Source organism: Delphinus delphis, chromosome 5 (genome assembly GCF_949987515.2).
Source record: "Delphinus delphis chromosome 5, mDelDel1.2, whole genome shotgun sequence".
In the NCBI taxonomy this organism is placed as follows: domain Eukaryota; kingdom Metazoa; phylum Chordata; class Mammalia; order Artiodactyla; family Delphinidae; genus Delphinus; species Delphinus delphis.
The window spans coordinates 137144343-138267931 of NC_082687.1; the positions used below are offsets into that span (position 1 = coordinate 137144343).

A 1123589-nucleotide genomic window follows, 5' to 3' on the forward strand; every position below is an offset into this window, starting at 1 on the left:
CCCGTAGCTGTGCCCCCGGGTGCGGACGACCACCCAGGCTCGGGCCGTCCCTGCGGTCCCCCTCTCCTCACTCTGCAGGCAGGTGGGCTGCACCCCAGCCTCCCCACCTGTGACGGGCCAGGCCCTCCCACGTCCCCCAGATGATCCACAGCGGGAGGCAGGAGGGCCCCAGCAGGGGAGGAAGGAAGCCTGGAAGAAGTCAGAATGTAAACAGGACGTGGGAATAAAGGTGATTCCTATTTTCTTTACGCTCTCCTGTGTTTTTTACGATGAGCACGTATTCCTTTTCCACGATTAGTAACCTCTTTATGAGCAGGTAGCGTGGACCAAACCCTGCTGCCTGTGCTCCCAGCCCCCAGGAGGTGGGAACTCCTGCCACCTTCCCTCTAGAGGCAGGATGAGGTGGGGGAGAGGCCGAGCCACTTCCCTCCCGCCAAAATCAAGGCCCCAGACCCCAGATAGCTCCCCCTTCCCCTCACCTGGTCTGTGGTACGTCGCCTGGGAGGGACTCTGCTCTAGACACAGGCCTCCAGGCAACTGGGCTCCCCACTGCAGCCAGCATGCGGCATACAGCTTCATCAGTGCAGATGCAAACCACACCTTGGAACGCGCTGGGTGGGGCAGATGACCCTTGGGGAGAGCGACGCGGGACCAGGCCCTGGCGGTGGCTTTCCGGGTGTCACAGCATCGGGACCAAATCCCTGCTGTTTGGTTACAGTCTCCGAGGCCCGGCCCCTGGATCCCACACGGCAGGTGGCAAGGGCTCCCCAGCAAGCCAAGGGACAGTGACCTTGACCTCAGCCCACCGCGGAGGCAGGGCAGCCAGCGGGGTCGCAGGACACAGGAGGCTTCTCGGCTCTTCCCTCCACCAGCTGTCACCTTGCCAAAGGCCGCTCTGGCCCCAGAAGGCCCTGCCGAGGCCCGTGCACCCCGGGGGCCTCCTCGCCCCGACGCCAGGGCCCCTCCCGCACGTCTGGCTCCGGGATCCCAGCCCCGGAGACTCACAGGCCACGGCCACAGAAACCCGTCCGACACCGCAGGGGTAGGGAGAGCGGCCCCCGACAGCCAAGCCCTGACCTCAGGGTCCTGGCAACACCCTCCTTCAGAGGATGGACAGGAGCGCTGCGGAGACGCCCGAGGGCGGGTGGGGGGAATCTCGATGAGAGGCACGGGGCGGTGAACACGAAGGGAAAGGGGCCAAGAGCTTCCAACCGACGCCCATCCACAGGAGGAGCGCGGGAGGAGCCTCGGGCGAGGAGCAGGGCCTTCGGTGCAGACGCCGCAGGGCTGGCACCCAGGCCTCTCCCCTCCTCCCCGCGGGGACACGCGGAGTCCCTGCCACAGGCGTCTGCAGCTGGGGCTTTCTGGGCGTCACGAGTCCTCAAGAGGCCTTTTCCTCAATCCAGCTTTAGTGAAAAGACAACTCAGGTATGAAAGTAGAGAAATGGACAGACTCATCAGGCACGTTTCAGGGTGTGTCACGCGTGGTTATTGCAGTTCACGGGCAGGATGCAGCCCAGGGCACGGGCTCCGTGGCGCCAGCCGGCTGTGCAGCAAGCGCTCGCCGTCTGGAGGGCAGCCCCTCCTTCTCGCTGGGGCTGGCATTGATGCAGCCCGCAAGACCGGCACAAGGCCTGTCAGGCGCCTTTCTGATGCAAGTCGCTGACCTGCCTTAAGTGGACGTGAAAACATGGCGCAGGGTGCTGACTTCAAGGCAGGGAAACCCTTAAATTCGCTCCCGTGTGCTTCACGTCCTGCGGGCTGCTTGGTTCACACAGAGACGGCGTCGCCCATGCGTCCTGCACTCACACTGCGTACCTCACCCCGCGCTCACCACCCAGCTCAGCAGCGCGGGGTGCACGCCTCCTTCCTTCCAGAACGACCGTATGGATTCCACCGGCCACAGGTTCACTGAAGGCCCCCACGGTGTGGACCGGAGATGACTCGCACCGAGACACACTCGGCCCCAGAGAAGGACGGGGTTAACTCCCGCCCAGCCCCCAGTTTGCAGAGGAAACGTGGTCACACACTCTGGGTCTATACTGAAAAACCATGGATGTTAGTGGACAACCTCGGCATAAATCCCTCGGGAACAGACGGGGTTCACGGCAGGATAATCCACTGGTCCAAGGAGACCTGGGAAAAATTCCTAAATTTAATGCTACCACAGAAAGTCTCTCCAAACCACTCTTCCATGTTCAAAAGAAAATCATCTTTCCCTGTGATCGTGGCGAATGATGTGACAGCTCTAAGGATCAGAACACGGGGACGTCCCTGGTGATCCAGCGGTTAAGATGACACCTTCCAATGCAGGGGACGCAGGTGTGATCCCTGGTCAGGGAACTAGATCCCATACGCCACGGGGGAACTGAGCCTGCGTGCTGCAACTACTGAGCCACAACTAGAGAGAAGCCTGTGTGCCCCAACAAAAGATCCCGCGTGCCGCAGCTAAGACCCAATGCAGCCAAAAAAAAAAAGAAGAATCAGAACACGTAAGGCAGAAATTGAAATGATGTGCACTGTTTTATGGTTGTTCTACAAGATGCTGATTTCTGAGTCTAGTGTGAAATGCTTTGCCGTGGACAGACGATCTCCTTTCGAGTGTTGTAAGCCATTTCTTCTTTTTGCATCAGAACAGTTTTCACAGCAATGACAAACATCACCGTGAGGATGCTTCTCGCTGGGCTCAAACTGTACCTTATGGCTGGCTTTCAAACTATGTAAATTATCTTACGTAAGAGGCACTGAAAAAAGAAAGCTGAACAAAGAAAGTTTTACCTTGGTGAAATATTCCTTTTAACACATCACATTATAATGTGATAATAATAATAACAGAACGTGTGTCACCCTTACCCCTCGAGTGAAGAGTCTGTGGAAGAAGCCTCTCTTCTGTCTGGGAGCTGGCTGATATGTCTTCTCTTCTGGATCTAATGCCACATTTCCCCTTTCGTTGATGTCCTTGGAACATTCAGACTCGGTCATCTGCACCCACAGAAGGGCAGGACAGAGGAGTGGTGGAGGCCCCGTGCGGCCGGCCGGCACCGCCCACCCGGCCCCCAGCCCAGTGCTCGGCAGCCACTCTGGCCCCCGTCCTCGGCTCCTACTTCCCCTGCTTCCTGACCTCCTCTTGGGGGAGGTCACGTGGCCGCCAACGTGGCCCCCAAAGCAGTGAACTCCCGTCCAGCCAGCCCCGCTCAGGGAGCAGGGCTCAGGGCGGCAGAAGCCCAGCAGACCCGAGAGGGCCACCTCTGTCCACCCCCCGTGAAGGGACCAGGGGCAGCTGCCACATATAATTTTACCTCCGAACATGCACACGTGCGCGCACACACAAATGGATGTGTATGTAAAATAGCTAAAAAGATATCTTAAAGAGGAAACTTCATTCTACACACATAAGGTTCTTCTTGGTCGTTGTAACTAGCTAGGTGGGCCGTGCTGCAACGGGCAGTACCTTGCTCTGCCAGGGGATGGAGACACAGCCCGTGATGAACTGGCTGTGGAAGGTGCAGTCAGTGCTGTCCAGGCGGATGCCCTTCACCGTGGAGAACTGCTCGATGTCCAGGACGTCCCTGCAGTAAACCACCTGCGGCTGTCACAGAGCACAGAGAGGCGCGGCTGAGACGGCCGCCGCTGCGTTTGCTTCCCTCAGCGGCGCTCAGGACACCTGGGAAGCCGCCGCACGCACACCTGCACCCTCCTTTCCTCGCCATCCCTCCCGGCGTGGAGTACGTCCAGTCCTTGCTCTAGCAACCTCCAGAGCCACAGGCCCCGCGGCCCGTCTGCTCCAGCTCCCCACTCTCTCGCCCACAAGCCCCCCGAGGCCCCCTCTTCTCTTTCCTGCACGGAAACGGGCCACGGCAGAGGCTGCAGGTGGAGAGGGCGGATGGGGTGCCCCTGCTGGGACACGGCAGAGGAAGCCTCCAGCCCTCGGCCTCCCTCGCGCACGTGCTGTCCACCTGCTTGGCCCCCATCTGCGCTGGGCAGGCCCCCAGGCCCCCAGCCCCACCGGGCACTGGCATCCTCGGGCGCAGAGTCAGGCCAGCAGGCAGGGCGTGTGGAGCCCGGGCCGCCGCCTCTGGAGCAGGGAAGCCAGGGCTCAGGGATGCGTGCTCTGCTCTCCCCGCTCAGGGAGCCAGGGCTCAGGGATGCGTGCACGACAAGGAAGGAGCGTGCCGATCCCGGGCCCCTGGTCAGAACTTCTGAGAGCAGTGGAGAGGGGGGAGCCGCCAGTGGGGGGCCGGCCCTCAGGAGACGGTGCAGGGGACGCCCGAGCCCAGGCCAGAACCCCATCCTGCGCCCTTGCCAGGCTGCCTGACGCCCTCAGACGCTGCTGACAGCGGGCCCCCGGACCGTCTGGTTAAATGCAGGAGAGCCTCCGGAGCAGCCCCAGCGCCTCTGCCCCTCACTCCCCAGCCGGCGCCCTCCTCAGGGAAGGCTGCGGCCCGCGGCGCACAGGGCCTGGTGGAAAGAAGGCTCTGAGCAGCCCCGGCTGGGTTTTCCTCGTCTTGGAGCTGGTCCTCCCCGTGACTGTAGTGCCTGGAGCAGGTGGGAGGGCGCTGCGAGAACGAGCTCAAAGGGAGAAGCTGCTGCCACAACACGTTCCACGTAAACATAATGCATCCTGACTGTACAACCAAAACTATTTTAACCGCACGTCTCAGCCCCATCACATCCTGCGGAATGATCGAATCTCCACGTTTCCATCACAGGCCTGCAGCAGCTCAAGGCCAAAGAGGGGTCTGCTCCGGCCCAGCTCCGACGTGCGCGGGGCCTGCTGGGCCCTGGGGACGTGGCCCCGTGTGGCCCCGCCACGCGCTCACCAGGAGGCTCGAGCGGCCACTCCAGGGCCCTCAGTGTGCAGCCAGGACCTTGCGAGACCCGGCGTGGGGAAGCGCATTCCGGGCGGGGGAAGGGGCCGCGGGAACGTGGGGACCCTGGCGGGGCACCCCGGGGAGGGTGTCGGGTGCTGCTGAGGTTTTTGAGCAGGGCAGTGACCTGGGTGGGCTCCACCAGCCAGGGCGGCAGCGGGCCGGGAGGGCCTGTGCGGACGGGCCAGGGGGCACCGGGGGCGGGACGGGTGGTCCTGAACCTACCTGGAAAACATCCGTTTTCTCAGACACCCCAACACCCCGCTGCTCTCTGGCAACACACTTACGTCAGGACGGAAAGGGGGGTCTGACACGTGGGTCTCCAGCCTCTTGAAGTTAACGTCCCTGAACACAGGGTGTCCCTTGACTTCAGCCACTCCTTCGCCCCTGCAGCCCAGGCGCTGCTTGGGATCCTTGGTGAGTAGCTGTGGACGAGTGAAAATGGAGTCAATGGAAGCTCCAAGGATAAAAGAGAAAACCCAGAAAAGCTCCATAACAAAAATGGCCAAAGAATCGGGGTGGCAAAGAGCACCTCCATCTAAACAAAGTCACTAAATTTCAAAGTATCAACCAAACCCCGTTACTTCAGATTTTACTGATTTAGAATACGCAATGCTTCAAAAAGGAGTTGAAACTGAAGTTTTGCCTTTGAGCTATCAATAAATAAAGAGGTGGCTAAGAGGGCTTCCCTGGTGGCGCAGTGGTTGAGACTCCGCCTGCCGATGCAGGGGACACGGGTTCGTGCCCCGGTCCGGGAAGATCCCACATGCCGCGGAGCGGCTGGGCCCGTGAGCCATGGCCGCTGAGCCTGCGCGTGAGAGGCCCATGTACCGCAAAAAAAAAAAAAAAAAAAAAAAGAGGTGGCTAAGTAAATCCTTAAGAAAAGTTTACCCACGTAAAAATTAGGGGATTTTTTTCAAGAAATAGAAGCTCTTGGGAACTTCGCAGACACCACTTTCATGCCAAGTTATGTTGATTATTAGAAACTATTTTAATCTATTAATTAAACAGATCACTAAGGACCTCAGATGAGGCAAAAATTTAGCAAACCTAGCTCTAAAAGTTGTATATTCTTAAAATTAATAGAAAGTGTTTCTTTCAAAAGTATTCCTTACTTATACATTTAAACGGGCAGACCTCGGAGATACCGCGGGTTCGAGTCTAGACCATCAGAGTTAAGTGATTATTGCAGTAAAGCAAGTCACACGAATTTTTTGGTTTCCCAGTGCATATAAAAGTTACGTTTATACTCTACTGTAGTCTGTTAAGTATGCAATAGCATTATGTCTAAAAAAATTGTACCTAATTAAAGAATAAAGCTGCTAGGAAAATAGTGGCAATAGACTTGCTCAACACAGGGCTGTCACAAACCTTCAATCTGTCAAAAACACACTATTTGTGAAGCACAATAAAGATGAGGTATGCCCCTTATTGCCAAAAGTTCAGATAGGCCTTCTTCCACAATTAGCAGTCAAAGAGGTCTGCCTCTGCTCAGAGCGACACAGGAAAGGTCTGGGCCTCCAAAACCTAGCCTAGGCCAGGGGCTGGGAAGCTGCAGCCCAGGGCTGTACCGCACCGGTGCCTGCTTCTGTAAATAAGGCTCTGTGGGAGCAGAGCTGGCTGTTAGCTCAGGGGTCTGTGGCTGTTTGCGCTGCAATGGTGAACTGAACGATGCGAGAGAGACCTGCAAAGCCCTAGTGACACCACCTGGTGCGTCACAGGAACGCTGGCTGACCCGTGGCCTCGACTCCCAGCCAGCACCCACGTGTGGCTCCCGGCTCGTGTGCGACGCCCCTGGGCCGGGCCCCGCCCGCTCGGCCATGCCCCGCGCACACACACCGAGGCCGTCTGGTCTCTCGGCCGAGCTGACTCCTACCAGACACCACCGATGGGAATACACCTGCGTAGTTGGCGCGGTGCCGGGCTTTCCCGCGGGACTCAAGCTTCTGCAGGCAGCTGCCGTGGGAACTCCAGCACGGAGCCAGGGCGGGGCTCAGTAACACAGGCTTCCTTAATTAAGACCAGACCTGAACATTGTGTCAGGCCAGATGCAATGACCGCACCGCAGGGACTCCATGCCTCTGTCAAGCCTGCTGCCAACTCACGCGGTCCAGGGGCCTGACCGGGCAGCGCCGGGCAGCGGAAAGCACCTTGTGCCCGTGCTGCCTGCTGCCACTGACTATGGGACACCACGGAAATCAACTTTTAATTTTTCCACCGTGCAGCTCTGAGAATATCCTAGAAAGCCACCGTGGGGTTGAAATGAAAACAGAGAGCTCTGAAAATGACCCAGCGGTACCCGACACCAGGTGTCACGGCGGGGGCCCGGCAGGGACGGGCAGAGGTGGGCTGTCCCCTTCGCGTGCAGTCAGCGCTGGGCCACATCCTGGACCCTGCAGCTGCCCACGCTCCCCCCTCTGTGCCCTGTTCACATCGACCTTGCATCTGAGGTGGCCCCTCCTCCAGGCCGTCTGTTGGAATTTCACAGACTCTCTAAGAACTAGCTGTTGCTCTGCTCAGCAGTTACCGAGGATTCACGTGGGACTAAACACTTCACACGCACGCTTTCATTTTATCCTGCTGGCAATTCTATAAGGTAGAAGTTATCCACCGTCTGTATCTTCTAGATGAGAAACCCGAGACCCGGAGGGGTGAGCGCGTGGTGGTGGGAGGCTGGGCCTCGACCCCGGGCCCTGAGTCACAGGCTGGGCTTCACGCAGACACCACCATCTTTCCCACGAACAGCACCCCTTCATCCTGAAAACCCTTTAGGCTTCGCTTCTATCTTGTACCCGTCAAGCTCTGCTTTTGACCCTAGCTTCTTTCGTGTTACTTTAGGCTTGCCATTCAACTGTGTGCTCCCGAGGGGCCGGCCCCACTTCGCACATCTGTATGCTCCTGCAGCCCCATCGGACCATCGCGTGCCAGCAGACACTGGGTCAACATCTACCAGCTGAACAGCAACAGCAGGGTGGCCAGGAGGCGGTTACGGAGGAGCTGACTGAACGCCGTCAGCTCCAAGCAGGGTGAGCAGCCCGAGAAAGGCCACCAGCACACGTCCCTTCACATGTGGACACAAGAGGAGACGGACCCCTAGGTACTTCATCCCCAGCCAGTGTCAACTCCCGCAAGACACACCGGCTGACCCCAGCACCCACTGGGGGACCACGCCCCGCGCTCTGTGGCCGCAGTCCAGTGGCCTGGTCCTCCGTCCTCCATCCTGCCACTCCCCCCCCCCCCCGTCAGCCCTCCCCCCGCAGCGCGCGCCCCCGTGTGTCTAACTCCGGCAAGGAGCCCGCCTCCACCTGCCCCGTGTCCGCACTCTCCTCTGCGACCCGCTCACACCCACAGTCGCTCCTCCAACCGCCCCTCTGCACCCACCCAGCCCCGCGGCCTCTCTCCTGCTTCTTCAGACCCGCTTAAGCAAGCCCGACTCCGCGCCTGCTGCGAGCTTCGCGCGTCCTGCCTGCACACAACCAGCCACCGACCTCCCTGGACGCCCACGCGGCCCTTGGCGCGCCGGAAGCCCCTCACTTCTCCGCACACCTCCAGCGGCTCCCTCCCACCCTCGCGCGCCACAGGAGGACGGGACAAGCTGCCCGGCGCGCACCGAGTCGCCGCCTCCGCGCCGAGGCTTTGCTGCAGCCCCTCCCCGCTCCTGCACGGTCTCAAATCCTAGGGGCGCGGCCTTGCCGTCCACCCGGAGTCCGACGGCTTCTTACTCGCTCTGCCACCACCCAGGGCTCAGACTCCCACCTGAATCTCCACAAAACCCGGGCCGGCCCCCCTCCTTCTGTCCCGTGGATCTCTTCCCGGGAGTCCCAGCGCATCAGCCCCCGGCCTCCTGCCCCGGTGCGGCCCCTCCTCCCCACCCCGCCCCGCGGCCAGCCCCTCCCACCTCCCTGCCGAAGATGCCCGTCTCCCAGGCCGCCTCCCCTGAGTGGGTGAGAGCACCGGGCTTGGGGGCAGAAGGGCTGGGATTACTGCCTGTTTTACTCAGTGCCGGGGAAGGTCCCATGGGGGACGCGCAATACATTCTCGCTGGCTGCAGATGAAGTTTAAAATGTGCTCAGAAAATCCTGAGTATTGGCTTAAGAGAAGTTAAGCGACAAGGAGAGCTTCTCTCATCCCCTTACATCCAGGATGGCCTGGGACTGACAGTGCCAGGCGCATGGCAGGCCATCGGGGCAGGGTGTCGATAGGACCACAGTCCCTGGCGACCAGTTAAAGGGAGTTCTGAGGAACGTGGGCAGAGAGAAGAACCTTACCGCTGCAAAGCACCCCGAAGATTCTGTTTCATGTTTAGCGTCCTGTGAAGTTGGCCAGCTGTGCTCTAAACAGTGACCCGACACCACCCTTCCCTCTCAGCTGCACCTCTGGGGAAAGCAAACGATGAACTCTGTTCTGCGTGATCAGAACCCCCGAGGAAGGCCCTGTCCCTGGCACCGCGGAGCACCAGGTGGCCCCTCCTGAGCCTGAACGGCGGTCGGTCGGAAGACTAGGCCCACTCCCGCCCTCCCCGAGCGCGACTTCTCGGAGAAGACTTCTCCGAGTACCGCTCTGCCTCCTCCTTCACTCTCCGCTCCACCTCCGCCCTATCGACCTTCTCTCGGAATTTTCTGAACGGAGACTGTCCCTGAACCATTTCGTATATCAGACAGCCACGTCCCCACCAATCAGGACTGAATGTGTACCTTTCATGATTGAGAACTTCGGGAGCTACATAACAAACACAGGAAATGTAAATTAAATCAAATTAAATGCCCTCATACTTAATTGCAAACAACACACTGTAAATTTAATGTCTGTCACCACGTGGATGACCCTCGCCAACATGTTAAGCCAAAGAAGGCAGACACAAAAGGCCACAGAGCGCGTGAGTCCACCCGTACGAAACAGCCAGAAGAGACGAGTCCACGGAGACAGGAAGCAGATGAGGGGCTGCAGGGCTGGGGGCGGACGTGAGGAGTGGGGAGTGACTGCTGACGGGCGCGGGCCTTCTCTGAGGTGATGAGAAAGTTCTGGAATCAGACAGTGGTGAGAGCTGCACACCTCCGTGAACAAACCGGAATCCACTGACCTACACACTTCGGCTTGGTGGGTTTAATGGCACATGAACTGCATCTCAGTAAAGCTGTCATTACAAACCATTCCTGCTGCTCGTGGAGTAACTACCGTGGGGAAACCCCGCCTCCAAACAGGCAGCGCCAGGCCCCCGGGCGCCCCTTTTCCCTCAGAGTAAGACCCCAGCAGCAGGTGACAGCAGCCACAGTGGAATGGGGGGAGGGTAAGTGCGGGACTCAGCAGAGGCCCTCAGGGTCCCTCATGTCAGAGGCCCCCCTGCGTCAGGCTGGGTCACTGCCCTGGAGCTGCGCGCATAACTCTGACAACCTTGTGGGGGTGTGCGGGGCCAGTGAGCACAGCGGAGAGGCCCACTGCCCTGTCCCTACTCTGGCCCGTCAGCAGAGAGGAGCGCAGGCCGGGGGGCCAGGTATGCTCCCCAGCAGCGGGCCAGGGCGGACCCCAGGTCCCTTCCCGTGTTCAGTTCTCTGTGTCCTGAGGGCAGGGGCGCGAGCACCCCGGGGTGGTACATTACGTACCCATGTAGCTGAGCGTTCCGACTCTTCCTTGGATGGTCTCCCCTTCCGGGATCTCCACGGCTAAACCAAGATCTGAAATCCGGATGTGTCCTGCATGTGGCCAAATACATGAGACAAACCACAGGGGGTGAGCTGACACTTTACCAATAAAGAATGGGAAAAAATCTAAAAGACACGGATGGAAATTATAGCAATTCATACTTGGAAACACTTAGATATAAAATTACATTTAGGGAGTTCCCTGGCAGTCCAGTGGTTAGGACTCCATGCTCTCACTGTCAAGGGCACGGGTTCAATCATAAATAAATAAATAAAAATAAAAAATACAAAAAATGAAATTACATTTAATTTTTGCGTTCAGTTCCACTACCCGCAGGAAATTAGATTTATGCCTGGATATTGATCAGGAAGCCCTTTAACCATAGACAACTACAGGATAAAACAGGAGCATTAAGTTTGCTATTTTATTTCCACATAACTACCAGACACATAAATAAAACTATAATGGAGGGCTTCCCTGGTGGCCCAGTGGTTAAGAGTCCACCTGCCAATGCAGGGGACACGGGTTCGAGCCCTGGTCCGGGAAGATCCCACATGCCACGGAGCAACTAAGCCCGTGCGCCACAACTACTGAGCCAGCGCTCTAGAGGCCACGAGCCACAACTACTGAGCCCGCATGCCACAACTACTGAAGTCCGTGTGCCTAGAGCCTGTGCACAACTACTGAAGCCACCGCAATGAGAAGCCCGCGCACTGCAACGAAGGGTAACCCCCCCTCACCGCAACTAGAGAAAGCCCATGCGCAGCAATGAAGACCCAACACAGCCAAAAATAAATTAATTAATTAATTTAAAAAAAAACTATAATGGATACTATATCAACTATGAAACAGCAAATAAACACTCCCTGTCGGAATACCAAGAGGCTTATACACAGGGACAACAACAGACAAATAATACGGAGTTTTTCTCTAAAGAACAAATGGTAATAGGGTCAAGGAAATAATAAAAAACTATGTTATGGGGCTTCCCCGGTGGTGCAGTGGTTGAGAGTCTGCCTGCCGATGCAGGGGACACGGGTTCGTGTCTGTGAGTCTGTTTCTGTTTTGTAGATAGGTTCATTTGTGCCAGATTTTTTTTTTAATTAATTAATTTTTTTTTGTGGTATGCGGGCCTCTCACTGTTGTAGCCTCTCCCGTTGCGGAGCACAGGCTCCGGACGCGCGGGCTCAACGGCCATGGCTCACGGGTCCAGCCGCTCCGCGGCATGTGGGATCTTCCCGGACCGGGGCACGAACCCATGTCTCCTGCATCGGCAGGCGGACTGGCAACCACTGCGCCACCAGGGAAGCCCGAGTTGAGAGTTTTTAACTCTTTCCTCCCGAACTCAAAGGTTCAGAAATGTTCCTGGTTTCCACTGAGGTAGCAGATGGAGCATAGGTCTGCCAACCTTCTTACCCAGCTTCCTACTGAAAGGAACAAAGACAAAATCACAACAAAAAGAATGAAACGTGATCTGGAAAAAGAATACAGGGCACCCTCAAGAGTGAGAAATTTGAGGATTACCTGGAAGAGAGAAAGCCTATGGGGCTGGATTGTTAAAGGAACCTCTGCAGCTGAATCTGCAGAGATAAGCAGGTTGCCCGGGTGTCTGGGTCCCAGAAGCCCCTCCCAGGCCTGGACACAACTGCCGACCAAGGGACTTCTTCAGGCTGAAGCCACTTGGCAGAAAGTTGGGACCCCAGGGGGGAGGCAGAGCACAACTGAAGAACTACACACTCTACTGGCAAAGCGGAGCCATGCTGTCTGTGGCCACTGGAACGCAGGCCCTGTCTGGACGGCACCCCGCTGACGCACCCGCCTTCCAGAACGCCATTCAAGAGAGGGGTACAACCACAGAGGAAGCCAGGCTGCCACCGCACAAAGAAACACAGCCCTTAACATAAACCTGAATAAATAATCGCATTCTCTAGATACAGGGGGAAAGCAGCAGGTAAAAACTAAAACCAAAACCAACTAACCAAATAAACAAACAAAAAAAGCCAGCAGAAAAACTGACCCAGGAGAAAAGGTAATTCAGGCAACAGAAGACTTACCTTTTAAAACCCTAATTAGTATCCTCTAGACTAGAGACTGAAGGGACTGCTAGAACATAAAGCATGAAAGCAGCAGTCACAGAACAAGAGTGCGGGCTTAGAAATTAAATACAAATATGATTAATGACAAAACACTGTGGGATGGGCTGGATAGTGCTTTGCATGTGCATAAAAGCATGGACGTTTATCTGCATAATAAGGAAATCTCCTAAAATGAATGGCAGGGACTTCCCTGGTGGCGCCGTGGTTAAGAATCCGCCTGCCAATGCAGGGGACACGGGTTCGAGCCCTGGTCCAGGAAGATCCTACATGCTGAGGAGCAGCTAAGCCCGTGCGCCACAACTACGGAGCATGCACTCTAGAGCCCGCGAGCCACAACTCCTGAGCCCACGTGCCACAACTACTGAAGCCCGCATGCCTAGAGCCCATGCTCTGCAACAAGAGAAACTACTGCAATGAGAAGCCCGCAAACCACAATGAAGAGCAGCCCCCGCTCGCCACAACTAGAGAAAGCCCGCACACAGCAACGAAGACCCAACGCAGCCAAAAATAAATAAATTTTTTAAAATAAATAAATTAAATTAAAATTTAAAAAGACTGATCAGATTTTCAAAAAGCCTTGGTGCCAGACTAAGGAGTTACTCTCTCTCCTAGAAGGAACAGATAAAAATAATAACTACACGTAATATTTTTCACCTCTTACTGCGTGCCACTATGATTTAAGTCCTTTCTGTGTATTATTTCATTTGAACTTCACAATAATACAAGTTGGGCATTGTGAGGACGGCAGAGACCTTATGGGACCTGCTCACTTCTGAGGGCCGTCTGGATCTGGGGCCGTGGAGGAGACGGGGGCAGTGGGGCTGGGACAGGGGGACGGGGCAGGGGACCAGCCAGCGGACGAGCAGCTGCTGCCAGAGGGAGGTGGTGAGTGTCGGACGGAGAGGCCAGCTTCCGGTGACAAGTGCATCTCAGAAGGCGACTCACCCCAACTCTGAGCCCCCTCGTGGTGAGGAGACGGCAGCAGGAGGGGGTCTACATCCTCAAAATGGTCATTTTGGTTATGTGTATTTTACCACAATTTGAAAAACATTTGTACGTGAATCACTGTAGTCACTTTACTCACAACAGACCAAAAACGAAAACAACTCAACGTCTATGAAATGGTGAATGGATAAATAAATTGTGCTATGTCTATACAATGGAATATTATTTGCCAACAAAAAGGAATTAAGTCCTGATTCATGCTACAGCATGCGTGAACTGTGAGAAGATTACGTTAAGTGAAAAGAAGCCAGTCACAAGGGATCACATAGTATATGTTTCCCATTTATATGAAATGTCCAGAATAGGCAAGTCCACAGAGACAGAAGTAAATTAGTGGTTGCCTGTAGCTAGAGGTGGGGGAGGGAACGGGGAGTGGCTACCAACGGGTATGGGGTTTCTTTTGGGTGATGAGAATGCTGTAAATTGAAAAACTGATTGTGATAATGGTCACACAACTCTGAGAATGTATTAAAAACTATTGAATTGTACACTTTAAATAGGTGAATTGTATGGCATGTTAATTATATCTCAATAAAACTGCTATTTTTAAAACATAATGAGGAAAAAAATGTAATGACATTAAAATGGCTGGATAGGTCTTTGGGGAAAAAATACTCCCACTTTATACTATCTGAAATTAATTTTGATAGATAAAATATTTAAACTTTCTTAAAAAGGAACTATAACAGTACTAAAGAAAAGATAGATTTTTAAAAAAATTATCTTAGGGAGTAAAGGTGTCCTCCCTAAGTACAACATAAAGCTCAGAGACTAAGAAGAAAAACACTGATATAGTTGTCTATATAAAAAATTAAAACTGCCATATTGAAAAATACTGCAAGCCAAGAGGCAAAAAGCATAAATACAAAATGTATTCACAATGAATATAAAAGGACAACACCTTTCATACATAAAGAACTTTCAAAAATGAATTAGAAAAAAGCAAATTGAAAAAACCCAATGAAAATGCTCAACCCCATCCACAGTTACGACGAGAGACCATTCTGCAAATCACAGTTTAGTGAAGGTTAAAAACATTGATAACGACCAGCGTTCGCCAGGCCATAGGCAAGGGTAAAGCGGTACAACCTTTTTGAAGGGTAATTTGGGAACATCAAAATTTTGAATGCACATACCCTTTGAACTGGAAATCATGCCTCTAAACAACTACAGTTACAATTGCCCTTAGACATGACTCTACTCGTGACTTCTTGTGCTCGTGTCAGGACCTGTAGCTGACTCTCTCCTTCTTTACATTGCAGAGTATCCCATGACCCCGCCATACCTTATTTTTTATCTGACTATTCCTTTCCTGAAGTTCTCACCAGTAATTCCTGTCCATACGCACAGAGAACTGTCTGGAAGGAGACCGAGAAACGGTTACCAGTGTTCACTTCTAGAGAGGATGATTGCTGCATTTCTCTTCTGTTCTACCTAGAACAATGGGTATATATCACTCTTTTTTTTGGCCGTGCTCCACAGTATGTGGGATCTTAGTTCCCCAACCAGGAATCGAACCTGCAGCCCCTACATTGGAAGCGCGGAGTCTTAACCACTGGACCACCGGGGAAGTCCCAGTTCTTAAAAAAGGTTTTTAATGAAAAAGTCAATAGCCATACTTTATAACTGCACATTAGAAAATCTACAGGGTTTTTTCCTGGGAAGAATCGTGACGATATATGGAGAATCTATTAAATAGCATTTGAAGCAAATAAGGGACTAAGGAAAGACCAACATCTAACAAACGAAACAGCACAACGCCAGCCATGCCCTCCGGACTCGAGCAGGTGCGGCTTCCTCACTCACCAATCGAACGTCGAAGCTTGCTGCACTGGGTGCCGGGGGGCAGCTTCAGCATCTCCCTCCAATTTCTACTACGACCGACTTTTTTCCCATATCCTCCTAAATTTGAAAAAAGCAAGGCATTTTTGTAACAATCAGAAACATCCATTTTTTAAAAAATTATTTATTCATTTTTGGCTGCCTTGGGTCTTCGTTGCTGCGCACGGGCTTTCTCTAGTTGTGGCGAGCGGGGGCTACTCTTTGCTGCGGTGCGCAGGCTTCTTATTGCGGTGACTTCTCTTGTTGTGGGGCACCGGCTCTAGGCGGGTGGGCTACGGCACGTGAGCTCAGTAGTTGTGGCTCACGGGCTCTAGAGCTCAGGCTCAATAGCTGTGGCACACGGGCTCAGTTGCTCCGCGGCATGTGGGATCTTCTGGACCAGGACACGAACCCGTCTCCCCTGCATTGGCAGGCGGATTCCTAACCACTGCGCCACCAAGAAAGTCCCAGAAACCTCCATTTCTGACAACTTCTTCCATTCATGTATTCTGTTGGAGTAGCTTGGGTACCTACGATGAGGGATCTGGAAGGCACCCTGATGAAGTGTGAAAATCCCACCGAGGCAATCAGTCACTGGCTCTGTCCTTTAGAAATCAGGTGACCTGGACCTTCGTAAGCAGCTCTGCTAAGCCTATATCCAAGTTTGTAAACCGGACCTAATATCATAAAGGGCTGCTTATAAATATTCGTTCAACAATTATTTATGAAGCACCCACTATATACCAAACACCTTCCAAGTGCAGGAAATACAGTGGGAAAAAAAGACCATTCTAGTGAGGGAGAGAGATTAAAAATCACTTAATGACAAGTGATAAGAAAAAAATTAGCCAATCATATCGTGATAAACGGTGTGAAACAAAATCAAGCAAGGCACAGGCGCAGGCTGCTCTTTGGGCCGAGGCAGGACCAGGAGAGACCCCTCTGGAGGGTCACGCTTAGGCAGAGACCTGGGATGTGAGTCTCGGGAAGGTCTGGGAGAAGAAGACTGTCCCTAGCGAGACAAGAATGGTGGGAAAAGCAATTACATGATATTTTAGAAAGAGGTTTTTAAACAACTGACCTTTAAAAAATGTTTAACTCCGAGAAATTAGAACCTTCGATTTTAAGCATTCTGAGGAACTGAAGTTTTACTGAATTTTATCCAAGAGAAAACATACAGTTTTCTTGTTTTGGTTTGGTTTGGTTTGGTTTTGTGGTTATTTTTTTAATTAATTTTTATTGGAGTGTAGTTGCTTTACAATGTTGTGTTAGTTTCTGCTGCACAGAAAAGTGAGTCAGCTATGTGTATACGGGTACCCCCTCTTTTTTGGATTTCCTTCCTGAACCCTACTCAGAGCACAGAGTAGAGTTCCTTGTGCTATACAGTAGGTTCTCATTGGTTATCTAAAAACATCACAGTTTGGGCCGGTGACTAAAGCCTCCAGGACTATTGGGAGGAACAGGGAAATCAGGAGGAAGGTCCTGTTTCTCGGGGAAGTGACGCGCTCCCAGTTTGGAGAGGAAGACACCAGAAGACGGGGGGCTGTTTTAGGCTCAGGAGGGAAGGCCTGGCTGCAGACAGAGATTTGACAGTGGCTGCCTAGTGGGTGCAGGTGGGAGACACGGGGCCTTCCTCCTCAGCCTTCCTTTCTGCTCCACTACTCCCCCCATTTCAACTGAGATCGTGAGCCCTGGACTTGCACCCACTCTCCGGACGTCCCAGAGCACCTCAAGGTCAGCTTCAAATTAGACTCATCACCCCCTGCAATCCAGTCCTCTTTCCACACTGAGATTCCTGCCAACAGCTACCGTCTACCAGGCCAAGGAAGCAGGAAACTGGGGCACCATCTAACTCTGTCTGCTAAGCACCGCAATCAGTCACTCAGGAGGGGTGCGCTGCTGCGGTCCTGCGTGCAGGGCCCTGTCAGGCACCAGGCACACCGTGCAGAATCACGGAGGCCAGCCCGGCCTTCAGAGGCGCTCCTGCCCGCCCCCCAACCCCCACCCCCACCGCCCTCTCTACTGTCCTTTCACGCCAGGGCCACCACTCTCCTCCACCTCCCTTCTAACTGGCCTTCCGACCTCTTCCTCCCTTCCAGACCCTCCCCACTGCTTCTCAGGGTCACCTTCCTAACATGCATATACAAGCTCACTTCTCCACCGCCTACAGACCCTGAAGGTGTCGCGGAGTCTGAGGATGAAGTGAGAACAGAGCGCAGCCCTGCCTGACACCATCCCCAGGCACACCGTGCTCAGGCCACGCCACTTACAAAACCTCCACTCGGCTCAAGCAGGACCCCCTCCAGGAAGCCCACCCTGAGGGCTGAAAGGAGGAGGAGAGTTAGGACAGGTCCACAATACCCTCACCTCTCTAGGACCTTCCCACCTATGGACTCGTTCAATCGCCCCCTCGGATGTAGGTACTGCTACTAGTTAGTCCCTTTTCTCACATAAGGGACCCAAGCTAAGAGTAAATAACTTGCCACTGTCACACAGCTGGCGAGAGAAGAACCGAGACACACTCGGGCCTGCCTGACTCCAGGAATCCCGCTTAAACAGTCCTGTCTATTAAGAAGCAGTAAGCTTCAACCAAAGCGGTTTGGTTTTGTTCTTTTCTCTTGAAGTGCAAAAGCATCGAAACTAAAGATTTGCCATGAACACGTTTAGAAGTTAAGGTATGTTGGGACTTCCCTGGTGGTCCAGTGGTAAAGAATCTGCCTTCCAATGCAGGCGACGCGGGTTCGATCCCTGGTCAGGGAACTAAGATTCCACATACAGTGGGGCAACTAAGCCCACACGCCACAACTACTGAGCTCGCGCGCGCCTCGACTAGAGAGCGAAAACCCACGCGCCAACTCAACTAGAGAGAAGCCCGTGCGCTGCAACGGAAGATCCCGCGTGCCGCAACTAAGACCCAATGCAGCCAAATAAATAAATAAATATTAAAAAACGAAAAAGAAATTAAGGTATGTGTGAAATGAAAATAAGAGTAAACCAAAACTCCCAAGATGTCAGAAATGGTTATGGTGATGGCCATAATAATGAGTAGCCCTTATTAGCATTTACTAAAAGCCAGATACTTTTCTAGAAGTTTCACAAGTCTACTCTCACTAAATCTTCCCATTAGCCCTACAAGGCGAGTACTGTTGCTGAGCGCTTGTTATAATCCTCATTTTACAGGTGTGGAAACGAGGGCACAGATGTGTGGAATAATCGGCCCAAAGCTTTACAGCCAGTAAGCAGGGACGCTGGGATTTGAACCCAAGTAACCGCCCTGGACAGATGGGGACGCCACCTTTGTCACAGCAGCTGTTTTTCCATCAAGAACCAGGACTGCCAAGATAAATGCGCAATGTGAGGAAGAGCCGGCCCCAGTGGGTCCTGGATATTGAGGGGCTTGTGACGCGGTTTTATACCTTGAATGCCATGATTATTTTTATAACATATTTTGTGACGTTACACACCATCCAACTACAATCATGAATTTAGTGTGTATTATTCCAATCCATTTGTAGATATCTGCGTGTGTGTGTGTGTGTGTAGCCATGAACAATATCGTATTGTTTTAAAACAAGATTCTTAAACTGGGATCCACAGCAGATATCGGGGTGTCCCTGAATTCAAACTGGAAAAAGAAATCATCTTTATTTTCACAAACTTCCAAGCAAAATTCATCACTTCCTTCGGCTATAAATATAGACAAAAGTACAATCACATTAGCAGTGCCTGCGACTTTATCACCAGAATTCAGATTTTCATGTCACATCATCGTTATTAGAGGTAACTCAAGATATCTCGTATCTCAAACGACTTTGAAATTACAGTATAGGTGCCAGGCCAGCAGCCAGACTGTCTACAAGCACTCATGCGACACGGCCAACCGACTCGTAGGCAGCTCTGTGCCGGGCAGTTAATCGTTCAGACTGCGAGTGGCCAGGTCCCAAGTTCTCACATGGGTGGTCTAGCTATGTACTTTACTCTCTACAATTCCCTACAACTGTATTGATCAACACACGGAAGGAGGTTAAGGCCATCCCTCAGTTTACAATCCCCATTTGAGCTGATCAACAAGAGCCCTCACGCTGACAGATCTTTAAGAGACGACACCTTAACTTGCCTATGTTTTACATGTATTGCCTTGTCACTTAATGCTCGAATAAGAGAGCACATATTGTAACATGAATCCATTAAAAATTTTATAATTATTTTAATATAACTGGCTTCCTTTACAACTGTAAGTAATTAATTTTATTTAGATTAAGAAGCCCTATTCTAGAGGTTGTTAGATTAACAGGAATGGTGTGTTACTGCATACATCACTCTACAATTTAATATTTTTTCAAGCAACTCGGTCCATTTTGACACAACTGGCTTACTCCATCCCAGTCTGTTCCTCCTCGACCCCCAGCCTCAGGCCTTTATTCCTGGTCACCCCACCTAAACCGTCATGCCCCACCTCATGTCCAACCCTTAGCATCTCCCTTCTCTGCTTCACTATTTCTTCTTAGCCCTTAACACTATCTACTCCACAATCTGTTTTACGTACCTTGCTGAGGACCTGTCTCCCCACTAGATTATAAACTGCTTGAAGAGAGGCGTTTTACCTGTGTTATTCGTAACTGTATCCCCGACATCTAGATGAGTATCTGGCATAAAATAACCACTCAGTAAACATTTGTTGAATGAGTAAATGAATTCGTTTTCATGACTGTACAGCAATTTACTGTATGAACATCCACCCAATGTGAGAAAACAGCCACAAACCATATATCTGGTAAGGGATTATTATCCAGAATATATAGAGAACTAAAATTCTACAACAACAAAAGGCAACCAACTCAAAAATGTGCAAAGGAGTTGAACAGACATTTATTCAAAGAAGATATACAAATGGCCAATAGGCACATGAGGAGATGCTTAACATCCATAATCATTACAGAAACGCGTATCAAACGTTGTACGACTTCATACCCATGGAGAGGCTAAATCAAAAGAAACAGAAAATAGCAAGTGTTGATGAGTGTGTGCAGAAAGCTGAACCCTTATGCACTGTTGGCGGGAGTGGAAAACAGCACGGAGGTTCCTCAAAAAAATTAAAAATAGAACTACCATAAGATCCAGCAACTCCGCTTCTGGGTACATACCCCAAAGAACTGAAAGCGGGACCTCGAAGAGATATTTGTACACTCACGTCCACTGCAGCACATTCATAATAGCTAAGATGTGGAAGCAACCCAAATGTCCATCAGCAGACAAATGGATAAGCAAAAGAAGTACATACTTAGAATTATTCATCCTTAAAAAGGAAGGAAATTCTGACACATGCTACAATGTGGATGAACCTTAAGGGCATTATACTAAGTAAAATAAGCCAGTCAGAAAAAGACAAATATTGTACAATTCCACTCATAGGAGGTATTTAGAATAGTCAGCATCATAAGAGATGGAAACCAGAATGGTGGCTTCCAGGGGCTGGAAGGAGGGGAGCATGGGGAGTTATTACTAATAACGGGGACAGTTTCAGTTGTATAAGATGAAAAGGGTTCTGTGGACGGATGGTGGTGATGGTTGCACAACAATGTGAATGCACTTAATACCACTGAACTGTACACTTAAAATGGTTAAGATGATACATTTTGTGTGTATTTTACCACAATAAAATTTTTTTTGAAAAAAAAAAGAGAGATCTAGTCAAACAACATAAAGTCATTTGCGGTTTAAGTACTGAAAAGGTATCACCCAGCTCTCCACTTCATACGCCACCAGAAGTGAAGATGATGTGCAGATGCAGCAGCCTTGGTGAGGGAGGTGTTGGCTGTGACGACTAATGCCGTAGAAAACTCTCCAAGCACAGGGCAGAACGTAACCAGAACTGCTGAAACGGCAGACCAGGCCCCAGCTTCTTCCTGGACGCCGCTCCGGGGTTATCTCTCTTCCCTTCCTGCATCCAGTGTCAGTGTTTACCTTAGCACACTCACTGCAAAGACGCAGGAAAAAATGCCTCTCAGTCCTTCCTCATCCCGTGAGAAAATCCCAGGGGGGATGAGAGAAGATACATCAGATTTCCCTCTAAGTACCTTACCTGGCCAAGTGAGGGGAAAAGAACACCTCGCCTCCGGCCCATTCGTTATCACAGTACTTCCTGAGAAAGGCGATTCTGATGCAAAAGAATCGCTGTACAATCTCAGAAGAAAGGGTGGGCTTCTTACTTGCACCCACTACACCGTTTGTGCCCTGGCACTTCTGTCCCAGGGGAAATGGAGCTGACAGACCCTCTGCTCCTTTTGCTTGTCTACCTTTATTTGCTTGTCCATACGGGGCTTCCCTTGTTTGAGCGCTTTCACCATCTTCTGGCTCTGAAACAGCCCCTTCCCCTCATACCGCCCAACAGTAATCCTTTTCCTTAGTGTTTCTCTAAAACGCCTGCAAAGAGGAAGGAAGAGACCAGCAAAGTCACAGCCCCGGTGCTCCTGATGCATAAAAGCCAGTGAAGTGGACAGGCTCCTCCCAGGGAGGGTCACAGGCCAGAGGTGCAGGTGCTGCAGAGCGGTGGCCAGGACTCAAGGCTCTGCTTGGCCTCTGACTTCTGGGCCAGAGCACAGGGTGACAGTAGGTCATTTCCAGCTCCACATACTGACGAGGAGGCAGCCTATACCCGCCAGGCCGGGTCCTCCCTTTGCACCTGAGAAACCTTGATCACAGGATATCCGCTGACTAGTAGCAGCAGGGCTCTGACAGAAACGGAGCTGGCACAGAAGGTAAGCATCTTATTTGTCATTTTCTTAGGAAAGGCCCCTAATTCAGACTTTCACTGAGTCATACTGGCTTGATAATTCACGTGAACTCAAGTTAGTGAAATTCTGATGTACTTGATTTAATGCTGATGTACGTAAAGTCTTCGGAGAAAACATAAAGTTGTGTTTCAGTAAAAAGCTATACGTTGTATTCACCTGGCACCTCCGGCTAGGTTATCCAATTCTAGGCTTCCTTGTCTCTGAGCTGTCGTGCAGCTGTCTGTAAATCACAGGTGATGACGGGCAGACATTCGAGCCATCTTATCTGGTAGTTTCCATGGTCTTCTATAGAAAAATCATTTTGCCTCCATTTGCAATTCAATTCCTTTACTCCATAGAAACTTTAGCCTTTTTTTTTTAATATAAACTTGGTTTTTATTGATTTTTTTTTTTTCCCAGCCACGTGCAGCATGCGGGATCTTAGTTCCTCGACCAGGGATCAAACCTGTGCCCCCTGCAGTGGAAGTGCAGAGTCTTAACAACTGGACCTCCAGGAAAGTCCCAAATTTTAGCCTTCTGACTTTTTCCTTTGAACGGATCATAATATCTGCTTGGTTCACTCACATATGAGGAAAATAAAACGCATGTTCATTTTATTTTTTTAAATTTTTTAATTTTACTTTCCTTATTTTTTTATACAGCAGGTCCTTATTAGTCATCCATTTTATACACATCAGTGTATACATGTTAATCCCAATCGCCCAATTCATCACACCACCACCCTCATCCCCCACTGCTTTCCCCCCTTGGTGTCCATACCTTTGTTCTCTACATCTGTGTCTCAATTTCTGCCCTGCAAACCGGTTCATCTGTACCATTTTTCTAGGTTCCACATATATGCGTTAATATACGATATTTGTTTTTCTCTTTCTGACTTACTTCACTCTGTATGACAGTCTCTAGATCCATCCACGTCTCTACAAATGACCCAATTTCATTCCTTTTTATGGCTGAGTAATATTTCATTGTATATATGTACCACATCTTCTTTATCCGTTCGTCTGTCGACGGGCATTTAGGTTGCTTCCATGACCTGGCTATTGTAAATAGCACTGCAGTGAACATAGGGGTGCATGTGTCTTTTTGAATTATGGTATATACCATAATTCTCTGGGTATATGCCCAGTAGTGGGATTGCTGGGTCATATGGTAACTCTATTTTTAGTTTTTTAAGGAACCTCCATACTGTTCTCCATAGTGGCTGTACCAGTTTACATTCCCACCAACAGTGCAGGAGGGTTCCCTTTTCTCCACACCCTCTCCAGCATTTGTTGTTTGCACATTTTCTGATGATGCCCATTCTAATTGGTGTGAGGCGATACCTCATGGTAGTTTTGATTTGCATTTTTCTAATAATTAGTGATGTTGAGCAGCTTTTCATGTGCTTCTTGGCCGTCTGTATGTCTTCTTTGGAGAAATGTCTATTTAGATCTTCTGCCCGTTTTTGGATTGGGTTGTTTGTTTTTTTAATATTGAGCTGCATGAGCTGTTTATATATTTTGGAGATTAATCCTTAGTCCGTTGATTTGTTTGCAAATATTTTCTCCCATTCTGAGGGTTGTCTTTTCATCTTGTTTATGGTTTCCTTTGCTGTGCAAAAGCTTTGAAGTTTCATTACGTCCCATTTGTTTATTTTTGTTTTTATTTCCATTACTCTAGGAGGTGGATCAAAAAAGATCTTGCTGTGACTTATGTCAAAGAGTGTTCTTCCTATGTCTTCCTCTAAGAGTTTTAGTGTCCGGTCTTACATTTAGGTCTCTAATCCTTTTTGTGTATGGTGTTAGGGAGTGTTCTCATTTCATTCTTTTACACGTAGCTGTCCAGTTTTCCCAGCACCACCTACTGAAGAGACGGTCTTTTCTCCATTGTATATCCTTGCCTCCTTTGTCAAGGATTAGTTGACCATAGGTGCATGGGTTTACATCTGGGCTTTCTATCCTGTTCCATTGAGCTATATTTCTGTTTTTGTGCCAATACCGTATTGTCTTGATTACTGTAGCTTTGTAGCATAGTCTGAAGTCAGGGAGTCTGATTCCTCCAGCTCCGTTTTCTTCCCTCAAGATTGCTTTGGCTATTAGGGGTCTTTTGTGTCTCCATACAAATTTTAAGATTTTTTGTTCTAGTTCTGTAAAAAATGCCATTGGTAATTTGATAGGGATTGCATTGAATCTGTAGATTGCTTTGGGTAGTATAGTCATTTTCACAATATTGATTCTTCCAATCCAAGAACATGGTATATCTCTCCATCTGTTGGTATCATCTTTAATTTCTTTCATCAGTGTCTTATAGTTTTCTGCATACAGGTCTTTTGTCTCCCTAGGTAGGTTTATTCCTAGGTATTTTATTCTTTTTGTTGCAATGGTAAGTGGGAGTGTTTCCTTAATTTCTCTTTCAGATTTTTCATCATTAGTGTATAGGAATGCAAGAGATTTCTGTGCATTAATTTTGTATCCTGCAACTTTACCAAATTCATTGATTAGCTCTAGTAGTTTTCTGGTGGCATCTTTAGGATTCTCTGTGTAGAGTATCATGTCATCTGCAAACAGTGACAGATTTTCTTCTTTTCCCATTTGTATTCCTTTCATTTCTTTTTCTCCTCTGATTGCCGTGGCTAGGACTTCCAAAACTATGTTGAATAATAGTGGTGAGAGTGGACATCCTTGTCTTGTTCCTGAGCTTAGAGGAAATGCTTTCAGTGTTTCACCATTGAGAGTGATGTTTGCTGTGGGTTTCTGACATATGGCCTTTATTATGTTGAGGTAAGTTCCCTCTATGCCCACTTTCTAGAGAGTTTTTATCATAAATGGGTGTTGAAATTTGTCAAAAGCATTTCCTGCCTCTATTGAGATGATCATATGGTTTTTATTCTTCAGTTTGTTAATATGGTGTATCATATTGATTGGTTTGCATATATTGAAGAATCCTTTCATCCCTGGAATAAATCCCGCTTGATCATGGTGTATGATCCTTTTAATGTGTTGTTGGATTCTGTTTGCTAGTATTTTGTTGAGGATTTTTGCATCTATATTCATCAGTGATATTGGTCTGTAATTTTCTTTCTTTGTAGTATCTTTGTCTGGTTTTGGTATCAGCATGATGGTGGTCTCATAGAATGAGTTTGGGAGTGTTCCTTCCTCTGCAATTTTTTGGAAGAGTTTGAGAGGACGGGTATTAGCTCTTCTCTAAATGTTTGATATAATTCACCTGTGAAGCCATCTGGTCCTGGACTTTTGTTTGTTGGAAGATTTTTTCATCACAGTTTCAATTTCATTACTTGTGACTGGTCTGTTCATATTTTCTATTTCTTCCTGGTTCAGTCTTGGAAGGTTATACATTTCTAAAACTTTGTTCATTTCTTCCAGGTTGTCCATTGTATTGGCATAGAGTTGTTTGTAGGAGTCTCTTAGGATGCTTTGTATTTCTGCGGTGTCTGTTGTAACTTCTCCTTTTTCATTTCTAATTTTATTGATTTGAGTCCTCTCCCTCTTTTTCTTGAAGAGTCTGGCTAATGGTTTATCAATTTTGTTTATCTTCTCAAAGAACCAGCTTTTAGTTTTGTTGAACTTTGCTATTGTTTTCTTTGTTTCTATTTCATTTATTTCTGCTCTGATCTTTATGATTTGTTTGTTCTTCTTTCTCTAATTGCTTCAGGTGTAAGGTTAGGTTGTTTATTTGAGATTTTTCTTGTTTCTTGAGGTAGGCTTGTATTGCTATAAACTTCCCTCTTAGAACTGCTTTTGCTGCATCCCATAGGTTTTGGATCATCGTGTTTTCATTGTCATTTGTCTCTAGGTATTTTTTGATTTCTTCAGTGATCTCTTGGCTATTTAGTAACGTACTGTTTAGCCTTCATGTGTTTGTGCTTTTTACGTTTTTTTCCCTGTAATTGATTTCTAATCTCATGGCGTTGTGGTCAGAAAAGACGCTTGATATGATTTCAATTTCCTTAAATTTACTGTGACCCAGGATGTGATCTATCCTGGAGAACGTTCCGTGCGCACTTGAGAAGAAAGTGTAATCTGCTGTTTTGGGATGGAATGTCCTATAAATATGAATTAAATCTATCTGGTCTATTATGTCATTTAAAGCTTGTGTTTCCTTATCAATTTTCTGTTTGGATGATCTGTCCATGGGTGTAAGTGAGGTGTTAAAGTCCCCACTATTATTGTGTTACTGTCGATTTCCTCTTTTATAGCTGTTAGCAGATGCCTTATGTATTGAGGTGCTCCTATGTTGGGTGAATATATATTTATATTTATAATTGTTATATCTTCTTCTTGGATTGATCCCTTGATCATTATGTAGTGTCCTTCCTTGTCTCTTGTAACATTCTTTACTTTAAAGTCTATTTTATCTGATATGAGTATTGCTACTCCGGCTTTCTCTTGATTTCCATTTGCCTGGAATATCTTTTTCCATCCCCTCACTTTCAGTCTGAATGTGTCCCTAGGTCTGAAGTGGGTCTCTTGTATACAGCATATATATGGGTCTTGTTTTTATATCCATTCAGCAAGCCTCTGTCTTTTGGTTGGAGCATTTAATCCATTCACGTTTAAGGTAATTATTGATATGTATGTTCCTATTACCATTTTCTTAATTGTTTTGGGTTTGTTTTTGTAGGTCCTTTTCTTCTCTTGTGTTTCCCACTTAGAGAAGTTCCTTTAGCATTTGTTGTAGAGCTGGTTTGGTGGTGCTGAATTCTCTTAGCTTTTGCTTGTCTGTAAAGCTTTTGATTTCTCCATCAAAACTGAATGAGATCCTTGCCGGGTAGAGTAATCTTGGTTGTAGGTTCTTCCCCTTCCTCACTTTAAGTATATCATGCCCCTCCCTTCTTGCTGTGGAGTTTCTGCTGAGAAATCGGCTGTTAACCTTATGGGAGTTCCCTTGTATGTTATTTGTCGTTTTTCCCTTGCTGCTTTCAATACTTTTTCTTTGTCTTTAATTTTTGCCAATTTGATTACTATGTGTTTCTGTGTTTCTCCTTGGGTTTATCCTGTATGAGACTCGCTGCACTTCCTGGACTTGGGTGGCTATTTCCTTTCCCATGTTAGGGAAGTTTTCGACTACAGTCTCTTCAAATATATTCTCGGGTCGTTCTCTCTCTCTCTTCTCCTTCTGGAACCCCTATAATGCGAATGTTGTTGCGTTTAATGTTGTCCCAGAGGTCTCTTAGGCTGTCTTCATTTCATTCTTTTTTCTTTATTCTGTTCTGCAGCAGTGAATTCCACCATTCAGTCTTCCCGGTCACTTACCCATTCTTCTGCCTTAGTTATTCTGCTATTGATTCCTTCTAGTGTATTTTTCATTTCAGTTATTGTGTTGTTCATCTCTGTTTGTTTGTTCTTTAATTCTTCTAGGTCTTTGTTAAACATTTCTTGCATCTTCTCAATCTTGCCTCCATTGTTTTTCCGAGGTCCTGGATCATCTTCACTGTCATTATTCTGAATTCTTTTTCTGGAAGGTTGCCTATCTCCACTTCATTTAGTTGTTTTCCTGGGGTTTTATCTTGTTCCTTCATGTGGTACATAGCCCTCTGCCTTTTCATCTTGTCTTTCTGTGAGTGTGATTTTTGTTCCACAGGCTGCAGGACTGTAGTTCTTCTTGCTTCTGCTGTGTGCCCTCTGGTGGATGAGGCTATCTAAGAGGCTTGTGCAAATTTCCTGATGGGAGGGACTGGTGGTGGGTAGAGCTGGGCATTGCTGTGGTGGGCAGAGCTCAGTAAAAGTTTAATCCGCTTGTCTGCTGATGGGTGGGGTTGGGTTCCCTCCCTGTTGGTTGTTTGGCCTGAGGTGATGCAACACTGGAGCCTACTGGGGCTCTTTGGTGGGGCTAAAATGGTGGACTCTGGGAGGGCTCACGCCAAGGAGTACTTCCCAGAACTTCTGCTGCCAGTGTCCTTGTCCTCACAGTGAGACACAGCCATCCCCCGCCTCTGCAGGAGACCCTCCAACACTAGCAGGTAGGTCTGGTTCAGTCTCCTATGGGGTCACTGCTCCTTCCCCTGGGTCCCAATGTGCACACTACTTTGTGTGTGCCCTCCAAGAGTGGAGTCTCTGTTTCCCCCTTGCCACCAGGGAAGCCTAAGACTCCTCAGCATCTTAAGTCCTGATGACTACAGCCAAATAATCAATGCTTTATGCCAGAGAAAAGCCAAATATGTGTATTTTCCCTTGTCAGAAATTAGCAGAGGGACTTCCCTGGTGGCACAGTGGTTAAGAATCTGCCTGCCAATGCAGGAGACAGGGGTTCGAGCCCTGGTCCGGGAAGATCCCACATGCCGTGGAACAACTAAGCCTGTGCACCACAACTACTGAGCCTGTGTGCTGCAACTACTGAAGCCCGTGCACCTAGAACCCGTGCTCTACAACAAGAGAAGCCACCTCAACGAGAAGCCCGTGCACCACAACGAAGAGTAGCCCCCGCTCACAGCAACTAGAGAAAGCCCACACGCAGCAACGGAGACCCAACGCAGCCAAAAAGAAATAAATAAAATACATTAAAATAAAAAGGATTAGGGGAAATGGCACACTAATGTGAATATAGGCTGTATTGGTTTTAGGGTAATTATAAGATACCTAACATGAAACCATTTTAAAAAATCAATTGCGGTATGAGTAATAGAACATTAATTAAAATGGAGGCTATCACCATATGATTTTCAGATTAACTTCCTGGTATTAATGTCCCAGGTTGATCTTTCTGCTTTGCAGTTTAAGTTAAATATTTATGAGGCACTAGGCTCCAACTCAGAGTGTGAGGGCAAAGTAAACTCATGGGGAGTGGACGCCTTCATTAAGTCCTGTCATGGGCCTGGGTCAGTCTGGCAGGCATATGGAGACTCAGCAATTATTAAATGACTTGTTGGTGTTTGCTTTGCATACAAAGTTCCCCAAGAATATTACACCCTTTCATCATGGCTTCACTTACTTAACCTGAAATTTTATGTCTGACACTTTATATTGGGTTTGCCAAAAAGTTCCTTCAGTTTTTGTGTAAAAATAAAAGACACATTTTTCATTTTCACCAAGAACTTTATTGAACAATGTATTCATCATTTTGTTCCACTACCTTCTGCCAATTTTCAGGCAACTTCGTTAAGTCCATCTTTCCAAAACTTTTTATCTTTTTGAGCAAAGAACTGATCCAGGTGCCTTTTACAGTCTTCCAGGTAATTGAAATTTTTTCCATTATGAGAACTTTGTAAAGACCAAAATAAACAGAAATCTGAAGGTACAATGTCTGGTGAATAAGGCGGATGAATCAGAACTTCCCAGCCAAGCTGTAACAGTTTTTGCCTGGTGATGAAAGAAACATGTGGTCGTGCGTTATCCTGAGGGAAGATTATGCGTTCTCTGTTGACTAATTCTGGACGCTTTTCATCGAGTGCTGCTTTCAGCTGGTCTAACTGGGAGCAGTACTTGTTGGAATTAAGAGTTTGGTTTTCCAGAAGGACCTCATCATAGAGGACTCCCTTCCAATTCCACCATATACACAACATCAACCTCTTTGGATGAAGACCCGCCTTTGGTGTGGTTGGTGGTGGTTCATTTCCATCGCCCCACAATCTCTTCCGTTCCACATTACTGTACGGTGACCACTTTTCATCACCCATCACAATGTTTTAAAAATGAAACGTTTTCATTACGTTTCAGTAAAGAATCGCATGCACAAATACGCTCAAGAAGGTTTTTTTTCATTTAACTTACATGGAACCCAAACATCAAAGCGATGAACATAACCAAGCTGGTGCAGATGATTTTCAACGCTTGATTTGGATATTTCGAGTATGTCGGCTATCACCCACATGGTATAACGTTGATTGTTCTCAATTAATGTCTCGATTTGATCGCTAACAACTTCAACTGGTCTACCCAACCATGGACCATCGTCCAGCGAGAAATCTCCAGCACGAAACTTCACAAACCACTTTTGACACGTTTGATCAGTCACAGCACCTTCTCCATACACTGCACAAATCTTTTTCTGCCTTTCAGTTGCATTTTTACCTTTCTTGAAATAATAAAGCATAATATGCTGAAAATATTGCTTTTTTTCTTCCATCTTCAATATTAAAATGGTTACACAAAAATTCACCAATTTTGGTAAGTTTTTTTTCATGCACGCTGATATGATAACTGTCACAATACAATCTAACAAAATTGGTTTTTTTGTTTTTTGGGGGTTTTTTTGCAGTACGTGGGCCTCTCACTGTTGTGGCCTCTCCCATTGCGGAGCACAGGCTCTGGACGCGCAGGCTCAGTGGCCATGGCTCACAGGCCCAGCTGCTCCGCAGCGTGTGGGATCTTCCCGGACCAGGGCACGAACCCGTGTTCCCTGCATCGGCAGGCGGACTCTCAACCACTGTGCCACCAGGGAAGCCCACAAAATTGTTTTGAATGAAGTTAAAGACAACTAAGCACTACTAGAGCCATCTTATGGAAAAACACGAATGAACTTTTTGATCAACCCAAATAGCTTTTGATGGTTAATGGCCTGAAACCTTTTATGATTTAAATATTTTAATTTGACTGATTTGTTCCCATCTCTGCTGTTCTGTGTGTCAGTCACTTGTAAGTTTAGGATCTGATATCCTGTAAGTTAGAAATTATTTCTGTTTATGGGTGGATCTGCTTTGGAAATGCAATTTGGGTTGAAGGTTAGAAGATGGCATCACAGCCAGGGAACGGGAATTTTGTGGGGGGGAGATCTGTTATAACCAGAGACCCAGGAGGCTTCCTGGGTCCTGCTTTCTCACTCACACCACATCCCATCTGTCACCAGGTCCTGTTGATTCTGCCTCCAAAATCTTCTTGCATCTGTTCCCTCCCCTCCTCATCCCGTCGTTCCTTTTGTCCATACTCTCAGCAACTCTAAGCTGAACCGGGCAAGAGCCTCAGCCCTGGTTTCCTTGCCTTCAGTCTGGTCCTCTTCATTTCATTTCTCAAACTACAGTCAAAGTGACCTTATCAAGCATGAACCTGATGATGAAGCACCCCTACTTGTCTCTGTCTCGCCTCTCCTCTCCCTGTATTCTCCTTCTGTACCACTTATGCAAACGTCCACAGTCCCCTGAGCGCTGCCAGCATCCTCCACCCTTTGTGCTTTGTAAGCATACTTTTCTTCTGGCCACAGTGCTCTTTCCTCTTCTGTTCATCCAGAAAACTCCTGTTTATCCTCTAAGACGCAGCTCCAGTGTCTCCTCTCATGTGAAGTCTTCTTCCGTGTTCCCTTCACTTGTTGAAGCAGCCCTGGCCATTGTCCTCCTTATCACGTTGTCCTGCATGTCAACTATTCATTGTCAGGTCTACTCCTTCACCAGACTGTGAGCGCCAAAGAACAGGGATAATCTTTACACTTCCCACACTCAGACAAACAGTGGGTGTTAGAGAATTTTTCTAAAAATCTAGGGTACTAGAATTTATTAGATTGCTAATTGTAATTTATATTGACATAAAATAATTTAGCTTAGAAATTAATACTTACTCGTTTGGAGGAAAGACTTTACTTCTTCGGCATTTTTATTGCCTCTAGAAAAATATTTTCTAGTTTGTGAAGGAAACAATTTATTTAATGACCTGTGTTTCTCCTCATCTGATAAGCTCGTCAACATGAACAAATCGGTTTTCTAGAATTGTGCTGTCCAGCATAAGCACTACATGTGGCCGTTGAGCTCTGGATGTGTGGCCAATCTGAATGGAGAAGTGCTGATTCAGATTCTGACTAACTAGTATGACAATGAGAATTTTTGTTTTGTTTTGAATGAGTTAGTTGAATACATTCAGATGTGTTTCATTTGAAACATGGATCCCTATTCTCTGGATAACAGAATATGATTTGATGGGGTTTTTTTGTTTGTTTTTTAAAATATTTATTTATTTATTTATTTTATTTATTTAGGCCGCACAGGGTCTTAGTTGCAGCATGCGTGATCTTTAGTTGCGGCATGCAGACTCTTTAGTTGCAGCAGTCAGGCTTCTTAGTTGCGGCATGCAACTCTTAGCTGTGGCATGCATGCAGGATCTAGTTCCCCAACCAGGGATCGAACCTGGGCCCCCTGCATTGGGAGCACAGAGTCTTACCCACTGGACCACCAGGGAAGTCCCTGATTTGATGTTTTATGCACAAAAGTAAAAACACTTAAAAATGTCAATTGGGCTAAAAGTGAATGTTCACAATATAATATATACAGTGAGAAATGGAAGGGAAACAGAATTTCCACAAGCTGTGAAACCACATTACTGTACTGGTGAGAAATCTTAAGGGTTACTTCAACCATAAGGTTAAGGTGAATGTTAACATAGCTGACATGGCTGTTGGTCTGAAGAGGTCAAACAGTAAAATGACCTGAACAGCTGCAGGTCTGGAAACTTTAGCACTTTAACACTTTAGCACTCAATCTCTGTTGTTATTCTGTCAAAGGAGAGCATTTAAAAGCCACTCCCCAGCTCGTCAAGTGCAGACAGAACACAGAAGACCCAGGGTGCTGAGATTCAGGGAAGTCCGAGGGCTGCAGGGTCCCTCGCCTGGAAAGAGGACCATTCCCTAGTGACCAGTGGTGGGCAGTGGAAATTGTGCAGAGGGTACTGGAAAGGGGAAAAAGCCCTGACGATGCAGGTGATGATGACACAAGCAGAGGCGGAGGACAAAGCCTGGAACCCAGGAAAAGAGCCAACATGAAACAAGAATGATGACCGTCTCCAGTGAGGGGTCAGTCCAGGCAGAAGAGAAATAGCAACTAGATCTGAACAGGAGCTGGAAATATATGTACGTCTATGATTGCTGCCTAGTCTATAGAACTGTGTTTAATTTAACCAGAAAGTAAACTGTATTAAGTCTTAGTTCATCTAACAGTTATCAGTAAGAACAGTACACTACTCACAAAGTTCTACTAAGTAAGAGACTGACAAATACGTCTAGGCATGGGTGACCTGATGCAGAAGCTTATTAGTTTCTGGTCTCAGTTCTTTTTTTTTCTTTCAGAGATCATTGAAATTTAGTTAATCACATTGCATTTAGTCATAAGATACTTGTTTCCTCCACTTGCCTGTCACCTCATCAAAGGCAAATTTTCTGCCGAGTTCATGGTTCACTCCAGTACCTCCCACAGTTCCTAGCACAAAATAAATGGCCAATAAATTCTTGATGAAGGAATGGAAAAAAAGAAAAAGAGATATGGATTAAGCATTCAACTCAAGAAGGCAGAAGCCAATCAAAATAGAATAATAATGTAAGCAGAAATTAATAAAACAGAAGGCAAGCATACAATAGCATATGAAACCAAAAGCTGGTTCATTGAAAAGACTAATAAAATAGAAACATCTTTTGCACGTCTAATAAAAATGACAGGCACACACAAATAATACTCCAAATGAAAAAGATCACAATTGTAATTGTAAAATAGTAAGAAAACGTTACAAATAACGTTTATGCCAAATAAATTTGAACACTTAGAGGAAAATATTTTTCTCAGCAACCACACATTACCAAACATAGCTCAAGAAGAAACAGGAATCTTGAATATCACGATAACTATTAAAGAAACTAGACAGATAATAAAAAGAACCGTTCCCATCCCTTCTTCCAGAGACGAAAAGGCACCAAACCTAGGCATTTCACAAGCAAGTTTCACCAATCCTTTAAGGTACAGAGAGTCACTATCTAATGAATTTTTTTTTCCTTTAAAAACAAAACTTTTACCAGATATAATCTGCACAATGATATGCACTAATCTTAAGGCTATTTCTTGATGAACTTTTACAAATGTATGTATGCACACAGTTACCACCTGGATCAATAAATAGAACATCCTCGCTGTTCCCCAAAGCTCCCTCCTGCCTCCTTTGTGTCACACCCCCCTTCCTGGAAGCAATCATGACTCCCATTCAGATGGCCGCGGGTTAATTTCACTTCATGCTCATGAAATCACTGAGGATTGTACTGAATAGTTTCTTCTGATTTTCCCCTCAACATAAGGCTCTTCAGATTTGCCCAGGCTGTTGCATGTGTCAGTAGCCAACGCTTTCCTATTGCAGTGTAGTATTATACTGTTTCATTATGTGTTGATCCATTCTCTTACTGAGAACACTTGGGCTGTTTCCAGTTTGAGACTATTAGGAATAAAGCTGGTACAAACCAGACTTTTTGTAGACGTCTGTATGAATTTCACCTGGGTATATCCTGAAGGGGAATCACTGGGCCATAGCATAGGTGTGTGTGTAACTTTATTAGAAAGTGCTATTTTCCTGTACTGGTCCGACCATTTTACACTCCAACAAGCAACGTGTGTGAGCTCTAGTTGCCGCTACTCGGCATCTTTGCTAACACCTGATATATTGTCAAGGAACGCAAGCAGCCTCTAGAAGCTGGAAGAGGCAAGAAAATGGATGGATTCTCCCCCAGAATTGCCAGAAAGGAACGCAACCCTGCTGACACCTTGACTTTAACCTGGTGAGACCCTTTTCAGACTTCTGACCTGTTAGATAATAAAGTTTTGTGGTAATTTGTTACAGCAGCAACAGGAAAACTAATACGGCAAGTCAGAAAATGGGAGACTTGTGCAAGCATATTTAGTATCCAGATTATATAAAGAGCTGCTACAAATCAATGAGACACTCTCCCCTCACTGGGCAGAAGATGCGAAGAAACAATTCACAAAGAGGAAAGCTGAATCACCAGTCAATGTGAAAAGATGTTCAATCCCCCTGGTAATTAGGAAAACACAAATTGAAACAGTGTTACATGGACTGACCTGTATCCGCCCCCTCCCATTCACATGTTGAAATGCTGATCTCCAATGTGATTGTATTTGGAGATGGGGCCTTTAGGGTAGTAATTAAGGTTAAATGAGGCCAGAGGGTTAGGACCCTAATCCCATAGGTGTCCCTGTAAGAGTAAGTTACCAGATCTCCCCCTCTCTCAGCCAACACACAGGAAAGGCCATGTGAGCACACAGGAAGAGAGCCCTCACCAGAACTCAACCATGATGGCACCTTGGTCTTGGACTCCTGGCCTCCAGAGTTGTGGGAAAATAAATTTCTGTCATTTAAGCCACCCAGTCTGCGGTATTTTGTCATGGCAGCCCAAGCAGACTAATATACATGTAAGATAACATTTCATGCCCTTCAGGAACAAAAGTTTGAGAGTCTGATAACTCCACGTGCTAGCAAGAGTGGAAAGGAAGGAAGATGAGGGAGGGAAAAGAGGAGGAAGGGGACTTATACATCAACAAGGATAACAAAACCACACACACACACAGAGCAACAGCACCGACCTGAGGTTTAAATCATGTAAAACAATACACTCCATATTGTCACCTACAAACCTAAACAGCCAAAGTGCAGAGAGACCTTGGTTATCTCCGGGGAATGCGGGAAGGGCCTGGGACCTTGGAAAGATACACAAAGTGTCTCCAGTATATCTGCATGTTTTTTTCTTAAAGAAATGAAATGCAGCAAAATGTTAAGGTCTGTTGGCAGTGGGCACTGGGGTGCTTGTTATACTATCTTCTACACTTTGAACTCTTACACAATTAAAGAAACCACATTCACATTAAATTAGGAACGTTTCTCAAAACAGAAACAGATTCATAGACACCGAGAACAAACTGGTGGTTGCCAGGGCAGAGGGGGTGCTGGGGGGATGAGTGAAATAGGTGGGGGAGATTAAGAGGTACACATTTCCAGGTATAAAGTAAATAAATTACAGGGATGTAATGTACAGCATAAGGAATATAGCCAAGAATATTTTAATATCCTTGTATGGTGACAAATGGTAACTAGGTCTATCATGGTGATCATTTTGTAATGTACAGAAATACCAAAGCACTATGTTGTACACCTAAAATTAATATAATACTGTAAGTCAATTATACTTCAAAAAAAAATTAGAAATGCTCTCTCCGCTATCTTTCCGCGCCACCATAACAGTGGGCACGAATGCCCCGGCCGATGCTCTCAAGAGCATCAACAATGCCGAAAATAGACGCCAAAGCCAGGTTCTTACTAGGCTGTCCTCCAAACTCACTGTCCACTTTCCAATTGTGATGATGAAGCATGGCTCCACTGGAGAATCTGATCACCTGTGATCCCATGATCACAGAGCTGGGAAAATTGTCGTGAAGCTCTCAGGCAGGCTAAACAAGTGTGGAGTGATCAGCCCAGATTTGATGTGCAACTCAAAGATCTAGAAAAACGGCAGAGTAACCTGCTCCCGTCCCGTCAGTCTGGTCCCTTTGGACTGACAACCTCAGCTAGCAACATGGTCCATGAAGCAAGATGAAAACACACAGGGGGGAAAATCCTGGGATTCTTTTTCTAGGGATGAAACACATTCATGCAAATAAAATGCCTCAATGGAAAAAAATCAGAAATGTTTATCAATGTTTCAATTGTCAAAAATGAAAATACTTTTTCCCTTTTTTTTTTTTTTTTTTGGCCATGCCGCATGACTTGTGGGATCTTAGTTCCCCGACCAGGGATCGAACCCGTGCCCTCGGCAGTGAAAGTGCGGAGTCCTAACCACTGGACCGCCAGGGAATTCCCATACTTTTTCTTTTTTATTGGAAAACATTTTGGCTACAATTATCATTACCAGAAGAAATCAAAAATGAAAAATCTAAGCTTATTATTTTTTAAATTTAGTTAGTTAGTTAGTTTTGGCTGCATTGGGTCTTTGTTGCTGCGCGGGCTTTCTCTAGTTGCAGTGACCAGGGGCTACTCTTCGTTGCAGTGCATGGGCTTCTCATTGCGGTGGCTTCTCTTGTTGCGTAGCATGGGCTCTAGGTGCGCGGGCTTCAGTAGTTGTAGCACGTGAGCTCAGTAGTTGTGGCTCGCGGGCTCTAGAGTGCAGGCTCAGTAGTTGTGGCGCACGGGTTTAGTTGCTCCGCGGCATGTGGGATCTTCCCGGACCAGGGCTCAAACCCGTGTGCCCTGCATTGGCAGGCGGATTCTTAACCACTGCTCCACCAGGGAAGCCCTAAGCTTAATTTTATTTATTTATTTATTCATTTATTTTTGGCTGCTTTGGGTCTTCATTGCTGCGCACTGGCCTTCTATAGCTGCAGCGAGCCGGGGGCTACACTTCGTTGCTCGGCAGCATGTGGGATCCTCCCGGACCAGAGCCCGAACCCGTGTCCCCTGCATTGGCAGGCAGACTCTCAACCACCGCGCCACCAGGGAAGCCCCTAAGCTTAATTTTTTAAGTTATAAAGATAACCAATACAAGAATTAAAAACAGTGATATAATTATATTGATAAGGGAAAACAAGATGGGGTTGGTTTAAGTGAGCTATCTCCTCATGAGGCTCAGAAAAGTCTGAATTTGATCAACACTATACTTTAGAAACGCAACAGTAATCAGGAAGATAACTAAAATAGAACCCAAGAAAAGAATCAATGTGGCTGCACCTGGGGAGGTGTCTTTGTTTGGGCCACTGTAATGGAATACCACAGACTGGGTGGCTTATAAGCAACAGAAATTTATTTATCAAGGCACTGGCAGCTTTGGTGTCTGGTGAGGACCTGCTTCCTGGCTCATAGACGGTGTCTTCTGTGTCTTCACGTGGCACGAGGGGCAAGGGAGCTCCCTGGGGTCTTGTTTAAAAGGGACTTGTAGCATTCCGAGGGCTCCACCCTCATGACTTAATCATCTCCTAATACAATCACACTAGGGATTATGCTTCAACATATGCATTCTGCAGGGACACAAACATTCAGTCTATAGTAGAAGGAGTAGAATGGAGAAGGTTAGGGCTCTTTATTAAAAGTCCTTCTATTCTCTGATTTTCAAAAATCATTGGTTATTTGGAAATGTGTTTTTAAACACATAGAACAGAAGCGGTGGAGCTGATTTTGTCCTTGGCTCTATGAGAGGCACTCCTACAAGACTGCACCATGTTTAGCCCACGTGAATGTGGGAGCATTGTTTTTCAAAACAACACTCAGAAAAAGAGATGTAGGTTTACAATGCAAAAGCTCAAGCACAGTGTCTCTGCCAGGAGGTGAGACTAGTTAGCACAGCAGTAAGGGGGCAGCAAAGGTAACACTGGCCTGTGTCCTTTGAACGAGGACTCTCTTTCAATTCGGTAGAGACAAAGATTTACATTCTGAAAGAAACGCACGCGTGCCTGGCCTTTGGCTAACCTCATAACTAGTGCTGGCTGGCCCTGCTGTCTTTGCTAGTGATGAACATGTAAACATGGAGAGGGAACCTACCGGCTGCACTGCAGATACAATTAAACACTTAATCCTGACTTAATAAGAAATTAACACAACACTAAATCATCCATACTTCAATAAAATTTTAAAAAAATGAATAATAAAATACTGATTTAATAAAAACAATAAAAACGTTCATTCAAAACAAAATAAAAAGCACTTGGCATTTACAAGTATGGAGCCAACTGACATCCCAAAGTTGAATAAAATCTCAGGTTTTGCTCCCTATTTCCAGACTGCTAGTCTAAAAAGATAGCTTATTTTGAAACTTCAATTTCTGGTTATCACCAGTACTGAGAGACTTCCTAAGATGTGCTCTTTTGTCCTTCAGCCAGCATTTGGAATTTGCAGAGAACAGACTGAGTGCCATTACAGCGCTGGGTGCCAGTGACACAGAAGGGGAGACCCAAAGCTGCCCCGGGGGATGCCCAGTGCAGCAAGAGCTCCTCCTGGGCACAGCAGTGGCTCAAGGGACGGAGCTCAAGGGACGGAGTGACCAGGCCTCTTGCAGGAATGTGGACGTTCCCCAGAAAAGACTCTGGAGCTGGAACAGGAAGGAAGAAGACGACTGCAGGCAGAAAAGAAAAGCCTGGAGGCGTGAAGTGGTGTGACACGCTCAGCTGCTGTGGACAAGGAGAGGAGAGCAGGCCAGTGGTCAGACAGGACCCTGTGGGCCATGATGAACTAAGGCGTTTGTTCTTGACCTGGAATGAAGCTCCAGGGCCAAATTTTAAACAGAGAACAAATCTGGGTTTTAGAAAGTGTTCTAGCAGCATTGGGGATGATAAAAGAGAAGCAGCTCTGGAAGTAGAGAGCATCTAGGAAACCACTGCCCTCAGTCAACTTACGAGGTGTCGAGAACCATCTAAGGGGGTACTGGGTGAAGACAGAGACAAAGAAATGGATAACAGAAATAATGAAGCTTAAGGATAAACAAGATTCAAGGACCTCCTGCATGTGGGAATTCAGGAAGAGAAAAGCTATGCTTTTGGAAAGTCTAAGAATGAGACAAGGAATCAGGTTCAAGGTCAATTAAATGATCACAACTGCAATGTTAAAATGCCAGCTTTTCATCATGACTCTGGACATAATAAAATCTACAACCACAGCTACTATGCTTATTTACTGAGCACTTTCTAAGCGCCAAGCACTGTACCACGTTATTCCATGCAGTCCCCTCGTCAACACCATGAAGCAGGATGGTTGTAAGTCCAGCTTTACAGAACAGGAGAATTAGGCCTAGGAACTAGCTGGGATAACGTCCATGAAGAACTGAGCACGATGCCTGGACAAAGCAATCCCTCATTAACGGTAGCTATTCTTAGCTATCAATCATGAGGCTCTGCAGCCATACTTGAACATGCTTTATTCCCTCCGTATCAAGCCAATCCTAATCAACACCTTTCCTCTTGAAAGGCACTTGGGATACAAACGGGAAGGGGGGGAGCTTAAAAAGAAAACAAACCCCCCAAATCTGAAATAGCTGTGTTCCAGGTTAATTTCTCTCACAGAACGTTATACACTATTCTAAGCACAAGATGAACTTATTGATGCTTCTCAACAGCATCCAAGTCACCAGGAGCACCACTTGGTCGACATCTGCGCCCAGGAATCCTGAAGCCCTGGGAGATGGAGCATAAAACACTTCTTCCAGGTTGTCTTAAATATACATCCTTCGGTGGGCACTTACGCTGTTCCCAGCACAAACATGAAGCAGCTGCTCCCACCCAGACTCCCTAAGAGGGAAGCTGCGGAAGAACTATGGGTGGTCCCTGCCGCCCGCTCTCCCATCTCTCGGGGGGCCGGAGAGGGGACGCTCGGTATTCCACAGAGAACTCTACTCCTGGGGTCTCTGAGCAGAAGGGCTGCGCCAACTGCTGCTTCTACGTTGCTATCAGGGTGAATTGTAACTAACGTGCTCAATCTATCTCTAAGTCGGGCTAAAACCCACTCCACACACCGTAAAGTCTCGGACACCACTAAACCTCAAAACCAAGAATCGATGTTAAAGTAACACTCTAAAAACACTAACGGAAGGGTCTCCCGGGTTAGTTTACAGGATTTTCTTCTTGGTCCTTTAAAGAGCACAAAGGCGCGGTTCTTGTTTGCTGGCTTCGCTCGCCGGTCCGGCTTCCTCCCTCGGGGACAGAACACGGCTCGCCTGGTGCTGAAGCCACACTGCGACCCGAGGTTCCGGAGGAAGTGCAGGACAGGGAACAAGCTCACACTAACAAGAGCAGAGCGCAGGCCACCTTCACCTGCGTCCGGAGGCGCCGAAAGGGGACGGGGCGGCTTAAGCTTTACGTGCCCAAGCTGACCACTCGCCGACTGACCACTGCTGAGAGTGAGGCTGCGCGGACCCCGGGTCCGGATTCCACAGAAAATCTGGGGTCCGCAGCAGGGTCGGGGTTCTGCTTGGGACCAGGGTTCAGGTCCCAAGGGGATCAGGACTCCAGCGGGGGTCGGGGCGCCGCTGTGCACCCACCTTGGCGCGCTTTCAGCAGCATCGAGTTGGCCAAGAGGTTCTCGAGCTCCATGGACGACCGCCGCCGCCGCGACCAAGCTTTGTGGACTCGAGGAGGCGAGGTGGCGACCGGGGGCGGCGGTGGGGCAGCCTCCGCGCATCGCTCGCCCAACGCCGGGTCCGGTCCCGCACTGGGCCGCCGCTTCTCCTCGTCCTCCTGCTGCTGTTGCTGCTTCTGCCGCTGCCGCCGCCGCCGCTGCGTCGGACGCTGCCGGCGCCGCGACGCCTCGCCCTCGGGACCCGGGACTGCGGCCCAGGAGGGGTCGGGCCGAGCCCCCGCGGTCACCCCCGCCGCGCCGTGGCCCGGGCTGTCGGCCCCATCGCCCGGGGAGGCGCTCACTGGCCGGGGAACCACCCCCCGGCGACGACGGCTCCGGCCAACGGTTCCCCAGACGAGGGAGCCAGAGCGCTGCGCTCCACGGACCCCGAAGCTGGGGCGCTACCGCGCGGGCCGGGACCGCTCCCAGAAGGCCCCGCACGGGGCGGAGGCGGTGGGGCGCGAGCGCGGCCTGCTGGGAGTTGTAGTTGCTCAGCCTATGGGCGGGTAAGCTGAGCGGGGGCTTGTCAGTATTTTACCCAACGTTCCTACGTCTCGCTGGCTCAGTTATCGCGAGACGGGGGCGGCACTCCTAGGCGGCTGGGCCGCGCGGTAGCTCCGGACGGAGCGCGAGCTGTAGCTGCCACCTCCTCGTCAGCGCCCCGAGGTGCAGCGCGTGTTGCCATGGGGAAGACCAGGTCTGCCGGAGCGCGCGGGAAGGCCCCCGGGGCCCCGGCGGGCGCGCGGGGCTGCCGGGCGAGGCCCAGCGCCAACCCGTTCGAGGTGAAAGTCAACCGGCAGAAGTTCCAGGTCCTGGGCAGGAAGACGCGCCACGACGTGGGGCTGCCCGGGGTGTCGCGCGCGCGGGCCCTCCAGAAGGTGAGCGGGGCGCCGGGCCCTCCGGGGTGGGTCCCCCCGGCCCCACCTGCCGGCCGGGACCACCCACGGCCCTGCTCCTCGAACCCCTGCGGCACCGAGGGGCCGCCGGCAGGCTTGGGCGAGCTACGGACTTACTTTCCGGTGCCCTTTTTCTCTTCTGTAAATCGGCCATGATGGTGGTACGTACATCCTAGGGCCGCCGGGAGAATGGGAAGCGTCCACTTAGAGTCCTCGGGACAGCGCCTGGAGTAGTGAGACGTCGTGTATCGTGTATGCCATGCGTCAGCTGGACTGTTTTCATCTTCGTGCCTCTGCCTCTGCGTGGGCGGGGACGACATTTCCCCGCAAAACCGCCGTCCCTCCCTGGAGACCCACACACAAGTCCAGCTCAGGCAGAGTTCATCACTTCCGCGCTGCCGCGGCCCCTGTGCGAACCTCTTAAAACCTGCCCTCGTTGAGACTTTGAGCTCCGCTGGTTAGGGACAGGATAGGGGATTACATGCTCAGTAGATGTTTGAAGAAGGAATGTATCGGTCCTTTGAAGCGCACAACCTTGTCCCTTGCAGGGTAACTGAAATGCTGCCTTCTTGGAAAGTCTCGTAGCCTCCAGCTTTCCTGTGCTTACGGTTCCAGAGTATTCTGTACTTTGAAATTCAGTTCGGGTGGCATTCTCTCTGCAGCTTCTGAGACATGCTCATTGGTTTGTTTAACGATATTTATTGTTACTCTGAGGAGGAGACATTAGTAAGTTAGTGAACAAATTAAAGCACAGAAAGGTCAAGTAAATTTCCCAGGGTCACACAGCTGGTAAAGGCTGGGGTTTGCACTGGGTTTGGACACCTGTGAAGCCTTTATGTGCCACTGAGCACTTAACGTTTAAGCTGTGTTCTAGCAGGTGGAGAGGTAAAGGTAAAGTAACACCTGGCCCTGCCTTCATGGGCTCATAATCTGTGTTCTGTCCCACAGCATGTAATCCAGTTGATCTTTTTTTATATATAAATTTATTTATTTTATTATTTATTTATTTTGGCTGCCTTGGGTCTGTTGCTGCACGCGGGCTTTTTCTTGTTGCGGTGAGAGGGGGCTACTCTTCTTTGCGGTACGCGGGCTTCTCATTGCGGTGGCTTCTCTTGTTATAGACCACACGGGCTCTAGGTGCGCGGGCTTCAGTAGCTGTGGCATGTGAGCTCAGTAATTGTGGCTCATGGGCTCTAGAGCGCAGGCTTAGTAGTTGTGGCACACTGGCTTCGTTGCTCCACGGCATGTGGGATTTTCCCGGACCAGGGCTCGAACCTGTGTCCCCTGCATTGGCAGGCGGATTCTTAACCATTTCACCACCAGGGAAACCCCAACTGATCTTTTCTTTTTTTTTTTTTTTAATAAATTTATTTATTTATTTATGGCTGCATTGGGTCTTCGTTGCTGTGCACAGGCTTTCTCTAGTTGTGGTGAATAGGGGCTGCTCTTCGCTGCAGTGCATGGGCTTCTCATTGCGGTGGCCTGTCTTGCTGTGGAGCACAGGCTCTAGACACACGGGCTTCAGTAGTTGTGGAACACAGGCTCAGTAGTTGTGGCGCACGGGCTTAGTTGCTCCACAGCATGTGGGATCTTCCCGGACCAGGGCTCAAACATATGTCCCCTGCATTGGCAGGCGGATTCTTAACCACTGCGCCACCAGGGAAGTCCCCCCAATTGATCTTTGAATTGAATCAAACATCGTCCTTATTGCAAGGAGCTGGCAGTAATAGTAGACAAGACAAACTTATAGCCGACTCCGATGCACCCCTGCATTAGACACCCCAGGGCAGGCTTGTGGGGGCAGATGTGGGGATGGGCATTGCATGGGCTCCAGACTAGACATGTTTTCCTTTATCATGTAAGCCTCAGTTTTCTCATTTCTCCTTAAGAGCCTGAGGTAGGAACTGCCATTCTCTCCTTTTTACAGGTGAGGCTGTAGGCGCTTCCCAAAGTCCTCGCTGGGAAGTGGTGCAGCTGGTGGGGTTCTGAGTCCTCACTCTCGACTGCACCTCCTGGGCATCACATGCATGTCCATGAATGACCCAGAAAGTGCTGAGAGTATTGGTTTGGGGCTACACGTAAATTTTACCAAGAGACAAATACATAAATACGGAATCTGCAAATAGCAAAGACTGACTGCATATACACATAATGACACGTATGTAACAAGCAAAGAGCAGATAGGCAGTGCTGCTGCAGTCTGTGTCTGTAATTGATCGTGACGTCGTCATTGACATACATGGCCTCTCAGATCATTGTTCCCTGCTCCCCTTACTCGGCTAGAACCTGAACTCCTCTGGCTTCTTCACCTGGGTGGAGTGACCTCTGCTCGATTGTCTGCTTTTTTTTGGTTGCCATCATTTTACCTTAACCTTTGATATTAGGCATGGAAGTACTAACACACACTCTAGAGAATCCCCTGGGTTCCAGACATCATCCTCTTTGCTGCCGTTGTATGGCAGCGACCCAGTTTCTCCTTGGTAATTGAGATCAGTCTTTCCAGCCAGTAGATTGGCCTTTTTTGGACTGTTTGTCTCAGGGGCCTGAGGCATAGAAAATGGCATTTTCCAGTTCCTTAGAGCCAGCGTTGTGTCCCCTTGTGGAAGCACCTCCCCTTTGGTGACTAAGACTGCCAGGCCGTCAGAGCTCAGAGTTGCCAGGACCGGTGAGAGATTGTTCTATGATCTGTTTTTCAGCGCACCCAGACTTTGCTAAAGGAATACAAAGAAAGGGATAAGTCCAACGTATTTAGAGATAAACGCTTTGGAGAATACAATAGCAACATAAGCCCGGAGGAGAAGATGATGAAGAGGTTTGCTCTGGAACAACAGGTATGGAAAACAGTCTTTTGCTGTAGTTTTACACAGAAGTCAAATACAAAGAGAAGGCCGTTTCCCCCTTGTTTGTTTATACTTTTGTGAGTGCACAGTGGATGGGTCTTCAGTTGTGTATCTTGCCTGTCTAGACCAAGGGGGAAGCAGCCTCTTGCACATACCAGTTAGGTGGATAAATATCTTAACCAGAGTGCCCGGCAGTGATGCGTCCTGGGGTTCTGGACTAAACTGCTGCCTTCAGCTGGGTCGAGTGGATTGTGGAGCATTCCTGGTGGGTAGAGCTGCACGATTTCCCAGTGCCTTAGGGTGGCCCATTGATTTATTTACCTTCTGTGGGTTCTGTTTATATCCGAATCATTGCTCAAATGACCCAGAATAATCTTAAAGCTACACTGTCACATTGCACAAAAATGGGGGAAAAAATCATTCTTTTTTTGATGTTAAATGGATGTGGAAATTTTAGGAGACTGATTTTCATTTTTTCTATTCTGTCAGCGACAACACGAAAAGAAAAGCATCTACAACCTAAATGAAGATGAAGAACTGACTCATTACGGCCAGTCTTTGGCAGACATTGAAAAGCATAATGACATTGTCGATAGCGACAGCGATGCCGAGGACCGAGGAGTGCTGTCGGGTGAGGCCTGGGATCAGGGGCAGTCTGCTTAGCACTGACGTTCTTTCTGCCCTGCTTGCACACCTAGAAAATGCAGGTGTAGATCTCTAAGAATGTGTATATGTAGATAAGATAGACAGCCTGCTGTCTGTCTGTCACAGAAAGCACCTCAGTGTCCCTCCTCTTGTTTGAACTTCACCCCAGCTTATTTTACCCGGTGAGCTCAGAGAAACAATATGATTTGACCAACCCGTGAGTCAGAGTTGTGGGTAAAACCCACCTCGCTAACCCCTAGGACAGCTCCTCTGTACTAACCCACAGTGCTTTGCTACCACTGTTACCAGTTCTGACCCAATGTGTGCACTAACAGTGTTTACTTAGTTCTTTTAGTCTTTGTTTTCTCTGGAACCGCTTATGACAGTTTTGTGGGGGAAGTAACATTGAGCTGCTTCTTTTTAATTTCTTTTTTAAAATTTATTTATTTACTTATTTCATTTTTGGCTGCGTTGGGTCTTCGTTGCTGCGCACAGGCTTTCTCTAGTTGCAGCAAGCCAGGGCTACTCTTCGTTGCGGTGCGCAGGCTTCTCATTGCGGTGGCTTCTCTTGTTGCAGAGCACGGGCTCTAGGCGTGTGGGCTCAGTAGTTGTGGCTCACGGGCTTAGTTGCTCCTCGGCATGTGGAATCTTCCCAGATCAGGGCTCGAACCTGTGTCCCCTGCATTGGCAGGCGGATTCTTAACCACTGGGCCACCAGGGAAGTCCTGAGCTTCTTATTTATAGATAATAACAAAGCAGGTTAAACCGTGGCATTAGTTAACACTGATACACAACTGAACTGAGTTAGGACTCGGTTCAGGTCTGATCATCTTGGGCCCTTTTGTAAAGTTGCGGTCATGTCGTAAGTTCGCATCCTTATGATTTAGAATATCCTCTAGTCAGCATCTTCAGAACAAAGCTGCACAAAACTGAAACTGACTCAGCGGTTTTTCTGGTGTGTGGAAAGCCAAGCCGTTAAGCCCATGACTGCTTTTTGGTATTTGGGTGATGCGGGGGCAGAAGGCCTAGGAATTAGGGCAGCCCGTGGTTCTGTCCACAGCACCGGGAGGCGGACCTCAACTCTGCTGAGGCTTCGTGGTTGAGGAGGGGACATAGTTCACCTTGAGGGCCTTTCTCTGCGCACTTTCCATTGTTCAGGACTTTTTATGCACGCCTCGCTTTAAACACGTTCACCTTCACTGTCACCGAAGGGGACTGCCGTGGCACCTTAACGTTTGGCGGCCTGGTCATTCATCACAAGGTGTCGGCCTCGGCCTCGTTGGTATGATAGGCTGTGACGGTTGGCTGACTAGAGGAGAAGTTGGATTCCCATTCTGCCAGGTGTTGGGTCCTGGGGACTCAACTGTTTATTTGAGGTTTCCTATCCTCCTCTGATGTTTAGTATGAGCTCATGAGAATCCAGGGGACTTGCACATTTCCAGGTAACCTCTTATATTTGAAAATAAATATATTTGCCGTACCTTTTAAAATGAATCATTAGGAAACATTCTGTTTTGTTCAACTACATAGTTTATATGTTCTCCTAGATTAGGAGAATTTCATCTTAAAAATCAACCCTAGTTTTCTAATTAAATCCTATCATCAGTATAAACACACTGATGGATTTTTTTTTTTTCTTTTCTCCGAGAATCCTTTTTGGAATCTTTTATATACTACCACCTTAGTTAATGTTTTGTAAATTTTATTTTCAGAAAATATTGTAAACAATCTTGAATTAGTAGAATGCTAAATGATAGTGTTTTCTAATATGCTGAACTTTGCAGGAAGCAGAGGAGTCACTCATTCACTGATTCATTTATTCAGCATGTGCCAGGCAGTGCTCTTGGTTCTGGGGAAATAGCAGTGAGTAAAACCTACCTGCAGCTCAGTTTTCTGGGGAGACCCAGACAGTAAACTAAATAATCACTAAATCCCGCAGGCCGGTCGGAAGTAGAAGTGCTGTGGGGGAAATGAAGTTGGAGCGGTCTGGGACACGCCAGGCAGTCCTGATTAGGGTCACGAAGGAGGTGGCTGTCGTGCAGGCCTCTGGTGGTGTCACAGTCTGGGACCAGCCAGGAGCCTGGCAACTGGAGGGGGCGATGGTACAGACAGGTGGGCTGGGCCCCCGGGGCCACGGGAACAATTTTGGCTTTTACTCAGGAACGGGAGCCGGAGGGACTTGAGTGGGGAAGGACAGAGTTGGCTAGGGCAGGCCAAGAGGTCTTCCTGAAATTCTCTTGTAGGCGAGGGTGGTAGAGAGGAAGCAGGATGCGCAGGGGTGTTTGGGGTACCTGTTAGCCCAGGGGAGGCATCAGGAGGGCAGTGGGGGCCCAAGTCCGCAGACAGCCTTGCCTGGAGGAGGGAGCTGCTGCCCAGAGGAGTGAGCGTTGGCCTTTAAATCGGGCCAGAGTCTACTGCAGGGAGAGCGAGAGCAGCTTCCAGAAGGAGGCATGATGGGGATGGCGGAGCGCAGGCGCAGACGGCGGGTTGTGGGCCTGACGGGGTTAGAGGGCCACAGGCAGGAGCTGTTTCTCTTACTGGATGAGATCTGAAGTCAGTTGCTTAGCATCTAAGCCTCTGTTTTCTCTTCCAAGAAATTGGATTTTTTTAAAGTTTCTTTCTCTTCCAAAATCGACGATTCCCAATGTTGTCTTTCTCTCTTCTTCCCTGGTAGCTCAGGCAGCCTAGGAATCGGTGACTCCAGTAGCTGGCTCCGCCCCCTGCCCCCCGGGACTTTCTGTGAGACACAGGGAGGGTGTGAAGTGGCTCTGGTCCTGGGCACGCCCGCTTAGGACTCAGGCACGAGCTAGTTTGCGTTTGCCCATCTTCTGTGAGACGCTAACACATTGGAAAACAGGTTCTTGGTGTTTCCAGTCACTTGGATCACAGCTGTTTGGTCTTTTTATGCCTCTGGGTTTTCTCGGAGGGGCTCATCTTGGGGGTTTGTGTCGCTGTGCCTGTAGTCTCACCTGCCGTGGGTGAGAGTTTTCTCTTAAACGTGGAGTCTGCTCTTAGGACCGTGCTTGGAGAAACGTTGGCAGAGCGACTGCAAAACCCACTTCGCAGCCGGGCCTGGCTTCACAGAGGGGTTTTCTGCTCTCTGTCTGCAGCTGAGTTGACGGCGGCCCATTTTGGAGGAGGTGGTGGGCCGCTTCACAAGAAGACCTCTCAACAGCATGGCGAGGAGGGGCAACAGCCGAAGTCACGCAAAGAGCTGATCGAGGAGCTCATCGCCAAATCAAGGCAGGAGAAGGTGCGTCCGCTGCCGTTCTCGCTGTGGAGCAGCACCGCCCGCAGGCTCGCTGCTGAACACTTTCAAGTCTTTCCTCCCTGTGCGGTTTAGGCTGTGTCTAATATTTTCTATGAATTCAATAAAAGCATTCACTTTGAATAGGAATACAAAATGCATTTTAAGTTTCATCAAGCATGTACTTCCTCTTTTTTTTTAAATTTTATTTATTTATTTATTTATTTTTGGCTGTGTCGGGTCTTTTCTGCTGCGCGCGGGCTTTTCTCTAGTTGTGGCGAGTGGGGCCTACTCTTCGTTGCAGTTTGCGGGCTTCTCATCGCGGTGGCTTCTCTTGTTGCGGAGCACGGGCTCTAGGCACACGGGCTTCAGTAGTTGTGGCACGCAGGCTCTAGAGTGCAGGCTCAGTAGTTTTGGCGCAGGGGCTTAGTTGCTCCGTGGCATGTGGGATCTTCCTGGACCAAGGCTCGAACCCGTATCCCCTGCATTGGCAGGGGGATTCTTAACCACTGCACTACCACGGAAGCCCCAAGCATGTACTTCTGATGGTTTCTTGGGGTTTTGGTTTTGGTTTGGGGGGAGGGTTGGTTTTAGTGTTGTGGCACGTATCAAGAGTCGCAAAACATCACTGCTTTTGCTAAAGGCAAACTGCTCAGAGCATCTAGAAGAGCAGTTTTACAGCAGGAAGTTCGTTCTGCGTGATGGGATCCTGAGATGCTGATTTCTCGTGGTCTCTTTCCCCGTCGGCATGTTGGGCTGAGCGGTTGTCCAGTGGGGCCTGGACATCTGCTGGAGGCCGGCAGTAATGGGGTGCCTTCTGTTCTTTTTCCCCAGAGGGAGAGACAGGCTCAACGAGAAGACGCCCTTGAACTCACAGAGAAGCTAGACCAAGACTGGAAAGAAATCCAGACTCTCCTGGCCCGTAAAACACCCACATCCGAGAGCAGAGGTGGAAAGGAGAAACCCAAGGTGGGGTCAGCACCTCACAGGCAGCCTGGGCTCACGACCATTGACCCAGCCTTTCTCTGCAGAAGAGGGGGAGCCAGACATCTGTTCTCCCTTTTAGGACTTAAGTTTTCTGTTAAACTTTTATATTGAGGTATCTGACGTGTATTACATCAGGGTGGAAATAGACTAAAAGTTACTTCACTATCTACTCCAGAATAATGAAAGTAAAGAAAATGGTTGTTTCTTGGTATGAGAAGACTTGGTATGTGTATTGATATATACATTTATTTATTTTTCCCCCTGGACAATATTTGGTTCCTACCACATTGCTTTTAGTCTAAATTGTCAGAGAAGGTGCATTCGTTTGAGTTGCTGGTTTCTAGAAAATACTTGGATTTCACCAGATTACCTTGCCGTGTGGCCATCTGCACATCTGTGAGTCGACCTTACTGTTGCTTCCCCCAAAATCCCATTTGGGGGCTTAATGCCTAGATGAGCAAAGTTTAGTTTTCTTTTTTTTTTTTTTGCGGTACGCGGGCCTCTCACTGTTGTGGCTTCTCCCGTTGTGGAGCACAGGCTCCGGACGCACAGGCTCAGCGGCCATGGCTCACGGGCCCAGCCGCTCCACAGCATGTGGGATCTTCCCGGACCAGGGCACGAACCTGTGTCCCCTGCATCAGCAGGCGGACTCCCAACCACTGCGCCAGCAGGGAAGCCCAAGTTTTAGTTTTCTTAAAGCAGACATACTTTAAGAATTTTCGAGGAGCAAATAGTTGTATATGACCTAAAGGCGTCCTCGAGACTGATTAGAACAGGCCTCTGTCACACAAGAAGAAAAGACTTAGGCCGTGGTTTAGCTTCTTCCGTAAAGATGTCCAGCCACAATTGGGATGTGCAGGAAGCTCATTATGCAGGTCTTTTCTTTAAAAAAACAATTTCTTCTTTCTGCCCTAGCCTGACGCATACGACATGATGGTTCGTGAGCTCGGCTTTGAAATGAAAGCGCCGCCCTCTAACAGGATGAAGACGGAGGAGGAGCTGGCCCAGGAGGAGCGGGAGCGGCTCAAGTGCCTGGAGGTGTCTAGGGGGCGGGGCAGGGGGCGGGGCAGGGGGCGGGGCGAGGCAGGGGCAGGGGCAGGGCTGCTCTGGGAAGCTGCTACTACCGGAAAGGCGCTTTCCACCTTGTTGTGTTCAATGGGCTGCAGGTGTGCTGTGTTTTGCCAGTGAAATCTTTTTAGTCTCTAAACAAGTTTGTTTTATTTTTTTTAACTATAAAAGGAAAAATAAATGCAGATAATACCCAATATAACAAATTAAAAATGACTTTCTTTCTAATCCCTTTACCTCAGAACAGCTGCTAGCGATATAGTGCACTACCTTTTCACCTCTTTTCTCTTAAAGGTTTTTTAAATTTCCTTACGTTACAAAACAAAAATGAAGTGGAGGCATACTGTCGTGCATCTGGCCTTTTCAGTACCCCCCTCGTGGGCCATCTCCTGTGGCCATTGCATGGTTCAGAGGGACAGAGTAGCTGAGCTGCTTGTTAAATGGATGCAGACCTCAGTGTAAGGTGTCCTGTTCCTCTTCTGGGGCCTGGTGGTGAGTGAAGCCGATGGTTGGCCACCATCATTTGGCCAGAAAGCCCCCAGGGTGACAGCTTTTCCTTCCTTGTGACGGGAACATGTTTCTGCCGCAGTATTTTTATTTTTGTTAAAATAAGTCTTCCACACGATGCTTGCCAAGGGTTTGCGTGTCTGGTTGAAGAAAGCAGAAGGCAGGCCTGAAGCAGCTGTGATGGCCGAGGGAGCCTGGAGCGTGCGTCCCTGCCACGTGCTCACAGCACGGCAGACAGCTTTTCTGTCTTTCCTGCTCAGGCTGAAAGACTCCGGAGGATGCTTGGAAAGGAGGAGGACGAACGTATTAAGAGACCGAAACACATGTCGGCGGATGACTTAAGTGATGGCTTCGTACTAGACAAAGATGACAGGCGTTTGCTTTCTTACAAAGTAAGATGTTTGCCTTCGTTTCCTTTTTTTTTTTTTTAATTTAAAGCAACACATTTCCTGGTTTTTCACTTCATAGGTTTACCACAGGTGGAAATTGTGAGTCTTTTTAGAAGCAGTTTCTCTGGGGCTCTTTCTAAAGTTGGTGAGGTTTTTCATCCGCGAGCCCCATTAGCTCTATACTCCTCTCCCCTTTCAGAGCGTCGGCCCCACTCGGGGCAGGAAGATAGGAGAAGGCCAGGGGTCTCGAGCAGAAAGGGTTCCAAGACGGGAAACCGGGTGCTCGCAAAACACTGGGTTATCTGGGGGAGTCGTCAGGGGTCACCCTCCGATGTTGAGGTCCCACCACCTCCGTGTGCAGCCCACATGCCAGGAAGCCCCAGCTTCCTGGGGCTGCCAGACACTCATAGCAGCCGGAGCCTGTCCGCTGGGGCGCCTTCCGCATCCTGGACCCCCGCCGCTCCCCAGCAGAGACAAGCCCTGCCCAGAGTCCTGGCGGCAGGGTGTGGGGACTGCGGTTCCCAGGCCTTTAGCCCCGTGACGTGTAGCAGCCCCGAAGGAGGTGGGAGAGAGGCCCCACGCCCGTGTACGGTGCAGCACCGGGCCGCGTGTTCCTGGCAGACAAGTAGCATAAAGCGTCTGCACGTGCACGGCCCTCAGACACGGTCACAGGCTGTGCCAGCTGCTGTCCCCTGAGGAGTGATGCCACTGGTTCCCACACTCTGTTCCCAGGATGGAAGGATGAACGTCGAGGAAGAGCCAAGCGGGGAAGCCAGTAGCAGTGAGAGCGAAGGGGAAGAGGGCAAAGGCTCGAGCGAGGGGGACCCAGAGGAGAGCGATGGCCCGGACGGCCCCTCAGGCCTGGAGTCTGACGTGCAGAGCAAGGACGGGAGCGAGAGGACCCAGGAGGAGCAGCGTCCGAATCCCGGGGAGCGATCGGCAGCCGACGACCGGGAGGCTGCCAGGGCCGAGCTGCCCTATATGTTCGCAGGTAGACAGACAACTGGGGAGTGACCGCAGTGACCTGGTGGCGTCTGCCTCACGGGATGCGTCATGGAGTGGGACAGGGTACGGGCCTGGACACACGGGCACAGCCCGTCTGTGCTGTCCTGGCTGGCAGACAGGCACGGTCATCCTTCTCCGCGACGCCCCTGGGATCTGACCCGAGTGCTCTGGGCAGCACGTCAGCCTCTGCTATGTGGCTGCAGCAGTTCTGCAGGCCGCCGGCGGAGGTCCCTGCCACTTGACAAGTCAGCCCTTTGTGGGCAAGGGTGGCCGCGGAGTCGGGCTCAGGCCTCGTGACATGGCATGTAGCACACGGTGGGCTGCTCTGTCCCACGTGCAGACACCCCATCCGGTTCCAGTCCGCAGGCCTAAGCTGTCCTGCGACTTAAGGGCGTTTCCAGAGCGGTTGAACTGGCGGGTGGAGCTGGCTGCCGGGGGCATCTCAGGCGTGACGCTGCACTGCTCGCGGGGCTCCTTCCAGCTTCCAGCCTGTTCTGAACGGTCCTGGCGGCCACCCCGCCCACGCACTGTCCCCTCCTCCCTCCCCGTGTCGGGCATTGGCGGGATTCCTCCTGGAGGGGAGCTTGGGGTCATTTCTTCGTCGAGGCTTGTTGCAGGCAGCCCAGTTTCCTCGAGCCTCACCCTTGGCGGGCACGCGGGCACACGTTAGAAGCAGTGTGGTAATTACACAAAATGAGTGGTTCTATAAAACAGGCGGAAGTATTTCTTTGGATGAAGTAAAAGAAGTTGTATTATTTAATTTGTGTTCAGTTTTTATCTCTGTTACCAGAAACGTAATTCTCATTTGACAAGTTAAGCGTGGAGTGTGTTTTGTGTTTATTTTGATAGCTCCCAAATCCTACGAGGAACTGAAGTCTTTATTATCGGGAAGATCGACGGAAGAGCAGCTTTTGGTTGTGGAGAGAATTCAGAAATGCAACCATCCAAGTCTCGCAGTGGGAAACAAAGCAAAACTAGAAGTACGCTGAGTCGTTTGTCTGCAGTGTTGGGAGTGTCAGGGAAGAGCCCTGGTCTGTGTGGGCATCGTAACCGTGAAGCTGGTGGTCCTGAAGTGCACCCCGTGCTTACGGCCGCGAGATTTCACGGTGGGGTGTGGGTCAGGGGGCAGAGAGCCAGGCCTGGGTGTGCGTCAGCTCCAGGGCCACGGCAGGCCCAGGAGGAGGCCGAGCTGTTGACCTCAGTTTACACTGAGTCCACCGCGCACACCGTCACGCAGCAAAGCCAGGCTTTGGGGAAGTAGATAGCTAGGAACGTGCCTCGTCCTCTTTGGCGCCCGGCCGGCGCGCTCCTGGTCTAGGACTGAGGCGTTGCCCGCCAGCCAAGGCAGCACCCAGACCCTGTGCTCTTCGCCCGTGTGCCTGCCTTGGGTCACATGCCCCCTTCGCTGGCCCTGAGGCCCTCGCCCCACCCGGTGCGGGGGCACAGGGGGCAGGGCGTGCTGTGCCGCAGCTCCGTTCTGGGCTCAGCCCTGAGCTCTGGCCCCAACCCTGTTCCTGCAGAAACTGTTTGGCTTCCTTTTGGAATACGTCGGAGATTTGGCTACAAGTGATCCTCCAGACCTTGGCGGAATCAACAAGTTGGTTGTGTAAGTGAAAACGGGGTGCCTTATCTGGAACGTGGGGCTGAGTTGAACAAATTTTGTGCCCTTTAGTAAAGTTGTAGAATAACTTCGGAGTTATTAAGGCAGCCTTGCCAGTGGACCCACAGCTCGCACAGCTGCGGTGATTTCCGTACGCCATCCTGCTCCTAAGTCGTGTTGACGCGCTGCTCCCATTGCCCTAGAGATGGGACCTGCTTTTAACTGCAAACGAATCGACTTTAAGACAGTAGGGCCCCTTCAGTTTATTAATATTTGACGGCAAATTTTCTGTTTCATTCGCCCGCCTGCTGCTGTCCTGCGCGGGGTCCCCGGGCCGGGCTCTGCACCAGGCCCCGTGAGAGCAGAGCAGCATGGTGGCTCCTGGCCCCGTGGTGGCTGGAGCAGGGCGCAGCGGGCAGGGTGCTCAGTTGGGAGGGTCCGTGAGAGCAGGTGCCTGGTGGTACCCTCGGGCTGGCCACCTGCACACGCCTCCACCCCGTGCCAGCCTCTGCCCCCAGGAGTGCTTGTGAGGTACCACTGGGTTCAGGACTGTCAGCCACGTCTGGCCCTTAGAATATGCCTTCCGTGCTGTTACTTGCATAAACAGAGCTACTTCTGCCACCAGTACTGAGAAGTTACGACCAGGTTCTTAGCAAATAGCAAAAATGAGTATAGGTTATTATAAAACACTATTAGAAAAACTACCTGGATCACCGAGACGGCCAGCCAGGTGTCAGTAAGGAAAAGTGCATTCATCCAGGGGCTTCCAGCTCCAGCTCAGCCGGCAGGTGACTCCAGAGGAAGATGATAGACGTGGGTGGTCTGAGGGGTCCTATGTTTTGTTGCCTGCGGACACTCTCCCCGACACGTCTCTGATGAACAGGCAGCTGTATAACCTTTGCCAGATGTTTCCTGAAGCCGCAAGCAGCGCCGTGAGATTTGTCCTCCGAGATGCCATGCACGACATGGAAGGAATGGTTGAGACCACAGGCCGGGCGGCCTTCCCGGGCCTGGACGTGGTAAGCCAGGGGCGTGTCTCATCTGGCCGTTGACCCGCGGCTGCCATCTGTCCAGTGTGCTGCCGTGGCACGGAGGGGCTGGGGGCTTCAAGAGGGTGGTCTGCCCCAGAGCCTCCGCAGCCATCTGGAGGGCACGCTGGGCCAGCCCTGGAAGGACTGCTGACCTGTTAACCACTAGCTAATGTGGGCTCAGGAGCAGAGTTCCTGGTTTGACTTCTCCGTGAACGGTGCCGTGTTTAGTCTTGATGGCAGACCCGGGGTGTGTTTTCCTGAGCACCTGAACCTGTGGGCTGGTTGCTCCACCTGCTTGTGCACAGCGACCTCTAACCTCTCTGAGGTTTCTGACCGTTTCACGACAGCCGTGGGCTGTGTCGTCAGCTCTGGTCACTGAAGAAGTACTGCTCAGTCCGTTCCATTTTCTGGTCTTCGTGTTGAAATGAACTAACGGCGACGGGCAGGAACTTAAAAGTTCGGCTTTAGGGCTTCCCTGGTGGCGCAGTGGTTGAGAGTCCGCCTGCCGATGCAGGGGACGCGGGTTCGTGCCCCGGTCTGGGAAGATCCCACATGCCGCGGAGCAGCTGGGCCTGTGAGCCATGGCCGCTGAGCCTGCGCGTCCGGAGCCTGTGCTCCACAGCGGGAGGGGCCACAACAGTGAGAGGCCTGCGTACCACAAAAAAAAAAAAAAAAGTTCGGCTTTATGTCAGTGGGTCAGTAGACTCCTTGGGAAGGCATCTGAGCCAGTGTCTGTGGCCTCGGCCCCTTTCTCTGTGTGACCTGGGGTAGGTGGGTGCCCGAGCTGTGGCCGAGGGTATCCAGCCTTGCCTCCCCGGAGCCTGTCCCTGGCGAGGAGTAGTGGGGAGGCCAGGGGGGTTGGCAGGCTGCCCGGGCTTCCATCCTGGGCTGCGCGGGCCTGGCCTCTCCCGGCTGTAGGCGGTAGTGATGGCTCAGTGGTACCTGTCCCGTAGGCTGGCGTGAGGATTCATGAGTTGATGTTGTTACTGAACCAAATTGGGGCCCACCCTCGCCCGGCGCACAGCAAAGCCAGCCGACTGCTGCCAGGTTGTGGGGAAGAAACGTGCAGCGTTTACTGCAGGCAGCTCGTGCCCAAGAGACACGGACCCCCTGAGGGCCTCAGGGGAGGGGTTTTAAAGGCAACATCGAGGGTGAGGGTCCCAGGGTGTGTGACCAGCTGGTGGGCTTTCCTCTGAGTGGCTGGTGGTGAGCTGACAGGGTGATGTTCGGCCACTTGGCTCCCAGCGTCTGGGGCCTGGTGCTCGCGGGCAGCCTGCAGTCCCCGCCCCCGGCGGGTGGTGGTCTTGGTCTCCGCAGAACAGCCCAGAGGTGCGCGTCAGGCTGTCTCCCTTCTTTAGCCCTTGTGGTGGCGCTTTCTTTCCAGCTCGTTTACTTGAAAATTGCTGGGATGTTGTTTCCAACCTCTGACTTCCGGCACCCGGTGGTCACGCCTGCGCTGCTGTGTCTGAGCCAGCTGCTAACCAAGGTACGTCAGGGCCTCCCCATCAGAGCCAGCCCTCCCAGGGGCTGAGCGGGGCCGCGGAGACTGGCGCTCCTTGGGGCAGGAGTAGGAAAGGCTCGTCAGCGAGGCCTGCGTAGCAGCTCCTTCCCAGAGCTCCCGGGCGAGGTGGCAGAGGGTGTGACCCCAGAAAGCGCATGAGGGCATCGTGTCTGATCTGGGGTTCTGTTCCCCTCTTGGCTTTAAAAGTCCAAATAGCTCCGTTTTCCTTGAGGGGGCGTGTGATCGGTACCCACTTGCTGTGGCAGTTACCAGCGTTCCGCTCCGAAAGGGTGGGACCTTACGGTCACAGGGCTCTGCGCCTGATTGCATGCCACGCGCCTCGATCCTGCCGTGGGGGCGGTGCTCCCCTCCGTGCAGAGGAAGGTCGGGGCCTGCGGCTTCCCGCGGAAGCCAGGCTGTCTGCCTGGCGCAGTGTTGTGAATGTTGTTCCCAAGTGGACACTGTGCCCTGTGTTCCTTTGCCAGTGTCCCATCCAGTCCCTCCAAGACGTGGTGAAGGGGCTCTTCGTGTGCTGCGTGTTCCTGGACTATGTGTCTCTGTCCCAGAGGTTCATACCTGAGCTCATCAATTTTCTTGTTGGGATTCTTTACATCGCAACTCCCAACAAGCAGAGCCAAGGTGAGTTGATTGGAGGCAGCGTTTGCAAATATACTGTACTTTAGACTTTTAATAGGAATCGGTATTCATTGTAGAAAGCTTAGGATGTGGGGAAGTTAGAAAGAAGACAAAAGAGTCTCAAGTCTCATCCTCCAGAGTAGCATCCTTTTTTCCCTCTGTGTGGATGTGTGTAAACCCACATTTTGAAAACAATCAGGATCCCACTTTATCTGTCCAGCACAGTAGCCCATTTCCACGTGTGGGGAGTCTGAGCTTAGTGTAAAGTACCCCCCAGGTGGCAAGACTACCTACCAGAAATATATAAAATACTGAGGTTTACTGTATTGACTGTGTGTTGAAACAGTATTTGGGGGGGAGGGTAAATAAAATACATCCATTAAGATTTACCTTTTTGGGGGCTTCCCTGGTGGCGCAGTGGTTGAGAGTCCGCCTGCCGATGCAGGGGACGCGGGTTCGTGCCCCGGCCCGGGAAGATCCCACGTGCCGCGGAGCGGCTGGGCCCGTGAGCCATGGCCGCTGAGCCTGCGCGTCCGGAGCCTGTGCTCCGCAACGGGAGAGGCCACAGCAGTGAGAGGCCCGCGTACCGCAAAAAAAAAAAAAAGATTTACCTTTTTGTTTTTACTCATTTTATGTGGCAACAAGAACACTTTAACTGGCGTAGCTCACGGTCTATCTCTAGTCAGCAGCACCGCTCCTGTAGTTTCTACAATGTTCTGAATGTTGGAAGGAGATCGTGGACAGCAGTATTCTGACAGGGTTTCAGCAGTTGTTGCTCTTCTGAACTATCACACCCTCCCCTCCCCTCCCCCACACAGGATGCTGACACTCTTCCCCACGCTTCTGCCCACTCACGGCTCCCTCGCCCTCCAGGAGCTGCCCACCTTTGTCCCCTCGCTCCTCCGTGTCTAGAGGGGCTGCTTTCCCGGCCTCCTTTTCCCTTCCCTGCCCTTCCACTTTCTCCTCGTAACCTCACATGGACACTTGCCTGATTTCTCTGAGCCCCACGCTGTGGGCTCCTCTCTGCCAGCTGTGGGGATGGGCACGGGGGGGACAGCCACACCCCAGGGAGACGTCAGGGTGGCTGCAGTGCTGGAGGAGGGGCCCCGGTGGAGGGCACTGGACGCTGGAGTCGGGACTGGTCAGCAGACTGGCTGTCACCCGTATGCCCCCCACCCTCTGCCCAGCCACCGCCCACTCTGCCGTGCCTGGACCGCACCCGGCCTGGCACCCTCCCCGGCAGTCCCTTCCGTCTGCTTCGACTGCTCCTCTGAGTAACGGTGGGCTTAAGTCCTGCTCGCTCCCCGGGTCTCTGGAGCAGGCCTTCTCTGGCCTGGTGAGCTCTGCACCCTGCCCCACCGCCCCAGCTCTCCTGACAAACCCGCCTCACCCTCCTCTGCTTTTCCTTTGTCCGTCGTTTCTTACGGATACTCAGTCTAGTCTGCCCACGAGGGCAGGGGCCTAGTCTGAGCTTGGACTTGGCCCACACACCCCTGTCAAAGCTGTCGCTCGTCTCTGGTGGTAAGCACAGCACATGTTTGTTAGAATGAACTTCCAAAGGCTTCACCCTGCAGAGCCTGCCCTGCGAGCCCGGTAGCCTCAGAGGCCGACTCTGTCCCTGTCCCACTTGGAATCCAGGTTACACTCTGGTGCACCCTTTCAGAGCACTTGGGAAGAACTCGGAGTTGCTCGTGGTTTCTGACGAGGAGGCCATGACCACGTGGCACAGGAGAAGCCTCCCCCTCCAGTGGGCAGGAAGACTGAAAGCCCAGACTGAGACAGAGGCCAACCACACCAGGTACGTGCGGGCCTGGGGCTCCGGGCCGTGGTGCCAGCTTAGACCTCCGAGGGGCCAGGCTGCAAGCCAGACGTGACCCAGCACCCAGCCTTGAAGATGCACCCGGGTTATCTCTGTTCGCAGATGAAATGATTTTATATGTGGAAAATCCTAAAGGTTCCACGGAAGAGCTATCAGATCTGATAAGTGAATTCAGCAAAGTAGCTGGATACAGAGCCAACGTACAAAAGTCAGTTGTATTTCTACACACAAACAATGAACAGTCTGAAAGGAAATTGCAAAAACGATCCCATCTACAATAGCATCAAAAGGAATAAAATTACTTAAGAATTAGCTTATGCAGGGAGGTGGAAGACTAGTACGATGGAAACTACAAAACATTTGTTGAAAGTACTTAACAAAGACATGAATGAATGGAAACACGTCTGTGTTCCTGGACTGGTAGACATAATCACCTCCAAATACCACCACGATAGGGGTTCGGTTTCAACAGGGGGATTTTGTGGGGTCACATCCTTCAGTCTGTAGAAGTAGAATGAGGAGGGGACTAGGACTTTTTCTCCTAAGTCCTCTGATTTTTAAAAAAATTATGGTTATTTGAATTTTTTTGTTGACATTTATTTGTTGTGTTAAAATGCAGATAACATTTACCATCTTAACCATTTTTAAATGTATGGTTCGGTGGCATCTTAAGTACATTTACACTGTTAAGGAACCGTCACCACCCTCCATCTCCAGAACTTACTCATCTTCCCAAACTGAAACTCTGTCCCCATTAAAGACTAATCCCACGCCACACCCCAAGCCCCACCATCCTCCTTTCTGTCTGTGGATTTGACTCCTCTGCTGCATCTCATATAGGTGGAATCGCAGGATTTGTCCTTTTGTGACTTATTTTATTTCACTGAGTGTAATGTCCTCAATGTTCATCCATCTTTAGCAGGTATCAGAATTTCCTTCCTTTTTAAGGCTGAATCATACTCCGTTGTGTGGATGGACCACATTTTGTTTATTCATTCATCCATCAGTGGACACTTGAGTTGCTCCCACTTTTTGGTTATTCTGAATAAGGCTGCTGTGGACATGGGGGTACAAGTATCTATTCCAGTTTCTGCTTTCAGTTCTTTTGGGTTTATACCCAGAGATGGAATTGCTGGGTCAGATGATAGTTTTATTTCTAATTTTTTGAGGAACCTCCATGCTGTTTTCCACCACAGCTGTACCATTTTACATTCCCACCAACAGCGTATGAGGGTTCCAATTTCTTCACATCCTTGTCAACACTTAGTAATTTCTGGATTTTTGATGGTAGCCATCCTCATGGGTATGAGGCGGTGTCTCATTACGATTCTGCCTTGATTTTTCTAATGATTAGTAATGAGCATCTTTCCACGTGCTTGTTGCACGTTCATAATCTTTGGAGAAATGTCTGTTCACATCCTGATGGCCGTTTTTTTCCATGAAAACCTAACTTTCCCAGAATGTGTGTGATTTTCAAAGTATATCTGCTTGATACTGGAAATAGTTTTAGTAATTTAAAAACTACAACGGGGTTTATTTAAGATGAGGGCTCCAGCCATTGTAGCGAGTGAGTCAGTTTTCTTGGGTCTCTCCCAAGAAATGTATATGTGTTACTAAACTTTTTCTTCTGTTTAAAAAACAAAAAACACCGAGTACTCTTTCCAAGTTGTTGCTGCATTTCCCGCAACGTTCTTTCCTATTCAGGGAAGCAGGATGTTTTCTTTAACTCCTGATCCCATCAGCCATCGGGCTGCAGCCGTTGCCCAGGGCAGATGTTTGACCTCAGGGTCCTGCGGCCCAGGCCCACGAGTGGAAGGTTTTCATCTTTGCCAAGATGATGGGCTTTGTTGGTGACGGGGAGGGGCCCTTCCTTCCTGTTTGCCTGAGGCCGGGTGTCACCCATGCAGGCTGTCCTGCCTGGCCGTGTGTCTGGCTCTGGTGCAGCGCTGTGTGACCGTCTATGGCACCCTGCCCTCCTTCCACGACATCGTGCAGCCCCTGCGAGCCCTCCTGATGGAGCACCTGGCAGCCCGCAGCTGCCCGCCCGAGCTCCAGGTGAGGCCTCCCATGGCGCGGCCGTGTCCCGGAGTTGGGGCAGGCTGGCGGGCGTTTCTGTCACCGGGGTTCTGGCGCTAGGAATCAAGGCCAGCCGCCCCCCTCAGCCTGGGCAGCGGCTCCAGGCCCCGCGCCCCTCCCAGGTCACTCGGGTTCTGAGGATGGTCCCACTGCCCTGCACCAGGCGACAGGAAGCCATGAGGGGCACCTGCCTTTTGGCCTGGGGGCTCCCCTCTGTACGAATGGGCTGGTCCCCATCGTGTGCTCCCCACATTCCTCTGGGAGAGACCGTTCTGTTGCTCGATGGGTCTGTGGGTCTGAAGTCCCACCAGGCCAGATGCCACGAGGACGCTGCAGGAAGGTGGAAGCTTCGTGAGAGCTGGGCCGTCTGGGCACAGTGGCTCTGCACCTGCAGCCGCCGGGCCCAGGGGAAGGGGCGGCCCGGAGGGAGGAGCTCCGGAGGCCACGGTGGGCAGGCCCGGCGGTGTCAGCTTTCCTCACGTGTCAGGAGCTGAGTCGGAGCATTTTGACGGAAATGGAAAAGCAGCCGAAGCACTATCGGCCGCTGGTCTGTGAGAAGAGCAAGCCGGTGCCGCTGAAGCTGTTCACCCCCCGGCTGGTCAAAGTGTGAGTACGGAGGCCCCCCAGCACCCCAGCCCCAGAGGGGCTTGGGGAGTCCGGGGCTGTGGCTGGGGGCGGCCCTGACCGGGGCCTGGCAGGCTCTGGGTGCGCAGACCCTGCGCCCTCAAGGCCGGCTTTGCACCTTCAGCCTCGAGTTTGGGAAGAAGCAGGGCTGCACAAAGGAGGAGCAGGAGAGGAAGAGACTGATCCACAAGCACAGGCGAGAGTTTAAAGGCGCCGTCCGGGAGATCCGCAAGGACAACCAGTTCCTGGCCCGGATGCAGCTCTCGGAGATCATGGAACGGTGAGGGGCGATGGGGTCTGGCAGGGGCTGGTGTGGGTGCTGGGCCGGGGTGAGGGCGGGCCACGCGGATGTGAACTGCTATTGGGTCAGATAGGAAAAAGGGCAAGATGTCCTCCAAAATGTATCCAAAAATGGGCTTTTTTTTTTTTTTTTTTTTTTTTAAAGGGACGCGGAAAGAAAACGAAAAGTGAAGCAGCTTTTTAACAGCCTGGCCACACAGGAAGGTGAATGGAAGGCTCTGAAGAGGAAGAAGTTCAAAAAATAAATTATGTTTTATGAATCAGACAAGGAGATGCTATGTAATGAATGCCGTAACGGGTGCTGTAACGTCAAGTTATTTTCCTGTACTTCGCTTCATGTTAAAACGCCTCTCCTGACATATTGCACTTTGGGAACACGGCCAAGCCTCTGTGGGAGCTACATGCGGATAAACTGAGAATCACCTCTATTCCTCACTTCCAGACAGTCCTCAGTTAATCACGAGGCTTGGGACTGATGGGATTCAGGCTAATGTTTTTGGTCAACCAAGCGTATTTGCCTTGAGGTGTAGAATTCAGTGTTACTTAATGTTACATGAATTTTCAGTCATCAGTGAAACAAGTTTGCACATAGTTTAGAAATCACCCGTAATCCCGGCACCCCAGCAGCCATGATCGGCTTTGCCCCAATCCATACCCAGTCTTGATTAATGCTTTGGAGTGCCAGGCCGCTGTGAAGGCAGGAGGGGTTGGGCTGCATCTGCATTGACCCAGGAGGCTTCATAAAGACACAGGAGCCACCTGCCCGCCCTCGCGGCGCTGGGGGCTACGGCCTTGCACAGAACGCTGCCTCCCTGCGGGGGTGCAGAGGTGGGCAAGTCCCCCAGCCCCTGTGCCCTGCCCCCAGTCTCTGAGAGTGAGGCACTGGTCCTCACACCCCAGGTGACCATGCGGCACGTGGCAGAGGCCTCACCCTCAGCTGGCAGCCCTGCCGGGTGGCCCTAACACTCACATCAAGAAACCCATCCTTGGGACTTCGCTGGTGACACAGTGGTTAAGAATCCGCCTGCCAATGCAGGGGACACGGGCTCAAGCCCTGGTGCGGGAGGATCCCACATGCCACGGAGCAACTAAGCCCGTGCGCCATAACTACTGAGGCTGCGCTCTAGAGCCCACGAGCCACAACTACTGAAGCCTGCGCGCCTAGAGCCCGTGCTCTGCAACAAGAGAAGCCACGGCAATGAGAAGCGCATGCACTGCAACAAGGAGTAGCCTCCGCTCGCCGCAACTAGAGAAAGCCCGCGCAGCAACGAAGAGCCAACAGAGCCAGAAATAAATTTTAGAAAATGAAGCCCATCCCTGAGGTCACAGCCACAGAAGTGACCGCGGAGAGATTGAAAGATTAGCGAGACTAGACATGTGGGAAGAGGGTAACTGATTCTGGCTCCCCCAACAGGGAGGCTGGTGGGGAGAATCGGGAGTTTGATTTGGGGCGCTGTTAGGCCGTGTTGGGGCTCAGAAGGGCAGAGGGACAGGGCCAGAGCGCCCCCTGGTGGCAGGCGGAAGGGACAGATGAGACCACGTTGGATGAGATTTCTGCATCTTTACCTTTTTTCTAGGATTGTTCAGAGATAGGTGTTTGCCAGGTGCGTGGCTCCACAGATCTCGAAGGCCCTGGCAGGTGTCGGGGCCACAAACGGGGCTGGCTTCACCTCGCTGTGTAGGCCTGGCCTGCTGTTAACATCGTGCAGACTCAAGACTCCACCCTCACGTAAACCCTCCTGCAGCTGTTGCTACTTAAATTCGCCAAGCCGCTGATCCCGGGTGGCGGTGGAACGTGCCAGCAACAAGCTGATAAAGCCCCAGCTTTGGGTCCTGGGTCGCCCGAGCACACCCACCTCTGCCCACCCTGGCCTCTCCACTCCACTGCAGGGACAGTCCTTGGAAATGTCAGTATCCATGTGGATGGCCCGTCCCAACCCTGCCTCCTACTCCTTGCCAAGGGGCGTGTGTAGAAGGGGTCGTGGAAGAAGGTGGTTATGAAGCCAGAGTGTTTCCATGTGAGTACATCTGCCGACATATTGCCCAGCTCTTCCTCCCCTCTGCCGCGCGCCCACCAGCTCTTACCTCCGCTGTGTCACGTGCAGGCTTCTAAGGGGGGGTAGCACGGCTCAGGTGGAAGAGGCGAGCATCCCCTGAGCCTCCATAAAGGAACGCGTGTCCTCAGGGAGAGCTAACACGTGTTCTCTTTGGTCGTAGGTGGAACAATTATATGTTAGGCAAAGTGTGACTGCTTGGATGTTTGAAATTTAGTGTCGTTTTCGGAGAGGTGCATGAGTGCTGAGCTGACGGGGTGGACTGTCCTTCCGGATAGTTCGGCCACAGACGCCTGAATTTCAAGGCACGGAAGGGAAGCAGGAGGTGCTGGCAGGTCCAGAAGTCCAGAACCTCCAGCTGCCGTGGGGTCTCCCCCGGCGCGGCCCCAGGACCGAGCGCGCCCTGGGGGCACCTGCTCCTCCCCGCTGACCCCGGGGCAGGCGGGGCACCGGAAAGTCCTGACCTCACGCCCCCTCCTCCTCGCCGGCCCCGCCGAGGCCCCAGGGTGGGCGAACCCGCGCCCCCGCGCCCCCGCGCATCTGCGGGCGTATTTTGGACGGGAGTGGACGATGTGAGGAGGGTCCGGTCAGGGTGGACCCCGCCCAACGGCCCTCCAGACGGAGCGCCCAAAACCCCGAGGTCCTCAGCGGGCGGGTCGTCACTCGGGCGCAGTGTCCGGGGGCAAATGGAGCTGTGGCCTGTCAGGCGCCTCCGGTTGGATCCCTTCCCACCGGTAAGCCGCTGCCGGACCCGTTATAGGGCCAAGTCGCGCGGCCTTGGAGGACCGGCCGAGGCCCCGCCCAGCGGCCGGAAGAGGGCGCGCAGGGCCGCCCACTTCCGACTGGGAGACACGCCCACTTCCGGGCGGGCGTGGCGTGGTCGGCGTGCGCTGTCCGCCCGCCGGTCCATTCCGCTTCCTTCCGTCCGTCCGTTTGTGCGGAGCGCGGAACCCGCAGGTGCAGGACGGGACGGGGCGCGCGACCAGGGATGGGCGGGTGTCTTGTTCTCCGGCTCGCGAGGCCGCCCCCGCCGCCCGCCCGGGCCTCAGTTTCCCCAGCCGCTTCGCCCGGGACCGTGGGGTGGCGGCGGGGGCGGGGAGGTACCGGAGCCGCGATGCCCCACCCCGGCCCCTGGGACGGTTGGCCTCCGGGGCTGCGGCTTCTTTGCGTAACGCCCGCAGCCTGCGTTTCCTGCTGCCCAGGGTCGGGGGAAGGGTGCACAGAGGGACTCCTGTGTTGGGTCACGGGGCAGGCAGACCCTTTAGGCGCTCGCTAGCTCTTCGCGGGTTTGGGGCACGGCGGGAGCTGGGGTCTGTTTCCCCCCCAGGTAGGTGGGTGTGGGGCTGGGGTACCCAAACGTGCCCTCGTGCGACGTGCCGTCTTGCAGAGCCGCCACACGCTCAGCCAGGCCGGATCGGAGCGGCCCCCATCATGGGCTGGGGAGCCGGCGGGAGTTGCACCCCGCGCCCGCCCATCCACCAGCAGCCGGCACCCGAAACCCGGGTGATCGCTGTGGTGTTCCTCGGCCTCCTGCTGGACCTCCTGGCCTTCACCTTGCTGCTGCCCCTGCTGCCTGCGCTGCTGGAGAGCCACGGCCGTGCGCAGGTGAGCACCCCCGGTCCCGATGCCGCTTCACCCCCGATGGCTGTCCATTGCTCCAAGCCCCTCAGGGACTCCCCAGCCTGTCACACTTCCTTGTGCCCTAGGATCCTCTTTATGGCTCGTGGCAGCGCGGGGTGGACTGGTTTGCTTCAGCCATTGGGATGCCAGCCGAGAAGAGGTACAACAGCGTCCTGTTCGGAGGTATGGTTGTTGAGCTGGGGCTGGGGGCCCATTCGGGTCCTGCCTTCCTGGTCCCTCCCTTCTCAGTCCCAGGTCTTGGTTCTCATATTCTCGCTCCTGGGTACTGTCTGTTCTTTCTCCAGGTGGGCGGTTTTGGGGCCGTCTCAGCTCAAGGTCCACGGCCTGGGGGTGCAGGGCCCAGCATGGTCCGACTCTTGGGGACTGGGCAGTGTGGTGACTGTGATCTCTGTGTCTTCCAGGTCTGATTGGCTCCATCTTCTGCTTCCTGCAGTTCCTGTCAGCGCCCCTCACGGGGGCCATCTCTGACTGCCTGGGGAGGCGCCCGGTGATGCTGCTGTCCCTGGTACGGGTGCCCACAGACGGGAGCTTCTTCCCGCCCACCAGCAGGGCCCCTCGTTGGCCCTCGTTGCCCCCTGGGGGTGGTGTTTGGGGGGGCAGTGGCTTCTGTGGCTAAGCGAGGCTGTGCCAGAGCTGCTCCTGCCACGGGGACGTTGGGAACACAAGTGGCCCTTGGATGCTGCAGAACAGGGCAGGGTCCCAGGGCACTGCTTGGGCTCGCTGGCCCCGCTGTGGGCTCCTCCTGGCCTCCAGTGACCATGCCTGCCCTTGGTCCCCGCCCTGAGGCAGGCAGGCCTGGCCACCTCGTATGCCGTGTGGGCCACTTCGAAGAGCTTTGCGGCCTTCCTGGCCTCCAGGATGATTGGGGGCATCAGCAAGGGGAACGTCAGCCTCTCCACCGCCATTGTCGCCGACCTGGGCTCGTCTCCTGCCCGCAGCAGGGGCATGGTGAGTGCACTCTGGGGGGCTTAGCGGGTGGAGGGGCTCCGGGGCCTGGGTCTCCCTGCTTGGCTCAGGCAGTCTTCTCCCCAGGCAGTCATCGGGGTGGCCTTCTCTTTGGCCTTCACGCTGGGCCCCATGCTCGGCGCCTCCCTGCCCGTGGAGACGGCGCCCTGGTTGGCCCTGCTCTTCGCGGTCTCCGATCTGCTGTTCATGTGCTGCTTCTTGCCAGAGACGCTGCCCCCGGAGAAGCGGGTAAGGTGGGAGCCAGACAGGCACAGGGGCTCGCTTCCGGGGCCTGCGGGGAGGCCCGTCGCGGGCCCAGGTGCTGGGGAGGCCAAGCTGCCCGCTTCTGGTGTCCAGACGCTCTTGGGACCACAGTGCCTCCTGGGGCCCCTGCGTTCCCCAGACCCCCTACACCTCCAAAGCCTGGCAGGTAGACTGGGGGCCGGGCCTGCCAGGGCCTTGCAGGGGGCAGGGGCCAAGCAGGTTCGGGTCAAGCCCCCTCCCCCCAGGCTGCGAGGCCTGGGGACGCCACCAGCCTCGTCACAGGCTCCTCAATCCTGTCCCCTCCAGGCACCGTCCATCACGCTGGGCTTCCGAGCTGCTGTTGACCTGCTCAGCCCTCTGGCCCTGCTCTGCTTCTCAGCCGTGGCACGTGGCCCGGACCCGCCCACCGGAGTCAGTAAGGAGCAGGCCCCCCTCGTGAGGGTGGGGCTGTGGCTCCCTCGGGCTGCCCAGCGTCCCCCCGCCAGCTGCTCGGGGCCCCCTTTCCGCTGACGTGCCTTTCCGCTGCTCCGCAGGGCTGGGCAGCCTGCGCCTGCTGGGCCTGGTCTACTTCCTCTATCTTTTCCTGTTCTCGGGCCTGGAGTTCACGCTGAGCTTCCTCGTGCACCAGCGCTTCCAGTTCAGCAGGTGGGAGTGTGGGGCCCCTGCCAGGACCCTGCCTGGGCACGCCCTGCCCTCTCCCCATCCCGAGGCCCCGCAGCCCCGCTGCTTCAGGGCTGACTCCCACCTTGGCCTGTCCCCCGGGGCCCAGCCCGGGATCCCGGGGCGGGCGGTGCCTCGCGCCGAGGATGGGTGACGCACGGGCCGTCACCCAGGCTGCCTGGCTCTCCGTGTGAGCAGCACGGGCGCAGCAGGGAAGGGGTGCTGACAGCTCGCCCCTCCCAGCCTAGAGCAGGGAAAGATGTTTTTCTTCATCGGCCTCACGATGGCCACCATCCAGGGCGCCTACGCCCGGCGGATCAGCCCTGGCGGGGAGATCGCAGCTGTGAAGCGGGTACGGGGGCTCCCCTGGGCGTGGGGGCAGGTGGCGCCCCGAGCTCTGCAGAGGCAGCGGGGTGGTCCTGAGACCAGCTGTGCCGCCCGCAGGCCATCCTGCTGCTCGTCCCCGCCTTCCTTCTCATCGGTTGGGGGCACACGCTGCCCGTGCTGGGCCTGGGGCTGCTGCTCTACTCCTTCGGTGAGTGGCCCTGCCCAGGCTGGCGGGGGTGCGGTCAGGGGCCGGCGGCCGGGAATCCTGGAGGGTCGCACCCCTGTCGGCCCCTCCTCCAGGCTGACGGGCGCCTCCCTGATGTCCCCTACCAGCCGCTGCCATCGTGGTGCCCTGCCTGTCCTCTGTGGTCGCCAGCTACGGTGAGAGGCCCTTCCCTTGCCTGAGGTCACCCTGGGTGGCCCACAAGCACCTGACGGCTTCTCCCCTTTCCCCCACAGGCTCTCCCGGGCAGAAGGGTGTGGTCATGGGCACGCTGCGAAGCTTGGGCGCCCTGGCCAGGGCTCTGGGGCCCATGGTGGCCGCCTCAGGTGAGGGCCACGCGACAGCACTCAGGGCGTGCTAGGCGCTTGGAGAGGCCCCGCCAGGCCAGGGGGCTGCTGGCCCGAGCTGGAGGCCACACAGCCCCTGCTGGCGGCCTTGGTCCCAGCTACTGAACCCCTGGCTCAGCCCCACTGTCCTGTGGGCAGGGACCTGGGCGGGGACCGTCGCCATCACCCCCTGCTGTCTCCACAGCGTACTGGCTGGCCGGGGCGCAGGGCTGCTACACCGTGTGCGCGGGGCTCTTCCTGCTCCCCTTCTCCCTCCTGCGGAAGCTGAGACCGGCAGCAACGCTCAAGGCCGAGTAGCTGAGCCACGCCTACCCCAGAGCGGGGCAGCCAACGCAGGGAGTGGGAGGCCTGGGCCAGGACGGCTCCCCACTGCCCGCCTGACCCCTCCCTCCCCGCCCCCCAGCCTGGGGCGGCCCAGGACTCGCACTTGTGCCTGTGACACTCCTGTGTGGACCTGCCTGCTGGGATCAGACTCCGAAACCTTGCAGGCTTTCTGTTCACTTGTCTCTTATACTTAGTGACACACAGCGTTCAGCCAGGCCTCTGAATGACCAAATAAAGCAGCTGTTTTATACCCAGTGCCTTCCTCCAGTGCACAGCTCTGCCTCGACACACCCACTGCCCAGGGAGACCCCCCCAGGCACCAGGAGAAGCAGCTTGAGCTGAACACACATTACAGCTCCACGGTCCGGAAGAGCACGAGGCTTTGCCCAGGCCCGTTTCTCTCCCTTCTGCACTGTAGGGAGGGGTGGACAGGCAGATGAAGGGCTGCCCCTGCCCCCGCCGCGGGGTCAGCGCTTACCAGGTGGTACATGGGGGGTGTCCTGCACCCTGGCAGACTGGGGAGGAGCGACCCTTCCGCTTGCCCCCCCCCCCCAACCTCGCCTGGACCCTGCCCTCCGCGCCCTGTGGAAGAACAAGCGGGCACTGGGGCAGGGCACTTCCAGGTAGAGAGTCCTCTGTGGTCCAAAGTGACAAACTGCGCGGGATCTTTTTTTAGAACATAAGATAAACTTCTGAAGTCCTATTTTAAAGGAACAAAGAAAAGGAATTAAGATGCAAGACTGCTTCCCAAGTTTAGACAAGGAAACTGCTTAAAGAATTTTATTTGTGAGTAAAACATGTTACAGTGAAGAAAGGCTGTAGAAGTTGTCCTCCCGAGCCTGTGTCTGTATATGCAACTAAACTTCATGTTGTAATACAAAGAGTTAAACTACAAAAATGAAATTAAAGTCATTGCATACCTGGGGTCAGAAGAAGGGATGAAAGGAAGAGCCCATGGTTAACTGAGGTGCAGGGTGAGGGTGGAGAGCTCTGCCACCATCTTGGCAATGGAACGATACACAGGAGAGAAGTGGCTTGCCTGCCAGTAAGCTCAAAGCAGAGGTCAGCGCCATGCAGCCGCTTCAGGTCCTGCCTGGGTGTCGAGTGTGTGGGACCTGAGCCCACGTCGGGCACTGGGTCCCCCGAGGGCCCCTCCCCCCTCCTGGGGACCTGTCTGGGAGACAGGCTGGCACTGGAGCTCCTGGGACAGGTCACTGTCGAAGAGACGCCTGGCCACCCACTAGTTCCCACTAAGCAGCTAGCCGCTATCTTCCAGGGATGTGAGTGCAGTGAAATTCACCGTGGCGCTGGAGGGCAGGAGGTGGGCTCCACGAGTGACTGCACAGGGCGTCAGGTGGGACCCCTGGGGCCAACTCCTACCCCGAACTGCCTTCTGTCAAAGTGAGGGTACCCTCCAGGCCGAGCCGAGCCGCGGTTAAGAGCAGACCCCCCAGGACAGCGCGTGGAGCCCTGCTGCGCTCTGCCACAGGCCCTGGGGAGAAAACGAAGCACAACGCAGACCGTTCGCTCACAGTGTGTAGGGTGAACTGCAGACTTTCTGAAAGAACATCTAGAAAGCACTCTTCCCCTCCTGATGCACCTTCCCTATGACAGGGAATCGAGAGCCCCCAGTGAGTAAGGAACGGAGCCCCAAGTCTGGCTTTGGCCGCGGGGGGCCGGTGAGACCATGCATAGGTTACCTGGGTGTACACAGGCCTGTCCGCTGCTGGGACTGCCGGCTCAGCCCAAACCCACCTCTCAAAAAGTCCGCCACGGTGGCCTGGGCCATTGGCGGGGACACGAGTGTTCTCACAGGACCAAGGCTTTGTGTATCCGAACAAATGAGATCACTGAGCAGCAGTGATAATGCCAGCAAGAAGCTACAGGTGTGATGCAGTCACCCGAGACCTCGGGCTGAAGGGAGCCTAGCAGAGGTGGGCCGCGGATTACTTCACAAGAGAAGGACAGCAAGAGCGGTGGAGGCCAGAGCTGGCAGGGCCACCCCCGACCCAGCCAGAACCCGGACTTAGCTAAGCCCCTGGGGACAGCGTGTCCCCGAAGGGCTCATGAGATGGGCCGAGATGCTGGTCCCTGCAGGGCAGGGCTCGGAGGTGGACGCAGAGACCAAGTCTCCCCCAGCACCTGAGGCTGCCGGCTGGGCCGCTGCGCGCGCACAAGCTTAGCACCGGTCTCCGTGGGGATTCGGTCACGCCGCGAGGGGAGCGCTAGCTATGCAGGGGTGGGCCTTTTGCATTCCATTACACAAGAAGACAGGGCACAAGACACAATCGGGGACAGCCTGGTGGCATCGGTTTGTGCAGGAAGGGCCTTCAGGAGTCACTCCTTTTCTTGCTCTTCTTCAGGAAGGAGGGAGTGCGGAATTTCTTCTTCTTTTTGGAGGGGGACTTGCCCGGAGACCCATCACTGCCAGGGTCCACAGCAGCCCCCTCCTCGGCAGCCGGGGCGGCGGCCTCGTCAGCCGCCTGGGCTGTGACTGGCTCAGGGATGGCCGCTGAAGGGGACCTGGTGGGGCCTGCAGGGCCCCCGGCTTCACAAAGCCCCTCTTCCTCCTCCTCCTCCTCCAGTGTCGGGAAGCAGAGCGCTTCTGAAGGCTCCTCAGGGGACAGGTCAGGGAGAGTCTGCGTGAAGGTGGCGGCATCGCTGTTGTCTCCCGAAGCCGGCTCCTGCGGCAGGTCTGGGGGAGGGGTGGGAGAGGCGGGGTTAGAGGGCGACTGCCTGGACCTCCCAGGGGGATGGCCAGCGCCCTGCACCAAACAAGAGTGAGAAGCTGTCAGCAGGATCTACTCTGCTTCCGGCTGGCTGCAGCTTACAGTGCAAAACGGGGGCTCAACCTCAGGGTGGTTTTTAGCTCCTTCTCATGGACAACGTGCTGACAAAGCCAGACACCGTCCCAGGGCTTCGGTCCCCGGTCACAGAGACGGTGACGAAGGCAAGTGGAAACACTTTCAGTATTGCAACGTCTGCGCTAAACACCTGAACGCTTTTAAAGGACATGTGTTAGTAATCCTGAAATCAAGCCTAAATTTGTATCCACACCTGGTCTCCCCCAAGGAGACAACTATGTAAAGCTGCGGCAGCTGGTAGAAAACTACGAGCTGATTCCCAGACCAACATCAACAGCAAACAAAGGCCATTTTAGGCTGGAGAGTTAAAAAAGAGATGAACGCTAAGGGAAGGGACAAAAAATTCAAGCCCCCTTAACAATTTGAACATGGAAACATAAAAGAACCAAATGGAACTTACTTTAAAGAAACAGCCTGAGGACTGGTTTCTAACTGACCCTGGGGGAAACCAGTTTTGTAGATTTTTTAAAATAGTCCACCAAGGTACCAGCCACTGGCAGCTTAGGCAACAGCAAACCTTCAGTGCCTGGAAATCTAGCCAAACGCCCGGAGGTGACCAGAGGCTGGGCTGAGCTGCGGAGGCGCGGCTGCACGGGACTGGGCGGGAGCAGTTAGGACTCGCTCCGCGAAGCATGCAGAGGTGGCCTGTGGGTGCTCAGGGGAACTCTGACCATCTGACAAATGTCACATTGGGAAAACAGCACTAAATGTCACTCTTCCACCCCCTCAAATTAAGCTTAAGCACCCAGTTTAAGCAGAGATCCAAACACATGCGACCCCCGTGCAGCAGGTGGCAAAATCCCAGCCTGAGTCTAGTTTAGACTTGTCTCGAAGGCTCAGCAGGACCACGTGGTCCTTCTGAAACTTCTGAGACCCAGAGTGCTTGGAGCAGTGCCACCTCGGCCCTGGGGGGACTCGAGGACAGGCTGCCCACCGCACAGCTCAGGGGGACCCAGCCCCTTCCAGGAAGGCCACTGCCCAGAATGGAGGAACTGGGTAGAAGAAGGGCCTTTGTTTTTATTTTGAATAAACAAAAAACAAAAATTAATAAGCAACAAAGAAGCAGAGGAATGAGGCAAAGCACAGGGAAATTCCAATTAAACAGCAGAGGGCCAGGCAGCAGGCGGTACTTACTATGGTAACAGGTACTCTTTAGCACATCCACCTCCTGTTTGTAACGCAGCCACAGGAAGAGAAAAGCACAGGTAGAGAATCTATGCATTCAGTCACAGCCATCGGGTTACAGAAGGAGAATGGCCAGGCCATTCTTGTGGACACAGAAAAGGGCAGGAGGTGGGCCACAGGCTCCCGACAGGCACGGGAAGCACAACGTACAAGACCGAGGGACAGACACGCAGGCCACACGTCACAGAAACACGGTGGGTGGTCTGGGAGGCCAGGGGAGGCGGGCACTCTCCACGGACTGGGAAATATGGCCAAAGAATGCAGCCCTGTGGCCCAGACACAACAGAGGACGTTTCCGGGGCTGATCCGAGCACAGGAAGGTTTAGGAAACGTGCAAGCAGTGGGCAAAACTGACATCGAGAATGAAGGCAGGTTCCGATCCCCAACGACTGTCCTCCCACCTGTGACGTCACGCTAACGAATCTGTGTGGCCTCAAGTTACCCCGGACAGAACCAACACGGGAGCGGAGGCGGCTGGGCAAGCTCAGCGCGGATGATGTACTGGTTTCCATGCAAACGCACTCGGCTGTTACGTGTCGGTTCAACTGCCACACTCAGCTGCTTTTCTCACACAAAGCCACGAAGTTCGGCCCCTCCTGGCGATGCGCCCCAGGCGGCCGTGCACCACCCTCCCACACGGGGCAGCCGCACACCCACCTCCACCCCAGGGCTCACCTTCCTCCAGCTTGATGGGGGCGCTCGGGGGAGCGTGGGGGGCAGCAGGGGGCTCTGGAGGGCTCTCTTCTTTGTCTTCTCTAGTCTCGTCCAGATTCTCTGCAGGTGCACAGAGGGCGGAAAGAGCACGGTGAAGGCCTTTGGACACGGCGGGCCTCCCCTCGCCCCCTCCTGGGCGGACGGGCCCTCCCGCCCTGCCCATCGGGCTGCCTCGGGGAGGGCGGGGGGGCGGGGGCGCTGCTCAGGCCGCAAGCAAGAGCCCAAGAAGGGAAGGGCTCGCAGCCGCTGGCCTCAACCTTTTCCCCATCCCTACCCAAGAGGACAAAGGAAGCCACTCCTGACTGGGCTGTGGATCTCGGTTTGAGAATCTGCCAGAGCTGCCTCTGTGACGGGCTGTGACCTGTGACCCCCCGCCTGTCCTCTCCTGTCCTCTAGTGAGGGGCCCCTCCCCATGTCCTCACCATCCTGCCTCTCCCACTGCTGGGCAAGAGCCCAGGGTCCCAAGCACCCTCGCCCTACTTGCCACCTCAGGCAACATTACAGGAGTGTGACCTTGGTTTTAATTTGTTATTTAGAGCATTTTCTACCAATAATTTCAACTTGGCAGTTGTAACACGTACTTCTATTTTCTATAGTGAAGTATGCTAAGGACCAGAGGAAAAATTACAAGAACTAGGTAGGACTCAGGACCCAGAAGATTCCAAGTCCACCTCTCATTTAGGGAAAAATATATACCAGTATTATCTTAATGCCTTAAATCTCCTTCTCTCATTGAAACTTTTCATGTTAATAGCTTCGGACCAACTTGCCTCCCCAAGTCCCCCAAGCCTGCAGCTCCCTTCCTGAAGCCAGGTGTCTCTAAACAGAGGCATTCACACCTCCTGCCTGAGGGAACAAATTCCTTCAGCCGGAAAAGCAGCCAAAGGCCAGGGGCTTTCTTCCTCGTGCCTGAGGTGCTGCCTCGCAGACAGCCTGCGATCACTGCGGCACACACTGCCCGCCCCCCATGCCGTGCCCAGAGCCAGCACCAGTGCTGGGCAGGGCTTTCCTGGCAGTGGCCCCTGGCTGCCACTCCCACTGCTGACAGCTCTGTGATCGCACAGCATGATCACAGCTGTCCCCATGCACATCCACTCACTTGCTGTGACATCACTCCTCACGGAGCCTCACATATAGAGGAAATATTTGTATCTTGTGGTTTAACTCAAACAAACAAAAAAAAAATCCGGGTTTCCCAGACACTGGAAGGGTCTGAGTCCAAAGGGAAGACACACATATATGTGCCCAGGAACTGGGATTAGGCTACAGGACCAATAGCTCAGGCCCACACACCAGTTCTTACTCTAAGGCAAGTAATTATGGCCACAGCTCAGACAGAGCTTTCTGCAGGGCTGCATGCACCGCTCAGGAGATGATCAGAATCAGTGCTGTGACCAGAAGATCAGGCTCACTCTGAATCTATGTGCAGCAAGCCTTAATTTTAATGTATATATAACCAAGCGACAGGCAGTGATGGTGTAACACACTGAAAAACAATTCAGCAGCAGTTTTTTTGCACAACTCAAATTCCAATAGCAGCTATGTGATGCATTATGTAATCGGTCTAAAACAAGACTAAAAAAAAAGTTAAATTGGGGCAAATCAGAGGTTGCGTTTGAAGCAGGAATAGTTCCCAGGATGGTCCCCCATCGACCTGGAGGGTAACTGTGGGATTTCCATTCCAGGAGGGCTGCTCCCAAGAGGAAGAAGCGTGGTCCATACTAAGGTCCCGGGGACAGCAGCATGAACTTCCTGGAGGGGACATCATGCCCCAGGGTCTTCGTGGTAACCAACCCAGGGCACTCAGGGACAGTGATTCAGACCCATGAGCCTTCGTGTCAGAGGCAGTGGGAGGCTGGCTTCTCTCTTAGTTCTCAAAATGTCTGGATGTGCTTTTAAAAACCTGAAGTATACACCACTGTAAAGCAATTATACCCCAAGAAAGATGTTAAAAAAAAACCCTGAAGTTTGAAACAAGCTGCTCCCAGAGGTTCTGGCTCTCAGAGCCGTTTACTTTCCTTTGTTGTAAAACAGTCCCAACATGTTTTGCAAAAATATGACCTCCTATGTCAGTGAGCTACCGAGAGAAACAAAGGCTGCACCAGCATTGGCCACACCCTTCACAGGGTTTCGCTCGTCCCTGGGCCTGTGACCACGCCCAGCCAGGGAGCTCTCGGGCTTATCGAGGAAAGGAGTCCGTCAGAAAACTCCAAGCCGTGACTTCAGCTGAGATGAAGGTGGGAGGAGACTGCGTGCAGGGGCGCAGGTCACAGACCCGGGCCGGCCTCCGCCACACGCGGCCTTGTTCTTGGGAACAGACTGCTCTATTCCGCTCTCTCCGGGAGCAGAGCAGAATGCACACGGAATGGCATGCTGCGCTTATCTTCCATGGCCACCTACAGTCGGCCCAGGACAGAGGAGCCCGCGGAGCACGTCCTCCTGCCTCCTCCTGCACCCAGGACCCACGGGGCTGCTCACCTTCGGGGCCCCTGTGCTTGCGCTCCACCGCTCTGCGGTAGTCGTCCAGCTCGCGGTCGGTGAGCGTGCTGAAGGGGTTGGGGCCTGTGGTGCTCACAATGACGTGGGGCTGGTACTCCTTCTCAATGATGGCCTTGGAGGCTGTCACCAGCTCGCCCTGCGGACAGAAAGGGAGGCTGGTCTACAAGAGCCCTGCCGCTCCAGGACTGTCCCTCCTCCCGGGCAAGGGTGGGGCAGGGCGCACACACATCCCTGAGAGGCCCTGAGGCTCAGGCTGAGCGGCAGCCTTCAGCAGTAGAAGACTGAGCAACACATGCAGCTGGGGAGAGACTCCTAGGAAAGTCCTTCAGATTTCAGAAGCAAAGGCACCAACGTGCAGATCTAGTGGGTAGAGCACCCCAGGGAGAGGCCCATCCCCTCACAGACAGACAGGGATGGATGGAAAAGGGGACTTTTAAAGTCGACTACCCTCCTCCCAAATGAGAAAACGTCATGACCACAACACTCAGATGGGTGTGCTCGGAAATGTGCTCATGCTCTAAGAGCACAGAAAAGTTCTGTCCTTTTGACTGTGCATTTGATTTGTAGCTAGATCCTGTTAACTTACCGCAAAACATTAAGAGGTAACAGAATGTCACAAAACACCAGCACTTGTCTGAGGAATTTGGAAAAGTGTAAGAATTTATACAAAAGAAACAAGAAAGCTTAAGCAAAGCGAAGCACACAGGTGGCCCGGCCCTCGAGGAGGAGGCCAACGCAGCCAGGCCGCACAGGCAGGGAGCAGCGGGCAGCCCTCGGGCGCTACGCCCGCCCACCCTCGCCTGCCCAGCACAGCTCGGTGCCCCGCAGCCCGCCAGCTTGGCCCCCACACCCTCTGGGGCTCAGTTTTGAGAAAGTTAACCAGAACCCAAGCACGTGCCCGTTACTTAATGAGAACTCCTGAAAGCCAGTGAAAACGGGAGAACCCACAATCATTTCGATGCCAGGCCTGGCCCGGCAGCGCGCTCCTCGGTGGGCGAACCCCAGAGGGAGAGGGCGTGCCAGCGACGTGCACGAGAGACAGGGCCAGGCCGAGTCCCAGGAAATTCAGCCCACCGGCCAACTGCTCCCCTGGGAACCTGGGCTGAGCAGTCACTGTCCAGCGACACGGACCCCAGGGGAGAGAAGGAAAAGGCTGAAATCCGCAGCCTGTGCTCAGAGAGCCTCGAGATCGGAAGTCAGCTGCCTAGATGGGGAGGGGGCTCCTTCTGAGCGGGCCCGACCCCAGGTTGACCGGCTTTTCCTTCAGAAGTAGCCCAGCCTCCCCGGACAGGCATCGGATCCTCGTCTGCCACGAGTTAGCTCTGTGGCCTAAGACAAGTGCCTTCCTGTCCATGGGCCTGTTTTACAGGCCTCAGGAGGGGCCTGCCTGGCTGACCATAGCTAAGACGTGCTGAGCACTAACATTCTAGGATCTACGGCAACTAGGGAACTGCGTTTGCATCCTGGTATCACCGCCAGTAAAATGAGATGGAGATTCGAGCTTTCAGAGAAATGTTTACATCACTTAAATCAAATGTTCAGTCAACTGCCACGGAGATGCCCTGTGGTCAAGCAAGGTCCTTTCTGTCTGGAACACCTGGCCCTCGAGGTGCAGCATGGCCGGCTCCTGCCCCCACCAGCAGGGAGCTCCCTCCTCCAGATTCCTCAGCCGAGGGCCGAGCTGCCTTCCAGACCAGCTCTTAACAGATACAGGGACACAGGGACCCTGCTATTTGGAGGGAAGGAGACACAGATACGCTTGAGATGAAGAGGGACGCAGGCCCGCTGTGGAGCAATCGAGGCCGAGAAACCAGGACGCGCAGCAGCTGCTCCCGCCAGCAGGCCCCGCGGAGACTCTCGCTGCTGCCGTCACTTGGAGCCACCACCACGGGCTCTCAGCAGGACAAACGCCCAGCAACTACGTCTGCCCCGACTGACACCACCTGTGTCGGATAACAGCTCCAGCTCCGAAGCTGTGCAAACCTGGTCTAGTGCCCTGACCTCTCTGAGCATCAGGTTTTCACCTGTAAAACCTACTCAGGTTTGAATTTACACTCCAGGTGCCGGGCCACACACACACTAGATGCTCAACACCAAGTGCACCGGGCGAGTCCACAAGCTGGGCCGCAGGCCTCCTTGCATTTCTACCATGCGGCAGGCGGCTGCAGGCACACGCACCAACAGGGACGCTTACGCTACTCAAATCGCACAAGAGTTCTCCCCCGCGCTGGACAACTTTCGGCGTAGACTTTCCCACCCTGGTCTCTAACGACTCGATGCAGTCGTGATGAGGTCCAGAGGGCTGCATGCTGGCTTGTGCGGCACTGGAGCCAAGCGCGCCTGCAGCAGGGCTCAGCGTTCCTTTCAGAACCGGAGTGTCGGGGTGTGGCTGGCGACGCACTGCCCCTCCTCCGTCAGAAGACACCCCCTGCCCTGTGTGAACAGCTATCACCATGAGGGAGAGATGGAGGCAAAGCAAAGTCCTTCCAGAAAAGCCCCAACTTCCCGAGTCCCAAACACCTGTTCCTCAAGTTCTCAAACGGGCAGCAAGTATCCATACACTTGCCTTACCGGGAAGAGGACGCGTTTAGGACATTAACAAGCCCAGTGCTTCCCTGGTCGAGTTAGAACTCAACTCGCCAGCAAGCAGTGCCATCTTCCAGGAGTAACGCCATCTGCACTTGAGGTCCACACGAAAGGACGTGGACACAGACCCAGCCCAGGACGCTGGTGGAGTCAAAGCACACTCTCACCGCTGGAGGGAGACACCCGCCGCGGGAAGAAGACCAAGGCTGCGAACGCGAGCGCCAGGAGGATGGGGGAGGAAAACCAGGGACAGAAGCCTGTGTCTGGGGATGTCGACATCCCCCCAGCTGGGAGCAGTCTCCTCGGCTAACCTCACCGGACACGGCACTCACAGCGGCACGCCGCTCAGATCTGCTGTGGGGAGGACGCCGCAATCTCCACGAGTCTCACTCCCACAGACTCTCAACTTCCCAGCCAGGCGTGAGGGGGGCCCTACGTACACCTCTTCGGGAAGCGGTCGCAGGTGACTGTGACGTGCCCCCAAATCCGAACACCACTCGGCAGAGCGAGAGCCAGACTGTAACTGGAGCCACGAGAGCTCCCTCCAGTGCAGCTCCCCGGCCCACCCTGCATACAGCCCTCACAGCAGCACGCAGAAACCACCACGTGCAGTGTAATGCCGGAGAGACTGCACAGCAATGGCTAGGAATTCGGCTCGAGCCCACAAAGCTGGAGGTGGCTTGGGGCTTTCACAGCAAGCACCCTGGGGTCGTGGACTCAACACACTTGGACGCATCTGAGAGAAAGAATTATGAACTAACAAGATCACAACAGCTTCTGGTCCAAAGGAGCGACATGAGAAACAAGCACCAGGGGTAAGAAGCCATCTTTCTCCCCTGCTCTGAGCAGTTCCTCTAAGAATGGCAGCTGGAAGTACTCTCTAAGGACGAGGAAAAATGGGGCCCACTGAATTAATATATAAATGTGCAAGAAAATTTTATCAGCAGGGCTTCCAGACAGGCATATAGGATCATTAGTGCAAATCTGATTTCTCTGGCAATGGGAACATTGATAAAATCATATTTGCCTCTCACTGGGGGTGTATTAATCGAAAGAGACCCTGAAAATTCCCTTTGAACACAGGGTACACACCACTAAGACACTCAGCCACGTGGGCAGCCACTCTGGCTCTGCACATCAGCAGCCTGAGTGTGTAGAGGGTTTCCTTCCACCTGGGCAAGTTACACCAGATACATTTTCCACCTACTGTACATGTCAGGCACCCACGTACACAGAGAAATTACAATTCTGGGTTTCAAATTTTCATAAGTATTTCTTCCCCCTTGCAACATTTAAAACAATCTAGGTTTTTTTTATTTTCTATTTTTTTAAGGTAAAAATACATTTCCTCAACCAGGGCTGGCAAAGACTGTCCTGTTTCATTTCCCAGCCCTCTGAAACGACGTCTTTCAATCCTACAACCTCTGACTGCCACGCTCATTTCACCCGCGGTCACAGCTGAGAAGCGAAGGCGGTAGGTCTCGCGGGGGAGCTGACACGCTCGTGGCCCACCCGTGAGCCTTCTGCAGTTGGCACCTTGGAAAAGGCAAGCTCCTCAATCCCCAAAGCATGCACCAGCCAAAGTCACATGCAGAACTTCAGAAACATCCCTAAGGTCAGCCATTTCTCAGCACAACATAAAAATGCTAAAAATTGTAAAAATAACCTCATACAAAATGCTGTATTTAAAGAAGCAGAACACAACCTTTTGGACGATCTCACAAATAACTGAGAGATCCGTTTAAAGCTCCTGCGGTACCTAAGACAATACCTAGCGAGAGCAACGGGTGGGGGCGGGGGGGGGAGGGTAAAGAGCAGGGTGTGCCGACAGGTAGCTGAGGACGGGGCGGTGAGTACCTTTCTAAAAGAGACAGACTTAGCGGGACTAAAGGTCTGCTCTGTACGCTCGAGCCCTTCGATTGTTTCCGTACAGTCAGAGAGGGGCGCGTCCTGCAACAGTAAACTGAGTCGTCAGAGCCCACCAGGCCCGGCTGTGGAACATCAACGAGAGCACAGGATGGAGCCAGCTGAGAGCATGCAGCGGGACAGCCGTCCACAGCGATGCAGCGGTGATGGCGGTGCAACGTGCAAACACGGGCCACAGAACCAGGACCACAGCTGGCCAACGTCAGAAAATGCAACAACAATCACCAACCCCGGTGAGTCATGTTTAAAACATTCGGTGGCAACTTCATTTTCAGAGATAACTACTTACACAATTATCTTCAATGTGCCATGAGGTACAATCCTTTTACAGAAATGCGTGTAAATGTGGACCACATTTACAGGAACCCTCTGCACTTTTCCCCAAGCAGCACTTTGTTGTGGACAGCAATCTATACAAGAACCAAAGTCCACGACACCCACCCTCTTCCAGCGTTGTACACAGTTCACCGCTAACACCGGGCGGACCCAGGCCCTGAGCCAGGCATGCACGATGCGGAGCTGGGCTGGGGGGGGACACGGCCCTGGGCATGCTTATGCTTGGTCTGCCACTCAAGGAAAAGTGGCTGGGTCACTTCTTATCATGACGACTTTGAACAAAGAAAACTGGCTGCCTAGGACACTTACCTCATAGTCATTCTCTCCCAACTTAAGAATAATTTTGGAGCAGGCAGTCATTAGAGCCACCACCCACTACCGTCAGAGACATTCTGAGCTCTCACCTGGACGAGGCTCCTGTCCATCACTACACCACACAACACCTGGGACTGGGGGCCCGCGGTCTTAATGTCCTGTAGGTTCTGCTCTCGAATCTGAGGATGGCAAGAAGGGAAACACACATCAACAGTACAGAGAAACCTCGCTGTGGCTGAAAGTCACCGTTTGTGCTCTTGGGCCCCCAGCACAAGCTGCTATTCTGTTCTGCCCTGCACCCCAGTGGGTCCTGCGTGACCACCGTGCCCGCTTAACGGTGCTGGTCCAGCCCGATTAGTAATTCATGGGTCTGAGGAGATGGAGGGCCCCTTCCAGATGACTTCGGCAGGCACAGACCTCACTGAACTCACTAACTTGAGGGGAGGCACCCCCTGTGTGCCCATCTTTTAGTGACACTGTGAACACTGGTGGATCTCATGTTCCAATATACCAAACGTTCTAACTCTTCAAATGAACCCTGCAAGGCAGGGGGGCAAAGGCTGTTCTTGCCAGGAACAGGCTCTGCACCTTCAATTCTGCCCTGCTATGTGAGCAGGTGCTGGTTCAACAACGAGGGCCAAAGCGTCTGCTGCTCACGCACTGCCACTGCACTTCGTCAGCACGGCAGCAAAGCAGTGTGAAGGGAGGACCTCGGCAGTCACGTGGTGGCAGCAGAGGTCCTCCTGGAGCTACACCCTCTCCCCCTGCAGCCGCAGGCCTCCTGCCCCACCCAGGGCTGCCTCCTCCCGCACACATGTCAGCTTCCACCGATTGCTGGTGGCAGTCAGTGCACACCTTGTTCCTCATCTCCTGGACCTCTTTTGGGTTGGTGTTCAGTGGGACGAACAGGTTGGGGACGGCAGAGGCGGGAGTCCTGTGTCCATCCTCTTTAGTCCACTGTAATAGCAAGGACAGTTGAAAAGTCAGAATCGTGACAACAGTAAGTGACACCACAGCATCCAGTCTGTCCAACTCCTCTCACATCTGGTCATGCACCGAACTTCACAGAGAGTGAACCAATGACCACACCGCCTGGGTCACTGCAGTGGCTGGAAACCAGTAATGCTGGAAGCCAGAGCTGTGACTGACTGGCAAGTGCCAGCCAGAGTGCCCAGCTGACATCTAGGGTGCGACACGGGCTGACGACAGAGCTATGCCCCATGACTCCCTCGGACAAGCCGTGGGGGACCCTTCAGAGCACACTGGTTCACCACTCTGAGAGTCCTCAACACCAAAGCCAGCTGGAAGCATGAGATGACAGGGTCATGAGAAGCGGTGTGATGCTGCTGTCCAGGTGAGGGGAGACTCTGTGCGGTGAGGCAAGAGTGGGCATCACCAAAGTTTTGCATTAAAATAAACTACCGCACCAGAATGTACTGTTTGCGTAGCTATTTCAACCCAAGAAGATTACTGCGTGAAGACTTATACAGTAGCTACCTGCGGAGGAGTTTGGTGATGTCAAACACTTTATATAATTAATACTTTTGAGTGTTACAAAAATGTCCCAAACGAACTTAAAGCGCTCATGAACCCTTCCTGGAAGGCTGTTTTAGACACCAGTGCGTGTTATATCAGCATGCTGCACCTTTCATGCGTACTTTTTTTTCGGACCTCCAATCAAGTATGAGATTTTTAATCAAATTCTAATTCTTAGGCATGAGTAGGCACTGAACACTAAAACAAGCCCATCGTAGAGAGCACATGTTATGCCTTTCAGAGTATTTTCAAGAGGCAATAAGATAGCCAAAACCGAGACTTTAAAGAAAGCAGCAAAACCGTCCAATGCTGGGCCGCTGTGAAGGCAGCGTGGGATGGGCATGAGCTGCGAGATACTCACTGACGCTTTATCTCCTCAGATAGAAATAACTCCAGCTTCTTATTAAAAATAATTTTTAGTTCAAACATTAAAACAACAACCTCAGAAACTTGAACAAGTTTGAAAACTTAAGAATAATTATTATAAATTAATATACCAACCTGAATACAGCGCATGGAATTCGTATTACTCCAGAACAGTAAGAAACAAATTTAGAAGTTGAACAAAGTCTCCCCTTCAATGTACACAGTGACTAAAATACCTAAAGCAATTTAATATTTTTTTCAAGCTAATAGTAAATAAGGCTCAAAGCTGCTGCTACACATACACTTTGGAAAAATTCATCACAGCAATTCAGCACTACATATGTATGTGGTCAGCAGAAGTTGTTTTTAGGCCCACTCCCTTTAACAAGTGAAATAAGTTACAAACTAAACAAATAAAATGAAAAAAGAAAATAAGGGACAGAGGGAGAGAGAGAGGAAGTGGGTGAGAGGGAGCAGGAAAGGGGAGACGGGCTCAAACACCGACCGACCCCGGCCATATTCACGCAGAGTCTCTGCCACGTGACACATTTCCTTAGGAGCACAGAGGCTGTCTCAACAACTGTGCATCAGGAAAACACCAGAACCACCTGGGGAAGACAGAACTTATTTCTTTTAAATAAATCTATAAAGCAAAAGCACTGTTACAAGGGAAACAGGAAGGCCCGCTTTGCTTACTTGGTGTCCTGTTTCAGCACAACTAGGCTGATCTCTCCTCAACTCCTATGGAACTAATCATGCAGAGACACGTGCGTCCCAGCCTCCGTCTCTTCACAAGAGGCTCCACTGAGGGCCTCTCCTACTCTGATGCAGGGGCCAGTGGCCTGTCCAGGTCTAGCGCTGCCCAGGGACGTCTGAGCACCAGACGGCAAAGTAGCGTTCAGGGCAGCGTTACTCCTGACATGAAGCTCGCCTCAGCGCCTGTCGCTGGTGCCTGCGGATAGCCTGGCTGCACTTGGGTCATGCCACACCCAGCAGGAGTCAGAAGACTCTCCACTATGGCCGTCTACTCACATGCAACAGTCCATGCAGAAAGTAGCTGGCTGAGAGCGTTCGGAGGCTTTGGGACAGCGAACAGGGGAGGAGGCTAACGAGAAAGGACGAGGGTCAGCTGAGAAGATGCCCACGAGCCACGAGGGAAAACTGCTTAAGAAAACACTAAGACTTTAAAGAACAGACTTAAGTTAGTGACTTAATGAAACAGCTGAGTTTACGACATTAAAGTAAGAGGTTATGCTTCACCCATCTTTTTGTCCTGAAGTATTAAAGAGTCTTCAAATACAATTTGAACTGAATGACAGCTCCTACTTTTAGGTTAATCCATGTAAGTTATGTAGCATTTTTGCTGTGTACGGAGTTAGGTAATGCTGGAATGACTGCAGAGGAACAACATATCTTAAGCAGTTTCAAGCAGACAGTATTACTTGAGTTATATCTGATGCGAAAGTGGGTCTGGGTTCAGGCTAAGGAAGGTTACTGGGGAAGGCTCGCCCAGCCCCGGGTCAGAGGGCCAGGTTCCCAAAGCCTCCGAAGCCCCAGCTGCCAGACGTGCTCTACATCATCTAACTATGAACAGTAAGTAGGCACAGACCAAGCAGTTGGTAATACAGCTTGGCACGCAGACACCGGACGAGAGAGACTGCAGCAAGGGTTTCACGTGATCGTGTGTAATGTTCGTCCACACCTTAGTCTTCGACTTGGGACTGCTTCCGTTCTGCCCTTCCTCAGAAGCATCGTCACCCCGGCCAGAGTTCAGCCATCTTGTCTTCTCTCGTTGCTGCTTCTGAAAACTGTGTCTGAGAGGAGAGCAAGTGCCCGAATCACCGTCACTCGCAAAGGGGTAACCTGTGACACTGGCAGGAACCTCCACGTCGCTGTATTTTTTAGATTTCTCTCTCAGAGCAGGGTATCGATAAGGGTAGCCAGTTCTGTAACCCTAGGGGCCAGAGAGAGAGACACAGTCAATATTTCAGATCTGAAAACAAGAGTTTCACTTTGGAAAATCGTGTGGAAATATCTACAAAAGCTGACTATATGCACACCCTATGTACATGCACGCCCAGGAGAAACGCAAGTATGTTCACCAAAAGACAGGTATGACGATGCTAGCAGCGGCACTATTCCCAAAGCCCAAGTAGAAAAACCCGAAGTCCATCAACAGTAGAATGGATGAACGGCGGTTCACATAGCAGAGCATGACACGGCAATGAGAATAGTACTAGGACAAAATGTGGTGAATCGTCACAAACACGGTATTGAGTGAAAGAAACCAAATGTGAGAGAATATACTGTATGATTCCATTTATAAAAAGTAAAAAAGAGGCAAAACCAATCTTTGCTGTTAGAAGGATGCATAGCAGTCACCCTTGGGATGGGGTAAGAGACTCAAAGGGGGATACGAGGTTCTGAGGTGCTGGTATTGTTTTCTGATATGGGTGCTGGTTACACAGTGTATTCAGTTTTTAAAAATAAACTGAACACTTAAACAGGTACTCTCTCCTATTCATATACATATACATATATATATATATGTATATGTGTATATATATATATCTCAACAAAAAGTTAAAATTTAAAAGACCAGGGTTTACTTGCTGCTGGTTATAGTATAAGTTATATTAATCAGCCTACTTAACATTTTTTTTTAATCTGTTAAGTCACAGTGAAAATCTTTCAGGAAGACCAAACAAGTACACCTCATGACAACTGGTACCTGGAGAAATTACTTTACTTCTGAACATAACAATATCTGCATTAACCTTCAACCCTGTTTCACGACCATTTGCTGTGCTTTAAAACACCTGCCCGACTAATTCCTGCCTCTGTAACGGCACTGAGCCCACCGTGCTGACCCACCTGCGTGCTAATAGCCCACAGACAGCATCTCCAAGGCAAGGATGATGTCTCACTCATCCTTCCTCTCCAGAGCTTAGCATTCAGAAGCTGTGACGGACAGACATTACAGTGGCCCCCCCAAAGGCCCCCACCTCCTGTAAAGCCCTTCCCCTGCAGTGTGAGGGGAACCAGCGACCTGCTTCAAACCAGCAGAACTGGGCAAAGGTGATGGGATATGTTACATAAGAGTGTAGCACCCGTCTTGAGAAAGTCTCTCTGCCCATCGCTGGCTCTGAAGAAGTAAGCTGCCATGACTCCTGAGCTGTAAGGACATGAATTCTGCCCATGATGTGAGGAGTTTGGAATTGGATCCTCCACCAGTAGAGCCTTCTGATGAGAACCCAGCCCAGGCCAACACCCTGACTGCAGCCTTGTGAGACCCTAAGCCAAGGACCGAGCTCAGCTGTGCCTGGACTCCTGACCCGTAGTTTCATACCTCGACCAGGTCACTTATGGCAGCTTCACAATGAATGACAAGAGAATGAAGATTTGAAAGGATTACACAGGGCTAGTCACGTAGGATGAGTCAGTGGCGGCGCTCTACTTGCCAAGTACTGTAGAAGCATTCCTCTCAGTTCGGGAGTTCTCCCCCTCTGGGTGATTGCCCTCTATGGGGGGTCACCACCTTTATTACCAATCATTCCCTTAATACATTCAAAAAAGGGTGGTAATAACCCCTGAATGGAGTTGGTTGTTGTTTTGTTTACTCTTGTTTCGTAACTACCCTCAGGAAGACAGGTAAATGTCTGCACTGGCAACTTCTCCATTTATGAACATGCTTTGCTGAAGAAAAATAAAAGATAACCACTCAGCTATAAAGACTATCTTCAGAAAAATACAGTTCTTATTAACTGAAGTGTCCTCTTGCTGAGAGAGCTGGGACTCTTGAGTAATCTTCATGACTTCAGAATAAACCATCCAGGACATCACAAAATTTTATTCTGAGGGGGGATGGGCTTTTTCTTTATTCTTCTCCTTTAAATGCCAAACCAAAATCAGAAGCAATACTCAGCCCTCAGACCTCCTACATGGCTTATAGTTAAAAATATGGATTCATCCCTTCTTTGAGAAGCTGGAATGATATCCTGATCGGGAAACAAACTAGCATTTCTTCTGACTTTCTATGTCAGAAATGTTCATGGACTTTATATGACCTACTCCTTATAGTGTGAGAACCCTCAACTATTCTCTACCCTACTCAATTATTAGCAAACACATACAGTTGATCAGAATGTTAAATTAAAACAGGGACTAGCATCAGTGACCGCCATCCAACTTTACTTCTTATAAACCACACAGCCTTCTAATGTCAGAAATAACCTGTGCATGTTAAGCGCACTGAATAAAACACCCTTCCTGTCATCTCGCTTATTAATCTTTTATCCTTTATATTCCTCCCCTATCAAACTGGAGTTACTAATTTTAATTCTCTCTCTCTCCACCTTCCAGAATGTACTGAGTGCACAAGATGTGGCAGGCTGGTGTTCCTGATTTTTATTCCTCCCTCCCGCTCCCCGCCTTTTAGGTATAAGCGCAGTGAACGTCAAAGTATTTGCTAAGAGGACAGAAGAAGGGCCAGTAAGCCTGGGTCACCCCAGCGTTCCTCACCTTGCCGGGCCCCTTGGGGTATCGGACTCCGGATGCAGATGCCTGAGCGATCACCACCCACTCTCAAACCTTCTCCGGGTGTGACCTCCCTGAGACTGCACTGTCCTGGCCTGCCTCTTTCAGCGTCTCGGTGGGCTTTCTTCCTCTTGGCTGCTTCCCTGGAAGCAGTCCCGGCTCACGCGCCCCCTCCGCCCTGCAGCTGCCTTCGTGCTCCGTCAGTGCACACGTCACAGGTGCCGGACTGCATCCGGGACTTGTTTGTCCATTTCCCTGACTAGGCCATGAACTCCCTGAGGGCAGGAACTGTGTCCTGGTCACGGCTACAGGCTCAAGACTAGGTGGTCAGTTAATGCAACCCACTTACTGAGCAAATGAATGCAGAAGTTATGGGAGGTTCACCCCTCCCCCACTGATCAAATCTACTCCTGTGACCATCACTTCTAGGCAGTTAACTCCCAGCTCTCCCTTTCCAGCAATGAACATTCTCCTAAGTCCAAAGAATTTCAGTGAGAAGAACCCTCTGAAGACACTTAGCATACCCTGAATCAGATCCATGAATTCTTTTTCTTCCAAGATCTTCCTGAAGCCACCCATCCCACCCGTGACCTGGTCCAATTGTGGCGACTTTCTTAATGTGAAGCTGGCAACATGCCCTTCCAGTGTCTTCTCTGTCCCACATGCCCACGACAGGTCTTTTTTTCCTCCAGCACCTAACATCATGTGGCAGTAGGAGACTCTCTTGAATCCTACTGAAGAGGTATGACACTGCAGCAGGAAAAGGGCCCCATCACAGAGTCATTTGTCTTTTAATGTGATTGCTTCGACCCTAAGTGCCTTGTTGTGAATATTTAGAGAACTTGGCGAGATCAGAGATGGACCTAAAAGACATGACCCTGTCGTGCTGCCATGTCTCCAGCCGCGCCCTCACCTCTGCTACGGATGCTTTCCTTCCCCCAACTCAGCCTGCCACGCTTCTACCTCTTCTTTGAGGTCCTTCTCAAGTGCCACCCTCTACATAAATTTCCTCCCTGATCCTTGCAAAAGGATGACATCCCTCACTGCAGCCACCTAACAGACCACATCCTGCCATGTACTATTAGAACGTTCTTATTATGCTAAAAGCCCCGCAGCCATGCTCCTGTACCACGTTGGGCTCCACGTCCCCGCAGGAAGCAGCAGAGGGTCTCCCACGCAATAAATTGGCAGCAAAGTGTGTGGAACACAGCAGTCAGGCCCCGAATAGCTAGAATTTACTGTTAAAACAAAAACAAGACACTCGGCTGACTGCTTTAGAAAGTCCCCTCGACAGCGTGCTTGCGGGATGACGGGTACAGGGCTGACCCTGCTATCGAGGAGTTGCTCATCCAGCAGAGCAGAGCATTCTCTGCGCTCCTGACCCCACACGGTCCAAACAAGATTACCTTTAAAAACAAAAGGAGACAAGAAACCCTCACCTGTATATTCCATCGTAGTTTAGCTTAGAAGTTAAATTGCCCTGGTGCTTCTTCATGACTTGAGGGTGAAAGCATTCTGATGAATGAATGCATGAAGACAGCAATTTCACAATACTATTTCACTCACTATGAAAACACTAACATTTGTGCTGCTGGGATGAGCGCTGTATCATCAAGTGGTGGCAACATTCTTACCAGATTATCCAGCATCCGCATGAGCGCTTCAAACTCCTGCTCACCAATCTGCCACTTGGGAGGCGATCCGCTGCCCTCCCCTGCCGGGGACCCGGGGGAACGGGATTTGGCCTTGTACTTCCCAGGATCCAGGAGGACTAAATTGTCTGGCCCTCCCGCACTGGCCAGAGTTCGAACCTTTTCCAAAACAAGCAAACACTACAGTTGGAGTTCCTTGCTGATCAACGGGGTCAGATGCCCATGAGAGATCACTTCAACAGAAATGTAGGTTTCAAAAGAAACCAAATCATTATAAGAATAAAAAATGTGAGACAGACACTGATAGACAAATCACAAGGTAATCTTCAGAAGGTTTTCTTTAGCATGAAAAAATATTGGGCACTCATACTAGAAGGACAAAAGGGAAGACAAAGCCCTCCCAAGGCCATATGAAGGGGACTGGGGGCTGCATCACCACACAGACACAAGCCAGAGTGACAGTGAGGAACGCACATAGGGGCCGAGCAGACTCAGCATAAGCAGAGCCCACTGCTGTGAGACTGTGGGCACATCTCTACTCCCTGCACCCACTTTTTCAAAAAGAGTGTGTGGAGTTCAAATGAAATGACATGTAGTAACATAAATAAAGCACCTGATAGCAGGGCTGGCATATGCTAGTACTCCATCAATGGCAGTGACTTATGTATTTGAAAAATTAAAAGTTAGAAATGAAAAGCCCAATAATCGTTTGCCAACTTAAATCAGTGAAATGGCATTTTCCCTGGTCATCTTCCAAATCCATGAGCTCATCTTTAGCAAAGAAATCGCTCACAGACTCACTGCTGGAAACAAGTATCAAAAATCTATGGGAGGGCTTCCCTGGTGGCGCAGTGGTTGAGAGTCCGCCTGCCGATGCAGGGGACACGGGTTCGTGCCCCGGTCCGGGAGGATCCCGCATGCCGCAGAGCGGCTGGGCCTGTGAGCCATGGCCGCTGAGCCTGCGCGTCCGGAGCCTGTGCTCCGCAACGGGAGAGGCCACAGCAGTGAGAGGCCCGCGTACCGCAAAAAAAAAAAAAAAAGAAAATCTATGGGAACCCCACAAACACCTAAGTATACTATAGACCAAACGGAACGGCCACCACCTACCTGGATCTCACATGCAACCACAAGGTTATGGATGTAATAGAAGGCCTCCTCAACACTCTCTCCAACGGATACAAGCCCGTGATTCCGGAGAATAAGAACCTAAAGGGAGGAAACAGGAAAGCTCTATGGACCTAGGCAAGAAGACAGATAACGTTTTTCTTCTTTCCTCTGTAATTTAAATACCAGATTAGATGCCTACTGACCTTGCTTTTAGGGCCCAAATTTTTCTGAATTAAAACTTTTTCTTCCTCATCAACCAGAATCCCGTGATAATCATGATAAGCCACTTCTCCAAGGGAAAGTGCCTCTGGGGAGATTGGCAAGAGGCCACATTTCATCGCAGAGACCTAGAGAACAAGCAGCACCATCAACGAAGACGAATCAGGAGCTCCACTGACGACACGGCAAATGCTTTCCTCAAAAACGTAATGGGGGGAACATATTTTACTCTGTTCTCCTTTCAGAAATGAATGAACCCATGAATTTAAGATAAACCTTACTTCTGGGGCTCACCACCAATCTATTTTTAAAAATCAAAGCTACCACTGTCAAGGAAGGCCTCAAAAGAAATTCCACATATTTCTGGATTTCTCCCACACTGACTGTAAACACCAAGTGAGCTCAGATTTAATAAGATGAGTCCTGGATCTACTGCAAGGAGAGACAATGGCTTCCTCTGAATGAGTCACAACATTGCAAAGAGGGGTTTCTGAAGAGCTTTAAGGTTTTGTGTACTTTTCATCTTAGGTTGTAGGTGAGATAGGAACACCTGAAAGTCAGATAAAAGGAGATTTATAAAGATTTAGGATATTATACTGTATAAATTCTCTACATTTATTTAAGTGAAAAATCAAAGTGTCCATATAGCCCTTTAATTTCCTTAACTTTCCCAAACTGACTTTAGAATATGCTAATTTTAAAGGTCTTCTACCTAGACTAACAGGCCCCAAAGATTTAAATAATACATATGTAAGTGTAACAATTTCTTACAGAAAAGTTCATCTAAAAAGACAATACCACAAAAAAGGCAGTACCATATTTAATTCCTTTCACAATATCAGCCTTTCTATAAGAAGTTATTTCCTTACAAAGTAAAGTTACTTTGATAATTTTTAAAACAAATCACATGCTATTTGTGATAACCACAGTCTCAAAGGTACCTCTAATGGTTCTTTAAAATGCATGGATTTTTCCTTTTTTTTTTGGCATGGATTTTTTGGGGTTGGAAGAGCATGCATTCTTTTAAGAAAAAATTACATCATTTGGAGAATGATATAACTAATAAAACTGATGCTGACATCAAGAACCATATCTTCAAAGTAAAACAAACAAACCAGATCCAACATTCATCCCAACAACCCAAGATCTATGATATTAAAACATCAAGACAGAGTGAAATTCAGTATTACTTAATCAATGAGGTCATCTGTCAAACAAATAAGCCCAGGAAGTCATTAAAGTATAAAACTGGTGATAAAAAAGACAATTCTAGACAGTTCTTGAGTGCTTCGCTTTCACATGACGGTGCCAACAACCAGAAAGCACACTTCCATACATACTGAGGGGTCCGAGGCTTGGTCAGGTGGCCTCTGTGCACCAGCAGGGTCCAGGCTTGGTGATCAGAATGGGGCAGGCTCGGGGCTCAACGGCCAAGCCTCCTAAGAGTCTGCAGCGTCTGTGCCCTCTTCCCCCTTCTTTTTTTATTTTTTGGCTGCGCCACACGGCTTGAGGGGACCTTAGTTCCCCAACCAGGGACTGAACCCGGGCCAGGGCAGTGAAAGCGCCAAGCCCTAACCACTGGACCACCAGGGAACTCCCTTCCCCGGTATTACTCTCCCCAGTCACAATCCAGCCTGGGTTTCGCTAAATCCAGGCGCATCATCTGTGGAGGCTGGCCAGTGTGTCTCTCAGCCTCAACCTCTCCAGCACAGGCCTGGCGCCTTCCCCTCAGACCGTCAAGCAGGTTCAAGTCTCCTGCATCCCACAAACCCTTGCCTGAGCCCAGCGTCCCCCACTTACCACCTCACTTCACCCTCCCTCCTCTTCCCACTTCTCTTCTCAACCAAGGAGTCTCAATTCACTGTTGTCATTCTGCACTTCCCAGTCTCCCATACGCTGAAATCTCACTCCCCTCTTCAACACTGATTTTTCTAATCGTTGAGTCTTACAACATTTTCAGACTTATTACATGTTTTTCAAAATCAGATAGTAAATGGACCCCTTAAAATATATTCTTTTAAGAAAGTCAAATGTAGTGAGGAAAAAAGATTTTTCTAATCCAACAAAATGAGGTTTGTTGACTTGGTGCAACAAGAGAGGGCAATTTGGAGGAAATGTGAAGTGCCGCTCACTGAACGGCTTCAAACTTGAAGTCTCTACCAGGGCAGCGCACTCACCGCAGCCCCTGCTGGTGTGTGAACGTGCACAACGCACTTTGCGTCTGGGCGTGCAGCGTAAATGGCAGAATGTAACGTGAAGCCAGCCTGATTTACCCCTAGATTAGTACTTCCACGGTCCACTGCCTCTCCTTGTAGACTGACTTTAACCTGAAATAAGAAAGCAAAATCTTAAATATCAAGAGGATTTCATGTTATCCTAACTAGAAATTACTTAAACCAAAGTTTAAAGTGTTTATAACTAATTATAAAAGTTTTTCCCTGAGTTAATCACACAAAACATAGAGTTTTTCCTCTTTCTTGGGTTTTACATGTCTAACGCGATTAGACAGTATTTAATTACCTAACATGACCTACATATACTTGATGCCCAAGAAGAGAAGGACATTCTTACCAAACTGGATGCAGTCACTTCGCTGTAGAGAAGTCCAAAAGGTACAACGAGGAAGTGTTCCTGCTCGGAGCTCACTCTGGTCTGTGCGGAGAATTACTGAGTTAGCTCAAAAATCCTATTGAAATTATTTGCATCTCTTTCAGTCCACAGACTCACGGTTTTTTTGTGAGCATTAACTGAGCTACATAGGGTCTCACTTAAATACAGTGCCTATCACAAAGCTAAGGGGTACTGAAAGCTTTCTGTTATTATGTTGTAGTAACTTACTGGGTACATGAAGTACATCTTGGTCACATTCATGATAATTAACTTTATAAAGAAAAAACCTTCTGGTGGCTACCAAGCCAGTATCACGTGCAAAAAGGTGACACTCCTCAAGGGTGTAATAATGAAAACCAAACCTTACTTTTTAAAAATCAAAAAATTTTTTTTTTTTTTAAGTACTCAAAACCTATAGGATAGTGAACAATCATAAAAATCACAAATAAGAGAGCGTTCTTCCTTTCTGCCTGACCAAAAGTCTCTACACATCACATCCTTACTCCCCTGGTATCTTTCTTCCTTCCACAATATAGTTTTCTTTCAACAATACAGATTTGTCACATATGATGGATATGTGCTAGATGCTAGTCATGTAGTGCGGGGTCGGGGGGGAGTCCTGCCCTCACAAAAATTTAGTCTAATTTTTATCAATGTAATGATTTGGGGATAGACTCAAAAGACTTCCCAAAGCTATTAGGACGGAACACATTTACTACTGGGCTAAGAATTCTAACTAGGGTCAGGTAGGTGGAATTCAATGTTTGTTGAAAAGGCCTTATGCTGTTTAGTCCAACTTCCTAACCAGCACAGTGACTTCTATAGTGGCCCAAAAGAAACACACACGGGGCGGAGGGGTGTCTGCTTGGACAGTGCAGTGATGCCCTCACACGGCCGGCCTCGTTCCTTCATTCAGCAAATAGTCCCGGAGGCCTTCTGCACCTGGAGGCTAGGGTACAGCAGTAAACAAACAGAAGCTGGAGAGGCCTAATCATTAAACACTCTCTCTTACACTGAACAGAAATCTGTCTGTGGTGTGCAACACAGAACGAGGTCTACCTCTGCCCTAAACTGTAGTTTAGTCCTGGGACATCTGAAACTATCCCATCTCCTCCATGTCACCTTCACGCGAAACTCACTGCATTTCCTCAGCACACTAGAATGCGGACCCACAGTCATATAAGACCTGAGTTAGAACCCAGAACTGTCTATGTTGCTCTGGGGACCCTGGGCTCCTGGCCTCCTCACCCATGAAGTGGGGATGAAAGGGGCTTGTGCTCACAATAAAGCTTTCAATAAATGGCATCTCTTAACTATTACACTACTGCAGTATTATTAATGGTGGTAGGAAAGCCATCTCTACAATATCCATTCTCTATAAATCTCTACTACTAGGTCTCTACTCCTTTTTAGTTGTTTCAAAAATGCTGGGAATTCCCTGGCAGTCCAGTGGTTAGGACTCCACACTTTCACTACCGAGGGGCCAGAAATATTTGGGCCTTTCCATAATTTTGGGCCTTTCCCCCAAATATTTTCCCATTAATTTTAAGTTAGCCAGGTTTTTTAACGCTGAAGTCAGTTCTTTTATTTTATAAAAGATGTTGATCTTTCTAACTATCTAAATCAAAACTATGCAAATTCCCCAATTCCCAAACTGGGTCAAAACAAAACTTAAACAAGGAATTACTGTGTATTTATTGGCTGGGATGAAGAAAAATAAGGTTGGAAACAGGGAAAAATTAAACGTCAGATATTTTTAATTTTATTTATTTATTTTTTTGGCTGCGCTGGGTCTTCGTTGCAGCGCGTGGGCTTTCTCTAGTTGCGGCGAGCGGGAGCTACTCTTTGTTGTGGTGCGCGGGCTTCTCATTGCAGTGGCTTCTCTTTTTGCAGAGCATGGGCTCTAGGTGCGCGGATTTCAGCTACTGCAGCACGCAGGCTCAGTAGTTGCGGCATATGGGTCCTAGAGTGCACGGGCCTCAGTAGTTGCGGCGCATAGGCTCGTAGAGCGCAGGCTCAGTAGCTGTGGCACGCGGGCTCAATAGCTGTGGCTCACAGGCTCTTAGAGCACAGGCTCAGTAGTTGTGGTGCATGGGCTTAGCTGCTCTGTGGCATGTGGGATCTTCCCAGACCAGGGATCGAACCAGTGTTCCCTGCACCGGCAGGCAGATTCTTAACCACTGTGCCACAAGGGAAGTCCCAAGTCAGATATTTTTGCTTATTTTAAAAGGTTTTATTTTGAAACATGCATGTAAAAAAGTATTTAGCAGGTATACGTACAACTTAAGTAAAATAATAAATCAAATGTCCATGTACCTTTCAACCAGCTTCAGAAACAAAATAAATCTAATATTTCTGAAGCTGTTTCTTTCTCCCCATATCCCATAAGTAATCACTATCCTGAGTTATGTGTTAAGCATTTTCTTTCCTTTCCTTACAGTTTTACTTTATATATATTCATCCCTAAGCAATACATTGCTTAATTTTTATCTGTTTGTGAACTTCATGTAATTGTAATCATACTGTATTTTTCGGTGACTTTTTTTCCTCAACACTGTTTCTGAGATTCCTGCAGATGATATACAACATGGCAATAATTTATTCATCCTCATTGCTGTATAGTGCCTATTGGATGAATATACAATTTATGTATCCACCTTCTGTCAATGGACGTGGTTTTCATTTTGCCATTAAAAACAATGCTATGAACATTCTTATACCTGTCTCCTAGTGTACATGGTACAAGTTTCTCCAGGGTAACAAAGTAGGAGGTGAAGCCAATTATTTTCCAAAGGGCCTAATTAAATGTACACTCCTGCTAGTAGTATATGATAGTTCTGTGCTTCTACAACCATCTTTCCTAAAAATTAAAATCTGATGTCTGTGAAATGGTATTCCATCGTGACTTTATAATTTCCCAGTTACAATTGAGTTGAGCAACATTTCATATTTTTATAAGCCAGTCTCATTTCCCCTTCTGTGAAATTCCTGTAAATTGCCTTGTCTTTTGTCCATTTTATACTGGTTGCTTACTGATAGTTCTTCATCTATTCTGGATATTAATTTCTTGTTGGCTAACCGTGAGGCAAAATCTTCTAGGTTGTAAGCTTTTATTTTCACTCTCTTTATGGTGTCTTTTAATGATGAGAAATTTGTTTACTTTAATGTAGTCAAATGATTTATTCATCTTTTCTTTTATGATAAGTGCTTTTGTGTCTTAAGACAACTTTCCTTAAGTCAGAGGTTAAAGGTAAGTGATTTTCACTTATACAGATCCTAAAATTTTTTAAGTATTATCTTTCACACTCAATGCTTAATTCATTGGAATTGCTTTGTGACTCTATACAGTATAAGGTAAGAATCCAATACAATTTTCCAATTCTGATTTTTCAATCTAATTGTGCCAGCACCAATTACAGCCTGGTCCATCATTCTTCCCTTGATGATCTGCAATGCAGACTCTTTTGTATATCTGATTTCTTTTTTTTTTTTAAATATTTATTTATTTATTTATTTGGGTGCACCGGGTCTTAGTTGAGGCATGCAGGATCTCCACTGCAGCATGCGGGATCTAGTTCCCTGACCAGAAACTGAACTCAGGCCCCCTGAACTGGAACCGTGGAGTCTTAACCACTGGACCACCAGTGAAGTCCCTGTATATCTGATTTCAGTACATAAAGATCTAGTTCTGGGCTCTGTCCCACTGGTTTATCTGTTTCTGCCTTTCCCCAAAGCACACTATTTTAGTTACCATCACTTTATAAGTTTGACACTTGATAGGAAAAAATATCTCCTTACCTAGTTCTTCAGGAGTTATCTATTCTAGGCCTTTTTTCCTCCACATAAGTTTTAGAAGCACGCTCATGCTATGAGGTCCCACATTAAAAAAATACTACATAGCCAGTTTTACTCACTTTTTTCTTTGTCTATGTATATATATATATATATATATATATATATATATATATATATATATACACACACACACATAATTCATATAGCTATAAACAGTATACATTTTATATTTTCTCTTTTATAATAATTATTTTCCATGGTTTCAGATGGTCTTTATCAATTATTTTTCATAATATGTAACATTCCCTCAAGCTGATTCCCTCAAGTTGAATAACTGAGCCATTTCCCACCTACTGATGGATATTAAGACTCAAATTTTTTTATTATTACAGATAATGCTATAATAAATATATTTATACATCATGTTTTCTTCTTTGACTTCTTTCTTTAACATATATTTCCAAGAGTGAGCTTAACAGATCTACATATTATAATGGAAAAGCTTAAAATATACAATCTTCAGAATCTGAAACAAAAAGGAGAAAGTGCTAAATACTGATGTAGACTGAAAAAAGAGAGGACATTTCAAAGTAAGTTTTCTAGTCCCTGATGGCGTAGCACTGGTCTAACTGCGAGTCTTCCCACATGTAATGCCCCTTCTCTGTGCACAAGGAATGAGCGCTAACGTCATTCACCGAAAACACAATACACCCGACTCGCTATCTCTGGCAGAGATCCCTATCATGTCCTCAGAACACAGTCACTGTGGACCCGCTGCCACCTCTGGAGCCCACCACCTCGGAGGGTTAGCATTCCTTGGAATCCAGAATGGAGGTGAACCTAGCATTCCACTGACACCCAGAGGCATTTAGGGACGGAAAGACCCTGCCATTGGCTAAGAGCCACCAAGAGAGGAAGCCCACCTCATGTGCCAACTGGGCTATCCTGTCTTTTGACACCCCCGCTCAAAAGCTTCTCTAAATCCAATGCAATCTTAAGACAGAGATTAATTCAGACAATCATCTCCAATCCTCTAACACCTGTTAGCACTTTTAAATCCCTTTAGCAGAAAATCCCTATTGCCCTCCTTCAAAGAAAGGGCACGATGACCTGTTGGCACTTTTTGGCTGCACCGATACTATTAATATTTCTTTTCTGTTAAATCTATATATGATAACGCCTAGACTGTGAAACCAAAATATGGATGCTATAAATAGTGAAAAAAACAAAAACTTTCTTCCTCAAAGATTCTCTAGTTCACAAGATGTAAGAAATATGTTTTGTAACTTGAATTTCTTTTTTATTCAGTGTTAAGTCCCAAAGAGATCACTTACAGAAAAGTAAACACCTAACTAATGTTTTTTTAATTTTTTTTTTGCAGAACACAGGCCTCTCACTGTTGTGGCCTCCCCCGTTGCAGAGCACAGGCTCCGGACGCGCAGGCTCAGCGGCCATGGCTCACGGGCCCAGCCGTTCCGCAGCATGTGGGATCTTCCCGAACCAGGGTACGAACCCGTGTCCCCTGCATCGGCAGGCGGACTCTCAACCACTGCGCCACCAGGGAAGCCCCTAACTAATGTTTTAATTCTGCCAAGTCCTAAATAATTAAAGGGGGAAAAAAATGATCAATTTAAGCAATTCAAACTTATTTAAATAGCATTCATAATAGGACTAGTAGTAAACAGCTTTTAAAATCTCCAGAGAATGTAAGGCTGGCATTAAGCCAAGGATTACATTTCCTCTTAGCGATGTAATGTTTTCATGGAACTAATTTTTAGGCAACCATTTAGCATTAAATCTCTACACAGGGGCTTCCCTGGTGGCGCAGTGGTTGAGAATCTGCCTGCCAATGCACGGGACATGGGTTCGAGCCCTGGTCTGGGAAGATCCCACATGCCGCGGAGCAACTGGGTCCATGAGCCACAACTACTGAGCCTGCGCATCTGGAGCCTGTGCTTCGCAACAAGAGAGGCCGAGATAGTGAGAGGCCCGCGCACCGCGATAAAGAGTGGCCCCCGCTCGCCGCAACTAGAGAAAGCCCTCACACAGAAACGAAGACCCAATGCAGCCAAAAATAAATAAATAAACTTATTAAAAAAAAAAAATCTACATAGACGTTCTGTCAAGTATAATTAGCCACAGAGGCCAGCAATTTCCACGCAGGCACAAGGAAGAGAGCCAGCTCTTGTGGGAGGCTAACTGGATCCACTGACCAAATATCAAAAGGCGCCTCCTCTGTGCCCAGCACAGGAATTCTTCCCAGGACACAGCCGGAGGCTCCTTTCATGGAGCTGATGTGGACGACGAACAAACGTACAGTATGGATGATGGTAACTGCTGTGGGGGAAATAAAGCAGGTGTTCTAGGGTGGAAGTGACATTCCACAGGCAAGACAGCGTAGATACAACAGGGTCAGGTCTGCGTTTTGAAAGGTTCACTTTAGCGGCAATGTGGAGAACAGAGGGGAGGGTAACTCGGTATATCTGGCAAAGATCCCTACCACGTCCCAGAAGCACAGTGCACTAGTCACAAGGGTGGGCTTCAGACTACCATCAAAGAGCATTCCTTGGAGTCAAGAATGGAGCTGGGAACCTCCCTGGTGGTCCACTGGGTAAGACTCCATGCGCCCAATGCAGGGGGCCCGTGTTCAATCCCTGGTCAGGGAACTAGATCCTGCATGCATGCCACAACTAAAAGCATGCCTGCCGCAACTAAGAAGCCCACATCCAGCAACTAAGATCCTTTCACAGCCAAAACAAATAAATAAATACTTTAAAAAAAAAATGAATGAAGCTGAACTAAGCACTGCTGGTTATGAGTCCACAAGTAAAAAACACCTACACATGTGTATTAAGTACTGTGTGTACTGAGTGTGTGGAGTATGGAGAAAAGGGTAAAATGATTTAAACGTCTGTTAATGCTGGTTATCTCAAGGGGGACAAGAGTATTCACAGGATTATGATTTCTTCTTTCAACGTCTGTGTAAGGGACGCTTGCCACAATAAGCACACACTATATTAATAATTTAAAATATCCAATAAGGGGCTTCCCTGGTGGCGCAGTGGTTAAGAATCCTCCTTCCAATGCAGGGGACACAGGTTTGAGCCCTGGTCCGGGAATATCCCACATGCTGCAGAGCAACTAAACCCGTGTGCCACGACTAATGAGCCTGTGCTCTAGAGCCCACGAGCCACAACTACTGAGCCTGCGCTCTAGAGCCCTTGAGCCACAACTACTGAGCCTGTGCGCCACAACTACTGAAGCCCACGTGCCCTAGAGCCTGTGCTCCTCAACAAGGGAAGCCACCGCAATGAGAAGCATGCACACTGCAACCAAGAGTAGCCCCTGCTCGCTGCAACTAGGGAAACCCTGAGCGCAGCAACGAAGACCCAATGCAGCCAAAAACAAATTAAAAAAAAAAAGAGAATGAATTGAAGAAACTAGAGGTCCTGATAATGTTGAAAAATGGCTAAAACTGGAATATCTGAAGAAATAAATATGAGAGATAGAAGGCTTTGGTCCAAGTAGGAAAGAAAACATCTTCATTCTTGATTTTTTAGGCATAAAAAGAACTTTAGGAACTGCCTATAATTTGGTAAACACTCATTTATTAGGTGAGCAAGCAAGAAAGGAGTTTTAAAGAACTACTGTTCTCATAATTTTTAATTCAAACTGGCTAATTCTCAGATTATTATACTCTGCAGTCAGCAATCAGAAGGAAGGTGTTCCAAGATTTACTTCAGCTCAGCCAGATTCCCTCTCCCCCTAAATGAAAACAGGTGGTGCCAGACACATACTACTCCACTTATCATTCAGTTACTACCCCATTTAATACTCACTGTGATGTGATTGTAGATAAGCTGAGACCATCCAAAGAGATCTGCTAGTCGGTAAAACGCTGCCAGTTTACACCGCAATAACTTCTCCCCTTTGTCATAGGCAATAGAATCAGATCCTCTAAGGTCATTCACAGGAGTCACCATACCAAGACCTGAAATGAAAAAAGAAACAAGACTCAAAGATTTAATATTTCTTGTCAAATGTAAATCAAATAATAGTTGAGATATTAATCGTCCCACAATGGGCCATAAGGTAAGTCTTGAAAACGTCAAAGACTATTTCATAAAGACCAAGTTCCCCAACATTAATACAATTAAGGTAGAAATCAATAACAGAAAGGTAATAAAATTTGTAGCATGCAGTAAAGCAAAACTTAGAAGGACATTTACAGTATTAAACATATACATTATGGGGCTTCCCTGGTGGCGCAGTGGTTAAGAATCCACCTGCCAATGCAGGGGACACGAGTTCAAGCCCTGGTCTGGGAAGATCCCACATGCAGCGGAGCAACTAAGCCCGTGCGCCACAACCACTGAGCCTGCCCTCTAGAGCCCACGAGCCACAACTACTGAAGCCTCCGTGCCTAGAGCCTGTGCTCTGCAACAAGAGAAGCCACCATAATGAGAAGCCCACGCACCACAACGAAGAGTAGCCCCCGCTCACCGCAACTAGAGAAAACCTGCATGCAGCAACAAAGACCCAACGCAGCCAAAAATAATAAATAAGTAAGTAAGTAAATAAATTTATTACAAAAAAAAAGAGGGGAGGGGAGGGGAGGGGAATATGGGGCTGGGAACGAGAGAAAAGAAAAGAAGAAAAGAGAAAAGACCCAGATAAAAGCAAGGGAGGAGAATTAAATAAGCTGCCATATTTTTTAGCACTTCACAAAAACAACAGAAGAGGGAGCTCTAGAGTCAGGATTCCTGAACTGGACTCCTCCAGGAAAACTAATTTCATGTAAAAATGAACAGAAAAATATCATGATCAAATACCACACAAAAATTATTCAAAGAGGGCTTCCGTGGTGGTATAGGGGTTAAGAATCCGCCTGCCGATGCAGGGGACACGGGTCCAAGCCCTAGTCTGGGAAGATCCCACATTCTGTGGAGCAATTAGGCCCATGTGCCACAACTACTGAGCCTAGGCTCTAAAGCCCACGAGCCACAACTACTGGGCCCACGCACCGCAACTACTGAAGCCCATGCGCCTAGAGCCCGTGCTCCGCAACAAGAGAAGCCACGGGGGCTTCCCTGGTGGCACAGTGGTTAAGAGTCCGCCTGCTAATGCAGGGGACATGGGTTCGTGCCCCGGTCTGGGAAGATCCCACATGACGCGGAGTGGCTGGGCCCGTGAGCCATGGCCGCTGAGCCTGCGCGTCCGGAGCTTGTGCTCCGCAACGGGAGAGGCCACAACAGTGAGAGGCCCGTGTACAGCAAAAAAAAAAAAAAGAGAAGCCACGGCAATGAGAAGACCACGCACCACAATGAAGAGTAGCCTCCACTCTCCACAACTAGAGAAAGCCTGCACGCAGCAACGAAGACCCTATGCAGCCAAAAATAAATTAATTAAATAAATTTTAAAAATAAATTATTAAAAGAAAAAAGAGCAAAATCACATTCCTACACATAACAAAAGCACAAAAAACATATCCACAAAACAAATGAAAACTATAACCTATTATTTCATAAAAGATAAAGAAAGGCATTAATAATAAAAGATAAGAAAAATGTTTAATATAATTAGAAAAATTCAGAAATGAGGGCTAGAATATAAAAGGAATTATATATAAATGAAAAATAATTTTAAAAATAAATATTAAAAACAGCGTAAAGGTGAAAGAGGAGAAAAACTTTTTAAATCATAAAGAAATGAAGAAAGTGATAAAAAGAACTTGAGAAAACGTTGACAGTTAAAGAAGTCAGACAAGGAAAATCCATCATGTGCATACCAGGAAACAAAAGCAAGGGAACAGAATGAATATTAGAAACCAATTCAAGAAAACACTCTGAAAATAAAAAAGGTTTGGAAGGGCACATCATCTGAGAAAACTGCCCAGAAAGACAAACACCAAGACATATTCTGGTAAAATTTCTGGACTCTAAAGAAAAAGGAAAATAGATTATGAGCATCAAGGAAAAGAAACCAAGTAACTTATATGGAAAGATTGTCTTCAAATTCTAAGAAAATGAATTATGCATTTAAGATACACAAAATAGGAAAATGTGAGCCAATGATTTTATACCCAAACTAACTAAACCAAATTAACATTGACATATAAAGGCCACAACGCAAGAATGAAGAAATCCTTTCCACAAGTGTTTTCTGGGAAATCTACTATAAAAGCAACTTCAGACAACCAAATTGACTAAAGGGGCACTGATACAAGGACTGGTGGTGAGCATTAAATATATATTTATTACAGAATTAAGTTATTAATTGTAACACAAAATGAATGTAAAAACAAGACCATAACATATAATGGTTATATGCTCTGACAACAGAGAATGTAACTATCTTAAAACATGAAGAGAGAACATATTATTGGTATAGGATTGATACTGTGTGGGGTATGTGAGAGAAAGCAAATGAGTTATTAATACTCTAGTTTTGTTATTCCTGGTGTCCTGCAGAACCAGAATTCTTGTTGTAGAAGAAAGAAAAACAAATGTTAGATAGAAGAGGTTAAGTAAAAACCCCTTAGACCTGAATTTTAATTGGAATTATAATTCCAATATATTTATAATTATACTTACAATTCCAATTTATCAATATAGTATACAAATCACAAGGTAATTTTTAAAAATAAATTTATTTGTTTATTTTTGGCTGCATTGGGTCTTCGTTGCTGTGCGCGGGCTTTCTCTAGTTGCAGTGAGCAGGGGCTACTCTTTGTTGCAGTGCGCGGGCTTCTCACTGTGGTGGCTTCTCTTGCTGGGGAGCACAGGCTCTAGTTGCGCGGGCTTCAGTAGTCGTGGCTCGCGGGCTATAGAGCGCAGGCTCAGTAGTTGTGGTGCACAGGCTTAGCTGCTCCGCGGCATGTGGGATCTTCCCAGACCAGGGCTCGAACCCATGTCCCCTGCATTGGCAGGCGGATTCTTAGGAAATCTCCAAAAGGTAATTTATATTTCCTAGCTCTATCCACTAAAAAGGTCTAAAAAGAATAACTAACCAGTCAGTAGCAAAGAGCATTTCTAGCACCCAGACTAAAATTTCATTTCTCACAAAAAGAAATCAAGGTTTCTTAGAGAAATGGCTGACTCCAGATCTGGGGCAGGAAATGTACAAGATGAGCCTAGAACATCTCCTACAGGAGGTGGCCTGGAAGCTGTCAAAGACTACTAGGCTCAGGAGTCAACTTGGAGAGGTTCTCTTTAGTCAAAGGTGGGACAATGTGAGTAGTATCAAAAAGGATAACTGCAATGTTTTGAAACACATTAAATATATTTAAATCTCTGCAGGGACTTCCCTGGTGGCGCAGTGGTTAAGACTTTGTGCTCCCAATGCAGGGGGCCCGGGTTCGATCCCTGGTCCGGGAACTAGATCCCACATGCATGCTGCAACTAAGAGTTCTCATGCCACAAAACTAAGGAAGCCAGCGAGCCGCAACTAAGGAGCCCACAAGCTGCAATTAAGGAGCTCGCATGCCACAACTATGGAGCCCATGTGCCGCAACTAAGGAGCCGGCGAGCCACAGGAGCCCTCGAGCCTCAACTATGGAGCCTGTGAGCTGCAACTAAGGAGCCTGCCTGCCACAACTAAGACCCGACACAACCAAATAAATACATTTTTTTAAAAACCTATGCATTCAAAATAATATTAAAGCAATAGTAATTGGTCACTTTAGAAGATGACAGGAAACCAACTTCTCGTTTTGAACGGTTACCTTTATACAAACCGTACCACGGGGTAAGCAAAAGAGCTGAGAGGAAGTTTCTCTTTGTGCATGTGGGTTGAGGGCTGACTTCCAATAGATCTCAGCAAGGAAGCTGCTCTGCTCCGTATGAAACCCTGACCAACAAGCAGGTCATCTATGAATGGTTTAGCACCAGCCTCCCTGCAATCATGCGCTGAGTGACAGAGAATGAGGCGGCCCCCTTTCTGGTCATGCCCCATTTCCCAGAGAAGTTTCTCTTTACAGAAATGTTCTAACTAGTAAATACAGAAGAAGGAATGACAAAATTAAAATATCACCGTCTTGGAACCTTTGTTAATTAACGGATCCAGGCACTGAGCAATGATGGCTGCTACAGCACAAATGGCAACAAGCAGGCTTATGTGCCTGCGGGTAGAACACAGTGCCACCTATGCAGTGAGCTTGCCAAAGAACAAAATCCAAACACAGCCAAGCTTCTAGACCCAGCTACCAAGTTACTGTAAATACAAAAGAAAAAAGAACATAATGGGCACCATGGAGATGGCATCAGTAAAATTCAAGACTGTAGCAAACTCTACAGGTCAACAAAACCCATTTCCTTTAAAGTGCGAGGAGAAAAAGAGAGATGGAGGGGCAACTTGTAGCTTTAAAAATGCTGAAGAGACAGTAAGTAAAAAAAGACAAATACTAAACCATAATATATTTAAGTATAACCATTTGGATGATAAAACTATAAAGAAAAGCAAGGCAGTGATACCATTCAAGTCAAGACGGTGATTCCTTTTAAGAGGGCAAGCAACTGATAAAACTTTATTTCTTAACCAGGGTGCTGGTTATAAAGGCGTTCACCTTAAACCATTCATACGTTATATATCTTTTTGTTCTATGCCATCTACATACATTATATTCCACAACAAAGGTTAAAATTCACATTAAAATTTTTTATATGTGAGAAGTAAACTATTAGATACAATTAAAACTAGATTTTTTTCTTCCTTCTTTTTTTGGTGTGGCACTATTAAAATTTCCTTTATCTCTGACTAGAAAACAATATGTGAGTAAATATATTACATTGTCCTTTATTATCTAATTCATATAAATATCACTAGAATCCATTAAGAATCCATGTGAGGACTTCCCTGGTGGTGCAGTGGTTAAGAATTCACCTGCCAATGCAGGGGACACGGGTTCGACCCCTGGTCCAGGAAGATCCCACATGCCGTGGAGCTACTAAGCCATGCGCCACAACTACTGAGCCTGCGCTCTAGAGCCCGTGGGCCACAACTACTGAACCCACGCAACACAACTACTGAAGCCCATGCGCCTAGAGCCTGTGCTCTGCAACAAGAGAAGCCACTGCAATGAGAAGCCTGTGCACCACAACAAAGAGTAGCCCCCGCTCGCCGCAACTAGAGAAAGCCCGTGTGCAGCAACAAAGACCCACCGCAGCCAAAAATAAAATTAAATAAATAAATAAATAAATAAAAAAGAATCCATGTGAAAACATGAAAACCTAGTGACTACCATTCAACTTCAGGATGGAAGTGTGAGCTAGTAAATTACAGGTGATTTTTAACACTCTCTGGACATTAATGATATTATCACTCAGGTGAATGTCAATCAACTTCTAAGAATACCAGAGAACAGACAGGTAAATAGCACATCGCAGGTGATCTAACGCAAACCAATACCTTAAGTTGGTAGTCAGAAGCTGATTATCCAACTAGAAACATCAGAGACTGATCCAGGGCACAGTACACAGCAGGTCACATTAGCTGATGCTCAAGGTACCCTGGGCTCCACCTTGTCATGTTAACGTTTACAAATTCAACAGCCACGGCAAAGCGCCATCTCTGCACAACTATCTTTGCTAACTAACTTTGCTCACATTCACCCACCCAACAGTTTTCTTCTAGCTTTCTTTTGGAATTTTTCTGTTTCTCATTCATTTGCGAAGAGCAGTGAGGAATGGTGGATAAGAAATGTTGGCTTGGGGCTTCCCCGGTGGCGCAGTGGTTAAGAATCCGCCTGCCAATGCAGGGGACACGGGTTTGAGCCCTGGTCCGGGAAGATCCCACATGCCGCGGAGCAACTAAGCCCATGCACCACAACTACTGAGCCTGCGCTCTAGAGACCATGAGCCACAACTACTGAACCCCGTGCGCCTAGAGCCCGTGCTCCACAACAAGAGAAACCACCGTAATGAGAAGCCCACGCACCGCAACCAAGAGTAGCCCCTGCTCGTCACAACTAGAGAAAGCCCGCGTGCAGCAACGAAGACCCAACACAGCCAAAAATTTAAAATGAAATAAATAAATTTATTTAAAAAAAAAAAAGAAATGTTGGCTTGACTGAAATAAGTTCAGGCAAAATCAAAATCAATGTGCTACTCCCCAAGCATTATTTCTAATTAGTTTTTTTTTTTTAATTCATAAAGGGTCTGAGAAGCCACATAAAAAGTTACCTGCCTGAGAAATAACAGTCCCACTGGCTCATAAAAAAGGAGCCCTCTATAGTCAAGACATTTTTAGGCCTATCTTTTACTACAACTAAAACTCAATTTTTAAAAAAACCTCAATTCTATGTATTACATAGTGTGTGCTCATCTGTTTCACATTGGAAAATATTAGGAAATTTTACCCGGAAAATGACAAAGAATGTATACCAAGTCAGGAACTACTCACTCATGTTTAAGGCAGCCATCCCTCCCTGCGGAGCTGCCGGGTAGACATTCGGTACATTCGTGGTCATAAAATCTGCAATCTGCTGTAATGCCAATAGGCCTGTGGGATTCTTCCCCTTCTTAAATTGTTCCTGTATCATTGATTCCAATTCTTCACAGAAAGCCTAATAAAAGGCAAATTAAAACAATGAGATATCGTTTCTTTTCCGCTCCTTGGGAAGGCAAGGGTAACTGCCGCATAGGCTAGTTTTCTGTTTGCTCTCACCCAGTGCTGGGAGGCGGGTGGGTAGTCCCAACATATCACCACCTGGAGCATAAACAAGTACATTCTTTCTGGACAGTAATTTAACAAGACAAAAGCTTAAAAGTTTGAACAGGCATCCTATTCCTAGGAATCTTTTCTAAGGAACTCATCACAGATGTGCTCAAAGGATGCTCATTCCAGCATTATTACCAATAAAAGGGAAAACAGGTAACAGCCTACATTTTAAACAGTAGGGGACTGATTAAATACCCTGAGTCACCTTACAACACCTGACACTGTTCTAGGCACTGAGGACACATAGGAAGAAAATGGCTTTGCCATCAGGAACTTAAAACTTAGTAAGGAAAACACAAAAAGAAAAAATCCACAGTACGAAGGACCCTCTGTATCAACAGCATTCCAGATGACCTATATGTGCACAGTATGGAGCTGCGCTTAGCAACTACCAGTGAGTGAGGCCTGGAGCCACCCATCTGGACCCCAGACTCTTTCCTCAACCAGCAGTCACCAGCCAATGACCTTGCCTGCTTGCTTGCTTGGTCCTAACTCCGGATGGTTAAATATCCGCACACTCCCCTCTCAGCTCCCCGATCGCCTCTCCTCCGACGACTGTGTCATCCAATTCACCCCGGCCTCCTATTTCCATGGTCATGCCCTAGAGACCTGCTCATTTCTAGTAACTGGGCCCCTCTTCAGTCTCGGAGCCAAGCACATGCTCTCCAAACACCCTCTCCTAGTGTCCGTCTTGATCCTAAGACCTTATCACCATCCCGTACCTTCCCTGTGTCCTGACCTCTCTCACTCAGCTTAGGCCCTTGGTTTAAAACTATAGCCATTCCCTTGCTTACAACTTCAACTCTCTACCATTTCATCTGGCAAAATCCCAACCCCATGTTAAGTTCAACTCTTCACACCCTTTCTATTCACGCTGCTGAAAGTGGCTGGGGGGCAAAAACGAAGACCGTACCGCAGTGTCTCACTGTAAATCCATGACCACTGACCTGAGTGCACCCTTGACATTAACCCAGGGATCATTCCTGACCTTTCTTGCCCATTCTCTCGCCTACTCTCCATGCCTTCTCTACACCACTCCCCGTGCCCATTCTAAGCAGATGCCTCCACTTGTTATTCCACTGAGAACAGAGAATCAGTCTGAAGGAAACGTCCACAGGTTCCCTCGCACATCTCCCAACTGTCAGCATCTGTACACACAGGGTGGGCCTTCCCACTCCTTACTGCAGTTGAACGATCCACGCTCCTAAAACCAAAAAACCAACACCGGGTACATTCTACTCAGTAAAGCCCAGGCCTTACCAGTCTTTCCTCTAGGGTTCTTTCTCTGTTCCCAGACCCCACAGTGCATGTGGGTCAGTAACATTTTGATGCTGACTGTGTTCTTGACCCCTGTGGGTAGGGACTTGGCATCCCCAGTGCCCCCAGCACAGTGCCTGGCACATACTCGGTACTGAAAGTTTAGCTTCTTCACTCTATCCTTAGTGATTTTCACTTGGTTTCTTGTTGCTTTTACACAGGAAAACTGCTCAAGCCAAGTCTAGATGTTATCCTGATTCTTTTTTTTTTCCCTCACCTCTTCCTCCCCATCCATCAGCAAGTCCTATTTATTCCACCTTCAAAACAGAACACAAATGAGTTTACCTCTCTCCACCTCTACCACCACCACTCTGGCCCAAGCTACCACTACCTCTTGCTTGGAAAGACACCTTATTCTCTTGCCCTTTACGGTGCTCTCTGTATACCAACCCAGAATGAGTTACTCAAAGACTGAAGCGTGCCGTTCCCATCTGCACCGTACCCTGAGCTGGGCTGACACAGCCTCTGAGGCAACTGCCCCTTCCTCCCTCTCCAATCTCACACACCCCGCACTCCCGCTTCCTATGCCCAGACCACACTGGCTGCCCTTGGACTCTTCAAGCTCATTCCTGTCCTGGGAATTTCATGTCTGCTTCTCCCCCATCCCTGCATGGCCGGCTCCTTCCTGTCATTCAGAGTTCAGGTCAAATCTTCCTCACTCAGAGAGGTTTGTTCTACCCAGTCACACTCAATCTAATCATCCAGTTGTTTCCTGCACTGTGCTTCTATTTGTTGCTCCTTGGTTATCTCCTTCGACTACAATGTAAAGTCTGAGACTTGATCTGGGCGTTTACACAGGTGTTATACATATGTCAAAATTCATCAAGCTGTACACTTAAGACTTGTGTACTTTACTGTAAGTTATATTATTGAGGAATAATATATGAATAATAATAACAACCAAACAAATAAGCTTTGTATGCTAAGTACCCAGTTCCTTGCAGACAGAGATGATCAACATTTAAAAAAATAACTCAAATGAATTATCTGCCAAGTGATACCCCAAAATATTAAGGAAATAAAACAAGAACAGATTAAAAGGATAAAAAGAATGAAGCACACATAAAGACAGCAGCATCAACATGAAAAAACTATGAAAACAGCACTACTTTACCTAAAGATGCAAACAGAAGACAGTTGGGCGTGACTGTGGTTCAAATGCCGACCATAACTAAAGGTAAAATCAATCAACAATCAGGTGTTGCTGAGACCTACTAAGTGCCCAGCACCAAGCTAGGTGTTTTGGAGGAAAGAGTAATTTTCAAATGGTCGTTATAAAGACTCTCTGGCGAAGCAGTGAGAGAGTGAAAAGGAGAAATGAACACCTCCTATCCTTTACGATAATGAAGATTTTTCATTTGTGTGTCTGATAACTTGAACTAAACTGAACTCTTTAACAGCCATACATATATACGAGGCACTGATTTCCTGTGTTAAGGTAAACGGACTATGACACATACAACAGAGCATAAGAGCTGAAGTAGTGGAAGAAGGAAGAGGACACTTGGTCAGAGACAAAGCTTCTCTTACGGGACTTTGCAGAATCATGGACACCCTCTTTTTTTGCTCCATCATATTGAAGTCCTGGCGAAGGTCTGGTGCCATGTTCCTCTCTCGCAAGTATTCTGGATTGTTCTCATCCACTCTGTCGAAATACCTCTCTTTGTGAGGGGCTGTGGTCGGGGGTGGTGAGGTCACCACTGCAGCCCGGGTATCACCATTCATTGCACAATCTTTCTAGGTTCCTACAGAATCAAAACAAAAGACAGTATTGTTTTTGAATCAATGTCCAGTAGCATTTCATAATGAGAACATCAGCCTGATAAATACAGTCTCCAGCATGAGGATGCCCTGACTGACTGACCAGTCAGAGCCATGACGTGTGATGCTTCTTTGTGGCTTCTGAGGCACGTGGCTGGTCAGCCATCGCCCACCTGTCCACCAACAACGGCAGTTTTTGTCCTTGCCACTGTTCTTCAGCAGACAACAAGAAAACAATAACAAAGCTAGTATATCCTCTGACAAACTGAAAAAATATAATTAGATATGAAAATTTTGACCACAAGATAGTTTCAAGTCAACATATTGTCCCAAACAGACAGGATCTTCTAAAAGCAGCACAGTTCATTTCTGGAGAAATGTGATTCATGATATTGTCCCCAAAAAGTACTGGTGGCAACTCTGCAAAGGATTTGCCACACAGGTCAAAGGAGAGAAGCCGCTCACACATCTGTATTCATGCAAATGGAAAATGCTCTTCATCAACATCACCTTCTTGGTTCAAAGAACAATAATAGTAGGCTCAGAAAATGTCAGCATGTCCTTGAGTTTGTGAATAACCTGAAAAGATGCCCAAATGGCTCAAATTTAAACATCTGCTAATATGGCTACTTACTTTACAGTCTTTTTTTTTTTTAAAAAAAAACGTATTTATTTATTTGGCTGCGCCAGGTCTTGGTTGCAACATGCGGCATCTTTGTTGCAGCGTGCGGGATCTTTAGTTGCAGCATGGGGGAATCTTTTAATTGCGGCATGGGGGATCTTTTAGTTGCGGCATGCAGGATGTAGTTCCCTGACCAGGGATTGAACCCAGGCCCCCTGCCTGGGGAGCTCAGAGTCTTAACCACTGGACCACCAGGGAAGTCCCACTTTACACTCTTTTTAATCCCAATCTTTTATTTGAAATGCTGTTTTGAACACACTAGATTATATTCATCTTTTAACTATAAATCTCTAAATAGCACCTTTACTAATCATACAAATAGTTCATTCTGCTTTTATAACCCACTGAATGACAGCTTTAACAATATATATATGCAATGTTTACTGAGCATCTTTTACGTCCACTGTGCTGGCCACAAAATTAATCAGATGTAGTCCTCACTCTAAGGAAGCTGGACTCACAGTCCAGAAGTGGAGACAGACTCACTGAGAAAGGCGGAGGTGCTGATGTGGAAGTCATCAGCACAGAGGTGGGGCCAGGAGAGGAGAGGAAACTGGCCAGCAGAAGCATGTAAGTTGAGAAGATGGAGCAGAACCAGCACCCAGAACCGATTTTGCCATATAGCTGGTATGTAACTAAAAAGTCTTGAATAAATTAAGAACAAGAAAGAAAGGATAAAGACACAAGGTGAGAAATAGTCTCAGAACCCACAGGCAGAGAGTTTTAATGGCGAGTGAGTGAACAACAGTTCCTCAAGCCACAGAGGATAAGCAACGTGGGGATTTAAAAGAGGTGATTAAATTAGCAACTAAAAAAGTAAATGGTGCTCCTTCTTACACCGTGTACAAAAATTCAGTCCAAACCGAACACAGACCTAAATGTAACAGCAAAAACTACAGAATACTTACAAGAAAGTAAAGGAGTGAATCCAAGAGACCCTGGTTTAGGCAAAGTCTTATGTGACACCAAAAAGATAGCAACAAAAGAAAAAAGATAATCTGGACTTCCTAAAAATTAAAAACATTTGTGCTTCAAAGGATACATAAAAAAGTGAAAAGACAACCCATAAAATGGAAAAAAATTTACAAATCATATATCTGAGAAAAGGTTTACATCCAGAATATACAACTTAATTAAAATAACAATTAAAAAACTTGAAAGTCATCAAGTGACCTCAGTAGATGCCACATAGAACAGAACTGCCCAGTTGTGCCTTGCCTAAATTCCTGACCCACAAAATCATGAAATATGAATAATAAAATAATTATTTTAAGCTGCAAAGTCCTGGGATGGTTTGTTATGCTGCAATAGATATCTAAAATAATGTTTGTGATAAGGGGAAGGAGAATGAAAGCAGCCAGAACTGTACGCTAGACTTTGTTCTTTACCTGTATTTGATCCTCTCATCTCCCCTATTTGTCAATATACTACTGTTTTTCTCACTTTACAGATAAGGGAACTTAGGTCACCCAGCTAGGAAGTTAACATGTCTGGGATTCTAATGCAGCCCTCCTGGATGCAGAACTCCTGTTCCTAACCTCTAAGCTATGTTGTAAATGATGATGATGGTGACAGTGAGAGGAAACAATGTTCCCAAAGTGATGGAATTGAGGGCATAGATGCCTTGAACAGGAGGATCCAACCAGGAATCTGGGGCTGGCATTATTAGCTTTTTAATGTGCATATGAATCGCCTAAGAATCATGTTAAGATACAAATTCATATCCAGTAGGTCTGAGATGGGGCCTGAGATCCTGCATGTCTCGTGAGCTCCCAAGTGATACCAATGCCACTGGACTCAGACAGCAATTTGAATAGTAAGGCTTTAAAGAATAGTTTATTAAAAATATATATTTTGTGGTACCAAAAGCCAAAGAATCAGTTGAACATTTTTTTAAAGAAAAAGATCGATTTGGATATTGCTTTTCTGAAATCTAAAGATATGATAGAAGAGCATACTTGAAGTGACACTATTTCAAGGACTTAAAGTATGAAAACAATCAGTGACTAAAAGGCAATAAAACAGAATAAGTGAACCAATGACCTAAAACATAGTCTTTAAAACTTACCCTTCTCTGAACATATCCTTTAAAATGTTTAGTGTCATCTGTTTACTTTAACCTAGTTTGTTCTAAAAGAAGGACCCAAAGAACAAAAACATTATTAATGGTTATCTGACATTTCTTCATTAGATATAAAAGAAGCTGACCATTCTGAGCCCATGATAAAAATGTTCCACTTCAGCATTTCAAAAAAACAAAAAAGGGACTCCCTGACGGTTCAGTGGTTAAGACTCCACTCTTCCACTGCAGGGGGCTCAGGTTCGATACCTGGTTGGGGACCCGCATGCCATGCGGTGTGGCCAAAAATTAAAAAAAAAAAAAGACAATAGGATATACAGTATTATGAGTTCTCTATTATCAAATGAGTCCTAATTTTAAGCTATTTTCATCAGTAAATAAGGACACAGGGGAACATTTTAGAGGCAACTATAGCTTCTTCCTGGTTCCCAGAGCTGACTGAAAGAAAAGAATCTTTGTAAAACCAACATGCTGATGATAAGGCAGAGATTTCTCTCATTTTATTACAAATTGCCATATGAATGGGAGAAGATAAAGACTGAAGACCAAATATGCATGTGGTCTCCCTTCAATAAGGAAGTCTATAAACTTAAATCAAAGTATACATATTCTGAGCCCAATAACCAAGAATAAACATAATTCCAACTTTTAACGTACAAAACCTGTACTTGGGGACTTCCTTGGTGGCGCAGCGGCTAGGACTCTGCCCTCCCAATGCAGGGGGCCCAGGTTCGATCCTTGCCCAGGGAACTAGATCCCACATGCATGCCACAACTAAGAATTTGCATGCCACGGCTAAGGAGCCCGTGTGCCACAACTAAGGAACCTGCCTGCCGTAACTAAGAGACCCAGCTCAACCAAATAAATAAAGAGAGAGAGAGAGAGAGAGAGAGACACTCTTAAAAAAAATAAAAGCCTGTACTTGGTTTTCGTCAATTACGGCTTCAGGTTTCATTGATGTCATTTCTAAGTGTGTGTTAAGACAGCAAATTTTTCTAGGAAGATCTCTACAAAGAAGTCATTACTTAATCCAGATTTTTAAAAAAGAAATGGAAAAAATACAGATGCAAAAAAAACTTCCTGCAACATTATTTAGAATAATTTTAAAAGATCAACATCCAATAATACATGAATGGCTATAACATAATCTGCTCAATACAGTATTATGAAACTATGAATATTCTTTAGCAGAATACACATGAGACTGTAACATGTTTAAGTGAAAAACTATAAATTTCCTATTATATAAAGTTATCAATATTATCACTGTAGTCACATACAAACAAGATGATAATAATGGCAAATAAGCTGTATTAAAGTTGAATAAATTGATTCAAGAGAAGTAGGGATTAATGTTCCTCTATCTCAGCATTCCATAAAGTTGCTGTAATTTAACCTGTGTAAAAATGTTAAGATTTCACTAAACTTAAAATGTTGATACTGAAATCAATGAAATCTCTGGGAACAATACTTTCAAATAAACAAACATACACACCCAGCAGAACCCAAAAGTCTGGCTGAGCCATGACAAACAAGCTCGGCCTGCCCGGGTTACATCTCACATTCACCCACTTTTCTCCATCTCCACCACATCACTCTAATCTAGATAATTACGACTCACCTCCTGGACACACAGTAGCCTCCTAATTAGTTTCTCCACTTCCAGTCTCCTAGCAACCCCCACACCGATCCATTTTTCACAGTGAGGCCAGAGAGAGTTTCAAAATATAAGTCAGATCATGTCATTCATTCCCCTGCTTAAAACCCAACAGGTAATAGGAGGATCTCTGCCAGATCCTGATTCAAGTAAACTGTAAAATAAAAATCTAAAAATGACATTCGAGACAATTAGAAATTTGAACACCAAGTGGACTTGGATGGCATTAAGGAATTACTGTTAAAAATTTTAGGTGTGATATTATTATGGTTGTATTAGATACATACAGAAATATTTATGGATGAAATAATAGGACATCTGGAATTTGCCTAAAACTTATATGGGGTCGAGGGAGAGTAAGGGTTACACAAAATAAACAAGACCAGCCATGAGTTAATAACTGCTGAAGCTGGATGAAGGATAAAGCAGGGCTCATTATACCATTCTATTTCGTATGTGTCTGAAATGCTCCATAATTTTCCTTGCTCATAGAATAAAGTACCTCCAGACCTTTCATAAGCTGGTCTCTGTCTGCCTTCAGATGAACAAATTTCAGCATGTTCTTTCAGACAGATATGACTGATACGGGATGAAACGATATTTTAAGATTAACCTCCCCTTTCTACTAACACCACAGAAAATACCACTCTGCCTAGAATGTTATTTATTCTGGAAATAACAAAAAGCGTGCCCTGGAATATTCTTTCTTAGCAAAGGTATTCCAGTCCCAGGACAATGCACCCTCACTAACATGTAACTAAACCTCAGATCAGAACCCAGACAAATTTCTTTTCTCTAACCTATCTAATGAGCTAATTCTAAAGCTCTGGGAGCAGATTCAATTATTTCTTGGCATCTCCCTTCTGGCACAGACATTCCGCTAACTATTCCAACCATTCACATGATTTACTTTTGAATCCCTAAAAACAGAACACTCAAACCAAAGGCTGAAGCAAGAAGGTGGCCGTTAACAAAATTCTCTGGGTCAGGCGAATGCTGAAGACCTAGAGGGTCTTCTCCGTTTCTAAATGTTCTTCAAACAATCTCAGAGAGCATAAAGACTGCCAGGTGACATTGAGCTATCACGCCATGGAAAATAAGCCAGGAGGTATCAAACATGCTCATACGGTAACAGAAGTGGCAGCCTCTGCTGGTGTCCCTGGCCACCTCACAGCCAACTCCAGAGAGCCTTTGGTACCGTCAATAGGAAAACAAGATAAGAGGTGACCTCTGCAGTATCTTCCTCTATTTCTGTCACTCCAGGTACTTAATATATCTCCACCAGAGCTACTTTCCACATCATGTACAAGGCAGCAGAGATAAAAAGTTACAAAATGAGTAGGAGACCACAGATAAATAAATGTAATCAAATACTCTTGGTGCCATGAGAGAAATCTACTTACATATCAGCAGGCCAAAAGTGTCCAGGGGGAGGTAGAAAAAGCAGAGAGAGGGTATTATGGGTTGAACTGTACGCCCCCAAATTCATGTTAAAGCCTTAACTCCCAGCACCTCAGAATGTGACCTTATCTGGAAACAGGGTCACTGCAGAGGTAATTAGTTAAGATGATGTCATACTGGAGAAGGGTGGGCCCCTAACCCAATATGACTGGTGTCCTCATGCAAACAGGGCATCTGGACACAGACAAGACTACAGGGAGAGGCCATGTGAAGATGAAGGTAGAGATGAGCTGAGGTGAAGCATCTACAAGCCAAGGAACACCAAAGATTGCGAGCAAACCAGCAGCCAGGGGAGCGGCCTGGAACAGAGGCTCCCTCACAGCCTCAGAAGGAACTGGCCCTGCTGACACCCTGATCTTGCACTTCTGGTCTCCAGAACTGAGATGATAAACTTTTGCTGTTCAAGCCGCCCAGTCATGGCAGCCCTGGGACACTGATGGAGCGGGCTGCCCCAGGACAGGGGCGCTGGGCAGACGCTGATGGAAAGCTTCACGGAAGTGACGCTTAGAGCTAAGCAGGTGCTTCCAGGTTGGCTTGGGGCAGGTGGCAGTCACCTGGTGAATGAACATCTCTGGGAGGGCTCCATAAGGTTTGCACCCAGAATGAAAGGGCAACATCAGGCCACACTTAATTAAACAGAAGGTGGTCTCATCAGAAAAAATAAAAATAAAAAAGCGCAGCTAGGTGAGGTGATAGATATGTTAAATAACTGGATTGTGGGAATCATTTCACAATATATACACATATCAAATCATCACGTTGTGTGCTTTAAACATATTACAATTTTATTTTTCAATTATACCTCAATAAAGCCAGAAAAAAGCTTAAAAAATAGAGTGGCGCCTTTGCTGGGAAGAGTGACAAGATTTTCTACAAGCTTGGCAGAGCTAACAGTGATGGCCAAGCCTAGGCAAAGGGCTGGGAACAGTGCTGCAGAGACAGTCCACACCCCGTCCAGCGCCTCAGGTAGGAAAGTGGAAGAGACAAGGAAGTCCCCGCCAGAAATCCATTACGAATTCTCAGAAACCTTCCATTGTGGAAGGGGTGCCCAGCTAGTCAATGAAAGGGGAGTCTCTAAATCTCCTGACAAAGGAGCCCAACACTGAGCCCTCTCCCAAATAAAACAGAATATAACCATAACGTGTTACAACCCTCACTGCCAACATTACTAGCCTAGTTCTCCAGTTCCCCTAAAGGACAAACACCTACCTTATGTTTAAGACTCCTCTTCACAGCTTCAAGCTGAGTGTGCCCTGCTCAGGACTCACAGCTCAGTAAAAGCCTTTAATTACTCTGATCGGATCATTTCTATTCCTGTGTCTCCAGATGTTCTCTTGCAGATGAAACTGCTCAAAAGTTCCCTTTAAGATAAGCACTGCTTACTAAGTGGTAATTACTGATCTAAAGCTCATCTTTTACATGTATTAACTCATTTTTCCGAAGGATAAGGAAACTGAGGCACAACGCAGTTAAGAGCCTGTAGCGGGGTTGCTAGGATCTGAACCCAGGCTGCCCAGCTCCAGAGCACCTGCTCTTAACTCTGCCACACACTACCTCTCACCATCATATGTCCAGGAAGCTCAAATTAGAAAAGAAAGAAACAAACAAAAAAGGTAAAATTGAATCAAAGCAGTGCTTCCTAGCCTTGTCGCCTGCTCTTATGCTCCTTTCATTGAGGAATTATCTGGGTGGGTCCTCTTGCTTCCTCTCCCCTTTAGGATAAATGATTTGTTAACAGATTCCCAGCCTAAATCTTCCACATTTTATTACGTTTTTATATAGTTATATAGCAGCTGTTGTTTTTCTTTTACTATAGCACTTAATCAATCTTCTGGTGTATTATTACAGAGATTCCAGTTACTTGCTTAAGGTTACACAGCCATAGTGGAGAAGCAAGAATCTGAAATTAAGACTGGTTTAGACACAGGGAACTCTACTCAATGCTCTGTGGTGACCTAAATGGGAAGGAAATCAAAAAAAGAGGGGACATATGTATACATACAGCTGACTCACTTTGCTGTGCAGCAGAAACTAACGCAACATTGTAAAGCAACTACACTCCAATAAAAATTATTTTAAAAAAAAAAAGATTATGGTTTAGAGACTGCACTCTTAATTGCTTCTCACCAAATGGTCTTCCTGTGCTGATGAGAGGATTCTCCAGCCCAAGGGTCAGTACTGGGTAGTGGACAGGCCCTTGGGCTAGGTATCAGTGGTTAGTCCCACTTGTTCCACTGTATAATGTCATCACTTATGAAGTCCTCATCTATAAATTAAAAATATCGGGCTTCCCTGGTGGCGCAGTGGTTGAGAGTCCGCCTGCCAATGCAGGGGACACGGGTTCGTGCCCCGATCCGGGAAGATCCTACATGCCGTGGAGCGGCTGGGCCCGTGAGCCATGGCCGCTGAGCCTGCGCGTCTGGATCCTGTGCTCCGCAGCGGGAGAGGCCACAACAGTGAGAGGCCCGCGTACCGCAAAAAAAAAAAAAAAAAAATCTCCCTAACCTAAGCATTAAATGAGACAATGTATCTGAAAGCACCTTAGGGAAAAAATGATAAAACAGGATAGAGGTATAGTCATCATCTCCATGACTCACAAACTCCAAACCAAATATTCCCCAAATCCAGTTGAGGAGAATGCAACTAGCAAATGCAAAGGATCAGAAGAGTGACCAACACGTGAATTTTATGAGGACAGTACCACAGGCCACTGTAGAGTACACGCTTCCACACAGACTCGTTCACTCAAACAACCCGGAGAGTTCCCAACCTGCAGAGGAAGAGCTGACTCTGAGTTTCAAGTTCCTGAGGCCACAAGATAAATAAAAGGCCGAATCAGGACCTGAACCCAAGACCGCCTAAACGCCACGCTCATCCATCAACTGCCACACAGGAAGTCAAAATGTGGATACTGGCCGAGAGCAGGTAGCACACCGGGGTCTACTGTCTAACTCAGCACCATCTCCCCACTAATTAGCACATTAACAGGCCTCAATAAACATCGGGTAATGGGTGAATGGTGGAAAGGAATACACAATCATTCTCCATTACTAATTTCACAAAATTCTGCTTTCATCCAAAAAAAATGTATCTGAAGTAACATCCACTACTTTCAGATAGCATGTGAGCAAATACTGATCAGTATACTCTTAAGTGCTTTCAAGAAGAAATTCCACAAAGGAAACTACAATTCAGATTTCAGGAGAGGAATCTGGGAGAAGTAATTTTATACATGGTGTCTCACAATTTAACAAATAACCACCACACCACAGGACGGTCTCCACTATAGTTACTATACTGATGCACATATTGAGTTACCCACGCCCAGAACAGCTACATGTAGAAAAAAAGTAGAATTCAACTTTATCCTCTGACAGCATCAACCACTTTCTCTATTTTAGATCCTTCATGATACTGTTACTGTCCTTCAATTACTTTACTATTTTTATTTTTTTAACTATATTTTTGCTGAAGTAATGAAGACTTTCAAAATTTACGGTTTTATTGAAACAAAACTTTTCCTGAATTTCATTCCATGAGGGTGCTTACAATGTAAGGGTTTGAGTTGGATTTTTGCTTATTTTTCTGGGAAGGAGGAAGGGGGGAAACCTTGGCAGGGCTGTAAGTAAGGAAGATTAAAACACCACAAAAACAGACTTCCCTGGTGGTGCAGTGGTTGGTTAAGAATCTGCCTACCAATGCAGGGAACACAGGTTCGAGTCCTGGTCCAGGAAGATTCCACATGCTGTGGAGCAACTAAGCCCGTGCACCACAACTACTGAGCCTGCGCTCTAGAGCCTGTGAGCCACAACTACTGAGCCTGCGCTCTAGAGGCCACGAGCCACAACTACTGAGCCTGCACTCTACAGCCCGCAAACCACAACTACTGAGCCTGCGCTCTAGAGCCCGTGAGCCACAACTACTGAGCCTGTGCTCTAGAGCCCATGACCCACAGCTACTGAGCCTACGTGCCACAACTACTGCCCGCACGCCTAGAGCCTGTGCTCCGCAACAAGAGAAACCACTGCAATGAGAAGCCCGCGCGCCACAACTAAGAGTAGCCCCCGCTCGCCACAACTAGAGAAAAGCCTGCATGCAGCAACGAAGACCCAATGCAGCCAAAAATAAATAAATAAATAATAAAATAAAATGAGATCACAACAATTAGTCTAAGTAAAAATCTGCCAAAGGTAAATTTCTCTGAAAAGTAATCAGGTCAGCTGATGGAGACTGAAAACCCTTTATGCTATGAAATAATTATGAGCACACAAATTCTTAGATGGTCTCATTTTCACAAAAATAAAGACATACTATCAAGTGAAAAAAAGCGAGATACAGAGAATGATGTATTTATAGTACCACTTGGTGGGGAAAGGAGGGATAAGAAAAATACTCACATTTCCTTGTATTTGCATAAAGAAATGTAGGAAGAATGTACAAGAAACTTAAAATGGTGGTTTATACTTGTAAGGAATGGGATCTGGGTGAATGGAGGACAGAGATGGCCAGGAGAGTCTTTACTGTTCATATATACTTTTTAAAAGTTAAATTTATAAAAAAAGAAAAATTTAAAAATAAAACACCATTAAGAATATAAATAAAATCATAAGCATCCTTGAAGGTATAAATGAACAGAGTACACAGTACCTTGTACTTCCAGCAGCATGATGATATCGAACATTTGTTTAAAGTTTAATATATATTCTGTTAAGTACTTTACTAGAGTGGCCCTATCCTGATTTTACAGGTGAGAAAATGTAGGCTCTAAGAGACTGTTTTACCCTAAGGCAGAGATAGTAAGTTAACCAAACTCTCAAGTTGAGTTAAGAATGTATAGGGTTAATGAGCCCCTCATAGTCAGTCCTCCAAAATGATTCTGTTCGTATCAGAAGCATTTACGGCTGAATATTTCCATAAATCAGTACCGGCTTTACTGTGCAGCCGCTACGTACTTCCATCTTACAAAAAGCAGTGGCGTTCCTGGCCTCTAAGCACAACAGAGCACTTCATCCTATAAGGAATCAAGGGGATTTGATGCACTTCCCTTTGCACGTGAGGGTACGACAGGCAAGGTTTACTACTGAAGAACAGGGCACTTAGCACACTGGTCTCAAAGTCTGAAGCTATTAGGGGAACACACCATCCTGCTAATTCCAAGAGGCAGACCAGGTCTTCTGCCCTTCGTCGTCTGAGCATCTTACACTGCTGTCTGGTGCACAGGAGGTGCTCAATAAAAGTGTGATGAACTAAAAGCTGCCAGCAGCAGAGCAGCCATGAGGACCCTTAGAGCCCTTCTGCGTCAGTGCTGTAAACATCTCCATCGTAGTTTAAATCTAACCCCTTCATTTGAAAAGTAGGAAAACTGATGGGACTTCCCTGGCATTCCAGTGGGTAAGACTCCGCGCTTCCAATGCAGGGGGCGGGGGGGGGTTCGATCCTTGGTCAGGGAACTAGGATCCCACATGCCGCGTGGTGCAGCCAAAAATTAATTAATTAATTAATTAATTAAATTTAATTAAATAAAATTAGGAAAACTGAGGTTTGGAGAAGGGAGAAGATGGCCCTGGGCACACAGGGAGTAACAGGCAGAAAGCAGCAGCCTGGTGTGTCTGGAGTCAGGCTGAGGCCAAGTCTGATGTCCACTGCGCTGCCTACTACTGTGATCCTGAACTTCTGAAGTTGTTTAACTTCTCTCTGGACCGCAGTTTCCTCACCTATGAACGGGTGTTGTCATGGCAACCTTGAGGGTTATCATAAGAATCAGAAATGCCATTTGGAGAGCATTCAGCTGAGTATCTGGTAGACAGTGGACACACATTAAAGGGTGGCTATGATTCCTGGGCAAGGCTAGGGCCAAAGTGTCCTGGCCAGGCTTATGGACATTCCACAACACCAAATTGCTTCTTGCTAACATGATTTTTATTGTTGGTGACAAATAATTAAAAATTTCTGATCTCTGTCACAACGGCAACTGGTTTCAAAAATATATTAAAAAATATTTTCTAGGGCTTCCCTGGTGGCTCAGTGGTTGAGAGTCCGCCTGCCGATGCAGGGGACGCGGGTTCGTGCCCCGGTCCGGGAAGATCCCACATGCCATGGAGCAGCTGGGCCTGTGAGCTATGGCCGCTGAGCCTATGCGTCCGGAGCCTGTGCTCCACAACGGGGGAGGCCACAGCGGTGAGAGGCCCGCGTATTGCAAAAAAAAAAAAAAATTTCTAGTATATATAATTTATTTCTCATTATCACTACCACCATAGAAATTTCCTATGTTAATATCGAAATAACTTCTGAAGCCTTTAAAAATTCCAAATGATATTTGAAGCGGAAAATTATGAAAGTCTTAAACCATACGAAAAAAAGTGGCCCAAAACAAATTGAGACAAAGGAAAATCATGCCTCAAATTGCATATATTAGTTTTTACTTAATCAAAATGGCACCATTTCAACAAACATGACACTACTGAGGTAGAGGGGAGAATTCAAACTCTAAAAGGCTCCACCCGCACTTGGGCCACAGACAGAGCGACAGATCCCACATAATTTTTCAAATGTAACTGAAGTAGAAGCCAAAGGATAACGTCATCAAATGCCTACTGCGCTCCTACCATGAAGCTAACACAGGCCAGGCACTGTGCTTCAATCTGGATGCTTGGGAGACGCAACGCACAGAACAAAGATTTCTGCCTTCAGGAAATGTATATGCTGGCAGAGGGGGCCAGGCAATAAACGTGCCACATAAGTAAATCACATAGTGCCATGGAAGGGGACTGGGAAGACGTGAGGGGGGGGGGTCAGTGGCAACATTAAGAAGGAAAGGCTCCCAGAGGTGACATCACAGGTGGCAAGGGCGAGAGGCACTCCAGCAGAGGGACAGCTAGAGCCAAGCCAGGAGTGAGGACTGGCTTCTGTTTGGAGTGGGAGAGGGGGACAAAACTAAATCCGTTTATCATCATTTTCTTTAAGCACTGAGATATTTCAGTTATATTTTGGTAAATAAGCAAACAAAGATACAAGGAGGGCCACTCATACCTTACGTCCAAAACAGAACTCTTAATCTTCCCCCAGCCTAGTCTCCCTGCTTGGACTCAAACCCTTATAACTCATTCTGCATAAAAATGTAATCAAATCAGGTCCTGCCCCTGCTTAATTCTTATCAAGGACTTGCCATAGTCCCCAGAGTAAAATCTGAAATCTTGATCACAGCCAGCAGGGACCTTCCCAGTTTGGCCTCCAGACACCTTTCTGCCTTGTTGTCCCAGATACACTAGCCTTCCTTTGGTCTGCAAACACACCCAGCTCCTTCCTGCCTCAGAGCCTTTAGACCATTCTCTGCCCAGAACAAACTTATTCCAGCTCCTTTGAGCGCACTACTCCTTATCGGTCAAGTTTCAGGTCAAATTTCACCTCCAAATTCTGAGACCAAATTCTGAGATTAGTTTCCCTTACTCCCCTATTTAGAGTAGCCCCCACTCCCAGCCCTCTCAAATCACCCTGGGTTTTCTTTCCCTTCAAGGATTTATCCCTACTTTCAGAGCACAGACTCTGGAGCCACACTGTTTGAGTTCAAATTCCAGCTCAGCCATTTACTGGCTCTGTAAGCTTGGGAAAATGTCTTAACTCCCCTGGTCTCAGTTTCCACATCTGAAATCATGAGGCTAACAAATGTACCCCCTCAAACAGTTAATGAATGTAAAATGCTTAGAACCAGTGTCTGACACACTAACTACACACACTAAGTGTTAGTTATTAGTACTACCTTCAGAAATTCACCGTCTGTCTCCCCTAGTAGACTGTAACCCCCCAGAGGGCAGCAGACTCACCTGTCTCAGTCACTACTGTTTTCACAAGGCTAACCCCTAGAAGGCCCTCAATAAATACACACTAAGGACCAAATACACATCCAGGTCTCACATCTTGGACTGGCAATGCTAATCCAAGTTTGGATTCCAGAGGCATCTGACTAAGAAAAGCCATCACTTTGCCTCTTTCAATCACAACTGACGTACAACTGAAGAGACTCTGGGGGTACAAGCAGCTACTGAACAGACTCCAAATCCCAGTCTACCACTCACAAGGTGGTTCCAGACTGCACACCAACAATCTGTATATCAAATTGGGTTTTGTGTTTTGAGTTACCTGGGTATTATGTTTCCAAGAATTACGTCAATTCCCAAAGTCGGTACACAAAGCTAGAGGTGTATCTGTGTCTAGCTGACTGCTTTTGGAGACTCAAGCAAGTATAACTCCCAAAGGTCAGGAAGTAAGAAAAGGAGAATTCTAGACTTAACGGTACTAGAGTCAGGCCCAGAAAGACTGCAGAGACCCAGCTGAGCAAGTAGGAAGCACAGGTTGACCAGCCACATGTGAGTACAGAGAATTCTACGCAGATTTGATAAGGAAGAAAAAAGCCACTCTGCAATCTAGTTAAACACATCAGGAGGGACTAACAATATTAGCCTAAGATGAGAATGTTTTTACCTTGAATTCATACTTAGCTAAGCAATACTATCACGTCTAACCAGAACTTGATCCAGTTTTGAAATGAACAAATAATTCATTCTTTCCCAAGTATAGTACACTGTGTGTCTAGGAAAATCTTGGCGCTTTGGCCTTGCAGCCTGACCTTCTGGGGTTAATACAGGAAAGAAATGGTCCATCTAGTCAAGTGTCCAACCCCAAGCCTCAAATGAATAATAATGCTTCATTTACTTAGGGGAGGTAATTCTCCTCTGGTGCCAAAGCCATGACATACTTCAAAATGATTTCCACACAGTTCAGAACACTTCTGAAAAACTACAGCATATCTTATCAAGCCAATAAAAATGCAAAGCACACTCTCAAATAACTGCAACAGCACGAATAAAATAAATATCCCCCAAAATGTGACCCTTTTAGAAAATCCTAGTTGCAGGACCTTGCCTAGAGTGGGAGCTCAAACAGCAGTTGCTAAACGAAACAGTGGAACATTGGAAAGGAAAGTTTACAGTATAAGAAACCCTCCAAATGGGTTAGGATTAAATATAAAGTTTCACTTCCTTTTTGGCTCACATACTCTGAAAAGGAAGCAGAGGTATTAGAAAAATTTCCCTTCTTTGATGGATCGGAAGTGGCTGCTTTATTTGGTATTTCTCTGATTAGTAGGTAAGAATGAATGTTTTTTATATGTTTATTTACATCTGAAATTTCCATTAGGGTCTATTAATTTCTCTACCTATCTATCTATTGAAATCTTGATGTATTTATTCCTACAAATGTGAAAAAAATAGTATACCTACACTGACCTTTTATCATATTTGACATTCCCAGACTATTACCTTCTATAATTTTATTTTTCAATTAACAAATATTTTAACATTTTACATATTTAGGTCTGCAGACCTTTTCCTTTGAATTCTTCTGCTTTTGAAGAGAAAGTTATCATTGCTTCCTAGGCACATGTCTAATAAAATGTTCCAAGAAAGTTTTAGGCATTATCTCTGAAAAACATTTTACTTTGCTTTTTCTCTACAGTCTCTATAATTTTAAACATTTCTCCTGAATCCATCTGGAATTTATTTTGATGAATGTCTTCCAGTTATCTCATTGCCAATAATCCCTTTTCCCTGGAAACCTAGAGGTGTGTTTCTTCACCCCCCACCAGGCCCCACTGATGAACCTTCCAACTCTGCACCGGCAGCACCCCACTACTGCCTCGTCATCTACCCTATCACCTTTTCCACCTCAGTTTCCTCATTTGTAATAAAATACACTCAAGTCATGTTCCACGGTTGTTGGGGCAATCAGAAATAATAAGTGTAAAATATCTAGCGCAATGTCTGGCACATAGTGGGTACCCTATAAACAGGAAATATTTTAATTATCTAGTGTCTGATGAGGATGTAAAAGTAACATGCTAAAAAAAGTTCATTTTAAAAACTTCAAGAACATTAAGTTTAACCAACTAAAAGTTAAAAAACATCATTTTAATTAAAAATAACATTTTATAAACACTATCGTGTTCTATCAACACATGGAGCACAAATTAATAAGTGAAGTTTCTCACTCTAACTCAATCCCTAAACCACTACTGCACTGTAACTTACTGAAAGAGATTTGGGTGTGGTTTTGAAAACAACTCTGGGTGAGGCAACTAAAGATAAGTCAACCAAACATCTGTTCAACTGAACAAATTTAAGTGAACTTTAATGCACCCTATCCTGTTTATATTTCCAAAATATGTGAGATAACACTGGTACAGAAAGAATCTGGCTTGGGTCTTCATCAAAATTCCATTAGCCTCTCAATGCTAACTGATTAATAAATGTGCTCAATTCATATCTAGAGTTTAGACCCTAAAGCCAAGCTACCTGGGTTCTGATCCCAGTTTACCATTTACTAGCTATGTAACCTTAGGCACATGTTACCTCTCTCTATGCTTCAGTTTCTTCATCTGTCAATGGGAATGATATTATTAGCTACTTCCTTGGTTTAAGACTAAATGAGTTGGGACTTCCCTGGTGGTCCAGGGGCTAAGACTCCACACTCCCAATGGAGGGGGCCTGGGTTCGAGCCCTGGTCAGGGAACTAGATCCCACATGCCACAACTAAGAGCCTACATGCCGCAACAAAGATCCTGCATGCTGCAACGAAGACACGGCACAGCCAAATAAATATTTTTAATAAATAAATAAAGTTTAAAAAAAGACTAAATGAGTTAATTTATGTCAAAAGTTTCATACAATGCTTGGCACACAGTAAACAATAGAATAAATGGTAGTCATTATTATTATAAGCAGCAGCAGCATCTTTAAAGACTGACTGAAGCTCTTTCAAAAGGACACTGGAAGAACATTCTATGATGGGCACTAATTAACTGTCTTCCTCGATGTGCACAGGGAACACACAGCCGCACCACTTTTTAGAGTTCCCTCTCACAGACTATATCACTGCTCTTTATTGTCAGTTTTTAATACAATTCCTAGACTGCAAGTTTACTGAGGCAGCAGCTATTACAATGCTTTACCTTCCAAAATTCCTAACACAATGCTCTGAACACAGATCTTAAATAATGCTTTTTAAATTAATATAATAGAAATAAAAAGCAGTAAGAAGAAACCTTGGCAGTATACATTTTTAGCACCAGAAAGAACTTGAGAAGCCACCTGATCATTTTACAGATGACAAAACTGAGCAGATGACTTTAGCCAAGTCTTATATGCTGGCCAACCTGTAGCCAGCTCCTTCCTGTACCAAGAACATCAACACCTCACTCACTCCACTGAACTCTAACTGTGCATTTTAGAATCACCTCATACTAAACATGCTTTTCTTAAGTTTTAAACCAGTGCACAACCACTATTTCCATTACTAATAAATACCACTTGGAGATCTCAAGTAAGAAATATGTGAGGCCCTACCACTCAAATAAGATTTGCAAGTACGAAATACATAAAACCTCCAAGGGCTAAACAACAACTACAACAACAACAGTCAAAACCTTGAGACTAAAACTAGAACTCTGAATTGGAATCACTCACAGAAAGTGACATTACCAGAGGTCAAACAACAAAAATCTGCATTGGTAGAGGCAAAAAAGGAGGAGCTGACGAGCTGAACTCTGCAAGGGGATGGAAATGGTCTCAGGCTGAATAACCTTGGCTCACAGTAGAAGTAAATACAAGCTTCTCAGGAAAAAACATCCTCAGTGTTGACTCCCCAGGTTTTTCCACAGGTTAAGATCAACCAAATAGAGGTCCAAGTCAAAAATTCAGTAAACCCAAAAACAATCTCCATGAGTGACAGGCACTGAAAAAAATAAATTATACGTCCAAGCCCTCAAAGACTTCAAATACTAGAATTATAACACAGAACACAGAATAACTATGTACGAAATGTTTAAAAAACAAATTAGTCATAAATACGACAAGTCACAGAGACTACCAAAAATGAGCAGGCAGAGCTGAAAAAGAAACCACAGAGAACTTTTAGAAATGAAATAATTTGAAAAAAAAAGTTTAATCAACTAATGAATTAGTAACAGCTTTGAGAGAGATTCCTGTTTACATACAGGAATCAATGAATTAAAAGACAGGTTTGAAAAAAATTATCCAGAAACCAGCACAGAGAGACAAGGAGATGCAAATTATGACAGAAAAGATATGAAGGACAGAATAAGAAAATCTACTACACATTTACTGAGTTATAAGCAGAGATAATAAAGATTAGAAAAGAGTCAGTATCCAGAGAGAATGGCTGACAATTTTACATAGCTGAAAGACACGAATCCACAAATACCAAGCAAAATAAATAGCAATCCATGCCTCATAAATACTGTAACAAGTCTTCAGAATAGCTAAGGCAAAAAATTTTTTTCTAAAAGCAGAGTAAGAGTGGCATGGACATATATACACTACCAAACGTAAAACAGTTAGCCAGTGGGAAGTAGCCACATAGCACAGGGAGATCAGCTAGGTTGTTTGTGACCACCTAGAGGGGTGGGATAGGGAGGGTGGGAGGGAGGGAGACGCAAGAAGGAAGAGATATGGGAACATATGTATATGTATAACTGATTTACTTTGTTATAAAGCAGAAACTAACACACCATTGTAAAGCAATTATACTCCAATAAAGATGTTAATAAATAAATAAAAGCAGAGGAAAAAAAGACATCACCTACAAAGGAATCACAATTAGACTGTTGGCAAACCTGTAACAGAAACAACAAAAGTAGAGAAACTACTGAAACGGAAATAACTGTCAATCTAGATTTCTATACCAAGCAAGCCTATCTTTCGAGAATGTATGTGAAATAAGGTCATTCCAGATAAACAAAAACAGAGGTACCTCCTACAGACCTATAGTAAAGGAGCTTTTTTTTTTTGCGGTACACGGGCCTCTCACTGTTGTGGCCTCTCCCGTTGCGGAGCACAGGCTCCGGACGCTCAGGCTCAGCGGCCATGGCTCACGGGCCCAGCCGCTCCGCGGCATGTGGGATCCTCCCAGACTGGGGCACGAACCCACGTCCCCTGCATCGGCAGGCGGACTCTCAACCACTGCGCCACCAGGGAAGCCCAGGAGCTTTTAAAGAAGAAAAAATGATCCCAGGAAGAAAATCAGAAATGCAATAAGCATTGTGAGTAAAGAAAACGGGAAAGTAAATCTAAAAATGTTTTTGAAAAACATAGTGATGATGCTGTCCAATTTATGAGGCTAAAAAAAAAAAGCTAGACTAAAATACTGGATCAGAGTAGCATGTAACTTGATCATTGAGTTTAACTGGAATTAAAGTATTTTAACATCTTTGTTTTCTCTTGTAGTGGAATATGAAATTAATTTCACTTTGTTAAATATGCATGGTAAAACTTCAAGGGCAACCACTAAAAGAACATAATAGAGTATGTAATTTCCAAACCAAACAAAGGGAGTACATAATGAAAAACAAACAAAACTACTTGGTTGTTCAAAAAGGCAAGAGTGCAGGGAAAAAAATTACAAATAGAAGACAAATTGTAAGATGACAGAAGAAGTACAAATTTATCAGAATCACAATAAATGTAAATGTATTATGCCAGTTAAAAGCCAGACATAATACCCATTGTAGTAGGCTGAAGGATAGTCACCAAAGAAATCAGTCCTAATCCCTGGAACCTGTAAATGTTACTTTACATTGCAAAGATTGTGGAAATGTGATTAAGGTATTGGGAATGGTGAGATTATCCTGGATTATCTGGGTGGACCCTAAATGCAATCACCAGTATCCTTACAAAAAGGAGGCAGAGGGAGATTTGGCTACACAGACATAAAAGAGGGACAATTTGATCAGGGACACAAAGATTGGAGTGATGCAGCTATAGCCAAAGAATACTGGCAGCCGTAGGAGTCAAGGAACAAATTCTCTCCTCTAGAAGGTCTAGAGGAAGTATGTTCCCTCCAACACAGATTTTGGCTCAGTGATTCTGATTTTGGACTTCTGGCCTCCAGAACTGTGAGAGAATAATTTCTCTTGTTTTAAGGCACCAAGTTTGTGGTAATTTGTTATAGCAGCCACAAAAAAGCTAACATCCCCATAAAACGTAAGAACAGAACATAGAAAGTTTGAAAGCTAATGGATGAAAATAGGTATACTACGCAAACAACAACCAAAAAAAGCTGGAGCATCTATATTAATGTGAGACAATAAAGACCATGGAAAATAAAAGCATTACTTTAGAATGGAAGTGCTATCCTAAGTAACGAAAAAATATTTCAATTCAACAGGAAGATACATATATATGCCTATTAAAATGGTGTCAACACATATGAAGCAAAAACTATAAAAACTCAGAGAAAAATTGACAAATCTACCATCACAATGGATAGATTAACCCATAATGGGTAGATTAACACCAAAACATTGCTCAATTATTAAAACAGGCAAAGCAGTCAAAAAATTAGCAAACAGTAAATAGAAAAAAAAAGAATAATGTAATCAAAAGATCATTATAAGTATAGAGAACCTTGCACCTCCCTGCTTTCCAAAACAATTAAATTTTATGGGAGTTCCCTAGTGGTCTAGTGGTTAGGATTCAGCACCTTCACGGCTGTGGCCCAGAAATGAATGGGGAACTGAGACCCTGCAAGCTGTGAGGCATGGCCAAAAAATAAAAAATAAAAGCACAAACCACATGCTCCTTCACGGGAAAAAAAACATACATCACATACGATGTAACTCATGTTTATCTATTCTTGCAACTATCATTCAGCCTTGATTTTTACTGAGAATAAAGATGATGTCATGGGGGACTTCCCTGGTGGTCCAGTGGTTAAGAATCCCTCTTGCAATGCAGGGGACGCCAGTTCAATCCCTGGTTGGGGAACTAAGATCCCACATGCTGCGGGGCGACTAAGCCCACGTGCCACAACTACTGAGCTCACGTGCCACAACAAGAGAGCCCACACGCTGCAATGAAAGATCCTGTGTGCCGTGACTAAGACCCAATGCAGCCAAAAAATAAATACTAAAAAAAAAGAAAGGCAATATACCAAAAAATGGATTTTTCCTTTTTGCCTTTAAAAAAAAAAAAAAAGATGATGTCATGGCTGTTTTCACAGCGCAATAAATCTGGGGTCAAGAGCTGAAATAACGTACAAGTAACTCATTTTATGAAAAAGGTACTGGCAACCTTCCATAGTTGTAGTCAGCAAAATCCGCACTATTTTCATGAGGATTCTACTTCACCCTAGTGCATCACAAAGCAATCAAAATGAAAACTATCCACCAAGAAAAAGTAAAATATACTTTAAAACTGCTAGTTTGATTTTTATAAAATAGAAATGGTAAAAATAACTGTGAGTGAGAGATATGAAACATCTCAGTGATCTGGACACCTCTAACAGAGATCTACCTCGTGTCCCTACAGAGAAGGCCCCAGCAGGAGTTCCTGTGTACTCATCCTCACGGGCTTCCTCTCTGTCTGACCTGAAGAGCCAAGAGCCCTTGAAGTGGGACCTGTGTTCTTGTTATGTTTGATTCCCAATGCCCAGTGCAATGCCTGGCACACTAAAGGCCTTTTAAAAGTTCAGTGAATTAATAAATCTCCTAAATGTGACTACTGTCATTTACAAACTAGAGACAAAGAAAATTCATACTATTATCGCTTGATGAAATGCTGGAAAAGAAATGTTTCCCTGAAGAAATTCCCTGCTTTCCAAAACAATTAGTCAAACACCCTATGCAGAAAACGGAGCACATTCAATATTCCAGACATCCTGGGTCAGAGACATTCCCAATGGTTACACTGTCAATGTACGTTGTGCTTCAGTTCCTGAGGACGATTCTCAGAATAAACTGAGATAGAGAGTATCTGGATGGAGGGGTCATCTAGTTCCCCTAAAGATGGACGGACTACCTTCACATCTCTCCTACTGAAGTAGACACTCAGTCTTAAAAGGAGTTCATTCTATGAGACTCAAGAATCATTTCTAGGGCTTCCCTGGTGGCGCAGTGGTTGAGAGTCCGCCTGCCGATGCAGGGGACACAGGTTCATGCCCCGGTCCGGGAAGATCCCACATGCCGCGGAGCGGCTGGGCCCGCGAGCCATGGCTGCTGAGCCTGCGCGTCCGGAGCCTGTGCTCCACAGCGGGAGAGGCCACAGCAGTGAGAGGCCCGCGTACCGCAAAAAAGAAAAAAAAAAAAAAGAATCATTTCTACCCTCCCTTCTTGCCTGAAGCTCTATACAATAATAACCTGATTAATGGTATCACCTGGGAACAAGGTTGGCCTATTAACTAAAACATTTTCTAATCTTGGAAAGCATGGCTTAACCACAAAGTTCTTGCTAAGCTGCAAATACATACAGCTGTAACAAAACAAAAATATCTCTGCACATAGCTTTATTAAAAAAAAAAGAGTGGGAGTAGCTAGTAAACAGGACTCTTTATTGCCTTTCTGTGCCTTTCCCACTTAACATCTGCTTCTCCCTGGTCTATACACTGGAAAAGGAGGAAAGGAGAGGAAATGCACACTGACAGCATACCTGTGTACCACATGCATTCAGAAGTTCTCTCACTGTGGCCTCACAACACTTCTAGTTAGACAAGACTGTTACTATTACTACTTCTGTTTCAACCAAAGAAAAAAATGAGTTCAGAGAATTTCACCAGCTTGATCCAGGGCTACACAGTTTGAGTGGCAAATTGCATCCAGACACTATATCCCTAATACCCAGCACTATACCAATAGTTGACAACTAACTTACTTCAGTGAGAATAAAATGCCTAATGCAGCATTCGCATTTTTACAGCTTTACTGATATATATTCACATATCATAAAATTCACCGACTTAAAGTGTACAGTTCAGTGGGTTTTAGTATATACAGAGAGATGTGCACCATCATCACGATCTAATTTTATAACATTTTCAACACCCAAAAAGAAACCCCACACACATCATCAGTCAGTCCCCAATCCTATTCCTCCCCTCCCCTACCACCTCTGATCCTCTGGCTTCTTTCATTTAGCAAAACCTTTTCCAAGTTCATCCATTTGCAGCATGTATCAGTATTTCATTCTTTATTACCGGGTTTGTTTCCACTTTTCAGCTATTAAGAGTAATACTGCTACGGACATTCACATACCAATTTTTGTGTGAACATATATGTTCTTCAGCATTTGCATTTTCAAAGGGTTTTCGCAACATTCTCTCCTTTGCATCTTATAACTGCTTCATTTTGTGAGAGAGAACTGAGGCTGGGAGCAGTTAAGTGACTTTGCCACCCACTGCTGGGTAACCCTCAGTGAACCTGCAGTAAACTCGCACCTTCTGGCTGAAGACCTGCTCATTCCTTACCACCACACTGCTTTGTCTCCTCCACAAGACATTTCAAGCAACAGCATGCGGATGAGAAAAACAGCCTGCTTTGCTGAGGAGCTCCCTGAATCATTCTCCGTAAGTCAGTGCAAAAGGCAAATTTAAACTAAGCCTTATCAGATGAAGAGAAGGGGAGAACAAAGTGTTTGAGACACGGTATTCTACAGGTGCCTCCCAGCGCTGGCCTCCTCCCCCCCATGGAAACACTGAAGGTTGCTACTGCAGGGTGCTGCGGAGGCACACGTGGAGTCAACACCCACTGTGCGCTGCCTCTGAGGGCACCCCGGTCCTGTCTGCATGTGCCTGCGGGCTCGATTCCCACATCAGCCTGAAGCTCCCAGGTCCCCACAGCTCCCAAGGCCTTGACGCAGAGCTAAGCTGTTCTGAAACGGGGACAGTATTTGGGGAGCATATACGGTCAGTCGTATAAACCCCCTTTTCCAACCTCCTCAAACAGTTCCTAGGCTTATAATATTTTTGGTAATAAGGTTCAGAAACATGGTTAATAATTATATTAATAATATATAACAGCCACTTACTAGGTAGCTTTTATGCATTTAATCTTCACAATAACTGTGTAAAATAAGTACTGTGATTCCCTCTATGTTACACGTCAACACTTTCTTATGTGGGGAATACATGTAGTTGGTGGGAATATAAACTGGCATAACTCCTTAGGAGGGTAATTTGGAAACAGCTATGGAAACTAAAAGTACAAATATCCTTGAACCAGGCAATTTCACTTCTGAGACTATATCTACAGATATACTTCAGAGTGCTCAAAGACAAAGAATATTAACTGAAAAAGTTTACAACAGTAAAAATCTGGAAACTAATACCTATCAATACAGCAGTGATTAAACAAATTGTATTGTTACGACGAAATACCTGAGACTATTAAAGAGAACGAAATAGATTTATCTGTGCTGCTACGGAGTATTCGCCAAGATGTATTAAGGAGGAGCAAAATCAATATCATTATGCGTAACAATTTATTTTTTAAAGGAGGTATAGGTACACACCACCACTCTGGCTGTGTGCTCTTGGACAAGTTATAATACTTAACCTGTCTCACAGCTCCCTCGTCTGCAAAATGGGACAACAACAATACTTCCCATGGAGTGCTCAATAAAAATTAACTGTGGCTATTATTAAACTTCATGATTTAATTATGACACTACTAATAATAACAATAATTTTGTCATTATTACATGGGCTCCACCAAAACAATCAATGTCATATCTACACTACCCAGCGCCAGGCCTTACCCAAGTATAGGGAAACGGGCAAACAGCACATGCTCTGCTTCCCCATCGAGTTCACAGCCCACGAGGGTTTTCTTTTCCAGATGTCTAGCCTACATGGCCTGCCCCCACCAACAGGCAACAAGAAACCATGTACAGTGAGACGGGTCTCCGCTGCCCAGATGCCTTCCCCCAAATGCACACAGATTCGATCTCTGATCAAACATCATCTCCTTAGAGAAGCCTACCTCCCTCCCCAATCTGGAACAGATCCTTGCTGCCACCATTCTCCATTCCCTTATCCTGTTCCCTTAACCAGTTACATGGTCTTCACAGCAGTTGTTACTATCTGACATTACAGTATTTCTTCATTATCTAACCTCTCTTTCTAGAATATAAGTTCCCAAGAAAGGAAAATGTGTCTCATTCCCTGCTCTGTTCAGTGCCCAGAATAGTACCCAGAGTACAGTAGGTGCTCAATAACTATAGGTGAAGAGATGGGACTGCAAGTTAATGAAAGCTACAGAATGGAAAATATGCTTGCAAAATAACATTTTAAAAATTACTGTCATTTTATCCTGGCAGACTACGTTCTCAAGACACTATTCAGTTAAAAGTTAAGTGACTTCCCTGGTGGCGCAGTGGTTAAGAATCCGCCTGCCAATGCAGGGGACACGGGTTCAATCCCTGGCCCAGGAAGATCCCACATTCTGCGGAGCAACTAAGCCCATGCACCACAACTACTGAGCCCGTGCTCTAGAGCCCATGCTCTGCAACTAGAGAAGCCACGACAATGAGAAGCCCACGCACTGCAACAAAGAGTAGCCCCTGCTTGCCTCAACTCGAGAAAGCCCATGAGCAGCAACGAAGACCCAATACAGCCAAAAATAAAAACAAATTAATTAATTTAAAAATAAGTGTCCTCCACACTCCAGTCCTACTGTATTTAAAAATGCTATTCTTCTCCTATGTAGCTTAAATTCATACAAAATCATGTCAAAATATGCTCAACACTTTGAAGCTAACAGATATCAAAGACAATATTATACATTAGTCATAACACTTGTTTAAAAAGGTACTTCTGGAATAAATAAAGCTCAAAGGGCAAAACTGAGTTAAACTTGCTTCCCTTCATTCCTTCCAACTCAAGTTTCCTGCATGTAGGTCAGAACAAGCATTAACTATTAAACAGTTTTGTTAAAGTTTAACATTATGCTATGTTAAGATAACCTAAATATTTTAAGGAGCCATGTGTTAACCAGCAAGCACTGAACAAACTAAGCAAGTATTAGCATGTTTAATCTGTCTGCTACTTAACCAAATCTTAGATTCAATTTTTAAAACCTCAGACAATAGAAAATTCAAAAAAAGACATCCCTTCTACTTGCCAAAATAACTTGCCAAAGCATGGGGGAAAATAAAAAACAAAAGGATATATATGATTCAAGGTAAAGTGCTGTTGTTGTTGTTTCACTAACTTTAGATTCTCAAGGAAGCTAGGAATTTAATATATTAAAAAGAAAAAGAAAATGTTGCCATTCACCATCTCCAACGCAGGAAAAATTCTAAAGTCCTACTGCTAACGTAACAGAACAAAGCTTAAGAACGTTTATAGGAAGAAATAATGATTCAGAACCCAACAATGTAAAATTTACGATGTCTGAAATCCAATAAAAACTTACCCAACAAGCAGAGAAGCAGGAAAATATGACCCATATTGAAGAGATAAATCAATCAAACCAACCCAGGACTGAAAGAGGAGTTAAAATTAGTGGACAAGGCCACTGAAACAGTTAGTACAACTGTATTACATATGTTCAAAATCTCAAGTAGAGAGATGAAAACTATAAATATGATATGAATTGGACTTCTGAAGATGAAAGCTACACCATGTAAGATGAAAAATTACATTGAACAAGATCAATGATAGATTAAACATTGTAGAAGAGAGAGTAGTGAATATAAAGACAGAGCAACAAAAAACAACCAGAACAAAACATAAATAGAAAAGACAAATAAATGAACAGAGCATCCGTGAGCTGTGGGGCAACTTTAAATGGTCTAACATGAATGGGACTGGAGTCCTCAAAGGCAACATGGAGAAGGAAACGTGAAAAAATAATGGCCAAAATTTTCTCAAGTTTGACAAACACTATAAACCCACAGATCCAAGAAAGCAGCTCAATGAACCCCAAGCACAAGAAACACGAAAAAAACTACTGAATACAAAAGCACATCAAAATACTATAAAATTGCTCAAAATCAGTGATAGGGAAAATCTTAAAAGCAGCCAAAGAAAAACACATGTTATGTAGAAGAACAAACATAAGGATGACAGCAGACTGCTTGTAGGAGGTGATGCAAGCAAGAAGACAGTGAAGGGCTTCCCTGATGGTGCAGTGGTTAAGAATCCACCTGCCAATGCAGGGGACATGGGGTCGAGCCCTGGTCCACGAAGATACTACATGCCGCGGAGCAACTAAGCCTGTGCGCCACAACTACTGAGCCTGTGCTCTAGAGCCCGCGAGCCACAACTACTGAGCTCATGTGCCACAACTACTGAAGCCCACGTGCCTAGAGCCCGTGCTCTGCAGCAAGAGAAGCCACCACAATGAAAAGCCCACACACTGCAGCGAAGAGTAGCCCCCCGCTTGCCGCAACTAGAGAAAGCCCACGCACAGCAACGAAGACCCCAACGCAGCCAAAAAATAAATAAATTTATTAAAAAAACAAAAAACAGACAGTGAAGCAACATCTTTAAAGTAAAACTAAAAGATTTTACCCCAAGGTTTTGAGCTTCCAGACCTTTGGCTCAAATCTACAATTTTGTGTAGTAAGCTTCTGTGGCAACGGCACCTCTGAATTACAAGCATTACATTTTCTCAAACAGTATCATCTCATTTGGCAAGATGAGCTACAATATGCATAGCATCTGCTTTTTCAGTACAATGTTTCACACGCAAAAGGCATGAGATAAATAATTGTTGGGGGTGAATTTAAGAGAAGTTACTGCACCATCAGCAATGGTTCCTCTCTCCTTTTTGCCCCCAAGTATATTCTAAATATGTGATAATAAATCACACACTTGAGCAGCACCTATCACTTACAAAGTACTTTTTCATTTACTCATCATACAAATTCTTTGAAGTAGTTAAGGAAGGTATTATCATCACTGCACAAATGGGGAAACTGAAGTTCAGAAAAAGGGAAGTGATGTGCCCAAGGATAAGAGGTGGAGGAAGCGATGGAGGTAAGGGTAGGAAAGGGGCTTTGCCATTTCTTGGGTTCTTCCTCTGGGCCAGGCTTAATGCTAGCTTAAGATTAATTTGGCAAAATTTACAGCAATATGGATGGACCTAGAGATTATCATACTAAGTGAAGTAAGTCAGACAAAGACAAATATATGATATCACTTATATGTGGAATCTAAAAAGATGATACAAATGAACTTATTTACAAAACAGAAACAGACTCACAGACTTCAAAAACAAACTTAGGGTTACCAAAAGGGAAAGGTCGGGGGAGGGATAAATTAGGAGTTTGGAATTAACATATACACACTACCATATATAAAATAGATAATCAACAAGGACCTACTGTATGGCACAAGGAACTCTACTCAATATTCTGTAATAACCTATATGGGAAAAGAATCCGAAAAAAAAGGATATATGTACATGTGTAACTGAATCACTTTGCTGTACACCTGATACTAACACAATATTGTAAATCAACTATACTCCAAAATAAAATAAAAATTAAATTAAAAAATATTAATTTGGCAAAGAAAGTTATACAGCTAGGTGTAACCAGGTGTTTCTAACTCCAAGTAGCTCTTACTATGGAACCACAGCTGAAATACATTAAACTAAAGGACAAACATGAAATATAAAAATTCATTCTGGGATAGAACTAGAATAATGAAGTTGAAAATTCTACTCAAAGAAGAGTAAAGAAGATTTCTTGAAGAATGAACAGTCTTTATTTCATTTATTATAATGGACAAAGCCCCCAGTGATAGCCCTGCAACCAATACCATGTGGCATCTCAGGACAGTATTTCTCCTACATAGTTCCTTACTGTAGACCAAAGCAGGATGCAACGAAAGAAAGTCCACTGGCAGACAAAACAATTAAGTCCAGGAGGCAGATGTCTAGTTTGATCTAATGATAAAATTTAAACTCCGGGCAGAAATCAGCAAATGATGCCCCGCCTGAAGCCAAATCCAGCCCACTGCCTGTTCTTAAAAGGGTCACAAGCTTTGATTTTTAAAGGCTAAAAAAAATTGTATGAAACATAAATATATGATAGACATGAAAATCAATTCAAATTTCAGCAAACATATATAAGGTTTTATGGGACAGTCATGCTCATTCACTTACATATCATCTATGGCTGCTTTCATGCAACAACAGCAGAGCTGAGTAGTTGCAACAGAGATCATACAGCCCTCAAAGCCTAAAATATTTATTATCTGGCCCTTTACAGAAAGCCTGTTAACCCCTGCTTTAAGGGAACAGATGAACCTTTAATAATTTGCCATGAACATTATTTCTCACAAATAAGCTCTTAAAAAATTAGGGCTTCCCTGGTGGCGCAGTGGTTAAGAATCCGCCTGCCAATGCAGGGTACACGGGTTCAAACCCTCGTCTGGGAAGATCCCACATGCCACAGAGCAACTAAGCCCGTGCGCCACAACTACTGAACCCACGCTCTAAAGCCCGTGAACCGCAACTACTGAGACCAGGAGCCACAACTACTGAAGCCCATGCACCCAGAGCCTGTGCTCCGCCACAAGACAAGCCATCGCAATGAGAAGTCCGCGCACTACGACGAAGAGTAGCCCCTGCCTGCTGCGACTAGAGAAAGCCCACGTGCAGCATCAAAGACCCAATGCAGCCAAAAATAAATAAATAAATTTATAAAAAAGAAAAAAATGCCATTATCAGACAAGATATTTGTGTTGAATGTTCATTAAAAAGCAGTCATATCTTCTTGAATAAAGTATGGTACAACCACATAAAGGAGCACAATGCAACTGGAAGAAGGAATAAGAAATATGTCTATGTTATAGTCTGGCATGGATGCCAAATGGTAAGTGAAAAAAGCCTGCTGGGATTAGGGAAATGCACATCAAAACTACGTCAAGATACCACCTCATACCCATTAGGATGACTATTATGGCTACAATCAATAAAAAGAAAACAAATGTTGGCAAGGATGTGAAAAAACTGGAGCCCTTCTGCTCTACTAGTGGGAATGTAAAATGGTACAGCCACTGTGGAAATCAGTACAGTGGTTCTCCCAAATTTTTTAAGCAGAATTACCATATGATCCAGCAATTCCACTCCGGGGTATATATTCCAAAGAACTGAAAGTAGGGTTTCAAAGAGATATCTGTACATCCATGTTTACAGCAGCAGTATTCACAATAGCTGACATGTGGAAGCAACCCAACTGTCTACTGAGGGATGAATGAATAAACAAAATGTGGTATTTACATACAATGGAATGTTATTCAGCCTTAAAAAGGAAGAAAATCCTGATACATTCTATAACATGGATGAACCTCGAGAACATTATGATAAATGAAATAAGTCAGACAGAGAAAGACAAATACCGTATGGTCCCACTTATACATGGAATCTAAAAACAAAACAAGACAAAAAGCAATTCCTTAGTCGGTATTTTATAATAACTATAAATGGAGTATAACCTTTAAAAATTATTTATCACTATCTATAACTTATATAATATTGTACATCAAATTACTTCAATTAAAAAAAAAGAAAAAAGATCAAAAAAAAAGCAATTCCTAAACACTGAAAGCAAAATAAAAAACGAACACTATGCATCCAGTGGTGGCAAAATCATGGAGTAACTATTCAAAGTGACTTTAAAACACGGTAATTTGACTACATATTCCAAATAAGGATGCAAAAAAACCTCTTAAATACTTTATATCAGTTGGTGGTAGTGTTCACATTACTCTTCTGATACTGAAATATGTACAGTGTGGGATAAAACAATGAGTAATTAGAATCAAGATGTTTGTCTTAGAAGAAAAAAAGGTACAGGTGCAAGATTAAGAAGGTTAAATAGAATTCTGTCCTCTTGCTTTACAACTAGAAGTATCAGTAATCCATGATGTGTGCACTGAAAAGACCTAGAAACAATGATCAACTTAGTAGCAATGAACAACTCCAGGGCACAGATTGTGATTACTAAATACTATTTTTTCATTAAAAGAAACCAAGGCCCATTGGAGAAATGATGATTCCAGGGATGGGACAGAAAATGTACAAGGTGAGCCTGGTGCAGTTTGTCATACCAGAAAGAAGAGCAATCAAAGACCATTAAGAGTTGTGTCTAAAGGATTTAGGAGCCGATTTGAACAGATTCCTATTGGACAACGACGGAACAAGTTGAGCCTCAATAAGGATCTACAATGAATTGAACCATATCAAATACGTTTAAATCCATGAGTTCACAAGAACACAAATACATATACACAATTCACTGGCTATTTTGGGGGGACACCAACTCATTATTTTGAAAACTAATAAAAAATGGAGCAGAATTAAGCATTTATCTTGCCTTTCCTTAAAGAGTTATAATTCAAGATAACCAAATTACGAAGGAGGGGAAATTACTCTTTATAGAAATATTCAGCTAATCAATGATGAAGTTATATAATTAAATCATCAACATTTTTTAATGCCTCATGAAATAATGACTCTAAACATTGAGCATCAAGGGCTCCTAACAAGAAGAAAGACTACTTGCAGCAACATGGATGTACCTAGAGATTATAATACTAAGTGAAATAAGCCAGACAGAGAAAGACGTATGATATCATATATCACACATATTACAGCATATGATATCACTTTAGTGAAATCTAAAAAAATGATACAAATTTATTTACAAAACAGAAATAGACTCACAGACTGAGAAAACAAACTTATGGTTACCCAAGGGGAAAGGGGGATGGGGTAAGATAAATTAGGAATTTGGGATTTACAGATACTACTATGCATAAAGTAGATAAACAAGTGCCTACTGGATAGCACAGGGATCTATATTCAGTATCTTGTAATAACCTATATTGGAAAAGAATCTGAAAAGTATATGTGAATCACTTTGATGTACACCTGAAACACTGTAAATCAACTATATTCAATTTTAAAAAAAGACTACTAATCCTTACCTGCCTACTAACCTATGAAGTCTTCTTGCCAAAAATAAATCAAACCTGAATCTGACTACTCCTTCAGCTCTAACTAAATTAGATTACATTTACAGCAAATTCTGTGTAAACTACAGAAGAATAAAATCCAGACTGTGTGTAATTCCACAGGACAAACCACCAATTTCAGCAACAAATAAATTACAAGGGATAACAAAAGATGGAGGAGCCTATGGATTAAAATAAGCCACAATGTATGAATAGCATTTGGATCCTGATTCAGACTGTTAAAATCAAGAAAATTTCAACACTAGTTGGATATTTGAAGGTAATAAGGAATTCTGTGATAGTGGTATCTGTATTTGTCTTTTTAAAATGTATATAGGGCTTCCCTGGTGCCACAGTGGTTGAGAGTCCACCTGCCGATGCAGGGGACACGGGTTCGTGCCCCGGTCTGGGAAGATCCCACATGCCACGGAGCGGCTGGGCCCGTGAGCCATGGCCGCTGAGCCTGCGTGTCCGGAGCCCGTGCTCCGCAACAGAAGAGGCCACAACAGTGAGAAGCCCGCGTACCGCAAAAAAAAAAAAAAAGTATATAGATATACATACAGAAATACTTAACGGCTAAAATGATATGACATCTGGGTTTGGGGGTACAGATAAAGCAAAACTGGCCATGAGTTAATAACTGCTGAAGTTGGATGAGGATAAAGAGACGTTTACTATACTAGTTTCTCTACATGTGTGGGAAGAATTAAACATGTAAAAATAAATAAACAAGTCCACATACTCAGCAATAAAAAGGAACAAAATTGGGTCATTTGTAAAGACACAGATGGATCCAGAGACAGTCATACAGAGTGAAGTCAGAAAAAGAAAAACAAATATCGTATATTAACGCATATATATGGAACCTAGAAAAATAGTACAGATGAACCGGTTTGCAGGGCAGAAACAGAAACACAGAAGTAGAGAACAAACGTATGGACACCAAGGGGGGAAAGTGGTGGGGCTGGTGTGATGAATTGGGAGATTGGGATTGACATGTATACACTAATAAGTATAAAACAGATAACTAGTAAGAACCTGCTGTATAAAAAAATAAATACAATAAAACTCAAAAATTCAAAATAAATAAATAAATAAACAAGTCCAGTTAAACTCTAAGTTTCACATAATAAAAATGTATTTTTTATATTAACTGTCAAACTGCTAAAAAATTATGATGATCAATAAAATTTTAACACTGGCTGGATATTTGATTATTTTTAATTTTTTTAAAGTATCTTTTAAAGCATTTCAGTATTTTCTGATTCAATACAAGGACTACTTGAAAGAACTAACTAAAAACTAATAACCGATCTAAAGAAACAGTTTTTATAGTAAAATCAATAACAAAAAACTGAATACCAAACAAAACCTTACCAATATCGGATAGCATCAAAGAGTTAAAGGAGAAACGGTGAGGTGTATAAATTATATTTTAGAAAGGAAACTATCCCACCTTTTGGAGACTGGGTGTAATTTAGATTCCTGTCATTCAGTGAGCCTCTGTAACTAAAACCACACAAGCAGTAAAACAAATCATACCATTTGTCCTGCTGTAACCCACGTCAAAACTCTGAAAAGGGCTTCCCTGGTGGCGCAGTGGTTGAGAGTCCGCCTGCCAATGCAGGGGACACGGGTTCGTGCCCCAGTCCGGGAATATCCCACGTGCCGCGGAGCGGCTGGGCCCGTGAGCCACGGCCGCTGAGCCCGCGCATCCGGAGCCTGTGCTCCGCAATGGGAGAGGCCCGCGTACCGCAAAAACAAAAACAAAACAAAACAAAACTCTGAAAAGCAGTTGGGACTGCCAAAACCATCCACTTCTCTAAATAACAACTTTACTATGGAATATTACTCAGCCATAAAAAGAAACGAAACTGAGTTATTTGTAGTGAGGTGGATGGACCTAGAGTCTGTCATACAGAGTGAAGTAAGTCAGAAGAGAAAAACAAATACCATATGCTGACACATATATATGGAATCTAAAAAAAAAAAAAATGGTCATGAAGAACCTAGGGGCAAGACGGGAAGACACAGACCTACTGCGTCTTCTGCGAATGGACTGGAACAAATCTGCGAATGGACTGGGAACAAAGTGAGAGAGTGGCACGTACATATATACACTCCCAAATGTAAGACAGCTAGTGGGAAGCAGCCGCATAGCACAGGGAGATCAGCTCGGTGCTTTGTGACCACCTAGAGGGGTGGGATAGGGAGGGTGGGAGGGAGACGCAAGAGGGAGGGGATATGGGGATATATGTATACATATAGCTGATTATACAGCAGAAACTAAAACACCATTGTAAAGTAATTATACTTCAATAAAGATGCTAAAAAGAAAAACCAACTTTACTATTCTAGTTTAACCCACAGTCAGAATACTAAGATTCTGGATTTTAAAAAGTAATTTACACGTGGGCTGGCACCTGCCCATTAACTAAAGACTGCAGTTATTACAATCCCACCCTCATACAATTCACCCTCTTTGCCTGGGATGCCCTCCCCTCTTTGCTGCCTGCTGAACCCCAGCTCACTGACTCCGACTCGTTTTCACTGGGGGCTTCTACTGATGTGTTCAGCAAAGAGGACAGCAGCCTACTTCCTATCCCCATTAAGATTTAACCAATTTTTCACCCGCAAAAAAACCTTTCTGTAACAACTTATCAGCACTGCACACCGCTCTCAGCTATGTTTTTGGTTCTTGGGGATAGGACAAATTGCTTTATGTCATTTAGGCATAAAATCATATGGTCACACCACCAGCCGTTGGAGGTTAACCAAAATACTTACTTTAAGGTAAGACTGCATGAAGTGAACACAAAGACCTGGTAAATATCTTGAGCCATGAATTACAAGAGCAAAAATAAAAGTAATTGCTAAAGGCAGAGACCCTCTGACACCCCCCCCCCCCGCCCCACTAAAAGAAACGAAAAAGAAAGGAAGGAAGGAGAGGGCGAGATGACCAACAGCTCCTTCTCTAATAAAGTTGCAGGACAACCCTATTACCATCCGTAGGCAGATATGGCTTTTGTTTGGGCAGAAGCTGTCGTTTTTTCAACAACACGAGAGCAGACGGGCAGAACCCGGATGCCCGCGTCTATCTGCGTCTGTGCTCGAACCCTGGAGCCGTCAGCCCTGCGGGCCACTGACCCGGCGGCCGCGAGCACCGCGCTGACCCAACGTCCGGCCCGGATCCTCCTTTCCCACACGGGCGCCCGAAGCCCACCACCCAGTCCACCGACGAGCTGCCCAGGCGCTCTCACAGACTAGCCCGTGCGACGAAGGGTCTGCAGGGCGTCGGCCCCTCTGCGCCAGTCAAGGCCGACGGCCGAACGACGGGGACCCCACCCCCGCCCGCCCAGGACAGACCCCCGGGGCCGCCTCCACCCTCCGCGCCGCCGCCACAGGCCCCGCCGCCCGGCCTGGAGCCCCGGGCCTCACCTCAAAGTCGAATCGCGGGCAGCGGACAGGCTACCAGCTCTGAGCGCGGCCGCCGCCCGTCGCTCCGGCTCCGCCCCCTGTCCGCCGCGCGTACCCTGCCGGCTGCCCCCACCGGCCTGCCCGGCCTCCCGCCCCCTCAGCCCTCCGCTCAGCCCCAGAAGCCCGAGCTGGGTGCGGCCTGAGGCGCCGCAGCCCAACAACACACCACCCCATAGGCCCAGCCCTTGCTGCACCTCCCAGCAACGCGTGCTGCTATTGGCTGAGAGAGGGCGGGAGAGGTGGGGTGGGGCCCGGGCGGGAGGGGTTACAGCCTCTGGCCGCCGCTTTTCCGGGGACGGACTTCGGGGGCCGCGCCCTCCCCCTGCGGACGAAGCAGGATCCAAAGAGTGGGGACGGCCAGTTGCAGCCCCTCATGCCTCGTCGCTGAAGCAGGCCGGGCCGTCGTGCCAGCGGCGCCCGCTCACCCAGAGCCGCTCCGTCACTCATTCATTGTTGCTGGTCAGGCTCGTGGAGGTCTCCTGCGGGCCAAATTCGTGCGATGCGCAGGAGAGCTTACCAAAGGGTAGTTTGCAGGCCCTGCTCAGCCTGAGGCTGGGGGCCTCTCCCTGCCCTCCTCGCCCACTCCTCCAGCGGACGGACCCTGCCCCCTGCCCCCTGTGCCCAGCCCTGTGCTGGTCTGCATCCAGAAGCCCTTGCCAGGGTGCCCGGGACCACGGGCAAAGTTTGGGGTCGGGCTGGCAGCCAGGCGGGGCCCGAAGAGCGGGGCCTGTGGATCCCGATAAGGCTCCATCGACGCGGCCGCTGCCTGATGCCTGGAGCCTGGCCTGCTGATGCTGCTTGAAAGAGCACAGTCACTGCTGCAGAACCAGGGCATTGGTGAGACCAGGCCACCTGCCAGTGACCTGAAGGCAAGACTAGAGATCACATCAGCACCTGCCCCAAAACTGCCCCTCCTTGTCTCATACGAGTCCCCAAAAGACCCGGGAGACATACGGGCTAGCTCCCTTTATACCCATAGAAAGTTGAGGCCCAGAGCTGAGCAATGGAAGAATAGTGTGGAATCCAGACCTTCCCTCCCAGCAGGGTCCCCTTTGGCCTTGTCCACAGAGGGTCGGGGATACTGTCTATGGATAATAGACAGTAACCTCTGATCTCCTGGACACTGGCTTTTCTCAGAAGACTTTTCTGATAAGACTCCACAATTCTGCATCTATCACTTCTGTTTCCCTTGCACCCAGCAACAAGGCCTGGCCCACAAGAGGTGTCAGTGGGGGCTTGCTGGAAGGAGGAAGGGAGGAGTAGAAGACGACTGAGCATGTTAAGTAGAGACATAGAAGATACAAAAAAGACCCAAGTCAAACATAAAGGTGAAAAACAATGTCAGAAATGAAGAATACACTGGGTGAGATCAACAGCAGATTAGACCCAGGGACTTCCCTGGTGGTACAGTGGTAAAGAATCCGCTTTCCAATGCAGACTCCGTGCTTCCACTGCAGGGGGTGTGGGTTCAATCCCTGGTCAAGGAACTAAGATCCCACATGGCCACGGGGCAACTAAGCCTGCGCACCACAACTACTGAACTTGCATGCCTCAACGAGAGAGCCTGCATGCTGCAAACTGTAGAGCCCATGCACTCTGGAGCCCATGCACCGCAACTACAGAGCCCACATGCCCTGGAGCCCACAGGCCACAACTAGAGAGAGAAAACCACGCCACAACTAAAGAGAAGCCCACACGCCACAACTAGAGAGAAGACCATGCGCCACAACCAGAGAGAAGCCCACGCACCACAAGGAAAGATCCTGCGTGCTGCAACTAAGACCCAACGCAGCCAAAAAAAAAAAAAAAAACCAGAAAAAAAACCCCAAAACAAAACAAACAACAGATTAGACCCAGCAGAAGAAAATCTTAGTGAACTTGAAGACATGAAAAAAGAAACTAAATGAAACAGAGAGAAAAGAGCTTGGAAAAGAATGAACAGAGTACCAATGAGCTGTAGGACAACTTCAAGAGGGCTAGTATAGATGTTAATTGGAGTCCCTGAACATAGAGGTGAGTGTTGGGAGGACAGAAATACTGTTTGAAGATATAATGGCTGAATTCTTTTAATTTCATGAAAACTACAAACCCACCCAGATCCAAGCAGCTCAAGAAGTAACTGGGGACTTCCCTGGTGGTCCAGTGGTTAAAACTCTGTGCTTCCACTGCAGGGGGTTTGGGTTCAATCCCTGGTCGGGGTATAAGATCCCACATGACATGCAACATGGCTTCCCCCATGCTGTAACTTCTGGCTTGCTACTGAGCTCCGGTAGAAATGCAGTGTTTCTATGGGACATCTGAGGCCAGAACTGCCCATCACTTGGTTCTGTCAGACCACCAAGGCATAAAGCCAGGTAGATAGATCATCATCTGAAAGCATCTGATCCAGGATGTACTTACTCTTATAGCTGTGATACCTCTCCCTTAGCTCTCACCTGTGGTCTCAGGGGATTCCCTGTGACACAGTGACAGAGGAGGAAAACGTATATGCTTGGTCCATGGGAAGGTTGGCTAAATATGTTGGTGTGGCCTGAAAATGGCCTAATGCTGCACTGTATCCCCATTCAGTGGTCACCCTGAAAGAAGGTGGCAAAGGGAAATCATCCCGATAGGCAAAGCTTGCAGTAGTGAACTTGGCCACTCACTTTGTGGGAGGGAGACATGGCCTGAACTCATGGGCAGTGAGAAATGATTTAGCTGGACGGAGCCTGGACGGAGAAACATGGAAGTTCAGGGACAAGAGGTATGGGGAAGAAGCATTTGGATGGACCTGTGAGAACTGGCACAAAGGATGGAGATCTTTGTATGGCATATTAATGTCTACCAGTGAGCATCCACCACAGAGGCTCTAAACACCAAGCAGATGGAATGGCTCAGCCAATGGGGATCAGCTGGGATCTGTCCTCTGCCACCACAATTGTCTCATCAATGAAGTAGCCATGGTGGCAGGGTAGAGGCTATGCATGAGCCCAACAGCACAAGCTCCTCATAACCAAGGCTGATCCAGCTACTGCCACTGCCAGTGTCTAACCTGTCAGCATCAGAAACCAAGGCTGAGGCCCCTGGAGGAGCCAACCGGCCACTTGGTGGCAAGTTGATTACACTGGATCCCTTCTACCCGAGAAAAAGCAAGAACCCATACTCACCAAGATAGATTGCCATGTATCTGGGTGTGGATTTGCCTTTTCTGCCTGCAGTAATTAAGCCAGCACCATTATCAAGAGCTCACAATGTATCTGGTTTGCTGACCTGAAATCCCACATAACTGCCTAGCACTAAAGGACCTGCTTTATGGCAAAGTAGGTATGGCAATGGGCACATGACCTGGGACCCACCATTTCTACCACAAACTGTACCATCTAGAAGTTGCTGATCTACTAGAGATGGACTAGGCACATGAAGGCTCAAATGAGGCTCCAACCTGGAGATGGCATCCTGGGAGGACAGAGCACTGTCCTCCAGGAAGTGGTACATACTCTGTACCAATAAGTAACCACTTGGGACTTCCCTGGCGGTCCAGTGGTTAAGACTTCGCCTCCCAATGCAGGGGGTGCGGGTTCGATCACTGATCAGGGAGCTAAGATCCCACATGCCTCGCAGCCAAAAATACAAAACATAGGGCTTCCCTGGTAGCGCAGTGGTTGAGAGTCCGCCTGCTGATGCAGGGGACACGGGTTCGTGCCCCGGTCTGGGAAGATCCCACATGCCGCCGCTGCGGCTGGGCCTGTGAGCCATGGCCGCTGAGCCTGCGCGTCCGGAGCCTGTGCTCCGCAACGGGAGAGGCCACAACAGTGAGAGGCCCGCGAACCCAAAAAAAAAAACATAAAACAGAAGCAATATTGTAACAAATTCAGTAAAGACTAAAAATGGTCCACATCAAAAAAAAAATCTTAAAAAAAAAAAGAAGTAACCACTTCACGAGGCTCCGTCCCTAACAGGTGGACTACCCAGTCACCGCCTTGAGGAACTTGCACTTCCTGCTCTGCGACATTAGGTACTGAGCCTAGAGGTTTGGATTACCAAAGAGGATATTTCTACCCATGGACCTAGTAAAGCTGAAGCTATGGCTGCCACCTGGTCACGTGGGACAACTTATGTTAGTAGATCAGTAGGCACAGAAAGAAGTGGCCACGTTGGCAGGGGTAACCGACCCTCGTTGTTGTATGTAGGGCTGCCAGCCTCATGATGGGGGCAGGCAGGAGTGCCTTTGGCACTCAGGCATTCCGAGGGGCAGGGTAGCTCTTGGTTCTCCCATACCCAGTGACTGTAAACAGGCAAGCATGGCAACATGGCCCAGTGAGCACAGGCTCCCAGGGACTCGAAGAGCCAAAAGCCTAGCCGTCAAGAAGAGAAATCTAGAAAGGGTGGTGGAAAAGGGAGGTGTTGGGTATCATTTGTGGTTTTGAGTCCAACTGCAGCAGTGGGGGCCACACAGTTCATCCCTCTACCCATCTCTCGGAAGTTCTCCCAGATACTGGGACCAGTGAGAATACTGAAGAGTCTGTGTCTGAATGGACTGAACTTAATATGAGAAACAAGTGGATCTCAGCACTTCAAGGGGTGGACTTGGTAATTGCCATTGATGCCCGGTCCAGATCCCCATTCCACGTTGGTGCTAAAAGTGGTCCCCTCTCCAGGTGCTGTGAATGTTAGCTACTAATTGCCCAGAGAGCCCCTTTTGCCAGAGTGCTGCCCTTGCCCAGGAGATTATCTCCCTACCCAGACAACCCCTGGCCAATAATGCTGATCCAGGGTCACACAAGTCTGGTCCCCTCAAAGCAAAACCAACTCTCTAGGACAAGGCGCATTCCAAAGCTTCCTGTAGAACCAGGCTAAAGCTAGTCTCCAGCTGAGACCACCTCTTTCCCGTGTTTTTTCCTTTGCACTATCCTGATTCCTCCATTCAGCTTATCCTGAGACTACTTGCACAAGAGCAATAAATCACTTGCACAAGATCCCTGTTTCAGGTTTTCCTTCTAAAGAACCCAATCTAAGAAAACTGTATATAAGAAATACTGTCGGGACTTCCCCGGTGGTCCAGTTGTTAAGACTCCGCGCTCCCAATGCAGGAGGCACAGGGTCAACCCCTGGTCGGGGAACTAGATCCTTCATGCTGCAACTAAAGATCCCGCATGCCACAAGGAAGATCCCACATGCCACAACTAAGACCCGGGGCAGCCAAAAATAAATAAATATCTAAAAAGCAACAACAAAAAAGAAATACTGTCTACAAGTCAACACCAAAAAAGCAAACAACCCAATTAAGAACTGGGCAGGGCTTCCCTGGTGGTGCAGTGGTTGAGAGTCCGCCTGCCAATGCAGGGGACACGGGTTCGTGCCCCGGTCCGGAAGATCCTACATGCCGCGGAGCGGCTGGGCCCGTGAGCCATGGCCGCTGAGCCTGCGCGTCCGGAGCCTGTGCGCCACAACGGGAGAGGCCACAACAGTGAGAGGCCCACATACTGAAAAAAAAAAAAAAAAGAAATGGGCAAAGTGGAGTTCCCCAGTGGTCCAGTTGGTAAGACTCCATGCTCCCAATGCAGGGGACCAGGATTTGATCCCTGGTCAGGGAACTAGATCCCACATGCCACAACTAAGAGCCAGCGTGCTGCAACTAAAAGATCCTGCATGCCATAACTAAAGATCTCGCACGCTGCAATGAAGATCTGGCACAGCCAAATAAATAAACATTACAAAAAAAGAAAAGAAAAGAAATGGGCAAAGGACTTGAATAGACATTGCTCCAAAGATATACAGATGGTCAATAAGCACAAGAAAGGATGCTCAACATCACTAAGCCTTAAAGTGCAAATCAAAATCACCATGAGATACCACTTAACATCCATTAGGATTGCTATTATCTTTTAAAAAGAAAAGAAAAAATAAGTGTTGACAGGGATGTGGAGAAATTAGAACCCTTGTGCATTGCTGGTGGGAACATAAAATGGTGCAGCCACTGGGGAAAATGATATGGTGGTTCCTCAAAAAGTTAAAGAATTACCATATGACGTAGCAATTCCAATTCCTGGTATATACCCAAAAGAACTGAAAAGAGACTCTTAACACTTATTTGTACATCCATGTTCATAGCAGTGTTATTAACAATAAACAAAAGATGGAAGCAACTCAAGTGTCGTTGACAGATGGATAACAAAATGTCCATCCATACAATGGAATATTATTTCTTTCCTTAAAAAGGAAATTCTGGGGCTTCCCTGGTGGCGCAGTGGTTAAGAATCCTCCTGTCAGTGCAGGGGACACAGGTTCGAGCCCTGGTCTGGGAAGATCCCACATGCCGCAGAGCAACTAAGCCCATGCGCCACAACTACTGAGCCTGTGCTCTAGAGCCCGTGAGCCACAACTACTGAAGCCCACATGCCTAGAGCCCGAGCTCCACAACAAGAGAAGCCACCGCAATGAGAAGCCCGCGCACCACAACAAGAGTAGCCCCTGCTCACCCCAACTAGAGAAAGCTCTCACGCAGCAACAAAGACCCAATGCAGCCAAAACATAAATAAATAAATATTTTTTTTAAAAAAGAAGAAATTCTGACACATGCTACAACATGGATGAATCTTAAAGACATTATGCTAAGTGAAATAAGCCAGTCACAAAAGGACAAATGATGATTCCACTTGTATGAGGGAACTAGAATAGTCAAATTCATAAGACGGAAAGTAGAATGGCGGTTGTCTGGGCTGGAGGAGGGGGAATGGGGAGTTACTATTTAATGGATACAGAGTTTCAGTTTTACAGGATGAGAAGAGTTATGGGGATGGATGGTGGTGATGGTTCACAACAACGTGAATGTACTTAATGCCACAGAACTGTATGCTTAAAATGGTTAATTTATATTATCTATATTTTATCATCATAAAAAAGTTTAAATGCTATTAAAGTACACCTTCCTTTTCCAAGAAAAAAAAGAAAAAAGAAATACTGTCTTATGTAGGAGTTTAAAAAAAACCCCAGAAAACTAGGCACATACAACAATAAATATCAAGTAATGAGGAGCTCAATGAAGTTAAAAGTCACCTGAAGGGAATTCCCTTGCGGTCCAGTGGTTAGCACTCTGTAATTCCACTGCAGGGGGCACGAGTTCCATCCCTGGTCAGGGAACTAGATCCCACATGCATGGCACAACTGAGAGTTTGCATGCTACAACTAAGGCACCCACATGCCGCAATTAAGACCCGGCACAACCAAATAAATAAATTAATTTAAAAAAAATAGTGGGCATGGTGTTATTTGGGTGGTGTCATCCAATAAACTAAATTTGAAAAGAAAAAAAAAGACATAATTAAGCAACAGTAAGTAAGAGAGCTTGGCACTGGTATAGAAACAGACAGACAAATAGAACAGAACAAAGAGTCCAGCCACAAACCTACACATATATGGATATATGGCAAGTGGCGTTGCAGATGGTTGGGGAAGAGACAGGTTATAAATAAATGATGCAGGGGTAGGTGGGGTAACCCTATGGGGGGAAGATGAAAGTGAATCTTTATCTCTTGCTATGTGCAAAAAACAATTATACAGTTGGAGAAGATATATATGATACATTTCGCTGACAATATTGAGGCCAGATAAAGAATTCTTATAGACTAATAAGAAAACAACAGGAAAATAGGCAAAAGATTTGAATAGACACTTCACAGGAGAGAAAATCAAAGTGGTTAGTAAATACATGAAAATGTGCCCAACCTCATTAGTAATTAGCTAAATGCAAATTAAAGCCATAATTAAACACCCACCAGACTGGCAAAGATGAAGAAAAGTCTGACAATACCAAGTGTTAGCAAGGATGTGGAACCAAGGGAAGTCTCTTTTACTGCAAAATTCTTGGAAAACAGTGAAAGGCCCTAGAACTCAGGAGTGAGACTCCTAGGTACATACCCTAGAGAAACTTGTGCACACATGCATCACAAACACAGATAAGACTGTTCCTAGTAGCACTGTCTGTGATTGTCCCAAACTACAAACAAACTAAACGTCCATCCACAGTAAAATGGATCCATGAACTACAATACAGTCAATGGAACAGTTTTCAGCGATGAATCTGAACAAACTACAGCTACGCACAGCAACCTGGACAAATCTCAAAGATGTAACGAGCAGAAGCCAGACGCCAAAGGTTGCATCTGTATGATTCCATTCACATAACGTCCGAAAACAGGAAAGCACTGTGATGGATGAAGCCTTCATAGCAAAACAGGAATGTGAGCCTCCCCAAAGCGAGGGCAGGGGTTGTGAGAGAGGAAGGGGGTGGCGCTGAGCTGGGGAGGGCACACGGGGCCTGGTTCACTTCATAGCAATTTGCTACGCTGTACATTTGTGTTCTGTTCACTTTTCTGGATGTGTTTCATTCCACCGGAAATGAAAGGAGAAAGGAGGTGCCTCAGCTCTGAGTAGCTCAGAGCGTGACCAGGGATGTAGCTGGAGGGCGACGCAGGGGCAGCTGTCAGGCAGCCTCTGCAGTTTCTGAGGAGCAGTCTGAGGGAGGCAGATGGGTCAGGTCTGCTTTGCATCCCACAACTCTCCCTCCCGAGAGAGTGCTGGTGGCTTGATGCGGGATGGCCACTAGCAACCATCTCCGGGGCACAGACAGGGGGGCCCGATGTGTGTGCAGGTTGCCCAGCCAGGGGCTCCCTGCTTCTGAGTCACAGGCAGAGACAGGCTGCGGCCTGCCCCTCACTGCCTCTCTAGAGACACACAGATTTGGTTCAAGGGCCAGCTCTGCCTGATATTCCCCGGGTGGCCTTGCTGTCCTCTATGCCATGCCCTGCAGAGGCCAGCCCAGTGCAGCCCAGCGGGACGAGAAGCCCCTTGGGCCCAGGCCTCTGGTGCTCAGCCTGGGGTGCCAGAAGTTCCCCCTCGGACCAGCAGGGGGCGCCCATGCAATGGGACCCAGAATTGGCGTGGGGACTGGAGCAACCCTGGCTTGTTTTGTGAGGTCTCTTCTGGTTCTAAAAACATCTTTTGACAATAAAACTCTCTATGAACAGAAGGTACAGAGGCTCACTGCACTCCTTCCGATGAACTGCAGGAAAAGTACAACCATGTTCAGGGCTCAGCTTGGAGAAGCTTCCCAAAGCGTCCAGGGCCCTCTTCCCTGGCACAGGAATTGAACCATCTCTGGACTCACCATCAGGATGGGCAGGTCAGCAAAGCCTCTCTGAGCCTCAGTTTCCCTATCTGTAAGGTGAGGGAGCAGCACAGCACCTCGGGTGGGGCCCCCATCAGTTTACCCACAGACTGCGGCTGGGAGGACAGAACAGTGAGGCAGGTCAGCCTTGTCGCCCCCACCCCGAGCTGTGGCCCCCTCGCTGGGTGAAGGCATGCCCAGAACCCCGGGAGGCAGGCTAACCAGACACCCTAAAATGACTGTCCGAGGCCACGCGGGTGGCAGGGAGCTAGGCGGGGGCCAGGGTCTGGGCTCAGCAGCGAAGGACAGATCGCAGGGCTGCGTCTGGAATCCAGGCCTCCCTGAGCCTGGGTTTTCTCACCTGTAAAACGGTTCGCCTGGAGGGCAGCTGCTATTAGACCTAAGTCAAGTGTGCAGCTCAGCACCTTGAGTACAGGAAGTGCTCAGCCAGTGGTAACCACCCTCCAGCCCTACGTGAGGAATAGAACATTCATGGCAAGTCTCGGGGGAGTGGGACCCCTTCCAGCCCCTCCTGTGTGCTGCAGGACCGTGCCTGGGGCCCCATCCACTACCCTCCACACACACACTCTAGCAACCGAGGCCCTGGGCCTGGGGTGTGAACTCAGAGGAGGGCAGCTGTCCCGTCAGGCCCTGGGCTGGGCTCTGGGGTGGGCCTCTAGTAGCGACAGGTCTCATCTGTCCAGGTGGCCAGAAGGACCTATCACCTGGCTCTGGACACCAGAACCCCCCCAACCTTCCAGCTCAGGGGTCTTCAAGTACGAGCTGGCTGCCAAGTGGCTGCGTGTCAGCTAAAAGCATTAGTGTCACGTGTCCTACAGCAATGAGCAGCACAGCAGACCCCAGAAACGGCTGGAAATGCTTCTCTGATTTCACAGAAAGGGAAACTGCAAGCCACAGTGGGGACTGGTGTGCATCACTTGGGCTCAGGGCAGTGGACTGCAACTGCAGGAAGGAGGAACTGCTGGCTTCCCACAGATGCTGCGGAAGGAACACCAGGGGCTCCGGTTTCCCCAACTCCACCGGGTGGCTGAAGAAGAAACATCTGTAGAGGTGGTGCTGGACACTCGGTTCCTGGGAGGAGACGGCTGCTGTCTTCCCTGCTGCACCTCCAGGAGCCTCCCACCTGACTGGACTTCTCTCTCCTCCTCCAACGACCTCACCCCGGGACATGCCCAGGGCAGAGGAGGGGACGTCCAAAGGGCCTTCCTCTGGGACCATTAATCAATGGCTAGTGGGCACATAGGCTCTTGTGGCTTGGCTTTTACATCGCAAATTCCTCATTCCCAACACAAAGTGCAGTGAGGAGCAAATGACCCTGGGTTCCCTGGCAGCCCTGACACCCAGTTGAGTCTGTTTTTATGAGGAAAAGAAAACATTCCAGCCTGGATGGCCACGCCAGGGAGAGCAGGCTGCTGGGATTCCGTGACAGGAAGCAAGGGGATGATCGGTGCTGGGCCTGCACCAGGCATGAACCAGACGACTTGGGCATCTGGGTACCACTGTCCCCACCCACCCCTGGCCGACACAGGGCCTACTCTTCCTGCAGCACTGTAACCATCACTTTCTCCAGGAAGTCTTCCTGGAGCCCCCAGCTGCGTTGCAAGCTCCCAGCCCCTGCACACCCCGCTGCCACAGACGGTGGGCGCTGTGCGTAACTTCTGCCCGGTTGTCTCCCAGTAACCACTGGTTAAGCCAACGAATGACCCGGTTACTGATGTGAGGGGCCTCTTAGCTCTGTAGCCTCACTGCCCTGGACCTGACTTCTGGCAGCAGAACCTGGCATTCTGGATACAGGCTCTGGGCCCAGATTGTCCAACTTTTTGGATCCTGTTCTGTTACCAGCTGTGGACCCAAGGGTAAGTCATTTAGCGCCCTGTGGCCTAGAAACAAGACCACCTCCTAGAGGTCCCGTGAGCTGACCTGCGACAGTCAACACTTGGAGGCTGACGTGCCCCCTTCCCAGGGCAGCCCTGGCCACCGGGGCAAAGGTCATCTGTGCTTTATTGTGAGGCACCGGCCCCTCTCGGAGCCTGTGTTGTAGCGTTCCTGGGGGTCCAGCCCCTGCCCAACCCCAAATACCTCAGCCCTGCCCAGCTCCCAGCCCAGTGCCGGGGGGGCGTGCCGGGGGGTACCAGAATTTCTGTAAATCAAGTCCAGACTGGGCTCAGTCCTAGGCTCCCGGGAGGTGGGCGGGGTGAGACAGGAGAGCCCCACGCAATTCCCTGGAGCCCAGGGCCTGGCCGAGCCCCGGGGGACCCAGCCTGCTGGGCGGGGCCTGGCCTGGCAATCTCTGTGAGGTGTCCACCGGGGAGGCCCCGGGTCAGAGCACGGTGCTGGCTCCCGCGTGTTCTCCCGTGCAGGCCGGTCTCCTTCTGCGTGGCCCAGGGCTGTGGCCCCGTGGCCGTCTCTGCCCAGTAGCGTGCAAGCACAGGCGTCACCTGGGCCTGGCGTAACCGTAGGGGTGCCGCAGCAGCAGGCTCTGGTGGCCAGGCAGCACGTGAGTGTGGTAATGCTCCACCAGGCTGCCCACGCTCACAAACAGGACCTCGCCCTCCAGGTAGAACTTCGCCCCCTGGGTGGGGAGTGGGGCAGGGTCAGAGGGGCCGGCCAGCCCCCTGAGCTGTAAGACAGGGCGGTCGGCAGTAACGCTCTGCCCAGGGGACGCAGGCCAGGTCTGTAAATAAGCCTAGGGCCGAGGGCTGATCACCCCATCTCCTCTAGGGTCAGTGGAGGACACAGAGAAGCCAGGAGCGGGGGGAGGTGGGGCCACGGAGAGAGGGGACGGCGGAGGAGGAGTGTTTGGGGGTGCTGGCCTCAGACCACCACTACCTATGCTCTCCCAGGGAGACTCTGCCCCGACCCCAGCCGAGCCCCGGACCAGGGCTCCCCTCCTGCCCAGGGCCCTCGGGTAGGCCAGCCCGCTCACCTTCTCAAAGATGCGGTAGTTCCTCACTTTGCTGGAGGTTTCGTCCCACACGACCAGAACCTGCGGGGAGAGGAGCGGGCAGAGGACGGCTCACTCCCCTCAGGAAAGACACAGACTCGGGGTGCGGGGGCAGCAGCGTCGAGGCTGGGTCCCTGGGAGAGGGTCCCCCTGCCCATGGACAGCAGGGTCAGGATGGGCGGCCCCTTGCCCCGGGACTCCTGCCCTCAGAGCGTCTGCTAAGACGCGAATGACAGTAGCGGGTGCCTGGTCCACACTAGGACCATCTCCGACACTCAAGGGGAAACAGGCTCAGTGAGGTCACACGAGTCACCCTTGGAGGGGCCCAGGCAGAGCCAGCAGACCTCCTAACGTTCCCACGGCCCCAGGCAGCCTCCCCTTCAAAGAGCAGGAAGGGGAACCCCCTACCCCGTCAGAGCCCCGGGCCCCCCAACCCTTCCTGTGCCTCACGCCCGTGCTGGGGAGTGGGCACCACTGCAGACGGTGCTGAGTTCCTGAAAACGGATGGGGAGAAGGGGCTGTAGACCTCAAGGATGAAACCTGGTTGAGAAGCCAAGTAAGAGGCTGCGTGGGGAAATGAGCTACGAACTGTAGAGTTCTGTGCTCGCCTGTCAGCCCGGGTTATGTAGAGGGCGGCAGACCCCACCACGCAGCCGTCTTGGGGGGCCTTTGCACAGCAGGGTGGCGGCTGAGCACCCTCCCTGGGTGCCTACCTTCCCCGCCTTGGTGGAGGAGTTCCGGATGCAGTAGAGGCCGTCCAGGGGCTCTCCCCGGGGGCTCGTGGCTTTGAACAGCCTACAAGAACACAGCCGTGTGAACAGGTGAGCCCCCCTCGGACAGCTCTCTCAAGGACCCTCCAGCCCCCACCACCACGTGGCTTTCTGTCGTCCCAGATTCTGCAGCTCAGGTTCCGAGAGCACTGGGGACCACGAGGGCCGGCCGCACAGAGCCCAGGGCGAGGCCAGAGCAGGGGCTGAACTGGCAGGAGTCATTCTTTCGCCGGGTTTCTCGTGGCACTCAGCTGTGTTCTCGTGCCAGTAACTGCCCAGCACCGAGGCTGGAGAGGGGGACCAAAGAGCAGGAAGACCAGAGGGCGTGCACTCATGCGTGTGTGTGTGTAGGTATGTGTGTGTGTGTGTGTGTATGTGCGCGCGCGCGCGCAGGTGTGTGTGAGGGGGGCGGCAGAGAACCTCAGGTCTGCCAAGACAAGGCCTTGGAGAAAGAAGGGCTTCACACTGACCTTTCCACTTCACAAGATTCCGTGGTGTTGATGAAAACGGAGCTGGGCAGTGGCACCTGGAGGGAGGCCGGCATGGTCAGCGTCAAGGCCCGGGTGGGGCTCTCCCCGCTGGCTGCCAGCCTGTGCCGGGAGCCGAGGCTGCGCACCGTGTCCCGCGCCCCCAGCTCCCCCGCGGCCGCCCATCCCGTCGGACATCTGGGCGCCCCACCCGGCCTTGCCTTCTCGTAGTCCTCATCAGAGTCCTCCCCGCCAGCGTCCGCCTGCGGCGTGTCAGCCTGCGCGGGTTTCCGGGGTTTTTCAAAGGAGAAGCTCCTGAAGCTCTGCCCGTCGGGGGGTGATCTCCTGGACGGGAAGCAAACGGAGGAAGGCCGTGTCGCTGCCAGACGTGGGACAGGCCCCCTCTGCTCCCCCCAGACGCTGCTCCCCGCGCCTCCAAGTGACCACACCAAGCCTGGGGACCCATGAGGTCTGGCGCCTGCGGCCCTGGCGGCTGTCAAAGGCCCAGGACCACAGAACTCTGGGGGGCTCCACGCTGACCGCCCTGGGGTGGCAGCAGTCGCCTGAAGCCTGGCCGCCTGAGCCAGCATCACCGGCAAGGGGGGTCCTGGGCTCCAGACGCTGTGGGCAAAGGGCCCAGTGCTGCCATGGACCAGCTCTGTGACCTCAGCCACGTGGCACTCCTCCCAGAGCCACGGGACGGATGTGAATGGGTCGAGCCAAAGGGACACGCCCCTCACTGTGGCCACATGGTCCGAGCCTCCAGGGCTTCAGGGAGAGTTAAAGGAGGCCACCCTGGGATGGGCTGCCAGGCTGTGGGTGAGGCTGTGCTGTGGACGATCAGCTCTGCCACACGCAGCCCCGTGGCACTCAGGTCCAGACCCAGAGCACGAACACATGAGCCAGCCTACAACTCTGTGGCCCCTCAACAAAACAGAACCATGAGTGTGCCAAGGGGTTCTCCCAGGCACTCCCGCACGGGTGGCAGTGCTAACAGAGCCCTAGGGAGAAGGGTGCCGTGGTCAAGAGTACTCAGGAGGAACCGTACTAGTGCGCCCACTCAGGCTCCCCGCTGGGGCTCCCGGAGCCTTCCCTGCTGAGGGCCCTGCGGGCTGTGGGTGTGAGGACACACCAGGCTCCCGGCACTGCCCAGCAATAAAGCGGAAAGTGTTTCGAGCAGGCCTCGAGGTGAGTCACACACACGTCCCACATTCCACTGGGAACTGGCAGGTTCCCAGTCGGGAAGGGCACAAAGGCAGCCTAGGTGGCGTCAGAGCCAGGGTGGCATCTGGAGCCCCAGACAGGGCCAGGAAGGGCACTTCTGGCTCAGGAGGGCTCAGTCCCACACCTCCCCAGAGCGCCCGTCCCTGGGCAGGCTGGCAGCGCCCGGAGGGCCCTCACTGCACGGCAGGGGCTCTGGGAGGCTGGGGTGCCCAGAGCCCCGCCTCGCCCACTGCTCCCCAAGGCAGCCACGGGCTCCAGGCTCACCACCCACAGGGCTGGACCTCAAAGGCCAGGCGGGACACCCCTGGGAACCCCCGCGTCAGGTGTAGGGGAGGCCATTCAGCCTAGGCAGCCCAGGGCCATCAAGGTGCCTTCCTCCCCCCACCCAGGCCAGGGCCGCCTGGTGCCTGTCACGGGCTGTGTGCCAGAGGCAGGGAGGCTGGGTCACCGGTGGGAAGACAGGCTGGGGGGGGGGTCCCAGTGGCACCAGTGCGGCACAGACTCACTGGAGGTGGGGGAGGGGCGGCTTTTCTGGCCTGGGCAGGATCGCGGGCCGGGCTGTGGCCTCGGGCGTGGGCAGCTTCAGTGCGGGAGGCCGGGGGGCCACGGCGGGCACGAAGAGTCCGGGCTTGGCTGCCTCCCTCGGGGGGGCCACTTCAGCCACCTTCAGGAACTTGGGCTTGTTGGCCGGCACGGGAGGGGGCTCAGGTGTGGGTGGCCCCCGAGGGGACAGGTGGAAGGACTTGAGCTTGTCACAGTTCCTGGAGGTGGTAGCAGCTGCGCTGGCAGAGCTAGAGGAAGAGCTGGCGCCGTGGCCAGGGACCCGGGGCTCTGGGCCGGAGCTGGCGTCCTCGCGGAAGCAAGGTGGCTTCCGGCTGGGCACGGCGGGCAGGCCGCCCGGTGGGGGTTCACTCACCCTCCGGGAGGGGGCGGGCACCCTGGGGCCGGGCTCGAGCCACCTCGGGCCCAGCAGCTCCCTCCTGGAGTCCTCGGGGGCCGGGCCGGCATCGGGGAGGCTGCGCTTAGGGGGTGCAGGTGGCAGCAGAGGGCCTGGACCCTTGGAGGAAAAGGAGTGGGCCCGGGGCACATCAGAGAAGACGGGCTTCCTGGGCATGGGCACCGGAGGTGGGGGGTAGGCCGGTGGGTGGATCAGGGCATCTGCAGAGCGAGGAGACCCATCTGGTGAGCAAGTGTCCCCTGCTGGAGGCCAGAGCAGCAGCACCTCTGCCGGCAAGGGCCAGCCAGGGCCAAGCAGGCGTGCAACCCCCCAGCGCCCAGCCCCCCAGCCCGGCCACGCGGCCTACAGCCCCGATGCAGCCTTCCTTCTGGGACGCTGGCCCACCCCAGGCCACCCGGCCCTCCCGATCTGTCCCCCATACGGCAGCCTGTGCAAACTTCCTGAAGCCCAGGTGTCACATCAGGAGCCTTCAGCTTCCGGGGGAGCGGGTCGGGGCGAGAAGGACAAAGGGGCAAGGAAGTCTCCCAGGACCGGGCCTCAGCTGGGGCGGCTGGGAGTCCCAGTAACAGAGGTGAGGAGGAAAGGCGGGAGCAGGCTGGGGGAAGCTGGGGGTTGGGTTTGCTCCTAACAAGTTGACAGTGCCCCGAGACACCTAAGGGACGTCGAGTGGACTCCAGGGGCCCAGGCCCAGTTCAGAGGAGGGGCCCCGGCTGGAAATGTCAGGAGTCAACAGCCTGTCGATGACACTGGCCGTGGCCCAGGAGTGACGGGAGAGGAGCGGGCCAGGCCTGAACCCCGGGGTCGTGCGCGTGGGCACCCCGGGCAGCACAGGGCTGGGCGGGAGGGGACCTGGAGCACGAGGTGTCTGGGGCTGGCGAGGCAGGTGGGGGCAGGGAGGGGGCCCCGGGCCAAGTGCCACCCTCGGGCGCTGGGGTGGGAACCCTGACGAGAGGCGTTCTGGGTGAGGAGCTGGGAATGCGCAAGCAGGTGTGCAGGGGCACTGGGCCCCTGGAGGTCCAAGGTGGGGATGAGGGTGAGGCCTCCGTGGGCTCTCTCCAGCCAGGGGTGGGGCAGACGAGGCAGGGCTTCACCAGGGCTGTGGTCACAGGCCCGAGAGATGAGAGCCCGAAGCGAGCGAGCGAGGGCGCAAAGACCAGAGAACGGATGAGGGTCTGATGTGGGCTCGGTGCTGGCCTGCAGGTCCTGGTGGGCTGAAGGCCCGTGGGAGCTGGGGCCCCAGAGGGAGGGAGCCAGTAGGAGGGAAGAGGGCTGGCACCGGGCGCACTTGAGGGAGGCAGAGCTAAGAGGAGGCCACGAGGAGTTGAGGGGGGCAGAAGACAAGGTGGCTGGAGAGGAGGCCAGGGAACAGGGAGTCCCGGACCATGATGAAATCAACGAGAACAAGAGGAGCTGGGGGAGGAGAGCTGGGGGCGGAAGGAACAGTGAGTGATGCGACAGACGCAGGACAGAGGCGTGGCCCTCCCCCACCCGTCCCTGCGCTTCCCTGGGATGCCTGGTACAAGCCTGTCCCCTTGCCTGGCCGAGGGCTCTGGGGGGTGGGGGCAGGGTGGGGCAGTTGAGTGACCATCTGGCCGCAGGTGCTCACGGCGAGCTATCCTCCTTCCCTGTTCTCAGCCCCCAGGGCCAGCCCTGGCTCAGCGTCCCACGTGTGGGGCTCCCCCTCACCTACCTCTGCACCGCCCCTCCCCCATCCCAGGCGAACTGGAGGAGGTCAGAGGAGCAGGTGAGCAGAGCCAGCCTCTTCTGCTCCGTTCCTCCCAATATTTGGGTTGAAGGAGGAAAACTGAGGCCCGAGGTGGAGACGGTCAGGCCTCAGGCCACCCGGAGCCATACCCAGGCTGACAGCCCCAGCCCAGGGTGGGGGAGCCTCTGCTCCAGGCCCCAGCCCCTGTTCTCTACTCCCAGCGCTCCCCAGGCCCACCGGGTGCCCCACCCACCCTCGGGCTTCCCGGACTCGGGGCAGTCGGGTTCCATGTAAGAGTCGTCCTCATCGTCGTGCTCGTAGTCTGTGGGGCAGATGGAGGGTCGGACTCAGGGCCACCCAGGCCAGCTGCACCCAGGCCGGGGAGGCCGGGCGGGGCTCTCAGGACCTCGCTCCCTCAGGGGGGTCCAGGGCCAGGATGAGGTGGGCAGGATGGGAACCCAAGACCCAGGCTGCCTGGGGAAGCCGAAGGGACGGAGCAGGGAGGCCAGCCAGCTACGTCTCCCTCCGGGGCAGCAGCCAGGCATGGAGAGGCGGCGGGCAGAGGATGGGGACGCGCCTCACCTTCATTGTCCGTGGGGTACGGAGAGAGGCTGATGTCCACGGGCCGCTCAATGGCACCGTAGAAGCTGTCTGTGTCCGAGCTGGAGTCGCTGAGCGCAGGGCGGGCAGGGCCGTGAGTACCGGGCAAGGGGTCTCCTGCACTCACACCCTCGGACACGCAGACAGACACACACACAGACAGACAAGGACGCAGCCACACGCACGTGCACACTCAGACACGCGGATGCAGACACACACACAGATAAACACGAGAACACGCACGGAGACGTGCGGACACAGAAAGATCTAGACACACGTCTACACACAAAACAAGGGCAGACAAGGCGACTGGAGGCTGTGGTGTCTCCCTCCTCAGCCCCACCGTGGTTCTCGCCACAAGTACACCCCGACCGCCCAGACGGTGCCAGGCCTCAAGGCTGGGCCCACGTCCCCACCTGCTCCTGCCCTGGGGGCTGAGGCAGGGGCCTGCGGGACCGCCTAGGTGTGCCCAGCCCTACCTGGGCCTCCCTATTCTCACGTCTGAAAGGCCCGGATGGAGCAGCTCCTGCCCAGAGAGCCCCCGCTGCTTGTTGAGCCACCTTCACCGTGCAGTCATCAACGCCCAGACAGGCTGGGCCACTGCCCCGGGCGCTCAGCCTGCTCTCACTCCCTAGTGAGGGGCGCTGGGAACCCGAAGGCCTGAGCTGCTAGAAACGCCGGGCTTCCTGGGCGCGCAAGTAGAAGCACGTGTAATCCCCAAATAGGAACTACCAGCGGGGTGCACGCACACACATGCTTACACACTCGGGTGCACACACACAGGTGCACGCCCCGCACACACGCGGCCCAGCTGGCACCTTCAGAAAAGCCTTCAAGGAGGGGATTCTGGGCCAAGCCCCCAGGGGTCAGGAGGCAGGCACACGTGTCAAGTCCAGGGCCCTAGTGACACCCACCCACCATCACACCCCCAGGCCCACCTGGCATCCAGAGGCAGCTCCTTCTTCTCATGGAAGTGGCCAATCTCCCTGCGCAGCAAGGTCATCCAGCTCTGCGGGTCAGTCAGGCCCTCAGCGGGCATGATGCTGCCCAGGGGAGGAACCCACCCTCATCCCTCCTCCCCTGCCTGCACTGGCTGGTCTGTGTCGACCACCAAGGTTGGGGAAGACGACCCTGGCTGGCCCTTCTGGGGCCGCGGCCCCCCTTCAGCCAACTCAGAGACAGCGTGCTCTGAGTGTGAGGGGGCTGGCGCCAGGCCCTGGGCGTGAGGACTGGAGACCGGGGGGCGGCACCCACCCAGCTGCCCATGCCCCAGCCACGGCCCCTCAGGGCCTGGACGGGGGCCCTGACAGTTCCCCGTCCCCACAAGGCAGGTCCAATCCGGCCCCCCATCACCTTGCGCTCGTCCTCAGAGGAGGCAGAGAAGAACCACGTGCGGTGCTTCTTGCTGATGTGGACGATCTTGAAGGGGAAGACGTTGCTGGACGTCGTCTCCTCAGCTGCCCGCATCACCCTGAGGGCAGTGCCAGTGGTCACCATGCAGCCCATGCCCGCAGGGACGGCCCAAGCACAGCCCCGCCCCTGGACAGGTCTTGGCACCCAGCACCACGCCCCGAGGGACATGGGAAGATCTGGACAGTTGGCCCATCGATGCTGCTGGCTGAAGGCCTGGATGCGTCAGGCAGAAGGAAGCGTGTGGGCAAGGGTGGGCAGTGAGCGGAGGGCACAGGGGTCCAGGAGGGCTTCCAGGGAGCAGCGCATGCAGGGCTCTGAGACGAGGACATGCCACCCTCGCTGCCCACCAATGCTACTTTACTTGGATGCCTCGGGCCCCGCCTGGTCCCTGGCCTACCTCCTGGGGACCCTCATGGGGCTCGTGTCACCCTCAGCCCTGCCCCTGCTGCCAGGTGGCTGGCCTGAGAACATTTCAGGGAAGTGACTCACTGCGGCCGCTCCTGCAGCCAGGACATGGAGTTTGCGTAGAGATCACAAACTCTACCATGGGGGGCGCTGTCAGGCTGGGCGCCTGGGGCAGGTGTGTCCCTCCGGCCCATCAGACGGCCTGGACCATCCCCTGCTGCAAGGCTGCACTCCCACCAGGCCAGGGGTGGTGTGTTTGGGGGAAGGAAATGTCCCTCCCCAGGGGACCCCAGAGTCTGACCCACCAGTGCCTGCTGGCAGCCACAGGGCCCTGGAGCCTCCCCTGACCTCCACCTGGGGGATGGGCACTGGGCTGGGTGCTTGGGGGAAGTTTCCCTACAGAGCTTGCGGCCAGCATGTGAGTGCAGGCCTAGAGTCACCCCCCCCACGGGCGCCAGTCCTGCCACTGACACCACGGGACCCTCAGGTTCTCAGAGGCAGGAAGGGCTGGGCCCTCCCGGGGTGGGCAGGGGCACAGACTAACGCCATTGGGTGCAGGGCCTGGGTGGTGTGACACCAAGACCTAGAGTCAGGAATCACACTTGACCCCCCCCCCGCCCCCCCGTGCGTGCAGGCGAGGCCGTGGGTGGGCCCACACGTGCCAACGTGCCCCATTCCCCGGGGAGGGGGGGAGGGGGAGGCCCAGTGCCCATGAGTCAGAGAGCTCCTTGAGGGCAGGCTCCTGGCCAAATGATAGACTGGCAGCCCGCAGCAGGGAACTGGCCCCAGCCTGGGAGGCCCCGGGAACCAGGGGGCCTGGGGCAGGGCCTGGGCTCTTGGCCAAAAGGAGGCGGAGATGGTTGAGGAGGAAAAGGTGGAGAGGAAGGAGGGACGCAGAAGTCACTGGGCTGAGACCGAATGGGGACTCTGCAGAGCAGGCTGTTGCAACCCTTGAGGCTGATAAAGCGGCAGGAAGCCCCGGCCTCGACCCCAGGCCCTCGGCAACGGCCTGAGGCTAGGATGGAGCAGCAGAGGCTGGACCCATCCGAAGGGCTGGGGGTGTGAACCATCTCAGGAAAGCCTGGACTCGCCCCGGGTGGGAACCGGGCGTGGGGCTGGGGGTCAGTGGGGCACTTACCGGTTGTAGCCGCTCAGCGAGAAGGCGCCCTGCGGGGAGGCGGACGTGCTGCTCTTGAAGTAGTAGATGCAGCGCTTGTGGATGATGACGAAGCGCAGGGGCCCTGGGAGCGGGCGAGGGCAGGGGCTGAGCCTCCGGGCAGGCCCCGCTCCAGGGACCACGCCTGGAGGCCCGGGGCGACGCCAGGCCAGGCCTCCTGCCCCCTCCCCAGGAGTCTACCACGGGGCCAAATGCTGACAGATGCATGGGCATGCTGGCCCCTCCAGGGCAGGGGAGATTCAGGGGGCTGCGTGGCGCTACCGCAGGCCCTAGGGACAAGGGACTAAAGTGGCTCAAGGAAGGGCAGAGCCAGGGCCAGAGGCCCAGGGAGGCCACAGAGCCGCCTTGCTGGGTGGAGCGAGGCTGGGGGCAAAGATGCCCAGAGATCTTGCCAACAAGAGCCACTGGTGTGGAGCCAGTTAAGGTGAGAACCCCTGGGGCTACTGCCCCATCCCCGAGCAGCCCCTCCCAGGCCTGGAGGCGGCTCACTTACAGCCCCTCCTTGGAGGCTCCCTGTTCAAAGAGGAGGGCAGACCAATCGGAGCCCACAGAGAAACCAAACCAGTCAGCCTGGGGCACCTCGACCAGGCAGCACAGGGCCAGGGACTCCCTGGCAAAGGGCACAGCTTGAGCAAAGGCACGGGACGCTCGTGGCTGGTCAGAGGGGTGGGCGAGGCCCTGATGCTCTTGGGCTTCAGCATCTCCTAGGCCTGGGGGCTCTCTCCCTCTCCCAGCCTGCTGTCCTAGGCACCAGAGCCCCGGTCTCGTGAAGCTCTGGAGGTCCAGCACCCAGATGGCTGTTGGCCTGGTACGTGGGTTCATTGCAGACAGAGTGACTGCCTGACTCACTGAACACACACCTGATAAGGCGAGGGCACCACCCAGGGGCCAGACCTACCAGGCCAACGAGGGCTCCCGCCCCTGGCCACAGGCTGAAGCTCCCTTGTCCAGCTGGTCAGCACTGTGCACCAAATGCCCTCCTATCTCCACCCGCTGCACCACCCCAGACCCTTCCACAGTCCTGGGGGCTGGGGAGGCCAACCTCAGGGCCCCGAGGGGGTGCCGGCAGGGAGAGAAGGGAAACTCTGGAGGGCCCACCAGGTAAGGAAGGAAAAAGAGGCTCAGAAAGGAAGGGTGCTTGGCCAAGAAGGTCCAGTGGGGCTCAGCCCCGTCCCCACGTCCTCCCATTATGTTCCCCACCACTCAGGGGACTCACACTTGAGCAGCTGCAGCTGGGTGCCGCCCTTCTTGTGCAGGTAGCCAGCCTTGGCCACACCCCCAGGCATGGTCAGCAAGTTCTGAGCACCAATGGCCTTCATGGGGACGGGCCAGTGCATCTCCTCGGCCGCCATGAAGCTACAATAAAAAGGGAAGGGGACATGTCTCAGCCAGGGTTGGGGGCCACACCCTCGCCAAACAATCGTTTGGTGGGTTGGCTGGGATCCACAGTGTCCCAGTCAGCCTGGGGCATCGTTCGGGCAGGGGCCACCCAGTGCACGGTCTCCAGGGGCAGGCTGCCTGCCTCAGGGTTAACCCAGGCCCTCAGGGCCCTACATTCCAGGCCCGGCTGTAAGGCCCCGCTGCTCAACAGCCTCGTACTCATGTTCCAGCTGCTCTCCCAGAAACCTGGCAGGCTCTTTCAGTTTCACACTTCCGGCCTCTGCCTGGAATGACTGCCACCCCTTCTCACATAGAGAACTCCTACTCGCCCTTCAAGACCCAGATTCAGACTCCCCTCTTCTGTGACGCACCTCAATGCCCAGTCACATTCGGGGCCTCCCGCACCGCACCCCTGGTCCCTCTGAACAGCACCCACCCACCCCGCACTGTTTTATCCAGTGCCTGCCCCCACCCCACCCGGGGTATGGTCCGTCCGGGGGCCCCAGTGGAGTTGGAGGAGCAGTTCGGGTCAGACCCAGAGGCCCAGCCTTGCTGGAACTCCTGTCCCATCCCCAAACACACACACACACAAAAACCCACTCCGCTTTCAGCAAACTGGCAGGCTCCAACAGATGTTTACCGCCTCCCGCCTCCCGCCTCCCCGCACGCCTGCTCCTCGGCCCCTGCCCAGGTCGCTCGGGCTGCCCGCTCCAGCTCCACCTAAGCACAAAGCCACCCCTCTGGCCTGCGCCCCAACCAACAGTGGAGCCTCCGACAAAGCGCGCCACCCCCGCGCCCGCCCGGCGGCCCGCACCGGACAGAACCCCGCGGGCGTAGGGAGGAGGGGGCCCCGCGCCCGCCCGCCCCGGGAGGTGCTGACAGACGGACAGGCTCCCGCCCCGTCCGAAGCCCCCAGACCCGCCGGAGCCGGCCCCCGCCCGCCTTTGTTCCCGCCGGAAGCGCCGGCTCGGTCCTCACAGCGTCCACGCGATGGGCACGGCCGGCTTCGGGGGGTCGGCCCGCGCCCGCCTCCCCTGCGCGCACCGACAGGGCATCGGGCCGCGCGCCCGGGCCGCCGCCTCGCCTGCGGCGCCCTCCTCCCGCCAGCCCCTGGCCCGCGTCCGCGGCCCCTCGCCCGCCATGCCGCCGCGCCCCCCGCCCCCGCCCCGCCCCGCCCCCTGCCCGGCCGCCGGCTCCGCCCCTCGCAGGTGAGGCGCCGCCCCGCCCGTCAGCCCGCGGGGCCTCAGTTTCCCCGCCGGCCGCTGCGAGGGTGGGGCTGCGGGGGCGCGGGAACGCGGGGGCGCGGGGCGGACGCCTGAGGGGCCGCCCGAAGTCGGGAAGCCACGGAGGTGAACGGGCAGCCGGCCTCACGACCCCGCGCGGCTGGAGGGCTCCCGACCGCCCCCACACCCGGGCCCCAGCCCCTCCGGCTCCTGGCGGCCGAGACCTTGGGAAAGTGCCTCCTCCTCCTCCTCCCGGAGCCCCGGCCCGCAGCTCTGTCAAGGGTGGTGCGGGCCGCCCCGCCTCCCGGGGCTGAGCTGGAGTTGAAGCGGGGCTGGCTGGCGAGTTTCCCCTCCCCCCGGCCCCCCGGGGCGCGAGCACTCAGGCTCCCGGTCGGGGCTGCCGGTCCTCCCTCGTTCCTCCCTCGTTCCTCCCCCGTGGCCCACTCTGGGCGGGCTGCGTCGCCTCTCTGACCCGGGATTCCTTGCAGGGGTCAGGGCTCCGGTCCTTGGCAGCTCCTTCTGCCTGGAAGGATGTGGGCACCTCTCCCAGGAGCCCCCTAGGCTGGCTACAGGCTGGCCTCCCAAGCGTGCTGCCTTCTCTACCTCCACTTGCATACAGGCTGCCACCGAGATGGGCCACCTGCAGCAGAGGGTGGGTCTAACAGCTTCCGCCCTGCTCCCACCCAGCGGGAGGTCCCTGGTTTCCAGGCCTCTGCCTCAGGCCAGGGCTCTGGCCCCTTCCCGCTGCAACCAGCCCCTGCCTCTCACGCCTCTACAGCAGCCTCCCTACACTGAGGCTCCAGCCAGCCTCTGTGCCTGTTCCCAGTGCCCTTGCCAGCCCCACGCCCCCAGCATTCCCAGCCCTCTAGGCTGCCTCCTCGCAGCCCCCTGCCTGTGCCCCCCTCCACCACCTCCGGGCAGCCCCACCCCACCTCCTCAAGTCCCTCCCTGGCCTCCAGTCTCTTTCCTCCATCACCCTCCCCTCAGCACAGGCTCCAGCACACACGCCATGCCCATCACTGCTCTGTTCTAAAGCTCCAGGACCTGCTCATGTCCAGCTGGCCCTTCTGGATCCAGCCCCTGTGGACCTTTCTCACGGGCTGTCCTCCAGCCCTCCACCTCCCGTGTGTGTGCCTGCACCAGCCAGGCCCGTGGCTCCTGTTACTCAAATCCACTGCGCTCCCCCCTTCAGGCCTCTGTCCACACTGTTCCCACTGCCTGCTGTTACAACTGAACTAACTCACCCTCAAGAGGTGGTTCAAATGAACACCAGTCCTTCACAAACTCTTCCCCAAACCGAAGAGCAAGGCACTCATTCTAAGAGGTCGGCGTGGGCTTCCCTGGTGGCGCAGTGGTTGAGAGTCCGCCTGCTGATCCAGGGGACACGGGTTCGTGCCCCGGTCTGGGAAGATCCCACATGCCGCGGAGTGGCTGGGCCTGTGAGCCATGGCCGCTGAGCCTGCGCGTCTGGAGCCTGTGCTCCACAGCGGGAGGGGCCACAACAGTGAGAGGCCCACGTACCGCAAAAAAAGAAAAAAAAAAGAAAAAAAAAAGAGGTCGGCGTTACCTTGATACCAAAACCAAAGACCTCGCAAGAAAAGAAAACTACAGACCAATATCCCTATGAATGTCGGCGTAAAGTTCCTCACCAAAATACTAGCAAACTGAATCCAGCATCATATAAAAAGGATTCTACGCCACGTGGGATTTATTCTAGGAATGCAAGTTTGATCTAACATTCAAAATTCAAAAAATGTAGGAAATTGCGTGGTGGTCCAGTGGTTAGGACTCAGCGCTTTCACTGCCAGGGCCTGGGTTCAATCCCTGGTGTGGGAACGAAGATCCAAAAGCCTCACGGCACAGCCAAAACAACAACAAAAAACCCAAAAAACAAAACTCAAAGCAGGTAATACATTATGTCAATCTAATAAAGAAAAAAAAAAGAACATGCTTATGCTGACAGATGCAGAAAAAGCGTTTGACAAAATTTGACAATCCTTCATAATGAGAACACCCAACCAACTAGGAGTGGGAGGAACTGCCTCAACCTGGTAAAGGACATCTACGAAGAACCGAGAGCTAACGTCATAAACAATGGTGAGTGACTGAAAGCTTTCCCCTACAAGCAGGGACAAGGCAAGGACATCAGCTCTTGCCACTTCTATTCAACATTGTACCAGAGGTTCTAGTCAGGACAATTATGCAAGAAGAAGCAATAAAAGCTATGCATGGGCTTCCCTGGTGGCGCAGTGGTTGAGAGTCTGCCTGCCGACGCAGGGGACGCAGGTTCGTGCTCCGGTTTGGGAAGATCCCACATGCCGCGGAGCGGCTGGGCCCGTGAGCCATGGCCGCTAAGCCTGCGTGTCCGGAGCCTGTGCTCCGCAACGGGAGAGGCCACAGCGGTGAGGGGCCCGCGTACCGCAAAAAAAAAAAAAAAAAAAAGCTATGCAGGTTGGGAAGGAAAAAGTAAAACTATTCAAAGATGAGATGATTAGAAAATCCAAGGGATCCACTAAAGAAAGAATGATTAGAACTGCTAAACAAGCTCAGCAAGGTGGCAGGATACCAGATGGATACACCAAAATCAGTCCTATTTCTCTACACTAGCAACGAACAATCCAAAAATGGAAGAGGGTTAACTCAAGTGCCCCTTCTTTCAGGTGGTCCCACCAGCTCAGGCCCAGCACACAGGGGGCACCCAGGCAGTCCCAAAGGAGGTGTAGAATGCTGACCCCGCTGGGTGCGGGAGACTGCACGTTGCCTGGAAGGCGCAGGAAGCTGGAACAGCCCCACCCTGCTCCATCGCCTCCTCCCCCATCTGTAAGGAGACCTGGCATCTGTGTGGGGCAGGGGGTGCCAGAGGCAGAGCTGAGGATGATGGGGCCCACCCCTCGTCCTGGCTCCACACCTGAGCGAGCATGGGGAAGGAGCCGGGGTGGCGCACGGTCCCACCCTGGTCAGCTCGGTGGCCAGGCAGGTGCAGGCCTGTGAGGGGCTCAGTCTCACCTAGCCTCCGTCCCTCTGCGGGCAGGAGGAGGGCTCTTGGGTGTCCACGGGCTGACCTTGGGTGGGGAAGGTGGGTTGTAGCAGGCCTGGTCGTGTTCCACCTTCACCTCCCCTGGGAATGTCCCTGCTTCAGGAACAGACATCCACCGCCCTTCTCCAGAAAATGGACCATCGAAGGGGAAGCTCATCCTGATGGCCGGATATCCTCTGGCCGCCCGGCCCTGCCCTGCACCACTGGGTGAGCTGGGTTGGGACCTGCCCAGGAACACAGTGCTAGGCACGCTCCCCAGTCTCTGCTCCGTGCCCACCCCCACCTTCTCTCCCAGCTGCGATTGGTCTGTGTGACCCAAGGCCCGAGGCTGTAGGGGTGAGGGCAGAACAGGCCGGAGAAAGCTGCTCTTTCCCACAGAGAGAGACAGCTCCGTTGGTCTCCAGGAAGCGCAGGCTCTGTGGCTTCCATCTGCCTTGGAGCTGCGAGCCTCTGGGGCGTGTGGTCACATCCCCTGCACAGGCCCACACAGGAGCCGTGGCTCCGCACACTCGGTCATTGTCACACACGGTGCACCCAGACAGGATGTGTGTATGAGCCGCACGGCCCGAAGGCAGAAGGTTCTGTGTGTGCACACGCGTGTGTACCGGTGTGAGCCTGTGCACCAGGTTGCCTGGAAGGTGCATGAGGAAGGCGCTGGAGGGCAGGGTTCCCTCGGCTCTCCTCTCCTGCACCCGCAGGTGCGGTCTCGGCTGTGGTGAGGGAGCTGGCACCTCGTGGGACCACAGGGTCGGGGTTCCGTCAGTGGTGACCAGGCCGCCCATGTGTGGGAGCTGCAGGGTGAGGAGGGTCTGGGGGGTCCCAGCCCCGAGGGAGAAGAGACCAGGTCCCCCAGTGCACTCACTCACACCTATGCACACACTTATTCGTCACAGGCCTGCATGCACGCTTATACACTCACGCCCGAAGACACACTCTCACATACCCACCTGCATATAATCATACGTGCACACGTACACACATGCACTCGCACATACCCATGTACTCGCTCACACAGGCTCACACGCATACGTATGCACACACTCATCGCACATGTACACGCTCACATTCATTCTTATACATGCACTCATTTTCACACATGCCTGCTTGCACTCAAATGTACTCATACACACACACTGACTCACGTGTATATTCACACACACACACACACACACACACACACACACAGCCTCCAGGGGCTAGCAGGACCTTTCATGGGTGGCCCCAGTGCCCTGGGCAGGCAGCTTGGGCACAGGTCAGAGTAATCATCACTACCCCGCAGCCCTGCACTGGTGCAGAGCCAAGTCTGACTCGACAGCTCATTAAACCCCACAGGCGTTGCTTTACCTCCATCTCACAGACTAGGACAGTAATGAACAAGCTCAGCAAGTCGTCAACTCGCATGGAGCGCACCGGGCACTCACCGTGGGGACCAGACTCTGTGCTTCTCGAGGACCACCCCACGTCACCATCCTAACACCCCCTGACGTGTGAACCTGTGTCACCCCCACGACACTGATGAACACACCAAGGCTCGGAGAAGCTGAATAACTCAGAAGTCACACAGCCAGTGAAGAGTGGAGCGCTCAGCCTGTCCCGCCCGGCACAGAGCGGGCGCTAGGTGGCGCTGGAGGGGCGGGGCCGCAGCGCCTCTTGGTTCCGTCTCTCCTTTCAGTTTCTCCTCCCCCTTCCTCTTCCCAGAATCTTTCTCCATAAAAGAATGAAAACCAAAAATCTCCAGTGAAGGCCAGTGACGAGCCATGCCAGAGGGAGGGAGGGAGGCACGACCTGGGCTGGGGTCCCTGAGACCCTGAGGCTCTTCGGCTCCCTGCCAGGCCCCCCAGCACTGCGCTCCCAGGGCAGGCAGGCAGTGGGAGCTCACACAGCTCTCCGTGTCCCCGCAGTGCAGGCACGGTCACGCTGACACATCATCACACTCACACACGCACACACACAATGTGTGCACCCAGGACCCAAACGCCAAGGCCACCCAGGCAGGGCAGCACATGACCAGGGGGCGGGGTTGTCCTCTCTGGGCTCCCACTTGCCCCGTCCAGCTGAGGGCTCTCCTCTCCGCGGCCCAGGGCCAGCGTCCTGTGCGCCCCACCGCGGGCCCCGTTGAGGGGGGTTCTGACTCGTCACGGGGACTCCCTGAGCGGCTCTACAGGTGCTGGGCCGGCACCACCTCCCGAGCCCCCCAGCCCCAGGACCGCCCTGCTGACCTGGTGGCACTGACCCAGCACATGACTGTCTTCCTGCCTGGCGACGGCTTGGGGGCAGGTGTCCTGGGGCCCAGGAAGGCCATGTGGCTCAGGGGCCACGAGGCGGGGCTTCAGCCGGCCTCCCCTAGGCAGGCGCGGTGCCCCGCGCAGCCCAGAGTGCTGGGCCGGCTACGCCCGCGGAGCCTCCTGCTGACAGCCGCCTGCTGCATCTGGGGCCCGTGGCCTCCAGGGCTTCCTCCCCGCCCAGGGCTTCCTGTTGCCGGGCCCCTGGGCAGCCCCGGGTAGCCAGAACTTCCTGCCTTCCACCCTTTGAGGTCCTGAGGCCCAGCGCTGTGCCCAGTCAGTGCCGTGTGGCCTGCTGGCTTTGGGCCACGCCCACTGTGGCCAGAGACCACAGCTCGCCAGGCCCCGGGATGAGGCCAGCTATGCCCCCGGGAGGCAGCTCCCTGCCGGTCCCCCCCAGGGCCACCTCTGTACGTTTGACTTCTTCCCAGCAAATCGCTGAAGCCCCAAAGCCCAGGGCGCCAGGCCTGGCCTCCCTGACCCCAGAGACAGCCACACAAGAAGTCGGTGCTTATGCCCCACACGGGGAGCTCACTACTACCCGGGCGTGCTCCCACCACCACCACGGGCGCCGCTGCCCAGTTCTGCCTTCCGAGGCTACACGGCGCAGCTGTGCCTCTGGCACCAGAGCCTTCTGCGTTTCAAGGTGGCCACCTCTCTGCCCTTTGACACCAAGGGACCAAGGGATGGGTTCCGAGCCCGGGCCCAGGCGTCGGCCCGTCACCTTCCCTCAGTCCCCCAAGCCTTCTGCCCCACCCCATCCCCCCATGCCAGGCACAGCCTCTGTGACACAGCTGCTGTGACAGAGCAGTGATCGCCACTCTCTGCTGCCTCTGTGAACACCTGGCTGGCTAGAAAGCACTTACAGCCCCAGTGGCAAAGCACAGTCCTGTCACTCCCTGGTCCCTGACCGGGTCCCTCCCAAGCCTGCTCTGCCCCACCAAGCCGGGCTTCCTCCCCCGCCCGGGTCCACAGCCAGGAAGCTGGGAGCAGGGATTCAAGCCCAGGCTGCTCGGTGCTGAGCCCCCAGGCCCCCTGCCTCTCCTCCCCCGAGCTTGGGTCTCAAGGTCACACCTCGCCCAGGGAGGACAAGACCAGCTGGAGGAAGGAGTGCTTTGGGGCCACGCCACGGCAGGATTTGAGGGTGACACAGGCCGCAGACTACGGGCGTTGCAAAGGCCTCGTCCTGCCCGCCAGGTTTACCAGGGCATAGCCCCACAGCCAGCTGTGCCAGTGCCTAGTCAGCCTGCATCCCTGTGTGTCGGGGCCTGAGGGAGGCCGGCCCTGGCTGGGGGGCCTCCATCTCCCAATGTGTGCACAGCCCCAGACCCCTGCCAAGGTCCCCGCACCACCCGGGGGCCAGTCTGGGGTGTGAGACTACCTGCTATCTCCTGGAGGATGGGGCTGTTGTGTATGAGCTGTCCTCAGGGCGGGACCCTGGCCTCCGCAGCCTCAGTGCCCTCGGTGGCAGTGGGCAGGCCATGCCTTCAGGAGAAAGCTGACCACAACAGATGGACGGGTGGTGGCAATGGGGAGGTTCAGTGGGTCCCCCTGCCCTTCCCCTTCGCAGCCTGCCCAGAGTGGGGAGAGGGCTCCCAGTCAGACTCAGCTGGGCACCCCGCCCACCTCTATCCTCTGCCAACTGTGGGCCTCAAGCTACTGACTTAGCCTCTCTGAGCCTTAGTTTCTTCATCAGTGCTGAGGGTTGAGGTAAAATAGCAGGTTAGGAGCCCCTGGGGCTTGGGCAGCCAGGACAAGCCAGTGGAGCAGTTCTGGGACGGGGCAGGGGCTTCAAGGGGCCGTGAAGTCCAGAGGAGGTGCCCAGCAGGCACTGGATCAGGGGAGGCCTCCAGACGAGGGGCCAGGTTTGACTGAGAAGGAGTTTGCTGGGGCAGGGGTGGCCTGAGGAAGTCAAAGTCCGGGCAGCAAGTGGCCAGAGCCGGGGGAGGCTGGGGGGGCCGGCGGCAGGGGGGGAAGTGGAGGGTGTGGGCACAGGCCTGCAGATGAGAACTGCCCGAAATGGGAGGCCGCCAGGCTCTCACTGGGACATCCCATCCCTCACTGGAGAGACAGAAGGATGGATCAGGAGGCCTGGGGTCTAGGAGCCACAGCCTCCCCTTGCCCCTGCCCCAGGAGGGCCACCAAGTACTATCCACAGCAGAGGCAGAGTAGGCAGAGGGCCACACCCGCTGGAGCCCCGGCTCAGCACTAAGAGGCCTAGGGGCAGTCACGCCCGAGCAGAGGAACAGGGGTCTCCGTGGAAGTCAGACCTGCGTCGACTCCTTCCCCAGCCCTACTCCCTCTGGGAGTCTGAGGTCAGGATTCCCCTGGTTGCTTTGCGACCTCTGAAGGCCCCGCCACTCCAGGCCTCTGTTCCTCCCTGTGCCCTCCCATCTCCCGAGGCAGCATTTCATCCCTGCAACAAATAACGCAGCGATTCACATTCCTCAAACAGAGGACATTCAGGGTCCCTCCTTCAATAGTGGGAGCTCCACGACCTTTCACACTGTGCTGAGAATAACCAGCCCCCAAGCAGCAAGATGTGTGGGGCTGGGGCCCCTGCCCTCAGCAGCTCTGGTCTTCCACCCAACCCTCCCCAACTTGCAGCTCCTCCCCCAGCTCCCAGGGCGGCTGCCTCTAAGTTCCAGGCTTGCGGACCACCCACCATGCCGGACGCAGCACACTTAGCAGGGTGGGTGGGACTAGACAGCGGCGGGGCAGGGGCCAAGAGTCGGCCTGAAAAAGTGGAAGGGAGAGCCTTCTGGGTTCCAGGGGTCCTCAGCCTGCCCTGGAGCCAGGCAAAAGCCCAGGCAAATGCCCACCACCTCTGCAGCAGGCCATGGAGCCTGCCCCACCCTGATGCTCACAGCCCACTCACCTGCGGTGACCCTGGGGATGCTAGGGTTCAAAGAGCATGGCACTGGCCGGGCCAATGGTCAGGGAACAGAGGTGTGGGGACTGGAACCACGTCCCTGAGAACCCCAGCCCGGTGTCTCCCGCAGTCTCCCAGAGCCCTGTGCCCAGTCCGGTGCCCACCTGTCACCTTCATGCCAAGGAGGGCCTGCCAGGCTCAGGGAGGGCCCTGGGGCCGGGGAAGGGTGGCTGGCACCTCCATTCGTGTGAAAACCTCAAGCTCTCAAAATAAGACGCTTTGCATCAGTCCCTCACAAAGGAAGGGCCCAAGGCCACCCACAGCCACCCACCTACTTAGTCCCCACCCTCCGGGGCCAGGGCCACCAGCCTTTCCCCTGTCTGAGCCTCACTCCTCTCTGCACAGGTGCTGTAAGCTGCCTTCCTGCGCAGGGCTGCAAGGATTCCCGGGTATTTGGTCCTGGGTGCCATCCAGCTGGGCAGAGGGAGCGGGTGGCATAGAGGGCAGGGTCCTGGTCACGCCACCCAGTGTAGTGGGCTGAGTGGGGGCCCCCAGAGACATATGTCCAAGTCCTAGACCCTGGGAACTATGACCATGACCTTATTCGGAAAAAGGATCTTTGCATATGTAATTAAGGATCTTACCATGGGCCCTAAATCCAACAACAAGCATCCTTATAACACACAAAAGAGAAGGGGGAAAAAAAACCCGGAAAAAGAGATCAGACTTGCGGTTACCAGAGGCGGAGGGTGGAATTGCAGGAAGGTGGTCAAAAGGTACAAGCTTCCAGTTATAAATAGGTCCTGGGGCTGGAATTGCAACACGGTGACTGTAGCCAACAGTGCTGTATGATGTGCAGGAAAGTTGTAAAGAAAGTAAATCCTAAGAGTTCTCATCACAAGGAAACATTTTTTTCCCTTTTTTCTTTTCTTTTTATTGTCTCTGTATAAGAAGGTGGATGGTAGCTCAACCCTATTGTGGGAATCATCTCACAGTATATGCAAATCAACCATCATGCTGTGTGCCTTAAACTTAAAAATAAAAAGCAGGGCTTCCCTGGTGGCGCAGTGATTGAGAGTCCGCCTGCCGACGCAGGGGACGCGGGTTCGCGCCCCGGTCCGGGAAGATCCCACGTGCCGCGGAGCGGCTGGGCCCGTGAGCCGTGGCCGCTGAGCCTGCGCGTCCGGAGCCTGTGCTCCGCAGCGGGAGAGGCCACAGCAGTGAGAGGCCCGCATACCGCAAAAAAAAAAAAATTATAAAATAAAAAAAATTAAAAGAGAGAGAGAAAAGACACAGAGGAGAAGGTGATGTGAAGACAGAAGCAGAGATTGGAGTGATGTGGCCATAAACCAAGGAAGCTGAGGGCTGCAGGCAGCCACTAGAGGCTGGAAGACAAGGGAGGAAGGAAGGATTCTCCCCTGGAGCCTCCCGTGGGAGCGTGGCCCTGCTGACACCTTGATTTTGGAGTCTGGCCCCAGGACTGTGAGAATAAATTGCTGTTTTTTTCAGCCCGCAGCTTGTGGTACTTTGTTAGGGCAGCGTGGGAAACTATTTTACACGGGGACTGGCTGAAGTTCTTCCCCTGGATGAAGTTCTTCCCCTGGATGAATTCACAGTCAGTTTGAAGTCCTGGGCGTGCCAGCAGGGCGAGGCTCGCTCTGTGTGAGGCATCCAGCTGGAGAGGGTAAATCTGAGCGGGTTTCCACAGCCTCACCACCTCCCACCCTTCCCGTGCACGGGGTCGGAGGCCACACCCAGCCTACACCCACCAGACTTGCTGGGCCCACCTCCGGACCCTGGTTCCCACCCCTGGCCAGCCCTTCCTTGGCTCTGTCCAGCCATTTCCACCACGAAGCAGAGGCCAGGCTGGTTCCCTGGCTGAGTGTATGGGGTCTGGCCCCTGCTTGCTGCCCTGAGCCCTCGACTCTGGGCCTGTCACACAGGACCACCGTGCCCCACCCTGAGTACGCACAATCGTCTCCACCTGGAAACTATATCCTCTCCAACAAATGCTCCCTCATCCTCTGAAAACAGAACCATCTAGAACCTCACCCCCTCCTCTGCAATCTCCAAGTCAGTGGCACAGCCTTGCCCACCAGGGTGTCACATGTGTTTGCATCCCTAGCACTCCCCATGGGCCTGGGTCCCACTGAAGCCCCGGAGCCCGGTGCCTGGCCCACAGAAGGGGCCAAGAGCCCGATGGATGGGTAGACAGATGGGTCCAGCGTCACATCTACACACACAGCCATACCCCTGACGTGGCTATGCAAGCACATGCCTGGCCCTCAGAGCCAGAGTGAAGCACTAATCTGACCCCCACCAAGAACTGACGCCCAGTGGCTGTGGCAAAGTCCCATGGCCCAGGACCCCCCCACCGCCTAGTGAGGTAAGCCGCCAGCCAGCACTGGGTGAGCACTGGAGTCTGCTCATTGCAAAACAGAGAACAGGCCAGCATCCCCCGAAGACAGCAGTGTGCTGGGGTCTAGGAGGCCCCCAGGGGCTTCTCAGGGCTACCCAGGGTGGAGGCGAGAGGCAGTCCAGCCACTCCCGTGTCGGCGGCAAAGGGAATTAGGGGAAGTGCAGAAAGAGGCCCACATGCACAGCTGCCCACATGGAGCCTGGGCTTCAGAGGGTGGTGGCCAAATGGGGTTTCTACTCTGGGGCCCTCGGCCCTCGAGCTCTGTCCCCATAGAGGACTCGTAGAGCCCACGTATCCCTGGATGCCCCCCACCCCGCCCCGTAGCAAGTTGGGGCCCTCCTCTCCAGGCCTGGCGTCTCTGCCTCTAGCAAACATTCCCAAACTGAGCAGCATCTCTCAAGGGCTGGGGTCGAGGGCTGGATTAGCCTGGGGAGCAGAGCTGGGGCCCCTCAAAGAGTCGGGGCTGCTGCGCACCGCACACCAGGTGCGGGACACACTCAGCAGAGCCCTGGGGAGGAGGGAGCTCGGGGCCTGGCCAGGAAGGAGCAGCACGTGGGTGGGAGGGAGGATGGCTGGGCAGGGGCTCCAGGCCCAGGGTCCCTGTCCTTGGATATGGCCATGGTGGGCAGAGGTCGGTCCGGGGGAAGCATAGGTTAGCATCGTCACTCTCTTGTCTCAAACCACAAGCCAGCAGAGGCGTTTCAGGATTCACACTTCAGTTCATCATGACACTGACAAGTTTCCACTTTTTAATTGCTTGAGGAAAAAGCTCTCCAGAGTGCTGACGTGTGGGCCAGGTCCGCCCCCGTGTTCCTGGCCCCTCGCCTGCCCGCGGAGGCTCACTGCTGCGCATCACAGCCAGCAGGCACCACAGGTTCCCAGCCCCGCCCGCCAGGACGGGGCTGCTCCACCATGGGACCTCGCTAGGCAGGACGGCGCGGTGGTGATGGCTCAGGCTTCCTTGGGGACAGGATGGGCTCAGTCCTAACCTTGAGGCCCACAGCTCCTGTGCGGGGCTGTCCTGAGGGCCACCGGGCATGGCTGGGGGTCAGGGTGACTCCAGGGATTCCGTGGGCCACGCCGTCACCACCGTCGCGTCAGGAAGGGAGAGCGCTCTCCTGAACCTCCCCTGCACAAAGCCAGGCGACACCTTCCTATCCTGCCCCCGTGGGTCTGGAGCCCCGAGTATTCCCGCCTCCTTGCTCACCACTGGCCCCATCTGAGCCAGGCTTGCAGGGTTGAAAATTCCACCTGAAGGTGACGGATACCTTTGCCCAGTGCTGTGCTCAGCCTGGAGCGACATCTCCCTTCCCCTTGGTCCCACCCCTGCCACCTCCGCCCCACGTCCAGACCCACTACCTGCACACACAGCCCCTGCCCTTCTCCTGCGTAGGCTCCGCCCACGTGCAGGGCCACACTGACTGCGGCATTTTCAGCCTGTCTGTTGACTTTCTGACCCTTCTTCGATACAGCTCGATGGGGGGTGACATGACAGCCACTCCTTGTGTCTGTCCCCTGCAGTGTCCCCAGCATGAACAGATCCCACCTCCTTAGCTGGACACTCCCGACTCCACATGGGGTCCCATCACGGAGCTCGTTCACTGAATGAAACTGTTCATCTCTCCCTAAGACCCCCACTGCTCTGTCCCTGGGGGGGCCTCTGGCTGCAGTGACAATGCCTAGTGCGGGGGCTCTGCCACCCACGAGCAAGGCCTGCACACCCCGGGAGTGACCTCGGCCAGGCGCTTGACCTCTCCCAGTCTCACTGTCCTTGTCCACAAAGCGACCAGCAGGCACCGGCAAGGCAGGTGTAGGGCCTGGACAACGCACCCTCACACCCCGAGCGCCCGGTGGGCTGAGCCCCAGGCAGACCAGGCTGCCCGACACTGCTGCCCACCCTCCAGGGGCCAAGGGGGTGTGGCTGGGCTGGAATCTGCAGAGCCCCGTTGTCAGGTCGCCCAGAAGGGGACAGACCGTCTCCTCTGAGGTCACTCCTGGCAGACGAGGAACACGCAGACGGCAGGACTTCCCCAAACCCAGCCCGCTCCACCGTCTTCCCAGCGGCCACCGTGCGTGCTCCTTGGGTCACGTCACCGTGCCTCCCTCAGCACTCCAGAGCCTGGCCCTCAGTGGAGGGTCTGGGCCCCGACAGCAGCCCCAGGCCTCAGGAGCACAGGCTACCACCAGCCAGACCCTCCTGGGGACACATGTACATGTCACATCCTGTGGGGCCACGTCCCCACTTGCTGAAGCCAAGGCAGGGGGGTCACAAAGGCTGGGGGTACTTTCCTGTCTACGGTCCACCTCTCGTGACAGGAGGGCCAAGTCAGTGCGCCAGGGCCGGGGGCACCCTCCAGGAATGTCCGCCCAGTGCCGAGCCGTCAGCCCCCATGGCCCACTCAGTCCCCGGCGGCCCGTCTCCTGCTCTCCCGATGAGGAAGCTGAGGCTGAGCGGGCTGCAGCAGTGGCCACACAGCCAGCACCACCCATGTGGCCCAGAGCCAGGGCCACTTCACCCGCCACATGCAGCCTGACACTTCCCACCAAGTCTGGGTCTCAGGGGCATGAGGAGGAGCCCCAGGGCCTACTGTCAGGAAGGATGCCAGCTCCCACCCGGCAGAGAACCCAGCAGCCCAGAGGAGGGCTCCAGGCTCCGGCCAGAAGGCTGGGGCACACGGGGCTGGGGATGCGGCACATGCCAGCCTGTCCTCGTGAATTCAGAGTCTGCTTCTGTTTTACACGTATCTCCGGAGCCCAGGGGGAGCTCGTCAGGAGACTGTCCCGGCCACAAGCCCCCACCCTGAGCCCTGTTCACCGCTGTCCCCGGTGCTGGGACAGAGGGAGGCCATCAGGGCATCGCCACCTGTCAGCAAACGCCGCACCCTTCACCCCCGGATCCAAGCTGGGCTCCCGATCTGCTGGGGAGGCAGCCACCTCTGACTCACATGCTTGTGACAACGCTTCCACCCAGATGGGGTGACACATCAGGCAGCGTCCGCACGCCATAGCCAAGCAAGAAGGTTACACGGAAAGTGTCTTGAGTAGCAAAGAGCTTGTGCAAAGGGCCTGGGGTTGGGGAGAGAGGAGGTATCCAGAGAGACCTGGCCCCACTGCTCCTTGCAGGAGCCGAGGGTGGAGGCCAGAGGCTGGCCCTGACAGGCACGCTGCAGGGACACTTGCTGTCCGCCGGTGCCAGGCCAGGGCAGCTGTACGAGCCCTCCACACTGGCAACCACCAGCTGGGGCGTCCCAGCGTAGGCCACCAGGGGCACTGACCTTGACACCAGTAGCATCTGTTCTTTTACTCATCTCTTTAGGATCTTTCGTGCCATGGTGGCCTCCCTCAGACCACAGGAACCAGAAAATTCCTGAGTACCTTACAGCATTTCACCAAGTCAGGGCTCCCGGGTCAGGACAGGACAAAGGGCATCAGGACCCAGGGGCATGAGGTGTGGCCCCGCATCTCAGCTGCTCCATATACCTCTGGGGGTCCCTGGACCACTCACTCACCTAGGAACCTGGTTCACCAATTGTCCAGCAGTATTTTGGTCTCCTGCCCACCCTGCCACAGGCTGGAGCCCGTCAAGTCCAAGTCCATACCACAAGGTCCCTTCCTTCCTTCTTCTCACTTCAGCAATTTAGGGTTTGGTGTCTCTTCAGTTTTAATCCGTTTATTTTTATCCTTTTATCACTAATGTTCATTTTTTTCTTGGCCGCACGGCCTGCAGGATCTTAGCTCCCGGACCAGGGAGTGAACCCCGCACCCCCTGCGGTGGAAGCGCAGAGTCTTAACCACTGAACCACCAGGGAAGTCCCCCTAATGTTAATATTTTTAGGCTGTTTTCAAACATTTTTTTCTTTGACGCTGTAGATTAACCTTCACTCTCTGAGTTTTCTATTTTTATATATATATATTTTTTTAATTAATTTTTTTTTGCGGTACACGGGCCTCTCACTGTTGTGGCCTCTCCCGTTGCGGAACACAGGCTCCGGACGCGCAGGCTCAGCGGCCATGGCTCACAGGCCCAGCCGCTCCACGGCATGTGGGATCTTCCCGGACCAGGGCACGAACCCGTGTCCCCTGCATCAGCAGGCGGACTCTCTACCACTGCGCCACCAGGGAAGCCCCTGAGTTTTTTATTTTATTGCATTGTTTCTGCTTTTGCTCACCTTTTATTCCTCGGTCAATTTTAAGTTGGCCTCAGGAGGGTCTTGCCCTCTCACTGGCTACTTCCTGGGGTTCCCCGCAGGCTTGGGGGGGGCGCCCTGTGACGGGGCAGCCCCTCCGCCGGGCTGCCGTGGATGGGGGCTGGGGGAGCAGGCCGCAGCCACTCCCAGGCCTGGGTCTCTGGCTGGACAGAGGCAGGGGGACAGAGACACACCCAGAAGGGAGGGAGCCAGAGAGAGGCCACGGGAAGAGGCACGGACTTGGGGGGGGGGCAAAAGATGGAAGGAGGAGCAAGCCGGCTCCCCATGCGGTGTGGGGACCCGAGAACGCTGTTCCTCCTCAGCCTGGGAGCCCTGGGCCGGGCGCTGGATGGATGACTCACAGCCCTGGCTCCCCTCCGAGCCCCTCAGCTGGGCCCACAGGGGGCCTGGCTGGCCTGACTGTTCCCAGGCACCCTCACACTGCCCCATTGTTCAGAGGCCCAGTGAGGAGAAGGGTCTGGCGGTGGGCCCAGGATGGCGGGAAAGGGGCCCAGCCCCAGCTCTCCTGCCCCTCTTGGGCAGCCTTGACAGACAGGACAGGGGACAGGAGGGGGTGGGGGAGGGCTGTCTCCATCCAGCCACGCTGCCATCCTCCCAAGGCCGGTGGTCCTGCAGGATGCTGCGCCCCGGCCCCTCTCTCTGAGCCGCTGTCCCAGCCACAGCTGGGAGGCAACTCTCAAAGGCAACTGGGCTCAGTCTCAGGTTCAAGGCCGTCACCCCGTTGGTGCTCAGCCACGATGACGGACGGCTCGCACGCCTTCCCTGACCGCCTTCCCTGACCGCCTCGTGCTGTCCCCACCCTGCAAACTGAGGTCACCCCGGGACACCCTGATGCCCCACAGTCAGGCTGGGGAGTGGTGCCCTCAGGGACCTCAGAGCCCAGTGCAGGGCTGGAGGAGAGGGCCCCTGCTGAGGCCCATCCCCCCGCTCCCTTCCTCCAGGCCCACCCCTTCCACTGGCACAGCAGCCTTAGAAAGCGTCCCCAGATCCCACAGGCAAAGCGCCCGCGGGGCCCCTGTGGACAAGGCAAACGCTCTCATCTAACCCTCAGCCTAACTAAGCCTCCCAGAGGCAAGGTGGCTTCTGACGGTCAGCAGAGCCAGGGGTCAAGCTCCCGAGTGCCAGCCCTTAAGGCCTCCTCCTGGCTGGGGACCTGCCACCGGGTGGGGGACGCCTGCACCGGGTGGGGGAGGGGCACGGCTCGGTGGTGCTATAGGGACACCCTCCCCTCCCCAGGGAGACAGCCATGGGGTCACACCACTCTCGCCAGAAAAGCCAGCAATGAGGACTGGGTGTGCGGGGGACGGAGGGCAGAGGCAGTACGACCAGAGCCGTACTGGGGCATCAACACGGAGGCCACTGGGGTGGGGCCATCCCCTCCTGCTTCCCAAGGCCTCACTCTGGAACAACTTCCTGTTGGTGCCCGGCTGGCAGGAACCTTGGGCTTGGGGCCTCCTAGGTCCTGCGTGTGTGCGGGGGATCTCGTTCTCAACGCTCTTCCTTCCCCCGCGACTTCCTGCCCCAGAGCAGGCACGGCCACCACTGACCACAGAACTTCACCCTCCTAGTCACATTCTCGAGAGAACGGAAGGCTGATCTCAGAGAGCTCCCGTCCCAGGTGGCAAACCTTCCAAGGCTGGTGCCCAGGAACCCCAGGATGTCTGGGCAACTCAGGGATGGGCTCCATGCCTCACTCCATTTTATAACAAGTGGACACCAGGGCCACCGGCGCTGAGGCCCAGCTGGGCCAGAACCCGGGCCCTGAGCGCAGCCTGGGGCTCCCCCTTACCCCACCCTCAGGCCCGGCACACCTCCTCTGACAGAAGGACCCGGCATCGGCCTCCTCTGGCAGCTGCAGCCCAAGGTCTGGAACCAAATTAGGCTGGGTCCTGGTGAGGCCCCGAAGGGAAGTGGTTCCAGAGTCTCCTGCCCCCGTGGCCCACCCCTGAGCAGCTCCCCTGTGTGGCAAGGAGCCGGCACTGGGGGCCCCAGCCCTGGTGCAGCAAAGTGCCAGGGTGGGGTCCCCTGGAGCAGCATATCCTTCCCCTTGGGTGAGCTTCCAGAGAAGTCAGGAGGTGGGGGTTTGGGGGAGGACTTCGTAGGGTCCGGCTGCTTAGTGGGGCTGCAGCACAGCATCGACAAGCTCCCGAGGTGGGGGCTGTAGGGGTACGTGGTGGTGATACCTCCTGTGGGAGGCTGAGGCTCTATCCCCAAGTGCCTTCGGCCCCGCCCAGATCTGGGTGGGTCAGCAGGGAGGCTGTAGTGGCCTGGCGCTGACCCTGGGGGCTCTGAGGCCCTCTCGTGCATCCAGCTCACAGCCGGGCACCACCATGGATCCCGCCCAGCACCCGACGGCCACCCTGCGCTCCTAGAGGTCTCGGGCCAGATGGCGATGGCAATGGGAAGCCGCCTCTCGTCCTGTGCTGAAGGGCAGGGGGCGCGGTCACTCCGTCCTCTGCCTACCGTGGTCAAACCCACCAGCTGATCACTGACCTGCCTGCCAGGGCCCGGCCCCCAGCACTGTGTCTGCCTGGCCATCAGGGGACCCAGCGGCTCTGTGCCAGCTGCCCCTTGAGAAAGGGTCTTCCTTTTCTGGCCTCAAATAGGAGGAGAGGAAGCAGCTGGGGTTACGGAGGACATTCCTCAGGAGACAAGGTGAGTTTCCTGGCAGGCCTCCCTCCCCCTCCCACCTGTCCACGCAGGGCTCCCGGCCCGCTTTTCTGGCTCCTTCCCCACCACTCTCCTACTGGTGGCAGATCTAATCTTGCCAGGCCCCATCTGGGGCACGGGGTCTCTGGGACCCACAGACCAGGTCTCCGCAGTGGCCGGTGGGTCAGGGGAGTTCAGGCTGACCCCAATCTTGGCCCCAACATGTGTCTCTAGGAAAGAACAGCCACGGAGAAAGGAACGGCTTCCACTTAGGGTGGAGCGCCCCAGACTCCCCGCCTGTCTCCCCGTCTGAACCACTGCTGGGGCCCCTGAGACCAGGTGACCTCAGTGGTGACTATTAAGGGCTGTGGCTGCTGCAGCCCACGGCCTAGGGCCGTGATAGAAACCTGGAGGGGTTCACACAAGGCCAGAGCACAACTACCCACTGTGATCTGGAAACGTCACCAGCCGGGCGGCGGACTCCTTCCAGGATAACGGGGCACCTGTGTCTCTGATGTGGAAGCAGGAGGTAAACACGCCGGGCTTCAGGTCTCTGGGAGCTCCTGGGATGCTCTACAGGGGGTCGTCCCTCTTCTGGGCCAGACCCACATGGGCACCGCTGGGCAAGGGCACTCAATTGTGTCCCTGTCCTTCATAAGTCCCCGGTTGGGCAGGGAGAAGCAGATAGGTACACAAGGTGACCAGGGAACGGGCTGGGGCTTGTAGAAGGCACCTAGCTCCGGGAAGCAGGGGCAGGGGCCAGGGAGGGTCCCTGAGCACCAAGCAGGACAGACACTTATGCCTTTTATTAAACTGCTTCCGAGGGAGAGAGTGGCAGGGTGGGCCAGACAGGCTGAGCTGCTCCCTATCCACGCCTGGCCCTGGGCTTGGTACACAGGGCACCCAGCATGAACGAGAGGAGCAGAGGTCTGGGGGCAGCAGCTTTCTGAAGGGCACAGGGGCCTAGGCAGGGAGAGCTGCCCCAGGAGTGGAGCTCGGAGTGGGGTGGCACGGGCCCAGGCGCCCAGCCAGGGCCCTAAGTGGACTGTGGGTGCTGCCCCTGGCTCCCAAGGCTTTGGGGTCAAGCCAAGGCCTACCCTGGTATTCCAGGCCCCTAGGTCGACCCCTGACCCCACATCACCTTGCAGGGGGCATCCAGCAGTGAGGGCTGGGGCCACAGGGGCAGCCGGGGTATGAGGACACAGAGCTCTCTAATGCCACAGAGCAATGTTGCCAGATTACAACATCCCCTTGGGCAAGGCTAGAGGAAATCCCCCAAATGGAGCTGCAGGGTCAAGGGCAGGGAGGCCCCAGCCTGGGACAGGGCTCCAGATCCCACAGTGGGGGCTCCTCTGCAGCATCTCATTTAACTTTTCCGAGGACACCATGACTTGTAACTGTTTTTAACCCCATTTCACAAGGAGGGACGTGAAGTCCAGAGAGTCACTGAGACTTGAAGGGGACAGGCTGCTCCAGTGCTGGGAATGAGGCCCCCGACTACTTCCTGGGAGGAGCTGTGCTGGCTCCAAGAAGCCCCTGGGAAGCCTTCCCTGGGCCGGCCCAGCCCCCAGCCGTGGGGCAGCCCACCCTCCTCCCAGCAGGCACGGAGCCAACTCGGAGCGCTCACCCGTCAGCCTGGCAGCTCCTGGGGACAGGGACCTCCCCTGCCTCTGCAGGTTCCAGCAGGCAGACGCCCCACACCCCAACCAGCGGCCTGGAATATGGTTGGCAGTGGGCCGCCCCTACCCTGTTTACTGCAGCCAGCATGCAATAAACATCTGATTCACAAGGAAGCAGAGAGCACTTCTCGGAATTGCAGCACAGCTGCAGGGGAAGGAGTACGGATACCAGGAGGGTGCCCTGCCAACCCCTCAGGCCCCGCCGACCTCCCCAAGCCAGTGTCTCGGCCACTGAGCCCACACCCTTCCCAGAGGCCGGCAGGCAAGGATCAGTGACTGGGACCCGCTGTGCCTAGCCCACGGGGGCCAAGGATCAGTCGCCTCTGGACCTGGAGACTGGGTGAAAGAAGCCCAGTCCTGCCAGCAAGTTCCAGCATGGTTCATGACCTGGGACGGGGACGGGCAGGGGCTAAACTGCAGGTGGCCCCAAAGCTGGAACCTCAGGGCTTCCCTGATGGCGCAGTGGTTGAGAGTCCGCCTGCTGATGCAGGGGACACGGGTTCGTGCCCCGGTCTGGGAAGATCCCACATGCCGCGGAGCGGCTGGGCCCGTGAGCCATGGCCGCTGAGCCTGCGCGTCCGGAGCCTGTGCTCCGCAACGGGAGAGGCCACAACAGTGAGAGGCCTGCATACCGCAAAAAAAAAAAAAAGCTGGAACCTCAGAAGTTCTGCTGCCCAGGGAGAAGCTGGGCAGTGGGGGGACCTCAAGCACCGTGAGGCCCTCTCCCTGATGAGGGCCCAGCCTTGTTTCGCACTTCACTGGGATGGCGCCTGGAGTTCAAGGGCAGCTCAGGAGCCTGGCTCCCGAGCCCAAATCCTTCAGTGTGGCCCAGAGCCAGGGGCTTGTATCACTAAGGAGGCTCAGGTCTCCTGGCCGTGGCTGAGAGGCAGCTCCATTTCTCTCGGCATCATCCTGGCTGCCCTCCGGTGCCTAGGCCCAGGGGTGGTAAGGAGGCACCACGAGAGTGCCCTGCCAACCCCTCAGGCCCGGCCGACCTCCCCAGGCCCCCGCCTCAGCTACCGAGCCCACACCCTTCCCCCTTCCCGGAGGCCAGCAGGCAAGGACCAGGAGGTGGGCGCTGCTGAGCCTGCCTGCCTGAGGCTACAAAGAGCCCAGAATGCTCCCCCTCCCCACCTCTGGGACTTAAGTGGCCCACATGTGGGACTGTCCCCAGCCCTTGGATGACTGGTCAGGGCCACTGGAGAGATCCAGAGGCCTTTTGGAGACAGGCCACCTACCTGTGGGTAAGATTCCAGCGTCCTGACAGCCCCCTCTCCCTGCCTAGGCCCCTGTGCACTTTCATCCATGCCCCCATCCACACTCTCACCACATCCGGTGCACACCAGGCCACTCTGGTCAAACTGGTCTGCCACTCTCCCCGCTGCCAGCCTCTGGCTCAGTCTCTTCCTACCTTCATGGTTGTCTGCCTGGCTCAGACAGCCCTCCTTCTGATTGCAAACCCTACTTTCACTGGCCACCTGCCGCCCACCTCCCTCAGCCAGGCTGCCGACTGCTGACCATGCTACCTGGGATTATTAGAGAACCACATATGTGCATGCCCAGGCCTTACTGAGGCCATCTATTAGCCAGCCAATGAGGGGAGAGTGGGGCCTGCCAGTCACTGACCCTTGGTGTCCCATGATAGAGCTTCAAGGACAGAAACCAGGAGGACCCAGGTGGTTCCCTGAGCATGGCCACTCCTAAGACACTCTAGCCTTTGCCATGAGACCCAAGCGGGCAGGGACCTAGGAGCCTGCCCTTTGCCCCAGATCTCTCCAGGCCCAGTCCCACCCCCACTCCCAAGCAGAGGTGGCCCAGCTATCCCTGCTCTCCAGCCCTGAGGGCCAGGGAAATCACCCCCAGTGGCTCACAGTTACTGAACACCAATCATGTGCCACCACCAGCCCCTGGACATTCAAAACCACCTATAAGGCAGAAAGTGGTTCACTACCCCCATTTTACAGATGAGGAAACTGAGGCTCAGCAGTGTGAAGCCCCCTGGCCAAGATCACACAGCTAGTAAATGGTGGCAGCCGGATTCAAAGCCAGGACCCAGCCACTCTGTGTGTCTCCCTGTGCTCCCTCAGGCTTCCCCCATGTAGGCCTGCAAGCTTGCAGGCAACCATGGAAGGGGAGGGATGGTGGTGGCTGACTCAGCATCTCACTTTCCTCTGTCCATGTGAACAGGAAGGGCCAAGGGAGGTTTGGAGCCGCCCACCCTCCTATCTCTCCCAGGCTGGCCTCCTTGTTGGGCTCCTCCCTGACTCTGCAGGCCTGAGGGACTCTCCAGAAAGGCCAGGCCCTCTGTCAGCACCCCTCTTTCCTGATGGCCAACAGGGACTAGCCTGGGCCATCTACCCATCTGTCCTTCTGCCTGCTGCCTCTGGCCAGGGTGTGCCCCAACACGGGGAACAGAGCCAAGTAATGGAGTGGTGGCTGGGGTGGGGGGGGCGGGGAGGGAGGGGGAATTTGACAGAATTCTCACCTTGGAGCCCCCATCCTGGCCTCCTGGTCTACCTGGAGTGGAGCCCTGACTCCCAGAGGGCCCTCTGCGTGGGTGCCCTGGATATCGGACACAGTGGGAGGAGAGCCAGGAGATAATGGAGCCCAGCCCCCTCCTCTGGTCTCGCAGAGCCTGGGCCAGAGAGGGCAGAGGGCCGACCCAGGGTTACACTGAAGTCAATGCTGGGCTAGACTTAAACCTGGAAATCTGCGCTGACTCCAGGACTTGCCATGCTCCCTTGGCTGTCAAACTGTCGTGAAAAAATTCTACACATCATCATCACGGCAAGTAACGTTTCCTGAGCCCCTCTGTGCTAGGGCCTGGTTACCTGCCTCGTCAGCAAGAGCACATGCGTGTCCTCGACTCGGCAATCCCGGGGGTCCCACACGGAACCCCGCCCCAGGCCAGGGTCACTTGGAGGGGCCCTTTACTCCGCATGACCTGACCAGCAGGCACGGACGTCATCAGTGTTGACAGATGGGCAAACCGCGGCACAGAGAGAGGATGTGAGGCGCTCAGGGTGCAGCGGGGCGGCAGGGGGAGTGAGCTCCAGACTCTGCAGCGGGGCTCAGGCCCCCTCAACACTCCCAGTGGGAACACTGTCTGCACTTCACCAGGGGAAGCGGAGGCCCAGAGCAGCAGGAAAGAGCCGGGCTGCTGGGAGGGGCCGGCCCACATGTGGAAGGACAGCTGTCCCTGACCCCCAACTCTCTGACACTCGCTGTCCCCCAGAATAAGAGTCGCAGACACCCCCAGAGCCACTGGGCTATCAGTCACTCACACTTCAGTGTGAGTCAGCTCCAACAGGCAGCTTTTCTCCACCCTTCGTTGCGCGGCTTGAGGGAAGGAAAGTTTGGATTACCGGGAGGAGGTGGAAGCAAATTCCCCGCCCGGGGCCTTCGGAGGCCGGGATGTGTGGGTCGTGTAATGCGGGCCTGCGGCGGTCTGCGAGCCCCAGGGGCCTGGGAAAGCGGAGGCCAGAGGGACGAGGGGGACGCGGGACAGACGCGACGCCTTCGCCCCCGCCCCTAGGCCTCCAGGGTGCACCCCGCGCACCCTCGAGCCCGTGCGCTTCCTCGGGCAGTGGCGCCGCCAGGCCTGGCGCGAGCTGGAGCTGACCGCCCCCCGCCCGCCCTACGTAGATGACCCCGGCCCCGGGGACTCCGGCCAGCCCGGAAGACTCGATCGCGCCCCGCCCGTCCGCGCCCCGCTGCCGTGCCTTACCTGCCGAGGCTCTGCTCCCAGCCCGCGGGTCCTGCGTCCCGGCAGCGGCTCCCGGCTGGGCCGCCAGGCTCCCGCCCTCCCGGCGGGTAGCCAGGAGCCAGGTCCCGCCCGGAGCTGTGCCCGCCCCTTCTGCCTGGCCCCGCCCCGGCCCCGTGCCCCGCCCCGTCCTCCCGGCCCCGCCCCTTCGACCTGGCCCCGCCCGAGGCTCTGGGCCGCGCCCCTTCTATCCTACCCCGCCCTTTGACTCCCCTCCCAAAGAACCTGGCCCCGCCTCCTCGGGCTCCCTGGGCCCATCCCACCAACTCCTTTTGCAATGCGGAGGTCGCAGACGCAGCCTGCCGTCCTCGGAGTTCGAGGTTGGGTGCGGGGTGGGGGGTCAAGACGTCGGAGTCCGGGGGATCCCCACCTTTCCCCACTCCTGGTCCCGTGGAGAAGGCGGGAGTTGGCTGCGGGTGTGGACACGCCATCCCTGCACGGCACACGATAGATGCGCCGTAAATAAATGCAAGTGGCACCTGGTGGCCCCACTGGAGAAGGCGCTGCCCCCCCAACCCACTGATCCTGATCCTGCAGCAGGAGGCGGCCTCTGACTCAGGTCAGGAGGCCAGCGGCAGGGGCAGCGGATGACCCCTCCCCCGCCCCCGGCAGAAGAGGGCTCGCTGGGAACCGAACCTCTGGAACCTCGCCCTTGTTTCAGAAGGGTCTCTAGGGCACTTTTCAGCCACTTCCAAACGGGGACACAGCCCTTGTACCAGGTCTGGACTCCCAGGGCCCAGGGTTCTGGTTCCTAGAGTGCGAGGCCCAGAAAACAGGGTACTTTAAACTTTACCTCCTGGGAGGTGCCCATCCAAGGCCCTTCCCCACAGCCATGGGGGGAGGGGGGACACAAGTCCAGCTTTAGACCCAGGTTACCCTGTTTAAGGGGCAGGGGCCTAGGGAAAAGGGGGCTTATCAGATCCTATAGGGGAAAGGGCTTTCTGGGAGGAAATGGCTTCCTGAGGGGAGCCCCAAGGGGTGGGGTAAGTGGTGGAGATAGAGTGAAGGTATTCTTGGGAGAGGAAACAAGGCCAGCAAGCTTGCAGGGGACTGGAGCCTTCCAGGGCAGGGGTCAATGGCTTGCGGCATGGTGCGGTGGAGGGGATGGGATCCCTGGTCCCAGAGCCTAGGAAACTGTGAGCAGGGGAAGGACAGGATCTGGCTGGGGCCTGAAGGGGCTGGGAGGGAGAGCAGAAGGCCAGCCCAGCAGAGGCTGAGCCTTGTCCGGGTGGGAGGCCAAGGTCTGCCCCTCTGTGCTGCACTGGGTACAAAGGGCCAGAGTCCGGCAGGGCAGCAACGGCAGGGGCTGGACCAGCTACTCCAAACCAGGCAGGGTGGGGGGCATCCAGGGGCTGGACTTGGGTTATGCTGAGGCTGAGGTCCCTGAGGGGTGCTCAGAGTTGCAGCTGGACAGAACTTGGGCCATGTCACTGTCCACCTGTCCCAGAGCTGCCCAGCAACGGGTCCCACACCCCAGAAAGAGGAAACCTGGCTGCAGCAGGACACTCGGGGTCAGAGAAGTTAACTGAGGGTGGGGGGAGGTGGGAAAGGCCAGAACCAAGTGGCTGTGTCCCCTGGGAAAAGACACCACTGTACCCTCTGGCAGCTTGCCCGCTTGGCTGGGGACGGCGGGAAGCGAGTTCCCACCCACCCCAGACCCTCCAAGGGGAGGCCACTGGGAGTTGCCCTGGGCTGGGGCTCTGGCTCCACAGCCCAGCTGGTGAGGGAGGGGAGTGAGTGAGGCTGAGGCGCTCTGCCTGCTGCGCTGTGGGGAGGCCAGAAAGGCTGCTGCGGTGGCTGTGAGGCCGGGGCCCGGGGCTGGGACCCGCTCCAGGGGACTCGCTGCCAGTTTGTGCCCTGGCAGGGAGGACAGGCTGGGCAGGGGCCGTCCACCTTGGGCTCCAGGCCATTCCCACATCCCAGCCCGGCCCTGGTGCTCTCTTGCACCGCCTTGCCCTGTGCGGGAGGTGGATGTGTTTTGCCTTTGCTGGAACCAAAGGGGAGGGCAGCAGAGTGGGCGCCAGGGCCAGAGAGTGGGCAGCGGAGGATGGCTCACAGGATGACCGTGCGCTGGGCTAGATATGGGGCGTGTCGTCCAGCCTCCGTCCGAGCCATAGCTCCTGCTGCTGGTTTCCCCTCTGCCCCCCGGCCTCCTCCCTCTTGCATCGCTCCTGGGCGCACCTGTCAGCCGTCTCTGGGTCCCAGCACAGGGTCCTCCTTCCTGCTCGGAGGCTGCCCTCAGCGGGTGGTGGCCCAGTCCGTGGGCTTGTAGCCGGTGGCCCGCTGTGAGCACCCGGAGGGCAGGGCCTGCACCCACCTGCCTGCTGCACCTCCTGCCCAGTTCCGGCCCGGCCTGAGTGCGTGGGTCAGCACCTCCTCGCCATCGGCCAGCGGGCCTGAGCTGGCCCTGGTGACCTGGAAGGGCTCCCCCGGCCGGGGCCCAGCCTCTGCAAAGCCCCAGGGCAGGAGAAAAATGGAGTCATGGGGCTGTAAGGCCAGCTCAAGGGCCGGCCAGTGCCCCCCCCCTTTCCCCACAGGCTGCACCCTGACTGCGGGCCTCCATCAGCACCCCCAAGCCCGGATCAGCTGCTGCTTTTACTCTCTGAGAGGTTTGTTTGGGTGAATTTTCTACCTACCAGGCGTCAGGCAGGCCCCACTAGGAAGATCTATTTTAAAACACCAGCCCCGCAGGTGGAGGATGCGGGGCCCACGCAGACACTCGTGTTTCTATTTTTACTGCCTCCGGAGCCCAGTTTGGAGCTTGAAAGCAACCCATTCTATTTTAGGTGGCTTCCGCCCTCGTGGCGGGGAGGTGGGTGTTTTGTACACAGAAGCCTTCTCTGCCCTCCTCCCTCCCAAACGCTCACGTCCTGGCAGCCCCTGCCCCCCCACCCCGTGGACCATGTGACTTCCAGGAAGGCGCTGGGGTCGGGAAGGGGAAGCCCATGTGGGGCTTGGGAAGGGGAAGTGTGGCCCTCAGGATGCAAAGGCCTGACGTCACCCTCAGGGGGCCCCAGTGGCCTCCCCAGCCCGGGGTCAGGGGCAGCCAGCCCTTCCCTGGACAGTGCTGGACACTGGGATGAGGTGCCTGAGGTGAGAGGGGGTGAGGTAGCCTCTGCAGATGTGAAGCCCCCCTGGACCAGAGGTGGGAGGAACAAGGGTAAGCCTGGGCGGCTCCCAGGAACACGGACCCCCAGGAGGGACTCAGCTCCCCAAGGCCTGCCCTGCAGGCGACATCAGGCTGCCTGGCAGGAGCCCACCAGGCTCCCGGAACCCACTACCTGGCTGGCCCCCTCTCTGGTTCTGGGTGGGTGTCCCCAGACTTTCAGCCAGTGGCTCAGCCCAGGGCCCCAGGGGGCCACCCCCTTCCCACTTTCCCTCGTCCAGCCTCAAGAGTGGATTTTGGCCTCCATTTCCACTCCTGTGTGTCCCTCAAACCACGGTAGGCCGCTTGAAGGCCCCCAGCTGCCGCCCTAGGTCACTGCCCTATTAAACATGCCACCATCTGGCCCATCAGCCCAACTTGTGAAAGGCAGCCTGACACCACAATGCCCGCCTGTGCTTCCATCACCACCCGGACTGAGCTGGGGGTCCCCTGTGCCCCAGCTTAGTACCCGGGCCGGCACCCGGCCCAGTAGCTGAGGATGGCTCGGTCCAGCCTGCCCTGCTTCTGAGCCCCTGCCCACAGCCCGCCTCCTCCTGTCCTCTGACGGTGGGATGAACAGGGTCCACCCCCAGAGAACTTGTGAGCAGTGCCCAGCCCGGGACCGGCCTGGCGGGGGGAAGGAGGTGCAGCCCTAGGGTGTCAGGGGAAGTGGGCAGAGTCTGCCTGACAATGAAGACTCGGGAGCAGAGAGGTTTCCGTCACAGGGAAGCTGGGATCAGCCTGTGAGGAAGGCCCGGAGGGGAGTGAGGTGGGGCTGAACTGGGCCCAGTCTGGGGGGCGTACCCATGTCCTTCCCTGGGACTCCCGTGGGGGAGTGAGGTGGGGCTGAACTGGGCCCAGTCTGGGGGGCGTACCCATGTCCTTCCCTGGGACTCCCGTGGGGGAGTGAGGTGGGGCTGAACTGGGCCCAGTCTGGGGGGCGTACCCATGTCCTTCCCTGGGACTCCCGTGGGGGAGTGGGGCTTTAGCCCAGCAAGTCTGTCTAGCCTGTGTGCAGCTCCCACAGAACCACTCAGAAACACATGGTCGCCTTTTTTTTTCTGTTACGTGTTTCAAAAAATTCAGAGCCTGCTTATCTCAAGTTGTGCCTGCTTAACTCATCTGTAAATAGTGTTGGAACGCCTGTTGATCATTAGGTAGAGAAAGAGACCTACCTCACATCTTATGCCAACATAAACGTCAGCCACACCAGAGACTTAAAATGCGAAGGGAAAAAACCCCAAAAACCTATTAAAAGAAAATGTAGATGATTCTATGCTATGGAGATGAGGCAGGATTTCTAGGTACCAAAGATAAAGTAACTAACATTTGAGTGTATAAAGGAAAGAACCAGTAGGTATGGCAGCATAAAAGTGACCCCAAAAAGGTGAATGTCAAAAACACCACAAACAAAATTGAAGGGAAAACTGTAAACTGGGAAGGAATACGTGCGAAGTGCGTGCGTTAACCAGGGGTAAATACACAAAGCATTTTTATAAGTTACTTACAAGTTTCTACCTTGACTTGAAAATGGGCACAAGTAGCAATTCATAAAAAAGAGCTGTATGTGACCAGTAAGACGCGTTTAAACAGGTTCTACCTCACTAGTAATTAAATAAATCCAGTGGGAAACATGAGATAGCATTTTTTGCTTTTTGAAGATAAAACTCTCACGTGGCACCTCAATAGCCCACAGCAGCATGAATATACATTCACGTATTCCGCTATTATAAGGAGAATCTTATTCACTCTTTCCAGGGCTGCCCCAGAATGAGTCCACCCTGAAGCACAAGTTCACATCCTGCTGATTTACCAACAAGGTAGAATTGAGCGCGTAACTCATGAGAGTGTGTGTGTGTGTTTGTTTGTTTGCTTGTTTTTGCCCTGCAGTTTGCAGGATAGTTATCGAACCTGGGTCCCCAGCAGTGGAAGCACGGAGCCCTAACCACTGGACCGCCAGGGCGGTCCCTAGGGGGTGTGTTTTAAATTTAGTTTCTACTCATTATCCGAGTTATACATGCATGCAATTTAAAGAGCGAGTTTTACAAGCCTTCTTACAAAACACAGCAGTCCCCCAACCCTCATCTTCCAGTGCAACTTTTAACTCACTCTTTTGGTTTCACCTTTGTATCCCCAGACCACACGCTTACATTGCGACTTCCTGACCTCCAAAATCATCATACCTTCATTTTGTTCAGATCAACGGCCATGGCTGACATCTTCCTGATACTACATAAACACTGTTCATGTCTGAGCCACATAATGTACTGTGATAACTTTTCCTTCCTTGCTCAACTTCTCGTTTCCCTGGAGTTAATGTCATCTTTTTTATTTTGCTTAATTCTCAGTACTAATTCAACTCCAAATTCTGCCAAAAGTTCAAATCTCCCCAGAGGCATCCCGGTGTATCAGGTATTCTATCACCTGGAAGTAGACTCTGCTTTCTCAGCGGGGGCACAGCCTGCAGTCTGGGACCACCACACCAGCACCCTGAAGTCCCCTTCATCCTTTGCTCCCCGGCAGGATCCCCTGCTTCCTGCTTCCTACGACTTCCTCTTTCTTGCTTTCCTCCCCCTGTTTGGTGGAACACACCAAGTAGCTTCCTGAGAAAGGGTGCAGGGCTGTAAATTTTTTGAGACCTTATCGTTCTGAAAATATCTTTCTTCTACCCTCACTCTTAATGGTTTGGCTGACTATAGCATTTTGGCTTAGAAAGCATTTAATTTCAGAGTTGAGAGATTTTATCCGTCGCCTTCCAGCTGTGAGAAGTCTGAACATTCTGATCTTAGTCATTTGTACGTCATCTGTCATTTCTCTCTGGACGCTTGTACAGTCTTTTCTTTTCTCTTTGTGTCCAGTGTTCTGAAATTCCCCTTTGCTGTGCCTTTACTGTGCATCTATTTTCGTGTTTGGATCTGAGCATTCAGTGGCTCCTTTCAATCTGGAAACTCAGGTTTAATTTCTGTGAAATCTTTTTTTTTTTTTTGGCCACATGGCTTGTGGTATCTTAGTTCCCTGACCAGGGATCGATTCCGGGCCCTCGGTGGTGAAAGCATGGAGTCTAACCACTGGACTGCCAGGGAAGTCCCAAATTTCTGTGAAATCTTTCCCACTGTTTCTTTGATTGTTTTCTTCCCTCCAGTTCTCTTTCTAGAACTCCTATTGTAGAGATGTCAGATCTCCTAGACCAGTTCTCTAATACTTCCCTCTCCTGTTTTTCTCTTATTTTCAACTTTTTTCCCCCAGCTTTTTGCTCTACTTTCTTCAAGACTTCCTTAACCTCATCTTCCGACTCTTCTACTGAGTTTTCAATTTCCATGATTGTATTTTTTTTTTTTTTTTTGGCCGCGTTGGGTCTTCGTTGCTGCTCACGGGCTTTCTCTAGCTGCGATGAGCAGGGCCTACTCTTCGTTGCGGTGCGCGGGCTTCTCATTATGGTGGATTTTCTTGTTGCGGAGCACGGGCTCTAGGCATGCGGGCTTCAGTAGTTGTGGCGCGCGGGCTCAGTAGTTGTGGCTAGCGGGCTGTAGAGCGCAGGCTCAGTAGTTGTGGTGCACAGGCTTAGTTGCTCCGCGACATGTGGGATCTTCCTGGACCAGGGCTCAATCCCGTGTCCCCTGCACTGGTAGGCGGATTCTTAACCACTGCACCACCAGGGAAGCCCTCCATGATTGTATTTTTAATTTCCAAAAGTTCTTTATATTCCGTAATGTTCCTTCTTTATAGCACCTGGTTTTTGTTTCATGAGTACAACATTTTCTCTTTTCTTCCTGGGGATGTTAACGACGGATTTTCTAAGTCGTCTTCTCCCAGCCATCTCTGTTTCCTCCCAGTTCCCATTTTCCTTGTTTTATCCCGATCTTCCATGTCACAGAGGTCCCTCAGACGTCTGCTCAAACTGTCTGGCTGCTCAGGCTGGAGGGTTGGGCCCGCTGACTGTGAGCTTTAGCAAGCGGTGACCTGGTAGGACCTCCTGGATGATCAGATTCCCCCAAGAAAACCCCTCTGACATCCCGTCTCGAGGCGAGACCCGGTTTCCAGGGTTCTGGACACTGAGGGTGGGTGGCTGGGACACAGCTGGTGTCTCAGCGTTATGTAAATGTGCACTGATGTCCGCCAGTCCAGGGACCCTCTGTTGGCCCACCCAGGGAAGGAGCCTTCAGTGCGTGGCCTGGGGGTGGGGGTGGTCCAGAGGTCTGGCTGTGGATGAGGGCTGTGGGAGCATCTGGCTCTCTGCCCTATTTCCAACCAGCCCTGCTCATTTCGTGTCCGTTTCACTCAACTTACAGAGGCTCCCAGGGCCATCAGTTCTGAGCCTTTTCCAGGGGAGTGTGAGGCGCTGGGGTCATGGGGACATGGGGAGCCCTGCCTCTACCCTGGCGTCACCAAGGCTAGAGTTAGTCTCTCCCTCTGAGCCCCAGCTCCCCAGGTGCTCACGAGGATGGTATTTTCCTGGGCTGTTCCCTCCAGAAGGGACTTTACACCCAGGGAGGAGCTTCCCCAGGAGCCTCAGCGAGCACTGCGGAGCCCAGCCTGCTGTGACCTGACTCACCACCCTAAGAGCTTCCCTCCCTGGGTTTGCCTGCCCTCGTCAGACTGTCTTCAAAAATCTCTTTGTTATCGATAACTCCAATCAGCGTTAAGCTTTAACATCAAACATCTTAACTCAAAGGTAACACTTTGCTGTCACTCAACACCAGAGTTAACAGGTAACAGCTTGGTTATTAGTTGACACCTCAAATATTAGCCAATACCCTTGCTGATAACCAAGAAAGAGGCTCTGTCTGGGAATGAAATACAGACATTCCCCTGTGTGGGTGGGTGGCTCCTGGGAGGAGGAAAATGGCTCTAACAAGGAACAGAGGCAACAAAGACCTAAGAGGCGGGCTTCCCTGGTGGCGCAGTGGTTAAGAATCCGCCTGCCAATGCAGGAGACACGGGTTCGAGCCCTGGTCCGGGGAGATCCCACATACCACGGAGCAACTAAGCCCGTGCGCCACAACTACTGAGCCTGTGCTCTAGAGCCCGCGAGCCACAGCTACTGAGCCCACGTGCCACAACTATCGACGCCTGCGCGCCTGGAGCCCGTGCTCCGCAACAAGAGAAGCCACCGCGATGAGAAGCCCACGCATAGCAACGAAGAGTAGCCCCCACTTGCCACAACCAGAGAAAGCCCACGCACAGCCACGAAGACACAGTGCAGCCAAAAATAAACAAATTTAATTAATTAATTAAAATAAAAAAAGAAGGTTTGTTTAAAAAAAAAAACACCTAAGAGCCACCATCACCATGTAGCCCAGGGACCATGGCACTGGGAGCTCTGGTGGGCATCACCCTCGCAGGTGAGGTCACCTCCAGTGTATAGGCACATTACTCTCATCCAGATGGGACGGCCTCTTTGGGAGCAGGGGCCACGAGCCACACTGTAGGCCCTCGATACCAGTGTGTTTAATAAATTATAAAAGCAGGCTGCACACAGCTTCTCTCCATTGAACAGATGCAAACAATGAGGCAGAGAGGGGAGAGATGTGTCAAGGCTGCCTGCTCCAGGGCTGCGATGGTTTCCCGCCCTGCCCATCCTCAGTTGCCACGTCCCGTACCCACCCACCCCTGGAGGCTGCCAAGGTGCCCAGCCTGCAAGTTCCCCGCTGGGGTCCTCACTTCTCCTGGCCCTGGGGACCCTGACGGGGAGATCCCTGCCTTGCTAACCCCTTGAGAAGACTCCTACTGCCCAGGGCTGGAAGGGCAGACTGAGGGTCCCAAGAGTGGGCTTCTTGGCCCAAGGTGGGGCTGTGCAGGCCCCTCTGCTCCCATAGGAAGGCTTAGAACCTTCCTGAATCCTCTCTCCAGGGCCAGAGGGTCCGGGAAGATGTCCCAGCACTAAACGTGTCTGGAAAATGGAGCAAGATAGAGACAAGTGATGTTCCCAGGAGGACTCTCAGGGATACAGTACGTGTGCTGGGCAGGGCGGGGCCTGCAGGACCGGGCTAGGAGGCTGCCTGCGGGGGAAGGCAGCAGGAGGGGGCAGGCCACACCTTCACTGGGCCTAACCCGAACCCTGCGGTCCAGCCCGGGGATGCCTATCATGCTGGCTGGACAGGACAAAACGGAGGGAGCCCCAATCCTACAGGGGCCACTAGAGCTTGCTTGAGCTCCAGAGACTGGCAAGACCCTCTCCCGTCCCCCCACCCCCAGCTACCCCTTGAGACTGGGGGTCCCAGGTCAGCCTCATCAAATCATTACTCAACCATGCATAAATACGTATTTACTGAGCACCTAAACATTCATTCATTTTGCAACCGAGAGCTGGCAAGGTGGCTACCCCCCACCCCACTCCCCCGCCCCAGGCGAGGGCAGCGCTACCCTCCTCGCTCAGGCCCGTGAACCCAGGTCCTCCTCCAATTTCCCTCTCACCCCACCCTAGTCTGTATGTGTTTCCTCTGGCTGCTGTAAAAATTACGTCAAACCCAGTGGCTTAAAACAACACAAATTTATTATCTTACAGTTCTGGAGGGCAGAAGTCTGACACGGGTTGAAATCAAGGTGTCTGCAGGGCTGCATTCCTTCCGGAGGCTCTGACTTTCCCAGATCCTAGAGGCTGCCACATCCTTCTGCCCTTCCTGCATCCGGGAGACCAGCAACAGCGGGCTGAGTCCGGGCCTCTCCACAGCCGTTCCCTCTGCCTAGAGCGCTCTTACCCCAGAAGCTGCATTCCTCGCGCCTTCGCGTCCTACAAGTCCTTGCTCAAAGGTCCTCCTTCATGTTACCACCAGCCTCTGTTCCAGCACCACTATCCCTCTTAGCCTGCTGAGGAGGGAGCAAGTGCTGCAACACCAGGGCGTGCTGCAAGGCAGCAGCCCCGGGCCTGCCAAGGCCTGGGGAGTAACTGTTCACGCCCCTTTCTCGCCCCCTTTGGTGAAGCCATAGCTGAGCCAGGGCAGAACGAAGCCTTCTCCCGTGGTGTGGCCGGGATGCTCTCAGTAGCAGAGCATCAGGAAAACAAGAGGTCACGGGTTGTGGGGGGAGAGAGGACAGCTGAGGGGAGGGAAGTACCAGAGGCGTGGCCCACCGGGCTGCCCAGGGAGAGCCACAGTCCACGTGTTTAAGTATTTCAGAGCGACACGTCAAGCTCTAAGCCATGAACTAGACATACTCTCTCCTTGCTTAACAGCAAATCCAGTTTGCAGCACCCTGCAAGGCCAGGTCTGTGTTCAGTCTTGGGCTCCCTGAGTTCTTTGCACGAACCTCCAACAGAGCAGGAGAGTGGGCCCTGTTCCGTGACCTTCAGGCTCCCCACTCTACACCCCCAAAGTGTCCACCCCAGCTCCCTGCTGAGCTCTGCCTACAGCTCACCAGGGCCACACAACCAGCGGTGTAATCCGCCTTCAGTGTGACAGAGCTGGGGACGAGGCCTGCCCAGGGCCATTTGCCCAGGGAATTCCACGTCCTGGCCCCCAGAGGGTGGTCTAGTAGTGAAAAGCAGGCTCTGAATGACCATATGGACCCCTCGCATAGAGGGAGGGCATGGGCAGGGGAAGGCAGAGTGGGGTTCAGGGCAGAGGACGCCTGCAATCGGGAGGACAAGTGTCATCACCATGGAGACCAGTCAACGCAAACCAGCTCACCCAAGGTCTGCGCCACGGCAGGGGCCGCCTTCCCCAAAGCCTTGGGACCCGTGAGTTCCCCTCCCAATCCTCCTAGACACCATCCTGGAGGGAGGAGTGGGGGGGGGGGCAGTGTGCCAGGGCCTGTTTCTTTCTTTTTTTAAAAAAAATTAATTAATTTATTCATTTATTTAATTTTTGGCTGCACTGGGTCTTCGCTGCTGCACGCGGGTTTCTCTAGTTGCTGAGAGCGGGGGCTACTCTTTGTTGCAGTGCGCGGGCTTCTCATTGCGGTGGTTTCTCTTGTTGCGGAGCACATGCTCTAGGTGCACGGGCTTCAGTAGTTGTGGCACGTGGGCTCAGTAGTTGTGGCTCGCGAGCTCTAGAGTGCAGGCTCCGTAGTTGTGGCGCACCGGCTTAGTTTCATGTGGGATCTTCCCGGACCAGGGCTCAAACCCGTGTCCCCTGCAGTAGCAGGCGGATTCTTTTTTTAATGAAAACTGATATGTGAAAGCCTTTATCTTTTTAAATTTTATTCAATTAATTAATTAATTTTTATTTTTGGCTGCGTTGGGTCTTCATTGCTGTGCGCAGGCTCTCTCTAGTTGTGGCGAGCAGGGGCTACTCTTCGTTGCGGTGTGCGGGCTTCCTTTTTTTTTTTTTAACATCTTTATTGGAGTATAATTGCTTTACAATGGTGTGTTAGTTTCTGCTTTATAACAAAGTGAATCAGTTATACATATACATATGTTCCCATATCTCTTCCCTCTTGTGTCTCCCTCCCTCCCACCCTCCCTATCCCACCCCTCTTGGTGGTCACAAACCACCGAGCTGATCTCCCTGTGCTATGCAGCTACTTCTCACTAGCTATCTATTTTACGTTTGGTAGTGTATATATGTCCATGCCACTCTCTCACTTTGTCCCAGCTTACCCTTCCCCCTCCCCATATCCTCAAGTCCATGCTCTAGTAGGTCTGTGTCTTTATTCCCGTCTTACCCCTAGGTTCTTCATGACCTTTTTTTTTTTTTCCTTAGATTCCATATATATGTGTTAGCATACTACAAAGCTACAGTAATCAAGACAGTATGGTACTGGCACAAAAACAGAAATATAGATCAATGGAACAGGAGAGAAAGCCCAGAGATAAACCCATGCACATATGGTCACCTTATCTTTGACAAAGGAGGCAAGAATATACAGTGGAGAAAAGACAGCCTCTTCAATAAGTGGTGCTGGGAAAACTGGACAGGTACATGTAAAAGTATGAAATTAGAACACTCCCTAACACCATACACAAAAATAAACTCAAAATGGATTAAAGACCTAAATGTAAGGCCAGACACTATCAAAGTCTTAGAGGAAAACATAGGCAGAACACTCTATGACATAAATCACAGCAAGATCCTTTTTGAACCACCTCCTAGAGAAATGGAAATAAAAACAAAAATAAACAAATGGGACCTAATGAAACTTAAAAGCTTTTGCACAGCAAAGGAAACCATAAACAAGACCAAAAGACAACCCTCAGAATGGGAGAAAATATTTGCAAATGAAGCAACTGACAAAGGATGAATCTCCAAAATTTACAAGCAGCTCATGCAGCTCAATAACAAAAAAACAAACAACCCAATCCAAAAATGGGCAGAACACCTAAATAGACATTTCTCCAAAGAAGACATACAGATGGCCAACAAACACATGAAAGAATGCTCAACATCATTAATCATTAGAGAAATGCAAATCAAAACTACAATGAGATATCATCTCACACCGGTCAGAATGGCCATCATCAAAAAATCTAGAAACAATAAATGCTGGAGAGGGTGTGGAGAAAAGGGAACCCTCTGGCACTGTTGGTGGGAATGAAAATTGATACAGCCACTGTGGAGAACAGTATGGAGGTTCCTTAAAAAACTACAAATAGAACTACCATACGACCCAGCAATCCCACTACTGGGCATATACCCTGAGAAAACCAAAATTCAAAGAGTCATGTACCAAAATATTCATTGCAGCTCTATTTACAATAGCCAGGACATGGAAGCAACCTAAATGCCCATCGACAGGTGAATGGATAAAGAAGATGTGGCACATATATACAATGGAATATTACTCAGCCATAAAAAGAAACAAAGTTGAGTTATTTGTAGTGAGGTGGATGGACCTAGAGTCTGTCATACAGAGTGAAGTAAGTCAGAAAGAAAATAACCGTAAGTTCTGAACCACACTTTAGATCAACAGGACCGAGGTCAAATTCTCCCCCTAGTGTACCTGGGCCCACGAGGGAGAGCAGGTTGGTGTCTCTACCTCTGAGGTGAGCTTGGAGATGAACAAGATTGTTGAGTGGCATGAGGAGAGGTTCGGGGCCAGCAGGGGTGGATTCCGAGTGCCCAGCCGCAGCCAGGAGTTGGGGTGCGGGCCCCAGTGCTCAGGCGTGGGGGAGGGGTGTTCACACACACTCTGGTTCTGTCTAAAGCTCAGGTCCCCAGTCCGCTGGCCCCTGGAAGTGCTGGGCCACATCACCCCCTTGTGGACACTCGCGGGAGGGCCCCTTCCCGCCCCCAGGGCTGAGGGTGCCGCCCCAGGCCTCCTGGGGCCCAGAGAGTGGTCTCAGGAAGGAGGTGGCCCAGAGGACAGCGGCCCCGGGTCTCCTCCACTGCGCCTGGCCCCTTCCTTGGTGTCAGATGGCCCTGAGCTCTGCCCAGGAGCCGGGTTGCCCTGAGGCACCTGTGCCCACCGGAACCGAACCGGAATCCCTCAGAATTTGCATTCTGATCACTCAGTCGAGAAACGACTGTGGGCACCCGGTCAGGGGTCGTTCCTCCAGGTGGGCCGTTGGTGGGCCCCTGGGAAGTGTGGCCAGAGGTCAGGTGGCCGGAGGGCCCTCCCAGGGCCTGTACCCACCCTGAGGGTCCTGTGCTCTCAGGGCTCCGGCTCTCCCTGCTGAGTCTCCACTGCCCACTGCCCATACCCACTGATGGGGAGAGGGGGTGAGGTCAGAGAGGTCACGTGCACAGAGGGGGCCAAGGGGACAGAAGCAAGAGGCCGCCTCCGGCTCACCGATGGTGCTTCACCCAGCTCAGCTTCAGGGGCCTAGACTCTTTAAGCGGCTGGCATTTCCTCTCTCTTGCCGGCCTCTCAGGGGCAAATGAGACGGTCACTGCAAGCTGTTCAGACACGGCACTGGGGTGACCTCCGTGTCCTTCCCCTGCTGTCCTGGTTCCATCGGCAGGACAAGGAGAAGAAGCTTCCCTCTGGAGCCAGGGGCGGGACAGCGGGAATTAGACGACGGAGCCCTGTGTGCACACGGCTTGCGGAGGGCTTTGGGGAAGACCCAGGCCCGGAGCCTAATGCCCACCCTGTCTGGTCCCTCCCACGCCCCTCCCGCTTGCTCCCCGCCAGCCGGCCCTTGATCAGGCCCAGCACTGGCCGCTGAGGCCTTGCCCTGGCCGTCCCCTTGCCTAGAAGTTTCCATCCCCAGATCCTGCACGGCTCCCTCCTCCCTTTTGGTGTCCAGTGACAGGTCACCTGCCTGTCCTGACCTCTCTGGACAAAGGCCGGGAAGAGTGGTAGGGGTAGAGCTGGGAGTCCTGGCGGGGGTCAGAGAAGGAGGGGCGAGGGACGTGAAAGGGTGGGTGCGGTGGGGACCCCGCCTGCCCCTAGTGCAGTCTCCCTGCTGAGCGGGACCTGGGGAGCCCTGGGGTGCTGTGGGGATTGTGGACGGGGGCGGGGACGCTGGGCCTGGAAGGGCCTTTCTTCTGGGAGCTGACCCAGCACGGTCAGTTCTGTGAGGCCCACCCCCTGGGAGCGCCACCCCTCCTTCTGCGCCCCCAATCCCAGTGTGACACACGTGCCAACCCCACGGTCTGCCACCACTTTCCGATGCGCGAAGATCCCACGCATCAGGGCAAAACAATACAAAACGGTGAACAAAGCCAGTAGCGCGGAGGCCGAGGCCCCGCCCCCTTTCAGGGTCACACCCTGTGACATGGGCACAGGGCACCTGGGATCCAGGGGCGCGTGGGGAGCTGTGGGCGGAGGAAGGATGGCGTCCTCTGGGACGCTGGGTGACGGAGGGGGGGGCTCTTGAGCTGTCATTCTCAGCAGGGGTCTTGACAGAGTGGGGAGGGGTGCCACGCCCAGGCGGTGGGGCTCACGAGTGGGCCCGAGGCGGGCAGCGCGGACTGTGCCGGTTGAGCTGCTGGTGTCTGCCCGCTTCCGCGGTTTGTGGCCGCATCACTCCATGACGCTGTCTTCTCGCGGCCTTCTCCTCCGTGTCTGGGCTTCTCTTCTCTGTTCCCTTATGAGGACACACGTCATTGGATTTAGGGCCCATCCAGAAAATCCAGGATGATCTCATTTTGGGATCCTCAAATTAAATCCCATCTGCAAGACTCTTTCCACACAAGGTCCCATTCGCGGGTTCTGGGGGTCATAGGACGCAGACCTGCCTTTTGGGGGGCCACTCCCACCCACTGCAGAGAGGACCCACGTTGCTGCTCAGAGGACGCATCGTGTCATAGAATGCCTGCTGCTGGCCAGGAAAGCTGGACGAAGGGGGATCCACGACCTCATGGGAGAAACATTTCAAGCTGCAAGAGGGCAGGGGGACCAGGGTAGAGGTGGCAAGAAGCATACTCGGTCACCAACCAAACACGGAGGGCCCGGGCCAGCCTGGTGCAGGCTGGGTGCAGCTGCCTGGCCCACCCCTAGGTTTTCAGCCGTATCACCCAGCTGCCAGCCCGGGGAAATCACCCGGTCTCAATGCCGGTGGGCAGCGCTGATGTGACTGGCCCTGGCTACTCAACCTCCAGCCCCTCCGGAGGTCAAGATGATACATCATGGCCCACAGCCCCTGCCATACATCACACTGCTAGCACAGACTATCTGATGTGACCCGAGGCCTCCAGGTGAGCAAACATACTCTTGCCAGGCAGGATATTCCCGGGGCTTAGGGGCTGTCTCCCAGGAGCTGGTCCAGGGCCAGTCCTGAGAGCACTTGCCCCCCAGATGGCTCTGCTTGGTGGATAGGGTGTCTTGATGGGAACCCTGTTTCCTGCTCCCCACGAGGCTCTGGTACCCCAGAAGCTGGAAGGCGGTGTTACACACTAAGAAGTCCTTCTATAAAATTACATCCAGGGGCTTCCCTGGTGGTCCAGTGGTTAAGAATCTGCCTTCCAGTGCAGGGAACTTGGTTCAATCCCTGGTGGGGGAACTAAGCCCGCGCACTGCGACTACTGAGCCTGCGCCCTCTGGAGCCCACGTGCCACAACTAGAGAGAAGCCCGACCACCGCAACTAAGAACCAATGCAGCCAAAAGTTAAAAAAAAAAAAAATTACATCCAAATCACCCAGTTTTTGTGTGGATTTTGAACTTGCTAAAAACAAGTGGACTTCACCTATTTGTGATTTGGGCTAATGGAAATCATGTAACAGTCTGCTAAATGTAATGGATATGGGGAAGCTGATGGTGAAAGTCTTTTTTTTTAAATCTTGTAAGGCTGTCAAAGAGGGAACCCAAGTAGAAAATCAGCAAACGAGAGAGATGAATTGGATTTCTAAGGAGGTAGTGTGAAAATTGATAAAGGGAAACCTCACTAAACTGGAGTCAGAAGGCCAGAAGGGGGAGCTCTCAAATGCAAACCACTGGACGTCCATACAGATCACAAGGGAGGAGAGGAATCCTGAGTCTCCTGCAGGAAGGGACACTACTTTACCCCCAGCAGGAGGAAGAAAGATTTTCTCCTTGCCCTGCAACACAGCCAGTGAGAGGCTGTCACAACCCAGCCAATGAAAAGCAACCATGCTTTGATCTCCCAGTTTCCTCCAATGGACTCTTTGTTTAGAACAGCCCCTCCCAGCTTCCCCTTTTCCTCTATAAAAGAGTTTCCTCTTTGCTTTATTGCACCTGCATGTAGTTTGCCAGGTTACATGTCCTGAGTTGCAATTCCCTGTTGCTCCCAAATAAACTGGTTTTGCTGGTAAAAATAACTGGCGGTTTCATGTTTTGGGTTAACATGATATGGAGGTCCCAGGGCAACTCAGAGGCGGATGAGCAAACAGGTGCGGTACCCACAGAGCCCAAGGAGCTCACAGCTTTCTCGCCGACCCCCGAGTTGGAGGGTAAGTTTCTCTTTTGGATTTGAGTCCGTTCTTGCTGTGTTTTGAAGCTCTCCAGGTGTTGTTCGGGATCTGTTTAAAGGCTTTGTCTTTTCTGTTAAGGCCTTGCTTTGTCCGTAGCTACTCGTTTGGTACCTTGGCCTCTTTTTTGTTTTTTTTTTTAAATACATGTATGTATGTATGTATGTATTTATTTATTTATTTTTAGCTGCATTGGGTCTTCGTTGCTGCACGTGGGCTTTCTCTAGTTGCGGTGAGAGGGGGCTACTCTTTGTTGTGGTTTGCGGGCTTCTCATTGCGGTGGCTTCTCTTGGTGCGGAGCACAGGCTCTAGGCACACGCCTTCAGTAGTTATGGCACTTAGGCTCAGTAGTTGTGGTGCACGGGCTTAGTTGCTCCTTGGCATGTGGGATCTTCCCAGACCGGGGATTGAACCTGTGTCCCCTGCATTGGCAGGCAGATTTTTAAACACTGTGCCACCAAGGAAGTCCCTGGCCTGACTCTTGAAATCAGGCTGTTTTTACTGGAACTGTGACAGCCTTCGATCCGACTCCTTTTGGAACTGGGTGGTTCCTATTGGAACTGTGCTGGTATTCATCCTGCAGGCTAAGAACTATTATTATTATTTTATGCTCTAGAGAAAAACCTCTGAAAAATGGGATTCCAGTTATTTAAATGTTTTGAGAGCACCCCTCATTCAGGGACCACAGCAAGTTTTGTTTTCTTTTTTGGCTGCACTGTACAGCTTGTGGGATCTTAGTTCCCTGACCAGGGATCGAACCCATGCCCCCTGCAGTGGAAGCGTGGAATCCTAACCACTGGACCGCCAATTCCTCCAGCCAATTTTATCTTCAGAAAATGCGGTCCCTCCTGTGTGCATTTCTAACTAAATTGACTGATTTAACCAAAAGTAATTTAAAATATCTGTGACCGAATCAAACTTGGGTTCGCTTGCCCAGGCAGTAAAGCCAATCTCCTCACACCGGGTCATGGTGAAGGAAACTGCGGCGTTTATTGCAGGGCCAAGCAAGGAGTCTAGGGCAGCTGGTGCTTAAAAGACCTGAACTCCCCAAAGGTTTTCAGGGAAAGGTTTTTGAAGACAGAGTGAGGGAGGCAGGTCGCAGGAGTTTGTGATCAGCTGGTGGACATTCTTCTGATTGGTTGGCGGTGAGGTAACTAGGAGTCAACATTGTCAACCTTCCTGTTTCAACTGCTCTGGGGTCTACGTGATTATGAGAAGCATACAGTTAACTTCTTCCACCTGGTGGGGGTTCTGTATCTGCAAAACAGCTCAAAGGACATGGCTCAGAATATTATCTATAGCCCTTGAGGAGGGACTAAAGGTCCTTGACTTTGTTTAATGGCTAAACTATTATTATTTTGTCTTGCTTGACTGATTTCCTTTCTCTACATTTCTCACTTCTGTGATTAAATTTATTCTTTGGAACGGGGTCGGGGGGAAGGCCTACGAGGCTAAAGTTTTTCTACAAACAAGAGGCAGGTTGAGGACACGGGGGCGGGTGTGTCCCAGGAAGGCCCCACAGGATCTACTCGGTTACACATCAATGGCTCTTATGAGGAACTTTTGAACTCCCCAAACTTAACTTTCTTAAAACTGTGTTAGATAGCCATGGCTCGGAAGGAGTCAAAACTGAATTGGATGCCTATTTTGATTGGTATTTTGAGGCTTTCAGACGTTATCAAGAGTTTAAAATGGACTTTCTATAAAATGCCGTAAATAAATTCACTGAGGCAAAGAAAGAATTAAAGAAAGACAAGGGCTTCCCTGGTGGCGCAGTGGTTGAGAGTCCGCCTGCCGATGCAGGGGACACGGGTTCGTGCCCCGGTCCGGGAAGATCCCACATGCCGCGGAGCGGCTGGACCCGTGAGCCATGGCTGCTGAGCCTGCGCGTCCGGAGCCTGTGCTCCGCAACAGGAGAGGCCACGGCAGTGAGAGGCCCGCGGACCGCAAAAAAGAAAAAAAAAAAGACAAAATGGCTTTTCATGTTCAGCTCTCCAATTTCTTTGCCTCAGTCTCCACTCTGGTGCCGTCTTCCTCCTCAGAACCTATCAGAACCTGCCTTTAAAGTTAAATCTTCTTAGGATCCAAATAAACCCGAGATTACTTACATCCCCCGGCCTAAGGCTGAATTGCAAACCATAATTAAAGTTTCCTAAAGTAACGGAGGACCGTATAGGTTTGCTGAAGATTTTAACATGGTTATTCAAATCTACCAACCTGGTTTCTCAGATCTATATCGGGCAGTCCACGTGCTTTTTGGTGAAGGTCAAGTCAAATATTGGGTGAAAATAGCCCAAAGGAAACACTCTGGAGGGGATTTAGAAGAGCAAACCCCTAACTTCTGGCAAGAGGCTGGAACCCTTGCTGGAGAACTCCACCAGCACTTACAGTAACTATTCCCAAGGCGGTTGATCGGAACCAAATTCAGGCTTGCACACAAAAATCTGATGAACCTTCCCATGACTATTATAATCAACTTCAGATTACTTTTAAAGAAAATTCTGATCTTCCTTCAGATGTTGAGTCCCTTAGGATAGCCTTTAACGCCATGTTTATTAACGGGCTGAACTGGGATCATTTCTAATAAAAAAAGACCAGGGTGGAATGGGAAACTAAGTACACTCCAGATTTAGTTAATTTGGCAAATCAGCTCATTCCAACACTGGATGAGTCACCAAAAGGAAAGACCGCCAAAATTCTTAGTGTTCAACACCAGCAAATGAAGGCTCCTAAATGAAACCAAAATTCTAGTTTCTGCTGTAATTGCAAAGAACCAGGACATTAAAAAAAAAAAAAAGATTACTGGGGCTTCCCTGGTGGCACAGTGGTTAAGAATCCGCCTGCCATGCAGGGGACATGGGTTCGAGCCCTGGTCCGGGAAGATCCCACATGCCGCGGAGCAACTGAGCCCGTGCGCCACAACTACTGAAGCCTGCGCGCCTAGAGCCCGTGCTCTGCAACAAGAGAAGCCACCACAATGAGAAGCCCGCGCACCGCAACGAAGAGTATCCCCCGCTCGCCACAACTAGAGGAAGCCCACGCACAGCAGCGAAGACCCAATGCAGCCCAAAATAAATAAATAAATAATTTTTATGTATAAAAAAGATTATTGTTATAAATTAAAGCATTTCAGGCATCTTCAGCCCTTTAACCAGCCTTTCCAGTGGCCTCCTAATGAAGGGGGTTTTTGAGGAAATACAGGGGCTCTTCTCACCCCTCCCTCTTAATCAGCTCAGAAAAACAACTCTCCAGATTGGGGAGGAATGTCTCTGTGTCCTTAGTGACACCAGAGCCACACTCTTGGTGCTCAACCCCCCTGCTATAAAACAGTCCCTGCCTTGAAGTACTGAAATGACCCAAATCGTGGGAGGTCTCCAATACGCATCAACAGGTTCCTGCGTGTGAACCTATTCCCTTTCGTTTAGGCCCTTTGAGAGAGACACACCTTTTCCTCCTTAGCTCCTCTGCCCCTATTCATTATGTTGGCTGAGACTTCTTGGAAAAATATCATGCTAGAGCTTCTTTCTCCCAAAAGGGGAAAACAATTGTAGAGTATGACAATAGCCATCCAAATAGCCCACCAGGTGAATTCAATGACCCTTCTACCTCTTTTACTTGCTCTGTCTCTGATGGCCCCGGAGCCGATGGGAAACACCGATCATTTATCCCCATGGAATCAGTTACCACCCTCCTTATGGGCAAAATCCACAGTGCACCTCCCATTTAGGCTCGAATAGATCTCTCAAAACTAGAATTAATCAATACCCTATAAGAAGTCCTTCAAGGTATAAAGTCTGTAACAGAAGATTCCAAGGCTCAAGGTCTCATTATCCCTGTACGAGTCCCTGCAACACTCGTACTTTATGTGCAAGAAAACCCAAGGGCCAAGGGTGGAGGTTTGTCCAGGACCTCCAAGCAATAAACAACATTGTTTTCCCTCAACAACCTGTTTTTACCAACTCCGACACACTACTGACGTCCATTCTCACTGGAAGCAAATTTTTCACTCTAATTGATCTAGGCAGTGATTTTTTTCTGTGTTCCAGTGGATAAGGCCAGCCAGTATCCTTTCACCTTCACCTGGAAAGGATAACAATACACATGTACAGTAATGCCCCAGGGTTTCACAGAAAGCCCTTCCTACTTTCCACAGGTCTTGAAAGCTGATTTGGATGATATAAAGTTTTCTTCAGGTTCTATGTTCTTACAATATACAGATGATTTGCATCTATGTTCACCTTCTCAAACCTCCTTGCAGGAAGACGGCATCCACCTGCTAAAACTTTTGGCTTTAAAGGGACATAAAGTCTCCAAAGAGAATTGCAGTTTGCTCAAACTCAGCATGGATATTCAGGGCACTTGATCTTGGAACAAGGACGACATCTGGATCTGGACAGGCCTCATGACATCCTGAACTTCCCCAAACCTAAAACTAAGTGCCGATTACAAGGTTTTCTCGGGCTAGCTGGCTACTACTGACGGCTTTGCCCCTGTGTGCCTTATTAAGACCCAGCAAACCTGACCCTAATTAAGGGATCAAGATGACACAGCTTTTGAAGCCTTAAAGAAAAGCTTAATGAGACCACCTGCCCTTGGGTATCCTAATTACCAGCTTTGCTTTTTCCTTTTTGCATGGGAGAGGGAAGGCCATGCCCGTGGAATATTCACCCCAAAACATGGGCAAGGTCACCCACCCATCCATTTCTGATTAAGGCAGAAAGACAGTGACAGGAATTAGGCCTTAATCAGAAAGGCCACCGAATAGTTAATCATGGGATCCCCTTTCGCCATCTTCACACCCCATGCAGTAGAAACCCTCGTGAATTCTCATCACATCTAACACTTGCCGGTCAATTGCCCCAGCTCCTATGAAGTCCTGCTGCTAACAGCTCCTCACATGACTCTTTCACGTCGTAACAACCTCAACCCTGCTATTCTTCTCCCCCCCTTCTCTGACAAAACACCTCAGGACCGTCTAACACTGACAGGTCGCCTTCTGACTCCCCGTAGTAATTTACAGGGGACTCTTCTAACCAGTGCAGATTCTTCACGATTCACTGATGCCTCCTATTGAAGATGACGAAGGTAAACACCAAGCTGGGTGTCCCTTGGCTACTTCAACCCAGCAAGCTGAACTATACGCTCTCATTTGGGCTTGTACTTTAGCCAAGGGCAAAGCCGCCAACGTTTATACCATTAGTCAGTATGCCTTTGGGGTAGACCGTGAGCTTGGGATGCTGTGGAAACAATGAGGTTTCCTTACCTCTAACGGGGAAAAGATTAAAAATGGCTCTTATATCCAAAATCTATTAGATGCCACGCTCTTGCCGGCAACCTTGGCTGTTATTAAGATCCCTGGCGTATCAGCTTGACATAGAGGATAAAAACCTACGTCACTGATAATCCTACCAAAATACTACTCTCAGGAATTCCCTGGCAGTACAGTGGTTAGAACTCAGCACTTTCACTGCCGGGGTCCGGGTTCAACCCCTGGTCAGGGAACTGAGATCCCACAAGCTGTGCATTGTGGCAAAAACACACACACAAACAAAAAACAACAAAAATGCTACTCTCAAAGGAAGTAGCCAAACTCTGTCATCCAAAGAGATGCTCCCCAAGATAACAGACTAGGAATGCCCAAAAATTGGCCCCAGAAATGGAAAAATGATATTGGAGCTCTAGTAACTGTTGGTTTGATAAAAAAAAAGAGAACTCTGGTTCGGGCCAAATAACAAACTGGTCCTACCAGAAATTCTAAGACTCCCACTCCTTGGCACTGTTCATGCATTGAACTGTTGGTCCACTGACGAATGATGGCGTGCATGAACTAATATTGGTGGGAAATATGTATATTTTTTAATATTATTTAGTTTTGGCTGCGCCCGGTCTTAGTTGCGGCACGTGGGATCTTCGATTTGGCATGCGGGATCCTTTAGTTGCGGCATGCACGCAGGATCTAGTTTGCAACCAGGGATCGAACCTGGGCCCCCTGCACTGGGAGCACAGAGCCTTATGCACCGGACTGCCAGGGAAGTCGCTGGTGGGAAATATTAACAAGGTCAAAATGAGTGCCGGTCTCACCTGCCCAAGTACAGTCCAGGGCAACCTGCTCTCATTTTGAATTGCCTTATGGGTCATTCGAGATTTGGCAGATGGAATCCATTGCAGCTGCCCCGTCTCATGGATGCACAGTCGTACCTTGTTTTATCACGCTTGCTTTATTGCACGTCACAGATACCGCATGTTTTGCACATTGAAGGTTTGCGGCCACCCTGTGTCAGGCAAGTCTATCAGCGCCATTTTCCCAACAACATTATTTTTTAAATTAAGGTATGTACATTTTTTTAGACATAGTGCTATTGCACACTTAATAGATTATAGTATAGTGTAAACGTAACTTTTATACGCACTGGGAAGCCAGAAAAATTCATGTGACTTGCTTTATTGTGATATTTGCTTTAATTGTGGGGGTCTGGAACCAAACCCAAAATATCTCCAAGGTATGCATGCAAATATTTCAGTCATAGTCTGTATATTTTCTGATTGGACTAAAGCTTTCCGTTGTAGACAGGCCACTGCTTCTCTGTGGTTAAATTTTTGTTAGAAAAGATTATCCCTACCTGGGGAAACTCTTTTGAATTTCGTAGTGATCAAGGAACCCATTTTACTGGTCAAGTACTTTGGCAAGTTTGCGATGTTTGGCCGGTTTTATAATACTTTCATTGTGCTTACAATCAGCAATCCTCAGGGTTAGTTGAACGTGCTAACAGTGCTATTAAGACCCAACTGGTGGGACCTCCCTGGTGGTTCAGTGGGTAAGACTCTGCGCTCCCAATGCAGGGAGCCCGGGTTCGATCCCTGGTGGGGGAACTAGATCCCCTATGCACGCCGCAATTATGAGCCCGCATGCCGCAACCAAAAGATCCTGCATGACACAACGAAGATCCCGAGTACCGCAAGTAAGACCCGGCGCCGCCAAAATAACTAACTAACTAACTAACTAACCCAATTGGCAAAATTTGTAGATACCCTCCAAAGACTCTGGCCAAAGCCATTGCTGTTGGTCCTTCTAAATCTCAGAGCCACCCGTTTCGGAGCTCGTAAACTCTCACCCTTTGAGATAGTCAAAGGATGCCCAAAGTACCAGGCCCCTCCCTCTTTTGACCTGCAGCTGATAAAAGGAGATATGCTTCAGTATTGTAAAGGCATAATTGCTTCTTCTGAGAGTAGCCATGCTCTTGTCGAGCAATCTTTCCAGTCTCAGGAGACGAATACCTTCAGCATCACACCGTGCAACCTGGAAATTTCTTCTATTGGAAAAGGCATCTCCAGAAGGACTCTCCTCAGTCTCACTGGAGAGGCCCTTAGCAAGTACTGCTAACCCACCCTTGTGCCACCAAACTCCAGGGAATAGACTCCTGGATTCATGCGACACATCGAAAGAAAGTATCAAGCCCTGACTGGACCCATACACTATTTGGTGACCTGAAGGTAAAGAGTTCCTGGAAGTGAAGCAGATGATATCTGATGAGACAGCTTTCCCAAGGTGTCGAGATCAAGCCTGTTAGAAAGTTCAGAATTCACAGAAGTCTCTCTCTTTCATCTGAACTATAAACTGACTCTGGATTTTTATCCCAACTTATAGTCTTTGAATTTGCAAACTACAGGCTATATTCTCTGATAGAACATTTAGTTCCAAACAGTGTCTTTTGAGATAACAATACTGTTTACTCACTCCATGTTTATTCCGGCATTGTCTTCCCAAAGTGCTTGTTTAATTCCTGCAGTTTTGGTGTGCCCTTGCTGTATTCACTATTCTAAGGTACAGACTTTAGATGAGAAATGCCCGAGAGATCTCTGTCCTACCCATCCTTGTTACTAAAATGTAACCACAATAGGTTTCCAATCTGTGCACTTTCACTCCTACATGGGACACAACACCAGGAAAGGTCCTTCCTGGTATCAATGGACAAAAGGCCACTGAATGTTGGTAAAAAACAAACAAAACCCCTGATTCTTTTTTTTTAATTTAATTAATTAATTTATTTTTGGCTGTGTTGGGTCTTTGTTGCTGTGCGCCGACAGGGCTTTCTCTAGTTGTGGCGAGTGGGGGCTACTCTTTGTTGCGGTGCGCGTGGTTCTCATTGCGGTGGCTTTTCTTGTTGTGGAGCACGGGCTCTAGGCGCGCGAGCTTCAGTAGTTGTGGTGCACGGGCTCAGTAGTTGTGGCTCGCAGGCTCTAGAGCGCAGGCTCAGTAGTTGTGGCACACAGGCTTAGTTGCTCTGCGACATGTGGGATCTTCCCAGACTGGGGCACGAACCCGCGTCCCCTGCATTGGCAGGCGGACTCCCAACCACCGCGCCACAAGGGAAGCCCCTCAGAGAAAGATCTTGATCAAAGGGGGGAAGTGGTGAAAATTAATAAAATGAAACTTACTAAAAATGGAGTCAGGAAGACAGAAGGGGAAGCTCTCACACACGTAACACTTAACATCAATACAGGCAGACCTAGGAGATATTGTGGGTTTGGTTCCAGACCACTGCAATAAAGCATATGGCACAATAAAGTGAGTAACATGAATGTTTTGGTTTCCCAGTGCATATAAAATTCCGTTTACACTAATTATAGTCTATTAAGTGTGCCATAGCATTCTATCTAAAAAAATAATGTTGGAAAAGTGGTGCTGATAGACTTGTTCAATACAGGGTTGCCACAAACCTTCAACGTGTAAAAAGGGCAACATCTGCAAAGTGAAGTAAAGCAAAGCATAACAGAACAAGCTATGAATGTACAGAACCCAACAGAAAGAGGCTTAGCTTGCGTCTCTGGCAGGAAGTGACACTGTTTTTCTACTGCAGGCAGGAGGAAGAAAGATTTTCTCCTCACCTGGCAACACCTCAGCTACTGAGAGGCTGTCACAGTTCAGCCAATGAAAAGTCACTTTACTTTGAACTCCCAGTTCCCTCCAATGGACTGCTTGTTTAGAACAGCCCCTCCCAACTTCCCCTTCACCTCTATAAAATAGTGTCCTTTCCTTTGTTTTACTAGACTCGCATGTGGTTTGCCATAGTTGCGTATCCTGAATTGCAATTCTTTGCTGCTCATGAGTAAACCCATTTTACTGGTAAGAATAACTTACTTTTATTGTTTTAGGTTAACAGTAATTAATCCATTACTTCTGATGTACAAAAGAAAGTTTATTGGTGGGTAATTTTTAAGTAAAATATATTTTGTTGTTTAAAAACAGGGGGGGCCAGTTTTTTCTTTGGAGTGAACAGGATTTGAACACAACAAACCTGCAGAGTTGACTCTTTACTGCACAAATCCAAACACCACAGAGGTGTAGGATGTGGAAATCCAATGCTCCCTGTATCAGCTCCCACCCAGCTTCACTCTGGGTCCCTTTGTGGAGCAGGCTTCTCATATCTTTGTCTCAGGTTATCTGAGGAAGGACAGTGGATTTGGTTCTGGACGTAGGAGAACCTGGGTAGCAGGTGAGGAGTTGGAGAGGGTCGGAGAAAGTGGCTGGACTGGGAGGCCAACTCACAGAGAGGGTAAGAATGGTGGGCAGTGGCCAAGCTGCCCCTAGAACTGAGGACTCTTTCCTCAACCTGGTGCTCTTTCTAACGCTCCAGTGCACCAGAAGCAAGGACATCACACACAAAAAGCAAACGGTAAAAAGAGTACCCAGTGGAACAGCTCATCACTTGTGCCGTCTTGGCTGGGAAGGCGTGGAGACACTTGGGAGACTGAGGTTTGCTTGTTCTTCCATTTGCCATGGCAGGTATGTCAGTTCCATACAGGAGCTGGAATGGGCTCCACCCAGGCTCTCCAGGACCACCCTCTGTCCCCTAGTCCTTCTCTGTGTTCCACCTCTTCCAAGGGCAGAGGGGACATACCTTCATATGTCAGAGACCTTACTAAAAAAATCTTTGTGCTACTCAGCAGCAACCTCTCTGTTAGGGACTGAATTGTGTCCCCCACCCCCACCCCAAATTCATATGTTGAAGCCCTAACCCCCACTGTGACTGTATTTTGATGTATGGCCTTTACAGAGGTAATTAAGGTTAAATGACATCATAAGGGTGGGTCCTAATCCCATAGGACTGGTGTCCTTGTAAGAAGAGAGACACTGGGGATGTGCACAGAGAAGAGGCCCTGTGAGGACACAGCAAGAAGGCAACTGTCTGCAAGCCAAGGAGAGAGGCCTCAGGAGAGACCAAACCTGCTGGCACCTTGAACTTCCAACTTCCAGACTGAGAAAATGAATGCCTGTTGTTTAAGTCTCCTTGTCTGTGGCATTTTGTTATGGCAGCCTGAATTGACTAATCCATTCACTTTCCTACAACTGGGAACTTTGCATTGTGAATACCTTGGGACCCATAGAAGGGAAGAGCTGGGTAGGGGAACATGACAGCAGGTACATGCATGTGTGAGGGTGGTTGCCGGCATAGGTGTGCCAGGGGTCAACCTCACTGGCTACTATTCAGTGGATGGGCTTGGCTCCTGGGGAGGCCCCTGGCCCCTCCACCACCTGCTTCTTGGCACAGCTGCTTCCAGAGGCTGATCACAGCAAGGGCTGAAGTCCCAATATCCAGACAAAGTGGGGGAAGGAGGCCAGGAAAAGGCCGCAGGCCCCGATAGGACCCAAAGTAAGACGCCAGGGGAGGGAGAATTTTGGAGGAATTTATATTTAGTAGTTTTCCATCAGGGGAGGAACCAGAGTTGAAGAAGCAACCCATCCCCAGTCTCTTCCTGTACTTTTCACCCCTCTCCCTCCTTCCTGGTCACCTCTGCAGGAAACCCCGTGGTTCTCACTGTTCTTAGAATAAGACCCAACCTCTGTGTAGGGCCTGACCCCTCCAGATCTGGCCCCTACCCCCTCCCTGCCCACCCTAGGCCACAGTCTAGGGCATCAGCACCAGCACTCCCCGCCAGGGTGACTTACGTGTCCTCCCTCTGCTCAGGACCCACTGACTCAATTCTGTGTGGGCTCCTTCTCATCATTCTGGTTGCAGCTGAGAGTCCCCTCCTCTCTGTTTCTGTCCCATCGTCCTGTTTCTCCTCCTAAGCCTCTTATATGCTTACTTAAAAAAAAAAATTATTTATTTATTTTTGGCTGTGTTGGGTCTTTGTAGCTGTGCATGGGCTTTCTCTAGTTGTGGCGAGCAGGGGGCTGCTCTTTGTTGCGGTGCACAGGCTTCTCATTGCAGTGGCTTCTCTTGTTGCAGAGCACAGGCTCTAGGTGCGCGGGCTTCAGTAGTTGTGGCATGCGGGCTCAGTAGTTGTCGGGCATGGGCTTCGTTGCTCCGCGGCATGTGGGATCTTCCCGGACCAGGGCTCGAAACTGTGTCCCCTGTATTGGCAGGCGGGTTCTTAACCACTGAGCCACCAGGGAAGCCCCTTTGCTTACTTTAGAAAAATATTTATTGATTGATTGATTTGGCTGCAATGGGTCTTAGTTGAGGCATGTGGGCTCTTTGTTGCGGAGTGCAGGCTTCTCTCTAGTTGTGGTGCACAGGCTCCAGAGCACAGGGGCTCAGTAGCTGCAGCACGCAGGCTTAGTTTCCCCAAGGCATGTGGGATCTTAGTTCCCCGACCAGGGATTGAGCCTGCGTCCCCTGCATTGGAAGGCGGATTCTTAACCACTGGACCACCAGGGAAGTCCCAAGATTCATTTATTTCTTTTCTTAAAGAATTTTTACCCCCTTTCTTTCCTATACAAAGTTTCCTTATCGTGTAATTTTTTTTTTTTGAAGGGAGGTCTGTCTCTGCCCCTAGAATGTTTGTTTGCCCATTAACCCCGTGCTTGATTCAGTCCCTGGATATTAGTTGAAGGCACAGGCATGTTGGGTACTTCCTACCTTAACTTACCGAATCCTCACAATGTCCTGTAAGGCAGATGTTGTTTGAATTCTGCCATCTCTCATCCATAATTCTGAAATCCAAAAAGCTCAGAAACCCAAAATGTTTTTCTCAAACTGGGTCGACATCTGACTTGAACAGCTGTAAGGCTTTTCATGGTCTTTATCGCACTTAGTTTGAATGGTCATCCTGTCTTTGCAGCAATGTTAATGTATCTGGTTTTGGGGTGCTGTCCAATGCCCCAGTGGGAGCACTGAGCAATATACTATTTGCTGGTTGCCTATTGCTGTGTAAAAAACGACTCCAAATGTTAGCAGCTTAAAACAATAAACATTTATTATGTCAGACAGCTTCTGTGGGCCAGGAGTGTGGAAGTAGCTTAGCTGGGTGCTTCTGGCCCAGGGTTTCCCATGAGGTCGCGGTTAAGATGCGTGCTGGGGGTGGTCCCAAGGTAGCTCAATTACTATGGTGGGGAAGTTGATGCCGGCTACCGGCATGAAGTCTCACGTCCTCATCACATGGACCTCTTCACAGGGCTACTTGAGTGTCTTCACGATACGACGGGTGGCTTCCCCCCAGAGGGGACGATCTAAGAGAGGGCGAGGCAATGTCTTTTGGGACCCAGCTGCAGAAATCACTCCATCATTTCTGCAGTATCCTCTTGCTTACACGGGTCAGCCCTATTCACTGTGTCAGAGGGTGAGATCACAAGAGCACGAATCCCAGGAGTGGGATCCTTTCTGGATGTTGGCGACCCCAATTATATGTACCTATCTCAAATCCAAAGATTCTGAATTTCGAAGTACGTGTGACCCCCAGAATGTTAGAGGAGAGACTGGGATGCCCATTTTACGGGTGAGAACCAGGTTCAAGGGCAGTTGAGTGACATGTGGGAGGTTACACTTACATCAATAGCAATGACAACTCACCTATCTCTAACAGCTCTGGGGCCAGTGCTACTTGGTTTTCTCCATCACTGCTCCAGCCAACAAGAGTGTGTCATTCCTAACCTTAGTCACGTGGACTGTGGGCTCGCAGGGGCAGGAACTCTGCACTCCATCCTCTAATCCCTACAGCACACCTATGGGGTAAGCAGGGCAACTGCCTTTGACCTTCCCTCTGCAGCGGAGGAAGTGTGAGCTGTCTTCGCTTATACTTGTCTGATTCTACCAGCCTGCGGGTGTCTCCCCGGGCTCAGCCCAAGCTTGGTATGGGTTACAAAAATGGGAAAAAACGCCATGCTGCTCTCAGGGGATCTGGCGAGGAGGGCAGCTCTGGGTAGGGGCCGGCAGAGGAGTCTGTGGGAGGGAACCTTTGAAAGATCACAGGTGTGCTTGGGCATCATTGCCGAGGACACTCAGACTTTGAAAAAGAAAATAGCCGTGGAGCCACGGAAGAACCCTCGGAGTTGGTCTGGGGAGCTGGGGGGAAGGAAAGGGATGCAGAAACGAGGACGGGAAAGGGCCAGCTCCCTCCTGCCTTCCGCCCTAAGAATAGTTCTTGCGACCTTAGAGAGGGGATGCGGGGTCTGAACATGCTCAGCACCTCGCTGGGCTCAGCTCGTGGAAGGTCGCCGTTTTCCTGGTGCTCGGCGTGGCCAGCCGGCCTGCAGCCCGGGGATTCGGACCTACGCTCGGGACTAACACTTGGGGTCGTCTTTGGCCCCTTCTTTCCCTTCCATCAGTAACTACATCGCAGGCCGTTTGACCCCTCTCCTCGCCCGGGCCCGAGTCTCCGAAAGCTCCCCGACTCGAGGCGATGGGGCCGGTGGGACACGCCATTCACCCGCGGGCGGAGAGGCCGCGGGCCCCGGGCGGGATAGGACTGGGGCGGGGCCCCGTTCCCGGCGGCGGGCAGGGCCTGGCATCTCAGCGGGGGGCGGGGCTTGGCCTTTCGGCGGAGGGGCGGGGCCTGGCCTTTCGGCGGGGCGGGCGGGCCCGGGATCTCCGCGGGGGGCGGGGCGCGCCGGGAAAAGTTCCGGGAAGGTGGGCCTCCCGCCCAGGCCCGGCGCGGAAGTTGCCGGTGGTCAGTACCCTGTCGGCCAGGCCCGTAGCCATGTCGTCTGGGAACGCGGGGTCTGGCGGGCGGGAGGGCGCCCCGCGCGCCGCTGCCGCGCTCTGCGGCCTGTACCACGAGGCGGGGCAGAGGCTGAGGCGCCTGCAGGACCAGCTGGCCGCCCGGGACGTCCTCATAGCGCGCCTCCGCGCCCGTCTGGCCGCGCTCGAGGGGGACACGGCGCCGTCGCTCGTGGACGCGCTGCTGGAGCAGGTGGCGCGCTTCCGGGAGCAGCTGCGGCAGCGGGACGGCGGCGCCGCGGAGGCCGCGCTGCGCCAGGTGCGGAGCGGAGAGGGCGCAGGCGGCCGAGGGGCCGCAGGCGGCGGAGAGGCCGCAAGGGGGCCGCGCGAGCCACGCTTCCTCGGCGCGCGGGCCGCGTGCCCGCCGTGTCCCCGGAGTGCGTGCGCCCGTCGGGCGTGAGGGCTGTGTGGTCTGGTTGGGTCTGAGCGGTTTGTGTCTGGGGGGTTCTGAGCGGGTGCGCGCCGCGTTAGGCCTGAGTGTGTCGTGTCGGGTTCTGAGGGTGTGTGTCTGGGTTGTGTTCCGAGCGGTCTGCTCCCGCGTTGGGTCTGAGGGCTGTCTGCCTGTTTGAATTCTGAGGGGGTTGTGCGCTTGTGTTGGGTGTGAGGAGTGTGTGCCTGTTGGGTTTTGAGGGGTCTGACCGTTGTGGCGTTTGAAGGGGTGAGTATTGCTGAGAGGTGTGTGTGCCAGTGTTCAGTCCGAGGGTTGTGTGTCCTTTCCGGCTGTAAGGGAGGTGTGTCGAGTTGAATCTGAGGGGCGTGTGCGCGTGTTCGTGTGTGTGCGGTGTTACCATGTTGGGTCTGAGGGGTGTGTGTCCATATTGGTTCTGAAGGGTGTGTTTCCTCAGTCGTGTTGAGGGGCGTGTGTATGTGTTGATTCTGAGGGTTACGTGCTCACTTTGGTTCTGAGGGCTGTGTGCCTGTGTTGTGTTTGAGGGTTACGTGTGTCCATGTTAGTTCTAAGGCGTATGTGTTTGTGTTGGTTCTGAGGCATGTTTGTGTGTGTTGGAGTCTGAGGAGTGGAGTCCTTGTCGGTTCTCAGGGGTGTGTGTGTTCATGTTGTGTCTGCGGGTTATGTGTCTGAGTGGTTCTCAGTGGTGTGTCTGTGTTGGGTGTTGAGGGTGTGTGTCTGCTCTGAAGGGCGTCTCTGCATGTGTTGGGTTCTGCGCAGTGTGTTCCCGTATGAGTCTGAGGAGCGTGTACCCCGCTGGTTTCTGAAGGGTGTATGCCTCCGTGTTGGGTGCTGAGTGGTGTGTGTGTGTGTGCGCGCACGTGCACGCCTGTCTTGAGTTCTGAGGGTATGTGTGCCTGTTTGGACTCTGAGAGGTGTGTATGTGTGTTGGGTTCTGAAGGTTGTCTGTCTCTGGTGGTTTTGAGGGTTGTGTGTGTGCTGGTGTTAAAACTGATGGTTGTGTACCAGGTGAGTTCAGAGGGGTCTGCTCCCGTGTTGGGTAGGAGGGGAACGTGTACCTTTCTTGGGTCTGAGGGTGGTGTGTCTGTGTTGGGTTGTGGCGTGTGTACCTGTGTGGTATATGAGGTGTGCAAGCACTTGAATTGGGTTCTGAGGGGTGTGCTCACCTGTGCTGGGTCTTCAGTTTGTGCCCATTTTGGGTTCTGAAGGATGTGTGTGCACGATCAGTTCTGAGGGGTCTGTTGCCGTGCTGGGTTTTGAAGAGTGTGAGTGCCTGCATTGGGCTCTCAGGGGTGTGTGTGTGTCCATGCTGGGTCTGAAAGGTGTGTGTACCTTTCTGAGGGGTGTGCGCCTGTGTGGGTCTTAGGGATGAGTGTGCATGCTATTTGTATTTGGGGCGTGTGTGCACCTGGAAGGTTCTGTGTACGTGTGTGTTCATGTTGAGTTCTGCATTGTGTGCGCAGACATTGGGGCTGGGTGTGTGTGTAGGACATGCGTATAGGCTCCTGGTGTGTGTGTCTGAGTTGGGTTCTTGGGTGTGTTTGTGTTGTGTTGGGTTCAGGGCCACATGAGCCACAGTTATGTTCTGGATCTCCTTTAGCCCCAGCTGTGAATGTATCTTTCAGTAGTAACACTCCTGCTCTGCTGGGAGTGGTGACAGAGTGGGAGCCTGCCAGAGTGTCTGATAATAGACTTAAATCCTTACTTTTCCTCCTTCATATCCTTGTCAGCGATATTATGTCTATCTGTGTGAAATATTAAACACCCAGATCAGGAGCGAGAGTAACAGTATTTTTCTACAACAGTTTGGAAGTGCCCCAAACATTTTGGTGAACTCTGGTCTGTTATCCCATTCGGTGCATAGCTATTATCTGGGTTTTCCCAGGAAGGGAATTAGGCCTGCAAAAGACAATTTTCACTTCCAGGCTTGACCCTGCAGCCGGATTTTAGAGTGAAAAAGAGGCACGCCTTTTTTTCTTTTAATAAAAGTAATTTTGAATATCTGAAAAATAGAGGAAAGAATAAAGAATAAGATAACCACCACCATCCCACCACAGAGAGATGACCACAGAGCATAATCTCGTGGCCTCTTCCCTGCCTTTCATTTAACCGTAGGGTATGTATCTACTTGGCGTGTTTGAGTTCAAGCTGTCTATACAGTTTTACTTAATACCATGTCAATATTTTCTCATCTGCATCATTTTAAATGCCTTTAGAAGCCAGATGTCTTCCTCGCTCCAGCTGTCTCCCTTTTCCTGGGCAAGGTGGATTATTACTCATCAGGGCAGAAGGAAGTCACCTGGTCTGCACCACTGATCTTAGTGTCATGGACATCGGGAGCCATAGATGAGTGTAGATTGGGGACCAGAGCACATCCTACCCAGAACAGGACTCCGCTTGCAGTCTGGTGGCCATTGGTGCTCAGTTGACATGTGTCCCCAGCATCCTGTGGCCCCAGAGCCTCTAACCAAAACCCAGACAGAGCCAGGTCTGTAATCCTAGTACTACTGGTCCTTTCAGCGTAGGTTTTTTTTTTTTTTCTGTCTGCGTTGGGTCTTTGTTGCTGCGCGCGGGCTTTTTCTGGTTGCGGTGCGCGGGCTTCTCGTTGCAGTGGCCTCTCTTGTTGCAGAGCATGGGGTCTAGGAGTGTGGGCCTCAGTAGTTGCAGCATGCGGGTTTAGTAGTTGCGGCATGCGGGCTCTAGAGCGTGCAGGCTTCAGTAGTTGTGGCTCATGGGCTCCAGAGCGCTGGCTCAGTAGTTGTGGCGCACGGGCTTAGTTGCTCCGCGGCATTTGGGATGTTCCCGGACTAGGACTCGAACCAGTGTCCCCTGCATTGGCAGGCAGATTCCTGACCACTGCACCACCGGGGAAGTCCCTCAATGTAAGTTTTGTTTTAGGATTTTAAATTATTTCAGGAGCAATTTAATATCTGATGTCTTATGCAATTAAATATTTGTTGCTTACCCCTACATCTTTCTGGGGTTGGTCAGAGAACCTGGGGAGGAATGGAGATGTTTATCACCTCCCAGAGGCCCTGGATTCACTGAAGTAGCTGTGCAGAGTGAAAACAGTGAGAGGAATTGGTCAACAGGTTGGTCTCATCAGTGGCCATGTCAGCCAGCTGGTTAGGAGCAGGGACCCTGGATTGGTGAGGGCTGAGGGCTCCCAAAGAGGATGCTGAGGCTCACAGGTGTGGATGGACTGCCAGGTGACCAGTGCATCTGTGGCCAAGGTGTAGCCAGTGTGTGATGGGACCAGATCAGTCTTGAGAATTCTGGTCTTTTTTGCCACCACAGTGGGACTCAAGACGTTGCCTTATTTGTACCATGAGGCCTGGATGGATGACTCTGCAAAGCTTTTCCAGTTAAGATTTTCTGGAATGGTGGCACTGATTCGTTGTGCAGGCTGTAACTGCTCAACCCCGTCTCACCACTGCCTTGGGGACTAGCCTCGTGGACCCTGCTTGGTCCTGATGTAGCAACCTGTGGCTTTTCTTTCCCTGTGCTGCCGTGCTCTCTGTAAGTGGAACAGCGTACACTCTGTACAGTAGGTTATATTAGGTTTTGCGTGTGTGTGTGTGTGTGTGTGTGTATTGTGTGTTTATTGTGTGTTTGTTTTTACCATCTATCGTCATACCTCTTTTGATCTTGTACAACTGAAACTCTATACCATTAAACATAATTCCTCACCTCCCTACTTTGTCCCCTACCGACCCCTCCCCTCCCCACCCCCCACTGGCAACCACCATTTTACTCTCTGTCTCTATGATTTTGACTACTGTAGATACCTCCTGTAAGTAGAATCATGCAGTATTTGTCTTTTTGTGACTGGTTTATTTCACTTAGCGTGATGTCCTCAAGGTTCATCCATATTGTAACATGTGTCAGAATCTCCTTCCTTTTTAAGACTGAATACTCCATTATAGGCATATACCACATTTTGCTTATCTACTCATCTGTTGATGGACACTTGGGTTGCTTCCATGTTTTAGCTCTTATGACTATCACTGCTGCTATGAACATAGGTGTGCAAATATCTCTTCGAGATCCTGCTTTCAATTCTTTTGGGTGTATACCCAGAAGTGGAATTGCTGGATTATATAATAATTCTATTTTTAATTTTTTGAGGGACTTCCATTCTGTTTTTCCACAATGGCTGTACCACTTTACATTCCCACCGACAGTGCACAAGGGTTCAAATTTCTCCACATCCTCACCAATATTGTTATTTTCTGTGTTTTTGATAGAAGGCATCCTAATAGGTGCATGCTAATTTAGTACAAAATGATTGTAGTTTTGATTTGCAATTCCCTATAATGATTAGTGATGTTGAGCATCAATTCATGTGCTTACTGGCCATTTGTATATCTTCTTTGAAGAAATGTCAAGTCCTTTGCCCATTTTTGAATTGGGTTATTTTGTTGTTGAATTTTATGAGTACTCTACATTCTGGATACTAATTCTTATCAGATATATGATTTGTAAATATTTTATCTCATTCTGTAGGTTGCCTTTTTGCTTTTACTTGTCTTTTGATGTGCAAAATTTTCATTTTTATTTTCATTAAAAAACTTTCCAATTTGTCTGCTTTTTCTTTTGTTACCTGTGCCTTGGGTGCCATATCCAAGAAATCACTGCCAAATCCTGTGTTATGAAGCTTTCGCCCTGTGTTTCTTCTAGGAGTTTTGTAGTTTTAGGTCTTACATTTAAGTCTTGGATCCATTTTGAGGTAATTTTCATGTATGGTTTAGATAAGGGTCCAACTTCATTCTTTTGCATGTGGACATCCAGTTTTCCCAGCACCATTTTTAAAAAAGACTGTCCTTTCCCCACTGAATCGTCTTGGTACCCTTGTCAAAACCATTTGACTATCTATGCAAGGGTTTATTTCTGGGCTCTCTATTCTGTCTCTCTGGTCTGTATGTTTGTCTTTATGTCAGTGCCACAGTGTTTTGATGTGTGTGGCTTTGTAGAAGTTTTGAAATTAGGAAATGTGAGTCTTTCAGCTTTGTTCTTTTTTTTGTTTTTTTTCCTTCTAAGATTGTTTTGGCTATTTGGGGTCCCTTGAGATTCCATATGAATTTTAGGATGAGTTCTTCTATTTCTGCAAAAAAATTGAGCTTTTGTTTTGTTTTTGTTTTGGGGGGGTTTTTTTGGCTGCACTGCACAGCTTGTGGGATCTTAGTTCCCCCACCAGGAATTGAACCTGGGCCACGGCAGTGAAAAACACCAAGTCCTAACCACTGGACCACCAGAGAATTCCCTGGGATTTTGATAGGGATTGCATTGACTTTGTAGATCACTTTGAATAATATTGACATCTTAACAATATTAAGTTTTCCAATCTGTGAACATGGGATATGTTTCTATTTCTTTATGTTTTCTTTAACTTCTTTTAGTAGTATTTCATAGTTTTCATTGTACGTGTCTTTCACCTCCTTGATTAAATTAATTCCTAAGTATTTTATTCTTTTTGATGCTATTGTAAGTAGAATTGTTTTTGTGATTTCTTTTGCAGATTCTTCATTGTCACTGTATAGAAATACAACTGTTTTTCATGTGTTGGTTTGTATTCTGCTCAATTGCTGAATTCATTTATTCTCTCCAACAGGTGTGTGTGTGTCTGTGTCTGTGTGTGTGTGTGTGTGTGTGTGTGTAATCTTAAGAGTTTTCTACATGTAAGAGCATATCATCTGAAAACAGATACTGTTTTACTTCCTTTCTTATTTGGATGTGTTTTATTTCTTTTTCTTGCCTAATTGCTCTGGCTAGAACTTCCAGGGCTATGTTGAATAGAAGTGATGAAAGCCAATATCCTTTTCTTGTTCTTTTTTTTCCCCAGCTGCACCATGCAGGATCTTAGTTCCTTGACCAGGGATTGAACCCATGCCCCCTCCAGTGGAAGTCCTCCTTGTCTTGTTCTTGATCTTAGAGGAAAAGCTTTCAGTCTTTTACCACGGGGTATGATATTTGCTATGGGTTTTTCTTATGGCTTTTGTTATGTAGAGGTAGTTTACTTCTGTTCCTAGTTTGTTGTGTGTTTTTATTATGAAAAAGTGTTGAATTTTGTCAAATGCCTTTCTGCATCAATTGATATGATCATGTGTTTTTCCCCCGTCATTCTGTTAATGTAGTGTATTACACTGAACAATCCCTTCCTTTTTTTCTTTTTGATGAAATATGTTTGTGAACTTAACCACAGCACAGTAGTATATTACCTAAATCTATGTGGAACAAATCTGGTGAAAAATTTTCTGATTAGAAAAGTCTAATAATATCATTTTCATTTCATTCCAAGGGATTGATGCTGAGTCATAGAAAACAAACATCAAACACATAATTGTGCTTCATGTCCCTCAGAAGGCCTCATTCTCCTATCATTATTGTTTACTAGATATTTATCAACAATTATCTAATTGTCTTCAGATATTATAAGTGAGACTCTAATGATAAAGTTAGGAATGTCAAGAACATGATCAATTTGCAACATCTAGAAAGTAGAACCAAAGTACAGATGGAACTAATTCAAGGCCTGTCATACATAATGAAACTGATGCTCAAGAACGGCCTAGTCACTTTGCTAAAACTGGTCTCTGAACCTTCTATACAGCTGCCCAGAAGATGAATATGCTGCACCTCTTATTCTTTCAAACAGCCACGGATAACCTTAGTCACGTATTTATTACCTTTTCACTGTCTTTAAGAAGAAACCATGATGAAGCTTGCTAAAATTTTCTTGTGAGAAGTTCACAGGGGTTTGTAGAACTACTTTGGGCAACAAAACTGGCTCTTTATTAGGCACCAATGAAAAGCAAACATTACACTGAATGTTGAAAAGCTGTGCACTGAAATCTGGTCCTGCCACTTTCTTAGCCATGTTAATTTGGGCAAGTCATTTAGTATTCTAGTTTTGTCACCAGTAAAACTGAAGTAATAATACATAGCTCATAGGGTTATTTATTCATTCATTCAGCCAATAGTTATTTGTTGAATGCCTGTTGTATGCCAGATGTTTTGGTAGGCCCTGGAAATGCAGAAAGGATTGAGAAAGGCAGATTCCTATCTTTATGAAGCTTACATCTTAGTTGAGAAAATAGACATTGGAGAAATAATCCATTGCCTTTGTGGAAAATAGGACATAGAACACATGTATGGGATATTGTGAGGAACACATGATTTAACAGGTATATATGTATATATATAATAATCTCATGCACATAATGGGAACTCAGAAGATGTGAATGTCACCTACCATAGCCACTCAGGTGTTTATTTACTGAGCTTGCGTTTATTGGGCGTGTTCCGTATGTAAGGGGAATATGTATAAGCAGGCATCGTGGGTTGTATTTTTCCATTTCTCCCAATAAGTATAGTACATTCATTTCACAACGATGTGTACACTGTCAGGGTTGCACCAGTAGCAGTGTTAATCTATAGCAGTGTTAATTCAGTGTCATTAGAGTGAAGGGTGCGTAGAGAATAACACAGGAAGTGGCTATAAAATTAGATTGGGGGCAAATTATGATGGCCTTTACTACCTTATAAAGTTGTTAATTGCACGTTCTATTAACCACTAGGCTAGGGGAATGCAAAGATGATCAGTATCCAATTCTTGCCCTCAAATTGTGGAATCATACATGGACATACATGATCACTGCTTGAAGCAGGTTGTAAAAGTGCTGGAGGGATGTGTAGTGGGGAAATACTGAACGTAATGTAAGTATGGAACTAAGCCAACTTAAGTCTCCAAATCAGAACACCGGTATCATAGCGTCAACTGCTATTTTTTTCCTTTAGCTATAATTGACATATAACATTATATTAGTTTTAAGTGTACAGCACATTGATTCAATATTTGTATATATTGTGAAATGACTACCACAATAAGTCTAGTTAACATCCATTGATCATGTTTTGTATGTTTAACCACCCTTGCAGTCTGTGAAAAAAATGCCACTTGTTCATGGTGTATAATCTTTTTAATATGCCATTGAATTTGCCCGCTAGTATTTCATTGAGAATTTTTGCACCAACATTCATAAGGGATATTGGTCTGTAGTTTTGTTGTAGTGTCTTTGTCTGGCTTTGGTCTCAGGGTAATGCTGGCCTCATAGAATGAGTTAGGAAGTGTTCCTTCCTCTTCATTTTTTTTGGAACAGCTTAGGAAGAATTGGTATTAATTCTTCTTTAAATGTTTGATAGAATTCACCGGTGAAGCCGTCAGTTCCAGGACTTGTTGTTGTTGGGAGATTTTTAATTACTGATTCAATTTCCTTACTAGTTAGAGGTCTTTTCAGTTTTTATATTTCTCTGTGATTTGGTCTTGGTAGGTGTTATGTTTCTATGAATTTGTTTCATCCAGGTTATCCAATTTGCTGGTGTACAGTTGTTCATAGTACTCATTTTATAATCATTTTTATTTTTGTAGAATTGTCAGTAATGTCTCTACTTGCATTTCTTTTTCTTTTTCTTTTTTTTTTTGGCCATGCCACGTGGCTTGTGGGATCTTAGTTCCCTGACCAGGGATTGAACCTGGGCCCTGGGCAGTGAAAGCGTGGAGCCCTAACTGCTGGACCGCCAGGGAATTCCCTCTACTTGCATTTCTGATTTTAGGAATTTGAATCTTCTGTATTTCTTTTTGTAGTCTGTCTAGCTAAAGGTTTATCCATTTTGCTGATCTTTTTGAAGAACCAACTTTTGGTTTCATCGATTTCTCTAGTAGTTTTTCTGTTCTCTATTTCATTTGTCTCTGCTCAAATCTTTATTCTTCCTCCCTTTTGCTAGCTTTGAGTTTAGTTTTTTCTTCTTTTTCTAGTTCCTTAAGTTGTAAAGTTAGTTGTTGATTGGAGATTTTTCTTGTTTTTAAATGTAAGTTATATATATATATATATATATATATATATATATATATATATATATATATATATATATATATATAAAAATTTTTTTTTTTTTTTTCGCGGTACGCGGGCCTCTCACTGCTGTGGCCTCTCCCGCCGTGGAGCACAGGCTCCGGACGTGCAGGCTCAGCGGCCATGGCTCACAGGCCCAGCCGCTCTGCGGCATGTGGGATCCTCCTGGACTGGGACACGAACTCACGTCCCCCGCATCAGCAGGTGGACTCTCAACCACTGCGCCACCAGGGAAGCCCGTAAGTTTTATATCTTTAGATTTCCCCCTTAACACTGCTTTCACTGGATCCTGCAAGTATTGGTATGCTGTGTTTTCACTTTAAGTATTTGCCTTTACGTATTTTCTAATTTCCTTGTGATTTCTTCTTTGATCCATTGGTTTAAGAGTGTGTTTTCTAATTTCCACAGTTTTGTGAATCTTCATTTTACTTCTGTTGTTGATTTCTGACTTCATTCTGTTGTGGTTGGGGAGGATATACTTTGTATGATGTCAGTCTTTTAAAATCTTTTGAGACTTAATATGTAACCTAACACATGGTCTGTCCTGGAAAATGTCCCATGTGCATTTGAGAAGAATGTGTATGTTGTTGGGTAGAGCGTTCTGTAGATGTCTGTTAGATCTAATTGATTTATTGTGTTAAGTTCTCTATTTCCTTACGTATATTCTGTTTGGTTGTTCTATCATTGAGAGTAGGGTTTTGAGGTCTCCAGCTGTTATTGTAGGATTGTCTATTTCTCCCTTCAGTTCTGTCAGTTTTTCCTTCATATATTTTGCCTGTCTGTTATTAGGTACGTCAGTGTATATAATTGTTATATTTTCTTGCTGTATTAAAACTTTTATTAATGTATAACATCCTTTTTTGTCTCTTGTAGCGTTTTTTGAAAAAAAGTCTATTTTGTCTGATATTAGTATAGCTACTCCTGTTCGCTTTTAGTTACTAATTGCATGGAATGTAAATATTTTTCCATCCTTCTACTTTCTTTTTTATTTTTAAAATTTTTAAAATTTTATTTTTGGCTGCGTTGGGTCTTCATTGCTGCACGTGGGCTTTTCTCTAGTTGTGGTGAGCAGGGGCTACTCTTTGTTGCAGTGCATGGCCTTCTCATTGTGGTGGCTTCTCTTGTTGTGGAGCATGGGCTCTAGGTGCATGGGCTTCAGTAGTTGTAGCTTGCAGGCTTCAGAGCTCAGGCTCAATAGTCGTGGCGCATGGGCTTAGTTGCTCCACGGCATGTGGGATCTTCCCAGACCAGGGATCAAACCCACGTCCCCGGCATTGGCAGGAGGATTCTTAACCACTGTGCCACCAGGGAAGTCCCCATCCTTTTACTTTCAATTTATATATGTCTTTGGATCTAAAGTGAGTCTCTTGTATATAGCATGTAGTTGGATCATATGCTTTTATCCATACTGCCAATCTCTGTCTTTTAATTGGAGATTTTAATCCACTTACATTTAATTAGTGATATGGATGAAATACTTGTTATTTTGCTATTTGTTTTCTGTATACCTTATAGCTTTTTTTGTTTCTCATTTTCTGCATTACTATGTCTTATGTTTTGGTTTTTTTTTTCTGGTATGCGGGCCTCTCACTGTTGTGGCCTCTCCTGTTGCGGAGCACAGGCTCCAGACGCGCAGGCTCAGCGGCCATGGCTCATGGGCCCAGCTGCTCCGCGGCATGTGGGAACTTCCCAGACCGGGGCACGAACCCGTGTCCCCTGCATCGGCAGGCGGACTCTCAACCACTGCGCCACCAGGGAAGCCCCACTATGTCTTAGGTTTGATTTTTTAAATTGTGAAATATTTAAATTCCTTTCTCATTTTTTTGTGGGTATATTCTGTAACTATTTTCTTTGTGTTTACCATGCAAATTACGTTTAACATCCGAAAGTTGTAACACTCTAATTTGAATTTATACCAGCTTAACTTCAATAACATACAAAACCCCTGCTCCCTTATAGCTAAACCCCACCCCTTTTGGTTGTTGATGTCACAGAATTAAATCTTCATACATTGTGTGCCCTCAAACATAAATTAATCTTTTAAATGCATTAGTCTTCTAAATTATGTAGGAAATAACGTGTGGAGTTACAAATCAAAATTACAGTAATACTAACTTGTAGACTAAAAATTTAAAAAATATATATTTATATTAGTCTCTTAAATCATGTGGAAAACAAAAAAGAAGAGTTATAAACTGTTGTTACAATAATACTAGCTTTTATAATTGCCCAAGTCTTTACCTTTATTGACATCTTTATTTCTTCATATAGCTTTGAGTTACTGTGCTTGGAGTTAGTGTCATTTCATTTCACTCTACAGGACTCCCTTGAGCATTTTTTGCAGGGTAGGTCTAGTGGTAACAAACTCCCTCAGCTTTGGTTTATGTGGGAATGTCTTAATTTCTCCCTTGCTTTTGAAAGACAGTTTTGCTGGATATAGGATTCTTTCTTTCTTTCTTTCTGGCTGTGTTGGGTCTTTGTTCCTGTGCGATGGCTTTCTCTAGTTGTGGCAAGCAGGGGCCACTCTTCATCGCGGTGCGCGGGCCTCTCACTGTCGCGGCCTCTCTTGTTGCGGAGCACAGGCTCCAGACGTGCAGGCTCAGTAGTTGTGGCTCACGGGCCCAGTTGCTCTGTGGCATGTGGGATCTTCCCAGACCAGGGCTCGAACCCGTATCCCCAGCATTGGCAGGTAGATTCTCAACCACTGCGCCACCAGGGAAGCCCTGGATATAGGATTCTTGGTTGACAGTATTTTTTCTTTTTTAAAGTATTTATTTATTTATTTATTTATTTTATTTGGCTGCATCAGGTCTTAGTTGGAGCACGTGGGATCTTTGTTGCAGCATGCAGGATCTTTTGTTGCAGTGCATGGGCTTCTCTAGTTGTGACGTGCAGGCTTCTCTAGTTGCGACGTGCGGGTTTCTCTAGTTGCAGCACATGGACTTCTCCCTAGTTGTGGTGCACGGGCTCCAGAGTGCGTGGGCTCAGTAGTTGTGGCACGTGGGCTCTCCAGTTGTGGCACACAGGCTCTAGAGTACATGGGCTCAGTAGTTGCCGCGCATGGGCTTAGTTGCCCCACGGCATGTGGGTTCTTAGTCCCCTGACCAGGTATCGAACCTGCGTCCCCTGCATTGGAAGGCAGATTCTTAACCACTGGACCACTAGGGCAGTCCCCAGCTGTTTTTTTTTCTTTTAGCACTTGAATATATAGGCCCACTGCCTCTGGCTTCCAAAGTGTCTGATGAGAAATCTGCTAATCATATTAAGGATTTCTTCTATGTGACATGTTGCTTCTCTCTTCTTTCAAGATTCCTCTTTTTATCTTTTGCTTTCTAAAGTTTGATTATAATGTGTCTTGGTCTTTTTGACTTCATCATACTTAGAGTTTATTGAGCTTCTTGGATGTTTAGATTCATGTCTTTCATCACATTTGGGAAGTTTTCAACCATTATTTCTTACTTATTTATTTATATGTATTTATTTCTGTGTTGTGTCTTCATTGCAGTGCACAGGCTTCTCATTGCTGTGGCTTCTTGTTGTGGAGCACAGGCTCTAAGTGCATGGGCTCAGTAGTTGTGGCTCACAGGCTCTAGAGTGCAGGCTCAGTAGTTGTGGCGCATGGGCTTAGTTGCTCTGTGGCATGTGGGATCTTCCCGGACCAGGGCTTGAACCCATGTCCCCTGCATTGGCAGACGGATTCTTAACCACTGCGCCACCAGGGAAGCCCCAGCCATTATTTCTTCAAGTATTCTTTCTACCCCTCTCTCTCTCGCTTCTCCTTCTGGGACTCCCACAATGTGTATGTTGGTCTGTTTAATGGTGTCCCACAGGACCCTTAGGCTCTGTTTACTTTCCTTGAATCTTGATAATTTTCATTGTCCTGTTTTCAAGTTTGCTGATTCTTCTACTGATCAAATCTGCCTTTGAGTACCTCCAGTGAATTTTAAAATTTCAGTTAATGTACTTTTTAGCTCCACAATTTTTTTGGTTTCTTTTTAGGTTTTCTATTTCTTTACTTGTATTTCCATTTTATTCCTACCTTGCTTTCTTGACTTTCTCCATATCTTCTTTTAGTTTTCTGAGCGTCTTTAACATGGTTGTTTTAGAGTCCTTGTCTAGAAGATCCACCATCAGGTCTTTTTCAGGGACAGCTTCTGTTTTATTTTTTCCTTTGAATGGGCCATATTTTCCTGTGTCTTTGAGTGCCTTGTGCTTTTTTTGTTGTTGTTTGTTTAAAACTGGACATTTGGGTGCTTCCCTGGTGGCACAGTGGTTGAGAACCTGCCTGCTAATGCAGGGGACATGGGTTCGAGCCCTGGTCTGGGAGGATCCCACATGCCGCAGAGCAACTAGGCCCGAGAGCCACAACTACTGAGCCTGCACGTCTGGAGCCTGTGCTCCGCAACAAGAGAGGCCGCGATAGTGAGAGGCCCGCGCACCGCGATGGAGAGTGGCCCCCGCTTGCCACAACTAGAGAAAGCCCTCGCACAGAAACGAAGACCCAACACAGCAAAAATAAATAAATTAATTAATAAACTCCTACCCCCAACATCTAAAATAAATAAATAAAACTGGACGTTTGGATCTAGTAATGTGGTATCTCTGGAAATCAGATTACTCTCCTTGCCTAGGATTTGCTGTTTTTGTTTTTCTTTGGTTGTTGTAGATCGTCTCTGTACCAAGGATCAGCCTGAGGCATAAATTAAGGTTTTCTCAGCCTGTAACTGGGAATGTGTGGTCACTTTCAAGTTTTCCCCTTTTATGTAGTTGCTTTTGAATATCATAATCTTTAATGTCTGGCTCCCTGAAGCAGAAAAAGAAAAATTAGAAGGGGAAGGAAAGGGCACTGGCCCTTTAAATCCAGTAGCACTTCAGCTGGAGGGGGAGGGTCCTATAGCAATGGGGGAGGTGCAACAATGGCCGCCTGCCTGTTTGGCCACACCTCTGTGATCGGAAGTGGGCCGCAGAGGTCAGAGCAGATACCCAGTATTTGGAGGACAGGGTCTTTTTTGCCCACCTTGGCTCCTGCAAGCTGTGTGTAGGCTGTTCCAGAAACAGGTGTATGGCCTCCAGTGGCATGGCTAGGGGTGGGATGGGTAGCTGCTACTGTAGGAAGAGCTGAAATTGACTGAAATTAACCTCAATTTACTGTCCAAGTGCTCAGATGGAAGTTGCAAGTCTTTAGGACTTGAGATCCAAAACAGTCACACTAGACAGATTTCTGCCAGTGCACTGTTTTTCAGGTGAGGAGAAGATTCCCGGTGCTCCCTCCTCTGCCGTGTTCCCAGAACCTTCCAGGCCGTGCTCGTTTTTGTCCTACCTGTTTGCCTGCTCCCCCCTGCACTCTTCCAGTGGGGAGGAGGTGTGCTGCGTCCTCATCAGTGCCTCCCCTGCTACACCTTCAGCGCATGGCACTTGCGGTGAAGGCCCAGTGAATTGACTTTTCTTAAATTCCCTGCTTGCCCCTGTTATCTCACTCCCCCTTCAGCTGCTGCTGCAGTCTGCACATGGCCAGCCACTGAGAGCTGCCCAGGGAGGAGAGAGGAGAGGACTGTGCTGGGCTGGAGAGTGTCTCCCCCAGATTCCTTTCCATCTGGAGCCTGTGATTATGACCTTATTTGGAAGTAGGGTCTTTGCAGGGGTAATAAATTTAAATGAAGTCCTACTGGCCTGGGGTGGACCCTAATCCAGTGACTGGTGTCCTTATAAGACAGCCATGTGAAGTTGGGGGCAGAGATTGGAGGGAGGCATCTATAAGCCCAGGGTTACCAGCAACCAGCAGAAGCTGGAAGAGACGAGGAAGCATTCTTCCCTAGAGTCCCGGAAGGCACATGGCCTGCTGACACCTGGATTTTGGACGTCTAGCCTGTGAGAGGATACATGTCTGTTGTTTTAAGTTACCTAGGTTGTGGACTTTGTTACGGCAGCCCGAGCAGACTAATAAAGGGATGAAGTCCAAGACGCTATGCGCCCCTTTTTTTTTTTTTTTTTTTGCGGTACGCGGACCTCTCACTGTTGTGGCCTCTCCCGTTGCGGAGCACAGGCTCCGGACACGCAGGCTCAGCAGCCATGGCTCACGGGCCCAGCCGCTCCACGGCATGTGGGATCTTCCCAGACCGGAGCACGAACCTGTGTCCCCTGCATCGGCAGGCGGACTCTCAACCACTGCGCCACCAGGGAAGCCCTGAAATCACAGCTTTTGATTTGAATAACTCTAAAATGTAGTGAAAGTCCACTCTCAGGGCAGGTCTCTCTTTACCATCCGTGTCTACTCCAGGTACACTTCTGAGCCACTGTGGAGGGCGACTAGGTCCAGCTCGGGGGAGTGTGGCGTGTCTATCCCACCAGTAGTGACAAGGCCACCCCAGAGCTGTGATGCTGGCAGGGGGAGACAAGTCCAGGCGAAGGGTGGGCCGTGGCGGGCCTGGCATCTGTGACACTGGAGGGAGGGGCTCCTGCTGCGTTTTCCATGGTAAGGACGTGGGACAGGGGCCTTGACCAGCTGGCACTGCCTTCAGAAGCGGCCAGTTTTTAAAGAGAACAAATAAATCCAAGGCCAGGAAACAATCAGCAGTGAGAGCCTGAGCTTTCGTTGGGGTTTGGTGTTCTTTTTCCTGTTTACGGTATTTTATGCTAAGAAGGCTGTAGTTGGTTCTCAGCTCTGTGAATGCCCCATCGCACTGTGTGGATGTGGCTTCACCCAGACCAAGTGACTTTGCACCAGCCGGCAGCCCCAGCTATGTGGACAGGCTCAGAAGGCCACGCGTGGTGGCCCCCAGCGCCCCCTTCCCAGTCCTGCAGGTGCAGCCTGGTGCCGAAGGGCCGTCTGCTGGGAGGAGGTATGGATGCCGACCGGCCAGCTTGCAGAGAGACGCCTCTTCTCCTCCTTTGGTTCAGGGGTGAGGTCGTCGGGGCCAAAAGGTGGAAAAATGAAAGTAATGACCTTCCAAGAGTGGGTCTCACCTGGCTTGACTGGTACCCCTGAGATTGTGACATCTGTGAGCCGAGGGCAGGGAGGTGTGATGGCGTGATGGAGTGCCAGCGCCACACGCCTTGGAGCGGAAGTCCCAGGTGACAGGCTCATTCCCAGTGATGTGTCACACCCGTCATCACCAGTCCTGCTGCTTCTTCCGCACTTGGTGGTGGACATTTCCCACTTGCCGGGGCCTGACCTCCTCATCTCCCCCGCCGCCCTCACGGTCTGCCTCGCCATCTGCCAGGCCTCTGCTCTTTCCTGTTTTGAGTCCCTGTTGTGAAGTGCAGATCTAGAACAGCCTCTTCCTCTAGGCCTTTGCTAAGAGAGCCAAACCGGTCATTCTTACTGCAGTTTTTCTTCTTTCCTCTCTTTCTGTTCATTTCTAGAGCGAAGTCCAAGGAAAATGGGAAGGAGAGGAATCTTAAACATTCCCTGAGGGAATTCCCTGGGGGGCGTCCACTGGTTAGGACCCGGCGCTTTCACTGCCAAGTGCCTGGGTTCGATCCCTGGTTGGGGAACTAAGATCCCGCAAGCTATGCAGTGCGGCCAAAAAAAAAAAAAATTTCCTGAGAGAGGGAGAGGTTTCCAGAATGTTTTCTGGGTCACCTGGCTGGAGTGGTTCGGTCACACGCTGGGCTTATCCATGGACTGGTTATCACAGGTGCACGGGGTGTCTGGGTGCAGGAGCGCGGGGAGCGGCCCTTGCCTCGTGGATGCGCGCGGGCCCAGGGAGCCAGGCTGGGACCCGGAGACTGGCTGTGTTCCTGAGATCCACCACTTATTGTTTTATTAATTTATTTTGTTGAGGTATAGTTAATTTACAATGTTGCATTAATTTCCACTATACAGCAAAGTGATTCAGTGACACACACACACATGCATCTATACATTCTTTTTTGTATTCTCTTTCATTACGGTTTGTCACAGGATATTGAATATAGTTCCCTGTGCTATACAGTAGGACCTGGTTCTTTACCCATTGTCTATATAATAATGTGCACCTGCTAATCCCAAACTCCCAATCCATCCCTCCCCCTTGGCCACCACAAGTCTGCTCTCTACGTCTGTGGGTCTGTTTCTGTTTCGTAGATAAGTTCATTTGTGCCATATTTTAGATTCCACATGTAAAGTGGTATGATATGGTATTTGTCTTTCTCTTTCTGACTTTATTTAGTATGATCATCTCTAGGTCCACCCCACCAGTTATTTCTTAACCCCAGTCTTAACCCAGCCATGTGACCTCTGGGCATTTATCCCATGGCTGTATTTGCATAAGGGCACAAGGAAGCAGCCACATGTCTGCCAGCTGGAGGTGTGTGTTCAGTAAATCTGGAATCTGTCGTGAAGCTCCAGGCTGTGGTTGAAAAGAACAAGGCAGGTTCTGTGCTGCTGTGGAATAAGGTATATTGCTGAGGAGGAGAAAAGCGTGTTGTAGCATCCGTTTGTGTAAAAGTACATGTGTTATAGATGCTTATAAACACTCTGGAAAGGTCCGTGCCCAAATAGTGAGTAGTTGCCTCTGGCGAGTGAAGCTGGGGGCAGAGGAGCTGCTGGGAGAAAGGAATTGAAGTTTTCATTTGCTTTCCTTCTGTATGTTTGAATTTTTTATAACCATGCACATGTTTTCATTTTAAAGCAGGTAAGAGAGTAGTAATTCAGGGTTCCGTTAGTAATGTTGGCCCTGTATTCCATTCCACTGTGCTAAGAAGCTTCTCGGTTCCTGGGGTCCATCCCTCCTCGTGAGCACGCAGGAGGTGAGCTTGAGCGCCTCCCTGAGTGGAGCCCAGATCCTTCTCCTGCCACTTCCTCACGTGGAGCTCAGGCTCAACCCTGACTTTTCTGAAGCTGTTTTTTCATTTGTAGGATGGACTGGTTCATCCTGCTTCACCCGTCTTATGTACTGTTTATGCTGGTGATTACTTTGAAAATGGGAAAGCACAAAACTAAGGCTGGGTTTAAAGTAAATTGTAATTTTAAGGACTTTTTAAAAAAAATTAATTGGGGTTGGGTATCTTCGTTTCCTAGAACTGCTGTAACAAAGTACCATAAACTGGGTGGTTTACAACAACAGATGCTTCATCTTTCGGTGTTCTAGAGGCCGGAAGCCCCAAATCGGGGTGTCGCTGGCAGAGATGTGTTCCCTCCGAGGCTCTGGAGGAGGGGCCTTCTTTTTGTCTTTCGGCTTCCGGTGGCTGTCGGCATCCCTGGTTTTCTTTGGCTTGCGGACACATCACTCCAGTCTCTGCCTCTGTCGACATGTGGCCGTCTTCTGTATCTGTGTCCATGTTTCCTTCTTCTTATGAGGACACCAGTCATTGGATTAGGGTCTATTCTAATCCAGTATGACTTCATTTTAGCTCAGTGCATCTTCACAGACCCTAATTCTAAGTAAAGTCACATTCCCAAGTATCGGGGGTTAGGGCGTGGGCATATCTTTTGGGGGGCTACCCACTGCCGTGGAGTTTCTACCCTTCTCATCAAGAAGTATTTGGAATTGCCGCACTTAGTAATTTGATGATGTAAGATCTAACATTATGAATTTGCTCATGAAAATAGAATTTAGGTGAAGTTTCAGTTAGAACTTTATGGGCTGAAAACTCCAAAGTTAATTATTCGTTCAGAAGCCAACCTCCAAATGAGCGCGTTTATCACCTCCTGATGGGTGTCCGTGCTGGACTTCTGCTCTAGGAATGTTTGTTCCTGATATTGCTTCTTATAGTCAAATCAACTGTGCTTTTAAATCTGCCCCTTAGGAAATCGAGAGACTTTCCGAGCAACTAGAAGAAAAAGAGAGGGAGACGAAGCAGCTGATGAGCCAGCCGGAGCGGGAGCAGAAGGAAGTGGCCCTGCTGAGGAGAGGCGCGGCCCAGAAGGGGCGGGCCCCGGCCGCCAGCGACATCCTGTGCCGCTCCCTGGCCGACGAGACGCATCAGCTGCGCAGGACGCTGGCCGCCACCGCCCACATGTGCCAGCACCTGGCCGAGTGTCTGGATGCACGCCAGCGCGCAAAGGGGGACGCGGGGGAGAGGAGCCCCGAGGTAGGCTGCGGTGTCAGCACGCCACGGTGCGGACCGAGGTGCAGCAGGAGGCCTCGTCTCGCGCTCAGGATCCCTCAGCCGTCATGGAGGTCGAGGGGCACCCAGGGCCCCCCCTGCTCTCCATAGTGAGGGTTGCAGCAAAGCCCGCCCATCCGGGGATTTCTTCTAGCACGGTGGGAGGTGCAGAACGTGACAGGGAAGCAGGTGGCCTGCGTCACCAGCTGCCACCCCCAGACCTGCAGGTGACCCTGGTCCTCGTGGGGAGATGGCACTGTGGTCTCATCAGCCTTCGCTGAGGACGAAGCAGTCAGAGCAGGGGCGGGAGGGGTGTCCTGAGCAGGTGCTGGCACGCGTGCAGGCGGGCGAGGGGCAGCGCCTCCAAAGGCCGCAGGTGGTGAGGAATCTGCTGGGCGGGCCGGGGCGCGGGAGGGCTCCATGTGTCTCAGCAGGGCTGGCCTCGCCGGGGCCCTCCTGCAGTGAAGGGAGGACACGGAGCCCTTCTGTGTACCTGGCGCTGTGACCCCTGGCCAGGCCGTAGGCAGGGTGGGGCCAGCAGGGAGGGAGCCGGGCAGGGGGCGGGGCCGGGGGCCGGGGTCAGGGGCAGGCGGCCTACAGGACTGCGTGGAGCTGGGCTGTGGCTGTGTGTGCGGTCTGGTCGGGGAGGGGACAGTGTGGTTTCAGCATCAGGAATTCCCTACCTGGGAGATCAGGGGGCTCCTGGCTGGGGGTGTTGGGAGCACGGGGCGAGGCTGCCTTCCCTGCCTGTCTGATTCCACGCAGTGCACACCCTGCCCCGCCCAGCCCAGATTACTCTTTTCTAGGCAGTTCTTTGATCCTCAGGGGCTGCAACCAGGCTGACTCAGAAACGCGGGGGAGGCGGGGACAGGCCCTCCAGCCCCTTAGCAGCAGCTCCACTGGGAAGCCCGCTGGGGAGAACCTTGGTCTGAGAACCGGTCTGAGAACTGCCCGTCTCCGCGGGTGGATTCCACGAAAAGGGAACCTCAGAAAGCACACAGGCACATTTCAGATACCACAGTGCTCTCTGGGGGCAGGCTGTGACTCTGGGATTTTGAGTCACTGTGTCATTTCCCTCTGGGGATTTGAACACAGCCGCACGTTGTGTTTGGCCCGGGCAGGGGTGGGGCCGGAGCTCTTAACAGGCTCTACATCCGCATCACTTCTCAGCCCTGGACTCGGCTGAGTCACCGGGGTTTCCCGGTGCCCGCTGGGTTAGGACGTGTAGTTCCCTTGTCATTCGAGGGGAATTCTCAAAAGTACCGGCACCAGCATACAGCCCACCGTACTGTTAAATGCACTGGATTCCTAGGATTCAGATGGACTTTTCGGCTAGCTCTGCCCACCGCCGTTAGGGCTGGTTTGGCACGTGGGTTTCCAGGCATGAGTCCCAAGACCCCGAGTGAGGCACGGGTGGACTGCCGTGTACAGAATCACTGAGGTCAACCCTGCTTGCGTGACGTGACACGACAGTGTGGTGGGCCCAGAGGGAGGGAGCCAGGTCCCTGGCCGGGCCTGCTCCTGGCGGCCCTGTGGCCCTGGGCTGGAAGGTTCTCTGGTGGACGGTGAGATTAAGCTTCCTGCCCTCCCGACTCCCGTGATGATGGAAAGTCTCAGGCATGAGAAGATTGAGCAAGGCTTGGCCCCAGCGTGGGGTGGGCTCGGGCGGGGCGAGGACCACCCCTCCCCCACCCTCGGGAAGGGGCACGTCCCACCTGCCGCAGTGCGGGCTGCAGTGACCATCTGCACCCTCAGTCTCCAGGTGTGGCTTCCTACCCTCTTGCCGCACACGACAGTCACATTCGGTGACACGGTGTCTGCTCTCCGTCCCTTTCTTATGCAGCCAGCGTGTGCAGATGGGGACGGCTCTGTCCACGCGGTTGTTGCGAAGTTACAGGAGGAGAATCGACTGTTGAAGCAGAAGGTGACTCACGTGAGTGTCTGTTAGATGCCCCTCGGGAAGAACTTTCCCTCACGGCCCGCAGATGAGGGTCCTCTCCTCGGCTGTGCCCAGGGGTTGCCCCTGCCCTCAGGCCACTCCGGCTGATATGCGCAGTCCCTGTAGGCCCGACATATTTGCCTGAAAGGACATGTAGAACACGCTTGTCATTCTCCGGCCCCCAAGTTAATTCACATGTGGATAAATGAGGTACAAGAATTACTATCAAGTACAGCTTTTACGGTGGGAAATTGTAGCAAGTCTGCTTCTGTCTACGGCAGTTGTTTGTGGCCATTGTTGCCACGTCCTAGTGTCCCCTCTGCACAGAGCAAACTGAGACTTTTTTTTTGGCCTTCATTCCTTTTATTTTTTTAAAATTAATTAATTAATGTATTTAGTTTTGGCTGCGTTGGGTCTTCGTTGCAGTGCGCGGGCTTCTCGTTGCTGTGGCTTCTCTTGTTGCGGAGCACGGGCTCTAGGCGCGCAGGCTTCAGTAGTTGTGGTTCATGGGCTTAGTTGCTCCGCGGCACGTGGGATCTTCCCGGACCAGGGCTCGAACCCGTGTCCCCTGCGTTGGCAGGCGGATCCTTAACCACTGTGCCACCAGGGAGGTCTCCTGAGGCAACTTTCATTTAAGGGGAGACTCACTCTGCTCCTTGTTGCTAGTGAATAGCTTCACAGTTCAGGTTGGCTTGAGAGCAGGTTCTCAGCCGCTGCCACCGTGAGCGTTCCGGCCTCCTCAGGTGGAAGACCTCAACGCCAAGTGGCAGCGCTACGACGCCAGCAGGGATGAGTACGTGAGGGGACTCCACGCACAGCTGAGAGGGCTGCAGGCCCCCCTCGAGCCTGAGAGGCCCTCCCCGCCCGAGCTGATGAGGAAGGAGATCTCCCGGCTCAACACACAGTTGGAGGAGAAAATCAACGACTGTGCAGAAGCGAGGCGGGAGCTGGAGGCCGTGAGGAGGGCCCGGGACGCCGCGCTGGAGCGGGTGCAGATGTTGGAGCAGCAGGTGCCCCCCACCCCGGGGCCGGGTGCTGGGGGGCGCTGGGGGCCTTTCTCTGAGCAGAAACGGCGCTGCCGTCTGACGGTTGAGTGTCTGTCTCCTCACAGATCCTCGCGTACAAGGATGACTTCACGTCGGAGAGGGTTGACCGGGAGCGGGCTCAGAGTAGGATCCAGGAGTTGGAGGAACGGGTGGCCTTGCTGCAGCGCCAGGTACCCTGCAAACAGGTAGAACGGAGGCCCATCTCCCCCGGTCCAGGCTGGGCGTTTTCTTCGTGTTTCCTTCATCGGTTTCAATCCCTTTCTGCGTCTGCCGAGACCCTGATTCTGTGCTCCGGGCAGAGCCGTGGTGCCCGGTGCCTGGGGCCTGGTGGCAGAAAACCTCCCTGTCGTACCGTGTGTGTCTGTAGAGGATGTTGGCGTGGTGGCGTGTGACCTCAGGGGTGGCTGTCGGGCCTGTCCTGCACCCAGAGGGCGCGTCCTGGGCCTCGGGCTCCCTACTGGGAGCTTCGTGCACGTGTGTCCCCTCCTCGCTGTGCTGCAGGGACCCTGGTCGCCCTGTCACACACACGCAGCCCCTGAGGCTCCAGGCGTCTCCTGGCGCCCCCCAGCTCACAGCCCCCGTGCACGGAGATGGGCCGTGCAGGTGGGCAGGCCCCGCAGCTCACTCTGGGCTCCGTGCCGCCCCGCCACAGGGGGTGCTTCTTGGGAGGCCGGGCCTGGGTGGGAACGGACGGCTTCTCACTGCAGGACCCGGGCGCCCACACGCCTCTTCCCTGCTCCTCCCTGGTTCCGCCCAGAGCACCCGATGCACATCCCCCTGAGGGCCTAGCACCCTGGCGGGGCGGGGATGCCGAGCTTACCCCGGAACCACCCTTCGTGGTTGGTGGGCGCCATCCTCAGTGCCCCATCCTGCGTGGCTGTGGACCCCACTGGTGGACAGAAGGGTGGCCCGGCCTGCCGAGGCCCGGGGCCTGTGCACCGAGTGGCCTCTGAGCCCCTTTCAGCTGCGGCCTGTGGCCGTCGAGCTTTGGGAGCACTGCTCGGCCCCTGGGCGACACCCCGGGGCGGGCGGTGGTGAAGCTGTGGGCCAGGAGCCAGGGTCCCGCCGCCTGGGCTGCGGCTCCCACACGAGGCGTGATGAGCACTGGGGGTCACGGCACTTCGGGGCTGACGTCGGGGGCGATCATGTCGGCCATGCCACGGGCACCCCTGCTGCCTCCAGAGACCCCCCCCCCCCGCCCACCCAGGAGGGACGCAGTTTGCCAGGCTCCCTCTCTGCACGGCGGCGTGTGGGGTGAGTCTGCTGGGGCCGCGGCGGGGGTCGGGGTTGGGGGGAGTGCCGCCCCCCCCCCCCCCCAGCTCGGGCCTGTTCCTCTGTGAGCACAGGCAGGAGGCTGTTCACGGAGCACGTCCTCATTTGGGCCCCAGCACCAGGCAGAGCGAAGGTGCACGTCTCACCGTGCAGCGGGTGTATCTCTAGTTGCTGGAGCCCGAGGCCAGCCTCGTAAGCTGACCCTTTGTCTTTTTTCCAGGATCCTCGAGAGCCAGGCTCTTGCCGGGTTCATACTGGGGGCAAAACTCCCGGGTACTTAGAGACTGACGCTTCGGAGCTCGTGGCACCCGGTGGCTGGAGGCCTGGGACGGGATCCCAGCGGCCAGAACTCCCCGCAGAGGCCGGGAGCCCCGGAGCGACCCAGAGAGGCCAGGGGGACCTGCAGTGCCCTCACTGCCTGCAGTGCTTCAGCGACGAGCAGGGGGAGGAGCTCTTCCGGCACGTGGCCGACTGCTGCCAGTGAGCCCTGCTGGTGGCGGCCCGGGGCCCGGGGGTGCTCCCAGCACGCAGCAGCGAGACGCGGGGCCCCCAGAACAGGCTGGGGGTGCTTCTGAGCCTTCCCCTTGGTCCCTTTTGGGTCAGGGGGCACTTCCGGTGGGGCTGGAGGGAGAGGTGGGGTTGGGAGCATTCGTGCCCAGGAGGGCTCAGCCTCGCCTCTGGTGTGGAGTTTGACGTCCGAAGCTGTCAGTCAGGCTGAGGCCGTGCGAGACATGGCGCGGGGTTCTCCCGGGCCCGCAGGACAGACCTGTCCCAGCCGCACCTGGGGATGCTGCAGGTCACTGGGACAAGGTGGCTGCCCGTGGGAAGTGCGCCCACGCCCACCAGGAGGCGTGCACAGCTGAGCACTGTGCCTGCGCTGAAATAAGGCTGCACTGCAAGAGTGGGTGCTGCATATCCGGAACTTAAACGTGTTTATGTCACATTACTTATTTTTGTAATAAATGCACTTGCTACAGCGACTGCTGCGAGTGTGCGCTGGGGGCTGGGGTGCAGGGACCCGGCACCATTTCCATCTGGGCCTGAGTTACACCAGCCGGGGAGGAGAAACACACTTTCTTACTGTTTGTCACCTGTTTGTTTGTTAGGGCATCCCGAGGTGGGGGGTCAGCGGGAGGCCAGCCTGCCCAGCACTCTGCCGTCGGCCTGTTTTAGCTCCAGCCAGGATGTGAAGCGCTGGGGGTGAGGCGGGAGGAACCAGGCGCCTGGCGAAGGCAAGAGAGAGGCTTGCAGGGCAAGGACTGCGTGCATAGTCCTGGTGGGGTCAGGGCTGTGTGACTCAAGTTAACCTTCAGAACGGTCGCAGGAGGTAAGTACTTCTAGCGATCATCCTCAGCACAGGTGTGGAACATGAGGCACAGAGGGGTAAGGTCACTTGCCCAAGATCACAGTAGCAGGGGACAAAGCTAGGATGTAAGCCCAGGCCATCTGGCTCCTGAGCCCACGTTCTGCTTCCCAACGTGCAGGAGCTGCCGGCACGGTGAAGGGCCAGCACTGGGTGCATGTGCTGTCCCTCCTGCCTGGAACGCTTGCTCACCTTCTCCGCTGGCTAGGTAGGTCCTCCTCCAGTTGTAGTTCAGGCGCCAACTCCTCTGTAGGATCCCCGCGCACCCCTCTTTCCAGGAGCCCGACTGGAAGGGATCAGTCGCTGCGGCGTGGGTGCTGGAACGTCACAGGAAGCCTCCGTCTCACTGTCCGGAGGAGTTGGAGGAGTTTGGAAATAGATGGGGACCTCCCGGAGAGAAGGGAGCTGCAGAAGGGGGAGCCCTCAAATCCTTGGCTGACCCCTGAACTGTGCGAGCTTAGCGTAAGACTCCAAGAATCCTGGGGCAGGAACAGCGGCTGGAAGGCAGGATGTGCTGAGGAGAGCTCCCAGCGGCTGTCCACCATAGGGTGGCAGTTCCGAAGTTGAGTCCCTTGGGGTTAGAGGGGCTGGAAAACCTTGGTTTTCCTTTGAAACCCTCAAAGGGCCACGTTTTAGGAGTAAAGTTGACATCTTAGGGCCAAATCAAAACAGCCCTGCTCTTCCAGGCAGCCAACCAGTAATTCACTGGCCTGTTGGAACAAAATCCGGCTTTCTTCAGAGCCAGGACCTTGTACTATATTAACCACAGTCCAATACACAGTAAAAAATACTAGACATATGGAAAAAAAGGCATAATGAAGATATATTCACACAAATACAAGCTAACAAAAATTTATATCCAGCAGATTGTACGACAAGAAAAAAGTATACTATGGAAATTACTCAGGCTAGAGGGAAATGATTCTGGATAAAAACAAACATAGAAAGGAATGAAGAGCATGGGAATGGGGACTTCCCTGCTGGCATAGTGGTTAAGACTCCATGCTTCCAATGTAGGGGGCCCGGGTTTGATCCCTGGTCAGGGAACTAGATCCCGCATGCATGCTGAAACTAAGAGTTCGCATGCCACAACTAAGGAGCCCACGTGCCGCAACTAAGGAGCTGGCAAGCTACAACTAAGGAGCCTGCGACTAAGACCTGGCACAACCAAATAAATAAATAAATATTTTTTTTAAAAAAGAGCATGGGAATGAGTAGATATGCATGAATATTGACTGTTTAAAACAATAATGTTGGGACTTCCCTGGTGGCGCAGTGGTTAAGAATCTGCCTGCCAATGCAGGGGACACGGGTTCGAGCCCTGGTCCGGGAAGATCCCACATGCCGTGGAGCAACTAAGCCCGTGCGCCACAACTACTGAGCCTGCGCTCTAGAGCCCGCGAGCCACAATTACTGAGCCTGCGTGCCACAACTACTAAAGCCCGCACGCCTAGAGCCCGAGCTCTGCAACAAGAGAAGACACTGCAATGAGGAGCCCGCGCACTGCAACCAAGAGCGGCCCCCGCTCGCCGCAACTAGAGAAAGGCCATGTGCAGCAACAAAGACCCAACGCAGCAAAAGAACAACAACAACAAAAACCCCCAATAATGTCTTGAGGGTTTTAAAACATGCAAACGTGACCACAAGAACTTTCTAGGTGAGGGACGGGAGTGTTTAATGAACTTATACAAGTGTAGGGTTTTTGCATTGATTTGTGGTGGACTAATGAACTAAGGAAGCATAATCTCTAGGGTAACCACTAAAGAAGTAATGAAAATATCTAATTAGAAGGTTAATAGAACAGAAAAATGTTTTTATTAATCCAAAGCAAGACAAGTTAGGAGAACCAAAGGGATAAAGGAGAGACGAGACAAAGAGCACCTGGAAGATGGTAGACTTAACCAACTGTATCAGTAATTACATTAAAATAAATGGACGGTGGGATAGGGAGGGTGGGAGACGCAAGAGGGAGGAGATAGAAATATGGGGATATATGTGTAGCTGATTCACTTTGTTATATGGCAGAGACTAACACGCCATTGTAGAACAATTATACTCCATAAAGATGTTAATAAAAATAAACAGACCAAACACTCTGACTGAAAGGCAGTGACTGTCTTACTGGATGGAAGTCTCACCTGTGTGCTCATTAGAAAAGATACACTTATGCCAACATTAACCAAGAAAATGAGAGTGATAATCAGACACAGTGGACTTCTAAGACAAAAAATATTACCAGAAATATAGAGCAACAGTGCATAATAAAAGGGTGAATTTATCAGGAATATACAATATACCTAAATTTGTGTAGAGCTAATAATATAAAGCAAAAGAACTAGACAAATGCATAATCATCGTTGGAGATTTTAGCATACCTTTCTCAGTAACTGATAGAAGCAGGGAAAAAAGTCAGTAAGGATACAGAAGATTAAACCTATCTACTTGGCCTAATTTCATATGTAGAACCTAAATTACACCCAAGGAAAGTTAACTATAATTCTTTTCAGGTGTACATGGAATGCTTCCAAAAGAGACAAATCTGTGGACCATAAATCAAGTCACAACATACTCCAAAGAACCTAATCATTGAATTCATGATCACTGACCACAGTGAAGTTAAACCACAACTCAATAACAGAAGGATAACTACTAAATTCCCAACACAGTTCTAAATGACCCATGGGAAAAATAAACGCAATGGAGATTAGAAAGTATTCTGAACTGAGTTAAAAATGAAAATACAACTTGCTAAAAATTATGGAATGCAGCTAAAGCAGTGATTGGGGGAATGTATTAGCTGCAAAGGCATATATTGGAAATGAAGAGAGGTTAAACCTCAGTGATCCAAGTGTTCATCACAAGAAGCTAGGAAAAGAACCACAAATTAGGGACTTCCGTGGTGGTCCAGTGGTTAAGAATTCACCTTCTAATGCAGGGGATGCAGGTTCGATCCCTGGTCAGGGAGCTGACGCCAGCCACATGCTGTGGGGCAACTAAGTCCCTGCGCCACAACTACTGAGCCCACGTGCTCCGGAGCCTGCGCGCCACAACAAAGACCCGACGCAGCCAAGTAATAAAATTTAAAAAATAAAAAGTGCAAATTAAACCCAAAGAAAATGGAAGGAAATAATAAAAGAGCAGAATCAATGAAATGGAAAGCAGACAAAAATCAACAATGCCAAGAGTTAGTTCTTTTAAATAGTAATGAAACTGATAAACCCACAGCATGACTGATGAAGAATAGAAAACAAATTGCTAATTATCAGGAATGAAAGGTGGGCATCACTGTAGATCTCTCAGATCTTGAAAAGAGTATATACTATGAACAATTTATAAAACTGATAAATTTGACAACTTAGATGAAATGGATAAAATCCTTGAAACACACCACTTACTAAAATTGACATAATTAATAGAAAACCCGAATAGCTCTATGTCCATTAAATTGAATCTGTAATTAAAAATCTTTTCACAAAGAAAATCACAGTCTCAGATGACTTCACTGGTGAATTCTTCCAAACATCTAAGAAAGATATACCAATCTTACACTCAGGAAACAGAAAGTGGGAATGTCTCCCCATCTCATTTTATGACACCAAAACCCAAGGACAAGGCAAGAAGGAAAATGACAGGCCACTCTCTCTCCTGAACATAGAGGCGAAAGTCCTAAACAAAATATTAACAAATTGAACCCAGCAATATAAAATGGATAATACGTTACAACCAAGTGGAATTTTTATTACAGGAATACAGGATTGGTTGACATAAAACAAAAACAAACAAAACCCACAAAACTAATTTGCCAGAGGAGAAACCATAGGATCATCTCAACAGAAGCAGAAAAAGCTTATGACACGATTTAATACCCACTCATGAGAACACTGAGCAAACTAGGAATAGAAGGGATTTCCTCGATCTGATCAAGGTATGTGTCCAAAAGACCTATGGCCAGCTTTCTATGTGACGATGAAATACTGAGTGCTGCCCCTGCTGAATCCCATCAAGGCAAGGTGTTCACTTTTTAAAATTTTTATTTATTTACTTTTTGGCTGCGTCGAGTCTTCGTTGCTGCGTGCGGGCTTTGTCCAGTTGTGGTGAGCGGGGGCTACTCTTCGCTGCGGAGCTCAGGCTCTAGGCATGTGGGCTTCAGTAGCTGTGGCTCGCGGGCTCTAGAGCACAGGCTCAGTAGTTGTGGCACACGGGCTTCATTGCTCCGCGGCACGTGGGATCTTCCCGGACCAGGGCTCGAACCCGTGTGCCCTGCATTGGCAGGCGGATTCTTAACCACTGTGCTGCCAGGGACGCCCCAAGGTGTTCACTCTTATTGCTGCAATTACACATTGTACAGGAGATACCCAGTGCAATCAGGCAATAAAAGGGAAAAAAGGACAGAAAAATTGGAAGAGAAAAAGATCAAACTATCGCTATTCACAGATGACAGACTGTGGATATAGAAAATCCCTAGGGGATCTTAAGAAAAAAGTTTAGAATTAGTCAAGTTGACCATCTCAAGATACAAAGACAATGTATGAAACATCTACTGTATTCCTGTATATCTGCAACAATTGGAAAAGCAAACTTATAAACCTGTTGTGGGTTGAATTGTGTCTCCCCCAAAAGATATGTTTACCAAAACGATGCTGAAGTCCTAATCCCCAGAATGTGTGAATGTGACCTCATCTGGAAATAGGGTCTTTGCAGGTATAATCTCAGGTGATGTCCTGCTGGATTAGAGTGGGCCCCAAATCCAATGACTGGTGTTCTTACAAGAAAAGGACAAGAGACAGACACAGGTGAGAACATACCGTATGAAAACAGAGGCAGAGATTGCAGTGATGCCTGTATAAACCAAGGACTGCCAGCGACCACCAGAAGCCAGTAGTGAGGCACGAAGAAATGTTTCCTCACAACCTCTAGAAGGAACCAGTTCTACTGACACCTGGATCTTGGATTATATCCTCCAGAACTGAGAGAATAAATTCCTGAGCCACCTAGTTTGGGGTGCTTTTTTATGGGAGCCCCAGGAAACTAATGCATAACTCTACTTAGGTAATGTCAAGAACATAAAATGCTTAGGAGAAAATTATCAGAAGTGTGCAAAACCTTTACAATAAAAGCTGTAAAATATTGCTTAGAGAAATTCAAGAGCACACAAATAAAAGATACCATGTTCATAGACTGGGAACTCAGTAGTCCTTAAGATGCCAGTTCTTCCCAAGTTGATCTATAGACTCAGTACAATCTCAGTCACAATCCCAATAGGCCTCTATGACAAACTGATTTTAAAATGAGTACCCCCCATTTCTTGGACTCCAGTTACACGTGTGTTAGAATGCCTGATATGGTCCCACAGGCCTTTATTTTTTGGCTGCGCCGCACGGCACGCGAGATCTTAGTTCCCCGACCAGGGATCGAACCCGTGCCCCTGCAGTGGAAACTTGGAGTCCTAACCACTGGACTGCCAGGGGATTCCCTCCCACAGGTCATTTTTTCCCCCAGTCTCTTTTCTCTCAGTACTTCATTTCTGGTCGTTTCTGTTTATATGCCATCAAGGTCACAGGTATTTTCTTCCAGCGTTTCTCATCTGCTGTTGTAGTGTTTTTCATTTCAGATATTGTTATCTTTTGTCCTTTGGATTTGGATCTTTTTTACATCTTCCAGTTCTCCTTCTTGTTCATGTTTTCCTTTATATCCTTCAGCGCAGTCGTAAGATTTGTAATGGTCATTTTAAAGTCCTTGCCTGCAAATTCACCATCTTTGGTTCTGTTTCTATTGCTTGTTCGATATTTCTTCCGATTTATGGTTTATATTTTCCTTCTTCTTGGGATGGCCTGCTAATTTTTTGCCTGGATTCCAGCATTTTGAATTTTACTTTAGTGTGGGATGGTTTCGTATTTCTTCTAAAAGAATGTTGGACTCTGTTCCAGCAGGCAGTTAAGTTACTTAGGACCAGTTTGATCCTTCTTAGGCTTGCTTTTAGCTTTAGATTCCATACTAGGGTAAGAGAAGCCCACTGCCGAGCTGAGACCCTTCTGAGGGCTCCACGCCAATACCCGTGTACAACCAGGTCTCGCCACCCTGGTTGGTGGAAACTTTCCCCCTGGATTTATGGAACTTTATGCCACACGTGCACAGATGAGTAGATTCGAGGGGGTTCTCTGCAGACCCGTGGAGCGCTCTAAGTGCAGCCCCTCCTGCCTGCATCTCTGCCCCACACACTCCAGCCACCCCACATGCTGGTCTCTGCTTCCTCTGCTCAGCAACCCTGCTGGGCTCCTCCCAGTGCTGGGGCCTGCAGGCTGCCTCCAGGCCAGAAGCTGGGGCCCTCAGAGGCTCACCTTGTTCCCTGCCCTTCACTCAGGAAACACTGCCACGTGCTGCCTCTGCTCCAACATCCAAGAACACCGTTAAAAAAACTTCCTTGGCTTCACAGTTAACAGCAGGAGGACGGTTTCTGTAGCCACTCTTCCTCCACAGACGCTGCTGCTGCTGAGTTTAACAGTCCAGGCACATGGTTCTCACTCTCCAGACGACACCGCATTCTCCACCGAAGACAAGCCGGGGCTCCCAGGACCCAGCTGGCTCCACACTCAGCTACGTGAGTGGTCCTGACAATTAAGTTCTTCACAGTCCAGAGGTGTCTGAAATCTCCTTCCGTGCTGCGTGTCTCCACCCCGCAGTGCTGTTTACTCTTAACACTTAGTAGTGGATCCAAAACCTGTGACTGTCAAGGTGAAGCAGCAGAACGTCACTTGCATTCTGTCATTCTCTGTGATGACTTGGAGGTTTTATTTTTGTTTAAAACAGTATGAACTGTGGGTTAAGTTTTTTCTTCTCCTTTTAAAAAATATAGTAATGAAATGGAGAAGTATCAATCCTTTCTGGTACCGTAACATTTTGATTTTTTAATGGCATGAGTATGTGGGCAAACTTCAATAAAAGAACATTTTGCTGTTTTTTTAGCTACTGTTACTTCATCATAAGATTACTTATCAACGTGATCTGAAGAGGCTCCCCCAGAGGCTGACCCCAGGTCGGGGAGTGACCTCATCGGGAACCTGAGGGGCTTGCCTGGGGCTTTGGTGTCCCCATCTGTCAATGTACGGACTGGGGCGAGGGCCTGGCTCACACCTAGACCACAGTAACAAGTCGCCAGAACCCTTGACCAGGGCCTGAGCCTCCCGGGGCCTGAATCCATCCTCTCTTCTGTTCCCGAGATGCCCCCTTGAGGAGTGATCCAAAGGAACATCAGGGTTGGTCTTGCAGGTTGGGTGGAATTTCCAGGGAACTCGGGAAGTGCGTCCCGGCAAGGAGAGAGGCCGGGTGGTCCTAGGGGCCAAGCGTGCAGACTCGGAACCAGGTGTAGACGGCACGCCCACGTGCTGGGCGGAGCGGGGTGTGGAGGCGGCAGGGGCCCCTCAGGAGCCGTGTGGTGGGGCGGGTGGTGCTCAGTGCTGGGGCACACAGGGCTCCCCTCACCACGGCTCACCTCACAGCAGGGAACCTGTAGCTCTCAGCAGCCAACGCGGCCCACAGGGCAGACGAAGCGGAGGCTTACCTACGGGTGGCTCTGCCCCCGACGGCCTCAAGACTGTTCCCCGGGAGAACAGGGGTGGGCACAGGCGGGTCTCGGGGCCCGAGCGGGCAGCTCCCCCTAAGGGGTCCAGCCTGGACTCGTCCCAGGGTTTGCTCCCTGGCCCTGCCTGTGCTCTCACCAAGTGCCCGGCCTCAGCAAGGCGGGGATGAGCCCAGCCCTGGGCTTGGGGTCCCGGGGGAACGTGGGGGGGTCTCTGCCCCTCCCGAGAACACCCTCTGGCGTGGTCACAGCCCGGCCTCAGTTTCTTCCTTTGCTGGATCACCCCATCACCCAGAAAAACGAACCGGCCTCTTGACCCCAAAGCCCCTCTGCCTCCTGCCCCTCCCCCACTCTCCTGTAAACCAGCTTCCACTGGGCGCCGGCCAAGGTCACCTCAGCATCAGAGCCACGTGGCCAGTCTCTCCCTGCCCCACGGCCTCCAGGCTGCCCTCATCCTCACCTGCTCTTGAAGCCTGGTTCTGGGGCTCGAACCCTGGTCCCGTCCACACAGGTTCATGAACATTTCACCAGGTGCCTGATGGGCACTGCAGACGGGGCCCCTCCAGGGACCGCAGCCCCTCCTTCCCAGAGCTCAGACCACAGCCTTGGGGTCCTCCTTGCCCCCTCTCATCCTCCTACCTGCATCCCGTCTGTCAGGAAGCCCTGTGGGTCCAGCCGTCAGAGTAATTCCGCAGGCCAGTCCCACTCACCCTCTCTCAGGCTAAGAGCCAGGCCGGGCACGGTCTCCACACAGAAGCGGGGCCCTCGCCGCTCCCCCTTCACTCAGGGACGAGCCATATCCTTGTATGTGCACAGAAGCAGCTTCACCAAGAGGCCGGGAGCAGCGGGAGCTATGGACTGTTCTAGGGGGTGAGTGGAAGCCAGGCTGCAACCAGGCGGCAGCTCCACGCCAGCTTTCTGCACACTGATGACAGAGCTCAGAAGAAAGGGACCATGCTGGGATTCCTTTTGTTCACTCTAAATGCTGTTAGCACGTTGTTGCCAGCTTATACCCGATTAAATACTTGTAGTTCTTCATTGCTGTCTCAGAGGTCACCCTCCCTGCGCCCCCGAGACTGGGTGGGGGCACCCGCCTCCAAGGCCATATGGAAGCCCAGCCCACTCCCCACTCCCCTCTGCTGGGCCCCCCAGCCCCTGCTCCACACCCCTGCTGTCCTCTTGGCACTTACCACTGTGGCCCACCGACAGCGCTGAGTCCCTGGCTGGGCTGTGTCCTGGGCACGCGAAGGCCCGGGTGACCTGCTAGATGGAGGAGGGTGAGGGCACCAGGAATCGAGAGCTGCCGCCGCCGGCGACCCTAGAGGTGCTCCAGGGCCAGGGCCCGGGGTCCCCTCGGGGGCACAGCCATCAGCTTGCCCGCCCCCTCCCCGCCGCAGCCCATCACAAAGCAACCAGACGAGGCCTCCTGCTGTACTAATGTATTCCATCTTTCAAAAAGAAAGACATGATTTTAATATTACTTAACAATATGTTAAAAAAGTAGCCAGGCAGGCCTCCGTGTTAATACAGCCGAACACTCTAACAGACTTGATGGTGTGAGTACTGGGTGGGTGCTTTGTGTTTGAACTTTCTCATTCTGCAAGGGATCTTACACAAGCTGGCTACAAGTCAGGGGGATCAGACACGGACAGCGCGACGTGTACACTCTTAAACAGTAGATTGTGGAGGAGAACGGAGAGCCCTGCCCTGCCCGGCCGCCTCGGGTGGGACGCAGGGCACAGAGAGCTGAGCGCAGCGACACCCCGGCAGGACAGGTGGCGGGACAGGGCGAGACACAGAGGCAACGGGCCACGTGGGGATGCGAACCCGTCCGGCCGCAGCCCAGGCCTCCGAGGCCGCGGCGGTGGAGAAGGTGGCAGAGCTACTGTTCCGATCCGACGGCAGAGCTACGGTCAAGGCGGCTCACTCACAGACTACACGCACACGAGCTAACAATGCGGGTCGAGCAGCAAGTTCTCGGTCGGGAGGGGGCTCGGGTGCGGCGGCCCACCCGCACAGCCCGGGGCAGGCACGGCAGCTCCGGGCCCGGCCCACCGCCCGCGTGTCCCTCTCCAGGCGGTCCTCGTTCAGTGGGCAGCAAAGGTGGCTTTTTTCAAGCTGAAATTGGACCAGTTGATGGACAGTCTCTGTCGGGTCTGCCTAGCGGAATCCAAACAGAACCTGTGAAGAAAAGAAGCCCAGCGGTCACGGGAGGAAGAGTCCCACACCCGGGATGCAGCCGGAGAAGCCCAGCACCCAACAAGGCTCAGCGTGCGGGACCCCGCTGGCGTCCACCGTCTCCCCACGCCTTGCTGCCGGAGGAACAGGGTCCCACCTTCAGGACACTGGCCAGCACCCTGGACATCTCTGGGGCTTTATGTCCTTTTCTCTCGTTCTTTAGGAAGCTGCCCGTCCCAGCCAAGCTCTGCCCACGGCCACCAGCCTGCCCTCATTTATCCACGAGGTCACAGTGAGTGTGATGTGAAACAAGCATTTGTATGAGACACAGTTACAACACTGGCCGGCCCCCCCCCCGGCCCCGCCCCGCCCTCAGGGGCAGGTCGAATGCCCACAGGCCTCCAAGGCCAGCGCGGCCTCGCCGTCGTGCTGCCCCCTGCTTCCCAGGCAATGATGGCCGAGTTCCGTACTAGATGAAGCAAAGAACATTTTCTTTCAAAAGCCTCTACTTTTGCCTAATTTCTGAAATTCTCACCCTTCCAGCACTAACGTGGGTAGCAGGAATTTGGATTAAACTAGAAAATGGTGTTGTTGTCACTCGTGCAGCAGGTGAAATGAAGTGTTTTTGCTTCAGCTGTGGTTAAATCGCTGAGCCAGTCATGGGTGCTGTGTGCCTGGAGGACTGTGTCCAGGTAGATGAAGCCCCCGGCCACCCTGCCCCTCGGCGAAGGGCTGCACCGTCTCCCAGGATCCAAACTCTCTTTCCCTGGACACGGCTGGTCAACCCCAAGTCCTAGTGGTGTCACCTTTTAAACCTTCTGGAAGCTTCCACCTCCTCCTCCACTGTCTCTGCATCAGCACGTGTGTGTCCCCACCCTTCACGCTGCAGCCAGAACGCTCGGAAGCACCAACCACGTCCCTCTCCAAGCCGCTCAGAGAGGACCTGCAGCCCGAACCAAAGCAGGGTCTCCACGGGGCCCAGGCCGCCTGGTCTGCGTCCTCCCCACACCCTGGCTCCACTCTGGACACCACCTCCCGTCAGGCCTCCGTACTGCCAACCGTGGACTGGGTCACGCACACTTACATACACGTGTACAGAGCACGCGAGTACAGGTAACTATAAGGCAAAAAAAGCCTGGGTACCCGCCCCCCGGGTCAGGAAAACCAACACTGCCAACCCTGGGGCGCCATGCTGTGCCCTCCCAAGCAGGGAGCCACCACCCCAGCCTTTGCAACCAGCAACCCTCATGGTTCTTTGTAGTTTCACGACTCGACGGTGGCTCGTGCTGATTCCTTTCTTTCTTTTTTTAACATTTAATTAATTAGTTACTTAAGGCTGTGTCAGGTCTTTGTTGCGGCACGCAGGATCTTCGTTGAGGCACGTGGGATCTTTTGTTGTGGCGCACGGGTTCCAGGGCACGTGGGCTCTGTAGCTGCACCACACGGGCTCTCTAGTTGAGGCGTGCGAGCTCAGTAGTTGTGGCACGTGGGCTTAGCTGCCCCGCGGCATGTGGGATCTCAGTTCCCCGACCAGGGATCGAACCCGCGTCCCCTGCATTGGAAGGCGGATTCTTTATCACTGGACCTCCAGGTAAGTCTCTCATGTTGATTTCTAAACACACAGGAACAGAACCGTACTGTATGTTTTCATGTCGCTCCTTTCATTCAACAGTACGTTCATGCGATTCCGCCGCAAGGCCACAGGCACGGTGGGACTGTTTGCTGGAGTATGTGGGACGCACAACTTGGCCGCTGCAACTTCACACGAGCTCTTCTCCAAGGTGGTCTGACCTGCCCTGCTGCTCCTCGCCCGCGGAGGGAGTCGGGCCCAGCTGCTCCCCAGTGCCAGTCGGGCTGAGGCCGCCACAGTTAACTGGTCACAGGTTTTCTGCGACACCGTTTCATTTGCCCACTTGTCCACAGGTCTGTCTTTCCTTAATGGTCTGTAATGTTTACACATCGTGACACTAATCCTCTGTGATGTGCTGCAAATATTGTTTTCTCACTTTCTTTAAAGCAAACTGTTGATTTTAATGTAGCTCAATTTATCAATCTTTTGTTTTATGGTTGGTGTTTCTAAGAAATCTTTCCCTATGCTCAAAATTAAAAGGTTTGCATATGACACTTAAAATCTTAACCCATCTGAAGTCGACCCTGAGTGTGGTGTGATGCAGGGACAACACACCTGCACAGCTCCATTTATGCACACCTTCTTCCCACAGTGATCAGCCGACCCATCTTCTGTCACACACCAAAGCTCAGTGTTCGTACAGGCCTGTTTCTGGGCACCAATGTCACCACATTTTAATAACCAGGACTTTCCAAGTCCTTACAATGGGTAGGAAAAGGAGCCTTCCTTATTCTCCCTATTCTTCTAGGAGGATACTAGCGATCCTTGACAATTTTTTTCCTTTGTGGGTCAATGTAACACATTATAGCAGGGTGAATAAAACAAATGTATGACATGAAGAATCATTATAAAGCAAATAGTGTGGATCACCAGAGTCAAGCTGGGGACCCCCTGCCTGGTGTTTCCTCTCCTCCGAAGTAATCACCATTCTGGCTTTTTACGTTGATCACTTCCGTGTCTTTCTTTCAAGTTTTAATGCCTACGTACGCATCCCTGAACACAGTTCACTTCTAAAAACATACTTTATTTAGGTATAATTTATGTACAGCAAATTGCAGTTAGTGTAGAGCCCACAGTGCTGACAAACATATACGTCTGGGAAACCATCACCTCAACCAGGACACAGAACGTTTCTGCGAAACCCCCAAGTCTCCTTGCCGCTCTAGCCCCAGGCAGGCAAACAGGGACCTCTTGGCCTGTGACCACAGATGAGCGTGTGTGTTCTGGGATTTCGCGTCAGTGGAGCCTCCGCACGCATTCTGTCTGGCTTCTTGCACTAAGCAGGCGCCTCTGAGGACTGGCCGTGTGCTGCGGCGGCAGCCTTTTACTGCTGAGTGGCATCCACTGGAGGGACAGAGCACCGTTTTGTTTATCTGCTCATCTGTGTGGACCTCTGGGTTGATCCCAGTTTTGGGCTACAAATAAGACTTCCAGGAACATTCAGGAACAAGTCGTCGTGCAGGCATCCACTCTGCCTTCTCTTGGGCTTTTGGGCAGCCCCCAGCAGTAGAGCTGCTGGACTGAACAGCAGGCATATTAAACAATGTACTTTAGTTCTGCCCAATTTTTAGTTTATGTAAACTGGATATCGCGTCCATTCTTGAGCACCGGCTCTTGTCTAACGTCCAGTCTGTAAGATGCATCTGTGCTGCGGACTGCTCTGGTTTGTTCCTTTCTGTTGCTGTAACACTTCTCCTTTGACTGTACCACAATGTGTCCAACCCAACCAGTTTTAGAAACACTGTGTTAAGTTCCACAAAACCCTTCTTGGGTTTTAAATCCACAGATAAACTTGCGGAAGCTGGAGAGCTTAAAGGTACTTTTTTTTTTGCTATGTAGTTCCATTTATATGAAGTTCAAAAATACGCAAAACTAATGTATGGTGAAAGATCACCTTTACTTTGGGGGCGCTGGTGATGACTGGGGACGTGTGAAGCAGGCTTCTGGGTGCTGGTAACGCACACCTTGGCCAGGTGGTGGTTACCTGGATGTGCTCACCTTGTTAAAGTTCACTGAGCTCGAAGGCACTAATCTTCTACGCATGAACACGAAGAACCTGTGTGACCCGGGTCCCTCAATGCTCTCCTGTGAAGTCTCATCGCCTTCTGTGCACGAGTCTTGTGCAACTCCTACTAGCTTTATTCATGGACGCTGCACAGATCTTGCTGCTGTGATAAACGCTGTCTTCACGTAAACTACATTTCTGAATTATTGGTGGCGTAGAGGAAAATAACTTCCGTACACTTATCCTACAGCCAGGCTCTTGCTAAACCGTCCTGTTTTCTTCCGTCGTTTCCTATGTAGACAATGAGATCATCTGTAAAATGAAATTCTACTTCCTCCTGTCCGTGCCTCATGCCTTTAATGTCTTGTCTGTCTTACCGTGCTCGCCAGGAACCACGATTTAGGGTTGACCAGAAGAGGACATAAGAGGGCGGCAGGGCGGCTTTGTTTTTGCACATGCTTCCACATCTTTCCCGTTTTGGAAAACGTTTCATGTAGCTTTCTTTTCTCTTCTTTCTCTCCCTCTTTTGGTAAATTCCTTTTTTAAGGTTAAAGATATTTTCTTCTATTGCTTACTATTTAAAAAAGTAGTTATAAATGGGTGCTAAGATTTTAGCAAAGGTTTTCTTCTGAACTCACTGAGATGATCACATGACTCTTCTTTACTATGTTAATGTACCAGATAACACTGCAGATTTCCTAACGTCAGAAACTCCTCGCATTCAGTCCTGGGGCAAGCCGGTTTGGTAATATGCTGCTCTTTGAAAATACCGTACACTGTTGGATTTAGCATGTGAATATTTTCGTGACGATTTTTGCACCTAATACTCATGAGAGAAACCAATGTCTAATTTCCCATTTTCTTCTGGTGCTGTTTTTGGCAGATTTTGGTATCCACATTTTACTTCTCTCATAAAACAAAGAGGGGAGCACGCTCCTGTGCTGTCTCATTTCAGTTCTCCGGTAGAATCTACAAGACCGAATAATCTTTCTTTGAAAGTCTTGGACAATTCTCTGTGAAACTGTCAGAGTGTAGTTTTCTCACTGGGAAGACTCAGAACTGCTGCTTTAATCTAATAGTTACTGGACCATTCACGCTATTTTTCTATTGGGTTAATTTTGTGTCTTATTTAAGTTTTAAAGTTAATTGTTGTGAAGGTGCTTCCAGTCTCTGGAGTTACGTCCTCCTTTTCACTTACGTACTCACAAAATCAAAGAAACCTTTTATATTACAGAGAATTTCAAACACACCCAAAAGCAGAGAATGGTAAAATGAACAGAGCCACCATCCAACTTTGATAATTATCAACATTCTGTTTCTCCTTCCACCTAATTATGGTATTTTGGGTGTCTTTTTTCTACTTTTCTTGACTAGTCTCTCAAAGGTTTATTTATTTAATGTTTTCAAAGAATCAAATTTTGGCTTTGATGATCTTCTCTTTGTTTCCTATTTCATTATTGCTCTTATGTATTATCTCCTTTGTTTCACTTTCTTTGAGTTTATTCTATTGCTGTTTTCCTAATTTCTCAAATTAAATCCTAAACTCGTTAATTTTCAGGTTTTTAATACTTAACTCCAGCATTTAAGGCTTCAGTGGAAGTGCTCCCAAGGGCAAACCTTTTCTTTTTTTTAAAATTTTCTTGAAGTGCAGTTGATTTATAATGTGTTAATTTCTGCTGTACAGCAAAGTAACTCAGTTTTATATACATATGTATGTGTGTGTGTGTGTGTCTGTGTGTGTGTGTGTGTATCTGTGTGTGTATATATGTGTGTGTGTGTGTGTATATATATATATATATATATATATGTATGTATATCCCTTTCCACTGTGGTTTATCATAGGGTATTGAATCTAGTTAGTTCCCTGTGCTCTACAGTAGGACCTTAGTTGTTTATCCATTCTCTATATAATAGCTTACATCTGCTAACCCCAAACTCCCACTCCATCCCTCCCCCAACTCCTCCCCCTTGGCAACTACAAGACTGTTCTCTATGTCTGTTTCTGTTTCATAGATAAGTTCATTTGTGTCATATTTTAGATTCCACATATAAGTGATATCATATGATATTTGTCTTTCTCTGACTTACTTGACTTAGTATGATAATCTCCAGTTGCATCCATGTTGCTACAAATGGCATTATTTCGTTCTCTTTTATGGCTGAGTAATATTCCATCGTGTATATGTACCACATCTTCTTCATCCATTCATCTGTCGACGGACATTTAGGTTGTTTCCATGTTTTGGCTATTGTAAACAGTGCCATTACGAACATACGGGTGCATGTATCTTTTTGAATTATAGTTTTTTCTGGCTATATGCCCAGTAGTGGGATTGCTGGGTCATATGGTTGCTCTATTTTTAGTTTTTTGAGGAACCTCCATACTGCTCTCCATAGTTGCTGTACCAATTTACATTCCCACCAACAGTGTAGGAGGGGTCCCTTTTCTCCACACCCATGAGCAAAACCTTTTCTGCATTCCACAGGTTTTCACATGCAATATTTTCCTTATCTTTTAGTTCTATATATTTTTAAATGTCCACTGTGGTTTCTTACTTGACCCATGAGTTATTTAAACTTACATACTTCCAGATTTCCAAATATTTAGGGACATAAAATCTATCTATTGTAAATATGCAACTTCAACATGCTGCTGTGGTCAGAGAACACAAATTATACATCCTTCTTTGACATGTTTGAGCCTTGCTTTCTGTGGCCCAGCACATATCCCGTTTCTGTGGATGGCCCCGTGTGTGTAAGAACTCAGCTCTCTGTGTCTTGGATGCAGGGTTTCACCTACATCCATTAGACTAAGCTTGCCGGTCAAGTTCACAGGGGGGCCTGGGCTGCTCACGCCAATCAGGACGCGGAGAGATGGTCTGAGACCTCGCACCAGGATGGTGGATTTGTTTGATTCTCTGTGAAGCCCAAATTGCTTTTTGTATCTTGAGGCTATTTCATTAAGTACTTGTGTTTAAAATTCCTATTTCTTCCTGACAAACTGAACATTTTATCATTATGTAGCAAACTTCATCTATCCCTTGTGTTAAAATATACTTTGTCTGAGAAGAACAACTGTAACAGTTTCCTTTTTCCTTTCTCTTTATTTCCACCTTTCTTTTCATTATAGTTTAGGTATGTTCTTGTAAACAGTATATATACATATGTGTGTGTGTGTGTGTGTGTGTGTGTGTGTGTGTGTATTTATTTATTTATTTAAAAAATTTAACACAACCTGACAAACTACTTTTAATTTTGTCTGCTTACTGCCTATCATGGTTACTGACACGACTGGACTTGTGTCTATCATCTTTTTAAAATTTGTTTGTTGTACTTTCTCTACATTTATTTTTTTTCTCTTTTTGTTTTGATTTTTTTCCCTTCTACTGATTAGCAATTTATACACCCTATTTCTATTCTTTCAATGCTTGCTCTTGAAACTGTGTCCTGCCCGTTTAGCTTAAAGTCTGAATGTTAACTACCTGAACAACAGAAGGACTTCAGGATGCTCAGTTCTGACGATTTCACACCTAACTGACATACTACTGCTGTTCAGTACTGGGGTTCTTTCAAACATAATGTCAGTTAGATATTTACCTAGATTTATCAGGCTGTTTCTCATTCCTTCCTGTGTATGTTACAGTGATCTTCTGAGATCAATTTCCTTTTTCTTTTCTTTCTTCTTTTTATTTTTTTTGGGTCACGCTGCGCAGCTTGCAAGATCTTAATCCCCTGACCAGGGATTGAGCCCATGTCTCCTGCAGTGGAAGCATGGAATCCTAACCACTGGACCACCAGGGAATTCCCGATTTCCTTTTTCTTAAAGTATACTTGTAGATGTTTCCTTTTAAAACAGGTCTCTTTGTAGCAAGCTCCTACACTTTTTCTTTATTATGGGAAAGAACAGTTTTGTGGGATACATAATTATAGACTGACAATCTTCTTTCAACACTGTAAAGATCACTCCATGGTCTCTGGTTTCATATGCTATGTCTAGAAACGGATTTTTGTTTATCCTACTGGTATATGTTGTGCTTTTGAATTTGTAGATTCAAATTTCCCATTAGTTCTGCAAAATCCTCAGGCATCTTATCTCTTTAAATCCTGCTTTTCTGTGGTCTCCATTCTCTCTCAGAGGGGCTTCCGTTAGGTGTATGTCAGACTTAGCCACTCCTCCATGTCTCTTAAGCCCTCTTTCACATTTTCTATTTTCCTTATAATCTTGGTGCATTCTGGGTACACTTTCCAGTTATATCTTCCAGTTCATTAATTCCCTCTTCAGCAGTGTCTAATCTGTTTATCAGGTATCTATCTACTGAGGTCTTGACTTTAATAATTCTATTTTTCATTTCTAGATTTTTATTGTTGGTCTTGGGTGCTTGATAATCTTTGTTTATAAGGTCATGCATGATTTTAAGGTGTGTGAATCCTGCAGGTCTACCTTGGGAAAATATTCCTCCAAAGCTTTGCCTACATCCAAGAAATGCCCCTGTTCCATCCCCTGCTCCCCAGAATCCAGCTTCAGAGCAAACTGTGTTAATAATTCAAGTAATTTAGGGACCTCCCTGGTGGTCCAGGGGTTAAGAATCCTCCTTCCAATGCAGGGGATGCGGGTTTGATCCCTGGTTGGGGAGCTAGATCCCACATGCCGCGGGGCAACTAAGCCCACGCGCTCTAGAGCCTATGCACCGCAACTAGAGAGACCGCGTGCGACAGCTACTGAGCCTGTGCGCCAAAACTAGAGAGCCTGCGCACTGCAACGATAGATCCTGCATGCCACAACGAAGATCCTGAGTGCCACAACTAAGCCCCGACACAGCCAAATAAAAAAATAAATAAGTCAATAAATAAATATTAAAAAAAAAATTGGGGACTTCCTTGGGCGTCCGGTGGTTAAGAATCCACCTTCCAATGCAGGAGATGCGGGTTCAGTCCCTGGCTGGGGAACTAAGATCCTACATGCCGCAGGGCAACTAAGCCCCCATGCCACAACTACTGAGCCCGCACATACCACAACTAGAGAGAAGCCCGCGCTCCACAATGAAGAGCCCACTCGCCACAACAAAGATCCCGCAGGCCGCAACTAAGACCCAATGCAGCCAAATCAATCAATCAATCGATTTAAAAAAATAATTCAAGTAATTTAGCTACAGATTCTTTTGGACTTTGTACAAACGTATTCACATCATCTGAGAATGACAATGCCACTTCTTCATCTGAATCCTTATCCCTTTGTTTCTTTTTATTTCTTTAGAAATAGAAGTTGTGATAAGGGGCATCGCTGTCATCACTTCTTTAATCTCGAGGAATGGCTTGTAACGTTTCACCGTGACGTATATAACACCTACTGATTTTATGGACGCCCTTCGCCACGTTTAGGAGAGGCCCTCCTCATCCTAGTTAGGGTTTACTATGAATGCTTAACTTCAGCAAATGCTGTACCATCTGCTAAGATTTAAACACACACACACACACACACACACACATTATAAACGTATTTAATTTTAAGAAACATTTAGAATTTTACAATACTTCATTTATGAATTAATGACTTTTTGTACTGCAAACTGCTTTTTGAGTGTGTGTGTATGTGTGCGTGCTTTCTGAAACCAAGAGATTAACGTACTTCCAAAGAGAGAACAAGGCACTTTAAAGAAAAATTTTCTTGTCATGACTCACATAGTAGATATTATTGAACATATTATGACAAATATTATTAAACACGTACTAATAGAGTCTGCATATCAGGAAAGCTGACTAAATTAACCGAAGTGTTACTTTTCTCCTCTAAAGCATGCCACATCACTGTGTCCCAATGCCAGCGCATATAAAGCTCAGCTGGGAGGCTTGTGAGAACACGGATGTCGGGTCCCAAGTTCCTAGGCGGTGCTGCTGGTCCAGGACCACTCTGAGATACGCTGCTAGAAACCAGTCTTTACACACACGGGCAGGGACAAGTGAATGAGGTGTGAGAGTGTGGGCGAGGAGGCTAGTACGTGTGTGCCCGGGCTGTGGGTGGGATGTGCACGGCAGGCCTTCACATGCTAGAATGCTACAAGGCAGCCAGGCTGCTGGGCTAGCTGACACAACTCCTGTCCCAGACAAGCAGCCATGCCATGCGGGAGGGTCACGCGTGGTAACCACGAAACCATCCCTCATTCGGACCACACTCCTGACAATTACCTTTTGAAATATTCCACTTCCCTCTCTGTCTCGTCCATGTCCACACTGTCTAGGTCGATATCTTTAGGCAGAAAGACATCATCTGTAAGATGAAAGAAAAGAGGTAAGTCAGCTGAACAGCAGGCCATCTTAGCGGGACACAGCAAAGCATTTGGTTTTACTTAATTTCAACAAGTTCACAAACTAAAGATCTTTTCTAAAATGAGATCTTGCATGGGACTTCCCAGGCGCTCCACTGGGTAAAACTCCGCGCTTCCAACGCAGGGGACGTGGTTCCATCCCTGCTCGGGGAACTAAGATCCCGCATGCCGCGGGGTGCGGCCAAAAACAAAAAAAAAAAGAAAAAAAGAAAGTGAGAACTTGTCTAATAAAATTTTTTAAAAAATTTAAAAAATGAGAATTTGCAAATGGCCACAGGTGGGCAGACCTCTCTCATGCACTTGGGAACATCCAGGTCACGTGGAATTAGCGAACTCCTGTGCTGAGTGAAGGAACCACTGCTTCAGGTCCAAGAGAAGAGACATACCTGCTGCCGCCACCGGGAGAGCCCTTGAGAAGACAGAGGCTGTCTGCCCCAAGGCCCCGCTGGAGGGAGGGCAGGGGGGTGGGGGGAGCAGGGGCACGGCTGTCAACAGACGCCGCGGACGTGTCTGTACCCAGGACCCAGATGTCAGCCTCTGGAGGAAGACGGCTCTTCTAGGCATTCAGTTTATCCAAGCAACATCCAGAGACTTCACCAAAAAGCTTTTCCGGTTGTCCCTACCAAACGCAAGGCTGTATTTCATTTTGCAGTTGAGCAACCCTCTTTGAAAATAGGCTACAGCAGGGAGACGACTGATGAGGGAGCCTTGGCACCTCTGAGGGTTTTAATTCCCTCCTCTGCTCTGCCCACCCTGTTTGGTACCTGCCCGGCGCTCAGAGGCTCCATCCGTGCACACCTAGGTGCTGGGGGGCACTGGCGGTGTACGCACAGCACCCGGCTCCACTCACGGATGAGTGCAGACCACCGACAGTGCTCTGTTAAAGCCAGTCTCCATTCCCTGTCCCCACCTTAGCAAGGGACAATTTTTTGGAATCCTCAGTAAAGGACCCCCGTTCCTCCCATCACTGGGCATTTGCACAGCGGTAATGAAGGTGTGGTTTACCTGCATACCAGCGGCTAACACTGCTGAAGACTCCCAGCGCCATGCGGAGTGCCTTCACATCCACCAGCTCAAGGCAACGCCGCGGGCACCGAGGAGCCCCCGCACGGCCCCCTGCACGACCACAGCCCCTCCCGCACAGACAGCTCGGGGCCTGGGTCTTCCTCGACTCCGCCCCTTGCCGCTGTATCCCTGTGGTTTCAGCCACACCTGGATACCAACACCACCAAACCAACCCCGCCCCAGACCTCCTTCATGAGCGGCTCGTCCATAAAGCCACCTCCTCTGTACATCCACCCTTCAGGCAGCCGACCCCCAAGGCAGGCAAAGCCGCTGTGATCTGCTGCGGCCGCTCCCTTTCTGACAGTGATCTAGAAATGATCCTCCCCCCACCCCCTTCCTCACACTCACGTCCCACCTGTCGCTCCGTCACCATGCTGGGCACATTCCTCGTCAACAGTTGCAGATGCCTGTCTCCATCCCGCTGCTTCTGGGATGCCCCCCCAGCCCCCGCCCAGGCTCCCTGGTCCAGGCCGCCAGCCCGCACAAGTCACCCTCACAACACGCTCCTTCCCAGCCACTGAGACCGTTCGTTCATCAGGCCTCCGCTGCACACCTACCGCAGGCATCTCCTGGAGGCCCACCGGCTGACCCTGATCAAGGAAACAGTGATGCACGAGGAGAGGAGAGGTGAGGGGGGCCAAGAGTGTTTACAGGTGTAAAGAAGGTAAAGTCTTAGAAAGGCCAAACTCAAGTTATTCCATAAACAAGTTCTAGAAGCGGAGTTGGTTCAACCACAGAAGCAAACACAGAGCAGACACGTCTGCTGGGAGTGCTCTCGTTATAAAGCGATTTCTAATACTCTTCTCAGTAGAGCTGATGACCGGTATGAAAAAAATGGGACAGAACTATAACCAGATTCAGTATCAGACAGACATTTTTCACAACAAAACTGTTATTAACCAGGGTGGAAAGAAAGAGCGACCTAAAGAATTTCGTACCCGCCGGGCTGTCTGTTCACTGTTCAGACCACAGGAAACAGTTTGCTTCGCCAGAGCTTGGAGGACTCTGCGCCCCTGACCCCTACTTGAGGACACGCGCCTGGGAACACCGCTACACGAGGACCAACACGGGCACCTAATGTATTCACGCGCAAACCTACAAATACTATGCGCTCTGACAAAGCAGAAACAAACGCAGCTGAAAAATGGGAAGAGAAAGGCCAGCACAAGCGGGCAGAGGAGAGAAAACAGGGTCCGTGCACGGCTGTCCCCCAGGCAGTAGGTGGTGCCACAGGCCCCCATCTGGAGCAGGGATGGGGCACTAAAGGTATAAGTGCAGGGGCAGCACCGGTACAGAGTCGCAAACGTTCCTAAACACCAAGGATATACAGAAAGAAAGGCAAACATCTCACACAGAGAGAGAATCAGCGAATATAAAATATAAAACAGAGGACTTCCCTGGTGGCACAGTGGCTAAGATTCCACGCTCCCAATACAGGGGGCCCGGGTTTGATCCCCGGTCAGGGAACTAGACCCTGCATGCATGCCACAACTAAGAGTGCTCATGCCACAACTAAGGAGCCCACAGGCCACAACTAAGACCCAGCAGGCCAAAAAATACACACACACACACATAATATATGTATGTATTAAAAAACTGATCTAATAATTACAAAATAATGTCAGGGCTGTCCTGTCAATACATGGAAACAGGCTCACCTCACCTGTAGATAAGACTGTCAACGTGGCTCACACAGCAGGACTGAGGTGTCTCGGCTGTATGCAAGGGAATGACCTAAAACCAAGTGACTCAGATAGACCAGCAATGAAGGAATGAGGACAAAGGTGCCCCACCAGGCAAACAGAAACAGAGAGAAGGGGTAGCGATCACCATCTCAGACAAAGGAGAATTCGAGCCAAAAGTGTGAAACACAACAGAAAGGACATTTTTAAACAATAAAAACCAAATTCAATATAAGAAATTAGTTAGGAATATGTACCAAGTAACAAAGAGACCACCTTTTCAAAGCAAAACTACAGGAAATGCAAGAAAACGCAGAAACTCAATAATAAATAACAACATATGTCAAGAGGACAAAAAACAAGTAAGGATACAGAAGACCTAAACCTAAACCTAAATCAAAGCTATACCATGGATATAAATATATATTTAGTTTAATACCATGATAGCAGAGAAAATACACTTGTATCTCAAGTGAACACAGAGCAGTCACAAAAACTAGTCACAAAGAAAATACCAGTAAGTTTCATGAAGCAGAAATATTACAAACAATACTCTCGGATCACAGTGTACAAAACGTAGAAATTATTAACATAAACGAGGCTCTCCCACCTGGAAACCTAAAAGCCACCTATTAAACTACTGGGTGAAAGAGGAAAAGAAAACCACATGGAAACTGCTGAATTTCTAAAAAAGAAACCAAACGGAAACATTATCATACACTGTGGGATATACTTAAAGGAATGATCAGAGAAAATTCAAGGTGCTAAATACTTTGATCAGTAAAAATGAAGGAATGAAAAGAAACGAACTCAATTCCCAAATCAAAAAGTTAGAAAGAACAATGAAGTAAAACAAAGGGAAGCACAGGATAAAAAGATAAAAGTAGAGATTAATGAGGCAGAGAGACAAACAACAGTATACACCCAACTGATAAATCAAGAGCCTGGCTTTTGAAAACATTATATAGATAAACTATTAACTTTAACTGAGTCAAACAGAACAGGGAGAAAGAAAGCACAAACATACAAAATAAGAAATGACAAGAGGAAAATAACCGCTGAAAGAAATTTTTTAAAAAGTACATACTCGGGCTTCCCTGGTGGCGCAATGGTTAAGAATCTGCCTGCCAATGCAGGGGACACGGGTTCGAGCCCTGGTCTGGGAAGATCCCACATGCCGCGGAGCAACTAAGCCCGTGAGCCACAACTACTGAACCTGCGCGTCTGGAGCCTGTGCTCCGCAACGGGAGAGGCCGAGACAGTGAGAGGCCCGCGCACCGCAATGAAGAGGGGCCCCCGCTTGCTGCAACTGGAGAAAGCCCTCGCACAGAAACGAAGACCCAACACAGCCATAAATAAATAAATTAAAAAAAAAAAAAGTACGTACTTCGCAGACATCTATGTGAACAAGCTGGAAAACTGGCTGAAAAGATAATTTACTACGGAAATACAGTTTAGCAAAATTAACCTCAGTGAAGAAAGAAATACTTAAATAGACCAATTACCATAGAGGACAGAGAGAATACCATCAGGCAACTTCCCCACAAAAAGCACCGGCCTGGGGGGCTGCACAGGAGATTCCTGTCAAATCATTAAAGCCTAAGTAGTCCCAATGGAAGGTGAATTGCTCTAGAATACTGAAAATGAAAAACAAGCAAAAAAAGCCTCCTAATTCTTTACGAAGTATAACAGGTCTAAGAAGAAAAATTATGTTTAATCTCCGTAGATACTAGAAAACCTTTGACAAAATTCAACACTCATTCCTGATAAAATACTCAAGAAAAATAGGAATTGCTGGATATTTTCTTAACATGATAAAATATATAAACCTTACCCTAAAGCCAGAATCTTAATGTAGAAACACCAGACGTTTCCATTAAGTTCAAGAATGATGCAATTAAACAAGAGAAAACAAGAAGCATAAGAATTGGAAAAGAAGTAAAGCTTTCTCTATTTGCAAATAGATGATAGAGTAGCTGGAAAACCCCAGAGAATCAACAATAAGACTCAAACAATGAAATAATCTGCTAAGGTAGGAGATATAAAGTTAACATACAGAAAGCAACAGCTGTCATACACACAAATGACCAGTTAGAGGAGCACCATCCAGTAGAAACACAACATGAGCCACATACATAACTTAAGATTTCGTAGTAGCCAGCTGAAAAAATTAAACAACTGAAATTAATTTTAGTAATGTACACTTTAATTAAATATGTCCAAAAGATTATCATTTCTATATGTAATCGATGTAAAAAATTATACTGGGACTTCCCTGGTGGCACAATGGTTAAGAATCCACCTGCCACGGAAGACCTAAACAGACATTTCTCCAAAGTAGACATACAGATTGCCAACACACACATGAAGAGATGGTCAACGTCACTAATCATTAGAGAAATGCAAATCAAAACCACAATGAGGTACCACCTCACACCGGTCAGAATGGCCATCATCAAAACATCTACAAACAGTAAATGCTGGAGAGGGTGTGGAGAAAAGGGAACCCTCTTGCACTGCTGGTGAGAATATAAACTGATACAGCCACTACAGAGAACAGTATGGAGACTCCTTAAAACAACTAAAAATAGAGCTACTATACAACCCAGCAGTCCAGTCCCACTACTGGGCATATACCCAGAGAAAACCATAATTCAAAAAGATACATGTACCACAATGTTCACTGCAGCACTATTTACAATAACCAGGACATGGAAGCAACCTAAGTGTCCATTGACAGACGAATGGATAAAGAAGATGTGGCACATATATACAATGGAATATTAGCCATAAAAAGGAACGAAACTGAATTATTTATAATGAGGTGGATGGACCTAGAGTCTGTCATACAGAGTGAAGTAAGTCAGAAAGAGAAAAACAAATTCCATGTGCTAACACATATATATGGAATCTAAAAAAAAAAAAATGGTTCTGAAGAACCTAGCGGGCAGGGCAACAATAAAGACACAGACGTAGAGAACGGACTTGAGGACACGGGGGGCGGGGGGGCGGGGGGAAGCTGGGATGAAATGAGAGAGTAGCGCTGACATATATAAACTACCAAATGTAAAATAGACAGCTAGTGGGAAGCTGCTGCATAGCACAGGGAGATCAGCTCGGTGCTTTGTGACCACCTAGAGGGGTGGGATAGGGAGGGTGGGAGGGAGGGAGATGCAAGAGGGAGGAGATATATGGATACGTATAGCTGATTCACTTTGTTGTACAGCAGAAACTAACACAGCATTGCAAAGCAATTATACTCCAATAAAGATATTAAAAAAAAAAAAAAAAGGAATCCAATGCAGGGGACACGGGTTCAATCCCTGGTCCAGGAAGATCCCACATGCCGTGGAGCAACTAAGCCTGTGTGCCACAACTACTGAGCCCGTGCGCTGTAACTATTGAAGCCCGCACACCTAGAGCCCGTGCTCCGCAACAAGAGAAGCCACCGCAATGAGAAGCCCGCGCACTGCAATGAAGAGTAGCCCCCGCTTGCCTGAACTAGAGAAAGCCCGCGTGCAGCAACGAAGACCCAGTGCAGCCACGCCCCCCCAAATATATATACATATATATACTGAGTTATTTTACATTCCTTTTTTTTTCATACTAGGTTTTCAAAATCTGGTTATGGTTTTACACTCACAACCCGCACAATTTGGACCTTCCACACTTCGGTGCTCAGGGGTGACATGTGACTGGCTACTGCACCAGACGGAGTTGGAAGGTATGATTGTAGAAAACACCCCGTTAAAATTAAAAGCAAGGAAGATTAAATACTTAGGAATAAGCTCAATAAGAAATGTGAAAAACCTATAAGAGAAAATTTAAAACATTCCTAAAAGACATAAAGTAGACTTGAACAAATGGAAAAACTCCCCTTGTTCTTGGGAAGGACGAACAACATCACAGACACCAATTCTCCCTAAATTATCTTATAAATTTAATGCAATACCAATAAAGATACCAAAAAGGTTGTTTTTTTCTTTTTTTTAAGGGAGCTACGCACACTGACACCAAAGTTCTTATGGGAATACAAACATGAAAGAACAGCCAGGAAAACTGAAAAAGGCTGTGAGGAGAGAAGAGCCCTTAAGTCATTAACATGTACAGAACCCCTGAAGCAGCAACTCAATGCAATAATGGCGAGTGAATGAACACAGAGGGAAAGAAAAGAAATTCCAGAACAGACCTGAGGACACACGGTGTAGCACATGGTGGCATCCTGAGTCGCTGAGGCAAGATGAGCTTTTTAATAACTGGTGTTGGGACAACTGGTTAACTATTTGTAAAAGATAAAGCTGGATTCATGCATCACACGATACAAAAGAATAAACTCCAAATAAAGGTATCGGGGAGCTAAGTGAAAAAAGTGGAACCACGCTAATACTAGAAAAAAACTTGGCACATTCCTCCTTAACCTTCGTGTTAGTATAAACAATCACACCTAACAACTACTTAAAATCCAGAGTGAACTATGTATAAAGTAAAAGAGAAAACTTGTGCTTGGCTAAAAAGCACTGGAAAGAGTCAAAGACAACTTAAGGACCTGGGGCAATATCCCCGATTCATAAGGAACTCTTAAAAAATGGAAGGAAAAGAGCAAAAACCCAATTAAAAAATGAGAAAAAGTTACGAATAGAAAATTCACAAAAGAGATATAGAAACAGCCCTTAAAAATATGACCTCACTATAATTAGAGAAAAATGCATATGACCACTTCAGGAATAAGTGCGCCTAACAGATGGGCTCAAGTTACAAAGCCTGACAACACACTCTCCCGGTGAGGCTGTGGCCAAACAGGGGCTCGACAGGGTGGGAGCAATGCAGGCTTCAGAGGAGCAGGCCACATCAACCAGCCCTGTCTGCACTGACCTCTGTGACCCAGCGCTCCCGCAGAAACACCCACGCACAGCACCTGCGCTCCGCCCCGCTGTGTGTCATTACAAACCCCAAGAGCGGGGCAGTGTCCAGCGGAGCCCACTCAGCACCTGAAAGCACAAGGAAGAGCTGCGGACGCACACGGAGGGCCTTTGGAATACAGGATGTGGGGAAAAAGCCACGGGGAAAGGCGTCTCTAATATGCCAACCTTCTGTGTAAAGAACAGAAAAGCAAATAAGAAACTAAGTAGGAATGGGATAGGGAAAAAGAAATCAGGATTAAGGAGGGGAAACAAAACAAAATAGATACAATCAGAAACAAAGGAAGCCAGCTGCACTTCCTAGGAGTCCCCGTGGCTGTACTAAACGTGCCGCACTAGGTCCTGTGGGGGGAAGAGACCTACCAACCCTCAGGCTAGAGAAGGAACCCTGAACAGACACGGAGGGCAGGTGCGCCGGCCGGTCTCCCACCGCGGTGGGAGCAGGCAATTCTGAAGCCACCCGTGTGTCCCCCCAGGACCGCAAGGCAGGAGACACACTGTGGACCGCGGGGAGGGGGCTGCAGGGAGCGCAGTGGCACCGGAGCCGGACTGCAGTTGTCAGGGTGAACGGGTGGTTTTTACTGCAGAGATTAGATACCGAAAGACACAGATGTGTGTGGGGGGGGGGGGCACGAGGAGTGCACACGTGCCTGCGTACACACACTCGCTCCCCCTCCTAGGCCCTGCCAACCACACACCAGCTCTGGGTCTCAGAGCCGGGACATCTAACTGTGCACAGAAGTGCTCAAAGCACAACGGGGTGCAGAGGCCATGCAGAGGGGGCTCCCACCGACTGAATCTGGGGGCATCGAAATAGTGTTAGTAAAGGATTATAACCTATAGCATAAAGAAAGCATCTACTAACCCGCCCTTGTATAAATAATGAAGTAAATGAAAAAAATACGTGGGGAAGAAGAGCTCTTCCTACAGAACGTTGAGTAAGAAAGGGAGAAGGAATGGCATCAGAAAAGTCACCATTATGTAGGCAAAGAGCACAGTAATAATCCCCCTGGGCAACACTGTCGTCCACGGATGCTACAAGTAGTGCATGAATGTCTGATACGGCGTAAGGGACTCGTCTCCCCATGAGACACTCCGGGTGAGCACAGGTCAGGTGTCAGCCTGGCAGAGGAGAGACAGGCCGACCGCACGCACCACGGTCCAGGAGGAGAGTTACCAACACCGGGCAGTGTGCCTCCCGACGGCAGGGCACCCACCAACACAGACCCGTCACCCCCAAGGCGCTGCCGCCAACGCTGCGTAACCTGAACCTGGCTGTGAAGGAACAGCACCAAACTGAAATTACTCTAGATAGCCATTTACTCTAAAAAATGGGTGGGTCATACTCTAGAGATGTCAGGTTGTGAGAAAGTGAGGAACTGACCCATTAAAGGAAATTAAAGAGATATGACGGTGACCCTGGGTTGGATCCTGTGTCAGGAGAAAACTTTGTTTCCTAGGACGTTAAAGGGATGAACGGAGAAACACGCATAAGCCTACAGCTAGGTAACAGTCTTGCGTCAGTGTTAATTTCTTGATTTTAACAACCACACTGCGCTCCCTGCAGCCCCCTCCCCGCGGTCCACAGTGTGTCTCCTGCCTTGCGGTCCTGGGGGGACACACGGGTGGCTTCAGAATTGCCTGCTCCCACTGCGGTGGGAGACCGGCCGGCGCACCTGCCCTCCGTGTCTGTTCAGGGTTCCTTCTCTAGCCTGAGGGTTGGTAGGTCTCTTCCCCCCACAGGACCTAGTGCGGCACGTTTAGTACAGCCACGGGGACTCCTAGGAAATGCAGCCGGCTTCCTTTGTTTCCGACTGTAACCATTCTGTTTTGTTTAGTTGTTAAAATCAACAACGACATCGTGCCCCCCCCCATCTGTATCTTGCTGTATCTAATCTCTTGTTTTGAGGAAATACACACAGCAGTATTTCAGGGTAAAAGGGCACTCTCATTTGGTTCAGAAAAGTAACCAAGAGGGAGAGACAGGACACAGCAAGTGTGGTGACACGCTGAGCTGACGGGAGTATGTGGGAATCCTTCGTGCTCTTCCCTGTAGTTTGCGGGAAGTCTGAAATTATTTCAAGGTAACCGAATACAACCACAATGCCTACGCGTCCCTCACGGCTGGTGCAGAGGTCACACAAGGCACGAAGCCACGACATGGACGGCAGCACCCCCCTCCAGGAGGGGTGGACCCTGAGAGGCACCCGACCCAGCGCCCTCCTCGCCCCACGATGCCCCAGCTACACAGGCGCCCCCTTCTGCTCTGTGTTTATTTACCGATTGAGCCGCTGCCTCTGTCTCCCTTCTTCTTCTTGCTTTTCTTGCTCTTGCCCTTGGGCTGCGGAGAGTCTGCTGGCACCGGCTTGCCACTCTGCGGGTGCTCGCTGGGCGCGGCGGGCTCTGCGGGGCCCGGGCTCGGCTTCTCCTCCCGGACGTGGTTCAGCTGCTTTCTGTTGTTGTTGTTGCTGTTGACTTTCCTCTCCTCCCTTCTGTGCTCCGCCAGGGGCGTGAGGTCAAGCACTCTGGCCTTTGACTCAGCCTGGGGCCGGGGCCGGGGCTGGGCCTCTGAGGCTCTGGGGGGCTCCAAGGGCTTCCTCGCCGGCTCGCCGCCCGCTTTACTGCTGTGCTTCAGCTTCTGTTTGCTGTTTCCCTCCTTGTGCTGATGCATCATGTCCAGGAGGAAGGACAGCGGCTGCTGCTGCTTCCCGTTGACCCCCTTCGGCAGAAGGAGCTTGGAGTCTCTGGCGGCCACGGGGTCGGGGGTGTCCGCGTCGGCCCCCGGCCCCGGCCCCGTGTCTCTATGGTCCACGTGTCTGGAGGGGGAGCGAGAGGAGGTTTCCGGGTCTTCGCTCGGCTCCAGCGAGCCGTTGTGCATGCTCTCAGAGCCGGGCACAGCCTCCGCGGCCGCCTGCAGACTCCGAGCGAGCATGTCCAGCTCGGGACAGGCCTTCCTTGGCCTCTCCTTCTTCTTCTTCTTCACGGCCCTCAGCTTCTGAAGCTCCTGCAGCCTCTGGAGCTCCTCCTGCAGCCGCTGCTGCTCCTCCTCCCGCCGCCGCTCCTCCGCTCGCAGGTGCAGGTGCTCCCGGGCCCGGGCCTCCGCTTCCAGGCGTGCTTTCTCCTCCAGCTGCCGATGTGAAAGGAAAAGGCAACTTAGGACAACAGTAAGTGCTCTAAAAAAAGTAAGACACGCACACAAAAGTGAGATAAAACTGAATCGCACGATAAGAATAGAAACACTGAAAGGGGCTGTGACAGGTCAAAAGCTTAAAACACACCTCCATCAAAGCAGGGGGTGGCAGTCAACAGAACATCCCTTGTAGCCTCCGACCTAGCCCCGGGCACAGAGGACGAGGTCAGAGCAGCCGCCGTGCTCCTGCCCTGCGTGGGCTCTCCCGTCTGTGCGCGGCGGCAGGTGGGGGATGAACTGGACAAGAACAAGACTGATCGCGAGGCAGCAGTTACACAGCCGCACAGGTGCCGCCAGAACCTTTCCAGGTGGGGAATGCCGCTGATGCGTTCATGTGGGTCAAAGCGACATTCAAGAAAATGTGTACTGAAAAGCTCGGAATTTCTTTTTCCCACCCTAGCAGGTAAAATTCCCAATATATTTTCACTAGTGTGACAGAGCAAATGACTTCCTAAAATATTCAACATGACGTGGCAAATAGACAAAGGTTATTTCTGCTGTCCAACTGGCAGGAAATTAATTTTCAACTCAAGCGAAGATTGTATTTTTTTAGTGACACACATTGCAGGAGCACAAATGGAAAAGATTCCTTCTGATTAGAAAACAAACGAGGGACTTCCCTGGTGGTCCAGTGGTTAAGACTCCGCACTCCCAATGCAGGGGGCCGGAGTTCGATCCCTGGTCAGGGAACTAGATCCTGCGTGCCGCAACTAAGAGCCGGGGCAGCCAGATAAATAAATAAATATTTTTTAGAAAAAGAAAACAAACAAAAACCCAGTGAGAATAAGGAGAACGGCTCCTCCATCACTGGGCTCCAGTAAGGCTCACGATCGTGAGAATCTCTGAAAAAAACATTTTGCGTGGGAAAATGTAAAGGTCCTTCCGAATTTAAATATTCTTCATTATGTTTCAGAAGGCAATATTTTTTAAGAGACAACTTGCTTGTTTTGCTAAATAACTTAAACATAAAATTAGGTTAAAAATTCAATGACAGGTTTCAGAAAAATGTAACTTGCCAATTCAAGTAAAGATCATTTAAAATTCCTGCTCCATCTGTTAAAGGAAAGCTTTGCTGGAGGCAGCGCCTGACAGACAAACTCCCACCGTGTCTCCCGCAGTGGCCCCTGCAGGCACTCCAGGGCCTCCAGTCTGCAGGCCTGACCTGCCTCAGGACAGACTCTACAGCGAATCCAACCCCGGTGTGTGCTGCCTTCATTTCAACAAGAGACAAGGCAGCTTTGTGGGTCCCCCTGCAAACCAGGTGCTCGGCAGAGAGCACGAAGGGTGAGAGCGGGTGCCGAGGGCGACCCGGGATGCACCTGCAGCGTGGTCCGGATCCAGGCCGCCTGCAAGGACAGAGGATAGGAGTCCGGGTGGGGGCAGCCCTGAAAGCACCTGAGCCAGTCCAGAGGCTTCCGATGAAGCCCAGTGGCGACGGTCTCCAGGGCCTCGGACCACCTGGGACCCCGGGTGCTGAAGCACCCCTGGGTGGAGAACACACCTTCTCCCCACACCAGGTCTGGGGCAGAAGCAGGCCGCCCCCTCCAAGCCCCCTAATTAGACCTGTGGCCAATCCAGACCTATCTCAGGACCGGGGGTGGGTACAACAGCGGCAGTGAATCCACTCAGTTCAATCCCAGCTACCTTAAGAGTCACGGCAACTAAGTTGGAAGCAACACCACACGACAAGTGGCCCGACCCTGGGTCCACTGTGGGCATGTCTCCTCCTTCACAGGGGCCTCACGCCCTCCCAAAGCAACCCATCCTACAGTCAGAGCCCTGTGGTCCTGACGAGTCCCCTCTGGGCACAGCCCACACCTGCCTGCTGAGGCGGGCTCGTGGAGCCTGACACCTTCAGGGAGCTGAAACCGGGAAGAACCTCCAAAAGAACTGGCGGGGGTGGGGAGGAAACCCCAGAGGAGATGCTGTTCCCATCACTTTCAGCGTCACAGGAAGTAACGGATACAATTTCTCGCCTAGCGGCACAGTCTGCACACCACGCTCCCGCGTTGAGACCCGCTCAGTCTGGCCGCAGCTCCCCACTGGGCCAGCCTGGCCAGTCTCAGCAGCTACTTGCCTTTGTGGCAGCCCCTGCCCTAACGGTGTGGGGGCCTCCTTACTCTCGACGTCACTGCCACGTGCAGGCCCTCCTTCGAGCGGTACTCCCTGATCCTCCTCTGCCTGTGGGGCCGCTCGGGGCCCTGCACCAGCCTCGGGTCAAAGGCGCTCCTTCAGCCCCAGTCTCCAGAAGCCCACAGTGCCCCGCCCTCGACAACCAGGGCTGCTTCCCCTGCTTTCCTGGGAAAGAAGTTCCTTCGACAGACAAGAGGCGGAGGGGCTGCTGCCGCCCCGACGCTGGCCAGCACAAGAACCGCAGGCCTGTTTTAGAGCCATTAACAAACCCCTGGCACAGGAGGGGGCTCCACGGCCTGAAAACACAACCTGGGTCTTGAAGCAGCGTCCAGTTCAGGCTGGCAGGCGGTCAGGGGCTCCTGAAGCAACACTGGGAGGCTGTCGCCCAGCCCCGACCTCAGAGGCCCCCCGGAGGCCGCCTGGCGCAGACCCTCTGTTTACCTTTCTCTGCTTATGCCGTGCACGCTTGGCGGCCCGCGTGCTGCTCACGGGCTTGGTCTCCGAGCTGTTTATGAACTGGAGCAGGTCCTCCACCCTGCGATGGTCAACCACACTCTCCCTTTCTGAGAGCTGATCCGTTTTCTTAGGCTGCTCTTCCTTCCTCTTGGTCAGCCGTAAACGAAGCTTTTCCCTCATTTCTGCATAATTTCTACTTGTTGGCGCAGCGGGAGGCTAAGACCAACGGAAACATGACGAAATGCAAGTTTTCATGATTTTGAGTATACCAAATTTCAGACCATAGCATTAAAAGTGAAATTTTTATTGCTCAAGTGACACATGCTCATCCGGAAAAGTAACTGAACAGAAGAAACAAATGGCGAGAAAAAGAAAACCTTTCATCACCAATTACCCAAAGGTAGTATTTTGGCATTGACCTGGCAAGCTTTACATAGTCACAAAAACATCTGGCAGAGGATGTACAACTACGTACACAAATGGTTATTTTTAAACTAAAAAGAAACTATTATACATGCTGTAACTGATCTACTTTTTATGTAATACGGTGTGACTATCTTCTCGCATCAATAGATGTGTTTATAGCATTTTTCCATCCCCTCGCAGGTTTCCTCTTCAGAGCCGAAAAGCCTTCTCACTGACTACTAAAAACACCTGCATGAGCTGAGGAAGCACGGAGAGACTAAAGCAGAAAAAGAACAGCTCCCGGCCCTGCTCTTCCCGCCGCCCAGCCCCAGACACCACGGCTGACACCTGCTTGTACGGATGGAATGACTGTCCTGGCACACCACACAGTGCGGATGTGTCTCAATGCACTGTGCAGTCGAGCAAGAGGAATCCGCCTGTACAGGCCGTCCACTGTGTGGACTCAACAATTCCCACGCCTGGGGAGTTGGTAGGTCCTATCTAATCAAATGCAAAAATGCAGAGATGAAATACTCAAAACTACGTGTCATTATTTCTTTACGACAACTACAACCTAGAAGTGGAACCACTGCTTTAGACGGTATCTTGATTTTAATTATGCTCGCAACTAGCGCTTTACACACAGTGTAACCATACCCTGAATTCAACCTGGTACATTATTCTTGCAAAGGAGTTTGCACATTTTACAATCCGAATTTAAACACGCAATTTACAAACACCCATGGCGAAACACTAATTTTACGCACTTAAGTGCGCGCTCCGGCACCTGCCCCTCCCCCGAGGAGGCCCTCGGCAGAGGAGAGGCCAAGGCACTTACCCCGCCATGCCCGAAGAACTCACAGTAGCAGCAGTCACAGTACTTGCCCTCCTTCTGGTTGGTGGAGGTGGAGGTGCTGGAGCTGTGCTCGGAGCAGCTGTCCTCATCCGCAGTCTCGTCTCCGTCGTCCTGCTGCGGGTCATAGACGCCGTTCTCGCAGCGATGCCCTTCACAGTCGGGGTCGCTGCAAAACCGCGCAGGGCCCGTCAGCAAGCAGCCTGCCCCTCAAGGGGTGCGAGCATGGCGAGCGGTGGCCGAGGTGGTTCTTTCCGACCAGCCTGCCCTCACCAACGAGGCGCAGGGCCTGCACGACCCAGGGGCCGCGCAGGCAGGACAGGTGCAGGCCGGCGGGCACACCCAGAGGGGCTTCTCAGGTGCACACACACGGCCTCCCCACTGTCCCTCCCACCACCATTTCATCCTGGGGGATGTAGGGCAGGGGAGTGGCGGCAAATTCAAAGGTAACGAACACTGACTTTTTAAAGAAAGCTGTTGAGAGCACAGACCCACAGTGGCCCTGTGCTCTGCACCGGCCGAGACCGGAGCCCGCCCCTCCCCGCTGCCGTCCGCCGTGGTGAGCTGCGAGGCCCTGGGCGCCGGAGCCCGCCCCTCCCCGCTGCCGTCCCCGCTGGTGAGCTGCGAGGCCCTGGGCGCCGGAGCCCGCCCCTCCCCGCTGCCGTCCCCGCTGGTGGGCTGCGAGGCCCTGGGCGCCGGAGCCCGCCCCTCCCCGCTGCCGTCCGCCGTGGTGAGCTGCGAGGCCCCGGGCGCCGGAGCCCGCCCCTCCCCGCTGCCGTCCCCGTGGTGAGCTGCGAGGCCCTGGGCGCCGGAGCCCGCCCCTCCCCGCTGCCGTCCCCGCTGGTGGGCTGCGAGGCCCTGGGCGCCGGAGCCCGCCCCTCCCCGCTGCCGTCCCCGCTGGTGGGCTGCGAGGCCCTGGGCGCCGGGGCGTCTCCGGCAGTCCTGCAGGGCTAGGTCGCACAGCACCCATTCTGAAGCGCGCCGGCCTCCCCCCCCCCCGCAACCCGCCCCGCCCCGGGCTCACCTGCAGACGCTGGGAGGCGCGCTGACGGAGCCGTCTGTGGTGGGGGCCACGGGAGCAGGACAGAAGCTCTTGCGTGAATCCGCAAACCCGGGAGAGGTGGCGGCCGTTTTGGGGAAGGACGGGGCTGCGAGACTGGCAAGGTGAGGCGCGGAAGCTGGAGAGAGGGCGGCGGGAGGGAGGGCAGGAAGCGGCACCAGACCTGTGGGGCTGTTCCTCGGGGCCGCCGGCACCCCGTGCCTGTGATCCTCCTTGTTGATGCCGTGAAAGACGTCACCTGCGTTCAGAGATGCCAGAGTCACTGCCAGTGGCCAAGGTCAGGCAGACGTTCAGGCTTCTCTAAGTTAAAACTTTTTTTTTTTTAAACCAACTTTTGGTCTGAAAATGTTCAAATCTATAGAAAACTTGAAGGAATAGTACAAAGAATACCCATACACCCTTCACCTAGACTCAAGAGTATTTATTATTTTGTTATATTTACTTTGTCTGTCTGTCTCACACACACACACACACACACACACACACTTTATTGGTGGCTTAACATGTGGAAGCAAAGCTGCACTCACTCCTAAACATTCCAGCCTGGACTCCTGAGAACATGCACGCTTTGCCGTAAAACCTCGACACCAGCACCAACTACAGACAATTAACCTCATGGTGACATTCTCATCTCACGTACAACCCCATCCAGACTTCTGGCCTCTCCCACAGTCCTTTGCGGCTTTTCCCCGAACCCAGCATCTTTTAAACTTTCTTTTTTTCCTTCCACAATACTGACATTTTTTGAGTTGAGGCCAGCTGTCCACAATTCTGGATTTACAGTCTCATGTCCGATTTAGCTGAAAATATTCTACGCATGAATCCTGCAAAGGTTACGTTGGATCTTCCCATCTGATTGCACAGGAAGCACCTAACGTGTTTGCTGCCGTCGGTGAGGCTACATCTGATCAGGTGTGCAGGGGGGGCAGTCGGCACCTTATCTTCCCTTTGCAATCTGCCAGTCACCTGTGGGTGCTGCTCCCAGACACCGGCACTACTGCATTCCCCAAACTGAGATCCAACGTCCTGACGCCCATGAGGATGCTTACCGGGCCCCCTGTCACCGGCTGGCTGCAGAGTGGCCTTCTATCTGTACCGGTCTTGCACACGTAGTCAGCAGCGAGCTTCCACCCAGACAGCTTCCCACCCGACTCCCTCTTTTGAGCGTCCCGACGGATTCCCGACTTTAGTTGCGTGCTACAATCCGTTCCTTCATTCTTTCTGATGCTCAGACAGTCCTAACTTTGGCTAGTGAGGCCTCTCTGATCCGGCTCCCGTGTCCCTTTGACATTTGCCCCTGGTCTCTGACTGCCCCCCTTGCTTTCAAGCCCCCTCTTCGCTGTGCTCAGGGCAGAGTGTGACAGCGACACCACCTCCACACCAGTGACCTGCACGGCAGCAGGGGCTGCATCTCAGGCTGGTCAGCAGCCCCATCAGCTGACTCTCCGTGAGGCTTCTACTTTCAGATGCCTAAAAATTACTCCACGTGTTCAGGAAGCAAAGACCTCTCCCCACCACAGAACAAGAAGCGCAGAGAGGAAAGGCAGGACACAGTGTGGCAAAGCCCTGGAGGGTGTCAGTGTGACAGTGAAGTTCTCATCAGAGCCCTGGAGGACACGCTCTTTGTGCACGAGCGTTCTTAGGTGTTAATTACACTGACATCCCTGGCCAGGCCGAGTGAAAGGGAATTACAGAGCTGCTGAGGAAGAAGGAGCGAATACGCAGCGCCCACCCCGAGGGCTCCTGCGGGCTGGTGGGCCTTACCGAGGGAGGGCGGTCTCTTGGACGACACTCTGAACTGGCTGTTGCTCGACTGCACCGTGGTGGCCGTGCAGGACACGGAGGAGGTGGCTGACGACGTGGCCATCACAACTTTGTTTGCTTCCATAAAAGCATCTTGGAAATTGTACAAACATTTCTTTTTCGCAGCGTTTTTTTTCTCTTTGCTATCCGGAACTGCAGGCGTTTCATTGCTAGATGGAGGTGGAAGAGCTTCAGGTCTTGTTTCTGAGAGTGTTGGCCCTAATATGTCATTCCCTTCAGAGAAGAATGGGAAAATTAAGGCTTCTAAAAGAAAGAGCATTTAGCTAAAACCTAAAGGACATCTGCTGAATAAACTATTAACACTGGGGCTGCTACTTAAGTTAGGATTCCAATGGGATGACACTAGTCAACTAGTTTTCATCTCAGAAGAAAAATTTATTGAGCACCTACTATGTGCCAATTCCTGTGCTAGGTGCTTTCCAAAAGTTATTTAATGTCTTAAAATACTTTCTGAGCTTAGTACTATCATTCCTATCCTGAAGATGAAGAAACTGAGGCTCAGAGAGGCTAAGCAACTTGCCCAAGGTCACACAGTTAGAAACCCTTTCTAAGCACAGACCAGATGTCAAGTCTAGCTTGCTGTTCTGAGCACATGCAGGGGCGGGGGTGTGGGACCACCAGGGGCTCTGACCACGTGAAGACAGAGATGAGGCAGAGGTACCAACCCCTCCTCAGGCATGCCCTGCCCTGCCACTGAAGAAACAGCTGCACCTCAGCAGTTGAGGCCGCAAGGAGGAAGGTGCTTGTTAGAGGGGACAGGTCCCATGTAGGGTCAGTGCAGAAAGAGAGAAAAGGAACGTAAGTCATAGCATTCAAGCCACACTACCCTGCTGCACCGGGTCGAGGTCTGCTGGTCACCAATGCTCAAGAACCAAAGGCCCAACACTGCACCCTGGAGCCAAGACGCTCAGCAGCCCTGGGGCGGGAAAGACCCAGTGTCCGAGGCCCGTCCGGCTCCTGTGCCGGCAACGGGCCGCCAAGCCCAGAGCCTTGCTCCGCTCCTGGCGGCAGACATGGGTGGCTGGAGCAGCCTGAAGGGGCCAAGGGGCCTCCTGCTAGAGGTGGAGGTGAGGGGAAGCAGCAGCCCGGGCCCCTACTGGGGAACTGCAGCAACAGAGAGGGCAATCCACTCAGCACAGATCATTTTAAACTTTAAGAAAGTTTTAATGAGTTCCTTACCAGAAATTGTATCTGGCAAGAAAGTGCCAGGATTCCAGTTCTTATCATTCATCACTTCTGATCCCCAAAGACTTATAAATTTAGAACTATTCCACTCTGGAGTATTCCCAAAACAGCTCGGATAAATATGGTCTTGAAGAGATGCATTGAATACCTGATGTTTATTTGTGTGATTCTGAACAGGTGCTGGCGGTAAAGCCTACAAAAAAAAATGTTCTAATCATATATCAAATTAATATCCTATTTACCTAAGCAGTTAAACTACAAACAGACAAGTCATTACCGAAACCCTGCGGGACGCGCCTGCCGTGAGCAGGTGTCCCGGGAGCACGTCTTGCAGAGGCTTACTTGAGTATTTATGAGGCTGTACGTGACGGGGCAAATCTGAACCAGAGGTAGATTTTAAAAGCAACTGATGCTCAAGGAATGTATCAGACAAACTTTAGACAACTCGGTGACTTCTCACATTCCTCCCTAGTCACATTTTATTTTATTTTTTTAAATAAATTTATTTATTTGTTTTTATTTTTGGCTGTCTTGGGTCTTCCTTGCTGCACGCGGGCTTTCTCTAGTTGCGGCGAGCAGGGGCTACTCTTCGTTGCAGTGCACGGGCTTCTCATCGCAGTGGCTTCTCTTGTTGCAGAGCACGGGCTCTAGGCGTGTGTGCTCAGTAGTTGTGGCTCGTGGGCTCTAGAGTGGGCTCAGTAGTTGTGGCGCACGGGCTTAGTTGCTCCGCAGCATGTGGGATCTTCCCGGGCCAGGGATGGAACCCGTGTCCCCTGCATTGGTAGGCGGATTCCCAACCACTGCACCACCAGGGAAGCCCCCTAGTCTCATTTTAAATGAGGCCCATTTGCATGAGATCTGTTCCCGTGGCTTCTTCTCATCTGACATTTTAAAAATCACCGTGCACCGCAAGGAGGAGTAGCCCCTGCTGGCCGCAAAGTCAACTTTGGAATCACTCATAAAAATGGTCAGCTCTTACGCTGTTCCCTCACACTTGGACAAAGTGCAGTGTAAGTGTGAAGAAAAGATGGATTCTACATTGAGCTCTAAACCACCCTCCCCGGGGCGGGGAGGGCAAGACCCTTGTCTGAAGGTGCCAAGGGAGGGCGCTGGGTCCACACATTTATGGGGTGACTGGCCGTCAGCTGCTCCCTGCACACGTCCTGGGCCGTCCCTCCCCTTGGTCCCCCTGCCCCCGCCCCCCATACCCGCAACAGTCTTCCCCACCGCAGCCAGAGTGGGCTCATGGAATGTGAGTAGGAGGGCGTCACTCCCACACTCCGGCTGTGCCACTGGTCTCCCACTGCTCTGACGTAAAACCCAAAGTCCTGAACGTGGCCGGCCGCCCCCGTCCTTCCTGATCACGAAGCCCCTGGACACACGGGTCTTTCCTTGGTCCTCAAACTCCAAGCTACTTCTTGACCCACAACTTGGCCCACACTGTGTCCACTTTCTAGGAGGTCCTAATCTCAGCTCAGACCTTGCTGACTTGCATTTATCCTACTGGCCACAGCCTAGATGTCACGTCCTTGGAGAAGTCATCACTGCCTTTGCTCTCACCACCCAGCACCCAGACCACGGGGGGCCTTCCCATCAAACACACTAAAGTCCATCAGTTTTCCCTCTCAGCACTTACCACAGTCATAATTCAAGACTTATCTTTAACGTATTGGTTTAACGTCTGCCTTGCCTCGAGTTACATAAACTGCAAGGGGATGGGGCCGCCTGGATCCTGGCCCTGCCGCCCCCAGCATCTCGCTGATGCAGCACACGGCCTTCCCTCTGCAGGTGTGTGCCCAGGCCCACCCAGACGAGCTACAGGTCTGTGCTGGGAGCGTCCCTGAGGACACAGGAATGAGCAGTGAGTGCTGTGAGCTCAAGTGGGAGGGTTTGGGGATGATTCCCAGGGCGGTGATGGTCTGGCAGAACCCTGAGGGCCTGGCTGGGCAGAGGGTCGAAGGGAAGGGTCAGAGCACGGGGATGGCCAATGTCCAGGGACAAGTGCGCCACAACCTGACGGGCTGCAGGGGCCACAGCAGAGACAACCCCGTGTGACTTCCGTCCTGAAGGGGCTGGGAAGCCACAGAGGTTTCTACGCAGCAGGGTGAGACGGTCTGGTCAGCTGATTAGAAACACGGATCTGTGGCAACCTGGTGAAGGAGCCAGAGGGGCAAGGATGACGCAGAGAGCAGTTAGTAAGGGGCCGGGGAGGGCTGGAGCGCTGGCGGGGCAGGTGGGGAGGAAGGGGAGGGTTTGGGAGCTCCAGGCCGGCCACGTCTGAGCTGAGACTGTGCTCAGGTCAGAGCTGCTGCCTCTGGCTCCACCCCTGGGAGGCGTGGCCAGTGACGGAGCTGGACTTCCGGGCTGCCCAGTCTGAGGGGTTCAGGGCCAGCCCGCCCTTTACTAGCTGTGTGACCTCAGGCAAATTACTCAATCTTTTTGTGCTTTAGTTTTCTCATCTGTAATTTGGAAATACCTACCTCCAGGGGACGCGGTAAGAATTAAACCAGACAGTGCATGTCAAGGGTTTAGCATATGGCCGGGCCCAAAGGAGGCATTTCCCAAGTGCTAAGGTGGGTCTCCCTAGACACGAGCCAGGCCCCCACCCCACCCCCGCCCCCGCTTCCCTCCCTCAGCTCGGGCCGCTGAGCAGCTTAGCGCACCTGCTGAACGGGCTCAGAGAGACGAAGGTGGAGGGTGAGGCTGGAGCGGATTCAGGATTTGAAAGTGGGAAGAAACAGGGCTAGACTGGACGCCCAGGACCAAAGCAGAAGCCTGGACCAGCTGTTCTGGCGGAGCAGCCCCAGGGGCAAAGGGCGAGGACAAGAAACCTGTATTTCAACAGATGTCAGTTTCCACAAAGAAGTGACAAACTAAGAGCTGCTTTGCTGAGAAGGGACGGATGAAAACTAACGATCAAATGGAAGAAGGTTTCTTAGTCTTGAAGACCTTCTGCTAAGGGCAGACATACCTGACAGGTGGGAAGCAGCCGCTTGCTCACCACGTCAGCTCTGAGAAGCAGCTCGGAACAGCAGAAGCACGTTGAGGGCTCGGAAGCTACTCAAGAACTTCGGAGACCCTCTGGGCACGGCCAAGCGTTGCTGGCTCCTTCCTCCCGGAGAAAGCCTGGCTGACTGCCGGGAGCCGCCGCCTGCGTCTTTCCAGAGAGCCTTTGCTCACCCTTCAGCACTCTGGATACCCGAGCATGACCTCTCTGCAAACCCACCCCACAGGCTCGGGGAGTTCTCCTTCAGTGTTACTTTCCTACTCCGCATCTACAATTCCTATTAAGGTACGTCATAGTATTTTGAGTTTTCAAATTTGACTGACTGTGTTTTTGTCTTCTCTTTAGACCGCGAGGTCTCTGAAAACAAGCACAAGGACTAACCAGTTTTATTTTTCTAGCATGTAGCACAGGGCCTGGCACATACCGGATGTTCAATAAATGGGCAGAATTTAACTTGGCGGAATAAGGGGATGTAGCCATGGAACTGTTATGCTGGAGACATAAGTCAGCGATTCTATACATCTGACTCACACACTTCTTCAGAAGCCTGTCTACTCAAAACAGGAGGCCCAGCTGTAGAGAGCAAAGGGAGCAGGGGTCTGTAACAAGCAAGCTGTATTTGTACGAATGCTTCTGCACAAGACGCCTACTGACTTCCATAGCTACGGGTTTCCTTCAGGGAGAGAACAGGCACCTGTCACCCAGACCATTCTGGGGCCACGCCTCCATAAAAAACACTAATGACTTAAGCACCAAATCAGCCTCTCAACATGTGGCTAACGCTATTAAGTTGGAACACTGCTTTCAATCTTTACACAAATCCACATGGCTTCAATTAACAGAAGTTCTCAATTGTTCTCCTCTTTGAGACAAAACTGACTCACGGGAAAGCAAAATTTTGCTTTCAGTGGAAGCTCCGACACACACACTAACTGATGCCCTCACCACGCATGCCTCTGCGTTTATGCAGGAACCTAAGACCCAGCCCGTCTCACACCCAGATGTCATCCCAGATGCCACGAGCACAGAGCCGAGAGAGCACAAGGCTGAGCCACTGAGCACGGGCGGGAGAGGCCGCTGACGCCCAGCGTGCAAACAAAAGGGTCCACTTATATCCCAGCGAACAAGAGAGTGACGACCCCTCTACCCTGCACTTCTTCTCAGAGGCTCTTCAGTACTCCTGCCAGAGGAGAAGAGGCAAGAGCCCCACCTCTGTTTCGCTGTTTCTTAGCGTCAGAAGAACTGAACTCTGCCTCTGAAATAAAACGCAGATCACAGGTCACAACATGACCCCCAGATGGCAATCTATTTATGTCCCTATTTTCCACACAGCATTTTTCTCCGTCGAATTCCAATTGATCTGACACTTGTACCACGTTTAACTTTATGAGATACTTCTGCAGTGGTTGTACACAAGTAACCCGGTGAGGAGGTGACAGGTTCACAGGCCCACAGCCACGTGGGAGTCACGTCACCAGGCTCCACTCAATGCACTGAACTCACTGACCATTTCCAAATAACCCTTATGCTCCCGTGGAGACTTCAAGACATGTGTCCACCTTCAGCTCCAGGCCCTCCCTAATGGGGCAACTGCTTCACAACACATTCTCCAGATGGAAAAGACACAGGACTTAAAGCTGGAAGCCTCGAGCACCGCTCCCGGGCCACGCGCAGCAGGGGAGCCTGCTCTGCTGGGGAGCAGGAGGCGTGGCCCATGCGCTCGTCTCCAAGGCCGCAAGTTCTCCCTCCCAGGCGGGCGTGGTCCAGTGAGGGGGGACGCTTCGCTTGACGTCCCAGATAACTGGCACCAAGCACTTTTGTAACAAAGGGCTGAGCTACGGAGAAAGCAAGGGAAACGGTCCACAAAGAACTGACAAGAACATGGCAAGAAAAACAGGACCCAGTGGAGGTGCGGGAAGGGATGGCTGCCCTGGGGACGTGTGCGCCATCGTCACCGTGAGGAGGGGATGGGTCTGTGGTCCCATGGGAGGAAGGAGAGCTGGAGACAAGGGGAGCTGGAGGGTCCCAGAGGGTCAGCTCCCTGCTGGCACCTTTGCACCAGCAAATGCGAACCCTCTCTTGAGGAAGCGTCCCCTATTCAGCACCTGCTCAACAAAACATGATCTCATGATAAAAACAGATTTAGGTCCTCAAGGTTTCATTCAAACACAGAATAACTGTGTGTAAAATGCTTAAAGAGAGGAAAGATGAAAGAAAAAGTGATCAAGGAACAAGAGAATATAAAAAGTTTCTAACACATTTGAAAAATAAATAAATTAAAGCTTAGAAATAAGAATTACAGGTGGGATTAAAAACTCAAACTTAAGGGGCACGTTAGACCCAATTATAGAGAACCACTTAACTGGAAGACTGATCCAAAAGAAGTTCCCAGAACAGACTGAGAGACGCATTTCAGGTACAGAGAGACCATCAGGTGTGACGTGCAGGATGAGAAGGTCTAACCAGAGGTGCAGGGAGAGACAGCAGAGCGGTTAAGAGGGAATACAAACAAGATAAAATGGCTGAGAATCATCAGACGGGGGATTTAAAATTACTCACACGCTGAGGGCTCTGACGGGAAAGGTACACAACATGCACGAACAAATGGGTAATGTGGGCAGAGAGATTCTAAGAAAGAATCAAAAAGAAATGCCAGAAATAAAAAACACTGTAAGAGAAACTAAGAATTGGTAGACTGGACACAGCCAAGAAAAGAATCAATGAGCTTCAAGATAGGTCAGGAGAAACTTTTCAAACTGAAATGCAAAGAGAAACAAGAACTTAAACAAACAAACAGAACCCCCCAAAAAACCACCACCAACAATGACCAAAAAAGTAGAACAAAATGTCCAAGAGCTGTGGGGCCATTTCAGCAGCCATTTCAGTGTGGTGCCTGGAGTCTGGAAGGAGGCGGAACAGGCAGGAGGGACATCCGAAGGACGAACAGCCAAGCACGTCCCAAACTCACAACAGGCACCAAACCACAGACCCAGGAAGCGCGGAGGACACCAAACAGAACAGATGCCTGCAAAACCCACACCAGGGCATATCACATTCAAGCTGCAGAAAACCAAAGACAACGAGAAAAGCTTGAAAGCAGCCTAAGGGGGTGGGGTTGGGCGGGGGGAGAAACCCCTGTACCTACAGAACGAGGAACACAATCACAGAGGACATCTCATTTAAAACCATGCAAGCAAGAAGCGTGGAGTTAACTGTGTTTTAAGTGTTCAAAGAAGAAAAAAACCCACCAACCTAAAATTCTGTATCCAGCGAAATTATCCTTCAAAAGTGAAGGAGAAATAATGACTTCCTCAGACAAACAAAAACTGAGGGAACTCATCTCCAGCAGACCTGCCCTGCGAGAAATGTTAAAAGATTCTCTTCAGGCAGAAGGAAAATAATATAGCTCAGAAATTTGGATCTACATAAAGAAAGGGAGAGCAATGGAGAAGGAATAAATACAAGTAAAATAAAATCTCTTATTTTTCTTATTATTAATTGATCTAAAAAATAACTTTGTTTGAAGTAATAATAACAGTGTACTAGGTGGTTAATATATGGATAAATGAAAATAATGACAGCAATGTCACAAGGGATGGGAGGGAGGAATTGGGAATCATCTGTTAACAAGTACCTATGCTACACAGAAAGCACAATGGTGGTCTCTGAACAGGGACTTAGATGAGTTAAAACATATGTTCTAATACAACTGCTAAAGTTGAAAGAAAGGCATAATTAATATCTAAGAGAAGAGATAAAATGGAATCAGAAAATGCTCAATTACAAGTGGAGAAGGCAGGGCTTCCCTGGTGGCGCAGTGGTTGAGAGTCCGCCTGCCGATGCAGGGGACACGGGTTCGTGCCCCGGTCCAGGAAGATCCCACATGCCGCGGAGCGGCTGCGCCCGTGAGCCATGGCCGCTGAGCCTGCGCGTCCGGAGCCTGTGCTCCGCAACGGGAGAGGCCACAACAGTGAGAGGCCCGCGTACCGCCAGAGGAAAAAAAAAAAAAAAAAGTGGAGAAGGCAGAAAAAGAAGCCTCTGATAACAAATAGAAAACAGTTACAAACATGGTTGTTATTAATCCAAACACGTAAAAGAATCACTTTAAAAGTGAATGGTCTAAATACACCAATGAAAATACAGAGATTATCAGAGTATATTAAACAACAAGAACCTTCCCCCCTCCCAAAAACCCCAAGATCCAAGGATACCTGTCTACAAGAAACCTACTGTAAGTGGTGGGTGGGGAGAGATACACCATGGAACACTAATCGAAAGATGGTGGAATGGCCATCATCAAACACTCTAGAAACAATAAATGCTGGAGAGGGTGTGGAGAGAAGGGAATCCTCTTGCACTGCTGGTGGGAATGTGAATTGGTTCAGCCACTATGGAGAACAGTATGGAGGTTCCTTAAAAAACTACAAATAGAACTACCATATGACCCAGCAATCCCACTACTGGGCATATACCCTGAGAAAAGCAAAATTCAAAAAGAGTCATGTACCAAAATGTTCATTGCAGCTCTATTTACAATAGCCCGGTGATGGAAACAACCTAAGTGCCCATCATCGGATGAATGGATAAAGAAGATGTGGCACATATATACAATGGAATATTACTCAGCCATAAAAAGAAACGAAGTTGAGCTATTTGTAATGAGGTGGACAGACCTAGAGTCTGTCATACAGAGTGAAGTAAGTCAGAAAGAGAGAGACAAATACCGTATGCTAACACATATATATATGGAATTTAAGAAAAAAATGTCATGAAGAACGTAAGACAGGAATAAAGACACAGACCTACTGGAGAACGGACTTGAGGATATGGGGAGGGGGAAGGGTGAGCTGTGACAGGGCGAGAGAGAGTCATGGACATATACACACTAACAAACGTAAGGTAGATAGCTAGTGGGAAGCAGTCGCATAGCACAGGGAGATCAGCTTGGTGCTTTGTGACCGCCTGGAGGGGTGGGATAGGGAGGGTGGGTGGGAGGGAGGGAGACGCAAGAGGGAAGAGATATGGGAACATATGTATAACTGATTCACTTTGTTATAAAGCAGAAACTAACACACCATTGTAAAGCAATTATACCCCAATAAAGATGTTAAAAAAAAAAAAAAGAAAGCTGGTGGAGCTACACTAACTGCAGACGGAGCCGACTGCAGAGCGAGGAAAGTTATCTGGGATAAAGAGGGCCATTACTTAATAATAAGGGGTCAGCTCTGCATGAACACGTAACAATCCTAAACATGTGAGCACCTAACAGAAGAGCATCAAACTACACGAGGCAAAGCCCGACAGAGCTGCCAGGAGAAACAGGTGGATCCACTATTACAGCTGCAGACCTCAACCTTCCCCCATCAGAAATGGGGAGATCCAGCAGGGAGGGATCAGTAAGGACACACCCGAGCTCAACAGCACCATCAATCAACTGCTACTTCCTCCAAAACCAGCAGATTACACGTTCCTCTGAAGGAACATGGAGCATTCACCAAGGAGACCACATTCTGGGCCACAAAGCGCACTAACAAATTTGGAAGAACAGAAGTACAGTGTCTGCTCTCAGACCAGAATGTAATTAAAGTAGAAATCAGTAACAGAAAGATAGCTAGAGAATTCCCAAATATTTGGAAATTAAATTCCCTATCACTTACAATTTTAATTTTTTCTCTAGTATTTCATCACTATATTTACCTCCTGCAACTACTTTTAACTTTCAAATAACACAAGTGAACACACAAATGAAATGTATCATTGGTATGAAGACATCTGAAAACAGAAATAGTCTTCAAGTTTTTCTAATTTCAGGAAAATAAAATTTTAACACTGCTCATTCCAAGCATTTTAGGTCTTAAATATATTTGCCCACGATGGCAGAAGTATGAATTAAAAGAATTACAACTACAGTGACATAAAGTCTTCAAGGCGACAGCTGTCATTTCACCAGACCAGAAATTTCTAAAGGCCCTGACAACACAGAAACACCAGCAGGTCAGAAGAGCCTCAATGGGGACGGTGCCCGCCACACTCAGCAACACCTCCCTCCTCCCAACTGTGCGTGGACCATCGCGCTGAACCGTGCTGGCCTCTCTGAGAAACCTGCTCTGACGGAGCTGAGGATGAGTCTGTGTCCTTCTAATACAGCGCATTTCTTCTCTACCATCTCCTACGGGGCTGGGAACACACGATGCATTTAGGTATAGACGCAGCCACAGTACTCAAGTTAGTCAAACTAACTCCAATAACACAAACCAACTTTGCAAAACCTGGTTAAGTGACAACGTAAGATTGTTTAGAAAAGCAAACATTTTTTTTTTTTTTCTTTTTTGCGGTACGTGGGCCTCTCACTGTTGTGGCCTCTCCCGTTGCGGAGCTCAGGCTCCGGACGCGCAGGCTCAGCGGCCATGGCTCACGGGCGCAGCCGCTCCGCGGCATGTGGGATCTTCCCGGACCGGGGCACGAACCCGCGTCCCCTGCATCGGCAGGTGGACTCTCAACCACTGCGCCACCAGGGAAGCCCAAAGCAAACATTTTTATACCAGGTACAAATGAAGTATTCTGTCAAATGCATCTCAGTTTTCCAAATAAAAATGGCATCCAACTAGTGTATTTTAAATGTATTTGAATAATCTTGACATTAATACTAAACTGGCTGAAATATAGCTTAACAGCTTGTCCTCCATATTTGCCTTTCCAGCCACGAATCTTTCACATCTATCTACTGGATTACAGTTTAATGGGTATCAAATAAATAGATCTCGATACAGATGATGCTCCCCCGAAATGTTCTCCTTCCCCTTTACCTTCTATAGACTACTTACAACATCCTGAGAAAAGGCCAAAATTCGGGGCGGGGCGGAAATCAGTTTTAACTAGAGGTCCCAATAGCCTTTGGGGATAATCAATTTCACTACTTTACTTGAAGATTTTTAAGAACTAATTCTTGAACAGCTTCCACCAGCAAGAAAGTATGAGAGACCATTCTATACTCTTTTCTCTGGGTGGTTCCCTAGGGACTAGAAACTGGAGCTCTATTCAGGTAAGAACAGGGAGCCAACAGCTTCCCGAACTCATACGTTCTCCCAGAGGGCAAGGGCTGTGGATCAGGGAGACCATGAAAATAGCCTGGCCTTGAATACATACCTGAATAATGCTACTTAAAATCACCCGATTAACAAAGGTATCATTAAGTGTTCAAATTGAGCAATTCAATCTAATAAAATTTAAGCATAAATGTGAGTGGTCACCAAGCACCTATCATAAGAGAACATGACAAGCTGATTACACTCTGTTATAAACCAGTGGTTATAATCTCTCGCCTGTGCCCCTCCCCAGCTATGGCAACGTGTGGCCTTCTTGAGAAAGCCCCTTTCAGGCCACGTCCTCCCTTTCTCTCCCAGTGGAGAATCACTGCTTTAAGTAATGTTATCAGTAAAGCTTGGGGGAAATTCTACTTTTGACTGACTAGAACTAATAACACGAGGCAGAGTAAGTGACCAAAAAATAAAAATTCGTGATAAGAGTCAATAAAGGTAAGTTCAAAATAGCTACTAGAGAGGCACAAAGAACGAAACTAACCTGAAAATCTCACTGCAAAGTCTAAGATACTGAACATAAACCTGAGGTTCTCGGAGAAGAAATGCACGCAAATCACACTTTCCCAGACCCTCACTACTCTCCTGGCCAGGCCTCCCAGTCTGCCCCCAGCCCCTCCCACTCATCACCTGCCCGGCACACGGGCTCGCACCGCATGGCACCCAGGGTCCCGCCTTCAAGCTTGTTCCTTTCTACATAAAAGTCCTCAGTCTCGTGCTTAGAGGACACTCATTTTAGACCCTGTAGAGCCCAGCCAGTGTTAGAGGACTCATGTCACATTCAAATTATTTTACCCACCACACTGAGAAAAAGAGCCAGGCCTCCAAAAGCTGCGGGTAGAGAACTGACCTGCTCTCTGGGTGGGGAGAAGCCCTGTGTGGAAGGTCCCCGAGCACAACCCGTCACCCCGGCACCATCTGAAAAACTCTTCACGTACTAGTTAATTCTGGAGGAATAAAGCATGACTTTCATGATTGTTTTTACAAGTGTAAAGGTTGAAAATTCTGAGTTTAAGGTATTACGGTAAAAGGAAACATTTACAGACCCCCCAATCAAGCGCGGATGCTGTCCTACACAAGCTGCCAACTTACGGGTTTCCGTTTGTTTCAACATGTACCCCTCAAGGTCTGAGTGACGGGTGAGCTTTCCAGCCCTTTCTGCCCTGACTTACCTTACTGTGTGTGAAGGGGGGCGCTGTGTACAAGGTGGGGTGGATGAGAGGGCGAGGCAGGTGTGGGACGGCGTGCAAGGGCACATGTCCATGGATGTGGGGGTAAAGATGCAGAGCGGGGTGTGTGGGCTTCTCGGGGCTCAGGAACTGGTGGCCGGGAGGAAGGGCTCCAGCGGTCACTGCCGACGGCGTCAATCCAGACGCCTCTTGTTTACAGACGTGACATTCACAAGTGTTTGGAGCTTGCTCTGCCTGAAGGGAAAGGAAAAAGAAGTATTTAGTAAATGAGTATTTAGGGAAACAAAGAATGGTACGGACTGAATTAGAGCCAGCCACATGGCAGACACAAAGGCAGCAGGGCCCGTCCTGACACCCCAGGTTGACGGGTCCCTCCTTGTGAGGTAAACGAGGGCCCCCAGGACTGGGACTGAAGAGACCTGAAAAGAGAAGGGGGTGCGCACCTCCCCCCAGCTGGGTGTCTGCTGAGGCAGCAGCCACATCCATCTGCATCCCGCGCCTGTCTGAGCAGGGGCAAGGGGACTGGCAAGACAGCAGAGCGGAGAGAGGGAGCTGGGACCAAGGACAACAAGACCACCAGTGAGTGCCATGCTCCGCCGGGCTCACACTGCTTAACGGACGGTTACACAGAGATTCTTCAAAATGCACCAGAGATGGGACTTCCGGCTAAGGTGGAATGAAGCAGTCGGTGACCCTTCTCCCTCAAAACAAGTGTAAAACTGAACACAATTGTCAAAGGCAATCGTTTTGAGGCTCTGGAAATCAACCAAAGGAAAATAACAAATTGAGAAGCGTTTATTCATGCAAATCTGCTAGAACTTTCAGGTGAGAACAGAAGGGGTCTAGCCTTCTTGCCCAGGGCTCTTCCTGTTCCCAACTCCCCACACTCCTTAAAAAATTAAACTTTAAAACAAACAAACAAAAAAACGTAACTCAAGAATAAATAGCAGAATTAAAGTGGTACACTAAAATTTTCTTTGATATGAAAAAAGGAAGTAAAGGAGGGACAGAGGTACAAAAAACATGAGACCTACAGAAATAACCAGCAAAACGGCAAATGTAAATATTGTCAATAATTACATTAAATGTAAATGACTCATTTCAAACAAAAGGCAAGGACTGATGGACAGGATAAAAATATGAGACCAAACTAAAAGACTGGAAGGCAAATTTTAGACTCAAAGACACAAAGAAGCTGAAATTAAGAGCTGAAAAAATATATAATATAACAGTACTCCGAAGACAGGTGGAGTATTAATATTAGACAAAATAGTCTAAGATAAGAAGTATTAGCAGGGAAACAGTTCATAATGACAAAAGGGCCAATACGTTAGGGAGATAGAACAATAATTACGTGGATACACATTCAACAACACTGCCCCAAAATGCACGAAACAAAAACTGGCAGATTTGAAAAAGGAATAGACAACCTAAAAGGCATACTTGAAGACTTCAATATGTCTCTCTCAAAAATTTTCAGAACTAGATAGAAAATCAGGAAGGATATAGAAGACTTGACTAACGCTATCAATCAACTTGACCCAACTTTCATTTACAGGCCGCTCCACCTAATAGGGGCAGAATACAAGTGCACCTCTAGGACAGACCACATGTTAGGCCATAAAACAAGTCTCAATAAATTTGGAAGCTCTAAAATCAGTAATCTAAGCTTTAGATTCAACAAGCTAGAAACAGAACAAACCAAACCCAAAGAATATAGAAAGAAATAATGGAGATCAGAACAGAAATCAATGAAAGAGAAAAGAGACAAACAGAGAAAAGTAACAAAACCAAAAACTGGTTATTTACAAAAATGGACAAACCTATAGCCAGACTGACTGAGGGGGTTAAAAAGGAGTAAACAAAATTACCCAAATCAGGAATTAACATCACTACAGACTCTACAGAATTAAAAGAGAGTATAATAAACAACCATATGATATCAAATTAGACAATTTAGATGAAATGGATAAATTCCTAAAAAGACACAAATTATTAAACTCATCCCAAGAAGAAACAGAAAATCTGAATAGACCTGTAGTAAGTAAACAAAATTTGAATTAGTAATTACAAAATTTCCCACAAAAAGAGACCAGGCTCATGGGATTTCACTTGTGAATTCTATCAAATATTTAAGAAATCTCAATCTTAGACAAATTCCTTCAGAAAATATATGCAGAACAAACAATTCCCAACTCATTCTATGAGGCAGGTATCACCCTGATACCAAAGCCAGACAAAGACATCATAAGGATGGACAACTATAGACCAGTATCTTTTATTAGCACAGATGCAAAAACCCTAACAAAATAACCAATCGAGCAACATATGAAAAAGGGACTATGCCATGAGCAAGTGGAATTTATCCCAGGAACACAAGGTTGGTTTAATATATGAAAATCACTTGATGAGATACACCATGGTAACAGAATAAAGGATGAAAACCACAGGGTCTCAACAGATGCAGAGAAGGCATATGAAAAACCCAAAGCATGTTCATGATAAAACTCCCAAAAAACTAGGAGTAGAACAGAATTTCCTCAACTTGACAAAGGACATCTATGAAAAACCTACGGCTAGCATCATACTTTACTGGTCAAAGACTGAATGCTTTCCCCCTAAGACTGGGAATAAACAAAGACATCTACTTGCACCACTTCTACTCAACACTGTACTGGAGGTTCTAGCTAGCTCAATAAGGCAAGAGTAGGGAATTAAAAGAATTCAGATTGGAAAGGAAGAAGTAAAACTGTTTATTCACAGACAACATGATCTTGCATGTATAAAGTCCAAAGTAATCTACCAAAAAAAAAAAAAAACCAACCCCAAAAACAACACCACAAAACTTCAACCCTTCTAAAACAAGTTTATTAGCAAAGCTGCAGAATTCAAGATCAATATATGAGAATCTATTGTATTTCTATATATTGCCAACAGTCAATTGAAAATCGAAATTAGAAAACACCTTTACTATAGAATCAAAAGACATCTAATACTTAAGAATAAACTTAAGAAACATGTTCGAGAACCACAGACTAGCAATTTTTAAAAACCGCTGAGAGAAATTAAAGATGACCTAAATAAATGGAAGCAGCATGGTCACTGACTGACAGATTCAATTTTGTTAAGACTGTATTTTCCCAAAATTGATCCTTATCATCCCACAAATAAAAGATTAGGCCCAGAGAAGTTTGCTGATGAATTCTATCAAATATTCAAGAATTCAATGCAACCTCTATCAAAATCCAAGCAGGTCTTTTTGGAGAAGGTAACAAATTGTTCCTAAAATGTATACGGGGAATTCCCTGGTGGTTCAGTGGTTAGGACTCGGTGCTTTCACTGTGGTGGCCCAGGTTCAATCCCTGGTCGGGGAACTAAGATCCCACAAAGCCATGCAGTATGGCAAAAAAATAAATAAAACAAAAAATAAAATGTATATGGAAATGCACATAGATTTTGAATGCATTTAGACTTTGAAAAGCCTAAACAATTTTGAAAAAGGCCCACCAAGCTGCAGGGCGGATCCTACCCGATTTCCAAGCTTACGGTAAAGCAACAGTCAGGTAGAGTATGGCTTTAAGGACACAGAGATCAAATGAACAGGACCCTGAGTACAGACATTAACCCATACATTTATAGTCAATTGATTTGCAATACATAGCCAATGCAATTCAACAGGGGAAAGGATGGCCCTTTCAACAAATGGTACTGGGACAACTGGATACCCAAATATGCAAAAGGTGAATTTGGACCCTAACCTCAGACCATAAGCAAAACTGAGTCAAATGGACCACAGACCTAAGTAAGAGCTAAAATTATAAATATTATAGAGGAAACGAGAGTTTTGTATTAGGTAAAATTTTCTTGGATATGACTTCAAAAGCATGATTCATAAAAGAAAAAATTTATAAACTGGAATGCATCAAAATTAATAACTTCTGCTTTTCAAAAAACACCATAAAAATACTAAGACATACCACAGACCAAAAGAAAATATTTGTAGATCACATACTTGATAAATGACTTGTACCAATATATACCAATATATACAGAACTCTTTTTTTTTAAAATATTTATTTATTTGGAGGTGCTGGGTCTTGGTTGTGGCACGCAGGATCTTCGTTTCAGTATGCGGGATCTTTAGTTGCAATGTGTGGACACTTCGTTGAGGCATGCAGGATCTAGTTCCCTGACCAGGGATCGAACCCGGGCCCCCTGCATCGGGAGTGTGGAGTCTTAGCCAATGGACCACCAGGGAAGTCCCCACAAAGAATTATTAAACTCAAAAACAAGACAGAGAAGGAAATGCAACCCAAACGGCCCCTCAATATATGACAGAATGAGCTCAACTTTGCCCATAAAAAATGGAATGAAAACTGAAACCTCACGGGGTTACCACTTCTCATCTACCAGACTGGCAAGAGCTCAAAACTCTTCCAGGGGGAGGGGAAGGCATCACGCTGACCCGGTAAAGCCACTCCTGGTGACCGCTCCTAGGGACAGAACTGCCTACGTATAAAATGTCAGATATGTAAGGTTACTCACTGAATAGTTTATGATGGGGAAACAAACGGAAGCAAACACAAGTGTCCGTCAGCAGGGACTAAAAAGAAAAACAAAACGAAACTATGACACGTCCACACGATGGAATACAAAGAGACCAGCAGCGGAGCAAGAGGAAGTGCGCTCTGTACAGGTGAAGCTGGTCAGGACACACTGCTAGGCAGGGAAGAGAACAGAGTGTGCATTAGTATAAGCCTTTTTCATGAAAAGGCGAAGAATATTTGTATTTGCATAAATAAACACTGGAAGGACCTAGTTTTAAATAGGTAAAACTGGTTACGTATTGGGACTAGGGGCTGGGGGTGAGCAGGCGCTGCAGCCGGTAGATGAGGAAGGAGGTGGGAGCGAGACTTCTCAGGGTAGTAACACCTTCTGGTGTCCTTTCCTGCAGATTTACACCACCTACTGAAATGGTTTTAATCAGCCTGGACCTTCATCTGTTCTTCCTTTCATTTAAAAACTGCTTGAGCGCCTATTATAAAACTCTGAGTCTCTAAGAAAAAATAACAGTCTGGTAAGGTACCCGCACCTCTGGCTAACAGAAAAACAGACACTATCAGGAAAGAAAACCTCCCTTACAAAACCAACCTCTTCTGAAATTTTAACATTCCACTCTTTCACTTTATTAAAAAAAAGCCCTTCCCTTGCTTCCCAGACAAGAAAACCTCCCCAACACTTAAATATCTGGAGCCACTCTGCGGTGCCGCAGAGTCAAGATGACACTGATCACAGATTCAGGAAAGAGGAACAGGACTGAAGGGAGGGAGCGAGTCACGTCTGCTTATTTGCAAGGATGCCTCGACTCTCTCCAGGCCTAATCTTCAGAAGTTTTTCGAAATAAAATAATTCTGTGTTCAATAACGCTCATGTTTAGAGAAACCAGAGGCAGAAAAGAGACCTCTGGCAAAACAAAGTTCGAAAAAATAAAATCATACCTGCTGAGTTGAGTAAGACGGGGGTGGACTGTCCACTTTACTTTCCTCCTTCCCAGGGCTCCCGTCTCCTAGAGCTGTGTCTTCCTTCGGGGCTCCCGGGGGCTCCCCACTACTTTCGCCGTCTGCCTCCTCGTCATCAGCCTCTGAAGAACTACTGCTGGTACTGCTTACCTGAGGGGACTTTAAGAACAACCCTTTGTAATTTACACTTTTTGAAACAGAAGAATGGAGGCAACTGACACACCAGACACCGTCTGATGTCACTTACTGTCACTATGAAGACGCATGCCCATACCTCGTCCTTCAGGGCCATGTTTTCCCCGCCACCGTTCAGTTCACCGTGGATTCCATTCATGCTGGCCACCACCTCGGCATCATCATAGTTACTCAGCGGATAAATATCAGCAAACTTAGCTGACAACGGCGCAACATCTTCATCGTCACTACAACTGAGAGAGCAGAGACGTCACCAGGGGGCCGCTCTCCGCGAGCACAGCGAACGCACCACCCGCCAAGCAGACACCGCGCTCGTTCACAGGAGTGCTGCACTGAGTGCCACGCATGCCCCTCAGCATCTCCTCGTAACCTGAACGCACGAGGAAACGCCTGGAAGATTACCATTTGTGCTATTTGGAAGAACGGAAAACAAGACTCCAGAAGGAGAAACATTAAGGAAACCACAAAATTTAATCAGATTAATTGATGTTGCACATCTATTCAAGTTGAAGTGCCCTGGTGTACAACTGTTCTCTCCGCCATTTCCAAGCAGACACAATTTTTGATTCTAATTAAAGGGGTACGGAGAACAACCGTAGGTCTTTACCGTTTGTTTTTGTAACCGCCAAAATTTCAGACACAGCCAGCTGAACAAAACATTAAAGGCACTTATGTGACAAAATACTACAAGATTTTTCACTACAAGGCCAGCTGTGGCCAAGTCCAGTCATAATCTTAATTACCAGCTTTAGCAAGACATCCAAGCGATGGGCAAATGGAATATCTACCAAAAAAAAGTAAGAAGACTTCAAGGCTAGAGCCTATGGAGACCACTTAAAATGTATGACTTTCTGGTACATGGAAAGAGCTGGCGCAGAGCTCCTGGCTCAGTGTGCACGGTTCAAGACACGACTGTAAACGGACACCCCACGGGTCCACGTAAACATGCCACCGCGCCCACCTGGAGCCTCAACACTCAATGGCCTCCAGAAGGAACAAGCCTAAGAACTGGAGACCTTTTGGCTTTAGGGAAGAGTGTCCAGAATTGCCAAACTCAGGTTCTTTTCCACTTTTAGGAAGACAAGAGTCAATAGACTACAATGTGCTATCATCCGGAGCTCATCACAGCAAGCACGGACAGTGCCCAGCAGGCCTCCTGGGGTCCCACTGCACCTGAGGTAACAGCAGGCTTTGCCCTGGGCTGCACCCACACCTGCTCCTGAGGTGTTAGCATCACCACGACCCAGAGGAGGAAGCCAAGGTGCGGAGATGAAGGAACTAAACCATGTGCTCCATGCAATGGAGGCGACCCCAGAACCCGTGATGTCCAGACAGCACTGCAGCCCAGCGACTAAGCCGCCACGCTTCTATTTCACCAACTTAGAAGCGGCACCACGAGAGACACCACGAACCAGCGGCCACACGGAGCTCCTTGGATCACAGAGTGTCTACCGGGAAGACACGGATCACAAGGTGCTGGCGGCCAGATGCCCAGAGCATCCGCACATGGCCCCGGCTCCGCCACTCAACGCAGCATGGGAGACCACGGCTGGCGCCAGCCGCCAGGACACAGGAACGGGGCAAACTCTTCCAATGTAAGTTCTTATTCGACTGCACACGCTGAACTGCGGGATGCTCCTGTGATGAGCTAGCTGGCAGCTAGCTGTGAAGCCCTCAACACTGCACCGGCTCCGAGAGCACAGGGCTTCTACAGCTATGAAGCACCTTGAGTTCAGTGAAAGGAGTCACGGGGTGCTCAGGCCAATCCCTTTACTATTATTCTGTGTTTGAGACCAAATCCATATTGAGAATTGAAAGACTCCGAAGGAAAGCCTCAGAGTCACCGTGCGAAATCCAGACGGGGGAAGCGAGAAGTCTGAGAAATGCGGGGCACCACCCGTCCACTGGGAGCCATGGCGGGGGGCCGGCCACCTCCACAGGGTTCCCGGCACCCACACACACTGTGACATGCAGAAGGCACGTTTTATTTCTTCAAACATATACCCGCGTGCAGCCTGTCCAGAAGCTAGAGCAGGTAGCCTCAACACGAGACACGGCCACAAGTCCGAAGAAACATGGGCCCACTCCCCTCCCTGTGAACTGGCGACAGCTGCACAGCCACCTCGCTTGTACAAAACATCCTTCTAGGTAATGTGGGAACACGGAGAACAGAGCCTTTCAGTCACGTGCTAAAGTGATCATCTGAGTTCTTAGCAAGACATGGAACAAGCATGGATGCTGGGCTGATGATGAGGCGGAATGAGCAGCGGGCTGGCCCCCCGTGATTCAGTGAGCGCGGGCCAGGCCGGCGCTGGGAAACACTTCCCTGCAGACCAGCATGTGTTTGTTTGCCTTACTGCAGTTATTCATTCACCTTCTTTTAGGCAGGTCATGAAACAGTGTCAAAGTTTGGGCTTACTGATTCCATGTTTTAAAATCTATTTAAAAGAATGAAGGGTCCTTTTTCCTGAAAAGCACTATAATGCTATGCATACTTCTGCAGACATTACTGTCTCTATTTCTCATCATTGGATTAGTTAAATTTCTGAAACCTTATGACAAAGTCACGACTTACAAAGTTGGTGCAGAGCCATTGTCTGTGAGGATGAGTCTGGGATGTTGCTGAACTGTAATGGGAGAGCTGGAACCTGACCCTGAGCTTGCTGATGACACGCTAGGTGGGCGCATCTCAGAGAGATAGTCGGGAGCAGAGTCCACCTGGAGTGGTAGCTGGTGAATGTGGATGTCGCCAGTGACGGGGGGGTCCATGATACCACAAGTGAGGATGTGTGAGAGGCTGCAGTCATCGCAAGCACATCTGATTGGGAATTAAGGACAGTTACCGAGACAGCCAACAGAGAAGGGCAGACCGTGCTCTTTAGAGGTTGGTGCCGGCCCTCTGTGGGGTCAGCGAGGGTCCCGCAGGCCCGCTGCACGCACACGCAGGCTCACCTCCTCCTGTAGTTGCAGTTGGGGCAGTCGGGCATGCTCAGTCGCGACGACAGCACGTGCCTCATGGTGTCCGTGAAGCTGTTCTCGCCAGCGACGGCCTTCTTGTTCGTCAACTGGAGGAAATCACGAGACAACGGGTTAGTTTTGCAAGACGCGCCGCCCCGTGACACAGCTTATATTTTCCAGCAATTGTGGTAGTGTGTGTCACACTCAGAACCAATGACCACAGCTTCCTAAGGTGGGGCAGGGCCAGGAAAAGGGGCCGCAGATGTGTGAGGCACACAGCCGTGGGGCTGGGAGAGGCCCTGACACAGGCCAGGGACCAGTAACCCCTAACAGGCTTCCTCACCAGCAAACACGCCGCAGCGTCCCTCACAGCAGACACCCAGCCTTTACCCTGACTCTGCCGTGGGCTTGGTACTTGCTAGGTACCGGGAACATAGAGATAATCACTGCCCTCAAGGAGCTTAGATTCTGGAAGAGGGGACAGGCAAGAAACCAAACTTGAAGACCGTGACGTAGAAGGTGCCCTGGGAGACCTGCTCAGCATGCTGGAGGGGTGGGGGAGCTGCTCGGCAGGTGCCAAGCCTCAGCAAGGCCCAGGTGCAGTCTGGTGATCCCATCAGAGGCAAGGAGGGCGTGCGGGCCAGCGAAGAGCACTGAGCCGGGCATCCCCTCACGAGACCCTTGGCCGCTGCTGAGCCTGGGCTGAGCAGGGGTGCGTCTCGGGAACAGCCTCCCCGCCATCGGGCCTGTGCACACAGAGCTGTAGCACCCAGCGCCCACGAGTTACACAGACGCTTATGAGGCACGATGGAAGCTGGACAGTCAGCACGAAGGCGGCAGTGGGCGGGTGGGAAGGAACGCAGCAGTGAGGAAGGCCAGCTGGAGAGGACGCCAGTGGAGCATGGAGGAGGGGGGGACCCGGGAACCACCTAGGAAGCGGCCCCTCAACCTCCACTCGAGCGGGCGAGCCTCTGGATTTTAGAGAAGGAGCCTGTGGACTGGCTTGGGCAATGGGATGGGTGGTGGCCAGAAGAGCCATGGGACAGGACAGAAGCCACACAGGTAAGCGAGCGGAGCACGGCTGCCCTCTGTCTACCTGTGGAGCCCAGAGAAGACCACGGGTGCGGGCGAGGCTGGGGCCACCGACACCTAGGGAAGGCCAAGGGAGCACGCCCGGCAAGGGAGACTAACTGGGAGAGAAGCCAGCACATGCACGGGAAGCAAGTTTCCCAGTGAAGTCCAATGCCCTGAGACCACCACACCGCAGCCCCCGCGAGTTCTGCCAAAGCGGCAGGCAGAGGGGTGGGGGGAAGAGCCGCTGGAGGAAGGGGTGCGCTGGGGCTGCCAGCAGCCACGGCGAAGGCATGGCCCCTGGCACACGTGGCGCGCACCAAGTTTCAGCCCTGCGACTTCACTGTATGCACCCTGGCGAGTAAACTGGGGACACGCCACCCGCCTAGGAGGAGTCCGTGGGGACTCAGGGGTGGCTGTGGCCCGAGCGGGTGGCTCTGTAAACGCGGGTGTCCCCTGAGGGATACAGGAGAGAAGGAAGTCGGAAGGAAAACCAGTTTACACCACTGCCACGCACAGTGAGCAGAACATGCGTGTGGTGCTGAAGCGCCGGTCTTTTGGAGCCGTCCACCCGCAGGGAGCAATTCCCATTCCTGTGAACCGCCCCTCCGGCCCACAGCCTCACCTGCTCTTCCATGAATCGCCTTTGTTTAAAAAGCTCCCAGTCTTCTGTTAGCATGCGCTGTTTGGTTTTCATTGTCATCTAATTCATGGGGGATGTAAAAAACAAAAAGTCTTAGTACCAGCAAGAGCTACCCCGGACATTTTCAAGGGGAGACTTTTAAAACGATACATACAAGAGACCGCGTCTGCGGACAGAAGCCACAGCACTACAGAAACGCTACCTTATACTCGATCTCAGCGCCTCACGTGACTCGCTCAAAATCATCGCAAATACTTTTCTTGCATGAAAAACACAGCGAGGAGTTCAGATTTTAAAGAGAAATTAACGTATCAGAGGTGGATCTGTCAATACGGTGAGTGGACGGTCACAGTTCACTGAACAACCGCGAGGGGCCCTGCACGTGAAGCGTGAGCCCTGGGGAGGTCGCCCTGAGCGCCACAGCAGGCACCAGGGGCTGCGCAGGGAGGGGCGGGGGCCGCTGTTTAAGCACGAGCTTCAGCTTGTGAAGATGAGAGAGCTCTGGAGCTGAACAGCGGTGACGGTCACAGCAATGTGAGCGCACTCAGTATGAATGAACTGCAGACTTAGAAACGGTTAAGGTAGTAAATTTTGAGTAACGTAGATTTTCCCACAACTAAAAAGAAATTGAGGGGAATAGGGAATTAAGAATGGGCTCAAGGCACTGCCTTATTTGAAGGAGGAGGCTACGAAATGATTAAATCTTGGTGTTTATATAAATGTATTCTTGTAAATTAACCACTGAAAGGATATGGGATACGTATCTTTAAAATTATTAGAAGAAAAAAAAAACGGAAAAGGGCGTATATTCAGTCCTACAGGGAAGGACATACTACAACCAGCAGCGCTCCCAGCTGCTGGACGGAATGCTGCTCGACTCACAGACCACCTAATAAATAGCCTATTACATCTTCAAATTAAAACAAACAAACAAACAAAAAACTGCCCGTTAAACCCTCCAAAATAAAACAAGAGTAACTTAATAAAATCAAATTCATGCACTTAAAATTTTTTAATAGTTTAAAAGTATCAGAGAAGAAACCAAAGTTGAAATTACAGTCTGTTTAGAAATAACTGACAAGGAAAGCCCCACAAATCAAATTTTATAAGATGAGCCCAAGATGCAGAAGAAAATGTACAGTTTAGTGGCGTTTATGAGAGAACAGAACAACAAAAAAAGCCGGAAAAGTATGCGTTCAATGTAAGAAGCCCAAACAAAATGAAACAAGAAATCAACTGATAAGCAATTAAAGGTAAAAGCTGAAATTTGGAAAACCAAGAAGTAAATGTGATCAATAAACCCAAAAGTTGGTTCTCTGAACTTCCTCCCAGGCCGAACAAGGGAAGAAAAGGAACAACAAAAATAGCGGGAGTGAGAAGGGACACGGACACATACAAAGATTTTCTAAAACCACAAGAGAAAACCCCTGTGCAATTCACGCCTTCCACATATAAGAGCAGCTGCCAACAGGTGGCTCGCGGCTATCTTGTTGGCCCTGCACAACGTGTTTTACAAGCTGAGCCAACGTGAAAAAGCCTTTGAGATTTCACCTAACAGTCTAGACTCCTGGCCTCTCTCGACGCTGGACAGCTCAGAGGGCAGGCTGTGGGCACAGCTGGGACGCCAGGGGCACTCCTTTTAGGGGAGCAAGTGCTCTCATTACAGTGCGAAGTTAGAGGCAGGGGAATTCTCCTGTAGCCATCACGCACCCATTTTCATCAGCTGCCCTGTAAGCACAAGCTTAAGCCCACCCCTTTATATGAATGATGTGGATAATTTCCCAGGCAAATATCAATTTGTAAAACTCACTTAAGAAGTAGGTTCATGAACACAATGTGTACTGAAAAGGCAGTAAAAGATACTGAGTCCTTGTTCCTTCCCCTGCAAAAATGAACCAGGCCCCAGAGTTTCATGGTAGGGTCTATGCAAACCCTTTGTAGATTAGGAAAGTTGAACTATTCCTAAAAACTGGAAAAACATGGAAAGTTCTCAATTCATTCTATGAGATTAGCATAATTATCCTTTATACAAAACAAACAAGACCTCAAAGATGAAAACTCAGTAATACCTCAGAATACAGATATAAAAATCCTAAATAAAATGCCTAATAATGGATTAAAGAATAATATATTATAATCTAGTAGGGTTTAATTCCAGGAATGCAAGGATGTTTCAAAATTAGGAAGCCTAATCTAATTCATACAAAAACACATAAAAAGAGAAAAAACATACAAACTTAATGTCTATTCCTGCTTTAAAAAAATTTTTTTTAATTAATTAATTTATTTTTAGCTGCATTGGGACTTCACTGCTGCACAAAGGCTTTCCTAGTTACAGCGAGCAGGGGCTACTCTTCGTTTCGGTGCGCAGACTTCTCATTGCGGCGGCTTCTCGTTGCACAGCACGGGCTCTAGACGCACGGGCTTCAGTAGTTGTGGCACGCGGGCTCAGCAGTTGTGGCGCGTGGGCTCTAGAACGCAGGCTCAGTAGTTGTGGCGCACGGGCTTAGTTACTCCGCGGCATGTGGGATCTTCCCAGACTGGGGCTCGAACCTGTGTCCCCTGCATTGGCAGGCAGATACTTAACTACTGCGCCGCCAGGGAAGGGCTCTTTAATTTGCTAAAAAGTATCAAAAATTTGTATGGCAAGCATCAGACTTAATGTGAAACCTCCAAAGCGTTCCACAAAAGCCAGGAACTGAACAAGGATGCTGCTGCTAGTAACACTCTTACTCATGACGCTTTGAAGATTCTAGCTGAAGTGAAAAAACAAAACACAAAGTTCAAATGCTAATAAAGAGGATAAGACAAAACTATTATTATTTGTAAACGATGTCATGGTCTCCTAGAAAACTCAAAGCAATCAATTCCAGAACTATTTGAGAGATGATGACACGGTGGGATGACTGGACACAAAGCAGAACTCAGCTCGCCTATAAGGACCAGCAATAACTCCTTAGAAAATGTATTCCACCATCTAAGATGCCACTCGTGATAGTCCCTAAAACTGTGAAACACCTACATATAAATTCAGTAAGAAATGTACAAACTATAAGACCATAATATAGGCTATAAAAGACAACCTAAAAAAGGAGATATATACCATAGTTTTGAATGGGAAGATTCAATATTGGTGCTAATTCTCCCTTTACGTAACGTGGGTCTGCAGTTTTCAGGAGAAACATTTTTCTTTCGTGAGTAACTATTACTGTTGCAAATTTTAAAAATGATTTAAAATGAGCTAAACATTAGAAAAAGTAATCGTTTCTTTATCTTATTACAGAGCTCAGTACAGAGTTGTTTGATAAATATAATCAATAGAAACCTCCTCTTTGACCTTCTCTTCGCAGCCTCTGGGATTAATTTTGTGGAACATTTGGGTACCTGTAGGCTTATACATGCGTCACACAACAAACAAAGGATACATCTTTAAAAGCAAACAAGAACAACGGACTTCAAAGCTGTCAACTGTCTCCCCATGGCCATACTTATTGGTGAATGCTAATTATTTTACAGATGTGCAACATTTTGCAGTCTTGAATTACTATGTGGTTTCTAAAATGCTACTTGATTAGAAGAGACTGATATCCATTCCAAGGATTCTAGAATGACTGGTACCCTCTGGATGCAACTAAAATTGCTCGATTTCCCTAACTGGTATTAATGGCATCGTAGTTCCTTGACAGGTGAATGAAAATAAGAATGCACCTTTGGGTTGCTTTAATGAAAGAGGATGGCTTTCCACTGTGAAAAGACAGAGAATGCTTTCTTTTTTTTCCTTGTAAAATACGTGTAACCTAAAATAAACCATCTGAACCATTTCAGTGGTATCCCCTCTCTCTTCATCTTGCAAAAGTGAAACGCGGTCCCCGTTAAACAATAACCGCCCGCCTCCCCTGGCCCCCGGCACCCACCCTCCTACTCTCTGTCTCTATGGATTTGCCTACTCTAGGGACCTCAGGTGAGTGGGATCAGACAGGATGTCTTTTTGTGTGTCTGGCTTATTTCACTTAGAGTAATGTGTTTAAGGTTCTTCCACGTTTTTAGGTCTTCCACGCAGGTCCCTGATTCACTTTGAGTTCCCTTTTCCATATGGTATTAGATAAGGGTACAACTTCATTCTTTTGCAGGTGGATACCCAATTTTCCCAGCACCATTTGTTGAAAAGACTGTCTTTTCCCCATCGAAGGGTCTTGGCACCCTTGTCAAAAATCACCTGACCATATACGCAAGGGTTTGTTTCTGGGCTTTCTACTGTTATCCACTGGTCTGTATGCCTGTCTTTATGCCAATACCACGCCGCTTTGATCACTGTGGCTTTGTAGTAAGCTTTCAAATCAAAAGTGTGAGCCTCCAGTTTTGCGCTTTTTTTCCCCAAGACTGTTCTGGCAATTCTGAGTTCCTTGAGATGCCATATGAATTTTAGGGTGGGCTTCTCTATTCTTCAAAAAACATCGCTGGGGTTCTGACAGAGACTGCACTGAATGTGTAGGCCACTTTGGGTGCTGCTGGCGTTTCCACAGTGTTAAGGTGTCCAATCCCGGAACACAGGAGTGTGCCTCCATTTATTGGTGCCCTCTTTATTTTCTTTCAGCAACGTTTTGTAGTTCTCACTGTACAAGTCCTCCACCTCCTTGAGTAAGTTAATTCCTAAGTATTTTACTCTTTTCAATGCCACTGTAAATAAAACTGTTTTCATAATTTCCTTTTCAGATTGTTCACTGTTTTTGTTTGTACAAATGCAACTAATTTTTGTGTGTGCACTCTGTATCCTGCTACTTTGCTGAATTCACTTACAGTTTTTAAATTCTAACAGTTTTTTTTTTTTGCAGAGTCGTTAGGATTTTCTACATATAAGATCACATCATTTGCAGAGACCGTTTTACTCTTCCTTTCCAATTTAAATGCCTTTTATATCTTTTTCTTGCCTAACTGCTGTGGCTAGATTTTCTAGTACTATGTTGAATAGAAGTGGGGAAAGCAAGCATCCTTGCCTTGTTCCGGATCTCAGAGGATTAAAGGCTTTCTTTTAATCTTTCACTTCTTTTAAAATTAATTTTTATTGGAGTATGGTTGCTTTACAATGTTGTGTTAGCCTCCACTGCACAACAAAACGAATCAGCCATACATATACAGACATCCCCTCCCTTTTGGACTTTAATCTTTCATTATTGAGGATGATGTTTGCTATAGGTTTTTTATATTTGTGGCTTTTATTATATGGAGGTAGTTTCCTTCTATTCCCATTTTGTTGAGTGTTTTTAATCATGAACGATGGTGAATTTTGTCAAATGCTTTTTGCTGCATCAACTAAGATGATCATGTGGTTTTTCCTTGTTGATGTGGTATGTTATATTAATCAATTTTCATACCTTGAAACACCTTTGCATTCCAGGAATAAGTCCTACTTGATCATGGTGTATAATCCTTTAAATATGCTGAATTCTGTTTGCTAGTATTTTGTTAAGGATTTCTGCATCAATATTCATAAAGGACACTCACTGGTCCGTCGTTTTCTTTTCTTGTAGTGTCTTTGGCTTTGGTATCAGACTTAGGCTGGCCTCATAGAATGAGTTAGGAAGTGTTCCCTCCCCTTCAGTTTTCTGGAAAAGTCTGAGAAGGATGGGTATTAATTCTTCTTTAAATGTTTGCTAGAATTCACCTTTGAAGCCATTGGGTCCTGAACTTTTCTTTGTTGGGAGATTTTTGATTACCGATTCAATCTCCTTACTAGTTATAAGTTACTAGTTACTAGTAACTATTCAGATCCTCTATTTCTTCATAATTTAGTCTTGGTTGGTTCTTTGTTTCTAGGAATTTGTCCATTTCATCTAGGTTATCCAATTTGTTGGTGTACAATGGTTCATAGTACTCTCTGGTAATTCTTTTCATTTCTGTAGGACTGGTAGTAATGTCCCTACTTCATTTCCGATTTTAGTAATTTGTCTTTTTTCTTTTTCTCTTAGTCCATAATCTAAAGGTCTGCCAATTTTGCTGTTCTTCTTGAAGAACCAACTTCTGGTTTCACTGATCCTCTCTTCTGTTTTTCTATTCTCTGTCTTTGTTTACCTCTGCTCTAATCTTTATTATTTCCTTCCTCCTGCTAGCTTTGGATTTAGTTTATCTTTTTTTTCTTTCTGCAAGTTGCAAAGTTAGGTTGTTGATTTGAGATCTTTCTTTTTTAATGTAAACATTTATAGCTATAAGAACAAGTATTTTTAAAGAAACGAATTCGCTTTCAGTCTTACTTTTTAAGACCGTATTTTCCTTTTAGAAACAACATGTATGTTGCTATTTTTACACCCCCCCATTTTATCACAATAGCAGTGATAACACGGTGCATTATATTCCTGATTATTATATTCCTCGCAGCAAGGAGGTTACTGCTTAGCACAGTGCTTAGCACACTGCACAGCAAGCCACCATTTATCTTCTTTCTCTTCACCTGAATTATCATTTTAGTTACACCGTTTTTCTGAAATCATCTAAATAAGATCACAAGTTATTGATTGTCATCAGAAGCTTACACTGACACAGCATGATGGAAAAGTCAGGGATAAATCAGACCCCCACTCTAGCGCATGGCACCAATCTCTGCAGAAGGAACCACCAGCGGCAGTGGAAGCCCCTTCAGATCAACTCCAGACTGAAGGCTCCTCTGCGACAGACGGCGAGCCCCTGCTCGACACAAGGACCAGCGCTGCTTACATGCCCGCAGGCCTTCGTTTGCACTTGTACTCACGAATGAGCGTCTCCCCACTGCCACTATGGAACTCTGCAAACTCCCCGAGTAGTGCTCAGCATCAAACACAAAGTTCAACAAGCCCCACTGTCAGGGCCAGAGATGCAGGGGACCTCACAGGTCACCTACTCCAGCCACATCTAAGATTCCGATGTCAGGACTCCCCTGGTGGTGCAGTGGTTAAGACTCCACGCTCCCAATGCAGGGGGCCCGGGTTCGACCCCTGATCAGGGAACTAGATGATCCCACATGCGTGCCGCAACTAAGAGTTTACATGCCACAACTAAGGAGCCCACATACCACAACTGAGGAGCCAGAGAGCCGCAACTAAGGAGCCCGCCTGCTGCAACTAAGACCCAGTGCAGCCAAATAAATAAATATTAAAATAAATAATTAAAAAAAAAAGACTGCTGTCAATTCACTTCTGCACGTCTCCTCTCACAGGGAGGGGGCAGCTCTGTCTTCCTGTGTTTCTCCCTGGGGTCAGACTTCAATCGCTGGGCTGGAGGCCTCTCTCTCCAGACCTCCTCACAGCACTGAGGACAGGGGCGCCCCAAGTTCCTGAGGCTGCACTGCCATTTCCTGTTGGGGTCTGGCCTGTTCGTAGATGCCTTGAGGACAGACAGCGCAGCCCTCACATCTGGACTCCAGAACTCTGTCTAGGACCCTCCCCAGCACAGGCTTCCAAGTGACAGTCTGTTTACTGCTGCCCATCAACGTTTCAGCATCTGATCCGCCCTCCAGTTGATTCGCCAGGACCCAGCTTCTCTCTACACGTCTGTTACTACTGTAGATACTAACGGGGTGGCAGAGGGGCCCAAGGCAGAGCTGCCAATGTCACTGTCCAGGCCCACAGCAAACACTGATGGGGGTGCCGTCTGGACGGACTGTCTGCTGTTGTCCTTGCAGCAGTTTATTGCCCACATGGACCCAGAAGGTTCTCAGGGGACGTGGCACATGGCTTGTGAGGTTCTAGGGTGTCCTCCCTCCTCTCCTAGTCCAGGGACCCTGAAGACAAACTGAGGCCAGTGTAAGCAGCAACCCTTGGTGAGGACAGACTCATCCTCAGTCTGCTGGACAGGGGGTATTTTCTTCAGCCTGATGTTGGGGACAGGGGTTCCGTGACCTGATGCAATCCACCCTTCCTGTAAGCCGAGACGGCAGGACAGAGACTTAGCAGGTGGCGTAACCTCGTGGGTTCCCACAAAGCAGCCCAGACCAGCTCCTGTTTCTCACACGTCTCTCTCCCTGAGAAGCCTTCGCACATCACTCGTTCTTTTAAAGCAAGAATGGCTCATCAAATTTCTTCTATCGTCAGCTTGGACCCCGACGACGAGAGTTCAGCCAGGGAGAGGCTGGCGTCTAGTCTTTGACTTTTTTCTGAAGGTCCCTCCTGCACAGAGAACTGATGCCCCAACGTCCCGGGAAACCAGGGCTCCCAATTCTCCCCTCTCCTCTGTACTCTGGATAAACCACCGCACTTAACTGATGTGGGGTTTCCTCTAAAGGTAACCCAGTAACCGGCTCGGTGCAGCTCAATTCAGAACACAAGGGACTGTTTACTGCGGTCCTGCTTTTTAGTAACCACACACACACAAAACTGATTCAGAATTATATAATACAAAGGCTCAAACAGAACCAAAATGTCATCTAATCTGATTCTGTCATTTCACAAGTGGGAGACTAAGTAAGGCCCAGGGAGGGGAAAGGCTTGAATGAGGCTCACAACCAATCTGGGGCAGGGCCTGGCGCCAAATGCCCCTCAGGGTCCTCCGCAGGACCTGAGTCCAGAACACCCCGAGGAACAGGCAACAGCCCCCGTCCCCTGCAGCAGTCTCCCCTCCGGGCGCCTGTGCCCTCTGCTGCCCGGACAGCAAACTCCTGCAAACGGGCTGGTGCACGCGCAGGCGGCAGGGGGGAGGGAGCTGTCTGCTCCCCTGCCTCGGAGTGACTCAGCTGCCGGCCGCCTGGCTGCACAGGCCTCAGGGGCCGAGCTGGCTGCAGGTCCAGGTGGAGGATGCACAGGTGGAGGATGCACGGCTCCCTGACCCCGTGCCTACATTTGCCAGCCTCAGGCGAGTCACGCAACCTGGGGCCAGCCCTGCCCCCACAGCGGCCGAAGCTGAGGCGTCAGTGGTCAGCAACGAGCCACAGCTGGAGAATTCGAGTGCCCCGGGGGCCCCAGGACAGCGGGGAGCGTGGGCCAGGCACAGAGTGGCTCCCGAGGCCACGTGCTACACATGCAGCAACTGTGGAAGAGGCCAAGCGCATGGCGCCGGCGGAGCCACCTGCCCAAGACAAGCTCAGCTCAACAGCGCCGAGCTGTCGCGTTGCCAAGGCGCACCTGACAGAGGGGAAGGCCAGGATCACGCGGGAGAATATGGTCGGAACCGCTCCCCTAGCTTCTGAATGAGAGACTACTTAGAGTAACGGTCCCTGAGGCTGCAGAGGGAGAACTGCCACACGAAACACGGAGTGAGGCTGGAACGAACAGTGACGTGGGCACACGCCAGTCCCTTCCTTCTTCCCAATCCCTCACCACGCTCGGGTGGCAACGCCGAGACGAAGCGTCACAGCCAGCGGCCAGGCGGCACCCAGGATCCCAGGCAGACTCTGCACCAGCATCCGCCTTACGCCAGAACCAAGGTTCTGTTTTCCTACAGCCTCAAAAGTACAACACGGAGCTGTCACTGTTCCCTTATTACTCCTCACACCCTGCAGTACCCTGGAAAAGACCCATGCTGAACGCCTCCCCTGCCCAACCCTCCTGGGGGTTTTAGAAAAGCGGGCTGGCCGGCCGGGATGCCGGCTGGAAGCCCTGCCCGTGGGCCCCATCCCCACAGCAGCGCCTGCCTTCCACCCTCCTCCACCCCTGCAGACCACCTGCCCAGCACAGCCGTGTGTGTTTGTGTCTGCGCTCCCGCTCGACACGCTTAGGGACGGGGGGAGAATGGGCTCTGAAGCTCACGTGTGGCCAGTGTTCAGGAAACGGGTCCTGACACGGCAAGGTTCAGCCGTTTCCAAAGGCCTCAGAGGCCCCCGCCGGCAGCACCGAGTCTGGGCAGCAGCCTGTGCCCGTGACCGTGGCTGTACCCAGGCCAGCAGGGACCTGACCAGCAGCTGACCCTGCGGGCATGGCTGGGCGTCCCCTCCGGAGCAACAGCAGCTGGGAGCCCCCGCTCGCACCCCTCCCCTGGGCACGTGGCGCCTCGCGGCGGGCTCCTTGCGGCCGTCCCAGTGGTGCACACCCACCTGCTCGTCCACGTAGGCGTCGATCCTCTTCTGGCACTCCAGCCACTCCTCGGCCACCCCGCGCAGCTCCTCCTCGGAGCGCTGGTACCGCTGCAGCAGGGTGCTGTACGTGTCCTCGTTGCAGGTGTCGTGCGTCGTGGTCCCCAGCCTGGGGAGAGAGGCCTTTCAGCACCCTGGCCATCATCTCCCCTCCCGAGGTGGCAAGTGGGGCACCACCACACACCCCACGAGGCTGCTGTGCGGGATGAGTTAAGCACACAGCCCAGGCACCCACGACAGAGTCTGGCCTAGAGAAGACGCTCCAGGAAGCAACAGCTCCTAAGAAAAAAATGAGTGGTGAGTCACGCTGTTCTACAAAGACTAAGGGCCAGAGATTCAGTTCACTGGATGTGGGGTCGTAAACTGTTTTTCCCTACTGAGATTCACTGACACAGAGAGAACAAAACATTTAATGAGAAATACAAAATTTGGACCTGGTTTTCAAATCAAGTAAAACAGGAAATTCAGTTCAATAAAAAATATAATCATAGTTTCATTTACTCTGTGTATCTTGCTAAGAAAGATGGTAAGATGGCAGACGAGAAACTAAACAGAAAACAAAAGTCACAAATAGAGGTAAACACCTAGGCTTCTCAAGAGGAGGGTGGCAGGGGAGAGAAGGAGAGTGGGGGAGGGGTGCAGGCTCACAGGCAGGTTATCTTCAGACACCGTTCCTTTTCCTAATACCTAAACGTGTCAACATTTGAACCAAAGCAATGGTGATAAAGACCTCATAACACAGAATTTCAAAATCAAAGGCCACGTTTATAATCGCTGACGAGCACAAAGATGACGCGCGGGCTTAATAATCGCTGCTGTTCACACGAAAGAACTGGAAGTGACCCGCTGGGATCAGTGATACCACACCAGACACGCCTTCTAACCACACACTAAGTTACACCTATGCGCTCACACTCAGACTCAGACACACATGCACTTACAGACACATGTTCTGAAATGGAGATGCTCCCATGTTAAGTGAGGAAAGGACTACGTCACCACGTGTAAAGATGCACATGTGTGGGAGGCGTGGACACTGGAAAAAATCTGGAAGCAGCACCCAGTTGTTTATGGTACCTACCTTACCTACCTCTTCAGGGTTTCCTTTGCTTTCAGAATTGTATTGCAATGACAATCTAATAATTTTATAATGAAAATAAACAACAGCGATTTAAAAACAAGAACTTTTCCATGGGTGCAGACACCTTCCTTTCCACCCTGGTGACCACTGCACAACGACGCACGTCGTGCGAATGGACTCATTCTTGCCGAAGCCGTCTACACCGGCTCCATCACTTCAAGGAGGGAGCACGCGGAAAACAAGGTCACTGAAAAGCTGTGCAGGAAAGCCCAGAGCCAGGAAAGGGCATGACGCGACCCACGTGGTGATGGGGCTGGCTCAGACACCGAGGTTGTCCCCAGGAAACAGAAGTCCTCAAGACCCAGAATCCAGGGCCTCTCGAGGCCCCCCTGGCTCCACCCAGCACGTGGGTGCCTCCAGGCCTGAGAGCACGGCAGCCCACGAGGCAGCAGTCTTCTCCTCAACCCCTGCCTCTGCAACCCTGCTTGTCACAAGCTGATTTCCACTCTTCGTGCAAACCCCACCTTGCCCGTTAGGCCACCCAGAAGACTGGGGTGGAGGCGGAGGGGACTCATGCTCTCCCCCGCTCCTGCCTGAGGTGAGAACCGCTCCCCTCCTGTCCTACGCGCAGACTCTACTTAGAGCCAGTGGAGGGCAAAGCAGCCGGGGGTCCTGGGACTTCTGTGGTGGGGCACTCAGAGCACAAGCTGTAGGCACAGGGCTGGAGTCCAGAGAGGAAACAGGGAGCTGCTAGACTGCAGAAAGTGTCCTCAGGGTCAACAGCATCAATGGGTCAGCAGACAGGTTACTACCTACATATTCACTCTGCAAACACATGACAGTTAACAGCTGGTAATATCTATTATGAATATTGTCTATGTGAAACAATAAGTGATAAGGAAAATGAGATAAAATCAGTTCAGGTATGTTTACTTACAAGCCTAATTAAACATTCCCCTAACAATGAATATATCAATATACTTAAAATAAAGACCAAATTGGGCAATAGCTACTAAAACCACCACAACAAATAAGGAGAGACAACGGGGCTCCTGGTCTTGCCAGAGGGATGGAAGCAGACTCGGACAGAGCTTCTGGTTTCACACGAACTCTCAGGCAGCACAGACAGTGAGTGGCCTGCTGGAGGACCCAGACCCTGGCATCGCTACACGACAAACGGAGCTGGTTCCTTAATGGGTAAGTTGTGAGGGAAAGTGGATAGGGGTGGGGCCTGCATGTTAAAGCATCTCAAAAGGCAGGGAGAAAAAGGGGCCAGGAGTGGGGGTCAGTGTTTAACGGTGACACAGTCTCCATCTGGGGTGACATCCAAGTTTTGGAAATAGTGGTGACAGTTGCCCAACGTTATAAATGTAATTAATGCTACTGAATTGTACACTTTAAACTAGTGAACTATATGGTGTGTGAATTCTATCTCAATAAAGCTGTTAAAAAGCAGAGAGACATAACTTTCCTAAATTAAGTCAGTTCCTTGAATGAAGTCAACCTTTGGGTAGATCATTTGTATTTAAAAAAAGAGAAAAAAAAAACGACAGCAAATAAAAATCAGGCAAGACTATGGAAATGCACATGAGTAATAAGAGAATAAAGAACGGGGGACTTCCCTGGCGGTCCAGTGGTCTAAGACTCCACGCTTCCACTGCAGGGAGCACACGTTTGATCCCTGGTCGGGAAGCTAAGATCCCGCATACCGGACAGTGTGGCCAAAAAAAACAAAAAGAGAGAGAATAAAGAAAGGGAATCACAGGATCGCTGTGCAAGACAACTGAGTGACAGCTCTGGGCGAGGCTCCTGGGCCCGGTGGGGCATGCAGACGGACTTGCTTCTAGGTGAGCACGCTGGGTTGGGGCTAAGGGATGTTCACCTGCTATCAATCCATTCAGCTTACATTTACTTTGTGTAGTTTTCTGTATCTGTATTTTACTTTATAATAAAGTTAAACAAAATGCAGGCCCAGAGACCAAGCGTCAGTGTTACGATACTCACAGCTATGGATTCTGTGTGCCACAGACACAGTTATCACTTTAGGGGTAGTGTTTGTATATAAGTTGTCACAAAATTTTTAGGAGTTGTTAACTAGGTATCTGTAAACTAGAAGTTCACATCTGAATTGTTCTTGGGTCCAACAAAGGTGTCCCCTGGGGAACTTGAAGGAATGGCTCCTTCTGGCGCCCCAGACTCCTGGGGAACGCCCTGCTTGCCTTCTCCCCAGCTTCCATCCCCATCTCTATGCACCCTGTCCCTCACCCGCTCCTGGGAGCAACTCTGCAGCTTGGCCCCAGGATTAACACTGAAGACTCTAAACCACTGCTGATCTTTGGAGACTGACCACCATTCACAACGAACAAGATGAGAAATCCAGAGCCAGGGCACAGGAAAAAGTGGGGTTCTACAACACGTTTCAGGTTTCTGCCACCCACCCATGGTTTGATGAGAGGCCCATCAAACTCCCTGGCTCACCAGAAAAAGAAAAAACAAGGCTAAATACCCTGGAATGCTGCTATAAGGACCCCCACCCCCCCCCGCCCACGCACACACAAGATGCACGTCTTTTTATAAGAAGTGCTCTTGCTGGATTTGAGCATCGTAACTGGGCACAATCTCCATGAGGGTCGCTCACGTCTCATGGAGACATGGACACTCGTACAGGACACGCATGTCTCTGTGCACCCACCATGGAACGTAACGGCGCTGTCGGAGTGGTGCGGGAGCTGCTGGAAGCAGGGTGCGGGCCACACCAGTAACTCTTTGTCCTGACCACCTTGGCCCCAGTCCTCCTTCCCCAGCTGCTTTTAAGGTTATTCTTGCTCTGGAGGTAAGGGTGAGAAGTGGGAATAGCTAGGACCCCTCAAATAGGACTTAGGAATACAGGAAACAAAGACTGGATTGAAACATGGATTTCAAAAGAAAAAAAAAATAGGTGACTATTGTGTAAGTTAACTACAACAATAATATATTGACGTAAAAATAATTCCCCTTCTTTGCGAATCTGGCCCAACCATATTTTGGTGTGGACCTTTAAATCAAGATGACTACAGTCTGTGCTGTTCTATGATGCGTCTACAGCCTGGGAATCTGTTCACAGGTGGTAAGCAGATGAGGAACAAAATGACCCGCTGCAGGGCTGAGGTAGCTCACACCTGGCTCTCTAGCACAGGGACAGCAGATCCAAGGAGGGGCCCAATTTGTCAAGCCACCTCGGAGCAAACACCCCCAGCTGCACTTTCCCCTTCCCCCTCACCAGGGCAAGCGACCTGAGGCTATACTTGGGACTCCGGGCTTGGCACACCTGATGAAGCCCCACGGAAGCTCTACAGCAGTAAGAAGAGCCCAAGCCATGAGCCACGATGTGGAGCGAATGCTTGAGAGACCTGACAGCGTGTCTAATACCTCCCCTAGCGCCCCAGAGCCCCTTAACACCACCAGCCCTCCCCCGGCCCCCCAAGTGCCCCAGCACAGACCACACCACAGCCACCTGGCAAAGCCTGGGACTTGTCAAGTGAACTGCTATGTTTACCGCAGCTTTTCCTTATTCAGGAGAAATCTGTGATGCTAAACCTTAGTAGCAATGATACTGGGTTTATTATTTTAAAGTTCAATCGTATTACTCTTTGGGTTTTGAGCTTTCAACCAAACTGTATTTTCCCCTAAGCCCGGTAATTTTCTGGCAAGAACTGCCCCTGCAGTGGCATTCAGGTGCGCACCTGCTGCACCCCAGGGACAGGAGCACGCCGTCACGCCAGCAGGACACATGCAGGTGAAGACCGAGTACCTGATCTGCGACACCAGTGCCGGCAGGCTGCTCTGGAGAAGTGGCTCCGAAAAGACCAGATCTTCAAAGAGGTGCTTATTGTGCAGCTCCCACGTAACCTGGAACTTTTTCAAGTGTTCATTTTCCTAGTGAGATAGATACACAGAAGATACATCCAATCAAAGACTGAAAAATTCCCAGAAGGGTTTCTCCCCCCGCCCCCAAACCCACATCCTCTGTCCAGGCCCAGAACATTCTGCTCATGAGGGGCTGCTACTCCCTGTGCATCCAGCCTCCCTTCCAAATGACTCGACACAAAACAAAGGGGTGGCGAGATGCACACAATGAGGGGACAGAAGAGAGAAACCAGCGTACACGGCCGGCAGCCACTTCTCATAGCCATGCCTCCCAAACGTACTGCAAGCCCTACCTCTCAAACAACTTGAGTAAACGCACACAAATCCTCTGATGCCGAAGGACAAGCACTTCCGCGCCTGTCTCGAGAAGTCTCCCGTTCTGACAGACACAGTAACTTCCCTGCTAGTGACAATGCGGGGAAGGTCAGCTCTTTCTTTCCCTGCTAAACATGGGCAACCTCATCAGTTACTTTCGACAACAACTTTTGAACATTTGGAAGCATTCTGGCCATCACAGCGAGTGACCTCCAGAGAGGACAGGGTGACCGGGGCAGACAGCGCCACGACCTCCCCACGTGCAGCGTTCATATTCAACAGCTCTGGCCGCAACCACGCGTGTGTGAACCCACACGTCCATCTGTCAGTCACACGTACACTACTCGTGGCGCATCACCTCGCACCTGGGGAAACATTCCTCACCTGAGTGACGGACGGTCTGGAGAGGCTTCACTGGGCATCACACTCCAGTCCCCTCTGAACAGGTGACGCATGCCGCCCCATGTACTGGTCTGTTCCTATTTACTGTGTAGCCCAACTGAGCTGAAATTATGACACCTGGAGACGTCAGGACACGATCTACACGTGGAGATCCCATTGCTCTGTGCCCTGATCACCAGTGGACGGAGGGGCTGAACGAGCAACTCAGGGTGAGCACACACCTGCAAGACGCTGCTGAGCACGTGTGCTCCTGCCCTACCATGCACGCACACCTGCTCTCGAGTTGTACGCAGCCCCCTGCCTGTACTCGAGACCCGCACAGAGACTCGGCAGGGCACCTATGGCATCTGCAGGAGGGCATCTATGGCACCTGCAGGAGGGCATCTATGGCAACTGCAGGAGGGCATCTATGGTACCTGCAGGAGGGCACCTATGGCATCTGCAGGAGGGCATCTATGGCATCTTCAGGAGGGCATCTATGGCACCTGCAGGAGGGCGTCTATGGCACCTGCAGGAGGGCGTCTATGGCACCTGCAGGAGGGCATCTATGGCACCTGCAGGAGGGCATCTGTGGCACCTGCAGGGAGCCTCAAGCCCTTGACTCTGGCAACGTTCCCAGTGCCTGTCCTCACTGCACGTTTAACCGAAACACCAGTGCCTCCCAGGTCTAAGTTTTATCATTCTTGTTTCACACGCAGCATCTCTCGGAGCAATTACGATACAGGAAAGCTGGGTGGGGCAGAAGACCAGGGCCTGGGAACCGAAAAACTAGGCCCAAGGCCTGGAATGAGGCCTGATTACAAGCACATAATTTTAAGAACGTGCTTGTAATGATGACATAGCCACCGAGGCAGTGAGGAAAGGACATGTGTCACACACTTCAGCAGAGGCCACTCTGCACAGGCGCTGTGCCAGCACGAGGACACAGAGACTAGCGCAGCAGGTCCCTGACTGCCGCGAGTCCCCAGGGGACAGAGGATTGGCGACGGTCTGATTTATGATTTGTCTCCATGACAAAGGAGCTAAGGCAGCAGCCAGACTAGGCCCTCAGCCAGATGACAGAGGGTCCAGGGAAGGCGTCCAGGAGAGCCGAGGGCCTGCCTGGTCTCCCCTGTCAATCTCTGGGACAGAGTCAACAGTCCCTGCCCGCCAGCCTGTGAGCAACCCTGGGCACTGAGTTACAATACTTGCAAGGGTGGGACCACAGCTCTGGATGTGGGCTCACATTAACTAAAGGTAATAAAGGTAAAGACCGATTTATGAGGAAGATGTTTGACATTTTTTATGAAATCTGAAAGTATACTTCCAGGTGAGTCATGCAAGAGAAACAGCAGACCCCAAGCTCGTTTCACAACCTCAGATCAACTTGGGACGACAACACATGCTAGTAGTGCGAGTACTTCCCGTGGGCCACCCTGAACTTGGTGCTGCCGTGCCCCATTCACAGGCCAGAAACAGTGTGCAGAGGCTGAGCAACATGCCCTGGGCCTGGGGGCACAGGGTGTGCGGGGGGGGGGGTGCTGCCACAGCTGCTACGAGAGACGAGACCCGGGGGTCGGCGGAGACTTGGTGCTGCCCCAGCCGCAGGCCAAAGAAAAAGCTCCCGGATGGCCTGAGCCTAGGCACGTCCACCCAAACCACTCTCACTTCTCACTTCACCTGCAGGGAGGTGCTTGGGGGTTGGAAGAAGAAAGAGGAAGTGTGTACAGTCAAGTCCTACAGCAGAGCTTGAGAAACAGCTGGAGAGCCAAGATTCTTCTGGCCTTGTAAATGGAAATTCAGATTTCACAATTCTTACAGCCTGGGAAGGCATTTCCTAGGTGAATGGAGGCCTAACTTTGGTCCCAGCTTTATTTCAGTGTGTACAACATTAGAAAACCTGTGGCTGGTTTGATGCCCAGGACACGAGCACATTTCCCAGGAAAGGCATGTGTTTGAAGACACCTCTCTACGCCCTGACATGGTCCGTGGCCCTGCGGCGGCAGGAGGGCCGGAGGGGCTGTCTCCAGAGAGGCTAAGGGAGTGAGCACAGCGTGAGCCGGCAAGTGTGCACGGCGAGGGGGCTTGCCGCTTCAGGGACAACTGACCCCACTTGTGGCCAAGCCCAAAATCCGAGCTCTCAAGCAAACATCAGAACTTTGGAAAACTTACATCTGCCACTGTGGCCTTGAAGCTTCTCCACATTTAAAGATCTTTCTGAGGAGGGTCACAGGGATGGTGACAAAGGCCATTTTTTATATTGAATATCGTGTTGCCTAACATGACACTGAATATCTTCAGCAAGATCTGTGCAGCTCACTCGGTGAACCAGTGTTTTCAAAATGACCGACGTCTGATGCTAGAAAACGACCTGAAGCGTGAGCCACACCAGTGGACTGTGACGGAACAGAGCCGGCTCAGCTCAGTGACCCGGTTTCAGGTTCTACACTGCAGCTAACCATTAAGAAGCACTGGGACTCCGGTGTATTCTCTCAAAGAAGAATTTCCACAACAAACTGAAAAGTCTATTAGACTATTCTTCCAAATACATATCTGTGGGAGGCCCAATTTTCTTCAAAAACTTCAACCAAAACAACCTATGAAGATACACGGAGCACAGAAGCAGATGTAAGAACACATATGTCCTCCGTTAAGCCACACTAAAGAGATGTGCAAACATGTAAACGGTGCCCCTCTTCTTACTAAACGTTTTGTTTTGGAAAACAGTTTTTTTATTTAGAGATATGCTGTCTATGTTATGCAATGAGCTGTTATTTTAAAAGTGATTTAATGAATATCTTTAAATTTCTCCGTTTTAATTTCACCACAGTAAATATTGATAGATAATATCTGCACAAACAAATGCTATTTGGGGCTCTCCGTTTTTAAACGGAAAGGCGTCCAAGTCCAAAAATGCTGAGACTCTGAGACACGGACTTGGAAGTTAAGCTCACCTCGGCTCTGTCAACTCCTACCCTGCTCAGATCACGGGGTAGACCCGGAAAGACGCTGTTATAAATCTGTGAACTGTTCTCAATCCGGTTTGAACACCCCAAACACAAAAAGAGATTTTTGAGATAACTGGGACATTTTTCTGAGCGCACAGAAATCACCATCAGTTTTCTCAGGTGTGACAACGGTACAGTGGTTACATGGGATGAAGTGAGCTCGCAGAGGGGATCTGCGTGTTGCCCAACTCACTGACTTCTAGGTTTGGGGGTTTTCACATCACATCAACAGCCCCCCACCCCTGCCAAGGTCACCCTAGGCACAGGCCCTTGCTGTCCCTCCTGTGGGCAGGGTCTCTCCTGCCCCCTCACAGAAGCTGTGATCATCTGTGGTCCCAGCATTATGTGCTGGACCTAGGCTGTACCTCCTTTCTCCCAGGACGAGAAGAAATCTTTGGAGGGAATGCTGGCTTCTGAGCACATGACTTTCTCAGGATTCCACCAGCTTTCGATTTGTTTTTCCCTCCAAGGCTTCTTGCCTTTCATGCCAACTCAGCAATGCGTTTTAAAAGGTTCTACCTTGATTTAGCCTGTGTTATCCAGAGTTCAGCTGTCTCCCCTGGAGGAAGGAAGGGTCCAGGTTACTGGTGTGGTGTCTCACTGGAAACCAAAGTGAGTATCTCCACGTGCAAAGCCAAGTGAAATAGATCACTGACCAAACAGCTGTATTCTGAGCTTAGAGCTTATGCTCAATAAGCACGGTTCAAATTATTTTCCGGTAGCTGAGTAAGATGGCGTGCACTCTAACCGGCCGAGGAGGGTGAGGCTGAGCTGGCCCTGGCTGGCTGGGGGGCAGCAGCAGCTCTCCGCACCGCTCTGTGCACCAGGCTCAGGCCAGTGATGGCACAGGGGAAGCGGCAGGGGAGCTGGACTTCTGGAGGACGGGGAGACATTCAGTGAGCCAGGGGCGGGTGCTGCTTGGGACGCCCGGGGGTCAGCCCCTCAGGCTCGGTGCTGAAGAGGGTAACCGCCCGCCCATGCATTCACCCGCTCATTTTCTCACGGTGGGTGCTTCCCTCGAGGTTTTCGGGACTCACTTGCAGGAACGGCAATGCTCTACTGAAGTGATGCCGCTTGAGGAGCTCTGTGAACCCCCCGAAACTACCTGCAAAATGGTTAATTTTTCTATCGAGGTCTATCAACTTTAGAGTCACATAAAGACCTTATGCTTAAAACCTTCGGAACCACTGGTTACTGCATTTGTTTCAAAATGCAGTTTTACCACTAAGAAAGCACCCAAAACCAGCCCAATGAACTCTCACTTAACAGTAAAATTTGAGTGATGATGAGAAACTCCACAGACTATTAGTAAGTCGAGAAAGCAAAGACGGCTTGTCCCTCTGTCCAGCCGGCAGGTGCGCCTGAGGCTGTCGAGGACCAGGCCCAGGAACTGAGTTTCTACCAGAGGCCTCCTTCCACCCCGCTGTGGTCATCTCCCTTCTGAGGCAGTCAGAGACCGCCCACAGGGGGTCAGCGTCTCACGTGGTTCTATGACCCTATCCTCAGTCCAGTGCTGGGCTGGTGAGTAGATCAGTAATGGTGAGCCGGGGGGCCGGACACAGGTGCCCTGCCGTCCCCCATGCTCTGCACTCCACCTGAGAACACAGCCCCCATCTGCAGAATTCACAGCACAGCCACTCCTCTGTCTCCTTCCTACTGTCACCCACTCCGGCCCTCACCTCACACGGTCCCCACACCGTGCCCCCAGGACCCAAGGTCCCCGAGCAGTATTTCCGCTTTCATCCAGCAGCCAAGTCCAGAGGGGAGAGAAAGAGGAGAGGAATCAGGCCCCCAGCCCCGCCTGCACATCTCGGAGGAGGGGAGGGGCGTGACGGGCCTCCAGACCCCCCGCTCCTGCCCCCCGTCCCGGGCAGGGGACATAGCCGACTCACCAGGGTGCCGAGGAAGGTGCTGATGGTGCGCGCCGCCTGGCACAGGGCACCGTACTCCTCGAGGAGCAGGGAGATGAACTGGTGCGCTTGCGGGGGGCCCTGCAGGGCGGACGGCGACTTCACCCTGGACGTGGCCGACAGCTGCCGCAGGAGCCGGACCTTCATCTCTAGCACGTACTCTCTGGCCTGCTGCTCCAGCCGCTGGTACAGCTGGTAGGGGTCCCGCTCGCAGAGCCTGCACAGGAGAGAGAGTCACCACTCGCCCGCAGGGGGACCCTGGGAGCCTGGGGGTGCCCACCTAACAACGACCGCCATCTTCTCGCAGTCAGCCTGCTTGACAGAGGGGGAACCCCCAGAGTCACTGGCCAAACAGCAGTGACCGGCGTCCACTGAGAGCTCGCTGTCAACCCCCAAGGCGACGCCGGGTCAGACGCGAAGCCACATGGCTGGGCGAGTCCCCGGACTCAGGCAGCCAGCAGGTAGCAGAGTGGACACAGCGGAGCCGCGCGGGGGCCACAGAACTGCCAAGCCCGGGAGACCCCAGCACTCATCTCTGACCGCTTATATGCGGACAGCGGAAAAGCCACGGCCCCCAGAGGTGACACCTGGCTGCAGCACGGGAGCGGGCTGCTCTTCCTTCTTCCTAGGAATTCAGTATCTGATCCAAATGGGCTGCTTCTACTATTTTCATAATCAGAAGAAACTTTACAGACAGTGTATCTCCTTTTAAATCATCCCACCAAAAGATACTAAAGGCGGTAAGAGAAAATGTGTAAGCTGAAGGTCAGAGACAACAAGTCAATACACGCCCCATCAGGCCACACAGCAACGATCATCTTCACGAATTTCTTCCCTAACTTGGAGAGCATCAACTTTTACAAACTTGTTCTATAGTAACTGGCATGACTATGTTTCAAGTGACCACTCGTTTCAGCTGTGCACTTCTGAGGAGCCTCCAGATGGAAACCTACATCCGATGAAGCGACAACCACAGCACCCGCCTGGAGCCCGTCACCAGGAGGAGCCGCTGTGACTTCCGCACCCACGCTGTACAATACATTAAGCTGTAGCTCCTGGATTTGGGTAGTGGATCCTTTCACCTCTGGGCACCACGCTGGGTCAAAAGAGAAGACTGTAAGTTGTCACCTATTCCACTTTTAAGTGACCACACTACCTAGGTTGTAAAAGACAAGAGCCGAGTGAAAATGGAACTTGTGTAGCCTTACAAAAAACGTGGCCAGAGAAACAGTAAGAACCGATGGGACTCCCACTGTGGTGAGTCTACTTCACACAGATATATTGACTTTCTAGCTTAGCATGACAATCATAATTTTAATTACCAGTACAGCAACTGTTCTCTGAAACAGAAGGTATTTCATCTCTTAAAGGAAAGTCACAGAAGACTCAAAATGACACAGGGACAATCGAACTTACAAGGAGACTGGATGCCTCCTTCTTGGTTCTCTTCGCCTGCTGGAATTAGACATGCGTTGCATTTTATTTCTTTGTCCATTTCTGTATCTTATAAATTTAATGACTTGACCACATGGTACTTTTGCAAGTAGACTTGTAAAAAGCGCTATGGCCGAGGGGCAGGAAGATGAAGATGCTGTGGAAGCTCACCCAGCTGTGCGTCCAACAAGCACTGGGCCCAGGCGGCTGTGTCAAAGCCACAGCAGGAAGACGCCAGGAGGACAAACTCTCAGGCCGCTGGGTGCTCGGAGCACACACATACAGAGCGTAATTCCAGGCAGTGGCGGCAGTAACACGATCAAAAAGAAGGGAAGGGTTGAGAAAGAATGATGCGGGAGGCCCCTCGGAGTTTAGGTCAGGTGGTCTCTTTGAGATGGTGACTCTGAAGTCTAAAGTGAAGGATGGAAGGGAGGAAAAAGAACCCTGAGCAAGGAAGAACATTCCAGACCGAGCGAAGAGAAGAAACCAGCAGGTCTGTGGAGGACGGCACGAGAGCCAGTGTGGCTGAACGCAGTGATGATGTGCGGAAATGGGGGGCGGTGGGAGGGGGAGGCAGAGCGGCAGGATGCCAAGGGCCACGGAAAGGGGCAAAGGAGAATCGCCGCCAGCTGTCAGGTCCTAGACACGGCCTTTACAGACGGCCCTTCCCGGTGTGTGCTGGCGTTCAGACAAGAGAAGGGTCCTTAGACATGGAGACGAGGAAAAGCGTAGGACGTGGAAAACATGTGGAAAACACGCGACATATATATACCTGGACCTCAAATGGCGGCGTGGAATGTTTCCATTCTTAACGGTGTGTTTCGTTACTAGAATACTGCTGTTTCCCAAACCTCTCTGCCGTAACGTCCCATCTGAACAATCGTTTACTGAGCATTTCCTTCCAACCGTCTCTGATTTTACTCTGGCCTCTTCCGAAGCATTCACAAGCTGTGAAGCTCCGAGTGTGACATGCAGGTTATATGTGCGTTCCTAATATTCACTAGGAAAGCTAACTTCTAAAAAAGGCACACACCACCCAGAGCCGTTTCACGTAGTCAAACCCTAGACACACCGGCCGAATCACTAACTAGTTAATACAGCCCATAGCCAGTCACCACCCCCATCTCCAGGAGGAACTCTACAGTACAGCGAACAAGAGGTTACAGAACCCCAAAGGGGCTGCATTCAAAACATGAAAAAAGGACCAAAATGAGAATCAGTTCATGGAACGTCTCGCTCAAATTTACTGCTTTTATTGGGAACATCTCCAAACAGAGGAAACAAATGGTACAAACTCTAAGGAAGAATAAAAATTACACCCACTTCAAACTCTGTGCTGTCACTGAGCACAAGGTCCCCGCCTGCGCGAGCGCCCTGCCGGGAGTCCCGCCCAGTGAGGAGCACCTGTGTGAACCGGCCTGTGACAAATGGCTCTCCATCCGCCACCGGACCTCACGGGGCCTGGGTTTCCTCATCTCCTAAGCGGCATAACTGCCTCTCCTCCGCGGGGCAATAGAGCAGGAGTGCCTGAGAAAGTGCTCAGCGCCATCGCGGGCACAGCAAGTGCCCAGAAGGAGTCTTACTGTCAGCCTCAACACTAAGGAAGGAGACAAGTACGTTCGCTTTCATTACACAGGTAATAAGCCTTCCATCAGAATGAGAATCTGAGAGTTCACCCAGCCCGTCTGCTGCAGGCCTGCCACGTGCCCGGGGCCGAGCTCGCGGGACAAGCTCTCCCAACCCCGAGAAGGGAGTCCCCCCGAGCAGAGGGGAAGCCCGGGTGGGCGGCTGGTGGGGGAGGGCCGCGCCTGGGCAACACGCACCTGTCCACGAGCTCCTTCACCCCCTCCTTGTCGGGCACCAGAGACTGGTCCTGGTCGTCCGCCAGCGGGGTGCCCGCCTGCCGGTAGATGCAGCGGACTGTGTAGCGCACTTCCGACCAGTAGTTCTGCAGCTGCTGAGGTTCCCGCTCCGCCTCTGCCGAAATCTCCCTGAGGACAAACGCCCACAGGACCGGCGCCATCAGCCCCGGCACAGCCCCCAGGGCCCTTGGCTGTAAAGGCTCCCGTGGGCCCTGGTCCGCCTCGGCCGAGCCGGGACCCGAGACCAGTCAGGACCCGCGCGTCTGGCTCCTCTTCCCAGGCCTCTGGCAGCGGCAGTGACGGCCTCCCCAGCCTCCAAGTCGGAGGCATCCATCGACCTGAGACCCTAACTGTTTCGGGGAGGCTCCCGCCCTCTGTGAGGACGTGCCTCCTCCCACCAGTCGTCAAGGGCAGCAATGAAGGAGGACCCCACCCCCCGCAGGCGGAGGGCCCCCCCATACCCGTACCTGCGCTCGCTGCAGGCCTCGCAGGCGCACGCGGTGTCCGAGGGGGCGGCTGTGGGTAACGGCTGAGCGCCCAGGGTGAGCCTCCCGCCACCAGCCTCGGGCTGCGAGCTGCCGAGCGGGGAGTGAAGAAGGAAGTCTTGACCCTGCTTTAGAGAAAAGAGAACAGACTCATTATGAGTAATGCTCACGGCCCAAATTCGTTACTAAGTATTCAGGACAATGCCTTTTAGAAAAAATGGAAAACCTACACATCAAAAAGAAAATATTTCAGCCGACACTACATAGGAAACTTTCTCTCTGACACCCAAGAATTTTGTCTGGAACCGATTATTTTTCTACCTTCTGATAGTCACATCATAACCCCACGAGGACGGTCCATGAATCTCCTTCACACATTAAAAAAGAGCGATTCTACTCCCAGTGCCCTAACTGGTACCTGCAACCACCATCCCGGGGGACGCCGCTCGGCAGAAACCTGAGCCTCTGCCCCACAACGTCCAAGAGGAGGTGGGCTCAGACCCTGCCACCCCGCGGCCGCCATGGAGATCACGACCCCTCACCTCCCCCTGCCTAAGAACATGGTCCCACGACCCGCACAGCCGCCACCTGGTCCCTCGGGGACGCAGGCTCCAGGTTTAGGGCTGAGGACCCACACACAGTGCAGGAAGGTGCTTGCACGTCCCCCCAGGGCTCGTGAGCAGGGCAGCCAGCTCCGGCCAGCGCCCCAGTGGCCTGAAGAGAAGGGCCAAGTCACAGGAAAGGCTCCTGAAGGGAGGACAGCATCGCTCCTCCTCCCGTCACCGTCAGGTCAAGTGCAAAGGCTCTGAGACAAGCCCGGCTCAGCCCTCAGCTGGGTGCCAACGCCCCCGCCTGCGGCCCCACCCCATCCACTGCTGGATGAAGCGCAAGAAAGTCCTCCAGTGGAGGGGCTGGGAGCAGGGGAGCCACTCCCAAGCTGCGGGTAGGGCTTGCGCCATCATTAAAGAACACCCCCAGCCCGAAAACGTTCCTGCTGGGTGAGCGGACCCCGGAGTTACACCGGGGGCAGAGCGGGGACGGGGGTGTCACACAGTCCCCAGCAGGCAGTCAGTGCAAGGGCTCGACTGAGGCCTAGGAAAACCTCGACAGGGCCTCCTATGGGCAAGAGCCACCTGCCATGGACGACCTGTGAGGACCGCAGGGCCTGGGCACCAGAGGGGACCACAGGGAGACCAGCAAAGAACGGAAGAGTGGGGGGCGGGGGTGGCAAGGGGAAGGCCGCAGGACAGGCACCGCTGCCCTCCAGCCCCGCAACATGCCCTTGGGTGACGCCGACGTCACTCATGGAAGCTGGGGGAGAAGCTCTGAACCAGATGAGACACTTGTGTTTTCTGCAGATGGGACATGCATTCCTGACAATGAGACAATGCGGATTCTAACTGTGCCTGGAGAGGCCACGGGTCTGACGGACAAGTCAGCGAGGGGCAGGAACGGGCGGTCAGACGAGACGGGTCTGAGGCGGTGGTGGAGGAAGCAGGCTGCTCCCCGAGAGCAGCGAGGCCGCGCGCCCTACCTCCACCCCCCACGCACCCACACTCCACCCCACCCACGTGTCCAGCCCAGCCGAGGCCACTGTCACCCACCCCAGGCCTGGATACCACAGTGCTACAGCCGCCTTGCACACCGAGGGTCCGTTCTCCAAGCAGCGGCCAGAGTGGTGTTTAACGCACGAATGAGACCACACAGATCCCTGCAAAGACCCGCCCACACCATCTGAACAGACTCTCATGTCTTCCCGCTGTCTTCAAGGTTGGCCAGGACCAACGTCTGCTTTTATTTCACTGCACTTGCTCCCTTCACCCAGAGGGCTAATCTACTAAGCCTTTGAATGGCTTCCGACAAAAGAAGAATTCTCTCCATCAATCACGCCTCAGCTAAAAGATACCTACTCAGGGGGGCTGGCTGAACCAGTTCTCAATTCTTGCGTCTCAGCTCCAAACCCACCACCTTCTGCCCTGCAAACACTGCTCCTCTGCTGTGGTCGGCACCTGGCCTCTTCGGCAGAGGCCTCCCTCCTGGTCCCCGGCTGCAGTGGCCCACTCCTACCACTCGGAGGCCGAGGGACCAGGTGCAGCCCCTGCTCCGGCGAGCCCGCCGGCCGCTGCTCCAGCCTCCCAGCAGCCCCTCTGCTCCAAGCGTGTCCTCGAGCCCTCCCCTGACCCCGAGTGGCTGCTCCCTGGATGCACCACGACTGTATCCTTAGAGCTCCCTTCTCGGGTCTGGGCATGGGTCTCCCGTCACTAGCTCACCACCCTCCACATTCAAGTGACCCTGTTCACATCCGTGGTGTGCTGCCGCCTCCTGACCTTGGTCACCCTGGCTAATGTCTGACATCACAAACTGCTATCTGAATTCCTGGGGTTTTCCTGTTTTAGACCTGTCTTCACCACAAGAAGATCAGTTCCGTGAGAGCAGGACCCGTTCTGACCCTCCTGCCACTGCACACGAGCACCAGCGACGCTGCCTGGTACCCTGGGCAGACTCGGAGCAGCGGCCAAGAACCTGAAAAACCTTTCCTACTGACATGGGAGGAAGCTTCAGACCTTTCAAAACAGGGCGCGTGGCTACCATATGGTAAATCCTTAAACGTGTCACCTCACGGTGCACATCTTACATTTAACTTCAGTTACTGTGTTATGCCCAAGTCCAACACAGTTTAAAAGAATACAACACAAAATCCAACACTTCAACAATGTGAAATATACAACGTCCAGCATCGAATAACAAAGCCAAGAGGCAGGAAAGTACAACACATAACCAGGAGGGGAACCAATCCACAGAAACAGACCCCAAATGACAGAGACGATGCGACCAACAGACAAGGACCTGGAACTGGAGACTATGAATAAACTCCATATGCTCATGAAAGCAGAGGAAAACAAACATGGTGAGCTGAGAGACCAAAGATGCAAAAATACGCAAATGGAACTTCTGGAGATGAAAAATAAAAAGTATCTTGAAAGAAAAAATACATGAGATAGACTTAAGAGCAGATTACACCCAGCGGAATATCAATAAACCTGAAGACAAGTAATACAAATAAATATCCAAAATGAAGCACAGCGAGAAACAGGATTGAGAAAAACAAAGCATTTGTAAGACAAAATCAAGATGTCTAACACACAGGTAATTGTGTCCCAGGAAAAAAGGGGCTAAATCATTGAGGATTTCCCAAATTTGATGAAACTGTAAGCTAACATATCTTAAAAGCTCCTGCAATCCCAAGCACAGTAAACCAAAGCTAACAACCAAGTCACACAGAGCAAAACTGTTAAACACCAGTGAGAAGTACACAGCTGAGAAGCAGGCAGAGGAAATCACCCCTTCGGTCTACAGGAGCAAAGAGAAGAACAACAACGCCACTTCGCATTAGAAACAGGTTGGGCAGCAAAGACTTGACCTACAGCCTAGAATTCTGAACGAAAGTAACAGTTAAAAATGAGGGCAAAATAAAAGCTCTCAGTCAGACAAACAGAGGCTTCCCTGCAGGACAAGAAATGTTAAAGGCAGTTCCAGTTAAATGGCCCCAAGTGGAGATGTGGGGCTACACATGATGAAGATGTGGGCCAAAGACCCCTCTCATTTGTAAACTCTTTTAAAAAGATAACTAACCTGGGGGGGTGGGGTGGGTGGGGAGAGGGATAAATTAGGAGTTTGGGATTAGTGGATACAAACTACTATATATAAAATAGATAAAAAACAAGGTCCTACTGCATAGCACAGGGAACTATATTCAATATCCTGCAATAAACCATAATGGAAAAGAATATGAAAAAAGAATATGTATGTATAACTGACTCACCTTTGCTGTACACGAGAAACTAACACAACACTGTAAATCAACTCTACCTCAAAAATAAGAGAGAGACTAAGCAAACTATGATCAGAATGATGGAATACTCTGCAGCCATTAAAATATGTATAGAGTCTATACAGAGATATGAAAAAAGCAAGTTAACTATTTAAAGCAAAAATAATAAAAATCTATGGTAAAGTTTACAAGAGATATGCAAAAAATATATGACTACACTAACACAAAAAACGGTGGTGCTCTGAGTACAATATTGAAAGGTTCTTACACTACATATTAAGTACATAATATTCTTTGAAAGTAGAGGCTGAAAAATTGAAGATATATACTGTAAACTCTAGAACCATTAAAAATTATGAAACAAGGTGATATAGGTAATAAGCCAAGAGGAGGTAAAACAGGGTCATAAAAATATTTGGGGACTTTCCTGGTGGTCCAGGGGTAAAGAATGCATCTCAAAATGCAGGGGACGCGGGTTCGACCCCTGGTCAGGGAACTAAGATCTCACATGCCACGGGGCAACTAAGCCCACGTGCCATAACTACTGAGGCCACGCACCTCCACTAGAGAACCCATGTGCCGCAACTATAGAGCCCACACGCCCTAGAGCCTGCACGCCACAACTAGAGAAGAGAAAACCTGCACACTACAACTAGAGAGAAGCCCATGTGCCTCAACGAAGATCCTGCATGCTGCAACTAAGACCCGATGCAGCTAAAAATAAATAAATAACAAATCTTAAAAAGAAAGAAAGAAAGAAAGAAAAATATTCAATTAATCCAAAAGAAAAGACGGAAAAGAAGAACAGCAAACAACAGATGGGAAAAATAGGGGGGAAAAAAAAGCAAGATGGTATATTTAAATCCAAACTATCAATAATTACATTAAATGGAAATAAATATTCCAATTGTTAGCAGAGATGGTCAGACTGGATTAGAAAGCAAGAGCCACTATGTTTTCTACAGGAGATTACAAAGACACAAATAGGTTGAAAATAAAGGTTAGGAGACAAATTCCATGCAAGCACTAACCAAAAAAAGCTGGGTGGTATTAGCATCAGCAAAAGTTGGCTTCAGAACAAGGAATACTGGCACCAGTGAAGGGGACGATGAATATGATGATGATAAAATAATAATGACAACGAGACTGATTCAACAAGAAGCAATAACAATGCTAAACGGGTAAGCACTCTAATAACAGAGCTCAAAATACGTGAGGCAGGAATTAAAAGGATAAATGTAAAAGTCCACAATTACGTCTGGAAATTTCAACACTCCTTTCAATTACTGGACTAGACGGAAACATCAGAAAGGGTGTCAACGTGACCACCACCGTCAACCAATCTGATCTAACACTCACAGTACACTCTTCCCAACAACAGCAGAACACAAATTCTTTCAAGTGCACATGGAACATTAACCAAGACTGAACACAAAACAAATGTCAACACGTTAAAAAAAATTCAATCATATTAAGTACGTTCTCTGCTTACAATGATAATAGTAATAAAAAGGTCAAAAGGTACAAACTTCCATTTATAAAATAAATTATGTCAAGAGGATCTAATGTACAGCATGGTAACTGTGTTAATAATGCTCTACTGCATATCTGAAAGGTGTTAAGAGAGTGTATCTTAAAAGTCCTCATCACACACAAAAAAACTGTTTTTGTAACTATGTATGATGACGGACGTTAAGTAGACTTACTGCAGTGATCATTTTGCAATCTATACAAATACTGAATCATTATGTTGTACACCTGCAACTAATAGAATGTTGTATGTCAATTATACCTTAATTCTGGGAACTCCCTAGTGATCCAGTGGTTAGGACTCAGCACTTTCACTGCCAGGGCCCAGGTTTGATCCCTGGTCGGGAAACTAAGATCCCGCAAGCTGTGTGGCACAGCCAAATTAAAAAATACATATATATACATATACCTTAATTTAAAAAGATATCTAGAAAACACACCAAATTATAAGGAAGTTTAAAAACACACTTCTAAATAACCCATGGGTCAAAGGATAAATCATGCTAAGAGTAAGTATAAAATATTTTGAACAGAATGAAAAACACAACATATCGAAATTTGTGGGATGCAGCTAAAGGAATGCTTAGATAGAATTGTCGGGAATAAAACACATATCAGAAAAGAAGAAAGATCTCAAATCAATGATGTAAACTTCTACCTTAAGAAACCAAGAGGGCTTCCCTGGTGGTGCAGTGGTTGAGAGTCCGCCTGCCGATGCAGGGGACATGGGTTTGTGCCCTGGTCCGGGAAGATCCCACATGCCGCGGAGCGGCTGCGCCCGTGAGCCATGGCCTGCGCGTCCGGAGCCTGTGCTCCGCAACGGGAGAGGCCACAGCAGTGAGAGGCCCGTGTACCGCAAAAAAAACCAACAAACAAACAAACAAACAAACAAAAAAACAAAAGAATAAATTAAGTATAAAGTAGAAAGAAAGAAAGAATAAACCTAAGAGCAGAAATTAACAAAATAGAAAATGGAAAATCAAACCAAAATGTGGTTCTTTTCCCTTTTATTGAAAAGATCAATGAAAATGATAAACCTCTAGCCAGGCTATCAGGGAGAAAAAGAGACAAAAACAAAACCCAAACAACCGATATCAGGAATGAAAGGGAGGGCACACAATCACTACAGATCCTGTGATAAATTTAAAAATAACAAGGGAATATTCTGAACAACTTCACACCAATATATTTGACATAAAAAGGGCGAATTTCTTTCTCTCCCCAGTTTTACTGAGATACAACTGACATGTATCACTGTATATGTTTAAAATGTACAGCAAAACGACTTGACTTGCATATACTGTGAAATGATTATGCAAATTTCTTTAAAGACAAAAATTAACAAAGCTCACTCATGAAGAAAGACAATCTTTACTAACTAAACTGGACTCACAGTTCAAAACCTTCCCAATAATGCCAATTCTAGGTCAAGAGAGCTTCACTGGTGAATTCTACCAAACATTTAAGGCAGAAATAATACCAATTCTATGCAAACTTTTCCAGAAAATTAAAGAAGAGAGAATACTTCCCAGCTCATTCTAAAAGGCAAATATTACCCTGACACCAAAACCACACAAAGATATTGTCAGACAAGAAACTTAGAGACTAATATCCTTCATGAACACAGATGCAATAATCTTTAGCAAAACAGTAGCAAATCCAATACAGCAATCTATAAAAAAGATAATACACCATAACCAAGCGTGGATTATCCCAGGAATGCAAGGTTCATTCAACATTTCAAAATTCACCATGATTAATTTTGTTAACAAACTAAAAAAGAAAAGCTCTATGATCATCTTAATAGATGTAGGAAGAGAATTTGTCAAAATTAAATATCCATTCATGATAACTCTCAGCAAACTAAAAACAGAAGTAAACTTTTTCAACCTGATCTATACTTAATGGTGAAAAACTAAATGCTTTCCCCTTAACACTGGGAACAGGGAAGGATGTCTGCTCACACCACTTCTATTCAACATCATACTGATGGCTCCAGCCAACGGAATAACGAAGAAGAAAAAAAAAGACATGCAGATTGGAAATGAAAAAACACATTATTTTTAGATGATGTGATCAACTACGTAGAAAACCCTACAGAGTCTACCAAAAGACCACTAGAATTAATAAATGAATCTTGGGACTTCCCTGGTGGTCCAGTGGTTAAGAATCTGCCTTCCAATGCAGGGGACACAAGTTCAATCCCTGGTTGGAGAACTAAGATCCCACATGCCGCGGGGCAATGAAGCCCAGGCGCCACCAACTACTGAGCCCACGCACCACAACTAGACAGCCCGCATGCCACAAACTACAACTCTGCAACTAAGCCCGTGCGCCATGACTACAGAGCCCACGCGCTCTGGAGCCCGCGTGCCACAACTAGAGAGAAGCCCACGTGCCGCAACAAAAGATCCCGTGTGCCGCAACTAAGACCCAATGCCGTCAACAAATAAATAAATAAATAAATGATTTTAAAAATAAATGAATCTTCACAGGATATAAGGTCAATATACAAAAAACAGTTACACTTCTATAGACTAGCAATAAATGATTGGACACTGAAATTTTTTTACAAGTACTATTTAAAATAGCAAGAAAAAGATGAAATGCTTTGGAAATGTTTCAATACGCTGTTTGTAAAGCCTACATATTGAAGACTACAAAACTACTCTAAGAATAAACTTAAAAACTAAATAAATGAAAAGTCATATCATGTTCATGGACTGGGAGACTCAATATTACTTTGATGTCATTTCTCCCCAAATTGGTCTACAGACTCAACACAGTGCCAGTTAAAATCTCAGTGGGTTTTTCTGTAGAAACTGGCAAGATGATTTTAAACTTTATATGGGAATGCAAAGGACCTAGAACAGCCAAACACTTTTTAAGAAGAACAAAGCTTGAGGATCTTTACTACCTAATTTCATAACTTACTATAAAAAGCTTCAGGAATCAGGACAGTATGGTACTGGCAAAAGCATGGGTACACACGTAGAGTGGAAGTCCAGAAGTAGACCCATACATACAGCATCAACTGATTTTTGACAGAGATGCCAAGGTATTTCAATGAGGAAAAACAGCATTTTCAACAATAGTTCTTGAACAACTTCATGCCCATATACAAGGATGAACCTCAACCCTTACTTCACAAAAGATACAAAACTTCACTCAAAATGGATCAAGAATCAAACGCAGAAGCTCAAACTGTAAGACATCTAGAAAAAAACACAAGGCAAAAAAATCTTTATAAACTTTGGGTAGCAAAGATTTCTTATACAGAACACAAAAAGCCCAAATCATTTAAAAATTGATGAACTGGACTTGACCAAAATTAAAATTTTTTGATGTTCAAAACACAGTGTTATTGGGACTTCCCTGGTAGTTCAGTGGGTAAGACTCCACGCTCACAATGCAGGGGGTCTGGGTTCGATCCCTGGTCAGGGAACTAGAGCCCGCATGCATGCAGCAACTAAGAAGCCCGCATGCCGCAACTAAAGGATCCCGCATGCCGCAACAAAGATCCCACGTGCCACAAGACCCAGCACACCCAAAACAAATGAATAAATAAATATTAAAAACAACAACAACAACAGTGTTAATGTAATGAAAAGGCAAACCACACTGGGAGAAAATGTCTGAGAAACATACCTGATAAAAGGCTTGTATTCAGAATATATAAAGATTTCTGGCAACTCAACAGTAAGACAAACCACCCAATTAAAAATATGCAAAAGGTTTGAACAGTCACTTCACTAAAGAGACAGAAAATAAGCACATGAAAAGATGCTCAACAAGTCATTAAGAAAATGCAATTTAAAACCATAATGAGATAACACTACGAGCCATTATCAGACTGGCCATAATTAAAGGCTATCAATATCCAACCTTGGTGAGGATGGAAATACAAAGGAGAAGTCTCATACGCGGCTGGGAAACAGTATAAGCGTTTTGGAAAACAGCATGAGAGGTCCTTATAATGTTAGTCACACACTTACCCACAACCTAGCAATTCCACTCCTAGGTATTTACCAAAGAGAAATGAACTCTGTCCAAACAAAGACTTGTACTCACATGTCACCAGCAGCTTTATTCATGATAGCCCAAACGAGGAAACACCACTGTCCCTCTATTGGTGAGTGGATAAACTGTGGTTCATCCGTACAGCGGAATACTGCTCAGAAATCATTAACTACTGATACATGCAAGAACATGATAAGACTTACAAGCATTACATTAAGCTAAAAAAGGCAAAGACTACCATTCAGATTATCTTTCTGTGAGGCTGACTCAAGTTCTGCCCTCTTGATCTGACAATTCGTGGTAGCAGTGACCCATTTTATTAGCACAACCACTTTCATGAGGTTCATTACAAAGGAATTTTATATGTTTGCATTATGAACCAAGACTCAACAGAGCAAACATTCGAGATAAGGACGACTGTTAACAAACTCTTAAATGGTTGGTTTCAATTGGAACTACATGCCTTTGATTAGAACTGTGGTCATGGTAACTATTAAGAGAACCTGGCTACTTAGTGTAAAACGCAAGACTTACATTTTAACAATATATAGGTGAACACAGACACAAATGCTAATGTCCACAACCAAAAGCCTTTATACATCAGTCAACCCTGAAAACAGGAAAGTAGAATATTAATTTGTTAAGTAGTCATCCTTGTGGCAGGATGCCTGAGGGCTACACAGGCCCCTTTAAAGAAAAAACAGGGACTTCCCTGGTGGAGCAGTGGTTAATAATCCACCTCCCAATGCAGGGGACACGGGTTTGATCCCTGGTCCGGGAAGATCCCACATGCCGCGGAGCAACTAAGCCCGTGCGCCACAACTACTGAGCCTGCGCTCTAGAGTCCACGAGCCACAACTACTGAGCCCGCGTGCCTAGAGCCCGTGCTCCGCAACAAGAGAAGCCACCCCAATGGGAAGCCCACGCACCACAACAAAGAGTAGACCCCGCTCGCCGCAACTAGAGAAAGCCCGCGCACAGCAACAAAGACCCAACGCAGCCATAAATAAATAAACAAATAAATAAATAAAATAATAAATAAATAAAAGAAAAAATAATTCTCCAGAGTACCATCTCCCACTCCCCCACACCAGACTTAAAACTATTTTCGTTGCTTAAACAAACACAAATGTAAAATGCAACATAATTTATGTTTTTAAGGCCTTTTTATAACTATAAAAAACCAAGCTGGTCTACAACTTAAATACAAAACCCCCTGAAAATCATTAAAATTCAAATTAACGTTATTTTAAAGACACAGATGGGGGAATTCCCTGGCGGTGGTCCAATGGTTAGCGCTCGGCACGCTCACTGCTGAGAGCTGGTTCAATCCCTGGTCAGGGAAATTAAGATCCCACAAGCCTCACAGCAGGGCCAAAAAAGAAAGAAAGAAAAAAAAGGATGATTCGTTGAAACCAAATTGCTAAATTCAACACAGCCTGGTTCTGACAACTAAGTGCAGGCAGGCTCTCCTGAGTGGGTCTCTGCACAATGTCTCCACCATCCCACCTCTTTGCCTGTCTGAATTTCTCCTGCACAGAGCGGGTCACACCTTTGATGGGTCTTTGCTTGGCTTCAGCAGAGAATGTGAATATCAAGACAACTGCTGCTGCTGCCTCAGTAAGCCTGAAAAGCAGTGCACCCAGGCCCACGGAAGTCAGGGGCAGAGCCTGCCACACGATCTGAGCATGCCTGCCCCATTTTCAGAATACAAGCCGTCGGAGAACTCACAGATCAGGAACACACGTCCACAGCCCCAACAAGGTGTGAACTCTACTGTACAGGAAGCATACTGTAAACATTCTTAAGTCCTGAAACATTACCTGTGGATACAAATCAAAGGAAGGCTCGGTCCTTCATTCAAAAATCATTCCCAGGTACCTGCTCTGTGCCAGGCCTGTGTAGACACCCCGAGATGGGTGAGACAGGAACCAGGGCAAAGGAGCTGCAGTAGAAACTCGGCGTGGGGTTAGGGGGTGCCAGCAGGTCGGAAGGGCTGAGGCGCATGCCGGCGGTAAAGGGTAAGTGACTCTGCTCTCAGTTACCCTGGGGCCAGGCCTCTGCTGAGCCTGTTCAGCCGAGCCGCCCTGCCTGGCTCTCTCTCCAACACCGGACGCTGCTGAGGGGGAAGGTCCTTGCCGATGGGCAGTGATGTCTCCACCTTCAACAAGCACCTCAGGCTGTCCAGCAACCCGGATGCCCCGCCAGCTCACTGTTCTCACTGAAACCTTACCCACTCCCTTGCTCCTTCCCAGTCCCCTCAATCCACTCTCGCTCTCAAAAACAAGTTTATAAAAAAATTCTGGCAGCAATTTTCTCAACTTCTACACTCCTCACCCGACCTTACTTGCATCCTCTACAGGCTTGCCTGCAAATCTGTCTCTTCCAGAATCAGGCTCTCCTGTCTTAGTGGGACCTCATGAGGGCACCATCTGTCTACCTTACTGCTCCCCCACCCCAGCCTCAAGCTCTGCCTCTCTGATGCCAAGCCGAGGTGAGAACACAGGCGACCGGGGCTCAAGTGCTGCTGGCGCTCACTCCAGAGGCTGGGGCTGCCTTACGAATGTGTCTGAAGTACCTGTAACCCAGCAACTCCACTCCACAGATAAACACTCTGTGATGCCTGGGCTCAGGGATGCCCGGAGAGCTGGTAAAACATCCCTTCTGGGGGTGTCTGTGAGGTGTCTCCGGAGAGACCAGCACTGGAATGGGCAGGCTGAATACCGAAGCCAGCCCTCCGCAGTGAAGATGGATATCGTCCACTCCTCCGAGGGTCTGAACGGAGTAGAAAGGCAGAGAGATGTCCACCTTCTGCCCTCGGACACCAGCGCTTCCGGTCCTCCGGCTTTGCAGAATGTGCACAGTGAGACTTCTGGCCTCCATAACCACTTGAGCCAGTCCCTACGATAAACCTCTTCTTTTCTTTTCCCTATCTATCTAACTATCCATCCATCCATCATCCACCCATCCATCTCCTGTTGGTTCTGTTTCTCTGGAAAATCCCGACCAAAACACACCCTAACAAAACTCTTACCAACGAGTACCAAGAGATGGATATATAGATGCCCGACGGCACTTTTTTTTAAAATAACTGCAAAACCCAGAAAACAACTCTGTATCTTCCAACAAAATTTGTTTAAGTAGTATTTTTTAATGGGCATTTTGTTTTCGATACTGGGCTTCAATATTTTCCCCCAGTTTTATGGAAAAATAATTGATGTACATCACTGTAAACTTTAAGGCATACAGCATGATGGTTTGATTTACCTATATTGTGAAACGATCATCACAATGGGTTCAGCTAACACCCATCTTCTCACACAGATAGAGGACAACCTTTTTCCTTGTGATGAGAGCTGTTAGCATTCACTCTCTCAGCAGCCTGCCTATGAGTCATACAGCACCGTCGGCTACAGTCACCATGTTGTACATCACATCCCGGGGACATGCTTATCTTGTAACTGGAAGTTTGCACCTGTTGACCACCTTCTTCAATTCCCCATTCTGTCACCCTCTGCCTTTGGTAACCACAAGTCCGATTTCTTTTTCTCCAAGTCTGGCTTTGGGTTTGTTTTTTGTGTTTTTAGATTTCACATGTAAGTGAGATCATACAGTATTTGTCTTCCTCTGTCTGACTTACCTCACTAAGCAGAATGCCTTCGAAGTCCATGTCTATCCATGTTGTCCTAATGGGAAGGCTTCCTCATTTTTTATGGCCAAATAACATCCCGTTGTTTTTATATGTATGTGTGTACACACCCCCCCACATCTTCTTTATCCATTCATCCAACAATGAACACTTAGGTTGTCTCCATGACTCGGCTACTGTACATAATGCTGTTATGAACATGGTGCTGCAGGTACCTTTTCAAGTTAGTATTTCACTTCCTTTGTATATATTCCCAGAAGTGGACCTGCTGATGCGTATGGTAATTCTATTTTTAACTCTTTGAGGATCCTCCATACTGTTCTCCACCGTGGCTCCACCATTTTACAATCCCACCAACAGCGCACAAGGGTTGCTTTTCTCCACATTCATGCCAGCATTTGTCATCTCCTGTCTTGCTGATGATACGGCCCTTCTAACAGGCCTGGTTCTGATTTGCATTTTCCTAATGACAAGTGATGTTGAGCATCTTTTCATGTACCTGTTGGCCTTTTACATATATTATTTAGAGAAATGTCTATGGGTCCTTTGCCCATTTTTTCCCTGGCTTATTTGGTTTTTTGCTGCTGAGTTGTATAGAGCTCTTGAAATATTTTGGATGTTATCCTCTTATCAGATGTATGGTTTGCAAATATTTTTTCCCATTCTGTAGATTTTCTTCTTTTTTTCTTTCTTTCTTTTTTTTTTTTTTTTTTTGCGATACGCGGGCCTTTCACTGCTGTGGCCTCTCCCGTTGCGGAGCACAGGCTCCGGACGTGCAGGCTCAGCAGCCATGGCCCACGGGCCCAGCCGCTCCGCGGCACGTGGGATCTTCCCGGACCGGGGCACGAACCCGTGTCCCCTGCATCGGCAGGCGGACTCTCAACCGCTGAGCCACCAGGGAAGCCCTGGGGTTTTTTTTTTTGCGGTACGCGGGCCTTTCACTGCTGTGGCCTCTCCCGTTGCGGAGCACAGGCTCTGGACGCGCAGGCTCAGCGGCCATGGCTCACGGGCCCAGCCGCTCCGCGGCATGTGGGATCTTCCCGGACCGGGGCACGAACCTGCGTCCCCCTTATCGGCAGGCGGACTCTCAACCACTGCGCCACCAGGGAAGCCCTGTAGATTTTCTTTTTCACTTTGTTGATGGTTTCTTTTGCTGTCAGAAGCTTTTTAATTTGATGTAGTCCCAGTTGTTTATTTTTTATTTTGTTGCTTGTGCTTTAGGTGTCAAATCCAAAAAGTCACTACTAAGACCCATGTCAAGGAGCTTTATTCCTATATTAAGTCTGTAATCCATTTTGAGTTAATGTTTTTGAGTGGTCTAAGATATGGGTCAAGTTTCATTCTTTCACACGCGAATATCCAATTATCTCAGAACAATTTATTGAAAAGATTGTCTTTTCTCCACTATTCAACAAAATTATTGATGAATAAATTACAGTATAGCAACATATTGGATTATATGTGAATTGTATTATGTGAAAAATGAATGAATTATATTAGGGAAAATGCACAAACTGCAGCTACCCAGACAGCATGAGGAATCATAAACAGAGAAGACAGCATAAGCACACACTTTCATAAAGGTCAAAAACAAACAAAAATAAATAATTTATTATTTAGAGATACACATATAGGCAGTGTAACTTTTTTTTAAAGGGTTTAATAAAGTAAGGGAATGAGCAATACAAAAGGACAGCATTTACCTTGGAAGGGGAGAAACAAAAGATGGAGAAGGGAAGAGCACACAGGCACACAGGTGTTAGGGAGGGCCTGATTTTTAATGCTGACTGGTGTTCATTTTATCATCCCTCATAACATGTATACTGTAGACATAATTCATATATATATCAAATATCACATAGTAAAAAAATAAAATTTAAATGGGAGGAAAAACCTCTCCCCACTACCAGCTCTTTTCTTCATTATTTCAACATTTCCAAGTCCCTCCTCCAGCTGTGTCTGTCCTCTCCTCCCCTCACAGTCAAGCATCTGAAAGATCAGCCCCTTAACTGGACTTGCTCAGCTTCCTCTCCACTGAGTTATTGTTCACACAGTTCAGCCGGGCTTGTGCTCCAACTGAACACAGACCTATCTAAGGTCAGATACCACTTCTCTGCTGCCACACCAACACTCTGTGTCCTCTCGCAGCTAACTTTTCTCAGTGTCTGTCAGGACTGCTGGCAGAGTGTCCTCCAGGGACCTCCCAGGCTCTCCTCGTCCTGCTGATGTACCAAAGCTACAAGGCTCTGTCTCCCCTGCCCACTCCCCACGGGCCACTTCTCAGGGCTGTTTATGCAGCTGAGGACCCTGAGACAAAAGGCAGGCTTGCTTACTGCTTACAATAAAAGGGCCAGATCCCCACCCGCACCACCACCCCCAGCCCGTGCTCCTGAACTGGGACACAAACCCCCTGTACCCCCTGCACCGATGTGGGCCTTGGGGAGCGGAGGGGGTGAGGAGAACGGGATGTTTCTGCTGTGCCGAGTAACAAAGTCCTTCGTCTCTGACTCAGGATTCTCAAGTCTTCTGCCAGCACCCATGCAACAGGAACAAGCCAGCTTATTACCTTCAGGTAGGGTCAAAAAAAACTAACCCCAGACCCAACGACGACGACCTTGTGCTTGTCACACTCCCTTGCTTTTCGTTCTACTTCTCCGCCGTCTGCTGCTCAGTCATCCCTACCTCCACTGTCAGGTGTTCTCTAGAACTCCTCCTCAGGACTCCACTGCTCCCTCCACCCACTGACTTGGGTATCGTGCCAGGGACCAAGGTTGAGAAGAGGAGTAAAAGCCATCTGTTTGCTTGTTTTTTAAACTGAAGTATATAGTTTTGATTTACAATGTTATGTTAGTTTCAGGTGTACAGCAAAGTGATTCAGTTACACACACACACACACACACACACACACACACACACACATATATTCCTTTTCAGATTCTTTTCCATTATAGCTTATTACAAGATATTGAATGTAGTTCCCTGTGCTATACAGTAGTTCCCAAAAGCCGCCTGTTTTAACGACTGTTGCATGAACGACCAGCAAAGGACATCTGAGACAAACAGCCTGTAACCTAAAATTGCAGATCTTGAAAAAAATTTGGGATTCCACTGACAGAAGTAAAGTCAAAAGGCCTGTTTAACGTATATTCAGATGGGGGGTGTCTAGCAACGTCCCATTAACAACTTAAAAAGAGAAGTCAATTACACCTATACCAATAAAGTTAGAGGAAGAAAAATGAAAAGATATCATTTAAATAGTATAAATAAGGGACTTCCCTGGTGGCGCAGTGGTTAAGAATCCGCCTGCTAATGCAGGAGACATGGGTTCGAGCCCTGGTCCAGGAAGATCCCACATGTCGCGTAGCAACAAAGCCCATGAGCCACAGCTACTGAGCCTGCGCTCTAGAGCCCGTGGGCCACAACTACTGAGCCTGTGTGCCACAACTACTGAAGCCCGCGTGCCTAGAGCCCATGCTCTGCAACAAGAGAAGCCACTGCAATGAGAAGCCTGCGCACCGCAACGAAGAGTTGCCCCCACTCACCGCAGCTAGAGAAAGCCCACACACAGCAATGAAGACCCAACGCAACCAAAAATGAATATAAGCTAATAAATAAATTTTAAATAAATAAATAAATAGTATAAATAAAAGTATGTATAGGTAAATGATTTTTTTAAAAAGGTGCAATGGGGGACCTCCCTGGTGGTCCAGTAGGTAGGACTCCGTGCTCCCAATGCAGGGGGCCTGGGTTTGATCCCTGGTCAGGGAACTAGATCCCACATGCCGCAAAGAAGATCCTGCAGGTGGCAACTAAGACCTGGTATAGCCAAATAAACAAATAAATAAAAGGTGCAATGGCATAATACAGAAAAATATGAAACACTTATAAATGGAGAAAGACCCCATACTTACGGGATTAGAAAACTCAGTATTCATAAGAAGTTAATTCTTCTCCTACTGACTTACAGTCAGTGCAATCCTGGTCAAATCTTAACAGGGTTTTTTTTTGGGGGGGGGAGGAATTGAGAAGACAATTATCATTTATACAGAAATGTAAGGAACCAAGAATAACCAAGACATTTTTGATGAGTACAAGGTAAGAGGGCTTTCTCTCTGAATACATTTGTTACAGAGCTACAGTAATTACCACAATATACACAGCAAAGTAGACTTAGTAGCCACTGTGTTCTTCACCACCACGTGCTTAGTTAAAAAAAGGCCAGTGCCACTTAAGAGTGTCCGAGATGCTGCAAAATCATGAACTGTATTAAATCTCAACCTTTAAGCACATGGCTTTTGAATATTCAATGTGATGAAACGGGAAGTCTGCATAAAGCATTTCTGCAATATTCCAGAGAAAAGCACTGTGCGCTGTGAGCTGAATGAGCCACTCCGTCCATGAAACATCAATTTTACTTGAAAGAATGCCTGACAGACCAATCTATGTTTATTCAGACTTGGATACTGTCAGACATCTTCTCAAAAATGAATGAAATAAGCCTGTCCCTTCAAGGAAAACAGCTGATGCTACTTGTGGCCAATCATAAAATCTGAGCTTTCAAGCAAAAATTGGAAGTTTGGAAAACTTGTATCCATCACTGTGGACTTGAACACTTATCCACATTTAGAGACCTTTCTGATGAGATCGGTGGTGGCAGTGACAAATGTGACTTTAATAAAACAACAACCTGAATAATGTAAGGTGTCACTATCTCAAAGACCTCCCTTACTCAGTAAACAGCTATTTTACAAATGACCAATGTGTGGTGCAGAATCATGTGTGGGTAAGAGGTTCATTGAGAGTGCAAGATAGACAATGGATTTCAGTTTAACAGTGTAGGAAAAATTCTCTGATATCATTTCAGATTCTACATTACAGCTAACCATTAGGAAACTATTACCTGTCATGGTTTGGTGTGGTATCAAAGAATATCCAGTTATCTGAAGAAGCCATTAAAATATTTTCTTCATATAACTTCAGTCAAAACAACCTATCACCCAGAATGAACACAGAAGCAGGTATGAGAATTCAGCTGTCTTCTATTACCCAAACATTAAGAAGATTTGCAAAACAGTGCTATTCTACTTACTATTTTTGTTTTGGAAAATAGTTTTCATTAAAAAATATGCTATTAATCTTAACCCCATGACTCTGCAATTCCTTTCCTACATGTATATACAACAGAATGTGTGAACGTGTGCTCCAAGAGCATCGTTCGTGATAGGAAAATTTGGAAAACAACCAAAATGTAGTATAAGTTCACAAAGGTGAAGAGTATATAGTAATGAAAATGAAAAAACTACAACATTTATGAATCTCAAACATAATGCCGAACAAAATAAATCAGACACAAAATAATGCATACTGCATGATACCTGTAAAAAGTTCAGAACACCAGAAGAACAGAACAACACTGCTTAGGGACGGAGGTGTGGGTGCTGTAACTAAGAAAGAGGAGCTGGAAAGACTGCGAACTCTGCGGAGAGGTGGGGGGGGCGGGAGAGACACAGAGAGGATCTAGGTGAAGGGCAGTGCTTGACTTGTGACCTGCACCGTAGCAGAAATAAACCCAAACAGATCAGCAATCACAGGAAGTGACAAAGATTAATTTCACCATTAAGAAGTAGCTTCTCGGGGCTTCCCTGGTGGCGCAGTGGTTGAGAGTCCGCCTGCCGATGCAGGGGACGCGGGTTCGTGCCCCGGTTCGGGAAGATCCCACATGCCGCGGAGCGGCTGGGCCCGTGAGCCATGGCCGCTGAGCCTGTGTGTCCGGAGCCTGTGCTCCGCAACGGGAGAGGCCACAGCAGTGAGAGGCCCGCGTACTGCAAAAAAAAAAAAAAAAAAAAAAAAAGTAGCTTCGTGCCGCACACTAAAGACTAAAGACACCATACACAGCAACGAAGACCCAGCACAGCCAAATAAGTCAATGAATAACTTAAATTAAAAAAAAAGAATCAGAAGAAGAAGTAGCTTCTCAAATGCAAATCAAAACCACAATGAGGTATCACGTCACACCTGTCAGAATGGCTATTCTCAAAAAGGCCACAAATAACAACCACTGGTGAGGTTGTGGAGAAAAGGGCAGTCTTGTGCACTGCTGGTGCGAATGCAAACTGGTGCAGTCTCTGTGGGAAACAACGTGGAGGTTCCTCAAAAAACAAAAAATAGAACTACATACAATCTGGGTAGACAGCTGAAGAAAATGAAAACACTAATTTGAAAAGACACATGCACCCCAATGTTCACTGCAGCACTGTTTACAACAGCCAAGACAAGGAAGCAGCCTAAGTGTCCATCGACAGATACTGGATAAAGAGCGTGCGGTACATAGATATACACGTATACAATGGAATGCTACCCAGCCATTAAAAAAAAGAAATTTTGCATTTGCAACAACATGGATGGACTTGGAGGGCATTACGCTGAGGGAAATAAGTCAGAGAATGACAAATGCTGCATGTTATCACTTACACGTGGAACTGAAAAATAAAACTACCGAATATAACAGAACAGAGAAACAGACGCGCATATAGAGAACAAACTAGTAGCTGTCAGTGTGGAGAGGGAAGGGGGAGGGGCAAGGTAGGGGCAGGGATTTAAAAGATACAAACTACTATGTATAAAATAGATAAGCAACAGGGATATAAGGATATATTGTATAGCACAGGGAATACAGCCAATATTTTATACTAACTATAAATGGAGTATAAACTTTAGGAATTGTGAGTCACTATGTTGTACACCTGAAACTTACTGTGTATCAACTTTACCTCAATAAAAAAATAAATAAATGGCTTCTCAAAGGAGACCAAATTGAGTATACTTCTATGCTGACTGCACAAGGACACTTACAAGATGCAACACAGAGCAAATGAGAACAAGAGGCTACGAAAAGGAGAGGAAGGGAGGGAGGGAGAGAGCTCAGCGACCTGCACAAACAGTAAACAAAAAGCCCTGAGGAGGGGCCGCCACAACCAAAGGAACAATGTACTGAGATTTAATCAATCAACCTGTATTCATCCAGCACAGCCTTAAAACCTAGAGACCAAAAATGGAAACATTTACAAGAAAAAGGGACAAGTACACACGCACAGTGGGAGGTGTTAACTGACCTTACTCAGAAATCAGCGGATTAAGCACAACAAAATTAGTTAAGAACACAAAAGGATCTAAGAACACAATTAACAAGGGGTTGATCTAATGGGAGTACACAGAGTCCTCTATCTAAACGCTGAGAAAACATTTTCAAGCACACATGGAACTTTTATAAAAACCTAACCACATACTAGTGTAACTGACTGATAAGGGGTCACTGTAATACATGCCATGATCTCCAACTGTAACAGCATTAAATTAAAAGTCAATATGATTAAAGGTGATCCGAGAGATATATGTTTGGATATTTACAGATACTTCAAAACAATTTATGGTTAAAAACAGAAATAATCAAAATTGGATAACACTTAAAATTGAGCCAATACAACTAGCAATTCAAAATCTAGAGCAGTAATTAGAGGTTTCCAGCACACATCAGGGCAGAGTAAGAAAAACTGATGAGAAGAACTGCAGGTAGAGAGACAGAAGAGTGGCCACAGAGAAAGAAGAGACGAGACCTGTGGTGGCCTCAGCAGGGCTGTGTGGTGAAGGTCACCTGGCAATCAGTGAGTGGCACTGGGCTGTCTCCCATCCGCCCCCCAGCAGGCGGGCTGAGCAAGGCCAGGTTCCCGCCAGGTCTCTGGGGTGAGATAAGTACAAGAATGCAGCTCCCAAGGCAGCTGGTACCAAGCTCAGGCTCCCCAGACACTTGTCAGCAGCCCTGAGAAGAGGCCTAGAAAATGGAGAGCCCCCCACACTGACACGCACCCCACCTTGTCACGGCATCTGTACCCTGCTCCCAAGAACAAGAAACTGGGAGAACCACATGTCTCAACTTACTGACAGCGTCTGTCTGTAATTCGGGACCCTGTGGTGCTTGCCATCACTACCTTTCAGCACACTGAACAGAACAGAACATCTGTGGAGGGATAAACAAGAATCTGCCCACAAGCGAGCCTCTGGGAAGACAGAGAGAATGGTGAGGAGACAAGGTAGAGGGATGGACTCTGCACCACTCTCTCTGTGCCCCGGAACTTCTATCAGAGGCACCACAGCGTTAACCAAATACTGCCGTGTGCGCGCACGCACACGCGCACGCACGCACACACACAGAGTAGTAATTAATGAAATAGACAAAGTGAAAGAGATTCTAAAAATTAAAAAAAAGTTCTTTGAAAAGACGAAATCAACACACTTCTAGAAAGAGTGGTTAAAAAAAGAGAAAGAAAAAGCACAGCTATGAGGAATGGAAAGCGCTGTACCTACAGGTGCGGCAGGAGCTGAGAACAGGCCACCCACACACCGCTTCACGCCCCAAACGACAATTGCTAAGGATGTAACTTACCACGACTAACTCGAAGAGCAATGGAAAATCTCTTATCACTTAAAGAAACTGAACCAAAAGTTTAAAAGTTACCCAGAGACATGCCTGTCTGTGAAGGGAACAGGAGGAGGCTGACAGCAGGAGGCGCGAGGCCACAGGCAGACGACGCTAGAGCATCTGCACTCTGCTGGGCGCGAGCCGGACGGGAGCAAAGAGAGGGAATGAACAGCAAAAGCAACAGAGGATGGACAGGGGTGGGCACCTGGGAGGCAACTTCCCTCGGCCACAGGGGTGATCAGCCCAGCAGGGCCAAGTGGGTGGGGGTTGTTTGGGAAGAGAGGAGAAGGAAGGGAGTGCTCCATCTCTGCATCTGAAGATCAGAGACAGCGGGACACACACAAACTCGTAACTCTGGGCCCACCAGAGAGCACAAAGGACCGGCTGAACGGGACAAGTGTGACAGGCCACCTGGGGACAAGGCGAGGAAGGCAGGCAGCCATGAGTGGGTCGGAGGCCACAGCGCAGCATGTGACAAGTCCTTAAAGGTTGGGTGTGGCCGGTGGGACTTGCCAGGCCGGGCCCTTCTCTGGGAGCCAGCAGAAGCCTTCACTGCTGAGGTGGTGGGCGGTCTGCACCCGAGGCCCAGGCTGATCCTCCGAGAAGAGGGGACCGAGCCCTCCAGGAGACAGGCCCAGGACCCACATGGACACGAGCACAGGCCACACCCCGAGGCCCCTACAGATGCAGGCAGAGTCTGGCTGCCACGCGGCAGGGGCAGCATCACCAGGAAAGCTGCACCCCGAAGCCCGGGCACAGGACTGCCCAAGGCTCAGGCCGGACAGGGGAACCGAGGAAGCACCAGGCAGGAGGCTCTCGCCGCCGGCACACGGCGCGGGCAGAGTGTGGAGAGAGACCCCGCGGCCCGCACAAGCACAGGGGGCAGCAGCCGCCAGGGAGACGAGCCACAGCAGCCCCAGGGCCCGTCAGACTGGCCGAGCGGGCCCCCTGCGTCTGCACGTGCTGCCTGGCACTGCCCCCAGCGAGAGCGAGGAGCAACAACACTGAAGGGAGAAGCAACACCAACACTACACAAACTCTTCCAGAAAAGAGGAGCAGGAACACATCTCAACTCACTTTACGAGGCCCTGAAAGACACAAAAGACAAGAAGACTTTAATGAGCCTCCATGGGCAGACCCTCTTCACAAGCACAGACGCGCAGTTCTCAACCAAACGTGACACGGACAAAGCATGTCCACGGAAAGACATGTGCAAGGACGTTCACAACAGCTTGACGCAAAGAACAGCCCAAATCTGGAAACAACAGAAACGTCCATCAACAGTGAACAGGTAAACAAACTGTGGTATATCTCTGCAAGTTATTCAGCAATAAAAAGGAACAAACGACTGATGCACAACTCTCAAAGCACAACACCAAGAAGTCTACGGGACACCCCAGAAAAAGCAAATCCACGGGGACAAAAATCACGTCCGTGGTTATTACGAGGGGTTGGGAGGAGGGGAAGGGCTGCCTACCGAGGTGAACAAGGGAACACCTGGGGGTTCTGTATCTTAGCCGTGGTAGTGGTGTTTACACAACTGTATAAATCTGTCAAAACTCAGTGAACTATATACACTTAAAATGAGTGAGTTTTACTAGGTGTAAATTACATCTCATTAGTTTAAAAAGTTCAGCAATTTTAACCAGCTTGAGCAAAGAGGCCAACTGTACAATAGCAACAGAAGGTTTACGTCTACAAACATAGGTCAACATTATACCTCTGTGGTCCCTGGTGTCACTTTTTTGATGAGGAGAGAAAGCCTCGTGTGTTGATCCATTATCCAGGACAAACTGGGAAGTCAGGAAATGAGACTCCCCTCGTGGCAAGACTAGTTATGGGAAATGACAGGCAATTTCGCTTCTGCCTCCAAAACCAGGATGAGCAACAGCAACCCTTCTCCCAAAGGCACAGTCAGGCCAAAACACAAGAGCAGGACTGGAAACAGGAAGAAGAGACGGCAAACTTCAAGAAGCAAAGAAAATGCGCTAGCCGGGGGAGACTCAAGAATGCTGACTGGAAGTGAGCAGGGAACAAAATGGGTATCAGTAAGCTAAACAGCCTTCCATTAGAAAATGGAAAACAGACCAAATACTTTAAGTGGACACAGGAAGAAAACAAAAGTAAAATAAAATGATAAAAGCACAAAGATCTGAGGGTGAAAAAACTTCAGACCGACTATGCCATCTTTTTAATCCTTAATTCCGGATTTATCCATTGCTTTGTTCATTCATTTATTTATTCATCAATTCAAATATTTTGGGTACCTAAAATATGCCAGGCTAGCACTGTTCTTGGTAAGAAAATACGCAAAAAGAGCTACCCTCTTGGAGTGTACAGTCCAATGAAGGAAAAAGACAAACAAAATGAATAAGTAAAATGCACAGTGTATTAGAAAGAAGTGCTGAGGGGAGAACAGAGCAGGAAAAGGGGTGTGTGGGAGGGGCTGAGTGAGAAGTAAATTTCTATTTTGATAAACAACAGATTTTGAGTTTTAGCTACTAAAGCACTACTATAGAAACTGGCACGTGAGCTGGGGTGCTGCCTTCAAGGAAACCCTAAAACAGAAGCCACTGGCTCAGTGGCGGGCAGCAAGGGGGCTCAGGCGAAGGGGCAGCAAACTGTCGGCGACCAGTGTGGAAAGCAGTCCCAGGTCAGGAAACAGAATGTGGTGCTGGGTGCTGCTGTCATCGGCCACGTGCAGAGTGGCATTAGCAGAAAGACAACAGCTCAGAAAACAATCATCAAGCAGAAATCAAAGGAACGGAAGAGCCCTAGAATGCGGGGCCTCAAATGGCTGCAAAAGCCAACTCCTTCCAGAACCCAAAGAGCAGGTTTGCAAGCCCTTTCAGAACCAGGGCCCATGCAGACACCGTCTGGGCTAAAGATCCTGATGTTCTCAAGAAGGTCTCATTTAGCCGAGGCAGGAAATCAATGGAAAAGGGGTGGGGGGGAGTCCAACTTGAGAATTGCATCTGGGAAAGAATTTCAGGCGAGTTACCAGCGCATGGAATTGTCTAGCACTAATAAGCACACGAACGCCTCTAGCTTTTCACCAAGCTACACTGCCAAAGACATCCTGAGAGCAGACTTAAAAAGCCAAAACCCACCCTGCGGGCCCCCCAGGCTTGCTGACGGGGCTGTCTGACCGAAGAGGGCAGGGCCCTTCCTACTGACTGCAGGTGTCATCAGGAAGAGGGGCGGGGACCCCAGCCGCTGGAGCCAGGGACGAGGAGATGGCGCGGGAGGGAGTTCCTCCAGAAAGCAGACCCAAATGAGCCATCTCGCGCGCCGTTCCGCTCCGCCGGGCCGGGCACTCACCGCCGGCGGGTCGAGGCTGCCGCGCCGCTCCTCGTTCTCCACGGTGCGCCGGCAGTCCGGGCACACCCACAGAGGCAGGTGCAGCACGCTGTTGCCCTTGGGCGCCATGGACAGGGCCAGCTTGCTTGCAGTCTTTACTCCACTCTCTAAGAACGAAGAGTCTTTCCGCTCGCTTCTGCACAGAAGACAGTAATCCCCAGCGGGGTAGGGTGGTGTTCTATGATTCATGCCAAAATTAAAAGGAGTCTGGAACAGAAAAAAAATTTGTATTTTCAAAACATGAGCCCGAGAAGGGTCGTCTGCACCGTAGAGAAATCATCCTGAAAATCCTGAAGATAGGTTCGAGAGAGGGACACCTGGGCAACAGGTGAGCAGGGAAGCCAGAGTACACATGGGATGGAGCTGTCAGGACCCCCAGGCCTCTCTCCCATCTGGAGTGCCCCTACCGTGAACCCATCAGGTGGGAAAGTGCACCAGGACCCATGCCAAGCCTATTCTGGCTGGAACGTTGCCCAGATGCTCCCCCAGCCCTGCCCAGCCAGCAGCCCAGCTCTTCCCTCAGCCCATGGCTCTCTCCCTGTCTTCCTGTACCCAGGCTCGCACAGGCCATTGGCTGTACTCGTTACCTGGACTACGTATAAGCATGTACACGACTGGTGCCACAGCTGACAGAGTGCTCTCAAATGGGCCCCAGGCTCCATTATCAAAGCCTGGAATGACCAGGTATCAGGTGCTTAAACAAGGGGGCTGAATGGATAAATGAACAAATGAGTGATTCAAAGAATGAAAAACGGGACTTCCCTGGTGGCGCAGTGCTTAGAAATCCGCCTGCCAGTGCAGGGGACACAGGTTTGAACCCTGCTCCAGGAAGACCCCACATGCCACGGAGCAACTGAGCCCGTGCATGCCACAACTACTGAGCCTGAGCTCTACAGCCCACAAGCCACAACTACTGAAGCCTGCATGCCCTACAGCCCACGTGCCGCAACTACTGAACCCATGTGCTGCAACTATTGAGGCCTGCGCGCCTGGAGCCCGTGCTCCGCAACAAGAGAAGCCACTGCAATGAGAAGCCCGCGCACTGCAATGAGGAGTAGCCCCTGCTTACTGCAACTAGAGAGAGCCCACGCATAGCAATGAAGACCCAACACAGCCAAAAATAAATAAAATTAAAAAAAAAAGAATGAGTGACAGTACCATTAAGACGCCAAAGACTTGCACGTATATTCTTACCTGCTTTCATAAACCAGTGATCAAAACTGCTTACACCTGTCACATCTACAGGGTTCCCTGGATTTAACCAAACCCAGCTCAGCAGCCATCTGAATGTCTGGGGTGCAAGGGGAGAGAACTGAGTACTATCTCCCATGGAAGTAGCTGTCTTTCTCTGTCCCAACAAATCCAAGCAGCCTGTCACCGACAGAACAGCCACAGCCTTCAAACCTCTCTAGGCCGCCTTGCTTACCCAGAGCAGAAGATGATGGGCCCCAAGGTTAGAAAGGTCCCCGAGCAGAAATCATAATGCTAAGAGCCAGAACTGTCTTGCGAGCACCCAGTTCATTATCCACTCATCTGTCTGTCTGTCCATCGTCCATCCATCCAGTGTTTACCGGAAGCCCACCGTGTGCCAAGGCACAGGCCCAGGCACTGGAGACACAGTGGTGAATAAAACAAAAATCTCTGCCGTTAGGGAGGTAATTCTTGTCAAACACAAAGACAAAGTAAAAAATACAGAACATTAGATAGTGGTAACTGAGAAGGAGAGAAGAGCAAGAGAAAGTGTCTGGGGCCGGGGACGATGCCCTTCATTCACCGTGGCCATCAGGGCCTCCCTGAGGAGACATCTGAAGTGTGGGGCTGCTGGAAGCCGCACGGACACCTGAGAGCAAGCGCACAGGCCCCGGGGCAGAGATGGAGGGGAAAGGGAGCAGGGAGCCCGGCACGGCCTGGCCCCACTCGTGTCCTAACGGGGAGACAGGATGTGCGTGGAGAAGAGATGTGATGGCAGAAAGGAAGGGGCCCAGGAGACCGGGGTGAAGCCGCTGTGAAGGCAGAGCCCATAGGACGACCGAGGAGCCCGACGTCAGGGGAGAGGAGAGAGGCCAGACAGCCCCCCCGACTGTGGACTGCGCGTGTGGAACAGCTCCGAGGTGAGGAGGACCTCGGCCGTAGGCATCTGGAACACACTGCATGTCAGGCATCCTTACAGGTCAGGTGACTGGGTCCTGCTGGTCCCAGAGGGACACCAGACAAGCACAGACAGAACTAGCCAGCGCCCCATGGCAGTAAGCGCTCCTCCACCAAGAGGAAGAAATGAAGTCTCCAAGGGTGCAGAGTGGGACCAGCAGGAGAGCACGGCTTCAGCGAGAGCAAAGCTAAGCTGAGACCCAAGTGCTAAGGAAAAACAAACGGAAAAGAGCCGTGTGAAGATCCTGGAGAGGAGCGCTGGCGCAGGGAACTGCTGCGAACGCGGGCCTGTCCGGGGCAGGATGAAGGCCGGAGGCTGAAGCTCGTGCCCCGTGAGGGGCTGGAGATTGCTCAGAAGGGGGTGGCGTGACCCAATTTTCATCTTACAGGGAAACCTGTTGTGTGAACAATGGACTCTGAGGAGGTGACCACACGTGAGGCAGTTCCAGGTGCAGGCGGCCCTGGAGGAGCAGAGCGGTCAGGCTCGGGGGCTCGCCCGCCCGGGCAGTGGACCCACCAGCAACGGGGGACAGGCTGCAGCGGTGGAAGGAGCAAGGGTTGGTTTTGGCCGCTGTGCGGTCAAAGTGTGCGTCAGCCACCCAGACAACGTGGAGCACGGCACCTGCTGGAGCAGCGACCGGAGGGGTGCAGCCGGATATGCAATTTGGGGTCTGTAAAGCCAGAGCCAGATGGGATGATCTGCGGAGGGCATGCAGCCAGTGTCCTGAACGGAGGTCAAACTTCTCGAGGCTTGACCACTATGCTCAAGAAGGAAGCGAGTCCTCTCGGGAGGTGAAGCTCTACTCTGCGAACCTCTTTCAGACAAAGCAAGTGACACTCACACAACAGCAAAGCCTGACTAAACCTCAAGCTAACCACATACTAGTGCTTGCCACATGGTCACCCTCCCGTGACTAAACGTGAGGGACAAATATAAGTCCCACTGGTTCTCGTAAAAACATTTTACAGGTGCACTGAAGTATAACTGAGGAACAATAAGCTGAAAAGATCTAAAGTATGGGACGTGAATAGTTCGGACACGTGAACACGCGCGTGAAACCATGTGACAACCAAGATAATAGACATCGTCCTAACCCCGAAGGTTCCAGGAGGCCCTCTGCTCCCTCTTTCTCCCCGCTGCCTCTTCCCTCCACCCTTCAGAGGCCACCGCTGGACTGAGTTCTGTCTCTGCAGATCACTGGGCAACTTCTAGAACTGTTTATAAATGACGTCACATAACATATTCTCTTGTGTCTGGCTTCTTTCACTGAGTGTCCTTACCTGGAGACGATTCCATTCACAAGTCTGTTCTAGCCCTGAGAGTAGTCCACTGTGTGGGCGAGCCACAACTTGCTCATCCACTCTTTTCTTCTGCCCTTAATTTTTATTTATTTATTTTGCTCACCCATTCTGCTGCTTGAAACCATTCAGGTTATTTCCAGTTTTCAGCTGTTACAAATAATAGTGGCTATGAACATTCATGTATAAATCTTGCTGTGAACACATGTTTTTGTTTCTCTTGCATAAATACCAAGGAATAGAATGACTGGGTTGTCTAACTTTTAAGAAAATGCCAGGACTTCCCTGGCGGTTCAGTGGTTAGGACTCCATGCTTTCACTGCCAAGGGCCTGGGTTCAATCCCTGGTCGGAGAATTGAGATCCCACATGCCACGTGGCACCGCCAAAAAAAAAAAAAAAAAAGAAGAAGAAATTGCCAAACCTCTCCCAAAGAGCAGTGTTAAAGAGTCCCAGCTAGCCTATATCCTCATCAGTAAGTTTTTAAATTGCAGCCACTGTAATGTGTATAGTATTGTCTCAATGTGGTTTCCCTAATAATACGTTAAATATCTTTTCACAGGCTTATGCAGTATCTATTCAAACTTTTGGCCTGGCTCAAGGTCTATCAATTTTATTATTCTTAAAATAATCAGCTTTTGGTTTCATGGGTTTTTCCTTATTAAAAATCTTTCTTTCACTGACTTTTGCTTTTATGTTATTATTTCATTTCTTTGAGTTACTTTGGGTATAAGCGGCTTCTTCATCTTCTATTTTCTTAAGGTGGAAGCATAGGTCATCAAGCCCTTTCTCTTGCATAAAAAGGTGGTTAATGCTGTAAATTTCCCTAGTAAGCACTGCTTTGGCAGCATTTTACAAGTTCTGATGTGTTGTGTTCTCATTCTCATTCAGTTCAAAATACTTTCTAACTTCCGTCTTGATTTCTTCTTTGACTCATGAGTTGTTTAAAGTGTGGTTTAGTTTCCAAATATTCGTAGTTTTCTAAATATCATTCGGTTACTGATTTTTTATTTTTTTATTATTTTTTTTGTGGTACGCGGGCCTCTCCCGTTGCGGAGCTCAGGCTCCGGACGCGCAGGCTCAGCGGCCATGGCTCACGGGCCCAGCCGCTCTGCGGCATGTGGGATCTTCCTGGACCCGGGCATGAACCCGCGTCCCCTGCATCGGCAGGCAGACTCTCAACCACTGTGCCACCAGGGAAGCCCTCTGTTACTGATTTTTTAAAATATAATTCCACTGCAGTCAGAGAGGATATTCTGTACTATTTTAATTATACCAAATTTATCAATACTTTTTTATGGCCCAGAATATGGTCTATTTTAGTAAATGTTCAATGTTTACTTAAAAGAATGTGTATGTATGCTGCTGTTGTTGGGTAGCGTGTACTATAAATGTCTGTTCAGTCACGTTGGCCAATGGTGTCATTCAAGTCTTCTTTAACTTCACTGATTTTCTATTTACCTTTTCTATCAATTATTGAGAGAGATATTAAAATCTCCAAACACAACTATGATTTGTCTATTTTTCCTTGAAGTTCTATCAATTTTTCCTCCATATATTGTGAAGCTTCATTATTAGGTTCAAAAATGTTCAGGACTGTTATGTCCTCTTGATGAACTGAGCCCTGTACCAGTATGACGTGACTGTTTTTACCCTGGTAACATTCTTTATTCTTTGCTCCTGTATTGATTTGTCTGACACTAGTACAGCCACTCCAGCTTTCTTTTCACATAAGCAATGCATATCTTTCTTTATAACTTTTTTTTTTTTTTTTTTGGCTGCACCACAGGGCATGTGGGATCTTAGTTCCCCGACCAGGGATCAAACCCGTGTCCCCTGCAATGGAAGCCTGGAGTCTTAACCACTGGACCGCCAGGGAAGTCTATCTATGACTTAACTTTTAGCTTACCTGAGTCTTTATATTTAAAGCAAGTTACCTGCAGAAAGCATACAGTTATGTCTTGTTTTTTGTTCCAACCTCACAATCTTTTAAAACTGGGATACTCAAACCATTTACATTAAATACAATTACTGATATGATTGGGTTTTTTAAATCTACCATCTTATTCTTTATTTTCCTACTGATTCATATTTTGTTTCCTTTTTCTTCTTTTTTAGCCTTAAACAGTTGAGTAATTTTTGTGGTGCTGTGTTCTCTCTTCTGCTGGCTTGTGAGCTGCTCCTCTTTTCTTTTTGAATTGGCTGCTTTAGTGTGTACCGTATACATTTTGCCTTGTCACAATCAGCGATCAAATAAAACTTTATCACCTTACGTTTCCCATCTCCTGGTCTTCTTTATGCTATTGTTGTCATACCTTTTACCTCTACCTAAAACCCCCATAACTCATTGTTATTTTTGCTCCAGACAGGAAATTATATTTTAAAGTAATTTAAAAAAACACATTTACCCATATATTTACAATTTCCAGTGCTCTTCATTTGTTTGTAAAGATTCAGATTTCCATCTGGTGTCATTTTTCTTCTGCCTGAGGACTTCCTTTAACATTTCCTGTGATGAAGAACCCCTGGTCATGAATTCTTTCAGCTATTTATGTATGAAAAATCTTGATCTCATTTTCTTTTTTTTTTTTTCATTTTCATTTTTGAAACATTTTTACTGGTTTAGAATTCTAGGTTACGTTCTTCTTCCTTTTACTATGTTAAAGCTGTCCTCCTTCTATCCTCTGGCTTGCACTATTTGCCGTGAGAAGTCTGCTATTAGTCTTATCGCTGAAGTTTTCTTTTAATCACTATTTTCAGCATTATAAAATTATGATGTGACTGGGTGCAGTTTTCTTCATGTTTCTTGTGCCTGAGGCTTTTTGAACTTCTTGGATTTGTGGCTTAGAGTTTTCATCAAACTTGAAAATTTTTCAGCCATTATTCCTTTAAATATATAAATTTTTATTCCTCATCCCCACTCTTTCTTTCTTTCTTTCAACATACATATAGTGTGCTGTTTGAAGTTGTTTCACAACTCATTGATGCTCTGTTCTTTTTATTTTGTCTTTTTATTTTTATTGTGGTACGCGGGCCTCTCACTGTTGTGGCCTCTCCCGCTGTGGAGCACAGGCTCCAGACGCGCAGGCTCAGCGGCCATGGCTCACGGGCCCAGCTGCTCCGCGGCATGTGGGATCCTCCCGGACCGGGGCACGAACCCGTGTCCCCTGCATCGGCAGGCAGACTCTCAACCACTGCGCCACCAGGGAAGCCCTGTTCTTTTTAATTTTTTTAAAATTTCAATCTTCAACTCTCTCATGGTTCTTTTTGGGTAGTTTCTATTCCTAGCTCTTCAAATTCACTAATCTTTTCTTCTACAGTGTCTAATCTGTTGCTAATCTTCACATAATGTATTTTTTTATCACAGACTGTAGTTTGCAACTCAAGATGTTCATCTGGGTTTTCTTATATTCTGTTTCTTCTGAACACACTCATGCTTTCCTCTATCTTCCTGAATGTGGAGAACATCCAATAGCAATAACAACTGTCCTTATCTAGTAATTCTATCATATGTGTCATTTCTGAGTCTGTTTCTATTCATTGATTTTGCTCCTCATTGTGGACGGTATTTGCTTGCTTCTTTCTCTGCCTGGTAATTTTTGACTAGATTACAGTTTTATCCTGTTAGGTACTATTTCATTCCTTCAAATATTTCTGAGCTTTGTTGGGGGCCATGGTTAGGTTATTTGGGAAGAGTCTGGTTCTTTGAAGGCTCACTTGTAAGCTTTGGGAGGCAGGATCAGAGCACCTTTAATCTTCCCCACTACTGAGGCAATACCATTGGGAGCACACACTGACTGCTGGGAACACTAACTACTTGGGGCCCTATATGAGCTCCAAGGATTGTTCTACTACTCACTTCCAGGGTTCTTTTCCTGTGCTCAGAGTTTCCACATGTGCACGTGCTCATCAGTACCCACATGAAGATTTGAGGGGAACGCCGTGTGTCTCCAGAGCTCTATTTTTCTCTTTGCAGCTCTCTCTCTTCTCTGGTATTCTGCCCTGCAGATTCACTTTGGCCTGCCCAAATTCTCAGCTCGGTCTCCTCAACTCTGTTTGGGCTACTCCTCCTTCCTCCTCGAACCATGGCCTGCAAATTCTTTCCAGGTAGTAAGTTTGGCCAATCCTAGGGCTCATCTAGCTTATCTTCACTCAGGGATCATGGTCCTGCACTGTCTACTGTCCAATGTTGGAAAACTGGGATGTTTGTGTCCTTCATTTAGTTAAGGTAGAAGGATAAATCCAATCCAATTACACTGATCAAAATATCAATTTTAAAAAATGTACCAGAATGAACATAACCAAACAAGCACTTTCTCCCAAATCCTATACAGAGAAAAGATATTTATACAAATATATAAAATGTATATATATTAAAGTAAGGGACTAAGGTAACCAAGAAATTTTTCCCTAAGAGCATGTACATATTCCTAAAATGGTCATACTGCTGAAAAAACTTGAAAATGCACTACAACTGAGTCCCTACACCTACGGGGTAAAATATTTTACCCTTTCTGAGTACACGGATTTTCTACTCTGAGGTAAAAGCTACCGTTTGTGGCCAGCATTTGTGTGTACCAAATCACAAGTATTCACTTTCTTACTAAGCTTATACTCTAGCTCTGAAAGTAATTTCCAAAAGAAATTCCAAATTCAACATGAAAAACTCAGCTTTACTCTTTAAAGACCTTACAGGTGAACTTCTTATAGACAAAAAGGAAACACGGCATTTTAGGGCATTAAAGACACTAAAAAGCCACAGCTTCGCGGGTGATAATGGCACATCTCAGATCACACAGCCAGTGAGCGCTAAAGCCAGGACTCTACTGTACACAACACACAAATGTGTCTGTTTTCACTGCATTATCATCTCCTGCCTAGAACACGACACGATTATCTCCTCCTGACTGGTCCCCAGCCTGCAGGTCTGTAGTGTCTGCCTTCCACACATCCTTTGCCCCTTGCAGAGTGACCTTACACACTGCACATGTGACCAGAACACTCCTCTGCTTTGAACCCTCCAGCAGCTCCTACCGCCGAAAAGGATCAAGTATGATCACTGAGTCTCTGCCTCATTACCCAGATGAAATTCCTTCCAATTCCACTGGGTGGGCCAAACGGTTCCTTCAGTTTTTTCCATAAGATGTGGCTCTAGTAGCCCTTAGTTGTCTTTAACTTCATTCGAAACGTTGTTAGACTCTACGTGACAGCTGTCATATCAGCGTGCATTTAAAAAAAAGACCTATCAAAACTGGTGAATTTTTGTGTAGCTATTTTAATACTGAAGATGAAAGAAAATAGCAACATTTTCGGCATATTATGCTTTATTATTTCAAGAAAGGTAAAAACGCAACTGAAACGCAAAAAAAGAGTTGTGCGGTGTATGGAGGTGCCGTGACTGATCAAACGTGTCAAAAGTGGTCTGTGAAGTTTCGTGCTGGAGATTTCTCGCTGGACGATGCTCCACAGTCAGGTGGACCAGCTGAAGTTGATAGCGATCAAATCGAAACATTAACTGAGAACAATCAACATTATACCATGTGGGTGACAGCCGACATACTCAAAATATCCAAATAAAGCACCGAAAATCATCTGCACCAGGTTGGTTATGTTCATCGCTTTGATGTTTGGGTTCCATGTAAGTTAAGCAAAAAAAAACCCTTCTTGACAGTATTTCCACATGCGATTCTCTACTTAAACATAATGAAAATGTTCCATTTTTAAAACAAATTGTGACAAGTGATGAAAAGTGGATACTGTACAATAATGTGGAATGGAAGAGATCGTGGGGCAAGCGAAATGAATCACCACCAACCACACCAAAGGCCGATCTTCATCCAAAGATGGTGATGTTGTGTATATGGTGGGATCGCAAGGGAGTCCTCTATTATGAGCTCCGTCTGGAAAACCAAACGATTAATTCCAAGGAGTTCTGCTCCCAACTGAAAACAGCACTCGACGAAAAGCATCCAGAATTAGTCAGCAGAAACGCGTAATCTTCCATCAGGGTAACGCACGACCACGTGTTCCTTTGATGACCAGGCAAAAACTGTTATAGCCCGGCTGGGAAGTTCTGATTCATCCGCCTTATTCACCAGAGATTGCACCTTCAGATTTCCATTTATTTTGGTCTCTACAAAATTCTCTTAATGGAAAAAATTTCAATTCCCTGGAAGACCGTAAAAGGTACCTGGAACAGTTCTTTGCTCAAAATGATAAAAAGTTTTGGGAAGACGGAATTATGAAGTTGCCTGAAAAATGGCAGAAGGTAGTGGAACAAAAGGGTGAATACGTTGTTCAATAAAGTTCTTGGTGAAAATGAAAAATGTGTCTCTTGTGTTTACTAAAAAACCAAAGGCACTTTTTGGCCCACCCAATACACCCCTGCCCCGTTCAGCTATGGGGCCTTAGTACATGCCATTTCCCGCCCCAAAACACCAATCCCCCTCCTTTAACCAGGCAACTGTTAGGCATCCTTTCGAACCCCACTGTGGTATCCCTTCTTTTTCTGTGAATCCCAGTCTCCTCCAACATGCTCTCCTCAGCCAATACAAGCCACCACATAGCTAATCACTCCAACTCCTGTGAACCTTTATGCTTACACAGGTTTTCTTATACTTTCACATGTCCATCTTCTCATTAAGTCCCATAAAGCACCCAGAATACAGAAGGCATCTAATAGATACTCACTGAAGGAACTGAAACTACTCCAAATCAGTAATCCACATTTTGTCTTCCCTATTTCAACTACAATTTTTCTTTCCTTATTTCACACACAATCTTTTATTAGCTGCCTGTGCTGAAGTCCAGGGATGACTCCATGTGTGGTCAATCCTTTCTGCTGCTTTCCTGAACTCTGCTCTCCCAAAGCACATGCAAATGCCTTGAGCAAGTGGCACTGCTTGGGAATAATTACTAACATTAAGACTTAAGTTCCCTCCTAACTGGTTACAAAAAAACTGTTAACAGAATCATACCATGAGTTAGGTGCAAAATTACCTTAAGTGTTTAATGCTTCGTAATTTATGCAATCTTACAGAGTAAATATTTAGCAATTTATAGATTTCAAAGTTGTTCCATTTAAATTCAATAAAATTCAATAAACATTAATTATTGATTCCATATTATTACATTATTATAGCATCCTTCTTATAGTTAATGTAAAAATGAGTTTTCTTTAGGATTTTTCATTTCAGTTTTTATGTTAAAAAAAAAATACAGAAAGCCTACAGAAAACTGCAACCATTTTTTCTTACAATTCATGCAAGTTAACTTCCTGAATTGGCCCAGCTCTTAACCACTAGTGGGCGTACAGAAGTAAATAGGGTGGTTCTGTGAACTAATGAGGCAAAGTGGTATTTGCTATCTGCCACAACCATGGTTATAGAAAATGATTTTATGCATGTAACTGTTATTAACATGGCTTTCCTTTACAAATGTAGTTATGTTTAAAGTCTAGTAAACAATGTAATTACTGTTGCTTTTTTTTTTTTTTAAAGAATGGATCATTTTTATTTTATTTTTTGGCTGCGGGGCACGTGGGATCTTAGTTCCCTGACCTGCATCCCCTGCATTGGAAGCACAGAGTTTTAACCACTGGACCACCAGGGAAGTCCCTACTGTATGTTTTGATGCTACTTATCTGGAAGAAAATAAATGTCTGAGTAAGCCTCAGGATGCCAGGACAAGTTTAGTATCACTCACTGCTCCTTCATCTGACGGCGCAGCAATTCACCCATTCAAATATTTACAAAATACTTCAGGTCTCTGCATTCAAGTTCCACATGGCAAAAGAGAAACATAACTTGAATTTATTAATAGCAGCAAATCAGACAGTTAAAAGACTTACAGCTCTGGAAATATGTATTTCTTACACTTCTCTTTACCAATCTTTAAAATACAACTAATCTACTACAGTTAAATGAAAAATTGATTATCAGAGTACTACTAACTTCTCAGACTGCAGTCTGCATCCCCTTATAAATCTGAAGGTACCTGAAAATCACAGCAGCCAGTCATTTTGTATAGGATGTTAACAGTGTTTACAACAATACATCAGAAGGGAGGGGAAAAAAACCACATAAATAGAACAGAGACTGGGGAAGGCTTTTGGTCAGTCCCTAAACGAGTCATCCACGTTTGAAAACTGAGTGACCTGGAGTAATTCCAAAGGTAGCCACTCACATGTTGGTGAACCCCAAGTCATCAACATGGCCCTGCTGACATGAGCAGAGAGGCCAGGGCCGGAACCCTTCATCCACCCCTCCCCCCCACCATCACCACCACTCACTTGGCCACAGGGAGGCAGCTGGCTCAAGGACAACCAGAGGCTGGCCAGGGACCTTAAGTACTGATGCCCACAGATGGTGCCTGCAGGAATTATGGTCCAGGGACTTTCCTGGTGGCACAGTGGTTAAGACTCTGCACTCCCAATGCAGGGGGCCCGGGTTCAATCCCTAGTCAGGGAACTAGATCCCACGTGCCGCAACTAAAGATCCCGCATACTACAACAAAGATCCCGAGCGCCACAACTAAGACCCAGAGCAGCCAAATAAATAAATAAATTCAAAAAACTGTTATGGTCCCAAAAATTCACAAGGCTGGGAGATGAGTTAGGGCGAGGGGCACAGGAACTGCCATCAGAGGGTTAAGAGTGTTAAGGGAACAGGGAGGGGTGCCTTTGGGCAGGAGCTGGAGAGAATGGGGAGCAAAGATGCAGACACCCAGCTCCGGGAAGGTGGAGCAGAGACGTACACATGAACCACGGGCAGGGCACACACGTGGGCAGCAAGAGTAGGTGGGCTGGGCTCTGGGCCCCTATACAGACTGGGTGTGTCTGCTTCAACAGGGGATCCTGGCCAGGTGAGTAGGCGCCCGCCAAAACATTTGGTCTCCTCCAGTTTCGGAACAAGGGGAAACTCTGAAAACATTTACTGAAGATTACAAGGGCTCTTCGTGCTAGAGAGGGTGAAGGAAGATGGGTGTACTCCATACAGCTGATGGTGGCATGAAGGTGCAACAACCTTTCTGGAAAAATCACTTGGCAGTATGTTTCCACAGGCTCCCAGCCGTCTACCTGCACCTGTGCCCTCGGGCATGCCTACGCTACACGTGCCTCCTCACTTAGGTGAAGCCTTCTGCTCAGGCACCAGACCCTGCCAGCTGCCTGAGGACTCTGTTCCACTAATCGTCCCCTCTCTTTTTTAAATCATTGATTTTTCCTTCTTTCCTGCATCGTTTCCATTAGGATAAACAAAACACCCTCCTCTTAACCTCACTTCCACCTCCAGCTACTAAGTGCCTATCTTTTCCTTCCTTTTCAGGAACACTCCTTCAAAGCTCTCCACCCCAGCTCTGTCTAAAAGAAGTATGATGCAAGTCACAAACACGAGCCATGTAGTAAGTTAAAAAGAACAACAAAGGTAAAAACAACAAGATGATAACACTCCACACTGGTCAGTATGGCCAAAATCCAGGACACTGACAACACCGAATGCTGGCTGCCGAGGGTGTGGAGCAGCAGGGACCCTCGTCACTGATGGTGGGAACCAGAATGGTGCAGCCACGCTGGAGGACAGGTTGGTGGTTTCTTACAAAATTCAACATACTCTCACCATACAACCCTGCAATGTGCTCCTCAGAATTTACCCAAATGAAATGAAAACTTGCATCCACACAAAAACCTACACACAGATGTTTATAACAGTTTTACTCATAGTCGCCAGAACTTGGAAGCCACCAAGCTGTCCTTCAGAAGGTGAATGGATACATAAACTATGGTACCTCCACGTAACGGAATAGAACTCAGTGCTAAAGAGAAATGAGCGATCAAGCCATGAAAAGACATGGAGGGACCTTCAATGCATAGCACGAAGTGAAAGAAGCCAGTCTGAAAAGGCTACAGACAGTATGATTCCAACTATACGACATTCTGGAAAAGGCAAAACTATGGAGACTGTGAAAAGATAAGCGGTCGGCAGGGATTGCGAGGGAGAGAGGGTGCATAGGCAGAACACAGAGGATTTTTAGGGCAGTGAAACAACTCTGTGCGATACTACAAAGATGGACACACAGAAAACCCGGACTCTGGGTGATGATGATGTGCCGGTGTAGGTTCACTGACTGTGACAAACCATGGTGGGGACACTGACACTGAGAGGCTGTGCACATGTGAGGATATATGGGAACTTTCTGTACTTCCTGCTCAATTTTTCTGTGAACCTGAAACTGCTCTAAAAAAAAAAAAGTCTATTAAACGCCCCCCCAAGAACACAGGTGAATTCTAGTAAGATTTTATTTAACTCAATATACGCACAACATTATCACATCGAAGGTAACCACGCCCTCTCTCCAGCCGCCTACCTCCAGTAGGGCTCTCGCTCCCCACCAATCTTCCAGCATCACACTGCTCTCCATGGACACACGACACACAGCTCACCTCCTCCTATCTGCTATTCTTTCTTCGACTGGCCTCCCAGCTGTCACACCCTCTTGGTTTTTCTGAGAACCCACTCCAGCCCCAGAGGCTGTGCCCTAAGCAGAGACAGCAGATGTGCTTCTCCGACGGGATTCCTAACTGCAGGGTCAGTCCCAGCCCAGCTCCTCGCTCTCTCTTCAGAGTTTGCGCCTCGTTTCCCTTCCCTCCCTGGTAACTTTCAAGGGAGAAGAGAGAAGAGAAGCCTTCCCCTCAAGTCCTCGGGGGTCTACAAATGGTGCCGTGGATCGGGAGGCGCAGGACGGGGGCCCACAGAACGCCCGCTTCAAGTCCCAGCTACATCTCAATGAGCGTCAGACAAAAAGCAAACTATCCTCAAAAGGGGAGTTCTAGAAGCTGAAAGGGCTAGCCAGCTGGTGACCTGACGAGTCCTGAGCTCGATGCCCTCCTGCCAGGAGGCGGCCACCTCCCCCGTTCAGTCAGGATCAAGATACCAGCTCCTGTGAGGAGGCGCCGGAGGGGACGGGGGGCCAGGGGCAGGTCTCCAGAGGACAGCGTCGCGCGGACAGCAACACACCTGCACCCGGCAGGCCCTGACCTCGGCCCGCGAGTCCCCCCCGCGTGGACCCCAAGCCCACAGAGAACGACGTCTCCCCTTGCCGACAGGGCACACAGGCCACCTGCACCTGTGGCTCCCAGGCTCAGGGAACAAACTCCATGGATTGACAAGCAGTGACAACCAGTAAGGGCCATCAAATGAGGAATGCGAAACCAACCTTCCCACAGGCAAGAAGGGTCACCACACCCTTACTTGAAGCCTGAGGCACAGACATTGTTGCAGGTAGAGTGAAAAGCTAGTATATCAGAATTTCTAGAAATGTACTGTATTTCATTTTCAGTATTTTCCTAACTATAATCTCATATTTTGATTGAAAAGCACAGACTGTATTTCCTGTAACTATATGCTTAAGCATTTTTTCTGGCATTAACTATGAGATACACGAGGTTATACATAAAATTGTACCTACGACATACAATGCTCACTATTATATATAAACCAATAAAAAGTTTAACAAAAATCTACTCCAAAGAACTTCTGAAATCTGTTTTTAACCCTAATGATCTCATCTCAGTTACCAGTAATAGCTTATTTCGAAAAGAGCAGAGTTATCATCTCACACCCGTTAGAATGGTCATCACCAAAAGACAAGAAATAGCCAGTGCTGGCGAGGCTGTGGAGGAAGGGGAGCCCTCCCTCCTGCACCGTTGGTGGGAATGTAAACTGGTGCCGCCACTACAGAAAACAGTACGGAAGGTCCTCAGAAAACTAAAAATACAGCTACCATATGATCCAGCAATCCCATTTCTGGGTATTCATCAGAAGAAAATGAAAACGCTAACTCAAAAAGATATATGCATCCCCATGTTCACTGCGCTATTATTTACAATAGCCAAGAAAGTTATGGAACAACCTAAGTGTCCACCAATAGATGAATAAAAAAGATGTGTATATACATACATATCTGTATCCACACAAACAATGAAATATTACTCAGCCATAAAAAAGAATGAAACCTTTGCCATTAGAGACAACATGGATGGACCCTGAGGGCATTATGCTAAATGAAGATTGTATCAGACAGAGAAGGACCAATAGTGTATGATCTCATTCATATGTGGAATCTAAAACAAACAGACAAAATCGAGCTCACTCATACAGAGAACATATTGGTGGTTGCCAGAGGTGGGGGGGTTAGAGGATGGACAAAAGGAGTGAAGGGAATACAAACTTCCAGTTGTAAACTAAGCAAGTCACGGGGATGTAATGCACAGCACAGCAGCTAGTTAATACTACCTGCATATTCAAAAGTTACTAGAGTACCCAGGAAAAGTGCTCATCACAGGAAAAACATTCGGTAACTGTGTGAGGTGATGGGTGTCAACCAGACTTACTGTGGTGATCGCTTTGCAACACACACAAATATCCAGTCGTTACACTGTACACATGAAACTAACAATGTTGTGTCATTATACCTCAAAAAAAATTTTAAGAGCAAAATCAAAAGAAATATTAGATAGCTTTAAGATAATCGTCAAACTAACACAAGACTAGAGGTGCGCATCCAACTTAGTAGCCACCGGCCACAGCTGGCTACGGAGCACTTGAAACGTGACAAGTTCAAACTGAGACGTGCCGGAGTATAAAGTGCACGCCAGATTTCACAGACTTAGCATGAAGAAAGGAATCAATTCTTTAGTAATCATTTTTATACTGATTCCATGCTGAAATAATCTTGAGGCTACTTGGGCCACAAGTAATAGATACTAATAAAATTGATTATACCCGTTTCTTTTTACTTTTGTAATATGGTTACTGACAAATTTCCAATTACATACGTGGCTTACGTTCCATTTCTATCGGGCAGTACTGGGTTGGAGTGTCACTACTCCTCTCTTTTCCCATCTTCTGTGAGTGCTATCCAACACTGGGCACAGAAGGGAAGGAAGCCACAAGGAATAATTAATTTACAAACAGGAAGAACAGCTAGAAAATCAGGAGTTGACTACAGTCGACAATAACTCTATACACCATGTTGGTTTAAACCCCGAAGTCTTTTAACACAGGACCGTAAAACTTCTGTAAAACGAAGTTTTTTTTGTAAATACCAAACTTAGACAAAATATCTGCAACACAGAGGCAACAGGCCAATTTCCTAAATATGTACAGCAGCTTCCAATCACCCCAACAGCCCTACACTGTTAGTGTAATTATTATCCTCATTTCACTGAGAAGGAAACTAAGGCATGGAGTTTATGAGACTTGTTCAAGCTAGTAAGTATCAGAGCAAGGATTCAAACCCAGGCAAACAGGCTCCAGACCACTGGAGGGTGTGCTGGGGTCACTTCCTGGGCGAGGCAGCTTACTGGATGAAGGTCACCTTCCCAGAGAGAATGCAGCTGTGAACCCTAAAGCTCATCTTAGCTGGGACACAGGCACCGCAACCAGGTAAAGGAGGCTGAGCCTAAGCAGGCACCAAAGTCAAACACACGTACATTAGAGAAGATGAACAAAGCCAAAAGCTGCTTCTCTGAAAAGACCAATAAAATGGACAAATACTGGTAAGAATCATTAGGGAGAAAGTACAAAACACCAAAGTCAAAAATGAAAAAGACATCATTACAGACCAAACGAACACTTAAAATAATAATAAGGATATTACCAGCATCTTTAGGTCAAACTTTAGGTGAGAGTTTGATGAAGTGCTCAAAGAATTCCTAGAAAATATAACTTTCCAAAATAAATAAATAGAAACTAGAGCGATATTATAATTATTAAATAAATTCAAACATATGTAACTCCAAGCCTAGATGGCTTACACAAAAAATTAAGTAAGAAAGCAATCTAATTTTAGACAAACTATTGCAGATAATAGAAAAGAGTACACACTAAAAACTAACCATAATCTGTATACCAGAATCTGACAAAGAGAAAGGAAAATCCCAGCTTACTCTCACTCATGAAAATAGATGAAAAATTCTAAAGGAATTTATGAGCAAACCAAATCTAGTAATATGCAGAAAAGGATATTACTATTACCAAATGGGTTTACCCAAGAATGCAAAGTTAGTTTAACACTGAGCTGATTTTCTAATTACTCTGTCATACTACAGAATAAAAGACAAGTTATCATGTAATTAAAACAGATGCAAAAAAGGCTTTTGATAATATCGAACATCCATTCATTAGTAAAGAGCATTCTAGGAAATCAGGAATATAAGGTAACTTTCTTAAACTGATAAAGGCTGTCTTAAAAAAAAAGACCCTATTAACACTAAACACAGTTAAAGATGAAACAATGAAAGTTTTCCTTTTGAGATCAGGAATGAGATGACGGTACCTACAATCGTCATTTCTATTCAGCATTATAACAGAGATCCCAGCCAGTAGAGTAAGGTAAGAAAAAAAATAAAAGGACTAATGATTAGAAAGGGAGAAAAGAAGTGCCATTATTTGTAGATGATGCTATTGTACACACAGAAAATCCAAAAAGATGTAAAGATAAATAAGGAGAAGTAATAGTTTTCAAACGCTGACTTTTAAAAAATTTCAGATACCACTTAATTATAACATCTAAAAGAGAAAACTCAAGCACTGCCCTCTCCCCCTTGGAAGCTTTGGCCATCTTAGTTGGTGTGAATGAGTGGTGCTGAGGGGGAAGGACAGTCCTGGGTAGGATGCACCTGTCTGAGGTGCACCAGGGCTGGGAATGTGGCTGGCAGTTGGAGACTGGTACACACAACAGGATTGAGTAAATAAGTAAACATGTTGAAGACAATGTAGCCAGGTTTTCCCTGTAGGAGAAGAGAGGTACAAATACAGAAAGGAGGAAGACAAATAATAAACTCCAAATGTTGGACTGGAATTGAAAAGATTCAGTGTGAACTCCTGGTTTCAATAGATTAAAAAACCTGATGAGGAGTGTGGGTGTCCACACACACACACACACACACACGCCCACCTACTTCCTAGCTCTTATACCTGTGAGGACATTTAGCACCCAAATTTTTTTTTTTTTTTTTTGTGGTGCGCGGGCCTCTCACCGTTGTGGCCTCTCCTGTTGCGGAGCACAGGCTCTGGACGCGCAGGCTCAGCAGCCATGGCTCACGGGCCCAGCCGCTCCGCGGCATGTAGGATCTTCCCAGACCGGGGCACGAACCCGTGTCCCCTGCATCGGCAGGCGGACTCTCAACCACTGCGCCACCAGGGAAGCCCAGCACCCAAATTTTTACTTGTAAATACTACTGTCCATTAAAAGGAACCGGGGCTCCTTGATTGCATGGCTGATTTCAGGACTTGAGAAAACTCAAGATGAGAATGCAACATCTGGTACCATAAAGTAAGGAAATATTCAAAGAACGATGAAGACATGTCAAAAGGATTCGGCAGCCAGCCTGAAGGGGCTCCCACTGACTAAATCTGATATACACTGCATAAAACAGGAAACCACACCAAAAAAAAAAACACCAAACAGGAAGCCATAAGTCCATACTTACACAGGGGATATACAAATAACAAGGAAGAAAGGAAAGTTCTAGCTCACTACAGAATTTCAATAAACGTAGAAGGAATAATGAAATTAGAAGATCACCATTTGGCTACCACTGAACTAATGGATTCAACCAAGAATTATCGATGGATGCTAAATTAGAGGTAGGAAGTTTGATGAGAAACAGGATATTTATGATAAAGTACTTCTCTACAAAAGACATATTAATTACTTATTATTAGTAAGTACAAAATATTACTAATTAACTTTACAGTGAAAAACCTGGTCAGACACCACCTTAACCACGTGATAAGAGTTACCACCACCTGTAACGGAACAAATCAATGTCACAAACTCCTAAGATGATGTGCTGCAAAGAATACAGCATGACTTGTGTGGAATTCCCATCAAAATGCAAAATTTCAGTCCAATCATGAGGAAACATCAAATATACCCAAATCGAGGGTCATTTACAAAGTGCGTGGCCTGTTCTCATAAAAAATGTCAAGGTCATAAAGGACAAGAAAAGACGGAAAAACTCTTCCAGATTCAAAGGAGACTAAAAAATATGGCAACTAAATGCAATGAGTGACCTTGGAACTTATTCTGGACTATAAAGCAAAGGGTTGAAGCAAAGGTCTTTTGTTTGTTTTTGCTTTTAAGGACGTATTTCGGACAAATGGCAAAATCTGAATAGAAACTTCGGGTGAGATGCTAACACTGTAATAAAGCTAACCGTCTGATTTTGACAGGTATACAATATATATAGAAAAGAGTGTCCTTGTTTTTAGGAAATACATACTGAGGGGTAATAGGCATTATGTTTGCCATTTTTCTTCAAGTAGTTCAGAAAAAAATTAAAAGATATATGTGGGGGAGGAAGGAGAGAAAGAAAAGAAGTGGGAGAGAGGAGAGAAAGAAACAGAGACAGAATAATAAAGCAAATGTGATAAAATGTCAAAAAACTGGGGAACTGGGGTCAAGGGTATATAAAAGTTTTGTACTATTTTTGTACTTTTCTATAAGTTTGAAATTATTTCTAAGTTAAATCATTTAAAAAGTTATCAAGCACCAAAGGATAAATCTAAAGCAAGAGAGAAACCATACATACAGAGAAGATTATAAACCTTTATTGAGAAGCGATGTTCCAAATAAATGGAGAAAAATACACAGACTAAAAAAACTCAAGGTGACAAAGTCAACATTCCTCAGAATGATCTATATATGCAATGCAATCTGAATCAAAATCCAAACAAATTTTCATGTGGTAACTGAGAAAGAATCTAAAGTTTATATGGAAATACAAAGGGCCAAGAGTAAGGCAGCCCTCTAGAAGTGTAAGGAGGACTACTGAGACTTACCAAGAAGCTGCAGTAACTGAGAGAGTGTGGTGCTGGCCCAAGGACAGACAGAGGAAGGAACAATACAGAACCAAGGTACATATGGACTCTAAAACTATAACAGAGACTGCATTCCACAGCACTGGAAACAGTCTTTTTAAATCATGATGCTGGTTCAACTAGATATCTAAATGGGGGAAAAAATTAAATCGAACCCCCATCTCACACCATACACAAAACTCAATTTCAGAATTATAGATCTGAATGTGGAAGATAATACTGGTATCCTCATGACCTCAGGGGAAGAAAAACATTTTTAAGCAAGATATCGAAAGCACTAAGACATAAAGGAAAAGATCAACAGATTCAACTCCTTAAAATTAAAACTTCTATTCAAAAGACAACATTAAGAAAGTAAAGGACTTCCCTGGTGGCGCAGCGGTTAAGAATCCGCCTGCCAACACAGGGTACACAGGCTCGATCCCTGGTCCAGCAAGACCCCACATGCCACAGAGCAACTAAGCCTGTGTGTCACAACTACTGAAGCCCGTGCACCTAGAGCCCGTGCTCCACAACAAGAGAAGCCACCACAATGAGAAGCCCGTGCACGGCAACGAAGAGTAGCTCCTGCTCGCCACCACTATAGAAAGCCTGTGCGCAGCAACGAAGACCCAACGCAGCCAAAAATAAATAAATTTAAAAAATAAATTTAAAAAAAGTGAAAAAGCAAGAAAAATATATACAACCCAATAGAAAAAAATAGGCAAAAGACCCAAACATCACAAAAAAGGAAACCCACATAGTCAATTAACATATGAAAAGGTAGGGCTTCCTTGGTGGCGCAGTGGTTAAGAATCCACCTGCCAGTGCAGGGGACATGGGTTCAAGCCCTGGTCCGGGAAGATCCCACATGCCGCAGAGCAACTAAGCCCATGCGCCACAATTACTGAGCCTGCGCTCTAGAGCCCGCGAGCCACAACTACTGAGTCTGAGAGCCACAACTACTGAAGCCTGCGTGCCTAGAGACTGTGCTCCACAACAAGAGAAGCCACCACGATGAGAAGCCCGCACACCACAGCAAAGAGTAGCCCCCACTAGCCGCAACTAGAGAAAGCCCGCGCTCAACAACAAAGACCCAATGCAGCCAAAAATAAATAAATAAATAAAGTTATTTAAAAAACCAAAAACCTTGTTTAAACACATGGAAAGGTAATATTTACAGTGAATCACCACCATAAACCGAGCAGAGTGGCTAAAATGAGAAACTGTGACAAAACCATATTTAGTCAAAAATATGAAACAATGGGAGCTTACAAACTGCTGGTGGGGTGGAGATATGCATAACCATGCTAGCAAATAAGCATTATATTAAGACTGAAAACACACATACACTATGACCCAGTAATTTCTCTTCTAAATATATATCCTTCCTGATATGAAGTCTTACATGAGCCAAAATACATGTACAAGATTATTCATACGAGCTCCGAACTGGAAAGAACCCAGATAAATTGTGGTCTATTCATACAGTGAAATACTATTCAGCAATTAAAATGGACAAACTGTAGATCTGTTCAAAACAAATGTTAAAAATACTGAGTAAAAGGAGCTATACGCCAAAGACTACATGTAGTAAGCTTCCATTTATGTAAAGTTCAAAAACAAAGACAAAAAATCCCTATAGTGCTTGGGAATGTATGTTTAGCAGCTATCCACGAAAGGAAAGAAAGGGAACTGTGATCAGGATGTAGCCTTCGTGGGCTTTTGGAGTCCCCAAAATGTTCTATTTCTTTATCTGAATGGTGCTTATACCACAGATCAAATTAACATGACCTGCAGAGCTGTAAATTTTGTATGCACTTTTATGATATTTAACAATAAAAAAGTTCTGAAAAAAGAGAAATAAATATTTGACAAAGGAACAAGGTAATCCCATGGGGAAAGGAGAGGCTTCCCAATAACTGATACACAACTGGATATCCATCTGGGGGGGACACCTCCAACCTTACCACACACACCATACATAACAACTAACTTGAAATGGATAACAGACTTACACATGAAAGCTAAAATTATAAAACTTCAATAAGAAAACAAAGAATAAAATCTTCCTAATCTCAGAGTAGACAAACATTTTTTCTACTTAAATTAGACAAGATTTCAACCTTGGGGTAGAGAAATTTTGGGGGACCCCTAAAGCACTAAGCATACTTGATAAACTGGACTTCATCAAACTTAAAGATATCTGTTTCTCAAGACATGGTTCCTTTGGCTTCAACTCCAGGATGGAGACGGCCGGGAGGAGCACTGCTCCCACCTGTACAATAAAAACCAACCAGCCATGCAAATCCATGACTTTTTTGGGAACCTATCAGGAAACTAATGTCACAGAGCAAACTGCCCAAAACCTAAGTGCCTGCAAGAAAAGAGAACACACACTCAGCCAAGGTAGATGCAACCACACACTGGTAAGAAGAGTTCATTGAGAACAGATGACATACTGGTGAAGGCTGAGTGCAGGCTGGCAGGACAATGTCTGGGGTAACAGAAGTTGGGGGAGTCTGTACCCTTCTGCAACCCCCCTATGAAACCCCCCGGATGGTCGCTGGGAAGATCTGCAAGAGCCCTAAGAAGCATCGAGGGCGGTGCAGAACTGGGGAGGGGAGCAGCAGCCATGTGTGAAGGGCAAGCAATGCCACCCCATCCTTCTCCATATCCACTAAACCCACAAAGGAAAAAGCCCTTCCCTGTACAGATCATACAGGGAAAGGCGTTGGTGAACACTCACTGCAAGCTGGGAAAGGAAAAAGGGGACTGGGGGAAGTACTCGTGGAGAATGGGCAAGATTACACAGTGAGCCCACAACTACCGCCAAGGAAGGGCAGGAGAGCTGAGAGGGCTGTACCCCAAGACTCAGGGGCCCCATACACACCTAGGACTCAGCCTTACTCAGAATAAGGAGCCAGCACCACACCACTACCACACATGTCCAAGTCAAAAGCTTCAAGTAGGGAGTTCCCTGGTGGTCCACTGGTTAGGACTCCGTGCTCCCACTGCCAAGGGCACGGGTTCAATCCCTGGTCGGCGAACTAAGATCCCACAAGCCACAAGGCATGGCCAAAAAAAAAAAAAAAAAAAACTTACAAAAAGCTTCAAGTGGGACTTCCCTGGTGATGCAGTGGTTAAGTTGCATGCCAATGCAAGGGATACAGGTTTGAGCCCTGGTCCAGGAAGATCCCACATGCCACAGAGCAACTAAGCCCGTGTGCCACAACTACTGAGCCTGTGCTCTAGAGCCCGAGAGCCAAAACTACTGAGCCCGCACACCTAGAGCCCGTGCTCTGCGACAAGAAAAGCCACTGCAATGAGAAGCCTGCGCACCCCAATGAAGAGGAGCCCCCGCTCGCCGCAACCAGAGAAAGCCTGCGCACAGCAACGAAGGCCCAACGCAGCCAAAAATAAAAATAAATAAATTTATTAAAAAAAAAAAAAGAATGCCCGCTCTAAGGCCAGACTGCCCGGTTTCACTTACTAGCACGTCAACATGGGTGTTACTTAACCTTTTGTCTCAGCTTCCTCATCTTCAAATACCTGCCTCACAGGCCTGCCATGAGGAGTGAGTGAGTGAACACAGGTAAGGTGCTCAGAGCCCCTACCTGGCACATAGTGAAGGAACACCACGTGTTAGCTAGCGTCACACAGGAGCACAGAGGTCTGCTCCTCGAGGGGGAGGTCACTGTCATCTGACCAAAGACTATCAGACTGAATTCTGAAAAATCACTGTGAACCAGGGAACTCCCTGTCACTTCAGCTCCAGGATGGAGACGGCTGTCACTACTGAGGGCCTGGGTTCAATACCTGGTCAGGGAACTGAGATGCCACAAGCCGCACAGTGTGGCCAATTAAAAAAAAAAAAAATCATTGTGAACCAGAGAGCTCAAAAACATTCCACCTAGGCACTGTATTCATATTCTCTCAAGATACATACATTTTTAATTACTCTGTTTTGGGAGTTAAGATACAATTAACTTTTAAAAATATTCACTGCGTTTACGTTTCTCTAAGTGAAAAGAAACTAGATGATCATGAGCTGAGAGCCCTGGAAGCACCCCCTCAGAGAGGCTGGCTCTTCTGGAAGCAGAAGAGGGGCTGGGGCTCTAGGACTGAGCACTACCCACTCAAACCCGTGCCTGAAAGGTCCGGGCCACGTCCCGTTGAAGAGCAATCATAATGGTGCAAAACGGGCGGCCAAGCAATCACCCAGTGTCTGTTCGCACCTAATGGTCTGTGGTGAATGCAAGAAAAGGTAAATGCAAACAAAGCACATCACCAGAAATACACTCACAGAAATAAACCTCAGGGTTAGAAAATAACCCCCTTCTCCTACACTCCTACTTCTTCTGTGCAGTACAGGCAGTATTTACTGAAGATGTACAAGGTGCTGGAGACGGCTCCAAAGACCAATCTATCCTCTGGCCCTTGGGAAAATGGCATGGGAATGAACTGTTCCAGGAAAATGAAAGCCAGAAGAGGAGATGACTCATCAGGCCACACAGCTAAGTGCCGGGCACTGTGCTAAACGCACTCAGCTGCTTCCTCCCCTGTTACAAGGACTCCAAAGGGAGGCACTATTACCTCACTCTAAAGTCCTTAAAGCTTAGTAACAGGACCATAAAGTAACCGCACCTAACATCACAGAGCTAGGATTCAAATCCAGGCAGTCCAGGGGCTTCCCTGGTGGCACAGTGGTTGAGAATCTGCCTGCCGATGCAGGGGACACGGGTTCGTGCCGCGGAGCAGCTGGAGCACAGGCTCCGCGGCGGGAGAGGCCACGGCGGTGAGGGGACCGTGTACCACAAAAAAAAAAAAAGAGTGGCCCCCGCTTGCCGCAACTGGAGAAAGCCCTTGCACAGAAACGAAGACACAACACAGCCATCCATCCGTCCATCCATCAATAAATAAATAAAAATTAAAAATGAATATCTGCCTTAAAAAAAAAAAAATCCAGGCAGTCTGAATCCAGGACCTGAATTCACAACATTGTGATTAACTGCCTCTGCTGGTCTACTTCCTGGGAGGGTCAGGGAGGGCTTCCTCCTCTCATGACCCACCTGGATAATGGCTCTCATCTTTCAATATAATTCATGCATCATCTTCTCTTTAAAACCTGACTCATTTGACTCCCATTCTCTCCCAGTCTTATCAATTAGTAATATCCTCTGTCTGCTCACACAACTTTCTCACTAGGTGGGCCTGCCTGCCTCTCCCCCAGTGAATTGACGGCACACTCCTTGAGACCAGAGAGTTTGTCCCGATCACATTCCTTCTACTAACACCTTCCATGACATCGCTCACAGGGCAGGCAATGTCCACGGAATGAACAAGCAGAAGAAGACCCTTCGGTCTTCTTGGGCTTATCATCCATCACACCCAATGGTTTTCAAAGTGATGGCAGCAGATAGGAAAAGGCTGACTGCCTGACATGAGAGTTACCTGAACTTCCCATCAGGATAACTTGTGCAAGAAGATCCTGACATCACATGTATACTGCACAATCGAGTTGCTACACTGCAACTTCTTTAAAAACTACGCCTAGGGCTTCCCTGGTGGCGCAGGGGTTAAGAATCCGCCCTGCCAGTGCAGGAGACATGGGCTCGAGCCCTGGTCCGGGAAGATCCCACATGCCGCGGAGCAACTAAGCCCATGTGCCACAACTACTGAGCCGGCACTCTAGAGGCCGCAAGCCACAACTACTGAGCCTGCGTGCCACAACTACTGAAGCCCATTGCCTAGAGCCCAAGCTCCGCAACAAGAGAAGCCACTGCAATGAGAAGCCCGCGCACCGCAACGAAGAGTAGCCCCCGCCTGCCGCAACTGCAGAAAAGCCTGTGCGCAGCAATGAAGACCCAATGCAGCCAAAAATAAATAAATAAATAAACCAATTAAAACAAACAAACAAACTACACCTATGGCCTCCTGGTGAGTTCCTTATGATCAGTAACGAAGGAAGAAAAATTTAAGTCCGTGTACAGAGAGTGGTAAATGATGTCCTGGCACTAGTCAGCAGTGGATGGCTGCAGCAAGATGCTGCACTCAGAGATGGTCCTGAAGGCTCCGATGAGGAGGTGAGATCCAGCCAGTGGGCAGACATTCAATTAGTATGCGTGGTTGTACCCCTGGTCAGGAAGGAGAAATGGCCAGAGAGGCAAATCCACACCGACTCACTTACAGCAGTTAATGTTTGGCTGGAGGGTCAGGAATCTGGAAAGAACAAGGAGGGATAATCAGTGACAAAGAGATCTAGAGAAGGCTCTGAGAATGGGCAGGGAGTGCAAGGATAGCTGTGTCCTACACGAGTGCCCACAATGACAGCCACTGCAGAAGCAGGTGGACAAGATGACCTGCCCTGTGTGTCTCTCTCAGCCTCTCTCACCAACTCTCAGTGAGCTCACGAACAAAGAGACATGGCAGCAGGGACTGGAGTGATGAATCTGCTCAACGACATGAACTTCCACCAAGGATGACCTGGATTTTCCAGTGTTAGGTGTCTATCTGCAGGGCATAGCTTCTCGGGTATCTGGCATTATGTGCTTTCTCCAGCTCTGGACTTGGGAAGCAGCAACGTAGCTGGGAGCCCCAGAGAGCTGGGACCTGTGCCCCAGCCTCAGTTACTGCTTGCTGCACCCTCTCCTCGGTGCCATGCCTCCACACACCAGGGGTCCTTCAGGGCTGGCTGTCTAGTGAGCCTGCTACCCAACCTTTGTCCCACACAGAGCCCTAGAGCTGCCCTGGCCCAAGCGGTACACAGAAGTGTAGGAGTTCCTGTAGAAGGGGGCTACTGCACCAGCAAGCAGCTCCAGCAGTGCTACCCTGACCCTTTCCGTGTGCCTGCCCACCAGCCTTGGCTCACGTGAGCCCTAGAGGTGCATTTCCTGTGGCCCATCCAACACAGAAAACACACACCCCAGGACTCACTGAAAGGGTATCCTAGCTGCCTCTGTAGGCCCACCCACCAGTCTCAGCTCACCTGAGCCCCAGATTGCTTCTGTGTGCCCAGTAACTGCGAACTAGCCGTGGCCCAGGCCATCCAGATGCAACCATACCTGCTCCAACAAGGTATGACCTCCAACCCTGGGAAGCAGTCCCCTTCCCAATGTGTCCTTCTTTAGGTACTATCCCTGAGCTCGAGAGTATAGAGTTCTCTTTCCAGTTTACAGTTATTCTGGGACTTCCTTGGAGGCGCAGTGGTTAAGAATATGCCTGCCAATGCAGGGGACACGGGTTCGAGCCCTGGTCTGGGAAGATCCCACATGCCGCAGAGCAACTAAGCCCGTGCACCACAACTCCTGAGCCTGCGCTCTAGAGCCTGCAAGCCACAACTACTGAGCCCATGCACCACAACTACTGAAGCCTGTGCACCTAGAGCCTGTGCTCCTCAACAAGAGAAGCCCGTGCACCGCAACAAAGAGTAGACCTCGCTCACCGCAACTAGAGAAAGCCTGCGTGCAGCAATGAAGACCCAACGCAGCCATAAGTTAATAAATAAATAAATTTACAGTTTTCTCCTATCACAGCTTAGTAATTCCTTAATATATTAAATTTGCCTTGTTTAAATTACTAGTATACGGTTTTGTCTCCTCGTTGGGCCCAGACTGACACACTGTGTCTGCTCCCCAACGTCGCCATCTATGGACTCGCTGCATACGCCTTATTCACTGTCATGACACCACAATGACCAAGGAGTTTGCTTCAGGGTAAAAGTGAGGTGATGAGCCCATGATCACTGGATTCACTCATCCATCACATACCTCACCATTCAGAAGCAACTGGCTCCAGAGTATGGTGGAATGGCCTACTGGGAACTCACCGCACCAAAGAGGGGACCTTGGGGTTAAAGAGCTGCCCCACAAGCTGCAGCTGTATACACTCTGCACAGATGGCCAACAGACGCTGCTACATCTCCTACTGTCCAGGAAAGAGGGGTCCTAATGAGAGCAGCGTCTCACTGATACCTAATGACCAATCCAGGAAGTTTTCCTTCCGGCCCACTCAACTCTGGTTCTGACAGGTTAGAAGTCTTAGCACCCAGAAGCTGAGTGCTCACCCAGGGTGACACAGTCTCAGGACACCAGAAGCCTGCCCGAGCAGCTGGACTCCTAATGCCTTTGAACCACCAGACTAAAAAAAAATGAACAAACAAAAAAACAGTGACTAAGTACAGTGATGGTCAAGGATAAAGAGCACGTGAAACAAGCAGTGAATCCCAAAAAATATGTCTTTAAAAAGTATATGTATTTCTAGGGCTTCCCTGGTGGCGCAGCGGTTGGGAGTCCGCCTGCCGATGCAGGGGATGAGGGTTCGTGCCCTGGTCCAGGAAGATCCCACGTGCCGTGGAGCGGCTGGGCCCGTGAGCCATGGCCGCTGAGCCTGCGCGTCCGGAGACTGTGCTCCACAACGGGAGAGGCCACAGCAGTGACAGGCCCGCGTACCGCAAAAAAAAAAAATAAAAATAAAAATAAAAATAAAATATATATATATATATATATATGTATTTCTAAACTAAGCTTCCTTCTAAAATGTTAACATGTCTTCCAAGAATAGTAACATTAATGCTGATAAATTTTTTCCAACCCTCTGAATTCCTCATGAAACAGAATGAAGAAAAATTAATAAAACATCACCCCAGAACTCCCCCCAAAAAATTCAGTCAGCTATGTTTTTGTTTTTCTACATACACATGCTTCTAAATAAAATATACCTAAAAACCTATGAAGAATGTAATGGAATAAATCAATGGGGGCAGACTAACAGAATGCCTTCAGTGTCTCCCTCAGCACCATCCACTGACAAGGGCCGACCAGCACAAACGGATGAAGCATCGGTGTCAACTAAAGAAGAAATGGCAGGAAGACAGTCTTTTGGTATGAAGAGCCTGGGACTCTGGAGTCAGAATGCCTGGATTTGAATCCCAACTCTATCTCCTAACAAGCTACCTAACTTTGAGAAGTCACTCAACCTTTGTAGAACTCCTTTTTTTTTCTTCTGAGAAACTGACACCCCATAGGTGTTAAAAAATATTAAGTTTATTTTTTAAAACAACACTGAACTCTAAAGCTGCTTAGAAAATATACATGCAAAATAAAATATAGTACAACAGTGATTGAAGGCTACTCACTGTTTACCCTTAAGCAAGTCATTAAGGCCTCCAAGCCTCAGTCTCCTTATCTGTAACTGGAGGATTTTTAAAAAATCCACTCAGAGGGTTGCCATAGAATCAAATGAGATATTACAAGTAAAGTACTTAATAGAGAATCTAGCACATAGTAATCATTAAGTCAAATAGCAGCTATGTGTTACCATAAAATGACAAAAATTTTAAATGGGCAAAATAAAGCAGGTAACTGCAAATAAAATAAATGCATGGGTAGCAATATTAAAATCAGAAAAAATATAAGTAACAAAGATTACTCTGTTAATAGGAGGTAAAGTTTTAATGAAGACATGTTTATTTTCTGTATCAATATAAACATGTTGAAATACATAATGCAAAAACCATTAAAGTCTCCAGATAAAAATTAACAGAATTTACCAACAGTCATACAGGGTACCTATCAATATGTAACAAACCAAGTAAACAAAAACATAAATGACAAATTTAAATAAGGCTTAACGGTTGGATTTATGTCAAGATTTAAACTCCACTGAATACTTCTTTTGTTAAGCTCCAGAAATACAAACCAATCAAACAATATTCTACCAAAAAAACAAACAAACAAAAACCTACATTTCAAAAGGCACAAGCTGTAGAGGCCATATTCACTTAAAAACAAAAAAAACGATGAAATATAAAATTCATAAAGTTGAAACCATATACTTCAAAATCCAATTCACTTCAATATTCAAAGCTCTCTCAGATAAATACTGTAACAAAGAATAAAATCTGTAATTACAGTCCCACCAATAATTAATACTAGAGAACAGAGATCATCATTGAATTCTCAGTAACAGCTGTAGTAACTAGCAAACAGTAAGTACTAAATGAACATTTGCTGAGTGAACAGATTTCGAGTAACAACAAAACTGAGAACAGTGTATCTCAACACTTTAGTTGTTAAGTTCACGGCTTTAACCACCAGTATTATTTTGAAGGAAGGGAAAGAAAAAAAAAACTTTGGCTAAAGATTAGAACCAATTCAGAAAGGCCCAAAAGAAAACAAGGACAAGTTACTTTAAAATATGAAAAAGTTAATGACATATAAAAGAGAATTGTTAAACAGTAAAGAGTAGTTAAAACCTGGCAGTTCTCACTGAATTCTATACTTAAAAATGGTTAAAAAGGCAAATTTTACATTACATATATATTTTACCACAATTAAAAAAATAATTTTTATACCTGAAACTAACACAGCATTGTACATCAACTGTATTTCAATAAAATTTTAAAATAAGGACTTCCTTGGAGGGCCAGTGGTTAGGACGCCACGCTTCCAATGTAAGGGGTGTGGGTTCAATCCCTGGTTGGGGAGCTAAGATCCCACGTGCCGTGTAGCACAGCCCCCCAAAATTTTTTTTTAATTAAAAAAAAAAAAATCTAAAAAAATTAAAAAAGAGGGAATTCCCCTGCTGGCCAGTGGTTAGGACTCTGTGCTCTCACTCCCGCGGGCATGGGTTCAATCCCTGGTCGGGGACCAAGATCCTGCAAGTGCAGTGTGGCCAAAAAATAAAAAAATAAAAATAAAAATCTCACGATAAAACGAAAAAATATAAATAAAATTAAAAAAATATTTTTTTAAAAAGGGCAAGTCTAAAGGGGGGGGAGGTTATTGAAAATAAAATAATATTAAAAAACAAAGAGCACAAACATTAACTAAGCACCAAGTCCAGAAATAAGTCCCATTATATCAAGTCAATATATTTAAAAGGAAAATGAAAGGAATAAAGATTTTTAAATTTTAATTAAACGAAGGATCAAAATTGACTCAGCCAGAAACATTAAACCTAGACCAATGACCATGAAGAAACTGAAAAATTTGCAGAGAATCACCTCCTTTAAAAGTTCCAGACCTGGAAAGTTTAACAAGTGATTATCCTTTAAGAAACAGAATATTCCTGGGGACTTCCCTGGTGTCCAGTGGTTAAGAATCTGCCTTCCAATGCAGGGGACGCAGGTTCAATCCCAGGTTGGGGAACTAAGATCCCCCATGCCGCAGAGCAACTAAGCCAGCGTGCCACAACTACTGAGCCCACACGCTCTAGACTCTGTGCGCCACAACTAGAGAGAAGCCCGCACTCCCAATGAAAGATCCTGCGTGCTGCAACTAAGACCCAACGCAGCCAAATAAATAAATGAAACAGAATATTCCTGAGCACAAACAACATGCTTACTTAATGGAGTTAAAGGTTAAATACTCTTAAAAACGTCTTCAAGTTATGAACGGCACAAGATAATTAACATTTACTGAGTCCTTCTAAGATTATCACTCTCTCATCTACCTCAAACTACCAGAGCCATGGTTTTAAATAAATTTCTACCACTGTTCCACTATTTATGGATGTTCTGAAGTCAGTTTATCTTGTACAAGAGACTCCTGACATTCTCAATGGACACATCAGGACCTTCAAGAACACATGATAGGGCTTCCCTGGTGGCGCAGTGGTTGAGAGTCCGCCTGCTGATACAGGGGACTCGGGTTCGTGCCCCGGTCCGGGAAGATCCCACATGCTGTGGAGCAGCTGGGCCCGTGAGCCATGGCCGCTGAGCCTGTGCGTCCGGAGCCTGTCCTCCGCAACGGGAGAGGCCACAACAGTGAGAGGCCCGCGTACCGGAAAAAAAAAAAAAAAGAACACATGATATGACAAATAACTAAAACATTTAAATGACCTCATCAGACCTTTTAAGAAATATATAAGATTAAACCACGCACTGCTCTTTTTGACTACTTATTAATCTCATAAGATGGTCACTGTTCACAGGGCAGAAGAATCACAAAAAAGCTTAAATGAAATAGGTGTGGGGGGATGAGCAGTCCCCAGATAAGTGAGTTTCAGGAAAACCTAGGAACTTCAAGGTCTTCTCCATTCAAATTCATGCCTTTGTAAAATTAAGAACAGAATGGTACCAATTAGTTACACCCAAAATAATGAACATCTCTAAGAAATATTACATGGACTCCTTATATCCTCAATATTTTGAGGTATTTTAGTCTTCACATTAACTAAAAACCTTAGGTAATGTAACAGTGAGATGAATCCCTATACAAAGAAGTCTAATAACACTCAAGCAACCACATCAAGAAAGCTGTACGGAAATGACCCTCCAAACTACAGAGACTGCTCAGAGAACAGCGCATCTCCAGCCTAGGTTGCCCACACCTGTTACAGTACCTCCCCCAGGTACTGGACAGGTACAGGTACAGAGTCAGCTCCCAAAGCTCAGGTACTGCCTGGCTCTGGCCCCTCACCCCTAGCTGTGCAGCTGGCCTTGAACTAACCCTTAGGCTTTCCATGCCTATTTCGTCAACATAAAACGGGGATAACAGCACCTCCACTTCAGACTACTGAGGGCAAAAAAACATACAACCTAAACGGTTAGAACTTTGCCTGACACAGAGCAGGTGCCATATGAATGCCAGCTCATGTTTCCGCTGCCGTTGTTCTGCTTTCGGCTGTGCCACACAGCATGCGGGGCCTTCACTACTTGACCAGGGATCAGACCCGTGCCCCCTGCAGTGGAAGCTCAGTCTTAACCACTGGACTGCCAGGGGAGTTCCTAAATGCCAACTAATGTTAATATATACTAATAATTGGGTTTGTGGCAGAGCTACTCAGCGATTACTAGATACACTGTAAATTAATGCCAACAGACCATATAAACTAATTTCTGATCTGTCTTCCATTATAATCCTGGACAGCTGCTACTTCTACCTCTCACTGCTGTCCCAACTCACCTAAAACATAAGCCTCCTGGGAGTTCCCTGGCGGTCCAGTGGTTAGGACTCAGCATTTCACTACTGAGGGCCCGGGTTCAATCCCTGTTCGGGAACTAAAATCCCACAGCCAAAAAAAAAGCGTCCTGAGAGCAGAAACGGCTCCACGTGACACTTGCTTGCAACCTCACCACGCCCAGCAACACCCAAGATTTATACATGTTCCTCCAATGTTACAATCCCAGGATCTAGCATGTACCCAACACATCAAAAAGCCTCAACAAATGTTTGCCCAGTGAGTAAATTTGCATTCTTTAAACTACGCCAACTCGCAATCCAAGCTCCTGACTTGGCGAGTCTGGCCCTTGTTGCCACTGACCAGATTCTACTCATTTGTTGGGCATCAACCCTGACTTTGCTCACTCGGTACACTCACTCCAAAGCTGGCTCCCAGATGGTTGCTGTGGTTCGCTGCTCCCACAATGATGCGCTGTCCTTGCTCCCTCCCCTCCCGACAGGTCAGCCATCTCTAACCCAGGGCTCGAGCAAGAGACAATGCAAGTGTTTGGGGTTGGGGCGAGGAGCATGACCCAGCAGACGGAGGGGGTGGGTCATGAGGCCTCCTTTCCCACAGGTGGGTCATGAACCCAAAAGGCTAGAAAGCTTTTATTCCCCATATTTTTAAAAAAGTTTAGTTCAGGGCTTCCCTGGTGGCACAGTGGTTGAGAGTCCACCTGCTGATGCAGGGGACACGGGTTCATGCCCCGGTACGGGAAGATCCCACATGCCGCGGAGCGGCTGGGCCCATGAGCCATGGCCGCTGAGCCTGCGCGTCCGGAGCCTGTGCTCCGCAACAGGGGAGGCCGCAACAGTGACAGGCCCGCGTACCGCAAAAAAAAAAAAAGAAAAAAAAGTTTAGTTCAGCTTCTCAATGCTTCCAATAGGGCAAAAGGCCTACTTCCTACCCAAGTAACTAACTGTTCGGTAGCCAGACTTAAATGATGAGTTAATATTGCTTCTGGTTTTAATGTTTGTTTCTAAATTAGTGCAAAATAATTTATATAGTAAAAGATGCCGTGCAAGTAGTATTTTTTTAATATAAATTTTATGTATTTATTTATTTATTTTTGGCTCCGTTGGGTCTTCATTGCTGCACACAGGCTTTCTCTAGTTGTGGCGAGCGGGGGCTACTCTATTTTGTGGTGCGCGGACTTCTCATTGCAGTGGCTTCTCTTGTTGCGGAGCACGGGCTCTAGGCACACGGGCTTCAGTAGTTGTGGCACGTGGGTTCAGTAGTTGTGGCTCGTGGGCTCTAGAGTGCAGGCTCAGTAGTTGTGGTGCACAGGCTTAGTTGCTCCGCAGCATGTGGGATCTTCCTGGACCAGGGCTCGAACCCGTGTCCCCTGCATTGGTAGGCGGAGTCTTAACCACTGCGCCACCAGGGAAGTCCCTGTGCCTGTAATATTGAAAACTCCCGTGTTCAAATTTATTATGGCAGTTTAGATGTAAGCATTAATACTAGGAAAGAGGTCTCAGCTTCTGAACGTTAGAGAACCCTGAGGCCCTGGTCTTGGCCTCTGCTCACTCTATGCTGTCCCTCCGCCAGCCACATCCACTACCATCAATACACACACAATTCCCAAAAGTTGGTTTGCGGGGGACTTCCCTGGTGGTCCACTGTTTAAGCACCCAGCTTAAACGCAGGGGATGCCAGTTAAATCCCCGATCAAGGAACTAAAATCCACATGCCGCCGGGCAACTAAGCCCATGCACTGCAACTACCGAGCCCACGCACCACAACTAGAGAGCCCATGTAACACAACTACAGAGCCCACACGCTCTGGAGCCCGTGTGCCACAACTAGAGAGAAGCCCACGCACCACAATGAAGAGCCCACGTGCTGCAATGAAAGATCCCGCGTGCCACAACTAAGACCTGGTGCAGCCAAAAACTAAATTAATTAATTTATGAAAAAAGAAAAAGAAGTTGGTTTGGGGGCTCAAATGTCTATGGTACAACTGTCTAATCTGCACCGCCCCCGCCTGGATGTCTCAGGGCACTTTGAGCTCAACATGTCCAAACCCAAATCTACATGGCTCGGCCTCTGTGGCAATGGTGAGCCAGAGCCCCGGCAGCGCCCACCGCAAAGGAAACAGCAAGAGGGCAAAGGGACAGCCCTGCCCAGTACAAGGAAGACCTGTGCCCTGATGAGACACCCACAGCCCGTTCTCCACATCCATCCCCCCATTTTCCACATCCCATAAGCAAAATTCAAGTAGGCACACCACATGCCCTGTCAAACGCCCACCCATGCCTGACACCAGGCCACTAACTAGTCTTCCTGCTTCAGCCTCTGCCCTTACATCCATGATGCATCTGCAATCACTCTTTTAGAACCTAAGTCACAGCACTTCTCTCTTCTGCTCAAAACCCTCCCATGCTCCCATCTTAACAAGATAAAAACCGATGTTGTCAGAGAGACAGACAAGACCCTCTGTCCAGAACAGAGCCTGACAAGCAGGCACTCAGCAGACACTGGTGGGACGGAGGGACAAGCGTGATGTACACATGGCACATCGGAACCCCAAAACGAAGCTGCGGGCCAAAGTAAGAGTAGGACCCGCACCCTACACCATTCGGTAATAAACACACAAATACATACAAGAGAATGAAGACCTGTCCCCCAGACATAGCCCTTCTGCAGTATCTCCTATCAGGAGAAATCCTTTCTGAAGTCAGACTCCTAAGAATTCGCTTTGGCCCTCCCACATTCAATGCACCTCATTCGCCATCTCCACTGCCACCGCCACCTCTCACGTGGGTTACTGAAGTGCCTTCCACCCGTCTCCCTGTAGCCACTGTCACCAAGCAAACAAACCATTATCCTCACTGCAGCCAGAGAGCTCTTCTCTGCTTTTCAAAGCCCACCAAGTGTCTCCAGGTGCTCTTAACCAAAAGAGCAAAACCCTCTGGCCCAGCCCTGCAGGCCCCACCCAGAGCTTCCCAGTCTCCCCCTCCAGGCCCCTTGCTCCAGCACACCTGGAGGTGAAGCTGGGCATGGCACAAGGCTTCCCTCCTACCTGGCCTAATGATAGTTCTAACCCACAGGCAGCCGCGAGGCCCAGCCTGAAACCTTTCATCCCACCTAAATGTCTCATTTTACATCCAGAGGAGGACAAGAGACTCTGGGTCACACCGTGAATTCCTAGCAAGGCTAGAAAAATGCCCAGGTCCCCGGTCCAGCCAGTGCTTGGAGGCTACATCCTCAGACTATCTGGTTTCCAGTAGGTGCCGTACAGGACCTCATTCGGGGGAAAAGGTATTAGAAAGAAAGCTTGAAATGTTACTTTCAGCTTAACTTTTAGCTGAAACTCAGTCTTCATACTCTGTTTTGCTGTCCTGACCAAGATTTTAGAAAGTGGCAAATAAACAGTTCTGCTCTAGAATTTTACTTCTAGAGATAAATTTTACTAAAGTTTACCTCAAAACTTTCTTCCGCCAAGACACCTTTAAATAAAATTAGGTTTTCTGCCTCGAGACCACTAACTTCCAAACTCATATTGCACATGTGAATTTTTTACAAATAACTCAACACAAGCGCACTGTCCTATCAGATGTGCATCTCCAAGCTTGCCTGCAAGGTGGCCCTCATCAGGGAAAGTGTCCCCACAGTCCCCCTGCCCTGTACTTCAGGCCCTGCCCTCTCCTTCATGCCTCAGAATGGATAATAAACCCACGGGGGAACAGGCAGCCCATCACAGCACGGCCGGGGACCCACAATGAAGCCTAGCATAAAAATATGATCTGGTCCACTTCTGAGAAACGTGAACCAAAATACAAAGCACAATCAGCCAGTAGTCATCGAAGGCTACCAGGAGGAAGAGCTGGGGCCATGGCAAGCAGAATGGTCCAAGAGCAGACTCTATGGGTAAGGTGGGCCAGGCCAGAAGAGGGAGGGGCTCAGGGAAGCTGCCCCACAGCAAGAAGGACCTACAGGACAGGCAGGGTGCCCGTGCGTGGCAATTCTTATCTTAAATTAAGCTGAGCGGAGCAACTTTCTGTTTCATGCAATCTAAAGATCCCTAAATACAACAGAGAGTGGGGGGAGGAGGGAAGGATCAAGGTGAGGAAGAGGCACTGACGTGGTAGCACTTAGAGCACTCGACTTCCATCTGGGAAACACGACCAAAGGCAGCCCACCTGAGACTGAAGCCTAACAGAAACAATTATCCTCCTAAACCGGCAGCACAAAAGCTCCCAGCCCTCAGAGTGAGGGCTGAAAAGTAGCCTGGGCTCCTCTAGCCAAGCCCTGCTCTAAGCAGGAGCTCTCCAAGTGCTGCACCCATGGGGTAATTTGCACACCTTCTTCTAAATGGCACACAGCCTTACATCTAGATGTGGGAAGGTTTATTTCCTGTGTCACCATGGTATTTCAGCGATGAAGGGGAGAAAAGAGTTTCAATTATTCCAGTCACGAGAGAGGGCTGGAAGGCCCTTTAGTGCTGTGTGATACACCAAAGGACTGTGTGGTGACCCCTGCAAGAAGGAACAACAGGAGGTGACCAAGAGTATTACTGTTCTTCCCCAGTACATGAAATACTTAGGAAAAGTTTAAAATGTACTGAGAAAAAACATAGAGATTTCGTTTATTCTGATACCTCCTAAGCATATCATCTAAGTTGTTTAAAAGAGATTTACAGAGATGCTTCTTCAGCTCAGAATGACCCTCTCAACTTAATAAAATGCCTTAAGAAATCCAGATGACCAAATCCACGATGGCTCCCAGAATGTACTACCTTCTTACAAATGGAAGATCTGAACACACTGAATCCAACCCTGCAGGCAGAAATAAGGCTAAGGTGATTTATCCAAGGGAGCACAGACCCAGACTGGTCCCAGGCCGAGCAGATGGCAACCAGAGACTCCACTCAGTGCTGCCTAAACGCCCAGAACTAATTCTGAAGAACTCCTGGGCTATTTCGTGGAAGAGGGTCACAAATACAGAAGATATTCCAAAGTGAACATTAGAAGTCATGCTTTAAGTTTCTGTTGCTTAAATATTAGTTGTGAAAACCTCCAGATGTATGTGAATTATCCAGCATCTGACTCTAAGAGTACGGCTCCACTTTCAAGGGCATCTGAATGAGATGAAATCAAATTATGACAATATACCAGTCCTAAAATTTCAAGGATGAATGTATGAATCCCAAGACCATCCAGAAATTTCTGTCATCTTTAACTTCTTTTATCAGTGCCTTATAGTTTTTTTTTAAATAAACCTCTTATTTTTTTTATTTTTTAAATTAATTTATTTATTTATTTATTTTTGGCCGTGTTGGGTCTTCATTGTTGTGTGCGGGCTTCTCATTGTGGCTTCTCTTGTTGCAGAGCATGGGCTCTAGGCACGTGGGCTTCAGTAGTTGTGGCACATGGGCTCAGTGGCTGTGGCTTGTGGGCTGTAGAGCTCAGGCTCAGTAGTTGTGGTGCACGGGCTTAGTTTCTCCGCAGCATGTGGGATCTTCCCGGGCCAGGGCTGGAACCTGTGACCCCTGCATTGGCAGGCGGATTCTTAACCACTGCGTCACCAGGGAAGCCCAGTGCCTTATAGTTTTTGAAGTACAGGTCTTTTGCCTCCTTAGGTAGGTTTATTCCTAGGTATTTTAGGATACCTTTTTGATGTGATGATAAATGTAATTGTTTCCTTAATTTCTCTTTCTGATCTTTTGTTATTAGTGTATAGAAATGCAAGCGATTGCTGTGTATTAACTTTTTTTTTTTTAATAGGAACTTTTTTGTTTTTTGGCTACATTGGGTCTTTGCTGCTGGGCAACGACTTTCTCTCGTTGAGGTGAGCAGGGGCTACTCTTCGTTGTGGTGCACGGGCTTCTCAATGCAGTGGCTTCTCTTGTTGCGGAGCATGGGCTCTAGGTGCACGGGCTTCAGTAGTTGCTGCACGTGGGCTCAGTAGTTGCGGCACGTGGGCCCTAGAGCGCGTGAGCTTCAGTAGTTGCAGTGTGTGGGCTCAGTAGTTGTGGCTCACAGGCTCTAGAGTACAGGCTCAGTATTTGTGGTGCACGGGCTTAGTTGCTCTGCAGCATGTGGGATCTTCCCAGACCAGGAATCACACCCATGTCCCCTGCACTGGCAGGTGAATTCTTAACCACTGAGCCACCAGGGAAGTCCCTGTGTATAAACTTTGTATCCTGCCACTTTACCAAATTCATTGATGAACTCTAGTAGTTTTCTGGTAGTGTCTTTAGGATTTTCTATGTATAGCATCATGTCATCTGCAAACAGTGACAGTTTTACTTCTTTTCCAATTTGGATTCCTTTAATTTCTTTTTCTTCTCTGATTGCCGTGGCCAGGATTTCCAAAGCTACATTGAATAAAAGTGACAAGAGTGGACATCCTGGTCTTGTTCCAGATCTTAGAGGAAATGCTTTCAGCTTTTCACCCTTGGGTATGACGTTATCTGTGGGTTTGTCATACGTGGCCTTTATTATGTTGAGGTAGATTCCCTCTATGCCCACTTTCTGGAGAGGTTTTTTTTTTTTTTTTGCGGTATGCGGGCCTCTCACCGCTGTGGCCTCTCCTGCTGCAGGGCACAGGCTCCAGATGCACAGGCCCAGTGGCCATGGCTCACGGGCCCAGCCGCTCCACGGCATGTGGGATCTTCCCAGACCGGGACACGAACCCGTGTCCCCTGCATCGGCAGGCGGACTCTCAACCATTGCACCACCAGGGAAGCCCAGGAGAGCTTTTTTTTAAATCATAAATGGATAAAATACCTAGGAATAAATCTACCTAAGGATGCAAAAGAACTGTACTCCGAAAACTATAAGATGCTGATGAAAGAAAATGAAGATGACACAAACAGATGGAAAGATACACCATGTTCTTGGATTGCAAAAATCATTACTGTCAATACTGACCCAAGGCAGTCTACAGATTCAATGTGATCCCTATCAACTTACCAATGGCATTTTTCACAGAACTAGAACAAAAAGATTTTAAACTTGTATTTTTATGGAAACACAGAAGACAATGATAGCCAAAGCAATCTTGAGAAAGAAAAATGGAGCTGAAGGAATCAGGCTCCCTGACTTCAAACTATACTACAAAGCTACAGTAATCAAAACAGTATGCTACTGGCACAAGAACAGAAATATAGATCAATGGAATAGGTAAGAAAATCTAGAAATAAACCCACGCACCTAAGGTCACCTAATCTATGACAAAGGAGGCAAGAATGTACAAAGGAGAAAAGACAGTCTCTTCAATAAGTGGTGCTGTGAACACTGGGCACCTACAGGTAAAAGAATAGAATTAGAACATTCTCTAACACCACACATAAAACATAAAAATAAATTCAAAATGGATTAAAGACCTAAACGTAAGATACTACAAAACTCCTAGAGGAAAACACAGGCAGAACACTCTTTGACATAAATCACAGCAATATATTTTTGGATCTGTCTCCTACAGTACTAGGAAAAAACCAAAAATAAACAAATGGGACTTAATTATACTTAAAAGCTTTTGCACAGCAAAGGAAACCATAAACAAAATGAAAACGCAACCTACAGAATGGGAGAAAATATTTCCGAATGATGTGACCGACAAGGGACTGATCTACAAAATACACAAACAGCTCTTACAGCTCAATATCGAAAAAGCAAACAACCCAATTAAAAAATGGGCAGAAGATCTAAATAGACATTTCTCCAAAGAAGACATACAGATGGCCAACAGGCACATGAAAAGATGCTCAACATCACTAATTAATAGAGAAATGCAAATCAAAACTACAATGAGGTATTCACCTCACACCAGTCACAATGGCCATCATCAAAAAGTCTACAAGGACTTCCCTGGTAGCACAGTGGTTAAAAATCCACCTGCCAATGCAGGGGACACGGGTTTGAGCCCTGGTCCGGGAAGATCCCACATGCCGTGGAGCAACTAAGCCCACACGCCACAACTACTGAGCCTGCACTCTAGAGCCCATGAGTCACAACTACTGAGCCTGCGCACCGCAACTACTGAAGCCCACGTGCCTAGAGCCCATACCCCACAAGGAGTAGCCACTGCAATGAGAAGCCCATTCACCACAACGAAGAGTAACCCTGCTCACCGCAACTAGAGAAAGCCCGTGCACAGCAACGAAGACCCAACGCAGCCAAAAATAAATAAATACATTTATAAAAACCAAAAATCTATAAATAATAAATGCTGGAGAGGGTTTGGAGAAAACGGAAACACTGTTGGTGGGACTATGAATTAGTACAGCCACTATGGAAAGCAGTAGGGGGATTCCTTAAAAAACTAAAACAGAGCTATTATATGATCCTACAATCTCACTCCTGGGCATCTATCCAGAGAAAACCATAATTTGAAAAAATACATGCACCTCTATGTTCACTGCAGCACTATTTACAATTGCCAAGATATGGAAGCAACCTAAATGCCCATCGGCAGATGAATGGATGAAGAAGATATGGTGTCTTTATGAAATGGAATATTACTCAGCCATAAAAAAGAATGAAATAATGCCATTTGCAGCAACATGAGTGGACCTAGAGATTATCATACTAAATGAAGTAAGCCAGACATAGAAAGACACAAATATCACAAAATGTCGCTTATATAAAGGATCTAAAAAAAAAAGGATACAAATGAATTTATATACAAAACAGACCCACAGACATAGAAAACAAACTTATGGTTATCAAAGGTGAAGGGGAGAGATACATTAGAAGTTTGGGATTAACATATATACACTGTTAATATAAAACAGATAACCAACAAGGACCTACTGTATAGCACAGGGAATGATACTCAATATTTGGTAATAACCTATAAGGCAAAAACATCTGAAAAAAATAGATATATATGTATGTATAACTGAATCACTTTGCTGTACATCTGAAACTAACACAACATTCTAAATCAACTACACTTCAATTAAAAAAAAAATTAGTGGGACTTCCCTGGTGGTCCAGTGGTTAAGACTCTGCACTTCCACTGCAGTGGGCTTGGGTTTGATCCTTGGTTGGGGAACTAAGATCCCACATGCCACGTGGTACAGCCAAACAAACAAACAAAAATTTGTGATTTTGTGAGCAGATAATATTTGAGTCTAACTGATTATGAAAGCATATTCATTTTAATTTTAATGGAATTAGCTAAAATAAAAACTGGGAGTCACAGGGCCTTGATTGACACTTGCTGTTCCCTCGGCCTCTTACCCAGATGTCTGCACAGCTTTGCTCTCTCACTGTCGTTGGGTGTCTGCTCATTGTTACCTTCTCAGGGGGGCCTTCACTGACCCCGCCCCCCACCACTTAACACTGCAGGCATCATGCGCACATGCCCCACCCCATCACCCACCACCCCACCCCACTCTACCCTAACTTACTGTCTCTTCCCATGCAAGGGGGCAGGGGGATCTTCAACTGCTTCGTCCACTAATGTATTCTCAGTGTGAAGAACAATCCCTGACACATAACAGATGCTATAAATATACGGTGAATGAACCAGTGATTCAATGACGCTAGATCTCAGGTGTGCCTCTCAAGCTCCCAAGAGTATTTCAGGATGGTAAACACCAAAATTTGCACTATTAACACTGACAAAGACCAGTAACCTCACACCTGCACAGTTATGTTTAAATATGATGGAATAAACTACCTCTGGACTGGTTTTGTTTTACTGTTAAATAAAACCTAGTTTTTAGAAAATTATGTTCCACCACTCTTAGCAACAGAATTTCCATTACAATTTCTCAAGCCCACACATGGATTTCTAATCAACCTGGCTTTTTACAAGAGTCTGGATGAGTAAGCCCATGAGTGTTTCAATAAATAACTAGGATGATATTGAAACAAACTGTGTTTAACTTCCTGAACAAGCTAAAGACTTAATCCTACCAATCATGAGCTTCCATGCAACAGGAAAGGGAAGAAAATGATCTTAAGATTCTCCTATATTCCAGAATCAGAATTAACTAAATCTGGAATCAACTTTGCACACAAGGAAACATATTCGAGGCATTATCTCCTAAGACCTAAGTTCTAACTCTCCAAATAACCAACCCCCCCCTTTTTATTCCCCCCTCCTGTTTTGCCCCTTACCCTGTAGTCGATATACCTGGTAGTAACACACACTCCTTACTGCAGCAAACGCTGGCCTAGAATGCTTTCCTGTATCTTTCTCTTTAGCACTTTTGAACGTCTGGACTAAATTGGCTATACTGTCTAAACTCACATCATGGAAAATTTCTGCACTTCAAATGTGATGCTGAAATTTTCAGATATCTTTCTAAAAATTCCTAATTCTACATTTCATTTGATCCGTTCAACAAACACCTATTGGGGGGGCGGAGTCAAGATGGCGTACTAGGAGGACGTGTAATTCGCATCTCCTCACAACTAGGGCATCTACCAGGCACTGGTGGGGAACCACAGACACTTAAGGGGCCGGGAGGAACCCCCAGCGACAGGCTTGCGGGATCATGGTTCCCAGGCTGGAGGTCAAGCCCGAGCTCTGAGTGGGAGCTCCAAGTACAAACCGCTGTACTAATAGAGAACCTCAGACCCCAGGGAATATCAATCGGAGTGAAGTTTGAACAGGTCCTCATCTCAGCGCCAAGACCCAGCTCTATCCAACTTCCTGAAAATGCCAGTGCTGGACGTCTCAGGACAAACAACCACTAAGACAAGAATACAGCACCACCCGTCAAAAAAAAAAAAAAATGAAACGACAAAAAATAAATGTTACAGATGAAGGAGCAAGGTAAAAACCCACAAGACCAAATAAATGAAGACGAAATAGGCAACCTAACTGAAAAAGAATTCAGAGTAATGATAAGAAAGATGATCCAAAATCTCAGAAACAGAATGGAGAAAATACAAGAAACATTTAACATGGATCTAGAAGAACTAAAGAGCAAACAATGATGAACACCACAATAACTGAAGTTAAAAATACTCCAGAAGGAATCAATAACAGAATAACTGAGGCAGAAAAACAGGTAAGTGAGCTGAAAGATAAAATGGTGGAAATAACTGCCAAGGAACAGAATAAAGAAAAAAGAATGAAAAGAATTGAGGACAGGGCTTCCCTGGAGGCGCAGTGGTTGAGAGTCCGCCTGCCGATGCAGGGGACGTGGGTTTGTGCCCCGGTCCAGGAAGATCCCACATACTGTGGAGCAGCTGGGCCCGTGAGCCATGGCCGCTGAGCCTGCACTCCGCAACGGGAGAGGCCACAACAGTGAGAGGCCCGCGTACGGCCAAAAAAAAAAAAAAAAAAATCCTAGGGGTCCTGAAAGAAGAAGAGAAAAAGAAAGGGTCTAAGAAAATATGAAGAGATTATAGTCGAAAACTTCCCTAACATGGGAAAGGAAATAGTCAATCAAGTCCAGGAAGCACAGAAAGTACCATACAGCATAAACCCAAAGAGAAACACGCCAAGACACATATTAATCAAACTATCAAAAGTTAAACACAAAGAGTGATTATTAAAATTTATTAAAAAATACACACTTCCTGAGTTTGCCTGAAGATGGCGGAGTAGAAGGACATGCTCTCACTCCCTCTTGCGACAGCACCGGAATCACAACTCACTGCTGAACAATCATTGATGGGAAAACACTGGAACTCACCAAAAGAGATACCCCCACATCCAAAGACAAAGGAGAAGCCACAATGAGACGGTAGGAGGGGCACGATCACAATAAAATCAAATCCCATAACTGCTAGGTGGGTGACTCACAAACTGGAGAACACTTATAATACAGAAGTCCACGCACTGGTGTGAAGGTTCTGAGCCCCATGTCAGGTTTCAGTCTCTGGCAACAGGAGGAGGAATTCCTAGAGAATCAGACTTTGAAGGCTAGCAGGATTTGCTTGCAGGACTTCGACAGGACTAGGGGAAACAGAGACTCCACTCTTGGAGGGCACACACAAAGTAGTATGCGCGTCGGGACCCAAGGGAAGGAGCAGTGATCCCATAGGAGGCTGAACCAGACCTACCTGCTAGTGTTGGAATGTTTCCTGCAGAGGCGGGGGATGGCTGTGTCTCACCATGAGGACAAGGACATTGGCAGCAGAAGTTCTGGGAAGCACTCCTTGAGGTGAGCTTTCCCAGAGTCCACCACTAGCCCCAACAAACAGCCCAGCTAGACTCCAGTGTTGGGTCGCAACAGGCCAAACAAACAACAGGGAGGGAACCCAGCCCCACCGGATCAGGAGACTAGTGGATTAAAGTTTTACGGAGCTCTGCCCACCAGAGGAACAGCCAGCTCTACCCAGCACCAGTCCCTCCCATCAGGAAACTTGCTCAAGCCTCTTAGATAACCTCATCCACCAGAGAGCAGACAGAAGATTCAAGAAGAACTACAATCCTGCAGCCTGTGGAACAAAAACCACATTCACAGAAAGACAGGCCAGATGAAAAGGCAGATGAAGGAACAAGATAAAACCCGAGGAAAACAACTAAATGAAGTGGAGATAGGCAACCTTCCAGAAAAAGAATTCAGAATAATGATAGTGAAGATGATCCAGGGCCTCGGAAAAAGAATGAGGCAAAGATCGAGAAGATGCAAGAAATGCTTAACGAAGATGTAGAAGACTTAAAAAACAAACAAACAGGGCTTCCCTGGTGGCGCAGTGGTTGAGAGTCTGCCTGCCGATGCAGGGGACACGGGTTCGTGCCCTGGTCCGGGAGGATCCCACATGCCACAGAGCGGCTGGGCCCGTGAGCCATGGCCGCTGAGCCTGCGCGTCCGGAGCCTGTGCTCCGCAACAGCAGAGGCCACAACAGTGAGAGGCCCGCGTACCTCAAAAAAATATATATATATAAAAAAAACACAAACAAACAGAAATGAACAATACAATAACTGAAATGAAAAATACACTAGAAGGAATCAACAGCAGAATAAATGATGCAGGAAAATGGGTAAGTGACCTGGAAGACAGAATGTGGTGGAATTCACTGCTGCGGAACAGAATAAAGAAAAAAGAATGAAAAGAAATGAAGACGGCCTAAGAGCTCTGGGACAACATTAAACAGAACAACATTCACATTACAGGGGTTCCAGAAGGAGAAGAGAGAGAGAAAGGACCCGAGAAAATACTTCAAGAGATTATAGCTGCAAACTTCCCTAACATGGGAAAGGAAGTAGCCACCCCAATCCAGGAAGCACAGAGAGTCCCATACAGGATAAACCCAAGGAGAAACACGCCAAGACACACAGTAATGAAATTGGCAAAAATTAAAGGCAAAGAAAAATTATTGAAAGCAGGAAGGAAAAAACGACAAATAACATACAAGAGAACTCCCATAAGGTTAACAGCCGATTTCTCAGCAGAAACTCTACAAGCCAGAAGGGAGGGGCATGACATATTTAAAGTGATGAAAGGGAAGAACCTACAACCAAGATTACTCTACCCGGCAAGGATCTCATTCAGATTCGATGGAGAAATCAAAAGCTTTACAGACAAGCAAAAGCTAAGAGAATTCAGCACCACCAAACCAGCTCTACAACAAATGCTAAAGGAACTTCTCTAACTGGGAAACACAAGAGAAGAAAAGGACCTACACAAGCAAACCCATAACAATTAAGAATATGGTAACAGGAACATACCTAGCAATAATTACCCTAAACGTGAATGGATTAAATGCTCCAACCAAAGGACACAGGCTCGCTGAATGGATACAAAAACAAGACCCAAATATATGCTGTCTACAAGAGACCCACTTCAGACCTAGGGACACAGACAGACTGAAAGCGAGGGAATGGAAAAAGATATTCCATGCAAACGGAAATCAAAACGAAGCTGGAGTAACAAAACTCTTATCAGATAAAATAGACTTTAAAGTAAAGATTATTACAGGAAACAAGATATGACACTACATAATGATCACGGGGTCAATTCAAGAAGAAGATATAACAATTATAAATATATATACACCCAACACAGGAGCACCTCAATACATAAGGCAACTGCTAACAGCTATAAAAGAGGAAATCAACAGCAACACAAAAATACTGGGGGACTTTTAACACCTCACTTACACCAATGGACAGATCATCCAAACAGAAAATTGATAAGGAAACACAAGCTTTAAATGACACAACAGACCAGACAGATTTAATTGATATTTATCAGACGTTCCATCCCAAAACAGCAGATTACACTTTCTTCTCAAGTGCGCACGGAACATTCTCCAGGATAGATCACATCTTGGGTTGCAAATCAAGCCTCAGTAAATTTAAGAAAATTTAAACCATACCAAGCATCTTTTCTGACCCCAATGCTATGAGATTAGAAATCAATTACAGGGGAAAAAAACATAAAAAACACACATACATGGAAGCTAAACAATACGTTACTAAATAACCAAAAGATCACTGAGGAAATCAAAGGGGAAATAAAAAAATACCTAGAGACAAATGACAATGAAAACACGATGATCCAAAACCTACAGGATGCAGCAAAAGCAGTTCTAAGAAGTAAGGTTATAGCAATACAAGCCTACCTCAAGAAACAAGCAAAATCTCAAATAAACAATCTAACCTTACACCTAAAGGAACAAGAGAAAGAAGAACAAACAAAACTCAAAGTTAGCAGAATGAAAGAAATCATAAGGATCAGAGCAGAAAAAAATGAAATTGAAACAAAGAAAACAATAGCAACGATCAACAAAAATAAAAGCTGGTTCTTTGAGAAGATAAACAAAACTGATAAACTATTAGCCAGACTCATCAGGAAAAAGACGAAGAGGACTCAAATCAATAAAAGTAGAAATGAAAAAGGAGAAGTTACAACAGACACTGCAAAAATACAAAGCATCCTAAGAGACTCCTACAAACAACTCTATGCCAATAAAATGGACAACCTGGAAGAAATGGACAAATTCTTAGAAAGATATAACCTTCCAAGACTGAACCAGGAAGAAACAGAAAATATGAACAGACCAACCAATCACAAGTAATAAAATTGAAACTGTGATTAAAAATCTTCCAACAAAGAAAAGCCCAGGACCAGATGGCTTCACAGCTGAATTCTATCAAACATTTAAGAGCTAACACCCATCCTTCTCAAACTCTTCCAAAAAATTGCAGAGGAAGGAACACTCCCAAACTCATTCTATGAGGCCACGATCACCCTGATACCAAAACCAGACAAAGATACTACAAAAAAAGGAAATTACAGAGCAACATCACTGATAAACATAGATGCAAAAACCCTCAACAAAATACTAGCAAACAAAATCCAACAAAACATTAAAAGGATCATACACCATGATCAAGTGGGATTTATTCGAGGGATGAGAGGATTCTTCAATATACACAAATCAATATGATACACCATATTATTAAACTGAAGAATAAAAACCATATGATCAGCTCAATAGATGCAGGAAAAGCTTTTGACAAATTTCAACACTCATTTATGATAAAAAGTCTCCAGAAAGTGGGTATAGAGGGAAACTACCTCAATATAATAAAAACCACATACTACAAACCCACAGCAAACATCATTCTCAATGGTGAAAAACTGAAAGCATTTCCTCTAAGATCAGGAACAAGACAAGGATGTCCACTCTCACCACTATTATTCAACATAGTTTTGGAAGTCCTAGCCACGGCAATCAGAGAACAAAAAAATAAAAGGAATCCAAATTGGAAAAGAAGAAGTAAAACCGTCACTGTTTGCAGATGACATGATACTATATACATAGAGAATCCTAAAGTTGCCACCAGAAAACTACTAGAACTAATCAATGAATTTGGTAAAGTTGCAGGATACAAAATTAATGCAGAGAAACCTCTTGCATTCCTAAATACTAATGATGAAAAATCTGAAAGAGAAATTAAGGAAACACTCCCATTTACCATTGCAACAAAAAGAATAAAATACCTAGGAATAAACGTACCTAAGGAGACAAAAGACCTATATGCAAAAAACTATAAGACACTGATGAGAGAAATTAAAGATGATACAAAGAGAAATACACCACGTTCTTGGATTGGAAGAATCAATACTGTGAAAATGACTCTACTACACAAAGCAATCTACAGATTCAATGCAATCCCTATCAAATTACCAATGGCATTTTTCACAGAACTAGAACAAAAAATCTTAAAATTCGTATGGAGACACAAAAGACCCCAAATAGCCAAAGCAGTCTTGAGGGAAAAAAACGGAGCTGGAGGAATCAGACTCCCTGACGTCAGACTATAGTACAAAGCCACAGTAATCAAGACAATATGGTACTGGCACAAAAACAGAAATATAGATCAATGGAATAGGAGACAAAGCCCAGAGATAAAACCACGCACCTATGGTCAACTAATCTATGACAAAGGTGGCAAGGATATACAATAGAGAAAAGACAATCTTTTCAGTAAATGGTGCTGGGAAAACTGGAGACCTACATGTAAAAGAATGAAATTAGAATACTCCCTAACACTATCCACAAAAATAAACTCAAAATGGATTAGAGACCTAAATGTAAGGCCAGACACTATAAAACTCTTAGAGGAAAACATAGGAAGAACACTCTTTGACATAAATCACAGCAAGATCTTTTTTGATCCACCTCCTAGAGTAATGGAAATAAAAACAAAATAAAACAAATCAGACCTATGAAACTTAAAATCTTGTGCAAAGCAAAGGAAACTACAAACAAGACGAAAAGACAACCCTCAGAATGAGAGAAAATATTTGCAAATGAATCAATGGACAAAGGATTAATCTCCAAAATATATAAACAGCTCATGCAGTTCAATATTGAAAACACAAACAACCCAATCCAAAAATGGGCAGAAGACCTAAATAGACATTTCTCTAAAGAAGACATATAGATGGCCAACAAGCACATGGAAAGCTGCTCAAAATCACTAATTATTACAGAAACGCAAATCAAAACTACAATGAGGTATCACCTCACACCAGTTAGAATGGTATCATCAGAAAATCACAAACAACAAATGCTGGAAAGGGTGTGGAGAAAAGGCAACCCTCTTGCACTGTTGGTGGGAATGTAAATTGATACAGCCACTATGGACAACAGTATGGAGGTTCCTTAAAAAACTAAAAATAGAATTACCATATGACCCAGCAATCCCACTACTGGGCATATACCCAGAGAAAACCATAATTCAAAAAGACATATGCACCCCAATGTTCACTGCAGCACTCTTTACAATAGCCAGGTCATGGAAGCAACTTAAATGCCCATCGACAGACAAATGGATAAAGATGTGGTACACACATACAATGGAATATTACTCAACCATAAATAGGAATGAAACTGGGTCATTTGTAGAGACGTGAATGAATCCAGAGACTGTCAGAGTGAAGTCAAAAAGAGAAAAACAAATATCGTATGTTAACAAATATATGTGGAACCAAAAAAAATGGTGCAGATGAACCGGTTTGCAGGGCAGAAATTGAGACACAGATGTAGAGAACAAACATATGGACACCAAGGGGGGAAAGCAGTGGAGGGGTGGGGTGGGGTGGGGTGGGGTGGGGTCATGAACTGGGAAATTGGGATTGACATATATACCATATGTATAAAATGGATAACTAATAAGAATCTGTTGTATAAAAAATTAAATAAAATAAAGCTCAAAAATTCAAAATAAAATTAAATACAAAGAGAAAATTTTAAAAGCAGCAAAGGAAAAGCAACAAATAACATAGAAAGGAACTGCCATAACGTTAACAGCTTATTTTTCAGCAGAAACTGCAAGCCAGAAGGCACTGGCAGGACGTGTTTAAAGTGATGAAAGGGGAAAACCTACAACCAAGATTACTGTACCCAGCAAGGATCTCATTCAGATTCGATGGAGAAACCAAAACCTTTACAGATAAGCAAAAATTAAAAGAATTCAGCACCACCAAATCACCTTTACAGCAAATGCTAAAGGAACTTCTCTAGGCAGGAAACACAAGAGAAGGAAAAGATCCACAAAAACAAAGCCGAAACAGTTAAGAAAATGGTAATAGGAACATACATATCGATAATTACCTTAATTGTGGATGGATTAAATGCTCCAACCAAAAGACACAGGCTGGCTGAATGGATACAAAAACAAGATCCATATATATGCTGTCTACAAGAGACCCACTTCAGACCTAGGGACACATACAGACTGAAAGCGAGGGGATGGAAAAAGATATTCCATGCAAATGGAAACCAAAAGAAAGCTGGCACAGCATTTCTCATATCAGACAAAACAGACTTTAAAATAAAGACTATTACAAGAAAGAAAGAAGGACACTATAAAATGATCAAGGGATCAATCCAAGAAAAAGATATAACAATTGTAAATATTTATGCACCCAACATAGGAGCATCTCAACACATAAGGCAAATACTAACAGCCATTAAAGGGGAAATGAACAGTAACACAGTAATAGTAGGGAACTTTAACACCCCACTTTCACCAATGGTGAAATCATCCAAAATGAAAATAAATGAGGAAACACAAGCTTTAAGTGACACAGTAAACAAGGTAGACTTAATTGATATTCATAGGACATTCCATCCAACAACAACAGAATACACTTTCTTCTCAAGTGCTCATGGAACATTCTCCAGGATAGACCGTATCTTGGGTCACAACTCAAGCCTTGGTAAATTTAAGAAAACTGAAATCGTATCAAGTATCTTTTCCGACTACAACGCTATGGGACTAGACATCAATTACAGAAAAAAAACTGTATAAATACAAACACATGGAGGCTAAACAATACATTACTAAATAACCAAGAGATCACTGAAGAAATCAAAGAGAAAATAAAAAAATACCTAGAAACAAATGACAGTGAAAACACGATGACCCAAAACCTACGGGAGGCAGCAAAAGCCATTCTAAGAAGAAAATTTATAGCAATCCAATCCTACCTTAAGAAACAAGAAAAATCTCAAACAACCTAACCTTTCAGCTAAGGCAATTAGATAAAAAAAGAACAAAAAGACCCCGAAGTTAGCATAAGGAAATAAATCATAAAGATAAGATCAGAAATAAATGAAAAAGAAATTTAGGAAACAAGAATAAAGATAAATAAAACTAAAAGCTGGTTCTTTCAGAACATAAACAAAATTGGTAAACCATTAGCCAAACTCATCAAGAAAAAAAGGGAGAAGACTCAAATCAACAGAATTAGAAATAAAAAGAAGGAACAACTGACACTGCAGAAATACAAAGGATTATGAGAGATTACTACGTGCAACTATATGCCGATAAAATGGACAACCTGGAAGAAATGGACAAATTCTTAGAAAAGCACAACCTTGCAAAACTGAACCAGGAAGAAACAGAAAATATAAACAGACCAATCACAAGCACTGAAATTGAAACTGTGAATAAAAATCTTCCAACAAGGACTTCCCTGGTGGCGCAGTGGTTTAGAGTCTGCCTGCCGATGCAGGGGACAGAGGTTTGCGCCCTGGTCTGGGAGGATCCCACATGCCGCGGAGCGGCTGGGCCCGTGAGCCATGACCGCTGAGCCTGCACGTCCAAAGCCTGTGCTCCACAACAGGAGAGGCCACAGTAGTGAGAGGCCCGCGTACTGCAGGGAAAAAAAAAAAAATCTTCCAACGAAGAAAAGTCCAGGACAAGACGGATTCACAGGCGAATTCTATCAAACATTTACAGAAGAACTAATAACACCTACCCTTTTCAAACTCTTCCAAAAAATAGCAGAGGGAGGAACACTGACCAACTTGTTCAACAAGGCCACCATCACCCCGGTACCAAAACCAGACAAAGAGATCACACATACACGCAAAACCACAGGCCAATATCTCTGATGAACATAGATGCAAAAATCCTCAACAAAATAGTAGCAAACAGAATCCAACAGCACACTAAAAGTGTCATACACCATGATCGAGTGGGGTTCATCCAAGGAATGCAAGGATTCTTCAATATACACAAGACAATCAATGTGATACACCACATTAACAAATTGAAGAATAAAAACCATATGATAATCTCAATAGATACAGAAAAAGCTTTTCACAAAATTCAACACCCATTTATGATAAAAACTCTCCAGAACGTAGGCATAGAGGGAACCTACCTCAACACAATAAACGCCATATATGACAAACCCACAGTTAACATTGTTCTCAATGGTGAAAAGCTGAAAGCATTTCTTCTAAGATCGCGAACAAGACAAGGTTGCACACTCTCACCACTATTATTCAACAGTTTTGGAAGTTTTAGCCACAGCAATCAGAGAAGAAAAAGAAAAGTAATCCAAATCAGAAAACAAAAAGTAAAACTGTCACTGTTTGCAGATGACATGATACCATACATAGAGAATCCTAAAGATGCTACCAAAAAACTACTAGAACTAATCAATGAATTTGGTAAAGTAGATACAAAATTAATGCACAGAAATATCTTGCATTCCTATACACTAATGGTGAAAAATGTGAAAGAGAAATTAAGGAAACATTCCCACTGACCACTGTAACAAAAAGAATAAAATACCTAAGAATAAACCTACCTAAGGAAACAAAAGACCTGTATGCAAAAAACTGTAAGACACTGATGAAAAAAATTAAAGATGATACAAACAGATAGAAAGATACACTATGTTCTTGGCTTGCAAGAATCAACACTCTGAAAATGACTATACTAACCAAAGCAATCTACAGATTCAGTGCAATCCCTATCAAACTCCCAATGGCATTTTTCACAGAAGTAGAACAAAAAAATTGCACAATTTGTATGGAAACACAAAAGACCCTGAATAGCCAAAGCAATCTTGAGAAAGAGAAACGGAGCTGGAGGAAGCAGGCTCCTGGACTTCAGACTATACCACAAAGCCACAGTAATCAAGACAGTATGGTACTGGCACAAAAACAGAAATATAGATTAATGGAACAGGATAGAAAGCCCAGAGATAAACCCATGCACATAAAGTCACCTTATCTTTGATAAAGAAGGCAAGGAAATACAATGGAGAAAAGACAGCCTCTTCAATAAGTGGTGCTGGGAAAACTGGACAGCTACATGTAAAAGAATGAAATTAGAACACTCCCTAATACCATACACAAAAATAAACTCCAAATGGATTAAAGACCTAAATGTAAAGCCAGACACTATAAAACTCTTAGAGGAAAACATAGGTAGAACACTCTATGACATAAATCACAGCAAGATCCTTTTTGACCCATCTCCTAGTGTAATGGAAATAAAAACAAAAGTAAACAAATGAGACCTAATGAAACTTTAAAGCTTTTACACAGCAAAGGAAACCATAAAAAACACGAAAAGACAACCCTCAGAATGGGAGAAAATATTTGCAAACGAAGCAACTGACAAAGGATTAATCTCCAAAATATACAAGCAGCTCATGCAGCTCAATATCAAAAATACAAACACCCAAACCAAAAATGGGCAGAAGACCTAAATAGACATTTCTCCAAAGAAGATATACAGACTGCCAACAAACACATGAAAGAATGCTCAACATTACTAATCATTAGAGAAATGCAAATCAAAACTACAATGAGGTATCACTTCACATCAGTCAGAATAGCCATTATCAAAAAATCTACTAACAATAAATGCTGGAGAGGGTGTGAAGAAAAGGGAACCCTCTTGCAATGTTGGTGGGAATGTAAATTGATACAGCCACTATGGAGAACAGTATGGAGGTTCCTTAAAAAACCAGTATGACCCAGCAATCCCACTACTGGGCATATACCCTGAGAAAGTGATACTTCAAAAAGCGATACCCATATACTGTGCATATGCCCAGTATATACTCAGGGTATATACTGAGCATATACCCTGAGAGAGCGATACTTCAGAATATATATGCTCTAGGCAATCCCACTACTGGGCATATACCCTGCGAAAGCGATACTTCAGAAAGAGTCATGTACCACAGTGTTCACTGCAGCACTATTTACAATAGCCAGGACATGGAAGCAACCTAAGTGTCCATCGACAGAAGAATGGATAAAGAAGATGTGACAGGGCTTCCCTGGTGGCGCAGTGGTTGGGGGTCCACCTGCCGATGCAGGGGGCGCGGGTTCGTGCCCCGGTCTGGGAGGATCCCACATGCCGCGGAGCGGCTGGTCCCGTGAGCCATGGCCGCTGAGCCTGCGCGTCCGGAGCCTGTGCTCCACAACGGGAGAGGCCACAACAGTGAGAGGCCCACGTACCGCAAAAAAAAAAGAAGATGTGACACATACATAGAATGGAATATCACTCGGCCATAAAAAGAGACGAAATTGAGTTATTTGTAGTCAGGTGGATGGACCTAGAGTCTGTCATACAGAGTGAGGTAAGTCAGAAAGAGAAAAACAAACACCGTATGCTAACACATATATATGGAATTAAAAAAAAAAAAGGTTCTGAAGAACCTAGGGGCAGGACAGGAATACAGACATAGACGTAGAGAAGGGACTTGAGGACACGGGGAGGGGGGAAGGGTAAGCTGGGATGAAGTGAGAGTGGCATGGACGTATACACACTACCAAATGTAAAATAGATAGCTAGTGGGAAGCAGCCACTTAGCACAGGACATCAGCTCGGTGCTCTGCGACCACTTAGAGGGGTGGGATAGGGAGGGTGGGAAGGAGACACAAGAGGGAGGGGATATGGGGATACACGTATGCATAAAGCTGATTCACTTTGTTATACAGCAAAAACTAACCATCACTGTAAAGCAATTATACTCCCATGAAGATGTTAAACAAAACAAAACAAAACACTTATTGGTCTATGAACAAGGTTACAATGCCCTTAAAACTTTTCTGCATTTAATAAACTTCCAATCTAGTAAAAGACAATAAATGTGCAGGTACATACAAATGTGTTACATGTCATAGAGCTAACGGCTGTAGCTGAGAGAGGATCAGGGTACGCAGAATGGAGAAGGAAGCATCAGGTTCACCCTGAAGGACCATAGGAGTCTTCGGAGGCAGAACTGGAAGGAAGGGTGAGGGTGAGAAAAGAGAGGAAGTGAAAGAAAAGCTTTCCTGGAGAGCAAAAGTGGGGAGCCAAGATCCAAATGAGGTGTGAGAAAGCACAGGATGATGGGAGAAAGGAAGAAGGGACCCAGCTGGCGAAAGGTCCTGCCTGGTCACCAGCACGTGGCACTCCTGTGGAAGGAGTCCAGTCAGGAAGACCTGAGCAGCCACATAACAGACTGTATGTCCAGGAAGGGCACAGGGTATGGCTTTGAGGTCATCCTGCATCTATTACCAGAAGCAAAGAAGGCACTCAGACTCAGTTGATGAATGTAATTTACATGTAATAAAAAATACACTCAAACCTACAAAGATACAATAACATAAAAACAAAATTGTATTTTTGCAAATTTGTCTTTCTTATTAATACTGAAAACATTTTATATCACAAAAACTCATGAGAAAAAATTTTAAGAAAACCAGTGTGACTGAATGTACTTTATTATTTTTTAAAATCTTGGTATGTTTGTGTTAAAACCAGATTTCTGGAGCACTATAAATTCAATTATTTAGAAAGCTAGCTTTACTGCCAGTCTTCACTGAAAACGGTGCTTCTCCTTTATTGACACACAGATCTAAAGGGAAGAAATACACTGCTGGCTGTATTTACTAAATCATGTTAGTCAATTTTCAATCCTATCAATCAATTGCACAAGGATTTTTGTTGAAATTCAGCTAGTCAATTTCCATCTTAATCATTGGAGTTCTTTGTTCTTAGAATCAGGAAGCAAAACATTCTTGTATTTTTAAAAAATAAGGTTAAAATTAAGTGTTAACAGGAAATTTTAAAACAGGCTAAAAGTTCATTTCCAAGTTTGAGGGTGCAGTAAAATGACTATTTACGTTATTCTTAGCAAAACAAATAACGAAGACAACTCTATATATCCAATTTCAAAATGCTCTCTAAAGCAAGAGTTTCTTTCAAAAAGCAATTTTCTACTCATTGTTAAAATGTCACCTTTACTTTGAGAAAGCAGATTAAGTATTTATTTTCTCAAAAATACTAAATTTGCTAGGTAGCTTTCTACTGACAGCCGCTCATTACAGAAGAGGTCCGCAAATCTGGACCACTTGTCCTTAAGTAAAAGAAAAACACTCAGTTCACCTCAGAATAGGCAATGCTTTCAATTTTGCCACAAGATAACCAGCAAAGCTCTGTGTCTTGCCAAGTATTTTCATAGTTACTCCCCATCTCATCATAAACATTGTAAAGATTTACTACTTTGTAAAGGTCTCAGGCTGATCCCTTCTGTGCTTCTGGCTTCAATTCGTTGCTTTAAGAACTTCTCTATGCATCATGCGCTGAATAACTTTCACGTGTGCTGTTCTTGCTGCAGTCCTACCCTATCCAAGAATTTTTTTTAAATTACAGTGGCTGCTCCATCACTGGTTATAGCTAGTTTTCGCACAAAACCCTGTTTATTAAAGAAGTCGTTTCAGAATATATATGCTCTAGGCTATTCAGCAGCTCACACACACACAAAAGTACTCAATCTGAATCTACCAAAAAGCATAAGCTGAAAACTGTTAAGAAACAACGGTGTTTGCATCATCCCAGGGCAAACCCTCCACACATCATTTATTCTAATAATTTACTTCTTGCAAATCTTCTGCAATATATTCTGTGAATACCCCAAAAGTATTTGCTGTCAAAGGAATGTGTTTATTTTGTTGCCATTTTGCTTCCCGGGAATTTTTCAACCCTTCTGCCTACTTCCTCACTCCCAGCTAGAAGAGCTGGATTTCCCAGTGCGTGCCTGTGGCCCTTTTGTCTGTTAGTATTAGACAAGTACAGAAGATGCTGTGGATTAGCTTGACCAGCTCCATGGCTGAGTAAGGTACTTTTGTTCTGCAAATCATTCTCAGCAGCGCAGCCTAGAGACCCTGTCCCACCAGCCCTTTCCAAAATGTTGTATGTTCCTGATTCTCCATATTAAATGCCTGTCTGTGCAAAACTGGCTGCAGTTGCTCCTGCAAATGAACCTTATAGAAATGTAAGTTGCCTCAGAAGGAGTTTATCCTTAAGCTTAATGAAATTTTATAAAGTACTCGATGGAACATTATATGACTTTAAACACTGCTGCAAAATGCATAGGTGCTGTTTCTCTTCCGGATGCTTAGTCTGTACATATTCTGCTGACTGTGAAGGCTATATACTTTCCTTCTCTAAATCTCAAGACAAGATAACCACTTTGGGGCTTCCCTGGTGGCGCAGTGGTTAAGAACCCGCCTGCCAATGCGGGGGACACGGGTTCGAGCCCTGGTCCGGGAAGATCCCACATGCTGCGGAGCAACTAAGCCCGTGCGCCACAACCACTGAGCCTGCGCTCTAGAGCCTGCGAGCCACAACTACTGAAGCCCGCGCGCCTAGAGCCCATGCTCCGCAACAAGAGAAGCCACCGCAATGAGAAGCCCGCGCACCGCAACTAGAGGAAGCCAGCGCGCAGCAGCAATGAAGACCCAACGCAGCAAAAAATAAATGAAATAAATAAATTTTTAAAAAAGATAACCACTTTGGACATGATTAGTCATTAATAAAAGTGGATATAGGGCTTCCCTGGTGGGGCAGTGGTTGAGAGTCCGCCTGCTGATGCAGGGGACACAGGTTCATGCCCCGGTCCGGGAAGATCCCACATGCCGCGGAGCGGCTGGGCCCGTGAGCCATGGACGCTGGGCCTGTGCATCCGGAGCCTGTGCTCCGCAGCAGGAGAGGCCACGGTGGTGAGAGGCTCGCATACCGCAAAAAAAAAAAAAAAAAGTGGATATAACTCCACACTTCTAATAATCTTTGAGAGTTAATTATCAGTTCTGCTGAGATCATTTTCTCAACCTCATTACATGGTTAATAGTTTGTGCAGGAAGTAGTAGCGGTGGCTCTGCCATCAATTTCCTTGTGGTTTCATATGCTTTCGTTATGGGCAGTATCTCCAATCCAGGGTTTCTTTTAAGACTGCCTGTTTTGTGAGGACCAGTTTAATTAAAACTAGACAGCAGAAGTCATGAACGTACTTAATGAACACTCATTAACTGCCATGGGCGGCAACACTCTGTTAAGTGAACAAACATCCTCTATTGACTCAAGGTACCTCAGAAACCACACAAGACTCATGATTCTGAAGTACAGATCAAGTGAGGGTGTCAGTCTCGACCCACATACTAAGTATCTGTGAAGTGTAATGTCTTACTTGAAAACATAAGGACTAATATGCTCTTCCTGCAGCACCAAGGAGCACCTTACTTACTCCGCGTGGGCCTCTGACGTATACCACACGTTAGAGACCCTTGCAGGGGGCAATGCGTGGTCTCTCAAAGCGTGTGACCAAAGGAGTGACAACCAGAGAATCATAAAGTTGTAAAGAACGTCAAGATTATCTAGCACAATCTTCTTACCTGAGAGATGTGTCCAATGTACAACCACATACAACTGGCCTGAGATCTTTAGAAAAAAGCTTCTCTTGATAAACTTTCTAGCAAACAAACCAGTAATACCTAACCACTACTTTGTAATGTGGAAAGAAGAGTTTAGTCTAAACGTGGACAAGCTGAGTTCACTTGGCACAGACGAGGGGAACACAGGCCTCCGCCATCATTCTAGTGAGCACAACCATAGTGGCAGACTTAATCAACCGTGTGAGTTTCTAACTATGATCAGAAATCTCTACCAACACATGGTAAAAATATCAAGTATAAGTCTGAACTTGAGAGGAAGAATGGGACATAGACTCACCTGTAACAAGGTGAGTGCTGTTAAGTGTGGGGGGAGAAGAACCAGGACACGGCCATACAAAGAAAGGCAAAAGAGAGTTCCAGAAAGGCATGTATGATCAAGGTCAGATGCAACAAGCTCAAAGGGTATCAGAATTTAAAAACAACTACAGGATTTTTTAAGTATGATCACTTAATGACCTCTGGGAAGGCTGATTCAAGTGGTAGATGAAAGAGCTAGATCAGGGAGGAAAACAGGAGTTGAGGGTGAAGGAAGTAGAAGCAGTGTTAACCAGTATCATTATCCATTATTTCAAGTGATTTGACAGCAATGGGTAGGACAACGCCAGACAGAAATGTGCCTAAAATGGTTAAGCAAGGTCAAGAGACAGACTGAGGGGAAAGGGAAGATGGTAAACTCAAAATCTGAATGGAAAACAACCCAGTAGAGGAGGAAAGATTCAAGACCCAGGAGAGAAAGGACAAAGAGCTTTGGAAAAGACCCTCAAGTAACATATTCACACACAAATTTTGCCCTGAGTTCCCATGGGTTAATAGACTCACTCAAATCTATCAGTTAAGAACCTCTGGAGTATAGGATTAACTTTGAAAAAAAGGACAAATGCTTTCTTCCAAATTAGAAGACAAGGACAACACATTTCAGAAAAAAGGGAAAGAGGGAGAAATCGCAGGAGCTCACATCAGCTGGCCTGGATCCCAGAGCAGCGTTTTCTGAGTATGTACTATATACCGAGTAAGCCACAGAGCACGGTTTACAGAAAACATTCCAATAACCCAGGGAGTGCAATCCAGCCTAACCCAGGGCTGTGGCCAAGCTAAGGACAGGTACCAAGGGAACCCAGAGGGAGGCAACAGCCTGGCCTAGGGTGCTGAAGGCAACACTTCCCACACGGACGGACGGCACATGACCTCCTCCTGGAGAGACGGCAGTTAACTGGGCAGTGAAGGCAGAGAAACACTGCGCGGAAGCAGCACCGGGAAAGGCACAGCAGACACGGCCCGTTCATGCTATGCAGGCCGCACCGTACAGGCAGAGCAACATGGCTACTGTGGTGCCAGACAAAGGTGGTGGCAGCAGCGGAACAACAAGGCAGAAGGAAGCTAGCTAAGAGCAAGAAGGATGAGAACCTGTCCGTCAGCCAGTCTGGCAGACAAGGTGCCGTAGGAAGAACAAGTGAAGGTGTCATCAAAGAAAAGTGAAGGCTTCCAGCTACTCAGGCCAGCGGCAGGTTTATGTGTAGAAAAGGTGAAGAAAGTAGTAGCAAAGCCTGACTTAGAGACAGACAAGACGTACAGACTGGGATGAGAATAAGCAAGACTAGAATAACAGGAGGATTTTATATCTTGGGTGACTACTGGTAAGTAATGAACGCCACCAGGAGCTGAAAGGTACAAGAGAGGACCCTCGCTAGGACAATGAAAAGAAATTTTCAAAGTCAACTCTTTGGGCCTCACTTTCCTCAGCTAGCAAATACTGTCTCAGCAATAAATGTGTGTTCTGCTGTTGTCCCGCCCAGTTCTAAAGTTCTATGAGTCTATGATTTGCCAATCCCAGCATTCCAACCAGAACACTGGTGCGGGCACCAGTAAATGTGCAAACGCATAAAGGAGTATCAAATCATGGTTTGCAGAGAGGCATGTAATTGGAATGACTGGTTGACAGATCCAACCTTGCTATTTTTCTTTTTAAAAGTGAGATACAATTGTTCTTTTAAAGGAAAGGAGTATGTTGGGGAGTTCTCTGGTGGTCTAGCAGTTAGGATTCGGCACTTTCCCTGCTGTGGCCCGGGTTCAGCCCCTGGTCGGGGAACTGAGATCCTGCAAGCCACCCAGCGCAGCCAAACGAAAAAAAATAACAACAGAGAATATTGACAGTAACTACAATTTGAACCACTTAATGAGTAATGCTGCTTTTTATGCTTTTAAAAACAGAAACCAACAACAATATTATAAAGTCAAGAATTCACTTATGGAATGTCTTTATCCAAGGCAACCAAACAGCTTTGGCAAAGGGCTAGTAACTCCCTTCTCTAAGCTGTCCTGAGCATCAACTAGGGATGTACCTGCACTGACAGGTCACCCCCTTCAGTAATCTCTAAAGAGGGGGCTAAGCTCTCAGCAGGAACTTGTAGACAGTGTTTCCCTTGCTGGGCTACTTTCACCACAGTGGAATAACAGCCAAGCACCTCTAGAGAAAAAAATTAGCTTGTCGCAAACTATTAAATAGTTAACGATCTCACTGAATTTTAAAATAAATATATAGGGACTTCCCTGGTGGCACAGTGGTTAAGAATCCGCCTGCCAATGCAGGGGACAGGGGTTCGAGCCCTGGTCTGGGAAGATCCCACATGCCATGGAGCAACTAAGCCCGTGTACCACAACCACTGAGCCTGCGTTCTAGAGCCCGCAAACCACAACTACGGAGCCCGTGCTCCACAACAAAGAGAAGCCACCGCAATGAGAAGTCCGCGCACCGCAATGAGGAGTAGCCCCCGCTCACTGCAACTAGAGAAAGCCCGCGTGCAGCAACCAAGACCCAATGGAGCCAAAAATAAATACAATTTAAAAATAAATAAAATTAATATAATATTACTACTATATTTTAAACATAAGTACTAATTAGCTTTTGTAGAACATTCTTGAGGAAAATAAAAATCAATATTCCCATTTCATAGATGAGGCAGCTAAAAATAATTAAAATTCTAAATCACTAAATGCAATGTGGTGTCCTGAATTCAATCCAGGAACAGAAATAGGTAATTTGTGGAAAAATCAGTGAAACCCAAATAAAGCCTGTAGTTAACAATATTGTACCAATTTTAATTCCTTAGTTTTGACAAATATACAAAGGTTAAGGGAGACGTCAACATTAGGGAAAGTTGGTTGAAGGGGCTATGAGAACTCTCTATACTAACTTGGAAACTTTTCTGTAAGTCTAAAATTACTCCAAAATAAAAAGGTTGTTAAAAAAATCCTGGGTCATCGGAAGTTAAATTCCTTAACTTCTCATTCAGTTTCAAGATGTAACTAATAATGTACTCAAATCAAGAGAAAAATGTTCTCTGTGTTCTATGAATGAGAAAAAGTTAATTTCCACAGGAGGTGTGATAGATAATTCAATGCCACAAATATTACTGGAATTACTCTAAGATAACCTAGAAACTAACATTGATTTGAACTGTTAAAAAAAAAAAAGTCTCGTAGGCTCATGAAATACAAATTATTCAATTTCAGCTCATTCTGGTTATATGGTCTCTAAAATAAAGTCACCTTGTGTCTCCATCTGTATTCAGAAAGCCTATAGAGTCAAAAAAAGTCCAACAGAGAGTCATACAATGCAGAGAAGCACCCCACACTAGCACCAAATAGATATTCAATTAGTAATCAAGCCAGGAAAAAAGGCCTCAAGTTAATAAACATATTCCAAGTAAATGAAATACAAGTAAAGGTGAAAATATGAATATGAATGATTAATGAAAATCAAGCAGCTGTCTATAAGAAACCCACTTCAAATAAAAGTATATAGGTAGGTAAAAAGGAAAAGAAGAACATATACCATGCAAATACCAATTAAAAGAAAGCTGGAATGGCTATGCTAGTATCAGACAAAGCAGTCTTCAGAGCCAAGAAAACTACCAGGGACAAGAGGAACATAAATGAAAAATAGGGTCAAGTCACCAAGAAGACACAACAAACATAAATGTATATGCACCAAACATGAGATCTTCAAAGTACATGAAGCAAAAACTAAACAAACTGTAAGGAGAAATGAAGACATCCACAATTTTAGCCAGACTTCAACACTCCTCTCTCAGCAATTGACAGAACTAGTAAACAAAAAATCATCAAGAATATACAATTAATGTATAACTGATCACTCTGCTGTACACCTGAAATTAACACAACATTGTAAATCAACTATACACCAATACAAATTTTTAAAAGGAAGGAATATAGCATTAAACAAAAAAATCTAGCTGACATTTGAGAGATCACTCCACTCAATAATAGCAGAATAGGGACTTCCCTGATGGTGCAGTGGTTAAGAATCCACCTTCCAATTCAGAGTACACAGGTTCGAGCCCTGGTCCAGGAAGATCCCACATGCCGTAGAGAAACTAAGCCCGTGTGCCACAACTACTAAGCCTGCGAGCTGCAACTGCTGAGCCCGCGTGTCACAATTACTGAAGCCCGTGCTCCGCAACAAGAGAAGCCACCACAATGAGACGTCTGCGCACCACAACGAAGAGTAGCCCCCACTCACCGCGACCACGGAAAGCCCACGTGCAGCAATGAAGACCCAATGTAGACATAAATAAATAAATAAATAATTTAAAATAGTAATAGCAGAATACACATGTTTTAAGTGCATAAGTAATACCAAGATAGACCATAAAAACCTTCAAATAATTCTTCAAATAATTCTTCAAATTCTTCAAATAATTAAAATCATAAAAGCATGTTCTCTGGCCATACTGGAATTAGACTAGAACACAGAAACATGATAACAGGAAATTCAAGAACATACTTTTAAATAACCCGTGAAACAGAAAGATTCAAGGGAAATTAGAAAATGTTTTAAACTGAATGAAAATGAAAGTACAACATACCAAAATTTATGGGATGAAGCTAAATTATGGCTAAGAGGGAAATTTATAGCATGTGTATATATACATATATATATATGTATACACACACACACACACATATATATATATAAAGATATGTATATTGAGAATATGTATATTAGGAAAGAAAAATAGCTTCAAATCAATAATCTAAGCTTCTACTTTAAGGAATTAGAAAAGAAAAATCAAAATAAACCCAAAGAAAGAAATAAGGCAAAGAATAAAATATAAAATTAAAATTAAAAAAAAATTTTTTTTTTTAATAGTGAAATCAGGGCTTCCCAGGCGGCGCAGTGGTTGAGAGTCCACCTGCTGATGCAGGGGACACGGGTTCGTGCCCCGGTCTGGGAGGATCCCACATGCCGCGGAGCAGCCAGGCCTGTGAGCCATGGTTGCTGAGCCTGCGCGTCTGGAGCCTGTGCTCCGCAGCGGGCGAGGCCACAACGGTGAGAGGCCCGCATACCGCAAAAAAAAAAAAAGAAATCAAAAAAGAAAGATAATAGAAAAAAATCAACAAAACTAAAAGTTGGTTCTTTAAAAAGATTATAAACTTGAGGAACTTCTACAAGACTGGCAGAAAAGAGAGAAGACAAATTGCCAATATCAGGAATCAAAGAGAGGACACAGACCTCCACAGACATTAAAAGGATAAAAGGAACACTACCGACAATTCTGCACACATAAACTCAGCAACTAAGTTGAAATGGACCAATTCTTTGAAAAGCACAAACTACTAAAATAGAAGGGAACGATTCTTAATTTGCTTTATGAGGCCAGCATTATACTAACACCAAAGCCAGGCAAGGACAATATAAGGAAACTACTTACGTATATCTTATAAAAAATAGATACAACAAAGCACAACAAAATATTAGTAAAGTGAATCCAGCAATTAATTTAAAACGAGTAATATACCACACTCAAGCAGGGTTTATTCCAGGAATGCAAAGCTGGCTCAATATCCAATAATCAAAAATGTGATCTACCACATTAACAGACTAAAAAAGAAAAAACACACGGTTATATCAATAGATTCAAAAACCACTTGGCAAATTTTAACACCTATTGAGAAAATTCTCAGCAAACTAGAAATAGAAACTTCCTCAACATAATAATGGGCATCTACAAAAAAACTACAATAGACATCACACTTTATTGTGAAAGACTGAATGCTTTCCCCCTAAAGTCAGAAACAAGGAAATTGTACTAAAAGCCCTATCCAGTGCAATAAAGAAAGAAAAAGAAATAAAAGGCATACAGAATAGGAAACAAAAAAATTCACTATTCACAGACACAATTACCTACACAGAAAACCTAAACAAATCCACAAAAAAACTCTCAGAATACATGATTTTAGCAAGATCAACAGACAGAAGTTGAACACAAAAATTAATCACATCTTTATATACCAGCAATGAATAAAAAGAAACTGAAATTCTTAAAAACACCATTTACAAAAGTTGAAAAAAAAAATGAAATAATTTATGAATCTAAAAGACATGTACAGGATATGTATGCTGAAAACTATGAAACACTGATGAAAGAAATCAAAGATGTGCTATACATAAATTCTATCTCAATTTAAAAAAGAATCAAAGATAATCAAATAAATAGAAACACACACAATGTTCACAGACTGGAAGATTCAACACTGTTAACATGTCAATTCTCCATCAAATTGATCTACAGATTTAAGGCTACTCCTATCAAAGCCCAGCAGAATTATTTGTAGACCCAGACAAGCTGATTCTAAAATACATGCAAAAGCAAAATGACTAAATAGCAAAAACAATTTTTTTTTAAGTTGGAGGAATCACCTTGTTAATTTTTTAAGGCTCACAGTAATTAAGACAATGTGACATAGGCAATGGGATAAACCCACAGATCAAAGGAACAGAATACAGTCCAGAAATAACCCACACAAATAAGGTTAACTGATTTCTGACACAAGTGAAAAGTCAATTCTATGGACAAAGGGTATCCTTTCAACAAATGGGTTTGGAACAAACCTGACAACTATATGGGGGGAGAAAAAAAAGAACCCCTACCCAAATCTGATACCTTATACAAAATTAACTCAAAATAAATAATAGATCTAAATGTACAACTATGGCATTTTTAGAATATAGGAATAAAATCTTTATGAGGTTTTATAAAAGAAAGCGTTCTTAGACGTGATACCAAAAAGTATGACCCAAAAAAATAACTAGGAAGCCGAACTTCATCAAAATTTAATTTTTTTTCTTTGCAAAAAAAACAAACAAACCCAAAAAACAGTTAATAAAGTATAAAAACTAGCTACAGGGACTTCCCTAGTGGCCCAGTGGTTGGAACTCTCTGCTCCCAATGCAGGGGGCCTGGATTCTATCCCTGGTCGGGGAACTAGACCCCACATGCATGCCGCAACTAAGACCTGGTGCAGCCAAATAAATAATACATATTAAAAAAAAAAAAAAAGACTAGCTACAGACTGAAAGGAAATGTTTGCAAATCACAAATCTGACACAGGACTCATAACCAGAATTATAAAGAACTCTCAAAACTCAAAACTAAGAAAATAAAACAACTCAATTAAAAATAAGCAAAGTCCTAAAATATATAAATAAATAAAAATAAGCAAAGTCTTAAACACTTCACCCAAGAGTATACAAGAATGGCAAATAAACAAGTGAAAAGTGTTCAATAACGGTAGTCACTAGGGAGGGACTTCCCTGGTGGTGCAGTAGTTAAGAATCCACCTGCCAATGCAGGGGACATGGTTCGATCCCTGGTCCAGGAAAATCCCACATGCTGCGGAGCAACTAAGCCCATGCGCCACAACTTCTTAGCCTGCACTCTAGAGCACGAGAGCCACAACTACTGAGCCTGCGCACCTAGAGCCTGTGCTCCGCAACGAGAAGCCACCGCAATGAGAAGCTCACTCACCACAACAAAGAGCAGTCCCCGGTTGCCACAACTAGAGAAAGCCCGCGCAAAGCAATGAAGACCCAACGCAGCCAAAAATTAATTTTTTAAAAATAATTGGCACTAGGGAAATGTAAATTAAAACCACAACACCACTACACACCTATTTATTAATGGTTAAAATAATATCTACTGACAATAACAAGTGCTAGCACAGATGCAGAGCAACTGAACTCTCATCATTGCTGGTGGGAAGTCGAAATGGTGCAGCCACTCTGGAAAACAGTCTGGCAGTTTCTTACAATGTTACCACATGACCCTGCTCCCACTCCTTGGTATCTACCCTAGAGAAATGAAAATTTACTGTCACACAAAAACCTGTACACATATGTTTTACAGCAGCTCTATTTATTATCATCAAAAACTAACAGAAGCCCAATGTCCACCAATAGGAGAATGGATAACTGTGGAACATCCATACAACAGAATACTACTTGACAGTAAAAAGGAACAAACTACTCATACCTGCAACAACCTGGATGAATCTCAAAGTGACTAAGCTTAGTGAAAGGAACCAGCCTCAGGAAGTTACATACTAGGGACTTCCCTGGTGGTCCAGTGGTTAAGACTTCGGGTGGGGGTTGATCCCTGGTCGGGGACCTAAGATCCCACATGACTTGTGGCCAAAAAACCAAAACATAAAACAGAAGCAATACTGTAACAAATTCAATAAAGACTTTAAAAATGGTCCACATCAAAAAAAAAAAAACTTTAAAAAAAAGTTACATACTGTATGATTCCATTTATATGACCTCCCCAGAAGACAAAAGCACAGTAAGTGGCTGTCCAGAGTTTAGGGGTGGGGGAAGAGTGTGACTGCACAGGAACAGCAGGAGGGAGCCTTTCTGGGTAATGAAATTGCTCTGTATCCTGACAGTGGTACATGAATCCACGTGTGTTAAAGTCCAAACAACTGCACATCAAAAAATATAAATTCGGGAGAGTTCCCTGGTGGCCTAGTGGTTAGGATTCCAGGCTTTCACTACTGTGGCCCAGGTTCAATCCCTGGTCAGGGAACTGAGATCCCACATGCCACAAGCCCAATATACATACATACAAAATATATTTTACTACACGTTAATTTTTTTGATTAGCGTACAGTAAAACCCCTTAGAAAACCTCTCTGGCAGTATCTACTAGAGTCAAACCACATGTATACCTAGCAAATCCACTTAGGGCATATGCTCAACAAAAAGGAACACTCTTATCCACCAAAAACATGTACAGGAATGTGCATATCAGCTTGATTCATATCAGCCATAAAATAAAATAAGCCAAACGTCCATCAACATCAGAATGGATAAATTGTGGAATATTCACACAACGGAAAACTGCACGCCACGGAAGAGAATGACGACTTGCTACATCAACAACACGGATGCATCTCAAATATAATGTTCAGCCAAACAGCACCAGCACAGAGTACCTTTAAGTGAAATTCAAAAACAGGCAAAACACGTGAGGAAGTGGTAGGGATGACGAGGAAGAGAACAAGGGCACATTCTAGCATACTGGGAATATTCTTTATCTATATTCTGTATGTTGAAATATTGGTCCCATGTGTGTACACATACATAGAATATTGTATCACAGAGATGCTCTCTGCAGCTTTACCCACTGTCAAACTTAGCTAAATCACATAAGGTTCTAGATCTTTACTTCCTCAGGTCACTAAGGCAAATGTGCACTAGATAGTAATGACTAAACCTCATTTCGTCACGGCAGCTATTTCTACAACACAGGGAAGGCCTCTAAGTGCGTCCCAGTATACCCCAAGATATATAATCATACCATTTGACCACAGGATACACTGTATGGTGGCCTTTAAACATTAATAACATTATCTCCTTCTTGCCACCTTTTCAGCAATGAAAGAGGATTTACGTTATTACAAATGCTCCCTACACTACATGTTTCTCTGACTTTAAAACTGTAATATCACTGTTCGAAATGTACTTTGATCCCTACCCCAAACAGTTTCCTTTTATAAACCTCTAACAGCGTTACAAAAATAGCCCTAAATTCCCATTTGAGCTCTCCAAAAGTGTAAATTTTATGTAATTTGATATCCCAACAGCTAATAACACGGATCAATTTCCACAATACAAAAATTTTGGTAAATAATATGTGTATGACTTAATTTTGCACACCGATTCAACTACAGAATTCTGATGGTATACATATTTTTATTGTGTGTAAATTCCTAAATGTTTAACTGTTAAAGAGTGGGAAAAGCCAAAATCAGTTTTATTTGAAAAAGCAAAATTATTGGTAATATAAGGTTGTAAAAGTATCATTCACCTTTTTGTCCATAAGTAATATTCATTGTAGAAAAGTCTTAAAGCTTGAGGCATGTGCCAAAAGGAAAAAAGAAAGCCATCAGAACTTCCACCACAAAATATTTTGATGTGTATACCCTATCAGACCTTCCTATGCAAATATATATACACACAGACACTTTACAAAAATGGCCATGCCATGCCGCCTGCAGGATTCAGTTTTTTTTTTTTGGCCATGCCATGCGGCTTGCAGGATTTAGTTCCCGGACCAGAGATTGAACCTGGGCCCTCAGCAGTGAAAGCGTGGATTCCTAACCACTGGACCCCCAGGAAATTCCCACAAACACTGTTTTCTATTTTGTAAGCTTTTCTCTTTCTTAATACATCATGAACACTATGCAAATTACATTTTAAAACAGAAATGCAAAAAAGTAAGATATTTTCATGATATCCTTTCACCTACCAAGTTTTTCCTCAGGGCTAACCCTTTATTGTCACATTAGAGCAGACCAGCACACTAGGCTGTTAAGAGCGGGACTTGTCCAAGACGCATATCATCATTTTTACATCATCATTTCACAAGTGGGAACGCTTCATCAATAACATCCTGCAGCAGAGTCCTATAAAGCAAGCCAGGCCAGCCTCCTGAAAACAGCCATCAAGCACATGCACAGCACTGAGTGCCACGAGGCACTGTGTAAGCACCTTCCAGCCTCCACGCGTTTAATTCTTCCAACAACCCTAGGAGCCGGAAGCCACACCACCTAGAAAACACGGCCTGTGAGGCTCTGCCTGAGGGCACAGAACCTAACAAATTTGTGTCCCCTGAGCTTTGCACACCAGAGTTTTGTTGTGGGCCAAGAACTCTATAAGCTAAGTTATGTTTTCCTACTTATCCTACAGCCCTCATTTCTTTGTAGAAGCCACCTACATGCAAAAATGCCCTCTTTGCCTCAGAAGCCGCCTCTGATGAAGGTGGTCCTGGGTCTAACGCTCAGTGCTGTCCCCAGCACACTGGGCAGTGGGCCTAAGACCCCTCCTGAGAATCAAGACAGTCCTTACACTCTTACTTCTCTTAGACACCTTCTGCCCCGGTGACCCAATATGAAATGGAAACATGCACCCCAAGAATCATAAGCCTCTCTGGGAAACGCAGGGCCAGTACCCATTCACCATTACTTGTTGACAAACGCTGTCTTGGGTGCCTGTTCTGCCCTAGATAAGGTGTCCCAAAAAGCTCACCATCTGTAGGGAAACAATTCAGAGGTTTCAGAATTACATGAAGAATGTTTGTGATTGGCATCACCCTGTTACCATAAAAAGTATCTTTGATGCACTATTATTAAAACACTTGTGAAGAAATTTTAAAACTAAAGACATAGCTTTAAAACTTTAAAATATAGTAAAAAAGAATGTTTTTAAAGGTTCAGGTCACAACTCAACAGTACATAAGTAAAATAATATTAATAATTCATTAATAAAATACAACCAGCATTTTATTAATGAAATTGAACGAAAAAGAAAAGATCAAAAAGTATCAGAGTATTGTTTTGTAAAACCTGCTGTGTGAGTGTGTGTGTGGTATATTTTATTGCTGATAGTGGGTCATGGTCAAAACTCTGGATTCATAAGTTTAATAGAAAACAGTCTTGTCAAACAAAAATAATACTAGGTTTATGGTTGTGTGAGTTCAAAAGTGTGATTAGAATAATAACTGAGGGCTTCCCTGGTGGCGCAGTGGTTGAGAATCCGCCTGCCAATGCAGGGGACACGGGTTCGAGCCCTGGTCCGGGAAGATCTCACATGCCATGGAGCAACTCAACCCGTGCACCACAACTACTGAGCCTGCACTCTGGAGCCCGTGAGCCACAACTACTGAGCCTGTGCTCTAGAGCCCATGAACCACAACTACTGAGCCCGTGTGCCGCAACTACTGAAGCCGCGCACCTAGAGCCCGTGCTCCACAACGAGAGAAGCCACCGCAGTGAGAAGCCCGCGCGCTGCAACGAAGAGTAGCCCCCGCTCTCAGCAACTAGAGAAAGCCCGCACACGGAAATGAAGACCCAACACAGCCAAAAATAAATAAATAAAAGGAATTATGAAAAAAAATTAGAAAAAAGAATAACTGAACGGTTATTTTAGCCAAATATTGCAAAGTAATGGAGAATTATTAAACCTGAAATAACGGTATGAAAGGCTAGCATAAGAATTTTTACTAAATCAATAAAAATGGGTGTATTTTACACCCAACTACAGCCAATATTATAAACACTTTTGTAAAGCATTTGTTTGGGCAGACCTCCCAGCCTCCCCTCCCCAGCAGCAACAAACACTGCCCTTAATTTACACTCCATCGATGCAAATGCATAAGTCTCACCCTGGATCCCAAGAACTACACCTGTTTCACTCTCCAGTGTACTGGAAAATGGCAACCTCCAGGGCTACAACCCAGCACCCAAAACAAATCTGACAACATAATCTAAAGGAAGCTCCAACTGCAGAGAACACTGTGTATTCGTATAATAGTATAAGCATCAGAGAGCCATGCCATATGCAATGATTTCTTATCTGCTCTCACTACATATCGTTTCCAACACAACATTTAGAATCCCGCATAAAACAATTTCTGTCTCGGAATTTGGTACACAAATAAATACTCCTGATGAGGCTTTTGTTGTTACTGTTGCAAATGTCTTTAAAACAACTTAATTTAACAGTCCTAACAACATAACTTTTGAAAAAACCCATTATCTTTCAGGAGACAACTGAATGAGTGGAAATGACTGCCAACTGCATACCCACGTACCAGTACCGTGTCTTGTAAAGTGTTGTGACCAAGAGCGGAATAAAAGTGGCAACAATCCACAACTGGCAGAGGCAGTGTGTGCTAGCTGCCTTCAAAAGCAAAACAGAAAAAATTACTACTCAAATTCCTTAAGTTCAAACCCTAAATATATACCTGGGTAACCAGACGACCAATTACCTCTAAAAACTTTTTAAAAGCAGAGGTGAAGAGCCAGGGCCGCCACCTCCAAAGACTGTCAGGTATGTTTCAAATGACCGTTTTGGAGAAGAACAAGAAAACTTCTAGGAGGCACTTCCCGATGATCATTCGCCAGGCGTGGAGGAGGTGGGCACCGCAAGGGAAGCCCCGCTCGTCACCTGACTCACAATTATTCTGGAATTGCACCCGAGTAACCTCAAGGACGACCTCGGCGCGGGGCGACACAGCACCAGCCCGGATCCGTGACAGCGCCGTGCAGGTGGGCAGGCGGCGCCGCGCTCCCGGGAGATGCGGCACCTGGCGCGCTGCAGCCTGGCCCGAGGCTCGGGGCGCGGGTCGGCGGCGCCTCCCACCCCGGCCCGCGGTCCCCGCCGGCCCCGCAGGAGGCTGTCAGGGCGCCACCCGCCCGTGGCCCCCGCCCCCGCCCCACCGCCGCTTACCTCGAAGTAGCCTCCGGGGGCGGCGCCGCCCGCGCCCGCGCCGAGGGGCCCGTTGGCCGCCGCCGCGCCGCCCGGGGCTGCCAGGCCCGTGGCCTGGGAGCCGCGCAGCGCCGCCGCCGGGCTGGCCTTGCCGCCGCCCGCGCCGCCGTTGCCACCGCCCGAGCCGCCGCCGCCGCCCCGCTTGTTCTTCCGGCGCTTGGCCCCGCGCTTGGCGTCGGCCGGGCTCATGGCGGGCGGGCTGGCGGGCGGGGAGGGCGCGGAGCGGGCGCGGGGCCGCGGGCGGCGGCGGAGGGCGGGGAAGGCGGGGAGGCTGAGGCAGCGGCGGGGCGCTCCGGCCGGCCGCGGGCGGGGGGCGCTGCGCGGGGTCGCCTCCGGGCGGGGAGGGCCGGGCGGGTGGGAATTGCGGGGCGGCCGCTGGGCGGGAGCAACGGCGAGTCCACCGGGCCCGGCGCCGCCGCTGACCAGAGTTAGAGTCCAATATGGCGGACACAAGGGGAAAGGGATCCCAGTTTACGTCGGGGGAGGGGGAAGGAGCGGCGGGGAGGGGGAGGGGTGTGGGCGCCCTCCCCCCCCGCCTTACTCCGCCCTCCCGAGCGCCGCTCCCCCTCTGCCGCGCCCTCCCCTCCCGCCGTTAACTTGCGCCGGCACGCAGGCACGCCGGGAGCTGGAGTCCGCGCGCCCGCTCTGCTGCTGGGGCGTCCGGCGCGGGGACCACGATTCCCGTCAGGACGCGCGCGACCGAGCGCCCGGACGGCGCGAGGGGCTGCGGCAGGGGAGCTGGATGCGGCGGTGACGTCACCCCGCGCTCGCGCCGCTCGGCCCCACCCGAACCGCGCGGCCTTCTGGGACCTGTAGTTGCGCGGAGTGGTCTGGCCAGCTCAGGGCCGCGTCGCCCGCGGTGGATGAACTACAAGGCTGGCGGCGAGGAGTTCCGCCTCTTTGACAGCCTCCCAGACGCCCCAGCGCCCCGCGTCCCCGCCACCGGGTCTGCAGGCCGGTCCTGTCCCTGGGATGCGCTGGGCGGGCAGCTTCGGCTCTGGCCCGCCAGGAAAGGCCCGGTGACCTTGGCCCTGATCTGGGTTCGAATCCGCCTCCTCCACTGGCTGGCTCTGTGATCTTGGGCCGGGCCCCTCGCCCGTGTCCAGGTGACTCATTGGGACGAGAATGACCCTCCTCGTGGGTTAGGCTGTTCCGGAGGGCGCCTGGAAAGCGCTGGCCCGGGCCGCCGTCGGGTCGGGGACCGCCCTGGGCGCTGGGGCTGCCGCGAACCGGCAGACCTTGCCGTTAGCTTAGAACCCCTGGCCCGGAGGCACCCTTCTGAGCTCGCCCTCTCCCTGAGGTCCCGTGCAGCCGTCGCCCGGCCTCCCGGTGCCTTCCGACCCTGCACGGTCCCAGGGTGGTCCAGCCATGTCTTACGACCTCGCAATCACCCCACCGCAGAGGCCACGAACCCCGTCAGACCCTCCCGGGCCTCCCAGTGGGGCCGCTCCGTCTGGACCCTCCTCCTCCCCGGGCCCCTTGCCCATCATCAGCAAGCCCCAGGTACAGTTTTGCCCTTAGACCCGGACCACAGGAGTCCCTCGCCTGGGTCCCACCCATCGCAAACACCGAGACACAAAAAACATGGTTTGGTTCCTCTTTGGTTCCATGGCTGGTTACGGGACCGAGATGCAGAGAAACTTGGTGCTAGGATGTGTAGTACGAGGGCCTCCATTTGCACTGTTTCCTGGGCCCCGCACCGTTAGCTCTGGGCCTGCCAGGTGCCACTGCCTGGCCGTTACCCTTGCCCCAGCTGCAGCCGCGGCCTTCTAATCTCCTGACCCATTCTTCGTTCCACAACCGGAATGAGTCAATGTGATCAAATTAATCCTCTCTTTAAAGCCTTTCAGAGATTCCATGTTATGTAGGCAGAATAAGACCCCTCACCCCTCCTGGAGTGTCTTGAATGACCCTGCTGCTGAAGGTAGAGTTTGAGAAGGTGGGTGGGGTGCCTGCCTTAGCACCCCACTGGGTGGGCAGTGTTTTGGGCTGCCCCCTTCCCCATACAGGCTGCGTCAGACACTCCCCACTCGCACAGCCCCTGTGACTTCGCCTGTCAGAGCACATTGCGTTGGATTGGGGTTCTTGGTGCTCACCAGTATCCCCAGAGAAGTCAAGTCTTGGGCCGGGGGGAGCATGGGAGTGTCTGCATCCTGCGCCTCTGAACCCCAGCTCCTGCCAGGCAAGGGCTGGGCACACATCAATCCAGTATTTGCTGGATGAATGAATGACATAATAATGACCATTTGTCAAGCAATTATGCACCAGCCACTCTGCCTCCTGCTATATCATCTCATCTAATCCACACAACCGTTCTCGAGATAGGCACCATTAGCCCTATATTATGGATGAGAAACTAAAGTTCAAAGATGGTGAGGGATTTGCCCAAAGTCACCCAGATAGTCAGAGGCAGGGCCCAGATTCCAATTCAGATGTGGCTCAGGTGTGACTTTTGTGTTCCAGCAGAGCACAGGGTGATACAGTGAAGAGTCCTTCTGGCGCCTGGGGACAGGAGCAGCCTCTCTGAGGAGGTGAGCTGAACCAGAGCCAATCACCGTCAGAGCAAAGAACTTTGAGCAGTGCGAGACTCAAGCAGGGGGAAGCTCAGCATGTCCCAGGAACCAACAAAAGCAAGGTTGGGTTTTATTCTAAGTACAGCTGAGAGCCATGCAGCGTTTTGAGCAGGGACTGTCATGGTAGGATGTATGTTTCTGAGAAAACTCTGGCTGTTATGTTGAGAATGGATGTCAGGGTAGCAAGATTGGAGGCTGGCGCAGCAGGTGGAGGGGGTGCTCCTGGCGGACAGAAGTTACGAAGCAAAGGCATAAAGCAGCGGTTCTCAACCTTTGTTTTTCATTATCTCCCCCCTAAGGAAAAATTAAGATACTAAGGAGAAAATACTAAGGAATAAGATTTTGTCTGGTAGAGTTGAGCTTTGGGAGGGCCACAAACCACTGTAATATCTACGATTTGTTTCTCCTCTTAAGAATCAGTTTTCACCCCCTTGAGAACCAATAGGAGATATATATATATACACACACACACATATACATACCTATATATACACACATATATACATACATATACATACCTATATATACACACATATATACATACATATATACACACATACATGTATTTATACACACATATACATACATATAAATACACACATATATAATACACACATATATAAATGTATAAATATATATATATATATTTAAAATAAGGAATTGGCTCACACAGTGATGGAGGCTGACAAGTCCCAAGACCTTCAGTCAGCAAGCTGGAAGCCCAGGAGACCCAATCGTGTAGTCCAAGTCCAAGTTCAAACGCCTGAGAGCCAGGAGGGCCAATGGAGTTGTTCTAGTCCAAAACCCAGCAGGTCTGAGACCCAAGAAGAGCTGATGTTTCAGTTTGAGTCCAAAAGGTAGGGGAAAAAATGACCCAGCTCGGAGGCACTCAGGCACCAGGAGCTGGCTTTTTGTTCTATCCAGGCCTTCAGCTGATGGTATGAGTCCCACCCACAGATTTGTTTTTGTTTTTGTGTTTTTTAATTTATTTACTTTTGGCTGTGTTGGGTCTTTTGCTGCGCGTGGGCTTTCTCTAGTTGCAGCGAGTGGAGGCTACTCTTCCTTGTGGTGGATTCTCTTGTTGCAGAGCACAGGCTCCAGGCGTGGCCTTCAGTAGTTGCAGCACGTGGGCTCAGTAGTTGCAGCACACGGGCTTTGTTGCTCCTCAGCATGTGGGATCTTCCCGGACTAGGGCTTGAACCCGTGTCCCCTGCACTGGCAGGCAGATTCTTAACCACTGCGCCACCAGGGAAGTCCCCACAGTTTTTTTCTGTTGTTGCTGTTTTTTGTGGGGTTTTTTGGCTGCCTGGCATGTGGGATCTTAGCTCCCCAACCAGGGTTTGAACCCATGCCCCCTGCATTGGAAGCATGGCATCTTAACCTCTGGACCACCAGGGAAGTCCCCCACCCACATTGAGAAGGGCAATCTGCTTTACTCAGTCTACCAATGCAAATGTTAATCTCATCGAGAAACACTCTCAACAGACACATCCAGAATTATGTTTAACCAAATGTCTGGGCACCCTAAGGCCCAGTCATGTTGACCTAAACTAACCATCACAAGGGAGAATGCAGGACATAGGGCCAGAAAGGTCTATGTATACTGTTAAAAATAAAAGCAGCTCAGTCTGGCAGGAGCACAAGTGGTCACGGACTTGTGGGCAGTGACCTTGGAGAGGATTTAGGCATGGAGATGGCCACTCAAAGCACCCTCATGCTCTGGAAGGCTCTTAGAACCACTTACAGGAAAAGGCGGCATGTGTTGGATATTTTTGTAAAAGTCAAGTTTTATTACTTTCATGTGCAGTAAATATTAACCAAGATATGAATATGTACTAGTAACACCAAACAATTTTATAAGAAAAATTAGATATGTTCATTATCTCACAATTTATAACCAGGGAGCATTACATAATAATGAATCATTACCTAGAAAGCCTTTTCTAATTTCTGGCTTTATTAAGTCTGCAGAAAGAACAGTTGAGCACCTTTGCTCAAGCCATTTCCTTGCCCCAGGCAGAACTACGGCAGCAGGCTTCCACCCCCAAGCAGAGCACAGGGAATTCTCTGTAGAAACTATACGATGCAAGAGCAGCAATGGGCATATTAATGTTTGGGGATCCCAAAGAATCAGGCAGTCCTTGATGCTCACCCAGAATTGAAGCCCACAGGTCAAAAGCTCTGCCCACCTGGAGCTTCTAATCAGCTTTTAAAACATGGCACTTGTAAACATGAAGGGACAGTGAAAGATCACCAGTCATTTAAGAAATGGCTCAAGTGTGGATAGAAAAAATGTGTGTGCGGGGGGGGGGGGCAGGCCAAGAAACGGTTAATGGAAGGAATCAAAAACTTTTTCAAAAACTGCTAATAGCCTCAGAGATGTTTAAGAAAGGAGGCTTGAAAATTAAAAATACAGCCAAAATTGTGAAAGAAATTCAATAGAAGGGCTGCAAGATAAAGGAAATTATTCAGAAAGCAGAACAAAAGACACAGAAAATCAGAGAGAAATGAGACTTAAAATCTCAATCAAGGCGGTCCAGCAACTTTCCAATAAGAATTCTAGGGGAAAAAATGGAGGTAAATAACTTTTGAAAGAAATAATACAGGGACTCCCTTGGTGGCTCAGAGGTTAAGAATCCGCCTGTCAATGCAGGGGACACGGGTTCGAGCCCTGGTCCGGGAAGATCCCACATGCCGCAGAGCAACTAAGCCCGTGCGGCACAACTACTGAGCCTGTGCTCTAGAGCCCGTGAGCCACAACTACTGAGCCCACGTGCCACAACTACTGAAGCCCATGGCCTAGAGATCATGCTCCGCAACAAGAGAAGCCAACGCAATGAGAAGCCTGCACACCGCAACGAAGAGTAGCCCCCGCTCGCCACAACTAGAGAAAGCCCGCGCGCAGCAGCGAAGACCCAATGCAGTGAAAAATAAATGAATAAAAATGTTTAAAAAGAAGTAATACAGTTTACCAGAAGTAAGGAGTTGAATGTCCAGATTGAAAGAGCCCACCAAGGAAGATGGTTAACTGTAGAAAACCAGAGATGAAAAAAAAAAAAACCAGCCTAAAATGCTCAGGAAGAAAAACAGAAGTCACATTAAAAAAAAAAAAAAAAAGGCAGGAAAAAAGAACCTCACTAAATGTTTTAACAGTAACATTTGAAGCTAAATAGTGGAGCAGGGCCTTCAAAATTCTGAAAGAAAATCAAATATACAATAGAATTGTATAGCCAGCCAAACTGTCAATTGTGTATGGAGACAAAAAACAATTTTGGACAAACTATATTTTTCAGGTAAACAGACTGCACCATAGTAAAAAACCCTAAAATACCAGTAGGTCTGTTTCTCACATACGGCCTAAGGCTGTTAAGTAGCTCTCCTCCACCTTTTAACCAAGATGAGGACTAACCAGGGACAGGTGCTCCAGTGCTCAGTGGGAAGCCCTAATGGTATCCTAAAGGTGGAAGTGAGCCAGTGGTGAACAGAACCTTACCAAACCACAATACCGCCCTGACGTAGCTTGGTGCACAGCCAGATGAAGGTGGGGAGCACCTGCTCCATTTGCCTAGCAGAGGAAAAGAGCACCTGCAGCCTCTATGATTTTTTTTTTTTAGCTGCACTGGGTCTTCATTGCTGCGTGTGGGCTTTCTCTAGTTGTGGCGAGTGGGGGCTGCTCTTCTTTGCCGTGCACGGCTTCTCATTGCAGTGGTTTTTCTTTTTGCAGACCACGGGCTCTAGGTGCGTGGGATTAGTAGTTGTGGCTCATGGGCTCTAGAGTGCAGGCTCAGTAGTTGTGGCACACGGGCTTAGTTGCTCTGCGGCATGTAGGATCTTCCTGGACAAGGGCTGGAACCCATGTCCCGCCTGCATTGGCAGGCGGATTCTTAACCACTGGACCACCAGGGAAATCCCTGATTTTTTTTTTTCTTATGCACAAGTTCAGCTTTCAATTAAAAATTTCTAGGCATATCAAGGCACATGGCCATTTTACTGAAAATAAAAAGACAAAAGGCTACAAAAACTCATAGGTGAGTCACATATTGGAGTTGGTAGGCAAAGACTATACAATATAATTAATATGTTCAAGAAAATAGAGGAAAAGGTGTAAAAAAAGACGAAAAAATTGATAATTGTAATCTATCAGGAAATTAACTAGAACTGAAAAAGTAACTGAAATTGACTTCAATAGATTAATAGCCAACTAGACACAGTACAAGAGAAGATTAATGAGTTAGAATTTAATATAAAACAGCACAGAGAGAAACAAAACAACTGATAAAACAGAAAAGAGAATAAAAAGTACATGAGACACAGTTGAAAGTTTAACATATGTGTAACTGGTGTCCCAAAAGGCAAGAAGAGAGAATGCCACAGACAGAAGCAGATTCTCCAAAATTGGTGAGATATTCACCCAGTTTCAAAAATCTCTGTGAACACAAAGCAGAATAAAAACAAGCAAAACCACACCTGAGCACATCATTACTAAACTGCTGAAGACAAAGAAAAAACTCAGCCAAAGAAAATATTCACGTATCTTCAAAGGTATGTGACAGCTGACTGCAAGAGAAATGAAGCTAGGAAAAAATAGGATGACAAAGAGTAACTGGGGAAGAAAACTGTCAACTTATAATTTTTAAAAATTGTAACGTATTTAACACAATATATTCAAAATATCATGACTAACACATGTAACCAATATAAAATTACTAACAACATATCTTAATACTCTTTTTTTATACTAAGTCTTCGGAACCCTGTGTGTTTTATACTTGCGGTCTCTCTACATTTGGATTCATCGTGACTCAAGTACTCAGCTGCCACGTGTGGCTCGTGGCGACCATATTAGACAGCGACCTGTAATTTTTTACTCAGAAACAAAAATATCATGCAAGAATGAAGGTAAAATAATGGCATTTTCAGATTAACAAAAATAGAATTTATTGCCAGCAGGAATTCACTAAAAGAAATACTAAAGGAGGGCTTCCCTGGTGGCGCAGTGGTTGAGAGTCCACCTGCCGATGCAGGGGACACGGGTTCGTGCCCTGGTCCGGGAGGATCCCATGTGCCGTGGAGCGGCTGGGCCCGTGAGCCATGGCCGCTGAGCCTGTGCGTCCGGAGCCTGTGCTCCGCAACGGGAGAGGCCGCAACAGTGAGAGGCCCACGTACCGCCAAAAAAACAAAACTAACAAACAAACAAAAACAAACAGAAAAAAAGAAATACTAAAGGAAATTCTATGGGCAGTAGGAAAATTATTCCAGATTGAAATGGAGGAATAAAGACCAAAGACATACAAATGGTGTGTGTGTGTGTGTGTGTGTATATATATATATATATGCATATATATGACTTTATATATAGATATATGAATGATAATAGTATGCTAGTATTTTTTTCATTTAAAAAACTTTGGTAAAATAATACAAAATTTACCATTGTAATCCCTTTCAAGTGTACACTTCAGTGGCATACCTACATTCACAATGCTGTACAACCATCACCTTTATCCACTTCCAGAATGTTCCACCATCCCAAGCAGAAACTCTGTACCCATTAAATAACAACCCCAGGCCCCGGTAACCCCTACTCTACTGTCTCTATGAATCTGCCTATTCTAGATACATCATGTAAGTAGAATCATACAGTATTTGTACTTTTGTGTCTAGCTTATTTCACTTAGCATGATGTTATCATGGTTCATCCATGTTGTAAGTATGTATCAGAATTTCATTCTTCAGGCTGAGTAATATTCCATTGTACGGGTATAGCACACTGTATCCATTCATGTGTTGATGGACATTTGGGTTGCTTCTACCTCTTGGCTGTTGTGAATAATGTTGCTATGAACATTGCTATACAAGTACCAGAGTCCCAAGTGTCTGAGTCAATTCTTTTGGGTGTCTACCTGGGAGAGAAATTGTTGGAACACATGGTAATCCTATGTTTAACTTTTTGAGGAGCCACCAAACTGTTTTCTAGATCAGCTTCATCATTTTATATTTCTACCAGTAATGCACAAGGGTTCTAATTTCTGCGCATCCTCACCAACACTTATTTTCTGTGTTTCTGATAATAGCCAGTGCGTGTAAAGTGGTATCTGTGGTTTTAATATACATTTCACTCATGACTAATGATGCCGAGTTCCTTTCATGTGCTTATTGGTTATTTGTATGTCTTCTTTGGAGAAATATCTATTTCAGTCCTTTGCCGATTTTTAAATTGGGCTGATTTTTTGTGCTTGTTGAGTTGGAGAAGCACTTTATATATTCTGGTTATTAGGCCCTTATTAAATAGATGACATGCAAATATTTTCTCCCATTCTGTGGGTTGTCTTTTCACTCTCCTAATAGTATCCTTTGATGCACAAAAATTTTTAATTTTAATGAAGTCAAATTAATTTTTCCTTTTGTTGCCTGTGTTTTTGGTGTCATATATAAGAAAACTTTGCCAAATCCAAAGTCATGAATATTTGCCTTCATGTTTTTTTCTAAGAATTTTATAGTTTTAGCTTTTAAATCTAGGTCTGTGATCCATTTCTTCATTAATTTTTATATACTGTTTAAAGACCCAACTTAATTTTTTTAAATTAATTTATTTTTATATTCATTTTTGGCTGTGTTGGGTCTTCGTTTCTGTGCGAGGGCTCTCTCTAGTTGCGGCGAGCGGGGGCCACCCTTCATCGTGGTGTGCGGGCCTCTATCGCGGCCTCTCTTGTTGCGGAGCACAGGCTCCAGCTGCGCAGGCTCAGTAGTTGTGGCTCACGGGCCTAGTTGCTCTGCGGCATGTGGGATCCTCCCGGACCAGGGCTCGAACCCATGTCCCCTGCATTGTCAGGCAGATTCTCAACCACTGCGCCACCAGGGAAGCTCCACCAACTTAATTCTTATGCACGTGAATATCCAGTTTTCCAAGCACCATTTGTTGGAGAGACCTTTCTTCATTGAATGGTCTTGAAACCCTTGTGAAAATCATTTGGCCATAGAAGTGAGGATTCATTTCTGTGCTCTCAATCCTACTCCATTGGTCTGTATGTCTGTCCCTAAGTCAGCACCACATTGTTTTGATTCCTGTACCTCTATAATGTTCTCAAGTTGGGAAGTGAGTCTCCCAACTTCTTTTTCAAGATTGTTTTAGCTATCCTGGGTCCTTTAAAATTCCATACAAATTTCTATTAAAATTGCCATTGGGCTTTGGTGGGGACTGCATTGATTCTATACTATATTGCCTTGGGTACTATTGCGATCTTAATACTGTCTTCCAACCCACAAGCATGGGATGCCTATTTATTTAGGTTTGCTTCCTTCAGCAATGTTTTGTAGGGATGTATATGTCTCAGTGTACAAATTATGCACCTACTTGGTTAAATTTACTCCTTTTATTTTTTTTGATGCTATTGAAAATGGAATTTTATTTCCCTTTCAGATCGTTGACAGTGTATAGAAATACAACTGATTTGTGAATTTATACCCCAGAACTTTGCTGAATTTGTACTGTAACTGTGCGCTAACTTTGGGTTTAGTTTGTTTTTTTTTCAGTTCCTTAAGGCATACAGTTATTGATTTGATCTTCTAATGTAGACATTTATAGCTATGACTATCCCCCTGAGCACTGGTTTCACTGCATCCCATGTTTTGGTATGCTGTGTTCTCATTTTCATTCTTCTCAAAGTATTTTCTAATTTCCCTTGTGATTTCTTCTTTGAACCATTGGTCATTTAAAAGTGTGTTGTTTGGGCTTCCCTGGTGGCGCAGTGGTTGAGAGTCCGCCTGCCGATGCAGAGGACACGGGTTCGTGCCCTGGTCCGGGAAGATCCCACATGCTGCAGAGCGGCTAAGCCCGTGAGCCATGGCCGCTGAGCCTGCGCGTCCGGAGCCTGTGCTCCGCAACGGGAGAGGCCACAACAGTGAGAGGCCCGCGTACCGCAAAAAAAAAAAAAAAAAGTGTGTTGTTTAATGTCCACGTATTTGTGGGTTCTCCTAAATGTTCATTCCCTATAACCCAGTAATTTCACACTTAAGTATATGTCCAACAGGTATGTGAGCAAAACTGCACCAAAAGATATACAGAATGTTCACATTTGGCTACTAATAGCAAAAAACATAAATTAATGAAAGAATGGATAAACTGAAGCATATTCATCTAATGAAATACTATACAGTACGGAAAATGAACAAACTACACAACATGAATCTCACAAATACAATATTGAGCAACAGAAGCCACCCCCCTCCTCCACAAAATACACATTGAGTGATTCCATCTATTTATTTTTTAATTTGGCCATGCCGTGCTGTATGCAGGATCTCAGTTCCCTGACCAGGGATTAAACCTTTGCCCCCTGCAGTGGAAGCACAGAGTCTTAACCACTGGACCACCAGGAAGTCCCCAATTCCATCTGTTTAAAGTGCAAAGAAAAGGCAAAAGTAAAGTACATGAGTAGGATTGTGTTTTGGTAATTAAACTATAATTATAGTTAAAGGAGTGATTTTCATAAAAGTCAGAATAGCGATTACCTTGGAGGAAAAGGCAGACTGTACTGACCAGGAGGGAGGACAAGAAGGGGCTTCTAAGGTGTTGGTAATAGTTTCTTGTTGCAGTTGGTTGTTTCACAGGCTTTTGCTTTATGGTAATTCACTGAACTGTACTTTTGAAGTAATTCAGTGAGGTGTGCTTTTTGTGTGGTATATTTCACAGTATAAAAGATAAATAAATACAGTGGCCTTGAGTTCGTAACTAAGCCTTAAACACCTCATAAAAGCAAGGGTAAAAAATTAAAAAGCAAGGGTAAATACTTTCTGGAGGAACCCACCTTCAATTCAGGTCTCAAAGAATTTTCAGATAGTTACCAAGTTACCTGGGTTCAAAGTAAGGGAGAAAAAAGTTTACAAAACACACAAAGAAGGAAGTCATCATTAGTGAGAGCCAGCTGGAATAAAAGGCCTCAGAATTAGACCCACAAAGACTTTGGGTACTGGAATTAACATAAATAGAATATGAAACAGACAAATCTCTAAAACTGATTAAAACAGAAAGCATAAATTAGTATTAATGATAAAAAGATGCTGCAGAGACTAATTAGCTTACAAGAGAATATTTTGAACTTTATACCAAAGACTTGTAACGAGATGAAATACACAAATTCCCAGAAACCTGTAACTTAACTGACTTAAATGTGAATAATTTGCAAACATTAAAAAATCAAATCAGTATTTTAAAATCTTTCCTTAATAAAAATAATAGCCCAGAAATTTTATTGCTGAGTTCTACTAAACATTCAGGGAACAAATAATTCGAATCCAGGGTATAGAGACAATTCTCCTTAGTCTCACTGTAGGGAACTTACTTTGAAACCAAAACCTGACAAAGAGTAAGAAAATGATAGGTCAATATAACTCATGAACATGGATATTTAGAAACCCTAAACCAAATATTGGCAAAACAAAGTAAGAAATGTGTAAGATAAAACATCATGAACAAAGTAGATTTACCCATGAAATATGCTGGTGAGCACTGAAAAAAAATCACTGTGATACACTACATTAACTGATCCAAAGGGGGAACATCCTATGTCTCAGTAGAAGTAGAAAAAGAACCAATAAGGTGATACATCCCTTGTGACAAAATAAAACAGAAATAAAATACAAACTCCTATCTCGTGGTTGGAAAAGGAACCTCTGTTACCTGTTATCTAACAAGTTCATAAAGAAGAAGAAAGTTCCAAGAATTAGAACATTCCATTGCAGATGATATGGTTGTGAACGTACAAAATTTTAACAGAATCCAGATTCTTAATTAGAATGAGACTTTGGCAAGAATGCTTACACAATTTACAAAACCAATTAAATTTCCATATGGCAACAACAAAAAAAGGTAGTTAAGATGCCACTTAAGTTTCAAAACTAAGAAACCTAGAAACAAGCCCCTTCTGTAGCCAGCTTTGGGGGACATCCTCTGCTAGTACACACCTGTGGTACACACTCCCCGCCCTTTCATGGGACTCTGCTCTCCTCCCTGGGCTTGCCGAGGGTGGAGGCCTCACCTGGCTCCTGGCTTCAGACACTGCTGGTCTAGGGGGGCCACCAAGGAAGTGTCTGGTCAATCACACCCTCAGGTCTCAGGAGGCCTGTACACCGCGAGGGCGCCAGGCCTGGGATCTGCACTCAACAACCCTTTCCTCTTCTCTTTACCTAGACAAGTTTCAGACCTTGCGGAGCACAGCTGAGCATCTCTTCCTGTTCTCTTGGACTCCCGTACCTCACCTTTGCCAGTTTTATTTCCCATTGGCCTGGGGAACTGTCTCCCTCGATGATGTACGGCCTAGCAGGGCACGGGAGCTGGGTTTCTCAATACCCACCAAGCCAAGTGTGGCACCAGGAGCATGGCAAATGTGCAACGAGCATTTGAATAACTGTATTTTTTGTCTCTGGTGGTCTCCAACAGAAGGCAGGCAGGCGTCTGAAGTTTAGCACCTCTGTGCCCCCGAGCACCCAGCACATTAGCCTGTTCTGTCTCTGGGGACCACTTGACAGGAATGGAGAAGAGCAGGCAGGCAAAGGCCAACTCTGCCATCACTTACTCTCTGGGAAGTAAGCCAAGCCCATGCTGTCTTTTCAGCTTTCCCCGCACAGCTTGCTTGGGGCTCCAACGGGCCCGCCATGCACTCCTGGGCCCCCACTCCCACGCAGAGGGCAAACTGTATACAGTGGTTGGGGCAGGTGCACTGCACTGCCAGGACCCCAGGTCAGTCCGAGTCCACACTGCTCGGAGCTCCTCTCCTGAGCTGGCACTGGCCAGACTGAGCAGACAGCCCACAGCCAACCTTGCTCCTTCAGGCCTGAGGTTAAGGTTCTGCTCGTTTAGGGATTCCAGGGCCTGGACTTGGGGTTCTGCTCCAAGGATGACCTCTTACTTGCTGACTTCTGGGTCAGCAGATGACCAAGCAACTTTCTTGCACACATACTGTCACAAAATACACCAAGCACGAGGCAGACAGGATCACACACCTTGGGCAAGGGTGGGGGGTGATACTGATCCAAAAGAGCAAATGAATGCACACACGAGATACCTGGTTCAAACTGGTTTATTTCCGCCTGTAACACTAGCAGAGGAGAGTCCAAAACAGACTGACATACATGGATATAGTTTAAGTGTAACAAAGAAGATCTGAACTATGTACACGGAGGGAGGGAAAGGATTTTTCTTATCAAGCTTTTCCTGTTTTGCAACTTCTGAACAGTAGAAACTAAACATTTTTTCCCAACTTAAGTTAGTATGAAGGAATACAACTTTTACGATCAACCATTTGTCCTTAAGCATAAAACGTGAGAAATTTTGGCTGCGGTTGTCTTGGCTCCTGAAGTCCGGGTATTGTCAGAACATAAGAAAAGAGATTCCATGAAGCCCAGAAGGAACTTAATGGCAACGATGTCCAATCGAAGGGCAGACACGCTGCACACCACGCAGATGACAACTGATGTCGGCCCTCCTCGACTCCAAGTAGAAAGCAGTACTTTCATCAAACGAACCGGAAGTGAGCCAAACAGTTAAAAAGTCAGAATGAAGAATGAAACAATTCTTTTCACATAGAGGAGGGATACTCCTTCAGCCCCATTTAAAGTGAATTCTGTGCTGAGTCCCTGCTCCTCCAGAAGGAGAAACTGAAGGTCAGTTATTGCTAGCAAAGCCAGAGGTGGCCCCTTTTCCACCTCGAAGATGTTTCACACGAAAAGGCTGTTGGTTTGGCTTGAAGGCCTCGGAGGAAGGAGGGGTACAGAGGTGGAGGCAAGCCCTGTGCAGCGGGGGGCAGTTCAGGTCAGCTCGGGCCACCTTCTGCCTCCTTCAGACCAGAGGCTTTTACCCACGTGGAGTCGAGCAGAGGGTGTTACCTGGGCCCCTGGGGAGGAGAGGCCACCGTACTTTGCCAACCAAAACCTAAGGAGCAATCAAAGCCCAAAGGATCAAAGCCCAGTGGCCAGAAGAGCAGCTTCGGAAATGAATGTCAATTGCAGGGGTGGGGGGTGCCCAGCTCAAGTCTGGAGAGCCGAGGTCTTTGAAACGCAGGTCAGCTGTGACTTGGGCAACAGCATGGACACGGGCGGCTAATAAGGCCACAATTACTGCCACCACCGCCCAGGGTCTATGCTTGAGTAGACATGAGGCAGTGGGAACTGAGGACCGGAGGGCATGTGGTAAACAAAGGATGGATTTTTATCAGAAAAGAGAGGATACTCGACGACGTGCCTGCCCCACTGACCTTGCACAGCCTGCACCAGGTGAACTCGGGCATGGGTAAGGTTCCTGAGAACAGGTGGTGAACCAGACGGGGCGAGACAGGCACTGCTCTGTAGGCAACATGAGGCCTCTGAAGGACACTAATAGTGCTACATCTCCTGGGCTGCTGAAAAGTAGGCAAAGAACAGGCTTTATTGCACATTTCGTTCTTAGAAAACTGGGGATTGCCCTGCAGAGGTCCTTGTGATCTGCAGGAACCCGACATCAATGCAGATGGAATCACGGGTGACCTCTGAAACTCAAGGGAAGAAAAAAAAGTCCAGTGGTTGGTCTTTCCGGGGCCATGCTTGCACCTGGGATCCTCAGGCCAGACGGACCCTTGTCTGGCTTGGTCACTGTGGTGGGCAGATGCCTGGGAGGAGGTAGCGTGCCCAGGAGAGCTGGGTGGACCTGTTTGCTCTCCGACCGGGGCCAGCCCTCGACACACTGCCAGCAGGAAGCTGGGGCAAACTTTCCAAATGGGGAAAACTTCTTGGCAACGTGCAGGTTCCGGAAAGAGGCTGGAACCACGATTCTCAATTCCAACGGGCCTGACTCCCTCTCTCCTTCCCTGGAACCAGACCACCCAGAGGAGCAGATGTAGACCCTGGGCTGGGAGGGCCCTGGGCCCAGCTCCACAGCATCAGACTAGAGGTAACAAAAGGATCAAAGACGGGGTGGGAAACGAGAGCAGTTTACATTACAGATGCTGATTCTGAAATAGTCTTTCTGAGCTCAAGAAACTGGCGGCAGATAGCCCACGTAAGGCCGTAGAGAACCCAGCCAGGCTCTGTCTGTCCATCCGTCTCCCGAGCAGCCCAGCACTTCATATATAAATGGGGTGGTACCGCTTGTGGCTGATCTTTTTCCTGCAAGTTGGGCAAGTGTTAGCATTCTTAAGGGAATCACGGAGGCACTGGCTACAGAAGACGTGGCCACATTCTGTAGAAACAATGAGACGTCCATTCTGCACAATCTAGAAAACATAAAAAAGAACAGGCTTCATGTCTGGCCTTGTTCCAGAGCAGCGGGAGCCCCCAGAGAATCCACTCCCGCCCGTCTCTAAGATGCCGAATGAGAGGAGGGGGCCAAGGGCTGCAGCAGGAAAAGCAGGGAGATGGTCTGAAGAACTAAAGATGCTGCTCTGTAGGCTCAGGCAAGTATGAGCGGTGTCTCTGAAGCCGAGAGCAGAGGCAGCAGCCAGTCTCTGGCAGCGACAGCGCAAAGGGGTTTGACGAACCTCCAGGCACCCAGTGGGGCAGTGCCCTAGGGCCTGGGGCCACAGTGAACACTAGCAGCTTCCAATTAGGCCAGGTAGGGAATACACAGGACTGATGCACAGGGCAGCCCAGAGTTCAAGACTGTAGGGCCCAAGAAGATGGTACCCTCCCCCTTCACAGAGGTGTGCCAAGCCATGTGCCAACCCAAGTGTGACTGCAAAACAGAGGCATCAAAAGCCCACCCAGTGAGGAGTGCTCTCTCATCTAATTCTTTCACTGAAGCAGTTTGAGAACCAGAATCAGGGAAGACACAGCTAAGTTTGCTTACCTCCGAGTACCCGTCCATGCAGATGGGACAACTGACAGTACCAGAGGGCCTAAAATCACAGTGCTCATGTCAGTTCCTCAGCAAACGCAAACATCAATTACTCTTAAGTGGCTTCATGTAAGCAGCCCACATCCCCTCACAAAAGCCTCCTCTGACCCTGCCTTAGCACAGGCACCCGGGACACTTACAAGATGGCCGGCTGTCCCGATGGGGGGTGGGGGAGGCTATGAGAAAGGGGAGGAAAGAGATGGGGGCAAGAGAAGGCACAAGCAACTGGAGTCGCCCTGTCCCCGCCCCGCACCTCTGGCCTATGCTCCCTCAGAGCCCCCTTCCAGCCTCCCTGTCTGGGGCAGGGGCTGCGCCTAGCACCCCCTTCCTCCAAGGAGTCCTGCTGCAGAAGGCCGGGGGCCGCTGGGTCTGTTCTCCACCCAGGTGGCGGGGCTTTGCCTTCAGCCTGGAGCTATTCACACCCGCCCAGCCAGTGCCTGGCATGCCCTGGTCACAGTGGGAACAGCTGAGCCCAGCTCCAGATCCACCTGCCACCCAGATGCTACAACAAGCCCTTCTTGAGCCCAGGGCTGAAGGTCAGTGTCTCTAATACCCTGCTTCCTGCCCCAACCTCTCCACTGAAATATGGAGAGGAAGGAAGAGGATCCTCACTCCAGGGACGATGGGGTCCCACGGATCCAGAAGCTTCCCGGCAGAGAGCCTGTCCCCAGCACGGCAGCAGCAGAGCAGCGGGCACGCTGGTACCTGAGTCCGGTAGTGGCCTCCTCCCGGGCATTTCTGGGGGTGTGGGTGGTCACATACACGTCCTTGTCCCTGGGCAGCTCCTCGTCATCACTGCTCAGCACACAGCTGTCGGCGTGCTCCTGGCGCAGCCTCCTGCCATTCCTCCTTGGCCGCCTCCTTTCTGAGATGTGAGCCCACGTTCAGAGCAGGGCCTCCCAGTCCTACCACCCTCACCACCCACCCTCCTTTCTGACTGGGAAAAGGCCAGTCCCAGCTGCACGGAGACCACCCTCCCATCTTCCCAAGAGAAGAAGCCCCCACCCCTGCTGCGTGCAGATGCCCAGGGGGACGTCTCCTCAGCAGGAAGGGGACTGACTGCAGGCGTGAGCAGCAGCATCCCGGGAGTGTTCCCACACCTACAGAGCTGGCAAGGCCCGAGGCCCTGCCACCGCACCCTCGTCAGTCCTCTACCCAAACCCAAGGAAGGAGAGGAAACCACTCACCTTCAACAATCTTTGAAAAAGGAGAAAAACAAAAGAGAAATACACAATTAATTTGACGTAAAATATTCTGTATTCTTTTAAACTCTTAAAACAATAAAATTGAAGCATTTGTTTCAAATGCAAAATCCTCGGGAGCAGCAAAGCCTCCCAACAGCTGACACACTGCGCCCCAGCCTGCAGGTGTTTAGTGAGTCTCTGGGAGCTGCGTGACCTGGGGAAGTTCCATACCCTCAGGAACTGCCAACTTCCTCTTCTGAAAAACAGCGCCCCCTCGCTGCTGTGAGAACTAAGTGAGATCACAACGATGCCACAGGGCACCAGTGGCCTGAAGCTCCCAACCAGCTCCACCCGTTCTCCTTGTCTTCACTCCACGTGGGCTACTGCCGGAGACGGAGCCTTTACTGGCAGAAGGGTTTGCAGTGCTTAATACTTTATTAAAAATAATTAAACAGCTGAAGTAGGCCATGCAGGGACTACGGAGAGTAGCATACACCAAGGACTGAGATCAATCCAATCCTGTGTTCGAGGCCTACAGAAAGAGCTAGTGAGAACCTGACAAGCCCATCGCCTGACTACAGGCACACCTGTGCTTTGCTTTACTGCGCTTCACAGATACCGCGTTTCGTACAAATTAAAGGTTTGTGGCAACCCTGTGTCAATCAAGTCTATTGGTACCATTTTTCCAACATCATTTGCTCACTTCGTGTCTGTGTCACTTTTCAGTAATTCTCACAATATGTCAAACTTGTTCATCATTATTATATTCGCTATGGCTATATGTGATCGGTGATTTCTGATGTTACTACTGTAATTGTTTTGGGCACCGTGAACCTCACCCATACAAGGCGATAAACTTAATTGATAAATGTGTGTTCTGACTGCTCCACAGAACAACTCTTTCATGACTCCCTCCCTCTTTTTGAGCCTCCCTACTCCCTACACACAATATTGAAATTAGGCCAATTAATAATCCTACAATAGGGACTTCCCTGGTGGTCTAGTGGTTGGGACTCTGCCCTCCCAAAGCAGGGGGCCCGGGTTCGATCCCTGGTCAGGGAACTAAAGCCTGCATGCTGCAACTAAAACAACCCACATGCCGCAACTAAGACCCAGCACAGCCAAATAAATAAATGAATAAATAAATATTAAAAAATATATATCCTACAATAACCTCTAAGTCTTCAAATGAAAGGAAGAGCTGCACATGTCTCACTTTAAATCAAAACCTAGAAATGATTAAGGTTACTGAGGAAGGCATGTCAAGCTGAGACAGGCCTAGAGCCAGGCCTCTTGCGCCAGTTAGCCCAGTCGTGAATGCAAAGGAAAAGCTCTTGAAGGAAATTAAAGTGCTACTCCAGTGCACACACAATGATAAGAAAGTGGAACCGCCTTGTTGCTGATGTGTAGAAAGTTCGAGTGGTCTGGATAGAAGATCAAACCAGCCACAACATTCTCTTAAGCTGAAGCCTAATCAGAGAAAGGCCCTAACTCTCTTCAATTCTATGAAGGCTGAGAGAGGTGAGGAAGCTGCAGAAGAAAAGTCTGAAGCCAGCAGAGGTTGGCTCATGAGGCTGAAGGAAAAAAACCCATCTCCATAACACCATATTGCAAAGGTAAGGCAGCAAGTGCTGGTGTAGAAGCTGCAGCAAGTTATCCAAAATATCCAGCTAAGATCATTAATGAAGGTGGCTACACTGAACAACAGATTTTCAATGTAGACAACAGCCGCTATTGGAAGAAGATACCATCTAGGACCTTCATAGCTAGAGAGGAGAAGTCAGTGCTTGGCTTCAAAGCTTCAAAGGACAGGCTGACTCTCTCCTTAGCTGGTGACTTTAAGTTGAGGCCTTTTAAGTGCTCATTTACCATTCCAAAAGTCCTAGAGCCCTTAAGAATGGTGCTAAATCTACTCTGCCTGTGCTCTACAAATGAAACAACAAAGCCTGAATGACAGCACATCTGTTTACAAAATCGTTTACTGAATATTTTAAACTACTGAGACATACTGCTCAGAAAAAAAGATTTCTTTCACAATATTAGTGCTCACTGACAGTGCACCTGGTCAGCCAAGCGCTCTGATGGAGACGGACAATGAGATCAGTGATGTTTCCAGGCCTGCTAACACAGCATCCATCCTGCAGCCCCATGGATCAAGGAGTCATTTCAACTTTCAAGTCTTATAATTTAAGAAATATATTTTGTAAGGATAGCTGCCATAGACAGTAATTTCTCTCATGCATCCAGGCAAAGTAAACTAAAAACCTTCTGGAAGGGGTTCACCATTCTAGATGCCATTAAGAACATTTGTGATTTCACGGGTGAGGAATTTGGAAGAAGTTGATTCCAACCCTATCAGATGACTTTGAGGGATTCAAGACTTCAGTGGAGGAAGAAACTGCATATGTGGTGGAAAAAGCAAGAGAACTAGAATTAGAAGTGGAGCCTGAAGATGTGACTGAACTGCTGTAATCTCAAAGTAAAACGTGAACAGATGAGGAGTTGCTCCATACGGATGAGAAAGTGGTTTCTTGAGATGGAAGCTACTCCTGGTGAAGATGCTGTGAAGATTGTTGAAATAACAGAAAAGAATTAGAATACCACATAAACTTAGTTGATAAAGCAGCAGCAGGGTTTGAAAGAAATTCTGCTATGGGTAAAATGCTGTCAAACAGCATTGCTGCTACAGAGAAACTGTTCATGAAAGGAAGAGTTGATTAATACAGCAAACTTCATCGCTGTCTTCTTTGAAGAAATTCTCACAGGGCCCCCGGCCTTCAGCAGCCACCGCCCTGATCAGGCAGCAGCATCAACATCGAGGCCAGACCCTCCACCTGCAAAGAGATTACAACCTGCTGAAGGCTCAGATGATGGTTAGCACTTAGCAATAAAGTACTCTTAAATTAAGGAAGGCAAGGGCTTCCCTGCTGGCACAGTGGTTGGGAGTCCGCCTGCCGATGCGGGGGACGCGGGTTCGTGCCCTGGTCTGGGAGGATCCCACATGCTGCGGAGCGGCTGGGCCCATGAGCCACAGCCGCTGAGCTTGCGCGCCCGGAGCCTCTGCTCCGCGACGGGAGAGGCCACAGCAGTGAGAGGCCCGCGTACCGCAAAAAAAAAAAAAAAAAAATTAAGGAAGGCAAATTGTCATAATGTGCGATTGCACACTTAATAGACTGCAGTATAGCACAAACAACTTTTTTACATGCACTGAGAAACGCAAAGGTTTGTTGTGTCTTGCTTTACTCACTTTACTATGGTGGTCTGGAACTAAGCCCACCATCTCCAAGGTGTGCCTGTACTCAGAACTTGTTAAGATTCTTTTCTGCAACAGTTTCAAACCTGTCAAGTCAGCTCTCTCACTGAGCTACTACCTGTCTGTCTACACCATCACCAGTAGCACCCCTTTTCCCTCTCGCTTGTGTGTGTGATCAGCTACTTCAGGAGAGCTCTCAGGATTGCTGTTGAAAGCCCTGCTGCCACCTCTCCTTGGCTGCCCCCGTGTTAGGGGCACAGAGGCTGACCCTTTTTGGCACGCCATCCTGCCCCGCAGAGACGGGAAGCTCAACTCTATTCCAACTCCCTTGCAGTGGGGATTCTAGACACGAACTAAATTCCCTCAGTGAGATACACTCATGCTATTTGGAGGGCAGAAGGGTAGAGGACAATTTCAGCTGCTGTAGGTGGACACAGATGCGGGGATCAAGAGGCAGTCGTGGCCGAGGCTGCAATGTCCAAAGCCCAGGTCTGTCCTCCCAAGCAAGAAGACACAGTAGCATTTCCTTGAGCCCAAAGAGATTAGTACAGGTGGTAGCTGCCCCCTCCCATCCTTCTGCTTGGAGCAGAGGTAGCAGATCCCATGGTGCGTCAAGGCTGAGATGTCCGGAGTTATTCCTAGACACCTGCTCCTCCAGCCTTTACAACACCACGAAGCAACTCCTCCCGTGTATTTTTTTTAATTAATAAATTAATTAATTTATTTTTGGCCGTGTTGGGTCTTCATTGCTGTGTGCGGGCTTTCTCCAGTTGCGGCGAGCAGGGGCTACTCTCCGTTGCCGTGCACGGGCTTCTCATTGCGGCGGCTTCTCTTGTCGCGGAACACGGGCTCTAAGCACGCAGGCTTCAGTAGTTGTGGCACACAGTCTCAGTAGTTGTGGCTCACGGGCTCAGCAGTTGTGGCTCGCGGGCTCTACAGCGCAGGATCAGAAGTTGTGGCGCACGGGCTTAGTTGTTCCCGCGACATGTGGCATTCTTTGCGGACCAGGGATCAAACCCGTGTCCCTTGCACTGGCAGGTGGATTTTTAACCACTGCCCACTGCCACCAGGGAAGTCCCCCTCCCATGTATTAAAATCCATTTCTGCTCCAGAATAAGTAGAGCGGATTTCGGTTTCTCCAGCCTCAACCCTGCCAAATACAAATGGCCATCACAGGAAGGAAGAAGGTCTGAGCATAAAGATCTTCATTTTGCAGATGAGAAGCCACTGAAGACACTTCCCCTTCCCCCCAGAAGAAGCTGGAAAGTGTGACTATGAAACTGGCGACAGTCAACTTCATCACCAGGACCATGAACTGGAAGACAAGCTTGGGCTGGCAGAAGGTGCTGTTCATATGAAGTCTATAAGGGGAGCTCTGAAGTTAGCCAAGAGCAGAAGGAAATTCTGCTGTGGGCAGGGAAGACCCCAGTTTTCCTCCACTCCAACACTGCTTTTACTGCCCTTTGCCAAGAAGGACCACTGACCAGGTGTGGATGCACCTGGAAGGAATGTGACGCCCCTGGGTCCCAGGCCACCAGAATGTGGCAACCAGGTCTCCACAGGCTCTTGTGAGCCAGACCCAGCTCGCCTCTTGGCAGTGCCAAGCTGAGGCCGGACCTGAACACTGAGCCCCCAGGAAAGTCCCAAGGCCCAGGATGCTGCTGGCACAACGGCAGGTGCTCCATACTTAACTACTAGGTAAATGAATACACGGTGGCCAGAGAGCCTCCTTCACTGGTGATGACTCTGTCCCTATCCATGTTCAATGGAAGAACAGCTCAGAGATGAGGCTTCTTGCCCAAAGGGCAGAAAAGAATGGCACCACAGCCTGGCCTCCAAGTTCCATGACTTCCGGTGAGCCGGAGCCACCTCCTAGCTGATGGAGGTGAGATACTATCACTGGTATTCCCTCCACCCAGCAGCCAAGTCGCAACGAATCGAGAACTCTGGACTTCCCTGGTGGCGCAGTGGTTAAGAATCCACCTGCCAATGCAGGGGACACGGGTTTGAGCCCTGGTCCAGGAAGATTCCACATGCCACAGAGCAACGAAGCCCGTGTGCCACACTACTGAGCCTGCGCTCTAGAGCCCGCAAGCCACAACTACTGAGCCCACGTGCTCTAGAGCCCGCAGGCCCAACTACTGAAGCTTGCGCGCCTCGAGCCCGTGCTCTCCAACAAAAGAAGCCACTGCAATGAGAAGCCCGCACACCGCAACAAAGAGTATAGCCCCTGCTCGCCGCAACTAGAGAAAGCCCGTGCACAGCAGCGAAGACCCAACACAGCCAAAACAAAAACAAACAAACAAACAAAAAAAAATCAAGAACTCTGCAGGTGCTCTGGAATGTCCCTTCCCCGTGGTCATAGCCCTGCAGGTAACAAAGTGCTTACCTAGCACAAGAGACAGAGGTGGGGAAAAGCACTGGGGCTTCAGAAATGTTGACTCCAGGAGTAAACAGATGCAAATAGGAATAATACCAGCCCTTGGACCTCTCATCTGGCTGAGAGGCCTTTCAAAGAAACAAAATACCAAACGGAAACAATTCCCCAGTCCCCTAGTATGTACAGCCAAATCAACACTGTGAAAAACTGGCTCAAGCTCAGACCACACATTCCACCCCACCTTCAGCCTGGCTTCTCTTTCCTGACTCTAGAATAAACTACAGGCAGTGTGTCGGAGACAAACACGTGGAGACACGTGGAGCATGAACAACCCACAGCAGCACTGGCGCCGCCTGCCTCCACACCCGGGCACACTGACTCCATGTCAGGCACCCAGAACCCCGGTGGGCTTCTGAAGCACAAGTGAGCCTCAGAACCCCTGCAAACAGCGACACCCGTGTCACAGACTCCTGGTCAGTGGGGCAGGATAAGCCTTTCTTCTTCTACTAGTGGACAAAACGCTTGGCATTCTTAGGGCTACAGCAACATGCTGGGGTTAAACAACAGAATGGAACCAAGTAGCAGGGTCCCTGGGGTCCTCTGCAGGCAAGCTGACCGCTGGCATTCCCAAGAAAGCTCACCCAGCTGGGAGCTCAGAGAGCCGCTTGCTCTAAGTGACCTTCCTAGGCAGCACAGCACATCATTCCACTGGAAGGAACAGCCACATGCAACCACCGTGCCCACGAAGGATACGCCTCACATCCAACAGGTGCTCGCATCACACAATTACAGAGTACTTTTACTGTAGCACCGCCACGAGCACCAGGAAGACTGTGCTGACGTGAACATCCCAGTCGAGTGAGCAATCATGTCAGATTCCATGGACAACTGTTTCACTTCCCCAATTCTGGGATGTATGTCTGGGCTCTTCTTCCTTCATATATAATTACACTGGTTCATTCACTCATTCTAGCAGTCACTGTGTACCTCTCATGCCCTTTACTATTCCCAGCCAGAGACGGACCAGGCTCTGTCCCTGCCTGTAAGGCTTCACCAAGCAGACCCTTTCAACAGTCTCATAAATCATAAACCAGGTGAGGTACAGAGTATAACACAAATAGCTCTATACATTAGTACACTATGGGAACAGAACAAAAAAAGATTCCAGGAAAACCAACCTGACTTTAAAAGAAACAATCTTTTGAAATTTGATGAAGGAAAATAGTCCAAGCAAGTCCCATTTTTAATAACCTTCCCCTGGAAGACTCAGTTTCTTAACGAGAGGAGTGAGTCTCTTTTCCATCACTGCATGACTTCCAGCTGGAACAGAGACTGGCATACTGCAAATGCTCATGAAAAGTGGTCTGAAAATTTTAATTCATCTATCAAACCAGATAAGAAAGCAGAAGGATGGGACTTCCCTGGTGGCACAGTGGTTAAGAATCCGCCTGCTAATGCAGGGGATACGGGTTCGAGCCCCGGTCCAGGAAGATCCCACATGCCGCGGAGCAACTAAGCCCGTGTGCCACACGTGCTGGAGTCCACGTGCTGGAACTACTGAAGCCTGCACACCTATAGCCTGTGCTCTGCAACAAGAGAAGCCACCACAATAAGAAGCCCATGCACCGCAAAAAAGAGTAGCCCCCGCTCGCCACAACTAGAGAATGCCCATGCACAGCAACGAAGACCCAACACAGCCAAAATTAAATAAATAAATTAATTAAAATAATGAAAAAAGAAAGAGAGCAGAAGGATGGAAAACAAGCAGAGACTTCCAATAAATGGCAGGCTGGTATTTCCATCCATTTTTCCACTGAAAACAACCAAAAACAAGATAAAACATACATATTTTTAAATAAAGAGGTATCAAAAAAAGAGAAGAATTCGGCCAACAGTATAGGGAATACAGTAACCCAGAGGGAAAAAAAGCACAGAGAATTCTTAAAAAATTGAAGCCTACTTTTGAAAGCCCCACAGAGAAACCAAAGCCCAGGCAGGAACCATGGGGGCAGGTTATCTAGTGAAGGCCAGCCATCGGGGGCAAGCCAGGCTTAAAGCAAGACCCAGTAAGTATCAAAGAAGTGACATACAGAATGTTATTTTCTGACCAATACTGCAAGCAATCAATAACAAAAAGAAAATACCCATATATTTGGAAGTTAAAAAATAGAAATTTGATAAATATGTTGAATTAAATGTAAAGTACCAGTAACATAATTTGTAAGATATAGCTAAAGACAGTATAATCTTTAATGCATTTATTGGAAAAGAAATGATGAAAATTAGAAAAACAGCAAAATAAACTCAAACAAAGAAAGGAATAATCAATGAATGAAAAACTTACAAGAGAAAGGATCCACAAAGCTAAAAGTTGGTTCTTTGAAAGATCTAATAAAGCTCTGGTGATACTAATCTAAAAAAATAGAAAACACAAATAACCAGTATCAGAAATGAAAAAGGAGACATCACTATAGATTCCACAGAACACAAGACATTATGAACAAATTTATGCAAATAAAAGTGAAAACTTTAGATGACATCAACAAATGCCTAAAAAATGTAATTACCAAACCCTATTAAAACTCTAGGTTATGTACTTCACTGTCAAGTTCTAACAAACATTCATGGAAGAAATAGTCCAATCTTACAAAATCTTCTGTGGAACGGAAAAAAAGGTGTCCAACTCACTTTGTAAAGATACCAATATGCTGATACCAGAACTCTATAAGGAAAAATTACAGACCACCAATCTTACTCATAAAAACAGAGGCAAAATTATATATGAAACATTAGCAAACCAAATCTAGCAACATAAAAAGATAATGCCATGACCACAATGCTTAAGTGGTTTAACACTAGAAGCAGGGGAAAAAGCAACATTAGATGAAATTGTTAAATTTCGACATTGATTCAAGATGAAACTTATAGCCAAACAGGAAATAGAGAAACTTTTCCACTCTGGTAAAGGATATAAACAAATCGAAAAAACTTACAGCAGAAGTCTTATTTAATGGTGGAACTCTGAAAAGACTCTTTCAGATTTAGAATGAAACAAGAATGTCAATGACTGTCACCATTTTTATTCAGCCAGTGTTGAATTTTCTAGCCAGTGTGTTAAGGCCAAGGAAAAAAAAAAGGAAAATAGAGAAGAACCAAAACTTGTTCTGTGTACACAGAAATTCAAAGATTTACAGATTAAAGGCTTCCCTGGTGGCGCAGCAGTTAAAAATCCACCTGCCAGTGCAGGAGACATGGGTTCGAGCCCTGGTCTGGGAAGATCCCACATGCTGCGGAGCAACTAAGCCCATGTGCCACAACTACTGAGCCTGCACTCTAGAGGCCGCAAGCCACAACTACTGAAGCCTGCACACCTATAGCCTGTGCTCTGCAACAAGAGAAGCCGCCTCAATGAGAAGCCCGCGCACCGCAACAAAAGAGTAGCCCCCGCTTACCGCAGAGAAAGCCCGCACACAGCAACAAAGACCCAATGCAGCCAAAAATAAATAAATAAAAATAAATTTAAAAAAAAGATTTACAGATTAAGAACTGTTGTACTAAAAAAAAGAAAAACCAATTGCATTTCTTTATATTAGCAAATAATAAAAACAAAAAAGTGGAAATTTTAAACACCATTTTTTTTATAGCATCCTAAAATACTATGTACCTAGAAATAAATCTTCTAACAAAAGACTTGCAAAATCACTCCAGGGAATATTATAAATCCATACACAAAGGGCTTTCCTGGTGGCGCAGTGGTTAAGAATCCGCCTGCCAATGCAGGGGACACGGGTTCCAGCCCCGGTCTGGGAAGATCCCACATGCCGCAGAGCAACTAAGCCCACGTGCCACGACTACTGAGCCTGCGCTCTAGAGCCCGCGAGCCACAACTACTGAAGCCCGCGTGCCTACAGCCCGTGCTCTGCAACAAGAGAAGTCACTGCAATGAGAAGCCCGCGCACCGCAACGAAGATCCAATGCAGCCAAAAATAAATAAAAATAATTAAAAAAAAAAACATACACAAAACTCATATAGATTATAGACCTAAATGTGAAACGCAAAACAGTAAAACTTTTGGAGTAGAGGAACATATTTTTATGGTATGGGATTTTCATCAACAAATTGATAAGTTGAACTGTATTAAAATTAAGAACCTCTGTACATAAACCAAAAAGAGAAAAGACAAGCCTCTGAGTAGCAGATTCAAAACACAACTAATGGCAGGCTCATATTTAGAACTTATAAAGAATTCCTAAAAAATGAGACAAGGTCGACAATCACACAGAAAAATGAGTAGAAAAAAAGACTCAAGTGTTTAAAAAAAAAAGATTGCAACAGGCAATTCGCCAAAGAGGAAAATGAAACACCACTAAACATGAAAAGATGTTCAACCCCACCACTGATGGGAAAACACACATTCAAACCATGTGGGATACTCTAGACAACACCAGACTGGCTAAAGGTTACAGTGGCAGTGAGATGTGGAAGAACCTCCAACACTGGTGGGAGCGTAAACTGGTACATCCTCTCTGGAAAACAGCTTGTCACTATCTAGTGACAATCAAAGATATACATACCCTAGGACCCAGCAGTGACGGCCTTTTTTGGGTACGCAATGCCAAAAATAAGTTAAATTTTGAGGGAAAATATTAAAGCAGAGATGTACAAGGTCTCACTGCACCTTACAGCTTTTAAGACTTCTCCTAATTCATCAGGGGTTTAGGATTCCTTAGAGTTAGAATAACACAGCCTGTGTAGTTTCTCATCCAGTCTTAAGAGGGTTCACAAGAGTTCTAACGTTGTCCCTGGATCCTGGGATGTAAAGGATGCAGAGCTACTCCCAGGTGATATTCAGGTGGTACACTTAAGCCTGTCCCCCTGCATTCTGGCCGAACTGGTAAGATCACCCCAATTTGGGAAACGATATATCTATTCATTTCATACTCTCCTGTAGGCAGGGCCGGAGGTAGCCCTCAACTTGTAATTCCTCTAGTAGATGCTCCTTGATAAGCTAATAACGCTGTTAGGTTTTCCAAGTAGATCTGCTTGGGAGTGAGAATTTCAGCCTCGGGTGAGCTTCTCACTGTAAAGTTTACAACTGGCATTTGGATTTATTAAACACCAATAGAGAATGAAGGGTGATTAGAATAAGGGGTGCTATTAAGTCCGAAACAATTATTCCATGTCTGGGGCCACTGAGGCCATGGGAAGGTAAGTCCTCCGACCAAACTGGCCAGTGCCTCTGGGACAAGAAGCGAGGACTCCTTCTCAAGTCAGCCTCCCCTTCACCTATCCACCTGCCCCTGGCTATCCACCCACTCCCAGGGCAGCTCCCCCAACTCTAGCATTCCCATCCTGGTGTCTCTCAATGACTCTCCACACCCAGAGAAACAGGAAGAAGGCTGGAAAGCTCAGAAAGGAAGCCCATGTAGGGAGGGCAGACTGGCCATCAAAACAAAACCAAGGCGTAAAAGGGGACATGATGACATGGGTCTGGCACCCAACAGAAGCCAATCCTTGTCTCCTTGAGGGCAGAAAATGCGGTCTTGTGAGCAGAATCCCGGCCATCTCCCAGGGCCTGGCACACTGCAGGTGGACACTGAATACTGGAGAAATTAAGGACTAGCAGCAGCACTTTGAAGTGTTAATCAGCAACTGGGCTGAGGCTCCAGCCACGGTACCAAATCAAGCTACCTTTCCAGAACCTGCGGGAGCCCGCAGGGAGCAGCAGCAAAGCTGTATGTGTGGGCTTGGCTAAAAAGTTCATTCGGGTACTTTCCCATTAGATGTCACGGAAAATACGGAACGCACTTTTCAGCCAACCCAATATGTGTGTACCTTAGAACAGCGGTCCCAGCCTTTTTGGAACCAGGGACCGGTTTTGTGGAAGACAATTTTTCTGCACACCAGTGGCGGGGTGGTGGGTGGCAGGTGGCAGGTTCAGGCGGTGATGCGAGCGATGGGGAGCGATGGGGAGCCCCAGATGAAGCTTTGCTCACTGGCTGCTCACCTCCAGCTCTGCGGTCTGGTTCCTAACAGGCCGCGGCCCAGTACCGGTCTGCGGCCCAGGGGTTGGGGACCCCTGCCCTAGCAATCACACTAATCAGGCCCTAAACCTGCTCAGGCTTATCTCAGAAAGTTCCGACTGGTCTCCAGGGAAATTACTGCCTCCTGTTTGGGGGCCACGGTCTCCCCGAGCATTCATCCAAAATCTGCTGGGGACGGTCTGATGACGCAGCAAGGGCAGCTGCCTCGCCTTTGGGATGGGGGGAGGGGAGGAATGAGAGGGAAGGACACACCACAGGACAGCCCAGCAGTTTCAGACTGACCAGAGTCTAAATCTCTTAATTTGTCAAGACGTGCCCTGTCCTCGCTCTTTTCTCCTTTTAAAGTCTTGAAGCTTCTCAGTGCAACCCTAGTCTACGGTTCTAAGCACAGCCAGGACAGCCCCAAGGCCAAGGGGAAGACTCAGCTCCTAGCAACCCCACTCGCCCCACCAAACCGCAGCCCTCAGCAGCACCTGCCCCCTACTGGCCCAAGACCGTCCAGGGTGTCACCACCTCCACTCCACACAACTGCACACTGCATCAAAAGGCACTGCAGAAGCATCCCAAGAGGCCAGTATGTCCTCAGGATGTGGGTCTGTGGGCTGACCAGACTCTCAGACCCACACACAGCTATGTGCCCCTGACCTGTGGAGCCAGGCTGCCAGAACCACTTCTCCACATGTCCCCTGACCAGACCAGGTCTCCTTCCTGAGGGCCGCACAGGGGCAGGCATGCTCCCTGTGGGAGGGGGCACAAGCAGCCTCCCAGGTGCCACCCTCCCTGGAGGCACGACACAACCAAGGCATCAGGTGGCAATGCAGGGGGCCTGCATCCTCCGAGGCAGCTGCTTCTGGGACTCGAGAGATTTCCCACTGGCAGTGCTGAGCAAATATCCCCATTCCCACCAGCCGCGAGGGTGTAAACTCACATTTACTCAGCTTTACTGGGCACCACGTTAGGTGCCAGGCACTCACATACAGGATCTCTTTTAATCCTCACAACACTCTATTGACATGGATGGCATTATCCCCATCTTATGGACAAAGTGAATGAGGCTAAGTAACTTGCCCAAGGTCACACAGCTGGTGTTAAGCGTAGAATCGGGGACCAAAGAGAGATCGGGCCTCAGAGTTCTCCCCAAAAGCCTTTATGGCCAGCTATGTAAAGGACAGGATCGCACAGATTTACTAATGTGATTAATTTAAGCAATAATGTCGCAACAAATGACTTTCCTGAAACATTTTCCATCTTGAGCACCAGTCACTGAAAGCATGCCTTCTTTAGCCCAAGCTGTAGCCTGTGACCAAGGCCTTCAGACGTGCAGGCCAGGGGCCCACAGCCAAGAAAGGGCAATCCTCACGCTCCAGCACTTACCACGACTGAGTCGCTGTGAGTCAGGTCGACGACCACAGGCTCTAAAGATTCACAGGTGAGGTCCACTATTTCATCTCCAGCTTCAAAATAAAGCATTTGAACAAGCTTTAGGAGGAAAGTAAAGGACTACTGCTCTAAGTTTCATTATTAGTATGATTACAAACAGAGCACAGTCTTATACCAAACTAAAGTCCCTGAAGTACAGAAGTAACGGGGTGACAGGCAATGAATACTCTTCCAGAATTCTGCTGTGAGTAACAGGGTATGGGCTTTACAAATACACCATCCTGTGTGTGTCTGTGCACACGCACACCTCTCCCCGTGTCCTCACACTGCCACACAGCTAGGCCTCCGTGCCCCGCACCTGCTCAGCTCATTCACAGGGGAGAGGCAGCAACTTACCTGAGGTGGGATGGGGGGTGCACATCTGGGGAAGGGACCAAGCACGCTCAGCTTGGGCTTTGGGATGGATCTGTCTGAAACCTCTGCTCCCCTCAGACCTCCGGTCATGCTTAGCTCTACACCTTCATCAGTTACGTTTTAAACTCCATTTGGCTCTAGCTTCCCACTTGGGTGGACAACAAGCGTTTATTACTGGTCCCCTAGAACCCCAACCCATGCAGATGGGTTGAGCCTGTTCTGCAACTTGCCTTTGAGCCCTAGAGGACAGCGCACTGTCTACCTGAGCACAGGACAAGGGGGGGAAAGGCACGTGCCAAACGGTCACCAGCGCTTACATCCAGCAGGCAGAAAAGAGGGGCAGAGTACAACTTCCATTTATATAAACTGAAACAAGACTTACAACCATGTTTGTTTCTATTATTATTAACATTAAAAAGTAAGAGGGAAGAACTTTTAGAAATAATGTTTGTTTAATACTCAGGGAAAGTGACTTGTAATACATTTAACATATTCAAACTTGTTTTGTTCTCATGTATTAAAAAGTTTCACAGGAATAAAAACCACAATACATCAAAGCCGTCCAACGTAATTTATACAAAATGACTTCATTCTTTTTAAAGAACAGTCCATATATGGACATACCATAATTTACAGAACCGCTCTCTTTCTGATGGACACAATTTTTGGCTCCTACAAATAAAAACGGTATTCCAACGGGCAGCTTGTGCATACAGCCCTGCACATGGGTGTAAGACTGACTGAGGATGAGCAGTGCTGCAGTGGAAAGCAGTAGATCTTGGCCAGGTTGGAGATTCCACTTGTGGGTTCAGGGTCCCAAATGAGGAGCCTCCTGCACCTGCCTCTCCTGCAGGGTGGCAGAATTCAGACACCAGGGCATCAGCTTTGGGGTGGAGGGGAGGACGGCCCAGGGCTGTGAATTTATGTTAGAAGTGAAGCTCAGAGACCACAGAGACAATACAGAGAACTTCACTCCCCTGAAGGGCCCATGAAATCTACAGACAAGCTGCTTGCTTCTCTTCTAATGTCAGTTTTCAGGCATCGTAATTATAAAAACAACCTTACTACCTGCAGAGCTGAGGCACTTGATTCAGGCCATCTGCCACTCCCGAGGCAGGAAGAAGGGGGAAAAGCCAATCTGGCCTCTGCCTGCACCAAACTCCCAACACACCCAGCTCTGCCAACAAGTCTGCCTGCTGGGGCAATTTTTTGTCTTAATGAAGGAGAGAGGAAGAAAGCGGAGTACTTCCCGAGGCCAAGTAAGTTGAGGCACAGTTTCAAAGAGAAAAGGTGGACCCACGGCAGTCTCCACTCCATGCTGCACACCCCTGAAAGGCTGGACGGTGAGCCCAGCTGAGTGGCCGTTTCTAAACCTGTGGAGTCTCAGGGCAACCAAGGAGGCAGCTCTTGCTCACCTTAGCTTTTTTAAGTTGCGAACGGTAGGCGAGTCTGAGACTGTAGGTCTTATAAATACACTGATATAAGCTAAGCCTCGTATAGTGTTACGTGACAAGCACTGTTCTACGTGTCCTGTGTCACTGACTCATTCCAGTGCTATGATAACTCTGCACAGCAGCTGCTGCATATATACGCACAGCATTACCCCCCGTTTCAGATGAGGAAACTTAAGCCTGAGTTACGGGTTGTGTAACTTGCGCAAGGCCCGTGGCTGGTAGGTGGCATGTTGGGCATATGTGCTCACTCATGCCCAGTGTCACTGGCAATCTTACCGCTTTCCACAAGTTCTATGGGTTCTGCCTCCAGGGCCATCTCAGGGGGGGAGGATGCTTCTCGAGTTCGCTTCTGGGCTTGTCTAGAATTTACTGTTCCTCCACGACGCTTTCTCTGAGGGTATCGGGGGAAAAAGAAACAGTTACATAAGCTCCTGACCAGTAAGATTTCAGCCAAAAGAATAAAAAGATCAACTCATTAAGAAGAACAGGGGCTTCCCTGGTGGCGCAGTGGCTGAGAGTCCGCCTGCCGATGCAGGGGACACGGGTTCGTGCCCCGGTCCGGGAAGATCCCATGTGCCGTGGAACGGCTGAGCCTGCGCGTCTGGAGCCTGTGCTCCGCAACGGGAGAGGCCACGACAGTGAGAGGCCCGCGTACCGCAAAAAAAAATTAAAAAAATAAAAAAAAGAAGAAGAAGAATAGGAGGCCAGTGAGCAGACCTGAGGTCAAGGTCCTTTCAAAACTTGAGATTCTAGAACACTGAATGTTTATAGAGAGAAATCATCCAGAACATATAGTGAATACAAATTCTATAAAGTAAAATTTCTGTTATAAAGACTATTGGTCTGTCTAAAGTACATGACACATAACTCTATGGAAGCCTCTGGTCCAGGTTGGGATTTGGCCAGAAACCCCTTCTTTTAACCAAAAGTTACAGACCTATTTTCCTTGGATTTGTATTTGGCCTTACTGAACCCCTTCTGTTTTTCAGCCCAAAGCCCTTCAGTTTCCCAAGTTTCTATTCACTGTGAAAAGTGGGTCTTTCTTTGGGAAAGGTTTCTGGCCTCTAACCTTTTAGGATACTATCAAGTTGTAGTTTACACCCTAATAATCACCCGCCACAGCTCCAAGAACCAAAGTTTTATTTTTTTTTCTTGTGATGAGAACTTTTAAAAAAATTTTTTCATTGTAGTTAATTTACAATGTTGTGCAGTTTCTGCTATACAGCAAAGTGAATTAGTTACACACATACATATATCCACAGAGACCATTACAAAGTGCTGAGCAGAGTTCCCTGTGCTGTACAGTAGGTACTCTAAGAACCAAAGTCTTTAAAAGGCTGTTCCCAGGGGCTGCCCGAGAGACATGCCTCTGGAAGGTCTGAGCTGTTAACCAGCCTATCTGCAGCCCAGACCCCCTGACCAGCCTTTCTTCCATGTCCTTGAGCTGGTTTACCAATACGCTCCAGCATTTCTGGCCTGGCTGGGGCCTGGCTGGGGCCTGGCTGGGGCCTGGCTGGTCCTGAAAGACAAGTTGAGAACCCGCCCCCTGCCATCTTCCTCAAGAGACAGAACCTCCCAAGTGACCCGCAGCCTCATCACTCCCACCCTGTACGGCCCCACCCAAACCTAGCTCCCTGTGTTTCGGTGCTTCTTCTCTCCCCTGGCCTGTCCCACTCCTCACTGGCACCGGGCCTGCTCTGCTTCACACTGGGCGATGTGGGGCAGTTACTTCACTACTAAGTCTGAACTTCCTCACCAGTACCAGACTCGCAGAGCTCTCCTAAGGACGAGGCGACATACCATATGTACAGTACTGAGTGCTGTTAGAAGACAGCATTACTACCCTAGTTCCTTATACGCCTTACCAGGCATCCTATCCCTGGAAATGCTGGAGGACAGGCAAGTGTCCATGAGATGTGCACAGACTCAGGAACATCCATCACCCAGCCCAACTCTCTGGCAACAGAGAGAAGCCTGATTCCTTTTGTGTTCTGACTCTCTTATCAAATGGCAGCTTGAGAAGTTTCGGAAATGTAGCTGGGTTGAGCAACTCCCACGGATCTAAGGAACAGGGAAGCATCCCCAGGAAGTCCCAGAGGCAAGCGACAGCAGCTGTTCCAAACGGTCCAGTGAGGAGCTGCTCTGTCCCTCCAGGGAGCTGGCATGAGTCCATTACCTGGTGTTTATATGAGTTTCCCCAGCAGCTACCAGGTTACTTAGGGCTCCTTAACTTTTACCCCATTCTCTTTGAAGTTGCCCTTGTATCTTCCATCCTCTGAAAAGGACCAAATCTGTCTTAGCAGACAATGCTAAACAGAACCTTCATGCCCCAACCTGTGCAGCTTTTCCAATGAGGGAGGTTAAGAAGTAGTCACAGGTCCTGGCCAAAGTCCAGGTGCTGAAGCCTAAAAGCCCCGTCGTGGTCACTGTAGTAATGTGTCCTGCCAGCACTCACCCCCGCCCCCACCAACAGCAGTCCTTTCCTGGCTGCTCTTTCAGCCGCTCCCTGCCCTTCACCTGGCACCCTTCCCAGCCTGGATGACCCATCCCTTCCCTTCTTCACTCAGCCAGTTCTTACACAGCTTTCAGGAACCTACTCACTGTGAGCTCCACCATGAGGACGTTCCTCATGCCCTCCGGCTGACCATCTCATGACCCCCCACCCCAAGCCTCCAGAACCCCCACTCCGCCTCCTCTTCCACCTGCACTCCCCGAGGGCCGGGAGGAGGTGGCTGTTAGCACAGGGCCAGGCTCAAGAAACCCTAGAATATGGGAAAAGACTTCGCCCCCTCTGCCTTCCTATTACTCTTGTCACGCTCTCCTGCTTTTTAATAGCAGAGCCCTCACAGCTTCCAGTTAAAACCGACCATCCAATCACCACCACACAAGTTATTCACACCACTCTGAGGAAATTTTAACCAAATTCTTCACACACTCTTATAAGAGGCTACACTGCTCAGTCTGTTCAGGTCCTGCCTGGGCAGAGCGTGGGCTTCAGAGGTGAGGTGCCCAGGCTTAGGAGGTTTCCTTAAGGTGAACTGTGGTGGCAACCTGCAGATACGGGACCAAGATGGGAGGTCACCTGCCCTTTAAAAAGATAGCTCCAGCGAAACAAAGGCCCTTTTGTGTATGAACGTCAACGGTGGGTCTGGAACACAGTGGGGGCCAGGAGTGGTCAGAAGGGATGGGCCAAGGGGAGGGGGTGGGGGTCGGTGAACAGAGTCTACAGGATTTCTACCACTGTTTCTATCACCCTGGGAACCGTTTTTTCAGCCTTATCCTGCACCCCCCACCCAACACCATTCACAGCACTTCTGGAACCTGGAAAAAGAGTATGAGTTTCACATCTGGTCCACCTGATGTGAATGCACTATCTCAGAAAACAGCTGTTTTGAGTTTAGATCATATGAGCAGCCCTGTTAGTAGGGAGTAAAGTGGGGAGGGGGACCTTCAGGCACTCTCCGGACTCAAGGGGCTCCAGGTGACATCTGGGTTACACCAAACCAGAGCTGCCCCTGCAGTCTGATAAAAGCTCTAAACAGGAGTTACAATGACTTACCAACTTTGGTCACTGACCCTAAGAAAACTCACCAAGGATTATTACCGCTACCGATGCTCACATCGGACCAAGAACTACACAGGGAAAAGAAATAGAAGGAAAAACGGAAGATTGGGCTGTAAATAATTAAATAAACCAGAGCCCTAATATTTCTGGGACACTGACAGCTGCTCCGGAGGTATAAAACTTCAAAACCCTCAACCATCCTCAGCCTTCTGTCTTTAGGGCACCACCCAAAACACTGGACTCTGACCTAAGACAAGCAGGTTGGTGTAACTCCCAGAAGGTCCCGTGCACACTCCTGTAAGAACCAGGGTTACTCAGAAACACCTTTATGGTGCTCTCATTAGGGTACACAAGGGATGAAGTAATTGTTTAGCCTGAAAAAATAAAATTCATGAACTTACAAAACTCACCGTACTCATTGTGCTCTGTGGTTCCAACCTATAGAGGAGAAGGTGATCTATACCAGGATTTGCAGAGAAGCTGAATGCCTCAACCTCTCATGCCTGCTCATTACTCATCCTCTGGCTAGCATAGGAATTTGTAGCCAAACAGACTTCCAGTATCTTCAAGCCCTGAAAAACAAAGATTATCAAGTTGATAAATGCTGCCCCCTGCATCATCGACAGCAAAGCTCAGTTCAATCATTTACTGGTCTTTTCTGTCAGCTGCGTGCTTTGCCGAACACTTAATGCAATTTATGTCCTTAATCCATGTTCTTCTTAGGAAGTAAGCATTCTTGTAAAATACAGGACTACCTGACCCCAACGCCTGCAGTTGGAAACATTATGCCACCTCTTGCCCTCCTTTCTGGCCGTTGAAACCCCCACAGATTCTCCTCAGCCCATGGCACCCTCCCTGCCTGTCTGGACTTGCCCCTGTGAGGCCCAGTTGAAAGATAGGCTCTGGCCTTTGTCCAAGCTTGTGCCCACCCCCGCCCCACCAGGCTGTGCTAGGAGACAGTGCAAATGGCAGGGCCCCAGCCAGCTGCTGGTCATTGCATGATTCGCTCTGGTTAAACCCAGGCAGCCAGCATGGTGATGTTCTGTGACCCGCTGAGGGAGCAGGCAGAGGGGACAGAGCCCTGGTGTCTCAGTTAGAAAGGAGAAATCCTGAGCCCTCTCGCGCAATCTGCGCAGATGCGGCTTGCCTCACTCAGGCTTAGCAAAGCGGGTACTGTGCCATTACTTTGACCGTGCGAGGCTAGGGACCCAGAGCTCACAGCCTTCAGTTCCTAGCTTCCCAGGATACAGTGACCGTGCCTCACTGCACATGCTCTGGGGATCCCTGCCGACTGGGAGGGTGGGTGATGCTGAAGCCCCCTCCCATCTTGAATCCTCTCTGGAGTAATGAGGAGAAGATCAATAAACAAATGGAAACCCCTCCACCCCACAAAACAAACAAACAAACAAACAAAACCAAAACAAAAGAACACCCTCCTGCACACTCCTGTACTAGCTTCTGGGAAAAGACAAGAGAATCAGAACTGCTTACACGTGACCTCACCAACACCTAGCAACCAGGAAGGAACAGAGCTTCCCAGGCCAGTCCAGAGCCCAGAGCCTCGGCCTCTTCCCAATGACTGGGAACTGTTGCTCTCTGGAGGAGCTGATAATTTAGGGGAGCAGATGAGAGCCACCAACCCTGATCCACCCTGTGTGCCCAGCTGAGACTTCTGTCACTGGCAACACGAGTAGACAAAAACCTAGAAACTGTGAATTGGGAAGCCAAGCAGGTTCCAGGAAGAGCAGAGAAGGCAGCAGATGCGGAGGCTACTGGAGAATGAGAGGCCCTTGCATTCACTCAGGGCCCACTGGAAGGTGACAACTAACCACGATATATCAGTGTTCAGGGATGTAGTGGATAAAGCAGCAAATGAGAAGCAAAAACGTGAAGCCAGGAGTCAGGGTGTAACCCGTGTAGAAGGGCTTCTAGTGGGGGAGGGCCTGAGCTCAGGGCAAGGCTGAGGGACCAGAGCAGAGTCAAAGCAAGGAGAAGGCTCTGGTCACCTGGTCCTGGGTGATAGTGGCTTGGACGTCAGGCTCACCTGGAGGGCTTGTTAAACTAGATTCTGATTCAGCAGGTCTGGGATGGGGCTCAAAACTCTGCACTCCTAGGCAATTCTGACGGTTCTGCTCCAGAGGCTACAACATGGGAACCCAATGGCCTAGGACAATGGCCTCGGAGCTGGGGAGAACTAGTCGTATCTGAGCGAAATTAATGCAGGACCACTCTCAAACCCATCTTTCTTCTCATCTCCAGTGCCGCTACCTCCTCCAAACGACTGCCCATCTCCTGGTATCCTTCTACCCTACTGCCAACGCGTCTCTCTAAAACATACAGCCGACCCCCACAGCCTTTCCCTGGTTCCCCATCACGTCCTAACTCCTAAGCATTGCCTGTGGAGGCAAGCTGGCCTTACAGTTAGAGCACTTCTCCAGAGCCAGACAGCTTGGACAGGGGTCAGGCTTCCATAACCCCTACTTGTGACCTCGGGCGAAACACTGAACTTCTCTGTGCCTTACTTCCTTATCTATAGAACAAGATAGCACCCACCTCAATGGTTGTGTGAGGATTACAGGAGTTAATGCAAAGAGCACTTGGACCGGTGTGCACAGTTTTAAAGGCTCAAGGACTGTGGGTGGGTATCACTGACTTGCTCTGCCAGCACCAGCCTTGCAGTCTCTCCAAATGTACCGCCCACTGAACAGCTCCACCCCTTGCTCAAGCCCGAAAGTGCTGTGCAACACTGCACCCAATCCAGCTTTAAAACAGAACCCAGGACTGCACATCTCCCCACCTCATTCACTTATCAGTATGGCTCCTTCCCCGGAATACAGCGATGAATAAATCCAGCCACCAGCTCCTATCTGGGGGTGGCTGCTGGCAGGCAGCTCAGCTGTGGTAACTGGGGCATATGAGCCAGGTGCAAAAGAAACCAGGAGGACAAGGAGAGGCCGGAGGAGGTTTGCCAGGAGAAGACACATTAATGGGACTGCCCAGATAGCCTCATCCAGCAGAGAGCAGACATCAGAAGCAACAAAAACTACAATCCTGCAGCCTGTGGAACAAAAACCTCATTCACAGGAAGACAGACAAGATGAAAAGGCAGAGGGCTATGTACCAGATTAAGGAACAAGATAAAACCCCACAAAAACAACTAAATGAAGTGGAGATACGCAACCTTCCAGAAAAAGAATTCAGTATAATGATAGTGAAAATGATCCAGGATCTCAGAAAAAGCATGGAGGCAAAGATTGAGAAGATGCAAGAAATGTTTAACAAAGACCTATAAGAATTAAAGACCAAACAAACAAGAGATGGACAATACAATAACTAAAATGAAAAATACACTACAAGGAATCAATCACAGAATAACTGAGGCAGAAGAACGGATAAGTGACCTGGAAAACAGAATGGTGGAATTCACTGCTGTGGAACAGTATAAAGAAAAAAGAATGAAAAGAAATCAAGACAGCCTAAGAGACCTCTGGGACACCATTAAACACAACAACATTCGCAGTATAGGGGTCCCAGAAGGAGAAGAGAGAGAAAGGACCTGGGAAATATTTGAAGAGATTATAGTTGAAAACTTCCCTGACATGGGAAAGGAAGTAGCCACCCAAGTCCAGGAAGCTCAGAGAGTCCCAGGCAGCATAAACCCAAGGAAAAACATGCCAAGACACATAGCAATCAAACTGACAAAAATTAAAGACAAAGGAAAATTACTGAAAGCAACAAAGCAAAAACAACAAGTAACATACAAGGGAACTCCCATAAGGTTAAGAGCTGATTTCTCAGCAGAAACTCTACAAGCCAGAAGGGAGGGGCATGACATATTTAAAGTGATAAAAGGGAAGAATCTACAACCAAGATTACTCTACCAGGCAAGGATCTCATTCAGATTCGATGGAGAAATCAAAGCTTTACAGACAAGTAAAAGCTAAGAGAGGGCTTCCCTGGCGGTGCAGTGGTTAAGAATCCGCCTGCCAATGCAGGGGACACGGGTTCGTGCCCTGGTCCGGGAAGATCCCACATGCCACGGAGCGGCTAGGCCCGTGAGCCATGGCCGCTGAGCCTGCGCATCCGGAGCCTGTGCTCCGCAACGGGAGAGGCCACAACAGTGAGAGGCCTGTGTACCGCAAAAAAAAAAAAAAAAGCTAAGAGAATTCAGTACCACCAAACCAGCTCTACAACAAATGCTAAAGGAACTTCTCTAACTGGGAAACACAAGAGAAGAAAAGGACCTACACAAGCAAACCCATAACAATTAAGAAAATGGTAACAGGAACATACCTAGCAATAATTACCCTAAACGTGAACGGATTAAATGCTCCAACCAAAGGACACAGGCTCGCTGAATGGATACAAAAACAAGACCCAAATATATGCTGTCTACAAGAGACCCACTTCAGACCTAGGGACACAGACAGACTGAAAGTTGAGGGGATGGAAAAAGATATTCCATGCAAATGGAAATCACAACAAAGCTGGAATAGCAATACTCATATCAGATAAAACAGACTTTAAAATAAAGAATGTTACAAGAAACAAGGAAAGACACTACATAATGATGAAGGAATCAATCCAAGAAGACATATCAATTATAAACACATATGCACCCAACACAGGAGCACCTCAATACATAAGGCAACTGCTAACAGCCATAAAAGAGGAAATTGACAGTAACACAATAATAGTGGGGGACTTCAACACCTCACTTACACCAATGGACAGATCATCCAAACAGAAAATTAATAAGGAAACAGAAGCTTTAAATGACACAACAGACCAGATAGATTTAATTGATATTTACAGCACATTCCATCCGAAAATAGCAGATTACACTTTCTGCTCAAGTGCACACGGAACAATCTCCAGGATAGATCACGTCTTGGGTCACAAATCAAGTCTCAGTAAAGAAAACTGAAATCATATCAAGCATCATTTCTGACCACACCATGAGATTAGAAATCAATTACAGGGAAAAAAATGTAAAAAACACAAACACATGAAGGCTAAACAGTACGTTACTAAATAACCAAGAGATCACTGAAGAAATCAAAGAGGAAGTCAAAAAATACCTAGAGACAAATGACAACGCAAATACGATGATCCAAAACCTATGGGATGCAGCAAAAGCAGTTCTAAGAGGTAAGTTTATAGCAATACAAGCCTACCTGAGGAAACAAGAAAAATCTCAAATAAACAATCTAACTTTACACCTAAAGAAACTAAATAAAGAACAAACAAAACCCGAAGTTAGTAGAAGGAAAAAAATCATAAAGATCAGAGCAGAAATAAATGAAATAGAAACAAAGAAAACAACAGCAAAGTTCAATAAAACTAAAAGCTGATTCTTTGAGAAGATAAACAAAACTGATAAACCATTAGCCAGACTCATCAAGAAAAAGAGAGAGAGGACTCAAATCAATAAAGTTAGAAATGAAAAAGGAGAAGTTACAACAGACACCACAGAAATACAAAGCATCCTAAGAGACTACTACAAGTAACTCTATGCCAATAAGATGGACAACCTGGAAGAAAGGGACAAATTCTTAGAAAGGTATAAACGTTCAAGATCGAACCAGGGGGCTTCCCTGTTGGCGCAGTGGTTGAGAGTCCGCCTGCCGATGCAGGGGACTCGGGTTCGTGCCCCGGTCCGGGAAGATCCCACATGCTGCGGAGCGGTTAGGCCCTTGAACCATGGCCACTGAGCCTGCGGGTCTGGAGCCTGTGCTCCGCAACAGGAGAGGCCACAACAGTGAGAGGCCCGCGTACCGCAAAAAAAAAAAAACAAAAGAAATGTTGAAACAGGAAGAATTAGAAAATATGAACAGACTAATCACAACTAATGAAATTGAAACTGTGATTAAAAATCTTCCAACAAACAAAAGTCCAGGACCAGATGGCTTCACAGGTGAATTCTATCAAACATTTAGAGAAGAGCTAACACCCATCCTTCTCAAACTCTTCCCAAAAATTGCAGAGGAAGGAACACTCCCAAACTCATTCTATGAGGCCACCATCACCCTGATACCGAAACCAGACAAAGACGCTACAAAAAAAGGAAATTACAGACCAATATCACTGACAAATATACATGCAAAAATCCTCAACAAAATACTAGCAAACAGAATCCAACAACACATTAAAAGGATCATACACCATGATCAAGTGGGATTTATCCTAAGGATGCAAGGATTCTTCAATATATGCAAATCAATCAATGGGATACACCATATTAACAAATTGAAGGGTAAAAACCATATGATCATCTCAATAGATGCAGAAAAAGCTTTTGACAAAATTCAACACCCATTTATGATAAAAACTCTCCAGAAAGTGGGCATAAAGGGAACCTACCTCAACATAGTAAAGGCCATATACGACAAACCCAGAGCAAACATCATTCTCAATGGTGAAAAACAGAAAGCATTTCCTCTAAGATCAGGAACAAGAGAAGGATGTCCACTCTCACCACTGTTATGCAACATAGTTTTGGAAGTCCAAGCCACGGCAATCACAGAAGAAAAAGAAATAAAAGGAATACAAATTGGAAAAGAAAAAGTAAAACTGTCACTGTATGCAGATGACATGATACTATACATAAAGAATCCTAAAGATGCCACTAGAAAACTACTAGAGCTAATCAATGAATTTGGTAAAGTAGCAGGATACAAAATTAATACACAGAAATCTCCTGCATTCCTATACACTAATGATGAAAAATCTGAAAGAGAAATTAAGAAAACACCCCCACTTACCACTGCAACAAAAAGAATAAAACACCTAGGAATAAACCTACCTAGGGAGAAAAAAGACCTGTATGCAGAAAAGTATAAGACAACGATGAAAGAAATCAAAGATGATACAAACAGATGGAGAAATATACCATGTTCTTGGATTGGAAGAATCAATACTGTGAAAATGACTATACTACACAAAGCAATTTACAGATTCAATGCCATCCCTAACAAATTACCAATGGCATTTTTTACAGAATTAGAACAAAAAATCTTAAAATTTGTATGGAGACACAAAAGACCCCGAATAGCCAAAGCAGTCTTGAGGGGAAAAAATGGAGCTGGAGGAATCAGACTCCCTAACTTCAGACTATACTACAAAGCTACAGTAATCAAGACAGTATGGTACTGGCACAAAAACAGAAATGTAGATCAATGGAACAGGAGAGAAAGCCCAGAGATAAACCCACACACGTATGGTCACCTTATCTTTGATAAAGGAGGCAAGAATATACAATGGAGAAAAGGCGACCTCTTCAATAAGTGGTTTCCTTCAATAAGGAAAACTGGACAGCTAAATGTAAAAGAATGAAATTAGAACACTCCCTAACACCATACACACACAAAAAACTCAAAATGGATTAAAGACCTAAATGTAAGGCCAGACACCATAAAACTCTTAGAGGAAAACATAGGAAGAATACTCTGACATAAATCACAGCAAGATGTTTTTTGATCCACCTCCTCGAGTAATGGAAATAAAAACAAAAATAAACAAATGGGACCTAATGAAACTTAAAACCTTTTGCAAAGCAAAGGAAACTACAAACAAGAAGAAAAGACAACCTCAGAATGGGAGAAAATATTTGCAAATGAATCAACGGACAAAGGATTAATCTCCAAAATATATAAACAGCTTAAGCAGCTCATTATCAAAAAAACAAACAACCCAATCCAAAAATGGGCAGAAGGACTAAATAGACATTTATCCAAAGAGGACATACAGATGATCAAGAAGCACATGAAAAGCTACTCAACATCACTAATTATTAGAGAAATGCAAATCAAAACTACACCTCACACCGGTTAGAATGGGCATCATCAGAAAATCCACAAACAACAAATGCTGGAGAGGGTGTGGAGAAAAGGGAACCCTCTTGCACTGTTGGTGGGAATGTAAATTGATACAGCCACTATGGAGGTTCCTTAAAAAACTAAAAACAGAATTACCATATGACCCAGCAATCCCACTACTGGGCATATACCCAGAGAAAACCATAATTTAAAAAGACACATACACCCCAATGTTCACTGCAGCACTATTTACAATAGCCAGGTCATGGAAGCAAACTAAATGCCCACTGACAGACAAATGGATAAAGATGTGGTACATACATACGATGGAATATTACTCAGCCATAAAAAGGAATGAAATTGGGTCATTTGTAGAGACATGGATGAATCCAGAGACTGTCAAACAGAGTGGAGTAAGTCAGAAAGAGAAAAACAAATACCGTATATTAATGCATATATGTGGAACCTAGAAAACTGGTACAGATCCAGTTTGCAGGGCAGAAATTGAGACACAGAAGTAGAGAAAAAAACGTATCAACACCAAGGGGGAAAAGTGGCGGCGGGGGTGGTGGTAGCGTCATGAATTGTGAGATTAGGATTGACATATACACACTAATACGTATAAAATGGATAACTAATAAGAATCTGCTATATAAAAAAATAGATTAAATAAAATTCGAAAAAGATTAAAAAAATAAAGATAAAAGGACTGCCCAGCCAGCTGAGCCTCTTTCTCCAGCATATAGTGGTCTGCATCCGTGCATGCCCCCCATCTCCCATTATCCACTCAGTGGTTTAGAGAGTTATCTCTTCACCGTGTCACTCTCTCCAGGGAGACTCGCGGGTGGCCTACAGCACAACACACAACAGGTGCTCTCACTCGAGAATGGCACAAATGCTTCCCAATGCAACACCACCCGAGATGAGGACAGGACACCTGGCTTGAACAGAAGGTGTTCAAGCCAGGTGTTCTGAACACCTCAACAGGCACTTAGGACTCACAAGACCAGATCACACATAGTCCCAGATCCGCCGTACTTCCTGTTGCTAACCACAAGAAGTATCTTATGTTTGAGTATACAGCCATGATGCAGCTTTTGGGGGAAACCTTATCTATCTCAGTGGTGTCTCTTAGAATTGAGAAAAATCTGATAAAAATGTCACTGACAGAGGAGGGAGAGATAGGTCCGCTGAGCAAAGGGAAATAATTTAATGCACATACCTTGGTTGCTCCATAAGCCTCTTGCCTCCTACTTGTTTAATTTTTAGGTTTTCAAATATGATCATTAAAGACATGTCCTGCAACCATCTGGAGGGGCCCCCATTCCTCAGCTTGCACACCCTCCCTGCTCTCTGAAACCAGCCTCCTGAGCCCCAGCGGCTGCTTCCCAGAGCTTCCTCATTCTCCAGATTCTGCCACGCCCTCCCATGCCCAACGCCAACTAGCAATTTGTTCCATATCTGTGTTTTTCTTTAGGGGATAATAAAGGTCAGTGGTCAGACGACATAAAAAGTTGGAAGGCTGGCCGCCTTAGGGAAATCTGCCAAGGGGCTGGATTTCACCAGAGAATGGAGGTGGGAAGATAGGAAGATGCGGGGGGGGGTTTGGGGGGGATGGGCACGGCATTTCCAGCAGACCAGTTTGGGGACATGGAAGTGCAGTGTGTGAACAGAGAGGCTAGGGGTCATGGGAAAAGTGGCTCTCGCCAACTGCAAAGGGTTCTGGATCATGCAGGCTAATAGAGGTCATCAGAACAATAAAACTAACGATAGCTAAAACTCAGAGGCCACTTCTACGTTCAAGACACTAAGCACTTTCCAAGCACCATCTCCTGTAATCCTCCTCTCACCAAACAAGGAGGCACGTACTGTTATGATCACCATTTCACACACAAGGGAGCTAAGGATGACCAGGGGTTAAGTAACTTGCCCGAAGTCCACACCGAGTAAACACCAGAGCCTAGATTTAAACCAGGGCAGTCTGATGCCAGAAGCCCCCCAGCCTTAAACAAAGTTAAGCCAGAATCTGATGTATTAATTCCAGAAACAATATGGAACACAGATGTTTTCCAGGTTCCTCAAATTTAGTGTGTCCAGAAAGAAACTCCTTCTAACATGCCAGCACTCCATCTTAGCAAATGGCCCCACCACCCCTTGGTTTCCAAAGCAAACTGCAGTCATTCAGCAAGATCTCACTTTTTTTTCTTTTAATTTATTTTTGGCTGCATTGGGTCTCCGTTTCTGCACGCAGGCTTTCTCTAGTTCCAGCAAGCGGGCGCTACTCTTTGTTGCAGTGTGTGGCTTCTCACTGTGGTGGCTTCCCTGTTGTGGAGCACGGGCTCTAGGCGTGCAGGCTTCAGTAGTTGTGGCTTGAGGGCTCTAGAGCACAGGCTCAGTAGTTGTGGTGCACGGGCTTAGTTGCTCCACAGCATGTGGGATCTTCTGGGAGCAAGGATCGAAACTGTGTCCCGTGCATTGGCAGGTGGATTCTTAACCACTGTGCCACCAGGGAAGTCCCAGCATGCCCTCACTTGATGGAAGTGCCACAGAGGATACTTTGTACCTAGCTCACCTCTTGCCCAAAGCAGATGCTCATGTTTACTGAAGGCTTGGAGGTGAGAGAGGAGTGGTAAATGTTGTCCCTGCCACTAAGAAAAGACCTGGGGTAGAGCTTGGCACTGGGAATGGTCAAGAAGGCCAGATGTCAGGAATCCCGAAAGCTCTGACAGGAGGGTGAGGGGAGACCAACCCATGCCAAGGTGTCTAACTGGTTATTCCATGGTAGTAATGCCATGAAACCGGGCTAGAGAAGGGATAAAAAGAAACAGGTGTCAAGGGTAGCCAGCTTTAGTTTTAGAAATGCTGCATGTGGGGTATCCAAGTAGAAAGGTCCAAAGGTAGCTGAAAAACTCAGAGGAGAGATAACTAGGGTAGAGGTAGAGGTTTTAGAATCTGTGTTAAAATCTGGGGAGTCAGGTAGAGAAAAAAGAAGCCTGTAAAGAGAATAAAAAGCCAGAAACAAAGCTTGGAGAACTTGGAGGTATCGGTTAGACAAAAGCTGGCATTTCAAGGAGAAAGCAGCAGTAAACAGGCAGGGGAACCAGAACGAGGCCAGTGAGCCGGCCACAGGGAGCTGGACACTGTCTACCAAGCAAGCGGAGGCCCAAACTGTTACTGAGGGCCAAGCTGGGCTGCGCGGAGGAAGTGACACTGAAGATGAGGCCAGAAAGTAACCGGACTTATTTAACAAACAAATCGGGTGGGCAGCAGGGCATCGAAGGGGAGAGGAATTATCTGCCCTAGACAAGTAGTGTGTCAGCAGTGAGAACTGAGGGCCACACAGTGGCGTGACGCAACCCCACAGGCCTCCTAACCCACACCCCAGGGGCAGGGCCATCAAGGGTTTCAGACAGAGATGCATCTGGAGACTGCGGCACCTGGGCGCTGAGGACCAAAGGGAAACTGGACATGTCAGAATGTAGACCTGCGTGGAGACTTAGAGGAACCCAAGCAAGAAGAAAGCCGTGTGGCTTGGAGGTAGTGGAAAGACGTGAGGCCCCTGACTAGATGGGAGGGGGGTTGGTGAGGTTAGTCCTTCAGTGTTCTTACAGATTTAATGGTCTACTCAATTGTGACGTTACTGTTAGAGGTTGATTTTTCTTCCCAGGAAGCTATTATGGACACTAAAGATGATACCCCCCAACTCTAGTTAGGAGTGTGACACACGTAATCATATATATGTGACGCCTATGTGGATGTGATTATATGTGTACGTCTACACACATGATGGTTAGAAACAGACTGGCAGTGTTAGACTAGAGCCGGATTCTGTCACCGTATCTCCCACCAGTTTTCCCACAAGCCAAGAAAGGAAGAGTCAGCAGAAAAGGGGAGGGGAGGGGTGCACCAGAGACAGAAGGAAGCAGCAACTATGCAGCGAGGCCAAGGGAGATGTCTGGGTGAGCAGCTCTGTCCAGCCCAGCCCACAGCAGGCACACAGAGCCCTCACACAAGCCAGGGCAGCCAAGGCTGATATAATCACTCACTGAAAATCTGAGACCAAACTCCCCAGCACTGCTTCCACAAGTCCCAGGCAATCTGGATTCTAAGGTGGCTCCTTGTGCGTTTTCCTTCCGGGAGAGGATACTCAGACACACTGGGTCACTCACTCATTCTGTGGGGCAACTGTAAAGCAGATCTCACTGTAAACTCATAAATGGCCATTCTGAGACACAAGCAGAGTGAGTCCGACTGAAGTGGCCGGGGCAACCCCTTCATGTTGTCATGGTAAAGGCAGAGAAAAGCCTAAATCCTACAGAATCTCATCAGGGTGATGCCAATTTACCAGCAACTGATTAGGCACTGGCTAGTACCAACAGTCTAGGTCACGTCTCTCCTTTTTATTATTTTGGCTGCACCTCGCGGCTTGTGGGATCTTAGTTCTCCAACCAGGGATCGAACCCGAGCCCTAGGCAGTGAAAGTGCGGAGTTCTAACAACTGGACTGCCAGGGAATTCCCTTCAAAGCTTCTTAAATGAACTTTGATGCCACTGTCACATCAACATCCAGACCTTAGTACTTAAGAAAAATATGAACGTCTTGCTTGTTATACAGAGGAGGGTGCATGGTATAGAGAGCAATGATGAGACTGGCCAAATGAGCTCCAGAGCCCCGCACAAATACCTGATCTCCATGTCTCAGTTTTATCATCTTCAATGTCAGAAAAATATCCCTTACCTTGCAGCCGTGATGATGAATCAAAGGGCCCAGTAGGTTCCCAGCACCCTGGAGGCACCCTATCATCTGAGTAATTCAGCAACTATGTACAGGTGCCTACTCTGGTCAGACACTACTTCAGGGGCTAGAAATATAATGGCGAACAAGAGACATTCCTGGGGCTTCCCTGGTGCCGCAGTGGTTAAGAATTGGCCTGCCAATGGAGGGGACACGGGTTCAAGCCCTGGTCCAGGAAGATCTCACATGCTGCGGAGCAACTAAGCCCGTGAGCCACAACTACTGAGCCCACGTGTCACAACTACTGAGGCCCGTGCACCTAGAGCCCATGCTCCACAAGAGAAGCCACTGCAATGAGAAGCCCGCGCACCGCAACGAAGAGTAGCCCCCACTCACTGCAACTAGAGAAAGCCCGTGCGTAGCAACAAAGACCCAACACAGCCAAATATATAAATAAATAAATAAATTTATTTATTTATTTATTTTTTAAAAGAGAGAGACACTCCTGGAGCATATACTCTAAGTGGAAAGACAATCAATAAATCAAGTAATAAATATGGATTACATCAGAAAAGCCAGAAACCATAGCTCTTCTTACAAGCGTGAGTGCTACTAGATGAGAGCAAAGCAAACTTTCAGCCCCAGGAAGAAGTGGAACAAATGTTTCCGGCTCTCAGCAAGGCTTAATTCATTTCCAGAAAAGACTTGGCAGGATGTGGCTAATCACTCCTGCTTAGGCTTAAAGGAAGTTGACGAGCCAGCACTGAGGCAGTGGGGCAACCCTCTCCCAGTTATTTATTCCTAAAGCAGGCTCAGCAGCCTCGACCACCGATCTCTCGAGGTTTTTGCAGGGACTAGACTAGATCTGGCAAAAACAGAAAGCAGCTAACTAAGCTGAGAGACAGTAACTGGGTCTTTCACACATTAACCTTATGACCCTGATGAAGCAGTCAGTCTCAGAAGCCTGAAAGGGGCACCAGAGCCAAGGAGACTTCACACCTGCTCAGTGATTTGTCACTCAGGGAAGTTCTTTCCTTTACTCCAAACAAAGGACCCATCAAGGATTGCCTTTTGCTTCTACTAGAGAAAAAGAACAGCTCTTTGGGCATAGCGATGTTCTACTTTTGTTTGCGATTCAGGTCTTGAGGTACAAGGCTCCAGAATTAAGAATGAACCTCAGCTTTTTTAAAATGATGAGAAAAAAAAATCCACAGTAAAAAGAATATTATTCAGCCTTAAAAAGAAAATTCTGATACCTGCTGCAACATGGATGAACCCTGAAGACATTATGCTCAGTGAAATAAGAAACAAAAGGGCAAACATTGCATAATTCCTCTTATGTGAGGTCCCAAGACATCAAATTCAGAGAGAGAAGTAGAATGGTGATTGCCAGGGACTAGGGGAAGGGTGAACAGGGAGTTATCCTTTAATGAATACAGAGTTTCTGTCTGGGAAGATGAAAAAAGTTCTGGAGATAGATGGTGATGGTTGCACAACAATGTGAATTTACTTAATGCCACTGAACACCTAAAAGTGGTTATAAATCGTCTATTTTACGTTATGTATATTTTACCACAACAAAAAAATTAAAAAATAAACTTCACCTAATGCTTTTTTCCTAGATAGTTTAAATAGGATTTAGTCGAGTATTCAGAAACACTCTGCAGTAGGTACAGCCCCAGAAACACCTGTAAAGAGCTCACCTGTATTGGGACCCTCAGTCTCCCCCATGTCCTGGGATCTGCAGGACACACCTACGACTCTAACACAGCCAAAGAGGACCTTGGCTCATTCTCTACTCAGCGACACTGTTCTTAGAAATTTCTCCACAGCTTCACATGCAGGTTTATGATCAATTTCCCCCAAATACTAGGTTGACCCTTTTGTCAATGAAACCCCTGGAGCCTGGGGGCGGGGGGGTGGAGGGGTGCAGGCGGGAAGGACACCTTACTTCTCTCACGGCCACGTCTGATGAGGCTGTATCAGTGATTGATTTGGAGGATTTTCACAACTGGGAGGGATATTAATAGACACCAAATTCAACCAACTAATTTTGGCAGCTCAGAAGCTGCCTACTTGGTCCTATAACTACTCCTTTGCAGAAGGGTTTCTCTGGCATAGCACAGAAGCAAAGCCGAGTGGCCTCTCCACCTCTCTGACCCCTAACTTCTGATTTTCTTTCAGTCACAGTGGTCTGGGCTCTGGAGCGGGCCAGTGATACAAACAAGGCAATTGCTGGGGGCCAGAAGCAAGGGTAATATAATGAAGGAAACCTAAGCTTTCCACCAGAGGTTGAAAAGATACCAGAGGCCAAGGGGACAAATTGACCTCAGGTGCTGAGGCCATTAACAACCTCCAACTCTAGAACTCACAGGAGGCAGGCATGCTGGGCCTGTGTGGATGGCACCCAAGCACAAAGCTAGGAATCTTAGCTGCTTCTACTGAATCATGAACCTGGGCTGGGCTGGGCTGGGGTGTATGTGTGTGGAGTAAACCAAGAGCCACTAAACAGAGCCGACGTGCAGACTGTAGTGGCGGTGGCAGCGGGGAGGCAGAAGCTTATAAATGCTGGTATACCTACAGCAAAGGGCAGCCCAGCAGCGCCCCACAGAGGGAATTCCCTCATCTGCATAAGAGGGGAGCTGGTCTCAAATAGCACTGCCCCCAGAGCTCCGTAGCACAAGGCACAGCCTTCCATTCAGGCAGTTGCACAAGCGCGCTGGCTAATGAATGGATGCATGCAGTCACCAAATGGCTAGCCAAACCCAATTCTCTAAAGACATTAACCTTGGCAGTGAAATCCAGATCCTCTTCTCTTCAACTCTCTCCCTAGAAAGTAAAATATTAAGTCAATGGTCTTTGGCTCCCAGGACAGCAAGCACCTATTATAAAGGGAATGTTGGGAATGTTCTAAGAGAAAAAGCAGGAAAGCCGTAGGAAGAACATTAAGTGGGCCAGAGGAAGTTAAAAGCTTCACGTGGTAGCTCAAAAAAATCGGCCAGACTCCAAGAGGCCCAAGAATATTGCAAATGCTCCAAAATGATCGAACCCATTGCCTTCACGTGTATAGCCAACAACTCACCGGTCCGGCCTCATTTGTAGTTACAGACGTATGTTTTCCTAAAAATCACCATACGACACAAAAAGTCCACAGGGTTTATGGGAAAAAGTGGAATTAAGGGTATAACACCCAAAAACTTAAGATGGTAAACTTACACACACACGGTAAGAAGCTAACAAAAACCTAACAAAAATGACAGCACAGTTTGACAAATTAAATGGTTAAGAAATGCATACATACTACAACTATGGCACTTAACCAGGTCTGCAGCTCATGAGTTATTGGGAAATAGGGTGAGTGTTGTAACAAGAGACGTGCACAGGGTGTGGCTCATGGCACACACAGTCAACTGAGATAGCTGGTGGATGTCTGAAGGGTATATAGTCTACATGGCTTGGTTCAGCTGAGTTCAATTTTCTGTTTACCTATTACCAATGATGAAATTATGCACACTAAACTCAATATTCCCGTTATATTCAACTTGTTTCCTAAAGTATCAATCCCACTGGAACAAATCCATGCTTCCAAACAAGTGTTCAAAGCAGAACTGACTGTACCTTACTTTTCAGGTACCCTGGATGTCAGTATCAACTCCATGCTCTTTCCTATCACAGCACCATAATTTGATACATGCTGTTGCCTTGCCTGCAAAGGTTCCCCTACCCCCATTCCACTTTGGGGAATTCCTCATTGTTCAAGGCCTACCTCAAAGAAATGTTACTTACATTTCTCTCACTCCTGACCCTAAATTTCTTCTACTGTACAAGTATGCTAAACATAACTCTATGTCAAATACTGATCAGGGCATGCCCTCTTCTTTGCACACCACTTGGGACAAACAGGGTGAAAAATGATGATTTTTCCCATTGAAATTAAATTACCAAGCTCATTAGATGCTTGAAAGAGATAGCAGATACTTAGAAAAGATAGCATAAAGTGTTTTTGAGAGGGGGGAAAAAAGGATGACTTTCAGAGATGAGAAAACTGGAGCCTGACATTGCAAGTAAAAATATAGTCACCTTGGGCTTCCCTGGTGGCGCAGTGGTTGAGAGTCCACCTGCCGATGTAGGGGACACGGGTTCGTGCCCCGGTGCGGGAAGATCCCACATGCCACGGAGAGGCTGGGCCCGTGAGCCATGGCCGCTGAGCCTGCGCGTCCGGAGCCTGTGCTCCGCAACGGGAGAGGCCACAACGGTGAGAGGCCCGCGTACCGCAAAAAATATATATATATATAGATATATAGATATAGATATAGATATAGATATATATAGAGAGAGAGGGGGGGAGGGGGGGGAGAGAGAGAGAGAGAGAGAGAGAGAGAGAGAGAGAGAGAGAGAGAGAGAGAGAGAGTGAGTCACCATAAGGAAACAAAGGAAGACTTAAAAACAGATGATCATCATGGCATTTTCAACTTGGAAAAAGAGGCCAGAGCAAAAAGTTCTTAAATATTAGTTAAGAACTGAAAAATAGCAAGAAGGTGCTTAGAAAGAAAGCAAATTTTATACCGGTCTGCTATAGCAAGCAGGAGAATTTAGCAACAGTTTGGCTGAAGTAAGAAGGGAGGTGCAGCAGACAGACAAATGTCCGGGTCCTAAGACCACCTCCTTGGGTTGGGGGTTGGGGGGACTCACGAAAAATAACTAGAGTCCTCAGGAATACAATGCAGTCACTGAAAATTCAGCTTCTTGAGAATATTTATAATCAGACCCTTCCTGGGTAAACGTTACTTGAAAAAGAAACATAAAAATAAAGACAATATCCCCCACTTTTAAGTTTTATTTTCACTATTTAAAGCTACTAGAAACACCAGCCCTGTGCTTTCCCACCACAGAAAAATATGAATGACATAACAAAGTCCAGCAAAAGGAACAAAGGCAACGGAACGTGAGGTCCAGATGCTAGGTCTCTTCTTACTAACTGTGTGACCCTGGGCAAGTGACTCTGCCCTTCCTGTGCTTCAGGACACACAATATGGAACTAACCACAACTACCTGGCAGGGTGGATTTGTAAGTGGTAGAGACTACTAAACAGTAGACGTGGTATCACAAACCTAGAGTAACCCTTACAGACAACTGAGTTGCATTCCTAAAACCAGAAATTATGATTCCAAAACAAAAAGGCATTAGCAGATAATAATGCCATTTAGCAGGCATTCTTTCATTTTAAATTTGTGTATGCCCGGTAAGTCTAAATATATATAGCAAGCTAATTTACTCAGCTATCTGGAGGTACATTCTACAGTTAATGTACCCTACAGGATACACCAGGAAGGCATGATGGTCACAATTTCTCTTTTGCACCGGCAGGCTACTGATAATACTCATTTTGAAATGTTTCCGGGCCTCTCCTACTCTGCATGATGTGGTATTCAACAAACCTGCCAATTCTTATTTATGCCGGGGGAAAAAAAATGCTTCCAAAGTAGATTCCATAACCCTATAGTGGCACCCTCCAACTTAACCTCAGATGTTTTTCTCACACTGGAACTGTGACCTCAGAGTAAGTCGGTATCTGTGCTCTGGGCCTTCCTCCTCAGAGAGGAAACCTCGAAATGCCTGGCTCTAAAATTCCCAAAGTCCTGCTGGGAAACAAGCTACTTAGAAGGATAAGTTAGAAGAGCGCATACGTGAATTATATCTCATAACAGAGTCAGCCCTGTAATATGCTATGGGAGCCACCTCATCCCTCAAAAATGCCTGATTTGGGGACGGTGAGAGATGCACGTAAATCATTCCAAAATGAGACACGGATAACATATACACAAGAACATACAAAGCCACTTTTATACAGCATACAAACCAATTACCTTGTGCACATATTTTCGAAAACGTTTCCAAAAATTGGCAGGGGTATAAACTACCGGACATGGACCTTGCTAAGAGCTTTTAAGTAAACAGCCAGTGAAGAACTGCCATGACTGGCAATCGCCATTACCAAATTCAGTGACTAGTCACTACCCTGGTCCAGGCTATCCTTTTCTCTCTTCCTAACTGGTCCTGAAGCCACTAGTTTTGTCCACCTTTCTAACCATCCTTCTCATAGCACAGTGATTTTTCTAAAACGCAAACCTAACCCTGTTAATTTCCCCGCTTAGAACTCAATTTAGTGATTTCCCACCTGGCCTTAAGATAATTTCTGAACTCCTTATTGTGGAGGAATACCGGAGACCTTTTGTGATCTAGTTCCTGCTTACCTCTCCAGTCCCACCTTTCTACCATTTATATTTCAACCTCAGGGAATGTCTCTCACTCTCTCCACTCTGGCTCCTGGGCCTGTACCATGCCTATTTTTGTGCAAGCAGAAAGCTTGACATGCAGAAGACCTCAAAATATGATGACTTAAAAAATTAACGTACGCATTCTCAAAGGGGGCGAAAAAAAGCCCCCTCTTTTTATGTACAAAGCATAAACATGCATATAGCAAATAAAAAGGGCATACAGTGTGAAAGCAGCATTAAAATTTCCTGGAGTGGGCAATCAAGAAAACAACGTGTAAAAAAGCTCGGGTGTGCGGGGGGCGGGGAGCGCGGAGTCGTCGTTGTAAAAAGGTTTATAAATACTGGATTACAGCAAGATGTGAGTCAAAGTTGGAAACTCAAGTTCACGCAATACAGAAGCCAGCTACACATCTTTCTACTTGAATATTCCCATTTCACCTCAAACTCATACACAAAACTACCCAATGTGTCCCCCCATCCATCAAAAAACAAACCACCAGAAAGACAGCAAAACGATTCCCTTCAACGTTTCTGCCTCTCATTAGCAAACTCCTGGTCACTGAATTCAAAGGGCTACCTAGCTCCGCAGTCAGGGAACCGAGGCTGTGACCTTGGGGAGACCACCTCGGTCTCCCCGGCCACTCAGGCAGCCTCAGCGAATGCAGGACCGCAGAGCTGAGACCCCCAGGTCTGGCTCCGAGAACGTGGCGCAGAAGCACAAGGAAGGTATGGCCGTGACCGTCGATGGGAAGGGACTGGAGTTACACAAAAGCCAAAACCTCACAAAAACCCCTACCAAGGATCTGAACTCTCCCCTTCTCCCTCGACGGGTCAAAGGGTGTTAAGTGGCGTCCACTGAGTTCTGTGCTTCAGGCACCTGTCTCCAGGCGCCCGCGGGGGTCTCGGCCGCAGGCCTCGGCGGCCACGCGCCCGGCCAACGCCCGGAAGCTGAGGACCTGCTGAGATCTGCCCCCGGCGGGTGCCCCAGCCCCGTCCTAGCCCGGAGGAGACTCCGCCCGGCCGCCCGAGGCGACTCGCAGGCCCGCGATGGCGGAGCGGCTGCGCGAGCACACAAAGGCGGCGGTCTCGGTGGGGACCAAACCGTCGCCCGGTGTTCCCGAACGCCGGCGCAGGCCCGCGCCCCGCGTCCCGCCCGGCCCTCCGAGTGACCTTGGGCGCGTCCCTCCCCGCCCAGCCTCAGTTTCCCCGGCGACGCTAAGACGAGGCGCCGTGGCCTGCCAGGGCGGCCGGCACCCGCGGCGGGGCCTCCCCACTTCCGTCCCCGCGCCGAGCTAGGCTTGCGCGGAGAGCGGGGCGGGCGGGCAGGCGAACAGGCCCGCGGGCCCGGGGAGGCCCGGTCGGAGGTCGGGGCCCGAGCGTGGTCGGCCGCGCCACGGCGGCTCCTTGGGCCGCGGCGCCGAGGCCTCCGCAGGCCGCGAAGCCGCCCGAACCCCGAATCCGCCCGGCCCTGCCTTGCCGCCCACTCCCCGCAAAGTCTGGCCCTGCCTGGCGCTGGTGAGGCTCGGCAGGCGCGGCGGTCGACGCACCCAAGCGAGGAAGGACCTTTGGAAGCCGCTGAGAAGCCCTCAACAAGACACCGCCGCCTCAACAGAGACCCACTTCCGCTCCGGAGACCTCGGCTCCGCCCTCCGCGCGTCCCTATTGGCCACCGCTGTCCCTACTCCCGTGGTCGGCCGGTTGAGGAGGTATATTTTCAATCTTATTGGATAAGAAACCATCTATTACCACTTTGAAATGGGCCTCCTTCCGGCTCCGCCCACGCTCGTGAGCTCAAGCTTTTGCCTTCCCGCGAGAGAGCGGTAGGCGCCCCTCGGCCCGCAAGGCCTCCCGGGAGTCGTGGTCTGGGCTCCGGCTGCCCGGCTCGCGGCGCGGAGCCCGACGCGCCTCTCCCAGCCAGTTTCCTGGGGTCTCTACTATCGGCCTGGATCTGCAGGTCCTCCGGGCGCCCGCGCCCCACGACGTGCCAGGCCCTGGGCCTGCGCCTGGTCCCTGCGATCCCGGGCTCTGCCAGGCTGTTCGTGGAGACGCGAGGGAAGTACAGCCCGGCCCATCTCCGGGATCCCGGAGGAGGCACTCAACCAGGACGTCTGGGAGGGCTCCCCGGAGGAAACGACCTGCGAACTGAAAGGACTAGAATGGAGGAGAGAGTTCCAGGAAGAGGGAGCCTGGATGGGGAAAGGTGGGCTAGCATGTCCAGAAAACTGGAGGCTGCCCAGTGCGCCACGGGTTCAGAGGTTGGGAGAGGTTGGGGTCGGGGAAGGCACGAGTCAGACCTTGGAGGGCCCACATGCCAGGCTAAGAGTTTGGATTATCCCGAAGACAATAGGTGTCGGGAAGGGAAGGACTGAACCCGTGGAGTACTCTTCTCACCCAGGTCCGGTCCAGCCCCGTCCTGGGAAAGGGGCCATGGCCCAGGCAAAAGCCTGGAGGTCTCTGGGGCATCTGGTGCAACTCCCAGAATCAAGAAGAGAGTGTGGGCCCTGGATCCCTCCTGCCTGAGATTGAATCCCAGCTCCATGGTTCAGGCAAGTCTCACGTTTCCCTGGCCTGTAGCATGGAGATGATAGCAGTACTTATCTCAGGGAAGGTGGGAGTCGGGAGGACTCAACACTGTGAACACAGGTGCATGCCAGCCCTGGGTGGGGCTGCATATCAGAATTGGGATTAGAGAATCTGGTGGTAGGTTCCTTGAGTTCAGCTCCCAGAACTGGACTTGGACATGAATTTGGCAACCAGAAAAGAGAGCCCAGCTTGTCTCTCTTGTTCTGAGAATAACCAGGTCATCCCAGCAAGGCCACCCTGGACATGCCCACACTGCGGCCAGGTAGAGAACAAGAGGGACCTCCAAGGCCACCTAGGTCCAGGCTCTAAACTGGTGCACAGCCAGCCCTGTTGAACCTTATTGGCCAAAGCAAGTCAGCCCAGATTCAAGGACTGGGCGAAATAGACTCTGCCTATTTCCTACTCTGTTCCTTGCCTTGGCAGGGGTCACAAGGCAAGGAGCATGGATACCGGGAGACATTGTTGCCATCAGTTTACCACACAAGGCTGGCCCTCAGCCCATAAACTCGGGGGATGGCCCAAGACCTGACCCTACGGGGGTTTGTATGGAGCCGAAGCCCCAGGTGCTCTCAAGGCAGCTCTGAGCAGCTGCCCAGTCCAGGAGGGCAGGTGGGGACCCTGTGGATTGCCAACCAGCATTACTCCTAATAGCACCCTGAGTCTGTTGGGCCACCACCTCTCCCCTCTGCTCCAGAGGCCAGTCTGATAGGTGAAGGGTAATTCTCTTCTTCTGCCACAGTGCTTGCTTCGGCCCCCATGTGCTGCAAGAGCCCCCATGCAGACCTTCTCCCACTACAGGAACTGGTTCAGCAGAGCATGTTCAATCCAGGCCAGTGAGACTGGAGCACAAGGCTTGGAGGACAGAGAGGTTTCCCTCCTATGAGAACTACCAGGGAGAGATGGTCCTTCTTCCTCCAGACATGTGAGGTTGGAACTGCTACCAGCTTGGAGACAGAGCTCCTGGATCAGGCATGTCCTGAAGTCTACCCTATTTTGGATTGCCAGTTATAGAAGCTAATAATTCCCCTTTTGAAGCCCTCAGAGCTCCTGAGAGCCTCTCTTGGGACAGGTCATCATCAACGTATTCCCTCGATATCAAATGAAATGGGTTTGAATAACAACACAGGAAGTAAGAAATGCCATGTTTATTTTTTTTAATGAAATTTAATCTGCTCCCAGCTCTAATTTGACGGGGGTGGGAAATTCCTCTTTCTACCAACCTCAGTTGTGGGGAAGTCCTGGGGTTCTGACACAGTTCAGAGTATTGGGGGAAAACGCTGGTCTTTAGTCTGTTCTCGTCCCTTTGAGATGTCCACCCTCTTAGTCTGAATGTGCCCTGGGGTGCAGCCTCCCCCCTCTGCAGACCCAAGGAGGATGTAGGGTGTGGAAGGTCTCTCCTAGACATCTATCCGCCTGGCAGTTTCCAGCCCCTCTCTTACTGCCTTGCACCCCATGGGCTTGCTCATTCTCTCTCCTGAGAGCTGCAGCATACTGTGCTTTATTCACCAGCAGGCTTTCACTCAGCCAGGCTGTCCTCACAGCCACGCACCTCCAGTCCAGTGATGGGTCTGAGGACCCAGGGGAATCACTCCATTCCTGTCCAGGCCCTGGGCCAGCTCCTGCCCAGTGGCTCTAACCTTGTTCCTTCAGTGATGCTGGAGAAGGCTGGGCAGTGCTCTAAAGGCATCCAGGCTTAGCTTTGGGTCCAGCTCTCCCAGCAGGTCACTTCACCTCTCAGCACCCGTGGCCTCATCAGCAGACGGGGAGTGGGAGGCAGATCCTACATCCCCGGCCAGCTCCCCCCCATCGCCGTGAGGTTTGGGAGATAAGGCCGAGAAGGGCCAGTTCCCAGCGGCTCAAGATCCTGGCGACTTCTACTCATCGCACAAGAACAATCACATTCTCAGTCTTGGGGGTTCCTGGATTAAGCCACCCGACTCCGGGCAGAGAATGGGGATTCCAGCTTTCCACAAGTAGAGCAGGCTCTGGGAACTCCGATGGGGGGCGGGGGGGGCATGGGCAGGAATGCCTAGCACAAGGCCGTAGGAAGGGCTAGAATCTGGGCTAGGGTGGCCATGTTTAGCACATAAGATACAAGACGCCCAAATAAATTTGAATTCCAGCGGATCCTTCTGTTAGCATTAGCTTGTCCCACGCAATAACTGGCATTTTATTTGGCAACCCTGCTCTGGGCGGGAGGAGACTGGGGCGGAGTGGGGCGGGGGGCGCGGCCAAGGAAGGGGAGGTGCACACCGCCGCCCAGGCTTTATTCGGGCGGGGGTCTCGGGGTCCCGCGGCGGGCCCCCGCCCAGCTCAGACGGCCCCCAGGCAGCGAGCGGGCCCGCGTGCCGAGCCTCCCCGCTGCAGCGCCCGCAGCCTGCGCTCCCGGCTCTGCTCCAGCTCCAGCTCCAGCCTGCGCTGCGCCTCCAGCTGCGCCTGCGGGCGGGCGGTGGAGGTCGACGCGGGGCGGGGCCGTCCCCCACCGCGGCTTCCCCGTCCCCCCACACCGCGCCCGGACCCCCGCTACCTCCCACGCCCGCGCTGCGCACCCTAGCGCCCGCCCCCGGGGCTCACCTGCTGCTTGGGGCGAGCTGCCCGCGGCGCCGGCACGTGCAGCAGTGCCTCCTGCCCGCGGCGCTGGGCCGCCTTCTCCCGGATCCTGCGCTGCAGCTCCAGCACCCGCTCGTCCCGGGAGGGCGCTCCCGCGGCCGCCGACTGCGCCTTCTTCTCCTCCCACCTGGGCGGGCGGCGGGGCTGGCTTAGGAGAACCCCACCGCGGGTTGACTCAAGGGATTTAGGTGCAGGTGGAGACGCCCCACGAGGACCGCTCGGGGCGGGGTTCCCCCCAGCGCCTCTTCCTTTTTGCTCCTTGTATTTCACAGTTTAAAAAGTATTCCATAGGTATTAACTATCTTGGTATTGGGGATAAAATGCGAACGCCCTTTCATCTTGCCCTCCCCTTGCCACTCTTGCCTAGAGATAGCCGCGGCTAATATTCTGCTATCTTTGCAGATCTCTTCCATACTTGGCCACAAGGGGCCGGAAAAGTCACCACAGTGTTCCTAACAAAGAGGGGTGCGTGTGTCCACGTGCTTTCCGTTAAAAGAGAGGAGAGATGTTTGACAACCAAATTTGATGTGTGAACCCCAACTAAGTCCTGGTTTAAAAGGGAAAAAAAGGGACTTCCCTGGTGGCACAGTGGTTAAGAATCTGCCTGCCAATGCAGGGCACACGGGTTCGAGCCCTGGTCCCGGAAGATCCCACATGCCACGGAGCAACTAGGCCTGTGCGCCACAACTACTGAGCCTACACTCTAGAGCCTGCGAGCCACAACTACTGAAGCCCGTGCGCCTAGAGCCCGTGCTCCGCAACAAGAGAAGCTCCCGCACCACAGTGAAGAGTAGCCCCCGTTTGCCGCAACTAGAGAAAGCCCGTGTGCAGTGACAAAGACCCAACGCAGCCAGAAGTAAATAAACAAATAAATAAATGTTTTGTTTTTTTTTTAAAGAAAATAGTTGGGGGCAAGTGATTGCAAGGGAACTGCCTGGGCGGGAGGGTGGTGGGTTGCTGCGAGGAGAAGCCACCCAGGAGGGTGCAAAAGCAGGCTGCCTGCTCCTTGCCCACCCAAGGCGTCCACCCCGGGCCACGGGCACTAACCTTAAGGCTGCAGACCTCCCCATGGCTGCGCGACACAGCGAGATCTGCTCCACCGCGTTCTGCAGCGCCCGGCTCTTGGCGCGCTTGCCCTGGATGATCTGGTCTCGCTTCTCCTCCTCCTTGCACCTCTGGGTCTCCTTGAGCAGGGCCAGCCGCTCACGCAGCTCCACGACCGACATCTCCCCTTCCAGGCCATAGCCAGGGATCTGCAGGGTGGGCAGGGGAGGCCCCAGGCTGGGAACCAGGCCCAGGCCCAGCCTGCCTGGCCATCTCCAGGGCGCTGGCACCAGTACCAGCAGCCCTCTTGAGTGCCGTAGGCCTGGCCTGGTGCCCAGGAGACCTCCTCCTGTCTACTCAGTGGTGCCTGTGTGACGTGTCCACCATCCGGCTTCTCCAGCCTGGGCCTGCTCTGCAGCCCTCGACCTCTGTGGGGACATCTCAGCTGGGTGCCCTGCAGGCCCCTCCGCTGTGGCAGGGCCCAAATGGAGCTCAGCACTGTCTCCCCAGCCAGGACCTGGGGGCCTGGGTAGACAGCCCTTTGGACTCTGCCCACCCCCCAGGACCAGGCCTTCCCGCACGTCACCGCGCGCCAGCCTGGCCTCTCGTGGTGTTTCTCACACAGGCTTCCAGGCTCGGCTGCCCTTCTCTTAGCCTCCTGCTTGCCCAGCCTTGGGTCTTCATGCACCTGTGCTCTCCCTGCACTGCCCTTTCCACCCAGGCCTAGTGAATTCCGGGAGCTCCCTCAACGCGCAGCTCCACGAAGCCTACCTTGCCCACCCCCAGGGGATGGAGGCCTCCCTGGCAGGACTGAGCATCTGGACCAGACCCAGGCCTCCAGCATGGCGGGCACGGGGGAGCTGGGCATGAGCGGATAGGTGGATCTCGTCCTGGGTCCAGACTGCCTTTGGCCTTGGTGGGAATTCTGCACACATCCTTCATGGCAATGCCAGGCCCAGTAAGACCTGGGGAAGCTCCCCGAGGTCGTCACATGGGCATGGGCTCCGGGGGCCACGTCCTCACCTGGGTCAGGTCCACCAGCTTGCCCTTGCGTGTGGGCTGAGTCTCCAGGGCTCGCAACTGGGAGATGAGCTCACAGCGCCGCCTCTGCTCCTCCTTGGCCGCCTCTGCACTGCGCTGTAGCAGCTCCCGGCTCTCCTCCATCACCTCCTGAACTAAGGGCCAACCAGAGGGTGCTGAGGGGGTCAGAGAGCAGCAGGGCCGGCGCTGGGCCCAGGTAGCTCCCATGGGAGGGTACCGAGCGCCCCCCCCTCCTCCGCCTGCTGTACCCATCTGCTGTCGGCCCTTCAGGAGTTTTGTCTGCGCCACCTTGATGTTCTTCTGCGTCTCCATCACCTGCTCCACCAGCTCCTTCATGGACCTTTCCTCTTGGAGGCGCCTCTCGGCACATTGCTGCATCAGCTCAGCTGTCTGGACAACCGGCCGGCCACAGTCAGAGCTGCTGCCTGCGACCCTAGGCCCGCCCCAGCCCCGGGAGCAGCCTGAGGTCTGGACGGCGGACCCAGTCCCTGACCCTGAATCACCCTGGAACCTGGGTCTAAGCTCATCAGCGTCTGGAGGTGGGGCCTGCTGGGGAAGTCCCGCCTCACGTCCTCCCTTCCTCCACTGTGGTCCTGGGGGTGTGAGCCCAGAACCACGCAGCCACCCCCCCAGACCTGACAATAAGCTGAGGAGTGCAGCCAACAGTGTCCTGGGGAAACCAAGTCAGAGCCACTGGGTTTGCCCTGAAGCCCACCCACCGCTGACTCCACTCCAGAGAGCAGGGCACTGCTTACTTTGCAGCCACGTGGAGCTGGCTGCCCAGATTCTGCCCAGGCCTGTGCGTAGGACACGCCAGCCCCCGGGAAGCCCCAGGCTCCCCATCACACGCGCCCCCGGGCACGCCCTGACGGTCACCCCACACCCTTCTTTCTGGGAGGAGCCTGAGAAACGCGCAGCTCTAAACCGCGGGGCGTGGTGTTGCCACTTTGAACCGCGCACAAACAGGACGCGCCCCGTGTCCTGGCTGCGGCTTCCCTCTTCTGCTCAGTATCCGGGGGTACTATCCTCATCCACGTTTTCACCGGGATTGCAGTTGGCTTATTCTCGTGGCTGTTTCGGGGAATATATAGCAACTCTTTGATACATTCTACCATTGACAGACATTCAGGTTGTTTCCAGGGTGGAGCTATTGTGAACAATTGAGAATATTATTTTCAGTCTTCAAGATACTACAAAGGACAGGGTGGGATGTATACCTCCTGTCACTGCCCAGCGCTGCCAGGGAGCCCCTGGACTCCCAGTCCTGGAGGTCTTGGCACCTGGGGGCTCATCTCCCACCGCATGGTATGTGCAGGGTCCATGTGTGGCAGCGTGGACGGCAGGCGCGCTGGGCAGGAAGGAAGCCTTTCTTAAAGCACTTTGCCAGCACGTATAAAAATGGCTTTTGACCATCCCTTTCTGTGCAAGTTCATTCCAGGTTCTAAGAAAAGGAACCACGGTTCTTGGAGAAACGGCCATTTGAGGTCTGGGGCAGGGAAGATACAAGCTGAGCCTGGAGCATTTTATGGCATCATAAAGTAAGGAAGTGCTCAAAAAACAAAAGGATGGCGGGGGGCATGGGGGCAGGTCGAAGGGACACAGGAGCCAGCCTGAAAGGGGTCCCAGTGGCCAAAGCTGGCAACAAAATACCTCACGTCGTATTGGATTACAAGACAAAGTATAAAATAAATATGCATGAGTCCACACTGATATAAATGAGTGGACTGATATATATGGATATATAAGTGAGTAAATGGGGGAGAAGAGACAAGCCTTCTGTGCTGAAGAATCCACATAACCTACCCACCTCCTTCAGCGTGGGCCCCGCTTAGAGACCCCTTCCAAGGAGTGCAACGTGGAAAGGGGGAATGACCGCAGTGAGAAGCCAGGTGATCAAGTCCAACCTCCTCAGTGATAAGTCTGCTGACGGCGGGCACCCTTGAAGGGATGGGATGAAAAGGCACGTGGCCCCTGTGGTCTTCCTCCTACACCCAGTCTGAGCATCTCAACAGACAGACATTCTACAGCACACCTGACCAGCATGCCTCACCACTGCCAAGGGCGCCAAGGACAAGGAAAGCCTGAGACAATGTCATGGCCAAGACGAGTCTGGGACATCCTTGGATGGGATTTTGGACAGAAAAAGGACATAAGTAGGAAAAAAAATGCTGAAATCGAAATAGAGTGTGGAGTTTAGTTAAGTTACGTGCCCATATTGGTTTCTTGATTGTGACAAATATACCCTGGTGTAGTGGGTTGGTGTCCCCCCAGAATTCATGTCCACCTGGAACCTCAGAATGTGATCTTATTTCCAACTAGTTAAGGATCCAATAAGTAATGAGTTAAGGATCTTGGGATGAAACCATCCTGGATTTAGGGTGGGTCCTAAATCCAATGACAAGTGTCAATATAAGAAGAGGAGAAGACCCAGAGAAACATGGAGAAGATGGCCATGTGAAGGTGGAGACAGAGATAGGGTGAGGCTGCCACAGACCAAGGAATTCCTGGGGTCACCAGGAGCCAGAAGAGGCTTAGAGCAAGCACGGCCCACCCAACACCTTGACCTCGGACTTCCGGCCTCCAGAACGGCAGCTAAAGCCCTCCAGTTTTCCATGCTTTGTTGTGACAGTGCAAGAAACCCCACAGGCACGTGCTGATGTAAGATGTGACCCACAGGGGAGGCTGGGTGACAACAGGGGAGCCCTCCGTACTAGTTGCAACTTTTCTGTCACTGCTTTAAAAAAGTCCCAAAGTAAAACGTTTTTTTTTTTTTTTTTTTTGTGGTACGCGGGCCTCTCACGGTTGTGGCCTCTCCCGTTGTGGGAGCACAGGTTCCAGACGCGCAGGCTCAGCGGCCATGGGTCACGGGCCCAGCCGCTCCGCAGCACGTGGGATCTTCCCGGACTGGGGCATGAACCCACGTCCCCTGCATCGGCAGGCGGACTCTCAACCACTGCGCCACCAGGGAAGCCCTAAAATGTTTATTTTAAAAAGTACTTTCGAAAACGTTGTAATAAGTTCGAGAAATGCTTGTGTGGAAATATGAGGTGCGAAAAAGTAGGCTACCGAAACTTGGAGGAGTCGTACCCCAAGTAAGTAAATTACGTGCAAGGAAAGACACCTGGGTTCGGAGGAGAGGCAGCTGAGCCGAGTCCCCGGACCCCCGGCTGGTTGTGGAGGCACAGAGACAGCTGGCAGCCTGGTCCGGGGAGTGAGGAAGGGGGGCGACATCTCCTGGCTCGGAGCGAACCCCGCGGAGCCCAGGAGACGGCGCAGGCCGTGGAGGAGGCCCCAGGATTCTAGCTCTGCCTCCGCCCCGACCAGCTGTGTGACCTCGGGCAAACCACCCCCTCCCTGGCTCCAGTGTGTCTGCTGGTGAGTGGGGACGGCGGTGCCACCTCCCAAGTCACGCCCGCAACGGCGTCCCCGTCAGGCGTGGCATCGGTGTCAGCACAGCATCAGGATTTGGCGGAGAGGAGGACGGAGCACTCAGAGACTGAAAGGAGGTGATAGAGCTGAATCTGTGAGCAGGCAGAGGTGTTGGCGAGCTAGCGGTGTGGTCCCCTGGAGAGGCCACCAGGGTGGTGAGCGGCTCGCGGGGCAGCTGGCCGGCTGGAGTTCTGGGCTGACTCTTGGTTCTGTCTGCTCTGACATAAACCTCGGACCCGTGGTCCGGCCCAGGGGCCAGGCTGGCCTAATGCATCCTTGGGCCCTATGTTGGAAGCCCAGCTAGGTTTTCCGCACATCTCTCCACCCCTCCCGCAACTAACACCACCCGAACGAGGGCTGCTGGCTGACCTTGCCCCAAGCAAGGGCTTTCAGCTACCAGCACGGGGACACCTTTAAAGTCAAGTGAACACAGAACACACCAGACAGCATTGACGTAACAAAGCCAAATAGACAAATGTTCCAAGGGCCTCCAAACTAAATCCATCGAATACTTCGGTAAAATATACTCTAAGAATGGTCACTCATGACAACCGGAGTGTGAAATGTTACTCACCCAGGGGATTTTGTGCTAATGTTGGTACTGCTACTCCGGATTAACTTCACTGTAATGATGGATTAAAAAAAAAAAAAAAGCGGGCTTCCCTGGCGGCAGTGGTTGAGAGTTCGCCTGCCGATGCAGGGGACACGGGTTCGTGCCCCGGTCCGGGAGGATCCCACATGCCGCGGAGCGGCTGCGCCCGTGAGCCATGGCCGCTGAGCTTGCGCGTCCGGAGCCTGTGCTCCGCAACGGGAGAGGCCACAGCAGTGAGAGGCCCACATACTGCAAAAAAAAAAAAAAAAAAAAAAGCAAGAATTACGTGAACTTTACCCATTTTTTTCCAATATAGCTACTTATTTCTATGGTTCATCAAATTATTTTAAAAGGGGGATAAAATTGGGAATTCCCTGGGGGTCCAGTGGTTAGGACTCGGCGCTTTCACGGCTGAGGGCCCAGGTTCAATCCCTGGTTGAGGAACTGAGATCCAGCAAGCCACGCAGCACAGCCAAAAAAATAAATAAATAAAGGGAGATAAAATTAAGTGAAGAAAATATATTCACACTGTTTATGAGGAAACAATGTCAGAGCTACACTCATGACTTTACAAATATATCCTTTTCAGCCCCTGTTGCTAGAGCACCTTAATACTGGTCACCACGGAAGAACCAGGAAAGCTTCCCCTACCCAGCCCTCAGCTATGGAAATCAACACTGGGTTCTGTGGTGAGGGCCAGGGCCTCGGGGTGGGGGGGCGGGGGAATTACTGAATCTACGTCTCAAGAAGAGAAAATTCAGGTGGGCCCAAAACATCCTACCTCTCAAAAGAAAGGATGCCTCCTCGGGCTTCCTTGGTGGCACAGTGGTTGAGAGTCCGCCTGCCGATGCAGGGAACATGGGTTCGCACCCTGGTCTGGGAAGATCCCACATGCCGCAGAGCGGCTGGGCCCGTGAGCCATGGCCGCTGAGCCTGCGCATCCGGAGCCTGTGCTCCGCGACAGGAGAGGCCGCAACAGTGAGAGGCCCGTGTACCAGTAAAAAAAAAAAAAAAAAAAAAAAAAGAAAGGATGCCTCCAGGCTCTAGAGGGATGCTGAGAGCACAGAGGCGAGGAAGGGGCTCCCTCTGTGGGCCAGGCTGTGGCAACGGAACCTCCCATGGAGACAAAGTCCCATTAAGACACGGAGGCTGGGGACCTCCCTGTGGTCCAGTGGCTAAGACTCCATGCTCCCAGAGCAGGGGGCCCGGGTTCAATCTCTGGTCTGGGAACTAGGTCCCACATGCACGCCACCGCAACTAAAGATCCCGCATGCCGCAAGGAAGACCTGGTGCAGCTAAATAAATACTAAAAACAAAAAAAACGACACGGAGGCTGTGAAAGTCACCAGTTCAGCATGAACGGCGCACGAAAACAGTACAATTCCTTTTGTCTTCAAATGTTTAGCGCCGTCTACTCAGGTTACTTTGTTCACAAAACACTCTCATCATCTACATGCATGTACCTGGACGTTCCAGGTCAGCAAGAGAAGCCTCTGGACCTGTGCCGGATGGTCCAGCCAGAGTTGGCCGGGCTTTGGGGAACACGGCTCGGGGCTCGGGGAGCTGCCCTAATTATGACGCGAGGCCGAGGGTGCCTGGGTGTCGTGGCTGGGCCGTCAGCCCCCACAGGGTGCCCTCTCCCAAGCTGTTCCCCGGAGGCCCACGACTCCTGTGCTTCTGACTGGAGGCCTCTGGCTCACGAGACCCCCAGGGTTGGGAGGGACGGAACTGGACCTCACCAAGCCGCCATCGAGCCACGGGAGGGGCCTGTGCGGGCTGGAGCCCCTCCTGCTGACCTGGCGTCAGGACAGGCCGATGAGGGGAGGGGCCGTGGGGGCAGGCTGTTCTGTCCTTGCTGTCAGAAGAACAGCCCCATGCCAGGAATACTGAGAGAGCCCTAAGGAGTAGAAGGTAGCGGCTCCAAATGCCTTCCCGCCCCCGGGGCAAAGCCTGCGGGAGGGGCCTCCCTCCCTCCCAGCATCTCTCCTCCCTGGTGGAGCTGCTGCTTCTGCACCGCAGGCGGGTCGCCTGAACACAGTCCCTCTGCCCAGCAAGCCCGCTTGTCAGGCCGCAGCTTCTAGTCCAAGCCCTGGCTTCCAGCACCCACCCCTCTGATGGGGTCTTTGCCCCTCCAGGTGGACCTCTGAAGGTGACTCCGGGTGGCTTCTTCCGGGATCCTCTCAGGGTCTCTGGTCAAGGGAAGTGCATGGCTGCTCGCGACTACAGCCCACCTTTGTTCTCCACCCACTGCCTCCTGCCTCTGGACTTTCCCATGTGAGTCCGAGGACTTTCAAATTCCAGGGAAGCCGCACGGGATTTGTCGCAGGAAGGCAAGGATGGGTCAACATTAAGAAATCATTAATAGGAATGTTACTCAGCCATAAAAAGAAACAAAATTGAGTTATTTGTAGTGAGGTGGATGGACCTAGAGTCTGTCATACACAGTGAAGTAAGTCAGAAAGAGAAAAACAAATACCGTATGCCAACACATATATATGGAATCTAAAAAAAAAAAAAAATGTTTCTGAAGAACCTAGGGGCAGGACAGGAATAAAGACACAGACGTAGAGAATGGACTTGAGGACACGGGGAGGGGGAAGGGTAAGGTGGGATGAAGTGAGAGAGTGGCGTGGACATATATACACTACCAAATGTAAAACAGACAGCTAGTGGGAAGCAGCCGCATAGCACAGGGAGATCAGCTCCATGCTTTGTGACCACCTAGAGGGGTGGGATAGGGAGGGTGGGAGGGAGACGCAAGAGGGCGGGGATATGGGGATATATGTATATGTATGGCTGATTCACTTTGTTATAAAGCAGAACCTAACACACCATTGTAAAGCAATTATACTCCAATAAAGATGTTTAAAAAAAAAGAAATCATTAATATAATTCACCGTATTAACAGAGTTAAGGAGAAAAATAATATGATTATCTCCACAGATGCTGCAAAAGCCTTTATCAGAATCGACGCCTGGGACTTCCACTTCTGGGAAGATGAGTAGGGGTGCTTTTCCCTATTCCTCCCACCAGGCACAACTAAAACCCCTGAATATAAATTACTAAACACACAGAAGGCTATGAAAGGCGGAGGGAAGAAGGCTGGCTGGCTGGGACCGTGGGACTTGAAGGATGGCACGGGGCAGCGGGGGGTCCCTGGGTCTTCTGTTACCTCATGTGCCCCAGGCTGGGTGCTGGAGGACCCAGAAATGCCATAGGTGCAGACAAAAAAGCCCAACCAAAGCCTCCCAAGGGACCAGGAAAGGAGCCGCCTACAGACACAGAAAACTGTGTGGCACAACCTGTGCTCCAACCAGACATCACAGGCAAAACCTGAGCAAAGGCTGAGTGAGCGCAAGACTTCTGCCCTCCCCAGATCACGGCGAGGTGGCACGGAGGAGCCTGAGCTGGGACCTGCCCCAGGCTGTCGGTGGTGTCAGAGGAGAGCTCGTGGCAACCTGGTGTCCACCCCCACCCGCGGGAACAAGGGCCCCTCCCCATTCCCACTAAGGTGGTGTCAGAGGAGGCTTAGTGCAGAGTGAGGACTCTCACCTCCATGCTTGCCACGTGACAGTGGAGGCCACGTGGGGGGCAGTTATAAGGTACTCCTCCCTCTCCCAGTCAGGGGGGGTATTTATTGATGGAGGTCTAGCTGGAGCCCTTACCCACAAATCATCAGGGGCCCCCCTCTCAGGGGTCAACAGAGGCCACGTGGGGACGGTGGGTTGCTAAGCCCACCTGGCAGTAATGTGGCGGTGTCCCCCTTCCCCTGCCAGAGCGGGGTCAGAGAGAGGCTGCTCAGACAGAAGGCTTAAGTAACATCCACAGTCCTGTAACATAATACCTAGAATGTCCAGGTTTCAATCGAAAATCACTCACCATACCGAAAGCCAGGATGATCTCCAACTGAAAGAAGACACAATCAGTAGAGCACTGAGCTCTGATCTTAGCACTGAGATCACAGATGCTAGATTTGACAATGATTTGTAAAGAAGCCCTCATAAAAGTGCAACAAGCAATTACGAAAAAATCTCAACCAATTTAAAATAAATAGAGCAGAGTATGTTCAACAACCACAATGGAATCAACTAGAAATCAATGATCAAAGATAACAGGAAAATCTCCAAATGCTTGGAAACTAAACAACATACTTCTAAATAATCCATGGGTCAAAGAGAAAATCTCAAGTGAAATGAAAAAGTACATTGAACTGCGTGAAAATGAAATACAACATATCAAAATTTGTGGACACAGCTAAAGCAACAAATAAAGGGAAATGTGTAACACTGAGTGTTTACAATAGAAAAGCAGAAACGTCTCATGTCAGTAATATAAATCCCATCTCAAGAACCTAGAAAAAGAAGAACGAAATAAACTCAAAGCAAGCAGAAGGGAGGAAATAATAAAGAGCAGAAGTCAGTAACATTGAAAAACAGTAGAGAAAAATCAATGAAACAAGAAGCTGGTTTTTTGAAAAGATCAATGAAATTGACAAATCTCTAGCAATTCTAACAGAAAAAAAAGAAAAAACATAAATCACCAATATTCAAGAATGAAACACTTCAGACCCTACAGACATAAAAAAGGATGGTAGGGCTTCCCTGGTGGTGCAGTGTTTAAGAATCCGCCTGCCAATGCAGGGTACACGGGTTCGAGCCCTGGTCCGGGAAGATCCCACATGCTGTGTTGCAACTAAGCCCACGAGCCACAACTACTGAAGCCTGCACGCCTAGAGCCCGTGATCCGCAACAAGAGAAGCCACCACAATGAGAAGCCCGTGCACCGCAACGAAGAGTAGCCCCCGCTCATCACAACTAGAGAAAACCCACATGCAGCAACTAAGACCCAACGCAGATAAAAATAAATAAAAAATAAATGATTAATTTTTAAAAATTAAAAAAATAAAAAAGAATGGTAATAGAATATTACAAACAACTCTACATACATGAATTTGGAAACTTAGTGAAATGGACCAATTCCTCAAAAAATACGAACTACAACTTACCCAATATGAAACAGATCATTTGAATAACCCTATAACTTGTAAGGAAGTTGAATTTCTAATTTAGAAAAGTCAGAAAAGAAACCTCCAAGCCTAGACGATTTCACTAGAGAATCCTACCAAATGTTCAAAGAATTAATACCAATTCTACACAATCTTTCCTAGAAAATAAGAGGAGGAAATGTTTCCAAATTCATTTTATGAAGCTAGAATTACCTGATACCAAAACCAGACAAAAGACATTACAAAAAAGAAAACTACGGACTAACACCCCTTATGAAACTATGTGCAAGAACAACTTTAAGAAAATCAAAATAGTAGCAAATAGAATTCAACATATATAAAAGGAATTATACACCGTAATCAAGTGGGGTTTATTCTAGGGATGCAAAGCTGATTCAGTATGTGAAATTCAGTCAGTGTAATCCACCATATTAACAGGCTAAAGAAGAAAAATCACATGACCGTATCAGCTGATGCAGAGAAGCATCTGGCAGAATTTCCTGATAAAAACGTTCAGAATAATAGGAATGGGGGGAACTTCATCAACTTAATAAAGAGCACATCTACAGAAAAACCTCCATCTAACATTACACTTAATGGTGAAAGGCTGATTTCCGCCAAGATGGTGAACTAGGCACAAATGTTCTAGCCAGTGCAATAGGCAGAAGAGGAAATAAACAGGCAGATCAGAAAGGAAGAGATAAAACTGTTCTTATTTACAGATTACATGATTGTCTACGGAGAAAACCCCAAGGAATCTACAACTAAATTCCTTGTTTGTCCTAGAAAACTAATAAGGGAGTTCAGCAAGGTCACAGGACACAAAAACAACACACAAAACCAATCGCATTTTTACCTACTAGGATTGAACACATGGCCACCAAAATTAAAAATACAGCACCATTTACAACCCCTCGAAAACAATAAAAGAAATACTTCGGTGCAAATCTCACAAAACTTGTAAAGGACTTACATACGGAAACCTAAATAACCAGATGAAGGAAATAAAAGATTTAAATAAATGGAGAGACGTAGCGCGTTCATGGATTGGAAGACCCAACCGGCTGGCCATCTGGAAACGATAAAAGTGGATCCAGACCTCGCACCGTGTACAAGAATAAACTTCAAGTGGATAGAGATCCAGATGTAAAAACGAAACCACAGAAATACTAGAAGAAAACATGCGTGAACTCTTGTATAACATGGGTATGGGAAAAACCTTCCTAATTATTCAAAATCCAGATACAATGAAAGAAAAGACTGATAAGTTTGATGACATGAAAATTACATTTACATGGCAAAAATACATCATTTAAGCACAGCCAAATGAGTACCTGGAACAAAATATCTGTAACAACATACTATAGTTAAAGGGTTACTTTCCTTAATATATAAAGAACTCTAAGCTCAAAAGAAAATGGAGATGGTCAACTAATCTTTGACCAAGGCACCAAGAAAACTCAATGGGGAAAGGATAGTCTCTTCAATACATGTTGTTGGAAGAGCCAGATATACAGACCCAAAAGAATGAAACTGAGCCCCTATCTTACACCACACACAAGAATCAACTCAAAATGGGTCAAAGGCTTAAATGTAAGACCTGAGACCGTAAGACTCCTAGAAGAAAACATAGGGGAAGAGCTTCTTGGCCTTGGTCTTGGTGATTATTTATTTACTTTTGATTTGATACCAGAAGCACAAGTGGGACTACACAAATGAAAAAGTTTCTGCATAGCAAAGGAAACAGTCAACAAAATAAAAAGGCGACCTACGGAGTGGGAGAAAATATTTGTAAATCCCATATCCAATAAGGGGTTAATGTCCAAAATATATAAGGTACTCGCACAACTCGATGGCAAAATAAAATAAAATAACGTAACCTAATTTTAAAAATGGGCAAAGGACATGAACAAACACTTTTCCAAAGAAGACATACAAAGAGCCAACAGGTATACGAAAAGATGGTCCACATCCCTCATCATCAGGGAAATGCAAATCAAAGTGACGACGAGCTATCACCTCACACCTGTTAGGACGGCCAGCATAAAACATCAAAAGATAGCAAAGGTTGGCAAAGATATGGAGAAAAGGGACCCTGTGCACTGTTGGTGGGAATGTAAATTGGGGCAGCCACTATGGAAACCAGTATGGAGGTCCCTCAAAACATAAAAAATGGAACTTCCGTATGACCCAGTAATCCCACTTCTGGAGGTACATCTGAAGGAAATGAAATCACTATGTTGAAGAGACATCTGCATTCCTATGTTCATTGCCGTATTATTCATGGTAGCCAAGATACGGAAACAACCTAAGTGTCCATCGATAGATGAATGGATCAAGAAAATGTGCTATACGTACATAATGGAATATCATTCCGCCTTAAAAAAGGAGGAAATCCTGCCATTTGTGGCAACACGTATGAACCCGGAGGACGTTATGCTGGGTGAAATAAGCCAGCTGCAAAGCGACAAATACTGTCTCATCTCACTTCTGCAGGAATCTAAAAACGTTGAACTCATAGTGACAAAGAGTAGAATGGTAGTTACCAGGGGCTTGGGGGGTGAGGGGGATGGGGAGATGTTGGTCAAAAGGTCAAAGCTTTTAGTTAGAAGATGAATAAGCTTTAGGGACCTAACGTACAGCATGGTGACTAGAGTTAACGATAATGTTTTGTACACTTTAAATTTGCTAAGACAGTAGATCTCAGTGTTCTCACCACATGCACAAAAAAGTAACTATGTGTTAATTAGCTTGATTGTGGCGATCACCCCACGATGTATCTGTATATCAAAATATCATATTATACACATTAAATATATACAAATTTTACTTGTCTATGATACCCCAATAAAACTGGGGAAAAAAAAGAAAAGAAAATGACAAAAGACATGAACAGACAGTTCACAGAAAAAGACACAGAAGTGGCTCTGATATGGAAACATCCTCAAATTCACGTTTCATAGATGCAATGCAAATCAGAGCTATACTGAGATATTATTTCTCACCTCTGAGACTGGCAAAAATTCCTGAACTCAGTACAGTAACCTCTGTGGGTGGGTCAGGGGGGTTGGGCCCCTTCCCCCGGTGCTGGGGCCTTGAAGTTCCTGCCCAGGGAAGGTGATGTGGCATCTCTGGTAAGACCTCAAAACCCCCAACAACAACAGCCACAAGAACAAGACAGAACCTCCACAGCAGCTACTCTGACGGAGCAGTCCCTCCTCTAGCAGTGGGCCTCGAAAAGCCACCTCCACAAAGAGGAAGAACTTGCACAACATTATCCATTGCCGGTAAAGCAGGCTGGGACAGTTTATGTTAAGGAAAGGGGAAACAAGAAGTGTGTATACTTGCTTGGAAGGAAAGACAGAAATTCATGAAAATAAGGACTTGGGGTGGAGGTGGAAATGGGCTGTAAGTTACAGACTTACAAGAAGTAAGACTTCTCTGAGGCTACGTGTCATATTGTTTTGACTTTGTATTTTTAAGAAGTGAGCTAAAAAGGAAGGACAACCAACCCTAACACGAAGAGCAGATACAGACGCGTCTGCCGGGAGAAGTAATTCTCGGGGACCTGGGGCACATCTGCCGACGGGCGGCCCTCAGTGGCACACGGCTAAGGAGAGGGGGCTACGGCTGGGCCTCTGGGCCCTGCAGGCTCCCGCCTCATCTGGGCCGCCGCCAGGCCCACTGGAAGGGACACAGGCAGGGAGGCCCCGGCCAGGACGTCCGTCCTAGGAGGAGGAAGGGCAGGACTGACGTCCAGAGCATCTGAAGTGGAAACGTGGGTGTCCACAGACCCTCTCGCATCTTATGCAAACATGCTGGCCTTCTGGAAGTTTCTGCCAGACCTCAGGTCCTCCCTCACACGTGGATGTGCGGACCAACTGACCGTGCTAGTGGGGGCGGGGGGGCAGTCTGGACCAGAAGTGCTGGCCAGACAGTCCACGCAGGCCAGCTGACCCCAGATGCTTCCAGAAGCCCCACCTGGTGAGATGGGGCCAGAGGAAGCACCTCGACTCTGTGGGTTTTAGGAGGAAATGCCTGGGGGCGGCAACCACAGGAACAGCCGGCCCAGGCCCCAGCCACCCCGGCTCGCCCGTCACCTCCTCCTTCTTCTGGTCGGCCTTCTGCTTCTTCTCCTGCACCACCTGCTGCCGTGCCAGGACGGCCTCCTCGTGGCTGAGCTTCCCCTGCAGCCGCCGGCACTCGCCTGCGGCCAGCTGTTCCTCCAGGTCCTTCGCCTGTATCTTCCTCTGCCACTTGAGGAACTCGGAGAGGTCCCCGGCCCCGTCCATGAGCTTATCCACCCTGGGGAGAGAAGGCGAGAGGCGGGGCTGGGGGTCTCCTGTGGTGGGGCTGCATGGGCCACCAGGAGGCCACAGTTCCCCTGGGGGCAGTGGCCTTCACAGGCGTGGGCCGCCCTCTACCAACACCAGCCACCCGCTCCACGCACTGTCCACCCGTCCCGGTCCTGTGCGTCCGCCCTCCAGCCACATCTCCAGCACCCATCCACTCGTGTGTGACCCACTTGTCTGTCCATCCGCCACCCCTGCCCACCTGTCCGTCCATCCGCCACCCTCTTGTCCACCTGTGCGTCTGTCCATCCTCTCATCCATCTGGTCAGCCACCCAAGCTCCCACCCGCAGCCCAACTCTTGGGGTAAGTGCAGGGGTCTGCAGCCCTGCTGGTAGGGGAGGGAGCATCAGAAAGGGATCCCAGGAGAAGGTGACCCCTCAGGGGACTTTGGGGTGGGCCAGGCTTCTGCTAAGCCTCCTCCTACCCAGTCCATCTCCCTCACTGAGTGCAGATTGTCTTCCTACGATGCAGCTGTGACCCTGACACTGGCCTGCTTGGGTGCCCCCCACCCAAAGCCGCCTCTGCAGGACTGCAGCTGCCAGGCGCCGGCCCCTCTTGCGCTCCCGGAGAGGAGGGGAGGCCAAGGAGCTGCCACCCCACCTCTGCAGCTCTCTCTCCACCTGCCGCTGGTATAAGGCCCCTTCTCGCAGGATGGCAGCAGTGTTCAGCTTGACCGGGGAGTCATCGTTGGGCTGCAGGAGAGAGTAGAGGCCGGCTGTGATGGGGGAGGGGAGCCTCGGAGCAGCAAGTGCCCCTCTGCCCTCCCGCCCCCTCCCCAGCGCTTCTTTCTGCCTCAAGGGCGGGGCTGTCCTCAGGGGAACAGGCCCGCAGGTGGGCCCCAGGGGGCGGGGCGGGGCCTGGAGCCAAGGCCCCGAGCCGACAGTCAGGGGCACCACTCACCCTGTAGAAGGTCAGTTTCGGAGCCTTGAGGATTCGAGGTGGAAATCGGAGCCGCAGCTTCGTCTTGGAGTCCTATGGGGGTCAGGACTTGGCACCTGTGCCCACAAGGTGCCCCCAAACACACCCCGGCTGAGCGGGGGGCCCTGCAGCCCTGGGAGGCCTGGCCCACTCCCCTCTGTCCTAACTCCAGCCGCCCACCCACGCGTTCCAGCCCAGCCCGCCCCCTGCACTGGGTCCCCCGCAGCACCTTTGTCCTCCAAGGCCGTCCAGCCACCCAGGCAGGGGCAGGGAAGGTGCAGAGCCTGCCGGGCTGGGGACCGCAGCTCCTAGTCGGGGGGCTGGAGCCTCTGGGCTCAGGGGCTTCTCCTCCACTGCCCCCGGGGCTGGCCCCCAGTACCTTCCCTGGGCTGCTCCCTGCCCAGGCCGCTGCTGCTCTGCAGACACCCTCAGGGTGGGCACCACATCCACGGTGGGCGAGCAGCGGGTAGAGCTCCCCACCGCAGCACCTCAGCCATCAGTCCCTGGGGCCTGCTGCTCCTATGTGGGGTGCCCACTCTCCTGGGCTGCCCCAACTGCTTGGGGGGCTCACCTCGCCCCGTCCGCCGCCGCCCAGATGGGGCCAGGGCGGGGAGGTGGGGCCAGGGCGGGGGGGCGGGGCCGGGCGGCTCCTCCTGCGTGAGCCTCGCTCAGCATCCACCCAGAATGGGCCCTCCCTATCCTGCTCCCTGACTTTCCTTATTGACAAACACACCCTGGGGTTTTCCTCACAGAAACACTAAGTGCTCAGGATGGAAAATCTGGAGACACCCAGGGAAGGAGACGATGCACCTGCCCGCTCGGCCGCACTCAGCCTGGCGGCGCTGGGCCCCGCCCCTCCGTGGCCCTCGAAGTGTGGCCGCGGCCGTGGCACGGGGAGGGACGTGTCTATGATGTGAGAGGAGGCCGCCGGGAAGACCGGCCAGGCTGTGGGTGTACTGGCCTTACCTCCACCGGGGGCTCCCCGCGGGGGCTGGGCCGCGCGCACCGCATCTCCTCGACGCTGGCCCGCAGAAGCAGCTCCTGCGCACAGAGACAGGCCGCCAGTCCGCCGGCCCCCGCGGGAGCCCCGGGCCGCAAAGGCACGGGCCAGCCCCGCCCCCGCCTCTCACCTCCTCCCCAGCTGCCTTTCGCCCCTGACGCCCGCACAGGGGTCTCCGCGTACAGGGGGCCCACCTCAGCCTTGCGGCGATTGTATCTCTTGGTCGTCTCCAGGAGCCGCTGCTCCTTGGGCGGCCGGTAGGTGCTCCTGGGGACCTGGCGGCGCGGTGGAAGGAAGAGCCCGTGGTGATCCGCGGCACTTTGGAGGGGTGAGTAGAAGTGCCCGCTAGATGTGGGTGAAGGAAGGTGCCAGGGCCAGGAGGGCGGACGGTGGTGCCCCCGCCAGGAGGGCGGACGGTGGTCACCCGCGGAGGAGAGGCGGCGACGCCACGCCAGCAGCAGGAAGGAAGGTGGCCAAGCACAGGGCCCAGGCCCAGCAGACGCTGGAGGGACAGGTAGGGCTGGGAGAGTGTCACGGACCCCAGAAAAGTGAGCTGCTCGTGAGGGGGAGGGGCTGCAGCAGTAACACTGAGACAGCAGGGTGGCTCCTGGAGGGAAGCAGTGTCCACAGCGTGGGTGGGGCAGAGCCCGGCTGGAAACCCCTGAACTCCAGACTCCTAACTCCGTGTCCCCTCCCCTGCACGTCTAATGTTCGTAGGAAACTCATCATCTCCAAACCTGAAACCCTCTCTGCCCCAAAACCCTCCCCTCCCCCAGCCTTGCTGACCCTGACTGCTGTCCATCCCTGGCCCACATCGAGGCCTTGGGGTCCTCCTCGGTGCCCTCCTCAACCCCTCTTGGTCTCTCACAGCCACGTCCACCTCAAAAACTGCCCACCTGCTTCACCCCTCACCTCCCTCCTTGGCCACCACAGCCAGAGGGACCCTGTGAGCCCATATCCTGTCTCTCTGCCCCCTGAACACCTCCCCTCCCATCCCCTCCTTCCCTTCCTGGCTGCCCCCTGACCCTTGGGGGAGGGATGGCACTGCCCCAGGGCCTTTGCACAGGCTTTGCTCTGTCTGGTATGTTCTTCCCCCAGACAAATCCATGACTCATTTGCTCCCTTCTCGTTCTTTACCCCACGGTGCTTCTCAGGAGGGCTTTCCTGGCCGTGCCGTCCAGAACTCCATGCAGCCCCTCCGACACTTCTCATCTCCTTTCCCTGAAGTATTTTTTCTCCTCGGCATTTTTCACCAGCTAACACACCTTACATTTTACTTATCCTTTTTTTCACTGGAACACATGCTCCATGAAGGCACAGTGCCTGGCACACACTGGGCATCCAGACACGTTTGTTGAATGAGTGACCTGGAGTGAGCCCTCAACCCAGGAGGCGAAGAGGGTCCTGGGCACGGAGCAGGGCAGGGAGTGTGGAGGGAACGAGCTTATGGTTCCAGCACAGCCATCTGTGGACCCCACGGAAGGAGACGGTCCACCAATATCTCACAGCTCACGCAGTTAAGGAGCAGGGCAGGGGATGGGAAGGGGCCAGGCAGAGAGGGAGAGAGATGCAGGTGGTAAAATGACATGAGATAAACACACTTAGACCAGAGGACCTGGGGTCAGAAACGCTGAGGCTCCCACAGATTGGGTAACTGTGGGGTTGCTCAGCAACAAGGCGCATCCGTCATCCTTCTGTCCATCTGCCCATCCGTCCATCCATGTGATCACCCATCCACTCACCTACCCACCATCCCTCCATCATCCACCCACCTACTCACCCAACCACCCACCCATCCACCGTCCATCCATAAACCCATCTACACACCCATCTATTCATCCATCCATCATCCACTCATCCATCCATTTGTCCACCCACCCACTCATCCATTCTCCCACCTACCCACACATCCACACATCCATCCATCCATCCATCCGACAGATATTTTCCAAGGGTCTGCTCTGAGCCAGGACTGTGCTAGGCACTGGGGATATGGGAAAAATAAGATGGATGAGGTCTGATAAAAGAGACAGATAATAAATAGACCCACAAATTACTAAACAACTCTAAAATCTAATTGATGCCGTGAAGAAAAGGATCTGGGTCAATGAGAAGGAAATTAAGAGATACCTGATAGGCGAGGGGTTCATGGAAGGCCTCTCTGGGCAGAGACTGTAACGAGACCTGACAGGTGGTGGGAGTGGTCTGGGACCTTGGCACCTCCCAGCACTATCCCCTTACCCTCCATGTAGTGCTTAGTTCTTTTGGGGAACCAGATTGGTTCTGGGAAGCTGAGTCCATCACAGATGTTCAGCATAGAGCCCACGGCCGGTCAGAACGTTACACTCCCAGTCACGGTGAGGAGTTCAAGGGTAGACATGCAACCTAAATTGGTCTAATCACACTTTCACAGGCTTCTGGACCCCAGATGTGCTCTCACGCCCTGGATGATGTAGTGTGGGTGTGAGGTCTGGATGTTTTGCTACAATGAGGGAAGTTAGCCCAAAGATGAAGTTGACCCTTGGAGGGGACTAGGCGAAGACAGTCACAGAGAAGCAGCTCTGGAACCCTGATCAAACTATGCCTGAAGCCTATCCTACTTCAGCCCTGAGAGTCAGCTGGTTCTCTGTTGTCTAAGCCAGACTGAGCTGCTTTTTTCTATTACTTGTAATACAAAGCATTCTGACCAACAGAAGTCAGCGAGGCAGGGGAAGGAGAGGTAGAGGAAGAGGCCCTAGGCAGATGGGATAGACAGGCAGAGGCCCTGAGGCGCGGATAAGGTCACCCCCGCAGCCAGAGGAGCAGAGACCGCGACCTACACACGCACATACACAGTGGGGAGGGAGCGGTACACTGCCACAGGGTTAAAAGCGGGCTCCGGGTGCCAAGTGCAGACGGGCCTGCGCCCCGCAGCCAACAGCTCCACTCCACGCCTACTGACCAGACCTCAGTAGGTGGGGCGCAGGAACCCACTCCACTGGGCAGGCTCTGGGTCAGCTGGGCTTCCCTCTCTGTGGGGTGAGATGGGGCTGGGGAGGGTGATCAAATGCTCCTGCTCTGGTCCGGGCACCCTCAGCCCTGGAAGAGCCCAGCCCCACTGGCCCACACGATCCACTCTCCTTGCCTGGACACCCTGAGCCCACGGCGATCAGCCACACTTACTGGTCTGGCCTTGGCCACCACGGGGACTGGCTCAGGCACTGGGATGGCGCAGGGCCTGGGGGCAGTCAGGTTGAACTCCTTGGGCTCTGTGACCTTGGCCTTGGCCTTTGGAAGAGGGGGCTGATTGGTCAACGCCCCCTGCAGCTGGTTGAGCAGCTCCTGGACCTCCGGCTGCCACCTTGAAGGCAAAGGTGGGAGCGGCCACGTAGGGTGACTTCCTAAGCACGCCAACAAGGGAACAGCCCCTCGGGACCTGAAGGACCCCCAGGAGCTTGGGTCTGCCTGGGGGCGGGTAGCGGTGGGACCAACAGCCGCCCTTCACTCACGGGTGCCGGCTCCCCACACCCCAGAGCCACACGCACCAGCGCTCCCCTAGCACGGAGGAGGAGACGGAGGCCCAGAGGCATCCTCATCCTGGGGGGGGGGGGCGGGAGGATAGGGACAGGGTGGGTCCCCGCTGCAGGAATCCGGGGGCTCCGAGGACCCATGGAGCTAATCTGGTCCCCAGCAGGTGGCACAGGGGGAGGAAGCCAGGAGCAGGGAGCAGGCTGGTGATTCAAAAGGAAGGTCCGTGGAGCTGTGTCAGCGACAGGGGGAGCTGGGCTTCGAGAGGGGGACGGGGCGGGGGGAGAGTCTCAGAGTCTCGAGGTGGGGGGCCCCGGGGCAGGGGCTTCAGAAAGGGCCCTACTGGGCTGCCACAAAGTCTGGGCCCCCTCCATGCCTCCACTCCAGCCCACCACTGCCCACCTGGCCGGTGACCCTCCTGCAGGGCTCCCCTGGGGAGACAGCTTGGTTTGAACTGCTCCTGCCCCAGCCTGAGGACCAAGGTCACCAGGGGGAGGAAGGGCATGTCTGAGGGCCAACAGGGAGTGGGGTCTCGGGAGGGGCAGTGGGGGAAGGGACAGGTCTGTGATGGGGCTGGTCACAGAGCGAGCGGGGAAGGCTGCATATGGGGTGGTGGACAGGGACGCAGGGCCCCGCAGGCCCAGCCCTGCGGACGGGCAGCAAGTCCAGCCTGGCGGGGACAAGGACGTCCCCCTGGTGAAGGGGCAGCTTTGGGGGACACCCCGCTGCCCAGGGCCGGGGTCTCCTCTCCCACACGAGGGGCTCCCACCTTCCCGGGGCCCCGGGCCTCCCACACATAGCTGGTACCTCAGGGGTCTGTTTGTGCCAGAGCCCTCTGCCTGCCTGTCCCAGCGAGACGAGGTGACTCCCCCGGCCCCGTCAGAAGGGAAACAGCTGGAGGGGGCAGCTGCACCCTGGCCCTAGCAGGCCTCTCCCCAGAGACCACTGAGCCGGCCCTCTGCCTGGGGGTCCTGGCCTGTGCCAGCAAAACCAGCGCGGGCCGGAGCCCGCCACGGGAGAGGCAGGGCAAGGCAGAGGGCAGCTCTGGGGTGCCAGGCCAGGAGTGGCACCCTGGGGGCAGTTGGGGAAGAGATGTGGGCCGGAGCCCATCGGAGGCTGTTGCTGCCTCAGCTCCCCGCCCCACGTCCGCCCCTGCATCCCCGGACCAGCAGGGTCCCTGCAGGGTCCCTGCAGCAAGGTGGCACCGGCACAGCGCCCTCCTCAGCCAGTGGGTTCCAGGGCAGAAGGGGCCAGCGCCGCCCCCCTGATCCGGCTGGTCCTAAAGCCACTGGCCGTCAGGCCCTGCTGGCCTTTGGCTGGCTGCCCGCGTGGACGCCCCACACCCCTGCACCGGGTCAGGGCCCTGCACTGCCCACCTCATCAGGGGGTCGATCCATTGCTCCTTCACGTGGGTGGTCTCGTAGATGAGGCTCCACTCATCCTTGATCCACGAGCCCAGGTTCAAGGGGTTGAAGAGGAACCCCAGGAACTGAGGGAAGAGGGAGCCGTGGGGGTCAGGTGCCTCCACAGGGAGAGTCAGGGCCGAGGGGACGGGTGTGGCCATCGCCCCCCAGGGGAGCGCAGCCCACAGCAGGCAGGGGGCCCCACCCCGCTCGCCCCCTCCTGCTGGGCTGGGGGAGCTGCCCCTCACTCGCCGGGGCTCCCGCCTGAGCCAGTGGGTCCCTGCCTGCCGTGGGCCCCCGGGCTCCAACCCCTCGCACCCTCTGTGGACCTGGGCCGACTCCCGCTGGAGAAGCCTGTCCGCCCCTCTCTGGCTGAGTGGCTGTTGGGGCAGTAAAGGCCACACGTGGGGCCTGGTGGGCTGAGCAGGCGTCCCTGCAGCCGTGGTGAACTCAAGTGGCTGAGCCAGGGGGTAGCGGTGGGCAAGGGCAGGGTCTCTGGTCCCCACGGCTGCCTCCCCAGGGGGGCCGCTGCCCCGCAGCCACGTGCTCACCTCCCACCTCCCCTCAGGCCTCCCCGCCCTTCTTCACGGAGCAGCAGCCAGGTGTCCTTCTAGAGTCTTCCACAGCTTCCCACCTGGCAGCCTGGCCCCTGCTCACCCCACCCCACCCCAGGGGCCTCCTCCTCAGCTTCCCCGCCCTACCCCGCTCAGTGCCCCCACCTCTCTCCCACCCACTCTTTCAGCCCTGCTCCCCCTTCCTGTCAGAAGGAGGCAGTCAGCCCCGGTAGCTGGGCCCTGGGGTCACTGCACGCCCCCTCCCAGCGCCCCCTGTAGCTGGGCCCTGGGGTCACTGCACTCCCCGTCCCAGCCCCCAGTAGCTGGGCCCTGGGGTCTCTGCAATCCCCCTCCCAGCCCCGCCCCCCCGTAGCTGGGCCCTGGGGTCTCTGCACTCCCTGTCCCAGCCCACCCCTCCATCCCCAAGCCCCCTCCTCCCACGCAGTGCAGCTGGTCTGTTGACCCCCACCTGGGGACATACTGCCCCCCGCCCTGGGGCTAGGGCCCTCCTAAAGGGGGCCTCCTTCTCTCTGCGGGTGTGGTGGAGGCAGCCCCCCCAGGGAACGGGCTGGAATGGGGGTGGGCTTCCGGGTGGGTTCCCTGCCGTCCAGAGGATTCCAGCATGTGAGTGTGAGCGTCCTTGGAGGGAACAGGATTGCCAGCACCCCTCCAGGTGCTGTCCCAGGGCCCCCTAGACTGGCCCACATACAGCACTGTCTCCCAAGGGGACCGCAGCCAAGGCTGCCCAAGCACCAGCTCATCTGACCACAGTGGTGACAGCACGCGGGTGTGGTCTGAGGGGTTCCCTGGGCAGCCGTCCTGTCCTCAACAGCTTGCTCCCTGTCTTCGAACCCGAGGCGGGCGGACCCTAATGGGACTGGCATTGTGGGGATTAGGGCATGAGGTGTGGGCTGAGGAAGGAGGGCCCTGGTGGGGTGCCGCACCACCTCCTGCAGCTCCCAGCTCCTTTGGGAGTGTGAATGGGCCGTTTCCATGAATCTTCTCCCAGAAACTCTTCAGGGAGATAAATGCCCAGGAACCTGCACTGGAGGCGCCGTGCTGGCCAAGAGCTGCTCTCCATGGGTTCTGCGGGCTCTGCAGGCCAAGGCGGGGCAGGGCTGGCTCCACCACTGCAAGCTGACACGTGGGCCCCTTGCTCAACAGTTATTAAGAATTTCAAGACTCGGACAGCACAGCGTGAACCAAGTGCAGGCTCTCCAGCCGGGAAGCTGGCCCTGGGCAGTCTCCAAAGATCTCTCAGAAAATGCTGTCATAAAATTAAAGCCCTTGGGACTTCCCTGGTGGTGCAGTGGTTAAGAATCCGCCTGCCAATTCAGGGGACATGGGTTCGAGCCCTGGTCCGGAAAGATCCCACATGCCACGGAGCAGCTAAGCCCATGCGCCACAACTACTGAGCCTGCGCTCTAGAGCCCACGTGCCACAACTATTGAGCCCAAGTGCCACAACTACTGAAGCCCGCACGCCTAGAGCCCGTGCTCCACAACAAGAGAAGCCACCGCAATGAGAAGCCCGCGCACCGCAACGAAGAGTAGCTCCCACTCGCAGCAACTAGAGAAAGCCCGCGTGCAGGAAAGACCCAAGGCAGCCAAAAATAAATAAATAAATACATAAATAAATAAATTTATATTAAAAAAGTGAAGCCCTTGCTTAAGATAACTATGCGAATATTTACCCATTGTGAGTTGCTTACATTTATATGTAGACAGAAAAACGAGTCATTAAAAATAACATGCTGGGGCTTCCCTGGTGGCGCAGTGGTTGAGAGTCCGCCTGCCGATGCAGGGCACAAGGGTTCGTGCCCCAGTCCGGGAGGATCCCACATGTCGCGGAGCGGCTGGGCCCGTGAGCCATGGCCGCTGAGCCTGCGCGTCCGGAGCCTGTGCTCCGCAGCGGGAGAGGCCACAACAGTGAGAGGCCTGTGTACCGCAAAAAAAAAAAAAAAAAAAAAAAAAAAAATAACATGCTGCCTCAGGTTGCCTGCTGGGGGAGGGTACAGATCTCTGGGGCCTGTGGTCCTGGCAAGTGTCACTGCTCCAGGTCTCCCCTTCCCCAGGCGGGGGCAGTGGGAAGGCTCCTACCCTACCCTTCCTGAGCTGCCTCTGCAGAGCTTGCAGCCTCCTTCCAGAGAGGCCCCAAAGCACTCCTGGGGCCTGAGCTCTCCCCGCTCTTCTCCAGGGAGTCCCTGTCCTGGTCTGGTGACTGTGTGTGTGTCCATCACCCCCCCGCCAAGCCAAGTAAGGAGGAGCGAGCCAACAGTTGAAAGCCTGGTCCAAGAACTGGCTCTGCCACTCATGTGCTGTGTGACGTTGGGCAAGTTACCGAACCTCTCTGTGCCTCAGTTTCTTCAACTGTGGGATGAGTGCCCGTAGGAGTGACCTTACCCGGTCATTGTGAGGGTGAAGCAAGAGCTGCTTGCGGAGGAAGCCGGGCCCACAGCAAATGCCTTGTGGGAGTAGCCGGCAGAGGGCAGGACCCTCAGGTTCATTCGTGGTCCTGCGGGCCCCAAGGCCCAGGAGTCCTGGGCTTTCTGCACAGGAAACAGACAGCCACAGGAGTGGTCCCGGGCAGGGCAGGGGGGTGGGCTCCTGCAGGCTCTCTCTCGAAGGGTACCAATCCTCAGACCCACTCAGAAATGCTCCCTCGGCCCCGCAAAGCCACACAGCCCCTCTTGGAGGAAGGAGAGGCTGCCCTGGGCCTGGAGCTTGGTCACGAGTCAGAGGAGCCCAAGAAGGTTCCAGAGGCCCGGACTGCACAGGCAAGGACTCCGTGTCATGACTAACAGCTAGCATCCAGCAGCTACCACCCACCGGACCATGAGGAACGGAAAACAAATTCCCCAGGCACAAAAAGAGCACGTTTGCAGCAAAGAGAGGGTATGGGTTCGTTTTAAACACAGAACAAACCCAGCAGTTTCTTTCATTAAAGTGAGCCAGAAAGGTAAGAGGTCAGTGCCAGATGGGGCAGACCTTTGACCTTGGGTTTAAGAATAGAACTTGGGGCAGGTGGGGCTCACCTTGCACACCTTGTGGACGGGTTGGGACTTCACGATGCTACAGAAGAGCTGAAAGCCGAGCTCCTCCAGCTGGAAAGTGGCCAGGTAGCAGATCACTAAGGAGAGAGGGTGCAAGAGTGGGGAGGAGGACATGGGGGTCCCCGCCCTGGGCCCCCGGCATTTGACCCTGGGGGAGTCAGCCAGAGGCTAAGGGCCTGACAGGTGCACTGCAGGTGCAGCGAACTGAGCTGAAGCCGCCCGCCTCCAGCAGGGCGTGTGACCAGAGGCAAGCGCTCCATCTGGGCCCACGTGAAAACGATAACCTGATACAACAGTACAAATGACGTCGTCTCATACGGGGTGGGGGTGGGGGGCGCCATCGCTGTCGAGGGCCTGCGGCTGACGAGGAGGCCAGGGCCTGACCCGCAGGGCCCCACACCGTGCCTGGCCACAGGCACCTACCCTCAAAGAGGCTGTAATCGGCCCACAGGCAGAGCCGGCCGTCCCGCACATAGAAGGCGTCCACCACGATGGTCAGCAGCTTCCGGTACTCGAGGCACCCGGACAGAACTTCCATGACGAACGCCTGCTCCTGGGGGCTCAGGGTCTGGAGGAGAAACAGCTCGGGAGGGGGCCGCCGGCCAAGCCAGGGGAGAGGGCAGCCACCTCCCGATGTGGGGGTCCCCAGTGCCCCCCGGAGCAGTGGGCAGCACCCCAGCCCCCAGGAGCACTGACCCTCGGACCCTGCAGGTCCTCCCCCAGGAATCGGTCCCACCGGCTCTCCTGGGCGGTGACAGTGCGGTGGGGCAAAGACGGAAATAAACACGGAAAATGACCCCGAAGGAAAAGTCCCGTGTGACTCTGGTCATATGAGGCCCCTAGAGGATTCAAATTCCCAGGAGAGAAAGTAGAAGGGGGGGCGCGGGGGGTAGGGGGAGAGAGTGGGGAGCTGTTGTTTAATGTGGACAGAGTTTCAGTTTGTGAAGGTGAGAAGGTTCTGGAGACGGACAGTGGTGATGGTCACACGTGAATGTGGTCACACTTAATGCCATTGAATTGTACACTTAAGAACAGTTAAGATGGGAAATTTTATGTCATGTGTATTTTACCACAATAAAAAAAAACCAAGCAAGGAAAATCTCTGGGGGAGGGAATTAGTGTTTGCGGAGACCGACTTTTTTCTACTTACTCTTTGGAATATTGTGGGGTTTGTGACCTGTGTGTGTCACATGTTACCTATTCAAAAAACCAGTTAAGTTTTTGACAATAAGAAAAAAAGAATGTCTAATGTTGCCAATGCAGCAATGAGAAGGGCTGGTGGGACGGTGCTGGTGAGTGTTTCTGGAAAGCAATCTGGAAATATGTTTTAAGAGACTTGTATTTTCCATACACTTTAATCCAGTAACCACCCTTCTGGGAATCTAAGGAAACCGGACAAAAAGCAGAAAATACCCATGTACAAGCAGCTCAGGGCAACGGTACATGCAGTGGTTGAAAGTATTAACAGCCTGAATGTCAACACAGGGAATCAGATACGATCTCTCCGTGTTGTGGGTGAGTAGGACACAGCCATTACAATGAAGTTTCTGGAAAACTTATAGTAAGATGACAAAATACTTAATACCGTGTAAAACTGAAAATGTAGAACGGGATCCCAACAGATGTAAAACACATCAAAATAAACTCTTGCTAGCAGTATCATTCCCCTCCTCCCCCCAAATTTTTTTGGACAACCTATTAGATAAATTTTGGCATTCCCTTGCTTTATTTTGAATTTTTTATTATCAATGAAATTTTCATACATTTACTGGACATTTATTTGTATTTCTCTTCTGTGAATTATCAATTTATATCCTTGGCTAACCTTTTTTATTTGGATAATATTTTTAGGAGCTCTTTGCATATTGAGGGAATTAACATGGTCATTAGTGTGATAGTTATCTGTCGTAAGCTTGTAATTTTCCTTTTAACTTTGCATAAAACATTTTTTAGCATGTAGAGCGTAGAGGTTTTTACTTTGTTTTCTTTTTTTGGGGCTGTGCCATGTGGCATGTGGGATTTTAGTTCCCCAACCAGGGGTCAAACCTGTGCCCTCGGTATTGGGAGCACAGAGTCTTAACCATTGGACCACCAGGGAAGTCCCGTTTTTACTTTGTTTTGAGGTCAAATCTACCTTTTCCTCTGTGATTTCTTCCCTTGTCTTTACTCTAAGAAAACAACAGAGTAATGAGATCATCTGAGGGGTCTTGGACGAGCTCAGGACCTCGGAGAGCCCCGGACCCCACGCGTGTGAGCGGGGTGGCTGGATGCCGGCGGGCAGACGGCATCATTCTCACTCCCTCCCAGTCTCTGCACCTCAGGGGCTGAAGGCCTGAGAGCCTCCTTCTCCAGCCACTTCTGGGGGGGTTCTGGGCACAGTTGGGTTCTGCTGGTGAGACATACTTGCAGGAGTGACGGGAGGCGAGTGGGGTGACGTTCCCCTCCTCCCTCGGCAGGGGCCGGGCCCGACATTAACTCAGCTGCCCTTCCAGTGCCCCGAGTGGCTTCTGGGCTCCTGCGGGGACCCCATCTGATCCGGGGTAATGACGTCCTCCTCCGACCTGACCTCCGACCTCTGACCTCCGCTCCCGGGCTCCTCTTCCTCTCCTCCACTATCTGCACTTGTCCCCTGGGTGAACTCACCGGCTGCCAAGGCTGACACGTGCTGATTTCAAACGTGCGCCAGCGCGGGCGGCTCTCCCTGGACTGCGGGAAGCGCTCTCTGCCCCTGTTCTACCTCCCTGCTTGGGTGTCTGACTCCATGGGCTTTGCCCAGACCTGCCCTCCCCCGCCTGCCCGGCTCCGTAAACACAATGCCCTGCTCCACCGTTCAGACCAAGCCCTTGATGCCCACCCCACCGTCCCAGGCATCGGCTCCGGCTATGGGGTCCCAGCTGCTCTCCCGCTTCTCCTCCTCAGTGTATTTTCAACCCGCCAGCCGCCAAGCAATTCTTTGTAAAATGAAAGTCAGATCGTGTCTGTCCTTCCTGAGAACCCTCCACAAAGGGTCCTTAAAAGGGCCGGCAATGGGCTTCCCTGGTGGCGCAGTGGTTGAGAGTCCGCCTGCCGATGCAGGGAACATGGGTTCGTGCCCCGGTGCGGGAGGATCCCACATGCCGCGGAACGGCTGGGCCCGTGAGCCATGGCCGCTGAGCCTGCGCGTCCGGAGCCTGTGCTCCGCAACGGGAGAGGCCACAACAGTGAGAGGCCCGCGTACCGCAAAAAAAAAAAACCTCCGGCCAGGCCCAGCTCCCTCTGAGTCCCCCGCACGCCCCCCCCCCCCCCGGCCTCCGCCCCATCCTGGCTCCACTCCAGCCACACTGGCTGCCCTCTTTTTCTCCAATATGCGGGATGTGTCCTCAGGGCCTCGGCGCTGGCTGTTCCCTCTGCCTGCAGTGCTCTTCCCTGCACACTTGCTCCACGACTCCCATCAGGTCTTTGCTCAGATGTCACCTGACCTGGGAGGCATCCCTAACCACCACCCCTCAGGGTCAGACACAGCCTGGCCCCCTCAGCGGGCAGCGCACACCGGGTTTATTGCCCCTTCCCTGCTGGAATGTCATCTGGGCGCTCAAGAGGGAGGGATTGGAGCATCCTACCTCCGTGGGAGGCCATGGGGACCCCGTGATGTCCCGGTGCAGGCGGGGCACAGAGTGGAGGCTCCTCCCTACGGAGCACAGCCAGGAGGGGAGGTGGGGGGCTCTTGCCTCGGGGTCAGCTCTGGTCTCAGCAACCAGGATCCTGCCTCCTGCCTCCTGCCTGAGAGGAGCCCCCTCAGGCTCCTCTAACCCCTGGGCTGTGCCCACACCAGAGGGCACGAGCTCCAGCTGGGCCCCAGTCCCTGCTTTTAACTTACTGCACTGGTCAGAGAAAGCCCGGGGGGCCCAGAACAGGCAGCTCGGAAAGCAGTGCGTCAGCAGGGCTGGCACGGAGGATGCCCTGAGTCAGCGCTGCCCGTGCTGAGGCTGCATGACACCGTGGGATGCCTGCCTACAGCCTCCCCAGCCTCCCAGGCTCAGACAACAGCAGCTCCACTTCTCGTTCACTTGAACGTCTGTGTTTGGGGGGGTGAATGTGTATTTTTAATAAGGCCAGAGCCTTGAGCCTGCGGCTACAGGATGCCACCTGCCCGCGGTGAGGGGGTCAGGCAGGGCTGCATCGGCCCAGGGGTCTGGGAAGGGGAGGAGCCAGGCAGGACCTGACACTCTGGCCCACATGCCAGGTCTTCACCGCCGGGAAGGTCAGGCCAGCAGGTCACAGAGAGGAGACCGAGGCCCAGAGGTGACACGCAGGTCAGAGGGCACTGAGCCCTAGACCAGGTCCTCCTGGTCAGGCTAGCACAGAAGGCAGGGTGAGGCCTGGACCCCACTGAGGAGGCCCCAGCACGGAGCCGACCCCGAGTCCTGGGCCAGCCTTAGTCACTGAGGCCAGAGGGCTACACCCAAGGGCATCTGAGCTCCTGATACACTCTTGGGCCTTGGTCAAGTTCAGCACTCCTGAGTCCGGGGACCAGGGCAGGTTCCGGGGAGAGCGGCAAGTGCTCCGACAAGGGTCTCATGGGCAGTCCTGGGGAGGGGCTGGGCTGTGGGCAGGGGAAGCAGAGGCCCACAGCCTGCCAGCTCTTCACGACCTGTAGTGCCTCCCACAAGAGGTCCTCAGAGTTCACAGGCCCAGCTTGTCTGCTGGAGCCACAGGGAAAGGACAGAGCTAGACCAGGGGCCGGGGCCGGGACGCCGCTCTTACTGCAACCCAGGGTTTGAAATTCATGTCACCAATACACAGGGCCTCATGCTAATCAGTGACGCAAAGACCGAAGTCAGAAAAGTAGGCAGAGGAAATTGAGGCTGCCGGATGCCCACACTGGCCCCTCTCCCTTTCTTCCTGCCTAACAAGAGAAAGCTGTCTCGTTGGGAGAGGCAACGTGCCCAGCTAAAACTTTTCCAGGCCCCTAGTTGATGTGGCACATGGCTCCAATCAATGAGATCTGATGGCAAATTGCTAGGTGTGGCCCCCAAGAAAGCGCCTTGAAAGTTAGGGAGATTCAGCTGGTGCCTGCCTTATACTGTTTGTCCTTCTCCTCTTCTCTCTGGGATATGGACGCAATGCTGGAGTAGGGCAGCCATTTTGTGACTACAAGGCAAAGGGTACATTCTAAGGCTGGATAAGCAGACAGGAAGGAGAATGAGTTCCTAATGGCACCACAGAGCTGCTGAACCCACCCTGGACTGCCTATGTGCAGACTGCTTATGTGAGCAAAGATACCTCTAATTTCTTTAAGCCACTGCTTTCCTGGTGTTCTTATAGCCAAATACTGTTTCCTAACAGACACAGGTCCAAGCAATAGTTCAGAAAAAGAAATACTCATGAAAATATAACAGGAGAGGGACTACCCTCGTGGCGCAGTGGTTAAGAATCCGCCTGCCAATGCAGGGGACACGGGTTCGAGCCCTGGTCCGGGAAGATCCCATGTGCCGCGGAGCAGCTAAGCCCATGAGCCACAACTACTGAGCCTGCGCTCTAGAGCCCGTGAGCCACAACTACTGAGCCCGCAAGCCACAGCTACTGAAGCCCACGTGCCTAGAGCCCATGCTCCACAACAAGAGAAGCCACCGCAATGAGAAGCCCATGCACCGCAACAAAGAGTAGCCCCTGCTCGCCCCAACTAGAGAAAACCTGCATGCAGCAATGAAGACACAATGCAGCCAAAAATAAATAAATTAAATAAATAAACTGCAATAAAAGTATGGGTTTTGTCTTAAAAAAAAAAAAGAAGGTATTATAACTACACCAACTGCCTTTTCCCACCTATTTGGTTGGCAAAGATAACATTTGCTAGCACGCTACGTAAGCAAGCCATAGGGGAACAAGCACTCCCCACCTGCCAGACAGAGTGTCAACGTGGAGGTCTCTGTGGAGGGTCAACTGGAAAGATCTTTTGAAATCATGAGGGCCAATGCTCTCGCACTTGTGTTTTCTGGGACTTGACCCTGGGCGCATCTGGCCAGGTGCAGCGGGACAAGTGGGCCAGTCAGTCCCACGGTGATTTGCAACAGTTAAGGACTGGAAACAGCCGTGATCCCGTCCATGGGGGTGGCTGCGATGGCTCCGGCACAGCCAGACAGAAGGATGCTTATGGCTTCACGATAAGAACGTGGAACACTCGCCGGGATATCTCGTTAAGTGAAAAAAGCAAAGGCAGGACTGTGTTACAATGCGCTACCGTTTTGAAATAGATTTTAAAAATACATATATAATTATATATAACTTTTAAACGTAAAATTGAGAGCTTAAACAAACTTTTTCCAGATCTATTATCTATGCAAGACAGGCCTGTACCGTCTCTGGAAGGAACCACAGGCCGCTGGTCTCCTGGGAGGGCCGGTGTGGGAGCGAGACCCCCGCTGGTACCATTTGGAACCTTTTGGGTTTTGGATCTTTGATGTCAACATATCAGGTATTTAAAAATATATATTAAAATAAAAAATATTTCCTGAGCCCAGGTTTTCTCTGACACTACGGACTAGAAAGTGAAACAAGGCTTTCTGGGACTTGGCCGCTGCCACCCTGCCACCCTGCCACCCTGGGCCTTCCCGCAGGGACCTGGGCTGGTGTTTCCAGGCTCCACCCACTCCTGCTTTTCCCCCAGCCTCTTGCACAAGCCCATTCCGGTTTCCCTGCCCACCCTCCCCCCCACCCCTTTCACTCGGGCTGGGGAGCCGGCCTTTCCCCACCCCTGCCTCACCCCCAGACTGTCTGACTGACCAGCTGCCGGGCACCTCTCCTGCCAGCCCAGGGCTGAGCCTTTCGTTCCCCTGCTCAGAGCTCACCTGCCCTCCTGCCCACTGTTTTCTGAGTGGCTGGATCTCCTTCTCTCCCCTCCTCCCACCCCCAGGGAATCTCTCTCAAAGCCAGACACTTCTGCAAGGGCTACTCAGACCTCATGGGCTTTCTGGGTACCCCAAGCTGCCTGCTGTGCCCATCACACCCCACCTCTGTCCTGCAGGCCCGGGCAGTTCTCTGGACGTTCCTACACCCAACCTGGTGGTCCTGGTGCCTGAGCCGTGGTGCTGGGTAGCCAGGAGGAGTGACGCCCCCAGGCTCCATCCCCCTTATAGGTGGTGAACTAATGAAATGACGCTTGTTCCAAAGAGATATTAACCAGTGAGGGTGGGCAAAGCCTGGCGCAGGAGGGAGGCAGGGTGGGAAGCACCTCCTCCCTCCTGCTCCCCCCTGAGGGCCAGGCGCTGGCTGGCAGCAGTGCCTTGTCGCTGGTGCCGCCCCCTCCCGCCCTCTGTCCTTTCTCCAGCTCCAGGCCCCCAGCCGGGTCCTCAGTGCTGTTCCCAGACGTCAGGCCACTTCTGTTTCTACAACCACTCCGCAGACTGGCGTCTGGAGAGGCTGCTCCCCACACCTTAGCCCCCCTCGCGCACCGTGCTGCTGAGGGAGAACTTTCTCTCAACGGTAAATGGATCCCTTTCTGATCTTAGACCAAATCCTCTCCCACTGACATATGTTCTCTGTGCAGAAATGCCATCGGGACCATGCCCGAGGGAACCCCTGTCAGAGGGCTGGGAGGCTGCTGTGTGTGTGTGTGTGTGTGTGTGTGTGTGTGTGTGTGAGGCGAGGGGTTCCCAGGCTTCCGTCTAGAGAGGGAGAGTCACCACACCCTGCCCCCAATCCGCAAATCCTTGGACTTTTCCCTATCTTGAGATTATTAATTATATCTGCAAAGATGGTATCTCAGAATAAAGTCACATTCACAGGTAACCGGGGTGAGGACGTCAACATTTCTTTTTGGGGGACCCAGCTGAATCCACAGCCCCGCCCTTCCCCGGACTCTCTGCCAGTGGGTCTATGTGCTGTGTAATCCTCTGCCAGGTGGCAGTCTTGAGCCCTGGCCTAACGAGATCGGTGCACTGCACCGATTTCCTGACAGCTGGAAGTAAGGTACGTTGTCCAAGCTGTGTCAGCTTCCAGTGTACCATTCCACTTGGACTGAGGATGGCTTTCTGAAGGGATGGAAAAGACAGGTGCATCTGTAAAAGAAGCTGCTTCTCCGTCCGTCCAGCATAGGCACATCTCAAAGACGCAGATGGCCCCGTTGGAAGACTCAGGGCGCCGCTGGGTTGGGGGCCGAGCTGGCATGGTGCCTCCCTCCCCACGGCCTTGCACATGTCTGTCATCATGCCATGGCTCACCGGTGACAGCTAGGGCTCATTTACTATTAATAATCCATCGGATGTGGGAAAAAAATCCCCAAACTACTTTGTTTTTTTTTTTGGCTGTGCCGCGCGGCTTGTGGGATCCTAGTTCTCTGACCGGGGATCAAACCTGTGCCCCCTGCAGTGGAAGCTCAGAGTCCTAACCACTGGACCACCAGGGAATTCCCATCCCAAACTATTCGTTGTAACAAACCCACTTTCAATAATTATTCTGGAGAAATAAGGACATTACCACTTTTGCTGAGCGGTAAGGGATGCCTGGCAGGGCCTGGGGGGCCGGGGCTGGGGACAGAGAGAAGGACACCAAGGCGTCCCATTGGAAATGGAGGGTGAGAAACGTGGGTGACACAGGGAATTGGAGTAGAGAGGTCTTTTTTTTTAGGCTGAGGGAATGCATAGCAGCTGTGGGTGATGGGAAAGACCCACTGAGGGGAGTGAGGCCGGACAGACAGAAGGAGTAGACAAAGGGGCCGGGCCTGCAGGTGGGGAGGGGCAGGCCGGCCGGGATGGGGCTGCGCTGAGCTGTGCAAGGCCAGCTCAGACTGGGAAAGAGAAGGATTGTGGATGGGCCTGGCCTTGGCTGTTTTCATCATTCCCCCCCAGTGCTTAGGGTCTCAGGGGAGGGTTTGAGGAGGTGCAGCCCATGCCCCAGTCCATGCTGACTGCCAGGCTCCAGTTGGCAGAGACATCATTTTCTGAATGACACAGGGGAACAGGGATTGGGGCAGCGGTCCCAAGCTTTCTCTGTGAGAGAGGCTTTGGTTTCCAGACTCCTCAGCTCTGCGTGCACTGCCGGGGCCCTGCCCCCCATCCTCCCAACCAGGTTTTCCAGCTGCTGCACCACAAGCCGGCTGATGGAGAAAGGGAAGGTGGGTCTGTCTTCGGCACAGCACAGGCCACACCCCTGCAGGTGTATGGGGGTGGGGCCTGGCCACAGTCACATCCCAGGGCCAGCAAAGCCGCTCACGGGCCTCGTTAAGCAGAGTAAGGGAAGGCTGCAGCTGTCGATTCATGGTGAACATCCCCTAAGACCCCATTTGCTCCTCCTTCCGGGGGGCGCAGGCGAGGGGGACGGGGGCAGCAGGCCGAGTGGCAATCCCCGAGTGCTTGCCTGGGTGGACTTAGTCTCCTCTGGATGCCCCGTCCAACGGAGTCCACGGCCCGGAGTCATGAAGGTGGCACCCCGGCAACGCGTACCCCTGTTCCTGGCACCTGTCCTTGATGGACGGACGGATGCGGGGTCAAGTCACAGGGAGGCTTCCGAGGTGCTAGAGCGAGGTCAGACCTGGGCCCAGAGACTTCAGCCCAGGGTCTCTCTGCATGTGCTTGAAGTGGGGCGGGCTGTGGTAGGACAGGGACCCCCGGGGCACGGGACCAAGGGCCGAGTAGCTCTTCCAGGTGCGGCCCCTCTGCCCCACGCACATCCCTGCCCTGGGGGACGAAGACGTGCCCCAGTGGAGGGTGCTGAGCTGAGGTGCCTGTGAGGCTGACTCCCGTCCACCTTCGCCTGAGGGTGAGAAGACCCCACAGACGCAACCCGAGTGACGGCGCCCATGTTCCCTTGTCACGAGAGTAGTCTGATGTACATTCTGGGAGGTAGGAGTGCCTCCTGAAGCAAAGAGGGGGTCCCATCCCTGAAGGGCATCCGAGATTCAGAGTGAGCGCTGATGTAAGCCTTTGGCTAGCTGGGAATCTCGCCTTGGGCCTCTCCTCGTGAAGGAAGGAAAGCAGCTGTTAGGAATGAAACTAAAAAGGTCCTGACAGGGCTCCCCTGGTGGTGCAGTGGTTAAGAAGCCTCCTGACAATGCAGGGGACACGGGTTCGTGTCCTGGTCCGGGAAGATCCCACATGCCGCGGAGCAACTAAGCCCATGCGCCACAACTACTGAGCCTGCGCTCTAGAGCCCGCGAGCCACAACTGCTGAGCCTGCGTGCCACGACTACTGAAGCCCACGCGCCTAGAGCCCGTGCTCCACAACAAGAGAAGCCACCGCAGTGAGAAGCCCGCGCACAGCAACAAAGAGTAGCCCCCGCTCGCTGCAACTAGAGAAAGCCCGTGCGCAGCAGCAATGAAGACCCAACGCAGCCAAAAATAAATAAGTAAAATAAATAAGTAAAATAAATAAATTAAAAAAAAACCCAAAAAACCTGACAGGTGTCACTGCTACGGCCTCCCCGTGAGCCCTGAGCCACCACTCGGAACTTACCTGCAGGGAGGTGGCCGCAGCCTCCAGGAACTGCTCGGGACTGTCCTTCTCAGGTTTAAATTGGTCCAGTAGCTTAATCACAGTTTCAATGCTTTTTCCATAGTAGGCCATCTTCCCAGGTGGGACCCTAAAAGCAAACCGTGACAGGTCACACCCTCCATGCGCCCTGGGCTGTCAGCTCGGCAGGTGGCGAAGGACCTTCACCAAACTGACAGGAGGTCCACCAGGGAGCCTGGGACCTTGTGGGACAAGGAGTGTTGGAGGGAAGTGGGGACCCCGGCGGGGGAACCCCAGGCCCACTTCCTGGACTGTGTCCCTGCAGGCCTTGGGGAGCCCGCCCCCAGGCTCCCACTCGCCCATAGCCCCAGCAGCCCTCTCTGCCGTGCCCCTGGAGGCTCCCTGGCCGCCCCACGTGCCCCCAAGCCCTCCAGCCGTGCACGGGTGGGGATGACCCCGGGGAGAGGCCAGGCCAGAGAGTGGAGGCATCTCGTGAGTCAGCCTGAGTGGCCCTCAGCCCAGCTGGGGTTTGGTGGTGGATGACTCAGCAGGCCCTGCTCGGAGGGAGAGGGGGACCTAAACACAAAAGTTTGGGGCAAGAAGAATCCTCGGGTCACCACGTTCAATACCCCCATTTTAAAGGTGAGGTAAGCAGCACCCAGAGGGGATGCATAGCTGGTAAATGGCCAGGCCTGAGCATTCCAGAAACAGACAAGCTCCAGGAGACTGGTTTGCTCAGACCCCTTCTTTGGCTGACCCTGGAGAAGCCGCTTGGGGTAGGAATGGGACCCCAGGAAGAGGTTCTAACAGGTGGCCCCCAAATTGTCCTCAGGGCAGGGTGGCCAAGCCCCCCAGGAGCTCCTCTCTCATCCCCCCGCCTTGTTCCACACTGATTGAGCAGCTTCCCTGGGTCACCACGCTGCTGGCTTCTTGCGCCCCAACTATTGGCAAAGCCAGGCTGCTAGTGCCCTGGGGACAACAGGGGCACCTCTTCTCCACCCAACAAGCTGGAATGGCTCTGGATGGCAGCACCCAGACCGAGGCCCTCCAGGATGGAGACTGAGTGAAAAAACAAAAGCCACATACACTGACACTGGGGGTCACCAATGAGATGGCCAATCCCAGCCAATCACGGTCCACTGGGTGAGTCCCCCCCCACCATCACTTGAAAGAGAACGAAGGCCAAATGCCACCAGACACTGCAGAGAGCCTCTGACACCAAACATGGAAACAGAAACTAGCAAAAAAGGAAGTAGGAGAAAGCAGACAACATACACAGCAGGAAAAACCTGGAAACAAACAACTATACCACCTCTGAGAGATGGAGAAAGATACGGTATCCAAGAAACATCTGCAGGAAAAGAAAGAGTTCTTGGAAATTAAAATATGACAGCAGAAGTAAAGATATAAATAGAAGAGGCAGAAGATAAAGCTGAGGAAATCTCCCAGAGAGCAGAAAAAGATGAAGATGTAGGAAGTAGGAGAAACACACCAAGAAAATCGGGAACCACTCCAGAGATCTGAATTCCAACTAACAGGAGTTCCAGAAAATGCGAGAGACACAATGCAAGGGAATATCCCAGAATCGATGGACAGGGTTCCTGAGGCGCCCTGAAGCAGGTCGCGTAGGAAGGGACAGGAGGGGTGCAGGGTAGCCTCGGGCTCCCCAGTGGTAGCTCTGGGCACCAGGGTTCAGGGAACCCATCTCCAACCAGGAAGAATGATGGCTCTGTGGATGGGTGGGCCCTGCACCCGGCCCGGGGAGGGAGCCCAGAAAGGGGCAGGCTTGGGACTGGGAAGCTGGAGATTTTCCAGGAAGGTGACAGCAGGTGGCAGGCCAAGGGCCCCAGAGCACAGGGTGGGGGTGGGGGGACGACAGCCTTCCTGGCATCTAGGTATGCCAAGAAGTGGAAGAGTTTGAGACTTCCAGAAAGTCTCCTGGAAAGGGAGGAGCATATACTTCTTCTCTTTTCCACCCTGCTGCCTGGACTCCAGAGGTGATGGGAGGAACTTAGGCAGCAATTCTGGACCACAAGGAAACAAGCAAAGATGGCAGAAGAGCAAGCTAGAGGAGCCCAGATCCCTGATGACTTTTGGGGGTGCCTCCCCATGGACCTATTTTATGGACACACTGATAATCTTGTTTGGGTCACTATGATGCTGAAATTTTTCGTTGCATAAAGCTGAATCTAATCCTAACTATACACCCATTTCCCTGAGGTCAGCCTCCATCCTGAGCACAATTTCAAACTGGGAAGCATAGGAAGGGAGGCTCTGAGCAGCAACAATAGTCCCAGGCTTGGAGTAGGCCAAGGGCACACCCACAGAGAGTCTACCCAAGTTCTCAGACTGGAAACAGTGGCTGGGGGAAGAGCAGGATTTATGGGGGATGAATGGGAGTACAGTCGGACACGTTTTGTTTGGGGGAATCTGGTAGACATCCAACCGGCAAAGAACAGGGAAAGGGGTCTAGAGTCCCGGGGCAAGGTTCAGGCTGGAGATGCAGGTTTGGGAAGGTCAGGAGAAAACGGTTGTTTATTGAACCATGTGACCGCAGGAAGTCATCCAGGGAGAGGGTGGATAGAGGGACTTCCAAGGACCGAGTCCCGGGGTTCTAGAGTCAGGATGTTGAGGAGCAAGGAGATGCCAGCCAAGGAGACTCAAGAGGAGCAGCCACAGCAGGAGAGGCAGAGAGTGAGACCTGTTCCAGCCAAGTAAGGACAGTGTGTCCAGGAGGGGAGTACTCAGCTGGGACACTTGTTCCTGGAAGAGGCGGGGCTGAGCTCTCATAGTTGGATTTAGCAACATGGAGGTCAAGTATGACTTAGTTAAAGAGCCTGGGAGGAGGGGCTGGGTGAAAATCTGATTGGAGCAGGCTCAAGAGAGAAAAGGTGGAAATGAATTGGAGATAAGAGGCAACTCCGGAGGGGTTTTGCTCTTTAGGGGAGCAGTGACTGGGTGGTAGCTGGAGGGGAGTGGGGAGGATCAATCAGGTACTCAAAAACGAACCCGGAGGACTGCCAACACTCAGGGAAATCTCAGACGGCTGCCGGTGCCTAGACTCACGTTGACTCTAATGGAATAGAGGGGCCAGGGAGTCCAGCCCAGCTGAGCACCTGGACGCTGGGCCAGTGATAACATGAGCAGCAGAGAATAAATTCTCTATCAAGAGAGAGTTACCTCCCTCTTGTGCACCCTAAATCTGCACGTACCCGAAGTGCTGCTGGGTGGGGGCAGGGGAAAGCGCAAGGCGGTTGGGGGAGGGTCCCCTCCCACAGCCAGAGCGCAGCAGCCTCTTTGTCCCTGATTCTTCAGGCACCAGAGGGAGTTTCAAGTGAGACCACACACTTGTTTTTAGCTTTCTGCTTAGCACTTAATAGATTCTCAGATTTTGTTGATTGTTTTTATGGGTCCAAATTAGGGCATGGCTAGGGGAAGTAGTGAATACGGGAGAATATCTTTTTAAAAAGCATCGTTTATTGTGGCGATTAAAAAAAAAAAAAGCACCGTTAACTTTAGTCAAGGAGCTGGGAAGAAGACCAAAACGGTGGTGAGCGAAAGCAAGAAGATGGGAAACAGAAAGACGAGAACTGGCCCGCAGAGCTAGGGAAGTTGCACGTGGGTGATGCTGGTGCTGAGGGGACGCGTCTCGGCCCCCTTTCGGGTCTCGCCTGCTTCCCTTCCCCCCGTACCTGTCAGCGGGCTCCGCAGGCGCTCCGGAACCTCCCTTCTCGCCACCGCCCGCCGCACAGACATTGCAGGGCTACCGGGCGCGAGGGGATTGGGGAATAGCAGTGGATCTCCCCTTCCACTTCTGCTCGGCCGGAACCCCGGCAACCCTCAGGGCAGGGGCGGTGCTGGGGCGCAGTTTGGGCGTTGTCACCTAGCAACCACTGTACGCTCCGGAGCCGTCCGAGGGGAGACTACAACCCCCAGAATGCACAGCGCCCGCAGCCCAGGAAGGTCGCCACATCCAGGGCCCCTTCTTCCCCGCAATGCCCATCGGGACTTGTAGTTCTCGGCCCCTCCGGGCGCGCCGGGTCGCCTGCGGGGGAGCGCGCCTCGGGCGGGGCGCGGCGCGGCGCAGCGACCGGATTGGGCAGCCTCGGTGGCTTGCGGCTGGCCTGGGGCTCGCGGCGCGTCGGCGCATGTGTGGCTCGGGCGGCGGTGGCCGGCCGAGGCACCTGGTGTCAGTGAGCCGCGAGGAGCCGGCGCCCCCGTGCCTGGTCAGTCAGCGCGTCCACCTGCCCACCGCGGTCTGCGGGTCAGTGCCGCGCGCAGCTCTCCGAGCATCTCCCGGCGGCGCACCTGCTCCGCGCACCTGACGCCGCCCGCCCGGCGCCCCGGGTCCGCGCGGGACCCCGGCCCGGCCCGGCCCTGCCCCGCGTCCGCCCGCCCCGCGCCGCAGCCGGGCCCAGGCGCAGCGCTGCGGAGGTGAGGGCCGCCGGGGCCGGGCCGGGCCGGCGCGGCGATGATGAACAGGTTCCGAAAGTGGCTGTACAAACCCAAGGTGAGCGGACCCGTCCCTCGTTGCCGAGGCAGACCCCCTTTCCCGGTCGGGACCGGCCTCTCCGTGGTGCCGCCGACACCCTACCCTGCACTCCGCGACTTGCTCACACCGTCGCCCTCCCCCTTACACGGGTCCCCCCACCCCGCCCGGTCCCAAACCTCCCCTGCTGCTCTTACCCTCGGGCCGGGGTGCACTCCCTCCCCACGCCTGCCCGCTGCCAGATGGGCCCCTCTCCCTTCTCATTCCGGTCCTGCGTGGTGCCCTGCTCACACCTCGTGTGGTCGCCCGAGCAGACCCCCTCCTACTTCTCCTGGGTCACGGAAAAACCTTTCCATTCCCCCTCCTTACACCAGGGATGACTCTCCCGTTCCTCTTCTGCCTCCCCCCCCCCACATTATCCTGGACCCGGAATGTACCTCTTAACCTCCCTCCGCAATCCGGAACAGACCCTCTCCCCACTTACCCCAGGTTCTGGAGGGGACCCCCATGTCCCTCTCCCGGGTCCCGGACGGACCCCTCCTTCCTTGTGTGCAGAGCGGGTCCCCATCCCACTGTCCCGGCCCTGCCTTCCCGACCCAGGACCGATCCGCGCCTCGGCCCAGTTCGCGTCCCCATCCTTGTCCCGTGCCCATTCTTCTCCCGTGCCCACCCGCGTGCTGTCAAATGCAGGGCAGTCCCCTGCCCGGCGGTGGCGGGGTGAGTGCGCCCGGGGCCGCAGGCTCAGCGGGGTCGGAGGTGCGGTCCTCCCGGCGCTGCGCCCCTCCCCGGCCGTGGGGTCGGGGTCTGGGCAGCGCGCCCTGCTCCTCGGCAGCTGCGCCAGTCGCACTGCGGGCGCTGCGTCCCTGCCGCCTGCTCAGGGCTCGTGTCCGCTGCGGCCAGAGCTAGTCCTAGTCTGGGTGCGGCGGTGCCCAGGAGCCGGGCGCAGAGTCCTGGGAGCACCCTAGGCGTCCGGGGGTCGGACCCTGGCGGCTGGCACCGCGGTAGGGCTGGGGCGCTGGGGTCTTGGCTGGGGGGGCGTCTTAGCCGGGGTGGGGCCAGTGGTCACGTCTAGGCGCCTCGGACATCCACAGTGTGCCTGAGCGACCCAAGGAACACTGACCCCGCTCCGCCCCCTGCCCAGGGCTGACCACTTCTCTGGGTCTGGCTTTTCTGCTCCCCTCCCCCACCGTGGGTGATCTCCCAGGGTGGGCTGGGGGGGGGAGGTGTTCCTGAAATCTCTGCTCTCCTGCAGCGGGTCCGTTGGAGGATGGGCACCCGAGGTGCTGGGGCGAGTTCAGGGACCGGAAGGGCTCGTACTTCATCGCCTTTGGGGTCGGAGAGTTCTCCCAGTGTTGGGTCGAGGGCTTTGGGTGCCTGGGACCGCCCCTTGCTCGGCCTTGGCCTGGCCCAGAGGGGATACGGGTTCTTACTTGCTCGGTGCAGCTGTGCAGCCCTGCTCCCCCTTCGCACCTCCCTGTCTTTGTAGCAGCTGCTTATTAGTGGTGTTTTGGTGTGACCCTGGTGCTTCCCGGAGCTGACTGTGGTTTGGGGCCTCCCTGCCCTTGGCAGCCTCCTGCCCAGCCCTCTCCTTGCTGCAGTCCCCCCAGGCGGCTCTGATCCTACCTGCTGGTGCTGGGTAGGGTGCCAGGGGAGGGCGGCAGCCTGTGCACACGATGTGTGTACGAGGAGTGGCTTTTTGTTTGCGTGACTTCTGTCACCAGTTAAAGACCAAGGGGACTTGTCAGAAGGCTGTTGTGAGGGTTATAGCAGCAGCAGCAGTTCTTCAGTGATAAACGGCAGGGCCAGCAGAGAAATGTATCATAGTAATGTTCTGGTGTCTCTGAAAACACATTTGCCAAGGGTACTAGGGCTCCGCATGCCTTTTTCCAGACGTGGCTGTGGAAGAGGACTTGCTTTTAGGATTGCCTAACTGTAATACGTTGTTGGAAGGGACGGAAAAGCAACGTGGAATCTGTTTCATCTGCCGCTGAATGATTTCAGTGGCCCTGCCTGTTTCAGTTTAGGGAAAAGTCTTTAAAAGTGGAAAATGATACTACCCATGAGACTGTGCCCCAGAATTGAGAGTCGTGTTCCTAATTTTCCCTCTCAGCAGGCAGTTGCCCTTCCAAAGCCAGCCCCCGGGCTGACCAGGGCAAGGTGGAGAGCTGGTGAGTCAGCCAATCCCAGCGACTCAGCCCAGAGCTGTGCGCCTTAGGAGAAGGGAAGGGATAGCGTTTCATCTGGTCCTCTCCTTTCCTTCACTGTGGTGTCTTGGCCTGCTGTCTGACCCCTGGACTCAAGACACATCTCTGTGTGTTTGCCCAGCGGTCAGTCTGAGCATGGTAGTTCCTTGTTGGACATCTATCTTTGGGGTTAAATGTCTTAATTATTTGAAGGGTTGGAGTGGGTTAGGTCACCCCAGCAGCTTTTCGTTTTTCAAACCAGAGCTCATGTCTTGGCCTCAGGTTGTAAACTGAATTTCACGCTTCCCCTTCCTGTCTGATGTAACACATTTGGCACAAGTGAGAGCAGGAGTCAGTTCTGGGAGGTTTCCGGGCCTGGAAGAGTTGAAGTGTTACATGTTAGCTGTGGGAGGGCGTGTCTGAGGGAGATCTTCGCCTGTAGTTACGATGTTTTCCACTGTTGTATTTAGATGGATACACAATTCAAACTGAATTCTTGATTTAATCCCTGCTTTGGTTTAAAACTGAACACTGAGCTTCTTGTTCATTACAGTGCAGTGGAAAACATTCTGAAACCAAAAATATTCATTGTTCTTGTAGTTCTAAAAAGCATTTGGAAATGCTTTAAAACATTCTTATATGACACTTAGAATTTTTGATATCTGAATCATTAACAGCTACCGAAGTTGAGTAACAAACAGACCAACCTGATGTGTACAGTAGTTATTTGCAGACTCTCGTATTTCCATTTATTTTCTTTAAGGCAGTCTTTTAAACAGCATTATGATTTTTTTCCATGGAAAGTGTTCAGGATTTCTAAGTGTCTTTGCTTTTGTTTAGGGAAAAGCTTTCCAAAAAAGAGTTAACGTTCAGAGGGGAAACATTTTGGAATACCGGGGTCTTCATTTGAAACAAAAGTCTCAATACGTGTGTTTCATGCTGGGTTATAATTTTCTGGTTGATCCCTGCTGACTGTGCTAAGGGGTGAAATGCTGGTGCGGGGGTTGGAGGACCCAGACCGGACCCCACCAGGTCTTCTTGGCCACCATCAAAGAGCATGTTAGTAATGGTACAGGACGAACTTGTGTTTTCCATCTTTGAGGAAGAATTGACTGGCGGGTGGGTGGCATTGTCCAGATGGATGGCGATTACCACGCTCATGGTGATTACCATGGTAATTACCACGCTTCATGTGCACCTCATGAAGAACTCCCTTGTCTGCACCCCCAAACCACTTCTGGGAGGTGGGTCATGGATCTTCCTTGTCCCCCTTCTTTGTGGGGAAGCATTCCTTGTAAGTACGGGGCTTTACCAAGGGATGTTTATCTGGAAACTTTGTCAGCATCCTGGGCTCCGATTAGGGATGAAATGACCTTCTCAGAGAGAAGCCGCGTAACCTGCTGGGTGTGTGCGCTTCTTGACCGAAGAGCCCTTTGATCTTTGCAGAGTTCAGTTCTGCCTGCTGTGGGCTGGGGGCGGGGGGATGTGTGTGGAGCTTCCCACGTGGCTGTTGATTGAACCCAGCCTCAGTCAGCAGCTGGGCCTCCAGAGCCGTGCCCAGGGCCCCTCCCTCTCTCCAGAGCCCTGGTACACCCGGCCGTGGGCAGTGGGCATGGAGCTGCCCGTTGGTGGCTGGCACTCTGCACGTTGACCACCGGGTGGAGGGGGCCACAGCCTGGAAGTGCAGCGGCCGTTGGGAGCCCTTCAGGTGTTAAATGAGCGGCCCCCGGGGCTGGGGAGAGGCCTGGGCTTGTGTCTGCACGGCCCCCGGCACACACAGACGATGAACAGCCCACTTGTCCTTACAGGGCTCCCCCGCGGGGGCCGAGGGTGAGCGGTGACGACACGGATGACGGGGACCCAGAGAAACTCAGCCACACGGTCAGCAGAGCCCCCGGTTCGGAGCATGGCGGCAGGGGTCGTGGTGGAGGCGAGTGAGACGGTGGTCTTCCCACGACCTGGTCCTGCTGCCCTGGGCTCTGCACGGGAGCCTGAGCGTGACCGTGACCGGGACGCGACAGCAGCAGCACGGGCCTCGCTCTCCCCGCTCGCTCGAGCGGGAAACGAGCTGCTGTCCTCAGAGCACTGAGTGCAGCCCTCGCTGGGCACAGACACGGCTCCAGGGTCTCGGGATTTTAGTGTTAACTTCTAGCCAGGCTGCTAACTAGTTCTTTCTCGGCCGATAAATTCTGAGTGCCCAGCTGCGGCTGAGGCTGTCCTTGGAGTTGCACGTTTGTCTCCGAGGTGAGCTGCAGGAAAGCCAGTGGTGCGGACGCCTACTGCACAGGCTGTGCCAGCGCCGAGCTCCCTCTGCCAGCGGGTGCCTGGCCCAGAGCGGGGCTCGGAAGCCCCGGGAAGGATGCTCCGCTGTGCTGAGTCAGAGTGGGCTTGGCTGGCCTAGTGCACCTGTTTTTCGTCCCTGAATTCAGAAAGCGCTGGGCCCCGCTCCCTGCTGGCGGGTCTGGCCGCCCCACTTCCCCCAGAGAGCCTTCCTTACGACACACAAGCATCGTCAGGCCTGGGCAGATGGGAGGGCCCGAGAGTCCACTTGTCAAGGAGGCTTGTAGCGCCCATGCCGGGTCTGCTTGGTAGACTCAGGGGCAGCTCTCGCCTCCTTTCCCAGGCTTTGCTGTACTTCTGTCTGGGGCTGCGGGAGCTTGTGGGGCTGCACACGCCCAGCCTGTGCCGCCGGCACTGGCCGGGAGGGGAGAGGCTGAGCTGCAGACAGGCTGCGAGCATCAATTTCTGTGCCAGCTCTGTGCCAACTCTGATGTCATCACTTAGGGGTCTGTGCTTTACCATCAGTGCATTGTATTTATGGGAAGTGTATGATACGGTTTCTGTTAAATGGGTGAGTCATAGGCAGGGAGGCTTAAGCGTCGCCTAATTGATATCTGGCCTTGGCGTCCAGCAGGCGGTGGCATGGCGGGGAAGGAACCCTCGGTGTACTGCCCCCCTCTGAACGGGAAGTGTGTTGGGCGACTTCATTTGACCCTTCATTCTGAGGTGGTGATGTCAGGAGGCTTTAGGGCCTCTCCATAAGGCTGCCAGACATTCCCAGAACACCAGATACACTTGTTTTATAAGTGTGAAAATTCACATCTGAGAGCCCATAAGTGACTGAACGGTCATCTGCTGGTTTTGCAGGCAGAGTCTTGTTGGAGTTGATAGCATCGAGTAGCCACAGCCCTGAAGTGTGTGCCGTGTGCCCACACAAAGGTGGACAGAGGGGAGCTGATTCCAGTTCAAAGACAAATAAGTGTCTAGAATGTTGTGGGCTGTCAGCATTTCTCCTGTGTTTATTGCCCTCAGTCTTTGCGGCCCACATGGCTTATGTGTTTTGATGGTGTTGAAGCCACAGACAGGGCAGCAGGGCCTGGGTGGGAACCCTGACCGCCCCTCCCACAGCCCCGTCTGCCAGGCGGGGGTGAGGGGACCCGTTGCCTGGAATTTGAGGGGACCACGTCTGTCAAAGACTCACAGTGATGGCTCAAGAAATGCCCTCTGTCACTATCAGCGGAACTTGCAGTTGGGCCGGAGGTGTGGGGTTGAAACAGAACCGTGCGTGGAGGACTTTTTGAAGTCCCAGAGGCCATCGTGGCTGCCGGCTACTCCTACTGGGTCATTTTGAGAATGAAATGTCTCGACAGGTGCCCCCCCACCGACTTCTTTTCGTGCTCATTTGCTGGGAACAGACCCTGACTCAGGGCACTCCGGCGTCCCGGGGGTCCTTTTACCTGCGCCTTCCCCCGTGGCAGAGACGCTGCCTACCATCTGGTTACCCTGTCCCAAGTGAAAGTCCTGGGACTGAGTTTTAGCCAGTGTGGGCAACAGTGGGTTCCACCATGTCAGGCCCAACACCAGACCTCTTGAGCTGTCCTCCTGTGGATGTGGTCTGCGTCCCTGGTTCCTTGGCAGGAGGCTCCGGATCCAGTAGAGGACCCCAGGGCCATGGGGGAGTGAAGGAGCTGGGGAAGGGGCTGGGAGTGAGTGACAGCTTAGGAGAGATCTCTGTTGCTTAAGGCACTGAGGCTTTGGGGGTGCTTGTTAACATTTGGATTATCCGAATGCACCCCGTCTTACAAATGAGGTGAACTTGCTGGAGCCTTCACAGGCAGGGGGAGGCAGGACTGGGATTGAACTCAGGTCTGTCTGACCCCAGAGCTGGAATCCGTAAGCAGCCCGTCCTGAGCTGTGCACGTCCTGTGGGAATGAGCTGTCGCTGCCATCAGGTTTTACATGAGTTCCATTTGGTGAAACAATTACTTTTGTACCTTTTACAGTTGGATTGCAAAGAAACTTAGATATTGATGGGCAATTCAAGTGTTTGAAGGAGGAAGACAAAAATGAATGGATTTTTTCCCACTGATCTGAATAGATTAAGCAAAAGTAGAACAGAACATTTCATGTTATGGTAATTTATGTAGAGTAGTTGCTTAAGATGAATGGAATGTTTTTTTCCTTCTTACAGTAAGTATTTTGAAGCCCTTCCATTTTCTCATAGTTTTCGTGCTGGACGGGGACAGGGGAATGTTGGGGGCACTCCACATGGGGCTCCCTTCATGGCTGAGGGGGTCCTTTGAGCTCTGCATGAGGGGCTCTGTAAGTCTCTGCCGTGGTGGGGTTTACTCCAGCTAATGCCTTCCCCTTGACAAACCACCCTCCAACCACGGGGGTACACTGGCTGGGTTCTTGGGGAAAATGGGTTAGCATACCTATTGTAGGGATGATGTCTTTAGAACAGTAATTCTTTTCTTGCATTTTCAATGTTTGGAAATGTTTCCGATTGTTTTTAGGGATATTGTAGTTATAAAAAAGTCTAAAAGCAGACTCAACCACCTAGATGTTAGATGCATTGAAGAATTGTACACCCATGCGCACAGTAACATGAATAGCCAGGTGAAAACAGCCCCGATGTCCATCAACAGTGAACAGGGAAATACCGATAAAATGGGGTATATACACACAACGGAATACTGTTCGGCCGCGAAAAGGAGTGAAGTACCCAGTGCAATGTGGGTGAGCCTTGACAACCTGATGCTCCGTGTAAAGAAGCGAGACACAGAAGGACAAAGAGCATGTGATTCCGCTTATGTGAGATGTCCAGGAAAGGCGAATCCACAGGGACAGGAAGTGGATCAGTGGTTGCCGCGGGGGTGGGGGGGATGAGGAACGATAGCAAAAACGTATGGGGTTTCTTTCGGCGAGGGCAATGAGAAAGCTTTAAACTGGAGAGTGGACGACATTGCAAATGCACTAAACGGGGCTGGATTGCAGCTTTGAAATGGTTACTTGTAGGTTATGTGAATTTCACTTCAATTGAAAAAAAAGAATTTCAGCATTTTTGGAGAGATTTTTTTTTTTTTTTTTTGCGAATTGTAGTGTTTTTTTGAGATAAACAAGGGAAAAGATGTTTTGCAGCTGAGTGAAAAGATGCTCGGGGCCACATCTCTTGAGGGACTTGGCGTTCAGAGGCCCAGCTGCTTCCTGGTCCCCACGGGGCCAGCGCCCCATCGGGGGAGGGGCTGCCAACTCTCCCTCCTGGTGGTGTAGGCGTGGGGATGCTGCAGCCTGGCGAGCGCTCCCCGAAGAGGGGTGAGTGGACAGAGTCCTGCTGGGTCAGACGTTGAGTGCCGGCTGGGTGGGTTGGAGGGATTCACACGTGGAGCCCCGCCCTCAGTGGCAGGGAGCTTGGGAAAGTCTCCCCACCCCCCCACCTTTGGTGCTAAGAGTCACCTGGGTGCCTGGCGGAATAAAATGCAAAACCACCCCAGAAGGGCACCCCCCCCCCACCCCCAGGCAGCACCTCTGTGGTGGAATTCACAGTAAAAAGTTACAAAAGTCCCGAGAAAGTGGTTCTCCCTCAGCAAGAATCAGAAACAGCAAAGGCTAAGGGGACTGCCGTTTACAACAGTCCGAGACGTGGGGGAAAGGAGACCACAAGGCAACACCCAGGCTCTTTTAAACAAAGGCCAAATGGAGCTCCCAGAATGAAAAAGACAGTCACTGGGTTTAAAAACTCAAAGCTGGAACCCAGCCCGAGGAATGGGTTAAACGTTGGAAGGGGTTGCTGACCTGGAAGGTGGTTGCAGAGATTACCCAGCAGGTGGCCAGGGTGGTGAAAGGCAACCTGAGGGGGGATGGGACACGGAGGACAAGATGAGGGGTTCAAGGTGCATCTGACAGGGCTTCCAGGATGAGAGGCCAGAGAGAAGGGGACGCTTTTGTCAGTTGTGTTGATGGATGTTCAGGTTCAGTGAAGGCCAAGTCCTCAACGGAGTAAACGGGACTAAGTAGACAGGCACGTTGGATGCACGGCGTGTCGGGACTTCGAGGGAGGACAGTGGGCCGGAGACTCTGGGGGCCGAGGGATCTTGCCGGGAGGAGGCACCTGGCTCCACGCAGAGTCCCCGCGGGGCTGGGCTGCCATCCGCAGAGGAGAGTCAGATGAAGACAGTTTTACACGAAGACAAAAAAGTAACCGCCCCCAAATCCTTGCTGAAGGGAACTGGGGAATGTTCTCCAAAAGCCAAGTCAAAGTCAGGAGGAGGGAGTGGGAGGCGAGAAGCAGTCAGAAGTGAGCGTGGGGGCAGATCCCGGGAGCGGAGATGCTGGCGACAAGGAGCCTCAAGAGCCAGCCGGGATGGAAGCCCTGGACGGTAACGCCTGTAACGCCCTGGACGGTAATGCCCGGAACGCCCGGGACACCCGGGACGGCCTCGCTGGTTCAGGATGAGGCCGGAGGTGTTGGCCGGCTTCAGACCCTGAGCTGAGAGTGTGAGTTAACTCAGGCGAACCCTAGGAAAATAGCTACAGAAGGGTGAGTTCCAGACCAGGAGAGGGAAAAAAGAATAAAGAAGATGTAACCAATGCAGTCGAAGAAGGAGAGGAGGGCGAGAAGGCAGCAAAGCCAAGCACAGTAGATAAAAAGCAAGGAATAAAGCTTTAGGAGTCGTGGCAAATGCACTGCTATTCTCAGATATGCAGGTGGAGCAAGCCTGCCAGCTGGTGCCTCAGGGCAGCTTGAAGGAGGGGCAACCCCGGGGAGGGGTCTCTATCCCGCGCTGTAAGCTGGGCCAAGGTAACCCACCCACCCCACCGAGAAGTGGGTTGGCGGGAGCCGGGAAGCACGCTCCCGGGGATTTGCCTGCAGGTGGGGTGTTGCGGCTGCCCGGGGAGGGCCCTTCTCAGCCAGGGGCCGTCCTGGGGGCTGGGGGTGGGCCCCTCAGTCCTGGGGTGCGTCTGGGCCAGGGACGCGGCATCCCCTCTCCTCACTTCCATCCCTTACCTCTTCCGGGTCAGGCCGAGAGCCTCGTGCAGAAGGGCTGTGTCTGTTGGGTTGACTGGCCAGCACTGTGTAACTGGAGGTCCGTGCAGGGCCATCTTCTCCCCGCATTTGAGGTCGTGCACAGGTGTCCCTGACTGTCAGAGGAGGAGGTGGTCACACGTGGTCCTGCAGGCCGCTGCCCCCGGACAGGACCCTTGAACGTGGAGGACGTCTCAGCCCGGGACCTTCCACCCCGTTGGGTGTCTCTTGCGTCCTTGTGTGTCTTGCTGGTTTAGGCTCTTGTCTCCGTGTGGAGAGGGGTGATGAGTAGCCCGCGTCCCCTGCGCCAGGAGCCCGCAGGCTGCTAGGAGGCGTCTGTCCCCTACCCCACACCCAGGCCCAGCGGTGGCTTTGCTCACAAGCCCAGGACGTGGGCTCAGGACCCCGGGTCAGCTCTGGTCTCCTCACCCGAGCGGGTGACCGATGTGCTCCCTGTGTTGACGGGCTCTGTTCTTTGGCCGAACGGGAGGCCCTCGGAAGCCCCCAGGGCTGGCTGCCCACCCCCGCGGCCCCGTGACCTGGCTCCCGGGGACCCGGTCATGCGGGGCTGGCAGAGAGGACCCCGCCCAGACGCCCGCCGCTCATGTCGCTGATCAGGGACACTCGAGGTGCCGGACAAGGCGCTCATGGTGGGCCGTTTCCCCGCATCAGCCACGCTGGTGCCCCGGGCATCGTCCACCTGAGCGCCCGCAGCGCGCTCGTGTCTGGCCAGCGCTGGGCCAGCTGGGCGAGCAGGCTGGGGCTCTCTGGGACCGTGAGCACACCTACCAGCCCTTCACAGTCGGGGACACCCAGAAGGGACGGTGCGGGGGCAGCCGAGTGTCCGAGGCCTCCCCGGCGCCCCGTCCCACCGCGCGGGCCCCATCGCGGCAGAACCCTAGATCACTGGCAGCCTGTCTTGTGGGTATTTGGAAACTGCTTTGAGAGAACCAAGGGGCCCCCTTGAGTGACGGTGACTCGAATGCGCGATGCTGGGCTCCGTTGTCACGTGGCGGCACCGCCTGGTTGCCCCTCCTTACCCTCCCGGCACCGACGGCACTGGGACCACCCCCCTGCCCACCGGCACCTTCCCTCTGACCAAGACCACAGCCTCGGGCCTGGCCCGCTCCCCACCTCTGCCCCCAGTGCCCCACTGTGCGCTGAGGGACGTGGTCGGCGTGCGGCCTCTGACGGGCGCTGGGGCCCTGGGGAGGTCTGACTGGTCTATGCAGACGTGCTCCAGATTATCGTAGAGTCAAGGACTGTTGAGTGGACGCCCTGCCTCCCCATGGGGACAAAACCGGAAGGCAAATGGCAGTGTCACGTGTGACACGTCACCTGTTTTCCCTGTGCAGCATGGCCTGTGGGGGGCTGGGGAATCGTGGCTTCTGCTCCAAAGACTCGGACCCGGTGCGGGTGGGCCGGTGCCCGTGCCCCGCTGTCTGGGGCTCCCCTCAGCGCTTTCCCGAGGATGTGCTTTGGGGCACACATCCGGCTTGTTGCTGAGGCCTGTTGGCGTTTTCTGGTTTTTTGTTATATATCTTGTTTTTTAGAAGAACTAGGTGACATTCACACGACACACAGTGAACCACGTCAGAGTGCGCGTTCAGCGCAGTCTCCCCCGGTTTGCAAACTTTTCCAGCAGCCGCAGAAGCGCCCTGTATCCCTGATGTAATCTCTCCCCGCTCTCCCCTCCCCTAGCCCCCGGTAACCTCCAGTCTGCTTTCTGTCTCTGTGGATTTGCCTCTCCCGGACGTTTTGTATAAAAGGAGCCCCACAGTATGGGGCCTTTCGTGTCTGACTTTCTTCACGTTGTTTCATCCACGCTGTAGCACGTGTAGGACTTTCCTTTCTAAGGATGAGTCATATTCCACTGTACGGATAGGCTGCCCTTTATCTGTCCACTCATCCATCCACGGACATTGGGCTGTTTCCATCTTCCGGCCCTTGTGAATAAGGCTGCTGTGAACCTTCATGTACACGTTTTCGTGTAGACATATGTTTTCATTCTCCTGGGCAGGTACCCAGGAGCAGAGTCTGTGCCTAACATCGTGAGGAACTTCTAGACTCTTTCCCTGTTGTGGTTCTTGACAAATGCAGGGTGAGCGGTGGAGGAGGGGGGCAGGGCCTGTGAGAGCCACAAGGCGTCCAGACGGGGGACTGATGGCTGCCAGGCCTGTGTGCTCTGGCCTTTGGGCTGCCCCAACCCTGGTGAGCAGGTGTCCCGATGGGATCCCCACTTCTCGGTGCTCATCAACCAGGACAGACTCCTTGAGATCGCAGGCCTGGCGGTCCTCCGAAACGGGCTGTGCCCTCTCCTCCGACGCCCCCAGGCTCATGGGGAGGCGTGCCCATGCTCCAGGAGTCCTCCGAGGACTAGTGTAGCGTGTGCCAACACTCCTCTGCATGACTGGGCCTTTCTCACACGGCATCCCCACACCCCCCGCCGGTCGCAGTGGCGAGGTCCCCTGGATGGGGATGGTGGCGTTCTTTGTCTGCCTTGGGTCCCAGGAGCTGGTCGCAGCTGAGCAGAGAGTGGGGCTGCCCCTGAGCTGTTGCTGAGGGCAGTGACTGTCTCTGGTGGTTCTCGGACACTGGGACACTTTGGGCCCTGGTGAGGGACAGAGTCCTTGCTCTGCATCTGGGTTCCAGCCAGAACGGACTGTCCACTCAGGCAGAGGCTTTGGCCCTGCAGCAGGTCCGGGTACCGGGGCTGCAGGTGGGTGACGTACCTCTTAGAAGAGAGCTCTGCGCCGTCACAAGCGCCCGTGCAAACCAGGTGTGGGGGGCTCTGAAGAGGAGCCAGACGTGGTGACGTGTCCTCAGGAGGGCGGAGAATGGGGCCACTGTCACTACTGCTCAAACACCTGTGCTCTAACAGCCAAGAGATTCGCTTTGTGTGCGCGCTTTATGTAAACGGAAGTCATCCCCTGTCATTTGATGTTGCCAGATGTTCTGTGATGAACCAACAACACATAAAAACAGTAGCCACAAAAAAAAAAAAAAAAACACTAGCCACAAAAAAACAAAACAAAACACTAGCCACAAGGCCCTTCACGTAGATGAATGAAGTGCAGTCAAGTTAAAAAAAACACGTGTCCCCCCTACCTGTGGTTGTCTGAGGCCTTTGGGAGGTTCTTGATGTCACTGAAACTCTGGAACCAGGGAGGGTCAGGGCTGTGTGCCCGTCCGGAGGAGCCGGCAAGCTTGTGTGGAGTGGCCGAAAAACCCGAAGGCTCCGGCCACCTCCGCGGGGAAGGGCCCTGTGTAGAGAGCTAGCACGGAAGCGGAGCCCTGTGCGCTGCAGGGCGTGCCTGCCCAGCTGTGCGTGGTGAGCGTGTCCCTCGGGCTCCTTCTGGGGAGGATGTAGGTGATGGTGCGTCTCAGTGGGCGCAGGCCTGGCCTGCTTCCCTCCGTCCTGTGCTGAGGAAGCTTTGATATGCGTGATGGAGAACCCAGCTCCATGTGGCCCGGTGACTGTGGGCACCAGCTGGCGTGGCTCACGTCCAGCTGGGTTGGGCTCCAGACAACTGCCTGGCCCTGCTCTGAGATCTCCTCCGGGTAAGGGGACAGTGCCAGGGACGGGGGAGAGGACCCTACGCAGATGTGCACGTGGGGTGGAGTCTCGCTGTGGAGAGAGAGGGAAGGAGGGGGGCGGTTTCCTTGTGGCTGTTCCCCGTAAGCCGTCTGGTGTGATGAAAGGAAGCCTTGAGCCCCTCCTACCCATCTCAGGACTGGCAGTTAAGGTAATCGTTTATTCATTCAACAGGCAGCGCTTGGGTAGGTACTTTGCTCCAGGCACTGGGCTGGGACTTTGGCAGAGACCAAGGCAGCAGAGGCCCTGGCCTCACATGGGACTTTCTCATGGGGGATAAAGCTGGGTGCCCGGAGCGAGTGGCAGCATGGTCACGGGTGTGGTGGGGGGAGAGTTGAGTGACCCGAAAGCCGCAGGGACACCTCCCTGTGAGCCTGTGGGATCCTGGCTTGCCCACACGATAGCTTCATCTCCCAGGAGGTTGGAAATCACCAAGAGCGTCCCCCAGGCATGTTCTCTGGCTCCCAGGCCTGCAGGACGCACAGAACAAGGCTGTCCAGTCTGGGAGATGGGCTTCCTGAAGCCGCCCCGCATTGGCTTGGGGCTGAGGGCCTTCATGGAACAAATGGGTCTGCGTGTGGAACTCGGCGTGTCTGAGACGCCGGGACCTCTCGCCCCCTCTGCACGTGACCCTGTGCAGTCACCCTGCAGGTGTGACAGCCCAGGGTCTTTCTTCAGGGGACACTGACCCTGGGAAGCTGCCTCTCTGGACGGGATGCTGACCAGCAGGGGGTCTTGGGGGTGACAGTCATCGACACAGAAGGGACTAAGGGCACAGCAGATGGGAGCCAGCTGGAGTCTCCTCCATCCCGTGGGGCTGGAAAAGGGGCAGTGACTCAGGACCTGCGAGACGGAGCCTGCTCACCAAGTCCAGGTGTTTGAAAACTTTCGTCTTTAAAAAAACCCAGCCTTTTAAATGGCGTTATTGAGGCATAAAGCACTTAATGCCGATTAACTCTACTCCTAAGAAAGGTTAGGATGGTAAATTTTATGTTATGTGCCTTTTACCACAATTAGTTTTTTTAAACGCCGGTGGGGTGATGGAGCAGTTCTGGATCCAGGGACCTGCCCGTGGGATACGGTTGCACGGCACTCATCACATGCACAGCGCAGTGCACGGAGCAGACGGGACGTTGGCTGAGGTGGGCAGCTCCTGTCGCTGTCAATGTCCCGGTTACGATACGGTCCTGCAGTTTTGCCAGATGTCACCGTCGAGGGGAACGAGCGGGCGAAGGTGCACGGGACCCCTCTGTGCTGTTTCTTATGACTGCGTGTAAATCTACAACTACCTAAAAGTAAAACATTTAATAAGAATAACCTTTAAACAAGTTCATTGAGGTATAATTAACGTACAGTAAACGGCACATATTTCAAGTGGACAGGTTAGGGTTTGACACTTGTGAAAGCGTCACCACAATGAAGACAGTGAGCATAAGTGTCCCCCCAGATGTGCCCTGGCCCCTCCGCATCCCCCCCGCCTCCCCCCCGCCTCCACCCCCAGGCTAATGCTGGTCTGCTTGCCGTCGTTATAGATCAGTTTATACTTTCTATAAAAAAAAAAAAGGGTGTTTAACTAAGGACGACCACGAGGGCCCCTGACCCTGCCACGGGGGTTTGTGGGGACTTACAAAGCGGAACAAAACAAGCTTCTAGCAAGTCCGTTCAGCGGGGGGCCATGGTCGGGGGTGCCGTGGACTGAATGTGTCCCCCGAACTCACATGAAGCCCTGACCCCAGCGTGACTGTGTTTGGAGATTAGGAGGCAATGAAGGATAAATGTGGTCGTAGGGAGGGGCCCTGATCCCGTCAGGCTACTGCCTGAGGAGCACCGTCTCTGCGCGAAGCACACGGTGACGGGGAGGCCTCGCGGGAACGGCCACCCGGGCACCTTGACCCTGGACGTCCAGCTTCCAGACTGTGAGAAATAAATGTCTGTATTTAAACCGCCAGGTCTGTGGTCTTCTCTCTTGGCGGGGGGGCGGGGGTTGACGTTACAGTTGTTGAGTGATTTCACTCCCCCCGTAAGGGAGGCAGGCTCATCTGGGGACGGTCTCCGAGTTCCCTGTGCTGGGACCGCCAGGCCTCTGTCTCCATGGGGCCACCTACCTTTCAGCACCGGCGCTGGGCTTCTGTCTACGGAGGGGCCAGTGGTCCAAGAGAGGGACATGGTGCAGGAGAGCCCTGAGTGCTCACAAGGAGCGCTGGCTGCGTTCCTTCAGATTAGGCAGGTCACGGACCAGCCCAGGTCCAAGGAGAGAAAGAGACCCCACTTCAGTGGGAGGAGAGGCCTGGCCACAGGGGAGGTGGGGCTCCATGTGCATCTGTGTAGGCAGTCTGCCTCCCCCCCCACTGGATCTCACCCCCCCATACACTGGATCTCACGTCCCCATACACTGGATCTCACCCCCCCCATACATTAGATCTCTCTCCCCCCTTATACACTGGATCTCACGCCCACCCCTTGTACACTGATTCTCGCCCCCCCTTGTACACTGGATCTCACACCCTCCCTTGTAGAGTGGATCTCACCCCTCCTTGTACACTGGATCTCACCCCCCCCTTTTATTTGGATCTCACCCCCCTTGTACATTGGATCTCATCCCCCCTTGTACACTGGATCTCACCCCCCCTTGTACACTGGATCTCAACCCCCACATTGTACACTGGATCTTGCCCCCCCCTTGTACACTGGATCTCACACCCTCCTTTGTACACTGGATCTCACCCCCCCATACATTAGATCTCTCTCCCCCCTTATACACTGGATCTCACGCCCACCCCTTGTACACTGATTCTCGCCCCCCCTTGTACACTGGATCTCACACCCTCCCTTGTAGAGTGGATCTCACCCCTCCTTGTACACTGGATCTCACCCCCCTTGTACATTGGATCTCATCCCCCCTTGTACACTGGATCTCACCCCCCCTTGTACACTGGATCTCAACCCCCCCATACACTGGACCTCACCCCACTTTGTACACTGGATCTCACCCCGCCTTGTACACTGGATCTCACCCCACTTTGTACACTGGATCTCACCCCCCCCCTTGTACAGTGGATCTCACACACCACCTTGTACAATGGGTCTCACCCCCTGTTGTACAACTGGATCTCACCCCCACCTTGTACAGTGGATCTCACACACCCCTTGTACACTGGATCTCACCTCACCCCCTGTACACTGGGTCTCACCTCACCCCCTGTACACTAGATCTCACCCCCCAACTTGTACACTGGATCTCACACACACCCTTGTACACTGGATCTCACCCCCCCTTGTACACTGGATCTCACCCCACCTGTACATTGGATCTCACCCCCCCCCCCTTGTACAATGGATCTCACACACCCCTTTGTACAATGGGTCTCACCCCACCTTGTACACTGGGTCTCACCCGCCTTGTACACTGGGTCTCACCCCACCTTGTACACTGGGTCTCACCCCCCATACGCTAGATCTCCCCCTTATACACTGGATCTCACGCCCTGCCCCGTACACTGGATCTCGCCCCCCCTTGTACAGTGGATCTCACACACCCCCTTGTACAATGGGTCTCACCCCACCTTGTACACTGGATCTCACCCCACCTTGTGCACTGGGTCTCACCCCCCATACGCTAGATCTCCCCCTTATACACTGGATCTCACCCCCCCCTTGTACACTGGATCTCACCACCCCACCACTGGATCTCCCCCGCACCTTGTGCACTGGATCTCGCCCCCCCTTGTACACTGGATCTCGCCCCCCCCCTTGTACACTGGATCTCACGCCCTGCCCCGTACACTGGATCTCGCCCCCCCTTGTACACTGGATCTCACCACCCCACCACTGGATCTCCCCCGCACCTTGTGCACTGGATGGTCACCCCCTTTGCCTGTTCAGGGTTGTGGCCTGTCCTGGTCTCCCCCAGTCTTCTAGGTCACCCCTTAGAGGTGACCCCTGCCGTGACCTCTCCTGTGTCTGAACACCAGTTGGGTCACCGCCCTTCCTGCATAATCTCCAGCAGAAGACCTGACTCCGAGTACTGAGAACCTGTAGACCGCTGCTGTCCTCACCTCCCCAGCACTTCTCCCCCGGCGTGTAGGACCCTGCTCTCTTGGTTTGTGTCCTGTCTCACGGGCTGCTCCTCCCCTTGCGTGTCAGGCAACCCGTGAAGAGTCCAGCTGTGAGCCCTCAGTGCCCGACCTCACTCACACGTATATCTCCAGCCCTGATCTCTGCTGGATGTTGGCCTCCCTGACTCCGCTGCCCACTCAGCACCTCCGTCGCACCTCCTGGAGATGAGGCTGCTCCCTGCCTGTCCGTCCTCCCCACATCCTTCCCATCTCTGCTCACATGGAGCTCAGGCCTGACTCTCCTGGTTTCTCGCCGTCTGTCCCCGCCAGCAGCAGACCCGGTAGGCACGCCCTGCAGCATTTCACAGCAGCGTTATTCCAAGTGGCCATCACTGGACGGATGGATGGCAAGATGTGGTAGGTACACGTATGACTCAGCCTTAACCAGGAAGGGAATTCTGACACCGGCTACAGCATGGGTGAACCTCGAGGACGTTATGCTAAGTGACATCAGCCCAACACAAAAGGACAAATACTGTATGATTCCACTTACGTGAGGTACAGAGAGCAGCCTAATTCCTTGAGACAGAAAGGATAATGGTGGTTGCCAGGGGTAGGGAGGAAAGGGGATGGAGACTTACTGTGTGATGGGGACAGAGTTGCAGTGTTGCAAGAAAAGAGTTCTGGAGATGGATGGTGGTGACGGCTGTATAAAGTTGTGAATGTACTTGATGCCCCAGAACTGTACGCTTAAAAGTGGTTAAGGGCTTCCCTGGTGGCAGTGGCTGAGAGTCCGCCTGCCGATGCAGGGGACGCGGGTTCGTGCCCCGGTCTGGGAAGATCCCACATGCCGCGGAGCGGCTGGGCCCGTGAGCCATGGCCGCTGAGCCTGCGCGTCCGGAGCCTGTGCTCCGCAATGGGAGAGGCCACAACAGTGAGAGGCCCGCGTAGTGCAAAAAAAAAAAAAGTGGTTAAAATACAGATTTTATCTTATTGTGTACGTTACTGCAATTTAATTTTTTTTTTTTCTTTTTGGCCATGCCGTGCAGCATGTGGGATCTTAATTCCCCAATCAGGGATCGAACCTATGCCCCCTGTAGTGGAAGCGTGAAGTCTTAACCACTGGACTGCCATGGAAGTCCCTGTTACTGCAGTTTAAAATAATAAGTAATAAAAAAGCATTCTGGGAGATGACCCTTTCTGATGCTTCCCACGTTCCCAGGCACCATCATCTCCCTGGGTTATTGCAGGAGCCCCCTAACTGGTCTCCCACCTTCTGCCCTTGCCCCGCACTCACCCCAGGCTGGTCTCAACACAGCAGCTGGAATCACCTTTTAAATTCTGATCTTGTCGCTCTGCCCAGAACCCCTGTGACCCCCACCCAGAGTCAGGCGCCCCCTCTGACCTCCGCCCTCCCCGCCCTGCTGCAGCCGCCCTGCGCTCTGTGCTGCTCCCTAGTCACGCCCCTCCTCGGGGTCCCCTCTGCCAGGACGGCCCCTCCCCATCAGGTTGCCCTTTCAATTCCACCTTATTGGAGATGCCTGTTTTCTGTCTAATCTGGTGGTTCTCGGCCGGGGGTGATTTTGACTCTTAGGGGACATTTGGTGATGTTTGGAAACATGTCTGGTTGTCACACCTGGGAGGGGGACGTCCTGCTGGCTTCCAGTGGGTGGCAGCCGGGGATGCCACTCAGCATCCGGCAGGCCCCAGAGGTGACTAGTTCATCACTTCATTGACTAGTGCCCGCACGCTGGCACCTCGGCTGATGTCAGAGCTGGGACACCCAACGTGTGACTGTCCCCATGACTGCAGATCCCATGTGCCACCGTCCAGACACCGGGCCCCTCTGCGTGTGGACCGCGGGCTGGAAAGACTCGCCTTTGTTAGAAAGACGGTGTTGGTACGTTGAGAACCCCAGGTGTACCAGCTGGAGCCCCCGTGACCTGCGCGCAGGTCTGACCTGCTCAGACGGTCAACCACTCTGTGAGGGGAAGCTCAGCACCGAGGGGTCCTGGGGCCGTAAGTTACGTCCACAGCGAGATGCCACTCACCCCATTCAGCTGCCCCGCGAAGCCATCCTCCGCCCGGGGGGTTGGACAAGGTGGTCCTGGGATCTGAGACTCGGCTGCTGGGCGTGAAGTGGGGCGACCCAGAAATGCCACAGAGAAAGCGGGGTCTCTAGAAACTGGAAAAGGCAAGGAGACATTCTCTCCTAGACCCTCCAGAAGGAACAGCCCTTCTGACCCCTTGACTTGAGCACCGGCGCTGGGCTTCTGTCTACGCTTGGGCGCCGCTGAGCCCCAAGCTGGGTGCTGCCTTCCAGAATTATCCGTAAGATACTACGCTTTGTTGTTCTTAGCCACTGAGTTTGTGGACTGGTTAGAGCAGCTGCAGGACACCCATCCCTGTGTCCCGGGGCTGTGCCCACCCGGCCCGGGGCACTCTGCTTACCAAGCGGAACCCAGAGGAATCCGTGTGGCTGAGGACCCTGGGGGCAGACTCCACACATGGGGCCGTGGTGGGACCGTCCACGGAAGGGCAGAGCGCACAGGATGTGACAAATCAAAAGCCGGTCCCCAAATATCACATACGCGTGACGTCCTTTTTATAGAGTTAAGAACAGCCAAAAATACATTTTAGGACAACGTATGGCAACAACAAGCTATGTTAAAGCGGCCCTGTGAGTCAGCAGCCGGGTGCAGGTAGCTTTGTGGGGAGGCGGGGCGATGGGGCTGCGGAACTGGCGGGGTTCTACCTGCGTGTCGGGTGTCGGGCTCCTGGGTGCCTCCTGCACGATTCAAAGTAACTACTGCACTGCTTACCTCTTGTGCGTGGTTGAGAAACAGCCCATCTCTGGGGCCTGTGTGGCCTGTGGCTTGCCTCCTTCTGGAGCATCCAGCCCAGGAGTGTCCCATAGCATTGCCAGTAGCATTCTGTGTGGGACAGTGCGGGCTTGGTCAGATGGTCTGTGCCAACAAGGGGAGGGTGTGTTCTGGGTGCAGAGGACAAGGTGAACCAGGGGCCCGTTTCTGCAGCAGGGCTATGAGACTTGAGTGCCCGCCCTCAGCCTCCGGAGCTGCGCGGTCTCCCCGGACTCTGTGAGCGATAACCCATCCACTCCTGTGGTCGGGAAGACGCCTTTGGTGGCGAGAAGGACACAGACTTTGGTCCTTGTAGTGCAAGGCTTGCAAGTTTGCTTCCTTCCAGGATAGGAGCAAAAGACCCCATCTGTTTTGCCTGGATCTGGAAAGGGATAAAGCCTTGTCTTTTCCGGGAACAGCAGGGTCGATTCTTTGCTGCGTTTCTGGAAATTCCTCATGGCTGAGGTGTGTGCCAGGCGGTTCTCATTACACTCATGGCCAAAGCCTTCTCCGTGGTGTCGGCTCAGCGGTGGGTAGGGAGGAGAGGGTGGGAGGGTGACAGAGGAATTAGGAGAGCGTGATGTTCCCTTTGATAACGTTTGCTTTGAGTTACTGAGGAGTTAAGTGAAGGGAAGAAAGGCTATAAAGGATGCATTGTGTGCGGCAAAATGGAGTTGTATTTAAGTGACCCTGTAAGGCGAAGGGTCAGTAAGACGCCCAGTGTGGTCCTCTTAGCAGCCCTAATTTACCTTCATTCACCGGAAAGGATAAGTCTATCCAGACTGGCTTGTAAACACTGGCTTTGAACAACCTCTTGCCCAAATTACACACACGATAAGCCTGATGAAGAAAAAAAATAATATGAACTTAATGCACTTTTTTTGAGAGTCCTGCCTATTTTATACATTTCAGCCATTTTTAACGGTCATTTGTTTCCAGTGTAGGAGATACTTAGGCATTAGATTCTAGGTCTGGCCAGAAAGCAGTCGCTGGGTCCCGGTTACTTAGGGGAGAAGCTAGAGGTCTGCAGCGTTCGAGTTGGCGCGTGCGGTGCCAGGCCAGCCTGGCCAGCCTGGCTGCGGGAGAGGGCTTCTCCCAGGATGCACTGTGCTGAGGGGCTGCTTTTTTCCCTCAGGGTGGTCCTTTTTTTTTTTTTATAACTTAAGGTGAAATACAGGTAAAATCACCCATTTTAAAATAATTTTTTATTTTAAAAATATTTAAAAATATTTTTTAAAATTTAAAAATATTTAAATATTTTTAAATTAAATATTTTAAATATTTATTAATTTTAAATATTTAAATATTAAATATTTTAAAATTTATTTTAAAATATTTTAAAATATTTTTAAAATTTTAAAATATTTAAATATTTTAAAATTTTAAAAATTTTTAAAAAATTTTAAAAATATTATTTATTTTAAAAATAAAATCACCCATTTTAAAGCAAACGCTTCAGTGGCACTTGTTCCTTCACGGTGTCATGCAGCCACCACCTCTGTCTCGTTCTGGAACCTTGCCGTCCTCCCAAGGAGACCCTGTGCCCACGCCCCTCCCCTCTGCACTCCTGCCCCCGCAGACGCCCGTCTGCTGGGGAGCTGCCGTGGAAGGTGCACAGGCGCTGCTTTCCGTGGTTCAGTTCGGTTTTGTGATGACTCATCGCTAGCAGCATATTTAAGACGGTGAAGGTGCACGGCGCTGGGCGCTGGGGCCTGCAGCATCACGTGCTGCTCTGTGACCTGGACCTGGCCTCTCTGTGCCTCAGCTTCCTGTCCTCCGGACGACGCAGGCTGGCCTGGTGTTCAGGGCTGTGGAGAGAGGAGGGGGGATGGTGCTTGCGGAGCAGGATGGAGCCCTACCCACGGCAGCGGCAGGGAGCTCAGCACGAGGACTGTGGCTGAGATGTGGATAAACCTACACTGTTGGGTGCCCAGCCCAACAGCGTAAAGACTGAGAACCTGCAGCCAGGCCTCTTCTTGGCTGGAGAGCTGAGTCACAGGGGGTTGGCAGCCTGGTTCGAAGCATGGCCCCCTAAGCTTCCCGGTCCCAGACCCCCAGGATATGGTGGGTTTCACGGCCTCGATCGTGTGTATGGCTGTGAGTGTGGCTCAGAGACCTCAAGGAGGGGGGTATCCGGGCAGGCCTGGGCTGGTCTCGGCAGCCCTCGAAGTAGGACTTTCTCTGGCTGGTGGCAGGACAAAAGCACTCAGGTGGGGCTCCGCGCGCTGTTGCCGCCTTCGTGATGGAGGGGCCGGGGGCCACACGCCAAGGATGTGCACGCCCAGGAGCGGGGAGGCAGCCATCAGGGATACGGGGCCTGGATCTGCCAGACCCCAAGGAGCTGGGGCGCCTCTTCTTCCCAAGGCAGAGGCTTAGCCAGGCCGACGTCGGGGTTCCAGCCTGGAGAGGCCCTGGGTAGAGCGCCTTGCTGGGCTAGATGTCTGATCACATAGCTGGAGGCTGTGGTTCTGAGCTGCTAAGCTTGGGCTAACTTGTTTGCAGCCCGGAAAACTGACACTGGGGCCACAGGGGACCTGAGCTCCCGAGGAGACCAGCCCCCAGGGAGAGGCAGGCCTCTCTCCTAAGCTCCTGGGCGGCGGCAGCCTTCCTGGGCTCGTGGCTGCATCGCGCCAACCTCTGCCTCTGTCATCGCGTGGCCTCCTCTGCTGCCTCTCTCGGGACGCTTGTCACTGGATTTAGCCCCCCCCCGGGGGGGGGGCCTGATAATGCAGGAGCTCATCACTGGATCCTTGACCTAATTACATCTGCAAGGACCCTTTCGCCAATAAGGTCACATTTGTAGGTTCCGGGTGGACCCGTCCGGGGGGCCACCATTCAGCCCATTACAACACCACGGTGGGGCGGGGAGAGAGGGGTCTGCTGTGGACGGCAGGGTGCACATCTGAGGCTGGAGGGGCAGAGGGGCTGGGTGTCCCAGTGCATGGCCTGCAGTGCTCAATGCGGGTGTCTCAGTGCCACGTCTCCATGCGGACTCCGGCTGCTTTGTCACTCTGGTTCAGTTGCTGGGGTCCCCTGCAGAACAGAGGTTTCCTGAGGGGGCTCCCAGCTGCAGCCACACCCTGAGAAGGATGGAGGATCCAGATGGGGAAGGTGTGTCTGCGCCAGGGCTGCCGGTGGCCAGCATCCCCTGTGAGTGTTGCAGGGAGCAGCCTGCAGCTCCTTCTGGGTCGTGGGAGACCGTGGGAATCTCGCGGGCTGAGGCTCCCCGTGGGGCTGGACGCCGAGGCCAGGGAAAGGTCAGGCAGTGAGTCTGCAGGTACACAGCACAGGGAGCCTCAGGTGGGCTGGCCACGCACTGCACGATGCTGCCCCCTGACCTGGCAGCCTGGCGTGAGACCCAGTGGACCCTGGGTGCTCCAGAGCCGTGCAGGCCAGAACGCCCTCTGGTAGGCGTGTGGGCAGCCCCTGGCCCGATGGCCCGGCTGGGCGTGGATGAGAGTGGGGGCTGGCTCTGGCCACCGGGACTGTGGGGCACGGGAGCCATGCTCTGCGGGAGGGGACAGTGCTGGTGGCGGGAGATAATGGGGATCCCCAAGGAGGGATTCGTGGGCTCCCGGGTCCTCCCTGCAAGAGCGAGACTGTAGAAAGAGAAGCAGCACAGCTCCCTGAGGGGGCCTGGGGCCTGCCTGCCCCCACTCTTCGCTCTGTGGCCCCTTCCTTTGTTCTCCGCGCATCTTTTCCCAGGATAAGTCCCCTTCCTAAGTTGCAAATTGAAAACCCTAAGCTCCCTGCTCCCACCGGGGTGAATCCTCTGGCCGGGCAGGGCCCCAGGAAGCCGAGCCCTGAGACCTGCGCTGCAATGCGTCAGCATCCCGGCACATCTCAGCCGCAGCGGCACTTGGTTTCCTAAGTGTGTTCCTTCCTCCAAAGCCTTCCTCTCAATAAACTCCAGCGGTCCCATGAGCAGAGGGCCAGCTCTGGCGTGACGCCTCCCAGGGATGCTCTGGGCTGTCCCTCCTGCCTCTTCTGTTCCGTGTGGCGACATGGCGGGGATTGGGAAGGAGGTGTCCAAGCAGCCGTGGGAGCCGCCCGTCGGCAGGCGAGTCCGTGGCGCTTCCTTTGCCTCTAGGATTGGTTCCCGTGGGGTGATTGCGCTTGGGGTCAGTGTTACGAGGAGTGACCTTGAGAAGCGAATCGGGAAATGGACGTTTTGAAAGCCTTTAGTTTGCCTCTCCCAATGGGCTCCATGTCTAATATGGTCGTAATTGCCAGTTTATATGTGTCTCGATGACTTAACTTTATGCTCAGGCTTTGGAGAGAATTTACGGGAGCAGCAGTTTCAGATAAATTGCGGGAGGCCTGCAGTGAGGACGGGGGCCCCCAGGCGGGTCGCTGGGTGCTGTGTCCTCCAGGGGTCCCATCCTTGCTGTGCCCGGGGCGGCCTCGCGCCCGTCAGCTCACACTGCAGCAGAGCTGCGTCCAGGCGGTGGGTGTCCAAGGGGCCTCTCTCCTGTGGGCACGTCGGTTCTGCTGACGCCAACACCCCAGTTCTGTTCCTGGGCAGCTCTGAGGCCGAGGTGAGTGGGGAGCCAGGTGGCCCCGACATGACAGCCTGTCATGAGGGACACTCACAGAGCTGTTCCTATTGTAGCAGATGTGGGAACTGTCAGCCCAAGGGGGGGTCCTGGCCCCCGTGCTTTGCTGTGTGGGGTTCTTTGAGGACGGCCGGCCTACCCTGACCAAGACCCTGACGGGTGCTCCCACGATGCTAGCAGACCCCTCCCCAGTGGGCCTGGGGTAGACCCGGGGGCAAGCAGAGGGGGGGCCAGAGAAGGGCTCATCCCAGGGTGGGTTGGACCCAAAGGGGGAGGGGGAAGGGGAAGGGGAGGGGGAATGACTCAGGGGGCAGAAGGGGGAAGAGCCATAGGGGACGGGACGAGGGGAGAGCAGAATGGAGGCTGAGGGGCAGACTCGGAGGAGGCCAAGCCAGGAAGACCCGGGGAAAGAACTGGGGGCAGCCCTGGGGGTAGAGGGGGAGGGGAGGTGTATGCTGAGGTGGGGCACAGCGCTGTGGGGAGCCTTCAGAGAGGTGAGCCCTGCCCCCAGCAAGGATGTACAGATGCTGGGCTGCTGCTGCTTCATCCTGGCTTGGTTCTTCCTCTGCCCGGTTGCCAGTAGCTGTCCAGCCCTCCCGGCTCTGCGCCGCAGGTCCCAGGGGACGGCTGGTGGCCTCAGCTCTGCTGTGTCTGTTCCAAGGCTCTGAAGCTCCCTCTGGCTCGTGGTCCCCACAGTTTCTATTGAGACGAGACTGGACTCTGGGGGCTGCTTGGGAAGGTGAGATGGGTCCCTGCCAAGCTCCTTAAAGGAAAATAAATTCGAGGAAGGTTAAACATTTTATTGTATGAAAGAGACCATAAAGATGCGGAGTGTAGACAGATGTGTCTGTATCCTGCAATAAGGAAGGCCTTGGAAGGTGTGGCATCAGGGGCAGGAGGCAGAGGCGGCTGCAGAAGTGAGATTCAGCGACTTAAGAACTAACACATTTCCCCGTGGAGAGGACTACCATCGAGTCAAGAGACAGGTGCCAAAGAGGGGAGTGTCGGTGATGATACGGCAGGCAGCTTGTTGGCTTTGGTAACATACAAAAGCTATCACAGCACCTCCCACCCACGGGGACGGCCGCTACCAAAAAACAAGACAACAAGTGTTGGCGAGGATGCAGAGAAAGTGGAGCCCCGTGTGCTGTGGGTGGGAACGTGAAATGGTGCAGCGTCTGTGGAAAACAGTAGGGAGGTTCCTTAGAAAACTAAAAATAGAGCTACCATATGATCCAGCAATTGGATTTCTGGCATATATTCTAAAGAATTGAAAGCAGGGTCTTAAAGAGACATTTGTAGATCCATGTTCACAGCAGCCCTGTTCACAGCAGCGAAGACGTGGAAGCAACCTGGGTGTCCCTGGATGGATGAATGTGGTCCATCCACGTGATGCGGTATTTTATTCAGACTTAAAAGGAAGGAAATTCTAACACCTGCTACAACGTGGATGAACTTTGAAGGTATTATTAGTCTGAGTGAAATGAGCCAGTCGTGAAAGGACACATTCTGTATGATTCCACTCATATGAGGTACTTAGTTAAATTCATAGAGACAGAAAGCAGACTGGTGGTTGCAGGAGGCTGAGGGGAGGGGGAATGGGGAGTTAACTGTTTAATAGGTATAGAGTTTCCATTTTATAGGATGAAAAGAGTTATGGGGATGGATGGATGGTGGCGATCACTGCATAAAACGTGAATGTACTTCATACCACTGAACTGTACACTTAAAATGGTCAAGATGGTAAATTTTGTTGTATGTGTTTTAACACAATAAAATGCATACTGAATGATGAAACAAAACAAAACAAAAACAAAATCTGACCACACATCACTTAGAGGAAGAGAATTGCTCCAGGGACATATGGACAAGGGACACAGCACCCATTAGGGTTGGTGTGAGGGGCACACCACACTGGAATGTAACCCAGGGGCAGTCGGGCAGTGAGGCCCACGTGGTGGCCCGGTTCAGCCATCCTCAGTCTGTGGCTTACACTTCCTGAACCACGATGACTGCTGAGGGCCAGCCATCACATCTGCACTCCAGCCTACAGGGAGGAGGAGAGAGGAAGGCAGGCTTGCTCTCCCTGCTTATAGCCCATTGGCCAGAGCCTACATCTCAAGGTGGGAGATGCTGTGTTTCTTCCAGGGCACCACGTGAGCCTCTGAAGATTGGAGGGCTTTGCTCCCACAGGAAGAAGCGTGGAAGAAAGGTTATGGGGCGAGTGTGGCCTCTATCATAGACACAAACAGGCAGGTAGTACACGGTGACGACCGTCAACCTCACCAGCACTCGGGGGATCACAGAGGCACAGCAGCCTTTCCGCCTGTCGGTGACTGTGTGGGTCCCGGGCCGTGTCCTCTGAGCCCTTCTCAGCCTGCCCCCTGCCCAGCTGTGCGTCTGGGTGGGGATGCTGACCACCCAGCATCAACTGTGTTTCTCAGGCTCCTGGGTTGGTGGGCTCCCACCCGGCTTCAGCCAGCAGGAGGCTCTGGCGGGACACGGGCTGGTGGGGAAGGTACGTGTGGCCCTGTCTGGGTTCCGCCTCCGCCGAAGCTGCTGTGGTTCCTGCCACCGCTCCAGCCCCCATCCCCTCCCCCGGCTTCCTCTAGTGACCGCCCCACCCCCACCCCCTGAGCTGTCCCTCCAGCCTGGCCAGTGGCCGGTCCCCACTGACTTCTCAGCTCTGTCACTCCCTCTAGTTCCCTGCACCAAAGCCCCTCTGTTCCAGGTCCTCACGGGACCCTGCCTGACACAAGCGCTAACACCAGGGCTACCTGCCCTGGGGAGATGGGCCCTGCTCAGTCCTGCAAACCCCACGTTTGGAAATTAAAATGCATCCCCTTTTGTCTCATAACTCTGTACCAGAACGTACTCTTGTGCCTGAGTGGGAGGACACGTACCAGGTTGCTTAATGCAGTTTTGTTCACGAGGATGAAACACCAGCACAGCCTTCCCTTGGAAAGCCCGTTAGTAGTGAGGTTGGAAGCTCAATTCAGCTGCTTCCACTGCAGGGGGCCCAGGTTTGATCCCTAGTTGGGGAGCTAAGGTCCTGCAAGACACACGGCACAGGCAAAAAAAAAAAAAAAAAAAAAAAAAAAAAAGAGAAATGCATTTCTAATACAACTTTACCGTGAAACGATCGTTCACCAGGCTTTGTCTCATGTTTATGTTATTTTCTCAGTTGTATGCTAATACTTATCACAATGATGACTCCGTCTGGAAGAAACTTTTAACACTCAGAGCCTCGCAGGCACAGGAGATTCTTTAAAAAGTTTTAAATCCAATTCACATAATACCGATCAATTGAGATCAAATTTTAAAATATTGATGGGTGGAGCTTCCCTGGTGGCTCAGTGGTTAGGAATCTGCCTGCCAATTCAGGGGACACGGGTTCGAGCCCTGGTCCGGGAAGATCCCACATGCCACAGAGCAACTAAGCCTGCGCGCTGCAACTACTGAGCCTGCGCTCTAGAGCCCGTGAGCCACAACTACTGAGCCCAAGTGCCACAGCTGCTGAAGCCCATGCACCTAGAGCCCGTGCTCCACAACAAGAGAAGCCACCGCAATGAGAAGCCCGTGCACCACAACGAAGAGTAGCCCCTGCTCGCCGCAACTAGAGAAAGCCCGTGTGCAGCAACGAAGACCCAACGCAGCCAAAAATAAAATAAATTTTATAAATAAATAAATATTGATGGGTGATCAATAAAAGACTTTGAAGCATAAAAATATAGTCCCTGAGGATACATCACACGAGGAAGTGGCGTGGAAATGGGAACTCAGGAAGGCAGAGGAGCCGTTCCTTGTGCAGTGGTCTGTCTGTCTGCTGACCCGGGGCAGTCAAGGCAGAGCTGTTTGGAGGCCACGAGTGATGGGCTCGTTTTATTGCTAAATGTCCACAGTTACACTGTGCTGGCAATCCCAACCTCTGGACTCCTGTAAACTGTAGCTGCAGTTTTAGCTGTCAGCTTGGTTTTTCCTGATTCTCTTGAGAGGAGAGATCTTCAAGTTTGAGGCCCTGGGATGGGGGGCACCTGCCCCTCATAGCTCCCCCTGTCTGGACAGAACCTGGGGTTCTGAGATTATCTTTATTTGGTAGGCGAGGAAACGATAGTCCCATTGTGGCCGTTCTATGATTTTGAGGGTCCTGCCTCTCCCTGGAATTCTCCCCCACCTGCACAGCTGCCCACTCTCCGCGTAGATCTCCAGTGGGACTGTGCGTTTCTGGGTCTCAGCCACCCTGAGGTGTTCTCTACCCATATCGCCAGCCCTCATCCAGCCCCTTGTCCTTGTGGGACAGCTCCGCAGCCTCCCGACATGGGCCAGATCTTGCCAAGCCAGTGGGGCAGGCGGGCAGGCCATCTTGCCAGTGGCTCACCAGGACATCCCCTGCCCCCAGAGGAAAAGCCCTGTGCTCAGAGCACCCCTGCACCGGCTCCCTCCCTCGTGGGGGCCCGGGATGGGGTGGGCAGGGGCAGGTGGGCCAGGCCATCTTGCCAGTGGCTCACCAGGACATCACCTGCCCCCAGAGGAAAAGCCCTCTGCTCAGAGCACCCCTGCACCCCTCCCTCGTGGGGGCCCGGGATGGGGTGGGCAGGGGCAGGTGGGCCAGGCGATCTGACTTGATACAGCTTGTTGAACACTCGGGATTGATGGCGCTCTCGCGGGACTGAAAGGCTGGGTGTAGAGTCTGCGGCTCCAAAAGGCAATTGTCTGGCTGGTCCCAGGATGCAGGGCTGAGTGAAGGGACGGAGGAGGGGTGGGGAGGGGCTGAGGGAGCTTTGCCGGGCCTTGGCTGGACCTGCTCTTCAGCAAACGTTTCCTGAGCTCCTGCCACGTGCCCAGCCTCGAGACAGGGCGGCCCGGCCCTCTTGGACCTTGCCATCGGCTGGGCAGAGACCCGTGCTGCGGTCAGTCCTGGGGAGAGCACAGAGGAACGCGGGGGAGGGGGGGCGCCTTCCTGAGGACGTACACGGGCCTGGGGTCGGCGACTGCCCTAAGGTGGACACGGAGAGATGGAGCCTCAGGTGAACAGAGAGGCTCCAGGGAGTGTCTCAGAGGAATCGGGACAGGAAGGGGGACCACAGTCCTCAGACCTCAGTCCTAGACTGTGAGTTCCAGTTGGGATGAATAAAAATAGATCCAACTGAGATGTGTGGGAAAACTGCAGAACATCGAGGTAGAGAGGAAATCTTAGCAGTTAAGAGAAAAGACGGTGTAGCTCCAGAGACAGGGAGAGTCGGGTGGACTCTCTCAACGACCCCAAGTGCCACAGGACATAGGGAGGAAGAGCCTCAGTGCAGTGACGGTGACTGCAGCCCGGCTTTCATGCTGATGAACTCCTGCGAAGGGTGGGTTTCACCGTCTGTGGACCCTCCTTATAAGACTTATCATCATCAGATGTGTGTCGGCAAGAGGAAAAGAGAACTCAGGGTTCTCCCTCAGCGGAAGGGACAGCAGAAGCGGCCACGAGGATGGAAACTGGCAAAGTGTTGACAAGTGTCATCAGGTGTTCATGGTTTGAGAACGTGTGTGTCTAAAACAGGTGACAGTGAAGCTGTAGATGCAGTGTGAGCTCCGGGCACGAGCACGTATGAATTGTAAATTTTCTAGTATCCACGTTAAAATAAATAGTAAAAAGGAACAGGAGAGGAGGACTTCGCCTTCCAGCGCAGGGGGTGTGGGTTTGATCCCTGGCGGGGGAGCTGGGATCCCGGGTGCCTCCCCGCCAAGAACCAAAACTTGAACAACAGAAGCAATACGGTAACAACTTCAATAAAAACTTCAAAAATGGTCCACATGAAAAAAAATCTTTAAAGAAAACAGGTGAGATTAACTGCAATAATATATTGTATTTAATCAGCTAGATTTAAAATACTGTGCTTTCAGCATATGATCAACATGCAGACCACGGGACCCAGTACCTTCACGCCACAGGCTTCGATGTCAGAGTGTTTTTCGCGCTGAAACCTCTCAATTCCGGCCGCCCCTTTGCAGAGGGGTCGCCAGCCCCTGGGGTGGTGGCTGCCGCTGTGGAAGGGGAGCCTGGACGGCAGGACTAGAGGGAGGGGTCCGGGCTGTCCGCGGGCTGCCGTTGAGCCTGGGGATGTGCTGGCCTCGGCCTGTGACAGCAGGTGATGGGGGCACAGGTGTTATTCATACCTCGTGGATTTCCAGGCAGAGCTGAAGGTCTAGTGTTGGGGCGGCCGCCGTGCCCCGCCTGGGGTGGCGTCTCAACCCACGGGGGGGTTCGTTCCGCACGGCCTCCAAGCCGTGACCATCTGGGGCCCGGGGGTTGGGCATTGGCTCTCCAGCTCCGGGGAGAGTCGGGCGGGTCCCTTGGGAGGTGGCCCTGGGGTGCTCCCTCAAGGTCAGCCAGGGTGACCGGGCCTTGTGGGAACTTAACCCTCCGTTTGATGCCAGGTTGCTTGAAATGAGTAGGAACGACTTGATTCTAACATTTTCCTGTAAAATCAGTGCTTGGGGATGAGAAGAGAAAGCCGCCTTCCTGGAGGCTTTGGAAAAAGGCCGGGACAAACCCCTCCTCCTGCTTTGCCACCGCGGCAGCGAGGGCAGGGGCTGCGTGCCAGGGGCCTGGCGCGGACGGCAGTGCCAGGGAGAGGCCACCCGGCAGACAGCTCGGGACAGATGCGCTTTGTGGATGAATACTGGTCGTCTGAACTCATGTTCATGTCGTTTGAATGAGCGTTTTCATAAGCAATAGAGAAAGACAAAGGTTCTCGAGGAGAATTCCGTTCTGGAAGCCCAGAATCTCCTGTGGGAAGAGTTGGGCCCCGTCCTCGGCCACCCTCCCACCTGAAGCCTGTCCGGCTCAGCAGACGCTTCAGAGCCCCACGTGTTCGGTGCACGTGGCCGTCCGCTCCCGACTGTTCCCGAGACCCTTGACAGAAAGGGGGTCAAGTGCCTGCCGGGATGTGAGTACAGCCGCTGCGTCTGCCGTCTGGGTTTATGTGGGTATATTTAAATTTCAGGTCTCTGCATAGATACTTTGGGCGTCTTTCCTCCTGAGCATACAAAGAGTTACTTTAAAACATAGGTTTCTGACAGATGTCTGTTCCTGTCTTAGCAGCTCTCAGCTCCTAAAAAATTAGAAGGCTTTTCTTTTTTGACAGATCTTTGCATCAGTTCTGGCTCTTTCTGTGTAATTGTACTCCGGTTATCCCCGTGGCTTTTTCTAAACTGAAGGGGCTGAACTACGAACAAGATGGGCTACGTGTGACTGCATATATCGTAATTGTAGGGTGAAAACACTGCCTTCGCTCTGAAGACATAGCCCCTCGGGTTTGCTTGGGGAGGGGCAGCTGTGTGGGCACGAGAGGAGGTCACAGGGCAGTGGGCCTTCCTCTGCCAGTCCTGCTTCTTCTTTTTACTTGAAGTATAGTTGATGTACAATATTATATGTTACAGGGGCACAGCACAGTGATTCACATGTTTTCTAGGTTATCCTCCATTTATAGTTATTATAAAATATTGGCTGTATCCCCTGTGATGTACAATGTATCCTTGTAGTTTATTTGGTACGTAATAGTTTGTGCCTCTTAATCCCCTACCCTTATCTTGCCCCTCCCCACTTCCCTCTCCTCCCTGGTGACCAGTAGTTTGTTCTCTGTATCTGTGAGTCTGCTTCGTTTTTGTTATATTCACTAGTTTGTTTTTATTTTTTTGATTCCACCTATAAGCGATATCATGCAGTATTTGTCTTTCTCTGTCTGACTTATTTCACTTAGCATAATACCCTGCAAGTCCATCCATGTTGCTGCAAATGGCAAGATTTCATTCTTTTTTGTGGCTGAATAATATTCCATTTTATATCTATTTCACATCTTCTTTATCTATTCCTCTGTCCATGGTTGCTTCCAAATCTTGGCTATGGTAAATAGTGCTGCTGTGAACATTGGGGTGCAGGTATCTTTTCAAATTAGTGTGTTTTCATTTTCTTTGGGTATATACCCAGGAGTGGAATTGCTGGATCATAGGATAGTTCTATTTTTAGTTTTTTGAGGACCTTCCATACTGTTTTCCACAGTGATTGTACCCATTTACACTCCCACCAACAGTGTACGAGGGTTCCCTTTTCTCCACACCCTCTCCAGCATTTGTTATTTGTGTTCTTTTTGGTGATAGTCATTCTGACAGGTGTGAGGTGGTATTTCACTGTGGTTTTGATTTGCATTTCCCTGATGGTTAGTGATGTTGAGCATCTTTTCACGTGCCTCTTGGCCATCTGCATTTCCTCTTTGGAAAAGTGTCTATTCAGGTCTTCGGCCCATTTTTTGATTGGGTTGTTTGTTTTTTGGTGTTGAGTTGTATGAGCTGTTTATATATTTTGTATATTAACCGCTCATCTGTCATGTCATTTGCAAATATTTTCTCCCATTGAGTAGGTTGTCTTTTCATTGTGTTGACGGCTTCCTTTGCTGTGCAACAGCTTCTAAGTTTAATTAGGTCCCAATGTTTCCTGTTGCCTTTTGCCAGCTCCTGTTCTAACCAGACGCACCACCAGGCTGTCCTTCCCGTTCTAACCAGACACACCACCAGGCTGTCCTTCCCGTTCTAACCAGACACACCACCAGGCTGTCCTTCCCAGTCTGAGGTCGCTGTGCTTTGGAGAGCTCTTTTGTTTCCTCTTGGTCACAAGAACACACGACAGCAAATGAAACGGTCACGTCATGTTCTGACAGGACACGTGGCCTTTTTCCTGGGCTTCCTTCTCTGCATAGGCAGTGTCCCGCCAAGGACAGGCCTCACCTCAGAGCCTCCCCCCCGTCCTCCTTAGGCCCCCCCAGGCTTCTGCTGCAGGTGACCAAAGGGTTGTGTGTGGTTTTGTACCCTGCTGTCCCCCTGCCCCAGTGGGCTAAGGGCTGGGGTCTGTGGTCGCTGGGTTCCCGTGCGGCTGCCCAGTCCTGGGCAGCCTCCTGCTCTGGACCATGCCAGGACATCCTCAGCCGCTGGCCCGGAAGCCCCACCTGTGGCCCTGTCACTGAGCAGGCCTGGCTCCTGGCTCCTCATCCTGGGGGACGGGCAGGGGCTGACAGCTGCTGGGTCGAGGACCAGCCTCCTGGCACGGCCTTCCCGAGTGACCGTCAGCAGCTCGAGGGCAGCCTCATCCCATTTCCCCGTGGGCCCTGAAAGGCGGTGACAGCTGCCTGTCTCCCTGCCCAGTCCTGCCCCCTGTGCCTTGGTGGTCAGCCCGTGGTGGGCTTGGGCCATGGCCAGGGACCTGCCAGTGCACCCCCAGGGGCGTTCCAGGCATAACTGCCACAGGGGTTGGCCCTCTTCCTCCCAGAGCTGGGGGCGTCCCCGGCAGAGGGGGAAGTGGGTGGGTGACCTCTGGCCACATCGTCACGTCCTCTCCCTGGGCCTCCTGGGTTCACCCCGACTCTGCCCCTGGGCATCCTCGCTGACCCCAGGCTGGACACCCAGCCCCTCACTGAGATGGTGCCCTGGCCCGTCACCTCTGTCCCCAGGCAACCCCTGATCTGTATTCTGTCATTACGTACAGATTGCATTTTCCAGAATTGTGTATAAGTGGAATCAGTCTACCTGGGTCGGCTTCCAGTCACCCTACATGTTTTGAGGCTCACCCACGTTGGAGGGTGTCAGCAGCTCCCTCCCTTTTATTGCTGAGGTGGGTCCCGCCGTGTGGACGGACTGCAGCTTGTTTGTCCATCGCATGTAACAGACGTGTGGGTTGTTCCCAGGTTCTGACTGTTACAAATAAACCTGCTCCGAACGTGTGCGCAAGTCTCTGTGTGGACGGCGGCTTTCACTTCTCTCGGGACAGCTGGGTGTAGAACGGCGGGTTCATACGGTCGGTGAATGTTTAACTTTTTGAGAAAACTGCCAAACCGTTTTCCAAAGGTTGGACCACTTAGCATCGCCACCAGCTGTACGAGGTTCTAGTCGCCCTGCACCCTTGCCAGCACTTGGTGTGCTCAGGTTCTAAACTTTAGCCATCCTGGCGGGTGTGAGGTGGTAGGTCACCGTGGCCTGAATTTGCACTTGCCTGATGACCACGTGTTGAGCATCTTTTTGTGTAGTTCTCCTTTTTTTTTAAACATCTTTATTGGAGTATAATTGCTTTACAATGGTGTGTTAGTTTCTGCTTTACAACAAAATGAATCATTTATATATATACATATGTTCCCATATCTCTTCCCTCTTGCGTCTCCCTCCCTCCCACCTAGGTCTTCTTTAGTTGTGTCTGTTCAAATCTTTTGCCCATTTTAAAATCCAGTTGTCTTCTGACTGAGGTGTAACAGCTCTTCTGTATCTCAGGTGTAAGTCCTCTGAAATAGACATGTTTGACAAATATCGTCTCCAAGTCTGTGGCTTGACTTTTCATTTTCTTAACAGAGCAAACTTCTGAATGTTGGTGAAGTCCAGTTTATTTATTTGTTTGTTTGACTAGTTCATGCTCTTTGTGAGCTATTTAAGAAAACTTTGCCAAGCCCAGGGTCACTGAGGTTTTTCTGTTTGGGGGTTGACGGTTGTGTGTGTGATGAGCGAGGCTTGAAGATCATTTTTTTGCACATGGCTGTCCGATTTTTCCAGCACTTTTTGTTGAAAGGATTCTTCTTCTCCATCGCATTTCTTCGGTGCTCTTGTCAAAAATCAGCTGGCCGTGTGTGTGTGGGTTTATTTCTGGACTCTCCATCCTGTGGCATCCCCAGGCACGGTAACAGCCAAGACCATCCCTCTCTATGCCCAAACGCCCACCTGGCCGGGCACTGACTGTAGGCTGGTTCTAAACACGGGAGCCCAACATGCAGCATTCACCCCGTTGGGAGGATGTAACCAGGTAGTGAGAAGAGGAAACACCGCCTTGTGACACTAAGTCTGTGCCCTTGAGGAAGAATATTCCAAGCATCCAAAGAGAAAAGGACTCTCCTTTGGGTAACCGTTCTGGTCTGGATGGCCCTGTTTGCCCTTCCTCCCCGACTCGGGCCACCTTCTCACCTGAGCCCTCAGGTGGCCCCCTTGTGGACACAGGCTGAGGGCTTGCCTCCCTGCCTGCCTCCCAGATGGCCTGCCTCCCAGATGGCCCAGCACTTAGGACCTGCCCTGCCCGGGCCCCCACTTCAGCCCAAACCTTCAGGAGGTGGCCGCTGACTGGCGCGTGGGCCAGCCTGTCTGCAGGAGCTGCCCAGGCTCCCGCCTCTCCCCACCTCGAGGGAGTCGGGGTGGGCACACGGCAGGGGTGGGGCGTCCAGAGCGGGAGCCCACGGGCTGTTCAGCTTTTGCCACTGTTGCGGATTCACGTGAAAAGTTTTAATTATCTGTCCACTATTGCTGAAGGGAGTCTTTTTATTTTGTGTGGCGTGTGGTTTTGCCCTGACCTGAGAGCCTGCATCTGAATTATTTCGCCGCAGACCCTGTCCTTGTTCTCTGAGCAGACACCCAGTTGTTTCTCTTCTGCCGTATGTCAGAACATCCGCCTGTAGTTTTTCCTCTAAAAATGCATAAAAACCAAATACAGGCTCTTGCTGGACTGTATTGCAGGTAATTTTTATCCTCTGGGGAAACGGCACATTGGTGAGAACAGGTGTTCTGTTAGGATGGCTGTCTTTAAATGGTGAGAGCTCATTGTCTCTGATCCGTGCTTTTAGTGACGAGCAACCTGTGAGTCAAGTGCTTCTAAGTTTTATTTGATAAACTCAGCAGCAAGTGTAAATAAAAGGAGAATTTGCCAAGGGAGCTCGGTGTGGGCCCCAGCGAATCTGCAAGCCGACTGGACGGCCTGGAGCCGGATGGGCCCACGGGTCCAAGGGCCCCTCTGCCCTCTCCCTGCCACCACCCCATTCCCCGCTCCCTTCTCCCCACTCAACACCCCAGCCCAGGCCCCTCCCCCTTCTCTCTGCTCCAAGTCGCCCCCCTACTTCTCCCATGAGGAGCAGAATCCCAAACCTAACAGGTTTGAACACGAAGACCCAGACTCCGAATCCGTGTTGCGAACTCTTCCCCCCGTGTCGTGTTCCACGTCAAGACCCTGTCGCCTTTCCTGTGCAGCACTTGGGTGGAGTGGGCACCGTGTCCTCTTGTGGAACCATCCGGAACCCTCCGCATCACACAGAAAGGTCGGCGGTACTGACACCAGCCCTGCACGGACACAGGCCAGGGCGCGGCGCCCATCCTGCTTCCGTGGGGCCGTCAGAGGGAGGCCATCAGAGTCAAGGGCGGGGCAGGGGGACAGCCTCCAAGGGATGCGAGCTGGTGCCCTGGGCAGCACACCACGGGGGGCCCACGGCAGCACCACCGTGACGAACAGAGGCAGGATCCGGACCGTGCCCTCCCTCTGGGCGAGCCGTTCACCAGGCCCCTCCCGCATCCCTGCGGCCTCGGCCAGCAGCATTCGGGTCCGGGACCGCCTCCGTCCTGCAGGTGTGTCCCCTGCATTGACGGAAGGCTTGTGGGAAGAGAGTGTCCAGAACACGGGGTGAGGCTTGTTCTCGGAAGCACAGGAGGCGAGTGGGGAAACCCGCGGCCCCCTCGTGTGACCCAGGGCGCGTGAACCTGCCTCCCTGTCTGCGGCCTGGGGCGTCCGGGCATGCGCTGGAGGACCCAGAGTTGTGGGCATTTTCACCTCCGTGTGTCCGTAGGGCCTTGGGCGGAGCTGCTGCCCAGGGCAAGTTCACACAGTAAGTGGAAAGAAGCTGGAAAAAGACACGGTGGTCCCCTCTCCTGCCTGCTTGTGCTGTGGTGCACCTGGTCGTCAGGGTGGGGAGCAGGGAGGGTGCGTTCCTTTCTCGTGGCTCCTGGGACCACAAAGTAGGTGGCTGAGAACAACAGGAATGTATTCTTTCACAGCTCAGGAGACCACGGTCTGAAAGCGAGGTGTTGGCAGGGCTGGTTTCTTCTGGAAGCTCTGAGAGAGAGTCTGGCCCTTGTCTCCTCCAGGTTCTGGGGGCTCCAGGCGTTCCTCGGCCTGTAGACGCATCACTCGGATCTCTGCCTGTTTCTCCCATGGCCTCTCCTCTGTGTGTATGTCCCCTTCCCTGGTAAGGACACTTGTCATAGGAGGTGGGGCCACCCAGGTAATCCAGGAGGGTCTCATGCCAAGACCCTTACCTTCCTTCCATTGGCAAAGACCCGTTTTCCAAAGAAGGTCACATTCACAGGTTCCACGTGGACTTTTGAGGGCCACCTATCCCACCTGCTACAGGTGAGTAGGGAACACCTCGGGGGTCCCAGCGCAGGGGATGGGGAGCCCCTTCGCCTTGTCCCAAGGAGTCTCTGTACAGCAAGTTGGGTCCTGATCCTGGCGACGCTGCCGCACTGCACAGTCCACACCTGCCCACGGCTTTGGTGAGGTCATATGGCGGTTGCAGAGATGACCCTCATCGCTGCAGACAGAAGGCCCAGTGTAGACCGTGCGTCTGTCTACGGGGCTGTGGACGAGTAGATCTGGTCAGACCCGAGAGCGCCTCGGCAACTTCACGCGCGTGTGGAAAGATGGCGGGAGCAAAGGAGACTGACAGACGAACGGCAGCACACGGAAGGAGGCTCTACGGCGTCGGTCACCAGGGAAACGCAAGTCCAGATGACACAGCACTTCACGCCCACCGGGACGGCTAGCATCAGAAAGCCAGACGGCAACAAGTGGTGGGGAGGACATGGAGAAATTGGACCTTCAGCGCTGTTGTTACGTGATCAGTTTTATTGAGATGTAATTGACATGCAGCGCTGCACGAGTTAACGTGTGCGGCATGAGGAATTGACTTACACACATCCCGAAATGGGCATCACAGTAAGTTTAGTGAACATCCATCTTCTCATATAGATACAACGTTAAAGAAATTGACGACATTTTTTCCCGGTGATGAGAACTCCTAGGACTTTCTTAACTTTCACATATAACACACAGCAGTGTTAACTATATTTATCATGTTGTACATCACATCCCTAGTACTTCTTTATCTTACAACGGGAAGCTTGTACCTTTTGACCCCCTTCGTCCAATTCCCCCTCCCCACGCTGTCCTGCTTCTGTAACCACGAATCTGATCTTTTTTTCTATGAGTTTGTTTGTTTTTGAAGCATAATTGACCTACAACACTATGTTAGTTCCTGTTACACAACACGGTGATTTGATGTTTCAAAATGATCCCCAGGCTACGTCTAGTTATGATCTGTCACCACACAAAGCTATCACGTAGTTCTTGGCTGTATTCCCCACACTGTACATTTCATACCCGTGGCTCATTTATTTTGCAGCTGGAAGTTTGTCCCTCTTAATCTCCCTCACCTATTTCTATCCTCCCCTCATCCCCCTCCCCTCTGGAAACCACCTGTTTGTTTTCTGTATCTATAACTCTGTTTCTGTTTTGTTATGTTAGTTCATTTGTTCTGTTTTTTAGATCCCACATATAAGTGAAATCATACAGCATTTGTCTTTCTCTGTCTGACTTACTTCACAAAGCATTATACCCTCTAGGCCCATCCATGTTGTCTCAAAAGGCAACGTTTCATTCTTTTTTCTGGCTGAGTAATATTCCATCGTGTATATGTACCACATCTTCTTTATCATTCATCTATGGATGGGCTCTTAGGTGGGTTCCATATCTTGGCTGTTGTCAATAATGATGCAATGAACACGGAGGTGCAGATATCTTTTTAGATTAGCGTTTGCATATTCTTCAGATAAATACCTAGAGGTGGGATTGCTGCATCATATGGTAGTTTTATTCTTAAGTTTTTGAGGAACCTCCATACTGTTCTCCACAGTGGCTGCACCAATTTACATTCCCACCAACAGGGCACAAAGGTTCCCTTTTTTCCACACCCTCGCCAACTCTCGTTATCTGTGTTCTTTTTGATGATGGCCATTCTGACAGGTGTGAGGTGATATCTCATTGAGGTTTTGATTTGCATTTCCCTGATGACTAGCAATGTTGAGCATCTTTTCATGTGCCTGTTGGCCATCTGCATGTCTTCTTTGGAAAAATGTCTATTCAGATCCTCTGCCCATTTTCTGAGTTGTTTGTTTTTTGATGTTGAGTCGTATGAGTCCTTTGTACACTTTGGATATTAACCCCTTATCAGATATATCGCTTGCAAATACCTTCCCTCATTCAGTAAGTAGCCTTTTCATTTTTTTAATAATTTCCTTCACTGTACAGACACATTTTAGTTTGATATAGTCCCATTTGTTTATATTTACTTTTCTTCCCCTTGCCTGAGGAGACAAATCCAAAAAAATATTACTATGACCAATGCCAAAGAGCATACTGCCTAGGTTTTCTTTTAGAAGTTTTATGGTTTCAGGCCTTACATTTAAGTCTTTAATCCATTTTGAATTTATTTCTGTAGATGGTATGAGAGAGTAGTCCAGTTTGACTCTTTTGCACGTAGCTATCCAGTTTTTCCCAACACCATTTATTGAAGAGGCTGTCTTTCCCCCACTGTATATTCTTGCCTCCCTTGTCGTAGATTTATTGCCCATATAAGTGTAGGTTCATTTCTGGGTTCTCTATTATGTTCCATTGAGCTGTGTGCCTGTTTTTGTGCCAATATCATACTTTTTTGATTACTGTAACTTTGCAGTATAGTTTGAAATCAGGGAGTGTGATACCTCCAGCTTTGTTCTTCTTCCTCAAGATTGTTTTGGCTCTTCAGGGTCTTTTGTGTTCACATACAAATTTTCGAATTATTTGTTCTAGTTCTGTGAAAAATGCCATTGGTATTTTGATAGCGACTGCATTGAATCTGTAGATTGCCTTGGGTAGTATGGTCACTTTAACAGTACTAATTCTTTCAGTGTATGAACACGGTATATCTTTCCATCTGTTTGTGTCATCTTCAGTTTCTTTCATCAGTGTCTTATAGATTTCTGAGTACAGGTCTTTTACCTTCTTAGTTAAATTTATTCCAAGTTATTTTATTCTTTTTGATGTGATTGTAAATGGGATTGTTTTCTTAGTTTCTCTTTCTGATAGTTCCTTGTTAGTGTATAGAAATGCAATAGGCTTCTGTATATTAATTTTGTATATGGCAGCTTTGCTGTTATATGATTGTTAAGTGGTGCAGCCACTTTGGAACACAATCAGTTCCTCGAAAAGTTTAACGCAGTTACCACGTGACCAGGAATTCCACTTCCAGGTTTATGCCCAAGAGAAAACATATCCACACAAAAACCTGTTCATAGCAGCATTATTCATAATAACCAGGGTAGAAACAAATGCCCACCACCTGATGAACGGATCAACAAAATGCGGTCCATCCACATGGTGGAATAGTATTCAGCTATAAGAAGGCGTGAAGTACGGACACAGGCTACTGCGTGGATTGACCTTGAAAACACGCTATGTGAAAGAAGCCAGACATGAAAGGTCGCATCTTGTACGATTCCGTTTACTTGAAACACCCAGACAGGCAAACCCGTAGAGACGGCAGATGAGGAGCTGGGGGAGGGATGACTGGAGATGGGTGTGAGGCTTCTTTTGGGGGCAATGGAAAGCCTCTAATGTTAGATCCCGGTGACGGTGCAGACTCTGTGAATATACTAAACCCTCTGCACTGCATACTTTAACCGGGAGGATCTTACGGGATGTAAGTCACATCTCAATAAAACTGTTTCTAGAAGCCAGGATTACACTCTTTGGAGACAGGGTGGCTGGGCTCATCCCAACCCGTTGGAGCCGCCTGTCCACAGGTCAGCACCACCCAGGTGGCCCCGGGTGAGCTGCTGTCAGAGGGTCTGGGCCCGAGGTGGCAGCAGCCACTCTGGGTGTCTAAGTCCTTGGGTCCCTCAGGGGTCTGGAACTGTGCATCACCCGCTCTCGCTCACCAGGGGCCTCCCTCATGGTGGCTTCCAGTGACGTCCGATCTCTTAGGTCCTCCCAGCGGGACATCCCTTGGGATTCCATGTTCCTCCCCAACCGGCGTGTCCCTAGGACCCAGGAGTGGCCTCTGCCAGTCCACTTCATCCCAGCCCGGTGGGGGGATGTGCCCAGGAGTGGGGGGGACCCTCATGGGCCCCAGGCTGGGTCGGCAAAGCAGAGATCAGGGTGACCACCTGCAGTGATCAACGTGGCCCGGAACCCGGGACCCCTGTTTGGGTCTTTTGATTGCTCCTCTGATTAAACAAATAAGTTCAGTTCGCATGCGTTCTGATTAAGTCACTCAAATCCTTTTTGAAGGAGAGGAATAATTCACCATAAGCAATTTAAATTTCCACTTCCCACGAGCGGACTTCCATCCGTCCTCGAAGCTGAGAGGATTGCGACCTCCCCTGGGCTGTTTCCTGGGCTGCCGTCCGCCAGGCCGGGCCAAGCCCAGGACTTGTCCCCGCAACGGGGCATGGCCAGTGGCACCCCAAAGGCCCAGGGCCCCTGGGACAGTGTCCTGTGGCTGTTAGCAGAATGTGAACAGAATTGATTGGCATCCTAACAGGTTTACTATGTAATAGTCTTAAAAATAACATGCTTTTTAAAGAATCTTAAGCCTATTGAAATTCAAAGACAAGATCTCCTGCAGTATGAAAGCCCAACTGTCAGATACCATTTGTTCCCTTGGTGCTGCGGTGACACTCCCCCTCGAGGTCTGTTGCCACCCTGGGCTCTTTTCCTCTGCAGTTACGGAAGAGCTTCTTTCTGACCCACTGCAGCTGCTGCGGTTGAATATCTTGCAATCAGTGTTCTTGGCGTGTCATTACACAGCACTTGATTGAGAGTTTTATCTGAGAATCCACTCTCCTTCTGAAAACCCTTCGCTAGATGCTCAGTTACCTCCAGGCATCGTGTCTGCAAATACTGTGGCCAAGGCAAGTGTGGTCACCTGGGATGTTGCAGGGCCCCGAGCCCAGGTGCTCCCCTGGAAGGGGGGGTGTCCAGCCCGATAGGGGATACCTCATCCTCACAGGGCCAGTCCAGCCTCCTCCCAGGGCTGGGGGCTTGATATTCCAGAGAACTTCCTCCCAGGGTGGGGATCCGTCTCCAGATGAGACTACAGCAGAATTATAAAGGGGCCCCTCGCTGTGCCCCACGGGCAGGGACCCTCTGCAGTCAGAGGGTTTTCTCCTGAGCCGTTGCTGGGCTGCTCTCCAGAGTGGCCGGCAGTGAGGAAGCTGCCCCCTCGGAGCTGGCTGTGGATTTCACTACAAATGAGACCAAGTCAGCTGGGAGGAGCACCGCTCAGTGAGACAGCAGGTGCAGGGAACTGACTTACTGGATGTCTCAACTGGTCCCAGAATCTAAAGCTTTCAGGGTACTAATTTAGCAGACCATCTGGGAAGCTGCAGAAGCCTGGGCTTGCCTCAGGGCAATCCACGGTCAGCTCTGCATAACAAGGTTCTTATAAAACATCATTTTGGACAACACTGGTTATAGAGATAAAAGTATTTGAAACAAAAATTTAGTGAGGTTTAAAACTGTCTCAGGGCTTCCCTGGTGGCGCAGTGGTTAAGAATCCGCCTGCCAATGCAGGGGACACGGGTTCCAGCCCTGGTCCGGGAAGATCCCACATGCCGCGGAGCAACTAAGCCCGTGCGCCACAACTACTGAAGCCTGTGCACCTAGAGCCTGTGCTCCTCAACAAGAGAAGCCCGTGCACCGCAACAAAGAGTAGACCCCGCTCACCGCAACTAGAGAAAGCCTGCGTGCAGCAATGAACACCCAACACAGCCAAACATAAATAAAATTAATTAATTAAAATAAAATGAAACTCTGTCTCAGAATTTAGGTGAATCTCTTAGGTGTGGATAAGATTTCAGGACTATTTTTTGCTGGAGTAACTGGACCCTAGGTGTAATTACATTTTGCATCTCCCCTGTCCCCCCAGATTTCTCTGGGATGTGGTGCCTTGTTTTTGGGTGTCCACGTTCAGCCCCAGGCTGTGTTGGGGGAGTGGCCTCGGGCAGTGTCTGAGCTCCCTGTGAGGTTGGGTTACCTCCCCTCACTTGGGCTTCCTGAGTACCACTCGACTGGTGTGGTGTTTCAGTCCTTGCCTTGCTGTGCTAAGGAGGAGGTGCCCCTCCCACCAGAGAGGGACTTGCCCTCTCACAGGCACCCCTCCTGTGGAGTAGGGGGCAGCATTCCATTCTGTGTCTGGACCATGTGTGTCCACTTTTCCTCCCAGAATTCATTCCACAGCTGGCTCAGTGGAGGTTTTCTGGAGTGGAGGTGCCTCTCCAAGCCCCCTAACCCAGACTCCAGCCCAGGCCCCGAGCTGGAGGGCTTGGGGAGGGCCTCCCCTGGCCCACTGGGAACCAAGCCCATAGCCAGCGCTGCACCATTTTTGAGCCTGAGTCTGGAGAAGTGCTTCCCACCAGCCAGGCCTGGCGCTGGCCGCGTGTCCTCAGGTCGGGGCCAGGGTTCGGGGCTCTGAAGGGTCAGCGACTAGGGCTGGGCCTGCTCTGGGTGCTGGACTGCGGGCCAGGGCTGGCAGGCCGAGGGGCCAGGTCCACTTCTGCAGGCGGGCGGTTGAGCGGCCCAGACCCCCAAGTCCGCGCCGGCGCGCGCGCGCGCACACACACACACACACACACACACACACACAGACACACACACCCCGCAGGTGCACACACGGGCAGTGGGTGGTTCAGCGCCCCCTGGCGAGCCCTGGAGAGGCGCCGGCGTCCTTACCCTCGTGCTCGCCTGCGTTTCTGGGGCTGCTGGTCCTCGGCCGAACACTGCGACCTCCCCGCCTTCAGGGGCAGCGGCCCCGAGGCCCAGCCTCGCTGCGCCCTCCTGGCCGTCGCGACTTGGTCCTGCCCTGTGAGATGTGGGGGACCCCGCGTTTGGGGCCCCAGTGTCTTCCTCCTTCCCCTCCGCACGCTCGCTCTTCCGGGCTCGCCTGGACACCTGCGCCCCAGGGCCCCTCCGCGTGCCCTGCCCTCTACCCCTTTCCGGTTCTCTGCACCCCGGCCCTTGCGCCCTTGCCCACCTCCCCGCCCTTCTCTGGGCGCCCCCTTCTGCCTGACTCGAAGGACCCAGGGGCCCGTGGGCAGTGGGCATGCGCGGTGGCTGCGCCTGTCCCCGACCTGGGACTCCGGGTGGAGGGGTTGCTCGCACCCTCGCTGTGGGTCACGCCTCCTCCTGGGGTTGAGGCCCCCGTGGGGCTCTGCCAGCAGGACGTCGGGGCGTGTTCAGCCGAGTTCCGGGACAGGGCGCTGGGGGTGGCAGCGATGCTGGCAGGAATGACGCGGTTCCTTAGCGTCTCATTTCTCACTTATCACGGTCAGTTGACTCCACCGCCGCGATGACCGTACCAGGTGCAGACCCCCCGGGCGCCGTGCGGGGTACCCCGTGTGCTTTAAGCCCACTTTGCAGGTGATAAACTGAGGCTGGGATAAGGTCACGGCCGGTAAGGTAGGAGCGGGACTTGAACCTGGAGCCCACCCTGGACCCGTGTCCAGCACGCATCCTCTACATTCGGTGCCCGCCTGGTTCCTCTTGCCCCCTGAGCCTCAGACTCTGCTCCCATGCTCTGGAGGGCCCTTGATTCCTCTAACCGAAATGGCTTGTTTTGTTATTATTACCATAGGGGTAAAATAGTTATTGATGCAACTCGAACGTAAAGCCTTCAGCCTTTCCTGGGCAAGCACTTGGCAGTGTTTTGCGGCAAAGGGCTGCACCCTTGAGGCAGCAGGGTTCACAGTGGCCTGGCTGGCCTCCGCACAGCTAAGGACAGGCCACCTGTGGTGCCAGCTCAGGCTGTAGGCCCGTGTGGGGCCAGCTGACTGTCTGCTGGCACCTGCCCAGGGTGGGTGGGTCCCGGGGTTCGGCAGTGATCTGGTCTGCAGCCCAGGACAGGGCCAGCCTCCCCGGGGGAGGGATGCTCCCTGGGCATACAGACTCGACACGTGGTGTCTGTGCAAGCTGACCCCCTGTGGGCCCGCGAGCCTGGACCCTGAGCCACAGAGCCTGAGACCTGGTGGGACCTGCTGGCTCACCCTCTGGGCCACATGGTACCAGCCGGGATGATGGCTCTGTGCTCTCTTGTCCCCATCACCCAGCAGGAGCCAGTAGGGAAACTGAGTCACGGGAAAAGGCCTTCCTCTGTCGGGGGGCCAAGTGACAGGTGAGACTGCTTACTGGGTATGGGATACTGGGTGGATTTGTGGATCTCGCTCTCTGAGCCTGAGTTTTTCCTTCTGTAAATTGTTGGATTAGGGGAGTTAGATGACACACATTCAGCGCTGGGTGGTTATCTTTGTGATTAAACTGCACCCAAACCCTGCCCACCCATTCCTACAACCGCCAGGGATGGCCCCCCTCTAGTCTCGGTAGGAAGCAGCTGGCTGCCCCAGCGGCTCCCTGATGGGTGCTGGGCAGACTGAGCGAACCACGGGCGTGGTGATGTGCCTCTGGTCGGTCCTGTACCTAGGCCTGAAGGCCACAGGGAGGGCAGGTACCCGAGTCCTGAGAGACAGCAGGGGCCGGAGGGGCACCCACTGGGAGCCCTGGTGGAGAAGCCTGGAGGGGGGAGGGGGCAGTTGAGTGGGAGTGGGGCAGGAGTCACCAGCCACCCGCCATCCACGGGCCAGCTGGCAGGGCTGCCACCATGTGACTACAGGAGTGTGTGCCTATCTGGGGCGCCAGATCCGCTGATGGTGGCTGGCGGTGCCGCCAGGTCAGCACTGGTGTGCTGATGCACTCCTGTGGATAAGGCCGACCTTGGGGATATGGGTCATGGCCAGCCGGGCCCTGCAGAACTCAGAGGGGACAGAAGCGTGGTGGAGAGTCGCAGGAGGGTCTGGGTGAGTGTTTGGAGGAAGTGAGGGGTCCCAGCCCTGGTGACCAGTGGTCAGTGGGTTTCCTTGGCAGTCCAGCGTGGCCTGGTCAGCTTCTCCCGCGCCCAGGGCCTGAGGATCAGCGGGTGGTCGGACGCACAGCGCGGGGAGCAGCCAGGTTCGGAGTGTGTGTGACCTGAGGCTTTTCGCTGGTTTCTCTGCGATGCTCTTGGATTTGGGTGTGGAGTGGGGAGTCCGAGGCTTTACTGGAAAACTGGTCCAAGCGAGGCCCAGGGCCTGGGCTGGGCTCTTAGGCACCCAGCCCTCACGCCTGAGCTCCCTGCGCTCTGTCCAGCTGAAAGGCCCACCTGGGGGTCCAGCGAGATCCGCAGGGCTGTCTTTTGCTGAGTGTCAGGGTGGTGGGGGTCCCGTGGGGTAGTACGTCTCGGGAACCAGCGTTCGGAGCCCAGGTCGTGTCCTGGGACAGCTGCTGGGGGACTGCTGGCGGGGCAGGGGGCCGGGACTCTGCGCAACCGGGGCTGCACTCCATTGCTGAGCTTGCGAGGCGGGTGTGAGGGGGCTGGTCCTTTCTGACCTGGCCGTGCTGCCTGTCCTGCCATCTGTCCCGCCCACCTGTCCCACCATCTGCCTTCTCTTCTTGTTCCCTTCCTGGAGCTTGGCTGTGACTGCGCTGCTGCCCTGCAGTGACAAGGCATCCTTCTAAGGTTGTTCCGCTGCAGTGTTTACTTCCTATTTGGGAAGCAAGAGGCGTGAGAGGGATCCTGCCCTGGTCACTCTCACCTCCTCCTCTCTCCCACATGGGCTCCTGAGTATCCTTAGAGTGAGACCTGGGCTGGCTGCCAGCCCTGCCGTGTCCACTGATGTGACCTTGGCCATTAGTCGTCTTCATCTGGGTCAACACTGGGCCACCTCACAGAGGGGTCTGGGTGGCACCCGCTGAGGCACAAGCAGTGCTCCGCACCGGGCTAGGGACACTCGTGGTTCATGCCACATCCTGCCGCAGCCCAGCTGGCCAGCCTCACAAAGGCTGGGTCCCTCCAGCATCGTCACACGCCTGGCTCAGACGGGCTCCTGAGGGCGGGGCCTGAGCTCACACCCACCTGCATCCTGTATCCCACATCTGCATTCACATCTGCATCCCGCATCCCCATCCTGCATCGCAGAACAGGTGTGTGAATGAATGGATAATTTCATCAGCTTAACAAAATTAGTTCCGAATTAGTCAGCTTTTGCACTTTGGACTGATTCAGTACTGCTGTGTTTTGGGGTGTTTGAGGCTTCTTTGGGGCTGCTTGTTCACTACTCTTCTAACCTCCTAAGCTAAATGCTACCTTCATTAATTTTATTTTTGTCTTGTAACACTGGAATCTGTCATTGCTATGAATTTATTGTGAGAAAATATTGACGTCGTTTGCCAAAAAAGACATTCCTACTGGGCTCTATTTTATTCTCTTATAGTTTTTATTTCAAAATCGGGTGAGTACTTCTTCGTATTTATATCAATTGATTTTCTTTGCTGTGGACATTTTACTTAGGGACATTTAAAAGTCTAATTTAGGGGCTTCCCTAGTGGTCCAGTGGTTAAGACTCTGCGCTCCCAGTGCAGGGGGCCCGGGTTTGATCCCTGGTCAGGGAACTAGATCCCACATGCCGCAACTAAGAGCCCGCACATCGCCACGAAGATCCTGCATGCCGCAGCTAAGACCTGGTGCTGCCAAATAAATAAATAAATATAAAATAAATAAATAAAAGTCTAATTTATAATTTGATTTTAAATGTTGTTGAACGAGGCTTCCTGATTCAAACCAAAGAGAGAGAGTTCCTGTTCCGAATCTTTACCTTCCTCCAGTCGGCAGGCCTTCGAGTTGGCCTGAGGGTGACCCTGCCCTGCTGGACCGATTTGGTCCTGAGTGATGAGCCGGCTGGAGACTGCTGTGTTTGCTTCATTCTCTGCATACTTAGAAATGCAAATGTAGCACCAAAATTTTCTTTTGGATTCTGTTAATCAGCACAGATTGAGTTTTGTAAGTTGTGTTCATTCGTTTCCTGGACTTCTGCCCGGAGGTTCTGTCTCCCTAGCGTCTGGGGTGTCCGGGTGAGGATGGCGGCCGCACTCGGTTAAGATTCTCCTGCTGCTCCTTGGCATCCCCGGGAGACACAGGGAACTTTGGATTCTTCTTTGGAAATGCCAGTCCTGAGGGGGCTGGAAAGCTGTCTCAGAATATCACTTAAAATTTAAAAATCAAAAAAAAAAATCAAAAAAAAATTTAAAAATCACACAGATCTTTTGTGTCTCAACAAAATAAAGATAATTGTTAGGTTAAAAAAATTTTTTTTATTCTCTAGCCTCTGCTGTGTGTGTGTGTGTGCTCAGCTCTCTTTTTGCTAATGGTCGACACATTCGTAGGTGTGCTGTTAAGGTCTTTGATTTACTGAAAACAAAGCAAGGTGAGCCCAAAGGGTTTGTCTCTGTGCATCGATTCCAAGGTGGCAGATTCCACCACGCCCACCCCGTGCCCTTCGCAGGGAGAGCGGGAGGCTGTTCATGGTCACGGAGACGTTTAGCCCACGCAAGGCTTGTGGGGGTTGGCTGGGGTCCTCCAGGACTGGGTGCTGTTGTCTTCTTCCCTGGCCTCTCCCCGGGCAGGCAGGCCCTTTCCAGTTCTCCACAAGCCCCACTGCTCCCTTTTGTCTTCTCCCCCATGTAGGTGTCTGCCAGGCCCTGAAGACACGAGATTGAACCCTGGTTGGGGGGTCAGAGGGCAAGGGTGTCTCTCCCTCCTCCCAGCTTCTGAAACTAAGAGGAGGCTCCAGGGTGGGAAGTGGGTCCAAATGGGCCTTAATGGAGGGATGTGGGTCGGGGTGGGGGGAGCTTGACTCAGGGTGGCAGGGACAGTGGGTGAGGGCACCATTCAGAGAGTCAGCCGGCTCCCTACCTCCCAGACCCTCTCCTTCCGTCTTTCCTTCCGGTCAGCACAACAGGAAAGGGGCAAAAATGTACTGCCAGCCCCTGACCCCAACCTGGTTCCTGTCTCATCACAGAGGGGTCACTGGTGGCCCTCCTGGGCGTGAGTCAGCTGAGCCCATGGCGGGGGCCAGGGTCTGGACCTGCCCCATTCCTGGCCATGCCCCCAGCCCTGCATCCTTGGCAGTGGGTGCGCAGGTGCCTTTGCTGGGTGTGTGCAAGGATCGGTGAATCCCCGCCACTCTCCTGTGGAAAAGTCCCAGGGAGGTCTCCCATTGGCCCTGCCTGGGTCACATGTCCGCCTCCTGGGCCAATCACTGAAGCCCCCCTCCCCCCTGCCTGAGGTCGGCTCAGCCTACCGGAGGGGCTTACTCACCACCCCAGGGGTTTGGGCCAGCATCCCGAGTGACCCAGAGTCAGGCACTGATGAATGACCAAGTCCCCTGAGCGGAGGAAAGAACCACCCTGGGACGGGCCACGTAGGGGAAGGGGGCGGAATACGGGCTCCATCGAGCAGAGAGCTGAGAGAAATTACAAAAATAAGTTACCTTATGCTCAACAAAAAAATGTAGGGTGTAAAGACAGCCATGTGCTGATTCTTAGGTAAAGAAGGAGGGAACCGAGGGTTGATTGGGTGTCTTTCCTTCTCTTCTGTCTTTCTCTGCCCCATCCTGAAGGGCACCTTTTATAAAAACATGTTTGAGGGCTTTGCAACCCTTCCCGTGGGCTTGTCCTAATCCTGGAGACTCAGATCCAAGGGGACAGCCCTTGGCACCTCGGCTGGAGGGAGCACAGCGCCGAGGCCTGGGGTGGGCGTGAGCGTGTGGACAGGACAGCACGTGGCCGGCGGGGCTGGAGCTGGGGACAGACCTGGGCGGTCACGTGGCCGGCAGGACGGGCGGAGGCGCACGGAGCTGGGCCTTCGCTCCAAGGGTGGGGTTACGCCTGAAGACCCAGAATCAGAAGAACGCCCCGTGCCTTTCGTGGGAGGTGAGCCTCTGAGAGAAGCGTTTCCCGCCACAAAGCCCCGCACCTCCTGGGTCGTGGAAACTGGGCTGAGCGCTGGGAGGAGGCTGGGGAGCGGGCCGCGCCCTTCCTTCAGCGGCCGCCTTCATCACTTCAGTTTAGTTTAGGACTAAAACTCCTTTCTGAGCGCTGATTCCACCGTCCCGCGCCCCGGCCCTCCCCAGCCCTCGTCTGGGGTGCTTCTCCCCGCCTCCGGGGCCTCAGGGGAGCCGGCGGGGTGGCGGGCCCCGCCCACGGTGGGGACAAGGCCACGCCCCCCCGGGCGGCGCTCACCCCCTCTCTCCCCGCAGCGGTCGGACCCGCAGCTGCTGGCGCAGTTCTACCACGCGGACGAGGAGCTGAGCCAGGTGGCCGCCGAGCTGGACAGTCTGGACGGGCGGAAGGACCCCCAGCGCTGCACGCTGCTCGTCAGCCAGTTCCGCTCCTGCCAGGTGAGCGGCGGGACGGAGGGGAAGGAGGGCGCGGGCCAGGGGAGCCGTCTCAGGGAGGGAAACCGGACCGGAGTGGGGCGGGGGGGACATCCCGGGGACAAGAGCAGGTTGGAAGGGGCGGGTTCGCGGGACACCCTCGGAGAGGAACATGGGAGGACGAGGAGCCGGCACGGGGAAGGGGACGACGGCCCGCGGGGCCGCCGCAGAGCTGGCAGGGTGGCGACCTCCTGCTGTAGGGTTCAGCTGGTCCTGGACACCATGCTGGGAATTCCTCTCGGTTCCCTGAACCCGGGAGGCTTCACCAGCACAAGAGCACGTGGATGAAGCAAGTTTTGTCAAGTGACCGTCTGGGTCGTTCACCAAGTTCCAGAACCTTCTCCGTGTATTCAGCCCACCAGTCTGAGTCTCCACCAGGGAGGTGAGGGCTGTGCGTCCTAGATCACAGGGGTGGGTCTGGGGAAGCAAATGTCCCATCGTGTGTTTCAAGCATCAAGGGTTCTTACAGAATCCTTGAGGGGGCGGGAAGAGTACACCCCATCCCATTCCCATCTCTCAGGAGGGTCCAGGGACCAAGGGGACAGGAGCGTCTCCCGACTGGCTGGTTTGTCGATGCCCTGCTTCCCCACCGGAGGATGTCCTTCCTGTGCCCTCAGCTTGCCCACCGCTGACAGCGAGGAGGCGTCTCTCTGCCCCCTCCCCCCACCACAGGGTGGGGCTCCCTGCAGGGGACTGTGTTTACTCCCAAGGCCGCTTATGCCCCTCACTGGCTATTGTAACTGCATGTTGCACAGAGTGACCGCGTGGGGTGAAACTCGGCTTGTGCCTTGCAGAGCCTCGTTAGGGAAAATCAGAGGCGGGGACGGCCCTGGGAGTGGATGCGTGTGAGGCAGCTCTAAAAAGGTCGAGAAACGAAGCATAAAAATCAGCCAAAGTAGTTCACGCTCACATAGTGACACAAGCATCTTTCACTTCTCACTGCTCTCTGAAGACCCGTGTCGGGGTCCCCAAAGCCACGCTGGGCTTCCAGCAGGAGGACACGCAGGGCTCACATATACTCAAGGCTCTGATCCATCGCAGTGAAGGGCTGTGCAGCAGAACCACCGAAGGGAGAGGGCCTGGGGGCGAGGTCCAGAGGAAACAGGCGCTAGCTTCCAGAACCCCGTCCCGTGGAGTCACGCGGGCCGCGTTCCACCCCCAGCGACACGCTGTCCCCAGGGAAGCTCGTCAGAGACGCAGAACCGGGGCTCTCGTTGCGGGCCCGCAGGCTCCGCAGGCCCCTCTGCCGGGCACACACCGAACTCCAGCCCCGGGGAGGGGGGAAGGGTGTCAGCACAGACACAGCAGGGGAGGCCCAGGGAGCCCCCCATCCCGACACCCCAGCTCCCGGATGCCAGCCCCGCACGCAGGCCTCGCAGAGGGCGGCAGCCAGGCCCGCCGGGAGGACTCCTCTCCCCACAAACGCGTGGCTGAAAGTTATGGCTGAGGCATCCTGGGTGCTGGCTCTGTACTCAGCTGCCCGCCCCAGGAAAACGGACTTAGAAGAGGCGCCAAAGTGAGCCTCCCTGTGTGTACCATGACTTTATAAAGGCTTGTCACTGTCACATTTGTTTCACTGGCCAGTTACTGGGGCTCCTTGTCTTGTCAGGGGCTCGCACTACAGTGAATTTCTACAAAGCTCAGCTATTTAGGTTGGAAAGTCACTTTTATTTCTAATATCTCTCTTGAAACAGGTACTTTTTTTTTTTTTTTTTTTGGCTGTGCCGATCGGCTTGTGGGATCTCAGTTCCCCAACCAGGGATTGAATCAGGGTCATGGCAGTGAAAGCCCGGAATCCTAACCACTAGACCACCAGGGAACTCCCCGAAACAGGCATTTTGCCATTTCTAATTTTCATTGACCTTCATGATGCTGCCAGTTCATTTGTTCATTCATTCCTTCATTCCTTCATTCAACAGCACTCACTTGCAGAGGTGCCCCTGGGCAGAGGGTGGATGATGTCATAGGAGGTGACATCCTATGTGACATAGGATGATGTCACAGGCAGGCGCAGGGGAGGTGGGCATTTGGCAGGCCGTTGCGGTCAGGGAGGGGCTTCGACAAAGGCCGAGAGCATGGGGTGATGTGTGTGATCCCAGCACGAGAACCGAGATAACATGCAGGTCTGACGGACGCGGCTGGCTGCAGCCCACTCTGCCGGGTCACTTGCTGGCCTTGATTTTAGAGCACGGTTGCCCTGGGGAGGTCACCCAACTCCAGATTTAGCTGGTCCCCCATCCCCTGAAGTTCCCAGCACCTGTGAGTCAGTTCTAGAGGATGTGGACGCCCCTGCCAAGTACCCAGAGGTCATGAATTTCTCGGCCCTGGGTAGTGGCTCAGCCCCCTGTCGGGGGCACCTCAGGCCTCCCAGGTCCCATCAGACCAGGTGGACCCTCAGCTGAGCAGGGGGCATCTGTGCAGAGCACGCCTGGCAACGCCAGCCTGGCCCGGCTCTGCTTCCCGGGGGCCCCTGCGGGTCCTCACGTTGGTCTCGGTGCCGCTCAGGTCATACCTTCTGTCTGGGGTCAGCCGGACAGGCTGGTTGGGTGTGGTGTTTTGAACCTTCTGACCCGAAATGGAGTCTTCTAGCTAAGTCTCCAGCCTGACCAGGCACGCAGCAGAGGCCCAGTGAACCGCAGCTTCTCCCGTGTGGCACTGTGGAGGGTGAGGCAGGTGCACTGCGGTTCAGCCTCGCTGGGCTGACTCTCATCCCAGTTAGAAGGAATCTAAGTAATGCGCCTTTGCGTAAACTGAACTTCCTTCAGGAAAATTGTGGGCTAGGGCACACATGAGTATGCAGGTGGTTTCTGATGACGTTTGCACGGGTTTTCGTTTTCCTTCTTGCTTCAGAAAACCATAGAGGATTTAAGAAATCATGCTGATGGCGCAGTAGGATGAAATGAATTCCACATTGTTGTTATGCACTGAAGTGCGTCCCCCGCCCCGCCCCCAATTCATGTGTTGAAGCCCTAACTCATAGCGCCTCAGGTGTGACTGCATTTGGAGGTGGAGCCCTTAAAGAGCTGATTAAGGTAGAATGAGGTCACTGGGGTGGGCCCTGATCCAATCTGAGTGATGTCCTTACAAGAAGAGGCAGTTAGGACACAGACAGGCACAGAGGGACGACCACAAGAGGACACTAAATCCCTTATCAGACGATGACTTGCGAACATTTTCTCCCAGTCTGTGGAGTAGCTTGTCATTCTCCTAGCAGTTTTGCAAAGAGCCTAAGTTTCAAATTTTGGTGCAGCCCAATTTACCTATTTTTTCCTTATATAGATCATCCTTTTGGTGTCATATCTAAGAAATCTTGGTCTAACCCAAGGTCATCAAATTTTCTCATTTTCTTTCAGAAAGAAAGAAAGGTTTTATATTTATTTATTTGGCTGCGTTGGGTCTGTTGCTGCGCGTGGGCTTTCTCTCGTTGCGGCGAGCAGTGGCTACTCTTCCTCGTGGTGCGCGGGCTTCTCACTGCGGTGGCTTCTCTTGTCGCGGAGCGCGGGCTCTAGGCACGCGGGCTTCAGTAGTTGTGAAGTTTTATATTTAGGTCTCCCATCCATGTTGACCTAACTTGAGTATATGGTGTGAGCTTTCAACCAACATTCATATTTTTTTTTGTAAATGAATTTTCAATTGTTCCAGCATCATTTGTTGAAAGACCATCCTTTCTCACTGAAAAGACTGTCCTTTTTGTACTAAATTGTTCTTGCACCTTTGTTGAAAATCATTTGTCCATATCTGTGTGGGTCTATTTCTGGGTCCTCTAGTCTGTTCCGCTGATCTGTCTTAAGGCCAGTATCACACTGTCATAATTTTGGTAGATTTAAAGTAAGTTGTAAAATCAGAGGGCGTCACATCTCCAACTTTGTTCTTCTATTTCAAAGTTGTTGTGGCTGTTCTAGGTTCTTTGCATTTCCATATAAAACTTAAAAACAGCTTGTAGATGTCTACAAAAAAGTCTGAGTTTTTGATTGGGGTCACATTTAATCTATAGATCAATTTTGGGAAAAGCATTGTGTTTTTCACCGTTCAGTGTGATGTTAGCTATCGTAGGTTTGTTTTTTTTTTTTTTTTTTGCGGTACGCGGGCCTCTCACTGTTGTGGCCTCTCCCGTTGCGGAGCACAGGCTCCAGACGCTCAGGCTCAGCAGCCATGGCTCACGGGCCTAGCCGCTCCGCGGCATGTGGGATCTTCCCGGACCGGGGCACGAACCCATGTCCCCTGCATCGGCAGGCGGACTCTCAACCACTGCGCCACCGGAGAAGCCCTATCGTAGGGTTTTCATAGATGCTCTTTTTCAAGCTGAGGAAGTTGCCATCTATTCATAGCTTGCTGAGAGTTTTATCAGGAATGGATGGATGTTGGATTTTTTTCAAATGCTCTGTGTCTGTTGAGGTTATCGTGTGTTTTCCTTTCCTCTTAGTTTGTTGATATGGTAAATTACATTTAGATTTTATTAACTATTTTTATTACTGTCCACCCCATCACCCACAGCAACAGCAGCAGTAACAGCAGCTGATCCAGGAGGGACAGATGGGATCAGCCCCTGTAAGATTCCTACTGTATGTGTGAGGTGGTCTCGAACTCTTTGAAAGTAGTCTTATGTCTTTATGTCATACGTGTTCGTCTTACATGTGTTTAGACTCACACTATATTGTCAGTGTTTTTGTTTAAACAGTCAAATGTTTTGCAAAGAAAATTAAACAATAATAAAGGCTCTTGCATTTTTCCCGTGCGGTCGCCCTTTCTGGTCTCTCTGTTCCTTCGTGTAGATCTCAATTTCCATCTGGTGTCTTTTCCCTGTTGCATGAAAGACTTTCTTTAGCATTTTTTGTAGTGCGAGTCTGCTGGTCATGAATTCTTATCTTGCCATCAGTTTGGAAAGCTATTTTTGCTGGGTTTAGAATCCTAAGTTATCATTTTCCCCTCAATACTTGAAAGATGGTCTTCCACTCTTCTCACTTGCATTGTTTCCAGTGAGAACGCTAATGTCATCTTACCTTTGTTCCTTGTATGTACAATTTTTTCTCTTGCTACTTGTGAGATTTTCTCTTTTTATTAGTTTTCATCAATTTGATTATGCTGTGACTTTGTATCGCTTTCTTTGTGTTTCCTGTGCTTAGGGTTCATTGAACTTCTTGGATCTGTGAGTTTATAGTTGTCATTAAATTTGGGGAAAAAGTTAGTCACTGTTCCTTCACATATTTTTTTGTTTCAGTTCTCCTCCTCTTGGGTCTTGAATTATACATATTTTGACATATTGAGGTTGTCCTAGAACTCACTGATGGTCTCTTCTATTATTATTATTGGTATTTTCTCTCTGATAAATTTGGGAAGTTTCAATTGCTATGTCTCCAAGTTTATTGTTCTTTTTTTCTGACCTGTCTAATCTGAGGTTAATCCCATCCGGTGTATTTTTGTTTTCACCTCAGATACTGTAAGTTTTGTCTCTGGATCAGTTTGAGACCTTTTTGTTTCTTCATTGATTCTACGTAACTTTCTGAACACACACAAGTCAGTTATGACAGCTACCTTCATCCCCTGTTCTATCGCCTCTGTCAGGTCTGGGTTGGTTTCGATGGGTTGCTTTTTCTTTTCATCGTGTGTCATATTTTCCTAATTCTTTGCAAGCCTGGTAATTTTTTAAATAATTTTAAAAAAATTATTTATTTATTTTTGGCTGCGTTGGGTCTTTGTTGCTGCACACGGGCTTTCTCTAGTTGCAGCGAGCAGGGGCTACTCTTTGTTGCGGTGCGCAGGCTTCTCGTCGTGGTGGCTTCTCTTTGTTGCGGAGCACGGGCTCTAGGAGCACGGGCTTCAGTAGTTGCAGTGCACAGGCTTCAGTCGTTGTGGCTTGCGGGCTCTAGAGCGCAGGCTCAGTAGTTGTGGTGCATGGGCTTAGTTGCTGTGTGGCATATGGGATCTTCCCGGACCAGGGCTCAAACCCGTGTCCCCTGCATTGGCAGGCGGATTCTTAACCACGTGCCACCAGGGAAGCCCAAGCCTGGTAATTTTTTAATTGGATGCCCAACCTTGGGAATTTTACCTTGCTGAGAGCTGAATATTTTTTTCCATAAACTTTTTTGAGCTTTGTTCTGTGATACAGTTTGGTTACTTAGAAATGGTTTGATCCTTTTGCATCCTGTTTCTTTAAGGTGTTAGGCAGGATCAGAGCTGTGTTTAGTCTGGGGCTAAGAATAGTCCGCTACTGAGGCAAGACACTTTCGGTATCTACCCAACGCCCTGTGAACCGTGAACTTCTCTACTCTTCGGCCCTGTGCCCAGCTGAATGAATACTCAGGGGCCTCCCCAGAGGCTGTCTCCCTGGGCAGCTCACTCATGTCTGCTACACTGTCCTCTGGATTCTGGCTGCCTTGGTCTCCCCGGGCTCTCAGCTCTGTCTCTTCAACTAGGGAGTTTGCTGGGTCCCACGTGGGTACCTTCTGTCTGTGCCATGACCTGAAAATTCCCTCCAGGCAGTGAGCTGGGCAGTCATAGCTCCCACCTCATTTGTTTCTCTTCTCTCTGGGATCACTTATTGCCTGACTTCCAGTGTCTGGACAACCGCTGTCTCATTTGCTTCCATTATTGTTGTTTGAAGAGGTAAATTTCATGCATGTTGCTCCACCTTGGGTGGAATCAGATGCCCCAGTAAACGTCGTTGAGGGACACTGTGTGTTCAGCACTGCTCTATCACTGGGGACCCATCAGTGCAGGGAAAAAGCCCTCACCCTCAGGCAGCTGCCATCCTGGGGCTGGGCAGGGTGGGATCACTGCCACTAAAAGGCCACACAACTTTGGGTAAGCCCTGCCGCCTTGCTGGGCTAAGATTCCTGGCTCTCAATACCAGCTGACGTTTTCTGAGCCCTTGCTGTTATTTTTGCCACTGTTTGTTCATTACTTCGTTGAATCGTGAGAAAGAGACCTGCCCACCCAGAAAACCTTTTAAACAGAGCTGACAGTAGGACCACGTGATGTTGGTTGGATTTATTTTTATGTTTTGTGCGATTTCCTTATGGTGCAGAATTTCCTTCAGAGTTTAGTGCATCAGTTGTTTGCATTAGAAAGTCATGCTTCCCGCTCACATCTACTGCCTAAGAAAAATGAAACTCAAGCCTCAGAGGGTGGAGAGGAGGACTGTTGAGATACGAAACTGCTGAGGGTGAGGGTGTGCTGTCTTTTTTTGGAAAGCAGCTTGGTGGAATGTAATTAGGGCCTATAAATGCACTTCACACTCTGACTTTGTAATGGTGCTTCTAGGGATGAGTGGATTCTGAGGGACTAACCCAGAATTCAGTGTCAGGTCCGCCGTGGTGATTGCCTTACTCACGGTAAATTAGAAACGACGTAAATGTCCAGCAGAAGAGGAAGCAGGGAGTTCAAAGGATGGTCCGTGTGCTGGAATCTTACGTGGCTCCCCGTCACAAGCTGGATTTGTGGAAAGTGATAATAACACGTCCCAACAGTAAATGACAGCAGCAGAGTACAAAATTACGTCCACAGATGATCCCAACCATGCTGCTGATGGGAAGCAGCCCACGGGGACAAGAACCGGAAGGAAGCGTGCCACCTGCAGTCACTGTCCCAAGGACAGTCCCTGCCCCTCCACTTTCCCATGTTTCCAGTTTCTCTGGGATGAATGGGTATTAATCTTACCTTTAACAAATTAAAGAAACAAACTAAACTTTCAACATTCTTACAATTCTACTGAATGGATGGTAGACGTTTAAAGAACAGGACAATTTTGAGAAAAGAATGGGATGTAATTTAAGATGCAGTAAAAACAGGTTTGAGAAGACCAGTCTTACACGTGGTCTCCTAGTGATGTCTGTCCCGACAGCAGGTCTTGCCTGTGTCGCGATCATGCCCAGGGTGACACAGGCTTATATGTTAATCAAAGCAGCACAGCAAGTGGGCGGTGAAAATCCACTTTTTGTGTGTCTGTCCACCTAGCAATTCCATTCCTCCAGCTCTCTCCTAAGAAATTTGTGTACAGGAGTTCAGAGAGATGCTCGGGGCGGTCATCGTGGCTGAGGCTGCAGGGAGCCCAGGTGCGCGGCTCCGCAGGGAAAGGTACAGCCGTCACAAAGGGCGATGCACCATGAACTTGGTGACTGACGTGGGACGCGCCCTCAGCCCTCGTGGCGGGTGCTCTAGACACCTGGACGTGGGGAAGGGTGTGTTCTTCACTCTGGATACTTCTGGAAAGTTTGAGCTCCTTGTAGCAGTTGCAGAGCAGGCCCACGTGTGCTACCACATCACCTCGTCACCCTAACCTGCACTGGGCTTGCTTCTCCGACTTTCCAAGCAGTCCTGTCAGCCGCCAGCTGGAGCTGCGTCTTAGCGCACGTCCTGTTTCTGTTTCAGGACAACGTGTTAAACATCATTAACCAGATCATGGATGTGTGCATCCCCCAGGACCGCGCCCCACGGGATTTCTGTGTCAAGTTCCCCGAGGAGATCCGGCACGACAACCTGGCCGGCCAGCTCTGGTTTGGCGCCGAGGTAGTGGGTGGCTGCCGGGGTCCGGGGTCACGGTGCTGCAGGGCCCGGCGTCTCCTCCTCCAAGGGTTACAGATGGTGCTGAGCCTGTAGGGTGGCGGGGAGGCGAGAACATGCTCCCTGGAGACTATACACAAGCAAATATAGACACGAGGCCTCACATGTGATTTCTATGAGGTTCTCAGGCCCCCAGACACGTAGGGCCTAAAAGCGGTTCTTATTACAATAATGCTGGTATTCGGAACAGCACTGCCCGTCCTGCACCCGCAGGACTGTTTCTTCTTGCGGGGCGGGGCGAGTATGCCCTGGCCCACACTCCAGCTGCCACTCACAGAGCCCCTCCGATCTTGGTCTTCACCTCCCGAGGAGGAGCCTGAGGCACGGGAGGGAGGTGTCCGCCCGGGGAGGCAGGACCAGCCTCACCCCAGCCAGTGGTGACCCATGGGACACCCAGACGACCCCTTGGCCTTGCTCTCGGGACCCTAGGGGTGTGCGCTGCCCCGTCCTCCCTGCCTCAGCTCTGCAGGACTCCTGGAATGCCCCCCTCCCCCACGCTGCCGGGCCCTCGTGCCCACCGGCTCCCCCCTTTCAGCCCACTCCACCCGGCTCCTCTGAGCCGCACCTGGTTGGGCGTCCCTGCTGGGGCCCTGGGTAGGCCGTCTCTCCCCCCAGCCTCAGTGCTCAGCTCTGCAAAGCGGGTCCCAGGGTCAGGGGCAGCTGTGCAAGCCATGAGGTGATGCAGGGAGCCTTTATGGACACGAGGCGTCTGCTTCCTAGAACACCTGGATTTCCTGGGGAGCCGCAGTCAGTCCCGGTGCGGTGGACCTGGAGTAGGGCCGGAACCTGGCGTCTGTGGACCGGGTGGGGAGGGGACAGGAGTCACATGGCCCGGAGGCCCCTGCATGGAGCCCCCAAACCCGAGGGCACTTGTTCTCACCGCCGTGATGGCACTGCACCTAAGAGAAACCAGGAGGGAGCAGGCGCCCCAGAGCGGAGGGGGGAGGGGGGCAGGAATATGAGGGAGGGGCTCCCGGAAGGGAGGCCCGGGAGGCATCTCCGGGATGAGGCGCCCCAGCCCCGCCGTTGCTCTGCCGTCCGGTCCCACTTCTGGCTGTACAGTCTTCTCGGGCGCTGTGGGTGGGGGGGGGGGGGCCTTGCTCCGCGCCCGCTGTCGTGGGTTCCGGAAGCCCGCACGCTCCGGGCGCCGAGGACACGCGGGTGGGGCCTCCCTGACGCCCTCTGCCGCCCGCAGTGCCTGGCCGCTGGCTCCATCATCATGAACCGCGAGCTGGAGAGCATGGCCATGCGGCCGCTGGCCAAGGAGCTGACCCGCAGCCTGGAGGACGTGCGCGGCGCCCTCCGCGACCAGGCGCTGCGGGACCTCAACACCTACACGGAGAAGATGCGGGAGGCGCTGAGGCACTTCGACGTGCTGTTCGCCGAGTTCGAGCTGAGGTGACCGAGGAACCCTAACCCTTTGCCCCGTGGGGGGGGCTGGGGGTGGGCAGCTCCGCTGGCTCTGCGTCTGCAGCAGGAAAACTCCGCGGAGGGAGGCGCGGGCTGGTTCCGGGCCGTCGCGGGGGTCGGGGGCACGGCGTACGGGGAGGGGCGGAGGCGGGCAGAGGCGACCCAGGGACGCAAGGGACACCGGGTCCCGCCCAGCACCTCTGCCGCTGGTGGTCCTGCGGGTGAAGATCACGGTCAGCACAACGCCCCGCCCCCAGCACATCTCTGTGCCCAGACGTGGGACGCGGCAGGAGCCAGGAGGAAGTGGAGGTCGCTCGGGGGCCTGCTGGGGCCCCCAGCTCCGTGGGGTGAGGGGGGCGCCTCTCCAGCTCAGCGGGTCTGCCCTTCGCACCCCCACTAGCTCCCTGGGGCGTTCCCGCCCGCCCGCGGCAAAGGACATGGCGTGGTCCCTGGGGCCCTCACAGGACAGGCTGTGGAGGACCCGGGACTGCGGGGAGGGGCCTGCGCGGTGTCCACAGACACGGAGACGCTGGAGGTAGGTGAGAACAGGACCGCAGAGCCCGTCCACGGTGGCCCGGTTAATGAAAACTGTCTGTCCTGTGCCGTGTGGGCCCCAGAAGGAAGTCAGGCATTCCAGCCGGTTCTCTAGGGAGTGGGCGCCACAAATGAGCTTAAATAGCTTCGGCCGGCTCTGTCTGCTCCACATCTTTCCAACTGAGCTTTCATAACAAGAAAAAATAGTGACAGAAAAATGTTCTCACCTGGGGAGTGGGTGGACCCCCTGGCCCTGCCCTGCGTGGGGGCCCAGGGGTTGTCCGCCCGCCCTGCACAGGGTCATTCACTACCTCGAGGCTGGGGACCGTCGGGGCAGTGGGCAGTGGCGGTTCCGGGGTGGGCAGGGCTGTGGGATCCAAGGAGGTGCTACTTGAGGCCTGACCCTGGGAGGAGCTTTGGCTCAAAATATAAACGGTGATGCTGGGGGTGTGTGTTTATGAAGCTGCTGAGATGCAGCTGGGCTCCAGTTGGAGGGACCTCATTTGGTTGTCAGTTAAGACAACCTTGGTTCCGGGAGGTACCAGATGGCCCTCACTCCCTTCTCTCTGTTTGCAGCTACGTGTCGGCCATGGTGCCCGTGAAGTCCCCGCGGGAGTACTACGTGCAGCAGGAGGTCATCGTGCTGTTCTGTGAGACGGTGGAGAGGTGAGGCCACCCGGGAATGGCGGGGCTCCTGCTGCCCCGGGCCTGGGTGAGGGCTGCACCGGGACAGGGGCACCATGTGCATATGCCACGGGGCCTCCACTCACACGACTGTTCCTCAGCCCCAGTGTCCCCTTTCTCTGGGCCCAGACCCTGCAGGAAGAGCTGACGTGGTTGAGAAGGGCTCCATGCTCACCTCCTGACCTCCCTCACCTCCTCACCTCCAAACCTGCCTCACCTCGCACACCTCCGTCACATCCTCACCTCCTCACCTACCTCACCTCCCTCACCTCCTCACCTCCCTCACCTCCTCACCTCCTCACCTCCCTCACCTCCTCACTTCCTCACCTCCCTCACCTCCTCACGTCCTCACCTCCCTCACCACCCTCACCTCCTCACCTACCTCACCTCCCTCACCTCCTCACCTCTCTCACCTCCATCACATCCTCACCTCCTCACCTCCCTCACCTCCCACACCTCCCACACCTCCGTCACATCCTCAGCTCTTCACCTACCTCACCTCTCTCACCTCCTCACCTCCCTCATCTACTCACCTCCCTCACCTCCTCACCTCTCACACCACTCTCACCTCCCTCACCTCCGTCACATCCTCACCTCCCTCACGTCCTACACCTCCCTCACCTCCTCACCTCCCTCACCTCCTCACCTCCCTCACCTCCTCACCTCCTCACCTCACCTTCCTCACCTGCTCACCTTCTCACCTCCCTCACCTCCCTCACCTCCTCACCTCCCTCACCTCCCTCAACTCCTCACCTCCTCACCTCCCTCACCTCCTCACCTCCATCACCTCCCTCACCTCCTCACCTCCCTCACCTCCATCACCTCCTCAACTCCTCACCTCCCTCACTTCGTCACCTCCTCACCTCCCGCACCTCCCTCACCTCCTCACCTCCCTCACCTCCCTCACCTCCTCACCTCCTCACCTCCTTCACCTCCCTCACCTCCCTCACCTCTTCACCTCCCTCACCTCTTCACCTCCCTCACCTCCTCACCTACCTAACCTCCTCACCTCCTCACCTCCAACACCTCCTCACCTCCCTCACCTCCTCAACTCCTCACCTCCCTCACCTCCTCAACTCCTCACCTCCCTCACCTCCTCACCTCCCTCACCTCCTCACCTCCCTCACCTCCTCACCTCCCTCACCTCCCTCACCTCCATCACCTCCTCAACTCCTCACCTCCCTCACCTCCTCAACTCCTCACCTCCCTCACCTCCTCACCTCCCTCACCTCCCTCACCTCCTCACCTCCACCACCTCCTCAACTCCCTCACCTCCCTCACCTCCCTCACCTCCTCAACTCCTCACCTCCCTCACCGCCTCACCTCCCTCACCTCCTTGCCTCCTCGCCTCCCTCACCTCCTCGCCTCCCTCACCTCCTCGCCTCCCTCACCTCCCTCACCTCCTCACCTCCCTCACCTCCTCACCTCCTCACCTCCTTCACCTCCCTCACCTCCCTCACCTCCTCAAATCCTCACCTCCTTCACCTCCTCACCTCCCTCACCTCCTCACCTCCTCACATCCCTCAACTCCTCACCTCCTCGCCTCCCTCACCTCCTCGCCTCCTTCACCTCCCTCACCTCCTCGCCTCCCTCACCTCCTCACGTCCCTCACCTCCCTCACCTTCTCGCCTCCCTAACCTCCCTCACCTCCTGGCTTCCTCACCTCCCTCACCTCCTCACCTCCCTCACCTTCCTCACCTCCTCATCTCCATCACCTCCTCACCTCCTCACCTTCCTCACCTCCCTCACCTCCTCGCCTCCCTCACCTCCCTCACCTCCTCACCTCCCTCACCTCCCTCACCTCCCTCACCTCCTCACCTCCCTCACCTCCTCACCTCCCTCACCTCCCTCACCTCCTCATCTCCATCACCTCCTCACCTCCTCACCTCCCTCACCTCCCTCACCTCCTCACCTCCTCACCTCCCTCACCTCCTCAGCTCCCTAACCTCCTCACCTCCTCACCTCCTCACCTCCCTCACTTCCCTCACCTCCTCACCTCCTCACCTCCCTCACCACCTCATCTCCTCACCTCCCTCACTTCCCTCACCTCCTCACCTCCCTCACTTCCCTCACCTTCTCAACTCAACTCCTCACCTCCCTCACCTCATCTCCTCACCTCCATCACCTCCTCACCTCCCTCACCTCCCTCACCTTCTCACTTCGCTCACCTCCTCAACTCCTCACCTCCTCCCCTCCCTCACCTCCTCGCCTCCCTCACCTCCTCACCTCCTCACCTCCTCACCTCCCTCACCTCCTCACCTCCCTCACCTCCCTCACCTCCTCACCTCCTCACCTCCCTCACCTCCTCACCTCCCTCACCTCCTCACCTCCCTCACCTCCTCACCTCCTCACCTCTCTCACCTCCCTCACCTCCCTCACCTGCTCACCTCCCTCACCTCCTCACCTCCTCACCTCCCTCACTTCCTCGCCTCCCTCACCTCCTCGCCTCCTCGCCTGCCTCACCTCCTCGCCTCCCTCGCCTCCCTCACCTCCTCGCCTCTCTCACCTCCTCGCCTCCCTCACCTTCCTCACCTCCTCGGCTCCCTCACCTCCCTCACCTCCTCACCTCCCTCACCTCCGCACCCCCCTCACCTCCTTCACCTCCTCACCCCCCTCACCTCCCTCACCTCCTCACCTCCCTCACCTCCCTCACCTCCTCACCTCCTCACCTCCCCACCTCCCTCACCTCCCCACCTCCCTCACCTCCCTCACCTCCCTCACCTCCTCACCTCCCTCACCTCCTCACCTCACCTCCCTCACCTTCTTCACCTCCTCAACTCGTCAACTCTTCACCTCCCTCACCTCCTCATCTCCTCACCTCCATCACTTCCTCACCTCCCTCACCTTCTCACCTGGCTCACCTCCTCAACTCCTCATCTCCCTCACCTCCTTCACCTCGCTCCCCTCCCTCACCTCATCTCTCTCACCTCCCTCACCTCCTCATCTCTCTCACCTCCTCACCTCCCTCACCTCCTCACCTCCCTCACCTCCCTCACCTCCCTCACCTCCCTCACCTCCCTCACCTCCTCACCTCCCTCACCTCCTCAACTCCTCACCTCCCTCACCTTCTCACCTCACTCACCTCCATCACCTCCTCACCTCCTCACCTCCGTCACCTCCTTCACCTCCTCACCTCCCTCACCTCCTCACCTCCCTCACCTCCTCACCTCCCTCACCTCCTCACCTCCTCACCTTCCTCACCTCCTCACCTCCCTCACCTCCCTCACTTCCCTCACCTCCCTCACCTCCCTCACCTCCTCACCTCTCTCACCTCCTCAACTCCTCACCTCCCTCACCTCCTTCACCTCGCTCCCCTCCCTCACCTCATCTCCGTCACCTCCCTCACCTCCTCACCTCCCTCACATCCTCACCTCCTCACCTCCCTCACCTCCCTCACCTCCTCACCTCCCTCACCTCCTCACCTGTCTCACCTCCCTCACTTCCTCACCTCCTCACCTCCCTCACCTCCTCACCTCACCTCCTCAGCTCCCTCACCTCCTCACCTCCCTCACCTCCTCACCTTCTCACCTCCCTCACCTCCCTCACCTCGTCACCTCCCTCTCCTCCTCACCTCCCTCACCTTCCACACCTCCTCACCTCCCTCACCTCCTCTCCTCCCTCACCTCCTTCACCTCCCTCACCTCCCTCACCTCCTCAACTCGTCACCTCCCTCACCTCCTCCCCTCCCTCCCCTCCCTCACCTCCCTCACCTCATCACTTCCTCACCTTCTCCCCTCCTTTCTCCTTCCTCTGCTTCACCTCCTCACCTCCCTCACCTCCCTCACCTCCCTCGCCTCCTTACCTCCCTCACCTCCCTCGCCTCCTCACCTCCCTCACCTCTCTCACCTTCCTCTTCTCACCTCCCTCACCTCCCTCACCTCATCACTTCCTCACCTTCTCCCCTCCTTTCTCCTCCTTCCTCCTCACCTCATCACCTGTATACCTCCTCACCTCCATTCCTCTTCTCCTCAGCTCCCCACCTCCCCATGTCCTCACCTCTTCCTCTCCTCATCTTGGTTCCGGGAGTCACCCGGTGGCCCGCACTCCCCCCCTCCTGCTTTCCTTTCGTCCACTCTTCTTCCCTACAGGCCAGGATGGAACCTGTGCTGAGCTGGGTTTTGGAGGTGAATCATCACTATTCTCATCATGGCTTGTATGGGGCATGTGGGGTCAGGTTGGAAGTCAGATTTTCTGAATAGACTTTGGGACTAAGATTTAATCCAGAATGTTCCTTATATGTGACTTGCGCTTTAGTAGTAGGTAAGTTTTGAAGCTGTCTAATATCGCATCGTCAGTTTGTTAATTTTAAAGACGAATTATTCACTGTTATACGCTGAGAGATATTTCAAGTCACTCAAGAATAAGATGGCACAAATACCCTTTATTTAGAGCACGACGATGCCAGCAGCGCTTGCTCACGCACGTAGAGAAAGCGTTTCGTATACCTGCAAGAGAGAAGAAATCCAGGAGAGCAATTCGGGTTTCTTGGCAGTGTGAAATGGTTCAGAGCAGTGTTTCTACTCCTCGTTTATCCTTTCGCTTTGGGTGCCTGACAGCATAGCTGTCCTCACTAGCTCCCCTCGGCGAGCACCTCTCACTCACCCCTGCTTCCTCCGTCAGCGGTGGGGTCGGGAAGTGGGAAGATGGGGCAGGCCAAGCGTCAGCCCCCTGCGCCGGACCTTGCAGAGCGGAACTCGTCCAGCAGCTGGCCGCCAAGCGCCGACGTGGGTGAGGGTTGCGCGGCTGCCTTGCCCTCCCCCGTCTGGCCGTGGGTCGCCCCTGCTCACTGTCTCCCTCCCCTGCCAGGGCCCTGGACTTCGGGTACCTGACCCAGGACATGATTGACGACTACGAGCCAGCCCTCATGTTCACCATCCCCAGGTTGGCCATCGTGTGGTGAGTGTCCCCCTGCCTGGGACCGTCGTTTCTCAGAAACCTGGCAGGATCGTCGGGTCCGTGGTGCCAGGCCCCTCTGGGTGGTGGTAGGTGGTACTCGTACCCCGAAGGGGGCTGCTCAGCCCCAGAGCAGCTGCCAAGTGGTCCTGTCCTTGTCCCAGCAGACAAGGAACCAGGTGTTCCGAGTGCCTCCCGCTCAGCCAGCCTAGATGGTGCAGGACGGGTGAGCACGACAGCCACGTGCACTCCCAGCCCTGGGAAAAGGCCCCCACGCTCAGGCACAGGGGCCCCATCAGGGGCTGTGGGAGCTGCTTTGAAGGGACGAGAGGCGAGGTGCCCCGATCCCCGCCGGAGGATGTGGTGGGCGTGTTTGGAGGATTCATGGGCTGGCAGGGAGGTGGAGCCTGTTGGGTGAGGGGCAGGTGGGCGGCAGCTGGCCTTGCGATGGGGGGGAGCACGGCTGCTGAGAGCAGGGGAGCGCTGGGTTAGGCCTCTGGGGTCTGTGGCCTCAAAGGCGTCTGGCAGCACGTGGGGTCGGTCGTCAAGCACGCTTGACGGGAAGTACTCGGTCATGTGCTGAGCCCTGCGGAGCCTCTCAGAGCCAAGGTCAGAGCCCAGCTGTCCTGGGCTTGGTCCACGCTGCTCAGCCGCACCTGGACTCCCAGACACAGACCACCTTCCCTCCCGCCAGGTGAGGGAGCGTGGGGCGGGTGGGCACGGGCGCCCGGGGGGCAGCTGGGGTGCAGCTAGGCAGGGAGCCGGTCGTAAGTGTGGATGTCAGTGGACTGGCCTGGGGAGCGTGCAGGGGACACAGAGGCACAGGCCCTGGGGAGAACTCACTGCGGGTGAGCACCTCCTACGGCCGGTCCGTGGGGCGGTGGCAGCGCTGCAGGATGGGCCAGCCTCTGGGACAGAGAGGCGTCCCTGCACCGCAGGGAGCTGGACAAGTCGTGTGCCTCGTGCGGGAGGGGTGGGGAGCAGGCCGGGCAGACGACCCTGGGCCGGGCCAGAAGCGGCTTCCACTGCCCGGGACTGTGGAGGTGTCGTGGCGGGGAGCCTGACGTGCCGCGAAGCGCAGAGCGGACTTGGCGAGGAGGGCCTGGGGAGGCGGGCAGGCGGGGTGGGGCTGCCAGTGCCCAGCACTCGGGGAAGCCTGAGTGGCCGCCTCCGGTGTGCAGGGTCAGCTCCCCACACTTGAGTCTTGCCTTGGGCTTGGGGACCGGCCTGGCCCCCACCTCGCTCTTCCTGGCCTCACTGTGCTCCAGGGCTGCCTTCCCTCTGGGAGGTCTCTGCAGTGGTCTTGGGACGAACCAGAACCTTTCCAGAACCTCCCGTCAGTTTCCACTGTCTTAGAGGGAACCTGTTCTAAATCTCGGGGGAGGGCCAGAGACTCTTAGACAGCACGCCTGTCTTAAGATAAAAGCAAGGACGTTGAACGGAAACACATGTTTCTGGGTTTCTGTGCTCGAGTCCGTGGTGTGTGTTCAGCTCCTTGCGGCTCCCCGGTGCCGGCGGCCCAAGGCTAGGGTGTGCAGGGTGGCGCTGTCCAGCCTCGCCATGCTCACCGAGCTGGCCTTCCAAGGCCACTTCTCCCTGAGTGGGGTCACTGGGCCCTCTCTGCTGACCTCAGGCCACCTTCTGACACCTGAACTTGTCTGGGTCCTTGCCTCGGGAGTGCCCTGGGCAGGGCCTTTTTCCTGTCGGGCACCTCCTGGAGGCCTCGCGTGGGGTCCTCTCCAGCTTAGGCTGGAGGGAGGCCTGGAAGCGGAGCCGCGGGACCTCTGAGGTCATGAGGGGAGGCTCTGAGTCGCAGCGAAGAGAGGCTGGGTCTGAAGTTGAAGTGGAGGCGGGACAGGAGCCCAGAGTCTGGGGGCTTCACGGCAGCCACTGAGAAGCCCTCAGGCCCCCTAGAGCCCCCAGCCCCCCATCAGAAGCAGGTCTCCCACCTCACAGCCAGGCTGTGGGTCTGAGGATCTGAGGAGCGCCAGGCTTAACCAGAAGGGGCGGGGAGAACTGGCTTGTAAGCAGCTGGTCCTGGAGCCAGCCGCCACCTTAGGGACACTCACAGGGTTCCTGTGGGACCCACAGTGCAGCCACCCGGCTCCCTCTCTCAATTCCTCGCTGTCCACAGAGGCCACTGCTGCCCAGCTTGGGGCCCAGGACTCACTCCTTCCTGGATTCACCTGTGAGCATGTATTAAGCACCTACTGCATGCCGGCCCTGTGCTTGTCCCCAGAGGTATGGGGATGACCGTGAGGGAGGCGCACACGTACACAAGGCAAGCAGTTGCCGTGGAGCATTCTGGATGCTGGGGTGCGGTTGGGGGTTTGGTGCAGGGACCCTCTGGGGTGGATCTCTTCTCCCGGGCCAGCGAAGGTTCCCGTCCAGTCCCCTGGCCCACCTGCTTCTTGGCAGCCGAGGGCTCGGGCCTTCCTGTGGCTCCAGCCCGTGGGAGCAAAGGCGAGTGTGGACAGTGCCCCCTGCCCGGCCCTCCACATCGCAGGGTCCCCTCCAACCTTCTCTCCCCGCCTCACCTGCCGCCCTCTCCCTTCCTTGGTGCTCACCACTTCCTGCACAGGGTGTTCCCATGTTTCCTCCCAGGAGATTACTTTTAAGCCATGTTATTGAGATGAAATTCACATACCTTATCACTCACCCATTTGAAGTGTACGATTCAGTGGTTTTTAGTCAATTTGCAGAGTCGTGCAACCGTCACCACTAATTTCAGGGCATCGTCGTCACTGCAAAGATACCCCTTACCCCTCAGCCATCACCTCCACCCCTGTACTCCCACCTCTCTCTAGATGTGCCTGTTCGGGATATTTGGGTGACTTGTGCCTCCCCCATGGGCCTGTAAGTGTCGCGGGGCAGGGGTGCTCACCTGCGCTCACTCACGTGTCCTTAGTGCCCCACAGGTGGTAGCACAGTGAATTTTCGCAGAATTTTGTTGTGCTGATCTGACAGGGCACAAATGTGAATTTGTAAAGTTTTTCACTGAAGTTTTAATCATAAAAATTTGACGGGGGGGGTGGTATAGACCTGGAATTAAGGGATTGGTTAAAAATGATACTCTAGCTATTTAAACAACATTAAGGATGAATCCCAAACGTCAGGGAAGAACTCCCAGTGTATCAAGCACAAACATCATCACCAGGGCGTCTCTACTAAATTTCTGAACACGGTAGGTATAAGTTTTGTAACAGCAAAGCAATAAATGTTACGTGTTATTGTGGTAAAATAGGCATGACGTACAACTGGCCATTTTAACCCTTTCTGAACGTGCACAACGGCATTAAGTACGTTCACCTCGTGCAGCCGCGTGCGTGTGTGCGTGAGCACGTGCACGCGCGCATGTGTGCTGGTCACGCTTCTCTGGAGAACTCTGACCAACACACGGGTGAACCTTTCTCTTTTCTTCTTTTTCTTATGTTTAAGTTAATTTTTGCTGGAGTGTGGCTGGTTTACGATGCTTTGTTAGCTTCAGGTGCACAGCAAAGGGAACCGGTTACACACACACATACACCCACTCTTTTCTGGGTTCTTTTCCCATATGGGTCATTGCGGAGCATTGAGGAGAGTTCCCTGTGCTCTACAGTAGGTCCTTAGGAGTTATCTATTTTATATATAGTCGTGTGGCTATGAGGAGGTGAATCTTCGTCTTCTGAGATTTGGTGGTGGAATCTTAGATTTGACACCAAAAGCATGAGCAACAAATTTTTAAAAATAATACATTGGACTTTATCAAAATTTAAAATCTGTGCATCAAAGGACATTACCAAGAAAGTGAAAGACACCTAAAGAGTGGGGGTGGGGCGGGCCCTCCCTCCATGCCGGGCGTGCTCCCCCGGCCCACGCGAGCTGGACCTGGGCCGACCCCTCACCGTCCCCCGCGTTATGCCGGGGCCCCCCCGGGCCCAGCCACGTGCCTGCCAGGCTCCACTGTGGGGCTGCCTTGCATGGATGTGGGCTGAGCGGGCGCGATGCCCGGGTCACCCGCCCTGTGGGGCTGCAGCTCTCCCCCTGATGGCTTGTTTCCAGGCCTGGTTCCCCCCATCTCCCCTTCCCACCCCCGGCCGTTGCATCAGCACCCGGGCCAGCTGGACACTGAACAGGTGTCTGCTGAGCTCCTCCTGGGACACGAAGACCAGCCTCACCCTTGTCCGCAGGGGTGCCCCGTCGTGGGGATGCAGAAACATGGCCGCCCCACGACCTCCTCTCTGCCTGTCCTGGCGGTTGGCGTCACTTCCCGGAGCTGCTGAGCGGGAGGGAACCCTGGGTGCTCCGGCGCATGCGAGCACCGCTGGACAGAGCCGCGGGAATGGCCTAGGTCCCCCAGTCTCCCACCAGAGGGGGTGGGCACGGTGGCTTTAGGGGTTTGTGCACAGACCTCTCCTGCTGAATGGATTCTTTTCCGGGGCTCGCAGCTCCATGGAGGCCGTGCTGGGCAGGAGGGACCCTGCTTGCTCACTGGGGGGCAGCCCAGGCCTCCCCAGGACCCAGGAGAGGAGACAGGGTCCCTCCCTGCCCCCGTCGCTGCTTTCTGAAAGAGGAGATGGCCAGGATTACCCAAACTCTTTCTTCTGCCTGTTTTCACTCTGCCTTTGCACTGAGACCACCGCATTTACCCACCAAGTTAAGGCTCTGCCTTGGGAAATCGTCCCTCAAACACGGTTAATTGAACCATGACTGTTAGCTCATGGAAGATCCGTGAATCAGCCCAGAAGGAATGGAGGCCCGGCCGTGCCCTCTGCCCTCCGCTGGCTCAGGACACAGGCCCTCGAGCTGGTCTCTCCTCGGGGCCTGGAGGCCACTGGTCATGCTGGTCACGGCCAGGTGTGCCCCAGGGGGGCCTCACAGCCCATGTTTTTCCTGTTTTTAGAAAAAAAGGAAATCTTTTTGCCCACGAAACCAACCTTTTTTTAGGGGAAAACAGTCTCCTCGTTCAACTTTGTTTTTCAGTTTTTCTCACTGAACTGGGTGTTTTCCAGAAGTAATGGGGGCTCCCAGCTGGATGGGTGACCAGACCCTGAGGCCTGAAATAAGATCCTGTTCGTCCTCAGAGATGTGCCAGCGGCTCCTCATTTACACAGACAGGCCCCCGAGGCGCCGACCTATGCTCCATGGGGCCGCGAGGGGACAGGCCCGTGTTCACGGGTGGACGGTCCCTGGGCACCCAAGAGGTGCAGGAGGCATCCAGAGAAGGGTCCTCAGGGATAGGTCCTCTCTCCGAGAGACGGGTCTGGAATGATGGTCATGCGCCTGGAGATGGGTGGGGCTGTGGCTACGGAGGTGAACACGGGACCCCCTGCCGCGGAATCGGGGTGCCCAGAGCTGGCATCTGGGCAGAGTCAGGTGGGCCGTGGGGCCCAGTCCAGTGAAGGGGGTCCTCTCGAGGCACGGGGACGCCCAGCAGGAGGGTCCATCCTGCCTGAGGGGTGACAGGAGGCTGCCCCCCGCTTGAAGGGTGCCTGACCGTGGGCCAGAGTGCTGGGAGGGGAAGGGGGCTTTGGAGACCGCGGCCGGGACACGACATTCACAGCCTGGCGGGGCCGGGAACCGCGAGAGCCTGTGGCCAGTGTGAGTCGGAAAGTCTCGGGCAGCCCCCGGACCTGGGGCGTGTGGACGGCACGAGGGAGAGCTGGGAGAGCTGGGAGGACAGCCTGCGGGGCGCTGTCTGGAAAAATCTCGCCCTGTCTGCGCCGTGCTCCTGCAGGACCCACACCCCCAGGGGCCAGCCCTGGGGTCAGGGCTCCACGCTGGTGGGGGGCCGGGCTGGGCTTCACCTCCAACTCCTGTTTCCCTTTTGGAGTAGATGGTTCCAGGGCCAGTTCTCACCAACCTCTGCATTTGTGGTATATTTAAACACAAATCCAGTGTTTCCATTTTCAAGGAGGCAGATGTTAGCAACAGACCTTGATGCTGATTTATCTGATTGCGGCTGGGAGGTGTGCAGCCATGTTTTTATCATTATTTTATGATCCCTCAAACAGACGTAGGCTAATCAACTTCGAAAGAGGATAAAATCTGGGTCATAATTTTCACTGCTTTTTTCTAAACTTATTTACGATTCGATCGCAGAGGGGAAGCATGTGCAGGGTGTGGTCTGGGCTGGCCACGCGGCTGCAGGACTTGACGTCAGGCTGGCTTTCTGTCTTGGATGCAGTGGCCTCGTGGTCTATGCGGATGGACCCCTGAACCTGGACCGCAAGGCAGAGGACATGTCCGAGCTCTTCCGGCCCTTCCACACCTTGCTGCGGAAAATCAGGTTGGCGGGGTGTGGGGGTGTGGGGGGGTGAGGGAGGGGAGGGGAGGGCGGTGTTTGCCTCTGCGCCCCCTCCCTTCTGTGACTGCTCCTGGGGGTTGGCAATGGCCTCTCTGGACAAGGCTGGTCTTGCTTTGCCTTTACTGGACCCCTCAAGGGTGGGTAGCTTGTCCCTGCCGAGCCTTAGAGGGTGGTAAACCGCACACTTCCGTGTGAGCTGATTCTTTACCTTCTGTCCACCTCGGGGGTGCTGGGACCTTGGTCTCTGTCGTCGGCTCCTGGTTTCTACTGCTTGGAGCTCCTTTAACCCCACACCCTTCCTCCCTCACAGAACAAGTTCTTTGTTCTTGGCCGGTAGCGTTAAGACCTTTACGCAGATGTCCGGTCCTAAGACAGCGGCTGCCCTGGCTAAGGGCCTGGAAGCCAGGCCCTCTTCTGGTTTCTCACAGAAACGTCTCCGTGGCCCCGCGAGACAGATGGGGCCTATCTTAGAGGCGAGGCCCTGAAACCGGGGTGGTGTGGGCCGGACCAGGGCCACGCAGCCTGTGAGGGGAGGACATCCCCCTGGGCCAGGCCACGCCCTGCACGTTGGCTGGGGCTGGCGCCCAGGTTGGGGGCTGTTACTAGTTCTTTGACTAGTTTAGGGGGTGAAGTGCTCAGTTCTCTTGAGTGACCAGCGGGTGCCCACATGCTGTGGCTCATCCTGCCCACCCCCCGACCATCCCTGGGTGGCGTTGGCACCATCTGTGCTGTCCTGTGGGCTTGTGACGTCTGGCCTGGGTAACCGAGCTCTGCCCTGAGGGCTTCCCTTGCCCTTCAGCAGCTGGCCCTCCAGCCAGCACCCCTGACCTCAGCCTTCCCTTGAGAAACCTCACGTCAAGTTGTGTGGAGCCCTCACTGCTGGTGACCTCTGTGAGCTGACAGGGCCCGGCTCCTGCGGGGATGGGACCGCAGGGGGCTGTGGCCGCATGTCCTCTGAGCAGCTCCCTGGCCCCGTGGCCTCAGACGCCAAGGTCTTTCCTACCACGGTCCCTGGTCTCCGAGAAGCCCCCTTCCCAGGCTGTCGGTCCAGGGCTGACCCCGTGGACCCCTGCCACGCCCTTTCTGGGTCTGGCGGGACTTCCCAGCCTAGGGTGGCTTTCCTCTGCTGGTGCCTGTCCTTTCTGGGGGCCAGAGAGCACAGAAGCCTGCTCTAAACTGCCCTTTGCCCCATCGCGAGCCAAACGTGCTCTGAATCCAGTGAGGAGTGACCCGGGGGGTCCTTGGAGGGTCAGTGGGCACAGGGTGGGCAAGCCACAGTTGAGTGTCCCTAGCAGGACCTGATCCTGGACCCAGAGGCCGAGGCTCCTGCCCTCTCTGGGTGTCCGGCTGGGAGAGGAGACAAGGAAGGAGGGGAGAGGATGGACGACGCTGGGCCAGGAAGGGAAGCGTGTGGCCTGGGCCACGGCTGGGAGTGGCCATGGGGGGAGGGGGAGGGGGGAGACACCAGATGCTGGGGACTTGGGCAGGGAAAGAGTCCAGAACGTCAGAGACGTGTGACGTACTCAAAAGGCTGACGCACATAACTGGAATCAGAAGGAAGGAATGGAGAAAATGGGCAGAAGCAGTATTCAAAGAAATAATGGCCAAGAATTTTCCAAAATTGAAGAAAAAATCTCTGTCCACAGATTCCACAGGCACATCTGGGTATATCACAGTAAAATTGCTGAAAACAAAGAAAAAAGCTTAAACACAGCTAGCGGAAAAGGACATATTACTTTGAAAAGAGTGTACATCAACAGCTGTCCTCTGGAAGCCAGAGGCAATGAAATGATATATATTTAAAGTGCTGAAAGCGGGACTTCCCTGGTGGTCCAGTGGTTGGGACTCCGCACTCCCAATGCAGGGGACCCGGGTTCGATCCCTGGTCGGGGAACTAAGTCCTGCATGCATGCCGCAACTAAAAGATCCTGCATGCCACAACTAAAGATCCCCCATGTTGCAACTAAAGATCCCCTATGCCACAACTAAGAAGAAGATCCCACTCGCCGCAACGAAGATCCCACATGTGGCAACGAGGACCCCTCGTGCCACAACCTGGCGCAGCCAAAATAAATAAGTAAATATTTTAAAAAATATAATAAAGTGCTGAAAGGAAATAGCTGCCAGTCAGGATTTTACAACCAGGAAAAATATCCTTCAGAAATGCAGGTGGGGTTTCCCTGGTGGCACAGTGGTTGAGAGTCGGCCTGCCGATGCAGGGGACACGGGTTCGTGCCCCTGTCCGGGAAGATCCCACATGCCGCGGAGCGGCTGCGCCCGTGAGCCATGGCCGCTGAGCCTGCGCGTCCGGAGCCTGTGCTCCGCAACGGGAGAGGCCGCAACAGTGAGAGGCCTGCGTACCGGAAAAAAAAAAAAAAAAAATGCAGGTGATGTAGTGGGTTCTTCAGAAACACGAAGCTGAAGAAATTTGTTATGAACAGATTGCACATAAAGAAAAACTAATTGGAATTCTTCCTGCAAAGGAATAAAATCTCAGATGGGAATGTGGAAGCACAGGAGAGACTTAAGACCCTGATGTGAATGAACATAAATGAATCTGCGCTGTACAAAACAGTAATTGTCTTGTGGAGTTTAAATTATATACATCATGGTTTAACATTTGAAAATCAATTTTTCTGTATTAATTTTTTAAAAAGGAAGAAAAACCAAATCATTTTGAAAGTTACAGAAAAATAATTTGAAAGACTAATGCCTATTTTATGATGAAAACATCTCTTAGCAGATTAGAAATAGAAGGGAATTTCCTTAATCTGATAAGAGATACACACATATGAAGCTGGACCCTTACCTAACACCATATAAATACGAATTAACTCAAAATCAAGGACCTAAATGTAAGAGGTAAAACTATAAAACTCTTAGAAGAAAACATAGGACAAAAGCTTCATGAGATTGCATTTTGGCAGTGACTTCTTGGATGTAACACCAAAGGCACAGGTAACAGAAGAAAAAAATAGACAAATTGAGCTTTGTGAAAATTTCAAAATTTTGTCCATCAAAAAACACTACAATAGAGTAAAAAGGCAACCCATAGAATGGGAGAAGATATCTGCGTATCGTATATCTGGTGAGAGGTTAGTATCTAGACTATATAGAGAACTCCTAAAACTCAACAACAAAAAGCCTAACGATCTGATGCACATGGGCAAAAGACTTGAACAGACATGTCTCCAGAGAAGACACGTGAATGGCCACCAGCACGTGAAAAGATGCTCAACATCACGATCGTCAGGGAAACGCAAATCAAACCCACAATGAGACACCACCTCACACCCACGAGGAAGGCTACTATCAAAGAAACAGAAAACAAGTGCTGGGGAGGATATGGAGAAATTGGAACTCTTGTGCACTGTTGGTGGGAATGTAAAACGGTGCAGCTGCTGTGGAGGTTCCTCAAAAAATTAAAATAGAACTACCGTATGATCCGGCAGTTCCACTTCTGGGTTTATACCGAAAAGAATTGAAAGAAGCATCTTGAAGAGATATTTGTACACTCGTATTCATAGCATCATCCTTCACAATAGCTAAGACATGGAAGCCGCTGTTGACGGATAGATGGGTAAGCAAAACATGGTCCAGCCATACACTGGGATATTATTCAGCCTTAAAAAGGAAGGAAATCCTGACGCATGCTGCAATGTGGATGAACTTTGTGGACATGCTAAATGAAATAAGCCAGCTACAAAAAGACAGATAATGTATGATTCCGATTACATGAGGTCCCTGGAGTCCTCAAAATCATAGAGACAAAAGGCATAACTGTGGTTGCCAGGGGCTGGGGGAGGGGAGAACAGGGAGTTATTGTTTCATGAGGACAGAGTTTTAGTTTTACAAGATGAAATTGTTACAGGGGTGGATGGTGGTGACGGCTGCACAACAATATGAGTGTACTTAATACCACTGAACTGTCACTTAAAATGGTTAAGATGGTAAATTTTATAAGTATTTTATCACAATAAAAAATTTAAATATCATCTACAATGGTGTCAATAAATATTAATTAGCATAAATGTGAGATGTCTAAGACCTCCACCAAAAGTTACAAAATGTTTTTGATACAAAATTTTAAAGACCTAAATAAATAGCTATCCCATATTCAGGGAGTGGAAAACTTTATATTGAGAAGATATCAGTGATTCTCAAATTAATCTATGAATTCAATGCAACCTCAATCAAAATCTCAGGAGGTTTTCTCTTTTGCAGAAATTGACAAACTAATTCTAAAATTCCTATAGAAAGGCAAGGGGCCTAGAACAGCCAAGAAGAAAAAGATTGCTGGAGAAAAAGGACAAAGAAGAAGAATATTATTTATATGTTCTGCTCTTCATGGTTTTTGGGTAGTTTCCAGACGGTGCTGGTGTGACCGAGCTTGTGAACGTATGTGTGCATTTCTGCCGGGTGTGCTTCATTATAAAAGTGAGCAGAGCTGGAGACACTTCCTGCCGTATAGCTGTAGTCGTACCGGCAGAGATGTAGTGCACGGGGCATTCAACGGAACAGAGGGTCTGGTGCGACCAACACATGATTCATGACAGAGGTGACAGCACAACAGTGGAGAACGGTTGGCTTTTTCCAATGAGTGGCTGAATCAGCAAATATCCGTATGAGGACAAAGGTCCGTGATACACTCCTATGAACACGTCAGTTCTAGGTAGACTGCAGATACAAACCTGAAAAGTAAAAGAACGCTTTCAGAGGGAACCATCGACTACATCTTTGTGATCTCCGAGTTGGCAAAGATTTCTTCACCAGGGCACAGAAGCACTAATCACAGAATAAAATGACATTTTGAACTTTGCTGGAATTTAAAACCTCAGTTCGTCAAAAGACACCTTTGGGAGAGTTAAAAGGCCGCAGAGTTGGACACAACATCCAATAAAGAACTGAGATCCACAATACATAAAGAACTCCTGTCAGTCGGTAAGAAACAGACAGTTAACCCAATAAAAAATGGGTGAAAGTCCTGAACAGGCACTTCAGAGAGGCTGTCTAAGGGTCCATCAGCGTATAAATGGGTGCACGACCTCCTGAACGAGCAGGATAAAGCAGTTTAAAACCACGACGAGATACCACTGCACACTCACCAGAGACGATGAAGTGGAAAAGTGCAAGTGCCCATGAGGGTGTGGGGCATGCAGAACTGTCAGCGGACCCTGTGGGCTGTCGGCGGGGACACACCCCTCACCAGCACTCAGCACGTGTGCTTGCAGAAACACACCCCATGCTCCCCAGGACAGGGACTCAAAGATGTGGGTCCCTGGCAGCCAGGGCCCCTCCGGGGTGGGACAGCTTCAGAGGTGAACTGCGATGCGTTTCCACCAGGAGACGGAATGATCTACAACGACCGCGAATCTCACCAGAGAGGGTTGTCAGAGCTGGCAAAGGGAAACAGAATATGCGATTAAGGGAGTTCTCTGGTGGTCCAGTGGTTAGGACTCTGCGCTTCGGCTGCCAAGGGTGCAAGTTCAATCCCTGGTCGGGGGAACTAAGGTCCCACAAGCTGAGCACCCAAAAAAAAAAAAACGAAAAACAAAGGCATAGGAAAAATAAAATGTAATTGCACATAAAGGTTTAAAAAAAAAGTGTGCAATTAAATTTAGGTTTCAGATAAACGATAATACTTTGTTAGTGTAAATATGTCCCCAGTGGGGGCCATTTGGGACATACTTACTCTAAAAAGTATTTGCTGTTTATCTGAAATTCCAGTCTAACTGGGTGTCCTGTGTTTCGTCTGGCACCTCTGCACAAACATAGCACTGGCAAACATGCCTGCCACGGAGGAGTGCAGACCGCAGGTTGCCGTCTATCTAGAGAAGGAGAACAGGGGAGGCCACCGCTGTGGTAGTCGGGATCGTGACCAGGAAGGCACGTGGGGGGCGCCTGGGAGCCCAGGTCGTGCTGTATTTCTCGATCTGGGTGCTGTTGGCAGGGTGTGTTCAGTTTATGAAGACCCACAGCTGAGCGGTTCTGAGAAGTGCACCTTTCCACGTGCTTCCCCGACTGCACTGGGATGTTGAACCAGGCGCTAAGACCTCAGGCCTGAGCTCTTCCCGGCGGAGAGCAGCATACACCGGCCTGTGGGACCCACTTTGGGCTCATCCCCGTCCTTGTCATTAGAGTCACTCCACCTTGGGTGTCGGTTCAATGCCGCTCCCCCCAGGGGAGGCGCCCTGCTGTGCCCCCTTCTGGTGGCTCCTTCCTTGGCTGCCGTGGTCATTATTGTACTTCAGTCTTCCCTTGTAAATGTTTATTATCTGTCTCTTCCTACGGAACCTGCTCAGCAGGGACCATGCCAGTCTTCCTGTGTGTCACCCAGGGCCTGGCACATAGGCAGTGCTCAGTAATATTTGTTGAAGCAAAGGATGAAAATCTATATATAAACCAATATATATCCTTTCACTCCTGAAAGTTTTTATTAATTGATGTATTGATTAATAATTTATAATTTTATTAATACAATTTTATTTTATTAATTTATTAACATATTATCACGAAGAATCAGGGTTTTCAGCAAGAGAGTTCAGAGTCTCATTTTTAAGGAAGGGCACATTCTAGAATCACCGTCAGCCACCCACACGGCTGTTGTCCTGACCCGCGGCCCAGGGGACCCCTGGAGACGCACCTCTTTTGGTGGAGGAAGCAACATGGTGGGAGGTTAATTGCAGGCAGTGGACACCGTGTTGCTCTCCTGCTGGTGCCGAGCCCACTCGGCCTGGGGGCTGGTGTGGCCTCTGGGACCGACACTCTTCCTTTCTGTCTTGACGCTTGTAGGGATTTGCTGCGGACCCTGACCGAGGAGGAGCTTCACACGCTGGAACGGAACCTCTGTATTTCCCAAGACGTGGAGTTCCCCATCCGGGCGGACACCCCGGTGCCCCCTGCCCTGGAGCCCGCCCTGCCCGCACCCCTCGGCCCGGCGGAGCCCAGGCACGCAGAGGCGGAGCTGGCGTGCTCCGTGCAGGACGACGACCAGGAGCTGGAGCAGCTCAGCCGAATGGTGCACAGGGCTGGGGACGCGATGTCCTCTCTCCTGTCCCCGCCCAATGCCTGCCAGTCCCCCGCGCACGGGCCGGGCGCCGAGCGCGGTGCCCTCGGGCAGGCATCCCCGGGCGGACCACGGCTGCCGCCGGGCAGCGACGAAGAGGAGGGGAGGGTGTTCTTCATGGAGGATGTGGACGGGGCGGCAGAGCCCCCGGGCGGCCGGTGTGGGCGGGCGGGCGGCCCCCAGGAGAGAGGGCGGGGCGGGGAGAGCCGAGGGGCGGGGGCCGGAGCAGCCGCCGCAGCCGAGACGGCGGAGGACCTCAGCGGCAGCAACGGCGTGCAGGGCGACCAGACGCGGGCAGTGGGCCCTGGCTCCTGCAGCTGCCCGGATTCCCAGCCGCAGCTGGATGGCTGGGAGGCGAGTGCGGAGGACGCCCAGACGGCCGAGCTAATCGCCCACCGGACGGGGGGCATGAAGCTCTCGGCCACGGTCATCTTCAACCCCAAGTCGCCCAGCTCCCTGGACTCTGCCCTCGCCAACCCAGAAGTCCTCGGAAACGGCGTCTCCCCGGGGGAGCCGGCGGCCGAGGGGCCGGAGGGCGGCCCCCACAAACTCAGCGCCACGGCTGCCAACAGCCTTCTGAACTCCTGCGTGTGCTGCAGGGGCTGTGCGGGCAGCAGGGAGGACGCGGCGGAGAGCCTGCGCGGCAAGTGCGGCTCGGGAAGCGTCATCCGCTCCTCTTACGTGGGCTCCGCCAAGGCCTGCGCCAAGGGCTCGGCCGCGGGACTGCTGGAGGTCCGGCCTGCCCCGGAGGCCTTGCCCACGGCGCTGGGCGTCCCAGACCCCGGGCCCTCCGAAGACGCCCCCGGCGGGCAGGAGCCCAAAGCCCCCACTTCCGACAAGTGCCTGGCACACACCTCAGGGCCCCAGGTGGACGCGGCAGACGGGCTGCCTGGAGGGGGCGGCGGAGCGAGTGAGCAAAAGGAGGCTGAGGCCCGGCAGCCCTCGGAGGCCGGGGAGGAGAGTCGGCGTGGAGGGGCGGCCGGGGAGGAGGCCCAGCACCTGCCGGGCTCCAGGTAAGAGCCGCTCTGGCCCCTGGACTCACCTCTAGTCGGTTTAGCTGCTGGTCAGGCCCTCCTGGACCCAGTTGCCACATCCAACCGAGAAGCGCCCCTCGTAGCCCCGACCGCCCCGTTTCTGGCGTGACGGGCGCCTTCAGGTGAGTGGGCGCAGCTTCGGGCCCTCGGTTCGCCCCTTTTCACTGCTGTGGTGTGACCGGCGTGTGTGGACCGGCCGGGGCTGGGCCCCAGCACCCACCTGACCGGCGTGGCAGCTCCCGTGGGCCGCGGTTAGCCACAGAGACCCTCAGCCCTGCCCCGGGGGCAGCGGTGGGATCCCGAGACCACCCTGGGGCAGATTCTCGGGCAGTGCCCCCAGGACCCTGTTCTCCCCCAGAGGCAGCTGAGCGGGCAGGGCTCTGTGACACCCTGGCTCCTACACGACTGGCTCACGGCAGCTCTTCCTCCCCCGCCCCACCCCCGGGGCTTATCCTGATTGAAGCAGATTCAGCCAGCACTGCCCCGGTGCCCACCACATGCCCCCGGCCCCCATCCCGGACGTGGGAAAGGAGGAGCCGGGCTCAGCCTCGGGGCCTCACACGTGGCTGTTGCGCTGTCCTCTCACCAGACCCTGCCTCGCAGGCTCCCATCCTGGCTTCACTGTGTGCGAAGGGAGGTGGGAGGATGGAGAGAGGAGGGGGCTCAGCCCGGAGGCTGGACAGGCCGCTGCCCGCAGCCGTGGGAGCTGTGCACAGAGGTCAGCAGGGAGGGGCCCTCTGGGTGCAGGGGCAGACGCCTTGCAGGCCTGTGCAGCCACTGCCCCCTTCTTCCTGGAGCGGCGTGTGGCCAGCTCCTCCAGCAGCGGGCAGGGGCTGGCCGGGAGCCCGTGGGGCTCAGGGCCGCTCTTCCTTCTCGAGCTGAACTCCGAGGCTCCGCCGCAGCCTCTTCTGTGTGGGTTCTGTAGGCACCCCCCAGCCCCTCGCAGCCACGAATCTACTTTCTGGCTCTGTGAATTTGCCTGTTCTGGACGTTTCATAGAAGTAGAATCCCTCGTTATGTGACCTTTTGTGTCTGGCTTCTTTTGCTGAGCATGATGTTTTCAAGGTTCACCCCCCTTCATGCAGGTATCAGGATTTCCTTTCTATGGCTGAATAATATTCCACTGTACGGTTGGAGCACATTTGGTTCATCTGTCCATGGGCGGGTGTGTCGTTTCCACTTCTTGGTTATCATTGAGTAATGCTGCTGTGAACATCTGTGTACAGGTTTTTGTGTGGTTGTGAGTTTCCGTTCTTTGGGTGTCTCTAGGAGAGAATTAGTGCTTCACACGGAGCCTCTACGTGCTGAGGAGCTGTCACCGGCAGTTCTCATTCCCTGGTCACGTGCGAGGCTCCTGTTTCTCCACATCCTCACAAATACTTGTCATCGTCTGAGATTTTTTTAACAGTTCTTTTGATCTCCAGGCGTATCCCACTAGAATACACAGCTGAGTGGCTGCTTCACCTCACTTGAAATCATTCTGTGTCTGAGGTCGTGCCCAAGTCTTACCCACAGCAGGTTAATTTGCTCCATTTAGCATGGGCTGTATAGAGATTTCCATTTGCATTTAATTTAACTTTATGATTATGTGAAAAATTTGCATGGTTCCCGGCCAGATCTACAAAATAAGATGTATCTAGAGAAATCTCTTTCTACCTTATTCTCCTTCTCTGCTAAAGTTACAGTTTTCCAATTTTTTATAATTTATCCTTCAATTTAAAAAGTAGAAGCAAGGATGTACACACACACACGGGCACACACACATGGACGGACGGACACACACACGGGCACACACGGACGGACGGGCACACACACGGGCACACACGGACGGACGGGCACACACACACGGACACACACACGGGCACATGTTTTCCGCTCCCATTCTTTGGCAGAGGACCTCGTCCTTCTCTGCCTTGCTTTCCTGACCTGCTAGCCTGAAGGCCTGTGGCCTGTCCATGACAGTTTCTAGAGGTGTCTCCACTGTCAGTTTCAGCCATGTGGGACCGCACTGTGTGGCTGGACCACCGTGTAGTCAGGCCCTGCCACCTGCCTCGTGGCTGTTTCCAGTCTTGCTCTTACAGACGGCGCTGTGATGAGCAGCTATTTTTTTAAAAATATTTATTTATTTATTTATTTGGCTGCGTCGGGTCTTAGTTGCGGGACGCGGCATCTTCCTTGCAGCACGCAGGATCTTTCGTTGCGGCGTGTGGGCTTCTCTCTAGTTGTGGCACGTGGGTCCAGAGCGTGCAGGCTCAGTAGTTGCAGCACGCGGGCTTAGTGGCCCCATGGTGTGTGGGATCTTAGCTCCCTGACCAGGGATCGAACCTGTACCCCCTGCATTTGAAGGTGGATTCTTAACCACTGGGCCACCGGGGAAGTCCCAATGAGCAGCTCTTTGTGATGAGGCCATTTTTTAGGTTCAAGCCCAACATCATAATGTCCAGCGGAATGAATTCTTGTCCACAACCTAAGGAGCGGCTTCCTCCCTCAGGGCCTCCAGCTCAGTGGCCCAGAGTTGATTGGTAAGGGGATCATTTTCCTACGAGGCTGGTATGAAGCCATCACAAATTCTTTGACCAGATACGTGGACTTTCCAGCTTTTGACCTGCCCCCCTTTTCTTGCTGTGTCCAGGTGACAGTCAGTGAACACTTACTCTGTCTGGAACCCCCTCCTGCTTTCCTGACGTGTCCCGCCGTGGACACTGCTTGTTCACGTCAGGCCGGCAGCTTCCCAGGCCTCCTCTGGCTTAGCACAAATGCAGAAGCTGAGCTGAGAAAAGGAAACAGCCCCCGTGGAGGCCTCGGGAGACGCTCCCATCTCCCAGGGAAGCATTTCCACAAGGTGCAGAGGGTCTGAGGGTGGCCAGGGGATCAGGGCAGCCAGGCCTTTGGGCCAGGACCGTGGACAGCGGCGCCCGGGGCCCAGCACCGCGCCAGGAGCAGCTGAGAATCAGGTCAGCAGGTGGCGCCCGTGCCCTCCGCGGGCAGCGCAGACATGGGGAGCGTCATCCCTTCGCGTCGCACGTGGGTTCCTGGGTGGCTGAGCAGGGTGCGGGGGAGGCGGCCCAACCTTGCAGAGCGTGATCTAACACGAACGGAGGGGCAAAAGCAGCCTGTTGAAACAGACAGACACAGAAGACCAGCCTCACACAGGCAGCAAGTTCACCAGAACTCCGACGGCGAGATCCCGGGCGTTGGCTGGCGTTAGTATCATCTGTGCACAGCCTCCCATGAACACAGCCAGGCTTGTGTCGGGTGCAGGTGACCCCCCGCCCCTGGCAGACGGAGAGACGGACCCCGGAGAGGCTGGCACCCGCCGTGGCTCGAAGTGCCTAGAGGGGCTGGCATCACCCTTGACCTGCCTGAGCGAGAGCCCGTCTGTCTGGTGACGTGCTTGGTCATCACTCGGCCGTGACGAGCCAACATCCTGAGCTGACCATGAGGCTGTCTGTCCAGCAGGTCCCCCTGTGGCCCCTGCCATGCGCAGGAGTAGGAGTGACCGCGTGTGTGGCCCCGTGCGTGAGTCAGACGGGTGCAGCCTCAGACCTCTGTGCCACCTTTGAGTCGGGTGCCATGAAGGGGACGCACCAAGCCGCGACCACGAGTCTGCTTTTGGGGCCATGTTCCCCGAGGACGCCTGGAGTGTCACCTCCCACACAAGCAGCGCACAGCCTCCAGGTGGAAGGACGGGGCTGCCGGGGTACGGCGCAGGCCGGAGGTGGGTCCTGGAGCAAGGGCCCGGGCGGGAAGAGCCCTGCACGTTCCCCCAGGCCCTGTCTTCAGCCGCACGCAGGCCGGTTCCAGCCGTGCTGTTGCCCGGGGTAGGGGACGTCGCCCCAGCACAGTCGTGGGCAGAATGTTTCAGAACCCAGTGTCCTTCAGATCTTTTCTTTCTTACCTTTTCCGTGCTTGAAGATTAACCTTTTTTGGGGAAAACTTAGCATTTTTAAAAGCTTCCTGTTTTTTGCCTAGACTCACCTCATCAGTCAGAACTGTCCACACTCTCGAGGCTGGCAGGAGCGCTCACTTGTCTAGAGGACGGAAACTCGCTCCCTCTTGGGTCTTTTACTAAAGTGAGTTTCCAACCTTCTTGAAAAAATAATACTGACTCTTGCTTTTTTCTAATTACAATTGTGGTCCCCACTCATTGTAGAAACTTATGAAAACATAAAGAAGAGTAAAAGAAGGAAATAAAAACCATTCCAAATCTGGTGAGCAGTTTTGTTATTTTTTTCACTTTTATTATTTTTTTCACTGAATATTATTTAATGATCATTTATCTGCAAAATTCATTAAAACACAGTATTCGTAGGACTTAACGCTAACTTGCTGTACGTTTTCCCATTTCCGTATTTTGTCGATTAGCCTTGTGGTCCCTCTCCTTACGGTTTTGTGTCTGTCTCTGGGAATCCACCCTTAGGAGTAGAGTCGCCCCAACAAAGGCATGACCCTTGCCGTCACACTCCCTTCCTCAGCAGTAAACCGCCCCCCCACCCCCCACACCCACCCCCCCCCCACACCCACACACCCCCCACACCCACACACCCACACCCCACACCCACACACCCACACCCCACACCCCCACCCCCACCCCCCCCCGGCAGCACTGTCCCTGAGCATTTCCTCCTGATTCTTCTGCAAATTGACCCTGCCTGTCTCTTGCCTGTTTTCCAGTTGGGTTTTCGTGTCTTTCTTGCTGCCTTGGCAATGTTCCTTCTGCCTGGTGTCTGTTGCAGGTCGCTTTCCCCAGGTTGTTATTTGCCCTTTGGTCTCATTTGTTGGCGTGTCTTCAGTTACTGTTATTTGCCCTTTGGTCTCCTTTGTTGGCGTGTCTTCAGTTATGTTCTGTGTAATCAAATTCATGAGCATTCTAGAGACTCGGGTCCTCTGCCTCTCTTTCCCTCCAGTGGGTCTGCGGTGCCGGGGGACATTCCGCTCACTGCCTCCTGGTGTCCCAGGGTCTCCTTCTTTGCCGTTAACTCTGCTCTGCCCTGGTGCGTAGTGAGAGGCCCGGGCCGGCTTGCCTTCTGAGGCTGTCTCCGGCCACTGGAGGGGGCCAGGGGGCCGGGTCCGCGGGCCATCATGACGCATGGGCAGGCCCACCCCGGGCCCTGGCTCAGGGCTCAGGAACCGTCACCGCTTGTGCCCGCGGTGAGCTCGGCCTGCTCTGTGTTACTCAGCTCCGCGGCTGGCGGTGCCTTTGCCTCCCCACTCGGTGGGCCTCCCTGGCTGTCGTTCTGGTTAGAATGAAAGGAACCTGGAAGGGCACAGGCCTCTGAGCTTCTGCCCTTAAACTGGCGACCTGTGCCCCGACCACGCGCTCCTTCCTTGCTGAGCGTGGTGGTAATGGCAAAGGGTGGACCTTGGGGACATCTCCTCGAGGGGCCTTTCCGACGCGCGGTGCTTCCTCGCCTGCCTGGGGGGTGGCAGTGGAGCGTGTGTTCCTGCGGCGCGAACGCAGCGGGAGGGGGTCCAGGGGAGGAAGGGCGCCCGTGGGCTGGCGGCGACTTGAGGAGGGCCAAGGGCCTCTTGCTAGCGCGTGCCTCCGTTCCTTGTGGCTCCTCCGCGTCTCCCCCACCCTGGCCCTTACTCACCACTGCTGTTCGGGGCTGGGACTTGCCTCAGCCTTCGCCGCTACCAGTCCTGAGCCGCCTCGCCGCCCCATCACCGGTCTCACTGCTTCCTGGCCTCACCTCCACTTTCTCACTCCCCACGGGTGGGGTGGCAGCTGGACAGGGTGGTCGCAGACGTTGCAGCGTTGCTTAGTCCTGGGCCGACAGCTCTGTGCTTCGCCGACTTTGCTCTTTTTCCGCCTGGCTCCGACTCCGGTGGACGCCCCGCCTTCCTGCTAGCCGCAGCCCTCCGGTGCTTCCACGCAGGCTCCACTGCGCTTTGCCGGGGTGGGGACCCCAGGGACCTGGGGATACCCTGGGTCCAGCCCTGAGCAGCTGGGGCTACAGAGAGGAGGCCACATCCTCTGTTCCTTGGAGCAGGGCTCCGGCCCCCCAAGGCCACTGCCTGCTTCCCTGTACGGAGGGGCTGCTGGGATCCTCCTGGGTCCCTCCAGGCTGCACCACGAGTGCCTGTGGGCCTCAGCCCGGCCTTGCCGCCCAGCCGGGGGGAGGCCGGATGCACTGGCACGGCTGAGCTTCCTCGAGCAGCATGTGGTGAGCGAGTCTCTGTCACTGGGAAACGTTCCCAGAGGCCCAGGGCTGCACTTCTGACCTGCTCTGTCCGCACTTCACTGAATCCACTTTCCCTCCAGCAGATGGAGTCAGGGGCCGGTCAGCCCCTGCCCTGTCCCAGGGCCAGTGCTGTCCACCAGCCTCCATGGCCTGGAAGGATGTGCATCCTTTTCCAGTGTACGATCAACACCCACGACCTCTGGTGCTGGCCGTCAGGACTGTGTGGGGTGTCCTGGGGCGCGCGTCCTGAGCTGGCACCCCCAAGGGAAAGGGGGTGTGAACCAAGGGACAGAGCACTGCCTGGACTGACTGACTGCTCAGTGAGCCGAGACTCAGGACTGCCCCGCTGCTGGGGGCCGCTGGGGGCTCCGCAGGGGACCACCTCCGGGATGCGGGGACAGGGTGGGGCTGGATCTAACCCTAACCCCTTCCTGGTGGCTGTGTGACCCTGGGCACCAGCTCCTGCCCCACCCCCGCCCCCACCCGGTGTCGGGGTGGACACGTCGCGGCTGTGTCGCCAGAGCCTCTCTGGGGCCGGGCAGTGGGCGCAAGCCGTTGTCCCCGTGGCAGGTGTCCCGGCTGCCACGCGGAGCCCCGGGGTCTCCCACCCACCTCCTACCCCAGGAAGGAAAAACGAGAATGACTGAGCGGTTTAAAAATAGAGGAGAACTTGGAATTAATGAGACGCTTGAAAAACAGATTAGGCCTAATGACTGTCATCAGATGATGGGGCTCCCGCGGGGTGAGAGAGAAGCCAGGCTGAGTACCGGCTTGGGGTCGGAGGGCAGGGCTGGGTCTGGGGGTCCTGGGAGGGGTGCTGCCCTCCTCCTAGATGGGCTCCCCAGCGTCTGGAGTCTTTCTAACTAACTCACAGCTGGGTGTTGAGCTGCTGTGTTCTGGGCCGGGAGGACGGCTTGGCCGGGGCAGCAGCCACTGTTTTGGGCGGGAGAGGCAGGTGCAGGGGCGCTGAGCCCAGCACCCAGGACAGCTCCTGGCCCGGCTGCCCCCCAGCGTACCCGCCCCGCCTCACGATCCCACCCAGTGCCGGCCTTCAAGGCCCCTGGTCCCGGAGAAGATAAACTTGACCCCTAAGACGCAGAGTGCCGGCTGGGTGCAGGCGGCTCCTTCAGCGAGCACCTGCCCTGGCAGTGACTTCACTGAGACCTGAATAGAGGGGCCCAGGTGCCAGAGGAGCAGAGGGGGCAAGAGGAGGTAGGGGTGGGGAACCCCAGAGAGCTCTGGAGGGCAGCAGGGCAGGTGATGTTTTTCTGGGAGGAAGGTCCGGCATCCGAGGCGGTAGCATGTAAGCACGGTGAGAACACAGTCTGGTATTTTAAAGTTGTTTTAAACAGCTTTATGGAAATATAACTGTCGTACGATGAACTGCAGCGTATGAGAGTTCCGGTTCCTCCACAGCCTTACCAGCCCTCAGCATGGTCAGGCTTCGTACCTTTAGCTGTTCCAGTGGTGTGAGTAGTGTCTCATTGCAGTTTTCATGTGCATTTCCTTAAGGACTCGTGCCATTGAGCACCTTTTCATGTGTTCACCTGCCATCGGCCTATACTCGTTGGTGAAGTGTCTATTCAGACCTTTTGCTGTTTCTTTTCATTGTGTTGTGTCCTGATTGAGTTTTGAGAGTTCTTTATTTATACTGTATACAAGTCCTTCATCAGATATATAATTTGCGGATTGTTTCTCCCAGTCTATGGCTTGTCTTTTCATTCTAAGAGTATCTTTTGAAGAGGAAAATTTCCTGATTTTGAGGAAGTCCAATGTATCCATTTTTCTTTCATGGATTGTGATTTTGAAGTCATATCTAAGGGTTATTTTCATAACCTAAAGTCACAAAGATTTTTCTTCTGTTCTAAAAGTTTTATACTTTTAGGTCTATGATCCATTATGAGTTAATTTTGTATATGGTGTGAGGTATGGATCAAAGTTTTATTTTGTTTTTGCATAAGGATAGCCAATTATTCCAGTATCATTTGTTGAAGACTACCCTTTCTCCACTGAATTGCCTTTGCACCTTTGTCAAAAATCAGTTGACCATATATTTCTGGATTTTCTAGTCTGTTCCATTGATCTGTTTGTCTATATGGACACCAACATCACACTGTCTTGATTATGGTAGCTTTAAAATGAGCCTTAAAGTCAGGTAGTATAAATCTACAACTTAGTTCCGTTTTTTCAAAGTTGTTTTGGCTCTTCTGGGTCCTTTGTATTTCACATGAATTTTAGAACCAGGTTGTCAATTTCTACCAAAAAAATAAAAAATAAACAAGCCTGCTAGGACTTTGCTTGGAATTGTGTTTAATCTATAGATCAACTAGGGGAAAATTAACACTTTAGTAATACTGAATCTTCAAATTCATGAACACAGTATATTTCTCCATTTATTTAGGTCTTTAATTTCTCTCAGCAAAGTTTTATAGTTTGTGTCGTTGAGGTCTTGCACATCTTTTGCCAGATTTATCCCTAAGTATTTTATATTTTTGATGCTGTTGTAAATGGTATTGCTTTATAATTTCAGTTTCCAGTTGTTCATTGCTTATATAGAGATACTTGATTCTTGTATATTGATCTTATCTCCTGCAACCTTGCTAAACTCACTTTATTAGATATGGTAGTTTTTATGAAGATTTCATCAGATTTTCTACACAGATGTTGTCACCTGTGAATAAAGCCAGTTTTATGTCTCCTTTCTAATCAGATGTCTTTTACTTCTTCTTGCATTTGCACTGGGGAGGACCTCCAAGCACAACGTTGAACAGAAGAGTTGACACAGGACATGTTTGCCCTGTTCCTGTTCTCAGAGGGAAGGCATTCAGTATCTACCATTAAGTGTGATGTTGGCTGTAGGATGTTCACAGATGCCCTTTTTCAGGTTCAGGAAGTTCTTCTATTCCCGGTTTGCTGGACTTTTCTCAAGTACCTTTTCTGCGTCTTTTGGCATTGTCGTATAGTTTTAATTTTTTGTCTGTTAATGTGATAAATTACATTGACTGATACTCAGATGTTAAGCCATTGCATTCCTGGGATGAACCTTACTTGGTCACTAGGTATTATCCTTTTCATGTATTGTTGGCTTCAATGTGCTAAAATTTTGTTAAGGACTTTGCATCTGATTGTGAGGGATGTTGGGCAGTACTTTTCTTTCTTTGTAATGTCCTTTTAAGGTTTGGGTATCAGAGTAATGCTGAGATCCTCAAATGAGTTGGGGAACATTCCTGCTTATTCAATTTTCCAGAAGATTTTTTGTATAAGTGGTATTATTTCGGACTTAAATATTAGTTAGAATTCATCAGTGAAGCCATCTGGGCCTGGAGTTTTCTTTATGGAAAGGTTTTTAGCTACAAGTTCAATTTCTTTACTAGATGTAGGTGGTGGGTGTCAGCAGCTGCTTTGGGGCCCTGCCCAGCTCTGCTATACCCCCCACCCCCTTGAGCCCTGGCAACACTGTAACCTCATGAGTGAACAAAGCTGGAAGAGGCAGATGTGCCAGGGACTGGTGGACGCGTAGGACCTGCCAGGGCAGCTGTGGGATCCATGGAGGGGTCGCCATAGCAACACAGGAGGCTACCTGCTGGGGCTGCCACCCTCCCTCACACGGCACCATTGCATCAGGCCCTCCCCAGCTCTGGAGGAGGAGCTGCCCCTTGTTTCACAGACCCACCTCTGGGGGGGGGGTGTGGCCGGCGGATGAGATGGACCTGGGAGCCGCTGGCTCTCCCTGCCTCTGGACTCCAGGGGGACCAGCCTGGGTGGCCTTCCTCCTCTGAGCACAGCCTGTGACCTGTGACGGGGGAAGTGGCTCTGACGGAGCCCAGGTCCACCCTGCTGGCTGAGGCCATGCCATCAGTCAGTTGCCAGGCCAGGATGGCTCAGTGAAGACAGCAGGCATCAGGCAGCGTGTCTGCTGTCTGTCCTCCCTGTCTGGCGAAGCCGCAGGTTCCCAGAACTCCTGCAGCCCCTCAGGGCTCTGCAGAGTGTCCCTGGTGACGAGGGGTTGGCTGCGGCTCCCTGGCTGTTCCCCACAAGTGTCGCAGGGAACGTTCCTTCTGGATCACCATAGTGATGACCAGAGACTCCAGGTGGTCACAGTGGGACGTGTGCCCACAGACCAGCCTGGGGCAGACCTCGGACACTCCTGGACTGGGCCCTGCTTGATGCCCAGCTCCTGCATGACCTTCTGGGGCTGGCCTCTTGGACCACGGTGGTGGTGGGAGCCTGTGGCCCTGAGGCCACTCCCCCACCCCCAGCCTCACAGCTGGCACCCCTGGCCCTTTGCAGAGGCTGTGATTAGCCCCGTGTTACAGACCCAGGGCCACACAGCACGAGGCAGACTCGCGCACCCACCGTCCCACCCCCACTGTGAGTCCTTCTCCAGAGGACCGTGGGTGGTGGTTACTGTTTTCCCATTTTACAGACAAGTAAACTGAGGTTCTGGGAGGTTACATTCTCTTGCCTAGACAGCAGGGGAGTGATGCCCGAAGGCCCTCAGCCTGAGCTGTCTGACCTCTCCTAACTTCCCAGCCCCACCCTGGGAGCCCTCCCCACGGCAGGGCCTCCCCTCCGTGCCACCAGCCCAGGGCCCATCGAGGGCAGGTGCACCCAGCTAGGGCCTCATGTGCCCCCACCCCCAACCCCGTAGCAGGTGCTCACCTGACTTCACAGACAGGGGCCTAACCTCCTTAGAGCCAGGCCCTCTTCCCGGCTCCCGGTTGGTTTTCCTGGGCGCTGGCCCTGGGGCCGGGATGGGGGCAGAAGCCCTTGCCCCTGGGGAGGGAGGCCGGTACTTCTCAGATGCTGTGATCAGCAGCTCTGTGGGGAAGTGGGCCCTGAGGCCAGAATCTGCGAGAAATGCCCCAGCCGGGTACAGGCAGGGCTACGGGGCGTGTGTGCAGTGGACAAGCAGTGCGCCAGGAAGGTGGTGGGGAGGCGGGGAGGCAGGGAGGCGGGGAGCCGTGAGGGTTCCGGTTCTGCAGGGGTAGCAGGCAGCAGAACCAGGTCGGAACTTACAGGTGGCAGGCGCCGGGTGGGGCTGCCCAAGGCTGGGGAGGCGGAGTCCTCGGGCACCATGGGCCCCGCGTGCGGCCCCCGGCTGGGGTCTTCATGGACTTATAGACGGTAGAGTCACGCCTCTTGCCAGGCCGTGCTTCCTCCCCCAGGAAGCCCTCCCTGCTGCCTGGTGACTGTCCCCATCTGGCATAGGCACCGGTGGGATTCTGATGACACGATACTTGCTTCTGTCTCCCCAGATGGGAGTCCTGATGGGCCTGGGCAGGGCAGGAGCCTGTGGGCTCAGACAGAGGTGGGCAGGAGACAGTCTGGAGAGCACAAAGGATGCTTGTTCCCTCCAACCGGCTCATCTCACGGGACATCAGTGGTCGTGCTGCTTAACTAGAGGAAACGGGAAATGAGCTGGTTTTCAGTGTCTTGTTTACATTTAGTATTTGGAACCAAACTGCAGTCTTTGCTATCCTTCAGTGATCTCCCTGGGGGCCCTCAGAGGTCCTGCTGACCTCGTGGAATGGGAACAGCAGCCGTGAGGGCCCCAGGGAGGGGAGGCAGGGGGGTGGACTGCACCCCGAGCGCCGCGGGATCCCACAGTGCGGATCTGTGTGTGACGGTGCCTTGTTAAAACCCTGTGTTGTTTTGGCTGTGGACTCAATGCTCTATTTCCTTAATCTCCAGTCTTGTGGGAATCCAGTGGGAAAGTACTGCAGCTTCCGGAGCATTTGTCTTAGGCCAGGCACGTCCGCTTTCAACGCACTGTCCCTAGTCCTTGCCACGTGGGTGTAATTATTCCCATTTTATAGAAGAAAATGATGAGGCCCGAAACCATCCCTCGAGGGACAGTGTGTGAATGAGACCCCGGTGGGCACGAGTGCGGCACGTGGAGACCGCTGCTGTTCCCGTGGTCACGGGAGCCTGAGCGTGTGTGCTCTCATGTCACACTCGTCCCCACACCCACACGTGCCCCGACGGCTGTGCAGGCCTCCACCCTTAGGGGCCTGCCCACTCTCTCTCTGTGTGCATGTCGCTGTCCTGGCCCCCACCCCGTGGCCACAGGGACTGACCAGTGAGGGCCAGGCTCCTTCCCTGGGCCTCCCAGGGGGCTGGTGGGGGACCCCAGTGGTACAGGCCCCTGGCTGCCCTGCCCTCCCCAGGACAGATGGCGCTGGCCCACGGGGAGGAGATGGCTGAGGGCACAGCTCTGCTCAGTAAGTGGATGGTCCAGCCTGACAAGCTACAATGTTTTCCCATAATGACGGTCTCTCTTTAGCATGTAACACACCTGGGATTTCATTTAAAGTCCTTTTTGGTACTTTCCCTAGCGGTCCAGTGGTTAAGACTCCGCACTTCCATGGCAGGGGGCGCAGGTTCGATCCCTGGTCAGGGAACTAAGATCCCGCAAGCCACACAGAGTGGGCAGCCCCCCGCCAGAAAAAACCTTTTCACTTTTAAAACATGACAGGATTCATTTTTAAAGGGATGCACAGATAATATGCAAATAAATTATATCTTCTAAAAATATGAGCTCTAGCGCAACGTGTTCTAGAAATGGGTTTGAGAACCACCGTAGAACCAGGTCTGGTCACAGGTAGGCAGGACTGGAATATGTGAACTCGAGGTTGCAGCCGGTCCTCAAATGAGATGGAAGTCAGGGCTTGTCTGGGCAGAATACGTGTCGGGTCGCTCATAGCGGGGGTGAGCCCTCGGGGTTGTCCTCGTGAGCCCTGTGGTCTCTGCTCGGAACTTTGGGGAAGATGCAGCTGTGATCTTCTGGGCGGCTGTCATCACGGGTCTGAGCGGCCCCCACCCCCTTGCTAGTTCGGGGCCCACCGGCTGAGGGGAGACCCAGGCGGGGAAGGGCCGTCTCACTCCCAGAGAACCCTGAAGGTGCCCCGTCTGTGACTTACGTCGGCGTGCCCGCTTCTTTGGACACTTCCGTCACTCGGGCCCGCTCGCTGTGGCCTCACGCTGCCCCACCAGCGCTCGGGCACCGGGGCGTCCGCCATGCGCCCGCCTTCAGACGTGGTCGCCCTTGTTCTCACTGCGCCCACCCGCGATGATTTTACTGCCCGTTCTGGGCCTGAGCAGCAGGGTCTGGGCCACGTCACCCCCTGGGTCGCCCGGCGGGTGAGAGATGGACTCGGGACTGGACCACAGCCTCCCCTCTGGACTGGTGTCCTGTGGTCCCATACGGGGCACTACAGACTGGGCAGCTTCAACAGCAGAGATGTATAGTCCCACAGTCCTGGGGCCCAGAGGTCGAGCTGCGGGCTGGGCTGCAGCCCGGGCTGCAGCCCTGCTGGAAGCTCTAGGGGATGGTCCTTCGTCACCTCTTCCGGCTCCTGGCGTCTCCGGCGGCTCCTGGGCTCGTGGCTGCGTCACCCCAGTCTCTTCGTCCTCCTCACGCAGCAGTCTCCCTGATTCTGTCTTCTCCCCTTTCCCTTGTCAGGACGCTTGTCATTGGGTTTAGGGCCACCCAGATAATTCGGGATGATCTCATGTCAGGATCCTTAATTTACTTACATCTGCAAAGGCCTTTTTTCCAAATAAGGTCACGGTCACAGGTCGTGGGGATTGGATGTGGACATATCTTTTGGGGGGAGGGGGGGCCCTCGCGAGGAGTCGTTCCGTCAGACACATTTTCTGGTTGCAGCAGGAGAGGAAGAGGACGCAGAGACAGGAACCTCCAAAGCTGTGAGGTTTCAGGAGGCCCTGCGGGTTGATTTTTTCCTGAATCCGTTTAGCACTCGATCCCAGGAGAAAGCCTTTATTCCCACAGACAGCCCGCACCTAGTCTTCCTCTGTGTCTAATGAATTTGTGCCGTGTGTTCAGTGGACACAGATTGGGAGGCTCGCGGGGCGGGGGGTGGAATGTCTTTGATGCTGGGCGCAGAGCAGTGAACAGACAGACGGAAGTCGCTGCGTGGCCGGCCCCGCATTCTCCGCAGTGAGACTGCTAGTCGGCACACGCGTGCTGCGTCAGGGGGACAAGCACCCCAGGAGCAGTAACGCAGGGTGGGGGAAGGAAATGGAGGTTCTGTTGATGGCCAAGGAAAGCGTCTCTGTTAGAGGGTGCTGGGATGGATACCAAAGGAATGGGGGCCTCTGGGGGTGTCCAGACAAATGCATTCTGGGCCTGGTAATGTCCGTGCCCTATGGCCGTAGCGTGCTTGTCTTGTCTGTGACAGCAAGGGGCACGGCTGGGAGGCGCCTACAAGCATAGAGTGGGAGAGGAGGTTGACAGAGAGGGATCCAGAGCACGCCGGGCCCCTCGAGCCTCAGGAAGGCTTTCTGGCTTTTACTCCAAGTGACCTGGGAAGCAGGGAGTGAGACGTGTCTGCAGAGGAGGGATATGGTCTGAACTGTGGTTGAGAAGGTTTTCTATCCGGGGCCTGCGGGTCTTGGTAGAAGCTGCAGTTCCTGTGGCAGCCCCTGACAGGGTCAGGGGAGTTGTGCCTGGCGGGTTCTGGGTGCTGGGCTCCCCGCCAGGGGCCGCCCTGTGTGCACACCGCACTGGGAGGGGCTCTGTAGCAGCCCTGAGGCCTGGCCTCTGAACAGCTCCCCACTCTGGCATTCAGTCCAGGTCTGTGGTCAGAAGCAAAGCCCCAGGCTGCCTGGGCCTTCCCCACCCTCAGGCCCTGCTCAGAAGTGAACACGCCCACAACCCCCAGAGTCCCCAGGCTGCCTGGACCCCCAGCAGCCCTCATCAGCCTCCTGCCTCGGCGGGGGTGGGGACAGGCCCCGGCAGATGGTGTCGCGTGTGGAGACCGGGCGTCTCCCTGTAGGTGTGAGCGCCCCTCTGTGTTTAGCTTGCGTGGTGGCCACTAGAGTCCTGTGCCTGCCGTTGGTCAGCAGTGGGGGTGGCTCTGAGACCAGCCCCTGTCCCCCAGCACCAGCCTGCAGTGCGCTGAGAGGGTGTCTGTCCCTGGGCAGTGTATGTGGCTGCGGCTGCCATGGGGGACCCCTCACTTACTGTCCACTTGCACAGGCTCCTGTGGAGCCTCAAGCTGAGCAAGAGCGTCAGGCACAGGTGCTGGGTGGCGGCCACACTTCCTCCTGCTGCTCCACAGGACCTGGGCTCTGGTGTGGCGACCTGCACAGACTCAGGTGAGCCCCGGGGATGCCCCGAGCCTCCCAAGACAGGAGCTGTTACTGGACGTACCCGCCAGGTCAGTCTTCTCTGCACCAAAGCGGTTTCATTTTGCTTTCAGTCCTGACTCAGGGTGCCGGCCTCCACTTGGTCACTCAGTTACAACATCTGCCCAGTTGTATTAGTCAGCCATGCTGCGTAACAAATTACCACACACTTAGTGGCTTCTGACAGCAGCCGTTCATCATCTCACAGTGTTGGTGGGACAGGTGTCTGGTGTGGCGAGATGGGTTCTCGGCTCAGAGTCTCACTGGCCAGGCGTCGGCCAGGCTGCGTTCCCATCTAGAGCTGTTGGTGTTTCCGTTGGCCATCCCTTGGTGAGAAGAGACTGAAACAGCTCCTTTGGGTTGTTTCCTGGGTCGGCGCCAGCCCTCCCGGTCCCAGTCATTTCTTGTTCTCTTGTTCCCTCTGTGGACCTGAGCCGTGTGCTGTGGTCTCCTTGGCGAGAGGGGTTTATCTTTCCTCCCCCTCCCTCCCAGCCTGTGCTCACCCCAAGGGGTTGTTGCACTGGAGTAAGTTGTCTTCCTTCCAAACGCAGAGTCACTCATTAAAACCACTAGAAGAAAGACTTTGCAAGTGGCTGGAGAGTAGAGGAAGCAGGGAGATCTGGTCTGTTCACAATAAATTAGCATAGTTGCTGCCCCAAAGATATTTGTGCTGACGCCCCCTGAGCAGCCTGGGCCTGTCAGCTTTGTGCCATCACGTTTGTGTTCTTTTGTAGGGTTGCTGTAACAAAGTACTACAAACTGCGGGGTCAACCATAAAAATGGATTGTCTCAGTTCTGGAGGCCAGAAGTCCTGGATCAGGGTGTCAGCAGGGTGGTTCCTTTTGAGACCATGAGGGAGGATCTGTCCAGGCCCCTGCCCTCTCACTTCTGATGGATACTGGCAATCCTTGGGGCCCCTTGGCTTGTAGATGCTAAGCTCTGATCTCTGCCTTTTCTTTACATGTCATTCTCCCTCTGTGTGCACCTGTGTCCAAATTTCTCATTTTTTGAAGAACACCAGTCATATTGGATTAGGACCCACCCTAATGACCTCATCTTAACTAATTACATCTGCAGTGACTCTATATCCCGATAAAGCCATGTTCTGAGGTACTGGGGGTTAGCACTTCAACATATGAATTTGGGGAGACACAGTTCGACCCATATCAGCACACACATACCTCCCTGCTAACTCCTCACCATACTAGGGTGAATGGATAGATGGATGGATGGATGGACAGATGGATACGTGGATGATTGGGTAGATGGTTAGATGGATGGATGGATGGATGGATGGACAGATGGATACATGGATGATTGGATAGATGGTTGGATGGATGGATGGATCAATGGATGGACAGATGGATACATGGATGATTGGGTAGATGGTTGGGTGGTTGGATGGATGGATGGATGGATGGATGGATTGATGGATGGACAGATGGATACGTGGATGATTGGATAGATGGTTGGATGGATGGATGGGTCGATGGATAGATGAATGGGTAGGTTGTTGGGTAGATAGATGGACAAATGGATGGATAGATGGATGGATGGATTTTGTAAGGAGGAGCTAGCAGGGCCCAAGCTGGCTCATTAGAATTGGTATGTGGCTGCGCAGATGTCCAGACTTTCCATGTCCCCACATCCAAGCATAAACCTTCCTTCTGGATTCCATCAGTCCGTCTTGCTCCTCCTTGTTTTTCTCTTACTGAGGCCTTTACAAAGGGTTTCAGAGGCTCACAGATTCATCCATGTGATGTCATAGCCAGAAACACCTTGTGATGCTATTAGTTTTTCCAAGTTGTATTATCTCTTATTTCACAGACCCCTAGAACTTCAAAATGACAAAGTCCTTTTCCTGTCAAAAGGCCATTTTTTCTACCCTGACCGTGGAATCAGATACTTCTCCATGTGTGCCTTTCAAGGGTGCCCTTTGGAAAGTTTGCCACTATGGACCATGGCCAAAGACACAGGCTGGACAAAACCTTTGGTATTAATGTAACTTTAGAATTGCATTGTCTTTTGCTACTAGAAAATTGACACTTCCTAGTAATTCAAACCTAAGTGGAATTGTTACGGGGAATATGTGCTGCCTTCAATGAAAGAGAGTGGCAGGAAAGAGAATCCAGCTGGGCATCGGTCACAGAAGGTGCTGGATTTTTCGGCATCCAGGTGACCGTGCAGATTTGAAGTTGAGTGCCTGGGTAGATATGGCTGGTGACAGGAGCTCAGACTGCTTGGGGAGGCAGAGGAAGCCCTTGGCAGGTGGGTGCTCCTCACACCTTCACCCTAGCCTCTCTCGCCCACTTTTCCTCTGCGTCTCAACTTCCGGCCATGTCTCACCCTCACTGTTCCTGCCCTCACCATAGACCTGGACCACTGGGCGCCAGCCGGCCTCTCAGCTCTGTCTTGTTAAAGCGTGTGGCTCCCCGACTAGACTGGGCTGTTGGGGGCCACACACAGGGTCTGATTCATCCTTGGAACCCTCTTCCGTGCTCCCAGCCTGCTGCGTAGCAGCTGCCCATGGAGGACCAGCGCCCTTCCAAAAGGGTGGCCCTGGGCAGTGTTCCTGGGGCCCCCGGTGCCCAAACAATGCCCATCTATGTGGCCCCTAGGACTGGGCTGACCCAGCCGGGCCCCAAGCTCAGGCCCCGGGTGACGTCCCAGGCCCCACTCCCAGTGTTCTGTTCTTTTGTTCCCGGTGGCCCTTCCAAGCCCAGCTGGGTTGCCCGTGGGCAGCACCTTGTTGGTTCTTCTGCTGAGGACCAGGCTCTTCATGGAGCCTCTGGCTCTCTTTCCATCCACACCCCCCCCCAACACACAGACACACACACACACACACAGACACACACACACACACACGCCCCACTCTGCGGAGCAGCAGGAGAGGGCTTGAGGGCTTGGGGTTGAGACCATGGTTGCCATCTGACCCACCCACCACCTGTGGGCCAGCCTCGGTCTCAGTCTTCTGGGAGGGTTCATTGCTCTTTTAAGGCACAACATGAACCGCTGGCTTCGTAGCTCTCAACGCTCAGCTGACAGTCAGGGCCCTTCCTCTGGTTTCTCGCAGGCGAGCTGCCTGCCAGCCGCAGCGCCTTGTCCAGAAAGGCTGCCCCACTTCCAGGGCTTTATCTGAGGGGCAGGGGCTGCGGGGCTGAGCCCCAGAGCATGCCTTCCCTCCACTAAGAAACAAACTCTGTGCCTCAGGAGGGCTGCAGTGGCTCCTGCTGTAGGCGCTGCCTCTCCTCAGCCTAACAGTTATTCTTTTGGTCATAGAAGTAATACTGAATCTTAGAAGATGCTCAGAAAAGAATCTGTAGTCCTACTATGCAAATAAATGTAATGTTGATGCTTTGCCTTGACTGTATTTCCCCAAATCTCATTTATGTACATATGATAGCTCTAATTTTTAAAATGCTACCTTTTTATTTAATATTTTGGAATTTCCAGCATCATTAACTGTCCTTTGTGGAAACTGTATGAGCTAATTTATGGAATCAACCCACTGTTGACGGGCATTTAGCTTGAGCTCTTTCTTGAATATGAGTCGCTAGATGATTACAAGGAAAACATCCTTCTATTCTTTTTAAAGTGTACAATTCAGTGGTCTTCAGCATATTCACAGAGTTGTGCAACTGCCTCCGGTATCTAATCTCAACGTTTTCATCACCCCATAAAGAAACCCCAAACATCCTCCCCTCCCTTCTGCCACTGGCAACCATTAATCCACTTTCTGTCTCTTGGGTTTGCCTAGACTTTTCTAGACTTTTCAAAGAAATGGAATCATACAATAAGTGACCTTTGTAGCTGGATTCTGTCAAATAGCCTGATGTTTTCGAGGTTCATCCACACTGTAGCACCTGTCCACACTTTCTATGGCCAAAAATTAATCCCATGGTGTGGCTAGACCACATTTTGTTTATCCATTTGTCAGTTGACTGACGTTTGGGTTGCTTCCATGTTTGGCTAGTAGGTATGAACATTCACGTACAAACTTTTGTGTGAATCTATGTTTCAGTTCTCTTGGGTAGATACCTTGAGGTGGAATTGCTGGGTCATACGGCACGAGGAGCTGCTGAACTGTTTCCCACAGTTCCGGTAGCATTTCAGATTCTCACCAGGGATGTACAAGGTTCCAATTTCTCCGTATCTTCACCCACACTTGTTATTTTCTGTTTCTTTTTTAAACTCTTACAGTTATCGTAATGGATATAAAATAGCACATTATCATTTTACTTTGCATTTCCTAAATGACTAATGATGGCATCTTTTCATGTGTTTACTGGCCATTTGTATATCTTCTTTGGAAAAATGTCTTTTCAAATCCATTGTCCATTCTTTAGTTGGGTTATTTATTTTTTTATTGTTGAGTTGCAAGAGATTTCTGTATTCCAGATACTATACCCTTGACAGATACATGATTTGCAAAAATTTTCTCACATTCCGTGGGGTTTTTCACTTTCTTGAAGGTATCTTTTGAAGCACAGAAGTTTTTAATTTTTGTGTGAATATGTGTTTCAGTTCTCCTGGGTAGATACCTCAGGGTGGAGTTGCTGTGTCATACTGTCTGAGGAACTGCTGAATGAGATATTTGGTTTTGGTTGCTGTGTTTTTGGTTTCGCACCTAAGAAACTGTTTCCTAATCCAAGACCACAAAGATTCCTGTTCTTTTCTAAGAATTTTTAAGAATTCTTTTAAAGAATTTAAAATTCTTTCTAAGTTTAAGAATTTTAGAATAGATACAGACCTTTGATCTATTTGAGTCAGTTTTTGTATATGGTATAAGGTAAGGTCTAACTTCATTCTTTTGTGTGTGGAAATGCAGTTCTCCCAGAAAAAAAAATTTTTATTGAAGTATAATTGATTTACAATATTGTATTAGTTTCAGGTTGCATGACATAGAAATTCAATATTTTTATAGATTATACTCCATTTAAAGTTATTCTAAAATACTGGCTGTATTCGCTGTGCTGTTACAATATGTCCTTGTAGCTTATTTATTTTATACTTAATAGTTTGTACCTCTTAATCCCCTACCCCTATCATGCCCCTCCCTCCTTCCCTCTCCCCAGTGGTGACCACTAGTGTGTTTTCTATATCCGTGAGTCTCCTTCTGTTTTGTTGTATTCATTTGTTTGTTTTATTTTTTAGATTTCTACATGTGAGTGATAACATATAGTATTTGTCTTTCTCTGTCTGACGAATTTCACTTAGCATAATACCGTCCACGTCCATCCATGTTGTTGGAATTGACAGATTTTCATTCTTTTTTATGGCTGAGTAATATTCCATTGTATGTACACACCACATCTTCTTTATCCATTCATCTGTTGATGGACATTTAGGTTGCTTCCATGTCTTGGCTATTGTGAATAATGCTACTATGGACATTGGGGTGCACGCATCTTTTCTGTTTTCATTTTCTTTAGATATATACCCAGGAGTGGAATTGCTGGATCATATGGTAATTCTATTCTTAGTTTTTTGAGAGACCTTCCATACTGTTTTCCAAAGTGGCTGCACCAATTTACATTCCCACCAACAGTGTGGGAGGGTTCCCTTTTGTCGACATCCTCAGCAACAGTTGTTATTTTTGGTCTTTTTGATGACGGTCATTTGATGGGTGGGAGGTGATATCTCATGGTTTCGATTTGCATTTCTCTGATGATTAGCGAAGTTGAGCATCTTTTCATGTGCTTTTCATCTGTATGTATTCTTTGGAAAAATGTCTATTCAGGTCTTCTGCCCATTTTTTAATCTGGTTTATTTTTTTATTTTTTTTATTGAGTTGTATGAGCTGTTTATATATTTTGGATATTAACCCCTTATTGGTCATATCTTTTTCAAATATTTTCTCCCATGTAGTAGGTTATCTTTTCATTTGGTCGATGGTTTCCTTTGCTGTTGCAAGAGCTTTTAAGTTTAATTAGGTCCCATTTGTTTATTTTTGCTTTTGTTTCCTTTGCCTTGGGAGACAGATCCAAAAAAAATATTGCTATGGCTCATGTCAGAGAGTGTTCTGCCGGTGTCTTCTTCTAGGAGTTTTATAGTTTCCAGGCTTCCATTTAGGTCTTTAATTCATTTTGAGTTTATTTTTATATGTGGTGTGAAAAAACGTTCTAATTTCATCCCTTTACGTGCAGCTTCCAGTTTTCCCAGCAGCACTTATTGGAGAGACGGTCTTTCTCTATCTCAGCACCATCTTTTGAAAAGAGCGTTCTTTCCTCGTTGGATGATCTTGGCACCCCTTTGGAAAATCAGTTGCCCACAAACGTGTGGGTTTATTTCTGGACTTGCAATTCTCTTCCGTCGTCACGTGTCCTATGCCAGTGCCTCAGTCGTATTTACTGGCGTTTCATGCTAAAGTCCACGTCATGAGTGTGAGTCCTCCAGCTTGTTTCTTTTTCAAGATTGTTTTGGCTGTTCTGAGTCCTTGGTTTCCGTACGAATTTTAGGATCAGCTGGTCAACTTCTGCATGGAAAAAGAAAAGGCGGCTATCTTGACACAGATTGCATTGAACTTATTGACCAATTTGGGGAGTATTGCCATCTTAACGATATTAAGTCCTCAACCATGAACATAGGGTGTCTTTCCATTTATTTAGGTCTAATTTATTTCAGTGACGTTTTGTAGTTTTCCGTGTGTCACTCTTGCACTTTTTTGTTAAGTTTATTCCAAATATTTAAATCTTTTGGATGCTATTGCAGATAGGGTTGTTTCTTAATTTCATTTTCAGTTTGTTTATTGCTACTCTATCTTAATATAATTGGGTCTTCAACAGTAACTGCTTTATTGGTATATAGTATATAGACCATTCAGTTCACCCTTTAAAAGTGTATAATTTTTGCTGTACGCCCGAAACTAACACAACATTGTAAATCAACTATACTTCAATTTTTTAATTATTAAAAATATGTACTATACAAGTGTATAATTTAATGGTTTTTAGCATGTATTCACTCTTAACCTGTTGTATTGATGCCAAATCCATCAGCTCTCTTCGCTACTTAACCTTTCCAGTCCCCTTTCCTCTGCCCTCCCCTGTCCTAAATCTTTTTTTCCCCCTACTTTTTAATTTTGGCGAAATACATCTAACATAAATTTTACTCTTTTGACCATATTTAAGTGTACAATTCGGTGGCATTGTACACATTCACAATATGGTATAACTGCCGCCACTCTTTATTTCCAGAACTTCTCATCATCCCAGACTGAAACTCTGTCCCCACTCAAGCCCCCTTCCCCAGCAGCCGGCACCCACCATCTGCTTTCTGTCTCTGTGAATGTGACTCCTCCAGGGACCTCACGTAAGCGGAGTCACACGGTGTTTGTCCTTTTGTGACCGGCTTCTGTCACTGGGCCTAATGTCCTACAGGTGCGTCCATATGGTAGCTGGTGTCAGAATTTTCGTCCGTGTTAAGGCTGGATAATATTCCATCGTATGGAGGGACCACGTTTTGTGTATCCATCATCTGTTGACGGGCACTTGGGTTGTTTCCCCTTGGGCTCTTGTGAATAACGCTGCTGCAAATAGTGTGTGTAAATATTTGCTTGGGCTCCTGCTTCCCAGTCTTTTGGGTGAGGCTGTGAACTGAGACTGGGGGCGTTGATGGAAGCTGACACCCCGGACAGTGATGTTGCATCCCCCTTCTTTACTCAGCTCCCAGGACAGGGGCCGCCAAGTCCACACCCCCCAGGCAGAAAGTCAAGGGCTTCGTCTCTGGAAACCTGGCAGGGGGTCTGGGAGGGCAGAGCTGTAGATCATCACAAGGGTCCCAGCCTCGCCCTCAGCCTCCCACCGCTCCTCCACGTTCTGGTGAAATAGTACTGATAAGGGCACTTCCCTGGTGGCGCAGTGGCTGGGAATCTGCGTGCCAAGGCAGGGGACACGGGTTCGAGCCCTGGTCCGGGAGGATCCCACATGGCGCGGAGCAGCTGGGCCCGTGCGCCACGGCTGCTGAGCCTGCGCTCTGGGACCTGCGAGCCACAACTGCTGAGCCCGCATGCCACAGCTGCTGGGGCCTGTGCGCCTGGAGCTTGTGCTCCGCAACAAGAGAGGCCACCGCGGTGAGGGGCCCGCGTGCAGCAACGAAGACCCAATGCAGCCAGAGATAAATAAATAAAATAAATACACTTTTTTAAAAGAAATATTACTTACAAACCAATGTTCACGTCGCTAGAGTGTGCCAGTCGGACGCGCACTCGTCTGAGCAGGGGGAGCCCATGAAGCCAGTCTGGGGCCCTTTCCAGCCCCAGCGCCTCCCGCACTGAATTCTCAGGCGCGTCACATCTCCGAGCTTCCTGATGGTTTGACACCAAGGGACGTGCCCCTAAGTGAGATATCGGGCAGCTGTGCGCGTCTCTCTGCCGTGTCGGCGAGGGTCGTCCACGTCCACAAGGGGCCAGGGCTGCTCACCCGCTACAATCAGGCGGGCCACAGCATGACAGGATGACAGTGGATTCTCCTCCTCCATCACTGGTGGATTTTACTGGAACTTCCAGAACGGCCCTGAAGGTTCTGCCACGTCTGCAGTTGCACAGGGCAGGGTCTTGGGTGTGTGCCAACCACGGCCCCTGGGCTGAGGAGTGTGCCAGCTTCTCTGAGGTGATGCCAGAGCACCTCCCCAAAGGCATCCACCAGTTTACACTCCCACCAGTGACGCGAGGGCGGCCGCTATTCCGCCATGCCAGGAGGCCACGCCGGGGCCTCTCTCTGACAGGGGTCTCTGCATTTGAGGCAGGCATGAAAAAACCAACTCCCCCACAGAAAAGCAGAAACAGAGATAGTGCAGGCCACCAAAGGCAACTTCTGAAAAATTATAATGATGGACTTCCCTGATGGTCCACGCTTCCACTGCAGGGGGCACAGGTTCAATCCCTGGTCGGGGAACTAAGATCCCGCATGCCTCGCGGCACAGCCAAAAAAAAAAAAAAAGAAAATCAGAAAAAATATATAATTAATGTTTCTAGATAGATAAAATATTTCACATCCATGAAACGACAGAGCAGGAAATTAAAAACCTGGTAGCAAAAATGTCGAGGGGAAAGTCGGAGAAAAAAAGAGGAAATTTCCCAGAAAGTGGGACAAAACGGCAGAAATAGAAGATGGGAGATAAATGATTTAAGAACAGGACGGTCAGTGGACGCCCTAACAGTGTAGGCTCAACTGCGGCCACTACTTAGGGCCGCAGGGTGACCCCTGAACAGCAGAGCTCGCAGCACCTGCAGCAGGACCGCTGGGCCGTGGGAAGGGAAGTGCATGGTGGGGACGAAGGACAGTCTTAGTAAAACAGCACCACGACCTGGGGGCTTAAAATAACAGAAATCTCTTCTCTCGCAGGCGGGAGGCCAGAAATCTGAAATCTGACAGGGCTGTCCCCGCTCCGGAGGCTCTCAGGGAGGGTCCTTCCTGCGTCTTCCAGCTTCTGGTGGCTCCGGGCACCCCCAGGCTTGTGGCCACATCACCCTGATCTCTGTATCGTGGCCACTTCACCTCCTCCCCTCCCCCGTGTGTCTGTGTCTCCTCTCCCGTCTCCCACAAAGACACTTGTCCTTAGATTAGGGCCACCAGGTAATCCATGATGTCTCCTCTCAAGATCCTTACCTTGACTGCAGCCGCAAAGCCTTTTCTTCCAAACGGGTCCTGCTGGCAGGTGCAGGGGTTAGGGTGTGGACACATCTTCTGGGAGCCCATCAGCCCCCTGCAGAGGGTGTGAGTAGGGGCGGTGACTCTCCCACGGGAGGAGCTCAGCACGTGGCGTTAGCCCCAGTGCGCTCCCGCAACGGGGGGGCCTCCGGGCAGAGATTTTGCCTTCCCTCGTCCCTCCACCTGCGCTCCTGTGTTTCCTTCTCTGCACAGCGGCTTCACGGCCGGCTCCTGCCCCTCAGACGAGATGGGGCCGGACGCAGGCCCCGTGGCCATCAGAGAGAAGATCCGGTCCCGGTTCCACGGCAGCCACGACCTGATCCACCGCCTGTTTGTCTGCATTTCAGGTGCCACTTCTGGGCCTGGGGCAGGGCGTGGGCTTGGGGACACACAGGGGTGGGGGGGGGCGTGCTTTAGCGGAGCGGCTGGCCCAGGTGCGGGAGGTTCCCCGCTGATGCTGGGCTGCTCGGGTGTCAGCCCTGCCTTGGGCCTTCCTCACCGCATCACTTCATCCTTCGCCCGCGAGCCCCGCCATGAGCCCGGCCCGGTAAAGAGGCGGGCGTCGTGCTTTGCCGGGCCCTCCCGTGGGGGGTGGAGGACCCCATTCTGGTCCCAGTGGCCCCTCACTGCTCACACAGGGAGGCTCTGTTCAATGTGTGGGTCAGAGTTCATTGTGCGTCCTGTCCCGACTGATGTTTCCTCTCTTGGGGTGGCAGACAACAGGACGATGACTGTTGTCTCCCTGGGGAGTTCAGTGAGGGGAGTGAGCACAAGCGGTGTCTTCGTAGCAGCGCTTTCCCTAGATTTGTGTGTTCTGAATAGCTGCCGCTTTCTCATGGTTTAAAAGTATGACAAGTGTGCAGTGAAGTCCACCCTCCTGGCCTCCTGCCTGCCCTTCCCCGACACCTCCCCGGGGCAGCTGGGTTCACACAGTGCCCGTCCTGCAGCCCAGCTCCCCTGGCCTGGAGTGTCCGCGGCACGCCCGGGCCCCCGGGTGGAGGGGCAGCCGCGGGGCAGCCTGTGGACTGGCGGACACTGCAGGTCAGGATCATGATCCCCCGGGGTCACTCGGCACTGCCCCCGGCCAGGCCAGGTGGGGGCACGAGGACCTCGGGGTGACTCTGAGCTGCGGTTCAGACATCTGCCGGAATCCACTACACGGGTTTGTTTAGAGGTCTGGGGAACGTCATGCCAGCTGGTACTCAACACGGCTGCTGGCACGCAAGGAAGCCCCCGGAAGCGCCGGCCACGGTATCAGCGCAGGGATGGGTCCCGGGGCGCCCATGTGCTGCTGGGATGTGCACGGTCACTCCCTGGCTTTGCCGTTAACGGCAGCCCCTTGTGCCCCTGAAGAGCTAGCGGCGCTCTTCACTGAGAAGGGCCGAGTCCACCTAATTGAGAGACAGAGGAAACCTCTGCAGGTGAGGGTGGGAGAAGCCTTGTCCGGCCAGGGAGCGGGGGCCGGCTGGCGGGGGGTGCCGAGGAGCCGGTGCTGGGCCCCATGTCTGGGCGGGGTCCACCCTCAGCCCCCCAGCCACGTGGAACCTCACCGCATCCCCGCAGTCGAGGTGGCCGTGAGGGGAAGGTGCTGCCACGCCGGTGGGCACAGCTGGGGGCTCTGGGGTTGTCCCTCAGTGAGGGGCCAGGATAAGAGCACGAAGGCGAATAACTGGCCCCCGGGGGAGGGCTTCTGGGTACTCTGCCCCCCTCCGCCACCTCCCCTTGACTCCTGAGCTTTTGCTTCTGCCAAGGGAGCTGTCACGGGGGCGGGGCAGCCTCTTCTCGCGCCCACTCACCCGAGGACACGTTGGTCTCTGACCACGAGCCCTGGCTGGGTTCACCAGCTGCCAGGACCTAACCCCCCCTCCTCGGGCGTCCTCCCCCAGGCGTGGCCGACCAGCTGCAGACCAACTACGCCAGCGACCTCAGAAGTATTCTCAAGACCCTCTTCCAGGTCATGGCCACCAAGCCGGAAACGGACGACAAGGAAAAGCTAAAGAAGGGTGAGTGCCAGCTCGGGACAGGCTCTGAGGCCTAGGCTGACCGTCGTGCCCACCCCCCCCCCCGGATGTGGGGGGCCTGCGGAAATCTGCACCCCCAGACCTGGCCCGGCACCGCCACCCGGCTTTTGTGGGCAGAGGGGCACAGGCCCTGGGTACCCCGAGAGGTGGGCTTGGGGACGCATGGGGGTCACAGCCCCACGTGCCCACGCCCCAGCCAGGCCACCCCACTTCCGACAGCTGACGGGCCTGGAGACAGGACCCGGAAGCGGTACACTGTCACTTCTACCAAACTCCGTCTGTCAGAGCAGCCAGGGGCCAGCCCACAGCCAAGGAGGGGACGTGGGTCCCCTGCTCGGGGGAGTGGCCGTCTGTGAGCTGCCTCACATACTCACACACGCGTGCACACACACGCGCACGCAGAACAGAGTTACTTGGTGAGGGAGCAGGTGTCAGGCAGGGAATGCTAAGGCACAGGGAGCTTGGCCCCTCGCTCCCTGGAAGGAGGTGGCGGGGTCCGAGCGTGGGGAAGGGGCCCGACCCCTGCTTGCCCACCCTCTGCTGGGCTGAGGCTCCCATTCTGGGCGAGCGGCCTCTCATCATAGGGGCTTCTGCTCAAGAACGTCTGGACACACGGGGCAGCCGGCCCAGCCCTGGAGGGCACGTCCTCGCCCATAGGGAGGAGAAATCTGTCCTGTGTGCCGACCCAGCTGTGCCGCCCAGGGTCCACACCACTGGACCACACTGCCCCCATCTGCCAGGGGATTCTGGGCGGGGCTGCCTTCTGGGGCTGGCTTCTTGCTCTGCAAGCAACGACGGTGGGCCCTGGGGCCGGGGGCCCACAGGCAGGACCAGCTGCACACCTGAGGGCACTCGGATGGGAAGGCCCCCTGCGGGGTCAGCACCCAGCCTGCGGGGACGCTGGGTGAGGGCTGCGGTGACCCACTCCACACGTGGGACTGGGGGTTGTTCGGGGGCTACTCCCCGCTGGCGGCACCTCCCAGGGACAGGTGGTGGCCCACTGACCCCAGCGGCCACCCTCTCTCTTCTAGTCACTCAGACCCTGCGGAGCGCGGCCTTGGAGGACTGTGCTCTGTGCCAGGAGACCCTGTCATCCTCTGAACTCGCAGCCAAGACCCGAGATGGAGACTTGGAAGGTGCGTGAGGGCCCGGGAGCCGGGGGCCAGTGCACTGCGTGCCGAGCGGGGAGCAGGAGCCCTGTCTGGACGTTTCCGCCGCTCTGCCCTGGACTGCAGGCTCGGGGCGGGCAGCGCTCCGCCAGCGGGGGCCCCTCCCCAGACACCTAGACGTGCCGCTTCCCAGGGGGTGCAGCCTCTTACTCCAGCTTCCCTCCTGGGCTCCCAGGATGGGCACAGGTCCTCTGAGCTGCCGCCACCTAACCTCAGGCCCATTACTGAACATCTCAGCCTGGGGGGCAGAGGGAGGGTGTGAGGAGCACTGAGATGCCGGGGTCCAGGCCGTTGACCGCAGCTGGAAGTGGCTGGTCCCAGGCCACAGGCACACTGCCGACCCCTCAGCGTTCACCTGCCCCGCAGGAAAGGCCTCCCCTAGCGGCCTGCTCCCCCGTTAGCCTGGAGGTCGGCCGGCTGCAGGCCCGGTGGCTTGGCAGTCAAGGAAGGAGCGTCCAGGATGGGCTGGGGGCACTGGCAACACATCTGTGGGGAGGGGGCCGCCCAAGGCCTTTGGAAGGGGCCGGAGGCCTGGAGAGGTGCTCAGACGGGCAGCGGCAGACGGGCCTGGGCAAGTGTCGAATGCGACTGGAGCTGAGAAGGAGGCGGCTGGCCCCGGTGTGCCTGGCCGGCGGCACGGGTCCCCGCTGGTCCCGGCTCAGGGCCTCCCTCGCACTGCCCCTTGGCCGGGATCCCCTGGGGGCGGCCGCACAAGCTTCCCTGCTTCCTAAACGCCCTGAGCCCTGGTCTTCTCTACCCTCCTGTGAAAATCGCACACAGGGCCATAACTAGAACGCCCGCTGGAAACTCGGAACCCCCTGCTCGAGGATCGTGCAGGTGGTGAACTGCGAGGTCTGGAGGGGCCCGGCCTACTGCCAGGGCCATGTCCCCCCGTGGGCCGCCAGTCCAGCCCCCTCCTGGGAGTGGCTCGCAGGGCAGGGCGTGGACCCAGCAAGTCCTCAGGACCCTCACCATCCTCCTCGGGCGGGGGTCTCGACTTGTGTGTTGGAGCTGGCCTCGTGGCCCGGCGTGGCCCCGGAGCTGCCGGACGCCGTCCAGGGCGTCACTGGGGCCGGCCAAGGATTTCACACGGGGGCGGGGGAGGGTGGCAAGCATGAGAAGCCATCTCCCTGCAGTCGGGGGTGAGCTGATGGGGGGTGAGCTGATGGGGTCCGGAGCAGAAGCGGGAGAGCTGGGTGGGAGGGGTCGGGGGGAGGGGCGGTTCTGTGCGCGGGGGGGGGGGGGGGGGGCAGGTCCTCTGGTGCAGGTTGGTGAGGAGAGGGGGAGAGAGGGAGGCGAGGAGACCCCGGTCTCTGGTGGGCAGGCGGCCTTGCTGAGTTCCCTTGGGGGTTGTGTGAGAGTGGACGGGAGACCCCTGAGCCCACACTGTGGCCCCAGGGAGCCATCCAGGTGTTCGTTCTCCCTCTGGGCGGCGGTACTGGGCTTGGGGTTGGTACGCAGTGGGCATCTTATGTCTGGGGTGGGAGGAAAGGCATGTCCCCCCGTGCAAGATGGCTTCTCCCAGCGCCGACACACACCCTCCCACCCAAATTCCAGAGCAGAGGCCCAGAGGCTTCCCCCGTGATCGCCTGGAGAAGTGACGTGGGACAGGCCCACAGGCAGCTGCCAGGCTGCACAGGTGTCGGGAGAGGCCAGGGCCAGCCTCGGCGCCTCTCCTCAGGAACCTGAGAACAGCCCTGGAGCTGGGGTGGGCGGTGCTGATTGACGGAGGGGTCCACAGAGGGGGCTGATTTCTTCATTTCCCAACCCCCATTTTTGCCCAAGGGCCCTGCCAGGCTGGGTGCCGGCCGGGAGAGGGTTGTCCAGGTGGACGCTCCCTGCCTGTGCCCCGAGTCCTGGGGCGAGGTGCAGGCCGCAGCTGGGGTCCGATCGATGAGCACGGCTGACAGCTGCAAAGACTGACCCGTCCATGGGACACCGTCAGTTTCCTGAAACCGCAGCCGGTACCGAGCCTCAGGGAGGACCGGAGGGGGGGAGTGGGGGGCAGGCTGCCCCACCAGAGGCTCCTGCACAGCCGCCAGCCTCCGACCCCCACCCCAGTCACCGGTCCCCACTGCCGCCACCGCACGGGTCCCTCTGGCTGACGTGTCCCCCCCTGTCGTTGTCATAGACCCGCCCGAGTGGGTCCCGGACGAGGCCTGCGGCTTCTGCACCGCGTGCAAAGCCCCCTTCACCGTCATCCGCAGGAAGCACCACTGCAGGAGCTGTGGGAAGGTGGGTGGGGCGGCCGAGGTCGTCCCGCGGCCCCTCGGGCTGTCGCTGCGGGCATCCCAGGGGCCGTCACAGACGTGGCGCCGAGGTCCGGAAGTCCGGACCGATGCCCCGGGGTCCTTGTGCAGACACGCCTGAGCCCTGGGCCCTGCTCTGCCTTGGCACAGGGTGTGGACTCCAGGCACTCCGCCCACTGGGTGTGATGGTGCAGTGCCCAGTCCCGGCCACTTCAGACCTGAGGACGGGGAGGGGATGGAGGGTCTGAGTAGGAGCCTGCGGCAGCCTGGGTATGGGGCCAGGACCCCCTCCGTCGGCGCGGCCTCCTGGCCAAGACCTGCGCCAGGTTTTCCTGAAGGTTCCAGCCCCACGGGGGCGGTGCCGGGAGACACCCACCCGCGCACGCCCGGGATGCTCTGGGTGGGAGGAAGGGCAGGAAGGACGGCGGCACCCGGGGCTCCGACCCCGTCCTTGCTGCGCGCCCCTGAGAGGCCAAGGTCAGGAAGGGGTGAGGCGCAGGGGCTGCTGGGAGCCCTGCCCAGCCCACTGGCCCCGCCTCCCGCCCTTCGCCTTCCAGATCTTCTGCTCCCGCTGCTCTTCGCACTCGGCACCGCTGCCCCGCTACGGGCAGGTGAAGCCCGTCCGCGTGTGCACGCACTGCTACATGTTCCACGTCACGCCCTTCTACAGCGACAAGGCGGGCATCTGACACGGTGCCCCAAGCCCGCGAGGGCCCCAAAGGACGCCAGGGAGGAGGTGCCGAGGAGGAGGCCTCCGGCCACGGGAGGGTCTTCACCGCATTTCATCCAGCTGCCGCCATCACCGCTGCCGGGGCTGCAGGCCGCCCTGACTTCCAGAACGTCCAGGGCCTCCACCCCACCCGCCCTGGCCTCCGCACCCGTGGGGACCCCAGGCCAGCCGCAGGGGCCAACAGGAGGTCAGCTTCAGCCAGTGGGGGGACCTGGGGGTGCCAGGCGGCTGCCTGGGCTGGGTGGGCTTTCCTCCCGCCCATCCGCCTGCCCCCCTGCCCTGCTGAGATGCGGCCTTGAGGCTGGACCGTAGCAGAAGGTCCGCCCTGCAAGGGGAAAGTAGGGATGGTGTCTGAGCTCAGGGCAGCCTCGGCCCCTGGGGCTGAGTCTGGGGAGATGGTGGACACCTCTGGGGGCCGGCGGGGTCAGGGGGGCCTGGGGCACCGCAGGGCTTCCCCACACGCTGGCCAAACCAGAAAGCCTAGGCTTTTCTCTCTCCAGGGCCCTGAGCCCACAGCTGCCCGCCCCCTGCTCCCCTCAGGACCTTGTCTCAGCAACATGAGTCTCATTGCTTGTCGGAGAGGGGACATGCAGAAGCAGGCCTGGTGGTCCTCTGGGCAAGCAGGCGCGCCCCTGCTGCGGTCTGCCCGCCCCGGTCCACCAGCCGACGGCGGGGTCAGGCGGCGGGCAGAGGTTTCCCAGCTTCTGAGGCCAGGGCTCTCCAGGGGGCTGAGGACCCCCGGATGTTGCCCGCTTGGCTGCCACTTCCCCTTCCCTCTGCACCCCTGGGACCCTGGCCCACCTCCTCAGACCCCAGAGTGGCCCCGGGCCCCAGCACAGACACCTCCTCAGGCTTAAATCTCAGGCTTCACATTGCAATGACGATTGCAGTTTTATTTTTAGAGAGATGACATACCTACTGCTTCTTTTATAGGATAAAATCCAATTACTATTTGACACTGGAATACACACGCACAAAAACAGCTTCTGTGGGAGAAGAAAAGCATATAGTGGAGGGTATATTATGTATGCAGATTATTTTTATTTTCTAATGCTGTAATTCAAAACCATTTCCATAAATCTATTTAAGGATTGCAGACACTCTTATTCCTCATGTGAACATGGATGGACTTCTTTTTCTCCAACTGGCAGGTGACGGGGCTCTTGCTAAAGTTCATTGTCCTCTAGGAAGCTGGGGGCTTCTGGACTCCTGGGACAGTCAAAGGGCAGGACTTGACTTCCCACCAGCCCCCAGGAGAGGGGTGGCCGCCCCCCACCCCCAGCTCCCACTGCCTGCGACGGCTCCAGCCTCCCCACTGCCCGCCCACCCTGCCCAGCTCCTCTCCTCGTGTGTCTTCAGCTCGGACCCCTGGCGTCTGTGTGCATTGGGGTGGGCAGTGCTCTTGGACACCCCACCTGGGGCCCTGGAGAGAATGCAGGAGGGCAGACCAAACGCTGGGGTTGCCAAGGCGATGGGGCCTTCCCTTGGGACTTGGGTGTCCCGTCCCTCTGAGGTGGGCATTGGGAGGCCAGAGAATGGGGGCGTGGCTGCAAGAGGCCCCAGTGGCCACCACACCCATTTTCTGGTAGGTGAGAAAGTGTTTCAGAGCCCGGGGGCTCCTCTGAGCAGCGCTGAGTCCTTTGGGAGCAGAAGAGGAGCGGCATCCAGGGAGACCTGTGTCCTTAGCTGCCCAAGACCAGGCCTGCCCACCTGGACGGAGTCCCTCCCACTCCTGTGGATGGCGGTGCCTGTGTCACTGGCTGGACAGCAGTGCCTTCAGGAAGTCAGCCCCCTGCAGGAAGCCCCCGTGAAGCTACACTTTGGGGGTCCCCCTCCCTCTACTCTAGGTACCCGCAGTTGTCACCTTCCAGACCTGGGACGTGGTGGTCCTCACTCACCAGGTCGGGGTGGGAGAGGGAGTGGAGACCCAGGAAGGAGGGTCTGCCCCGATGCTCACCCTCGGCCCAGACACAGCTGCCCTCCAGAGGGACGGCCTAGACCCCAGCGGACAGAAGGGTGGTCTCCAAGCCAGCCTTGGGCCGCTTTTGCGCAGTGGGAGGGGGCGGCAGCCCACACCCCAGCTGTCCTGCAGGAAGGCCTGTGGCCACGGGAGCGCCCAACGAGGGTCAGTAGCCGTCCCATCTGCCCAGAAATTGGGATTTTCCACGCTAAGTGGGGGACGTGTGGTCACTCTGCCCTTCTACAGGGCTGTCCCCACCCCAAGGGTAGAGCCAGGACCTGGGGGTGGGGAGGGGTTGGTCCAAGGCAGAGTTTCCCGCTCAGGAAGGATCTAGAAGGAATGAACTGCTGCCCACCTACAGCAGGGGCTCGGGACTGGTGGGGGCAGGGGTTTGGAATTAGCCCTCGGGCGCCAGCCTTGGACCTCGAGCAGGTGCCCTTCCGGAGCCTCAGCTTCCCCGTCGTCACCATCGTTGTCCTCGTCCCTGCTTCTGTTTCCTGAGGGCCGTCCCCTCCACTCCCCATGACGGTCCTTCGAGTGACACTCCCTTGAGGGGGCAGGATCCCATGTCATAGATGGGGAACCGAGACTCACAGAAGTTAGCAGGCAGCCCATCCGGGCCACGGGCCTTTAGAAGGGTCACGCGAGAGGCAGAAGGGAGCCCTGTGACCTGGGGATGCTGGGAGGAACCGGCCCAGCTGGCTGTGCCTGCAGGGCCACCTCCAGGGAGGGCAGCTTGGACACACAGCGCCCATGGCACGCCGTGGTTTGGTGGCTGGAGAGGGGCTGGGGAGCTGCCAGGACCCCGCCCCACCACCTTTCGGGGCAACACACAGGCCTGGGGAGAAAGCCACGGGAGCACTCCAGCATCTCCCCCCACGAGCTTCCGGCGACAGGAGGGGGGCGGGGGGGTGGGTCCCCCACAGGCTCTCCGGACCCAGACGCAGGCTGCAGCATCCCCGCAGGGCAGGCCACCAAGTCGAAGGAGGGAGGGTGTAGGGTGGGAGCACCCAGAGCTCTCTGTGTCCCAGCGGTCGGGGAGGCCCTGGGACAGGAAGAGTCCCTGAGCCTGGTCCCCGGGGAGGTGGGGAGAAGGCCGCCTCCTCTCGCGTCCCCGTCCTGCCCCTTCCACCGCAGGCTCGGCTCAGGCCACTCCCACACACCCTGGCCTCTGGAGGTGCCCCTGCTGCCGGCCCCCACCCGTGACTCATCTGCCCCACAAATATGCCCGCATACAGCAGCCTGCCCCCAGGCCCGGCCCACCCCCTCAGGCAGGCAGGCAGGCAGGCAGGCAGGCAGGCAGGTGGACACCCACACGGGGCGGGGGCGCGGGAAGGAGAGGAGAAAGACTGTCAGTGCCCTGGAGGCTGATGATGCTGGTGGGGCACTATCACCCCGGAGGCGGGTGGGTGGGGCAGGGCTGGGGGACACTACCCTTTCCCCACCAGGGCACCGGGTGGGCTCCTCCGAGGTCCCTGCTGCAGCCCCTAATGGCCACCAGGGGGCGCCCCGCCCAACACCTCCTCTCCCACTGTGGCCCGGTGGCCAAGGCGTTGGGGCAGCTGGAGCGCTGCCTGCAGGAGCTGCCCCACTGTGGGTGGGCACTCCAGGTCCAAGCAGGGCCCCCCGCACAGACGCACCCGGCGGCCAGGCCCTAGTGCTCCAGAGAGCGTCCTGTCCCAGAAAGGACCACAGGCAGGGCAGACCTCGCCCCAAATGGCTGGGGGAGTGGGGAAGACGGGTCCTGGTCTGGGCTGGGCATTTCAGACCACCAGGGCTGGGGGTGGGGGCTGACACCCCACGGCGGGGGGGTTGGCTTCCCGGCCATTCCCAGCTCTTCCTGTTCTCTGGAGTCTGCAGTGGAAACTGGGGGAAGGTGAGCAGGACCCAAAGCACCCACCCTAGGCCACCGCCATGACCTGACCCAGACCCTGGCGGCTCTTGTCTCCTCTTAGGCCCACCCAGAGCCACCTCCTCCAGGCAGCCTTCCCAGACAGGGGCACCACCCAGCCCCCACCCTCACACACATTTTCGGAGCAGAGTCTGGGACCCTTTGCAGGAGTCAGCGAACCTCTCAGAGCCTCTCCTGCCTCTGAGACTGGGGAGGGGCGGATTCCAGGCCAGCACAAGCTCAAACTTAACCTCACCCCAGAGACTTAACATGTGGCTTGGGTTCTGCTGGTGTGCTCATTTGCTTCCAGGAGTTCAGGACAGCTCAGGGCTGGATCCTGCACCTGAACTGGGCAAAGATGAGCACCCAGACCCTCTAGACCTGCCCTAATCCTAACCCTGGGGGGCTGCAGGTCTGGGAGCAATGCAAGCTGGCTGAGCTGACTGGGCCTTGGCGGACGGGCAGGATGTCAGTGGAAAATGGGGTACCAGAGCTACAAAGACACAGCCTACTTAGAAATGGTGATGATCCCATTGGAGAGGTGAGGGTGGAGCGCAGATGGGGAGCAGGACTGGGTCCCCACAGGCACCAATCCTGGGCTTTTGCTGAGCAGGGGAGGACATGGGCAGATTTGTGGTTTGGGCCCCTCGGAAGGAGGAGGAGTTGGTGGGGCCGAAGCCAGGACCCCACTGCTCCATCAGAGGCAGTAACACGGCTCAGCCAGGGTCACTGCTCTGACCTTGCCATGTCCCCCGCCCCCATCACTCAGGACCCTGTTGAGCCATGTGGGCTATGATCTGAGAGGCCTCTTCACCCTCCGACGGAGGCGGCTCAGGGCACACTCACCAGAGCCTGATCTGCTGCCCTCTGGGTCTAGAAGCAGCTGGATGACTGACGGGGGGCCTCAGCGTGGGGGGCAGGGGTGGGTTTCCCGGACTCAGGCCCTCAGGGCATCCAGCCTGAGACTAGGAGGTCTCCATCTTATGATTGTGTGTGGCAGCCAGGGCCAAGTGAAGGCCACCTGGGCATGGCCTGGAAGGCCCGGAAGGCTTCCTGGAAGAGGTAGGGAAGCAGGCCAGGAAGGCCTAGGCCAGAGAATCCTAGATGGTGGGACTGGGAGAGAGGTGTTGGGGTGAGTCCCGAAGCACCTATTGCTCAAGGAAGGGAGATCTGCCGGTTACTCCAGGTTCATCCTCCCCAGGCCTCGGGGAAGAAAGGGCGCTTAGGAACAGCCATTAGGGCCCCTGGAGCAGCAGCGGGGCCAAGCCGGGCCCCTTGTCCTGCCCCACCTGAGCCTGGGTCCAGCCCCTGGGACTGGAGGAGGCCCTGAGCTGTCAGAGGTCCAGACCCTCTCATTTTTGGAGGCCGCACCTGACACCACAGCAAGTGCCTGAATCTGCGTTACAACCCTCCTCCATAACTTTCTTTTCCTGTAAAAAATTTTTAAAAGAAAATTTCATTGTCTTGCTTTTGGATATTTTTGGCTACAAGAAATTAATTCAATTTGTCTAAATTGTCTAAATTGTTCCAGGGTCATTGAGTAGAGTGGGAAAATCTTGTAAGGTGAGAAAAAAATCTACCCTACACATCGTTCACAAGTATAATGAACTTTCTTCTTATTTTAAATTTAAAAATGGTGTTGACATTATGTTGACTATGCAGACGTCTATTACATCTTCATGCGTCTTGATTTTGCTGTCTTCTTGTATTCTGGAGACAGTTTTTTCTGAGTGATAAACTTTTTAGAAGGCCCCCAATGCCCTTGGCTGGGTGGCTTGTGCTCTCTTTGATGTGACTCTGATACTGACCGATGCTGACTGGACAGGCGCTGCCCCACTTCCCCATGTGGAGGGCCCCAGGTTAGAAGCACTTGCTGATTTGGGGCTGATGGTAATATCCCTGCCACTTCCTGCCCCCACCCAGAGCCCGCTGCTCCCCAGGGCTTAGTACACATCCTTCATCACACCCCACAGCCACCCTAAGAGGTCGCTACTGCCAACTCCGTTTTATAGCTGGGGAAACGGAGGCTCAGAGAGGTTTAAGGGACTTGGCCAAGGTCTTGTGGCCAGACTAGAATCCAGGGTGGCTTTGGGGGAGGGACCCAGTGACAGAGACCCCCAGAACTACCCCTGGTCCTGGCACACACCAGGCCGTCTCAGTGCAGGGGAGCCAAGGCTTCTGGGATGCCGGTCGCAAAGCTGGGCTAGGCCTGGCCCTCCAGCACCTGATCACCCTAGAAGTCATCTGTCCCCAGGCCTCACAGACCCAGAAACTGCCGGAAGGGAGCTGTCTGAACCTGCCACTGCCCGGGGTCTGAGGAGCGGCAGCGTCTGGCTGGGGGAGGATTCCAGCCCTGACCCTCACTCTCAGCCTCCTGCCCCGAATGCTGGGCCTGGGGACTCTGGTGGCAGCTGGAATCCACCCCAGTGACCGACGACGACGGGGCAAGAGAGGAGGCAGGGTCAAGGCCAGGTCATCCTGGAGGTGTGAGGGGCGTTCTGGAGGAAGAAGGGCCTCACACACCTCCTCAACCTGGGTAGCGGTGGGGGTGCTTCCTGATGCCGCGGAGAGCCGCGGGCGTGTCCCCAGATCAGTGTGTGTGGTGGCCAGGTGGGCGGGCAGGATGGGATACAGGGCCCGGAGAAGGGGAGCCCAGGCCCAGTCAGCATGGGGGAGGCTAGGAAGTAGTCTCCCAGAGGTCTCCTTCCCTTGGGCCTCCTCAGAGGGACCCCTGGCAGGCTCCCGGGGTGGGGGCAGGGGGAGCAAGCCAGCCTTTCCCAAGCTTCTCACCAGAATCCTTCCCCCAGTGCCTGGAGCTGGGCACAGCCGTTCTCATTTGAGGGCCAGGGAAGCTGAGGCTGGGGTGGGCAGGTGGAGGAAACGCTGGGAGCAGACCCCGCCTTCCCCCAAATCCCTAAGTCCCTTCTGGATTCAGGCCCCACCCCTTCTCCCAGAGCCCCTGGCTGGGAGCTCAGGGACAGGGGCGAGCTGGGCTTCCCCAAAGGGCAGTGAGGAAGAACAGTCGGGAGGATGGGCCAGTAAGGGGAATGGGGGCTGGTCCAGGAGGGATGCACTGCAGGGGGGGCCCTAGGAGCCTGGGTGCACGAGAGGGGATTCAGGGCTGAGGGCAGGAGCGGCCCAGGCTCTGTCTTCCGCTCTAAAGGAAGGTAAGGGTGGGGTCCTGGGCTCCCAGAGGGAGGAGGCCTGAGATGCCTGTCTCCTCCCTCCCCGGCATGGCCTTTGCCGGTTCCCACTCGGAAAGTCCCCGCACAGGAGAAGGTGCAGTAAGAGCTGGGTAGGTGAGGGGTTAGGCGAGGAGGCAGCAGGCCCAGCCTGGGCTCCCAGAAGTCTTCCTGGAGGAGGTGATTCGGCCCTGTTGGAGACCTGCCCTATGGAACAGGTCCTAGGGGCGGCACCTCGCGCTTTCCTCGGGCCTGGACCAGCCAGCGCCGACCCAGGGCCGCCAGCGGCACCCACACTGCCCCTCCCACCTGGGGGCAGGGGCTCACTGAGGCTCCGCGTGTGGAGACTTGACGGGTCCCGGGCAAGGCCATCACCCCATATATCCTCCCCCGTCCCAGCACCCCAACCCGCGGTTCATCGTCCTCCGGAATCTCCCCGGGGAGCTCTGGACTCGCTCACAGCTGCGCGTCGGGCCGGAGCGAGGTCCAGCTCGAGGACACGCCCGCTGCTCCCCTGGCCTCTCTCCTCCCCCCATCCGCCGTCCGGCCCACGCGGCGCCGCAGGGCTCCCCTCGGCCTGGGACCCCGACGTTTCACTCACTTCGTCGGCCCCGCCCACTTCTCCCCGCACTCCTCGCGGCGCGGTGGTGCCCACACTCACAGGCAGTGTGGACCCCGCGGGCACCGGGAGGTGGCCCGTCTCGGGTATGGCTGGGGGAGGGGTCCCCCAAAAGGCCTAGATGTAGTCGGAGGCAAGGTGGGGACCACGCCCCTCCCCTGCAGTTACACCTCGGCACCAGCACCTGTGCTGTCCGCTGTGGCACAAAGCGCACCTCATGCCCCGCGGCAGGAAGGACGGTGGGCGTCCTGCAGGTGCACTTACACCGGCATAAGTGCAGGCTTTAGGACTGGGGCCAGCAACCCACCCCTCACATAAGCAGGGATGGAGTGACCTTGCAAACACCAAGTGGTGAGCCAGGGGTCCTGCCGCCCACACCCAGAGCCCCGAATGCATCCAGCCTCCCCAGAGCTGGGCGCCCTCCGTTTACCCGCACAGCCCTGAGCAGCTCTCCGGAGTAAGCTGGAGGGGCGCAGCACCCAGCCTGTGATAGGGCTCTGCCCTGGCCCTGGGGTGATTGTGGAGCAGGGGCAGAAAGGGCCAGGGTTAACGTCGAGGTTTTTGGTTTTGTTATTTTTATTTATTTTAAAAATTTATTTATTTCATTTATTTATTTTTGGCTGCGTTGGGTCTTCGTTGCTGTGCGCGGGCTTTCTCAAGTTGCAGCGAGTGGGGGCTACTCTTCGTTGCGGTGCACGGGCTTCTCATTGCTGTGGCTTCTCTTGTTGCAGAGCACGGACTCTAGGCACACGGGCTTCAGTAGTTGTGGCACACGGGTTCAGTAGTTGTGGCACACGGGCTCAGTAGCTGTGGTGCACAGGCTTTGTTGCTACGCGACATGTGGGATCTTCCCGGACCAGGGCTGTAACCCGTGTCCCCTGCATTGGCAGGCATCCGGATTCTTAACCACTGCGCCACCAGGGAAGCCCTGGTTTTGTTTTTGGGGTGTTTTTTGGCTGCGCGCGGCATGCGGGATCTTCATTCCCCGACCAGGGATTGAACCAGGGCCCTCTGCAGTGAAAGCGCAGAGTCCTAACCCCTGGACTGCTAGGGAATTCCCTTCAGGTGTTGTTTTAATGTCCACACAGAGCTGTCTAATGCCAGTTTCCAAGGTCCTCACTGGGTCCTGACACCCTAGGGGGGCACACATTCCTAAGCCCATTTCTCAGATCAGGTTGTGCTGGTCCAGGAAGTGATTTGGTCTCCACGCTCCTGTGTCACCAGCCCTGGGTCATGTGTATGACAGCCCTAATCTCCATTCCGCTGGGACTGCTGGGAGACCCTGGTGAGTCCCTAAACCTCAGGATTCCCAGCTTCTTGTCTGTAAATTGAGGGTACGGAAACCCAAGGAAACCCATATAGAGCAGTCAATAGGTCCTAGGACTGAAAGTGTTTGATTTTTAGTTTTCGTTCTGTTTTGTTGGCAGCAGCAGTGAGGGTGGGGTGTGGTGGGTGGGTACAGTCACTTATACCCCACACTCTCCAGCCTGAAGGTCCCCTCCGCAGAAGCCCCCAGGCCATCAATCTCAACCACCTGTGAGAGGGGACATCAAGGGGGACTGAGGCCAATCCGGGTTTGCCCCCAGGCTGCCAGTCCTGCTCCTATGGGCCAGCTTAGGGTCAGGAGTCACCAGGGCCATCGGCCAGCCAGCCAGCTGGGAGCTTCATGAGGAGCTCTCTCCCCTCCCAGGAAGGGCAATTCTCTTCCCTAGAAAGCGCTTCCGTGGCCAGAGGGGACAAGTGCTAGGCTCTTGGAATGTCCCCACCCTTTGGGCCAGACGTGAGCACGAAGTCCTCCACTCACGGGAGCCCTTCTTGGACTGTGGCGGCAGATCTCTGTCCCCTTCTCTTCTCAGACCCTTCCTTCCACCGGGCAGCACTGAGGCATCCCTCCTGCTCTGGGCCTCAGTTTCCCCACTGAGATCCTCAAGGAGGCCTGGCTCTTAGGCTCAGACCGTCTACGCCCCTTCTCCAAGCCCCAGCCTTTCCTGGGGTCGCGCTGTGTCCGGCGGGGAGGGTTGTAGTTTTGCAGCCCCACGGGAGACCCCGAGCTTCCGCGAAGCCAGTGTGGCAGCAGGCCCGGGGCAACAGGTTCCTGCGTAGAGGGTGCAGACCCGGCAGACCGACGAGGGTGTCCGGGACTCTCCCAGCGCCCTAACGGGCCCTCGCACGGGGCCCGGCGGCTGGCTGTCCCACCGCGCTCCGCTTCCTCTCGGCAACGAGTCCGGCCGCGGAGCCCTCATTGGCCGCGCGCCCCGCGGCCGGCCATTGGCCCGCCGTACCTACTTTACATAGACCGCTCTGGGCCAATCGGCGCGCGTCGCCTACTTAACATGCACGCCGGCCGCCAGTCAGCGAGCGCGGGGGCTGGGCCACCACGTGCTGTTGCTAAGCTTGCGCTTCTAAATTGTTACTATCGCGGCGGGCCTATCGGAACCGAGCTTCGCATCTGTCAACATTCTCGGCCCGGCCCGAGGCGTTCGGCCGGCTCCCATTGGCCCCGGCCCAGCCGAGCGCCCGCCCCCGAATCCGGAGTGCCGGCTTCCATTGGCTGCATCGGCCGTCGCTCTCCCTTATGTGTCAATTTGAGAGCCTGAGGCGGAGGGTGGCGGCCGAGCGCACAGCTAGTCCGCGGGAGTCGGGGAAGTGGGGCCGCCGGGCGCGCGGGGCGGTCGGCGAGCGGAGCCGGCCGGAGCGGGCCGGGCAGCGGCCGCCGCCGTCCCGGAGCGCGCGCGTGCGCGCGGTCGGGCTGGTGGGCGGGAGGATGGAGCTGAACTCCCTGCTGATCCTGCTGGAGGCGGCCGAGTACCTGGAGCGCAGGGACCGAGGTAGCGCCCGCGCCCCTTTGTGCGCCGGGCCGCGGGCGGGCGGGCGGGCGGCGGCGGGGCCGGGGTCGGGGCGGGGGCCCGCTGACGGCGCCGTCTGTCCGCAGAGGCCGAGCACGGCTACGCCTCGGTGCTGCCCTTCGACGGCGATTTCGCCAGGAAGAAAACAAAGGCGGCCGGCCTGGTGCGCAAGGCCCCGAACAACAGGTACCGCCCCCCGCGCGGCTTCCCCCGCCCCGGCCCGACACCAGGGCCTTACGCCCCCGGAGCGCCCTCCCCAGCCCAGACCCCAGCCTGTAGCCCGGCTGCCGCCGCGCGGCCCGGCGGCCAGCCTGGAGGAGGAGGCGCGTCCGGGCCGCGGCAGCCCCGCCCGGCCGGCCCCGCCCGCGCCGTCGCCATCTTCCTGCGGGCCGCGCCTCCTCGGCCTCTCGCGTAAACAGTGCCACGCGTACAGCGCCCGCCGCCCGGGGTCTCCTCCCGTAGCAGCTCCCCGCCCCCAAGTTGTTCTGGACTTTTCCGGGCAGGAAAAGTGTTGTCAGGGCCGCTGGCCGGTGCCCCGTGGGTCTGCGGAGACTGAGGCTCGGCGCAGAGCAGCATGGAGCTGCCCGCCCTGACCTCTGCTCGCCGCGGGCGGGTGGGCTGCATCTCTCCGACTGTCTCCGAGGGCCGAGCCCCGCTACTGGGCTGAGTCCACCCACCCCCAGGGGTTTGCACGAAGAAGGCAAGGAGGAGCGTGGAGGCCCTGCCCTGGGCCCCCACCCCTCGCATGGTGCCCACCGCCCCCACCCAGCCTCCTGACACAAGTGAAACTCCAGCGATCAGGGTAGGGGCACCCTTCTTGGGTCAGAAGGCCTTTTCTAAGGGACCGGAAGAGGCTGCAGGCTGCTGTGCAGCAGCCTCTCCTGGTGCCAGTAATCCACCCCTTCCTCTGGCCTTGTACGCAAGCTGTGGAATCCCGAAAGCCGGCGTGCACGTCCCTGGGTGGGAGAGAGGACCCTCAGCTAGGGCTCCCATGGGATTCCACTCTCCTGGCTGCCGTGGGGACCACAGCACACCTGGCACGGCACAGGGGCCCACTTCGGCCCTGGACCATGTCACCAGGCTGGGAGCGATACTTCCAGGGGCTTTGGGGCCCCTTGGCAGAGGGTGTGGCTCATTCCTGTGGCCTACTTGTTCTTGGGAAACAGAAAGGCTGGCACAAGAACCCATCTCCTGTGACGTCCTGGCGCCCTGGGCCTGGCAAGGAATTGGTTTAGTCTCCATCTGCTCTGGCTGGACATGCCTCTGAGTCCCAGCCCTTGGTGCCCTGCTGGGGACAGTTTGGGAAAGGACATGCATGGGTGGGGGGACACCACTGCCTCAGGCGTCCTTAGTGAGCGAGCTGGGCCCCTGCTGTTGTTTCTCACTTGTTGGTCCCAAGTGCCCTGCCACCCGTGGAAAACTTTGGGCTGTGACCCTTTACTTCCGTGGTATAGGGTAGCCAGAGCTGATAACCAGAATCATAGCTGAGGTTCTCACACGCGTGCTAGTTAGTAGTCACCCCACCGCCTGAAGGAGATGTTATTTTTGTCTCTACTTTAGGGCTGAGGCTCAGGGAGATTCAACTACTCGCTAGGGCCACCTTCCCATCTCTAGGGCTCCTGTTCTGAGGTGGGATCCTGGCCTCCTACATTCTGCTGGGATGGAGACCTTGAGGGCACCGCGGAGGGACCGAGAGGGTCTCCCAAGCCAGGGTGCACCTCCCTGCTGCTCCTCTGGGTGGAGCCCGGCTCCCCCAGTGCTTCAGGCACCCCACGGCTCACAGGCGGCCCTGCGCGGCTGTCCTGGCCCAGCGGGGCCTCAGCCAGCCCAGCCCAGGGTCCAGAGGATGCAGAGCCCTGACTTGGCAGGGCAGCTCCACACCTCTAAGGCTCTATGTCCCCTGAGGTGAGGGGAAGGAATGGGCGCAGCAAGGACCAGCATGAGGCGTGAGTCATGGGGCAGAAGGGCAACCTGTGTTGGAGGAGACGGCAGCCTCCACGGTTGCCAGGGCTTCAGCGAGGGCTTTTCGGGGGCAGTGGTTCAGCAGGAGGGGGCTGGAGCCAGCCTGCCAGGGATCAGGTCCTGCAGTGAAGTGGGCAGAAGGGTGCCTACTTCGAGGGGTTGAAGGCATGAGTGAACGGTGAAGCTGGGAACCCACTTAGCACGGCCCTGGCCAGGGAGTCCCTCCCCTCCCCAGGCCACTGTGCTCCTGGGACCTGAGTGACCATCTCCCCACAAGGCTCTACGAGTGTCTGGACCAGGGGAGGGCTTCAAGAGGGCTTTGGCCCCTCTGCGTCCCCCGGTTGCCCAAGCAGCGCCCCGTCCGTCCAGGATGGGGTCCAGCCCAGCCGTGAGGGGCAGGCTGGCAGGCTTCTCTGCACTGAGGGGCACTCGCTGCCCCTCACATCCCTGACAAGTGAGCAGACCCACAGATCCACAGCGCCGGGCTGTGGTTCAGGCCAGCGAGGAGCCTGACGGCTGTGCCCCCTCCTGGCCCCAGCCAGCCCTGGCAGAGGTTCGGAGGCTCCTTGCCCAGCCTATGTGACCAGCAAGGCCCTCGAGGCCCTGGAACCTGGGTCTGGAGGTTCTGAGGCTGCACAGGGCAACCCGGGAGCCGGCCGCCCTGCTGGGCCCCACTTGGCTGTGGTGGGACCGTGAACCGTGGCAGGTGCACAGGCAGGCAGGATGGGCAAGCTGGAGGTAGGGATGGGAGACACCTACTCCTGAGCTCCTGGGGCAGGAGGGAGTGAGGGCAGGTAGGCAGAGGCGGCAGAGTCTCTGGGAAGGAGTGCGGGGTAGGGGTTGCAGGGCCTGCTCTGGGTGTGCTCCAAGGGGACCTGGGTCCTCTGTCCCGTGTGAGGCAGCCTGGGAAGCCTCGGAGCCCTGGCTGGCCCACAGGATTCCTGCCTGGACGAGGAGGGTGACCTGGAAGTGGGAGCTGGCCTGTGCTGCCTCCCTGTCACCGTGCTCCTGCTCTCTGTGGCACTCAGACTCTGTGCTCCTGTCTGCAGGCGGGCAGGGCTTGGGCAGCAGGTGGGGCCGCCGCCCCCAGAGAGGCCAGTCCTGCCAGGCCCTGGCCCCTCAGGGAAGCAGAGGGGCCAGCCTCAGTCTCCCCAGTGGCCCAGAAGCATCCCTATCCCAGAGGCCCCCTTAGGGGCTGATCCCTCTGTTGCCAGGTGTCCCCGTTGGCATGGTGGGCTGTGATCATGCAGGTGTATGAGCCGGATGGGGTGGGGATGGTGCTCTGTCTGGTGATACTGGGCCAGGACACCCGTGTCCAAGTCCTGGCCTCTGTGGTCACCTGCCCTTGGCCTTGTGTGCCAGCCCAGGTGGCTCCCAGGACACCACTAGCCTTGGGGACTGGGGAGCTGAGAAGGCAGGTGGCTCAGTGCCCAGGCAGCCTTGGAAGCGCTGGGTGGCTCAGCCCCAGGACCGGCTACTGCGGCTCCTCGGGCCCGGCCCACCCCTTCTGAAAGGGACCTGGACCCTCCTGCCAGCCGGGCACCCTGGACACGGCTGCACCTCTGTCTCTCTCATGTTTGTCATTGGGTGTGAGGTCTTCCAGCTTTTGGTCAGTAGCTACTCACCTGCCCCAGCGCTGCCTGTCTTGGGCCATCCTGGGGCCCAGACGCTCTCCACACTGTCTGCAGGTCCCCGGGCCCCTGAGTAGGGCCCTCATCCTGTGCTCTGATGGTGGGCAGTGAAGTGAGCTCTGTCTTTGTGTCTCTCTAAACAGGTCTTCACACAATGAACTAGAAAAGCACAGGTAAGTGATCTCCTGTTCCGCACGCTCCGCCACGTGAGCCGCCTGGTACATCCCACCCGCCCTTCTGCTGCGGGGGTGCTGTGGCCAGCCGCCACCCCCTCTCCCTGCCTCTGTGTCCTGGCTGTGGCTCAGCACGCTGCCGGGCTGTGCCACCGTCTTGGGAAGGGGCCTCCTTGACGGAAGAGGCCAGGCTCTGCTCTCAGGCATTCCCATGCGAGCAGGCAGGGGTGGGGGGCCAGCCCCTGCTCTTGGGAGCTCAGCCTGGGGTCCGGAGCCAGGTGGGGGTCAGCGACTTGGGGCAGGGCCCCTTGTGCTGTGTGTCATTCAGGGCCGGCTCCCTGGAAGAGGAGCTCTATCTGTTTTGGGGTGTCTGAGCCCTTTTGGGAGCAGGTCCTTAGCCCTTAGGATGCTGGCCTGCCACCAGGAAGGTTCAGCCCTCTTGGACTGGGATCCCTTGTGCCCTGGGGCCTGCCTTCCAAGGAGTTCCCAGTAGAGTCTTGTCCACGGGCAGTGGGATGGGCAGCCAGTGCCTGGCCACGTGGGCCTGGTGGGAAGCTCTGGCCCAGGGCAGGATCCAGGGGAGTCCACTTCATGCCCACCCATCGGCCCCGGGGATGGGTCCATTCTTGTCCTCCTCTGAGGAGTTGGGGGGCTTGCAGTGAGAAGGAGGAGGGGCAGCGTGGCTGCCCAAAGAGCCTCTGCCCCCCAGCCCTAGTCCGCCCAGGACCCTGTGCTCGTGACTGCTGTCCTCTCTCCCTGGCTGGCTCAGCCCGCTGCTCTAGCTCCGGGCCTCCCTCTGCAGTGGGGACGAGGTGCGGTGGACAGGTGTCCTCATGGCCGATCGCAGCCAGGCTGTGTGTGCGTGCAGGAGCCCTGAAGCCAGGCCCAGGGGTGACTCCCAGAGAGATGCTCACGGTAGCTTTCTCCTGACCTTTGCTCCCATCTCCGGAATGGGCCAGTTCTTTCCTCCTTTCTTGGCTTGGGATGGGGTGGGGAATGGGGGTCTGCACACAAGATGAACTCTCCCAGGCTGCCGTGGAGCTCGGCCAGCCCTGTGTCCCCACCCCCATGTCTGCACCCACGGCAGCGCCAACTGCTTCTCCCCTGGGATCAGGGCCTCTGCTGGGCGGCGCTGAGCGGGGACAGAACGCTCTGTTCTCTGGAGGAGCCGCACTTCCTGGACTGTTCCTGTGCGTTTGGGGGGTTCCTGAGAGACCATGGAGGTGGGGCAGGTGCAGGGGCCTCTGTTCCTGGCTGGCCCATAAGCAGGTGTGGTCCGCCCTGAGGAGCCCACAGACCTGGGGCTTGGGACCCTGTTGGGGCCCTCGGTCACGGCTGTACCTGCGGCTGCCTGATGCTGACGCCGGACGCTCCTGGTCGCTGGCCACAGGAAGGCCGTGTGCCGTCCCAAGGAAGGAAGGAAGCACCTGGCTGGGTCACCCGGCTGGCCCCAGGGAGGTTGGCCCTCGATATCGCCTTCCCTGGGAGGCATGCCACGTTGGGCCTGCGGGACTTCCCCTTGCCGGTGCTGGGAGCTCGCTGGGAGCCAGTGGCCCACCCTAGGCCCACTCTAGCCTGCCCTGTTCCTCCTCCCCTCCCTCCCCTTCTGCTCAGAGAGCAGCTCCAGCTGGTCTGCTCAGGCCAGTGCTTGGCTCCTGACCCAGGGGACGGGTTTGTGACGGCCATGTGTTCCCGCCCAGGCTCAGCTCCAGGCTTTAGCTTTTGTAGGGGGGAGGGGGCTATCAGCATCCCCCTGGCGGGGCAGGACCCATCACAAAGGCCAGCCCAGGGCCCTCAGTGGAGCTGCCCACCTCTCCCCAGCATGGAGATGGTTATTCGGGTCCTGGGTGGGTCCTTCCGAGGGAGGCCTCCTGTGCAGCTGCCCCGTCTGCCTGATGCAGCCATGCAAGACCTCACAACAGCTAGGAAATACAGGGGGACAGGGACGACCGGGCTACCTCACTCCCCATCCCACCCCCTGAGGGACCACGGGTGGGTGTCCTTGTCGCCTCTTCCCCGAAGCCAGGCTTGGGGAGGTTCAGAGCCTGGCTTTGCCCGGCGGCTGGGGGACCTGATGTGGGAGCTCTGGTCCTCTTCTGAGGAGCAGGGGGCTCTCGGTGAGAAGCTGGGTAGGCCTGCGTCAGGGCTGGGCTGTGGCCAGACGCACGGGCAGGAGCTGCCGTTCACAGCGATGCAGGTCTGCACAGGGTGCCTTCAGGAAGTGGCGGGTTTTCAAAGCTCCCAGGAATGCTGGGCGCAGCTGAGGGGCACTGGCGCAGGGCTGGGGCACTGTAGCTGCTTCAGACGAGGGCCGAGCGCAAGCCTAGTGTAGCCCGGGTCCTTGGCACCCCCTCCAGCGCCAGGGAGGTGGTGGCGATGCCCACTCCCCACAGGGGTGGGACCCTGAGGCTCAGATGGTTGGGGGCCTGCCCGGGGCCCCACTGGAGCTGCTTCCCAGCCTTGCAGCCCCGCTGGACGCTCTCCGGGAGTTGGCTTGGCGTGTGGTCCGGTGTTGAACATGGCACGGCTGCAGCCGGCGGCCTTTCTTTGTCTCTCGAGAAGCCTCTGCTTTATGATTTCTAACGCGGTCTGTTCATGGACGTGCGAGGACCCCCCTGCGCCCCACCCCAGAGACAGCATCCTAGGCAGTGGGGTGGCCAAGCCTGCATTCTCCTCCTCCATGCGGGTACTGAGGGATAAGAACAGAACTTCGTTACCTGCTATTTCCTAACTTGACCTTTCCCCAGACACCCCGCGGGCCCCGTCCACCTGTGTCCGTGCATTCTCCTCGTCCCCTAGGCCGGGTGCCCGCACAGGACATGCAGCTGTACCGCAGGGTTCTGAGTGATGGCTCTCCAGTAAATACAGACGGTGCTGCAGTCTGCTGGGTCTGGAGCCGGGGGGTAGATTTGTGGGGCCGAAATCCTAGACCTAGACATGCCGGTTGAGGGCTTGAGTCGCCTTGGTGGCCCTTCTGAACTTCCCTCCCACCAGGGAAGCTGGAACTGCCCACTGGCCAGCTCGACAGCTAGTCGCACCTTTTCATTTCAGCCCAAATTACCATCTCTCCTCGGCAAGCTTTCCTGTTCTAGATCGCTGCCAGATGGAGTTGGTTTTGTGTTAGGTGAGCTGTTTGTGTTCTGCAACCTGCCTGTCTGTGTCCTTTGCCTGTTTTCACGTTAAGATCCTCCTCTTTTTCGTTTTGGTGCGTATGAACTCCAAATGGCATGAATACTAACCGCTTGTCTTCTACGTGTATTTGCAGATGTTTTTTTGCTGTTACTTGTCGTTTACCTGTGTTTTTTCTTTCATGTACAAATATGTCCTTTTCTGATTGTAAAAGTGTTATGTGGATTTTTTAGCATAGAAAATCTGGAAAGTACAAAAAACGCACAAAGCCGAAGAAATAAACGTTGCCAACCACGTCACGTGGAGACGCGTGCTTCCTGCTCTTCATTGTGTCCCGTGGAGTCTCTCGTGTGCGTCTGTTGCTTTATTTTTTGACCCTATCTTGGGTCAGTTGTCACATAGGTGGTTTTGTGTTCTGATGTTTTCACTTCTGTTCGTGATGTGAAAACGTGGAATATACTGAAACGATGACATGCTTGCCTCTGGGTGGTAGAATTGGGGGGTACTTTTCATTTATTTTTTTCTTTTGATTTGCATCTTCCAATTTTCCACAAAGGTCACGTGCCGTGTGCGTCCTCGAATGGTAGATTGTAAGAATCGCCACTCGTAGGCGAGTGGACGGGGCCCCGCTTGTGAACCTGGTGCGCGTGGTGGGTCGGGGCCTCTGTGAGCTGTGCTCGAGCACACCATTGGCTGGGGGGCTCTGCGCCTCTTGCCCCATAGTCCCAGCACCTTGGAGGCGGGGAGGCTGAGGCTGCCAGGCCCTGGGGGCCACGCGGCAGTGAGCCCCCTGGTGTGCTCCCTTCCGCAGCCCTGTGTGAGCGTGGGGCAGGGCTCCTCTCTGAAGATCCTCCAGCCTTGAGGTGGACCCTGGGGCCTGCTCGGAACGCAGATCCCTGGTGTTCAGGCTTCATGCCGCTGCTCTGCCTGGCCTGGTGGCCGAGTGCAGCCTCAGTCTCGTGTTCTAGAAGTTCTTTCTAAGGTCAAACTCAGGTTCACCAGGAAAACTCTAGGCCCCGGGTGCCAGGGGCTGGGGTGCCGGGTGGGGAGGAGCTTCGTCAGCAGGAGGGTGCCGTGTGGACGTGGGTGGCAGACGTAGGGCCCTCCTCCCGTCGGGTGGGGCTGTTATCGCTGCTCTGCAGATGGGCTGCTGCCCTGCACTGAGCTGCCCACTCCCTCCCTACGCTTCGGGGGGCCCCCTCTGTCCTAGGGACATGGCCATTGCTGCCCGATTTCCTTCCAGAGTCTAAGGGAGACTGGATTTGCCAGGGCTTTGGAACATGGGGGATGACAGGGGGGCCGCCAGGGTTGGCGTCCTTGCAGGAAGGAGCGCGCCGACAGTGGTGATGGGGGGCAGCGGTTCGTCAGAGCCTCGCGGGGAAGCCTGCCGTGTGCCCTTGCGATCCTCTCATAAGAGCTTCGCCTAAGCAGGGCATCTTTGTTTGGAAACCACCTGGGCAGCCTGCAGGGGCTCCGGTGGGTCACGTGCCATCAGCGTGCTTTGGGGGTGAACCTTGGCCGCCCTGTGCCCCCGCGCCCCCGTGGCCTCTGCCACCCACCCTCCGCAGACCAGATGAGCCAGGGAAGAAGGGCACATCTAGGTCACAGCTCCTCGCCCTGTATGTGAGCAAATGCTGTTGACTCTTACGGTTCCAGTTCCATGGGAAAACTGCATTCATCTGCGTGGACACGGGGACAAAATCTAGAACGAAGCAGTTTCCAAAGGGGTCCCAGACTCGAGAAGGAGGGGTCTGTCCTTGGCCTTCCCTGACTTGGACGGACTCATGTTTCTGTGGTGACGACAGTGACCAGAGAGCTCCCTGCACTTGGCGAGGTGGGGGACGGAAGGCTTGTAGGGGGCGTCCCTGATCTCCGCCTGGGAGAGCGTGACCAGCACCCCGTGCCTCTCCCCCTCCAAGTTTCCCCCCCCCACCTTCCGGACCCCACTGGCGAGGGTGGGGACAACAGGGTGAGCTGGGGCTCTGGGAGCCTGGCTGTAGCACTCGGAGGCTCTGGGGGCCATGATGGGCTGGCTGGCCACACGGGCCCAGCCACAGGCCCCGCCCTTTTACTGGGGCTTCTGGAGGGCCGTGGGTGCCAGGCTGCTCCAGGGGGCTGGAGGCGCTGCCCTCTGGGCTGGGAGGGGAGCCCGGGGAGGGACCCTCAGCAGGTCCGTGCAGGCTTCCGGCTGACCGCCCCCTGCCCCCTCCCCCCGCCCTCCAAAGCTCTTGGGCTGCTGTGCCGCACGGCCACCGTGCCAGGCTGTGCCGCCCCCACCTGACCGTTCCGTCTCTGGTTCTTTCAGACGAGCCAAACTCCGGCTCTACCTGGAGCAGCTCAAGCAGCTGGTGCCCCTGGGCCCCGACAGCACCCGCCACACCACGCTGAGCCTCCTGAAGCGTGCCAAGATGCACATCAAGGTGAGCAGGGCCGCCCCCGTGCACCCGGGGGGGGTGGTCAGAGGGCCTGAGGGTGGGGTGGGGAGCCCGCCCTGCAGGTGCGCAGCGGGCCAGCGTGTGGGGCACGGCAGTGGGAGCCGCTGAGGGTCGAGGTAGCGGCAGGCGCAGGCTGGGTTTTGTGGGGTGGGGGTGGGAGGCGGGGGTGGGCTGCACGTCGCCCCCCGGGCCCTGGGGTGTGAAGTGGCAGCAGCTGGAAGGAAGGCTGGCTCCTTCCATGCCGATGCCACCGTTGGAGGCCGGTGGGAAGCAGACGGCCCCGGCGTGTGCGGAGTTTCTGGGGCGAGGGGTAGGGGTTGCTCTCTAGGGGCTGGCGGTGGGGTGTAGACTGAGTGAGACGCTGCCTGGGGCTGGCCCCCTAAGTCTTAAGACTGAGACCTACTGGGTTGGGGGTCTAGGGACACTTGGGCCAACCAGGGAAGGTCTCAGTCCTCCCGCCGGCCCCTCCCGAGCCTGCGCAGGTGTGGGCTCCCCCAGGCCCCCGACGGAGAGGCCGCCCCCGACGGAGAGGCCGCGGCTCAGTGCCTGGGAAGGTGTGGAGCAGTTGGGCGGGCAGGGCGGCCGGATTGAGCAGGGAAGAGCCCCTGTGGGCAGGGCTGTTGTCTGGGACGGGTGCCAGGCCACGGCTGGGCGGCGCTGTCCCAGGGCTTCAGGACCACACGTGACTCGGTTTGGCCAAGCTGGCTGGTGGCTGTAGGCCTTCTGGAGCTGGTCAGCAGATGCAGAGCACGGGGCTGGGAGGTGGCACCTACATAAACTCCTGGTGGGCGCGAGGAGGGGGTGCATCAGGCCTTTGGGGCCCAGGCCGAGTGGGGGATGGGAACCTGCCCTGGCCCTTGTGCCCTGGCGCGTCCCGGTGGCCGGGGGTGCCCCGCCCCGGGCTCACAGCTCCCGTGCCCCCAGAAACTGGAGGAGCAGGACCGCCGGGCGCTGAGCATCAAGGAGCAGCTGCAGCGGGAGCACCGCTTCCTGAAGCGGCGCCTGGAGCAGCTGTCGGTGCAGAGCCTGGAGCGCGTGCGCACGGACAGCACAGGCTCCGCCGTCTCCACCGATGACTCGGAGCAAGGTGGGGACGTGGAGGCCGCCTGCAGGGACTTTGGGCATGGATGTCGTGCAGCCCTGGGTGGGAAGCTGGGAGGGTGGGGCTGGCCTGGTGGAGGCCCGGGGGAGGATGGGTCGAAAGTCCCCGGCATGTCAGAGGCACGTCAGGGCCCCTGTGTGAGGTGGCAGAGGGGACGGGATGAGGAAGGTGAGGCGTGGAGGCCTGGTGACCTGCCCACGTGAGGACCAGAGCTAGGCTCGGGCCCGGCAGCGTGCCTCGGGAGGCCTGGCTGGCACTGGCACGGCGTCTGACCCCACCCCGTCTGTTCTCTGCAGAAGTGGATGTAGAGGGTGTGGGGTTCGGCACCGGCGAGCTGGACAGTGTTGGCAGCGGCAGTGACGTGGACGACCACTACAGCCTGCGTGGCGGCTGCAGCCACGGCAGCTACGGGCCCCCCTGCAGGCGGCCTGGCCGCCCCGGCCTCTCGTAGGCCCTGCCCTCTGCTCCTCGGCCCGCCTGCCCGCCCGCCCGCCCAGCCGAGCGTGTCAACCCTCCGGTCCTTGAAGTCTCTCCACGGGCCCACTGCTGTGCCATTCTGGAAGCTCCGGCTGCCGCCTGGGCTGCCCGCCTCCGCCTGCCTGCCGGTCAGGGCCTGCCGCGCCGCCCACTCCTCCCACCCAGGCAGGGACCCCTATGGGGAGGCGGGGCCCAGCTCCCGGGGCCCGGAGCCCAGCATAGCCGCCCACGGTCTGTTCTCAGATTCCTAATCATTCCAGAAGTATTAAACATCATTGCTGCAAACCTCGGCGGGCGCCGTGTGAGGGGCTTAATGACCACCTCGGGGAGCTCAGACCCCAACCCCGGCCCCCAGGAGAAAGGAGCGGACCGAGGAAGGAAGGAAGGCGCGGCTCTCCGTCCATCCGTCCGTCTATCTGTCGGTCCACGTAGGCTCCTGAGGCGTGGACAGAGGGATCCATGAAGGGCGGGACTCGGGTGAGCACCCTGGGGCAGGTGGGCGGACGGGGGCCTTGGCACCCCCAGGTGTCAGGAGCCAGGGCTGGGCTTCTGGGGGCTGCCAGGCTACCCCACTCCGATCTGGGCAGCTTCTGCTCTGTTGTTAGATCCCTCAGATGTACACACGCATATGCACCTAGGCACACACGCCTGCCCGCACACACGTGCACACATGCAGACACACGTGGTCACTGGACCCAGAGGTCCTTGGGAGCCAGAGGGCGCATGTCCTGGGGCCTTCAAGGGTCAGTTGGGCAAATGCTGGCCTGTGGCCTGTGCCTGGCTCCCCCTCCCACCCCCCCCACCCCACCCCCCGGCTCCCCTGCCCATTCTGGCCAAGGCAAGGGACCTCTCCTCCCAGCAGGGGCTGAGGAGTGCTGGGGGCTATGAGTTGAAACCACTGGGTCCTCAGAGGGCTTGCTTGTTTCCCTTTAAAAGACAAAAACAAAACAAAAAGTTGCTGCACTGCCCAGAAGCCCAGAACGAGGCTCCCGGGAGAGAAGCTTTTCCCAAAAACCAAGGAGAAACATTTTTAAAAAGAGAAAGAGGCCGTGATGCCGGTGTGTGCCGCCTACTTCCTGTACGAGATTTTTCTACTCTATTTTCCTAGCCGTTATCGCGTCCTTGTTTGCTGAGGGGTGGGAGCGACCCAGCGTCTCAGGGACTCGTCTGTCTGTCACCGTTGTCCAAGCGTGCCTTGTGTCCCGTGTCTGGCTCCACCCGACCGCCACCACCAGCATCTCCCGCGTGGCTCACGGGACGCCCCCAGGTGCCCTCCTGGCCTCCTCCCCGTGGGGCGCCCCTCCTGGCAGCCAGGCCAGGCCAGGTCAGGTCGGCGGCTGTGCAGCAGCAGGGCGGCGCTCTGTCACCTGGTGGGAGGGGCCGTGACCTGTGCAGCCTGGCCTCCTTGGGGCCGGGGCGGTGTGTGTGGGGTGTGGGTGCGGCCGCTACCGGAGAAGGAGGTTCCTCCCTGCACCTAGCTTGAAGCCTGCCTCCTCCCGACCTGAGCAAGGGCTCCGGGTGTCAGGCGTTGGCAGCTGCTGAGGACAGCTGTTCACCCTGGGCGGTCCGGCCTGGGCATTAGGAGGCTTCTCCTGGCCTTTTGTCCCTGGGTCTTTGTCCCCGGGGACCACACAGCAGCGTTCAGGTGGAGGGCTGTTGGGCTGACTCACAGCGTCGGCCTCCCTGTCTGGTGCATTGCAGACGATTTCCAGATCGCAGGGGCAAGATTTGTGTCTATCTTTGTCACGCTGACGGACACCCCAGGTGGGTGGCCTGCTGAAGCAGAAAGGGATCCCTGGAAACAACTCTGGCACAGAACCTGCCCTCCACGGGCCGGGGATGGCGGTGGAGAGCAGGCTTGTCGGGGGGCGGTGCACGTGGCCGGGGAGACCATCCGAACGTTTTGCCGGTGGTTGCAAGGCAAAGCGTTGTGTTGGCACCTCCTTCCGGCGCCCTCGGGGTCCCCTGGGGTCCAGCGTGCCCGGGAGGGGCTTCCGCCATCTGCCAGAGCACGCCCACTGAGCGCTCCTTGCGAGGACCCCGCACCACCTGAGCGGGGCAGGAACACCCATGTTTAAGAGCCTTCTTCAGGAGATACAGCTCCAGGTCCCCGGGATGGCCCGTGTTCTGAATTCTTAAAGCATCCATTCTCTAGCCAGCCCCGACACGTGGGGGAGGTCCTGCTCCCCTCTCTGGCCGGCAGAATCCTACCCAGGTGACTAGCTGTGGCCCTCAGCCGACCTTCCGGGCAGCTCAGCCCATGGCTTTTCAGGCCTCGGTTCCCATGTGGACCGGGGAGTTGGCCTCACTGGCCATCCAGAGGTGCTGGGGTCCCAGATGCCACTCCTCGCCACCAGCAGACACCAGTGAGGGTCTGGTGCTAGAGCTACTCACGTACCCACACCCCTCCTCCCCCGGCCCTCGGCACAGTCCCTGCTGCTGGCCAGGGGGACCCACGGGGTTGTTAAGAGCAAACCTGAGTGTTGTGGGGCCCGTAGAGAGCCAGCGGGACCAGAACAGGGCCCCGGGCGTCCTGTGCCCTCTCTGCGTGTGCCCTCCCACGCCCACCTGGGCCTCGGTGGACGAGAGCTTGGAAGCCCAGGCTCAGGTTTGGGTCTGCGCCCTCACTGTGAGGCGGCCCTCAAGCCTCAGTGCAGGCCCAGCCGGCTGGGGCGGCTGCAGGAAGGCTCTCCCCCCACCCCACCCCACCCCACCGTGGGCCCTGACTCTGTGACTCTGCCCGGGCAGAGCGGGTCTCAGAAACACGGCGCCCAAGCTCACTTCCTCGGGCGGATGGAGCTATGGCCCCGAGGGCCCCCGCCCTCGTGTCTGCCCCAGACAGTCCCCACCTGCTGGGTGGGAAGGCTCCTGCACTCTCCACCCTGTCTCTCTGGGCCAGCTAACCGGGTCCCCGCCACGGCCGTGCACAAAGGACTCTGACCACACGCAGCCACATCTTGGGCGGTAGGGCAGGTTCTGCGCCAGAGTCTGGGGCCGCCCAGGGGGCCTGGTGCTGGCCAGGTGGGCATGTTACAAGAGCCACGCTGGACAGAGATGGGCCACCCACCCGCCTGTTCACCGGGAGGGACTGTGCTGTACCGTTCTGTCTTTGTAACATAAATACAGATTTTTATACCTCACCTCTCTGGCTTCCGGTTCTTTCCATCACCATGTTGGGCTCCCCTCCCCTCGGCCTCCATAGGGAGCCTGAGCCCACTGGCGGGCTTGGTGGTCCTTAGCACCCTGCCCATAGCCTTGGCTTTCTGGGAGTCCCAGGAGACCACGGGCTTCCCAGAGGGCTAGGTCGGGTCCCAGGAGACCTACTAGTCGGCCACCAAGACCCCACCATCACAGCTGCCTCTCTGGACAGTCACCTGGAGATGAAGGTGGGGGTCAAGGTGGAAGCCCCGCCCCCCCCAGCCTTGGCCTGTTTGCCAAGCAGGAGCTCTTGCCGGCCTCAGACTTTGCCTCTGGGGCTGGGGCACTGCCCCGTGAGGACAGCTAGGCCCTCAGGGTGCTCCGTGCCCGCCAGGTGTCCTCTGCTGGTGCCCGCAGCCCACCCGCGCGTGTCTGTGCCCTTTCTGCACAGCGGCTGCTGGCTCTAAGGGCTGCAGCTCGAGAAACCCTCCTTGTCCCCAGGACGTCCTGTCGTGCAGGGTAGGGGTGTGAAGCGGTGTGGCCCCAGGGAGCGCAGCCTGGGGAGGAAGTGCCCACCCAGAGTCGGGCAGCCAGGATGGGGCTTTCCCGGGGACCGGGGCTGCCATGCTGGGCTCAGGCACGGCGCGCACAGGCGGCTCCGCGAGACCTGCCCGCGGGTTTGGTGCGCGTCTGTGGGAGAGGACCTAGAGGGACGCTGGGGCATCTGACTTGTCCTCCCTCCCCCAGCAGGAAGCAGTATTCTGGCCTCTTGAACCTGTGTGAGTCCCCTGGGGGCACCTCTAGAAAAGAAGGGAATCCTACTTGGGATGCAGCTGGGGCCTTGAGCCGCCAGGACTCGGGCATGAATGTAAGTGGGAGTATTTGAATCTAAATATTACTATGACTTTAAATCACCATCACTTTTTATTGAGGGCGTCAGGGCTAAACACTTGAGGTAGTTAGCACCTGAGGTCCTCACCCTGGGCCTGTCTCACAGGCAGCTGAGTCTCAGGGAAGGTGCCTGCCTTAGGTCGCCCGCCGGAAGGTGGTGGCCCTGGGACCCGACCTAGCCCTCTGGGAAGCCCTTCCACGGCCCAGTGCCATCTCTGAGTGTCAAGCCTGGATCATAGCAAGTACCACCCACGCCCCAAGCGGGAGGACACCCGCCTCAGTCTCAACCCTCCCGCCCACGCTCTCCTTGGCAGCCAGATGGCTTCTGGTGGTCCTGTTGCCCCCATCGCCTCCAGGATCAAAGCCAGGTGCCCTGCCCTCTCCCCACCCACTCCTGTGCCTTCAGCTCAGCCCAAGCCCACCCCGGCTCCCTCCCCCGTCCCTCCACACTCACCAACCCCTCGGCTCCCAGCTCCCGGTTCCCAACTCCTCTGGGAAGTGGGTCTTCCGATCGCACTTTTGCTGGGGTTATGGCCGCCCAGATCGGTGCTGGGGTAAGCTGGCTACTCAGTGGCCAGGCCCTTTTCAGGCTGGTTCCTTCCCTCCTTTCCCAGCTCCTCGCCAGGCCAAGCCTCAGGGCACACTAGCCTCAGAGGGATCTTTCCAGAATGTCACTGGGATTATCTTCTTACCCGTCTAGTTTGCGGTCGCTCTCAACCCCTCCGTCCTCATTGCCTGCCGGCTCCTCAGCCTGTCCTGGTGATCCTTAGGAGCTGCCAACCCCCTCCAGGTGCCTCGCTGCTCCCACCCCCGCCGGGTCGTCTCGGGCAGCTCCTCACCCCCAGCCACTCAGGAGTTTGAGGACTGAGTTTTCACCTTCGCACATGATTGTCAACGTGATGGAGGACAAACGCGCTCTCCTCCCACCCTCCTCCAGCCCCACAGTGTAAGGTACACAGTGGTGTTCTTCTGAAGGGGAAGGACCAGGAGGGAGAAAAGGAACCAGAGCCACTTCTTACTCAGCTGCACACGGACAGTCATGCAGACTCTGGCTCTCCCTGGCCATCAGGCCCCAGGCGTCTGCCCTCCAGGCTGCTCTCTGCCCTACCCCCCCATCTTCACCCCCAACCCCCGCCAGTGCACAGGATGCTCCCAGCATCTGTCTCTTGCCACCGATGGTCAATTTCGTGACTGCAGAATCGAGCTTCTAACACTGTGTGAGAGTGTCACTCCCCCACCTGAAGGATGGACTCCCACCACCGTCACTGAAAACTATCCACACATCTGAAAACAAAAGATCTTCAACATCAGACTGCAGTTTAACGTATCTGAAAAGAAATCGTCCAAAACCTAAAATTCTTTTTAATATCAATAGGGGAAAAATGATTTCCACAGGAAGAATGGAAATAACAAACACACTCACATTTTGGTCTGTTTAGTCCAACTGAGTCTCACGGGCTTTCGCAGGGAAGAATCATCACAGGTTCCCTTTACCTTTTGACTCCCTAGGTTCTCCACTAAAAGCCCAAATGATTTTGATTGGAGGAAAGAAAGCTTGTCCTGGGAGTACGTGTAACACGCTTGCTTTCTTAAATTCCGAATGCAGCCTCAAGTAGAGAAGTACCCTAATAACTCCAGTTCTCAAGGAGAACTTTCTGAGTCTGGGTAGTTAACCCTCTAGTATTTGTCATTTGTACCCTGGAGGCTAACACCGTTGTGATTTTTTACTTTTTATATTTTTAGGGCTTTTTTTTTTTTTTTTGACTCCACGAACATCTTTCAGGCAAATAACTGCGGTCAGCATTTCAAAGTCATACGCGGAATTTTGTGGGCCCAGGAAACGACGCAGGAGTCACTAGGAAAAGTGGGCTGATAGTTCAGCCTCCGTGTGCTGGGGTCTCACCCTCCCACGTCCCAGGGATCTTTCATGAAAGCAGCCCTTTTCTTTCTGCATCCTTACTTCTGTCTCCTCTGAGTTCCTCCTCACAGTCTATAAATATCCCCAAGTTCCTCCCATCTTAAAACAAAACAAAACCCAAGCCCTCCCCCCAGCTCTGCATTCCCACCCCCTCATCTCCTGTCGTCCTGCTGTTTTCTCTCTCCCTCAGTCTTTGCCTCCTCAGCAGAATTTCTTGAAGGCGCTGCCTCCACAGCCTGCCCTTCCTCCGCAGAAAGCTGCTCGGTTCCTCTCCCCGCAGCTCGCCCCCATCCCATCCCCATCCCCACGGCTGCGCAAAGGAGTGAGTCTTCCCGGGCCCGGGGCTCTAACCCAGCCTCCCACCTCACACCAACAGGACCGTTCCCCGCCCGCCCGGGGCCAGGGCCCTGCTTTCGGGCCGGGCACTGCTCTGTGAATTTTTTCTCCTGTAATGTTTATTTTTCCGATCATTTTAGGCTTTATCGTCTTTTGGAAGAGGAGGATTAAAAAAGTAAAACGAATTCATAAATATGTGCAAGTCAAGATTAATTTCATGGTATCTGCCCCAGAACATTATTCTTTCTCTTCTTAAAAATACTAAGAAAAATTATCCGGAAAGACTTTTGCCCTTACGATGTCGCACTAGACAAGGACATTGTCTAACAAGCCACCTTAGGGCCATTTGATGCTGGGGGTGGGTGGGGGGGTATTGACTATGTAGTAATGACCAGGGCCCCAACCTTGCACATTTAGATGTTAATTTGTAGAAGATTGGTAACTTAAAAATGATTTGTGTCTGGTAGAGATGCAAATGAATTCTGCCCAATACAAATGATAACCCCCAAAAGTCTGGTTTCATTGGACGGTAGGGCGTCAACCAGATTTGCATCAAACTCGGCAATCTTATTTGAGCACTGCTCCTTTCGCTGACCACACATCTTCCGTTTCCGGCATCCTCCTTGGAAACCGTCTCCATCCCGACACATATCCACTGTATGTCTATATGAGTTATAGTTTCAACTTTTATTTAAAAGTCGTATGTGGAAAATGGGATTGTCAGGTGAGGGCTTGGTAACTAAGCGCTCCTGCAAAACAGCGTTCATCGTAAAAGGCTGTGAGGCGAATAAGTCCGCTCCGCGAGCTCGTCCACGCGCACTCCGGAGGGGAGCGCGGCCCCGCGGCCGGGGACGACGGGACACAGAGGCCACGGGGCCGAGGCTGCCCGGTCACAGGGCGGCCGGCAGGGCAGGGCAGGGCGGGGCTGGCTCCGGTGCGCGCTCCCGACCCAACGAGGGTGCGGCTGAAAGCCGGCTCCTCAGAGGGTGTAAACGGGGTACTGCGTGCAGGCGCAGCGACTGTGCGAGGCCGGACCTCCCGCCTAGGCGACCCCCAGACCTCACCCCACCCCTCCCCCTCGCGCGCCCCGGCCCCGCCCCTGAAGCAGGGAGTCAATCAGCTCGCTCCCTGCTGGTAGACGTCAGGCCGGGGGCCCGCCCCATCCAGCCCCGCCTCTTCCGACCCTGCGCCTGTGCAGAAGGTCGCCCCGCGACCCGACCTCGGTTTTCTGCGCGCGCGCGGGGGGCGGCGTTCCCGTGAGGCCGTGCGAGGCGTGGCGGCGGGCTGTTGAGGGGCACGAGCCGAGCTTTCTGAGGTATGTGGCGGCCGCCTCGCGGTTCTATCAGGCGGGAGGTGGGGCTGTGGGAGCGGCGCGGGTCAGCGGGCTGCGTCTTTCTTCCGGGCGTCCCTGGGGACGTCCTTCGGGCGCGCAGGTACTTGCCCGCGCGGCGCAGTCGCTGTCCGCAGGGCGAGGGCCCGGGGGTGCGAGTGGGGGCCGGGTGGGTGAGGGGAGCGTCCGGAGCTTGGCGGCTCCAGTGCGGTCGGGGGGCGGCGCCCGGAGGGTTGAGGAGAGCCGCGGGGCACTGGGGGCTCCCTCCGGTGCGGGGGGGGTGCCGGGGGCGCGAGTGAGGGGCGAGGGGCGCGGCCGGAAACGGGGGGCTCCAGTGCGGGCGGGGCGGGGGCGCCCGGGGCCCCGCCCGTCCAGGCCCGACCCTGAGGCGCTGCTAGGACGCGGGGGGGCGTACCTGAGCCCCGCAGGCCGGCCGGGCACCCGCCTGAGGTTTGTGCAGTTTGTCTTGGCGCCGATTCGGCGGCCTCTGTGGACGAGTAGTTTATTGACGCGCGTCCCAGTCATCGCTGAATGCATCACCCCAAATCACCGAGTGCCGCAGATGTGTTACTGGGGCCCTCCTCTGTGCCTCCTGTTTCCGTCCTTGGAGTTCGCAGCGTGGACAGGTGGTCCCTGTGCTGAAACTAATAAATGCCTGAAGTACCTTTATTGAACGACTGCTCAGGCCTTTGGCTCTTCTCGAGTCGGGGGTGGTTCTTAAACCTTAAGCCTGATTTTCTCTGCACTAGGTTCGTCGTATCTGACTGGTTCTTGCGTGAATGCGGATGCTGACTGAGTTATTCAGGTAAATATTTAGTTGACTCTTCGTAAAAAACTTACCATATTTATTTCTGTTTTCTCAGGAAGGACAGGGAAAGGAGGCTGCTTAGCCGCGTGATGGCTTGGATATATTTACATCCATGTATTTTGAATTAAAAACTGAACTGCTGCTTTCTAAAATACAACGTATTTTAAACCGTGTTATCTTTGGAAAAAATAGGATTTCCTTGTTAATTAGGTTTTCATTACTGTTGCATTGTTCTAAGTAATACCCTGATTGTTTATCTTCATCAGACTTTCCAGCTACAACTGTATCTTGTGATGTTTAGCTGTATCATCCTTTCAAAGATATAGTTGCCCTGTTTGTGGTCTAACACTTGTTTTTTTTCCCCCCCCAGGAGAAATTATTATAGAGTCTAAAAATATATTTCCCCCTTCTCTGTGGACTTAACATAAAATTAGTTTTGTATGTATTTGGATTCATTTTCTAAATATCAACACTATAAAACCTTATCAGTTACAAAAAATTTGGGTAGTTAAACCATGAGTTGTGGAAAGGAGTTTGTGGAAACGTTAAAAAAAATTGATTATCCCAAAGCTGATATTCTTAATGGGGAAGATTTTGACTGGTTGTTTGAGACTGTTGAAAATGAATCATTTTTGAAGTGGTTTTGTGGGAATGTGAGTGAACGGAACGTATTATCTGAAGAGGAATTGGAAGCTTTTAGCATTCTTCAGAAATCAGGCAAGCCCATCCTAGAAGGAGCAGCGTTGGATGAAGTTCTTAATACCTGTAAAACTTCTGATTTGAAGACACCTACCCTGAATGACAAAGAGCTGGAGAAATTAGAGGATGAGGTTCAAACTCTGCAGAAATTAAAGAACCTGAAAATTCAGCGACGTAATAAATGCCAGTTGATGGCTTCAGTAACTAGCCACAAGTCTCTGAGGTTAAATGCTAAAGAAGGAGCAGCCAATAAGAAGCTGAAGCAGAGTCAGCGAATTCTAAATGCTACCAATACTAAGATCAGTAATGAGCTTCACGCTCTTACTGATGGAGTTGCAAAATTACTGGTGTTCTTCAGACATTCGAATTTGGGTCAAGGGACAGATCCACTGGTGTTTTTATCTCAATTTTCATTGGAAAAATATCTAAGCCAAGAAGAGCAAAGCACAGCAGCATTAACCTTATATACCAAAAAACAGTTCTTTCAAGGTGTACATGAAGTAGTTGAAAGTTCAAACGAAGAAAATTTTCAACTTTTAGATATACAAGCGTCCTCTATTTGTGATAATCAAGAAGTTCTTGAGGAGAGACGGCTAGAGATGGCTAGGCTGCAGCTGGCATATATTTGTGCTCAACATCAGTTAATTCACTTGAAAGCAAGAAATTTGAGCCTGAAGTCAAGTATAAAATGGGCAGAGGAGAATCTTCATAGCCTCACTAGCAAGGTAAACATGAGAAATGGGACTGGATTCATATTGAAATTGTTGTTGATAATGGAGTAATACTGATAGTAAAGTCTTTAGAAATGGGGATATAATAAGGAATCACAGTCTCTTATTTTCTGTTTGTTCAGTGTTTAGTTGTGATCTGTGTCATTGTTTCGTACAAATAGATCTTCATATTAGCCGAGGGCAGAAATAGTAATTATAACCCGACCACATTATCTAGTTCATTTTAAACAAAAGTACTTTTGCATTCTGTGTTGGTTCAGATACAGATGACCCTGACATTTCCTTTTTTATGATGAATGGGTAAAGAGCCTTATTGCTGTGTTACGGGTTTTCTGCCTTGTTTGCGCTGACCAGAGGATGGTGCTAATGAAGTTAGAGATCCGGTTCAGTGGATTGAAACCCTGATTCTTTTCTAAGAATGTATAGATGTATTATAGTTAGCCATCTGCACTCTTGGGAAGCTTGCTTTCTTGGTAATGTAACCACTAGATAGTTGAGTAAAAATAACAGCTTTTCTGAAGCTGAATACCTATAACTGACACAAACTTTGGAATGATGTGTGAAGTCCTGTTATTCTGTAGAAGTGCTGAAATCAACAGGCAGGCTGGGAGAATAGCTACTGAGATTATTTTAATTTTAAGAAAAACTTAAATAGTATACATTAGCATTCGGTGAGTAGTGTGATTTTTATTAAGACAAACATGACAAGATGTCCATTACTGTGTCTAGTATTTTACATGGTAGTAATAGCATTAAAAGTTAGCAATTCATAATGGCTTTACCCTTGGCTTAGTCTACACTTTGCTTTTTTAAACTGTGATTTTGGCTTCTGCTAATATGAAATAAGTTATTAGTGAGTATGTTACCTGATAACCTAAAATGGAAAGTGAAAATAATTTAAAAACTATTTCAACTTTATACTTACAGTTTGAAATGTAATTGTTTTCTTTGTGTAGGTTCTTGGCAAAGATATTTTGGATGCTAAAATTTCTAGCTTGAACAGTGAGATTCTGAAACTTGAAGAACAAATCACTCATATAAAAGACAAAATTTTGCCTGCTGTGGTAAGAGAGAATGCCCAGTTATTGAATATGCCAGTTGTAAAGGGAGATTTCGACCTGCAGATTGCTAAACAAGACTATTACACAGCAAGACAAGAGTTAGTTTTAAATCAGTTGATAAAGCAAAAGGCATCATTTGAACTTGTACAATTATCTTATGAAATTGAATTGAGAAGGCATTTGGACATATATCGTCAGCTTGAAAACTTGGTTCAAGAACTTAGTCAAAGTAATTTGATGCTCCACCACCAATTAGAAATGCTGACAGACCCATCTGTATCTCAGCAGATAAATCCAAGGAATACCATTGATACCAAGGATTATTCTACTCATAGGTAGGCTTCATTGTTTCTTTAGTGAGTAATTATTTTTCCATTCGTTTTTGTAAAATACTAGAGTTTGAACTAAAATTGTGGACGTTTAAAGAATTCTTTGCACTCCGTTTTTGGCCTTTGTATTCTGTTCTTCCACCTTTCTGTTATATTCTTATATGTTTCTTTTTCCTTTTTAATTCTTGCTCTCTTTTTCATTTATGTTAAATCTGGAAGTAGCTGGTTTAGAGGTGAGGTGGATGGGTTGGAGGATTGAAAATATACAATACAAGGTCTTTATTCGTGTTTAGGCACTATTTATTGATAGATGTTTTTAGATTTGGGGCAGGAGTTTAACTTACAGCAGGAAGTTTGAATACAGCTGGGTGAATAGCAAGTATTGCAGAGCAGAGAATTGACTTCATGTGGAGAAGGCAGCAGTAGAGAGGAGAGAAGACTTCATTTTTGCGTCTAGTCAAGGTGAATCAGCAAGAATGAATGCTAGCTTCCAGTCTTTTCTGGATGTCTAAGCAATTGATGGTATGGGGATACTGAAATTGGAGGGCTAAAGTAGTCAAAGGACTCAAAAATCTCGATCCTACTCCTGATTTTTCTCTAGGCTAGAAGAAAATCATCTAATACTTTGTGTTCTTATTAATGAAATGAAGGGCAGGGATAGGGCTGCCTCACTGCACACTTTCAGAGGTGGCATTGACCTCATGATTCTGTGTAAATGGTGCCCCCTGGAATTGTGTAGTGACATTCCACAAGAGCAGAATTAGCCTTAGGCTTGAACCTGTTTTAGGAAACCTGTTGCAACTTGTTAAAATAATTAAAATAATACATTTAAGAAAAATTCTGAGAAAAAGAGCAGGCACTTTTTGTCATAAATATGTAGAAAGTGCTGCCTCACATTTTTCCATTAGTCTTGTAAGACATTTCTGCCATTAATGTTTGAAGTGTTAAAGTGACCTCATGGTTCATTAGGAATTTAATTTGTCAAGCAAATATGGACATGACTGGAGTAGCAAGTTTACTATTACTATTTACGTGGCTCTTTACTGTTTACTTTTTTAAACATTTTACATTGTTTATATTTTCATTTTTTCTCTTTTAAGTTTACCACAGTCCTTTAAAATTAGGTAGGTATTACGATGTGAAAATTAAGTCTCAGAGGTTGACTTGACTTAGGTCTTACATGGCAGCCAGAACTCAGATCTAGGTCTTCTGTTTCAAGTTCATTGCTGTTTCTACTACGTCATAGTTGTGTTCTGTGAAAGAATTGTTTTCTAGGGAGGTACCTCTGAAACGTTTGTTTGAGGTAGGTTAATGGCAGTTAAAGTCAAAAAATTTTTTGTCTAAAACTTGGAAGATGGGAAAACTGGGGATTCAGATACAGTAATTAGAATACATATTTCTGTAATGAGGTAGTATTTTAGTTGGAATGTTTTTAGTTGTTTGATTAATATTTATAGGTTGTTAGCTTTCCCCAAAGATGCCCCAATATATAGTGGATTATAATTTTGAAAACTGTACTGACTTGAGAATTTTTTTCTGTAATTTTTAATCTTACATTTTAGGCTTTATCAACTTTTAGAAGGAGAGAATAAGAAAAAAGAATTGTTTATAACCCATGGAAACCTGGAAGCAGTGGCTGAGAAATTAAAACAGGACGTTTCTTTGGTACAAGAGCAGTTAGCAGTATCTGCTCAAGAGCATTCTTTCTTTCTGTCCAAACTAAATAATGATGTGGACATGCTTTGTGATGCTTTGTATCAAGGAGGAAATCAGCTTTTGCTTAGTGATCAGGTGGGTGTTTGCTATAGTAATTAAAAATACTTAAAAAAATAGTGTTCAGGGCTTCCCTGGTGGCGCAGTGGTTGAGAGTCTGCTGATGCAGGGGACATGGGTTTGTCTCCCAGTCCGGGAGGATCCCGCGTGCTGCAGAGCGGCTGGGCCCGTGGGCCATGGCTGCTAAGCATGCGCGTCCGGAGCCTGTGCTCCGCAGCAGGAGAGGCCACAGCGGTGAGGGGCCCGTGTACTGCAAAAAAAAAAAAAAAAAAAAAAGTGTTCATTGTAAAAGATGCTAAAGAAAATGTTAACATGAGGAAAATATTACTCCATATCTCATTGCCCTAATAACATTTTCATACCTCATTTTTATTCATATAAAAACATGAATATATTTTTCAGATCGTTTTGATCAGTGCACACAGAATTTTAAAAATTTATGAAATATTTCAGATGTAGAGGGATATATAATGTTTATGCTAAGAATTAAGAAAAATAAAACCACCCCTGTATTCTTTTCACCTATCTTAGTAAATAGAGGATTGCCCTTATATCTCTAAAATCCTCTGTACACTTAGTAATAGCGTGCTCCTCCTAATAGCATTCTCCTCTCTTCTTCAAAGAGTAACTACTACGCTTAATTTTGTCATTCGCTTTCTTTTGTTTATAATACAGACCATGTGTTATTTAGTTTTGTATGTTTCTGAATTTTATATAGATTGTATTAATGTATTCTTTAGTAACTTGCTTGTTTCTTAATATGATTTTGAGATTCATCCATGTTGATATTTGTAAAGCTATAGCTCATTTATAGTTTTCTCTTTTGTATAGTTAGTATTCTCTTATGTGAAATTCCACAATTATCTGTTCTGTTGACAGACATTTAGATTATTCCCAGTTTTTGCTGTTGTAGATCATACAGCTATGTATAGTCTTGTTGCATGTCTTGTAGATGCATGCCTACACACACACACACACACACACACACACACACACACACTCACACTCACACATCACTCGCTGTCCCCTCACACAGGCGTGGAATTGCTAGATAACAGGTTCAGTTTTACAGTGTACATCAAACTGGTTTCTAAAGGGGTTGTATCATATTGTACCAGCGATGTTTAAGAGATGCTATGTATCCATATCCTGTTCATCACGTAGCACTGTCTGATCTATAATTTTCTCTCACTCTGTAGAGATGTAAAATAGCGTCCCGTTGAGATTGTAATTTGCATTTCTCTGATGGTTAGGGAGGTTGAACCCCCTTTCAGTAGGAGTTATTTATGTATTTCAAATACCAGTCCTTTGTCAGTGATGTGTGTTATGTATATTTGCTCCCTATTTGTGGCTTGTTTTTTTCTTTTTTACTGTTTCCTGTTAGTTTATTTTTGGCTTTTTTTTTTTTTTTTGCTGTTTTAATGTCATGTAATTTAATCACTCTTAAAGTTTGCCCTTTTTTATATCTTGTTCAGGTTTGCCCATAATATCATAATGATAGTCCCCTTTACTTTATCTTAAAGTTATGCTGTTCAAGTTCAGTTCTTTAATCCACCAGGAGTTTATTTTTATGTATGACATGAGAGGTAGAGTTCTCATTTTATTTTTATTTTTTCCCTATGAATAACCAGATTGTCCCATCACCATTTATTGAGGCATACAAATTTAAAATCAGTATCTTTCTGGTGAAGGGACCCCCTTACATTATGAGATAACAAAAGGAGCCTTAAATGCCTTCTGCCTTCATGTATGTTTTGTTAGATATTTTGGGCACCACCACTTCTGAACCATAAACTGGGTTCAGACTCTGTTTTCGGAGGACCCAGGTGACTCCTATCTGGGCTGTAATTCTAACCAAGGGCTCTTCCACCTCTGGCCATCCTGATCTTAAGATTGTTGGTGTCCTTGGAGTCCTTAGTTTATTATGAAGAGTCTCCTGTTTGACTTCCCACCTTCTGTGGACCTTGGACTTTGATTTTTCTCCCAGGAATCATGGATTCTGATTTTCCAAGATTGGCAATTGAATAAGCACCTCCTGGGCTCCCTTACCAACCTGCATTGTTTTATGGTCTTGTAGTTTCTTTTAATGTCTTGTTACCTCTTTGTTGCTTTTAGGAAGCTTTTGTTTTGTTTGACTAAGTACTTCATTTCACCTTTCACATTTTTTCCTGTAGAAAAATTGATCTGAGTAACTAGCTTACTTTTCTTGAAATAAGGCGGCTTATGATTAGTTTTTTTAAATAATTTTTTTACTGTGGTAAAATACACAAAGTGTAAAATTTACAATTTTAACCACTTTAAAGTGTGCAATTCATTGATATTAAATACATTCCCAGTGTCGTGCAACCATGACACCATACATTTCCAGAACTTTTTCCTCATCCCAAATGGGCCAATCTCTGTGCCTGTTAAATATTAACTCCCCATTCCTCCTTTCCCCCATCCCTGGTAACTCTATTCCAGTTTCTGTCTCTATGAATTTGCCTACTCTAGGTACTTCATGTAAGTAGAATTGTATAATATTTGTCCTTTTGTGTTTGGCTTATTTTAGCATAATGTCCTTAAGTATCATCCATATTGCATGAGGTGTGAGAATTTTATTCCTTTTTGCGGCTGAGTATTCCATTGTGTGTATACATCACATTTTATCTGTTCATCTGTTTAATAGACACTTGGGTTGTTTACACCTTTTGGCTGTTTTGAAGAATGCTGCTGTGAACATTGTTGTACAAGTACTTGAGTCCCTGTTTTCATTCCTTTTGGGTATATACCTAGGAGTGGATGCTGAGTCATGTGGTAAGTCTCTGTTTAACTTTCTGAGGAACTGCCGAACATTTCCACAGCAGCTGCACCAGGGTTCCAGTTTCTCCATGTCCTCGCCTACACTTGTTATTTTCCCTTTTTAAAACATATGTAACAGTCATCCTAATGGATGTGAAGTGATATTTGTGATTAGTTTTTTTTTTTTTTTGTGATTAGTTTTTTAAAGTCTCCTATTAGTGATTTTATCTTCTTGATTTTTTAAACAATTATGTGAAAATCCCATGATGGTGGATTTGAAAATTTCTCCTTGTAGTTCTGTCAGTTTTTTCTTTATATTTGAGTTTATTTTATAAGTTACATCCAAATTTAAAATCGCAGTGAAATATTCTGGTAGACTTAAATTGCAGTGAATTGAACCATTGAGCATTATATAATGACCCTGTGTTGTGCTTTTTGTCTTAATGTTCTCTTGTCTGATATTAATATTCCTATGCTATCTTTCTTTTGGTTAGTATTTGCAAGGTGGATGCTTTTTTCCTTTACTTAATGTATCTTTCATGTTCTTCCTTTATACTTAGCCTTATGAAATAAACATTTCCATGCTAAACGATTTTAATTTTTAAAGTTTATAATACTCTTGATCTAATTACTGTGTCATAATTTGTGTAACCAGTCCACCATCTTGGAGTATTTTGATAGTCTTCGTTTTTTTCTTTTGTTTGCTCTTGAATGAGATCATGTATATCTTGTGTATATAGCTTTTTGTTGTTGGATACTTTTTTTTTTTTTGATACATTCATTTGGATGAACTCTTAGAAGTAGAATTATTGGATTTCTTGGGTATACACATTATTTTTTGGCCTTTGATACTGCCATATTGCTTTTCAAAGGAGTTGTACCTACTTACAATGTCACCAGCACTATTAAATGTCTGCTAGACACCACTTATCATATGATACACCATAATTTCATGAATTTCTAAGAAAGAAAAAACTTTTTCAGTTAAACTGACACAGTATTTCCTTATTTAGAATTTTTATTTCATGCCTATTAGAAGATACCTTTTAGGTGTGGGTTTTTATCATATCACTGTTGAATATACATTAAAAGGGAAAAAGCCAATTAAAATGGTTACGGTGTTTCTAAAGCTTCACATTTAGTGTCCACTTCTATGTTATATCTTGACTCAAAGTACTTTTAATATTTTTCCACATTATACATCAAGAATGTTGGTGGTAGCAGAAAACTTAATAACCTGATTTTAAAATGGGCTAAGGACTGGAATAGACATTTCCTCAAAGAAGAAATACAGATGGCCAACAGGTTTATGAGTAGATGTTCGATTATCTAATTATCAGGGAAATGCAAATCAGAACCACAGTGAGATAACACCTTATGCCTGTTAGGATGACTGTTATCAAAAATCAGAAGACTAGGATTGGTGAGGATGTGGGGAAATTGGAACCCTTGTACATTTTTGGTGGGCATGCAAAATGGTGCAGCTGCTGTGGAAAACAGTACGGAATTTCCTCAAAAGTTTTTAAAATAGAACTACTGTTATAATCCTGTAATCCTACTTCTGGGTATATATCCAAAGGAAATGAAAACAGGATATTAAAGAGATGTCTGCACTCACATGTTCATCGCAGCACTTACTCATAATAGCTAAGCTGTGGAAACAACCTAAAAGTCCATCAGTGGAGGAATGGATAAAGAAAATATAGTACACACATACAATGGAATATTATTCAGCCTTAGAAAAAGAGAACTGCAAAATGCCACAACAAGGGTGAACCTTGAGGAGATTATGCTAAGTGAAATAAGCCAGTCACGAAGAAATAGTGCATGATTCCACTTATATGAGCATCTAAAGTAGATTTATTAGAAGCACAGAGTAGAATGGTGGTCGCCAGATGGGAAGTTGTTGATCAACAGGTCTAAAGTTTCGATTATGCAAAATGAACAAGTTCTAGCCATCTGCTATACAACATTGTGCCTGTCATTAACAATACCGTATTGTACTCCTGAATTTAAGAGGGGAGATCTCATGTTATGTGTTCTTACCATAATAAAAATATATATATATATTGGTGAGGGAATTCCTTGGCGGTCCAGTGGTTAGGACTCGGCGCTTCCACTTCAGGCGGCGCAGGTTCAGTCCCTGGTTGGGAGAACTAAGATCCTGCAAGCCTTGTGGCATGGCAAAAAATAAAATATTGGTGATAAAGTGCTTCTAATGAGTGTCTGGTCAATAACAGTTACATGATGCTCTCGATTGTACAGTGCATGTTGATTTCAGTTATATTAAAATGTGAAAGATTCCATCCTAGAATCACTAAAATATGGTGATTTCACTATAATGTCATTGGGTATCATTATTTAATGTTTTTCCCTATCCCAGCGAGGTATAAAGTGTCATCCATATGAATTTTAACTTGCATTTTTATTAATGAAGTTGAATATTTCTCAGTATTTGTAGGAGTATTATTTTAGTAACTGTTAAGATCTTTAGTATTGAAACTAAAGGTTAGATGTTTCTGATTGTATTCAAGTTTACAGAGTTTTTCCTCAAAGAGAGACCAATTAATGTGGATATTACTTGAGTTTTTTTTTTTAATGTAGTTAGTTTAAGAAATACTCTCTGGAACTGGCATTTATGACAGGTGTGAAGCTGTTATTCATGAACTTGTACGTTAGAATCACCAAGGAGCCTGTTGAAATGTAGCTTCTGGCCCTGTTGCAGAGTGATTTAGTGTAGAATGAGGTGCAGGAAACTATTCTTAACAAACTCCCCCAGGTGATTACCATGCTGTGGACCATGCTGAGAGGCTGTGGGAGGTTGAGGTGTAGTTACAGCTACAGATTTTCTGAGAACCTCTTTGGTAATACTGGCTGAAAAATTATAGGAGTAGAATACCTGACTAGAAGGCCATGGAAACTTGTTAATAAACTGCTTTTAATGTTAAGAAGTGAAGAATTTCAGTTATTAACTGTGAAGGGTCCAGCATGTCTAGGTTTTTGAGAAGAATTACACGGTAAGTCAGGATTGTTGAATGCCACATATAGTTCCATCTTCTGTAACAATGTGAAAAAAGAAAAATGAGATTTTTGTTAAGGTAATTCTTTTATATTGGTAATTGCTTCATTTCAAGGTTTTCTCAGAACCTGTGATGTCTAGAGTAAACAGCTTAGGCTAAAACAAGGTTTGATTACTTAAGCAGAGTGTAAGTTCCAGGAAGGAAATGGTGCTCATTCTTCTATTTGTAGACTCTAAAGCAGTGCTTGGTGCGTGGTGGGCATTCAGTAATATTTGAATGTATGAATATGCAGAACAGTTTACATATCAAGTACTCTTCAGGGAGTAGGAGTTTGCTTTGAATCACTTAAAATTGCCTATAGGAAGTGGTTGCAGTGGGTCTTATCAATACATAGACTTTTTATTAATCCTGCTATGGATTTTTTTTTTTGCCCGGGGCCCGCGGCCTGTGGGATCTTAATTCCCCGACCAGGGATGGAACCCCCCCCCACCCGCTGCAGTGGAAGCTCGGGGTCTTAACCACTGGACAACCAGGGAAGTACCCCCTGCTATGGATTTTTAATTGAGGTTCATTTATTGTTGAGATTGTGGGAATAATCATTATATCATTTAGATTCTTCTTATGTAAATTACATTTTAAATTTATAATTGGTAGTATGAATAGAGCTCTTGAATTAAAAACATTACTGTTTTCCTTTTAGGAGTTAATGGAGCAGTTTCATCAAGTTGAATCTCAGCTAAATAAGCTAAACCATCTTCTTACTGATATTCTTGCTGATGTGAAGACAAAAAGAAAAATTTTGGCATCTAATAAACTGCATCAAATGGAAAGAGAATTATATGTATATTTTTTTAAAGATGAAGATTATCTGAAAGATATTGTGGAGAATTTAGAAAACCGGTCAAAGATTAAGGCTGTTGGTCTTGAAGATTGAAAATGAAATCTTTACTGCACGTGCTGTGTTTTAATATTTTATATATTAGGAGGAGAATATAGCTAATAAACACTGAAAATTTTAAATTCTAGGTCAATGGAACGTTTCATTTAATGAATTCAAGTATTATATCAATTTGGTTTATTATATGTTTGTTCAAAGTCCCAGTGCTTTTTATGACTTGAACATTTGCTTGGTGGCACTTAGTCCTGGTAACTTTTAAGTTACAGGGAAAAAGCATTATTATATAATGCAGATATTTTTTACAGAGTTAATTGTATCTCTTTTTTTTTTTTTTAGAGGTAGAAATTTCTGCTGTTAAATATTTTAAAAATTTGTAGGACTTTGAATCAGCATTGTTAAAGCTGTAGACCTTAATAAATGGAATAGTTAAGTCCCCTCATATTTGTCTATGAAGTAAAATTCTGCCACTCAAACTGTATTCACCCATAATTCCCTGCTGTAGACTTCGAGACTTAAATTTTAATGTTCCTGCTTGTACCACAAAGAATGTCAAGTCTCCATTGGCCATTGCTCATTTTAGCGGTTGGGTCCTAGGGATTCAACATATCTTCAGGACAGATCTCAGCAGTGCTTTGACTTCAGTCTGACTTACATATAATGAATGTCTTTCAAAATGAAATTTCAAAATTCCATGGAAGTGGTTGCTCAGATGATGTATAACACTATTTTAATCAGTTTCTTAAGAGTGAAAATACCTAAGTGTTGGATTCTATTGGTTGGGATACAAGTGTAGTATTTGGACAATTAGAAATTATTTTAAGAGTTGAGGTAAAATAATTTGAAGTAGCTTATTTATCAGTTATTACATCAAATGATTCTTGAGTGCCTAGTTTATATGTGACCTCTGTTACATACTAAGTAAGCTTTATGGAGAAAAGAGAAGATTTAGACACTACTTTCAAGAAATATTACTGCTCCAAAAAGGTATTACCTGCTTGTAATGTGGAATGCCTGTCTAAAGACTTCACATTTTAGGTGATGTTTATGGAGTTTTTTAGCTATAACTATCAGAAAATGGGTATGCTTAGATGACATATGGGCCTTGACAATTTTGAATTTGCTAATTATTGTATTTGTACATTTTTCAAATTTTGTATTTGTTAAGTAGATCTTAATATGCTTGAAAAATTTGTAGCAATAAGTTTTGCCTAAGATTTTGTTATTAACTCCTCACAGGTGACCTTTGTTTGTTCCTGTTTTTCCCTCTGCCCTACCTTGGAATTGAGAATTTACTTGAAATTTTTCTCCTCTCCAGTAATGTGGGAAAATGTCACCTGGTTTTCTGGTTCATGAAACAACAAATTCTGTTTAGATTAGTGCCAAATACATTAGATGTATTACCAGCTACTCGATGATTTGTACTGTCCCTTCTAGACCTTCACCTGCTCAGCCCAGGGGACCGGACCAGTACAGCCCAGCAGTGCAAGTGAAAGGATGTTAGGTTATGTGTCTGTCATAATAACCCAAGTCAGTTAAAAATAATTTTTATGTTACTAGATCTGTATGTTTGAAGATTATAATAGCCGTTTGTTTCAAACCTCAGGAAGTAGGAAATATTTGAGTAGATTGCTTGCTTCAAGATTGGAGATACATTCTTTACTTTGTTGTCTATTTACCATAATACCCAGTTGAGCCTCTAAATGTTTCACTTTCTTCTTACTATCTTATCTGTATTATGGGGACAATTAATACCTATTTCCTGTAGTGGTGAATATAGTAATTTTTATGAATGTCTCTATGTAAAAATTTTTACATGACTTGTTTCTTATTTTGAAGTCTCAAAATTAATATATGGGTATTATGTTTATCTTACGTTTAGGATTTTATGAAAATGGAAGGTTACGAGGCATTTGTAGGCTTTGACCTCTGTAAGATACCACTCTCCAGTGTTGCTCAGAAGATTATGTCTGCTATGCATTCAGGTGATTTAGTGGAGTCTAAGAATTGGACAGAGAGTGAAAAGAGTGAGTAATTTTTATGAACCTTCATATTTTTTGTTACCTTGAGTCTTAATTATTCTTAAGACTAAGTTTTGAAAATCATTGACCTTAAAAATGAAAGTTATTTTACCAGCAAAAGTGGGTTTACTCGAGAATAGCAGAGAATTGCAATTTGGGACAAGCATGCTATACAAAGGCCAAAGGCAAGTCTAACAAAGGAGAGGAACATTATTTTATAGAGAAAAAGGTGGATGTTGGCAGGGGTTGTTTTGAATCAAAGTCTGTTGGAGAAAAGTGAGAGTTCAAAGTGCTGGTGGTTTCCGGCGGAGTTGCTCGGGAAGTGGATTTCTTGTGGGAGATGCCCTGTACGTCTTTTCCTGTGGGGACCTGTAATTGATGATTGTTTCCTGTTGATTCTTCCTCCTGCTGACTTTGAGTGGTACTGCATGAGAGCTCCCCCTTCTGGTCTGCCAACTCCATTTTAGTGAGCCGCCTTATTAATTTTCACAAAACGAAATGTAGCAGAGTTTTTCTATAGAACTTTTTATTGTGTAGGGAAGTTCCTGCCTACAAACAGTCCAGCTTCCCCTTGTTGTACTCTCATTCAGTGATGACTGAGCTTCTGCTCACTAAATTTTATATTCTCTTAGCCCTTACTGCTTTGAAAATGTGACACTCTCTTCGTTGTTTCAGGCATTTCTGCCAAACATTCCCTTAGAATCTGGATCAGCTGTTTAAGTAACTTCAAAAGAGATGGGCTCTTTCATAGTGCCCATTTCTAAACCCTTAGCTCTCAGGTCATTGAACCTGTGTTTGCTTATTTGTGGTAGACCAGAGAAGTGTTCTTGACAGTATGTGTATTATACCGCCGTAGAAATGTATAAACTGTTACGTGACAGATCAGTGGATCTGTGTGCATATGTTTATGACATATGATATAATAGTAAAAGCAGTGACATAATGCTCACAAGTGTGACTGAAATGGTTGGAATACCAGGTGTGTTTTTTTTTGTTGTTGTTGTTTTTTACTAGCAAAGCAGTTTTTATTTTAAATTGTAAGTCTGGACCGATAATTTGTTTTTCTCTTCTACAGAGTAGGTTATAAGTGAGTGAGATACAATTAATTATATTGAGATGAAATAATTGAGAAGTATTAACACATAGTGCAAAAGCTGTTATAAATGCAGTTTGTCGATTAAGATACAGTAACGCTTAACGTTTCAGTCTATTCATATTCAGACATCTGTTGCCCTTGTTATGGAAGTCAATAATGAAGAGTAAGAATTTTGGGGTATGGACTACATACCTAGCAATTGATAGTGTTTTAGGGGGAATGTTGGTGCTGGGGGAAGTAGTAAAGAAAGTTAACATCAAACAACAAAGAGCCGGGACTTCCCTAGTGGCACAGTGGTGAAGAATCCGCCTGCCAATACGGGGGACGTGGGTTCGATCCCTGGTCTGGGAAGATCCCACATGCCGCAGAGCAACTAAGCCCATGTTCCACAACTGCTGAGCGCACGTGCCACAACCGCTGAAGCCCACGCACCTAGAGCTTGTGCTTTGCAACAAGAGAAGGCACTGCAATGAGAAGCCCGCGCACCGCAACGAAGAGTAGCCCCTGCTCGCCACAACTAGAGAAAGCCCGCGTGCAGCAACGAAGACCCAACACAGCCAAAAATAAGTAAATAAATTAATTAATTAAAAAAAATCAAAGAGCCTTCTCCTTTATTCTGTATACTTGCTTTCCAAAATAAAAGAGCAGTGTGCACTTGACAGAGTTCAAAATATACTTACCTTCAAAAACTGATAAAATAGGGGCTTCCCTGGTGGCGCAGTGGTTGAGAGTCCGCCTGCCGATGCAGGGTACACGGGGTCGTGCCCCGGTCCGGGAAGATCCCACATGCCACGGAGCGGCTAGGCCCGTGAGCCATGGCCGCTGAGCCTGCGCGTCCGGAGCCTGTGCTCCGCAACGGGAGAGGCCACAACAGTGAGAGGCCCGCGTACCGCAAAAGAAAAACAAAAAAAACCCTGATAAAATAATAAAATGCCTCTTGAAGCAGTAATGTGAGTCTCTGTTGAGAAAAATTAATGGCAGTCAGCCCCTGTCATGAGCTGTCTTGTCATGCTCTTAAAATACCCTGTTAAAATCCTAGTTTTCGTAAATTTATTGAGAAGATAAGGTATTTTCTGTCAAGTGTTCTTGGATTTGGAAAAAGTGGAATTTTCACAAAGATTATATTTGTCCTGTGTCACACTCTTACTGTGAACTTAGTTAAAACAACACACATTTGTTACCTCATAGTTGCTGTGGGTCAGGAGCCTGGGCACAGCTTAGCTGGGTCCTCTGCAGGGCTGCAGTGCAGGTGCCAGTCAGGGCTGGGGTCTCATCTGCGGCTCGAAATGGGAAGCATTTGCTTGTAAGCTCACACGGTTGTGGGCAGAGTTCAGCCCCTTGTAGGCTCTTGGACTGAGGGTCTCAGTTCTTGGTGATGGTTGGCTAGAAGCCACCCTCAGTTCGTTTCCACGTGATTCTCTCCATAAGCAGCTTTACGTTATTGCAGCTTTTTCAAAGCCGGCAAGAGAGTGTCCCTGGCAAGACTGACGTTACATTCCTATGTAAGGTAATCACATTCTGTCACCGTTGCTGTATACTTTTGGTTAGAAGTAAGTCCCACCCACACTCAAGGGGTTACACAAGGGCATGAATACTAGAAGGCAGGGGACGTGGGACCACCTTAGAGTCTGTCTGCCACACGGTCCCACCAGTTTTATTCTTATTTCATATAAATCTGAGTTAAAGTTGGATTGCTCGTGGGTTGTTGGTGAATGAATGATGCTGAACCTGAATTGATTCCCGGACTCTTGTCACATGCTGAGCTGTTATGTCAAATCCTTCTCTCTTATAAATAAAATCGTAAATCAGCATTTCATTTCTAAAAGCCCGTTTCATACCAGATAAATAGCGAAATTGAACTCAGAAATCAATGGAAATAAACGACAAATGTTTGCTTTTACAAAAATGTATTAAGTAAAACCAAACAATGTTATATTTCATTTTGGGATATAATTTTCTGATCTGCTAGACTGAGGTATACACACCCAGTAAGAATTGGACAGTGTGTATCTTCTTGCAGCAAGATTGGTCTTTATTTAAAAACCCTTTGCTGTGAAAAAAAGATGCAAAAACTTAAAATACAGCTTAATGAATTAATATAAAGAGGACATCATGTAACTACCTCATGCATTGCCAATATCTCAAAATTTCCTTCTCAGTACTCTTCCTGCTCAAAGGTAACCGTTATGCTGACTTTTATGGCAGCCACTTCCCACTTCCTAATCATATGAGGGAGTTTTACGTTGCTCCAAAGGCCTTTCTGTCAGAGATTACTTGTCCGCCACACCGGAGTCCATCCATCCTCCTCGGAGGCATGCCAGCAGTTGACGTGGCTGAGTGTCCTTGCAGCCAGGTGTGGCCGAGTGGCAGGTTCCTGTCAGCAGGGTGTGCTGTTGCCAGGGCAGTCCCGAAGACACCTGACTTGCTTCCCAGCTGGCCTTTTTCCTTCCATCCAGTTGGAATCCGGAACGACTCCTTTCCAACCTGCAAATGATAACAGTGTCCTAGAGGACTGTGGACCAACGTGCTGGAGGGACCCCGGGTCCAGAGTGACTTCATGTAACAGCTGCTCCACCAGCTGAGACCACTCACCTCAGAACAAGAGAGAAATAAACTTCTGTGGTTTAAACCATTGTATGGGTGGGTCTTTTGTGACTGTGGCTTAGCTTTTTACCTTAACTCTTATACCTTTAAACTAGATTCAGAATTGGGTTCATCTGACTTGAATTTACATTGCCTTTTTTTTTTTTTTTTTTGCGGTACGCGGGCCTCTCACTGTTGTGGCCTCTCCCGTTGCGGAGCACAGGCTCCGGACGCGCAGGCTCAGCAGCCATGGCTCACGGGCCCAGCTGCTCCGCGGCATGTGGGATCTTCCCGGACCGGGGCATGACCCCGTGTCCCCTGCATCTGCAGGCGGACTCTCAACCACTGTGCCACCAGGGAAGCCCTACATTGTCATTTTAGTGTTTAGTGATGCCACTGAAAGTCTTTGGGAAATACTAGGGGAGGAAGATTTTTCAGGGTGATTTCAAGGTTGTCAGCTGGCCTGGTGCTATGTATAACATGCATTTGATTAAGCACATGTTTATTAGACTACATCTCTGTATTTTCCCTAAGTACCTATAGAAATCAAATAACGTTTTCTAGTACACATTTATCCAAAATTGTTTTTAACTTAATAGAGCTTAGGGGTGAATATGGCTTTTTTCTAGTAAGATAAGAATAGTTTTATAGACATTACATATTTTTCTTTAAAGGGCCATTTTATTTAATTAATTTATTTAGTTTTTGGCTGCGTTGGGTCTTTGTTGCCGCACGTGGACTTTCTCTAGTTGTGGCGAGCAGGGACTTCTCTTGTTGTGGAGCATGGGTTCTAGGCACATGGGCTTCAGTAGTTGTGGCGTGTGGGCTCAGTAGTTGTGGCCCGTGGGCTCTAGAGCGCAGGCTCAGTAGTTGTGGCGCATGGGCTTAGTTGCTCCACAGCATGTGGGATCTTCCCAGACCAGGGCTCAAACCCGTGTCCCCTGCATTGGCAGGCGGATTCTTAACCACTGCGCCACCAGGGAAGCCCAGGCATTACAAATTAATACAGGTGTAAGGCTCCTCAAGGTAAATATTTGTCAAAATCCAATTCATTAATGTGAAGTGTGTCTTTAGTCCCACCATGTAGTGGAAATCTTTGCAATTTCAAGGACAGATAACATAAAGCTAAATGACAAAGTAGATTTATTTTTATTATATTCATTCTGGTCAAGAATAATGTGGATAAACGTTTTTATTTCTATCAAATAAACATAAAATCCTTATGTCCAGTCACTTAGCAAACCCTGCCAGGTGTTGGATTCCAGTTCCCACTGCTCTAATTCAAGCCTTCGTTCCTTCTCACTTGAAAATTTGCAGAAGTTTCCTAATTGCTGTTTGCTGTCAATTTATTGCCACTTTGCTCCTGCCTTTGCACTGTCGCTGGGATTAGCTCAGCTCTTGTCCTTGCTCTCTGCAGAATTTATCTGTAGAAACATCCCCATGTGTTCCTACAGTGCAGCCTGGCCCTTGCCTGCCCTTTAAGTCTTAATGTCCCATCACTTTCCTTCTCTTTATGCCCCATTCAGATTTTTTTAAATTAATTAATTTAACAGCAGGTCCTTTTTGGTTATCCATTTTAAATACAGCAGTGTGTACATGTCAATCCCAAACTCCCAATCTATTTTTCCCCCCACCACCCTTCCCCCCTGGTACCCAAGGCAATCTACAGACTCAGTGCAATCCCTGTCAAATTGCCAATGGCATTTTTCACAGAACTAGATAAAAAAATCTTAACATTTGTATGGAGACACAAAAGACCCTGAATAGCCAAAGCAATCTTGAGAAAGAAAAACTCAGCTGGAGGAATCAGGCTCCCTGACTTCAGACTATGCTACAGAGCTACAATCATCAAAACAGTATGGTACTGGCACAAACACAGAAATATAGATGAAAGGAACAGGATAGAAGGCCCAGAAATAAACCCATGCGCCTGTGGTCAATTAATCTATGACAGAGGAGGCAAGACTATACAATGGAGGAAAGATAGTCTCTTCAGTAGATGGTGCTGGGAAAAGTGGACAGCTACATGTAAAAGGATGGAACTAGAATATTCTTTAACACCATACACAAAAATAAACTCAAAGTGGAATAAAGACCTAAATGTAAGACTAGATACTATAAAACTTAGAGGAAAACATAGGCAGGGCACTCTGACATAAACTATGGCAATATCTTTTCTGATCCTTCTCCCAGAGTAATGGAAATAAAAATAAAAATAAACAAATGGGACCTAATTAAACTCAGGAGCTTTTGCACAGCAAAGGAAGCCACAAACAAAACAAAAAGACAACCCACAGAATGGGAGAAAATGTTTGCAAATGATGCGACCAATAAGGGATTAGTTCCCGTTCAGATTTGACTCTTAACTTCCAAACACGCGTCGTTTCCTGACTTCATCCTCTGCCTACCTTTTCTTTCTCTCCTTCGTACATGACTCTGAGTGGTGAAATCGTAGCATTTTACAAATTTCTGCTCAAATGATACTTCATTACCAGAATGCCTTATTGGAAGTAAACTGCATTTGATTCATTGGCAACTCAGTTTAGAGAATTGCCTGTGATGTAGTTTTGGGTTATTTGCATAATGCTTTAACTCTTGGTATGTTTTGAGCTTTTTGAAGGCAGGCAAAGGTGGTCTCATCTTTGATGCTGCCACAGGTGGGTTGATCTGTGAATTCAGCTCTTACCGATTTCTAAGAGCTTCATACAGACATGTAAAACATATATGAAGGACTTTACTATTTCATTATTTATGTTGTATTTTCCTCAACATTTTGGGGGGTCTTTTTGTGTACTACTTCAGAAAAATTTTTTTTTTTTTTAAACAGAAAAATAAAGTCCATAATCCCACATTAAAAAAAAATTTGGGGTGGGGGACTTCTCTGGTGGCGCAGTGGTTAAGAATCCACCTGCCAATGCAGGGGACATGGGTTCAAACCCTGGTCTGGGAAGATCCCACATGCCACAGAGCAACTAAACCCGTGTGCTGCAACTACTGAGCCTGCGCTCTAGAGCCCGCGAGCCACAACTACTGAGCCCGTGTGCCACAACTACTGAAGCCCGCATGCCTGGTGCCTGTGCTCCACAACAAGAGAAGCCACCACAGTGAGAAGCCCGTGCACTGCAACAAAGAGTAGCCCCCACTCGCTGCAACTAGAGAAAGCCCACACGCAGCAATGGAGATCCAAAGCAGCCAAAAATAAATAAATTTATTTTTAAAAAAATTTATTTATTTTTTTTTTGCATATTCACACACACACACACAGTGAAAGGGTTTATATGTACATTGTTTTCTTAGTTCAGGCTTTTTCTTTGTTGAAACATCTCCCCTTATTGCTTCCCTGTGTTAACAACTTAGCGTATGCCTTCTATGTTTTTGTTCTCATGATAGTAATTATAGCTTGTGTGTGTGTGGCTATGTTGTGCCACCCAGACCTCCGCCTCCTTGGATGGGATTGGCTGAGGGCTTTGTTGCAACTGTATCACATTTGAGCTTCCACTCCCTCAGTCCTTCTGCTCCCCAAGAGCGTCCCCAAGTAGACGTTTGCAGGAAAAGCTCAGTCTGGTCCCCAGGGAACTTGATCTAGGCAGTGGGTGCCAGTAGTGGTCTGAGAAAGCAGACATGGCATTTTGGAATTTGGTCACCCTTAGGTGGGCTGGCACTGATGACTTCATCACAAGTTGTAGGTGAAATACGGTTGGCAGCGGTGCAGTTAAAGCTTTTACTAGGGGTGGCTGGTCTGGCATACCAGTGCAAGCAGCTGTGCAAGCTGCTGGGCAGTGCTATGTATTTGAAAAGAATAGGACCATGGAAGAGAATGGCATTGGTGGCTGTGGCTGGGTCCTTCGGAAAAAGACAAAGGCCAAGCGTGGTTAATTAGCAATTAAAGGGTAAACGTGATAGCCAGAGGGCTCACCTGCTAGCCTGTGAAGAGACCACCTGCAGTCACAGCTCCCCCCCCCACCCCGCCCCCCCTCCCCCGCCCCAGCCTAGTATGGCTGGTAGAGCTCCAGAGGACGTTGGATGCTCAGCCCTGGCGGGTGTTCTACCTCAAGGTCAGGGCCTTGACCAGGAAGAGGGACCTGACCCTGAGATGCAGGATGGGGACGTCTCGATTGGTGCATTCAAGTTTGAATCCCAGGTACCTCTGGGACCTGCAGAAGTAGCTACTCCTCTCTGTTAAAGGCCAGCCCCCCTCTCTCTACCCGCCAGTCCCCCAGCTTAAAGACAGTGCAAGAGGGTTCTATCTTGAGAAATAACACATCCTCCCTCAGGAAATGCCACCTCCTCTTTTGGCCATTAAGTCACTACATAACCTGGCCAAGAGGTACCAGGGCCTGTTAAGGGAGTGGATGAGACGGGCTGGTCAGGGAACAGAAACCCTATAGTCATTGGAACAGGGAAAGTTTAAAGCATTATTAACTAGTAATGGGATTAGCTGACAAGAAGTAAAGAAAACTGAGGATTACAATAATAGCAGACGCAGGGAGCATCTACTTGCGGCAGTGTCGAAGGAAGGAACAAAACTGGAATGACCTGGCTAGGTGACGTCCACCAGCCTCTGTCATCTATTGTCCCTGTATGGGCAACTTGGGCTCTTTACTGGAGTGACCATGGGGCTGGGGCAGAGGCTATGCGTGTGCCCAACAGCATGGCGCTCCCACTCACCAGGGCCGATCTCGCCGTTGCCTCTGTTGAATTTCTAATGACACACTGAACTCTGGGTCCCCAATAGTACTGAACTTTGAGAACAGTCACTTGGGGGCTAGTTGGCAATACTGGACCCCTTGTGCCCCCAAGGTGCCGTTATTCGTCTTGACTCGAATCCACACGTATTCCAGGCACGGGTTTGCCTTTCCCATACGCAGGGCCTCAGTGAGCTCCGTAATACAAGGCTCACAGAGCCTTTGACCCACTGACACAGAATCCTGCATAGCATCGCCCTGGATATAGGGACCCACTTTACAGCAAAGGAGCTGCAGTGGGCACATGATCGTGGAACCCACAGGTTCCGTCACAGCCACACACCCAGAAATGCCAGCCCAACAGACTGGTAGAGTGGTGGGTAGCAGACTGAGCTCAGGTGACCTCCAGGCTGCAGTATACACTGTACATCAGTGACCATTGCAGGATGCAGTGTCCCCAGTATAGATAATTAAGGGCTCTGGTAGCCAAAAGGTGGCAGTGGGAGTGGCCCTGCTTACCATCACTCCCAATGCCCCTCCCAATAAATTTGTGTTTTTCTCTCCAGATACCTCTGGGTTCTGCAGGTTTAGTCTTGACTCCCCAGGGGAAACCCACCAGGGACAAAGGAAGAGTACTGTTCGATTTCAAGCTATAGCTGCTGCACAGTCATTTCAAGTTCTGTACTCCAGTAGACTGGCAGGCAAGTGAGGTACTCTCCATCCTGCTAGGGGTGACCTCCTGTTCACCAGAGGTCAGGGCTGCCGTTACATAATGGGGCAGGAAAGCATCTACGTGGCACCCAAGTGATGTGATTGGCCACCTCTCGGTCCTCTGACCAAATTTGCTGGTAAATGCAGTGGCCGTGGCCTGAGAAGGGCATGGTGACCAGGGACTTACACCCCTCAGGGATGAGGGTTTGGGTCACGATCAGGCAAGCTACCTAGACCAGCAGAGGTGCCAAGCCAGGGTGAGGGGAACCTCAGAATGGGTAGGAGAGGGAGGTGAATAGCATTTGCAGCTTTGAGACCAGCTGCAGGACAAGGGCAGGCAGTTCACCCCATTAACCTTCCTTTTAAGTTCCCTCAGGAAGAGGCCCAGCAGAGTCCCGAAGGAGCTGCTCCCAGAACATATCTGAGCTGCGCAGTGTAGTGAACCGTAGGCAGGACTGTAGTGAACACTGTGGGTGCTCCGAGCCCCCCATTCATCACCCCAGCTGCTGCTCACCACGCAGCCCCTCCCGATGGTTGCCTCAGCTGCAAAGAGCTTCTTTGCCCAAGGGCACACCATTTTCCCAGGAGCAGCCGGGTAATGACTGGTGGGTGCTGGGGAATAAAGGCTCAGCTCCCTTGACCCTGTGGGGGACAACTATACAGGACCATGCCAGGTCCAGAGCAGGCCTTTGTAGCGGCCGCATCTTGGACCAGTCCTCCCTCCTTCACTCCCCTACAGACGTTGATCCTGAGAGCGCTACCCCAAAACCTTTCTGAATGCAAGCCTTCATCTCAGGGTCAGCCTCCCAGGGACCAGACCTGTGCCAGTGTATGGGTATAACATACTCATGTACATAAATGGGGAGATTTGGTTATTGTTTTAGACAATGGGATCATATTTTCACAGATCTCTGCATCTTCAAGTCAACTAATACAGCTCATTCTTTTCAATGGCTCTGTGCTTCATGGTGTGGATGTTACAGAATTTATTCATCGACTGCCCTCATGATTGGTATCTCCTTTGTTTTCAGTCCTTTGCCGTAAAGCAATACTGTCATAAATGTTTTGCTTTAAACCTATTTACTGTTGCACATATTTCTGTGAAACAGCCAGGAGTGAGGTGGTTTGGTTAGATGATTTATATATTTATATCTCTTTGTTTTTATTGAGGTTACAACACACACACACACACAGCACAACTATCCTAAGATTATAGTTCAAAATTTCACAAACTGAACACCCGTATAACCTTCACCCAGATCAAGAAACAGAACATTGGTAGCATCTCAGAGGCCCATCTTTCCTCCCTTTGGGTTCGTTCTTTTCTTCCCAACTCCTGAGAGTGATGTGCGTATCTTTAATTTTAATAAGTGTTGACACTGTGCTTTCCAAAAAGATCCTAACCATTCACATTTTTACCAGCAATGAGTGAGACTACCTCTTCTCCTCCATCTCCAATTATATTTAATTTGTGTTTCCCTGACTACTAGTGAGTTTGAGTATTACATAATGTTTGTTTGCTTTTTGGATTTGCTATTTTGTGTGTTGCCTCTCCCTGTCTTTTGCTCACTTTTCCATTGAATTGTTTCTTTTTTGATCAGTGTAACTTGTATAATAAAAATATTAACCCTTTGTCTTTTTTGTCCCAGTTTTCCCAATGTATTATTTTCTTTCAGAAGTGGTGCTAGTTGTACTATCCCTATTCATTAATCTATCCTTCTCTACTGCATTAAAATACCATCTTCGTTGTATATTAAATTCTCATAAGTCCTGGGGTCAGTTTCTGGATTGTCTACTCTGTTTTAGAGATCTTTTTGTCTATTCCTATTCAAATACCTTGTGGATTTGATTGCAGTGCCTTTATAGTATGTTCTGATAATACGGCAAAGCAAGTCTTCTTTTATTTTTTTAAAAAAACTTACCTTTCTGGGTCCTGCCTGGTGGTCCAGTGGCTAAGACTCCACATTCCCAATGCAGGGGTCACAGGTTCGATCCCTGGTCAGGGAACTAAGATCCCGCATGCTGCACGGTGCAGCCAAAAAAACCCCTTACCTTTATTCTCTATTTTCAGACATTTAATATTTCATATGTACTTTGAAATTATTATTTTTTTCAATTAAAAGAACCCTGTAGGGTCTCTGATGAGAATTACATTAATTAAAATATATATATATATATATATATATATATATATTTATTTGGCTGTGCCGGGTCTTAGTTGTGGCACACGGGATCTTCATTGCTGCGTGCAGGATCTTTTAGTTGTGGTATGCGGGGTCTTTAGTTGAGACACGCGAACTCTTAGTTGCGGCATGTGGGGTTTAGTTCCCTGACCAGGGATCGAACCCAGGCCCCCTGCATTGGGAGTGTGGAGTCTTAGCCACTGGACCACCAGGCAAGTCCCTGCATTAAATTTATATTTAGGAGAATTAAATATTTTGTTCATATCTCAGTGCTATGTATTTGCATTTGTATAGATCAAGCTTTATGCCATTTTGTAAGATTTTAAGTTTCCATCATTGAGTGCCTTGTGCTTTTCTTGTTAAATTAATCCTGAGTATAACTTTCCTCTATCGTAAGTGAAAGATTTCCCCCATTTGCATTTCATTGTTGTTATCGTTGCTATAGAGAGAACGTACATCCCAGAGGTTACGAGCCAAAACTTGAGTCATGTTGCCTGGGGTTGAACCCAGGTTCCATCACTTCCTGTCCAGCCCAAACTTATTAAAATTAAAACAAAATCTAAATGAGAAGTTTGTATTAATGATATTTTACTGAAGTTGTAATTGTTCCATTACAATATTATTCAGTCTAAGAATTTCTTCACCTTTAATACTTACAAGCTTTCTGTAAAATGGTGAACTTGGGTTTTCAGAATCAAGTATTCAAATGCAAATACCAAGTACTACTTTTTAATAAACACTGCATGATTACATAGATCTGTCTCCAGTTGATTTGAAGATACTTTGCATAAATGTTTATTACAATGGTAGTATGCATTTCGGTTGTTAATTTTACTACATTGTTTTAATTAAGTAAATAATGAGTAAATGATTATAGAGGCTATTTTCAATGTTTAGCTAATTATATGATTTTAATTTCTTTATTCCCTCATGCTTCCTTTCTGTGTCTTTTAAAGCTGCAGAAGTGGTGGACAAATCCAGTGTTAGGTATTCAGTACTACCTGAAGATGGGAAGAATCAGTCACTGGAAACAAAGGTGAAACCTTGCAAGTATGACTAATTCCAAACAGATAACTTTCATTCATTCAATAAATACTTATCAAGTGTCTACTATATGCTAGGCACTGTGGATGCAACGGTTAAAAAAACAAAAGGAGTTCTTCTCCAGGAGCTGATAGTTTAATTTGTATGAGGGGACTAGGAAGACAGAGAAGCACAATATTTCTCTATGACGTGGTGAATTAGTGTCACTATAGGAGACAGGGCCAAGTGCTTTGGGAACGATAGGGGAGATGGCTAACCCAGTTTTTGTGCTGTTTCGTTCCGCTTTTTCTGGGAGGTGGCGAGAGGAATCTGAGACGTTTGTCTGAAGTATGAACACTCTGACTTGAGGTCTAAAAGATGACTAAGAAATGGTCAGTCTAAAGATCCTCACCTATAGAGAGTGGGGGAAGGACTTTGGGGAAAGTTTTTAGGTTAGGGGAAGAGAGCTTGGAACTTTGGGGTAGTGGAAATAAAGAGAAGTTCAGAAAGAAAGGGGTATAAAATTTGCAATGGGTGAGTTACATGGTTTGGGCTTGGGAGAGAGATGAGAAGAGGTCATGTTATTACCCAAGACCTTCTATAGGAAGCAGTGGTGGAGGTGGCGTAATAGTTAAGAGAGTGGGCTCTGGAGCAAACTACCTGTGTCCAAATCCAAATCTAACTTAGTCTAATGTAAGCTCCCTTAGTAAATCCCTGGATTGATGGGATGGTTATTTGCCCCTGAAGTGGAAGGAGCGGCATCTTTGACAGAAAAGGGACTGTGCAGCCCTTGAAAGTGAATGGAAATTCTCTCTCCCAAAGGTGTTCAAACTGTGCTCCTTCGATCCCTAAGGCAGAGGTCTTCAAATCGTCTTGCTCCCTTTCTCACAAAAGCCTTTTGAAAAGCCATGTATCTCCTGACATATTTTTAAGTTGACGTTTAAAATATTTATCACAAGTTTAAAAAGTTTCATAGGACATGATTTCTGGTGGATTAATAATATTGACATTTAAAAAACTTATATCACAGTTTAAAATATGTCCACTAATATCTAAATACTATACTCTGATAACTTGATATCTACAATCACTCCTTTAAAAAATACATGAGCAGGATGTTCTTCAACAATCTGAATTTTTATATTTTCCTTTTCCTTCTTGACTCCTTTTCTTGTATACTTCTCCACAGAATTTTTATTTTGATATAATTTTATGTTTGGCAGTCTTTTCTTAAAAAGCATATAATATTTCTCTGCAATAAAAATGACTATAAGTTTAAATTTTCTGTGATCATGTGACTGTGTTAAAACATTTTCTTTCAAAATTATCTTTAAAGTATTATTGGTATACGTTTGTTCAGAATAGCATAAATATATCATAAAATCTGAAAAATAAACATAAAAAATAAAATTTTATTGTAAATGAATCCTACAATGAAACGGAGAGATGCTTTTTCCCCCTCAGTCTGTGAATTGATGAATGAATATTGCACATTGCTAGATCGAAACAGGAAGAGGATTGCTGCCGAGCTGTATTTTTAAAGAAATTTTAGTAGGTAGATTAACATATTATCGACTAGTTGTGGTGATTTAATTTTCTCTATAAATGGCCTTTGGTTGGAAGTTGTCAGTGATTCATCCTCACTCTTACGCACATGTGCAGCACGGTCCCCTCCACAGCATCTCCTGTTACACGCATGGTGCCAGCACAGGGCTGTGGTGGGAGACTTTCTAAACTAACTCCTGCCTATTCCAGCCCAGGATGCAGATATGCACTCCTACCTGGTTGAGAAAAACCACTGCTCTGGAAGACACTCCATAGTTCATTAGAAAGTTGGGTCATAGTTAATGTGAAGCTGTGTTCCCACTTTACCTTAGATGAGTTTTATCAGATTTTACTTTGGTTTAGACCTGTCTTACGAATCCATATTCTAGCGAAATATTTTCGATTTTTCTATAGAATCTTAATTCTCTTACGAGCCAGACATCAAGAGTTTCCATCAAGTTCTCGTCTCAGTCCTCCAGTATCAGACTCACAGATCAAGTGTCTACTGACCAAAACCAGAAGAATATCAGCTCATTGGCTTCTTCCCGGTGTTTAATTCCACAGTGTGACCAAGAGGCTTCAGTTCTACAGAAAATGGAACATAAGAGAAAACCCGTACCAAAGGAAAGCATAAATAATGAAAACAATGAAGAAAGCATGAGTCTGAAAAGAAAACATATCACATGTAATAATTCATCAGAGAAAACAAGTAAACTTACAGCATTGGAAGAAGATGCTGATGAGGTTGAAACCTACCTAAATTCTAGGAACTCAAAAGCATTCACAAACAATTTTTGTGATATTAGGTATTTGGATGCTTTGGAGAAAAGCCAGCTGATTGAAATGCTCCAACAGGCAGTAGCTCTGGTGGTAACTCTGATATATAAGGATGGCTCAACTCAGCTGAGAGCAGACCAGGTTAGTAAACGGTGTTGGTTTTTGTTTGTTTGTTCTGTTTTGTTGGCACCATGAAAGAAACCCATTTTCTTAGTGTCTGATTTTGATAGGAGAGCAAGAAGTAAGATTTTAAGCCTTCCCCTTTCCCCCAGGGGTGAGTGACTGACTCTGCATAGTTCTCATGAGGTTGTTAAGAAACTGCTGAATGGCTTCTATTTTCTATTCCACCAGCAAAGTGTGAGTTTCCAAATTCTCCACCTCCTTGTCAATACTTGTTGTCTTTTTTATTTTAGCCATTCTGCTGTGTGTGAAGTGGTATTTCACTGTGGTTTTAAATTGTATTTCCCTAATAACTGGTGACATTAAGCATCTCCTCATATGCTTACTGGCCATTTGTGTATCTTCTTTGGTGAAACGTCTTGAAATTCAAGCCTTTTGCTCATTTTTAAATTGGGTTATTTGTGTTTTATTTTGGATCTGTAAGGGTTCTTTATATATTTTAATACCAGTCTCGTCAGATATATGATTTGCAGTTCTCCAAATCTGTGGCTTGTTTTTATCCATTTCCTGATGGTGTCTTTTGAAGCACAGAATTTTTTAATTTGATGAACTCCGGTTTACCAAGTACTTTTTTATTGCTTCTGCTTTTGTTGTTAAATTTAAGAATGCTTTGGGACTTCCCTGGTGGTCCAGTGGCTAAGACTCCGCACTCCCAATGCAGGGGGCCCGGGTTTGATCCCTGGTCAGGGAACTAGATCCCACATACTGCAACTAAGAGTTCGCATCCTGCAACTAAAGATCCTGCATGCCGCAACGAAGATCCCACACGCCTCAAGGAAGATCCTGCATGCTGCAACTGAGACCTGGCACAGCCAAATAAATAAATAAATATTGCTTTTAAAAAAAGAATGCTTTGCCTATACCAGGTCATGAAGATTTACTGTATTTTCTTCTAGCAATTTATAGTCTGAGCTCTTACATTTAAACCTGTGACCCGGGACTTCCTTGGTGGTCCAGTGGTAAAGAATCTGCCGTACAATGCAGGGAACGTGGGTTCGATCCCTGGTCAGGGAACTAAGATTCCACTTGCTGCGGGGCAACTAAGCCCGCGCACCACAACTACTGAGCTCGTGTGCCTCAACTAGAGCCCACGTGCCGCAAACTACAGAGCCCACATGCCCTGGAGCCTGTGTGCCACAACTACAGAGCCCACGTGCCCTGGAGCCTGTGTGCCACAACTAGAGAAGAAAAAAAAAAAAACCCACACGCCACAACTAGAGAGAAGCCTGTGCGCCACAACAAAAGATCCTGTATTCCTCAACGAAGATCCCGCGTGCTGCAACTAGACTAACTATGGCATACCCCACCTTCCGGGTTTCCATTTCTAGAAAACTGCTCCCATCAGTAAACCACTCAACCTCAGGGCTGTCAAGAGGCTCATCTAGAAGATCAGGCCTGCTGGAGTAAGTTTGCTCTCTGGTCTCTATACACTGATGCTCTAAGTCTCCATTCTTGGCCGCTGGAAGCAGAGTTGCTGGGTTCAGGGTTTGGCACACCTTTAAGGGAATGTCGGGGGTTCCATTAGGAGGGCCTGATATCTTGTTAACCTTCCTCCAGTCAACTAGTGATGTCCTTTGACTTCTAGCACAGATTGTACCTGATGAGGGGTTAACACATCTGAGTGTTGTCCTAGGGTGAGCTTGGAAGCCTCATTAACCAGTAGAGCCGTGGCTGCTACTGCTCACAGGGAGTTTGGCCATCCCAGGGCCACCGAGTCCAGTTGTTCTGAAAAGTAAGCCACCAGTCTTTGATCTGGCCCCAGCTTTCAGGTCAGAGCTCCGAGCGCTATCCCTGACCTCTCATGGAGTATAGGGTGAAGGGTTTGTCTGACGTTGGAAGCCCCTATGCTGGTGTCCTACTCAACTCAGTCTTCAGAGTCTCAAAGGCCTACTGGTGGCCCCTATTCCCTTTCTTCCCCCTTCAGAGCCTCATATAGGGGTTTTGCTGTAAGGCCATAATTTGGAGTCCAGATACAATAGAACCCAGCCATCCTGAGAAAGCCTTGGAGTTGTCTCTTTGTGGTTGGAGATGGTAGTGCACTAATTGCTGTCTTTCAATCCATGGCCAGGACTTGCGCTCCTGGGGTCAAAATAAATCCTAAATACTGAACACTGTTGTGAAATCTGAGCCTTTGTCAGAAAATTAGGACCTTAGCAGTATTCTGAGCTGAAACTTGCTTTGTCTCACTACTTATTAGCAGATCATCAATATATTGTAATAGAGTTCCATTTTTCAGGCTTAGTTCCCTCAATTCTTTTGCTAACGCGTTTCCAAACAAATGGGGACTATCCTGAAAACCCTGCGGAAGCACTGTCCAAGTGTATTGAGTAGCCTCCAGAGGGTCAGGGTCCCTCCATTCAAAGGCAGAACAGGTATTGAGGGACTTCCCTGTGGTGCAGTGGTTAAGAATCCACCTTCCAATGCCGGAGACGTGGGTTCTATCCCTGGTCGGGGAACTAAGATTCCACATGCTGCGGGACAGCTAAGCCCACAGGCTCTAGAGCCTGTGCACTGCAGTGAAGATCCTGAATGCCACAACTAAGACCTGATGCAGCCAAATAAATAAATATTTTATATATATATATATATATATATATATACACACACACACACTTTCCTCCCTTTCCAGAAGAAATTTTTTTAAAAATGGTATTGAGATCCTGGATGTAGAGAAATACAGAAAAACGCATCTTTGAGGTCCAACACAGAAATACTGAGTGCTTGCTGGCACTCGGGCAAGGAGGGTGTGTGGGCTTGGCACCACCGGGTGAACAGGGATGACTGCCTAGCTCACTGCTCGTAAGTCTTGCACAGACCGACACTCCCCATCAGGCTTCTGAACAGGGAGGATCGGGGTGTTACAAGGGGATTGGCAGGGCCTAATGACTCTGTGTTTTAGGAATTTGGTGAGCAGCTGTTGGATCCCCCTCAGGGCCTCAGGCTTTAAAGGATATTATCGCCAGGAGCTGGGGCCAGCTGGGGTTGCTGTTTGGCCATCCCACAGGAGGGTGCTCAGGACATTCCCTTTCCCGGTGCCCCTCCTTCCAGAGAAAGGCACACTGATTCCTGCCCAGGTGGTTCCTGGGCTGCTGGTCTGGTCTTCTCAGCTGTCTAGTGTCCCCTCAAGATGGCGGGTGGATCAGAGCAGCTAAGAGCTGTGTTTTCTTTGTTAATCTCCTATCCGTGTTGGCCTCCCTTGCCATATCCTCGTTGTTATAGACCTTGAAGGCCTCCTCTACCAAGGTTGACAATGGGGTTTGGGGCCCAGCTTCAAGCTTTTGTAATTTCCTCCTGATATGAGGAGAGGACTGGGTGATAAAATGCATGGCCAATAGTGACCTCCCTTGTGCAGACTCAGGGTCTGTATTGGTGTACTTCCTGAATGCCTCTGTCACCCGACTCAGGAAGACTGCTGGGTTTTTATCTTTTTCCTGTGTAATCTCTTGGACCTTATCATAATTTACAGGCTTCACCATATGCCTTTTCATTCCTTCTGATAAACAAGTAATATAACGTCTCATCCTGGCTTGGCCTACATGATCCTCACAATCCCAGTTGGGGTCCTGTTGTGGGATTGCGTCACCAGTTCAATAAATCTGGTGCTGTGGGTTGGTGGCCACTCGGCTGTCTGTGTGTTCCCTGGCCTTTCTTAGTATACATTCCTTCTTGTCCAGGGGGCAACAGTGGTTCAGAATAACTGTAATTCTTGCCATGTCAGGGAAAACATTAACCCCAGCATGGTAAATTTGTCCCTAAACTTGTCAGGGTTCTATGAGAACCTGCCAAACCCCTCCTTACGGATTCCTAAGTCTCTCATCAAGAAGGAGACATGCACTCTAGTAATTCCCTATTCCCATCAGCTACTTCCCAGAGGGCGTAAAGACCCTGTGGTGTGAAAGTGGGGGCTAATTTTGAACCTGATCAGGGCCCCATTGGGGACAGCACTGGGGGCTCTGGTTTCAGGGCTCCTGGCTAAATGGGGTAAGGTGGGGGTCGAGGGACTGAAGGTGATGTTGAAGGGGAAGAAGCCCAATGAGAAAGAGGCCCAATGTGCCAATGACTAGTTGGCGGTTGAAAGGGGATCTGTGAGAAAGTCTGGCTCTAAATCTTCTGGGGACAAAACAGAAATAGAGGCCACACACACAACAGGAATCCCTCAAACCGGGGTCTTGATAAAGTTTCATAAAGGCCTGCACGTAAGGGACCTCCCCCCATTTTGGGGACTGCTTACAATATTTTGGTCCAGTTGTAAAATGGTGCTAAAGTTAAGGGATCCCTTCTGTGGCCAGTTCTTCCGGTCACCCAAGGCATATTGGGGCTAGGCTGTGTTGCAAAAGAAGATGGCTTTTAAACCATCTAATTTAAACTGTCCCGAATTTTTAAGAGTTTTAATCTTTGGGGGCATTTCCCATGTTTACATATAAATCTGGCGGCTAACAAACTGAGATCCTGCAGCTGGATGGAGTCCTCAAGACCCGGCATAACAAAACCAAAGGGTGAGATGACAAAGGAGATCTCAGAACTCCCTTCCCCACAGTTGAGCACACAGGAAGAGAAATATTGGGGGGTTGTGTAAAGTTCACCTCAACAGGGGCCTCGGGGGCTGGGGGTTTAGATGTATGAAGTAAGGAAAAAGAAATAGGAGAAAGAGAGAAAGCCTGCTGTTTCAGCCTGCCCCTCTGCGTGTGTCTATTCAGGCAGTTCCAGTCTGCTGTGCTCTTCCACAAGGGCCAGTGGAGGGAGGCACTCCGTCCACCACCCACCAGGGTGATCAGACCCAGAAACCAGTGCTGGTGGGACTCTAACCCACACCTGGGACTTTAACCCAGGAAAAAGAAGTTGAGAAGTTTGTGACGACTGGGCTTCCAGCCACTGCACAGTATGAGGATTGAACCTCTGTCACTCTCAGAAATCTCCCCTCAAGGAAGGCCCACCGGACCAAGATCTGCACGGTATGAGGCAAGCCTGTCCCACCTCTGTCACCTGTCAGGGTGAGCCGGCGCCAGCCAGAGGGAGCATGGCCTCACCAACTAAGGAGTTAGGCTGTAGGTGCCCAACACTCACTTCTCAGAAGGATGCGACAGAGAAGTAGGAGAGGACAGAGCAAGGAGTTGTAGAGAGAGAGAAAGAGATCAGAAGAGGGAAAATGGACACAGGGAAAATAGAAGGGGAAAGCTGCCTGAATGAGGATAGTGACACCCCTGGGGCAACCGAAGGCAGACTTACCAATCCCTGCCGCACTGAAGCAAAGGTTCAGGTGGCCACGTGTCAGCTGCAAGGAAGCTGCAATCAGCTATACCAGATGGGCCCAGATCCTCTCTCAGAGGGGCAAGGAAAAAAAGAAGGCCCCACTGGTCCCAGCAGAGTTGCCAAAAAGTGTTACCAACCTGGGCCCTTGGACTCTTTAATCAATAGAAATCGACAAGAGGCCAGATGAGAATTTCAGGCAAGGCTTCGTTGGGGCTCGTGCTACAGCACAAGGGAGCAAGAGCAAGAGACAGGTTCCCTTGCCTGCCCCCTGAGAGGACCTGCTTGGGTCCTTAGATGGGGTAAAAATGGGGGTGGGTCTGTGCGTTGGGGTCTGCCCACCCCCTTGGTGCCATGTGCAGAGATGATGCACCGCGCCCTGCTTTTGCTCCCAGCACCTCAGAAATGGCAGTTTGTTTGTGGCCTTTTTGTATCCTATTGCTTATTATTGTCCCAGCTTGCCCATGCATGCTGTTATTTTTAGTCACTTGTAGTTTCTTTGTATCCTATTGCTCACGGAGACGTTGGTCCAGGTGCAAGCACTCTGGTGGAGGATCCCAAGTCCCAGCCTGGCTCAGTTTTGCCATCTTAGCAGTATTGAATTTTCTGATCCATGAACAGGGGGTGCCCTTTCATTTATTTAAAACTTCAATTTCTTTTAGCAATGTTTTGTAATTTTCAGTGTAGTGTATAAATCTTGCTTTACCTTTCAATTTTTTTTTTTTTTTTTTTGCGGTACACGGGCCTCTCACTGTTGTGGCCTCTCCCGTTGTGGAGCATAGGCTCCGGACACGCAGGCTCAGCCACCATGGCTCACGGGCCCAGCCGCTCCGTGGCATGTGGGATCTTCCTGGACTGGGGCACGAACCCGCGTCCCCTGCATCGGCAGGTGGACTCTCAACCACTGCTCCACCAGGGAAGTCCTACCTTTCACTTTTGAAAGGCATTTTTATGGGGTAAAGAATTATAAGTTGATAGTTTTTTTCTTTCAGTAGTTTAAAGATGTTATGCTGCTGTCTTCTAACTTGCTTTGTTTCCCATAAGAAATCTACTATCACCCTTATCTTTGTTTCTTTCTAGGCAATGTGTCCCATCCCCCCTCCCAGCTTCTTTTAAGGTTTTCTCTTTATCACTGCTTTCAAGCAATTTGATTATGATGTAACTTGGTGTAATGTTTTTCATGTTTCTTGTACTTGGAGTTTATTAATCTTCTTGGTTCTACGGCTCAGCTTGGGAGAATTGACATTATTATTTTGAGTTTTGTAGTCCTTAAACATGTATGTGTCTCTGTTATGGAGGTCTTCTCTGATTTCTTTCATGAGTATTTTATAGTTTTCAGTATACAGATCCCATACATGTTGTATTGATTTCTATCTAAGTATTTAATTTGGTGGAATAGTTATTATAAATGGTAATTTCTTTTTTAAAAAGTTTATTTGTACATGTTCATTGTTAGTGTATGGAAATATAATTGATTTTTGTATTTTGATCTTGTATCCTGCAACTTTGCTAAACTCACGTATTAGTTCCAGGAGGTGTTTTGTTTTGTAGATTCCTCTGGGTTTTCTACACAAACATTTATGTTATCTGTATATAGGGACAGTGTAGTTCTTCCTTTCTAATTTATATGCCTTTTATTTCTTTTTCCTGCTGTATTTCATTGGCTAAGACTTCCATTATGATGTTGAACAGGGAGGAGACCAGATTTGGAGAGTGAGATCATGGGTTTGGCTTTTGACCTTGATTGTCATTAAAAGAGGTGTTCATTTACAAATTTTAATTTTAGGCCTTTTCTTTCTGCTTAATTAAAAAACTTGACAGATCTTTCTTGAATAAATGCATTGTTTATGTTTGATTTTGGAACTTTATTTTATTGTGTATTCACAGGCTCTGGTTTCCTCTGTTGAAGGCATTGTGATGTTACCAAGGAGCCATGCAGAGAAAGGCAGTGGTCCTCTGGCTGCCCCAGCCTCTGACAGTGTTCTGGAGGAAGGCTTCATGCCCAGTGATCAGTGTATCTACATAAAAACTGAGCCCTCTTCCATTTGGGACCAAGAACAAGAGGCACATCATCAATTTGCCAGGTAAGAAATCTTCACTAATTACCTTAAATCCTACTTATTCACCTGCTTTATCCTAATTTAGAGTTTCCCAAGCTCCAGGTTTAGTTATTTAAACTTTCAGAAGTTTTGTATGAGCACACGAAAATAAAATGGATCTAAATGACAGAAACCACTACAAATACCCTCTCTCCCTCAAAGAGCTTCTGGAATGGAGGGTCCATCCATGGGAGCCTGCTCCGGGATTTGAGTCAACATCGCAATGAGAGGTTGGTGAGGAAAGCATCATCTTAAGGCGTGAAAACCCACTGTTGCTGCTGAAGCCCTGGCTGATTTCCTCATTACACTTGTTCTCTCACTCACGGCCTTAGAAAATGAAGTTAACACTGCCTTCAAAGGGTAAATAGTCCTCAATACCACCAAGATATTACTAATTTCAAAGCTTCATTCTGTGAAAATAGAGAAGAAATGTCTCACTTGTATTTGCCTTCCTAGAATCTTAGAGTTTCAGAACAGGCAGGGATGCTTCTGCTGCCCCTTCTCAATCCTGAGAAGTCTCGTCGTGGGTTGGAGCCTGTGCCCCTCATCACTGTTTCTTTGCTCACGTTGTCAGCCTGACTCACTTCTGCTTTGGGTGGGGACATCCACTTCCTGTTTGCCCAGCCCTCTGCACTCAAGTCAGTTAGGTGCCTGGAAGGAGCTCCTTGAAGCCACTGCCCTGAAGAGGGTGAGAAGGTGGGGGCCTGGTCCTGGCCCTTCCTGCCTAATACATTCTCGCTGGGCTCTGGGTGGGTTTTAGGTAGTTGTTGTGTCGGTTCCAGCCTACAGATAGTGATGCTCTCTAGGCTGGGAGTGCCTGAGGCACTGGTTCCGCCTGTATTCCTCACACCAAGCCCCCACAGACATTTCCTCCATAGGGGCCAACGCTGTAGCTGGACCAGCCCTTGTGGTTCTTATGATCACAGGACACGCTTCAGCAAAAACCATTAGGGAATTTGAGGAACAAGATTTATCATTCACAAGTTCTGGAGAGTACACAGAGAGGTTATGGGTAGAGAGAGAGAGAGAGAGAGAGCGCATGGACCTGGGCCTCTGCCTTTATTAGGGTTTGAAGGTGGGGTGTCTAGGTTTTCACGGATTCACTCTTTACTGGCTAATTTAAAGCATAAGAGCAGGAATTAGGGCACAGGAAGGTTGAGAAGCCGTGTCATCACACAGTCAGTTATCTGGGTTACCCAGGGCTTTCTGGAAGAGGGAGCCTCATCTGGTTCCTTCTCTGGTTGTTTTGCCAGCAGCTGTGTTACATAGCTGGCAACATGTCTATTCAGGATGGATGTCTTTGAAATGGATGCCTTGGCAATCAAAGTGTGATGTCAGGCATGTACACCACAGTGTGTACATGGGATGATGTTTGACAATAGAGCACTCTGCTCCCAAGAACCCGTAACCTTTTTTTCCCATAATTTTCTTTTGAAAGAACAATTGGGCAGGCTTTTTCTACGGAAGACCTCTGTGAGAATAGGGCCCTAATATTCGGACAGCGCTTTCTGAATTCTGGATTTATATATTCTACTCGACATTCTCCACTTGGACATCTGATGGTCACTTCAGCTCCGATCCTCCCTGTGCCTTTTGTTTAGCAGATGTGGCATAATTGACTTCTGTAACTGACTTAGAAAATACACTGTGTTTTAGCCACTTTGTCTTACAAGATATTCTTTGTGTCGCTTGTCCTTTCTTAAGCTAGAAATCAGCTAGGGTTTGTCTCTTAGTGGGAGAGATCATAGTTGTTAGATGGCCTTATTGAGAACTTCCGGGTTTCCAGCTACAAGAGCATCAAAGTGGGAGGACGCTCCAGCAGTCCCAGCTTAACTCCCTCATAAGCTGCCCCCACTCCTACACACCTCTCCAGGTCCAGCAGAGGCAAGACCTGAAGCTGTGCTGTCAGCAGTGGCCCTCTTCAAGGAAAACCAAAGTGAAAGCACACAGAAAAATGGAAAAAGCCTGAAAACGTCTGCCTGCGGAGCAAGCAGAGCTAATCGGACCCCAGGTTTCCTTCTTCCTCAGCCTTCTGAAGACCCTCACTGATGTGTTAATAAGCAGTTACCATAAAGGGGGATTAATACCTTGGGCCCTGGCAGCAGCAAGATCGGGTCTCAGACCTCAGCTTTGCCATTTCTCAGTTGTGTAAGGCTGGGAAAATTGTTTCACCCCTCCGAGCCTCAGTTTCCTCATCTGTAAAATGGATCTAGTGCCTGCCTAATGGGATTATGATGAGGTTTCAACACAACAATCCTCGTGAAGTGTTTAGTGTGGTATTCGCACATGGTAAGTGTTTGATAAACGTCAACTATTATGAATCCCATATTCAAGGAGCTCGTGATTTAATGGGCCAAGGTAAATTACAGTATCGCAGATGTGGTCCCCGCTGTAGCAGGTGTGTGGCCAGGAGTACTAAAGGAACCGGGCAACTCCCTGCCCAGGGAATCAGGCACCTGAGCAGTTTGTAGAAATTGTGGGAGGGAAATTTTAGGCAGGAATACAGCATGTGCCTGTGGCCCTGGAGTGTGAGAGGAGTGCACAGTCTGGTGATGGAAGAAGGAGAATCCAGTGTGGGCAGAGGGTAGACTGGGGGTGTGTTGGGAACGCGGGCTGGGGCCAGCTGGGAGGAGTCCAGGGTGCATCAGCTCTGCTCAGGAGCTGGAGGCTGAGTCTGTAGGTCATTGTGCTGCACCCAGGGATTGGCTCTGAACAGTTGTGTGAACTTGAGTTCATTACTAGCCTCTTTGTGTCTTGGCTTCATCATCTGTAAATTGCAGATAATAAGTAACACCTACAAAAAATAACGCAGGAGACTGCATATAAGAAGTTTATTTGGGGTCTTAAGAATTGCAGTTCAGGAGACAAAGATTCAGGAACCCCCGAAAGAGTGTTCTGGGGAAGAGAAAGAGTCAGGGACTTATAAAAACAAAAAGCCACAAGATTGTCAAAAGTTGCCTGGCAAGAATTGGGGATTGACTCTGATACAAGTCAGAAAATATTTGTCCTTAAGGAATCACGAATTGTTTCAGGGTAGGGGTCTGACAAGTAGATAGGGTGTCCCGGGTTTCTGGCAGAGGTTCTGGATACCCTCACCAGGTTGAAAGGTCAGATTCCATCCAGGCTGAGACACACGAGTCCCACTTCCTCAGAGGCCTCCTGGCTCCGTTCTGGGGACTGAGCAATACCGTCCCTGTTTCGATTTTCCTTCCACACCTCTTAGGATTTGAGTTAATCTGTGGAAAGCTTGCAGAAGAATGTCTGCCCATAGAACTGCATAAGTGACAGCTGTTAGTGGAGTAGTAATAATACTTTCCCAAGGTGAAAAGCTCCAAATTACTGTGTCAATCAGTGAGTGTCTTTTCATCTTCTAGGAAGGTGCTGCTTCAAACACTGAAATGTAAATGTCCTGTTATTTGTTTTAACGCCAAGGATTTTCTGAGAACAGTGATGCAGTTTTTTGGTGATGATGGCAGTTGGAAGTGTGGTATGTTTTAGTTTTTATAATCTCCTAAACTTAACTTTCCAACAGTGATTCCTCCTGGGAATGGGAGCACGGCAAGGGCTGCTGTGTTTCACAACTCGTGGGTTGGGGGTGGAAGGGAGGTCGCACAGCTGCGATGCACTACCTGTGTGGCCATGTGCCCTGAGCGTGAGAGGCACTTTCCCTCTGTGTTTTAGATTATTTGAATTTTTTCAAGTATATGTTACTTTTGTAATTTAAAACAGGAAAGAAGTAAATTATGCAGCATGGGCAGATGCGATTTGTTGTTACCACAAATAGCTTATATATAAACTTTCTCAGAATTAAACTAAAGTCCAGAGTAATTAACATCAAAACAATATGAAACACGTTTTTTATCTTTCATTTAAAATTGTAAATAAGAATTTTTAAAACCTTTTTTTATTAGATGCACAGATATGTAATAAAGCAAATATTGAAAGAATGTTCATTGTAGAGTCTAGGTAGTAGATATATGAGTGTTGACTGTACAGTTCTTTTCAAGTTGAATGTTTGAAAATATTCATAACAAGATACTGGAAAACTTTTTATTGTACAAAATTTCCAACACGTACAAAAGTGCCTGTGATACGACAAGAAATGTATATTTGGTCTTTGTCCCTGGTTCCCAGCACTCAGCTCCCAAAACCCATATGGTCTCCAGAGTGAGGAGTGTCTTTTGTATGCTGATGGAGGACTGGTGCCTGGAGGCCCCCATGGCTTTAGGGTGGGCGTGGTCAACAGGAAGAAGAGGCACCATTAGAGGAGTGGTGCTCAGGAAGGGGAGCAGGGCTGGAGAGCAAGTTAATCACCAGTGGCCAGTGACTTAATCAATCATACTGATGTAACAAAACCTCCATAAAATCCCCTCAACGGTGGGGTTCCTAGGTGAGCTCGTCAAGGTGCTGGGAGCGTGGTGCACCTGGAGAGGGTGTGGAGGTTCTGCGCCCTCCCTATGCCTTGCCCTACGCATCCCTTCCAACTGGCAGTTCCTGTGTTGTAGCCTTTATAATAAATGGGTGTCGTAAATAAGGTGCTTTCCCGAGTTCTGTGAGCCATTATAGCAAATGATGGACCCTAAGGAGGGGTCGTGGGAACCCCCTATTTATAGCTGTTTGGTCGGAAGTACAGGAGGCCCTGGACTTGGGGCTGGTGCCTGAAGTGGGGCCATCTTGTGGGGCTGAGCCTTGACCTGCAGGGTCTGCACTAACCCCAGGTAGTTTGTGTCAGAATTGAATTGAGTTGTTGGACACTGGCTGGCGTGTGCAGAGAACAGCAAGTGTGTGGTGGGGAAAACGCAACAGAGTACACAATACCCAATTTCAACAGCTATTGACTATGTCCAGTCTTCTCTCCCCTATAACTTCCCACATTTCCAAATCTCCATCCCCTGGGTTATCTTGTAGCAAATCCCAAGCGTCATATTATTGACCTGTAAATACTTCAATTAGATGAGTAAAATATGAGGATTTCATTTTTCAGATGATGCCGTCATCATCTCCCCACAAAATTAGCCATAATCTTTTCATATTATTAGCTATCCAGTCAGTGTTTGTACCTCCCCAGTTGTCTTTAAATATTTTTGTTTGTTTGTTTTTGTTGTTCACAGTTTGAACTGGGATCCAAACAAGGGTTAGTGTTATCCTATACTTGGGTTTGGTGTTTCTTTTACTCTGTATATTCTCTCCGTCTGTTGTATTTTCTTGCAATTATTTCGTCGTTTTTAACAGACCAGGCTTTTGTCCTGTAGGATTTCCCTTTCTTGGCATTTAGCATGTTCTCTCTCTTCTCTTTCTTGTAAATTGGCAATGAGATTCAGTGGCTTCATCAGATTCAGGCTAGATTTTGGGAGTGCAAGACTGCTTCATAGTCCTGACCCTAACTCCGAGTGGTGCTGTGTCCTTCTGTCAGGAAATACATAATGTCTGGTTGTTTATCTTTTTTGTGATGTTCAAATTGTTATTGTGACTTCATATGTTGAATCTTCTCCATCCTTCCTATTTATCACTTTACCTAGAATCCAGTTTCAGTCTCTTCATTTTTTAATTTAAAAAAATTTCCTCTTTCCCATCTTCATTTTAAGAAAACTTAAGGGAGTTCCATGATGCTCTAGTGGTTAGGATTCGGCACTCTCACTGCCATGGCCTAGGTTCATCCCCTGGTCAGGGAACTGAAATCCTACAAGCCACATGGTGTGGCCAAAAATTTTTAAAAATGAAAATAAATTTAGGAACTTCCCTGGTGGCACAGTGGTTAATAATCCCCCAATGCAGGGGACATGGATTCAAACCCTGGTCTGGGAAGGTCCCACATGCCATGGAGCAACTAAGCCCGTGTGCCACAACTACTGAGCCCGTGTGCCACAGCTACTGAAGTCTGCGTGCCTAGAGCCTGTGCTCCTCAACAAGAAAAGCCACCACAATGAGAAGCCCGCACACCACAATGAAGAGTAGCCCCCACTTGCCACAGCTAGAGAAAGCCCACACGCAGCAACGAAGACCCAAAGCAGCCAAAAATAAATAAATAAATAAATAGATTTTTTTAAAAAAGGAAAAAGTTTAAAAAAACTTTCTTTAGGGCTTCCCTGGTGGCACAGTGGTTGAGAGTCCGCCTGCCGATGCAGGGGACATGGGTTCGTGGCCCGGTCCGGGAGGATCCCACGTGCCGCGGAGCGGCTGGGCCCATGAGCCATGGCCGCTGAGCCTGCGCGTCCGGAGCCTGTGCTCCGCGACGGGAGAGGCCACAGCAGTGAGGGGTCCGCTTACCACAAAAAAAAAAAAAACAAAAAACTTTTTTTAAATATAAAAATACTTACGGCATTATCTACTGCACTTATTTGCTTTTGTGTATTGCCAGTTTAGTTTCTATTTCAGAAATTTTGTTTTGTTTTGTTTTACTTTGCTTTCCTGAATTCTTTCGTTTCTTCATTAAGCTTTTCTTTTACTAAGTCACCTAATCTCTAAGTATTTCTAATTCTGAGTTCTTTGTTTTTCATAACTTCTATCATTCTCTTAATTTTTCTTAGCTCATTTAAAATCTGTTTTGTTGGCATTTATTTTTCAGTTACTGCCATTCTCCCCAGTGTGAGGCTTGTCCTGGTGGCTTCAGTTTATTAGTTATAAGAGTTTATAGGGACCAGCCCCCAGACCACTCCAGTGCTGTCAGAAATTCCCCACGGATTTTTCAAAAATATATGTTGAGCAGGAGTTCTTCTCGCCCTGCCCTGGACGGTGCCCCTGGAGCATCCAGGTCACCCCTCAGGTGCCTGAGGCTGAGCAGTGGCATCATTTCGTGTTCCCAGCGAGCCCCTTGGATCCCCACTGTGGTGGTGCATCCAGGGAGCAGCTTTCTTGGGGATCAAGATGCCATGTGGCTGACAGGGTCTTGGTGCTCCAGCTGGGTGTCAGGCCTGAGCCTCTGAGGTAGGAGAGCCGAGTTTAGGACATTGGACCACCAGAGACCTCCTGGCTCCAGGTAATATCAATTGGCGAGAGCTCTCCCAGAGAGCTCCATCTCAAAGCTAAGACCCGGTTCCACTCAACAACCAGCAAGCTCCAATGCTGGATACCCTATGCCAAACAACTAGGAAGACAGGAACACAGCCCCACCCATTAGCAGAGAGGCTGCCTAAACTCATACTAAGTTCACGGAAACCCCAAAACACACCACTGGACACGGTCCTGCCCACCAGAAAGACAAGATCCAGCTTCATCCACCAGAACACAGGCACCAGTCCCCTCCACCAGGAATCCTATACAACCCACTGAACCAACCTTACCCAGTGGGGGCAGACACCAAAAACAACGGGAACTACGAACCTGCAGCCTGCGAAAAGAAAACCCCAAACACAGTAAGTTAAGCAAAATGAGAAGACAGAGAAATATGCAGCAGATGAAGGAGCAAGGTAAAAACCCACCAGACCAAACAAATGAGAGGAAACAGGCAGTCTACCTGAAAAAGAATTCAGAGTAATGATAGTAAAGATGATCCAAAATCTTGGAAATAGAATGGAGAACATACAAGAAATGTTTAACAAGGACCTAGAAGAACTAAAGAGCAAACAAACAATGATGGACAACACAATAAATGAAATTAAAAATTCTCTAGAAGGAATCAATAGCAGAATAACTGAGGCAGAAGAATGGAAAAGTGACCTGGAAGATAAAATAGTGGAAATAACTACCACAGAGCAGAATAAAGAAAAAAGAATGAAAAGAATTGAGGACAGTCTCAGAGACCTCTGGGACAACATTAAATGCACCAGTATTCGAATTATAGGGGTCCCAGAAGAAGAAGAGAAAAAGAAAGGGACTGAGAAAATATTTGAAGAGATTATAGTTGAAAACTTCCCTAATATGGGAAAGGAAATAGTCAGTCAAGTCCAGGAAGTGCAGAGAGACCCACACAGGATAAATCCAAGGAGAAACATGCCAAGGCACATATTAATCAAACTATCAAAAATTAAATACAAAGAAAACATTTTAAAAGCAGCAAGGGAAAAGCAGCAAATAACATACAAGGGAATCCCCATAACGTTAACAGCTGATCTGTCAGCAGAAGCTCTGCAAGCCAGAAGGGAGTGGCAGGACATATTTAAAGTGATGAAAGGTAAAAACCTACAACCAAGATTACTCTAGCCAGCAAGGATCTCATTCAGATTCGACGGAGAAATTAAAACCTTTACAGACAAGCAAAAGCGAAGAGAATTCAGCACCACCAAACCAGCTTTACAACAAATGCTAAAGGAACTTCTCTAGGCAGGAAACACAAGAGAAGGAAAAGACCTACCATAACAAACACAAAACAATTAAGAAAATGGTAATAGGAACATACTTATTGATAATTACCTTAAATGTAAGTGGATTAAATGCTCCAACCAAAAGACACAGACTGGCTGAATAGATACAAAAACTAGACTCATATATATATACTGTCTACAAGAGACCCACTTCAGACCTAGGGACACAGACAGACTGAAAGTGAGGGGATAGAAAAAGATATTCCATGCAAATGGAAATCAAAAGAAAGCTGGAGTAGCAATTCTCATATCAAACAAAATAGAGTTTAAAATAAAGATTATTACAAGAGACAAAGAAGGACACTACATAATGATCAAGGGATCAATCCAAGAAGATATAACAATTGTAAATATCTAGGCACCCAACATAGGGGCCCTCAATACATAAGGCAAATGCTAACAGCCATAAAAGGGGAAATCAACAGTAACACAATAATAGTAGGGGACTTTAATACCCTACTTTCACCAATGGAGAGATCAACCAAAATGAAAATAAATAAGAAAACACAAGCTTTAAATGATACTTTAAACAAGATGGACTTAGTTGATATTTATAGGACATTACATCCAAAAACGACAATACACTTTCTACTCAAGTGCTCAGGAAACATTCTCCAGGATAGATCATATCTTGGGTCACAAATCAAGCCTTGGTAAATTTAAGAAAATTGAAATCATATCAAGTATCTTTTCTGACCCCAATGCTATAAGACTAGATATCAATTACAGGAAAAAAAAACTGTAAAAAATACAAACACATGGAGGCTAAACAATATGCTACTAAATAACCAAGAGATGACTGAAGAAATCAGAGAGGAAATTAAAAAAATACCTAGAAACAAATGACAATGAAAACACAATGGCTCAAAACCTATGGGATGCAGCAAAAGCAGTTCTAAGAGGGAAGTTTATCAATACAATCCAACCGCAAGTAACAAGAAAAATCTCAAATAAACAACCTAACCTTACACCTAAGGCAATTAGAGAAAGAACAAAAAAACCCCAAAGTTAGCAGAAGGAAAGAATTCATAAAGATCAGATCAGAAGTAAATGAAAAAGAAATGAAGGAAATAATAGCAAAGGTCAATAAAACTAAAAGCTGGTTCTTTCCAAAGATAAACAAAATTAATAAACCATTAGCCAGACTCATCAAGAAAAAAAGGGAGAAGACTCAAATCAACAGAATTACAAAAAAAAGAAAACTACAGGCCAATATCACTGAACATAATACTAGCAAACAGAATCCAGCAGCACATTAAAAGGATCATACACCGTGATCAAGTGGGGTTTATCCCAGGAATGCAAGGATTCTTCAATATATGAAAATCAATCCATGTGATACACCATATTAACAAATTGAAGGATAAAAACCATATGATAATCTCAATAGATGCAGAAAAAGCTTTCGACAAAATTCAACACCCACTGATGATAAAAACTCTCCAGAAAGTAAGCATAGAGGGAACTTACCTCAACATAATAAAGGCCATATATGACAAACCTACAGCCAACATTGTTCTCAGTGGTTAAAAACTGAAACCATTTCCACTAAGATCAGGAACAAGACAAGGTTGCCCATTCTCACCACTATTATTCAACATAGTTTTGGAAGTCCAAGCCACGGCAGTCAGAGAAGAAAAAGAAATAAAAGGAATACAAATGGGAAAAGAAGAAGTAAGACTGTCACTGTTTGCAGATGACATGATACTATACATAAAGAATCCTAAAGATGCCACCAGAAAACTACTAGAGCTAATCAATGAATTTGGTAAAGTAGCAGGATACAAAATTAATGCACAGAAATCTCTTGCATTCCTATACACTAATGATGAAAAATATGAAAGTGAAATAAAGGAAACACTCCCATTTACCACTGCAACAAAAAGAATAAAATACCTAGGAACAAACTTACCTAAAGAGACAACAGACCTGTATGCAGAAAACTATAAGACACTGATGAAAGAAATCAAAGATGATCCAAACAGATGGAGAGATATAGTATGTTCTTGGATTGGAAGAGTCAACATTGTGAAAATGACTCTACTACCCAAAGCAATCTACAGATTCAGTGTAATCCCTATCAAACTACCAAGGGCATTTTTCACAGAATTAGAACAAAAAATTTTACAGTTTGTAAGGAAACACAAAAGACCCCAAATAGCCAAAGCAATCTTGAGAAAGAAAAACGGAGCTGGAAGAATCAGGCTCCCTGACTTCAGACTATAGTACAAAGGTACAGTAATCAAGACAGTATGGTACTGGCACAAAAACAGAAATATAGATCAATGGAACAGGATAGAAAGCCCAGAGATAAACCCACAAACATATGGTCACTTTATCTTTGATAAAGGAGGCAAGGATATACAGTGGAGAAAAGACAGCCTCTTCAATAAGTGGTGCTGGGGAAACTGGACAGCTACATGTAAAAGAATGAAATTAGAACACTCCCTAACACCATACAGAAAGATAAATTCAAAATGGATTAAAGACCTAAATGTAAGGCCAGACACTATCAAACTCTTAGAGGAAAACATAGGCAGAACACTCTATGACATAAATCACAGCAAGATCCTTTTTGACCCACCTCCTAGAGAAATGGAAATAAAAACAAAAATAAACAAATGGGACCTAACGAAACTTCAAAGCTTTTGCACAGCAAAGGAAACCATAAACAAGGTGAAAAGACAACCCTCAGAATGGGAGAAAATATTTGCAAATGAAGCAACTGACAAAGGATTAATCTCCAAAATATACAAGCAGCTCATGCAGCTCAATAGCAAAAAAACAAACAACCCAATCCAAAAATGGGTGGAAGACCTAAACAGACATTTCTCCAAAGAAGATATACAGATTGCCGACAAATGCACGAAAGAATGCTCAATGTCATTAATCATTAGAGAAATGCAAATCAAAACTTGAATGAGATACCATCGCACACCAGTCAGAATGGCCATTAGCAAAAAATCTACAAACAGTAAATGCTGGAGAGGATGTGGAGAAAAGGGAACCCTCCTGCATTGTTGGTGGGAATGTAAATTGATACAGCCACTACGGAGAACAGTACGGAGGTTCCTTATAAAAGTAAAAATAGAACTACCATATGACCCAGCAGTCTCACTACTGGGCATATACCCTGAGAAAACCATAATTCAAAAAGAGTCATGTACCACAATGTTCACTGCAGCACTATTTACGATAGCCAGGACATGGAAGCAACTTAAGTGTCCATCGACAGATGAATGGATAAAGAAGATTGGCACATATATACAATGGAATATTACTCAGCCATAAAAAGAAATGAAATTGGGCTTCCCTGGTGGCGCAGTGGTTGAGAGTCCGCCTGCCGATGCAGGGGGCACAGGTTCATGCCCCGGTCTGGGAAGATCCCACATGCCGCAGAGTGGCTGGGCCCGTGAGCCATGGCCGCTGAGCCTGCGCGTCCGGAGCCTGTGCTCCGCAACGGGAGAGGCCACAACAGTGAGGGGCCCGCGTACTGCAAAAAAAAAAGAAAAGAAAAGAAATGAAATTGAGTTATTTGTAGTGAGGTGGATGGACCTTGAGTCTGTCATACAGAATGAAGTAAGTCAGAAAGAGAAAACAAATACCATATGCTAACACATATATGGAATAATTTTTTTAAAAAGGTTTTGAAGAACCAAGGGGCAGACAGGAATAAAGACGCAGAATTAGAGAATGGACTTGAGGATACAGGGAGGGGGAAGAGTAAGCTGGGACAAAGTGAGAGAGTGGCATTGACATATATACACTACCAGATGTAAAATAGCTGGTGGGAAGCAGCCGCACAGCACAGGAAGATCAGCTGGTGCTCTGTGACCACCTAGAGGGGTGAGATAGGGAGGGTGGGAGGGAGATGTAAGAGGGAGGGGATATGGGAATATATCTATATGTATAGCTGATTCACTTTGTTATACAGCAGCGACTAACACAACAATGTAAAGTAATTATACTCCAATAAAAATGTTTTTAGGGCTTCCCTGGTGGCGCAGTGGTTGAGAGTACGCTTGCCTGTGCAGGGGACACGGGTTTGTGCCCTGGGCCGGGAAGATCCCACATGCCATGGAGCAGCTAGGCCCGTGAGCATGGCCACTGAGCCTGCATGTCCGGAGCCTGTGCTCCACAACAGGAGAGGCCACAACAGTGAGAGGCCCACGTACCACAAAAAAAAAAAAAAAAGTTTTTAAAAAAGTAAATTATAATTAAAAAAATGTTGATAAGAGCCCTTAATTTTGGAACATTACAGCTTTGAAAAGGCAAGTAGAATGAAATAATCTGGCTCGGTCAGTGTTGGCAGACATGGTTACATGAAGTCATGACGGCTGACTTGGGCGGCAAGTAGCCAGAGTGCCTACAGGCTTCCTGTCAACCCAAGTTCCATATCTGCCAACATAGGAGACGTCCCACGCATCAAACAAAAAAGTGATGATACTGGCTGCTTTGGTAAATATAAATCTCTTAGACTACTACGATTAAAGGTGCCAGAAAATATATTTAGTGTGATGTGATCTAAGATTACAGTTTTATTTAAAGGCAGAGTCCTTGTTTTTGTAAATCACACTTCAAAATGTTAAAGTAACTTCAGAAAGCTGTCACTTAGGATTCAGACTTACGTCCTAATTTATCAGTCTCCCCATCCTTTTATAACTCCTCTCCATGTCTAAAATACTCTGGTACTAGAATGTATTTAGCAAATACCACTTTATTTTTTTAATAATAGTAGGACATACTCTTATAGGGCTCTTTTTTTTTTTTTAATTTGGTTGCACCAGGTCTTAGTTGCAGCAGCGGGCTCCTTAGTTATGGCTTGTGGGCTCAGTTGCAGCAGGCGGGCTCCTTAGTTGCAGCTTGCCAGCTCCTTAGTTGCGGCTCATGGGCTTCTTAGTTGCGGCATGCATGTGGGATCTAGATCCCTGACCAGGGATTGAACCCGGGCCCACTGCATTGGGAGCATGGAGTCTTATCCACTGTGCCAACAGGAAGTCCCCATCACTTTTATTTTTTGAAAAGCACCTTCATATGTGTCCCATGGATACTTACAGTGACTTTTCTCCCAGTTTTCAGACAAGAAAACTACACTTAAGGGGTGACGTGGCCTCCCAGGCTCACAGGCAGCCTTCTACCACCACTCTTTTCACACATCACGGTGCAGCACACGAGCTGGCTCACAGGGTTTCCTCACCTCAGGGTGACTGAACAGAATGTCCGGTATCTTCATCCTCGCGTACACTGCCCACCGGCCACCATGTGCTCAGGCGGCTCCACCGCTCCTCCTTCACTCGAGAGACTTTTTTCCTGACACCCCGATGCAGGGTTAGGGGTGGCCTGGGAGGCAGCCCAGCAGGAGGGTGGAGGAGGGGAGGGTTGGAAAGAGTGGACGCGGGGACATGTGTGGTTGAAAAGAGGTGTGTGGGGCAGAGAGGCTCCAGAGCAGGGAGAAGAGTTGGGAGGAGAGGGCAAGGGTGTGGCTGAGGATTCTGACTTCTGTCTCTTTCAGCATTTTTGAGAGAGTTACTTTGGGATGGATTCCCCATGGAGATTGGCTGTGTGGGACCCGGTTTGTGGGGGCCACTCTTATCAAAGGCTCAACATTCTTTAGGAGTGAGGGAGCATCACTTTGGTACTTAGGTCTGTGATTTGAGGGGATGGTAGTACCATAATTATTAATTTGAACCTTGAGAACCTTGTTAAAGCAGGGAAAAGTGTAACTATTCATTTTTCTTAGAATGATTAAATGATCTTTTTCTCTGTAGTTGCTGATTTTGTAGGGCTAGATCCCAGAATTGCTGCATGGCTTATAGATCCTACTGATGCTGCACCCTCTTTTGAAGATTTAGTGGCAAAATACTTTGGAAACTCCGTCACAGTTAAGGTGAACAGCACATACGGAAATTCCTCAAGAACGACTGTGGTGAGTTGTTTTAAGATAAGGTTTATCAACCTTAATACAACCCAAATTTTCCTCTAGGAACAACTTCTACTTCATAGATAGTCCAGTAGTAAAAAAAACATTGCTGACATTCATTTTTACTTATTCAGCAGAAATGCTGTTTACCCTGACATTTCTGGTAGAGGATACTGAATAAAGATGGGTGATCTCTGTCAACTGTTCCTGGGAGGTGCCGTCCGAAGAGTGGTTCTTCTAAATGGATTCTTTGTGTCAGAGAGTCGCCAGCTCTGTGAGCAGAGAGCTGCTTGTTTATAAATTCTTCATGCTGGTGACACAGCTGCTGTGGCCGAGGCCTGGGAAGGCCTCTCCTCAGTCCCAGCGGGGGGAACTGTAAGACTGCCCAGGTCTGTCTCTCTGACCCCCTCTTTCAAGATGCACCCAGTTGTTAGGAACAACTGCCTGGAGAAGCACGGGTGCTTGCAGCTCTGGAACCTGCCCGGAGCCCAGCAACAGGGACACTTGACATGGCCGCACAACAGGGCCAGAGGAGGCGTCCCAGCAGGAGCAGCGCCGGCCACCATCAGGCCACTCTGTTCAGACTTCCCGGGTGTAAGTTAACAGGCACATGTTAAAATCACGACTAGAAGGCCACGCAGGAGGCCACGTGAGCCTGCCCTGCGTGCCGGGGCTGAGCTGGGGCTGGTCGCTGCTTGGGGTGCTTGATCCTACAGACCCGCAGTTGAGGAGGGATCTGTGTCAGATAGAGGCTTGGGGTTGGAAATACAGAAACTCAGTCTCCCTTAATTTAAAAAGAGATTTGTCAGAGGAATGTGGGGTAGCTCAGAGCCTCAGAGGAAAAGCAGAACCAGGCTTTGGGAAGACAGGCGTCAGGTGGGTCTGGGGACCCAGGCAGCAGGAGCTCACGGGCCGGGGGTCAGCAATGAGCTGTGATCATTTTCTCTACACGTCACTTTTGTCCAAGATTCAAAGTTTTAGCACTTAGAGTCTCCTTTCCACGACTGTGTCACATGTCTGCCCCTCGGCAGGGCAGGCGGGGTGTGGAGATTGGCAGTCTCCCCAGATCCATGCTGCTGGAGTGGGAACTTCCCCAGACACAAGCCGAGATATCATTGCTGAAGGAGGGAGCTGTCCGCCTCTGTGTTAGCCCAGGTTTACAGAGGAGAACCCAGGTGCAGAAGGGTTCATGTACACGCACCTTGCCCAAGGTCATGGTTCAGTTCAGAGTTTGGATTTCTGACTCTAAAGTATAGTTTCTTTCCAGTATACACACGTGCAAGTTAGGGGTGGGAGTGGCTGCGCGGGACAAAGCACCAGCTCCAGCGGGTGTGTTTTCTCCCTGGCGAGAAGTTGGAGCCCCTCACCCAGGCCGAGCAGCTGCTCCCAGAGCTGTGCGACTCAGTCGCTCCCCGCGCGCCGTTGCCTTATGGTCCCACCGGGAGGCTTCGCCCGAGGCCCTCCTCCACACACCGGGCGGGAAGGAGGCTGCCTGGGATGAACTTGCGCTCGTATCTTGTTAAACAGGGCAGCAATGCGTCTGCTGGAGGTGGAAGGCGTCCCGCTGCTCCGCAGGGTCTCCTGCTGCCCTGGAGCAGTGGTACGAAAGGAGGGGAAAGGAAAGCGCGGTCCGGTCAAGGAGCAGCAGGGAAGCAGTGAGGACTCATGAGAGTGTGGCTCCTGTCGGGGAGGCGGGAGACCTCGGATGGCGAGAAGGAAGATGACGAGCTCCGTCACCGAGCGCGAGCCGTCCCGGGGAAGCCTCGCTGCTCAGCGCTGCCGTCGGGGAGGCGCGTTCAGGCAGCAGGGCGGTGGCCGTCTGCCGGTCACAGCTGACGCGTTCACGTGGACGTGTTCGTGGTGCCTCCCAGCTAGTGGTTCCCAGGAGAGTCAAGACCCGGGATGGCGGCAAGACAAACTCGGGGTGCACAGCCAGCCGCCGATCATCGTGGTGGGGGTGGCGGTGTGTGTGTCTCTAAACTGAGGCCAGGCACCTGGAGTCTGGGGGGTCGTGTGGCAGCAGGAGGGGTACAGTGGGGACACAGGGCTCTGCACAGGGGGGCAGAATTCGACTGTCGGGGCCGCGGCTCACCACCGCCCTCTTGGTCAGCTGGACACAGACCCTGTTGGCCCACCTCCCAGGATCTCTGTGTGTGTCTGGGACGGGGACCGGCGGTGAGTGTGGACGAGGCACTGGCTCCCAGACGCCCACGGTGGGTAGAGGGGCAAGCCGAGGGGCCAGGTCTGTCTCTACCACCATGCGATCTTTGCACCTTGGGCACTTAGCTCCTTTGTGGGTCATTTCCTGTAAAATGAGGAAAACTGGGTTGGGGAGAAAGTAAGAAAGCAATAGGTAGCTTGAATTTGCCTGAAAAGTATCTTCCGAAGTGTGGGAACTGCTCTGCTTGAGGCGATGGGTGGCGGCACCAGATGTGTGCTCTCTGCCGAGGAAACACTGCCGCTTCCTAGATTGTGATGAACGTTGCTGCCAAATGTGCCTAATGTTGAATTCTTTTGATCTTTTAAAGAATCAGAATGTACATGCGGACCTGAGGGTGCTCTACAGACTTACGGTGGGCCTTTGTTCCCAGCTCAAGGCAAGGCATTTCATTGTAACTTCACTGTCCAAGGGCTGTCTTTCATTCGCAACCATGCTCACAGGAAACAGTACCCTCAGTGTCTTTGTGCAGGAAACGGGGTTCTGAGGCCAAGTGAACCTGCGCATCACTCATAGAAGGGCAGTCCAGATGATAAGACCTGAAAATGTTTAAATGTTTTCTATAGGTTGACAATAATTGTAACTTTTTTTAAAGACTCAATTCAATTGGAATGTTTCTAACTCTGCAGTTAATGTAAAAGCTAAGAGTTTATTTCAGTTAGTAGTGATGGACACAGCTCCACTCAGTCTCATTGGGAAGCAGAGGTCATTTGAAGGACCTGTCAGGAAGGGTTGAGTGAAGGCGCTGTGAACCACAGCAAGGGCAGGAGTCAGGGGGCCAGAAGGGACGGAGAAGTCTGCAGGGCAGGCACTGGCTGGAAGCTTTCCACCTCTGGGCTCAAAGGGCGGGCTGTTACAGGGACCCTGGGAAAGCAGTGGCCCTGCAGGGGGCTGCTGGCCAGGAGCTGGGTGCCAGAAGTGGTGGCTGCAGGCCAAGGACTGGGGCCAGAAGTGCACCGTGGGGTGGCGCAGGGGAAACCCGCTTCCCTCTCCTCCTGCCCCTGAATGGGCAGAACCAGCCCGAGGGCAGAGAAGGAGCCCAGCTGATGTGGCCTGGAGGGCATCTACCCTTCTTCCAGGGCCAAGAGCAGGACAGAGGATGGGTCCTAGGGGCAGCCGAGAAGGTGAGGGCACAGCAGAAGGACAGACGAGGCAGAGGGCTCTCAGATGGAAACCCTGATAAAGAGCATGGGAGGTGATCCGAGTAGATGAAGGTGGTGCACGTCTCCCCATGTTAATTTATAAAGTCTGTGCAAAATCGAGGAAAATTCTAGTTAAATTTTTGGGAATTCAGAAAACCTATTTTGAAATTAAAATGGGAGACTAAAAGTCCACAAATACCTAAATCACACTTAAAAATAAGAAAGATTAAAGAAAATTGGGAGTGGGACTTGTCCTACCAGGTATTTCTGAATATCTCTACTAGGGCTTGGTAATAAAATAGGATACTTGACAAAAATAGGGATTTTATTAGGAAGGAGGATAGGGGAACCAACCATGCCCACCAGAGGAGTTGCTCAATGAAATTAAGTAGGCTGTTCAGCAAACGCAGGTAGGAATAATAGTTTAAAAGTAACACTGATGTCATTTCTTCCTATGAAACAGGTTTACGGTTTATGGCAACTGTTTTGTACTTTGGAGCTTCCTCTGATACCAATTTTGGCAGGTAAGGTACCCTAAAGATGATGCCCAGTCATCCTTCTAGAGAGTTCTTTGTACCTTTTGGGAAGACTGTTTTCTCTTGGCTTAGTTTGGGGTGGGCAGTGCATCATATGGGCACCGAAGAGGTAGTGAGCCCTTAACTTTCCCTTTCTCTAACAAGAGGGATTGGACCGCATCACCTCTTGGGCTAGAAGGACTCTAAGGTTCTAACATCTGGGTCACGTGGTATCGCTTCTGTACTGCCTGTTCTGCAGGTGTTCTGCCGGACTCCCACAGCCCTGAGAGCAGTGGTGGGGGGAGGAGGCCTGTCTGGATGTTTTCCAGGTCAGCACTTGTCCTGGTCCTGGTGTGATGGACCCTTCTGCTTCGTGAGAACCCCCTGCAAGCACTGTTGCAGGCTCTGCTCTGCCTTTGCTTTTAGCCCCTGACCCGCCCTGTCCTGCTGGGCACCTGGGAGAGCAGAGCCTCGCCCAGCATGGCAGCTGAGTGGCCGGGGGTGACTCTCCATCCAGAGTGTCCCCATGCCCACTGCCACCATTGCTGGGCTCCAGTACTGACCCTCATGGACGCTGCCGAGCTCGCACTGTCATCTTGGTCCTCATCGGGGGATGAGGCTTGCTCCTGGCACTGCAGTCTTTCTCAGAAACGATTTGTTGCTACAGTACAGATTTTTATCTGCTTTGGTTTTGAATCACAGTGATGGAAAGCCACAGCATTCAGGTGAACAAGGAAGAGATGAAGAGGACTTCAGCACTTCTTGGGGTACATTCTTCTGTCAGACTGTTTGCATGTGTTAGCTCTCTCCTGTCTGATGAGTTGGTCCCCTTGGCAGTTCTCGGGTGACTTTCCTTTTCTTCCCTTCCTTGTTTGTCCCAGACTGATGTTGGCACTGTTCCTCCTATCTCTGACTCCTGCAGCGGAGTACCACGCTTTGAAAGGATTGAAACAAGCGTCACATCTGGGTGCTCTCCATGTGGATGTGTGCATGGTTTAATGGATACCCACTGACCTTCTCCAAACTTAGGTTCTTGCAAGGACATTGCCCCTTGTAGTTGGTGACATTTCTTGGATTCTTTAAAGAAGCAAAATCAAAGTTTTCTAACTGTGAAAAATAAAAAATACAGAGCGATGCATAAAGATGCATAAAAAAGATGCATTAAAAGTTCCACTTAAGTTATTTTAAAGGAAACTCCGGTATAACCATCACTTAGGTCAAAGCAGAGAATTTCCAGAAGCCCTGCTTGCCCTGCCCTATCAGAACCCTCTTCCTGCTGCCAAAAGCAACCCCCGTCCTGACTTTTATAGTCGTTACGTTGTTGGGTTTCTTTACAGTTTTCCACTTCAAAACCTAAGTGATATAGTCATCTCTCCTTTTGAAGGAACTGTAAGTTAGCGGTGGTGTCTGACCTCTCTCACTCAGCCCCTGTGTCTCAGCTTCTAGTCCATGTCCTTTGGTGCCTTGTCCTCCGTTGAAGGACTCCATCCCACTGTTGATGGCATCAGGGTCATTTCCAGTTTGCAGGCATTACAAACTGTGCTGCACCCCTGAGCACATCTCCTGGGCCCGTGGGCACATGCTTCTTAGGGTACAAGGCAGGGTGGGCTGCTGGTGCAGCTTTATCAGACAACACCAAATTGCTTTCCAAAGTCACAGCTGCCAGAATTGCACACGGGGTTCTGTCTTTGCGCATCCTCCCTCGCACGGGTCCACCGGCCTCTTAGTACAGCCATTTTGGTGAGGACGTAATGGTATCTTGTTATGATGTTGGTTTCTATTGTCCTGATTACTGAGGAGGTTGAATAGCTTTTACTTCATCGTTGGCTATTAGGAGTTTCTCTTTGGTAAAGGATCTGCTCAAAATTTTTACCTTTTTTTTTTTTTTTGCAGTACACAGGCCTCTTACTGTTGTGGCCTCTCCCGTTGCGGAGCACAGGCTCCGGACGCGCAGGCTCAGCGGCCATGGCCCACGGGCCCAGCCGCTCCGCGGCATGTGGGATCTTCCCAGACCGGGGCACGAACCCGTGTCCCCTGCATCGGGAGGCGGACTCTCAACCACTGCGCCACCAGGGAAGCCCTTTACCCATTTTTATATTGAGGTTTTTGTCTATCTATCGCTTTCTGATTTTTAGGACATCTTGATATATATTCTGGTTACAAGCCGGTTACATATACCTTTGCCCTCTCTGTCTTACCTTTTTATTCTCCTAATGGGGTCTTTTGACCAACAGAAGTTCTTAATTTTTAATGTAGTGCACAATTTATCAATCTTTTTCTTTATGGTTCGTGCTTTTTGCATCTTGTTTAAGAAAGCTTTCCTTACTTCAAGCTCATGAAATACTCTCATGTGTTATGTTTGAAGCTATTTTCATTAGCCTTCACACTTAGGTTTATAAACCTGCAACTGATTTTTTCTTTTTATGTAATTTTTTTATTGAGAAAGAAATTATACACAATAGTGCAAATCTTTTAAAATTTATTGTGATAAAGTACACTTCACATAAAATTTATCATCATAACCATTTGTAACTACACAGTTCAGTGGTATTAAGTACATTCATGTTGTTGTGCAGCCATCACCACCATCCATCTCCATAAATGTTTTCATCTCATAAAACTAAAACTCTATACCTATTAAACAATAACTCCCCATTCTCCCCCCCATACCCCCGCAGCTTCTGGCAAGCACCCCTCTTCTTTCTGTCTCTATGATTCTGACTACTCTAAGTGCTTCATATAAGTGGAATCAGACAGTATTTGTCTTTTTGTGACCAGCTCATTTCACTTAGCATCGTGTCCTCAAGGTTCATCCATGTTGTAGCATATTGCAGAATTTCCTTCCCTTTTGAGGCTGAATAATACTCCATTGTAGGGACTTCCCCGGCGGTCCAGTGGTAAAGAATCCGCCCTCCAATGCAGGGGACGCAGGTTCAATCCCTGGTCAGAGAACTAAGATCCCACGTGCCACGGGGCAACTAAGCCTGTGCGCCACAACTACTGAGCTCGCGCGCCTCAATGAGAGAGCCTGCACGCTGCAAACTACAAAGCCCATGGGCTCTGGAACCCGAGCCACAACTAAAGAGAGAAAAACCCCATGCCACGGCTAACGAGAAGCCCGTGCGCTGCAGCGAAGATCCCGTGCGCTGCAACGAAGACCCGATGCAGCCAAAGAAATAAATATTTTTTAAAAAAATACTCCATCGTATGTATATACCACATTTTGATTATCTGTTCATCTGTTGTTGGATGCAACCTAGGTTGCTTCCGTATTTTAGCTATTGTGAATACGGGCTATGAAAATGGGTATACAAATATCTCTTTGATATCCTGCTTTCAGTTCTTTTGAACATATAACCTGAAGTGAATTGCTAAATCTTGTGGTAATTCTGTTTTTAATTTTTTGAGGAACTACCATACTTTTTCCACAGCCCCTGTACCATTTTACATTCCCACCAACAGTGCACAAGGGTTCCAATTTTTTCTATATCCTTGCTAACACTTATTGTTTTCTGTTTTCTGATAGTAGCCATCCTAACGTGTATGAGGTGGTATCTCATTGTAGTTTCGATTTGCATTTCACTAATGATTAGTGACGCTGAGAATCTTTTAATGTGTTTATTGGCCATTTTTATGTCTTCTTTGGAAAAAATGTCTATTCAAGTCCTTTGCCCATTTTTGAATTGGGTGGTTTTTCTTACTGTTGAGTTTTAGGAGTTCTCTCTGTATTTTGAATATTAATCCCTTATGAAGATAATATGATTTCAAATATTTTCTCCCATGCTATGGGTTGCCTTTTTACTCTGTTGATACTGTCTTTTGATGCACAAAAATTTTTAATTTTCATAAAGTCCAATTTAAAATTTTTTTCTTTTATTACCTGTGCCTTTGGTGGTGTATCCAAGAGGTCATTGCCAAATCCAATGCTGTGACGTGTTTTTCCTCTCTTCTTCTAAGAGTTTTATTATTTTAGGTCTTACATTTAGGTCCTTGATGAATTTTGAGTTAATTTTTGTATATGGTGTTAGGTAAGAGTCCAGCTTCATTTTTCTGCATGTGGACATCCAGTTTTCCCAGCACCATTTATTGAAAAGACTGTCCTTTCTCCACTGAATGGTCTTGGCACCCTTATCAGAATCATCTGACTATATATGCAAGGGTTTATTTCTGGGCTCAGTATTTTATTCCCTTGGTCTGTATATCTGTCCTAATGCCAATACCACACTATTTTTTATTATGTAGTTTTGTAGTAAGTTTTGAAAGCAGGAAGTGTGGGTCCTGCAGTTTCGTTCTTCTTTTTCAAGATTGTTTTGGCTACTTGGTGTCCCTTAAGATTCCATACGAATTTTAGGATGGATTTTTTTTATTTCTGAAAAAAAGTGTCTTTAGGATTTTGATAGGGATAGCATTGAATCTGTAGGTCACTTTGACTAGTACTGACATCTTAATATATTGCCTTCCAATCCATGAGCATGAGATGTGTTTCCATTTATTTATGTCTTTTTGAATTTCTTTCAGCAATGTTTTATAGTTTTCATCATATAAGTCTTTCACCTCCTCCGTTAAGTTAATTCCTAAGTATTTTACTCTTTTTGATACTATTGTGAATGGAATTGTTTTTGCAATTTCCATTTCAGATTGTTCATGTGTAGAAATGAAACTGATTTTTGTGTGTTGATGTTGTATCCTGCTATTTTGCTGAGTTCAGAAAGTTCTAACAGTTTTTTTTTGTGGAATCTTTAGAGTTTTGTATATATAAAATCATGTCATCTGCAAACAGGGATAATTTTATTCCTTCCTTTCCAATTTGGATGCCTTTTATTTCTCTGTCTTACCTAATTGCTCTGGCTAGAACTTCCATACCACGTTGAATAGAAGTGGTGAAAGCAAACATCCTTGCATTAGAGGAAACGCTTTCAGTCTTTTACTACTGAGTGTGATGCTTGCTCTGGGTTTTTTATTAATGACTTTTGCTATATGGAGGTAGTTTTGTTCCATTTCTAGTTTTTCTGAGTGTTTTTGTCATAAAAGGGTGTTATATATTGTCAAATGCTTTTTCTGCATCATTTGAGGTGATCATGTGTTTTCCCCCATCCATTCTGTTGATGTGGCATATTACATTGATTAATTTTCGTATGTTGAACCATCCTTGCATTCCAGGAACAAATTCCACTTGGTCATGGTGTATAATCCTTTAAATATACTGCTGAATTCTGCTTGCTAGCATTTTGTTGAGGAATTTTGCATCAGTGTTCATAAGGGATACTGATAGGTAGTCTTGTAGTGTGTTTGTCTGGCTTTGGTGTCAGGGTAATGCTGGCCTTATAAAGTGAGTTGGGAAGTGTTTCCTTCTCTTCAGTTTTTCTGAAAAATTTTCAGAAAGATTGGACTACTTCTTTCTTTAAATGTTTGCTGGAATTCACCAGTGAAGCCATTGCATCCAGGGCTTTTCTTTGTTGGGAGATTTGATTACTGATTCAGTCTCCTTGCTAGTTACAGGTCTATTCAGTTTTTTTTGTTTCTCCATGATTTAGTCTTGGTAGGTTTTATGTTTCTACGAATTTGTCTATTTTATCTAGGTTATCCATTCTGCTGGTGTACAGTTGTTCATAGTTCTCTCTGATAATCCTTTTTATTTCTGTAAAATTGATAGTAATTTCTTTTTTTTTTTTTTTGGCCTCACTGTGAGGCTTGTGGGATTAGTTCCCTGACCAGGGATTGAACCCAGGCCCTTGGCAGTGAAAGTGCAGAGCCCTAAACACTGGACTGCCAGGAAATTCCCTGATCATAATATTGTTCACTTAAATTTCTGATTTTTGTAATTTGAGCCTTTTCTTTTTTCCTTAGTCTAGCTAGCTAAAGGTTTGTCAATTTTGTTGATCTTTTCAAAGAACCAAATTTTGGTTTCATTGATTTTCTTTATTGTTTTTATATTCTCGATTTCATTTAACTCTGCTCTCATGTTTATTATTTCCTTCCTCTGCTATCTTTGGGTTTAGTCTGTTCTTTTTCTAGTTCCTTAAATTGTGAAGTGAGGTTATTGAGTTCAGATTTTTCTTGTTTTTTAATATAAGCATTTATAGCTATAAATTTCCTCCTTAGCACTGCTTTTGCTGCATCCCATATACAGGTATGTTGTGGTTTTGTTTTCATTCATCTCTAAGTAATTTCTAAGTTTGCTTTTGATTTCTTCTTTGATCTTTTGGTTGTTTAAAAGTGTGTTGTTTAATTTATACAATTTTGTGAATTTTGTAGTTTTCCTTTTGTTATTGATTTCTAACTTCAACTTGCTGTGGTCAGAGAAGATACTTTCTATATCTGTCTTTTAAAATCTCTTGAGACTTAATTAGTGGCCTAACATGTAGTCTATTTTGGAAAACATCCCATGTTCACTTGAGAAGAATATCCCATGTGCATGTTATTGTCGGGTAGAGTGTTATGTACATGTCTGTTAGCTCTAGTTGGTTTATCATTGCTTAAGTTCTTATTTCCTTACTTACCTTCTGTTTAGTTGTTCTATCCATTATCATGAGTGAGGTATACAAGTCCCCAACTATTACTGTAGAACTATCCATTTCTCCCTTCATTTCTGTTAGTTTTTCTTCATATATTTTAATGGTTTGTCATTAGGTATGTAAATGCTTATATTATATCTTCTTGCTGTATTGAAAATATAATGTCATCCTTTGTCTCTTGTAACCAGTTTTTATTTAAGTTCTATTTTGTCTGATATTAATACAGCCATCCCTGCTCTGTTTTCATTAATATTTGGATGGAATATCTTTTTCCATCCTTTCAATTTCAACCTGTTTGTCTCTTTGAATTTAAAGTGAGTCTCTTGCAGACAGCATATAGTTGGACCATGGTTTTTTATCCATTCTGCCAATCTCTGTCTTTCAATTGGAGAGTTAATCCATTTACATTTAATTAATTACTGATAAGGAAGGACTGACTTCTATCATTTTGCTATTTGTTTTCTATATGCCTTATAGCTTTTTTGTCCTTCATTTCCTGCATTACTGTCTTCCTTTGTGTTTAGTTGATTTCTTGTAGAAATGTTTAAATTCCTTTCTCATTTCCTTTTGTATATATTCTATAGTTTTTTCTTTGTGGTTACCATGGGGATGACATCTAACACCCTAAAGTTATAACACTCCAATTTGAATTTATATGAGCTTAACTTCAATGACATACAAAAACTGTGCTCTTTTACAGCTCTGTCCCCCCACTTCCAGTTATTGATGTCACAAAATTACATCTTTATACATTGTGGGTCCCAAAATATAAACTAATAATTTTTTAAAATTATGTAGAAAGGAAGATTTGGAGTCACAAACTAAAGTTACAGTACTACTAACTTTTATACTCATAATTGTTTTTTTCTTAAATCATATAGAAAACAAAAAGTATAGTTACAAATAGTTATAATACTGGCTTTTATAATTCACGTATTTACCTTTACTGAGATCATTATTTCTTCATTTAGCTTTAGGTTACTGTATAGTGTCCTTTCATTTCACCTTGCAGGACTTCTTTGAGCATTTCTTCCAGGGCAGGTGTAGTGTTCACATCTCCCTCAGCTTTTGTTTATCTGGAAATGTCTTAATTTCTCTCTCACTCTTGGAGGACAGTTTTGCCAGATAAGGATTTTGGGTTTACAGTTTTTTCTTTTAGCACTTTGAATATATTAACCTACTGTCTTCTGGCCTCCAATGTCTCTGATGAGAAATCTGAGGATAATCTTATTGAGGATCCCTTGTATGTGATGACACTTTTCTCTCATTGCTTTCAAAATTCTCTTTTGTCGTTGTCTTTTGAAAGTTTGATTATATTATGTCTTCATGTTCATCTCTTTGAGTTCATCTTACTTGAAGTTTTTGAGCTTCTTTGATGTTTGTATTCATGTATTTCATCAAATTTGAGGAGTTTTCATCTTTAGTTTTCTAAAGATTCTACCAGAAAACTACTAGAGCTAATCAATGGATTTTGTAAAGTAGCAGGATAAAAAATTAATGCACAGAAATCTCTTGCATTCCTATACACTAATGATGAAAATTCTGAAAGAGAAATTAAGGAAACACTCCCATTTACCATTGCAACAAAAAGAATAAAATACCTAAGAATAAACCTACCTAGGGAGACAAAAGACCTGTATGCAGAAAATTATAAGACACTGATGAAAGAAATCAAAGATGACACAAACAGAGGGAGAGATATAACATGTTCTTGGATTGGAAGAATCAACATTGTGAAAATGACTCTACTACCCAAAGCAATCTACAGATTCAATGCAATCCCTATCAAACTACCAAGGGCATTTTTCACAGAATTAGAACAAAAAATTTTACAATTTGTATGGAAACACAGAAGACCCCAAATAGCCAAAGCAATCTTGAGAAAGAAAAACGGAGCTGGAAGAATCAGGCTCCCTGACTTCAGACTATAGTACAAAGGTACAGTAATCGAGACAGTATGGTACTGGCACAAAAACAGAAATATAGATCAATGGAACAGGATAGAAAGCCCAGAGATAAACCCACACACATATGGTCACCTTATCTTTGACAAAGGAGGCAAGAATATACAGTGGGGGAAAGAGAGCCTCTTCAATAAGTGGTGCAGGGAAAACTGAACAGCTACATGTAAAAGAATGAAATTAGAACACTCCCTAATACCATACACAAAAATAAATTCAAAATGGATTAGGGCCAGACACTATCAAACTCTTAGAGGAAAACATAGGCAGAACACTCTATGACATAAATCACAGCAAGAAATAGGTAGCTAGTGGGAAGGAGCTGCATAGCACAGGGAGGTCAGCTTGGTGCTTTGTGACCACCTAGAAGGGTGGGATAGGGAGGGTGGGAGGGAGGCTCAAGAGGGAGGGCACTTCCCTGGTGGTGCAGTAGTTAAGAATCCGCCTGCCAATGCGGGGGACACGGGTTCAAGCCCTGGTATGAGAAGATCCCACATGCCACAGAGCAACTAAGCCCATGCACCACAACTACTGAGCCTGCACTTTAGAGCCCGTGAGCGACAACTACTGAAGCCTGTGCACCTAGAGCCCGTGCTCCGCAACAAGAGAAGCCACCACGATTAGAACCTGTTCACCACAACGAAGAGTAGCCCCCACTTGCACAACTAGAGAAAGCCTGCGCACAGCAACAAAGACCCCACACAGCCAAAAATAAATAAACAAACAAACAAATAAATTTATTTAAAAAAAGAAGGAGGGCATGGGGGATATATGGATACATATAGCTGATTCACTTCGTTATACAGCAGAAACTAACAGAACATTGTAAAGCAGTTATACTCCAATAAAGATGTAAAAAAATTTTTGAGGGGTTTTCAGCTATTATATCTTCAAATATTCTTGCTATCCTTTTCTTTCTCTTCTCCTTCTGGGGCTCCCACAGTGTGTGGATTGGTCTGCTTGATGGTATCCCACAGGACCCTTAAGCTCTGTTCACTTTTCTTCAATATTTTTTTTCTTTCTGCTCCTCAGCCTCAATAATTTTCATTATTCTCTCTTCAAGTTCACTGATTCTTTCTTCTGCCTGCTCAAATCTCCCTTTGAACCCTCAAGTGACTTTTTAATTTCAATTATCATACTTTTAAGCTCCAAAAATTTCTTTTTTAGTTTCTTTTTACATTTTCTGTCTCTTTATTAATATTTCTATTTTGTTCACACATTGTTTTCTTGACTTTCTTCACACCCTTCTTTAGTTCTTTGAGCATCTTTAAGATGGTTGTTTTAAAGGTGTCTGGTATATATCTGCCATTAGGTCTTTTTTTTCAGTGATAGTTTCTGGGTTTTTTTTTCCTTTGAATACACCATATTTTCCTGTTTCTGTGTTTGTCTTGTGATATTTTTGTTGAACATTGGACATTTGGATCTAATAATGTGGTAACTCTGGAAATCAGATTCTCTCCTTTCCCACAGTTTGCTCTTTCTGTGTGTTATTGTTTCTGTTTATTGTCTTGGGTTTTTTAATTTGCTGCAGGTTGTCTCTGTGTTGTATAAACCTAAGGTCTTCACAGTTCTTTTCTGAGCCTTTTCCTTGGCATGCACGGTCACTTTCTAATTTTCCCCATGTATGTGAAGTTATTTTTGAATGTCCTTGTCTTTAATATCTGGCTTCAAAGGAGAAAAAGCAAAAAATGCAGAGGGGTTAAAAAAGGCACTAGCCCTTTAAGTCCCCTGGAAGTCACTTAAGCTGGAGGGAGAGGGTCTTGCAATAATGGGGGAAGTGCAACAACAATGGCCTGTTCATCTGCACCTCTGTGATCAGAAGCAGCAATCAGTGATCAGAGCAGAGGCCTCCAATATCTGTACAGGGTCTTTTTTGCCCCACCAGTTCCTGCAGGCTGTGGGCAGGCTGCTCCAGAAACAGGTGCATGGCCTCCTGGCCTCGGGCCTCCTGTCTGGGGGAGGTGGGGTGGGTAGCTTCTATGGTACCAAGAGCTGAAACTGACCAAAATGAACTGTGGTTTACCATCCAAGGCTTCCCCTGGAAGCCATCAGCAGACTCCAGAGTTCCCAGACGATTACATCAGAGGGTTCTTCCCCTGCAGTTGCTGTCCAGGTGGGAGATGAAGTCTCACCTCACAGGTGCCTCCTACTCTGCCATCTTCCCTGAATCTGCTTGGTACAAATCTTAAGTGTACCGCTTGACGTATTTTTATATACGTACACATCCCTGTAACCTCCACCCAGATCAAGGTATAGAATATTTCCAGCACCCGGAAGTCTCCTTCCTGTCCCCTCCCAGTCTGTACCCCCAGATAGCCATTCATCTGACCCTGTCCTTGGTGATTCTGAGCTTCATGTAAACCACACAGCATGGGCTCTTTGGTTCTGGCTCCTTTCGCTTACATTCTGTCTTTGGGATTCACCAGTTTGGTTGAATGTAGCAGAAGTGCATGCCAATGAAAATTGCTTGTAGCACCTATTGTAAGAAGGTGCCATAATCTCCTTACACCCTCTCCCATTGTTGGGCACTGTGATCGCCGTGGCTGCGACTATTCATGTGGTGTAACTATCACCTGTGGTGGATAAGAGAGCTCTTGGTTTTCTATCCAGAAGTGGAATTGCTGGGTTACAGGGTATGCGTATATCTGGCGATAGTAGGTACTTCCAAATAGCCCTTCAAATTGGTTATAACATTTTCTAGTCCCATTTGCTACATCCTCACCAGCACAGTACTGTCAGTCTTTTTCACTTTAGCTATCCTGGTGGGTCTGTAGTCGCATTTCACTGTGGAGTTAATTTGCATTTCCCTGATAAGTAATAATAGTGAGCACCTTTTCATACGCTTGATGGTATTTTGGATATATTCTTTTTGTGATCCAATTTTTCAAAGAATTTGCCTATTTAAAAGTTTATGTCAGCTTTTTCTTATTTACTTATAGGAATTGTTTATATATTCTGTATGTGGGTCCTTTGTAAGATATATTGAAAGTACTTTCTCCCAGTCCAGGGTTTGACAAACAGTGGTCTATAGGCCAAATCCATCCTGTGGCCTGTTTTCATATGGCCTGAAATTAAGAGTGGTTGTTACAATTTTTAAAAAACAAACAGAAGTAGAGAAGAATATGTGACAGAGACCATATGTGACCCATAGAGTCTGAAGTATTTACTGTCTGGCCCTGTCTTTGTCTACAGCTTGTCTCTTTACTCTCTCAATAGCTATGTCCTTTGATGAACAGAATTTCTTCATTTTCATGAAGTCCAGTGAACCATTTCTTAAATGTTTGAGAATTTTTGTGTGCTAAGTACTCTTTGTCTGACCTCTAGTAAAGATATTCTCCTGTGTTTTCTTGTATAAGCTGTATTATTTTAAGCCTATCCTCCACTTCAAATTAATTTTTCTGCATGGTATAAAGTACAGTTAAGATTTTTCCCAGATGGATTTCCATTCATTTAAGCACAATTTATTAAAAGTGCCACTGTTTCCTGCACTAAGAATTACAGTAGTGTCTTTGTCATAAATCAGGACACTGTGTATGTGTGGGGTTTTTTCTGGACTCTTTTCTGTTTTTTTGTTTTGTGTGTCTGTCCCTGTGCTAATACTTCCCTGGCTTAGTTACTGTAGGCTTATAATATGTCTTGATATCCTACAGTCTTCCATCTTTGTTCTTCCACATGGTATTTATCAATCCAGGTTCTTCACATTTCCATATAAAATTCTCTGATCTACTTTTTAAAAACCAGCTGGGATTTTGATTGTACTTTCAATGCGTGTGATAAAGGACTCATATGCAGACTCTATAGATAACTCCTGTCAATAAGAAAAAGCCACTTAACACATTTAAAAAATATTTTATTTATTTATTTGGTTGTGCCAGGTCTTAGTTGCGGCAGGTGGGCTCCTTAGTTGCAGAATGCGAATTCATAGTTGCGGCACGTGGGATCTAGTTCCCTGACCAGGGATCAGACCCATGCACCCTGCATTGGGAGTGTGGACTCTTAGCCACTGGACCACCAGGGAAGTCCCCATTATCTGTTTTTTCATGCTTTGTTCCTTGTTTTTCTTTTCATCATTTGTTCCCTTGACTATAGAATTCTGGCATACCTTAACTGAGGCCATTGTCTGTGGGTTCGTCTTTTTGCCTAGTGCTAGTTTTTTGTATCGTACTTGTCCTGCTCCTATTTGTAAACGTCTTTCAGTATTTCAGCCGAAAGGCAGTTCTTGTCTGATAAAGGTAGAGTGCAGATGATATTTCCTCAGAGTTGGTTGATTTACAGTCTGCTCTCTCTTTTCTTTTATAATAATTTTTTTAAATATGTAAATCTATGTATTTATTTTTGGCTGCCTTGGGTCTTCGTTGCTGCGCGCGGGCTTTCTCTAGTTGCAGTGAGCAGGGGCTACTCTTTGTTGTGGTGCACGGGCTTCTCATTGCTGTGGCTTCTCTTGTTTTGGAGCACGGGTTCTAGGTGCGTGGGCTTCAGTAGTTGTGGTTCGTGGGCTCAGTAGTTGTGGCTCATGGGCTTAGTTGCTCCACGGCATGTGGGATCTTCCCAGACCAGGGCTCAAACCCATGTCCCCTGCATTGGCAGGTGGGTTCTTAACCACTGCGCCACCAGGGAAGTCCCTATAATAATTTTTTAAAAGTCCTGGTCATGTTCTCCTTTTCTTCTGACCAAAATGGTGAGGGGGTGAGGGGTTCATAAATTCAGCATGTCCTACTGCTCTGCTCAGTACCGTATTTATCAGCTGTTTCATATCAGCACCGTATTTATCAGCTGTTTTCCCACCTGGGCCTTGCATGCCGCCCACCCCTCGTCCTGGGCTGTGCCCCAGTTTGTGTGGTTGTTCAGAGCGTTGTTGCTTGTTTCCGCTGCAGCTGCTCCTCTGTTGGGAGGGAATGTCCTGCATCATGATCACTGTGGTCACCATGCAGTTTGGTCCTAGCTCTTCTGCCTTGGGATACTTTGGAAGTTTTGAGGTTTATGATTTGATGCTGCATCCGTTTACTTGTCATAATGTTGCTGGAGAATTCCTTCTTCTTTCCCTCCTTCATTTTGGTGTGTTATTTACTGTTTTTACTTCTTTAAGTTTGTTTCCTTGGGTCCACTGCACTTAAGAGAGTGATTCTGAGCCTGAGTATTGCATCATGAGTCAAAATATGTATTTTGTAATGTCCATTTTGGTAAATTTTAGATTATTTTTTATTCTTGCAAGATCTCATGTTGAGAAAAATAATCTTAAGTTGTGAAAACTATTAATAACATTGTGTCTGTCACATTCATAGTCTCGTCTCAAGGAACTGGAGCAAGAAGCCCATTTTGTTGCAGGAGAACAGTTTCTTATAACAAGCAGTAATCAGCTTCGAGAGGTAAAGCTAAATTTCAGTTCTTTTATTAAATATACTTCCTGTTCAGGGGTTAGAGGGAGATTTATTCTGATTTTATAAACATTATTTTATGTGATCATCTGAAAAGTATGTAACTTGTTCATGTCTTTCACATTGAGATTCATTACTTCAAAGCCTTTACATCTAAGAAAAGTACTGAATCAGAATCTAAGCATTTTGTCACACCTAGTCAGGTGTGTCCCCTCTGGCTGGCTGCTTTAACTCTGTTATAGTGATGTTCAGGTCCTCTCAAATCTGGGACCCGCTCATCACGTGAAATGGCTTTTGTTGCAGATCCTGTTTGGCAAGCTGCAGCTGCACCTGCTGCGTCCACAGGAGACTCTTCCCAAAACTGGGCTCCGGAGACACCCGTCCACATCAGAAGCCGTGGTAAGGGTCGACAAGTGTCCCCTCACTCTCCGAGACAATAGCACCTCCCACCACGTGCGAGTCCCTTGCAGAGCCCCGTGCTCCTTGTGGTGGCACAAGCCGGCAGCAGCCACCACGGAGCAGTTCTGTTCCATCACTTCCGTTCTGCGGCAGGAGAGGTGCCCCCACCCCAAGGTTGCCCTTCAGTTATGAAGGGAGGACAAAGAGGCTTATGGTACAGTTTTCCAGAGGCGATAAATTGCCTTGATTTCCTGCAGAGGATAATTTGATGGAACTTTGTTCTGGAAACCAAATTCTTGACAATGTAGTCATGACTTCTTTGTTTCATGCCCTCATAAGAGACTGGAAATGGGAAAAGTCATCAGTCTTCTCCTTTCCCCAAGTTTGTTTTAGAAAAATTTAGCTGCCCTTCCCTTGAGAGGAATGCATTTTTTAAAAGACAGGGTGTAGTGAGATGCTGCTTTAATCAAATGGCAGAGTGTGAATAGCTATTCAGAACCCCGTGAGTATAATGATACCGCTGGAAGCCTGCAGCGAGGAGCTTGGCCAGTGGGCGAGAGGACACGTGTTGCTCTGCTGAGGGCCGGCTGTGGAGGCTCCAGCTTATCCTTTCTGTGCCTTGTTCAGCGTTGGATTTTGCAGCCGAGGAACGCTTCCCTCCAGACTCCTCTGTGCACATTGCCCTTCCAGCCCCGCACTTCCTGCTCGTCTCAGCCCTGGCGGGGCACCACGCTTGCCAACTGTCCCCACACCTGGCCCTCGGGGCCCAGGCATCAGTCACCGAGTGAACGCCCACCCCTGGGGAACGCTGCTCCCGAGAGGGCCTCGCATCTTCCCTCTTCCCCAAGTCTTCCCCACCCTGGTCAGTGTCCCCCTCCTGGTCCTTGGGAGCCAGCAGTGAGCTTACCCCTGCTGGTGACTCGTCACATCCAGGCAGAATGATCTTTTAAAAGTGTTAGAAAAGTCATGTTGATCCCCTGCCTTCAACTTCAATGGCTTCCTTTTTTTCTTTTTTTTGTTTGGCTGTGCTGGGTCTTCGTGGCTGTGTATGGGCTTTCTGTAGTTGGGGCGAGCGGGGGCTACTCTTGGTTGCAGTGCGTGGGCTTCTCATTGCGGTGGCTTCTCTTGTTGTGGAGCGTGGGCTCGAGGCTCACGGGCTTCAGTAGTTGTGGCACACAGGCTCAGTAGTTGTGGCTTGCGGGCTCTAGAGTGCAGGCTCAGTAGTTGTGGCGCACGGGCTTTGTTGCTCGGCGGCATGTGAGATCTTCCTGTATCAGGGCTCGAACCCATGTCCCCTGCATTGGCAGGCAGATTCCCAACCACTGTGCCACCAGGGAAGTCCCCCAGTGGCTTTCCATGCCACTTAGAATAACATCCAAGCTCTCGAGTGTGCCTCCCCCAGGCCCTGGGTCTGGACTTGGCCCTTCTTTGACCTCCCTCACTCCTCACTCCCAGCACCCCACTGAGGACACTTCTCACAGGCTCCTTCCTCAGTCTGGAAACTTCCCACGGAGTGTGCTCAGCTGTCTTCTGATTGTCAGCTTAAGCATTGCTTCCAGAAAGTCCTCCTCTGGTCACAGGTGACAGTAAGACCCCCAGCCACAACCTATTCCTTCACCTCGATTTGTTTTCTGCACACAACTTGCCAAAATGCTGGAGAGGGCGTGGAGAAAAGGGACCCCTCCTACACTGCTGGTGGGAAGGTAAGTTGGCACAGCCACTGTGGAGAACAGTATGGAGGGTCCTTTAAAAACTAAAAAGAGAACTACCGTATGATCCAGCAGTCCCACTGCTGGGCATCCATCCAGAGAAAACCATGGTTAGAAAAGGTGCATGCATCCCAGCGCTCATAGCAGCACTGTTCACAATAGGCAGGACATGGAAGCAACCTAAAAGTCCATCAACAGAGAAATGGATAAAGAAGCTGTGGTACATATATACAATGGAATACTACTCACCCATAAAAAAATAATGCCATTTGCAGCAACACGGATAGACCTAGAGACTATCATAATAAGTGAAGTAAGTCAGACAGAGAAAGGTATATATCACATGATATCACTCATATGTGGAATCTAATTTTTAAAAAATGATTTAAATGAACTTAATTTACAAAACAGAAACAGACTTACAGATATTGAAAACAAACTTATGATTACCAAAGGGGAAACGTTGGGGGGAGGGATAAATCAGGAGCTTGGGATGAACATACACACACTACTATATATAAGATAGAAAACCAACAAGGACCTACTGTATAGCACAGGGAACTCTACTCAGTATCCTGTGATAACCTATATGAGAAAAGAATCTAAAAAAGAAGGAATATATGTATATGTATATGTATAACCGAATTACTTTGCTGTACACCTGAAACTAATGCAACATTGTAAGTCAACTATACTCCAATAAAATTTTTAAAAATAAAGTTACCTAGTCACTTGTTTGCTTGTTCCAGTAGGATGTAGGTTGCACAGATCAAAGACTTCATCTGACTTGTTCACTACATCCCCAGAACCAAATGGCCTAGAACTAGCACTTGCTGGGGCTGAACTGTCGGCTGTGTGTTCACAGAGCACAGCGAGGGCAAGGGGCAGGACCCACCTTGCTGGAGAGACTCTGGAGTGGGTTTCAACGCCACATGGCAGTGTGCCCTCAAGTCCCAGGGGTGGCAGAACCTGGGAAAGCACACGTTTCCACTCGGACTGCACCTGAGCTGGGGGTCTTGGCCTGATTTATTCTCCATCTGGGCACCAGCTGGCAGTGTTGCCCTTCCCTTTGCTACTCCTTAGCTCTCCCAGACAACCAACAACAGAAGAGAGGAAATGTGATTCTCCTCTGGTGTCGAGGTGCTTCACTGTGCACAGAATTCAGACAATGCCCTGAATTTTTCTTCACAAAGACATAATCAACATGAATCATATTATATTAACTTTAATCTCTTACTTAGCTGAACAAGTCACACTATTCTGTACATTTAAAAAGATGAACCTGCGCTAGGCAACATGTGCACATGGTTCTCAGTTCAAAATTAGGACTCCTTCTTCCCACTTCCCTTCACCCTCCCTGTTCCCCTCCCCGTGGGAAGGGATGTGGTCTTCTGGTGAGATGGACAGCCTGGAACAATTCAAGTAAGGGCGCAACTATGAGCTTAGATATGCTTTTATTAGACTTTGTTTTTTAGAGTAGTTTCAGGTTCACCGCAAAATTGAGCAGATGGTACGGAGAAGTCTCATATACCCCCTCCCCAGCCCAAACACACACAGCCTCCTCCACCATCAACATGCCCCACCAGGGGCTACATTTGTTACAGCTGATGAACCCACACTGACACATCGTCATTGCCCAAAGTCTGTAGTTTGTATTAGGTTTCCTTCTTGGTGTTATACAGGCTATGGGTTTGGACAAATGTGTAATGACACGTATCCACCATTAGAGTATCGAACAGAGTGGTTTCACTGCCCTAAAAAGCCTCTGTTCTCCCTATTCATCTCTCCCCTCAACCCCTGGCATCCACTGTTTTTACTGTTTCCATAGTTTTGTCTTTTCCAAAATGTCATATAGGAATTATACATTATGTAGCCTTTTCAGATTTGATTCAGCTAGCAATATGCACTTAAGTTTCTTCCACGTCTTTCCACAGCTCATTTCTTTCTAGCACAGAATCATATTCCATTGTCTGGATGAACCACAGTTTTATTTATCTATTCACCTATTGAAGGACATCTTGGGTGCTTCCAAGTTTTAGCAGCTATGAATAAAACTGCTGTAAAACATTTGTGTTCAGGTTTTCACGTGGACATAAGTTTCCATCTTATTTGAGTAAATAAATAGCCTGATTTCTGGATTGTATGGTAAAAGTATATTTAGTTTTGTAAGAAACCACCAAACTGTCCTCCAGTGTGGCTGCACCATTCTGGTTCCCACCGGCAGTGACGAGGGTTCCTGTTGCTCCACACCCTCGCCAGCACATGGTGGTGTCGGTGTCCTGGATTGTGGCCGTTCTGACAGGCGTTAGCTATGTTTTAAAAAGACCACTCTCGTCACTGGTTGGAGAATGGAGGAGTCCCATTAATAGGCTGTCGCTGCAGTGTGGGCACTGCTGGCTCAGTGTCCAGGCGATGGCAGTGAGGATGGAGCAGAGCAAACACATGCTCAGAGCATTTTGAGAACAGAAAGGAGCTTCTCTGAGTGTGAGTTCACATGAGTGTGAATGCAGAGTAATTCCTGGTTTCCTTAGTTGTGCACCTGAGCAGATAGTGATGGCCGCTGCCCAGAGAAAACCAAGAGAGGAACAGTTTACGGGGGTTGGGGGTCAAGTGTTCAGCCTTGGACATGTGAAGACAGATGTGTGCACAAAACATCGATACAGAGCAGTTGGGTCTGTGAGGAGAAGTCCTGTGCTAGAGATGCACACCTGGAAGTAGTTGGCCCTGGGATGGTCGTCCTCTACCCTGGCAGGAGCGTTGGAAAAACACTCATGCCCAGGCCCACAACTGATCCACAAAATCAGAGTCTGTGGGCTGTGTGGCCCAGTCGGACATTTTTTTTTTATGGATTAGTCTTGCTTAATAATGTCTTATTTATCTATCTATCTATCTATTTATTTATTTATTGCTGAGTTGGGTCTTTGTTGCTGCACGTGGGCTTTCTCTAGTTGCAGCGAGCGGGGGCTACTCTTCGTTGTGGTGCGTGGGCTTGTCATCTTGGTGGCTTCTCTTGTTGCAGAGCACAGGCTCTAGGCGTGTGGCCTTCAGCAGTTATGGTGCGCGAGGGCTTCAGCAGTTGTGGCTCGTGGGCTCTAGAGCACAGGCTCAGTAGTTGTGGCACACGGGCTTAGTTGCTCCGTGGCATGTGGGATCTTCCGGGACCAGGGCTCGAACCTGTGTTCCCTGCATTGGCAGGCGGATTCTTAACCACTGCGCCACCAGGGAAGCCCCAGACATGTTTTTGAAGCTCCCCCGCTAATTCTAGAAGCAGCCAGCACTGATAACCACAGAACTGAACTCTGAGAAACTGACATTTAGGGGTCAGAGAGAGAAGAGGTGCCAAGCAGAGGCTATGGAAAGACCACAGAGAGAGAAGGGAGCTGAGAAGAATGTGGGGTCAGGAGCCAACAGAGGGAGCGTTTGATAAAGCTTGTAGAGCGGCAACGGCCACGGCACTCCGCCTCTGATCATGAACCAGCGCGGCAGGGCTTTATCCAAAGCGTTATGAGATCAAACACTTCATCCTTTTCAAGTGTTCTCAGACAGCTCGATTCGAGATATACAGGGAGACTGTGGTTAGAAAGTTATTTTGTGAGTAAGGTATCAGGATAAAGAGAGTTAGTTGATCTTAAGCAGTTTTCTTGGCTAAGATTTTCATGCACTTTCATCCCGCTAGGGATAGCTTTTCTGAGAAACTGCAGTTCTGGATTACACCGAGGCAGGAGTCCTCCCCCTGGGTAGAGCCCTGCTCCGAGGACACCAGTGTTGGCCCTCCTGTTTATGTTCTATGGCTGGCCAAGACTCCGTGGCCTCAGTCTATTACATAGAGAGTGATGCAGTTCCGTGGCTCATGCTAGTACATTAAAGTTATGTCATCAGTTCTCCCCCAAGTTGATTTTTAGATTCAGAATGATCCTGACTAATACCCTAGCAGGAACTTTTGGTAGAAATTGGCAAGCTGAATCCCAGATTTGTAGGGAAATGCAAACAACTAAGAAGAGCCAAGATAGTCTTGGGAAAAAGCACTATTGAAGGACTTGGTCTGTTGGATATCAAGACTAATCATGAAGCAATAGAAATTATGAGGAATTAATTAATCAGTACGAAGTAGTGTCAATTCAAGGATAAGCAAATAGACAAATGGTCCAGGATAGGGAATCTACAAACAGACCTGCACATGTGTGTATAAAGTGCATGTTCTCTGAGAGGGAGGGCTCATTACATAAGGGGCCAGTGCATCTTGACCCCTGTTTCACACCATATACAAAAATAAATTTCAAATGAATTGTATATCTAAATATAAAAAGTAAAACAAAGATTGTAGAAGATACCATAAGAGAATACCTTCAAGGCCTTGAGGTAGTTAAACATCCTTAAACAGGACACAAGATGCATCAGCCATAAAGGAAGAGATTGATCAATTGGGCAATAGTAAAATTAAGAATTTCCATTTATGAAAAGACACTATTGGACTTCCCTGGTAGCGCAGTGGTTATGAATCTGCCTGCCAATGCAGGGAACACGGGTTCAATCCCTGGTCCGGGAAGATCCCACGTTCCGCAGAGCAACTAAACCTGTGCACCACAACTACTGAGCGTGCGCGCTACAGCCCACGAGCCACAACTTCTGAGCCTGTGCGCCACAACTGCTGAAGCCTGAGTGCCTAGAGCCCATGCTCCACAACAAGAAAAGCCACCGCAATGAGAAGCCCGCACACCTGCAACGAAGAGTAGCCCCCGCTCGCCCCAACTAGAGAAAGCCCTTGTGCAGCAACAAAGACCCAATGCAGCCAAAAGTAAATAAAATTTTAAAAAATAAATAAATAAAAAAAGACACTATTAAACAAATAGAAGAACAAGCCACAGAGGGGTAGAAGATATTTCCACTAAATATAGCCAACTAAAGAAAACCCTGTCCAGAAAAATGAATTCCTACACATCAAGAAGAAAAAGACATACAAACCAACATTTTAAATGACAAAAACATGAACAGGGTTTAATGAAAGGAGATATACAATTGGTCAATAAACATTTGAATCATGTCTGACTTTATTAGTCAGGGAAATACACACTAAAACTACATTGAAATGTCACTTCACATTTGCCAGAATGGCTAAAATTAAGACCTAGGAGAACATGTGTTGGCGAAGATGTGGAACAAGGAGAACTTTGTGCTGCTGATGGGGACAAAAACCATTGTGTTTACCTTGGAGAACTGGCTGGTATCAGCTCTGCTACAGGTGACCCAGCGCCTCTCTCCTCTTTACGTACATGTTCAACAGAACCATGGATGTGTGTTAACCAAAATCTGTGTACCAGAATGTTCACAGCAGCACTCTTTGTAATAGCCCTGCAGTGGAAACAGCACACATGTCCATCAGGGGTGGAATGGGCAAGTAATTGTCCTGCATTCAAATAATTCCATACAGCAGTGCAAGTAAATCATACAACAAGGACCAACCTTAAAACCAGAATGTTGGACGAAAGAGCCCACTCACAAAGAGTACCTATCCTATCCCATTGATACAAAGCTCAAAAACTGGAAGAAGGGCTTCCCTGGTGGCGCAGTGGTTGAGAGTCCACCTGCCGATGCGGGGGACACGGGTTCGTGCCCCGGTCCGGGAGGATCCCACGTGCCGCGGAGCGGCTGGGCCCGTGAGCCACGGCCGCTGAGCCTGCGTGTCCGGAGCCTGTGCTCCGCAACAGGAGAGGCCACAACAGTGAGAGGCCCGCGTACCGCAAAACAAACAAACAAAAAACTGGAATAAGTGGTCTTGGTGGTGGAGGCCAGGGGGCTGGTTACCTCTGGGGGAGGGCCAGAGGCCTGCCTGGGAACCTGAGATGTTCCCTCTGGGTGGCAGTACCCAGGTGTGTTCATTTTGTGATAATTTAACAAACCGTGTTTACATGATCTTGTGCTTTATGTACGTTGTATTTTGACTTTTTAAAATTAAATTTAAAACCCATAGTCATATTCCAGTGTTACCTCCCTGACTTTGTGCTCGATAACTGTGATGCAGATGTTGGGGGTCCTAAACTATTGAGTTACACATTTGGAGGCATTTTCCTAGTTTACTGTCCTACATGGTGCTTTACATGCCCTGGATTTATTTCAGGAATTTAAATCTCAAGAGGAATCTTATTTCCGAGCTCATGTGAAGTGCCTTTAGCTCCCAAGTGTACAATAATGATTCTGTAAGGGATTAAAATTAAGACACTTGATAAACTGAGTTTATTATGAGTCTTCATTTTGGAAAATATGCTCAAGATAGACCATTTATTATTAGGACTTTTCCAGCTGAAAATAAGTGTTTGGAATGTTAAAATTAAATGAAGGAATTATATTGGTGATATTTATTCTTATTTTTTAGTTAAATGCTCTGCAAGACCTTCATCCATTACCCAAAATTATTTTGGAATATAGGCAGGTAAGTTAGATTTTTTTTTTTTTGTCAGTAAGTTGGTAATGAAGGGGGCCCACATGGCACCGTCTCTGTTCACAAAATCCATCATCGCTGAAGTAGCCCTGACAGTGTCCTAAAGGGAGTGCAGTTTGTTCATGTGGACCTCATATTAGCACTGCTTCTTGTACCCAGACATGATATTCCTCAGGGCTACAAACAGCCCTGCTGTGAATCAGAGGAGTCGTAAAGGGAAGAGGACAAACAAAAATTCTGAAGGAAATATTTGGTGTGTCATCCTCGTGTGGCCACAGTGTGACTTCGGCTTCCATCAGCGCCGAGTTCAGAAGCCTGTCACACAAGCCTCCTCCCTCTCCCGGCCTGGTGGTGTTTTATCATCTCGCATTGACACTTACTGACTTATGGACATGCCCCTCTCTCTAGCTACGCTTCTAGCTCCTCCTCTTTTCCCCGTTCACATACCTGCCATCTGTTCACGGGTATGACTTGCTGCCGCTCGGACCATCGTTATTTACTGCTGTCCTTGTTAGGGCTGGGCAGCTGTGTGTGCGTGGGGTTGGGGGTGGTGGTGGTGAGTAAATGGTAGCACCTGAACTGAAAGAGGCCCCACGGGGGACACTGGGTGCTGGGACTCGGGAACTCTCCCTATATCTTTGCAACTTTTCTGTAAAAGGAATTATTCCAGGACAAAGTTTATTTTAAAAGGGGTAGGGTGACGTCTTTCTCTGTTGGTCATTGTTATTTAATTCTGGGCACCACATAAGGCCATTTCAGGGCCTCCTGGAGTCACCTGAGGTGACATCAGTGACACATGCCCAGCACTCTGTGAGACACTGCTTTGACACTTGTTCCTAATTTAAACACTTAAACACAAAAGTAATCACTTTTGTCTTGTAATCTAGGTTCACAAGATCAAGTCAACCTTTGTAGATGGATTACTAGCTTGCATGAAAAAGGTAACTAAAGCTAAGAAAAAAGATATCATGATTGGGAATATGGCTTACACATGGGTTCAGATACATGTAGAATTTCTTTAAATAATCTAACATTCTTGAAACTATGAACCATGATTTTGTTATCATTTAGGTCTATAGCATAAGTTGACATTATACCTTAAAATCTCATATTCATGTGGAAGCTCTACTGCTGACCACGTGCTTTCACATCTGTTACTGCATCTCTTTTCCATAGTCATTTGAGGGACATGTTGTTTTAGTTCATGCATGAGGAGTCTGCAGTCAGAGGTGTTCTGTGACTTGTCTGCGGCCACACAGCAAGTGACAGCCCCGGTCTGGGGTGCACAGCCCCACCTTGAGTCCACGCTGCGACCCCCATGGCACGTCAGCCCACGTGTCCTACTGCAGCTTCTGCATAGCCTGAGGGAGAATCTCCTTCACCCTGATCACATGCAGGAATTTGTAACCCCACGGACATTGGGTTGGGAGTGTAGGGCCCGTGGCTCCTGGTTCTCTGGACAGAGCAGTGAGCGTTGTGTGCTGAAGGGGCCAGCGTGTTTGTGACTTCGCACGGCACTGTCAGAGCATAAGCTGATTCTTTCCAACTGATAAAGGGCTCCGTTTCCTCCACGTGGAACCAGACTGGAACCGTGACCGGAAGACTGTCAGCCAAGCATCCTGTAAGTTAGCTCTTGTTAAATGCCTGTTTCTCTGTCGGGACTGCAGTTTTGCCTAGATGTGTGTTTGTCTGTGCACTTTTTGTTTGTTAGAGGAGACCCCATACTGATAGGCTGTGGAGTTTTTTCTGTTTATTAATTCAGCCAATGTTCATTTAGCACATACTATGGGTTTTTTTGTGGTTTTTAAAAAAAATTTTTATGGTAGTGTATAGACGTCCATGTCACTCTCTCACTTTGTCCCAGCTTACCCTTCCCTCTCCCCGTGTCCTCAAGTCCATTCTCCAGTAGCACATACTATGTTTTGGGCACTTAGTGGGGGATCAGGACACTACACGTGTGAAGTGTTGAGTTAGTGGGGGGGTCTTCACATCCAGAGAGTCACGCACTCTGGTGCTGAGGGCAGGAGGGACAGACACCTCTTCCCACCCCATTCTTCATTTTCAGATTTGTACTGGACAGGTGGCTTCCCCAGATTATCTCTCTTTTTTTTTGGCTGTGTTGGGTCTTTGTTGCTGCGCGGGCTTTCTCTAGTTGTGGCGAGTGGGGGCCACTCTTCATTGTGGTGTGCAGGCTTCTCATTGCAGTGGCTTCTCTTGTTGCAGAGCACGGGCTCTAGGTGCATAGGCTTCAGTAGTTGTAGAACACGGGCTCAGTAGTTGCAGCTCACGGGCTTAGTTGCTCTGTGGCATGTGGGATCTTCCCAGACCAGGGCTCGAACCTGTGTCTTCTCCAGGTTATCTCTTGCTGAGCTTTATTCCCTTCCAGAAATTTCTCACGTCTCGGGCTTGCGGGTAGCACTCCTCCCAGGTTTTCTGGGATGCTGTAGTTTTACTTATTTATTTTTCTGTTATTTCAATTGAATTTTTTGAAAAAGGAGATAAACATCATGTGTGCATTTGGCCCCCACCTTTGACTCAAAGTGTACATCATCATTTTAACAGCTGCATTGTACTCTACTTAGTGGCTGTCCCTACTGAGGGTCATTTAGATCGTTTTCAGTTTTAATTATTTTGTATGTGCCATAAACTTACTTGTACAAATATTTTTGGTATGTTTTTCTGTTGATTTCCATAGCATAAATTCCTGGAGGTGGAACTTCTGAGTCAAAGTGTATGTGTATTTTTAAGGCTTTGCATTGCCAAATTGTCCTCCAGAGAAAAAAAAGTTTTACGTTCCCAGTCAATTTGTAAAATGTTTGGTTCCCTACATCCTTGCCAGTACAGGGAGTCTTCATTTTGATTACTAGTTCATGGCTTGATCTTTAAATATCTGTTCCTTTAAACATTAAGTGAGGTTGACTATATAAAAGTTAATCTTCTGTGAGTTGTCTGTTCATGTCATTTTGCACATGTCTCTGGAGGATGTATATTTTTTTCTATAGGTATGGAAAAGCTCTTTATATAATAAAGATCAACCCTTTGTAAAATACTGAGTTCTTTTTCTCCGTTTGTCTTTTGCCCCTTAATTTTTAAAATATATAATGTTTGCTATACTTAAAATGGCTTTTTCATTATACAAATAATATATAATTCTAAAGACTTCAAACAATAGATAAAAATATAAATAACAAAGTAAAAGTCACCTGAAATGCCACATCATTAACATTTTAGTGACCATACTCTATTTCTTTATGCACACACATATGTGCGTGCACTCACACTGCACACACATTTACATGACTGGGATTATATCATACATGTTTTTTATTGCAGACACTCCCTCACCACACCCATATCTCAGCCCCTCACCCTCAGGCCCAGTGCCATTGGAAGCTCATGTTAGCAGCCTATAGAGTGTACATCCATATTTTCCTCCAGATTTATAATAAAATCTTATACAGACCCATATGTGTATATATATATATATATATATATATATATATATATACACACACACAGAGACACAAAATGACTTTGTCATTCTTATTTTACAGAATTAGAATTCTATTTTTCTGCCTCTCGCTTTTCTCTCTCAGCAACAGCTCATGGAATCCCTGCAGTTCCTCTGACAGGGTCCTGTTTCACCTTTTTTAAAAATTGAAGTATAGTTAACTTGCAATATTATATTAGTTTTAGGTGTACTACATAGTGATTTGATATTTTAACATTACACACCATACAGCGTTATCACAATATTATTGACTATATTTCCTGTGCTGCACATTACATCCCTGTGAGTTATTTTAAAATAAATGCCCTGTTTCTCCATGTCCCTTTTGGAGTTGGGACCATCTTTCTTCTTTCCTGATGTCAATGGAAATAATTAATTAACAATCTAAAATAAGATAGAAAAGAGTTTTATTTGACCCAAACTGAGGACTGTAGCCCAGGAGACACAGATTCAAGAAGCACTTGAGTTGTGTTCTGTCAGACTACAAAATGGGGGAGGTGTATGAAGGCAAAATACTCAAGGTTACAGTTAGTTGCATGAGTTGTCTATAGGGAATTATAATTGGATGTGGCAAGAAGTAAGGGTGCTTGTTAAGCATGGTTTAGTTGGGGTCTGAGATGGTTGCATAGTTACAAGCGGGGGTGGGGGGGGACCTTGAGACCATAAGGTTGTAGCTGGCAGCTGCTAGCAGATATGGTTTTGAGAATGGCTGGCGGTGTCCTGGAGCTTTATACAGTTCAGGAAATTCACATTCTCAGTGATGTAGGAATGTGTCTGAAACCACATCCACACTGGCCACCCAACTTCATCCTGGATGCCTGAACCACAGTTGCCCCATTTTGATTTCTAAATGCATTCTTTTCTGTACTGGTTAAAGCAGATGTACAATGCCTATTTGACAGGCCATAAGAGAGGCTGTGCTAGTTAGCATAAAGTTCAAGCCAAATCATGTGCAAGCCAGGATGACTTCTCCAAACCTCAATATGTGAAAATTTCTTCCATCGCCTGATATAGGCATTCAGTGATATAAATTTAATCCCAGGTACTGCTTTCTGGCATTCAGTAAATTCTGGTATGTTGTATTTCACTTTCATTTAGTTCAGAATCTTTTCTAGTATGTCTTCTTTGACCCATGGGCTGTTTAGAAGTTTGTTACTTAGTTTCCAAGTAATTGGTGATTTTCCAGTTATCTAACTGTTACTGATTTCTAATGTAATTTCACTGTGGTCAAAGGATATACTCTGCATGGCTTGAATCCTTTTAAATTCATTCAGACTTGTTTTCTTGCCCAGAAAATGGTCTATCTTGGTAACTGTTCCATGTGCACTTGAAAAGAACGTTCATTCTGTTAATGTGGGTGGAATGTTTTGTAAATACCAATTAGATCAAGTTGGTTGACGGTGCTGTCCGAGTCTACTCTATCCCTGCTGATTTTGTCTGATTGTTCAGTCCATTGTTGAGAGAAGGGTATTGAATTCTGCAGCACAACTGTGGAATTTTCTTTTTCTCCTTACAGTTCTACCTCTTCTATATCCTTGTAGTTTTTGCTCTTTTATAAGGAGCAGAAACATTAAGAATTTTGTCCGCCTGATGAATTTACCCTTTTATTTCTATGAAATGCCCTTTTTATACCTGGTAATATTTATTTGATCTGAAATATATTTTGTCTAATATTAAAATATTAATTTAAAAATAATTAACAAAATACATCAAAGATAATTTTAGAAATAATAAAATTAATAAAAATGTAATTTAATATTAATGTTAAAATAGCCACTGCAGTTTTCTTTTGACCAGCGTTAGCAGGGCATTTTCCATCCTTTTACTTTTAAACTATCTCATTATATATAAAGTACATTTATTGTAGGAAGTATGTAGTTGGTCCTGCTTTTTTATCCCTTTTGATAATATCTGCCTTTTGATTAGGACGTTCAGTCCATTTACATTTTTTTTGAATTTTATTTTATTTATTTTTTTATACAGCAGGTTCTTATCAGTCCATTTACATTTATTGTGATTATTCATAGGATTAGATTTAAGTCTGTTGTCTTGCTTTGTGTTTTATATTTATCCCAATTGTTCTTTGTCCCCCTTTTCCTCTTTTTCTGGATTTGGATTGAGTTTTTTAATGATTTTTTGATTTTTAATGATTAAAAATTTTTAAAGTTTAAATTCATTAAAGTTTTTTAATGATTCTCTTTTATCTTTTTTGATGTATTAGCTGTAACTCTTTTTTGTTATTTTAGTGGTTAATTTAGGGTTCACAGCCTACAACTTTAACTTACCACAGTCTATCTTCAAGTAGTTGTGTCATCCCACATATAGTATTGTATAAGAACCCTTCACTAGTACAGTCCCATTTCTCCTCCTGGCCTTTGTGCTATGATTGTCTTTTATTTTACTTTATACCTAAGTTATAAATTTCACAATACATTTTATTTTTGTTTGAATAGTCCATATCTCTTAAGTAGATTTAAATAATAAGAAAAATCTTGAATATTTGCCCATGTATATTTTCAGTGCTCATTTCCTTGTGTACATCCAGATTTCTACTTGGTATCATTTTCCTTCTGCCTAAAGGATACCCTTTAACATTTCTTATACTGTGGGTTTGCTGTTGATGAATTCTTTCAGCATTTGTAGGTCTGAAAATATCTTTATTTCACCTTTGTTTTTAAAAGTTACTTTTGTGAGGTATAAAATTCTCAAATTCTCAGTTGAAAGTTTTTTCTTTCAATACTTTGAAGATGTTACTTCACTCTCTTCTCTCATTGTTTCTGCTGAGAAGTCTGTCATCATTATCTTCGTTTCTCCATCTGTAATGTGTCTTTTTTTTCTGGCTGTTTTTAACATTTTCTCTTAATCACTACTTTTGAGAAATTTGATTATGATGTACCTTGGTGTAATTTTTTCATGTTTCTATGTTTCAGTTTCTTGGATCTGTGGGTTTATAGTTTTAATCAAATTTGTAAAATGATTGGCAATTATTTATTCACGTACTTTTTGTGTTCCTTCTTTCTCCTCTCCTCTGGGAACTCCACTTATAATTACATATAGTAGGTCACTTGTATTTGTCTCATAGCTCACTGAAACTCATTTTTCCTCTTTTCCTTGGATATTTTTCCTGGTTCAATTCGGATAGTTTCTATTGTTATATCCTATAGTTCACTAATCTTTTATTTTGTCATGTCAAATCTGTTGTTAATCCCATTGAGTATCTTTTCCACATTAATTATATGTTACAGTTTTCATTTATAGAAATTTACTTTGGATCTTTTTTATGCCATCCATGTCTCTACTTCATCTTTAATATATTGGATACAGTTGTAGTAACTGTTTCAGTGTCCTTGTCTGTAATTTCAGCATCTGTGTCCATTATAGATGATGTGTCCATTCAGTAGATGATTACTCTAGTTAGGACTCCATTTTCCTGCTTCCTTGTGTGCGTGGTCATCTTTGTTTGGATACCAGACACTGTGGATTTTACATTATTGGGTGATGGAACTTTATGCATTACTGTAAATATCCTGAGCTTTGCTCTGGGTTAGGTTACTTGGAAACAGTTTTTTCCTTTCTGGTCTTGGTTTTATGATTTGTTGGGCAGGCCCAGAGAAGTGCTTCTTATAAAACTAATTATTCCCCATCCCTGAGGAAAGACCTTCTGAGTATTCTACCTATTGTCTATAGATTATGAGTTTTCTAAGAATGGCTGATGGGGGACTTCCCTGGTGGTCCAGTGGGTAAGACTCCACTCTCCCAATGCGGGGTGCCAGGATTCAATCCCTGGTTGGGGAACTAGATCCTGCATGCATGCCGTAACTAAGAGTTTGCATGCTGCAACTAAAGAGTCTGCATGCTGCAGCTAAGAAGTCCACATGCCACAACTAAGAAGCCTGTATGCCTCAATTAAAAGATCCCGCATGCCACAACTAAGACCTGGTGCAGCCAAAGTATAAATAAATAAATAAATAAAAGAGCTTAAAAAAAAAATGGCTGGTGGGAACAGGAGACTTTCCTGTCCCTGTGTGAGTGTTATACACAGTTTCCAACCCCTTTAGATGGCTTTTTCCTAGCCTTTGGTAGTTTGCTCACAGGCGTGCACTATCAGTTCTCTGTTGGATACTCAGCTCTCTGCTGGGCTCAAGAAAATGATGATTTTATAGATTATCTGTCTTTTCTAATTATTAGGGTGCTTTTCAATTGTATACTTCCCAGGTGGAAGTAGAAGCTCCCATCTAATAATTTTTAATCCACCTAAAACCCTGCATTCTTTCTGTCCTCTTCGCCTCGGAGAGTACATTAATCAGTATTTGTTTTATCAGAACCTCAGTCTTGTGTCCCTCTGAGGTAGTCCCTGAACTCCCCCTTCGTGATGCTTATTACATTGTGGTTTAACTGCCTGTTTACTTCTGTGTACCTCACTGGATTGTAAATTTCATGAGAACAGGGACCTTTCCCGCCTGCTTCACTGACTATTTCCAGGCCTGGCTCTGTACCTGGAACACGGTAGGCGCCAAGTTTTGATTGAATGAAAAACTGGACGTGTGATCCACTCTCAAGTTGTCTTCCAGTGTCTCAGGGTCACCTGGTTCAGGACATCATCGAGATGGCAACGTGTTGACGATGGGGGCCAAACCCTTCTCCGTGCTGGACCATCACGCCTTCGTCCCTGGCCTGAGTTGGTCATTGGTCTCCCGTTGGTCTAGATTCCCCTCTTCCCCTGACTCTGATACTTCAGGGGTCACGCCTGTCAGTCTGTTTTGTGCGTCCCTCTCATGCCTACTGTGTTTTTACAAGACCTTCTCCTGGGAAGGTGCCGAGCACCTGCCAGGAGCCGCATTCTTACCATCTCTTCATCATCTAATACCTCCTTATCAGGCATGGCTTTAGATGTCCCTTCTAATGTTTCCACGTCGACAAGGCCAGTTTTTGTCAATGCCTGCATTTCACTGCAGTGCCATTCGCGGTACTGGCTCAGAATTTATCAACATTTTGTAATTCAAAATATCTGACCTTTCACATTGTATTTTTATGAATTCTCTAGTATCCAGAGTCCTCATTCTTCTTCTAGTTAGTGTTTAAAAAAATTTATCAACATTTTGTAATTCAAAATATCTGACCTTTCACATTGTATTTTTATGAATTCTCTAGTATCCAGAGTCCTCATTCTTCTTCTAGTTAGTGTTTAAAAAAATTTTTTTAATGTTACAGTTTTAAAAATGTATTGATTGGAAATGTTAAAATCCAGCCATTGTTTAGCTGGATTTTTGCTTTAGTTCCTTTGTGAATCTTTTTTTTTTTCACATCTTTTTTGGAGTATAAATGCTTTACAGTAGTGTGTTGGTTTCTGCTTTATAACAAAGTGAATCAGCTGCACATATACCTATATCCCCATATCCCCTCCCTCTTGCGTCTCCCTCCCACCCTCCCTATCCCACCCCTCTAAGTGGTCACAAACCACTGAGCTGATCTCCCTGTGCTGTGCAGCTGCTTCCCACTAGCCATCCACTTTACATTTGGTAGTGTATATATGTCAGTGCTACTCTCTCACTTTGTCCCAGCTTCCCCTTCCCCCGTGTGCCCTCAAGTCTGTTCTCTACATCTGCATCTTTATTCCTGCCCTGCCACTAAGTTCATCAGTACCGCTTTTTTAAATTCCATATATGTGTGTTAGCATATGGTATTTGTTTTTCTCTTTCTGACTCACCTCACTCTGTATGAGAGACTCTAGGTCCATCCACCTCACTACAAATAACTCAATTTCATTTCTTTTTACTCATGAGTAATATTCCATTGTATATATGTGGCACATCTTCTTTATCCATTCATCTGTTGATGGACACTTAGGTTGCTTCCATGTCCTGGCTATTGTAAATAGTACTGCAATGAACATTGTGGTACATGTCTCTTTTTGAATTATGGTTTTCTCAGGGTATATGCCCAGTAGTGGGATTGCTGGGTCATATGGTAGCTCTATTTTTAGGTTTTTAAGGAACCTCCATACTGTTCTCCATAGTGGCTGTATCAATGTACATTCCCACCAACAGTGCAAGAGGGTTCCCTTTTCTCCACACCCTCTCCAGCACTTATTGTTTGTAGATTTTTTGATGATGACCATTCTGACCGGTATGAGGTAATACCTCATTGTGGTTTTGATTTGCATTTCTCTAATGATTAGTGATGTTGAGCATCTTTTCATGCATTTGTTGGCAATCTGTATATCTTCTTTGGAGAAATGTCTATTTAGGTCTTCCACCCATTTTTGGATTGGGTTGTTTGTTTTTTTGCTATTGAGCTGCATGAGCTGCTTGTATATTTTGGAGGTTAATCCTTTGTCAGTTGTTTCATTTGCAAATATTTTCTCCCATTCTGAGGGTTGTCTTTTCACCTTGTTTATGGTCTCCTTTGCTGTGCAAGAGCTTTGAAGTTTCATTAGATCCCATTTGTTTATTTTTGTTTTTATTTCCATTTCTCTAGGAGGTGGGTCAAAAAGGATCTTGCTGTGATTTATGTCATAGAGTGTTCTGCCTATGTTTTCCTCTAAGAGTTTGATAGTGTCTGGCCTTACATTTAGGTCTTTAATCCATTTTGAATTTATTTTTGTGTATGGTATTAGGGTGTGTTCTAATTTCATTCTTTTACATGTAGCTGTCCAGTTTTCCCAGCACGACTTATTGAAGAGGCTGTCTTTTCTCCATTGTATATTCTTGCCTCCTTTGTCAAAGATAAGGTGACCATATGTGCATGGGTTTATCTCTGGGCTTTCTATCCTGTTCCATTGATCTGTATTTCTGTTTTTGTGCCAGTACCATACTGTCTTGAGTACTGTAGCTTTGTAGTATAGTCTGAAGTCAGGGAGCCTGATTCTTCCAGTTCCATTTTTCTTTCTCAAGATTGCTTTGGCTATTAAGGGTCTTTTGTGTTTCCATACAAATTGTAAACTTTTTTGTTCTACTGCTATGAAAAATGCCATTGGTAATTTGATAGGGATTGCATTGAATCTGTAGATTGCTTTGGGTAGTATAGTCATTTTCACAATATTGATTCTTCCAATCCAGGAGCATGGCATATGTCTCCATCTGTTTATGTTATCTTTGATTTCTTTCATCAGTGTTTTATAGTTTTCTGAGTACAGGTCTTTTGCATCCTTAGGTAGGTTTATTCCTAGGTATTTTATTCTTTTTCTATTCTTTTTGTTGCGATGGTAAATGGGATTGTTTCCTTAGTTTCGCTTTCTGATCTTTCGTTGTTATTGTATAGGAATGCAAGAGATTTCTATGCATTAATTTTGTATCCTGAAACCTTACCAAATTCATTGATTAGTTCTAGTAATTTTCTGGTGGCATCTTTAGGATTTTCTATGTATAGTATCATGTTATTGGCAAACAGTGACAGTCTTACTTCTTCTTTTCCGAGTTGTATTCCTTTTATTTCTTTTTCTTCTCTGATAGCTGTGGCTAGCACTTCCAATACTATGTTGAATAAGAGTGGTGAGAGTGGACATCCTTGTATTATTCCTGATCTTAACCTGAAATGCTTTCAGTTTTTCACCATTGAGCATGATGTTTATTGTGGGTTTGTTGTATATGGCTTTTATTATGTTGAGGTAGGTTCTCTCTATGCACACTTTCTGGAGAGTTTTTATCATAAATGGGTGTTGAATCTTGTCAAAAGCTTTTTCTGCATCTTTTGAGATGATCATGTGGTTTTTATTCTTTAATTTGTTAATATGGTGTATCACATTGATTGTTTTGTGTATATTGAAGAATCCTTGCATCCCTGGGATAAATCCCACTTGATGATGGTGTATGATCCTTTTAATGTGTTGTTGGATTCTGTTTACTAGTATTTTGTTGAGGATTTTTGTGTCTATGTTCATCAGTGATATTGGTCTGTAATTTTCTTTTTTTGTGATATCTTTGTTTGGTTTGGGTATCAGGGTGATGGTGGCCTCTTAGAAAGAGTTTGGGAGTGTCCCTCCCTCTGCAATTTTTTTGAAGAGTTTGAGAAGGATAGGTGTTAACTCTTCTCTAAATGTTTAATAGAATTCTCCTGTGAAGCCATCAGTACTAGACTTTTGTTTGTTGGAAGATTTTTAATTACAGTTTCAATTTCATTACCTGTGATTGGTCTATTTATATTTTCTAATTCTTCCTGGTTCGGTCTTGGAAGGTTGTACTTTTCCAAGAATTTGTCCATTTCTTTCAGGTTGTCCATTTTATTGGCATATAGTTGCTTGTAGTAGTTTCTTATGGTCTTTTGTATTTCTGTGGTGTCAATTGTAATCTCTCCTTTTCATTTGTAATTTTATTTATTTGAGTCCTCTCCCTTTTTTTCTTGATGAGTCTGGCTAAAGGTTTATCGATTTTGTTTATCTTCTCAAAGAACCAGCTTTTAGTTTTATTGATCTTTGCTATTGTTTTCTTTGTTTCTGTTTCATTTATTTTTGCACTGATCTTTATGATTTCTTTCCTTCTACTAATTTTGGGTTTTCTTTGTCCTTCTTTTTCTAGTTGTTTTAGGTGTAATGTTAGATTGTTTATTGATTTTTGTTGATTGAGATTTTTCTTGTTTCTTGAGGTGAGCTTGAATTGCTATGAACTTCCTTATTAGAACTGCTTTTGCTGCATCCCATAGGTTTTGGATCGTCATGTTTTCGTTTTCATTTGTTTCTGGGTATTTTTTGATTTCCTCTTTGATTTCTTCAGTCATCTCTTGGTTATTTAGCCTCCATGTATATGTGTTTTTTACTGTTTTTTTTCCTGTAATTGATTTCTAATCTCATAGTGTTGTGGTGTCCTTCCTTATCTCTTGTAACAGTCTTTATTTTAAAGTGTATTCTATCTGATATGAGTATTGCTACTCCAGCTTTCCTGTGATTTCCATTTGCATGGGATATCTTTTTCCATCACTTCACTTTCAGTCTGTATGTGTCCCTAGGTCTGAAGTGGGTTTCTTGTAGACAGCATATATAAGGGTCTTGTTTTTGTATCATTCAGCCAGTCTGTGTCTTTTGGTTGGAGCATTTAATCCATTTACATTCAAGGTGATTATCGATATGTATGTTCTTATTACCATTTTCTGAATTGATTTGGGTTTTTTTAAAAAATAAATTTATTTATTTATTTATTTATTATTTTTGGCTGTGTTGGGTCTTCGCTGCTGCATGTGCGCTCTCCCTAGTTGCAGCAAGTGGGGGCCACTCCTCCCTGCAGTGGCCTTTCCCATTGTGGAGCACAGGCTCCAGGCACATGGGCCTCAGCAGTTGTGGCTGGCAGGCTCTAGAGTACAGGCTCAGCAGTTGTGGCACACAGGCTTAGTTGCTCCACGGCATGTGGGATCCTCCCGGACCAGGGCCTGAACCCATGTCCCCTGCATTGGCAGGCAGACTGTCATCCACTGAGCCACTAGCGAAATATCTGGGTTTGTTTTTGTGGGTCTTTTCCTTCTCTTGTGTTTCCTGCCTAGAGAAGTTCCTTTAGCATTTGTTGTAAAGCTGGTTTGGTGGTGCTGAATTCTCTTCGCTTTTGCTTGTCTGTAAAGGTTTTAATTTCTCCGTCAAATCTGAATGTTATCCTTGCTGGGTAGAGTAATCTTGGTTGTAGGTTTTTCCCTTTCATCACTTTGATTATGTCCTGACACTCCCTTCTGGCTTGCAGAGTTTCTGCTGAAAGATCAGCTGTTAACCTTATGGGGATTCCCTTGTACGTTATTTGTTGCTTTTCCCTTGCTGCTTTTAAAATTTTTTCTTTGTATTTAATTTTTGATAGTTTGATTGATATGTGTCTTGTCCTGTTTCTCTTTGGGTTTATCCTGTATGGGACTCTCTGCACTACCTGGACTTGATTGACTACTTCCTTTCCCACGTTAAGGAAGTTTTTGACTATAATGTCTTCAAATATTTTCTCAGTCCCTTTCTTTTTCTCTTCTTCTTCTGGGACCCCTATAATTCAAATATTGGTGTGTTTAATGTTGTCCCAGAGGTCTCTGAGACTGTCCTCAATTCTTTTCATTCATTTTTCTTTATTCTGCTCCCTGGCAGTTATGTCCACCATTTTATCTTCCAGCTTACTATCCATTCTTCTGCCTCAGTTATTCTGCTATTGATTGCTTCTACAGTATTTTTTGTGTGTGTGTGTGTGTGTGTGGTACGTGGGCCTCTCGCTGCTGTGGCCTCTCCCATTGCGGAGTACAGGCTCTGGACGTGCAGGCTCAGCGGCCATGGCTCACGGGCCTAGCCGCTCCGCGGCATGTGGGATCCTCCTGGACCGGGGCACGAACCCGCGCCCCCTGCATCGGCAGGCAGACTCTCAACCACTGTGCCATCAGGGAAGCCCTTGTATAGTATTTTTAATTTCAGTTATTGTGTTGTTCATCACTGTTTGTTTGCTCTTTAGTTCTTCTAGATCCTTGTTCAATGTTTCTTGTATTTTCTCCATTCTGTTTCCGAGATTTTGGATCATCTTTACTATCATTACTCTGAATTCTTTTTCAGGTTGGTTGCCTATTTCGTCTTCATTTATTTGGTCTTGTAGGTTTTTACCTTGCTCCTTCGTCTATAACATATTTTTTTGTCGTTTCATTTTTTTGTTGTTGTTTTGATGGGTGATGCTGTATTCCTGTCTTACTGGTTGTTTGGCCTGAGGCGTCCAGCACTGGAGTTTGCAGACAGTTAGATAGAGGTGGGTCTTGGTGCCTATAGAGGTTAGATAGAGGCCTCTGGGAGGCCTCACTCCAATTACTATTCCCTGGGGTCTGAGGTTCTCTATTAGTCCAGTGGTTTGGACTCGGAGCTCCCACCACAGGAGCTCAGACCCTACCTACAGCCTGGGAACCAAGATCCTGCAAGCCGTGTGGTGTGGCAAAAAAAGAAAAAGAAGAAAAAAAAAAGGAGCAATACAATAACAAAGAACAAAAATAAATAAAATTAGAAAGATAAGAACTATACTAGGAAAAATTAAAATATAATTGAAACAACTGCAACAAGGTAAAATAAAACCACAACAGAAAAAAGAAAAGAAAAGGGGGGGGGGGGGAACAAGCCAAAAGGAGCAGAACAATAACGAAGTGTAAAGAATAAAATAAGGGCTTCCCTGGTGGCGCAGTGGTTGAGAGTCCACCTGCCGATGCAGGGGACACGGGTTCGTGCCCCGGACCGGGAAGATCCCACATGCCGCAGAGCGGCTGGACCCGTGAGCCATAGCTGCTGAGCCTGCACAACAGGAGAGGCCACAACAGTGAGAGGCCAGCGTACCGCAAAAAAAAAAAAAAGAATAAAATAAAAGATTTATTAAAAAAATATATATATAAATGAATCAACAACAATGAACCAACAAGGTAAAACAGAACCCCAATCTAAAAGAGGAAAAAAGAAAGCCTTGGTGATGGGGGCGGAGTTTAGTCAGGGTTGTAACTTAGGCAAGGGCGGGCTTTGGGGTGGGGCGGGACCTAGGCGGGTGGGGGTTGACGTTCAAGCGTGGGGCAGGGCCTCCGCTTAGGACCTGCTCGGGGAAGGGGAGAGGCAGCACGTGGAAGGGAGGGTCTCTGGAGTGTGGAGTTCCGGAGTTTGGAGGTAGGGCCCTGAGTGAGGGTGTGTGGGTGGGGTTTAGGCCCAGCCGTTCTAGGGGGTCTCAGAGGGGGGTCTCCGAGTGTAGAGGTAGGGCCCTGGGTGGGGGTGTAGGGGCGGGGCTTGGGCTCTCCACGCGGGAGGGAGGCTTCGAGGGCAGATTAGTCCCGGGTGCCCAACAGGCTCCCCAGTGCCTAAGTGGACAGGGAAAGCACAGGGCCCCGTTCTCTTCTGTTCCTTCATGCCCCTCCCCCACTGTCCCTCCTAGGGTCTTCCCCGTCCCCGCTGGACCCCTCACCGTGGGTGGGTCCTGCTGGGTGTAGGAACTCCTTCCCTCCCCCAGCCACCCCTCAGGGGTGCCGGTCCCGGAGGTCCGGCCTTTACTTTTGCTCCCCCTTCCCTCCCTCCCACTCACTCAGGATTCATGTGGCTGGAGGGGGCCTTGGTGGGCAGAGGATCAGGCCCAGGATCTCAGCAGGCTCCTGGGGGCCCAAGTGGGCAGGGGAAACCTGGCCACACTCCCTTTGGACCCTCTGCCCTCCCAATGGTCCCCCAATTTCCCCCTTCGGGTGTGGGATCCCCTCGCTTCCCCCAGCCACCCCTCAGGGGCGCCAGCCCCCTCCTGCCTCCACTTCTCCTCCCTCCTCACTCCCCCTCATGCCACACATCCTACCCTGTCGCTGGGGGTTCCTCCGTCCCCTTAGGTGTCCGTGGTCCCCCACCGGTGCCTGGTAGGTGCCCTACTTGTGCGGAGACACATCCTCCTAGTCCACCATCTTGACTCCACCTCTCCTTTGTGAGTCCTTTTTCCTCTTAGTTTTCTTTATTTTTCTAAATGTATGTCCAATATTTTATTAGCACATTTGTACTAGCCTTTCGGTATGTGAGTTGGAGCCAAATTAAGATTTTGTCGTACTGTGGGCGATAACTTCAAGGTGGTTGATGATTGCTTGACCCCTCATGCTTCCCCTGCCTTGAGCCTTCGTTCTCCTTACCTCTGTTAGATACCTTTTCCACTCCTAGATCCCTCAGCATATCCTCCTCCAGGTATGAGTGGCAATTTAGTTTTTGGGTTTTTTAAAATTTATTTTATTTTAGTTTTTTGGCTGCGTTGGGTCTTCATTGCTGCGCTTGGGCTTTTCTCTAGTTGTGGTGAGCGGGGGCTACTCTTCCTTGTGATGCACGGGCTTCTCACTGTGGTGGCTTCTCTTGTTGCGAAGCACAGGCTCTAGGCGCATGGGCTTCAGTAGTTGTGGCACTTGGGCTCAGCAGTTGTGGTGTGCGGGCTCTAGAGCGCAGGCTCAGTAGTTATGGTGCATGGGCTTAGTTGCTCCGTGGCATGTGGGATCTTCCTGGACCAGGGCTCAAACCCGTGTCCTCTGCATTGGCAGGTGGATTCTTAACCACTGTACCACCAGGGAAGTCCCAGCAATTTAGTTTTGAAGACATCTGCGGTTTTCCATGTTTTGTTTATTTGTTTGTTTTTTTGCGGTACGCGGGCCTCTCACTACTGTGGCCTCTCCCATTGCGGAGCACAGGCTCCAGATGCTCAGGCTCAGTGGCCATGGCCCACGGGCCCAGCCGCTCCGTGGCATGTGGGATCTTCCCGGACCGGAGCACGAACCCGTGTCCCCTGCATTGGCAGGCGGACTCTCAACCACTGTGCCACCAGGGAAGCCGTCTGTGTTTTGGCTATAATAAATAAAGCTGCTATAAGCATTGATGTACAGATTTTTGTGCAAACTTAAGTCTTCATTTCTCTGGGATAAGTGTCTAGGAGTGCAATTGCTGAATCATATTTTTAAAAAATATATGCTGAATTTTATGTGCTAATATTTTAAAAGGATTTTTATGTGTTTATTCGTGATGGATATTGATCTGTTCTTATCTGGTTTGGTATCAGAATAATACTAGTTTCATAAAATGGGAAATGTGGAATTGTGTTAATTCTTTCAATATTTGGTAGAATTTGTCAATAAAATCATCTGGGCCCAAAGATTTATTTTTGGAGAGCTCTAAAATTATGAGCTCAATTTCCTTAATATTTATTGGCTTATTGATATTATGTTTCATATTGGATGATTTTTATTGTTTGTACTTTTTGAGAAATTGGTCCTTTTTTTCTGAGTTGTGAAATTAATGTGTGTGTAATTGTTCATTAGCACTTCCTTATCCTTTTGATGTCTGTAGGGTCTGTAGTGATGTTCCCTATTTCATTCCTGACATTGGTAATTTGTGTCTTCTCTCTTTTTTCTTTGTCAATCTAGCTAGAGTTTTGTCAATATTATTGACTTTTTCAATGAAGCAGCTATTTGTTTCATTGGTTTTTCTCTGTTTTCAATTTTATCAATTTCAGTTTTTCATTATTCCCTTTCTTCTACTTGATTTGGGTGTATTTTGCTTTTCTTTTTCTAGGTTCTTAAGGTGGGATATTAGATTATTCCTTTAAGACTTTTCCTTTTTTCTCATGTATGCATTTTTAGTGCTATAAAATTTCCTTCTCACTGTTGCTCTAGCTGTATCCCACAAATTTTGATATGTTGTATTTTGTCAAAGAAAAAATGCACCAGACAGAGTTAAACAGGCAAGGAAGAGTTTATTCAGGATTATTGCAATAAGGGAGAGAGATTGAACTACTCCAAATGCAGTGAAGACAGCAGGAGATTTATAGCTAATGGGGAGGGGAAGGGGTCAGTGGGTGGAAAATTACTAAGAAGAACTTGGTGAGGTACGAGGGGTTGGGGGGATTCTTGCTAAACTGCTTGCTAAACTTGCTAAACTCAGCCACAGTTTTTGCCTGTGATATTTGAAATAGTACAGTTCTTGTCTAAAAATTTCCTATCCTGCTAGAGAGTGCAGGCCTTTGTTGGGGCTTTTGGTCAGTGGCCATCAGCATGTCTAGGTTACTGGCTTCTTCAACACCCAGTCTGAGACTTGTGAAGCAAAAGGAAACCCTGGGCCTCACCTTCATGTAATCCTTGGTCCTGTGGTCCCTGGCCAGTCTGCCTTCCTCTCTCCACTTGCAGAGCTGTCTTGTGTTTGTTTTACACATAATGGCTAGGGTTTTAGTTGTACCAGTGGGGGAAGAGGGGGAGTGTCCGTGCCGTCCTCCTGGAAGTGCAGTCTCCTTATTAGCAGCATTAATGGAACAAAAGATTTGCTTGCACAAGGATGGTTTCAAAACACTGTCTGCTGTGTATTTCATTCCCAGCACCTCTTGCTCCTATGAGACTGCCCACCCTTGGGGCTGAGGCCTCTATTTCTTCAGAAGGAGAGGGGGATACAGCTGAGGATAAAGAAGTCTGTGTTCAGCTCTGGCTTTCAACACAGAACTTGTGAAAGAGCACAGCAGAAACAAGAAAGTATCAGAAATGAAGATCAGAAAGTGTTTGGGGTGTTTTTTTTCTTTTTTTTTTTTAAATTTCAGAAGCTTCCTTTTAAATACCAAGACTCAGAGACTTGTATTTTCAGAGTTTATAAGGTAAGGTATGCAAGATATGCTATATGGGCAGGTCCACTTCACTGGGAGGCATGAGAATGACTTGTGGGCTTGGAGGAAATGCTGAGAGGGAGACAAGCACTAGTATCTCCAAAAGGGCTCTGGCCTGGCCCCCTGGGGGAGAAGCCCAGAGGAGGGAATAGACCCCTGTAGACTATAACCCATGGGGGGGAGGCTTGGCTTCTAGCCCAGAAGCCTGGGAGTTCCAAGCCAAGACAGGGCATGGGCATTGGGCAGGGACCCTGAAGTGGCTTTCTCCTGCCAAGTCTCCATGGGCCCCAAGGGGCGTGAGTGAGAGCTGGAAAGTTCCCGTGGCCCCTTGGTCCTGTGGTCCTCTGTTGTGGAAATGCAGGACCACCATATTTGTCTGGGTCTGACTGGGCCACAGAGTGGGGCTGTGAGGTGGACAGTCCAAGGTCAAGTCCACACAGAGGAGGCATCTGAGTTTCAGCAGATCAGCAGTGTCAAGCAGAGCCAAGGCCAGGACCAGGTCATCAGGGGAGGGGCCGTTGGATGCTGGCCATGGTGTGATAACAGGCTTCACCAGCAGAAGCAACAAGGGCAGCTGGCCCCAAGCTGGTGACGTAGGACCCACCCCTTCCTGATACCATGCGGTTTCTGGGCTCCTCCCCGCAGACACAGCCTGGGGCGGGAGGAGCATGACTGAGAGGGAAGAAAGGCTGGGCTTTGAGGACTGTGGGTCCTACACTGACTGACTGCTTTTCCCCAGGAGTCTAAACTGGTGATTAAAATACCTCTAATCCACGTATTCGTTCAAATACGTTCAGCTGCAAATGACAGAAAATCAGACTAAATTGATCTAAACAATTAAGGTCTTTCTTAGCATACCTGACTTAGAAGTCCAAGGAAGGGCTGGCTTCAGGCAAGGTTTGATCTATCAGTCAAGTCATACAGGCAGGTCCCTCTTCTGTCCCCCATCTCTCAGCCTCTCGTCCTCAGCATTCCATCAGGTCTTGGGGATACCTGCTTAGTTTCTCTCCATGTAGCTTCCATGAAAGGAAGGGGAAACATCTTTTGCAGACGCCCTCAGCAAGCATCTCCTTGCATCTCTGTCTGGAACTAGGCCACCCTTGAACTAGTCGCATGGCCACAAGATGGGCTCTGCTGGCTGGCGTAAAGAGGGGAGAGCCCTAGTGAAAATCTGAGTGCCATTTTCTAAGGAAAAAGAAAAAGAGCATGCTTCAAGGCCCAAAACAAAGGGCAAGATTATGATATTTTTCATGCTATCAGCAGAAATAAGGGTTACACATTTTAAACCTACTATGTAAGATAATTGAACCAGTATCTCTTTGAATGCACTGAAAGAGGGTAACGGATATTTATTACTTATCTTTCTAGTTCTAGCAGCAAATGTTCTATTCTGTCTGCCTCTGTGCAGCCGTCCTTACGTTGTTATTTGGAAAAGAGCCTTAGGAAATTTGTCTTCAGGCCCAGACTCTGCCACCAAGTGTAGAGGCCTGGCTTTCCTGATACAATATTTAAGCCCTATATTCATCAGTACCTACATAATGTTACAGTAGCTAATTTGGAAAAATTCTAATCATGCTCTTTACATCGTTGGCTTGTGAATTTTTCAGCTTTGCTTATGAATATCCCTCCTACATGGTATTATTTAAATATCAAAATATTTATTAGCAAGATTTTTATAAATCAAATAATTATTGCTAAATCTGTGTCACTACTGGAAACCCAAATGAGATTTTTAAGCCTCTGTCCTTTGTCATTTTAGTGATGTATGACTTTCCTATTTCTATTTAGAGTGAAATGAGTAGTCCCCTCCTTGTCCACGGACCGCGTCACAGCACTTTTCGTGCATCTCCTTTTGATGGGGACCTTAGCAGCTAGAGGGTACCAGGAGCGAGTACCACTGTGAGCAATGCACAGTGATTCTTTATCCTATTCAATTTCATCTTCTTTTTAAATATTTATTTAGTTGCACCGGCTCTTAGTTGCAGCAGGTGGGCTCCTTAGTTGTGGCTCACCGGCTCCTTAGTTGTGGCACGCATGTGGGATCTAGTTCCCCGACCAGGAATCGAACCCGGGCCCCTGCACCCGGGCCCCATGCTCCATTGGGAGCATGGAGTCCTATCCACTGCACCACCAGGGAAGTCCCTCAGTTTCATCTTTTAAAGCACTGGTGGTGACCGGCAGCTAAACGGACCATCAGAGCCCAAGAGCCGGCAGGGAGAGGAGCCTGTTCCTAAAGCCACTCTGCCCGGCTGCATCGCGGCCCCACTGGGCCCAGCCCCCTTCCCTGCTAGCAGAGGCTCACCCTTTCTCTGGCGGCCTCTCGCTCCGCCTGCGGCGGTCCCGCTGCTGCTGCTGGGCCGGGCTGCTGCCTAGGTCTGTCCTTCCTCCTCGCCTGGCTTGGTCCTCCCACATCTGTCCCCTCTCCTCCAGGGTGGCCCCTCAGGGGCCTGTTTCCTGCTCCAACCCCCTCCTCCTTGCTGCACTCATGCAGCCTGGTGCTCCTCCCTCCTCTGAGCCCACCGCACACGCCACTCCTTCACCAGCAGCTTCCCACTTACATGCTTACGACACTTGCATCTCTCTCTTTACTTAGCTCTCCTTCAGATCTCTCAAACAAACAGTTACAGTCCCTGTCTCGGCTCCCTGGTAACTCAGGCAGGACCTGCATGTCTAGGATCACCAAGTACGTGGGGGTCTGCCTCCTGGTCCCCTCTGCTCCCCACTGCCTTCTCATTCCCCCTCCTAGGTCTCCACGCTCTAGTCCGTCCACCAGCCGCCTGTGCAGCAGCCAGAAAACCTCTCAGATGGTAGCCTGATGCTTCTTCAGGCTTCAGCCGCTGCCAGGCCTCTCGGGGAAGTCTGGACACCCTGCCTCCTTCTCCAGCCCATTTCCTGCTGCTCCCCACTCACTGATTCATTCACGAGCACGTCGTGTGTGCCAGGCTGTTCATGGAGCTCGTGCTGAATGGACCAAAACCTCTGCCCTTGTGGAGTCTGGGGGGCTGGAGGGCACGAGCCAGACAGCAGACATACTAAATTAGTCATGATGTGGAAGATGATAAACACTGTGGACAGCACAGAGTCGGGGAAGGACCCAAAGCACAGGGGAAGGTGGTGTTGGCCAGGGCAGTCAGAGCAGGACTGATGGAGTAGGCTGCGTCCTGGGGGAGCACAGCTGTTCATTTATTCCCGACGGGCCAAGGTGTCTCACAGAGTGCTCAGAAGATGCTGGAGCTGCTGTCACGTAGTAACCAGGACAGAGGAAGCCAGCATGCTGGCTGTGGCCCCGCTGGATCCTCTGAGGACCCACCGAAAAGATGGGGCTGCCGTCACGGTGCCTGTCCGTCTGCAGCCTCCTCCGTGTTTTGCCTCCAGCGTGGAGACTGTGGCCAAACTGAAGGTGGCTGATCCCCGGACCAGCCGTTCTGCCCAGGCCACACATGCTGAGCAGAGACGCTGTGGGCCGGGGCCCATGGGTGCACCTCCTTCCCCACAGTTCAGACTATTGCCTGCTTGGCATGTTCACTTACAACTACTGACAATCGAACAGACGCCAAAGTATAGACTTAAAACGTCACCTCTGCACTTTGCCTTTTGCTGAATGTGAAGCGAAGGCCGTTAACATTGAATTTTTCCAGATCAGTTCTCTTATTTTTTCACACATGCCAGAGTTCACCATGAAAACAAATGCTAGGAGTGTGCCCAGTCTTCGTCATTCCAGACACCAACGGAGCCTTGGGCTGTGCAGAGCAGTTGACGGAAGCTGAGAAAAGGGGCTTGCTGCAGAGAGCAGAGCGCGTTTCCTGCAGTGGGTCTCAGCGTCCTGGAGAATCTGGCTGAGTTTGTTACACAAAGGACTTGGAAGTGGTTTTCATACATTTAAGTGTCCACATTAACGGCAGAAAATGTTATAGCTGACAATTTGCTTTCAATTTCCACAGTTTGGGTAAGTTTCAGAACAGTCCCCCTGACATGTGGTCACATTGCTGTGTGCCCACGCTGATGCTCACTCTAGAGAGTTCGAGAGGCTCATGGACCTGGTCCCGCCCACTGCACCTTGGACCCGGGAGAGTAATGTCATCACTGATGGTGGAGCCAGGTTTCTCATGTTGCAGTAGAGAGGAGGTTCGAACGACCCATGCGGTGGATTAGAGTTGGAGACAGCAGTGTGGACTCATGTGTGGCTTCACACAGACACAGATGGCTATACCTAGAAACATTTATAGGTACGACTACACAGGGCAGCATATGTGCACATATCTCCTTGCTCTGTCAGCTGAGAGGGCCTAGAAGCAAGGACGCCCCCTAGCACCCAGATCTTGGCTTCTGATACCATCTCCAGTGAAAGCAACCAGGGCTCCTTGAGAAACGGCTGATTCTACGACTGCGGCAGGAAACACACAAGATGAGCCTGGAGCATCCTGTAGTGCCAGAGAGTAAGGAAGTGATAAACACACACACACACTGAAGAGGTTAAGTCAAAGGGACACAGGAGCCAAGTGAAAGAGCTTCCACTGGCCAAAGCCGGAATAATGTGAATAACAAAATAAATAATGTTATGTTGGGTTATAACCCAAAGGATAGAATAAATGTCCATGAGTTCATACGGATATAAATGACTGAATAAATACATAAATAAGGGAGAAAAGATGAATCCCCCATGTAGAATAATTTATGTAGGTATTAATACTTTGCCTTCAAGAAGATGGAGCATAACTCCCCACTCTGTAAGCATAGGGACTCTTTCCAAAGAGTATTGTATGAAAAGAGGAGAAAAAGGTAACTTTACAGTGGAGAAATTGAGCAAACACACCTCAGCCAAGTGATCAAGGCCAACATCAAAAGTGATAAACCATACTGCTAGTAAGAACCCTTATTATTATGATGTGATGAAACACAACTTACCTCTCCAGCCTTCCTCCTCAAAACCCATATCCCCATTCTAATCATGAGAAAAACATCAGACAAACCCCAATTAGGGATATTCTACAAAACTACCTGACCAGCAGTCCTCATTTTTGTCAAGGTCATCAGAAACAAGGAAAGTCTGAGAACCTGTCAAAGCCCAGAGGAGCCTAAGGGGACATGACAACTAAATGCAGTGTGGGATCCTGGAACAGAAAGTGGACATTAGGGAAATATTGAGGAAATATGAATAATTTATGGACTTTAGTTAATAATAATGTATCAGTATTGGGTTCGCTAACTGTGACCAATGTACCATACTAATGTAAGATGTTAATAATAGGGAGAACTGGGTGTGGGATATATTGGCACTCTACTAGCTTCACAGTGTATCTCTAAATCTAAAACTATTCAAAAATTGAAATTTCATTTTTTAAAAAAGGAGGTCAATATTCATTTATGATAAAAGCTCAATAAAGTGAGTATAGAGGGAATGTATCTCAGCATAATGAAGACCATATATGACAAGCTGACAGCTAACATCATACTGAGTGGTGAAAAGCTGAAGGTCTTTCCTCTATGGGCAGGAACAAGACAAGGATGCCCACTGTCACCACTTTTATTTAACATTGTATTGGAAGTCCTGGCCAGAGCAATTAGGCAAGAAAAAGAAATAACAGGCATCCAAATTGGGAAGGAAGAAGTAAAACTGTCACTATTTGCAGATGCTATGATGTTATATATAGAAAACCCTGAAAACTACACACACACACACACACACACACACACACACACACGCACACACACAAACTGTTGGAAGCAATAAATGAATTCAGTAAAGTTGTAAGATACAAAATCAATATTAAAAAATCTGTTGTTTATATATACTAATAAACTATCAGAATGAGGAATTAAGAAAATAATCCCATTTTACAATTGCATCAAAAATAATAAGATACCTCGGAATAAATTTAACCAAGGAAGTGAAAGACCTGTCTGTGAAAACCATAAAATGATGAAAGAAACTGAAGGCACAAATAAATGGAAAGATATTCCATGCTCATGGATTGGAAGAATTAATATTGTTAAAATGTCCATACCACACAAAGCATTCTACAGATTCAGTGCAATCTTTATCAAAATTCCAATGGTATTTTTCATAGAAATAAAACAAACAATCCTAAAATTTGTATGGAACCACAAAAGACCCCAAATAGCCAAAGCAACCTTGAGAAACAAGAATGAAGCTAGAGACATCATGCACCCTGATTTCAAACTATCTTACAAACCTAGAGTAATTAAAACAGTATGGTACTGGCATAAAAACTGGCATATAGATCAATGGAACAGAATAGAGAGCCCAGAAATAAACCCATATATATATGGTCAATTAATCTATGATAAAGGAGCCAAGAATATACAGTAGGGAGAGGATGACAGTCTCTTCAATAAATTGTGTTGGGAAAACTATACAGCTGCATGCATAAGGATGAAACTGGACCACTATTTTACACCATATACAAAAATTAACTAAAAGTGGATTAAGACTTGAATGTCAGACCTGAAACCATATAACTCCTAGAATAAAACATAGGTGGTAAGCTCCCTGACATCAGTCTTGGCAATGAGTTTTTAGATCTGACACCAAAAGCAAAAGCAACAAAAGCAAAAATAAACAAGTGGGACTACTTCAAACTAAAAAGCTTCTGTACAGTAAAGGAACCATTAACAAAATGAAAAGACAACCTACCAAATGGGAGAAAACATTTGCAGATCATATACGTGATAAGCGGTTAATATTCAAAATGTATAAAGAACTCATACAATTTTATAGTAAACAAACAATTCAATTTTTAAAATGCACAGAGGATCTGAATAGACAGTTTTCCAAAGAAGACATACGGATGGCCAATAGACATGAAAAGATGCTCAACATCACTAATCATTAGGGAAATGCAAATCAAAACCACAATGAGATATCACCTCACACCTGCTATGATGGCTATTATCACAAAGACAAGAAATAACAAATGTTGGTGAGAATGTGGAGAATAGGGAACACTCATACATCTTTTAGTGGGAATGTAGATTGATGCAGCCACTATGGAAAATAGTATGGAGGTTCCTCAAAAAAAATTTTTTTTAAGATTTAATTTTATTTATTTTTGGCTGTGTTGGGTCTTCATAGCTGCACACAGGCTTTCTCTAGTTGCGGTGAGCGGGGGCTACTGTTCGTCGCGGTGCACGGGCTTCTCATTGCAGTGGCTTCTCTTGTTGTGGCTCGCGGGCTCTAGGCGCAGGCTCAGTAGTTGTGGTGCACAGGCTTAGTTGCTCCATGGCATGTGGGATCTTCCCGGACCAGGGATTGAACCCGTGTCCCCTGCATCGGCAGGTGGCTTCTTATCCACTCTGCCACCAAGGAAGTCACCCTCAAAAAATTAAAAATAGAACTACCATATGATCAAGCAACTCCACTGGGTATTTATCCAAAGAAAACTTTAAAATTAATTTGAAAAGATATCTGCACCCCCATGTTCATTGCAGCATTATTTACAATAGTCAAGACAAGAAAACAACATAAAGGTCCATCCATGGATGAACGGGTAAAGAAAATGTGGCATATATATACAATATAATATTATTCAGTTGTAAAAAGAATGAAATCTTGCCATTTATGACACATGGATGGACCTTGAGGGCATTATGCTAAGTGAAACAGATTGGACAGAAAAGGATAAATACAATATGATCTCCCTTATATGTGGAATCTTAAAATACAAAACAAGAAAAACAAAACAAAACAAAAAAACGAACTCATGCATATAGAGAAGAGACTGGTGGTTGCCTGAGACAATGAGTGGGAGGTGGGTGAAATGAGAGAAAGGGGTCAAAATGTACAAATTTCTAGTTATAAAGTGAGTAAGCCATGGGGATGTCATGTACAGCATGGTGACTATAGTTAACACTGTATTGCATGTTTGAAAGTTGCTGAGAGAGTGGATCTTGAAAGTTCTCATCACAAGAAAAAATGTCTGCAACTGTGTGTGGTGATGAATATTAAATGGACTTTTTGTGGTGATCATTTTGCAGTATATACAAATATTGAATATGTTGTATACCTGAAACTAGTATGTTATGTCAATGACACCAAAATTTTTAAAAGGAGGGGAAGGGGAGCCAGGATCACCAAGGGGGGCAGATAGCATGCTGCGTTGGGGAGACTGCAGGGAGCTCGGGTTGGCTGGAGCTGGCGTGTCTGTGGGGCAGTGGTGAGAGATGGAGTTGGCAGTGGTGATCAAGATCAAATCGTAGGGGCACGAACTCTACCTCTGGGATAGTGCAAAACCACTGAGATATTTGAAGCCAAGGGGTGAAAAGGTTGGTTTAGTGTTTTTGCAAGCTTACCCTAGTGGTAACCTCGTTCCCAGCCTGGGTGACTCTGCTCTGAGGGGTGCTCTTTGGTTCCCCCTCCCAGTCAGAATGACAGCACCCTGTTATCGTCCTGCATGGGCACAGTTTGTAGTGATGCGACTTCTCTCTCTCTTTGTTCTCCCTAAACTGCAGTGTAAGCCCCTCAGGGCAGGACCCATGTCTGTCCTGTTTTATTTATTCTTTGCCTCTCCCCACTAGGATGGGAGCTCCGTGGGAGCAGGGACTCTGCCTGCCATGTCCACCACTTGTTTTCCCAGCTCCTAGCAGAATATCTGGAATAAACTAGGAGCCCAATAAACAGTAGTTAACAGAGGGAATGGTAGAGTTGCTTCATTCGTGGTTGGGAGAGTGTTGTTAGAACCCATGTAAGATGTGACCAGGACACGGGCAGCGGAAAAGAGGCAGAGAATGTGGAAGGGAAGACGTCCAGGAGGAAAAGCAGGTCTGGGCTGTGCGGGGAGGGGGCCGGGGGGAGGGTGCAGGGAGTGGACAAGAGCATCTAGAGCATCTAGAGACACATCTGTTGGACTTGGGAAACCAGCTGGAATGGAGGCACCATTTGTTAGCTGGTTCATTCATTCACTCATCCTGGGGGGCAGGTGGCCCATGGCTGTGTAGACACGTAACACATTTACGTTGTGATGAGTGCCAAGGAGAAAATAAACAGGGAAATGGGAATAGGGAGGGATGGGGTGTGCTGCTTTGGCTTAGATGTTCCAGGAAGGCTTCACTGAGTAGGTGACATTTGAGCTGTGGCTTCAAAGCTGAGAAGGAGCTGGGCCTGCTAAGGTCTGGAAGAAAGACCATCTAGTCAAAGGCTCCAAGTCAGGATCACTTCCGAGGCTACGGCACCCTGTGAGATGCTAGAAGGCGTTCTGTGAAAAGGGTTCCACAGCCGACTAGATCTGAGGGGTGCTGCAGGCCGAGCTCCTTTCAGGGCTTTACTTCGCAGCGTAGTTGAACGGTTACCTGGTAGGGAATTTGCACATCTTGAGTTGCAGCCCCAACTGTGCCTCTTGCTGGCCTGAATCCACCTTTTGCTGCTGCAAAGCTCACCTGTCTCTGTCCGCGCCAGCAGTGTCCGTGCTGCGACTGACATCAACCCTCCCTCCTCTGGCACTGTTGCATGGACTTCAGTTTGCTCTTTGGTCAGTTAGTGTTCTCCCCGGATGGTAACCTTTCTCACAACACCACCCCTCTCACTTTGTCTCTGTCATTGCACACAGAAAAATACTTTCTGTAATCACTTCCCACCCTTAAGTGAAGGCTGTGCTCAGAAACTTGATTTCAAAGAGTACAGCGTAGAAAGGGGGAAATAAAAAAGTAACTTTTCAATGCAGAACTTAGCAAACACCGCCTGAGATCAAAGTCGACATCAGCAGTGATAGGTCATGTCGACAGCAGGTGCCGTTGACGTGATGGGGCACTTTATCTCTGGGGTCTTCCTCCCCAAACCCGTAACCCCAGTCTAACCATGAGAAACAACAAGCAAATCCCAACTGAGGGATATTCTGCCTGACCAGTGCTCCTCAAAACAAGGTCGTAAAACACAAAATCTGGGAAACTGCCACAGCCAAGAGGAGCCTAAGGAAACATGATGACTGAATGTGTCCTGGATGGGGTCTTGGAGCAGAAAAAGGACATTAGGTGAAAACTGGTGAAATCCAAATAAAGTATAGAGTTTAGTTGATAATAGTGTATTGATGTTGGTTTCTTAGTCGTGTGAAGGATGCCCTAGAAACGTAAGATGCTAGCAATGTGGGAAATTGGGTGAGGGGCATAAGGGGACTCCCTATACTATCTTCCTAACTTTTCTGTAAAACTGTTCTCAAATAAAAAGGTTATTTTAATTAAAAAAAAAACATTTAACATAATAGAAGATTCCATAGATGTTTTTGGTCCTCTCCATCAAAATATTCTGGTTCCATTTTTATCAGCTGAGTTATTTAATTTTAATAACTGTTTATCTCTAGACATATTTGGGACACTTCATAAAAGCAATTCTGATTGAAAGTCATTTATGTTTTCTTATTCGGTGACTGTGTGCTCCTCTAGTCTCCAGTCAGTGTGCACAGCATTTTTATTGGCTTGTTTTAAGGTTGGCTTACGGGAACTACTGTTCGTCTTCTTTCCCTGCAACTTGACAGTGAAAGACAGTGTTCGGGAGTTCCTTGGTAGCCTAGTGGTTAGGATTCTGGTTTTCAGTGCTGTGGTTCAGGTTCAATCCCTGGTTGGGGAACTGAGATCCCACAAGCTGCACAACGTGGCCAAAAAAACACAAAAAAAACCAAAACCATATACAGAAAGAAAGAAAGAGAGCGAGAGAAAGAAAGGAAGGAAGCAAGGAAGAAGGAAGGAAAGGGAGAGGGGAAAGGAAGGAAGGAAGGAAGGGTTCATGGTTGAGGTTCTCTGCTGTAGTCAGATGCCAGAGCACTCATTCATGCCTCGGCAAGTCACCGTGAGCAGAATGGCCACTGTGGGATAATAGAAAAGAAGATGCCGTTTGAGACTAGTGTGAGTGCCTGGGAACTGGGCTCATGTCTATCGGCAACGGTGGAGAAAAAAAAGAGTTAAACCTTCAAGTGCCTTCTTAGGATGCATTCTTCCGTATGGTCGAAGGATGAAATATACATTTTAATTTTCCTTAAAATGTTCAAATTGGGTCTTCCCTGGTGGTCCAGTGGTTAAGAATCTGCCTTCCAATGCAGGTGACACAGGTTCCATCCCTTGTCGGGGAACTGAGATCCCACATGCTGTGGGGCAACTAAGCCCACGTGCCACAACTATTGAGCCCACGTACTCTGGAGCCTGCACACCACAACTAGAGAAAAGCCCATGTGCTGCAACAAAAAGACCCCACAGGACTTCCCTGGTGGTGCAGTGGTTAAGAATCCGCCTGCCAATGCAGGGGACACGGGTTCGAGCCCTGGTCCAGGAAGATCCCACATGCCCTGGAGCAACTAAGTCCATGCACCACAACTACTGAGCCTGCGGGCCCTCATGCCACAACTACTGAGCCCACACACTGCAACTACTGAAGCCCACGTGCCTAGAGCCCATGCTCCGCAACGAGAAGCTACCGCAATGAGAAGCCCACGCGCCACATCGAAGAGTAGACCCTGCTCACTGCAACTAGAGAAAGCCCGTGCACAGCAACAAAGACCCAACGCAGCCAAAAAAAAAAAAAAAGGCCCCACATGCTGCAACGGAAGATCCTGCGTGCCGCAACTAAGACCCGACGCAGCCAAATAAATATTTTTTTTAATGTTCAAATTATAGAACATATTTAACAAAGTGTGCTATATAGGTTAGATATTTAGTGAAGTTTCTGTTATTTTATTATTTGTTATATTGTAAAGCATAAAAAGTGGCATTTAATTATTAAAAAGCTTCCTTCATATTCTTCTGAAGATAATCAATTTAAACTTAGCATTTCTGCTTTCTCAGGACAAGTAAGAAACTTATTTATCCCTCTTTCCATTGGTAAAGGAACTTTCATTAAAAGTGATGTTTTATGTGCTGTGGGAGGGAAATGATTTCAGGAATCATGCCAGACGACCCTGACACCACGCTGTGCTTACCAAGAGCTTCTAGCTGGGCACGTTAGTTACAGTCTGGTCTGATCCCGATTTGACATGCTATTGGATAGAGAACACACTCTGTTTTATACAGCTGTAGATGCTGACATTACTCAAAGTGAGTAAATTTTATAGATGTTCTCTTATGAGTTTGAGAAAAGTCCCTTCTTTCCCTAGTAGAGTTGTTTTAATATGAATGAGTGTTGGATTTTTCCGAATGCTTTTAATATCCTGTTGTGGTGGTGATGTGCTTTTTGTCCTTTATTCTACTAATCTGATGTATTATATTCATTATTTTTGGATTTTAAACCAACCTTGTATTTCTGAGATAAATCCCACTTGGTCATGGTGCATAACCCTTTTTACATGTTGCTAGATTCAGTTTGCTAATATTTATTGAGGATCTTTGTGTCTATTTATGGAGGATGTTCTATTTGGTGTCCGGCTTTAGCGTCAGGATAACACCTCGTAGAATGAGTTGGCAATCTCCTCACTCTGCCATTCTGGAAGTACCTTTCATTGCTGAATTTTTTGAGAGTTCTTTATATGTTTTGAATCCAACATGATTTGCAAAAAAAAGTTTGATGGAGTCCAGTGTTTCACTGTTTTCTTTTACGGACCATGCTGACGGTGTGTATCTAGCAACTCTTCATCTAACCCAAGATTACAAAGATTTTCTCTTAAGTTTCCTTCTAAAAGCTTTAGAGTTTTACATTTTACCTTTATGATCCGTAAATTATAGAATCAGCTTCTTGATAGCTATGAAAAATCCTGCTAGTATTTTGATTGGGACTGTATTAAATTTATAGATCAACTTGGGAGTCATTGGCGTATTAAGGTTGAACATTCTAACCCATGAACATGGTCTATCTTTCCATTTATTTAGGGCTTTTAAAATTTCTTTCATCAGAATTCTGTAGTTTTCAACATACGGATTTATAGCTAAATATTTTGGGGTGCTATTATAAATGGCATTGTTCATTTAATTTCAGTGTCCAATTATTCATCGGTACTGTGTAGACATAGAATCGATTTTTGTATATTGACTTTATGTTGATCCTTTGGTCAACTCCTTTATTAGTTCTGGAAAGCTTTTTTGTAGTCTCCATGGGCTCTTCTACATAAGAGATCACATCTAGTGAATAAGGGTCATTCTGCTTCTTCCTTTGTACTGTATGCTTTTCATTATTTTCTCCTTCCTTATGGTGCTGGCTAGGACCTCCTATATTATGTTGAGTAGAAGTGTGGGAAGTGGGCATCCTTGCCTGCTCCTGATCTTGAGGAGAATGCACTGAGTTTTCCGCCATCAGGATGATGTTAGCTTTAGGTTTTGTCACAGGCTCCGCTTACCAGGTTAAAGGAGTCCCTTCTGTTCCCAGTTTGCCGAAAGTAGTTTTTGTCACGAATGGATATTTAATTTGTCAGACGCTTTTTCTGCATCTATCGAGATGATCATGTGACTTTTCTTCTCTAATCTATTAATATGCTGAATGACATTGATAGATTTTCAAATGTTGAACCAGCCAAGGCTGGGGTTTGGGGGATTAACCCCACTTCGTCATGACGGATTGTCCTGTTGTTGGATTTGATTTGCTGATATTTTGTTTAGGATCTTTGTATATTCATGCAGGATATGGGTCTGTAGTTTTCTTTTCTTGAAATGTCATGTCTGGTTTTATTAGGATATTATTGACCTCATAAAATGAGTTAGGAAGTATTTCATCCTCTTTTTTTTTCTGGTAGGGATCGTGTAGATCTGGTACAGTCAGTCAGCAAGCACTAAGACCAAGGCTGGTGCCAAGTGCCAAGAGCAATAGCCTTGGTTAGAGTGGAGAGACCCAAATACTCATCTTAAAATAGCTTTTTAAAGGAAAGTACGGTGTACAGATTTCACGGAAATCTACATTAGCGTACTATGGTAGGAATTTTAAAGGTAACTAAGTTCATAATTCAGGCTGCTGATGAAAGAATTACTGTATATAATTATGATAAGGGTCACACAGGCTAAAGTCAAAAAGAATTGTTCTCATATTTGCTGATAATACCTAGTGCTATACCCACCAAAATTATGTTTCAGTATTAGTTGTATTAAGTGTCAATACACTTATGCATAGTACATTGGCATTAGTTATTTTGTTAATGTTTAATAAAATGTGACACATTTTAAATACCGTTAAATAGTACAGATTAATTTAAGAGAAGATATTTCAACTAAAGCAATTTCCCTCTTATTATTCACAGAATATCCAAGGCATCTCCAAGCACCCAATTCAAATAGCTAGACCTCAAAATTTTCAAGGTAACACATTTCTTTCTACTTTGCAGAAGTCTTGGGTAACATTTTCTAAAAACCTAGAGATGTTGTAATTGTTTTTCTGTGTAACTAACTGCTTTTCTTTCCTGAAGTTCTCCTCTGTATTTGCATGACCAGGATTTAAATATACATTGAAAAATAAAACACAGCTAAAGTGATATGGTACCTCCCCTTTAGCACTTTATAAGTTAAAATACATGATAAGTATACAAGGGAAGTAGCTCCCCTCCTACTATCTCTCCCCCACCAACTTCCCAACAAAGAAAAAACAAACAGACATACAATAGAACTGGCTTTTATTAAAGTCTGAAAATTACTGGAAATGTTTATGAAAGCATAGTAACACTCTTCTTTCTCTTAAGCTCTTCCACTGTACTGCTGATGGTTACATTTCTAAAGAAGAAAAAGGTCAAATCTGAGCAAAGTAGGGCTCTGTGGCCCATTCCCAGTAAACTCCTGCCCCCTTTGCTTTGGGAACTGCTGCTTCCGGAAGGTCAGGGCCAAACAATGAAGCGCGATGAGCAGTCCTCTTTAAAGTACACACAGTCGTGCGTGAACACAACTCATGGGAGGCGAGCAGCAGCTCCGCCTCCTCCAGCCCCTGTAAAATGCACTCAGCGGGGAAATCTTAGAATTTGTGCTTCCACAAAGGAGATCTTCTCAGCGGAGAGGCCAGAGGGTCTCTCGGCGGCTCTTACTGCAATGTTTGACCTTTTCTTCATTAAGAATTCTGCACAGAACAGGAGACTTTAACAGCAGAAAATGTAGTTTACTTTCAGTAGTCTTATGATGTTTTAAAATTACATTAAAAATATTAAGAAAAATCAGAAATCTAGACTCTTCTGACTTTAGAATGATGTTAAAATAACTTTGTATGAGGAATAGCTATGAGTCAGCTCATGACCAAATTCACCGAGTGCTCTTGAAATATGATTCAGGTAAAGACGAACTCCTTACCATCTCCCCGAGGGCCATGTTTGTTTCATCCGAAGGCCACACCTTCCTAGCAGCAGGTATGTGCGGGCCATGGTAGAGACACCGTGTCACTGGATCCCATGTTATGCGTTTCATACAGTTCAAATATTTAGAAATTGAATAATCCAAAGGTGCTTACAGAACTCATTCTTTAAAATAAGTCCTGGCAAATATTTATATGAAGCAAAGATTTCTTATGCACAGTGAGAGCAGCTCTGCTTCCTGGGTCCCTTCACTTTACCACGACTAGATCCCAAGTTCCTCTGCCTGGTCCCGCTCAGTCTGCCCCCCTTTCTCCTCTCTGTCCCCATCACCCGTGGCGCTTTGCCCTGCTCCCTTGCTGCAGTCCTGCTGGTCCCTGTGCTGTCCCCCAGCAACCAGCCAGCTCCACCTCGGGCCTGCATGGACCCCCCTCCCCAGATGAGGTCCCGCTCCCTCCTCCACCTCATACCTCTGCTGGAAGGTCACTTTCTTGATGACACTTTACAGCAGCTCCCTCTACACACACTGACTCCAGAAGCTCCTTCTCTTGATGGATCTGTGCCACTTCATCTCTCACCTTCTAACAGGCTGAGTAATTCGAATTGCCTCCCTCCCCTCAAGTGTAAGTTCTACGCAGGAAGGGATTGTTGCCCGTTTTGTTCACTAGCATACCCCAAGCACACAGCCTGGCGCACAGCAGGCCTTTTAAATTCTGATGTTCCAACGAACTGATGAATCAATACAGCCCACCCTGGAGGCATGGGCAGTCTTGCAGAAGAGGTCTCGGGACTTTTAGACCCAGGGATGGCCAATAGACCCGAGGCCTAAGGACCCTGGCATATGAGAGGTGGGCACGTTGACCTTGATTCCTCAGTGGGGAGGGAAGATTGAGGGTCCCCTGGGGGTGGGTAGCAACAATGAGGGGCATTGTTCCTAGATTCTGAATTAATGCAGAGCTCTATCTAACAGACTTTTCACAGATTGAATTGCGCATTCTTGCACACTTATCTGGGGATCCAGAACTTTTGAAGTTATTCCAGGAATCTGAAAGAGATGATGTATTTTCCACCCTGACTTCACAGTGGTAAGATATATGAGCTCATAATAGTATCAGATCCGCAGGAATGCTGACACGATTTTAAAAGCCTGAAATTGTTCCAAACCTATTTTCATAAGAAAGAAATTATACTTTTCTCTAGTAGTTAATCTCTGTGAAAAGAAGAGTAGGTAACAAGGATGCCAAGAGTTTCCTAATTATGAAAGAAGTGGTAATTCTTCACCACTAGAAAGGAAGTCCATTGCGAACGAATATAATAGAAATATGGAAAAATCAAACGTGAAAGGCACGCACGCCCTCCAGATGAGTGTCACTCAGGACAAAGCCCAGTGCCTGGCAACCTGAGTGGCAGTCGTATCTTCAGCCCCACTGAAGCCCTCACTTGCTGTTTGGGTACAAAACAAGTCTGCACAATGCTATGCTTTCTCACTGCCACCTCATCCTTGCTTTTTTGAGTAAACTTTCATTTTGCCTATTAGGCTTTTCTTCTTTCGGTTTGAAGCCTGGAACTCCTCCCATCTAAGGCCATGAATGCCTTTCTTCAGGGTGCATTTGGTCCCGAGGTCCAAAGCCAGCAAGAGCAGGCTCAGACCCTGCCTGCCCCTCCCTGCCCACCCCCCAGCTCAGCAGCTCTCAGCTTGGGTTGACGCGGTGCCGCCAGGTCCCGGTGCTTTCGCCCCGCCCGCCGCTCCCAGGGAGCTGCTCCCAGCCGCTCCCAGCTGCTCCCGCGGCTCCTCCCTCCTCCTTGGTACGCACCGTTTATTCTTCTTAAAACTGAGATATAATTCACAGACCATAAAATTCAGCCTTTCAAAGTGTACAATTCAGTGGGTTTTAGTACATTCACAAGGTTTTGCAACCATCATCACTGTCTAATTCCAGAACATTTCCATTACCCTAAAGAGAAACCCCACACGCAGTCGCTATCATTCCCCAGCCTTCCCTCCCGCCCGGAAACTACTAATCTATTTTGTCTCTATACATTTGTCTATTCTGGGCACTTCACATTAATGGGATCATACAGCACATGGCCTTTTGTGACTGTCTTCTTTCACTGAACATAATGTTTTCAAGGTTCATCCATGCCGTAGCATGTATCAATACTTCATTCCTTTTCATGGCCAAATAATATTCCATTGTATGGAATAATGTGTTCTGTATATTTCAGTATAAACAAAAAAATAATATTCCATTTATTTATCCATTCATCAGTTAATGGGTATTTGGGTTGTTTCCACCTTTTGGCTGTTATGAATAATACCGCTGTGAACATTCATGTACAAGTCTTTGTGTGGAAATATGGTTTCATTTCTCTTGGGTAGATACCTAGGAGAAGATTTTTGGGTCATATGGTAATTCTATGTTTAACTTTTTAAAATTGTGGTAAAATAACATAACATAAAATTTACCATCTTAACCATTTTAAAATGTACAATTCACGTCACAATAGTGGCAACTATATTTAATTTTTTGAGGAATTGCCGAAACAGTTTCCAAAATAACTACACCATTTTACACCCCACAAGCAGTGTATGGGTTTCCAATTTCTCCACCTTCTGGCCAATACTTTTTATCCTGTGTCCTTTCGATTCTAGCCATCCCAGTGGGTGTGACGTGGCAGCTTTGTTGTTTGATTTGCACTTCCCTGATGACTGCCGACGTTGAGCATCTTTTCTTATTCTCTGTCTTTGTCTCTTTCCCTCCTCTACACCTTTACACAAGTGCACCTGGGTGTGTTGCTCACCCCAGCTTTCTCTGCGTACTTCCTACCAGAAGATGGTCTCTCTTCTGTTTCAGTTCCTGTCCAGTTAGGATGTAAGATAACATAGAATTTTTAAGGCATGTGATAGATTTAATAATACCCCTGCCCTCTCTCCCGAGGCGTGGAAAGTCTTAGAAGATTGTTTCTACCTAGGAAGGAAGAGTATTTTGCTTATTTGTTTCACATATGAGCTTTGTTGCCATCTTAGTGCTTTGGTGGAAGGGTGCTATAGATATTCTCCTTGACAGTGTGAAAGAATCTATCTGTGATTCAAGGTGAGTGCTTGTACATAGATCACTAAGCGTGTTTTTTGTTCAATGGGCCCAAAGCTACTCTGGCTGTTGCTGACCAAGTGTTACAGAAAAATATTTTTGTCAAAGTATCAGGCAAAGGATGCAACTAAAGCAGTGCCAAGAGGGAAGTGTGCAGCACTGGTGCTTACATCAGAAATGAGGAAAGATCTCAGATAAATCATCAAACTTTCTGTCTCAAGAAACCTGAAAAAGATGATTAAGGAGGAAGAAGGAAGGAAATAGTAAAGATAAGAGCAGAAACCTATGAAATTGAAAAGAGAAAGCAATAGCAAAAATCAATGAAACAAAAGTTGGTTCTTCAAAAAAAAATCAATAAAATTAATAAACTCTAGCAAGACTGAAAAAAATAAAAATAGAGAAGACACAAAGCACCAATATCAGGAATAGAACAGAGGATATTAGTACAGATTCTGCAGACATCAGAAGGATAATAAGGGAACACTATGAACAACTTTATGCTCAAAAATTCAACAATTTAGAAGAAATGGATCAATTTCTTGAAAACCACAAAGTATCAAAACCCAACTATGATGAAATAGATAACCTGAATAGTCCTATAAACGTTAAAGAAATTGAATGTTTAGTTTAAAATCTCCTGAGAAGGAAATCTGCAGGGCCAAATGCCTTCCATGGAGTATTTTACCAAACATTTAAAGAATTAACACCAGTTGTATACAACCTCTTCCAGAAAATAGAAGAAGGAACACCTCCCAATCATACTGTGAAGCCAGTATTACCCTGATACCAAAACCAGACAAAGACTAAAAACAAAATAAAACACAATCCCATGCAGACCAATATCACTCCCAAATTTAGATGTAAAAACCCTCAGCAAAATATTAGCAAACGAAATCCAACAACATCTTAAAATGTTGTATGGGTATAATTATACGCCATGTCCAAGTAGGATTTATTCCAGGTACGCAAGGCTGGTTTAACACTCAAAAATCAGTGTAGTCCACCATGTAGTCAAGCTAAAGAATAAAAATAATATGATTTTATCCGTTGACCTAGACAAAGCATTTGACAAAATCCAACGCCCATTCATGATAAAAATTCTCAGGAATTTAGAAATAAAGGGGAGCAACCCCAACTTGATAAAGAACATCTGCAAAAAACCTACAGCTAACAGCATATTTAATGGTAAAAGGCTAAATGCTTTCCCCCTAAGATCAGTAACAACTTATTAATATTGAATATTGAAGTTCTGCCCACTAAATAAGGCCAGGAAGAGAAATAAATGGTGTATAAATTGGAAAGGAAGAAATAACACTGCCTCTATTTATAGATGATATGATTGTCTATATAGAAAGTCTCAAAGTATGTATAAGAAAAAACATTTTTTAACTCCTAAAACTAGTAAGTGAGTTTAGCAAGGTTGCAAGACACAGTATCAATACACAAAAGCGAATTGCATTTCTATAAACTAACAACAAACATGCAGAAATCGAAATAAAAAATGCAGTACCATTTACATTCACTCCAAAGATAATGGAATACTTAAGTATTCAGTTAACAAAATATGTATAGTATCTGTATGTCTAAAACTACAAAATGCTGATGAAAGGAATCAAAGAAGATCTGATAAATGGAGTGGCATACTGTGTTCGTGGAATGGCAGACACAACGTAGTAAATATGTCACTTCTCCCTAAATTGATCCATGAGTTTAATGCAGTCCCTATTAAAGCCCAAGCAAATTCTGTAGACATAGACAAGCTCATTCTAAAATTTAAATGAAAAGGCACAGGCCCTAGAATACCTAAAACAATCTTGACAAAGAAGAAAGTGGGAGGAATCACACCTGATATTAAGACTTAGTACACAGCAATTGGGAACTTCGCTGGCGGTGCAGTGGTTAAGACATCGCCTTCCAATGCAGGGGGTGCAGGTTCGATCCCTGGTTGGGGAGCTAAGATCTTACATGCCTCAGGGCCAAAAATCCAAAACATAAAACAGAAGCAATATTGCAACAAATTCAATAAAGATTTTAAAAATGGTCCACATCAAGAAAATCTTTAGAAAAAAATACAGAGTAATCAAGAGACTGTGGTGTTGGCAGAGGAACAGACACATAGACCAATGGAACAAAAAAGAGAACCAGAAATAGATCCACACAAACACGCACAACTGATTGTCGGGAAAGGTATAAAGTCCAGGCAGAAAATAATTCTCTTCAGATTCGTGTTAAGCTGATCACTCACAAAGCCAGCTTGGGAAGTTCATTTCTGCATTGGATATTGTATATGTCTTTCCTGCATTTTTTTATCTTGTGGTGGTTTTGGGGAGAACTTCAAAAATAAGAAGCTTCTAGTATTTGCATGGTGGTCGCTTCTAATTTCCTACCAGCAGTAGTAATCCAACACTTGTGACTTATACTATAATCAGTTGCTTTGGAAATGATTTTTATGTTCCAAACAGAGGACTAGAATAGCACATGGTGAAACAGCAGCAAATGCACTCTTAAAGATGTTTATTTCATGTACATGCCTTATTGTTTGAAACACAAAAAGCAAAAAGGCAATTAGATGTACTCTGAAATATTTAGTAACATTTTCAAAGAATAACAATTTTCTTAAAAAAACCTTCAAGAATATGTAGATCATGTATAAAAATGGAGACTTGGAAGAGGTCTTGGAGATCATCTGTAAAGCTATGATGTGACTGATGAAAGTCTGACCCAGAGAGCGGGGCCCTGCCCAGGGGTGCACGTCTGAGCCGGGTCAGAGCTGCCTCCTCCAGCTCCAGTGTTTTCACCTGAGCTCGGAAGACACAACCATTCTGCACGGAGGTGGCTTCCTTCACAGTAATCACCACACATGTGCCTGATTAGGTGGTTTCCTAAAAGTTCTACAAGGCAAATAAAAAAGCATTTCTTATCGGTTGTACGTTCAACTCAACATTTTCAGACTGAAACTTAAAAAATAATTTTTCACTGCAGAATATATTAGTTTTTCTTCTGCTTAAGGCTTTTCTTGAGTGCTTTTCTGAGATATTCTCTCGTAAGGCAGGTGTGGTAGATAGTCTTGTGGGCCTCTCTCCTTCTCTGGGGGAAGATGGTGCTTCCCTACCTGTTAGATGTCAGACTTGGGCGTGTGACTTGTTCTGGCTAACGAAACGTAAGCAAAAGTGACAAGGGTCATGCCTAAGCTGGGGCTTTAAGCAACTGCACACGGTTCCTCTTGATCTCTTTTGTCTCTATTTTGGCAAAATTGACAGAGGCTGCTCGATCATCCTGCATTATAAATGGTGGACCAGAATGTGATGGAAAGGTGGTGAAGAAGAGAAATAAAGTATTCTTGCTGTAGGCAGTAAGGTTTCAGAGTGATTTATTCTGGCAGCATAACTTGACCTATCATAGCATCTACAGGACTGGGTGCCAGGACTAAGAGGCTGCTGTAATGAATCCTGAAACGCGTGGCACTGGCTTTGGGGCCAGGCGGCAGGCAGTGAGATGTTTATTGGAGGCTGGAGGATGGCACTTGGTAAATGGTATGACATTTGGCAAGACTGTCACCTGGGATAACTTGTGAAGCAAATAATACCCTAATGAGCTGAGGTTTGGGGCAGAGTGGGCCAGCAGAATGCTAGAACATGCTTTGGTTGCTGTTGTCTGCATGTGACAAGGTACCATAAGAAAAAACTCAGAAAAGAACTGGCCAGTGTACAAGTAGGAATGAAAAGAAATAAGAAGATTACAGAAAATTGGAGTTTTACATATTTGAATATAGAAATGATTCTCATCTCCAACCAGTAAAAGATGAATCTGAAGAGGGCTTTGAACAACAAAGGCCAGTTAAAACACTGCTTTAACAAATGAAAGGTATGGCTTTGATGCCTACTGTTAACATCTCTGAAAGAAGGTGGCACCCATAAATCCTTACAGTTAGACAACGCAGCGCTGAACGAAGAGACTAATGCTAGCTTCCCCCCACGTTCCTGATAAGCTGCAGGCACCTGCGGTGGAGTCTGGAGAGAGGATGCATCTCTAAGCGAATTGTGGGAACGTCTGTTGGCACGTGGAGCTGACTGGAGTTAAATAGGACTTACTGTGTTTCTGAGCACGGTACTTACCAAAGAACCTCCAGTCTGGGCCAAAGGAGACTGTGATTACAAACCTGGGGCCCCACGTATTCTACAGCCAAGAAGCAGTCCGGGAAATACGCTCGTTCCCCCAAGGAAAGAAAATCCTTCAGTGCCCTCTTACATGTAGCCAAGAAAGATAATGGAAAAAGAAGTCCCAGGAGTGGAGCAAATGGCCATGGTGAGCAAGGGACTGAGCAAGGGTCCTTTGTGAGAAGGGCCCCTTCAGCGCCTACCCAGTGAGAATTCAGAGTTGCTGTGGACCAATGACGCCCATGTGTCTCCCACTCTTCCCCTTTCCGCATGGGAGTGCTTATTGTGGGCGTCCTGTCCCTGCCCCACCGTTGCATAGCACATGTGTGGAGTGAAAGGTAGACTTGGCCTTGGCCTCCAGATCAAGAGGAGCCCCATCAAGGCCTGATATAAAGATGATCACAAAATCCTGACGCCCTATCAGATGGAACTTGGAATTGTCACTCTTGTCAAGGGGGAGGAAAGCCAATATGTGTGGTCAGAAGGGCGGAGTGTGGTGGAATGTATTATTATTCAAGCATATTTGCTGCCCCTCCCTGGAGGAAGAGTGTACTTCCTTGCCCGTTGACTCAGGCTTGGCCATGTGACTTGCTACCAATGACATGTGAACAGAAATGACATTTGTCACCAATGGGTAGAAATTTTAAGAGCCAACACATGGTTAACCGTATTTTCTTCATCCTCTGCCATGACAAGCATCATTGTTCCAGATGTAGGCTAGACTCTGCTCCTGAATCACAGAATGCAGATGACATGGAGCAGAGCCTCAGCTGACCAGTGTTGGATATGTTGCATGAACAAGCAATAAGCCCTTGTGTTTGTAAGCCTCTGAGCATAGCCTAGCCTGTCCTTACTGTACAGCAAAGGTGCAACCATTTGTGTTGTCAGTATTTGGGTATGTCTCTCTTAAAAATGAGCTTAAATACCACATCCTGTCTGAGTGCATCAGGAGGAAGGTGTAGGGGAGGTCGTGCTAACGTTCAAGGGCATGTGGCCTATGAACTTGGTTTCACTATCATGTGGCAGTGTGACCCAGGACCCTAAACCACAAGGTCCCAAGGAGACTTTTCATCACCGTTAGTGGCAACCCAAAAGAGCTCCCCTCCAAAGCTGTTCTTGGCCTTCCAGGCAGAGACCCTCTCAGGTGGTCACCAAAAGTCAGCCTAGAGTACGCAGAGCACTCACATGATTCTCTTCAACACTAACCTGCTTACCCAGAGATTAATGAAGCCTTGTACAACTCAGTGATGAAGTACTGGATTATATGTCCTGAAACATAGCTAGTTTAGTTTTTTTAAGTTGTAATTTATGAGAAAATTAAAGGATGAATTTCTAGTTAAGATATAAAAAATCATAAGACTATTGCTCTAACCCTAACAATCAAACCAAGATAAATAAACTACAAAATTAGTTTTTCTAAACTTACCAGAAATCTGAGGATACAGCTGAGTTACAGAGCTCCAGAAAGTGATGAGCCCTTCACAGAAAAGAAGAAACCCTTGGCTTCTCTCATCCCTGGTGGAGTGGCAGGAGGAGGAGGAATCTGCCATAGAGGGGATAAGAAGAGACCATCTAAACCCTACTTGCACATGGGCTAGTGTGACAGAATTCTAAAGAGAACCTTGAAAGCCACCCGAGGGAAGAAGACATTATATACAAAGAACAACACAAAATACAGCTGACTTTTTACAGAAACGGCAGAGACCAGAAGACGATGGAACAAACATCCTTACCGTGCTGAAAGAAACATTCAATCTAGATTTTTAGATCCAGACAATTATCTCTCAAAAATTAAGGCAAAATAGAGACAATTTAAGATTTACAAAATCTGAAAGAATGTGTCTTAGTAGACCTGCTCTACTAGAAATGCTACTAGAAGTTCTTCAGGCTCAAGAGAAATGATACCTCATGAAACTGGATCTTCAGGAAGGAATGAAGAACACCAGAATGGGTCAATACCAGGATAAATATAAAAAACATTTTCATCTTTATTTTACATAGTTTATTTTATATATATTTTATATAGTTCTATGTATAATTTATATATAGTTTGAATTCTTGAAAAGACGAAGATTTTTAAAAAGTTTGTAACATAGATCTAAAATATAAGGCATTAAAAAGTACAAAGGGTAGGAAAGGGAGTAAATGGAATTATACTATTTTCAGGTTCTTACACTGTGAAGTATTACAATATTATTTAAAGGTAGACTATGATGACTTAAAGATGCATACCGTAATTTCTAGGGCAGCCTCTAAAACAATACCAAAAGAAGTATAACTTAAAAAAATCAGTGGAGGTAGGGGCTTCCCTGGTGGCTCAGTGGACTCCATGCTCCCAGTGCAGGAGGCCTGGGTTCCATCCCTGCTCAGGGAACTAGATCCCACATGCATGCCGCAACTAAGAGTTCATATACCGCAACTAAGGAGCCCGCTTGCTGCAACTAAGGAGCACACATGCTGCAACTAAGGACCCCACCTCTTGCAGCTAAGACCTGATGCAACCAAATAAATAAAATAAATTTTAAAGTAAAGTCAATTTTTAAAAAAATCAGTGGAGGCAATAAAATGGGATATTAAAAAATATGCGATTCACCCAAAAGAATTCAATGAAAGAGAGACAGAACAAAATGCAAATGGGGTAAATGAAAATCAAATACCAAGATGGGATGCTAACACTGCAAAACAAAGAGTGTGACCAGAAATAAAAACATTTCATAACGATGAAAGACTGACTCATCAAGAAGACACAGCAGTCCTAAATTTGAATGTATCTAATAAGAGAACTTCACAATACTTGAAGCAAAAATTGACAGAACTAAAGAGAGAAATAGAATTTACATTTCATTCATTCCTCCACTGAAAAGTCTTACTGCATTTCCCAGAAGGGAAACTTATTTTCAAATGAGGTTTATTTTATTTTTTTATAAATTTATTTGTTTTATTTACATATTTTTGGCTGCATTGGGTCTTCATTGCTGCACGCGGACTTTCTCTAGTTGCTGTGAGCGGGGCTTACTCCGCTGCGGTGCGTGGACTTCTCTTTGCAGTGCTTCTCTTGTTGCAGAGCACAGGCTCTAGGCACACGGGCTTCGGTAGTTGTGGCGTGCAGGCTTTGTTGCTCCACAGCCTGTGGGATCTTCCCAGACCAGGGATCGAACCCATGTCCCCTGCACTGGCAGGCAGATTCTTAACCACTGAGCCACCATACATAATTAGGATGTCATGTTGTATCATTTGGATTATTGCTCTTTTAGGATACAATTTATGGCACTGATTTCAAGATACACGCATTGTTAAACATTTGATGACCACAGATTATTATTTTTCCTAGATCCTGTGCAGTGCTTCCATAAGAAAGTTCTGCCATCATGATTCATTATAACAAAGGACTCTTCTCATGATTAGCTCTGCTTCAGAGGTTTGGTTTTGTTTTTTCTTATCCAGTCACTTTCTCCTTAGTGGTATTGTTTAATCTTTCGGATTCTTCTATTAAAAAGTTGATCAGGGGCTTCCCTGGGTGCAGTGGTTAAGAATCCGCCTGCCAATGCAGGGGACACGGGTTCCATCCCTGGTCCAGGAAGATCCCACATGCCACGCAGCAACTAAGCCCACACGCCACAACTACTGAAGCCCGTGTGCCTAGAGCCCGTGCTCTGCAACGAGAGAAGCCACCGCAGTGAGAAGCCCGTGCACCACAACGATGAGTAGCCCCTGCTCGATGCAACTAGAGAAAGCCCGCGCACAGCAACGAAGACCTAACGCAACCAAAAATAAATTAATTAATTTAAAAATACTATTAAAAAAGCTATATAAAAAAAAGATCAGATCTCTGGCACATTGAATTCCTACCAATATTCCTACAAGTGCTGGCAATTTTAAAACAGTTTAGTGTTTTATCACCTCTCAGAGCTTCCTAAGGTTACATATTCTCCCAGACAGGACAGTAGTGACATGCACAGGTTAATAGACAAAGCAAAATCGCCAACGCCTGTTGACGAAGAGCCACCACCTTCAGTGGGACGGAGTTATTACTATTCTTCTTGTCAAAGAGGAGAGAGTCCTGGCCTGCCCGGTGACCATAGCCATGTGGCTGATTCCCCGCCGAGGTGCCGAGAGCTGTGTGGCTCAGATAGGGCCACCCCCAGCCTCTGTCCCCCGGGCAGCTCTGATCAGCACAGCTGAGTCTCAGCATTTGGGCGACAGAGTCTCACTACACCCCTCAGGGTGGAAAAACTGGGACAAAATCACCTGGAGAGTTTTCTCAAATTGTAAAGGACTTCAATACACGTAATGCAATGAGTACCTTACTTTGGAGCTGTAATAGAGATTCAGAAGGAAAAGCAGCAGAATCTGCACTTTGTTCTGACTGCCTGTGCCCAGGAGGTTTCTCTCCCTCTTTCTTCTCTGCTTTCTGTCCCTTTCACGGTAAAAAAACCACAAAACACGAATTCTTGCTGATTCTTACTATATGCCTTGTGTTGTTTCAGGCACATCTCACTTAATGCCTGTGACAATGTTATTCCCCATGTTTTGGATAAACTGACACAGAGGTTGTTAAACTTGCCAGAGGTCACAGGGTCGCCGCCTTAGCAGCACGATCCACACCCAGCGGGATGGGTTCTAGGGCCGTGGTTCTTAACCCTTAGGGTTTCAGGGAGTCCGTGCCCCACACCTCCTTCTCAGCCTCCTACGTCTACAGCTGTGATAGTCAGAGCCTCCACCAGGATTTCAATTTCAAGAGGGGCCATTTGCAGAGGTGTGGCTGGGCGAGCAGCCAGGAGTGCTTGGAGAAAGGCAGTCCCGGAGCCTGGTGAGCGCCGGCAGGGCCCCAGGCAGCTGGTGACAGAGCCCGGAGGTCACATGAGGTCACAGACGCTGTCAGGGCAGCAGCAGCCAGGTGAGGGGCAGGAACACTCGGCGCCTCCTTCTCACCTTCCCACCTGCCGGTGCCCCTGCTGGCCTAACCTGTGATGCCAGAGGGCACCAGAGCCATCTGCGGAGTCCGGTCCCTCAGGACACAAGACAGTGCAGGGATTTAGGGAGAAACCCCACTGAGAAGGATGTCCAGGGAATGAAATCCAAACACTGCCAGCTTTATTCTGATGAAGCCGATGGGAAAGCACAGCTTGCACCGTGGTCAGATGGACTGGTCCCTAGACTGGACCCAAGTCCACACGGCAGAAGTTGCCCTGCAAGGGCAGGGCTCACCACATGGGAGGTCAGACCCGAACGCGTCCGAGCTGGAGCCACCTGGCCAACTTGCCGGTTAGCCAGGCCGCCCTCCCACAGGGATAAGAGAGGAGGCATGGGGGGTGGGGCCTGCACCTTCTGCTCCCAGTGAAGGGATTCCCAAGGCTTTATCCAGGGCCCTTTTCCCTCCCCTGGTTCCATCTGGGCTGCAAGTCCACCTGTGCCCTTGGCTACTGGGAATAAGGACGCCCAGCTCCTGGGATGATCATCCAGTTGCCACAGAGCCCGCTCAGCAAATAACTGAATGTCAATCACGCGTTGATACAGCTGCGAGAAGACGGCAGCCACGCCCACAGAGCCCGCAGAGGACATTGCACAATGCAGCCGAAAATTTCGTTGTGATGGTCTAGAGGCCATACGGGCGAAGTCCAGGGCGCCGCGCAGTCAGGAAGCCTTCCTTGAGGAGGTGAGGTGGCACTGGGCTCTCGGGAGCGAGGAGAAGGTGGGGAAGGAAGGTGGCTGACGGCACAGGGAGCGTGAGACCTTGGAAAACAGTGGCGCGTCCTCACAGCACCTCTGTCCTGAGCTCCAGGCCAGCGACTCTGGGTCTCAGCGGCGGCTTCCCTGGCTGTCCCAGGACACTTCAGACATGTCTGGAGAGAGCTCGGCACCGGGGCCCAGTCCCCGCAGGGGCCGTCCTGACTCTCCCCTTCCTCCCTCCCAACACCCTGTTCCAGCCAGGCCCGTGGTCCACTTACTGGGCCTCTTAAGTCTGCGACCTCAGCTCAGGCCTCGTTACTGCCCACAGAGCTTCCTGACGGCCCTGCTCCACATCCACCTCCCGCTTCCTCCACCTTCTCTCTCCGAGATGCAGTCAGACCACGTGGCCCCTCTAGGCCCCCTGGCTGATGACTGTCACCCACCCCAAGCCAACAAAGCACAGCAAGCCAGGCACGAGCCCCAGAGCAGCCCTGCGAGACCCAGGACCCAGATGAGCGGTTCACCACCACTCTCCACGGTCGCTCTGGTTGGTGTGACAGAGGAGAAGCGTGACAGCCGGAAAAGAAGAGGCAAAAGGACCATTTGGGGCAATGGTGGGATGGCCTGCCTGGGAAGCCAAGAGAACAAACTGAAAGAAAAGGTTGGTCCTAGGATCCGCAAGAAGACCGGGTACAAGTGGACCTACAGAAATTGCTTCCCAAATATAAACAACAACGAGTTAGAAACTGTAATGGTAAAAAGCATGCAAAGAGAAAGACATAATACCTATGGTAAACTTAAGCAAAAGTGTGCAAAATCTAGATGAAAAGAAGTTAAAAATAGAGAAACACAGAAAAGAAGATAGGGAATCTCATTTTTATAAAGATATTATTTACACTAATGTATAGATATAGAAATGTCCTAATAAATGTGCCAGAAATACCAGTAGGATTTTTAGTAACTAGACAAATTAATCTGTAGTTTATGATGCAAAAATAATCCATAATAATCATGAAAAAAAATTTTAAGAGGAACAATAAGGAAGGCCAAGTCCTACGAGATATTAAGATTCAATTTAAGAACAAAGTCCCAGAATAGACATACACACACACACACACGCACACGCGCACACACACACACACACACACACATAAATTAATACTTGATAAAGGAGACGTTAAAGTGAAAAATGGGCTCTCAAATGATTTGTTAAATAATCCTCTGATGGCCGTGGGTTTTTATTTAACCAATATTGTGTGTATTGGAAGAAGAGACTGCCAGTAACCCTTTTCTTATTTGGCAGCCAAGTCTTATTTATAAGTATTTAGACGAATTAGGAACACGGACATGCCAACTTTAGCATTATTCCCAGGGCAAAAAAATGATCAAGCAACAACCTATCAAAATGACAGGAGTCTTTTGAGATGATTCCCACAGGACCCAGCAGCAGACTGTGAAGTCTGGGGGCCTTTCGAGACTTCCAGGGGGAAATTCGTGAGAGAAAAGGGATGTTTGCTGCTGTTGAGGGATTCATGCCGGATTTCATACTTCTTGGGAAACCAGGAAGGACATTCATGTGAAATTCCCCATTTAGCGTCTTTTCAAATCGGATCTATGAATGCTGTTTTTTCCTCCACAGCTGCACAGAGGGAACATCTCCTTCATTTCTTTCTTAGATGCTTTTTTTTTTAAATTGTAGAAACTTGCACTTTTATGGCCAGACTCGAATTTCTTTAATTAGCATCGTGAGCACAAAGCAGACCCGTAGGGATGACCTTGGTGAGAAGAAATGCGGAGGAACCTGAGGAGGGGTTTACGCACCTAAGTGTCTTCTTCAGGGTCGTCCACGTGCACCCAGACTAAGGGGCTGCCCTGTTCGGTCACACGAGGGTCGTGGGAGCGCGTGTGGAACCAGCTTCAGAGGAGTGGCAGGCAGACCTCGGTGACGCACTCATCCGTTCATAGTTCAGAGTGACATGAAAGGGTTGGTCAGAGCTCTCTGTTCAAGAGCGGAGTGTTGGCCTGTGGGCCTCACTTCAGAATGACCAGGCTCTTGGGCACAACACACTGGGGACCCCCCAAGCACCCAAATACGGAGGTCACTTTTCTAGGGCCTTCAGTTTCTGTAGAGAGTTCTCTGGTTCATTTTACTCACCATCATCATCTCTCTGGGGGAGCAGATGCCCGGCTAGACTCATGTTGACCGTGTGGGGCTGGGGGCGATGGGTGGTGAGTCAGAGAGAGGGCGCCTGACCATCCATCCCCCTCCTGCCTTCAGCCCCTTGTCTCTCTCCTGCCTGGGGCTGTACCTGATGGTCCCAGTTGCAGAGCCTTCCTGGGCTCCGCTGGGCCCAGAGCTCCCCCTGGGCTGTCACCCCTTGTGCACGTCCTCAGATGCAGCTGTGCCTGCTGAAAGCCCCTCTCCCATTCTCTTCTTTCTCGTAGATTTATACCTTTCAACTCCTTTGCTCTATTTTAGCGGAATCTCAGGAGGGAGCAGGTAGACATGTCTGACTAGTGTGCCATCTTTAACTAGGACCCTATCGATTGGTTTTCAGCAAGGAAGCGTTTACATTTCACTGTGGCTCTTGTGGGGGGGAGAAAGGCAGAGGGGCTGTTTCGTCTTCTGGGCTCGTGTTGGGGAGAAGTCGGTAGAGGTGGCAGAGCCAGCAGGTGTGGAACTGACCACACTTGGGATGTGGGGAGGGGGACGGTGAGTCCAGGGTGAGCAGCTTGGTGGGTGAAGGGCAGGTGAGAAGCCGGTGTGGCTGGTGGAAACAAGAGTCCGGTCTTGAACGTGTGGAACTTGAGCTGTCTCTGCAGCATCCACGTGGAAATACCAAGAGGGAAGTTCCAGGACCGAAGCCCAGAGGGAGGCCTGGGGGCTTGGTGGACGCTCAGCAAGTGGTCACTGTGGGACCACATGTGCCCTGCTTGTGCACATAGCTGAGGGGGGCCAGTCTGATTCACTGTCGCCCTAGCAGCCCCTGAATGGCCCTCACCTCACCTAAACGGGGGTGAGCAGGCGGAGGGGTGCAGGCCGCATGGGGGGGGAGGGGTGGCAGTGAGGCCTCGCCTCTGGCCAGAGCTTGGAGTCAGGCTGGCAGCTGAGGAGTGCACGGCCCTGACCCATGACCCGAGGCCATAATCTGCCATCAGGGTTCGCCTCTTCCCCGGGCCACAGAGGAAACTGCCGCGGCTCACGTGGTCTGACGAGGCAGTAGTAACCCCGCGGCCGGGCTCAAGGGCAGCAGGGGCCTCTGCTGCTCAATCAGCTCTCCCTCTGGAGAGCGTGCCTCACTCATTAAGGGCTCCAGGAGCGTGTTTTCTGGGGCAAAATTTAGTAAAGAGCTCAGGGACTGATCTGCTTTCTCCGGGATAAAAGTCATCAATTCTTTTTTTTTTTTTCAAATTTGTTACAGGAAATCAGGATTTTTTTTTTATTTTTTGGGGGGGCCACGTTGGGTCTTCGTTTCTGTGCACGGGCTTCCTCTAGTTGCGGCGAGCGGGGGCCACTCTTCATCGCGGTGCGCGGGCCTCTCACTGTTGCGGCCTCTCGTTGCGGAGCACAGGCTCCGGATGCGCAGGCTCAGTAGTTGTGGCTCACGGGCCCAGTTGCTCCGCGGCATGTGGGATCTTCCCAGACCAGGGCTCGAACCCTTGTCCCCTGAATTGGCAGGCAGACTCTCAACCACTGCGCCACCAGGGAAGCCCCAGTCATCAATTGTTATACATGGCTGGTGGGTAAAATGCTGTAGCCACTGTGGAAAACAGCCTGGCACTTCCTCAAAAAAAGCAAATGTAGGGCTTCCCTGGTGGCGCAGTGGTTGAGCGTCCGCCTGCCAATGCAGGGGACACAGGTTCGTGCCCCGGTCCGGGAAGATCCCACATGCCGCGGAGTGGCTGGGCCTGTGAGCCATGGCCACTGAGCCTGTGCGTCTGGAGCCTGTGCTCCGCAACGGGAGAGGCCACAACAGTGAGAGACCAGTGTACTGCAAAAAAAAAAAAAAAGCAAATGTAAAGTTACCATATGACCCTGCCATTCCCTCCTAGGCATATGTCTAAGAGAAATGAAAACATGTCCACCCAGAGACTTGTACTTGAATGTTCGTACAGCACTATTCACAACAGCTGAAAGCTGGCAACAACCCAAATATCCACCAACAGCTGAATGGAAACCACAGTGTGGTCCATGCACATGGTGGACTGTTATTCAGCCATAAAAAGGAGCAAAGCACTGACGCACGTTACTACACGGATGAACCTAGAAAGCATGCTGCATGAAAGAGGCCAGTCAGAAAAGAGCACATGGTGTAGGAGTCCGTTATATGAGATGAGATGTCCAGAGCAGGCAAGTGTATAGACAGAAAGCAGAGCAGTGGTGGCCAGCAGCTGGGCTGTGACAGGGATGGAGAAGGACTGATTACTGGTATTGGGTTGGGTTTGTTTTTTGACTAATGAAAATATTCTGGAATTAGATAGTACTCATTGTTGACAGAGCATTGTGAATATACTAAAAACCACTGAATTGTGCGTTGTAAAAGGATGCGTTTTACAGCATGTGAATTATATCTCAATAGTAAGAAAAAGGTGGAAATAATCAGTTCCTCCCCCTCACAATATTTTTAATTATAGTGAGAAATTAATGGAAATATGGGTACGGAGTTTCAGTTTGGGATGATAAAAAAGTTCTGGAAATAAATACGTAGTAGTGGACTTCCCTGGTGGTGCAGTGGTTAAGAATCTGCATGCCAATGCAGAGGACATGGGTTCGAGCCCTGGTCTGGGAAGATCCCACATGCCGCGGAGCAACTAAGCCCATGTACTACAACTACTGAACCTGTACTGTAGAGCCTGTGAGCCACAACTACTGAGCCCATGTGCCACAACTACTGAAGCCTGCACGCCTAGAACCCGTGTTCCGCAACAAGAGAATCCACTGCAATGAGAAGCCCGCGGACTGCAATGAATAGTAGCCCCCGCTCACCACAGCTAGAGAAAGCCCACGCACAGCAACAGACCCAACCCAGCCAAAAAACAAAAAGCCAAATAAATAAATGCATAGTAGTGATTCACAACATTGTGAATATACTCAATGCCAGTAAAGTGTGCAGTTAACATGATTAAAATGATAAATTTTAAGTTACGTATATTTCATAATGACTCAACCGAGGGAACCATTCCTGAGTTGCACACAAGCCATTGTAAATGAGAGCCTTCGGACACGAGGAAATTCAGAGGCCCTTACAAATGTCTGTAAGTCCTGGCTCGAGTGGGGCCTGGAGAGGACAGCTCCCGACTGGCCGCCCTGCCCACGATGGCCGCCCACTGTGAGCCTCTCGTCCCCTCTCTGCAGTCACACTAGTTCTCTGCCTGCCTCAAGGGCGGGGGAGGTGCAGACAGGCCTGGCCAGTGGAAAGCACAGCCGCGAGGTGCTGTCCGAGGTCTGGGCGCGCCCTCAGGCCTGGCTCTCGGGCCAGTGTCAGATCCCCAGGAAGTTCGCTTTGGCTGGAGGCCGGTGTCTGTCTGCTTCCACGAGCTGGACGGCGGGTTCGAGTCTGCCCTGCGTCCCTCCCCGCCCCCCAGCTGAGCCCCGCGCTGCGCCCAGAACCTGTGTCCTCTGTCCTGGCCTCTCCTCAGTGTGGGCAGACTTTGTGTTTGCCAGTCTCTTCTGTGGAAAGGGATGTCTTGTGATCTTTTTTTGCATTTTACAGGACTAATAAGGTTCTCTTAGTTAGCCCTTCCAATTTCTACTTTTAGAAATTATTTGTTTGTATCTTTTGCCCAGTTTTCTATTAGCTTCTTTTTCTTAATGACTAGTAGAGGTTCTTTGTATATTCTGGATATCACCTTATTTCCCCAGTGTATAATTTTTAATTTTCTCTTAACTTATGATGCTTTTTATCATACAGGATTTTCAAATTATGATGGAGAGTACTTTATCATTATTTCTTATTATGATTTATATTGTTTGTGTCTTTTTATCAATACTCTTCTATTTGGGAAACTTATATTCTCCTTTGTTTTCTCTAACTTGATTTAAAATTTGCTCTTTTTTTTTTCATGTGTAGGCTTTTAAATCCATCTGGACTTGGATTTTTTGATTTTGTGATACATGAAAACAAAGAGCTAATTTGATCTTTTCAAACAGGGCAAGTCAGTCGCCCCAGCACTATGTGTGGGCATGTCTGTGCTGTACCCACGGCCGGCCTCTGTCATGCACCGGGGCCCACGGGCTCCAGGCCTGCCTCTAGGCTTTCCGTGCTGTTACGTATACATGTTTATCCTCATATTTTCTTGATACCTTCATTTGTCTCTAGCTTATTTTTGTGTATGATATGAAGTAGGCATTTAACTTTATAATTGTCCAAGTAGTTAATTAATTCCAACCCAATAGAGATTTGAAATGCCAAATCATAGACTCTACTTCTATATACACTGTGGCCTGTTTGGGGCTTTTCGTTTTCTTCTGCTCACCTGTGTGTCTTCCGTCAGTGTCAGTACTGAGCTTTCCCTGTCGTACACGACTGCCATTACCATTTGTTCACCCTTCGTAACATCATCAGGACTGTTCTCACGTGGATTGTTTTCGGATGGACTTTAGAATCACTTTATAAAGTTCTCACTTTAGAGTCGCACTGATACTCTAATGATAAAACTTGCCATGGGGACTTGGCGTCTTTTCAGTGTCTTTTCAGTGCAGTGTCTCATCTTCAGGAGCGTGGCCTGCTCTCCATGCACCCCATGAGGTCCCCTCCTTCATAAAGAGCTGGCACATTTCTTCTTAAACTCACTGTCAGGTATTGGGGGGTTTTTTGCTATTGTGAATGCTGTCCTTTTATTATATTTTCTATCTCAGTACTGGTAGGAAAGTTGCTGATTCTTTTGTATTTATGGTGAGATTTTTTTTTTAATGGCCTAATTTTTCTGTAGAATTACTATTGGTTAGAAAACAGTTTAATTGCCAAATGTTAAAAATAACAAGAACCAAATAGCCATAAGCCCACTAGAGTTCCTCTTGTTTTTTCCCCACATATTTGTCTACAGTTTTGATTAAAGAAACCAATCATACTATATATGCTATTTTGTAAACTAGAGTAGTGTTATCTATTTTTAAAATAAACTTTTTATTTATTTTGGCTGCGTCGGTTCGTTGAGGCATGTGGGATCTTTCATTGCGGCACTCGGGCTTCTCTCTAGTTGTGACATGTGGGTTTTCTCTCTCTAGTTGAGGCGTGCGAGCTCAGTAGTTGTGGCACGCAGGCTTAGTTGCCCCTAGGCATGTGGGATCTTAGTTCCCTGATCAGGGATGGAACCTGCGTCCCCTGCATTGGAAGGCAGATTGTTTACCACTGGACCACCAGGGAAGTCCCCCAAAATAAACTTTTTATTTTAGAACAGTTTTAGATTTACATAAAAATGGCAAAGATAGTACAACAGGTTCCCATATGTCCCACACCTAGTTCTCCCTATTATTAATCTTGGATTAATACAGTACATTCGTTACAGTTAATGAACCCAGTGCTGATACATTATTATCAACTAAAGTCATACATTATTCATATTTCCTCAGTATTTCCATAATGTCCACTTTCTATTCCAGGATCCCATACTGCATTTAGTCGTCATGTCCCCTTAAGCTCCTCTGGGCTGTGACAGGTTCTCAGACTTTGCTTGTCTTCAATGACCGTGACAGTTTGGAGGAGTGCTGGTCAGGTGTGTTGTAGAATAGCTCTTAACTGATGTTTGTCTATGTTTCTCTCGTGGTTAGACCCGGGATATGGGTTCCGGGAAGGGAGACCAAAGAGGTGGCGTGCTTTCTCCTCGATCACGACAAAGGTTCATACTGTCAACATGACCTACCACTGTTGGTGTCGACCTTGATCACCTGGCCGAGGTGGTGTTGGCCAGATTTCTCTACTATAAAGTTCCTCTTTTATCCTCCTAGTCACTAACCACAGCCCACCCTTATGGAGTTGGGAGTTAGGCTCCATCCTCTTGTGGACCGAGTATCTATGTGAGTTATGTGGGATTCTTCTGCATGGGCAGTGTGTCTATTCTCCCTTATTTATGTATTTATTCAGTCACTTATTTATATCCGTATGAACTCATGGACATTTATTCTATCCTTTGGGTTATAATCCAACATGACATTATTTATTTTGTTATTCACATTATTCCAGCTTTGGCCAGTGGAAGCTCTTTCACTTGGCTCCTGTGTCCCTTTGACTTAACCTCTTCAGTGTGTGTGTGTGTTTATCACTTCCTTACTCTCTGGCACTACAGGATGCTCCAGGCTCATCTTGTGTGTTTCCTGCCACAGTCGCAGAATCAGCCGTTTCTCAAGGAGCCCTGGTTGCTTTCACTGGAGATGGTATCAGAAGCCAAGATCTGGGTGCTAGGGGGCGTCCTTGCTTCTAGGCCCTCTCAGCTGACAGAGCAAGGAGATATGTGTGTGTACGCTGCCCTGTGTGTGTACCCATAGCTATAAATGTTTCTATGTGTAGCCATCCATGTCTGTGTGAAGCCACACATGAGTCCACACTGCTGTCTCCAACTCTAATCCACCACATGGGTCATTCTAGCCTCCTCCCTTGCTTATCTATCTGTCATAAATTTAAGTTTACCAAGACCTCTATAGCATATTTTCATTTCAGTAAATATTCTTCTACAAAAGTGTCAAATAGCTATATGGGATTTCACTGTATAGATATGCACTAATTAAAACAATTTCCCAATTGCCTTCTTAATAAATATCTTCAAACCAAATCTATTTCCTTAGGATAAATTCCTAGAAAAGGAATTTTGGGGTCAAAGAGTATATGTTCATTTTAAGGATTTTGATGTATACTCCCCAAATGCCTTCCAAAAAGGTTGTAATAATTTACTCTCCCACCAGAAGTATATCACAGTGCCCTTTACCTGCACCTGTGCTAACAGCACATTTCAGTTTTGCTTAATGTTTGCCAACTTGCTAAGTGAAAAAGTCTCTTATTAATTCACTTAATTGCATTTTCTTAATTTTTTTTGAATTTATTTTATTTGTTTTTGGCTGTGTTGGGTCTTCGTTGCTGCGTGCGGGCTTTCTCTAGTTGTGTCGATGGGCTTCTCATTGTGGTGGCTTCTCTTGTTGCAGAGCACAGGCTCTAGGTGCACAGGCTTCAGTAGCTGTGGCGCGTGGGCTCAGTAGCTGTGGCTCGGGGCTCTAGAGCGCAGGCTCAGTAGTTGTGGTGCACAGGCTTAGTTGCTCTGCGGCATGTGGGATCTTCCCGGACCAGGGCTTGAACCCATGTCCCCTGCGTTGGCAGGCGGATTCTTAACCACTGTGCCACCAGGGAAGCCTGCATTTGCTTAATTATTAATGGAAGCTGAACTTTTATTTATTCATTGATCATTTCTTTTTCTTCTGTGAATTGCCTGTTCATATCATTTGCCCATTTATATCAGGATTTCTTTTTCTTATTACTTTTCAGGAGCTCTTTCTGTAATAAATGTTATTAGCCCTTCAGCAATTATGAAATAAACATTTCTCTCTGTTTTTTAATTGGCCTTCAATTATGTTAATTCTTGTTAATGTTCAAACATTTAAAATTTTATGCCATAAAATCTATTAGTCCTTTTATTGCTTGTTTTTGGTTATCATCTTTAAAATACTATTTCCCATCCCCAAATCATATAAATAGTCAAGTGCATTTTTCTGTCTTTGTGATTTAATTTGTTAAATCGAAAGGTTTGATCCATATGGAATTTATTCAGCTTATGGTGATTTGTAGGGGATCTGCCTCCATTTTGTGAGTTTCAGGTTTACAAGGTTGAGATAATCATACTCAACAGTTAATGACACATGATCATATTTGGTCTTGGAAAGGCCCCTTGGTGTTAAAAAAAATCATAGGAAATTAAGAAATGTTTGGAAATTAATGATAATAAAAAATACAATATGTGAAAACTTGTGGGACACAAAAGCAGTAGAGGGAAATTTAGTACTTTAAATACATTTGTCAGGAAACGGAAAATAAAAACAAATGAGATAAGTATTCAACTCAATAATCTGGAAAAAGAACGAGTCCAAATTTTTCTAACTACACAAAAAAAGTCATTTATAAAGGGCAGCAATTTTAAAAATCAAGAAGAAAATAGAAAAAAATAAAATGCTAATTATTATCCTTTTATTATTAATTTATTAGTGTATTGTAGTATAGTAAAGAATATAATTTGTGTAATATGGGTTCTTTGGTAGTTAATGAGGCTTCATTTTTGGCCAAGTATGCATCCTTACTTTATTGGTCGTGGAGTTCTATGTATGTCTCACAACTTGAGCTTATTAATTGCTCTGTTCAGGTCTTCAATTTCTCTTTTTGTTTGCTTGCTCGCTTGTTTGACCTACAAGTTTCTGAGAGGAGTATGCTAGAATATCCAGTTTTACAATTGTTGATCTATGTGTTTCTCCCTGTGGTTTTGTTTTGTTTGGTTTTTGGTTTTTTTTGCGGTACACGGACCTCTCACTGCTGTGGCCTCTCCCGTTGCGGAGCACAGGCTCTGGACGCGCAGGCTCAGCGGCCATGGCCCACGGGCCCAGCCGCTCTGCGGCATGTGGGATCTTCTCGGACCGGGGCACGAACCCATGTCCCCTGCATCGGCAGGCGGACTCTCAACCACTGCGCCACCAGGGAAGCCCCTTGTAGGTTTTTTCTTGAGAGGTTTGAGACTGAATTGCTAGGCGTTTATATGTTTTTGATGTATGTATCTTCTTGTTTTATTTTCAACAGAATGTAATCTTCTTTGTCCTTTATGACTTTTTCTTGGTTTAAATTAAATGTTGATCAATGTTAAGATTTCTCTTGGAGCATACTTGTATTTTTTTTTCTTGTGCTTTTATTTTAACCTTTATGTGTCTTTTTGTACGTTATATTGAAATTTGCATATTCAGTCTATGAGTCCCTTTCTCTTAATTGGTGAATTAACATTTCTTGTAATTACTGATATATTAAGCCTTTTCTATCTTCTTATGTTATATTTTCATAACATATATGAGTTTCCTTTTCTTTCCTATTTTCCATTGATTAGATCATGCTTTCTTCTGCTAGTTTAAGATTTTGCATCTAAATTTATGCAAGCAGCCTGGCCATAATTTTCCTTTCTTTTAATTTCCTTGTCAAGTTTTTGAGTTAGGAAGTATTCCTTCTTTTTTTCATTCTCTGAAGAATTTATGTAAGAGTGGTCTTGTCTCTTCCTTAAATGTTTGAAGGAAATCATCAGTGAATTGGCTGAACCTGGAGGTTTTATGTGTGGGATACAACACACAAAACAGCTATATAAGGGCTTCCCTGGTGGCACAGTGGTTGAGAGTCCGCCTGCTGATGTAGGGGACGCGGGTTCGTGCCCCGGTCCGGGAAGATCCCGCATGCTGCGTGCAGAGCGGCTGGGCCCGTGAGCCGTGGCCGCTGAGCCTGCGCTCCGCAGCGGGAGAGGCCACAGCGGTGAGAGGCCCATGTACCGCAAAAAAAAAAAAAAAAAAAAAAAAAACAGCTGTATGACTAATAGCTATGTGGCTGCTCAGATTTTCTCCTATTTCTTGTATAAGTTTTGGTTTATTGTGTTTTACAGTGAATTTGTCCATTTTGTCTATATTTCCAAATTAATTGACATGAAGTTGCTCATATATTCTCTTTTTATCATCTTAACGAATATAGAGTCTGAAATGATATTCCCTTGCCTTTCTTGGCATTGATAACTGTGCCTTCCTTTTTTCATTTTTATTCAGCCTTTCAAGGGACTTTTAAATTTTATTAATTTATTCAAAGAACCAATTACGTCTTTGTTAAATCTCTTTATTATACATTTATTTTCTATTATATTAATGTCTTCTCTTTATCATTTTCTTCTTCCTACTTTCTTTGAACTCAGCATGTTATTCTTTCTTTTTCCAACTGTTTGTTATGGTATTTAGATCATTGCTTTTCAGTCTTCTTTTCTAATATGGATTTAAGGCTATAATTTTCTTTCTGAGCATGACTTTATTTAGCTGCATCTCAAATATTTTGATATATCTATTTTCACTGTCATCCAGCTAAAAATATTTTCTAATTTTTATTGTGGTTTTTTTCTTTGACTCAAGGCTTATTTAGAAGTACAATGCTTAATTTCCAAATATATGGGAATTTTCTAGTTTTTGCTGTTACTGTTCCTGATGTGATTTTTAGTTTAATTCCACTATGGTGAAAGAACATTGTAGGATTTTCAGTCTTTAAAATGTGTCTTTCTTTTTTCTTTTTAAAGTATAGTTGATTTACAATACTGTGATAGTTTTCAGGTGTACAGCAAAGTGATTTGGTTATATATGTGTATATCTATATATTTTTTTCCTATTCTTTTCCATTATAGTTTATTACAAGGTTTTGAATATAGTTCCCTGGGCTATACAGTAAATCTTGTTGTTTACCTATTTTATATATAGTAGTGTGCATCTGTTAATCCCATATTCCCAATTCCCTTCCCCCACCTTCCCCCTCTGGTAACCGTTAAGTTTGTTTTCTATGTCTGTGAGTCTGTTTCTGTTTTGTAAATATGTTCATTTGTACTATTTTTTAGATTCCACATATAAGTGATATTTTATAATATTTGTCTTTTTCTGCCTGACTTACTTCACTCAGTATGATAACCTCTAGGTCCATCCATGTTGCTGGACATTATTTCATTCTCTTTAATGGCTGAGTAATATTCCATTGTGTATATATACCACATCTTGCTTATCCATTCATCTGTTGATGGACACTTAGGTTGCTTTCATGTCTTGGCTATTATTATAAATAGTGCTGCTATGAACATTGAGGTGCATGTATCTTTTAGAACTAAACTTTTCATCTTTTCCAGGTGTATGCCCAGGAGTGGGATTGCTGAATCATACAGTAACTCTATTTTTAGTTTTTTAAGGAACCTCCATACTGGTCTCCACAGTGGCTGTACCAATTTGCACTCTTGCCAACAGTGTAGGAGGGTTCTCTTTTCTCCACACCCTCTCCAGCATTTATTATTTGTAGACTTTTTGATGATGGCCATTCTGACCAGAGTGAGGTGATACCTCATTGTACTTTTGATTTGCATTTCTCTAATAATTAGTGATGTTCATCTTTTCATGTGCCTGTTGGCCATTGATATGTATTTTAAATGCGTTCACAGACCAGCCCAAGGTCAGTTTTGATAAGAACGTCTTTAATAAGAACGTCTCTGTCGTCCTTTCTGTACGTGTCTGTTAGGTCAGGCTCGTTACACGAGTCATTCCCATGTCCTATGTTGTTGCTAATATTGTGTGCTTGTTCTGTGAGTATCAGAAAGTCGAGTCAGTCTCCCATTGTGATCATGGATTTCTCTGTCTCTCCTTCGGGTTCTGTCAATTTTTGCTTCATATTTTTGAAACTGTATTAGTGGGCATATATAAACGTACAACTATTTTTTTCTGATATAAGTACAGCTGAACCAGCTTTCTTTTGGTTGGAGGGCATGTTATCTTGCAGTGGTTTTGTTTTTTTTTAATTTATTTTATTTATTCATTTATTTTTGTCTGTGTTGGGTCTTCATTGTCACACACAGGCTTTCTCTAGTTGCAACCAGTGGGGGCTACTCTTCGTTGCAGTGTGCGGGCTTCTCATTGCAGTGGCTTCTCTTGTTGCGGAGCATGGGCTCTAGGCGCACGGGCTTTGGTAGTTGTGGCACATGGGCTCCGTAGTTGTGGTTCGTGGGCTCTAGAGCACAGGCTTAGTAGTTGTGGTGCAGGGGCTCAGTAGTTGTGGCTCGCAGGCTCTAGACCGCAGGCTCAGTAGTCGTGGCGCACGGGCTTAGTTGCTCTGCAGCATATGGGATCTTCCTGGAACAGGGCTCGAACCCGTGTCCCCTGCATTGGCAGGTGGATTCTTAACCACTGCACCACCAGGGAAGCCCCTAGGCAGTGTTTCTAACATGTAATCTGTTCTGCCAGTCTTTGTTTCTCAATTGGAGTATCTTTCTCATTTACATATAATTGCTGATACATTTAGGTATAAATTGCTCCTTTTAGTGTTGTTTTCTATTTGTCCTATTTTTTCTGTACTTCTTTTTCTCTCTTTTTTTGCCTTTTTTGGGCTTAAGTATTTTTTGTTATTTCATTTCCCCCTCTATTACCTTGTTAGTTATGTATTCTTTCACTATTCTTTTAGAAACTATTCTAGAGACTACTACAAGCATCCTTCACTTATAAAAATGTAATATAAAATCGTACTTTTACCCCTTCTCAGACTATATAACACTTTAACTCCATTTATCTCCCGCTCCTGCCTTTTGTACTATTGTTTTCATTTACTTTTAATTCTGCATATATTTTGAACTACACAAAGCATTATGAGATGGTTTTGTACAGTCAAGATTCGTTTTAACTTTGCTTATAAGATCCCTTCCATTGCTCTTTATTCCTTCCTGCATATCCGTGCTTCCACATGGAGTTGTTTTTCTTCTGTCTTAGCATTTCTTTTAGTGCAGGTATTCAGTTGACAAATTATCTCAGTTTTTGTTCATCCAAAACATTTTTTATTATGCCTTTGTTTTTGAGGAATATTTGTGCTGAACATAGAATTCTAGTTTGCCACATTTGAGTGTTTTTTTGTTGTTGTTTTTTTTTAGTATCTTTATAATTTCATTCCGTTTTTTTTCTGTTTTCCATTATTTTTGTCAAGAAGTCACTGTTATTTATATTGTTGATTTTTTGGAGGCAATCAATCATTTATTCTAGCTGTTTTATAGATTTTCTCTGTTGTTGGTTTTCAGCAGTTTTATATTATGCTTAGATGTGGTTTTCTTTGGATCTGTCTTGCTTGTGGTTTGTACTGTTCCCTTTATCTGTGGTTTTATGTCTTTCATCATCTTTGGAAACTCCTTGGTCATTATCTCTTTAAGAACTGCTGCTCTCTCCTGTCTCCTCTGCTTCTGGGACTGAGGTTACACCTACATTAGAACTTTTCACCATATTCCATGTGTCTCTTATTCTCTTTTCTGTATTCTCCATCTTTTTTCTCTACATGCCTCAGGCTGGACATTTTATCTAATCTTCAACTACTTTGTCTACCTTCCACCCAATAGCCTTTTGTACAGGCATGACCAATAGGATGTTAAAGTTAAACCCTATTTGAGTAAACTTTGGAGTTCTTAATTTTATTTACTGTATTTTTCAGTTGTACAACCTGCCATTTAATTAATTTCTGTAGTTTTCAATTCTTTACTTAAATTCTCAGCTCATCATCTAATCTCTGAAACATGTTAATCACAGCCACCCTAATGTCTATAACTGATAACTGCAATACCTATGTCTCCCATAGATCTGTTTCTATTGTTTCTCTCTTGGTTTTTAGTCATTTGATCTTGTTTCCCGGGATGCCAGGTGATTTTGGATCAAATAGTGTGAATGAAAATGAGAGGTTACAGCTATGAATAGTGTTATCTTCCTCAAAAGATGGTATAGTCTTGCTTCTGGCAGACAGTCAGACTGAGGGCAGATTGCCTTAGTCCAATCATGGGTTGATCCATTGGGAAGATGAGCTTCAGTCTTTGTGAAAGCTAGTAAATTTCAAGATCACATTTTCCCCTAGAGTACCAAGGATCCTCTTTCTTTTTTTTTTAAAGATTTATTTATTTATTTTTAATTTTTATTTTTGGCTGCGTCAGGTCTTCCTTGTGGCACATGGGATCTTCATTGCAGTGCACGGGCTTCTCTCTAGTTGTGGCATGTGGGTTTTCTTTTCTGTAGTTGCAGCATGCAGGCTCTCTAGTTGAGGCGCACGAGCTCAGTAGTTGCGGCGTGTGGGCTTAGTTGTCCCAAGGCCTGTGGGATCTTAGTTCCCTGACCAGGGATCAAACCCTCATCCCCTGCATTGTAAGACGGATTCTTTACCACTGGGCCACCAGGGAAGTCCTGGATCCTTTTTTTTGATAAGCCCTGAACCTCAAGTTGTTCTCTAGTCCCATAGACTTCAGGAAGCAAAATTAGCCTTTCAACTATCACTTCAAAATCAGCAAATTCCTCAAGGGAGAGTGTGGCCCCAAACATCAGGCTTACATTTCTACATGTTCCTTTCTCTGAAGCCATAGCCTTTCAAGTTCTTACTGCCTTGGGCTTGTTTCTTACTGTTCTCTCATGCCTTCAAACAGATGCTTTTTAATATTTTCTCCAGCAATTATAATTGCTCTACATGGAAATTCATCTACAGCATGCTAGTCTGCCACTACCAAAAGTAGACAACTCTCCAGATTGTTTAAAAGTTATATATTTAAAACTTATTCTTATGCTTTTTGCCCTTAAGTATCATACCTATTTATTTCTTAGCTCATTCACTCACTAAATACTTATTGAATATTTTCTGTGTTCCAATCACTGTCTTAGGTGCTAGGGTAAATACGTTCTTTTGTTCATCCTTTGATTACTTAAAATGATCAATATTTACATCTTCTTTCTAATAAAACACATAATTTAGCATGTCCTTATGTCCCTTTAATATCCCCTTTCCACGCCACTCCTGTGTTAACATTGTCTAGAGTTTCTGTCTTGCAGTTACAGATTTCTCTGTTTCATTTGATCTGAGCTTTTTTGAGAAAAAGAAAAACCAACAATGAATCTGCCAAAATATTGTATTCCCCTTACCTCCCAGATCTCTTATAGCAACTCCTGAAGTTGTTTATTTTATTATGGAATACTCCTTCTGAAGTTTTCTCTGAGGAGCTTTGCATGGCAAACTTTCCCACCCATCAGGTGTTTACCAAGTTCAGTTTCCTGAAGAAGTTCTTTCTGGAGCCTCTGCCCTGTTCCATCTGGACTGATTGCCCTCTAGGCCTGGCGTGTACCGTCAGCCTGTGCTTCCTCTCACCATCCTCCGGGGCCCCTCTGCTCCTCTGCTGTACTGGACTCCCTTTCTTGGGTTACTCCATTGTCTTGGTGGAGCATATCCTTATTTGGCTCCCTCAGAAATGGTACGTGGAAGGTTAATTTTTAGAGAACTTACCTGTCTGAAAATGTCTCACATTTGGTTGATAATTTGGCTGGGGATAGAAATCTATGTTGGAGATGGTTTTCCTTCCGATTTCTGAAGGCAGTGTTCCATTATAATATTTAGTGGGGTTTTTTTTCTTCATTTGCTAGAAGTTTTTCTTAACAGGTCTTTTCCAAGGTCTATCTCTTGCAAAAAGAGAAGTTACCATGTACAGCTCTCTGCTAACTAATGTGTAAGTTTTAATGATATAAATGATTTTCTAGGAAAATATAAATTACCTAGAAGGACCCGAGAAAAGGCAGAAAGCCCAAAAGACCAATAACCTTTTCAGAGGAAATAGAAAAAGAAGGAAGAACTGAAGTTCCACAAACATCAGAAGAAAAAAGCATCCAGGCCAAACAGTGCCTTCAGACCTGCAAAGGATGGATGATTCCTGTGGTTTAAGCTGGTCCTCAGGCCCAGAACATGGAACAGCCCCACCCTTCTCTCTTTGGCTGGTCAGGGGAGTTGTTTCAGGAAGGCAGGGTGGCCGCCTGTAGGAAAGCGGGTTGGCAGAGTCAAAGGTAAGCCCACGACAGGGTCTTCCGGCTCCTTTCTGTCCACTGCATCGCCGCCCAGTTCACAACCGCAACCGTAGCAGCAAGTCTGCCTCTGGAAACCAGCCTGTTACTCCTGTTTTCTCCAGTCGCCGGCACTGGAACTGGGTGCTGCTCTCACCCCAGGGACAGAATTCACAGAGAGCCGCTGCCTGCGGTTGTGAGGGCTGCACGTTCTCTCTTGACAGTGTTTGCCCGGCCCTTTCTAGCTTTGGGATAATCCCCTTTCACCGAGGAAACAAAAGCAATAAGGAGCCCGTGTCCCTGGGCTCTCCCGTGTCTGCGGCCTCTGGGTGGGGGAGGGGGGCCACGTCTGTGCTGGGTCGGCCTTGACCAAACAGCCTGGCTGGTGGGGGGTGGGGGGCAGGGAGCTGGGGGAGCGGGGACACTGCCTCGGTGGTACTGAAGCAGTCAGGCTCTTCCGTAGGCTTGGGGGCCACCTGCAGCTGCCGCTGCCCTGTCACACATCTCGGGCCACTGCTCCCAGGAGACAACCAGGTGGGACCTTAGAAGGGGACACCTGGGAGCCCATTCCTTCCAAGCCGGTCTGCTCTCCCTCTGTGCCTGGGCTGTTGACCGCCTCTGCTGGCCATGCCGTGGGGTGCACGCTGGAGGCCTGTCCTAGCAGCCCTGATGCAGGCAGTGAGGCGCTTTGGCCTCCTTTTCCCTGTGGGATTCTGACTTACCTGCCCTGGCCCCTGAGGGGCCCCTTGTGAGCTTCTTGTGCTCGCGGGTGCAAAGCCGGCCCCTCTGCACTCCCTGCCCCCTCTCTACCTGGCACTCGCAGGCCTGACTGCAGTGTCTCTCCTGCTTCTCAGCTGCCCAGGGGCGGCCTCTGGCATAGCTGCAAGGTCAAGCATAGGTTTGACAAAGATTTAGATAGAATTTTACTTACATAATTTTTGTACAGATCTCATTTCATTTTTCTATTTCTCACTAACGAACTGGAATCCAGGCTTGGTCTCGTTGAATTGGGGGACCTCTGACCTCTCACACACCCTGGCCTCTGGACCACCCACTGTGACTGCATCCAGCTGTCGTTCATGGGCCAAGGCCACGTATGGGGGGCACTTCGTTCCTCACCCCACATCCAAGTCACTGTGTCCACTCAGCTTTGTCTTCCTTTGCCAGATTCCATTCCTGTCCATTCTTTATCTGTCTCGGCCTCTGTCTCTCTTGTACACACACTTCTGTGCTTTTGATTCTTATTCCTTTGTTTTTTTGTTTTTGGTTTTCAAAACCTGGATCTCATTGTGTAAGCATTTTAAGTATTTTAAGGTTCATATGCTGTGGTAATCTGAATAATGGCCCCCCAAAGATATCTGCATCCTAAACCCTGGAACCTGTGAAGGTTGCCTTATATGGGAAAAGATCTTTGCAGCGTGATTAAGTTAATGATCCTGAGATGAGAAGGTTATCCTGGTTATCGGAGTGGGCTCTAAATGCCGTCACAGGGCCCTTGTAAGAGCCGGATGAGAGGGACTTGACACAGAGGAGAGGAGGCCCCGCGACCACAGGAGGGAGACTGGAGGGATGTGACCAAAGGCTGGAAGAAGCAAGGGATAGATTCTTCCCCGAGGGCATCCAGCAGGAGGAGGCCCTGCCAACTCCTTGATTTTGGCCCAGCTGACTTCAGACTTCTGACCCCCAGAACGGTGAGGGAATAAATATCCCTTGTTTTAAGCCGCCAAATTTGTTGCAGTTCATTACAGCAGCCACAGGAAACTAATACATATGCCAACCTCTCAACGACTCTTTCAAGCTCCAGGTGTGTGGAATATCTGCTCTGTATCTACTTATTAGTGGCCACTGCAGCAGGTAAATGCAATTAATGAAAAGTTTATACTTTGCTCCTGGTATGCAGTCCCACGAGAATACAGGTGGCTTCTTTCCCCGTCATTGTGTCTGAGGACAATACAAGGAGCCAGAGAAACGTGCAGTTCACAAAGGCCCCCAAACTCTCCCTAAACCTGGAGCTGGTAACGGGAGACACAGTGTGCAGCTCAGTGGGTCAGAACATAGACTAAAAGCCAGGAGATCAGGACTCACCAGATAAACATTTGAATGGCTGTTTCAGTACCAGACAGTTAGATTTCAGGGCAAGGACTATTGCCAGGGACAGAGAGGGACACTTCATAAAAGGGCCAGTTCATCAAGAAAACATAGCACTTCTATATAGGGTGCATCTAATAGGACGGATTCAGAATACATGAAGCAAACCTGATGGAGCTGAGATGAAACATGCTCAGATCCACAAGTCCAGTTGGAGATTTCAGCACCACTTTCTTAATAATAACAAGTACAAGGAAGGTCAGAAAGGATATGGAAGACCTGAATAACATTATCAACAATTGCAGAATATACTGCATTTTACATGCCCAATAAAGCATTCATCAAGATAGACCGCATGCTTGGCCATAAGACGAGTGTCAGTAAATTTAAAAGGACTGAAATCGTAGAGACTACGTTCTCTAATACAGTGAAATTAAATATGGAATCAAGAACAAAAATATGTATAGAAAATCCCCACATATTTGGAAATAAAGAAGACATTTCGAAATAACCCATAGGTCAAAGCAAAAAGTCAGAAGGGAAATTAGAAAATATTTTGAGCTAAATGAAAATGAAAACACGTCAGAAATTTTGGGGGGCAGCTATAGAAGCACTTAGGAATTTATGACATTACATGTCTTAAGCTTCCACCTTAAGAAGCTAGAAAAATAAGAGGAATTTAAATCCTACGTAAGTAGAAGGAAGCTAGGAGGAGTGGAAACCAATTCAATAGAAACAGAAAAACAGTTGAGAAAATCAAGGATTTTCCCACAGAAGCAGGATTTTCGAAAAGATGAATAAAATTGGTAAACCCCTGGAGAGACTGATCAAGAAAAAGAGAGAAAACCCACAAATTACTATCAGGAGTAAAAAGGGTACATCAGGGGACTTCCCTGGCGGTCCAGTGGTTGCGACTCCGTGCTTCCACTGCAGGGGGCGCGGGTTTGATCCCCGGTCGGGGAACTAGGATCCTGCAAGCTGTGAAGCGTGGCCAAAAAAAAAAAAAAAGTACATCAGCATGATCTTTACAGATACTAAAAGAATAATGGGGAGATGTAATGAGCACGAAGACACACACCCACAACAGATACGTTGATTAACTGTGTGGATGACGATGATTTCACTGTTCAGTGCATGGAGGTGGATCATCACAGGGTCTCCGTCCTCATTGTCCTCACGCTGAGTGATGGGCGGGGGGCGGGAGGCCGGAGAGGCAAGTACACCTGCTGTAACATCACGGAGATACGTCGTAATCTCTGCCTGACTTTCCTGCTTTTTCATTTCTCTAAAGATGTTTCTGTACGGCACCAATCCTTCTTCCAGCATTTGCTTCAGTTTCATAGAGGAGTTCACGTCCCGAAAGAAGTCGAAAGCAGTCTGGAATATCAGAGCCCTTCTGCCAGGTCATCTAACGTCAGTTTGTTCCTGGCGCTGCTTCTTCTATGTCCTCCTCTTTGGCTGGCGCCGGTGGGGAAGCTCTCATCTTCATGGAGTTGTCTTCTGTTCACTTCTCTTGTGTGGTGTCTGTCAGCTCTTGAATTTCTCCAAGACCCGTATGTTGAAACCCTTCACCCCCTACCTTTTTTTGCCCAGCTCACAATTTCTTTCATGATTTCCTTGGCGGACTCCATCGTAAATCCTGTGAAGTCATACACAACACCTAGTCACAGTTTTCTCCAGCAGGATTTTATTGTTTGGGGCTTGATGGCTTTCACAGCTTTTCTGTAACAATGATGGCATCTTCAATGGTGTAACCCTTCCAGGCTGTCATGATGTTGTCTCTGTCAGGGTTCCCTTCCATAGCATTGACGATCCTTTCTGTAGAGCACCGTGTATAATGAGCCTCAGAGGTCCTTATGGCCCCTGATCTAGAAGCTAAATAGAGACGTTGTGTCCGGGGGCAAGCAGGCCACTTTGACACCTTCGGGGCTGCACCCATGGAGCTCTGGGTGGCCAGGAGGGCATTGCCCAGTATCAAAAGAACTTTAAAGGCAGTCCCTTCTTGGCAAGATACTTCCTAACTTCAGGGACAAAGCATTGATGGAACCAATCCAGAAAAAGGGCTCTCACTGTCCAGGCCTTGTTGTCCAATCAAAAGCCTGACAGCTGCTGTTCATCGTCTCCCTTTAAGGCTCGGGGGTCAGCAGATTGATAGGTGGAGGGCGGTCCTGACCACAAGCCTGACTGCACTGGTACCAAACAGGAGTCAGCCCTTCCCTTCCTGCCTTAAATCCTGCTGTTCACTTCTTCCTTACCGGTGAGTGCCCTTTGTGGCACCTTTTTCCAGAATAAGGCACTTTCATCTGCGTTACAAACCTGTTCAGGCAGATATCCTTTCTCCCCAGTGATTTTCTTAGCAGCGTCTAGGACCTCGTCTGCTGGCCCTTAGTCAGCAGAAGCTGCTTCTCCTGTTATCTTCACGTGTTTAAAGCCAATCCTTTTACTAAAATTATTAAACCAGGCTTTGCTGGCATTAAATTCTCCAGCTTTAGATCCTTCACCTTCCTTTTGCTTTAAGTTGTCATGTAACGACTTCACTTTTTCTCGAATCATATTAGAGTCTATAGCAATCCTGCACCCACATAAAAGGTGCATTTTCAATACAAGATAAAGAGGTATTTTGCAAAAAGTCCAAGGTTTTTGTGCCTGCTGGCATAGCTGCAGCGACTACTTCACGAATTTCCTTTTCTTTTCTTACAATGGTCCTTACGCTGAATTCAGTTATCTTGAAATGGCAGCAGCCACAGCTGCAGACCTCGATCTACTGTACATATCATGCAATTCAACTTTTTCTCATAACGTCACAACTTTTCTCTGCTTCTTGGGAGCACTTCCAGGAGCACTAGTGGCACTTCGTATGGGCTCCACGGTGTTACTGAAGGTTTACGATGTTGCACTAAACATGATGAAAAATGTGTGAGGACCATGAGAGATCACTTCTTACTGCCATTCCCGATTTACTGGAGAGACAAACTCCCCACATGGAAATGACCAGCGTCACGGGGCATTTTAAGTGGACACGTGAAACACTTGAGCTCAGCACAGTAGCAACAGGAGGAGACTAGGAAATCGTTAACGGCAGCACAGGGTACACTGCAGTTCATTCATACGGGGATGATTTCATACTGCAGCTTCACTTTGTCAACGGCACCGTGTACGTTCTGTGTTTGTGTGCTTAAGTTTTGATAAATTTTAATATTTTATAATAGATTTGTGTCCATTTTATGGTAGTAAATGATAAACTAAATTATTATCTACATGTATTTTATGCATTCATGACACACCTAACCTTTTCTTAATATTTTTCAATATTCAGGCTACAAAGTTCATCTCCGAGTTTTTTCAAATTGTTGCAAATCTCCAAAAAAATTTTCAATCTATTTATTGAAAAAAATATACATATAGGTGGACCCACAGAGTTGAAACCTGTGTTCTTTGAGGATCAACTATACTTTCAGAACAATGTTAAATAGTGGAGGTAGTGGGCATCCTTGCCGTGGAGCTTCCCATGATAAGAAGCTAGCTTTAGGAGTGAGGTGTATTTCTTTGTAAGTTTAAGGAAGTATCCAGCTATTCCTGTTTTCTCAAGAGTTTTTACTAGGAGTAGGATTGGATTGGATTGGAGTTGGATTTTGTCACGGGGTTTTTTTCAGCAACAATGTAGATGATCATGTCGTTTTCTCCTTAGTCGTATTCATGTGGTGAATTATATTAATGGACTTCCTAACACTGAACCAGCCTTGCTTTCCTGGTATAAACTCTGCTTGGCTGTGAGGTGCTATTTTCTTAATGTGGAGCTGGACTCTGTTTGCAAATATTCTATTTAAGATTATTACATCAATCAATATTCATAACTTTTATATTTTGAATAAATTTTAAGATTTTTAAAGAAAAAAAATCAATATTCATAGGCAGTATAAGTCTATAATTTTCCTTTTTTATGCTATCTTTATCATGTTTTGGTATAACTGTTATACTTAATAAAATTAATTTGGAAGGTTTTGTTCATTTTCTACACTCTGTAACAATTTGCACAGCATGGGGACTCTCTGGTCTCTAAAGGTTTGATAGAATTCTCCTTTGAAACCATCTGAGCCTGGTGTTTTTGTGGGCTAGTTCCTTAATAATTTTCTCTATTTCTTCTATAGACATTGGTCTATTTAACTTTCATCTCTACTGGAGTCAGTTTTTATAACTGTGTTTTCTTAAGAAATTGTCCGTCTCACCTGGGTTTTAAAATGTACTTGCATAGCATTGTGCAAAATAATTTTTAAGGTTTTTTTTTTTAACTTCCTACATATCTGCTGCTACTTTCCCCCGTTGTTTCTTATTTTGTATATCTGTGTTTGCCCTTTTGATTAAACTAGCTAATGGTTTATTTTCTGTAAGAACCAGGATTTTTATTTACTAATGATCTGTTTTGCTGTTCTCTACTTAATTTCTTTTCCTCATTAATTTCTGCTCCCATCTTTTTTCTAGCTTTATTATTTCACTCCTTGTGTATTCTTTTGATTTTCTTGTTTTTTCCCTTGTGTTTATTTAATTCATATACTTTATATATTCTGTCATTTTTATTAACATAGGCATTTAGGGTTATGAAATTTCCTCACCGTTTTAATGTAATCCATTGGTTCTGACATAGGGTGTTTTCATTAGAAACTATGTGATTTCTGTTTATATTTCTCTTCAATCAAAAGTTGACTGATAGAAGTGTTTTCTGATTTATTTCTAGCTAGATGGGCTTTGGGGATTTTGTTTTTGTCTTTGATTTCTAGTTTTCTTATACTGTCATCAGAGTGTTATTTTAATATTCCCAATATGTGCGGCCTTTTGAGGTTTTTTGTGTGCCCTGGTGCATGATGTGTTATTGTGCGTGTGCCCCATGTGCTCAAGGAGAAAGCATGTTCTCTGTTATTGGAACATGATGTCCGATATATGTCCCTAGCATCTATTCATTCTGTCACACTTTGGTTCTGGGAAGAAGCAAGTCCCAGGAGAGTCAATGCTGCTCCCTCAGACAACTTTCCAGCCCCGGATAGAGCTAAGGGGGTCCCTAGTGTGGTTTGGTTGAGGGGCACCTGCTCCAAAATGCCTCCCTTGTCCCCTCCCTGCAGTGTCGCCAGACCCATTTGTTTGGGCCAAGCCCTCATCTGCCGTCACCGCAGGTGGCCCTGAGCAGGTAATGGGGAAGCTAGTCTTAGGTAAGCTTTTCAGCAATGTCTTTCCTGAGCAGGTTTGGAGCGCCTGTGGGATTTCCAAAATAAAGGGAGTTCCGTGAGGACCAAGGGTGGCTGGTGACATAGGGGTTGACACACATTTGTTCTGGGCTTGGGTGCATTTTGGTGTTTTGCTTCTTATCTAAATACAGCTGTTGACAATACCAAGTTCAAGGGTGGGATTTTAAAACGTGGGCAAAGTAGCTTAACACAGAAGGAAAAGGACAAAAAGAAATGCATCAGTACTTTAAAATCAGGTGGTAAAATGAATGCACTCTAGGACATCAATGAAAATGGTGAAGCAGGCAGCTCTGAGGGCCTGTCCACCAACAGAAGCATCCACAAATCAGGCAAAAACTGTTAGAACCAACTTGGCGGAACGCTGAAAACCAGTCCGCAGTTTACAGCAACCAAGCAAGTTCTGACTCAAGAAAAAAGCAGCTGAAAACAGTTAGGAGGGCTCTGTGGTGTTTTCCTTCGGCCCACACCCCTCCCACGACTCAGCAGCCTCCTGCCCAGAGTGGGACCCTGTCCCTGCTTCCAGGCACAGACCTTATTCGCAAAGAATAGTGTTTGTCTGTTCTAACTCGTCTGGGGGCTGACACAGGCATTGTTTCCCCATCTCGTAACTGTCTCCAGTCAGAAAAGTGGCCGCGTTGCTGGAAAACATCCTAAGGTCAACCACAAAAGACCTCAGTCGAGGCAAATAACAGAGCCTGAAAGCTTGGGAGGAAAAGCCGGGGAGAGAGGGTCTTTGGGAAATAGGGCATTCAAAGCCCCGTGCATACCGGGAAATCTAGAAGCCACGTGCAGGCCCGGGGCAGCCCATACACCCCAAATCCCTGCACAGATCCTAAGCTTTACCCTGTGGCCACGAGTGGAGGCCAGCCCTGCAGGAGGGCCCAGCGCAGGGCTACCCACAGAGGTTGGACAGGCTCCTTTTTCTTCCTTTTCTCTCTCTCTGTCTCTGCTGATCTGACGTGCTCACTCCATCAGGGAGACTTGGGGTGTGCGCACGGCTAGGCGAGGATGGCCTAGCAAGGAGGAGGGGCCCTGGGTGCCCACTGGCCCCTGTGCTTCTCAGGCTCAGCTTTAATCTTTGGAGAGCGGCACGATTGCACGCTGCCGGGTGTGGAGTTGGTTCTTATTCTGTCTGAACGCCAGGACAGGGCCCTTCCTTCTGTAGGAGGCAAGGCACAGGCTGCTCATCCAATCCTGCAGGAGGCCCAGAAGCAGCCCCTACTGCAGCACCCACAGGCAGGCCCCAGGCCCCAGGCCTCCTCCTGTCTGCCTGGCACTCCGGTGGTGGAGCCACTTTTTGGGTTTGGGGTGTGGATACCCCAGAACCTGGCTGGCATCTGTTCGGAGGAGCCAGGCTGGCACGGACGCTTTAGATGCTGACTGTCTTCCCTACCGTACTACAGGCCTGACCTTGAAGTGGTTCTTGGGGTGTGAGGGGATGTGTGTGGTTTGGACCCTTGAGGACCTCCTCAGACAGGTGCCAGCGTGCCTGACAACGTGCCATCTTTCCATGCAGGAAGGACATTTCCCCAGAGCGCGTGACGCACGCAGACAGGGAGCAGACCAAGAAGGTGGTGTACTCGGTGGTCTATGGAGCAGGTAGGCTGTGGGTGGGCCTGAGGCCTTGGTGTCACCTATAGGCCAGACGGAGGCGGCTCTAGTTGTGCACCTGCATTGCAATGTGGCTGTGACTTACAGAAGTCACTCTCAGCCCATGGAACTCATTCTGTGCATCCATGTGTGCCGCTGTTTACACACATGTTGGTGGTATTTGTGATGCACCAGACACCAGTCAGACCACTCACGCCCTTAACCCTCAGGGCTCCCAGCAACCTTTGCACGGAGAGTAGACGTGCAGAAGTGAGGGCCGACCAAAGCCTCCCCCTACCCCACATCACACCACCTGCTGGGGGCCACACCTGTGCTTTGAGATGCTCCAGGAGCCCTTGTCGTCACCCTATTCCCCTCCCCTTTTCCAGACCCAGGACCCAAGGCAGAGCAACCTGCTCCCCTCCCCTCTCCCACCCTCTCCTCTCCCTTCCTGACCGTGGGCTCTCTGGGCTTTTTAAATTCTTTCTCCCTCTCGGGCTTGCTGCATCAGTGGGCCTGACGCCCCCTCGGGAGTTGAGGGAGGGGGTCAGGAGAGGCTGTGGCCTGGCGGCCAGGCCTGCGTAGGCCCCTCCTGGATCAGTTCCATTTTGAGGAGCAGGGCTTGTGTAAAGACACGGAGAATAGGGTCCCTCCCTGCCATAGGAACCCTGTGTCCGTTCAGGGAAGAGCTGCCAGCGCAAAACCCTGGGCAAACGTGTAGTCAGCTGCAGGTAGGAGCCACCTCGGGCTTCTCCAGTGTGGCTGCGGTGCCGTGTGACCTGCTTCCAAAGCGCCTCTTCCCGGACCGTGAGTGACCGACCTGCTTATGATGAGTCTGGAACCCACTTCAAACCTGCCAGGGCTGTGGTCTCAGCCAGGACTCGGGCAGGGGCGCTTCGGCTCCAGTCTCTGGCCGGCGGGCCTCCCCCGCTGCCCCCGCTGCCCGGTGCACCCAGAGTCAGCCTTTGCTCCTGTAGGTCTGGCACCTTCTGGAGTATTCACTTTGTTATTTTCTGGGGAGGAAAAGAGCTCCACTTTGTAAATAAGCAATGAGTCATTAGCCGCTGCTTTGAGCCCTAATGCTGACAGGGTTCCCACCCCGGGCCTCGTGTCTGCCGCTCCCGTCGCCACCTGACAGCCGGGCTTCTGTGCACCTGTCGGGCTGCGTCTGCCTCGAGCGTGAAGTGGGGCCTTCGTCTCCTGAAGGGCCGGGCGTCCTGGGCTGCTGGGGCCCTTTGGAAACTCAGCAGAGAAGCCTTCAACCGCCTGGCTCCTGTGGGTTGCAATGCTGCGATTTCACCTAAACACGAAGGGTCTGGAAGCGGCTGCTCTGGGTGCTGGGGGCACATGGCCCCGGCCTGGCTTCGGGGTCATGGTCATTGTGAGGATGACAAAAGGCTGTAGAGGGAGAGCAGGACCAGGACAAGCGAGAAGACGTACCCCCAGCCCGCGGGCAGCCTGATCCCCACGCCTGCCTCAGCCCCTCTCCCCAGGGCTTGGGAGCCGCCAGGCCTCTGCCACCAGAGACCTGTCCCCCCCCCGAAATGGGAGTGCCTGCCCGCCTGCAGGCCTCGGCCCGGAGCACAGGCCCTGGGCTCACCGCTGCCCTCGGCCCACTGGACGCAGCCGCCTGCCCAGCACTGTGCCCCCCCCGGCCCGCTGGCAGCAGAAACCCCTGCTCCTCCTGTCCTGCCCTGAGCTCCTGCTACTCTTAGAGTCAGCGTGACCCTTGATTCTCCTCGCTGCGCATCTTAAGCTCACTCCACGTCCCATCACTGGTGCGCACCGAGTGCCGGGCTTCAGGCCTCCTGCTCCCAGGGGCCGACGCTTGTCCGATGAGACACACGAGCAGGCCTGCGGGGACGGCACTGAGTGATCGGCGACATCCAGCATGACTGCTGAGCCCAGGGGAGGCCCCTCGCCAGGCCGGGCTGAGTTTTAAAGGATGTGCAGGAGCCGGTCAGGCCTGTGCCAGCATCCCTGGAGGCCCACGAGTGCCAGGCTCTCAGGAGGCCCTGGAGCTGTAAACAAGAGTGAGAAGCTGTTCTAGTTCAGCATGGGGCAAAGAGCACGTGGAGGAAAGGGAGTGAAGGTTTCCTTCCTAAACTTAGAATTGCACCCCCCCCCCAACACGGGAGGCAATTAGCCCTCTGTGGGGGAAGCCAAACTGTATGTTCACGTGGGACCTATGAGGGGGGCGCCTCGTGCTCCCGCCAAGGGGAGCCGTGCTCCCAGGGATGCACCTACGGAGACAGGCCTGCATTTTCACAACTGAAACAGCAGGAACCTGATCAGCTGAATCAAAGTGTGAAGGGAAGTTGTGTCGGAAGTGGGGACCCATGAACACGAAGCACGGAACAGAAGCCCTCACAGAGCCAAACATTGTCCTACTTGGGGGGCAGGGGCACGGTGGCCTTAGAGTGTGACAGACCCCCCCGGCAAGGGCATGGGGAATAAGGACCGGGGCCTGGAGAAGTGACCAGGCCCTCAGTCTCCGGCTCAGCCCATCTCTGCTTCTCTCAGAGTTGCCACATCACCGGCTTCTCTCGGAAGCAGGCTTTCTTCCTGTACAGAGACCTTGGGATATCCCAACAACTCAACAGAGGAAGGGAAAGGAATTCCTCCTCAGCCGTAGACACAGAAGGAGAAATGTGACTTCCGGCAGTGGCCACGGCACTCTGATCAGACCACCCTCCCACAGATATCAACTAGAAAGTATGCTAAAGTATAATAAACAACTACCTAAAGGTACTGAAAAGTGACCAAAAGCAGACAGAAATTGGAGGTGGGTTAACACTTGGAAGGAAGGAATAGCACAGGGTGAGTTTGCCGTTTTGTAGCTCTTCACCTGAAGGCAAGCCTCTGTCCGTGTTGTGTGTGGCTGAAACTCCCCGACAGAAATCCAGGGTCTTACTGGCTTCCAGAAGCAGAGGACAGGGGCTTCCTTGGTGGCACAGTGGTTAAGAATCCACCTGACAATGCAGGGGACATGGGTTCAAGCCCTGGTCCAGGAAGATCCCACATACCACGGAGCAACTAAGCCTGTGCGACACAACTACTGAGCCCACATGCCACAACTACTGAAGCCCATGCACCTAGAGCCCATGCTGTACAACAAGAGAAGCCAGTGCAATGAGAAGCCCACGCACCACAATAAAGAGTAGCCCCCCCACTCGCCACAACTAGAGAAAGCCTGCGCGCAGCAACGAAGACTGAAAGTAGCCAAAAATAAAAATTAATTAATTAATTGGGGAAAATAAAAGGCAGAGGAAAGAGGTCAGGGCAGCCAGTGAATCTGGAAAGTGAAGGGAGAAATCTCAGAAAGAGTAGAGTCAAAGGAGAACCCCGAATTCTGGGCTTGAGCTCTGCTCAGCTCTCTGGCTGACCCCTGACTGTGTGTGAAAAGGGCAGACTTCAAACAGCCCAGCTACTGCTGAAAGGACTGATGCGCGCTTTCAGCTGCTGCTGGCTGCAGGGGGACAAAGTTTGAAGTGTTTTGTTTTTTTTTCCTAAGTCAGCACTGCTGAGAGAAACATAACAGAATCTAGAGTGTCTACAACATATCATTTATAATACAATAGCCAGAATACAAAACGTATGAAGAAAGAGGGTAACCCGGTCCATGCTCAAGAAGAGAGATGTGTGTAACTGAGTCCCTTTGCTGTACACCTGAAACGAACGCAATGTTACCAATCAACTACGCTTCAATGTTGAAAAAAGCAACAGACTCCTGATAGACTCTTGATACAGCTGTCAACGTGGATGAGCTCAAAACATTATGGCCAATGAAAGAAGACAGCCAGACACAAAGGAGTATTTATAGTGAACAATTTATGACACCATTCATACGAAATTCTGGAACACAAAATTAATTTACAGTATGGCATACTTTGTGTTATATATATTTTACCACAAAAAATAATGAAAAGAAAATCTGCACTGATAGAAAGCAAACAAGTGGCTTCCTGGGATCTGGAGTCGATTGCCACTCGCGTGTCGTCCTGGAACTCGGGGTGCCGGCCTAGAGCTTGGGTGTCATCCTAGAACTCAGGTGTCGTCCTGGAACTCGGGCTGTCATCCTGGAACTTGGGTGTTGTCCTAGAACTCAGGGTGTCGTCCTGGAACTTGGTGTGTCATCCTAGAACTCAGGGTGTCATCCTAGAACTTGGGTTTCATCCTGGAACTAGGGGTGCCATCCTGGAACTGGGGTGTCGTCCTGGAACTCAGGTGTCATCCTGACCAGAGATCTCGCTATAAGAAGCTTCTCCAGAACGCCTGCGTCCTCTAGGGACCAAATATTGGTCTGGACCAAAAGTTTTTGTCTCAAAAAAACATTCCAAGGGTGGGAGCTCCTTGTATTTTGGCACTGGAAACTTCCCTTCCTCTTTTATTTGCCGGCCCTCTCCAGCCTCCCCCAGTTCTGGAAACAGGCTCCCTTCTGGACAGGCTGCAAGCAGGGACTACAGCTCCTTCACCAGGGCTTCACCTGCCAGGCTCTCAGTCAACACTGTTGAATAAATAAATGTTTAACAGGCTCCCGTCCAGACTGGCTGGCACCGAACACTTGGTCTGTAAAGCCAAAGCCAACACCATCCTGACCAATCAGAAGAGACCAGTGGTGCCAGTTGGGCCTTGACGCACCGAGTCTTCCAAGATCCCTTCTGTGGGCTCACTTCCACGCGTGGTGGTCACTGCCTGGTAGCTCGTGTCCTGGGAACCCGCTGGGCGAGAGGCTGGCCTCTGATCACGCTTCTACTCACACAGGGAAGGAGCGACTTGCTGCTGGCCTTGGAGTTCCCGTTCAGGAAGCTGCCCAGTTTTTGGAGAGTTTTTTGCAGAAGTACAAGAAAATCAAGGACTTCACCCAAGCTACCATTGCCCGGTGTCACCAGACAGGTCAGCCAGCTGCTGCCAAAGCCGTCGGCAGGTCCCCCTCCCTCTCCCACGCCTTCCCTGCAGTAGCCAGGTGGTCTCGCAGACCCTGCTTCTCCGGTGGGTGGGTGAACAGATGGGAGGGTGGTGGGTTGTTGGGGGCTGGGTGGGTGGGGACTGGGTGAGCATCCGGCCCCTGCTGGATAAATGGGACCAAAAGGCTCCACGTAAGGAGGGTCCAGAGCCAGGCTCTTCTGGAGGCAACAATACTAAGCTTGAGTTAGAAATGATAGATGGATAGATACACAGAGAGAGATGTCCTGCACCTAAAAATGGAGAACTGTGTTCTTAGGAAAAGCATGTGGTATATCCACAAAATTTCGCCACAGTTTGGTCACAGATTTCAAAGAATATCAAATAGAGCATGTTCTGTGACCACAGTGGAATAAAAAGGTGGTTTATATCAATATGTGTGGCCATCCATCCGTCTGCCTATCTGGAAAAATCATTGCACTCCTAAAGGATTTAAGATTTTAAAAAGAAGTCCCAAGCCAATGACAAGCATTTTAGCAATAAATGACAGTATAAGTATCTCAGTGAAAAACCGTAAGACATGGCCAAGTGGACCTTCACTTAGAGATGAAGGAATTCTTTAAAAGAGTGCTTTAAAAGAAAGAAAAATTTCTGAACATAAATGACTATATTCAACACAAGACATTTGGGAACGAGCAGCAGAGTAGATTAAAGAAACAAGAAGGAAGGAAATCAACATAGGAGCAGAAGCTCATGAAACAGAAGCAAAACAGAGAGCAGTGGTCGCCACAGAGCAAGCGGAGGGTCAGCGCACTTGGGATCACGGAGGATTGGCGCATCCCGCAGGGCCCGGGATCCTCCCGGGGGCTCACTGATGACCTTTCTCTCGGGAGCCCGTGAGTGCAGGGCGGCCCCACAGGCTCCCCTGGGCCTGGCCGCACATCCCGACAGCAGCCTGTGCGGGGTCAGCGCTCAGCTCCTGCAGCCTCCTGGGGGCTCGAGAAAGCTGGGAAACCGTTTCTATCCCCCAGTGAGCATCTCACAGGCCTTGGCTCCTGGGCCTGGGGGTGAGCCGTACGGAGGCTGCACAGCCCAGGTCGATGCCTACAGCCTCCTCACTGCGGCCCCACGCTTGGGAAAACTAAAATACTATCAATTATGAAATGTGAAAACAGTGATAGAACCCAGCACTGCTGAGTGCACGGAGCCAGGGTCACTGCAGGAGGGGGGACAGCCACACGCAGGCCCTCGTGCCGCACAGCGCGGCCAGGCGTGGTGTCCACGGCTGCCCACAACTGGCTACGTCATCCTCACTGCAACTCAAAAGCTTGGGTCACATCGTGACCCTGCTTTACAGGTGAAGAAAATGAGCCCCGAGAGGTCAAGTAGCTTCCTGAGTTCACACAGCTAACAAAACAGGCAGTGCCAGGCCGGGACCCACCCACCAGGCAGCTTGGCCCAGCCAGTGCCTCTCTGCTGCACGGCTCTGCATCCCTGCCCTGCACTGAACTTTCTCGAAGGGCCGTGGAGCTTTACGCTTGCCAGCGTGAAGCACGCATGTCCTTTGACGCAGCAATTACATTTCTGGGCAGACGCTCAGCTGTCATTAAATTATGCTACAGACATTTGTTGGGTGCCTACCCGTGTCAGGCACTGTGTTGGCACCAGGGATAGGACCTCCTGGCTCTCCTGGAGACACAATCCAGGGAAACGTAACCCACAGTGAGCAAGTACATCCAGGCGGTGTCAGAAAGATGGGATCCTGGGTGTGGAAGAATCCTGGGGCACTGGGCAGAGAGCAGCACAGGGCAGCCCTGGGGACGGTCAGCCACAGTGACACAAAAAGAGGTGACACCTGAGCAAGACCAGGTGAGAGGCCAGGGAGAGCCGGCAGGGAGGGGCGGGGCCAGGAAGAGGCAGGTGTGCGCCCAGACTCTGCACAGCACCACACGGGTCACGAAAAGAGCCTGGGTTTCATTTTTCGCAGATTGTTCCAGCAAGAGTGTGGAAAAGAGGTCGGGAGGGGAGCTGATCAGAGCCAGCACCTGGGAGCAGTGACACGGCTGTTAGCTCAGGAAGTCCTGGGAGGTGGGATGGAGGGGGACCACTGGTGAGAGGTAGACAGCAGGGCGAGGAGGGAAGGAGGTGGTGTGAGCCTGCGCTCTCCCTGCAGGCTCACTGACCTGCCCGGGGGTGGACAGGTGGGCCAGGCAGGTTGACCATGATGCTGATGAAGCTGTAAGTTCAGGGTCCTCCTTGTGTGGGCCCCTCCTCCCAGGCCCCGGGAGAGGCCCTGCAGTGTGTTCACGTGGTCACATCTTTTGTAGAATTGGCAAAAGCAGGGTACTTTAACTGCGATTGACTAAGACGCTGTCTCTTCCCCTCCACCCTCCTCCACCGTACTCCTTTCCATGGTATGTGGCATTGCCGTGGCCACAGCTATATTTTGAATCCGGCTTAAGGGGAAGTCAAATTGGTGCCTCATTTAGTTCGGATCTCAGTGTGGGTATTCCTGAGGTTTGTTGCTCTTTCCATGCACGGTTGAGGGGTGCTAGCCGTCCTGGCACAGGGATGGCTTCCGGGAGCATTCCTTCCATGCCTTCCCACTTCCCGAGTGCAGTAACAGGAAGGTGCAGGGCCAGAGGTCATCCGCAGTGTGAACAGGAACTATAATCGCCAGGACCGCAAGCCTTGCAAACAAGATTTGAAATGTATGGAACCAGGGGCTTCTGCTTTGGGCCGCAAAGAAGTTCAGACTTTCCTCCCACCATAAACAACTAGAAAACTGGGCAAAACGTATGAAGCAGCTGTTCCAGACACTGGATCATAGGCAGTGTATTACTCTGGTCTCTGATAGAACAGAAGCAAAGGAGGGGAGCCCTCTGACACCCTGTGTCTAGGGCCACAGACCATAGTGCAGGAGGGGAGCCCAAGCAGATTACAGTGGCCTCGCTGAGTTGAGGAGACAAGGATTGGGTCTGGGAGGCAAAGGCAACCGGATCTTGCAAGGTAGACTATCAGAGAGGAGGAAGTTATAGAGAAAAAGTCTCCATGAACCTTCAGAGGAGTCCCCCGTCTGTCCTTAATACTGAGATACGTGTGCAGAGAGTGAAACGCCACAGGACTAAGCAGAATCATTTCTGGGGAGCAGAAGGCTGAACAACCTCAGAGTTCACACAGGGCCAGGAGATGTTTGGGTTCTGACCATTGGAATGGAGGGTGCTCAGTGGATATCTGAGACATTCACCCAGAAGGGTAACACTTCAGCAGTAGGTCTAAACTAGCCCTAGATTAAAGCTGCTCTAAACCCACCCTAACAAAGCTTAAAAGTCGGCCTCAAAAGGATCAGGCGATCTGCAGGTACCTCAGGCCGCCTAACACTCTTGAAAGGAAAACACCAGGGGCTTCCCTGGTGGCGCAGTGGTTGAGAATCTGCCTGCCAACGCAGGGGGCGCGAGTTCGAGCCCTGGTCTGGGAAGATCCCACGTGCCGTGGAGCAGCTGGGCCCGTGAGCCACAACTACTGAGCCTGCGCATCTGGAGCCTGTGCTCCGCAACAAGAGAGGCCGCGATAGTAAGAGGCCCGCGCACCGTGACTAGAGGGAGCCCTCGCGCAGAAACGAAGACCCAACGCAGCCAAAAATAAATTAATTGATTAAATAAAATAAAAAAAAAGGAAAACACCAAACCCCATCACTGAACAACATAAAACGCACAATACCCAGCATCCGGTCAGAAATCACTAGACAGGGCTTCCCTGGTGGCGCAGTGGTTAAGAATCCACCTGCCAATGCAGGGGACATGGGTTCAAGCCCTGGTCCGGGAAGATCCCACATGCCGCGGAGCAACTAAGCCCGTGTGCCACAACTGCTGAGGCTGTGTGCCACAACTACTGAAGCCCACGCACCTAGAGCCCGTGCTCCGCAACAAGAAGAGCCACCACGATGAGAAGCTTGTGCACCGCAACGAAGAGTAGCTCCCGCTCGCCACAACTAGAGTGAGCCAGCACGCAGCAACGAAGACCCAACGCAGCCAAAAATAAATAAATAAATATTTAAAAAAAGGAAAAGTCACCAGACACGCACAGAGACAGAGACTGGAATGCGCCCGTCAGAAGCACGGCTCTCCCTGTTCTCGCTGCCTGTCACAGTGAGGGGACTTTAATTATACGTTGCCTGGCATTGGAGCAGGTGCTTAACACACTGTCATTTTTATAATTATTGTGTATGTGAGAAATTCTTCCAATCCTCAGACACATAACGTGTAAGTTGGGGATTTAGTTCTTACCAACACCTAGTAAAACCAAAGTTCTCACTGGTCAGGAACATAACCATTGCAGCACCTCTGCATTCATTCTCTTAAAGAGGACCCCAAATTATGGAAGCTTCGGGCCCCACAAAGCTTGGATGTGCCCTCATGTGTAGGGATGTGGTCTCTGACGCAGACCATCAACCCCTCCTTGAGTGAACTAAGGATTAATGCTTTTCTCCCCACCTCCAGCTGCCACACTGTCCAGAATTACTTCTGTCCCCAAGAACCACAAGTGGTTTTTCACCTTTGGAGTGTAAAAACCGCCCTTCCTGTCCTACATCAGACCTAAGCACGGCCAGAAGTTAGAAAGTGTGCAACACATGGCACCGGGCAAGCAAAGGCCACTCTGCTGCTGTCCTTGCTTTCCCACCGCGGAGCCCACCTGCCCTAGAGACAGACCCAGAGGCCTCAGGGCGGAGCTCCGGCACTGCTGCTCCGGCTGCAGCAGGGAGGGTTCCCGCGGGGCCCCAGGACCTAGTCTGAGAGCAGCTGTGCCCACAAGGGGAGGGTCCAGCAGGGCGCCGCGCCGCCCGCTCACTGCTGCTCTCATCTTGCTCTTCCTCCGTGTGACGCAGGCTGTGTGGTGTCCATCATGGGCAGGAGGAGGCCGCTGCCGAGGATCCGTGCGCGCGACCCGCAGCTCCGGGCTCAAGCAGAGCGGCAGGCGGTGAACTTCGTGGTGCAAGGTGCCAGAGCCCCTCTGCTGCTCGGTTTCCAGCCCCAGGAGATGAGTGCCAGGGTGTATCCTGCTCTCGTCCTCCTGGCGGTTACTGCTGGGAGCCGCAGGGCAGGTGCTCAGCACCTGGTCCCCTTCCTGACTGCGACGCACCCCACGAGGCCAGACGGGAGACAGGCTCCAGGAGGTCATCCGGCAGGCACCAGGGAGCTGTCCCTCCACCTGGGCAGACACAGGGCCCGGCAGGCCTGCTCCCGCATCCCACCCCACCCGCGCTCTGCTCCCCCCGCCCCCTCACCTCCTCTCTCTTGGCTCTGCTCCTCCTCCTAAAGTAGCAAAGCCTCCCGACATCCCAGGCCCGGCAGAGGGTCCCCGTGGCGCTGAGACCCCTCGCGGCCGGCAGGTCAGTCGCAGAGACCAGACTTGCACGTCCAGCATTCCTGCTGCGCTCGTGGAAAGTGTGGCCCTGCAGTGGAGGGAGGCGGCCCCCTGACTGGGGCCTTTTATTTCTTCGTGAACCTCAGGAGCCTTGAACAGCTAGAGCAGCTTAAAGCCAGGAATGGAAACCTGAACTTCAGTCTGTTTCCCGTGATCCGAACCGGTTGTTGAGACACCCACTGTTTGCCTGGCGCTGGAACAAGCGTGTCCCCTACGCTGGCCAGCACCTCCAGAGTGCCTGACTGACCATGTGATTGATCCCGCCCGAGTCCTAGAAGCCCGTATCATAGCCCCACTCCACACACTGGGAGGCTGAGGTTCTGCCAGGTTCAAGGGCTGCACAGCGGGAGGGCTGAGGGAGCAGGGGCTGAGCCCATGGCCGCCGTCCGGGCTCCGTCATCCTGTCGGCTGGTGCAGCGGGCACAGCCCAGGTGTGGTCAGAACCTGTGAGCATGCTGAGACACTGCTCCCAGGGGCAGGTCGTGTTATACGGCAGGTGTAGGGTCCCCAGTCAGCTGACTGGAGCGTATCAGAAGGGGACATCCCAGGTGGGCCTGGGCTGATCAGGTGGGCCCTTCAAAGAATGTTTAGGGGTCAGAGTCAGCGATTCTGGCCGTGGAGGGGCAAACACGCTGGGGAGAGGGCCCGTGGCACAGACCTGAGGGTCACAGCCGCCAGGAAACGGGAACCCCAGTCACGTGACTGCAAGGAAATGAATTTTGCTGGCAACCTGAGGTCATCTGAAAGTGGGCCTTCCTCAGGGGAGCCCCAGATGAGGACACAGCCAGGTCCACACCGACCTCAGCCTGCGAGGCCCTGAGCAAAGGCACAGCCACACGTGCAAGAACTGAGAGATGGTAGATCCTTGTGGCTCTCACCTGCTGGGTGTGGGGTCATGCGTTAGGCAGTGTAGAAAATTCAGACAGCCCTCCTGGGTGGGCAGGGCTGCGGGGCCCCGGGCCTCACACTGTTCCTGAACCAGCGCCCTTTGTGCCTCACAGGCTCGGCCGCGGACCTCTGCAAGATGGCCATGATCCACCTCTTCACAGCAGTGGCCACGTCACCCATCCTGACGGCCAGGTCAGTGAGTGAGCGCCAGCCGGCCCAGGCCCAGCCCAGGGTGCGGACCTGCCCTCTGCAGGGCTCGGGTGGGCGGCCTGCTGCTCTGCGCCTAGCCCACGGGCAGACGCCTCCAGGACGCGAAGCCACAGTGGCCACTTCCCTCCGGGGCTTGGACCGGACAAGCTCGCTGACCCCCACGGAAGGACCCACTTCAGCCAAGGTGCTCCCAGCACTCCCAGGAGAACGCTTTGTTCCCAGCTGGGGCTGAGCAAGGCGGCCAAGGGCCCGCTCACCCCGGAGCACGCTGAGTCTCCCCAGGTTGCCTGGTGCAGAAATGTGTCTCCCCTCGGTGAGCCCGAACCCCTTCGGGCACGGCCCCAGGGGTACACACGCCTCAGAGTTGGGTGGGCCCCGCGGCCCCTCAGACAGGACATGGGGCTCCACACTGCGTCCGCTCCCAGCCCCTGATAAGTGAGCCAGAGGCCCGGCTTCTGCTGCCATCCCCTCCCCGAAGGCTCTCACCAGGCTCCACGTCTGCGTCGGTTGCTCTCCTGGGCACACACCCCGAGCAGAGGGAGTGTCCGGGTGACCAGGTGTGCTCGTCCCAGGCTCTGCTGGCCCAGAACCACCCCTCGGGCCGCCCAAGGTCCTGGCCTGGGTGCAGGTGGGAGGGGGTGGGTTCTCCTCCCAAATCCCAGGATCCCCTCCTGGCGGCCCACCTGGGCTCCCCAGAGGAGTGAGTATGTCCGACCCCAGGAGGTCTGCCTCCCTCCCTCTTTGGTCTCTATGTCTGTTTGCCACCCCTGCGGGCCCTCCCAGGCTCCACATGTGGGCCAGCGGGGGCCTGCCTGCTCAGGAGCCCTTCCCGGGCGTCAGCCTGTCTGCACCTGGGGAGGAAGCTCATGGTGGGTTAGGTGATGAAAATTTATGAAGCGTTAAGTGGTCTCATGGGCCGCACCCTGAGGGGCGTCTGCTCACTCCGCTGCGCTACGGGGCGTCACCAGCACAGAGGACAGCTGGCCCCTCTCCCGCCACCTCTGGGCCACGGGGCCTGCTGGCCTGTGGCCACCCTTTTCCATGTGAGCTTACGGTTTTCTCTAGGCTTCTGATACTATTTTATATCCTCAAGGCATGGGATTTTTCCTTGCCTGACATCTTTCATCTTTGCTTAACAAGCTTCCGCCTTTACTTCTTCAGATGTTTCCTCCTGTTCGTTTTGATGTTCTAGCTTACGTTCTTTTGTCAATTTCAGCAACTTTGTAGAGAAGTGTGTCCGGGGCAAAGGCCCTGGCCTGCAGGGTCGTGTCCTAGTAAAGGAGACGGGAGAAGACCTTCCCAGGCTCCACCGCTGTTGGCCTCCGCCTTCACAGCCCCTGCCCCGGGGCACTTCTTCTGGTCCATGGTTCACCTTACACCCCTGGGAAGGAGCAGCCACACCCCGGCTGTCACCCCAGGGCTGGGAGGAAGGACAGAGGGTGAGAAGCCTGAGACCCGGCAGGATATAAGTGCTACCCCAGGTGCCCTGCGGCAGCTGCGCCAGGGTCTGGGCTGCTGTCTCCGGTTCCTGCAGCAGCTGCGGGAGGTGAGGGGGCAGGAGCTGAGTGGGAGATGCTCTCCTGTCGCCAGGTCTCTCCTGCCGGCCGTCCCCAGCACGCACACGCCGAGGCCAGACGCCTCTTCCATCCAGGGCTCCTCGTGGCTTTCTGCTCAACTCCTGCATCCTGTTCACTTGTGCCTTTTCTGAGGGTAAAACGCGCGAGGGTGTGTGGGGCCTGCGCGAGCACCGGTTGTTCCACGTCCGCGACATCTCACGTCTAGGAGGTCTGGTCCATCTCCAGTTTCTGTGGGATGGGTAAGGGAAGTGGCATACGAGGGCCTGGGGCTTTTTGGTGACAGTCCTCATCCAGGAGTTCAGAAACCTGGTGGCCATCCCTTTTGCCAGCGCTGTGTTGTCTTCAGGAAACGCGTTTCATAACAGAACACGTTAACCGCTTCGTGTCGTTTCAGAAACCGAAGCAGGCCAGTGTGGAACACGGCCGTCCACGCTGTGCGTGTGAACTTGAGTTGTTCTCCCTGGAGTGGCAGGAAAGGTCTAGGACGATGTCAGTGGTCGGGGTGGTGGGGGGGGCAGATGCGGGCCACGCGTGAGCTGGTATCTGCCTGAAGCAACGTGACTGGAACATGTCCCTGGGGCTCCTGGCACCTGGTCCAGTCGCCCCGAAGTGCCCCGCGGGCTGGAACCACAGGACGGCCTCCACTCACTGCCCACGGGCTGGGGAAGGAAGGCCAGGGGGCTTATGACCCCAAGCGCTGCCGTTGGCCGAGAGCTCACTTGGCCTCGTGCTGAGCTGTCGGGGGGCGGGGGGGGGCGGCCTCCTCTCTTCCGACGTGAGACCCCCACGACAGGCCCTTCCAGGTTTTAGACCATGTTGGGGCTGGAAAGAAGCTTTGGAGGCTGTCGATTCCAACACCTGCATGTAGAGAAGGGAACCCGAGAGCATGGTGCAACACGGCCCAAATCACCAGAACTAGACCAGCACTGGGCCCCCCGGCACACTGCAGACTCTCCTCCCCTGGGCTCGTGCAGAGGACCGCAGCCCCACTGCTTCCCCACTGGACGGCGTGGCAGCCTCAGAGGACACTTACCCTGCTCCTTTGCCGATGGTTACAGGACAGCAGGGTCATCCCACCACACAGGCAGCCCTCTGCCCACCTGGCAGCAACCCGAGGGCATCTGTGGTCAGGCTTAGCCCGGCATGTGGGCTCTTGCTCTCCCCATCTCAGGAAGGGGCAGAGAAGGTGCCCGGGGCCCAGGGCAGGCGACAGGACCAGCCAAGCAGCGAGGAGCAGCCTTGAGGGACATGGGGGCAGCAGGCCCTGGACTTCCCACGGTGACAGGGCAGCAGGTGGAGAGGGCTCTGCAGCTCCTGGGCCCTTGAGGATGTATGGGAAGCAAGGCTGGGGCAGCCAGCAAGCCCCTGGACCATGGCCTGGACCACAGCAGCCACTGGCCGGAGTGGACGGATGGGAGGCTGGGCCTTTGGGGGCAGGAGGACGCCACGCTGGTCCAGCAGGAAGGACGCAGAGCCGTTAACAAAACCTGACCTTGACAGCACAGAGGGACTGCGGGGACACTGAGACCAGGCTCCCCAGAGCGGTCACCTGCGCAGGTCAGGACAACAGCGTAACGGCAGGGGCGTGGGGCCTCGCCGTGTCTCTCAAGGACTGTGGCCAGGCCGCGGGAAGGCCTGGGGCTCAGCCACCGTGCGCCTGTGCTCTCAGATGAGTCCTCAGGGTGTGCTCAGGGCTGAGGGCGCCTGGAAGGGAGGTGAGGTGAGGAGGCCACAGCCGGGAGGTGAGGTGAGGCGCTCCTGGAGCGTCCCCACAGAGCATGGTTATGTGCGGCCTGTCCGCGCAGGACAAGGGGACGGGAAGTTCCTCAGCCATCAGCTCGCTTCCTGGGAAACAACGGGTCTGACACCTGTGTTCACTTGCCCCACCCGGGCGCCTCCTGTGCATTTCCTGTGCCCCAGTTTCCAACTGGAGATATGGTAATGTCGCAGTCAGCTGTGAGAGAGATGTGTGAGTGACTAACAATTCAAACCTATCCTTAGGTTGCTGGCACGCCAGCAACTCAGAATTTCACAATGTAATTTCAAAAAGTATGAAAACTCTCGGGAGCCGGAGACCCCACCAGAGGCCTAGAAGTCAGTTCAGGAAAGTAAATGGCAATGCTGCCAGCCCGGCCTGGCTGCCCGGGGGACAGAGCCGAGAGCCCTTGGCCAGAGGCTGCGCGTAACATACAGGCCCCCTCCTTGCGGTGACTGCGGCGTCTGCCAGCCAGCAGCCTGCGGCCTGGGCTGGACCCAGCATGCCCTGGGGATTCACTCCCACGAGCAGGATGGGCTGTGCCTGCTCACGGCAGCTCAGACGTAAGTGGACTTTCGCCCATCGTGAGGGATCCAGTTGCTGACTTCGGTTCAGAGGCTCAGGGCGGCAGGACTGGAGTCCCTCTGGCTCCCTGGCCGTTTCCCTGTTGGTGCCTTGATAGAGGTGGCCACTCCAGCCATCACAACGCGTAGCAGGCAAAAGGAGAAAGTAGTGGTGCTAGAAAGGGTACCTGCCCCTGCCCCCCCGCATGTCAGCCCTTTCAAGAGCCTTCCTGGGAGCTGGGGGGTACCCACCGCAGGTGGCTGGGAACACAGCCTCATCGCCCCCCGACCCAGCAACAGAGAAAAGGGGAGAGTGGTTCAGGGTAGAGCTCTGTGCTTCTCGGTTACAAAGTCCTGCACAGCTTCTGAAAGCGCCGGCACAGTCCGTCTCTGCACTGGGCTTGAAGATTGCTCCCTGCGCCCGGCCGGACTCACCACTGTGGTGACCCCTGTCCGGGGGCCTCGCCTCCCCTCCCTGTGCAGCCCCAGCTCCCTGGTGCCCCTGGGCCCACAGCTCTGCCAGGCGCTGCCTCTGCCTGCTGTGGACAGGCAGTACGGTGACAAGCGTGCACAGGCAGTACGGTGACAAGTGTGCACAGGCTGTACAGTGACAAGGACAGGACATGGCCCCTTCCCTCGGAAGCAGCGTCCTAGAGGCAGAGACCAGGTCACACAGAGGGCAGAGCACATGCCCCCCCCACCCCCCCACATGCTTACCCTCCCTGAGGGCTACAGGCCCTCAAGACCATCCTGCACCACGCCTCCCCCATCCCTGAGTGCACAGGGCGAGCCTCCTTCGTCCGCCCCAAGGAGGGGCTGGCACCAGGTCTGAGGTCACAGCCCCCAGTAGGTGTCAGAAGCCAACCCAGATCCTACCTTCTTTTTTTTAATCAATTTATTTATTTTACTTATTTACTGTTGGCTGCGTTGGGTCTTCGTTGCTGCATGCAGGCTTTCTCTAGTTGTGGTGAGCAGGGGCTACTCTTCATTGCGGTGCAGCGGGCTTCTCATTGCGGTGGCTTCTCTTGTTGCAGAGCACGGGCTCTAGCTGCACGGGCTTCAGTAGTTGTGGCTCGCGGGCTCAGTAGTTGTGGCGCACGGGCTTGGTTGCTCTGCGGCATGTGGGATCTTCCCGGACCAGGGCTTGAACCCGTGTCCACTGCATTGGCAGGCAGATTCTTAACCACTGGGCCACCAGGGAAGCCCCCAGATCCTACCTTCTAAGCGCGGGGCACGCCTGGCCCATGCTGGCCAGATCCTTGCAGACCGTGTTCTGTGCGGCCAAGGAACAGCTTCCAGGGCCGATCCCTGGGGTGTCCCCCTCCTCCATCCCCACCCCATGCACACATGCGCACCTGCCGGTCCCTGGCGCTTGAGTCTGCGTCCTCCCAGGAGCCCTGCCCCTCAGCAGCACCTTTGTTGCCTACACACCTCCTTCCACTGCAGCGTCCACACCCCCCCTCTCTCTTCCTCACCCAGAGGCATGTGGGGACAGACACCCCTCAAGGGGATGCCTGAGGGGGCTCAGAGAAGTGGGGCATCGAGCAAGGACTTGTCCAGCGGAGTGGGCTGGAGTGAGTGCTGACTCCTCCCCTGGAGCTCAGCCCTGGGCCCAGACCCAGGCAGGGAGCGTGGTGTCTCGGGGACAGGGAGTGGCCAGGAGGGCAGCAGCAAGGTGCCCAGGCCGTGGGCCAGGACCCAGGAGCAGGGACATGCTGGGGTCTTGTGCCTGCAGAATGGCCTCGAGTAGAGCCCCTGCGCCCGCGATGGTCCAAGGGGGGCTCTTCTTCCTCAAAATGCTCAGCCCCACTGTGTCCTCATCAGGCTCCCCAGGTTGGGGGGGGCAGGGGGTCGCCCGGACCCTCTTATCCTGGGCCCTCTGCCTCCAATGCATCATTCTAACCTGTGTTCTCCTCCTGCAGGCTGTCCTGGTGACGGTGCCGTGACCCCCGCCCACCAGCCCCTGCCTGGGTCCTCTCACTCCCCACCGAGCCACATCCTCACGGGCACCTTGTGCCAAAACCTAGGCGGATTGGCCAGCGCCGGGCAGTGCCCCACGCGCCCCCGTGCACATGCCCCCACGCGCCCCTTGCCACAGGCAGGGACGGAGCACGGAAGGCCCACGCACGGGGGTGACTCCCTCCACCGCATGTCTTGCAGGTTGGTTGCCCAGATTCACGACGAGCTGCTGTTTGAAGTGGAGGATTCACAGATGCCTGAGTTCGCAGGTGAGCCCAGAGGAGCCAGGGTTGTTTCTGTTTCACGAATAGTTACAGTATCTCCCTGGGGGCTCACAGGCCCCCTCCCTGCACCTGCTGTGTGCCCCCTGCAGAAGGGCCAGCCTTGTTTGGGGGCCCTCGAGAGGTCTGGACGGCCATTCCCTGGCCAGCAGCCCTTGGGGAATGCTAAGTGCCCTACTGGGGGCCCCGGAAGGATGGGGGCGACATTGGGACCCCAGGCCGGCGGGAGCCAGGCGGTGGGGCCGGCAGCAGGGTTAGTGCTGGAGCATCGGGGTGACTGAGGCCCACAGGCTGAGCACAGACTCCAAGCCTGGGTCCCACCCTGCCCCGCGACAGGCACCACCCGCTGTGAGCCCTCCGGGATTCTCTGAAGCTAGAGACCACCTGTCCCCGACTCGGTCCTCAGGTTGGGCAGGAGTCCTCCCCTAAACAACTACCACTGCAGTGGGCATGGGGGCCTCTCTTCTGCCTGTCTAGTGAGAGCAGGAGCCCTAGGGCCCTGGTCCTTCTAGGCCCTGCAGGGCCTGTGAGGGAGGTGGCCGAGGGTGGAGAGAGTACAGGGCTGGGCGTTAGGGCTGGGTACCAGCCTCCCAGCCAGCTCCCAAGTGACAACTGGCCAAGCCCTCCCCCAGCTCCGCCACCACCTGCAGAGACCTGCCCTGAAAAGTGGTGAGACCACTATCCTCAGCACCCCAGCCTACACGCACCTCCATCTTACAGCTGGGAAACCAACCCACAGCAGGGCCCCATCCTACACAGGGTCCCGTCCTACACGGGGCTTCAGCCTACACGGGGACCCATCCTACACCGGGCCCCATCCTACACAGGGTCCCGTCCTACATGGGGCTTCAGCCTACACGGGGCCACATCCTACAGGGGGGCCCATCCTACATCATCATTTGAAATCTGTTTGGAAATAATGGGCCTGAAACAAACCATTTGATGGGATTGGCGGGTGCTCAGCTGCTGGTTAAAAAGGAAAGAAAAAGTCCTACATCTGGAGGGAGCCGTCTTAGGAACAGTCCAGTTCCCGTTCATCCTGGGGGCAACTGCTAACTGTTTCAGGCAGGCATTGAGGCTCTGCTCCCTGCGGCTCCCTGAGGGATGCAGGGGCCTCGGCCACAGGCCAGCACTCAGAGGCACCACCTGGCGCTGTGCTGGGAGAGCTCTGGGGTCTCGACCCAGCCACGGACCACGAGACAGGTGAACCCGGTGTGGGCCGGGGCTGGCTGCCATCTCTGAAATGCTGGGTGGTCAGGACACACCTGATGGCGGCCCAAAGGGCAGACCCAGGATGGGGCTCTGGGGCCCCCAGCCCAGGGACCCTGCCCTCATGGGCCATATGGTGCAGGCCGGGGACACGGGTCACCCCAGGGAGAGGCCTGGGAGAGAGCCAGCCCTGCCCGACTGCCACCGCCCCTCTGCCCAGTGGTTACTCGGGGTCACTCGTTTAGTCAGTCGCACAAAGGGGAGGATACACAGGAGGACCTGGCGTTGTCTGCACACCCAGTGAGGGGGTGTCAGGGTCCGACGCCTCCCATTAGAAGCACCTGGACACCCTGCAGCTCCCCAGGGAGGCCGGGCCCTCTGCAGTGCTCCCCTAGAGTGGGCTGGGCCCACGCTGCCCGCCCACCTCCCCACAGCCGGACCCAGGAGCCACAGCAAGTGACTCCCCACTCCCCGGCCACACCAGTGTCCCTCTGCAAGCACAGAGAGGGTAGCGAGGCCTTCGGGCAGCAGCTGATCCTGCGCCAGACACCCCAGGCCCCGTGCCCCCGCGAGTCAGCCGGGGACCCCTGGGGCCGCGGAGGACAGAGGACAAGGCAGCCTCTGCCCATTCCTTGGGCGTTCCTTTGGCGATCTTTGTACTGAAATGTCAGATAACTTAGAGCAAACCCTGAGGAACGCTGAGCCAGCCAGCCCCTCCCGCCGGGCTGCTCCCGGCCCAGCCCCCAGTGCCATGGAGTTGTCCTTGCAGCGTCACGGGCACGTGAAACTTCACAGGGGTTTCGGCGGAGGCACAGGTCGTCCTGCCCGGGCTGCTCGGGCCAGCGGGATTGCCTGGCCTGGCCACCGGGGGCAGGGGGGTGGGGTTGGCACAGGGGGCCCACAGCTGCAGACAAGCGTGTGGGCGGGGCTACAGCGACGCTTGGGACCCGAGGGCCCTGCTCGCGGCACCCACTGCTGGGGCCCGTTAAGGCGCCTTCAAGCACGTGCCAGTGGGAGTTGGAACCAGTCGGGGAGAGCCGCAGTGGCTGCCAGAGCAACCAGTACAGGTGACCATGACTGTGTGGACCTGGGAGAACCAGGGATCCTGGGGGCTGGGGTAGGGCTGGGGCCTGGGTATCCTCCTGGCTCCAGCTCTGCCAGGCAGGCTCGGGCTGCCCCTCTGTCTTGCCTTTGTCCCAGCCCTCGTCAGGGGGACCATGGAGGCCCTGCAGCACGTGCCGGCGGTGGAGCTGCAGTTGCAGGTGAGGGGGCGGGGCAGGAGCTGGGCGGGGCCGGGCAGGGCCGGGCGTGGGGGAGGAATTCATCAGCCCTCCCCCCAGGCCACCACCACCTGCCCCAGGTGCACCTGGATGTGCCAAGCCAGTCCCAGCCAGGCTGCTGGCTGTTGGCCCTCAGAGGGGCTCCAGGTCCCCACCAGGAAGACCTTCGGGTCCAAGCTCCCCCAGGGTGGTGGGGAAGGTGGAGGAGTAACAAGGAGGTGAGAGTCCTTGAAGTCTTGCACATGGGCCGCACAGGGTCAACAAGCACCTTGGAGCCCCTGGAAAGGCTGCAGGGAAGGATGGCTTGCCCCTCGTCCCATGGTCGCTCCCTCCTCCCTGCCGTGGAAGCAGCCATGCTCTGTGCCCCTGGGGCCCCTGCACCCATCCCACCATTAACTTCACCCCTCACCTCGCCCTGCGGGCGGCAGCTTGGCAGCATGAAGGAGCGCCCACACAGGCCCAGCCAGGGACGGGAACTCCCGTGTTCTGGAGTGGTTGGCGTTTGCTCCTGTGGCAGGTGGAGACGTGGGGGACCCGAGGTCCCCAGGAGCCCAAGAAGCCCCACCTCACCCCACTTGTAGCCCTGCAAGTGGCAGGGGGCTGCAGCTGTGAGCGGCCCCCTCCCGTTGAGAGGGAGCTCTTGAGCCGTGGTCAAGGGTGCTCTCAGGATCGGGTCCCTAGGAGGGCTCTCCAGACTCCTCTGCACCTCTTGAAATCAGCTGATCCCCCTGGGGGACCCCAGGTGGCCCCAGGACACACCTCCCTATGCCAGAGCCCCCTGCCTGGCCAGTCCCGACGAGCTCCTTGCTGCACAGGGGCCCTGGCAGGTGAGGGGTATTCAGCCAAGGTCGAGGCATCGTGACAGGGTGGGTGTGCGGTGAGCCCGTTTACCTGTTGCCGTGTGTGCGTGTGAGCGTGTGCGAGTGTGCGTCTGTCCGTAGCTGAGCTGCTGTGGCCGTGTCTAATTGTGTGTCTTGGGGCAAGTGGCTGCCCGCGTGGGGGTCTGGGCGGTGGCTGGGAAGGTCTGGCGCTCACCTCTGGCTGCCACCCGCAGGTGCCCCTGAAGGTGAGCCTGAGTGTCGGCCGCTCGTGGGGACACCTGGCACCACTGCAGGAGGCCCCGGCCCGTGACCCCACCACCGTCCTGCCGAGTCTCCAAGCAACCGCCCGGCCCCCGCCGGCCCCGAGCGCCTACCCCCGCACGCATTTTTCGCCTTCATTGGGTCTGTAGCCCCAGGCAACAGCGGGGAAGAGAACTGGTTTCCACCAGCCCGCTGTGTGGCCTTCCCAAGGTCAGAGTCGAGCGCTCGGTACTCGGCTAGGGCCACCTTCCCTCTGGAGCTGGGGCAGCTGGGTGCCCCCCGGAGTAAACGCCTCTTGTGATGTGCTCAGCCCTGTCTGCGTGAATTCTTCCCTTGGGTGGGATACACCATGTGTGCAGCCCTCGGCCGCTTGGGCACAGCCAGGGCAAGCACCCCAGGCAGGAGTGGCCCAGCCCTAGGTTGCCCCAGGCTGACAGCTGCTCACCACCTCGCAGGTGCCCAGGAGCTGCCAGCAGCCTGGCTCCCAGGGCCTCCAGGGCCGGGGCAGTGACGTACTGGCCAGAGATCACAGCCTGACCGCCCTCCTGAGGGCCAGAGGGGCCCATGCACAGGTGCTTGCCGGCCAGGTGTCCACGCGAGCTGGTTCTCACAGACCCCCAGGGCCGAGGGAGGGCATGGCCCGTGCACCCCTGGCGCCTCACAGCAGCCTGTGACAGAGGTGCCACCCCCTGGCATGGTGGGGACACTGAGGCAGGGGAAGGTCACCTCACTGGGACAGGTGTCCCAGCAGGACTGCAGCTGGGCTCCCCCCGACCCTGCCCCGCACCACTGCCCAGCCGCCTGTCTCATCCCGGGGCCCCATTCCCAGACCCTGGTCTGGGTCCAGGCTCTGCATGCCACCCTCCAAGTGGGGTGCAGCGCCTACCCAGGGCAGGGCGAGCATGTTGACAGGGCCCAGATGCAGCTCCAGGAGTGGGCACGGGTCCCCGCCCCCCCCACCGGCTGTGGACTCTGCTCCTGTTTAATGGCAACTAGAGCCCACGGGACATGGCATCATCTTTTCTGAGTGACGTGGATCGTCACAGTTTATCATGCCCAGACCCGTTTTTCTCATGGCTTCAAGACCTCGTCACTGGTCTCATGGGCTGTGCAGCGTCCAGATGGCCAGGCCTGACCGCCATGTGATAGAACATTCCAGAACCTGGAGAGCTGCCAGGGCCCTCCACGCCACTGCCTCTGTTGTGTATCCGTATGTCTGAGTGGCAGCCTGTCTTCATGCTCTGTCACCTCAGAAGCAAGACCACTGCCGGGCTTCACAAGGAGCATCTCACTCAAGCAAACGACCGTCCTTGGGAGCTGACATCTCTGGGCCAGCGCGGACCGCCGTGTGCCTTGTGGGGGGAAGCCACGTGGGGTGGGCACATCCCAGAGCGTCCCAGTCGGACCCGCGAGAAGGGAACACGCCTGACACCCTCGGGGCTGGGGGGGGTGGATGGACCCTGCGAGGACGTTCCCTCCCACCCAGAAGCCGGGCCAGGGCGGAGAGCGCAGCCAGGGGAAGGCCTGCTGTGGAGAGCCGTCCATGCTGGGTGGGCTGCAGGAGCCTTTGGACACGGCTGGGTGTATGTCCACCCTGAGCCCCAACGTCCCTGCCCCACCCCCGTGCCCTGCTCTCCAGCCTGACACCTCCATCCCATCACCCTCCCTCCCTTACAGACACTGGGGGTCCCACACCTCATGGCATCCCTCAGAGCCGACCTGCTCCAAGGAGGCGTCAGACAGACGGGCAGACCCCCAGGCCTGCAGGAGAGCCCGGCCGGGGCTGCTGACACAAAAACGGGGGCCTCTCAGCCCACAGGCCACCCAGGCACCTGCTCCAGCCTCCAGGAGGAGGGGCCCAGCATCTCCAGGAAAGCAGCCCTTCCTGGCCCAGCGTTGCGCAGACGACACCTCAAGAAAGCATGGAGCCCGGTTCCATCAACTCCGGTTTTATTGAAAAACAGCAGCATTGGGGGCTGGGCAGGCGGAGGGACACTGCTCCCGGCCCCTCCCGTCGCTCACACACGCACAGGAAGCCTGGGACCCTCTCCCCAGCCCTGCAGCCTGTCTCCTCTGGACGCAGTGCACGGCCCCTCCGGGCCCTCTCGGGGGCTGTTTGGTACATCCTGGGGTGTCAGGACAGACGCCTCAGTCCTGGGCTCACAAATGGTAAACACAGTAAGTGAAACCAGCCACCATGACACGTTCTGGGCTCTGCCTGCCCAAGGGCACCGCGTCCACGGCAGCCGTGGTCCAACAAATCTGATCTCGGCCAGTCTGGCTGAGTGTCACTGCCCTTGCCACCCTCCCCACACGGCCAGAGAGCTGGGCAAAAGCTCATCCTGGTCGCCTCCTTCACACAGGCCGTCCGGCACCCCTGGCCAGGGAGGAAGGAGCGCTAGGTTCAAGGTCCGCTGGGTCCGGAGAAGGAGCATGAACGAGGCCTCAGGCCGGCCGCACCGCGAGCACCTCCCGGCCGCCCCCTCCCAGCCAGAGCGGGCCCTCGGCCCCCAGGCTCCCTCCCTGCACACGCACACACGCACACACGCAGAGGCACACACGTGTGCGCGTACCCACAGGCACACATGCACACACACAGGCACACCCCTTCTCCAAAACGGCTAATTATTGCTGCTAAAAAAACACATCCAACAACAGTTAGCTTGGGGCTCCCCTCCCTGACCCCGGGCAGCCCACTTGTCAGTGGACCTCACGCCATCACTGAGAGCCTGTCCTTGGCACCATGGAGCAAACACAGACCAGGATCTGCCCCACACCCAGCCCAGAACTCGAACCCAAAAGCCTCGGCCAGAGGGCCACCAGCACAGGTACACAGCCTGTGGCCAAAATGATTCACAGAAGCGGCTTCAAACAGACACAGGAGCAGCAGGAACACGGAGGACATGGCCAGGGAAAGGCAGCAGGCTCCCAAGGCCTGGGGCCACTGTCCAGCCATCCCCCGGACACTGACAGGAAGGCGGCCCCAGCGGTGTGCCCAGCACCCGAGGACGGGCAAAGACCCACACCCACAAGTGTCAACATGCCTCCCAGAGGCCAGAGCCAGGCCCTGTGGCCCAGAGAGCCTCCCAAGCACTTGCCCGATGCCAGAGGGGCCACCTGAGAAAGGACACACAGAGCAGGGTGGGGGCCGCCCCAGGACCGTGTGGCCTCCCAGCCCAAGCCTTCTGCCCCCCGTCCCTCCCCCGCTCCACCCAAGGGCAGCAGGGGCAGGCCAGGCCGGACACGATGGAGGTACCAGGTGGGAGACGCTGCCACGGCCCTTCCTGGGGCCGGGCCACCTGGCTGGCCTCAACACACGCACACCACCCACCCTGGCTGCCCACCGTCGGGGGCCAGCTGTCTGAAGAGCCCATACCTGGGCAGGGGGAGCTACCCCTGGGATGGCCCGCCAGCCACATGCCAGGACCCTGGTGGCACTGGGCCATCCAGAGGTGCTGGAGCCTTCAGCTGCCCAGGATCCCACTGCCTGGACGTGCCCATCGGGCCTGTGTTCCAGGCTCATCTAACGCAGACATCCTGAGCGCTCTGCCTCCCGCTTTCCGCTCCAGACACAGACAACAGAAGCCCTGGAAGCCCGACCCCTGAGCACGGGTGCCGGGCCCAGGGCTGGCTTTCCAGTCTGGGAAGGCCCAGGAGCCAGCAGGGAGGGGAGGGGGCCCAGGGCCGCCCAGTGCAGAGAAGCTGCTCAGACGCATCACTGGGCAGGACCCCAGGAGGACGCTTCACAGAGGTAGAAGAAGTAACATCAGAATTTCTACAAAGGTATAAAATTCACATCTCAGTGCATGTTTGTGGAGCAGTCAGCTCCCAGGCTGGGGGAGGACGGGAGACCTGCCCCCCGTGCTCCCCAGGAGCCCGGGAGCCGCACGCCGGCCGGGCAAGGGTCCTGACCTGGGCTCAGCAAGCACCCAGCCTGGGGCACACAGGTGCCTCTGCCCACCTCAGGGGCCAGGCAGCAGCTGGACAGCAGAGTTCCGGACACATGGCCACCCTGCCACACCCCTCCTGGCATCTCTCCTGGCAGCAGCAAGAGGGCATAAGGAAAGGTCAAGAGCCCAGCCAGCACGCACCAGCCTCCGGGCCACCGACTGGGGCGCGGGGAGGACGCAGCATCGACAGACACCAGCAGGACGGGAGGGGCCACACCACTGCCAGAAGCATCACCAGAGAGGCACTTCGGTCGATGCCAGCAGACGTGGGCAGCCCGGGGGCTCCGGCGGCCCCACCCACGGGCCCCGCCCCAGGGACGGGAGGCCCAAAGGCACAGGATCAGAGGAAGCTGGCAGCGTCCCAGTGCCACCGCCTGACACCTGACAAGACACGACCCACCACGCGGACGTCACGGGCCCCCGCCTGCCCTTCCCACCCGGCCAGGCCTCAGGTCAGCTGCAGCCCCAACTTGCCCCACGCCAACTAAGGCCACCCCAAGCCGACACCGAAGCAAACAGAAAGAGGAAAAAGGCACAACTGTTTGTTTTCCGTTTTGCTAAAACACTTTACGTCTGTCTGTATAATCCGGATTAACAAAATCTGAGAGCTGCAAGAAAATAGGTGCCGATTTCTGTACAGTCTACAAAATTCCCACCCCCGAGCGGGGACCGGGCGCCACCAGGGGGAATGTACAGGGGAGCACGGGGTCTGTACAGTGTTCTGCAAGTATCTCAGTTGCTGACAGCACAAAAGGCCCCTCAGGAAACTAGGCTTGTTCCGTCCATCTGCTTACTTCCAAAGCGCCTCTTTAAGAATGCTCCCTCCACGGTCCCGCGCGTGGGACCCAGCTCAGTGGCCCAGGACGCCTGCCACTTCCCCTCCCCCAAATCCCCAAATAAGGGGGTCTTGGCGGGCATCTCTGCCCTCCTGCCACCAGGTGAGGTCCGGGCTTACAGCTGGGTGTGTGGGCACTGCCAACCACCGCCTTCCTCTCCCCCTCTGGGCCACCCCCGCACCCAAAGGCCGCTGCCTGAGACCTCAAGAAGGAGAGGGTGGAGGCACAGGTCTCCCAGAGCCCACAGTGAACTCCTGCACTGGGAGGCTGCCAGGAACTTGCTCCCATCCTGCCCTCCGTCCTGCAACACGAGAGCTCGACGGGTAGCCCGGAGCCTCCTCACAAAGCAGGAATGCTCTTTGGGGGAAATTATGTGAAGTCAGGGTCTCCCTCCAGATTCCAAACTGAAACCCTCCACCCACCCGGCCACCCACCCCCACCCAACTGGGCCAGAAATAGTGCATTCTAGACCACACAGGTGTGTGTGTATGTGTGTGTGTGTGTGTGTGTGTGTGTGTGTGTGAAGGTATAAACTACCGTTTTGTCCCAAGAATTAAAGTCATGCAGAGTGCTATTCTGTCTAAATAACTTATTAAAAAATAGGTCGGCTTCAGGCTGGGAGAAGCTGCGGGCTCGGTGGTGCAGGCAGCAGCCTGGGTCGGTAAGATTCACAGGACAGAGCCCGTCAGCCGCAAGGCAGGAGGTCCTCAGGGAGGTCTGGGGGAGGCCACCGGGATCAAGTTGGCACTGGGGGAGAGATGACCCCATGACTGCCTCCTACCCTGCTCTCCTGAAGGGCCCTGACCACGGCTGTACAACATGTTGCCATGGGAACCACACCTGGGCAATGCCACCCATCGGCAAAGCCCGGGCGGAGGAGGGGCAGGTACCAAAAGGAAAGACAGGTGATCCGATGTCAAAGCAAAGCTGAACTGGGTGAAGCAAGGGGCAAGGTGGACAGTCAGGCCTCCCAAGAGGCTGGGCTGGGGCTGGGGGCGCTCACCAGTCTGGGTCCAGTCCAGGCAGGGCAGGGGGCGGGAGGCTGTGGGCATGCGGCATGCTGCAGCCAGGCCACAGCCTCAGCATGCACAGAGCAAAGCGGGCCCGCAGCCAGCTCGGCGCCCCGTGGGGCAGTGGCCGGCCGGTGCAGCAGGCCACACCTGCTAGGGACTGACGGCTGAGCCACCGCCTGGCTGGCGGCCAGGGGTCTGCCGGGCGGGGGCCTCACTACAGAGGCTCTGTGCTTGGTGGGCAAGGCTGGGCCCGCCCCCACCCCGGGGGTGGGCTGGAAGGGGCCCCTCGCGCCAGGGCCGGGAAGCCGCGTGGGCTCGCGGTGGTCCACGCTGTCACTCTTCAGGATGCGGCCCCAGCAGACTGGGGAGGGCAAGGGGCGTGGCTGGGAACAACCCACCTCCCCAAGTGTCACGGATGAGCAACGGCCCCGCACCCCCCCAAGAACCAGCCAAAGAACCGTGTGGTGCCGAAAAAGGAAAAACCCAACACAAACGCCAAGGTGAGCGTCTGAAAGCGGCCCGGGCGGCGGGCAGGAGGGCACAGGCGGACGGAGCAGTGGGCGGGGCAGCGGGCAGGTGGGTGGCGGTCACTCCTCGCGCAGCTGCAGGCGGTAGCGGTGGTAGCGGACCTGGAAGAAGAGGCGCTCGGCCAGCGAGAGGGTCATGCCAGGCATCACGTAGCGGTCACTTGAGCCCATGTGCCTGAAGCCCAGCGACTCGTAGAGCTTGTGGGCGGCCACCTTGACGGCTGTCGTGCCTAGCACCACTGCAGAGTAGTTGTGCACCAGGGCGAACTCCAGCACCTTACGGCCCAGCGCCTTGGCGATGCCCTTGCCACGGAAGCGTGAGTCCACCGACATGCGTAGCAGCTCCACCGTGTTGTCCGCCGCGTGGGCCCGCGCTGCCACGATGCCCACCACGTTGCCATCCAACACGGCCACCCAGAAGCAGGAGCCTGCGGGGAATGGGGTGGTCAGGGCCACTGGCACTACTGCATGACACAGCCACCCCGGCAGAGGGAGCCAGGCCCAATCTGCCTGCTGCCCGCAGCAGCCCTGGAGCCTCCCTGACCCTGGGCCTGAGGCTGGGCAGCCAGCCCTGTGCTCAGGCCAGCCGTCCCCACCCCCGGCCCAGACCAATCGCGGCCCCACGCAGGGCAGGAGGAGGAGGGGGAAGACCTCAGGGAGATGAGGGAGCAACAGGGACAGAGGAGTGAAGACCAGAGGGGAGGGGCCTGCAGGGCACAGGCCACGGGGAGAGCCATCTCCTCTGGGGGCCCAGGGCCCAGGGGCTACAGGAGGCAAGGCCAGGGGGCAGTGCCTGTTCCGAGGAGCCCAGCCTGCACACGCCCTACCCACGGCCACGCCAGCCTCCACTGCCACGCCAGCCTCCACTGCCACGCCAGCCTCCACTGCCGTGTCCTCCCGCCAGCCACCCCCCAGGCCCCCGCCCCAGCCTCCCTCCTGCAGTGGCCAAACCCTCCCCCGCTAACGCTCCTTCCCCGGACCCCCGCCCGGAAGAACTCTTCACCGCCCTACGCCTGGGGGTCCCCCACTACCACATCTGCCAACGCGGCCCCCAGCAGCCCGTCAGCTCTGCCGGGCAGTCTCCTGTCTCCTTCACCGTCAGACTCCAAGACTGAGACCAGGCACGTGGCCCGAGCTCAGGAAGGAGCTGACCGCCCGCTCCACTGGCTGACCTGCCCACTGTCCGGGATTTCAGGCTCTCCCCACCTGCCCGGGCCCAGGTCAGAGGTCAGCACAGTCCTGGGAGCCTCGTGCCTCCCCAGGCCTTGGTTCCCCCGTTGTGGGAGCAGCTCCCACGAGTCCAGCACGGCCCCACCAGCCGCTGTCCAGCCTCTCTGCCCCTGCGGGACCTTCCTGCACACCCACCAGACATCTCAGGAGGGGCGAGCAGGGCCCAGCCCCCCATCTCACACCCAAGGACACTGCACTCCAATGAGGGCAGGGCCACGCTGGGCCCCAACCCCTCTTCTGCTCCTGCGGCCTGGGCTTTGGTGCCAGGTGGGTCTCACGCTTCTGTCCCCTCCCGTCCTGGGGGGAGCCAGGCTGAAGCCAGAGCTCCATGGAGGCTGATAAGATGCTTTGTTTGGGCTTGGGAAAGGGTCAAGGAGAGCCAAAGGTGCCCAAGGCCAGCCAGGCAGCCTCGGGGCGGGGAAAGGACCAGCCACCAGCGCGCAGGAGCTGGCCGGGCCAGAGCATGTCACCGCTGCTCCAGGACGCCTCGCCTCTCTTGTCCCCACTGCTCTTCCCTGGCACCCACCAGGATGCTGCTAGACCCTAACCAACCAGGCGCACTCTGTCCCTCTCCTCAGGGACCTTCCTGCACCTGGAAGGCCCTCATGCCCCAGCTCCAGGCATGGAGAAAAGCAGGACCCTGCCTCCCAGGACCCACCCTGCCTCAAGGCCAGCCTGGAGAGTAAAGAATGGCTGCAGACCAGGTCCCAGCCCCTCCCTCTACAGAAGGCCAGGCTCGGGGCGAGACCCTGGGCTTACTAAGTGGCCCAGAGACCAGAAGTGGGACCCCTGTTCTCCTAGGGTCCTCATTGCCCCAGCGTGCTCTCTGCCCTCTCCCCACCATATGGCCCTCTGCCACACAGGGCCCTAGCATTCCAGGCCGGCCCAGGATCCAACAAGGCAGCCGAATGGGACCGGAGAGAGGTGAGAAAGACCCCCTTCCCCCCATGAAGCACCAGGGCAGCACAAACAGCGGGGCCAGCACCCCATGGCCCAGGGCCAGCTCAGGCCACTCAGAGCCCTGCCCTCGGAAGCCCGGCCATACTCAGGGCAGAGGGCCCGGTCCTGCCAACCCCAGCGCCTGCCAGCCTGCGGCCAGAGCCCTTGGGCACCCAGAAGCCTCGGGTCACGGGGGTGCCCCAGCCCAGGCTGACCTATGCCCAGCCCCTGCCCCAGGCCCGCCCCGAGGTTGCTGCGCTGGGGGCAGCTCTGCCAGCAGGAAGGGCAGGAGGGGGGAGGGGGGAGGAGGAGTCCAGAGACCCCCGGGACTCACCAGGGGGCTTCATGTAATACTGCTCGATGTCGGCCATGTCTGTGTGTAGCGCGCAGTCCAGGTAGGCGAGGACCACCTTCCGGCTGTAGTAGTAACGCAGGCCCAGCAGCCCTGCCGGCACCAGGCACGTCAGCAGCAGCGAGCGGGTCAGGGCGAAACAGAGCGCTGCAGGGAGAGGTGGCGCCCGGTGAGTGGTCGGTGGCGCAGAGCCCGTGGGGACAGCCCCGCAGACCAGCGGCCCACCAGCCCCTGGTAAGTAAGCCAGTGAGGGACATGCGCAGACAGAGACCATGCCAAATCCGCCAGGCCTGTTTTCTCCGGAAGAGCAAAGAACATCGCAGCTGCTCCTCCTACTTTTCCCTATTATCAAACTTCTCACCATAGGACACGTTACCTTTATAACCTGACATCATAGGATTTCTTAATACGCTGAGCACCGCAGTGGCCTCTGGGCAGGCTGCCCTCAATAGCTGGCGGGCACAGCCCAGGACAGGGCTACTGAGGGGTGGCCCCTGCCCATCGCCCCGGCCCGCTAGCTGGGGAAGGGGCTCTGTCCACAGCCTGGCCCACACGGGGCGGGGCGGGGGAGGGGGCCAAAGAGCTGCCTGGCCAGGCATCTGCAGGCCGTCCCACCCTTGGGAAGTGGGGGCCCCGCCTTCCAGCAGGAGGGCCCCAGCCAAGAGCCCTCCCTGGGCCAGCCTCCGGGTGCTGCGAGGACAGGGGCCAGGGGGAAACTGCTTCCAGCCTAGGCTACCAGGATGCAGACGCGCCTGCAGCGAAAGTGCCTCTGCTGCGTGACCTTGGGAAAGTCCCACCCCGCAGCCTCAAGCTCCTCACCTCTGAAATGGGGAGAACCACCCGCCCGCGGCAGAGCCTCAAGGGGCAAAGCCCCAAGGCCCCTGTCGGGGCCGCCCACCGTGAGGGCCCACTGCCCCCTCGCTCTGCATCCTCGGCGCACACCCTCCCCCGGAACCCCAGGGAGCCGGCTGTCTTCCCCTCATAAATTAGCGCTCAGAGCCGCCGAGGCAGCCTCCCCCGCCCCGCGAATTATATATAGTTACACGCGCCAGGCGCTGGGCCTCGGCAGCGGGCGCTACCTGCCGTCACCCCGCCCCCACCGGGATGACCAGGAAGGGGACGCAGGTGGAGACCCCAGTTCCCCGCCCGCAGCCCCTGTACCCGGCCCGCACTGGTTCCCACGCCCCAGCCCGGCGCGCCTTGGCCGCGAGCCCGGGCCGGCCCCAGCGCTGGGGGGCCACCTCGCCCCGGGCCTCCGCAGAACGCGCGGGTGCGTGTCCGCGCGCGTACGAGGCGGGGGGCGGGGGTCGGCTTCCGTCCCAGGACGAGGCCCGGGCCCGAGGCGGGGGCGAGCGGGCCGGAGGAAGTCCCGCGCGCGTCCCCAGAGGGCCGGGCGGGCGCAGACTGCGGCAGGCGGGGGTGCGCCCGGCCGGCCGCGGCCCCGACCCCGCCTTCCCCGCAGGGTCCCCGCGCACTGACCGGCCAGCAGGGCGTAGAGCAGCTGCGTGCGCGGGTGGTGCCGCAGGCCGCGGAAGGCCGTGTTGGGGATGCGCTCCATGATGCCGTCGTAGAAGATGCGGCGCGCCGCCTCCTGCTCCGCCGCACGGATCTCGCGGATGTACACGCCGCGCCCCTCCGGAGGCTCCGCGCCCCCCGCGCCGCCGAGGGGCTGGGGGCCCGGCGCGGGCGGGGGCGCGGCGGGGGCGGCGGCCGGCCCAGGAGCGGCGGGCAGCGGGGGCCACATGGCGCCGGCGGCGGCGAGCAGCGCGTCCTTCTTGGCCCCCGGCAGCGCCTCATGGTCCTCGGCGGCCACGATCTTCGTCTCGCAGACCATGTCGGGAGGCCCACAATGCATGCACCCGGCCGGGCGGCGCAGCGCAGGGACTCGGGCCGGGCTGCGAGCGGGCTCAGCCCGGGCCCAGGGCAAGGGCGCGGCGCCCTCGGACCCGCGGCGGCGGCGGCAGCGGCGGCGGCGGCGGCGGCGGCGGCGGCTGTTCAGGAGCGCGGGGCGGAGGCGGCGGGCGGCCGGGGCGCGCGCAGGGAGCTACGCCGCATTTTGGAGAAGTATTTATAATGCAGCGGCGCCGGTGCAGTCGCGGCGCCCGGGGTCCCGCAGGGTCCTAGCGTCCACTGCATTGGCTGCCGAGGGTCACCATGTGATCTCGAGGGTGGGAGCAGACGCCGCCTCCGCGCCCGCCCGATGGCACACTTGGGCGCTGCGCGGCGGCCGGGAGGGGGCGGCGCGGGCGGCCCGGGGCGCGACGGAGCGGCCGAGCCCCGCGAGGTGGCCGGGGACGAACGAGCGAGCGTGCGGCCGGGGTCCGGGCCCGGAACGGGCACTCCGCGGGCTCCGGGTTGGGCGCCTCCCGCCTGGCCCCTGCGTCCCCGCGCCGCCGCCGCTCAGCGCGGGCCTGTGAGCGCCCGGACCTGGGGCCGCGCCACCGGAGCCCGCAGCCCTCGTCCTCCTCCTCCTCGGCCGCCGGGCGCTGTCACGGAAGCATCTCCATCTCCATCTCCCGCCCCTTTGTCTGAACGCGGCGCCTGGCCGGGGTCCTGGGGAGGGGGCGCCCCGGCTTCCCCGGGCCGGCGCCCCTGGGAACCTGCGCCCGGCGCCGCACGGGCTGCAGGCACGGGGACGCGGTCAGAGAGGGGTCTGATGCCCACGTCGCCCGCAGCCCAGCGCGTCCCAGCGCAGCGCAGTACGCCCCACTCGGATACCGGATCCCCACCGCCGGCGCGGGGATGCGGGACCCACAGGACCCATCCCGGCTCGGCCCCCGCCCTCCTCGGTCCGCGCATGCGCCCCACGATCTCGGTGCAGGTGCAGGGGGGGCTCTCGGCGCGTGCTCCGGGTCCCTGCGAGCCCCGCTGAAGCTGCGGGCCGGGGGCGAGGGGGAAGGTGAAAGCGGGAGGACAGGTAGTCCCAGGCCCGCCCCCTGCACTTTACGAACCCAGCCCCTTGCATCTCAGAATCCCCTTTCCTGCGTCGCCCCAGTTCTCCGCAGGTGACCCCACAGGGCAGCCTGGAGCTGAGTTCATACCCGCGCAGGTGGAGATGAGGCTTAGGGGTCCAGGTCTGAGGACCCTCAGCCCCCGTTGGGGCCCAGCGAGGCAGCTGTGGTCACCTAGAGGACAGGAAAGGGACTACCCCTCGCGGCGTCGCGCTGAGAGACCCAGGCGGAGTGAGAAGAGGGAGGACCCCGGACCCAGGAGCTGATCTGGGCCACAAGCCGGACCCGAGCGCTAAGTCGTAGGGGGAGGGCCAGCCAAGCTGGGAAGTCACCCCCACGCTGTGCTTCGGAGATGCCAGGATTTGTCTGGGCCCGGATTGTGACCTTCCAAGGGGGATCACGGAAAAGCTCAGAGGCACTCATCCATCCATTCAGAAACCCTCCACGTGCTGCCTGGGCACGTGCTGCCTGGGGGCCGAGTGACACTGACTGGACACAGCGGGACTAGGCTCTGAGGCGTCCTGAGGATGGCCAGCCGGACGGCAGGAAGCACGTCCGAGCGGAGAGGACAGCATGCAAGGGGTCCAAGAAGGAAACACCCAGAAGGGGGTGGGGGGGGGGCGGTGATGGCAGCTGGTGGCCTGGAGGGTCAAGGGGCTTCCAAGAAGGCGAGGCTGGGCTCGAGTGCCAGACCAGGGATCAGAAGGACACTCGTCATGCTCCCTGATGCGGGCCAGGAGGGAAGAGAGCCAGGCCCACTGTCCAGGAGCTCTTGGGCAGCAACCTGACCCTAAATCCAGGTGTGAAGGGGTCCCTCAGAGCAGAGCGGCCCGGTCCCTACAGGGCCACAGCCTCTGCCGGCTATTACCCACCCCACCTAATCCCCAGCCCTGAGCGGGAGTCTGCCCCTCCTCCACCCCCAACAGCCGCGCGGCCCGGGGTCCCACTCAGCCTGACCTTGGGGGGCGCCCTCCCGTCCAGGTGGCCTGACCTCACGCTTCAGCCCCCAGAAGCCCCCGAGAGCCCCCAAGGCCTTGAGGCAGTGGTCCAGCCCCTGGTCCAGAGGGTCCTGGAGAGCGCCAGCACCAGGTGGGGGGCAGGGGCCGGACTCAGCTTGGAAGGGCCAGGGCTGGGCCCCAGGGAGGGCCACGTGGGAGCTCTGGGAGGTCTTGGTCCTGGACTTTAAGGGGCTGCGAGTTGGGGGCGGCCTGAGTGGGAAGAGGTGCAGGCAACGGGGTGGCCCCAAGCCCCGCCGATGAGCCTCAGTTTGGGGCCCAGGGAGGTGGCTGCAGTCACCTAGAGGCCAGGAAGGGGACTGCCCCTCGCGGCATCGCGTGCTCAGGGACCCAGGCGGAGTGGGAGCGCCGGGAAGCACGCCCTGTCCTGCCGTCAGGAGCCCATTTTACAGAAAACCTGGGGGGCGAAGTCAGGGGTCTGGTCTGTCCTCCCAATGCCGGGGTGCCCCCCCCGCCCCGCCGAATTCCGCCCACTCCTCTCGCTTTGGCCGCCCCGAGATTCCCTGGCCTGATACCACTGCCAGAGCCCTGCAGGTCCCTGACAGGGGTGGCAGGGGTCCTTGGCGCAGCAGCGAGACCACCGCCCCCAGATCCCAGGGGCCAGAGTGGAGAGGGCGCCCTGGGCCTCCACTGCTCCTGCGGGGAGGTGGCGCCCAGCACTGGCCGGTTCATTTAGCAAAACAGCCCTCCACCCCAGATGAAGAAAGGGACCCGCGGGCAGAAAGGTCGAGGGGGGGCTGGGAGGAGGGACTGGGAAGGACGGCAGAGGCGGTGGGAGTGCAGGAGGGAGTGGATCAGAGGGCCAGGGGGTGGGAAGGAAAAGGAACCAGGGCCAGGTCAGAGGCAGCCAACAGGAGCTCCTCCAAGAGAACACGAAGGGGAGGAAACGAGAAAATAAAGGTTATTATCAACACTATCTCCCCAACCGAAGGACAAAAACTCCTGCTTAGAACCTGTGCGGCACCTTGAGTGGCCCTGCAGTTCTGAGAGCCTCCTGAGGGCAGGAAGGTAGCGAGGCTCCCGAGACCCACCTGCTGCGGGCAGCTGCCGCCGCTGGACCCAAGCCGCTCGCTCACCTCCTCACCAGGAGCCCAAGGCCCACCCCCCATCCTTCCCTTCAACACACGTTGGGTGAGCGCCTACCTCTATGGGGCCCTGAGAAGAACGAAGCTCAGTTCTCCTGGCACTTCACAAGCCGGGGGGTGGGGTGGGGCAGGAAATACACCAGTAACAGAGATCAACACTCCAGCATCCCTTTGGGACAAAGAAAAATGAGTTGGGATAAGCGGCTAAAGAGTGAGGTGGGTGGTGGAGGCCAAGGGGGGAACCCCAAGGAGAGGGGACAGCATGTACAAAGGCCCTGGGGTGGCAGGGGCTATGAGCTGAACGTGCCAGCAGAAGATACCGTACTTTCAGACAGGCCAGCTCAGGAAAGGTTACTTACCACACTGTTTTCTAGGAAGCTACCTGAAGGGATGCCACAGGGAGAAGATGGCATGGAATCTAGGAAACAGTGGCTCCAAACCAGAAGAGTGCAAGGTGGGCAGTGGGCAGCGGGAATGCCCAGCTGGCTGGGGGCAGGAGGGCACGGGCCAGGGAGGGGACGTAACGGGAACGACTTGACTGACAGAGAACGTCAGAAGCAGACGAGGGGAACAATAAGGCAGACACAATCTCTAGGGAAAACAAATGCCGTCCCAAGGATAATGCGTTCCCAGCATGGAAGATGCTCTTGACCCAGTCAGCCAGAAGGCAGTATGGCAGCTCCGGGACAGAGCCTGAACGCCGTGGGCCCTGACCACACGCACGGCTAAGCTTTGCCAGTCATCTGTGCTGACTCTCCCGTCTACTTCTCTAGTGACAACGCCCTTCAGGCCTCCCCCGCCCCCGACCGACCCTGCTCTTGGCAAGGCTGGCGAGGACCAGGGCTGCCCGACCCAGGGGTCCAGCCTCGGGCCTTGCTTGACGTCGGGAGCGTGAGACACGCTGACTTCTTTCCTAAGCCCTGGCCAGTCTCGGTTCTCTTCCTGTCTCATGAGAGCCCATCTCCTCGGGGGTCTCCCATCCCCCTGCCCGCTCAGCACATCGCTCCTCTGTCCACACTCACCGCAGGGCTCTCGGCCAGCACTTGGGGCCCAGCCTTCTCTCTCTCCAGCCCCCTTCCCAGGTGTGTCTGTCCGGTAGCCTCCTGGACCTCTCTGGTAACTCCATCCCTCTTCCCCTCACCCCCTCATCCTTTTCTCTCAAAAAAACACACCCGCGGTTCCCACTGGCTCTACTTTCAGATACACCTGGAGCCCAGCTCCTCCTCTCACTGCTGTTCCCGCTGCCACCGCCCAGCCCCGGGCCCTCTTCAGCTCTGATGGCTTCATCATATCCCCACGGGCCCTGATTCTGCCCCTGACCAGAGTCCATCTTCAACCAGCAGCCAGAAACATCCCGTTCCAACAGACGTGGGCTTGCCCAGACCCCGCAGGGCTCCGGGGAGCCTCCGTCCCTCACGCTGCCCCCTGCCCTCCTGCCTGACTCTGCTGGGCAGACCCTACACAGCAGCGTCCCCGGCCCTTCTGCCTGTGGTTCCACACCCGTCCGCCTGGGCTGTGCCCCTCCTCCCTCCCAGAGGGCAGCTCCCCTAAGACGCTTTCTATGGCTACCCTCGGCTGCCCCCATCATTTATGGTAACAGGAACCCCAGTCCGGGCAAGGGTTCATGGCTGCCCACAAAATACACGATGCCCAGTTAAACTTCAGTTTTGGATAAACCAATAATTTTTAATTTAAGTACGTCCCATATTGCATGGGACATGCGTATGCTAAAAAGTACTTATACTAGAAGTACTTGTACTTTTCATACTGAGAAGTGCTCGCTGGTCCTCTGTGTCTGTGAATCTGGCCGCAGGCCAGCAACACAGGCTGCATCCCGCCCGCCGGGCAGCCAGGAGTGGCCACATGACAGAGGCCAGCCAATGGGACATGAGCACCGTCTGGCAGCGCCCTGATGGGAAGGCACCTGCCTCTGCCACCCTCCGCTCCTTCCTGGGGCCCCAGGACAGGTGGATCCTGAGCCCTGCCCCTGCACCCCGCTCACAGCCAGGCCCGAGGGCCGGCCTAGGCCTGCCACGGCTTCAGCAGCCCCCACCGCGGGCGTTCTCTGGCCGGATGTAAAGCTCACAGGCTTCCTCGCCACCCGACACCTAGAGCTCGGCCTCCCACCACGGCCAAGGTAGGAATCTGGTTTGTTCACTGTGATCCTGACACCTGGATCGGCCCCTGCACGCCGGGCGGTTCCCGCAGAAGAGAACCGAGGACAGAAGAGGTCAAGGTCAAGGGTTGGGAAGCCCGTTGGGCAGGGAAGGGCCTGGGGCAGAGGGTCTGAACAGATGCCTGCATGTAGATCACAAAGACAGGCCAGGCCAGGCCGGGCTGGGGACTGGTGCCGTCGTCCAGGCAGTGGACCAGGAGTGTCCGGCTCCACCAACCCGAGACGGCAGAAGCGGGCGGGGCACGTGGCACCGAGGCGGCCACAACCAGGGAACTAAAGCCCTTGAGAGGCCAAGTGTCCCATAGTGGTCACTTCCAATCGCAGCCCTGCCGCGTTCCTGGATGTTTCTTACAGTGTGCATGCGTTACTTTGAAAAACAAGTATTAATTTTTACTTTAAAAACCGTTCCCAGAATGAACGGAGGGAGGGAGGGAGGCCTCCCACCCGGTGCTGTGAGCACACGTGTGTGGATGCGTGTCTGAGCCAGGAGCTCCTGGTGCCCACGGGCCGGGCGGGGGTGCGCAGGAGGGACCCAGCAGGCAGGGTGGAAGCTGGGGGGAGGGCCCAGCCCTCTCTTCCCAGAGGAGCCCTCCCCCGCCACCCAATCACCCCTCTCCCGACACCCTCAGGCTCCTTGGTCACAGTGGCCTTGCCGTGTGGGATCCACTGGCTGGACCTCCAGGGAGACCCTGACCACAGGCGTCCTCACTGCGGTACAGAAGAGCCTTGGGAGGGTTGGCGCCGGGGCAGCTGCTCCAGGGACCAGGCCGCCTCTACACCGCCCCCCTCCCCCCGCCTCAAAATAAGTACAGGCAGGCAGGAAAGAGGTCCTTGGAAGGCGGACTCGCCGTGGCCACCGTGCCCGTGGGTGCAGGTTCACAAGTGTGGCCGGACATGCATACCCTCAACTGTGGCACTGGTGTGGGACAGGTGTCCCGAGGGCCTCAGCCCTCACGGAAGAGCTGCAGAAACCTAGGCCCAGAGAGAGTCCCAACTGGGGACTCCAGGAGGCGGCGATGGTGGGCTCTGGTGGCCAGAGCAGGGAGACAGGACACAGGCATGCCGGGCCAGGTATTTATTGGTGAGGAAGTAGTCTGGCTGAGGGTCCTCAGCGGCCGGCCGGCCAGCAGGCGCACAGGGCCCGGCGCTCGGCCTGCAGCAGGAGGGTCTCTGTCTGAAGAGCAACACGGGGCCGTCAGGGCACCGCCCGCTGCCCGCCCCCCCCAGCAGCTCCCAAGGGCCTCCCAGCTCCCGGCTTCCCCCCAAAACCCACTGGCAGTCCTGTCTCCACCCGTTCCCAAGACTCTCCGAGCCTGAACTGGACTCTGGGAGGACAGCCCCAGTTCTGCAGACTTTGACGGCAGGGGACCCTCTGCTGCCCTCCAGACGCCCCCCTCCCGGCCCGGAGCCTCTGCGGTCCTGGGCCAGTCCTGCCTCCTCAGCCCCACACCGGAGACGACTTTTCCCAGCTTCCGCTCGGCTCTCAGGGGCCCCTCTCACCCCTCCCCCGACCCCCAGGGTGGGCTGGGGCTGCTCCTCTCAGGAACCCAGCTCCAGACTCAATGAAACTCAGGCCCCTTGGCCCCCAGGGGGCGCCACAGGTCTCAGGCCGGGCCCTTGGGAATTGGCCAGAAAAGGGGAGTGGGGGGGTCTCCCCTGCTTTCTACTTCTAGGAATGCTCTCCCTTTCTCAGGAAGAGTACATATATCTGTCACAAATGGAAACTCCGTCAGCTGACGGGGTTGACCCCTGGCCCCTGTGCACGCACCCGTCCCTCCCCAGGTGAGGCCGGGGGCAAGGAACCCCCCAGACAGCTGAGCCCAAGCTAACGTTCCGTGCCCAGCAAGCCCTACGCACCCCCTTCCGACCACCTCTTCCCCCGCCTCAGTTTCTCCCCTCCCACTGGGCCTCAGCACTCCCCCGGGGCAGGCTGCACTGGGATTGGGTGACCCCCGGGGAGAGTGCCAGCGAGGCCGTGGGGAGCAGGGGAACGGGGCTGCCCCGCCCTCCCACACTGGCACCAGAAACTGAGTGTGGCGGTTGAGGGGGCGTCCCTCCTCCCCACCCTCCTCTCCTCGGGAGGCTCACCCGTGCGTCCAGGCTGCAGGCCGTCTTCCGCAGGTCCTGCAGGGCGCGCTGCATGAACTCGAAAGCGTGGCAGTCCACGCACGGGCGGCCTGCGGGGGACGCGGGTCAGGACGCGGGGCGCGCTCCCAGCCCGGACCCACCGGAGCAGCGGCCTCCATGCGCCCCCCACCTCCCACCCGAGGGGGCGCGGGGCCCACCCTAGGAACAAAGGCGAGCCACGCCCCTCCCGCACGCCCGGGTGCGGTCGGGGCCAAGGGGGAGCCCTCCGCACACGCGCGCGGCACCTACTCTGCGCGGGGACGGCGCTCCCGGCGGCGGGTTCCGCGCGGGCCTGGGCGCCCAGCAGCGCGACGCTCAGCAGCACCAGCAGCAGCAGCGGCGGCGACGACCGAGGGGGCCTGCACGGCGGCGAGGGGGCCATGGCCGAGCGGAGGGAGCCCGGGCGCCCTGCAGCGGCCGAGGGTCAGCAGCGCCCGCAACTCCGGCCAGCGAACACCCACCCCGGAACCCGGCCTCGCGAGCCCCTACCCCACCCCGACCTCCGAGGACCAGCGAACCCACCTCCAGGGCCCGCCCCCCGGGACGAGCGAACCCCCCCACCCGGCCCACCGGGTCTCGCAGCTCCCCACCCCGGCCCCTCCACCCCCGCCACGCCCCCCCGGGCCCAGCGAACCCTTCCCTCTCCCTCCCCACCCCACCCCGGCCCAGCGAACCCCCACCCCGCCTTTACCGCAGTTGGGGACGCCGCGACAGCAGCGCCGGCGACTCGGGAAGACTTGAGGCGTCCGGCGTGCACCGCGCATGCGCTCCGACCCCGCCCGGGTCCCCTATCAGACGTCGTCGTCATGGAAACCCCGGGACTGCGCGAACAGCGGGCTTAAAGGGACCGAGGTGGCTCCTGGGCTCCGTGTGCCCAGCCCCGGGCGGGATCTGCGCCCAGAGCGCCGTCAGGCCCACAGGCCACGGAGTGGGGAGGGCTGCTTGGAGGAGGCTGCGCCTGGATAACTCCTCCAGAGCCACTGCCGGCCGGAACTAAGCCAAGGAAGCGGGAAATCTGCCGCGGGAGCTCGGCGGTCCCGGGGCTTGGGGTGTCCCTGGGCCAATCCTGAGGGAGGGGCTCGAGGCACGCCAGGGACTAGGGGCCAGTGAATGCAAAGGCGCGGCCTCTGCTCCCGGGCCAGGGGGGTCCAGTCGGGTCGGATTGCTCGGGGGAGATCGGGGCCAGGAGCGACCCAGGCCCGTGGGCCGGTGGGGATCCGCTCTCTCCGCTCCTGACTCGGGCCCAGGCTTGCCCCTGCGCTTCAGGGGAGAGGGACAGGTGAGAAGTCCATCGGCCTGCCGGGTCCCCCCTCCGCCACTCCGCGCCCTGACACCTATTTGCCACACACCCCCACCCCCGCTGCATGACCTCGGAGGGGTCACTTGGCCCCTCTATGCCCTTTGCTCCCTCGTGACCACACAAGGTTGTTGGAAGTAAAGAGCCGAGTGTGGCCCCCGCGGGCGCCCCGATGCGCGCGGGTTTCAGGTCCCCGCCAGGCCCACGCGTGCGGGGGAGACCCGGTCCCTCTGAGAGGGAAGGTCTCCACTTGGCGTCTACTTGGTCTCTACGAGGCGCAGCACTGATGCAGAGGCCGCGACCTCCGGAGAGTGCGCCCAGGCCCGCGTCCCCGCCTGAGTGCCGGAGCCCGTGCTGTGCGGGGCAGCGCCCGGCCCCCTTCCTGGTGGGCAGCGCCGGGCCAGATGCCCTCTGCCCCACCCCCGGGCCTTGGGTCAGCTGTCGCCCCGGCACGGGATGGGATGACCAAGGCCCCGACCGGACGAGGGTTTGCTGACCTAGGGGAGGGGGCAGTGCTCGTGAGCGCCACTCTCTCCTCCCCGTCGGGCTCAGGGTCAGGCTCGCGCTGCAGCCCGGGCCTGGGCGTGGGGCCTCCGGAAACGCGGGCCGGCCCGGCGCAGGGGCTGGGGGGCCAGCGGGCGGCATTCCCGGACGTGCGCATTTCCGCGCCCTTCATCCGGAGCCCAGTGCCCGGGTCGCAAGATCGCAGCCACCAAGTGGGGCGGGACGCGGCGGCCGGCCTGAGCAGCAGCCCCGAGGGGCCACTGGGTTGGGACGTGTGGCCGGAAGGCGCCACACGGCACGGGCTTTTTCTACCTGTCGTCCCGTCCCACTGCCTCCGGATCGCGGCCGGCTCCTGCCCCGCTGTCCCTGCGCGCGCATGGGCAAGGCTCGGGGAGACCTCGGCGGCGGTGCGGTGGGAGGCACAGCTGCGGACGCGTGGATCCATCAGAGTGTCCCTTCTCCCGCTTCCCCAGCGCGGCCCAGCCTGACCATCCCTGCCCCGCACACCCTCGAGCCCCTGGCCGCATCCTCCCCGCAACTGTGCTTCTCTACCGAGGGGACCGCGCCACCGGTCCGCCGGGCGGAACCGCAGGGCTGCCCGGGTCCTGAGTGCCCGGCCACACACTTCTTCTCCGCCCCCCGCCCCGCCCCCCATCCCTCACCCTAGCCTGCGTCCTCCTCCCTGTCCCCTCCCCAAGGGTACGGATTTTCCTTCCCCACTGGCTCTTCAGCGAGCAGGCTGTGATTTCTTTCACATTCCAATAAGACAAACTTCGTGAGCCCCTGCCCCCCCATCACCTCTCCTGGCTGTGCGGTTTCTCCCCTTCTCTCTTGAGCCCACACCTGTCCAGCCAGCACTGCCCTGACCCACCTAAAGCATCCAAGGGCCAGTCCTCAGGCCTCCCCACTGGCCATCAGTGGCCCCGTGGCCCCCCCCTCCTTGCTCCATCTTCGCCCCCCACCTCTTCATGTCCCCTCCTCAGGGCCATGTCCTTTGTGACCTTGTCCAATTGCAGCTGTAAAAACCAGCCATGCAGTTCCAGGTGTCCCATCCAGCTGCCCTGGACACCTCCACTTGGAGAATAGACTTCTCAAGGTCAGCATGTCCAAATCTGCTGTCCCTCTTCCCCCCAGAATAAAGCCCAACAACTGCCCACAGCCTTCCCCATCTCTGGTGAGGGCAGTCCATCCTGGCAGATGCTCAGACCAAACCCACAGCAGTCCTTTTAGAAATCCTGTGCACTCCACTCTCAGAGCCACCAGAATCATTCTCCGAGCCAGGCTGCAGGCCCCTGGTCCACACTGCCCCTCACCTGGACTCTTATTTTTTTTTAATATTTTATTTATTTATTTTTGGCTGCATCAGGTCTTAGTTGCAGCAAGCGGGATCTTCGTCGCGGCATGCAGGCTTCTCTAGTTGCCGGGCACAGCCTCTCCAGTTGTGATGTGCAGGCTCTTTAGTTGTGGCACGCGGGCTCTTCAGTTGCCCCACGGGCTTAGTTGCCCTGTGGCATGTGGGATCTTAGTTCCCTGACCAGGGCTTGAACCCGCGTCCCCTGCATTGGCAGGCAGATGCTTAACCACGGCGCCACCAGGGAAGCCCTTCACCTGGACTCTTGAGCCCTCTCACCATCTCTGTGTAGCTCACCTCCTTGTGGTCCAGTTGCCCTGAGACAGCCAGAGGGACCTTTCTTATTTTCTTTTTTAAATTGTGGTAAAATCAATATAACATAAAATTTGCCATCTTAACTATTTTTAGGGGTACAGTTCAGTGGCATTAAGTATGGTTCACGGTATTCACCATATTGTGCGGCCATCACCACCACCCAGGAGCAGAATTTCTTCATCTTCCCACACTGAAACTCTGTCCTCATTAAACACTAATTCCTCTCTCCCCCAGCGCCTAGCACCCACCATCTACTTTCTGTCTCTGTGTATGTGACTCCTCCAGGGACCTCATATAAGTGGAAATGTGCAGTATTTTGTGCTTTTGTGACTGGCTTGTTTCACTGAGCAGAATGTCCTCAAGGTTCACCCACACTTTAGCAGGTGTCGAGATCCCCTTCCTTTTTAAGGCTGGATAATATTCCACTGTGTGTATGGACCACACCCCCTTCCTTTTTAAGGCTGAATAATATCCCACTGTGTGTATGGACCACACCGCCTTCCTTTTTAAGGCTGAATAATATCCCACTGTGTGTATGGACCACATTCCCTTCCTTTTTAAGGCTGGATAATATCCCACTGTGTGTATGGACCACATTTTGTTTCCATTCACGTGTGGGTGCTTCCATGCTTTTGCTGTTGTGAATAGTGCTGCTGTGACAGAGGGACCTTTTCAATCACCATCAGACGCTGCCCCCTCTCTGCTCACAGCCCTCCATGGATCCCGTCTCACCACAGTGACAGTCCAAGCCCTGATGTGGCTGGGAGGCTGTCTGCCTGCCAACCTTCCCTCCCACCCCTTACCTGCCCATGCCATGCCAGCCACATAACCTCCTTGCCAGGCCGCTGGGGACACTCTGCTGCTCCTGCCCCAGGGCCTTTCCTCGAGCTGGGCCCACCTGTTTCCAAGGATGCCACAGCCTTCTTCCTCTCTCCCTTGAGGCTCTGCTCAAGTATTTCCTTCTCTGTGAGAGCCAGCCCACCCATCCTGTGTACTATAGAGAAAACAGAGGAGAGACATCCAGGGAGCAAGCCTCTGGTGTCTCTTCCTAAAAGGACACTAATCCTATCAGATCAGGGCCCCACCCCACTGACCTCGTTTAGCCTGTTTTCTTCCTTAGGGGCCACATCTCCAAATACAGCCACCTTGGGGATTAAGGCTTCGACACATTAATTGGGGGGGGTAACAGTCCATAACAACATCCCATCCTCTCCAGTGCCTCTTACCCCATCCTACATTTTTCCTTTTCCTTACACTCTCACCTGACTCACTATGTAATTTATTAAGTACGTTGATCCTTCCTTGTATCCAGAGCTCTTGGGGGTGGGGGGCAGTTTTGCCCTCAGGGATACTTGGCATCTGGAGGCATTTTGGATGGTCACAGCTGGGAGGAGAGGTGCTACTGAACCCACTGGGTAGACGTCAAGGGTGCCGCTGAGCATCCTGCAAAGCAGGACGACCCCACAAAGGATGATCCAGCCCAGACTGTGGATGGAGCAGCAGTTGAGGAGCCCCGGCCTGTATCTTCTCGCCAGAAGGCCAGGCCCTCCCTCCCGGGTGCTCAGAAGATGCGCAGGAAGTGTGACTGCGTGAGCGCGGGCCCAGGTGAGCAGGAGACAGGCCTACGCAGGCAGAGAGGCGCTGGCTGTGCAGCCCAGGCCTGGGAGGAGCTGCTTGTCCAGGGCTTGGACCGGATGGGACGAAGGGGGCAGGAAGTGGGAGGAGGGCCGTGTGGGCAGCTGGGGAAAGGAGCAGCCCTCGGGGTGGGCAAGTGAAAGGGTGCAGGGTGAACGCCTTGTGGGGCCTGGGTTCCAAGCCGCTGTCCAGCTGGAGATTGAAGCACAGAAGTCAGCATGAACGTGGCCTGCACAATGACACCAGGACGCTCTGGGCATGAGCCCCTTTGACGCCCCAGAGCCCTCATCCCCTCCAGACTCTCCCCGGCCGCCACCACTGTGGGGCAGAGGTGGGGGTCCAGGGGCGTCTCATCAGACACTGGGAAGAGGCTGCTCGTGGTTGCCGTGGGCTCTGCCCAGGACGGCCTCTCAGGGACCTTCTCCCCTGTCCAGAGCAGATCTGCCCACTGCCCCCAACGCTCAGCAGTCAGGTTGCCTCACCTCTTCCCTGCCAACCCTCACCTTCCCCTTCCACTTACCTCCCTCGCCAAGGGAGGTGGAGCCCAGGGGAGTTGCCAATGACCCCGGAGGAGGTGGGGAGGGACTGGCGGGGGTGGGTTCAAGGGGCAGAGGTCATCAGGTTAACTCTGCCCAAGCCCTGCCAGCAAACAGAGCTGGCAGAAGAGGCGTGAGAGTCTGAGCTTCGTGGCTCCGGGGTTAGCGGTTTAGGTCCAGAGTGAGTCTGATGCACACACACCACTCGTTCAGCAGGGAGGGGACACCAGAAGTAAGCCCAGGCCTCCTCTCCTGGCCTGCAGGCCTGGCAGTGAGCTGTGTTGATACTGAGGGTGAAGGGAAGAAGGGTTGTAACACAAGAGCTGGCTCCGGCACGGAGGTGCTCCGGGATACGCCAGGAAAGTGGAGACAAGGAAACTATCTGGAAATGGTTCTGGACTCCTGACGATTCTTGTGGCAACTGGCAGAAGAAAATTCAAATGATCTGTAGCAGGAAGCACCCTCCTCTTAAGCCTTGGAAAACCCAAGCAGAACGGATAGAAACACATGATCCACCTCTATGCCGTCTGCAAGAGGCTCGCTTTAAATCCAGACACAAATAGATTGAAGGTGAAAGGATGAAACAGGGTATTCCCTGCAAAGAAAAACCCAAAGAGCAGGGGTGGCTAAACTGCTATCAGGCAAAATAGACTTTAAATCGAAAAAGTTTACAAGAGACAAAGAAGGACATTCCACGTTAATAAAAGGCTTGATACGGCAAAAAGATATGACAAACATAAATGTTTACACACCTAATGACAGACCATGAAAATACATGAAGCAAAAACTAATGGAATTAAAGAGAGAAACACAGTTCTACAATAACAATTGGAGACTTCAATACCCCACTCATAATATGGGATAGAACAACCAGACAGAAGATAAGTAAGGAAACAGAGGACCTAAGCAACACAGTAAAGCAACCAGATCTAACAGTCATGCCCAGGACACTCCACCCAGTGACAACAGTACACACATCCTTCTCAGGTGCACACGGGACGCTTTCCAGGAGAGACCGTATATTAAGTCACTGATTAAGTCTCAACAGTTTTTTTTCTTTTGGCCGCACTGTGTGGCCTGCGGGATTTTAGTTCCCTGAACAGATATTGAACCCGAGCCCTCGGCGGCGAGAGCACAGAATCCCAACCGCTGGACCACCAGGGAATTCCCTTCAGTAGATTTTCAAAGCTGGATACCATAAAAAGTACATTCTCTGACCACAGCAGGATGATGCTGGAAATCAATAACAGAAGGAAAAGTGGAGCATTACAGAACCAAAGGATCAAAGAAGACATCAAAGGGGAACTTAGAAATCACTTGGAGAGGAATGGAAACAAAAAGAAAACATACCCTAACTTATGGGACACCAGGGAAGCGGTGACGAAGGGGAAATTAGAGCTACAAATACATTTTTAAAAAGATCTCGAATCAACAACCTAATTTTACAACTTAAGGAGCTAGAAAAACAAGAACAAACTAAACCTAAAACTAGCAGAAGGAGGGAATTCCCTGGTGGTCCAGTGGTTAGGACTTCGCAGTTTCACTGCCGAGGGCACGGGTTCGATCCCTAGTTGGGGAACTAAGATCCCACACGCCGCGAGGCACAGCCAAAACAAAACAAAACAAAACAAAAAACTAGCAGAAGTAAAGAAATAAAGGGTAGATTAGGGTGGAGAGAAATGAAATAGAGAATAGAAAAACAATAGAGAAAAATCAATGAAACAAAAAGTTGGTTCTTTGAAAATACCAACAAAATTGACAAACCGTTAGCCAGACGGACTAAGAAAAAGAGAGAAGAGACTCAGTTCACTAAAATCATACATGAAAGTGGAGGCATCACTACCAATTCAACAGAAATAAAAGGATTACAAGAGAGTGAGCAACTGTACACCAACAAATTGGATAACCTAGATGAAATGGACAAACTCCTAGAAGCACAAAACCTACTAAGACGAAACCATGAGGAAATAGGAATTCCGAATAGACCCATAACTAGTGAGGAGATTGAATCAATCATCAAAAATCTCCCAACAAAGAAAAGCCCTGGATCTGATGGCTTCACTGGTGAATTCCAGCAAACATTTAAAGAAGTATTAACACCAATCCTTCTCCAACTTTTCCAAAAAATTGAAGAGTATGAAATATTTCCTAACTCATTCCATAAAGCCAGCGTTACCTGATACCAAGGCCGGAGAAGCACTGCAGACCAACAGTCCTCACGAGCATCGATGCAAAATTCCTCAACAAATACAAGCACGTTAAAAGGACTGTACTGGGAGGGGTGCAGGGGTGATGCCAAGGCGTGCGTCATCCTCTGGTTCTTGCTTCAGATGTTGGAGACACAGTGTGCTTACTTTGTGGAAGTTCAACTGTATATTTACGATTTCTGCACATTTCTGTATGTATTTACTAAAAAAAAAAGATTACTTATATTTTTAAACAAAGAATGAGACAAAATAAACACATGTTTACTCAGAGACAGAATGTCCTTAGGAAGGAAATTCTAAAGGATGTAGTTCAGGCTGAGATAAAGAGCTCCTAGACAGAAGATCTGGAACTCACTCGGGGGCAAAGTAAGAGGAAGATCTGGGGGTAAATACAGTATAAAGAGGCCATGACTCCACTAAACAATAATAAAAAGATAGAATTAAAATATGTGGCAACATATAAATCAGGGAGGGGTTAATAGACTTAAAGTGCTCTGGACAAAATACCCAAAGGATCTGGTAGGAGGCTGAAAGTATTATTAAATTTATTTTGTCACTCTTTCATAGGTTCATTCAGGTGTGATTGACATGCAATACACAATTAGATCGATTTTGATGTATACATGTGAAAATTAATAAAGGGAAACCTCACTGAAATGGAGTCAGGAGGCCAGAAGGGGGAGCTCTCATGCAGTACCACTCAAAGTTGGTCACAGGAAGAATCATCAATTACAGGTCCCCACAGGAAAAGATGTACAGGGCATCTCCTACAAGAAATCCACTTCCCCAGAAACTCAGCCAGAATCCAGAACCACTCTGAACTCTCACTTTTCTCCAATGGACTTTGGTTCAAAACAACCCCTCCCAACTTCCTCCTTTTTCTCTGTAAAATAATGTTCCTCTCCTTTGTTAGACTTGCCCTTGGCCTTTGTACAGCATGCTTGTCCCAAGTCACAATTCTCTGCTATTTCCCGAGTAAACCCATTTTTGCTGGTAAAACAACTGTTTCATTTTGAAGGTCAGCACGCACGTGTGATGCCATTACCACCATGAAGATAAGGAACATACCCACTGCCACCCAAACACCCTCATCTCTCTTTGCAATCTCCCCTCCTGCCTCTCACTGGCACCTCCCCCCAAGATAACCACCAATCCGCTTTCTGTTGCTAGCTTGCATTTTCTACAATTTTATGTAAGTGGAATCATACAATATATTCCATTTTTTGTCTGTCTTCCTTAAATTAGTAAAATTATTTTGAGATTTGTCTATGTCGTTGGGTGCATCGATAGTGCGTTCTTTTTATTGGTGAGTAGTGTTCCACTGTGTGGAAAAACCACAATTTGTTTGCGCATTCACTCGTTGATAGACATTTGGGTAACTTCCAGTATTTGGCTACTGCAAATAAAGCTGCTGTGGATATCCACATACAAGTCTTTGTATGGACATGTATTTTCTGTTTTATTATTTATGTATTTATTTTTGGCTGCTTCGGGTCTTCGTCGCTGCACGCGGGCTTTCTCTAGTTGTGGCGAGCGGGGGCTACTCTTCGTTGCGGTGCTCGGGTTTCTCATTGCAGTGGCTTCTCTTGCTGTGGAGCATGGTTTCTAGGCGTGTGGGCTTCAGTAGTTATGGTGCTCGGGCTTAGTAGTTGTAGCTCGCGGGCCCTAGAGCGCAGGCTCGGTAGTTGTGGCACGCGGGCTTCAGTAGTTGTGGCACGCGGGCTCTGGAGCGCAGGCTCAGTTGTGGCGCACGGGCTTAGTTGCCCCTTGGCATGTGGGATCTTCCCGGACAGGGCTCAAACCCGTGTCCCCTGCATCGGCAGGTGGACTCTTAACCACTGCGCCACCAGGGAAGTCCCTGGACATGTATTTTCATTTGAGGTCTTTTATAGCCCTACTTAACATCTTTTAATCTTTCTCCTACCTTCCTGGATGTTTCACATAGTTATAATAAACTTTAATGCCCTTGTCTCCTGATTCTATTATCTGTCTCATTTCTGGTTCTGTTCCAATTGATTGATTTTTTCCCCTTTATTATGAGTTGTCTTTTCCTGCTCCTTTACGTTTATGGTAATTTTATCGGATGCCAGATATTGTAATTTTTACAGTGTTGGGTCATTGGGATTTCTTTCTTCTTTATATGGTTTTGAGCTTTGTTCTGGCATGCAGTTAGTTACTTGGAAATAATTTGATGCTTTTGGTCTTCCTTTCAGGCTTCGTTAGGTGGGCTCCGAAAACCCCTTAGTCTGAGCCAGTTTGCCCTTAATACTAAGCAGCAGCTTTCTGCGCGCTCTACTCAGTGCCCCGCGGCCATTGGGAACCTCTTTCCGGCCCGCGTGAACTCTGAGGATTGTTCCACTTTCCCTGTTCCAGGGTCTTTCCCAGCCTCGGGGCACTTCTGTACGTGCTGAGAACTGGAGGGGACACACTGCAGAGCCCCAGAGCTGTGCCTTTTCCCTCTGCAACTCTGCCCGAAAAGTTCTAGTCACCTTGGGCTCCCCGGATGCTGAACTCTGTCTCTTCAAGCCACGGGCATAGCCAGCTGTATTTGGGTTCTTCCTCCGTGTCCTGCAGCCTGGGACGTTCCTCCAGGGGCAGGCTGGCCAACCACGGAACTCACCTTGCTGTTTCCCTTCTCCCAAGGATCACTGTCCTGCAGTGCCTGTCGTCTACTGCCTGAAAACCTTTGTTTCATATTTTGTCCAGTATGTTTAGATTAAATATTTAAAGTGATGGGCTGCCATGTGGGAGCCCTCCAGGTGACCAAAGCCACATAATGTCAATAGCTCGTTCATCTGTCCATGCCAAGTGCTGTCATGGGACAGCAACGCAAACAACTGCTGAAGTGAGAGTGACCAGGCTGGTTCTGGATCCCTGTTTATTAGAGGTTGCTGAAGGAGAGCGTTCTTGATTATATAAGACATTTGAGCTGAATCTCCAAAAGGATTTTATCCAGAGGACCAGTATCTTAATAAGCGAAAAACCTACTTTGCCCACGGTGCTCTCCGGCAGTGCACCGTGGGGGTATTGTGCTTCTCAGAGCTCTACCTGTCCCGCGAACAAAGCACGTGGAGCGTGAACAGGCTGAGACCATTTTCAAGGTTGGACAAGTCATAGATCTAGTGACCGGAAAGCGCTGTGCAGGAACCACCTGGACCTGGAGAGTCCGGTCAGTCTGGAAACCACCCACCTAAGCAAAAACCTGGAAGGACTTGATCTCTCTTCAACACAGTGAAGGGGGATCAGAAAACGGAGCCAAAAGGGAAGGATTTCTAAATTTGCTTTATGGAAAACGTTTTCTCTTTCCTCACAAACCACCCAGTTTCTCTTCTGGTATTTATGACATAGCTAAAAGTAAATGAAATGAAGACCTTGTTATAACTTTTCATAAAGGTTTATGGTCATGTTTCAAAAATTAAAAATAAAGTGGTAGGCCAGGGCTTCCCTGGTGGCGCAGTGGTTGACAGTCCGCCTGCCGATGCAGGGAACACGGGTTCGTGACCCGGTCCGGGAAGATCCCACATGCCGCGGAGCGGCTGGGCCCATAAGCCATGGCCGCTGAGCCTGCACGTCCGGAGCCTGTGCTCCACAATGGGAGAGGCCACAACAGTGAGAGGCCCGCGTACCGCAAAAAAAAAATAATAATAATAGTAAAAAATAAAGTGGTAGGCCATATGACCATACATGGAAATTGGTATTATTCATTTCATTTTATTTTTCTAAGATTTATTTATTATTTAAAAATATTTATTTATTTATTTTGGCTGTGCCCAGTCTTAGTGGCGGCACACGGGCTCTTCAGCTGCGGCATGCGGACTATTTAGCTGCAGCACGTGAACTCTTAGTTGCTGCATGCATGCAGGATCGAGTTCCCTGATCAGGGATCGAACCCAGGCCCCCTGCATTGGGAGCGCGGAGTTCCACCCGCTGGACAGCAGGGAAGTCCCTTATTTATTTTTATTTCCTTATTTTTGGCTGCACTGGGTCTTGGTTGCAGCACGCAAGATCTTTCGTTGCCGTGGGTGGGCTTCTCTCTAGTTGTGGCACACGGGTTCCAGAGCACCTGGGCTCTGTACTTTGTGGCACAAAGGCTCTTTAGTTGAGGCACACAAGCTCAGTAGTTGTGGTGCAGGACCCTGCCCCAAGGCTGCACTATTGTTTCTCGGCAGCTCCTCCCTTGTCTCTGCATCCCCTCCCTTCCCTGATTAGCAACTGTTTGGACCTGCCTTTTGGGACTCAGGGAAGGTGGTGGAGGCTGAAGTCTATTTCCTACAAACAAGAAATGGGGGACACAGAAAGGCTTTCATGCCCAGGAGCCCCACAGGGTTCTGCTTGGTTTCAGAAGGGCAGGGTCTCTGTTTGTATGTATCTATGCACGTGTGGTTTGTAGATGTGTGGTATTGCCAAAACTAATTTGTAAAAGAGCTCTGTTTAATTGGCTTAAGGGAAATTAAGTGCTTATGTAGATACTCAGAAATATAAGACTAACCTAAATGAATTTCAGGATCATATCATCTAGGATTAATTTTTAATGAATGAAAACAAGTTTGGTTTAATTAATACAGACATGTCTTTAGACTCATCAGCACTAAGTGTAATACTTTTATTGTACTTAGCTTTACTACAAGTCAAATTAAGATCTGATTATTCCTGTTACAAAACTTGTCAGCAAGAAAAATAACTTGATATGATAAAACTGAAACAGAGCGGGACCCTGTGAGACTCCTGGGCATGCAAATCTTTCTTTGTCCCCCGTTTCTTGTTTGTAGAGATCAGACTCCAGCCTCCATGACCTTCCCTGAGTCCCAAGGGGTAGATTTGAACAGTTGCTCATCAGGGAAGGGAGGGGATGCAGAAATAAGGGAGGAGTGGCCAAGAAACGATGGTGCAGCCTTGGGGCAGGGTCCTGGTTCCCCCTCAAGGGATGCACATAACAATATCTTTGAGCTCTTTACAGAACTAAAACCCCCAACAAATGGAAGATGTTAGCATTCTTCATTCCGGAGAAGCTCATCAAGAGACCACCTGAGGCCAGATTAAAGGAGCACAGGCCCTGCACACACTTAGATCCTTATCAGCAACCTGCCTTTGAACCATTGCTATAAAACTCACCAAATCCTCCCGGGTTGGGACACTTTTGAGGGGCATGAGCCCCTGTGTCCCCCTTTGCCTGGCAAAGCAATAAAGCCATTCTTTTCTACTTCACCCAAAACTCTACCTCCAAGATTTGATTTGGCTCCGGTGCACAGAGGCCAAGTCAAAACTTTTAAGTAAATTAAGTGTATATGAGGTAAGAGTTTTTAGATGAACTCTTTAGGAGTAATTATGTTCTAGGACTGTCTTCTTAAAATGGTTCCTCCAGGTTTTTAGTAACTTGGAGCTGCTAAATTAAGTTAGATGGTGTAGACTGAAAAAAAAAAAAAAAAAGCACAACCTAAAAGTTGAGTTGTTTTATTTGGTGGACAAAACTGAGGACTTAAGTCCAGGACACAGCATCTCAGATAACGCAGAGAGACTGCTCTGCAGAGGTGAGGGAGGGGCCAGGATGCAAAGGGTATTTTGTAACAAAGACCAGGTAGTCGGAGCTTCAAAGGATCACCGTTAATGACATCATTCCTTTGCTACGCATCGTAGCCATCTGGGGCCAGTATCCCGTGCTTTGGCAGCCTGAGCTTCCTCCGGGTGCCCTGTGCGGGGCGGGGCAGATGCAGCAGCTGACGGTTTGATGGTGGCGTCCTGTCTCCATCCTGAGCTCCCTCGTGGCTCACCGTCCGGGATGCGGCTGTAGCGACTGTTGGCTACAACATCCTTTGTTTACTGACATGACATATTGATACGTAATATCTTCCATTCACAGCAGGAATTCCTCGAGTACCCACGTCATTCCCAAATAAGACACTGGAACATTAACTGCTAAACAAGCCTAAGGTTTGCTACTTTTGCTTTTCATTAGAGAAAAGCTAAAGATGTTTGGGTTCACTGGACATGTACTCCACTGAGGAAAGAAATTAGGTTACAGAATATGTTTATACATCGTGTGTGTGCTATTTACAATGTAATGACTACGGACACAACATACTTTTAAGTTTAATCTTCATTGTTAGCATTCTCTCTATCACTTTAAGTCTAGACAATCAAGCCCTGATCTGTGGCATTTGCCAATATCCGTGGTGTAAGTACTCCCACCTTTGCTGCATTCAAGCTGCCAGTGTGTTATCTGTGAAAGTGGGGTTCGATGAGAAGCGCGGTGTACAACGTTATACAGACCTCCGCCATCCCAGTCAGTTACAACAGACAGACAGAAACGGGTAATAGTGAATGAATACAATACAATGAAGTTACATTTTTTAAAAAATTTATTTTATTTATTTATTTTTGGCTGCATTGGGTCTTTGTTGCTGCGCGTGGGCTTTCTCTAGTTGCGGCAAGCGGGGGCTACTCTTTGTTGTGGTGCACGGGCTTCTCATTGTGGTGGCTTCTCTTGTTGCGGAGCACGGGCTCTAGGCGCACAGGCTTCAGTAGTTGTGGCTCACGGGCTCTAGAGCACAGGCTCAGTAGTTGTGGCACACGGGCTTAGTTGCTCTGCGGCATGTGGGATTTTCCCGGACCAGGGCTTCAACCCGTGTCCCCTGCACTGGCAGGCGGATTCTCAATCACTGCACCACCAGGGAAGCCCTGAAGTTACATTTTTAACAATGGCAGTGTTTAATGACAAGCTTATAAAATTCCTGAAAATTTAGCAATTGGCTCTCGCAAGCCTGTGTCAACTGTGGGAAGTGAACCAGCACAGTCCGCCTAGAGAACTTTTAGCAGCCCTCTTTAACACTACCTGGTGACCTCTGGCCAACACCCCGACTCTGGGGCATGCACCTCCCAGACTCTTACATGTAGTCTGAGAGAGCCTTGTAGGAGGGTCCTCACTGTAGACCGTCCATAGGGTGGGGCAACTGGAAGCAAGGTGAGGGTTTCATCCTAGGGGGATGGAAAGCTAAAATGTGGATACAAGATCAGCACAATCGCACCTGTCCACCAAAGACACCAACATACACGTGACAGTACTTTATGTCTGACGCACATGTCAGGACACGGTTTCAACACGTCGTAGTGCTGGGCTTCGGGATTGCTGGCGGAAGGAAGAAAAACCGACTCAAGGAGAATAAAGGCAGAGTCGGGCCTCACTCCAATCTCGGAGGACAGCAGGCTTGATGGGAAGGGTCTGGACTGCTGACCTCCCCACCGCCCAGGTACCTGAAGACGGGTGAGGCACTGGGTGCTCCCTGACCCTCTCCCCTCACAGGTCTGGATGAAGTGCAAAGGCCGGGGCGCTGTGGCTCTGGTGGCAGAGGGGGATCTGAAGGGGGGCTCGTACACAGGTACTCTTTCCGGAGATGATGAGGTCCGGGTCCAAGCTGTGGGCGGGAGGCGGCAGAGGAAGAGACATAGCGGCTGGGACGGGAGGAACCAGGAGGCCGGGCTGGGGGCCCCCCCTGCACCACGAGCTGCCCCTGTCTGGGGCACCCTTCCTCCTGCTCACTGCATGCGACTTCTTTTCACTTGAGGGGCAGCGTGCCCTCCTCGGAAAAGGGCCCCGGCCACGCCTGGTACACCAGTCCCCACCCCTCTCGGTCTGCCAACAAGCTTGGGAGCACCTCCAAGTTTGCTGTCCTCATCCACAAGAGGTACTAGCCCGATTCTGCGCTATGACACGGATCTCTGGGCGCAGGCAAGGAAGCCGGCCTGCGGGGAACAAAGGGGTGAACAAAGGGGTTGGCCAGGCAGGAGCTCCCTCCCTCCAGGGAGAGGGCACCGCTGTGGGCTGAAGCCCCAGTTCTGTGCTGTCCTTGATTATGCACAAGCCTGGCTGGGGTCTGTGGCTGGTAAGAACCGCCTCCCAAGGCAGGGCTGACTCCCTGGGGGCCGGACCGCTGGTGTCCCCCCCACCCCGTTCTGGCATCTGGAAAGGGCAGGCCCAGACCCGGTAGGTGCGGGGCCGCGGTACCTGGAGAAGGTCGCCTGCAGCTAAGCCCGAGGACGCGGGTCAGCCGCGGGCGTCATCACTCAGTCCTGCCTTGGGACAAAGCACTGGGGACCAGAGAGGTTGCCAGGCTTGAGAAAGCTCGCCCAGGAGCCTGCAGGCCTGATGTGCAGGGTATGCGGCACTCCCGTCACTCGGTCCCCTCGCCCGCCTCCTCTGGATCGCCGACCCCGCAAGGGCGAAGGTTTGGGCCCGACTCGCTCACCACTGTGTCCCCAGCAACTGGAACTGTGCCAGGCACGTCGCAGGTGGTCAGCGCACGCGGGCTGTCTAGGGAACGGACGAGAGCTGGACCCCACCCGACTCTATTTGGCAAATATTTCCCTAAATGACTTTCTGACCTCGACAACCTCGCTCCCAGCGGCGCGGGAACCCGGCGTCCTGGCCGCCCCCCGGCGGCCGTCCGTGGAGGGGCGGGGCTCTCGCCAGCCGCCGCGTCGGGGTTCTGTCCACTTCAGGGCTGAAGGGGACGTAGGTCGGCCGAGCCAGCCCACTCCTCTGCTAACGTCATCTTCCGCGGCCCTCGAGATCCGGCCACGGGCGACGCCATGTTACGTTACGGCGGCCGACGGCCGGTCCTCGCGCCGCCGCGAAGCGTCTCTCCGAGGCCCCGCCTCCTCTGGTGACGTCACCGCCGTTCGCCCCGCGGGCGCCGCCATGTTGAGGGTCCTCGCCGCGGGCGCGTAGGTGTCCTCATAAGATGCCGGCTCGGCGGTGGCCGGCTTTTTCCCCCTCAAGATGGCGTCCATGCGGGAGAGCGACACGGGCCTGTGGCTGCACAACAAGCTGGGGGCCACGGACGAGCTGTGGGCGCCGCCCAGCATCGCGTCCCTGCTCACGGCTGCGGTTATCGACAACATCCGCCTCTGTTTCCACGGCCTCTCGTCGGCCGTGAAGCTCAAGCTGCTGCTCGGGACGCTGCACCTCCCGCGCCGCACGGTGGACGAGGTGAGGCGAGCGGCGGTGCGGACGCGGGGCCGGCCTCCCCCTCGGGGCCGCGCCTCCCCGGGACCCGAGACGCCGGCCCTAGCGGACCCTCCTCCCCCGCTCCCGTCCCCTCCCCTCCCCCCTCCCGCCCCTCGGACCTTCGCAGTTCGCGGACCCGTTCCCCCTCCTCACCGCCCCCCCGCGGTGGACGCGAGCCCTAGCCGCCCGCCTGCACCTGTCGGAGCCGCGGGCGAGGTGCCCGGACGGGGGGAGGGGGGTCGGGCTGTCGGGGGCCCGCCTCGGGCTCAGCGCCCACCTCGGTTTTCTTGCTTTCACCTGTCGGGGTACCCACCCGGTTCGGTCACCCTGCGTTCTGGGTTCTTGCCACACGCTCGTGTTCTTGCATCGTTCTCATCAGTGGGTCTGTCCGACTTGTTCGCTGCTTGTTTTCCTTAACGGTAAATTGTGTCGCTTTGTGCGCAAAGTAAGTAGTTTTTCAAAATGTTGAGGCGCCGTAGTTGTTTAAACGTTCCCCAACTACTGTTGCAGTGACTGCCTCGTTATTATAGTTGATAGTTGTTTCTTTTATATATAACGTGTACAAGAGAAACAGAATAAAGCTGTGTCCAGAGACCTCCCCCACCTGTGCCGGGTCACAACCCTTGCCCTCTCCGCTCGCTCACTTTGGGAGGTGATCACTTCTCTGCCATTCCTTGTGACTTATCAGTTGTATAGGCGTTTTTCAGCAGTACAGTTTGGTTTTGCCTGGCTTGAACTTAATGTTACGGTATCATATCGTGTGTTTCGCGTGAGTGATGTGGGTGTGTCTGTCTTCTTCGTGTTGTTGACACCTTGACACATTCATCCAACCTGCAGCCCCGCTGTGGTGTAATTTTCACTGCTGAAGTGTTCCATTCTCTGAGTATGCCTATGGTGGGGCATCTTTTCATGTGCTTATTCATTATTTGATGTTCTTTTTTGTTAATTGTTCAAGAAAAAATTTTCCCCCGATGTATTTTTTTCATTGCTTTGTAGGAGTTTTGTTTATTATTAGTTTTTAAACATTTATTTATTGCTGCACTGCGCGGCTTGCAGGATCTTAGTTCCCGGACCAGGGATTGAACCCTAGCAGTGGAAACGTGGAGTCCTAACCACTGGCCCTCCAGGGAATTCCCGCTTTGTAGGAGTTTTTTAAAGAATAAATGTTGAATAGCAGCCTTTTTTCGGATGTGTATGTTGCAGATTTCTTCCAGTCGTGTCTTGATTTAGCTTTCTCCATGGAGCCTTCAGAGTCACAGAAGCTCTTAGCCGTAACTAAGCAGGTGTACTCTTAGGATATGCTTCCCTGCTGGGGCGCCGGGGGAGGGAACTCCCTGTTGTCTTGTCAGAGATGTCCAGTTTTGCCTTCCGCCTATACAGAGTCTTTCTCCTGTGCAGAGTGCTCCAAGAACCTGGCCTGGGGTGGGTGGAAGTTTGTCTCCCGCATAACCTGTTTATTAACCATACTTGTCCTGAGCTCATGGCCAAAACGTTAAATAAGAAAAAGCCATTTTGGCCGAAGCCGTGTTGGGATCGAAGCCTGGCCACAATGCTTGCCCTTGAACAGGTCTCAGTAATTAAGGATCTTAAGGGAAGTGAGAGAATGCAGGAACAAAGGAAAAGCAGTTAAGAAATGGTAGTTCGGCGATAAAGCTGAGTCCTAGTTCTTCCTCCAGGGATGTAAGTAATAATCTGATACACATCTTTTGAGTTCTGCAAGAACTAAGACCCCCACCCAGGCGGAGGATGGAATGCTGACACTGAGCCATGTGACTTCCGTCAACCACCAAAGCCCCCTCATGAATATGCATGTACCCTTAGCTTAAAACGTCCTCACTTTTGGCGTTGGGAAAGATCCTGCTGTTCCCCTTACTGGCTGCAAGGAATACATCCTTCCTTCTTTTGGGCTTGGTTGTGTCTTTTGGCTCAACACTCATCAAGAGGTGAACCCGGTTTGGGGGTAACAATTGTAGTAGATGTGAATGAATGAATATTGAATTTTATCAAATGTTTATAATGTCTGTTGACATATAGTTTGCCACATTTACAGAATAGCATTGTGTTTTTTGTTTTTGTTTTTGTTTTTTGGCTGCCTTGGGTCTTCATTGATGGGCGGGCTCTCTCTAGTTGCCGCCAGCAGGGGCTACTCCTTGTTGCGGTGAGCGGGCTTCTCATTGCGGTGGCTTCTCTTGTTGCAGAGCACGGGCTCTAGGCATGTGGGGTTCAGTAGTTGTGGCTCGCGGGCTCTAGAGCACAGGCGCAGTAGTTGTGGCGCACGGGCTTAGGTGCTCCGCGGCACATGGGATCTTCCCAGACCAAGGATGGAGCCCGTGTCCCCTGCATTGGCAGGCGGATTCTTAACCACTGCGCCACCAGGGAGGTCCCAGAATAGCATTAGCTGTGAACCAACCTGGCATATCCCTAACTTGGTCATTTTATATGTAGGATTATGTTGTTCTGGTATTTAGTGTAGGAATCTTGTATCTGTGTTCATGGGTGAGATTAACCTCTAATTTTACTTTCCCAGACTGTCTTTGTCAGATATTGGTGTTGAAGTTATGCTACCCTTATAAAAGGAGTGGTAATGTATCTTCTATTTTCCCCTTCTTTGGAAAGTTTGTCTAACAATGGAATTATTTCTTTCTAAATGTTTGGTAGAACTTAGTGGTAAAGCCATCTGGGGGCCTGGATTTTCTTTGTGGGAACATATTTTAGTGTTGATGCTTGGTTTTATGTTCTTCGTAAGTAAACTTTTCTGGATATTATATATTTTCTAGTGATTTGGCATTAAAACTTCAAATGTATTAGCATAAAGTAGATAATAACATTCTCTTATCATTTTTTAAAAAATGGTTATTTATTTATTTTGGTTGTGCTGGGTCTTAGTTGCGGCCTGCGGACTCTTAGTTGCGGCATGCATGTGGGATCTAGTTCCTTGACCAGGGGTCGAACCTGGGCCCCCTGCATTGGGAGTGCAGAGTCTTACCCACTGGACCACCAGGGAGGTCCCACAGGTTATTTTATTTATTTATTCGGTTGCACTGGGAGTTAAGTTGCAGCATTCGGCCTCCTTAGTTGTGGCATGTGAACTCTTAGTTACGGCATGCATGTGGGATCTAGTTCCCTGACCAGGGATCGAACCCAGGCCCTCTGCATTGGGAGCGCGGAGTCTTATCCACTGTGCCACCAGTGAAGTCCTGGTTATTTTCTAATCACTGCATCCTACGAGTTTTGATAGTGCTTTCATTACCAAGTCACAATATTTTGTAATTTCTATGATGATTTCCTCACTGACCCTTTTGTAATTTAGAAATGTTTCTTAATCTCCATACATTGGAGGGAGGGAGGTTTTAGTTATGTTTTTACTAGTGATTTCTAGCTGGATTGAGTGCTTGTCAGTGAATATAGTCTATATTATTTCAGTCATTTGAAATTTAAGATTTGCTTAATGGCAAAATATATGGTCAGTTTTTGTAAACATTGCAAGTGAGTTTCAGAAGCATTTTTATGATCAAGTTTTGTGATCCATTGCCCAGCATATGTTCGTTCGGTCAAATTCTTTTAATCGTGTTGTACAGGTCTACTGTATTCTTACTGATTTAAAAAGATTTATCAGTTAATGAGGGGATGTGTTTATCTGTGTTGTGATTATGGATTTGTCAGTCCTTATAGTTTTATCAACTTGCTTTCTGCATTTTGAGGTGATGTTATCAGGTGCTCACAAGTTTGGAATTGTTACTGTTGCCTTGTGGACTGAACCGTGGGTCTTTATATAGCGGTCTCTGTAGTTGGTAATGTTCTGTCTGCTTTTGTCCAGCATTGATATAGGTATACCAGCTTTCTTTCAGTGATTTTTAAAAATACATAGTTTGTTCTTGGATTCTGTCTGCATTACAAGAAATTATAATGAAGAACTTGCTTAGCTAGGTTGAAAATGAACTAGGCCATTCTGGATAATTTAGTTTTCTGAAAGGCATTTTTAGTATATATTCAGTGTTAATAACAAAACAAAACAAACTTTCCAAAACATCCCAATTCACTTAGCTATTTTAATTATCTTTCTTTAGGGTCTGATGCCTTAGGGGATAACATTCTGAAGATGAAGCTTTTTTACATAGGACCATAGATACAGGGGGACTAGATGGCTGGGCTGTGTGTGTTCTGCACTGTCTTAGCCAGGGGTCTCCAGAGAAACAGAACAAATAGGATGCGTGTGTACCTTACGTATACGTATATATAACACATGGCGGGGGAGTGGGGAGAGATGCTGGTTTTTATTGAAAGGAATTGGCTCACAAAAGCCTCCTGAAAAGTCCCAGGAGCTGCAGCCAGAAAGTGTGAGACCCAGGCGAGCTAAAGTGTAGTTCCAGTCTAAAAAGCCAGCTGGTCGGAGACCCAAGAAGAGCCAGGATTTCATCCAAGTCCCAAGACTGGAAAAGACCAAAGTCTCAGCTCGACAGTCAGGCAGAAGGAGTTCCATCTTACTCAGCCTTTTTGTTCTGTTCAGGTCTTCAATTGATTTAATGAGGGACATCCACATTAGGGAGGGCAGTCTGTGCAATTCAGATGCTAATCTCATCCAGAAACATCCTCATAGACACACCAAGAATAACTTTTGACCCCTTGGCCGGGACATATAAAAGTAAACATCGTACACAGCGTCTGCTACAACTTGAGTTTCTTAATGAAATCTCAAAACCAGTTCACTTGTTTTGTGATGTATCTATTTCTCTTAAAAGCTAAGTCAGCAACAGTTGTTAACTAAAAGGAGGGAAGAGGAAAAGAGATTTTAATGGTCCAGTATTTTAGTTTATTCAGTGAGGGGTACAGAAGTGATTTAGGGCCCCTGCTCTCAAAGAATTTAGAATTTGGTCCAGGAAGTAAGAATGATGTCAGGAGGCGATGTACAGGAGGTGTTTTGCTAACTACAGAGTGTCGTAAAATGTAAATACTGACTTAGTAATGTTTTAGCTATACTTGAAAGGGCTTTGAGGAACCTGTAAATGCTGCTACTGATAAAACCAGTGACCCCTCTTGTCCAAGCCCTTAGCATTGCCACCAAAGGAAGTATTAGGGAGAGTTTTAGGGCTGCCTGAGGTAACTCTTTAATATGTAAAATTATCCAACTCATGAGACTGCTGTGGGAAGCCTAGGGATTCCAGGGATCAGCGACTGGGATAGCTGCATATTTATCACCTGGGGTAACAGGTCAGGCCAGCTGCCAAGTGAATAAGAAACAGTGTTTCCCCAAGGACATGTCACAGTTGTGAATTGTCACAGCATGCCCTTTAATCACTGTGGCTGCCTTATTCACTGAGAAACTCTGTGGTCTAAAAATCACAGACTTGGGCTTCCCTGGTGGCGCAATGGTTAAGAATCCGCCTGCCAACGCAGGGGACACGGGTTCGAGCCCTGGTCCAGGAAGATCCCACATGCTGCGGAGCAGTTGGGCCCGTGTGCCACAACTACTGAGCCTGCACTCTAGAGCCCGTGAGCCACAACTACTGAGCCCACGTGCCGCAACTACTGAAGCCCATGCGCCTAGAGCCTGTGCTCCGCAACAAGAGAAGCCACCTCTCACCACAACTAGAGAAAGCCCGCGCACAGCAACAAAGACCCAACGCAGCCAAAAATAAATAAATAAATAAAATTTTAAAATAATGAAAATCACAGACTCTCGGAAACTGCTGTTTAAAGTCATATCAGTAATAGTGAAACACCCCACTTTTGCTTGGAGGATCTAAGACACTTTGACACAAAGAAGCAGCCTCAGTTTCCACCCCAGGTGCAGAGGCTCGGATAAGGGCTGTGTGAGCATGACACCCACGTCTCTCACTGTTGTTGTTTCTAAGGAAACTGGACCCAGGTCCACCTGACAGTTCTGACACTGACCTTTTACACACAGACTCGCCACTTCATTGGAATTGTACCTAAACTCCACTGTCCCCCAGAGTCAAGTACCTCAGTCATTTCCTTTCTGTGGTCAGATGCCCATAGTGCCTCTGGCGTGGGACTCCAGTGGTCCCAGCGAGTCAGTAACTTGATGTCAGGCCATAGGATTGCCCCTGAGGGCCTTGGGCCCATTGGCCCAGGACAGTGGCTTCACTCTGTAGTTCTGCAATTTCCTAGGATGTGTTTTGGTGAAAAAATTTTTAAAAATTTGTCCTACAAAGTTTGTTGGGCTTCTTGAAATTGTGATTATCTTTCATCTGTTAATTCTTAACAATTTCCTCTATAGACCTTGCCTTGATCCCAGTTTCTGTTCCCTTTCTCTCTGAATCTCCAGTCAGGTGTGTGGGAGACTTCCCTCCCTTTTCTGTGCAGCCTCTTTGGTGTTTTCAAGCCGTCTTTTTTCCTGCCTGTTATGATCTGGGTAGCATCAGACTTATTCCGTCTCTTTCTTATTCTGTTGTTAAACTTATTTACTGATTCCCTTTCAAAGTCTCTTCTGTTTAGCTTCTCTGTTTTATTCCCGCATCCTACTCCACTTTCCCCATAGGTGGCAACTTGCCCTGTTCTGTTCTATTACGTGTTTTTTTGTGAGTGTTCTTTAAAAATGTGTATTGTTTTTAGGGACTTTTTTTCATTTGAAGTATAATTGACATAAACATATTGAAAGTGTACAGTGTGACATGTGCACACCTGTAAAACCATTACAGTGAAGATAACATTCTCCTCCTGCCTCTTTGTAACCCTCGTGTCCGTCTCCCTTGCTGAGTAATCACCGATCTCCTGTCTGTCTCCATAGCTTGGCTGGCATTTCCTGGAATGTTATATTAATAGTGCTGTTTTTGTCTGGCTTTCGCTCAGCATCCTTATCTTGAGTTCACGCTTGTGTTACGTGTGTTAGTAGCTCGTAACTCTTCCTGCCGAGCAGTGTCCCTCTGAATGGACGTGTTTACACGTATGGACAGGTCCTTGTGTGGACTGTCGCCATTTCTCTAGAGGAGACGCCTGGGAGAGGACGGGCAGGCCCCTGATAGGAGACTGCCAGACTGCTTTCCAGGGTGCTCGTGTCATTTCAGTATCCCCAGAGGAGTGTGGAGGGCATGGTGGGTTTTTTAATGCAGACACTCTAGTGGGTTTCAGTTGACATTTCCATGGTGACTAAAGGTGCTGGGCCTCTCTGGTGAAGTGTTTGCTCAAATTGGGGTGGGGGGGGTGCATGTATTTTTAATTGGTATAAATTCTATTGTCTTACATATCTCAGTGTTTGTAAACAAAATGTGTTTTTAACATCCACTTGTGTTGCGTTCATCTAACCCTAGGGTTGGCAAACTGAGGCCTGTGGCTTGTTTTCTCTGCAGTCTGTAAACTGAGAATGTTCTGAGCATTATTAAAGGGTTAGTGAAAAAAGATGGGACAGAGCTGCGTAGCCCCCAGGGCCTGAAATAGTCAGTCTCTGGCCCTTTACAGAAAAGTGTGCCAGCTCCTGACCTGCTCAGCTGCACCCCGACTGTTGCCACCCCCATGCATGCCGCCCTCCAGCACTGGTAGCAGGCTGCCCCCAGCTCACAACAGCATCATGCTGTGACGCAAAGCTCCTCACCCGTGGATGGCTGTGAACACATACTTGGAATCTATGCCCAGGGGCGGGATTGTTGGGTCATAGAAGGTATTTGCGTGCCCGCACTGTGGGCACCTGTGCGATCTCCCTCACCCCCCAGCACTTGGCCTTGTCCACTTTTCTGCTTTTGCAAATCAGTGGTTGGAAAGTGCTGCGGTGTGTTCATTTGGGTTTTTTTCCAGTTCACTTGAGGTATCTGTGGCTGGGTTCGTTGCCGTCTCAGATTTCCTCTTTGTAGGTTGCCCATTAATAACACCTGCCTGTGTTTTATTGGGGTTGCTATCCTCTTGTTGGTTTGCGGGGCCTCTTTGTATATTTTAATGTGGAACACTGCTGGTTTTGAACATTACAGATCCATCTGCCTGCTAGACTTCCCATTTGCTCATCACCTTTCCTTTAATGCACAGTAATATGTTTTTGGCTCATGGTTTGTGTTTTGAAGTTTTGTTTAAGAAGTCATTAACTGTGCTGCTTTTGTTTCTCCTCACTTTGTAGCTCTCCTGTTCAGAGATCCACGTCTAATGCCTCAGTACTACACCTCATTGGTGTGGGTGGATGGGGAGAAGGTGTTATTTTTCTCTGTTCTGAGCCCAGGGTTCCCAGCCATGCGTTGAAATGCAAGCCAACTCTCCTTTTCTTGTGGATTTGCGGTGCCACGTGTGTCTGTGTGTGTGGTGTTCCAGCAGCCCACGCCAGTCTGCCCTCTTGGCAAGAACTGGAAGCCCCTCACTTACTCTGCATCTGTCTCCCCCAGAGACCCATAAAAGCTTGTTACCACGAGAGTGCTAAAGGCAGGATTCTCACTGATGATTTTATTTCATCTAAAGGCTCAGGCTCCCATAACAAAAATACCATAAACTTGGTGATTTACATAATAGACATTTATTTTCTTACAATTTTGGATGACGGAAAGAAAGCCCACGATGAACTGTTCGTCTGAGCTGGCTGATTCAGTTTCTTGTGAGGCCCCTCTTCCTGGCTTGCAGATGGCAGCCTTCTGGCTGTGTGCTCAGCAGCGGCAGGAGAGAGCGAGCCCTGCCCTGGGGGCTCTGTTATAAGGACACTAATCCCATTCATCAAGGCCCAGCCCTCACACCTAGTCACCTCCCAAAGGTTAGGGTTTCAGCATGTGAACTTGAGGGGGGACACAAACATTCAGCTCATAACAGTGGTCTTTTTTGTCTTTAACCCGCCCTTTTTTTCTCCTCAAACGTTTTTGTAAAATCTTGTCCAGTTGCCTCATGGTAGTTGTATTAGTTTGCAGTAAAGCACCACAGAGTAGATGTCTTAGAACAACGCAAGTGTGTTGTCTCACAGCTCTGAGTGGCCAGGAGTCAAATCCATGCCTCTCTCCGAACTTCTCGTGGCCTCAGGTGTTCTTTGGCTGGTAGGGGCGTTGCTCTAGTCCCGTGACCGGCTTCTCCACAGGAGCCTTCACGTCATCTTCCCTCTGTGTGTGTTCATCTCTGTCCAGATATCCCCTTTTTATAAGGATGCTAGCTGTGTTGGATTACGACCCATTTGAATGACCTCATTTTAACTCGATGACCTCCATAAAGGCCCTGTCTCCAAATAAGGTCAGATTCTGAGGTCCTTGGGGTAAGGACTCCAGCAAATCTTGAAGGGGCACAGTGCAACCTGTAGCAGTAGGTTTTTGTGAACACAAGGGAGTTCTCAGTTTCTTTAGTGCTCACCTGTGAGCTTGTTGAGACCAGGTCGTGTGTCTTGTGTGTCTCTGTATCCCTAATGCCCCCCTTTGCCAGGCCCTCAGTGGAGGGGCCCCCGTGTGTGTAGGATGGATGCGTTATAGAGATTCAGGCTAATTGCAGCTCCGTCTTGGTGATGCTTCCACACCAGTGCCCACGCCGTAGCTGCATTCTTTTTCCTGCCTCACAGGACCTACTTTATCTACTTGGTCTCCCGTCCCGTTGGTGGACATGCAGCTGTTTCCTGTCTTTTGCTGCAGTGAATTCTCTCAGGTGTGCAAGGTAACTAGAGGATAAATTCTTCTTCTTCTTCTTTTTTTGTAGTTTTTATTTATTTTTATTGAAATATATTAATAATTGACTTAACAGTGTTGTGTTTCAGGTGTACAGCAAAGTGATTCAGTTACGCATACACACACACATACCTATTCTTTTTCAGATTCTTTTCCCTTATAGGGTATTACAGAATATTGAGTAGAGTTTCCTGTGCTATACAGCAGGTCCTTGTTGGTTATCTCTTTTATATATAGTAGTGTGTATATTTTAATCCCAAACTCCTAATTTATTTCTCCCTCCCCTGCTTTGGTAACCATAAGTTTGTTTTCTATGTCTGTGGGTCTATTTCTGTTTTGTGTGTAAGTTCATTTGTATCATTTTTCTTAGATTTCACAAATAAATAATATATAATATTTGTCTTTTTTTGACTTCACTTAGTATAATAATCTCTGGGTCCATCCATGGCATTATTTCATTGTTTTTATGTCTGAGTAATGTTCCATTGTATATATGTACCGCATCTTCTTTATCCATTCCTCTGTTGATGGACACTTAGGTTGCTTCCGTGTCCTGGCTGTTGTAAATAGTGCTGTGGTGAACACTGGGGTGTGTGTACCTTTTAGAATTAGAGTTTTCTCCTTATATATGCCCAGGAGTGGGATTGTCGGATCATATGGTAGCTCTAGTTTTAGTTTTTTGTGGAACCTCCACAAACTGGCTGCACCAGTTTACATCCCCACCCACAGTGTAGGAGAGGCTCCCTTTTCTCCACAGCCTCTCCAGCATTTATTACTTGTAGACGTTTTGATGATGGCCGTTCTGACCGGCGTGAGGTGGTACCTCATTGTACTTCTGATTTGCATTTCTCTAATAATTACTGATGTTGAGCATCTTTTCATGTGCCTTTGGGCTGTTTGTATGTCTTCTTTGAAGAAATGTCTATTTAGATCTTCTACCTATTTTTTGATTTGGTTTTTTTTATGTTGAGTTTTATGAGCTGTTTGTATATTTTGGAGATTAATCCCTTGTTGGTTGCATCATTTACAAATATTTTCTCCATTTTGTAGGTTGTCTTTTTGTTCATGGTTCCTTTATTTTTGTTTTTGTTTCCATTACTCTAGGAGATGGATCCAAAAATATATTGCTGTGATTTATGTCAGAAAGTGTCCTGCCTATGTTTTCCTCTGAGAGTTTTATAGTATCGCGTCTTGCACTTAGATCTCTAATCCAGAGGATAAATTCTTGGAAGTGCTAATTGCTCAGGCAAAAGCACATACGTCATAAATTGTGATGAGCATCACTAAAATAAAGTTAGTAGAGGGAATTCCCTAGCGGTCCAGTGGTTAGGACTCCATGCTTTCACTGCCGAGGGCGTGGGTTCGATCCTTGGTCGGGGAACTAAGATCCTGCAAGCTGCGCCGTGCGGCCAAAAATTTAAAAGAATAAATAAAATAAACTTGGTAGAGGTTATGCCCAGTGAAGTTCTTGTCAGTGTGTGGTCGCCTGCTCCCTGGGAGGTGTTCTCGCTCCTGCCAGACGCTGTTCCGAGTGCCGAATCCCCAGATGACTGCAGCCACTGCTGCTAACGCACCCCCAGGCTGTCCTGGGAGCGCTGACAGATTCGGGGTTCGGCCTGAGATGGTTGGACTCAGGAGCGTGTGCCACAAAGCCCTCCGCCATCATGCCCGTCCTCCCAGGCGGGCCAGCAGGGGCCACCCGGCTCCGCCCTGCCCATCCCTGAAGTGGGAATTGTATCTCCTCCTCCGTTTATTTTGCATTTCTCTTATGTTGAATGAGGCTGAGCATCCTTTGCATGTTTTAAAGTGTTAAATCATTTTTCTAGTGGTAAACTTTTAAAAAATTGACATGTAAGATCAATCTCTATATATGTGTGTTTGTTCTTTATATATATAGACATCTATAAAATATACACACTCATATATGTGTGCATTTTTTTTTAATTGCCTGTGATAGGAGTTGCAAAGTATTTTTTTCACCCAGTTTGCCATTTCTCTTGATTTAATTTAGGGAATTTGGAGCTTTTTGGTGGTTTTCCATGGGAAACATACTTAAGTAGTAAAATTCAAATGCATGTCTTTTGTGGCTCCTTGGTTTAGAATCGTAACCACAGAGGCTTCTTCCTTAGCAGTCGTACAAAAGAGAGACTTCTGTGGTTTCTCCTGTGCTGTTACAGTCTCATTTCTCAAATTGAAATCTGATGCATTTGAAGTTTATCTGGGAATAAAGTGAGAGGTAGGGAACGTATTTAATCACGTGGCATTTGTAATTTTAATGTGTGGTAAAATCTATCTTTCTCTTGTTACCTTAAAAAAATTTTTTTTCTTATTTTTGTTTATTGCTTTTCTCATAGGAAGTTTAGAATCAGATTGTCCAGTTCTGTGAAGAAAATATTTCTGCAACTTGAGTGGGGTCACCCTAGACTTACGAGGGAAAGTGTCCGTCTTTATGGTATTGTCATAAAGATGACAATACACCTTGTCAATACACCATAAAGATGACATCCATACACCTTGTCATCCATTCAGGCATTTTGGGGGGGCTCCTTGTCATTGTAATGCATTCTTAGAGATTTAGTGACGTCTTAAGTCTGTTTTGAGGTATGGTCTTTTTATTGATTTTGTTACCTCTTGTTGTCTTGCTGTGTCTTGAACTCATTTCTCTGCTTTATGTCCTTATTTGAGAGAGTTTAAAAATTCATGGCGCTCTACCTGGTCATAAACATCGTGTGCTCAGTAGAGGCGTGTCTAGCGGTTATTGGTGTTTTCTGTCCTGTCCTCTTTCCGTTTGACTCTCGGTTCCTTGTCTGCTGGTTCCTCCACTATTGTGACTCCTCTGGACTGAAGCACATGCTTCCTGGCCCAGCTTTTACAGGAGCTCCGTGTCAGGGAGGGCCAGAGCCGTGTTCCAGGTGACAGGGACCATCCCTTGGACACAGGCCTGTCCTTGCCGGCCCACTGCCAGGCTGCCCCCTCCAGAGACAGCTCAGCTGTGCTTCCTGGGCACCCGGACTTCTGACATCTGGGAACATGGTGCCCAGCCAGGGCCAGGGACACTCCTGCCTCCAGGCAGGAGCCCAGGTGTGACGCCAACTTTGGAGACGTCTGCGGGCTTTGGCTAAGCTTGCCTTATGGCCCCCTGTTTTTTTCCTCATACAGTTTCTCAAACTGAGATATTCACAGAGGATTCATTCTTTCAAAGTGTACAAATCAGTGGTTATGGTACATCACAGTGCTGTGCAGTCGTTGCCACTACCTGACACCAGAACGTTTTCGTCTCTCCGAGAAGGAAACCCCTAGCTCGCTGGCAGCCACTCCCTGTCCCCACTCCAGCCCCAGGACCACCGTCCCACCTCCCGGGCCTGTGGGTGACCTGTCCTGGACGTTTCACACGCACAGAGCCATCCGGCGTGTGCTCTCTCAGGTCTGGCTTCTTTCACAGAGCTTCCTGTTTTCACGGTTCATCACATTGTCACGTCGTGTGTCTTTTTATTGCCAAATAATGTTTCGTTGTATAGATAAACCACATTTTGGTCATCCATTCATCAGATGATGGCCTTGGAATTGCTTCCACTTTTGGGTTGTTACCAATACAGCCAGCCATTCACGTGTGAGTTTTTGGGTAGACATACGTTTTCAGTTCTTTCGGGTCTGTACCTGGGAGTGGAGTTGTTAGCTCACGTGGTTATCTGTGTCATTTTTCTTTTAAATTTTGGCCGTGCGGCCTTGTGGATCTCAGTTCCCCGACCAGGGGTTGAACCCGTGCCTCAGCTGTGCGAGCACAGAGTCCTAACCACTAGACCACCAGGGAGCTGCCTGTTTGTTTTTCTGGGGAAGCGCCAGATGGCTTCTCTAATGGCCGCACCATCTTACAGCCTGCGCCCTGCCCCAGGCAGCGTCAGAGGGCTCCAGGTGCCCTGCCCCTTGGCCCTCTGCAGTTCTGGGCTCGGGCGTGGGAGGGAGCTCCTCCTGCTGGGCCACCTCAGCTCCATTTGCAGGCTCCCCCCTCCCCAGCACCTGGGCGTCCCCTCACGCGCAGTGTGTGTGTGTCTCTCGTTCCTAACGCTTTGGGGTGACTGCCGAGGGCGCAGCCTGCCATCTGGGTGGAGCCACTTAGTTTGAGACTTAGGTATGGGGGGGGCTTCTTTGTTATGTTTTTTACATAATTTTAGTTTGCCAGGGACACGTTTTCACTCTTTAACTCATAGTAAGTGACAGATAAAATGGTTTTTCATTTCGTGCCTTTTGTTTTTGTTTTTGCGGTACACCGGCTTCTCACTGTTGGCCTTTTGTTTTTAATGTAGGAAAGAGTTGATAGCTCAGCTGAATACAGGGGGGAAGGTGGTAGACGGGCTCATTCTTCTAAAACATCAAAAAAGCCCCCAGCACAAATGTTAAAAAATAAATAAGCGTTTACCATTTTTGCCACACGTCAAAAGAACTTATTTCTATGTATTTCAAGAGACAGCCTCTTAGAGTTGGGTCAGCTGGCACCTGGCCCTGTGCTTGGCCAAGGGGAGGCGCCCAGCCTCAGGCGGGAATGCCAGAGCCTTGACGCTTCGACCTCGGCTGCGCGTGCGCCTGGGGGGGATGCGGGGCTCAGCCAGGCATTCTGTCTGGACCACCGCTGGAGGCAGGCGGGCCGGGGCTTCCGGGGCAGGTGAGGGGATCCTGATTCCTGAGGGTGGTGGGAAGCTGGGCATGAGGGTTAAGCCAGAGCCTGAGGGGATGGATGGGTCAGTGCAGGCGAGGGGGAGCTGCCAGGTGAGGGGTGACAGGTGGACCAGGAGCTTGGGTGGGAGAGGGCAGGTGCGAGGGGGGCCGTATTCAGGCTTGGGCCCGCGTCTGGGCCTTAAGCAGCGGTGACCGCGGGCCGCTGTGGCCACTCGCAGCTGTGGGAGGAAGCGGCACCTCGAGCTCAGCAGACACGCCGGCCACGGCCTGTCCCCGGAGCCAGGTCCCCCAGGTCCTCGAGGGGGGGGACCGGCCTCCTGCGGGCTCTCCTCTGTCACGTGAGCCCGTCACATGGCCATGGGGCGTGCGGGGACTTGCCCCTGTTCTCCCGGCGGCCTTTCGTACCCAGTCCCTTCCCAGCCGCCGCAGGTGCCGAGCCGCGGCGTTGGCCTGCCCACCCCGGTGCTCCCCACACCCCAGACGCCCCAGTGGCAGGTTCCCCAGCAGGGGGCGGGAACGGCCCCCCGTCTTGGGCGGCCCTTCTGTTTGCCGGGCCGCTGCACCCGGAGGCGGTGGGGAGATGCGGGGGCAGCCGGCGAGGTGTGGGCATGCGGCGGGGCGGGGCGGGGGGGGGGGCTCTCCTGAGGGCGGGACCGGCATGGGGGCGGTGGCTGAAGAGACTGGGTCCCGCCCCGTGCGCGCAGAAGCTCCGGCGGGCTTGAAGGGGGCTCCTTCCTGTGTCTGAACGAGCAAAGGTGCGCCCCACAGACCTGAGCCAGGGGTGGCAGGGTGGGGTCGGCGACAAGGACTGCCATCTCTCCTCTCCCGGCAGATGAAGGGTGCCCTCACAGAGATCATCCAGCTCGCCACCCTGGACTCGGACCCCTGGGTTCTCATGGTGGCCGACATTCTGAAGTCCTTTCCTGACACCGGATCTCTTAACCTTGACCTCGAAGAGCAGAATCCCAACGTTCAAGATATTTTAGGAGAACTTAGAGAAAAGGGTATGTTGGGTGTGTTTGCTTTACGCTGGGCGGAGGGAGATGGGTCTTCCTTTAAACCCTCTTTTGTAACATGAGTTTGACTTCGAGAGTGTCGCACGCTGTGCTGTGTCGTGCTGGCTGTATCCGTGCACCCCTGCCCCGGGCGCTGCTGGCTGGCTTTTGGCCAGTCTTTGACAGGAGCAGCCCGGAGGCTCCCTCCTCACTGTACGTGCTCTATCTTTCACATTCACGCACCCCTCTCCGCACTCAGCTCCATGAGGGCACGGGCTCTGCCCACTCAGAGCCTAGAACATTCCCTGGCACGGAGTAGATGCTCATAACTGTGTGTTGAAAATATCAGCAGTTTACTTGTCTGGAACACGAACTGAAAACCACTTAGAACATATAAAGATGGGAAGGTCTGTTCCTCCCTGAATTCCTCTCCTAGTTTGGAGAATTGGAACTGCAGCCCTTTAAAGATGGAACTTGTGCCCCTGCGGTCCCGCAGGGGCGGTGGCCTGGCCGTCCCCAGGGGTGGCTGCCAGTGCCTCCTCTTAACTGTGAGATGATCGCTCTTACTCGGTAGGCTTTCGCTTGACTTGTAACTGCCCACAAGCTACATGGATGCTTCCAGAGCATTGGAACGCAAACCCAAGATGTTTCTGTCCTGGTGATTAGCTTGATGAGGGTCCAGACAGGTCCACGCCCTCCTGGGTATCCTCTCTCTGGTGGGAGGGGCCTACTCTGTCTTCTGCCCAGGGGCTTCTGGGCGTGCCTCCCGGGGGCAGGAAGAACAGCGGTGGCGCTGGTCTGTGCTCCCTACCCAGGGCCTTCTCCCGAGGTCTAACTGCCTGGTGAACCCACAGACCTGGGGAACGTGCCTGGGTGCTTCTTGTGGGGGCCAGGATTCAGAGGGTCCAGGAGAAACCATCCGCGGGGGCCGTGGGGACTGAGGGGGAACCCGGGATGGCCCCGGGCTTCCCCTTCCTACGGCGCTTGCTCTAGGGGTGCACAGAGCCCCTTCCAAACGTAGCTGATGGACATCTGGGGTGGGGCCGGGTGCTTCTGCCTTTAAAAAGCCCCACAGGGATTCTGCTGAGCCCTCCTGTCCTGCCCTTGACCTTTGGCCCAGGTTGGTGGCCTTGACTGCTGGCCTGTGGCAGGCAGGCAGTGGATACTTGTTTTCTGTTCTGAGATCGAAGCAGAAGCTCCACTGCTATAAACAGGAAACTGTGCGTTTTCACGTTAGCGGTGAAAATCGGGCCTGCGTAAGGGAAATGCACCTCCTAACATGTTGGTTCTCGAACGAGCAGTGAACGAGTGTGAGGCGTCGGCCATGCTGCCGCTGGAGTGCCAGTACTTGAATAAAAACGCCCTGACGACCCTCGCTGGGCCCCTCACTCCCCCAGTGAAACATTTTCAGTTGAAAAGGAAGCCGAAGAGTGCCACGCTGAGGGCCGAGCTCCTGCAGAAATGTGAGTCCCGCTGTCGGCACGCGGGTGTGGGGCGGGTGCGCCTGGCCTAGGGCGCACGGGGACTCAGTGCCCGCTGTCGGCACGCGGGTGTGGGGCGGGTGCGCCTGGCCTAGGAGGCACTGGGACTCAGTGCCCGCTGTCGGCACGCGGGTGTGGGGCGGGTGCGCCTGGCCTAGGGCGCACGGGGACTCAGTGCCCGCTGTCGGCACGCGGGTGTGGGGCGGGTGCGCCTGGCCTAGGGCGCACTGGGACTCAGTGCCCGCTGTCGGCACGCGGGTGTGGGGCGGGTGCGCCTGGCCTAGGGCGCACTGGGACTCGTCGGGACCCTCCTCAGCGGGGGCTGCCTTGCCCGGCCTGGAAGGTCCAGCAAATTTGGGAAAACTGACTGCCGAGCAAATCATGCTTTTGTCCTATGTCTGTAGTTTTTATTTTTAGATTTCTTTTAGGTTTTATGGTACCTAACTGTCTTTTAAAGACAGAGTTCTACGTAGTTTTTTTTTTTTATTAGAAATTTATTGATTGCTACGCTGAACTGTGTGTTCTAAAAATCTACTTTAGAAACTTCCGAGTTTTCAGGTTAAAGTATTTGTAATCTTTGTTCCAAAAATGAAATCTACCAACTGAGTCACACGGGTGATGAGACAGGCAGCCTGGAAGAGATTGGAGAGGCTGCGTCCTAACTCCTGTAGCCCTGCCTCATTCTTGCAGATGATCTCAATTTGACTTTAAAGATGTTTGGTCATTTTATTCATGTTTTTTTAAGTAGTGGTTTCTAAAATGTACATGGAAGATACTTGCTCGGAAAAAGGCCAGGAAATGGATTCCTTTGACTGGTAGCAGAACTTTTATTGCAAGTGGTTATGGTGTTGGTATTAATAACCCGTATAAATGCCCCGTTTTCAAAGAATCCCAATAAAACACAGCAGCCATCGTGACTCTCGGTTCCGGATGGACAGCGTCCTGGGGTCAGCACTGCGCTGTGGCTTCACGGAGCTGGCGGTGCGCGGCCCGGGCCCCCAGCCCCCTGGGCAGCTCCCAGGCCCCTCCGTGCGGTCAGCAGTGGCACCTGCCCCCAGCCCCCCATGGCAGAACCTGGTGCCGGGTGGCCGTGGGGCTCCCGTCCCTCCCCGAGCTTGTTTCCTGCCTCGCGTTGATGCTTCTGTGAAGGGAAGGGTGAGGTTGTGCCAGGCGACCACCCACCAGTGAGGACGCTTCATCGGGGCCCCTCCCGCCCCCCCACCCCGGGAGGTGCAGCCGCCAGAGCCCTACTTGCTGCAAGTGTAGTTCTCTACACCAGGCGTCCCCAACCCCGGGGCCATGGACCGGGACCGCGGGCTGTTAGGAACCGGGCTGCGCAGCAGGAGGTGAGCAGCGGGCAAAGGAGCGAGCGAAGCTTCATCTGCCGCTCCCCGCCGCTCGCATTACCTCCTGAACCATCCCCCGCCAACCCCAGTACGAGGAAAAGTTGTCTTCCACGAAACCGAAACCGGTCCCTGGTGCCAAAAAGGTTGGGGACCGCTGCCCTACACAGAAAGCGTAGTTGTAACGTTTGAAAGCAGACGAGCGAGCGTCTGTGCTCCAGTCCTTGCAACTCGACCTTCTTTGTAAATCCCACGGATGGAGGCGCTGTCGTCGGTGGGCGCTGACGCAGGCCACCTTGTCTTACAGCCACCGAGACCGCCCAGCAGCTGAAGAGGAGTGCGGGGGTGCCCTTCCATGCCAAGGGCCGGGGGCTGCTGCGGAAGATGGACACCACGAGTAAGGCCGGGCCGCTGCGGGGTCGGAGGGGAGGGCTCGCCCTTCCTCGGGAGCTCAGTCGTTGAACTTTGACCTGACTGGGCCACGGGCCCTGCGGTGCTGCCGGCTCTGTTGTGTGAAATGAGGGGGTCTCTTCCGCTTACGGAGGGTCCGGAAGGCTCCGCCTGAGATGAGGAAAGACCGGGATTGGAGGGAGACGCTCAGTCTCGGTTTTCGCTCGTCCTTATGGCCGTGGAGGGCATGGGCCGCCGCCTCCGCCCCAGGTCCTGCCGCCTGCGGCCCCGTGCCGGCCCCAGGTTCTCCGTGGGGCGAGGGCTCTACAAGCTCGAGGCTGACCGGGCCGCCGTCGTGTCGTCGGGTCTGCGCCCTCGTCCCTCCCTCGGGGCCGGAGCGCACCTCTTGCTCCCTGCCCACCCCACGCTGCCCAGGCCCAGGGCCGACCGGACAGGGCAGGTGGGTCGGTGAGAGCAGCAGCCAGGCTGCCACGGGAGCCTGAGGGGCTCGTGGGGGTCCTCCCTGCGGGGCCCACAGCCCACAGCACTCAGGTGGGAGCTGCCGTCTTGGTGTCGGCCGACTCAGCACTGTTGGGGGGGGCCCAGCCCCGTCTCCTCAGGGCCGGCTGTTGCCTTGGGTGGGGCCCTCACTGTAATGTCCCTGCCTGCCCCCCACGTGCCAGTCCCCCTGACAAAGCTCCCCTCACCTTCCTTCCCACACTCCGGCCGGGCGCCCCGACCCAGCGTGCCCACGGTGCGGTTCAGGGGTGCTTCCTGCTTCCCTGCCCTGTCCCATTGGCCGTGCCAAGGGGCCACCTGTGCACCGGGCCTGGGACGCCGTACATGATCTTGGTGTGAGTCAGCCCTGGTGTCTGCTCGCTGAGCACTGGGGCGGGGCCCAGTGGCAGGAATGGGGAGGCACTGGATGCCTGGGGAAGGGGCCAGGCCCCCTTCAGAAGGAGCCGTTCCTCATGTGTCAGGTGCCTTCCCCTTGAGAGAGATGAGGGGCCGGGCCCAGGGGAAGAGGGAGGGTGATTCTGGCTGCAGCGTGGGGCCTCTAGCCTGTAACACATCTGTTAACCCCGAGGTGCAAGAAAGAAGTGGAAGCTGAGAGTCCTGTCTGTGGTGATAAAGGACTGGGTGTGGCGTCTCTGTTGGTTTGGCATCTTGGGCAGAGACGTCAGTTTGGCTGTGGTGTCGCTGGTTGCCACGGCGTGCTCTTCTGGGCAGGCCGACCCGATGCCCCGGTGCTTGGGCACGGGGAGGTGCCCCTGGCACCTGCCCTCGCGGAGGCGCAGCACTTCTGGGGGAGCACTTGGCAGGCCAGCAGGGGTGGCTCTGGCGGAGACAGGCAAGCGGAATACGCAGCGGTGGCGGGGTAGCCGCTCCGCGAGGCCCCCTGACGGCCCGTCCTCTCCGCAGCCCCGCTCAAAGGCATCCCGAAGCAGGCGCCCTTCCGAAGCCCCACCGCCCCCAGCGTCTTCAGCCCCGCGGGGAACCGCACTGCCATCCCGCCGTCGAGGACGCCCCTGCGGAAGGAGAGGGGCGTGAAGGTGGGCGTGTCCCCTGGCAGCCCCGCCCACGCGGGACCAGCCGCGCTCCTTCCGTGGGGCTGAGGGTGGGCTTCTGTCTGTGTCGGCAGCTCCTCGACATCTCCGAGCTGGATATGGTCGGGGCCGGCCGGGAGGCCAAGAGGAGGAGGAAGACCCTGGGTGCGTATTGGGGCCCGTCCGCCCGCGGAGGCCCTGGTCTCTCGTCTACCGAGACGGAGACCGCCTCCGGCTGGAGAGGGGCAAGCCTGCGGGGCAGACCTGTCCTCAGAGTCGCCGCCGCCGCCTCGGGCCGGGAGGGCCGCCGCCCGGGGCGCTGAGGCCTGTGCTCTGCCCGCAGACGCGGAGGCGGTGGAGAAGCCAGCCAAGGAAGAGACGGTCGTGGAGAACGCCACCCCCGACTACGCGGCCGGCCTGGTGTCCACACAGGTAAGGGCTGCAGGGCCGCGGGCGGCCGGAGCACATGCCCCCATTCCCAGCGTTAGCCGCGGAGGCACGTTCCGTGGGAGCACATGCGCGGATGCACACGTATGTACGTGGACACACGCAGAAGAGGTGGCGCCGGCGGGGCGCTGGCGTGCCCGCGGGCCCAGGTTTGGACAGCGCCACGCGCTCAGGGCTCCTCGGCGTCCCCCGTCCCGCAGGGGTGGTAGGGCGGCCTTGCGGGAGGCCCCTCGCTGCCGGTGCGGCCTGCCTGGAGGGGCTGGGCAGCCAGGCGCCCTGTGTCTGTCATTTCTGGGTGGTGGGAAACTTCTCATTGCAGAGCTGTTTTCTTACTTTATTGAAAGGAGTGTCTTCCTTTTCTCATATGCTTTTGTGGTTTAAAAAAAAAAAAAATTTTCTTCTTACCTCAAAGATGGCTGGTTTGGGAGGGTCCCTAACCAAACAGGGACAGCCTCGCCCCACCCTGCGCCCTCCCAACAAGGCAGCTCCAGGATGGGGGCGGCGGCAGGGCCGGACGCTTGGGGTCCAGCACTGCTGAGCGCGGGGCCCCTGGCCTGGAGCAGTCTCTATCCCTGGGGACAGCAGTGCCCCCAGTCCTGCTCCCGGGGGTGGGGGCCCTCCTGTGGGGCTGGAGGTTCGGGTTCACACTGGGCCGGGACGCTGAGGCCCACAGAGGAGCTGGCCCCATCCAGGACTGGGAGAGGCTCACGCTGAGCCCCCGGGCTGCTTTTGAGAGGAACCATGGTCTCTGTCTTCTAGAAACTCGGGTCTCTGAACAACGAGCCTGCGCTGCCATCCACGAGCTACCTGCCGGCTACGCCCAGTGTGGTCCCTGCGTCATCCTACATCCCCAGCTCCGAGGCCCCGCCAGGTGAGCGGGCACCCAGAGCAGGCAGCACCCACCAGGCAGGGAGCAGCATCTTCCCAGGACTCGCCCACGTGGTGCTTCCTTGGGTGTCAGGACCTCTGCTGGTGCCGCCGGGGCCGGAAGACCCTCCTGCCCAGCACGAGCTTCGAGAAGTAAACCCAGGGGTTTCAGCTGCTTTGCCCTTCACGGGGCCAGACAGGCAGCGCCCCTTCCCTTGTGCGGTGCCAGGTGTGAGGCCCAGTTTGTGAGCGGGAGGGGGGCTGCTGAGGTTACAGTGCCTCAGGGTCCTCACGTAGCCCTACAGTTTGAGAAAGAAGGCGCGGAAGGAAAGGTGGAGGGGGATCCGTGGGTTCTGCCCCGAGGCGTTTGCTCCCCGGGCTCAGCGTCGCCTGCCCCGGGGGGGAGCTTGGCCTCGGGGAGGGGGTGGCCAGAGAGGGCCTGGGGGTCAGGCAGGCTTGCTGGGCTCCAGGAAGCAGCCCTCCGTCCCCTCGCCAGCGCCCAGGAGCCCATTAGCGCCTGGACGTCTTCCCTGCTGGTCTCAGAAGGCCTGAGCCCTCTGGCTCCCTGCTGGGGCTCTCGGGGGCGTGGGCCCCGTGCCCAGAGGTGCCGCCCGGGGCTCGCACCCCAGCTGCGGGTAGGAGGGCCCAGGCACTTCTCTCGGAGGCGGGGTCCCTGGCCCTGCCGGCCGCCCCCCAGGCCTTGCTCTGCTTGCAGCCCCGCCTGCCCGGGAAGCCAGCCTGCAGGCCAGCCGGCCCCCCGAGGAGCCGAGCGCCCCCAGCCCCGCGCTGCCGGCACAGTTCAAGCAGAGGGCGCCCCTGTACAACAGCGGCCTCAGCCCTGCAGCGCCCACACCCGCGGCGCCCACCTCGCCCCTGACGCCCACCACGCCCCCAGCCGTCGCCCCCGCCACCCAGACGCCTCCGGTGGCCATGGTGGCCCCCCAGGCCCAGGCCCAGCCCCCCGCCCAGCAGCAGCCCAAGAAGAACCTGTCGCTCACGGTAGGTGTGTGGGGCGGGGTGTGTGTGTGCGGCCCCGCCCACAGCAGGGACGCCGGGGCCCAGCACCCAGCCCTGCTCCTCCACTGCAGAGAGAGCAGATGTTTGCCGCGCAGGAGATGTTCAAGACAGCCAACAAGGTCACACGGCCCGAGAAGGCCCTCATCCTGGGCTTCATGGCTGGCTCCCGAGGTGGGTCTGCGGCCGGCCCTGGGGGGTGGGGGGGCCTGGGTCCTGCGGGGGTGGGGGACGCCCCCGCGCCCCCAGGCCCCTGCCCAGCGGCCCCTGCCCCCCTCAGAGAACCCGTGCCAGGAGCAGGGCGACGTGATCCAGATCAAGCTGAGCGAGCACACGGAGGACCTGCCCAAGTCGGACGGCCAGGGCAGCACCACCATGCTGGTGGACACGGTCTTCGAGATGAACTACGCCACGGGCCAGTGGACGCGCTTCAAGAAGTACAAGCCCATGGCCAACGCGTCCTAGGGCCGCCGCCGTGCCACCGAGGCCCAGCCCACTTGAGCTTTGGGTTCAGTTTCTCTGGGGTGTTTTGGACTTATTTTCTAAATTTTAATATGGGTCCCTTTTGTGTGATTTAAGACACTTTTTTGCATTCAGTGTTACAGTTCTGAATGTTAAACTTAGCCCCGAAAGGTGTAACTTCCTAATCTTGGCACCAGCTCTGCCTGTTAGACTTCCGTCTTTTCTCATTTTTTCTTCAGTCCCACTGACGGCGAGAGAGGGCTTTTCTTGCTCGTGCAGCCCCTCTCCCCGCCCACGCGCCTGAGGGACCAAAGGTGGCGCCTGGTGTGTCTGAGAACGGGGCGGGGACGGCCGCCAGTGCCCAGGGATGGGGGATGCCAGGACACGCTCACCACCCACAGGTTTTGTATTTGTCTTTTGTACCGTTGTGAGCATTTAAGACCAGTCCTTGGGTACCTGTTTTCATTGTAAAAACTATCTAATTAAAGTTTAGCTTTTCTAAAGAAAAAGCACCAGAGCTGTGTTTCCAGCCAGCTCGACCTCTCTGCTCTGGGGCCCCAGCCCCTCTCTGGGGTGGGTGACGTTGGGGTCAGCCCAGGGGTCACTCCTGGATGGTGCGGGCGTGGGGAGCACGTCAAAGGGGCCTGGGGCTCAACCACCTGCGGGGCTGAGAAGAGTCTGCAGCTTCCTCTCCCGACTCTGTCACCTTTAACGGGGGTTTGGGAACCAAATTATATAACAGGAACAAAAAAGCCTTTTCCCCAAATCGGAACGACACGCACCATCTACGATACTTGTTATACGTCCAAGGCCACGTTGGCCTCTCCCCAGATGTCAGGGGACTGTGCCAGATGCTTCAGAGTGACGACTCAAAGTGACTGGCAGCGGGACTTGCCTGGTGCTTCCACTGCAGGGGGCGTAGGTTCCGTCCCTGGTCGGGGAACTAAGATCCCGCATGCGGCACAGCGCGACCAAAAAAAAAAAAGAAAGAAAAGGGACTGGGGGAATGGAAGAGAGACCCAAACTTCAAAATGCAATTCCACATAAAGAAAAAAGCCTTTAAATTTTTTAATACAAAAATACTCATACACAATCTTCCAAACACAACTTCCGACCTTAAATCCTATTTCCCCGCAACCAGCAATTCTCAAATCTACATTTCAGTATCTTCCCCCAGAAGTGAATTTCAAGTTTTTTAAGTCTGTCAAAATTGGCGGTAGCACCTGGTACACCCCCCCCCCAAAGGCGGAGCCTGGCCGCGTTCCGTGCGACGCTGAGACACCAGTAGGCACGTTGAGGTTTCTGTTTAATTTCACATCTCAACAGGGTGCGGTGGACACGACGCCTGCGGACACAGCACTTTACTCACTCATCAAACGCTCCACATCTCACAGGATCGAGAGTTCGGCAACTGACAAGTCGTCTGTGTTACCTTTCGTAAAAACAGGCTTATCTTTTCTTATTCCTGGACATACGGCAGTTCTAGAAGATGGCGCCGCACACACTGCAGTTTATGTGTCAAGGGAAACACTGGGAAGGCGCCGGGGCGCAGACCTGAGGGTGAGGCAGGGGGTCCCGAGCATTCTCGGAGGACGGGACCTGGGCGGGGGCGCCAGGCGGCCTCCCCGTGGTGCTCGCAGCTTATCATCACCCGCTTTGGACATGCGCCCACGACCCCCAACGGAGAGAAGCGTCCCCGTGTCCAGAGGCCCGCGCTGGCGTGGACACGACACACGAGGGGTCCTGGTCAGCTCCTGATGCTGAGGAATCCTGAGGTGTTTGGGCGGTTTTCATTGTGTTTCTGCTTCACATTAACGACGAAGGGCTGAAGCTGACGTTCAGGAAAGACCGACTCCCCCGAAGCAAGCTCCCCTCAGACTCGGGGCAAAGGCCTCGGCCCCGTCGGGAGGGCCCCTGCAGCCCCGCTGCTCCGGCAATGCCTTGTGCTCAGATCCATAAACTGGTATTCTGGAGATTCTCAGAGTTAGTGTTATTTGCTCATTAGTTTAACAGTTTTTGGAAAGAGGGCAACCATATCTAAGATAAGTTTTCCAGTATTTCCTTCAGAAAGGTTATAAAAGAATTTGGAAGTAATATCAAAGTGACTCAAAAATCACACAAAATTTTTACTACTGTCAAATACAAAAATAAGTTAATCTGCTCCCCAAAGTGCACTGCAAAACCAATTCTGATGTTCTGACTTAGGCAGAAGTCCCTCACCGGCAGGAAAGGGCGAGTGACGTCAGCCCACACCGAGGCCCCTGGCTCTGAAGGGCGGGGCTGCGCCCGCGGCCGCTGCGCTGGCACCAGGCCTCGGCGCCCCTCGTGCCCAGCCCCAGAGCGCGCAGGCGCCAGGTTCAGGGCCTAAGGAGCATGAATCTACGTCAATCCAGTATTTTCTTAAAAGACCATTTGAGAGAAACAAGAGTTCTGAACTGAAATACCCCACGGCCCCTGCGTCTCACCGAGCAGGCGCGTTTCCAGAGAACCGAGCCGCCCGTGGAAGCACCAGCTGAGGACACGGCTTGTTTTTCCTTTGGTCCTACGTCACTTGCCCCAGGGTCGCCAGAGAAGGGCCAGCAGGACGGCCTCGGTCAGCCGACTCTCCTAGTCCGTGCCTGGGGAGGCCCGGGCGCCTCGCACCTGGAGCAGGTGCTTCCCCAGGGGTCCCGGCCTGGCCGAGACCGCCCCCTCCCCCCACAGCTCCCGTCGCAGGACCCCGGAGCAGTAGTGAACTTGGGTCCAAGTGTTGGTATATCCTGCAATTCTCCGAGGCGAAAACGGTAAGAGAGACCAACAGGAGACCTCCGTGGCAGTTTTCAAGAACAGTTGTGTAAACTTTTCTGCAGAGGAGATGTTCTCCTCAGGTTATTTTAAGAAGAGGAGGCTAGAAAAAAGCACCTGCTGCTGAGCGCCCCCTTCCCTCCCACCGCGAGTGGAGACAGGCAGGCACACGGGCTCCTGGCAGGGCGCTCCCAGCGTCCCGGGGTCCATGGGAACGCTGTGCTTCGCAGAAGCTTCTCCCTGCGTGGGGCTAACGGTCCGTGGAAATCTCCCAGGGGACAGTGTCGGCCGGGCTGTTCCAAGGCTGGGTGCCCACGCCCGGCAGGCCGGCCCGAGTCCCAGCACAAGCGCTCCTCCGAGGGGCCCTGGCCGAGGGCGTCTGCCCAGCGCGGCTCAGGCTTCCCGGGAACAGGCCCACAGCACGCGTGCAGTCACTTGGGGTGACGATGCGCCTGAACTCGCTCTTTCCTCAGCCCGGGAGGAGCGCCTGGACGCACACGTCCCCTGCGAGCTCCGCGTCCCGGGGTGTGTGTGGGAGGGGCACCCAGCAGTGCCCTGCTGCGCGACCGTCACCCGAGACGCCACCGGGCAGAGCGCCGGACAAACCGTTTCCCTAAGTGGCCGCGTCACACAGCTCAGCGGGTCACACACGCATCAGTAAACACGCATTTCAGTCGGTGGTAATTTGTGAAACAAGTTTAGCAAAAATATATTGAGAATAAAAGCCAGAAACTGGTAAAGAAAAGCCACCCGAAAAAATGTACAAACTCTTCCCCCAAGTGATGAGACCCTCCGGGGAGGCTGCCCCACGTGAGCCTGTGCTTTAAAGGCCGACGTGGCAGCAGCACTTGGTTCAAGTCCACGGAGAGAAACACGACAGGGGAGATCCCACAACAACACTACGCTAGTCACCGTCCTGGGGCCGGCTCCTCACTAGGATGGAAAAGAAGCATTCTGAGGAAAAACTTCACATTAGTACAAAAAAGAAATCATACAGCTGTTTCATAAGAGCAGAATCATGGTTCCCAGGGCACCCGGGGTCTTGAGTCCTTGCCCAGGCCCCACCCTGGTCTCCTCTCCTGAGTGATGGCAACGGGGAAGCAGGCTGGGTGACGCTGTCAAGATTAAAAGAGGTAAGAGTGATCCTCCTTTGAAAAAACACTACTCTCTACATCTCAGGGGAGATAAAAGCATTTCGTAGCCAGTTACTTTTCCGTTGTAACTTTAACCTAGCAAACTAGAGCGGGAGGGCACCTTGACGTTCTGAGATTCAAGTGTGGCTGTAATGCTGTGTAGTCAGGCTTGTCTGTCCTGGGGCGTCCGCACCTCGCGGCTGGAACCACGCGGCTTGGACGGTCAGTGCGGCGCAGCGGGCGCTGCTGGGATGGCTCAGTGACGGGAGGCGCCCCCTCCCGAGGAGGCCTGTGCATGCGTCCCGGGGGCTGCGGGCGGCGTCCTCCGGCCCTCTGCGCACAGGGCGGGCCGGCCACGCGGGGCCCCCGATCTCACCCCGCCCCGGCCTGGCGCTATTTGCCCTCCGTGACCCTCCGCCAGCACCTCCTCTTCTTCCTCCTCCCCTTGGACTTGGGTTCCGGGCAGGGCTGCTCGGCCGGCTCTGCCCGCAAGTCGTGCTCGCCGCAGTATGGCCGCCCGTCCTGGGTGGAGCTGAAGGCTGCCCCGTCCTGGTGTTCCTTGCAAAACGAATTGGGGCAAAAGTGGCAAAATGAAGTGGAAGGTTTCCCACACACGTCACAGTGATGCCAAGGACATTCCCACTTCCCTGCAACGAAACAAAGTATCACCAGACAGAAGAGAGGAATGGCAACTTGTAACACTGTAACATTTCCATGGTTGAAAACTAACTTTAAAACTCAGTCTAAAAAACAAAAAACAAAAAAAACTCAGTCTAGTCAGATGAACACAAACTAAACCAAGACACCGCTTTCCAGGCAAGTGTCGAAAGGTAAAGAGAAGCTAAAGCTGGTGCTCAGAGGCCTGGGGCCGGAGGGCAGCGAGCAGGCCCCACCTCCGAGCCCAGATGGCCCAGCGGCACCGGGGGCCCTGCCGCCCCGGCTGCTGTCCGGCGACGGGTGTGCAGCCGGGCCGAGTGTTTCGGGGGCCCCGATCTCTCTGGGGTCCGCCTGCAAAGGCTCTTAGCGCGGTCTGGGGAGACCGGCACGCCCGCCGTGAGCCTCTCTGCCGCCCGCCTGCTGGCCCTGCTGCATCATCTCGTGCCACACACAGTGTTTGTTTCACAGTCAAACACATTTGACGTCTCCTTTTCTAGCTTTGCCGCTTCTGTCTCCGGGTGAGGGCCTCTCGGCTTCCCTCCCGAGGTGACATGGCCGCTCTGTGCACGCCGGAGCCCATCATCTCTCTGAAGGGCAGACTCCAGCCCCAGCCCCAGCCCCAGCCCCTCCCCGTCTTCCCAGCTGAGACCCAGGGGTGCGGGGCCCCTCGCTCCCAAGCAGCTCCTCCCGGCACCTTCCCCCAGCCCCTGCCGGCCCCCAAGGGCTGCGCCGGGTGGTCTGGCCTCGGCTGCCCGGGCTGGGGACCCACCGAAGGGCCGCTTGCCCAGGCCCAGGCAGGGCAGGTGGTAGGCCTTGGTACAGGACTTGCGGTCGCACAGCACCAGCTGCCCGCCGTCACCGCAGCGGAAGCACTCGTCCTCAGACGGCTTCTTCCCTTCGCCTTTCGTTCGACGCCTCCTGGTTTTTTTCTTGGTCTTTTTGCCCTTTTCCTCCGAGGAAAGGGATGCTGAGGTCTAGAATGAAGAAATAAATGCAGTTCACTCAAGGGAACTGCGCACACTGAGGCCAGCTGTCCCGAGGGGTCACCAGGGCCAAGGTCAAGGTCGGGAGCGCCAGGGACCCCTGAGGATGGTCTCACAGGAGAAGAGTGGGGGTCTGCAGCCGACAGGGAAAATGCAGGGGCCCGACCTGTTCCCATTTACTGCCTGTAGGAAACAACACAGGCCGCCGGCCGCAGCGCCGCACAGCGGGCATGCGGCCCAGGGCAGGCTCTTTCCCCACGCGGCGCGTCTTTTGAGAACAGATGAGAAAAGCCAGGTGAAGCGGCAGGCCCGCTGTGGACATCCCACCTCTGGGCCTGGATGCCTGCGGCCGTCCAGAGGCTTCAGGCCCGCGTTTTACCCAGCACAGGGAAGGGGCTAAGTGTGCTGAGTGGAGCCGTGTCCCCCCCCCAGCCCGCCCCAAAGCCATGTCCTTCCTGGAACCTCAAATGTGACCTTGCTTGGAAGTAGGGTCGCTGCAGATGTAAAGCAGCGGGCCCTAACCCTGCACAACCAACCGGCGTCCTTGTGAAAGAGGGAAGGAGACGCGGAAACAGACACGCAGGCAGAACGCCACGTGCCGCCAGGCGCGTACGGAGGCTCTCACTTTGGACTCCCGGCTCCAGGCCGTGAAGCCCCAGCACGCTGTGGCCTCTGCAGGGGCAGCCACCGAGTCTGGCGCCTGGCCTCCCCTGCCGTCCTCGCCCCGCCCGGCAGACTCCGCTCCCGCCACCGCTCACCTTGGGCCTGTCCCCGAGGAACCCGCTGCAGTTGGAGGCCCCGCACCGACAGACTGTTTTCTCGTTGCCCAGACAGTCGAGGTTGTAGTTGAAGGTCAACTCTGTCCCTGGGTGAGGGAGACAAGCCACACTGGGACACTGCCCTTCTCCCGACCCTGCCAAGAAGCCTGCATCAGGTCTACGAGCCCTGCGCCTGTCAGCGCACCTGTACTGTCCCCGCACGGCTTTCTATTCCACGCTGCAAGGTGCACGTTCCAAACAAAACACAACTTCCAAATCGCCAGCCGCCCGCCCTCCCCGAGCCCGGCGGTCCGGCCACACACAGCATCGGACAAGGGCCCTCCACCTGCCCGCTCGGCTGGGAGCCCCACGGGGAGCCCCGGAGGCACGGTACCTGCAGGAATGTCACACACGGCAAACAGGCCCACGCGCGTGTCACCGTTCACTGTCCACTTGAGGGTCTCGCAGTTGGGCTGGCAGCTGTGATTCATGAACCGGGAGTAGTTTCCTTTGGGGCCGGCGTCGATTATACGGTCCTGTAAGGCACAACTCAAGTTTCAAGCAGCACCTACACACGTGGGCAACTCTCAGCCATCACGTTCTCATTCAAAGGGAATCGTCACCGTCGTGCTGGACACCTGGTGTTGCACTGAGAACCGTGGTCTCCCAGGTCCACTCAGATGGGACACCCCCAAACCAGTCCTGTTTCTCTTGCTCACGGAGGGCAGGCAGGTCACACCACACGGAGGGACCGAGCGCTGGTGAGCGGGGGACAGTGAGCCGAGCTCCCCGACGTCGGACGGCAAGTGAGGGAGCCGGACACCAACAGCCTGACAGAGGACAGGACTGACCGCTTACGACACAAACCAGCCAGCAAGTCGAGACAGCCCCAGCGGTGGAGGAAACAAGGAGAACATCCTGAGGCCGTGAGGCCACGCTGGCTGATGGGAGGGGGGCCAACCCCTGCGGCAGAAGCAGTCTTGAGACGCACCCGGGCAAAAGCGATGAGGGTCCCGCCTTCATGCTCCCGGGACTCGACCCCCCGAAAGGCAAGCGCCTCTGTGTACACGGAGATGTACTCCTACTGTGGCAAAACCCAGACGATGCACTCGCCCGGCATCAGGGAGCGGTGACCTCGCCTTCCTCACCCTAAGGGTCTCTCATCGACCGCGCGACTGCAAGGGACAGGAGAAAGACGTACCGGAGGCGGGAGGGCACTTAAAACTAGGCCACAAAAAGCATCACGGTCACGCGGTAACGCCACACGGGGTCTGTGAGCGGGGGACAGGACGTGTGCACAGGCACCCCAGGAGCGTGGCATCGAGACGCCTGCCAGGCCCCCCTGCCCTGGACGGGCGGCCCCGGGCGGGGGCCTCAGCCACACGCTCACACCCGGACGCTAGCTGCTCCTCTGAAGGTGGACACATCTCAGAAGCGCGTGCTGTGCCGCGTGCTCCTGCCTCACTGAAAGGAACCGCCGAACCTGCTCTGAGCAGCTGCCTCGGCTCCTCAGGGCCGGGATGCTGGTGCCCAGCCGTCCTCTACTGATGAACCTGCCGCTGCTTCCCGTTTCCGCTGTCACACCGCTGCGGCCACAGGCTCTCCGCACGGCTGCTTCTCTCTGTAGTTGGTGCTAAGTCCATGCTGATTCTCTGCCTAGGGCCTCTCGCTCCAAGACGTGGATCCTCACTTGGCTGTCTCCTGTGCCTCCCTGAATTGTGGCTCTGGGGGGTGGCTGCGCTGTTATTTGGGGCACACCCTGCAGGATGTATCCTGGTCCCTGGCGGCGCTCTTGACGTTAAAAGGCCTTCCTCTGTCTCACTGAATGCGCTGGGGCCCAAATTTTGCCTTGTCTGAGAACAATTCTTTTTTAATTTGACTCCACCTGACACACTTTTGTGCACAATTTTATTTTCAACTTTCAGGATCCCTCTGTTTCTTAGATACAGCAGAGAAACAGGCTTCGCTTTATGAACCAATCTGGAAATCTTTTAATAGATGAGTTAATCCAACTCCCTTTTACAAATATGACTCACATGTTGGGCACAATTCTATCAATCTAATTTGCTTGTTTATTTGGGTTTTAAGCCTTTTGCTATGAAGTAATGGGGTTTTTTAATTACTGATTTTCCTGTTATGTTGGGAACTTTATTTTCCCTGCTGGCTGTCCTTTATCGAGGGCATCTTTGCCTGCATACGGCGCCCGCAGCTTCCTCTTGCAGTGGTCTCCCCTGACCCACCTCCATCCTTACAACCCAGTTTTCCGCGGCATTCTTACCTTGATACTTAAAAATGCTGAAAGCTACTCCTACTTGTCTTACCAGCTGACGCTCAGGCATCAGCATCAGAGGTGAGTTTACCTCACTCTCTGGCCTCCCCTGTTGCTGTCGGGAGTCACAGTTCGGCACAAGTTCCCGATACCTGTACCACCACCAGTCGCTTTGCGGGGGTCGCCTAGAACCCATCCTTCAGCAGCTTCCCCCAAAGGACCGGTGCCCTCAGCTCCCGTGTCCACACCTGTCACTCTGACATCTACGTCTACAGAACCAGTCGGCCGGAGAGAAAGTCTCCAGTTCACTCTTTCCTTGAAAACCTTATCAGTGCTCCTCTGTGCTCAGGCGCTGGATTCTGCCACGAGAAGCCTCGAGACGGCCTCACTGTCTTCCCCTTACAAGGAACTCAGTTTTTTGGCCGAGCTGGCCAAAGGGTTCCTTGCTATGTCCAGTAACTTTAATGAGGTATTTACCACGTCGACCACTTTGGATGGACTGCCCCTGAAACACAGGGTATTCCTTCAATACCTAGACTCCCGTCACGCAGAGAGACCCTCCGCGGCCTGTCCCCCGGCCACGCTTTCTTTCTAACCTTCCTCTCTTTCCGCCGTGCCGTGTCCATCCTGCGTCTGCTCAGGTGCCGCTCCAGGGGTTTAAGCTTCAGAGATGCTCTGGCTGCGGCTCGTTTCACTCTCAGTCTCCGAGTTCGAGGTCCAGCTCAGCTTGCTAAGTGGCCGTCTCTAACCCCTTGTGCTTCAGAAGTGCACGCCGACTGCTGGGGCACGATGTCCCCAGCTCTGGCCGTGTCTCCCCAGCCGCAGGGAGGTTCTGCTGCTCTTTGTTGACAGATCCTCTCGAAACGTGCTGGGGCTCCTGGAGCAGCTGCTGGCTGCATTCTGGGTGCCCTGTCTCTGGGCTCCCTGCTCTGTGGCCACCTGATGGCCCACAGCTCCCCAGGCTCTAGAGCCTTAGGCCCCCTCTCTGCCTCACAGAAAGCTGCCGTACTTTGGAAGACGGTCCTTCCGAGGCCTGTCACCACAGGTCCCCACCCACCCCTCTTTCTCTGAGGCCCCCTTCTGAGACCACTGGATATACGTCTACTAGTTCATCCTCTTGTGCGCCTGTCAGCAGTAAGGAGGTGAGTCGGGACCGCTCAGTTCTGCTGGGAGCAGGCACCTCGGGGGCGGGGGGGGGGGCCTAGAGGCGTCAACTCTGCAGCACCTCAGCCTCCGAGTCCCCTGCTCTCAGACAGCGTCTTCCGTCTGCTCGTGGGTGACGAGGTCCTTAGTTTCACTGAAGATGTACTTGGTGTATCTTTTTGTTGCTGCTTTGGAATTGAGCACCGCCATCTTCTACCAAGATCCTACGTATAGATTTTTTAATTTCATTTTTATAGATGAAGGGGTTTTTTGGCAGCGCCTTGTGGGATCTTAGTTCCTCGACCAGGGATCGAACCAGGGCCCTGGGCAGTGAGAGCTGAGTCCTAACCATGGGACTGCCAGGGAACTCCCTACCTCGTGTTTTCTGATTACTATCTTTTCTCCTTTTTTCCTCCCTCCTCCCTCACTTTCTATTGACGGGCACTTTGCTTCATGCACTTTTCCACTCTCTCACAAGGTGGAAGTTACACTCTCCATTTCTACTCATTCAGTCATTTCCTGCGTATGCCTGACAAAGCACGAGTTAGTGAAGCCTCCCCTCCATCCACAGCAAACACGCAGCTCCCACTGGCCTCGCCTCTCTTCTGACGCCCTCTGTGACGCCATCCCGGCCCCGCTGCCCCGCATTCACCAGCACTCAGCACCTGTGACAGCCACATCCGCACGCGTGCCACCTCTTGTCCACCATCCTTCTCGCGCCTCACACGTAACTTCTGAAGCCCCTGAAGAACCTCCTTTACTATCTCCTCCGCCACGTGACGCTGATGGTCAGCTCGCTTGGTCCCGGCCCGGAGGGTGCGAGGTGCAGGGCCAAGGGGTTTTCTCCCTGAGGAGTAGAAGTGTCCCTGGTTTCCATCATACTAGGAGGAGGCTGACCATCCGACTGTCGTTCCCTGGAACACGCTCCGTCTTTTTTTTCTCGGTTGTCTTTTTCTTTTGTTTTGGCTGCACTGTGCGACTTGTAAGACCTCAGTTCCTCGACCAGGGGTCGAAGCTGGGCCCTCAGCTGTGGAGGCGCCGGGTCCTAACCACTGGGCCCCCGGGGAGCCCCTCTGTTGCCCTTCATCCTTGTGGTGTGCGGCGTCTCACAGGCGTTTTGTTTAAGCAGCACGCCTAGGTATGGATTTCTAACAGCATGCCTAGGTATGGGTTTATTTTTATCTGTCCTGCCCAAAACTTGTTCAGCTTCAGCCATGGAATGATCCGTGTCACAGAGGTTCCATAAATTCTTTCTCCGTCCCGCCTCTCCCCCGGGTCTCCCTTCCGTCTTCCTTCTGGAACATCTACTGAGCGTCTGTCTTCCCGTCTCGGCCTCTTTCTCCAGCCTCATCGCTCCATGTTCCCGTGCCGCGCGTCCAGACGGATTCGCAGAAGCTCCTTCTGTTGCAGTCACTTCCCTACTGCGGTCTAACTTTTCTTAACCCGTCCACTGGGTTACTTTCAATGACTATATGTTAACTCCCAGTTTTAACTGTTGGTTCACATCTGCCTGATTCATCCCTCAGTGTCTTGTTCCCGTGTCTCTAAACCTCCTTTTATGGCTTTAACCATCTGTAACGTGTTGATTTAATCCTTTCTTTCAGATTTAATCTCACCCCTCAGATTCTCACCGACGCTGAGCCTTCTATGTGAGGTCTGCTCGCGGAGGTCCTGCTCTGTTGCGCTTGTACCGTGTAGGGAGGTGCGGCTTCTTTTACTCTTGCAGGAAATGGATGAGGGATGCATTGTTTCAACGTCTCATGCGTCGTGGAATTTATCTCGGCTTCAGCCAGGTGCCCTCGGTGAATCATCATTTCAAGGACTAATTTGTATGTTAAGTGACAACCTGGCATTTTCCACAACATGTAAGTAGTTCAAACTTAGACGCCTAAACACAGGAAGGCATAGGCCTAGGGTTCCCATTGCTAATCAAATAACCCCCCTCACCGCCACCACCCAAAAATGAGGGCGGATGGCAGAGGGTGCATAAACTCGCCACCTCCTGGGGTTGTGTCTCCTTGGAGCGACCAGAAGGGGCCTGTCAGCTGGGCACCCAGTGTCCCGGACGTGCCCGTTCTTCTCCACCCGCACGTGCTGACAAATCGTCTTACCCACCTGCTGAGAACGCTGACAAACGTTCACGCACCTGGGCTTCAGACACCTAACAAGCAGCCCAGAAGACCACTATGTACCTGGAAGGATGTGCAATTCCCCTAACCATGCTCTTCTCTGACCCTGGGAAAGACTGTTCGGTGTACCCGTCACGCATCAGAGGGACACGTGACGCTCCAGGAAGTCCCACGCCGAGAGCCGGTCACCCTGGCCCTCAGGCGGTGGCCAGAAGACACTGCGCTTAAGGAGACAAGCACAGGTGCCTGAAACACACCTACGCAGACGACGTGACAGCGTCACCTGGTGTGCAGTCCGACGCCGCAGGAAGCCCCGTGCGGACAGACACGGGCCCTGAGGACGCAGCGTGCTACCTTGTCTATGGTGAGCAACAGACACGGGCCCTGAGGACGCAGCGCGTTACCTTGTCTATGGTGAGCATGTAGAAGTGGGTGATGTCGTTCTCGTGTGCGCGTCGGATCCTTGCCATGCACTCCTCCTCGTCGATGAGCTCCCCCACGTACTCATTCACAAACTCTCCCTGGAAACCAGAAGAGTGCGCTGCTGATGACCAACGGCCCGGCCGCGCCTCAGCACTGGGGCCCAGAGCCCACGCCAGGAGCAGGCGTCGGGCAGGGGGCTCGCCAGGCCCCTGGACGTTACGGCCAAGTCAGGCAATTCTACGCCTGTCTCGTGGAGGCTGTCACTGAAGCCTGTACCTGAGCCTTCTTCTGGGAGCAGCAACACGCTAACCCTTGCTTCCCAGCACTCCCGTGTCTTGGGGGCGCTTGTAACCGTCAGCCCCCAGCTCCCACAGAAGCCGCCCTCACCGCTCGACCTCCCCAGCAGAGACAGAGCAGGCGTGGAAACACTCCCACAAGCTCTCCTGCCGGAGCCTGGATGAACCAGCCGGCAAGGCAGGTGCAGGAACAGGGCTGCTGGGATCAGCCGAGCGCAGTCCCGGGTCTGAGGCTGCCGCGCTCGCTCGCTGCAACAAGCACGCATCCCGCCATCCAGCCCGCAAGCGGAGACAGGCTGTGCGTGGTCCCTGTCACCTTCCGACAACCTGGTCCCACACTGTCCCAGGACGGCCCCCACGGGAGCTGCGTCCACGACGCTCTGCTTGGCGACCCTCCTGGCTGCCCTTCTAAGCAAACCTCTCCCTTCCCCACGGCAGCCGTCAGAGTTCTGACTGAGGGCGCGTTTCAAGGAATTTAAGGGTTTCACTCTGATAGATATCTTTCATGGAATGTTTTACAATCCTCAGTTGTAACAACTCAAAAACCGTTTTCGAAATACTGTCCTCACATGAGTGCAAGAGCACCACGGGCAAAGCCAAGTCCGAGGAAGCGGCGAGCGAGCCCTGGGGACGGACACGCGCGCGCACACACACCTTCCTGATGTCCCTCTTGGCCACCAGGCCCCAGCCTTTGCCGTCCGTCTTGATGATCTTGGTCTCGGGGTACTGGCGCTTGGTGAAGCACTGGTTCTGGCAGGACTCGCCCGCGGGGCACACCTGCGGGTGGCACTCGAACATCAGCATGCGGTTCAGACACTCCGAGTCGGAGCCGCAGGGGTTCTCGTCGGTGGGCTTGCAGTTGCACTTGGGGATCTCGGAGATGTCCGCCGTGTGGATCTGCACTTTCCCGTAAGGCTTGTTCACCTGCAGGCGAGAGCCGGCGCCTCAGCCCACTCGCCCCCGAGTGCTTCCAGAGTCCCGGCTGCCGCGCCTGCCCCACCCACCCAAGCCTCCCGGCGGCCTTTCAGACTCAGGCCAAGTGGGGACGCGGCCGGGAGGCAGGCGGAGGCGGGCCCAGCCCTGCCCTGGGAGCTTCGCGAGGTGGGCTGCAGGGCAGTCCCCCCAACACCCCGTGCTGGCTCATCTTAGCACTGTGTTCTTCGTTCATCCGAGAGCCAGGCCGTGGTCGGAGGAGAGAGAACCGCGTGGGACCGCTCAGTGATGCGGGGCACCCAGCCAACACCACGAGACCTGATCCCCTCGCAGACCCCCTCACCCAGCGCACAGAGGCGCCCAAGGAGGCGGGCACACGGCGGCCCCGCCCTCGTCAACGCACAGCTCCTTGTTAAGAAACCAGAGCAAACGATAAAGCAGCAGCGAGAATTGAAAAGAAACTAAAGCAGAGATGAGCAGCTCCGGGGAAACCGTGGTGAGAGACGCCCTCTTCCCCCCTGGGGGAGAGACTGCAGTGATGCCAGCGCGTTGGGGGAAAATCCGGAATAGGCCTCAGGAGTCCCAGTTTCATGCTCTCTGACCCAGTAATTGCATGGCTGGGAACTCATCCCAAAGACAAGACTAAACACACATTAGTAGAGGGAATGCTTCCTTCACACAGACATTGACTGCAGTCCAGATTTTAGGAGCAAAGACTGAGCCCCTGAGCTGCCAGAAGTTGGCCAGCACGCGTCGAGAGGCCGCGGGGCCCCGGGCAACAGGGTGCGGGTGCACTGGCTTGCCAAGTGTGGTCGGCTGCGGGGCTCCAGGCCCACGCACTGGGAAACACGGCCCCTGCCCTCCCTCCTGCGCTCCCCACACCCCGAGGCGGAAGGGCGCTCTATCAGGGGCTCCGGCCGCGCACTGGCCTGGGGGGGCCACCGCTCCTCTGAGCCTGTCTGCGGCACTTGGTGACGGCGTACGTGGTCTGGGAGGTCGGCCTGTCCCTCTGCCCCTCCTGCCTCAGGCAGCCTGGCCAGGACTGTAGTTCTAGCCCCCGCTGACCAGCAGGCTGAGCCTCACCCGGAGGCAAAGCAGAGACCGCCTGGGCAGAGACCCCTGCCCACACCCCGTGCCCCCGTGTGGCAAAGGACACGCCGGGTGGCGACGGCATCTTCTCCCCGCCTAGGACGCCTCGTGCAGCTGTCCTGGGCACAGACCCTCGCTTGTGGCCAGCCTCCTGGCCGCCGAGCCCAGCCTGGGGAGGAAGAGTCCGCGGGCCTGAGAGCGACTCACCCCCACCCCCGCCCCAGCGCCGCCAGGATGGTCACCTTGATGTGCTTGTAGGGTGGGGGCCTGCGCGCGCTCTCCTGCGTTTCTCGGGCTTCCCTTTGAAGCTTGATTTCACGGAAACGAGCTTCGGCTTCTTGCAGTGCTAAAAAGTCAACAATGTGTGAGTGAAAGATTTTAGCAAATCAACATATCCGCCCTTTACGCTCTGCATTTTAACGGTTTAGTCTAAACTTCCATCTCACTGCTAAGTGTTGTCTGCGGTTTCCTTAAGACCAGAGGTGGGCCGCACGGCATCCACACAGACGGGAGCTCGGGGACGCCTGCTGGCTAGAGAACCCGGGGGGCAGCTCGGTGGGGCCTCTCGGCGAGGGAGCGCGGCACGTCCGCCCTCCGCACCTGCCAGCCGACCCTAAGCCCCCACACGCGTCCACGTCCGGCGACCTCCCTTTTGTAACAATCCTTGAGAAAGCTGAGGGGTCAGCTGTGCGGAGGCCCCAGGCGAGCAGAGGGCCCGCGGCCACCTCCCCGGAGGGGGCGAGGGCACAGGCCCCACTTCCCCACCATCCTCACTTGCCGCCCGTCCCGTCCCCTCTGGTCAACCGAGCGAGACCTGCGTGCCGTCTTCTCTGTCCCCACCCAGGCTGTGGAGTTGGGGGCGGGGCGTCCTGTTGACCTGCCCACACCTGCCCCTCCGGGCACCTGAGTGTCTGCTCATGGGCAAAGGGAGCCCGCAAGCCGGTGCACAAGGCCCGGACCGCAGGCCAGTTTCCTGCACGCCGCCATCTCACGTAAAGGCAAGCGGTAAGGGATTCCTGGAAATTAGTACGCAGATAATTTCTTAAAAATAGCTTTAATGCGTGTTAGTGAAAGTCACCACAGACCAATGTTAGAAAAGTCATTAAACAGTACCTCTTACCCTCTGCTTCGACAAACCAGTCTACAGACCTACTTTTTTCTAACGTAAAGTACAGCCGGAATGCTGAGTCCAGCGTTTTCTACAGAAGTCAAACATTTGGAAGCAGAAATGAGGACTGGCAAGGGCACCCGAGCGCACTGTCTCCGACCACCTGGGAACCAGCCTCCGTACCGTTTTTGAAGACTCTTCCGATCCCGCTGACCCCCTGGTAGCGGCTGCCCCGGTCCCCCTCCATGTACGGGAACACTCGCGCCTGATGCGTCCAGTAATAATCTTTAGACCCAAAGAAAAACACAGGGAATTCTCCAATCTCGTGCTTCATTTTCTGAATATTTGGGGGAACATTTTTGGGATGGCAAACTTCTGCCGGCCACCATCTATTATAAATATTAAAAACAGGATTCACAGACTCTTCAGAGAGAGTGACAGTAATTTCAATGCGTTAAGTTCTGTAAAGTAAAAGAAGACATTTGAACAAGGAAAGAGGGGCAGGCGCCTCCTCCCACACCTGTAGTTCCCCAGCTTCACCCAGATGATGTCCTGGAAGTGCAGCTTCTTCCCGGCCCTGCAGTCGTTGCAGAACCAGCTGCCGTCGGGCATCTCGATGTTCAGGCAGTCGGGGTGGAAGGCCGCCGGGCAGGACTCGCAGCACAGCAGGCTTCCCCCTGCACAGAGGGCGCCGTTTAGCCGCCCCTCCCCCCCCGCCCGGCTCAGCCCCGCGGCCTTCCCAGTCTACAGCTCTTACCCTCTGACCCTCAGACAGTAGCTTAAAGAGTCACCTGCACGTTAACACAAAGCACGTTTTGTTTTCACCACTAACGATGTCCCACAAGCCTGTGAAACGGTCACAGTTAACTCAGAGCTCCCACGTATGCGACTCTACATGTGCAAGCATGGGGCGGCGGCAGGAGGGTGGAGAGCCAAGGCCCGAAAGGCGCTGCAGCCGGGCCCACCCTCGGCCCTGGGAGCCAGGAGGAGCAGCGCCCCGACCGTCCAGATGGACCCGATGGGAGCGCAGGGCCGGCCGCAGGGGGCTCCTCACCTTTGGAGCACACGAAGCACCAGCTCACGTTGACATGGGCGTGATGCCTCTTGCCCTTCCGGGCAGTGAAGTGGTTCGTGCAGATGACGCTGTTGGACGCGATCACCGAGCATCCCGCCGCCAGACACGCGTCCCCACCATGGTAGGCGACCGGGCATCGGACACACCGCATCATTTTACCTGGAGAAGGGGAGACACCCCAGAGCCCAAGGCACTGAGCAGAGCACCCCAAGGAACCAAGCCTCCACAGGTGTGCAGGGCTGCTGCGGAAATACACTGGAAGCAGTTGATGAACAAAATAACTAGAGTGGGAGGGTAAGGATATTTATTAGACGTCATGAAAACACATTTCCTTAAGGCGACGGTGCTTCTAAACGATGTCAGAAAACCGTTAGGCATTTAAAACGCTGTTTTCTAAAATGAGGTCAACCAGGGTTTCTCGGGGGCCCGCGGGGCCGTCCTGCGCATGGGACGGTGTTTAGCAGCACCCCGGCCTCTACCCGCTGGGCGCCAGCAGATACCCCGCAGCATCTCCAGACATGGCCGTGTGTCCCCTGGAGGGCCGGCTGAGAACCGCTGGCGTCAGGAAGCAGAGGTAACCCGCCACCCCCAATCCCACAGACCTAACGTGACAATAACGTAGACGTGACTGGATTTTAAAATATTTTTCTCGCACGTGAAGGACCATTAAAGCCAGAACAAACAGAATCCATCAAAATGGCTCAAAGGCCTCCCGCTCCTAAAGCCAGGGATCTTTAAGACAACACTTAGGGCAGGAAGGAAGGAGACTATCAAGAAAGACCCTAACCCCACCCCGTGCGGAGTCAGTGACAGGAGAACCACCAACCGTTCCTCCAAATCCACATCCGGGGGGACAAGCCTGACAGCCCCTGCCTGCCCTCTACGCGCCTAGGACCGTGTCAAACCGGCACGGAGGCTCTCGCTCGTGTCTGTACCTTTCGATGGCCTTGGGTTCGAGGGGTTGGAAGCATGGCAGCTCAGGCAGCTGTGCAGAGGGCAGCGGAAGCCCCGGCTCTCGAACACCGTCAGCGGGAACTTGCGCACGCAGGCCTCGTGGTAGAACTTCCCACACTGTGACACGACGCAGCGCTTGACGTCGGTCTTGCTCTCCTTACACACGAAACACGAGTGAATCCCTGACGGGGTCGGAGGGGCGGAGAGAGGAGCACAGAACAGGACCTGAGCTGCAGCTCCTCGTGGCTGGAGCACCGGCTCCTCCTTCAACCCCGCCGGGATCTGAGCCCCGGCTCTGCCGCAGGGACAGGCTCGTCTGACCAGGCGGCCCAGGCGGGGCGCGTCCTCAAACGAGCGAGGAGCTCTGGGGAAGGGGCTCCTCCCAAGAAAGGCGCCCACCCTCCCTCCGAGGGCAGCAGACCAACTGCAGAGGTGCCCCACGGCCGGCCCCGGGGGCTCCCGGGAAGGCTCCGGGTGTCCTCCCGACACGGCACCAGGTGTGAAGAGTCCGGCCAGGGGACGGGAGGTGGACAGTGACCTCAGCCGAGAGCCGGAGCACACGGCGGGGCAGGGCGGGGCACGGAGGGACGGGGCGGGTCACGGAGAGATGGGGCGGGACGGGGCGGGGCGGGGCGGGACGTACCTGAGGTGCACTCGCTGCACGTGAACCTCCCCTCCGGCCTCCGGGAGAGGCCCAGGCAGGCCAGGTGGAAGGCGCCGCAGCAGGGGCCCTCGCACAGCACCAGGCTGCCTGGCTTCTCGCACAGCTGCAGGCGACAGGGGCGCGAGACCAGGTGTGAGAAACAAAACTCCACACGATCCCCCGACCCCCAGGGCTCTGGGGCCCCGGCTGAGGGGTGGGAGGAGGGCCGACGAGGCCGGGCTCCCCGACCGGCTGCTCAGAGGCCGCCCGCCCCTCACCTGACACACGTGCTCCTTCTTGGCGGTCACTCCTCGTTCAGACCTTTTAGACGAGACGGACACTTCGGTCTGGGTTTCGTCCGCACTCTCGTCTGGGGACTCCGGGGGCTCGTCTCCGGGGCCATCCGAGACCTGGGAGGAAAGAGGCGGACGACAGTTCACAGTGGCCGCCAGCAGCCCCGCCAGCTCCCCTCACACGCGGCCACCACTGGTGTCCGTGACAACACACTTGCCGATAAGCTGTGTACAAATTCGGAAACGGGCTCCAACCCGCTTGATTTTTGGTACACAATGTGCGCAAGGGGCACAAGGCTTAACAGCCTCTCCCCATTCCTTAAAAGTGAAGTAACTTTTATGAAAACCCAATTTGGTCTAGTAGGTGACCTAAGACGGGCTTGGGGACCCAGAATCTTGGCTTTTCTTACCCGATCTGCTAAAGGTTCAACTACCTTAAGGGAAGGGAAACAAGTTAACCTCCAACATGCTTTTGTGTCAAGTGCAGGCCTTGGTGGCGCGATCGTGTCACTCCGACCGTGGTCAGACGGTCGGCGACCCGGGACGCGCGTGCTCACCGAGGTCAGGAGCCGGTCTTCCAGACTCATCGCACCCGTAACTGACCGCCCGCCCATTCGCCTCCCCCCATGGGGACAGGTGGGGAGGGGGCACACGCTGCCGCCTGTGCCCACGGCAGTCCGCGCGACAGGCGGAGAGACGGGGACTCGGAGCAAATGCGGTGACTCACGGGCCGTGTTCCGTCCGTCTCGCCTTCATTTACCAGCGATGAGTGAGGCCGGGCTACAGCCTCCCCTCATCACTGTACACGGCTTTTTCCCTCACTTGACCAGCAATAGCAAATCTTTAAATAGAAATCAATAAATCTTTAGTCAGAAAACTTTCTCATATATAAAATTCAGGTTTGTTTAAAGCCTAAAAACACATTTGGTATTTATCTGATGTTTATCAAATAAATGTTGAAAACTGAATTTTTCAACAGAGCAAACGTATAAGCTGCACTTCCTGCACACCTCAGTAATCACAGCAACCAGTAAGTATGATCTAGGCTTGCTGGTTGCCGGTGAACACAAAGCTAGAAATGGAATCGGGCCACACTGTTTTTTAAAAAAAAAAAAAACACCAAAAACAAAAGGAACCCCAGCAGGCCATTGACCCAATTCCGTAGCCTCAGCAGTGAAATGTTCCCAGATTTACCTCCCTGAAATTACGGGGAGCAGCAGAAGGAAAAGCCCTGATAAAACAAAGGGGTTTTTGCTGACTCGGAACCTGGTGTTGAAGTGGGCTGACTTTTTCGAGGGCTGTGTTGGCTGACTTGGCACCGGTGGCAGGGTGACGGGTGTGTGGGCCACCACGCCAGCCTGGTGCTCTCCTAGGCTTGACAGCGTGAACAGCACTACAGCACAGGCCTCAGCCCGCTGCCGCGAGGCTGCCCAGTGCAGCCCTCCCCTACGGCTCACCTCCTAACCCTCCACACTGACACCCCAAAGAAGGCCGTAAACTGGAAGAATGCTCTGAGTTCAAACCCCAATTCAACGTGTCCGTCAGATGCAGGGTCACAGATGGGGGCGAGCACCCGAGGCGAGTCTGTAGCAGGTGCTGGGGCAGCCGGGCACTGGGAAGGGCAGCAGCCCCGCTGGCCCTGGTCCCACTAGGCCGCCTGAGAACCGAGGCCCAAAGAAAGGGCCTTCACGTGGGCTCCAGGGAAGAGCCCGGTGCCCGACCCACCAACCCAGGTTCTTCCCTCAACGTGGCTGCAACAAATTTAAAAGCTAAAAAAAAAAAAAAGAAAAAGAAAAAAGAAAAAAAAAAAGGAAAAAAGAGAAAGAAAAAATGCACGGAGAGAAAGACAGAAAACACAGACCAGTCCTGGGTCAAAGGAAGGAACAGCACCTTTTATTTAAGATTTACAGAAAAAGTGAGCACGTTTCCACTTGGAGATATTTCCTAAATTAACAAAGTCTGGTTTGAGGAAATAAACACTGAATACATATTTTGAATGGAAGTATAAATGTTCACGACACACACGAGGCGCATGTCCTGATGGGTCTAAGATACACACACAGCATCAGACCTTACAACAGCACAGTCCGTGACGGGCGCGGGAGGGTCCAGCTTCCATCCCACCGCACCCCTTCCCCGCGACTCAGCGGACCCCTAGCACGCGGCCGGCCGGGGGTCTGAGGGCAGAGCGGGCGGGCACCTGGCTCCGGCTGCAGGCTCCACCTCCACGTGCACCAGGGGCCGGTACTTACTCGGAGATGCGTTTGTGAAAGCGACACATTCACCTGCACGGTCCCAACACAGTCCCAAATCTCAGGCTACGACCTCTACGGTCTATTCCATATCCAATAGGATGCATTCGGAAAGAGAAAAACGCAGTGACTGAGTGGACGGACGCGGACTGCGGGCACTTCCCGCCGCGCCCGAATCCACCAGAGCCATGCCTGCGGCTGCTCGACCAGCAGCTTAGCTCCTGACTTTCCAGTTTCCTCCAGTCTGAAAATACTCTACTCTACTCAGTATGTGACAGCACGGAACTGCCCGTTTGCCTCAGAAATACATTCCTCTACGGGCAGAGAATGCGGTCTCCGTGATCATTACAGGGATTTTTCAGGATGATTATTAACGAACATAATGTAACCTAGTGAACACATTTAAACCGACTTCGAGAAGCGACTCGTGCGCATCCCAGGCAGGTCCCTCCCTGCCGGGGCTGGAGAGCAGTCCCCTACGCCTCGGACAGAGTTACAGTGAGGTTCAAATCTTTTAACAAAACACATCCCTTCACAAGTTGAACACTACATCATTTTTAAAATACAATTACAGACCTTGAACAACAGATATTTCTATAAACCAACATTACTTTTATGTTTAAGTTACGCTTTTGTAAAGGAAGAAACAGATAACTAGAAGTGTGTTCACATAGGATTTTGGATTGACAAATGATACGAATCCTGTGCCCAGGAGATTTAATGAGCTTAAAGTCAAAAGACTAATCTCAAACAGGTCTTCCAAGTTAATATCACAGTGAAATATTAGGGTGGGATTAAAGTAATTTGTAAATTAGTCATTCATCACCTGAAATACTACAATTCAAACAAAAGTTATTGAACTTGCATTAAAGCAACCCCTCTAGATGACACGGCTCGACCCTTCCCAGCTGCCCCTAAAGTCCAGGTCTGAGTCGTGGGAGCACACCCTGGCACTATCCTCACACCCACCTCCTAACCAGGCAGCTCCTGTGAGAACCGACAGCCCCAGGAGGTGACAGTGAGAACCACGCGGTGACCAGGCAGGCCGTGGGGCTGCTGTTCCAGACGCAAGGCCAGCCCTCGTCACAGATAAAATGAGTCTCTAAAATGTCCTGTCAACCCAACATTGTCCCAACTGTGTCCCCAGCGGGGGCTGTCCCACAGAGAGTGGGCTAGAGAGGGGAGCTGGGGAGGGGCCAGCGCTGAGCGACCCACCCCACCCCCCCTGATGGGCCGGGCTGCCCTCCCCAGCCTCAGCCGTTTCTGGAAGGTGCAATATGCCCCAGACGGTTAGCACATGCTTCGAAACACATGCCAAAGAAGTATATGCAAAACCCCAACACCTACATTCAGGCCGGAAAACACTGTAGCCACGGATCTACCAGGGAACCAGGTAGCTACAAAGGCATCTCACAAGATGAGGCCTGTCTGGTTCCTGAACAGACACTGAGCAGGCGGGAGGGCCCCCCAGGGTGTCCTCGCTGGTGGAAATGCCCAAAGTGAGTGGCCCCGACCCTGGCAGTACAAGCAACAAGATGGAGGGATGCAAGGCATGTGTTTGTTACCTGCAAAGGACACCCAACTTCCCATCACTGCCAAGCAAATCAGCACTAATTTCTAATATTCTAGGTAAAACAGCAAGAACAGTACTTAAAAGGATGAAAATCAATTTCACTGACCAAAAATCCTAAAATATACAGGAGTCAGCATATTTCTTAAAAAAAAAAAAAAAAAAAGGAAAGCCAATCATAGATTTGAGAGCATTTTGAGAAACCTTTTCTAATAAGATAGTGATATTTCGGTTCTTTCAGCAGAAGACTGTAATTTAGATTCATAATCTAAAAGATAAAACTGAGTCCTCAACAACTACTACTTCTGTTCACAGGTTTCTAAAAGCCGAGGTGGTGAAGCTATTGATTTTAAAGCAGAAATGCTAGTTCCACACTAAGTCAAGGCCGCTCTCACACGTCCACATACAAACGACCAGCTGTGACCAGAACAACCTTCAACGTGAACTAACACCTGAAAGGAGCAGAGGAGCTTCAGAAAGGAGCTGAGTCAGAAACAACCAAATGGAAAAGGGACCGGGCACACTTGCCGAAGTCACAGTGACTGTCCTCCCCAGCTCCCCTTTCAGACAGGAGTCCCTCCTGGGCCGGGGCTGGGGGGGGGTGCCTTCTTGCCCACCTGGGGCCGCACGAGGCCTCGCCCAAGCCAGCCAAGAGTCACCCTCCAGGCAAGCACTGCTCCTTCTACTGGACTCATCAAATGGACAGAGGACGCTCCTTTATATAAAACACTTACACTGCTACTGAAATGATGAACAAAATCTCAGCTCTTCATCTGCCACAGTGGGCCCAACGTCCAGGCTTTTGGTGGAGAACCCTAATTTTAAGCCCACACCTGGGCACCTTTTATGTTTTCGGAAGTGGATGCTAATTTACAGTCTGGCTTTTCGTTAGAACATTTCTAAGACAGACTCGATAGGTATGAGAGTCACCCCCAGTCTGGCCACGCTCACACAACCCAGACCTAACCCTGGGGGAGCAGACCAGGGCCCAGGAGACCGAGAGGGGCGGCAAACCTCGCCTTTCCGCTGTCCTCTGCTCCAGTGTATTCAGCTGCTCCCGTCCCCTACCACGGCAACCTCTTGAAATGGCCAACCCCCCCCCCCGCCCCCGCCGTCCCACTCCCCGGCCCTGAGCACTCCACTTGAAACGTTCCTGTGGTTCTGCGTGGACTTCCCATGAAAACCACGGCATCAAGCACAGCTAACGCTGGGACGGGGACCTCACAGAGACCACCCGGGAGCAGGCTAACCCTCCCACACTCACACACGGCAAAAAGCCACCCTTTTGCCTTACGTTTCTGAAACTCTGCTTCCTTGTGAAACTTCACGTAGGTTCCTTGTCGGTTTTCAGGAATAGCCTCTTTAAAATGGCGAGGTTCCTTTCAGCTGGGAGGTATCACGTGCGAGACGCTCGACAGGGCTGAGAGGCAGCCACCTAGTCCCCCACAGCTGAAGACTCTGGGGAAGGTGCACAAGGAGACAGGAGTCCGGGGCGGCAGTGGGAGCAGCTCTACCCAACACGGCACGGGCCCAGGGGGGCCGCTCCGGTACCGCGGGCTACCTTCATCTCTGGAACAGCTACCGTCTCAGCTTCTGTACACTCAGACTAGTGTCCGCCTGTGGCCTCCCGTTTTGTTCCAGAGGCCCTCCTCGCAGCCACCTCCCCACCAGGCCCAAGCGTGGCACGTGGAAGGAGCGGTCACAGCAGTGACTCTGTGCATGGTATAGCCAGTCACCTCAACAACTGTCAGCTCAAATGACCAAAGACCAGGGTGAATCAGCGTTACTTTGACCTTAGGAAATGAAGACATTCCGCGCTAAACAGCAGCGTAATGAATCTGTACTCCTGCAGACAAACTACTGCCTGACCCTAAGCTCTTTCAAAGCAGGAGCCCCTTCCACTCCCCTCCTTCGGGAAGCTGTGGGCAGGCCCTCTCGGGAACTCTGCCCCCCACCAGCGCTCCTCAGCGAGACCACAACAATGCTGACTACATCTGCCTCTGCCTGCTGGGCACCTTCCCGCCTGCCTTGGGATGAGCTCCCCGCCAACCAGCGCTGAGACACACTGCGTCGCCCCCCCCCCTCCTGCACTCACCCCTATTTACTCAGCTGAGGCTAAGTCTACGCTGCTCCTGTGGACACAGCATCGAGTCATCCCCATCAAAAAGGAAGGCGCCCCTTTCTCTGCTGGCTCCTAACCCACCCATCACGTGTCGGTCGCTGGCTGGCTACCAACTCAAAATCCATCATGCCATAATTTCAAACAAGTCTCCTAATCCTGACTGTCAAAGGCCTTCCAGGCTCGAGTCTTTACTTTGGGTAATGGCTTCTTGAACTAGGGTCATTTTTACACCACCGTTCTTCCACATTTTAAAATTTAGTGACTGGTTCTCTGAGAACCCTCATCAGTCCCGAGCTCCTCCACGTCCCTTAGGGACAGCGTGACTGAGGCCGTCCTGGAGGCCCCGTGTCCACGGAGTCTGAGCAGAGTCGCGCCCCCAGCCACCGTCCAGTACCCGGAAGCACCAGTCAAGCCCGGCGTGTGCCGCTTCTAGGGTTACTTTATCCCCACGCGCACAGTGCAGTCAAGAGGATTGCTTTTCATGCCGAAGCAAAATTTATACTTTTGGATAAAAATGGAATGATGGTGATTTTATTATTTTTATTGTTATAACCATTATTGTCACAATAGCGAACCACTAAGTCCTCGCAAGGCGCCAGGCACCCCAAGTGTTTTACATGCGTTACACTACTTAATGGTTTAGAACACAAGTATTAGTGAGAAACTCTCATTAAAGGAAAAACACACCTGAAGAGTCCACTCGGAATGAACCGAGTGCTACCGGCCTGGTAACGTGAACAGCCCTCCCGCCTCTATGACCTGAAGGGCACGGAGGCCTTTCCTCACCATGCAAACATGCGGACACCCTGGGGCACACCAGGTGGTCACCCAAGATTGAGACATTTAATATAATGGCTCATGTTCTACAAAAGCAACCAATGAAGAGGTTGGTGTAAATAACCTGATTATAGGACCCCCCCCAGATAAGGGTTATTGAATCAAAAGAGTTAAATGGTTCACAATGATACTGTAAATGACATTTTTTTCCTACAAATTTACTATAGCTAGTGTCATAGTAAAACTGTTTAGTAAAAAAAGACAGAATCAAAAGTCTTCCTGCCTTTTATGTTGGAAATTAGGTCACTATCTACAGGATTGAATACATTCCATTAGCAATGAGAACAGTCAACGAGGACTCTTTTTAATGTGTGCTGTTTGTTCATTTTTGAAGGTACAGGTGCTGACATTTTTTTCAATAAAAATTCAGTTAAGTTATGAACTAGAGGAGAAAAACGACCTCTAACAGGATGAACCTCTTCAGTGTGCTGTCCTTGTCACACGCCCAGGACAGCCCCTGATCGAGGGCATCCTTTCAACTTGAAATCTACATTGACCACTGGAATATGAATGTGTTTCTGTTATGAGATGAATGTGATTGGTTAAATGGCCTTGATTAGGTATCTTACCTTGGTCTTAAAATTTGTTATCTGTTTTCTTCATTGTATGTGTTATTAATACCAGTAAAAACAGATTATCACACATCTTCCATAACTGATTGTGAAAGGAATGCCACTGAGTGTGCACGATGACACGCCGCCTGCAGCAGACATCTTGGAAAATTACATCATTTTAAGTGCAGTACAGAGCAGCTGAGTTCAAATCCAACTTGGCTGGTGTGGGCTCCCATAAAAGCTGTTACCAGTAAAGGCGAAAAAAATAAGAATTTGCTCTACTAAGGGAATAAGAAATGAAATTACAAAACACTTAAATCACATTAATTACTTCCCAGGCCTTTGTCATGCAAGTGTGTGATTTTAATCTGTCCTCCTCATTAGGGGATGCAGTACTACTATGGAATAACTATTCTAATGTAAGGTTTTATTGATCACATATACCTTGTGTGAGAGGAATTTAGACCACAACATGACCTAAAATGTCTTGAAACACCAACCCTATGAAAATTCCTTATTTTAATCAATGGTGTTGAAAGGAGAGAATATAAACATGCAAAGGGCATGTGACTCACCCCGAATAAGGGGCCAGTCTGAACCCTGCACACAGCAGCCCCATGGTCGCCCAGTGCCCACCAGAACCGGACCTAGCGGCTTCTAGAATGTTTCTTTACAACACTGCGCTCTGCCTCTCGTGCTAAAGGGCACTGAGCCTGGCAGAGGTCGTAAATGTGCACTGTAGCTCAGTAGTGTTAACACAGAGACAGACAAGCCTTCTTGTTCACCTAAAGCGCTTTTAATAAAAATGAACTCTAAGGTGAGATTTATATAAACTGCACAAAAGTGGCCTGATAGAAAAAGCCTAGTAACTTAAATGTTTTATGTAAGGAACAGAATGCACACTATAGACTCTATGTACCACCTTCAAGATGCAAAATGGTGTATGATTTTAATGTATTTAGTATAAATGTATTTAATAATCTACTTCTGAAGTTCTAAAGAATTAAAAATCAATTAAGCCTAATGATTGTAAAATGCTTCATCTAAGTCTTCCCAAGTTCAGAACAAATGTCTAAGCCAGGAAGATGAAACTCATCCTGGTCAAAACCAATGTCAGACCGTCAGGTGTGTCTGACAAACATGTTTCACCCTCTAGCCGCCATCCTGGCCCCGCGGTGAGCTGCTCTAGATCCACGCCTCTAACCCACACGACTCACGACCAGGAACAACAGACAAGATCCCAGCGGCCTCAGTGTTTTTCTTTTGATGGTATCTGACAGCAGTGGAAGTAAAAACTCCACCAAATACGTGGGCCAAAATATGATGCCAGAAAAACTCATTAAAAAGTGTTTTAAACAAACTGCCTTAAGTGACAGGGTCTGTGGAACTGAAGCTTTTAGTATTCCTCTTTAGAACTGCAGACCACCTTTTATTTAACTTTTTAGGATACTAATCTGAACTTGGACAAGAAAACTAGGAAAAACGTTTTGTATAGAATTTGCCTTTTCATGTCTCAGTAAGCTCCCAGGAGCTCAGCGAATTCTTCCTGTGTTGTCTTGACCGTGCCCAAATGTAAGAAATGTTCAGTTACCTACACCCACTAAGACTGGCCGAGAGCGCCACCCCACACCGCCCCGAGGCCCCTGCACGCCTGCGAGAGCAGAAGCCCACCCCCGAAGGCCCGGCCCCCTCTAATGGGCATAAGCAGCTGATGCTGAGAGAGCAGGGGACACCCCGTCCCCACCATGGACCACAGTGGAGACCACATCAGAAGTGCCGCCTTCTGACCCACTCCCTGCCTCACTACCCTGTTCCGAAAAAGCCCAAGGTGAGCATCTCTTCACAGATAGTCTAAAAACAGGACTCACGTCTACAATGAGAAGAAGAATCACAGGGAACAAAATAACAAGAAATTAAGACTCGACAACAAGCTCCTTGGGTAGTCTCCACAGCTGGGAATCCCAGACTCCCTCTGGACAAAAAAGGGCCATACCTACATTCTGAGGCTGCTTTTCATTTTGTTTTTATTAACGGCAAAGACTTCAGATTTGATGATGCTCTAGATGTCATGATACAGTGAAGTGTGAGAGCCTCAAACAGCTACAATTTCACTAGCGGATACTTTCCGAGTCCAGAAAAGAGAAGTCACATTACCACGGCAGTCCTGACTCACCTCGACACTCAGGGACCTAAAAACATGCCAGAATTTAAAGGACCAAAGCTGTGGACCCAAAGTCACGGAAGGCACAAGGCACGTGCACAGCGTGTGGGCCCCGCCATCCCGCTGCGTGAGCACACCAGCCCCGCGGGCAGCCCCGCTCACGCTGTCAGGTTAGGACCGGGTGAAAAATCACAGAACCAACATCTTGAAGACAGATTTCAAGCACAATTAAAAGCATCAATACTGAAGTACAGCCACGTACATTTACGCATACACCGTGTGTGTGTGTATTTCTCTCTGAAACAGACACGGCTCAGAGCACCTAACCTCCCTGCGTCTGTGGAGAACACCCGTGTCGCGCTGATTAAGCCTGCCCTTTATCACACTTCAGTGTGGGGAGCTAAGCGGCCTCTGTGTGCGTGCGTGGTGGTCACTATTATTATGAGTTTACCTCGTTCTCAGTTAAGGATGCGGAAGGAGAGGAGCTTTTGCTGAAGGCGAGCGACGCAGACGCCGCTGCGGGGGCCCGGTGCCGCTTCTTCAGGGGTTTGCAGGCGTCAGACAGATGTTTTGTGGCTGTAAGATAATTTTGGTTTATAAAGTAAAGTTTGAAACCTTAAACCCTCAATCTCTTTCCTGCTTTAAAAGTACCCCGCTAATAAATGAAGTTTCTGAAGATGGATTTTCTGGGCTTAACTTTTTGTTGTGGAAAAATCAGGGCTGATGAGCTGGACAGTGAACTCCCGCGTCCCCCTGCCCGGTCCCCAAACCCACGCCTGGGCCACACCAGTCTACCCACGCCTGGTGCCACGTCCCCTACCCCGCCCCCAAAGCCCCGCCTGGGCCACACCAGTCCACCCAAGCCTGATGTCAGGTCCCCCTGCCCGGCCCCCAACCCACCACCTGGGCCACACCAGTCCACCCACGCCTGGCGCCGCGTCCCCCTGCCGGCTCTTCTGCAGCAGATCCCAGGCATGTGGTTTTACCCATGGGAAGCTAGAGCGCCTCTGCACGTAAGGTCTGAATGCGGCCACAACAGCACTATCACACTTAAAAGTAACAACCCTTTCTATCATCAAATGTCCACTCAGTGTTCAAATTGTTCACAAACGTCTGTTTTTTTAAAACAGTCTGTTCAATTAATTTTTAAAAACCAGTACAGCTCTTTATGCAAAATAAGGGAAACAGAGCCATTTCCAATCTTCACTTACTCTGAATTTTATTTTCCTTTCTTATTATGATTTGGAGATGGTAAGCTTTCTTTAATGAACTACCAGACAGATACATCAAAAAGATAATTAATGAAAAGGTAAAAAGTGACCTGATTCCCCCTTCATTGTTTTGACAGTTATTTTTCACAAACATTTTTAAGCTAGTTTCTTCAACATGTAGAACAGAAATAACCAGTCATTACTTTTGCTTTTTAGCTAATATACATGGAGAAGTGGGTACTAAAAACAGTGGGATTTACAGCAACAACTGGTACCATCAAGTCAGAAACCTGGACATTTCTGATTCGAATCACTTCTCTAATATATAAATTTAAACTGAAAACAATACAGCCAAGTAGAAGTCAGCAGAAGAGTGACTTCAGTGACACTTGCTGACCATGAAAACAACTTCACACTAAAGCACTTCACCCTTAACCGCATGAGAACCTCCTCCCACCGCCCCCTCTAGGTCCCAGCTTCCTGCTCACACGCTCATCCCTGGCTCCACCCCCCCCCAGGGGGGCTCCCCGAGGACAGGACCAGGCCGGCCGCCCACCGCCAGCCCAGGGGACCTGGAAGGAGCGCCGCCCACATTACCTGCCTGGCTCTTGAGCGAGGAGGCTGCCTCGATGGCCTTGCAAGAGCCTGTGCGGGATGTTTTGTCTGTGAACGTCTCTCTCTGTTATAAAAGGGGGGTTGGGGGGCGCGAAGGGAGGAAAGAAGGAAGGGAGAACAAAGAAAAAGAAAAAGGAAAGAAAGGGGAAAAGTCTCCAATGTGAACGAACACAGGCTGCTGAAAAGCCGTGTGACAGAAACGTCTTCCTGCGGAGGCGTGCTCTGCACAGACAGTCAGCGACTGTGGCCGCCCAGCTGACACCCTCTCCGTCACTGGGCCGATCCTCCCCTGCCCACCCGCCCCACTCTGACAGCTGCTGGGAGGGAGGGGCAGGGGCCAGGCCAACCCTGACCTAACCAACCACTCTGAGAACCTGGAATGAGGCTCCTCGACATGCTACCAACCGTCCTCTGGGTTCAGAGTGCAGCGAACCGGAGGGAGCGCCACTTCTGCCCTAGGGGAGCCCAGTCCATGAGAAGTGCGCCCGGTTCGCTCCAGCCCACCAGGCGGACCATTTCCAATCCTGAGATAAGCCCCAGACAAAGCTCACAAACAAAGATCATCCGAAAGCACATTTCACAACAGAAAAATAGCGCACACACAAAACTATCATGAAGACTGGTCTAGCGCTCAGAATTCAAACAATGTAGTCTGGACAGCACTGGGGCACCACTGCCTCACAGCCACCCTGCCGCCCAGGAGGCCGAGTTTGCCCCGGACTCCAGCAGGGATGGGTCACAAGACCGGGGACAAAGTAACAGGTGCCCAGCACTGGGAATGCTACCTGGCCCATCCAAGTGCTCAAAGCATATTAGGAATTATACCTGATATGGCTTATCAACTTGGGTTTATAAAAATCAAACTCAACACTACTCTCTTTAAAAATCATCTGCTATTTCCTGAGCTACTAGTTAGTAAAATTTCTGTCTAGCTACTTAATGTGAATTTTGGTATTTCAAATGTCCAGGGTCACACACATTTTTTTTTTTTTTTTTAGGTAAATCCTTTATACAAATATTTCAAAGCAACCAGTGTCAGCATGACTGCCAGTAAAGGACCACTTCAACGGCAGGTGGCCAGAGGAGAAACTGAATATGTGCTCCCAGGTAATTGCACACGTCAGTGTTACCTAGCTCATTACCTAGCTCATTGCTGGACACCTGACAGGTGCCCCGGGAGAGTGCTCTCCTGTCCATGAAATAGGTTCATAAAACCTATTTCAATGCCTTTAATGGATTTTTAAACTTCTTATGAAGCATAACATACAGTGGATTTTGATGTTCTCCTGTCAACTCATTATTTATACACTGAATAATATGCCCTACATTCAAGAGTCATTTTAAGTACACAATTTTGTTGAATCTGAACATCAAGAATTATTGAGTGTTGGGATGTGTTAAATTCCCTGGCAGATAAAAGCTTGCTCTCCTCAGCGGCCTTCTTGAGGAAGCTCCAAGGGGAAGGCCAGCCCCAGCCTCCAGCTGACGCCTGCGGAGGACGCCTCCCCGCATCCCGCCTGTGGCCCGGGGGAACTGGTTCCCGCAGCCAGGCCCACCCAGGACGTAATTACCTTCCGAAGACTGTGCCTGTCGGTCCTGAGTCTCTTCCTGGGAGCGTCCTCAACTTCAGCATCTTCTGTAGGGTCCTGTGTCCTCTTCGTGTGGTTTCTTTTTTTCCCATTTAAGTTACCTTGGAATGGGGATGGGGGAAACTTACATGAAAAACCCTCCACAAGCTGTCCTCTAGAGCACCGAGCAGCTGCCCAGCGCCTTCAGCGTGTAGCTCCAGCAGCGATGGGCCTCCTGAAACCCTGTTCATTTCCTCAGGGCCTAAGTACCACAGGTCAAACCTCTGCACTTTCCAAATGGCAAGTAGAAAATCCTTATCTCATCTAGGGATTATTATATTGGTATCTGTTACACTTTAATGTACTATAGCATTAAATCTAAATATAACCCAGTATTTTTACAAAATCCGTTAACACATTTCCTTAAAGAAGCATCTTAAGTGAAACAATCCATGTGTATCTGCAGACTAAGCGCCTTCTACATGTTTGCTTAACTGTGCCACATGTTAGGTGTCCTCAGGGAGACCACCTAATCTGAGACTTAAGGTGTCCGAACAGTACTGACAGAAAAACAAGACGTAAGGTAAGAATGCAGATTCTAGAGAGAGGACTAATTTGAACACGCCAAGGTTTATTTAACACAAATCCAGTGTCTCCATTTGCAGGACTGCTTTACAGAGGTTCAGGGTTTGCTCCTGGACTGTTCACCAAACATCTCCTGGGAGGGCAGTGTTGTCCTCAAACCCTACGGAGGGGGGCGGAGCACACCCGCCAGGAGGCTCAGGTCCCTGCGTCCAGCAGCCCTGGACTGATACGGGCCCGGGGCTCCGCCTCAGGTCCAGGCCCAACATTGCAAGAGAAGAGCAGAACCGGAGCGCTGGCCTCACCAGCTGCCAGTACCAGACTGGCATAAGCCGGCCTGCGAGTGGCCTTCACTAAGCTCTGGGCTGGCCTCAGGGGAACACCAGGAGAGGCCTGTGGAGCGGTGGCTGTGGATCCACGGGCCTGCCAGCACCTCCTCAGCACGTGTGCACTAGGTACAGCCCCCAGGGGAGGTGAAGTTGTAGTCCTTCGCCCTCTACATAAGGTCCTCCCCCTGTGTCGGGATGAGGCAGCGGTCGTTTCTTACAGAGATGAGCAAGATGGGCATCTGTCTGAATTCCTGACACTGAAAGGATGGGACAGCTGACACCATGGCCCATCATCTTGGGGTCCCTGAGAGGGAGGGCTCAAGGCCTGCAGGGCAAACACACACCTTACACACACTGGGGGCAGGGACCACCCATGCTCCTGTCTGCCAAGTACTCGGGATGGTGACAAAGTGGGACACACAATCAAGTCACACTCACTCTTCAAGGATAAGGTGAATCTGGCTTCAGTAAAACCTGACTATTCTTAAATCAGCAGTCACTGAAAAGGACACTTTTCTAGACGTAGCGTACTGATAGAGTCTGGTAAACTTCTTGCCTTTTAAAGAAAATACACAAATCCTAAACATCCTCCCTATTCTAAATCGTAGTATTCGCAACAAACCCTGAACAACTTGAATGAAGTTCGCTATTGATATCATTAGATGGTTGCTGTGGAGTTCTAGAAAGCCCTAAAATCAAGATGGGAACACGTGCGAACAGAACAGGAAGGCAACACGGATGTAGGCCACCTCGGTGCTGACCGAGCTCGTGCCCACGAAGCTCGTGCCCACGAAGCACCCTGTCAGGCGGGTCTGGAGGCCTCTGCACGACTCTTCAATGACGAGGCTTGAGAGATGCAGAATTCTTTCGTATGCCCAAACACATCACACTTATCTTCCCATTACAGGTGTCAGTTTCCCACAGGCAGGGAGGACACACCCAACCGTGGTGACCTGTCTTCCCCAGAGCTCACAGCATTAAGCCTCCCTTCTCTTACCATAGCCCCGGGCAGAGCGGCACTTTTTGTTTCTTCGCCCTGAAGGCCTAAGAAAAGAACCAGAGGCTACCCACATTCAACGTCAGTCCACGGTCACCCTCCTCACCCTGTGAGCTCTCAGGCCAACAGGCCATGAACGGCCAGCCCCAGGGCCAGAGCGTCTGCCCACAGTGGGAAGCCCCCCACAAGGTGCAGGCGCAGCCCCAGCCGGGACGGCAGCCTCGCTGCAGGACAAAGGCCTGAGGTCTGACCCCGGCCCGTCACGTGAGCCTCGGCCCTGGAGGCCGCCTGGACTCCGTGCCTCCCTTCTGCTCCCTCACCACACCTCCCACACAGGCTGCAGGGGCAGGAGAACGAGGGGCCCGCAGGGCCACAGAGGATCCCATGGAACAGCTCTGGCGACAACGAGCAAGGAGACCAGGCAGCGGAGGTTGCTTTACTGTGACCGCTGCACTCGGGTCAGAGCCGGAGCGCAGGCCGCCACACGGCACACACCACGGCTACGCAGAGGACATGAGCACAGAGCTACGGTTACCAGAGTCTTCTTCAGACGGGGACGGGGCCACAAGGGCAAACTTGGTGTGATAGCGTGCTTTCTGTTTCTCGTTGAGCATATTCCACTGGGATCCAAGCAGCTCTTCAATCTCCTCGGCAGAGGCGTCCGGGTGCTCAGCGACAACCTGCGGACACAGGAAAGGTGCGATAGGAAGGCTGGACGCCCAAACGCACGCAATGTGCGCGGCACGGCCCCTGGCTACTCAGCACGTGGTGCTCTCACTCCCACGTCATGGAACTATGTCCCATAAAGGCTTCAAACAAAAACAGTGTTTACCTGATGTGTAACTCATTGAAAACAGCGCTGGTGGAAACAATTCCAGCTTATTTGTGTAAATGCAGGCAATGATAAGTGATAAGAGAAAAAGTAAACTTTTCCAAAATCACTAAACTGTCGGTAACTTGCCATTTCCTAGGCAGCCTTGAGTAGCCAGCAGGAGGAAACACCACCTCTGGGTGCAGGGGCGAGCCCTTGGCTGGTTTTCTCACTGGCTGTAGCACCAACCCTCCTCCTTTCAGGTCCGCGCTCAGGAGGGCGTAGACGTGGCCAAGGAGCCCCGCCCCGATGCACCCTGAGACAGCCACTCCTCACAGCCGGGACACAGAGCTCCCAGGCCCTGCAGCACGCAGGAAATGCAGATCCTCAGGCCCCGCTCCGGGGACGCGCATCTTCACAAGGTCTCCAGAAGAGCCCCGTCACTGGGCTGTGAGGAGTGGGTCCGGGCCGTGCACTGTGATAATCGGTGCGGGGGCGGGGGGAGGGGGTTAGGGTGTAAAACTATGGTGCTCAGGTCCCTGCCAAGGCCGCTCCAACCCAGCGGACCTGCTTCTGCTATTTTAAAGGTTTCCCATGGGTTCTAATGTGCCCTGACTTTGAGGACCACCAACAGCAGGGTGCGAGGTCCGTAAACCGCAGCCACAGAGCAGATCTGACCCACCTTCCTGTTTTCGTACGGCCTATGGACTAAGAATTGAGTTAACATTTTTAAATGTTGAAAAAAATCAGGGAACCCCCGATGGTCCAATGGTTAGGACTCAGGGCTTTCACTGCTGAGGGCGCGGGTTCAATCCCTGGTCAGGGAACTAAGATCCCGCAAGCCACACGGCATGGCAAAAAAAAAAAAAAAAAAAAAATCAGAGGAGAAATATTTCATAGCACGTGATAATTAGAGGAAATTCGAGCATCAATGCCCACAGTAAAGTCTTCTCTGAACTCGGCCGCAGGCATGAACTCCCAAGTCCTCCGCGGCTGTTTGCAGGCTACGACAGCAGAGCGGAGGAAGTGCAACAGAGACCTCTGTGCCCCAGGCCCTTCCAAGAAAGCTTTGCCGACTGCGTCCGAGCACTGGCTGCTGGCTTGGGAGCCAGAGCCCAGGTTCAATGTGGCTTGTCCGCCACAGCTCTGAGAAGTAACTTGGGTAAGGGAAGGTGTGTCTCCACTGCCCTCTCTGACGGACTTACTGTGACACTTCATCAGTGGGTTGGTTCCTGTCACCACCTGGACCTACTACTTGCCCAGCCAACACGGCAGCCTCTGCCCCCAAACGCAAGCTCCAATCCACAACTCCGCCCCACAGATGGCTTCCTACGGCCTCCAGGGTCCCCGCGCCTCAACACGCCCACCTTGGCCCTGCCAGACACCAGCACCCCAGCAACTCTGCACATCAAAGCCCGGCTCCGGCTCCCACGCTCCCCTGGGCATCCCTGTTCCCATCCTGCGCCTGCCTGGGTGTCTCCAGCCCCACACACGCCTGCTCTCTCCTCTCAACTTGGGGCACCCTCCCCTCCCGCCCAGCCTGCCTGCCACCCCACCCGCGGCCCCCAACACTTCCAGCATCAAAGATCTGAGACCCTCGCGGCAAAGGCTTCCATGCAGAGCTGCAGATCCAAGACTCCTGGAGCACAGCACATGCGTCTGCGGGGCTGTCGCCCAGCCCAGGCCACAGCATCCCCGATCAGAATGAAGGGTAATGTAAGTGCTCGCAGCTGCTTCCCCAAACAGGACTCCGAAGCCCCAGAGGTCACCCTGCCCCTCGCACCTGAAGCCCGTGCCAGGCTGGCCAGCTCCGCTCCTGCACGTCCTGTGCCTGCCCACCCTTCCTGGCTCTCCATCCTGTCCGCTCACCGCTGACGCTCCATCCCAGAGGGCCCCCAGCCCAGGCCGCCGCGGGTGGGACTCCTGCCGCTGCGCGCCAGCCAGGCAGAGGTGCACCCACTCCCGTCAGCCCGCACCCATGCGCCTGAGCCACACGCCGGACGGCCCCCCACAGGCTGGGCGCACAGCAGGCTGGACCCGCTGACTGCACGGGCCCACGCGCCCGGAGACCTCCCCCTCCGCAGGCCGGCTGCAGGCGTCCTTTCAGCTCTCAGCCCGGCGCTGCCCGCTCGCACCCATGCAAGCAGCGCTCCGCCAGGACAGGAGATGCGCTGGCCACAGCTGCCGCCGGCCCGCGGTGCCCGCCTCCTGGGAGCGCCCAGGCGTTTTCACCCTCACCTCTGCTGGGCCCACGAGGGCCACGACCGCTCACCCCAACGCACAGTCTCATGAGGACGCCACACAGCACAACCGCTACAGGCTCTGCACGCGGGCACAGTCGGGGCCGGGTCCCGGTCTGCCTCCCGCCTGTGTCACTTCACTGCGGAGGGGTGGCTTCACCTCCTTGCGCTCAGCCAGGAGACAGGGCTCGCTGTGCTGTCACGAGAGCCGAACGGTTCCTCACGACAGTGTACTGGCAAGGTCTCCAACACGCGGAGCGCTCCACCACCACGGCCACCACTGTGTTTCTGATAAACTGTTTGAGACACACAACAGTACGGACAAGCAGCAGTCATCACGGCTGGCGCGGGCACAGCCGCCTGGCAGCCTCGAGCCCAGGCGCGGCGCCCGCAGGGGAGGAGGGGGTCGGGGGAAGCAGGCCCCGCGTGGAGCGAGGCGGTGAGATGCCTGCGCGCGGCTGGGGGAGGCGGTGGTTGTCCTGGTGGACACTTCCACAGTAGGTGTCCAAGCACAGCCTGGCCAAGAGCAAGGGCAGCCCCCGGAAGATGCCTCAGAAAAAGCCCGACCACACGCCAACAGGCTCGGCGGGCCGCAAGGCTGCCCACAAGCTCGCCCAGAAGCTGAACGCCCAACTGCGACGGGCGCATCCGTGTCGACGAGTCCTGGACCCCGACAGGCAGCATCACTCGCCCCACCGCCAACCTCATCGCCAGCAGGAGCCGCAGGTCCCACCCTGCCCGTGCCCGCGGCTCTTCCTCCTCTGCTCACCCAGGCCCCTGTCCTCTCTTGTCCCTCAGACCTTCTCCTGACCATTGCTGATCAGGGGGAGGGGGGGCTGCTCCTTTGTGAGGGTCTCGGTCCCTGGAGCCAGCAGGCCCTGGCCCCTCTGTGACAATGCTGTCTGGGGACCCAAGAGCTGCCCCCTCCTGTTCAGTCCATCTACCCTTCCAACCTCTGACTCCCCTGCCTGGTCCTGGGCCTCCCCTGACCTTGGAGGTCGGCTGGCTGCCTCAGGCCTCCCCGCTCTGGCAGCACTCAGCCCCTCGCGGGGAGGGGAGACTTGCAGGGACCGCCCTCCAGCTGCCTCTGGGCCTGGGAACAGCTAAGCAGGGTGGAGCCCCTCCCCTCCTCCTCAGCCACTGAAATGGGCAACAAAGGCTGGATTGGGGGTTTGTGTCCCCCTCACCCAGTCCCTTTGTAATGTTCATTAAAGCCTTTCCACTCCTTGGGAAAAAAAATATATGGAAAACCAAATACCCACAAACCCACACAGCTAAAATGTCACCAGCACGACCCGGGACGCCGTGGGCTCCTCAGAGGTTGCTCGCCCCTCCCCCGGCCTCCTCACACGTCTTCTGAGAACCTCCCGCGAGCCTCGCCTCTGTCCCCGGGCCTCCCTCCTGCCATCCGGCAGAGCCACTGGACGGTGCAGACACGGCCACACAGGACTTCCAAGTCTAGGGCGTAGAAGGCCTCCACCTGCCCCCTGTGACCACCTGCTGGGGGCACGACTGGCCTCCGAGTGGAGAGCAGCACCTTGCAGGAAGGTCCTCTGGCCCACTCTGGCCTTCAGATGAGGCTGCAGCCCCAGCTGACACCCTAACTGCGACCTCATGAGAGACCCTGAGGCAGCACCACCCAGCTGAGCTGCTCCCAAACTCCCGACCCAGAAACACCAAGACAAGCAATGCGTGTTGCTCTCTTAAGGCACTAAGCTTTGCGGTGACCTGTTACGCGGCAACAGACGCCTAACACAAATGTTCATGCAGAGCTGAGACCTAAAACAGTGGTGCAACTCCAATGAAGCTGTAAAAATCAGGGTCAGAGAAAGTGGGAAGAGGCTTCAGAAATCGGAAACTGAGGCGAGAAACACCTGCTGATAAAAGTGCTACCAACACTGGTGCCTTAGTAAACTCTCTCCCCTCGCGGGAGGCCTCACCCAGCCACTCTCACCTCCTCGTGTGCAAACCACACACGGGCACGGCACGGCTGCTGGCAGCTGTCCACCAGCCTCGCCAGCTCCTCACAGGCCACGGACCCGTCTCCCAGCACATGCCTCTCCCCCACCTCCAGCCCCTGGAGCGGCATTCAGGAGCAGAGGGAGCTGCACGTCCAAGCTAAGCCTGCTGGACGAAGACGGACCATCAAAACGTGTTAACAAAGAGCTCAACCCGTTTCAAGAAGCTCTTCATTTGCAAGAAGAAAGCTGGAAATGTGCAGCAAAAAAAAGGAGGCAAGTGGCAACCAAATGTCCTTGACAGTCACAGTCTTCTATCTAGTGACCCCAGAAAAGGAGGCTCCGCCCGCTCTGCCCCTCAAGGGCTGGCCACTGATTAACAATTACCAACCAAACAGAAACCATCCTTGGGTGCACCACCACTCTCCAAAAAGAAACCCCTAGAAAGACCCAGATTATTCTACAGGATGGAATCAGGGCGCAGCTTCCTCAATTCAAGTCTAGAATTACTCATTACAGGGCCAGCACAAACACACTTGTTAATAACAGGTAAAGAATAGCCTAGTAGCCATCACTTTTCTGACAACATGGAATTATCAAAGCCCACCAGCACCCAAACCCAGACAGGAGGGGAAGGGCTCATGGGGCTCACCCCCCGCAAAGACCAGGGAGAGGCAGCAGAACTGAACTGTAACTGTGCACCTTCAGTTTGGTGTTTGCACTGAGCGTGATGCCCATGGCAAAGCTGTGCAGAATGGGCTCTGGAGGGATGCTCAGAGGCAGAGAGGCTGTGCTGTGAGCTGCAGGGGGTCTGGGTGCACAGCACAGCCCCACGCGGCCGCCTCTGGCGTACAGCTCGTGAGCAATCTCCGCAGTGATAAACTTCTTGGTGCGTCTCGCAGTGCTGGAAGGGTTGACAGAGAGCAAGTTGGTTCCGCAGAAGTAAAAGGGATGGTCTTTGGAAAGTGGTCTGAATTCTCTTTCACACTTTCAAACGAGTGGAGACTGCGCGGAGATACGCAGGGACCAGGAAGAGGCCGAGTGCGGCCGGCTGGCGGTGCTGAGCTGTCACGGCCACGCCCTGCTCCCGGCTCCCCGGGCGTGATGGGGGTCCAGCTTCAAATACGGGTGTCGCACAGCCTGACCTTACAGCTCGCACCTCACTCACAGCAGGCCCGGCGCGGTAAGTGCACACTGCTCCGTGCTCCGGCTGGTCCCCACCCACAGATCCCCGCCAGGTGTCAGCACCTGGACAGAGGCGCGGACCTGGAGCTACACCCGGACTCTGCGTGGATGCAGGCAGGCAGGTAGGCCAAGCAAAACAGTGGGTATGCTGCACTTCTCACACTTTCGGTGACGGGATCTGCACATCCTTCAGCAACTTACTCTCCTCCTGGACGTGCAGTAAGTCTAGAGTTACGTGGCAGGACATGCCACCATCTGTCATTCCTTCCACAGCGTCTTACAGTTCTGAACACTGTGCTGCCTCCTTGGGCGCGAGGGCAAAACTCCTCAAGGGTAAATACCTTGCGGTGAAGTTACAAGACAAAGAGAATGTGCATCTTCAATTTCACTGGCTATTGCCAAATTTCTCTTGAAGCTAGGTGTAAGGAATGATCCTCTGCCAGCCCTGCATGGGGACTCCCACCGTGGCTTCATCTCCTTGACCACAGAGGCGCTGGGCTTGTGCCCACTCGCCTCACTATGACCGCGACACGAGGTTCCCTGCTGTTCCCGGGCTCAGCAGCCTCTCTTTGTGAACTCACTGGCCATCCAGGCTCTTCTGTAAACTGTCCTTCTCAAAGCCTTTCCACTCTGCCCTTCAGGGTCGCTTGAGCTCTGCACATATAGCTTTCATCTCATTTTAACGCAGCTCCTTTATGATCAGTCTGCCTTAAGAAACCCTCCCCCACAAAGAGACAAAGCTCTTCTCCCGTGGCGGCCGAGCGCTGACCTCACCGGTGCGGTCCCAGTGCCTGTCCTGAGCAGCGGCCCACTCAGCTGGCCAGCAGTCCTCTCCCACCTGCCTCCACACGCTTGCGAGTCTGCTTCTGGGTTCTGCTCTGTGCAGTTTTCGGTAACAGAACTTCCTCTGTGTGGGGCAAGTCCTCCGGCTGAGCTCTCTTCAAACGTGGCTATGCTAGCGTCTACTTAAAAAGGCAGAGAAGTGCCTTTTGGGAGTTCTCCCAGGATGATACTGGATTTACAGTCTAGCAGAGGAGAGGTGACAACGCCGACCCCAGAACACCGCTCTGAACACCGTGCGCCTCCTATTTATCTCTGTTCAGGTCTGCTAAAATACCAGCCATTCTTCTCCAAAGTTAGACGTATTCTGTCATATTTATCCCTTGGTACCTTATTTTGTTACTATCACAGACACCACATTTTTGGCGTTCCACTTCCTCTCTGTGTGTTGCTCTCATCTCTCCCGGTGCCGGGAACTCTTCCTGAGTCTCAAGGTCTCCTGTACACTCCCTTGAGTCTCCACATGGACCGCCTCCTTTACAGTCAGGCCTCTCTATTTTTTTCTCCTCTTACTGTACTGCCAGTACTTTCACTACAACATCTAATGTCAGTGGTGACAGAAGGGTATCCTGCCTTGTTCATGATTAGAGAGAGAATGCTCCACAGTTCCTTCAATACGTGTGATGCTTAAAGTTTCTGATAATCACCCTGCAGCAGATTAAAGGAAGTTCCCTTCTAATCCTGGCTTGCTGTGTGTGTATCAGAAAGCAATGACTTGGGACTTCCCTGGTGGCGCACTGGTTAAGAATCCACCTGCCAATGCAGGGGACAGGGGTTCGAGCCCTGGTCCAGGAAGATCCCACGTGCCGCGGAGCAACTAAGCCTGTGCGCCACAACTACTGAGCCCGCACTCTAGAGCCTGTGCTCCGCAACAGGAGAAGCCACCACAATGAGAAGCACGTGCACCGCAACGAAGGGTAGCCCCCGCTCGCTGCAACTAGAGAAAGCCCACGTGCAGCAACGAAGACCCAGTGCAGCCAAAAATAAATAAATTCAAACAAACAAACAAACAATGACTTCTGGAGAATTCCCTGGTGGTCCAGTGGTTAGGACTCTGCACTCTCACTGCCAACGGCCCAGGTTCAATCCCTGGTTGCGGAACTAAGATCCCACAAGTTGCGTGGCTTTTCTCAAACGCCTTTTCTCCACCTACTGAGATGATCATTTAATGTGCGACAGCAAATCACAATAACAGATTTTCTAACATTACACCTGCCTTACATTCCTGAGAAAAGTCCCACCAACCCACTCACTTCAAGTAACAGTGAAGAACCAAAGATGGCGGCCTAATCCCTTTAGTTCCTTACAATGGAATCAAGCCTGGACCATGTCCAAAGAGACGGTTTAGTCTATAAAAATGATTAAGAACGCTAGTCAAATGTTTTCGTCACTGACACGGTACTGCCCTTCAAACGCCATGGCGCCAGTGGCTGCGTGCGGTTCTGTAACCGCCTCCTGGAGAAGACGCTAGCCCAGGACCAGACGTCCAGGATAAGGCCGAGCTTCCAGCAACGAGCAGCCTGCCTCCCGCTGTCCCTGTGGGAGTATTTTCATAACCCGGAGTGCAAAGGTAAATATCGTTGCTCCCAAGAGTTAAAATGGCCGTTCCCTAACAACACTTGCTTATTAGATCTAAAATCGACAGAAGGCTCGCTACGGACTGTGCCGATAAGGCTGAGAAACAGGTGACTCTGCACTGCAAGGGATGTCCCTCAAATGCAGAAACTCCCCAGAATGAAAACACAACCACTCAGAAGCCATCACAACACCGACCTCGTCCCTGTGCTTTTGACAGAAGACCAGAAACTGGGACGCCGCATCGCCCTTCCTGCTTCTCGGAGTGGAGGCCATGGCCTTCTTCCTCCCTGGAGGAGACCCCACTCCTCGCTTGGGCTCGGCCTCTGCCATCTTTTGAGGAGTGTTTTTTCCTGTCCCCGGGTCACTGTCTTGGTTCTCAGCAGAGCAGGACAGCTGGGCTCTCCGCCTCCTCTTGACAGGAACGCCCTCTTCCCTCGTGGACTTCGGGCTGTCAGTAGCTTCTTCCCTGACTCCTGAGGACCCTACCATTTCTCCCAGAGACTCCACAGCAACGCCTGCCTCCTTGGCCACGTGGGGGTTGAGATGGAGCTGGTCCCCCACGTAAAGGAAGGTGAACTTGGCTTTCCTCTCCTCTACGGACATGCTTGCAGCTGCTTCTGCCTGAACGATGCCCATTGCCCACTGGGCCCTCAATTTCCCTGAAATAGGTTTCAACAGCTGAAAAGAGAACATAAGACATTGTAAGTTTCATTATATAAACATAAAAGTTAACCCACTTTAAAGAAGAATACTTTTAGAATTTCAGATAAATATAGAAATCAAAAACTACAAAAACCCATTAACTCGAAGGTTTTTGACAGAGTTCAGACCAGTAAAACTCTACTGTTTCTTTAAACTAGAAATCAATTCCAATTACATTTAACTAACACTCATATATAATATTATATACATGTTTATATATAGATATATATAAAGGAAAACAAAAATTATAAAACAATTATCTCTGGGAGTCATCAAAGGAGTAAAAAGGACAACCTGTGTCTCTAAAGAAACCTGCCATACTGTATAACACAGCACACTTGGCAAAAGTAAACAGTGACAGACATAAGAAGCCGTTACAACATTTCAACCAACCACAGGTTCAAAACAAGATAAATAATTAAGAATAGAAATAAAAGTTTTGGTCTAGAATTATACTTAAGGAACGTCTATCACCTTAATTTTCTCAGCTTTCGTGGGTGCCTGCTTGGCACTTTCCTGGCATAAGTTTGCAAACTGTCCTTCTCCTTCAAAAGCTACAAGGCTCTTCTCAAATATCCAAGCTCTTTCTGGGGCATCACCAAAGAACTGTACGTGATACTGGCGTGCACTCTTTTTCTGACCTAGTTTTTAAAATAAAATGTTAGAACTTGAAAGTTGGAATTTGGGATGAAATTAGGCAAATCTATTAATAATTACTGATATAAAGTTAGGAGCTGCTTTGAAGTTGCTTTACTGGGTGCTGTTGGAACCCGTTAACCTCAGAATAAGCCCTGCTCTTCTTCTCCCCACCACGCTCCCCCCCAGAAGGGGAGACACAATTACGAGACTTAGATGAGGTTCAAGACCGACTGGGAAAGAATGCTGACCAGATTCACTCCTCATCACCCCCCTTCCAAGAGCCACTGAAGAAGACCCCAAATAAGTAAGACGAGAGAGGACAACAGCAAAAGGGGACCGGGCAGCAGTGAGGCGACACAGGCTACTGTTCACAGCCTGGGTTCAAATCCCAGCCCTCCCACATACCAGCCGGGTGGCCCTGGGCCGGCCACTCACTCACGGCGCTCAGGGGGGGAATAAGGGCATTGATGACCTCCCAGGGCAGCCATGAGGCCACAGAGTAACCCCTCACACGTGCACCGCTGTTACTCTTAGCAGGAAGAAGCAGCCACATCCTCAGTGCAGACAGAAGGAACCTGGTCCCCAAACCCAGAAGGAGGAGTGCCAGATTCGGCTGGGGTGGAGTGAGGTTGAAAACAGCTGGTTCAAAGGTCAGACCTCTGTGCCAAGGTGGGGAAGAAAGGCAGATCTCCACTGGGGAAATGCCAGTCCCTGTTCCCTCACACAGAGCACTGGCCACAAAATATCACAGGACACTCCCAAGAGAAGCCGTGCACCAGAGGAAAAACCTCTCCACTGTGTCTTTTCTCCAAAAGTTGGCGCTTCCCCCAACTAAGCGACCACCAGCCAGCCAGACCCTGTAAGATAAGCTAACAGTCTCCCTACACACGGGCTGCAGGCAGCTGAGTGCAGCCCTCTCAGACACAAGCGCAGCGCCAAGGTCTGCCCCCGCAGGACCCAGAGAAGCCTCTAACATGAATGATTCCAAAACACACAGAAACAAACAGGCTCTGCAGGACCACAGACACTATGCCAGGAAGAGATGACACCTGACAGAGGGGAACTCTAGTTTGCTATGAGAAGAGAACAAAGACAAAGAAAGCGCTACGAGAAATTTTAAAATACAGTCATGAAAATAAAACTCAAGAAGAAAGCTTGGGGCTTCCCTGGTGGCAAAGTGGTTAAGAATCCGCCTGCCAATGCAGGGGACACGGGTTCAAGCCCTGGTCCGGGAAGATCCCACATGCCACAGAGCAACTAAGCCCATGTGCCACAGCTACTGAGCCTGCACTCTAGAGCCCACAAGCCACAACTACTGAGGCCGTGTGCCACAACTACTGAGCCTGCACTCTAGAGCCCGTGTGCCACGACTACTGAAGCCCGCGTGCCTAGAGCCCGTGCACTGCAATGAAGAGTAGCCCCCGCTTGCCCCAACTAGAGAAAGCCCACGCACAGCAACAAAGACCCAGCGTAGCCAAAAATTAATTAATTAATTAATTGGAAAAAAGAAGAAAGCTTGGATGGAAAGTTAAGGATAAAATAAAATCCAAAAAAATTTAAAAAGTTAAGAAATCTCCCAGAAAGAAGAAAAAGATTAAAATGAAAAAATCTACTCTCATAAGAAACCCACAGGATCAATCCAGGAGGTATGATACCCAAATAATTGGCCTTCTAGAGAGAGAAACAGAGAAACTCATCAGAGAATTAACAACACAAGAGCACGTCTCAGAACTAAAACCCCCCCTAAGTGCCTCATCCAATGGGTGACCCACATCAGGGCACATCCTTGTGACATTCAAGCTATTGGGGGAGGGGAAGAGAACAGCTTCCATGTTCATGAAATGAGAAACAGAATGGCAAGGTACTTCAAGAGCAACTCTGGATGCTAGAAGGAAATGGAGTAATACCTTCAAAATTCCGAGAAGAATTATTTTCAACATAAAATTCTACACCTAGCCAGATCATTAATTGAGTGTGAGGAGAGCGAAGCAGCACCCTCCGAACCACAGGAACTCAAATGTATCAATACCCACCATTTACACTTCCTTAGGATGCCAAAAATGTACTCCAACAAAAAAGGAAAACTGACCACGGAAGAGCACAATGTGGCACCATGGAAAACAGTGCATGTAACTCAGTAAAGCATCTTAAAGAAAGTCTAAGATTACTACTCTGCAAAAGACAGAGTGCCAGTAACAGAGTTAGGCAGGAGCAAGGGAGATTCTAGGAGAGAGCTCCAAGGGAAGAAGAGAGGAGAGGAAAGAATTCTTCCACACTGAAAGAAAATCTTGGCAGCAAGGAAAAAGGTTAAAAAATGAGATCTGGGCTTCCCTGGTGGCGCAGTGGTTGAAAGTCTGCCTGCTGATGCAGGGGACGCGGGTTCGTGCCCCGGTCCGGGAGGGTCCCGCATGCCGCGGAGCGGCTGGGCCCGTGAGCCATGGCAGCTGAGCCTGCGCGTCCGCAGCCTGTGCTCCGCAACGGGAGAGGCTACAACAGTGAGAGGCCCGCGTACCGCAAAAAAAAAAAAAAAAAAGAGATCCAAGAAGCAGAAAAGGAAAATGGGAATCAAACAAGGTTTTCATTTTTTCCCCCAATCGGAAAAACTAACTACATAATAGGATGAGTTTTAAGGACAGAGAAATAAATACTTGAAAAAAATTAAAGCTGTATGGACAGCAAAGTATACAATTTCAAAAGAAAGGCAATAATTAACTCCAGGAAAAACAAAAGGTTGTACAAGAAAGAAAATGCAGTTAAAGAACACAGCTCAGTTTTTCACTGAATGATACTTACATAGTCAAAATTATGTGAACAACTAAGTTTGATGTAATAAAAACAGTGAGTTAATTATATGGGGAGGATGAAAGGGAAAGAAACAGGAAATGATTGAAGAGATTAATCTTCATCTTCCATAACAGAAAGTCAAAAGAAAACACCTAAATGATAAATCAAAAAATAGTTCAAACTGGAAGAAAATGTTTACAGTTAAAAGTAATTCCTTCTGGGGAGGGAAGGGGACTATTTTTCACTATTAACCTCTCAGTACAATCTGACTTGTTTATAAGTGTGTACACTTATTGGATTTTAAAACAGCTAAGGTTCAAAAATATGTCGAGAGATTTGTGTCTGCTTCAATTATTTTAATACTTCGAAAGAACTTCCCTTGGTCATAAAAATGAATATAAATATATGTCACAGCATTTGCATAATGAAGAAAATCTATTACAGTACATATGATGAAATAATATGAACGCACATCATTTTTTAAAATAAATAGTTAATGACAGAAAAAATGCTCTTTACATGTCAGCTGGAAAAAAAAGCAGAGGAGAACATGATAGGCTGATCCTAAGTTTATAAAATTAATTAAACGTTTCTGAAGTTCTTTCCTGCCTGGAAATTTGGTAACAAATGTAACCCAACTTTCTTGTATTTTTAAGGTTTTTTTTCTAATTCGTATGAATTTTCTTTTGGTCCAAAATTGACAAGTGAATCACTCATTTTTACCACCGTAATTAACCAACTGTCCCAGCACCATTTGTTAGTAACCCTTCCTTCCTGTGACTTCTGATGTTCATCAATCACTGTTGGTATGAAAACATTTATCACTGATGCCCCACCCACTCTCCCTTCTAAGAGAACGTGGCCTCCACCAATAGCCCAGGAACCTAATTTTGTACTATGTTCGTTTCCTCCCCATCACGGCACATTAGACGCAAGGTGGCCCCTGACCCCCTGGGCTAGACTGAGCCAGAGTCTCTGTCCAGATTCTGTGGGGCCTTTGAGTTGACAACAGCCATTCATGCATGCAGAATGGACCCCACAAAGAGATAAGGCTGCCTCAGCGCTGCAGATACAGAGAGGAAGAGAAGCCACAACAATGCAGACGAGGCCAGGTGTCTACAGAAGCAAGGGACAAAATCACAAGGACAAAAGGCCACAGAATTCCACAGGAAACAAAGAACAAGGATCACCGCCTGAGTTTCCTGGTTCAGTCCCTGGGGGTCCAGAGCCCCCAAAGTAGGTAAAGCAGAAACTGACAAAATTTCAAGTAGAAAAAGGCACATCCATTATCACAGTGGGAAATCTTAACACACCTCTCTTCGTAGCCACAGAACAAGCAAAGAGGAAAAAGTCCTATTACAGTGTCTAATAACCCAGAACATGAGAAAGTCAGGGTACCTACAATATTTTTAGAAAATGCTGGGATTTAGAAAAAAAGCAATGAGGGTTCCTTTCCATAACACAGAAAAGGTGAAAACAAAAATCTCCACAACAGAAGATAATTTGACTCGATACCCTGGTAAGAGAAGACTAGTAGGACCCAGGTGCACCAGGGAGATGGTGGCGTTCCCAGCTGCAAAAGAATCCAGTCTTCTTCACAGTATAATACCCAAAACACACATTTATCTTGTTTCCAGCTTAAGGGGTTAGGCCTCAAAGCTGCTGGTTAATCCATCTAGATGCCCTGGGAGACGGTCACCAAGACAAGTTCTGCTGCTACAAATCACGAAAATGCTATCAGATTTTCAAAGGAAACCTGAGCTCTCCAAAGAGCTGTGCTCTCTTCTGCATGTAGATTATACTTCAATTTTTAAAGCTTAAGTGCATTACTACTGATCCAGAGTCAAGTAATCCCAAGTATGATAAATAAAAAGAAGTACACACACACAAAAAGAAAAAAAAGAAAATCGGGGGTGGGAATCAGGGGTAGGGTGAGGGAGTTCCATCTTACAGGGAAAAAAAAGTTCCTGCTTCCCAAGACCCCCTGCTCAGCCAGCCCCATGCCAAAAGCCGACCCTCCGCCATAGCCCCGCCCTTCCCCTGCAAGGACGCCTAGCCCCTCAGGCACGCCCAGCACGGCGTGCTGCACAGGGAGCTGGGCTCAGCACTGCCAGGAGACCTGCCTCACACCCCAGTGCCCCTCTGTCTCCCATGGTCTTGGACACAACCAGAGCCCAGACCCGAGCTTCCATACACCACTCTCTACTAAAAGGACCCAGGGGGCTTCCCTGGTGGCACAGTGGTTTAGAGTCCGCCTGCCGATGCAGGGGACACAGGTTCATGCCCCGGTCCAGGAAGGTCCCACATGCCGTTGAGCGGCTGGGCCCGTGAGCCATGGGCACTGAGCCTGCGCGTCCAGAGCCTGTGCTCCTCAACGGGGGAGAGGCCACAACGGTGAGAGGCCCACGTACTGCAAAAAAAACAACAAAAAACAAAACAAAACAAAAGGACCCAGGTTTCTTCTCAGAAACAGCTGGTTCCAGGACTGGGGCAAAGAAAGTTCAAAATGAGCCCGGAGTGTATTTAGTTGGGTGACACGTAAGGAAGTGCTCCAAGACGGATGGAGACGTGTCAGAAGGACACGGCTGAAAGGGACTTCATGGGCTCCCACCGGCCAAATCTGGGACGATTTGCGCATTAAAAAGAGTGAAGACTGTAATACGTAAGTAATTTTTTAGGAGGGAGTTCACCTTCACAGAAAAACGCCAGCCCCTTAACCATGAAACGCATGGTAAAAATGAAGAGCTAGCATTCAATAAGCCGATGGATCCTCAGGGAGGATTAAAACCACAGAGCAAGTAAGGCTATCAGGGAGCCCGGTCCCAAGCACGGCCACTGATGATTCACCAATGACAAGCGGGGCCGTGCCTTCCCACTGGAGAGCTCTTGGCCACCACCTCCTGGGCAGGCGCCGGCTGCACGTGTCCTTCCGCCACCCCCAGGTTCTCACGGGTTCCTCTGACCCTTTGTTTTTCAAAGGTCATCTGAATCCCCTCCAGCTGCCAGGCCTGCATCCTGGCTCTCTCCCTACTGAGCTGCTTTGCAAATGCACGTCGCCAGCCTTCAGAGGCTGGTCTGCGATTGCGGAGGCTGTGCCCCCCGGCAACCCTAAACCATGCCTACAGAAGCGCACTGCTGGGCTGCAGCCCTCCTTCCAAGTTTGGGCACCTTCCCACAACAACTCCTGCCTGGCCGTGCGCCCTGAGTCTGATCACGAGACCAGAGCAGCCTGAGAGCGTGGGGCTGCTCGAGACCGCAGAGGCTGGGAAGGCACCCTGATTCAGCCTCAGGGTGAACACAAGAGCAGGGGTGCACCCTGGGACCCCTGAAGCCCTGTGGCAGGGACTCCCTGATGCTGGCAAGCTGAGGATGCTAAATGCCCTCCACCGAGGCAGAGCCAAAGCCAGCCCACAGGCTCCTCTCCAGCCACCGCCTTCCTGCAGAGTGCATGCGCACGCCTGGGCCTCGGGGCAGGGTCCAACCACCCAGGGGGCGGGAGGCCTGGCGCCTGGGGCTGAGGACAGGTCCTCTTCATCCCGAACCTGCACCCCCTCAAGCCTGTTTGCCAGGGAGCCACCAGTGTACCCCACTCCCAGCAGCGCTGCCCCGGCGAGGGCTCAGGCCTCCATCCAGAGGCCAAGAGAGGCCACGCACTCACGCTGAGGCCATGCAAGGCCAGCCCACAGCTCCAGCCACCCGCGCTTCTGGGGGGCACAGGTCACTCGGGCACCAACTTGGTCACCTCCAGCTCTGTGTCACCACCTCTCACCTCCCTCAGACCAAATTCAAACTGTAGAGCAACTCTTCAGGAGAATCTCAAAACCACCTCATTTGAGGGCTTTCTTCCCTCCAAAAACACATGAGTTTTTATGTGTTTCATGAACTGTCCAATTATTATTTAAATTAGCATCTGCTCTAATCAATAACATACATTCTTAATATGTTCTTAACTGTTCTGTGTAGTGATTTACATCCCCAAGTTTCATGACACCAAAAAGATGGTCATTTCTAGTTTTTTTCCTTCTTCCCACAGGCCTAATAAAATAAACTGGGACTTTTTTTTAAACTAAAACTTAGTATAAAATACTAATTCTGAAAATCATGCTGAAGCAGTGGCTGTATATCTAAGCAATAATAAATTACTTATCATAAAACCTGAAAAGCAATAAAAGGCAAAGACTGCTTTCTCTTTTAATACTAATTCAATCAGATAAAGTACATATCTAATTTGGATATAAAAAGAAAAGGCAATGTGTCACGTGTGAATCACTAACTTTAGGCAAAGTTGCAAAATGAACCACAAAAAACTTAACAACAACCCACCCCACCCCCACCTCCAAGCCGATTCAAACCTTGTTGTATGAATGGCCACTAAGCACACGAAAAGATGCTCAACATCACTGATCACTAGGGAAATGCAAGTCGAAACCACAGGCAGCAGCAGATAGAAAGTAGAGCAGTGGCTGCCAGGGGCTGGGGAGGGGGCACTGAGGACCTGCTACTTAACAGGGACAGAGTTTCAGATTTACAGGATGAAAAGAACTTTGGGGATGTATGGTGGTGACGGCTGCACAACAATGTGAATGTATTTCATCCCACTCAACTGTGCACTTAAAAATGGTTAAGATGGTACGTTTTATGTTTGTGTATTTTAACACAATAAAAAAGAGAAAAAAAGAACCACAGTAGGGCTGTTTAAGGAAGAGTAATAAAGAAGTTTGGAGATGAAAACAATTAAGTGCAGAAGATAAAGATGGAAAAACAGCCCCCCAAACGCAATACCTTTCAGTTTGGTGTAGCTGTGCAGGAGCGGATCGTCGGAGACCATGCATGGCCACCAGGGGTAACCGGACACCTTGGACCACACCAAATCCCCGACGTTGTACTTCAACAGCTGGTCTTTGTCTCTGCTGCTATTTGGACAGGATTCTTTCTTAGCTGGAATCTGAAAATGAATAACAACAAAAGATACATCTAGTACCTACCCCTAAATCCAGCCTCCTATCCATAGAAGACCAAGGATTAGTCAGACAAGAGATTCAACACACACACACACACACACACACACCCCTAAAAAGAAGCATGCTTTCCCTCACTGTTTTTCAGGTAACAGCCCTGATATCACTTCATCAAAATCGTTCGTCTCTTGCCCTCAGCTAGAGGTCAGCAAGTGCCTAGCACACCGCAGGTGCACAGCATGCCCGCAGCTAAAGGACGGCAGGTGCACAACATTACGAGCATCTCCACGTAAATCTATTTCCTTGGCCTGGTGGGTGATCGTTAATGGAGCTTATTCGCAGGTTGGAGAAGAACCGTCACGGAATTCATACCCTGACCCTCCCGCCCCTTCTGAGCCCTCGTCTGACAGTTAACCTGCTGGAGAGAGGACCCAGGGTGGCGAGGACACGGGGGCCTGGCAGCAAGTCTCAGCCCCACCACCCACCATCCAAGGCCTGGGGCTCTTGGAGTCTCGGTCCCTCCGTCTTAGAGCCCAGGCCAATTAGGAGGCTGAAGGCTGGCAAGAACAACCTTCTCTCCAGGAGGACGAGCCCAGTCAGCACGGCCCCAGGCCTCCCTCTAAGACCGCCACCTACTTGAGCAAATCGCTGAACTTCTTTGGGCCTCAGTTTCCACATCTGTAAACCGAGGAGAACCCCGGTTGTTACACACATCAGGTGGTGAGGGCTGACACAGAGCTGTCACATTACACGATTTTGTATATGTGCTGCCAAAGCGAGCACTCCTTACACGCTTTTGAAAAAATGCTGGCTCTCACGTTATTCCACAACATCCCAGTTTTACACTGACGGTGTCATCAAAGCCACGTGACAACCCTATCAGGACAAGTATAATATTATCGTCCCCACCCTGAAGAGTCAAATGAGACTCTAAGAGTCAAAATCAGGTGATTTACCCAGGTTTTACCAAAAGCAAGTGGCAGAGAGCTAGGGATAACTTGCACCGGCCTCTTCCCCCATAAAAGAGTGAGGTTCCCTACACCGTGGGTGCTTCAGAAAAACCACTGTATCAGCCCAGGTCACTCAACTAGGCTTTTAAATAATTCACCGTTATGCTTACATTAGAGCCCTTGAGCAGTCAAAAGACATTTTTTTAAACCCTCAAAGTTCTTCGTTATTTTAACCTTTCAGGGAAATTTTGGTCCTTTCCCTTTCCACCTGTGGGATTGTAACCAAGATTCCTCAACTATATTGTTACACTAATTATTCCAACCTTAGTGATGATACAACCCAAACTGGTCTCGAGTCCCCTCTCCCCACTCCTGCAAGTGGGCCAGGAGCTTTGGCTGACCAGTGAGCACAGGACGTGTTCCAGACCCTGTTAATCTAGACCATCAGCCCCTCGGTGAACAAGGGCGGCTACAGAGCCCTCCCCAGTTCCTTCTGCCAAGGTCAAGGTTCCCGAGTGTCATTTAAGACTTGGTGGCATAAACCACCACGTTTGTCATCCCACGTTAGGGGGTCTCCACCCCGGCCTTTGATGAGTGAACACTCATTCACGCGCACTCAAGAGATGCACTCTGTCCTGGAACCAAGAACGTGAAGGCCTGAGGCGCAGCCCCAGCCCTCAAGGCAGCGGCCCATCTGCAGGGCCACCGGGGGAGGAGACCTGGGAGTGACGGTGAACCGCGGGGCGGGAAGGTAGGAGCACACCTGCACAGCGCGGCCCGCTCCCCTCCTCGGACAGCACAGACTGAGGAGGCCCCCACTCGATCCCCATGCTCCTCTGCCAACCAGATTCAGGCTAAAGGGCATCGCTGGAGAGGAGATCCATGAAGACAGGACAGCCTGAAGGTCAAGGGCTTGGGAACGGGCCAGGCCTGGGGTCAGACACTCATTTCATCTTTTTTTTTTTTTTTAATTAAAGTTTTTGTTTTTGGATGTGGACCATTTTCTGAAGTCTTTATTGAATTTGTTACACTATTGCTTCTGACTTCTTTCTATGGTTTGGTTTTTCGGCCCTGAGGCATGTGGGATCTTAGCTCCCCAACCAGGGATCGACCCCGAACCCCCAGCATTGGAAGGCAAAGTCTTGACCACTGGACCACCAGGGAAGTCCCCTTGTTTACTCTTTATGCTTAATCTCTAGGCCTCAGCACTGCTCGGCAGGCTGCTGTGAGTGTCTGCCGTTGCCACAGCCAGGGGCCCGAGCTGCAGAGCAGGCCTCGGGGGGCTGAGCCCACCTCCTCCCGCCCCCCGTGCACCACGCATCCTTCGGGGCCCCCCTGTGCCGGGAGCTGGGGCCGCCCTCTACCCCGGTCAGCAGAACTCCTCACTCGCAGATACCTTTTCGGCCGAGGGGCTCGAGGCCCGGGACGCCAGGGCCGCCTCGGCGAGGCCCCGCCCCAGCAGCAGCTTCGCGCTCCTCTTCCTGGTCCGCCGCGCTTTGCTCGCTGGTCTCTGTCCATCGTCTTCCGACTGGGACACGGTGGCAGCACCATCGCCACATATGGAGGACTCAAAGAGAGGTTTCCCGTTCATGTATGTTTTGGTGATTTTCAGCTTGATCTCTGGAGAGCCATTTTTGACAGGGGTAGTGTCAGGTGGTGTCCCAAGTCCCTTCATTTCCTGGGACTCCAAACGCAATTTGGCATCATGAGCACCGGGGTCTCCATTAAAGACGCGGGAGGTGAGGTCTTTCAGCCTCTCGGCTGGGATAAAAGGAAGAGCGTCGTGGCCATTGAACTTCTGCACAACTCCCTCCTGCAGACCGGCGGAGAGCTGGGCTTTGCTCAGAAACACGGAGCACTCACGACTCACTTCACAGCTCGGAGTCTTTCCGTTCGTGTTGCCAAGGATCTCCGGTGCCTGCTTCATCTTCACGCACTTTACAACCTTCGGAACAGAAAGAGGACTTTTTTTGATGCTGAATTCCATTCAGGCTAGATGCCTCCGTTCTTAGAACACTGCAGCATTAGAAAAAGAGAAAGAAAAGAAAGCTATTACATTTCAAACCTAAGATGAGTACGCCAGTGAAGCTCTCTACCAGTCTGTAGAGTTGGGGGGGGGGCGCTGAGGCAATTTATGATGGTTCCTATAATGACTTAGGTCACAGGAGACAGTTCTAATATCCCAAAAATGACAGGAATCACAGTGACAAAGTGAAAGGAACAGGACTAGTTTCTAACGAGAGTCAAGCAGGGACCGCCACTAATGAGCTGTGTGGCCGTGCCCCCCTTGACCTCAGCCCTCGGAAGCAGAGGTCGCCCCCTGCCCCCTGTCGCGAGGGCAGCGCCCGAGGTGGCCAGCACAAAGCCAGGCCCGGGCAAAGGACAAAAGGGAAGCACCTGAGACACAGCTGAAGAGGACTCCAGGCAGGGGCTCGGGACACACCCGCGATTACCGGTAGGCAAAGCTTCAGCCCAGACAGCCGGGGAAGGTGAGAGCTGGACCTCTACCGCCCCCCCGCCCCTCCCCACCCAGGCCCAAGTTAACTGCCGGTGACAAGCAGCAGGGCAGCAACATCAAGTGGAGTCAGCTCTCCGGGACTGCGCTAGTCGGGCAGCAGGGCCAGGCCATAGCGCACCACCCACAGCGCCCTCCACGGGATGGCCGCCCGAGGTCCACATGCAGAGGGGTCTCCTCCCCACACAGCCGCAGTCCCTCGTTGGGGACGCCCCACGAAGGCGGCTTGGAACAGGGTACTGGCAGGCGCCCACTCCGCTGGGAAGACGTCCCAAGAGTGCACCACGGCCCCAAGGGGGCCAACGGTAAGAGAGCAGGGAGAAGTGGGGCGCCTGGACCGGAAGCCCAAGGACGTAGGTGCTCAGCCACTGTCACCGCCTGGGGGCCGCTGGCTACACCCCCTGGGGAGGGGCCAAGGATGCAGCCCGGGACAACCCTCCCAAGAGAGCCTCGGTGGAAAGGGCCCAGTCTCCGAGGACGCCAGGCCGGGGCAGGAGCCAGGCAGTGGTGGAGGGTTGGCCCCGGACACCTGGAGCACCGGGCACACACCAGAGCATTCGGTGTGCCCCACGCGGTGTTTTTTTCAGGTAAATCCGAGTGGGTTCCCAGTCCCGCTTGCATCAGACCAACGGGACAAAAAGAGAAGACAATGACCTAAAGGCACTGGAGAGAGCCCAGAGCAGGGGGCGTGGGGGCGGCTCGGGAACGCACCCAGCAGGCCCGGCACCGGGTGAACAGGGAAAGGAGAGCCTTCGAGGGGGGCCCCCGCGCACCGCAGACTCCCCACCGAACCCCAGAGTCCACGCAGCCCAGCTTACAAGACAGCTGAAGCGAGACAGAAACAAACCGCAACACCACTCTGAGGATAAGAAGCAGACTTCCAGGGCTGGCCAGTGGTTAGGACTCCGCGCTCTCACTGCCGGGCCTGGGTTCAACCCCCGGCCCAGGAACTAAGCTCCCGCAAGCCCCACAGCAAGGCCAAAAAAAGTATCAAAACCACAACGAAATGCCACCTCACACACACCCCTGAGGATGACTACCTACTACAAAAACAGAAAACAGGGCTGCCCTGGTGGCGCAGTGGCTGAGGGTCCGCCTGCCGATGTAGGGGACACGGGTCCGTGCCCCGGTCCGGGAAGATCCCACATGCCGTGGAGTAGCTAGACCCATGAGCCATGGCCGCTGAGCCCGCGCGTCCAGAGCCTGTGCTCCGCAATGCGAGAGGCCACAGCGGTGAGAGGCCCGCGTACCACACACACACAAAAAAAACAGAAAACGGGTTGGCGAGGATGTGGAGGAATTGGAAACTTCGTGCACGTGGGTGGGAATGTAAAATGGTGTGGCTGCTGGAAAATAGCCGGGGGGGGGTGTTCCCCAAAGAATCAAAAGGACCCAGCAGTTCCATTCTGGATACACACCCCAAAGAACTGAAAGCAGGGACTCACAGAGGTATCTGTACCCAATGTTCACAGCAGCATGTTCACAACAGGCAAAAGGTGGAATCCACACAGTGGAATACGATTCACCCTTAAAAACGAAGGAGATTCTGACACCTGCTATGACATGGATGAACCCTGAGGACGTTACAGCGAGTGCAATAAGCCACTCACAAAACACTGTAAGCCTGCACTGTTATGAGCAGTCAAATCCATAAAGACAGAAAGTAGGATGGGGGGCACCAGGATCTGGGGGAGGGGAGAACAGGGAGGTGTTGTTTTAATGGGGGCAACGTTCCAGATTCGCAAGACGAAAAGAGTTCTGGTGATGGCTGCAACAGCGTGCATGTACTTAATACCACTGAACTTCACACCTAAAAACGGTTAAGATGGTAAATGTTACGTGTATTTTAACACAACTGAAAATAAAAGACCACTCTTAAGAACATAACGGAATAAAGAGTGTCTACAGCACATCTTTCACATTATCCAGGAATTACTAAATATATGATGAAACAGAGAAGCAGCAGAAACCAGCCCCGAGACAGCCCAAATACTGAAGTTCAGCAGGATGTCAAAGCGTCTATTATAACCATGCTCAAGGACATGAAGGAAAGTGTACTCATAAAATAATAAACTGGAAATAGCAACAGAGAAACAAAAACTATGAAAAAGAGTCAAATGGAAATTCTGTATCTGAAATTAAAAAAAATAAATCATTGCATGGCCTTAAAAGCGTATTAGATATGAGTCAGGAAACTTGAAAATAGATCAGTAAAAATTATCTAAAAAACAGAGTAAAAATTATTAAAAATAAAAAGAAAGAAAAGAAACTGAGCCTCAATGATCTATAGACCAGCATCAAAAGGTCTGGGTTCCCACTCCCACCCAGAAGGAAAGGAGAGAAACAATGACACAGAAAAAATATCTGGGGCGCTTCCCAGGTGGTGCAGTGCTTAAGAATCCGCCTGCCAACGCAGTGGGTGCAGGTTCAAGCCCTGGTCTGGGAACTAAGATCCCACATGCCACGGAGCAACTAAGTCTGCCCGCCGCAACTACAGAGCCCACGCACTCTGGAGCCCACACACCGCAACCTGAGAGAAGCCTGCATGCTGCAACAAAAGATCCCGCACGCCACAACTAAGACCCAATGCAGCCAAAAATAATATAGAAAATAAATAAAATAAATATTCCTTTTTTTTTTTTTTTTGCGGTACGCAGGCCTCTCACTGCTGTGGCCTCTCCCATTGCGGAGCACAGGCTCTGGACGTGCAGGCTCAGCGGCCCTGGCTCACGGGCCCAGCCGCTCCGCGGCATGTGGGATCTTCCCGGACCAGGGCACGAACCCGTGTCCCCTGCATCAGCAGGCGGACTCTCAACCACTGCGCCACAAGAGAAGCCCCAAATAAATATTCTTTTTAAAGTCAGTCATTTAAAAGAAAAAAAGAAAAAATATTTGGGAAAAAATAACCAGAAAAACTTCCCAAATTCAGTGAAACATCAATTTACAGGTTCAAGAAGCTCAGCAAATCTCAAGCAGGATGTATATAAAAGAAGCTACACCAGGTGCACATCAGCTGAAATGCCTAGAAACCGAGATGAAGAGAAACCCTGGAAAGCAGTCAGAGGGAAAAAGACCCGGTACCTACAGAACAGTGGTGTGGGTGATTATTTACTTCTCAGGAGAAACAGAAGCCAGATACGATCTGAGTAATGGGGAAAAAACAACTGTAAGAGAAATACAAACTAAGAAATTGTTGCCATCAGATCTTCACTAGGAGAAATGCTAAAGGAAGTTCTTCAGGTTGAAGAGAAATGACACCAGACTGAAACTGGGATCTTTAGGAAGAAATCAAGGGCACCAGAAATGGTGAATATATGAGCAAATATAAAAGACTATTTGTTCCTCTTAGTTTCTTTAAAATTCAAATAATTAAAGCAAAATATATAACACTGGAGTTATAACTTAATAGATGTAATACATATGACAACTGTAGCATGGGGAAGGGAGTAAATCAATCTACACAGTTGCAAGATTCTTGTATTTTATACCCAGTGATATATTAACTCTAAGTAGCCTGTGATGAGTTAAGGATGCAAACCGCAGCCCTAGTTAGAGCAATAGCTAAGAAAATAATATTAAGAAGTAGAGCCAGTAGACAGATAAACAAGACGCTTTAGTTGCCAACAATTAAAGTTTGGGACATTTTACACAAAAATTCAGATTTCTGGCTTCTCTTAAAACATACCCAGGGTCATGGGGTTCGGATCTAACTCCAGGCCTAGGTCCCTGGTAATCATGACGTGTATGTGAACCACATTTTCAAGATTGCTTGTTCCTGTTGGAATTTTCAGGTTTCTTTTAAATCTTTGAATATATTAAACATAACTGTTTTAAATATCTGGTCTTTGCAGGCCTGTGTCTCCTGTTGTTGCTTTTATTTTCATTCATGGTACCTGTTTCTTCGGGCGTTTGGTCTTTTTTCCCTTCCTAATCTGATTGTGGGCTGCTTACTTTCCAGGATCCCACCCGGGACAACCCTTGAAGGCAGGGGCCCGCAGAGAGGGTCCGCCTTCACTTCCAACACGGCACTGCACGCCACTGACCAGTAATTTGATCTTTCTAGGAGTTTTTGGTTTTTTCAATCAAGGTTATACCAATAAATTAGAAAATCTTTCACTTTGTCTAGCATTTCAAGAAAAATATAAAACCTAACCAAGAGGTAGAAAACCTACAGAGCCCACAATAACCATAAAAGAAAGGCCCAGAGAGCTTCACTCGGTTCATGTGATGATGCCTCAATGGCCAATCGTTCTTATATTCGGTAGCGGGGGGGCAAGTTTCAAAAGCAGAAAAGTGCAAAGAACAACAGGACACACTTGTATGCTCACCACTCCAAAATGACAGTTTTCAGCATGTTGCCACATTTGCTTCACGTCTTTTTGACATGAAAAAAAGAAGACCCCCGGACAACGGCAACTGCAGATGCATGAGCCGAGGACAGGCACAGTGGGCACACGGCACCCGAGGGCTCCCAGACGGGAGAAGCCAGGCTCACCCCCACAGGCCGCCCACCGCCCACCACACGCCCGCAGCAGCATCCCGGGATTCTGGTTCTCCACGCCCACGTCACCCACCGTGAGCCCCAAGTCCAACAGCGAGAAGCCAAAGCTCCCGCTGCAGCTCCCACCTCCCGCAAGCCTCGCTCAGGGTGAATGAGTAAAACAAAGATGACATCTGCCTTTCAGGAACCCTAAGTTCCACTTACTCTCCCCATCGCCAGTTGACTACGCATCCTTCCAGTCTACGGGAGGTACCCAGGAACAGAGAACTGCTGCCTGCCAAGCAGCAATGCTACCACACTGGACTTGTGCTCTGCGATTTCATCCATCAGCACAGCTTGATCTCCCCCATGTTGATGTAAACAAGTGTAGCTCAGTCTTTCCGACTGCTGCGTATTATTCATCACATAAAAACAGCATTCCTATTGTTTAAATTATTCCAAAACATGGAAAATGATGGAGAGTTTCCCAAACATTATATAAGGCTGGCATAACTCTCATACCAAAACCAGAAAAATGAGTACAGAAAAGAACTACAGACCAAGATCAGTAGAGTATGATTGTAAAAAAAAATTACAAAATAGAAATAAATCAAACCCAGTCATTGCCATATTAAAATAAGGTATCACAGCTAAAGAGGGTGTATCCAAAAATGCTGATTCAACATCAGGGACTCTATTAACATTCCGTCACCATTTTAACGCATTTCAGAAGATTTCTGGTGAAGGTAGCCAAATTATTATTTCTCTAACAAAAAAAGTGAGCTGCGTCCTTAACTGAAAACAGGCAAGGGCAAAACCTCCAGGCCCAGAGGGAAGAGGGAAGAGCAAGCAGCCTTACAGGGCCCGGCCTGCCTGGGCTCCCGCGCAGCTGCAGCGGTCGGAGGGCGTGGGGAGCTGCAGGGCCCCGGGCAGAGTGTGGGGGCCACTCTAGGGCTGGAATCTGGCCCTACCACCTTCCAGCTGTGGCAAGTGACCACACCCTCTCACCCAGCCTCCAGCTCACAGGCATCACCCAAAGCAGACCAGGGTGTCAGCTGCAACAGCGCTGTCACCTGAGCCACACCTCCAGCCAGCCCAGGGCTGGGCCCTCAGCAAACACCCACCAGAGACCACTGGGGAGACAGAATCACCCTCGAGAACTCTGCCTCAGAGGCTGTGGTGCCCCAAATCCTGAGCCAAGAAACATACGTAAAAATGGGTCTAGCATGAGTGACGCTGGTAGAGCCCTGCAAAGGCAACTGGGAAACTGCTCAGGGGGCGGTTCTACAACCCAGAGCCCTCCCGCAAGACCTACTGTGAAGGCGCGGTAATTAAGGCAGCCACCCCACACCCGTCAGACGGCCAGGCTCCACAACACTGACAGCGCCACGTGCTGGCGAACCCTCATCACTGCCGGCGGGAACGCCGAATGGTGCAGCCACAATGGAAAGACAGGTTGGTGGTTTCTCACAAAACTAAACATACTCTTACCATGCGATTCAGCAATCCCACTCCTTGGTATTTACCCAAGGAAGCTGAAAACTTACGTCCACACAAAAACCTGCACACAGAGGTTTATAGCAGTTTCATTCATAATTGCCAAAACCCGGAAGCAACCAAGCTGTCCTTCAGCAGATGAATGAATTGATAAACTGTGGTACCTCCAGATAATGGAATATTGTTCAGCCTTAAAAAGGAATGAAGTATTGAGACATACTACAACATGGATGAACTTTGAATACATTATGCTAAGTAAAAGAATCTGGTCACCAAAGGACAAATGTGTACCATTCCACTGTTTTTCTCTTTGGCCTCACCACATGGCATGCGGGACCCTAGTTCCCTGACCAGGGGTTGAACCCACGCCCTCGGCAGTGAAAGTGCGGAGTCCTAACCACTGGACCACCAGAGAACTCCCTGATTCCACTTATATGAGATCCCAAGAGTAATCAAATTCATAGAGACAGAAAGTAGAAAGGTAGCTGCAAGGGAATGGGGAGGAGAGGATGAAGAGTTAAGTGTTTAATCGGGAGTTTCAGTTTCACAAGATGAAAAAATTCTGGAGTGGATGGTGGTGACGGCTGCACAATAATGTGAACGTACTTGATGCCACTGAACTGTACACTGAAAATGGTCACAATGGCGATTTTGCGTTATGTATGTGTTATCACACATACACACGCACAAAGAATACGCTGCCCTCAGGGAGTTTACGTTCCAATGGAGTTCCAGGAGAAAGGAGGGAGGATGGGGGTAAGGTAATTTTCAAAGGGATAATAATCGAAATTTTCCAGAGATGAAAGGAAACTCAAGTATCCAGATTTAAAAGGGTACCCAGGGTTCTGAGCAAGATAAATAAAAGCAAATCAATACCTCAACACATAATTTCTGAAACCACATAACATGAAGGATAAAAGGAAAACCTTAAAACCTAAGTGCCCATAAAGAATAAGTTAATTCACAGACTTCAGCATGAGAAAAGAAACACAAACACAGACCTCTGTGCAGCCTCAACAGATAGGAGTAGATGACGGAGCCTCTCTAATGTGTTAAGGGAAAAAATAATTTCTCATCTAAATTATCACTGAACATGAGGCAAAATGTATTTTCAGACATGCAAAAACTAAGGGAGTTTAATATACATATCGCTTTCACAAATGAAATGCTAAAAGAGGTACTAGAGCAAGGATATAAACCCAGAAGGAGCACAGGGGAGAGTGGTAATTCTAAAACCATTTTTATATTTAAAAAGAACGTGAGGCCTCCTTTCTCACATTTACCTACACTCCATGCAGAAACCCCAATTAAAATGACAGTAAGGAATTTCAAAGGAAGGGTAAACCCGCAAGGGCAAAGACAACAGAGGAATGAGTTAGAGACGCCAAACACCAACAATGGGGAAGCTGACGGGGAAGAGTCGCTCGGCGAGAGGCACGCTGCTGCAGGAGTAAGGCCCGTGGCTCGGGGCTCCTCTTGCCCACGAAGCCTTTCTCTTTTAAAATGTCTAAAATGACAAAAGGTGGGGGCTCCTTGGTGGCGCAGGGGTTAAGAATCCACCTGCCAATGCAGGGAACACGGGTTCGAGCACTGGTCCAGGAAGATCCCACATGCCGCAGAGCAACTAAGCCTGTGCGCCACAACTACTGAGCCTGCGTTCTAGAGCCTGCGAGCCACAACTACGGAGCCCGTGTGCCACAACTACTGAAGCCCATGCGCCTAGAGCCCATGCTCCGCAACAAGAGACGCCACCGCAATGAGAAGCCCGCACACAGCAACAAAGAGTAGCCCCCGCTCGCCACGACTAGAGAAAGCCTGTGTGCAGCAACAAAGACCCAAAGCAGCCAAAAATGAATACATTAATTAATTGATTTTTTAAAAATAAATAAATATAACAAAATGTAACATACAATCATTGTGCAAAGGAAAGAAAACACTGACACACTTAAAGTGAAAAATGAAAATGTGGAAGTTAAAACAGAAAGTAACAGCTCAGAGTTATCAGTGGTTTTCCAAGGGGAGCAGGAACAGGGTGGGGAGAGCCGAGCATCATCTTGCTGCTTCCTGTAATAAGCTTTAAGAACTATATAATTAATCCCTTACATTTCACAGGCCTCCTACAACATGAGCTGACACAGTAAGTGGCTGGGGGGGCTAGGCAGCCCCTGCAGGGCCACATGGAACAGAGGAGGGGTCTCTAACATAAAGGGAAAGGCACCACTCTCAAAAGAAGGGAAAGGTGACCTGAATGACAACACTCAACACTATAAACTAGTCAAGGAGCACAGGCCCTGTCCCAACATTTGGAGACACAGCAGTAAACAAAGCGTGTACCTTATTCTTGTGGAGCTAATATTCCAGAGGGGAGAGACAGAGATTTTAAAATACAGATATAACATTAGGGAAAGAGGAAGGAGAAAGATGGGGTGGAGGATGGAAAAGTGGCAGGAAGAGTCACTGGAGCAACCCCCAAACTCCCTTCCCCAGGGCTCCGACCTCGGGCACACGAGGCCCCACTCTCTCGGCTGCTCAGAAATCCAGCTGCAGCCCGCTGAGTCCATTCTGCGAATCTGAGCAGAGGCATCAGGGAGAAGTCTCAATGCTGGACAGCAGGAAGGGCTTCAGGACGTCCCCCAGAGCCCAGCCAGGACAGGGACCAAGCTCCAGTCCTTCTTCTGGAGGCAGAAGAGAGACTTAGATGGAAAAGTCAAGTTTGCAAGTATGGTTAAGACACACACACACATTTCCTAACATTCCCTTTGTTTCCAACATTTCACACTAATCTACCTGGAATAGATCTTGGTCCCACCTTCACTGAATGATGACAGGACCTCCAGTCTTACAGCAAAGAGCTCTCTGTAAAGAACAATGAGATCAGTACAGAGTCTGCTACAGAACAGGGGCTGAGGGCAGTGACGGCTCCATTACTCCGTAAGAACTCTCTACTGAGAAGCTTTATTTTATGGAATTTAGAATTGACTCACAGCAGAAGTCTTGCTTCTTCTGCAGAAATGCACCTATGACAGTAAAGACTTTATAACTGACCTATTCCTTGTTTTGTTTTGTTTTCACTGCAAAGAAGCTTGGAACCACAGACAAGCTCAGGGTCAGCCTTGGGCCCACCACCTGTGTGCCTCTCTCCCCGCGGCCCCAACCTTAGCCTTATGACGATGCATGAGTTGCTATCTTCCCTGACTCCATGCCTGTCTGTTCCCTCTATCTTCTCAGTGTAATATGACAAATCTTTGGACCCCTTACACACTGCCAGGGGTATGGAAAGTGGTGCAGCTGCAGCGGGAAACAATTGAGAAGTTCCTTAGCTGCCATGTGACCCAGCAATTCCACTCCTAGGATCTACCCAAGACAGAATTGAAAACATGTTCACACAAAAACTTGTACAAGAATTTTCACAGAATTATTCAAAAAACAACCCAATGTCCAACAACTGATAAACAGATAAAAGAAGAAGTGATCTGGACTTCCCTGATAGTCCAGTGGTTAGGACTCTGCACTTCTACTGCCAGGGGGCCCAGGTTCAATCCCTGGTGGGGGAACTAAGATGCCACATGCCGCGCGGCAGGGAAAAAAAAGAAGTGTGATCTATCCATACAGTGGGATATTCAGTCATAAAAATGAATGAAGTAGGCTTCCCTGGTGGCACAGTGGTTAAGAATCTGCCTGCCAATGCAGGGGACACAAGTTTGAGCCCTGGTCCGGGAAGATCCCACATGCCTCGGAGCAACTAAGCCCATGCACCACAGCTACTGAGCCTGCGCTCTAGAGCCTGTGAGCCACAACTACTGAGCCTGCGTGCCTAGAGCCCGTGCACCACAGCAAGAGAAGACACCGCAATGAGAAGCCCGCGCACCGCAACAAAGAGTAGCCCCCGCTCGCCACAACTAGAGAAAGCCCGTGCATAGCAACGAAGACCCAATGTAGCAAAAAATTAAAAAATTTTTTTAGATGAATGAAGTACGGAGACATGATACAACACAGATGAACCTTGAGAATACTGTGCTGAGAGAAAAAAGCCGGTCACAAAAGGCCACATACTACGTGATTCTATTCATATAAAATGTCTAGAATAGGCAAATCCGGAGACAAAGTAGAATGGTGGTTGCCAGGGGCTGGGGGACAAGGGGAAATGGGGAGTGACTGCCCAATAGGCACCAGGCTTCTCACTGAAATGACGAAAATATTCGGGAATTGGATAGTGGTGATGGTTGCATTAACCACCACTGAGAATGTACTACAAAACCAACGAATTATATACTTTAAAATAGTTTAATTGATGAATTTTAGGTTAATCTTATCTCAGTTTGTAACCTATCAAATCTTCTGTTGAATAGGAAAGGTATTAAACATATTAAGTTGTATCATTCACATGTCTGTAATGTATTTTCCTATTCTAATTCTAACACATGCCTAATGCATAACGATAAGTCACTGCACATAGCAGGGGCATGTGCTGCACACACTGGGAACCCTAAGTCAAAAGAACTGGATCGAAGTCCACATAACGCGCAGTCCCTGACCCACCCCACCCACGGCCTGGCAACCAGCCCCACCCCAGCAGGAGAAGAACCGGAGTGTAGTCTAAGGACAGGGCACACCGGAGGGGGCGCTCAAGGCAGTGAACTACAAGACACAGCCAGCACGAGGACACTTGCCAAGATCTAGGGAAAACACCTGCTGATACTGACGGTGGGTCCTGACCAATTGGCCCTCAGTGAAGCCTCCACCCAGGACCTGCCGTCAGCTCCCAGACCTCCGTCTCAACAGTGGGCCTGCAGTCGAAGGCCATCAGACGTGTGAGGAAAACTTACCATGAGGATAAGAATTTAAAAGCAGGGACTTCCCTGGTGGTCTAGTGGTTAACAATCCACCTTCCAATGCAGGGGACGCGGGTTCGATCCCTGGTTGGGGAACTAAGATCCCACATGTCACAGGGCAACTAAGCCCGTGCACCACAAGTACTGAGCCCACGTGCCGCAAGAAGAAGATCTCACATACCACAACTAAGACCCGACGCAGCAAAGTAAATAAATATTAAAAAAAGAAAAAGATGTTGCAAGAAGAAAGGCAACTGGAAATTCTAAAAACTAAAAAAATAAAATAAAGATGGCCAAAAATTTATTGTAATTCCCCCAACAAGAGATAAAATCTATTTCTCCACATTCTTGATTCTGGCCTGGGCCTGTGACTGCTCCCACCAACTGAATATGGCAAAAGTGATGCCAGACCAGAGCCAGCCTCGCCTTTAAAAGGACTGGCAGGGCTTCCCTGGTGGCGCAGTGGTTGAGAGTCCACCTGCCGATGCAAGGGACACAGGTTCGTGCCCCGGTCCGGGAGGATCCCGCATGCCGCGGAGTGGCTGGGCCTGTGAGCCATGGCCACTGGGCCTGCGTGTCCGGAGCCTGTGCTCCGCAATGGGAGAGGCCACAGCAGTGAGAGGCCCACGTACCGCAAAAAGAAAAAAAAAAAAAAAAAAGGACTGGCAGACAGGGAGTTCCCTGATGGCCTAGTGGTTAGGATTCCAGGCTTTCACTGCCATGGCCCAGGTTCAATCCCTGGTCGGGGAGCTGAGATCCCACAAGCTGCATGGTACGGCCTAAAAGTAAAAAAATAAAAATAAGAAAAAAATAAAAGGACTGGCAACTTCACTTCCTCCTTCAGGAACCAGCCACCATGCTATGAGGAGGCCCAAGCAGCCTCACGGGAGGCCTATGTTGGGGAGAATGGTGGACCGTGGCCAACAGCCAATTCCAACACACAGACACAGGAAACAAACTGACACCACAAGAGCAGAAACAAGCTAACCCTGGCATACAACGTCCAAACTGCAAAACTGTAAACAAATAAATGTTGTTGTGCTTTCAGCCACTAAGTTCTGGAATAGCTTATCAGGGAGGAATAGATAACCCAGACACCACAATATTGGGAAGAACTGGGGAAGGGGAAGTGGGAGGCCAGCGGGAAAGAAAGCTAAATCCTTATCTCCTGTAGACAGAACTTAACACATAACATATAAACCACAAAGTTCTCAACTCAGCAAAATTAGAAAGTTATTTTTTTTTTTAAGTACAGATAGATACCACAAGAAACAGCTGGAAGAGCAGAGCAGTTGTCTCCTTGGAATAGTTACCTAGACTGTTACCGTTTGACATGACCCTCGCAGAGGAAACTGTCTTTAGGGCACCTGGTTCCGTCTGATCAATGAAAAGGTAAACTGGAAATACACCTAAACATTTGGTTGGTAAGACTGTAGTTATTACAGATTTTCCATAAAATGTACTTTCTGATTATAAAATTAATAATAATTAAGCTTTCTATTTTTCCTTGATGATGTGTCAAGAAACTGCACATCCTTGAAAATAAGATTTCTATAAACTCTAGGCTGGAATTCACAACTCAGTTTCTACTACATCATTCCCGTGCTGGGAACTCACTAAGGGAGGAGAGAGGTGAGAAGGTGCCAGGATCTGGGCACCAGCTGAAGGACCAGCTCTGAGACCTCCAGCCAATAGCAGAGAACAAGAGAAGCAGTTGGTACAGACCCAGGGAAGCAGCAATGGCTTCTAGGAGACAAGCCCACAACGAGGGCACAGCCAAGAACAGGGGCCAGGCTCCACCCAAACACCCAGGGTGCTGTGCCCGGCCCCAAGGAGTTACCTTGGAGTCCTCGAGAGGCAGAGCTGTAAAGCCAGGGCAAGGTCCTATGGAAACACGTTTCATTCCTAGTGGGCCATCAAGACACAGATTTCCTCTATCTCAGAGGTCTACCAACCTACAAAAATGAACAGGGCCCCTCTCCAAAGGAAGCAGAGAGGGCAATTGCCTACGATGTGCTCTGACCCTTTGCTGATGTAACTGTTAATTCACAGAAACCCCTCAAGCAGCCAAGAGCTACTGGCATCTGAGAATGCACGCAAGCTCAGCCTCCACGCTGGACAGACAAGAACTACCAATATTTTTTTCGAGGAAGTTATAAGAAGTTGAATTTTAAGAAATAAATACTTTTTTATATAGATTTCAGAACTCGACAAAAAAGAATCCAATAAGCTGTTAACGTGACGCTCGATCCCAACTCATCTTCCACAAATAAGGTACACAACTTCAGATGCAGGACAAAAGGGAGAAAACCCTGACATGCACCGTCCTCCATGCCTCCCCCGCAGCTCTCCTTCTGCGCGGTGCCGCTCCCCCAAAGCAAGCCTTCCTTCCGCACCTGAGGAAGAGGAAGCAGCCTGAAGCCCGCCAGCTCCTCCCCGTGCTCAGGCCAGCGCCCGCCTCCCCCCGCCCCAGAAAGAATCCAGCAGCTGAGAAGCCAGGGGCCTGGGGCAGGGCCCAGCCCGCGGGTCACAAGGACAGACCACACACCCCTCCGCGTCACACGCAGGCCTGGAGTGGGCTGCCTGCTCCCCGACACGGCACAGGGGCGGCCGCGGCGCCGACACACAGGCCAGTCCAGGCGGTGGAGCGCGGGCAGGAGCCGCGCAGTCCTGGGGGCACCGCCAGGAGCAAGAGCTTCCACTCGAGTGGGGGCAGATGGGGGACAGCAAGACTGGGGGTCAGGAGAGCAGAAAGGGCACGATGACAAGTGGGGCGATCAACGTGAGAAACTGATATGTGAGTCAAGGACTCAATGAAAATTTTTTAAATTCCTGAATAGGCTTTTCCTTGCTCCCGAACCTCGAAACCCAAGTAAATGTAACGCTTACAAAAATACTGTCTAGACAGTGAGTGGCGCTTCTACCTGTCTGCTTTCGTCAGACAAAACTCAGGGCCGTCACCGACACCCTCCCTATGCCGTCCCTCCCCTCCAGCCCACAGGCCTCAGCCCTTTTCCTGCAGAGCTCTTGCCCCGGCTGACCTGACGAGGCTGGCTCCTCCTGTCACAGCCAGAAGCCCGTTGCTGGCGGGCCACCTCCACCTTGCACCAGCACCACAGGCCCCGAGCCGGCTGACCAGCCAGCAGACCCGAGGCAGCAGCGCTCCACTCCGCGGGCATCGGAGGGCACCGGCCCCACCCCAGAGCTTAGGACTCAGTAGGTCTAGGGTGGGCCCCAATACGCGTGTCTAAGAAGTTCCCAGGTGACAGATGCTGTCAGTCTGGGGACCACTGAGAACCCCTGGACTAGGTTACGGGGCCGCAACCTGGCTCAACCCAGAGGTTTCCCTCATGCTCATAGTGCGTATCATGCGCTTCCACAGTGAGAAGGAAAAAGGGACATCGTGGAAGCACGCGACTCTCAGAGCGCCCAGTCAGAGATGACGCGTCCCTTTTCATTGTCCAAAGCAAATCACGTGGCCACGCCAAATTTCAACAGGGCAGAGCTGTTCAGTCCTACAAGGCACCCAAAGCAGGGACAGCTGGAAAGAGTCTAACCCGAACACACAGTGAGCGCAGGCCGGTCTCCTGCACCCTCTTCCCTCTCCGGAATCCTCCCACCACCAACTTAGAGAGGACTCCAAGAAACGCACTTCCCAAAGCAAACAGATTCATGTCCGTCTCCCTCTCCCCGACACACACACACACACACACACACACACACACACACACACCCGCCCCGCTTAAAACCCTCAAGGGCCTCACATTGCTCTCTGGATGAAAAGCCTTACTACAGCCTCAGAGAGCCTGCCCTGCCCCACCCCTGCAGCCTGGGTCTACACATAGCTCCCTCACCCTCAGCTCCAGCCTCATCAGCCTTCTGTCCACTCCCGTCACAGGCTCTCTGCACTGCCTGCTCCTTCATCTAGAACAGTCACAACACCCTTACCAAGCCCACCCTCTACCAAGGCCTCTTCTGCTCTCTGCTCCAGCCTCAGTCCCGTCAGGAAGTCCTTCCTGACACCCAACCCACAGTTAGGCATAATCTCCTTATAGATGTACTAAATGTACCCAACCTCTCCTTCGTGACTTTTCTTCCTTCGTCAGGGAGAATTCTGAACACACATAAAGGTAGAGAGAACAAGCAGGGCCCATGGACCGCACCACCATCACCCCACACCAGCCCTGATCCAGCCACACCCTCACGGCTCCCTTTCCACAGAACTGTGAAGCCAATCGCAGATGGTGTATCATTTCTTTGATAAATTCTTTATGCATGCCTACAAGGTACAAATTCTTTTCTTAAACAAAACCAAACCACTATGGCAGCTAAAAAAAAAAAAGAATTCCTTAATGACAAATTGAGTCAGTGTTCCAATTTCTAATTGTCCCAAATATCATAAACAGTGTTGAGTCACATCTCTAACTAACTGGCCCGTCCTGGATGCACATAAGCCCTCCGTAGTGCAATCAGCCTCTTATCCACATCCCCCTTCTTTTTGCTTGTGGAAGAGACCTGGTCACTGGTCCTGCAGGTTCCCACGTTCTGAGTTCCGCCAGTGGCAATCCCACAGTGTAGTTTAATGTGTTCCTTTCCCCACCCCCATATTTCCTATTAATTGCTTGTGGGAGGTAAAGGCCTGATCAGTTTCAGGTTCAGTTATTTAGCAAGACTATTTCACAGGTTTTTCTTTTTTTCTTTTTGTTATTTTTTAAAATAAATTTATTTATTTATTTATTTATGGCTGTGTTGGGTCTTCGCTGCTGCGCGCGGGCTTTTTCCACTTGCGGCGAGCAGGGCTAGTCTTCGTTGTGGTGCGCAGCCTTCTCATTTTGGTGGAGCACGGGCTCTAGGTGTGCGGGCTTCAGTAGTTGTGGCTCGCGGGTTCTAGAGCACAGGCTCAGTACTTGTGGCGCACGGGCTTAGCTGCTCTGCAGCATGTGGGATCTTCCCGGACCAGGGATCGAACCCATGTCCCCTGTTACAGATTTTTCAAAGATGCAATCTTTTGTCCACCGTTTCTCCTGTTTCATCCCTCTCACAGGTCTGTCAAGTCCATGAGACCAAGGACATGGGTGTTTTGGCTCATCACTGGAACACAGCTAATTTCTTAATTCTCAGTGAATGAAGAAATGTCCCCAGAAGTACACTGCCATACTAACTAACAAAATACACTGGCCCACCCTCCTATTTATATAGAGACAGCACAGACAGTCTTATGTGCAACATGCTGCCATGACAGGGCCTGGTGCTCAGAGGAACAACCAACCTGGGAACAGAAAACCAAACACACCTAGTGCCATGGGCGCAGCGTCGGCAACACTAGAGGAAACAAATGAAGGTGGAGCTGTAAGAGCAGCTCAGCAAGGCCAACTGGGACGCCTTAGGAAGGAGCCACAGCAATGCAAGGACCGTGAGATGGAGCACAGCTCATCCCCGAGGGGCAGCAGCATGGCGATGAGATCTCAGAGCAGCTACAAGGGGCCAGGGAGCAAAGATGCTAGAAAACACAAAGGGGCCACACACCACGCTCAAGACCTAAGGCTTCCTCTTCTGGGTGAACAGGAAGGCACAAGAGACACATTTTCAGCTGGTAGGTGACATCAGTTTCTTTTTGGAAGGAACCAAGGTAGATCAGAAACGAGGCCCACCTTCAGTTTCACTAGTTCACAGGGAGATAAAAATGGTGCCCTCTCCACCCAATCTTTCAAATTGTGAATATTAGGATCACCTGGGCCTCTTTTTAAATTTTATTTCACTTATTTATTTTTTGGAGGTGTTCGGTCTTCCTTGCTGTGCACGGGCTTCTCACTGTGGTGGCTTCTCCTGTTGCGGAGCACGGGCTCTAGGCGCATGGGCTTCAGTAGTTGTGGCACGTGGGCTCAGTAGTTGTGGCTCTTGAGCTCTAGAGCACAGGCTCAGTAGTTGTGGCGCACAGGCTTAATTGCTCCTTGGCATGTGGGATCTTCCCGGACCAGGGCTCAAACCCATGTGTCCTGCATTGGCAGGAGGACTCCTAACCACTGCGCCACCAGGAAGTCCCCAACCCTCCCCTCTTATTCTGAGCCCCCATGCTGCACCCCAGCCCATCAATGCCACTACAGCCCTCTCTCCTGCATCTGTTCACTCTTCCTACCCCACCTCCTGTGCCTGGGTAAGGCCACCGTTCTCTAGCAGTGGTCTATGAGCCTCCTCTCTGACCTCTCTCACCTGCCCATGGCCCTCCACCTTGCCAACCTCACACTAGGGCAAGCACGCCTACGCCAATCCCCTTTATCCACACCACTTCTTATACGTGAGCCAGCACACAAGGGGCTGAGAGTCTGTTCATGCAAGCAGTCACTCAATGTCTGACAGTCATTCGGGTACTGTCCTAGGCACTGGGGGTATCACAGTAAGTAGAGCCAAAAGGAGAAAAATCTCCACCCTTATAGACATCTTGATGCAGTCAGGCAGGCAGACAAATAAGGAAAACACCCAGAATGTCAGAGGATAAGAGTCATGGAAAAGAAGCTACAGCAGATGGGCAGAGCCAGACAGCAAGAGGGTGTCTGAAATCAGTGGTCAGGGACGGTGCCTGAGAAGGGGAGGTTTGAGCAAAGACCTAAAGGCAGGTAGAGAGGAAGCCAGGCAGGTGTCCAAGTAGAAGGAATAGCAGGTACAGCAGCATGGCTGCAGTACCTGAGGCAGGCCAGAGGCCAGAATGGCTGGAGCAGAGTGAGAATGCAGTGTGCAAAGGTGAGCGAAGCGCAAAGTGTTCAAGACATACCTACAAGGGCTCCCAAGACTGGCAGGGAGTCTGGGGTCGTTTTCTAGGAGTGAGGTGCAAGCTGAGAGCTGAATGAGAAGGAATTAATACGAAAAGCCAGCTGTGCCCACACATGCACTGAAGTGTAAGTGTGTGTATGGGGGTCACAGGGGAGAGCAGGGGCAAAAACTGACCATGCCAAGGCCCAAGGAAAAAGCATGGCAGCAACAGATGGGCTGAGGAGGTCAGGTGAGATCAAAGTAAGAAGTGCAGGGGACTTCCCTCGTGGTGCAGTGGTTAAGAATCCGCCTGCCAATGCAGGGGACACGGGTTCGATCCCACATGCTGCAGAGCAACTAAGCCCAGGCACCACAACTACTGAGCCTGTGCTCTAGAGCTCACGAGCCACAACTACTGAAGCCTGTGCACCCCAGAGCCTGTGCTCCACAACAGGAGAAGCCACCACAATGAGAAGCCCACGCACTGCAATGAAGAGCAGCCCCCGCTCACTGCAACTAGAGAAAGCCCGCGCGCAACAACGAAGACCCAACACAGCCAAAAATAAAAAATATAATAAAATTAAAAAAAAAAACAATCTTAAAAAAAAAAAAAGAAGTACAGTGAGAGGCAGAAAACCCAGTGAGAGATTGGTCTTGAACCCCAAAGGGCACTGGAGCTCCTGGAGAAGGGGCCTCACATGATCACACGTGCGTTTTAGACAGACTAGGCAGGGTGTGGAGAGCTGAGCGAGGGTCGCACAACTGGAGTCAGAGACATGCTTTCTGATCTGTCCACCTATGTAACCAGCAGCACAGCCCAAGGGAAAAACTCACCAAGATGTGAAAACTGCTGACATAAACATACCCTTAACAGCATGACACACTTCATCCAGATCATCAATTCTTTCTATGACAAGCCAGTCAACTTAAAAATTGAGGTCCCAGGACTTCCCTGTGGTCCAGTGGTAAAGAATCCACCTTACAATGCAGGGATGTGGGTTCGATCCCTGGTCAGGGAACTAAGACCCCACATGCCGCAGGGCAACTGAGCCCGCGCGCCACAACTACTGAGCTCGCGCGCCTCAACTACAGAGCCCGCGTGCCACAAATTACAGAGCCCACGCGCTCTGGAGCCCGCACGCCCTGGATCCTGCACACCAAAACTAGAGAAGAGAAAACCCGCGCACCACAACGAAAGATCCCGCATGCCTCAGCAAGGATCCCATGTGCCACAACTAAGACCTGAGGCAGCCAAAAATAAATAAAATAAATAAATAATAAATCTTAAAAAAAATTGAGCTCCCAACTCCTCCAGTAAGATAAAACATTGTTTCTCTACACACCCACTAGGGAAGTCTCACTACTGGGGCTTTTGAGCTGCAGGCCAGCACTCAGCTCAACCACTACTTAGCAGTTTCCATCCTTGTATGTCTTGTTGAAACTATTAGGTATTACAGACATTAAGATGCTTTAAAAACTCATCTTTGGCCGTTTGTTTTCTGGAAGACAAACTCAAGAACAAAACTACTTCAAGACAGCCTGAATTTTTAAAGTAGCAAACCAAATCTCATCAAATCAGTTCCTTCAAAAGCTATACTGCAACCGACAGACAAATGCAAAATGCTGACAAGTCCCCGGGGTAACTAATTTAAGTCTTTTTCTCTCCAAAAGAAATATGTTTTATGTAAATAACAGTTCCTAAAAAATGAAATTAACAAATCACATAAAGGCAGTTTGTAAAGTATAAGCATAATCCTGGGAATTTCCATGTCACCTCTTGCTTTTGTGTACTTTATATTCTTTTTACTTTGCCCAGGGATACAGATAAGTACAGTAGAAACATCACTGCTTGATTCATCCTGGTGGTGGACACAGGTCTACTCTATTATTTGTTTGCAATATTTCATAGTTAATTTTGATTTAACATTTGAGTTACCTATGATGAGAAAAGGAAAAGAAACAGCCCTGCCTAGCAAACAGTGTCTTAGCTCCCCAATTAAAGTAGGGTGACCTTAGGCCAGCCCCTTACTTTCCATACTCAGCTTCTTCCAGAGGGTCCCTTTCTGCTCCAACATGACTTACAAAAAAGAGAGGCAAACAGGCCACATGCTGGCATTAAAATGGGTTGTTTATCCCAAGTCATGTGCCCATTTATTTATTCAGCATTCACTGAGTGCCTGCCATGAGAAGGCACCAGCAGAGGCCAGGCTGCCCAAGGCTATAAGAGTCCTACCTCAAGAGCTCTCCAACAGGAGAGAAAAGTCACATATGGCCACTGAAGGGCTGGGTCCTCTGTGCTCAAAAGGGAGGACAAGCAGTGGTCCACACCCAACAACAGTCCATGCAGAGGCCTGGGTCAGGACAGGGCACCACATATTTGGGGAACAAGGACACATTTAGTGCAGTCCAGCAGAGATAAGAGTGAAGCTCAGAAGACTAAGATGCTTATCCAAACCTGCATCATTCTATAGCCAAGCAGTCCAACCCAAAAAAACACCAGCCAACCAACCAACCACTGTACACTAGAATATGCATGGGAAAAGCCTTGTATCTTCAGCTCCCACTGATTGATTAAAGTGTTTCCTTAGAAAGGTTACTTGTGTAGCTTAGGGCAGGGCAAAATAAATGTGGAACTTCAGCGTCATCTTAGCACACCCATTGCAAATGTGTGTGCTCAGTGGCAATCCGATATCTCATATAGCACACATTTTATTAGTGGTTTCTATCCTCTCACCAGCAGTTCTTAGTAAGTTATAACTCCACCTATTTTTACATGTTTTACACTGAAGCATCAAACCGTAAAAAAGTAACTAATTAGCTTCCATTCTGCCATATGAGTAAACCTTTTAAAACTGTACTACTTGTAGGAGGAGAAGTCATCCGAATAAATGGAAGGCTTGGCCCACTCTTCCATAACTAGGCCACAGGGTCTCTAATTCCTAACTTCTCACAATTCTGACTTATTCTCCCCATCTGATTCCTCACATTTGAGCAGGTACTATTTTAACGGCCCTGTGTAAATCGGCTGAATAAAAACCATAAGCCTAGTAGCCACACGTGGTAGCCTGTTTACCTTACTGTTTTGTTCTGTGTCTCCACAAATTTCAAATTATGGTAGTTTAGACGTTACATATGAATATATCATAAAAGTGCACACAGAGTAATAAACTGCCCATCACTTTTTATTTTTTATTTATTTACTTTTTTGGACATGCCACACTGCGTGCGGGATCTTAGTTCCCCGACCAGGGATTGAACCCGTGCCCCCTGAACTGGAAGCACAGAGTCTTAACCACTAGACCGCCAGGGAAGTCCCATGCCCATCATTTTTTGAAACTCAGAAAGTTATTTTTCTAATACTCTTAAATTGGAATGTTTACCACTGGAATCCCAGGCCAGCCTGATCTGTAGTAATGCCGTCAGGAGGGGAGGATTTTTGTACTACATAGATCACAGTTCTTCACAAAAGCTTACGCAAACTCACAACCCTGCAGAAAGTCCTCACTTTACCAACCACTGGCCCAAAATTGAAGGCTGCTGGGCGTCTGAGAAAATGGAAGAAAAGGAAAGGAAATGACTCAAAGTAATCGTGCTTAAGGCATGAGTCCTCTTCACTTCCAGTCGGCAGTTTAGATTTGAACTACGGTCGGTGGTGAGGTACAGGAGCACACCAACCACGCCAGGAAAGGGCTGTGCTCCCAGGACTTGTTTCCCTCGTGGTGCTGATTAGAGCTGTGCTTCTTTAATGGTGCTCTCGTCACATTTAAATATGTAACGAGGATATTTAAAACAATTGGGAAAATAAAAGAGTTAAATTCCCAGCTTCATACATGAGATGGCTCCTAACTTATTTTCCATCTTAATAATCTCATTTTAAAATACATAAAGTAAGAGTCAGTATAATCGACGCGTGGTAGCAACGTGAGGTTTTTAAGTTGTTTGGTGATTAGGGAACACACATCTTGGCGTTTAAGTCATTTAAAAGTCAAGGCCTTGAAAGTCTGAGCGCGGGCTGTCAGTCCTGAAGAACTTCCCTAACCTCGCTCTGAAGTCACCCTAACCGAATGGGTCCCCTGTTCTGCTACACGCGCACACGCGCACACACCCCGGAGCCCTAATTACCTGCCTAAGAATGATTAACGTCCCAGTGAGACCAAGTTTCCCCCCGCATGTCAAACCTGTGACCACTCACGTCCCGGCATCGGCGAGAGGGAGAAAAAACTAAGGCTGCACCGGGTCCTGCGCCTTCTGCCCAGAGTCGAGAGCAGCAGCATCGCTTAAACGCCGAGATTTTAAACCGCCCTTCTGGCGAGTGGGGCAGAGTCGGCCGTGCGGCCGGGCCGCTCCGCTGCGCGGTCGGGGCCTCGGGGCCGCCGTCTGGCCAAGCGCGGGGGCCGAGGGCCGGCAGCCCCGGGCGGGGTCCCCGCGCCTCCACCTGCCAAGGCCCGGGGCTCCGGGCGCCCGCGCTGACCAACGGCCGGCGCCCGAGTGTCACCCGGACCCTCCGCAGACAAAAAGCGCCTCCCCGGCCCCGGCCGCCCCTCCCACCGCCGCCCGGCCCCGGCCCCGGCCAGCGCCTCACAAAGGCCGGCCCGGCCCGCTGGGCGCCGCAGCGAACAAAGGCCGCCGGCCCGCGGGCCGGCACAGGTGCAGCCGCCGGCCGCCGGGCCCAACATGGCCGCGCCCGCCCGCCCGCCCGGCCCCGTTAGCCCGCCCGCCCGCCCGGCCCCTCAGCCCCTCAGCCCTCCGCCCCTCAGGCCCGCGGCGGTTGGGCCGGCGGCGCCAGTGACCTGTTGTGCGGCGCATCCTCCGGCGGCGGCGGCTCTCCGGTGCGGCGGCTCCGGCGGCGGCGGCCGGGGAGGGGGCCGGGGCCGGGGCCGCGGGGGAGGGAGGGAGGGAGGGCCGAGGGAGGGGAGGGGGCGGCGGCGGCGGCGGCGGCGGCGGCGGCGGGCGCAGCGCGGCCAGGCCGAGGCTCTCCGCGCGCGGCGCCGACCCCGCCCCCGCGCCTCCCGCCCGCCGCCGCCGCCGCCGGGCCGCCGCCGCCTCGCAGAAGCCGCGGGAAAGTGCGCGCCGCTGATTGGCTGCCGCGCTCGCGGGGCTGCGGCCGGGCTTTTCAAATCCGCGCGGGGCGGGGCGGGGCGGTGGTGGTGGGTCCGTGGCGCGGGCGTGGGCCGGAGGCTGGGGGTCGGGGGCGCAGGCCGGGGCCGGTGATCGAGGGCACGGGCCGGGGCCGGGGGCGCGGGACCCCGCAAGCCGCCTCAGACCGGCGCCGGGCGCGCGCCCCGCTCCCGCTACTCGGCCGGGCGCGCGCCAGGCGGCGGCTCAACCGAAAGCCCGGAGCCTGGAGCCAGAGTCCGGAGCGCGCGCGCGTGGTGACGTCACGGCCGCGCGCCCAATCGCCGCCGGCGAGGCCGCCCCGCGCGATCGCGGCCCCAGCCCGGGCCGCGCGGCCCTGGAGCCGGGAAGTGGGAGGCGGCTCCCTGCCGGCCGCCCCGCGGGCCCTGCGCCCGTAGCACCACGCGCAGGGTCAGCCCGCGCTGGCCGCAGGGCCCTCACCCAAGTGGTCACCCACGCCCCTGCCTCGGGGCGGAGAGAAGGCTCCCGGGTCAGGAGGCGCTCTGCGCGGGGCCTGGTCGAGCAGCTGGGATCCGGGAAGGCGGAGGTCAGGTTGAACTGGCCCTGCAGGCGAGGCCCAGCTGGAGCTCGCAGGAGAGCACTGTGGAGGGAGCTCCAGGGACTGCCGAGCAGGGTGCAGAGGTCCCCGCCGTGTCTGTGCTCCTGGAACGCACATTACAAACTTGGCATAGATGGTCACAAACAACGACAGGGAGTGGGGATTGCAGGCCGGAGAGAGACTGGCCGGGGCGGTGCGGGCGGGGGGGGGGGGGCGTCTTCTGCAGAATATCTGCAGGGCGAGGATTCAGCCGTTCCCCCCACCTCCCAGGCTCTGGTTTGGCCTGGATCTGGGAGCAGTGGGGTAACCGTGGACAGAGGCAGGACTCCCAGGCCCTGAAACTGCTGGGGCTTGTGCCATTCTAGTGAGGCTGGGGTGGGGAAGAGGGACAGGGCAGGCCCAAGAGTGCCAGCAGCTGCAAGCTTCAGCTGCTTCCCACCAGAGCAGGGGGTGGCCTAGCGGACGCTAGAGCCAGGGGGAGACCCTCCCCTGTGTCCAGCTAAATGGGATTACAGAATTTTTCACCCTTCCATCCAAGAGCTATATGGTGAGGTCCTACTGTGTGCTGCACCCTTGCAGCATTCTGGGGAGCCTGAGCAACCAGAAGAGACGCCCTTCCCCCATCGTTCACTGCCAGGACTCACCTCTGGCCACCAGGAGCCCCTGGAAGGTGTCTAGCTGGGTGCTGGCCCATTCACATTTGCATTTTGCCATATCTCTTGGCTGTGGGGAGGAGAACAGGTGCCCTCTCTGGGCCCGGGATCCCTCTGGGGCACAAGCCTGAAAACTGTCTACCTCCCCAGTACCTTTAAATCCCTGCAGTGCAAGACAAATACCACCATATCTCATTTGATTTCACAGATTTGGAATTAGGGCTCCTCTTCAAAACCAAAAAAATCTGCATTTAGAATAGTGCAATCAACATGTAAATTTATTCAAAACATGAAAGTGTGTGTTTGGATTTTCTTGAAGAAAGTTATTTGGGGCAGGCTGATCTTTTCCCGCCTAGGGCAGGCCTCCCTGGGCCCAGCCCTGCTGTCTTGTTGGGTCCTAAGCCCTTTTCATCGAGTCGGCCAGCTGGGCAGCCCCAGTCCCGCACACACTGCGGGCCCCTCCCGTGGAGAGTGGATTTCCGATGATTGGGTCTCCCTCAGTGCATAGGAAAAAGAGGCCCTCACAGGACTGAAGGAGGCCCTGGGCATGTAGATTCCTGGGTGATGAGGAATGTAGATTCCTCATCTGCACGTTTGCGCCCCTTGCAGGTTGGGGAGGGCCATGGGAGTGGAAGCCCCAAGTTCGGTGGGCCCAGAGGGCTGCGGGGCACTCAAAGACGTCAGCAGCTGGGGCTGAACCTTGTTTCCGTCTCTTTGACGCTCTTATCACTTCTCTAAATGAAACTCTGCACTCAGAGAGGAGAGACTGCAGAAGACCAAGGGACTGGGAGTCTACTCCCGGTATAAAGTAGCGAGCACAGAGGAAAGGCGTTTCAGGGGGCAAGGGCAGTCTGCTGGGGTTCAGCTGCCCTCCATCGCAGCTCCCCCCTGCTGCCCCCCACCCAGCCTCTCAGGCCAAGGCTGGACTGGGCGAGGCATTTAGGACCAGGGTATCCCAGGCCTTCCTGCTAGCTCAAGGACCAGCCCGGCAGCCGCAGATCAAGGGGGTCAAGCGGAGCTGGGAGTCCCCTGTCCAAAATGTCTGTAGCCACGCCGCCTCTGGCTGCCTGCCGTGTGTTACCATTCACGGGGCATACGGCTCTAGAAGGCACGGCCCACTCCATGATCTCTGTGTGGCCCAGGCTGGAGCCCACTCTGCCGCCCTGCTCCCCATCGACACAGGTCCTGCAGCTCCTGGCCCAGACCTCCCTGTAAGAGCTGCTGCCAAGGCAAAACCCAGGCCCCTTAGCCAAAGGAGCCCCCGAGCTCCGGCTTGGCCTCCGCATCCCCCACCAGGGCCGGGGTCCCCCAGGGGCCAGGCTCATCGCTGTTTCCATGGGAATGTATGCACTCTGACCCCAGCCTTTCTCCATCCCTGGCCAAATAAAGAGGGCTTCCAAGTGGAAACCAGCAGTCTCAAGCTGCCCCTCCTCCCGTGCCCCAGGTGGCCCCTCTCTCCAAGGGGGGGGAGGAGAGAGGCTTCCTTCTCAGCCCAGCACAGGCCCAGAGCCAGGCCTAGCAGTGGCAAGGGCCTCCCACCCCCAGACCTTCTCGGCAGCCCCTTCCAAGCCCAGACCGCTCTGTTCCCCAGGCTGGAAACTTGCCTTTCTAAAGGCCCGGCATTGCCTCAGCTCCTGCCCAGCCCAAGGACCACTGCAGTTCACCGGGCCAGCCCACAGGAGCCAGCAGGCTGTAAGGCCCCTTGGGTCACATGGGCTGACCCTCCCCTGTGCAGGGCTCCCTGTCGGGCTGGGAGATAGACCAGGAGACTGAAGCCCTGCTGAGAAGCCCCCCATCTAAGTCCCGGCTGGGAGGCCTGAGCAGTAGGCCTCCCCGCCTTCTCTGCCCACCCCTCTCTCCATCCGCCTTGGGGCTGACCTACAGGAGCCCCTGAGAGGCCTGAGGTGTCTGTCATCAGTCTCGGTGGTCACCTGCAGGAACAAAGCACAGCCCAGGACCATGGTCGGGTCCTGAGGGCAACCTCAGGACCGTCTTCCCTCCCTCCCCCACCCCCACCAAAGGCTGCTTCCTGGAGATTGCACCCAAGCCAGCCCAGGGCTCACCCTCCTCAGGATTCGACTTCCTAAACCCTCCTCTAAGCCAGCCTCTCCTCCCCTGCCACTCTGCCCGCCGGCCCCCCTCCCGCCCCCGACCAGGGCCTTAGTTCAGCTTCTTACTTGGAAATAAGAGGCAGTTTTCGGGGACTTCCCTGGTGGCGCAGTGGTTGAGAATCCGCCTGCCAACACAGGGGACTGTGGGTTCGAGCCCTGGTCCGGGAAGGTCCCACATGCCGCAGAGCAACTAATCCCGTGCGCCACAACTACCGAGCCTGCGCTCTAGAGCCCATGTGCCACAACTACTGAGCCCACGTGCCACAACGACTGGAGCCCGTGCTCCGCAACAAGGGAAGCCACCACAATGGGAAGCCTGCGCACCACAACAAAGAGTAGCCCCTGCTCGTCACGACTAGAGAAAGCCCGCACGCAGCAACGAAGACCCAATGCAGCCAACAATAAATAAATAAATAATTTTTTTTTAAAAAAAGAGGCAGTTTTCGACTCACTGATTCCCCACCTGCTTTCTCCCCCTTTAGTTCATTCTCCGCACCCAGCCAGGGGAATTTTTCTAAACCACAAAATTGGCCATGTCACCCACCTGCTTAAAATTCTGCTATGGCTGCCCAGTGCCCCTCACACCAATCCCACTCCTCAGTGAGACTTGCATCCCACTTTCAGGAATGCGGAGGCCATCCAGTTCTGCCTCTCCAGCCCAGCCCTCTCCCCAGAGCTCCTGGCCGATAAAGTTGACTCCTCACTGGATGTGTCCCCTTGGACAGCCACATGGACCCACCCCTGGACAGTTACCAAATTGAACTTCTCCCCTTCTCATCCCCATGCCAGGTCTTAGCGGGGATACTACTTTTTCCAGAAGCCTTCCCTGATCCCCCCTTAGGCTGGCTGAGTCCCCTGGGGGTACACACAGCCCATGCTCATCTCCAGGTGCCAAGGCTGCCTGGGATGGACTGCCTGGCCTCCGGTCCTGGTTCCCCCTGTGCTGGTACCTGAGGACTGCTGGTAAAGTACCACAGAACAACACAAAGTTGTTCTCTCACAGTTCTGGACGCCAGAAACCTGAAACCAAGGTGAATGCACAGTCACGCTCCCTCCAGAGGCTCTCTGGAAGAATCCCTCCTTGCCTGTCCCTAGCTGCTGGTGACGCCTCAGTCCTTGGTGTTCTTTGGTTTGAGTCAGAATCACTCCACTCCCAGGATCTGTCTTCACAGGGCCTTCTCCCTGTGTCCACTGGTCTCTGTTTTCTCTTCTTGTAAGGTCACCAGTGACTGGATTAGGGCCCACCTGATGACCCCGTCTTAACTTGATGACATCTGCAAAGACCCTCTTTCCAAATAAGGTCACATTCACAGGGCGGAAGTTTATGAACACACCTTTTGGGAGGACACAGTTCAACCCACAGCCCTTCTCTTCCTAGTTGCACGACCTTGGGCAGGTTGTAAGGCCTGTGTGTGTGTGTGTGAAATGGTGACACTACTAGGACAGTGTCCCCTTTGGGAGAGGCTGCTAGGCAGGAACGGCTGCGCCGGGTTAGAGCCCGCCTCCCCGGAGGGCGCGAGCTCGCACCTGCCAGGCTGCCCTCCTCCGGAACCCGCAGGGTGGGGACAGTGGGAACTGGGCGCGGCAGCGCCTGGGGCTCCAGGGTTAGGGACCTGCGGGCCGGCGGGCCGGCTGCAGGGCTCCTTCCGCGCTGGCCCCGCCCCCCGAAGTCCCGCCCCCGCATTGGCCAAGCGCCGCGAAGCCACGCCCGCCGCCCCCGACCGCACTCTCCCCGGCGGCCAGCCGGGCTGCTCGGTTTTTGCAGTTCCGGGTCTCTCGGAGAGAAGGAAAGGACACCCGAGAACGGAGAGCGATGGTGAGAAGACGGGTGACCTCTACCTTGCCCAACACCCCGCCTGCGGCCCCTGCACCCCGATTCTCCACGGGACTGCCCAGATCCAGGACCAGCCAGGGCAGGGCCCTCCTCCAGCGCTCACCACTCGCTCAGGCTTTGGCTAAAGAAACATTGTTTTGTGCTAAAGCAGCACTTCTTTTTCTAATTGTGAAAATTGCATGAAATTAAAACCCAGAACAGCAGAAAGGAAAAAATAAAAGTTCTTCCTAAGTCCTGGGCCTGCAGCGAGAGATATAAGCGCTGGTAACAGCTTGCGGAGCGCTTTGGACCGCTTCTGTTCTGGACAGATGAGGGGCTTCACCAGCCTGAGTTGGGGACTGACCAGGAACAGCAGGAATGGCCACTAGGAGCCACTCGCCTTCCCCTGCCGCCCAGCCAGACAGGTCCTTTTTATTTATTTTACTGGAACAATTTTACATTTACAGAAAAGAGGCAGATATAGTATAGAGTCCCCCCCGCCAACTAGGTGCTTCCCCTAGTGTCAACACCTTACATTTCCACAGCTTTGTCAAAACTAAGACACCAAAATTGGTCATTACCGTTAACTAAATCCCAGACTTGAGTCAGAGCTCACCAGTTTTCCCACAAATGTAGAAGACTCTCTTAAAAAGCAAATCTGATTGAGACTTCTGCTGTGGGCTATAACAAAAGCTGGGATCTGACTGCACCTCCCACTGTAAACAACCATAACATGGACAAAAGAGATGAGGCAACCGTTTTCAGGTGGTGGGGGAAGGGAAGGGCAGGACTGCGCTCCCCAGGGAAGAGAACTTTATGAGGCACGCCTTGACCGCCCCCTGCCCGCCCACCCAGCTCTCTACCCCTCCTGGCACAGAGGGACAGAGTCCAAGTGGGGCAGCCTGTACCACTGAGCCAAGGGCCAGTGACGCGGCTGGAATCTGTGGGGAGGACACTGGAGGAGAGGCCACTGTGTAGAGGGGAGTCTAAGATGTTCCACTGCCCTTGGCTGGGGTGAGAACCCCAGACGGACCAGAAAACGACTGCTGTGGGAGCTCTGGCCTGGCCCGAGTGGGGGCCTCATCAAGCCCTGTGTACGTCCCTGGCTGAGCCGCTGAGACACCAGGATCCATGCCCTGGGAACTGGGGTTGCACCCTGGAGCAAGACATCCTCCAGTCTCACCCTGTCCCACTACCTACTGCTGCATATAACATGACCCCAAAACCCAGTGGTTCAAAACACCAGTGAACACCGATTATCGGATGCAATTGCTTTGTCAGGAATTTGGGAGTGGGGGAGCTGGAAGGTTCTGGCTCAAGGCTCAAGGTCTCCCATGAGGTTGCAGACAAGATGTCACCCAGGGCTTCCATCATCTAAAGGCTTGACTAGGGGGACTTCCCTGGCAGTCCAGTGGTTAGGACTCCACGCTTCCACTGCAGGGGCCGTGGGTTCGATCCCTGGTTGGGGAACTAGGATCCCGCATGCCACGCGGTGAGGCCAAAAAATTTTTTTAATAAAAAATAAATAAAGGTTTCACTGGGGCTGTGGATGGGCTGCTGAGATGCTTTACTCAGGTGGTGCTGGTCATTGGCAGGAGGCCTCAGTTCTTCCCCACTTGGACTGCTCCAGGGACTGCTCGAGTGTCCTCCTAACATGGGGGCTGGCCTCCCCCAGAGCAGGAATCCAGAGGGGTGGAAGGCAGAAGCTTCCGTCTCTGGTGGTCTGGCCTCTTGGAAAGCACATGTTTTCATTTTCAGAGGAAGATAACAGTCTAGAGACTGTAACATATCATCCACAACAACCAAAATACAATAAAAAGTCTCTAGGCAAAGAAAAGAGAGAATGTGGCCAAAATCAAGGGGAAGAGCAGTCAATAGAAACCACCCCTGAGCCCAGTGTTATTAGATTTGACAGATGGAGACTTCAAAGTCATTGTTTTGAGATATTCAATAATTCAAAGAAAATTAGTGAGTGAGTGAAAAGGTCTAGTGAGTGAAAAGGAATCTATCTCAATAGAAAAAATGGAAGCTGTTAAAAAAGGCAAATGAAAGTTCTGGAAATGAAAAGTACATAACTAAAATGACAAAATCACTGAATGGGCTTGACAGACGATTGAAGGCGACAGAAGAAAGAGTCAGTGAATTTAAACACACACCAGTAGGACTTCCCTGGTGGCGTAGGGGTTAAGAACCCACCTGCCAAAGGCAGGGAACACGAGTTCGAGCCCTGGTCCAGGAAGATTCCACATGCCGCGGAGCAACTAAGCCCGTGCGCTACAACTACTGAGCCTGCGCTCTAGAGCTCGTGAGCCACAACTACTGAGCCCATGTGCCGCGACTACTGAAGCCCGCGTGCCTAGAGCCTGTGCTCTGCAACAAGAGGAGCCACCGCAATGAGAAGCCTGCGCACCGCAACGAAGCGTAGCCCCCGCTCGCCGCAACTAGAGAAAAGCCTGCGTGCAGCAACGAAGACCCAACACAGCCAAAAATAAGTAAGTGAATAAATAAATTTTAAAAAAAAGACAGACCAATAGTAATTATCCAATCTTTTTTTGGCACGTGGCACGTGGGCTTCAGTAGTCGTGGCACACTGGCTCAGTAGTTGTGGCACACGGGCTTAGTTGCTCTGCGGCATGTGGGATCTTCCCAGACCAGGGAACGAACCTGTGTCCCCTATATTGGCAGGCGGATCTTAACCACTGTGCCACCAGGGGAGTCCCAGTAATTATCCAATCTGAAGAAGAAATTATCCGATCAGAGAGGCAAACGTTGAAGAAAATAAACAGTCTTAGGCACTTGGCAAACAATATTAAAGGGTTTAACATATGTGTGTTGGAATCTGAGAAGGAGAAAAAGGTAGAAATGGGACAGAAAAAAAATATTTGCCAAAATGATGGCCAAAGGTTTTCCAGAGTTGACAAAAACATTGACTTACACATCCAAGAAGCTCAGTGAGCCCCAAGCAGGATTCAGCCTGTTGGGATGCAAACCACACGTAAGCATTTCATAGTCAAACCAGAGGGACAGGCAGGAAGAAAAGAGACAGTGGACTTAAACAATAGCAATCAATCCAAATATCACTCTTTTGCCCACTTACCCAAAAAAGAAAAGAGCCGTGTGAATACACTGACTTGTCTGGGTCTCATGCAGGGGCCTCCTTAGCTTCCGGGTGGCTGTGCCTCTGATGGGGACCCACCATGAGCAGCGTAGTGGTACAGGGAACAGCTGACCAATGAAAGAAGGACAGCTTTCGCTCAGGCCCGTGGCACCTACAGGATGGGCAAGTGTCACGGTCCTCGTACTGCCAGGAAGCCCCACAGCCACCGACAAGACCAGAAGTGGCATGATAAACAGTACAAGAAAGCCCATTTGGGCACAGCCCTGAAGGCCAATCCTTTTGGAGGTGATTCTCATGCCAAGGGAATTGTGCTTGAAAAAGTAGGGGTTGAAGCCAAACAGCCGATTTCTGCCATCAGGAAGTGTGTCAGGGTTCAGCTAATCAAGAATGGCAAAAAAACACAACAGCCTTTGTACCCAATGATGGTTGTTTGAATTTTATTGAGGAAAATGATGAAGTTCTGGTTGCTGGATTTGGTCGCAAAGGTCATGCTGTTGGTGACATTCCTGGAGTCCACTTTCAAGGTTGTCAGAGTAGCCAATGTCTCTCTTTTGGCCTTATACAAAGGCAAGAAGGAAAGACCAAGATCATAAGTTTTGATGATGAAAGCAGGATAGTAATAAATTTCCGTATGCCAAAAAAAGAAGATGGAGAAGGACAGACAGAACTTGGGTACGTGACAGAGGGCCACGGCCGATTGGGGGAAAGGAGAGACCGTTCAGTAAGGAGGCCTGGGAAAATGCCGCGTTATCTGTAGGGTAAGAAAAACGAAGTTCGGCTTGTACCTCACACTACATGCAAAATTTCCTGGAAACTCTTGATGGGTCAAGGTATTAAATAGTAAAAGAAAATCTTTAAATCTTTTGGTAGGAGATATAAGTGAATACCCTTCTGACCTTAGGTCAGGGAAGATTTTGCTAAAAGGACAGGGGAAAAATCTGATTTTAAAAAAAAAGGGGCTTCCCTGGTAGTGCAGTGGTTGAGAGTCCGCCTGCCGATGCAGGGGACACAGGTTTGTGCCCCAGTCCGGGAAGATCCCACATGCCGCGGAGCAGCTGGGCCCGTGAGCCATGGCTGCTGGGCCTGCGCGTCCGGAGCCTGTGCTCCGCAGAGGGAGAGGCCACAACAGTGAGAGGCCTGCGTACCGCAAAAAAAAAAAAAAAAAAGTCACAGAATAGAGTCCCATGCACACGTGGCCACCTGATTTATAACAAAAGTGAGAGTGTAATTCAGTGGGACAGATTAGTTATTTGCTTCTGTAACAAATTCCTGTAAACTTAGTGGCTTAAAACCACCCAAATTTATCATCATAAAGTTCTGTAGGTCAGAAATCTGCTAAAATCAAGGTGTCATCAGGGCTGCATTCCTGTCTGGAGAGTCTAGGAGAGAATTCATTTCCTTGCGTTTTGCAGCTTCTAGAGGCTGCTTGCGTTCCTTGGCTCAAGGCCCCTTCTCCATCTCCAAAGCTGGCAATGGCTGCTTGAGTCCCCTAATACCATGTCACTCTGATCTCCTCCTTGTGGTCAGACCTCCCTCCGCCCCTCACTTCTTCCTCCCTCTTCCCTTCCTAAGGACGCTCATGGTTACATTGGGCCCAGCGGGATAAACCAGAGCAAACTGCATCTGAAGATCCTTCATATAATCCCTTTTTCTGCGAAATCCCTTTTTCTGTGTAAAGCTGCAGAATCACAAATTCCAGAATTAGGATGGAATGTGGACATCTTTGAGGACCATTATTCTGCCTACAGAAGGGGAAGGAAGATGGTCTTTTCAATAAACGGTGCTGGATCCATTCTGTAACCACAGGGGAAAAATAATCCTTGATCCCTGCCTCACAACACACAAAACAAACACCATTCCAAATTATCATAAGCCTAAATGTGAAAGAGAGAACAATTAAGTTTCTAGAATAAAACATGAAAATATCTTCAGGACCTTGGGGTAACAAAGACTTCTTCAATCACAAAAAGCATTCACCATATAATAAATAAATAAATGAACCCCAAACCAAAAATCTAAAAGCATTCACCAAAAAAGATATTAAAGCATTAAAATCAAGAGCTTCTCTTCATCAAAAGACACCATTAGGAATTTAAAAGGTAATCCTGAATGGGAGAAAACGCTTGAAATGCATATAATCTAAGGGTATACAAAGAACTCTTAGAAATCAAAAAGAAAAATGCAGATGACCCAATGGAGAAAGGGATAAGAAACTAGCCTTACACAGGCGCTCCAGGAAAGAGGAGGTCCAGATGTTCAAGTGCCTCCAAATTCTTAGTCATGAAAGGAATGCAAAACGAAGCCACCCTAGGCCCCCACCTTCGGGAGTGATTACCATCACAGTAACCACAGCACCAGGGTCTGCGGGGATGCGGCGGAGCGCTGCTTCCGCTCTGCTGGTGGCCGGGTAAGCTGGGAGCAACACCCTGGAAACCACCTGTCAGTACTTACTAACGTTGAACTTCAGCACACCCTCTGACCCGCAGTTCTACTATCAAAGGCGTACGTGTGTGCAGCAAAGCCACGTGTGAGAATATTAATGGCAACGTTAGTCAGAAGGGCCAAAAATGGAGGGTCCGTCAACCACAGCATTGATAAACTGTGGTATAGTCATACAATGGGACATTGCATAGCAATGACGAACAGCAAACTTACGTTACCCACAGCGCTGAAGAATTTCATAGACATAATGCTAAGTGAAAGCATCCAGATTAAAAGAAAAGTACACACTATTTGATTCCATTTATATAGAGTGAAAGAACAGGCAGAAGTGATTTTTGAGGTGGAAGTCATAGTAGAGTTTATCTCTGAGAAGGGGGGACGTCGGGGGCGGGTATGGGGAGGCTGCTAGAGGGCTGGCAGCCTTCTGCTCTGACTGGAGTGAGGGCGGCGTGGCTGTGTGTACAGTGGAAAAACGCTTCAGACTACACCTGGGACATGGCCACTTCACTACACACACGTTGAAGTAACATTTATTTTAATATTAAAACTTTTAATTTTAAAGGTTTGCAAAAAGATTTTTCAGTAAACCCAGGGTTCCGCTATGAAGAGGCAAGGAGAGGGTGGGTGTCGCTGCGAGGAACCAGTAGGCGCAGCCTTGGTCCATGGACCCCATCCTTGGGTTCTCGACTCAAATACATGTCCCTCCCATATCCAGCCCACAGCCACCATCTCGCTTGATCAGGGCGCTCCGTACACCAACGTGGCTGAGGCTGCTGGGGGAAGGCACCTGGCCCCTCTCCTCAAGGACCTTGCCCTCCAGCCTCACCTCAGCCTCTTCTGGGCTCACACCCTACCCCTCGCCTCAGCCCACAGCTTCAAGCCACGCCCACCACCCCTGTTGTAAGCATCCCTCTCGGGCCAGCTCACTTGCTCTGGTACCCCACTCCAAACTCCCTTCAGGCCCAGCAGGCCCCACAGGCGGATAACCCTGCCACCTGCCACTGTCCCAAGCCGCCTCCACCTTCTCCCCCTTCCCCTCCTCCCCAGTCTGAGCTTCCTGATCGAGCCTTATATGAGCCACCCTATTGCACACACACCTTGACCCCACTGTCCCTTTCTTCCTTCATCACACCTCTGGGCCCAACCCCAACATGGTCCAATCCAGCTCTGCTTGCCCTGCACCAAGGCGTGGAGCACAGCACACAGCTCTGCCCAGGCCTCCTCTGGCACCCTGACCCCTAACCCGATTCCCTAAGCTGATCTATAATCTGACCCCCCTAATCGGGTCCCTGATTTCATCCCTAACCTTATGTGATCTCTAACCTGACTCCTTAACCTGATTCTCTAACCTCCCTAACTGGGGCATTTGTGTTGCCTGGACATCCCACCTTGTTTCTCTCGACTCTGTCACTTGTGTAAATGCACAGCGACGAGAGAAGTTTATGTACAGTATGTGGGGAGCACAGAGAAGAGGAAAAGAGAGCCGCCCAAAAAGAGAGGGAAAAAAGGCAGAAAGAGTTCATAATTTTAAAACAAACTCGCTGCGCCATGATTCTGCGTTCTTCTTGCATGAAGGGACGCGGGGCAGGAAGGCAGCCTTTCATCGCTTTAAGGGTGTGCGTGCAAGTCAGCAGGATGCCAGATTTCTACTCGTTTCTTTATATTTATTTTTATAGACCTGAATGGCTACAGCGAGCATATGTTCTTCTGATAATCAGGAAACCCAATAAAGTTATTGATTGTTGAAAAATGAATTTCTCTAAAACTCCACCCTGCCCAGGTTGCCCAGAAGCCCCAGACACAGCACCCTCACCGCTCTACGAAGACCCGATTCTTGGTTTCTCCTTCTCACCCCACCTGGCTGGGCAGGGGTGAGTCACCCAAGGGCAGTGAGCAGTGTTGCTATTCAAAGTCCTGCAAACAGACGGACACTCATGCCCATTGGTCGGTCACTGCCTCCTGCTCTGCCCTGTCTCGGGCCAGCTGGAACCCTGAAGCATTATCAGGGACCAGCTTTGATCCTCGGGCCCCCTGTACGGCTTCCCTCTCTGCCCCTCGACAGCTTTGGGACAGAGCCCTCAGGAGCTCAGGGCTAATGTCAGTTACTAGTACTAAGACCAGCATACTCCTACAATTTGGACATTAAAAGTCCCGTCCTGTCCAACCCTGAGCGCCTGTTGGCCCTGGCTCAGGCCTAGCCCAAGGACTGTCCTTCCTTGTGACCCCCCCCTTCCCCTCCCTCTTCCGAGGCTCATAAAGCCAGGTAGGAGCCAGGCTTTATGGTTTGTTGGCAGTGGGGTCGTGGGTTTCAGGCATCTGTGAGCTTAGACTAGCCCTGCATTCTAAGTCTAGAGCGCTCACTGCCCAAGGCCAATACAGGCACTTCATGTCATCTTTAAAGGGCCCTGCACTGACTGGCGCCACCTGAGGCGGGGACTCTAGGCCTATCCCGGTCCAGCACCTGGCAGTTCTGGCTCAGGGAGGTTCAGGAAAACCACCGCAGGCAGGCTACTTCCTCCAGACAGTGAGGGCTTAGTGCTGCGGGAGCCTCCCAGGGAGACTGCCATCCAAGCAGCCCCTACAGACGGGCGCCTGCTGCGATCAGGAGTTCCACACTCCCGCACCGCACAACACAGATGCGCGCTGCGTGTGCACTGCAGGACCTCGCCAAGCAGTGCCCTGGGGTCACATCCGCGAACAAGACAGGCAGAGGGCGAGAGAAAGACTGCAAAGCACTTCCAGGAGGAGCAGGGCCTTAGAGCGGCAAAGGCCCTGGGGAAGCAGGGTGGGGAGTCCCGGGGAAGGATTGAGGTGCAGGCCGGTCGGCGTGACCTGCTGGGGAGGCGACTACGGGGCCCCAGGAGCCGCCGAGCCCCACATTCCCCCAGCGTGCTTTCCCTGCATCACCTCATCGACCCTCCACGACCAACTGACCGCCTTTAGGGAAGGGAAAGGTGGGGCCCAAAGATGACGGCTGCCGGGTCTTCCCCGCCCGGGGGCAGACGCTCGAGCGGTGAGCGGCACTGGGGGCGCCGCCCGGAAGCCGGGGCCCTCAGCGTTACTAGCGGCGGCCCGAGGCGGAGGCCGACCGGGGGCTCGGCCAGAGAGGCCCGGCCGCCGACGCCCCTCAGCCCCCGGCGGGGACGGTCCCCAAACGTCCCGGAGGTATCTGCCGCCAGTCGGTGCGGGTCTCCGCCCCGCCGCACGCCAAGCCTTACGCAGCCGCCGCCGCCCGGACGCGGAAGGGCCCAGCACGCATGCGCCGCCGGCTCCCCAAGTCCCTGCAGCCGGCACGCTGGGCCAAGCGTCGAGCCGCGACCCAGAATGCAGCGCGCTGCAGGGGCAGCCTCCCGGGGCACGCCGGGACGGGCAGTCCGCGGCGGCGCGGGCCCGCCCCTCACCTGGCCGGCGCCGGGCGCCTAAGGGTCCAATGGGAGCGGCGGCCAGGCCGCCCCGCCCCGCGCCACCGGACGTCGGCCCCGGGACATGGCCGCCGCCGGTGCCGGGTCCTTGAGCTGAGCGCCCGCCACCTGCAACCAACTACCGTTCTCATTCTTCCGCTGGCGGGCGGAGGCGCCGCGGCCGCCGCGGGGGAGGAGCAGCAGCATCAGAAGGCCGGCGGCCGCCGCGCAGGGCACATGGCGTCCATTTTACTGAGGAGTTGCCGCGGCCGGGGGCCCGCCCGCCTCCCGCCGCCCCGCGCCGCCGCTCCGAGGGGTAAGCGGCCGGCTCTCGGCCGACGACGCGGGGCCGGGGCCGGGGCCGTCTTGGGCGGACCGGGGAGGGCCTCGGGGCCGGCCCCCCGCTACCCTCAGGTCCGGGCGACTCCCCGCTGGGTGGATCGCGGCACTCGGACCGAGCCCGGAGCCGGGTCACGCCGGGAGGGGCCTTGCACGGCCTTGCCCGTCCGCCCCGCCCTGGCCGGCCGGTCGCCGGGGGTGGGGAGCGGCCGGGCCGTGACTTCCCGCGGGGACCGCGTGTGACTCATCCGCGCCGTGACCTTAGTTGCTCTGTCGCCGGCCGCTGCTTCGGGAGCGGGGTTGGGAAAGTTTTGAAGAGAGCGCGCTGACAGCCAGCCCTGGGACGGTGTCGGCGCTCCTCTCGTGGTTAAGCCCCGTGGACCTGGCGCCCACGCGCGAGGACACTCTTGCCCTCGGGCCACGTTCGGGGCTCTAGAGATGGCGGGGGCCACGGCGGGGTCTGGCACACACTGGCGAGCAGGCTCTGCCGGCTTGAAGGGCGGACGTTCCTGGGACCGATACCTTTATGGTGTTACGGGCGTCGTGCAGGGTCCCCAGGCCTTTTCGCATGGCCTCAGGCAGGTCCCGCTGTACCTGGAGCCTCAGTGACCCTAGCTGTGACACGGAGATCACACATAACGCGGAGCTCTTAGGGGCTCGCATGTAGGGTGCCTGCAGTGACCCTCACTCCATGTCTCTTTTTACGTTAACCTTTCTGAGTTTGTGGCTTGTTATTTGTCCTATGAGATTGAGGTTGTCAAATAGAATTATGTGTTTCAAGGTGTTCACAGTTTGTAAAGGCACCCTGGAAAACACGCTTCTTGTCATTTTTTAACAATAATGGTTGATCAGCTGCTTAGACCTTTGGAGCCGGCAGAAGGGCATGCAACAGCAAGCACTCCTTTGTGAACGGTAGTCTGGTTGCCCAGTCCAGCTTTTAGTCCTTCCCTCTGCTGTCAGGGCTCTCTATATCTCTTGCCTCTTAAGTATGGTGATAAAAATACTTTGGCCACACACGTTTCTTTTTTTTTTTGATATATATTTTTTAAAATTTTATTTTATTTATTTTTGGCTGCATTGGGTCTTCGTTGCTGCGCGGGCTTTCTCTAGTTGCAGCTAGCGGGGGCTACTCTTCGTTGCTGTGCGCAGGCTTCTCACTACGATGGCTTCTCTTGTTGCGGAGCGCGGGCTCTAGGTGCATGGGCTTCAGTAGTTGTGGCACGTGGGCTGGTAGTTGTGGCTCGCGGGCTCTAGAGTGCAGGCTCAGTAGTTGTGGCACACGGGCTTAGTTGCTCCGCGGCATGTGGGATCTTCCCGGACCAGGCTCGAACCCGTGTCCTCTGCATTGGCAGGCGGATTCTTAACCATTGGGCCACCAGGGAAGTCCCTCCACACAGGTTTCTGTAGCATGTTTACAGTTTAAAAATCAGCTGAATTTGTTTTGTGGTTGTATCATTCCAGGAACACAGGTGTGTCCCATGGTTAGCACTGTTCTTTATACAGACACTAAAGGGCTGAGTGTTGGTCAGACGACTGATTTTCTGTAGGACCTACAGGGCATCCAGAGCCTGCAAGACCCAGGGCTGGACCGTGGGGAGCCAGTCCTTGAACCCTTGGAAATGAGGCTCCCAGCTGGGTGTGGCAGCCCTTTTCTGGAGAACATTTCCCCCATTATTAACATCTTACATCAATTTGGGTCATTGTCATAATCAGTAAACCAACGTTAATACATTGTTATTAACCGAGGTCCACAGTGTATTCAGATTTCCCTTATTCTGTATATACTTTATTCTGATGTCCTTTTTTTGTCCCAGGACCCCATCCAGGACACCCATTACATTTAGTCACCATTTCTTTTTGGTCTCCTGGCTGTGACAGTTTCTCAGACTCTTTGATAGTTTTGAGGAAGACTGGCCAGATATACTGTAGGATGCCCGTCTATTGGGATTTGTCTGATGTTTCTGTCATGGTTAGACTGGGGTTAAGGGTTTTGGGGAGGAAGACTCCAGAGGTGAAGTGTGTCCTTCTCATCACATCTGTCAAGGGTGCCTGCAGGTGTTAAGACCATGGCTGTGCTGACCTCAATCACTGGGCTAAGGTGGTGTCTTCTCCAGAGTTGCTTCCTGCCCTTTGCACACTGTACTCTTTGGGAGGAAGTTGCTATGTGTGGCACGGACTTGGGAGTGGGCTGGGACTTGTAGAGGTGGGCTGACCAGATTTGCCAAGGACTGGGTGTGAGAGCAGGCCATTATTGAATGGCCATTACTGGTCTGGCCATTATTGAAACACGGGAGCACGGGGGAGGAGCAGGCTGGGGGGGCCGGGAGTTCTTGGAGCTGTTGAGTGCGAGGTGCCCATCGGACTTCTGGGTCTCGTGTATCCTCAGGTGTTCAGGTACGGAGTGCCTGGGGAGGATCTGGAGATGGGGCAGGGAGGATCCTCCCTGGAGCAGCTTAGGGAGGAGAACCCAAAGAGCCTGGTGTACTGGAAGCCAGGTTAAGAATGGTGTGGGATAGGAAGAAATAAGTTTGGTCTCTTTTGCCCCATCGTGGGTTCCTGGCAGAGCTCCTAAAACCCTAGGAATTTCTTGAATGATAAGAATATCTTTTGTTATTCATAATGAGTCCCTTTCCCACACCCCAGAGTTTATGCTAATGAGGTACCTGTGATTAGAGGATTGGACCTTCCAGACCCACACCCAAACTCCAGGGAGGGGAGGGGGTCTGGAGATGGAGTTCAGCTGCCAGTGGCCAAGGATGTAATCAGTCATGTCTAGGCAGTGAAGATAGGAGCTCTTGAACAGGGAGGCTTGGGAGCTTTGGGGTTGGTGGCACGTGCCAGTCAGTGGGGACAGAAGCCCCTGTGCTCAAGGACTCTCCCAGACCTTGCACTATATACTTTTCTGTCTGGCGTTTCATCTGTATCCTTTATGATAAACTGCAGTAGTGAATAGAGTACTTCCCTGAGTTCTGTGGGCCATTTTAGCAAATTATCAAAACCGAGAGGGTCATGGATACCCCGAATTTGTAGTTGACAGGAGTGTGGTTAGCCTGGGGACCCCACTTGCAACTGGTGTTTGAAGTGGCGGGCCGTCTGTGGGCCCAGGACTAACTCTGGGGAGTTAGGGTAGCAGTGAGTTGCAGGAGACCCAGCTGGGGTCAGAGTTCAGGGTGGTTGTCGGGAAAGAGACACAGAAGGGCCTCGGGAGGAGGGGGTGGCACACCCACCACCTTCTGTGCCGGGCGGGGGCGGGCAGAGCCTGGAGCCCACCCCCGGGTTTGCTCTCCAGGCCTTCAGAGTGGGAGGGCATGGGAAGGGGCCGGCAGGGCGGCGTGCGGGGGGCAGGCAGGCCAGGGGGCTCTGGGCGCTGCGGCAGCTGGTCTGGTTGCCGCGGGGCCCGTTTCTGAGTTAAGGTCTCGAGGTGGGGGGCTTCTGTTGGGGGAACAAGGAAAGCGGATCTGCCTCAGCTGGAGGAAGGGCTTGAGAACTAGCGTTAGAGAAAGCATCAAAAGCGCGTGAAAATCCTGAAAACGTGCCGCGCGCTCCCCAGTACTGTTTATGCAAGAGCTGGTTCACTCTTGGCGTCGGTTGTCCTGGCAGTTCTCACGGCCCCCACCGCTCGTGCGGGCAGGGGCGTGTTGGGACATTGGGACGGGGCCCTGCCTTGCTCTGTGTGCTGCGGGTCACGTGCGCCCTGCGTCTGCCCAACAGAGGCAGCCGGGGCTGGTGGGGGGCGGTCCCAGCTGGGGAGGCCTGAAGGGCTGCCAGGGCCTGGGCCCCAAGGTAGGGTGCCTGCGCCCCGGGACTGCCTCCAAGACACCGCGTTCCAGCTGGGGCAGAGCCTTCGCTCAGCTTCCGGAGACTTAGCCTACAAGAGATGGTGCCAGTGTGAAGCTCCTGGTTTGAGGCTGACTTTTTTTTTCTGGTTTCATCGCAGGTCGTGCGGGGGATCGTGCCTGCCTCAGTTGTGCCAGCACCGCGGGGTTGACGAGCTGCATGTAAGTAGATAAACGTCACCCTCTGCCCGTTTGTAGGTGGGGGCTTGAAAGTGCTCAAGTGACGCGCGACTCTCGGTTTGGGGAGGTGGTAGAGCCTACGTTCCTGCTCTTTGTTCTTTTAAACCTGTATCTTTTCATCTTGAAATACGTAACCACATACATTAGTGAATATTTGGAAAATAAACACTCATAATCCCAGTACCTGTTACAGAAATTATTAGCCTTTTGGTATATTTTATTCTGGTTTTTTTCCTTATGTATCTGTTTTTTGAAACATGCAGTGGTAACCACAGTCTGCGTACAGTATCGAGTCTTTTCCACACTCACACAGCTGCCATTTCCAGTGGCTTTTCGTGTGAACACACAGACAAACCCTCCCTGGCACCGCGCTCGGTCCTTCGGAGAAGGCCCTGTGGATGGACCGCTGGCCACGGGGCCTGCCCTGCTGGTCCTGGGGCCATATCTGGAGTGTGGTGGGAGCTCTGTGGTACTGCTGAGAGGCTGGAGGGCTTCCTGGAGGGAGTGGCACCCACACTCCCCTGTCCACTGTCACCCATGGACTTGAGCTTCCCGCAGGGCTGCTGTACTCTCCTCGCCAGTCATCATCCCTGCCCAGCCCCTGAGCTTAGTCTCCTGACGCCCTCACCTGTGTGGTGGGGCACCCAGACCGCTGTCGGCACCGGGTCCATGTCCACCTGCCCCGGGTACCTGGAGTGGAGCTCGTGCCTCTCGACACGCCCGATCCTTCCTCTGTGAGAGTGCTGGGCCCTTACGACCCCTTGTCCGTAGAGCTGTGGGCTCCTCGGGTTTTCTCATTCACTTGAGATCGTTGATGTGTTGCCTCATCTTGGCTATGAAACTTCTGGAGGATGCTCCCTGGGACAGATTTCATTCCCTAAAGCGAACAGTACACAAGCTGTACGTGAAGACTGGATTGCTGTTAAAGCAAAAGTGTATGTAAGCGGATTTCCAGTTTTCTGGCTCTTACACAGTCCTAAAATGAGTAGCCGGGCCCAGCCTTTCCACCCATGAGCAGGTGTCTTCGTGGAGCAGAATGGGCGCGTGGGCAGTGTTTGGCGGGGACACGACAAAGTATTTTCAGAAGCCCCTCCCAGCAGCAGCCTCTGCAGGCCCCCACCTGCTGCCGGAGCGCTCCCAGCCAGCTCTGGGCTTTGATTTTAATTAGGCTCCTCTTCTGATAGTCACCAGACTTTGTCGCCACGAAACCTCTTTTTGTGATGTGGAGGCATTAACGTATGAGTGTAGAACATCTTTACTCTTTCTGGATTTCAGAGTTCTAAGTGAACTCTTTAATCGGCGGCTGGCGTTTCAGGGGCTTGGGGCCCAGTGGGTGGCTGGAAACGGGTGACCGCTGACCTGGGGGTGTGGTCATGGTTGCCGTGAAGGATATGGTCCCGCAGGGTCAACTGTCAGGGTTTTTCAGGAGAAGCTGGAAGTCTGGGTCTCGGTGTGAAGTCTCTGGTTTTAAAGTACTGAGCGCTGAGGCAGGTTAGTTCCGCTGTGTGGCCTAGCTCTTCAGGTGGTGGGGTGGCGCCACCCATGGGTCAGTGACCCCGGCGCTTGCGGGGCTGGCGTGCCTGGCTCTCCTGCGGGGGACAGTCTGCACCTGCCACTTGCTGGGGGCCAGGCCTCCCCTGCCTCCTTTCTCCACAGCCCTTCGAGACCAACTTTTGAATTATTTCCATCCTAGGATGGTCTTTTGGGGATTGTAACTGGAATGTTGTTAAACCCATAACATCACTGGGGAATATTAACTTTTAAAATCGCACGTGGTCTTTCCACCTGTAAGTTGTTTTCCGTCTTTCGGAAAAGGGTCTGTCGTGTTCCTTATGCAGGCCACGTGCATGGCCTTTAAGACAGTTCCCAGATGCGCTGTACTTGGTGGGGCTGAGGGGGCTCGCTCTTCATTATCTTTTCTAAGTGATTGTTGGCGGCGTGGAAGTTACTGATTTGGGTACGCTTTCTTGTGCCTGGCCACTTCACACAGCTCTGTTGATTGTTTTAGCTCTAATTGGCTGCCTAGTGCACAGCAGTGATTTTTTGTCTCTTCCTTCCCAGTGCGTTTGCTTCAGTTTTTCAGTTTTCTTTCATCTCAGTAGCCAGCTCTGTTATCAGAGAGCTGTAGTCATTCACGCATTATCACGACAGCAAAAAATAGAGACTCTAGTGTTTTCTAAGTTCACAGTGTTTAGAAAGTTAAACACTTTGATTAGAAAGTGAAACAGGGAGAACTGTAAGGCTGTCGTCCTGAGCTCACACACTTCAGGTTAGGAATTATAGACGAGAGTTGAGGTCTTATGTCAGTCTCAGCATCCAGGAATTTTTATTGTTTATTTTGATCGCACAACGTAAGAAATCTTGAGTCACACAGATAAGTGGTTGTAAGTGGTACTCGTTTGTATTAGTTTTTTTTAAGAGTCATTTTGCAATCTCAGGGGTTTTTTTATATATAAATTTATTTATTTAAGTATTGGCTGCGTTGGGTCTTTGTTGCTGCACTGGGGCTTTCTCTAGTTGCGGCGAGCAGGGGCTACTTTTGCAGTGCACGGGCTTCTCATTGCAGTGGCTTCTCTTGTGGAGCACAGGCTCTAGGCGCGCGGGCTTCAGTAGTTGCGGCGCATGGGCTCAGTGGTTGTGGCGCACGGGCTTAGTTGCCCCGCAGCATGTGGGATCCTCCCGGACCAGGGATCGAACCCGTGTCCCCTGCATTGGCAGGCAGACTCTCAACCACTGCGCCACCAGGGAAGCCCTGCAATCTCAGTCTTAATGGAAACAGTCCAGACCCCTGAAGGGTGAGTGGGGGAGTTTCTGATCCAAGATAACATCGTGGACATTGTCTAGCTGCTCTCACCTCCCTTATCATAGAAACAAAGGCAGAGAGGAAGCACCCACAACTTGAATGAGCCGTCAGACCGTGAGACAGCAGGCGGTTCTGAGACCCCCCTCAGGCGCCGAACCCCATTCAGTGGGAAAAGCTGAGCTGATGAGCTGCTTCTGTTTTTAAGCCTCCCTTAGCGGGAGCGCGTGTAAGGTTCGTTGCGGACATACTGAGCTGCTGGTGACGGTGCTGCCCTCGCATGGATGTCCTATGGCCCCGAGGGCTGCAGGTCCCGGCTGAGGGGCATGTTGTCCTGCAGGCAGTCGTGGGGTCCCCTCTTGTCTCTGGGCACCTGCACTTCTGGAACACCCTCTGGGTCGCGGTGCCTGTTGCTGCATCCCGCCTTCCCTTTCCTGTCTGCCCTGAGGAGCTGAGGGGCACGTGGAGGGTCGGCGTCCTCCCTGGTCCAGCCTCAGGCTGCTGTCTTGGCATGCTGTCCCCCTGGGAAAGGGACGTTCCCACGTGTTGGCAGTCAGGGGAGCGGGCACTTCCAGGAGGCTGACGCCTGGGCTCTGGTGGGCCAGGGCAGAGCAGGAGCTGCCTGCTCGAAGATGCTGTCTGTCCCAGCTCCCCGAGGAAAGGCAACAGTGCCCGCGTTAGTTTTGTTATTTTGTGCTTTTGGAATGTAGCTGAATCTCTCTGGCTAGACGGTTAATAGTCTCTCTAACATGCGAGAAGACAGCCAGGTTTGGGGGCCCGATGGCCCTCGCTGGGCGCGCCCCATGTCTCTCTGCTTGGTCTGTTTTCATGGGTCTCTGTCCTTGCCTCTTGGCTGCCCCTCGTGACTGACATCACACCTCGAGGAAGTCACTTGCTTCCTTGGCAACTGGGTTGGAAAACTGGTTAATTAAGCTTGATGAAGACAGGAGGTGTGGGCATGATCATCTCCCGCTTTGAGAGGTGAGACTGAGGCACAGAAAGTAATGGCTGAGCCAGCGGTGCTGCCGTGCCCTGGGCAAGGCTGTTCCCCAGCCTGTAGGACTCAGGACAGGGCGGGCTCGAGGGACCCGCCTTTCCTGGCTTAGGTGTTGACTGCGGGGCCGAGGGGCTCGGGACAGAAGAGAGGCCGGCGGGGGGTGCCATCTGCCAGCTGTCTCCGCCTGTACAGGCCAGAGCCAAGGTGGGCCGTCCCTGCTTGTCCTTCAGTGTTCCCCGTGCATAAAAGGAGCAGCTAGGGCTTCCCTGGCGGCGCAGTGGCTGAGAGTCAGCCTGCCGATGCGGGGGACGTGGGTTCGTGCCCCGGTCCGGGAAGATCCCACATGCCGCGGAGCGGCTGGGCCCGTGAGCCGTGGCCGCTGAGCCTGCGCGTCCGGAGCCTGTGCTCCGCAACGGGAGAGGCCGCAACAGTGAGAGGCCGCGTACAGCCAAAAAAAAAAAAAAAAAAGGCAGCTAAACTAGACATGTCCCAGCTTTCTTCCAGCCCTGACTGGTGGCTTCTCAACCGCTTTAATGGGGCTTGCTGTGCCCCAGGCGCAGTTCTGGGCACTTCCTGTGTATTAGCCCGCACACATCCACGAGGGGTGCTCTTGAAGCAGAGAGGTTGCTTGTCCAAGGTCACGGAGCCGTCAGTGGTGGAGCTGGAGTTTGACCTGGGATGGTCTGCTCAGAGCTCGGGTCCTCGCTGCTGGCAGCAGGCCAGGTGCACAGGGATGACTGGACAGGTGGGAAGAAGCTGGGGTGTGTCAGTGATAAACAGCCTCTCAAGTGAGTGGCCCTTTGGCCACCCAGTGGTGGATTCGTGCGTGAGCAGGGAGAGGTTTCTGAAGGGACACGTGAGATGAGAAGATTGTGAAACACGGAAGGAGAATTGTGTGGGTAAATTGTTCCAGTGTTGGGTTGTAAATGGCCTTCCATCACGTGTTGCCGTTGGAAGGGGACCTCTTCGTCATGCCCAGACCTTGGGCTGTGCCAGGTCTAGTGGGCACCGAGAGCTGGGGAGGGCCGGGTCCTGGCTGCCGAAACTCAGGCTGCAGCGAGTGGCTCTCCTCGAGCGGCTGTCCTGCAGGCAGACACCGAGGACACAGCTGCCTGGGGCCCGGCAGAGCAGACTGGCCTTCTCTGGCGGCCGGGGGTCTGGGCAGCCCTGTAGGCCTGCTAGGCTGCCGATGGAGAGGGCTCTGAGGTACCCACTTCCGGAAGCCCCTGCAGCTTCCCGCTGTGGTGTGGAGGCGGCTCCCCACTGGGCGTCGTGGAGCCCATGGTCCAGTGGGAGGTGGCCCGCGTGTGAGCATTTGAGAGGGGTGGGCACCAGGGTAGCCCCGCAGGTCGGGGGGCCCAAGGAAGCCCAGGGCGGAGCCAGCACCTGTGGGGTGTCCAGGCAGGCATGGCTGCAGAGCCTCTGGGCCTGGGGTCTGCCGCCGCGCGTGGGCAAGGAGGCCAGTGCGGGAGCCGAGTGAGCCGCAGGGGGAGGAGAGGGAGGCCTGGGCTTTGTGTCCTTTTGCCCAGAGGCCTTCGGTCAGCTGATGCACAGATCCGGGTCACCCCGATTGGAACATCCTCCCTGGTTTTCATGACAGACTTGCTCAGGAACCGCAGGTCTTTGTAGAAAGTCACCTGCTGGGGAGAGGGCTGGCCTGGGAGACCCACCCAGAGGTTGGGTCTGTCTTGTCTGGAGGTGAAGCCTTTGCTGGTTGTTTGTGTTTGACCTGCTCCTTTGAGGCCGTGGGGACTGGCTCCCCACAGTGAGTGTATTTCTCCGGCGTCAGGAAGGGGCAGGGAGTCTGTCCTACACGCTGGGACGTTGGGTGTGAGGTTTTGATCCGGCTGTGGTCTGTGCTGCTGCCAGGAGGTCATAGCAAGGCTGGCCCCTCACCACTGGCTTCTTTCTTCCCTCTTCAAGGAAACTTCTTTTTGGCGGCTGCAGTCCCATCCACCCCGTGTACCTTTCCTTGCGAGGCGATCCCCTCGGCTGCTGGACTCTGAGGCCCAAGCACACGTGCGTAGTGGTCGCAGGGCCGAGGCTCCTTCCTGTGCGCTGCTGGCACTCGTCGCCCGCGCTGGGCGATGACTCTGTGGTGGAGAAGTCCCTCCGGTCCCTAAAGGACAAGAGCAAGAAGCTGGAAGAAGGAGGCCCCGTGTACAGCCCCCCCGCAGAGGCGGCCGTGAGGAAGCCCCTGGGGCAGCGGGTCCTGGATGAGCTGAAGCACTACTACCACGGCTTCCGCCTGCTCTGGATCGACACCAAGATCGCCGCGCGCATGCTCTGGCGCATCCTCCACGGCCACAGCCTGACCCGCCGAGAGCGCAGGCAGGTAATGGGCGTGTGCCCCTGCTGGGGTCACCTGTCAGTTGCTTTAAGTGTCTAAAGTCACAGCAAGAGATTGTCCTGCAGTAGCTTTAGTTCTCGCCTGAGTTAGCTGAATGTTTCTTTCAGACGCCTCAGGGTTCCTGATTTTCCGCTGGGGCTGACGCAGCTCTGTAGAGGAGGTGCAGCCATAACCACGTTGGTGGGCTCCCTGGGGCTCTGTTCTCTGCCTGAAGTGTGCTCACGGCTCCTCCTTTGGAGTTTGTGGGGGGGGGGTTTGTTTGTTTGTTTTTTTAATAAACTTATTTATTTATTTTTGGCAGCATTGGGTCTCCGTTGCTGCGAGTGGCTTTCTCTAGTTGCGGCAAGCGGGGGCTACTCTTCGTTGCGGTGTGCGGGCGGGCTTCTCATTGTGGTGGCTTCTCTTGTTGCGGAGCACCGGCTCTAGGCGTGTCGGCTTCAGTAGTTGTGGCTCGCAGGCTCAGTAGTTGTGGCTCACAGACTCTAGAGCGCAGGCTCAGTAGTTGTGGCGCACGGGCTTAGTTGCTCCGCAGCCTGTGGGATCTTACCAGACCAGGGCTCGAACCCGTGTCCTCTGCATTGGCAGGCGGATTCTTAACCACTGCGCTTCCAGGGAAGTCCTCCTTTGGAGCTTTAATTGCTTGCTTAAGGTGCAGCATGTTGAAGGATTGGCACCCTCACCATATAAGTGATTCTTCTAGAATGATTAAACTGCTAATCCATCCTTTTATGCCAAGTGCATTGTTGAAAGTTACCCCCCAGTTTCTTTGAGTTGTCACAGATGAAGCTGTTGTTTTGTGACTTAGTTTCTGCCTTTGTTAAATTGCTCTCATCAGATCCTTGATCCTTCATGCTGTCAAACCTTCTGCTCCCTTTCAGTCTGGGGCCCCAGCCTAGCAGCAATGAGCACCCCTGACTCCCAGCCCTTGGATCTAACCACCCTCATGGAGAGGAACCGGGGCTGTTTGGAAGCATAACTGATCAAGGGCTGGGACAGCAGTGGTACTAGAATAACCTGTGTCAGAAAATAAGAAAAGGCTGGAAAATAAACAATGGGGGCCCTTCTGGGGATGGCCAGTGGGGAATAAGACGGGACTTTTTCCATTTCCCTCAGCAATAGTGTGTGGCTTCATATTTTTTATGGTATTGTGAATGGAATTTTTTCACTGGTGAAATACACAACCTAAAATTTACCCTTTTTGAGCATTCTAAGTATACAGGCTGTGGCATTAAGCACATTCACACTGGGGTAAAGTCGGTGCCACCATCTGTCTCCAGAACTCTTCATCTCTTGTCATCTTCCTGAGCTGACACTGCACCTGTTAAATAACAGCTCCCCACCCCTTGGCCCCCAGCGCCCGCCATCCATCATCTACTCTCTGTCTCTCTTAATCTGAACCCTTCAGGGACCTCATAGCAGTGGAATCACACAGGATCTGTCCTTTGTGACTGGCTGGTTTCACTGAGTAGAATGTCCTCAAGGTTCACCTTCGCCATAGCAGGTGTCAGAATTTCCTTCCTGTTTAAGGCTGAATGGTACTCTGTTGTGTGTATGGACCACAGTTCGTTTATCCATCATCCATCCATGGACACTTGGGTTGCTTCCACATTCTGTCTGTTGTAGGTAAATAGAATTTTAAAAATTCCATTTTCCATTTGTTTATTGCTCGTATATAGAAATACAGTGGATTTTTATATATTGATCTTGTATCTTGCAGACTTACCAAACTCAGTTATTAGTTCTAGTATCTTTTTTGTAAATTCCATCAGACTTTTTATCAGGAACAGATTTTGGATTTTGTCAGATGCTTTTTCTGCATCTACTTTTTTTACTATTTATTTTTAATTTTTTTGAAGTATAGTTGATTAACGATATTGTGTTAGTTTTAAGTGTACGGCAAAGTGATTCAATTACGTATATACATTTTTCAGATTATTTTTCATGATACAGGTTATTATAAGATATTGAATATAGTTTCCTGTGCTATACAGTACATTCTTGTTGTTTATCTTTTCTGTGTCTATTTAGATGGTCGTATGGTGTTTTCTTTTTCTAGTTTTATTAAGTAAATGGTTGATATTGTCAGATTAAATAAAAAAGCAAGACTGAACTCTGTGCACTCTACAAGGAACACATCTAAATGTAAAGACACAAATAGGTTAAAAGTAAAAGAATGGAGAAAGGTAAGTGGTGCTAACACTAGTCCAGGAAAGCCAACGTTAATATCAGACAGAGTCGACGTTAGAGCAGGATTACCAGGGCAGAAGAGGTCACTCATGGTGACGAGAGGGTCAGGTTGCCAAGAGGACATGATATTCCTAGACATTTATACACTGGTAACAGAAGCTGGACGCTGGCTCTGTGCATGGAAAATTTTCAGGAAAAGCAAAGTTGTAGAAAGAAATCAAATCCCTGTTTGCCTAGACCCCAGAGTGGAAATGGAGGTTAACTGCAGATGGACACAGTGGGACTTTTTGTCACGATGAAAGTGTTCTAAAACTGGATTTTAGAGATGGTTTCAGTCTATAAATTTACCAAAATTTATTGAATTACATACTTACAATGAGTGAATGTTACGGTATGTAAATTAAACCTCGATAGAACTGCTAAAAATAATTTAATGGAAGAATGTTAAAAAACATAGGCACCAACTTGAAGGGTCATATCTGGGATCATTTGAGCATAAAAATATAGATGATAATGAATTATAAACAAATGAAAAACATGGGAATCCTTGAGTCCATTTTGGTAATAAATAGAAAAATGAAGGTGCAAAGCGAGGTCGATAAATGGGGAGATGGGCTTGAGTTAGGAAATTGCCGTTTTGTGACCATCAGAGTAGAGGCTGGTTTGGGAGGAACTGTGATGAGTGTGTCTAGGGAGAGAGATGGGTGTTTATTTGCGTGCTCTCAGGGCGTTCCCTCACAAGTGGAGAGAACAGCCTGTCCAGGTGATCACAGTGACCGCTGTCGCAGGGTGGGTGGCGCCTGACCCCCGGGGAGGGCAACCATCATGGAAAGTGGTGCCAGCCAGAAACGAGGCCCTTAGTAGAAATGACGTCACTCCTCCAAAGACGGTCTCGTCGGTCACGGTGGAAACACAGCTGGGGATGCGGGGAGTGTAGTCTCGGCTGCCGTGCACCCAGGCGGTTCCGAGTGGAAGGAGCACGCGTGAGCAGGCACTGGCGCGGGGGCAGGTGAGCTGCTGGAGGCCTGGCAGTGTCCGCTGTTCCCAGGGGTTGTCGATTATTTCACGTCGCACGTTTCTTTAATGTCTTCAGCAGTGGTTTGTTTGCATCAGTGAGGCACTTGGATTTTTTCCCTGATCATTGCTGTGTTACATAGTCTTAAATCTAACCGATCGTGTCGGGGAACACAAGAGAAGTGCCCCGCCAACACTCGGCCCTCCTTTCCGCAGAGCGCCTGGAGTGCGTGGTGTGGCCGCAGCCTTCCCCGGAGGCCCTCGCTGCTGCCAGCAGTGGCCAGTCCTCCGTCTGTCAGTCTCGTCCAGCTGTCTGCCAGGCCGGTGGGCACCTGGCGGACGCCCTGGGGGGCGGCTCACTGGCAGCATCCAGTGATGGGTGCCCCTCCACGCAGGGAGGTAGCTTCACCCAGCTTTTCTGAAGGCATCACCTTGTGGTTTGGCCTCAGGGGGCCTCCGGAGCCCTGTCTGCTCCCTGCGAGGCGCCTGCTGTTGCTCCTGCGGACGACTGTGCAAGAAATGCTCCCCAGTCACCCTCTGGTCCCTCCACCCCTTTCCAGTTCCTCCGGATCTGTGCCGACCTCTTCCGCCTGGTGCCCTTCCTGGTCTTCGTGGTGGTGCCCTTCATGGAGTTCCTGCTTCCTGTTGCCGTAAAGCTCTTCCCCAACATGTTACCGTCCACGTTCGAGACCCAGTCCATCAAGGTGACCGGCTCGTTTTGACCCAGTTTGAAAGCAGTTACAAGGCCGCATTGTTTTATGACTGACATTTGAGATGTTAGATGTTTCTAAATTTTATGTTTTCTTCATAATTCAGTCATGCTGTGCTGTGATTATTTAATAGATGCTGGTTTCAGGTTTGCTTCTCTTTAAAATGTGTCTTAAATTCTAGTTTCTCTAGACCAGTGTTCTTGAGCCACAGGTCGAGACCCATTCGTGGGGGACGAGACAGGTCTAGGGCAGGGTTGGCAGACTTCCAGCCCACGGGCCGTTTTGGTCAGTAAGGCCTCTGGGGACATGCCTGCCTGTCGTGTGTGTGTTGTCTGGTGGCCTCCACGTTTCACACGGCTCAGCCCGCAGGGCCTGAAAGCGTTACAGGCCAGCCCTTTATGGAATTTGCCGGCCCTTCTCTGGCAGGGGCGGGGGGAGGGTCACACAGAGCTCGCGGGTGGAGGAAGCGCTGTTCAGGAGGCGTGTGGCGGCGCTGGGGTGGGTGTACGTGCACTTCGTGCTGGGGCTCAAAGCAGCTGCCGGACCGGCGCCGTCCAGGAAGCCGTGCGGGCGGGAACCCAGGAGTGCAGTGCCCTCTCTGACTTCGCAGGAAGAGAGGCTGAAGAAGGAGCTGCGGGTCAAGTTAGAGCTGGCCAAGTTTCTGCAGGACACCATCGAGGAGATGGCCCTGAAGAACAAGGCAGCCAAGGGGGACGCCACCAAAGACTTCGCCATGTTTTTCCAGAAGGTGCTGTGATGCGTCGTCCCTTGAGGCCTTGCCCTGTCGGTCCCCAGTGCCGGTTAGCGCCTCGGGGCTGCCCACCTTATCTGGGGAGCGTGCCTTTTCTCCTTTCTTCCCTCCTTTTCACTGTGCACAATGGGGGCGGGGCTCCTGGAGGTCAAGCCTGCTGCCCCGAGAACGTGAACTTACGTTCACAAGCCCTGGCCTGGGTCTCCGGACTTTGCAGCAGCCCTGGGGGAGGTAGAGTTTGGCAGGAACCTAAGACCCCACAGTTGTGACCAGCAGGGGGCTGGGCTGGGAAGGAGGGGCAGACTGCTCCATAGCCACGCCCACGGTGCGGGAGGCCAGCCCAGCTTGGAGAGGCCCCAGCCTCCTCCCGGCCAGCCGCCTCGGCTCCGCTGGTGTAGCAGACAAGGGCCAGGGACCGGATGCCATCCCCTGCGCGGACGCCTCGCTCGCAGGAGCCCAGCCAGGCGGCGCTCAGGGCTTTGGGTCGCAGGGCCCACTCCCGGTAGGAGACGTGAGTGGAGCTGAGGGAGGGTGTGGGTGGCCCCTTCTGCTTTGTTTCCTGACTTGAGGCGTGTGACCCGAGGCCGTGGGGGTGCGGGGGACACAGCCCACGCGTGGTGACCCTTACCATGGCTCCCGCAGATCCGAGAGACGGGTGAGAGACCCAGCAACGAGGAAATCATGCGGTTTTCCAAACTGTTTGAGGACGAGCTGACCCTGGACAACCTCACGCGCCTACAGCTGGTGGCGCTGTGCAAGCTGCTGGAGCTGCAGTCCATGGGCACCAACAACTTCCTGCGCTTCCAGCTCACCATGAGGCTGCGCTCCATCAAGGCCGACGACAAGGTGAGCACCCACAGCCCGCTCGGGGCTCGTCTGTGTCTCCCGGGGTGAGTGCTGGGATCACACGGTTTCCAGCCGCAGTGACAGCACGCCTTCCCGTGGTGGGACGTAGTCGCTGAAAAGATGGATTTTAAAGGCAGCCTAATGTTTCATTATATGAACGTGTCCTAGTTTATTAACGGTCACTTTAGCTAATCTGCTACCCTAAAGAACCCTCCAATAAATACCTATTAATGTGAATTATGCCCCAGATCTTTGATAGGTCCTATAAAAATAGTGACCTAGAATGGCGGCTCCTGAGTAAAAAGGGCAGGAGGCCAAAAGCAAGTCCTGGCCCGTGACCAGATTGCTCCGGAGCTGTGCCGCCTGCCTGCCCCCGTGCAGTGTGTGTGTCTCAGGAAGTCACGAAGTGCCCCTCGTTCTCCCTAGTGACGCTGCCTGCGTTGAAGTCTGTGGCGCCTGGTCTTCTGATAGCTCCACCAGCTTGCCTCGGGGCTGATCTTCCCTCTTGTTGCTTACAGGCTTCCTGAATCCTCTCTGCCTTGTGTCTGTTACTGTTTTCATCTGCTCTGGCGACCCTCTGTCTTACGGTTGTAGTATTTAGCCCATACTCTTTTCCTGTCTGTCCTGTGTGTTTCATGTTCCACTTTATCTCCTTTCTTGCCTTCTTTTGGATTAATCAAACGTTTACTCTTCCATCCGCTCTCCATTAGCTTGCTCCTTATTTATTGTTTTAGCAATTTCTCTGGAGTTTACAACGAGCTTCCTCGACACACAGGAGTCTAATGGGACTGAGTGGTTTTCCTGCCACGCGCCAGGTCCCAGCTGCACTCGCCGGCCCCGCCTCTGCGTCGCACGCGCTTTTGCTGCTGAGTTGATGTGTGTGCACCACGTATTTACCCTCCTGACCCCCTTCCTTCCTTCCTGCGTTTCCACCCGGACCGTTTCCTCCGCTTGAGGAGTCCCCTCAGTGGCGTTTGTATGGATTTGTCTGTATTAACCTTCCATTCTGCAGGGTATTGCTGGGTGTAGGACTCCAGGCTTGCAGTTCTTTTTTCTACATTTAAAGATGCCACTGAGGGCTTCCCTGGTGGTGCAGTGGTTGAGAGTCCACCTGCGGATGCAGGGGACACGGCTTCGTGCCCCGGTCCGGGAAGATCCCACGTGCCGCGGAGTGGCTGGGCCCGTGAGCCATGGCCGCTGAGCCTGCGCGTCCGGAGCCTGTGCTCCGCAGCGGGAGAGGCCACAGCAGTGAGAGGCCCGCGTACCGCAAAAAAAAAAAAAAAAAAAAAAAAGATGCCATTGAGTGCATGTCAGCTGGCAGGCCTATTATTGTTCCTTTGAAGGTGTCCATCTTTCTCCGGCAGCATGCGAGATGTTTGGATTTTGTTACATCTTGTTTGGATTTTAGCAGCTATACAGTAACGTCCCTAGGCGTGTCTGTGTCTGTGCTTATCCTATTTCCTGGTTGTGGTGCTTCCATCATTTCATTAAATACCCCCCTACCCCCCCGACATGGGTTATGTTCCCCTTAGACCGCTCACGGTCCCTGCATCACATATGCTCTTCCTGTATTTTACATCCTTTCGTACGTGTGGTTTACTTATCCTCTCTTCTTGGTCTGATCACTCTTAAACCCGTCCTCCAAGATTTCCGTCTGCAGGTAAAACTGTCTCTCTTGTTCTCCAGAAGCAGATCATCACTGCATTTTGTAAGGATGAAGAGAAGTTGTCTCTCTGCTCTGCTGGAGAATTTGCCGTGCGGCTGCCCCTCCTCGGGAGAGGCAGCATGAAGGCAGGAGGTCTGAGTTGTGTCCTGGCCACTCACTAGCTTTGTGAAATTGAACAAGTCACCTCACCTCAGTGCTTCAGATTCCTATGAGGTGGGGCGGTGGCCAGACCTCTGCTGTTGAGCAGGTGGAGGGGGCATACTTTCCCGTGGACGTTAAATGGTAAAAAACATACATAAGAAGATTCTGAAAAGTGGGGAGAAGCCCCTGGGACCCCAGGAATGACACAGGAGGTCTTTGTGCCTCATAGATCCAGCCATGGGGCTGAAGAAGCCAGAATTGCCATCCTATGGTCGGAGGAGAGGAACGGGGCCACCTAGCAGGACAGAAGACTTCAGAGAGTGATGGCTCTGCTCCAGCCAGACGCCACAGGAAACAGTGTCTCCCCACCCCGACCCTCCCCGGACCCCCCCCCCCCCACACACACAGTGGCGGTGGGGCTGGGACCGCCACCCTCAGGCTGTAGCAGCTGGGATGGTATCGGGGAAGGCCGCGAGGAGCTGGCTCATTCATCCCCCGGCCCCCTGCCCCCTGCCCCCTGCCCCCTGTGGTGTCAGTAGAGACCAGCAGGGGGCCTGGCCTCCACCGGCACCCGACAGTCTCAAGGCACTCTCCATACTTCCCTGCTGGAGTGGTGTCAGGAGGGGCCAGTAAGAGGTTCTCCCGCCCCTCCCAGCCAGGGAGGCATGCAGAGCCTAGCGGGGAGGCCAGACTCCACCCACCCCTCCCAGTAGACTCAGAAGTACCTCTCCCCCTGGCCTCAGTGGAGGCCAGATCTCATCCGTTCCGGGATGTAATTTACAATGACTGAGTGATGCCACAGAGAGCTCAGGGCTGTTGGAAGGAAGCTGTGCTCACAGTTCCCCAGAAGAGGGGACCAGGACGTGAGGGGAGGGAGGAGTCGAGACAGCCTTCATCACTGGTCAGCGGGAGTGGTCAGCTGGAGGCGTTTTTCATTGGGCAGGACGTGAAGCAGAGGTCAGAGTTTGTGGTTGGAGGATTTGAAATATGATTGTAGCACGCCCAGGAAAGCCAGGCAGCAGGGGAGACGTGAACAACTTTGTCCGTTGGTTTGGATCAGTAGATGCCAGATTGTCAGTTACACCACCTGTAAACGCTGGGTAGAACACCCCCATGCCAGAGCACTGTCAAGAGGAAGCCAGTTAGGACAGAAGATGGAAGTGAGCGCCAGGATCGCATAGCGTAATACCCAGAATTATACCCAGAATGCCCAGCTTCAGCCGAAAATCACTCCTCGTGCTGAGAACCAGGAGGACCCCAAAGCGAATGAAAAGAAGACAAGCAGTGGGTGCCAGCGCCATCCTGACCGTGGGCCACTCCCCAGATTCGGTAAAAGGCATGCATCTACAGATTGAAGACGCTGAGTGAACCTCAGACCGGATAAACACAAAGAAGGCCACACAAAGACCCATAGTCAAATGAGCAAACGTGAAGGACAAAGAAGTAATTTTGAGGGGCTTCCCTGGTGGCCCAGTGGTTAAGAATCTGCCTGCCAGTGCAGGGGACACAGGTTCGGTCCCTGGTCCGGGAGGATCCCACGTGGCGTGGAGCAGCTAAGCCCGTGCACCACGACTACTGAAGCCCTCGCGCCTCGAGCCCATGTTCTGCAACAAGAGAAGCCACTGCAGTGAGAAGCCCACGCACCGCAACGAAGAGTAGCCCCCGCTCACTGCAACTAGAGAAAGCCCACATGCAAGAAACGAAGACCCAACGCAGCCAAAAATAAAAATAAATTTATTTAAAAAAAAAAGAAATAATTTTGAAAGCAATGAGAGAGAATGGCATCTTACCTGCAGGAAAAACAATTCAAATGACAGTGCATTTCTCATCAGAAACCATGGAGGCCAGAAGGAACTGGAAAGTATTTTTCGTGTGCTGAAAAAAAAGAACTCGGTCAATTCAATCCTAGATTCAGCAAAGATAAAAACGAGGGAGGAATCAAGACGTTCCCAGGTGAAGGAAAACTACGACAATTTGCCACCAGCAGAGCCTAGAGGAACCTTAGGGCGTCAGGAAGAAAGAACACAAGCACCAGGCTTTGCTTCTGCTCGTGTGTCTTCTAAGTAAAGTGCGATGGTGGAGGCGAAGATGGGGCGCTGTGTCAGTAGGTGACATTAGGATGAGCTCGACAAGTGCGGGAGGATAAAGGGGGGAGGCCACCACGTTCCCTCCATGATGAGGTAGGCACATCATGTGATACCAGAGCAGCCCCTGAAAATGGACGCAGACATGTGCTCAGAAGCGCAGGAGACAAGTGCAGATGGGATCCACGTGCCCCACGGGAAGACGGGGAAAGGAACCAAACCACCCAGATGTCCTTCACGGGCGAACGGTGAAACCAGGGCGTTTGTACCAGGCAGTGGACTCACGAAGGAAAGGAGTGGGTCATTACTACACACACCGCGTGGATCCTCAAGGAGTCCCCAAAGGCTGTGCGCTGTGCAGTCCCATCCCTGTAATGCTCTTCAAGTGACAGAATCACAGGGACGAAGAGCGGATTGGTGGTTGGTTCCCAGGGGTCAAGACGGGGTGGGAGTGTCTGTGAGGTCCTCGTGGGGACAGAGGTGTCTTCTGCCTGGACTGGCTCGGCATCGCGTCCCGGCGGTGGTTTGATACTGCACGTTGCAAGGTGTTAGCCACGGGGAGGAGCCGTGTGGCTGCACGTCCACCTACAGTTGTCTCACAGTTGACGCAGGTAGCGGTCGTGTCCTCCTCACAGGGTCACTGGGGGGTTTAAATGGGGGGAGCAGGTGGCACTGTTGCCCTTTGTTCCTCCTCTCCTCTCCCCTCGTCCCTGCACAGTGTAGGACGGGAGAAGCGTGGGGTTCGGGCAGAGAGCAGGCCCTGAGTGGGTGTCTTCGCATCTCGGGGTGGATCCTGGCTGTTGACCCTAAGGTCCCACCCTCTGTCAGAAGGTCTGATCACTGCAAACCTGGAATCGGGGCCTTGGTAGTGGGGGTTTATCTTGTGTTTGGCAAAGCATAGTAGGAAGGTGGTTTCTTTCTTTTTTTTATAAATGTATTTATTTTATTTATTTATTTTTGGCTGCATTGGGTCTTCATTGCTGCGCACGGGCCCTCTCTAGTTGCAGCGAGCGGGGGGTTGCAGAGCACGGGCTCTAGGCACGCAGGCCTCAGCAGCTGTAGCACGCGGGCTCAGCCGTTGTCGCTCGCAGGCTCCAGAGCGCAGGCCCAGCAGCTGTGGTGCACGGGCCCAGCCGCTCCGCGGCATGTGGGATCTTCCCGGACCGGGGCTCAAAGCCATGTTCCCTTCATTGGCAGGTGGGCTGTCAACCACCACGCCACCAGGGAAGCCCAGGAAGGTGGTTTCTAATCAGACACTTAGTTCCCAAGCGTGCGAATGCAGACAGCACAGACCCGTAGTGACCCTTCAGGAGGTAACTGCTGGCTTCCTTTGACAGCTGATTGCTGAGGAGGGTGTGGACAGCCTCAACGTCAAGGAGCTACAGGCGGCGTGTCGGGCGCGAGGCATGCGGGCCCTGGGCGTCACGGAAGACCGTCTGCGGGGCCAGCTGAAGCAGGTGCGTACCTGCGGCGTGGTGGGGGGCCCTTCCGTCCCAGCAGGGGGCGGGAGGTGCTCCGGCTCAGCTGCCGCCTGCGCCGGGGCCTGTGTGCGCTCCGCGCGCGGTGGCTGCCCGCCGCTCCTGGGCGCCGCTCCCATCTCCCTCCCCAGCTCTTGGTTGCCTTTGCTGTGCTTGCTCTTCCCTCCGCCCCGTGGACTCACGAGGACGAGGTCAGCTTCCTTTGAAATTCCAGTACGACTCTCAACTGAGGCCAGGGGGTGTTTGGGGAAGTAGGACCCAGGCCAGGCCGACCTCCGAAGCCCCTGCTCTTGGCAGCCTGGGTCTGAGTGACCCTGCTTCTCCGGCCGCTCAGAGGGGGCCCTCGGGCAGAAGCCAGGGGCCGGCTCTGCAGGGCCACAGGCCTGCCCCGCCGGCATGGGTCTGAGTGGATGCGATGATGGGTAGGCAACGTTCACAGCAACGCAGCCTTCGTATCAAAAGGGGCAGGGCGCCAGCTGGGCACCCCCTCGGGTTGTCTTCCCAGTGTAGACAGATCTGTTGACACCCGCTGCCCCCCCTGCTGACACAGACGGTGCTTAGTGGGCAGTGCATTCTCGTCCTTGTCTTCACTGCCCTTGTCTCCGACAGGGTCCCCTCGCAGACCCTCCTCTGTGAGGGGTGCCCTGGGTCCGCCTGGGCTGGAGCACACCTGGGGCGCTCGAGTGTGGGGCACTGTGCCCGAGGGATGTCAGGACTCGGGGTGTTTCGGTTTCCAAGGGCTCAGGTGTCTTCCTTCTCTCGTCGTTTAGCCTGTGCTCGGCATTTTCTCCCCGTTCTGGGAGTTCTTCTCGCCCCATCTTTTGTTCTGTGTCTACCTTGTGTCCGAGCACTGTCGGGGGCTCTTTTGTCAGTTTGCACATTGTCTGTCGCTAAAATAGCCTCAAACAGCGCCCAGCTCACGGTAGCCGTGCAAACCTCAAACGCCGAATGAACTCACCAGCGCCACCTTTGGAGTTTCTGTGCCATTGTTAAGTGAAGAACTTTGGGAACAGGACCTGGCCGTCTCGCTCAGTGTTTTATAAGCCCTGCCGCCTCGCTGCGGGGTGTCTCCTGCTCCCGTGACTGAGGCGGGCAGTGGGCGTTAGCACAGCGGCCTCGCTGCGGGGTGTCACGTGACTGAGGCGGGCAGTGGGCGTTAGCACAGCGGTAAATAGGCCCTTCAGAGCTTGCGGGGTCTCTCCCGGGAGAACTCGCTCGGGGGACGTACGGGTCCGCCCACTCAGGTGCCGCCGTGGTTGTTGCCACCAGTGTCCTCCTCCTCCTCTCCCCTACGCAAACCAGAACAGAGAGGGAAGTTCCAGGGCCAGAAGCCCTTGCCCGGGTCACAGGAAACGTGGGTGGGATGAGGCTGGCAGGTGAGTCTGGGTCTCCACCTCCCACTTCCAGTGGCTGGAGCTGCACCTGCACCAGGAGATCCCGACGTCGCTGCTCATCCTGTCCCGGGCCATGTACCTTCCTGACACCCTCTCTCCCGCCGACCAGCTCAAGTCCACCCTGCAGACCCTTCCGGAGATTGTGGTGCGTGTAACAAGGCCCCCTTCTGCTGCTCTCTCTGCCGGGGGCCCTCTCCCTTCTGGGGGAGCCCCCGGACCCACCACTCGCCCCCTCCTATCTTGTCTGCCCTCTGCACGCTGAGGGCCCTGCGGTGCGTGCAGAAGGTGACCCTTGGGGTCCTCAGGGCGTTTCCCAGCAGCCGGGGTTCCTGCTCCTCGGAGAGCAAGCCCTGATGGCCAAGACACCCCGAGATCCGGGCCGGGCGCCGTGTGGGCTGCTCTGGTGGGGGTGTGCCTGCCCCGCTTCCAAGTGCGCTCACGGGTGTCCCCTCCCTGAAGGCAAAGGAGGCCCAGGTGAAGGTGGCCGAGGTGGAGGGCGAGCAGGTGGACAACAAGGCGAAGCTGGAGGCCACGCTGCAGGAGGAGGCGGCCATCCAGCAGGAGCATCGTGAGAAAGAGCTGCAGAGGCGGTCCCAGGCGGCGGTGAGCGGGCAGCGGGGCGGTGGAAGGGCTGGGCCCATGGGTGGGGTGGGGGTGGGGTGGGGGCACGGGGAGGCAGACGCACTCTTGCGGCTCGGGCGCCAGTCAGCGCAAGCGGCCGGCCCTGAGGCCCCGAAGCTGGGGTTCGAGGCTGTGGCGACCTGACCGAGGCCTCCGGCAGCCCATAGGTGCTGGGGCGTGGATGCAGAAGCTGCGTGACTGCGCTCATCACGCGCTGCGCCCACGTGGAGGGTCCTGCGGTGGAACCGGGCGGAGGCAGACCCCACTGCCAGCCGGCCGGGCTCTGTAGACCTTGCCCCGCGCCTGGCGGCCCTCTGGCCAGCGGCACGTCTGCCGGTGTGGATGCCTGGGAAGGCCACGGTCTGACGGGTGGTGCTGAGCCGGCAGAGGCTTTGCGTTTCAGAAGGAAGTGGAGCCTGAAGTGGTGGCAGAAGGTGCCCCTGGGAGGCTGGTGGTCGAGCCGCAGCCGGAAGTGCCTGATGTGACCCTGCCGTCCGAGGCCCTGACGGACAGCGCGCCCGTCCTAGAGGGCTTGAAGGTAACGGCGCCCGCCTGGAGGGAGCGGTGTTGGAGCCGCACCACAGGGCCAGCGAGCCTGCCTGCAGGGTGGGGGCTCCCGAGGAAGTGGGGCCGGAAGGCCGCAGCCTGGCTTCTCAGGGTGACGGTGGATGGTCGAGGGGCGAGGAGAGCGAGGCCGGGGAGGGTGAGGCGGCCCTGCCCTGGCTGCGGCCCCTGTGCTCTGCGTGGCAGGGCCCCCAGCGGGGAAGCCCCCCTTGCTGTCCCCTTCCCAGCTGCCCGGCGCAGGGGGCCCGACGTGCGGTGCGCGCTGGGCGTGCTCGCTTCTGGCAGCCTCGCCGTCGTGGTTGTAGCCCATGTTCCTCATGAGACGCCTTCTGCCGGGGGAACCGCCAGGTGGCCCCTGGCACACGGAACATGATGGGCAGGGCAGCTTCTGAAGGCGTGTTGGGGGCAGGAGGTGTTTACTAGATGGGCGGCAGCAGCGTCGGGCAGCTGGAGTAGGAGACAGAAACCAGGACGGCAGCTTTATGTCTGGGGATTCCCAGCGAGGTCCCGGGGTGGGGTGGGTGGGGGACCACCGCATTCAGAGGGGTCAGAGGGGGGACGAGGCTGTGGTGGGGGGTGCGCGTGAAGTCGAGTGTGTTGATACCTGGGTGGAGGGGTGGGCCTCGTCACGTGTCCTGAGGGCCGGGTGGATGGGGACTGACCCCTGATGGGCCCTGCGGGGTCATTGGAGGTGGAGGGAAGGGCCCCACTGCAGGGCCTCAGGGAGGAGTGTCCTCCAGTCCTGTGCGTATGAGAAGAGAAAGCATAAAGCATCAACACCGGGGGTCTTGGTGAAGGGAGCTGTGGGCTGCAGGGCTGGTGTGGTGTGGTGTGGTGTGGTGGGAAGGGGCTGGCGTAGCCTGGGATGAGTCCGGTGAGCCTCTGTTCGCCCGGTGATGGCCCAGGAGACAGATGAAGACCCACACGCTCTTGTCACTGAGGAGAGGCTGAGAGGAGGAGGGTCCCGGGAGCCTGGGCTGACCTAGGCTTGAAGGGTGACCCTGGGAAGGGTCAGGAACCGAGGTACCAGGGTCATTTTGAAGGCAGTTTGGGGCTGAGGCCAGGAAGCTGAACAGAGGCGGGGCCTGGTCGGGCCCATGGAGCGTGGTCTGGGATTAGGGGTCACTCGTCAGCAGTAGGGCCAGGATGGTTGGCTGTCTCCATGGAAACAGATGCATTCCATTTCCAGTGGATTCAAGACTTAGACGTGAAAGGACATTTAAACTCTCCGGAGAGCTTATGAACTAAGGATCGCTAAGGATTTCTTAGCAAGGAGCACAAACCTTTAAAAACTTAACACTGAAGAACCTTGGTTTGTTGGAAAGATGCCACAGAGAGTCGGGGCACCGCCGTTTCCTATTTGCAGCACAAGGCTGGGTCTTACCGGTATTGACCATTTACTCGGACAGAGACCTGAATAGCTCTAGGAAGTTGAGTTGGTAGCTGAAGAACCTCTCCACAGGGAAAGCCCCAGACCCACATGGCTTCAGGGGTGAAGTTGCTGGTGAGTCCAAACATGTGAAGAATAAACCCTTCCCGTGCTACACAAGCTCTTGGCAGAAAGTTGAGAAGAGGATATTCTGAGATGAGCTGCCCCTGATGCCAAAACCAGGTGGATACGAGACAGCTACAGACCAGCATCTGTCCTGAACACAGGTGTGAAATTCTCAACAAGTTTCCAGTAAGTGAAATGCAGCTGTTCTGTAGAAAGGATAATACACTGTGACCTGGTGGGGTTTGTCCAAGGAATACAAAAAAATTAGTCAATGTAACGAGCACATTAACAGCCTCAAGAGAAAAACCATGTACGATCATTTCAGCAGATGCACAAAAAGCGCTTGGCAGAATTCAGCGTCTCTTCTCAATTGAAAAGGTCTCTCAGCAAACCAGCGGGAGCGAACCTTCTCAACCCCACTTAAAGCAGCCAGAGTGGCCCCTGCGGTCACAGGATCCCTAACGGTAGCACGGGCGTCTGCTGTCACCACCGGTTCAGCATCAGACTGCGGGACTGGCCAGGATGGTTAGAGAAAAACAAGGAAAATCGCACAGAAGCGAAACTATTCACGGATGACGTGAGCACCTAAAAGGTCATTGTACTTGTTTGTACTAGTAACGAACAATCAAGCGAAATTCTAAGAAGCATATCACACGGTAGTATCCAGAAAACGAACTACTTAGGGAAAGCTTGAAAGTAGATATGAAGACCTGTACAGGATGCTGGAAAGTGTTGCTGAGGTAGAGTAAAGCAGCAACTAAACGGAGAGCTTCACTGCACTCGTGGATGTGAAGACTCGGTGTTGGTAGGATGTTAATTCTCCGCAGCCGATCTGTGGATTCAACACCATCAAAATCCCAGCAGGCTTTGTTGTTGACATTGACAGACTTACTCTAAAACATATATGGAAATTCAGAGGACCTAGAATAGCCACGACGATGGAGAGAAGCAGGTTTGGCGTATCTGCGGATGGAATCGTGCACGGCGGTCAGAAGGAACACACCGTCATGTGGGTGAATCTCAGGGTGACGGAGCTCGAGCCATGTGATACCGTTTGTCAGAATTCCAGCAAACGAGGCTGTCGTGGCAGGAGGCAGGCCAGTGGGGTTGGGGTGGGGACGTGGGCACAAGGAAACCTTCAGGGTGACGATACTTCTCTGTCGGGTGGTGGTCGCTCCGTGGCTATGCACGTCTGCCAGACACATTTGCACAGGTGCGCTCGGGTGCAGGAGGCCCCTCGGAGAGCGAAGACGGTGACTGCAGGTGCCTGTCGCCTCGCCCAGAGCCCAAGACTGGCACGCGCAGTGTGGACACGGGACACGGATAGAAAAGTGGCCAAGCCTTCGGGGGAAAGCCAGTTACTCCCCTTCATGTAGGGTTTCGGTTTGCTTGTTTATTTTCTTTCCAGGAAGAGGAAATAACTCAGGAGGAAATTGACATACTCAGTGATGCCTGCTCGAAACTGAAGGGTCAGAAGAAATCTCTGACGAAAGAGAAGGAGGAGCTGGAGCTGCTGAAGGAGGACGTCCAGGACTACAGCGAGGTGCGGCGTTGGTGGGGGGGGCGGCGGGGGCGGGGCTGAGGCTACACACAGAGTAAACCCAGGCTGCATTGCCCCGAGTATTTAGTGATGCCTCCGTCAGATAAGGGAGAAGCTGGCCAAATGGTCTTTGGAGAGAAAACTGAATTTAAGTAAATCTTATTCAGTAACTTTTCTAGTCATCCCACTCTGTCACTTTCCCCTGGAATGCTGGCCATTCGCCCTTGTCGATGACACGCATATATCTTTTTAGTTTCTAAACACATGAAGGTATCAGATGAACAGTCTGGTCACTTGGTATATGAAATCTTATTTTTGTTCATGATTCCCCAGAAGAGACTTCTTTCTTACATACTATTTATTTATTTATTTATTTTAAGATTGGTAAAAATAATCTGTTATTTTCTGAACTTTGTCGTGGCATCCCTCTTGTGTGGGTTCTCCAGTCCCCACCTCACCTCCCGTTCTTCCCTGTAACGCTTGCTCCTAGGGAAAACCACAAGTTGGAATTTAAGAAGGCACTCACCATTCCTGGATTCTTTCACCGTCAGGAAGAAAGTCGGGGGTTCAGGACAGAGTTCATTTCCTTTGCTACAAAAACAGTGCTTGAGTTTGCAGTGAGAACCAATTTGCATGATAGACAGCAGTAAGCCTGCTGCTTTGTGGCTCCAGTTAATGGGGCTGCTCTGCGCACAGCCTAGACCGTTCCACCTTGATGATGGAGTCTGGGTTAACCCAGTACTTCTGCAAGGTGAACTTAAGGTTTCTCTTTTAGTTTTAAGGCAGTCTTTTTACAAGCAAACAATTTTATTAGGACTTGCAGGAGATCAAGAAGGAACTTTCAAAGACTGGCAAAGAAATCTACGTGGAAGAGTCTAAAGCCAGCAAGAGGCTGACGAAGCGGGTACAGCAGATGATCGGGCAGATCGACAGCCTGCTCACGCAGCTGGAGGCTGATCAGAAGGCTGGCAAGCTGGGCGTGGCCGCCGAGGGCTCGCCTGCAGGGTGAGTGTGCGACGCGGTTGCCGGGGGCCTGGAGCCCGGGGGGGCCCAGGGCCTTTCTGACCAGAGCGCGTTTCTCAGCTTTGGTGACCAGCTGCCCCGCCCTTCTGACCTAGCGGCTGCAGCCAGAACCCAGGTGTCCCCACTTCTCCACGACACTGTCACTGAAGCGGCCCCAAGTTGGGTCTTCCCTGCACGCGCGCGTGCTCACACACACAAGCGCACGCACACACGGTGCAGCGCTGTCAGCCCACGTCTGGAGGACCTGGGCTGCGGCTGCCTGCTCTCCCTGTGTCCACCGCCCCTCCCCCAGCTCTCTCCAGGCTGTTGTCACCAGTCCTTCCACAGTGTCCTTCGGATCACAGCTCCCTTGGGAACCACCAGCCTCTCCCTGTCCCTTTTCCCCTTCCTCCAGCCTCCTCCCTCTTCCTGAACCCCTACACACAGGCAACTCAATAATGACCCCCTGCGTGGGGGCCGGCTCTGCACTGGTGTGTCTCACATGCCTGGGACAGCAGCCAGCGGGGGCCAGTGTCGTGTGAGTGGCTGCCGGGCAAATGAAACCCCCCCAGGTGGTAGTGACTGACACTCGGCGCTCCCGTGGGCCAGACACCGCACCACGAGCGCCCACGTCTCCAGGGGGCAGGCAGGCGGGCTGGCTGCAGGGCCCCCGCTGTCCTCAGGTCAGCGGCCCTTCCCCCCGGGCGAGGCCAGTGTCCCCGCTTGGATTGACCTGCTGTGCTGTGTGGGCCCACTGCCCTCCATCTGGTTGGAGGGCAGTGTGGCCATACTCAGCCCCTCCCACCCTGACCAGGGCGCAGGCAGGCCTGAGGGACCCACTGGCCTCGTCCCCACTGGAGAGGCCGGGCTCGCTGGGCGGCTGCGCACACACAGGAGACCCTGGATGGGGCGGTGGTTTCTGTTTCTGTGTCCAAGTTGGCTGGGTGTTCCCAGAGGACGGGGCGAGGGAGCTCTGGAGGGAGGGGCTGTCCAGGGCAGGTCTGACCCACGGGGCCCCAGTGAGGCTGTAGGGGGCGCCAGCTGTGCCGCATGCGGGCTGTGTTCCCCAGGGAGACCGTCATCAGCGTTGCTGAGCTCATCAGTGCCATGAAGCAAATCAAGCACATTCCCGAAAACAAGCTCATCAGCTTGGCCTCGGCCCTGGACGAAAATAAGGACGGCAAGGTCAACATCGACGACCTCGTCAAGGTGGGTCGTGGGGGTCTTGCTGGCAGCCTTTTCCACCTGTGCGTCCACCCGAGAGGCCCCTGGGGCTGGTCTTGCCCTCGCCGCAAACAGAGTGGAGTCAGGGCAGTGAGGCCGTCCGTCCAGAGCAGGCCACTGGCTCTTGCTTGGCCTCCCCTGGCCCAGCCCTGGCCGGGTCTGCGGAGCATGGTGTTGGGGGGGCTGGGCCATGGCAGCCCGGAGGGGACACGTGTGGCCCTCGGGGCTGGGCCTTGGGACCCCTGGGGGTGGCCGGAGGCCTGAGAGGGTGCCGGGAGCTTGGGCAGCCCAGGCGACCTGCACGGGGCTCCGCCTCCACAGGACGGCCGTGGGCTCTGGCGTTCCTGTGGAGAGCATGCCTTCGCCGGCAGCTCTCATGGCTCCAGGGTCTCTCCAGCCCGTCGGGGACTTTCCACTCAAACGTCTGCCTAGAATGTCAGCGGACGCCACTTTGGTCGGGAGCACGGCCTTCCCCGCTCGTGGGCCGAGTGCCATCACCCTGGCGGCAGCAGTGGCTGGGCGGGGCCCGCCGTCTGGGGCCCCTCCTCGGTGCTCACGGCGCTCTGCCCGAGCAGGGCCCGGCCCGGCAGCCTCGCTGTGTCGTCCATCCCACCTTCCTGCAGCCCTGCGACCCGAGGGAGGCACAGCTGGCGCCCTCACCTGGGCCCGCTCCCTGGCGGCTCATAGCCTGGGCTGGGGCTGTGGAGCCTGTTGGCTCCGTGCGGGTGGGGGTCTGGCCCTCAGAAGACCGGGGCAGATGGAGGACCCAGGGCCCCCGGCAGGACAGCGTGGCCTATGGGTGCCAAAGGCCATCCCAGCCTGGTGGCCGTGTGCCGTGTGCCCTCCGTGTCCTGAGGGGAGATTTCATGCTGTGAAGGGGCAGAGCCACCTCTGAGGCCCTTGTCCCTTCCCGTGTGTGCAGGTGATCGAGCTGGTGGACAAAGAAGACATCCACATCTCCACCAGCCAGGTGGCTGAGATTGTGGCCACGCTGGGGAAGGAGGAGAAGGTGGAGGAGAGGGAGAAGGCCAAGGAGAAGGCCGAGAAGGAGGCCGCAGAGGTGAAGAGTTAGGGCCCGCCGGCTCGCAGGTGCCTTGGTGGCCCTTTGTGCGTCTGCCGCGGCGGTCCTAACGTGACAGTTATTGCTTTGAAGTGATTCTTAGAGACAGATCTAATATTTTGTCTGGAATAAATCAGAGACTTCATAATCGGTAATTTTTAATTTCCATCATTCCACGAAGATTCAGCCAGTCTGGATCCCTGAACCCCTCCAGGGAGTCTGCTCTGGATTCACGCGGTGGCCCAGTGCTGGTGTGGTCCCAGCTGTGGCAGGCAAGCATGCGGCCTGCCGGCAGCGGGGGTCGTGGCCCTGCACAGCCCCCTGGGCTCCTGAAGCGGCTCGGGCCTCCCCGCGTGTCCCCTGGCGGTGTCTGCTGCGGGAGGAGAGAGGACCGGCCGCGTGGACTCCCTGTGCCCATGGAGCCCCAGGCGTGGGATTGGAGTCGTGCAGACACAGCCGCCTCGGCCTGGAGAGGACGCTGCGTGAGTCGTGGGCCTGGATTCGCACAGATCAGTGTGAATAGGAGCCACTCGTGCGCGCTCCCAAGCTCACACCTGCAGCGAGTGAGCAACACGCCCGTCATCTCCGTGGCCTCTGGAGGGCCGCGTTCTCTGACGCGGATGTCAGGTCTCCTGGAAGTTCGCTCTGACGTGTGTATCCGAGCTCTTTCTTGAGTTCTCTTTGATTCTCACCTAACCCTAACCACTTAACTGGTACAGAATTTCCTCACATGACAGTCTGCCCACCTGAGTAAATCCAACGTAATTATGCCAGGAGAGGTGCTAATGAAGCCCTGGACAGTGAAGCGTCTCGGGTGCAGTCATTTGTTGTGCTTTTAGGAAGTGTCCTCATTTGGGGTGTTCGGAGCGGGTGTCACCGCGTGTCCGGTGATGGGTCCACAACCGGCAGCTCGGGGAGGCCGGTGCTCCGTGGCGGGGGGGGCGGGGGTGCTGGGCGGCCTGCGGCCCCAGCTCTGTCCGGCTGCCCACGCGAAGGCTGGGTCAGGTACGGCAAGAACGTTCTTTGGGGGAGAACAGACATAGGAATCGGAAGATGTGGGCCTAGAGTGGCCAGAGGAGCTGAGGGAGGACGACGACGAGATGATCGCTTCCAAGTTACTTGAAACTTTCTACCCAGCCACTAAAGAAGAAACTGGACAACATAAGCTTCTGCATTCTCAGATGTAAACCTTCGTAAAGGGACAGTGGTTCTAAAGGGTTCCTCATTCGGTTATTCAAGAGGCACGTTCCCCACGCTTAGTTGATACTTCCGAGTCCTCTCACACGTGTTTCAGTGGCCTGGTTTTCCGCTGCGGAAGCGTGCTTGCTCGTGAACTTCGTGGTAGCCGGCGTGCCGCGGATGGGGTCGTCCTTGCCGCCTCCGTCCTCACCTCGCTGCCTTCGCCAGGCGCCCGGGGCGTCCCCGTCGCTGCCATCGCACACCCACCCCGCACCCCGCACCCGCCCTCCCAGATCGTGCGTGTCTGCGCCCCCAGTGCAGCGGGACCCTTCGCTGGTGTTTGTACCGTGGGCCACGGTCTGCTGCAGGCTTCCCCCTTCGCGTTGCTTGTTTTTACTGTCCTGAACTTTATTTATTGCCGCTGACAGGGGTGCCCGGGTGCAGGTGTATGGAACGCGGCCCTGGGAACGAGAGTCTTATGTGACGAGCGAGGCGTCAGGGCCGCCGTCTGTTGACTGAGTGCCCGGTGCCTGTGCCCGGCCTTCCCGAGCTTTCTCAAGAGGGCGCCTGTGTCCTTGGGATCTGTGACGTCCTCGGGATCTGTGACGCAGAATGGGAATTCTTCCTTCGCTCCACCTAAACACCGGTTTCTTCATTAGGGATTCAGGAAGTTGGCACGTGGCTTCCAGAGTCGCTTTGGAATATCCAAATCCAGACTTTGAGAAGGAAGGGCACCTGGTAACTTGCAGAGAAGAACCGCTAGGCAGTGCTCCTCACGGCGGGCCCTGGGCCGCTGGCGGCTCTGTCTGCGTGTCCGCCAGGGGCCCAGGGCCGGCTTGGCCTGAGGGCCGCCTCCTTGGGCTGTGTGTAAACACCTTTTTTAGAAATAGTGTTTTTATTAAAATATCAAATTTGTGTTCCTGTAACAGCTCAAAACCAGACTTGTGACCCGCGTGGCCCAGCGGCAGTCAGGGCGGGAAATGGCAGAGCTGCCTGAGCGTCTGGCCCCAGCCTCGCGGCAGGAGAGCGTGACGAGGGCCTTCCAGCGCTCTGGTCCTGGCCTCTGGTGTCCCCTTGTGCTGTGACCGCGTGCCCTGCCTGTCCCCTCAGACTGTGCTGGTGACTAGGCACTCGAGTTGATGTAAGGAGAAGGTTGAATAAAGCGCTGTCGTGATGGCCTGTCTTCCCTGTGACGGTCTGTCTGTCAGGTCGGCGCGGCAGCCACTGCCTGACCAGGCTCTCCTCTCCCCGACCCTCAGAGGCCCCGGGGTGGGGGGTGGTCCCTGGTGGGCAGGGCTGGGACCCTGGCCAGCCCTAGGGGGTGGAATTCTGTTCTGAGAGACTGAGGGCCCCTGGGATCAGGGACAGCACTGCCTAAGGGCTGTGCCCTCCACTGTCTGAGGGGGCCCTCAGGAACTGCGGTCTCCCCGACACCAGGGCAGGGCCCAGAGAGCCGACGGGGTGTGCGGACTGGGGGCCAGCCCGCAGCGCCCCCCCGCCCCGCGCCCACTGCCTCTCCGGCCCTCATCTCTGGGCTCCAGGGGCAGGGGGGCCCTACCCTGGGCAGAGAGCTGAGGCCCAGCTGGGAGGGCCGCCAGGCAGAGGGTCCTACCTCCCCATCCTCCCAGCGTGGACAGACCGCCGCCCGTGAGCTGGGACGTCCAGCCTGTCTCAGGCGGCCTCACCCCTGCACCGGCCCCAGGTCCTGTGGGGGCTCCTTCTACCCTTGCTGAGCCCCGACCTCTTGCCCAGGGTCGTCCTCACCTGCACCCCATCCCTCCCTGAGCCTGGCCTTGGCCACAGTCTGCCCCAGGGATTCTGCGGGCTCGCACGTGGGTCGTGACCCGTGTGGAAGGGAGATGTCCCTGGGGGTGCAGGCACGGGCAGGGGGCTGCTGGGCCTCAGTGCTTCTGTCCAGGTTCATCTCACCCCCGGCAGGCACCCAGTCCCCTCATGCTGAGGACTGAGTGTGTCCACTGTACTTGGACCCTCCTCAGGCCGGGCCCCGGGAGAAGGTGGCCGGGGTCGGGGCCGTGCGAGTCTTCAGGTACCAGCCGGTGCCCCAGGATTCGAGGCTTCTCACTTCTGTGGTTCAGAAGGTCACATCGAGGGTCACCAAGGGCTCTGGCAAGGCTGACCCGGGGCGGGCAAGGGGGCTATATATAGTCCAGGGACACCACAGCCAACCTAAAGGGACACTTCAGGCCAAAGCGAGGACAGAGTGAGTAGCAAGAAAAGACAAAATCGATCATAAACAAAAATCCACACACCCAGCTGATCCTCAGGAAAGTCTTTCCCTGCTGATGGAGATTCTTAAACAGCGAGAACAGGTGACAGGAAAGAATTGGGGACTACCCTGTTTTCTCAGGAGGAAATAGAGCCCATCCCAGGAAGCTCTTCAGGGAGAATTCCAGGTGGTGGACAGACGGGAGAAACGCTGGAACCCACCCGGATGGCTACCCTGGGGTCACGGGGGTGGGGAGCTGGGTGTGCGGGGCCGCTGGCTGTGTGCCCCAGGCACTGCCCCAGACACCCAGCCGGGGAAGTCTCATGACCCCCCACAGGAGCCGCCAGCACGTCCATGGCCATCCCCCTCCAAAAGCCACACGTAGCGGGAGGAGGGACAGCCGGATGGGGTCCTGATTTAAAACCTTTAAAACCTGCATCAACTGCGGTGGGGGGGCGACTGGGGACGTTCTGTTCCCGGTGGCGTCATGTGTTTTTACACGTGGTGATGTGGCCCCCTGAAGACCATGGGGCCGAGAGTGTATTCAGGCACCCGCCTGGGGAAGAGGACACCGGGAGGTCGCTGTCCAGCCTGGCGACACTGCAGGGTGGGAACAAGATTCTGGTGGCCAGGGGGCCAGGACAGAGGTGCAGACGCACATACCAGGTGAGTCACCCCAGGCCGCGAGGGGAAGGCAGAGGGCAAGGCCGGACCTAGAGGTCCGAGAACGGGGGCTCCGGACCTTCTGAGGGCGGGCGGAGTGCTGGCGCCTTGCTCCCTAAGCCCCGCAGCAGCCCGCCCCCGGGCCTGGGCCGGACCCCACCGGCCCTGGGGCTCTGAGAAGACGCCGGGCCGCGGGTGGAGGCGGGGCCGAGGTGAGGGGCGGGGCCAGGTGGGCGAGGGGGCGGGGCAGTATTGAGGAGGGGCGGGGCGAGGAGGGGCGGGGCGGGGCGGGGCGAGGAGGGGCGGGGCGGGGCGGGGCGGGGAGATTCCGGGGAGGACTGAGCAGCTCCCCTGTCGGGCCCCCCAAGCTGCCCACCTGGGCCCGTTCCTCTCCGGCCAGCGCCCCCCCCCCCCCACCCGGGTCTCCGTCCGGTGTCCCGGAGAGCCGCGCCTCACCCGCAGCCAGTCCACTCGGTGTCCAGAGCGCGCACCCGGAGCCCAGCCGGGTTCAGGCAGGACAGAGGCCGGGGGCAGAGCTGGGGCTCGGCCCGGCCAGCGCTAGAGGGCCCCGCACCACGCCCGCACTGCGCCCGCCTCGCCGCCTCCCCGCCTCCTGGCCTTGGCCTCCCTCCAGACTCTGGCCTTCGCTGACCTCCTTGCCATCCCCGTCACTATCGCCGCGTGTCTCCCGAGCGTTGGACACAAACACGGGGTCTCTGGCAGGCTGGAGGGGCTTGGGGGCCGGGAGCGCTTTCCCGAGTTGGGTCAGGTATTGGGCGGCATCGTTATCCAGAACCAAGCTCCTAGCAACCTCCCCTGCTCTCCAGAAAGGGGCCCCAGAAACCCCCTCAGTTGGAAGATGAGTTGGACACAGCAATAAGGGGAGCGAGTTTCTTAGAAGCCAGAGTAAAAGTTCACACCGTCCAGCACCGTGAGCCACGAGGGACAGAGGGAGGGGCACCAGGTGGCAAAACAGGGGCTGGTGGGGAGGGACAGCCAGCCCCGGGCAGCGCTGGGTCCCAGGGAGGGCGTGAGTCTGCATAGCCACCTGTCCCTGAATCCACCCGAGTCCCGCACTTGGCCTGGGCACTGCTGCCTCCTCCACGAAGCCTTCCCAGACTTACTCCCACCACTGCTGGGTGGGTGCCCTGCTAGGTCTTCCCTCTCCCTCAGGCTGTGAACTGTGCAGTAGACGGGCCCAGATGCTGTCACTGGGTCCTCAGCACCCCAGCGAGCTGAGCATCAGCATGCAGCACCTGCCCAAAGTTGAAGGAGTGGCGGTGGCGGAGCGCAGGGGGCAATGGTGGAGCCCAAGGCGGGTGCCAGGCCCGGGACGGGGTGGAAGCCAGCCAGGAGCAGGAGCGTGGCCAGGAGTGCAGACGGCTGAATCAGGGCGCCAGGTGAGGGCTTGGTTTACGTGGGGCTCCATGGGGGGGACCCACCTAGAGACGTCCCCCTCCCCCAGCTGACAGGGTAGGCAGACACCAGGGGGCAGGGTGAGGAGAGGGAGGCCTTGGAACCAGCAACAGTTACCTGGATGTGACCCTCAGGGCCCCTGAACTCCACAAGCTGGGGGCAGATAGGGGATGGGCAGGCCCAGAGGATTTCCCCATTGCCTTCTCCCACAAACACATCACCTGCATTCCCTGCCCTTGGAGACCCCCGACCAAGGCAGTGAAGACCACTGGTGACCCTGAGGTTCCGCCCTGCCAGTGTCGGGCCCCTGTGCAGCTGGGCACACCGGATCACCCTCACCCTAGCTCTGCCCAGGACACATCGTCTCTGAGCCAAAGATCTGGGCTGGAAAGCCTTGGAGAGCGCAAGACCCAGGCAGCCAGTCTAGTCTAGGGCCCCCACCCCTGCAGCTGTTGCTCCAGCAGCAACTAGTGACCCCTCCCTCCTCGGGGGACAGATGACAGGACTTGTCCCAGGTGGGCAGTGAGTACCCGGGAGCTGCCCGGGACTCCAGGACAGGAGACAAGAAAGCATGGATCTGAACCAGTTGTCTGTTTATTTTTTGGAAAGCACGTCTGCTGGTTTGGGCCAACACCTCTGGCCCCCACAAGGCTGGGGGCCCTGAGAACCGAGACCACCCTGAGCCCGCTGACAAGCAGAGAACAGCCGCCCAAACTCAGGGCCATTAACAGTACAAAAAGTAACAAAACTGAATTTGTGGCTTTCTCTCCCAAGCTTTGAAAGGAAGCAGTCTGGGCTACAAAAGCCTAGAAGCGTTGCGTAAGAAGTGTTAAATTGCAAATACGTCTTGTAAAAACTCAATAAATTATATATATAGATATATATAAACTTGTAACATCTAATAACATCTGAACCTGCATGCAGGGCTGCCCCCCCCGCCCCGAAACTGCCTCCCCGCCTGGAACACATGGCAATCAGAAGAACCTGTATGAAAATACCAGCTTGCTTTGAAGTCTAAAAAAATAAATCTCCTAAAGAAAAATCCTATCGAAATCTACTTCTCCTGCAAAAGAAGGCCAAAGGAAATAAAATATCCGCTCGGAATCATCTCGAACTATTAACGACCCTTTAGGGTGCCAGGGGGCTGGCTCTGGCCTTGGGGTGTGGGCTGGACACACCCTCAGCAATGCCCCTAAACAAAGCATAAACCATCTCACTGTTAATAAGTTAAAACTTAAGCCTCTGCCGTGCAGCTGGCTGAACGCTAGGAGCCTGGGGAGTGACGGGGACACAGGCTCTGGGGGTCGATAAATAGCTTTACAAACATACAGGTCCAGGAACAATTTTTAAAACAAAACTGCGGTGCCAGAAAAGCCCCTCCAACCTCTGCTGGTTTTTGCGTCTCAACAGCGAGCCCCCAGGGCGCCTCGCTCGACTAGGGCACCCCGGCCCCTGCACCCTCAGGCCCCGTGCCTCAGTTGCACCAGCCTGCCTCTTCCATATAGATATTTATATATATGTGTATGTGTATATCATATACACAGCATCTATTTATATAAATGTACACTCATTTCTGGAATAAACCTTTCGGATAGAAGTTAAAGGCTCCCGCCTTCAGGTACCCGTAATTTCAGTCTCTGAGGGTCAAGGTGGGAAGTGGGGAGGCCTGGAGGTGGGGAGCCGCTAACACTCACCCCAGGCGCAAGGTGCCACTTGGGTGGGAGGTGTGCCACACGGGGGCTTCCCTGTAGGCTCAGCTTGGGCACTTGGAGAGGGGGCCTCAGCCCACTCTGGACACTGGAGCCCGGCCCGCCCCGATGCTCCCTGTGGGGTGGCAGCGGGGGTCAGGGGAGCCTGGGGAGGGGCCCGGCTCCCTGCCCTGAGGGGCCCCACGGGAGGAGCCCCTTACATTCTACGTCCAGTCCACCGGTGCTGCCGGCCCAGGTGGCCAGGAGGTCACCGTACAGCAGGGCGGGCACGCCGGGGACCCCGAGCACACACGAGTGCACACATGCACACATGTGGAAGTTGTCTGTCCATCTGTCCACCTGTTCCAGGTCTTGAGCCCAGGCCGGTGAGACCCGTTGGTCACAGCACACCAGCGGCAGCACGGCAGGCTGGGGTCCGCTCTCACGTTGATGGGGGCTTGGCCCGCAGGCCGCGGCCCTTCACGTCCGCGAGCCCCCGCTGCCTGGCGGGGCCGGGGGCAGCAGGTCATGGGCGAACACGGAGTCGTCCCCTGAGGAGCCGGAGCTGGGGGTGTCCTGGCCGCCCGGCGAGTACTGCTCGAAGGGCACCGACAGGTCGAGGTACTCCTGCAGGCGGGCCGGGGTTGCGGTCAGTGCTACGCCACCTCCAACGCCCGAGCTGTCCAGGCCCGGGGCGGGGGGTGGGCGGGGGGCGGCAGTGGGGCCCGCACTCACGTCGGTGGATGTAACGGTGAGCACGCGGTCCAGGTCTTCCACCAGCTGCTTGAAGGTGGGCCTCTGGGAGGGCACGGCGTGCCAGCACTCACGCATGATCATGTACCTGCGGGCGGCACTCAGGTGGGCCCTGCCCTGCGCCCGCACACCGTGCCAGTCCCCCTCCCTTGGGAACAGCCTCGAGGCCGGCCCTCCCCCTGCCCGGGGGCGGGGCTCAGTGGGGGCCCAGCGGGGTCCGAGGTGACAGGCGGGTGCGCGCGCTCACAGATCGTGCGTGCAGTTGGCCGGCTTGTCCATGCGGTGGCCTTCCTTCAGCAGCTTGAAGAGCTCCTCCACGGGGATGCCGGGGTACGGCGAGCCCCCCAGCGTGAAGATCTCCCAGAGCAGGACACCGAAGGACCAGCTGTGGGCGGCGGGGGCGCGGCACCATCAGCCCACCCTGCCGCCCGTGGTCCCCCGTGCATGCGGAAGCCCCAGGACAGACCCCAGTGGGGTGCAGGGGGCTACTGATGGTGGCCGGCTCTGCCCCACAGCTCCCCGGCCCCTGCCCTGGTGTGGCCTGTGCCCCGCCCGGCTCCCCACCCCACCCCCGCCCGGGTCTGGGGGCCACATACACGTCACTCTGGTGGGTGTAGACGCGGTCAAACAAGGCCTCGGGCGCCATCCACTTCACGGGCAGGCGGCCCTGGGAGGAGGAACGGGGCTTGTTGACCGCCAGGCGCCCTCCCGGCTTGAGTCCCCCACCCTCCCCAGGCCGGGCTCACATTGGTGGTCTTCTTGTAGTAGTCGAGGTTGTGCACGTCGCGGGCCAGGCCAAAGTCCGCGATCTTCATCACGTTGTCCTCGGTCACCAGCACGTTGCGGGCGGCCAGGTCCCTGTGGATGCACTGGGGACAGGACCGGGGTTGAGGCGGTCGCCACCGGCTGCTCCCTCCGCCCCCCCGCCGGCCTGGCCCCGCCAGTGCTCACCTTCTGCGAGGCGAGGTACTCCATGCCCCGCGCCACCTGGTAGGCGCAGGAAACCAGGTCCTTGAAGGTGAGCTGCTCCTCGGGCAGCCGGCAAGTGTCGAAGGAGTAGTCCGTGCCCGGGGGCCGCCGCGCCCGCAGGTACTCCCGCAGGTTGCCCTTGGCCGCGTACTCCACCAGCACGTACAGGGGCCCTGCGAGCACCGGGGTCTCAGAGGGGGCTGCACCTGGGGGCCGCCCGCCGCCCGCCACGGGCCCAGCACCCACCGCCCTGCGTGCAGGCGCCCAGCAGGTTGATGATGTTCTTGTGTTTCCCGATCATCTTCATCATCTCCATCTCGGACACCAGGTCCGACAGGTCCTTATCTGTGGCGTCATCTGTGCGGGGAGGGGGTTTTGTCAGGCTGGGCCGCCCCAGCCTTGTCCAGGCTCCCCTCGCCACGTCCCTCCCTCACCTTTCAGCATCTTCACCGCCACCGTGACGGGCTTGGCAGCCCGGTCCTTGTCGATGCCGATAGCCTCCGCCATGACCACCTGGCCGAAGCAGCCCTCCCCGAGAGGCTTGCCCAGAGTCAGGCTGGCGGCAAAAGCAGAGAAGCGATGAGCACGCCCGCCCGCTCGAGGCACTGTCCCAGGCAGCCTGAGGTGCAGTGCCACCGCCTCCAGGAAGCCCACCACCCTCGCCCCGGCGACCGTGCTCGTGCTGGTGGAGGACCTTACCCCCACCCCCCCCACCGCGGCCTCTGGGCCGGTGAGAGCACTTCCTGGGGCGGGTCCTCCCCGCCACGCCCCAGCCCCATCTCCGGCAGTGGCCTACCTGATTCCCATCTGAATGCAGCCGGGTCCGAGTGGGGCCCCTCCCCACCACCGGCCCCCACCGTGTGTGTGCCCCCCGCCCCCCTGGGCCAGGGCCCCAGGCCTTCGCACACCACTGACCGGGCCCGGGACAGCTCCCACTTGGGGTCGGCGGGCAGCTCGAGCTCAGAGACGTTGGCCAGCGCGGGGCCCTCCCCCGAGGACAGCCGGGCGATCCGCACCAGCGGCGTGTTGGAGCTCATGGACGAGCTGGACTCCAAGGACACCTGCTTGGGTCAGCAGGGGCAGGTTGGTGCTGCGGGGCCGCACGGCCGGGGCGCGGGGGCGAGGGTGCGGCCCCCTCGGACCGTAGGCCGAGGCCAGGCCTGGGATGGCTGCCTGACTCCTGCACAGCACTGAGCGAAGACTTCTAACATGCTCTGTGCCCAGAGTGACCCGGCTCTGTGCGGTGACCACAGAGACCACTGAGGGCTCGGCGCCCCCCACAGCAGAAGGGCTGTCCCCGGGCAGGCCCCAGGCCCCAGGCCTTGACACTAGGAAGGGGACTGAGTGTGGGAGCCCGGGAGGCCGGGGCAGGGGCACGGGCGGCTCGGAACCTGGTATCTACTTTCTGTTACCTGTCGCTTGAGCGGGAAGCGGGAGACCTTGTGCACGGCGGGCGAGCCCAGGCCCTTCTTGGGGGGGCTGCGCAGGCGGCAGAGGGTCACAGCGGCCACCACCAGGATGAAGAGGAGGAAGCCCACCCCGTAGCTGAGGACACCTGCGTACACACTGCCAGCCTCACCAGCCTCCACCAGCTCCTCCTCAGCTGCAAAGACACGGGCGTTGGGGGCCTGGCCCAGCCTCCCAGGAGCCCCCGCGGGCCGCCCTGGGCCGGGCCGGGGGCTCAGCTCCCCTGGTGCGAGCGCTGAGGCCTGAAGGGCCTACTCGTTGAAGGTCCAGCAGCCAGAAATGCCTGGGCCAGGAGGGGCAGACCCAGGACAGAAAGAGCCCAGCGGAGCCAGCGGCACCCTCACCCGCCACCCGGGAGACACCAAAGCCACCGTATCGGCTGCGGGGGACCCCGTTGGGATGGGGCGCTCGAGGGAGGCCCTCTGCGCCAAGACAGGGCCGTGTGGGCTCTGTCCCCATACCGGGCACAGGGCCTGGCTCGAGGGCTCTGCGGTCCCCTGCCTGTCCCCGATGGCGTTGGCGTGTCCCGAGCTGCAGCCCCGAGAGGACAGGCGCAGAGCGAGCGCAGCAGGAGCTGGTACCTGGCAGCACCACCAGCCACGCAGAGTGATGGGAAAACCCGATAGAATTGCCCGCCAGACACGTGTACTCCCCCGCGTCCTCAAAGGTGACATTGCGCAAGGACAGAACCTCTAGCTCCTTGTCGGTGGTGTTAGCGCCCGCCGTCTACAAAGAAAGAACAGAGCGCGATAGGAGAGCGCCAGCACCTCCCGCGGGCACCACAGCCAGAGTCCACGCGGCGACGATCCAGCCAGGCTGCAAGGAAAACGCCGCCACCACCACCACGGCCACGGCCACGGCGGCCGAGGGCCCCCTGCCTCGTGCGTCCACACCGAGCCTGAAGCCAGTCCCTCCACCGGCAAGTCCTCTGTCCCAGGTGAGCCAGGCGTGCGACCGGCAGCACAGCAGGAGGGGTTAGCGCGTACCAGGAGGGGAGGCGGGCGGGCAGGCGACAGAGACGGGCAGGAAGTGAGCAGCAGCGGGAGCAGGGGCCAGAGAGAGGGATGGAGGGAGAGCGCGAGAGCCAGAGCAGAGGAAGACGGGCTCCGGCCCGGCCTCGGGGCTGAGGTCCTCCGGGCAGGGGGGTGGGGGGAGGAGTGCGCACGGGGGTGCAGGCGGGTCGGCACAGGCCACGGGGGCTCAAAGCAGGCGGTCACGGCGGAGGCCAGAGAGGCGGCGGCGCAGATGTGGCCACGCCAGGAGCAGAGTGTGAGCCGGGGACGGGGCACGAGCGGCGGGGCGTGCGGGTGGGCGCAGGGCCAGGGCGTCGGAGCTGGAGCTCGGCGTGCCAGGCAGGCGTGGGACAGAGTTGTTACCTGCTTGGGGCCCGTGAACACGCAGCCAAAAGGCCTTCTCAGCCACGCCTATGAAATTGGAGGCTCGACAGAGGTACTCGCCCCCGTCGCGCTCGGACACATTGGCCAGGCGGAGGCGCGCGTCGGCCTCCACACTCTCACTGATCCACGACTGCAGGGACAAGAGACCCGGCTCAGGCGCGGAAGCCCCGCCGGGCATGGAAGTGGCCGCGCAGGAGCGGGCCTGTCTAGACCCCAGGCTCTGAGGCTCTGAGACCCCCAAGGCACGGATGGGCAGACTAGGCTGTGCCAGCTAGGAAGGCTGCCTGGAGGCGGCTGTCGTCTCCGCGGATGCGCCTTCCCCTCATCCACCCCAACAGCCCGGAGCGCAGCCCTGGTGGCGCTCAGAGAGGCCCTCCCAGGGCGCTGGAGCTGCCCACCGCGGGGGCCCCGGCTGCCACACGGCTGGGCCGAGCGCACCCGGCCCCGCCCCGCGGCTAGTCTGGACCCCTGCTCCCGCCCCGCAGGCCCATCTCGTCTCTAAACAGATGTTTCTCTTTGGGCTGCAAGTGTCGCAATCACCCCAGCTCGGGGGGCCCCCACCCCCGGGGCCGTGGGAACAAAGCTCAGGCGGTCCTGCCCTGAGGGCCCAGTGAGGTGGGCGGGTGGCCGTCTGAAGGCAGACAAGGGCGCAAGGACACAGGGCTCACTGTAGGTCCTGGCATGCTGGGCCGGGCCCCACCTCCCGAGCCGACCCCCCCCGCTGCTTCTCCCCGCAGGTCCAAAGCCTGTGCCCCGACCCCCGTCCCTTAAACACGACAGGCCTCCTGCCTGGGATGCCCTCCCTGTCCCAGGCGAAAGGGGCCCCCGCGGGGCCGGGCCTGATGGCTCACCTGCAAGGAGTCCCCCGCCCCCAGCCCGCCTGCCCCACCCAGCCAGCGGCGCGGCGGGGCCCACCTTGAGCACCGTGACATAGGGTGTGCCGTCGGGCCCCACTTTGCTGCCGTTCACCTCCACGTGCTTGAGCCACTGGATGTGGGGCTGCGCGTCGCTGTACACCTTGCAGTGGAATTCCACGTCGCTGCCCAGCACCGCCGTCTGGTTGGCGGGCAGCCCCGCCTGCAGGATGGGCCGGTGCGGGGAGCGCTCTGCGGGACAGGGGGCGCTCAGAGGCTGCCTGACCCGCGCCCGCTTGCCGCCCGCACCCGCCAGCCCGGGCCTCACCCAGCACGTCCAGGGTGTACGTCTGCCGGATGCTGCCGAACTTGTTCTCCACGACGCACGTGTAGTTGCCGCGGTCCGAAGGCACCACGCTCTCCATGACCAGGCTCCACTGCTGGTGCCGCAGCTGCAGGTGGACACGGGTGAGCGGACGGCGGGCTGTGCCCTGCTGGCCGGCACCGAGGCCCCAGCGCCCCCCGCCGGGCCCACCTTGATGCCCCCGATGCGGTGCTCGCCTCGGAACTCCTTGCCGTTCTTCAGCCAGGAGATGGACGGGGTGGGGTTGCCGGCGGCTGGGCAGCGGAAGCGAACCGTGTTGGCCGCCGGCACCGCCAGCAGCTTCTTGTCCATCCGCTCGGGCCGTGTCCAGTAAGGGGCCCCTGCTGGCAGAAGGGCGTGGGAAGGCTGTGACCAGGGTGGGAGTAGAGGCCTGCCTGCCCCGCGCCAGCCTCAGTCTCCCCTCCTGTGTAGGAAAGGTCGGCCTTTTGAAGACCCCTGCCTGGGCTGGACGAGCCTTCGGTGGCCTCAGGTGGCCACCTCCCGGCATTCAAAAGCCAGGTCCCCTCCCTTCCCGTCCACTTCCCTCAAGCACCTCCTCCAGCCGAGAGGACCCCGGGCGCCACACCACGGCCCAGGAGCCTTCACGACGCAAAGGTGTCCTCCCAGGGGAGCACCCACCCACCCAGGCAGGCCCACCAGAGCGGAGACGCAGCCCGCAGAGGGACCAGGTCACAGCGGGCTAGGAAGCCCGGCTGCATGCACGGGCAGGGCCAGGCCTCGGGAGCTCACCAGGAGGCAAGACCCAGCCACCCGCAGAACCCGGAGCCTTGAGACCGGCCAGGAGCCACTCTCCACACCATGGGCGCCAGGTGGGGACGCGGTGAAAGGGTGTCTGGGAGGCCCTGCTCCCCCATCCTGTTTTCCAGGACCGTCCCACCCCCACCCTCACAGCCCAACTGGCTTTTCTCCCTTGGGGCTGGGGTGAGGCTGCATTCCCACCACGGGGAGGCTGGGTGGGTGTCCCCAGGAGGGAGGGAGCCTTTCCCCGCGACCCTGCTGCCATCCGTGCAGCCACCTCCGAGAGGGTGCCGAAGCCCGGGTGGGGGGGCAGTGTGGGCAGGCGCCGGGGGTGGCGCCTCCAGAGCTCTGGGGGCCGGCGTCAGAGACCCCAGGGTGGCCCGGGGAGCCCGGCAGGGAGGGGCCGTTCCCTGGGACTGGAGACCGCGATGCCTTCAGGAAGGCAGCTCTGCCAGCAGCCCTGCTGCGTGGCCCTGAGCCCACTCAGGAAGAAGAACGCCAACCCCCTGCCTGGGACGGCCAGGGCGAGCGGGACACACAGGGGACAGGCGGGAGGCGGCGGGGCGCCCGCCGGGCCCTCACCCCCGTCCCGCATCTCGAGGCATCTCAAACTCAGCTCCTCCAAAACCAGACGCCACCTCCCTGAGCCGGCCCCCGCCCGCTGGGCAAAGCCCTTGCTGCTCACTGTTCCAGGCGCTGTCACCTCAGCCTGTCACCGGAAAGCACCGCGCAGCCCCTTCACAGTGGTATGCCGGGACCTGCTGTCCCTGCTGCTCAGCGCCACCCCCCCCCACCCACACTGTCTCAGTCGCCCCCCACCGGCCCTAACCCCTCTGTCCGCTGCCGCCTGCCCTGTCTCAGTCACACGTGGGACGGGCCACCTCGCCCACAGGCCTCACTGCCCCGGCCCCGGCCACACCGGCCCCCCGGCTGCTCCTGGAGCCCCGGGCCCCAGTCCCCTCCCCACAGCACGGTGCCCCATCCCACCCGTCACCTGCCACCCGGAGCCCAGAGCTGGGCACGCATCGCCGCCACCCCACACTAAGGGGCCCCCACGGAGGCGGCCCCCAGCCCTGGGCAGCCCCGCGCGCCTGGGACCCGGCCTCACCTGTGTCTTCAGCTTCGTCTTCCCCATCTTCATCGTCTCCTGAGGACGGGGCATCTGTAGCGCAGGCGAGAGGGAAGTGTGGGAGGTGGCCCTGCAACCAGGCAGGGCCCCTCACTCCGACGGCGCCTCCGGGGGCCTCCCCTCCCCCAAGGCCACCAGGACCCTCGGGAGCGTCGTGGGCCCCAGCAGGCCCTACCTGTCACGCGCACGGTGAAGTGGCACAGGACACTCTGCGTGAGGCGCTGGCGGCAGCTGTAGGCCCCGGCGTCCTCATGGGAGGCGTTGAGCACCTGCAGCCGCTGTGGCCCCACCAGGATGCGGTCTGAGGGCGCCAGCCCCACGCCGTCCTTCACCCAGACCGTGGGCCCTGAGGGAGCCCCCGCGGGCCAGTGGCAGCTCAGCTCCACGGTGTCCCCGCTGCCAAAGACCAGCTCCTGCTGGCCAGGCTCAGGGCCCGGGACCTCTGCGGGCAAGATGGGGGCCCGTGAGGCAGGCGCCCCCCAAACCAGGGGCGCCGGGGGGAGGCTGGGGCCTGTGGGGGCTGAGGTGGGCCCAGGAGACGGAAGAGCCTGTGGTCCTGCCGACTGTCCCACAGGGCCGGGCGCGGGCACTGTTCGTAGTGCCACCAGGTCTCCGTCCCGAGGACGACCCTGCTGTGGTAGCGCTTACGTAGAGGACACGCGAGGAAGCGGGAGGGGCCGCTCCAGTCCAGCACTGTCTGTAGACACGGAACACTCCAGTTCCAGAGTGTCCAATTTTCCTTTGATTCTTTTCAGTGATTTAGAAATGCAGCATCCGCTCCGACCTCACGGGCAGCAGCGAAGCAGGAGGTGGGCGTGCTGTGTTTGGCCGACCTCAGCTAAAACAGAGGCTCGGAGGTGGGGACGAGCGGGGTAGTGACAAGACAATTCATCCCAGGAGGGGGTGCCCACCTGGTGCCCCCCACCCCTCATCTTGGCTTCAAAACCAGTTCGGGACCTGCCCAGCCCCAGAAGGGAGCGCCGCAGTCAGACAACACCCCCAAGCCTTCCAGAAGAGCCCCAAGCTGATGCCGGCAAGGCCAGCCCAGAGTGGAGGCTCTCAGGGGCATGGACAGCCTGAACCCCGACTCAGACTACACCTCCGCAGTAAATCAGAGAGAACACATACCCAGAAGGAGGCTAGAAATACACAGACGTGGTACCAGTTGTGGCCAGTGGGGTGAGGGGACCTAGGACCCCTCATCTTACAGATGGACACAGGCGAGGGGAGGAAGACCGCAGACTCGGCTGGCGGCGAGGCCAGAGCAGGCACCGCCAGGCCAGGCTGAGGAGGCCCGGCCCACCTCTCCCCGCAGGTGCCGAGAAGTCGGGGTGGAGGGTCCTTGCCGAGGGCGGATGTCCACTGTGGCCCCTGCGCCCCTCCCCTGACCAGTGGCTGTCCAGATCCCAAGGGGCCAACAAGGCCTGGGACCCAGGGGCTGACCAGCCCCCCCAGGCCTCCCTGCCAGAGCTGGGCAATGCACGGCGCAGGCAGGCAGCCTGGGCTTTGGGCCCGGGACAGGGGTGGGTGGTCCCACCACGCAGACCCAGCTGGGTCGGTCACACCGTTACTTGTCATTCTGCCGACGCACGGCCTAGATTCGAGGGCCCAGCTGCCCGTTCTGGCCACGCCAGTCCCTGGCTCCTCTGACGGGCCCCATTCTGCCCCCCACCTCAGGAGGTTCCACAAGCTCGGCGCCCACCAGAAGGGTCCCTGAAGTGCCCATGGGGTCTGCATTCCCAGGGTCCCCACAGTCAGGGGGCTCCTGGCTTGACTTTCAGACCCCCAGTCCCGGCCACAGTGTTATGTGGGGACCACCCAGTGCCGGGAGCCGGCTGAGGCCCCCCAGAAGGCCGAGAACAGGCTGGCTGCGGCTGCCTCAGCCCCAGGCCCTGGCCCAAGGGCAACAGTGGTTGGTTCCGGTTTGGTCTGGGTGGCAAAGGCAGGTCAAGCCATCCGCACAAGTATTCGCTTCAACCTGGTCCAGCAGGGGGCTGGGAGGACCCAGCACTCCGCCGAGGGCCAGCCCCGGACCTGCCCAGGACCCTGCTCCACTAGGTGGCCGTAGAGGCCGGGGACCTCCGGACCAGGGCAGGGACGGCAGTAGCACCTCCACTTCCTGCAGATCCGATCCACTCCGCGCCACAGAGGACCCGGGGGAGACCAGGCAACGCCAAGGAGGGGGCGGCGGTGGTGTCAGGCGGGGGGACACAGAGTGACGGGCAGGGCCCGAGGGGGCACTCTGCCTAGGGGCGGTGGCCTACTCAGCTCCCACCACAATGGCCTCAGGAAGGAGGCTTTCTTGATCAACAAAAGGGGGCCCGTCCACACCCACACAGGCACTGGCGCCACACGCGTGGAAAGACAAATGTCCTCTGTGCCATGGTGGGTGCCCACGTGCCATGCGGGGGTAGGCAGAGGTGGAATGTCCGCCCCCGTGGGTCCCACAGCACCTGTTCCAGCCTGCACCCCCACCGAAGGCCTGAGCTCGGTGAGGGGGCCGCCAAGGGGTACTGTGTCCTGGAGGGGCCAAGCCGGGCCTTCGGGCACGTCTCCCAGGCCCAGAATCCTCCTGAATCTGCCACTCACGGGCCCCGTGACTCAGTTTCCCCCACTGGCAGGCCAGGGGGGCCACCACAAGCAGTTAAAGCACTGGAGCCGGTGAAAATAGGGGGCGCGAGACCCCCCTGCCCCAGGGCTACACCCCAGGATTGATGTCCACCAGGCCGCAGCCGGAGTGGTGCCAGCCTGCTCCGGAGGGCCGCGAGCCCTGCTGGCGGAACTCGCTCCCGGTTTGGGGTCACTACAGTTGAGACCCGCTCAATGCATGTGGGGTGTGCAGGGGTCGGGCCACCCTCCGTGAGAGGGGCCTGGAGGAGACCCCAGGAAACAAGCATCAAATCCAGACCCGATTCAGAGGAGGCGCCTGGAGCTGACGACGGAGGAAGAGCAAAGCCCTCTGGCTCTGGATGTGGGTGAAGGTCTCTGATGCCAGGTACATGCTTTAAATAGCCGGGAGGCGCGCCCCAAAGGGACCGTGAAGTCATGGCCTTCCTGCCTCCCCAGTCCCCTCCCCACCCGGAAACAATATGAAAAGTTTCGTAACAAAGTGAGGAAAAGAAAGGGGTGGGATCCAGAGGCCTGGCGGGCTAATGAGGGCTTACAGGATTATCCAGCCTAATCCTCCAGCAACCCTTCCGTTATCCCGCACAGGCGAGGAAACTGAGGCTGCAGGAAAGCAACCAGAACCAGGGTGGGCAGCCAGCAGCCTCGGGCCCAGCAGGGCCTGGGGTCAGGGAGCCCCCCGGTCCCCCAGCCTGAAGAGGCTCCTCACCTTTCATTCACTTGTAAATCACTCAGGCCGGCCTGGCCACCCGCTCCCCCAAACCGGTACCTGGGCAGACGCCCCGCCTACCTCCTCAAGGAGACCCCTAGCTCCCCTCTAGGTGCAACTGTACAATGGGGCGCACCAGGCCCCAGATAGGGCCCCAGGTGGGACTTGAGGGCCTGGGGGGGCGGGGGCACCTTTGGCTCAGTGCAGGGGCTCAGAGGCCAGAGGTCCAGCCTCAGGCTCAGCGCAGGTTAATGAACCACCCAGAGGCCCGCGGGGCTCAAAGTCCAGCCCTGAGGAGGAGCAGGTGGGGGAGGGTGCCGCCAGGGCCTTCCTGGGAAGTACCCTCACCCCCCGAGGCCCCTCCTGGCCGGGGGGGGGGGGCACCCATCAACCTTCCTGCCTGGCGGGAGCCCCCGCCAGTGGCTTCGTGCGGAGATGGAGGCCGCCCTGGCGGGGCCTGGGGTGGCCAGGGCAGTCCAGCGGCGGACACCTTCCCCAGTGTCCGTGACCCCTGCCAGCTCCGGCTCCGTAATTTATGTTCCCCGGGAAGTGCCAGGCTGGGACCTTTGTAAATTTCACGAGGCCTTTGTATGTTTACTGCCTGGCCCGGGGCCCAGCTCCTTCAGGAACCGGATTAGCTTTATTGACCTATCAACTCACTACCTGTTTCACCAACTTTACTGCGGGGACAGGGGCCCCGGTGCGCGGGCACCCCAGCCCCTGGGGGGGTCCTCAGGACGCTCTACCCCAGGCCCGCATCTGGTGGGGGCGCTGCCAGTTTCCCGAGGCGGGGAAGGAGGGGGCCACTGCCCCACCTCCGCGCCGCAGGGGGTCCGGGAGGTCTGGAGCTCCGCCCACCGCCCCCTCCCCCGGGGCTATTTGACATTCCCCGGCCGTAGGGAGTAATATCTTTATCTGAATGCGAATGCTAATTCGGGGCTCCCCCCGCGGCCGCCTATTCTGCGCCCCTGGAAGCGGGGGCCGCCCTAGCAAGCGCTAAAAGCGCGCCCTGACCTCCCGACGGCCTCTGTCACGCCGCTGAATGACACGCACATTCAAGCGCCGAGCCCACTTTCATTCATAAAAAAATGACATTGTTCCGGGAGGCCGCAGCCGCCGCCGGAGGAAGGGGCGCGGGGGACGCAGGGAGGGGCGGGCCGCCATCTGCCTCCGTCCAGCCCGCGGCCGCCGCCTCCCTGGCACTGCGCGCCCGCAGCCGCTCGACTCACACCTCCCCGCGAGGCCCGGCCGCCATCAATGCGCGGTCTGTGGCCGCGCCGAGGTACAAAGGAGCGGCTGTTCGGGTCTCGCCCGGGTGGGGCGTGAGCTCACCGGGCGAAGGCCTCCCTCCGCGCCGCCGCCGGGCTGGGGACAGCGGTGCGCGCAGCCCCCTCGCCCGCGCCGATCCTCGCCAGCGCCCCGGAGTTGTTGGTCTCCAGGGGGCGGGCTCCCTACGGCCTCCCCTCTCTGCCGGGGCCTGGCAGCGCGTGTGCGGGGCGTGGGCACCCGGAGCGCTCGGCCGGGCGCAGCGTGGGTCAGCGCGCGCTGCACCTCGAGGGCCTTGTGCGTGTGCGGGTCAGGGCCCGGTGCCAAGACGCGCTCCCGCCCCGCCCCTGCCCAGGCTCTACGGGCCCTCCTCGCAGACCCTCGACGTCCCGCTGGACCTTGACCGCCAGCGGGGTTCCGCGACTCCACATCGCTCGGACATCCGCCCTCTCACCTCCCGGCCCCCGCCTGGCGTTCGCTGCACACCCCTGGGGGCAGTCATCTTAACTCACAGGGCATGAGAGCTGGGTGGGGGGAAACGGAGGCACTAGGTGTCACCTGGTCATGCAGGCCACTGAGGGGCTGGGGCCCGGCCCCGGGCTGACGCACTCTCATACCCTCCCTCCAAAGTCCAACCTCTCGCTTTGGCTGACGCTGGCCACGAACTGGGGCCCGAAGGGGGCTGGGGGGAGAGGCACCAACAGCAGAAACTGTCCGTCAGTGCAGAACCGGCGGAACAATGGGAATCGTGGAAACGCAGTCCCCAAGCCCTCCCGACAGCGCCCGGGAGCAGGCTGCGCCCCACTGGGGAACCGCTGGGGGCGGGGGTTGCGGACGCCACCGCGGTGCCCGGCTCGCCGCCGCAGCCTCGCACTTGGGTGGCAGCCCTGCGGCTCCAGGCGCCCCACAAACTGCCGCGCCAGCTCTGGCCCCGATCCCCGGGGAGGGAGGGCGGCAGAAACCCGGACGCTGGCCCCGCTATGCCAGCCCAGAGCAAGCCCTGGGGCCCACTCTGATCTCCGGCGCCCCACACCCACCCAGGCGCCCGTTCCCCGGCCCCGACGCTTCTGCCTGCCGGGGCCCAGTGCCCCTCCCCAGTACCCGTCGGGTCCTTCCGTACCTGCTGCTCTCCGCACGACGCGCTGCTCCATGCCCGGGGACCCGGAGACGGCGCCGGTCATCACGACTGCCACGGCCACAAAGAACGCGAGGGCGCAAGCCGGGGCGCCCATAGCTGGGGAGGGTGTTACGACGTCCTCAGGCGGCGCGCGCCAGCATGCTGCCCCCCATGGCCCGGTTCTGGCACCGGCGGGAGGGCGCCACTCGGGAGTCTGTTGGAGGAGGCAGGCAACTCGTTACTCGGGCGCGCAGGGGCGAAGGCGGCGGTGGCAGGGCTCCTGCGCCCCGGCCCCTCCGATCCCCGTCCGCCCCGCCCGCCGCCGCCGCCCAGGGCTCCCGGGCCGCCTGGCGCCGGCCGCCGCCTCCCCGCCGCGGTCCCTCCCTCCCCCTTCCCTCCCTGGCTGCTGCAGAGCCCTCCCAGGGCGGCGGCGGCGGCGGCTGCAAACTTTCCAGAGCTGGAAGCCCGCGCCCCGGCCGGGCCCCGCCGCAGAGACCGCTCGGGATCCGAGCCCGCCGCGCGCTCTGGACCTGCCGCGCGCCCGCCTGGTCCCCTCGCGCCCGCCGGGTCCCCACGCACCAACCTGGCAGCAGCGGGCGCCCGACTCACTGAGCGCGGCTCTGGCTCGCGCTCGCTGCCCGCCGGCCCAGCGCCTGCGCCCCGTCCCACCGGCCGTCGGCTCGGCGGTGCGTCCGTGCGCCCGGCCGAGCTGGACCGCGCGGCGCCAGCTGCCCGCGCCGCCGCCGCCGCCGCCGCCACCGCGCACTGAGCCCGGGCTGCCCGGCGCGCGGCAGCCAGTGGGGGCCGGCCTGCGCCCGCCCCGCCCCGCCCCGGCCACGCCCGCTCTGGCCCGCTCGGGCGCGGGGACACGCCCCTCCCCTGGGGCGGTCCGGAGGCGGGGCCGCGGCTTGCCTCGCCTCTGCCCGCGGAGGGGATTAGAGGGGGCGGGGCGGGGCGGGGGCGCCCGGCGGTCTCGGAGGGCGTGGGAGCCCGGCTCCGCGGCGAGGCCCCCAGTCGCGCCGCTGGGCCCTGCGCTGAGGGCGGCCCCGCGCGGGCGCACAGAGAGCCCGAGCGCAGGCTTCTATTTGCACAGCGCGCAGTCCCGGTTAGCACCCGGCCGCCCACCAGGGGCCCAGGCCCCGGAAGGCTGGGAGGGAGGGGGCGGTGTAGAGAGGGTGGTCTCTGGGGGTGAAACGTGTCGGGGAGGCTTCACAGAGAAGGAGCTGCACAGGCTGAGCCCGGAGGCGTGAGCAGCACAGAAAGCCTGGGGGCGAAGGACACTTCTGCCTGCCCGCCGGGGGTTGAAACGCTAGGGGACTCCGGAAGCTGCGGGCTCGCCCCTGCGTTTATTAAGCGACTGTTGCACACGCTTTATTAAGCGACTGGAGCTCAGCTGCGTGAGTGCCTCGCCAGAGAGGCTCACTTACCCCCACTACCCCAGGAGGAAGAAGTTTGGAGATGGGGTACTCGCCAGACATCAGAATGGAGAGCAGCGCTGGGGGGCCCTGGGTGGGGGATGCCAACCCTAGGGCTCGGAGGAAGGCCGAGGGGGGAGCTGGTGGCAGAGCCTGAGCTGCCAGGGATGTGCGGGGTCCTGGGGCGCTGCAGGGCAGGAGGACCCAGTGTGGCTGTGGCTTCTGTGTCCCCCTTCGCAAGGAAGAGAGCTCTTCTCTCACTTTCAGGCAAGCCCAGGGGGGCGGGGACCTGCAGCAGCCAGACAGGGGAGAGGGTGACCTGGCTTGGGTCTGCGCTGCCCCAGCCAACTGCCTCTGGCCCACCTGGCTCGTGGCTTCTTGGACTCAGTTTGCTCATCAGGGAAATGGACAATGAAAGCCCCTGTGTGAACTGCTGCTCCTGCCATCCCACAGCTCCGGGTGCAGCCTCTGAGGCTAGACCTCAGGACCCTGGAAGGTCCCACTCCTCTGTGCCCACCCGACAGATGAGCGCCTCTGCTGTATGCTGCCCTCGTTGCCTGCTCTGGTCAAACCCATGTCCCCCAGACTGGCCAGGGGCATCATCAGCTTCTGTGTGGGTCTGGCCAATGGGCAGCACGAGAGGGAGATGGGCACTTCCGCTGTTCCTGAAGGGTGGGTGTGAGCCCCCCTGTTCCTCCAGTGACAGGCCTCGGTTGACCCCTGGGTACTAGACACCCTGGATTCCTTTCCTAGGGCTGCTGTCGCAAATTTCCACAAACCAGTTGCCTGAAATTTAGTCTTTCCCCGTTCTGAGGCCAGCAGTCTGAAATCAGGGTGGGGCCATTCCTCCCACCTGCTCCCCACCCCCCGGCCCCGCCCCAGGCTCTAGGGGAGGATCCTTCCCGCCTCTTCCCGCCTCTTGTGGTTCCTGGATCCCTTGGCTTGTGGCTGTGTCGCCCCGATCTCTGCCCCCATAGTCACATGGCTTCTCTTCTGTTTTATAATGACACTTGTCGTCGGATGTAGGGCCACCCAGGTAATCCAAGCTGATCTCCTGATCTCAAGAGCTTAACATAATGACCGCAAAGGATTCTTTTTCCAAATGAGGTCACATTCCCAGGTTCCGGGAGTCAGGACATGGATCTCCCTTTTGGAGGCCCCCATCCTGCCCTTCATACACCCCACAGTGGCTGGTTTCTTTGGTGCGGCCCACAGTTTGAAGTGGTCCCTTCGCTACGGCCTGTTTCCAGTGGCACTGTCTGGTGGCATTTAGGTCAAAGTTCAGGAGCATTTGCAGGGCTCTAGGCTGCAGACTCTGCCCGATTGCTTCCAGAGGGTCTGAGCACTGCCTCTTGCGAACCCCGGAGGAGTCGCTGCCCGTTTTGTCCCACCCTCGCCACCAGGGGAGGGAATTGCTTGAAGGCAGTTTTGTTATTCTTGACAAAATAATTTTATTGTTCACAATTATTGTTTCCAAGCCAGCCCGTTCAGCTGGAGCCAGTTGTTCCGCGGGGCCTTCCCCAGACGCGGGGCGAGCCGTCGTTCAGTGCGCCTGCGCCCGGTTCCCCAGAGCTGGGCGAAGCCGCCTCTAGAGGAGCCGTTAGTAGCCACTATTTCATCATGGCCCTCTTGACAGAGCACTTCCCCCAAGACCCTTCTGGAACGGCCTGGCTCAGTCCTCCTGGCACCCCGGTGCGGTAGGCACTCCTCGGGCCCACTGGAGCCCGAGGTGTGGTGTTGACACGCCCCCCACTCCCCCGCGAAGTCCCCACCCCATCTCCCAAGGACCGCAGCGTGGGGAGCGGAGGTGAGGCTGAGGGCGAGGCAAGAGTGGGGGTCTGACGGGCAGCCCAGCCCAGCCCAGCCTGGTCGGTGAGTCAGAGCTGGGCGGCCCGGCTTGTTGGGGCTTGTGGTGGTGAGCGGGCTGCTGTGTGCCCTGGGCGCTGGGATCACAGCAGGCCGTCAGCAGCCAGCCCTGCATCTGCCCCTCCTTACCTCCCCTTCCAGGCCTGGGCTGACGCTGGGATCACGGCGGTGGTGCGCTCAGCAATGGGGATGTTCCTGGTGTGGACTGGAGTCTCCACCCCGCCTGCCATTCTCAGCACTCCTGGCAGGCCGCTGCTGCCACGGTGCCCGATAGGTGCCCATCGAGACCGGAGCCAGGCCTGGGAACCGGGGCAGGGGGAGCCCTGGCCAGAGCTTCCTGCTGAGCCCCCCTCAGGGACTCAGGATGGAGTGCCTGGCCCAGGGAGGGGCTGCTGGTGGGAGCTTCTCTCGGCCCTGCCACAAGGCTCAGTGCAGGGATGGGGGAGACGCAGGCCCCAAGGGGGCTTCAGGTCTCCTGTGCCAAGTCCACTTCTCCAGGAGGCTCTTGGGACCCCCAGTGGGGGGCTGCTTGGTCTTCCTGGAGCTCCCCACTACTGTCAGGGTCCCAGGGTTGGGCCCCAGGGACCAGGACAGGTCACCAAGGGACGGAGGAAGAGGACCCCCGGGTGAACTGGGCTGAGCTGGCGGCCCCCACCCCCCAAAGAAGAATGAGCAGATTTGAGAGACACCATGGCTGTTGTGGATTGTGGGTAATTTCTGCTTTTTAGATTCATTCTCAGAAAATCTGAGGAGGATTAAAAGAAAAAGCACAATTGATCTGCTCATTATAACAGAAAATTTAAAGAACATGGAGAAAAGAAAATATTCCAAGGTCCGTTGGCCAACACTAACTGCTGTACAAGATCCTTAATTTTAGCTCTGAGCTTCCCGGCAGGCTGAGCAAAAAGGGCAAGACCATGAATCATGTGCTGTCGGGAGCCTGTCTTCTCAGATGTACTCTGACAGCCCCAGTCCAAACATTCTGGCCTTTTTGCCCCTTGGTTCACTCAGATTGCTAGACCTCAAATCCTGACTTTAGGTTTGGAAAAGGTGGTTGCTCCCAGATGAGCAAAAAAAGGAGACCAGTGCTGTCTGTAGACACAGGAGAGTGGTGGTGTGGGGGAGATGGGGATGAAAGGTCAGGCTTCTCCTGCGCACCACCCCAGGCTGGGAGCAGGGGGCCCACCTCCCGGCCTGGAGCCTGGCACAGAGGGCTGCTCCCCAGTGCAGAAGGGCAGGAGGTGCTGGTGGGGGGAGAGTCTGGGTGGGGAGGGCCAGCCAGGGTGTGGGGGAGGCCCCCAAGGGGGTGGGCCTGGGAATGAGGGCAGTGGAGAGGCGGCCACCGCTGGCCAGGGAGGGGTTAAGGCCTCTACACTCCCGGGGCTGGCGGGGGCCAGGCCGGTAGCCGCTGAGCAGCTCAGAAATCTATTTTCCTAAGCACTTGGCATTTGCCTGAAACCTCAAGTGTATTTTCCCTAAGTTTTATTTTTTCTTTGACCCCAAACTCTGGTAAATTTAAGGGAAATTTAATTATGGTGTTTTGGGTCCATTTACACTTAAACCTTCTCAGCACTTTTTCCAGGACCCTTTTGGAGTTCAGCACATCTTGGGGGCCTGCTAAATGAGCGTTTTTATGATTATTATTTTTTGAAAAGGCTTTACCCGCCCCCCCATCCCCGCCCCTCCGCACCAACCTTCCTGCCAAGAATAAACAAGGCTGACTCCACAGGCTCCGGCTGAATCAGGAATCCAGGCCTAGGCCACCAGGCCAACCCCGCGTCACGCCCTCCTCCCTGCCCCTGAGCAGCCTTTTACCCTTCTTGGGATGCCGCTTCCTCTGGGTCCTGCTGACCCTTCCAGGCAGGCGTCACCTGCTCCAGGAACCCCAGCGAGCTCTGCCCTGAGCCTCAGATGCCCGCCCCGGGGCCTCGAGCCCCTGCGCTTTGCCCCTGCTAGCCCCTGCACCGGTCACCCCTGGACAAACCTCCGCCGTGCTTCCAGCCAGCGCCTGCGAGGTCAGAGTGGCCAGCTGGGCCCAGTGGATGGTGGGGGCCTCAGCGCCGACTGGCTGGAGGCTGGAGACACCATGCAGCCCAGGCGGGGGCCAGGGCACCCCCCCAAGGCTCAGGTTGGGCCGACCCACACCCTGTGGATCTGGGAACAGAAAGACTGAATTCTCAGGTGATGGCGGCTCCCGACAAAGAACCCGCAGGGGCCGGATCCTCACACCAGCCCCGTCATCAGCCCTGTTCGACAGGTGGGGACGCAGGCACACGGCCCGCCCAGGGACACTGTGCCCAGGTGGGTGCAGCTGCCCTGTCCCGGGGAGCTTTCTGCTGAGCTTGGGAAAGGTGGGTGTTCTCTGCAGTGTGTAGGGCACCCGGAGAGTGGGCTAGACCCTCCAGCCTCAGGCGGGTGCCCCGCAGTCGTAGGGAGGCCGGCCCACAGGCTGCGCAGAGCTGCGTGGAGGAGGGGCTGTTTGCAGAGCGAACTCGCTGACACTGGGCAGGGACCACTGGCTTGCCGGGCAGCCACCGTCAGGGGTCCCACTCTCCGTGTGCACCCCTCAGCCAGGCCCACCGCGAGCCACGATCCCTCCACCGCCACTGGCCGGGCCCTCTGCTCAGGAGGACGCGGCCTGGTGGACACTCTAGGCTGCCCCGAGGCCCAGCGGACACCACTGACGCTGGGCAGTCGGGCTGGAGGCTGTAGCAGCTCTTGGCCTGGGGGTGGGCTGGGGGTGAAAGGTCAAAGCCTGGTGTCTGGGGCAGAGTCCTGGATCAGGCCCAGCAGCCCTGCAGCCCAGCTCTACGGTGTTGGGCAAGTGGCCGCTCACCCAGGGCCTGGGTCTCCCATCTGCCCAGGGGCACTAATGCCCGCTCCGAGGGTGGCAGGGAGGAGGGAGGGGTGCTGGGAAGGTGCTCCGAGGGGGCAGGGCGTGGGGGGATACGGGCCCGGGGGGTCCCTGGGCATCCCAGAGTGGGGGCTTGGCTCTGGGGGAGGGGAGGGCTCTGCCAATCCTGATCCCAGACCCCCATGGTACCCCATCTCCCACCTGCACCCCCTGCAAGGAGAGATGGGGGTGGCTGCTCCCTGGGGACCTCTCCCCGAGCCCAGGGCTCTCCCCCGCGGGGGCTTTAAGGAGAGACACTGTAGTTCGCGTGGGGTCTCGGGTAGCATGGGCATCGTGATGGCCCGAGACCGCACTCCTGCAGGAAGGCTGCTCCCGTCCTGACCTCCCGGGAAATCGGCGCTTCTCTGGGACCCCAGGCCCTGAGCTTCCCCAAACCCTGACGCCTGGAACCCCTGTGCACGTGGGCACTGGGGCGGCATGTGGATTTAAGCCGTCAGCATTGCCCTGTCCTGCAGATGGGGACGAGGTACAGCGTCCTGGAGCACCTCACGAGGGGTCTGTCCCAGCACCGGCTGCCGGGGGTGTGCTCGGGGCCTGGGGCAGAGTGGTGCCGAGGGAGGTCCCCTCAGAGGGAGGCCTTCCAGGGCAGGGAGACCAGGTGCCCTGACCCCTCGTCACCACCCAGGCCCCGGCCTCCGTGTGCTCCTCTGCCTGGTGGGCCCGCCCTCCTAGGGGCCGACAGGCGGCCCTGGTGCCCAGGGAGGCCCGTGTCTGCCCTGGGCCTGGGGGCCACCTCTGCCCACGCTGGTCCACTCCCCCAGGCTCTCGGAGGCCCCGGGCGGGGCAGGGTCTGCGGCCCCCCAGTAGAGACGTCTTTGAGGGGCCTCCCAAAACCCCCCTCCCCTGCGTGCCGGCCCCAGCGCCCAAGGCCGCTGACAGCTTTGGTGTCCGTCTGGCCTGCCCTGCAGGAACTGAGGCCGCGGTCGCCGGGTCCATACCTGTGCCCACCCTGGTCTGTAACCCAGGTCACACAGGGCCACCCAGCAGGCTCAGGGTGAAAGTGGGAGGGAGCTGAGCGAGAGGCGGGGCCAGAGAGGGCTGGATCCCGGGAGGTCAGGGTGGGGGTGGCCTCGTGGGCAGGTGAGCAGCCCAGGCGCCCCTCCCGCTGCCAGGCCCACCCCACGGGGGGTCCCTGCGGCCTCTTGGCTCAGGCCAACCCCGCCCCAGCTTCCAGGGTCCCTGCTCTGAGGACCAGTCACCTTCTGGGCCAGGGTCAGCCCAGGGCTAGAGTGGGTGGGGGTGGGGAGCCCTCCAGAAGCTGGAGCCCCAGGGTCCCCAGGCCAAGGTTATCTCAGGACAAGGGTCTGTGCTGCCTCAGTGCGGATCAAAGGGGCTTATCGGGCCAGGGCTCCCTTCCCAGCCACCGTTCCCCACCCTCCCCTCCCCCCCCCAGGCCTCTGTGCTCCCGCAGTGGTCCTGCCGCCTCCCTGCCCGCCCCGCCCCCCTCCCCCCCCCCCCCCCGCCCTCCTCCGGGACATCTTTGGAGGCCTTCCAAGGCCCTGGGGCTCTCTGGCTTAGCCCCAAATCCACGACCCTGTAGGGTCCCGGTCTCCAGGAGCGGGTGGCGAGGAAGTACCCTGCAACCTCAGTAGTGGAGGGCCACGGGGCTTGATCTTTGGACCACGGTTCGGTTCATCCCCAGGTAGAAGACCAGGTGGGCAGCACAGTGGGTGACCACAGCCGGAGGTCGAGACGCAAGGGTAGGACACAGGTGGGCCTGGAGGCGGCCTGAGTGAGGCAGAAGCATCCCCTACCACACAGGTCCTCCCCCTGTGGCCTGGAGCCTTCAGGGCTCTTCACACATGCACACGGACGCTCGCACACATCTGCATGCGAGCGTGTGTGTGTGTGTGTGTGTGTGTGTGTGTGCGTGCACACGCGCACGCACTGTTTCCCCGGGAGCAGCCTGGGTCTGAGCCCTCAACCCGTCGAGCCAGTGGGTACCCCCGTCAAGCTGCCGTGGGCCCCGGCCTCTGTGTTGCCGACCAGCCCAGCTAGCTCCTCTGCCGGTGCCGCCCGCCCGCCTGCCCAGGCACTGGGGGCCAGACCAAGCCTGGGAAACTGGATCAGAGCAAGGCTGGGCAGGCTCCCCACACCTGCCCGAGCACGCGCCCCGCGAGGGCAGGGACTTCAGATCCCAGCACAGCCTGGCCCCGGGCCGAGCCTGGCGCACGTGTGTCTACACGTATGTGTGCACTCACGCGTGCGTGTGCCCTGGGGGCAGGGACTGGGTCTTCCGCTTTAGCTGACAGCCGCTGCTCAGGGCTCTGGGCGTCCCCATGCCCACAGGCCCCTGACCTGGCCAAGGGCAGCCTTTGGCCACTGCAGACTCCAGGCTAGCTCAGTTCAGCCATAGGTGCGATCCATAGGTGACTGGACACGCAGGGGAGGGGCTGGCCTCAGACCCGTCCTGCACCCCCTGCAGTTCAGCCCTGGAGAGATCGCTCCCATGGGCTAGACTCCAGACTAGCCCACAAAGGGTGGCCAACCCGGTCAGTTCAGGCAAGACCTCCCCCCCACCCCCCGGCCCCTGGGATCTCTGGGGCTAAGGAGATGAATGATCTCAGGTAGCGGGAATCTCCTAGGTTCAGAGAGGGCAGCGACCCACCCTGGGGCACACAGCAGATCCAGAAGGGCCGCTCCTCTGCGCGCCTGTGGCCATGACTTCCTGCTCCTCCCAGACTCCCTGCCCTGCCCTGCGCTGGCCAAGTCCCCTCTGATAATGCTTGCCCTCGGCGAAGTCCCCAGGGGTTTGGCCTTGGGGCTCGCCTTGCTGCTCAAGGGTTCTCCCCCGGGGCCAGGGCTGCAGGTGTAGCATCACAGGCTGGTCAGGGCCGAGGTCCAGGCGCCCGCCCCTGAGGCCAGCCCCACCTGGGTGAGGAGTCCTGGGCCCCAGATCGCAGGAGAGGAGCTGCAGCCGCTGCCCTGCCGGGTGCCGCCACTGCTCCCTGACTTGGGGCCCCACACTTTCTGTCCTCACAGCCACATGGGGCTGGGGGACAGACTTCACCACGGCTGGCCAGGGAAGGGGGCTGTCTGCAAACCCCACTGGGGTGGCTGCAGCCCCGCGTGCTTGGCCCGGCCTCCCGTTCCATGCACTCTCGCCTCACCCGTCCCGCTGAGGGTAGGCAAAGAAGCAAATCTTCAAAACCGAGAGTTGGTATGGCCTCAACTATCCCTGCCCTGCTGCCCCCATCCCTGCCCTCGCCCGGCCCAGCCCGCAAGCTAAGGCAGCCCCTCCAGGGACCCCAGGCGGGCGGCAGGGCCACCGTCCAGCTCGGCTCGCAGGCTGACCCTGCCCAGGCTCCCTGTGACCCTGCAGCGCCCTCACCACTCCCGGGAGGCCCCTGGCCGCCCGGCGCTGCAGGACCTGGGGGCTCAGAGCGGCGCTCCTTCCCCTAAGATGTGTTCCCCCCCCCACACACACACAGACACGTGCGCTCACACACACGCACAGGGCCCAGGCACCGTTCTCCTCGTAAATTGCTTAAAGGATTCCAGGCTACTTTGAGCTCACAGAACTGGTAGTGCCAGAAATCTGGCTGGTTGGGCAGGTGGAGACTCGACGGGGTCAGCCCCCTCCCTGGGGCCTCTCCGCTCAGTCCTCCGCAGCCCCGAGATGGCCCTCAGGAGCAGGGAGCCAGGCCTGTGACCACCTGCCGCTCTCCCGCGTCGTGCCTCTGGTCACCCACAGCCCCACCCTTCCCGTCCCGGAGGTGCTCTGCTGGAACTTGGTGAGTGGCCTCAAGTGTGTTTATGAAACGGGGACAGTAAAGGGGCGATGCATAGGTCGAGGTGACCGGACACGCAGGGGAGGGGCTGGCCTCAGACCTTTCCTGCACCCCCTGCAGTTCGGCCCTGGAGAGATCGCTCCCATGGGGTCAGACCCTGCACGCTGTCCTCTGCCGGAGTCCCCTGGAGGCCCCTCAGCCCAGAGCTGGCTCCCCCAGAATGAGGTGGACTGACTCAGAGACCCCGGCCAGGGAGAATCTGGGCAGGGGCCCTTGGGACAGAGCCTTTGAGGTCTCGGGGGCGTGTATTTGTGACCCTAGAGGGTTAGATCTGGGGGGGCAGTTATGTGGCATGCGTGCCACCCCTATGTGCCAGCCTGTTCCCTGGCAGACATTACCAGTCACGCTGCCACAGCTGCGGTCTTGGCCCCTGGCCTTCTCCACATGGCTGACCCCACCCATGGACTGGAAACCTGTGGCCAAATGTGGGTTCGGCTACCAAGACCAGCCCTGGAAGAGGGTCTGTTCTGCTCCGGGGATCTCAGCCAGTCCCTCCTTCACCCACCCCACCCTGCCCCCACCCCCAGGTCTTTAGTGCTGCCCCCCAGGGCTCTATCCTCAGTCCCAGACTACTGGGACCCCCTTATCCAAGGTTGGGAGCCCGAGGTGCTGGGGGGCCGGGGGTTGGCCAAGTCTCCCGAGCCCCTGCCCAACCCAGCATTTGTGGAGGTGCTCTGGGGCCGCTGGAGGGGATTTCAAGCTGGGACAGGAGAGCTCTGGCCCCAGAGAGTCAGGACCTGCAGACCCAGGAAAGGGCAAGGGCTGCTCAGGCCAGGAGCAGCTGTGAGGCTATAGTCAGCCACCGCCTGCCCTCCTGCCATGGCTGGGAGCGTGGCCTTGAGGACAGCTGGCCGGTGCAGGGGTGGCAGAGTGCAGGGCTCACTCTCTGCTTGGGCGGGGCTCCCAGAGCCCCCAGGGTGCGCACCAGCCCCTGGCCGTGTGCGGCTGCCAGCTGGAGCTGGAGCGGGCCGGCAAGGGCACATCTGTCCTGCCAGGTGGGCAGGATTAGTGGAGCACAACGGCCCATTGACGGTGGCCTGAGCATGGCCATCTTCCCTGGGACGCCTGTCAGGCCCCGGGCCCACCAAGCCCCCAGCCAGCCCCCTCAAACCCAGGGCCCTGCCCTCCGGGAGCGCCCAGGCAGGGCGGACCTCAGCTAGTCCTGTGGGATGCCAGGAGTCAGGGCCACCGCCCTCAGGGCCACACTTCACCGAGCCCAGCACTCGTCATTGCGGCTCTGCTGATGTCTCGGACGCTGGTGGCCTCGACTCGAAGCCTTCAGAAGCAGGGAGCTCACCGCTGCACGGAACGCCACTTCCTAGGGGGCAGCTCAGGGCTCAGGTAAGTCCCTAGATCCTTACCTGTGCAGGCAGGTGGCCTGTGTACTTGTGTGGGGACGGGACAGGATCTGGGGCTTGGAGGCTGGCCGGGCTTGAAGAACACGGGCTGGCTCAGAGCCGCCCTGCCCCCAGCCCAGCTCGGATGAGGGCCGGACCGCGCGGTGGCCCTGCTGGGCTGGGGGAGCTTGGGTCCTTATCTGGACCTTGGGGCTGAGCCAGAAGGAAAGTGCATCTGGGGGAGTAGGCACCAGGCACGTCTGCTGTGCAGGTTTGAGCTTTAAGCTGCTGAGAGGGACCTCCCTGGTGGTCCAGTGCGTTAAGACTCCGCGCTTCCAATGCAGGGGGTGCAGGTTCGATCCCTGGTCGGGGAATTAAGATCCTACATGCCATGCAGTGCGGCCAGGAAAAAAAAAAAAAAAAGCTGCTGAGAAAACACACCTTTTTCACACTGGATTTTTTTTTTTTTTTTTGGCTGCTCTGGGTCTTTGCTGTTGCACGCGGGCTTTCTCTAGGTGCAGCGAGCGGGGGCTACTCTTTGTTGCGGTGCTCGGATTCTCATTGCAGTGACTTCTCTTGTTTCGGAGCACAGCCTCGAGGTGTGTGGGCTTCAGTAGTTGTGGCACGTGGGCTCAGTAGTTGCGGCACTCAGTCCCCAGAGTGCACGGGCTTCAGTAGTTGTGGTGCACGGGCTTAGTTGCCCTGCCGCATGTGGGATCTTCCTGGACCAGGGATCAAACCTGTGTCCCCTGCATTGGCAGGCGGATTCTTAACCACTGGACCACCAGGGAAGTCCCCACACTGGATTTATTTAGGCCAAAAAAAGAGAAATACTCCTGAACCTATGGAGGGAGAGTTTTTGCACCTGAGCCATTGCCTTTATCCTGAGCTCCCCAGCAGCCAGGACAAAGAGAGAAAGAAGATGCTGCTGTGGATTTCCATGCCCAAGAAAGCAGTATGGGAGAGTCCGGCTGGCAAGATGAAGGGTCCCTAGGCATCCGTGGCCACGTTTCCCCTCCCAGGACTGAGACCCGGGCCCTACCCTGCAGGTGTGCCCTGGAGGGGACCGGGGAGACACCTCAGTGACCCGAGAACAGAGGGGCAGAGCCACTGTGAGGTCGCGACCAGCTGGGGCCTGGACCCCACCCCAGGCAAGGGGGAGCTGAAGGTCGCTGAGCAGGGCTGTCTGGGGCTCAGGGAGCTGGCCCAGGCCTGGGCGTGAGGGGGTGGGTGGGGCGGGGCCCCCTGGATGTGTCCAGCCCTGCTGGCTACCGTGTCTTCTCATCACTGCCTGACACGGACATCTGTGCCTCTTCGCCCCACCTTGGGCCCTGCCCACTCTGTCCCTCCACCTCCCCAGCGCCCACCTCACCCGCTCAGGGCTCTTCCAGGGCCACCTGCTCAACGAAAGAGGCCACTGCTGTCCCATCTCAGCCCAGGGCAAGTGCCCCTGAGGACGGCTCACCTCCAGGGAGCCCCCTAACCCCGCCCCCCAAGCCTGGACACAGGGCTTGAGGTGGGGGAGGTGTGGAGCGGGCCCGAGGGCTGGAAGGGACGAGGGGTGAGAGGCCGGCAGTAAGGAGCCTGGCTCAACCCTGAGGCGCCGAGCAGCGATGGGCCTCGGGCCGCGTGGGCTCCCAGGACAAGGCCCAGCAGGCTGGGGACCCTCAGGGCGGGCAGCGCCAGAGGAGCGCCTGCAGACCATCCTCGACCTCGACCTCGACCTCGACAGACTGCCGAGGCCTGGCTGCCACCCCTGCGGCTGCCTGCCCGATGAGGTGTGCGAGACGGAGGCCTGCAGGGGCCCCTGGGCAGCGGCTCCTGGGGGCTCGCTCACACCCCACTCTGCTGGCCCAGCTGGTCCAGGGCTTCCCGGCAAAAACAAAGCTGGTGGGGTTTCCCTGGTGGCGCGGTGGTTGAGTCCACCTGCTCAAACCTAACAACTAAAATGAACCGTTGGAGAACCTACTGTTCAGCTCAGGGAGCTCTACTCAGTGCTCTGTGGTGACCTAAATGGGAAGAAAATCCAAAAAAGGGGGGATGTATGGATACGTAGAGCTGATTCACTTTGCTGTGCAGCAGAAACTAACACAACATCGTAAAGCAACTACACTCCAGTAAAAATTAAAAACAAAATAATAAAATGAAAAAAAAAGGAATCCGTCTGCCAATGCAGGGGACATGGGTTCGAGCCCTGGTCCGGGAATATCCCACATGCCGTGGAGCAACTAAGCACGTGCGCCACAACTACTGAGCCTGTGCTCTAGAGCCCACGAGCCACAACTACTGAAGCCCGCGCACCTGGAGCCCGTGCTCCACAGCAAGAGAAGCCACTGCAGTGAGAAGCCCGCGCACCGCAATGAAGAGTAGCTCCCGCTCGCCGCATCTAGAGAAAAGCCCGCGTGCAGCAACGAAGACCCAACGCAGCCAACGATAAATAAATATTTTAAAAATTAATAAATAAATTTATTTAAAAACAACAGCAACCACAGAGCTGGTGAGGGGTCCCTGGGCCTGTGAGGCCCGTGAGGACAGCCGGGCTGCCTGTGCAGGGTGAGGGCAGAGGTGACTGCTGCAGGCCTCGGTGTCCCCCGGACAAGGGGGCAGCGATGGGTCAGGCCTGGACTCACAGGCGGCACTGAGAGCTGCCCGCTCTGTTCCACTCCCTGACACTTCCTGCCTCGGCCTCAGCTCCAAACTTGGGAATTAGGAGACGTTCATTCACTCTGTAACTACCCCCTGAGCACCTCCTGTGTGCCCAGCACTGCTTACGGCCCCGGGGGCTCACACAAGCGACTAGACCGAGGCCCGCCCTGCAGGGCTGGACAGTCACGTGGGTGGTAGATTGCAGGACGAGCCCTGAGGTGCTCAGGGCAGTGTGGGGCTCTGGCCGCAGCCCGGAAGGAAGGGCGACACACGGTGCTGACTGCTGATGCCCACAGATGAGGGAGCAGAGCTCCAGGCCGGGGGACCGACGCAGGGCCGGGGGCCTGGGGCCAAGGGGTGTGGCGGGGCAGGGGAGGGGCAGGGCGGTGGCGGGCCCAGGAAGCCGGGGAGTTGGCTTCTTTCCAGCGGGATGGCAGCCGTGGGGGCGTCCAGAGCTGAGGAGGGGCTGACGGGTAGTCTCAGGGCAAGGGCAGAGGCTGGAGGCTGGAAGGGCTTTTTTGGGGTGTGGGCTGCATTGTGCAGGCGGCCAGTGGTGGCCCAGGCAGCGGTCCTCAGCAGCAGGGTTCCTTATCCTGTCTTCGGCCCTTCGGCCCTGGGTCAGGCCTGGAGGATGAGGATGACGTGGTCAGGCCACTCTGAGGAGCCCCAGGGGTGGTGGTCCGTGTGGTCAGTGTGGCCAGGGCCTGAGGGGATGCCTGCCTGGAAACCTCCCCTCTGTATCTCCCCAGAGGCACCCACGAAGCCCAGACCCTGCCCCCTGAACCATCACACCTTACTTGCCTGGGGTTCCCTGACACCTGTCTGGGGGAGGGGTTCCTTGTGCCCACGTGGGATACACGCCAGACCTGGCAGGCCGCCCATCCTGGCCAAGGGTACCTCCACTCTCTCTGGACCCCCGGCAGCTCCCTCACACCAAGGAGACAGGCGGGTGAGCTCATCTTCCCAAGCAGGGCGGAAGGAGGCGTCCGCACCGTGCTGCCCGTGGGCACCGCGCCAGCCTCTCTCCGGCTCCCAAGTCCTCTCCGGGCGGGGGCCCGGCAGCCAGCGCTTTGTGTCTCCTGGTCACCCACGCCCCCTGGGACCACCCCTCCCGGGCTCAGGTTCCCTGGCATCCTGCCTGACATCCTCCCGCCGTGGCCCGAGACAAGGCCCCTGGCACGGCCAGGAGGGAGGCAAGGCCGTGGCCAGCCGCCGAGCACCGTGAGGACCAGGGCCCCGTCTGGTGACCCTGTCTGGCTGGAGGCGGACGCTGATGGGCACCGCTCGGCCAGCACCTGGCCTCTGAGCCTCCGCGGGCGGACGGCACATCCAAGGAGGGGATGGCGGCCTTGGGCTGCCTGACGGGATGGGCCTCAGCCCTCAGCGCCCAAGGGGGGCCAGGACGGGGCCGCCGGCGTGCTCTCTTCGCCCTCCCCTCCGCAGGGCTGCACGAGGGCACTGTGCCCCGTCTGGGGTCCTGGGGACGTGGCCGGCAGCCCGTTTGCACTGAAAACTGGATTCCTCAGATACGTGTGGACACCCCGCGTGCCGGGCTGGGGACAGGTGCTGGGCGCAGAGCACCTGTGGGGCTGGCAGTGTGGGGTGGCAGACATGAAACGAGCCGTCACACACAGGGGAGATGGCAGGGCAGGACGAGAGCAGGTGACAGGCCGGGCGGGCAGGGGAGGCCTACTGGGTGCTTCCAGGCAGCGAAGGGGCGGAGGCTGGGGGCGGGGCGGGCAGCTGGCCTGTGGATGCAGGAGGAGTGGGCCTTTGCTCCCTGGGGCACAGGGCAGCCCTGAGGCTCTAGGAAGGGGCGTGACATGATCCGATTAAGATGCAGGCTCTCTGACTGTGGCGGGGAGGGGGTGAGAGGACCAAGGCCTGTGGTCAGTGGGTCCCAGCCCACTCCCGTTCTGGGCCCAGGAGGGCGTGAGCAGGGTCCATCCCAGCAGCTGACGTTGGTAGCGCTGGGAGGGGGCTGGGACAGAGGAGGGGGGTCCTGAGTGGAGGGGTGCTGACGGCTCAATCCCGCCCGTCACCGCTCAATGGCCCCTTGTCCCTGGCCATTGAGTGCTGCGGTCCGGCCCCCTGGCGACGCCCGGCCACGGCCATCTCCGGGGAGGCAGGAATGCGGCGGGCGGGGCTCAGACGGGGGGTAGGGGCTCCCGTTCTCACGCCCGCGGCCACTCAGGCCGACTCGATTGGAATTTAAATGCCGGCCATTGTTGTCCCCAGAATGGCCAGGAGTCAGCGCTGCCCTGGGGCCTGGACCCGGCCTGGACTGGAGCAGCAGCCCACTGAGCCAGCCAGCCCCTTCTCTCCTGTAGCCCTTTTCCTTACCCTCTCCTCCAGGCAGCCCTCTTGGACCCCTCTAGCCCTCTCTGCCTGCCGCCCAGCTCCAATTCTGTCTGTCCTGGGGTGCGGGACAGCAGGACCCCCTACAGCGTCCCTGCCAGTGCTGGGACCTGACTGTGGCATCTATTGGCCTCGGGGGGCCTCCCGCACAGGCTGCTTTCTCCCATACTGGCTGAGCCAGGCCCCTCTGTGAAACACAGCGCTCGCCCTTCCTGGGCCCCGCTGCAGGGGCTTCAGGGGTCCGGGCAGGAGGGCAGAGGGCTCAGGGCCACCCTCTCAGTTGCAGCTTTCTGTGCACAAGTCGCCTTCTGCCCAGCATCCTGGTGCACAGTCACGTGTCCCCTGAGCTCCAGATTTACGGTGGGGGTGGGGGTGGGGGGAGGAGGGCAGTCCCAGGATTAGGGATGCCTCTCTGGTCTCCCACCCTGGAAAGGCAGCATGTGAGGGCCCCCGAATCACGAAGCTCAGATCTGCCAGCTGAGTCTCTCCTCTGCACGAAGGGTTGTCTCCGGGTCCAAGCTGGGACCCCAGGAAGGTACACAGTCAAGGGTAGCACCCGGCTTGCGGGGATGCACAGGGGCCCACATGCGGGCCTGCCACTCTCATCACCCGGGCCTGGGGCCTCCAATCCTGTCCTCCCCACAGGACACCCCAATCTCCAGACCAAGCCAGCCCCTAGCCTTTGTGGAGCCCTCTGTGCGAGACACCCCCGATTCCTCGCTCTTGTACCCCCAGCCCTCCCAAACGCAGCCCAAGGCCCCCGGCTGGGCGGGCATGTCCCCCGGCACTGCTGACCATCTTCTCTGTCCCCAGCCTGGGCTCCCTCCAAGGGCGGGGCCGGCTGACGGAGGATGCTGGCTTGCCCCCCAGCCCCTTCTCACCACCTCTTCCTCCGCTGAGACTTCATTCATTTATTTATTTGCTGAACCTCTGACGTCCCTGAAAGGGGCCTTTGTCCGCGCAGACAATCAATGGCACAAATGGAAATGAAGTTGTGTTTGAGGAAAGTCTAGTGTGTGTTTGTGGGGGAGTGGTCCAGGCCGGGGGCCAGGGGGAGGGGCACGCGGCCAGAGCAGAGCCTGCGGGGTGGGGGGGACCCAGAGCGTTCGCGCCCCCCGGCCTGGCCGCGAGCCCTCTGAGAGGGGCGGACACCCGCGAGCGGGGGACACAGGCCCAGGGGAGAATAATGAAGACCAAATCCTAGTGCCCATGGCTGCTGCGCCCACTGGGCCGGCCAGCCGCGCAGACTTCACCTTCCCAGCTGAGGGCGGGAGAGCAGACACTGAGCAAAGGGCCCTAGGCCGGGTCCCTGACCGCTAGTCGCCTGACCCTGGTGTGCAGGGAAACTGCAAGGGCCCCGAGGCTGGGGCCCGGCCGGCACAGGGAGGGAGGCGGCGGCCCAGGGGTTACTGTAATGACTTTTACTGGGGTAAGGCAGGAGCCCTGAGGCTCTGTGGGGAGGGGAGGGCTCTGGGGCCAGTGAGGAGGTGAGTGCATGGTCCCAGAGGGAGGGGAAGGCGTCTTGGGTCAGGAGGCGCTCGAGAGTGAGAGGTGTTTGTTAGATCCTGGAACGTCTTGAAGGCAGAGCCCAGTGTGCTGCTGGCTTAGCTGTGGGTGTCGGAGAGAGACGGGAGCACGTTTGGGAGCAGGGGAGGGAGGGGCTCCGGCTGGCTGAGCCCTCGTTGCTGGCCTCTCCAGCTGCCCAGTGGAATGGAGTCTCTCAGTCAGGACCCCGCCACACACCGTGCCTGCTCAGATTCAGGGCTGACGTCGGACGAGGGCCTTGGAGGCCGCCGGACAAAGCTGGGACACTGAGGCCATCTTCGTCCTGGAGAGCTTCCTGGTGGAGGCGTCTGTGGCTGGATGGAGAAGCACAGCTGACAGGCTGGGGTGGGTGGCGTGTTGCCTCCCGGGCTGGGCCTGGGCCCGTGGCCCAGTGGGGGTGGGGAAGGGGTGGGAGGGGCCCCCTGCCTGCCCCGGGGCAGCCAGTGATGCTGACCCAGCACTGGCCACCTCGTCCCAGGCACTGCTCCCACCGGTGCCTGTCCCAGACACAAACACGACCCATTCACAGGCAGAGGAGGCCAGGAGTCAGGCGGCATCAGCGTCACCCGGCTGGCCTGGTGGAGGGTGAGGGCAGCGGTGTGGGCCTGGGACCTCTGTCCAGGGTCCACTTGTCTATCTTGTCCATGGGGGGTTGTCTGGGCCTGGCTGGCGCAGGGTGGCTGGACTCCAGCCTCGACCTCAGCCTCTGTGACCATGTCCTCCGGGTGGGCAGGCTGCATGGAGGCGGCAGGAGGAGGACAGGGAAAGAGGCCCTAGGTCCCTGGCTGGACCTGCTCCCGTAGAGGCGGTCATCTCGCAGGGAGTGCTGACCGCCCTCAGCATGGGCACAGCCTGGGACTCAGGCCCCGCTGGGCTGCCCTGCTGGAGGCCAGAGCCCCCAATCAAGTCCCAGAGGTCAGCTCCCTCTGGAGTACCCCTGCACCCCCGCGGACGCTGAGGCTCATGGGCCCGTCCGAGGACCTCAGGGGGTGAGCCCCTCGCGCACCAGCGTCCCCTAGACCTGCATGCTCACGGTCGCTCTCTCTCCGAGGGTGCGCTGATGTGCACAGCTGTTCCCTCCAGCAATGGTCAGCCCTGCGTCCACCCCAGGGCCTGGCTGCTGGCTACGGCGTAGCCAAGAAACCCGTCTCAGACCCCAGGGGCCATGGGGGAAGTGTGGGCACCGTCCCTTGGGTGACCTCCTTAGGGTCCCAGGTGGCCCTGTCCTGCCATGACCTCTACCCTCCGGAGCCCCTGGAGCCCCAGCCTGCCCGCTTCAGCCACAGCCTCAGCCCATCCCCTGACTTGGCCCGGGAGACGCCTTCATAGAACCAAAGCTGGGTGGTTTTGATGTGCTCAGACTGGCATCCGGGCCCAGAGCCCAAGGGGGCCGGGGCTCTCGGGGGTGTGGGAGCTGAACTGTGGGCCACAGGCGGGTGTCCCCTGGGCCTAGAAATGGCTGACAGCCAGTGGGACCCACCGCATGGGGCTGCCCTGGGTCCTGGAGGCAGGTCTGGGAGAGCCAGCTGAGCCCAGGGGAGACCTTTGGTCAACCTGGGGGGCAGTGTCCCTAAAGCCCCCACTGGGCGCGTGGCCGAAGTTGGGGGAGACATTTGGGGACGAAGGGGAGGCATGGGAGCGGCTCCCCGAGCAGAAGACGCAGCTGGGGCTGCAAGGCCTCACGGAGGGCTGTCCCCTCGTCGGCTGTGGGGTGTGGAGAAGCAGGGAGGACTCTGACGCGCCATCCAGGTGGCCAGGGAGGTGGCTGGACCCAGGGGCCGGCGGCAGGGCTGTGGACGCAGGGCGAGTTGCGAGCATTCTAGCCTGGCCCAGGGAGGCTGCCCCTGGGGATGGAGACGCCCGGGCAGGTTGGAAGGCTCCAGGAAGACAAGCCCCATGGGCCGGGGCCCCTCGCCAGGCACACCTCACTCTATCCCCAGGCCCACCACCCCACGGCCCTCACTCAGCCACGGGGGATCAGAACCCACTCCCCATGCACGGGACCCCGAGGTGGAGCTGCCTTCCCCGGGAGCCCCCACGATGGGCAGTGAGGGCCAGGAGGTTGGGCCGGAGAAGCAGAGCCTGGTGTCAGGGGTTCAGAGCAGGCCACAGCTGGGCCGGGGTCTCAGAAGTGAGGATGCGTAAGGTCAGCGAAGGGGCAGTGCCTGGGTGGGCAGCAGGGGTGATACAAGACAGAGGAGGGCCCCAGGTGGAGGCCACAGCTGGCCACAGGCCCGGCAGGCAGAGTGCGAGCTGGCCCGTCGTGGTCACCCCTGGGGACGGTCTGGGCCTGGGGTGCCCGGGGGAGACAGGTGTGAGAGCAGTAAGCCCACACCTCTGTGCCCCACTGTTCCCGGCCCCCATCCTGACCCAGATCTTGCTGCCATCTGAGCAGGAAGGGAGCTGGGATCTGAGACTGCACCCCCCCAACTCGGGTACTGAGAGTGGGGGCCCCTCCATGCAAACGGGGGACCGAGACCTGAGAGCCCCCTCCCCTCCCACTGCCTTTCCCCAGCCCACACCCAACCCTGGAATTGACTCTAGGCCCCCTGGGCCCAGCCCCTGCCTGGATCTGGGACAGATCGACCCGGGAGGGGCCGGGACAAGGGTCCTGCTAGTCTAGTCTCCGGGGACCGCCGGCCAGGTTTGCAGCAGGTGGGGGGGCGGGCGGGGTTGGATTTCCAGTTGGCCCCCTCCCAGGCGCCGACACCTGCCCTGGGTGCGACGGGCCCATTCTGCCGCTGTCACAGATAGCGCCTCCAGCGCTCACCGGCTGTCCAGGGAACAAGGGCTGGCAGGGGATCCAGCTGGGCAGGGAGGTGGACACAGTGGGCCAGGGCCCCAGGGAGGGGCAGTGGGAAATGGGAAGCCTGCCGCCTTCCCATCACCTACACTCAGGGGTTCAACCCGCTTCTGGTTCACGAGTGGCGGGCCCTGAATCCTAGTGCCCCAAGGGGACTGCAGGGAGGGGCCCTCCTGGAGCGGCATGGGGCAGGGGGTCCAAGGGCGTCCCCTCGTCTACAGAACACGCACCACCCCTGCACCTGACTGGCCCCAAACCCAGATTAAGTGAAGTGGCCGGAGAGAGAAGGCAGGGGAGGCTCGGGGTGCCCAGCCCAGCTACAGCATGGCCCCCGGTGGGCACCGCCCGGGCTCTCATGACGCCAGTTCGGCCCTGCGAGCAGGGGCTCTTTTAGTGGCTGCGGCACCCCCACAGCCTCAGCTTCCCGCCCTGTGAGACGGGCTGGCCTCTCCCTGCGGGTCCCCCATCGTTGCCTTTGGCACATGCATCTGGGTGTGCACGCTCGGCATGGCCTAGAACTGGCTCTGATAGCGCCCCGGTGCCCGGGCCCATCCTGGGCTCTCTGCCTGGCTCTGGCTCCCCCAGCAAACGGGGTCATCGCATGGCCTCCAGAGCCTTCTGCACAGGCTCTCGGCCTCCTCCACGGAGGCAACTCTCCACTGAGCCCCGACTCCGCCCCGGGCCTCTGCTTGCCCAGGGGCCACACGCTCACACGTGCACACCCCCGTGTGCCTGCGCGCCTGTGAGCACAGAGGGAGCAGCGGCAGCCGGTGGTAGGACTTGCTGATCAGGCTCTGGGCCCCCGGGGCCACCCTAAGTGGCTGGGTCAGCAGGGTCGTGCTGCTGGCCAGCCGCGAAGCCGAGGCCTGTGCTCCTAACCAACCCGCGCACTGCCTGTCACTCCTCTCTGGGCCTCTGTGGGCTGAGATGAGGCCTCTGCCTGCCAAGGCCCCGTTCACCCCCCTGCAAAGTCTGGGCCCTGTGGCCGTGGTCCGCAGCTGGCCGGGGCGGGAGTGGGAGTGCGGGCCGCACGGCGAGCCAGACCGCGAGGCCCCAGCACTGAAAGCCCCCTATCTGGCAGGCTGGGGGCAGGGAGGGGAGCTCCCGGCCTGCAGCCCCAGACCTCAGGGCTTCTACACACCCAGCCTGGCCTCCAGAGAGAGGCCGCCCCTCTGGGGTCACACAGCGCGCCGGGGTGGGGGCAAACGGGGTGGCGACCCCCCAGCCGTCTCTCACAGCCCACCGGCACTCAGTCTGGCCAGGGACCATCCCATGCCCCAGCCGCGTGCTGTACCAGGACCCCATCACCAAGGGGAGGGCCTCAGCTCTGAGCCAGGGCCGTGCTTGGGCCACCGCTCCCGAGGGACCTGAAGCCCTGGGTGGGAGGAGGTTTGCAAAACCCACAGAGCCCCCAGGGACCTCCCAGGGCCACCCTACCCAGTCCGAACCGTGCACCCCAGATGGGCCTTGGAAGTTTCTGGCAAATTCCTTTGGTCCTGCCGCTGCCCCTCTAGTTCCCCTGGGCTGCAGAGCGTGGAGTGCCAGGGCCTTGGACCCTTTGGCCCCTTGCCCCCAGATCCCAGTCTAAGCCGCACAAGGTGTCAGACACCAGCCAGTTGCCTGCGTGGGCACCTTGTCACCTCTGCCCAGGTTGCTGCCCAGGTGAAGGGTAGAGCAGTCAGGGCAGTATGACCTGGTCAGGCCACCAACCCCACCACTAATCCCTGTGGACCCCAGCCCCTGCCTGGCTCCTGCCCCACACTGGGGCATCCTGACCTCTGAGGGCATTTCCACGGGCTGTGGGCTGTGGGCGGGGGTGGGGGGGCGGGGGGGGCCGGGGGCAGCGAGTCGGGGGCTTGGGGACCTGCACCAGGAGGGCACCTTCCCGCAGTCAGGTGTTTCTCCTTCGTGGGGGTGGTCATGGAGCTCCACTTGGCAGGTGGGCACAGATAGGGAGTCCCCGGCCTCTCCTCAGGAATGGTCCCAAGTCACCCCACCCAAGCCAGCTCCGCCCCACCCCCCCGCCCCTGCGCCCCCCTGGCGCGAAGCCCAGCGGCCGCGGAGCTCATTAGCACAGCGGCAGCCCCGCCAAGCTCGCTTTAATTGGGGCCGGCAGGACGTGAGAACCCGGGGACCCCGTGCCCGGGCCGCGGGGGGAGGGGGCGCCCGCCCGAGCCGCCCGCAGCGGCGGCCCGGATTAGCGCGGCTCAATGGGCGCAGCCAGCGGTAATTAAAGCTGCCCGCCCGCCCGCCTGCCCGCCGGCAGAGTGTAGTGTGCGCCCCGTGCCCAGGGCCCAGGGCTGGGGAACGGCCGCACGCCGGGGCCTGCCTCGGTGTCCCCTTCTGGAAGGTGGGCTGACATGGTCTCTCACAGGGTGGCGGGGAGAGCAGGTTCATGAGTAGATCTGGATTCTGAGCCGGGAGTGAGCTGCCAGCCGCTCCAGCACCCTCTGGGGACCCGCCCCGGCCTCCCAGCAGCTGCCCGAAGGCCTGGCTAGGCGGCTGCAGGACACCATGACCTTGGTTTCCCTGGACCTCGCCTGGGTTTGCTTCTGTCCCAGGCCCTTACCTCGGAGCCTTGGGGCCTGGAGGCAGCTCAGGCTGGGACAGAGGGGCCCCGCCGGCCCAAGGAGGGGTGCAGGTGACAATGCAGGGGCACGGCTTCCCCTCTGCCGGACAACCCCCCCGGGGTGGACTCCGGAAGAGCTGTTCCAGAAGTTCCGGAAGGTTCCTGGGGGACCCTGCTATGGGCTGGCCCAGGCGGGCAGGTGGTCAGGCCGAGACGCTGGAGGGCACAAGGAGGGCAAAGGCGGGGGGCGGGGGGGCTGGTGCATGAGGCCTTGGGGCCTGGCTTCTGGCGTCCGCTGTCCGTGGGAAGAGGAGGGCCCGGGGGTCCTCTGCTGCTGACAGGCCCACGGTGCGGTGGCTCCCTCAGCCGGTCACCCCCGCGCCAACCCTGTCATTACTTGATCGGGTTTCTCGCTGCAAACCCCAGGCTCCATGTGGTTTCTCCAGAGTCATAGGATCTGGCCAGGCCCGTCCTTGTCCTGGCCTGGCGGGTGGGGGCCTGCCTCTCTCCTGCCTTTCCAGAGGCCAAGGGCTCAGGGTCGGTCAGAAACCCCTGCAGCCAGCAAAAGCCGGCCTCCGGGACTCAGCGTCATCCCAGTAGGGCCTGGGTCCCGGGGAGCTTCTGTCTCGGGCCTCCGCAGCTCAGGGGGCCCCATGAAGCCTCACAGGCCCCACGCCTGCCCGAAGCTGGCTCTGCGCCATCTGGGGCCAGGGGCCCCGTGGGGGTGTGCCCAGGAAGACACAGCAGCGGAGCCCCAGGCCCACGATGCTGGTGGCCGGTCTTCTCTCAGGCAGGATCCCAGGAGCAGACGGGGTGGCCCTGGGGGCCCTATAGGCCCCAAGAGTCAGCCCTCGAGGAGTGGGGTCAGGGAGGGACTCACAGCGGCCCACGTGCAGGGCACGCTCGGACCCCAGCACCTGCCGTGCCCGCCTCCCCAGCGCCACGGCCTGCCCCACAGCCGCCATGTGGGTGCCTGGCCCGTCGCAGGGCGGGGGCGGAGGGCGTCAGCGTTTACCGCCAGACTTGAGGGGCCATCCCGACTCGGGGTTGGTGGCAAGAGCGGGGCCTAGAGGCCGCCTGGGTCTGGTTTGGCCACATTTTTTCTCTTGGGAGACAGGCCTGTTGCTTCCTCTGCGAAGATGTTTACTCTTCCCAGGGCGGGGGTGCTTGCTGTGGCGCATGTGCCTGCGTGTACCTGTGTGTGCATGTGTGTGCGTGCGTACCTCTGCGGGTCCCGGTGCTCAGGTCCCAGGAAGCAGGTAGGGTTTGAGCTGGCCCCCAGCAATGGGCAGGAACGGAGGCTCAGAGAGGGGAGGCCCAGTCCAGGCCACACCCCGGGGCGGCAGGACCCCCACCCCAGGCCCCCGTCATGCTGGGCAGATGTTTAGGCCCCTGGGCCAAGAGCTGCCCCAGACAGGCAGGTGGCTGGGTAGAACGAGGAGGAGACCCTGGGTGAGGGGGTGAGGGGCAAATGCCCGCTCCACAGTGTGGCCTGGGGCTGCTTCCCCACCCTGCACCTCAGTGTCCTCATCTGTAAAATGGGGATAACAGTAACACCTCCTTGTAATTTAACCTGAGTCAGGTGTCCAGCATAAGGTTTAGCAGGTAGACGGCACTAAGCCACCATGTCCTCCCCGAGTTCCATCTGGGGACAGTGTCCTCTCTACTCTGAAGCCTCCTCTCTGGCCCCCTCAGGAGTCACTGACCCCAGGGCCCAAGAATTCTTTTCAGAGAAAAGGCTGAGAGCCCAGCTGGGTGCCCGGGGAGGGATGCTAACCCAGCCATGTGATCGCGGAGGCAGGAACTCCAGTAGGAGAAGGTTTCAGGGACCCAGGGGCGGGGAGCTCAGTCCTGGAAAATCCAGGCAGGCGGCTGGGAGAGGCAATGCTTGGGGTGGTGGGAGTACGCTGGAAGCAAGAGCCTGGAGGTGGGCGTGGGAACGGCCCTGCGGTAGTTCTACCGAGCTCCGTGGGGACTGAGGGACCCTCCGCCAGCCAGAGGCTTTGCTTGGGACTGGAAGATGGCTGGGGCTCTCCCCCCGTCGACCCCTGGTAGCCACGGAGGATAAGGGGGGACCCTCCCCGTCGGCGACACCTGCCCCAGCGCTGAGCAGGAACGGCGGCTCCGCGGGGTGGGCACCCAGGTCCACCTCCTGCCCCGGCAGCCCCTCGGCTCCAAACCAGGCCGGAGCCCTGACCGAGGCCGGACGGCGGGAGGGGGAGCGCGGGCGAGCGGGCGGCCCTTAGGCTCCGGCGGGGGCGTCTCCGCTCCCGCCCCGCCCGTCTCCCTCCCCGCCCCTCCCCCATCTCTCCCCCGCTTCCGCCCCTCCCCCATCGCGCCGCGTCCCTCCCCCAATTCTTCCCCGCCCCCCGCCCCTTCTCCGGCCCGCGGTCCGGCTTGCGCGGGGGCGGGGCCGGCGGAAGGGGCGCCCCGGGCGCCGCTCAAAGGGCCGCTAATGTTCGCTAATCCCGGCCTTTCAGGCGGCCGCGGCTCCGGCTGTTGGCCCAACAACAGGAGTCTGAAAGGGGGGCGCGGGGGCCGCTGCCCCGGCCGCCCCGCCCCCGACCCCGGCGGCCCCGGGACCCCGAGCCCGCAAGACGGGGCGCAGGTGCGTCCGCGTCCCCGGAGCCGCGAGGCCCCGGGGGAGAAGGGCCGTCCCGGGCCGCCCCGTACCAGCTGGGGAGACCGAGGCGGGGGCGGGCGGGGGAGAGGGGGCTGGCCGGGCGCGGGGAGGGCTGGCCGGTCCGCCCCCTCCGGCGGCGCGGCGGTTCCCAGGCCCGGGAGGGGCGCGGGGGCCTCACGTCGCAGACGGGCCGGGCCCCTCCGGAGCGTGACCCCGGCTTTCAGCGCCGCCCCTGGCCCGGCCCCAGCGCCTCGTTAGGGATTTAATTAAGGAGCCGGCGGGGATTTGCATAATCTCCGAGCCGGGCTGGGAAGCCCCGGGCGGGGGGAGGAGACGGCTGAGCAACTCTCTGGGCTGGGGTCTCCCAGCCCACGGGACGGAAGGGGCCTGGAGGTGGCGAGGAGACAGGCCGAAGGCAGGAGGACCCTTTTGTATCGGAGCCGGCCTGGAATTCCCCATCCGAGCCACAGGGTCCCTCCTCCTCCCCAGCTGACCCGAGCTGTAGATTCAGCTGGGTCTGGGCCCCCGGGCGAGGCGAGGGGAGGGGTGCCCCAGGAGGGGCCGCGGGCACCCCCGTCAGGCAAACAGTGAATGCAAACATTCCAGCCCCGGCCCAGCCCGGGGGAGCAACAGGCCCCGCCCCTTCCCACAGGTCCGTGGCGTCTGCCCCCATCCCTGGTGGCAGCCCGGGTCAGGCCATCAGGGGGTCAGAGCAGAGTGACGGTGGAGGCTGCCCACGCTCCCGGGGCAGGGCGTCCCCTCCCGGGTCACAGTGCTGTCTCAGAGAGGGCAGGGAACAGGCTTAGCACGCCAGTTCTGGCTGGAGTCTCTGATGACCGCTTAGTGGTGTGGTGGTGGGGGCTCTACGACGCGTCCTTGGACCCTGGACCTGAGAGTGAGGTTAGGGAGTGGCCTCCCGGGCCCCGGTGGTCAGTGAGGCCGACCCTGCAGGGCTGTGTGGCGAGCAGCCTTGCCCCGCCTCCCTGCCCCTCATGCTGCCGGAACCTCTGTCTCTCCTGGCATTCCAGATGGGGAGACTGAGGCACTGATCGTAGGGCTTGCTCTTGGCGGCTGGGTCAAGGAGGGTGGTACATCCTGAGCCCCATTGCCTGCTGGCGTCTCAGGCAGGACAAGGGCATGATAGTGTGGCCTCGGGAGGGTGGCGGGGCTCAGCCAGGAGGCCTTTTGGGTCACAGCCACAGCACCAGCAGCCCCCTCCCGGTGCCTGGCACCTGACTGCCCTGGGGGCATTCCCACAGCCTTCAAAGGACGCTGTGGGGCCTGCACGGGCAAAGGCCTTTTGTCTCCTGGATGGCAGGCTGGGGGCTGGATGGTCCCCGGGGGTGCGGCCACCTCCCAGGCCCTTCCCCTGGCACCCTGATAGGACTTGGCACCCCTGCCCAGCCTCGGTTCTGTCCTCTGCATCGGCAGTGGCTCCTGGGGCCTCTGAGTCAAAGCCAAGTCCCTGTAGTGCCCACGAGGCCAGGGTCCCTGGAGCCCTGTGCCCCAAAGCTCCCACGGCACCTCTGGCCCCTCAGGCCTGGTTCCTCCTTATCATTCAGGGCTCAACCCGAAAGTGCCCTCGCCAGGGTGCCCTTCCTGACCCCTCATTGCCCTCACATCACTACCTGAAGCTGTACTCACACGCCGTGGTCTGTCTCCACTGGGGAGCCGGCCCCACGTCTCATTCCTGGGACCCCCACCCAGAGGAGGAGGGCAGATGTCAGTTGTTGGTGCCCCATAGGGCTGGCACCTGCAAAGGGCTGTGTGACTCCTGGGGAGCCCATCTCTTCAGCTGGGGAGCCCACCCCCCCATTTCCAAATCCCCACAGAGAATAAGTGAGGCCCGAGTGAGGCAGGCGCCTGAGCGAGGCAGGCACACGAGAGCTCATCCGGGTACCGGGCTGCCCCATGCCGGCCTAGGTCGGCACAGAGTGGGGCTGCAGCGTGGGGACCACACCCAGGCCTACCATGGGGTTTGCCGGCAAGGTACCTCCCCTCCGCCATCCCCCCGAAGGCAGGGTACGGGGACAAGGCCCCGGGGGGGCTGTGGTCAGTATGAGCCTCGGCGCCCCATTCTGGCCTGGTCAATTCAGGGGGGCTTCCTCTGGGCTGGGTGTGAGGGTGAGAGGAGGGGGCAGTGTGAACCAAGCCTGGCAGGTGGGCTCGGGGACCCTGGGTTGTCCCTGGAGCTTTGCCCGGCCCTCTCCGGGGCTCCTGGAGACGAGAAGCTGCCCGGCACATGTTTTGGTCCTGGCAGCCCCTCCTTCTGCAGGGCCCCGTCTTCATCCAGCTCTGTGTGGCCCTGAGAACGTGCGCTCACCTGAGAGCCGGGGCTGTGGGTCAGGAGGCCGCAGGCTGCAAGGACGAGAGGGGTCAGGGAAGCCAGAGGTGGTCCTAGGCCAGGCCTGCGGTGCAGGGCGCAGGCGTCTGGCTGAAGCAGGAGGACGTCCCTGCAGCCTGATGGGGACTCTGGAGAGAGGTGGGCTTCAGCTCACGTGGAAGCCCACCAGGCCCTGTTTTCAGCCGAGGTATCTGGAAAGCCCAGAGGGCACGGACCAAAACCAGCGGCACCTTCACCAGAGACGCTGCCACCCCTCACCCCGGACAAGCCAGGCGCTGTCCTGCGCGGGGACTCAGGGACAGGAGAGGCAGATCAGCCCTGTCATCCGGCAGCGGTGCAGAGAGGCGGGGCGCGGGGGGAGGCTGGGCCTCAAGCTGCAGTCCCCACTGTGGCTCGTGGGGCTACAGGTGCTCTGGGGGGCTCCGGAGGAGCCTGGGAGCACAGTAGGTGGTGGGCAGAGGACGCCACTCGGGGGAGCCCCTGCAGGGGCAAGCACCTGGGGTGGCAGGGCCATAGGCCACCAAGGGCCCCCTTCGAGGGGTGACCTGTGATAGCAGAAGCCCCCGCTCACAACCCCCGGGTCTCCGATTGCCCACCATGCCAGGGTCTGCGGGACCCCGTGCCTCCTGGCCGTGCAGGGAATGGAGGTAAGCCCCAAGTTCCCATTCATTTCCACTTAAATTGCCTAAATAATATTATTCCAGGCAGCTCCCACAGCCTCCTGGCTGCCCCCGCCCCAGAGCTGGAGCAGCCAGGAGAGGACGGAGGCCTCGCGGGGGTTGGGGACACCCGAGGGCCTGTGGCCGTGGTCCCCGCGGGTGCTGCCGCGCCTCTGAGTGGGGCCTGACCCCGCCAGGGGCCGAGCACAGGGCCGGTGTCTCCCCTCCCGCCCTCGCCCGGTCCGGACCCCGAGAGGCGGCTTGCCCAGGACCCCTGCTTTGGCTGGGCGCAGGCCGGCTCAGGGAACCACAGGGGCCCCGGGCCGTGTCTCAGGGCTTGGGGGGCGAGGGCGGGCAAGGCTGCCCGGGGAGCCGCTGCGTGGACCCCCGGCTGGAGCCGGTTCCTCCTGAAGGGGCCTTTCTCTGAGGCTTGGGGTGCGGCAGAGCCCCCCGCCCGCCCAGTGCCCAGCCTGGCTGTCGGCGCCTCCTGGCCGGGCGGCCACAACGCTGATGTTGCTTTAATAAAACAAAGTTTTTCTTTCGTGCGCGGCCTCCAGTGGTGAAAGGGCCGATTTACGGAGCGCCGCACCCCCCTGCCCGCCCGCTGCGGTGGCGCTGGCCCGGCTGGGTAATTTATAGCTTCGACTTTGCGCACTAGCGCTGGGCCGCTGCTGCATGACTGGGGCCATTTATCCCGGCCCCCCCCGCCGGCCGGCCGCCCAGCCGCCTTCCCCATTGAGATGTGTGGAAACCCCGCGGAACCCTGGGGTGAAAACAAGCCAGGCTGTTTGTGTCTCTGGGCGCCCGCGGCCACCGCCCGGACCGCGAGACCCCTTGGCCTGCCCCGTCCACGGGTGAGCAGACCCAGGCGGCCACTGTGAGGGCAGCATCACTCCTCTGTTCTGCCGGACTTCAGTTTCCTCCCAGGAATATGGACTGCCCAGAGGAGAGGGACTTGATCATGTCCCGGTAACGTCGTCCTGTTTGGAAGCTTCCAGGTCCAGGGCCTGCTTGCCCGCAGCCGGGACACGGCTTCACTCATGGTGTGTTCACTGAATGGCTGGTTTGTGCAGGGCCCCCCGCCCATCCCAGGACCCCCAGCCCAAGGAGGAAGGGGTGAGGGTGCCCATACGGGACCAGGCCCCCCCTGAGAGGGTTGGGGGGCCCTAGAGACAGGCTGAAGCCCAGGACCCTGGCGACAGGGCGTGCTGTAGTGGGCAGAACTCAGGGGCTCCAATGGAGGACCTGAGCTGTGACCGGTCCTTTTAAAGGGGGCTGCTGCCCCTGACCCACGGGCACATACTTCTGCCACACAGACCTACCGTGGTGGTGTCTGGGGGCCCAGGCCCAGCTCTAGGTCGGCACACACAGGCCCACGGGCGTGCACACACGGTACGTGCACAGAAGGACACACAGACAGGCACGTGGACATAGACGATGTGCCCCTACTCATGTCTGCACTTGGGCCTGCAGTGGACAGCTTGACTGGGCAACCTGACAGTGTCACAGCCAGCTCCTGACCCCAAGCCCTGCCCAGCTCAGGTCCTGGCTCCCGTCCCAGCTCTCAGGCCTGACCCCGCGTCCTCTTTGAGTCTGGTCACCCTCTAACCACCAGGGCACCCGGCTGGCCCCCTCCACACTCTCCCGGGCCATCGCAGGCCCTCCTCGCCGGTTGCCCTGTGTCCACCTGGCCCCCATGGTCTGTTCAGTGGCGGAGCCCCGGGGAGACATGGGCAGGCCACACTCTGCTGAGTGCCTCTCTCTGCTGGGTAGGACAACAACAGGATTGTCAGGGTGTCCCCAGGATCCCTGCCGCCTAGGACCCCAGCCCGTCACTCACCAAGGAGTGTCGGAGACAGCCACCCACACCCAGCCTCCTCCCTGCTCATGTGCCCATCTTAGAGGTGGGGAAACCGAGGCGGCGGTGGCGAAGAGGCCCCTGAATGGTGTGGAATGAGCTGGTAGCTGGCATCTTGACTGTGTCACGCCGCGGCTCTGGTCCACGAAGGGCTCCACTTCCCTCCACCTGTGTGCGCTGGGGGGGTGTCACGTGGGAGGAGGGCAGTTCCCACGCTGCAGGTGATGCCCAGCTGGGGTTCGGCCCCTCATCCGAGGTCAGGCAGCAGGAAAGCTGAAAGTGCAGGACGGAGGGGTGTTGCTGGCTACTGTCTGGTGCGGTCCGGGGCCTCCGTCTCACCCAGAGCCTCTGGCAGGGGGCTGGGCACGGGTTGCCCGGGCATGCGGCATCTGTGACCCGGGTCTCTTTGGAGAAGAGATTTTTCTACTTCACTCCCAGTCTCATGGGGTCAGTGATGGGGGCCTGGCCAGTGTGGGCGGCCCCGGGCCAGGGCCCGGCAGGGTTAAGGAGCTGTCTCCACTCCCACCGTTATAGTTGGGTCATTAAACCCCCATCTCCTGCCTGGGTTCCAGCCCTCCCAGGGCCTCCCGGGCCTTTGTCTCACTTTCTAAGGCTCTGACAGGATCGGTCGGGTGGGGGCCCAGGAAGGGGTGGGGGGTACAGCATACAAAGCCCCCGGCCCTGGAGCCTCCTCTGCCAGGGTGCCAGCCGGAGCCACTCCCAGGATGCCCTCCTAGGGGGCTGGCATGGGCCAGGCTGGGCAGGCGTCCCCCAAGCCCGGCCTGGGACAGATCCACCCGGGCCGCACCCCTGGCCACCCCTGGGCTGTTCCCAGGCCCGTGGCGGAGAGCCCCTGGCCCCCTCACATTTGCCCACGCTCCACTGAAGGTTGCTAGGAGCTGGGCGGGGGTGGGGGCGTGCGGCTGGCGGAGGACCCGGGCAGGGGGGCGGACGCCCATGGACAAAGCCAGCCTGTGATTAAGTCATCTGCCCGTTGGCGCCACGCACGTCCCCTGGCCAGCTGAGGGCTGCTCCGGCCACACCCTGCGGCCACCGCAGCCCAACCAGCCCCCTGACCCCGGCCAGGCTCGGGGTCCCCCACCATGGTCAGGGGTGCCTGCCCCAGCCCATCCCACCCTGCCGTGGGGCCTCTACTGCCCAGGTGTCGTGGCACCGTCCCAGCTCTGCTGCTGACCCGTGGGGACCACAGCCGAGGCCCCTTTGCTTCAGTGTCCCCGTCTGTTCCACAGCCCAGTGCCGGGGCTGCACTGTCCCCATATAACCCCCGACCCTCTTCCAGCCCCACACCCTGAGCCTTGGTCTGAGCTGGGGGTGCTGCCCTAGGAGCTGGCCGGGATGGGTGGGTGGGCCGCCTCACTCGAAGGAAGTGGGGAGGTCCACGTGCCCCCCAGCTGCCATTCTTGCTGTCCCCAATGCTGGTCCCGATGTCCCCCCACCGCCATCCCCTGGGGGCCTCCCCCTCCTCCTGGGGGCCTCCCTGGTGGGCTGGTCTCTGCCCGTCGCGCCTACCCGAGAGGAGGGGGCTCCCCAGTCTCTATCTACAGGGCCACGCGGGACCTCCCTGCACAGCCCCCCACCACCTCAAGGTATGAGTCCAGCCTGGTGGGGACCTTGGGGTGCGGGGCCGCAGGCTGAGACGGGGCGTGTCTCAAGAAACCAGGAGTCGGCTTCCTCACCAAGCCCTCACCACGGGAGCCTGGTAGCTCCCTGGGCATTCGCGGGGCCCTGGCCCAGCCACAGCAGGATCTGGGACCCCTCTTTGGTCTCCAAAGAACAGGTGGCCCCAGGGCCACTTTCGCTTGTTTCAGAGCGAACTTGGGGTGGGGAAGGCCCATGGAGGAAGGGTCGGCCCCCGGACCCTGCGGTCTACTCGTCCCTAAAGTGGGCATGACACCCTCTGGGTGGGGAAGGCTGGGGCCTCGGGGGAGGGCGGCTGGGCGTACCAGTGGAGGTGGCCTCTGGGGCCAGGCCTGCCCCGGATGGGTGGGATCACCGCCCCGCGAGCCAGGCTGCAGATGGGGTTTCAGGATGGGGCGGGGACTTCCTGGGATTTGCCGTTAATCAGGGCCCTGGGCGGGGAAGTTCATCTGTGCCTCAGTCACACGGTGTGTCTCCGCCTGGGGAGAGGGGCACAGCGGTGTCCTGGCTGGGGTGGGGCCCTGGGGCCAGGCACAGGGGGCCTGGACGGGCCCTTCTTTCTCAGGCCTCAACCCTCCCCAGGGGTGAGAAGCCTGGTGGGCTCCAAAGGCCCTAGCAGCCCCCTGCAGAGCCCCTGCAGGGCCAGCCAGCCAGGAGGGTCCCAGGGCCCCCTTCTTCCCAGGGAGCTGCTCTGTGGCCTGGGGGGGTACCACATGTGAGGGGGGGCTTCCCTCTCCCCTCCCCCGTGCTCACGAGGGGCAGAGAATGGGCCTGGTTTGGGCTGGGTCCTGGGGTCTCGCCAGGACCCCACTTCCCATCTCGGGGCCTTGCGGGTTCCTCTGCTCCCCTGGGGACTTTGGTCCAGTCCCGGCTCAGGCAGTGGGTGTTCCTGAGTTGTCCTTGGTTTAACCCTCTTTTCCCTGCTCCGTCTCATGCGGGCCTGGGAGCAGAGGAAGGCCGAGAAGGGCCTCCTCACCCCACCTCTGCCTTGAACTCCACCGCGTGTCCACGTAGCAGCCACGCGTGTGCCCTGTGGTCACGCGAGCTGGCAGCTCCAGCCCGGGCGCCCCACGGGGAGGGCCCCCGGCGTCCACTGCCTCCCCCCGGGCCGCTCAGCTCTCCCGGGCACCCCACGGGAAGGCCCCCGGTGTCCACTGCCTCCCCCCGGGCCGCTCAGCTCTCCCAAGGGGAGGAAGCTTTCCTCAGCCAGCACCCTCGAAATCCAGTTTTCGGGGGACCCCTTCAAACTGAATCTCTCCTTCTGTGCCCGGCCTGAAAGGTGGCTCTGGGAATGGGCTCCAGCTCGGGGCCGGGGGACCAGGTTCCAGGCAGGAAGCGATGGCAGAGCTGGAGGAGGGCCTGAGGCCTGCGGCTCAGGGCAGGGGGAGGGTGGGGGGTGGATGACGATGTCAGTCCTCATGTTCGCGGGGCGGGGGGCGGGGGGGGGCGGGCGGAGCGGGATGGGAGGGGGTGAGCCTGCCGCCTGCGCCTGCCTTCCTGGCGCCTGCTCAGGCCTGTCCCGCCCGGGCCTTCCCAGAACCCGAGGCTGCGGTGCTGGGTCGGGGGTCTGTGCCGCTTGCCCTCATTCCAGCTGGGGCCTTCCGTGTGGTCCCCCACCCCACGCTGGGGCCGGAGGCAGACACAGGCAGGAGGGGTCCTCTCAGGCCTGCCCAGGGCCCCTCAGCAGACAGGGACACTGTCCCCTTCCCTCACCCCAGGCCCAGCCGTTCCAAGGCGAGCCCTCACTCAGCACCTTCCTCAGGGTCCCAGACTCTCCCAGTACACGGCAGGCACTCACCACGTCCGTCCCAGGACTGGCTCTCGCCACTCCCTCCTCAGGTCTCCCACCCTGCTCTCGGCCCACAAGTCTCACCTGACTCCTGCCGTCTGCGCTGCCTGCCCACGGAAGCCCCTGCCGGACTCCCCACCAGGGTGGAAACTCTGGTCCCCAACTGTGCCTGGGACCGCGGGCACGGTCAGCCAGCGTGTGTCAAGTAGACAGATGGAACCGGGAAATCCTCGATGGGTGACGGGTCCAGTGGCGGGGTGGGAGGACGCAGAGTGACGGAGTGGAGGCCAGAGGAGCGGGACGCGGGCGCTGGTGAGTCTGTAGGTCTGTGCAGCCGCGTGGGGCGCAGGTGCTTGAGCGCACACTGCAGGCGAGGAGACGGGAGCGGCCGGTGGGCGCCTGGGGGGGCCGGCTGTGGACGGAAGGTGGAAGGTTGCGTCTCTGCAGGATGAGCACGTATGGCGTTCTGAGCTGTCAGGAAGGTGCGAGAGTCCCAGGGGAAGACAAGCTTGGCCTGATCCATCCTGCGTGTGGAGAGCATGGCCGCGGCCCCTGCCTGGGCCGGGCGGGCCTTGCACTGGGAGGCGGCCGCCGGCGTGAGTGCGGGCGTCCCAGGGAAGGAAGGGCCAGGAGGCCAGAGTCCCCGCCAGAGTCCATGGCCGGGAGCAGAGTTGGGGCAGGGAGGTGGTGAGTCGTCAGCCCGGGGTAGCCCAGCGCGGAGGAGCGCCCACGCCTGCCCAGTGGGCCCCGAGGATGTCCCCGCCGCTGCCGCTCCCAGCGGGTGCGAGGCCAAAGGATAACGTCACGTCTGCTGAGGGGGCGCCCCGGGGTCTGGCAGCAGGCGCAGTCCAGGGTCCCCGCCTCGACCCTGCCAGCCTCTGCTCCCTCAGGTTGCCCCAAGGTCACTGAGCAGGCAGGGCACCGTTTCCTTGGGCAGTCTCACCTGGTTTTCCCGAGTCCCTGGCCCCAGGCCAAGCCTGTCTCCCACTCTGGGCCTCTGGGGGGGCTTGTGAGGAGTCGGGCCAGGCTGGGTCACCTCTAGGGGCACGGGCTGTGGCAGAAGGTGGGGGGTCAGAGCAGGACCAGAGGAGGCAGAGGCGGGTGCCCAGAATGCCAGGGTCCCACAGCAAGCCCTCTGCACCTTCCTGGACACTCTGGGAGGGACCCTCTGCCCGGTGCCCATTTTACAGGCCGGGCACTGGTAGAGCCAGGGACTGACTACCCATGGCTCCGGCTCCAGAGCCCCTGGTTTGATGGGCTGGTTGCCTCCCAGCGTGGGCCAGCCTGGTCATCACCAACACCCTGGAGGGTGAGGGCTGTCTGCCTCCCGCCCTCCTCACTGCCATCACTAGCCCAGAGCCACTGGTCTCCACCAGCCGAGTGCAGGTGAGGCTGGGGGTGCACAGGCGGACACAGAAGCAGAAATGAACTCTCAGCCCCTCGAGGCCCCTCGCCACCCTGCCCATCCCTTGGTCACCGCACAAGGAGCCAGGGCCGTGGCTGCCCTGCCCACTGAGGCAGGGCTGAGCTGGGGTGGGAGATGCAGCCAGACGGGAGAAAGTGGGGCGTTCCAGGCAGACACTGGCCGCCGTCTCCACAGGAAGAGCCAGGCAGGCCGAGCGGGCAAATCTTATTAGCTGGTAGACTTCCGAAGCCCCATCGCCGAGTGCCCAGCGACCTGCTCGTTCACGGCCCACCGTGTGCGCGCGCTGCCCTTGGGGCTGGGCCTCCCGCTGCCCCTCAGTGCCCTCGGCCAGGTCCTGGCCAGCCTGCGCCTCGCCCGGGCCCCGGCTCTCGCTCCCCGCCGAGAAGGCTGCTGGAGACGTGTGGGAGGCCCGTGCCGCTCTGGAGCCAGGAGATGGCCTCTCCTGGGCAGCGTGGTCCAGGCCCCTCCTGACCCCAGGCCTTGGTGAACGGCCCACGGCCCTGACACGCTGGGCTCCTGCTGGCGCCCCGCTCCAGGCTCTGGGTCAGCCCACCCCTGCAGCTCCCAGCTTGGAAGGCCCCCCAGGTCAGGGTACCGACCCCTCAGTGGCAGGCTTTGCGCCCAGCAGGTCCAAGCCCCCATTTCCCCATCTATAGAATGGAAATCATGACCGATGATGGCTACTCCCATCCATCCGGGCAGTGAATGGGCAGTGAGCCCTGTGCCACCGGGACCACCGTCACCCCAGAGGGGCCTGGCCCGCCCTCCCTCCTCCCCCCACCCCAGGCCCAGAGCAGAGCGGCTGCCAACGGGGTCCCCATCTGGAAACGATTGTGCTCGTGGCCCCCAAAGATATAATTAAAATACATTGGGTTTTTATGCTGCTTCCTTGTCTGGGGAGGAATCCAGGCTGGGTATGAAACGGGATCGCTCTGACGTTGGGCCTGGAGCATCAGATTGTGTAGGGCCTGAATCAGAGCCCACAGGGGGGTTCTCGGAGGCCCGCCAGGCCAGGGCTTCACTGTGACCCTGCCCCTTGTCCCGTGGGGTCCTGTCCGCGTGAGGGCATCCTCTGTACCGGCTGCTCCCAGGCCCCAGGCAAGGAGCCTGCCCTCGCCGACAGGATGTCCTGCTGAGCGGTGGGCAGTGAGACCCCAGCTCCATCCTGTCCCCCCCAGGAGCACCCTTCCCTCCCGCTTCTTCATCCTCCAGGCTTCACCCCCTACCCCGGAAGCGACCCATCTGGGAGATTCGAGGGTCATCTTGTTCCCAAGGCTGGTGTGGCCCAGGGCGGATTTGGGGTGAGAGGAGGCCTCAGAGCTGTGCCCGCCTGGCCGAGGCCCGCTGCTCCCCCAGCCCAGGGGTCCAGGGGCTGAGAAGCGCCCAACGAACCCTCGGGTAGTGGTGGCCCCTGCTGGTGGAGCCCGAGGGGCAGGTGTGGGCTGGGCCCTGGGGGGCTCCTCCCCCTCCCTCAGGCTGGCTCCCCTCAGGGGCGCAAGGTAGCCACAGGCCCAGTCTCCGCCTGCCTCCCCCCTGGCCTGGGGATGGGGTGGAGGTGGCCCGGAGGATGCTGGAGAGCCTCGCCCAAAGCCTCTGCCATCACAGCCCCTCGGGGCGGGGGAGGAGCAAGGGCCGGAGAGGCTGCCCAGCTCCGGGCCCCCCAGAAACCTGGCCCCGGGACCGCCAGTGCGGGCGCCCAGGCTGGGTAACTGCCTGCTCAGCCACGCAATGGGCGACCGGCTGTGGCCTGGCTGTGGCCCCTGCCCTCCTGCCCCGAGGCTCTTCCCGTCGGGAAGAAGCCCCGGGGGCAGGTAGCACACTGGACCTCGTCCAAGCAGCGCAGGCTGGACGTGGCCGGGACGGGCCGTCGCTCCAGGTTTGGGGTGGGGCAGCGCACGGCCTGTGCGGCCGTGCCACCCGGCCCCTGACCCGGGGTTGTGCGGGCTCAGAGACCCTCAGTCACCGGCACCCATCTTGCTCCCAGCCCGCGTCCCCCAGTCCTGCGCCGGAGCCCGCGGCCTTGTGCCGGGGTCCCCACCGCCCTCCCAGCATCTGCATGGGCTGGGCCTGGAGGGCACTGTCTTGGCCGCCCAGCCCACACCGGGCCTCCCTGGCAAGTGGGGACGGAGTTTCTCGGGCTGCCGGGGGCTCCTGAGCAGGAAGTGCTTGAGCATTTCTGGGGGGGCTCCTCTGAGAGCCCCCGGCAGGTGAGGGCTCGGCGAGGGGGTGCGGGCAGGGACTGGAGGCACAGCTGGCCTGCCCAGTGCTTGTCCCTGTCACCACCGCTGGCCTGGAGGGACCACACGAGCCCTCCCGCAGGTGGAGGTCAGGAGCCTGGGGACTTCAGTGTGAGGGTCCAGAGCCTGGCATGGAGGAGGGGACAGCTGGAGGGAGAAGCCCCGGCCTGGGCCCCGGAGCCACGTCGCCCGGTTCCCGGCGCCCTCTGCCTCCCACTTCGCCCAAGCTCAGCCCCCACCGAGTCCTCGCCCCCAGCCTCCCCCTGGCATCTGGCAAGTCCCAGGGCGCCTCCTCCAGGAAGTTGCCCTCGCTCAGCTGTCCCTGGCCAGGAGAGAGACGTGTCAGCGGGGCCTGGTGGGGCGCCTGGGGCCAGACAAGCCTGGGCTCAGGGCGAGGGCGCATTCCTGCTTTCCTAGCCTGTGGAGAGGGGGTTCCCAGAAGCGCCGAGGAGGCCTGGCCGGCAGCCCGCGGGGAGAGCCCCTGGCGCTTCCTGCTCGGCAGGACGCAGGGCAACGGCAACCATAAGGCCTGCCCTCCTGGCCCTCCCTCCGCCCAGCGCTCGGGTGGCCTCCCCTCCGGGGTCCAGACCAGGCAAGGCAGCCCCCCGAGGCCTCTGCCCCCGGCACCGCGGGGCGCTGCGTCCTCGGGTGCCACGGAGCCTGTGCCCCCGCCCACCGTGCCCGCCAGCCGCCCCACCGCCCTCGGCTCCTTGGTCAGGGCCCTGCTTGGGTTGTCACTGCCCCCGCGTGGGGACGCGTGGGCTCGGGACCCCTCAGGAAGTGGAGGAAGGCGGGTGATGAGGCAGGGTGGGGACATGGCCACGCGACCTCGGGCAAGTCTCGTCCCCTGTGGGGGCGATGAGATCACTCTCCCGGCGGGCGAGCCAGCACCTGGTGCGGTGGGCACGTCGGGGCGGGCGCACACCTGGCCGCACCCGCCTGGCCCGGCGGCTCTCGGGCTGGGCGCGGCCTCCCCAGGGGACACGGCCACCCTCTTGGCGGTGGGCAGGCGGGGCTTCAGATACCGCCTTTAGGAGACAGGTCCCTGCCTGGCACGCCCACCCCTCGGGGAAGCCCCCGGACACTGGGCCGGCCCACAGCGGGGCGCCCACCGGGAGAAGGGCTGAGTGGCCGGCCTGGGCCTCTTGGGCAGCGCGGGGTGGCCGGGCCTGGACGCCGAGCCTGCCGCCCTGGAGGGAGCCTTCGCACTCCTTGCCTTCTGCTCATGGGAAGTGAAGGGAACCCCTAAGCCCGCCTCCCGGGCCTTTGTGCTGCGGGGTCGTCGGTGGCTGCAGTGGGTGGGCTGGACCCTAGTGTGAGGCCGCCTTCCAGGCCCAAGGAGCCTGCAGGTCGTTGGCCCGTGACCTCCGTGCAGCGTGGAGAGGGTGAGGGGCAGTGCCGTGCCAGTCCAACCGCTCTCCAGGGCACAGGAGCTGCTGGGCCAGCTGGGGTGGGGGTGGCCTGCGCCCTGTGGTTGAGCCTGGCCAGCCGCCCTGCCCCGGGTGGAGGTAAGCCCACCCTGGCCCCTCTCCTGTGCTGCCTGCTGCTCTGGCCTTGGACACACCAGTGACCCTCTGCCCGCTGGCCTGCGTGGAGAGCAAGCACCCCAGGCCGGGAAGCCTGACAGAGGTGTGCAGGGACGGGGCGGGGGCCGCTGTGAAGAAGCGGCTGGACCTCACTGGCTGCAGGGGTGCCTGGAACCCCCTGCCGCCATGATGCAGCTACTCCCCTTCCCCCTACTCTGTCCCCCCGCCGTGGCACCGTCACCCCCTCCCCTGACACATTCCCTACCTGCTTGTCTATTCCTTCACTCTGCTCCCCCCACCCCGGCCCAGCCAGAAGGTCGGCTCCACCAGGACAGGGACTGGACCAGTCTGTCCCCCGCTGACCCCCAGGGCCTGGAAGAGTGCTTGGAACAGAGAAGGTGCTCAGCACATGTTTGTCATGTGAATAAAGGAACGAGTGGCCAAAAGTGGGAAGCAGCCTTGGGGTCTCAGGGTCCCACCCCTCACGGACTGTTGGCGACGACGGGCTTGGTGGCTGGTAGGGGTCTGGATGGGGGTCTACCCGGAGCTGACGGCCCCTGCCCCACCTCTCCCCCTGGGCCCTGGGAGGGGGCGGGCACGGCCTCGGCCTCGCTCTGGGCAGGTCACGAGGCGCCCTGGTGGGAGCCCCGGGGCCCCTTTGCTGCTGTATCACAGCCGGGAGGCCAAGACACTGCAGCCCAGCCAGGGGCACTGTCCTCGCTGGCCTTCACCCCGCCAGGCCCGGCACTCCAGGAGAGGGCGCCCTCTTGTGGGACGCCTCGGGCTCCCTGTGACCCCGGCGCTCTGCAGGACCCTCACCCTCCCTGCCTCAGACCCCTCCCTGGACTCTGCCCACGCAGTGGCTCCTGCCGGAACGTGCCCTCAGGCAGGCCCGGTCCAGACGGAGGGCAGGGTGTGTGGGGGGCAGAGAGCAGGCCAGGTGCTGTCCAGCCGCCCACCCGCAGACACCCAAGGCAGCCCCCTGCCCCACACAGGGGCGCTTCCTGCCAGGTCCAGCCCGGGCTCTGGGTCTCATGCTCGCGCCCCTGTCAGAATACCTGACGGTGCCCCTCCACACAGTCCCCCGGCCCCCATCTCCACCCTGAGCCAGGTGGGCCTGGTCAGCGCCCCTAACCCCCACTCAGGAGTGGACACCAGGGGTGGACAGAGGGGAGCCAGGGCACGAAAGGGGGACAGGGGAGGGACAGTCCTCCAGCACGACGGGGCGCTCAGAGGACAGCACCTGTGGGGACCTGGCTGCCACCACACCAGGCACAGCCTGGCTTGCTCATTCATTCGCCCCTTCACCCCTCCACTCCTCAGGCACACGTCACGTCATCCCGTCCGCTGCGGGCAGGAGCCCTGGAGCCGGGGAAGCTGAGGGAGGCTCTGGGTGCCCGTCCAGCCGCCCGTCCTCTCTACGAACACCCGAGTGCTGTGTAGCTGGTGCCCACCGCCAGGTCTGGGGTGGGGCAGTTTCTCCGTGGAGTCTGTTAGGCAAGTGAGGGCCCCGAGTCTGGCACTCCGTGTGCCTGGATGGTGGGTGCGGCATCCACCCCACCGTGGCGTAGCCCAGAAAACCACCGGACAGGGACTGGGCTGGGGAGGAGGCAGCAGGGGCAGGGCCTGCCGTAGACGTTTTCACAGCCCCACCCGGGCTTGCCCAGACCCCCAGCGGTGATGCTGCCTGGGGTGGCCAGCCCCCCACCTGCCCTGGGCCGGGGCCCTGCCCGCTGGCCCCTCTGTAGTGGCTGGGCCTGCCCTCCACAAACTTGGGTACTGGGCCAGGCACACGGGTCTGAAGGACAGAGGAGGGGGGGGAGGGGAGGACAGGCACCCCCCAAAGCTGGGCAGGGCAATAAGGAGGCGGCCCCTCGACTCCCCACGGTGAGGGTCCGGGAGACCCGGGCTCAGGAGGGCAGGCTGGACGGAGCTGACGACGTGGTCAATGCTAGTCTGGAGTCTCAGGCCGGCCCCACAGCGCCCCCTGCAGGCCGCCTGCGCTCAACGGCTCCCAGGCGGCCACGACAGCCTGGGTCGGGGCTTGGGGGCGTCGTGGAACCTGGGGGTCAGGAGAGCCGGGCCAGGGGAGCACAGGGGGCCTGGGATCTGGGGCCGGGAGCCAGGGCTGGGAAGTGAATACCTGTCCCCACACGCCCAGCCCCGCAGGTGTGCCATCCACCTCGCGGACACGGCCCAGCACAGCCCCGGAGAGCCTCAGCCGGGTCAGGGTGCCCCTGCCCTGACCTCGTGCAGCCCCTGCGGCCCGGCTGCTCCCCAGCATTCTCTGCCTCCCGGGCGGCCCCGGCTCTGCTGGGCCATCCCCGCTGGGACCTCCCGTAGGATGAGCCCGGCACACCCAGGGCGGCCCAAGGGGCCAGTGGGCGGGGCTCCGGGTTTGCATGCCCGGGTCACAAGGGCACACACGGGCGCAGATGCCACCCGTGGGTCCTTCCCAGAGGGCGGGGTGGCTGGCCTGAGAAAGACCTTCTGCACCCTTGCCTGGCCGTGCCGCAGCCCTATTTGCTAGGACTAGGAAGGGCCGAGGGGAGTTTGGGGTTCAGCCCTGGCTGGGGGTCACTGAGTGGAAGCGTCACCTGACTTTGGGGGAGGCTGTGGCTGGAGAGAGTCCGGGGGACCGGCAGGCGGGGGCACGGAGGGTGGGGCTCGGGGGGCAGCCCGGTGGTCCGTCTGCTCTGGCCAGTCCCCTGCGCTCCCATCCCCCCCGGGGACTCAGCCACGTGGCTGGCAGCCCCTGGCCACAGAGGGCCCAGGCGAAGCCCACTGAAAGGACCGAGACCAACCAGGGTGGCCCCAGGTGACCCTCTCGGGGGTAGGGGTGGGCGGTGGTGCCCCGCAGACCTGGGCTTCTTCATGAGGTGGGGCGCCAGCTCGCGGTGAGGACAGGCGGGCAGTGGGGGGCCTCGGGCTAGGCGGCCCCAGTGGTGGCGGGGGTCTTAGTCTGCTGTGCCGCCACAACAAAATACCACACGCTGGGGGCCTGAAACAGCAGGCGTTTATTTCCTCATAGTCCTGGAGGCTGGAGGTTCAAGATCAGGGTGGCAGCCGGTTTGCTTCAGGGCGAGGCCCTGCTTCCTGGCCTGCAGACGGCCGCCTTCTCGCTGTGCCCTCACAGTGAGGGCGGAGAGGTCTGGTCTCTTCCTCTTCACGTAAGGACACTGGCCCCGTCACGGGGACCAGCCCTAATCTTCCCCCACCTCCTGATTCCATCGCCTTGGGGTTAGGGCCTCCACACGTGAATTTTGGGGGGACACAAACATCTGTTCCTTAACAGTGGGGTTCCAGGTCCCCACCACACCGCGGGGAGGGGCTCGCTGACCCTGTGTCTGATAATTCTTCCCTCCCGCTCAGCAAGGAGGCCTGGGCCGCGGCCCCAGGACAGCTCCGTTTCCGCCGTCCCCGCCCTGGCAGGAGGCCCCTTGGCCCGCAGCGACGATGTGCAGGGGCGCAGGGGTGCGGAAGCCCAGGCCGCGGCTGCGTGCCCGACTCGGGTCATGTTTACCCTCGGGAGCCCAGTGCCAGGGCCCCCACCCGGCCTCGCAGCCCTAAGCTGACTCGGCCTCCAGGATAAACACCCATTCAGCCACACAAGGCCCCTTTGTCCAGGACGAGGCTCCTGGCCCAGGACGCTGCCCGGCGGCCCGTGTCCTCAGCGTGGCCAGCCGCCCCTTGTGGCCTTCTCTGGGCAGATGCCTGGCCTGGCTCAGAGGCCCCAGCTGGGGACGGGGCCCTGGGCGGCCCTTGGAGTGGCCAGAGAGGCCAGGCAGGCTGAGCTGGGTGCGGAGATTGCCCCTCCAGGCCCTGTCAGAGCAGCCCTGACCCCCCAAACAGCAGTGCGTCCCTGCAGCCGTGTGGCCACCATGCCCTCTCGGCCAGGCAAACCTGAGGGACGTAAGGACGCCGGGGAGCTGCAGCGGGGTGGCGGGTGGGCCCGGGAGCTGCAGGCCCCGTCCTGCCCCTTGCCCACCCAGGCCCCTGTGGCTCCTCCCAGGCAGAAGAGGGGCTGCCCACACCCGCATCCCGCTGCTGGCCACTGGTCCCTGTGAGCTCAGTGTCTTTATCTGTGAAACGTCCTCCGCAGGCTTTGGTAGCTTCTCAGCTTCTCAACTCCCCCCGGGTGGGAGTGTGTCCCACTTCTTTCTGGGGTGGAAGTGAGATGGGGGTGCCTATCCGGGAGCAGGATGGGGGCCCCTGTGCTGAGGCAGGGGGTGAAATGGAGGCTCCTATGCAGAGAGGCGTGGCATGGGGTGGGAGTGGGGAAGGGGCTCCAGGGTGTGGGGGCAGCACACGGAGAGCAGGAGCCTGAGTCACTCTGGGGAGGGGGCCCAGCGTGGTGAGGAATCAGAGACCCCTGAGCAGAGAGGCCGGTCATCACGGGCAGCGGGCCTGCCTGCAGGAGGCTGAGAGGAGGCCGCTACGTAAGAAGAGCACGTATGCTTAGGCCTCGAGGGCCTCCAGCCTCCTTTCCGGAGGGCCCAGTCCTGGCGCTGGCCTGGGGGGGGCTGGTGGGGGGCCCCCGGAGCCAGTGCCCCAGCCACGCCTGGCTGGGTCGGGCGTGTCAAGGATGCTCCAAGTAGTGGCTTTTACGCAGAGAGGTGTTTACGCAGAGGTTTATGCAGAGGCCCTGCGGCAAGGTCCTGCTGGCCCACCCAGGGGCTTGGCCCTGACGCCGGGAGCCACACGAGGACCGCGTGGGACTCTGGTTAGAAAATGACCCTCTGGCAGTTGTACTGAGAATGGGGGCAGTTGGGGGACCCAGAGGGGTCCCAGAAGGCCGGACAGGAGGTGCCACAGGGACAGGGGAGATGGTGGGGCTGGAGCACAGGGGGCCGTGGGGGGCCTGGAGCCTGGGCTCCTGCCTGGCCTTTTGTCACTCTGACGTGCTGAGGACAAATGCGCTGTGTGCCCCAGGGGCCCACGGAGGGGGCGCTCCTCAGTGGGACTGTCCTCAGGTTCCTGTCCCCGTGCTGCAGCCCATGGCCGGCAGCGACCCCTGGTGGTGGCCAGCATGTCACTGCAGCCCACCGCGGGTCCGTCCCTCACTGGCGCTGGGATGCTGGGGGCGGGATGCTGGGGGGCCGACGCGGGGGGCCGATGCGAGGGGGGGCGGATGCGGGGGCCCGGATGCTGGGATGCGGGGTCGGTATGCGGGGGGGCCCGGATGCGGGAGCCGGGATGCTGGGGGGGGCAGATGCGGGGGGTGGGGTGGATGAGGGGGCGGGCCTCTGGTATGGGGCTGGGGTGGAGGCAGTGGTTGGTGTGGGGGCTCCCTGAGGGGAAAGCGCCCTTGTGTCGGAGGTTCCCCTCGGGACTGGTGTCCTCTGCCTGTCCAGCAGCCCCCAGGAATAGGGTGGACATGCAGACTGAGAAATGGCTCCAGGGCTCAGAGTTTCAGAGACCAGTCTGGCCAGCTCTCTGCCCGCCAGTGTCCCGGGTCCCCTGATGTCCTGCAGGCTGGGACCTGCCCAGTTCAGAGGGTCTCCCGGGGGCTGTCTGGCCCCCACTGCACCCGTGCCAGGGCCTCACCTCCACCCTCCAAGCGTTCCCCCTGCCCTCAGTGAGCACGGGACCATGATAAGGACAGTGCTGCAGCCAGTGTCCAAGGGTCCAGTGAGCATGTACTGCGGGCCCCTCCTCTGGAGCAGGCCCTGAGGGGCTGAGACGCGGCCCACTGGGGCTGGGGGTGCACACTCAGACCCCCCACTTTGAGACGTTCTTACCTCTGAGCCTTTGGAGGCAGAGCTTCTGTTAGGAGCTTCGAATGTCTGCCCATGGAGGGTTCTCCAGAGAGACAGCCAGAGGAGACCCATCTGCCCTCGAACATTTCACCCCCTCCGTCTTCTCGGGTCTGTCTCAGGAGACTGTGGGGTCCTACTGGGGGGCAGGCTGGTCCCGAGACGGACCCCTCCTCCCTTGTGGGCTGGAGGAGGCCTCCACACCGCCGAGGACAGGTCAGTGCTACCACGGCGGGCGTGAACCTGGCATGGCTACAAACACCCTGCAACATCTCGGTGAGTGTTCGACTACCAGGGGCTGCGGCCTCGCCAGGTGACACAGAGCCAACTGCCGCGCGGCTGCCTTGCTTGGCTTTCTTCCTCGAAGACTTGAGTCTGTCTGGACTCTGATCTGTGGCCGAGGCAGAGACACAGCCCCCACCCCTGACCACAGAGCCGACCGGGCAGATGGGGTGGGGCCGGAGCCCACTCGGCTGACCCCCGGGAGGGGCTGCCCGCCCGCCCAGCCACCCACCTACCCCTCGGGCAGCTGTAAGGTGCGGGGCAGGGAAGGGCCAAAGGCACAGAGGGGACAGCAGCTGTGGTCGGTTCAGCCAGAAACTGTCCCTTTAACGAAGACCAGGAGAGCTCTATTGCTTAGACTTAAGGGAAACTTTATTTATTCTTCCTAAAGCAACCTAGTTTAAAAACGAGTTGAGGTTAACAGAGAAGAAAAACCCAGACAGGCAGACACACAGACAGACACACAGACAGACCGGGGGACGGCACAGGTCGGGGCTGCCACATCAGATTCTCTCCATCTTGGAAATGAGGTCGTCACAGATTCTGGTCAGTTCATCGTTTTCTTTAGTCTGAAGGAGGAGAATCAAATCCCTAGATCTCTCCCAGCGCTCGGAGCTGGGAGCAGGCCCAGAGCTTCTAGAAGCAGGAGGGCTGCTCTTCCCCCACTCCGCCTGGACCCGTGGGTCCCCTGTGCCCACCTTCTGCTCAACGACCTTCTCCAGCGAGTGGACGCGCATCTGCTCCTTCCTCAGGACTGCCTGCAGCGCCAGGGCCTCCGCTTGGGCCTTGCTCCGGACCTGGGTGATCTCCTCGTTCGCCCTGGAGCAGCAGAGGGGCTGGGCTGAGCCCACGGGGGACCAGACCCCTCCCGAGGGAGCCTCCTGCACCCTCCCGCCTGACACTCACAGCTGGAGCTTCTCCTCCGCGTGGGCCTTCAGCGCCTGGTACCTCTGGCCCTCCTTCTCGATCCTGCCTATGTAATCCTCAACACACTTCTTGAGCGACTCTTCATTCTGGAAGGAAGAGCAGACACTGAGCCCTGAGCTCAGGGCCCAGGCTCTCTGGGTCATTCGTGGAGCAGCAGTGGGCCAGGCTACAGGGGAAGAGCTCTTCCCGTTTCCTTCCAGAGACGCCAGCACTCACACAGCCCCAGGCCTCCTCTCATCCCGCGGCTCAGGAGGCCTCCGGATGCGGGGCCTGACCCCCCCGCCCCCGAGGGGACCCTGCCCGGCACACAAGAGCCCTATGTCCAGGCACCTCGGGGGAAAGCAGGCCGGGCCCCAGGTCCACGGAACAGCCCCTGCCCTCCTGCCCCCCAGCCCTGTGCTTTGGGGGCCGGGTCTCCTGCTGCCCCAGGAGGGAGACAGCAGCGGCAGGGAACATCTGGACACAGCAGTCTCTGTGCAGGCCACACAGGGACAGCCTCGTGGGCACGCATGTCCGGCAGTAGGCGACAAAGCCGAGAGCTGAGAGTGCAGGTAGGAGGAGGGCTGGAGCCTGGGGCCCACACCCCCGGGGGGGCCTCTCCTTTCTTCCCAGACTCAACACCAAGGCTCAGCTCACCCCCTCTTCCTGCAAGGCCCCCAGCCTCTCCCCGTCCCTGCTTGTCACGCTGCCCCACTGGCAACAATGCCGACCCCGCCGTCCCCGGGGCCTCTTGCCGGCCGGGCACCCACCGTGCGGTAGCCTTCGATCACTTCCTTCTGTTTCTCAAACCGCTTGAAGAGGTCGGAGAACGACTTCTCCGTGGAGTGCAGGTCTGCAGTCAGCTGGTCTCTGTCCCTCAGAACCTTCTGGATCTCGGCTTTGGCAAGTTCCTTCTGCTTCTGAGCCTCCTCTTAAAGGAAGGCCAGCACCTGGGATCAGCGGGCGGCCAGCAGGTGGCGCCACAGACGGCCAGCGCTAGGAGGGCCCCCTGGGGCGCTGACCAGCCCCGCTCTCGGGACCTTCCAGGGCAGGACCTGGGGGCCCCAAGTGCCCCGAAAACAGCTGTTTCCTCAACACCAGCTCCACCCGGAAGCCGAGGGAGCGGACAACGAACCCAGGGCCTGACTGAAGAGCCCAGGCCACACCTACCCCACACTCAGGGCCTCCAGCCCCAGCCCGGACACACCCGGTGCCCAGCACCCACGGAGACTGCAGCTGGACGCACGGCCCCCGGGGCAGGGGTCAGACCGCGGGTGCAGCGCCCACTGGAGGGACCCAATCTGTTTGCCGCCACAGCCCCGGATGCCAACTTGGGGCCCGGCCAACCTGAGGGCTGATAAGCACCTGGGGCCCAGCACCCCCCGGCCTCCCTGACTGCCAGCTGCCCCAGCCCAGGGACTCACCCATCGCCTGGTACACGGTCCCCTCAAACGCGTCCATGATTTTCCTGTGGAGGAGAGCAGATGCCATGAGCCCCGAGAGTGCGTCGTGGGGTCCTGGGCAGCCAGCACGCAGACTCACCCCATCTCCAGGATCTTTTCCTGCAGCGCCGTGCACCTGACCCTAAGCGCCTCGTTCTCCTTCTGTGTCGCCCCAACCTGTGCAGACCACACACCTGAGTTGGCGCCAGTGTCCTCCCGTGCTGGGGTCTCCCGCCCCACTCAGCATACATCGCAGCGCTGGGGGGTCAGCGTGCGGTGGGTGCACGGGTGGGACACCTCCCGACACAGGCGGGGCGGTAGAGCAGCGTGCGGGGGGAGAGCCCCGCGGCAGAGAGGACACCACCCGAAGACGGCCGGCAGGGGCCAGGAGCTCCTGGGCCCAGCGTGGCCCGGCGCACAGGCCTCCCTGAGAGGGGACCAGCGGACGCCACCCAGGGCATCACCAAGGCAGCAAGGGGACTTGGGGGCCGCTACCCCCTGGGCAGCTCAGAGCAGACACCCAGACCCTCGCTTGCCAACAGGTTCTGCAAGAGACACTGGGTGGAAACGCAGGACACTCGGCTGCCTGGGCGCCTGGCTCGGGGGTCGGTGAGTGGCCGCCTGCGACCCTGCCTGCACGGTGTGAGCAAAAGGCCAGCGCGCAGAGCGGCCACCCCGCTCCCCAAGGCTCTTCAGAGCAGCCTGCAGGGGCCACGCCCAGGGCTGCAGCCAGCAGGTGGGGGCCGCTCGCTGGGCACCTCCCCTCACCCCCCCTTGCCCTCACCGCAGTGTCCAGGTCCTTCTGGCTGTACTGCAGCACGTCCACAATGGGCCCCACGGGCAGCAGCGGAGCCCTGGGTCCGAGGTCACAAGGAGCTGGGCCGAGCGTCTGCAGGCGACAGAGACCAGCTGGGCCGCAAGCTCCCCTGGCACTCCTCTCTGCCCCGTCGGCTCCCCAGATGGCACAGTGCAGCCCCCCTCAGCCCAACAGACCCCTTAAGCCTTCAGATCCACAGCACATGAAAGTCGGGCCATTAGAACAAGTGTTTCTTTACACCACAGAGGGGACGAACCACTTACGGGAACGTCTGGGGCTCCTGCAAAGTCCAGGTCCAGCAGCTGCGCCTCCGGGGGGCTTCCCGAGGAATGCGCGTCTGTGCCTCGTGCACTGAGACCAGAAGAGAACACGCATGCTGTCTGCGTGCGTAGGGGTCGGCCCAGACTCTCCCCCAGGGCCACGGGGTCAATATTCGGGACACGTGGGCCATGTGGCCTATCAGGCTGCCCACCTCTGCTGTCAGAGGGGCTGCACGGGCACAGAAGAGCACAGACCCGCTTACAAACTTGTTTACGAGCTCGGCCAGGGCAGCTGGGGCCCGGCCACTGTCTCTGCCCCCCTCCCTGCGGCAGGGCACTCCCATCGTCACACGGCCTGCGTGGATCGGATTCCCGCCCGCCCCAGCGCACCTGCTGGGCTCCGGGGCCACAGGCGCCGGCCCCCGGGGGCTGTCCTGCAGCAGTGGGTCAAACTTAAGGTACAAGGACTGCTTCCTCAGGGCCGACTCCTTAAACTGCAGGGAAGGAAGCAGGGTCACCGGGGCCCCCGACACGACAGCCTCCACGCCCCGCCCCACGTCGCGCCCGGGAGCCGCCCTGACCCGAGTGGCCTGCGGGGCAGAGCGGCGGAAGCAGCCGGGCCGCCCGCCACGTCCGGTCAGACGTGGACACCGCTCGCGGTTGAGGAATCGCGGCCCGGGGCTGTTCTAGAAAGAGCCCCTTTTGAGACTGGCACTTGAGGAAAGGCCGCCGCGAAGGCGCCGGGAACTTACCGAGGACGCCCCGAACTGCTCCAGGTAATCCACCTCGGCCCCCGTGCCTAGAACTGAAAGGGAGGCGCCAGCTGCCAGCCGCATCCCACCGCCAGCACTCGGCTGTGCGCTCGGAGCGGCACCCTCCCCGCCCACCCTGACCAATGGCCCTTTGCTACAGAGCGGGGCTGCTGTCCGCAGGCTCAGGACGCTTGGGGCTGTATGGCTCCATGGGGCCGTGCCGTGTCCCGCAGGGTGCTGACAGCACTCCTGGGGGCGTGACAACCAGAAGCGTCCCCTGGGGTCCAAATCGCCCCGGTTGAGAACCACTGTGTAAAACCACGCTGAAAGAGTCCTTTAATTTCTGATAATATGACCTTCGCTTAAAAACCTAAGGGTCACTCACACCACAGACAAAAATTAACTCAAAATGGATCAAAGACCTAAATATATGAGCTAAAACCATAAAATTCTTGGAAGGAAACATGAGGGCAAATCTCCACGACACTGGATTTGGCAATGATGTTTTAGAATTGACCCCAAAAGCACAAGCAGCAGCAGAACAGCCTGGGCTGCAAAGTGAACGTTTGTGCTTCCAAGGACACCATCGAGAAAGTGGAGAGAGGGACCTCCCTGGTGGTCCAGTGGTTAAGAATCTGCCTGCAGGGGACGTGGGTTTGATCCCTGGTTGGGGAACTAGGATCCCACATGCCGCGGAGCAACTAAGCCCGCGCGCCACAGCTACAGAGCCCGGGTGCCCTCATGAAGATCCCGAGTGCCGCAACTAAGACCCGATGAGCCAAACGAAGAAAGAGAGAGAGAACTTTTGTGAGTCATGTACCCAAGAAGAATTCTTACCTAGATTATACAGGAAATCTTTACAACTCAATAGAAAAAAACAACTCAATTAAGAAACAGGCAAAGGATCCGAGCAGATGCTCCTCCAGAGGAGACACGAAAGGTCAACGTCAGTCAGCAGGGAAACGCCGACACTGCACTGCACACCCACCGGGACAGTGGGGTGCAGACCCGGACCGTCAAACCATGTGGGGGCAGAGTAGAGGGTGCGGACCCCGCGGGGAACAAACAGTTACACAGTGTTACCACGTCCCCTTCAGGGTACGTCTGCCCCAAAGAGATGGGAAACGTACGCTCACACAAAACGTGTACGTGAGTGTTCCCAGCAGCCTCGTTCATACGAGCCAAAGAGTGGAAATCAACTGGTAAAGGAAGAAACAAGATGCGGTCTATCCACACAGGGGATATTACTCAGCCATAAAAGGAAGTCCTCACACAATGTGACACGAGGGACTTGGAAACATCACAGGACACAAACCCCGAGTCACGTGTCTAGGGTCCCTGGCCGGGGAGCAGGCTGCCCCAGTGGAGCTGATCCACGGTTCCTGGTCCCGCCCGCACAGGGAGGACCCCACAATGGCCCTGCCACACAGAAACCCTACACTCGTCTCCTGCCTTCTCTAGGCCTGGGGGTTTTAAGTAACCAAAACTGAGAGATCCTGGCGTGCTGCCTCCTGTCCTGTAAAGCACCTCAGTTGGAAGTCCTCACTGAAGGCAGCTCAGACCCGCGACTCTTCCACCCCCTCATCCAGGGTGCGTGGATGGGCAGGGCTTCTCCTTTTATCTCTACGGGGTCTCGTCTTAAACAGCACTTCGATTCAGCGAGTTCCCGCTGCCTCCTGTGTCTGTGTCTGTACCGCCTGGGTCAGTCAGGCCTGCTGCCTGTTCTTCTAAGTTGGCCTAAAATATATATATTTTTAATATCACAGATCTTAGTCCTGTTCTCCTGAAAATGCCCATAGTTGATAAACCAGAAGTTTCCACGTGAATCACTCAAGTCAGGGGACGGGGCTGCCCGCACGATGACCGCCTGCGGGCACCATGGAACACGGTTCTAGCACCCCGGCCTCGAGGACGGGTGAATGACGTACCCTCGGCAGGGTCCCAGAAGTGCTCCCCACTCAGGTCCAGGCCGGGCTCCGGCCCCCGGGGGGTTGCGGGTGTGGGGTCAGTGGGCACGGTTGGTGGCTCGCTGCCCGGGCTGCTGGTTGGAGCCGATGCCCCCGAAGCGTCTGTGGTCCCCTCCTGGAAGGGAGGTTGGGGTCACCGCAGGGGCTCATCAAGATGAGTGGGCGTGGGGGGAGCAGGGGAAGCAGCGTGTCCCACCCCACAGCCCCGGGCACCACCGGCCTGCCTCTGCCCTGTGACGACCCGCAGACGTGGCAACAGCATGAGGACGCCCGCCCACACCCGTACCTCGCCCGCCGGTTCTGCGGTCCCTGCCGAGGTCTGCAACGCCGGTGTGTCATCCGCCGAGGCCAAGAGCACCTGCCTGAAGAGACGGGGTCAGCAGGGCCCGCGCCCCACACCTCCCCCCGTCCTGCACCGAGCTGCCACCAGCACCCCCCCGCCCAGGAGCCAGGCTTGAGGCCCAGCCAGGTGGCCACGCAAAGCCATCCCCCGACCTCACCTGCAAGAGCATCGCTCCCCAGAAGCAGACAAGGCACTCTGAGGTCATCTCAACTCAACAAAAAGCAAACCACAGGGATCCGCTTATCCTTTTTACCAGGAAACTGCAACAGCAGCCGGTGCTGGACGGCTGGGCGCACCTCGGCCACTGAGCGGCGTCCCCGGGGAGCGGGGACAGGCCTGAGGCAGGGCTCACGCCGGGAGACGGCCCCCCCGAGCTGCGCTGCGGGAATCCTGGGGCTCTCGGCTAGGTATCTTGCTAGACCTTCCGGATGCATCACAGGGAACGCATCTCAGACAGCGTGGGCACCCCCTCCCCGCTATTCCTCAAGAGCTGTGGCAGCTGCCCTGGGGCCCCTGCTCAGGGCTGCAGGTGGCATCTCTGGTCTCGTGCCCACCACTGCCACCCCGTGCTCACCGGCTTGGAGACGAGGCCTCTGTGGCCGGCCCGCTCTTGGGGTGCTCTGGGGGCTGGGCCTCTCCGTCACCTCCGGTGGGGTTACAGTCTGGGTCGTCCAGCTTGTCCTGGTCCAGGCTGTTGGACCCGCGGGGAGGGGGATCGGGACCCTCGCCCGCCTCCACGAGGGCCTTTTCCTCCTTTTCCTGCCTCGCCTCTGGTCTCCTCGAGGGAGGTCTGAGAGCCGGGGTCTTCCCTCGTTTCCTCAGTGGGGGCGGCCCTTTGATGGTGCCGTCAGAAAAGTCAAATTCCAGCCTTACGGGCTCACTCCTCAAAGAGTCGGCCGTTTGCCCTTCGGCCTCCTCCTTCTGAGGACTGGGGAACGTGGCACCTCCAGCCTCCACGGGGCCAGCTGGGGCCTCGCTAGGCAGGTCCACGAGGGGCTCTGCTCCGCGGGCTCCGGGGTGGGTACCAGGAGCTGAAGCGGCCCCGGCAGAGGGCGCAGGGAGCCCGCTCGAGTTTTCTCCTGTGGCTCTCAGCGGGTCCTCTGTTCTGTCCTGGGATGCCATCCCGGGAGGGTCTTCTAGAATTGTGGAGGTAGAGGTAGCACTTTCCTCTAAGGAATGAGGATGGACGTGTTCTTCCTGGGTGGGCTCAGGGCTGCCTGACGTTTGTCCCGGAGATGCCTCTGGGGTTTCAACACTTTCGGGCATCTGGGAAGAGCTTGCAGGATCCAGGCAGGCCTGGGGAGCCGAGGAGGGCCCGCTGCGATTCCTGTCGTCAGAGGCCGGTCTCATGTCCTCTGAAGCGGGGTTGGCATCGGCCACTGCTGGTTTCTGGAGAATTCCATTGGTCGTTCTAGTGTCTGTTTCCTTGGTGAACTGTTGGCTTTTTAGAAAGACGTAGTTAACACTAAAGAACGAGTTAGGTTTTTAGTTAGATTTTAGTCCACGTGAAAACATTAGCTAAACACAGGAAAAAAAAAGAGCATTTGGCTAACCCTCTCCTCAAGATTAACCTTCACAAGTACGTTCCCACAACTCAGTGCTGGCGGGCCACCTAGAGACACAGGTGACTGAGAGAGAGGAGGAACCTGACTGACAACAGCCAAGGTTGAGGTCCTCCATGCCGGCCTATTTTCCCCTTTTGGTTGGGGACCACCAGCTACGCGGCCAGGGACAGTCAGGGCACACCAGGGTCAGGCTTCCCGCTGGAGAGAGAAAGGCCAGGTCAAGGACGCTGACTTCACAAGGAGCAGGGCCCAGCTCCCGGGTCCTCCTGGCCCCTCCACGCCCTGCTCTGTGGCTGGAGCAGCTCAGGAGGCAGCATCTGAACGGCTGGGTTTCCCTTCCCTCCTGGGGATTGTTACAAAAGAACAGTATTTGAGCCACTCTAATCTCACTCAGCTGAATCTCAAAATGAAAACTAAAAAATTGAAGTTGAAAAGTAGCAAGGAAACCTGGGGAGAGGGGGAGATTCCGGTTTGAGGAGCTTCCAGCCATGGGGAGATACTCGGCACGAGGACATTTCACTGGAGTGAGGTGAAGGGTGTGTTAGTGACCTTTTGCTTTTATACCTTTCTCTGCACATCTGAAATCCATTTAAAAGAAAAAGCAAGTTTTGAACAGTTTAAGTCAGCAAAAGTCAGAACGAAATGTGCCAGTGAGGCCCCTTCCCACTCTGGATGTAGAGGGTCCCTGGGGGCGCCAGCCGGGTTAATTCGGCCTCATCTGGGGGCGAAGGGCCACCGCCAGGGTCCTCGTCTCCAGACGGAGGCAGGAAAAGCCTTGGCATTCACACTGTCGACCACCTCACGCAAGCCAACCACCTAATGCCAGGCGAGGCTGCAAAGAAGCTTCTGCTGGTTAAAGTCAAGTGTTTCAAATCTGACTCGTCAGGCCACACGTGTTCTGGTCAGATTACACAACACACGGGTTCCTCTGCCTTTAGCGGTAAGAGCTATCTGTAAGCTTTCTCCAGGGCTTGCCGCTGAGGACAGGAGACGGACCGGCAAGCAGGAGACCCCAGTGGAATGCTAAAAAAGAAGCAAAACCACAGAGCGTCCCTCCTTGGAGATTCGGCCAGGACATTTCATGAAGTTAGAGAAACAAAACCAAGGCCAATTTGTTGGCAAGAGCACAACAGAGGAGCAGAATGTGAAGTTTAAACTTCCTGTCTTATTATTCACTTTTCCAACAACAAACGACTTCGGCGGTGCTCTGGGCCGCACACTACACAGACCCAGAGCGGAGACCAGGAGGAGCCCAACCAGATGTGGCGGGTGAAACAGACTTCTCCTGCCAAGTGCATCGGAGAGATTACAAATTGCAGTACGTCAAACAGTGCCAATACTTACTTCTCTTTCTGGGTCCAGACTTGATGACAGTTTTCTAGTCCAATGGTGTCGCCCAGAGCAAAGCAAGCTTCAAGCTTGCTGCCCGTGCTGGGACTTAAAATCCTGTGTGTCTGCGGATCCCGCAGAGGTGTCTGAAAAGTAACCTGTTGGGGAGGGAGGAGGGCAGCTGTTCAATAATTCAAGTCTTCAAGCACCACGCTGGCAGCACCATGCCCTGCCCTGCCAGCTCAGTAAGTCACCAGGAAAGCAGGTGACCTCATGTGTGACGCACGGTAGATAGTACGCAGAGGCAAGACGTGCTTACCTTCATAGCTTTGGCTGTGCTCTTAGGTGGTACGTTTTCTTTCTGTGACAGACGGAGAACAGATGATCTTCCGGTAAGTTCCAGTGGTGAAAACAGGAAGTCGCAGTTTTCTGTACTTTTGTCACCAGTGACATTTTCGTCACTGAAGACGTGCAGACTCATTCTGAAAAGGAGATAGTTTTGTGTCAGGAGTAGGGCAGTGACACCGCGTTGTCTGGACGCACATATGTGAAAGTGACAGCTGACCCCACAGTGCTGCAAGGAGGACATCCGCCTTCCTGCACAGGTGGGTCACACCTCAGGCAGTGTGTCCTCTGCCAGGCAGTCCCCATCCTGCTCTGGGGGAGCTGCCACCTCCCAGGAGCAAGAGCTAGAGGGGCTTTCAGCCCACAGGGCAAGAAGGAAGACCCAAGAGCTCGAAATAACTCGAACTTTGTGGGTAAAAGTTGGGAGACAGATAGGAGCTGATCTGTGGCAAAACTGCAAGGGGCAGAGGAAGCCTGGGCCTCCCCACAGGCCTCAGCGTCAGAGGTGGAGCAGCTGCCAAGTTAGTGGACAACAAAGCAGGAGGGGGGACCTCCCTGGTGGTCCAGTGGGTAAGGCTCTGCGCTCCCAATGCAGGGGGCCTGGGTTCGATACCTGGTCAGGGAACTAGAGCCCGCATGCAAGCTGCAACTAAGAGTTTGCATGCTGCAGCTAAGACCCGACACAGCCAAGGTAAATAAATGAAAAAGTAATGCAATAAAATGCTATTTCAAAAAAATAAAAAAAGAGAGAGAAGGAGGAAGAAAAAAGAGAATTAAAAAAAAAGTGAAGCAGAAGGGCACAGCAGCTTGCTGTCCACCCACGGGGCTGGGAAACAAGGACTGGACTAGGGCGTCAGGAGGGCCGAGGCTCAGAGGAGGAGTTAGAGGAAGGAACAAGCAGCAGGTGCAGAGTCACTTGGGGGGAGTCGAGGAGCTTCTGCACCAGGGGCCTCCAGTGGGGCCCAGGAGGTTCTAGAACAATCCCATTCCTCCTTCCGAAGCCCTCATAATGGTCAACACCGTGGCGTTCCCAACTTCGGAGACACCAGAGCACTGGGCATTGACCTGCCCGGGGCACTACAGGTCCTTGCTGGCAGTGGGGGCCCTGGGGACTGTGCCTGGAAGAGACCAGGTGGCTGGGGCAGGGAGAGAAAGGGTATCCTGAAAAGAGGTGAGCTCAGCGTGGGAGGTCAGGGTGACGAGCCACCTGGAAGGGCGCTGCGTGTGAACAGGGAGGGCTCACAGGGAAGGGGGCGGCCAGAGCTCTGGCACCGCGCCAGGGTGGAGTGGTCTGCCCTGGCTCGAGAGCAGCCCGCACCTGCCGCGTGGAAGCGGGCAAGATACGCCCAAGCCAAGGGTCACTGTTAGGTTTGGCCTGAGCAACGGGGTAAAACGGGGAAGGGGGCTGGATGGCTGGAGGACACAGAAGGGAGACATCAAGTCGGAAGACCCCCGTCGCCTGGGGAAGGTGGGAGAGCAATGACAGCAGCCTTTAGGGCTTTGGCTTCTATAATGATGGGACCACGGAGGGGGCTCCTGAGCAGAGGGACCCGGGCCAGGCGGGGAGGAGGGCTGGTGGCCGGGGGCGAGCGGGTTCTCCGGAATCAGCGGGGCGGGGAGCGTGGAGCCCAGGTTTCCAAAGCAGGTGCGTCAGGAGTCAGGTGCTGCAGGAGTCGGTGAAGGCTCTCAGGTGGGGCTGCGCCCAGAGGAGGGGCCGGAACTAGGAGGCCTGCCTTTGGCGCAGAGCTGCAAGCCCGCGGGTATTCAGAGGCGGAGACGTGTCTCTGCAGGTCACAGCCACGGGCGGTTTGCGGCTGGACGAGGTCACCGGGATAGGGAGAGGAGAGGCCGGCGCAGCGGGCCGGAGGGGCCTCCTGGAGGGCGACATAGGAGCCACCAGGCGTCTCTAGAGGCAGGGGCGGGAGCCCATCGGCTCCGCTTCCGTTTGCGCCCGGGCGGGCGGGACGAAGGCAGTTGAGAGAGGACCCTGAGGAGGGGCCCAGACGGCGGGCAGGGCGGAGCCGCGGGACGAGCCGGAGGGGGCGTAGGCCCACGTCCAGGGTGGCCGCCAGCACGGCAGGCAGAGACCCGAGGCCAGGCCAGAGGCGGGACCGGAGCCCCGAGCCCGGACCCCACCACCGCCTTACCTGTCGGCCGCCGCACGGAACCAAGGGAGCGGGAGACGAGGAGTCCGGGAGCCCCTCTGCCCGCCGCCGATTCAAATACCGACGGTTGGCGCGCGCGGCCAATCAGCGCGTGGATGGGGCGGGACGAACGGGCGCCGCCAGCCAATGGGAGGTCGAATCACAGGTCACGCCCACGAGGAGGTTCCGCTTCCGGGGTGACGGCACGCTGGGCGCGGCGGTCGCCGGATTTCTCGGTAACCGCAGCTCGCTAGGCGGGCGTAGAGGAAAGGCCGTACGCGGGCGGGCAGTGACTGCGGGGCCCGCCGTCGCCCGGGAATCTCGGGCTCTGCTGCGGACGCGCCTGGGCTGCGCGGGAAGGTCAGGGCCTGAGAGCCGCTCGCCCGAGTCTCAGTTTCCCCAGCTGTGCAGTGGGGCCAAGTGCAGCACCGCCACCAAGGCGGGTCCTGAGGAGCATCCAAACCCTCGCGAGGACTGTCGCGGCAGTTCACAACTTCTGGCCGAGCGAGGGGACCGGGAACTTCATTTCCCAGAGTGCCCCGCAGGACGCCGTCTCCCAGAGCGCCCCGCGAGTGGCCTGAGGGTGGGGACTCCATTTCCCAGAGCGCCCCGCGTCTTCCGGACCCGGACGCCGCGGCCTGTTGTCGCTGGGGCAGTGGGTCTCGCCGGGACGGCGTTCCGGAGGCGACGGCGGCGCAATGGACAGCCCCGAGGTCACTTTCACGCTGGCCTACGTGGTGTTCGCCGTGTGCTTCGTGTTCACCCCCACCGAGTTCCACTCGGCCGGGCTCACGGTGCAGAACCTGCTGTCGGGCTGGCTGGGCAGCGAGGACGCCGCCTTCGTGCCCTACCACCTGCGCCGCACGGCCGCCACGCTGCTGTGCCACTCGCTGTTGCCGCTAGGTGAGCTCGGCGGGCGTGGGCGGCGCTCGAGACCGAGCTCCGGGACCCCGGAGTGGGGAGGGACGGCGGAGGGCGCCCGTGCGGGAGAGCCCGGGCTGCGGGCCAAGCGCCCGTGTGCTCCCAGGAGTGGGGAGAACGGTGCTGGCGGCAGCTGCCTCTTGCAGGTACCTGGCGGAAAGGCGGGCTCAACCCTGGGGGAAGGGATGCTTTGCTCACTGGGGCGGGTGGTGAGCTGTCCCATGGGGGGGGTAGCTCCCAGGAGAGGGGCATGAGTTAACTGATGCAAATAGGGGTGACCCTTCCCAGTCGTTGGACGGTGGGTGCGGGAAAGGCAGGTAGAGGGTGACGCCAGTTGGGAATGTCACAGGTGCAGAGGCCAGGGAAGGCGTGTGTGTGGGGATGCTCAGACGTTGTCAGGGGCTGTGCTGGGTGGTGATCCAGGTGATAGCTGGCTTCTGGGAGGCTGGCTGGTTGGATGGGGTACTGGGTGGGGTTCTCTTGAGGACTTGGGGTCAGAAGTAGGGCGGTGGCGGTGGCCAGCAGCATGTGCAGCTCGGTGGACACAGGGAAGGGTTTCCACCTGGCAGCAGGGCATGGAAAGTGGCCAGGAGCTGGCTGGGCTGAGGCTGGCCTGTGCGTGGGGGCTGCCTGCTTTGTGTGGAAGGCGGCAGAGGAGAGGCTACGCCAGCATAGAGGCAGGGCCGATGTGGTGAGCTGCGAGCTCTGCTGAGCCCCCAGGGACGCAGGGATGCCCGTCAGCCGGCTTCCCATACGAGGAGTTTGGGTTCTCCTGAGGGTCGTGTGTTGGGTTTCCGCCCTGGGAACTAAGAATCTCTGCAGCTTTATGGAGCTTCTAACTGCATCTTCCCACCAGGCTGTGGGGGTCTGGGCCACCACCATCCCGTGATGGACAGGGAAACTGGAAGGTGAGCCGAGTGACTTAGGGGGGCCGCTCGAGGAGGAAATGGGGTGGAGCCTGGCCTTGTGGCCAAACAAGGAGTCTGTTTTTTTTAATTTGTTTTGAAATACCTTTGAATCTTTAGAGATGTGTTATTTATTTCTACACGATGAGTTACCTAAAGCATATCAACTCGATCAACAACATTTATCATTATTTTCGCAATCTCAAATCTGTGCTGCAGGTCACTGTCTACTTCATTAATTTCGACATGCAAATTGGCCCCCATCTGGCCAGCAGGAGCCCTGGAGCTGGCTCCTGTGTCCTTGTGACATGCTCCTGTCATTCTTTGCTTACCGTCTGGTGCAGGACATCCCAGTTCTGGGATGGGCCATGCTCTGATCCGCCTCCTCAGAGCAGGTGGGGTCCAGAGGCCAAGATCCGGCCCCAGGAGGGCCAGTGGGCAGCTCTGCATTGGGTGTTGCCAGATGCTTGTATTTACTTTTGCTTTTCTAGGTTTTTCTCGTTTTATTTCTGGTAGTTATATGTCATTTGTACATAAAGTAGTAAGATAAAAACGTTTCCTGCTGACAGGGCAAGGACTGAGGTGAGTCAGCTGTAGAGGCGGGCGAGGCCCACCTGCCTTGGGGCACTGTGGTCTTGCTCTGGGGGCCGACTAGGGCAGAGGGCCGTGCCCAGGCCTGGGGGCTAAAGGGAGCGTGCCCCCCCCATGCCCCCGGAGGGTCAGGAACAGCACTGTGGACCTTGGTGGGTACCATCTGAGGAGGATGAGTGTGGCAGTCCCAGCCTCTGCTGAGGTTTGCCCTGTCCCTTTTAGGCTACTACGTGGGCATGTGCTTCGCAGCCTCAGAAAAGCGGCTCTACTCCCCCAGCCAGGCCCCGGAGACCTGGCGGGGCTTCCTCCTGCTGGCATTGACACTGCCCATCATCGCCTGCACCCTGATCTACTACTGGTCCCGGGACCGGTGGGCCTACCACCCACTGGCCCGCACCCTGGCCCACTATGCCCTCCCGCAGTCAGGCTGGCGGGCCGTCGCTTCCTCCGTGGACACCGAGTTCCGGCGGATCGACAAGTTTGCCACGGGGGCGCCGGGTGCCCGTGTGATTGTGACAGACACGTGGGTGATGAAGGTGACCACGTACCGTGTGCGCGTGGCCCAGCAGCAGGACGTGCACCTGACTGTGACGGAGTCCCAGCAGCACGACCTCTCCCCAGACTCGAACCTGCCCGTGCAGCTGCTTACCATCCGCGTGGCCAGTGCCAACCCTGCCGTGCCGGCCTTCGACATCCGGTAGGCGGGCCTGCGGCTGGGTGGGGGTGGCCAGCCGGCGCCCAAGTTCTGGTCTTTGAGTTGCTCCAGGAGGTGATGATGGTGGGAGCTGGTCCTATCAGCCGCCCCTCCAGTGTGCCCCTCCCTCAGCGCCCCCATCCCCCCAGCCCCCCTCAGCTACTCTCCGCTTCCCCTTTCTGCACACCCTGCTCTGAGCTGTCTTCCACAGCATGTTGGGGGGAGCACGCGGGGGATGTTTGGGGGCCGCCGTGTAGCACAGAGGCTTGGTAGCTCCCTCGGCTCTGAGGCCTGGGCCTGAGCCCAGGTGTTCCCGACTAGTTCAGGCTGCGGCGGGCCTGCGCTGCCCCTCCTGGGACATGCCCTGGGCCTGACCCTGCCGAGGGCTAGGCGCTCTGTTTCTCAGCTACAGTCCTCCCGCCCTCCTGCCCTCCCACGTCGTGGGGGGCCAGTGGGCAGCTTTGGGTCTGTGGGCTCCGGCCCCAGGGCCCTCTCTGCTGGCTGCTGGGCTGCGCCTGAGCTGCCACGTCTGTGTGGTCGTGGGCGCCCTGGGCACTGGGGCGCAGCCTTGGCCTCTTTGCCCGCCCCGGGGTCCTTGCCAGCCTGCTGGGAACCACGGCCCTGCCCCGTAGACGCACCCGGTGGTCCCCACCCAGCAGCAAACACCTCGTGCAGGCTGAATTCCACGGAGTATGGTGAGCTGTGTGAGAAGCTCCGGGCGCCCATCCGCAGCGCGGCCAACGTGGTCATCCACCAGAGCTTGGGCGACCTGTTCCTGGAGACCTTCGCCTCCCTGGTGGAGGTCAACCCGGCCTACTCGGTCCCCAGCAGCCAGGTGGGGGGCTGGGCAGGGGTGGTGGGTTCCCCAGCTGGGCCCCCATGGACCACGTCTCCTGCGGTGGGGGCCCCCCAGGGCGGCCTGGTGGGGCTCCCTCTGACCGCCTGGGCCGCCTGCAGGACCTGGAGGCGTGCATCGGCTGCATGCAGACCCGGGCCAGCGTGAGGCTGGTGAAGACCTGCCAGGAGGCGGACGAGGGCGAGTGTCAGCAGTGCTGTTGCCGCCCCATGTGGTGTCTCACCTGCATGGGCAAGTGGTTCGCCAGCCGCCAGGACCCGCAGCGCCCCGACACCTGGCTGGCCAGCCGTGTGCCCTGCCCCACCTGCCGCGCGCGCTTCTGCATCCTGGATGTATGTGCTGTGCGCTGAGCCCGCCAGAGGGACCCCGCCACTGCCTTGGGGAGTAGTTGGGCCTCTGGGCCCTGGTTTGGGCTGTCATGGGTGGCTCATCCCTGTGTGGCGACTCACCGGTGCAGAAGGGCTGAGGCTGCAGTAGGGCTGGGGTTTTGGTTTTAAAAAGTTTTCTGTTGAAGTTCTGTCTGCGGCAGCGGGATGGGTTCTCAGCGCCTCTGTCTCCCCGACTCTTCGTGCTTCCAATTAGGGGGTAGATGCTGGGCACGCAGAACGTGGTGTTGGGTCCATCTCCAGAGCATTCTGGGGCCCCCTGAGCTGTGTTCTGGGAGACCCTGTCGTCTGCCCCAGATGGCCCTAACTTAAGCCACTTGCCTTAAACGTATGGGGCACATGAACCTTAACTGCTCGTCAGTTATACGACAGACTCGGATTTGCCCGAGACTGCAGTCTATCCTGCTCCTGTCCCCAAGCCGGCTGCTGGCCCTGTGGCATTGGCACCCTCCACTCCCCCGACGGAGGCTGCTCTGAGGACCTGGCGCAGAGCTAATTGGTGGAGGGTGAGAGCGCTGCCCAGGGTCTGCTGGTGATTGTGGGCAGCCAAGAGCCCACTCCTGGGGAGGTGGGTGGCCCCTGCCTGCTCCCTGCCCAGGGATACTCTGGGCTTCCCATCAGGGGCTGGCTGCTTTCAGCTGCCGTTCTCTTAGCCGCGTGCTTGTGGGGGCCGCCCACCCCTTGGAGGGGCCTGTAACCACGTGCCTTCTGCTGCTCCTGCGAGTCCAGGGAAGGGGCCAAGTTTCAGACTCCTGCTAGCGAGGGCACTGAGTTGAAGACCATGCTCCACAGCAGCGTCCTACATCCGGATGACAGGCTTGTTGGGACTCAGCACGGGGCTGGCCATACCCCGCAGGGTCCACCCACTTAGGAAGGGAAGTGCCCAGCAGTCAGGACAATGGCAGCTGTCTTCCCAATTCCTGTTGGTGCAGGAGGGGAGCAGGGAGGCAAGTGCCAGGTCCCTGGGTACAGCTCTGACAAACGGGACTGTTGGAGGGGCCCTAAGCCCCCTAAACCTGGTCATTCTAAGCAGGGGAGATGGACTCAGCTGGCCCATCTCACCCAAGGCTGCACCAAAGCCAGGGATTTGGAAGCGAGAAGCCCAGCTTTGTGGTCCTCAGGGGTGCCCACAGATGAAGGCCATCAGAGGGGCAGGCGGGAGCCATGCCCAGCCTCAGCCTGGACTTGCAAACCTTGGCAAGGGAGAGCCAGGCCTGGGGCTATCTTTTCTACAAAATAAACTTAGTTTTATAAAGATAAGTCTATTGTAGTGAGGTGATACACTATTTAATAAAATGTTACTATGAGTTTATATATTTTCTTGATTGGAATATTTTGTTTTTCCTGATACTCAAACCTTGGTAACAATTGGGGAGATGCCATCTTAGAAGTGGCAGCTTTTAATATGCACGTTTTGCTCAGAAAAAGAGAAGGGAGGCAGACTATGCGGGAATCTTCCTCTGGTTTCCCAGCTGGGGTCAGAAAGCCCATTTCCAGGGCACCCTCGTTGAAGGGTCCTGGGGGTTGTAGGGGGGTCAGCATGCAGGTGCTCCAGGTACAGGGGACACTGGTGGCCCAAGGTGGTGGGCCCTGCTCGTCGAGGCCTCCAACCTTGAGCTCTCCGCTATGTCCCATGGGATGCCTGGGTGTCCCATGGGATGCCTGGGTGGCCCTGGAGAGCAGCTCAGGTCGGGGAGCTACGGCACGTGCTTCCTGCTCTCTTATATTGGTGCTGGCCCCCAAACGTTTTTAAAAAGTGGTACATGCAACCCATTTAAAAAACACAGGTAGGGCTTCCCTGGTGGCGCAGTGGTAGAGAGTCCGCCTGCCGATGCAGGGGACACGGGTTCGTGCCCCGGTCCAGGAAGATCCCACGTGCCGCGGAGCGGCTGGGCCCGTGAGCCATGGCCGCTGAGCCTGCGCTCCGCAACGGGAGAGGCCCCAACGAGAGGCCCGCGTACCAAACAAAACACAGTCTCGAATTTTCTACATCCCGGAGATCTTTGACGTTCTTTCGACTTCAGTCCTTCTCTTTACTTCTTTTGCACACAGCATCACCACTTAACGCGTGGAGACTGGCCCAGGGCCCCAACGGGTGGGGTACCCGGTGGGGGTCACGGAGGGCCCGTGGGCCGTGTGCGGGGTGGGGGAGCGGTTAGCGCAGGAGGCGGCTCTGAAAGAGGCAGAAGTGAGCTCAGCGGCGGGAACTTCACATAGGCTCGCGGCGCCGGGCATCAGTCGCGGGCAGCGAGTCACCGCAGGCTTCTACGTGCCTGAAGACTGCAGCCCGAAGCTGCTCTGCTGCCTCCCTTTCCGGGTTCCGGGTTCCCGCCAGCGCGGACACAGTTCCCGCCGAACCGACCAATCGGAGAGCGCCCGAAACCGGCGCCGGGCCAATCGGAGACGCGTCCCTTGTTCCCTTGGCTCGCCCGCGTCGCCAGCGTCCGAATCTCCCGCCAATACCCCTATCCTCGCCCGCGAAGGCGCGGCCAATCAGCGTCCGAGGGTCGCGGCGGCCAGGCCGCCTCCAAGGCGGAGGGGGCAACCTTTTTTGAGGGTCTCGCCTCAGTCAACCCGGCGGCGCCCCTTCGCCTCCCGGATGGCAGCACGCGGGGCAGCTGTTTCGCGGCTCCCGGCCCGGCCTGGACGGCCTGCGGGGCGCGCGCCTCCGAGAGGCTCCCCCCGGAGCGGGCCCGATGGTCTCGACCGGCCCGGCGCGCGCGGGAGCCCGGGGGGCGGGGCGGCGGCCCATAAAGGCTGTTGGGGGCGGGGCGCGCTCAGTCAGCGTCGCGAGAAGGGGAAGTCGCCGTAGTCGCCGCCGCCGCCGCCGCCGCCACCGCCACCGCCGGACCCCAGTCCCCCACAATCCCGCCCGCCGCGTCGCCATGGCCTGCCGGCCGCGAAGTCCCCACGGGTGCGGGAGCCGCCGCGACGGCGACGCCAGGTGAGGCCGGGCCGCGCGCGGGGGGCTCCCGGGCTGGGGAGCGGCGGGCGGGGTTCGGGCGGGGGTCCCGGGCCTCCCCGCCCTGACGTGGTGTCTCGTCGCCAGCCCGCCGCCCTCCTCAAGATGGAGCCTCGGACGCAAACGCACGGCTGACGGGAGGCGCCGGAAGCCGGAGGACGCCGAGGGCCCCTCGAGGCCGCCGGGCGACCGCAGACCCGACAGGTGGGCCTGGCGCGGCCGTCGGGGTCCGGAGCGGGGGGTCCCCGCACCTGACTGACTAGGGGGTGCCGTGGGTCACCAACAACTCTCGACTAGTCGGGGCGCCCTTGGGTCACCATCCCGGTTAGTCAGGGTGCCTTTGTCTCGCTACCCGTGACTAGTGGGGATGCCTGTGGGTCACCACCTTTGACTAGTCGGGGTGCCTTTGCCTCACCCGTGTCTAGTCGGGGTGCGTCTGCCTCACCACCCCTGACTAGTCGGGGTGCCCTTGCCCCACTACCCCGATTAGTCGGGGTGCCTCTGCCTCACCAGCCCTGACTCGTCGGGACGCCCTTGGTCACCACCCCTGACTAGTTGGGGTGCCCTTGGTCACCACCCCTGACTAGTCGGGACGCCCTTGGTCACCACCCCTGACTAGTCGGGACGCCCTTGGTCACCACCCCTGACTAGTCGGGGTGCCCTTGCCCCACTACCCCGATTAGTCGGGGTGCGTCTGCCTCACCACCCCTGACTCGTCGGGACGCCCTTGGTCACCACCCCTGACTAGTCCCGGCGCCTGTGCCTCACAGTATGGCCGAGAGGCGTCTCAGTGATGGGCGTCAACAGGAAGTGGGCTCAGCCTCAGTCAGCGAGCCCTCCTGTGTTCCAGGGACGGCATGGGGGCCACCACGAACTTAGAACTTTCTAGAGTCAGCTCAGAAAAGTTGGGTGTCAACAGCAGAGCCACAGAAGGTGGGCGCCAGGATGCAAACCAAGACCGGCTCCACGCCCCTCTTTCCGCCCTGACGCTCCCTAGGCGCTTCCCTTCCGGCGAGTCTCGGTCGCAGCACTTACGTGTTTACACGCTCACTTGAGTGTCTTCTAGGCTGAGCAGTGTGTTGGGGAGGCCAGGATGCCGTGTCAACCTAGATCTCCTTTCCGTTCTGCCTGCACCCTGACACGGGAGGGACGGCAGAGACGGGAGCGGCTGAAGGGCACGCGCAGGGGCGCCGGTGGAGGGCAGCTGGTCAGGGAAGGCCTCTGTCGGGGTGAGATGGGAGGGGGTCCCTGGGAGAGCCCCCCGCCAGGGCCTGTGCGAGCACGAGGAGAGGAGGGCGAGGGGTGCCGGGACAGCTGCCAAGTTCAGGTGCTTACTGATGGCTTAGGGGTGGGTGCTGGGAGGAGCTCGGGGGTGACTAGCGTTTTGGCCTGGAGACCTTCCTCGTTTGTGGAATCTTTTGCCACCGTGAAGAGGATGGGGGTGGAGCAGACCTGCTCTGGGGAAGGAGTTGGTGATTAGGCTTAAGGTTTTCGGATGAGTAAAGAGAAGATGTTGAGGAAATAGCGGGCGGATAGCCTGGTCGGGGAGGCGCCGATGTTAAATTAGCATATACGTGGCTTTTAAAGATTTGGGATTTGAGATTACCGGGGAAAAGGTGGGAACGGAGAAGAGGCCCTCACAGCCCTAGGGCTAGATGTGAAGAACAGGTGATCCAATGGTATCTCTGAGTTCCTGCTCTGAGCCCTGCGGTGGTCTCTGTTTTAGCTGCAGACAAGGTGTTAAATCCTTACATTGCTTTGCATTCCTTTGTGTCCTCCTCTGGCTCACAGCAACCCCACAGGCCTCCTTCTTCTGACAGGAATGCCCCTGTCCTAGGCACGTTGCCCCTGCTCTTTGTTCTGTGCATGTGCTTTTATTCCCACAACCCCCTGTGGTGGCAGCGGGGAGTACACGGGGCGCATGGTGAGTGGAGCCACTTATATCGTCATGGGTGCAAGAACTGGTTCCTTTGGAGGGATGTTAGCTCATTGTGTAAAATAGGCTTTGTTTTCTACTTGAGCACTTTTCCAGAAGTACTCTTGTCCTAAGATAGGGTGAGTTGGTGAATATAATTTGCCTAATCTAAGAAATGAATTTTAGTTCCACGCAAGGTGGTTTTTATCAAGCTACCAAAACATGAGATGGAGTGAAAGGTCGTTTGTAAGCACCTTTTAGAAATTCAGGAATCTGTCACGGCCGGGAAACCCAGACCTGGACCTCTTGATACACTAGTGAGGATGTTGACGTCTAACCCTAGACAGGCCTCCATTTGGTTCTCTTCTGTATCTACCATACAGTCACTGAGTCATTTTAATTTGTCCATTAATTTGATTTCAGACCCTGCCAACCATGTTTAGACTGTGGAAATTTATTTTTGCAGATCCAATTTGAGTTTCTATGGGTGGGGTAATTATAAGGAGAGAAATGATAATTACATAAAGGGATTACTTTTTTGTTATTGCTGTTGCATTTTCAAAGCATGTCATTGGGTTTCCAGCTAGAATGTATAAAGTCGCTTACTGATGCAGTTGAAGTTAGTTTCCACTTTTGATATACCAGTGATGGCCAGTAGAAAGTTGAGGAGGAAAAGTGAAAATGTAAGTTTACATCTAATCTCTAACTAACAGATGTAGCAACAATTCTAACTGCCAGAGTTCTTGGCATCAAGTTCAAATTGCCTGAACTTGACTAAAGATTTCCTTGAGCTCTAGATAGAACTGAGCTTCTAGATTAAATTTAACCCAACTCTAGGGGGCACCTTTACCTGTAGACTAAGTCCCAATGCAGTAAGAACTCTGAAGTACATTTTTGTCCCCCCCATTTTAATTATGATGTGATAGATCCTGAGCCATTAATTGTGCGCATCTAGAAGTAAATAGTAGCCACAGTTATTAGGTGCTGGTCACTCTGCTTAGCTTAAAAATGTATTAGCTGAAATCTTTTTTAAAATTCTAAAAAAAAACCCCTCTTTTTGTAAATAAAAGAAGTTGTACTAGGTAGGTACACTTCTTGGTGCCAATGATAACTGTTGACTCTGTCTGCCTTTCCCCTGCACTGGCACACAGTAGTTGTTTAACAAACAGAGCCCAGGAGGCTTCAGACGAATTGCCGGAACTCGGTGAGCTAGTAAGTCATGGAGCAGAGATTTCTCTGGAGCCCGTTTTCTTGGCACTCTCCAAACAACCTCAGAACATTTCCTGATGCACGGTTTGAAAGGAAACTGAAAGTTGTGTCATGGTTCAAATGTGCGTTTTCATTTTATTGCAGCTTTACTACTCCCGAAGGCCCTAAGCCCCGTTCTAGATGTTCAGACTGGGCAAGTGCAGTCGAAGAAGATGAAATGAGGACTAGAGTTAACAAAGAAATTGCAAGGTATGCATTTCAGGCCAGTTTGAAATGTTATCTCTGGTGTTTTAAATTATATATTAAATTTGAGGCATATCTTAGAGTGGTGGTTTTTAAAAGTCTGGTGGGCCCCAGACCAGCCACATCAGCAGCTCCTGGGAACTTGTTGGAAATGCAGGTTTTCAGGCCCCACCCCAGGCCTGCTGGATGGGAAACTGGGTGGGGCCCAGCCCTGGCTTAAGCCCTTCAGATGAGTCTGCTCACTGAAATTTGAGAACCGGTGTCTTGGGGCTGTCCTTCCAGGGTGGCAGTAAGTGGGAGGTGGCGCTGCTAACAGCTCAGAAATGCCAGAGTGTGTGCGGGGACGGGTCCCTGACTTGGGGTCTGTGAACCCCTTGCAGTCCTACCCAGAGCTGTGTATTCAAGTTCAACTCCAAGCCACTTCCTCTTCCTCAGCTCATTACAGTTCAGATGATGCATCCTTCACCACTGCTCACTTCCCTGGATTACGTTCTCCCTGGTGTTTTGGGGCCTTTCTTCCCTTTGATAGATGCCATCCAACCCAGGGAATGAACGTTGAGTTAAAATGTTGTGGCTCGAAATTAATTGAAGTATATTGAACCAAGAGTCTGTTCTTAATTCTGAAGAGAAAATATGTCCTCATTGTTAGCAGGGAAGCAGGGCCAGACTGCTTCCTCCCCCTCTGCAGTGGTCGATGGTATTTAGAGCTGCCTTCTTTGTTTTTTTTTTTTGTTTTTGCGGTACGCGGGCCTGTCACTGTTGTGGCCTCTCCCGTTGCGGAGCACAGGCTCCAGATGCGCAGGCTCAGCGGCCATGGCTCACGGGCCCAGCCGCTCCGCGGCATGTGGGATCCTCCCGGACCGGGGCACGAACCCGTGTCCCCCGCATCGGCAGGCGGACTCTCAACCACTGCGCCACCAGGGAAGCCCAGAGCTGCCTTCTTTGGAAAGGCTCGGACACACGCGGGGGTTGGTTGTGACCACTTAATTCCTTTCAGACATTAGAATGCATGTGTGTGGGTGAGTAGGATGACTGGATAGAAGGGTGAACTGGAGCTGACAGCCGTGGGCTTCAGTGTTTTGAATGAGTTCTCGTGTTTATATAGATCTTGATTTTTCCCAGCTGTAACGGTAGGCTGTTTGACTGGGTCTATGCAGTTTTTGTGTTCTGCTCAAGGGTTATAACAGTTCTCATCATGTCCTTGTGTATCTGGACCCCCAGTGTCACCTTTTGCTGGGGACTGTCTGCAGCTCTTATGTGCTGCAGGGAGACCCCTGTTTGTCTTGACCTTCCTGTTGGTGGACCCCTCTTTGTTCCTTTCTGAAAATTGTCCTACCTTGCGAAGCAGGCCTGATCTTGTCCAGAGCACTGTTTGGGGCCGCTCTGTGGATCACACCCTTTCTGATGGAAAGCTGCTGCTTTTGATGAGACCCAAGTGATGCGAGCTTTTGATGATGGTGGTCTGTCTTACTTCCCACCAGGAAGGGGGGAGGTAAGAATTCAGCTCCCTGTATGCCAAGGGGGCTAGCACACACTACACACCAGCGGTCTGAAAATGGGTTTTAGTCATACCTGAAGCCAGTCTTTTCAACTGGGGTTCCAGAAAGAATGAAATCCGACAGAAAATGATTTCAGGGACTAGTTTCGCAGTTCTCAGGGGGTGGTTCATTATCTCCTGGTATCCAGGCTTCACTGGGGTGCCCCGGCAAACTTGGGGAAGGTTGAGAATTTTAGATTTGGAAGGAGGCACCATGATACGTGACATCCTTTAGACACTTGCGTGAGCTTCTAGCTAGAGGTGGTTTCCACGTTAGATTGCACTATGCTTTTTTGGTGACGTACTTTTGCAAAGTTGGGTGTTGGTCATTGCTGTGATAGAAGGCAAATGCCTGGTGAAATCCACAAGGGATGGGGGGAGGGGGGAAGGTGTGCAGTCTTTCTAAGAAGGTGAGTAGTCCCAACAGGCACACGTCTCATTAATAAGTAATCGTGGTATTAGAAATAAAAGCTTTGTATCTCAACTCATGTTTATTTTTTTCTAAAGCCTTCCGGGTTAGAGGGATGTAAATTTCTGTGTCATTTGGGTCTCACTACTTAACTGGCGGCAGTAGTTTTTTTTTTTAGAACCTGGTGGTTTTAAGCACCTTGTATGATCTTGGCACGTAACCTTTATCTTTGCCTCAAAGGTGATTGAGGGAGGTTGAAAATAAAAGAAGCCACCTACTGTTACTTAATCCACTTACCAGACCGCAGTCTCAGGGAGGCTTTGTTCCCTGTGGCTCTCTTAGCTCTAAAAGCTTTGTGTTCATTTCTATACCTTTTTAAAAACAGCAACGTTTACTTTGCTCTCAGATATAAAAGGAAACTCCTCATAAATGACTTTGGAAGAGAGAGAAAATCATCATCAGGAAGGTAAATGCTGTGTAATTATTTCTTTTCTAATTTAATAGATCTGTAGTTTATTAATAAAAAAACTGAACATGAGATGCTAAGTGTCTCAGTAGCATTTACTGTTTTTCTGTTCTTCACTGATTAGAAATGTGTATCTATCGTGTACTAAATTCCCATATATTCAAAGATCCTGGACTGTCGTGGGGTTAGTATGGTTTGGAATCCAGAGCGCAGATACTCCTGTATCGTGTTCAGACGTTTTCCTACGTCGTGGTCTTGTAAGTGAGGCTTGTGCCGTGCATTTCATTTTCTTCAGTTCGGATTCGAAGGAGTCTATGTCAGCATTGCCAGCCGACTTAGAGACCGATGAAAGTGTCCTGATGAGGAGACAGAAGCAGATCAACTATGGGAAGAACACCATTGCCTACGATCGCTATATTAAAGAAGTCCCAAGGTAGTCTTGTTTCGCCAGCATGTCCTGGTCAAGTCATGTGGCATTGCCGTCTAAAGAGTTGCTTTGGTGGTAAATCTGATTCTGGGCCTAGTTCTGCTAAGAAGTGTATTATTAATTATTAATGACTTTCAGGCACTTACATAAATAAAGAAGAATGGGTTGGTGACTGAGAAACCAAGGACGTGAAGATAAATAACATTTTCATAATTTAGAATGTTAGATGACATTTCATTTCTCAGGACTCATAGCTGTCTTGTAAATGTAAGATTATTAAAACACATGATGGGAAAATGTAAAGTTCAAGTTACAGATTGTAAAGATTTCATTAGAGAAAGATATGAGTCTTGCCCCGTTTTGTGTAAGCAGCATCCCCCCTCCCCCCACACACACAAGGATACAAAGGGAGCTTTAGAGAGTATACCAGCTGCTTGGCAGGATTGAAGTGCAGATGTCCTGTTCTGGGGCATGGATTGTGAAGGAAAGCAGAGGCAGAGAGGTAGTGCTTTTAAGCTCACCTGCAAATGTGGATGGTGTGTGCCAGGATAATCCCTCTGTCCCGGTAGGCACCTTCGACAGCCTGGCATTCATCCCAAAACCCCCAACAAATTCAAGAAGTATAGTCGACGATCGTGGGACCAGCAGATCAAACTCTGGAAGGTGGCTCTGCATTTTTGGGATCCTCCAGCGGAAGAAGGATGTGATTTGCAAGAAATGTATGTCTTTATTGCATTCTCGTCCTCCGTGTCTGCAGTTCGGGCGGTGATCGCAGTGGCTCTGTCACTGTGTGGCAGGTTATCGTGCATAACGTCCGCCTGTGGTCACAGCTTCGTGTGTGTTTTTTCTCTGCACGAGTGTATAAAGCCGGCTAGGCGGGCTCCAGGAGAGGCTGGAGGGAGGGGTGTGCTTCCTGGGCTGGCGTTACTGTCTGTAGCTCGGACAGACTCATCTTAGGAAACCTAGAGATATGTGGGGTTTGTTTGTTTTTAAGATAACATTTTAAAAAGCATGTGAGTAATTTATGTTGAGCTATAAACGTGAAAGGTCTTTTTTTTAATCTAAGGAAGGCTTTTATCTTTTTAAACTGTGTCTAGTTGGAAAGGTCTCAGGCCTGAGTTTCTGCCACGTGGTCGGGATGCCGGTTGAGTGCGGAGGTGGAGAGACTTGTCTGTGCGGCCTCTCTTCTCAGCTCCTTCGACCTGAGACTCTCCTGCCCTCAGAGACACATTTATTCATTCAAGTGTTGGAGTTTCTGCTTTGTGCTGGGGAAATTTATTAGAAAGAAGTTTGGCCTCACAGACACACACTGAGTTTTTTCCCGGTGTCACTATTGTCCCATTCTGTCTGTGGGTAGGAAATTGGACAGATGAGTGATGATGTGTATAGTATGGCTTGTCACAGTGTCTGTCTCCCCCCACAACTGGGCTCTGTCATTGACACTCCTACTTAGAAGGATGCCTGTGGGTGTGTACAGATAGTGGGCCATGGGCAAGAGCGGGCAGGTGGTTGTGCGCTCCGAGCCGGGTGGACCTGTTTGCCTGCAGGGCCTGCTTTACCTCTGCCAGGTGATCGGGCAGAGGGTCCGTCTGGCACACGGGGAGTCGCTGAAAGCTGGTGGGTCCCTCAGGGAGCAGAGGAGATGCGTGTCAGCGCTCACGGGCAGCGAGGCCGTGGTGGCGTTTGCCTTCTCCTGGCTCTGTTCCGCGGTGACTGACGTGCTTGTTCTGACCGCACAGACGTCCTGTAGACCTCGGGGAGATGGAGACGGAATCTGCGGAGAGCAGCTCTGAGTCCCGGACGAGCTCTCAGGATAACTTTGTAAGTACCTTTCCTTTGTTTTATCTCTGCGCGTGAGTGTTACAGGTTAATTGTTGACAGCATATGCCCCTCTGAAAACTGAAGTTTAAGCTGAAATTTGATTCTGATACTTATGAAAAAGGGGCTCCTTACCCCTTTCTCTGACTTTATTGAGGTGTCAGATTTGATGGAGTTCGTAGGTAGTGGCCTTATTTTAGATTTTGGGTTCAATCCAACTAATCAGTACCACCATTTTCATTTAAAAGTAAAAGGCCTTTTCTTCTCTGGTTCGCAGGCTTTGTCACTATTTTTAATTTTAGGCTGTCTAGTTTGTTCTGGTGAATTGCTAGTATAGGAATCATCTGCTAGTTGTTATAAGTGGAGGAATGCTTTGGGCCTAGGGGTTTCCCCACATTTGCCAATTTAAAAAAATTACGTGTTTTCGGAAGAAAAAACCTCCAAAGATGAAAAGCGATGTACAGAATTGCCTCGTCTCTAATTCTCTAGTTACTGGTTGGGTGCACGTTCTTCCAGACTTCTCTGCACGTATACAAGCCAAATACACAGCAGCAGTTTACAGTGAAAGGATCCCTTTGTTATTTTAAAAGAGACGGCCCCAATACTTACATGTGGAAATATTCTGCACATGAAGTAAAAAAATAGGTTAAAAACTAGAACTCATAAATATTTGTTTGAAAAACTCATGCTTTATAGAAGACCAACCTGTACTGTATCTGAACAGGTCAGCAACATATAAAATGGAAGTGCGTAGTTGCCTTTCCCTGCCTGCCTTCCATCTGTGTCACCCTGATAAGCCTGGGACGTGCCCTCCCAGTCTTCGGGACCATCTGCATCCCACATACTTTGTGACTATTCGAGGTGTTAGAAGTAACACAGGGACTCCCCTGGAGGTCCAGTGGTCAGGACTCAGCGCTTCCACTGCAGCGGGCCCGGGTTCAATCCCTCATCGGGGAACTAAGGTCCTGCAAGCCGCGTGGCCAAAAAAAAAAAAAAAAAGTAACACTAATGTCCAAGAGAGAGGAATGACAAATTACATTCATAAGAAATACAGCTACTACAGGTTGTTTTTGAAACTGATAACGTGGAAAATCGTCAAGATAAATAAAAACAGGATACTTAACCAGGATGATCCCAGTTTTGTGGATATTTATACACGGGCAGGACTAAAACCCATGACGATCTCAGCAGGTGGTATCCTTGGTGTGGATTAAGAGTGACCGTTGTCCCAGCTCAAGAAGCCGATTCTGAATGTGCTGCTCGTGGTCACAGAAGTTAGGGGGTGGCGACTGCACGGGCGGGTCGGGGGCCAGGCCCTGAAGATCAGAGGCAGCGGTCCTGGCGGGGGGTCCTGGGGAGCCGAGGAGAGGTGGGAGCCGGCGGGACGTTCGGGGGATAGGAGAGAAGGCTGGGTGGCGAAGCGGAGCGCCCCGGCTCGGGCCTGCAGGGCCCGAGGCACCGGGGAGCAGCGTGTTCGCCGCTGAGCACCGGCCACTATCACAGCATCACTGCTGTGCTCACGAAACGCAGCCGTGGTAAAACACGGCTACCTCGTAACCAGGCGGCGCGCAGGTTTCCCGGTTGTCCCAGTAGTGTCCTTGTCGCAGGTCTTTTTTTCTCTTTTTTGGCCCAGAATTTAATCAAGGATTACACGTTTAATTGCCACGTCTCTTAAATTTCCTTTAGTTTAGAATAGTCTTGCTGCTTTTCCCCCAGGACGTTGACCTCTTTGGAAGGGTTCAGGCCCGTTTTTATGAAGCAGGATGTTCCTCAGTTGGGAGTTGTCGTACTGTCTCCTTGAGGATTAGATTCAGGTTGAACCCTTTGGCCCCCGTTTTGGGGGTGAGGTGGGGCGGTCCTCAGCCCAGCGCCAGCGCCAAGTGCTCGGCGGTGTGACGTGATTGCTTCACGAGCCACGGTGGCACGTCCTGTCCACACAGTGGCTCCTGTTAGGTGTGAGCGGCTGTGGCTCAGGGGCCTTAAAGGTCACTTGGTCACTCATGGGGCGGGGGCGGGGGGTGGGAGTTTGACAGATGCTTGAAGGGAAGCTTGGCAGTCAGTATCTGCTGGATGCTCTCCCGGGCATGTCCTGCGTTCCTGGGAGGCGCTCAGCCCCCTGCTCAGCACCTCCAGCAGCAAGTCCAGTGTGCCCGAGGGACCGGCTGTGACCGTGCTTCTGTTTTCTAGGACATGTACTGTGGCACCCCTACGAAAGTTAGGCACGTGGACTGCCATGCGGGGGATGAGTTTGACTTGGAAGCCTGTTTAACTGAACCCTTGAAAGACTTCTCAGCCATGAGCTAACCGGCGCCACCTGGAGGCCCCTGGGAGCAGCGCTGCCTCCCCGGGCGGGTGGCCCACCAAGCATGCGTCCTGCCTTTGTAACTGGGGGTTTCTGTCACAGTGTACAGTCTCTTGGTGAATTGATGTTCTTGCCTTATTTTCTTAAGAAACATTAATTTTGTGTATAGGGAATGCATTTTGCATGTTTTAAATTGTAAATGGAACTAAATCCGAGGAAAATTGAACTCGAGGCAATCTTGCAACAATCTTAATTGCTTGATCTCCGCATCCTTGAAGTTAACCTGACAAGTGTGCCCTAACTGGTTTTCCACAAGTTTTTTAGGCGTTAATTGCTGCTTGTCAGAGGGCTGGTTTGGGTTTAAGCATATGTTCACGGGGCTTTCTTTACTGGTATCTGGCCGAGTGTTCTCATAATCAGATACCTTTAATATCTATGGAAAGGGTTAGGGTTTGGGCCGTTTGTCAGTATGTCAAGATGGGTTTTTTTCCTCGTACAGAGCACTGAATAGTCAGATATTAAATTGAGCTGGTAGGTTAATGGGGTTTATGTAAGTTATACGGTCTTAATTAGGTACTTGTAAATAGCACTCAGTAGCCCTTCTACCTATATTACTCCAAGAGTTAAGACAGCAGAAGGATTTAGAAAGAACATTTTTTATAGTCAGTTAATTTACCGTGTACAATTGCTGTAAATGATAATGTGTACAGATTTTCTGTTCAAATATTCAATTGTAAACTTCTTGTTAAGACTATTATGTTTCTGTTGCTTTTGTATGGAATGACATTGCAAAAATAAAAAGGACCTTCTTTAACTGACTTACTACCTTGCCAGATAGGCTGCCTGCTGTGGTGATTCCTGCCCTTGGCTTGTGCCCAGGGAGGGTGGCACGCAGTGGTGGGAGCGTTGTGCCCGGGCTTGTGGCCCCGCCCCGCCCGGCGAGGAGCCCTACATTGTGATAGGTTTGCAGCTCTGGCCTGGGGTCTTGGTTGGGCTGGAGCCGGGTCCAGACCTGTGTCAGCGGTGGGCCCGGTGTGTGCTCTCCTGGTTAAAGGGAGTGTGTGCCCACAGACTTATAGGAAGCCAGGGGCCTCGGCTTGCTGCTTGGTTGGCAGCTGGGGTGACAGGGCCTTTCCCTGTGTCCTGAGACAGACCAGGGCCGACGGCCCGCCTGAGGGGCTGCCCCACCCACAGCGGCGCGCATAGCCCCTGGCAGCTCGTGCCCTGTGGACACCCCCTTGAAGTGATGCTGAGCTCCCTTTAAGCAAGGGGTGGGCATCGGTCACTTTGTTCAAGGTGCTTTGAAAGGCCAGAAGCCCCTTCCTGTTGGTTTCACACATGTGTTGAGCTCGTAGTATGTCAGGCAGCCTCGTGGATGTTGGGACACAGGAGACAGGGTGCCCCGAAGTCTGCACTCATGCTCTTGGGGACAGAAGATAGCAAATATGGTGTCAGGTTACAGGGTAGGAGGGCAGCGAAGCAGGGCAGGGGGCGGCTGGGAGATGCCCTATTAGGTGGTGTGTGAGCAGGGATGTGCTGCCGGGGTGGGGCGGGGGCATTCACCCCAGAGGGCAGCAAGTGCAAAGGCCCTGGGGTAGGAATATGGTGTATGGAACCCCAGCAGTGCTCAGACATGGGAGAGGCTTGGCAGCTGGTGTGGGCTGGAGTCTGCTTGAGAAAGACAAGAGCTGTGAGGGGGGGCAGGGGACGCCTCAGGGCCTGGAGGAGGCTGCCCAGGACGGGTGAGAACACTGGGAACCGAAGCAAAGTGGACCCCTGCTGTGTAGTGACCGCTGGCAGCCCTGTTGTGCACAGGGTGGTGGAAAACACTGACCTATGGCCTGGATGGGCCGGTAGGGTTTCTAGGCAGACCCTCGGAGCTGCCTCTGACTTCCCACGGCTCATTCCGAGAGGCGAGAACACAGAGGGAAGGGCTGTTTAATTGCGGGGATGGGGGGAGCCCTTTGTGGTCTTAGTTATGTCCACCTTCCTGGGTGGCAAACAAGGTGAACATGAAGAAACGGCTTCAGAGCAAAGATCAAACCCAGAGGATGCCGGGGGAGACGGGTCTGCAGTGAAGCTGAGGCCGTGGCTGTCAAATGCTTGGTTAGGACCTCGGAAGTTCGAGAGCCTTTGTATCAGACAACAGGACGTCTAAGAAGCTTATGTCCCCCAGTAGCCCAAGGCAGAGAAGGGCTTCTTTTTTTATTTTATTTTATTTTTTAAGTACGTGGGCCTCTCACTGTTGTGGCCTCTCCCGTTGCGGAGCACAGGCTCCGGACGCGCAGGCCCAGCGGCCATGGCTCACGGGCCCAGCCGCTCTGCGGCATGTGGGATCTTCCCGGACCGGGGCACGAACCCGTGTCCCCTGCATCGGCAGAGAAGGGCTTATTTTGAGGAGACCTGTGCGTGTGGCTCTTGTCTAATGAATCGAACCGCAGTAAGAGTCACAGGAGACTCAAAAAGCTTTTGAAAGAATCGTATTGGCAGAAACACTGCCAGCTTGGACTGAAATGGACGGGCAGTATAGAATGAAAAGAGGCCTTTGGAGCCTCAAGATTCTAGTGTCAGGCAGCAGGTTGAAGAAACTACACAGCTGCGAACACAGGCTGCGTTTCATGGAAAAGGGAGCGTGATTCACAGGTGGATCCCAGAGGCGTGGAGAGTCACCGATGCAGCAGGACTGAGATCTGACCAGCCCTCCCCCCATACCCCCCGCCCCTACAGGAGCGGCCGAAGCAGTTACCCCAGGCTTGGCCCATCGTATGTTGGTGTGTGTGTGGCGGGTCCTGGGGACAGAGTGCACGTAAGTCGTCTCTCTTCAGACTGAGAGGACCCTCACCCCAGCAGCTGTGTTTGGGGGACTCCTCCATCAGAGCCTATTCCTGTGACGGGATCGGGACGTCGGGCTGGTGCTGATGCAGAATGAGACTGGGGGGCCTTGGGAAGGCCGTAGATCATTTGTGGCCAGAGCGTGGACTGCGGTGGCCCTAAGTAGTGGGCAAGGAGGCTAGGCTGGCTGGAGCAGGGAGTGACGGGTGCAGTCGGGGGTGGGCAGCCAGGGGCTCTTGAGCAGGGGCCGTGATATCTGACTCAGGTTCTAGAAGAATCACCCCGGCTACTGGCTTTTGCTTCACACCTACATTCTTGCAATGCTCTTAAGCACCAAGGAAATCGGTCTTCAGACTTGAGTTCCTGCTCTTTAGTGCTGTTAGTGTAAGCTGGTTCTTCCGTGTGAGTGTAACAAGGAGCCCATCGGCTGGGACTGAGGGGTCTTTATTCTTGACTCTCGTACGTTGAACCCAGAGGTGTCAGAACTCCATTACGTTTGTCCAGCATGATTAATTCTGCACGGTGCCAGGCTGGTCGCGATCTCGTTCCCAGTGGAGGTTCATTTTCCTGTCTCCTGAGGGCAGACGTGGGCAGCTTATCAGGGCTGTCATCCTCCATCCCCAACTCGCTTCCTTGCTGTGCCGTGATGTCGTCCTCTCCTGCCGGCCCGCCGGGATCCTGACATCAGGTTGCTGGTCCCTCGGCCTCTGAGAGGAAGATGGTGACAGGTCCTCCCAGGTGAGTCAGCAGCCCACCTGAAGCAAAAGGCTGCTCTTCCACCCGTGTGGGTGGCTCTTCTAGTTAACGGAGGGGTTACAGGAGCGTGGTTGCCCGTGTAGGCAAACTCGAAAAGCCGCTCAGGTAGAGTCATGTGACGCTACTTGACAAACCGGAAGTACCTTGCAGTTAATGTGTCTTCTTGGAACCTGGGTCGGGGGGAGGGGGGACGTGTGCCTTTTCGATCGTCAGTCTGTATATTTTACGTTTAAGCATCTTGAGGGGGGGACCTCCCTGGTGGTCCAGTGGTTAAGACTCAGTGCTTCCACTGCAGGGGGCTTGGGTTCAATCCCTGATTGGAGAACGAAGATCCTGCACGCCACGCAGCGCGACCAAAAAACAAAACAAAACAAAAGAGTCTTGAGGGTTTTTTGTTTTGGAGTTTTGTTGCTCTGTTGTCATCGTTCGCTTTGTAACGTGCAGGCTTTAATGGGATCAAAACCACTTTGTAAAACTCACATTTCGAAGATGCACATGAAGTTTTCCGGAAAAATGCTCCCTCAGGGTAGGGTGGAAGAAACAAAGCCTCTTGCTGGCACTGAGGCTCCGTGACTGACCTTCCAAAAGGCACCGACTCTGTACAGTGTAGCCAG

General features: G+C 51.9%; 22 protein-coding genes, 1 long non-coding RNA gene, 2 other non-coding genes and 1 pseudogene across 66 annotated transcripts; 12 read left to right on the forward strand and 14 right to left on the reverse strand.

The window, feature by feature from the left end:
- Positions 1–435: 435 nt before the first annotated feature.
- Positions 436–6690, reverse strand: LOC132426349 (G protein-coupled receptor kinase 4). The gene is made up of 5 exons (XM_060013206.1): positions 6634–6690; positions 5156–5293; positions 3452–3589; positions 2854–2982; positions 436–2758 (listed from the first exon to the last, which is right to left on the reverse strand). Exons 1-5 carry the CDS (start codon positions 6688–6690, stop codon positions 2726–2728), a joined length of 495 nt encoding a protein of 164 aa, XP_059869189.1. The 3' UTR covers positions 436–2725.
- A 2676-nt stretch (positions 6691–9366) lies between these two features.
- On the reverse strand, positions 9367–40975 carry LOC132426350 (uncharacterized). Its single transcript, XM_069540717.1, has 5 exons — positions 40924–40975; positions 15416–15511; positions 10469–10558; positions 9660–9889; positions 9367–9504 (listed from the first exon to the last, which is right to left on the reverse strand). The coding sequence occupies exons 1-5, from the start codon at positions 40973–40975 to the stop codon at positions 9367–9369; spliced, it is 606 nt and encodes a 201-aa protein (XP_069396818.1).
- LOC132425666 (small ribosomal subunit protein uS8-like) lies at positions 36113–36649 on the forward strand (annotated as a pseudogene).
- Positions 40976–41592: 617 nt separating the features above from the next.
- Positions 41593–62439, forward strand: NOP14 (NOP14 nucleolar protein). Its single transcript, XM_060013052.1, has 18 exons — positions 41593–41878; positions 44593–44727; positions 45226–45367; positions 48492–48634; positions 49463–49597; positions 50531–50653; positions 51451–51582; positions 52312–52570; positions 53434–53564; positions 54105–54190; positions 55068–55203; positions 56600–56701; positions 57202–57355; positions 58991–59150; positions 61079–61226; positions 61735–61853; positions 61996–62151; positions 62317–62439. Exons 1-18 carry the CDS (start codon positions 41684–41686, stop codon positions 62414–62416), a joined length of 2556 nt encoding a protein of 851 aa, XP_059869035.1. The 5' UTR covers positions 41593–41683; the 3' UTR covers positions 62417–62439.
- Positions 62440–65083: 2644 nt separating this feature from the next.
- Positions 65084–69212, forward strand: MFSD10 (major facilitator superfamily domain containing 10). Of its 3 annotated transcripts, XM_060013065.1 has the most exons (13): positions 65084–65182; positions 65613–65830; positions 65932–66028; positions 66268–66371; positions 66656–66814; positions 66899–67060; positions 67382–67490; positions 67609–67720; positions 67979–68087; positions 68180–68270; positions 68396–68443; positions 68522–68611; positions 68817–69212. In XM_060013065.1, exons 2-13 carry the CDS (start codon positions 65657–65659, stop codon positions 68927–68929), a joined length of 1368 nt encoding a protein of 455 aa, XP_059869048.1. In that variant the 5' UTR covers positions 65084–65182; positions 65613–65656; the 3' UTR covers positions 68930–69212. The 3 variants fall into 3 exon arrangements, with proteins under 3 accessions (XP_059869048.1, XP_059869049.1, XP_059869050.1); XM_060013066.1 differs by lacking the exon at positions 68396–68443; XM_060013067.1 differs by lacking the exon at positions 65084–65182 and having other exon boundaries at positions 65693–65830; positions 65932–66005.
- Positions 69213–69708: 496 nt separating this feature from the next.
- On the reverse strand, positions 69709–146276 carry ADD1 (adducin 1). Of its 11 annotated transcripts, XM_060013058.1 has the most exons (17): positions 146124–146276; positions 110766–110980; positions 107601–107763; positions 101042–101193; positions 93369–93449; positions 92975–93124; positions 90782–90925; positions 90579–90677; positions 89454–89630; positions 84893–85237; positions 82237–82338; positions 81471–81560; positions 80662–80754; positions 76198–76354; positions 73681–73779; positions 72955–72988; positions 71509–71651 (listed from the first exon to the last, which is right to left on the reverse strand). In XM_060013058.1, coding segments are annotated over exons 2-17 (2082 nt in total). In that variant the 5' UTR covers positions 110961–110980; positions 146124–146276; the 3' UTR covers positions 71509–71650. The 11 variants fall into 11 exon arrangements, with proteins under 11 accessions (XP_059869038.1, XP_059869036.1, XP_059869039.1 ...); XM_060013055.1 differs by lacking the exon at positions 72955–72988 and having other exon boundaries at positions 69709–71651; positions 84986–85237; XM_060013053.1 differs by lacking the exon at positions 72955–72988 and having other exon boundaries at positions 69709–71651.
- Positions 146277–156083: 9807 nt separating this feature from the next.
- On the reverse strand, positions 156084–175011 carry SH3BP2 (SH3 domain binding protein 2). Of its 3 annotated transcripts, none has more exons than XM_060013069.2 (13): positions 174865–174933; positions 168208–168347; positions 166953–167055; positions 165350–165467; positions 164935–165005; positions 163979–164067; positions 163650–163718; positions 161240–161891; positions 159731–159854; positions 159513–159568; positions 158986–159067; positions 158255–158314; positions 156084–157807 (listed from the first exon to the last, which is right to left on the reverse strand). In XM_060013069.2, the coding sequence occupies exons 2-13, from the start codon at positions 168341–168343 to the stop codon at positions 157763–157765; spliced, it is 1605 nt and encodes a 534-aa protein (XP_059869052.1). In that variant the 5' UTR covers positions 168344–168347; positions 174865–174933; the 3' UTR covers positions 156084–157762. The 3 variants fall into 3 exon arrangements, with proteins under 3 accessions (XP_059869052.1, XP_059869055.1, XP_059869051.1); XM_060013072.1 differs by having other exon boundaries at positions 156085–157900; positions 174851–175011; XM_060013068.2 differs by having other exon boundaries at positions 156085–157900.
- A 48006-nt stretch (positions 175012–223017) lies between these two features.
- On the forward strand, positions 223018–248039 carry TNIP2 (TNFAIP3 interacting protein 2). Of its 4 annotated transcripts, none has more exons than XM_060013073.1 (6): positions 223018–223593; positions 242385–242669; positions 244528–244617; positions 245367–245633; positions 245735–245854; positions 247162–248039. In XM_060013073.1, the coding sequence occupies exons 1-6, from the start codon at positions 223018–223020 to the stop codon at positions 247423–247425; spliced, it is 1602 nt and encodes a 533-aa protein (XP_059869056.1). In that variant the 3' UTR covers positions 247426–248039. The 4 variants fall into 4 exon arrangements, with proteins under 4 accessions (XP_059869056.1, XP_059869057.1, XP_059869059.1 ...); XM_060013074.1 differs by having other exon boundaries at positions 223234–223593; positions 245735–245839; positions 247162–248037; XM_060013076.1 differs by lacking the exon at positions 223018–223593 and adding an exon at positions 229567–229704 and having other exon boundaries at positions 247162–248038.
- A 9273-nt stretch (positions 248040–257312) lies between these two features.
- FAM193A (family with sequence similarity 193 member A) lies at positions 257313–431425 on the reverse strand. 3 transcript variants are annotated; one of them, XM_060013078.1, is made up of 21 exons: positions 431003–431425; positions 357712–357957; positions 332866–333008; positions 332360–332527; positions 329085–329319; positions 323373–323497; positions 318463–318610; positions 308451–308528; positions 306749–306861; positions 306372–306614; positions 303876–304029; positions 303581–303760; positions 298065–298316; positions 286783–286981; positions 285544–285816; positions 283744–284017; positions 282705–282888; positions 281447–281677; positions 277963–278809; positions 267877–267958; positions 257313–258061 (listed from the first exon to the last, which is right to left on the reverse strand). In XM_060013078.1, exons 1-21 carry the CDS (start codon positions 431228–431230, stop codon positions 257968–257970), a joined length of 4497 nt encoding a protein of 1498 aa, XP_059869061.1. In that variant the 5' UTR covers positions 431231–431425; the 3' UTR covers positions 257313–257967. The 3 variants fall into 3 exon arrangements, with proteins under 3 accessions (XP_059869061.1, XP_059869060.1, XP_059869062.1); XM_060013077.1 differs by having other exon boundaries at positions 332866–333011; XM_060013079.1 differs by lacking the exon at positions 306372–306614 and having other exon boundaries at positions 332866–333011.
- A 13249-nt stretch (positions 431426–444674) lies between these two features.
- Positions 444675–483885, reverse strand: RNF4 (ring finger protein 4). Its single transcript, XM_060013080.1, has 8 exons — positions 482492–483885; positions 467564–467725; positions 463865–463979; positions 461715–461794; positions 450411–450420; positions 448184–448343; positions 447431–447479; positions 444675–446858 (listed from the first exon to the last, which is right to left on the reverse strand). The coding sequence occupies exons 2-8, from the start codon at positions 467570–467572 to the stop codon at positions 446709–446711; spliced, it is 573 nt and encodes a 190-aa protein (XP_059869063.1). The 5' UTR covers positions 467573–467725; positions 482492–483885; the 3' UTR covers positions 444675–446708.
- Positions 483886–489710: 5825 nt separating this feature from the next.
- Positions 489711–531327, reverse strand: CFAP99 (cilia and flagella associated protein 99). The gene is made up of 16 exons (XM_060011894.1): positions 531192–531327; positions 527503–527629; positions 517498–517642; positions 517057–517151; positions 513442–513554; positions 511721–511898; positions 508753–508833; positions 508525–508599; positions 507541–507612; positions 507241–507332; positions 506388–506592; positions 493510–493651; positions 493244–493395; positions 492224–492429; positions 491141–491303; positions 489711–491002 (listed from the first exon to the last, which is right to left on the reverse strand). The coding sequence occupies exons 2-16, from the start codon at positions 527611–527613 to the stop codon at positions 490880–490882; spliced, it is 1953 nt and encodes a 650-aa protein (XP_059867877.1). The 5' UTR covers positions 527614–527629; positions 531192–531327; the 3' UTR covers positions 489711–490879.
- Positions 531328–531693: 366 nt separating this feature from the next.
- On the forward strand, positions 531694–645427 carry ZFYVE28 (zinc finger FYVE-type containing 28). The gene is made up of 13 exons (XM_060013081.1): positions 531694–532009; positions 582537–582677; positions 591081–591218; positions 592468–592670; positions 593793–593882; positions 598707–598796; positions 604960–605061; positions 611872–613158; positions 638381–638514; positions 640054–640170; positions 641220–641324; positions 643489–643592; positions 644164–645427. Exons 1-13 carry the CDS (start codon positions 531971–531973, stop codon positions 644293–644295), a joined length of 2682 nt encoding a protein of 893 aa, XP_059869064.1. The 5' UTR covers positions 531694–531970; the 3' UTR covers positions 644296–645427.
- Positions 645428–654601: 9174 nt separating this feature from the next.
- On the forward strand, positions 654602–666895 carry MXD4 (MAX dimerization protein 4). Of its 2 annotated transcripts, XR_009519634.1 has the most exons (7): positions 654602–654816; positions 654921–655020; positions 658571–658600; positions 664035–664149; positions 665089–665251; positions 665563–666220; positions 666852–666895. XR_009519634.1 is itself a non-coding variant. In XM_060013082.1 (6 exons), the coding sequence occupies exons 1-6, from the start codon at positions 654753–654755 to the stop codon at positions 665715–665717; spliced, it is 627 nt and encodes a 208-aa protein (XP_059869065.1). In that variant the 5' UTR covers positions 654602–654752; the 3' UTR covers positions 665718–666895. The 2 variants fall into 2 exon arrangements, 1 of the variants encoding a protein (XP_059869065.1); XM_060013082.1 differs by having other exon boundaries at positions 665563–666895.
- A 6337-nt stretch (positions 666896–673232) lies between these two features.
- On the forward strand, positions 673233–844640 carry LOC132426202 (HAUS augmin-like complex subunit 3). Of its 2 annotated transcripts, XM_060013084.2 has the most exons (26): positions 673233–673341; positions 674106–674161; positions 687336–687480; positions 699689–699768; positions 701715–702218; positions 709392–709588; positions 712978–713090; positions 723672–723829; positions 726352–726420; positions 727647–727707; positions 728401–728465; positions 741457–741540; positions 741853–741948; positions 750028–750084; positions 750981–751034; positions 751649–751714; positions 782817–782874; positions 783828–783902; positions 784816–784930; positions 823175–823257; positions 828013–828144; positions 833039–833149; positions 834579–834657; positions 840732–840799; positions 843221–843282; positions 844355–844640. In XM_060013084.2, exons 3-26 carry the CDS (start codon positions 687342–687344, stop codon positions 844529–844531), a joined length of 2703 nt encoding a protein of 900 aa, XP_059869067.1. In that variant the 5' UTR covers positions 673233–673341; positions 674106–674161; positions 687336–687341; the 3' UTR covers positions 844532–844640. The 2 variants fall into 2 exon arrangements, with proteins under 2 accessions (XP_059869067.1, XP_069396805.1); XM_069540704.1 differs by lacking the exons at positions 687336–687480; positions 699689–699768; positions 701715–702218; ... (19 more) ...; positions 843221–843282; positions 844355–844640 and adding exons at positions 674535–675588; positions 676551–676990; positions 678547–678775; positions 685259–687330.
- Positions 844641–846316: 1676 nt separating this feature from the next.
- NAT8L (N-acetyltransferase 8 like) lies at positions 846317–855215 on the reverse strand. Its single transcript, XM_060013118.1, has 3 exons — positions 854709–855215; positions 853212–853376; positions 846317–851136 (listed from the first exon to the last, which is right to left on the reverse strand). The coding sequence occupies exons 1-3, from the start codon at positions 855082–855084 to the stop codon at positions 850769–850771; spliced, it is 909 nt and encodes a 302-aa protein (XP_059869101.1). The 5' UTR covers positions 855085–855215; the 3' UTR covers positions 846317–850768.
- A 6302-nt stretch (positions 855216–861517) lies between these two features.
- Positions 861518–863419, reverse strand: NICOL1 (NELL2 interacting cell ontogeny regulator 1). Its single transcript, XM_060013119.1, has 4 exons — positions 863276–863419; positions 862834–862992; positions 862546–862634; positions 861518–861631 (listed from the first exon to the last, which is right to left on the reverse strand). The coding sequence occupies exons 1-4, from the start codon at positions 863346–863348 to the stop codon at positions 861566–861568; spliced, it is 387 nt and encodes a 128-aa protein (XP_059869102.1). The 5' UTR covers positions 863349–863419; the 3' UTR covers positions 861518–861565.
- Positions 863420–876808: 13389 nt separating this feature from the next.
- LOC132426219 (uncharacterized) lies at positions 876809–879023 on the reverse strand. Of its 4 annotated transcripts, none has more exons than XR_009519639.1 (4): positions 878806–879013; positions 878079–878166; positions 877678–877838; positions 876809–877552 (listed from the first exon to the last, which is right to left on the reverse strand). It is a non-coding gene; the product is annotated as an uncharacterized lncRNA (long non-coding RNA). The 4 variants fall into 4 exon arrangements; XR_009519640.1 differs by lacking the exon at positions 878806–879013 and adding an exon at positions 878670–878805; XR_009519641.1 differs by lacking the exon at positions 878806–879013 and adding an exon at positions 878429–878661.
- Positions 879024–879106: 83 nt separating this feature from the next.
- On the forward strand, positions 879107–902718 carry NELFA (negative elongation factor complex member A). Of its 2 annotated transcripts, none has more exons than XM_060013105.1 (11): positions 879107–879412; positions 894503–894674; positions 895967–896128; positions 897797–897886; positions 899302–899432; positions 899522–899591; positions 899770–899858; positions 900633–900744; positions 901456–901739; positions 901829–901928; positions 902035–902718. In XM_060013105.1, exons 1-11 carry the CDS (start codon positions 879203–879205, stop codon positions 902217–902219), a joined length of 1605 nt encoding a protein of 534 aa, XP_059869088.1. In that variant the 5' UTR covers positions 879107–879202; the 3' UTR covers positions 902220–902718. The 2 variants fall into 2 exon arrangements, with proteins under 2 accessions (XP_059869088.1, XP_059869089.1); XM_060013106.1 differs by lacking the exon at positions 879107–879412 and adding an exon at positions 888773–888985.
- Positions 902719–903253: 535 nt separating this feature from the next.
- NSD2 (nuclear receptor binding SET domain protein 2) lies at positions 903254–979329 on the reverse strand. Of its 7 annotated transcripts, none has more exons than XM_060013086.1 (22): positions 979191–979328; positions 955726–956345; positions 953204–953366; positions 945473–945639; positions 944492–944974; positions 936220–936364; positions 933780–933898; positions 932191–932272; positions 930834–930958; positions 920872–921003; positions 920594–920717; positions 919932–920132; positions 918976–919155; positions 918442–918598; positions 918105–918310; positions 917056–917159; positions 915446–915715; positions 914477–914593; positions 908926–909067; positions 908532–908638; positions 907560–907764; positions 903254–906691 (listed from the first exon to the last, which is right to left on the reverse strand). In XM_060013086.1, the coding sequence occupies exons 2-22, from the start codon at positions 956314–956316 to the stop codon at positions 906390–906392; spliced, it is 4122 nt and encodes a 1373-aa protein (XP_059869069.1). In that variant the 5' UTR covers positions 956317–956345; positions 979191–979328; the 3' UTR covers positions 903254–906389. The 7 variants fall into 7 exon arrangements, 4 of the variants coding, with proteins under 4 accessions (XP_059869069.1, XP_059869070.1, XP_059869068.1 ...); XM_060013087.1 differs by having other exon boundaries at positions 906392–906780; XM_060013085.1 differs by lacking the exon at positions 903254–906691 and having other exon boundaries at positions 907225–907764; positions 979191–979329.
- Positions 909174–909300, reverse strand: LOC132426360 (small Cajal body-specific RNA 23). Its single transcript, XR_009519657.1, has one exon. It is a non-coding gene; the product is annotated as a small Cajal body-specific RNA 23 (non-coding RNA).
- On the forward strand, positions 966302–966375 carry TRNAR-UCU (transfer RNA arginine (anticodon UCU)). The gene has a single exon. It is a non-coding gene; the product is annotated as a tRNA-Arg (tRNA).
- Positions 979330–993660: 14331 nt separating the features above from the next.
- LETM1 (leucine zipper and EF-hand containing transmembrane protein 1) lies at positions 993661–1026252 on the forward strand. 2 transcript variants are annotated; one of them, XM_060013100.1, is made up of 14 exons: positions 993661–993928; positions 997889–997949; positions 1003688–1004099; positions 1007876–1008019; positions 1008636–1008773; positions 1009419–1009622; positions 1014851–1014970; positions 1016399–1016530; positions 1016845–1016988; positions 1017413–1017544; positions 1020474–1020608; positions 1021420–1021610; positions 1022678–1022816; positions 1023754–1026252. In XM_060013100.1, exons 1-14 carry the CDS (start codon positions 993850–993852, stop codon positions 1023901–1023903), a joined length of 2181 nt encoding a protein of 726 aa, XP_059869083.1. In that variant the 5' UTR covers positions 993661–993849; the 3' UTR covers positions 1023904–1026252. The 2 variants fall into 2 exon arrangements, with proteins under 2 accessions (XP_059869083.1, XP_059869082.1); XM_060013099.1 differs by having other exon boundaries at positions 993662–993928; positions 1017410–1017544.
- Positions 1026253–1029954: 3702 nt separating this feature from the next.
- Positions 1029955–1045231, reverse strand: FGFR3 (fibroblast growth factor receptor 3). 8 transcript variants are annotated; one of them, XM_060013097.1, is made up of 18 exons: positions 1045057–1045231; positions 1044477–1044687; positions 1038932–1039198; positions 1038736–1038789; positions 1037040–1037209; positions 1036833–1036956; positions 1036566–1036756; positions 1034835–1034979; positions 1034199–1034389; positions 1033702–1033847; positions 1033221–1033342; positions 1033033–1033143; positions 1032769–1032959; positions 1032564–1032686; positions 1032414–1032484; positions 1032065–1032202; positions 1031800–1031905; positions 1029955–1031691 (listed from the first exon to the last, which is right to left on the reverse strand). In XM_060013097.1, exons 2-18 carry the CDS (start codon positions 1044586–1044588, stop codon positions 1031545–1031547), a joined length of 2409 nt encoding a protein of 802 aa, XP_059869080.1. In that variant the 5' UTR covers positions 1044589–1044687; positions 1045057–1045231; the 3' UTR covers positions 1029955–1031544. The 8 variants fall into 8 exon arrangements, with proteins under 8 accessions (XP_059869080.1, XP_059869079.1, XP_059869076.1 ...); XM_060013096.1 differs by having other exon boundaries at positions 1033702–1033850; XM_060013093.1 differs by lacking the exon at positions 1034835–1034979 and adding an exon at positions 1035630–1035780.
- Positions 1045232–1090232: 45001 nt separating this feature from the next.
- Positions 1090233–1101812, reverse strand: TACC3 (transforming acidic coiled-coil containing protein 3). Its single transcript, XM_060013098.1, has 16 exons — positions 1101750–1101812; positions 1099577–1099739; positions 1099273–1099415; positions 1096938–1097804; positions 1096307–1096382; positions 1095982–1096135; positions 1094054–1094106; positions 1093692–1093795; positions 1093305–1093392; positions 1093009–1093113; positions 1092325–1092401; positions 1092207–1092250; positions 1091553–1091713; positions 1090783–1090889; positions 1090575–1090695; positions 1090233–1090445 (listed from the first exon to the last, which is right to left on the reverse strand). The coding sequence occupies exons 2-16, from the start codon at positions 1099736–1099738 to the stop codon at positions 1090380–1090382; spliced, it is 2328 nt and encodes a 775-aa protein (XP_059869081.1). The 5' UTR covers position 1099739; positions 1101750–1101812; the 3' UTR covers positions 1090233–1090379.
- A 526-nt stretch (positions 1101813–1102338) lies between these two features.
- TMEM129 (transmembrane protein 129, E3 ubiquitin ligase) lies at positions 1102339–1107402 on the forward strand. 3 transcript variants are annotated; one of them, XM_060013114.1, is made up of 4 exons: positions 1102339–1102649; positions 1104386–1104860; positions 1105533–1105692; positions 1105815–1107402. In XM_060013114.1, the coding sequence occupies exons 1-4, from the start codon at positions 1102445–1102447 to the stop codon at positions 1106061–1106063; spliced, it is 1089 nt and encodes a 362-aa protein (XP_059869097.1). In that variant the 5' UTR covers positions 1102339–1102444; the 3' UTR covers positions 1106064–1107402. The 3 variants fall into 3 exon arrangements, with proteins under 3 accessions (XP_059869097.1, XP_059869098.1, XP_059869099.1); XM_060013115.1 differs by lacking the exon at positions 1105533–1105692 and having other exon boundaries at positions 1105815–1105986; XM_060013116.1 differs by lacking the exon at positions 1105815–1107402 and having other exon boundaries at positions 1105514–1105687.
- A 1473-nt stretch (positions 1107403–1108875) lies between these two features.
- On the forward strand, positions 1108876–1120206 carry SLBP (stem-loop histone mRNA binding protein). Its single transcript, XM_060013117.1, has 8 exons — positions 1108876–1109043; positions 1109149–1109265; positions 1112330–1112434; positions 1114781–1114840; positions 1115136–1115273; positions 1115837–1115986; positions 1117007–1117088; positions 1119273–1120206. Exons 1-8 carry the CDS (start codon positions 1108985–1108987, stop codon positions 1119387–1119389), a joined length of 828 nt encoding a protein of 275 aa, XP_059869100.1. The 5' UTR covers positions 1108876–1108984; the 3' UTR covers positions 1119390–1120206.
- The last annotated feature ends 3383 nt before the right edge of the window (positions 1120207–1123589 follow it).

What these genes read in the sequence shown, in the direction of transcription:
- LOC132426349 (XM_060013206.1), bottom strand. Translation starts at nt 6,690, where the DNA reads ATGGCCGAGCGGGCGGGGCCCGGCCCAGGGGCGTCGCACACGAGCCGG. An exon ending in ACCCCCCTTTCCGTCCTGAC is followed by an intron (nt 3,590 to 5,155) that starts GTAAGTGTGTTG and finishes GCTCTGTGACAG; the next exon opens with CCGCAGGTGGTTTACTGCAG. An exon ending in CCATCCCCTGGCAGAGCAAG is followed by an intron (nt 2,983 to 3,451) that starts GTACTGCCCGTT and finishes CTGTGGGTGCAG; the next exon opens with ATGACCGAGTCTGAATGTTC.
- LOC132426350 (XM_069540717.1), bottom strand. Translation starts at nt 40,975, where the DNA reads ATGGAGCTCGAGAACCTCTTGGCCAACTCGATGCTGCTGAAAGCGCGC. An exon ending in GCTGCTGAAAGCGCGCCAAG is followed by an intron (nt 15,512 to 40,923) that starts GTGGGTGCACAG and finishes TTTCAAATTTAG; the next exon opens with GAGGATATGGGAAAAAAGTC. An exon ending in CGGAACGCTCAGCTACATGG is followed by an intron (nt 9,890 to 10,468) that starts GTACGTAATGTA and finishes GTCTGATTCCAG; the next exon opens with AACTTTCTCATCACCTCAGA.
- NOP14 (XM_060013052.1), top strand. Translation starts at nt 41,684, where the DNA reads ATGGGGAAGACCAGGTCTGCCGGAGCGCGCGGGAAGGCCCCCGGGGCC. An exon ending in CCAAATCAAGGCAGGAGAAG is followed by an intron (nt 48,635 to 49,462) that starts GTGCGTCCGCTG and finishes CTTTTTCCCCAG; the next exon opens with AGGGAGAGACAGGCTCAACG. An exon ending in GGAATCAACAAGTTGGTTGT is followed by an intron (nt 54,191 to 55,067) that starts GTAAGTGAAAAC and finishes TCTGATGAACAG; the next exon opens with GCAGCTGTATAACCTTTGCC.
- MFSD10 (XM_060013065.1), top strand. Translation starts at nt 65,657, where the DNA reads ATGGGCTGGGGAGCCGGCGGGAGTTGCACCCCGCGCCCGCCCATCCAC. An exon ending in CGCTGCCCCCGGAGAAGCGG is followed by an intron (nt 67,061 to 67,381) that starts GTAAGGTGGGAG and finishes TGTCCCCTCCAG; the next exon opens with GCACCGTCCATCACGCTGGG. An exon ending in AGATCGCAGCTGTGAAGCGG is followed by an intron (nt 68,088 to 68,179) that starts GTACGGGGGCTC and finishes TGCCGCCCGCAG; the next exon opens with GCCATCCTGCTGCTCGTCCC.
- ADD1 (XM_060013053.1), bottom strand. Translation starts at nt 110,960, where the DNA reads ATGAATGGTGATACCCGGGCTGCAGTGGTGACCTCACCACCCCCGACC. An exon ending in CCATGATTCTGCAAAGTCCC is followed by an intron (nt 107,764 to 110,765) that starts GTAAGAGAAGCT and finishes GCCTTTTATTAG; the next exon opens with GCTTTCTGTGAAGAATTGGA. An exon ending in AGTCTGTCTCTTTTAGAAAG is followed by an intron (nt 76,355 to 80,661) that starts GTACTCACCGCC and finishes TTCTGTCCGCAG; the next exon opens with GGCGAGCTGGTGACAGCCTC.
- SH3BP2 (XM_060013072.1), bottom strand. Translation starts at nt 174,933, where the DNA reads ATGGCCTTCCTGGGCCCCAGGACACCTGCCCCCAAGCCGTCGCCAGGC. An exon ending in TGCTGGGTCAGTGCCACCAG is followed by an intron (nt 168,348 to 174,850) that starts GTCAGCAGGGCG and finishes TTTTTATTGTAG; the next exon opens with CTTCATGGCGGCCGAGGAGA. An exon ending in CGAGTCCGGGAAGCCCGAGG is followed by an intron (nt 161,892 to 163,649) that starts GTGGGTGGGGCA and finishes CTCGCTCTGCAG; the next exon opens with ATGCCCTGATCCACCCACCG.
- TNIP2 (XM_060013073.1), top strand. Translation starts at nt 223,018, where the DNA reads ATGGGGCCGGTGGGACACGCCATTCACCCGCGGGCGGAGAGGCCGCGG. An exon ending in TGAAGCAGAAGGTGACTCAC is followed by an intron (nt 244,618 to 245,366) that starts GTGAGTGTCTGT and finishes CGGCCTCCTCAG; the next exon opens with GTGGAAGACCTCAACGCCAA. An exon ending in GCCAGGTACCCTGCAAACAG is followed by an intron (nt 245,855 to 247,161) that starts GTAGAACGGAGG and finishes TCTTTTTTCCAG; the next exon opens with GATCCTCGAGAGCCAGGCTC.
- FAM193A (XM_060013077.1), bottom strand. Translation starts at nt 431,230, where the DNA reads ATGAGCCCGGCCGACGCCAAGCGCGGGGCCAAGCGCCGGAAGAACAAG. An exon ending in GCAGCCTCGACCCGCCGGCG is followed by an intron (nt 333,012 to 357,711) that starts GTGAGTGCCCGG and finishes TTTTCTCTAAAG; the next exon opens with CAGGGTCAAGACTTCCTTCT. An exon ending in GTGAAGGAGCTCGTGGACAG is followed by an intron (nt 329,320 to 332,359) that starts GTGCGTGTTGCC and finishes TCTCCTGTGCAG; the next exon opens with GCTCTGCGAGCGGGACCCCT.
- RNF4 (XM_060013080.1), bottom strand. An exon ending in CATAGAACTTGTGGAAAGCG is followed by an intron (nt 461,795 to 463,864) that starts GTAAGATTGCCA and finishes TTTATTTTGAAG; the next exon opens with CTGGAGATGAAATAGTGGAC. An exon ending in GAGGCCACTACCGGACTCAG is followed by an intron (nt 447,480 to 448,183) that starts GTACCAGCGTGC and finishes CTGTGATTTTAG; the next exon opens with GCCCTCTGGTACTGTCAGTT.
- CFAP99 (XM_060011894.1), bottom strand. Translation starts at nt 527,613, where the DNA reads ATGGCCTACTATGGAAAAAGCATTGAAACTGTGATTAAGCTACTGGAC. An exon ending in ACAATCGCCGCAAGGCTGAG is followed by an intron (nt 508,600 to 508,752) that starts GTGGGCCCCCTG and finishes CTCTGTGCGCAG; the next exon opens with GAGCTGCTTCTGCGGGCCAG. An exon ending in GAAGGGCCGACAGCAGATGG is followed by an intron (nt 493,396 to 493,509) that starts GTACAGCAGGCG and finishes GTTGGCCCTTAG; the next exon opens with TTCAGGAGGTGATGGAGGAG.
- ZFYVE28 (XM_060013081.1), top strand. Translation starts at nt 531,971, where the DNA reads ATGATGAACAGGTTCCGAAAGTGGCTGTACAAACCCAAG. An exon ending in CCCAGGTTGGCCATCGTGTG is followed by an intron (nt 598,797 to 604,959) that starts GTGAGTGTCCCC and finishes TCTTGGATGCAG; the next exon opens with TGGCCTCGTGGTCTATGCGG. An exon ending in CCTGTTTGTCTGCATTTCAG is followed by an intron (nt 638,515 to 640,053) that starts GTGCCACTTCTG and finishes GTCCTCCCCCAG; the next exon opens with GCGTGGCCGACCAGCTGCAG.
- MXD4 (XM_060013082.1), top strand. Translation starts at nt 654,753, where the DNA reads ATGGAGCTGAACTCCCTGCTGATCCTGCTGGAGGCGGCCGAGTACCTG. An exon ending in CGCAAGGCCCCGAACAACAG is followed by an intron (nt 655,021 to 658,570) that starts GTACCGCCCCCC and finishes CTCTCTAAACAG; the next exon opens with GTCTTCACACAATGAACTAG. An exon ending in GTGCCAAGATGCACATCAAG is followed by an intron (nt 664,150 to 665,088) that starts GTGAGCAGGGCC and finishes CCGTGCCCCCAG; the next exon opens with AAACTGGAGGAGCAGGACCG.
- LOC132426202 (XM_060013084.2), top strand. Translation starts at nt 687,342, where the DNA reads ATGAAAATGGAAGGTTACGAGGCATTTGTAGGCTTTGACCTCTGTAAG. An exon ending in TTATTTTGGAATATAGGCAG is followed by an intron (nt 750,085 to 750,980) that starts GTAAGTTAGATT and finishes CTTGTAATCTAG; the next exon opens with GTTCACAAGATCAAGTCAAC. An exon ending in ACAGATGCCTGAGTTCGCAG is followed by an intron (nt 840,800 to 843,220) that starts GTGAGCCCAGAG and finishes CCTTTGTCCCAG; the next exon opens with CCCTCGTCAGGGGGACCATG.
- NAT8L (XM_060013118.1), bottom strand. Translation starts at nt 855,084, where the DNA reads ATGCATTGTGGGCCTCCCGACATGGTCTGCGAGACGAAGATCGTGGCC. An exon ending in GCTCTACGCCCTGCTGGCCG is followed by an intron (nt 853,377 to 854,708) that starts GTCAGTGCGCGG and finishes CTCTCCCTGCAG; the next exon opens with CGCTCTGTTTCGCCCTGACC. An exon ending in GTATTACATGAAGCCCCCTG is followed by an intron (nt 851,137 to 853,211) that starts GTGAGTCCCGGG and finishes CATTCCCCGCAG; the next exon opens with GCTCCTGCTTCTGGGTGGCC.
- NICOL1 (XM_060013119.1), bottom strand. Translation starts at nt 863,348, where the DNA reads ATGCGCGGTGCACGCCGGACGCCTCAAGTCTTCCCGAGTCGCCGGCGC. An exon ending in TCGCGGCGTCCCCAACTGCG is followed by an intron (nt 862,993 to 863,275) that starts GTAAAGGCGGGG and finishes CGGCCGCTGCAG; the next exon opens with GGCGCCCGGGCTCCCTCCGC. An exon ending in GAGCGCCGTCCCCGCGCAGA is followed by an intron (nt 862,635 to 862,833) that starts GTAGGTGCCGCG and finishes CGTCCCCCGCAG; the next exon opens with GCCGCCCGTGCGTGGACTGC.
- NELFA (XM_060013105.1), top strand. Translation starts at nt 879,203, where the DNA reads ATGGCGTCCATGCGGGAGAGCGACACGGGCCTGTGGCTGCACAACAAG. An exon ending in CCGGCCTGGTGTCCACACAG is followed by an intron (nt 899,859 to 900,632) that starts GTAAGGGCTGCA and finishes TCTGTCTTCTAG; the next exon opens with AAACTCGGGTCTCTGAACAA. An exon ending in CAGCTCCGAGGCCCCGCCAG is followed by an intron (nt 900,745 to 901,455) that starts GTGAGCGGGCAC and finishes CTCTGCTTGCAG; the next exon opens with CCCCGCCTGCCCGGGAAGCC.
- NSD2 (XM_060013085.1), bottom strand. Translation starts at nt 956,316, where the DNA reads ATGGAATTCAGCATCAAAAAAAGTCCTCTTTCTGTTCCGAAGGTTGTA. An exon ending in ACAGGCACAGTCTTCGGAAG is followed by an intron (nt 932,273 to 933,779) that starts GTAATTACGTCC and finishes CTTTTATAACAG; the next exon opens with AGAGAGACGTTCACAGACAA. An exon ending in GTGCTTCGTGTGCTCCAAAG is followed by an intron (nt 918,599 to 918,975) that starts GTGAGGAGCCCC and finishes CCCTCTGTGCAG; the next exon opens with GGGGAAGCCTGCTGTGCTGC.
- LETM1 (XM_060013099.1), top strand. Translation starts at nt 993,850, where the DNA reads ATGGCGTCCATTTTACTGAGGAGTTGCCGCGGCCGGGGGCCCGCCCGC. An exon ending in TGCGGGGCCAGCTGAAGCAG is followed by an intron (nt 1,014,971 to 1,016,398) that starts GTGCGTACCTGC and finishes TCCCACTTCCAG; the next exon opens with TGGCTGGAGCTGCACCTGCA. An exon ending in CCGTCCTAGAGGGCTTGAAG is followed by an intron (nt 1,017,545 to 1,020,473) that starts GTAACGGCGCCC and finishes TTTTCTTTCCAG; the next exon opens with GAAGAGGAAATAACTCAGGA.
- FGFR3 (XM_060013089.1), bottom strand. Translation starts at nt 1,044,588, where the DNA reads ATGGGCGCCCCGGCTTGCGCCCTCGCGTTCTTTGTGGCCGTGGCAGTC. An exon ending in AGTACCTCGCCTCGCAGAAG is followed by an intron (nt 1,032,687 to 1,032,768) that starts GTGAGCACTGGC and finishes TCCTGTCCCCAG; the next exon opens with TGCATCCACAGGGACCTGGC. An exon ending in TACACCCACCAGAGTGACGT is followed by an intron (nt 1,032,203 to 1,032,413) that starts GTATGTGGCCCC and finishes CGCCGCCCACAG; the next exon opens with CTGGTCCTTCGGTGTCCTGC.
- TACC3 (XM_060013098.1), bottom strand. Translation starts at nt 1,099,738, where the DNA reads ATGAGTCTGCACGTCTTCAGTGACGAAAATGTCACTGGTGACAAAAGT. An exon ending in CTTCTGGGACCCTGCCGAGG is followed by an intron (nt 1,094,107 to 1,095,981) that starts GTACGTCATTCA and finishes CCTCCCTTTCAG; the next exon opens with TTCTAGGCACGGGGGCCGAG. An exon ending in TGATCGAAGGCTACCGCACG is followed by an intron (nt 1,090,890 to 1,091,552) that starts GTGGGTGCCCGG and finishes TCTTCCTTCCAG; the next exon opens with AATGAAGAGTCGCTCAAGAA.
- TMEM129 (XM_060013114.1), top strand. Translation starts at nt 1,102,445, where the DNA reads ATGGACAGCCCCGAGGTCACTTTCACGCTGGCCTACGTGGTGTTCGCC. An exon ending in GTGCCGGCCTTCGACATCCG is followed by an intron (nt 1,104,861 to 1,105,532) that starts GTAGGCGGGCCT and finishes CACCTCGTGCAG; the next exon opens with GCTGAATTCCACGGAGTATG. An exon ending in ACTCGGTCCCCAGCAGCCAG is followed by an intron (nt 1,105,693 to 1,105,814) that starts GTGGGGGGCTGG and finishes GGCCGCCTGCAG; the next exon opens with GACCTGGAGGCGTGCATCGG.
- SLBP (XM_060013117.1), top strand. Translation starts at nt 1,108,985, where the DNA reads ATGGCCTGCCGGCCGCGAAGTCCCCACGGGTGCGGGAGCCGCCGCGAC. An exon ending in GGCGACCGCAGACCCGACAG is followed by an intron (nt 1,109,266 to 1,112,329) that starts GTGGGCCTGGCG and finishes ATTTTATTGCAG; the next exon opens with CTTTACTACTCCCGAAGGCC. An exon ending in AGAAAATCATCATCAGGAAG is followed by an intron (nt 1,114,841 to 1,115,135) that starts GTAAATGCTGTG and finishes CATTTTCTTCAG; the next exon opens with TTCGGATTCGAAGGAGTCTA.